At 41.6% G+C, this 1,153,433-nt stretch overlaps 1 protein-coding gene and 2 long non-coding RNA genes across 16 annotated transcripts; 1 reads left to right on the top strand and 2 right to left on the bottom strand.

Annotated features, from left to right (window-relative positions):
• Positions 1-463,850: 463,850 nt before the first annotated feature.
• On the top strand, positions 463,851-1,056,409 carry TAFA5 (TAFA chemokine like family member 5). Of its 14 annotated transcripts, none has more exons than XM_073328338.2 (6): positions 463,852-465,583; positions 781,719-781,868; positions 947,863-947,990; positions 1,039,903-1,040,036; positions 1,048,294-1,048,341; positions 1,054,143-1,056,409. In XM_073328338.2, the coding sequence occupies exons 1-4, from the start codon at positions 465,472-465,474 to the stop codon at positions 1,039,978-1,039,980; spliced, it is 468 nt and encodes a 155-aa protein (XP_073184439.1). In that variant the 5' UTR covers positions 463,852-465,471; the 3' UTR covers positions 1,039,981-1,040,036; positions 1,048,294-1,048,341; positions 1,054,143-1,056,409. The 14 variants fall into 14 exon arrangements, with proteins under 14 accessions (XP_073184450.1, XP_073184449.1, XP_073184439.1 ...); XM_073328339.2 differs by having other exon boundaries at positions 1,048,294-1,048,372; XM_073328344.2 differs by lacking the exons at positions 1,039,903-1,040,036; positions 1,048,294-1,048,341 and adding exons at positions 952,463-952,582; positions 1,052,743-1,052,835 and having other exon boundaries at positions 463,853-465,583.
• LOC140905296 (uncharacterized) lies at positions 609,636-611,244 on the bottom strand. Its single transcript, XR_012156812.1, has 3 exons — positions 611,199-611,244; positions 610,458-610,725; positions 609,636-609,720 (listed from the first exon to the last, which is right to left on the bottom strand). It is a non-coding gene; the product is annotated as an uncharacterized LOC140905296 (long non-coding RNA).
• LOC140905295 (uncharacterized) lies at positions 810,679-866,815 on the bottom strand. The gene is made up of 5 exons (XR_012156811.2): positions 866,753-866,815; positions 858,598-858,648; positions 844,768-844,881; positions 814,563-814,637; positions 810,679-814,473 (listed from the first exon to the last, which is right to left on the bottom strand). It is a non-coding gene; the product is annotated as an uncharacterized LOC140905295 (long non-coding RNA).
• Positions 1,056,410-1,153,433: the final 97,024 nt, after the last annotated feature.

Raw genomic sequence — 1,153,433 nt, 5'->3', positions numbered from 1 at the left:
TTTAGCTCACCACCTGGTCTGACACTCCGTGAATTGCTCAGACTATCATTCTATTCACTCACTCTATGGCCTCTCTCATGCTTCTAGAGCAGCATATTTTTCTTCTTCATGGCTTAGCCTTCTGGCCAACTCACATTGAAGTTCCTCTCCTCCCTCCCAGAGCATTATCAAAGTATCTTGCCAAACTGTCCTAGTAGCCCCCAGACAGGTTACCCCTAGCATACCACTCCTACAGTGGCATGTAGGAGAACCTGGGCCCACCCTCTATACCATGTTCCAATCCAGAGACCCTCAGCCCAGCAACTTAGGCCTCTATTCTCCTAGCCCTTCCGGCTGCTTCTTACCCTGCTCATGACAGGCACCTACTCTCCCTTCTTGTACTACAGACTGTGACTTCAGGTTCTCCCAGCTTCCTGGCTTTATAGAAGCCCTTCCTGTTTCTGCCCAGGTGAGCATCATCTCCAATTAAGCCTCATTGTGGCCTAGCTTTCCTCCAGGTGCAGCCTATGGCTAATTGACCTCTCTTCCCTATATTGACTGCTCCACAGTAACCTTAACACTAGCTTGTAATGACACCACACAATAGCCATACAATTTTGATCTAGGCATTGTACTGTTTGTAGTCCTAAACTGATTTTTGAAGATGCATTTTTCCCCAAGGTTTCACATGAGCAAACAATGTGGGGAGAGGGAAGCAAGGAGATGTATGGGTCTAGGAGAGAGAAGAGCTGTGTTAGGAAGACTGGTGCTACATGAAGAAGAGATCTAATGGGGGGGGGGGAGCAGTTTCCAGGCCAAGCCCCAATGTGTTTCTGTTGTAATGGTTTGTCCTCTACTGCCGCCTCTGTGTAGCGGAGCCAAGGCAGAACCACAATGAGAACCTTTTCGTGCACCAATGCCCGAGCAAACACGCAAATACAGAACATTTAAGGAAGAATGATCGTTCATAACAATGAGAACCCTTGACACAAGTCCAAACACAATCATGACACTGGTACATTTCAATCAAAAAATCGTTAACCTTGAGGTCAGTAGTAGAGGAAGAGACAGAATTAATTGAGTCATTTCTAATGTTATGATAGCTCCAGTTAAGTATTACCTGAGATTTTTGCCCTATTCCTGTCCACAATCTATAAAACCATAATGATTAGATAACGATTGTTTATTATACAGCTTAACTACAAGCTAATTTCTCAGATGTAGCTTATGAACAAAATGCCAATAAATATTAACTATGTGGAAAGTCTGTGTTATTCCATTGTTGAGATCATTCAGGACAAATAAAGGTCTGATGAAACCTAAGTTTCCTAAGGGATTTATTTTTTAAATTAATTTTAATTCAAATTAATTAACATATTTACTTGTAAACTCTCAGAAAACTCATTTTTTATTCGAAGAGCAATGCTGAAATTTTTGGAAAGGATATACTTTATTTTTAAAAATATAACATAGGGTAGAATCCCTGTTTCAGATGCAAAACTCAACACCAACTTTAGAGTCATGGCTGATGCCCATAAATGTCCCCATTATCCAAAGGGGCCAAGACGTGGAGAAGTTTTAAAGTCAAGAGTCAAATTCTCCTTAAAAGTCTCATGATTTCCTTGCACTCCCTTGTCTCTTTCTTGAGTCTACCGGCTATTCTGTCTTAGGCTGGAAGCCCTTTGGGACAGAGACCACTCTTTGCTATGTTTGTACAACACCTAGCACAATGGGGCTGGGACCTCTTGGAGCTACCACAGTACAAGTAATAATAATAAATTCTCATGTGTAAGTCTCTTGACTTCAAAGGAGTCGCAATACAGATAAATTTGGCAAACGAAAGGACAAATAGATACATGATGAGCATGACAAGCTGATACTGCATACTTACCTACACTCTACGGTGTCACCTTTCTTTAAAGGGAGGAACCAAAGAGAATTATGAACACAAACAGCCACCATAGTTTACCTTAAAATGGTATCATGATCAGATGAATGCCCCAGCTTTTTAGTCTTGCTAGAGAAGAAATAACAACATTTCGAGGGAAGGTGGCCTTTTGACTTTGGTTAGACATCAGTATGATAGATGAGCTATGCATTCAGCAGTTCCAAGATTAGCTTATACCTGTGACGTTTGGCTTCCAGGTTTGAGAGTAGCACAGGCATAGTAATTCCGTTCTATCTCTAGACAGGTCTTAACCAGTACACTCTTTATTCAAGAGTATATTATGGAGAAACACTAGTCTCTTCAAATTTATGGAAGCTAGTCTTCCAAGCCTATTAGCCTGATTTAGAACCTCCCTTTTTCCCCCACTTTGTCAAAATTAAACCAATCCAGATGACGTTTCACAGGCATTCTCTTATACAACTCAAACTAGAAGTTCTGCGTAGACAGTTCTGTAAAGTAGTCAGAAGTTTCACTTCTTGAAAATGTTTCTAGTTATTTTAACCTTAACGTAATGCAAAAAATAGGCTGGGTCAAAACACGCATAACTTGATCTTGGTGGGAACTGGTGCCAAACGTTAGTTTTATGGGTTCAATATTTAGGGATCAGTTCTGCAACACTTATTCTTGTCGCAGAGCATTTATTTATAATAATAATATTAATAAATAATCCCATTGACTTTACTTGGGATACTTGTATGTTTAGGTGCTAAGAATATGAGTAGGACTTCCAAATCACATCCTTACCTGTAAAATGCCATTTATGTATAAGCAAGCACCCTATGGAGTTCCTAGATCTGAATCTCAGCTTTTACAGACTTTAGGCAGCCCTCACCAGTTGAATGCAACTTCCTGAACTACATACATGCATCATGTACGCTTTAGGAACCCACAAGTGGCAGCAGCTCTAACGCTCTTTAAGGGCTACACCAGAGCATCTGCGTGGAATTTCTAAGACTCTTATGCACAGTTTGAAAAGCTTATAATAAGAGCTTCCCAAAGTGCATAAAAGTAAAGCAGTGGAGATGGCAGAAGAGATGGCTTCATAGAAGCTGTATGATCTAAGGGGAATTAGTGTTGGGTGGAGTATTGGGCAGTTTGGGTTCTATTCCCATTTATTTTATTTATTTGCCTTAATCACCATGTACATTTATATAAGCACTACACACATGCTACGGTAAGTCTCAACTCACCCCGACAGCATAGTGCCAAAATATAATGATCCCTATTTTACCAAAGGGTAAAATGAAGGTCAGAGAATTTAAGTGACAAGCAGGCTGTGTCTGATCTAGGATTAGAATTCTGCTCTCCCGACAACCTGGCCAATGCCTAATCCACTAGACAAGGGCACCCTCCACCACCAGGCCCAGTTTCCCCATTTGCAAATGGAAATTCTTATCCACTTCACAGAGGTAGCCACAGCTCTTACTTAATGCCAGCTGGCACTCAATTTACAGACACTCATCTATTGACAGGAGTCTTTTAGATAGATAATTCTCTTCCTAACAATCATGTGATACTGAGTATGGAAGTGCACGCACTCGGCTACACTGCAGCAGCCTCCAGCAGAATGGATATTCTACTGTGCATATGCAGTTTCTAAATATTACATATTGTGTTTAATGCATTAAACACACTGATGGAGGTGATACTACAGATCAACAGTTGCCCAACTTCTCTTTCCTTCAGGGGTATTCACTTCAGTCAATGACACAAATGTAATGCATCTTGTATAGGGTTGCTATGAGAAAATAGAAACATTAAGAGGTTAAGCAACTGCCATTTCCAGATGACCTGAGATATAACAATGGTTTTGACACCAATTTTCTGTTGGACCTTGGGCAAGTCACTTACCATTCTGTGATGGTCTGTACCCCTGTATTCATGACTTGCACACTATTGTAATAAATGTTGTGCAAAGTACGCCTTGGGAGGTATCTTTTGAAAACTCATAATTTGCTGGTCAATATTGCTCTGATAAAATGTGTGGCAATATGATACATAAAGTTATAAGATTACATTGTATAGTGTTATTAATACATATTCCAAACCACAGTCCTGCCCAAACAGAAGCTGGCAAACAGGTCTTTCTCAAACAAAAGAATGTGTCTCTGCTTAAGGGCATGTCTTCACAGCCGCAGCAGCCCTTTAATGTGTCTGTGTGGTCACAGCACCAGCTCTGGGAGCGAGCTCTCCTAGCACTGTAAAAAAACCATCCCCACAAGGGGAGTAGCTATCAGCTCTGGTGCACTGTCTACACTGCCACTTTACAGCACTGAAACCTGCAGCAATCAGGGGAATGTTTTTTAACACCCCTGAGTGAGAAAGTTGCAGCACTATAAAGTGGCAATGTAGACAAGACCTAAGTTGCATTTAAGCAGTAAACAGAGTCATCAAGCACAAAGGCAGTTCCAATAGGTGGGAAAACCTGCAGGAGATAGCCTCCCCTGTAGACTTTTTGTCTCCTGAATCTCAATTGGAAATGTTTTCTGAGAGGGGGCTGACACTGAAATAATGAGGGACAAAATTCCCAAGGAACCCCCTCCTCTTCCTCTGTCCATCTATTGACTACACCAGAAGGAACAAAGAAAACAGCCATTACACAGAAGGAGTCTTGGCCTAGAGGTTCGGTCAGCAAAACTATTGAGAACATTGAGAGAATGCTGAGAGAAACTGTGGTGAGAGAAACTGCTTTCAATTTAACACAGTTTGTTAAGTTAGGCATTAGTTGCCTTTTATCTTTATTGCTCTTGTAACCATTTCTGATTTTTATGCCTCATTACTTGTATTCACTTAAAATCTCTCTCTTTGTAGTTAATAAACTTGATTTATTATTTTATCTGAACCAGTGTGTTTGAATTGAAATCTTTGGGAAACTCCATTTGGGATAATAGGATTTCTTCATATCATTTCTATTAATAAAATGATAGACTTTGTATGACCTAGTATTGTCCAGGAGCGGGCTAGGCAGTACAAGACATACATTTCTGCTGAAAGTCTGGGATTGCGAGTGTATTAGGGTCACCCCACAGAGTAATTCGGGCTAATGAAAGCTTGAATGTGACTGGCAGTTTGCAAGTGTACATAGACATAGCTAGGAGAGGCTTACATGATAGAGGCTGTTTGTCAGCAATGCAGTAGAAGCAACAACAGCAAAACAGTGTAAAGAGATCCTAGGTTAGAGGGCAGGACACAGATATTCACAAATCTAGATTGTACCCTGGGTATGTCACACTTTCCTGCCTCTATTTCAATATCTTTAAAAGAAGGGATAATAATACTGACCTATCTACCTCACAGGCAAATGAAAGATGAAGTAGTTTGTGTCTGTATGGTGCTCTGAAAATATCAAGCCTATATAAGCATTTCTGTTAAGTAAGTGGCAGAGAGGCAGTTCGGGAAGAACATCAAGCATCCCTAGCTCTGTTACCTTCAATAGAGCCCAGAAGGTGGATGAGGGGTTGTCAGGGTAAATACAGTTAGTTGAGAAGGAAGGATGGAGGTGTTTCATGGAAGAATTTCTTCAGAGGCTTTTAAAAAAACGAGCGACAAGGTATACATTACAGCAATAAAGCATTAAGAGTCAGATGGGGAAGTGTAGTTGTGGTCTCTTATTTGTTATTTTGCAGTAGTACCCAAAGGCTCCAGTGTGTTATTTTGCAGTAGTACCCAAAGGCTCCAGGGTACTACTGACATATAAACACATCAGAAGAGAATTCCCTACTTTAACATCAGGGTAGGAATATTTAGTCTTCTTAGAGCTAAAGGTTCAGCCCTACTTCTTCAAAATAGATACACTGGGTGCCATGCAGTTTATTATTTTTTTTTTTCAGAGAAGACCTTAAAAATTGAAGAAGTATGTGGACATTACAAAGTTTATGATGTATTTTGTTACAATATGGTGTCAAGTATTGGGGGAGCCATGTTAGTCTGTATCCACAAAAACAACAAGGAGTCCTGTGGATGTCTGTAAGCGAGGACTGGCCTGCCCCCCAAGGTCCGTGAGAGTGAGGGATCATTTTCCAGGATAGGTTGTAGATCGATGATGATGTGTTGCAGAGGTTTTAGCTGGGGGCTGTATATGATGGCCAGTGGCGTTCTGTTACTTTTTTGTTGGGCCTGTCCTGTAGTAGATTCATAGATATCAAGGTCAGAAGGGACCATTATGATCATCTAGTCTGACCTCCTGCACAACGTAGGCCACAGAACCTCACCCACCCAGTCCTGCGATTAACCTCTCACCTATGTCTGAGCTATTGAAGTCCTCAAATCATGGTTTATCCATCTAGGTACCTGTCTCACTCGGTCAATCTGTTTCCTCACTTCCCCAGGTGGGTACTGTAGTTTTAAGAATGCTTGATAAAGATCTTGTAAGTGTTTGTCTCTGTCTGAGGGATTGGAGCAAATTTGGTTGTATCTTAGGGCTTGGCTGTAGACAATGGATTGTGTGATGTGTCCTGGGTAGAAGCTGGAGGCATGTAGGTAAGTATAGCGGTCAGTAGGTTTCTGGTATAGGGTGGCGTTTATGTGACCATCACTTTTTTGCACTGTAGTGTCCAGGAAGTGGATCTCTTGTGTGGACTGGTCCAAGCTGAGGTTGGTGGTGGGGTGGAAATTGTTGAAATCCAGGTGGAATTCTTCAAGGGCCTCCTTCCCATGGGTCCATATGATGAAGATGTCATCAATGTAGCGCAAGTAGAGGAGGGGCGCTAGGGGACGAGAGCTGAGGAAGCATTGTTCTAAGTTAGCCATAAAAATATTGGCATACTGTGGGGCCATGTGGGTACCCACAGCAGTGCCACTGACTTGAAGGAATAAGTTGTCCCCAAATCTGAAATGGTTGTGGGTGAGGACAAAGTCACAAAGCTCAGCCCCCAGCTAAAACCTCTCCGGCACATCATCAACGATCTACAACCTATCCTGGAAAACAATCCCTCACTCTCACAGACTTTGGGAGGCAGGCCAGTCCTTGCTTACAGACAGCCCCCCAACCTGAAGCAAATACTCACCAACAACTACACACCACACCACAGAAATGCTAACCCAGGAACCAATCCCTGTAACAAACCTCGTTGCCTACTCTGTCCACATATCTACTCTAGCAACATCATCAGAGGATCCAACCACATCAGCCACACCATCAGGGACTCATTCACCTGAACATCTACTAATGTTATATATGCCATCATATGCCAGCAATGCCCCTCTGCTATGTACATTGGCCAAACCGGACTGTCTCTACGTAAAAGAATAAATGGACACAAATCAGACATCAGGAATGGTAACATTCAAAAGCCAGAAGGAGAACACTTCAATCTTCATGGACATTCTATAACAGATTTAAAAGTAGCCATACTTCAACAAAAACCTCCAGAAACAGACTTCAAAGAGAAACTGCAGGACTAAAATTCATTTGGAAATTTAACACCATTAATTTGGGCTTGAATAGGGACTGGGAGTGGCTGGCTCATTACAAAAGCAGCTTTGCCTTTCCTGGAATTGACACTTCCTCATCAATTTTTGGGAGTGGACTACATCAACCCTGATTGAATTGGCCCTGTCAACACTGGTTCTCCACTTGTGAAGTAACTCCCTTCTCTTCATCTTTCAGTATATAATGCCTGCATCTGTAATTTTCACTCCATGCATCTGAAGAAGTGGGTTTTTTACCCACGAAAGCTTATGCTCAAATAAATCACACAGAATCACAGAATATCAGGGTTGGAAGGGACCTCAGGAAGTCATCTAGTCCAACCCCCTGCTCAAAGCAGGACCCATCCCCAGTTTTTGCCCCAGATCCCAAATGGCCCCCTCAAGGATTGAACTCACAGCCCTGGGTTTAGCAGGCCAATGCTCAAACCACTGAGCTATCCCTCCCACCCCCGAATCTGTTAATCTTTAAGGTGCCACCAGACTCCTTGTTGTTTTTGTTACAACAGGCATTCACTCTAGAACTGTGGTTTCTATCATTCCCAACAGCACACAATACACCAAACACTTTCACTCTCTTCTTTCAAACCCCTCCTTAATTCCTATTTTCACCTTCCTTTTTACCATTGACCTCAGTGTGTGCTATTTACTCCTTCCTTCTTGCATCTACAAATATTAGAACTTCTAAGATTGCTTTCAGTTTAATTTGACACACAATCTGTTTGTTTTAAATGTTTCCCCTCTTTCCTTACAACATCGTTTGTTTGCTTTCTTCTTGTCCTATGGAAAAGGGATAGGAGCACCTATGAGGAGGGCTATGACTGAGAGTCCAGAAGATGGGGGTAATGATACTTTCTCTCCTTCACAAAGCATTTTTGAAATCTATGGATTTCACTACTACTATATTTATCTGTTTTAGGTTACACCTAAACGAAAATGGACAGGGATTGCGCCTATGAAAAATGTCATGCACAGTTATAGAGATCTATAAATATTTAACAGTAACAAGAAGAAGAATGGGCCTGAAAGTGTGCATCAGAGCTTTTGTGCATTCCTTCCATTCACAGTCACACTCCATTCTTTTCAGCTGAGAAATAGGAATAATTTGGACCCATAGTGACTAAACTACACAGGCTTGTCTTCATGTACAGCATTACAGCAGCATGGCTGCACTGGTGCAGCTGCACTGCTGTAGTGTGTTAGTGAATATGCTACTATGCCATTGGGAGAGCTTCTCCCATTGGCGTAGTAGTTAATCCCCCTCTGCAAGAGGCCGTAGCTATGTCAACAGGAAAAGCTCTCCCATCGACATAGTGCTGTCTCACGGGGGATTAGGTTGGTATATGTATTTTTCACATCCCGTGGCAATGTAGTTATAAATATATAGGGCTGTAGTGTAGACCTCGCCTATGTTTTAAGTTCTTCAGAAGCAAAACAAATACCCTCCTCCATTTTACACTTGTTGGCAGAGCAGCACTTGCGGCCTCAATATCAATATGAAGTATTAAGTGGAGAATTATAAGGAACCCTGAAATCTACACTGGATTTCCCTCCACCTAAGCAAGCCAAGGGTCTTTGATTTCAGCCTTACCTATGTACAAATGTACCTTCGGGCCTCACTGAAATCCGTCTGTAGACTTATGGAGTTAGCAGACACACTGTCACTTGCATCTTTCATTTCACTTGAACATCACCTCAGAAGAAGAAATGTGCTGGAACATTTTCTTGCAAAACGTTCAGTCTACCATTCATTATGAACCCAAGCTATGTTTGTGGATTGATATTGAAGACCCCTGAATTTGCAGGTTTTCAAAATTATATTCCCATCAAGGACAAAATTTACAACAATGCACACTCACACACAAACAAAAACAACAACAAAACACCTGCCAGGTTAGTTGAATGATAGTGCGGAAGTAATAACTTTACTGAAAGGAATATCACACATTCTAACAAATGTGACAATTTTTACCTTGCTCTCACTCTAAATGTTGCACTCACCAATACTCCGTGATTGTCTTTTCAGATTATACTGCCTGTGAGCCTCCTGGCTATCTGAACTTTTTGTATTATTAATTAATCCACCCATCTGCGATTTCTAGCCATTTAGTTGATTGCTTTCATTGATCTAACTATCTTTGTTGCCATGTTGTTACCAAAATGGCTCAGAAGTCATGGGCTGTTGTTATTATTGATCCCTGAATCTCAATACACCTTCCCTCTTGTGTGTCTCCCCTTATCAGACTTTTCTCTGGTGGGGAAGGGAGTTTAAATAGCTGACACTCCAATTCTGCTGTGAACAGCCCATGACAGGCTAGGTTAGATTCTCAGCTGGTGTAAATTGGCATAGCTCCATTGATTTTAATGGAGCTGTGCCACTGTATTCCATTTGAAGATTTGGCCCACTGTAGTCCAAAACTTACACTTTTCCTAGGGTTCAGATTTTAATAAAACAAAACAACAAAGACAAAGCCACAGAATAAGCTCCCCTCTTAGGTTTGACTGCTTCTAGATTTCCCAGAAGAGACTTCTCTGTCCTAGACACTCTTTTTACTACCTCCCTTTTATATTCCGGGTAGAGTTAAAAGCCACATTTGCCGCAATGAATAGTCAGAGATCAATCAAGCATCGGTCTGCAGGATGTTAACAGGGTGATGCAGGAGAAGAATCCTTCCACAATTCCAGGAAGTTTTCGTGATCAAAGATCCCTTGAAACTGTTCGGAAAATAACATAAAGGGAACATAGCTTAACTGAGAACTGGAACTATTTGCCGTTCTGAAGGTGCAGTATAATATTTGGAAATCACAGAGTAGTGGGGCTGTGTCAATCCCAGGATATTAGAAAGACAAGTTGGGGTGAGGTAATATCTTTTATTGGACCAATATCTGTTGGGGAGAGAGACAAGCTTTCAAGCCATACAGAGCTTTTCTTCAGGTATAACCACTTATGCTAAACAATCTATTCCACCTTCCATTTTGCCGTGGCACTGGGAGTTCCTTTCCCAGACCCAAAGAAGAGCTCTGGGTGGCTCAAAAGCTTCTCTCTCTCTCACCAATGGAAACTGGTTTAATAAAAGATATTACCACCCCCACCTCATCTCTCTAACATTTGTAAATTGTAAACTACACTTTGCTTTTACCATTTCATAACTCTATTTCAAGTGCATGCCTGAAAAGACTTAAATTAGGGTACAAGATCTCTCTCAAATCTATTCTAGACTCTTTAAAAGAAAACTTGTAAAGCTGCTATAAGACAGAATCATAGAAATATAGGACTGGAAAGGAACTCAAGAAGTCATCAAAGTCCACACCCCGGCATTGAGGCAGGACTAAGTTAACCTCGACCAATCCTGACAAGTGTTTGTTCAATCTGTTCCTAAGAATCTCTAGCGATAGGGATTCCACAATTTCCCTTGAAAGTCTATTCCAGAGCTTAACTACTCTTATAGTTAGAAAGTCTTTCTTATTATTTAACTTCAATCTCCCTAGCTGCAGATTAATCCTTTTACTTCTTGTCCTAAGATCAGTGGACATGGAGAGCGACTGATCACTGTCCTCTTGATATCAACCCTTAACATATTGACCTTTTATCATTTGTGTTGTTTTCCTCTGGACTCTCTCCAATTTGTCCACATCATTCCTAAAGTGTGGCATCCAGGACTGGACACAGTATTTCAGTTGCGGTCTCACCAGTGCCAAATACAGCAGGACAATTAACTCCCATATCTTACATACAACATGCCTATTATTACACCCTTGAATAACACTGGCCTTTTTTGCAACTGTATCAGATTGTTGACTCATATTCAATTTATGATTGTAAGGTTGCTTGGGTCTATTCTGGAGTACTCCCTTCTGCAGCAGCAGGGAATCAGTGCTCGTACCAAGTGCAGCAATCCATTGTTCTGGTTCTCAGCTGAGCACCGCTACAGACTGGGGACCGAATGGCTAGGCAGCAGTTCTGCAGGAAAGGACCTAGGGGTTACAGTGGACGAGAAGATGGATATGAGTCAACAGTGTGCCCTTGTTGCCAAGAAGGCTAATGGCATTTTGGGTTGTATACGTAGAGGCATTGCCAGCAGATCGAGGGACATGATCGTTCCCCTCTATTCGACATTGGTGAATGGACTGGAGTCCTGTGTCCAGTTTTGGGCCCCACACCACAAGAAGGATGTGGAAAAATTGGAAAGCGTCCAGCAGAGGGCAACAAAAATTATTAGGGGACTTATGAGGATAGGCTGAGGGAACTGGGATTGTTTAGTCTGCAGAAGAGAAGAATGAGGGGGGATTTGATTGTTGCTTTCAACTACCTGAAAGGGGATTCCAAAGAGGATGGATCTAGACTGTTCTCAGTGGTAGCAGATGACAGAACAAGGAGTAATGGTCTCAGGTTGCAGTGGGGGAGGTTTAGGTTGGATATTAGGAAAAACTTTTTCACCAGGAGGGTGGTGAAGCACTGGAATGAGTTACCTAGGGAGGTGGTGGAATCTCCTTCCTTTGAGGTTTTTAAGGTCAGGCTTGACAAAACCCTGGCTGGGATGATTTAGTTGGGGAGTGGTCCTGCTTTGAGCAGGGGGTTGAACTAGATGATCTCCTGAGGTCCCTTCCAACCCTGATATTCTATGATTCTATGATTCACAGGGCAAGTGGTAGTTCTGGCCACCTAGATGTAGCTGGGCCAGTAAGAAGTCTTTGGCTTGGGGCTCCCGCATGAGAGCTAAACCAATGAATAGTCAATGGCTTGGGCCCCTTGTGCATGGGCTGAGCAAACAAGCATTTGATAGCTCGGGCCCCTTGACCTAGTGGTTAGCGTTCGTCCAGCCCCACCCTGCTGCGCCAGATCCCTGTCCAGGGACCTTGAAGTAATGGAAGATCCCATCACTGGGCTGGCAGGGAAATATGAGATCGCTGCCTCACCTCCCAGCAATACAACAGACTTGTTTCCCTGGGCTGCTTCCTACCAGTGTCTGGTTGGGCTGTACTGTGGCTTCTGAGCCCAGTTTCCCATCTCTGTGCTGCGTGTTTCCTTCTATGCTTCCTCTCTGGGTTCCTGCATCTCCTGGGGTCATGGGCTTCCCTTTTCTCTGGGCTGGCTAAGAATTGTCATCATCTGCCACAGCCAGTCATGGGTTCTGTAAGTGGTTTGGCTCCCTAGAAAGGATGTCTGGCTCATTCACTGGTCTGCCCCCAATTGAGCTGCAGGGCCCAGCCCCTATACTTCTGTCCCACCCCCATACTTCCTGTAAGGGCAAGGGGTAGTGCTAACTGCGTCCAACAGGGTGAATTAACCAACTCTGTACCACAAAGAGGCCACGCCACCTCATTACAGTGATCCACTATAACCCACAGATCTTTTTCATCAGTACCACCACATAGCTAGTTATTCCCCATGTTGTCGTTTCGAATATGATTTTTCTTCCTAAGTGAAGTACTTTGCACTTACCTCTATTGAATGTCATCTTGTTGAAATCAGAGCAATTTTCTAATTCGTCTGGTCATTTAAAATTCTAATCCTATCCTCCAAAGTGCTTACATCTCCTCGCAGGTGGGGTCACCTGCAAGTTTTATAAGCTACTCTCTACTCCATTATCCAAGTCATTAATGAAAATATTAAATATTAGCAGTTCCAGGGCTGATCCCTGCTGATCCCTGATCCCTGCATATTCCCTCCCAGTATGACAGTGAAATATCTGGCTCATTCTAAACAAATTTAGGACAAGATCACCAATGAATATGAAAGTTCAGGTCCTGCAAAGGTCATTTAAGAACATCCTGTTTATTTTTTCTTACAGAATGTCAAGGTTATTATAATTAGAGCTGTGTGGGAAACAGTTTCTTCCCATCCCATTATAATTTTCACAATTTGAATTTTTTCCCATTCTGCAGCAGGACCAAACCCAAAGACTTTTCAAAATTTTTCATAGGGGGTAAGGGAGAGACCCCAGAACAGGCAGTTGCTTGGTGTAGGGGAGTGGCTTGGGATGCAGGAAACATGAGAAAACCAGGTTTAAGTTTCTGTTCTGGATCAGGCAGAGAACACACATCTCCCACATCCTAGGAGTATTGGCTATTTAGGAATGAGCAGGTTTCAGTATCACCCACTGGAGTTATTCTACTGGGTATAAATAATTAAATACCCAGGGATTTGAACCTGCAGGCTTGTCTACACAATGCATTAGTCCACACTGAAAGTTCCTTAGTACATATTCATGTAGTTCCATTAGGAACAGAACATTTTAGTGCAATCCTGCAGGATCCACATGGGTAACTTTAGGGTATGTCTACAGTGCAACTAAACACCCATGGCTAGCCCATGTCAGCTGACTCAGAAGTCATGATTTTTAAGCTACAGGGCTGTTTAATTGCAATGTAGGACTTCAGACTCAGGCAGGAGCCTGAACCTCTACAGGGCAATTTTTACCCCTGCAGCACAAGTCAGCCACGGGTCTTTTTCTCCAGTGTAGACATACCCTTTGTGCACATTACAATTTACATGCCTCTGCACAGACTAATACACTATGTAAATAAGCTTTGGGTCTCTCACATTCCAGGTGAATGTCCTAACAACCAGGATATAGAGTCAGTCCTTTCCTTTCTGGCCTAATTCATATTTAATGAAAGTGGAAGAGCTCCAACAGAACAACTTGACCCACACCGGAATAGACAATAGCTAGGGCACATAGCTACAGTTAGCTCCTGATCTCTATGGCATCCTGTGGCAATGTGTTCCACAGAAGTATTTCTTTCTATTAGTTGTGAATTCCTCGCTTTTTAAGGTCAATGAATGTCTCTTTGTTTTTGCATTATGGGAAAGGGTTTCTAGAAATTCCTGATCTACGCCATTGTTTATTTGGTATCTAGACAAGCTACTCAGATGATTCCCATTATCAGATTGTCCTTAATCTGATCATTACTGATCAGATCCTTATCACAATCCTTAATGCATTTATCATCAGGCACCTATGAGAGCTGAAAGTATTATTACCCTTATGTTACAGATGGAGAACTGAGGCTAAATCACTTGTTTATGGTCACAGAGGAAGTGTGTGGCAGAGTAAGTTATTGAACCCGAGTTTCTTGAAGGGTAGGTTAGTGGCCTAACCACAAGACCATCCTTCCATCTCAGCATACATTTATCATGTCTCCTCTCATTCATTCCTTCTCTCTCACAAAGTGAACAATCCCAATCTTTTCAAACTCTCTTCACAAGAGGAAAGAGGAAGGTCCTGTCTTAGAGTACCAGTAAAGAAAGGAAACCCCATATCCACACAGGGGCAGAAAATTATGAAAGACTACACTGTCCCTGATCCCTAGGCAGACAGACAAGAAACTGTTCCATGAAGGCAGGGAATGGACCTGTTGTCTGTCTCCCTAAACACACATCAGAAACCTCCCACACAAAGCAACAGCCACATACAGCTTTTGAAGGTGCAGAGCTTTTGGTGGATGGATGCTTATGGAGACTAATATGTGTGATTCTATAGATTCAGTGAGCACCCTCTAGCTCTGTAATCAGGAGTGATTTTCCAAAACCGGTCCAAAATCTGTCTAATTTTTCTTTGAGAGAGTAGACCAGATCTAATAACAAAAAATACATTGTGAATGAAGATTCGACAAGTCTTTGCCCTTACAATTCCATTCTTTGTTTTGATCTAACAGTTCCCTTTGCTCAGCTCTGACTTTCACTTTACCCAATAAGCACTTTTTCCATTTTTCTGTGCCCAGTTAATCTATTAGATATGTATTACATTATTGCAGATCCTTATGGAAATGTATTTCCTTAAGTGTCTCTGTGACTATGAAAAATGCCTAAACTTAGCTCTTCCCATTAGGCTCTAATTTCCAAAGCTGTCATCTAGAAACTGAAAGGCAGCTCAAAGATTAATGATACACAGATTGAAAAAAATCCCTCTTTGAAGACTCCCAACTAAAAATCTCTAGCCACCTCTATCAGAAATTGAAGTTCTATTTTTTTATTTGAGTCACACCTTTTACACAGAGTACATATCTCAGCCTAACAAACTGTGAGCTATTGTCTGTTAATGCATACCCATCTTCATCTGTATAGTGACTTTTGCTGTCAAGCTCACATACCCACTTGCTTTATTTGTTTGTATTTCACTTAATACATTTTTGTCTGGTTCATGCTCCTTTCGGGTTTTATATGGTAAAGTTGAGAGTGAGTTATTTAAAACAAAGGAACAGATTTAAATTTTAAAATAAGGAATGGAAACATTCTCTTTCAGGAAAACTCTTGGACTGATTAGATTGTTGTAAATACCTTCTGTGACTTGGATTGATTGAATTTTCCCCTGGCACTTCTAGTGGTAATGATATTGTGCTCATTTAAGCAGAGAGTAAGTTAGGGACAGATTGAGAGTGTTAACGTTGAATTTCCTAGCTTGTATTGTTTTGTATTTCCAGTAGATTATATTCCAGAGAAGTACAATATACATTATGTAACATTTACTACAGCCTTGGTTTAAATAAATATTAATATTTGAATTTTGCTGTGTAATTTTGATGACACTTCCATGTGTGGTTGCAGGCTTGCTGTGGGGACTTCAATGCTGCAGTTCTCACAAAATTTGGATAAACTGTTAACCATTTGTGGGACTTGACACCATTTCTCTAGTCTCTGTGCAAACTGCTTCCCCTCTTCAGAAGACATCAACTTCTTTGTCTGTCACGTGTTTGCTCTTCTGGGGAAGGTAGCTAGTGCATAGTATTACCTCCTGCTTCTCTCTTATTTCCTGTTGGGTATCAGCAAAAATGTCTCACATTTCCCCACATCATAGACCACAGCCCTTCTCCTTTGCTTATGCCTTACATTCTCTCTCCAGTTTCCCTCAAGCTCTGGGCATGCCTGCCTCCCTGGCCCAGTAGTCTCACAGTCTTAAAGAGGCAGTAACCATTTACTCCTGGGGTGCTACACAAGCTTTATTTCTATTTGCAGCATTGATTTGATGATAACTTTCTTCATTTTCAGCCCACACACTGACATTTCCTCCCTTCTAATCAGCATGCTGCAAAATCATAGTCTCCTAAATAAGTCCCGCATTTCCTTTTAACATTTAATTAATTTTTCAGTTCTGAAAATGTGTTTAGAACTATTCTCATTTTTTGTTAAAACACGTAAAAGGATAATTATTTTAAATAGATCTGGATAACATAACCTGCTGGGATTTATCATAACTGATATGAATTGCCATAACAGAGACTATCAGCACAGAAGTTGTAAAACAAACGGGCTTTTCATGGCCCTAATAAAGGAAAACAGAGTTTAAAAGGTAATTGCATATTGACTATTTTAAAAAGCCCATTGCCTTGTGCCTTTTGCACACATTTCGTGGCTCTTTAGACTGATTTTTAAAGCCTGCAACTCTCACTCATTTCAATGGATGCTACAAGTGCTCAGTACTCCCCCAAATCAGTTCACTTTTCTTTATTCATGTTATTTTTACACAGCACCACAACTGTAGATGGTTCTACATCACAGGCACTCTTTGGATACTCCACACTACTCTAGGTTTCAGAGTAGCAGCCATGTTAGTCTGTATTCACAAAATGAAAAGGAGTACTAGTGGCACCTTAGAGACTAACCAATTTATTTGAGCATAAGCTTTCGTGAGCTACAGCTCACTTCATCGACTCCTTTTCTTTTTACACTACTCTAAATGCACGAGCTTGTTCAGCACAACACAATTTAACAAAATAGGATACAGGAACAGGCTGGAAAGTGGCTATTGCAGCTGGGAAGCATCACAGAACAAGTGAGTTTGAAGGAGTGCTGCACCTGATAAAGGAACAAACTATTTGCTGGTTTTCATTCAGCTTCCTAAAACTCAAGTGTTCAATATGCATTGTTAGTTCACTGGCTCCCTGGTTACAATTTAAACTCAAAGATCTAGGCTTGCAAAAGTGACTAATGATTTTGGTTGATTCAGTTTGTAAGTATTTTAAAGGGGACTGATCTTCAGAAAGTGCATATAGCTTCCACCCTCTGAGAAATTAGGTATACACCCACAAAAAATGAGGAATCCAAAAATCACATAAATCTCAATCCAGGAGTTCACCTTCCATTATCTTACCAGGTTTACCAAACTGGGAGCCATTCCATGTCAAGCTTACAAGGCTTCATGGTGAAAGACCAATAGCTGTACTGCCCCTGACTGTTGATGTATGACATCCTCATGGCAGCATGGTTCCCTTAAGAGCCATGCTGGCATTGGCTTCTCTACCCACACTGCATAATACTCCACACCCTGAGTCATGCTAGGATCAGCACTGATCTCCATAATATTTAGGCCTTTTCCCCTCTTCCCCAAACATACATTCACATGCACATACCCCAGAAGTCTGCATATGCAGAGTGGGAGCAAAGAGACCTACACAAACACCCAATTACATTACTGTTGTGCAAAAACTTTCAAAATTACCCATTTTATGTGCTTGTGAGACTGCCATCTCTATGGTAGCTAAGTGCCAAAGCCATTCTAACCTTCTCTTTATCAGTCCAATTTTTGGTATATGTAACACCAATACAGACCAAATGACAGTGCAAAGTACTTGTCAGAGATGAATCCATGACTAAAGGGTGTAACCTTATCACAGTGCATGAGGATTAATATACATGGTGTGATTCGGTGTGACAAAGGAAGCTGACCATTTATATTATTGCTACCACTGTTGCAAGACTGCACTAAATCTGATACAAAGTATGTCAGGTAAGGTATCAATGAAAAAGTTGTAATCTGCTAAGTATGATGATCCTGTTCATATGTATGTATTCTATAGGGGGAAGGGATAGCTCAGTGGTTTGAGCATTGGCCTGCTAAGCCTAGGGTTGTGAATTCAATCCTTGAGGGGGCCATTTAAGGATCTGGGGCAAAAATTGAGGACTGGTCCTGCTTTGAGCAGGGGGTTGGACTAGATGATCTCCTGAGGTCCCTTCCAACCCTGATATTCTATGATTCTATTATATTTTCAGCTGAAGTTATGAACATTTGCTATGTATTTGTATCTCTATGTATGTGTTTTGTTGTTGGGTGACACCCATAAGGTAGATTTACACCCAGCCCTGTGTTGATGGGCCATCTGGGTGTTGATGGGCTATTCAGGGGACTTGGCTCTTCAATGAGGTCTTCCTGAAGACGTCTCAGACATCACTGGGCCAATGGCCACCTCTGTGATTCAGCAAAACATGTAAGGACATATGATATGGACATGTGACCTTAGACTCCATCTTTGCCAGTAACTTTCCATGCACATGGACTATGGAAATTATTTGGGACAGTAACTTTCCAGACACAAGGAAGAGGGTATAAATTGCAACTGAAACATCTCCATTTTGCCTCATTCCAGCTCCAGTTCTTTGGACTGTGGATTTCTAACAAAATAAGTATTTTTGAACAATGGACCGAGGACCATTCAATCTTTTGGAAGTTTCCAGAGAGACTTTTGCAAACCAGCAGACTCATCCATCACTGCTACAAATCTGATCTAAGGACTTTGCAATCATTTCTAATGTATAAGATCTTTTAACCATTCAATAATGTTTTTCTTTTCTTTAATTAATAAATACTTAGTTAGTTACTAAAGATTGGTTGACAGCATGCTATTTGGGTAATATCTGAAATATATATTGACCTGGGGAGGAGGGTAAATATCTGATCCTTTGGGATTGGTAGAACCTGATGTATGGTGAACTGGGTTTTTAGTAACTTCTCACTATATTAGACCAATTTGTCTGGATGGGAACCAGGGGCTGGAATGCCTGGAGGGGAATGCGTTTTGCCTTCTTGTTAACCAGCATGGTGCTACAGAAGCCCATTGTGTTACTGGTTTGGTGAATCTATTGTAGTATAAACCACCAATTTTTGGGGAGGGGGGTGTCAGCCCTGTTTCTTGCAATCCTCCTTGAATGTGGCATTCTCAGCATGATCCATTCTAGGCATCGGTCACACATGGAAATCTTTATGACACTAATGGTGTTTGTAAATCCCCACACATTAGAGGGAGAAGATAGTGCCTTGAATTTCAAGTTCCAGCTATAAAGTTCTCCAAAAAGGTTGGATGAAAAATATTGGTCGTTTTATTCTTCATTGATTCTGTGCAACAGATACAAGTCAGAATTACAGTTCTGGTGTTCAGTACAGTTTAAATGAACAGCATTCCAAGTAGAAGAGGAGAATACTCAGCACCCCTAGGACTGAGCTCTTTATGGTGTTAATGTTACTTAGACATATTCTTTGTAATTCAACATCCTTTGGCTTATGTGAGTGCCTGCAACTCCCACTGATGTCAATGGGAGCAGTGGCTGCTAAGCACCATTTAGGATCCAGGCTTTAGGGAACATGGAAAAGGGTGGTAGGGGAAAACATAATTGAGAATGTATAAGAGCTAACATGATAGACTCTAATCGCTCCTTCAGAGTAAATATAGATTATTGTCTGAATACTTAATTACAGCATTTTTAAAAAACACATCTTGTATACTTTATGTTTCAAACAGCTCTGGAGGATTCTTTCAGTTGGCAGATTAACGAGTTGTACAATCTGTCAAATCCATGTGTGTCCCCAGTATGTCCGTTAAGGTCTCTATGCATCTATAATGATTCATTGTCTTCTGTAAAAACAACAAGGAGTCCGATGGCACCTTAAAGACCAACAGAAGAAGTGTTTTTTTACCCACGAAAGCTTATGCCCAAATAAATCTGTTTAGTCTTTAAAGTGCCACAGGATTCCTTGTTGTTTTTGTGGATACAGACTAACATGGCTACCCTCTGATACTTGATAGCCTTTTGTACCACTCAAAGCCACAGAAAGTGTGGAATGCCATGGATTTTAACTCAACAGTGGCAAGCCTACTTGCTTAATAATAATTTGCTCCCAGGCTGAGAATTTGTATACCAGGTCTAATCCACAGATTAATTAAAATGGCTGATTTATAAGGCTCTCAAAAAAAGACCCTTTCTTTTTTTTTAATGGGAAGCACAAGTCAAGCTCAGCCACAGCAGCGCTGCTGGAGTCTGTTATAATTGCACCATTAGTCTATATAACTGCTTTTCTCTAACTCAGTACTCATCTGTGTTTTGGTCTTTCTGAATACACATGATCTTCATGGTCAACATGTAAAAATACCACTGAAAATCTTAACATGGAAATATTTTTGCATCTGTTAAGTCTCTGAAAATATATTTTGAAAACTCTTTTGTCCTAAAATTATAGTGAATACTTACCTAAATGCTTTTAAATAAGCACCCTATATGTTTTGCTTTAGTTTTACATAATGGCTTCATTATATATACTTTGCTGACATTTAAAACAGTGTTTTCCCACTAATGATATCACAACTAAATTGTTAGATGTGCCAGAAAGCCAGACCTCCTGCACAGCAGACATTCTGCTTCTATATACAAAATTGGTATCTCTGCCAATGGGAACTTCATCAAAGTTTCCAGAGTAATTTCACCAGCAATTAGTGTCTGAAACATCTGACTTCTTGCATCACAGTGTTTTTACAGGAAAAGTTCGGGGTGGTTTTCAGGACTTGCCTTAGAAAACTGGTCTATTAACATTTCTACCTTTTCCAGAATATATAATCTGGCCTTTAAAAATTCAGTATAAGTTCTGTCAGAGATTACATTTTCTGTCCCAGAGAGTTTTATCAATTTTTTAAAAAATCCAACAATTTGACTCTTTTTGATGAGAACTGAGAGAAAAATATACCCCTTCAAAAATTCAGAATTTACGATCTATGAGGGTTTTTTTGCACAGATATCACAAACTTTTTAAAGTGAAATGTCACCGCCTGATAGGATTTGAGTGTGATTACTCATGAAGGTGAGATTTTCCAAAGAGTTTCGGATCATAGAATCATACACCTTAAGGTCAGAAGGGACCATTATGATCATCTAGTCTGACCTCCTGCACAATGCAGGCCACAGAATCTCACCCACCCACTCCTGTAACAAACCCCTAAACTATGTCTGAGCTATTGAAGTCCTCTAATTGTGGTTTAAAGACTTCAAGGTGCAGAGAATCCTCCAGCAAGTGACCCGTGCCCTACGCTGCAGAGCAAGGTAAAAAACCCCCAGGACCTCTGCCAATCTGCCCTGGAGGAAAATTCCTTCCCGACCCCAAATATGGCAATGAGCTAAACCCTGAGCATGTGGGCAAGACTCACCAGCCAGACACCCAGGAAAGAATTCTCTGTAGTAACTCAGATCCCACCACATCTAACATCTCATCAAGGCCAATGGGCCTTTTTCCCGCTAATAGTCAAAGATCAATTCATTGCCAGAATTAGGCTATCCCACCATACCATCCCCTCCATAAACTTATCAAGCTTAGTCTTGAAGCCAGATAGGACTTTTGCCCCCACTGCTCCCCTTGGAAGGCTGTTCCAGAATTTCACTCCTCTGATGGTTAGAAACCTTCATCTAATTTCAAGTCTAAACTTCCTGGTGGCCAGTTTATATCTATTTGTCCTTGTGTCCACATTGGTACTGAGCTTAAATAATTCCTCTCCCTCTCCCCGGTATTTATCCCTCTGATATATTTATGGAGAGCAATCATATCTCCCCTCCGCCTGTGAAACAGCTGGTATGCACGAGGCCATATTTTCAGCCCAGCCTGAACTCAGCCTCGAGTTTGGCAGGTACAAATAACTGAGCACAATTTTGTGCCTGCAACTGGAGATTGACATCCCTGAAACTAGAGGCCAATATCTAAAAAACTGACCACAAAAAACATCAAACTACTTCAGTCGCTGTACACACTGTAGGCCTAATCCTGCACTGTGTAAAACTCTCATTGATTCAAAGGGAATGCAGGATGGGGATTTTTGTGTCAATAAATAGAATATAGCTTTTATAAGTCATCTAGGTCAAAGGACTCCAAGTTCCAAATAATGCCAAACTGCCTACTTTACTATATATTTATGCATCTTTTGAGACAGGAAAAGACTATATAGATGTACCGGTATTCCATGCTAGTATAGTATTCTAAGATTGTCAGGGGGTAAACGTATCCGGGAGAGATATCTTGCAATTCAAAGAAAAGGCTTGTAGGAAGGTCTCCAATCTCACCTCTGCTTACACATGCTGGCAGGGCTGGCTCTAGACTAAATAGCACCCCAGCTGAGGACCATCTAAATAGCACCCCCTCCATTTGTTAACCTATTGAATACTTTATTTTTTATTGTATTTGTACCCATTACATTACTTTGATGCACAATTTACATGCATGATTTATCCCTGTCATATTAGATGATAAATTTGCACACCAGGATCTGTAAATCTGTATTTTTTCATGCAATAGATAAGCAAATAAAAAATGTTTCCTCTAAGCTTATAGAAACTTTTTATTTTGAAGAATAACTGAAATCCACTAACAGCAAGAAATTGAACTGTGCACCAACATTCCATACACCAGTATTTAATAGTGTTACAGTAGGTGACAGTCTTAGAATGTTAAGACTAGGGGTCCTTCAGACACTAAACACAGCGCCTGAGAGATCCAAAGACTGGCCAAAGGCATTTTCAAGCGATAAAATAGCAAGCAATATCAGTCTTTCATCAGCCATCATCAATCAAAATATGTTTTAACCAGCTTGAGCTTCAAAAAGCTGTGCTCACCACTCACGACTCTGACTGGCAGTGTGAGCAGAATCCTCAAAGCTATCTTCACACTAGGAAAAGTGTCCTTGAGCTCCGCATCATGAATGAATTGGAGAACTGAGATTGGAGAGTGCTTCCCATGCGGTGCTTCATTTTTCCAAACCTTTCTTCAATGGACACTTGAGTAGTGTCAACAAGCGAGCAAAATAGCTTCCTGTTCAATTTTTCTTTTGAGCTTCCCACCACCTCATCTCTACCTTTGTAACAAAACTGTCTCCTCTTCTCTTATTCAGTGAATACAAGTTTCCTTGAAGATAGGCTTCACTCCTAAGTTTTCTGCCATTTCTTTGGCAGCAATGTTGGCATCTTCAAATTGGTTATCTCTGTAGACTACAATAAAATCAAGGCAACTTCTCAAAGTAGTAGCAGTTGCGACATCCATCGACTGAGTTTGTAATGCCTCACTTACAACATTTACTTTGAACAGAATATTGTGCCAAGCCACAATTGAGACCAGTAATTTGAAGTCACTGATCTGGTTTGTCAGGCTTTGTACCTCGTGTCAAATTCCGGCCTTGGCTTTATTTGACTGCTCCAGTTCCATCAGGGCATCCTAAACTTCAGTCATTTGGTATCTCACTGGCCTTATGCTGTCAATGTAGCTCTCCTAGTGAGTGCCACTTAGTGGCTTCATGGTCAGGTTTGTAACATTGTCCATGAGGATCTTTCACTGGATAGTTGATGCTGAAAACAGATGTCTATCTTTGCAGTACTCCAAAGAGAGATACTGAAATCAAAAGAAGGTGATGCTGCATCTGACTCAACCAGGTTGAGGAAATGGCAGCCACAAGGCACAAAGAAAGCTCTTGGATTCAGCACAAGAATCCTTGCTTGGACACCACTGTTTCTTCCCTTCCCTCGTGCCATTGTCATAGACTTGGCTGCAGCAGTCCTGAAGCTTTATTTTATTCTCATACAAAACTTTCATAAATAGTTCTGTTAGGCAATTTCCAGTAGAGTTGTCCACAGACCAGAAACAGATAAAATGTTGCTTTATTTGGATACAGCCATCCTCTTCATCAACCAATCTTACTGTAAATGATATCTTCTCACTGAGATTAATGTCCATTATTACAGTGTAGTATTTCACATTGCTGAGCCACATCAATATGTTTCCAAGCATCTTCCTTGCAATAAGTTCAATCAATTCATTTTGAATTGTTTTGCTGCAGTAATAGTCCATAGCTTTTTTTAAACTACTCGAACACATGACATCATTGTATTTCCCAAGGAGCTCTACCAGACTGAGCAAATTACTGTTATGTTCAGTGAACAACGTATCCAATGAGCTCTGGAAAGCCAAATTATTCTGTTAGGGGGCTTATTCCTTCACTCACTGACTTCCCTGGTCCTTCTCGCATGAACAGAGAGCAACAATACCCGAAGTCCAAAGGTGCAAAAAATTCTATGTTTATTGGGTTGAACTTCCAGCAAGCACGATTCCAGTTTCCTTCCTTAGTGTCCCCCTTCCCAGCTCTGACACCACAGAGCCTTACCTGTGGCCCTCTTCCCATTCCTGCCTGTCATAAGTATAAAGGGAAGGGTAAACCCCTTTAAAATCCCTCCTGGCCAGAGGAAAAATCCTCTCACCTGTAAAGGGTTAAGAAGATAAAGGTAACCTCGCTGGCACCTAACCAAAATGACCAATGAGGAGACAAGATACTTTCAAAAGCTGGGAGGAGGGAGAGAAACAAAGGGTCTGTGTGTGTTGGTACACTGCTTTTGCCGGGGATAGAACAGGAATGGAGTCTTAGAACTTTTAGTAAGTAATCTAGCTAGGTATGGGTTAGATTATGATTTCTTCAAATGGCTGAGAAAATAGCTGTGCTGAATAGAATGAATATTCCTGTCTGTGTGTCTTTTTTGTAATTTAAGGTTTTGCCTAGAGGGATTCCCTATGTTTTGAATCTAATTACCCTGTAAGGTATTTACCATCTTGATTTTACAGAGACGATTTTTTTTTACTTCTATTAAAAGTCTTCTTGTAAAGAAACTGAATGCTTTTTCATTGTTCTAAGATCCAAGGGTTTGGGTCTGTGGTCACCTACGCAAATTGGTGAGAATTTTTACCAAACCTTCCCCAGGAAGTGGAGTGCAAGGGTTGGGAGGATTTTGGGGGGGGAAATGTGTCCAAACTCCATTTTTTCAGGAACCCAGATAAAGTTTGGTGGTGGCAGTGGAAATTCAAGGGCAAAGGGTAAAATTAATTTGTACCTTGGGGAAGTTTTAACCTAAGCTAGTAAAAGTAAGCTTAGGAGGTTTTCATGCAGGTCCCCACATCTGTACCCTAGAGTTCAGAGTGGGGAAGGAACCTTGACATGGTGGCAGAGTGGTGGGATTAACCTGAAATCATTTTGAGATCAATTTGAGATTTTTTTGAACCAGAAATACAGATTTTAAAAAGGATATTTTTTTTCCTTTGGGGCTACTGGAAAGGAAGTGCAACTGAAAGCAGCTAGTTTTTTCTCTGCTTTGGGGCCAGAGCAGAGACAAAAGGGGATTATCTTTGTGAATTACAGGTTTTCTTTGCCTGGAGGCAGAGTAGTTAACCTCGTGCAGGGAAATTCAGTCTTCACAAACCTGAGGTTTTTTTTCCCCCTAAAAGTAAATAGGTAGGTGTTCTATACCCTTTTGCCTGGAGACAAAAGTGGTAAGGGTTTTGGGTTTTTCTAGGATTTTGATTATTTTTACAAGGAGCACAGATTTGAAAAGGATTTTTTTTTCCTTTGGGGCTGCTGGAAAGGAGGTTTCCAAATAGTGGAGGTTTTTTGCTTTGATTTGGGGCCAGAGCAGAGACAAAGGGAATTGTCTTTTTCTGTAGGCTGACAATCAGTATCAGAGAATAGGTATCCTATTCCAGCACAGCAAAATTTTACAAGCCAAGTTTTGTTTGTTTTATTTCTAACTCTCGGGTGTAAAGTTAGTTAAAAACAGAGAGGTAAAGATGACAGACACCAAGGCACTACACAAACTGGAGACAATGAAAGAAGCCGAAAAAACTCTAGAAGCTGCTCACAGGAGAGCAATGGAGGCAAGGGACAAAGAGATGGAGGCATGGGACAAAGAAATGGAGGCAAGGGACAAAGAAAGGGAGGCAGCGAAAGAGGCAGAACAACACCAAGCGGCTGCTCACAGGAGAGCTATGGAAGCAAGGGACAAAGAAATGGAGGCAAGGGCCAAAGAACTGGAGGAGAAGGAAAATGAGAGAAAGCATGTGGAGGAGATGGAGAAGATAAAGGCTCAGCAGAATATACCAACAAACCCTAGCAATCCTTCTCCAGGTACCACTTCCCATCCCAAAAAGTTCCCCACCTACAAGGCAGGCGATGATACTGAGGCCTTCTTAGAAAACTTCGAAAGGGCCTGCCTTGGGTACAGCATCTCTACCGACCAATACATGGTAGAGCTGAGGCCGCAGCTCAGTGGACCTTTAGCTGAGGTGGCGGCTGAAATGCCTAAAGAACACATGAACAAGTATGAACTGTTTAAATCCAAGGCGAGAGTCAGAATGGGGATAACACCCGAGCATTCTCGTTGGAGGTTCAGAGCCCTAAGGTGGAAACCAGACGTGTTATTTACCCGACATGCCTACCACACTGTGAAACACTGGGATGCCTGGATATCAGGAGCAAGTGTTGAATCTCTAGTAAATTTACCCTTCCTAATGCAAATGGAACAATTCTTAGAGGGTGTTCCTGAGGAAATAGAAAGATACATCCTAGATGGGAAGCCCAAAACTGTAATCGAGGCAGGAGAGATTGGAGTCAGATGGGTGGAGATGGCAAAGAAGAAAACTGGTCGCAGTTGGAGCGAAGACCAGAAGGGACAACCCCAGACCACACCCTATTACCGGGGGCCGCCCAAGGCCCCATCTACCTCCCAAAGAACCCTCCAGACACCTTATCGTCCCGCCACCCCGTTCTCCAGCAACCTGCCTCGCCCCAGTGACCCATCAGCAGGACGATGTTTTAAATGTAACGAGCTGGGCATGTAAAGGCCAACTGCCCCAAGAACCCCAACAGATTACAGTTCATTGCACTGGAATCACACCAGAGATCCGCAGGCCCAGATATCTCCCAGATATCCTTGGAGCAGAGGGAAACTGTGAGTGTGAGCAGGAAGACGGTCACCGCGTGGAGGGACACCGGAGCACAAGTGTCAGCTATCCATGCTTCCTTAGTGGACCCCAATTTAATCAACCCAGAGATCCAAGTGATGATTCAACCCTTCAAGTCCAACTCTTTCGATTTGCCTACAGCCAAGTTGCCTGTCCAGTACAAGGGCTGGTCAGGAATGTGGACTTTTGCAGTCTATGATGATTATCCCATCCCCATGCTGTTGGGGGAAGACGTGGCCAATCATGTGAAGCAGGCCAAGAGGGTGGGAATGGTCACCCATAGCCAGGCAAACAAGCCGTGACGCCTAGCTCTGTTCCAGTAACTTCTATCAGGACCCAGTCAGAGGTGATGGACCTGGACACCAGGCCAATGTCTGCAACAGCAGTAGTGGATCCAGTCCCAGAGACCCAGATAGAACCAGTCCCAGAACCGGAACCAGCGGAACAACCAGCAACAGACCCATTGCCAGCACTGAATCCAGTACTTGCAACCTCAACACCAGAGGGTCCCACAGAACCTGAACCGGCAGCAGCCCATAACCCTACACAAGAGGCTCAGCCAGAGCCTGAACTCCAACATAGTGTCCTAGCGGAGAGCGGTTCACAGTCAATGGAAACAGCCCCATCCCCTACATCACTTCCAGAGGGACCAAGCATAGGTCCACAATCCAATGAGGAACTGATGTCTCCAGCATCAAGGGAACAGTTCCAGACCGAACAGGTGGCAGATGAAAGCCTCCAGAGAGCTTGGACGGCTGCACGGAGCAACCCACCGCCTCTCAGCTCTTCTAATCGATCCAGGTTTCTTGTAGAAAAAGGACTTTTATACAAGAAAACTCTTTCTGGTGGACACCAGGAAGACTGGCATCCTCAGAGACAGTTGGTAGTTTCAACTAAATACTGGGCCAAGCTCTTGAGCTTAGCCCATGATCATCCTAGTTGCCATGCTGGGGTGAACAGGACCAAAGACCATTTTGGGTGGTCATTCCACTGAGAGGGAATGGGCAAGGATGTTTCTACCTATGACTGGTCTTGTGAAGTATGCCAAAGAGTGGGAAAACCCCAAGACCAGGTCAAAGCCCCTCTCCAGCCACTCCCCATCATTGAAGTTCCATTTCAGTGAGTAGCTGTGGATATTCTGGGTCCTTTTCCGAAAAAGACACCCAGAGGAAAGCAGTACATACTGACTTCCATGGATTTTGCCACTCAACAGCCGGAAGCAGTAGCTCTTAGCAACACCAGGGCTAAAAGTGTGTGCCAGGCACTAGCAGACATTTTTGCCAGGGTAGGTTGGTGTTGCGGTTCAGTGATGAGACAGAACACAGCTTTATGCAAGCAAACAGGCTGGTCAGCGGAGATGGGCTGTTCTGCCCCCCCTGCCTTCCACCTTCTCCTTTTATTATATTTCTCCCCCTAAGCATTACACACTGCTACACAAAGGAATGTATGACGTTGATTCATATGCTTAGTTACCATCCTCTATCTACTACAATCCTGGTTCTCAGGCCTTGAGCCCAGGCTAAAGAAACCTCCCACAGTTGCTGTCCAAACAATCAAGTTCTCAGGGTTCATATCTAGCCCTTGTCCTTGGATAGAGCAATGTGTGCATTGCTCCTAGGAAACAGTCAGGGTGTGCCCCTCCTGCTTCCAGGTGGAATAGCTAGACATTAACCCTTCATCTCCCCTTTTTTGTTTATTGAAGTTGGCCATCTCATGGTAGCCGCCAATTTGTTTTATCATGCTATTTAACTCCCAGACAGACAAGGACATAACCTGGGGAGCTTTCCAGGGCAAAAATTTTACAAAGTCTTAACAAGGAAGGAATACATTGTACACAGCAGCAACAAAAAGAATAAGCCCAATGATTACAAACACAAAATAACCAAAAGCTTAACATCTGCAATATAATCATCTAAAAGGGGTAAACTTCTTTTACTACAATTGTGACCAGCAAAAGGCAATATAAGTGTCATTCTACTAAGACAGCAAAGGGTGCCATCACTTAAATTTGCAGGAATATAATTAAAGGTGCATGAACCACAAGTAAAAACCCATCCTGATGGTAGGATGATATGGCCATAATTATATGAAACATTAACAGCATGGGAACAGGAAATAGGCACAAAAGGCACACAATCATCACAGAATTAGCAGTGATTTGGGCGAGAATCGCCACAAACAAAGTCTTAGGAGTTTCTGGCTGCTGATCTGCTGCCAGTTTTCGTTGAGCCGCGGCGACCAATGCTTTTACTGCTCCCCATGTCACGGGCTGGCTTGGGACGCTACGCCTCCTCTGTTTCCGTCCCGCCGTTGTCGACTCGGGGGGCAACGCGGTCTCCTCCAACGTCAGCTGAAACTCTGGTATGGGATTCGACAGCCCCTGGTGCCATGCCATGTTGTTTAAGTGCTGGTCGCACACACCGGGCTGGAACCCACAACGGTCCTGCAGGGAGAGACACAGCAGCATATCCCCGACCCCAAGTGATTAGAGGTGCTGGGCCCAGCCACTGTGGATCGGGCAGCTGACAGTAAAAGACACGCGGTCTTTCCAGTACCTCAGATTTGTGAAAATGCCGATCCGCAGGGGTCTGCTGATCTGCATTCAGTGTTAAATTATTTAAAGTAAACAAGAGGATATACATTTGTTGTTGAATGTCTCCTAAGGTTCGGAGATGCAGCTCCCCTTGTTTTAATTGTTTATCTAGCAAGGTTTTGAGTGTGCGATTGGCACGTTCAACAATGGCTTGGCCCGTGGAATTATAAGGGATTCCGTGTTTAAGACGGACGTCCCAGCGGGCACAAAAGGTGGAGAGGGCTGCAGAGCAGTAGGCTGGGGCATTATCTGTTTTAATTTGGCAAGGGCGACCCATAACAGAAAAGCAGGCCAGCAAATGGTGAATAACTTTGTTAGTGGCTTCCCCACGTTGTGGGGTTGCCCAAAGGAAGCCTGAATAAGTATCAACGGAAACATGTAAAAATGAATAGGGGCGGAATTGTGGCACATGAGTAACATCCATTTGCCACAGCTGATTTGCTGCGGTACCTCGGGGGTTAACGGCATAAGAGAAAGTAGGAGCAGCAGCAGCACAGTGGGGGCAGGAACGAACAATGGAACGTGCATGATCAGCAGGAATGTGAAACTGCCGGGCCAAAACAGAGGCAGACTGATGAAAAAAGGCATGGCTTTCAATCAGAAAAAAGGGAATTTACCTGACCACGCAACGCGCGATCGGCGCGTGCATTGCCCTCAGTGAGTGGCCCAGGCAGAGGGGTATGACTGCGAATATGAGCAACAAAGTAAGGGAAATGACGAGTGGCAAGAAAATGCTGTAAAGACAAAAACAGGTGAAGGAGGTCTGCATCAACCTGAGGGGTAATGAGGGCAAGGGGTAAATGATCAATTACCTGATCAACATAATGGGTATCCACAATTAAATCAAAGGGACAATCAGCGAAAAGTTGAAAGGCCAAAATAACAGCAGCTAATTCTGAACGCTGTGCCGAACGCTGAGGCAGTGTAAAACGAGAATGCCAACGAGGGGGGTCACCCAACTGATAAGTGACTACACCTCGGTGGGGAGAGCCATCAGATGTTAATATCGAGGGTGGTGTCTAACTTTGTAAGTAAATCACGGCCCCAAATATTGAGGTGGACAGGGAGCACAAAAGGGCGGATTGTAGCAAGGGCACGGCCTCCTGGTTTAGAGACCGTGACCCAAGACAAACTTTGGCGCCCGGGTTTGCTACCCCCAATCCCCCACAACTCTTTAGAAGGAACCGTAGGCCAACTAACCGGCCACTCCAGATCACGAATCACTGTAACGTCAGCTCCAGTGTCCACCAGCCCTGTAAAAGGAACATCATTTAAGAGAAGTGTTAACTGAGGTTTCGAGGGGCGGACTGACATTGTCAGAGCAACAAGTGGAGAAGACGCGCTGTGAGACGGCGAGTGAGACAACGTCGATCCAAAGCCTCCTCCGCCCCGAGTTTGATCCTCGGCAGCTGGCACCTGATAGGGGACTAAAATCAATTGTGCAATTGACCGTCCACGCGGGAGCAACTGTGGAAGATGAGTCCACACCTGAACCTTAATAATGCCAGTGTAATCAGCATCAATGACCCCTGGAATGACAAAAAAGCCCTGTTTCCCAGCATGTGAGCGAGGGAGAACAAGACCTACAAAGCCGGCAGGGAGAGGTCCCATCACCTGTGTAGGTATGGCACAGACCTCCCCTGGCAGCTGAAAGTCAGTGTCCTCCTGCATGATCAAATCAAGCCCTGCACTTCCAGCAGTCGCTGCCCTCATAGAGTCTACGGATTCCAAGGCAGAGGAGCGATTGCCTGAGTAGGAAACACCCCTGTTTGGCCCTGGGTTTGGGGGGGACCCGTCGCGCGGTTTCCCGACCCGCCACGACACTGATTAGCCCAGTGATAACCTTTCCCACACTTGGGGCACTTCTTTGAGGGTCGGGCTGGTGCCTTAGATGAGCGGCACTCCCGCTGAAAATGACCCTCCTTACCACAGCGGTAACAGCGCTTCCCCTCCTTCCCAGTTTTTCTGAGGGCGGCAGCCAGAACTCCAGCCTTGTGGGCTTGTGTGCCAATGTTCTGGCACGCCCGCAGCATGTCTGAGAGCTCTAAAATACCAGAGACTTGTGCTGCCTGGAGAGCACGGCGGCAATCCTCATTTGCATTTTCAACTGCCAATTTTAACAGGAGCTTGTGAGCTGCCTCAGTGTTATCCACCTGTCGGAGGATAGCCTCCTGCAATCTGTTGGTAAAATCCAAAAAGGACTCTAAGGCACCCTGACGGATACTGACAAAGCTTTTGGTAGGCTTGCCTGAATCCGGGACCTTCTTGAAAGCATGCTGGGCACAGGTGGAAATAATGGGGAAGACGGCCTGAGGGAGTTGAGACTGCATCTCAATAGTAGCAAACTGGCCCTCCCCTGCCAAATGCTCATAAATGATACCTTGCTCTCTATATACCTGGGCTTGGCGTTCTGCCATCTGCCGATACTCACTAAGCCAAATAACATACTGACTGGGTGACAACATCATGCGCAGCAGCGTTTTCCAATCCTCAGGGATTAGGGAGTACCCAGCACCCATCCCTTCAATGAGACCACGCACAAAGGTGCTAGTCAGGCCAAATTCACGAATTGCTTTCTTTACCTCTCTAACCACCGAGTATGGCAGAGTGGTCCAGGTGCCCACGGGGTTGCCCTGGTCATCATTCTGCCAGGTCACCGGGCAAACGGAGACCAGATCAGCCAGCTCCTCTGCTGTAAGATCTGATCGAGCTTTCGCTGCGTGAACCATTTGTTGCACCAGCGAAAGCTTCTGAGCAGATGCAGATGACTCTCCGGGGGGCCCCACGGGGGGAGGGTGATCACACACCGGCTCCGGTGGGGAAGGCCAGGGAGGCGGTGGTAATAGAGGCACTGGGGGCGAAGCAGGGGGAGGGATGGCTGCAGGGGCAGACGGGGGCGGCGAGAGCACCAGCCTCGCGAGGGAGGGTCTGTCCGAGGCGACACGCTGTACCACGTCGCGGCAGAGGTGCCAGGCATGTAAAGCCTGCACGGGTGCCCGAGGCTCTTTGTGCAATGTCTGGCCCAATCGCTCCCAGTCCGCTAGCTTAAGGCTTCCAGCTTCAGGATACCACGGGCACTTGGCACGCACCTCCTGTAGCAGGAGAGTGAGTTCTCGAGCCGGGCAGTCATGCTGAGCCTTACGCAGCAAATACTGCAGCTCATTGCGGTGTTGCACTTGCAAAGCAGAGAGGGAGCTTCCCATACTTACCACAATGAAAAATACTCACCGGGATCCACGAAGTGGATGAGTGACGCGTCTGAAACCCTTGCCGGGCGAGGTGAGTGCTGAGGGCCCCACGTTTGGGCGCCAGTTGTTGCGGTTCAGTGATGAGACAGAACACAGCTTTATGCAAGCAAACAGGCTGGTCAGCGGAGATGGGCTGTTCTGCCCCCCCTGCCTTCCACCTTCTCCTTTTATTATATTTCTCCCCCTAAGCATTACACACTGCTACACAAAGGAATGTATGACGTTGATTCATATGCTTAGTTACCATCCTCTATCTACTACAATCCTGGTTCTCAGGCCTTGAGCCCAGGCTAAAGAAACCTCCCACAGTTGCTGTCCAAACAATCAAGTTCTCAGGGTTCATATCTAGCCCTTGTCCTTGGATAGAGCAATGTGTGCATTGCTCCTAGGAAACAGTCAGGGTGTGCCCCTCCTGCTTCCAGGTGGAATAGCTAGACATTAACCCTTCAGGTTGGCCCTCTGACATCCTCACAGATGCAGAGACTAATTTCCTGGCAGGAACTATGGAAAACCTCTGGGAAGCTCATGAGGTAAATCACTTGGTTGCCACTACTTACCACCACCAAACAAATGGCATGGTGGAGAAGTTTAATGTAACTTTGGGGGCCATGATACGTAAATTCGTAAATGAGCGCTCCAGTGATTGGGACCTAGTGTTGCAGCAAAAAGAAAAGGAGTACTTGTGGCACCTTAGAGACTAACCAATTTATTTGAGCATAAGCTTTCGTGAGCTAAAGCTCACTTCATTGGATGCATACTGTGGAAAGTGTAGAAGATCTTATTATATACACACAAAAAGCATGAAAAAATACCTCCTCCCACCCCACTCTCCTGCTGGTAATAGCTTATCTAAAGTAATCACTCTCCTTACAATGTGTATGATAATCAAGGTGGGCCATTTCCAGCACAAATCCAGGGTTTAACAAGAACGTCTGGGGGTGGGGGGTAGGAAAAAACAAGGGGAAATAGGCTACCTTGCATAATGATTAAGCCACTCCCAGTCTCTATTCAAGCCTAAGTTAATTGTATCCAATTTGCAAATGAATTCCAATTCAGCAGTTTCTCGATGGAGTCTGGATTTGAAGTTTTTTTGTTTTAAGATAGCGACCTTCATGTCTGTAATTGCGTGACCAGAGAGATTGAAGTGTTCTCCGACTGGTTTATGAATGTTATAATTCTTGACATCTGATTTGTGTCCATTTATTCTTTTACGTAGAGACTGTCCAGTTTGACCAATGTACATGGCAGAGGGGCATTGCTGGCACATGATGGCATATATCACATTGGTGGATGTGCAGGTGAACGAGCCTCTGATAGTGTGGCTGATGTTATTAGGCCCTGTGATGGTGTCCCCTGAATAGATATGTGGGCACAGTTGGCAACGGGCTTTCTTGCAAGGATAGGTTCCTGGGTCAGTGGTTCTGTTGTGTGGTATGTGGTTGCTGGTGAGTATTTGCTTCAGGTTGGGGGGCTGTCCATAGGCAAGGACTGGCCTACCTGGTGGCTGAACTTTGTGACTTTGTCTTTACCCATAACTATTTTACATTTGGGGATAATGTATACCTTCAGATCAGCGGCACTGCTATGGGTACCCGCATGGCCCCACAGTATGCCAACATTTTTATCGCTGATTTAGAACAACGCTTCCTCAGCTCTCGTCCCCTAACGCCCCTACTCTACTTGCGTTATATTGATGACATCTTCATCATCTGGACCCATGGAAAAGAAGCCCTTGAGGAATTCCACCATGATTTCAACAATTTCAATCCCACCATCAACCTCAGCCTGGTCCAGTCCACACAAGTGATCCACTTCCTGGACACTACAGTGCTAATAAACGATGGTCATATAAACACCACCCTATACCGGAAACCTACTGACCGCTGTTCTTACCTACATGCCTCCAGCTTTCACCCTGACCACACCACACGATCCATTGTCTAGAGCCAAGCTCTGCGATACAACCGCATTTGCTCCAACCCCTCAGACAGAGACAGACACCTACAAGATCTCTGTCAAGCTTTCTTACAACTACAGTACCCACCTGCAGAAGTAAAGAAACAGATTGATAGAGCCAGAAGAGTTCCCAGAAGTTACCTACTACAGGACAGGCCTAACAAAGAAAATAACAGAACGCCACTAGCCGTCACCTTCAGCCCCCAACTAAAACCCCTCCAACGCATTATTAAGGATCTACAACCTATCCTGAAGGATGACCCAACACTCTCACAAATCTTGGGAGACAGGCCAGTCCTTGCCTACAGACAGCCCCCCAACCTGAAGCAAATACTCACCAGCAACCACATACCACACAACAGAACCACTGACCCAGGAACCTATCCTTGCAAGAAAGCCCGTTGCCAACTGTGCCCACATATCTATTCAGGGGACACCATCACAGGGCCTAATAACATCAGCCACACTATCAGAGGCTCGTTCACCTGCACATCCACTAATGTGATATATGCCATCATGTGCCAGCAATGCCCCTCTGCCATGTACATTGGTCAAACTGGACAGTCTCTACGTAAAAGAATAAATGGACACAAATCAGATGTCAAGAATTATAACATTCATAAACCAGTCGGAGAACACTTCAATCTCTCTGGTCACGCGATTACAGACATGAAAGTCGCTATTTTACAACAAAAAAACTTCAAATCCAGACTCCATCGAGAAACGGCTGAATTGGAATTCATTTGCAAATTGGATACAATTAACTTAGGCTTGAATAGAGACTGGGAGTGGCTTAATCATTATGCAAGGTAGCCTATTTCCCCTTGTTTTTTCCAACTCCCCCCCCCCCCCAGATGTTCTTGTTAAACCCTGGATTTGTGCTGGAAATGGCCCACCTTGATTATCATACACAATGTAAGGAGAGTGGTCACTTTGGATAAGCTATTACCAGCAGGAGAGTAAGTTTGTGTGTGTGTGGGGAAGGGGGGGGGGTGAGAAAACCTGGATTTGTGCTGGAAATGGCCCACCTTGATTATCATACACATTGTAAGGAGAGTGGTCACTTTAGATAAGCTATTACCAGCAGGAGAGTGGGGTGGGAGGAGGTATTTTTTCATGCTTTTTGTGTGTATATAATAAGATCTTCTACACTTTCCACAGTATGCATCCGATGAAGTGAGCTGTAGCTCACGAAAGCTTATGCTCAAATAAATTGGTTTGTCTCTAAGGTGCCACAAGTACTCCTTTTCTTTTTGTGAACACAGACTAACATGGCTGTTACTCTGAAACCTGTCAGTGTTGCAGCAGTTGCTCTTTGCCTACAGAGCTCTACCACACCCCAGTTTAGACTTTGTAACCAACCTACAAAACACCCTCCCAACCTCTTTAGCCCTTGCTAAAGAAAACATACAGGATGCTCAAAAAGAGCAAAAAGCCTGGTATGATAAACATGCCAGAGAGCGTTCCTTCAAAGTAGGGGACCAGGTCATGGTCTTAAAGGCACTCCAGGCCCATAAAATGGAAGCATCATGGGAAGGGCCATTCACAGTCCAGGAGTGCCTGGGAGCTGTTAATTATCTCATAGCATTCCCCACCTCCAACCAAAAGCCTAAGGTGTACCATATTCATTCTCTAAAGCCCTTTTATTCCAGAGAATTAAAGGTTTGTCAGTTTACAGCCCAGGGAGGAGACGATGCTGAGTGGCCTGAAGGTGTCTACTACGAAGGGAAAATTGCTGGTGGTGTGGAAGAGGTGAACCTCTCCATGACCCTTGGGCGTATGCAGCGACAGCAGATCAAGGAGCTGTGCACTAGCTACGTGCCAACATTCTCAGCCACCCCAGGACTGACTGAATGGGCATACCACTCCATTGACACAGGTAATGCTCACCCAATTAAAGTCCAACCTTACCAGGTGTCTCCTCAAGCTAAAACTGCTAAAGAATGGGAGATCCAGGATATGTTACAGATGGGTGTAATCCGCCCCTCTGGAAGTACATGGGCATCTCCAGTGGTTCTAGTTCCCAAACCAGATGGGGAGATAGGTTTTTGCGTGGACTACCGTAAGCTAAATGCTGTAACTCGCCCAGACAACTATCCAATGTCATGCACAGATGAACTATTAGAGAAACTGGGACGGGCCCAGTTCATCTCTACCTTGGACTTAACCAAGGGGTACTGGCAGGTACCGCTAGATGAATCCGCCAAGGAAAGGTCAGCCTTCACCACACATCTCGGGCTGTATGAATTTAATGTACTCCCTTTTGGGCTGTGAAATGCACCCGCCACCTTCCAAAGACTTGTAGATGGTCTCCTAGTGGGATTAGGAGAATATGCAGTTGCCTACCTTGACGATGTGGCCATATTTTCGGATTCCTGGGCAGAACACCTGGAACATCTACAAAAAATCCTTGAGCGCATAAGGGAGGCAGGACTAACTGTTAAGGCTAAGAAGTGTCAAATAGGCCTAAACAGAGTGACTTACCTTGGACACCAGGTGGGTCAAGGAACTATCAGCCCACTACAGGCCAAAGTGGATGCTATCCAAAAGTGGCCTGTCCCAAAGTCAAAGAAACAGGTTCAATCCTTCTTAGGCTTGGCCGGTTATTACAGACGATTTGTACCGCACTACAGCCAAATCGCTGCCCCACTGACAGACCTAACCAAAAAGAAACAGCCAAATGCCGTTCAGTGGACCGAAGAGTGTCAGAAGGCCTTTAACCAGCTTAAAGCGACACTCATATCTGACCCTGTACTAAGGGCCCAGACTTTGACAAACCGTTCCTAGTAACCACAGATGCGTCTGAGCGTGGTGTGGGAGCAGTTTTAATGCAGAAAGGACCTGATCAAGAATTCCACCCTGTAGTGTTTCTCAGCAAAAAACTGTCTGAGAGGGAAAGCAACTGGTCAGTCACTGAAAAAGAATGTTACGCCATTGTCTATGCCCTGGAAAAGCTACGCCCATATGTTTGGGGACGGCATTTCCACCTGCAAACCGACCATGCTGTGCTACAGTGGCTTCATACAGCCATGGGAAATAACAAAAAACGTATTTGGTGGAGTTTAGCTCTCCAAGACTTTGATTTCGACATCCAACACATCTCAGGAGCTTCTAACAAAGTGGCTGATGCACTCTCCCGTGAAAGTTTCCCAGAATCAGCTGTGTCAAGGTTCCTCCCCCACTCTGAACTCTAGGGTACAGATGTGGGGACCTGCATGAAAAACCTCCTAAGCTTATCTTTACCAGCTTAGGTCAAAACTTCCCCAAGGTACAAAATATTACCCCTTGGACAGGCCGCTACCACCACCAAACTAATACTGGTTACTGGGGAAGAGCTGTTTGGATGCGTCCTTCCCCCCAAAATACTTCCCAAAACCTTGCACCCCACTTCCTGGACAAGGTTTGGTAAAAAGCCTCACCAATTTGTCTAGGTGACTACAGACCCAGACCCTTGGATCTTAAGAACAATGAACAATCCTCCCAACACTTGCACCCCCCCCTTTCCTGGGAAATGTTGGATAAAAAGCCTCACCAATTTGCATAGGTGACCACAAACCCAAACCCTTGGATCTGAGAACAATGAAAAAGCATTCAGTGTTTTACAAGAAGACTTTTAATAAAAAATAGAAGTAAATAGAAATAAAGAAATCCCCCCTGTAAAATCAGGATGGTATATATCTTACAGGGTAATTAGATTCAAAAACATAGAGAACCCCTCTAGGCAAAACCTTAAGTTACAAAAAGATACACAGACAGAAATAGTTATTCTATTCAGCACAATTCTTTTCTCAGCCATTTAAAGAAATCATAATCTAACACATACCTAGCTAGATTACTTACTAAAAGTTCTAAGACTCCATTCCTGTTCTGTCCCTGGCAAGCGCAGCATACAGACAGACACAGACCCTTTGTTTCTCTCCCTCCTCCCAGCTTTTTAAAGTATCTTGTCTCCTCATTGGTCATTTTGGTCAGGTGCCAGCGAGGTTACCTTTAGCTTCTTAACCCTTTACAGGTGAGAGAAGCTTTCCCCTGGCCAGGAGGGATTTCAAAGGGGTTTACCCTTCCCTTTATATTTATGACACGCCCCCCAAATCTCAGCTAGGGTGAAACACTGGCTGGGATTTCTTCCTGGAGCTCTAGGAACACAGAGTTAATAAGACACATGCATCTCTAAATATACTACCAAGTACATAAAGACTAACAATATTTTCCACATCTCAAGGACGATTTTAACCAGTTGATTCTGGGAAACTTTCACGGGAGAGTGCATCAGCCACTTTGTTAGAAGCTCCTGAGATGTGTTGGATGTCGAAATCAAAATCTTGGAGAGCTAAACTCCACCGAAGAAGTTTTCTGTTAGTTTCTTTGACGGTGTGAAGCCACTTTAGTGCAGCATGGTCGGTTTGCAGGTGGAAACGCCGTCCCCAAACATATGGGCGTAGCTTTTCCAGAGCGTAGTCAATGGCATAACATTCTTTTTCAGTGACTGACCAGTTGCTTTCCCTCTCAGACAGTTTTTTGCTGAGAAACACTACAGGGTGGAATTCTTGATCAGGTCCTTTCTGCATTAAAACTGCTCCCACACCACGCTCGGATGCATCTGTGGTTACTAGGAACGGTTTGTCAAAGTCTGGGGCCCTTAGTACAGGGTCAGACATGAGTGTCGCTTTAAGCTTGTTAAAGGCCTTCTGACACTTTCCGGTCCACTGAACAGCATTTGGCTGTTTCTTTTTGGTTAGGTCTGTCAGTGGGGCAGCGATTTGGCTGTAGTGCGGTACAAATCGTCTGTAATAACCGGCCAAGCCTAAGAAGGATTGAACCTGTTTCTTTGACTTTGGGACAGGCCACTTTTGGATAGCATCCACTTTGGCCTGTAGGGGGCTGATAGTTCCTTGACCCACCTGGTGTCCAAGGTAAGTCACTCTGTTTAGGCCTATTTGACATTTCTTAGCCTTAACAGTTAGTCCTGCCTCCCTTATGCGCTCAAGGACTTTTTGTAGATGTTCCCGGTGGTCTGCCCAGGAATCCGAAAATATGGCCACATCGTCAAGGTAGGCGACTGCATATTCTCCTAATCCCGCTAGGAGACCATCTACAAGTCTTTGGAAAGTGGCGGGTGCATTTCGCAGCCCGAAAGGGAGTACATTAAATTCATACAGCCCGAGATGTGTGATGAAGGCTGACCTTTCCTTGGCAGATTCATCTAGCGGTACCTGCCAGTACCCCTTGGTTAAGTCCAAGGTAGAGATGAACTGGGCCCTTCCCAGTTTCTCTAATAGTTCATCTGTGCGTGGCATGGGATAGTTGTCTGGGCGAGTTACAGCATTTAGCTTACGGTAGTCCACGCAAAAACGTATTTCCCCATCTGGTTTGGGAACTAGAACCACTGGAGATGCCCATGCACTTTCAGAGGGGCGGATTACACCCATCTGTAACATATCCTGGATCTCCCGTTCTATAGCAGTTTTAGCTTGAGGAGACACCCGGTAAGGTTGGACCCTAATTGGGTGAGCATTACCTGTGTCAATGGAGTGGTATGCCCGTTCAGTCAGTCCTGGGGTGGCTGAGAACGTTGGCGCGTAGCTAGTGCACAGCTCCTGGATCTGCTGTCGCTGCATACGCCCAAGGGTCATGGAGAGGTTCACCTCTTCCACACCACCAGCACATTTCCCTTCGTAGTAGACACCTTCAGGCCACTCAGCGTCGTCTCCTCCCTGGGCTGTAAACTGACAAACCTTTAATTCTCTGGAATAAAAGGGCTTTAGAGAATTAATATGATACACCTTAGGCTTTCGGTTGGAGGTGGGGAATGCTATGAGATAATTAACAGCTCCCAGGCGCTCCTGGACCACGAATGGCCCTTCCCACGATGCTTCCATTTTATGGGCCTGGAGCGCCTTTAAGACCATGACCTCGTCTCCTACTTTGAAGGAACGCTCTCTGGCATGTTTATCATACCAGGCTTTTTGCTCTTTTTGAGCATCCTGTAAGTTTTCTCTAGCAAGGGCTAAAGAGGTTCGGAGGGTGTTTTGTAGGTTGGTTACAAAGTCCAGAATGTTAGTTCCTGGAGAAGGTGTAAATCCCTCCCATTGCTGCTTCACCAACTGCAATGGCCCCTTAACCTCACGGCCATATACAAGTTCAAATGGGGAAAACCCTAAACTGGGATGTGGTACAGCTCTGTAGGCAAAGAGCAACTGCTGCAATACGAGGTCCCAATCATTGGAGTGCTCATTTACGAATTTACGTATCATGGCCCCCAAAGTTCCATTAAACTTCTCCACCATGCCATTTGTTTGATGATGGTAAGGAGTGGCAACCAAGTGATTTACCCCATGAGCTTCCCAAAGGTTTTTCATAGTTCCTGCCAGGAAATTAGTCCCTGCATCTGTGAGGATGTCGGAGGGCCAACCTACCCTGGCAAAAATGTCTGCTAGTGCCTGACACACACTTTTAGCCCTGGTGTTGCTTAGAGCTACTGCTTCCGGCCATCGGGTGGCAAAATCCATGAAAGTCAGTATGTACTGCTTTCCTCTGGGTGTCTTTTTCGGAAAAGGACCCAGAATATCCACAGCTACTCGCTGAAATGGAACTTCAATGATGGGGAGTGGCTGGAGAGGAGCTTTGACCTGGTCTTGGGGTTTTCCCACTCTTTGGCACACCTCACAAGACTGGACATAGGTAGAAACATCCTTGCCCATTCCCTCCCAGTGGAATGACCCCCCCAAACGGTCTTTGGTCCTGTTCACCCCAGCATGGCCACTAGGGTGATCATGGGCTAAGCTCAAGAGCTTGGCCCGGTATTTAGTTGGAACTACCAACTGTCTCTGAGGATGCCAGTCTTCCTGGTGTCCCCCAGAAACAGTTTCCTTGTATAAAAGTCCTCTTTCTACAAGAAACCTGGATCGATTAGAAGAGCTGAGAGGCGGTGGGTTGCTCCGTGCCGCCGTCCAAGCTCTCTGGAGGCTTTCATCTGCTTCCTGTTCGGTCTGGAACTGTTCCCTTGATGCTGGAGACATCAGTTCCTCATGGGATTGTGGACCTAGGCTTGGTCCCTCTGGAAGCGATATAGGGGATGGAGCTGTTTCTGTTGACTGTGAACCGCTCTCCGCTGGTGCACTATGTTGGGATTCAGGCTCCGGCTGAGCCTCTTGTGTAGGGTTATCAGCTGCTGCCAGTTCAGGTTCGGTGGGGCCCTCTGGTGTTGAGGTTGCAAGTACTGGATTCAGTGCTGACACGGGGTCTGGTGTTGGTTGTTCGGCTGGTTCCGGTTCTGGGACTGGTTCCGTCTGGGTCTCTGGGACTGGATCCACTACTGCTGTTGCAGACATTGGCCTGGTGTCCAGGTCCATCACCTCTGACTGGGTCCTGATAGAAGTTTCCGGAACAGAGCTAGGCCTCACGGCTTGTTTAGCCTGGTTGCGGGTGACCATTCCCACCCTCTTGGCCTGCTTCACATGATTGGCCAAGTCTTCCCCCAACAGCATGGGGATGGGATAATCATCATAGACTGCAAAAGTCCACATTCCTGACCAGCCCTTGTACTGGACAGGCAACTTGGCTGTAGGCAAATTGAAAGAGTTGGACTTGAAGGGTTGAATCGTCACTTGGATCTCTGGGTTGATTAAATTGGGGTCCACTAAGGAAGCATGGATAGCTGACACTTGTGCTCCGGTGTCCCTCCACGCGGTGACCTTCTTCCCACCCACACTCACAGTTTCCCTCCGCTCCAAGGGTATCTGGGAGGTATCTGGGCCTGTGGACCTCTGGTGTGATTCCGGTGCAATGAACTGTAATCTGTTGGGGTTCTTGGGGCAGTTGGCCTTTACATGCCCCAGCTCGTTACACTTAAAACATCGTCCAGCTGACGGCTCACTGGGGCGAGGAGGGTTGCTGGAGAATGGGGTGGTGGGACGATAAGGGGTCTGGAGGGTTCTTTGGGAGGTAGGTGGGGCTTTGGGCGGCCCCCGGTAATAGGGTGTGGTCTGGGGTGGTCCCTTCTGGTCTCCGCTCCAACTGCGACCAGTTTTCTTCTTCTCTGCCACCTCCACCCATCTGGCTCCAATCTCTCCTGCCTCAATTACAGTTTTGGGTTTCCCATCTAGGATGTATCTTTCTATTTCCTCAGGAACACCCTCTAAGAATTGTTCCATTTGCATTAGGAAGGGCAAATTTACTGGAGATTCAACACTTGCTCCTGATATCCAGGCATCCCAATGTTTTACAATGTGGTAGGCATGTCGGGTAAATGACATGTCTGGTTTCCAACTTAGGGCTCTGAACCTCCGACGAGACTGCTCGGGTGTTATCCCCATTCTGACTCTCGCCTTGGATTTAAACAGTTCATACTTGTTCATGTGTTCTTTAGGCATTTCAGCTGCCACCTCAGCTAAGGGTCCACTGAGCTGCGGCCTCAGCTCTACCATGTATTGGTCAGTAGAGATGTTGTACCCAAGGCAGGCCCTTTCGAAGTTTTCTAAGAAGGCCTCAGTATCATCACCTGCCTTGTAGGTGGGGAACTTTCTGGGATGGGAAGTGGTACCTGGAGAAGGATTGCTAGGGTTTGTTGGTATATTCTGCTGGGCCTTTATCCTCTCCATCTCCTCCACATGCTTCCTCTCTTTTTCCTTCTCCTCCTCCTTCAGCCGCATGAGCTCTATCTGTCTTTCATGTTCCCTTTGTTTTTCCTCAGCCTGAAATTTGGCTAATTCCAGCTGTAGTCGAGCTGAGGATTTGGCCATTCTAATCTCTCTGTTTTTAACTAACTTTACACCCGAGGTTTAGAAATAAACAAACAAAACTTGGCTGTAAAATTTTGCTGTGCTGGAATAGAATACCTATTCTCTGATAGTGATTGTCAGCCTACAGAAAAAGACAATTCCCTTGTCTCTGCTCTGGGCCCAAATTAAAGCAAAAAACCTCCAACTACTTGGAAAACTGCTTACCCAGCCCAAAGAAAAAAAAAATTCTTTTCAAACCTGTGCTCCTTGTAAAACAAAAAAAAAATCAAAATCCTAAAAAAACCCTGCCACTTTTGTCTCCAGGCAAATGGGTAGAGCACACACCCCCTATTTACTTTTAGGAAGAAAAGAAAAAAAAACCTCTGGGTTGGAAGACTGTGAATTTCCCTGCAGGAGTTAGTACCCTGCCTCCAGGCAAAGAAAACCTGCAATTCACAAGATAATCCCCTTTTGTCTCTGCTTGGCCACAAAGCAGAGAGAAACCAAGCTGCTTTCAGTTTCAAAGCTGCCTTCTGGACTTCCTAAAAATTCCTTTTTAAAATCTGTATTTCTAGTTCAAAAAATCTCAACTGGATCTCAAAATGATTTCAGGTTAATCCCACCACTGTGCCACCATGTCAAGGTTCCTCCCCCACTCTGAACTCTAGGGTACAGATGTGGGGACCTGCATGAAAAACCTCCTAAGCTTATCTTTACCAGCTTAGGTCAAAACTTCCCCAAGGTACAAAATATTACCCCTTGGACAGGCCGCTACCACCACCAAACTAATACTGGTTACTGGGGAAGAGCTGTTTGGACGCGTCCTTCCCCCCAAAATACTTCCCAAAACCTTGCACCCCACTTCCTGGACAAGGTTTGGTAAAAAGCCTCACCAATTTGTCTAGGTGACTACAGACCCAGACCCTTGGATCTTAAGAACAATGAACAATCCTCCCAACACTTGCACCCCCCCCCTTTCCTGGGAAATGTTGGATAAAAAGCCTCACCAATTTGCATAGGTGACCACAAACCCAAACCCTTGGATCTGAGAACAATGAAAAAGCATTCAGTGTTTTACAAGAAGACTTTTAATAAAAAATAGAAGTAAATAGAAATAAAGAAATCCCCCCTGTAAAATCAGGATGGTATATATCTTACAGGGTAATTAGATTCAAAAACATAGAGAACCCCTCTAGGCAAAACCTTAAGTTACAAAAAAGATACACAGACAGAAATAGTTATTCTATTCAGCACAATTCTTTTCTCAGCCATTTAAAGAAATCATAATCTAACACATACCTAGCTAGATTACTTACTAAAAGTTCTAAGACTCCATTCCTGTTCTGTCCCTGGCAAGCGCAGCATACAGACAGACACAGACCCTTTGTTTCTCTCCCTCCTCCCAGCTTTTTAAAGTATCTTGTCTCCTCATTGGTCATTTTGGTCAGGTGCCAGCGAGGTTACCTTTAGCTTCTTAACCCTTTACAGGTGAGAGGAGCTTTCCCCTGGCCAGGAGGGATTTCAAAGGGGTTTACCCTTCCCTTTATATTTATGACAAGCTGGTTAAAATCATCCTTGAGATGTGGAAAATATTGTTAATCTTTATGTACTTGGTAGTATATTTAGAGGTGCATGTGTCTTATTAACTCCGTTTTTTCCTAGAGCTCCAGGAAGAAATCCCAGCCAGCATTTCACCCTAGCTGAGATTTGGGGGGCGTGTCATAAATATAAAGGGAAGGGTAAACCCCTTTAAAATCCCTCCTGGCCAGAGGAAAAATCCTCTCACCTGTAAAGGGTTAAGAAGATACAGGTAACCTCGCTAGCACCTGACCAAAATGACCAATGAGGAGACAAGATACTTTCAAAAGCTGGGAGGAGGGAGAGAAACAAAGGGTCTGTGTGTGTCGGTACGCTGCTTTTACCGGGGATAGAACAGGAATGGAGTCTTAGAACTTTTAGTAAGTAAACAAGCTAGGTATGCGTTAGATTATGATTTCTTTAAATGGCTGAGAAAATAGCTGTGCTGCATAGAATGAATATTCCTGTCTGTGTGTCTTTTTTGTAACTTAAGGTTTTGCCTAGAGGGATTCTCTATGTTTTGAATCTAATTACCCTGTAAGGTATTTACCATCCTGATTTTACAGAGATGATTTTTTTTTTACTTCTATTAAAAGTCTTCTTGTAAGGAAACTGAATGCTTTTTCATTGTTCTAAGATCCAAGGGTTTGGGTCTGTGGTCACCTATGCAAATTGGTGAGGATTTTTACCAAACCTTTCCCAGGAAGTGGAGTGCAAGGGTTGGGAGGATTTTGGGGGGAAGGACGTGTCCAAACTCCGTTTTTTCAGGAACCCAGATAAAGTTTGGTGGTGGCAGTGGAAATCCAAGGGCAAAGGGTAAAATTAATGTGTACCTTGGGGAAGTTTTAACCTAAGCTGGTAAAAGTAAGCTTAGGAGGTTTTCATGCAGGTCCCCACATCTGTACCCTAGAGTTCAGAGTGGGGAAGGAACCTTGACAGTGCCCTTAGCTAAACATGATTCCAATTTCCCCACCACCATTCCCTGTTCCCATTCCCCCCCAACACACACACTTCCTGATTGACTGCAGACTATATAGTAAAACTTGAGTTCTTCCTAGCTATACCTTAACCAATCATTTTACTGAAATTTAACTAACCAATCCTAACATATCGTAACATGATTATTTAACCAATTTTATCCCACCACCTTAATTAGTTTACACACAGCAAAATTAATTATACAGCAGACAGGAACAATCACAGAACCAGACAGAGATTATACAGACAAACAATCGCAAAGTGGGAACTATAATGACAAAACAATACAGAAGTGAGGATTTCACATCCCAGCTATTGATCAGTTAGTTCTTGCCAGACAGGATGCTATCAAACTAAGTTTCCTTTTACACTTTCTAGGCACTTCTGTTTCCCTGGAGGCGACAGGCATTATCAGGACAGGATTGTATTCCTAACAGCCCAATAGCACCTTATTTCAGTGTGACTAGTTTGGAATGTGAGGATGTGACCGGTCGCTTCCCAGCTTATGGCTGCCTCTGTTGCTTAGCCAAAGATCTTAGCCTAAGCACAGGGCCTCAGACTGTCACAGTAAGAGAAGGACCTTACACCGGCAGACAGTGATTTTGATTTTCTTTTATACCTCTATAACTAGCTAAGTGATAAGAATACACCTAAATTCTTAGAGTATAGGCCTTTACAGACAGGCCTGAATATCTATATCCTAACATATTCTTTGCAAAGAAGAGGGTAACTGAGATCAGAAACTTGAGCACGTTCCTCCAGTGCTGGGTTTCTACATTATTAATGTGCTGGTTTTCTACATCTCTGTATTTATTCAGCTTGAGCCTGGAATCAAGCCCCATCCATTTGGAGTAGGCTGTAATACCATTGAGTGACTTTTCATGTTGCTTCAGAACATAGGCTAAGTTATACCAGTAATTGTACTCAGAAAGTGCAAGCAACAATTTGGGATTCTTGTTAAATATTTTGCAAGAAAAACAGAACACTTTGTCAGTTGATTTTGAGTAAACTAGCCAAAGCCAATTCAGTTTCACACCATTCTCAAGCACTCTTTCGCAGTGTGACTGTGAGAAGTCTTCTTGCTTCTGCTCATTTACTAATGTTATACGCATGGACGCTGTGCTGAAGTCACACAAGACAATAAACCAAAGCAGACAAGACCTCTGCTTCAGATGGGAGATCTGAAGTGAAATATGATAGACTGTACACTACAACAACTCATATCTGAATCCCATTCCAGGTCTCTCATGGAAAGTGCACACACAAACAAAATCCATCTTTAAAACAGGAACTTCCTACAACCGAAGCCAGTTGCACCAAATAGCCATCTGGAAAAAGCTGCTCTAACAAAGGGCCAGCTGAATCATCCAGCCAGGTCTTAATTATATATGCAGAACTGAGGGTCTCATCCATGATTAAATCATGGATAGCGGAAACTGTATTCACCAGTGATCATGCATAAAACAGCATGAGCCAAATGGTTGTAGTCCTCCCTTGCTGACATACTGCACTCCAGAAACGTAAGGTTTTAAAAAATGCTAGTTATTCTGACAGCCTATGCAGTGTAGCCACATCAATTTCAAATGCTCTCACTTCCTTCCCATGTCTCAGCTGCTAAGACAGTGGAAGTAGCAGTGCTTTGAGGAGGACAGGATGCCAGTGGGACACACAGGCAACTCTAGCTGAGCTCAGATGACTCTAAAAACATGAGGGAGTAAAAGATAAAAGGGGGAAAGAAGATTGGAGTTCAAAGCAGGCAGAAGAATAAATTTTAAAGAGACATCCCCAGCCCTCGGGCAGTTTCCAGACAAAGAAACAGATGTTGCATTCGGAATTATTTGCAGCTCAAATGTCACCATGCTCAAGCTCACCCTAACTGCTCAGGGGAGGGAAGCAAGGGCAGCATATCAAGTTCAGTAAGAACCAAAGTTTGTGAGTGTAGAGATATCAAATACCAGTATAGTGATTAAAAAGGGGGGCAGCATACATTACTTGAAATTATGAAAAGATAAAAACATTTATGTTTGGTATCAAATGAAAATTCATCAAACCAATGTATGGTCTGGAAGCAGCTGAATTAAATTAAGCAGACATCAGAAGGCTGGAAGCAGTAGGTATGAGGGTTCCTTGGAAGATGTGAAGTAGAATGATTGTAAAATAAATGAAGTTAGGAGAGTAGGGTGTCAAGTTAAGGTATGGGATTGGCTGCAATCAAAAAGATTATGATGGTGGGGTACTGTAGAAGACAAACAGATCATAGGATGCCAAAGAAAATAATGCAAACCTAATCAAGGTCAGTTGGACCTAGAGGCCAACCCTCAATTACATGGTAGGACATCATACACAGGGCCATGACTAGGCTGGGCTTAATAGAGGAACAAGCCATATATAGGAATGAATGGCAATGCTATCCTGCTCTCCATGTCTGTAAAGATGCTTTGGGATAAGAAAAAGATGTTAATGTTACTAATTATTTATATTGCAATAATCCCCATGGTGTCCCACTGTGCTAGTCACTGCACAAACATATGATATACAATAGTCCCAGCTTCAAATAACTTGCAATCTAAAGAGAAACAAGATGCAACAAAAAGAAAAGGAGGACCTGCGGCACCTTAGAGACTAACAAATTTATTTGAGTATAAGCTTTCGTGAGCTACAGCTCACTTCATCGGATTCACAGAGACCTTCCTACCAAGACTACAAAAAGAAGGATTCTAGATGGACTCCTCCTGAAGGTCGAAACAACAGACTGGACTTCTACATAGAGTGCTTCTGCCGAAGTACATGGGCTGAAATTGTGGAAAAGCAGCATCACTTCCCCATAACCTCAGCCATGCAGAACACAATGCCATCCACAGCCTCAGAAACAACTCTGACAACTCTGACAAAGGAGGTGCTGTCGTCATCATGAATAGGTTGGAATATTTAGGAATGCATCCGATGAAGTGAGCTGTAGCTCACGAAAGCTTATGCTCAAATAAATTTGTTAGTCTCTAAGGTGCCATAAGTCCTCCTTTTCTTTTTGAGGATACAGACTAACACGGCTGCTACTCTGAAAGATGCAATAATTTGAGGGAAGACAAGCATAATGGTATTAAGAACAAAAAGATATCTAGACTAGCTGGATATAACTTGATGGTTCCAAATCATACACAAGCTGAACCTTAACACAAAGATATACAGAATCAAGTCCTGCTTCTGGCAGAACTGGGTTTGGTGCGGAAGCAAGTTACTAAGACACTTTAGCTAACCTAAATCCTGGGATCAGTTGCTCTAACTCATCTAGATGGCCACCTCTCTAGTCAGCCATCCCAGCATCTTGGGACAGCTGGATCTCAGAGGTTCCTGGGCCACACCCCCTTGTCCTGGGAGCACCTCTTATCTTGGGGGCCAAGAGTGGGCCAATGAATGTGTACTTGTTAAATGAAATGATTCCACTGAAATAAAAAAATCTAGTTCTATTGTTCTTCAATCTTGTTACAGCTTATATTTACAAAACCAACCTTTTGGATTATACTTTTCCTTTCTGCATCCATGTAATATTTGCAAGGGGGGGGAATTAAACCACCAGTTTATAAGGTTACTGTCAAACTCTAGGGCATGCAATCAGTAGCTAATTTCCAACATGCATTTTTCTTGGGTGGGTTGAAGATGTCTTGGTCCCTAAAAACACCCAAGTTCTGCTGAGTCAGACAACATTAACATAAAGGACAGTTTGCTTTTGACTTTGGTCTACAGGAGTATGCCCAAATTCACTAATACACACATGCCCTGGAGTGTATTACTATCTATGTAAACCACTGAAAAGGTTTTTTTTCTTTTACTTTAGAACACTTTTCTATTAATCATTATTATTATTTATTATTATTATGATTAAAAACAGCAAGGTATGTATTAGATTTTTGCAGGCCAAATTAGGAGCTTAAAGTAGTCTTTCAATGAAGAAATTATTTTTAGGAGGACTTGTAGAAGGTGTTTTTCAAACTAAATATTAAGTTCTATTATGTAATAGAAACAAAGTGATGGGCACAGTCTTAATGCAATCTCATAGGTAGTGATCGCTAGATGAGATCTGATTTATATTAGGCTTCAAAGCGGTATCGAAAGAGCTCCTGGAGGTCAGTTGTAAACTGGGCAACATATTTAACATAAAAATATTTCCCCTTCCCCTTCTATGAAAATCTAATTGGCTAGAATAGTATTGGTTAGGAAACATGAACAAAACCCTCACAACACACCTGTTGGTTAAATATGTACTATCCTCGATTTACTATTGGGAAATTGAGGCTGAAAGGTTAAATAACTTGAGTTAGTGTCTAAACTGGGATTAGAAAGCATGAGTGCCCAGCTCCGGTTCCTCTGTTCTGACCACTGGGCCCTGCACCACATTCTCTTGTGACATAATTATTGCTCAGAAACACAGCACTGTTATTTTTTACTATATTACACACAAAAAAACTTTTTAAAAAGTGTGCAGTTGTCCAGGTGAATGTACAGTTTATCACCTTAGGAGAACTTGATAGGATTGTTGGACAGCAACTCCCTCCTACCCTCAATATAATTCCATTAGCAAGGGTTGACCTGTGGTCAATAGTTTCAATCAGTGATGTGACACATCCAAACTTCTTCCCTGTCCTGGAGCCAAAAAGGTTGATTTGCTGTGTTTTGCAGGGAATGTAATAATTCTAATCAAGTAGGCAACCTTTGTCTTAATTCATAAAATGGAAGAAACAGTCACAAAGCAAAAGCTCTTGCATGAGTAAAACAAACATATCCTTCTTCTGTTTGTTAGGAAAATCCCACTGTATTAAGATTAAGCAGGTATGCATTTCATTTCAAATTTCAATATTCCATTAAAATGAGAAAAAAATACCTTGGAGGAAATTTCTTTAGCAAAGTGACAAGCTAAAATATGTAGTGTTACATTGCAAAGCATATATTGCCTGTCATATCTGGCAGGGAGGTCTTGGCATCCATTCTGTTTCTGTCTGTATTTCTCGTCCCATCATCATTGAAGCTTACAACAGCCTCTGGAATCATAAAACAGAATACTGCTGCCTAGGAGCATTTGTAAATTTGTATTCATATGTAAACTGCAATAGATGCCTCTAAAAATTGAAAAAAAATATATGAGGGGTAATTTGTTGCCCAGATGCTACTGTGATGGACATCATAGAAATGCATATGTGTTTACAAAGTAATGAGGACTTGTTTATATTAGCTGTACATTAGAACAAAATATTGCATGTAACAATATTTGTACAGAAATAAAAATAAATCTCCTAGTCAAATATAATATATAGTAAGTAAAAAATTATTCATAAAGAAGCCATAGCAAATACTGAAACCTAAAATTCCAGGCTTGAATTTTTTAATCATACACCAGGTAAATTACAATATCTCCAAAGCACTATAATAATATCATAATTAGGGCTCTTGATTAATCACAGTTGACTCACGTGATTAACTCAAAAAAACCCCATGATTAAAAAAAATAATCACGATTAATCACAGTTTTAATTGCACTATTAAACAATAGAATACCACTTGAAAGTTATTAAATATTTCGGATGTTTTTCTACATTTTCAAATATATAGATTTCAATTACAAAACAGAATACAAAGTGTACAGAACTCGCTTTATATTATTTTAATTACAAATATTTGCACTGTAAAAACGATAAACAAAAGAAATAATATTTTTCAGTTCACCACATACAAGTACTGTAGTACAATCTCTTTATCGTGAAAGTGCAACTTAAAAATGTACTTTTTTGTTACACAGCTGCACTCAAGAACAAAACACTGTAAAACGTTAAAGCCTACAAATCCACTAAGTCCTACTCCTTCTTCGGTGAATTGCTAAGACAAATGAGTTTGTTTACATTTATGGGAAATAATGCTGCCCGCTTCTTATTTGCAATGTCACCAGAAAGTGAGAAGAGGCACTTTTGTAGCCAGCGTTGCAAGGTATTTACGTGCCAGATATGCTAAACATTCATATGTCCCTTCATGCTTCGGCCACCATTCCAGAGGACATGCTTCCATGCTGATGGCACTCGTTAAAAAAATAAGGAGTTGATTAAATTTGTCACTGGACTCCTTGGGGGAGAATTGTATGTCTCTGACTCTGTTTTACACACATTCTGTCATATATTTAATGTTATGGTAGTCTCGGATGATGACTCAGCACGTTTTCCATTTTAAGAACACTTTCACTGCAGATTTGACAAAACGCAAAGAAGGTACCAATGTGATATTTCTAAAGATAGCTACAGCACTCAACCCAAGATTTAAGCATCTGAAGTGCCTTCCAAAATTGGATAGGGACGAGGTATGGAGCATGCCTTCAGAAGTCTTAAAAGAGCAACACTCCGATTTGAAAACTACAGAACCAGAACCACCAAAAAAGAAAATCAGCCTTCAGGTGGCGGCATCTGACTCACATGATGAAAATGAGCAGGCATCTGTCTGCACTGGTTTGGATTGTCACTGAGCAGAACTCGTCATCAGCATGGACCAAGTCCTCTGGAATGGTGGTTGAATCATGAAGGGACATATGAATCTTTTATGCATCTGGCATGTAATATCTTGCAGTGCCAGCTAAACAGTGCCATTCAAATGCCTGTTCTCACTTTCAGGTGACATTGCAAATGAGAAGCAGGCAGCATTATCTCCTGTTTATAAATGTAAACAAACTTGTTTGTCTTAGCGATTGGCTGAACAAAAAATAGGACTGAGTGGACTTGTAGGCTTTAAAGTTTTACATCGTTTTATTTTTGAATGTAGTTATTTTTTGTACATAATTCTACATCTGTAAGTTCAACTTTCATGATAAAGAGATTGCACTACAGTACTTGTATGAGGTAAATTGAACAATACTATTTCTTTTGTCTTTTACAGTGCAAATATTTGTAATAAAAATAAATGTAAAGTGAGCACTGTACACTTTGTATTCTGTGTTGTAATTGAAATCAATGTATTTGAAAATTAGAAAACATCCAGAATATTTAAATAAATGGTATTCTATTATTAACAGTGTGATTAATCACACAATTAATCACGATTAAGGTTTTTAATCTTGCGATTAATTTGTAATAGCAGCCCTAATAATAGTAATAATCAATAATACTTAATAGCTAGCTCTTACGTAGCATTTTTCATCAGTAGATCTCAAAGCACTTTACAAAGGATGTAAGCATCATTATTCCCAAATTACAGCTAGGAATAATACTATCTATTAACCTGTTCATCCATCCACCTATCTATCTCATATTATTTCCAGTTGTAAACTGGGGATAATGATGCTTACGCCCTGGCAGTCGTGGACAATATATATATATATATATACACATATAGGACTAGGTCATAATGACCAAATTATACATCTGTACAATCATACAGTACTTGTGTGTCTGTGTGTGTGTCTGTGTGTATACACACATCTGAGTATATTTGCATTATATATATATGAGTATATTTTATGTGTATACACTTATATATAATATTATTCAAATATACTCATATTATACAAATATGTTCATACGCACATATATACATATGCAAATATACTCATTCATATACATATACATATATATATTGTCATAAATATAAAGGGAAGGGTAAACCCCTTTGAAATCCCTCCTGGCCAGGGGAAAGCTCCTCTCACCTGTAAAGGGTTAAGAAGCTAAAGGTAACCTCGCTGGCACCTGACCAAAATGACCAATGAGGAGACAAGATACTTCCAAAAGCTGGGAGGAGGGAGAGAAACAAAGGGTCTGTGTGTCTGTCTATATGCTGGTTTTCTGCCGGGGATAGACCAGGAATGGAGTCTTAGAACTTTTAGTAAGTAATCTAGCTAGGTATGTATTAGATTATGATTTCTTTAAATGGCTGAGAAAAGAACTGTGCTGAATAGAATAACTATTTCTGTCTGTGTATCTTTTTTGTAACTTAAGGTTTTGCCTAGAGGGGTTCTCTATGTTTTTGAATCTAATTACCCTGTAAGATATCTACCATCCTGATTTTACAGGGGGGATTTCTTTATTTCTATTTACTTCTATTTTTATTAAAAGTCTTCTTGTAAGAAAACTGAATGCTTTTTCATTGTTCTCAGATCCAAGGGTTTGGGTCTGTGGTCACCTATGCAAATTGGTGAGGCTTTTTATCCAACATTTCCCAGGAAAGGGGGGGTGCAAGTGTTGGGAGGATTGTTCATTGTTCTTAAGATCCAAGGGTCTGGGTCTGTAGTCACCTAGGCAAACTGGTGAGGCTTTTTACCAAACCTTGTCCAGGAAGTGGGGTGCAAGGTTTTGGGAAGTATTTTGGGGGGAAAGACGCGTCCAAACAGCTCTTCCCCAGTAACCAGTATTAGTTTGGTGGTGGTAGCAGCCAGTCCAAGGACAACGGGTGGAATACTTTGTACCTTGGGGAAGTTTTGACCTAAGCTGGTAAAGATAAGCTTAGGAGGTTTTTCATGCAGGTCCCCACATCTGTACCCTAGAGTTCAGAGTGGGGGAAGAACCTTGACATATATATATATATATACATATACATATGCATAGATGGGTCCTGCTGGTCTGGCTGCAGACTGTCCCCAAGGAGGGCTGCTGAAAAGGACACCAGCTGAGGGTACCAAGATGGGCCCCGGCTGGGTGACTGACGAAGACAGTGCCTCAGGGAAGAAGAGCTATGGCCCCATACTGGGTCCGAGAAAGAACTTGGACTGTATACTCTGGAAGGGGAGACAGTGAGTGTGGCTCGGCCAGAGGGCTGAGTCACTGAAGACTGGCCAAGAGAACCATCAGCCAGGGCGGTGCTCGCAAGAGGCCAGTGCCACCCCAATATAAGAACTAAAACCCAAGCAAGCTCACACCCACCCAACCAAGGGGAGCTGCCCATGAGAGGCAGGTGCCGCCCCCCAAAAAAGACAGTGATGGCAGGTATATCAGCCAGAGAGAAAAGGGGATGCTCGCTAGAGGTAGGTGCCGACCCCGTTACAAGAAAGTATACAGTGACCAGACAATGGCTTTGCAAAGGACATAAAAAGGAGGTGTTGGTTAAATGATAGGAACAGGTGGCGGGTGGTTCGGGGCTCCTATGACTGGTACAGCAGGGAGCCAACCCCCCTTTCTTATAGCCAACCCTAACCTTCATTTGAGGGGGAGATGATAAGGTCCCAGCAGTGGGTTGGCTGTGGGACCTGGATGGAAAAAGAGGAGGGTTGGCAGAAGCTCCTCAAGTGGATATTGAATAAACATGGGGTTACCTGCACTGTACATTTTTATCTGCTGGGTAGTGCCAGACATCTAATAATAAAGTTGCAGCCTGATTAAAACCATATCAAGTGTCTCCTGTCCTTCTTTTGTTATAGCCGGACAATGACCACACTACACCTTTAAGCAGGAGGGGCTGTTGTCTGATTGCCAGGGAAGAGGGAACAGCACTTTATAGGCGGTGGGGAGAGAGAGGCTAAGAGGCTGCTGCAAAAGAAGGAATGGGTCAGTGTGATGACATTGACTCATCGCCAGGGACCAGAAGGGCTGGAGAGTTGAAAAAGGGCAAACTTGGTAGATGAAGTCCCTTTTCCCCAGACCAGGTGGACTTCAAGCTCTTTGGATTGCATCCTAGCAGGGTTCGGACAAGATCCTGGAAGGAAAACAGATGGCAGATGATCTCTTCAGGACACCTCTACTGAGGATAGATGTGCTTGGTGGTAAACCTTGATATTTCAGTCCCACATTGTCAATTGTTACTGACATGACTGCCAGTAGTGGACAAAATCACCCAAATTGGTTTCATTCATTCCCCTTGATACGATCCTGAGGGATATTGTTGGTTGACTGTCTCTCCTCCTCAAAAGTGCTCAGTTGTGGAGTCCCAAATAATCTGTTCCAACATCTTTGTGTAAAGTGCTGTGGGGCTAGGAAAGATCATGAGACAATATGGGCTATACTGTCTTAGTCAGCTGTTTGTCTCTTTTTTATCTGACCCAGACCCTGCTGTATGTCTTCAGGATTTTTCAGAGTCTGGCGGAGATTGATACCTGGATGTAACCCAGTTGGCTGAAGCTCAATCCAGATAATGTGGTCGTTATGCTGATTGGCAAAAGGAAGCACTTTTTTTGTAGCTGGCAGAGTGCATAGCCACTCAATCAGATGAGGGTTTGTGCCCAAACAATGTCAAAGTAGTCTACATTGTCAAGGGCTTACTAGAATCATCATTGTTTCCAGAGTCCATGGCTGCCAGAAACACTTTGTTTCATCTACAGCTGGCAAAAAGGATGCCACAGACCTCGGGCTTGATTCTATACATCAGTTACACAGCAGTCTGACTCGACTGACACTGGAGTTACACCATCACAAAACTGATGTAACAGTGTGAAAAATCCATCCCAGGGCCTCTGTCAGCCACTACTTCATTATTTTTAAGGTTTGACCAAGCCAATCAGCTCTGCCTAAAACTAATTACCTGATCCAGTTAATGGGAATCTTTCAATTGTCTTTAGTTGTTGCTGAATCAGTCCCATATTGTGTAAGCTCTCCAAGGAGACTCTTGCTAAAGTTAAAGGAGAATGGCTAGTATCTTTCTGAATCAGGCTGTGCAGTGACAGCGTATGATATCTGTGCTCTAAATTCTACAGTAGGTGACAGAAGACTTCTGGGTGAAATTTAAAGAGCTAACTACTGTCTAAAAGCCTAAGTTACCTCAAGGCCCACCATAAAACTGGAGCTAACTGTTCCATGGATGAAGCTTGTATCAGGTCTACTCTTGTGGAATTGGCTTTTGCCTAATACACATTACATGCAAGCTTGGCTGTGGTTAGAAATAGTTTCAAGGGACATCTCTTTGTCTAGGCTTTCCACTGTGAAATCCTGGGTACTTAGACGACTCATCACTTCTTTCAGTATTCTCTTTAAAGCTCTGGATAGATAACAGAAGGTCATTGTGTCTTGCCCTTTTATCTGAAAATGTTAATGATACAATTTAAGATGTGAAAGTGCACCCAGTTGCCACATGTGAGAAAAAAGGATAATGAACTTATCCTTAAATATGTTATTTTTGGAAAGCAAAATATTTTATGGTAATCTGTCAAAGGTGGATTGTTATGGCACTATCCTAAATTATTAAGTCTTTTTCAAAAAACTACATTACTTGAGCAAATTCCATGTTTTATATTTTTGTAAATACACTGGGACTGATTCTCCACTGCCTTGCACCTTGTATAGTCACTGACACCAGAGAAAAGTGGGAAAATGCTGCCATTATTTTCCCGGTCCCAATGGCCTGATTCTGTTGTTACAGTAGTATAAATCAGGAATCATTCCACTGAAGAAAAGGAGGATAAGGCTCACTTTGCACAGGTGTGACTACACTCTTAGTACCTGTTAGCAAATAGTAATACTTTTAGTTCTTTCTTTCTGTATCTTTGATTTGTTCATATATATTAGCTATTCTTTAGAATCTTTATGTTCAACAAAGAGTATGTCTGAATTCTAAGGGCTAGAACACTGGTCTTTGACCAATAAGTAACCCTATTCAGGAATTGATTCATTATGCTGTATTTAATAACTCTGGGATGCTTTCTATAAAACTCCAGATATTCTTGGAAACCATCTCCTTAACATATATATATATATATATATATATATATAAAATGCTGACATAAGCATACACAGATTTGGGAAACTAATAAGAGAGTATTTTTATAGTAGATGTTTTCTGTTGTGGAAATCAACATGGAAGAATGATTGTGGGGTAAGAAAGACCCACTGACAGATATTAACTTGAATTGTTAGTCCTCTCAGCTGTAAATAACCATGCCTTCACACATGAGTCAGGTAAACTGAGAATGTATAGAAATGACATCACAACATATGTTTGTGGGAGAATATTCTTGGCAAAGAGATTTCCTTTGTCTGAAACCCTATATAATAATAATGATATGAAAACTTAGGTTGGGGGTAATAAAAACTGCACCTCCCTTCCAGATGCACATATTCTGCTCTTAGTTTGACAACAAAGGGTGGTAATTTATCTATTTCTGTATTCTGCATAGTACTGTACTAATCTCTGATTAATACTCTTAGATTAAACAATTCTATTAGAGCCTGTTATTTTGACAATCTTGAGTCATTAACTCAGACACACAACAGCACAAAGTGCAAAGCAGTGGAGAAGAAGGCCCATTATATTTATGTGTGCCTGAGCACTCAGGAGCTTTTACCATGTGGGCTGTGCAGTTTCCATTCAGGCAGTTTGACTTACAGTACAATTACATTGGTGTCATAAATATAAAGGGAAGGGTAAACCCCTTTGAAATCCCTCCTGGCCAGGGGAAAGCTCCTCTCACCTGTAAAGGGTTAAGAAGCTAAAGGTAACCTCGCTGGCACCTGACCAAAATGACCAATGAGGAGACAAGATACTTCCAAAAGCTGGGAGGAGGGAGAGAAACAAAGGGTCTGTGTCTGTCTATATGCTGTTTCTGCCGGGGATAGACCAGGAATGGAGTCTTAGAACTTTTAGTAAGTAATCTAGCTAGGTATGTGTTAGATTATGATTTCTTTAAATGGCTGAGAAAAGAATTGTGCTGAATAGAATAACTATTTCTGTCTGTGTATCTTTTTTGTAACTTAAGGTTTTGCCTAGAGGGGTTCTCTATGTTTTTGAATCTAATTACCCTGTAAGATATCTACCATCCTGATTTTACAGGGGGGATTTCTTTATTTCTATTTACTCCTATTTTTATTAAAAGTCTTCTTGTAAGAAACTGAATGCTTTTTCATTGTTCTCAGATCCAAGGGTTTGGGTCTGTGGTCACCTATGCAAATTGGTGAGGCTTTTTATCCAACATTTCCCAGGAAAGGGGGGGGTGCAAGTGTTGGGAGGATTGTTCATTGTTCTTAAGATCCAAGAGTCTGGGTCTGTAGTCACCTAGGCAAATTGGTGAGGCTTTTTACCAAACCTTGTCCAGAAAGTGGGGTGCAAGGTTTTGGGAAGTATTTTGGGGGGAAAGACGCGTCCAAACAGCTCTTCCCCAGTAACCAGTATTAGTTTGGTGGTGGTAGCGGCAAGGACAAAGGGTGGAATATTTTGTACCTTGGGGAAGTTTTGACCTAAGCTAGTAAAGATAAGCTTAGGAGGTTTTTCATGCAGGTCCCCACATCTGTACCCTAGAGTTCAGAGTGGGGGGAGGAACCTTGACAACATATTCTGCTCTTAGTTTGACAACAAAGGGTGGTAATTTATCTATTTCTGTATTCTGCATAGTACTGTACTAATCTCTGATTAATACTCTTAGATTAAACAATTCTATTAGAGCCTGTTATTTTGACAATCTTGAGTCATTAACTCAGACACACAACAGCACAAAGTGCAAAGCAGTGGAAAAGAAGGCCCATTATATTTATGTGTGCCTGAGCACTCAGGAGCTTTTACCATGTGGGCTGTGCAGTTTCCATTCAGGCAGTTTGACTTACAGTACAATTACATTGGGAATGTTATAATTTATTTGCCTGTTATACCTTATTAAAAATAAAGGGCTTTTTTATATTTTTAGGATTTATACTGTTTATTTATTGAAGTTTAAAGGGGAAGAGACAGGACACAAATGGGTTGTAGGTGCCCAATTCCCATTGATTTTCAACAGGAGTTGGGCACTTAGTGCCCTTTGTGACTTTGAATAGCTCCCCTTAATTGCTTTGTATCTTATAATAATACCTTGAAATGTTTAATTTGGGCCATTTTTAATGGTTGCATTGTGAAGACCAATTACATCCATCATTACTGAAGAACTGTTCAGTTTCTGCTTTGACTAAAAGTACATGAGGCATCATTCTTGAAGGGTTATCCGCACTAAAGTATCTTATGAACGTAAAACAGAGTTGCATGCCAATGAATGGTAGCAAAATGGTGAAAAAAGGGGGAAACCTAATTAGGTTTGCATAATATTTAATATAAATAGCCATGTGGAAAAAATGCTAACTAACCACTTTTACTTATAGATAATAAAATATTACCCACTACTGAGGCAGAGCCGTCCCTTGGGTAGGGCGAATCAGGGTGACCGTTCCAGTCCCTGTACTTTGGGGGGCCCCACAGGCCGGTGTAGTTGGTCCCAGAAGACATAAGCATGGGAACGATGGGCATGGGGGGTGCTACAGCACCCCTGGGGTCCCAGCTGCCAGCCCCATGCCCAGGGTCATGGCTGCCGCCTCGCACACCTGGGGTCTTGGCTGCTGCCCTGCACGACAGGGGCCGTACTGCCCACATTTCGGTGCAGCGAGTCCCCTGCCCTGGCCAGAGCCCTGAGCCACCATGTCGCTATGGCCAACAATAGCCCCACGGTAGGCGCCGGCAACCACCAGCAGCAGCAGGCGGCCCAGTACCAGGCTGGATCCATCCCGCCAGCCCAGCCGCCAATGCAGAGTGGGGACCACAAGCTGCCTGGGGCTGATTTGTCCCGGGCCCCCCACCTCCCTAGGGACGGTCCTGTACTGAGGGACCATATGATACTCAAAACTTCATGAGAATGTAGTGTATTTGGTGCGTAAATTAAGGACCAGGTTGTGCCCAATACCCTCTGTGAGTGCACGGAGACCAAGTATGACCACAACTGCAGACTTTGTTCTCTTCTTAGTACAAGGGTAGCACTGCTAGCCATCTGAAAATGGAAGCGAAGAAGCAGGGCAATGGCCCTGCTCCCCAGCCCACTGTAGTGGCCAGCACAGCTGGTCAGTAACAAAGAGGAATGTATCTTAAAGAGTATGGCAGTGGCCATACACCTTCCTGCATGCCAGTGAACTCCAGATGGTTCAACAGGAGCCTGTGTCTGGAATCCGTAATAGAACCGTAAGTGCTGCCTAATGACCATCACTGCTAGATCCTCCACAATGGCTGTCCTGAAAGTGAGTTTGAAAATCTCCTGAATATTGTAAATCCATGGGCAGTGAGATAACGTGCATTTCTGCTACAAGAGTCAGAATTTAACAAACGAAAAAGTTTCCCAAATGGGGAAAAAAAGATTGCAGCACCATCAAAACAACTTGGTTCCTCTTCCTTTTTATATAAGTAAAAAGGAGGGCTGTCGATTAATCACAGTTAACTCAGATGATTAACTCAAAACAAATTTATTGTGATTAATTGCAGTTTTAATTGCACTGTAACAATAGAATACGAATTGAAATTTATTAAATATTTTGGATGTTTTTCTACATTTTTAAATATATTGATTTCCGTTACAACACAGAATAAAAAGTGTACAGTACTCACTATATATTATTTTAATTACAAATATTTGCACTGTAAAAATGATAAAAAATGTATTTTTCAATTCACTTCATACAAGTATGGTAGTGCAATCTCTTTATCATGAAAGCACAGCTTGCAAATGTAGATTTTTTTTTGTTACATAACTGCAGTCAAAAACAAAACAATGTAAAACTGTAGAGCCAACAAGTCCACTCAGTCCTACTTCTTCTTCAGCCAATCGCTAAGACAATCAAGTTTGTTTATATTTACAGGAGATACTGCTGCCCACTTCTTATTTACAGTGTTACCTGAAAGTGAGAACAGGCATACACCTGGCACTTTTGTAGCCGGCGTTGCAAGGTATTTAAGTGCCAGATGTGCTAAACATTCATATGCTCCTTCATGCTTCTGCCATCATTCCAGAGGACATGCTTCCATGCTGATGATGCTCGTTAAAAAAAATGTTAATTAGATTTGTAATTGAACTCCCTGGGGGAGAATTGTATGTCTCATGCTCTGTGTTTTACCTGCATTCTGCCATATATTTCATGTTATTGTAGTCTTGGATGAGGACCCGGCATGATGTTCATTTTAAGAACAGTTTCATTGCAGATTTGACAAAACACAAAGAAGGTACCAATGTGAGATTTCTAAAGATAGCAAGTGCCTTCCAAAATCTGAGAGGGACAAGGTGTGGAGCATGCTTTCAGAAGTCTTAAGAGCCACACTCAGATGCAGAAACTACAGAACCCAAACCACCAAAAAGAAAATCAACCTTCTGCTGGTGGCATCTGACTCAGATGATGAAAATGAACAGGCATCAGTCCGCTCTGCTTTGGATTATTATCAAGGAGAACCCACCATCAGCATGGACGTCTTATGGAATGGTGGTCAAAGATGAAGGGACATATGAATCATTAGTGCATCTGGCACATAAATATCTTGCGACGCCAGCTACAACAGTGCCATTCAAATGCCTGTTCTCACATTCAGTGACAAACAAGGGGGAAGAATTATATCCTGCAAATTGTAACCAAACATGTTTGTCTGAGTGATTGACTGAAGAAGAAGTAGGACGGAGCGAACTTGTAGGCTCTAAAGTTTTACATTGTTTTATTTTTGAATGCAGTTATTTTTGTACATAATTTTACATTTGTAAATTCAAATTTCATGATAACGAGATTGCACTACAGTACTTGTATGAGGTGAATTGAAAAATACTATTTCTTTTGTTTTTTACAGTTATATTTGCAATCAAAAATAAATATAAAGTGAACACTGTACACTGTGTACTCTGTTGTAATTGAAATATATTTGAAAATGTAGAAAACATCCAAAATATTTCAATAAATTGGATTCTATTATTGTTTAACAATACAAGTAATTGTGTAATTAATCAAGATTAATTATTTTAATCATGTGATTAATCACAATTAATTTTTTTAATCGCTTGACAGTCCTAGTAAAAAGCAATAAAGGGTAGTTAATCTCACTTGCCCCTTGCATCCTTCTGCTATTGCCATCTTCATTCTACCTCATATGTCTGGATTTACCTCTTTCTCCTTAAAATCCTGTCTTAATACATGCTCCTTCCTTTTAACTTTTCAGCAATGTTCTGACCTAGACATTGCCACAGCTTCAAGATAATACCTTCTCCCAATGAAGAATATACTTGAACTTTGTTTGTGTTGTCTGTGTTAAGATTCTTTTGACAGAAACTGTCTTAGTTCCCTCATGTATGTGTAGCACAGATCACATTGTCAGCACTGCACGAAAACTAACAATGATGTACTGCTCGTTACGAAGCTTTGATATCTAATGCCACATAGACACACAACTACTGCAATGAGTGGAATTGTGTTTCATTACATAATCTTCAATCAAAATGTTCTCTTTATACTATGATTGTCATTCCAATCTACAGCTACCTCTGCAACAAGATCAAGGACTGAGAAAGAAGTATACAGTACTAATGCTACTTCTTCCAAGCTGTCAGGCTGAAGAGAAGATCACAGGAGAGCTATCAAGACCTGACAGCTTGATTTGGTGGGACTTTTTGGCTCTTGTTTTGTTGCTGCTGCTTTTTTGGTTTTTTAATGTTCACCATGAAGTGCCCTAGACATCAGAGCATAGCCGAAGGGCCTTTTTTTGCTTGTGCCTTCTCAGGGGACTGCAGACCCAGAGACAACAACCTTTCCCTGTGTATAGCTCAGTTAGAGATCTCTGGTGCCAGGGAAGCGCTGCTTCAACACAGAAAAGGATTGCCTTTAATCCTGCACGATGCAGCCTGCAAAGCAACAATATCTTTGAATGCACACAAAGGATAGGACTTTAAATCTAGTGCACATACACCACCGCTACAGGACTGGAGGGAAATGACGCTTTCCAAGTACCCAAGTTGGGCAAGAGATCAGGGTGAGCTAATTTTAAAACTGTGCCTTTTGCTTTTGATGCCAGGTTTTGCTGTTGTTATATGTTTGTTTACTGTTGCATGGTACTGAACACTCAAGATGTTCCCTTACATGATGTATTGCGCTAACAAAAATGTTGTTTTTTTAAAATCCACCAAACTCAAGTGTGATTGTGACTCACAGCATGTGGTAAGCAAGCTGATCCTCTTAGAATCACTGAAGATGATTAACTATCTTCTTCTTTCTTTCTGACATGTCAGTCAAAAGTAATCTTGCAAATGTTCCAGATGGCAGGTTAACATATTTTGGATATTGGGATGGGGACAGTGCTTGCCTTGGGAAGCTTGTTGGTGTGTGACATCACATTTCCTGATATTGTAATCTGTCTTGCCAGTAGCCCATTCCATTCTGGAGTGTCACTGCAGTCTAGTTAACTAGTCACAGGATTAGGAGGCATGAGTTCTTATCCTGGCTCTGTCACTGGCCTTACTGGTTTCCCTAGGGGTTACTTTTTCATAAGTGCCTAAGTGATGTAGGTGACACTTGGGTGTCTGGGTGCCTGAGTGGCTTTTGATAATGGTACCAAGGCACCCCAGTCACTTAGTTACATCTAACATTGGAGCTGTATGTGTAATGTCCAGCCCAGGTAGACATAGAATCATAGAATATCAGGGTTGGAAGGGACCTCCGGAGGTCATCTAGTCCAACCCCCTGCTCGAAGCAGGACCCATCCCCAATTAAATCATCCCAGCCAGGGCTTTGTCAAGCCTGACCTTAAATGACATAATGACATAGCCATGCTAGCTCGGATTGTGCTAGCACACTGAAAATATCACTGTAGCTGCTGCTGCGTAGGCAGTAAGACAGGGCAGCCACCCTGAGTACAAGGGCCTGAGACAGGATTGTCTTCAGGGTGGTGAGCCCATTATATTTTCCCGCAGCGACACGGATATTCATAGCATGCTAGTTCAATCAAGCTAGTACAGGTATAACTGCCCAAGCTGGAAATCACACCTCCAACTCCCATGTAGACATACATTAGACACTTTTGAAAATGTTACCCATCCGCTGAAGTGAGCTGTAGCTCACGAAAGCTTATGCTCAAATAAATTGGTTAGTCTCTGAGGTGCCACAAGTACTCCTTTTCTTTTTGCGAATACAGACTAACACGGCTGTTACTCTGAAATTAGCCATACTGCATCTCAGTTTCTCCATCTGTAAAAATGGGATAATAAAATGTACTTACCTACCTTGCATGGGATATAGGGAGGATTTATACTTGTAATGCACACTGATGTGAAAGATGTATGCTGTTCTTTATAATCCTTATTGAATAGCAAGCAGGGTGGGGAGAGATACCAGGAACAGGCCTCCAGCACTTTTTCTTTCCCCACTTCCTATGCTAGACTCCACAACACTTTTTTAGGCTCTCTTGGCAGTGTAAGGGACTCAGAGTTTTAAGCCACAACATCAGAGTTTTCAGCTTGAGTTTTAAAAGAAGCAAAATAGAAAATAGAAGAAATGCACAAACTCACTGTTTCCAATTCGGCACAGGCTAATGCTTGCAGGCTTATTTAGTTCATAGATATATTAGATGAGCCCAAGCCTAAGAGCTCAGAATCAAATCTGAATTCCCTCAAGGTTCAGGTTGATTGGATTCAGGCTCTTAACTTGGACCCTTCACTCATACAAACAGGTATTCACTCACCGAGATGGACTGCCTCAGGGCCTATCAAATCAGGAAAGGACTGTCAGCTCCTTACTCTCCCAGCTGCCCCAACTGCCGTGCCTATCTGGAACCTTCTCCTCAGGTTCCTGCAACATCACTGCCTCCAGTCTCTTGCTGGAGTCCAAGCTACTGCCTATGGTCCCGGCAAACAGCTTAGGGGATCTCCATGGGGCCCAGAAGGACTCCTTCCCACATGCTGCAGATTGGAAGCTGTCATAAATATAAAGGGAAGGGTAAACCCCTTTGAAATCCCTCCTGGCCAGGGGAAAGCTCCTCTCACCTGTAAAGGGTTAAGAAGCTAAAGGTAACCTCGCTGGCACCTGACCAAAATGACCAATGAGGAGACAAGATACTTTCAAAAGCTGGGAGGAGGGAGAGAAACAAAGGGTCTGTGTCTGTCTGTATGCTGCTCTTGCCAGGGACAGAACAGGAATGGAGTCTTAGAACTTTTAGTAAGTAATCTAGCTAGGTATGTGTTAGATTATGATTTCTTTAAATGGCTGAGAAAAGAATTGTGCTGAATAGAATAACTATTTCTGTCTGTGTATCTTTTTTGTAACTTAAGGTTTTGCCTAGAGGGGTTCTCTATGTTTTTGAATCTAATTACCCTGTAAGATATCTACCATCCTGATTTTACAGGGGGGATTTCTTTATTTCTATTTACTTCTATTTTTTATTAAAAGTATTCTTGTAAAAAACTGAATGCTTTTTCATTGTTCTCAGATCCAAGGGTTTGGGTCACCTATGCAAATTGGTGAGGCTTTTTATCCAACATTTCCCAGGAAAGGGGGGGTGCAAGTGTTGGGAGGATTGTTCATTGTTCTTAAGATCCAAGGGTCTGGGTCTGTAGTCACCTAGGCAAATTGGTGAGGCTTTTTACCAAACCTTGTCCAGGAAGTGGGGTGCAAGGTTTTGGGAAGTATTTTGTGGGGAAGGACGCGTCCAAACAGCTCTTTCCCAGTAACCAGTATTAGTTTGGTGGTGGTAGCGGCCAGTCCAAGGACAACAGGTGTAATATTTTGTACCTTGGGGAAGTTTTGACCTAAGCTGGTAAAGATAAGCTTAGGAGGTTTTTCATGCAGGTCCCCACATCTGTACCCTAGAGTTCAGAGTGGGGGAGGAACCTTGACAGAAGCAAAATGTTTCTGTGGGCAATGCTGTAGCCTCAGCACTCAATAGTCCATGAGGTCCATACCCCTCCACTCTACAAAGAAAATGGCTGTGGGATCTGTGAATCCCTTAGGTGCAGTGTGCTCCTGTGGTACACAGCTCAACAGCATTAAGCATATGCAGCTCTGCTACAGAGACTTCTGGCATCCATCTCCTCCACTCCTGCTCAGCAACACTGCAGCATTTCAGCCAGTGTCATAAGCCTCCTCTGATGCAGATGTTGGGGAAGGAACAGGATATGATATAGTGTAAAGTGATCATGACACATATATACAAACAATCCCATATTTCTTAGTTTAACACACTTTTTGCTGCTTGTTCCCATCCTTTGGACTATTGCTCATTTTGCTTCAGTGTCAGATTTCTTTACAGTAAGCCCCATGATGTCCTCTGTAGTAACCAAATAGGCCACAAGTGAGAGAACATCCTTCACTGGACCTGCAAGATCTTTTCTTCTCCTTTGCATAAGGTTGATGATGATATAATAAATGAAAGGAACATCAATTTATTTCTATCTTGCCTTTGATTGCCGAGATAAAGAGGAGATTAAATAGCCACAAAGAAACTTGACAGTATGTCATATAAAACAAATCTTTGGGAATTGTCAAGGTTTTAATTATTTTCATTCAATCGGTATGCAGAATTAGAATTAACCATTTATATTGTATGTAGGTGTTTGGAGGCTACTATATTTGTCAATTTAATCAAATTGCATTGATAACTTTTAAGAATGTCTTGAATATCGCACCACCCAGTTTGTACTCCACTAGGAAGTGTATTAGGCCAACTTCTATTTTTTTTTATTTCCATAAATGATATACTAGCAAAATTATTACCAAATCTGCTATATACAGGTTTACACTGATGATCCTTCAATTTACAGTACTTGAGATTGTGTTAACACATATGAGAAGGCATTATAGGAGGACTTTAATTGAGTTCAAATTGGTTGACTGAACATAAAGTGATATTAAATGCAGTTGGATCTAGAGTTGAGTATTTATTATTTGGCTCCTCACCAAATTGGCTCAAATTATTAAAAGTTTTAGACTTCAAAACAAATGAAGGAGACTGGAAAGCAAGTTAACTGCTTCAGAGATTTAAGCTTACTCTTTAGTTGTTGGTTTTCTCTTTGATAATGGACTATAATGAATTTAGTGCTGTTTAAAAGCAAAACATCTTGGTTGAAATATTAGATGTATCATAATAATACAAGGTTTGTTTTTGATTCTGCATAAATTATTGAGCTCTTAATGAAATACGTGATTTTGGTTTTAGGGACACTAAACATATTAATAAATATGTGCAGAAGACTAAACATTGTGATCTAATCTCTTAGCAATGTCCTCATATAATAAATATCACTAACTGAGGGGAGGGGGGAAGGGAAAGAGGTACCTGGATGAAATTCTTATTTGTACAAGTATATCACTAGTGTATATATATATTCAATGCATAACTAAATGCCTTACTTTTTTATCATTCACTTCTTTTGACACTAACTACTCTGAAAATACTTTAAAAATAAAATTTATATACAGCTTGTTTATTTGTTTAGGGCCTGATTCTCCACTGTCTTCCATATTGCAGAGTCATACACCTATGCAAACCAGATGAGCATGGTAGCATTTCACACCAGGTTTGCACTGGTATAAATGACCACACCAGAAGCAGGGCAATGAAAAATCAGATTCTTGTTATAAGTATCTGGTTTTAAACCAATTATGAACCCAATTCAGGAAATCATACTGATTAGTGACAGCATATTCTTATGTCCTAAGCACATACCTGAATTAAATTGAGGTGGTTGGAAGTTGTTCGATAGAACATTTTCCCTCCAGAGAACGTCCATTCATCAAAATCTAAACATTTTATGGAGATTATTTGAATTCAATGAAATTGCAATGGAACAGAGGCAGCATTCTGATGTAAGCCTGCCTTGTTTCTACCAGCTCACTGGCCTGGCTCTTCAGTAACCAGCCTATCAGCCAACAGGTAGCTGGGAGCCTGGAAGCCCTGGAATCTACAGCTGCCAAACTCTGAGGTCCCTGACTCAGCCAGGTCTTCCAGGGTCCTGACTGCAGCTCGCTAGGCAGCTGAGGAGCTGGGAGCCTGGAAGCCATAAGAGCCCAAGCTCCAAGACTCCCAGCTCATTCAGGGCTTCCAGGCTCCCTGTAGACTTCCAGGAGGGATGAAGAGGAGCCAGGAGTCTGAAAGCCGGGGCTTCCAAGCTCGTAACTCGCAGTCTAGTATCCCAGGGCTTCCAGTGCCCATAGATCTGTAGCAGTCTGCCATGTGGACTGTCTCTGAGCCAGTGACTCTGGAGCAGCCCACTATGCAGACTGCTTCTAATCCAAGGCTTCATTTCCTTTCATGGAGAATTTTGACATTTTTGGTTTTATTCCAAATTGGAAAAGAACCAAGTTATGAAATATCAAAATCCTCTGTGAAACACAATTACTTTTCTTCACACAGCTCTAGAATCAAGGCCATTAATTGCTGTGGGGTTTAGACACTTAGGCATCAAGCCATTGCTTTATTTGTTCTTACTGTTAAATAACAAGGATGCTTTATTGGCTACGAACTGTGGGCTTCATTTTGCATGGTATTAAACAATCTCAACTCTGAGTTCAGTGCAAGCTGACAACACTCATCACTTTACAAGAGGAGAACAGCACTTTTCAGTTGTTGGGTCACCACATGAGAGAGACTTCAAAAAGTTTATAACTATATTCCTCCCCCACACCTCCAACCCAGGAGCTTTACTTGGAATTCGGTGCCTATGGGCACTGGAAATTTCAAATTGTTTTGAAATTATGGACTTGAAGAAACTGTAAATAAAATTAACTTTGGAAAATATTGTACTGCTATGATTGATTAAGCCTATCCTGAAAAACCCCTCTCTTGTTATCCTTACTCATGACTGGTAGTACCACTAAACCAATGGTTTAGCGCTCATTAAGGTTCAAAACATACTACATCTAACCCTGTTTGAAGATGTGTCCAATCCCCTGATTTACCAAAGTATCCCATTTGCACAATTCCTCTAAAGAACCTCAATGTCCTCTCCAGATAATGTACTAGGAGACAAGAACAAGCTTCAGCCATAGCCAATGCCTATCTCATGACAGATCCAATAGTCCAGCCTCTTAGTTTTAAGCCGTCTGAGGGTAAAGCTCAATGCTTTAGATGTAAAGTGACAAAATGTGCCTCAAATGACTATAAGTGGGGCCTTCATGACTCTCCTCTTTCCCACTAAAGCTAGTTAAAACATGTAGAGCATATATTTGCAGGCTTCATCCATCAGCAAGAGTGCCTAGTTTTCCTCGAGCTCGAGCAGTGCCCGCTCCTCCCTCAGATATTGGATGGTTAAAATATTTAGACTAACACACTTGACTTGAATATCAATGTAAATGCAATCACATTCATAGAATCATAGAATCATAGAATATCAGGGTTGGAAGGGACCCCAGAAGGTCATCTAGTCCAACCCCCTGCTCAAAGCAGGACCAATTCCCAGTTAAATCATCCCAGCCAGGGCTTTGTCAAGCCTGACCTTAAAAACCTCTAAGGAAGGAGATTCTACCACCTCCCTAGGTAACGCATTCCAGTGTTTCACCACCCTCTTAGTGAAAAAGTTTTTCCTAATATCCAATCTAAACCTCCCCCACTGCAACTTGAGACCATTACTCCTCGTTCTGTCATCTGCTACCATTGAGAACAGTCTAGAGCCATCCTCTTTGGAACCCCCTTTCAGGTAGTTGAAAGCAGCTATCAAATCCCCCCTCATTCTTCTCTTCTGCAGGCTAAACAATCCCAGCTCCCTCAGCCTCTCCTCATAACTCATGTGTTCCAGTCCCCTAATCATTTTTGTTGCCCTTCGCTGGACTCTCTCCAATTTATCCACATCCTTCTTGAAGTGTGGGGCCCAAAACTGGACACAGTACTCCAGATGAGGCCTCACCAATGTCGAATAGAGGGGAACGATCACGTCCCTCGATCTGCTCGCTATGCCCCTACTTATACATCCCAAAATGCCATTGGCCTTCTTGGCAACAAGGGCACACTGCTGACTCATATCCAGCTTCTCGTCCACTGTCACCCCTAGGTCCTTTTCTGCAGAACTGCTGCCTAGCCATTCGGTCCCTAGTCTGTAGCTGTGCATTGGGTTCTTCCGTCCTAAGTGCAGGACCCTGCACTTATCCTTATTGAACCTCATCAGATTCCTTTTGGCCCAATCTTCCAATTGGTCTAGGTCCTTCTGTATCCTATCCCTCCCCTCCAGCGTATCTACCACTCCTCCCAGTTTAGTATCATCCGCAAATTTGCTGAGAGTGCAATCCACACCATCCTCCAGATCATTTATGAAGATATTGAATAAAACCGGCCCCAGGACCGACCCCTGGGGCACTCCACTTGATACCGGCTGCCAACTAGACATGGAGCCATTGATCACTACCCGTTGAGCCCGACAATTTAGCCAGCTTTCTACCCACCTTATGGTGCATTCATCCAGCCCATACTTCCTTAACTTGCTGACAAGAATACTATGGGAGACCGTGTCAAAAGCTTTGCTAAAGTCAAGAAACAATACATCCACTGCTTTCCCTTCATCCACAGAACCAGTAATCTCATCATAAAAGGCAATTAGATTAGTCAGGCATGACCTTCCCTTGGTGAATCCATGCTGGCTGTTCCTGATCACTTTCCTCTCATGCAAGTGCTTCAGGATTGATTCTTTGAGGACCTGCTCCATGATTTTTCCAGGGACTGAGGTGAGGCTGACTGGCCTGTAGTTCCCAGGATCTTCCTTCTTCCCTTTTTTAAAGATTGGCACTACATTAGCCTTTTTCCAGTCATCCGGGACTTCCCCGGTTCGCCACGAGTTTTCAAAGATAATGGCCAGTGGCTCTGCAATCACAGCCGCCAATTCCTTCAGCACTCTCGGATGCAACTCGTCCGGCCCCATGGACTTGTGCACGTCCAGCTTTTCTAAATAGTCCCTAACCGCCTCTATCTCCACAGAGGGCTGGCCATCTCTTCCGCATTTTGTGATGCCCAGCGCAGCAGTCTGGGAGCTGACCTTGTTAGTGAAAACAGAGGCAAAAAAAGCATTGAGTACATTAGCTTTTTCCACATCCTCTGTCACTAGGTTGCCTCCCTCATTCAGTAAGGGGCCCACACATTCCTTGGCTTTCTTCTTGTTGCCAACATACCTGAAGAAACCCTTCTTGTTACTCTTGACATCTCTGGCTAGCTGCAGCTCCAGGTGCGATTTGGCCCTCCTGATAACATTCCTACATGCCCGAGCAATATTTTTATACTCTTCCCTGGTCATATGTCCAACCTTCCACTTCTTGTAAGCTTCTTTTTTATGTTTAAGATCCGCTAGGATTTCACCATTAAGCCAAGTTGGTCGCCTGCCATATTTACTATTCTTTCGACTCATCGGGATGGTTTGTCCCTGTAACCTCAACAGGGATTCCTTGAAATACAGCCAGCTCTCCTGGACTCCTTTCCCCTTCAAGTTAGTCCCCCAGGGGATCCTGGCCATCCGTTCCCTGAGGGAGTCAAAGTCTGCTTTCCTGAAGTCCAGGGTCCGTATCCTGCTGCTTACCTTTGTTCCCTGCGTCAGGATCCTGAACTCAACCAACTCATGGTCACTGCCTCCCAGATTCCCATCCACTTTTGCTTCCCCCACTAATTCTACCCGGTTTGTGAGCAGCAGGTCAAGAAAAGCACCCCCCCTAGTTGGCTCCTCTAGCACTTGCGCCAGGAAATTGTCCCCTACGCTTTCCAAAAACTTCCTGGATTGTCTATGCACCGCTGTATTGCTCTCCCAGCAGATATCAGGAAAATTAAAGTCACCCATGAGAATCAGGGCATGCGATCTAGTAGCTTCCGTGAGCTGCCGGAAGAAAGCCTCATCCACCTCATCCCCCTGGTCCGGTGGTCTATAGCAGACTCCCACCACTACATCACTCTTGTTGCACACACTTCTAAACTTAATCCAGAGACACTCAGGTTTTTCTGCAGTTTCGTACCGGAGCTCTGAGCAGTCATACTGCTCCCTTACATACAGTGCTACTCCCCCACCTTTTCTGCCCTGCCTGTCCTTCCTGAACAGTTTATAACCATCCATGACATCATAAAAAAATAAACCAATAGTATGAGAAATGACCACTTGTGAGATTAAAGTTTGCTTATTTCAGTAAAGGTTACAGAATTAGGGACAATTGTTGTATTTTATTTTACATGATACTGCAATTTGTTCTATATGAATGCAGTCCTGAGCCTCATCAAAGCTCCAAGTCAGTGGGGCCCCAAAGGTCTTCCTGTGTGTAATAAGTTGCAGGATCAGGCCGTAGGCCCTAATGCCTAAACAGGATCTGCTAGCTTGCGTTTCTGCACTTATGCAGTGCCATATTGAATCCAGCAGGACTCTGCATGAGTGCTTAAGAATCACATTGCAGGACTGGAGCCTTGCTTTGGCTGCTGAATATTTAATAAAACAACAGAAAATTAGATTCTCCATCTCTGTATCTTTCTTTTGGGAACACAATTTTAGCAAACATGAAAAATAGAAGTATCAGTTAAGGGTCTGATCCTGCATTCCTTCTGCATGCAATACTCCTGTTAAAGCTAATAGAAGTTGTATATCTAAGAATGAAGTATCAGTTGATTCAGCAAAACACTTAAACATGTGCCACACAGTAATTATCTTCTTGCTAAATCGGGACCTTAATGATGTAACATGACACATGCTGTATTAGAAGAGCTTAAAACAAATGGATTACAGGTGCTATATGTCACGTTAAACTATGACTATGTTAGATTATCCTAATGTATCAGAAAGATAGGAAGAATGGTAAGAAACCTCATTCGCTAAACCAGGAGATCTTCAACGCCATGAAACTCCAAAAAAAGAGAGTCATAAAACAAATGAAAACTAGGTCAAATTATGAAGGATGAATATAAAAAACAATACAAGTATGTATTGGCAAAATTAGACAGGCCAAGGCACAAAATGAGATTAAACTAATTAGGGACATAAAGGGAAACAAGAAAACATTACAAATATGTTAGAAGCAAGAAGATGACCCAGGACACGGTAGGTCCATTATTCAATGAGGGGGGAAAGACAGTAACAGAAATTGTAGCAAAGGCCATAGTATTAAATGCCCTTTTTATTTCAGTTTTCACCAAAAAATGAGCAGTTATTGGATGACTAACTTAGTGCACTTCAGCATACATGGGGTCGGATCTGAGCCTAAAATGGGAAAAGAACAAGTTAAGAAGTGTTTAGACAAGTTAGATGCCTTCAGGTCAGCAGGGCCTGATGACCCTGGAATGGGTTAGAAAGGGAACAACTGTTGTGGGATAAAGGGGACTACACTGTAGCACTGTAAATAAAAGCACAAGGGCGAAACATCGGAAGAAGGTGTGAGAGCTCTTATTTTGCCAGCCTAAGCACAGGGCACAGGGGAGAGAAGGAGGAAACGTGTGCGGACCCTGTGACAAGTACCTATCTATAAAAAAGGGAATAAAGACAACCCAGGGAAATATAGACCAATCAGCTTAATTTAAGTACTTGGAAAGATAATGGATTAAATAATCAAACAATAAATTTGTAAGTAGTTATGAGAAAATAAGTTGATAAGCAACTCTGAACATGGATTTGTCAAGAACAAATCATGTCAAATCAACATAATATCCTTCTTTGAAATAGAATAAGCCTTGTGGAAGGAGGGAAGCAGTAGATGAGATGTATCTCGACTTTACTAAAGCTTTTTATATGGTCTCACATGACTTTCTGATAAGCAAACTTGGAAAATATAGCCTAGACCAAGGGTCAGCAAAGTTTGTGGCCCTAGGGCCACATCAGGTACAGAACTTGTATGGAGGACTGGGTAGGGAAGGCTGGGGGAGGCTATGCCTTCCCAAACAGTGAGTCATGGCCTGGCCCATGCCCCCATTCCAGCCCCTCAGAACTCCCGTCCCCATTCCAGCCCACCCTGCTCCCACCCCTGACTGCCCACCCAGGACTCCTGCATCCTATCCAAACACCCCTGCTCTCTGGCCCCTGACCATCCCCCTGGGATGCCCATCCCATATCCAACCCTCCCTGCTCTTCCCACCCCACATTACCTGTGGGGTGGGGGAAAAGGGGGCTCAGTCATTTCCCTGTGTGTTTCCCCTGCTCGTTAGGCTGCTCTCCCTGGCAGTCAGGGAGGGCTCGCTCCCCTGTCTTGGCTTTGCTGCTCAGGACAGGGGCCAAGCATGCTGGAGGAGGAGGGGGGCCCTGGTTTGCTCTGCCCCTGCTCCTGGCAGCAGGGCCCAGGCCCCTTGACTGCCCCCATGCAACTTCCCTTGCTCCTCGCCTTCCCCCCCCCAAACTCCCCCTGACCTTGCCGCCCTGGAGCACCAGGTGCTATAGCCATGCGCCCAGCCAGAGCTGCAACCACACTGCCCAGGTGCTGGGAGAACTGTGACTGTGAATGAGACAGGGAGGGAGGGGAGCAGAAGGGGTGGGGCCAAGGGCTAGCCTCCACCCCACTCACCATGCAGCTGGGGAGTTGGGCTGGCTCCTCTGCAAGCCTGTCCTGACCCCTCTCCCTGGCAAGAGCTCGGGGGCCAGAGGGAAAGCTCCTGTGGGCTGGATGTGGCCCGCGAGCTGTAGTTTGCCCCCCTCTGGCTAGATGAATCTACTGTAAGGTGGGTCCACAACTGGTTTGAAAACCATACTCAGAGGGCAGTTATCAATGGTTCACAGTCAATCTGTAAGGACATATTGAGTGGGGTCCTTCAGAGATCTGTCCTAGGTCCTGTTCTATCCAATATCTTCATCCATGATTGGGATAATGACACTTATAGAGTTTGCAGATGATACCACACTAGAAGAGGCTGCAAAGTCCTTGGAGAATAAAATTAGAATTCAAAATGATTATGACAAACTGGAGAAATCGTCTGAAATAAATAAGATAAAACTCAATAAGGACAAATGCAAAGTACTACACTTGGGAAGGAACAATCAATTCCAGAAACACAAAATGGGAAATGACATGTTTCAGAGTAGCAGCCGTGTTAGTCTGTATTCGCAAACAGAAAAGGAGTACTAGTGGCACAGTACTCCTTTTCTTTTTGAAAATGGGAAACGGTGGCCTAAGATGGACTACTGCAGAAAAGGATCCTGGGGTCATAGTGGATCATAAACTAAATATGAGTCAAAAATGTAAGACTGTTGAAAATCAAGTGAACATCATTCTGGGTTGTACTAGCAGGAGTGTTGTGAGCAAGACAAAACTAATTTTCCATTCTACTCCAGTTCTGAACACCACACTTTGGGCAAGATGTGGCCCAATCTCAAAGTCCAGAGGAGAGCAACAAAAATGATTAAAGGTCTAAAAAACCCATCACCTTCTAGGAAAGATTGAAAAAAACAGGGTTGTTTAGTCTGGAGAAGAGAAGATTGAGGGGGGACACAATAACAGTCTTAAAGTATGTAAAAGGTTGTCATAAAGAGGGGGATAATAAATTATTCCCCTTAACCACTGTGGATTGCACAAGAAGTAATGGGTTTAAATTGCAGCAAGGTAGATTTAGGTTAGATATGAGGAAAAACTACCTGTCAGGATAGTTAAGCACTGGAACAAATTACCTTGCTGAGGAGGGGAGGTTGTGGAATCTTTGTCATTGGAGGTTGTTAAAATCGGATTAGACAAACACCTGTCAAGGATGATCTAGTTAATACTTAGTTCTCCCCAGTGCAAAGGACTAGATTAGATGACCTATCATGGTCTCTTCCAGTCCTATATTTCTATGAGTCTATGCAAGTCCATTCAACGGCAGAGTTCTGAAGTCAGTCACTGTAATCCATTTGTATGATAACTAATATACAATAATTGATATAATAACTTACAAAACAATGAAAATGTTCTAAGCAATAGCAATAGTAGTTGCAATTTTCTATATTTTATTATAATAGCTCTGCTCTGGATACTGAAATATGGATTGTTTTACTATTTTTCTGGTATAACTCCATATTTTTAGATGTTTATAAACCAATCATAAAATATCTGCTGCTGGCTATCTGGGAATGAGTAGGACAGAAGTGATTTAAATAAAAAAAAGTTAATGGAACTGGTTTGGGTATCTTTGATATTACAAATGTGTTTTTTAAAAAAACACAACACACCATCTGGATATGTTTTCTGCATGCCTTTATTTCTGGGACTCTTTGGTTTTTTTCATGCTACTTTTTTCTTTTTTCATGAGTGTGTAACCAAGATTCCCATTAAAGTTGAAGGAGTGACCGAATTAAATGTTACTTGTAGGTGAGAAAGAAATAGAGGACCTGCCTAGAAATTAGTACAGGCTAAAAGGCTCACTTTTGTATTTTGTACAAATACAGTGTTTCATTTTTACAATCATTGTTCTTTCTCCTGGCTGTCAAATAAATATTAATACAGCATGTTGTAGGAACTCAAAGGACGAGTCATTTGTAGTGTCACTTTTCAAAACCAGCACTCACAGAGTTATTAGTTTTGCAGAACCAGAACTACAATCTGATTGTACCAAAGCATTTTTTTTAGCTGAGATGGAGACTCAGAGGTGTTTTGCTTCACAGAACTTCAGAACCTTAAATTTGGGGATTTCATGAAGCTTTTCTGACTTTTGCTAACTGCCATGGGTCAGAGTGTGCTGTTCCTTGAACCTCTCTTGTCTTTCTGAATGCAGAAGATGGAATCCTGAGGGAAGACTGAAAAAAATTGGATTTGTTTAGTCTGGAAAAGAGGAGACTGAGAGGGGACATGATAATAGTTTTCAAGTACATAAAAGGTTGTTACAAGGAGGGAGAAAAATTGTTCTTCTTAACCTCTGAGGATACGCCGAGAAGCAATAGGCTTAAATTGCAGCAAAGGAGGTTTAGGTTGGACATTAGGAAAAACTTCCTAACTGTCAGGGTGGTTAAACACTGGAATAAAGTGCCTAGGGAGGTTGTGGAATCTCCATCACTGGAGATTTTTAAGAGCAGATTAGACAAACACTGGTCAGGGATGGACTAGATAATACTTAGTCAAATACTTAGTCCTGCCATGAGTGCAGGAGACTGGACTACATGACCTCTAGAGGTCCCTTCCAGTCCTATGATTGTATCCCACCATTCTCCCACTCTTGGACTAGGTCACCAGGTTGCGGCCCCAACTGGGATTCCTCAGCAAGCCTTGGGCTTGGCACCTGCCAGCCTACCCCTTGGGAGCTCTGACCAGTGATTAATGCAGTGACCAGGCAGCCTCCTTAAGTCAAAGTATTTTTTTAATCTTAACAGTAAAGCATAAGAGAATGGGGTTTTAACAAAATTAACTGTCTATACCAATGTATTTAACTGAATTTACCTTGTATTTAATTGTGACACTCTGAATACATTTCTCAGACCTTAAGCAGAGCTCTGTGTAGGCTCAAAAGCTTGTCTCTCTCACCAAATCAAGTTGATCCAATAAAAGGTATTACTTCACCCACTTTGTCTCTCTAATATCCTGGGACCAACATGGCTACAACAACACTGCATAGTCTATACCTATATTTGTCTTACCAAAGTTTACCATCCCAACTGCGTCAGACCCTTGCTCATGGCCTGTCTCAGTGTCACTCTGCTCTTTGTGAGCAGCTTGCTGACAGCTGTCCTCCCCTCTTTCTAGATGGTAACATTTTAATGTTTAGTGTCCTTTTGGTCTGTTAGTTCTCAGCCTTAGCAAAACAACTGTGTAACTTTGGCCTGACCTTGGAATTAGCACCTTCATAGCTAATAGCATAGGTCAAGTATCGTTTTTTAACCTCCTGACCTATTACCAGGAAGGTGTTTTACCGAGACCAGTTATGTTACCTTCCTGCTAACAGCCTGCTAAATAAACCACTATATGCATACAATAACCTATATAGTCATATAGTAAACATTTCCAATTGCCTGGTCACATACAGCATTCATATATACACATCAGCCCCTCGTCCTTAGAATCACAGAATATCAGGGTTGGAAGGGACCTCAGGAGGTCATCTAGTTCAACCCCTGCTCAAAGCAGGACAAATCCCCAACTAAATCATCCCAGCCAGGGCTTTGTCAAGCCTGACCTTAAAAACTTCTAAGGAAGGAGATTCCACCACCTCCCTAGGTAACGCATTCCAGTGTTTCACCCCCCTCCTAGTGAAAAAGTTTTTCCTAATATCCAAACTAAACCTCCCCCACTGCAACTTGAGACCATTCCTCCTTGTTCTGTCATCTGCTACCACTGAGAACAGTCTAGATCTATCCTCTTTGGAACCCCCTTTCAGGTAGATGAAAACTGCTATCAAATCCCCCCTCATTCTTCTCTTCTGCAGACTAAACAATCCCAGTTCCCTCAGCCTCTCCTCATAAGTCATGTGTTCCAGGCCCCTAATCGTTTTTGTTGCCCTCTGCTGGACGCTTTCCAATTTTTCCACATCCTTCTTGTAGTGTGGGGCCCAAAACTGGACACAGGACTCCAGAGGCCTCACCAATGTTGAATAGAGGGGAATGAACACATCCCTTGATCTGCTAGCAATAACCCTACTTATACAGCCCAAAATGTTGTTAGCCTTCTTGGCAACAAGGGTACACTGCTGACTCATATCCAGCTTCTTGTCCACTGTAACCCCTAGGTCCTTTTCTGCAGAACTGCTGCCTAGCCATTCAGTCCCTAGTCTGTAGCAGAGCATGGGATTCTTCTGTCCAAGTGCAGGACTCTGCACTTGTCTTTGTTGAACCTCATCAGATTTCTTTGGCCCAATCCTCCAATTTGTCTAGGTCCCTCTGTAACCTATCCCTACTCTCCAACATATCTACCACTCCTCCCAGTTTAGTGTCATCTGCAAATTTGCTGAGGATGCAGTCCATGCCATCCTCCAGATCATTAATGAAGATATTGAACAAAACCGGCCCAAGGACCAACCCTTGGGGCACTCCACTTGATACCGACTGCCAACTAGACATGGAGCCATTGATCACTGCCCAACGATCTATCAGCTTTCTATCCACCTTATAGTCCATTCATCCAGCCCATACTTCTTTAACTTGCTGGCAAGAATACTGTGAGAGACCGTATCGAAAGCTTTGCTAAAGTCAAGGAATAACATGTCCACTGTTTTCCCCTCATCCGCAGAGCCAGTTATCTCCTCATAGAAGGCAATTAGATTAGTCAGGCATGACTTGCCCTTGGTGAATCCATGCTGACTGTTCCTGATCACTTTCCTATCCTCTAAGTGCTTCAGAATTGATTCCTTGAGGACCTGCTCCATGATTTTTCCAGGGACTGAGGTGAGGCTGACTGGCCTGTAGTTCCCAGGATCTTCCTTCTTCCCTTTTTTAAAGATGGGCACTACATTAGTCTTTTTCCAATCATCCGGGACCTCCCCTGATCGCCATGAGTTTTCAAAGATAATGGCTAATGGCTCTGCAATCACATCCGCCAACTCCTTTAGCACCCTCAGATGCAGTGCATCTGGCCCCATGGACTTGTACTTGTCCAGCTTTTCTATATAGTCCCGAACCACTTCTTTCTCCGCAGAGGGCTGGTCACCTCCTCCCCATGCTTTGCTGCGCAGTGCAGTAGTCTGGGAGCTGACCTTGTTTGTGAAGACAGAGGCGAAAAAAGCATTGAGTACATTAGCTTTTTCCACATCCTCTGTCATTAGGTTGCCTCCCTCATTCAGTAAGGGACCCACACTTTCCTTGACTTTCTTCTTCTTGCTAACATACCTGAAGAAACCCTTCTTGTTACTCTTAACATCTCTTGCTAGCTGCAACTCCAAGTATGATTTGGCCTTCCTGATTTCATTCCTGCATGCCTCAGCAATATTTTTATACTCCTCCCTGGTCATTTGTCCAATCTTTCACTTCTTGTAAGCTTCTTTTTTGTGTTTAAGATCAGCAAGGATTTCACTCTTAAGCCAAGCTGGTCGCCTGAATATATACTATTCTTTCTACATGTAAGCAATGTCAGGATGAGCTCCACCCTGACATCTGGTGGTGAGGTGTGGCAAGTTGTGGAAAAGAACTTCAGGGGCCGATCTCATTTGCATAGGCACACCCACCACGCCTAGAATGAGACCATAGCTGCCCAAATGGTCACTTTGGCTGCTGTGGGATCCCCAGTGTCTCTGTTATTGGGGCAGGAAGAATAAATTGTTATTACCCTGATTATGGGAACTGTGCTTGGAACTGTACGTGGCCTTTTGTTACGATGGAGGGATTCACCATCATCTAAGTAGCACTCGCTAGGCAAGGGTCATGGGTTCCAAAACTGTGTGAATGGAGAGAGGCTGGGGACAAGTATTAATACTTGGTGGCATGGGCCCCTTGGTGAGGGCCTTACATGCTAATTGCACTTCCTCCTCTCTCCACTGTGGAATATCAGAGCTAATTTTGATTTCATTAGAAGTCTAGTTATAGGCTGCTGAGCTCACTTTGGGCTGACAGTGCACCAGCACTGGGGCTCCCCTATTATAAGCTGAATTCACCTAAGCGCTGAAATCACTGAGTGTTGTGTTAAGTAGTGGGGGAGCCTGAAGATATATTGTGGAGCAGTTTGCGGGACGGCTGGCGAAGCAGTTCGACACGGAGCAGTGTGTGGATGGCAGGAGTTGCTGGTGGGCCGTGGAGCTGAGCGAAGGAGTTCGTGGGGCGGCTGGCGGAGCGGAGCGCAGCTGAGCGAAGGAGTTCGTGGGGCGGCTGGCGGAGCGGAGTGCAGCTGCGCGAAGGAGTTTTGTGGGGCGGCTAGCGGAGCGGAGCGCCGCTATGGAGCTATGGGGCGGTCAGCTTCAGATCACGTAAGGTGCCTCTTACCCCGTCCCATTTCCACCCAGGTTGGGAGGTAAAGCTCCGCCGATAAACTTTCGAACTCTGGGGCTGCCCTGACCAGGGACAGAGACTTTTGGGGCATTGGACTTTTGGGGTTGCTGGACTCAAGAACCAAAGGGAAAAGGGCATGCCCCAATTTGCCTGGGGTGGGGTTGTTTTTGCTCATGGGTTGTGTTATGAATCCGGTTGGTGGGGTTTCCCCAACGTAATGCCACATTGTTTCTCTCTGTTATTAAAAGACTTTTGCTACACTCAGACTATGTGCTTGCGAGAGGGGAAGTATTGCCTCTTGGAGGCGCCCAGCGGGGGTGGTATATATTTGTCCCAGGTCACTGGGTGGGGGCTCGAGCCGGTTTGCATTGTGTTATTGGAATGGATCCCCTAGATATTGAACCCGGTCCTTGTTGCTGCCAACTCTGACGGGCAGAAGGGTTACATACACATCAGGATGGTTTGTTCCTGTAACCTCAATAAGGATTCTTTAAAATACAACCAGTTCTCCTGGACTCTTTTTCCCCTCAAGTTATTCTCCCAGGGGATCCTGCCCATCAGTCCCCTGCGGGAGTCAAAGTCTGCTTTTCTGAAATCCAGGGTCCATACTCTGCTGCTCGCCCTTCTTCCTTGTGTCAGGATCCTGAACTCGACCATCTCATGGTCACTGCCTCCCAGGTTCCCATCCACTTTTGCTTCCCCTACTAATTCTTCCCGGTTTGTGAGCAGCCGGTCAAGAAGAACTCTGTCCCTAGTTGGTTCCTCCAGCACTTGCACCAGGAAATTGTCCCCTACACTTTCCAAAAACTTCTTGGATTGTCTATGCACCGCTGTATTGCTCTCCCAGCAGATATCAGGGTGATTGAAGTCTCCCATGAGAACCAAGGTCTGCGATCTAGTGACTTCTGTTAGTTGCCAGAAGAAAACCTCGTCCACCTCATCCCCTTGGTCTGGTGGTCTATAGCAGACTCCTACCACGACATCACCCCTTTTGCTCACACTTCTAAACTTAATCCAGAGACTCTCAGGTTTTTCCTGCAGTTTCATACCGGAGCTCTGAGCAGTCATACTGCTCTCTTACATACAATGTGTAAGCGGGGGAATAGTCCTGCTATTGTGGGGAACTTTCCTGGCTTCTGCACTACCCCGGTGAAGTGGGCTAGCGAAAGGATCTGAGTCCTCGCTCCCACTTCCTTTACCCAGTGGCCTCCCTGCCGTGGAGGACTCCCCTTCCACTCTCCTGTCTGGAAGAGTCCTCGTAACCCCAACAAGGCTGGGCCCAGGATTCCTGGGGCGCTCAACCCCCAACCCTGCTGTGGTCACCTAGGACAGGGGCTAGGGTGTCCCCACTCCAGGGTACTCTCTCTGCACTGGGCACTTCTCTGACCCACTGACTATTACATACAAGTTAAAGCAAATGCAAGTTATTTAATCAACAATTAATTTTAAAAAGAATAAGGAATAATGGGAAAGGTTAAAAGAAACATCAACTCGCTCTGTGGCAGGGAACATCACAAACAGTGTCTCTGGAATGTCAGGGCAGTTCACAGTCTGTTCCTTGTAAGTCCCAGGCCTTCTCAGGCCCTGGCTGTGCTGCGAGGGATGCTGTGGGTTGGACACTTGCTCTGGTGGTGGCCACACGCTCTCAGGCTCTAAGTGGTAGGACCCTTCTTCCCAGTGTTGCCCCCGCCCGGTCGGGGTTACGATCCAAGCCCAGCCTGCAAAGCCCCTTGGCTGAGGCGTCTCCCTGTGCTCGGCCTGCTGCCCAGGATCCCCCTCGGCCTTCCCAGCTGCTCACCGCACCCAGCTCCAGACTGCTCCAGCCCCAGCTCCACCACTCTGTCTCTGCGCTGCTGCTGCTGCTCTGCCTCCAGCTCCCTGGGCTGCTTCTCTGGCCCCTCTGGCTCTGGTTGCTGCAGCTCTGCTCCCAGGACAGGTCTGCTCTGCAGGCTCTTCTGTGACTCTGCTCCCAGCACTGACCTGCTTCCTGGGCTGCTTTTCTGGCCCCTCTGGCTCTGGTTGCTGCAGCTCTCCTCCCAGGGCAAGTCTGCTCTCTCTGGGCTGTGCCTCTGGCTTTGGGGCTGCAGCTCTGCTCCCAGGACAGGGTCTGCTCTCTCTGGGCTGCTTTTCTGGTCCCTCTGGATCTGGCACAGCTCTGGTCCCCAGCTTAGCTTGGGCCCCTGCTTTCTCGTTACCTCGGCCCCACTCTGTCTGACCCAGGCAAATCCAGCTCAAACGGCAGACGGGACCTCCCTGGCCTCCTGACTCCCTGATTAGCCTGCTCGCCCTGTCATTCAGGCTGACCTGAAGCATTGGCCTCTCCCCATTGTTCCTGGGGGCTGTCAGTCTCAGGGTCCCGATTCCCCATCGACCCTTCCCCCTTTTTAGTACTGGGAGCTAGCAACTAAAACACCCCCACTGAATATTAGTAAGGGGGCAACAGTCCCCTTACAAATGCAACTCCCCCACCTTTGCTGCCCTGCCTGTCCTTCCTGAATAGTTTATATCCATCCATGACAGTACTCCAGTCATGTGAATTATGCCACCAAGTCTCTGTTATTTCAATCACATCATAATTCCTTGACTGTGCCAGGACTTCCAGTTCTCCCTGCTTGTTTCCCAGGCTTCTTGCATTTGTGTATAGGCTCTTAAGATAACTCGCTGATCGTCCCGCTTTCTCAGTATGAGGCAGGAGCCCTCCCCTCTGGTGCTCTCCTGCTCATGCTTCCTCCCGGTATCCCACTTCCCCATTTACCTCAGGGCTTTGGTCTCCTTCCCTCAGTGAACCCAGTTTAAAGCCCTCCTCACTAGGTTAGCCAGCCTGCTTGCAAAGATGCGCTTCCCTCTCTTCGTTAGGTGGAGCCCATCTCTGCCTAGCACTCCTCCTTCTTGAAACACCATCCTATGGTCAAAGAATCCAAAGCCTTCTCTCTGACACCACCTCCGTAGCCATTTGTTGACTTCCACAATCCGATGGTCTCTACCCAGGCCTTTTCCTTCCACAAGGAGGATGGACGAGAACACCACTTGCGCCTCAAACTCCTTTATCCTTCTTCCCAGAGCCACGTAGTCTGCAGTGATCCACTTAAGGTCATTCTTGGCAGTATCATTGGTGCCCACGTGAAGAAGTAGGAAGGGGTAGCAATCCAAGCGCTTGATGAGTCTCGGCAGTCTCTCCGTCACATCGTGAATCCTAGCTCCTGGCAAGTAGCAGACTTCTCGGTTTTCCCAGTCAGGGAGGCAGATAGATGACTCAGGCCCCCTGAGGAGGGAGTCCCTGACCACCACCACCTGCCCCCTTCTCTTGGGATATAGTGCATCTCATGCCTTCCAATCGGCGGAGTCTCCTTCTACTCCCTTCCCTCAGATGTATCATCTAGTCCACACTCTGCATTGTCCTTCACACAAACATTTTCTCCTTAACTCGAACCACTGATTTTCAGGTGTAATTAAAATATTATTTCCCTAATTTATTAACAACCTGTTCTATGAATATGTTTTGTCTTTTGTACACGAATAATTTAAGGGAAAATGTATATTTTTACACTTTTGTAAATGCAAATATTTACATGTAAACATATACATGTAAACATTTTATATATCTATTCAGCAGCTCAGAATGCATATTTTGCTCTAGACAAACAGAACTTGAGCCTGAAAAGTTTTCAGCTCAATTCTGTATTCAGATGTGGTGATGTGTGAGTAACAAAATAAATACTTCCTTCCTAGGTTTGAGAAGGGATTGAAAATTCCTGTTGGAAAAACTGCCCTGAAGTAAAATGGTACAATTTAGCGTATAATCAGCTTCTCAGAGGACTAGAAATGGACAGAAGCAACAACAAAAAATGCTCTAAATGACAAAGGATTTCCAGAGAAACAACAATGAAACACTGGAAACACTATCTACTGTACCTACAAATTAGTATTATTATTACTTGGGGGGAAAAGAAAAGATCTAAACAAACATATTTGATTGCAGTGGGATTTGCCAACTCTGGGCCCATGCTTTTGATAAGCAAATGTTTCGTCTTCTGTGTCACACACATCATGTACACTGTATACAAAAACATTATTGCTATTTCAAAGCAAAATGGTCTGATAAGCGCTTGATACTTTTGCTTCAATTTAGGTTGAAGTAAACTTATACTGTTTATCAGAAAACATATCAATTACAGTGTAGATTAGGTATAGTCAATATTAGCTTTGTTCTATCTTTTTCAGAACACAAGTGATGCAAAGAACTTTGACATTTAAAATACCTCTACTTCCAACACAAACCTAACCTAAACATGGGGCTAAGAGGCAAGATTCTATTCCAGACCTGGGTTTGGTTCCCTCAATTCTTCTCTACTCCTTCTGTCAGAACTTTTTTTCAGGTCTTAATGATTTCTCACCTTGACTACAGGCATTTCTTTGCCTCTAGTCTCATGACTTCTCTATTCCTCTCCGTCAATGCATCATAAATGCTACTGAAACTAGAAGTCACCTGTGCTTGACTCTCTGTCCATCTCCAACCCTTCCAATCCCCACATTCCTAAGCCAATTATGCAAAAATTGCATTATGACATTTTACTGAATTCCATTTTATTTACATATTTGCTATTTAGTGTGTGTGTGTGTGTGTGTGTGTGTGTGTGTGTGTGTGTGTGAGAGAGTGTGATATTAACAAGAATTAACTGGCAATCACTTTTAACAAAAGGAATTCTGATAATAACGCAGCTCCAGAACATAGGGTCATTACACTGCTTAATGTTAAGCTAATCTTCCAGTCACACACTGAATTTTATGTCTGATGTAGTTGTGACTGTTTACAGGGTACCCAGGACTGCGAGTCACCTAGTTACTTCCTGCCTCCAACATGAGGGAGTCTTGCTTGTGTTTAGCTGATTGTCAGCTTCCTAGCCCCACCAGCCTCTTAGCCACTCAAGCACTCTCTTCTGGGCTATACCAGCCCTTACTTTGACTTGCAGTTTAAAATAGGTGCACCCTAGTCTTCGAGTCCCTTTGAAGTGTTCCCCTAGTGATATCCAGCCCATAGTACTGACTATTCACAGAAATACCATGTCCACTGTACCCAGAAGAGCAGCTTGTAAGATTCAACTCAGGATCAGCACTTTGCTTAACACCATAGGGCTTAGATATATTCATAGTGAAAAAATAATTATCATCAAAGATTCAAGAGTCCAAAATTCTTACTCAGTATCACTTGAAACAAATGGCTACATATAAAACAGAAGCATAACACACTTTCTAGAGACTAAGCTTAACTAAAAGGTAACCTCCTGTCTAAAGATACTTATCTCACACAATGCACTCTGCACTGTTTTCAACCAAAGCTGGTTGAGATTCCATTTTTATGAATGCAAACATGCTGTCCATTTACTTCCTAGGTGCAGAAAGACAGGTTATTTTCTTTGCTTTCTAGATACACCCCCAAGTTCATTGTCTTTGTTTATATTGCAGGATAACCTCCCAAAAGTTTTTTTCCTTGTGCTTCCTTCCTGCTGATTTACCATCTCTTTGTTAATGTAACCCTTTCTGCCTGTCAGAGTTGGCAGCAACAAAGGCTGGGTTCAGTTTCTAGGGGCTCCATTCCAATAACACAGTGCAAAACTGGCTCGAGCCCCCACCCAGTGACCTGGGACAAATATATACCACCCAGGCTGGGCGCCTCCAAGAGGCAATACTTCCCCTCTCGCAAGCACATAGTCTGAGTGTAGCAAAAAGCCTTTTAATAACAGAGAGAAACAATGTGGCATTATGTTGGGGAAACACCACCAACAGGATTCATAACACAACCCATGAGCAAAAAAACCCACCCCAAGCAAATTGGGGCATGCCCTTTTCCCTTTGGTTCTTGAGTCCAGCAACCCCAAATCACCCAAAGTCCCAAAAGTCCAATGACCCAAAAGTCTCTGTCCCTGGTCAGGGCAGCCCCAGAGTTCGAAAGTTTATCTGCAGAGTTTTACCTCCCAACCTGGGTGGAGATGGGGGGGCATTAAGGGGCACCTTACATGGTCCAAAGCTGATGGCCTCACCTCTCCTTGGGGTTCCGCTCTGCCAGCCACCCCATGAGCTGCTCTAGGCAGCCGACAAACTGCTCTGCACTGTTCCACTGTCCTTGATTCCCATAATCAGGGTAATACCAATTTATTCTTCCTGCCCCAATAACAGAGATACTGGGGATCCCACGGCAGCCAAAGTGACCATTTGGGCAGCTATGGCCCCATTCTAGGCGGGGTGGGTGTGCCTATGCAAATGAAATTGGCCCCTGAAGTTCTTTTCCACAACTTGCCACACCTCACCACCAGATGTCAAGGTGGAGTTCATCCTGACTCTGCTTACATCAACACTTGATTTTGTATGTCAATGGCCATCCACTGTGTCAAGTTACAATGCTTAATTTACATGCTGACAGAGATAGGTGAATAAACATCTCATCTGACAGGAAACTTGTTTTTCACCTCTGATGGTAACTGATAGCTTGATACAGACTCTAAGAACACATATATAAACTCTTGCATAGTATCTCTACATATATCACATAATGATATTAATGACCAAGATGACACTAGCTTTTATTTAAGACCTTATATGATATTCTCTGGTGAACTAGAATGTATACACCAGACTCATGAGATTTCTGTGTTTGCCTGGCAGTTGGCATTAAGAGGTTCTCGGGTCACAGTAGTAGTAATCATATTGTAAACTTTGTAACTAATTTTATATATACATGTTAAGGAGTAAAAAAGGAACTAGTGACGTATCCTATGAAAATAGGCCACACCTAAATTAGTACGATGGGAATGGATAAGGAAAAGGGGTGGATGTATGTGCCTTAGTAGGCATAAGGGTAACTCAGGATAAAAGGTGTTGTCCAGGTGTTGGGGAAAAATGCACGGGGAGACTCTGAGATAACAACCACTGGTGATGACGGTGATGGTGATGATGACAATGATAAAGATCACTGCCACACCAGGGTCCTCCAGCAGGAGATGTGACTGATGTCAGTCATAGGGCGAAAGATTTTCCATTCTCTCTCTATCTGCTATTCATTGTTTGTGGGATTATTTATCTGCTTAATAGATCTGTTAATAAAAGGAAGTGGGATAAATTGCAATTATTTCTCACGTGCTTCTAGGGTCTCCCATTCTAATGATACTGATAAAATATTTCTGATACTGTAACCCTCAGGAGTCCAAACCATTACTGACCATTGCAGTCAGATTAATCAATCAAGAGATTAATCAATACATCAACACATCAATAAGGGTACAGCTTCTTATAGCAAGGATCATGTCTGTCTACATTCTGTACACCGCTGACCATACTGCTAGTGTTCATCAGCTAATGAAAGAATAATCACCAGCCCATTTCACCTTGAGTCTTCCTGTGGGCTGGTAATGTCTTTGATAGCAAAATACCACCATCTGCTATTAATTCAAGGGTATACCTGCTATGTATGGTGCTCTGATTTTTGTGGGAAATCTCATTACCTCTTTAAAGCAAAGTGTTCATGATAATCTATTGTGTCACCTGATACTAAAAAATCTATGGGAGAAAAATAATTGAATCCTTAAAAGCCCACATCTGCAACCACTTGACACACACAGTTCCCATTCAGTGGGAGTTCAGTATGTGTAGCAGCTATAAAACTGGGTCATAATATGTTTTCTCCTTGCGCACAACAGTCCAGTGTTATGCACCAAACATGATTTTGATAAACCTTTTCTGTTATACACCAATACTTCTAATATTGGGTTAGATGCTGTAGTAATACAGAACCAAGAATGGGAAGTTCCTATGATGCATTCAGCAGTGTCTGGGACACCCCTTCCTGCATCAGTTTTGTATTGGTGGTGTGATGTTACCTGATAAAATATGACCATGTAGATCATTGTTGCCACCACTGTTACATAATTGTGACAAATCTTGTACAAAATGTGACATGTAAGATGTCTGTGGAAAGATGTCTATGCATGAATATGATTATGCTATTTGTATGCATGTATCATTTTTGTAGCTGAAGTTAGGAATTTTAACTATGTACCTGTATTTCCAAGGTGTTTGCTTCTGGGTAGCACCAACACAGTATTTAGCCAGCACATTGTGAAGGAACTATTTGAGTTGAATGGCCCATTAAAAAATACTTAACTCACAATGGACCATGGGAGACGCCTATCTACAGATAATGGACTTTCCTGCTATGACTAAGCAAAGTCATGCTTGGTCATGTGACTTGCCCATGTGACTCGAAACGCCATCTTTTACCTGTAATTTTCCACTAGCTGTGCTGAGGGCTTTGTTTGAAACAATGGATTTCCCTCCACATGGCAGAAGCTATAAAAGGCCCTGGAAACATCTCCATTTTGCTTCTTTCCTGCTCAAACTTCTGGACTATGGACTTATACTAATGGGAACATTCTAACCCAGGGACTGAGGACCTTCCAATGATTTGGAAGCAACTAGAGACGTGACTTAAGCTAGCAGTTTATTCCATCACTGCTACAAGCCTGAACCAAGAACTTTGCAAATGCTGTATGTATTTGATTCCTTTAACCAATTTTAACTCTCACCTTTCTTTTTCTTTCTTTCTTTCTTTCTTTCTTTAAATCTTTAGATTTTAGATACTAAAGGATTGGCAACAGCGTGATTATTGGGTAAGATCTGACCTGGGTGTGTGGCTGATCCTCTGGGATCAAAAGAACCTTTCATTTGATTAAATTGGTTGTAAAGAACCACTCATCTTAAAGTCTAGTGGTTTTGATGGCGATACAAGGACTGGAATGCCTAAGGAAACTGCTGTTATGACTTCTTATTAGCTAGTGTGGTGAAACAGAAGTTTACTTTTCTTGCTGGTTTGCTATATCTTAAGGGAGAATAACCACCAGTTTTGGGGTGTATCTGCCGTATTTCTTAGCAATTTGTCCTGAATTTGGTATTCTCATTTTTGATCCAGGGAGGCATGGATACAACCACTTCAGAGTTCAAGAGACCACCTGAGGATATATCTACTTCCTCAGTGTATTGTGGTGTGTGGGATCCTGTGGGCAGTAGGTGCGTGTGCAAGGTAGCTTGGGATGAGTCAAGAGAAGGATCCTTGACCTGATTACACAGATCCAGTTGCCCAGAAACTCCAGCTGGTGGGAATGGACACTATTCTAATCTGTCCAGAGGAATAAAATAACAGACACAAAAGGGCTTCATTGCATCTCAACAGCCTCCATACTGACTGGTAAATAAATGCTATTTGCCCTCCCATCCCTCAACCCTCACAGAGATACGGTTTTGTGATTCGAGCAGGAAGGGTGAATTTTACCACACAGTATCTGAACTATGTCAAATGCATTCAGCTGTTTTCTTCTTTATCACCAACATAAGTTAAGGTTGTGAATTTGCTGCCTCCCAATGATTTTGTTTCAAACTCCCATTGTGTTGCATATTGCATTATGCCAAATCGTTTTATGCTTGTTAGAATGATATAGATATAAAAATGCTCTTTCAACCCGTGAATAATAAGTAAACATTTCTGGTTCCTTAGTACATAGATGTAATTCTGGTATTTCATTATAGCTCTAACTGAGAAGTGCATTTTATTTTTTTCATGCTAGTTACCTGCCACAATTTTAGGGTTTTTTTTTAAAAGCCAATTTTTGTGGTTAATTAGCAAGCAGAAATCTTGATGAACAGCGGGTATTTTTATGTTACCCATGAATAGTTCTATCTACAGTGCCTGCTTATTTCTATTATCTTCCAAAAAAAATCTATGAGCAGAAAGCAGCTGCATGCTGGGTTATTGACAGGATTAAAGGAAGCACACAGATAAAAGAAAACAATGTGCTTGGGGAAATAACTCTTTTTGCCCATAAAATATAAATCACATATTCATAACGGGAATGTGCTTGGGGATTTCTGTGCTTACTACAGTATGTATACGTCTGCAGTTTTACTGAATTCCTCCAGAAAAAAGAAAAGAAAATGGCTTTTATAAGAAAAGTATGAAAAGACAGTCTTAGGGTAACAAGGGGAATCCAACTTGCATAGTCTTGAATAAATGGAGTCTAACAGAGGTATTTCCCTGCTTCTCAGGGCAAGCGCTGTGACTCATTTCTGGATTAAAAGATTCTGTGTTGCTATGAGAAAAGCCTGGGTAAAGTCTGATGAAAGATCACTTCAATTGTACTTCCACTGCCTGAGATAAGAAAAATGAGATCTTTGGTGCAGCTCCAACCAATTCTGTTATTGTTGCAACCTACATTTTTTTCCCCGCAAACCTACAAAATTTCACTAAATTTATAATTCAATTAACAAACAGTTACAATTAAGAATTTTGCAAATTGCTTCCAGTTCATTTGCCAGACAAAAAAAGCCACATAAATTGTTCCAAATTATTTCCCCAGCTCTCATTACAATTATTAGCCAATTATTTCTTTGTTGATATTTTTATGGGCTCTTCTTTCTGTACATTATGGCCAAAAGCTAGACACCCCAGTGAAAGGAAGCTGCAGTGTTCAGCACGTTTAGGTGCCCTACTATGAACGTAGGTGCCTAACTTTAGGTACCGGTGTTTGAAAAATTTGGCCACATGCCTATCGTCCTCTCCTTCACATACCTTTTATTTGGAATCTCCTCTTTTAAATAAAATGTTGGATTGCAGGCACACACACTAACACTGCGATTGTTAAGGAGATATCTGTATTTTCATAATAATGACTTTGAGTGGTTAATAACAGAGTTGTTAGAAATGTGCTCCAGGTAAAAACATTGATATATAATGTTGGCTCAGCCCAGGGGCCAAGAGAATGTTCCAGCAAATTTGCATGTGTTTTATTTTTCATTCACAAAATATGTTGGGCATATCTGGGCAGTTTTTGAGGTCATCAAAAACAACAGCATAATAGTGATCAAAATACATAAGCTTTTCCACTTTCCTTTGCCAGTGACACTGAACCTTGACCTAGAACTGCCTAGGTGCTTTTCCTAACAGAATTTTTCCAGTCATGCTAAATTATCCCAGAGTTTATGATGGAGCAACACCATAGTTAAATTTAACTAAGCAATAAGTTGGGATCACCAATCTCATTATCATATCTAACCATGGGCAGATTTGACCTCAGGTCTCCAGACATGAAAGACAACTAAAAAGCTAGTCCATTTACATTTTTATTGCAGAAAAGCAAGAACCAAAATGTGCTCCAGTACCAGACATTCTTTGAGCTTTGTATTATTTTCACATACAACTTGAAAAGTAGACTCGTTGAGTGAGGTTCTCACCTCTGCACTGGCCTCTTTGGTGGGTAAAAGAGCCAGACTGAGGTGAAGGGAGCCTTAGCCGCCTGGATCCAGCTGAAGGACATAACTTCAGGCTGTCTTCCTAGGATCCCTTTGCCAGCTCTGGCATGCTAGGGGTAGAAATGCAGAACATGATGCTGTGAAGAATCTAGGCTGTGCTGACACACATTGGAAGTTGGGGACAGGTTGCTATAACTTACACAGCTCTGAGGGGCTAAGTTATACCAGGAGCTGCTCTGGCCACTGGAACAGCCCAGAATCAGGGGGCTCATAGTGACTTAAAACCACCTTAGCCTCTCTCCTCCTGGACTTCAAATGCTCTGTGGTGCTTCTTAGAAGTTCAGTATATAATCTCACCCATTGTGTTTAAATAATATAATTGAAATTAGTCAAGAGACCTATAAAATGGTGACTAATTTTTATACCTTAACGTATTTCCCTCATGCTCAGCAAAATAAAACTCTGTTAGACAATTAGTATCATTTCATGTACTAGCTAACTCCCAGTTGGGTCTAAAAGAGACTTGGGTAGTATAGGTCATATTCACAGCTCTGGTAATTCAAGTTAAAGACAGTCCCCTCTGGCAAAACTTGCTAGGGATGTATAGTGTGTCAGCTCTGTGGGTCCTGTGAAAAATGTTTGGTAATGTGTTGAGAAAATGTTATTTTATGTATGGGGTTGTAGGAGGTAAACCCTGTGGTTGAATATGAGCCAGTGATTTAACATCTGAGGACTCTGTAAAGGCCCACTGTGCTGCTAAGAGCCAGTTCAGCAAGGCCTGAGAGAAGGAAGAGAGGCTAGGATTGCTATCTAAAAGTTTTTGTTTTTTTCAGGACTTGGAAGAAGGTTTCAGGAATGGATTCTCGAGATTCCAGAGAATAGTCCATTGGGCACTGTATGAATCCAGGATACCAGGAAGATGGCACTGAGATCCAGTTCAGAGGATGTAGGACCCAGTAGCATCTGAGAAGGGAGTCTGAACTGGGATTTCAAATAGGGCCTCCTATGCTTGAGATGAACAGTAAATGAGTTCATTCATGGATTTACTTGTAAGTAATAAAGTAAAAGTCCATTAAACAACTCTGGAGTGGAGCAGTGGTGGCTAGATATTCCTGCAGTGGCCTTCAAAGAACTATATTTATCAGCAAACATGCAAGATCCTGGGGACAGAGTCCTTGGAATAGAGAGCAGAGTGAGGAGTAACACAATATAAAGTTTCCAAGTTCAAAGCTGGGTGTTGGTAGCAGTTAGCTGAATCTGTGGTGTAGGAAACCTGCTTTCTTTCCCCAGTCCTAATCTTGTGGAAACCTTTCTGCAGTTAAACCAGACTACCCAGCCTCTGTGGGAATGGGGCCTGAAAGATTCCATTTTCTGTGGCATGTTCCCCTGGTCTCAAACTCATAGCAATTTTTCTCACAAAGTAAATAATGATTTTCTCACAAGGTAAATAATGATCACCTGTCAGAATGATCTTATCTGGTGCCCTCCTTCTTCCTCAGTAATATGAAACCTGCTAAGGGAAGGTTGGGGGCAGTAGCCAGTGAAAACTATATGGGGACATTTAGGAAGGAGGTGACTGTGAGAAGGCATCTTGTGATATACATGATTTTATGGGCCCATTTCCCTGTCTATTCCATGGGCTGGAGCCGGAGCCTAAAACACACCCCAATGGGATGATTTTGAAGAACCTCTGTGAGATGATTCTCAAGGAGTTTTGTATTGAATTTATCCCCTTCCATAGTTTTCTTCCTCTATTATAGAGAAAAGTAGGAGGCTTTATTATGCCCTAAGGACTATGCAAAATGGCACGTTTTTATTTAACCTTATCTATTACAACTGGTCAGAAAATGGGGGGAAAGAATCAGTCCAGAAATACCTTCATAGTAACCATATCAGTGAAAGTAAGGAATTATTAATTGTCTCAGAAGATAGTGAATCAGGGACCACAAACCTGAAGGTAAGTTTAGGCTAGACATTGGGAAAAGTTCTGAACAGTAAGAACAATAGGGAAGCACAATAAATAACCAAATGAAATGGTTAGAGTGACTGTTGAGGCAGATATTAGATAGGATGGTAATGGGAAAGATGAAGTGAGTAGTCTTGTAAATACAGGGATTCTTACTAGATCCATCTATCCTATCGGGGAGAGTGGAGATGCTGAGAACAGCCATGAGTTCAGAGCCAGCAGGGCAAGCTGGTATGATGCTTTGTTGCAGTGAACCAGATACAAGAACCAGTGGAATAGACACATAGTTCAAAAACTGAATAAAGGGCTAAAAACACAGCACCTGTCATAAAAGGCATTCTACTATTTGGGTAAATATGGGATTCTGCTGTCTTTAGAACACACATAGAAATCCCCAGAGCACCTAAAGAAAATGACTGGAGACCTTTGAGGCTGGAGCGTGGGCAGAGACAAAGATGATAAAGCTCTACAGAAATCTGGGAACTGGAATGCAACAGTTAAATGTAGAAAGATGCCAATGGCTACTAGATTTTAAAATCATGATACAATGTGCCTGGTTCTCCTCCCATTTACATTGGGAGTAACTCTAGTGAAGGTAATAAATATACATGGTGCAAAGTGGTATTAGCCAGAGGATAATCCAGCTGAATATGTAGAACCTAGTTCAAAAGAAATGTAATATTAGGGTTCTGATCCTGTTCCAGAAGATGGAGCTAAGGAACAGAAATATAAATTTAGTGTTAAATGAGTTTTGAATTAAAGCAGACATGTTTGTCTCAACACTGAACTTGTGTTCTTTCTGGCTCACCAGCACACACAGCCTTCCATATATCCTAGACAAACACAAATCTTTTGGATTTAGCCATGATTTATCATATGGCTTGGTTGCACTGTCTTTATATATGTATCAAGTTCATCATAACAAATATTCTGCTATTCTGGTATGGAATTTTTGGTTTGTGATACAAGGAAGTAGTTTTCTTGCAGTAGATTGTTTTCATTGCTGTCAGGTGATAATATCCTATCTATCTAGTCGCACTGTTGCCGGCACCCAGTGCCAGAGGCAAACAACAGCAGGGGTTTGTTGCCCGGTATGCGTTACCCAATAAACACAACGGGGTGGAGAAGCAGAAAAGTTTATCTGCAGCTGCAAACAAGGTACAGGGAGAATAGAATTTTAAATTTTGCACATTAGAGCAGGTTATTATATATGTTTTTATATTTTTAATGCTACTGCATTATATATTAGCTAATTAAAATTTTGCACAAATATTTTGTTTTTTATATGATTACAATAATATTTATTTTTTGCAATTTTTAATAAGCATTTTTATTAATTTAAATAACTAGCACATCCTGTCTGGCTTTGTAGCTGTTTTTTTGTTATTTTTAATTTGGCGTTAGCAAATTTTATATTATGAGGCATTATTTGCAGCTGCAACATTATTTTAAGAGCAAAAGAGCGTATTTAAACTACCTAGGCCTGAGTTTTATTAAGGGGGGTTGAAAAGAAGCCCTTAGGCCTACAGCAGGGAGACTTTTTTGATCTTTATGGCTTTTTATTTTTTTGACTTAACTAGTGGCCATGCCCTGGGGTTTTTAATAATTTTCTTTTGAGAATATTTATTTTTGTTGCTTGAGTTTTTTTATTTTTATTTGCTTACTAGCAGGCTATGCATAAAATTAAAATTTTTAAAGCTATGCAAAATAAGCATTTTTACATAGGACTATATACACAACACAGTAAACATAACATGATTAATACAGGGAAAAAAAGCTTAAATAATAGGCTAAACAACTTACTTAGCTACGGGGAAAGGCTCCAACTGGAAAATAAAGAGCCTAGCTAATTTTTTTTAGTTTGCTGATGAATGCCCTTTTATTTACTTTTTTGCTTTTTGGCGGGCTGCTGTTTAAATAATAATTTTAATTTAAGATTTTTAGTGGAGGGGGCTGAATGCACGGTCCACCTTTCAGCCAGGGGGGTTGACACCGCTTTCAGCCGGGTATAATGAATTTAATTTTTGTGTTTTTTGACCTTTGCTGCCGTGTCGGAGACCAGCAGGATGATATAGGGTCCTGTCAAGGTTCCTCCCCGACTCTGAACTCTAGGGTACAGATATGGGGACCAGCATGAAAAACCTCCTAAGCTTCTCTTTACCAGCTTAGGTCAAAACTTCCCCAAGGTACAAAATATTCCACCCTTTGTCCTTGGATTGGCCGCTACCACCACCAAACAAATACTGGTTACTGGGGAAGTGCTGTTTGGACACGTCTTTCCCCCCAAAATACTTCCCAAAACCTTGCACCCCACTTTCTGGACAAGGTTTGGTAAAAAGCCTCACCAATTTGCCTAGGTGACTACAGACCCAAACCCTTGGATCTGAGAACAATGAAAAAGCATTCAGTTTTCGTACAAGAAGACTTTTAATAGAAATAGAAGTAAATAGAAACCACCTCTGTAAAATCAGGATGGTAGTCACCTTACAGGGTAATTAGATTCAAAACATAGAGAACCCCTCTAGGCAAAACCTTAAGTTACAAAAAAGATACACAGACAGAAATAGTTATTCTATTCAGCACAATTCTTTTCTCAGCTATTTAAAGAAATCATAATCTAACACATACCTAGCTAGATTACTTACTAAAAGTTCTAAGACTCCATTCCTGGTCTATCCCCAGCAGAAACAGCATATAGACAGACACACAGACCCTTTGTTTCTCTCCCTCCTCCCAGCTTTTGGAAGTATCTTGTCTCCCCATTGGTCATTTTGGTCAGGTGCCAGCGAGGTTACCTTTAGCTTCTTAACCCTTTACAGGCGAGAGGAGCTTTCCCCTGGCCAGGAGGGATTTCAAAGGGGTTTACCCTTCCCTTTATATTTATGACAGGTCCCTTCCACTTTTCCTGGAGGGGCTTATCTTTCCAGGTACGTACGAGCACTGAATTACCAGGCTGCAGGGAGTGGACAGGCGAGTCCAAGGGTAGAGGCTGGGAATCCTTAGTATACCTGTGAAGAGACAAAAGAACAACAGACAGGGAACACATATACTGAAACAGAAACCCATTTTTAAATTTTTACTTCTTTTTTTGACAAAACTGGTGTACTATTTATAGGCCATGTCCTTTCAAACATAATTTTAAAGGGACTGAGCCCTATTCTACTTTTTGGGAGAACACTGATGGGGAGCAGAACTAGGGGCAGGGCATCAGGCCACCATAGGGAGGCCTCTTGGCATACTTTCGAGAGATGTCGCTTCAGGGTTTGGTTGGTCCGCTTCACTACTCCACCGGCTTGCGGTCTTCAGGGTGTCTGGAGTTTTCAGGGAATCTGTAAGGCATCTGAGATGCTTTGGACGATTTTTGATGTGAAGTGTGTTTCATTGTCAGATTTTATTTACTGGGGAAGTCCAAAGTGAGGAATGATTTCCTTAACAAACTTGAGAGCCACTGTCCTGGTAGTGCAATTGCGACATGGAAAGGCTTCTGGCCATCCGCTGAATCTCTCCACTATGACAAGGAGATACTTGAACGCTTGGGTCTGGGGAAACTTAGTAAAGTCTATTTGCTACACCCGTCCGGGGCCCGGAGTGGGTTTCAGGGCAGCTGGTGGCACTGGGTGTCCTGGTCGGGGTTATTCTTTTGACAGACTAGGCATTTTGCCTGTACCTGGGCAGCCAGGGGTCTGAGTCTGGAGGTTATAAAGTACTTTCCTATTAGTTGGATAAGTGCCTTCCTGCCAGCATGAGTGGTTTGATGTAATTTTTGTAATACTGGCAGGATTAGGCCTTTTGGTAAGAGGACTTTCCCTTTCGGGGAATGAAGCCATCCCTCCTTTTCCTGGAGACCAAGTTTGTCAGCCCCATGTTGGGCGCCAAAAGCACAAATATTTTATAAGTTTCAAAGTAAAATCATTTCCACTAAAACTGCCTGAAATCTTTCAAGCAGCTACATTTTAAGTTGGCAAGGAATAGGACTGTAGCTGTTAACAGACTGAAAATAATTTCTGTAGCTCTTCGCTGTGGGTTGGTGGTTTCCTTCTACGATGTGTTCATTTGGAAATTCTCCAACATGTCAACCACCTCTGTGGCAATTGTGATCTGTGACTGGAAAGTATTCAACAAATTTCAGGTACTAGCTATTTTCTCTGCCATAAATGCCAACTCCAGCTGCTGCCTCAACTACTGTACTTTGTCATAAAGAATGTTTGAAAAAAGATCAAATTACAGCTTACCTAAGCAATGTTTATAGTGTAGGGTAGATGTTTGTACATAAATTGCATATACATCTCTGTAATATTTGCTGGGTCTTATATACAATGCACTTTGAAAAGACTGAGATCAACATTTTTCTGTTCACATTTTGGCATTCCATTGACAAAAGGCAGGATCACCCAAGGAGTTAAAAGGACTGTATCTCAAAAGCTGTTTCTACTATTTCCAGAACCAAGTTGTATGTGTAGTGCATTACCTATACCAGTACTAGTTGGAAAATTATTTTTTAATACAGAACCTTATACATTTATTAATAGTCAAAAACCAGGTTTTAACAATAAGCAAGTGCCTTTTCACTTGATCATAATAATGTATAAGATGCATGATCTTCAAGAAATTAAGGGATGGTTTCATAAATTCAGTTGTCACCATTAGAACGTCACCAAGTACCAACTGTTTGTTACCACACCATGGAATCTGAGATGGATTCCACAGTTATGTCCTATGCTAAATACAGATAAATAGCTCCAATATCTCAGATAGCAATGTATGGTACCTTTGGCAGAAGCTGAATTTTTAATAGCACTACAGAATCCCAATAATCATTTCATAGCCTGCTAGCACAATTGACACTCCTGATGGCAGAGAAGTGAAACCAAGACTGAATGGGCATGGAGTTGGAACTATCCTCACAGTTTTCCAAAATAGTATCAAGCCACATTGGCGAGACAGTAAAATGAGGAAATTTCCATCACTGCTGTTCTGTACTTTTTCTATGTACAAATATGAGTTCTCAATCTCCTGGGCTGTGAATATGGCAATTTTAATGAGTACTAAATTACCTTCAAATTAAAAATAAAGAACAAGGAGCCTTTGATAAGCGAAGACAGTAATAAGTGGATCCTCACTGTGTTATTATAGGGGAAGATTATTTATTGTCTGCTGCTCACAAAGGATCTCAGTATTTTGTAGTTACCTTGTAAGTGATGCAGATGAAAAAATGACCTGCCTCTTCACCATCTCAGAAAGAAACAGCTGAAGTGACTGCCAAATTTCCATGCTGTGACCAGCAGGCTTTCTCCAATTCATTGGGTTGTTTAAAAAAATGTAACAAGAAAATGAAAGCAGGCTGCAAAATATGGCATATGATCAAATTCCCTACCCTTAATAGCAGATATTGTATCATATTTGTTTCATTGCCAGAAGTCACAGGGGAGGAATGGGCATTACACTTTGGCATTCTAGAGGATATTTAGGAAGAAAAACTGTTCTTTTTTTAACCAATAAACTAAACTGTACAAGGGTTTGGTCACAACAACCTGGATCAGAGTCACAGTGAATGCTTAGACTTCACTCTTGGAGACTATGTTGTTCTTGGGCATTAGTATGTTTAGAAATGTTTAAAGGAGGAATCATCAGCTCTGCAAGGTTATTCCATATTGACACATCCTGGTGTCACTCCATTATATCCTCACAGAACCTGGCAAGAACAGGGCTGATATTGCAAAAACACACACATTCACGCAAACACATTCCAAAAGGGTGGTAACTAGAACATCCTGATACCAAGTATGGTACGAACACCCCGCCCAAATATAACAAGGACAAGTTGACCCTCCTAAAGATAAGGTCAGGATGACAGTGTGATGGATAAAGATGTTTTGATTGAACCGACATGTACAAGGTAGAGTGTGGCAACAAATTATGTCAGGGGGCAGTAACTGACCATGTCAGAGGGGCAACACATAACTTGTTTGTATCAGTGTATAAAATGGAGTCTCAAAGTGAGTGTCTTTGGCTGGCGTAGGGGGCAGTGGAAAGTCCTGCCACTGACTGAGCTGGTCCATTGTGACAGGCATGCATGTGTTAGTGGTCCTTTAGAGTCTATGGGATACTAGGGCCATTCTTCATTAACAATAAATCTGGCTGGGTGCCTTTGCTACTAAATGGGTCTGTGGTTATTTGGCAGTTCATTCGGAACCTGCTGTATGGGCTATCTAGCCAGAGCCAGTGCAGCACGCAGAGAGAACACACACACAGAGCCAGCATCTTCTTATCTGGCATCTCCATTACTGTTGGTTAGCAACCATGGTAGCCCATCCTGTATGATCCTCTGCCAATCTCTTTGTGGATAAATAGTCCTTTTAATACACCCAAGATACCATATCATCCATCCAACATCTTCTTTTTCTGCCTTGTGTTCTTCTGCCATCAACTTTCTCTTCTAGTGCCTGTAAACATTCATCTCCCACTAAACCCCTTAAAACGTGCCCAGCACATTGAATCTTTTTCATAAGAACTGACTACTTTTTACTGGTTCCAATCATCTCCAATATTTTTTGTTAGTTATGTGGGCTATCCAGGATATTGTCTCGATTTCTTTTACACCATAATTCAATGGATTGTACTTCCTTAATTATCAGTTGTTTTAATGTCCATGTTTCACATACACAATTTAACACAAACCAAATGTACATTTTTAAGATTCAGAATTTAGTCTTTAGATTATGTCCCTTCTCATCAGATGTTTATTGTTCCAGAATGTTTCTTTCACCTTTGCTATTCTGGTGCTGAGTTCAGTAACCAATCTTCATCTGCTGTATGGCTGTGTCATTCACTAAAATCTTGCATGTTTTCCTAAGATCCTTGTATACCACCAGTTTTTGTCTTGTCCACATTCTTTGCTGTATTTATATATAATCTCCACTAAATTCATCCAACCTTCTGAATCAGCCAATAGCACTGTGTCATCTGCAGAGAGAATGTTATGCATCCATTTTCCATTCATCTTAATACCTTTTCTGCTTCTTTGATTAATCAAACACTCACTATAACTGTTGAATTGAGTCAGTGACATTATACAACTTTCTCACATCTCTCTTGAACTCTATTAGATTTTCATTTTCATCTTCCATTATAATCGCCTTCTGATTCCAATATAATTGTTTTATTACTTGAAGTTTATCTCCGTCAGTTCTTACAGATCTTAATATGTTGGGCAACTTGTAGTGGTAGATCTGTCAAATGCTTTTTGGAAATGAATAAAACACAAGTATGCTGTTTTCCCCATTTCAACTGATCTTTGTAATATGAGCTTCAAGTTCATAATGGCATTTTCATTCCCTTTTGATGTTTGAAAGTGTATTGATGGTCACTTATCTCCTTATCAATCTTTCCTTGTATTCCATCTTGTACAACTAACAAAAGTATCTTAGAGGCTTGCAATATTATGCTAATTGTTCTTTGTTGTTACAATCCATAGTTTTGGTTTATGGGGGATTTGGATACACAGTGAGGTTGTAAAATCTTCTGGCAAGTCTCCTGTCTCAGATATATTCTTCATTACCTTTCAAGCCTTCATCCCCTATGCTTTTTAACAGTTCAGCCAGTATTTCATCATAGCCAAGTGCTTTTCTACTTGGAAGTCTTTTTATTGCTGCCAGGATTTCTTCATCCATTACTGGTGGGCTTACTTGATTAATCTCTAGAAGAAGTTTTTTAGGCTGATCATCACCTTGATATATTCTCTCTCTCTCTCATTTATCAGGGGGTAGCTGTGTTAGTCTGTAGCCACAAAAACAACAAGGAGTCTGGTGGCACCTTAAAGACTAACAGATAAAGACTAATCTGGTAGTCTTTAAGGTGCCCCCGGACTCCTTGTTGTTTCTCTCTCATTTGTGCCTTTAGGGTCTGTCAAATATTGTCCATTTTTGTGCATCAGAGTTACATTAGCCACATTTCTTCTGTAACTGAAGACTTATCTTTTGCTATATCTCACTTTTGTTTCATCTCAATTTTCCGATTGTTCAGTTTCTTTATATTTCTGATTCAGCCATTCAGACTTTACTAATCTGCATTTATTCTTTATCCTTTTATTTAGTCTTAAGTATTCATCTTTTTCTGCTGTCAATCTTTGTGCATTTGTGGCATTTTATAGAGGCAGCAGTGCTATTTGCTGCTTCATCACACCCTGTCAGAACAGTTATCAAATTGTCCACTACTGTTTATTCAATGGGGTTTTTGGCTTATATCGCAGCTAACCTCCATATCTGAAGGCCATTCCACTATCTGCAACCTGTGGACATGTTCTGCGGCAGAAGACACTGCCCCTGGGAAGTTTACCTAGATCCAAGAACTATAGCTCACCGACATGTTAACATCTCAGTACATAAAGGCAATTAATGAGAACAAAAGGTGGGTGTTTAAGGGAAAATAATTGAATTCTAGTGCAATTCTTTTTTGTTGCAAAACAAAGGGAACAGCTCACTTCTCAAGAACAAGCAAGCATTTAGTCCATCTCTTTAATAAAGAAAACAAACAAATGTAATATTCTGCTGGGGATTCCCAGAGCTGTGAGCCACTGTGTTACCTCTCTGCTTCAGTAAGAGTGAGTTTTGCTGGCAGTTAGACTGTGTCAGCTCTCTGTGACACCATTCTGTCTTCCTCACTAGCAAACTCCTCAAGGCTTCCTTGGCCCAAACATCACCTAACAGGTAACAATCAGTGAACTCCAGCCCCTGAGTTCCTCAGAGATGTTTCTCTGCAATCCATAGCTCTTACCACTGTGCATTTACATAATATATTAAGTTTGCTGCATTTTTAAAGAATCAGTACATCACAGCTTATCAATTTAACTGGAGTAAATATACCCTGCTCTTCAAGCACTGCACTGAATTGGTTTATAGTAAAGTAAATGAAGTGTATTAGGAAAACAACATAGATTAAGTGATATCAAGTAAAAGCGAGAAAGGTTATAAACAAGTTCAGTTCTTTCAAGATCCAGGCTGGTTCCCTCCACCAGGCCTGGGACAGCTTGTTTCTCCATGCTCTTCAGCATTCACACTGGGCAGGCTGAAATAGCATGAGTAGTTTCACCACCGTAGAAGCATAGGTAGTGCTCACAGTGCCATTCCTTTTCTTCAGGTGTGAGTCATTGGTGAGCCAGATTGGCTTGCATGGGTTTGTCAGGAGATACAGAAACTGGGGTCATGGTACATGATAAAGGAGGTTGCAGACAACCCCATCCCCGTCTTCATTTTCACAGATGATTATCTATGCTGATGGTGAGGTCCACAAAGACATCTAGGCCCATTGGTGTCTCTACATGGGCCAGTTCATCTTTGATTTCTTCCTGCAAGCCCCATCAGAACTGGTACAGCTATGCTGCTTCATTCCACTCTGTACCTGCTGGGAGGTGGCAGAAGTGCACTGCATATGAGGCCACTGTGCCTTGCCCCCGCCAGAATCCACTCAGAGCAGCCTTAGCCATTCCTGCTCAGTGCAGGTTATCAAAGACGGTGGGCATTGACTGAAAAAAAGCATCCCAATCTGACAACACTGAGCTATGGCCTTCCAGCAAAGGGGAGAGAGGGAGGAGTCTAACTTATTTCCTGTTGGCAGGCCTGTTACCAGGGCCACCTTGGCCTCGTCAGAGGCATAGATTTGGGGATGCATCAGAAACAGAAGGTGCCACTGGTTCATGAAGCCTCAGAACTGTCGACGGTCCCCATCAAACCATTGGGGCAACAGTATTTCTGGCCCCTATTTGAGGCAAGGCATTGCACATTGCATTTGCAACACAGTATTCTGAGTGCTGAGCTCCCTCACTTGCTCCTGCAGTCATTGATTGTATGAGGTTGGCTGCACAACTGGGGCCTGCAGTGCTTGATTATCCCCCTGAAGGCAGAGAGTCCACTTGGGCAAGTCCGATGCTTCTAGTGGCTAAAGTGGTGGTGGTGGGTCCATCCTTTCCACACCAGGATAGACCCTTCAGGATAATTGTGGTCTGAAAAAACACAGTCACAGCAGGGTCATCTGGGGCCAGACCTAATAGTCAGAGCCAGAATCCACAGTCACAAAACAGAGATCAGCTAGATCAGGATACCTGGAGGTCAGAACCACAAATCAGATGCCAGGAGTCATGCTGGGTCAGAATACCAAGAAATCAAGCCAGATGAGTGGGAGAGTGAGCAGGAGGCACAAGGCATACAGTTCAGAACAGGATGAAGCCCAGTTGTTCAGACCTGTTCCTGATGCTGGCTTAAGTAGAGCCAGCAGGCCAATCAGCTTCTCCAGGAGTCCAACAATAGGGCTTCAGGATTGGAGCCTCAAACTGGGACTGCGCTTCATAGGTTCCAGGTAAGCAAGCATCAGCAGGTTATCAGATGGAGGGTTGATGTGTGGCTGCTTCTATAAACCCTGCAGACCCAAGTTTGAAACCAATGGGTCATGACAGGATTATATCTAATCTATTTCCTTTTTATAGAACCCTATGGGTTTCATCCCTATTTAGTTATATAGGACTTTTCCATAAGGCTATATCTAACTTAGCTTGATAATATTATTCATGCAACTATCTTTTTTTCTAGTAATGATTACAATGTCACGATGTTACTAGAGGCTTGCGATTCTGGTCTTATCGAGAGTTATGTCTGTCCTTTATTTTTATTTTCATTGCTTTTCTTGTTAAACCCTTTTACTGTGGAACACCTTCACAGCTTCTGTGCCAGGGTGGCATTTCACAATGTTCTATCAAATATTAATATTCCACTGGAATGTCAACACTTCAAAGAAGAACTACTAAGTACTGTTGGCAGTACTAGAACTGAGTTTTGTCCAATATACTTGGTATACTATGCAACAAAGGAACCATTATGTATGTATGTGTGCTAGTCAAAAAAAAAATCACCTGATTTTATTGCAGCTACATCTGAATGCAAAAATTTCCATTGTTATTTATTGAGTTGCCCAAAAATATTCTGCATAAGCTAGGTTTTTTTACTCACCATTTTATTAGTCAGATAACTGATGTGGACAAAATTTGGCAGCAGCCCGAGGCAACAGCTGAAAAGCATTTGTTCATTTATAATGCAGACTAACTTGTCTTCAAACTAATTTCATAGTTTATCAACGTTAGAAGCAGCAGTCTGTATCCCAGTGTCGTGGGTAACAGAATGTGACACCTTTGCACCCAAGACAAATGGCCATATACATTCTGGTTCTGTTTGTTTTGAAAGGAGCAAAGAAAAGAGTAAGAAGAACCTTTCTTTCATCCACCTCACTGGTCTCAGCTGTAGATATGGATACCTGGTTGCCCGCAAGTTATTGGTGAAATATCAATTTGCTTCCTGTAGTGGCTTGGAGTGGTTCCTCCCTGTCAGCCTCGGAGGGAGGCCACTCCACCTCACTGTGCCATCTAGGGGCTAATAGCAGAGGCAATGTGGAGGGGCATGCAGGGTCACATCCCCCACAGATTGCTCGGGCACATGGTATGGCTGGGCCATCATCCTGCAGAGTAGCTGAGCTGGGGAGCTGCACTGGGCACAGAGAGGCAGAGCTGCAGAAGGGGCTAATGCTTTAACTCTGCTGGGAGAGGCAGAGGAACCTCTGGGAGCTCTATAAAAGGGCTGCTGCTTTCCAGGAATGGAGGGGATGCTGGGGGAGGGGAGGTGCATAACTTGAGCTGTTCCAGGGTTGTGCACCCCACTGTCAGCAGGCAGGAGTCATCTATGGCTGATAGCCACTTGACTGGAGATTAGCACAGTATGGGCCACGAAAGAGTCTAGGGCCCTGACCCCTAGGGGAAGGGCAGGGCAATTAGCAGTCTTCAGCCCAGATCTCCAATAGGGGCATACAGAGTCAGGCTCAAGCCCTTTGGGAAGGGCAGAGCAACAGCGGTCTCTGACCCAGCTCTCTGGCTGGGGCAGACAGCAGACAAATGCAGTCCGGCTGTCCTAAGGTGGGTAGGCTGCCACCCAGAGGTGGAGTTGGCAGCAAGGAGTAGGGGACCTGGACCCACCCTAGTCCACTGGGTCCCAGCCCAGGGCTTTAACATTGGTGGGGAATCCTGCCGCTGGGTCAGCAGGGATCCTGCCAAAACATGTTGACTGTGGTTTCAGCAACACAGTCGGAGTAATGTCTGATTTCCCTGGCCTGCTTCCTACCCCACCTGTCTGTGGGGCTCCATTGCTTGTGGGTCTTCAATCTGCTCAGGGTACTCAGTAGCTGGCAGTCCCAGCAGTTCACCTACCGTGGGGTCCTGCTCCAGGGGTAGGGGTTGGCAATGCTCAGTCCCTGATGCAGTGGCCTGCAGCAAGGCAGACATGTCCAGCTCCCTCCCTGGCTCTCGTTCAACTAAGCTGGAGGTCCCACTTCTTATACTTCCTGTTCCACCCCCAGCTTCTGACGTGATGGATGGGCCCAGCCTGATTTCCCATGAAAGCTGACTGACTATTTTAGTCAGTTGGGGTCTTTCTCCCATGGCTGCTTTTATGAAATCTTATACAGAATCCACACATAACAAAACAAGTGGTAGCAAAACAGACAGCAACTACAACAAACAGTCTTCACATACAAACCTGTGGATGGGGCTCTAGCTTACATCCAGCTGCCCACCCCATCTCCACCCCTGCCTGGCAGACCTTGATATTTCCCCTGCTCCCTATAATAGGTCACGGTTAATTAGCCACTGCATTAACCCTTTATGGTCTGGGCTAGGACGTGCCCTTGTACCCTATCACAAAGGTGAAAAAGAAGAAACCAAGGTGGCTCCTGGCTGGCATGCTGCAGTTGATTGACAAGCATAGGAAGGTGAAGGAGAATATAAGGAAGACCAAAGTCTAAGAGGTGAGTACAACAGGTTGATCAGAGAGATTAAAACAGAAAGTGAAGAGACAGAAGCAACTGGATTAATGAACAATGTGAAAAAGCAGAAGAATGTATGAAGAGAAATGTGACATTGGGTGGATTGCAAGATAAAAGAACTGAGGACATTAGTTGAAGATGTCAGCAGTGGAAGACAAGCCCGGACAAATAACTGAGGATGAACAAGCAGAGAATCAGTGAAGGAAAAGTATTTTGAAGAGCTGAACAACTTGCAGAACAGAATAGACTAAATGGTTCTGGAGAAGCTTCCCAGTACAAACGAGGGAGAGCAGATGCCAGAATTCTTAGCAGAAGTAAAGATCTCAATAGTAAGTTTGAAAAAGAAAAAAGTGCTAGGAAGTGAAAACATAACCACAGAGCTACTGCAAACAGGCCAGGAGCACACCGTAAAGGTGAACAACAAGCTCTTCAACAAGATTTACAAACAAGAGCAAGTGCTGAGATAATGGGAACAGCAATACTAGTACCAGTCTGTACAAAAGGAGAGAAGAGTGAGTGGAAGAACTCTAGAGGAATCAGCTTATTGAGCCTGCCAGTGAAAGCATTCACCAAGAAATGTCAGAGGAGAATGAACAGCTATGTGGAAGCAATGTTTACAGTGGAACAGGCCGGATTTAGATCACAACAAAGTATAATAGCTTTTTGTGATAAGACGGATATTGGAGAAGTACACAGAACACAACCAAACCTGTTATAACAATGTTAGAGACTTCAAACAGGCTTTTGATACCATTTGGGCGCAAAGATTATGGAATGTCTTGAGAATGCCTGGTGTCCCTGAGAAATCGATCAAGCTGACAGAAAATATTTACAGCAAGTTCATGAGTAAAGTGAGAGTAGACAGGAAGCTGACAGACTGGTTCAGGACAACTGTATGAGTGCAAAAAGGATACACATCATCACCAGATTTGTTCAGCTTGGAAGCCGTAATGGCTGTAGCAGTGAGCTATGAAATTAGAGGGGTCATGTTATGTGGGAGGGAAGTGAATAACCTTAGTTTCACAGATGATATTGCCCTCATAGCTTTGACCAAGTAGGATTTACAGAGAATAACTGGCAAGGCATACCAAGAAAGCAGAAGATTCAGACTGAAGATCAGGATGGAGAAGACACAAACTATGGTAATCAGAACACTAGAGGAAGAGGAAAAGATCAAACTCAGAGATGAAGAACCAAAACGTGGAAAAATGTGTATCTTGGAGAACTAGTATCAAAGAATGGAAATTGTAAAGATGACATAAAAAGAAGAATCAAACTAACCTCTTTGGCATTTGTAATACTATTCAAGGCCTGGAAGGCTAAAGATATTTAAATAAAAATGAAAATCAGCATATATGAGACAACTGCTGTATGAGTCAGGATGTCGGACTATGAGGAAAATCAAGAAATTAAAGATATTGACTGGAGAAATTAATTGGCTGCGGGGAATACTGGGAACTGCAAGATTGCAAAAAACGAAGTGATAAGAAAACAGGTACACCAAGAAACAACACTGTCACAGAAGATCCAAGAAAGATGACTGATGTTTTGGACACATATCAAGAATGGATGCAGCAAGGATGCCATACATGCTGATGCATACCACATGGCAAGGAACTAGAAATAGCGGAAAGATCAAGGATGCATTAGATAGACATGGTAAAGTATGACATTGAACAAAAACATTTAAAGATGAACTAAGCGGTGAAGCTGATACAATATAGAAAGTGGTGGAAAGACTTCATTTGGTCCCATCATCACTGTTGACCTGACAGACAAGAATCAAAGAAGTAAATGTTCCTCTCTGTTTTTTTCTTTTTTGGTCTTATTTTGTTTTGGTGGTTGTATATTATCATTTTGGATTCAAAGAAATAAAGTTATGTTTCACTGTAACCTTTCAGAAAGAGTATTTAATGTTTTTAGCTAACTTCTCTGTGTGTATGCCATGCATAACAAATTGCAGCATCTCTGCGATTTTTTATCATAGTTTATACTTTTAACTTTATCTCCAACTTAATACAGTATTTTTGTCTGGGAATTGGCACATGTATCAATATTAAACTAAATTAGTGAACTAAACTAACAAAAATAAACTGATCTCTACTTTCTCTAGCAATGCTGCATATCTTCTTCCTCAGAAGAGGAGTCAGAGGAAAAGGAAAGGGATCAGCATGAAGGCATGATCTGGCTATAGGCCAAGGGGCTTTCCCTCTCCAGAGGGATCTCACCTATGAACTCTGGTAGCAGATTCCTGTAGATGGCAGGTTTTGTGGAGGAACACAGCCTAACCTGAGAAAGAATTGCCTGTGCTTCCATCATCCGTCTGTCTCTTTGTCCCTTCCTCCAGGCCTTTGAAAGTCTACCTCTTTTTCGGTGCCCTACCTTCTACTTCACAGGCAGGTTAGAAACATCAGTTCATGTGATTCCCTCAAACTTCTTCTTCAGCTTTCTTCTTCTATTACCCTCCCTCACTATCCTTATAGCAATGAAATTCTAATATGGTAGCTATGCTACTTCCACTTCAACTTGAAATAAATTGTTAGTCATAATATTAATTTAATCTACAAGCCCTAAACTCATTTTCCATGAACATTCACTGCATTGTGAGTAATATGTTAGTAATTTGGTTTCTAATTTGCCACAGGCTTGCTAATATTTTTCTCTTCTATTTGACCAGCTCTTCTTCTGTACTCAAAAAACATTAGACTTAAAAAGTAAAAGAGAAAAGTAAAACTGTAGCCTACACACAACTTGTGCATGTTATCAATGACTAGCACTTATAATTCAAAATGTCAGTTTTTAGAGGAATGTGTTTTGAACATTAACAGTAGTATAGATATTTTTTCTGCAACTGTCATCTACAAATGGATATATATTCATATCTGTCATGTCTGGCTAAGGTCACTCAAGGTCACATAATTATAAAATTCTTGACACACAGATGCTTTAAGAAAAGGAGGACTTGTGGCACCTTAGAGACTAACCAATTTATTAGAGCATAAGCTTTCGTGAGCTACAGCTCACTTCCTCAGATGTGCCACAAGTCCTCCTTTTCTTTTTGCGAATACAGACTAACACGGCTGCTACTCTGAAACCTGTCACAGATGCTTTAGCATCCTGATTGCCCTTGCACAGTAATAACACGGTGAGAGAAACAGATATTCTGAAAAATAAATAGTTAAAATGCAAAAGACCTAAATGTTTTCATATATTTCTGTGATTTCCTTTCAATATCATAAATATTTTCATGCATCAATTGATTAAAAGAATTTTATATCTGCTGCCCATTTAGCTATCAGTATAATTATATACAAGACCTTTTCTTTAAAAAAAATAAAACTATGAGAAAAGGGGAGAAGTGTCATGGTTTTGCTCAAAGGTTGATGAAAATCAACAGATAGCAAAGCATTAGTCCCTTCTTAATGCATGTTATAAAATAACCGACCTTCCCATTCCTCATTGTCCTCAAAAACCTGGAGCCGTATCCATCTCTGGCGTAATACTGTCAACAGCTGAGATGGATTTGGCTCCTAAGAACTAAACAAGGATATTTATTTGAATGTAGAAGGAATATTTAATTCTTGTCAATGTAATCAGTGACCCTCCTCTCCTCCCGCAACTGGATCTGTATACAGAAAGTTCACTCCGCATGTGCATCTCCCATGTCCTGCATGCAATCCAAGCCAGTGGCCTATGTGGCTCTGTCCTCACATCTCCAGGCCCGGGGAGAGCTCTCTGTGAGTTGGGAGGGAGTGGGCTACTAATTTCTAAGCCATGGCACACTTCTTTGAGCAGGTAGTTCTGAGGGGCAGGGGTGGATAGAAAAGCACAGGCAACATAACTTCTACAGAACAGGAAGAAGAGAGAGGGTAAATGGCCAGGGAGACCTAGTGCCTCCAGTCACTCTTTCAGATGTATACATATAAAGGACAAAACCTCCTGCATTTTTCACAAGGGTTGGGGTGGGAGGGTCACCCCACTCCTTTGACCAAAGATTCTGGAGGAAGCTCAGCAAAAGGAATCTTACAAAGGTTTCCTCCACACGGCCCCTTCGGGTTTTTTTTCCTGCCACAGGAGGGAGCGATCTAGCCATAGGTCAAGAGGCTGTCCCTATCAAAAGATTCAGATTCATTGATAGAACTAGTAATAAAGCTGCAATAAAATGTTGTTCTCCAGCGTGACAGATACATATTTGCTTGCATGTGTATTCGAAATGCCAGAGCTTTCTTTAAAGTTAAAGGACACAGTTAATACAAAATCCATTTTTAAAAGCCTTAATTCAAAGTAGGATTGTAAGACTCATTCTCAGAGCTAACTGTGTGCTCAGACCTTGTATGTCCCTTAGGCTGCTGCAGCGTGATCCAGTACTAGGAGTCAAGAGGCATGGGGTTTATTCCCAGTTCTGCCACTGACCTGCTCTGTCACAGTGGGCAAGTCACTCCACCCTGCCTATTCCTCTGTTTGGACTATAAGCTCTTTGGAGCAGGTATTGTGTTGTACAGCACTGAGCACAAAGGACTCTGCACCAACTCCTGCAGATTGATTCTAAAAATGATTCTGCCTAATTCAAAGCAGAATTTTTATCCCAAATCAAGCACAGCAGGGATTTGAAACTGGGTCTAACCACCCAGTTATACTGGGTCTCTGTGCACATGCCCGGAACCTAAAAATCTTCCTGATGAAAGTTTTGCAGAAACCAGTTGGTCTCCACCAAACTTTTCAACTTTGACAAAACATCATATTCCATTTTGGCAAACACCTGCTGCTCAGATCTAATACCATTCTGTATATTTTAAGTGTTCCTTAAATGTTTGAGTCAGTGCTATACAGAACTATTTATGCACTCAGATATAATTAAAATGTGTGCTCATTTACTTTGTGATAAAGTCCAGCTAAAGATGATCTCAACATATAAGCCTCAATTCTGAAAAATACTTTTCATGGTCTAGAGAGATTTTCAGGTATCAGTTCCCAGGAAAATGTCTTACTGCAGCAACTTAGAAGATCATTTTGTAGATTTAGCTCCAAAGGCCAAAGAAGACATAAGCCTTTCACAGTCTTTTGGGGAAACTCTCTCTGTGCGATAGCAAAAACCTGATATTTTGAAGCCGGTTAGAGTTAATACTTAACCACTTTTGGCAACATTATTTCAGCCTGGCTGGTTACAGACTCAACAACGATTGATTTACATTCTGAGGGTTATCATTGCAACTAGAAGGGCTAGAATTTTTTTAATGACATCTTAAATTCTGGATAATACAGCAAGCTGTGCATGAAGAGTCTAATAATAGCTTCATTTCAGTTCAGGTGAAATCTGTGCCACTCGCACAAAGCCTGAGCAGACAAGGTTTGTGCAGGTACAGAGAGGTTGGTTGAGGTGAAATCTACCACCAGATGCTGGTATCCCTGCCACTCTGCACCTGTTGTACATGGAACTGGGCCCACTGAATTTGTGTTAGGCTTGATTTACAGCTTCTCCATCGATTCACCCCATTATGTGGTCTTTAACAGATTATGCAAGGCCTTGCACAAACAGTTGCAAACACCTCTGCAACCACACTTCACCAGCCCAGATGGCCTTGCACTGGTCCTCCAAACAATAACTGAATTGCATGATGAATGCATGAAATCAGTGCCTGTGAAATACAGATGTATTAATATAATTACTCTTTCTTTTTAATTTGCTGCATTTCCCAGTATCTAAATCCCCTTTGACAAGATACAAATAAACTAAACCTTTATCCATCCACAGAGGGGCTGGAAAGCTGGGGTATTGTTTTTGCTTTTAATGAGAGGTTACATTTTGTAGAATACCATAAATCTGAATGAAGAGTCTGAGGTCTGGTCTACATCTAAAACCCAGGTCAACATAGCTACATCACTCAGGGGTGTGAAAAATATAAACCCCTGAGAGACATCATTAAGCCAGCCTAAGCCCCAGGGTAGTGAGCACAAGGTCAACAGACGGATACTTCCATCAACCTAACAACGGCCTCTCGGAGAGGTGGATTTACTACAGTGACAGAAGAACCCCTTCTGTCGCTGTACTAAGGGTCTACACTGCAGTGCTGCAGCTGTGCCGCTGTAGCATTTCTAGTGTAGACATTCCCTAATTCTATAATTGCGTCTGCATTTCTGAGACACTGTGTTTATACATTAATTGAACTGAGGGTATTATTTCATTAATAGGAGCTTCATGCAGATTTTCCTGAAATCTCCAGACTGTAACTGTCATTCAAAAAATATTAAACTCTCTACCCCTTCTAGTTGCAAAAAATCAACTTTCACAATGTAAATCAATCCATGGGTTTCCTTGTCATTCTGTGACCAGCCAGGCTTAACTAAAACCATTGCCAGAGGTTAGCTATTAACTGAAAACAATATAATGTCGGAGCAGGCTAAGGGAGGATGCAGAAAGGTTAGAGTAGGCAATGAAGAGACCATCAAGGCCTGGAGCTGCTGAATGGGAGATGAGCACTCTGGAAGAGAGATCATCCCTGGGCCACATTGGAATGAGAAGAATAGATGAATTACAGAATACTTGTGAGCAAAGCCCATGAGTTCAGAATTTCCTAAACTCATCAGCATGGAAAACATTTTGCTGCAGCACTAGTCATGACCTAGTTTTCTCAATTTCTGCCTGGTATCTTATTGCATTGAAAGCAATTTATGTTTGGATATCAGATACCAGCATTATTTTTTCCTAACATACTGACATAGTGAGCTCAACTGGGGCTGCATGGGCAAAACGAAGGACTGACTCTGCCTCAATGACTTTTACACTGATGGAGTACGACTTCAGTTCTAGCACAAACTGTGTCTGTTTTTATATTCTATTCAGTCTATTCCAATCACTTTCACACTAATCAGAATCCCATCCTATGATGACTTCTGCATTAGGGCCTAATCTGACTCCCACTGAAGTCCTTCGGAGGCTTTCCTTTGATTGCAATGGGAGTTGGTTTGGGCCCATTGATTGTAGAGGGTTTAACATTATATCCATATAGGAGCTGAAACATCATCATTCAGGACCTGAAATTATTCTTTCTTAAGGTATTAAAAAATGCAGAAGTAATATGTGCTTCAGTTCAAATGTGGGGTGAATATTTGACAAGGCAAAACCTACCATAAGCCTGACTTCTGATAGGGTACTATCTAATAAGAAACGTGCATTGCAAAAATAACAGAGTAGTACATTTTTGAAAGATGATGGGTAGACAGCAATCAAAATTTTGCCTGCTGAAACAAAAATATCATAACCTGTAGCAGTTTATAATAAAGTTCAGCTTTTGGTAGTTTCATAGGATACTGCTGATAATTATCATGTCTTATTTCTACTACTTAACATACCCTTTGCCGCATAAAACTCTTTAATCAGAGTTCTAAGGTTTTGAAAGGTGAGTCTTCTTGTCTTAGCAAAGGCTTACTAAAATTTATATGAATTACAATCAGACTTGGCAGTACTTGTCAGTCTTATATCAAGTTTATTAAAGAATACTTTAATATTCTAGAAGAGTAATTAGTGTATATCCAACTAGTTTCAACTATGTACTTGTTGATATACTTCCTAAGCAAATGTGCTTTAACAAATGTGGCAGAAATTTTGGGCTAGGTTTACAATATGATCTGACTAAATAAGCCATAAACCCAGCATAATCAGCCAGTTAAACTGGATTTACAGCTGGTTTGCATTAATTGGGTGGTGGAGAATGCCAGTGAATCTGGCCCATTGGTTACATTAAACAGCAGTTGCAGGGGAAAGTATAGTTTTCCTGCCAGTTGAAATTTTTCTCAAAGTCAAAGCATGACACATGTACAACAAAGTAACAAGTTTCTTCCTGCCCTCTTAAGCATCAGTGTGATCCACAGGGAAAAGCTTTTTACATACCAGTACCAATGTGTAGCTAAGGCCTAGTCTACAATTATAATTTAGGTCAACATAGTCATCAGTGTAGATGCAGCTACGTTGGTGGAAGAATGCCTTCAACAACCTAGTTAACGTTACTTGGGGAGGTGGTATTCCTTCATTGACAGAAAAACCCCTTCTGCTGGTGTAGGCAGCATCCACACTATGGGATTAGACCAGCATAGCCTATAGTGTAGACTTGGCCTTATACACACAACCTCTTACCCATAGCCAATGAATTTGGTCCTCTCTGTCTGGGGGTAAGGGAGTGTAACAGAGTATAAACTGGGATAAATCACAAGCTGAGTGTCTAGAAAACAGGATTATAGTGAAAAAATCACTTAATAGGAAAGTATACAAAGGAGTGAGATCCATCCAATTTTAACTTACAAATTATGCTAACTCCTCAGTGTGAAATTTTCACCATCTTAAATTCCCTTAGACTCAAACATTACTGAGGAGGGGTATGAGAGTCTAATTTTAATGCAGTCAAAATATATCATATTAAATATCATTTCTGAATTTGGCCCTAATGATTTTTGATTTAGGACCTCCACAGGGATTTATGTAAAAATAAATAAATCAATACATAAGAAGAAGACATTACAAACTTCTTGCTACAAAACTAGCTTTCTTTAACCAACAAAAAAGGATAACTAGCTCTTATTTAAACCTATCACTATGGTTATGTCTGCACTGCAACTGAAGGTGCAATTGCAGCTCAGGTAGGCATACATGTGGTAGCTTTAATCTAGCTAGAATGGCTAAAAATAGCAATGAAGGTACTGCTGCATGGGATTTAGCAGGGACTGTACAAGCCAACCTGAATCTCTGGGTAAGTACTTGCGTAACACCGATAGACCGGGGTTGTTGGTGGGCGGGATCGAACTGGGGTCTCTGGAACTTAGTGCATGAGCCTCTACTGTCTGAGCTAAAACCCAGCTAGCCCTTAGCAAAGGCTGTAGAGCAGACTTATTAATCTCTCTCTCTAAGTAGTCTTGGTGCCACTAGATGGGACAGAACACCACACCCAGGAGGTGTGTGGGTTACACTTGCATTGCTAATCCACACCCAGATCCATGCTGTTGCATCCTAACCGCTATTTCTAGTTGTACTGACTAGATTAAAGCAAGCAGAGGTATGCCTAAATGAGCTACAATCATACATGCAACTGCAGTGTAATCATACCCTACAAGAAGTCTCCCCAACAGACACTGACCCTGGAGACATCCAACCGCATGTCAGACTCTGTAGAAGATTCCCAATATTCACTTTCATGGCTTCTAAGCAGTACTAAATTTAGATGGAGATTCCAAATTCTCCTAGGTTATTCAGGATTTTACAGATTTTATTTTCATCTTCTTCCAGGTCCTCTATCAAGTCAATCAGAACACACACCCTGTTTTGGAATAGTTTCCACTCCAAAGTGAATTTGGGAGAAGTCAGTCTCCAGATACAACATGAATAGAATGTGTATGAATATATTGCCATGGATATGCTATTGGCTGGAACATTCCTATATCATAGTTTCATTACAATGACTGTGTCCTGTTGTGACTGTAGCTCAGAAGTCCCATTCCATTAAAAGATTCTGATATTTCAGAAGACTGGATAAGCCTCCAAACTTTCAGACGATAATCCTATTCAAGCCTAAATAAAGGCAGGTAAATGCCTCTTTTGTTGGTCTGAAATTATGGCAGAGATATTTTGAAGTAACCGTATTTCAGGCTTGTCACTCTAGTGATATCTGTTACTAAGTATTATTTTGACATAGCTAGAAAATAGAGAACTCTATGGATCACTTGTGGAATAAAAGTACTTTTACTCATGCTGAGTAGCATTAAAATTCAGCCTTTATTGTTTTGTCCATATTCTTGTACTATTACCTCAATGAGATTCTTTCTGGTAAAGTCAGAACGATACCTTCTTTGCTTTCTTTATATTTTTGTTATAATTTATGAAGAGATTATAGGCCAGACCCTCAGCATGTGGAAGTAGGCACAGCTACGTTGAAATGAATTAAATTATACCAATTTACACCAGTTAGGTATCTGGTCCCATGACTGTAATTATGGACTCTCCAGTATCATATCACGTTTGTTGTATGAGTTTCTGATCATATCTTTGTTCACATTTATTCTAAAATTTATATCTAATAACTATAAACTGATTGTTGGATGGAATCAAGAAAAAAACCACATACTGTGTTGGGACTAAATGGTACTGGCCACTGAAAGTTATTAGCACAGTGAATGTTCTAAAGCACTTTAACAGAATGCCTCAAACTGATAAGGCCTAATAAATGACAAGAAATTGCAATTTCTTGCCAAGAATTACTTGCTAAAATAAAGCACCCAACCCCTTTTGAGTGAGAAATAATTTGGTCTTTATGCTATTTCCATCATAAAACTCTTGAAAAGAGATAAATTGTGATAAATTATGTGTACTGTTGTTCTCCTGTGATTGATTGCCGAGGAAATCAAGCTATTTCACATAGATGCTAGCTGCTGAATTGAACCATGTTTCCCAGAAATAACACAAACAGTTCATATTGAGTCATCCAGCCCTTGTTGCTTAGTCTGGAAACTACATTTTTAAGTTCCATCCACCCCCATCTCTCAACAAGATACACTTCTCTCATTTGGGGGGCTGGCAATTAGCAAAAGTACAGTTATTGTAATCCTAATTATATGTTCTAAAACTAAGTTACTTACATGAACCAGGGGGTAGTTTACCATGTGAGGATTTGATAAGCAAACAGGTACTTAAGATTTAATGGGTCTGTAACCATCTGCAGTGATTAACCATGTCTGAGACCCTCCTTGCTTTTCACAACAACATTCTAAATGAACACAGACTTTTAATGTAAATTAAAAAACATTGTAGAAACAGTTCTTTCATTTCTGTGCTTAATCCCTGTGGGCTAGATCAGGGGTGGCCAAACTTACTCACCCTCTGAGCTGCATGCGACAATCTTCAGAAGTTCGAGAGCTGGGGCACACGTGCCAAGGCTCGGGGCTTCAGCCCCGCTCCTGCTGAAGCCTGAACCCAGGCAGGTGTGCCCGCTGAAAGCCTTGAGACTCCCCACTCCCCACTGCAAGCCAAAAGTTCCAAGCTCCCCCCTACCATCTAATAGGTGGAGAATGTGCGGGAAGGGTATAGGGGGCTCCACACTTGAGCATTAAAAGAGCCATATGTGACTCACGAGCCACAGTTTAGCCACCCCTGGGCTATATTGGAACTTTACAATCTGCCCTGTGAGGCAGAGCATAGCTACACCATCCCAGGAAGAGCCTGGGAAGTGAATTTCTACCCTACTACCCAGCCCTCCCTACCTTGCTGTGGGGTAGGAACAAGTTACTTCACCTCTTTTTGCAGAACATATCCGTCCCCTCCCTGTGCCCAGCCAGCTACTCTGCCAGGCAAATGGGAGGTGGAGGGCAGAGCCAGGGTTCTCCCCACTCCCCGCCCAAACTCCCCTCTTTTGCCTCCTTGCTTGTTGGCTCACAGCCAGGAGTTTAAGGTGAGCAGCCCCTGATCTCTATAGCCTGGTTGAAATCCATTGAAGTAAATGGTAAAACTCCCACTGGTTTCATTGGGGCCAGAATGTTATCCCCTGAGTTGAATTGCAGAGCTAAGCAAGAGAGTAAGAGGAGCTTTACTTTCTCCCATGACTGACTAATGGCTATGATTATATAGCACTTAGTTATTTTTAAGAACAATTCTTAGACAATGGCAATAAATAGGTGGCTTTGTGATGCCCTAGAGAAAACTACTTAGGGCCTATCTATGTGGGAAAATTAAGCAGCAAAACTATACCAGTATAACTCCCCATTTGGGCACTCTTACTGAGGAATAAAAACTGTTTTTTCAGAATGATCCAGGCTAAACTAGAAGAAGGTACTCCTAAACAGGAATAACACTGTCCAAAAGGATCCAAATGGCTTCTGAGTTTGTAGATGCTGGTATAGAGATAGCTAGAGATATGCCAGTTGCATTTAGAAATGTTTGTAAGTTTCTCCATGAGTTGCTCAGCTGTTCAGAGGTTTATGGGTAAGTCACATATTTAAATTCTTGACCTGCTCTACTATGTTCTTTAAACTAATATGAGAGAAATAATTTCACTGCATTCATCCAAGGGTCAGTATTTCTTCTGGAGACATCTCTTAAGATCCCATTCTAGTGTTTCCCATAGTAGCTAACTATGTGATAAATACAACACATCAAATATTGAAGGAATCTGATTAGATCCCAAAAAAGGCTACAAAATTCAGATTGAATGATTTCCTAGTGATTTTATCTGCTCCGTCTCAAAATTTAGCTATGAGATAGATTAGATAGATTGATTATAGATACATTCTGAATATTGTTAATTACTTTTTTTCCCAAATAAAAGTCCACTTTTTTCCTCTCCTTTCATAACATCAGGACCTCTTACTTTAAATGACTTAGAATAACACAGCCTGTCTACATATTTGCTATTAACCTCAGATAAGGGGGTAGGGAAGGTTTGATTTATCATACCTTGTTAAAGACTAACCAAAATGGCCCATGGCACAAGTTCCTACTGACCAAGGACCACTTCTTAATTGGCCCAGAAATGAAGGAAAAGGCCAGGTGGGATTTCTGCCAAAATGCAGCCTTATTAGTAGACCAGAAAGGGGAAGGCATTAGGCAGGTTTTTACAAAATACTTTGTTCAACACACTGCATCAAAGTGTGTGTCCACATGTCAAATATTTAGGAAGACAGAAAGTAGAGTCACACTCTACTGGATTGACTCTGCTAAATCTCAGTGCACAAGCTGGAAAATACTGGAGCCAAATTCTCTGCTAGTATAAACTGGCACAGATAACTGAAGTCAACTTTACATGTGAAGTAAATAGAGCTGTATCAATTTACATCACCACAGAATATGGCTCTAAACTGTCGAATTGTGAAGCGTACCTATGAACAGTTACTTGATCTAGTTAATAATATTGGAATTAAATTATTTCTTTCTTACAATAGCCAATGCCAAGACTAGATGAAGTATGTCATTATTAGTACTATGTAATACATTAATTATGCAATTAGAGTGTTTTAGAATACTCTTTATCTGAATTGTCTCCATAGAAAGACATGTCATCAACAGAATGAAACACTAAAAGATAATGAAACGAGAAAAAACAAAAGATAAAATCTTCTGTGATTCATTATTAACACAAAGAGGTTACAATTTCCTCTGTTATTCTGCTTTTTCTCTTCAACTTTATACATTAAATCCATTACAATATTCCTTTTCCAATAAAGTTTTTGCATACCTTCTTAATTCTGTCAGTTCTTGTTTGCACTCTATATATTCTTCTTTCATAACCTACTTCTGGGATTAAAAACTTCAGTAGAAAAAGAGATAGCTATGCAATTAGTGAAACTTGCTTGCACCTAGCATCTTTTAGTTAGAACAAGTAGAAAGTTTGTCATTTAAATTTTAGATAAAAGCATTTGTACATGATCTGATATGCTGTTCTCATTGATTTTTGTACGCCCAGCAAAACAGAACCGAGACTACTTCACATATTAACATTTGCTCTCTTGGGAATTGCAAAGTCAATCCAGGGACAATTGGTTCATTAGTTTCTGGATATGATTAAAAAAAATTGTGCCGGTATTCTTGTCTCAGAAAATTCAGATTGTGGTCAAACTGAAACAATTTGTGACTAAAAGTCAGAAATGTCAACACAGTTCATTTCAGCATTTCCAAAACAAAACATTTTGACTGTTCATTTTGGAAAGACATTTCTTTAGGAATTTTCCTAAATTTTATTTTAAAAAGCTATTAAAACATTTTAGAAACATTGAAAATATAACAAAATATTTAGTTTCTGGTCAAACAATATTTATTTTTTTTTTTTTGGGTGGGGGGGAAGGGTTTGGTTCAGCCACCAAACCGAAAAATTGATCAATCATATACTTCTATTAGTTTCTACTGCTAGTGGTTCATGAGCTACTCTACAGTCAAGTTAAAATACTCACTGGTCCTCTGAACCAAGCAAAACTACTTTTATTATCCCAAGCACTTTAGGCCAGGTCATCCCCAAATCATTGGTGTTGGCTTACTGCAATTAATACATTATAGTTTGAACTAGGAGAATAATATATATATCCATTCAAACTATTGTCTATTTATTGCAGTAAGTTGAAATCAATGATTTTGGGATGGACTGGCCCAGAATGCTGTGTATATAAAAAGAGATCAATATTATGAGAATGTAAATGTTTACTTTTAAGAGCCAAGTGCTGTAATGAGTATCTCACAGGCTCAGACAGGACTCAGAACTAAAGAGATGCAAACTCACAGCTTTAGGTTTGGTTGGTTTTAGTGATACCAAAGTAGCAGATTCAGTTCATAGGGATCTGTCTGCAGTTTTGGTTCACTCCAAACCCACAGCGCCCAAGCTAATTTAAAATTCATTTATAAATTTAGAATCCTGAAAAAAAATTCACCCACCCCTACCTCATCCTCATCTTTTTCCCTCTTCACCTTCACCTTTCCTGACCCTTGCATTATCTCCACTTTCTGCTGCCTTATCAGCTCACTGCTGACAGATGACAACAGGAGGAAGTGAGTGGATACTGATGGAAAAATGCTATTAGATAGACCATCAGATACAGAAACATGATTTTATTGCTATTGATGAAGAGGAAGAGGGAGAGTATAGTCCTAATGAATATTGCATTTATTTATCTCTGTTATTTTGTCTTCTGTCAACCCGCCATATCTGCTTTATTTGGCTAAGTAATGTATACACCATGAGAAGCCTGTGAAGTATAACCCTATTGGCCTTGTCTTCAACTAGGAAAAAAATAGGGTCCTTAATTCCAGTTGGCTAACAGAGTAAAATCTTAGTGAAGACAAAGCAGTTTGCACTTTTCACACAGGTTGAGTTAAAGACTATGGGGAAGCCTACCTGCTAACTTACGTGAAAACTACAAACTGCCTTGCCTTCACTAAGATTTTTACCAGGAAATAGTTAACTCGAGTTAGCTAACTCAGGTTGAGGCACACACATTTTTTTCCTAGCAAAAACACAGCCGCAGTCGCCATTGCTGATCCACAAGAGGTAACTGGCAGTTAGGTGCATCCCATTTGTAAAGTTTTAGGCTTGAACAAGCGATCCATAAGTTTTTGTGAATCTTAGGGAACCTGGTGAGCATTGTTCAAAGAACAAAAACTAAAAAGATTGCTTTCCAAGCAGATTTTTCCACGTCTAATAAACAGTAGCACAAAGAAGAGCTGGTAGTACTTAATCCCATAAATAAAAGCACCAAGAGAGAAATAAATTTCTAGAACCAACAGAAGGAGAACATTTTCTGGCAGTTTCAAACTGAGGAATGAGATTTAAATATTGAGACTGTTAGACCCAGATGGGCATGCTGTGAACTATTCATAATGTTAAATGATAATATTCATAAAACAACAGTTTTCATCCTTTATGGATTGCAATTCATAAGTCTATTGCTAGCTTATTATTGTTGCTTTCATGGCCAGAACTTGAAGAGTTTTTATATTTGCCATTCATTTTATATCAACAGTGTTCCTCTTCCTTTGTCCTATTTTTTACTTGCAGTAAGTAATAACAGAAGCCTTAAAACTAAGAAGAGTGTTTTCTGAGTGGGTAAGATATGGAAAAGATTAATGCCATTAAGTCACTTGATGTCATTGTTCTTATGCAATACAGTGTAACCCATCTAAGTTAATACCTGCTGAAGGAACAGACCAGCTGAAAGAATCCATTTTCAGAAGACAAAAAGAAAATATAGAATGTGAGCATCTCACCTTGCTTCTTGCTCTCATTTAACAAGGAGGGGTTGATTACCCCATCTGGCAAATGTCATGCAGCAGTGCAGAAAGGCATAGGAAATACAGTTTTCCCTGTAAAGGAGAGAAAGTTGTACCAAAAATGTGAACACTTGCATTGCAGCTCAGAGCAATAGTACAGTATGGCTATGTGAATTTGTCCAGAAAGCTGTACACCAGAACAAAAGAGAGTATTGAAATAAGCAATATGAGTACTAGGTATGAGTACTAGAAAATAGGCTTGCAGAATGTTACCCTCTTACATTACATGAGCAGCAGGAATGAACAAATTAAAGGCGATTGAGGCAACTTTCAAGCACACTGCAGAGTATGAGTGGCCATGGGAGCACTCACAATTGATAACAGCACCAAACAGGCAGAAGTGTGTAGGGACTTGGTTTGGTGATCCTGTATGTGGGGAAAGTTGAAAGTGAGGCGATCCTACAGGTACAGCACTGATTGGCTGGCAGATTGAAGGGCAGGAAGCTGGCTAAGGAAAGCTAGAGGAGAGAGTGTGCTGGGCCTGGAGCTGGATGTGCTGCTTTGCCAGGTTTGGAGTATTTGGCGGAATGGGATCTAGTAGCAGTTGCCTGGGTTTGATCTGGAGATTTGGGAGACTCTACTATCAAACCATCATGGCTGAGACCATGTGACCAATATTAAGGCCATGCTGCAGATGCAGGCCTGATAGCACTGAGCTCCAGCCCATTTACTACTTCTCAGCAGCCAGCCACTGAAAGCGGCAGCCAGAAAGCTGGTTTGTACTGGCAGATCCTGAGCTGTCCCCACAACAATTGTGGAAAGGCTGAGTATCCCAGAGACTATCCTCCTTATTTGGGGAGACTCTCTCAATCCTTTTGGTGGTCCAGTGTTAAAGTTCTTCTGCTCTAGATGGTGGTTCATCACAAGCTATTTGAGGTGAAGAACAGGACGCTTGTAAGAAAGTGTTTGCCTGCTTGGAGTTGTGGTTGTTGTTTTATAACCAGGATTATTACCAGCTATCACTGTGCCAATTTTAACCTCTTCTGTCAAAAGTGTCTGTGTCCTATTATTTTGGCTGCCTTTTTAAATTCAGAGATATCTAGTGCTGCCCTTGAACTCCAGTTTGTCAAGCACACCATCGGTGGAAAGTGTCTGGAATTTTAAAACTATGGGGGAATATGTACTCAGGGAGGGGTATCTGTTCCTGGCTCCAGCTTGTCTGTTTAATGCTTTCCTTATCTGCTAGACCTATTGTGTGGAAGCTATCAAGATATCCTAACAGAGGTATATGGTGCATATACAGGTTCAGGCACCGCCAACTGTCATTCTTTCTGTAACCCACACACCTCCTGGGTGTGGTGCTCTGTCCCTGTATGGGCCACCACTTGTAACACCAAGAGACCCCAGGCGTCAAGAGTTGGGATTGAACCTGGGACTTTTGGAGCTTAGTGTATGAGCCTCTACTTCATGAGCGAAAAGCCACATGGCCCTTAAGTAACACTGTAGCAGACTCATTAATCTCTATGTGGTCTCAGACTATGAGTAGAGGGCAGCTGCTGATGGGTGGACAGAAGATCCAGAACCACTAGGACTGCCACAAGATCTCCATTATTCTCAAGAACATCTGGCACTCAAGCAAGAGGTGAGCACTTGCCTGCTCCCAGGTGATCTGGGAGGGAAGAGTGGGTTACAAGTGGATTAGAGAACACGTTACAGGAGGAGAACATGTATATGTGACAAAATGGTACAGTAGAACATAGGTCTGTCCATGTGAATGGACAGAGAAAGGTAGCAGTATCACAGGCAGGGCTAATTGGAGCTTTTTCAATGAGACTGTGATGGAAATTGAGGGGTTTGACTAATCTTAATATTTCACAAAAAGTGTTTGCTTTCGCTGGAAATTTTTTTTCCCAAAAAAACAAAACATCTAAAAAGCAGAACACTTCAGTTTAGGTATGCCAACAAGGTGCCTTATCAAAGTTGTAGTTTGGTTGCCTCTGGTCCCCATTCACCTGTGTCAAGAGGAGAGACTGCGTTACCTCCGGGGAGATGTAATGCAGTTAGGGAGTCAGTCCTATATAGGAGAATGGGCACAGGAAATAACCAAACTGCAACCCCCATGAAGCACCATCCTGGTGTTTCCAACTCAACCTACCTTTTTTTTTTTTTTACTGAAAAATTAAAATTTACCTGGAAAATCTCCAATTTCCTCTCATCACAAGTTTAGTATATGAAGAAAGGGGATGCATTCTGACATAGCACAGGGGTTAAAAAGTGGGGTTTCCACAGTGTCTGTGTGTTCACCTAATCTATTTTGCTCTTACAGTCTGGAGTAAGAGAGCTTGTTACCTGTTCCTTTTGACACCACCTGCTATAGTTCAATATAAGCAATGCAAGTACAGATACCTTTGTGCACTACTTTCTGTTTTGATATTTTGATATGTAGGTAACTACTTCCTGGACTCGGGCCTCATTTCTCTCACAGTCAGGTGAAGGATATATCTTCAGTAATGCAGCAACTCCTAGATGCTCCAGCAACAGCAATATAAACAGTGAAAGTAGACAGATTATAGCAGTTCATAGCATTTTTGCCATGCCATATGTGGGTCATCATTACGTGATTGTTTGTTGTCCTCCGATCAGTTATAACTAGTGCACACCACTCTGCTTTCCCTTATACTGGAGGTACACTTTGCAATCTGTACATTTATCAGTGGGTTGAGTATGTGGACATTGCATTCCATTTTGTATGTGCATTTGTGGGTGCAGTTTTCCTCCTTGTCTGCAGGGGGACAATCAGCATCAGTGACAGTGACAACAGTGGTTTTCATTGAAATCAATGGAAGTTAGGAGCCACAATACCTTTGAGGATCTGGGCCTCAGTGCTGTTTACATGATTTTGACAGAATGAGCAGTCAGCTTACAATCCCCAGTTCAGGTGTGGTTTTTTGACCACTTTCTCGTGTGTGTGTTTCATCAGTCCTGTAGCATACAGAACCAGAATGTTTACTAACTTAACACAGAACACTCTACTCCATCAGGAAGTGCTTAATCAGGTCACCACTTTAGATGTCTCCAAGAGAGCCAGTATGCATAATGATAATGCAAATGATTAGAGATAGATCCAGGATACAGATTGCGCCTGAATTTCACCAGTTCTGGAGGTGACTATCGTGGCTCAGGTTCACCTGTCATTGGCAATAATTGGTGTTTAATCTGGAGAGGTTTAGTAAATCATCCAATAAATGATGATGCATTCAGCTAGTGTTCAGGGGTTAAATGTGGTGCCAGACCCTGACCCCTCTCTAGTGGCATAAAGCAGCTGGAAAGCCAGTGCAGGCACTGATCCCCTAAGGATTCCTCCTACATTAGGGAATCCTGGGATGTCATAAGAATGCCACAGTGGCTCCTACACCACAGTCCCTCCTGGTCCCCATATGTAGGAGGCATTACAAGGAGAAAGAGCTTTGGAGCATCCCCACACCCCAGTGATCTGCTGGCTTCTGGGTGGGGGGGCTAGGAGCCCTTAGGTGGCTCTAAATGATGCTGAATGGAAACTTCCCCAACAGCCCCAGGACTGTAGGAATATAAATGTGCCTTAGGCCAAGTCAACACTAGAAAAGGTTTGCTGGTATATAGATATGTCAGGAAGCCCTCCTAATGTTGATGTCATTTATACCAGCTGCTGTTGCCAGTATAGCTTATATTGGTTCCCAGAGCAAAATAAGCTATACTGACAAAAGGATGTTTATACCAGTATAACCATATCTACAGTAAGGATTTTGCTAGTATAGAAATGCCACCAAAATAAATAAATAAATAAAAAGCAGCACACCCCAACCTGCATTGTTATTCTATCAAAGATTTCTAGTGCTCGTATAGCCCTGGTCTTTGGCTACGTCTGCACTGGGACCTAGGGGTGTGTTTCCCGGCTTGTGTAGACATACTTGACCTAGCTCTCATCTGGGTTAGCACATTAAACATAGTAAGGTACCTGCAGTACCACAGGCAGTAGCAGTGTGGTGGCACCATACTAGCTGCCCTGACTCTGAACCCCGTGGTTACATACTTGGTTTGTACTCAGGGCAGTTAGCATGGTACCACGGCTTATGCCACCATGGCTATGCTACTGTTTTTAGCGTGCTAGCTCAGATGAGAGCTGGCACCAGTGCCTACACAAGGTGGGAATCATACCCCTAGCTCCAAGTGTAGATACAGCTTTGGAGTCGACTCTTATCCATCTCTGGTCCTGTGCCAATTGCATCTCAGTCAGAGCAGAGGACCCCACCTGTGACATTAAACAAAGGTCTCTAGAGCAGCGATGACAAAACTAAATTTTTCACACCTTTCTGAACTCAAAAACTGGTCCATTTGAAGAAAGATAATCTCAGTACCCACAGTTTTAGTACAAAAATGTGTTTCTTTCTGAGAGCAAATGGGCCGCATTTATGGAATGAAGGTGGCTTGTTCTACGTAAACATGGAAAATTTAACATGAAAATAGCCACTTCATCTAAACTGTAAATAGACACAAAAAATGGAGGGTGTGAAATTGAATGAAATGAAATAGCAAATGATTTTGTGCAAAATTCTGCCAACCTAAATTGTGAGTTCCACATCGCCATAGTGTTTAACCTGGCATGAAAACTCTAAAAGTGGTGCTTTAACCACAAAAGAAATATAGATGACATGCAATGGGTATGATTTGCCAGCTTGTATTGCTTTTTCCACTACAGAACTTTGTTTTATTTAAGTCTTTTCAGACTGTTTATTTTTAATGGCCTGTTCTCTTAGGGTCTAATTAAGTGTTCCTGCGACAAGCTTAGGAGTGGATAGAAGATGCTGTGGATGGAGGGACTGTGTCTGAGGTGGCCAGGAGCAAGCATAATGTTTCCAGACATGCTGAGGAAGCAAACTGACATTTCCAAAGAGAGGTACCATGTGCTCCCATTACATAACACTCCAGGTGGTGCCCCACACCTCACTCAGGCACCCTCTCTTTGGACCATTAAGTATTGCTGGCAGCACTTGCTAGCTATCCTTCTGTAGTCAGGGACTACAGATAGTCATATTATGTATGCATGGAGTAAAATAGTCCTATTATCCCCTCTGAATTATCTTTGCTAAGGCAGCCACAATGTAGCTTTTAATTCCCTTAATCAGGATAGTCTCTTATTGATGTGGACACGAAAACAATGAGACACAAACCACAATATGGTTAAATACAGAGGATGCAACTTTCTAAAAAACTGTATCTCACTGAGGTACCCATGTCCAGCTACCCAGCAGGGCTGGTCCAGTGCAGTTCTCAATGGATACCAATGGCCCCAGTAAAACTGAGGGTGACTGTGCACCCACAGCCTCACCAAGGGACGCTAACTGGAAGCTAGATTCCTGACCCACCCCCTCCTCCATGCCAGGAGATAGGAGAGAGGAGGGGAGTCACAAAGTCTGGGAACATAGAGGCACACCTATTCACCATGCATTGCTGTGCCCACAACCAATGTACAGGCACTCCCCTGCGTAGAATGACCTCATTCGGATCCTTCCTAACACACAAAGTACACCAGAACCTGCTAGAGTTACCACAATTGTAATTTAACCCCCAAAATCAGACATCCTGGGTATCAAATGGAAGGTGGAAAAAACCCACACAGACATCTGTCAGTTTTGCCATATGTGAAAAATTGTTTAGACTTTAAAATTGATGATCAGCCTAGCCCCCTATGACAAAGATTAATGGTGGGGCTAAAGCAAGAGCCCACAATAGCTATCCCACCTAGGAAGCAAACTGTCTCAGTGCCCCTTGCTCTCCACACCATTAAACAGGAGCCAGCACCCAGCAACACCCTCACCAGCCAATGGCAGCCGCAGTAGATGGGTGTGGCAGGTCGTGGAACCAGACCCTGGATGTAGCATAGGACCTCTCTCCCATACCCTGAGTATGAGAAAGGAGGGTGAGGGGGAAAGATGGACGAAAGAGATGCTGCCCCCACATGCTAAAAGCAAAGAAGGAGCATGTCCTAGTTTAGATCTACCCACTTCTCCTCCCCCCTTCCCTCCACACCCCCCCCCCGACTCTTGAAGTTGTCTCCACTGCTCCTGGCCTCAACAAAGCCTAATCCCAGCTTGTGAGGTGAGCATTTTAGACAATAGGCTGTCCCATCAGTGCTTCCCTATTAAGAGGATGCTCAGATATCTCTATGATGGGTGTGGTATAGGAATAATAGCAAAATAGGATTCTGATGCATCTGATTATTATTTATTATTTGTGTTACAGTAGTGATTAGATGTCTGGATCAAGATCACTGGGCTAGATGCATACCCATAGTAAAAGACAAAGAGTCCTGTGGCACCTTATAGACTTATAAGGTGCCACAGGACTCTTTGCCGCTTTGACAGATCCAGACTAACACGGCTACCCCTCTCATAGTAAGAGAAAGTCCCTGCCCCAAAGAGTTGCAATTGAAATACATAAGCTAGGAAAAAGTAGGAGGAAACACAGGCATAAATAAGTGAAGCAACTTGCCCAAGGACACACAATTCATCCAAAGGAGAGCCAGGAATAAAACCCATGTCTCCTAACTCACAGTTCACTACCCTATCATCTAGCCTATCATCTGTAACAGAAGAGAAAGACAAGTAGGTGTAGCAAACAATACAATGTGTGGCCACAAGAAGGCTCCAACTTGGTATCCTCACTCCCCAAGCCACCAGAAGACAGCAGCACTGCACAGGAAGAGACACACATCAGCATTAGTTTGCTTGCCTCAGCATTGTGTTCTGGAGTGAGCTACAGCCAGCCCTATTTGAGTGGGGAGAGGATTGCCACTGTGATGGAGGACTGTTGAAAGTACAACCAGGGAATGGGAAGTAAAGAGAAAGACATGAATCCTGGAGGATTTCTTCTCCATCCTTCCTCAAGAAAAATTATCTGTACTGTGTACCAAAGGTACAAGTCAATAGAGTATAGCTTTCATATTAATTTTCTTCATCCACTAATCAATATAGATGATAAATGCACAGGACTCCTTAATCCATAAGACCCATGTGTGTGGCACATTTTACCTGTGGTAGCAAATTGTTTACAGATAAAAGGGTTACAAGAACGATTTAAGGGAATAGATCTTATAAATAAATAGCATTGCTCTATGATCTCTTCTAAACTTCTGTGTTTACAAGGTCGGTTTGTTCCAGAAGAAATCCAATCTAGAAAATCCAAATGATTGAAGCTGAATTAATGCATTTAAGTTCTGGATTTTTTTCTTTTCACTCCTGGTATTGGTGGCAGGGGTGGGGGTTGTTTGTTTATTTTTAATCAAAATTGCAGTAAGCTGTAGGTCTTCACCCATCAGTTATTTGGCTGCTCTATAGGGTATATTATACACCTCGTAGGGTGTATAATATACTAAAGTGCATGACAGAAGTGCTACCATTGTTTAAATCTTAATCTTGACTTCATTGCAAATGTGGAAAAGATTAATGGCAATTTTAGCTGACATGACGCATAGACAATTTGTTGCCAAGGTACATTCAGAATGGAGAAAATATCTGTCTAACACTAAGTCTATATATATATCTATATATAAACATTTTGAAAGCCCCAGTGGTATTCATTAAATTCTATACCACAGGAAAAGAAAAAGAAAACTTTTCATGTGGTTTCATTTCTATTTTCCTCTGAAGTAAAATATAGCAACAGGCTTAGAATTTAACAAGGTATATTACTCTGTGTTCAAGACATACTCAAGGAAAAAAATAATCCAGACAGTTATTAAGCTGATGCTGGTTATTTTTAAGGTTGCCCATCAAATACGTCCAGATAAGTATTGGATTTTTGTACAGTTTTGAAATTCTGCATTTGACAGATTAGATTGGAGATATAAATGGTTATTAGCTCAACATCAACATGTGGAATATGTTTTCTATAAAGATGAGTAATGTTACCTCGATTTCTTTGAATGGTTGCCTTACAAGTTTCTTAAATTCCTTGTCTAAATAAAAGCAGACACAATTATAGATTCTTTTAGAAACTTCCAAGCACTATATGTGAACTTTTCTGATGATAAAGTAACAAAAAGATAACACAGTGTGACAAAGCTCTGTCCTTGCTTCCGTGGGTCCCGCGTTTCCTGGCAGATTTCGCTAGCCTCAGAGGCTCACTGTGACCCTCCACGTAACCCTTCTCTCCCTAGAGACAAGGGTCACAGTCTACTGAGCCATTTTCATCATAAGCCAGCGAGGGAGGTGAGGAGAAGTTATCCTTCCTTGCATAGTCTCTGTTGTCTCCCAGTCTCAGTGATTAATCAGGGGGCAAAGGGAGGGGGGAGAGCCTGGGCCCACCCTCTACTCCAGGCTCCAGCCCAGGGTCCCTAATAGTATCAGCCATGGTAGCTGACCTTTTAGAAACATGTCATGTACAATTCCCTGGGCTACTTCCCCCACAGCAGCCCTCACTTCCTCAAGCTCCACTTCACCCTTACCTCAGGGCCTCCTTCCTTGTGCCTGATATGGTGTGTACTACTCAGCCTCTCCACCAGCGCAACTTCCTCCCACAGCTCCTGACATACACACCCACCTGACTAACTGGGAGGCTTTTAACTAGTTTCAGCCAGCCCCTGATTGGCTTCAGATGTCCCAATCAACCTAGCCTTCTCAAAAGTTCTTAATTGGCCCCAAGTGTCTTAATTGACCTGGAGCAGCTGCTATTTCACTTATCCTGGTACCAGGGATTTGTTTAGCCTGGAGCTAATATATCTAACTCCCACTACTTTTCTATAGACATCTGGCCTTGCCCCGTCACAACAGTTAAAGCAACAAACCTTTCAGAAGACAACAAATGTATCGAGGTTAACATTTCCTTTGAGTCACTGCCTCTCTTCCAGTATACATTTTTTCATTTCCTTTTATTAATATATGCATAATTAATTAACTAATTAAGCAGCCTTCATTCAGTGAATAACTTTTCATGGGAATATTTCTCTTAGTTTTTCTTCTTCCAGAGACAGTACGATAGTATGTAATGTTATAAATAAATATTAACTGGCTTAATTGAACACAGAATAGAGCAGCATGTTTCTCTGGACTTGTTATTGAGATTAATTGATTTGGTAGATTTTGAAGGGAAATACCTAAGAGTACAATCAAGAGTATTTTGGAAGCTCAGGGAACTTGCATGTAAGCGACTGGATGCTTTCAAAAACCAGAGAAAAAAAGCTACACTCCTGCAAAATATTCAAGCTAGAATAAAAAAAAATCTGATAATGCAATTCTCTTTACTTTTCCTATGCTGCTAAAACATTATTCTAGTTAAGCACAACGTTTCAGTTTGACTACTTCAATCATTCATAATACCCTTCCAATTACAAATGAATACAAAATGCATTCTGCAGAAGATTAGGAGAAAATTAAAACATTTTCACCTGAGGAAACCAAACATTCATAGAATCATAGAATATTAGGCTTAGAAGGGACCTCAGGAGGTCTTCTAGTCCAAACCCCTGCTCAAAGCAGTACCAATCCCCAATTAAATCATCCCAGCCAGGGCTTTGTCAAGCCTGACCTTGAAAACCTCTAAGGAAGGAGATTCCACCACCTCTTTAGGTAACCCATTCCAGTGCTTCACGACCCTCCTAGTGAAAAAGTGTTCTCTAATATCCAACCTAGACCTCCCCCACTGCAACTTGAGATCATTACTCCTTTTTCTGTCATCCGCTACCACTGAGAACAGTCTAGATCCATCCTCTTTGGAACCCCCTTTCAGGTAGTTGAAAGCAGCTATCAAATTGTCCCTCATTCTTCTCTTCCACAGACTAAACAATCCCAGTTCCCTCAGTCTTGCCTCATAAGTCATGTACTCCCGCCCCCTAATAATTTTTGTTGCCCTCCGCTGGACTCTTTCCAATTTTTCTACATCCTTCTTCTAGTGTGGGACCCAAAACTGGACACAGTGCTCCAGATGAGGCCTCACCAATGTTGAATACAGGGGAATGATCACATCCCTCGATCTGCTGGCAATGCCCCTACTTATATAGCCCAAAATATCTTTAGCCTTCTTGGCAACAAGGGCACACTGTTAACTCATATCCAGCTTCTCGTCCACTCTAACCCCTAGGTCCTCTCTGCAGAACTGCTGCCTAGCCATTCGGTCCCTAGTCTGTAGCAGTGCATGGGATTCTTCCGTCCTAAGTGCAGGATTCTGCACTTGTCTTTGTTGAACCTCATCAGATTTCTTTTGGCCCAATCCTCCAATATGTCTAGGTCCCTCTGTATCCTATCCCTACCCTCCAGCATATCTACCACTCCTCCCAGTTTACTGTCATCTGCAAACTTGCTGAGGGTGCAGTCCATGCCATCCTCCAGATTATTAATGAAGATATTGAACAAAACTGGCCCCAGGACCAACCCTTGGGGCACTCCGCTTGATAGCAGCTGTGTCAAGATTCCTTCCCCACTCTGAACTCTAGGGCACAAATGTGGGGACCTGCATGAAAACCTCCTGAGCTTACTTTTACCAGCTTAGGTTAAAACTTCCCCAAGGTACAAACTATTTTACCTTTTGCCCTTGTACTTTATCGCTGCCACCACCAAACATCTAACAGGTATATAACTGGGAAAGAGCCCATTTGGAAACGTCTTCCACCCCCCAAATCCTCCCAAACCTTACACCCCCTTTCCTGGGGAAAGTTTGATAAAAATCCTCACTAATTTGCATAGGTGAACACAGACCCAAACCCTTGGATCTTAAGAACAATGAAAAAGCATTCAGATTCTTAAAAGAAGAATTTTAATAGAAGAAAAAGTAAAAGAATCACCTCTGTAAAATCAGGATGGTAAATACCTTACAGAGTAATTAGATTCAAAACATAGAGAATCCCTCTAGGCAAAAACTTAAGTTACAAAAAGACACAAAAACAGGAATACCCATTCCATTCAGCACAGCTTATTTTCTCATTTAAAGAAAACAGAATCTAACGCATATCTAGCTAGATTACTTACTAAGTTCTAAGACTCCATTCCTCTTCTGTCCCTGGCAAAAGCATCACACAGACAGAGAGAGCCTTTGTTTCTCTCCCCCCCCCAGCTTTTGAAAGTATCTTGTCTCCTCATTGGTCATTTTGGTCAGGTGCCAGTGAGGTTATCCTAGCTTCTTAACCCTTTACAGGTGAAAGGGTTTCTCCTCTGGCCAGGAGGGATTTTAAAGGTGTTTACCCTTCCCTTTATATTTATGACAGGCTGCCAACTAGACATGGAGCCATTGATCACTACCCATTGAGCCCAACGATCTAGCCAGCTTTCTATCCACCTCATAGTCCATTCATCCAGCCCATACTTCTTTAACTTGCTGGCAAGAATACTGTGGGGGACCGTATCAAAAGCTTTCCTAAAGTCAAGGAATAATACATCCACTGCTTTCCCCTCATCCACAGAGCCAGGCTTCCTTTGAAAGGATTGCAGGCATCCTTTCAATTAGTGATACGTTAAGCTCAACAGTGTTCAAAAATTTCCATCAAACCCTTTTTGGAAAAGCAGGTTTTTGACAAAACGAGTTTTTTCACTAAACATGTCTGCTCTCTATGAATATTTTTGAATGTTTGTCAAAAACCCAAACAGCCAAACACAGAAAAACTTTGTGTTTGACAGGAAGCCTTAATAATTTGATTCATAAATGCTGCTTCAGTGCCTCAGGAATTGTAGTTAAGTTACCTTCTATCCCCATTGTCCTCTATGGGCCAGGATTCTCAGACAGACTTCCTCTCCAATGATGCAACACCTCCCGCTCACTAAGCGAGGAGACCATTGTGCATTTTGGGAGAGGTAGTCTGACCAGAAAGCCTGGCCTTTAGAGGTGACTATGAGATTAAGGCACACAAACTACAATTCCCATGAGACACAGAAGCAGCATTGTCAACTTGAACTATTTTGCTTTTTGGCTGAAATATTTTGTTTTATTGCCAAAAAGTCAAAAATTTCCAATGGGAAAACAATTCAATTTTCCAAACAGCTCTACTCAAAAAGTTCTATTCAGAAAAAGCATCCTCAAAAATGTCTGCTTCTCTAAAATGTATTTGGATTTATTATAAAGTTTTGAGCTTCTTTCTCCTCTTCTTGGAGAGGACACTTCCGTACACTTCTTCTTGTCCCAGACGTCTCCTTCCCCCTCCTAAACTAAAATTTCTCCTCTTCCTCCAGCCTTGTTCCCTTCTTCAAATATTCTCCAAGTTATTTCCCAGTGTTTCTCTTCCCCTTGGAGCTGCTATCTCATAGGTAAACAAAAAGAAATACAGGCCTTGGGGAGGTAGTCTGGCTCAGCAGTGAGAGGGTGGGGCTTAGTGCCACTCACTCCCTCCCTCTGTGCCCCACATGTTCTGCTGTTTAAAATGACGACACACTGAGGAATCTGAAGAGAGAGAGCCGACTGTCAATAAGCCCTGCATACTAAGGCCAGACTCTCCTTTCATCCATCAAGCCATCAGAGCTCTCACCATCCAGTTCTGGGGTGCGCCATGCTCCTTCCCACCTCCAGGGAACAGACTCAGCCCGGGACCAAACCAAGGGCGGCCCCTTGTACAGTAAGCAAAGCTAGAGGGAAAGGTGGGGCTGATGGCTGGGGAATAGGAGCTAACAAAATCTGGATTTTTAACATCCAAGGAAGACCTAACACGTTTCCAGGAAACCAACGTTTAAAAAGGGACGATCCTGGGAAGACCTGGACAGGTGGCAGCCCTTCTGTCTCTCAATCTGTGCCTGGATTTCTCTTCAGTTTCCCTAAGGCCCTACTATCCCTTCTGCCAACTCCCCAAATCCATTATGAGAACTCAGCAGGTCTGGCAGTGGAATTTTTTCCTCTCTGTGCATGCACGCACATATGTGTTTTAAACTGAGCCTGCTGATGTTACTGCCAATTTATTTTGCTCAGGGACTTTCTTTGATCAGAGGCGTCAAAGGAAACACTGTCTCTCTCAAATGGGGAAGCTTCAGTGTACATAATAAACACTTTACCTAATTAGTACTCACAATCAATACACTGTAGAAGTCACAAGCTATTTAATATAATGCACCCATTGCACCCCCCTTGAGGGGACATGCCCCTCAGTTTGGGGACTTCTGCTCTAGGACATCTTTCCCGATCTTCCTACATGGTATAGCTAGCATCTTAAAATGAAAAAAAAATCTTTGGATCGTTAATATTGCAGTATAAGATTGGGGGTAAAGTGGAGCCAATATTATAAATGATATTAATATTTTGCACTTCTATACCATCTTTAATTTGAAGATCTCAAAGCACTTTACAAGCATTCATTCACTCTTGAAACATTCATATGAGGTAAGCATTACTATGCCAATTTAAAAAGATGGGGAAACTGAAGCTCAGCAAGTTTTAATGAGTTGCCTGAAGTCACACAATAACTCAGAGACAACTCTGGAAATGGAAGGCAGTACTCCCCAGCGCTCAAACTCTTGCTCTGTTTTCCAGGGCACACTCTATGTTCTATCAGACAGAACTGGAAACTTGCAGAACTGGGATCTTTCAGTGAGAGCCAAGGCGAAATCCAAATGACGCTCCATAAACCCTCTTTCTAATTTCCTGGTGGTCAGCTCTTTAATCACAGACCAAAATCTTTTCTGAAAAAGCTTAAAATGGGAGTAGACATATTAAGTACTGAGTAACTTTAATTGAGCTTTCCTTGGTTTAGCAGGCCTGAAGAGGTTTGTTTTAAGTTAAGATTGCTTTCTTGAGAATCGCATTTTTCTCAAGTTTTCACAGATTTCATTTTCAGTCACTCAACGCATTTACTACACCGTGCACTGACAAATATCACAGCTGGGAGTGCATTATGACATGACTGTAGCTGAACAAACAGCTTTTTTGGTTCACTTGCAATTCTGAAATTCAAAAAAGAAAAAAAGATGGTTCAACATGAACTGAAATAAAAAATTCCCAAAATATTTGATGAACTGAAAAAGTTGATGAAAAGATAATTTGGGGTCAAACAAAATATGTCTCCCTCTGTCTGGTGTGGAGCAGGGAATTGAATTTAGGTCTTCAACTGTCTAGGGAAGTGTCCTAATCGCTGCACTATAGCATAATCTCATTTGTAGTCTGGGTTATAGTGTAGTCTCCTGTGGAAGCTGTTTCGTGTTGTGTAAAAGACTTGACTAGTGCTTGGGCCAAAGATAGCACCTGGGCATAACTCTATAGTCTGATGGGAGAGAACTCCCGTGGGATGTAGGTGCACTAACTTCAAGTCATTGCTCTGCATCAGACAGAGAGAAGACAAACCTGGGCCTTCCATGTCCCAACTGAATCCTTTAACCACCAGACTAAGGATTAGAAGAGAGACTCCTCCTTCAAATGTTTTGTGAATGGAACCTATGTCCCCTTGTCACCAAAACTATCTGGCAAATTCATTTCAAATTAGCTAATAGTTGTGGGTCGACAAATAGTATCAGTTGGCACATAAGCTATTGTTGTCTGATACTGCTCGGGGGAGAAGGGGCGATCTTGTCATGAAATCAATCCACTTAGTTTCAGAAAAATTAGTTCCAGAGATACTTTGAATTTTTGTGCATCTAACAAGAACAATAGCTTCTGAGCTAACCCCTTCTGAAGTCCACTGGATGTCAGTTTGTCAACATATTTTTAGCAGTAGTCCAGCAAGACTCAAGGGTTTAGTAAGCATTTTTTCCCACTAAACCACTACCAGTTTCTCCCACAGCACTTCCAGTGCACAAGAGAGTGACAAGCAGGAACAAAGCTGTCAGCTTAAAGGCACCCGACATGACTGATTTTGACAGCAACAAAACCAGAGTGTTTGACGTTTCATGAACAGTACAAACGTCTTGGCATTTGTTCTATTTTTAACCCATGCCATCATCATCAAAAATAAAGAAGTAACATGAAATGCACAGATAGCCAAGCCGCTGTGTAGCTAATTAAAAAGTTACCTCCAATGGGGTTTGTGTTCACATCTCAGACAAGACAAGTAGGGCTTGGAGGCCTAGGGACAGAAGCAGCTGCCTACAAGAGGATTGACCCAATTCACATCACATGCTCAAAGCTAAAATCCACCAAAGACCTTGTCCAGGGTAACCAACGGCTATTGGGGCATCCAGCTTTCTGACAAGATTATTTTAAGCAACTGATGGCATTGAAGATTATTTGCAGGAATAAATATGGTGCTACATGGAAACCCAGTAATACCATTTGAAATTCATTCCTCTATCCTAAGATGGCATACACGTGCCACTTTGTATACATTTCTGTACGATGCTACATCATATCATGCCTCTATTACCAATTAAAATACCTTTCCACTCCTTCTCCCCACACCTTTTTCTTGTAACGAATATTTTTTTCTAAAAGAAAGGTAATGAGGATACAAAAATTGTTCCACAGCACAAAGGCTAAAAGAGGCTAACTAGAAAGAATTAATTGCATCCTTTTCTCTTAAAATACACCAAAAATAAATGAGATTGATAACATATATATTGTGACATTTTAAAAATAATTGCTCTTAGCCTTAAGAATATCTGGCTAGATTATGCTCTTATTTATGGTGTATTTATGTTTTACTGTCCTAATTTACACCTGTGTAAACCCAGAGTAATGCTATTGAAGTCAGTTGCATAATAACAAATCTAACAGAGAGCAAAATGTAGTTACCAGGGATAGTTACATTTATTACTTCGGAGGTTATTCTGCACACAAAAAATTAAAAATACTGCAGACAATATTTTAAAATTCTGCAAAATTCTGCAAGTTTTATTTGTCAATAAATAAATGCAGAGGTTCCAGCATTGGGCAGTGGGGAGCACAAGCCACTGGCTAAATGAAGGTGGGAGATCACCCTGCAGGTCCCTCCTTCCATACCTGTGACACGGACTTAATGGTGAGATTGCACCCATCCATGACCCAGAGAAAGGCCTGGGCCTACCACAGAAACATCCTGGGGCCCTGCCCCTCTGTGCCAGGTGCACCAGATGTGGGGCAGGCTCAACCAGGCAGGATCCAAGTGTGGAGGGGCTCAATGTGAGGGGATCCAGGTGTGGGGTGAGAGGATTCTGTGTGGGACAATCTGGGTGCAGGCAGCTCAGTGGGAGGTCTAGGTGTGGGGGGATCTGGATGCACATAGGCTCATGGGGGGGAGGGTTTCCAGGTGCAATGGGACTCTGCAGGGGCTTCCAGGTAAAGGTGGTTGGGGCTCAGCGGAAGGATCTGGGTGTGGGGGTCTCAGCAGGGTGCTGGGGGAGTGGGCTGTGGTGGGGTGAGGGTCTGGGTGCAGCTCGTTGGGGGTCAGTGGCTTGGGAGTCTGGATGTGGGGGCTCAGGGTGGTGCAGGGGCTTTTGGGGTTCATCAGGGTGGAGGTTTGAGTGCAGGGAGCTCAGTGGGGTGGTCCAGAGGCAGGGGTCTGGATGCAGGAGGCTCCAGATGCAGAGGGTGAGGTTCCGTGAGGTGGGGTTCAGGTATGGAGGGCTCTACTGCCTCCAGCCCAAATGGGACTAGCAGCAGATCCTGGCTCAGGGTAGGGGCCACTGGCTGGGGTGTCCCCATCCCTGCGGTGATTTACCTCTCTACTGGCTTCTCTGGGTGCCTGAAACAACGTACCTGTGCAGCTTGGGAGTGGTGCTTCACTGATCTTGCAGCTTCCCTTTGCTTCCCTGTCAGAAAGTCATTTTTCTGCAGGGAAGCAAAGAAATCTGCAGGGGAGATTAATTCTGCGCACACGCAGTGGCTCAGAATTCCCCCGGGGGGAATTTAAGTATTTTTAACTGATTATAATCTACCTTTTTGTAAACAACAGGATACAGACACAGGCCCTTATTTAAAGCACCAGTGCCAAAACTTCAAATCACTTAGCATGTGTGAGTGGTAGTGTGGTATTTCAACCAGTGCTACAGGTACATTACTATTCCTGCGTGTATTCAGGAACTCGGAGAAACGGAATATTTTCTTGCTTTCAGGCTTACGTGAATAAGAAATATATCACTGTTGATTTGTGGGACAAAACTATTGTCCCCACTGTCCTGTCATTTCTTCCCAGGAAGTGCCAGAGAAGCAGCACTTCCAAGATTGCTTTTGTAATATAGCAATTTCTCTTAGGTAAAGAGCATGTTTTTAAATTAAATATCTCTAGTCTACTTTTAAGATAGTGCTTGATCAGTTCATGAATGGGATTTTACAATTGAGTCACCTGCAGTGGTGAGGGGGAGGGCTGGGGTCAGCAGCCCTGGGTATCCCTTCTAGCACATATCTCATAGACTTATATCTGATGTCCCTAAAATGTTATGCTTCAGGGTTTCAACTGATCACCAAAAGGAGTCAGAAAGGGAATTATTTCTTCCCCTTCCCTCCCCACACAATATATTCCGAGATGCTGGCTCATTTGAAGGGTTGGGGTTTTTTTGTTTTGTTTTCCTGTTTTTTGGTCTCCTTCCCCTGAAGGATCAGAAATGGCCATGTTTGGAGATGGTACACTGGATGGGGTGGTGGTACACTGGATGGGGTGGTGCTTTGATGATAGGTGATACTCTCAGGTGTTTGACTGGTTGTTCTTACTCACATGCTCAGGGTCTAACTGATTGCCATATTTGGGGTTAGGAAGGAATTTTCCCTCAGATCAGATTGGCAGTGACCTTGGGGAGATTTCCCCTTCCTCTTCAGCATGGGGCACGGGTCAGTTGCTAGGATCATCTGGGTCTCTCTCACTTAATCAGTTCCCTGCCATAGCAGGAGCCATGGGCATTGGTGCACCTCTGGCCTACTGTTCTGTGCCTGAGGTAGACAATAGTTTAGTCTCCAGAAGGCTGTAATACTTGGCTCTAAATCTGGATGTTATGTTTATGTGCAGCTGGCTGGGGGGTATTTCGTGACCTGTGATATACCGGAGGTCATACTATACCACCTGGTGGTCCCTTCTGGCCTTAAACTCTATGATTTGAAGATGGCTTGTTTCTCTTTTTGTCGTTGTTGTTGTTGTTGTTATGCTATGTGTGTACCAAGAGCTTATTCCCAAACTCATGAAGACGCATAAAACTAACTCATTTCATAAATCTAGAAAGACAATCTATAGCAACAGTACACTGTGCTACAGTAACTAACATGAAAGTTAGGATGTCCACCTTCTTACAATATTTTGATGGCATTGTGGTACCACTGAGAGGAAAGCCCAGGTGGTTTGTACAGTCACTGTAAAATTCCCAGTAGAGTAGTTGGGTGGATGCAGTGAAACTATGTGTAAGCTGGGCTCTTAGTTCCAAACAATTGCTAGTTGCAACTTTCCATAATTTAAAGTACCAGGGCCAAGGAGGAGTGCAAATCAGTATGAATGTATTGAATCGGTTGAAGGCTTTCACTTTTTCACAGTTTCACTATGTCTGACTTCACTCTAACTGAATTCAACTGTATATCATTGCTATGATGGAAGAGCAGCAGTGCAACTGACATTGGAAATGTTTATCTAATCATTATAAACGTAGAGAATATACTCATTAGCCTGCAGCTTAGCCATTGTTACCCAATTATTTCCGATTTTTCAACACGCAAGGTTATCGTTTTACACTAAAAATCCTTTCTTCAGTCAATTAAATAAATCTATAAAATAATAATATTTACAATACAGTATGTCTCTTATGCCTCTCTATTAATATAGAGCAATCAAATCCTCTCAACCAAGCTCTTCCAGTCTCCTCTCATAAGATAGGTCTTCCATTCCCCTGTTCACCCTAGTAACTCTTTTCTGCATCTGTTCCAGACTAAATTAATCTTTCTTGAACATGGGTGACCAGAATTATACAATATTTCAAATGGGGTCTTACCAGTGCTTTGTGCAATGACATTAATACTTCTCTATCTCTACTGGAAATGCCTTGCCTGATATGTCTTAGGATCACATTTGCCTTTTTTCACAGCTGCAGGACATTGGTAGCTTATACAGACACTGTGATCAACCCAGCATCCAGGCCGCTCTCCTCTTGTCACTGCAGTCCACTGAGCCCCAAGCTTGTAGCAGAAATTCTTTTTATTAGACCCCAGAAGCATGACCTTGTACTTAGTACTATTGAATTTCATCCCATTTCTGTCACTCCACTCTTCTAGGTCATCCAGATGTACTTGTATAATAGTCTGATCCTTTTCTGTATTGGTGATGCCTCCCAGCTTTATATCATCAGCAAATTTCATTAGCACTTTCCTACTTTTCATGCCAAAGTCATTATTAAAAATATTGAATAAGATTGCTCCAAAGATAGATCCATGAGGAACTCCACATAACCTCCCAACAGTCCAATAATTCACCTTTCAGCAGAATCCATTGCCTTCTCCCTTTTAGCCAGTTTCTTATCCATTTTTCAATTCTTGCAATGATCTCCATCTTACCTAATTTAACAAATAATTTTCCATGTGGTGCCATGTAAAATGCTTTACAGATGTCCAACTACATTAGATATACCGCATTTCCCTTATCTAAAATATCAGTTATTTTCTCAAAGAAGGAAATCAGATTTGTCTGGCATGATATACCTTTGGTAAACCTATGATAAACCTTTGGTAAACCTCCACTAATTTAATTATTCTTTCCTTCTAAATTTGTTCTAAATCCTTGCAAATTACTGCACTCAGGAGAACAGGTACGTAATTGCTCAAATCACGTTTTTTTCCCTTTCTTAAATATACGTACGACATTAGGTGTTCTTCAGTCATATGTTACTACACCCAACTAGATAGATTTATTAAACATCCTTGCTACCAGACCAGCAATCTCATATTTCAGTTCTTTCAATATTCTGGGTTGGAATTTATCTGATTCCCCCCATTTGAGCACATTAAGCTCTTTAAGTTTTTCTTCCACCTGAGATGTGGTAATTTCCATTTGTAGATACTCATTTCAACCATCCACAATGCCTTCATGCACATGTTCTATAGTATCATTCTTGCTGAAAACTGAAGCAAAGTATTCATTTAATTTGGGGGCCATACCTAGGTTATCTTTAATCATCTTTCCATCCACACTGCATAGTGGCCCAACCTCATCCCTCCTTATTTTCGTTTTATTTATATAAGTAAAAGACTACTTTTTTTTTTAATTCCTTGGCAAGGAATAATTCAGCTTGACTTTTAGCAATTTTCATTTTATTCCTACATTTTATTCCTCCATGATGTGCTTTATATGCTGATCAACAGCTTTCTCCAATCCCTATTTACTCTCTGCTTATTCATTCAAGTCTGCCTTAAGAACCTTCATTGGAATGTCAACTTGGCCTAGTGTCTTTCCACTTTTTAACTGATTGACTGTCATCTCTACTTCTACTCTGGTGACAGGTCCTAGTTCAACACCCAGATTTTCTTCTTCCTCTATATCTGAGGGATTGGCCACTGGCTTGCCTTTCAGTGATTGACTAAAGTACTGCTTCCATATATTTAACTATAAATAAATTACCGGTATATCTTTATTGTTAAGTTGCCTTTGTTGTCTTGAATTGGTCAGTTGATATTTGTTTTTCTTCTTGACACTTGTCTAATGATGTTGCACAGTGTTGTCATGTCATTTTGTACTGCAATGGTCCATGCATCTGTTGCCAGTTTGTCTATAAAGTCTTGTTTGTCCTTTCTTGCACTCTTTTTGGTCTCTGTGGTCTTGTGTTCCTTTCTTTCTTTCTTTCTTTCTTTCTTTCTTTCTTTCTTTCTTTCTTTCTTTTTTACGGCATATTTCTTCAGATTCGCTGTGTCTATGTTCTTGTTCTTGCTTGATTTAGTTTCAGTTTAATTTTGTATCTTTCTTCTATTTTCTGCCATGTATCCTCAGATAACCGTTCCTTGTGATGATTCTTCCTGAATCCCAACATTTCACAGGTTTTAGTGAAAGTTGCCCTTACCCATATCCATTTGACTTTAACTGTTCTGACATTTTCAAGCACCTGGTGTCTATTTGCTAGCACGCTTCTGAACTTTTGTTGTGTTGTCATTTGTTTTAACTTGGTGATATTATAACATGAGCATCTCTGTTATTCAGATCTCTTCTCTATTCTCATATTTCTCCATAATGTAGTTACTACTAGTGCATGGTTCATTCCCACACATACCCCATTCCTGCCATGTCCATCCTTTAAAGTTCTCCATTTGCACCAAATTGTACTGTGATCAATTTGATTCCCTGTTCTGCAATCTGGTCACTTCCAAAATATCTTATGAATAGTAACTACTGAAAATAAAGGATAGTGTTAGACTGGTACTGCTCCTGTTGAAGTAAATCACAAAACTCTCCATTGACTTCAAAGGAAGATCAGGCCAAGAGTTTCTATTTCAATCCTGGGATGGTAACTCCATTTTTCTTTATGAAAAAATACAGTATTTATAAAACCATTTGAAAAACAAACACCATTGAGACAGCATTATAAGGATTTGCATTGTATTTGTGCATTTCAGATTCTGCTAGTTATGTTAGATCATATTTCTGCCATTTTTAAAAACTAGAATTTAACCACTTCCTTTTTCTGTTAGAGCTAGAGGGCCTTTTTTTTTTTTTTTTTTTTTTGGCACTTGAATGCGTTTTAGTGGTGATTGAAGACTCTTCCAGCAGTGTTGCAAAATCTCCTACTGAGGGGCATATTGTCTGTTTTGCCTTAGGCATTAAAATTTGTGCTTCTGGCTCTGGCTAAAAAACAAACAACAAATGTATAGAAACAGCTTTTATACTTGGTGTAAAACTTATTGAATGCTTCACATCCATCACACTGCTCTTAAAAGTCTGATTATACACTTTTGGTTCTGTATATTTATGGCCCTGTCCATACTTGGATCAGAACCATGATAATTGTGCTGTGTTTAAACACTGTCATTGCTAGGAGGGTTTCAGCATCGTCATCTCTGTGAATCGGAATTTTTTTGTCAGACAAACATGTTATCACCATGTTATAAAACTGCTACTAAGCTACTTAGGAGGTAGTCTATAGGGATCTGTGTTAGGTCCATTCTCAATATTCCATGATGCAGAAGGAAGAGTAAACACCATATCAATGAAATTTGAAGACAATACTAAACTGAGAGAAGCTGTGAACACTAGTGAGGACGGAAATAATTCAAAGACAATAAGTGGCCCAATGTATTATTTATTTATTTAATCCTTTATACACAGTGGAATAACTTCAACAGGAGAGACTGAGTGAGACCCCACGACCACCAGAAAGAATATCCCATAGCCACATGGCCAGGGCACACATCTGAGAGGTGGAGAAATTACATTCACATCCTTTCTGCACATCAAGCAGGACAGTGGGGAATTGAATCTGGATCTCCCGCATCCTAAGTGAGGTTGATTGCATTAATCAATGGGCTAAAGGTTATAGCCCCTTTGGTTGTTTTGTGTGGGGTTAGGCATTCAGAGCATATTTGCCAGATTGGACCCCACAAGCAAGAGAGGTAAGGAACCCCTAGTTTGAAGACCTGTTGGGTCTTAGCTATGAGTTAGGTGCCTGGGTACCTAGACTAAGGCAGCTGTATGCATGCTCACTGTCAGAAACTTATGTGCTTGAGATCATTAATGGTGGAAATTTAGGCACTGAGGGACTTTAGGCACTTGCAGGGTTAGACAAGAGGTGAGGAGAGGTTTGGGGGCTCTCAATGACATTTGAGCAGCCAGGCTTTCAACCTGTGGGTTATAACAATACATATAGAGTGTGACTGGGCACAGACAGATAGATAACACACACTGACCAGTGAGTTACCCTTACTCATAACACAATCAGTGATTATAAAAATATGATATTGGATATTAAAAGATCTATGGTAGCATGGATACAAATCCATAAACAGAAAGTGTGCTTGAAAGAAACAAATTGAATCTTCCATTTCTGTTCAGTTGTAGTTTCCTGGAATTGTAGGAAGCATAGACCATGAACTGAGCAGACTCAGACAGGGGAAATACAAAATTTATATGTAATTTTGACATTTAGAGACTGAAAAAAGCTTAGTATGTGTAGCAGCTCAGTGCCTATGTTGTGCATTCTGTGGTAAGAGGACATATGGAAAACAGAAATGTCATTGCATTAGTCATTGGATTAATGCTGTAGCTGCCTGCCTGTTACTATTAAGGTTATGACTTAAACAGGACAAACTCCTCATCCTTTTTGTTTATCAGTACTAGTCATACATTTTACATGCTTTTACTTTAACTTCAGTGATGCTAGTGATGTTTTCTCTAGATATTTATTTTTATCTGCTCCTATGAAAAAAAGATAGCAATGGTGACTTCAAATAATGAACAGCACCACAACTAGTCTGTACTTAATTAGACTACACTCAATCCATGTTTCACAATGTAACTGATCTGGAGATAGTTTGGAGAATAGTTCCATCGTATGCTATATTGCATACTGTATCTGTCAGCATGTAATACTAGAGGAACAAGGTGGGTGAGGTAATGTCCATTATTGGACCAACTTCTTTTGATAAGAAAGGCAAGCTTTTGAGCTACACAGAGCTCACCCTCCTTATCTCTCTAATACCCTGGGACCAACACCGCTACGCCTACAGTGCACACAGCATGTTAATATTGACAGCTAATACACAGGGCAGCTTAGACCACTTTCAAAACCAAATTCTACATTCTACAATTCTTGTGTGAACTGGCGAGAGATAGTGCCTCTTAGCTAAGTTTTAGGAACAATCTTAGTATATTAGATGTCTTATAATTCTGTGGTACTCTCTATTTTTCTTATGGTAAATGCACTTCAATTTCTTATGTAAAAGACACATCAACTGATAGTCCCTTGTCAACTTTCCTTCCTTAACAATCAATTAGGTAAGTGTTTACATACAGTTACAACTCTGTAATGTTGCTATGGTTCAACTGCTGTTCAGGTATCAATAGGCCTTTCATGCAGCAACCACCCAGTATCGATTTTTTTTGACAAGTCTAATTATAATTCTAAAAGAAATTATAATTCTGGGAAAGAAGTAATCATTTAATATACAATGCCCATAAAAAGGTTCCATGAAAAAATAGATTAATTAGTTTAAAACCTAAAGCATATTATTTAACTTTCTGTACAGATATAGCATTTTAGCATATCAGACTGGTGCATAATATAGGATACCAATGAGGGTGTAGCTGATATCAAATTAGTGGCTATTGATCAGCTCTGTTCTGCAACTCTTACTTGAGCAGAGTAACATTCACCTGAGTTATTCTCATTGGCTCCCATGGAACTTTTTATGGATGAGATACTTAGTGCGAGCAAGGGATGCAGAATCAGGCCTAACAACAACAACTTTTATGACTTGTCATCTTCAAAGTGTTTTACAAATATTAGTTAATCAATCACATAATTTACTATCATCTCTTCTTTTATTATAAATGTTTATTGGGGTTGCAAAACTATTCTACGAGAGACCCTAATCTGTCATGCCTGCCCCACACTCCTCACACTCAAGTCCAGTCTCAAGTCCAGAGTAAACCTGGAACATCAAAAGCTACCTGTTCTAGACCAATAGTCTGGGAGGGAGGGAGTAGAGAGGAAATTTTCTTAAGCTCTTTTCCCCCACTCATTAATTTGCTGAAGACAGGAGACTAAAGTCTTGTCTACACTACACAGTTTTGTCAACAAAACAGGGTAGGTAAGTTTCACAACTTGTTTTTATGCGCATCCCTATCAGACCAAAATGTGACACACTCTCTCAGCTTAGAGCTACAAATTTAAGCAAATAAGATATGTGATTTAGTAAAAGACATAATTTTTTGTTAACTGATATAGATTTTGTCATATTAAAGAATTTAAAATGTTCATAAATATTGCATATTTTTGTCAGTTTGCCTCCATCTGTGGCTTCAGGTGAACGCACCTTCAATGTGTTGAAGCAGGTAAAGAACATCACCGTTCAACTATGGGACAAGAGCATTTGAATGGGTTCACCATGCTTAATATCAACTGTGAAATTACACGAAAGCTCGATTTTTCCTCAATAATTAGTGCATTTGCACAGAAAAAGGCTAGAAAAGCATTTGTTAAATAAAAAAATATTCAAATTATGTCTCACTCTTTTTTTGGTGCCTTATTTTGTTTTCATGTGTCATCATTTTTTATTTTTATTATGGCTAGGGGCCTCAAAAGCTGGAAGTGGCCGAGGCCCCTCTGGACTTCTGTGAGACTACATGAAAGGGGGCCAGGAGACAAGTGGGAAAAGGACACAAAAATAAAGTTGGTGATGCCGCTTTGGCTAGATAGAAGATGTTGGGATGAGTGAAGAAATACAGGAGCAGAGAGAGATAGTCAAGAGTTTTAACCTGCTAGCTGTGAAACATGAAGGAGAAACACTGCAGTCTTGTGACTTATGGGTATAAGCCTGGTGTAAGGCAAGTAGCAATACATGGTGTCCATGAAAAGCTGAGTACCATGACTTTTATCAGTGGTTTGCTGGATTAACTTACCCCTCATATTGACCCAGAAACGCTTTCGGCTTGATTCTGCATTGTTTTGCAGCTTGGTTAGCCATTTATATCTGTGCAACGTGGTTGCAAAACACTACCACTCCAGACAGCTACCGGTCAGTCACGAATCAGTTTGGAGTCGGGAAGTTGACCGCTGGGGCTGCAGTAACGCAAGTGTGCACAGGCTCTCACAATCCAAGCCCTGACTAACTAGTCCTTACCCCTCATCAGGGAGTTTCTACTCTGCCCTTCTTGGTGGGCCATTAGGGGAACCCAGGCTGATCTCTGCTCCAGGAACCCTTTAATAAGCAGTCAGGGGCTGACTATGCAAACTCCTTGCTGCCTCCCTGGACCACTTCCTACCTTGCCCTATCTTATCCCTTTCCCACAACCTCTTCTCAGGCTCACTGTGTATCAGGCCATGTCTATACTAGAGACCTTATAGTGGCACAGCTATACCAGTGCAGTTGTGCCGTAGTAAGATCTCCCATCGACTTAATTAAAGCACCCTCAATGAGTGGCAGTAGCTATGTTGGCAGGAGAGCATCTCCCACCAACATAGCATCTTTTTCTCACACTGAGAGACATAAGTTATACCAACAAAAGTGCTAGTGTAGACGTAGCCTCAGTTTCACTTTTTCTGTGCCTCTTCCATGGGCTCACTGTGGAGTTTCTTAACACTTTCTGCCAGTCAACTGGTTCTGCTGAAGGAGAGTTTTCTCTGGGCCCCTTGCCAGGAAGTCCCTGACTCAGCAGGAGAGACCCCTACACTAGCACAGAGAATTCTGGGTGACTCACTGCCTCCTCCTTTCCTTCCCAACTGCCGCGGGCTCCCTGTTGTAGGCCTGCCTTTCTTCAGAGCGGCTCTGTCTGCCAGCAGTCCGGTTTAGCTCCCTGGCTTCAGACAGGCTTCTCCTACTGAGTACAAGCCAGAAGGTGATTGGCTTTCCTTCCTCATTGGCCTCCACCTGAGCCATGTTCAGCCCTTTTGACGTGTAAACCTTCTGCCAGGTGGACTTGGCAGCAACAAGGGCTGGGTTCAGTACCTAGGGATTCCTCTTGACAATACAATACAGAAGTGGCTTGAGACACACCCAGAAATCTGGGAAAACTAAACACCACTTCTCAGAGACCTCTAAGAGGCAATACTTCCCCTCTCGCAAGCACTGAGTCAGTGTTTAACAAAAGAAAGCTGGCTGTCCTTGATCAGCAAAGACCCAGAGTTCAGAGGTGCATTCACCTCCTTCCCCTGAAAAGGGGGAGGGCGTTGAGCAATGTATTTGCTGCTGCCCTGTGTCTCTGCAACGGGCTTATTGTTGCTGTTTTCTCTGCTACCACCCATCGCTCACTGCCATCTCTGCCACTGTTATCTCTGCTGCTTGCTACCCACTGCCACTTCCACAATGCTGTGTTTTGAGGTTCCACCACTTAGCCCCACTCTTAGTAATTTCAGCCCTAGGTGATTTTGGTGGGTTGTAGGGAACTTCACTGAGAGTGCAGCCTCTGCATTGCAACACTGTCCCCACATCAGGTCTAAGGCTTAACCCCTAGACCTGGTCATCAGTGATTTAGCTCTGCTAATCATCAAACAGAAAAAAAAGAACTCTCAAGAGTCCAATCAGTTCTGTTTTTAAACACAGGAAGGGGGCAGGTCAAATGGCACCTAGGACTCTTTAAACAGCATCCACAATACCCACCAAGAATGGCCCCTAACAACCTCTCTCTTTCGCTGGAATTTGGCATTCCTACCCGTTTAGCAAGTGAGATTCAGCATAGGGTGACCACCTCAATCAAGGCAGGCTAAGCACAGTTCTGCTGCATTTTACTCATTCAATCTGGATAATAACATGTCATTACCTCTGCATTCAATACTAAAGTGAATTATAATCCAAAAGCAGCCAAAATTAATCACTTTGCAAAACAGCTCCATCTGCTGAGCACCTAGGCAGAGTAAGTGTACCTATGCAAACACAGTCTTCTCTTGAAGTCTTCCCCTCCCCCTCCAGTTCATCACTAGACATCATGAAAGAGTTCAATCAGACCCATCTTACTGATGCTTCCCACTGCTTGACACCCATTGCAAATGTAGTGAGGTGAGGCCATTTGACCATTTTTGGACCAGTATGGGGCTGGTACACTCATCACAGAATGCTGGACACAACACAAAGATATAGAAGCGGGAAGCTGGAAGTGCAGCTGCTGACAGAGAAGAGTTTACACACTATCAGTTACTGCATATGAACCTTTAAGTTCCTGGAGCTGAACAATAACTGCACAAAACAGAGTTTATGCACAGAAGTTATACATAAAGAGCACATAGTGTTTATATGCACCTGCAGATAATATGAACTCATACATAAAATATTTTTCCTTCACCAACCTCTTGTGCATATAACTGCCAAAAATGACCCAAAATCCAATTTAAAACCCCTACATTAAAATGAATGACAGGAAGTTCAAAAGACTATAGAATTTCACACCAAAAGGCCATCTAGTTTTAGAGAAAAGAATTTTAACCCCACTTTTACTGCAACAGTAGCTATGGAGTCACTACCAGGGAACCTCCATATGTACTTTCCTAGTTGATCTGGGATACAGTGAGGACCCAGAGAAGTACTACCTGTGAGGCTGAGCTCCTCCAAACACTTATGTATATGAGTAACTTTATGCTTGCAAGTAATCTCATTGAGTTCAATGGAAGAATTTGTGAACTTAAAGTTACTCATGAGTTTAAGTGTTTGTGGGACTGAGCCCTTTGCTTATATATTCTTCTTCTGTGCAGTTAGCCATAGCCTATTACTCAAAAATAAGCTTAACTTCATAGCTGTTAACCTGACCTTGGAACCAGCCAAGGAATAACCACAAACAAAGGTTGAACTAGAACAACACAGAGGGTTGTTTAGTGGGGTATCTAACATGGCTATACTCACTCCCACATCACATTTATGCTGGCAGCCTGCAGGCGCAGGCATTGGTTGCTTTCAATTTCACAGGTGGCTGAGGCTGGCCAGGCTTCAGCTGCCCGAGATCAGCCGCGAGGCAACGAGTGTCCCCAAAATCCCTTCGGATCCGTGGGAGGGCTCTACTGCTTCCGGTCTGGTCCCAAGTTTAGTGTGCTGTTAGATTTCCTGTTGAGAACCCATCCTGGCTGCCCATCTCGAGATTTATACCTTCATCAAGATAATACCATGGTTCCATAAAAGGCAATATTTGCCTCTTTGTTTTGCCACTGGATGTCACTCACACTATCTTACTCATTCCTTACATTAATTTATTACATATTCATAAGCATGAATACAATTGAGTATATAGATCAATGCAGCTTTAAGCAAGCATTTAACATCATTGGGACCTTTCTGCTGCTTGTGGCTTTGTAATGGAGTAACAGGAAACTGCAGACTGCACTCAAAAGAGCAAATGCGGGGGGGCATGTCCGGCTCCAATAACAATTTTGTTAAATAATACCAGCTGTTTCACCTCAAAATAGCTTTCCAGTACTAATGACCCTAGGTACCAACCAAATGACATTGTTTTTTGTCTACAAACATAGTAAGAAGGAATTCTGCAAAACTGTTGACTTTGCTGTTGCCCAGTATTTCACCATTGCATAAACAGATTTTTTTTAAATGCCTACTTTGGTTTGTCTTTTCTACTAATCTATCTAGTCATCATTTTAAAGACAATAAAGCTAAACTACTCCATTGGTTTATAATTTAACATAGGTAAATATATTATTTTCCAGCTCCTAAAGTTTTCTATTCACCTTTAATTTTGCCTACCCTAAATCTCTACAAATTTCAGTGATGTGCAACTTATTACAGCAAAACCACTTGCTCAGGTCTCATCAGTTACATTACCTTGATTTTGAGACATTTATAATCTACTATAATATGGTTTACATCAGTTCAGCCATTTTTAAGCTACAGGCTACAAATAGTTTTGTGATTGTAGGCACTTATGTTTCCTCTTTATGACACAGTCATCATGCAAAATATTTTTAAAAAGCAGAAGTCATGGTGGAGTTATATGTATTCAGTTTTAGCAAGGTAAACCCATCCCATCTGTTCAATTGTTCCACAAGTGCAATCTTCTCCTAGCTACTAACCCCTGAAACTCAAGTCAACTTTTAATTTAACAGCTCATCTGTTACCCAGTGTTCTTTCAACTCGAAGCTCATGGTAACTTTTACTCTGTGCGAGGTGGTGTCAGGAAATAAATCAGGGGAGACATGGCCGTCCAACTGATAGATGGCTGGCACAAACAGGACAAGAGTGCTTTCACTTAAAGCTATACTTTACTTAGTCTCAAGCACTTATACACACATCTGCAACAGGTTAGTAAAACACCCCCAACCCTTCAGAGCCACACTCAGCTTTGGTAATTATCGAGTGGCACAGCGGCAAGCTTCCAGTGGCCAAATCTTCCATCTGCCAGTGGGGACTGCAAGATGTATCCAGAGGGAGAGTCTAAAAAGAGTCCAACAACCTCAAACTTGTCCCTCTTATTTATACATTAGTAATAGAATGACATGCCCCTTAAAGAAAACTTGTTAAGTAAGCAGTTTCAATGGTCAAGCAAGACCATTGAGGTTCCTTCTGATTATCGATTAACCAGGTGTGGGTTTTTCCAGAGTTTGCAGCCTTGAGGCCCCCAATAGACATTCCTGGGGCACATCCTGCTCTTCTAAAATGCATATATCAGCCACTTCAACACAATTCTTATCAGGAAGAACGCAGGGTCAAGCTGCCCTCTCTGTGGCACCCAAAGACCCTCTTTCCCTCCTGCCTTGGTTAAGCTAAGCCTGCTGACTTGGCCAATTCACAGCCTGCTGACTTGGCTGCTTTTAGCAATAAGCCATAGTGGTTTCAGGCACTTTACTGGTTTGCCAAAGTCTCCCTGTACAGTTCCACCTTTCAAGACTACTACCCTGATAACTTCTTCTAAGAGTTGAATTTGCATGTAGACCAACCTGGTCCCACCATATGGGTATGGATAAAAATGCTCACTGTGTTATCTTCGCTGAGGCTTTGCTGGAGCTGAGAGCAGTGAGGACATGCTCCAAAGGGCAAGGGTGGGAGGGAAGGGTTTGCTCAACTGCAAGCAGTTAAGGCTGCATTCCACGGGTCATTTTCTTCCCCATCCTTTCATCTTCCTTCCCCATCTTTTGCTTCACTCCTCAGTGTCCTTTCTTTCCCCTTCCTCATGCTGTATCTGGTTCCAGGCTCTGGGTCTTGTCTGACTAGGTGCCACTGTCCCTTGGCTAGGAGAGGAGGAAGCTTGGTAACTGACTCCCATGAAACAGTGGTGGTGAAGGAGAGGTGTGTGCAGTTTACTTGTTGGCAGAGTAGCCATGAACAGAAGCTGTTTCAGCCACACTCACACCTCCCACCTGAATGCTAGATCTCCTATGATGCTGACGGCTAGGTTAACCGTAAGTCTGGGGTTTCAATGGGATTTTGCCTAGTGCACTGCTTGGGCATTGGTCCTGGGCACTCGTAAGGCATGGTGAGGGGTTATGTCTTTATGTCCGCATAGCTTGTGGATTCATATATCTCATCTCTCCTACCTCCAGTGTGGAGTAGAGGAGAGGGTTGAGATTCTGGCAGGCCTGAGAGTGTACAAGAGACATAGCCTTCACATCCACCCCCACATTTATAGTACATCAAGCAACAACCCCACCAGGGAGTTTCGCGTTGTTACTCCAGTCAGGTAATGGTTTAAATAACATGGTGGCCTCTGCATTTAAGCATATTATGGTGTCTATGTCTCCCTGCTTCTTTGTCCCTATTAAGGGGATTATCCCTACAAGCCCCTTACAAGGAGATTCAAACATCTAGACTACTCCTTCTGCTTGCAACAGTCATCTTAGATCTGTCATGAAGACACCACTCAGGGTAATTATGGAAGCATTTTTTTATTTCTGTGTAAAAAGGAGAATTTTAAATTTGAATTTTAAAATTTAAAACAAAGTTTTTAATATAAATATGCAAAAGCAAGGATACTAATAATGAAGATTAACATTCCTGAGTGCTGTAACCTGGCTTTTTTGCCTAGAGACAGAGAAGTCTTTAAACTGTAGGTGATCTTATATAACACGCTGTCTGTGCTGCCTTACCTACCTGTGTTAAGGATGGGGTGAAAGAATGTTTTCTTAGCCTTAACTCTGGATATCTTGGCTCTTGTGGTTTGAGTTCATACCCTTATTATTACTTTAACAAAGCTTTCTCTGTGGCTTAATAAATATTGTCTTGGGTTGCTTAAAGTGGAAGCCATTTGTAATATGACCTTATCTTTTTTTGTGCCCTAAATGCTGTACAGTCTGTACTTTTGATCAGCATGAAAAAGTAATGCACAGTGACAGCCTTTGAGAATTACACAGATCTTGGAAGAAAATAAAAAGCCACAGTGTAGACAATGGAACAGAAGCCCAGCTCAATATTGATCTGGTAAGAATGATCCTTGTGGTTTGATCTTGCAGCAGAGCTGAATGTATCTGAATTTTTTTTTTTCGCTCTTTGGAAGTACACTCTTGCTCAGACAAAAGGTCAGGTCAAAAACTCAGTGAGCACAAATACTGCAGCAGCACTTTTTTTCATTGGAAGAAAATCTGAATTTCCCCTTGAACTGCTAAGCTGATTTCTTAAATAAACCCCGAATAACCTCATATTGCTGTGTTTGTATCATTTAAATCCCTATTTGGTAATAACTTAAAATAAATGCTTTGTCCGCATGCCATTGTTGCTACAGTTACCCACAGCAGCAACGTTAATGGAATCTATGTACTTGCACATTGGCTGGGGATGGGATGTCTAATGATTAGACAGGGTGGTTTACTAGATGGAGCAGGGGACTGTGACTCAGGTCTCTAAACTTACTCTTTGCTTTGTGTCTTACTCATTATTCACTAACTTTTGTGCCTCAGTTTGCCTAACTGGGACAGTACAGTAACTGTTGGTATCATGAGAACCAATGAATAGTTATATAGCTCTTCGTGTTCCTCCTGATAAACAGTGATGTATAGGAATAAGCTATCACTAATAAATATTCGTAATATAGCTGGGAAAATACTTCAAACAATTTCCCACAAATATTTCATCCCTGTTTTTAAAATAGATTTACTTCTACTGACATACCTGTACCTTGATCCCTCCACCCCTTTTTAACTCACTTTCTACCAGTAACCTGGCAAAGGCATGCTCATGGAAAGCAAACTGCAAATGGAAACAGGTGCAATGAAAACATGACTCTAAGAGTTACATCCACCCAAACAGGTAACAGAAACTTACTAAGCTGACCTACAGTCCAGGTAAAACTAACCAACACAACTCAGATTTTGAATTTGGGTCACAACAAACTGGTCATAAACAAACAATCTACACACCAAGAATTATTTTCTGGAGAATGAATTTGAATAATTAATTAATATCAGAAAGTTGCAATCTATTCAACCATAATTCTCAAGTAAAATTAACATTACTCAAAGGACTCAGACTACGCCTATCCACCACTACTTCTGTGGACTTCTGTGGTAGAGAAGACTTGTGTAAGGCCTTTGTCCCATAGAGAAAAAGGTGCAAAAATCAAGTAAATTATTCATTATGAAATTATTCACTCATCCCTATTAATAATGTACTGCCCTAAGCAATAAAGAAAAAAAGGTTTAGCTTCCTTGCACATTCTAACATCTGAGTGATACATGTTTAGAAATGATGGAACAATTTTTTAGGACATGAAGAATGGAAAAGTACATCAGCTTTCTGAAGGGCTGCAATAGCCCTAAACACTGGGTTGTTTTGCCTTTCACACACCGCTTTTCTCAGCAGAACAAAATCTTTTCAGATCTTCTTTGGATACAATAATAAACAAAGAAAGAAGAGTATTACAAATTGTAACTTTATTGGTACAAAAGCATGGGGTGATTTGTATTGCTAAGTAATCATTTAATATCATAATACATTAGTTTAATTAATGTGGAATTTTAACCTAAATGTTGAAAAACATCAATAGTAAGATGTGAAAATAATCACATCTGCATCTGTACAGTATTGGATCCTCACTTTTACCCACTTAACTGCCTTCTACTGCCTGTTAACGGTTTTTCTGGAATGACTTGGTGATAAGATATTAGCATTTTCAAAGCTGAAATATCACATGAATTTCTGGAAGGAGTATTTCTGGGAACACTATTTGATAATATCTAAAATTGGAAATAGTGAAGCACTAATAATGCTGGACAACATTTTGTACAACAATCTGTCAGACTGAGGGCCTGATTTAGTGAAAAGACTTCCACTGAGATTAGCAGGCTTTGGAGCATCTCAAAGTGAAGACAAAGAAAGAAGACGCTGACCTAATTTAGCAATGATTGGAAGAGATCTGTAAAGAACATATCTCTTCAGCAAGCTACTGCAAGCACAGGCTACCGCAAGCACATTAAACTGCCCTCCACGCTCTCTACACTGGCTTCCCACAGGATTTTGGTAGATCCTTATCTTCAAAGTGCTACATGGCCTGTATCAGGCTATTTAAAAGAGTGCCTAAACTTCAGGATGAAGACGGGGGTTGACAGCTCTGCTCCTCTGGTACAATGGAACTCTCAGCTATACAGGTGAAGTTCATATATGTAGGAGACAGAACTTTCTCGGGATGTGGTCTGAGGCTGTAGAATGATCTCCCGCAGGAGCAAAGGATTATCAGAAATCTCACCATTTCCTGTTCCAAGGTATGTTTCCCTGTCTAACATGAACACAAAGCAACAGGTATATTTATATTAAAAACCTTACCAAAACAAGACACTCCACTGCACATGTTTCTCCCCCTGAGGAGAGGATGTGAGAACAACCAACGTGCCAGATGTGTAGTCATGTTGCTTAATGAACTACTGGAAGGTGCCTATATACTACAGTGATCAGTGTGGTATAAGACCCTAGAGAGAATAGGGAAAAATGGCAGAATTGTTACCAAGAGCTTTGGGTTGAAAGAACCTCAGGTAACTTTACTCTGTGCAAGGTGGTGTCAGGAAATAAATCAATGGAGACATGGCCGTCTGACCGATAGATGGCTGGCACAAACAGGACAACACAAAAGTACTTTCACCTAAAGTTAAGCTTTACTTAGTCTCAAGCATGTACACACGTTCCCCACAGGTTAGTAATACACCCCCAACCCTCAATAATTACTGAAGTTTGTTGTGGGTCGCAAGTGGCACAACAGCAGTCTTCCAATGGCCAATTTTCCATGTGCCCGTGGGAACCACAAGATGTGTCCAGAGGAAAAGTCCCTGACAAGTCCAACTACTCCAAACTTTCTTCCCTTATTTATTCATAAGTATTACAATAACACACCACTCAAGGAAAACTTTTTAAGCAAACAATTTCAGAGGTTAAGAGGTTGCCTTCTGATCACCAATTAGCCAGAAGTGTTTTTTCAGAGTTTGCATGTCTTGAGGCCCTGACAGACACATTCCTGAGGGCACATATAGACAAGCTTCCTGTTTTCCTAAAATGCCTACATCAGCAATTTCAACAGAGATCTCATCAGGAAGGACACGAGGTCAAGCTGCCCTTTCTGTGGTCATCCAAACTCCCTCCCCTCCTGACTCGGTCATGCTACAGCTGCTGCATAGGCCCACTTATGGCCTGCTAGCTTGGCTACTTTTAGCAACAAACAGTAGTGGTTCGGGCACTTTACTGGTCTGCCAAGATCTCTCTGTACAGAATGACTTGATGCTAACAGGTTCTGACTATCAGGGGAAATTTAAACTAAAATTTTATTTCCACTGGAGAATAAAAAACAGTCAGTTGTATGGAATGTGCAATCGTCTAGCATTTGCAGGAAAACCAAAAGGGTCCTACATATGTAAATCATGCAGTCAAGTTTCTATTGTAGAAGAAAAGCTAGTGGCTTGAACAACAGCTGAAGTCACAAAGAAAAGGGATGGGGCAGGCACCAGTGGAGTCACTCCAGGATGATACCACAGATCAAGCACTTGTTAAAAAAAAGATAGAAGATGGAAGAATATGGCAACCTTCTGGGTCTGGTTAGTAGGAAATAAGGAGACAATCCCATGCTCACTAAAGACCTTGTTGCAGCCATAACTGTTGTTGCAGCATCTGCCTCTGTGTCAGATGATCCTCGTTTGGTATAATTGAAGCAGCTTCATCTATTTTTCACTCTTTCACTTATAAATGTAAAAAGCGATTATGAGGAGCCTTGCTGTTGCTTAGAGAAGGGCTAGATGCTCTGCTTTTTTCCTACCCCTTCTTTTTCTGTCATTTCTTTTTTCCATTTGTTGTCACGAAGCCGATACATAAGGGCCAAGGTTTTCAAAAGTGACATTAGGTGCCTCAGTTTTGAGGTACCTAAATGGGGACACCTTAAAAGGGCCTGATTTTCAGAGGGCAGTTGCTAAGCGCTTTCTGAAAATCAGCACTCTTTCATATGTCTCAGGTCAAGAAGCCAAAAACGGAGGTACCCAAAATCATGAGTCACTTTTGAAAATCTTGGCCAAAGGCTCCCACTGTTCTGCTTTCTTTTGATTCCCATGAAAAAAAACGACTGGCAAGTCAGAAATTCTTTGTCATACATTTTACAGTGACGCCCAAAAGTGACAAACACTTTAGAGACATGACAATTTCAGTGTCTGAAAGCAATTTAATTTATAGTAATTAACACCTTCTGAGAGGCCTACCTGAGCTACCGGACACTCTGTGCCATTGCTGCTGAAAGTGCTCATCAAATGTTAGAAATGCAGACATGAAAACATGTCAGACAGTGGAGTTTAATGCCCTTTGACCTCTACTTCTTGTCTCCTTTTGCCTTCTGCTGTAACACACACATTTCACTTTTGCAAAAGAGCAATCCAGTTGGCCCTAAGAACATATTGTGAAAAGTGTTTCCTTTCCAACAACAGCTTTCACACTTTATAGCTTTCTATTTAGTGGTTCAGTGGCAACAGACTAATTCCAACTAGTGTTCAGCAGGTACAGAAGCCTTTGCAAGAGCACCTAAGACATCTCTGCACTTTCACTATGTAGATTTTAAATATACGTCAACCCTTCTCTGTAGCCATTCTCATGTCAGCCCAGTTGCTTACGCTGGTATAAATCTGGAGAGACCTCATTTACTTCAATGGAATTAAGTCCCCTTCACCCTGCAAGCTGCAGGCAAAAATAATTAAATTTAATAGAAGGCACAGATTCTAAATGAAGATGCATGGCACTTCAGTTCTACTTTCCTGAAGGCTGCACACTGACCCTGCCTTCTTGTCATTGTTCTCATGGATTGTTGTCAGTTACATAACTGCTTTTTTTGGCTCATAGACTTCAGCATCAACTATGTTAAAACTGTACTTTACTGTAGTTGAAATCCAAGAATTCTCTGTGCATTAATTCATCTTTTGTATCTTTTCTGAAGAAGAGGTCAGAGGACAGACTTGGCAGACACTAGAGCTCAGCACTTATTCCATGGCTTCAGGTTTGAAGTTTGATGTGGACCCATCACTATGAGAGTTAGATAGCTATTTATATTGCATTACTTGGAGTGTCTGTCTCTATAATGTAGAGGCTCAATGACAACTTTTTTAAAATAATGATATTCTCTGGGGGATTTTTTGGATTTATTTGTTTAAACCAGTAAGTGCAAGGAACCCCAATAAAAAATGTTATTATTTATTGGCAAATGCCTCTCTGCTGGCCATCTAGGATAAAAGCAATGAGGCTGATCCAGTTCCAAAATTGGGAGCTGATTGCCCAACTCTGTGTGTGTGTGTGTGTGTTATATATACTGTAATGAGGACAGAGCAACAGCACCCCCAGGCAGCTAAGGAGTATCTTATTCCAGAACACTGGGTATGTCTACACTCCAATAGAACACCTGTGGCTGGCCTGGGGGAGGCTTGGGCTGTGGGGCTATAAAATTGCAGTGTAGATGTTCAGGCCTGGGCTGGAGCCTGAGCTCTGGGACCCTGAGAATAGGGACGGCCTCAAAGCCCAGGCTCTAGCCTGAGCCCTAATGTAGATCATCGTGGATAGTTCTCTGAAGCCATCCGCACACTGTGCAGAGGCAGTCCAAAAAGCAAACAGGATGTTAGGAATAATTTAAAAATGGATAGAGAATAAGACGGAGAATATCTTATTGCACTTATGTAAATCCACGGTACACCCACATCTTGAATATCGTGTACAGATGTGGTCTCCTCATCTCAAAAAAGATATACAGTACAGACCCGTTTACGCGCGAATCCGCTTAATGCATGGTAGCGCCATGCCTCCCAGTGCTACCTATTTGACACGCGAGACTCATTAGCACGCGGTACAGGAACTTGCTATGTAGCGCTACAGATTTGCTCTCTAACTCACTGACATAGAAATCGACAGGAAGTGCGGAGCGGAAACGTGTTGTACGTCTTTACCGATATTGGTAAAGATGTATCACGCATGCTTAGTCATTGTCACACTACAGAGATGTATAACATATAGTAGTTATATAGTAATATATATATATACTGCATTCGAAAATTTTAACCGTAGGCCTAATATAATGGCAGAGGGCAAGAGTCAGCATTCCTACACTGTAGAAGAAAAGCTAGTTGCCATCAAGTAAATAGCAGAGAAACCCAGGCCAAAGTTTCAAAAGAAATTGGGATTGCCGAATCTACTCTCCGAGGGTGGCTAAAAAACCAAATCTAAATTGAATGGCTTTGTACAAAATATCGATTCTGCCATGGGGCTTAAGTGAAAACATGTGCGCTATTCAGCAAAATGCACAATAGACAAACCCATGCACACGTGGTTTCCTCAGGAAAGGCTGAAAGGAGTGCAGCTATGTGGGCCAATTCTTCAAGCCCAAGAGACAAAATTTGGAAATTTAATGGGGGATGAATCATTCCAAGCCAGCAAGGAGTTTATAAGTCTTTTAAAAAGCATCATGGCATAGCTCAGGTATCGATTTCTGGAGAAAGCCGATCAGCCAATGAATTGGTCGCAAACGTGTTTCCCACCGAGTTAAAATCTATTTTAAAAAATGAAGACTACCATGAGGAACAACTTTATAATTGTGATGAAACAGCTTTATTTGAAAAATTGCTACCTGATAAGACTTTAGCCTTTAATTACGAGACACAGAAAACATCTGGATTTAAAAAGATAAAAGATTGTGTAACCCTTCTTTTTTGTAGTAATAAGATGGGCAGCCATAAGCTTGCCCCTCTTCTCATTGTCTGCTTTCATAACCCTTGCTGCTTTAATCACCTCAGTAGAGCCAAACTGCCAGTAATATATGGTAACAGCAAAAATTCTATGATGATGAGACACATTTTCAACAACTGGTTCCACAACACCTTTGTTCCAGCTGTTTGTAAGCATCTGCAGTTGAAGAAACTCGAAGCCAAAGCACTTTTGCTACTTGACAATTGTCCAGCCAATCATCCAGCTGAATCACTGGTATCGAGCGATGGAAAAATTTGACTGCTTTACCTATTCAACACAACATCAAAAATTCAACCTTTAGACCAGGGCATTAGTTAGAATTTTAAAAACAATTATCAACAGGAGCTGATTTAGGTGATCGTGCCATGCACATCTTCAGGCATTTCCGAATTCCTGAAACAGTTAAACATGAAGGAAATTATTTATTTAGTTAAAAAAGCTTGGGATGGAGTAAAACAAAAGTCCATTGAAAACTGCTGGATGAAGGCTCTCAGTGATGCCTTTTCTGTCAAAGACGGCTCAGACTCAGAAAACTCCAGCAGTGGCACTGATTCAGAGCCAGATTTTGAAGGATTTTTGGAAGAAAACGTCCAACAAACATCCACACAGACAAAAGAGGATAAAGGTAAACTTCTCTTTCAAATGATAAAAGATTTTAGTGTGGATACCTCACCGGAAATCATTACTGAGTGGCTGGAGATGGATGAAGATTGCCCAATTTCAGAATTTCTGTCTGAGGAAGAAATTTTAATGGGCTGTGAGGCTACATCGGACCATGAAAATGATGGCAAGGATGTTGTTGAAAAGGTCAAAATTTCGCCCACAGAACCCCTTAGTGCTGTAGAAACTGTTGTGAGATTTATGGAGGAGCAAAATGCAGAAAATATCGAAATCATTCATCTGCGGCGAATGACAGACTTCATAAGAAAGAAAAAAATCCAAGCCAGAAAGAGCAGAAAATAATGGCATTTTTTCTAAGTGAATCATAGACACTTTTTTCAGCATGGCCCTCTTAACCCGCAGTCCATTAACACGCGGTCGTGACAGCTTGACTCCCAACATCCGCACGTAAATGGGTCTGTACTGTACTGGCATTAGAAGAGATTCAGAGAAGGGCAACTAAAATGATTAGGGGTTTGGAATGCGGGGAGAGATTAAAGAGGCTAGGACTTTTCATTTTGGAAAAGAGGAGACTAAGGCGGGATATGATAGAGGTATATAAAATCATGAGTGGTGTGGAGAAAGTGAATAAGGAAAAATTCCCATAATATAAGAACTAGGGGCCACCAAATGAAATTAATGGGTAGCAGGTTTAAAACAAATAAAAGGAAGTTCTTCTTCACACAGTGCACAATCAACCTATGGAACTCCTTGCCTGAAGGGGTTGTGAAGGCTAGGACTATAACAGGGTTTAAAAGAGAACTGGATAAATTCATGGAGGTTAAGTCCATTAATGGCTGTTAGCCAGGATGGGTATGGAATGGTGTCCTTAGCCTCTGTTTGTCAGAGGGTGGAGATGGATGGCAGGAGAGATCATTTGATCATTGCCTGTTAGGTTCACTCCCTCTGGAGCACCTGGCATTGTAGACAGGATGCTGGGCTGGATGGACCTTTGGTCTGACCCAGTATGGCCATTCTTATGTTCTTACACTGCAGCCCTGCAGCCTGAACCCTATGAGCCGGAGTCAACTGACATGGACTAGCAACAGGTGTTTTATTGCAGTTTAGACATACTCACTGTGACTAACAGCCAGACAGTTGTAATCCAGTCAAATATGTATAGCACCACATATTAATATCCTCTAGTACTGTCCCCTAGCTAACTTCTAATGTAACTCAGTTTGATTACTATCTTCTAAACTGTTTCCAGAATAAACAGTCACTGTAAGTGGAGATGGACAGAACCTTTCAGTACTGTCTGGATATCTGTAAATCCTGGGAATACTTGCCTCATTGAAAGTATTTTTTTACACTCTTCCCTTATTTCTACTGTCCAAGCTGAGAGACATGAAAAATTAAATAAATAGCAGAAATGGTGAAAAGGAAATCAGATTTGAAACATTCTTTTAAATTTTAAACACCTCAAGTGCTATTAATAATATAGGTAAGTAAATTTGTTTTGGCTTTGTTTTCTGTAGTATGTGATTTTTAATCCGCCTGTTTCCCTCTAATTTCAGATTTCTGTGTTCCACAGAGTGTAGCTTTCTATTGGATATTTTTCTTCTTGCTCTTTCAAAGTAAAATTAATTTGTTGCAATTACTATGGAATTAAACAGAGTATGAATAAACACTTCTGCCCACAGAAGGGAATTCCATCTTGGAAAGAAATGTGACTTAGTGAAGAGTAGTGCACTATTTTAATACAGTACCCATTGCAAAGTAATTAGAGCAGCATTAAAGTCATTTTATTTATAGCATTATATTTTCAAATCAGTTTTGCCCAGCACTGATTTAATTACAGGTCCTCGAGATGCCATAATACATGTACATAATCTAACAGAATTTCAGTGATGTCGAAGTACAAGAGCCCGATTCTGCAGGGAGCTCCCAAATGCAACAGGCAGCCAACTATTAGGATTTCATAGTAAGTTTAAGACCTAATGAACCTACAAAGACTTGCCACCAGGGTTCAAACCAGATCCACAAAAGGATTTAAGTGTGTAACTATCACTTTAGACCCCTAAGTCAAACATTTATGCCACTGAGATCCTCAAAACCCCCATTCAACTGCTGCGTCACCCTGCAGGCACTTAAACATCCTCAGTGCCTCAACTGTTGTCATAAAAGTCCATAGAATCATAGACTCATAGAATATCAGGGGTGGAAGGGACCTCTGGAGATCATTTAGTCCAACCCCCTGCCCAGAGCAGGACCAATCCCCAACTAAATCATCCCAGCCAGGGCTTTGTCAAGCCTGACCTTAAAAACTTCTAAGGAAGGGGATTCCACCACCTCCCTAGGTAACGCATTCCAGTGTTTCACCACCCTCCCAGTGAAAACATTTTTCCTAATATCCAACCTAAACCTCCCCCACTGCAACTTGAGACCATTACTCCTTGTCCTGTCATCTGCTATCACTGAGAATAGTCTAGATCCATCCTCTTTGGATCCACCTTTCAGGTAGTTAAAAGCAGCTATCAAATCCCCCCTCATTCTTCTCTTCCGTAGACTAAACAATCCCAGTTCCCTCAGCCTCTCCTCATAAGTCATGTGTTCCAGACCCCTAATCATTTTTGTTGCCCTTCGCTGGACTCTCTCCAATTTTTCCACATCCTTCTTGTAATGTGGGGCCCAAAACTGGACACAGTACTCCAGATGAGGCCTCACCAATGTCGAATAGAGGGGAACAATCACATCCCTTGATCTGCTGGCAATGCCCCTACTTATATACCCCAAAATGCCATTGGCCTTCCTGGCAACAAGGCCACACTGTTGACTCATATCCAGCTTCTTGTCCACTGTCACCCCTAGGTCCTTCTCTGCAGAACTGTTGCCGAGCCATTCGGTCCCTAGTCTGTAGTGGTGCATTGGATTCTTCCATCCTAAGTGCAGGACTCTGCACTTGTCCTTGTTGAACCTCATCAGATTTCTTTTGGCCCAATCCTCCAATTTGTCTAGGTCCCTCTGTATCCTATCCCTACCCTGGTGCCTGTGTTTCCATGCTAAATCAGGTAGCAGTTTTGTTCCAGGCTTCAAGTCTCCTGCAGCAGCACTCTCCCTCCCTCTGCTCTCTCACACCATGGATGGAAGGAACCTTCTGTGCACAGTCCTCCTCTGTTCCTTGTGGGCTCTTCTACCTCTGCAGCACTGTTCATGCTCTTCCACCCCACATGGTCTGTGCTCTGTGCTGGAGGATGTGCGGGGAAACCGGGTGAGTCGGCAGGATTGGGCAGGACGGGAGCAGAGTCAGACTGATGCAAGTTACCAGACATCCTTTCTCTAGCCCAGTGGAAATTATTTAGAAAAGATAATACTAACTGGGAGAGTATTATCTCTTCTGCTCCCTCAATTGTACCTGGGGTTGAAGGGAAGTTGCAACCAAGGACAATCTGTGGTAGCACAGCCTTTGGGATTTAACAAAGATTAAAGTAGTCATTGTAATAAGATCAGAATAATGGGGTTTCTTGTGCTCAGAAGTTTTCAAATAATTTGTTCTTCTATGAAAACCCACACCAGTGTTGTTATTTTCCCTACCACCACTGTGGAGATATTATATGAAATGATTTTTAAGATGCAATTCTCTGGAAAAAAATACTGTAAACTGGCATTATGGATGATCCATATGAATTCTGTTTCTTCCCAGAGCATGTTTGCTCAGATGACAAGTACAAAGACTTTTCCGCCCTCACTTCCAGCCAGGCAATCTTAGGCTGGGATCTGAAAGTCAAAATAGGTTCTTTCTCATTCATGCACCTTCACCAATAATAAAGGATCTGCAGACTAACTGCTGGCCTCATTTGCAGCTCTATGTTCATCAAATTATGTCCTCAGTTACACTAGTGCAATTCTCTACCTTCCTGTGGGATTGCACCAATGTATATAAACATAACTTGAGGTCCATGGAGTTAGTTGTACAGAAGATCCTACAAGCAGAATTATGTTAACAATCCTTTTGATGGTGTCAGAGGCAGAAAAAATCCAGTTCATTTCTCCCAGAGCTGTGTTGGTTCTGCAGTCATAAAAAGTTGTAACATTCTACTTTATTCTTTAACATCAGCTGATATGATGCTGAGTGTACACAGGGAACAAATCTGCTGAGTAAGAAGTTGCCATTTTTACATGGTTACTTTCTAAAACAGAACGTCATTTTAAAGAGTCATGCACATCTTCCCTTGGCATGTTTTATTAAATCAGTAGCTTTAGGCATTGGTTTTGAATAATGCTTTTTTTATGCTTGATGTTATGCTGTATTTATAACTGTATTTAAAAATTATTGCATTTTAATTTCATTACTGTTTGTTTAAAACAGATTGAAACTACGGGCAAAGGAATTATCACACCATATAACTTATGCAGAACCATTTTCTAGTTTTGCCACTCTGACCTGAGTACTGATATTTGAATAGGATTAGAAAAGAAAATGTTATCAAAAATGATTTACTATTCATATATATCCTGGGTTTAGTTAAGGTTTTGGGCCGAACACCAAATCCCCACTAGGATGAACATGTGCAAGAGAAACTTTAGAAGAAGACAGCCTTTAATCATTGTTGTACAATTCAAGGAATGTCTTAATCTAATTTAAAATTAATGACTTGGATGCAGTAAATCAGAGTACCTATGGCTCTTTAAACAATGACATTTATCAAACTAACTGTCAGATTTCTTTTCTCGCACTGCTTTGAAAATGTGATAAGAAAATTACTTACAAGTTTCAGAGATTTCCAAAACTTTATTCTAGGACTGCTACAGATATTTAACGGCCTGGGTTTGATCACTGTATGCACACTGAATAGTATCTACTTCACCAATAGTTCCATTCAAGTCAAATTAGCCACAGAAGAAGTGTGTAAACCTGGATAAATTCTATGGTAACTGTATTTTAATGGTTTAAGGTCCCATCTTATCTGCTTAACTTTAAGCAGGTGTTTAAGTCCCATTAACTTCAATGGTACATATGTGCTTTGCTGAATAGGAATGGAGTAAAGCACATACTTAAGTGTTTTTTTAAATCAGTGCCGAAGCAGATCTTAAGCAGAGCATGGGCTTTGTGCAAGGTCTCTGCACTGAGTGAGTTTCACTCAGTGCATAATGAGTAAAGGGATCAGAATGTGTTCCTGTCAAGGTTCCTTTCCCACTCTGAACTCTAGGGTACAGATGTAGGGACCTGCATGAAAGACCCCTAAACTTATTCTTACCAGTTTAGGTTAAACACTTCCTCAAGGTACAAACTTTGCCTTGTCCTTGAACCCTATGCTGCCACCATCAAGCGTGTTGAACAAAGAACAGGGAAAGAGCCCACTTGGAGATGTCTTCCCCCCAAAATATCCCCGCAAGCCTTACAACCCCTTTCCTGGGGAAGGTTTGATAAAAATCCTCACCAATTTGCATAAGTGAACATAGACCCAAACCCTTGGATCTTAAGAACACTGAAAAAGCAATCAGGATCTTAAAAGAAGAATTTTAATTAAAGAAAAAGTAAAAGAATCACCTTTGTAAAATCAGGATGGTAAATACCTTACAGGGTAATCAGATTCAAAACATAGAGAATCCTTCTAGGAAAAATCTTAAGTTACAAAAAGACATAAAAGCAGGAATATACATTCCATTCAGCACAGCTTATTTATCAGCCATTTAAACAAAAAAAATCTAATGTATTTCTAGCTAGATTGCATACTACCTTTTTACAGGAGTTCTGAAGAGCATTCCTGATCTGCTCCTGGCAAAAGCATCACACAGACAGACAGACCCTTTGTGTCCCCCCCCTCCAGTTTTGAAAGTATCTTGCCTCCTCATTGGTCATTTTGGTCAGGTGCCAGGGCGGTTATCTTAGCTTCTTAACCGTTTACAGGTGAAACGGTTTTGCCTCTGGCCAGGAGGGATTTTATAGTTCTATATACAGAAAGGTAGTTACCCTTCTCTTTATATTTATGATAGTTCCTATGTGATTCTTAGCATTATTTTGCTCAATCTAGCATTCTTCAGTTTCCCTGGATTCTGCAATTGCTACAAGATTGCTGTTAAGAGATCTGAACTTGATTTGGAAGTTTCATTTAAAAAAATTAAACATACTATATTTTGTATGCAGTGTCAGAAGTTCTGTTAACTGTTAGGTAACTTTAACAAAGAACCCCATCAATTGATACACTATTAATAGTATGCACAACAGTTACATTTACAGGTTCAGAGTAGCAGCCATGTTAGTCTGTATTCGCAAAAAGAAAAGGAGTACTTGTGGCACCTTAGAGACTAACAAATTTATCTGAGCATAAGCTTTCGTGAGCTACAGCTCACTTCATCGGATGCATTCAGTGGAAAATACAGTGGGGAGATTTATATACATAGAGAACATGAAACAATGGGTGTTACCATACACACTGTAATGAGAGTGATCACTTAAGATGAGCTATTACCAGCAGGAGAGCGGGGGGGGGGGGACCTTTTGTAGTGATAATCAAGGTGGGCCATTTCCAGCAGTTGACAAGAATGTCTGAGGAACATTCTATCAAACTTGATAGTTCTGTGAACTAAACAGGCTTCCATCCCCAAGATCATCAGAATCTTCCTCATATAACAGGAAATAGTGTTGTTATCTTTCTGGTTGACTGTCAACATCAAGGCAGTAGAAATGCATTAGTTTGATGTGAACCGAGTATACAGGAATAAAGGTATCTAGCACAAGCATTCAAAGCACCAGATACAAATCCTCTCATTACTATAGATTCTGCAAAAAGAACAGTGATTCTGTGGGCCGGGATCACACACATCTTATGAGGAGGTCTGTAAGGCTACCACAGACTCTTTCATCCACACTTTCTCAAAAACCATAGATTCAACATCTTCACCTCTGTTGATGCAGGGCTTGGCAGACGGATGTTATAAAACAGGTTGCCCTAATGACCTGTAAAGTCCCTTTTCAATTCTCCACCGGTAAACTGAATGTTTCTCTCTTTCAAGGATGATTTACTGTATTCTACATCCCACTGTGAAGACTGTCTGACCCAGAGGGGACTAAGAAAGAGAAAATTCTGTCTTACATGCAAATTTTCATTCTACAACCCTCCATGTCAGACAGAATTGTATCATGTCCAGGGTTTATTACTCTCTATTGCTCGCTTATTAAATAATTTGAAAGGAAAGGGGATGTTCCTCCAGGAAATCCTAAATTTCATCACAAGGCTCCACTGCAAATGGTTTGAGTTGAATAGTACTTTGAATATAGTTAATATTTTTCAGCTTTAGAAGATATTGTTCTGGAGAGTTCTTCCTGAGGGGCTGTCCTAAGCCCTGGTTCAGAGCAAAGATCTGGTCTGACTCCAGTTGCCATGGAGCTGGGGAACACACACCATACAGACTGTCTGATATGGAGGGCCTTAGAATGAAAATTTATATATGACAGAATTTTCTCTTTCCTATATCTCTGTATAGTTCATAAGCCTTGTGCTGGTTGAACCGGAGTGAATTCTATCTATTGCAGGTTTTATATGGTTCTAATTACCATAGTATCTGAGCACCTCAACAGTCATTCTCAATGTATTTATCCTCACAATACCCCTATACAGTAAAGGTATATATCTCATTTTATAGTTAGAGAATTTAGGCACAGAGATTACATAGGTTGCTCAAGCTTGCAGAGGAAGTATGTGATCAGGCAGAATCCTCACTGTTAGACCATCCTTCCTCTTTTTCACCCCAACTTTTTTTCTGAGGAAAAAGCAGTTAGGCATGGCTATGTTCCAAGGAAAGTCTGAGCACATAAGTTTAATATTCTTCCTTGCAGGAATTTAATTTAAAAAGTAAATTTTCGCTCCTTTGTGTCAGTCTGAATTACCCAGTATACTACAGGGCAAAGAAATGTATCATTTTGTTTCACCCAGGGTGGAATAATGTTTATGATTTATAATTTAAAAGACTTTGTGTTTTAAGAATTGTAGTGTATTAAAATATAGCTTTATTTTTGTGGAGTCTGCACAAGTCCTCTCATATACTACCTTTCTGAAAACCTCTCCTGTATTTCTGGCTATTAATGTTGCATTACACATGGTAGTCTTAAGAGAGAGGACTGTTTGCCTACATTTACTGGCTTCCGTACAAATTTGAGTAACTAATGTTTATTATAGCTGGCACCCTAGCATCAGATTTCCATTATAATCCCTTGTTTTCAGCCATTCATAACTTTCTGAAATTTTTGCCTTTGGAAGTAAAATTTTCCAGGCCTGGTCCATGCCTACAGCTGATTTTATTTTTTTTGCAAAGTTTGGACCAAAGCAGTTAGTCTTTCAGCGTATGAGGGGAGGTTAAAAATTAACTTCTAGTGTAATATTTCCTGTAACCTTTTGTTGAATAGCTATAGTGAAGAGAAAAGGAGTACTTGTGGCACCTTAGAGACTAACCAATTTATTTGAGCATAAACTGAGACTAGAAAGCTAGAATATGTCAGGAAGTAATTCTTCACTGAGAAGTAGTGCCTTCAAGCGTTGCAGTGACAGTTGGTTTGGAATTGCCTGAACTAATAAGGTTTGAAAATAATACCTCTCAAATGCAGTGTATTTGGAGTAAGATTTGATTTAGCACATTTTGTTAACATTCAGATACAAGGAAGGTTGCATTAATGGCTAGCTGAGCGACAGAATGTGCAAAGAAGAGCTGCCTTACCCACTGCAAACCGAATGGCAATACGATTTGTACAGAGCATATAGGCTTGCACAGCGGACAATTGTATATTTCTGGTTCATAAAGGTTTCCATGACACATGGCTAACACTCGACAAAGCAGGATGCAATGAGTACTCCAGAGAAACAGCTTCCTTTATTGGTAACATTTCTAACAAGAACACAATTTATGGTATCAGAGTGCTGATTTTGTCTCAGCAGCAATACCTTTGGTGGTTTAGTTCCAGAACAGAAAAATATTTCTGAAGTTTAGCCAGAACTATCTAACTGAAGTAACTCTCCAGCAGCTCCTTACCTAAGGAACACTGTTTAACTCTGAGATCAGTTCAAGCATAGGAAAAGCCAGTACTTCCTCTCTCTGTATGAAAATAAACCCCATCCACAACGGGTTCTCAGTATGGGGATTGTGTTCCCAGGAAGGGTTCAAACCATTCCAAAACTGCATGGCCACCATCCCTTACTTTATAGCTCAATATGGGGGAGGGGAAGGGGTCGGTTCCAGAACTGTAAGGAAAGAATCTCTTTAGTGACATGGGACTTGGTCTGAAAAAGGCTGCTTTATACCATAGAAACTGAATCTTTGTAATAATTTCACTCCAACGTATATTTGTCATGACCAGAACGTGGGCAGTCTGACCTAGTGGTCAGAGCAGGAGTCAGTCAGGATCAGATGCGAGAAGCTCAGAGTCCAAGACAGGCCAGAGGACAACCAAGAGTCAGGCATCAGGAGGCAAGCAAAGTCAAGTTACCAGGAGATCGGGTTCAGGCACCAGGTTACAGACAGCAATCAGAGTTTTACATGACTCAGGAGCTTTTTTCTGTTCCTTACTAACTTTTTTACTTTTACTTTCCCCTTCATTCCGTTGGTCCCCTTTTCCTGTGGGCCATTTTTGAAAAAAGTTACCACTAATACCTCTTTTGGCTTTTTCCTTGGGGGTGACCATCTTTTCTGTATTTTACCTACAACTTTTCCTACAGTATTGAAAGCAGCATTTGAATTATTAAACATTACTGTTGTTTTCATTGTTACACCAAATTGTGAAACTAATGTTCCTTCAGAATGTGGTACATTATACACGATGGTATCCTCCTGAATTAATTTAGGATTTTCATACACTACTTTCCAAGTCATATGTGACTTTGGTTTTTCTTTTAATCATTGTTCCTCTTTAGGAAAAGATATTACAGAATCAGAATTCCCTCCTGGGACGAAAGACTTCACCTCTTTTCTTTCAAGGCTATTAGTATTACTTCCATAAGGGAGCCCAGAATGTTTTCTGAACTTGTACTAGGGCTAACCCTGTTTTTTAAATCCAATTTTGTGAGCGCAACTTTCAGCACTTCCCAGAGCTGTGCTGTTAACTACCCGCATAGCCTGCAGATCTTCCTGCAAGCAATAGGCATGGTTAGTTACAATCGACTGGTTCTGTGAATTCAGAACCACATTTACTGCTGCCTGTGTGGGCAGTTTCCCTTAAGCAGAAATCTTGCTCCCTTAATATTTTAAGCTATTGCTTATTACAAGTGCACTGCAGCTTTTCAGTCTGCATTCCATCCCCAAACCTTTCTTTTGTAGTGTGGAGTTCTCAAGCTGAGCCTTCTCCCTAAAACAAAATTTCAGTTGCTGCTGAAGCAGCTGCTGAGACTGGTCTGAGGGATCTTCTAACCATTTGGATTTCTCTAACTTAAACATACAGGGGTTATCTAGTTCTTTTGCAATCAGGGTTGAGACATCCATTCCTGCTGTCCCAAGCATATCAGATATCTTAGCCAACCAGCTGGCTACTGTACTCATATTTAGGGGACCTGTAAACTTGCCTAAAGCCCCAATTTGTTTCACAGTGCAAGGTCTCTGAGGGAGCTCCTCGGCATTGTCAATCTCATAGTACAAACTAGAGGAATCCTTATCCCAAGCATTGGGGTTTTTTCTCTCTCTATTCTATTGCATAAATCAGGGAATTTACCACCTGAATCTCTGCCTTCTAGCCCCTTTACTGCCATTATCACTCCTTTTTTCACTTGCAACTCACCTTATGGAGCACATTTTTGGTGCTAACAGGCCCCGTGGCTAACTTTATTTTCGTCTCTATCTTTGTGAGCACAGCCTACGCTGCAGCTTGCCCATCACCTTCAGAACCTCTCTGATTGGTCCATATATATAGACCAATCATAATTGCTAAATCTGTCTGTCAATCAAAGCTGTTGCACAAGTTTACTGAGCATGCCTGACTGACCCCTCACTGCAGTGTTGGAGTGATCTTTACCTGACCTCAGTTCACACTCTGCCTACTAACAAACCAGCCATAGGCTAACCTGCTTAAACTTCCAATTCACAGTCCTTGGCTGTGTGCCAACATTGTACACACTTACAATTACCAAACATATAGACTATAAACAATTACCTTATTTCTTTAATATATATTTACTTTTTAACTTATGCATCTTAATGTTATGGTCTAATGTGGCACCCCACTTCTTACCTTTTTCTTCTTTTCCTTTATGCCGTTCTTCCTGGTGAGGGTCACGGCAGCAGCATGGAGAGTAGGGAGGACCAGACATCCCTTTCCGCTGCAACAGATTCTAGCTCCTGCTGAGGGAATCTCAAGTGTTCCCAGGCCAGCCGGGAGATATAATCCCTCCAACATGTCCTGGGTTGTCCTCAGGGCCTCCTCCAAGTGGGAGATGCCTGGTAGAGTTCCAAAGGAAGCCTCCCTGCCCGAACCAGTCCAGAAGAGTAATGGCTCTACTCTGAGTCTCTCCTGAATAGCCGAGCCCCTCATCCTGTCTCGGAGAGTAAGCCCAGCCACTCTGTGGAGAAACCCTCATTTCCGCCGCTTATACCCGCAATCTCATCCTTTGAGTCATTACCCAAAATTCTTGACTATAGGTGAGGGTGGTGACGTAGATTGACCTGTAAACTGAGAGCTTTATCCAAGAACTCAGCCCCCACTTCACCACCACGGATCAGTACAGCACCCACATCACTGCCACCGCCTCACAAATCCTCAGGTCAATCTCATGCTCTGGCATGCCATCATTCGTGAACAAGACCCCTGGATACTTAAACACTTCCACTAAGGGCATCTGTTCCCCCTTCACCTGGAGAGAACAGTCTGCTTTGTTTCAGGAAAGGACCATGACCTCTGATTTGGAGGTGCTGATTCTCATCCCAGTCACTTGGCAGCGAAACGTCTGAATGCATGTCAGAGATCACAGTCTGAAGAAGCAAAAAGGACATCATCTGCAAGCAGCAGAGATGCCACTTCCAAGTCACCATACTGGATACACTCCACTGGTCAGCTGCACCTTAATAGCCTGTCCAAATCATGAACAGGAGTGAGGACAAGATGCACCCATTAAATTAATTGTATTTCATTTTCCCCCTCCTTTCAGTTAATGGTGACAGAGCAATGTGTTCCAGTGCTGTGCTTGGAAATAAAATAGAGCAGCTCAAAATCCTTTCACATCACTGCCACTCAGGGCCTGTGGGGCAGTACTTCCTGCCAAGCCTAGCTGTGCAGTTTGCTCCCCGGGACAACCCAGCCTAAGCCTCTCATGGTGATGCAGAGGTATCAGCAGCCCAGAACTCCCAAGTTCTAGTCCTGCAGATTCTTACAATATTACCTCAAATAAACCATCATTCACGGCAATGTGAGTTGGTTGAAGCTGTGCTGAAATTTCCAGCAACACTGAGTTTTATAGTGGTTCTTTTAGAAAACATGACTAAAAGCCATGAAGTGGGTGTTAACAGAATATAAATTATTTTTAAATGGATTGCATGAACCTTCAAGATTTGGGGAAATACAATGAAAACTATCATTATCTGTCTTCAGTGTAATATTGGCAAGAAAAGTGAAAACTGCATTCTGCTTTCTTCTTATGAACTCTGAGTTATAAATGAAGCAGACATTTTTAGCCGATAATGAAGTTTATGGAGAGCTGATAAAGAGATTAATATGGCAGCTAGGTATATAAGCCTATGTAGTTTGCACTGAACTTGGCAGAATTATAGTTTCTGTGCTGGCAGAGAGCTAACACACAGTCTATGCACTACTTTTGTCACACTTAAACCTTATTCAGAGGGCTTAACTGGAATATAGGTGGCCCAAATGTCTTGGGCTGGCCCTCTGCATATGGGTGAATTTCATGCTGTAAGCCAGTAGGCAAACTCACTGCTTAGAAAAGTAGAATAAAGTTCCAACAACCGTCCACTTCAAGACCCTCTCCCCAGGGCTAGATTTATTTTTTAAACAAGAGTTCCAGAACAAGAGCTAATGCAATCAAAGTACTGGGTACTAACCACCTGAGACTTTCCCAGCTTCCACCAAATGGGAAGGGAAAAGACTCATGGCTATTATGGAGAACCCCAAACTAGAGTTACCCTAGCCTGGGTCTCATGTTTGCAGCCCCTTCTTTTATCTGGCTTGCCATAGGTCAATTATTTGTTCCTAGTAATCTGCTCTGCAACTACAGCTGCAAAGGGTCCAAGGGCCATAACAGGTACACGAGGATGTGCACATACACCAAGGCCCAGTTATGCATTCCACACTCATAGAAACTTTTTTGATTTTACAGACAGTTTGAGCTCTCACTATTCTTGAATCAACTCTGACATCATCATTGGGAGATTCGTATACAAGAGTCTTCTGAGGACTGGGTTTCAGTCAGATATTTTCATATTTAGTTTATATCTTTCTTATAACTTCCTGAAAAGGAAATGTCCTGAGGCCACTGGGTCATCTTCTATTTTTTTCCATAATAAACCCCCTTTGCATATCAACATTTCATTCTATTTGTCAGGAAATATATGAAATATATGCAGGTGCATCTTCTCTTTTTTAGAAATGTCCTTTGTTGTTGGCTAGATACAGCCTTTGAGTGATTCTTGGGATCACCTAAATGAGAAAAATAAAGAACAAACACATACTGACCTGACATATGGGTGAGATTTAATTGAAACACTCTTCTTCTCTTTTTCTTAGGCATATGTACAAATCCCAGAAGCAATGTGCACAGTATCTTGATTAATAATGTAGTGTAGCATGCTGATCGTAAGAGTCTGTAGGCACAGATGAATCATGAACATAAACAGAGGGAGACCAGATTTCAGAAACAGAGCTTCTCTTACTGAGTCTCACTCACATGCTGAGCCATGTAGCTTCCTGTCTTTGTGCCTATATCAGGAGTGACCTGCAGGATCTTTCTCCTCTGCCCACACCAGCAACACTATTACCCCCTACAAGAGCCTCTGATTCCAAACTACCTATTGTAGTTTCCCTATTCTAGGGACTCTCTGGCAGAGTCCTCCACTGAATTAGATCTTCAACATTGAAATGGCCTTCACAGTAAAAATTAACTGCTTTGTTAATCATCCTTTAGCTGGGCACACAGCTCTGCTCGGTATCACTTCACTTGCAGCATAATGAAGATGATCAAAGCTGGTGAATATCCCTGTGAAGTCAATCAGTGTGTTGCAGACCCAGCACACCAGGAGCTCCAGTGCAGCACCTCTGAGGGGGGGAAGCAACTGGAAAAGGGGGCAGGAGAAAGATTTTTAGAAAAAGGCAAAGTAGAAAGGGAGGAAACCGCTAGACCAGTAAGGGAGAGTGCAGAAAGGGAAAGAGCCAGCAGAGATCAAAGAAGGGAAACTGCTACAGCCAGCAAAAATGGAAAAAATAGCCCGGGGGGAAATTTATTTTCAAGAAAAACAAACACAAAGAATCAGGGAAATGCTCTCCACCATAGAGGTAGTGTGAGCACAGCAATTTACCACTATGCTTTCCTATCAACATCTGGCCTCACCTTGCTCTGTTTAACAAATGCCAGGGTTTCAATTACTATTATACTCTTTATTCCAATCTGTCTCTTGGGCAGGCTGCAGAGAGTGGATGACTGCGTGATAGAAGAAGAGGAATGTTCCGGGAAAGGACCCATTTTGCAATCAGGATTGAGATGAGTAAAGCAAAAGCGGAGGAGGGAGGCTGGACTGGATGGAGAAACAATGAAAACCCAGGAAGGAAGGAAGAGATGCAGCAGTGCATAACCACACTTCAAATGTTCCCCAGGAGCAAGCAAATATATCTCCATCCTCTGCTGGAACTCTCATAGCACAGATGCACTTCCCAGCATGCCCTTCAGGGATTACTTCACCTGAACACTAAGTGCAGTTAGAATATCCCACCACTAAATGTCACTACACTCAACATCAAGTTATTAATTTTAAAAATTCTCACAAAGAGAAAAATGTATCAATGAGGGACTCCTTTCTATAGCTAATGATTTTTTGACTCTTAGAAATAGAAAACTCTAAGACTAAAGGTTTCCTGACCATTCGAATTTTGTCATATGATCTTCATGAATTTTTAAAATATTTTAAGAAGAGATATATGTATTTAAAGAAGAGATTGTACTTACCCATTACACAGCTGCACTGGAGTGGGGTAGAGCAAAAGACAAACCCCACGAATGGGCACCAAATCTTAGTACCTTTGGCTCCCTCAATATGTATGAAAGCAAGACAGGATCCTACCATGCACGCTTGGCTTGGCACACTGGAGGGAACTATGCTGCACAGCATAAAGTGATGTAGCTGGGATGAAGCATTGTATACTGGAGTGGACTGGCAGGCATCCTACCCCAGGGAAGTTCAGAAAGTTAGAATTCCTCCCACTGTTCCCTACAGAAGGATGTGACTGTGTATTACCCCCATTATGGAACTTTTGTTAAATGGATTATTTGAGCCCTTAATGACAGTGTCAGGTTCCTTCATAAAGCTGAAGGAAGCTTGGCTATGTGCTTGTTACAGTAGGTCCTCATCTTCTCATTGTTAAGGACAGCAAATATAGCTGAAGATTTTAATATGTGTAGAAAACGAACATGTTGGGAAGAGACAGAATATAATAATAATGCCTTATATTTATCTGGAGCATACAGTAACTCCTCACTTAACATTGTAGTTATGTCCCTGAAAAATGCTACTTTAAGCGAAATGATGTTAAGTGAATCCAATTTCCCCATAAGAATTAATGTAAATGGGGGGGGTTAGGTTCCAGGGAAAAAACTTTTGCCAGACAAAAGACTATATATATATATATATATATATACACACACACACACACACACACAGTATAAGTTTGAAACAATTTAATACTGTACACAGCAGTGATGATTGTGAAGCTTGGTTGAGGCGGTGGAGTCAGAGGGTGGGATATTCCCAGGGAATGCCTTACTGCTAAATGATGAACTAGCACTCGGCTGAGCCCTCAAGGGGTTAACACATTGTTGTTAATGTGACCTTACACTCTACAAGGCAGCAAGAATGGAGGGAGGGCAGATAGCATGGCAGAGAGAGACAGAAACACACACTGTGTGTGTGTGTGCATGTGTGTGTGTGAGAGAGAGAGAGACAGAGAGAGAGAGAGACGTGCATTGTCCCTTTAAGTATGCTGACCCCACTCTAAGTACACTGCCTTTTTAAGTAGATCAGCAAGTTGAGACAGCAGCTGCTGCCAGCAAGGTCCCTCTGTCCTGAACCCTGTTGTGTCCCCCCCACCCCACCCCACCACTCTATGGAGATGGGGGGCAGGAGCAGGGAGGAGGGGGACACCCTGACATTAGCACCCCTCTTCCCCCCAACCTCCTGCACAGCAAGCAGTAGTCTTCCGGGAGCAGCTCCAAGGCAGAGGGCAAGAGCAGCACATGGCAGTGGGGGGAAGGACAGCTGAACTGCTGGCAATTGATAGCCTGCTATGTGGCTGCTGCACAGGGAACATAGGGAATGGGGAGCTCATAGGGGGGCTGCCGCCCACCCTGGTTCTAAGCCCCCACCAGCTAGCTGCAATGGGCAGCTCTTCCTGCAAGCAGCGGACAAAGAAGGCAACTGCCAAACAAAGTTATAAGAGAGCATTGCACAACTTTAAACCAGCATGTTCTCTAATTGATCAGCAATGTAACAATGAAACAACGTTAAACGGGATGACTTTAAGTGAGGAGTTATTGTATCTGCCTTGGGATTCTAAGTGCCAGGCATAAAAGCAACAATAATAATAAAATACATACATACAGATTAAAATAACAAAGTAATACTGAATAAAACACTAAAACCTCTTAACGTGATGGGCTGAAAGCCATCTGAAAGAGACTTTAAAGTGTCCATGGAAAATGACATATCTATGCCTTTGCCAGAAAAGAGAGCCATTCTCAGAAAGACCTATCAGATGCCTGTTCCAGAAATACCTCACACTTCCTAAGAAGGCAAGGTTGTATAAAGGGTGCCAGGATGTCTGTAAGAGATTGGAACTGCACAGCTAATGCCCTGAGTTCAGAGCAGAGAATATACCCCATGTCCTTTAGATTATTTAGTATGGGTTTGTTCAGACCAAGACCAGAATAATTCATATTGATGAAAACACAAGTAATTGAATCATAGAATATCAAGGTTGGAAGAGACCTCAGGAGGTCATCTAGTCCAACCCCCTGCTCAAAGCAGGACCAATCCCCAATTTTTGGCCCAGATCCCTAAATGGCCCCCTCGAGGATTGCACTGACAGTGCTTAGTTTAGCAGGCCAATGCTCAAACCACTGAGCTATCTCTCCCCGCTTTGGCCTCTGGCTCTTCTGCATACAGTATGTGCCAGCTACATAGGAGTTAGACATGCAGTTTAACTGGGACTAATGACCTTTAAAATTGTATCTGTTCTTATTCATGAATCATCATTTTGTTTAGCGAGCAGTTAATGTTTATTCACGTTTCTCACTTTTCCTGACCTCTTTTCAGTGTATATCACCTCTTTCAGTTGATGAGTGTTTTGTGTTAAGTGTAAGCCACACTAGAAGGCAGCAAGTAATAGCTATTGGGTGAGCCTTTTACTTAACTATCCAGAATTTTATGCACCCAGAACTCTGATCTTAGCACTGCCTTTACAATTACAGTAGGACCAGAAAGATTCTTCTGCTGAAAACTTGTTGGACTCTCTCAGATGTAACTGACTGATTTTAAATAAAAGAGGTATGTCATGGGAAAATCTTCAGGCAGCCCGCAGCCTGCTTTGCTGCCAGAGAAATGGAGTTCCACGGTGAGGGCTCTGGTCCATGTCCACTCGCCAGCATCTGACACTATTTTCCCCCAAAGGACAAGTTTTAAAATATACTCCAACCTGCTAACTCTCCTCCACCCCACAAGATTATGGGGACATTCTGGTGCATTTCAGGGGTGGTTTCCTAATTAAAATATAATAAAATTTCATAATCAAAATAAATTAAGTAAAAATTATTAACTTTTTAAAAATCTTTCTTCAAACCCCTCCCCCCCATCCTATTCCTTTTCCTTACCTCTGTCTCTGGCATCACCACATCATCTCTCTCTCTCTCTCTCTCACTCACACACACTTTTCTCCCCCTTTAGTTCTTGTTCTCTTGTCTCTATTTTGCTTTCTTCAAAAAGTGGCATCTCCTTTGCACTCCTGTTGTGCCTTTCATGCTATTTCATGCTGGCTACATTCCCTGCTGACTAACCTTGTGGTCTCTCTCATGATTCCCTTTCTCCTGTTCTCGCTGTTCCCTTTGCTTCCAATGTAGTGATCTCTCCTTTTTGTTCCTGCTGTCTCTCTTTGGTACGTGTATTTGCTAAAATAGCTTTATATACATATATCTATTTTTACCTATAAGAGAGCAGAAATTCTTACCTCTCTCACACTTTATCCAACCTCCTGGGGATTCCAGCTTGCCTCTGTCCACCATCCTCTCTTACTATCATCCCTATCCATATGGTGCCTCCTCTTTTTTTTAACCCAGGTTTCCCATATTGCCTTTTCTCCCTCAATCCTGGGGTATGCCTGTGGTAGGTTTGACAGTCAGTGATGATGGGTGGGGTCTGTCAGCAGCTTGCAGCTGAGCTGATTCTCTACTGAGTTGCCCTGTGTTTGCGATTGGAGGCCACAACAGCAACCCAGCACAGGAGCTGGCTTAGCTTCAGGCAGGCATTATGTGGCTAGAGGGGAGCCTGCAGCAGTTCCAGTGCCATCAGCCCATATGCCCAAAGCAACAAAATAACAAGACCCTAAATATTAGGGGACCTTCAGCCACAAGCTTCACCGGCCTCAAAGGCTAGCTCTGTCTGTTCTGAACATCTTTTGTTAAAAGCATCCATGGTATCTCTCCTGCCGACAACACAGCAGGTCCTTTGCACGCATATTTATTGATGACATATCATTACCTGTAGCAATTAAGAGCATTAAAAGGACAAATATTATTCTCAGTGCTGAACTAGTAAAAGAAATAAACTGCTTTCATGAAAATCCCATAAGCTTAATTTGGATAAATCCACCAAGGTAATGTTCAATCCCTGCAATAGACCATCTGGCACAGAAAAGGCTCTGCCAATTGATATAGAAGAAATGACTGTTAACACCATACATAGTAAATATCTCAGACTAATCCCTTTTTGTTGTTTATCAGTTACATTTCATACTTCAAAATTTGCAATCAGACTCTCTAGCAAGTTGAAAGAGATTGATCAGACTTTCACTAACCGACAAAATAACTCTCTCTCTCACACACACAGGCCTGTGTTTCATTTATTTGTACAGAACTGAGATATTATTACAAAGTGACAGAACAGTCAGCTCTAATTATTACTCGGCTGAGTTGCCTGCCTCTATCATTAAGGCATAAATATCATCTTGCTAATGTTATGCTTAATTCCAAGAATCATAGTGCACCTGTTATCTCTGAACAATGTAGGGAATAGTGTGAGTAGTGCCTGCTTCTTGGCAGCTTCATTAGTGAAGGTCCAGCTAAGTTTCCAACACTATGAGTGTCCATCCGTATTAGCAGTCTGCTTGTGAGCCATTCTGTTCTGATAAAATCACTTGGCAAGGCCTTGTTCCGTAATTCTTTTTTGAACTGCAGAAACTTCTTTCAAAGCATTTAAAGCCCAAAGTTTCTAAAGGGTCCTCTAAGGGAACCTTGGAATGGAAAGACTCTTTCACTTCAATGGCACTCAGTTTGGAGGATACTCATCCAGATTTTTTTGGTGCCCAACATTAGAGAAACCCATAATTCCAGATGTAGTGGCTGGAGCACCACTGAAAATCAGGCCCTAGATATCAAAGGCTGGACATCCAAAAATGTAGTACCAAAATACATCCCTTCAACGTGCAACACCAGCAAATTACAGATGTTAAATGAGAAGTGGTTGGAACAGCAGAGGAGGAGACTGAGTGCTGTGAACTGTAGTGTTCTAATCAGTGTATTGATGTTGACTAGCTATGTGACCTTGCACAAGTCACTTAACTTTCAGTTTCCCCATTTATAAAATGAGTATAAAGATATCTAAGAATGTATCTATGTAAAGACGTTTTCATACCTTTAAATCAAATATTCACTATAAATTCAAAGTATTATTGATAATTTTTGTTCTTGATTTACATCAGCACTGGACTAGAAGCCTTCTTTTTTATTTACTGGGGGTGGGGAGATATCATAGGGACTGGTCTACATTACAAAATATGCCAGCATAGCTATGTTAGCTAGGAATATGAAAAAATCAACCTCCCTCCCCCAGCCAACCTAGCTGTGCCAGCAAAACCCTCAGTGTAGACTGAACTATGCTGGAAAAAGAGCACTTCTGTTGGCATAGCTAATATTCTAAGGGAGGTGGTATAGCTGTGCTGGCAGAATAATCCCTGACCATTTATACTGCATCTATACTAGAGAGCTCTGCCAGCCTACAACATAGCTATGTTGACCAAGGCTCTGCGGTGTTGGCAAGCCCTAAATCTGCATCAGTCACTGCAGTAACCATTGTCCACTGGATCCCTTTTAAAACATAGAAGTAGGGTTGAGCAAGAAATGGTTCTCTCATCCTGTGAACATTTTCAAGATGTTGAAAAATATACTTGTACCTAATTAGGGCAAAAAGTCAAAGTCACAACAAAATTATGTACTGACAATTTGGAGGAAAATCAGTTTGAGTCGGTCAAAACATTTTGTTTGGATAATTTCAAAACATTTTGTTTAGATTTTGACCATTTAAAATTACTTTTTAACTATAATTAACTGTAATTTCTAAATGAAAAGATATTTTGAACAAGAAGATTAGAATGTTTCATTTAAAAATGTCAAAATGAAATATGGACAATATAATTTTTTTTAAAAAAGCCTGAGTCAAAAAATTCATCAAAACCTACCCCCACATAAAAATTCCGGTGTTCATGAATCCTCATTTTCCAACATAAAAATGTTTTGTCAAAAAATTCCCACTCAGTTCTACATGGGACACCATCATTCAGCAAACTCATTCTTAGAGATACTTACTAACAAATAAATGGAGTTTTAATGTGTCATGCATAACTTTGATTAAAACACTTCTCTAGAGATGACGATTGAATAAGAAACAATTTGAGTGAGTTAGACATAGAAGACGTATGGAGTACCCAGCTGCTTAACTAATTTCTTGTACAAACAAAAACTATAAAGCTAACAAGATAGCAAAACCTTCTATGTAGCGCACCCCCTCCCACCTCCCCCAAAAGTAGCAGTATATGGAATGTTTAGTCTGCAGAAACAAGCTAAACATAAATTGCTGAGGTTAGAGCATAGATTGTATATGAGCACGCAATGCCAATCATAACAATTAAGAAAACAAAACAAAATATACAGCAGGGGTTGGCAACCTCTCAGAAGTGGTCTGCCGAGTCTTCATTTATTCACTCTAATTTAAGGTTTTGCGTGCCAGTAATACATTTTAATGTTTTTATAAGGTCTCTTTCTATAAGTCTTTAATATGTAACTAAACTATTGTTGTATGTAAAGTAAATAAGGTTTTTAAAATGTTTACGAAGCTTCATTTAAAATTAAATTAAAATGCAGAGCCCCCGGACCGGGTGCCACTGAAAATCAGTTCACATGCCGTCTTTGGCACGCATGCCACACGTTGCCTACCCCGATATACCGTATGTCTACACAGAAGATGGGAGGTGCAATATGGAGGTCAGGTAGATAGTCATGCATTAGCACCAAAAAAATAGCAGTGTGACCACAGTGGTGCAGGCAGCAGCTCGGTCTAGCTGCACAAGTGCATACCCAGAGAGTCAGGTAGCATTGTACTGGAGCAGCCAGCCTGAGCTGCCACCCACGTTGCTGCAGCAACACTGCTATTTTAGGCACTAGCTCAAGGAGAGTTAATGAATGTACATCTACCTGAGCTAAAAATTACATCTCCGAGCTGCTGTGTAGACATACTCACGCAGACCTGAGAGGCTGATGTTTCTCGCTTCATGGAATGGAGCTGGTCAAAATATTCCAAATTTTGATTAACACAAACATTTTTGCAAAATGTATTCCATTTTGGAGCCAACTCTAATACTGCACACTCACAACAAACTCTTCTAGAGCAAGCTACAGACCAAGAATTATCTGCAAAAATTGTTCACCTAATAATTTCAAATGACAAAATTGCAATTTGCATGAAGACACTCCTTTAACAGAAATTGAGAGAAAATTAATCTGATAAGGTATTTGCTGAAAGCTATTAGGTATTGTTATTTATTATTATCATCACCTTTAACTGCATATTTATTATGAAACACAAGTATTAGAATATCATTTTCTGATAGAATTCAATTTAAGAGACTTTTATGAGGGAAGCCACCCTCCGAACAGGTGCCACTATAGGACCTGATCAAACGATAGAGTCCACAAATGATCAAAATTTCCAAACCAAAGCAATCTAAGCAGGGATATTATGGGAGTCCATGGGTGTCATCTTACACCTGTTGCCTGATTTTAGGAGGTTAATATTATTAATTTAGATAGCATAGGCTCACCAATTAATCTGATCAGAAGATAATAAGGTTCTTGTCCCAGAATCAGGCTACACAGAATTTGCAAAGGACCCTCAGTAGTATGACAGGATGTTCACACTGAGACATTATTGAGATAAATGGAATTATAATCAAATAATAATCAAATGGTAAAACAATCAGAGTTACAAATGCAATACTATTATTCTAAAGATATATATGGTAGTATATACTATAAAGCTTTTGATTAATATACTCACACCCTTCCTTGATAATCTGGTGGTAAGAGACAAAGGGCCAGCCTAGCCTCTGGTATGCCAAAAGAGTTCAGGTCCAGGTTCCTCAGTTCTTGAGTGGGAGGTGCAGAGCTTAGAAGAAACTAGAGAGCTATTGAAGCTAACAGAGTTTCACTTAACTAACTGATTTAAAACTAACAGACTAATAAACTAAGAACGAAGAAGCTTGAAGCTTAGAAAACTTAGAAAACAACCCCAGAATTTCAGGAAAGCAAAAACTTAGAAAAACCCTGAAGCTTAGATGCTTCCTTGGCATGATGGGTCACTGCTCTTAGAGGGCATGGGTGCTCAAAAAAAAAGAAAAAGGCTGGTATGTTTGTACATATTGATGACATATACATACATATTAATGACATTAGATCATTCTCACATTTGTTATTTTTATCGTCCCAGTTATTTTGGTTTTTTCCTTGTGGTGTACCTGTTTACAGAGGGTATGAACTTAGGAAAGCTCCCTATGCCAACCTGCTTCAACACATCCTTTATCTATCCATGTTAAAAGTCACAGTCATATATGAACTTTATGCTTTAACTCATCACTATCTTTCTAGGTGAAAGGTCCCAGACATATGTATGCTAACTTTGTCTTAGCTCAACATACAAGATGTGGCCTGTAGGCTCTTTGTGTTACAGCCAAACTACTTTAATATAAACCTATAAACCTCTTATAACCTATTATAATAAAAGAAATAATCAAAACCAAAAGAAAATAAGAAACCTATAAGAAAAGATATATAGGAAAGCAAGCCGGCTAGCCCTATAGGCTACAAACCAAAGCTTGTTATTGGAGATTTCACATAAGCAGTTATCAATACCTCACACTGCAAGTTTATTAATACAACCAACAAGGGATGTCTCTACCACATTGAACAAATTATTTGGGACTGAGAAGATTGTCAGTATTCCCAAGTAGCTGCAGGTGCCAGAAAAATTAATACATAAAAATATCTCTTCTCTACTGTCTGAGAAGGAAAGAGAACCAAAGGTCAATATTGAATAGACTAAACAAATAGAACCATACATTTCTGTATGTATTCCATTGATGAGTATTGCATAAATAAAATACATACATTGATAAAGAATATGCAAATAATGAAGAAAAATTTTAATCTTAACAAAATGGTACCTTTTTGCTTTGGCTTTCCGGCCAATTACAAGCAACTCTCTGCTTTTGAGGAACTCAGCCTGGAAGAACTATCAAGTGCTATGAAGCCTGATACATCGTTTCCTGGGAAATATGTCCTTGGGCATATGTTAGATACTACTTATGAAACAACAATACTATGAGAATTGAAACGGTTCCCACCAACATCTTGGTTGGCAAGCGATCAGATAACAAATGGAACTCCACACAACCAAAGCAATGATGAAGCATGACACATAGCCTCCATGGCCAGAAATAGTCATTTTGGTTTTCAAGTCATCACCCAACAGCAGAAAAAAAGAACAAAAAAGAACAATGTTGAAGGTCAAAAATATTACAAGTGGCTTTTTCTGGTCACCTCCAAAGATGGTGCAAACTGCCAGGCAGAAATTACTTTGGAAACTGCACATTGTATGAGAAGGTGGGGACTAGAAAATGGGATTGCAGAGTCTGGGACAGCTGATATTCCCACAGCGCTGCCATAAGGACATGTAGGCCCACGGCCAGGAAGCACTGTGGAGAGTAGCCGCCGAAGGAGCTACCACCCAAGGGACCCAGAGTGACAGAACCCTATGGAACCTCTGATTGGCCAGGCATCCTATTTAATCCTGGAGGATGCCCCAGGAAGTTGTCTGGGCAACCACACAGACTTGGGGCCTGCTGTGACACCAGACCTCACCTTGTCTTCGATCCCAGCCTGATTCTGATTGTGACTCTTGCCACCTGACTCCAGCCTGGTACTACTTCTGATCTCCAGCCTCTGTCCAGGCCTGACTTTGACACTGACTCTTGCTTATTGAACCCAGCTCTAGCAATTCCTTCAACTTCTGCTCACTGACTACTGTCCCTGATGTGTGGTTCCCAGCCCAGCTAGGCCAGACTGCCTATGACCCACTCCCTTGCACCACATTCTGTCCCAACATACTGTCCCAACAGTACTCTAAGGAACAATTCTGTATTTGCCAGGAGATAGACTGAGTCTCTTAGGTCTTTTCCATGTCTCACTTCTATTATTCCCTTAAATATCTTATGAGAATAATCAATGATAGGGAAACTGCCCAGTGATGGAGTTCTTATATTTTTATGATCAAAGGATGAAATTCAGCCCTATTCAGAGGACCCATTCTAGGCATATCTGCAACTTTAAGGTCCCACTTAAGGAGGGCTTTAGGGCTTAAGTAGGACTTCAGTGGTGTATAGCCCTTCTGTGCCCTCTGCAGAAGGGTGATTTTCTCATCCTGGGCCTACCCCTGCCCAAGACTTCAGCAGGGCAAAAGGAGCTCCTAATTAACCAATGAGTGAACTTACTCTGGATTTTGTGATACAGACTATTGTGCTCACTCATTTACAAAAGAGCGTAATGGCAATATGCTCTGAGGAGATGAGAATTGTTTGGGATGTGAAACACATACATGAAGAAAGTATATGAAACATTGAATTGTGGCAGTTTTGTACTATACTTGATGAGTAGAGCCCTGCAAATCTGCAAATATCTGCTTTATATCCTTGGACCATTTTTGCAGACAGCATCACAGATGCAGATACAAATTTTGTACCTGTGCAGGGCTCCAATGGTAAGAGCTGGGCGGCAGCTGTTAGGAACTGCGGTGCAGACTCTCCACAGCCCTGTGCGAGAAGTCTGGGGGGCAGGGACACAGGCCGAGGGCCGTTTGGGAGCGGACTCTCCATGTGCCCGTGGTGCAGAGGAATGGGGCTGAGAGCAGCTCTTGGCCATGTCCCTGCCCCCCAGGCTGCCTGCCTGGCCAAGGGCAGGCAGAGGGTCCGCGATGCCACGCCGGCTTCCCAGCTGCCGCATGGCTCTCCCCGACCGGGCTCCAGTGAGGGGGTGCTTTGGAGCCTCAGCCCGACCACAATAAATAGAGCCTGCAAATCTGTGGATATCTGCGGATGCGGGTATCTGCAGACAATTTTTACAGACCGCAGCTCGGATGCGGATACCAGGAAGGGCTCTATTGATGAGCAATGTGAATTTTTCAGAAACAAAACCCATTCTTTACATTCTGTTCTTGCTGTCTATGCAATGTGTGCATCGGTGGAAATTTCAGAAAAACAAACAGACGGTCCTTTTACCTTTCTTATTAATTATGATGCATTGCTTTCTTTTCGGATAGAGAGTAGAGCTGTGCAAAACAGGGGGCAACCAGAAAAAAACTATTTACATTTAAAACCTAATTGAACTGTGGGCCTCTATCCAGCCTCCACTTGTGGATGAAAAAGTTTACTGTGTGCAAGCAGCCATAGTTCCCAGCTGTAAATACCTATGCACATATTTTTATTCCTTATATTTCGCATGTTTCAAGGACATAAAGTTGTTATTGCTGCTGTTATTGCTTTGTTTGGGAACGTGGATATTTCCTGTTAGCTTCAATTTATCTTTTGGCCCAAGCTAGAAGCAGAAAGTTGAGTCCTCCAGACGTGACATGTATGCAGTGGTGAGCTGGAGCCGGTTCGCTCCGGTTTGCTAGAACCGGTTGTTAAATTTAGAAGCACTTTTAGAACTGGCTGTTCCGCGAGGGACAGCCAGTTCTAAAAGGGCTTCTAAATTTAACTGGCCAAAAGTGGCGCCTTAGGCGCCAACTCCATGAGTGCTCCAGCCCCGGAGCACCCAAGGGGAAAATTTGGTGGGTGCAGAGCACCCACCAGCAGCTCCCCGCCCCACCCCCAGCCCCAGCTCACCTCCGCTCCGCCTCCACCTCCTCCCCGCTCTGCTTCTCCGTGCCCCCGCAGCTTCCCGCTCAGGCCCAGGGAGGCGGAGGTGAGCTGGGGTGCGAGGAGGGCTGCCTGCGCCGCAGCAAGTAACCCGGGGGGGGGGGAACAGGGACACGCAGGGGAACCACTGCCCGCCCCAGCTCACCTCCGCCTCCCTGGGCCTGAGCAGGAAGCCACCGCCTGCTTCTCAGCCTTCCCAGGCTTCCCGCCGAACAGCTGATTTGTGGGAAGCGGGTGGGGGGGGCAGGCACGGAGAAGCAGAGCAGGTCAGCGCATTCAGCAGAGGAGGCAGAGCGGCGGTGAGGTGATCTGGGCCTGGGCGCGGGGTGGGGAGCTGCCGGTGGGTGCTCTGCATGCACCAAATTTTCCCCGTAGGTGCTCCAGCCCCAGAGCATCCAAGGAGTCGGTGCCTAAGGCACCACTTTTGATGTGATCAGTGGGGGAGCAGTCTCTCCCCCCCAGCTACGCTTCCCCGCCCCTAGGAGCCAGAGGGACCTGCCAGATGCTTCCTGGGAGCTGCCCCAGGTAAGCACCTCCGGGACTCCCCACCTCCCTCCCCGGCAGGTGCCTCTGGCTCTTAGGAGTGGGGTGGGCACCCACTACAGTGACCCAAGAGACCCTCCTGCCCGGTTCTGGGGGCAGTCAGGGGACAGGGGAGGGGGGTGGATGGGGCAGGGGTCCTGGGGGGGGCGCGTCAAGGAACGCGGTGGGGTTGGATGAGGCAGGAGTCTCGGAGAGCGGGGCTGGGCAACGACCCCCTCGTGGGGTGAGAAGGGAACCTGTTGTTAAGATTTTGGCAGCTCATCACTGCACGTATGCCTTCAAAGATTAACCACACTTTTTTCTGAATTTCAAAAAAGAACAAAATAGTTTTGGATTTGCTTATGATTTGGGGTGATTCTTATTTTCTCCAAGCCAGCTCACTCATCTCTAATTATGAAATTTGAAACAGTATGCAATCATCCTCCAATGTATCATATTCAGTATCATGAACCACCTAAGGTGGGTAAATGTCAGGCCAGCGCCTCCTTTATTTCCCAAATATTTATACTCCCCGTATCAGCAGATATGTGAGTTCAGTGGTGGCCACCTAGTTAACAGTGAATCATGGAGCTATCTGGACATGGATCTCCTTTTATCATTTAAAGGCATTATTGGAAGAAAAAGAGATGAGACAGAATGATAAACAGGAAGCATTAAAACTCATTTATCATTTCCAAAATGATTTCAGTTGTAAATGTGATCTCTGTCATCATACTCACATGCACGTGTAACTCACACCCTGCTCTCCGCGCCTTCAATACCCAACAGGTTTTTTTCTTGTATAGGATTTAATTAGTTGTTCATCCCACCATCTGTTTTCTAGTGTTACGTCTTCCCTTTCATGTGATTTTTTTTCCCGTCTCCCTGTATTAGATGTTTGCAAGCTTTCTAGCTCTGAGCTATAGAAGCTACAACAAGGATTAAAATCCTTCATGTTAACATTTTTTTTTCTTTTTTGCTGGCAGTTTTATCAAGAATCTGAACAGGTTTTCCAGGGTATAAATACTCGGAGTCAATATGCCAAAACTTCCCAAACATGAGAGGTGCAGAAAGGGCTAAGGACCCTCCACTTCAATGGGAGTTGGGGGTACACTGCACCTCCCAGGATCAGGTCCATTCATTGACAGCTCAAATTCCTATGAGCAGCAATTGGAATGTTTCCATTTCCCCCCCCTGAAAATAAGCACTAAGCTTAATAATTATTTGAAATACATAATGATTTATTTACTCATGTCTAAAATGGGGGAAATATTTACCTCACAGGAGTATCACAACTGATCCCTAATTAATTAATGATTGTAAACCACTTTGAGATTTTTGGATGAGAAGTGCTATTAAAGTGCTGTCTTGGTTATATCTTCCACTCTGAGTGAAAAGATTACAACTAGTCTCTTGCTATAAAGCTTCATTGCCTACTGAGGTCTTTAAATTTTTAAAAGTTATTTTCAAAGAACAAATGTAATACTATCTTTCATTATCTTTTACTCTAAAAATAAAGTATATATTCATTACATTACTGTATGTCATTAGTTTCTTTCTTGGTATTATTCTATATGCTAACAGTTTTTAACAGTAAACTCAGTTGGCTGCCACTGAGTAGATACAAATTGAAGGCCTGATTCTGTAGTCTTTTGTCAGGCAAAGCTCCCATTGAACTCAATGTCTGCCTTGCCTGAGTGGTGAATACAAGAACCAGCCTATGGACTGACGCCCACAAATTATATGAAAATAGTGAGGAAGTTAGTGTACCGTGACCACTGCTTATTATACTAATAATAGCTTTTGCACTGTTTCCTTTTGCATGCCCCCATTTGTCTGCTGTTGCTTATCTTAGATATAAATTGTAAGCTCTTTAGGGCAAGAACATATTTTTTATTATATGTATGTAAAGTTTCAAGCACAGTGGTTCTCAACCAGGGGTACGCTTCCAGAGGTCTCTAGGGGATACATCAACTCATCTAGATATTTGCCTAGTTTTACAACAGGCTTCATAAAAAGCACTAGCGAAGTCAGTATAAACTAAAATTTCATACAGACAAAATGAGAATGTAATCAATTTTTTAGTAACATTTTTGTATTTTATGTCTGATTTTGTAAGGAACTAGTTTTTAAGTGAGATTAAACTTGGAGTATGCAAGACAAATCAGGCTCCTGAAAGGGGTACAGTAGTCTGGAAAGGTTGAGAAACACTGATCTAGCACAATGGGGCACTAATCTTCCATTGGGCCCTCTAGATGCTATTGCAATACAAATAAGAAATAACAGGAGGGACTGACTGGGGGCATATGTTTCAATTGTGAACTCCATTTTGTTTGGTGAAGGCCATTTTGATAGTATCCTTTGCTGTAACATTCACTTTACATTGCACTCTCAATCATGGATCAAGGCATCGAGGTTATATGGAAAACCATTTATATCCTGTTGATGAGATCAGGCTATTCTGGACACTGTGCGCTCATAGATTAATAGACTTATAGATATTAAGGTCAGAAGGGACCATTATGATCATCTAGTCTGATCTCCTGCACAATGCAGGCCACAGAATCTCACCTACCCACTCTCATCTATGTCTGAGCTATTGAAGTCCTCAAATCATGGTTTAAAGATTTCAAGGTGCAGGGCTATCCAGTGCAAGTGTTCAATGCTTCCCTACTGGAACAAAGGATTTTCTGTCAGCGTGGCCATTCAGTTTGGAGGACTCTCGATGCAGAAGGCAAGAGGAGGGTAAGAGGAGGTGGGGAACGCCTCCCCCCCACATCCCACAGCCACAGCACACAGGCAGAAATGGGTCAAAAATATTTTCAAATGAGGCTGCTTTTCTAGACAGGGGACTATATCATCACCATGTGTAATCAAATCAGGCTGAAAAGAAGACAAGAGAGGAACTTCTTCATATGAAGATGCTGCACCAGACTCAGTACTCACAGATAAGGTGAAGTCAGAGCTCGAAGGGGGTTGCAGTCAGTACTGTTTATTGTTTTCCATTGTGCTGTAATTCTTTTGTGCTATTTCAGAGTGAAGTGTTTGTGCTTAAGAAATTACTTTGTTGAGTCTATATTTCTTGCTTTACTGCCATATTGTCCGTGAGGGTTTAACTAGAAACCAAAGTGCCCACAGCCAGGTGAACATGTTTAAGCAACTGGGATCAGGCACTGCCCTTGGTGTTTGGAGCGCAGATTCCCACTGCCTAAGGAGGACATCAGACATATGGTCTGCTCCTGGGACAGTCTGATAGTTTCCAATCTAGGAACAGTGATTAGTCACTACCCAGACCCAGGGGCCTTAAAAGCACATTGAATTCCATGGTTAAACCCAATCACAAGAGACTGGTGTCCAACAAGAGAGCAGGACAGAGCCAGATTGTGTGAACAGACTCCAAAATTGATGTTTAGTGATATAGAAACTGATTCACTGCTAAATTACTCTAATTTCATAGCAGTGTAATTCCACTGAAGTTAACAGAATTCCACTGGCATAAAATCTGAGGAGCTCATTGGACCATTAAGTTCATTTTCAATAAGTCTTGGAACTCTGGGGAAATTCCAGAAGACTGCAAGAAAGCTAATGTTATGCCAGTATTTCTAAAAGAGTAAATGGGATGACCCAGGTAATTATAGGCCTGCCAGTCTGACATTGATCCCAGGAAATATAATGGAGCAGCTGATCCAAGACTCAATTAATAAAGAATTAAAGGAAGGTAATATCATTAATGGGTTTATGGAAAGTAGATCCTGTCAAATTAACTTGATCTCTTTTTTGGATGAAATTACAAATTGGGTTGTGTGATACAGCATGGCCAGAGGGCATCAGGAGAGTGTTTTTGAAGCAGAAAAGAATTTTATTTGTGTAACACTTACAAAGAATCATCAAAAAGGATAAAGCAAAACTATGCAACAAAACAAAAGCAAACACAAGGTATAACACAGCAGCCTTCAGGAGGGAGAAGTGTTCAGGCTAGCCTGGGCCCAGAGCGGGGGGGCTTCCTCGACACTCGTGGTCTTCCACCCTCCTGAGTTACCTGGTGGCCTAGAGCGGGAGGGCTTCCTCGACACTCATGGTCTTCCACCCCCTCAAGTTACCTAGTGCCACGCCCAGTATCACCGATTATTCCTCTCCTGAGAGTGCCCGACAAGATGGGCACGGCTACGGGGTGGGCAGTTTGGGGGTGGGGAGGACGTACACCATGTGTGATAGGACCCCTCCTAGGTGACAGTGATGATGGTATCCACAGCGGCAACGGCTGGGACTGGGGTCTCTCTCTCTTCCCCTCAATCAAAAGGTCAGACGGAGGGAACCGGACGGGGTCACCGAGCAGAGAACCTCAGCATCAGGAGAGTGTTTGTTTTGTTTTTTTTTGAAGCAGAAAAGAATTTTATTTGTGTAACACTTTCAAAGAATCACCAAAAAGGATAAAGCAAAACTATGCAACAAAAGCAAACAGAAGGTATGACACAGCAGCCTTCAGGAGGGAGAAGTGTTCAGGCTAGCCTGGGCCCAGAGCGGGGGGGCTTCCTCGACACTTGTGGTCTTCCACCCTCCTGAGTTACCTGGTGGCCTAGATCGGGGGGGCTTCCTCGACACTCATGGTCTTCCACCCCCTCGAGTTACCTAGTGCCACGCCCAGCGTCACCGATTATTCCTCTCCAGAGATGGGCACGGCTGCGGGGTGGGCAGGTTGGGGGTGGGAGGGGATGTACACCACGTGCGATAGGACCCCTCCTAGGCGACAGTAATGATGGTATCCACAGCGGCAAGGGCTGGGGCTGGGGTCTCTCGCTCTTCCCCTCAATCAAAGGGTCAGACGGAGGGAACCAGATGGGGTCACCGAGCAGAGAACCTCGGACAGCGCCCACCGCTCCTCGAAGGCATCAAGGAAGTTGGTGGACGCCGCCCAGAGGAACTTCGCCCGCATACGTGAATGTACTGAGGATCGGAAAACAGCCTTACAATCTCAGGACGCTTCATTAGCCAACCTCCTCTCTCTGGTTTTATAAATGGCTGTTTTAGCTAGGGCTAGGAGGAGGTTAACCAGGAGATCTTGCGATTTTGTGGGGCCACGGATAGGCAGTGTGTAACTAAAAAGGTGAGGGGAAAAGTGTAGCCAAAAGCGTAATAAAATATTCGTGAGGAGCCGGAAAAGGGGCTGCAGCCTGGCACACTCTAAATATATGTGCACCAGGGTTTCCCTCAGGTTGCAAAAAGGGCAAGTATCTGGGATGGGGGTGAACCATGTCAAAAACACACCCGTGCTCACAGCTCCGTGAAGGAGCCGCCAACTAATGTCCCCGATGGGCCTCGGGACCAAGGTGGAATACAGGCTGGCCCACCGGGGTTGTTCACCCTCCAAAGGTGGCAGGAGGTCCCGCCACTTTGTATCGGGGCAGGACGCCAGGGTGTGAGCATGGAGGGTGTGAAGCGTGAGTGTGTATAAATATTTCCATGGCGCGATTTGGAAGCTGACCGACTGCAGTTCATGCAGCCGGCTCGCAGTGAAAGGATGAGGGGTTTGTTGGGATCTACGGGGTACGGGCCCAATTGAAAGATCTGGCGGGCCTGGGTTAGAGGGTGGGTGGGGTGCGCCCTCGCGTAGGGCTCGGTTGAGATAAGCCCGAGCAGCGGGCATCAAGGCGGCCTTCACCTCCTGAAGTACGTGCCGGGGGGTACGAGGTCTGGAGAGCCCCATGCACCCAGCGAGCATCACGGGATCCAGCCAGTCTCCCCAGTCGTAGTCGAGAAGGTCTCCGATTCTTGACACTTCCGCCAGGACCAAACTCTGGCGCACCGAACGGGACTCCGCTGCCTGCACACAGAGCTGGGGGTTGTGTAGCAGGGGCTCCGCGAGGAGATCTGCTCCACAATGGCCGCCACGGACCTGGCCATTGAAAACAGTTTCCAGGTCCAGAGGAGGTCCTGGTAGACGACCGGCAGCTCAGAGAGGTCTCGCAGAAAACCTCTCGGACAAAGATAAAAGAGCTGCCGGTCGTATCGGAGCCCTTGGAAGCGGCACAGGAAGGCGTGCGCCAATATGCTCCATGTCAAACTACCTGCACTATAAAGGAGCCTCTGCAGGGCCTGGAGGTGGAAGACACGGACCTGAGTGTGCAGACACTTCAGGCCCTGCCCTCCTTCCTTCAGGGGTAGATGAAGAACCCCATCAGGGGCCCAGTGCATTCCTGTCCAAAAGAACTCTAGAATCGATGTCCGGAGGTCGGTCAGGAAACCCGGGGCCAGGACCAGGGTGTTGAGCCGGTACCAGAGCGTGGACAGGACTAGTTGGTTAAGCACCACTGCTCTCCCTCGGAGGGAGAGACATAGGAGTAGCCTCGTCCATTTCCGGAGCTGCTCTATCACCCTGCCTTCTAAATTTTGCCAGTTCTCTGGCGGAGAAGGGTGTGTGGCAGAAAGGTAAACGCCTAGGTAGAGCAGTGGACCTGCGCTCCACCAGATGGTCTGAAGCACGGGTGAGAGGGAGCTCATCTGCCGCCAGTCCCCCATCGCCAAGCCAGAGCTCTTGACCCAGTTGACTCGGGCGGAGGAGGCTGCCGAATAGATGGCCTGGCAAGCCTCCACCCGCGCCAAGTCCCCCGGGTCCTGGACCACAAGGAGCACGTCATTGGCGTACGCCGACGGGACCAGCCGCAGCTCCGGCTCCTGCAACACCAACCCCGTCAACCTCCTGCGGAGGAGACAGAGGAAGGGCTCGATCGCCAGAGCATACAGCTGGCCTGAGAGGGGGCACCCCTGCCATAGTCCTCGCCCGAAGCTGACCGGTTCGGTCAGGGTCCAGTTGAGCCTAACCAGACACTCTGCGGAAGTGTACAGCACCTGGAGAAAACTCACAAACTGAGGTCTGAATCCAAACACCTGCAGAGTGCCCAGGAGGTACCCATGGTCCACTCTATCGAACGCCTTCTTCTGATCAAGAGACAGGAGGACGAACGACAAACCGTCTGTACGCCCGAGTTCCAAAAGATCTCGGACTAGAAATAGGTTGTCAAAAATGCTGCGACCCGGGACAGTATAGGTCTGGTCTGGGTGGATCACATACGCCATCACGGACCCTAGCCGCAGCGAGATTGCTTTCGCTACGATTTTGTAATCCGTGCTAAGGAGCGAGACGGGACGCCAATTTTGTAAATCGCGGAGGTCCCCCTTCTTCGGCAACAAGGCGAGCCTGCATGAAAGAGGGAGGACCCCACCCTGCAAAGACTCAGCCCAGACGGTGGCTAGGTCTGGGCCAAGAATGTCCCAGAACGCGCGGTAGAACTCCACGGTCAGCCCGTCCATGCCCGGAGATTTATTGGTGGGCATGCGACAGAGGGCTTCCGAGAACTCGGCCAGGGTGAGAGGCAGCTCTAGTCGGTCTCGGTCTCCCACGCTGACCATGGGAAGTTCCTCCCAGAGCACCCTGCAAGCGCCAGGATCGGTCGGATCTGGGGAGAAAAGGCTTGTGTAGAAGTCACGGGCCCTCCCACACATCTCCACCAGATCCGTGAGGGGGGCGCCGTCTTCTACTAGAAGGCAGGTGATGTGTTTCTTGGCCCCCCTTGTTTTCTCCAGGGCGTAGAAGAAACGGGAGCCGCGATCCATCTCCTGAAGGAGGCGGATGCGGGATCGAACAAAGCACCTCGGGCCTGATGGTCCTTGAGGGCCCGGAGCTCCTCCCGCTTCTCCCGGCACGCTCCGCAGAGGAACGGGTCCTCGGGGCTGGCAGCCAGATGCCTCTCCATCTCTAAGACCTCCCGTTCCACTGCTCTATCGCTGCATTTCTCCGTCGGCTGATGCCCCGGGTGTAGTCACGGCAGAAGAGCTTGGCGCGCACCTTCCCTAGATCCCACCATCGCCGTGCCGAGGGAAAGGCACGCCGCTGCTTTCACCAGGCCAGCCAAAACTCCCGGAAGGACGTCACAAAGCCCTCATCCTCCAACAGGCTGTTGTTAAAGTGCCAATAGGCCGGCCCCAGCCTCTCTGCATGGAGGGAGGCTGTTATGGTGGCTAGATGATGGTCGGAGAATGGGGCCGGCCGAATGTTGGAGGAGTGGGCCTGTGAAAGATGGAAACAGGATAAATAAATACGGTCCAACTGAGACTGGTGTGACCGATGGGCCTCCACCCGGACACAGCTGAACGTGGAAGTGTCATCTGGGTGGTGGTCATGCCAGACGTCTACTAGGGAGTGATGTTCGACTATTTCTCAGAGAATGTTCGCAGCGGCTGGGCTCAGCTCGGCCCCTGAGCAGTCCTGTTCCTAAGGGTGGTGTTAAAGTCCCCTCCCAGGACTAAGCACTCGTGAGAATCTAGGATGCTGAGGAAGTGAGACACCTGCTGATAGAATTGCGGCCGCTTGGGGCTCATTATCGGGGCATAGATGTTAACAAGGTTGACCATGAGCCCCTCCATCCTAACTTGGAGATGCAGCAGGTGGCCCGGCACGGCCTCAGTGACCCCTAGCACCTCAGGCTGTAGGTTGGGGGAGAACAGGGTCGCCACTCCAGCTTGTCGAATCGTGAAGTGGCTGAAGTAGACCCCGTCCCCCCAGTCCAGCTGCCAGCTGTCCTTGGTGGTCAGATCCGTATGGGTCTCCTGCAGGAAAACCACAGAGTACCCCACTTCCCGAAGGTAAGAGAGCACCTGGGACCTGCGGAGAGCCATCCTACAGCCCCTGGTATTCAAAGTTGCAATAATGAGGGGCGTCATGTGGAGGGCTGGGGCGGGTGGGGGTTCCTTGTTGGTGGGGGTGTTCGCAGCCCCCTGCGGGTCATGCAACAATCTGTGACCCATCCCATAAGTGAGTAAATCGTCACGGAAGCTGCGGTCCCGCCCGTAGGCCACGGCACCGTGCCTTCCTTTCCCTTTACCCTCCTTTATAAGGGCCCTTGTAGCCTGGAGGATGTGATCAAAGTCCCCCCATAGCTGGTGAGCTAGCTGTACCCTGTTGCGGGAGCCACGGATGTCTTCTAAAAACTGTCGCAATGCTTTTCGCAGCTCATAGGGGGGTGGGGTTGCGATTTCCGGGTTATTCCCTGGTGGGGTCCAGCCCTCCATAGCATCATCTGGGGGCTGGTTAGCAGGGGTCGTGTCGGGGGGCAGAGGCGATGGTTCACGGGCTCGGGGGGGTAACGGTGAGGCAACATGGAGGGGGTGGTTCTCCTTGGGGCGGGCCCTCTCCTATGCCCAGTAATATCTTTGCTGCACCCTCCTCCATAGGCTCTGTTGGATTGTTAACAGCAAGGGCGGGGCTCCCTCGCTTGTCTGGGTGTTGTAGGGGAGGTGTCTCTTGGGCCAGGACAGGAGCAGCGGTGGATCGAGCAGGAGGAGAGGTGGTTTCAGATCTTGGGTGGCCAGGGGAGTTGGCAACGATGGAGCCGATGTCCTGCCGGGTCTCAGGGGTCTCGGGTGCCCCTCCCCGCTGGGCCAAGGGGCAGTCTCTTCGGATATGCCCCGCTGATCGGCAGAGGTAGCACCGGGCCTCTCCTGTGGAATAGTAGACCCGATAGCGGGCTCCCTGGTAGGGGACTAGGAAGGACCCCTCGAGCGCCTCTCCATCACGCGCCCCCGCCGGCGGTAGAAGCTGCACTTGCCGGCGGAACGAAAGGACGTGACGGAGGGTGGGGTCCTTGCAGCCCAACGGGAGAGGGCTGATGACAGAAAGGGTTTCCCCAGGGTGGAGAGAGCGGGAAACAGGGTGGCATTGGGTAGAAAAGGAAGGACGGAGGTCAGGACTAGGCGGACGCCCAGGTCTTCTAGCGGCTCCAGGGGGACAAACACCCCCCTCCCACCGGCAGGTTCTTCTCCACCGCCTCCTGGGCAGCAGCCTCCGATGCTTAGAAAAAGACAACCTTCCCATACATTTTGGAAGCCGCCACAATGGCCGTGGGTCCTACCACCCTCGCCAACGCCTGCACGTATGTCTCCACGTGGGGCGAGGTGGGCACCAGGAGGCAACGGACGCCATGCTTCCTGGTCATGGTGGGAAAGGGGTCTCGGCCACTATTGATGGTAGAGGAGGTGGTGGGTGGGCGAGATGACAAGGCAGCAGGTGGGGGTGGGGCTGCCACCACCCGGGCATACGCCCTGGGGGCCAGGGGAGGGACGCTCGCAGAGCTGGTGGAGGGAACAGCGGGGAAGGATGCCATGGTCGATGACGAGGCCACAGCGGTGGGGGCAGCCTCTGCCATGAAGGGCTTGGTGGTTGTGGCGGGGCCCTTCCCCTTCTTCGCACCCTGGCCTTTCCAGCTAATGGGGGGGGGGGGCTTTCCTAGAATCTGGGGGGGCGGTGGACGTAGCAGCGGCAATAGTCGCCCTGGTGCCTCTGGCTGCCGATGCCCCAGCCGGGGCAGTGGCAGGTGTTTTGGCAGCAGTGGTGGGGGGGGAGGCTTGGGGGTTGGGCAGGGGGGTAGATGGGGGAGGGGTAACTGAGGTTGTTAGAGGGGTCTCACCCCTCTCATTCCCCGCTATCGTGAGCAGGGAGGGACGGGGAGACACCAGAAGGAGGAGGGGGAAGGGGGAAGCAGATTAACCACTTCTCCCTGTTGGGCTGCAGGCAGGGGGTGGCCAAATGGGTCGGACTGGACAGGGGAAGGAAACAGGAGTTGGGGTCAGGTAGTAGGGGCAAACTGTGGGGTGGGCAGTCCGGGGGAGGGGGGGTGGAACGCAGACCCACGCGCTTTTATCCAAAGACTCTCGTTTGGTCGGCTGTTGTGTCTGGTCCGGATGATGGAATTCAAAGCAAGCAGTTGAGACTAGAGGCAGATGGCAGGTTGCCATCAGGGACAGATGGCAGGGGGGCGTGACGGTTGTAGTAGTGTGTGGGGGGCACCGATGGATCGGGGGGCAGCTTCGTGCCACAGCCCCTGTGCCCCTACAAACGCAGGCAAGACACAGTCAAACTCCTCCCACATGAGAGTACAGTTCAGAAGTTACTAAGTCTTATGGCCCCCTCCACGATGATTTGTAGCTTCCCCGGGCGATGTCTCTGTCAACTGTCTTCTCTCCCGGTCTTTGTGGAGCATTCCAAAAATGCCAAGCAAAGATAAGAAGACGATTAATTGCGCGTCCACAAACAAACAGCAAAACGGTTGGGTCTGGGGGTGTCCAATCCCCTCCTCCAGGGAGCGGGTCGGCAGTCCTCCCCCCTTCTCCGGGGGTTGCAGCTGAAGCAATAGCAGCGTCCGAGGGCAGGCATGGGGGGGCTGGCAGGCAAGCTGGCAGCCGACCAGCACTCAAACGGCAGCAAAGAAAAAAAAACTGCAAAAAAAAACAAAATGAAGAAAAAGCGTCTGGCCCGGTTGCGGGGGGGGGGAACTGAAGCAGGGGCAAAAAGCAAGGAAAGCCCAGGCCAAAGGGCAGGAGAGGGTTCAAAGGAAGCCTTCTTCCCTGGAGAGGGAAGAAAGTTTCTATAGATGAATTAAAGCACCTGAAGGCAATTACAGCACCTGAAGCCAGTCACATGATAAAACCCCCTGCTTCAATCAGACAAGAGGAGGAGTTGAAGCAGAGTGGATTGGTGTTGGAGTAGAGAGCAGTTTGGAGGAGTTGAAGCAGAGTGGATTGATATTGGAGTAGAGAGCAGTTTGGAGGGAAGCAGGGGAGAGTTTGGAGAAGTGCTGCGGTGGGCTAAGAAGACCAAGACCCTAGGTGAAGGGACACCTGGTTTGTGCAGAGGGAGGGCAGGAAGCCCCACAAGCTGAAGGGCAGGAGAGGGAAGTAGCCCGGGGAAGGAACCACTAGTTCAAGTGGTTTACCGCTATCCCTAGGGCCCCTGGACTGGGACCCGGAGTAGAGGGCGGGCCTGGGTCCCTCCCTCTCCGCTCCCTTCCTCTAGGACACTAGTAGGGCAGTTAATACCCCAGTTCAGGGGCAAGAAAAGGTGCCCTGAACCCTCCTCCCACAAAAAGAGAAAGCACGAGACCCATCATAGTAGTGCCGACAATTTGCCATAGTTGCTAAAGTTAATAGTGTTGATTTAATTTGCTTAGATTTCTATAAGGCATTTGATTTGATACCGTATGATATTTTAATTAAAAAAAGAAAGAGACAGATGTAAAATTTACATGCCACACACTAAAAACTGTATAAATGATTGGTCTCAATGACCTGAAGAAGAGCTCAGTGTAGCTCAAAAGCTTGTCTCTCTCACAAACAGAAGTTGGTTCAATAAATGATATTACCTCACCCACCTTGTCTCTCTGATATCCTGGGACCAACACAGCTACAACACTGCATACAGGTCTCAACTGGATGTGTTTCTAGTGGGGTCCCTCAGGGATTGGTTCTTGGTCCTATGCTCTTTAACATTTTTTTAATGATCTGGACGAAAGCGTAAAATCATCATGGATAAAGTTTGCAGATGATGCAAAAGTTCAGGGAATGGTAAATGAAGAGGACAGGTCACGGATGCTGAATGATGTAGACTGGTTGGTAAATTGGGCACAAGCAAACAATATGTGTTTTAATATAGCTAGGAATATACATCTAGGAAAATAGAATGTGGAACATACTTACAGATAGGGGACTCTATTCTGGGACGCAGTGACTCTGAAAAAGATTTGGAGGTGGGGGCTGGATAATCAACTGAGAGGCCAAAAGGCCTAATGCATTCCTTGAATGCATAAACAGGGGAATCTTGAGTAGGAGAGATTATTTTACCTCTGTATTTGGCAGTAGTACAACCCCAGCTTGAATACTGTGTCTACTTCTGGTGTCCACAATTCAAAAAGGATGTGGATAAATTTCAGAGTGTTCGAAGAAGAGGCATGCGAATGATTAAAGGATTAGAAAACATGCCTTATCAAGGTAGACTCAAGGAGCTCAAGCTATGTACCTTAACAAAGAGAAGGGTGAGGGGTGACTTGATTACAGTCCATAAGTATAAGTATGTGGAACAAATATTTGCTATTTGATCAAGGTAGCTGGAAGAGGTATAACATGGTCCATATTTTGAGGGTTTTCCCTGTCATAGTTCACCTGGTCCTTTTTAAGGACTGCATCTAATGCACATCAGATGTCCACTTCACTGCAACAAAAGATAAAAGAAGGAAATCAGACCTGATTAACTGACTAAGAAAAAAAAATATCAAAGTTAGCTCTTTCCATTAGGTCTCCTGTTGTCTTCCATGTGTCTTGTGTTCAAGACTGTCACCACAGCAGGGATTTGAAGGAGGACAGAAGGAGCTCTTGGGAGCAAGAGAGTTCTGAGAATATGGAGATGCATGTGAGAAACTGTAAAATCAAAAGCAGAAGAAAGAGGCAACAAAAAACAGCTAGAGGAGAGAAAACAGAAGAGTTTAAAGCAAGAGAGGGTGTTACAGAAATTAGAACAGAAATGTAGGCAGGGATGGAGCTGTGCTGATAATTAAAATGAATTTAAATCACTAACTTCCTTCTTGAAGAATGAAACTGCACTATTCTTATCTGCTGCACATTACAGTGGAGTTAGGGGGAAAATGTTGTGCAATTAGAAAGTGACCTAGAAGTGCAACAACTGTTATTCCTGTTACACTTGGAAGGAAGAATGATATTTCTAAGAATTAACTCAAATGTTGGCAAACCTGTTGTTCTTATCCGTACTCTGAGCAAAATGCAGGCCCATAGTGGGCACTTGCTTGGTGACTGGCAGAGCCAACGCAAGAGAGCTCTAATCAGCTCTCCATTAACTCCATGTGCTGTAGTGTGAAAACAGGCAGAGGAACTGAGCCTATTTTAGTGTCATCAGGGGTCATGATGCCTGCACAGCTGAAACAAAGGACAGATCAGAACTGCTCACTCTGTCCGATGCTTCAGCTGCTTTTGCTGGGACAACTACCTCCAGCTTCCTCCATAGAGGGGACACTGAAGAAACTTCCATGAGTTCGCACATACCTGGCCCACAAGTTCCAAAAAGAGGGAGCAAAGAACTCTTGGCCTACAAGCATCAGGGAGAAGGAGTCCCCTCTCCCTTTGGCTCCCTTCCCTTCCCCCACCTCTCCGCAGTCAAAGAGAACAGCCCTAGCAATTCTATGTAGAGAATACACCAACCCAGGAGAATAATCCATTCAGTATACTTCCTCTGCCAGTAAGAGTTCTGTTACTGGCCCCAAATTCAGCATCTCTCCCCCTCTGTCCATCTGTCTATCTCAGGGGGGTAGAGTGTGATTGGTGTGTGTTTGTCTGTCTCTGGGGTTGATGTGTTTTTAAGCATGTAGACTTAATGTTCTAGTAATAAACACAATGACATAAATAATGTAGTTTGAGATGCAGCACACAGAGGTGCAATCTGTTCTCTTCCAGGGGGAATAGCTTTTCTAAAGGACTTGCACAACATATAGGGCTAGATTGTGGCATTAATATCATTGCCCTGAGTAGGGGCTGTGTGAAGCTGTCTTCATTAGCTGCTCTATATTAACTGGCAGTACAAGATCAGAAATGAGGATATTTGTAGCCAAACCCAGCAAATGCCACCATCGGTGCTGGTTCAGTTTCAGCAGCTCTCTTGGCACAGATACATCAAGATGAAAGACCAAAAATTACAAAGCATGTTCACCAAGCAATGCTGCCACACTGCCAGCAATCACATGGTCACCAAAGCTTTGGTGGTGCAAAAAAGATTACCAGTGATGGACATAAACTGAATATCCAACTAGCCCACCTTAAGGACAGAGATGGAGATTGATCCAGGTGGTACTCAATCCGCAAAAAGGCCATGTCCCTTTGTGATTTGCCATGATGATGATGATGATGGAGTCGCACTGTCCCAGGAAGGGCACCAGCAAGATTGTGCCTCAGAGTAGCACATCTAGTGCTGCTCCTTGTACACAGGGGGAATGCAATCTACTGTCTCCAGTACTATGGTCCTGCTCTGTGGCCTACTGGATAACGAGGTCAGGGCTGACCCCACTTCTTCCCTTCTGTGCCCTGCCCCTTCTCAGAGTTCTTCTGTGTAGGGAGGTGGAGGAGAAGCGAGCAGCCCCCATGCTCCCTAGAGTAGAGGGCACACAGGGACTGTTGTTGTGAGAGGTCCCTGAGCAGCTGCCCTAGAATTGGGGCATTTCATGCTCACACAAGCACCATTCACAAGCTGGGCCACAGAAAATGAGGCTGTGTAGTGAGCCATCCTGCCAGTTGCTGAGGAAAGTATAAGATTACATGTTAACAGGTTTAACTAAACATTCAAGTCTGCCACAGGGGGCAGCCAGTGTGAGGAAAAGGGGAGGGCAGGAAGGTGGGCATGGTGTTTAATAATCGTCAGGGAAATAGTAGCAGGTAGGGGTAACTCCTCTGTGTGTGTTTGTGTCTGAAAGCAGTAAATGTGGGGGGGTTGGAAAAAGAGTGACTGGATATTGGGATGGGTCTATCTGGAGAATGGTTTTGAGGGAAAGAAAGAAAGAAAGAAAGAAAGAAAGAAAGAAAGAAAGAAAGAAAGAAAGAAAGAAAGAAAGAAAGAAAGAAAGAAAGAAAGAAAGAAAGAAAGAAAGAAAGAAAAGAAAGAAAGATCTGGCTAAATACAATGTACACTAGAAACAGAGAAAGAAGTTGAATAGCAATTGAAGCATACACCGTGAGTTGCATTTAATAGTGCTGAATAGCAAGGGAACTGAAAGGGTATTTACCTGCTCCTGGTGAAACTCACTCCACCTGTGTCTATTGCTGAGCCATCTATCCCTTTCAGGGATGACTTTGTTACTTGCCTAATAAAGAGTAAATACTTTCACCTTTGTAATGGCAAATACATTTTTAAAAAGAGCGACAAAGAGAGAGAAAGGCACCCTAAGCCCCCACTACAAAGATTTTATTTCCATCCTAAGCATTACTTCTTAATTTATGAGCTGCTCAAAAGATATTGTCAAGGCTAGTTCCATCTGCTAGTCTGGCCCGGGGGAAAAGATTTCTGAAGCCTTTCTTATACACAATCTTATACCACTGCCCTGAATCCTTGGCAGTGCTGGGATATAAAACTATTATGTAAATTATTATCCTCTTTTTATTCTGGTAAGAATATAATCTTCCTTACAGAAAACTTTTTTAAAAAGAGGGAGAGAAAGAGAAATGTTTCAAGCAATAATAATTAGTAATTTTATTGCACCTCATGAACTCTAATATCAAGCAGTTATGCTTTAAAATCCTGTACAATCACATACTGAAATGATCTTATTATTAAAATGGCCATATACAAGATGCTTGAGAACTAATTATAAATGTGTCGTGCAATGTATGTTGATAAGTGATAATTGTTTGTTTGCAAAGAGTTTTAGAAGAGAAATCCACAGTAATCCTAAAAGTTAAGTGGTGTGAACTTGCTTTGTGACAAGACCCTGATGCTATTTGTGATGAAAGACTAAGAAGCCTGGGCTCCCTGTTGTAAAATCATAGATATTTGGATTAGAAAGTCTCAGATCTTGCCTCAAACCTGGAAATGCCTTTAAAAGCTCTGGGGTCCAATTGTCCATTCCTCCTATGCACAAGAAGGAAGATTTGTAGCCCCAAAAATAGCTTTAAGTTGTCATTATGCCTCCCAAATTCTGGACCCAAGCCCCTTGGACACTGGTTTGTAATGACAGTATTGGGCTCTATCGCAGCCCAGAATAGATGGAGTACATTACACTCCACTTATGTGCTTTATTTCCCCTTTCCTTCCTCTACCTCAGATGTTAGGAGAGGAATAGGCATAGAGATTTAGGGTATGTCTACCCTACGAAATTAGGTCGAATTTATAGAAGTCAGTTTTTTAGAAATCGGTTTTATATATTCGAGTGTGTGTGTCCCCACAGAAAATACTCTAAGTGCATTAAGTGCATTAACTCAGCGGAGTGCTTCCACAGTACCGAGGCTAGAGTCGACTTCCGGAGCGTTGCACTGTGGGTAGCCATCCCACAGTTCCCGCAGTCTCCGCTGCCCATTGGAATTCTGGGTTGAGATCCCAATGCCTGATGGGGCTAAAACATTGTCATGGGTGGTTCTGGGTACATATCGTCATGCCCCCGTTCCCTCCCTCCCTCCATGTAAGCAAGGGCAGACAATCGTTTCGCGCCTTTTTTCCTGAGTTACCTGTGCAGACGCCATACCACGGCAAGCATGGAGCCCGCTCCGCTCACTATCACCGTATATCTCCTGGGTGCTGGCAGACCCGGCACTGCATTGCTACACAGCAGCAGCAACCCATTGCCTTGTGGCAACAGACGGTGGAATAGGACTGGTAGCCGTCATCGTCATGTCCAAGGTGCTCCTGGTCGCCTGTGTGAGGTCGATCAGGAGCACCTGGGCAGACATGGGCACAGGGACTAAATTTGGAGTGACTTGATCAAGTCATTCTCTTTAGTCCTGCAGTCAGTCCTATTGAACCATCTTATGGTGCGCAGGCAGGTGATACGGATTGCTAGTAGTCCTATTGCATCATCTTCTGCCGGGCAGGCAAGTGATGAGGATGGCTAGCAGTCCTATTGTACCATCTTCTGCCGAGCAGCCATGAGATGTGGATGGCATGCAATCCTTCTGCACCATCTGCTGCCAGCCAAAGATGTAAAAGATAGATGGAATGTATCAAAACAAGAAATAGACCAGATTTGTTTTGTACTCATTTGCAAACCCCCCCGCACCCCCCCGTCTAGGGGACTCATTCCTCTTGGTCACACTGCAGTCACTCACAGAGAAGGTGCAGCGAGGTAAATCTAGCCATGTATCAATCAGAGGCCAGACTAACCTCCTTGTTGCAATAAGAACAATAACTTAGGTGCACCATTTCTTATTGGAACCCTCCGTGAAGTCCTGCCTGAAATACTCCTTGATGTAAAGCCACCCCCTTTGTTGATTTTAGCTCCCTGTAAGCCAACCCTGTAAGCCGTGTCATCAGTCGCCCCTCCCTGCGTCAGAGCAATGGCAAACAATCGTGCATCTGAGTTGAGAGTGCTGTCCAGAACAGTCACAATGGAGCACTCTGGGATAGCTCCCGGAGGTCAATACCGTCGAATTGTGTCCACAGTACCCCAAATTCGACCCGGCAAGGCCAATTTAAGCGCTAATCCACTTGTCAGGGGTGGAGTAAGGAAATCGATTTTAAGAGCCCTTTAAGTCGAAATAAAGGGCTTCATCGTGTGGACAGGTTTAGGTTTACATCGATTTAAAGCTGCTAAATTCGACCTAAAGTCCTAGTGTAGACCAGGGCATAGTCTCCATAAAACCCACTGCCAGAATATTTGCAGAGTCTGCTGATGCCACCTTTCCCTATTCTAGTAGCATGAAGGAGCTGTGGTAGAAATGGAATACACTCTTATAGAAATAGACTATATATCCCTTTATTTTTTCCTATTAGCAAATGAATTAATTACCATGCAGTAGTGCATGCAGACTGGATTGATCTGCATTTGTCTGCCCTTTCAACTATATGTACAACCTCAGACAAAGCCAATTATCAGCACTGTTCTGAGATAAAGGAAAGTCAGAAGGAAACAGAAAATCAAGCCACAAGTAACCATGCAAGATTGAGATTCTGTAAGATTAGCTGTCATCAAGCAGAGAAAACAACATACCTAGCAGAGATGAGAAAAGTTTGCTGAACCATAGAGTTTGAAAAGATTTCAGACATGAGGCTCTGGTATTCTGGACCAGAAAGGATGTTGCTGTCAGATAAGCCATTATATTGGACATTGCACCAGACCTGCCAAAATGGCATCAATTTACGTTTGGTTCCTGTTTTCAAGGTTTTATTTTCAACCACGTGAGCTAGAAACATAATTTGTTAATAGTGAAAGCTGAGATTCTGGGGCCCATATTTTCAGCAAGACATGAATTTTGAAGCAAATTCCACAGCTGCAGAATCACCAAGTACACCTGTGTGAGATTATTGTTGTTAGTAGTAAATATTTATGTTATGGTACCACTCAAAGGCCCCAATCATTATTAGAGCCCATTTTTGTGTAGTGTACAGACCCCATGTGGAGGGACATGCCCTTGCACTGGAGGAGAGGAGATTAACAAGCTTTTCTGCCCTGTTCAGCACTAATGATGTGCATGTATATGGTATGTGCTTCCAGGAGTGGGTAGTTCATGTTATAGCACTCTCAGATGAAGACCCAGCACATGTTCATTTTAAGAACACTTTCACAGCAGATTTGACAAAAAGCAAAGAAGGTACCAATGTGAGGTTTATAAAAGTAGCATTTGACCCAAGGTTTAAGAATCTGAAGTGCCTTCCAAAATCTGAGTGGGACAAGGTATGGAGCATGCTTTCAGAAGTCTTAAAAGAGCAACACTCAGATGTGGAAACTACACAACCTGAACCACTAAAAAAGAAAATCAACCTTCTGCTGGTGGCATCTAACTCAGATGATGAAAATGAACATGTGTCCGTCTGCACTGCTCTGGATTGTTATTGAGCAGAACTAGTCATCAGCATGGACACATGTCCTCTGGAATGGTGATTGAAGCATGAAGGCACAAACGAATCTTTAGCACATCTGGCAAGTAAATATCTCCCATCGCTGGCTACAACAGTGCCATGCAAATGCCTGTTCTCACTTTCAGGTGACATTGTAAACAAGAAGCAGGCAGCATTATCTCCTGCAAATTGTAACCAAAATTGTTTGTCTGAGCGATTGGCTGAAGTAGGACTTAGTGGACTGGTAGGCTCTAAAGCTTCACATTGTTTTATTTTTGAATGCAGTTATTTTTTGTAAAGGATTCTACATTTGTAAGTTCAACTTTCAGAATAAAGAGATTGCACTACAGTACTTGTATTAGGTGAATTGAAATTCTTTTGTTTTTTACAGTGCAGATATTTGTAATCAAAATAAATATAAAGTGAGCACTATACACTTTGTATTCCGTGTTGTAATTGAAATCAATATATTTGAAAATGTAGAAAACATCCTAAAATATTTAAATAAGTGGTATTCTATTATTGTTTAACAGTGCAATTAATGTTTTAAATTGTGCAATTAATCACAATTTATTTTTTTAATCACTAGACAGCGCTAATAAAAACATAATTAGAAAGGCCAAAAAATAATTTGAAGAACAGTTAGCCAAAGACTCAAAAAGTAACAGCAACATATTTTTTAAATACATCAGAAGCAGGAAGTCTGCTAAAAAACCAGTTGGACCATTGGATGATTGAGTTGTCAAAGGAGCACTGAAGGACAATAAGGCTATTGCAGAAAAACTAAATGATTTCTTTGCACCCATCTTCACAGCTGAGGGTGTGAGGGAGATTCCCAAACCTGAGCCATTTTTATTTGACAAATCTGAGGACCTGTCCCAGATTGAGGTGTCATTAGAGGAGGTTTTGGAACAAAATGATAAATTAAACAGTAATAAGTCACCAGAACCAGATAGTATTCACCCAAAAGTTCTGAAGGAACTCAAATGTGAAATTGCACAATTACTAACTGTGGTATATAACCGATCATTTAAATCAGTTTCTATACCAGACAACTGGAGGATAGTTAATGTGAAATCAATATTTTTAAAAGGCTCTAGAGGTGATCCTGGCAATTACACGCCAGGTAGCCTAACTTCAGTACCAGGTAAACTGGTTGAAACTATAGTAAAGAACAGAATTGTCAGACACATAGATGAACATGATTTGTTGGAGAAGAATCAGCATGTTTTTTGTAAAGGGAAATCATGCCTCACCAATCTACTAGAATTCTCTGAGGGGATCAATAAGCATGTGGACAAGGGTGATCCAGTGGATATAGTGTACCTAGATTTTCAGAAAGCCTTTGACAAGGTCCCTCACCAAAGGCTCTTAAACAAAGTAAGCTGTCATGGGTCCTCTCATGGATCAGTAACTAGTTAAAAGATAGGAAACAAAGTGTAGGAATAAATGGTCAGTTTTCAGAATGGAGATAGGTAAATAGCGGTGTTACCCAGGGATCTATAATGGGACTGTTAGGATATAGATATTCAGGCCTGTCTGTAAAGGCCTGTACTTTAAGAATTTAGGTGTATTTTTATCACTTGGCTAGTTAGAGGTATAAAAGAAAGAATCAAAATCACTGTCTGCCAGTGTAAGGTCCTTCTCTTACTGTGACAGTCTGGGGCCCTGTTCTTAGGCTAAGGCCTTTGGCTAAGCGACAGAGGCAGCCATAAGCTGGGAAGCGACCGGTCACATCCTCACATTCCAAAGTAGTCACATGGAAAGAAGGTGCTATTGGGCTGTTAGGAATACAATCCTGTCCTGATAGTGCCTATCAGCTCCAGAGAAAGGGAAGTGCCTAGAAAATGTAAAAGAAAACTTAGTTTGATAGCATCCTGTCTGGCAAGAACTCACTTATCAATACTGGGATGTGAAATCCTCACTTCTGTATTGTCTTGCCATTATAGTTCCCACTTTGCTATTGTTTGTCTGTATAATCTCTGTCTGGTTCTGTGATTGTTCCTGTCTGCTGTATAATTAATTTTGCTGGGTGTAAACTAATTAAGGTGGTGGGATATAATTGGTTACATAATCATGTTACAATATGTTAGGATTGGTTAGTTAAATTTTAGTAGAATGATTGGTTAAGCTATAGCTAAGAATATTACTATATAAATTAGGGGCAAACAGGAAGTAAGTTGGGATTCGGAAATAAGGAAAAGGAACTTGTATTTAAGTTTGCTGGAAGTTCACCCCAATAAACATCAAATTTTTTGCACCTTCGGACTTCAGGTATTGTTGCTCTCTGTTCATGTGAGAAGGACCAGGGAAGTGGGAAAGTGAAGGAATAAGCTCTCTAACAGGGACCAGTGCTGTTCAACATATTCATAATTGATCTGGAAAAAGGGGTAAACTGTAAGGTGGCAAAATATGCAGGTGATACAAAACTACTCAAGATAATTAAATCCAAAGCAGACTGTGAAGAGTTACAAAGGGATCTCCGAAAACTGGGTGACTGGGCAACAAAATGGCAGATGAAATTCAATTTTGATAAATGCAAAGTACTGTACATTGGAAAACATAACCCCATGTATACATATAAAATGACAGGGTCTAAATTAGCTGTTACTACTCAAGAAAGAAATCTTGAGGTCATTGTGGATAGTTCTCTGAAAACATCCACATAATGTGCAGCAGCAGTCAAAAAGGCTAATAGAATGTTGGGAACCTTTAGGAAAGGGATAGAAATAAGACAGAAAATTTCATATTGCCTCTATATAAATCCATAGTACGCTCACATCTTGAATACTGCATGCAGATCTGGTCGTGCCATCCTCAAAAAGATATATTGGAATTGGAAAAGGTCCAGAAAAGGGCAACAAAAATTATTAGGAGTATGGAACAGCTTCCATATGAAGAGAGATTAATAAAACTGAGACTTTTCAGCTTGGAAAAGAGACAACTAATGGGGGATATGATAGAAGTCTATAAAGTCATGACCGGTGTGGAGAAAGTAAGTAAGGAAGTGTTGTTTACTCCTTCTCATAACAAAAGAACTAGGGATCACCAAATGAAATTCATAGGCAGCAGGTTTAACACACACAAAAAGGAAGTGTTTCTTCACACAACGCACAGTCAACCTGTGGAACTTTGTGCCAGAGGATGTTGTGAAGGCCAACACTATAACAGGGTTCAAAAAAGAACTAAATAAGTTCAATGGAGGACAGGTCCATCAATGGCTAGTAGCCAGGATGGGCTAGGATGGTGTCCCTAGCCTCTGTTTGCCAGAAGCTGGGAATGAGTGACAGTGAATGGATCACTTGATGATTACCTGTTCTGGTCATTCCCTCTGGGGCACCTGGCATTGACCACTGTCAGAAGACTGGATACTGGGCTAGATGGACCATTGGTCTGACCCAGTATGGCTGTTCTTATGTTAACTCATTCTGATATTGGGAGAAAGGGGACGGACAACTTTCTGGTATTTTATGTGTGTACAAATTCAGAGTGATCATAATTGAAGTTTACACTGAATTCATTTTGAGATTTGTATTATCAGTGTAGGCTTTGCTGGAGCCCTAGGCATAGCTAAAGGTATGAACTACAGTACGTCTGTGAACCAAAGTAGGCTTCGTCAGAAGAGGAACACTAGGTATCAGCTAACCAAGCAAGCACATTCCTGAGAGAATGGTACAGGAACACATTGACCTCTCAAGTAACTACATAAACATATTCCTGAGAGGATAGTACAGGAACACACAGTCTCCTCATAAAGGTAAGGGTGGGATGACACTATAATGGATGAAGATGTTTTGTTCAAACTGTTCGGTACAAGGAACGTATGAAGTGTAACATGTAACTTTCATGTATAAAAAGAGAGTGGAAGGAGGGACATCTTTGTATTGGCCTAGGGGACAACATTATGTTGATTGAGCTGATACCTTGGCCATGTCTACACTACTACTTATGTCAGCAAAACTTATGTCACTCTGGGATGTGAAAAAACCACACCCCTGAGCAACATAGTTTGGCCGGCATAAGTGGTAGTGTGCATAGCGCTATGTTGGTGGGAGAGCATTTCCTGCCGACAAAGCTACCGCCACTCATGGAGATGGTTTTAGTATGTCAACAGGAGAGCTCTCTTCCATTGGCATGGAGAGGCTACACGAGCAATCTTACAGTGGCACATCTGCATTGGTACAGCTGTGCTGCTGTAAGCTTGATGTTGTAGACATGGCTCTGTCACAGGCAGACCTGTGTTAGTGTGCCTATACCTTGCAATGCTATAGTACCATGCTTTGTTGACAGTAAACCTGGCCAAGCCTTTGTCACCAAACAGAGCCTAGGGTCTTTATGATTAACACTGCGGTATGTTGAATCAGCAAGCTAAGTTTATGCAGCTAACACTGAAGCTCCAGGAATAGCACAATTGTACAGAGATATAAGAAGAAGAATCAGGAGCTGGGTGAAATTTTTAGTAAGAATTTTTTTTTTTTGGTGAAAAATGCAGATTAAGTGACAGAAATGTTATGTGAATTCATATCAGTTTTGCCAAATTGCTTCTCTTGGGAAAAAAAATGGAAAAAATTCCAACAAAATCCAAAACATTTAGTTTCAACATTTTTAAAGGAAATGTTTTGGTTTTCTTGGTTCAATGACTGTTTCAAAATTTTCTTTATTTTCAAAAGATAGTTTGAAAATCAAAACAAAATATTTTGGTTTTGTCAAAACAAAACCTTTTGTTAGACTTGAAACATTTTTTTTTACTGTTCAATTTGCTGAAAGTTTCTGTCTTGTTTTAACTCAAAGTTAATTTTTTCCTTAATTTTTCAAACTTTCCAGTGAACCAAAAAAATCTGTTATTCGCCCAGCTCTGGCTAGCAGTCCATATTATAACTGCTTATCATAGTTTGTTATGTTAGTGTTAACCATGAGATTAAAAAGGCCTGTGTGTTTTGGAAGTAAAAGTTGTTAAATTGTAATAGTAAATTAAAAATCTGGAGCTTGACTGAATTACAGAAGATAGTGAGCTGTCAAGCCGGCACAGGGAGAACATGGAGCAAGAAGCTGCGTGTATTGCAGCTCTAAGGAACTCTCCATACATCCACGGTTGGTTTATAATATATTTATTTGATGTCCATGTTAGGAGATTTCTTGGTTGCAGTTATTTATTCAAGATGGTGTCAATATACACAAACTGAACCAGAATGCAGCATCATAAGACCACGGATGTATAAAAGGACTGATCTAAAGACCATTCACATCAATGAGAGTCTTTCCATTTACTTTACTGGGCTTTGGATCAGGCCCAAAATACATATTTTAATGGGACCGGAACTGTAACTGCTAAATTAATATTTGAACCCAGAGCATTAACCTGCCTAACTTGTTGCCTGTCTCATAGATATATAGATTACAACGCTTTTCTCTGTATAAATTGGGCACCATTTAAATTTTCAGTAGTAAAATAATTAAAGACACTTTAAATGGTGGTATTGCCAGCATCTTGGTATCTTGTAGAAACAAATACTACCATGAGAAGTAAGGGCACAGATTCTTTGGAATGCACATCACTAAGTAGAGGTTGGAGATATCAAATACACCTTGAGATAGCACGTTCTGATGCAGCTATACTAAAGGAGTGTTACACTAACATAACAATTAGTATCAGTATCTACCTGCAGGAGAGGCATAGCCAATTATATATATTTGTTCTCTGTTTGTGATCTGGGTGTTACACAAAGTTGTAAATGATGTATTTTGTTCAGAAATCATTGTTTCTCTGTTATTACTTTATTTACTGTGTAACTGTGCAGTGTTTATGTCTTTGCAGTAATTTTCCCTCTCCATAGAGCACTTGTTTAAATCTGCTTGCTAGTCTAATGTGGTTCCTCTAGATGAATATTTTATAAGTATACATGTGTTGGGAACTAGAAGTAAGGAGCTTATGAAATCTAACAAAGTGGTTTGCATGAGGCATGAAGGAAACTATGAACTGCACAATCTATTATTCTCCTTTAGCTAAATAAAGGGAATAGCATCAGTACGGATGAGTTATTGGAGTATGCAGAATTTATTATTTTTTTTAAAAGACTGTCTTAGTTTTCAAAGACGTTCTTACTGAGAAAAAGATTCCCTGTTTTCTTGTTTTGTTTTCCCTGAGATCAGGCATCAGAATTTTCAAACAAAGCCTGCTACGAAAAGTAGTATTAAGGAAGATAAATAATGGAGAGAAAAAAGTAGATTAGCAGAAACTGACATTTCCAATGCAATAAAGATTACAGGAAATGTACAGTTCTGTAGGGAAAAAAATAAGGTGTCCTAACTTCTGATGATTTTTGTTTTCCTCAGAATGGAAATACCAAAGGGGCACATAGGTGCTCTTGTTTGTGGAGAGAAAGAATGTAGGGTGATGTGTGCTCCTAAAGAGAGAGGAAAGACAGAGGAATATTTGCATTGTAACTGAAGTCAAAATAGGAGTTGTCACTGAGCAAACAGTGGTAAGGTAATGTGCTGGTTATTTTGCCTTTTAGTTGAAGCATTATGCAATTATAGTTCACTATTCATTCACAACTGATCTCTGCTCTTTATCCTGACCATCAGTACAATCAGACTTCCACATGATGTCCTTAGATTCCAATTTTAAATTTCCAAGGCATGTTTTTATTTGACCTCTAACACAAGAGAACTGAACAAGCATAAAAGATTACAGTTAATCTTGTAAGTACTGTATTTATTCAATGATAACATCAAGAATGAACATCCATCAGATTCCTCCAAGGTAGACATATATATTAACATACTTCAAAAGATGCTTTCTCTTTTCTAGGTAATTATGCTGTGTTTTCCTGCATTCCTTTAACCATCTGGTGAGTAATTTTCTCTCCTTTTCAAAATCAACCATAGCTTTCATGAACACATGGGAAGAAATCCTGGCCTCATTAAAGTCAACTGCAGTTTTGCCACTCATTTTAATGGGGCCAGAATTTCACCCATTTTCTTACAGATACAGTTTATTTTGAGTTGGTGTCCAGATTCCTCACCAGGTTTACTTCACAACAGCTTCCAATGACTTGTATGAAACAATGGAATTTAGCAGAGTTAAAAATCACTAAAACATTCACTTACTACTGACATCCATTTCCCTTTCATTTCTAATCAAATAAATCACAAAAGTGCAGGGATGGTCCTGATTGCTACCCCAACATAAGCATATTTTGCTGCTCCTAGTCTTCAGCAGCACAAAAGAAATCCCTGATGAAGTGAAGCAAGACTGAAATACAAACACTGGAAAAATTATTACAATAAAGGTATTACACTTATCAATTCTGTTAGTAAAGTCTAAAGAGCCAAGAGTATAGAAACTTCAGAATTGCCAGATCAGATCAGGCCAGTGGGCCATGTAGTCAACTATCTCATCTCTAACAGTGCTCAATTAATGCTGTTACAGGAATGCTCTAGAAAGGAGATGTCTGTATACCTTAGCAAGTCCCTGCTGCTTCAGAAGATGGCACAAGAACCCCTGAAGTAAGCAGTTATGGAATAACTTGCTGTCACAGGGTAAGTTGGGCCTATAAAGAGTTATGGATCCCAAGTCCTGACCTGTGCTTGAATCAAATGACCAATTTTCATATGATGGCAGCCCAAAGGCATGGCACCTCCATCCTCCTGGCCTCAGTTTCCCCTCTGACATCCCAATCAATTCACATACATACACAGGCATTTTCACCATTCCCATTCTTCAGGTTTGCTTTATTAAGCCATTCTGGTTCTAGAACATAAGCCTTCCCATATGAAGCAGTTCCTTTTCTGCTCAGAATAAATAATCCCTTTTTCCCTTCTAGGCTTGGTCCTTTTCTGGCTGCTGGTTCACAAAGCCAGCCTAAAGGTTCCTTTCCTCATTCCTGACACCCATATGGCTCTTCCCAAGCCAAACAGTCCTCTCCAGGATTCCATGCTTGGGAACCTAACGGCACTCTCCGCTCTCTGCAGGTCTCTTCCCCCACTTCTGCTTCACAGAGAATGGCATGAATCCTGTCACACCTTCCCAGTCTGCTGCCATCCTGGCTGTACTCCGAAAGAGCCTTCTGGCTCCTTGAAACTCCTTCTGTGAACCAGCAGCCCACAGTACACCTCCAGGCTACCATGTCACCATGGTCACCTGACTCAGACAGAGGCCAAAGCTTGGATCCTTAAACCGTTAAAGGCCTAGCTCAGCCTGTGACACCTGCCTACAGGTCAAGTGTGAACCATGACAATCTGGCGTCTTTTCACACATCATTATTGTCGTTTATCCTAGGTATTAAGTAGTGTTTAAAACACATTAATTAGCATATGGTAGCTAACATTTTAATACAGCATTCCCTTTTCCAGGCTAAACAAGCCTTATGTGTAGTCTTTCATTTGTTAATTTCCGGTTTTAAGGAATTTCAGTATTTCATGGTGATTCACTGTGACATTATCCAGGATACAATCTGGACTGTGAGACAGCTGTGTTCCCGCAGTTCTCCAGCCTGCTGTATCTTTTATACTGCTTCACTATGAGATCAACCACTCCTGGTCTGCTCACACACAGCCTCTAGCATGTAAACTATTCCCTGTTGAGTTATATGAGTGCTCTTAGCTAGCCCCTCCTGAATTTCATTGCAGAGTGATGTCAGCAAATTCCCAGGCCCAGATTTGTCCCCAGAAATGTGCATCTTGTACTGCCCAAGTCTTTCCTTCTGGACAATACAAGCTCATAGAAAGTCCATCATGTCATTAAGAGAAAATGATATGCACAAATCTTGTTATCCCAAATGAAGTTTCCCAAACAATTCAATCCAAACACACTGGTTTAAATAAAATAAAACAAGTTTATTATCTACAGAAAGATTTTAAGTGATTACAATCAATGAGGCACACGATTCAGAATTGGTTACAAAGAAATAAAAGGTAAAACACAACTAATGCCTACCTTAGTCCAAGTAAATTCAAAGCAAAATGTCTCTCTCCCCACATGTTCTTTTGCAGTCTTACTGGATGGATGTTTTCCTCCCCTAGTTGAATGCTCCTTTCCTTCTCCTTCAGGCATTGTAGACGTCATGGGTATGGAAAAAGGGAGGAGAGAGGTGATTTGGGGCCTCTGTTCCTCATTTTTATATTTTTTCCTCCTCCTTGATTTATATTTTTTCCTCCTCCTTGAGAATCATCTCTCCCTGAGGTTCAGAAGAAAGCAAGTCTATTTGCCAAGATGTAAATTTCTCACTCACACCCTTCTTCCTGCCAAAAAATGGCCGCTTAACCAGGGAACAGTTTATTTGATTATATTGATACCTGACTGAGGCACTGACTAGCCTTTTCTCTTTGGGAACTGTTTTGAAGTTGTTTCCCTACACTTGGAATATGTCTCAGTAAAGTCATACAGTTGAATCTTATAGCTTTATGTACAATGTTACCACACATTTTACCAGGATAATAATGTTCAGTAGATTATGATTTTTCAAATGATACCTCACAAGGCATACTTTGTACAAGATTTAGCATAGTTTTGAAAAAGTGAATATAAGGGTACATACTGTCCCATTCACAGATCAGCGTTTGCTGACTAGTGCCACTTGCTGTCTTCAGATGAAGCCTCTAGATTAATCACCCCTCCCCCTTGTCCCAGGGCTGAAAAAGTAAATGTAATTATGTGTGCACTCTTATGAATACAACTGTAGCATAGACTAGCTCTCCACTCTGCTAGCAGAAAAATTAGCTATGTGATTCTGAGCTTAGAGACATCGAAGTTACCTGAGATTTACACCGTAGCCAAGACCATGTGTGTCAGATTTATCTTAGTTGCTTACCAGTGTACATCTAGAGTAAATCCATTGACACTAACAGGATTCATATTTGGGTAGCAGCACTGAATCATCTCTTTCACATTGACTTTTAAAAGTATTCTCAGACTTTAGGAAGGCCCTTCTATGCTGTCATTCTCCTTTTCAATATAGGAAAGAAGTAGACACAGTAGGGACATTTTTAAAACATAGATTTAATCATATTTAAATGAGTGTGAATCTACCACAGACTGAAGGACATTGGAGGAGTTGAATGCCTGTCACTGTATTGGTCACACTGATCGTTTAAACTCAAGCAGCTTTGACTGTACAATCAGTTCTTTTAAACTGGCTGTGGCTTGGGGAGAACTCAACCATTTCATAAAGCTGTCTTTTCAATCAAACAACTTTTATTTCAAACCTCAGCTCCAATCTGGAAAAAAATGTTTAATTACATACTTCAGTGCACTTCAGAATAGCAACAGGCCTTTGTTAATCACCATTGCAAGCCCTCATACACCACTGAGATTCATGATCATCATTTTAAGATGAACTAAATCCATGATAAAGGGATTAGAATTCATGCAGGGCCCATTCGGTTTGTGAAGTGCCTATAATTAAAGCAAAAGCAGAGCCTTAAGTTCCACTTTGAGTGTAATGCTGCTGGTAAAGTTGTACAAGCTACCTGGTTATACATAATATTTAGGCACCATCAAAAATATGGGGTGTCACAGGGTGCACCACTCACCACTGGTCTGGTGCCTCTTCCTAGTCACACTGGGGATTAGCTCTTGAGGTCAACATCCCCGTCCACAGTTTGTACACTGTCTCTCTGTCTCTCCCTCTGGTCTGCAGCCCCAGGAACCACAGCATCCTCTTCATGGCTCAGTATTCCCTCAACTTCTGGGGTAGCAAAGTCCCTTCTCCCAGGGGTTCTAGGCAGTCTTCCCTTCCACTGCCTCAGTGACACTCCGTCAGTGGCTGGTAAGGGAACCCGGGCCCTCCCTCTACCCCAGGTTCCAGTCCTGAGACCCTCAACTCAGCAGTTCTGGCCTTTCCTCTCTCAGCCTTCACTTCTCCTTCTCTGAACTGCTTCCTACTACACCTAGTTCCTTTCTCACTCTAGGTGTACCAGCTCCTAAACCCTTCTCCCTCTCCCCAGGGAGTGACTGCTGCCTTCCTCAGAAGCCCTGTTTGTTGCCAGCTACCTGGCTTTAAATAGGCCCTGCCTGTTCCTCCATATCTGAACCTGCTCTGTTAGTTCCCTGGTCCTTGCTTCTCCTCCAGGTGCAGCCTGTGGAGTTAATTGGCCTGCCTGGCCGTCTTAACTCCTTCCAATCCAGTGTGGAATGGACACCCTATCACAGGGGGTTCTCAGTAATTTGAAGGCAGAATACTGTTACGTACTTCTCATACATGGTAAGTTGTAGGGCTGCTATTTGCAGGTCAGGCTTCCATATCAGATTTGGACTGTCCACAGAGTGTTATTTATATAGAGAGATAAAAAACATGTGTTCTCTTTAAGGTACTTTAATGCACTGTCAGGTATGGCTGTTACCAGTTCAGGTAAGGAATGTTGTCCATGGCACCACCTAGTGGCAGAATATTATAATATGATTTTAGTGTTCCGTCAGATATTTTATTAACCATGCCAGAACCTCTACACAACCATGTTTTTCACGTTTTTTTTTCAGAAGTGATGCCTATCCAAAATAGTACTTCCCTGAATCACCTGGCTGTACTGGGAAACTGGAGCCAGGCTGTGTTTCTTAAATATCACAGGGTGGTTGTCCAGTGTGTCCAAGAGGACATCCTGTAAAGATATTTAAAAAAAAAAACAAAGAAAACACCTCTTCCCTATATATTTACACTGTATTTAAAAATAATTATGATAGACAGTGAGCTTTTGGAGACATCATGTATGTTCTGATTACATCCTATAGGAATTCATGCTGGGAAATTCACACAGTGTGGGCTCATAATGTCACAATGGAACTAAACTTTCTGCCATCTGAGTTCCAAATTAAGGCTAACTGTGAGAGAGAGCTTGAAATGTAGTTTGCTCATAATATTCAGTCCTGCATTAGTGCAGGGGACTGAACTAGATGACCTATTTTAGGACCTTTCCAGGCCTACGTTTCTATGAAAGGGATCAACCAAACTGCAGAGACGCATGAGAAGAAAGAGCAGGTAAGGTTTAGCAGCATTAAAATCTTTGTTAATAAGTTGTCAGGAGCATTATGTGTTGTGGGAGTGGGAGGCAAGAAGTACAAGAGGACTGTCAACTACTGAACTAAATTGGAGAACACAGTAAAACCTGTAGAGAGGAAGAAAGCCTAGTAGCTAGCAGACGAAGAGGACTAGTAGCTGTGAGAACATCATATCTCTTGATACAAAGAGAGCAGGAAAAAGAGAGGTTGCACCCTGGAAGCCAAGAGAACAATGGTGACCTTAAAGTAAAAAATAAAATCTAAAACTCACTACCAAAAAATCAGCACTCTCTAATTCTGATATGTTTATTTACAAAGTTTATGTCTTATACAAAGAACATATCTGATTTTTACTCATGTAGCATCTTGTGTAAAAGGAAAAGATTCTGAAAATTCTAACACCTCTTGAATTGCAGGAGAAATTCTTCAAGCCAAGTTGTGAGTAGCCCTTGTGTTGGTCTGCAGGCATGGAGGAGCAAACAATACAATCTTCTCCTATGGTGACAGATGTCCTGATTTTATAGGGACAGTCCCAATTTTGGGGGCTTTTTCTTATATAGGCACCTATTACCCCTTACCCCAACCAGATTTTTTACACTTGCTCTCTGGTCACCCTATATTCTCCCCACTCTGGTGTGGCTGCACAGGGGCTTCCAGGACAGCAGTCCCTGTCTTCCCTGCATTCTGGAACAGTTCAGTCCTGGCTTCTCCATGATGACCAAAATTCTGGACATTGGGAAGGGAGAAACCCTTGGCTGGATTAAGTCATAGACTTCTTAGGTCAGTGTTTTACTCTTGTGCCCAACCCCCATTCCTAGAATTGTGTGATGAAGTTAGGCTCTCAGCTTTCACATAATAAATTGGGCTTTCTAGTCAAAAACTGGACACCTGGCAACTTTACTGGCATGTGAGCTCTAAACCTCATTGACAATACATGACTGTGCCCACCATTTTGCTGTATGGGGTCCCCTATACACAGAATCCTCTCATTGAATGCTAAGTCCTCTCTCCTGAAAATGCCATCTGAAGACAGGGAGCAGTGTTCAAGGGCGAAGGGAGGCCCCACTCTGCTCAAAGAGGCATTGTAGTGTGCCCCTGCCCAGCTCAGTAATTGACCCCTTGCACTGCAGGAGCACAATGTGGGGGGCGTTGGCCCTGGATTGCTTCAACCTAGCCTTGAAGGTATTGGGACGAGATGGGGTCTTGGCACTGTCACCTCTCTGGACTCATCCTTAGGCCAGGACCAGTGCAAAAGGATAAACAATTTGTAGCAGTCTAATAGCTGGTGCAAAATGCATAACCCCTTTGCACACAAACTGTGACTTAGGCAGGCAAAAATCACCATGGGGATAGTCTCTGCTCCACCCTCTATAAAGGGAAGTGACTTAAAATGACATGATCTAGCCCGGATGATTTTACAAAATTAAAACCATCCTTCCCCATATGCGAGTCTTCTTCTGTAGGCTTCTAATCAGTTGAGATGAGAATATAGCTCTCACTTCCAAAACACAATTTGGAGGATACTCTTATTTCTGATTAAATGAAGCTACAAAATACAAAGGAGGAGCAAATTATAGCCTTGCATGCTGGGAATCATCAATAACAATACCTACTAATTATATAGCAAGTCACTTCAAGGACTAAACTGGGAGGAGTGGTAGATATGCTGGAGGGTAGGGATAGGATACAGACAAATTAGAGGATTGGGCCAAAAGAAATCTGATGAGGTTCAACAAGGACAAGTGCAGAGTCCTGCACTTAGGATGGAGGAATCCCGTGCACCACTACAGACTAGGAACCGAATGGCTAGGCAGCAGTTCTGCAGAAAAGGACCTAGGGATTGTAGTGGACGAGGAGCTGGATATGAGTCAACAGTGTACCCTTGTTGCCAACAAGGCTAACAGCATTTTGGGCTGTATCAGTAGGAGCATTGCCAGCAGATCAAGGGACGTGATCATTCCCCTCTATTTGGCATTGGTGAGACCTCATCTGGAGTCCTGAGTCCAGTTTTGGGCCCCACACCACAAGAAAGATGTGGAAAAATAGAAAAGAGTCCAGTGGAGGACAACAAAAATTATTAGGGGGCTGGAGCACAGGACTTATGAGGAGAGGTTGAGGGAACTGGGATTATTTAATCTGCAGAAGAGAAGACTGAAGGGGGAATTGGATAACTGCTTCAACTACCAGATAGAGGGTTCCAAAGAGGATGGATCTAGGCTGTTCTCAGTGGTAGCAGATGACAGAACAAGGAGCAATGGTCTCAAGTTGCAATGGCGGAGGTTTAGGTTGGATGTTAGGAAAACCTTTTTCACTAGGAGGGTGGTGAAGCACTGGAATGCATTACCTAGAGGTGGTGGAATCTCCTTCCTTAGAAGTTTTTAAGGTCAGGCTTGACAAAGCCCTTGCTGGGATGATTTAGTTGGGGATTGGTCCTGCTTTGAGTAGGGGGTTGGACTAGATGACCTCCTGAGGTCCCTTCCAACCCTGATATTCTATGATTCTATGACTTAACAATTAATAAACTGTAAACCATTTGTGTTAAGGATTAGCCCAGTTTTACAGATGGTGAAACTGAAGCAGGTGGATGAAGAGCTTTGATGAAAACTCCTGAAGGACTCAATGTTAAAGCCTGCATTTTAATGTAGGAGTTCCTGCTCCCCAGCCTTGAGCTCAGACTACTGAGTGACACCATTTACAACCAATCAGAAGGCTGCATTGTGCCTAGCATCTCTAAATACTGAACTCACTTATAAATAAATTGTAATATATGTGTTGGATTGAGCTGTGATTTATTTAGCTCAGTTTCCTATTCATGTCTAATATTTCACTCATAAATGTTTCAGGTACTGAAGAAAATTACCCATGAATTCTTCTTAGCCTAGGAGAATTAGAATTGCTTGCAGGACCTCACAGACAGATAAACCAAATGAAACCACAAAAAATGAGAAATCAGGCAAACACTGTGTGTGAACTGTGAAGCAGCAGATGAAATTTAAATATATATTTCTGAAGAAGAATGAATAATAATAATAAGCACACCCCTCCAAAAGAAATCAACAAAACTTGCTTTTAAAAGTCTTGGGATAATTTTGGAACTGTTATAACAGGGTTAAAAGATGAAAGAGGAAACAAACATCACACTGTTACAGTATGAGCATTAGACAATTATTTTTTTTCCTCTGAACATTTTTTAACCTCTTTGGGGCAAAATGGTTATTCACAGTGGCCTACATTGCATCATCAACTGTTGCCACACAGTGGTGCCTGAGATTAGAAATGTAAGTCCCAGAGCTAGATGGTCAGAGGGATGAAATTCTCTGCTCCGTCCATAGGGAAAAGAGGAAAACCCAAGTCTGGCCAGCCTCGTTTACATGAATGTTAAGCTGCTTATCCATCATCCCACATACTATGTTTTATTTATGTTTTATTGCTTTAAGTGGAATTTGCCTATATTTTAATTGTATAAATGATACTAGATCACAACTGTGACTGTACTCTCAAAAGAACATAGGAATTGTGCAAGATATCTCCTGAAGTAAGTGATTTACTCTGACTTCCCAGGCAGGGGTTAGGGAATGAGATTCAAGCTCAATAAAGAGAGGGGAGCAGTCTCTCTCAGGGATTAGGACCTTTAGCCTAGTAAGCAAAGACTCTGTCTGAGGGTTTGCTCTGGCTTCACCACCTAGAGATTCTGAACTCCCTGTGGAGCGATTTAGTGGGAGTGGAACACTGAACTGGTATCCCAGAGATGAAATTGAAGTAAGACTAAACTGGACCAGTGACAGAAACGCAGAACTGATTTAACAGCAAGGACTGACCAGACCATTGGTGGCAGAGCTGAAGTCACAGAACTGAGCCAGGTAGCTACCCATTGGAGAGGTACCTGGTGTCATATACTTCACTCAACTAGAACAGACAGACAGAGGAGAGGTGCTCCCTGGCATCCTGTACTAGAATTGAATTTAATTGGACCTGTGAGTGGTATTTTAGTTGGGTGTTTTAGTAGGGCTCTCTGCTCTCGCTTATGAGCAGGTACATATGGTACATAACTTCTCCTTCAAAGGTTAGCTGGCCAACAGATACATATGAGTGGCTCCTTCCCTACACTGGATTGGAGGTAGGTCAGGACTGTCAGTCAGATGGAAAGGCAACTTTAAAGACCTGCCCACTGCCTGTGAGCCAGAACCTCCTGCCTCCACTATCAGGAGCATTGTAGGCAGATTTTTTTTGTTCTTGGCTTCCCTCAGGAACCCTGACAGCAGTCCTTTCTCAAAAAGGCCTACTAATTCCCACCCTTCCAATGAATAATAAACCTGATCGCTCATTACCAGGCACTGTATTAACCCCCAGTTAGTAGTGGGCTGTGTCATCACTCTAGCCCAGGAAAGGGAGAGGTCAGAAGGACCATGCTCGGGAGGGAGCCAGAGTTGTTGGGAGAAGGATCAGCTTGCAAGGGACAGCAGCCTGGGAGTAGCTGAGGAGTGAAGACCTGATAGCAGGCAGCCTGAGAGCTGGGACTGGAGGGCTTGGTCAAGACACACACGGGGGCCAGTGATAGCTGTGGCAGGAAGATATAGGGCTGAAGCCTGTATCCAAGAGGACAGTGCAAAGTGGTTAAACTCAGACCACTGTACCTTTTATACCCCCAGGTGAACTGCCTCTAGAGACTGGATTGTGAGCTTTTGGGTTTATCTTTAAAGTTTCTAATAGTCATTGGGTTGAATGTATCTGCACCTTGTTTTCTGGCAACCATTGTAAAAAAGTCACCTCTCTTATTTGAAGAGTGGGGGTGTTCCTGGGGAAACCAACCAAGGGCTAGAGTTTGGAGAACCTAATGCTTGGAGTAACTGCAGTGTTTGCCACCAACCCTGTGGTACACCCAGAACGCTACCATGCTACTTAGGGACATGTGTAGCACAATACCAACAGCAACTCCCTGGAGTAGGATTGTTTCTAGTATACATCCTGAGCCATATTAGCCTCATTTTGAGAGCATGTGTTTCCCCTTCCTTCACCATTCTGTGGGACTCTGTCTTCAATACAGGATATTTCAAAGATGGTTACCAACATGGCCTGATTGATCCAGCTCTAGTCTCCACACCAGCAAGGGCCTATGAGCCCCTGCTGAGCCATAAGGATTGGATAGCTCTAATCAGTGCACAGGGTGCCATTATCCATCTGTGCAAATCAGAATGGGCAGCAAAGAAGTTTTTCTGCCCCTAAAGGTTAAGGAACTGCAGCCAGCAGAGTAAGTCAGAACTGCTTCAATCTGTCCCTGTCCCTCGAGGGCATGAAAATCCACCAATAGTGTTTAAATGATTCATGACCATGCCAGGGGAACAAGGTGGAATCCTTCCTTCTGCATCCTCCAGTGCTAAACAAACTCCCAGCCACTCCTATACCAGAATGAGAGTCTGCCTGCACTTTCCTACTTCCTTCCCTTTTGACTCTGACTGGACAGCAGAGGATCACTATAGCCAAAACTTCAAGGCACCTCTGGTTCACCAATGGTGCAGAGAAACTGTCTCCTGCCCCTCTACACTGTCCAGTCGCTCTCCAAAACAAAAAACAAATCTAACCATAAAACAAATCCAAGTCCCAGACCCAGTATCCCTCTCACCCCAGCTCCTCTTCTCTGTCCGTTCCTCTTTGATGAAAACCAGAAAATAGTTCTCATCCTCCAAACCTGTGGAATCAGACATTGAAACCCAGCAGCTTCCCAGCTGTTGTGTTTGAGACCATACCTAAGTTATTTCCCCCAAAGGGAAGGTGGTAAAGCTGCCAGTGGGCAAATACATCCCTGAGTAAGGAAGCCAGGATCTCTCAGAATGTAGCCAATAATATTATTGGAGGGAAAAGGAGACAGCCTTCTAAGAGCAGATGCCTCAACAAGCAAAATTCCAAACATCAAATATTCCTGAAGTAAGGGTCAGCTGTGGCACCTAATGCTGACACCAGAGTTGCTCATACATCCTGTACCCACTAAGATCATCATCATACTTTAGAGGGGGAGAAATTCTTCCCCAGTAACTTGACAGGCAGAAAGAGGGATGAAAGAGGGTAGGCAGATCTGGAATAGAATTTGGGGGCAGAATCAGTCTTATTTTACACTCCATCAAGCTCCAATTGCTTTGCCACAGTGATAATCACATGGACTAAAGAACAAGGAGAACTATCCTCAGAACAAGGAAATCAATTTTCTCCTAATTAAGATGTCCTTATGCATTATCTCATAGGAGAAGCTTCTATGGACACCATCAGCTATTTGCTTGCACAATGGCAGCAAATGCAGCTGCACTGAGACCTCTCTGGCTACAGGTGGAGAGGACACACATATTAAGCAACACCTGGCCTAGAGCAAATTTAGTGAAGACTAACTGCTTGGCAAAAAAAAAAAAAAAAAAGTGAAAAGCTAGTGGTGAATTCAAACACAAGGAAACTAAGCTCCTTTCAAGAGTATCTAAAGCCAACTTAAAGACCTAGAGTGACATCCTGGCCTCAGTGAAATCAAATGACAAAATTTCTATTGACTGCTGTGAAGCCAGAATTTCAACCCAATTAGCAAACCAAAAGGCTCCTTCTGATCCGTTCACCACACTAAACACTCCAGAAGAGATTCAGGATTTCAAAGACAGGACTCATGGCCAAAAAATTATAGGGAAGGACGCCTCAGACAAGATTATATGCTATACAGCCAGACATTCCTATCCCCATGAAATGGGAATTTATTCTCTCAGACAAGTGGATATTACAAATCATGAATGAAAGCTGTTCAGTGACCTTCCTTTTTAAAATAAAGCTGGTTGACAATTTTTTGATGGAACAGATTGCCATGGGAAAATGCAGTTTAATCAAAATCAGAACATTTTGAAAGAAGGTGCCGATTTTGGCAACATTTTTGACAAAACAAATTTTGACATTCTAGTTTCAATATGGTAAAAATGCTTAATTTAAACTTTATCATGTCATTTAATTTATGTTTACTTTTTTATTATATCAATTTTAATTTTAATCTTATTATATATATGTCACGGTTCCTCCCCCACTCTGAACTCTAGGGTACAGATGTGGGGACCTGCATGAAAAACCTCCTAAGCTTATCTTTACCAGCTTAGGTCAAAACTTCCCCAAGGTACAAAATATTACCCCCGTTATCCTTGGACTGGCCGCTACCACCACCAAACTAATACTGGTTACTGGGGAAGAGCTGTTTGGACGCGTCCTTCCCCCCAAAATACTTCCCAAAACCTTGCACCCCACTTCCTGGACAAGGTTTGGTAAAAAGCCTCACCAATTTGCATAGGTGACCACAGACCCAAACCCTTGGATCTGAGAACAATGAAAAAGCATTCAGTGTTTTACAAGAAGACTTTTAATAAAAACTAGAAGTAAATAGAAATAAAGAAATCCCCCCTGTAAAATCAGGATGGTAGATATCTTACAGGGTAATTAGATTCAAAAACATAGAGAACCCCTCTAGGCAAAACCTTAAGTTACAAAAAAGATACACAGACAGAAATAGTTATTCTATTCAGCACAATTCTTTTCTCAGCCATTTAAAGAAATCATAATCTAACACATACCTAGCTAGATTACTTACTAAAAGTTCTAAGACTCCATTCCTGTTCTGTCCCCGGCCAAGACGACTACAGACAGACACAGACCCTTTGTTTCTCTCCCTCCTCCCAGCTTTTGAAAGTATCTTGTCTCCTCATTGGTCATTTTGGTCAGGTGCCAGCGAGGTTACCTTTAGCTTCTTAACCCTTTACAGGTGAGAGGAGCTTTCCCCTGGCCAGGAGGGATTTCAAAGGGGTTTACCCTTCCCTTTATATTTATGACAATATATTATGTAATTTATTATATGTATTTTCTATTCTGTTTTTACCTCATTGAAGTAAAATGGTTTGACATTATTGAAACAAAATGTTTCAATGCTTCCCAACTGACATTTTTCAGAAATTTCAAAACTTCAACTTTTCATTCCAGTTCAGAACAAAAACAAAGTTCAAAATGTTGGGATTTCCTGCAGAACAGAAATTCCATTTTCTGACTAGTTTTACTGATAAGAATAAAAAAAGTGGTTCATTCAGTTCTCAGCCCCCGAGACCCTAAAAAACATGCCAATAGGCTTCACACCTTTGAGTGCTTCATTCAAATCAGAGCAATGGAGACAGTTCCATGGAGAAAGGTGTATTCTTCCCTCTCCCAACCCCTCACCCAATAGGACCCAAGAAACTGTGAGACCCCAGGCCGATCTGGATATAAAGTTACACGGACAACTTTCCTGATACCTATCATACAAGCTAAAAGGATATTAGAACTGAGTGCCCGGTCTATTGGAAAACAATGCTGAATTTTCTAGGGTTTTGAATAATAAAAGGAAGATTGCCCTTTAAACCCTAAATATATCTTCTTAATAACAGCATGTGTGGCAGACCAGTCTCACCAGTTTGGGTGATCTTGATTTAGAAAATATTTAGTTGATACCTTAAGTATATGGTTTGTTCATTGACTAATACTGCAGTTTAACTAGTGCTGCTTTCCAGTTGTGAAATCAATTTGTTCCGGTTTACAGCAGGGGTCCTGCTTTCTGATCTAGTGAAGGGAAGGACCCATCCACACTTACTGGTTTATTGGAATTTCTATTACTGAGAAAATAAATTTTACAGGTGAGATGACATTTCCATTGGTTTGGGTACATGTATCACCAGAGTATCCGAATGCCTCACAATCATTTAATATATTTATGTGAAGTACAGAAATATTATCTTCATTTTACAGCGAAGGAACTGAGGCACAAAGACTGTAAGGGTATGTCTATACCGCCTTGCACACTGAGGTCTCTGGGACCTGGGCTTGTGGACTCAATGTTTCCAAGTCTGCACTTAAGAATCATCACTGCATTGTAAACCTGGGCTAATGTGTCCATGCTTCACAACCCTGACCTTCTGAATCAGGTCAGCAGCTTGGTACTGCAAAATTAGAGGGGTCAGACCCGAGTCACAGTGGAACTAAGTCCCTAATCCACCTTCCTAGTTGGGTCATTGGACCAGGGCTGGCTCCAACTTGCTGCCGAACGGGAAGGTGGATTCCTGCCCACCGAACACGGACAGGGAGTGATGGTGTGGCTGCCAAATTGCCACCAGTGACTGAAGAAGAGTCACGTCCCCGCTGCCGAATTGCCACCAAGCACAAAACACACTGTGACGGAGTGGCAAACTCCTGCCGCTGCCGAGGGCGGATTGCCAACCCAGAGCCCGACATCCTGCCACCCCTTCACATTTGCCACCCCAGGCACCTGCTTGGTTTGCTGGTGCCTGGAGCCGGCCCTGCATAGGACCCAGGTCCTGACTGCTTGCTGACCCAAGTCAGACTGATTGTGTGTGGACAGAAGGGAGCTTTGGCTCAAACCTAAGTCAGGATCCAGGTTTAGGTTATGTCTATACAGCAAACAACAACAATAAAACCAAGGCAGTAACTCTCAGAGCCTGGGTCAGCTGACTTGGGCTTGCTCCATGGGGCTGAAAATAGCAGTGTCAATGATCCCACTCCAGCCAGAACCCAGGTTCTGGGAGCCTCTCCCCTTGCTGGGCCTCAGTTTCCAGACTCCAGCCCAAGTGGGAACATCTACACTGCTGTTTTTAGCCCCATAGAATAAGCCCATGTCAGTTAACCCAAGCTCTGAGACTCGCTGCCACAGGTCGTTTTGCTGTGTAGACATACCCTCAGGCAGCCTGTGGTAGAGCCTGAATTGAGTCCAGATTTCAGATTCCAAACACCACAAACTTTACCAAATTCTCCCAATTTACACCATTGTGACAGGAGAATCTGTCCCTGGATTTTCAGTCTGATTGTTGAGACCTGAGACCAACAAACTGCATACTACATAGAAAAAAATTATAACAGAAAACTAATGCAATAGGTCCACCCTTTGGAATCCAAACATTCAGTGAACGAATCACAAATACATTACACTGTTAAACTTGAAGGAGCTGACTAAAAATACAAGCAAGCTGGAGAAGACAAGATAAAGAAGCTGCAACGTCCACATAAAACCAGTGCTTGAGATACCTTCAAGAATGAAGAATTAGCTCAGTGTTATCCAGAGGAAATTCGTTTTGTCTTTTCAAATAAAATTTTCCTGTCCAATCTTCACTCTGGAGCTTAGTTGTTAAAAATTCCACATGAGGAACTTAGATTCTTAGATTGCAAGGCCAGAATTGTAATCATTGTTATCATCTAGTCTGACCTCCTGTATAACACAGGCCAAAGAACTTTCCCAAAATAATTTATAGAGTATATCTTTTAGAAAATCATCCACTCTTGACATAAAATTGTCAGTGATGAAGAATCCACCATGACCCTTGGTAAATTGTTCTGCATATAACAGTGAACGTTTCACACTCCGAACAAATACAGACTATGCACAAGATGTCTCCTGAAAATAAGAGATTCAGAGTATGGGTGAGGGAGAGGTGTCTGCTCTTATTACTTCATGTATAAATGATGGAAATAAACAAAGTGGTAATACACAACAGTACAAAATGTCATACAACATGAAAAAGAGATTTTGCAATGAGCCTATAGATTCCCAGATCACCACTATTAGAAAAAAATAAAAAAAAATACTGTAATGTATGAATTGTTCAAATTCTAAAGAAAATATGCTATAATTTGATTTAAAAGTTCCAACTAATAAAAACATAAAGCACATTCTAATCAAAAAGTTGAAAGGGAAAGAGCAAAAAAAGCCTCCCATAAAGTAAGAATGATATTTCCCTTGTTTATTTATCCCATTTAAGTTGCCACCCAAAAATTACTTCCATAAAATCAGAGTAATATTTTTATTTTTATTGTAAGCATTTATAACTATGAAGCTGTTGGAACTCTTTCATATATTTGATATTGTATTTATTTTCTCCTAAAGTTGTTACTTGTCTGTAATGTGATCAAAGCATTTGTATTTTATTGCACCTTGTCTATAAGCTTCTCTTTACACTATATTAAATGGAAAAAGTTCATACTAAAGGGATAATGTTGGCAGTATATGGACTATGACACATGGTTGATCAGTAATGGTCTTATCTAGGAGAGGGTAATGGTACACAAAAATACTAGACAGTTAAGGAACAATAAAGAGCCCATTTTCCAAAAGGTAGGTCCCTATAGCACAATATAGACACCTTAATACGTAATTTAGTCAGATGTGTCTTCCTATGTTTACTAAGGACTCGGGAGTCATGATTGCCGGCAGAAATGGTGCAGTGCCTTTATTAACTGCCAAGATCTTTTCTCACAGTCTCTTCTCAGGCTTCCAGGAGAAACTAGGATAAACTGGTTTCAGAGTAACAACCTTGTTAGTCTGTATCCGCAAAAAGAAAAGGAGGACTTGTGGCACCTGAGAGACCAACAAATTTATTTGAGCATAAGCTTTCATGAGCTACATCTCACTTCATCGGATGCATCTGATGAAGTGAGCTGTAGCTGTAGCTCACAAAAGCTTATGCTCAAATAAATTTGTTAGTCTCTAAGGTGCCACAAGTCCTCCTTTTCTTTTTAGGTTAAACTGGGCATGTTCAGAGACTATATATAGGCATTTGCATACACCCAAACTCACATTACATAGTCTCACTTGCAAAGACAATTCTATATAGTAACTTAATACCTATACTTAAAAGACCCATCCCAAGTTGTTGGGGTAGGTGCTAGGGGATATTCATGAGTTTGAAAAAGAATGCAGGCAGCAGAGTAGCTTCCACAGGTCTTGCCCCATGCCCTCTTGCTGGGGGTTATTGGCCAGTGAAACTATGCACTGAGGAATCCACCACAACCATCTCAGCTTTTCCTGCCCTCCACCACAATGCTGCGAAATACATCGACATGGAACTGAGCTCCCAGAATTCTGCCCTTCCATGGAGGTAGGGGCAAGATTTGTCTAAAGACACTTTTATTTTATTCTAAAGCCATTTATTACACAAAAATGTCAAGAATAATTAGGAAAAAAATTATGGTGTGTGCAACACTAATGGTATTTTGCTGTTATGTCAGTTAGCTTTGCAATAGATAGAAGGTGAACAATGAAGGTCTACAATGTTCTGAAGAAAGATGTCATATTATCCCTCCATCCTCCTTTGAAGTTGGAAGTTCTAGCAGACATAAATAAATAAATAAATTAAATAAAGGAGAAAACAGTAACCTGATGCCTCAGTAAGCTTTAAAAAACACAAGGCATGGACCTGAACCTTCAACAAGGCTATGAAATATGTGACAGCTCTGCAGCAATGATGCATTGAATAGGGTGTGCTCACCTCAAGATCACTGTGTAAATTATTACCTGGCTGATTAGGTGCTACCAACTGGCTGGCACAGAACTGATGATCTGTAATATTGCTGCAGCTGAAAATTTAAAAAAAGAGTACCAAGGTACTTTATTATCACTTCAACAAAACACATATATGCACCTTTTTAAAAGAAATTCAGAGGGACAGCTACATAGTGGTAAACAGGACAAAAATGTGTTTCATGTCTTCATAAAAAGGGATAAAAGAACAATTAACCCACTAAATTCTGCCGAATTGACATAATATTTATTAACGTTTTCTTCTTCAAAGCAAAGGCTTCTGCTTTTCATTCCAAATGTTATGGGAATGTTTCTTGGCAAATCAAGCCACCAGGAGCTGCATCATAGTGTTTGAATAGTCTGTATCTAGTGGACTTGTCCTGACTTTGCTCTATTACTTATGGGCTTATTCATGAAAACAGTAATAATGTTGGTGACACAAAGAGGCATGTAATTCACAGGGGTGAAAATCAACCCACCTATACAGGATTTACTCTCCTGAGTTCTTTTTGTTCAGCAAAACAAATACATAAAATAAATAAATAAAATAATAATAAATAATAATAATAATGAAAACTGAATATTTTAAAAAGAAATTAACTCATTATTTATGTACTTTATATGCAATTCATAAAAACAATTTATCCACACGGAAACTGTTTTTATGGGGTAAAATATAAAAACCAAACACACAAACATCAGGTATAGTACATTTCTGTGTAAAAATATGTTTTATATGAGCTCTTTAATGCTGGGAACTGAGTACTAAGGAGTGGTTTGCAAAAATACTGATTTTTTTAAAACCAAATGTCATGAACCAATAATCACAACTTTATTTTGTACCATTGCACAGTACAGAAATGCTGCTTTTTATTCATTTTGATAATTGAAATATGTAAAATTTTAAAACTGTCTGTTTCAGTGCAAAACTCAATATAAATTAAAGTTGGAATTATATGCATTCTAAAAACTGTTTTGAGCAAGATGAGACATATTGTTGTTCTAAATCTATCCTCTTTTCAAGCAAACAACACCAAAAAATGCGCAAGTTTTCTACAAAATCAGACAACTTTGGTAAATTTGAAATGAAATGTGAAAACCTTGGGTGAAATGGTTTTGTTGTGACTGCCTTGTTGTGTCTTAAGGCTAAGCACTCAGGTGTCCAAATGAAATGTGCTGTTCTAGGCTAGATTTTGGTTTTGGTAACTAAATGTAAGGGGACTGTTACCCCCTTACTAACATTCAGTGGGGGTGTTTTAGTTGCTAGCTCCCAGTACTCAAAGGGGGAAGGGTCGATGAGGAATCAGGACCATGAGACTGACAGTCCCCAGGAACAATGGGGAAAGGCCAATGCCTCAGGTCAGCCTGAATGAAAGGGCGAGCAGGCTAATCAGGGAGACAGGCGGCCAGGAAGGTCCTATCCTCTGTGTGAGCTGGAATTGCCTGGGCCAGATAGAGTGGGGCCGAGCTAAGGGGAGCAGGGGCCTGAGCTGAGCTGGGGAGCAGAACTGTGCCAGATCCAGAGGGACCAGAAAACCAGCCCAGAGAGAGCAGACCCTGTCCTGGGAGCAGAGCTGCAGCCCCAAAGCCAGAGGCACAGCCCAGAGAGAGCAGACTTGCCCTGGGAGGAGAGCTGCAGCAACCAGAGCCAGAGGGGCCAGAAAAGCAGCCCAGGAAGCAGGTCAGTGCTGGGAGCAGAGTCACAGAAGCAGCCTGCAGAGCAGACCTGTCCTGGGAGGAGAGCTGTAGCAACCAGAGCCAGAGTGGCCAGAGAAGCAGCCCAGGGAGCTAGAGGCAGAGCAGCAGGCGTGCTGAGGTAGAGTAGAGCTGGAGCTAAGACAGGGTGGAGCTGGAGCTGGGGTTGGGGCTGGGGCAGTCTGGAGCCTGGTGTTGTGAGCAGCTGGGGAGAGCGAGGGGGGACCCTGGGCAGGGGCCAAGCACAGGGAGACGCCTCAGCCAGGAGGCTCTGCAGACCAGTCTCAGAGGGGGATTGGTAACCCCGACAGAGCGTGGGCAATGCTGGGAAGAGGGGCCCTTCCACCTAGAGCCTGTGGCCACCACCAGAGCGAGTGTCCAACCCACAGCATCCCTGCAGCACAGCCAGGGCCTGAGAAGGCCTGGGACTTACAAGGAACAGACTGTGAACTGCCCTGACCTTCCAGAGACACTGTTTGTGATGTTCCCGGTCACAAAGCGGGTTGATGTGTTTCCTTTAACCTTTCCCATTTCCCCTTATTCTTTTTAAAATTAATTGTTGATTAAATAACTTGCATTTGCTTCAAATTGTATGTAATGATCAGTGGGTCAGAGAAGTGCCCAGGGCAGAGAGAATACCCTGGAGTGGGGATACCCTAGCCCCTGTCCTAGGTGACCGCAGCAGGGTTGGGGGTCGAGCCCCCCCAGGAATCCTGGGCCCAGCTTTGTTGGGGTTACGAGGACTCTGCCAGACAGGAGAGTGGAAGGGGAGTCCTCAAGGGCAGGAAGGCCACTGGGTAAAGGAAGTGGGAGCGAGGACTCAGATCCTTTCGCTAGCCCACTTCACTGGGGTAGTGCAAAAGCCAGGAAAGTTCCCCACAAAAGCGGGACTATTCCCCCGCTTACATAAATATATTTTGGAGGGGTACAGATAAATTAGAGATAATTTCTTGTGGGGATTGCCAGGACGGGTGCAGTGGTACTTCCGTCAGATGGGAAAAGTTGCAGCATTTTCCCCATTCTGCAGCAGCCCTTTGGAGGAGACTAGGGGAATATGGGGCTGGTATCCTCGGAGATGGTAGCAGAGAGGACACAGCACTTCCTCACACAGTTGTGTTCATCTCATGTGCAAGAGCAAAGGCTTCTTTCACCCTCTCCCACAGGGAAGGACACGATTTCGCCCTTTGTGATCAGGGGCAATATTATATGTTCCATTTTGCAGAGCATGACATGCCAGCTTGAGGTAAGGTAAACCCATAGAATCTGTTGGCAACTAGAAGGGACATCTTGTGGTAATGCACATTTTATATGCTCAAAAAGGCAAAATATAAATGTCAAGGATAGTTTGAGACAGTATTATACAATGTGGCAATGTTTTTCCATCTACACTGTTTTGTTGACATTCTGTAATAGAGATGGCCATTTCTCCTGTACTCTCTTGAATTAGCCTTGTTGAAAATATTTGTGTTGACATAAGAACAGACAGAAGTGACCCAGTACCTCTATCTGATATCTGAAATAATAGTGTGCTCTCAGTTAAATACTCTCTATATGCTTATGTATAAATCTGTGCAAGTGAACTTAAGTCAATTCCATGTTGAAACTGGGGGAAAAAGGCATGATGGTTGTTCCAACTCTCTCTACCCCTTTATCATTTGTCTCCCTATTTCAACCTGTAGCAATGCAAAATATGGAATAATGGTGTCCCAATCCAACAACACTGAATTCAAACATTGCAATAAGGCTTTTCTTTTCTAAATTAAATTAAATGTACCTCAAATTTTGTAACTCAAACTCAGAAATTGATCACACAAGTAAATAAGCAAGCTCCTGGAAAATGCTAAACAGTCTGGAGGCACTCACTACCTTGCCCAACCTGGCTCTCAGTCATTAAACATTATGGAAATACTGAGCCATTAGACCAAACCACTGAAAGCCTTTAGATTTATTTTTAGGAACCTAAAACATGCATTAATATTATTGTCTGTGTTAACATATTTTGTAACGTTTGCTATTTTCTTTCAAAAGTGACGATTCACATTCACAGTCATTCAGATTCAGAACAAAAGTGATAATGTATAGATTCTGTATACACAGGCATGATGCAAATACTCTCTAAGACAATATTTTTTGAAAACATTGTGTTTTGCTTAATTATTTGGGGGGGGGGAGAGTGGATAAGTGGCTGCGGAAATGGAATAGAGAGCTTTTCACTTGTTGGTTCCCAGTTCAAATCCAGCTAACACTAGTGACCAAAGATCATTTCTATCTAAAGACTGGTTTATGTGAAATAAATGGTTAGTCTCCATCCATAGAGGACTTGATGTCAGCATCACAAAAACTATCCCCACCCCAATCTATTGCTAACTGGAACATTGTTTTCCATCTCAACAGGAAGGCCAAAGATTGAATGGTAGTAGAAAATGTGTATTATCTCTCTTTTTTGGAAATGATCTTTGTGGTCTTACTGCCTATACAGCAAGGATACATACTGTACACCATAGTATGCACACTACCCTGTTCTGCAGAGATTAATTATTATTTATATTTATCTATTATATAATATATGTATTCCAGTAACACTCACAATGTGCTACTGTCCACAAAGACACTGTCCTGAGGAACTTAAAGTTTTTGGGGTGAGATTCTGTGCTATGAATCTAAGAACTTGCAGGCCAGAGGTATGGGTAGGTTAAGATGGCTTTAAATTAGCTTTGTGCCCTCCTCATTCCGGGTTGATCTGAAAACCGAGTGTAGCTTAGAAAGCCCTGGGGATCTGTCTAAGTTACTGTAGGTTTCCCAGACTACTCTATGAGCCACACAATGCTGCCTGGAATCGCCACAGTGTTGCATGCACCACCCCCTTCATGCCCCGTATTCCCCCATTGACTTACACCATACATAACATGGTCCCTACTCTGGAGCTTGGGACGGGGCACTCAGGAAGCAGCCTTACAGTGGTCATCCACAGTTTCTCCCCCAGTTAGACATAGGGTTTTTAGAGCCACTTTACACCATTCCAGCACAAAGCATAAGAGCAGGGGTGAGGATCTTACACTATCTACACACACAAACACACACACACTCTCCCTCTCTCTAAATAGATCACTTTGATCTCCAGGGCAGTCAAACTATATCTTTCATGAGCATAAACTTACTAAAAGTAAAATGAGGAAGAGATATGGAAAATGGTCCAGACACACTTGTATTCAAGGTGTAGGTGTTTTAATTGGGACAAAAATCAGCTAGGTTGCCATTTCAAACAAAATTCTACTTATATGACAAGATACATCTTTTAAAACTAATAATTTTTCCCTTTTCTGGACTGTGACGATTCCTTTTACAGATTGGCTAATAATACAGTACCATTCGAAACTTGATAAGCTTTGTAGCAGATGGTAGAATGAATTTTCTTATGTGATTTGAATGCCTAGCATTGTGTCATGACACAGGCAGGATTAATTTCCATTGTGCTAATCAGAAATGAAGTAAGCTTGTATTTTTTCCCTTCTTTTAAAAGATGACCAAGGTTTCTGCTGTTTTCCTTTGGCTCAAGAAAACTAGTGCTCTAAATACTTGTTGGGACCTTAGAAATAGACTTGTGAATTTGCTTTAAATTGCCTCCATGAAAGGTAGGTCTTAATTTGTCATCTTCAGTCACACTCTGGTGGAAGAGTCTGACCCTAACTTTAGAAATCACTTTTATTCTGCACACAAGTCAGATATTATTAGCTATGTAAAATAGGCGATAGATTAGAAACAATCTGTTGTTACAGAGTGAGCTGACAACGTGATTATTTTCTGTGTTCTATGTAGTTACCACTTAGGAGTTCTTGTAAATGAGAGGCTTATTTTCTTGATATTTACCCATGTAAATAACATGAATAAACTTGAGATGTCTCCTACTGCTCTGAGACAATTTAGATGGTTAATAAATAGGTTTGCTGTTCAGTTTGCAGGTGCTGTGGGTAATTTGCTGCTCTTCTGTCCTAATAGAAAAAGCACACCTTTAATCATATTTAGGACTAGCAGGTTTTAAAAGACTCATTTTTGTTGAGAATTTTCTTCTATGTAACGTCACATAATTTAATGTACTGATATATTGTAAGGATGATTTTTGAGATTAACTGCTGGATATATAAAGTGGTAACAATTAATTCATGTTAGACTTTGGAAATGCAGGCTTTTATCCAGCCTTTAGGTTTTTGGGGCCAAATTCATTGTGATTCTGTGTCCATCTAAACCCATGCTGAATTTGGCTTCTGATTCTTATTGCTTATGAATAGACAGAGGACTTTCCCAAAGAAAGTTCTAGTATTTATTCAGTCCTCTTCATATTCAATATAGATAACTGTAAAACATTTTGAACAGGAGTTTGAGTGCCACTTCATATTTTACATAGGGACAGGATAAGAAGGTCTTTAAAACACAATTTGGGATTTTTTGAGACTTTCAGATGAAAGGTGTTCCACCCTTCTGGGGGACCTGCAGTCATCTGTCCAACCACTTCCCCAAGGGCGAGTGAGGGAGGGTATCCCAACTCACCCACTTCTCCGGGTCCTAGCCCACTGACCCTGTAGATGACAGCCACATGCTGTGTGCCCTCCAACTCCTAAGTAAATTTCCGTGGGCCACTTTCCTGCAGCCCCAGCATCATGTTCATCTTTATCTCAGGGCCTCAGCATGCCAGTCCTAGCAGCCAACCAGGAGCCCCCCTCTTCCTCCCATGTTCCTGCCTAGCACTGTTCTGTCTAGGGTGCTAGCTTCCTTCTGCCTTCAGGGCATCCAGGCCTCCCTCCTTGGTCTCTGCCCTGCAGTTCTTATGTGGGCCCACTGGGCCCTGATTGCTGCTCCTTGCGGTCCCTCTTCTATTGGTTGTTTCCTGTGCAACATCCCTATGTCTCCATGAACCCTTTATGTGCCAGTGTGGGGCAGGCATCACATCACACTGTCCCAGGACTTTTGGCCTCCTTCTCTGCACACTCTCCTTTATAGTAAGCCTTGTTTCCTCTACTGGGCACAGCTTTGAGTACCTGGTTCCATGATAGACATCTCTGGCAGCTGTGTGTGGGAGTGGTTGAGCTGCTTGCCTGCAGACAGGAGAGGCTCCCCTCCCCTTTCTACCTCAGCTCAGTATGGCTTTTGTAGACCCCATTACACAAGGTGAGAGGCTACTGTACATCACATAAATAACTTCATCTTCTGCCTGGAGGACACCGTTTCTGTTGCTCCACAGTCCCACTGCTGACCATTGACCATCATGAAGGGCATCAGACTGCAAAAAGTCAATATTCTGCTTTCTTGGATCCAATATAGGTTTTGTGGTTGCTAACAAATGAAACTTAGGACATTATACTTCAAGCCTTTCTTCCATGGAATTGTCATTGACTTCCATGGACGTTTCATGTGATGATGGCTTGCAATATAGGCCCATAGTTATTATTCAAGCTAGGAGATTAGAAAGATCTATGGTAGCTTTTAAAGGGGTTCTTTACTGGCTTAACTTTAAAAAATATATATTTGTTTCATTCTTATTCTCTGAATTGGCCTGTAAAATTTTTACCAGGTTCAGGTGTTGTAATATTACCATCAGCAAAGACAAATTAGCTAAGAATATAGAGTACTCATAAAAGCTATTTTCTATCCAATGTATCCTTTGGACATCTTCTTTGAATTTATATGTCTTACCTCTCTGTTTATTTCAAATAACAAAATATTTTAGTTTAATATTGTAAACATTTAAGTCTAATTTTAGTTCATTCTTTTGTGTGTGTGCATTAGAAGTATTTCATGCTCTACATCTTTTTTCTTCTTTCGAATTTTAAATATTAAATATTTTATTTGACATTTGTACATTTTAATATTGATTTTTTCTCTATGACAAATAGCTTCCTATTGTAAAATACTGTTAAAAAGGTCAGTGTATTTTTCTTTTTGTTCCTTATTATATGCAATGCAAATCCTGATCTTATCTACACCAAAGTAATCTTGATACTGTTTGGTTGTTCAAGCATGTATTTTTTATTTTGCTTCTAAGAACCATTTTAAAGAAAGAGATTATAGAAATATGAATATGCAGATCCAAGAATGCTGTGTATTTGTATGGTGATTAGACTCTCTGAAGCTGTAATCTCTTTTTTCATTAAGGCAAAACTACACATTCATTGGTCTCTAAAACTTACATTATATATCTTTAGCCAAATTACTTATCTGAGTAAACGCTTCGGGTCTTGTAGCTATTACACATGTGAGACCAAGCACTTAGTATTCATGATACTCAGAAAGGAATTTTTGCATGGCAAAAATGATGTCTAACAGTCTGCGGTGAGTAAATTTCATTTCCTCCATGAGTCTTGTGGGACTGCTATTTAGAATCACATGATAAGTTACACTTGAGGACAAAAAGTTTCATCTTAAAATCATGGTACATCCTGTTTCTCTTTAATTACTATTAGGATATGTGATTGTCTTAACTTTTGCCAAAGAGAAGTTTGGCTAATTGTGTAGTATGGCTAATATATAACTTTGTAAATTAAAATGTCTGTGTGTGCAGGTATGTAAGTGTTGTGATTTTGTTTTCTGCCCACTGCATTTCTAGGAACTCCGTCTTCACAAGGCAGCTGTCATTTTTTGAGGCAGTGTTGATGTGGTACATTATAGAGGAGATATATGCTGTGCTCTTTCGTAGAGTCTTCTTTAAGTTATTTCTTGTTTTGTTGTTTCTCTCATTCTATAATAAAAATCGTACAGACTGAAAGTCCTGTCTACGTTTGTCCTTCAGGTGTAGAAAAATATAAGGGCTTTGATGACAAATGTAGGATTGTGAAAAGCAGCAAAGGCCTCAGAAAAAATGAAGAGATTTCTTGGTTAAAAAAAGAACAAGACTCAGAGAAAGGTAGTTTGCAATTTAATAAAAAAGAAACAAAAATTCCAACTCAGGTTTGGAGACCTGATCAGTACTCCCATGCAAATACTGTGAAAGACGGTAGCAAGTAATAATTTCCAACCAGTATCTGGGAATGCTAAGTGATGCCCCTCAAACAGGGGGAATCATATATATTTTCCACATACAATGGGTAAATTAGAGTATAAGGACCAAAGAAGTGCTTAGCAAGTTTTTGGAATGAAAACTAAACTTTCTAGCAGAAAGATGTGTGTTCTATATAAGAAACTGAATAGAAAGATAAAACAAAATTCTGCACAAAGTAGCCAGAAAACAAATTTAAATGGCTACCTGAGGAATCCCCTGCCTCAAGGGGAATCCCTGTGTAACAGTGCCAACATAGTAATTATTTACAGTCCTAATTCTCAGTCCCTAGCGTGTGAAGTGGCATGAATAGGTGGAACAGCCAGGATGTCGCCAGCAATCCCCAGCACCCAGGATTAAGTTAGAGCAGCCTTCAGACTACTCTAATGTATGCCAGGACTGGTCTGATACCCAGACAGCCCCCAAATCTGGGGGGCACAAAGGTGATGTAAAGCCACCTTTGTCCCCAATCTATGCTAAGCATGTGTTGACAAGAGCAGAGAATTTGGTCCCAATTATCTGAATTTCTAGCTGGATGTAAAAGACTTTCCACTACCTCTCAGTTTACATTGAGTTTGCAGAGTGCCTACCTCTGCTCCAGTAAAAGACTGTACACATTTTGGCTTTATTACCAAAAGTAACTCAAACTAACTATAACATTAAATTCACACTGATCCTATTGGAGCTTTTAAAGAGCAGACTGTGGAGGTCACTGGAGCATTAACGATGATGTTCTATATGTCTTGGAACACTTGGAGAAGTTCCAGAGAACTGGAAGATAATGTTGTGCCAATATTTAAAAAGGGTAAACAGATGACCCGGGTAACTATAGGCCTGTCAGTCTGACATTGATCTTTGGCAAGATAGTGCAGTTGATGAAATGTAACTTGGTTAATAAAGAATTAAAGGAGAGTAATATAATCAATTCCAATCAACATGGGTTTATGGAAAATAGATCACATCAATCTGACTTGATCTCTGTTTTTGATGAGATTACAAGTTTGATTGACCAGGCTAACAGTGTTGATGTAATATACTTAGACTTCAGTAAGGTGTTTGACTTGATACTGCACAACATTCTAATTAAGAAACTAGAATGATGCAATATCTACATGGCACATTTTTCCTAAAGGACCTTCCATTTTCAACCAAGGATAGAACGACAGAGCCATGAGAATGAAAAAACCTCCCGTGTTGGTGAAAATGATACAATGTAGTCTTTCTAGATTGTCAAATGACATAACGGATAAGAGATTTTGTCTTTATTGATCTAGATAAATGGCGTTTTAGTAGAGAATGGTTGTTTACTATGCAGTATAAGGATAACATCTCCCAAAAGCTAACAGTGCAAAGGATCCTGTTTGAATTACATGAACATCATAAAGACATAGTAAACATTAAATATTGGCCAGGCTTAGACCAGGGTAGAAAAGGGAAGTTAGGTGATGAGAACTATTTATCAGTCACTAAAATATTTCAGAATCCATGTTATGTTATGCTTGGAAGTGGGCAATTAAGCCACAGTGCAGGCCTAACATTGATTTTGAAAAAAAAAATAAGTTAGTCTACTTAGTTTTAATTAGTAATTATTCCTGGTAGAACAAAATTTTGCAAAAGATGAACACTTCTGCTGCTAAAACTATTGCAACGTTGTGGAATAGGTTTGCTGCATGTGGAAAGAGATTGTTTTAGATAATGATGCTCTTTGTTTCTGTGGAATTTCAAATATTCCTCAGGAAATATATAGAAAAGATTCCCAGATCTTTTGCACATTATCCAGCTTCCAATAGTGTAGTAGAACACATTGTGCCCTCAAAAGGGCATTAGAAAAAGGAAGATAGAACTCTGTAATGGTATTACAGATTCTCTGCTCTTTGAAATCCAGACTGCAGTCTACTATTCAGAAAACTACAGAAGAGTTATTTCTTAAATGTAATTTATCATTTTGATTTGTTTGATATAAACGGGATTTAGCCAAGCAAATACAGGGTAAATGCCCCACAACATGTGGTTTTATGTCAAGCTCAGAAGGGATTTGATGTGAAATTACAAGGGAAGTGGGAAGTAGGAAGGAAGGTTGTGGGGCCAGTAAGAGGAATAAATATAAGGAACATATTGACTAGTCATTACAAGATAGAAACTCAGCAAAGGAAATTTAGAAAATGAAACTAAATGAAAACAAATGTCAAAATTTAGCATGAAATGGAAATTCTGAGTTTTGACCAGCTCTATTTAGGATGCTGGAAAGAGATTTCCCTTAAATGGAGGCAAATCGGTGTCCAAGACCAGAACCACTCACAATTGGTCAGCCTCTCTCATTAGTTATATTAAATTGTTCTAATTTAAACAATAAATTAATTGGAAGCCAAGACCTTACCAGGAAACATACTAGATTCAGATGAATCTTTAACGTTCTCTAACAGCCACAACCTTCTTCATGACTGACAGATTTTCTCTTTGACTTCTATGGCATCTGTCATTTCACTGGGAAGTGGGATTTCTTTGGTGGGTATCAGGGCTTGGAACCAATAACCCAGCACATGCTTTTTCTGGTAATAGCTGAGTTACCCATTTATCTGTGGATAGTCAGGTGGGACGGATGTGTCAGTCTCAGGCCTTCTCTAATAGAAAATGGGTGAACATTCACTTGGCTAGATCATTCAGGTACATTATTTTGATAGCAGAGCAGTTAGTTAATGTCACTAGTGATGTATGGCACACGAACACTTGAAGGGAAATAATGGTGATAATTTGTCAAAGAAGCTAAGAGGTAGAGTGGTAGGGTAGGCGAGGTGCAATGATACACTACGTGGTTAGAATAATATAATATAGCGCTAAAGGAAGGGAGAACAACATAGTAGGACAAAAGAGAGAGGTAGAACAGTACAAAACATTAGGATTCTGGATAAATGTAGGAGGCTATGTGTGCCTAGCAAACTCTTGGTGCTATACAAATAATGAAGTAATAAGAATAAATGCAATAATGGTCATGCAAATTGAGTTAAAATATGAAACATTAACCAAGAAAAATGCATAAAAGAATGGCAGAGAGTTGAAAATAATGAATGGCAGCAAAGGAAATAAAATCCAGAGACAAGAGGTTTTCTGTAACTTTAAATCATTTTCAGCTACTGTACATACAAGTCTTCCTACAGTCAGCAGGGAGAGAAAGAAAAAGGAGGAAAAATATATTTGAGAACGTTTCAAACAATTTATGGTTACTTTTACATTTTTAAGAATTTTTTAGAGAAATGTATGACTAATCAGGAAACAGGAGGAATTTAAAATAGGCAGATGTTTGTGAATTAGAAAGTTGCTTTGTCAGAAGAGAAGTAGATATATCTGGGAATGTAAGAGTTTGAGAGATTTTTTCAATGAAACATATGCAATGGGTGAAACGACTAAGCACAGAGGTATGAGTCATGAGTAAAACAGAATAGCTGTATTCCACTAACAGACAGAAAAGATATCGGAGGAAGAGTTTTGTGAAACTGCAGAGTGCAATAACAATGCTCTTTAATATTACACAAAACATCCTACTGTAACTTAAAATCTACAAGATATGTGAGGACCCATGAGGAGTCTTGTGACCACATTGCAGTGGAGAACTAGTCATGTGCAAAAGAGAGGTGGTGGGTTTGGAGGAAGAAGAGTCTTTTTGGAGATTCTAATGAGTTTGTTTAGATGAAAGGACAGGAGAGAATTCCGGTTATATAGAGAGCCCTATGGTGCCATTTAGGCACTGAGCTACACTGGGCACTGCTCCTCCTAGAGTTTCCCCAATATGAAAGGGACTGTGCATGTCCCACAGTCCCTTCAGATATTGTAGCTTGCTCTCTTCACATCAGACTTGACAAGCTGCATTGGCCACTGCAGGAAGGAAAGTTGGGTCATTCTTCTGCATCCTCAACGAATCATTGGGGTGATTATTTATGCACCCAGGGCTACTATAAGAGGCAGCCACGGCTACTAAAAAGGGCCATCCAAATACCCGGACTTCCATTTTCTCACATAGCTGCTCAAGGGCCAGGCACAATCTGGTTAATGGGTGTACTGTAAGTAAGAGCATAGGAATCTGAAGTTCTGGAGAAGAGATGTAGATGTATTGGGCAAGATTCATCAGTTTAGTAGAGACCTGATACTAAGTGTATTATAATTATCTTTCATATTTCCCAGTTTACTAAAAAACAGAGGTTATTAATAGCTTACTTTTCACTTTTGCCAGTTCCTGGCTGGGACTTGAAGCACTTTTTAGATTTTTAAGACTGCTTTACAATTACTCAGAAGTAAAACAAAGATGTGCTGAGAAACAGAATCCTTTCATTTCCTCGTACCATGCTATAAAAGGAGACTATGGCTTTTCTGAACGGGATTAGGTGATTTGGTATCCCTCACAATGTGGGCTTAAGTGCCCTGGGGATAACAATAGGCTATAAATAAACCTGCTCTAACTCTCTTACCCTAGTCGAGTATACCTTACCCCACAAGTAGTCCCATGGAAACTACTCACCAGAGGTAGCAAGGACATAATCCTGCCTATAATTATTTTATCTAATTCTCCTCTGATTTTACACTGACTAACTCCATTGACCTCACTGGAGTTATTCCTGAGTTACAATGGTTTGAGAAAACTCAGGCCTACGGGGTCAGATCCTCAGTTATGTCTGATGTGTAAGTTAGCAGTGGGGAAAATGGAATTAAATACCCATCAAACATTTTAAGAACAATGCCATACCATAGTTACTCTATCATCTTCTTCAGTAAGGGAAATGCACTGTAAATCTTTCCAGCTATACTCCCCATTAGAAATCCATGGGCCAACTTGTACTTTGCCACTTTGTGTTTAAACTTCATTGCAGTGCTGAATCTGCTGAAGTGGAACTTCCTCTCAGGGCATCACATGGGTTTATCTGACTGAATGCCTTGTGAAAGTTTGGACTATTTTCTTCCTCTTATTTATACTGGTTCAAAAATGCATTAACTTCTGATTCCACCTCAGGTGACAATGCTAAACAATCGCAGAAAGTGTTGCTTTTTGCTAAGGCTGAAACTGGAAATGTTTTAGAACAAGAAAGAGAGGTATGATCCCTAAAGCAACTCTCCCTGCTTTATCATAGAGCTTCTGCCTATGATTTTCCTGGCCACTCCTGATTTTGTGCTATTGTTTTAAAAGAAATAGGATTCATATTGTCACACCTGTCACATCAGTTCAACCCTGAAGCTCATCACCTTTGTAGGCAATATATAGTACAGGCCTGACTCTGCCCTTATTTACACTGATGCAAATCCAGAGTAACCCACTGTGGTTGCACTGATGTCAAGCCAATATGCCAGGAGAGTCAGACACCACGTTTTCTTTTCTCTTTTGACTGCTTTCATGTTGATAACAGACATTTCCAATTCTGGATTATGACAAGTCTAAGTGAATGTATCATTTTATTTCTCTCCCATAGCCAGACTGGAGAGATACGTTACAAGGTGATCCGTCTACTGTGATCTTATTTATTAATGTCCCACACTGAAAGGTATGTTTCCTATGCAGGGATAATAGCTTCAAAGGCTCTTTTTCTTGTACCATGTGTTTGCCTTCACATATAGTGCTTGCAGACTGTACACTTATCTTATACAAAGTCAGGTTGTAAAAATGGGTTTTCTATGTTTGATGCAATCCAGGCTGTTATAGTCACTGGTGCTCATGAGAACCCTGCTTTGTTGGTATTTAAGTATTCTTTAGCCATACACGCATCAACAGGTGTAACCCAGTGTACGGAGTCATGTTGCGAGGTGGCATTGCTGTGATAGAGTAATAACTTCCTGTTGAAGAGACAGCACGTGCAGAATTCTGCAAACTGCCTTTGTTTACTTGGCACCTATGCCCTAGTGAAACTGACATACCACCTTGTGTGTGGGCACAATGCCATCCTAACAGATGGGGATAAATGTAGGCAGCCAAGAGACCATGTCTGAGCATCAAATGTGTATGTGAAGGGCAGGGTTCCCAGTTAGGAATGTCAAAACAGCTGTTTGTCCTGAGTTTTGTGTGCCTGTGGGTAAGGTGGTATATGCCTTTGCTAATTCATCACTCAGCCTGATTAATATTTTAAAAACTCTCTTCTGTAGCAGCCAGCTTTTATGATTCTGGATTAGAATCAAAGATAGATATTACAGTTAACATTCCTTTTAGGCTGTCTGTGAACTGACTGAAAAAAATGGCACAATGGGACAGATAAATGTTTGCCATCAGATGGAACCCTGCTCTGTGCCTTCCACAGCTTTCCACATAATTTTACTAGATGGAGTCCTAAATAATTCAGTATCAGTTCATATCAAAACTAATATCTCCAGTTTTAATACTGAAAGCTACTAAGAAATGAAACAGTTATTTAAAACCATCTGCTGACACTCATAAAGCAACAAGTGAAAAGGTAGTAGGAAGGAATAAAAAAAAGGAAGAAAAGATGGCAGATCTGTAAAATGATTCTGTCTCACCTTTTTTCTTAATGGCAATAAAATGCACAACCTTCATTTTCACAAGATCAAAAATAAATTCTGTCCCACCTAGCTAGGAGAGCTTCAAACAATTATCCCTTTTAAAATAAATCTTATCTTCCAGCATTTCATAACCTTCTCTTTTCAAGCTGATTTCAGACATGGCTGTACCAGGTCTACTACTAACACAATTTTTATAACACCTTTTTATAATATTCAAACTCCTTGACTCTGGTGAATAGCTTCATAATGACAGTGAAGTGATTCTTTTTTAGTTTAAGAAGATTGCCTTTCCATAGGCATTATTATAATCACTGTTCTCTGTGATTAATATAGATCTACCAGGTGTAATACAAACTACTACCCTATTAGGATTTTAAAATGTTGAGTATATTTCCTGTCTCAACCTGCAGTCCTTGCCTATTTACCAGGTAATTGCTGAGTGTGCTTACCTTTTAGAATGAAAAATGGCTAAAAGCAATGCATTATGGATTTATTTCACTATAAAGCCCTTGTCACAGTTCAGTTGTAATTACACCTATATTCCCCTTTATCATCATTTGAGGGCAAACCACTTTAGGCTCCCAGCTCCTCAGCCATCACCTCTCTTGGGCAGAGACCCAAGTCTTTCTTCTTCCTGACTGGGGGATCTTTAAGGCTGTCCATTGATATCCCCAGCAAGCCAGACTGCCTAAAAGGCCAGCATCTGCGCTTTGCTTTCTCTTCAGCATCGACAACAAGTGTATTGCCCACAGTTATAAATTATCACACAGTGTTTATAACCAAGTACTTTTATTCTTAAGGTGAAAGCATTACCGAGAAAACATATTAAAAACAATAGAAGAACATACGCATGTGCCAAAATGTTTACCAGAGCTCATGCCAACTCCATCCTCTGGCTCTGGTAGGTGTCAGGCCTTGAATACCCACAGCTGGGTTTTCCCTGTGGTTATAAATTCATAGCTGTTTCATATTAAGAACCAGAACAACAATGAATACTTCAGTCTTTCCTTTATACAGCTTGGGCCTTTGATCCTGGCCTCCTCTAACAGGTGATCATTAGACAATGGCCCACTCCTTAGGGTATAGCTTAAAAAGGCTGGATTTTTGCATAACTGCAGGTGAGGATTTGCATTCACCTCCCCCTAGATATTCCCCAGGAAAACCACTTAATACATTTTTGTTCCAAGAGTCCATTCCTGGCTGGCCCATTGTTCAGTAGAGTCCTTTGAACCCCCAGGCCTAACACGTACCTTCCCCTTCACAATTATATACAAACCCAGCCCATAATACTGCATAAACCTTTCAATTAACACAATGCATTCCAAAGATACTTGAACTTAAATCAGTAAGGTCTCCCAAGGACATTGCAGGAAATTGCCATATCTGTCACAGCCCTATAAAACTACTGACATCAAATAAAAGGCATAATTTTGGAACACGGAGGTCATTCATTATAATTTATGGAACAAAGTTAAGGTTTTCATATTCATGTTTCTAAAAATGTATACTGTAGCAAATGACCTGCCTACAGTTTGGCAGGTGGCACCTGTACCCTGTAAAGCCTTTTTAAGAGAACTGTGCTGACTTTGAGTAGCAATAGCAAACTGTATTTGTTCGAGGAGATACAAACTGTGCTGACAAAACTGTGTGTTTGCTTAGTCTACTGCTAGAATAAGTGCTACAGATTACCAAGGGAACGATGTTTAGAGCAGGGACTGAATGCATTGGAAACATTACCACCGGTCGCTGAATGAGGAATGTTGACAATGACAGCCACTGAGAGATCATGAAATCCAGATCTGTGTGGTCTAATCTGCTGCAAAAATACTTTGTGACAATGCTTCTCAAGAGGCTCTGACACTGGAATCTCACAAGAAAAGGCTGAGAAAACAGTCTTGTCTTCTGATTCAGATATAAATAGCTTATTGGGAAAATAAAACATCAAGTTCATCCCAATCCTAAAAGCTGCCTGGGGAATAGAAATCACTTTGTTCTCTCTGTTCAAGTGGAAAGCTTTGATTCTGTTTGCCAATACATTTGCCAACAATGTTCACAGGTAGTGAGACATATGCTGAATATATGATTGATCATTAACCCCTTAACAATGACACACCAGTAGGTGGCACATTGGAAACAACTTCACATCTCAAATGATTGCAGCATTTCTACCGTGCTGCAACCTTAACTGATTCTGCAGCTCCTTTCGCAACCAGCTTTTTATTTTCTACACCCCCACCTGTCAGAACACTATATCTCCACTTTATACTGCTCCTTTTTCCCTCCTGCCAGCTGGGAGCTATTAACACCATACCGGGTGGCCTGCAATCACTCAGAGACTATCTTCTCGTCATGCTACCTCACCCACCTGCCTTCCAAGCTCAGCCCTCCTGTTCTATTATCCATAGTTCCAACCTCCCTACTATCAACTTCAGCCCTAGGAATCTCCACTTTAGTTGCCACTGCTGTCGTCCCAGCCATCACCTGCGAATTATATACATAAATAAATAGGTTGGCTAAGCTGATTTTTACTATTGTGACAAAACCACTGAAATTGCTTCCATTATGATCTGATAAGAAAGCAATAATGGATCTATTTGATCAATTGACTTTCTACACATTGTTTGAAATTACAATTCCATTCCATCTCACTTCTCTTGAAAATAGGGAAAAACATTTTTAAAAAAGGGGAGGGGGAGGAGTAAACCACCACCCTAGTGTAAACATTGTCTCTGCACATGCCAGTTTCTCTGAATTCATTATTATTCAGCCTGTGACCTTGTGACGGAGTGCTCTGTTATTGAGAGTGATTGCTGATTGGCTGGAGTTTAATAGGGCCAGGGTTCAGGAGCTGTGTCAAGGTTCCTCCCCCACTCTGAACTCTAGGGTACAGATGTGGGGACCTGCATGAAAAACCTCCTAAGCTTATCTTTACCAGCTTAGGTCAAAACTTCCCCAAGGTACAAAATATTACCCCCGTTATCCTTGGAATGGCCGCTACCACCACCAACTAATACTGGTTACTGGGGAAGAGCTGTTTGGACGCGTCCTTCCCCCCAAAATACTTCCCAAAACCTTGCACCCTACTTCCTGGACAAGGTTTGGTAAAAAGCCTCACCAATTCGCCTAGGTGACTACAGACCCAGACCCTTGGATCTTAAGAACAATGAACAATCCTCCCAACACTTGCACTCCCCCTTTCCTGGGAAATGTTGGATAAAAAGCCTCACCAATTTGCATAGGTGACCACAGACCCAAACCCTTGGATCTGAGAACAATGAAAAAGCATTCAGTGTTTTACAAGAAGACTTTTAATAAAAAATAGAAGTAAATAGAAATAAAGAAATCCCCCCTGTAAAATCAGGATGGTATATATCTTACAGGGTAATTAGATTCAAAAACATAGAGAACCCCTCTAGGCAAAACCTTAAGTTACAAAAAAGATACACAGACAGAAATAGTTATTCTATTCAGCACAATTCTTTTCTCAGCCATTTAAAGAAATCATAATCTAACACATACCTAGCTAGATTACTTACTAAAAGTTCTAAGACTCCATTCCTGTTCTGTCCCCGGCCAAGACGACTACAGACAGACACACAAACCCTTTGTTTCTCTCCCTCCTCCCAGCTTTTGAAAGTATCTTGTCTCCTCATTGGTCATTTTGGTCAGGTGCCAGCGAGGTTACCTTTAGCTTCTTAACCCTTTACAGGTGAGAGGAGCTTTCCCCTGGCCAGGAGGGATTTCAAAGGGTTTTACCCTTCCCTTTATATTTATGACACGCCCCCCAAATCTCAGCTAGGGTGAAACACTGGCTGGGATTTCTTCCTGGAGCTCTAGGAAAACAGAGTTAATAAGACACATGCATCTCTAAATATACTACCAAGTACATAAAGACTAACAATATTTTCCACATCTCAAGGACGATTTTAACCAGTTGATTCTGGGAAACTTTCACGGGAGAGTGCATCAGCCACTTTGTTAGAAGCTCCTGAGATGTGTTGGATGTCGAAATCAAAATCTTGGAGAGCTAAACTCCACCGAAGAAGTTTTCTGTTAGTTTCTTTGACGGTGTGAAGCCACTTTAGTGCAGCATGGTCGGTTTGCAGGTGGAAACGCCGTCCCCAAACATATGGGCGTAGCTTTTCCAGAGCGTAGACAATGGCATAACATTCTTTTTCAGTGACTGACCAGTTGCTTTCCCTCTCAGACAGTTTTTTGCTGAGAAACACTACAGGGTGGAATTCTTGATCAGGTCCTTTCTGCATTAAAACTGCTCCCACACCACGCTCGGATGCATCTGTGGTTACTAGGAACGGTTTGTCAAAGTCTGGGGCCCTTAGTACAGGGTCAGACATGAGTGTCGCTTTAAGCTTGTTAAAGGTCTTCTGACACTTTCCGGTCCACTGAACAGCATTTGGCTGTTTCTTTTTGGTTAGGTCTGTCAGTGGGGCAGCGATTTGGCTGTAGTGCGGTACAAATCGTCTGTAATAACCGGCCAAGCCTAAGAAGGATTGAACCTGTTTCTTTGACTTTGGGACAGGCCACTTTTGGATAGCATCCACTTTGGCCTGTAGGGGGCTGATAGTTCCTTGACCCACCTGGTGTCCAAGGTAAGTCACTCGGTTTAGGCCTATTTGACACTTCTTAGCCTTAACAGTTAGTCCTGCCTCCCTTATGCGCTCAAGGACTTTTTGTAGATGTTCCAGGTGGTCTGCCCAGGAATCCGAAAATATGGCCACATCGTCAAGGTAGGCGACTGCATATTCTCCTAATCCCGCTAGGAGACCATCTACAAGTCTTTGGAAAGTGGCGGGTGCATTTCGCAGCCCGAAAGGGAGTACATTAAATTCATACAGCCCGAGATGTGTGATGAAGGCTGACCTTTCCTTGGCAGATTCATCTAGCGGTACCTGCCAGTACCCCTTGGTTAAGTCCAAGGTAGAGATGAACTGGGCCCTTCCCAGTTTCTCTAATAGTTCATCTGTGCGTGGCATGGGATAGTTGTCTGGGCGAGTTACAGCATTTAGCTTACGGTAGTCCACGCAAAAACGTATTTCCCCATCTGGTTTGGGAACTAGAACCACTGGAGATGCCCATGCACTTTCAGAGGGGCGGATTACACCCATCTGTAACATATCCTGGATCTCCCGTTCTATAGCAGTTTTAGCTTGAGGAGACACCCGGTAAGGTTGGACCCTAATTGGGTGAGCATTACCTGTGTCAATGGAGTGGTATGCCCGTTCAGTCAGTCCTGGGGTGGCTGAGAACGTTGGCGCGTAGCTAGTGCACAGCTCCTGGATCTGCTGTCGCTGCATACGCCCAAGGGTCATGGAGAGGTTCACCTCTTCCACACCACCAGCACATTTCCCTTCGTAATAGACACCTTCAGGCCACTCAGCGTCGTCTCCTCCCTGGGCTGTAAACTGACAAACCTTTAATTCTCTGGAATAAAAGGGCTTTAGAGAATTAATATGATACACCTTAGGCTTTCGGTTGGAGGTGGGGAATGCTATGAGATAATTAACAGCTCCCAGGCGCTCCTGGACCACGAATGGCCCTTCCCACGATGCTTCCATTTTATGGGCCTGGAGCGCCTTTAAGACCATGACCTGGTCTCCTACTTTGAAGGAACGCTCTCTGGCATGTTTATCATACCAGGCTTTTTGCTCTTTTTGAGCATCCTGTAAGTTTTCTCTAGCAAGGGCTAAAGAGGTTCGGAGGGTGTTTTGTAGGTTGGTTACAAAGTCCAGAATGTTAGTTCCTGGAGAAGGTGTAAATCCCTCCCATTGCTGCTTCACCAACTGCAATGGCCCCTTAACCTCACGGCCATATACAAGTTCAAATGGAGAAAACCCTAAACTGGGATGTGGTACAGCTCTGTAGGCAAAGAGCAACTGCTGCAATACTAGGTCCCAATCATTGGAGTGCTCATTTACGAATTTACGTATCATGGCCCCCAAAGTTCCATTAAACTTCTCCACCATGCCATTTGTTTGATGATGGTAAGGAGTGGCAACCAAGTGATTTACCCCATGAGCTTCCCAAAGGTTTTTCATAGTTCCTGCCAGGAAATTAGTCCCTGCATCTGTGAGGATGTCGGAGGGCCAACCTACCCTGGCAAAAATGTCTGCTAGTGCCTGGCACACACTTTTAGCCCTGGTGTTGCTTAGAGCTACTGCTTCCGGCCATCGGGTGGCAAAATCCATGAAAGTCAGTATGTACTGCTTTCCTCTGGGTGTCTTTTTCGGAAAAGGACCCAGAATATCCACAGCTACTCGCTGAAATGGAACTTCAATGATGGGGAGTGGCTGGAGAGGAGCTTTGACCTGGTCTTGGGGTTTTCCCACTCTTTGGCACACCTCACAAGACTGGACATAGGTAGAAACATCCTTGCCCATTCCCTCCCAGTGGAATGACCCCCCCAAACGGTCTTTGGTCCTGTTCACCCCAGCATGGCCACTAGGGTGATCATGGGCTAAGCTCAAGAGCTTGGCCCGGTATTTAGTTGGAACTACCAACTGTCTCTGAGGATGCCAGTCTTCCTGGTGTCCCCCAGAAAGAGTTTCCTTGTATAAAAGTCCTCTTTCTACAACAAACCTGGATCGATTAGAAGAGCTGAGAGGCGGTGGGTTGCTCCGTGCCGCCGTCCAAGCTCTCTGGAGGCTTTCATCTGCTTCCTGTTCGGTCTGGAACTGTTCCCTTGATGCTGGAGACATCAGTTCCTCATGGGATTGTGGACCTAGGCTTGGTCCCTCTGGAAGCGATATAGGGGATGGAGCTGTTTCTGTTGACTGTGAACCGCTCTCCGCTGGTGTACTATGTTGGGATTCAGGCTCCGGCTGAGCCTCTTGTGTAGGGTTATCGGCTGCTGCCAGTTCAGGTTCGGTGGGGCCCTCTGGTGTTGAGGTTGCAAGTACTGGATTCAGTGCTGACACGGGGTCTGGTGTTGGTTGTTCGGCTGGTTCCGGTTCTGGGACTGGTTCCGTCTGGGTTTCTGGGACTGGATCCACTACTGCTGTTGCAGACATTGGCCTGGGGTCCAGGTCCATCACCTCTGACTGGGTCCTGATAGAAGTTTCCGGAACAGAGCTAGGCCTCACGGCTTGTTTAGCCTGGTTGCGGGTGACCATTCCCACCCTCTTGGCCTGCTTCACATGATTGGCCAAGTCTTCCCCCAACAGCATGGGGATGGGATAATCATCATAGACTGCAAAAGTCCACATTCCTGACCAGCCCTTGTACTGGACAGGCAACTTGGCTGTAGGCAAATTGAAAGAGTTGGACTTGAAGGGTTGAATCGTCACTTGGATCTCTGGGTTGATTAAATTGGGGTCCACTAAGGAAGCATGGATAGCTGACACTTGTGCTCCGGTGTCCCTCCACGCGGTGACCTTCTTCCCACCCACACTCACAGTTTCCCTCCGCTCCAAGGGTATCTGGGAGGTATCTGGGCCTGTGGACCTCTGGTGTGATTCCGGTGCAATGAACTGTAATCTGTTGGGGTTCTTGGGGCAGTTGGCCTTTACATGCCCCAGCTCGTTACATTTAAAACATCGTCCAGCTGACGGGTCACCGGGGCGAGGAGGGTTGCTGGAGAACGGGGTGGTGGGACGATAAGGGGTCTGGAGGGTTCTTTGGGAGGTAGGTGGGGCTTTGGGCGGCCCCCGGTAATAGGGTGTGGTCTGGGGTGGTCCCTTCTGGTCTCCGCTCCAACTGCGACCAGTTTTCTTCTTCTCTGCCACCTCCACCCATCTGGCTCCAATCTCTCCTGCCTCAATTACAGTTTTGGGTTTCCCATCTAGGATGTATCTTTCTATTTCCTCAGGAACACCCTCTAAGAATTGTTCCATTTGCATTAGGAAGGGCAAATTTACTGGAGATTCAACACTTGCTCCTGATATCCAGGCATCCCAATGTTTTACAATGTGGTAGGCATGTCGGGTAAATGACATGTCTGGTTTCCACCTTAGGGCTCTGAACCTCCGACGAGACTGCTCGGGTGTTATCCCCATTCTGACTCTCGCCTTGGATTTAAACAGTTCATACTTGTTCATGTGTTCTTTAGGCATTTCAGCTGCCACCTCAGCTAAGGGTCCACTGAGCTGCGGCCTCAGCTCTACCATGTATTGGTCAGTAGAGATGTTGTACCCAAGGCAGGCCCTTTCGAAGTTTTCTAAGAAGGCCTCAGTATCATCACCTGCCTTGTAGGTGGGGAACTTTCTGGGATGGGAAGTGGTACCTGGAGAAGGATTGCTAGGGTTTGTTGGTATATTCTGCTGGGCCTTTATCCTCTCCATCTCCTCCACATGCTTCCTCTCTTTTTCCCTCTCCTCCTCCACATGCTTCCTCTCTTTTTCCTTCTCCTCCTCCACATGCTTCCTCTCTTTTTCCCTCTCCTCCTCCACATGCTTCCTTGCCTCCATTTCCCTCTTGTGGGCAGCCTCTTGGTGTTGTTCTGCCTCCCTTTCTTGTTCCTTCTTCAGCTGCATGAGTTCTATCTGTCTTTCATGTTCCCTTTGTTTTTCCTCAGCCTGAAATTTGGCTAATTCCAGCTGTAGTCGAGCTGAGGATTTGGTCATTCTAACCTCTCTGTTTTTAACTAACTTTACACCTGAGGTTTAGAAATAAACAAACAAAACTTGGCTGTAAAATTTTGCTGTGCTGGAATAGAATACCTATTCTCTGATAGTGATTGTCAGCCTACAGAAAAAGACAATTCCCTTGTCTCTGCTCTGGGCCCAAATTAAAGCAAAAAACCTCCAACTACTTGGAAACCTGCTTACCCAGCCCAACGAAGAAAAAAAAATTTCTTTTCAAACCTGTGCTCCTTGTAAAACAACAAAAAAAAAAAATCAAAATCCTAAAAAAAAAACCCTGCCACTTTTGTCTCCAGGCAAATGGGTAGAGCACACACCCCCTATTTACTTTTAGGAAGAAAAGAAAAAAAAAAAAAAAAAAAAACCTCTGGGTTGGAAGACTGTGAATTTCCCTGCAGGAGTTAAGTACCCTGCCTCCAGGCAAAGAAAATCTGCAATTCACAAGATAATCCCCTTTTGTCTCTGCTTGGCCACAAAGCAGAGAGAAACCAAGCTGCTTTCAGTTTCAAAGCTGCCTTCTGGACTTCCTAAAAATTCCTTTTTAAAATCTGTATTTCTAGTTCAAAAAATCTCAACTGGATCTCAAAATGATTTCAGGTTAATCCCACCACTGTGCCACCATGTCAAGGTTCCTCCCCCACTCTGAACTCTAGGGTACAGATGTGGGGACCTGCATGAAAAACCTCCTAAGCTTATCTTTACCAGCTTAGGTCAAAACTTCCCCAAGGTACAAAATATTACCCCCGTTATCCTTGGAATGGCCGCTACCACCACCAACTAATACTGGTTACTGGGGAAGAGCTGTTTGGACGCGTCCTTCCCCCCAAAATACTTCCCAAAACCTTGCACCCTACTTCCTGGACAAGGTTTGGTAAAAAGCCTCACCAATTCGCCTAGGTGACTACAGACCCAGACCCTTGGATCTTAAGAACAATGAACAATCCTCCCAACACTTGCACTCCCCCTTTCCTGGGAAATGTTGGATAAAAAGCCTCACCAATTTGCATAGGTGACCACAGACCCAAACCCTTGGATCTGAGAACAATGAAAAAGCATTCAGTGTTTTACAAGAAGACTTTTAATAAAAAATAGAAGTAAATAGAAATAAAGAAATCCCCCCTGTAAAATCAGGATGGTATATATCTTACAGGGTAATTAGATTCAAAAACATAGAGAACCCCTCTAGGCAAAACCTTAAGTTACAAAAAAGATACACAGACAGAAATAGTTATTCTATTCAGCACAATTCTTTTCTCAGCCATTTAAAGAAATCATAATCTAACACATACCTAGCTAGATTACTTACTAAAAGTTCTAAGACTCCATTCCTGTTCTGTCCCCGGCCAAGACGACTACAGACAGACACACAAACCCTTTGTTTCTCTCCCTCCTCCCAGCTTTTGAAAGTATCTTGTCTCCTCATTGGTCATTTTGGTCAGGTGCCAGCGAGGTTACCTTTAGCTTCTTAACCCTTTACAGGTGAGAGGAGCTTTCCCCTGGCCAGGAGGGATTTCAAAGGGTTTTACCCTTCCCTTTATATTTATGACAAGCTGTAAAATTTATTTCAGCTTTGAAAAAGTCAGTCAAGCCTGAGGTTCTGGTTTTGGGAAAGCTCTGTTCTAGTCTTAAAGCCAATGCCCACACTAAACTCACTCTTTCATCAGCCAAGAAATATTTTTTCTTCTTCAACCTGTACAAGGGCTTCTTTAAACTCTGGGTTTTATGAAGTCTTATTTATGGTCTTATGAGGTTGTTATAAGAGTTTTGGTAAAGGAAGATTACTTATATTACAGTAGGGACCGGCAACCTTTGGCACGCGGCCTGTCAGAGAAATCCACTGGCAATCCGGGACGGTTTGTTTACCTGCAGCGTCCGCAGGTTCGGCTGACCACAGCTCCCACTGGCCATGGTTCGCTGTTCCAGGCCAATGGGGGCTGCAGGAAGCAGCAGCCAGCATATCCCTCGCCCCAAGCCACTTCGTGCAGCCCCCATTGGCCTGGAACGGCGAACTGTGGCCAGTGGGAGCTGTGACTGGCCGAACCTGTGGACGCTGTAGGTAAACAAACTGCCCCGGCCCGCCAGCGGATTTCCCTGACAGGCCGCATGCCAAAGGTTGCCGATCCCTGTCTTATAGTAACTGGAGTTTTGATATGTGTGGTCTCTAGAATTATTCATCGTGGGTGCGCATGCACTCCGTATGTCTGAGATCAGCAGATACTTTAATAACAGTGTCTGTTGGTCCATGCCAGTGCCCTTCATCTCCTTGGGCTCTGAGTCAAATGTGTAAGGGGCAGTGCAGACTGACCGCCTCTCCAGTTCCTTCTCTACCATGAATCAAGTGAAGATCAAAGGAAAGGGAAAGGTGGGCAAAACCTTAGGTTCTGAGCGAGTTTAGGTGCCTACAGGATTCAGCAGGAGTTTTGTGAATTGCAGTAGAGCCCTAAAACGGGGATTTAGGCACTTAGGTCCCCTTGTGAATCCAGGCCTTAGTCCCTGTCCTGGAGAAGTTGGAATCAAATAAAGAGGGAATCTTGTTACGAATGATCTGACAGCATATCAGCCACTTCTGAAAGTTATAAGGCTCCTTTTTGAACTCAGACCTGGCACAATTCCCACACGAATCCTATACAATCTCATTTAGAAGGTCCTTTATTCATGCAAACATCCCAAGGCAGTGTATACTTTAAATGGGATTAGAGGGAGCTCAACTAAGAGCAATATTAAAAAGAAGAGCCTTAATCTTACTCTTAAAAACATTTAGTGAGGGAGATTCTCTTGAGCCCAAAGGGTAGCACATTCTAGATAGAAGAGGGATACACTGTAAATGCTTAGTATCGATGAATATATGAATATATTTTTGGCTCAGACAAGCTGAATCTTATTAATCATGTCCTCCTTGAGGCTCTCTTAGAATATATTATATATAGTTTATTGCATAAACCATTGGGTAATACCCGGATGTCTTTGCTCAGATAAATGGGAGCTTTGCCTGTATAAGGACTGCACAATGAGGCCCTATACTGTGCATTTTGTATATTGCAACTTTTTTAAATGATTTTTTGTGTGTGCCCATGTAGCAGGGTGGTCACCCGCTCTTGCCCTAAAGGGCTGAAAAGCCAGCCCTTGGGGAGGGCTGGGGGCTGGCAGCTGGGCTGATTGGGGAAGTAGCAGCAGCTGGTCCACACCCCAATCAGGGCCCAGCTGACTCTTATAAAGGCTGGGAGCCAGAAGCTTAGGTAGAAACTCTCTCTGGTTGGAGAGAGGGACAGAGGCTGGCCTGGGGAAAGGCCTCAGGAGCTGGGAAGCCCTAGGCCAGCAACTCTCCAGGCTACAGGGCTTGGTCCCAGGCCCATATAGGTATTGGGCTTGCAGAGGGGCAGTCTGAGGGTGGGTAAAGGCAGCCAGTCCAAACCTCTTGTTGCCTGTGGTGATTGGCTTTTACACTGCAGTCCACCCAGGGTGTGGGGGCTAGACTGTGACTGGCAGTACCTATGACTGATGTGATGTAGGGATAGTGGGTGAGGATTCCTTGGGTTGGGGAGACCCAGGGAGTGGGGGTACTGCTGGGGAGGCAGCACCCAAGGCAAGGGCACCGGGTCTGGGAGGGACATAGGGGCCAGTTGTAAGGAGGATCACCAGCTTGCGGAGGGTGCTCTGGGTTGGAAATGGAGCTAATTCCCAAGGATGACCAGCAGGAGGCACTGCAGGGATGAGTCTGAACCTTTACAGCCCGCAAAGGTCCACAGAGCTTCCTCTAGGGCAAAAGCGATGTTTCAAATTATACAGACTAAAATGTGTATATATATATTTGGAGTTGGGAAACGTTAAAGCATATTTAAAGTTTCACTGATCACAGTTTTAAGCTAGAGCTTTCACCATGCTCTGTGCCAGCAAAATCAGTGGGAGTGCTGTAAACATAGAACGCTAGTGTTGTCAGTGCCCACTTTGTGTTACAGATGACATGAAAATGTTTCATTGGTTAACACTGACATGAGAATCTTTATGCAATGAGAGAAATTCTAATCAAAATTAGAGAGGAAGAAAAACAGCCTTTCAACTGTCACCAAAAATTTATACACCATGGCCTGTAGATGCTTTATCTTTTGAGGCAATTGTTGTATTGTTGGACATGTAAGGAAATATTCTTTACTTTGTAAGAAGAAAGAAGGGAGGTCTTGTTGCTAAGGCACTAAGCGTCAGGAGATCTGGCTTCAGTTCCTAGTTCCATCAGACTTCCTGTGTGACATTGGACAAATTGATTAATCTGTGCTCAGTTTCCCCATCTGTAAAATGGGAATAATATATCCTTTCTTCTTCCACCCCTTTGTCTGGACTTGGAGTTGTTCAGGGACAGCTGTTTTTGAATAGCTATTTCTGAATAACTCCAATGCATCTTTCTCAGAGATGGCACAGGAGATGAGTTCTCCACTCTATGTGGATCATTTTGCGGGATTGCGGCCTAAAATGGCATTAGTTAGCATGTGGGATAGCCCTTTATCTCTGTTGCCCAAGATGTTTGCCAGCAGGAAAAACAGACCAGCACACAGTGAGGCAAGAGAATGAAAAATCTCAAAGGTGTTTTCAAAGGTAAAAATCTCTTTTCATAAGTCTCTTGCATTTTATAGACAGTAATTTACTTCAAAATAGTTCTTGCAGTGAATTTTTACAGCCACAGTTTATGCAATGCTTCTGTGGATAAATGGTTAAGAGCTATTTTCCCATAAATTAGCAAGAGAGAAAACCCATAAAATTTGTCAGCAGGCTTCAGAAGGGTGTTATTTTCAAGCAGCACAAATTGTGACTGGCTCAGCACCATATGGTATTTAATTTTCTCTGAAGTATGCATGTGCACAAATTGCATTTAGGTAACTGGAAGGCTGTCAGTTTGAAGATAATTCTACATATACTCTAACAGGTATAAAGCAAAGGTCCTGGATAATCGCTGCATCATTTCGAAAGATAGCCTCTTTATTCATGCATCCTTACAAGTAAACATGAAGAAACATTAAGAGCTTGGTTATTGGATAGATCTGAGGCTCACTCTTTATTGCTGAACCATGGCTTGACTCCAAGCAAAGAGTCAAAATAAGCATGTGTGGTTTTAAAACTACCCTCGGGTATATCATAATACACATCTTTCAAACCTGGTCAATTTCTATCTAGTAAGAATAATATATGTATCTTGTCATAGTAACATGACACAATATGATGCTAATTCCGGAGGAAAAAGACTTGCTTCATTTCTGCGTTAGGTAAAAATATTCTGAGAGTACTCATGCTGTGGTTGACTTGTTGTGTTTTGCTTTCTTTTGGTTTTTTTCCCACCCAACACACAGACGCACAGGTTTAGAACAAATATTTCTCAGCATCGAAGTAAAGTTGGAGTGGACATTATGAAATTAATAATGTAATAAATTATGTTTCTGATTTTAGGAGGCAAGTTTATTATTTGATTGTGAATTGAAATGGTACCGGGCTCTCTCTACATCTTAGATTTGAATCTGCAATTTAGGAAACCCTGACCAAGAAAAGGGCCAGTATTTGAAAGAGAATATGAGCAAAAAGAAGAAGCGGTAAAGGAACAAGAAATGTAGAGAAGAGTTTTTGGGGGGGAGGAGAACAGGAAACAATGAGAATATGGTTGCAGGAGAAGGGTTCTACTTTGGACTTAGCAAATAGACCATTGAAAAAGATTAAAAGGAATAAAAATAAAATCCACCTGTGAGTGCAAATGGTAGAGGGCATGGGGTTTAGCAGGAATGAGAAGCTGAGGTATGTTTACGCTACAGTTAGACACCTGCGGCTGGCTTATCCCAGCTTACTCAGGCTCTTGGGCTAAGGGGCTCTTGGGCTGCAGCTCGAGCTCTGGGACCCTCCCATCTCTCAGGGTCCCAGAGCCCAGGCTGCAGCCTGAGCCCAAACATCTACTTTAAGGTTGCCAACCTTCCAGGACTGTCCTGGAGTCTCCAAGAATTAAAGATTAATCTTTAATTAAAGATTATGTCCTGATGAAACCTCCAGAATACATCCAACCAAAACTGGGAACCCTAGTCTACATTGCAATTAAACAGCCACTTAGCCCAAGACCTGTGAGCCTGAGTCAGCTGGTGCAGGTGAGCCTCAGGTTTTTAATTACATTGTGAGCATACCTTTAGAGCAGGGGTTCTTGCAACAGATTTTTGGTGGCCTCAGAGTGCGGCCACCAACTTTTGCTAGTGGCCGCAGTGATACTTTGTTTCTCAAATACTTAATTAACTTTAGGAAAAACAAAAATGTGTATACACATCCAGATCACTGTAAATCATTTATGTAGGGTTTTTTCCAGATTCAATAAACATAATGCTATTAAAAGTGATATTTGTAAATATCACTTTTCAGAGCAAGTCCAGCAAGCTAAGACCTGGATGGAGGGGTGGGTGTGAGACAGCAGAGGTCGGGGCGATGGATGCTAGAATCAAGTGAGTATATGAGAACTTCAGTTTTCATTTAAATAAGTAAATACATACCTGGCCCTTATGGTTGCATCAAAAAGCTTGAAAATTTGACCCAAATGTACTATTAAAAGCTCAAAACCAGAAGGCATATCAAAAGACCCCAAAAGGTTGTCGTATGTATGTATTTATTTTTTAGGCCTTTTTCAGTTGGCAACATGGCTTTATTCACCATTGAAATGCAGCCACTTCTGCCGTGAACTATGGCAGCTATTTAACAAAGCATGGCATCAGGCCTGTGTTTGCCATATGAACTGCTCAATACCATATTTAACTGACACTGAAAATGGGAAATTAGACAGGCAGAATGTAATTTCTGAAACTGGTAATCTGGCCATAACACTGAGACCAACACCCCCGAAAAGTCATGAAAAGTCTCACAACTAGTGAAAACCTTTAGGTTTGGTTTTGTTTTTTAAAGATTAGACCTAAAAACTGTCTCCAATAGCACCTTTAGGAAAGGTAACCCATAGCACAGTTTCTCTGATGGTTACTTCTTACTATCAGAAGAGCTGTTTCTAGGTTACATGTAACACCCCCACTGAAACGAAAAATCCAATTGGAAATCATCATACAAAGAATTGCATTTCAAAACAGTAAATGTGCAGCAACATATTGGAGAATGTTAAGGAAAAAACAGGCTTTTTGAAATTGACTGCTAGTGATAGAAGACTAAGCATCAAGGAAACTTTTTTTAAAAATTAGCCCAACTCAAGCTTCAAAGCAGATGTAATAGCATTTTCAGCTGAGCCAGTGGAAAGCCAGACGGTCCTAAGTTAATGATCCTTTGTTTTAGAGAATCATAGATCATCCACAAAGAAACAGCATCTTAAAGGAATCCCAATGAAAGCAGTGCTTCTAGTAACAATGGCTTCAGAGCAGCAGGAATGATGATTTACTAAAACTGAACAGAGACTCTTCTGGGAGTGAGGTTACTGTACCCGGGGTATGTAAATACAGAAGCAGACTTGTACTTTTTTTCCTTTATAAGAGCTAAATATATATTCAGCCTTTCATGTTCTTAAGTACATTGCAGACAAGAGGGAAATGTCACAAGGAAATTTCAAGAAATGGAAGTATAAATCAATAGCAAAATGACAATACATCACTTTTATTAAATGGAATAAAACATTTCAACAGTTTTATGTCAAATTGTGCAGTGTAAGTTACTCAGGTACACTTGTAACCAGTGAAACAACACAGGAAGACACAAACAAATAAGAGGTGCTGAGGTCCTGAACTACAAAATGTTGTATTGACAGAGAGAGGGTTTGTTGGTGGTAGTGGTGGGGGGTTGTTTGGGGTGAGGGTTTTTATTTGTTTTGTGCTGACTGAAAGATTTTAAAGCATTTTGAATTATGTAACGACATCTATAAATTAAATATTAAACCAACCCACTATGTAGCATCTATGAGGTGAACACCAGGCTGTACACACCCAAACAGCACAGGTTCCAGAGCCCTTCGGTTTTTCCCAAGAGGCATGCCCACAAATCTGTAGAATTTCACTCAAATAGACACCATCAGCGTTCTAATCACACACATCACAGCCACTTCCAAAAAGGGAGGCTACCCCCTCTCTCATAGGAGGCCACTGCTTAGACTGACCTCCCAGGCCTGAGCATAAGGAAAGTTCCCACCTGTGGAATTTTTATTGTAGCACTGTCTCCCTCTGTGGAACAGCAGGTTTGGCAATTGCTGCTATAAGATGGCAGCAAGAACCTACTGCCACTGAGGCTCAGTGTGAAGACCTCTGTAACCGATCATTTAAATCGGCTTCTGTACCAAATGACTGGAGGATAGCTAATGTGGCGCCAATTTTTAAAAAGGGCTCCAGAGGTGACCCTGGCAACTACAGGCCAGTAAGCCTCACTTCAGTACTGGGCAAATTGGTTGAAACTTTCGTAAAGAACAAAATTGTCAGAAACCTACATGAACATAATTTGTTGGGAAATAGTCAACATGGTTTTTGTAAAGGGAAATCATGCCTCACCAATCTACTAGAATTCTTTGAGTGGGACAACAAGCATGTGGACAAAGGAGATCCAGTGGACTTAGATTTTCAGAAAGCCTTTGACAAGGTCCCTCACCAATGGCTTTTAAGCAAAATAAGTAGTCATGGGATAAGAGGGAAGGTTCTGCATGGATTGGTAACTGGTTAAAAATAGGAAACAAAGGGTAGGAATAAGTGGTCAGTTTTCAGAATGGAGATAGGTAAATAGTGGTGTCCCCCAGGGATCTGTACTGGGCCCAGTCCTATTTAACAATTTCATAAACAATCTGGAAAAAGGGGTAAACAGTGAGGTGGCAAGATTTGCAAATGATACAAGAGCCTAGGTTGTATTCCTCTCTGATGCACTGTGTAGCTCTACACAAATCATTCTGGCCCAAATGTTCAAAGGTGCCCTCCACAGTTGACATGTTTTGTGCAGCTCCATTTGTGACTTTAATGCAATTTATTTAACGATAAGTGTCCATATTTGCAAATAGTTTGCATATACCCAGAATCTTCAGTTTATGGTTAATACAGCCTGACCCAAGCCATGGAAGGTGGAACATAGAGCAACGCAAGACTTGCCAGCTCTGGGAGGTGAATGCTTCGGTGTCTGGGGGAGATGGGAGGGAGGCTGTCTGGGGTGCTGCATAGGTGGATGGGTGCCAGAGGATGTCTGGAGTGTTGTTAACTGGGTTAGTGCTGGGGCATCTGTGGGTGTTTGGATCAGTGAGTGCCTGGGTGATGTCTGATAAATAGCTAGTAGTGGTAGTAAAGGGTGGCTGGCGGTGGATTCTGATTAGGGTCTAGGGTGCTGGATGTTGCTGGAGATGGATGAGAAAAATCCGTCTGGGGTGAGATCTCATTTGGGGAGCCATGGGTCCTAAAACACCTAGTAGCCCAAAGCTGGGTGTAAAAAAGTAAGATGCGCAAAATTAGAGATCATATTTGAAAATATTGGCTGTAGCCTCACTGTGTGCCTCAGTTTACACATAGATAAAATGAGTATAATATCACCAACCTTTGAGAAATGCTTTGTGCTTTATGGATGAAAAGTATAATGAAAATGCTCAAGGTCAATCAATCATATCATAATTATAATTGTCTATTCAATGACAAGATAGAGTTTAAGCCCGTAAAGGACCATTAGCTCATCACCTCTCCAATATTTCAACATTTTTTAAATGTGCATATCAGAACTCAACACAGTATTCTAGCATCAGTCTCACCAATGCCATATACTGAGGTAAAATCACCTCCCTGCTCTGACTCACTACTCCCCTCTTCAGACACCTAAGGTTCACTGTAGGCTGGCGGGGCTGTCCCTCCGCATCCGAGGATGGCCGTGCTCCCTCGCAGTTTGGGTCTGCTAGAGCCTTCTCCAAGCAAAGGGAAAAAGGAGGGAATTAGCGGTTCTCAGTGGGGCCCGGCCTTCAGGCGGGGCAGGACCATAAACATTCTGGTCTCTGGTCTGCAACCCGGTAGAGTGATAGTAGTTTGCTCACCAAGCCGTTAAGCAGGGTGGGGCAGCACACAGTCAAGGCTCTGACCTGTAGTCAGGCAGAGCTGTAGCACAAGTCCAGTCTAGGGGCTCCGGTAGGGGTGAGCGCTAAGCACGGCGTATGCGGCTCTGGTAGGGATGAATAAAGAGTGCAGGCCTCGTGGCCTAAGGAGGGGGAGTACTGCCATTCCAGGGGTGGGGTGTCAGGGTGGAAGCAGGGCTGTCTAACTCCACTGCACCCTAGCTCAGGGCCCTAACAGTGGTGGATTGGTCCACCACTAGGTCAGCAGAGAACTGCCTGTAACATGCTGACCTTGTTTCAGGCCCACTCTCGACCACACTGCTGCCTGGTTTCCCTGGGCTGCTTTCTGCTCCCCTGCTCAGATGTACTTGTGTCCAGGGGTCATCCTCAGTCTCCCTGGGATCCTCTGCCAAGGGTAGCAGTAGCAGCTCCTCAGCGTCAGGAGTAGCAGGGCCCTCTGGAAGCTCAGGCTGCTCCCTGGGGTAGCCATGGTTCTCCTTGGCATCCCACTCCAGCAGTAGGGAAGAAGCGTCCTGTCTCCTTTGGCAGCTCCCTCCTAACTGAGCTGCTGGGCCGGCCTTTTATACTTCCACATCCTGTCCTGCCCTTCTGCTTCTGGCGTGCAGGGCCTGGTCCTCCTGGCCCCACCTACCAGGCGGCTTGCGGCGTTTGCTCCGCGTCCAGGTCTGAGGGAGGCCATGCCTCTTTGCTACATTCACATTAGCCCTTTTTGCCACAGCATTGCACAGGATGCTCATGTTCAGTTGCTCATCTGCTGTGATCCCTAAATCCTCCTCAGAGTCACTGCTTTCCAGGATACAGTTCCGTTTCTAGATGTATAACTGCATTAAGTTGAATGCATTTGGAGAAGATGATTTTGCGTTTTATGATACAGTACAATACATAAATACAACACATACACACATCTTGATTTTCTTTTAGTGAAACATTAGTAAGTAAAAAGAAAAATCATGAAAATTTTACACCAGACACAAATAACATTTGACTTCTGAAGAGTATATATCCCTGATGGCATTCATATTATAAACTGTAAGATCATTGGGATGGGACTATTTTGCCTCCATGTTCAAAGTATAGTGCTGGTGCAAAAAGAAATAATTCCTTATAATTAATTGTTTGTTATTAGAGTGTGTATACCCAAAAGATATTTTAGTCACCTGGGTCATTATATATTCTTTTCCCCTTGTCCAGCCCTGGCTCGATTAATCTTTTATTGCATTGATTGTCAGTACATTGTTGTTATTGCTGCTCAAAGAACACAATGGGGGAAGCTTTAAAAAAAGGCATTAGAATTCCAGTTCGGATTTTTCCTTCAAAACCGTTCAAAAGAAATGGTTGAAACCAACTGTTATATTTTTATATACTCTATTACACTTCTTCCAACGGGCTGCTTTCTATTCACATACTATCTTATAGGTTATAAATTGCAATCTGCATTTCTTCTATCAAAATGCACAGCTAATGATATTTAACTATAAAGAAATATATCCGTAGGCAATGAATATAGTCAGAAATTACTTACTGAATTTAACCAAGAAGAGAATGAACCCATATAGATGCAGTGCATAAATTTTCAAGTATGGGACAATGGCTACCATTTATTAACATTTTATCTCCATATTGAAAATCTCTGATCTTGCTTCAGCAGTTTTATTGGCAGCAAGATATCTGGAAGTTTCAATTTTTCCCCATAGAAAAATAAAGCAGGACTGTTCATGCTAGTAAATACAACTCAGAAGTCATTTTTTTAGGTAGAACAGAGGGAGGAATACCTTTTTAATAGGAAAAAACTCAGAGGATAAAAAGATCAGCTTTCACTAAAGAAAAAATGGGGCTTTGATTAGCAGACATTATATACCTGAGTTACAATACTTTGCATTTTATACAGGTAGAATGCCAAGGAATAAGTTGCTTAGGGAGCATGGGCCAATTTTTAAAGGTATTTAGGCAATTAAAGATGCAGATAGGTGCCTAGTGGGATTTTCAAAACCGCTAGGTGCTTTTGAAAATCACACTAGGTACTTATTTCATCTTTAAGCATCTAAATACCTTTTAAAAATCTGGCCCAACAGTCCCCTTCAAAACAAAATAAAATGAGAAAACCAAGTACTGCATAAGCTCTAGTATTAAGCTGAAAATTTTCAAAAAAAAAATCACAGCGGGCTTTTGGGGAGGGGGGTGGAAGATGCTCCTCAAATAAGTTAATTTAGCATTACCATCTGGCAGATGGACTACCCAGCAGGGACTATGCCTTCTTTTTTCTCCTCCCAGTTGACAAATCAATACAGCTTTAGAAGAAGTCTGTGATGCAGCCAGAGGTGTGTACTCTTTCTGGATGAAACACTTGGGTCAGTTTATCTGCAAGTTGACGTATATGCAACTTTCTGTGACAAGCCATGGCAGCTTAGTCAATGGTATTTCTTCTGAAATGGTCTGTGATAAAAGAAAATAGTGAGGGAGACTAATTCAGTTGTAATTTCATTGTGCAGAGGAGCAAAAGGTGTAATGTTGTTTACTGTAGTGGTTCTCAAAGCCGGTCCACCACTTGTTCAGGGAAAGCCCCTGGCGCATCAGACCAGTTTGTTTACCTGTCACGTCTGCAGGTTCGACCGATCGCGGCTCCCATTGGCCGCAGTTCGCCGCTCCAGGCCAATGGGGGCTGCAGGAAGCCACTTCCTGCAGCCCCCATTGGCCTGGAGTGGCAAACCGTGGCCAGTGGAAGCAGCGATCAGCCGAACCTGCGGATGCAGCGGGTAAACAAACTGGTCCGGCCCGCCAGGGGCTTTCCTTGAACAAGCGGTGGACTGGCTTTGAGAACCACTAGTTTACCGTACAGCACCAAGGTTTCTTGTTTCCTTTGGTTTTGTTCCTCTTTTTAATGATAGTTTCATAACTCAGGAAAAAAAGTATAAATGTGTCATGATTCATGTACATCTGTTGTGAAACCCACACAATATGTAAGTGGTTTACAATCTTTGTTAATGTTGAAGCTGCCCCTGAGAGTTATAATCTATCTCTATTTCAGGCAGACTATTAACCAAAAGAAACTAGGGGTCTGCATCAGACCAGCTGCCACTGAAGTTTAAGGCATGCAAAGGTGAAGGGGGGGCAGCAGCAGTAAACTAGGGCCACAAACAGGGGAATGTCACTGAGTTAGGGAGAATGAGTAAGAAATAGAACTAGTGCTTGGGAAGTACTGCTCTAAGAGCTACCATGTGGGCATTAATAATCTACTGAATCAACAAGAACAATTCTACAGCAGGCTGAAGCATCTTGTAGAATTGGGCATGCAGTGAAACACATGGGACAAAATATTTTTTTTAAAAGTGTCTAGAACACATCCTGCCAGTGACTGCATCTCAAGATTTTATTACTCTGTCCAAGCTTCTTGTATTTATAGATTGAAATAATTGGGCATGTTTAGTCTACAGACATTTAGAAAGTCATTGGGGGTAAGGGGCAGGAAACAGGCTGACACCTGTCAAATTTGTAAAAACTTGTTTTCAAAAGGATGGTGACCAATTGTTCCCCATGTCCACCAAGGCTAGGACAAGAAGTAATTGACTTAGTTCTGGTCTACAGTACATGGTTAGGTCAATGTAAGGCAGCTTATTTCGACCTAGCTGTGGATGTGTTTTCACTTAAATTTGGCTTCTGCCAATGTAAGTGCCTCATTATGCTAACTTAATAACACTACCTATCCGAGCGGTGTAGAGTCACGGTTGACATAGTTAGATCATTGCAGTGAGATTGTAGTCACTGTTACTTACTTTGACTGTTACTGGCCCCCAGAAGCTGTCCCACAATGCCCCACACTGACCAGTCTGGTCACCATTGTGCACTCTGCTGCCCAGAGATCAGGTAGACAGGAAGCCACCTCTCCCCTTTTAAGGCACCACAAATTTTTGAAATTCCTTTGCCTAGGTTAGTGAGCAGACCTAGCAGCTCGCCATTCTGGAGTGTAACTGCCCATGTGACCAAGATGGATACATGCTGCGACATGCCGTGCCTAGAGTACACAGGAGGTATTGGATCTCCAGAGCCTGTGGGAAGAAGAGGTTGTGCAGGCATACCTCCAATCCAGCTGTAGAAACAATCATCTATGAGCAGATTGCTCAGAGGATACAGGAGAAGGGCTACAACAGGGACCAGAAGCAGTGCCACATGCAAGTCAAGGAGCTGCAGCAAGCATGCCAGAAGGCCAACAATCAAACCAGTGCTGAGCAGCAGACCTGCCACTTTTGCAAAGAGCTGCAAGCCATCCCTGGCAGACACCCCACCCCCAAGAGCACTTGGGATAATTTTGAGGAGCCTGAGTCACAAGCTTCTGCCATGAACAGAGAGGAGGGAAAGGTGGACAAGTATGGGGGACAGGCGACCAGGGGGATTAATGATCAATGATCCAGGACCTGCTTTTAACTCCACCACAGTCCAGCCAGTCCCGACAGTCGAACACAAACAAGCCTGATGCAAGGGAAAGAACCTCTGGTAAGTATGCAGTTTGCTTTGAAATTACACAGATGGAACCCCCAAAGAACAGGACACATCTGTTGATTTACTCTTTTTTACTTGTGCTAGAAGAAGTAGTGAAACAACTAAGAGAGGTAGAGTTGCTATCTGCTTTTCATTCCCCTCTAGAATTAGACAGAAGAGGCAACACAGAGCAGTTTGTTAATGTGTACCAGGATGTCCCATAAATCCTCCAATGAAACATTCATGGAGGTATTCTGCAATCCTCCGCCCGAGGTTTCTGGGGAGGACTGCCTTGTTTCTTCCACTGCAGTAGGACACTTTGCCATGCCACTCAGCAATTACTTCAGCAAGCACCATTGCAGCACACAAGCTAGCAGCATATGAGGCTGGGCAGCATTGGGACACCAGGAGCTGCTGTGCTCTCTCTGCCTCTGTTACCTTCAGGAGTGAGATATCCGCTAAAATCACCACTCCCCATAGAAAATGCTGCCAGTATTCAGAGCCATTGCCTTATACAACTGTAATCATGCCAGTGAGCTGTCTGCCACTCATTTCCCCAACCCCACCTCCCCTGAGGGCCATATGCACCTTGGCTGGAGCTGTGACTGATACCGTGCTCCATCAATCCCAAGCAGAAGTGAGACTGCAGTGCTTACAACTTTTGGGGAGCAAGGAAAGTGAATTCAGTATCTTAAGTCTTGATTTCCACTGTGAATACCCTGATAATGGTACCTGTGTGTTATATCTGCAGCTGTTGCCATTGTGGCCTTTAGGGTCTCCCCCTCCACCACCACGGAACGCCTGAAATGGAGGAGAAAGAAGAGGACTCAGGATGCCATGTTCCAGGAGATCCTGCAAGTCAGTGCTGTATCGGAGAACGAGCATAGGGCCTGAAGGATCACCCTTACAGACAGCATGGTGAAGGATAGAATGGAGAGGAGAAAGGCACAGGAAACGGAGAGGGACATGCAGCAGGAGATGCTTGCATTTCTCAGATAGAAAACAAAGATGCTGCAGACTATGGTAAACCTGCAGGTACAGGTCTGTACTCGCCTCCCTCTGCAGCCTATAGAGAACCCAATATCGGGACCTCCCTATAGCCCTCTCCTCAACATTCCATGTGGCATCAGGGGTCGGTGCACTACCCTTACCACTCCACTTGGGGACATTAAAAACAATCACTGTCCTGTGAAAGCCACAGTTGGTGTATTTCAGAGTAACAGCCGTGTTAGTCTGTATTCGCAAAAAGAAAAGGAGTACTTGTGGCACCTTAGAGACTAACCAATTTATTTGAGCATGAGCTTTCGTGAGCTACAGCTCACTTCATCGGATGTATGTGTACCTGAAATAGAAATGGGTGTTCTTTCCCCTTCATAAGTTCTGTTCCCTTAATTTATTAAGCTTTAAATTGTTTTTTTTAATTGCCGGGTTCATGTTACAGAATAAAATTCTATGATTTGAAACAAAATTCATCTTTATTCGTTCACAACCTATGCTGTCTGGTGCTGAGCAGGTCTGACACCCACCAATTTCCTGGAATTTCACTTTGTCATTGAACCCATAACATCATTCACAGACAGTATTAATAGGTGCATTGACAATGTAACATTCCTACTGTAATGAAGTGGCACTCACCTCTTGTGAGTGCCCCTTTGGCTGAGTGCATATGCCTTCACTTTCTCTCTGCTTTGCGGTGAGTCTTCAGTGACTCAGCCCTCTGGCCGAGTCACACACAGTCTATATGTGAAACAACAAATAGACAAACCCCTTCCAGGATACAAGTCCAACAAGAGGCCTATCTCAGTACCCTTCGATTGGTCAGTGTCTTCCTGCATAGTTCCTGGGCTCAATCTTAAAATTGTCCTGCAACTCCTTCTGGACTAGCCTTCAAATTGTTCCTCTATCTTCAAAAAGTCCCAGCCATTCTGGTGTGGAGCCATACCCTGAGGGCTCCCTCCACTGAGATTCTTTCCCCCGGGCCTTTCTGGCCCCAACTCTCCAGCTGGGCCACTAAACAGTTCAGTTCCCCTTCTGGGTATGTATCACAGTTCGATATTCAAGCCACTTCCCTAGAGGCTAATGGGAGAGACCCAGGCCTACCCACTACTCCAAATCCCAGTCCAGGGATTGTATAGATAGCAGCCGTCCACATCCCTTTAACTAAACTGCATCACTGTTATGGTTCCCTGGACCACTTCCCCACAGCCACAGCACATTCTTCACCCACACCTCAGGGTCTTGTCCTGGTTGAGTCCCGTCAGCCAGCCAGTAACTCCTTCTTGCTCCCCTGGTCCCTACCAGTAACTGCTCTATCTGAGGTCCTTCATCCAGCCAGGAACATCATCTTCACTCCTGCAGCTCCTTTTACATGGGCTTCCTGGGCCCAAATTGGCTGCTCCCTGCAGCCCCTCTCTGATTGGCTGCATCCCAAGCAGCTTCTCTGGGCAACTTGGAAGACACACTTCCACTGGTCCTTTGTGGGATGGGGTGTGGTAGGACCCTGAGGTCTCCAGAAGGGGGCCTCAAAGGGTCTGATACACCTACAAACATAGCAATCACTACAAGATTCATACTAGGCTGCAAAAGAACAAGGCCAGATAGAGCACACTACAGCAGCTCATACTACTGTGCATCACTATTAAAATGTTCTTTCAAAGCCTGTCTGAGCCATATACCTCTGCATTGAGCTCTTCTAATAGCTCTTATATATGACTGGTGAAATTCAGAGACAGACACTCCACTTCCGCCCTCCACACCAGTGGAAACTTTTCCCCCTTTGCTTCACAGATATTATGGAGGACAGAGCAGGCAGCAATAAACATTGGGATATTTTTCTCACTGAGCTCCATTCTTATAAATAACCAACAACAAGCAACCCTTCAACCAGTCAAAGACACATTCAACAGACATTCTGCATCTGCTGAGCCTGTAATTGAAGCGCTCCTTAGTGTTGTCAAGGTGGCTTCATGAGCCACAGAAATAAGGGGAAGGTTGGGTCCCCCAGAATCACTATTGGCATTTCAACATTCCCAAAAGTAGTCCACCAGTCTGGAAAGAAAGTATTTGCTTGCAGTTTTCTGAACAGACCTGTGTTTTTAAAGATGACCACGTCATGCACCTTCCCTGACCAACTTGCCATGATGTCGGTAAAGTGTCCCAGGTGATCCACCAGCACTTGCATTACAGTAAAAAAAAAAAAAGTAGCCCTTTCTGCTGATGTACTTTGTGGCAAGGTGGTCTGGTGCCAAAATAAGGATATGCCTGCCATCTATCACCCCACCACAATTCAGGAACCCCACTGCTGCAGAACCATCCACTATATCCTGCACATTGCCCAGAGTCACAGGGCTTTGAAGGAGGAGACAGTTACTGACTGCATGCTTACATGACCGCTATCCCTGAGGTGGATTTCCTAGCTCCAGATTGCCAGTGGTCAGTCGGGAATCAGTCTGGCATTGCAAGTTTCCACAGTGCAATCGCCACTTGCTTCACAACTGTCAATGCAGCTCTCATTTTAGTGTTCCTGTGCTAGAGTCCTGGGGTGAGTTCGGCACACAGATCCAGAAATGTGGCCTTGTGCATCTGAAAGTTCTGCAGCCACTGCTTGTCATCCCAAACCTGCATGACAGTGTGGTCTCACCAGTCAGTGCTAGTTGCCTGGGCCCAGAATCAGGTGCCCCACAATCTCCAGCTGCTCTGTGAATAACACAAACAACCTTGAATTGGTTCTTTTTATGTCCCACAGCAATCTAGCCCCCAAGGAATCATCATGTTCCCTGTGGCCCCTCTTGCAGCTCTGTAAATGCTGCAGGGTCATGCGCCCTGTGCTTGCAAGGCTTACAATAGTGCAGAGTTGTGCAAGCTCCATGCTTCTGTCAGAGATGGCAGACAGTGAGGGGGGATGCATGGATTTGTGGGGGATTTTGAAAAGAAGGAGTGAAATAATATGGGATGCTGATGAAATTATGGGATGGAAAACATTGCATTATTGGAAGTTGACCCCATGCTCTGAGTCACCCCTGTGGGACTCTTTTAGGTCCCATGAGGCATTGCAAAACCTTCCCAAAACACACTGCACTGGATAGCAGTGAGTTGCACAGTGGAATAACTACCCAAGATGCACTGAACTCTATATAAATATAAGTGTTCCTGTTGAGGATGCACACCGCCGACACAAGGAGCAATGTGTGCACACGCACAAACAATGTAATAACTGCAGTGACTGTATGCCAAAGTAACTTAAGTTGACATAATTTTGTAGAGTTGACATGGCCTTCATTTGTAGCAAGGCATAGTCAAGAGAGATATTAGGAAAAAAACTTTCTAACTGTAATGATAGTGTGACAGGGTCAGGCCAGATGGCTACAGGAAAGTGATCCTATTGGGATCCAGAAAGTGGGTGAGCGGAAGCCCACCCACTGCTAAAGGACCCTCCCCCCCCTCAACCTAAGGGGAGGATCCACAGGACCTGGAAGTCAAATGATTCTGGGGGACAACTAATGAAATAACAGGGACAGGAGTGTGGTCAAAGGGTCAAATGAAGGAAACCTGATGGGGACACCAAGCAGAGAACCCCAGATGGCGCCCACTGCTCCTCAAAGGCATCAAGGGAGCCAGTGGATGCTGCCCAGAGGAACTCTGCCCAGATGTGTGAACGGACGGAGGATTGGAAATAGGCCCCACAGTCACAGGAGGCCCCGTCGGCCAACCTCCTCTCCTGGGTTTTATAGATGGCCATTTTAGCCAGGGCCAGGAGGAGGTTGACCAGGAAGTCCCGTGACTTTGTGGGGCCACGGATAGGGAATGCGTAGATAAGAAGGTGAGGGGAAAAGTGCAACCAAAAATGTAACAGGATATCTAAGAGGAGCCAGAATAGGGGCTGCAACCTGGCACACTCCAGATAAACTTGTGCCAGGGTCTCCCTCATGCTGCAGAAGGGGCAGGTGTCTGGGACGGGGTAAACCACAGCAAGTACACGCTCATGCTCATGGCCCCATGAAGGAGCCACCAACCGATATCCCCGGCGGGCCTTGGGACCAGGGTGGAATATAGGCTGGCCCACCAGGGCTCCTCACCCTCCAGAGGTGGCAGGAGGGTGAGGACCTGAGGGTGTGGAGCACGAGCGTGTATAGATGTTTCCTCGGCGCAGTCTGGAAACGAACCGTCTGCAGATTGTGCAGCCAGCCTACAGTGAAGGGGCGGGGGGAGCGGCAGGTGAGTTCACAGGGCAGGAGCCTGATGAAAAGGTCTGGAGGGCCTGGGGTGGAGGGTGGGCAGGGCGTGCCCTCTCACAGGACCTGGTCGAGGTAGGCTCGAGCAGCGGGTGGTAAAGCGACCCTCACCTCCTGAAGTATGCACCAGGAAATATGAGGCCTGGAGAGTCCCATACACCAAGCGAGCATTAGGGGATCCAGCCAGTCTCCCCAGTTGTAGTCCAGGATGTCTCTGACTCTGGTGACTGACAGAACCAACCTCTGGCGTACCAAGGGGGACTCCGGCACCTGCGCACAGAGCTGGGGGTTGTGTAGTAGGGGCTTTGCGAGGAGATCTGCCCTGTCGGTGGCTGCCACAGACCTGGTCGCCGAGAACAATTTCCAGGTCCGGAGGAGTTCTGGGCAGAAGACCGGCAGCCCGGAGAGGTCTCACAGAAGACCTCTTGGATGGAGATAATGGAGCTGCCAGTCGTATTGGAGCCCTCGGAAGCGGCGCAGGAAGGCATGCGCCAGTACTCTCCATGCCGGACTACCTGCACCATAAAGGAGCCTCTGCAGGGCCTGGAGGTGGAAGACATGGACCTGAGTGCGTAGGCAGGGGTAGATGGAGGGCCCCTACAGAGACCCAGTGCACTCCTGGCCAAAAGAATTCCAGAATCACTGTCTGGAGGTTGGCCAGGAAACCCGGGGCCGGGACCAGGGTGTTCAGCCGGTACCAGAGCATGGACAGGACTAGTTGATTGAGCACCAGTGCCCTCCCTCAAAGGAAGAGGCACTGGAGTAGTCCTGTCCATTTCTGGAGCTGCTCTGTCACCCTGCCCTCTAAACCATACCAGTTCTTTGGTGGAGGTGGATGCGTGGCAGAAAGATAAATGCCGAGATAGAGCAGCGGACCCACGCTCCACCGGATGGCCTGAAGCGCGGGTGGGAGGGAGCTCGCCTGCCGCCAATCCCCTACCACCAGGCCAGAGCTCTTGACCCAGTTGACTTGGGCGGAGAAGGCTGTCAAGTAGATGGCCTGGCAACCCTCCAACTGCGCCAGGTCAGCTGGGTCCTGGACCGTGAGGAGCACATGGTCGGCGTATGCCGACAGGACCAGCCGCAGCTCCAGCTCTCGCAGCACCAACCCCATCAACCTCTGACAGCTGGCCCGAGAGGGGGTACACCTGCTGTACTCCCTACCCAAAGCTGACCAGTTCAGTCAAGGTCCAGTTAAGCCTGGCCAGACACACTGCGGAGGCGTACAACACCTGGAGAAAACCCACAAACTGGGGTCCGAAGCCTAATGCTCACAGAATGCCCAGGAGATACCCGTGGTCCACTCTGTCGAATGCCTTCTCCTGATCCAGAGACAGGAGGGCGAATGACAGACCATCCCTACACCCAAGCTCCAAGAGATCCCGGACCAGATACAGGTTATCAAAGATGGTACAGCCTGGGACAGTGTAGGTCTGGTCTGAGTGGACCATGTCTGCTAGCACAGACCCCAGCCACAGCAAGATGGCCTTCACTATGACTTTGTAGTCTGTGCTGAGGACCGAGACGGAACGCCAATTCCGTAAGTCGCGGAGGTCCCCCTTCTTCGGCAATAAGATGAGCATGGCTCGCCTGCATGAGAGAAGGAGGACCCCACTCTCCAAAGACGGTGACTAGGTCCAGGCAGAGGACATCCCAGAACACATGGTAGAACTACACGGTCAGCCCATCCGTGCCCAGAGATTTATTGGTGGGCATGAGGCTGAGGGCTTCTGAGAACTTGGCCAGAGTGAGAGACAGCTCTAGCCAGTCTCGGTCGCCCACACTGACCATCAGGAGCCCATCCCAGAGCAATCTGCAAGCATTAGGATCAGTCGGATCCGGGGAGAAAAGGCCTGCGTAGAAGATCCTGGCCCTCCTTCACATCTCCGCCAGGTCCGTGAAGAGGGTGCCGTCCTCTGCCAGGAGGCAGGTGATGTGCTTCTTGGTCCCCCTCCTTTTCTCCAGGGCGTAGAAGAAGCGGGAGCCGCGATCCATCTTCTGAAGGAGACGGATGCGGGATCGAACAAAGTCATCCCGGGCCCGATGGTCTTCGAGGTCCTGGAGCTCCTCCTGCTTCTCCCAGCAGAGGGATGGATCCTCGGGGCTGGCGGCCAGATGCCTCTCCAGCTCTAAGACCTCCCGTTCCAACTGCTCTATCGCTGCATCCTTCCGTCGGCTGGCGCCCCAGGTGTAGTCATGGCAGAAGAGCTGGGCGCGCACCTTCCCCACGTCCCAACACCGCCACACCGAGGGAAAGGTGCGCCTCTGCCCTCGCCAGGCCAGCCAGAACTCCCGGAAGGACGCCAAGAAGCCCACATCCTCCAGCAAACTGTTGTTGAAATGCCAATAGGCCGGCCCTGGCCTCTCCACGCAAAGAGAGGCCATCACCATGGCTAGATGGTGATCCAAAAACGGGACCAGCCGGATGCTGGAGGAGTGGGCCCATGAAAGGTGGAAGCGGGACAAGTAGATGCGGTCCAACCAGGAGTGGCGCGACCGATGGGCCTCCACCAGGACAAAGGTGAACATCGAACCGTCATCTGGGTGGTGGTCGCGTCAGACGTCCACCAGGGAGTGATGGTTGACAATCTCCTGGAGGACGTCCGTGGCGGCTGGGCACTTCTCGGTCCCCGAGCGGTCCCGCGCCTTGAGGATGGTGTTAAAATCCCCGCCCAGCACCAGTCACTTGCGAGGATCCAAGGAGCTGAGGAATGCGGACACCTTCTGATAGAAACACAGCTGCTCCGGGCCCAATGTTGGGGTATAAACATTAATGAGGTGGACCTGGAGGTGCAGCAGGTGGCCTGACACAGCCTTAGCCACCCCAGCACCTCGGGCCATACGTCAGGTGAGAACAGGGTAGCCACTCCAGCTGTATGAACTGTGAGATGGCTAAAGTAGACCCTGTCCCCTAACTCCAGCTGCCAGCTATCTTCGGCAGCCGGATCCATCTGGGTCTTCTGCAGAAAAACCACAGGGTACTCCCCCTCCCGAAGGAAGGAGAGAACCTGGCACCTGCAGAGACCCATCCTACAGCCTCAGGTGTTCAATGTTGCAAAGATATGAGTGCCGTGAGGAGGGTTGGAGGGGATCCTCGCCAGCAGGGATGCTCATGATTCCCATTGGGCCGCACACCAAACGAAGTCACAGAGGAGTCACAGAAGCTGCGGACCCGCTGGTAGGCCGTGGTGACCTGCTTCCCTGTCCTTTTACTCTCCCCCATAAGGGCCCTTGCAGCTTGGAGGATTTGATGAAAATGCCCCCCACAGCTGGAGAGCGAGCTGCATCTTGTTGCGGGAGCCATGGACCTCTTCCAGAAACTCCCGCAGCGTCTCTCGCAGCTTATGGGTGGGTGGGGTCACTGGCCACTGGCCGTCCTCTGGTGGGGCCCCTGGCACAGCCCTGTGGCCCATCGAGATGGGCAGGCAAGAGGTGGACCCCCGACATGGCACTCAATGTGCTGGCACCACATGGCCCGCCTCAGACCCCGGCTCAATGGAGGGTGGCGGAGGGAAGATGATAGTCCCTAGTGGGTCGGGACAGGGAAACACGAAGGCACTCTCTATGGGACATCCTTTGGGAAAGGAAAGGAGACCGCCCCGGGGTGGCAATAGCATCGCGGGAGGAAGAGGGGAGATGGCCGGGGTCGGCATCAGGGGCAGGGCAGGGGTCAGGTTAAGGGGCAGGGCAGGGGTCAGGAGCGAGGTTGGGGAGAGGGGCAGAGTTGAGTTCCTGGGCCCCAGTAGCTGGACCACTGGGAGATGGTCCCTCTCGGTCTGGCTCAGGGATCTGGGGGGTAGGAAGGAGACCCTCAGTGATGCTGGGCTCTATGGCGGGCGTGGCAGCCATGGTATCGGGAGATGGACAATCTTCGATGGGGCCCCCGCCCAGGAAGAAGGTTGGTTGCCCCGCCCCAATGAGGGATACCCCTGGTGACTCAGGTCCTGGCCGTGTGGTTCCTGCACCCAGGATGTGGTTCCTGGCACCCTGCTGATGGCCGCCGAGCCTCACCTGCGGCCTAGCAGATGGAAGAGTCCAGGGGACCCTCAGAGCTGGGTGCAGGAACAGCGGTTAAGGGGAGAGAGCATGGGGAAAGGGCGGCCGGGGTGAGGTCGATCAGAGGTCGGCTGGCAGTGGGTCATCCTCCCCCTGGTGACCGGGGTCAGACCCAGGGCCTCGATCTCCTCATAGATGGAGGGGAGATCAAAACCCACCACCCTAGGGTCTGCCCTGCCAGCGTCCGAAGTGATACTTGCCTCAGGGCTCACTGGGGTCTTAGGCGTCAAAGAGGCAGGCGGGGCTCCATTGGGGGCCTCCGCAAGGAGGGGCTCTAGTGGAGGGGCAGTGCTAGCCTCCGGTGCTGCTACGTCTTCCCCAGCTGGCACCGGTGGGTGAAGTACACCCGAGGGCAAGGCGGAAGGATCGGTGTCGATGCCCCCCTTCCTGGTCTTCTGGGGGGGCTCCGCATCTGACGGCAGGAGCGGAGCTCAAGCCTTCTGCTTGCCCCGCTTCCCCTGTACTAGGGCCCAGCCCTCCATGGCATCATCTGCGGGCTGGTTAACAGGGGTCGGGTGGGGGGACAGGGGCGATGACTCGGGGAGGTAACAGTGGGGCAGCACGAGGAAGGGAAGAATCTCCCTGCGGTGGGCCTTCTCCTATGCCCAGCAGTATCCCCGCCGCACCCTCCTCCACAGGCCCCGCCAGATTGCATACAGCGGACGTGGGGCTCTCCCGCTCATCTGGGCATAGTCGAGGAGGTGCTCCTTGGGCCCGAGTGGGAGCCGTTGTGGGCTGGGAAGGAGGAGGGGTGGCGCCGGGCAGCCAGGGGTGCCAGCGATGATGGGGCTGGTGCCCTGCTGGGGCTCGGGTGTCCCAGACGCTCCTCCTTGCTGGGCCAAGGGGCAATCCCTCTGGATGTTCCCCATTGCCCGGCAGAGGTAGCACCGGGCCTCCCACATTAAATAATGCACCCGGTAGCGAGCCCCCTGGTAGGGGACCAGGAAGGACCCCTTAAGTGCCCCTCCATTACGTGCCTCTGGTGGCAATTGAAGTTGCACCTGCCAGCGGAACGAGAGGATGTGATGGAGGGTGGGGTCTTTGCAGCCCAGTGGGAGAAGGCTAACAACGGAGATTGGTTTCCTCAGGGTAGAGAGGGTGGGTAACAGGGCGGCATTAGGAAGGAAGGGAGGGACAGAGGTCAGGACTATTCAGACGCCCAGGTCCTCCAGCGGCTCCAGGGGGACAAACACCCATCCCCCCCACCGCCAGGCCCTTCTCCACCACCTTCTGGGTGGCGGCCTCAGATGCTAGGAAGAAGACGACCTTTCCATTAGTTTTGGAGGCCGCCACGATGGCCGTGGGCCCTACCACCCTCGCCAATGCCCGCACGTAGGTTTCTGTGTGGGACGAGGCAGGCACCAGGAGGCAACGGACGCCATGCTTCCTGGTCAAGGTGGGGAAGGGCCCCCGGCCACTATAGACAGTAGCAGAGGCGGTGTTTGGAGGAGATGATGTAGCGGCGGTGGGGGGCTGCCACCACCTGGGCGTACGCCCTGGGGGCCAGGGGAGGGGCACCCGCAGAGCTGGTGGAGGAAGCAGCGGGGTGGGGCACCATGGCTGGAGGCGGGACAGCAGCAGTGGGGGCAGCCCCTGCCATGGAGGGCCTGGTCTTTTAGGCAGAGCCCTTACCCCTCTTCTTGCCCTGGCCCTTCCTGCTGGTTGGGGGGCTCCCCCAGAATCAGAAGGGGCGAGGGATGTGGCCACAGCAGAGGTCACCCTGTTGCCCGCTGCTACCGGCGCCCCCGCAGGGGCGGTAGCAGGTGGTTCGGCAGTGGCAGTTGAGGTAGAGGCTTTGGGGAGTGACAGGGGGGCAGGCGGGGGAGGGGTGGCTGGGTCTGCTGGAGGGGCCCCACCCGCCATGTCTCCTGCCATAATGAACAGGGAGGGAAAGGAAGGGAGTAGAAAAAAACACCATAAAGAGAATGGGACAGGGGAAGCAGGTTGACCACTCCTCCCCGCTAGGCTACAGGTAGGTGAGGAGGGTGCCAAAAGGTGTGGGGGGGGCTATCAAGGACTTGGGGGAGAGGGTGGCAGTCACCGACTCGAGATGGCATTCCAGCTCCTCTAGCTGCACTAGGGGATGGGGGTGATATAACAGTGTGAGGGGGTGCAGTGAGATAGGGGTCAAACTCAAACAGGGGAGGGGCACAAGCGCATGGGTGGGGGCATGGGCGCACGAGGGGAGGGGCTAATCAAGGCAAGGAGGAGGCCGCAGGGGGAGGAAGATAACCAGGCTGGGAGTGGGGCAGAGAAACCAAGGGGCTAGCTTCAGGACTGGGGCGGGACAAACAAACAAAGGCTGCAGAGGGAAAAGGGTGGGGCAGGCAAACAGACTGGAGCTAGCAAGGCGCTGGGGCAAAAAAAAGGGGAGGGAAGCAAAGGGCTGCAAGGGGAGAGGGGGAGACTGTTGCAGTGGTGGAGGGGGGCAGTCCAAGTGGGGGGCACGTACGCCTGCAAAAAGAGTCCCTGTTTGGGCTGGCTGTTGCTTCAGGCCCAAATGTTGGAAACAGGGCGTGGCAAGCCAAGCAAGCTGCTGAGTCCAGAGGCAGGAGCTGAGGCAGATGGTAAACAGCCAGTGGGGGTGGTGGAGGGGGCAGTGGTTGGAGGGGACGACACACAGATTGACCAGGGGGCAAGCTCCATGCCACACCCCCTGTGTCCCCACAAACACAGTCAAGAGCACCACAAGAGCACAGTTCAAAAGTTACTCAGTCTTAAAGGCCCCCTCCACGATGGTCTGCAGAGTCTCTAGGCCAGGGATCGGCAACCTTTCAGAATTGGTGTGTCGAGTCTTCATTTATTCACTTTAATGTAAGGTTTTGCGTGCCAGTAAAACATTTTAACGTTTTTTAGAAGGTCTCTCTCTATAAGTCTATATATATATAACTAAACTATTGTCGTATGTAAAGTAAACAAGGTTTTCAAAATGTTTAAGAAGCTTCATTTAAAATTAAATTAAAATGCTGATCTTACGCCGCCGGCCCGCTCAGCCCGCTGCCAGCCTGGGGTTCCATTCACCTAGGCCGGCAGCAGGCTGAGCGGGGCCTGCGGCCGGGAAGGGGCCGGCAGCCAGAACCCCAGACTGGCAGTGGGCTGAGCAGGGCCGGCAGCCGGGACCCCAGACCGGCAATGGGCTGAGTGGCTCAGCCCACTGCCACTCAGCTTGCTGCCGGTCTGGGGTTCCATCCTCCAGCTCCTGCCACCAGGGTCCCGGCTGCCGGCTCCACTCAGCCCGCTACCAGTCTGGGATCCCGACCCTGCCCACATAGAGGTAGGTATCTATCTTCTCCCTGGTTCTAGCCCATTCTCTTCCTCTCTCTCTCTGCACTGAGCTGAGGGTGGGAGTGCGCTGAGCACAGGGCCGGGGGTGAAGGAGCAGGCTGGGGGTTAGGGTGTAGGGTCTGGCCAGGAGCTAGAATGAGGGAGGGGGCTCAGGGCTGGGGCAGGAGGTTTGGGTGTGGAGTGCTTACCTGGGCAGCTCCCATGTGGTGCGAGGGGCAGAGGTAGGAATCTGGGGGAGGTGCAGGAGCTCCCGTTTGGTGCTCAGGGTGGGGGTGCGAATGTGGGGGTTACAAGAGTCAGGGCATGGGGTGTGGGGGGTTGGAGTCAAGGCTGGGGGGGGTCCAGGGGTCAGGGCAGAGGGCTGGGGGTGTGGGCTAGGGTCATGGGGGTGGTCTCAGCCCCCTGCCCAGAGCGGCTTATGACAGGGGGCTGGAGGGGATATGCCCTGATTCCAGCCCTCTTCCCCAAGGCCCCATCCCCACCTCTTCTCCGCCTCCTCCCCGGAGCAGCAAGCGTGCTGCAGCTCCACTTCTTCCCCTCCCTCGCAAGGGCCATCAGCTGACTGGTGGCAGGGAGGGAGAGGAGGAGAGGCAGGAGCCCAGCATGGTGGGGGAGGGGGGACCTTGCCTGCTCTGCTGCAGCAGCCGGCAGGACCAAGCTTCTTCACCCTGCCCCTGCCGGGGGGATTGGGAGGAGCGGAGAAGAGCGGGCTGGGGTGGGCAGGATTTTTAATGGCACGCTGCTGCCTGCTGGGGTCCCAGCCTGGGTTTGGCAATGGGCTGAGCAGGGCCGGCAGCTGGGACCCAGCAGGCAGCAGCGTGCCATTAAAAATCAGCTCACATGCCGTCTTTGGCACGCATGCCATAGGTTGCCAACCCCTGCTCTAGGCGCTCCCCCAATGGCAGATGGTCCTCTTCTTCTCCTTCTTGGGGCTCCAGCAGCTCCTCAGCAGCAAACACAGCAGCAGCTCCAGGCGGCAGGAAGGGCCCCTCAAAGGTGGTGGTGGTGATGGTGGTGTCCAAAGCAAAGGTTGCAAAGGTTGGGGCTGGGGTCCCTCACTCCCCTCCTCTAGGGAGTGGACCAGCAGCAACCAAGGGGGGAAGGGGGTCCAGCAACCAGGAACCAGAGAGGGGGGTGGGGGGGTCTGGCCCCAGCCAGGGGAGCAGCTGGAGTAGCAGCAGCAAGAGCTCAGGGCCTAGCAGCAGGAGCAGCCCTCTCCCTCCTTCCAGGCCAGAAGGCTACAGGAGAGCGATCAAAGGGAGAAATATTGGTCCCAGGTTAAGCAGGTCCCTTTTCCCTGTGTAAGGTGACGGGCAGTTCCAGAACAATCAAGAACTTTCTGGAAGCAATTAAGGTAGACAAGCTAATTAGGACACCTGGAGCCAATTAAGAAGTTGCTAGAATCAATGAAGACAGGCAGGCTAATCAGGGCACCTGGTTTAAAAAGGACCTCACTTCCCCCAGTGGGGGTGCACAAGGAGCTGAGAGTGAGAGGGTGTACTGAGGAGTACAAATGCTATCTGGCATCAGGAGGAAGGTCCTGTGGTGAGGATACAGAAGGTGTTAGGAGGAGGCTATGTGGAAGTAGCCCTGGGAGTTGTAGCTATCACACAGGTGTTACATGAAACACTGTGGACAGCTGTGATCCACAGGGCCCTGGGCTGGAACCCGGAGTAGAGGGTGGGCCCGGGTTCCCCCCCATCTTCCTATTGGATACAGGAGGAGTTGACCTGGACTGTGGGTCCCATGAGAGGGGAAGGTCCCTGGCCTGTTCCCCAACCCACTAGGTGGACCAGCAGAGACTGCAGGGATTGTTCTCCTTCCTTTTCCCCATGCTGGCCAGTGATGAGGTTAGCTGAGTGAACAGCAGGTTTGAGCCACTAGCAAAAGTGGCCAAACTGAGGGCTGCCATGAATCTCTGAGATGAGCAAATTTGCTAATAAGCTCTGGTCTCACCAAGGCAGAGGAGGAATTTATCACAATAGTTAAGTACTGGAAATGTTATACCTAGGGTGGTTGTGGAATCCCTGTCACTAGAGTTTTTAAGAAAAGTTTAGACAAACACCTTTAAGGGGTGGTCTGTGTATAGTTTGTCTTACATCAGCATGGGAGGATCAACTAGAACAGGGGTTCTCAAACTTCATTGCACCGCAACCCCCTTCTGACAACAAGCATGACTACACAATCCCAGGAGGGGTGACAAAGCCTGAGCCTGCCCAATTCCTGCCACCCTGGGGTGGGGGGCCAAAGCAAAGCCCTGCTGCCCCAGCAGGGGGGCAAAGCCAAAGCTCAAGGGCTTCAGCTCCAGGCAGAGGGCCTGTAATCTCAGCTTCACTGCCCAAGGCTGAAGCCCTCAGGCTTCAGCCCCAGACCGTGGGGCTTAGGCTTCGGCCCCTAGCCCCAGCAAGTCTAAGCCAGCCCTGGCGACCACATTAAAATGGGGTCATGATGCACTTTGGGGTCTCAACCCACAGTTTGAGAACCACTGAACTAGATGAATCCTTAAGATCCTTTCCAGCCCTACATTTCTATGATAACTATGCAAGGTGTGAGAGGATGAATAAGGAATTTCTAAATTCTAAAGATTAGAGTAATAGATTTTAAAACCAGAAGAGATTATCATGATCTTCTAGTCTGACTTCCTGCATAACACAGACCATAGAATTACACACCAATATTTGCATCTATCCCAATGATTTGTGGTTGAAATAGACACTCTTTGGGAAAGACATCTAATATTGATTTAAACACTTTAAGCACTGGAGAATTATTTGATGAAGTAATGCATGCAGTGTAGTTGTAGCTGTGTTGGACCCAGGATATTAGAGACAAGGTGAGTCAGGTAATACCTTTTATTGGACCAACTACTGTTAGTGAAAGAGACAAGCTTTCAAGCCACACAGAGCTCTCCTTCAGGTCTGGGAAAGGCACTCCCAGGGTCACAGGAAAATGCACAGTGGAGTAGATTGTTTAGCATCAGGAGTTAGCACATATTCTTAGGGACCATTCAAGATAGAGTGGCCCGTTAATACCTCTGCAGTCATAGGACAAGAAAGAGGTAGTTAGAGGGTTGCAGCTTGTTGTAATAAACTATAAATCCAATGAAGTAATGACAGGCCAATCCACCATTTCCCCACAGGGTACTAATCTCTCATTTGTTGGTTGTCTTACTACAGAATGTAGCTGGATCTTGGTGGATTTGCTTGTGCTGAAACATTGCCATCGGAGGAATTTTTTAATGGAGCTAAATATCCATTTGCTCACAAAAAATCCTAGTCTGCAGATGCAATTTGCATAAGCGCTAATGCAGACAAACCTCAGGCATCAGCTTTCTGAATATCATTCTGAAAGTAATCCATAGAACTGCATTTGACCACAGAAAGGATAAGATAAAAGAGCATATCTTTTGGAGAAAAATACATTGGGAATTTGAATAGGAATTTTTAAAGGTAATGACAATACAGAAGATTTGTCATTTTGATCAAACTTCATTTTCTAATCAGAGATAATACAAGGTTGGACAAGTTTGGAGTTTTGTATTTTTGTTTTTTTAAGTTCTAATTGAGTGAAGGGAAAAAGGAATGAAATTGAGATTCTAGAATTTCCATATATGACAGACACTGCAATCACATGCAGTATCTTTGGGGACCATACTGTATTAAATCTATGAATGGTGGATGTAGGATTGTGTTCTACTCCATGGGTGAGGATTACCATAGCTCCTACAGTAACTAACAATAGTGGGAGTTGATAGAGGTCTATAAAATCATGATTGGTGTGGAGAAAGTAAATAAGGAAGTGTTATATACTCATTATCATAACACAAGAACTAGGGGGTCGCTAAATGAAATTAATAGGCAGCATGTTTAAAAACAAACAAAAGGAAGTATTTTTTCCCCACACAATGCACAGTCAAACTGTGGAACTCCTTGCCAGAGGATGCTGTGAAAGCCAAGCCTATAACAGGGTTCAAAAAAGAACTAGATAAGTTCATGGAGGATAGGCCCATCAATGGCTATTAGCCAGAATGGGTAGGGATGGTGTCTCTAGCTTCTGTTTGCCAGAAGCTGGGAATGGGCAACAGAGGATGGATCACTTGATTACCCATTCTGTTCATTCCCTCAGTGGCACCTGGCATTGGCCACTGTCAGAAGACAGGATACTGGGCTAGATGGCCCTTTGGTCTGAACCAGTATGGCCCTTCTTATTAAGATGGATCGCTGAGACTAACAGATCTAGAGAGCAGCTATTCTCTGGCATGGTTTGCATATACTGGTTCAAGCTGCATTTTCCAAATAGTAGGAGACAAAGAAAGGACTTTTGATATAAAGGATGAGCTTGAACTAACATAGGGCCTTCTTTCGAATTCAGCAAATGGACAGGACTATTGGACTTCAAATTACATAAAACAACATGTTTCTACTGATAGAAAAAGTAAGAGGGGCAGTGATCATACCACAGTTGTTGCAAACCTCACAGTCCTTTAAATACCTGTGAAATGTGTGTCACATTCACAGCTGTTACAGTGTCACAGGTGTCAACGTAACTGCAGCTGTGTTCCTCCTCCCCTTGTGGAAGACTTGGAAGGACTTTTTGACCTACTAGAGCAGTGGTGGTCAGCCTGCAGGCCACATGTGGCCCATCAGGGTAAGCTGATTGCAGGCCACAAGACATGTAGCTGATGTTGACCATCCACAGGCACGGCCTCCCCCAGCTCCCAATTGTCGTGGTTTGCCGTTCCCAGCCAATGGGAGCTGCGGTATCTTCTCCATGCAATTTATTTTATATACTCCTGTGCTGACTTCTCTAAACTCAACAGTCCTAAACCTGAGTCTCTCTTCATAAAGGAGTTTCTCTCCAGCTCTAATTATTTTTGTTCTCCATCTTTGGGTCCTTTCTATTTTTGCTAATTTTTATTTGAGATTCATGGATTCTGAGTCCAGAAGGGACCATTAGTCTGATCTCCTGCATAACACCAGGCTATAGAACTTCCCCAAGGTAATTCCCAGAGCATGTCTTTTAGAAAAACATCCAATCTTGATTCAAAACTTGTCAGTGGTTGAGAATGTACTGCAACCCTCGGTAAATAGTCCCAATACTTAATTACTCTTATGGTTAAAAATTTGTTTTATTTCCAGTTTCAGTTTGTCTAGCTTCAACTTTCAGCCACTGGATCCTGTTAGGTCTCTCTCTGCTAGTTTGAAGAGCCCATTATTAAATATTTGTTCCCCATGTAAATACTTATACACTGTAATCAAGTCATCTCTTAGCCTTCTTTTTGTTAAGCTAAATAGACTGAGTTCCTTGAGTCTATTGCTATAAGGCATGTTTACAAAGCAATCCAGATCTCTCTGAATCAATGAACTGTCTTCTTCGTTGTTTACCATGCCCCAACTTTTGTATCATCTGCAAACTTTATCTGTGATGATTGTGTATTCTTCCAGGTCATTGATAAAAATGTTAAATAGTGTAGGGCCAAGAACTGATCCCTGCAGGACCACATTGGAAACGCACCTGCTCAATGATGACTCCCCATTTACAGTTGCATTTTGAGACCTATCTTTTAGCCAATTTGTAATCTATTTCATGTATGCCATGTTAATTTTATATTCTAGTTTTTAAATCAAAATATCATATTAAACCAAATGATATAAACCATGTAATACTTTGCTTTATAGAAGGCAAAGTATATTACATCAACACTATTAACTTTATCAACCAAACTTGTAATCTCATCAAAAAAAGATAGCAAGTTAGTCTGATTTCCATAAACCTATGTGGATTTGTATTAATTAATTGCTTTTAATTCTTTATTAATCAAGTCCCCTATCAGCTGCTCCATTATCTTGCCTGGAATCTATGTCAGGCTGACAGGCCTATAATTACCTAGGTCATCCCATTTACTCTTTTAAAAATTGGTACAAGAGCAGCAACATGCAGCAACCAGAATTGAATAGAGTATTCCAGACAAGATAATGACATATTTTCATTATTGTTTTCTATTCCATTTTATAATGTTTGAATTTTTGCTCTCTAGTACAGATACCTGCATGTGCAAATCTAAAATAAAGTTCCCAAGAGTAGTCACATTTGTAATTTCACTTTCATATTTTTGCCAGTAAAACCTAATGGTTACAAATGCTGGCAGAAAACAAATTTTAAGATCAGCATGTGCATTGATGAAGGTCTGGTTGTGAACTGCTTACTCACACTAATAAACTGTTACTTCCTTTGATTGCCATGCAACCTGCTTGTTCCAATGTGAATGAGGCTCACAATCTAGCCCTCACCAAACCACTCTTCACAGAAGAAAATTCTCATTGTTCTCTCAGTTCTAATAATTATTGAAATTTGAAAGGTGGCAGGATAAATTAAAATAGCAATGGTATACAGAGCCATGCCATCTGCTACTTCATTCTTTGACCTGTAAAACTATCCAATAAATTAAGGCGAAAAAAGCCTACTAATAGCTCCATAGCCAATGTGAAAATTTGCTGGGAGAGTGGATAACCTTGACTTGTGTCCATATAAATTAAAAGGGGGAAATCATATTCCGACTGTCAATGACCATGTCGCATGGAAGTTGCAGTTTATGAATCCATTGGATATAAAAAAAATTGGTTTGAGTTAGGACTGTCAATTAATCGCAGTTAACTTACTTGATTAACTCAAATTAATTGTGATTAAAAAATTGTGATTAATCATAGTTTTAATCTCACTGTTAAATACCATTTGAAATTTATGAAATATTTTGGATGCTTTTCTACATTTTCATATAGATAGTCTGTGTTCTAATTGAAATCAAAATATATATTTTACTTAAATATTTGCACTGTAAAAATATTTAAATAGTATTTTTCAATTCAGCTCATACAAAAAAAATCTACATATGGTATTTGTTACGTAACTGCACTCAAAACCCAAACAACGTAAAACTTCAGAGCCTAGAAGTCCACTCAGTCCTACTTTTTCAGCCAACCCCTAAGACAAATAAGTTTGTTTACATTTACAGGAGATAATGCTGCTCTCTTCTTATTTACAATGTCACCAGAAAGTGAGAACAGGCATTTACATGGCACTTTTATAGCTGGCATTGCAAAGTATTTACTTGCCAGCTATGCTAAGCATTTGTATGCCCCTTCATGCTTTGGCCACCATTCTAGAGGACATGCTTCCATGCTGATGACGCTTGTTAAAAAAATAGTGTTAATTAAATTTGTGACTGAACTCCTTGGGGGAGAATTGTATGTCCCCGGCTCTCCTTTACCCACATTCTGTCATATGTATCATGTTATAGCAGTCTTGGATGATGACCCAGCACATGCTGTTCATTTTAAGAACACTTTCACTGCCAATTTCATAAAACGCAAAGAAGGTACCAATGTGAGATTTCTAAAAATAAGCTAGAGCACACGACCTATTTAAGAATCTGAAGTGCTTTCCAAAATCTGAAAGGGATGAGGTGTGGAACATGCTTTCAGAAGTCTTAAAAGAGCAACACTTCAATGCAGAAACTACAGAACCCAAACCACCAAAAAAGAAAAATCAGCCTTCTGATGGTGGCATCCGACTAAGATAATGAACATGTTTCAATCCGCACTGCTTTGGATTGCTATCAAGCAGAACCCATCATCAGCATGGGCACATGTCCCCTGGAATGGTGGTTGAAGCATGAAGGGACAAATGAATCTTTAATGCATTTGGCACGTAAAAAAAATCTTGCGACTCCGGCAACAGTGCCATGAGAACGCCTGTTCTCACCTTGTTCAGAAGTTTGTTTACATTTGCAGGAGATACTGCTGCCTGCTTTGAAATCTAGACGTCTCTGTTCATTGGCTGAGACTTAGTCAGGGGGGTGGGACTATCAAGAAGGCTAGGCCTTTATAAAGCAGTGAGCAAGTGACCAGGGAGCTTTGTGAACAGGGAGTTTTGAGAGGGAGTTTAGAAGGGGAGTGGAAAGGGGGCAAGGTACACTTGCCATTCTTTAAAACCTTTAAACTATAATCAAAAACTCCTTGATTTACACAAAAACCCTGTCATTAACCGAGGTAGCTATAGGAGAGAATACAGGTAGAAGCCCAGCAGCAGAGTGGGGGACTATCCTGTTTATTGCACTCAGTATAGCACGTATGATTACCTGCCCTCTGGGCGGGTGGCATATGTGTGCATTCGGTGGAAGGAGCTCCTGGCCCTCAGAGACCATGTACAGGCTTTGGAGGCCATGGTGGCAGAACTGGAGGAGCTAAGGGAGGCAAAGAGGTATATTGATGAGGCTTTCTGGTTAGATAGCCCTTGCACTGTTAAGGAGGTTGAAAGGCCCAGAGAAGGAGAGCAGTCAACGGGAACAGAGGGAAACCTTCCCATAGTTGGGACCCTCCTTCCAGATGATGTTGGGGTATCCTCTCGCACTGAGGCTTCCTCACTGGGGGAGAAGGAGGACTTGTGGCACCTTAGAGATGAACAAATTTATTTGAGCATAAGCTTTTGTGAGCTACAGCTCACTTCATCGGATGCATTCAGTGGAAAATACAGGGGGGAGATTTATATACACACAGAACATGAAACAATGGGTGTTACCATACACATTGTAACAAGAGTGATCAGGTAAAGTGAGCTATTACCAGCAGGAGAGTGGGCGGGGGAGGAAACCTTTTGTAGTGATAACCAAGGTGGGCCATTTCCAGCACTTGACAAGAACATCTGAGGAACAGTGGGCGGAGTGGGGAGGGCGGGTGGAATAAACATGGGGAAAGTGTTTTACTTTGTGTAATGACCCATCCACTCCCAGTCTTTATTCAAGCCTAAGTTAATTGTATCTAGTTTGCAAATTAATTCCAATTCTGCAGTCTCTCATTGGAGACTGTTTTCATTCATCTGTTTTTGAAATTTTTTTGTTGAAGAATTGCCACTTTTAGGTCTGTAATCGAGTGACCAAAGAGATTGAAGTGTTCTCCAACTGGTTTTTAAATGTAATAATTCTTGACATCTGATGTGTCAATTTATTCTTTTACATAGAGACTGTCCAGTTTAACCAGTGTACATGGCAGAGGGACATTGCTGGCACATGATGGCATATCACATTGGTAGATGTGCAGGTGAACGAGCCTCTGATAGGGCCTAATCACATCAGCCACACTATGATGGTGTCTCCTGAATAGAAATGTGGACACAGTTGGCAACAAGCTTTGTTGCAAGGATAGGTTCCTGGGTTAGTGGTTCTGTTGTGTGGTGTGTGGTTGCTGGTGAGTATTTGCTTCAGGTTGGGGGGCTGTCTGTAAGCATGGACTGGCCTGTCTCCCAAGATCTGTGAGAGTGATGGGTCGTCCTTCAGGATAGGTTGTAGATCCTTGATGGTGAGTTGGAGAGGTTTTAGTTGGGGACCGAAGGTGATGGCTAGTGGTGTTCTGTTATTTTCTTTGTTGGGCCTGTCCTGTAGTAAGTGACTTATGGGTACTCTTCTGGCTCTGTCAATCTGTTTCTTCACTTCAGCAGGTGGATATTGTAGTTGTGAGAATGCTTGAGAGAGATCTTGTCGGTGTTTGTCTCTGTCTGAGGGGTTGGAGCAAATGCAGTTGTATCGTAGAGCTTGGCTATAGGCAATGGATCGTGTGGTGTGGTCTGGATGAAAGCTGGAGGCATGTAGGTAGGCAAAGTGATCAGTAGGTTTCCGGTATAGGATGGTGTTCGTGACCATTGCTTATTAGCACTGTAGTGTCCAGGAAGTGGATCTCTTGTGTGGACTGGTCCAGGTTGAGGTTGATGGTGGGATGGAAATTGTTGAAATCATGGTGGAATTCCTCAAGGGCTTATTTCCATGGGTCCAGATGATGAAGATGTCATTAATGTAGCGCAAGTAGAGTAGGGGCATTAGGGGACAAGAGCTGAGGAAACGTCGTTCTAAGTCAGACATAAAAATGTTGGCATACATTGTGGGGCCATGCAGCTACCTATGGTAGTGCCGCTGATTTGAAGGTATACATTGTCCCCAAATGTGAAATAATTATGGGTGAGGATAAAGTCAAAATTCAGCCACCAGGTTTTCTGTGACATTATTTGGGATACTGTTCCTGACGGCTTGTAGTCCATCTTTGTGTGGAATATTGGTGTAGAGGGCTTCTACATCCATAGTGGCTAGGATGGTGTTTTCAGGAAGATCACCGATTGATTGTAGTTTCCTCAGGAAGTCCGTGGTGTCTCGAAGATAGCTGGGAGTGCTGGTAGCGTAGGGCCTGAGGAGGGAGTCTACATAGCCAGACAATCCTGCTGACAGGGTGCCAATGCTTGAGATGATGGGGCGTCCAGGATTCCCAGGTTTATAGATCTTGGGTAGCAGAATACCCCTGCTTGGAGTTCCAGGGGTGCGTCTGTGCAGATTTGTTCTTGTGCTTTTTCAGGGAGTTTCTTGAGCAAATGCTATAGCTTCTTTTGATAACCCTCAGTGGGATCAGAGAGTAATGGCTTGTAGAAAGTGGTGCTGGAGAGCTGCCTAGCAGCCTCTTGTCGTCATCATGAATAGGTTGGAATATGAACAGCACCTCCTTTGTCAGCCTTTTTGATTATGTCAGAGTTGTTTCCGAGGCTGTGGATAGCATTGTGTTCTGCATGGCTGAGGTTATGGGGCAAATGGCCCACCTTGATTATCACTACAAAAGGTGTCCCCCCCCACTCTCCTGCTGGTAATAGCTCACCTTACCTGATCTCTCATTAGTGTGTATGGTAACACCCATTGTTTCATGTTCTCTGTGTATATAAATCTCCCCACTGTATTATCCATTGAATGCATCTGATGAAGTGAGCTGTAGCTCACGAAAGCTTATGCTCAAATAAATTTGAGAGTCTCTAAGGTGCCACTAGTACTCCTTTTCTTTTTGCAGATGCAGACTAACACGGCTGCTACTCTGAAACCTGTCACCTGGGGAGGGAACTCCAGTCATTAGGAAAAGGCAGGTGTTAATAATGGGAGATTTGATCGTTAGAAACATAGATAGCTGGGTTTCTGATGACCAGGAGAACCTTATGGTGACTTGCCTCGAGAGATTGGTAACCTTCACACTAGGCAGGCATCTAGATAAATGTACGTGTAGTGCTGGGGAGGAGCGGGTGGTCGTGGTACATATAGGTACCAATGACATAGGATAGGGTAGGAAAGACATCCTGAAGGCCAGATTTAGGCTGCTAGGATGAGACGATGGTGTAGAGAGGAGGGGTTTAGCTTTATTAGGAATTTTGGGATAGGGGGAGCCTATACAGGAAGGATGGGCTCCACCTAAACCAAAGTGGATCCAGACTGCTGGCACTAAATATTAAAAAGGTTGCAGAGCAGTTTTTAAACTAAGAGATGGGGGAAAGCAGATTGCTGCAGAGGTGCACGTGGATCGGACAGAGACTTCTCTTTGAGGAAAGTCTATTGATAGAGATTCTCTAGGTTTTAGTCAGGAGGAGAGGATGGAAGAGGATAAAGTATGGGCCAGATCAGATGAGAAACATTCACATAAAGAATCTGACACATCAGAAAAGGGCAGACAAATATACAGTGACAAGTTTTTAAAGTGATTGTACACAAATGCTAGAATTCTAAATAATAATATGGGTGAACTAGAGTGCTTCATCTTAAAGGAGGATATTGATATAATAGGCATCACAGAAACCTGGTGGAGTGAGGACAATCAATGGGAAACAATCATTTCGGGGTACAAAATATATCGGAAGGACACAACAGGTCGTGGCACTATGTGAAACAAAATGTAGAATCGAATGAAATCTTAAATGAATCCACATGTTCCATAGAATCTCTATGGATAGTAATTCCATGCTCTAATAAGAATATAACAGTAGGGATCTATTACTGACCACCTGACCAGGACGGTGATAGTGATGATGAAATGCTAAGGGAGAGTAGAGAGGCTATCAAAATAAAGAACTCAATAATAGTGGGGGATTTCAATCATCGCCATATTGACTGGGTACATGTCACCTCAGGACGAAATGCAGAGACAAAATTTCTAGATACTTTAAATGACTGCTTCTTAGAGCAGCTGGTACAGGAACCCACAAGGGGAGAGGCAACTCTCGATCTAGTACTGAGTGGAGCGCTGGATCTGGTCCAAGAGGTAACTATAACAGGACCGCTTGGAAATAGTGACCATAATATATTAACATTTAACATTCCTGTGGTGGGAAGAACACCTCAACAGCCCAACACTGTGGCACTTAATTTCAGAAAGGGGAACTATGCAAAAATGAGGAGGTTAGTTAAACAGAAATTAAAAGGCACAGTGACTAGAGTGAAATCTCTGCAAGCTGCATGGACACTTTTCAAAGACCCCATAATAAAGGCTCAACTTAAACATATACCCCAAATTAAAAAACACAGTAAAAGAACTAAAACAGAACCACTGTGGCTTAACAACCATGTAAAAGAAGCAGTGAGAGATAAAAAGACATCTTTTTAAAAGTGGAAGTAAAATCCTAGTGAGGTAAATAGAAAGGCGCATAAACACTGCCAAATTAAATGTAAAAATGTAGTAAGAAAAGCCAAAAAGGAGTTTTTGAAGAACAGTTAGCCAAAAACTCAAAAGGTAATACCAAAATATTTTTAAAGTACATCAGAAGCAGGAAGCCTGCTAAACAACCAGTGGAGCCCCTGGACAATGGAAATACAAAAGGAGCACTTAAAGACGATAGTCATCGCAGAGAAACTAAATTAATTCTTTGCTTCACGGCTGAGGATGTTAGGAAGATTCCCAAACCTGAGCCATCTTTTGTAGGTGACAAATCTGAGGAATTGTCACAGATCCAAGTGTCACTAAAGGAGGTTTTGGAATTAATTGAGAAACTTAACAGTAACAAGTCACTGGGACCAGATGGCAGTCACCCAAGAGTTCTAAAGAACTCAAATGTGAAATTGCGAACTATTAACTATAGTTTGTAACCTGTCCTTTAAATCAGCTACTGTACCCAATGACTGGAAGATAGCTAATGTAATGCCAATATTTAAGAAGGGCTCTAGAAGTGATCCTGACAATTACAGACCAATAAGTCTAACGTCAGTACCGGGCAAATTAGTTGAGACAATAGTAAAGAATAAAATTGTCAGACACACAGAAGAACATAAATTGTTGTGCAAAAGTCAACATGGTTTCTGTAAAGGGAGATCATGTCTTACTAATCTATTAGAGTACTTTGAGGGGGTCAACAAACATGTGGACAAGGGGGATACAGTGGATATAGTGTACTTAAATTTCCAGAAAGCCTTTGACAAAGTCCCTCACCAAAGGCTCTTACGTAAATTAAATTGTCATGGGGTAAGAGGGAAGATCCTTTCATGGACTGAGCACTGGTTAAAAGACAGGGAACAAAGGGTAGGAATAAATTGTACATTTTCAGAATGGAGAGGGGTAACTAGTGTTGTTCCCCAAGGGTCAGTCCTAGAACCAATCCTATTCAACTTATTCATAAATACTCTGGAGAAAGGGGTAAACAGTAAGGTAGCAAAGTTTGCAGATGATACTAAACTGCTCAAGATAGTTAAGACCAAAGCAGACACTGAAGAACTTCAAAAAGATCTCACAAAACTAAGTGACTGGGCAACAAAATGGCAAATGAAATTTAATGTGGATAAATGTAAAGTAGTGCACATTGGAAAAAATAACCCCAACTATACATACAATATGATGGGGGCTAATTTAGCTACAACTAATCAGGAGAAAGATCTTGGAGTCATCGTGGATAGTTCTCTGAAGACGTCCATGCAGTGTCCACCGGCAGTCAAAAAAGCAAACAGGATGTGAGGAATCATTAAAAAAGGGACAGAGAATAAGACTGAGAATATTTTATTGCCCTTATAGAAATCCATGGTACGCCCACATCTTGAATACTGCATACAGATGTGGTCCCCTCATCTCAAAAAAATCTACTGGCATTAGAAAAGGGCAACTAAAATGATTAGGGGTTTGGAACAGGTCCTATATGAGGAGAGATTAAAGAGGCTAGGACTTTTCAGCTTGGAAAAGAGGAGACTAAGGGGGAAATGACAGAGGTGTGATTAAGTTCCTCCTCTACCTTGGTGGGTCCTGCACTTTTTGGTGGGTTTGCTCACCTCAGAGGTTCATGGCAGCCCTCAGTTTGGCCACTTCTGCTAGAGGCTCAAAGCTGCCATACACTCAGCTAACCTCATCACTAGCCAGCATGGGGGGAAATGGAGAACAATTTCCAGTGTCTCTGTTGTCCCACAGAGTGGGTCAAGGACAGGCCAGATCCCTTTCCAAATGAGACCTTCCCTTCTGGTGTTCATAGAATATCAGGGGTGGAAGGGACCTCAGGAGGTCATCTAGTCCAACCCCCTGCTCAAAGCAGGACCAATCCCCAATTTTTGCCCCATATCCCTAAATGGCCCCCTCAAGGATTGAACTCACAACTCAGGGTTTAGCAGGCCAAAGCTCAAACCACTGAGCTATCCCTCCCTCCTAAGAAAATTAGAGTTGGGGTAATTCTGCTCACAGACCAGGTCAATTCCTCCTGTGTCCAATCAGCAGTTGGGGGGAACGTGGGGAACCCGGGCCCACCCTCTACCCCGGGGTCCAGCCCAGGGCCCTGTAGATAGCAGCTGTCTACATCTCCTGTAACAGCTGAGTGACAGCTGCAGCTACAGCTCCCTGGGCTACTTCCCCATGACCTCCCCCCAGCACCTTCTTTATCCTCCCCAGAGGATCTTCCCCCTGAAGCTTGATCACACTTGTACTTCTCAGTCCTCCAGCAGCATACCTTCTCACTCTGCTCCTTGCATGTCCTTCACTAACTGATGGGAGGTCCTTTTTAAACCAGGTGTCCTGATTAGTCTGCCTGCCATAATTGATTCTTGTATGTTCTTAATTGGCTCCAGGTGTCTTAATTAACTTGCCTGTCTTAATTGGTTCTAGCAGGTTCATGACTGCTCTAATGCAGCCCCTGCTCTGGTCACTCAGGGAACAGAAAACTATTCATCCAGTGGCCAGTATATTTGACTCCTGTACCCCACTAGTATGGAGAGAGGAGGGAGACTGCTGCTCCTGCTGCTGCTGCGGGGCCTTGGCCCTTGCTGCTGCCACTGCCCCTGCCCCAGCTGCTCCCCTGGCCAGGCCGGACGCCATCTCCCCTACCTGGTGGCTGGCCAGCTACTGGACCCCCCCACCCTTGGGTGCTACTGCTACTACTCCAACTACAGCCCCTTGGGGGGGGGGGCTGCTGGCCTGCTCCCCAGAGGGGGGGGAGTGAGGGACCCCTACCCCAGCCGTTGGTGCTACCGCTGCTGCGAATAATACCACCAACACCACCACCTGTGCGGGGTCCTCTCTGCCTGCCTGGCCACTGGGTTGCTGCCTGGAGCTGCTGCTGCCTGCGAGCTGCTGGACCCCGAAGGAGGAGGGGACGAGGCCATCTGCTGCTGGGGGAGCGCACATGGACTTTGTAGACCACTGTGGAGGGGGCCAGGAAGCTGAGTAACTCTCGGACTGTGCTCTTGTGGTGGGGATTTTGACTGTGTTTGCGGGGACACGGGGTGTGGCGTGGAGCCTGCCCCTAGTCCATCAGTGTGCCCCCCCCAACCCCCACCACCACCGGTGCTGCCCCCTCCACCACCCCCAGGGGACACTCACCATCTGCCTCAAGCTCCTGCTTCTGGGATTCCACTGCTTGCTGGGCCTGCTGCCCCTTTCACCACCTTTGGGGCCTGCAGCACCTGCCAGCCTGCACTGACTCTTCCACAAGCGCCCGTGGGCGCCCGTGCCCCCCACCCCATCCTGGACTGACCCCCCTTACCAGCCCCCAGCTTTGTCCCTGGCTCCCTGCCCCATTTTCCCCTTGCAGCCTTTCTGCCCTCCCCTTTACCCCAGCACCTTTCTGGCTTCAGTTTGTTTGCCTGCCGTGCCGTGCCCTTCCCCCTCTGCAGCCCTTGCTTGTTGGCCCCGCCCTTGCCTCTGAAGCCAGCCCCTAGGTTCCCTGTCCTGCCTTTAGCCTGGTTCTCCCCCCTCCCCACGGGATAGCCCTGCCCCGATTGGCCCTTATTCAGTGCGCCCATGCCCCCTCCCATGCGCTTGTGCCCTTCCCCCGTTTGAGTTTGCCCCGCTCTCACTGCACTCCCCGAATGCTGTTATGACCCCCCTCCCCTAGTGCAACTAGAGGAGCCGTTTTTTTACTCTGAGTCGGTGACTGTCCCCCACAAGCCCTCGAAAGCCCCCCTGTCCAGCCCATCCCCTTTGGCGCCCTCCTCCCCTGCCTGCAGCCTAGCGGGGAGGAGTGGTTGACCTGCCTCCCCCTTCCCCTTCCCTTTCTGGTGTCCTTCCCTCCCTCCCTGCTCATAATGGCGGGGGATACAAGGGGTGGGGCCCCTCCAACAGCCCTGGTTACCCCTCCCCCGCCTGCCCCTCCGTCACCCCCCCAAGCCTCTACCTCAGCCGCCGCTGCCAAACCACCTGTTACCGCCCCCGCCGGGGCGCCGGAAGCGGCGGGCACCGGGGTGACCTCCGTTGCTGCCACGTTCACCCCCCCCTTTAGATTCTGGGGGAGTCCCCCCAGCCGGCGGGAAGGGCCAGGGTAGGAAGAAGGGGAAGGGCCCTGCTAAAACGCCCAGGCCCTCCATGGCAGGGGCTGCCCTCACTGCCGCGGCCTGGCCGCGGCCTCCCACCCCGCTGCTCCTTCCACCAGCTCTGCGGGTGTCCCTCCCCCGGCCCCCAGGGCGTACGCCCAGGTGGCGGCAGCCCCCCCGCCTGCTGCTACGTCATCTCTCCCGCCCGCCGCCTCCGCTACCAGCTATAGCGGCCGGGGCCCCTTTCCCACCATGACCAGGAAGCACGGCGTCCGTTGCCTCCTGGTGCCCGCCTCGCCCCACGTGGAGACGTACGTGCGGGCGTTGGCGAGGGTGGTGGGGCCGACGGCCATTGTGGCGGCCTCCAAAATGTACGGGAAGGTGGTCTTCTTCCTGGCGTCGGAGGCCGCCGCCCAGGAGGCGGTGGAGAAGGGCCTGGCGGTGGGGGGCGTGTTCGTCCCCCTCGAGCCGCTGGACAACCTGGGCGTCCGCCTGGTCCTGACCTCCGTCCCTCCCTTCCTTCCTAATGCCGCCCTGTTACCTGCCCTCTCTACCCTGGGGAAGCCCATCTCCGTCCTGAGCCCTCTTCCCTTGGGCTGCAAGGACCCCGCCCTCCGTCACGTCCTCTCGTTCCGCCGGCAAGTGCAGCTGCAACTGCCGCCGGCGGCGCGCGTCAGAGAGGCGCTTGAGGGGTCCTTTTTGATCCCCTACCAGGGGGCCCACTACCGGGTGCATTATTCTACGGGGGAGGCCCGGTGCTACCTCTGCCGGGCGATGGGGCACGTCCGGAGGGTTTGCCCCTTGGCCCGGCAAGGAGAGGCATCCGGGACCCCCGAGCCCCGGCAGGGCACTGGCCCCATCATCGCCGGCGCCCCTGGCTGCCCGGTGCCCGAAACCGCCCCTCCTCCCACTCAGTCCATCATTGCTCCCGCTCGGGTCCGAGGGGTGCTCCCTCCAGCACGCCCGGACGAGCGGGAGAGCCCTGCCTCTGCAGCCTGCGATTCAGCGGGGCCCCCAGAGGAGGGTGCGGCAGGGATGCCACCAAGCATGGGAGAGGGCCCACCCCAGGGGGACTCTTCCCTCCCTCATTCCGCCCCACCGCTGCCTCCCACGGTCCCTGAGCCATCATCCTTGCCCCCTGACCCGACCCCTGTTAGCCAGCCCCCCAATGATGCCATGGAGGGCTGGGCCCTAGTCCAGGGGAAGCGGGGCAAGCGGAAGGCTCGAGCTCCGCCCTTTTCTACCAGTGCGGAAGCCCCCCGGAAGACCAGAAGGGGGGGCGCCGATGCCGAGCCCTCTGCCTTGCCCGCGGGTGCACACCATCCCCTGGTGCCGGCTGGGGACAACGTGGCAGCACGGGAGGGCAGTGCCGTCCCTCCCCTCGAGTCCCTTCCCTCAAAGGACCCCGATGGGGTCCCACCTGCCCCCTTACCACCCACAACCCCTGTGAGCCTCGGGGCGAGTGTCGCTCCGGGCACTATCAGGGAGACCTCCGGGGTGGCGGAAGTAGAGCTCCCCTCCATATACGAGGAGATTGAGGCCTTGGGTCTGACCCCAGTCACCCAGGGGGAGGACGACCCTTTGCTAGCGGGCCTCAATCTGAGCGACCTCACCCCGGCCCCGCCTGCCCCGTGCCCCCTTCCCCTGACCGCCACCTTTGCTCCCGCCTCCGAGGGTTCCCAGGGCTCCTCCATCTGCCCAGCCGTGGGTGGCACCCTGCGGTTAGCCGCTGAACCCATCGAGGCGACTGCTGGTGCATTGCGGCTGGGACCCGAGCCCCATGGGTTGCCCCTCGAGGGCGTGGGGCGACTGACCTTCCCGGGCGGGGACCCCACTGACGGTGCTGTGGCAACTCTGCCGGCCGTGGTGCTAGAGCCCGGCATCCTGGAGGGCCCCTGCCCCATCCCCACCACCCAGGGCCTGATCGAGAGGGGCCATTTTCCACTGGCTTGGCTCCTGGGGCCCAGGATCCTACCTTTGCCCCTCTCCCTGGCTCTGCACCCAACCCCTGCCTTGCCCTTCCTCAGGATCCCTGCCCTGCCCCTAATGCCAACCCCGCTCCTGTTCCCCCCACCTCCCATGTTGTCACTGCCGCCCCTGGGGCTGTCATCTCCTCGCTCCAAGAGGATAGCCCCCAGGGAGCGGCTCCTGTTTTCCTTAGTCCCGACTTGCTAGGGGCTGCTACCCTCCCTCCGCTGCCCCCACTCGAGCCAGGGGTTGAGGGGAGCCGTGTGGCGCCAGTCCATCCGGCGCCACGTTGGGGGTCTGCCCCTTGCCTGCCCGTTTTGGCGGGCCACGGGGCTGTGTCAGCAGTCCCTCCGGAGGACAGCCGGGGACTAGTGGCCCCGGCCCCCCATGCGCTGCGGGAGGAGCTGCGGGAGTTCCTTGAGGACGTCCAGGGCTCCCGTAACAAGGTGCAGCTCACCCTGCAGCGATGGGGGGATTTCCATCTCATATTCCGGGCCGCGAGGGCCCTCATGGGAGAGGGTAAAAGGACCGGGAAGCAGGCTGCCACGACTTACCAGCGGGTCCGCCTCTTCCGTGACTCCCTAATAACCTACGGGTTAGGTCATGGATTGTTGCACGGCCCGTTGGGAACCGCGAGCGTCCCTGCCGGCGAGGATCCCCCCCAGCCCTCCTCATGGAACCTCTTACCATCATCACGTTAAACACCTGGGGCTGTAGGATGGGTCTCCGCAGGTGCCAGGTGCTCTCCTTCCTTCGGGAGGGGGGGTACTCTGAGATTTTCCTGCAGGAGACCCATACGGATCCGGCCGCTGAAGCTAGCTGGCGGCTGGAATGGGGGAACAGCGTCTACTTTAGCCATCTTACAGTTCGTACGGCTGGAGTGGCGACCCTGTTCTCCCCCGACCTACAGCCCGAGGTGCTGGGGGTCGCCGAGGCCGTGCCGGGCCGCCTGCTGCACCTCCGGGTCTGTTTGGAGGGGCTTGTGGTCAATCTTGTCAACATCTATGCCCCGACATCGGGCCCGGAGTGGCTACGCTTCTTTCAGCAGGCGTTCGCCTTCCTCGGCACTTTGGATCCTCACGAATGCCTGGTCCTGGGCGGGGACTTCAATACGACCCTCGAGGAGCGGGACCGCTCGGGGACCGAGCAGTGCCCGGCTGCCGCGGACGTCCTCCGGGAGATAGTCGACCATCACTCCCTGGTGGACGTCTGGCGCGACCACCACCGGATGACACCTCGACGTTCACCTTTGTCCGGGTGGAGGCCCGTTGGTCGCGCCACTCCCGGTTGGACCGCATCTATTTATCACGCTTCCATCTCTCACAGGCCCACTCCTCCAGCATCCGGCCAGCCCCGTTTTCCGATCATCACCTGGCCACCGTGACGATCTCTCTCTGTGCGGAGAGGCCGGGGCCGGCCTATTGGTATTTTAATAACAGCTTGCTGGAGGACGTGGGCTTCGTGGCGTCCTTCCGGGAGTTCTGGTTGGCCTGGCGAGGGCAGCGGCGTGCCTTTCCCTCGGCGCGGCGGTGGTGGGACCTAGGGAAGGTGCGCGCCCGGCTCTTCTGCCGTGACTACACCCGGGGCGCCAGCCGACGGAGGGATGCGGCGATGGGGCAGTTGGAACGGGAGGTCTTAGAGCTGGAGAGGCGTCTGGCCGCGAGCCCTGAGGATCCATCCCTCTGCGGAGCATGCCGGGAGAAGCGGGAGGAGCTCCGGGCCCTCGAGGACCATCGGGCCCGGGGTGCTTTTGTTCGATCCCGCATCCGCCTCCTTCGGGAGATGGATCGCGGCTCCCGCTTCTTCTACACCCTGGAGAAAAAGAGGGGGGCCAAGAAGCACATCACTTGCCTCCTCACGGATCCGGTGGAGATGTGCGGGAGGGCCAGGGCCTTCTACGCAGGCCTTTTCTCTCCAGGTCCAACCGATCCTAACGCTTGCAGAGTGCTCTGGGACGAACTCCCGACGGTCAGCGCGGGCGACCGAGACCGGCTAGAGCTGCCTCTCATTCCGGCCGAGTTCTCGGAAGCCCTCCGCCGCATGCCCACCAATAAATCCCCGGGCATGGACGGGCTGACCGTGCAGTTCTACCGCACGTTCTGGGACGTCCTCGGCCCAGACTCAGTTACCGTCTGGGCCGAGTCTTTGCAGGGCAGGGTCCTCCCTCTTTTGTGCAGGCGAGCCGTGCTCGCCTTATTGCCAAGGAAGGGGGACCTCCGCGATTTACGAAATTGGCATCCCGTCTCGCTCCTCAGCACGGACTACAAGGTCGTAGCGAAAGCCATCTCGCTTCGGCTAGGGTCCGTGCTGGCGGACGTGATCCACCCAGACCAGACCTACACCGTCCCGGGCCGCACCATCTTCGACAACTTCTATCTGGTCCGGGACCTTTTGGAACTCGGGTGTAGGGACGGTCTGTCGTTCGCCCTCCTGTCCCTGGATCAGGAGAAGGCGTTCGACAGGGTGGATCACGGGTATCTCCTGGGCACTCTACGAGCGTTTGGCTTGGGCCCCCAGTTTGTGGGCTTTCTCCAGGTGCTGTACGCCTCCGCAGAGTGTCTGGTCAGGCTCAACTGGACCCTGACCGAACCGGTCAGCTTCGGGCGGGGAGTACGGCAGGGGTGCCCCCTCTCGGGCCAGCTGTACGCTCTGGCGATCGAGCCCTTCCTCTGTCTCCTCCGCAGGAGGTTGACGGGGTTGGCGTTACGGGAGCCGGAGCTGCGGCTGGTCCTGTCGGCATACGCCGACGATGTACTCCTCGTGGTCCAGGACCCGGGCGACTTGGCGCGGGTGGAGGCTTGCCAGGCTGTGTACTCGGCGGCCTTCTCCACCCGGGTCAACTGGGTCAAGAGCTCTGGCTTGGTGGTAGGGGACTGGAGGCAGGCGAGCTCCCTCCCACCCGCGCTTCGAGCCATCCGGTGGAGCGCAGGTCCGCTGCTCTATCTCGGCGTTTACCTTTCTGCCACACATCCGTCTCCGCCGGAGAACTGGCACGGTCTAGAGGGCAGGGTGGTAGAGCGGCTCCGGAGATGGACGGGACTGCTCTGGTGTCTGTCCTTTCGAGGGCGGGCACTGGTGCTCAATCAACTAGTCCTGTCCATGCTCTGGTACCGGCTCAACACCCTGGTTCCGGCCCCGGATTTCCTGGCCTACCTCCAGAAATTGATTCTGGAGTTCTTCTGGTCAGGACTGCACTGGGTCTCTGCAGCGGTTCTCCATCTGCCCCTGAAGGAGGGAGGGCAAGGCCTGAAATGTCTCCGCACTCAGGTCCATGTCTTCCGCTTCCAGGCCCTGCAGAGGCTCCTTTATGGTGCAGGTAGTCCGGCGTGGAGCATATTGGCGCACGCCTTTCTGCGCCGCCTCCGAGGGCTCCGATGTGACCGGCAGCTCCTTTATCTCCATCCGAGGGGTCTTCCACGAGACCTCTCCGGGCTGCCGGTCTCCTAAAAGGACCTCCTCCGGACCTGAAAACTGTTCGCAGCGACCAGGTCCGTGGCGGCCTCCATGGGGGAAGATCTCCTCGCGGAGCCCCTGCTACACAACCCCCAGCTCCGTGTGCAGGTGACGGAGTCCCCCTCGGTGCGCCAGAGGTTGGTCCTGGTGGAAGTCACCAGAGTCGGAGACCTCCTGGACTACGACCAGGGAGACTGGCTGGATCCCCTGACGCTCGCTCAGCGCATGGGGCTCTCCAGACCTCGTACTGCCCTGCGCGTACTTCAGGAGGTGAGGGCCGCTTTGCCGCCCGCCACTCGGGTTTACCTCGACCGGGTCCTGCGAGAGGGCGTGCCCCGCCCGCCCTCCACCCCAGGCCCTCCGGACCTTTTCATCGGGCCCCTGCCCCATGGACCCAACCGACCCCCCCCCCGCCCCTTCACCGTGAGCCGGCTGCGCGAGCTGCAGCCGGTCCAGTTCCGGACCGCACCAAAACAACATCTCTACACGCTCGTGCTCCACACCCTTCATGTTCTCACTCTTGCGTCCCGCCCTGACACAAAGTGGCGGGACCTCCTGCCACCTCTAGAGGGTGAGGAGCCCCGGTGGGCCAGCCTCTATTCCACCTTAGTCCCGAGGCCCGCCGGGGATATCAGTTGGCAGCTCCTTCACAGGGCCGTGAGCACGGGCATGTACTTGGCGCGGTTCACCCCAATCCCGGACACCTGCCCCTTTTGCGTCGTGAGGGAAACCCTGGCGCACGTCTATCTGGAGTGCGCCAGGTTGCAGCCCCTATTCCGGCTCCTCACCAATATTTTGTTAAGGTTTTGGTTGCACTTTTCTCCTCACCTTCTTATCTACGCACTCCCTGTCCGTGGCCCCACTAAGTCGCGGGACCTCCTGGTCAACCTCCTCCTGGCCCTGGCTAAAGTGGCCATCTATAAAACCGGGGTGAGGAGGTTGGCCGATGGAGTCTCCTGCGACTGCGGGGCCTATTTCCGATCCTCTGTCCGTTCACGCCTCTGGGCAGAGTTCCTCTGGGTGGCGTCCACTGACTCCCTTGACGCCTTTGAGGCGCGGTGGGCGCTGTCCGGGGTTCTCTGCTCGGTGTCCCCGTCCGGTTCCCTTTGTTTGACCCTTTGACCGCACTCCCATCCCTGTTTTTCATTAGTTGTCCCCCGTAATTATTTGGCTTCCCAGGTTCTGTGGATCCCCCCCTTAGGCTGGGGTGGGATCCTTTAGTAGTGGACGAGCTCCGCCCGCCCACTTCCTGGATCCCAATAAGACCAGACTCCTGTACCCCACTGCTCTGGGTCTGTCACATCAGTATATAAAATCATGAGTTGTGTGGAAAAAGTGATTAAGAAAAAGTTATTTACTTGTTCCCATAATAAAAGAACTACGGGCCACCAAATGAAATTAATGGGTAGCAGGTTTAAAACAAATGAAAGGAAGTTCTTCACTCAGCACACATTTAACCTGTGGAACTCCTTGCCTGAAGAGGTTGTGAAAGCTAGGACTATAACAGGGTTTAAAAGAGAACTGGATAAATTTGTGGAGGTTAAGTCCATTAATGGCTATTAGCCAGGATGGGTAAGGAATGGTGTCCCTAGCCTCTGTTTGACAGAGGGTGGAGATGGATAGCAGGAGAGAGATCATTTGATCATTACCTGTTAGGTTCACTCCCTCTGGCGCACCTGGCATTGGCCACTGTCTGTAGACAGGATACTGGGCTGGATGGACCTTTGGTCTGACCCAGTATGGCCATTCTTATGTTCAAACTTGCTTGTCTGAGTGATTGGCTGAACAAGAAGTTGGACTGAGTGGCCTTGCAGGGTCTAAAATTTTACATTGTTTTATTTTTGAATGCAGGTGTTTTTGTACATAATTCTACATTTTTAAGTTCAACTTTCATGATAGAGATTTTACTACAGTAGGTGAATTGAAAAATACTATTTCTTTCATTTATTTACAGTGCAAATACTTTTAATCAAAAATAAATATAAAGTGAGCACTATACACTTTGTATTCTGTGTTGTAATTGAAATCAATATATTTGAAAATGTAGAAAAATCCAAAATATTTAAATAAATGGTATTCTGTTATTGTTTAACAGTATGATTAATCACGATTAATTTTTTTAAAATTAAAAACCCTGATATTCTATGATTCTATGACAGACAAAGTCAGGGACTCTCAAAGAACATATTCCATTTCTGATAGCAATTTGTGCAGGAAAGTATTTTTTCTCTCCTGTTATAAACATATAAGGCATTTCAGAAGATTATTACATTGTCTGGATATGTTTATTCCCTCCAAGTCATTCACATGTGTATTAGCCACTCCTTTTCATTGTTAACAAGTATCTCAAGGCAGGCATTGATCAGCATGTTAATTAGGCAGTTCAGGGTGACAACTTACTCCCAAACATCTACAGTGAAAACCATTGTTCAAATAAATGTAACAGGCAGAATTAAAAGCTGCACAGGCTGGACCTTTGTGGTACAGTGGGCTGCGGCATGTTGTAATCTGTCATGAATCTGGAAATCCTCTTCTTGTCAGGTTTGTCAGTGTTGCAGTTTCACCTCATGATTCTAGTTGCTCCTGGGAGGGAAAGAGGTACGATAGGGACTTTGAAAAATACAGAAATAAAACACTAGAAAATCCTGTGTACTGTAGGGAATAATTGTGTGCTGGCAGGAGAATAGACAAGATGATACCATAGGCATTTTCCATTTCTAGTTCTTATTAATGAATATTATCCCTCTTTGACACACAAAGATCAAGGGCTAACTTTGGAAAGTAGACTCCATTTTTTTTTAACTTCAGTGGGAGCCGTAAATGCTCAGCACCTATGAAAATCAGCTAAAGCTGGGCACTCAGAAACAGAGGTAGCTCAAATTAAGTAACCTAATTAAGTCATTTTTGATAACTGGGGCCTAAGTGCACAAGGCCACACACGCAGGCAGCAGCAGAGTTCCTGATTCACAGTCTTGAGGTCCACTGTTTCTGGACTTACCTGATCCAGCTTTGGACCCACCCACTGCCTCATTTTCCCTTCTCACCCCAATCAAAATGCCACACAACAGGGTCCTTCAAAATCAACTCTTCCTTTCCGAGTCTCCTTTATTAACATTTTAAAAAACCCTCAAAAGCATGTGTCCCAGACCTCTTCTCCAGGCTCCATTCATCTTTATAACTTTTCACATGCTTCAGTATCCCTAGGACCCTTCCCCTCCAGGGCTTCCCAGTCCTTCAGAGCCTTTCCCAGCTAAGGCTTCTCCTCTGGGCCCTTGCTCCCTTCAGGTCTCAGCTGAGGCTCCCCCCTTCCCCAAAAGCAACTGCTCCCTGAAGTATAAAGAATCATCTCCACTCTAGTCTTTCTTCCTAACTGAACACAGTCTGCTCTTGTTTTTCCCAAGTGACCATTTTAGCCACATGGCACCTGATACAGAGCAAGACTTAAACCTATTTCCTCACTATGAGAGCCCTAACTAGGATGTTTGAGACTTGGGTTAAAGTCCCTGCTCTTCAACAGGCAGAGAAGTGATTTGAATTTGGGTCTACCTCACCCTGGGTGAGTGCTCTTACCATGGAGTTACTGGGTATAAGGGGAACTTTCTTGAGAAATGTCAGGGTGGTTTAGGTGCTTAACTCAAGGAAAGGGTTCATGGCTGTGAATCCCAAGTGGAGGAAGTTACCTCCCTCTCCCCTGGATTTAGTCACCTAACTACCTTGGAGGGGCTTAGGCCACACCCCTCTCCTTGGCATGTCCTATGGGCTAGTTTAGGTGGCTCCCTCCTCACCTTTCTGGCTTTTGTGAATCCTTCTTTTTGTGAATCCTTCTTTCTGGCTCTTCCCATGCATTGCTTATGGAACCTCAAGGCTGTGAATTCCACAAGACACCTGAAAGTTAGGTGGTAGAACGCTTAGCCTAAATCCCCCTTGTAAATCTAGCCCATGCTCTCTCAAGTGAAACTACGGTTCCCTCCGACTCACCACATAGGAAGCAACTCCTTTAAAAGGCCTGGCTTAGAATTGGTATACTGGGTCGTGTATAAACCCTGGGACCCATGCCCTTTTAACACCACCAAAGCATGAATACCTCTGCACAAAACTTACAGGTAGATGGAGTTGCTAGCACAAATATATACATTTTAGGTTAGGACCACTTCTTTCCCAGAAGCACCACCTATTGGAATTTCATTACACAAACTCCATGCTACATTATTTTCTCCAGATTCATTCATCCATCCCTAGTAGTGACCCACAAAACGCCACAGAAACCTTCTTATTTGTCCCCTGTGCTACAGGCTCAACCCTGTAATATTTAATGACCTTGTGAAAGTTTATAAGAAACTTATTAGCATATTAGGAGGCACATAAAATCTCACTCTTTCTGCAGTGGTCCAATATAGTCTCCCCAAGTTTCTGTGAGATATGAACTCAACCTATGTTACTGTGTGTCTCACAAATGAAAGGTTAATGCCTCTCTTAGATAATACGTTCTAATGAACTGTTTTTTCCCTCCATCCAGAAGGCACATAATAAATTCTTTAAGAGGTGAAAAAAACCACCTTGAAATTGAAGAGCAAGGAGAGCACAGAACTTTGAGGCACTGGCGATCTCTATGGGATATGAAAACACTACAGTATGCAAATTTATCTGCCCTGATTTAAATAAGATATTAGCATAGTCGCCTCTCAATGGATCAAAATCAAAGGAAAATTACCCTTTGTTTTATCCTACCATTCTGGAAACAATGGAGAAACAAAATCGATGCCCTAGCAATTTTCACTTTCTTCCATCCTTACACACACATACCCTTTTGTAAAAAGATAGGTTTTCATACAGCAGTTAAATGTGAGAACAGTATTTCAGAGATCAGCTACCTGGGGCTAAGCTCTGCCACATCTGGGAATTAAGCTCATTAAACTGCTTAAAAAAAACTTTTTCCTCTTCTGCTAGCATGATGGTGATGAATGGCTGTGTCTATGGAGCTGCAGGTGTCTTTGATGGACAGCCTGCTTCAAATGAGCCGGAGTCCCCCACTTTCTCCTCCCTTTTGCTAGAGATATTATAGTACAAAGAAATTGTCCTCGCCTACTGTTTTGTCCCCTTGGTGAAAACTTTTGGAAAGTGCTTTAGGTGGGGTTTTTGTTTTGTTTTGTTGGGGTTTTTTTAAGGCCTTATTCTAAGTGAGACTTTTTGATGCCATTGAGCTGGGCACAACTTTGTAAATAGAAACAAAAAAAAATGGAGAAAAAGCTTTTTCTCAGTGTTTTAATAGACATTTTAGAACATCCTATTTGATCCTCTATCTTCAGGGGGAAATTGTCTTGCTAATAAATGTGAATCAGTCAAATCCCTATTCAAAGTCAGTACAACATCCATTGATGTTTTTTAGCAATTTCACTAAATTAGTTTGGATTTGGACAATATTTAATCTGCTATGTTTATACAATATATTTATTTGGATTGACAAATACTCTGCTTTACTTTTACAGTCATACTGTTGTCTCATTGAAGTGAAACATCCAGGCTATATTCTTGCAACAACATTGCCCCTCCTTACTGAGCAAGGTCGTTTCATGAAACTTTCCGAAACAAAAATGTCTGACCACTGAATTCCCAGGCACCCTTCCAGAGTGCCCTACTGCAGTACATCGTAGGATGTTCTGCTGGTAATGTATCACAATAAGACATGAAGCAATGACTCTAACACAATGTGATGCTCATCATGAATTTTGAAAGAAAAAATAAACAGGCAGCTTTTTTGGAATCCAGTCTAAAATGATACCAGTGGATGAAGGCATATGGGACAATGAAATATCTGTAGAATCCAAGTACCATCTGGCCATAATTTATTATCCATCTGATTGCAGGTTATTATTGTTTTTCTGCTTTCATTAAACACTTGTTATTTATCTTGTTACACCACTTCTGCTTTTAACATGGAGACCTTCACAGATTTCAGTGCTGTTATTTCCAGTGACCTATAATTTATGTAAGTCCTTTGGTGTCCTTAGTTTTGTTCACCAAGCATCTAAAAGTAAGTATTGCTCTCAGCTTAGATTGCTGATTAATTAATTTCTACCTTCCATATCCCTGGGCTGCAGCCTTGGGTTATGAGTTCAAAGTAATAATTCACGATTGGACATCGTTTGTCAAACTGAACTCTGAAAACATCTGAAAGAGTCCAATTTCCATGCTACATTTAATAGTTGGTCCCTCAGAAATTAATCCCTTTCTATCTGAGATTTATTTTTTCTTCTTCTGCTTGGCAACAAAATGGATATTTTTTTCTTGCTAGGCTGAGATCTGGCTGCCTTTCTATGCACTGCTCAGTAAAAATGACATGACTCCATCTGCCATTCTTTTCTCCCTTGACTAGTTCTAACCCTGAAGATTATAACATGAGTTGGAAAGTCACTCCTGTGGGTGGCAGCACCATCTAAGGTTCTAAATAGACTCTGGCACAAGCCAGAGTGAGTCCAAATCTGAATGTTCTGACAGTTCACGGGTGTTCAGGTATAGGATTCTGATGCACGCTATTGGGCACATGCTGTTCATGAACCACCTAATAGCTAACCAATGGCACCCTACCCTAGCAGCTGTTCTACATTGGCCAGTTCTATGCCCATCTAACTTTGCCCCTGTACTAGAACATCCACACTATGTCTCCTATGATGCACCAAAGCCATTCAGCCAGAGGGAAGAGCACAGAACATCAGTGCTCTCTATTGCTCCCAAGTGTCTCTTCCTTTCCCTCTGCTCTGAAGACTCAGTGGTCCCACTTCATGCACCACACTTTCACTTATCTCTCTCTCCTCCCAAATCCAGTCCTTCTCCCTCAAGCTTTTCCCACCTTCCCTATAGCTTTCTTTAAGGCCCCAAACCTCTTTGCCCATACTGACCTTCCAGCTCTACCGTCCAACATGCATGATAATTATGCTTCTTCCCAATATCCATCTTTGAACACTATATGTTTCCACACCAAATCCATATTCAGAGGCAAAGAAAACTTCTTACTGAAATGTCCAGATCAATATTATGATATTTTTTAATGAGATAAGTATATTTTGAACACATAGTGATACATTTTGAAAATTGTGCACTTACATTTCAGAAGCAAAATAAGTAGTTGTCTGCACACACTGGGGAATTGCACATGCATTTAGTAATTAATCAAATAAAAGTTGCAAGGAAGGGGCTTTCAGAAGTCTTAAAAGAGCAACACGCCAATGCGGAAACTACAGAACCTGAACAACCAAAAAAGAAAATCAACCTTCTGCTGGTGGCATCTGACTCAGATGATGAAAAAGGACATGCTTTGATCCACACTGCTTTGGATTGTTATCGAGCAGAACCCGTCAGCAGCATGGACACATGTCCCCTGGAATGGTGGTTGAAGCATAAAGGGACATATGAATCTTTAGTGCAACTGGCATGTAAATATCTTGCAATGCCAGCAACAACAGTGCCATGAGAGTGCCTGTTTTCACTTTCAGGTGACATTGTAAACAGAAGCGGACAGCATTATCACCTACAAATGTAAACAAACTTGTTCGTCTGAGCGATTGGCTAAACAAGAAGTAGGACTGAGTGGTCTTGCAGGCTCTAAAATTTTACATTGTTTTATTTTTGAATGCAGGTTTTTTTGTACATAACTCTACATTTGTAAGTTCAACTTTCATGATAGAGATTTTACTACATCCTCTGCATTCCATAGACCGAGGGCAACACAACCCAGTTGATTACCCAAGCAAAATGTATGACAAAAAATGAAATGTGAAATTCATATTTTGGTGATACACACCATAGAATCGTAGAATCACAGTAGGGTTAGAAGGGACCACAAGGGTCATCTAGTCTAGCCCCCTGCCAAGATGCAGGATTTGTTGTGTCTAAACCATCCAAGACACATGGCCATGCAGCCTCTTTTTGAAAACCTCCAGTGAAGAGATTCCATGACTTCCCTAGGCAGTTTGTGCATTGCTCTACTGTTTCTACGGTTATGAAGTTTTTCCTGAGATTTAATCAAATGCAGGTTGAACCTATTGCCGCTTGTCCTGCCCTCAGTGGCAAGAGAGAACAACTTTTCTCCATCTTTTTTATGGCAGCCTTTCAAGTATTTGAAGACCAATACCATGTCCCTTCTTAATCTGCTCTTTTTCAAACTAAACCTACCCAGTTCCTTCAGCCTTTGCTCATAATACTTGCATTTCATCCTTGTGGTCATCTTTGTCACTCACCTCTGGATCCTTTCCAGTTTCCCTACAACTTTTCTATATAATGGTGACCAAAACTGGACTCAGAACTCCAGCTGAGGCCTAACGAGCACCGAGTAGAGCGGTACTATCACTACTTCCATTACTTGCATACCATGGATGGCAGTCACCCAAGAGTTCTGAAAGAACTCAAACGTGAAATTGCGGAACTATTAACTATGGTTTGTAACCTGTCCTTTAAATCAGCTACTGTACCCAGTGACTGGAAGATAGCTAATGTAATGCCAATATTTAAGAAGGACTCTAGAGGTGATCCTGGCAATTACAGACTGGTAAGTCTAACGTCAGTACCAGACAAATTAGTTGAGACAATAGTAAAGAATAAAATTGTCAGACACACAGAAGAACATAAATTGTTGCGCAAAAGTCAACATGGTTTCTGTAAAGGGAGATCAAGTCTTACTAATCTATTAGCGTTCTTTGAAGAGGTCAACAAACATGTGGACAAGGAGGATCCAGTGGATATAGTGTACTTAGATTTCCAGAAAGCCTTTGACAAAGTCCCTCACCAAAGGCTCTTACGTAAATTAAATTGTCATGGGGTAAGAGGGAAGATCCTTTCATGGATTGAGAACTGGTTAAAAGAAAGGGAACAAAGGGTAGGAATAAATGGTACATTCTCAGAATGGAGAGGGATAACTAGTGGTGTTCCCTAAGGGTCAGTCCTAGGACCAATCCTATTCAACTTATTCATAAATGATATGGAGAAAGGGATAAACAGTAAGGTGGCAAAGTTTGCAGATGATGCTAAACTGCTTAAGATAGTTAAGACCAAAGCAGACTGTGAAGAACTTCAAAAAGATCTCACAAAACTTTTTGACCTTTTCTGAGAGAGAGAGAGAGAGAGAGAGAGAGAGAGAGAGAGAGAGAGAGAGAGAAATTCTAAATGAATCAGAAAAAATGTTTTCATTCTGAAAATGTCAAAACTATTTTGACAATTTAAAAAAATCAATGTTTTGAATCATAACCAACCCTTTCTCACAGTTTTTTTTCAGTGAATCTGCATTTTCTGACCAAAAATACCCCACACCCCAAGTCAAAAAATTCCTGACCTTGTCTGATTGCTAGCCCCTTTGTAGACCAATTACTGCATAAAGACTAGCCATACTTTCCCAGTGGCCTACACAAATACTTAACTTGTCAGCAGCAGAATTTTGGTGAGCAGGAATTCTAGATTCTACCCCTGGCTGTGGGAGAGGACGGTGGTTTGCAGTGGGTAGAGATAGGATAACCCAAACTGTACATGATAAGTGCTTGGGCAGCATAGAGGCTTGGGTTTTAGGGAGGCATGTTATCTCTACCAACTTATTTTAAAAATGGGCTGAGTTTTCCACAGCTGTTCCCTAAACATCTTCTATGTTGGGGTTCATGGTCTTAGTGAACTACATGGCAATTTAAACAGTGATCAGAGGTGAAATTTTAAATCCTGGTCTCCTCTTTCCCCTCATAGGAAACTTTTCTCTAGGCTGCAGGCATATTTTGTGGGGGGAGTCTCTCTTTCTTGTCTTCCTTTGGCATGCCTGGAAGTGAATGACCGATTTGTTGTTCAAATTAAAATTTGGTGGGTTCAGCTTGGTTACTTACATGCCATTGTGGCTAAAATATTATATAATCCTCTATAGATAAAGGCTACCAACATATATCTGATCTTGTGGGAATCAACACATGAGGAGCAACAATGTGGCCAAAGGACTGGTCCCAATGTGTTTTAGAATTTTTGCAAAAGGAGAACAAAGAAAAGTGAGGCGATCAAACCTGTCAAAATGGGAACTGTTTTTATTATTATTATTATTATTCTTTCTGTATCAATTTATTTTTCATCAGACCAGCATGAAAAATTCAAATCACACTCAAAGTTTCCATTCTATGTTTTGCCATTTCAAGGAGATTTTTACAAAATGATAGTTTACAGATCCTGTTACATTGAACTCCAGCAACTCAAAAAGCGGAAAAGGATCTAGGGGTGACAGTGGACGAGAAGCTGGATATGAGTCAGCATTGTGCCCTTGTTGCCAAGAAGGCCAATGGCATTTTGGGATGTATAAGTAGGGGCATAGCGAGCAGATCGAGGGACGTGATCGTCCCCCTCTGTTTGACATTGGTGAGGCCTCATCTGGAGTACTGTGTCCAGTTTTGGGCCCCACACTACAAGAAGGATGTGGATAAATTGGAGAGAGTCCAGCGAAGGACAACAAAAATGATTAGGGGTCTGGAACACATGAGTTATGAGGAGAGGCTGAGGGAACTGGGATTGTTTAGTCTGCAGAAGAGAAGAATGAGGGGGGATTTGATAGCTGCTTTCAACAACCTGAGGGGTGGTTCCAGAGATGATGGTTCTAGACTATTCTCAGTGGTAGAAGAGGACAGGACAAAGAGTAATGGTCTCAAGTTGCAGTGGGGGAGGTTTAGGTTGGATATTAGGAGAAACTTTTTCACTAGGAGGGTGGTGAAACACTGGAATGCGTTACCTAGGGAGGTGGTAGAATCTCCTTCCTTAGAAGTTTTTAAGGTCAGGCTTGACAAAGCCCTGGCTGGGATGATTTAATTGGGGATTGGTCCTGCTTTGAGCAGGGGGTTGGACTAGATGACCTCCTGAGGTCCTTCCAACCCTGATATTCTATGATTCTATGATTCAACCTTTATTTCTGCTGCACCATAATGGGTAATATTTGACTGGTTTAAAATGTACAAAAATGTATTACCATCCTGAATTACTACAGATCATTCTCAACCAAATATTGTAGTGCATTGCATAGTTCTGAAAATTTAATGCTCCAATAAAAAAATTCAGTACTTGCAGAACCCAACTACTGTTCCAGCTGACAATTTAAACTTAAGTCCTTTTATCTTTGCTGTATGCCATTATTCAGTTTAGCTCCCTATGTTTCCTTCTTATTTTACAGCTCCACCGTGCAAACACTATTTAGGTTGGTCAGTACTTACTCACAAGAATAGCCCCATTTGACTGATCCAAGTAGAACCACTGATTTCAATGGGCCCACTCATGTAGTTAAGTGCTCACCAACATACATTCTAGTCCATATGTGAGGTTTCTTTGATTTTAAGATTTAAGCATTTTGTAAAATGGTCTATTTATATTGCTTTAATTGATGTTACTTATTGGTGCATTTCAGCTGTGTACCACTCAGCATCGTATGGGCTCTTTAGTATTAATAACAATTATGCTAATACAGAGTGCTCTGGTGTTTTGAAGGATACATATTCTGCATGCTCTGAACAACAAATGGTGGCCAGGCTGGAGTCTGCTCATGAACAAGATTTGAGCAAATGGTGAAAAATGCTGCATTCTGGAAATAAATTCTAAGCAGGTGGACAAGGCAGCAGGAGGCCATATTGTGGAGAAATGTGTAATTTAGAGCAAGCCAGACTCGGGGAAAGATCTCTCATTACATGTTGGTCACTTCCACCTGCTTAAGTAATGACAAACAGTCAGCATTTAAGTTCTAACAACATGCAAGGAAAAACTTTCCACTGAAACAAAGAGGCTATTTTTATAGGTCAAATTTTATAGGTCAGTTGTAGCAAATAATGAATTGCCATATACCTATAACATATTCATTTTCATATTAAAAATAATGCATGGATTGCCAGATCTTGTATTTTGCCTCAAATGTAAATATTTACATATTGATACAGTAGCCTGCCATAGCCAGTTGGCAATCCTGGTCCTTGTTGCTCCTGCCCACACCCTGAGTCCCAATTTCTTAGTGGCAGCTTGTCCACAGCCAGGCATATGCCTCAAAGCTGGGGGAGGGAGGTAATGATAAACCTGACTGCCACTGTTGGTGTGCAGATTGCAATTCAAGCCTTTCCTAATCCTCAAATTCACTGTAGGAGTTGCATGCTGACTGGCACACACCTCTGCAGAGAAGATAAAATGTTAGCCTCCTGAATGCCAGCATCTTAGATTAGATTTAACTATGAATTATTTATATTTTGAGTTATGCTTTATCATTAGTCAATTAAGCAGGCAGAGACAGATTAGTACCTTCTATTTGTGTCAATTTATCAGCACAAGCACAGCCATTTTGTTTGTCAGCTGCTAGATGGTTTATTCCATTGCTCACGTGAGACATCTGCTTTGCCAATTAGTCAGCTAGTCATTTTGCATTAATTCTTAAGCACCAGTATGTATTTTCAACTTTGGTTAATCCAGGTTGTTTGCTCAAAGATTTTTCTAGGCACAGACCCTAGAGTTCTCTTGGAGATTCATCCTACAGCTAATTAAGGAGCAGCTTTTATGATTCACTTTACCACAGCTGAGACATTATCAGCTCTGCAGCAATGCAAACCTTCTGGGGAGAAGTGATGGCAGTAGGGACCAAATTGCACTGTCTCAGCTAAAGGAATGCTTTAGTTACTAGTGTGGAAGATAAATAAAATGGACTTAATACTCCCAGGGATTGGAATAAAGTGTTTGTTTTTGCTTTAAGGCAGGATATTAATCACCCAAAGTTTTAAAAAGAAAAATATTTCTACTACATTTCTGTATAGTTTGGTTTTAAAATATTTTCTTGCATTTCTGCATCTGTCCTATAGCCTGGACTGAGAGACTTCTAGATGTAATTTGATATTTTACTTTCTTAGCAATACTGTAGCACATTCTAACCCCACATTGTTCCTATCTCATCTCTCCCAAGCGCCCACCACACAGCTCCATCTTTCTGGAAGGTCTTGGCCTTGAAAGAACTACATGACTGAGACAACAAAACTACCCTGTACCATGGATCCACATCCCCTGCATTCTACAGAACTAAGGGGAGGACTCTCAGTATGCATCCACAAAAGGAGGCAGAGCCAAAGCCAGGAAAGGGGGCAGGTCCATCAGTCATGGCCTGACAGGAAGGTGGACTCTAGAACAGGCTGGGTTCCTGATGCAACTGCTTACCCTGCAGTAGGTGAGAGGATCCATGCTGTCCCAGACCCCAGCAGAGCTCCTTTGTCAAGGTTATTTATTCAGTGTTTACACAAGGCAGAGAACTGTCACAGTGATAATAGATTTTGACTACTGTACCAGTTCTTACCTTTCAGCTAAATTGATCAAATATGCATTTCCTAACAGGCCCAGTTCCTCAATCCTTGCTGACACAAGACTCACTGCAAAGTCAATGGCATTATGCTGAGGAAAATGCGCCACTGGCTGAATCACAAACGCCACTTTTCCAGTATCCTGAATTTTTTTTCATAGTCTCCCATCCAAGTGCACAAGTAGTGCATCTACTTACATTAGGAAATGCGATATGACCAGAGCCCAGTCGTGGTTCACTGAGTATTGCTGAAGGAAGTTATGAGAAGATAGTGTTCAGCAGAAAAATACAAAGATATAGAAGTTGAAGTAAAACTCTTTGGCTACTCAATCCATTAATCAAATAGCATAGAACTCCCATTTCAAGGCAGGTGAAACGATTATAATTGCTGAACAAGATCAACTAATCTGTAGCAAAAGCATTTTATTAAATGTAAAGTTACAATAAATAAAATTAATGCAGATTCATTTCAGAGTAACAGCCGGGTTAGTCTGTATTTGCAAAAAGAAAAGGAGTACTTGTGGCACCTTAGAGACTAACCAATTTATTTGAGCATGAGCTTTCGTGAGCTACAGCTCACTGCATCGGATGCATACAGATTCATTGGCTCTCATCAATAAACTTGCCAATCTTTTTATAATGAAACCCTTACTCTGTTGCCTTTCATAGATCACTGCCAGATCTTGACTATGTTGAGGGGGGTGGTGTCTGTAGTGCTTGGCATCAAGTCTCTTCCTCCTTTCCAAGTATTTTGAATCCTTTGCTAGTGCTAGGAATTACTTGGTATGTTTGAACTTCCTGTTCCCATACCTCTGGTGGATGGGTATATGACTACCAGTTTGATAGACATGAACCATACACACTTAGGGGTCAATCCTGAAAATAGGTAGTGCTTGCCATTATGCATAGTCCTACTGAATTCCTTAGACTTTGGGGAGTGACCTCAATATTGATGCAAAAATTGTATTGATAAACATTATTATAACTTAGTTTAATATTCAATCATTGCACATTTTAGGCCTTAACTGAATATTAAGACATAGTCACACATATGTTATATTTTCACACATTCTGGGTATAATAATACATATTATGTTTCGCTAGTTATGTTACAAAATGTTCAAGATAATCAAAGAAATTCCAGGAGGTTCCTGTTTCTGTCTCCCAAGGACAAGCAAATGTCAGGAAAATAACCTCCTTAGCCAATAAACCATGCTTGTTACCCTTAAGAGTGTTATACAAACTCAGAAAAACATTTTAAACTTTATCCTGCTTTAACTTTTGTATTATTTTCCTTTGTGCTATGTTTAAATGATATATTGGTTATTAAAATTTGTGCTTTGTGCAAAATATTTAAAAGAAGTGTAATTGCTATAACAAACAGGTTGTAGCTTTAAGGACCTTGACTCAAAATAAAACAAACCATGTAAAATATTAATGTTTTAGGTAAAGACTTGACTGTGAAAAGGAATGTAGAAATGTGTTATCAAAGTAATACATCTAGGTGATAAATGGGGCCTCCACTCACTCCACCATCCCTTTGCACCTCAGTTTGTGTCTTTACAATTCTAGGAAAAACATGTGTAGTTGGAAATGTTTTAAAAACCTTTTGTTTATTTCTTAAAGGCAGAAATGGCAAACACCTTTGTGAAATGTATACTTGCATATATGCTAGCCAAACACAAAGCTCTTAATGTCATTGCTATGTAAATGGTAACATGCTTTCTGAAGGCAGTGAAAAGATGAGAGCAACCAACTTTGAATCTAAACAAGTGTAAAAGAGGTGTGTTTTCATAATTTCCTGGTGTAGAACTTTGGAGTGGGCACTCCTCTCACACTCATTCCTTATCAAGAATTCCACACCTCATTCTGTCTTTCTCTACAAGGAAGCGATAAACAGCTAAGAAGAACAAAGAAGACTCAAGAAGAAACCAACATGAGGAAAACCTCCCCAAGACTTCAACATGGATTCATGAGAGAAAGTTATCTAAGACACTGCTAAGGGATTAGATTTAAAACTCTTGTAATTATTTCATTGGGATATGGAAATACTGTTGTAATTTAAGATTAACAGTTTCTCCTGTTAATCACTAAATGGTCAGACTATGTATTTCTGCAGAGGAGACAAGAGCTGCACCTTAATAAAAGAGAAATAGTGGGGCTTAACTGGATTTCAGATAGTTAACATTCCTAATTGGAGTGTCTCAAGACAGCTCCTTAAATGGCTTCTTCTGAGTAACTGATTTAAATATTTTCTTTGATTTAATAAGATTTAGTTATGATTGCTTACTTTGTCCTATTTCAACAGTTTAGGTTATGAATGACATACCAAATGGGATCTACCTGCCCTTAATCAAAATTCTTTTACCCATTTATAAACATTCTGAGGCTACGGCTACACTACAGAGCTTACAGCTGCACCAATGCAATAGTGCTGCTGTAATGCTGCTCGTGCAGATGCTCTAAGCCAACAGCACTCTAAGCCCACAGCGAGCAGCGATAGCCATGTCGGCAGGAGAATGTCTCCCGCCAACAGCACTGTCCATAGCAGCACTTAGGTGGTGTAATTTACGTCACTTGTGGGGGTGGCTTATTCAGACCCCAGTGACATAACTTACACCTATGTAAGCTGTAATGTGTACATAGCCTTAATTATCTAAGGATAGCCTAAGACTGGCTTCACAATAATTTTGGGAAATAAGACCTTGTTCTCAATTTACCAAGAGAAAAGTGCCCCACTGAAGGCAGGTTCACTATCTATTAAAAGCTCTCTACAGAGTGACATACAGAAGATAGCGTAACAGAAGTAACCAGTGTATTATTTGTGTTGTTGTTTTGTTTAATGCTTTCTTTTCCTTTAAGGATAAAATGGCCCTGGCTAATAACTCTGATTATTTTGCTTGGTCTCAAACGTGGTGTCCCCTAAGGTGCGTAAATGAACCCTTTAACTAAAAGTGGGACTCACACACCTTCGTTAGCAGTAAGAGAACCAATTAGTAAGAGCTGGCCTACCATTTCTGTTTTCTTTAAACTAAATATTTTAGCAGTTTCTAAAATAAAATGACTTGGTGTCCAGCAATTTAAAATTACCGCTTTCTAGCCCACAAGGCCCTTAAGCAAGCAGTTGTCACTTCTGGATTTGGCGTGAGAGAGTACATCTTGGATTTAATATTGATGTGTAGGACTGTTAAATATCAATTGTTTACAGCAATCCAAGATGTTGTTAAGTTCACTGCATTCCTGTGCCTTGCAATCTATTAAAATTGCTTGTAAGAAATCAGTCTTTCACATGCAAATATGACATACTTAGACTGATTTACTACTGCTCTGTTCAAAGAATAAACTATTTCATTTCCGGTTTCAGAGTAACAGCCGTGTTAGTCTGTATTCGGAAAAAGAAAAGGAGTACTTGTGGCACCTTAGAGACTAATCAATTTATTTGAGCATAAGCTTCCGTGAGCTACAGCTCACTTCATCGGATGCAACCATGGTTAGTCTCTAAGGTGCCACAAGTACTCCTTTTCTTATTTCATTTCCGTTTCAAGTGGCTTATCTCAGCCTACATTATATCATGTCTCATATTTAGATGGTACAAGAGCACTGATGCTTTGTCAAACTTACTTTTCCTCCTAAATCCTACATTAATTCAAGAATTTTTGTTTGGTTTTGTGTTTTACTTTTCATCACTTGAGCAACAGATTTTTTCATTTTATTCTTTATTTCAAAATCATCATCTCTGTGGACATGTTTATCAGTTTCTTGAGAGCATTCTCCGGCTGTGGTTATTCATGTTTTTCCTTAGGATTTTTAAAAGCATTTGATTCTCCTGATTTGTACCTGAAAGACATATTTTGAACAGAGAGATGCAAAATGTTGGTAGCTGTGGAAAGGCAAAAAGCATCTCTGGAAAGATGTAATTGTTCCACGGTGCCTATGCCATAATACACATTTAAGTTCTGAACCATTAAGTTCTTGAAGGGTGGCTGGAGGAATCCTGTTTTTCTTTTCTTTTCTTTTTTATTAAACTGTATATAGAAAATTGGGTTTGGGGTCCAAGTCCAGTTATTTTTTTAACTAAGACCAGCTGTCCAAATATTTTATTATTTTTATTTCTGGCTGCATAAAGGGAAAGCTGACTATAAAGGAGCATTTTGTGAAAGTCCAACAATAACAAGTGAATTCAAAGAGCTTTTGAAACTCTTATTTCTGTCCTAAGAGCATTTTTTAAGCTTGTCTTTTTAATATAAAACTTAGCTTGTGATTTTTTTTTAAAGATTTATTATTATAAACACAGGTGTGCCATTTCTGTTCGTCATGCCAGGTATGTTGTGAAGATTTGGGATTTGCACATCATTTTGGGTCAGAACCTCAGCTTCTTTAAGATGGCTTTTGCCACACTCATCACTTTCATGTTCCTCCTAACTCTAAATCTCTGCAATTTCTAATATTGGGATAAACTATGAGACATAGATTTGCTGCACATTTTTACACTGGTGTTAGCTCTACAAACACTTTCAATCTCAGCCTTTTCTCTCTTTAGTTCAGAGGAGGAATGGGAGAAGGAGTTTGGGTCCCTTACATTTCTTGATATCATTATGCTTCTCATATGGTGAGTAGCCAATTTGGAGATGAGTAGGAGAGAGAATGATAAAAGTATACAGCATATTGATTAGCATAGGATATGTAGATCAGCTGCTTCTGTTCTCCTGTTTCATAATGCAAGAACCAGGGGACATTCAATGAAACTGAAAGGCAGCAAATTAAAAACTGACCAAAGAAAATACTTTTCCACACAATGGATAATTAGACTGTGGAACTCATTACCACAGAATGTCATTGAGGACAAAGATATACAACCTCATGGTCCAGGATTTAAGCCAATCTCTCCATGTTAGGGGTTAGGATGTGATTTACCTTTGGGAAAGCCTATCCTAAATCTGCCAAATTAAGGGCCCCACATTTCTACTCATCATTCTCTTGCACTTTCCTCTAAGGCATCTACCGCTGGCCACTGCTGGAGACACAATAATAGATGAAGCATGGTCCTGAAAGTTGATGATTAGTTGCTTGTAGCCAGCTGAAGCTTAAGTCCAGATCTGACCAGGTGGGTCCCATTGCCCTTGCTCACCGTTTACTTGCAGAAATAGCAAATTAGGATAAATAGGTTTGTCTTGTAAAGGTGGAAACATTTCAGCACATCAGACTGCTGACTTTTAGGGACTTTTCCTAACAGTTGGAGTGTCCAGCCTCCACGTGGTTCAACAGAACAGTCTTTGTATTTGTTAGGGATTTTTTTGTTCAAATGTGTAACTTTGCAACTTTCTATCTCTCCCCTGCTTTGGAAACCTAAAAAGTATGTTCCTTGACTAGCCTATGGCTGGTTCTCCTCTTGTTGATGTATTTAATGGAGTAGAGGAGGAGGAGGAGAGGACATTCTGCCTCAGATGGTTGTTTGTATGACGAATACTCAGTCTCTCATCTCGCACTGACAACGTGCTGGTGTTTCTTTGATTGTCATCTCAGAGACACTGACCAGATATTATGCTCTTTTAATTCAGCTTTGCTAGGAGAGCTTTTATCTGTCCAGAGGTCTAATGTATCTATCACTGGGCACCACTCTGGTGCCTAGTTACTACAGATTATTGACAGTGGTCAATAACTCTATTTTATTTTATTTTTGGCAAGGAGGTAGAGCTTCCTTTTCTTTCCAGATCTACCCACTTTTTTATTGAGCTTCAATATGAGACTGGTCTTTGTTACATATAGTTCTAGTAGCCTCTGACACTGTATTAGAAAGATGAGGCTTCACTAGAAAATGTGTGAAAAATTGAAAACTCTAAGGTTGCTGAGGTAGCTTATGGTGCTATAACATATTCAAATTAAATATGGTATGTGTGTAAGAGGCCTGGATAGAGTTTTAATGAATATTTAGGTGCATTCACAGTAAACCATTAGACACCATGCTGGCAGTATATAGGGGTTGCAAAACAGCTGTGACAGATTTCTCCGGTGGAGGAATAGTGTAGGGCTGCTTGCACCAGGGCTGTCCCCATTGACAGGCCCCATAGAGGTAGGATGCAGAGCAGGACTGAGGTAAGATTGGATGAGGCTGGAGAAGGGAGGGAGTGTGCCCACAGTGCCTAGGGACACAGGGATTCAGGGATGCAGTGCAGCCCCATAGGTGAATGTGGAGTGGATGCAGTAAATACAAGGAACCCTGAAGGGCTGCTCTAACCTATGCCGGGGCCATTTTGGCCCCTATAGCAGCCCAGAATCTGGACAGCACAAAGATAACTTAAAACTACTTTTGCCCTTCCTCCCACTGGACTATGTCTTCTGTGCTGTGGTTCTCCAGAGAAACACAGCATGAAATCACCCCCTTAATATATATTACAGACAAAAACCATATTGAAAGGCCATAAGCATTAAAGAGCCATAAACCACTTGTTCCTGTTAGGAAAAAGTCCTCAAACGGCAGCACAATCTGATGTGCTAGACTTTCTTCATTTTCATAAGACAAATCATGCACACAAACTTTATGACATTAATGTCTGTGTCTCAGTTCCCCATCTTTAAAATGGGAAGAATAATAATTCACCTTCCCTAACAGGATGTTGTGAAGATAAACTTATTAATGTCTGTGAAGCAGCCAGATGCTGCAGTGATGAATACCATAGAAAAAGCTATGAGGAAATTAATAATTCTGGATTCAGAGCAGTAGATAAGGCAGGGGAAGGGCACATATTGAATGATGAGGATAAATCAAAATATTGCATAGCTGCTCATTAAGCGCGTACAGTCCATCCTGCATACTGAATGAGGCAAGGGGTCCTGTAGAAATAGAAGTATGTGGTCTTGTAATTAAAGACTGTGTCACAATGCAGTCACACAAGAAGGATGAATTAATTTCCACAGACATATTTCTGGCATCTCCTAACTTCTGAGTGCTTGATTTTGAAGCCTTACAGTTCTTTTAATATAGTGGTTTTTTGTGTAAATTAAGGTTTTCAAAAGAGAAAACTGAAAAAATGGAAATTTCATGTTGTGGATACATACTGACCGCCATAGGGTTCATCAGCAGTGATAAAACCAGTTAGACATTTACATCCACAGTGCAGACCTTTGTCACTTGAGCTAACAGAGTAATTTGATAACAGCAGGAGATTGTCGTGTTACATGTAGCCGAGCCCCTAGAGAGAAATGAACCACACATTTTGCCAGTTGTGTTTTACAGATATTTGCTAGTGCAGAGAAATGTTGAGTCTTAGGAATCCTGGGTTCTAGTTCAGTTACTTTAGGGGACTATATTTTAGTGGTTAGATACCCTTCTGCTAATGTGTCCCTCCCCCCGTCTTCTTCCACACCCCACACCCTCAACCTATTTTTCCCCATGGCACTCCAGCCTATCATAGTCCCTGTCTCTTTCCCCACCTGCCTCCCAGAGCACTGGTTCCTTATGCCAGTTGCTGCACCCCAACTACTTGTCCCTGTTTCATGAAAGGATCCCATACTTCTAAAACTAAACTGACTCTTTTAACTGACTTTGTTATTATTTATTTAATTAGTTCGTTATTTGATATTTATTTACAGAGATGCTGCAACTGCAGTTAGCTTTCCAGCCACAAACGTCAGATTGGGTTCCTGGTGCCTTCTCGAATCTCCCTCCTGCAACCTGTGCTCTTCCCTCCAACTTCCATTCTACAATCCCAGACTCAGATCCTCACCCCTCTGCATTCCAGTCAGGCTGTTTCCTCTTTCTCCTCCTGACTGCTCGGACAATAATAAGGAAAGAACTGAGACAACAGGAGAAAGTCTCTGTGATCTCAGCTCCATCTAAGCACCACAGCAGTATCTGGCCACCAGGAGGAGCAATTTTAGGGAAAGTCATGCTCAACCCCTATCATAACCATACAGCTAAGGGTAGCCTAGAAGTCCTCCTTAGCTGTAAGGGGTTAAGAAGCTCAAATAACCTGGTTGGCACCTGACCAAAAGGACCAATGGGGAAAGAATATACTTTCAAATCTTGGGCGGGGAAAGGCTTTGTTGTGGTGTGTTCTCTTGGGAAGCAGAGAAGCATCAGGTCGGAAAATTCCTTCTCCTATAAACCATCCTAAAAATATTACAAATTGTAAGTAAAAGCCAGGCAAGGCGTGTTAGATTATCTTTTGTTCTGCTTGTAATTTTTTCCTTTGCTGGAGGGAGGTGTATTCCTGTTTTTTGTAACTTTGAAACTAAGCCTAGAGGAAGTTCTGCTGTGTTTTTGAATCTTTTGTTACCCTGTAAAGTTATTTTCCATCCTGATATTTTTACAGAGGTGATTTTTACCTTTTTTTAAAATAAAATCCTTCTTTTAAGAACCTGACTGATTTCTCTATTGTCCTAAGACCCAGGGGGTTGGGTCTGTGATCACTTTGTAACAAATTGGTTAGGATATTATTCTCAAGCCTCCCCAGGAAAGGGGGTGTAAGGGCTTGGGGGGATATTTTGAGGGAATAGGAACTCCAAGTGGTCCTTTCCCTGATTCTTTGTTAAATCACTTGGCAGTGGCAGTGTACTGTCCAAGGGCAAAGAATTTGTGCCTTGGGGAAGTTTTAACCTAAGCTGGTAGAAATAAGCTTGGGGTTCCTTCATGCAGGTCCCCACATCTGTACCCTAGAGTTCAGAGTGGCGTGGGAACCCTGACAGCCCCTGAATCCCTGGGTTGGAGCATGCTCAGTACAGACAGTCTCTTCTGAGAATTTAGCTGCCAATTTCTTAAAAAGTCTCTACTGAATATGCACAAACTAAGATTTTTCAGAGGCTCATAGCTTCACCAAATTTTGGCAGATTTTCACAAGGATGACAAAAGGCACATCACAGAAACCAGGGTGACTATCCTGCTGAATTTGAAGTCCCTGTTCCAAAGCATGGTGGAACTAGTGCTTCTCAACAAAATAGTTTTTTAAGAATTTTTTAACATGGTCAAAACAACCAATTTTTCCTTAACTTTACTCTGAACAATGGTCAAACAGTTTTTGACACCATTTTCCAAAATAATTCAGCCTGAGGCAGACAACGAATAGAGAAAAATTCAGTTCAAATGGTTACAGTTTAGTAAAGTTAAAAGCGACTGAACATGGGGTCTTATAATGAAAAGTGTCAGTCAATGTTAATTATAGGCATTACTACCTGCATCGTCTGTAATATTTAAATCCTAGGCACATTTGATCATACTGCTGTATACTGACAAATATTAATTGAAATCAGTGGAATATGAGGACACAATCTACAGCACACGAGGCATGTATCCTATTTACACGTTCAATACATTTGGTAGCAGTGGAGTGGTTATGACTGAAAAGAAATATACCTCTGCAGCCAATGCAGTGGAACATAAACAAAATGAGTTGCAGAGTCCAATACTCAGAGTCTACACTCGGTATTATAACACTTATAAACAATAACAGTATTCATGGCAGTCTCTCTCTTTTAAATTCAGAATTAACTTTAAGATTGTTTTATGGCAGTTGAATCAATATAGCAAGTTGTGAATGATGAATGAACATTACATGCAAAGGCTTTATCTAACTGACTAGAACCATCCGGTCACTACTGTACTGTTATTTAATCCATAGTTTATAGAAATGTGTGCATAGCAAAGTGATAAGCAGCTTAGAAACAACCAGAACAGCATACAAGGCTCAAAATGAGTTTCAGACTGATGTTATTAACATATTTTTGGTGGTTTTCATGCATTTTTTAGAAAGGGTGAATAATTTTATGATCAATAACCAATTGCAATGTCATGAGCTCTTATGTCCTGCTTTGAGTTGATAGCTGCAGGGCTCAGAGTCCATCTCCATTACCAACATGTATTGTATCACACACAGAACAGATGCATTATGCTGAGTTTTAACTTTCCCGTAACACATCATGCATAGCACACTTTGAGAAGCAAAATGCTAGATGTAATAGACCATTGGTCTAATCAGATATGGCAAATCTTATGGTTCGCTCACGTTCTTTGGTCTCTAAGCAGCAAGCTAATTTGTGCTTCGGAACATGGGAATTGGGGTACCAGAATTCACCATGTAGTCTAGTATCCTGTCTCCAGCAGTGACTGGTACCAAATGCTGCAGAGGAAGCTGCAAGAAACCGCATAGTGGGCAGCTTTGGAATAACCTACCCAAGGAAGAATTTTATTTTTAACCCCATAAATTTGTGATTGAATTATGACCTGAAGAATGGTGGTTACAGGTTTAAACGAGTGTAAATGGTGGCTTGAAGTCTGTAAATTTAAACCATGATTTGAGGACTTCAGTAACTAAGCCAGATGTTATGGGTCTATTACAGGAGTGGGTGGGTGAGGTTCTGTGGCCTGCAATGTGCAGGAGGTCAGACCAGATGATCACCATGTTCCCTTCTGGCCTTAAAATCTATGAGTCTATGAATAATGCACTTTCTAAAATAATAATAAAATAAATGTCCTATGCAATATAATTGTTCATGTTCTCATTATCCACATAAATACATGTGTAATCCATTTTTAATCCTGCAAAGCTCTCTTTCCTTCAGTCAGGTGTAGTTGCATTGAGTTCCACAGATTTAAATTATGTGATGTGTAGCTAATCAATTTATATAATAATTTAATTGTGTTATCTGTTGTTGTAGTTAATATATATGCAATCAATGTGTGATGAACAGATTTAAACTGTATGTATAAGTATAGGAATAAGTAGGGTAGGGCTATAGGGGTAAAAGATTACAAGCATTTATGAGTGATGAGTGTGTATTACATACATAAAGAAAAATAAGGTTTCAATGCAAGGCCTGAAGACTGAGGCCTGTAAGCTTTTAGCTTAGTCACATTAAGCCTTAGGACTAAAAAAAGGTTGACATGAGAAGGTGACCTAGGGGTAACCCCATACCAGTAGCATTACTAGATTAGTTTAACATATGTGCTAATAGGTGATGTTCAGGAAAATATACTACAATGTACCCATCAATACTGCAAGATTCCTGATTGTACCATCATGGGAAATTCTGCAGCAATCAGAGATTACCATGGGGACTTGTTGATGTAAATGGTAATGAAAATAAGGGGAACTAAGAGAATAGCCTACAAAAAGCAGTCTCCCTAAATGTTATGGGGAGGTGGAAGTTCAGATAAGGGAAAAGGGGTTGAAACCCTCAGGCATATGCATAAGAATTATGGGCATGAGTATAACACAGGATAAGAAGGATTCTCCAGCATGAATAGGGAGGAAGAATCCATCAGGAGACTCTTCACAGATGACCACTTGTTGAGAGATCCACTGATCTTTATGGTGTCCTTGGGGATGTGAATATGAAAACACTGGTGCTGGCCATTTTATGGTATTCCTCCCTCTTTGTTTATGTATCTATAACTGTGACATTGATTATCTGTGTAGTATGGTTTTTAATAAAGGCAAGATTGATAACTTGTGAATGTTGTTATGGTCACTGCTATCATTCCTCAGAGTCTCTAGATGTAATGATATTTCTAATAGATGTCCTCACCATCCTAATTCTGATATTGTAGCTCTTAGGAAGTGCAAACTTCCTTTGGCACAGGTTATTATGGTTTAAGATACCACTGATAATATCAACCCGCCAATATTATAAAGGGTACAGATGTGTAAATAAAAATGTTTCATTCTCTCTGATTTATGTGTTGCCTTGCCATTTCATTGAACATCTCACTGCTCTTTCATAAACACGAGTTGCCAGTTCACCTTTTCTATTCCACTCATTATTTTGTGTGGCTGTACCTTAGACCTTACTTCCTTCTGTGCCCCCAACACAGTGGACAGTCCAGTTCCTCCATTGATTAAGGTCACTTAAAGTTTTGGTACTTCTTCCCAGGTCTTGCCAGCACATTTAATATTCTGTCACTGTCTTCTGCCATTTCTTCCTCGGCCTTCCTTGCTTTCTATTTCCTGCCTCAGGTATCTAATTCAATGCTTTGCTCAGCACGTCTCCCATCTTCAATACAATGTCCATGGCCCAACTACTTAGGCCTTCCTTTGATGATATTTTCTAATGTCTGGCACTGTCAAGTTTCTTATTCTCACATTTGTTATTTTGTCTTTCCATGAAATGTGCAGTATCTTCCTCAGCCATCTGTGATGGGCCGCCTGAAATCTCTCTTTGTTAGCTATGGCCATCAGCCAAATTTCTGTTCCATATTGTAACAATTGCATGGTATAATCTGATCTTTAGTTTGATGTGGAGATGTCTGTTTGACTAAATGTTCTTCATCTTTCCAAAAATGGCGTTTGCTTTTCTTAATCTCATCTGAATATCTTTCACCAAAAAACAGAACTCTTCTACCAGTTCAGTTTCTTCTGATCCACATACACCTTTGCACTTATTGTGTAGTTTTGTATCTTCATAATATTGGTTTCTCTCATTTACTTTCAATCCAGTTTTTGCTGCTTCCTGTTCTACCGCTGTAAGAGCAATCATTCTGTTCCACATCATACATAATAAGGCAATGTAAAGGTTTTGTAACTCATCTCTGCTAACCCATTTTACATTCTTCATGATGCTGTTCATTGCCCAATTTCATTGCTGAGTCTATGTTAATGCAAAAAAGAATTGGTGACAAACACACATCCTTTTCTAACTACAGTCACAGTATTGATCCAGCCACCCAGGCGTGTGTCCAATTGTACAGCACATCTACTTCCATCATATAAACTCATTATGTTAATCAGTTTGTCTGGTCTCCCTTAGTTTCTAACAATATTCCACAATATTCTGTGGATACTATCAAACACTTTCTTAACATCAGTAAAGTTGATAAAGATGTGGGTTGCCAAGCAATAACTTTTTTGATGATCTGTCAAAAAGTGAATATCTGTTCACAACATGGTCTACCTGGACAGAACTCAGCCTGTTCTTCTCATAATATTTCATCCACTACCTTCTTCATTCTATTCAGCATAACGGTGGCCAATACTTGACCCAGGGATTGAGAGCAGTACAATACCTCTCAAGTTTGTGCACCAAAAAGAGCACCATTTTGGGCAATGCCATGATGAGAACATCTTTCCAGTCTTGTGGACTTATTCTTTCACCCACATTTCATTACAGAGTTTTGTTAACTGCTCAAACTTCCACCTCCTGCCTTTAGTACCTTTGCTTGAATTCTCTCAATCCCAGAAGCTTTTCCTGTTTAAGAGACCAGTGATTAATTTCACTGAATGTTGCTAGTCCCTCTTTTATTTCTAATTTAGCATTGACATTTCACTTGAACTTGTGCATGATTGTTGGCTCTGGATAATTTAATATGGAATGGAAATGTTCTTTCCATCATCTGCATTCCTCTTCATGTTTTTCAACATCTGTTCATTGGAGTTCTTTATGGGCATCTGTCATAAATATAAAGGGAAGGGTAAACCCCTTTAAAATCTCTCCTGGCCAGAGGAAAAATCCTCTCACCTGTAAAGGGTTAAGAAGCTAAAGGTAACCTCGCTGGCACCTGACCAAAATGACCAATGAGGAGACAAGATACTTGCAAAAGCTGGGAGGAGGGAGAGAAACAAAGGGTCTGTGTCTGTCTGTATGCTGCTTTTGCCAGGGATAGAACAGGAATGGAGTCTTAGAACTTTAGTAAGTAATCTAGCTAGGTATGTGTTAGATTATGATTTCTTTAAATGGCTGAGAAAAGAACTGTGCTGAATAGAATGACTATTCCTGTCTGTGTGTCTTTTTTGTAACTTAAGGTTTTGCCTAGAGGGATTCTCTATGTTTTGAATCTAATTACCCTGTAAGGTATCTACCATCCTGATTTTACAGAGGTGATTCCTTTACTTCTATTAAAAGTCTTCTTGTAAGAAAACTGAATGTTTTTTCATTGTTCTAAGATCCAAGGGTTTGGGTCTGTGGTCATCTATGCAAATTGGTGAGGATTTTTACCAAACCTTCCCCGGGAAGTGGGGTGCAAGGGTTGGGAGGATTTTGGGGGGAAAGACATGTCCAAACTACGTTTCCCAGTAAACCCAGTTAAAGTTTGGTGGTGGCAGTGGATCCAGGAGCAAAGGATAAAATTAATTTGTACCTTGGGGAAGTTTTAACCTAAGCTGGTGAAAGTAATCTTAGGAGGTTTTCATGCAGGTCCCCACATCTGTATCCTAGAGTTCAGAGTGGGGAAGGAACCTTGACAGCATCATCTGTGACAGTCTGGTGATTCCTGATAGGTCTTCCACTATTCTACTGAACTGCCTGAATTCCCCTTTCTGTAGCCTTCTTCTGAACCCAGGCATTTCTATCTTGCCTGCATCTCTTTTTATTGCTTTGTCCTTTTCTCTGTATCTTGCATCCACCACTAAGAGTTCTGCTGTGTCTCTCATTGTTCCTTTCTTGCCTTCAGAGCTTTCCATTCATCAGTTACTCCCCATGTTCCAGATATAATTCATGCATCCATAATCCTTTCTGCAACAGAAACAGTTCAATTAAACCAAAAACTGATGATGATAGGTGCAGATGGCTCTCAAAACCCAAGTATGACAGATCTCAATGAAAGCCAAAAGGAAACTGAGATCTCAAGACACCAAATCCTGATGACCAAATCTGTAGCAAGAGTAGGCATGTGGAAAGTACATGCTTTGTGTAGTACAGGAAAGCTAGCATAGGTTAAATGAGACATGAAAAAATATACCATCTGCACATATTTGGCTTCAGTGAAATGAGATGGACAGGGAATGGTAAAATGATGACCACATGTAGGTGGTGCTATAATCTTACAGAGAGAAGGAGGAACACACAAAAGAGATGTAGTAATTATGCTGGATAACATAACAGTGAAACCTTACTGACTTGGGAGCCAGTGAACAGCAGAATAACAACAGCAAGGCTGCAAACAAGACATGTCAAGAGAACAATTATCCAAGCAAATGCAGTTCCTAACACAGCAGGTGACAGTGAAAAGGATATAGTCTCTGAGCAGGTGCAAGAAATATTGGATGACATGCCTAACCATGACATCAAGCTGATGATAAGTGACTTCAATGCACAAATTGGCAACAACCATACTGGCTGGGAAGGAGTTATGGGCACAGCAGCAGTAGATATCTGAACTGATAATGGTGAACGGCTCTTGAATTTCTGTGGCAAAAACATCCTCAAGATAGGAGGCAGTCTCTTCCGGCACAAAACAATTCACAAGCTCTCATGTAAATCACCAGACAATGTGACTGTCACCCAGATAAACCACATCTGTATGTGGGCATCTGTCTTGAAGGATGTCAGAGTCTTAAAACCCTCCAGTGCCTTAGATTCCACAACCTTCCTAGGCAATTTGTTCCAGTGCTTAACCCTGACAGTGAGGAAGTTTTTCCGAATGTCCAACCTAAACCTCCCTTGCTGCAATTTAAGCTCATTGCTTCTTGTCCTATCCTCAGAGGTTAACGAGAAATTTTTTTCACTGATAGTAAGTAATAATTCATTCCTTTCCTCTCTCTCCACCGGGCCCCCAAGAGTGCACTACATGGGCTCTGAGGGACATAAGCTACTTGTGTGAGATGCATGTATATAGCACTTGGCCTCCAGGCCAATCTGCACCTTGTGCAGTAACCAGGGTAAACCCTCCCTAATTAATTTGCTCCCTGTCTTTTCCCACCATAGTTAAAATAGGGGGTTACTCTGTGCCAGGGTACTCTCTTGAATTAGGTTTTATCTTTACCTATTAGTTAGAAGTGAAGAGTTTCCTTTTTCTTTTGTTTATTTATGTCATTTGTTTAACAGATTGTTCTTTACTTTAGTGCACTAACTAATCTGCCTACTTTCCATCAGTGCCAAATTCCTACACAGTCCAAATTCCCCAGCAATTATACTGTCAGTGCTTCACTCTGTCTGGGGACTCTCTTGTGTTGAGAATCTATGAGTGCTTTCAAATGAAAGAAATTTTCCCCATAAATAATCATTTCCCTAACAATATGCATTATTATTCCATAGCATTATTCTTGGAGAGCCAAATCCTCAAGTCTAGCTTGGTGAAAGACAAGAAGTAGTGGCAGGCAAAGGTGGCTTTAAGTTTCTTTTGTGGCCCTGTGGGGCTGAACTGCACCAGCCCAGACCTCCAGTGCAAGTTAGAGCAGTCTGAGTGGTGCTCTAACCTATGCCAGCTGCCTATGGCTTCAAAGGTGCTAGGCATTGCTAAGATATAGGGACACCCTGGTTATGCCCTGTTTTCTCACACATACCTCTTACGCCATGGGCAATGAGGGTAGTTGTGTACGAATAGCTGCACTGACTATATGCCACCCCAGGATTCCGCATGGTGTAGGGAAACTTCAAGGTGATGGTACAGCTGGCTCTCAAGCTCATTTGCACCACTAGAACAGCGCAAAGCAGCCAGAGTGGGGCAGAAGATCAGGTCTGTCAGTTTATGCCTTACTGTATTTTTAGTGAGACTGTACCGGTTTTAGCCTGATGTTTAAATAAATAGTAAATGCTATGACTCTCCACTGCTAATCAAGGTAGCTAATCTGAAGAAGAGATGGTTGGAACATTTTGAACTAAATGAAATTTCATCAAAACCAAAATATTTCCCAGAGACATTTGGGTTTCACTGATGTTTTCAGCAGGAAGGCTTTGGAGAGTCTCTCTGTCACTCTACAGCCTGGTGGTTAGGGCACTGGCCTGAGATGTCCCTGCTCTACTTGATGCAGAGTGATGATGCAGAGCAGGGACTTGAACCTGGGTCTCTCCGAGCCCAGTACCCTAATCAACAGGCTAACCACACACTTTTCCCAAATCAAAAACCCTCACATTTAGATCCAAAAACACATTTCAACACAATTCCACTTTCACAAAAAATGTGTGAAAGATCTTGGTTTTGTTCCAATGCGGAAGGAAAAGAAATTTCAAAGCCTCAAAATTTGCTGCAAAGCAGAATTATTGTTCATGGGAGAGCCTGAATCTGACGTACCTTACTCACTGTATTTGCTGAGGGTGGGTGGCTTTGCAGATATTAATCACAGGGCTTGTATTAACCACCATCTTCATCTGAAGACTTTTCCAAACTGGTTCACACAATAATAAACAATATAAATTCAACCTGTAACAATATACTTGGTCCCACAAGTGACTTTAACTTGAAATCTTCAATCATTTTATAAGCCGTACCACATTCACAATAAAATAGCATTATGACCCTAAGAACCCTTCCATGTCAAGGGAAAAGTTCACTGTTCTATAATAGCAACTCCTATCTGGCTGACCAGCTCATTACATCTCGCACACTACTTTCTTAAACAAGGTCATGTAAGGTGTCTAATAAAAGCTTATATCATAAAGATCTTCATAATCATTGCAAAATGTATAGAGTTGTGTATATGAACTGAAAATATGTTTCAAGACTGTGTCCCAGGCAATACTGACAACCCGGTTTCTTCCATATAGGAGCTGAAGTGTGTCTCTCTCTGTCAGATGTAAATTAAGCATTGTAAGTCAATACACTGGAAGCTCCAACTGCACGCAGAGTAAACAGGAGTCCCTAAAGACACCTTGGCGCCTGCACCTAAAGCAAGTAACCACGGGGGATCATCCTGGCTCTGGGACCAAAAAGAAAGGACTTTGGGAGTATAACAAGAAGGACTAAGGACACCTTTGAATGCATCACTGAGGGAGCAAAATGGGCAGTGCTTTTTGCATCCACGAACAGTGGATCCCAGCAAGGTGGGTTGGTGATGCTGGGAGGTTGCTTTAGGTGAGAAGTTAATTTATACAAGGATTTTAGCCTGTTAAAGTTAAGTTTACATTCTCAGAAGCCTGTTGTACTTTTTGTTTTACATGCGTGACCACTTCTGTTTCCACTTATTATTCTTACTTGCTATCTCTTGAAACTAAACTTTTGACAATAAACTTTTGATTATTTGACTATGCATATATTTCAGTGCTGTAGTTTTATAAAGGACGTGATCCTGAGTTGTACCTGTCAAGCTGTGTGTACAGTGTCTCTTTGGGGACAGCTTACCTGGTAATTTCTGCAAGTGTCCAATGACCAGTGCTGGGAGCACTTTGAGGATTCAGGGGTTGGTGTGTGTCTATCACTAGCCTGCACAGAGAGGCTGGAAGTCAGTGCTTGTGTGCGGACAGAGATTGTTGGTTTCAAGAAGCTGACCTAGAGCAGGCCCAACAAGACTGATTCACGCTAAAGGCAGGTAGTGGTTAGGTACCTTATAATCCTGGATACCTCTGGGAAGTATCACAGGTGTGAATACACCTAGGATGGAAAATTCAATTAACTACAAAATATTTTTTTTTTTGCCCCCTCCATATAAGTAGGTTGCCAAAACTCAAGTTGCTATTCATTTTTAGATTTGGAAACATGCTGACCTAACTGAATTTGTTGATTGGTGGGTACCATTCATATAGCAGCAGGTTCTACTATGCTACCTGAATCCTATGCCACGTCACATTAAAAAGATTTTGGCTCAGACAGTTCGCAGAGTTTCCATAGATGTAATTTTACAAAATGCTCAGTCCTAGGGACTGAGAAGCAGGACTCCCTCTTCAAGGTTCTTTAGAACCTAGATCCCATATATAGGCCACCTCTTGGGTTACCCTTTTATTTGCTTCTGTTTCGGCAAGAGTGCTTCTTATACGCCCCCGCCCCTCTGGTTACTCCCTTTTGCTCCAACCCTTTATACCACTTCCCACATACGCCAGCTTCATAGTACTCTTCTTTCTGATTTTGTGGGTAAAACCTTGCCTTGCAACCTAAATATTAATATGACGAACAAGCAAAAGAAGAAAGCTATTAATATCTTTCTTGTATACCATTACCACAAGGCATACCACCTCCACACAAAGTCACTGAATCTCAACACTTAATGTGTCATAACTTAATATACTGAGTTACATTTTCCAAGGGGTTATTACATTTTCTTAACAACTATTAGGTGACTAACTCAAGCAGCCTACCAATGTGACAAATTACAGTTTTTAAAAGTGGTCTATTATGACCTCCCAGTGACAAACATTCTATAAAGTATAAAGTTAATACTTATTGCATGAGCTTTTTTAGTTTAACTTTTCCAAGAAATCTTCCAATTTGTCAACTATTTCCACAATATTTTCCAAAGGATTGTTAACATATTTGTCATTTCTCCTACCATGATCTTGAACATAGTCACAGGCCTCATGTAGTAATAACTCTGAAGCAGGTTGGGATAATGCATATTAGTGATGTGAATTGTAATGGACAAAATAAACAGACTGAAAAGGGACTCTCAGATCACACTATAGTCAGTATTTACCAACAGGCATACACAGATCTGACACATTCTTTAAAGACTGATGCATCGTGAGAAAATGCTAATGACTAACAATCCCCTAGGCCAGTAGTTAAAGAATTAATATCATTAGCAACAACTGGAAAAGTAATATTATTGTAACTATACCATCACTTGCATATTACAAGTAAATTATAATATGATAACTTATAATGCACTGGACTAGGGTATTTGCCTCTGTGGAGGTGAAGTAATGACTTGGGAACAAGTGTTGCCGTCACTTTAGCAGAAAGGAGGAGGGGCTAGCATATTCACTCTTGATTGGCTCTATTTCTTTCTTTCTTTCTGAAATATCCCTGACCACAGTATTGAGCTGATTTTCCCTCAGGACTGTCCCACATACGATTCCACAGGGTTCCATTGCAACACCCATGTATATGTGGAGTTATAGGAAGGTTAGTGAGGGGATATGGACTCTAATGTCTTCAATATGCAGCTGACACACAGGTCTGTATCTTTATCCCATCTATATCAGCTGGTGTGACTGACATTTACCCTGTATCTAAAGGAAGCAGTGACGTTTCTCGCTAACCCCAGGCAGTTAGTGTTTGATCTGTACCCTCAGACATGATGCTCTGGATTATGCCCTTTCAACTCTGACTATGTGTGTTGAATGGTAGCCAGAGTGGAAACGGTAAGAGTATCAAGTACCACCTCTTATTGGTCTGTTTTGACCTAAAGAGGCATTTTGCCTTTCAGCAGAGACACAACTGAGACCCCAAAGTATGCACTTAGAGTTGGTAATTAAAATAGATTGTTTTAAAGAATAAGTAACAAATTTCCAGGTTCCCAATTCAGATTAAATGAGAGTCTCAGGACTAGAACCCCACACAATGCTTTGAAAATGTAACTTCACATTAAACTTTTCACAGACCAGAAACATGTTAAATATCTGCAGGAAGTAATATTTTTTTACACTATGTTGAAGAAGTTGGGTAATTTATCTCAGCCCAAACCATATTAAATAAACATTATTGCTGAGCTAGATCTTTGCATCTCAATTAGTGTGGTAACTGAGGGGAAGAGACAAACTCTGCATGTCCTGCGTGGAATGAAATACAGCGATTTGTTCCCCCTCCTAGAGACCGAACAGCATGCTATACATAAATGGAAGATACTATTTTCATAAATTCTTTATGCTATTTACTTGGGAAAAGCCTGATTTTATTAAATTGATATTCTTCCAAAAGGTCCTCACATATTTGTCTCTTTAAAATATTTTCTTTTTTCCAACTCAGTATAATTTAAAAATGGGCCTTTAATAACCTTACCAGATTTGCTTCTCTACTTTACATAGCGTTCGTCAAACAATAACAGCTCCTGAATATGACAATGGCACAAACACATTCTGATTATTTGAGGAAAGGGAAAGTCATTTGTACCCTTTCTTGTTTTCCTCCCTCTTCAAATCCTCATCACTCTCCCACACAAACAAACAAACAAACTTTTTAAATGTTTAGGTTGGAATTTTCAAAGGGATCTGAGAATTACTGCCCAGTTCCCTTTCAAAGACCATGCAAATTGGGCCCATAATTCTGCTTTTAAAAATCCAGGCCTAAAATAATTTTATGACCCTCTAAAGGTAACACCATTAGTCTGCTGGCACCACCCCTCGCTTTTTTCTTTTTTTAAATTGGCTTACTCTGTTTAGGATAGGTCTATACAACACTTACAAGGGTGCTTCCCCATGCATATAGACAGACACACACTAGGCTTGCTCTAAAAATAGCAGTGGCACAGGCTAGCTGCCCAGTTATATTCACGGAGGGGGTTGGATGTAATTCTACTCAGGCAGCACATCTCACTGCTACCAGCTGCAGAGTAGACATACCCTCTTAGGGCTTGTGTTTGCTGCATTGTTAGTTCCATCTATAACTCCAGTTTTGACCCTAATGCCATTGCCATCCAGGCACAAAAAACGCTATCTTAAATTAAGTAGTGCTTTAAACTACAGGCAGCTGGCCTGCCTGAAAGTGCGGGGGATGGGGGAGGTGGTACTTGGGTGTTGAAGCTTATATTGCAATGAGGAAACAGCATCTTGAGTTACAAAAACTGTATTGCTAATCCAATCACTCTGTGCTGTTAATCCCATCACTGGAGGTTGCTGCAGTGTTGCTTCACAGTGTGGTCACTCCCATTCAAACTAGGCTAATTCAAATGTAGTCACTTGAACGAATTAAGAGCTTGTCTACACTTGAAATGCTGCTGCAGCTGTGCCACTCTAGCTCTTCAGTATAGACACTTACCCACTCTGATGGGAGGGATTTTCCCATTGGTGTAGGTAATCCACCTCCCACAGGGGTGGTAGGTAGGTGGATGGAAGAATTCTTCCACCAACCTAGCACTGTCTGCTCTGTGGGTTAAATCCACTTAACAGCATCACTCAAGAGTGTGGATTTTTCACACCTCTGAGAGAGGTAATTGGGTTGACATGATTCTTTAGTGTAGACCAGACCTAACTCAAAGTAACTGTTGCAGAGAAGACACACCCTTAGTCCTGTTTCTGGTTGTGTTTATTTAGTGCAGCACAGTGACAGGAAAACTAGGCAGGCAAGAAGTAGAAGCAGGAGGGTCAGTGATGAGAGAATTTTATTTTTAAAAATCAGTGGTTGTTGATTCAGAACATAAGAAATTACTCACTTCTCTTCCATCTTCCTTTCTGCACAATACTAATATCAATTAGCTAGTTTATAAGTGCCAAGCAGCTAAATTTATGCAGTTAACTCTAAGTGGGTTTATAAATTGTTTCTTGAAGATTAGCAACGCTGCCCCTTCTACTGGAAACAGGAATGTTACATCAGAATACTTCAAAGTATATTAATGGTCACACATTTCTCTCAGTCCCTGCTCAATTCCCACTCATATCAATGGACTTTCTACTCTATATCAAAAGCAGTCTATGACCCATATTATTTTGACGCATCTCAAGAAAATCCTCAGGGAACCATGTAGATGTCCTGATTACCCAGCATTTCTTTCTGGCTGAGAAAAGAAAGAAGACATAGGTGCACATGCTCAGCTGGTGTAAATTGTTATCATTCCATAAAAGTCAATGGAACCATGACAGTTTATACCAGCTAAGAATCTGATCCCTAATGCTTTCAGAGAGTCAGACCCTGCTTCCCTTACTCACATTGACTAGTACCATGTTCTGGACAAAATAGTTTATTAATCTACTGCAATTATACAGAAAAGCAGCAGGGAGTAAGGCCCCACATTCTTACGTGGTCATGTTAGCTCATAATGCTGTGGGCAGTGAGTGGGAACTTTACCAGAGATGTTCCACCCATGAATAAGTGTCCTTTGGAGGGGAATAGAAGAAGAGAGCCACAGCTCCACTCTCCTGTGCATCGTCAGCAGAGCTGGATGGGCAGAAGTATGCTGCAACCTTTTTAATAGTTATAGCATTTTATAGTATTCCACCTCAGCAGAACAGGGGTGTCTCAGGCACAATGTCTCTTTATACTGTCTTTGGTGGCAGTGCATCTATACATTGCTCCTTTTTCAGGGTTGTGCCTAAAGGCAGAATCTTGCCCTGTGGAAGTAGTGCCAATAGGTGAGATACTATAATTTGAGGTCAAGTCTACACTATAAAATTAAGTGAACCTAAGGGTTTGTCTTCACTACCGAGGTAAGTTGACCTAAGTTATGTTACTCCAGCTACGTGAATAACGTAGCTGGAGACAACATAGCTTAGGTTGACTTACCCCAGTGTCTTCACTGCACTGTGTCGACAAGAGATGCTCTCCAGTCAATTTCCCTTACTCTGCTCAGGAAGCTGGAGTACCGGGGTTGAGCAGAAAGTGTTCTGCCATAGATTTAGCAGGTCTTCACTAAATCGATCCCTGCTGTATCGATTGCAGCAGCTTTGATCTCCCCATAGTGAAGACCAGCCCTTAGTTATGTTAATATAAATCCTCCGCAGTAATTGGATCATTTTTGCACATCCTCACTACACTCCTGGTGTTGACAGGGCACATCCTCACCAGGAGCTCTTGCCAGTTCCAAATCTAACAAATCTATCTATCTATCTATCATATACATATAGTATATCTATATATGTGTGTGTGTGTGTGTGTGTATATATATATATATATATATAAATAAGCTACTAAATAGGCAATTTTGGAAAACTGCCGTTAAAGAAATAAAGGGCTTGACATATTTGTACTGTCCAGGAGAGGGCTGGGCATTACAGGACATACATTTCTGGGGGAACATCCAGGACTGGGGTTAACAAACTTAACCCTAACTGGGGTATGTTAGGGTCACCCTGTAGAATATCCAAACTAACAAACTAGGGGTTTAACCCCTGTTTAACCCCTAACAAACTAACAAACTAACCTTGTAGAATATCCAAAGCTGGTAAGAGCCAAGTGGCTGCAGTACACACAGAGACTTACATGCTGGAGGTTGCTTGTGAGCAGTCCAGGCTGAAGTCTACAGCAGCAAGGCATTGTAAAGGGCACCCCAGGTAACAGGGCAGGAGTGACACAGCTACTCATTGGTCCAGATTGTATCCTGGTATGTCACACCCCATAACATTTGCTCTCAGTCACATCAGATAAGAAGTAAACATTACAAAATATATTCTTTCCCTCCCATAAACCTAACTTTAAAAACACACTAAATGGGGTTTATTTTCTTTAAGATAGAAAGAAATAAAGCACAGAGTTGATTGTCAGAGCGGCGTAGCTGAGTTCGCAATAGACGTAGGGTTATGAACACCTATTTCCATGTGTATACAATCTGTCATTTCAAGCCAAATTTTCAAATATGGGTAGCTAAGTTTAACTTGTGAAGCATGTTTGTGTGCATGTATGTGTGCACATCCATTCATTCAAAACTCAGATGTGATGGTAACAGGCATATTACCACATGGAATGGAGGTATTACCTTTCCTTAGCAATTAACCCTCTAGTTATCAAAAACACATCTCTTTCTACATTCTGAATTTTCCCTTAAAGTTCTCCAGGACAGAGTAAATGCCTCCAGTGTCTATCAGGAGGTCTTTTTAAAAAAGCTGTTTAAATATTAATGTCCCATTCTGCGTATATCCTTAAAGAAAAGGGACCAGACTTTATCTCAGGTAAACCACAGTAAATCCAGACTCCTATAATTCCATTGATTTGATTAACTCCTTTGAATTCTTTGATGTGTGCCTGATTCATGACATTTGGGGGGGTTTATGTTCATTTCTTGGCAAAAATATGAATTGTGGGGGAGGTGGAGGGTTGTGGGGGGTTTTTTTAATTATTCTCTTTTCTAAAGTGTTGATTAGAAGACTGGAAACAAGAATCATTTAATACAGACCCTACATTCCAAATGTAGAGATGGAATGAGTCACTTGGCTCAGCTGCTTGTAGAAGTGGCAGAGAAGTGTTGCATTATTTAAGATTTATTTAGATAGCTGGGGTAAAGAGAGAACCACCAGTAACAAAGATACAAACAGGTTAATGTTTTGTCCATATCCAGATCTGCTCTCTCACAAAGCAAACAGGCTGAGGTTGGCTTTTGAAGGAGGAATTATTTTCTAGCGTTATCTCACTCATGGATGAACTCTTTTTCTTGCCCTTAGTAAAAACTAAAATTGACATCAACCCACTTGCCCAAACCCCATGCAAGAGACAAAATGTTGTCTCTGAACGAATATATAGCACAATGTTCCGGTCATAATAATACATATAAAAATAGATGTCAGCCATCCACTGAGCTGGAACAGGAAATACAGTAAAGTCAAATCAAGTTGCAAGTAACAAAAAGTTATCTGGTTTCTTTCCTCCTCGACTCAGAACAAATCATTGTGATAAATTTGTGGTTATTTTTAAAGCAATACTTTCATTATATTATTTAAGGCAGAAAAAGAGATCCAACAGTACATATACAGCCAGCATTTATAGACTGAAAAGACATTCTAATACAAACATTGAATCAACACTCTTTCGAAGTGCAGACTTTTGTTTTGAATACAGGATCATTCTTCTACATGTCATAATGTTTCAGACTTTGGTCCATCTAGCAAATAAGTCGACATGTATTTTGGAATACTTACACATCTTCTCCTGGTATATTCAAATGGAAGTTTATCTTTAGCTTGCTTGGTAGAATTTCTATCTGTGGACTACAAGAAGCATACTTTAAATTTGTGACAGAAGTGATGTGCCATCCATACACAAAAGTAAACCCACGGCATGAGACACTTTACTGAATGGGACTGACCTTCTATATTCTGAGCCGCCACAACTCACTTTGAACACAAAAGAAGCTGCTGATTCTGAAAAAAAAAACCAGTCTAAGTGGGGTCTGACTATCTAGACACCAATTGGTGGTTAAAACTATTCTAAAAACCCTATTGCGATTTAGATTATAAAAGGGTGTCTTAATCTGCCTGCCTATTACACAATAGGGAGTATTTCAGTATCCGCATATACTGTAGCCCTGTTCTGGCCCACCTCTGACAGAAATCCAAATGGCCTGTCTCTTTCCCACACTTTGGCAACACTTATATAGCTTGCCATGCCAATCAAGGCTCTTTGAGTTTCAAATATGAAATTTCTACCTTGAATGCACCCTCTCCTAAAGCACTAATTTATGGCTTCAAGTGCCATGCAGTATATTGAAAGAAAGGAGCACTTTTTAAAACTTATTTTAATGTTTTCCTTTAGTTGCTTCTTGCTTAATAAAATGGGGAAGTTCTTCTGTATTAAATAATCCAAATCACCCTGTATGTGGTGTGTAAGGTGGGCTTGAGTGATATTTTTGAAGTCCATTTAGATGGGACAGTTATGCATTTGAGCCAGTTGTTCAGATAAAAATATAAAACCTAGAAACTCAACCTATTACACATTACACATTACACAAAAACATTTCCATCTCTAATTCTTATTTTTCAAGAAAGATTAATTCAGTTATTACTCATCAGCCTTAATTGCTTGTGTACTTGTTTTTTGATTTGCTGTTTGATAATTGGGTTTCTGTGGGGTGCATTTAGCTAGTATAGGCAATGTCTCTCTGTAATCAATACATTGTCTGGTTTTGCTTAAGATTCTAGATAGGCCTCAAAATCATTGAGGTTTCTTTTCTTCATTTGCATTCAAGACACTTGTTGCTGAAGACCCTTATCTATGAATTACTCACATCTAAAAATCAATATTTATGGGCTTGGTGAAGTGTCCTCTGCAATGAAGTTGGATTGGTCTTGCTGGTTGGAGTAGTGTGCTTGTGGTGAGAGGAGCTAGTAGTTAGCTTCTGTGCTGCTGCTGAGGGACTTGACAGGCCATCATTTACCCATTTGTATTCCTCACACTTCAAATTGCTTTCTATGTTAACCTTTACACAAGTGTATAACCCATTAAAGAAGTGTTATCCAACAGGGTGAAGTTTCTCTATTACCAGTATTGCCTGGACTGGCATTCACAATCATCCAAAGTTTAAAAAAATAACATAGGGATGCTATTCTTAAATGTATGCAAGACAAAAACTACTATGCATGCTATGTGCTCTGAAAAGGGGGCGGGGGTGAATCAGACATTATCAAGTTCAGTTTCACTTGTTTTCTAGTCAAGATAATAAAATGTTCTGACAGCAAGCTATAGGGAAAAAAGAAAGAATTACTTTTACCAGATAGAGCTGGCTCAAAATATCTACTTTTTTATGGCCTATCATATTTGCCTGAACAAATTTATCAGAAAAGCAGACTGCAGATGACATGTTCTAAAGTACCTTCCATTTTTCCTGCCAGTGGCATTTCATGGCAAAGTGGGGAGGGGAAGGAAGGAAAGATGAAAAACAAGACTTTCATTACTTTATTACCCTGAGCCAAACTGCACTAAAATTATTTTTAAACCAGTCAGCTCCATTCCCCAGTGGTGTCATGCAAACTATATCAGCAACAATTTTTGCCTTCATAAGTTTTGTTTCCCACTCTTAAGAGAGCCATTTTCCCACAGCAACAAGAAGAAAGTGGATATGAATACAAAAACCCAAGAAGTGGACCTTGGCACAATTCCTGTTGAGACTGAATAGTTGCTGGGTCTGCAGAGTGAGGACTGCAGAGTCAGGCCTAGTCTACACTTAAAATTTAGATCAGCATAGCTACAGTGCTCGGGGGTATGAAAAATCCACACCACTCAGTGCTGTAGCTATTGCCAACCTAACCCCTGATGTAGGTGCAGCTAGGTTGATGGAAGCATTCTTCCATCAATCAACTACCTTTGCTCAGAGAGGTGGTGTTCCTCTAATGATGGAAAACCTTTGCTGTAGACAACATCTATAGGATGTGGTTATGTCAGTTAGCTATGGCACAGGAGGTATGCTACTATGGTCCCCAAAGTGTAGACATGTCCTCAGGGTTGCCAAGAATAAATTTCATTAATGCACAATCATCAGTTTCATTATTAGGTATAATCAGTTGTGTGTGTGTGGCGCTCCGTAACTCAAAGGACCATGGCTAGAGTATTTCAGTACTTTGCATTCCTCTATCTTGCTGGCTCTTTAGCATTGTTTCTCTGGTGACATTCTTTTACTAAATACTGGCTATTTTATACAAGATCTACCTGTTGCCTCTGTCTCGCTGAGTCTTTAAGAGACTTGGTTGAATACTGCAAGCAGAAACTTCCCCAAATAATTGCTCAGATTTTTAAATGCAATCACTCAGCCATGTTTGAGCCTCTTTTGTGTTTGATTTCTGTGAATATTTGAGCAATTTAATTTTACTCTTGTGAATGTTCCCATAATGCCAAATTTAAGGCTGCAATCTCAAACACTTGTGTACAGCAGTTTTAAACTCATAGAAAACAAGTATTTGCCACAATAGTGATATATTTTATATCTAATGCTGCTTGATGTAGCAGTGGAACAGGATTCCCAAAACCCTTCACCAGACCTTGGTACAGAGGCAATTAAACAAGCCAGACCAGGATCTAACCACTCGTATGCCCCTCATTACCACAGTAGCTGAGTCCTACATACAACAAGACTGCACATGCACAATATAGTTACTTCAGGTGACAACATAAAATTCATAGAGGAGCCTAGGAATGTTACCTTGGGAAAGACCTTTGTGGCCCAGAAAGGAAATGTTTTAATTTTTTCTAAAATGCCATAATCTGCCTTATCCATTACTTCTCCTCAAATTACTACCTCTCTGTGATCGATTCAAAGCCCCAACAAAATTACAAGGTTGCCAGCAAGTTGCCCACCTAATCAATTAAGGCATTTCATGTAACCCAACAATAACAATGGATGATAGTGGCATACACTGTTAGGTGAAACTCTCGTGAAGAATCATGTCAACGATGTGAAAAAATAGACACACTCTGGGTTTTCTTTGCTTGTGAATAAAGAGAGTAAAAATTACAATAACAAATAAACTACTACTAAGCAGGAAACTTCAGCATGTTCTCTTCAATATACTTGGACTGAGCTCTTTTTTAATGGTACATGAATTTACAGTATGTACAAGAAAGGGGCTTGCTTAATGCATAACCAAGGCTATGGCATTAAGGTACATTTAACCCAGAGCCTTGCTATGTAAACTCTGGATTTCATCATATGACACATTGCAGAATCATTAGTGGGTCAGATTTCCTGGGAAATCTTTTGATTTTTCTTGCACTATATGCATTATTTAAATTTCAAACTGATAGAATGGTGCTACAAGGTTCACTGAAAGAATGAATTATAAATAATATATTTCAGTTACTAGAAATGTAATATAAAAACCAAGGTTTCCAAGTTTACAGATGCTAAACTGGCAGGCAGAGAGAAAATAACAATGAATGTTTCAGACTTGCACAGTATAATTTAGATCATAAATATATGTGGGTAATACATGATGAAAGCAGTTTGAAGTAAATAAGTGTAGGTGAATTAGACTTCAAACAGTGAAGCAAAAGATAAAACAGATACAGATAGAAAGATCCTACAGCAGAATGACCAGAAAAAGAAGGCAAATTACTGCTAAAAGCAGGAAGCCAGAAAAGAGAGGACTGGGGTAAATCTAAACTGAAGAACAGAGACAAAAATAGCCTTAGTGGATAACATTTGTTTCTTTTTTTCATGTTCATTATTAAAAGAAAGTGATTGTGTGATTCTTTACCATTGGCACATGAGAGCCACTGAAATTAAAAAAGGTGAATGAGATTCCAGTTTGAAATGCTAGGATCTTTATTGTAAATCCAAAGGATGTGAAATTGGATGTACCTCTTCTTGAGGAATGGACATTAAGAAAAGAAAGCCCTTGCAGTGTCCAGCCAGAAGCAATCAGAATGACAAAAAACATTCTCCATGACTGAAGATCTCCAGCTGATCTTAGGAGAAGATTTTATATTAAACTTATTACATTTGTAATGAAATGCTAAAGGGAAGTGATAACTTGTACAAAGTCATCACACAGACAAAGGAGACTAAATGGAGGGTGTATCTAAAAACTATAATCCATTATGAATCATCCTGTGATACCTGGTGTGAACAAAGCCATACAAAGAATATTTGATTGAATGACAAAAAAAGGAAAGCAGGCTATAACGTATTGCGAAAGTTTTCACGTTAAGGCTACCAGACATGTGGCTGCTGAATATAGTCTTAAAAGGGTCCAGCAAGCAGGGAACTGTAATGCGCTCAGAGAAAATGAAATGTGTTATCTGTGAACAAAGAAACAAAATGAAAAGGAAGCTGGAAGAAAAAGGACAATAGAGAAAGGGAAAATAGGACCAGTGAGTTATCCAAGAAATGCATAATGTGGTAAATCCTGTCTCCAAACCCCAGCCTGAGTGGAAAGGGCAGCAGCAGAGTGGGGAGGAATCTGTGGTGGGAAGAAGTTGTTCAGCCAATCTGTGGAAGCTACTCCATCTTCCCAGGAAAGGATTTGAAGATCTTCTAGCCCCAGCCAACCTCCAGATTTGCACCTCCCACCTCCTTACAACTTCTACTCATTGTTGCACAGAGGACTTATGCAGCATGGAGTTCTATACTGTGCAATGGGAGCACGCTGCTTTCATGCCTCCCTTCCATCCTCCCTGACATCTATCCCCTTCCCCTCCCCATCTTCATACTGGTTCTGCTACCAAAATGCCCTCTGCAGTCACAGAGGAAAGGCTTGTGTTTGCTACTCTCAGAACTGTCCAGATTCTATTTATAATCATAGTATTTTGCAAATAATGTCTTCAATAATTTATGGGGAAAATATTAAAAATACATTATTCAACAATCTATAGAGTTTGCATTTTTTAATACAATAGACCAATGATTGACAGAAACAAATCCATGCATAGTATATTTGGCCACAATTTTCCTACAGTTTACAAATGTTCTGGTGACTCTGGGCTTCGTTTGGAGTTACCTGAGCCAGGTTGCAAGTGTCAGGAAAAGATGGAATGGAAACTAGGCAAAACTCAGGGAGCCTGATTTTCTGCTCTACTACAATAAAGTCATCGACTACGCTGGCATAAATCCAAAGTACCAAAATGGAGAATCTCTACTTGTGACTTTAGCTTGGATATTTGTTTGATCAAATCCCAGATGCAAAGTGAAATTCAGTGTGGTAGAAAGTGAGTCCATGCAAGTGAAAAAAAAATTCACATGAAACCCCTAGGAACTTAAACTACTGGGTTTTGTACAGCTCTCTTGCTGAGCTGGAGCTACTCACTTTATTATTGAAAAAAAATGAAATTTCTTGATTGAATATACTCACACACATGGAAATGTGTAGACTTTGCAAGAAACCATGTGTGCCTGTGACTTTTATCTATTTGGATCGATTGTGGGGCTTTTCATCCTTAATAGTGTCCCTTTCATATTTATTTTAAAACTAGTTCGTTAAACAAACATGGTTTAGATGAGAGCTATATTTAATCTTTCAGTATCAGAATTAGGGAGATTAGAAGGCAGGTACAAATTGCAATACAAGACTTATTTCAAACTGAGTAGATAATATGCCTGCAAAAATCAAAATGTTAAGTTCTGTTCAACTGTAAAATACATAAATGAAGCTCTGGTACAGATTTAAGTGTATACTAATATTCTTTAAAGTTGTATGATTCTTTTATCCATCTCAGAATGGAAAATATAGTAATAAAATAAATGCTCTTTGTTTTTAGGTTAAATGTAAACTAGCATTATCTAACAGACTGGCCTACAGCTATTCTTTTCTAGACCATTGATTTGCAAAATACAGCTCATGAATCCAGAAAACTTGCAGGTAATCATAGGTGCTGGCTCTCCCTTTTGTTTCCAGGAGCTTAATTACATTAAAAATGGTAGAAAAAAAACATCTGCAGTTTTGCTTTTCTATGTAAGCAATGGCTGTAGTCCTATAGGGATGTTATTTGATCACCAATCTAAAGTGAAGACATTCATGCGATTGAGAGAGGGAAGGGAGTTTTCCATGAGACAATCTCTACTGGATTGGGGTCTTCACTATAAAAAAGTCTGAGTCCCTGTTCTACAACTTTTTTCAACTGGCATATTGGAGGTACTTTTCTATCCACTGTATTGTATTGCCGCATCTTAACACAATATATATTTTAATGACAAGGCACACACAGACAAAGTTTTCAACATAATTTATAGTTTTCAAAAGGTTTCTGTCACTTATTATCCTGAATTTCATATTGAAAATACTTAAGATGCCCGTAGACAATTTCTGCTTTAAGAAAATAATTCACACCTTTGAATACTCTCATAATTTGCAACCAGAATGTTTTAAAACAGCATGGCACTGCAACATTTTTTTTTGAAAAAGAGAGAAAAGCCAGTAATTTAAAGTTAGCTCTGGATGCAAAGTAGAAATGCTTTGAAACTGTTTGTTTTCTATTTTATGATGAACAGATATTTGCAGTTGCTACCCTCTGATTTCTGGTCATCAGATCTATTTGCTCCTGTTGTTGACACAAAAGTAAACCATCACACAAATCTCTCCTCTCTTAAATAGATGCATCTGTCAAAACTAGAGCTGTCAACTAATAGCAGTTGAACGCATGCAATTAACGGAAAACAAAATAATGTTTTTTAAAAAATGAGCCTTAATCGTACATCTCTGAAGATAGGACTCAGTGACAGCCAGGTGGGGAGGGAAGCACCGGCTGTGGCACTAATTGATCGTGAGCTTGTCCTGTAGTCTGCGGGCAATTTGGGAGAGCTGGTTAAAGACCTTCTAGGGGTGAGAGAGGAGCCCAGCCCCCCACCACCAGCACCATACCTACCCCGCTGGACAGGACCAGCCTTATGCCTGGGTGAGGGGGGCCACCGCCCACCGCGCTGTGCTCAAGGGGCAGCGCTGCATGCCTCTGGGGCAGGGTGCTCCAGACCAGGAGCTTGCCGCCTGTCTGCCCATGTACCCTGTTAGGATATAGATATTCAGGCCTGTCTGCAAAGGCCTGTACTGTAAGAATTTAGGTGTATTCTGATCACTTGGCTAGTTATAGAGGTATAAAAGAAAGAATCAAAATCACTGTCTGCCAGTGTAAGGGCCTTGTCTTACTGTGACAGTTTGTGGCCCTGTGCTTAGGCTAAGCAGCAGAGGCAGCCATAAGCTAGGAAGTGAACAGTCACATCCTCACATTCCAAACTAGTCACATTGAAATAAGGTGCTATTGGGCTATTAGGAATTCAATCCTGTCCTGATAGTGCCTATCACCTCCAGAGAAAGGGAAGTGCCTAGAAAATGTAAAAGGAAACTTAGTTTGATAGCATCCTGTCTGGCAAGAACTCACTTATCAATAGCTGGGATGTGAAATCCTCACTTCTGTATTGTTTTGTCATGATAGTTCCCACTTTGCTATTGTTTATTTGCATGGTCTCTGTCTGGTTCTGTGATTGTTTCTGTCTGCTGTATAATTAATTTTGCTGGGTGTAAACTAATTAAGGTGGTGGGATATAATTGGTTAAATATTCATGTTACAATATGTTAGGATTGGTTAGTTAAATTTCAGGAAAATGCTTGGTTAAGGTATAGCAAAGCAGAACTCAAGTTTTACTATATAGTCTGCAGTCAATCAGGAAATGGGAGGAGGAGTGGGGGTGGATGAGGGAAATGGGAACAGGGAATAGGGGTAAGGAAATTGCAATCATGTTTTGCTAAAGGGGGAAATGGGAACAGGGAATGGGGGTAAGGAAACTGGAATAATGTTTTGCTAAGGGCAGGAATGGGAACAGGGACACAGGTGTAAGGCTCTGTGGTGTCAGAGCTGGGAAGGAGGATACTAAGGAAGGAAACTGGAATCATGCTTGCTGGAAGTTCACCCCAATAAACATCAAATTGTTTGCACCTTTGGACTTCGGGTATTGTTGCTCTCTGTTCATGCAAGAAGGACCAGGGAAGTAAGTGGGTGAAGGAATAAGCCCCCTAACATACCCTATCGCCTAGGAGCTGGGGTCAGGGAACAGGGGGAGCTGCTGCTGCTGGCTCAGGAGTGAGTTCTGCCTACACTCCTCCTGAGTGCTCCCCTTAAAGAGCCCCAGCACCTCGTTCAATACAAATTAAGCACTGAGGGGAGACAGCAGGGCCCGGAGATGGTGGGGAGTTAGGTGACCCAGGGAGCCCATGGGAGCCAAGGGGGAGGAAGCCCGTGGGGGGAGCCCATGGTTGCTGGGGCAATGGTATTCTGTTATTGTTTAATAGTGTGATTAAAACTGTGATTAATAGTGAGTATTTTTTTTTAATCTCACGATTAATCATGATTAATTTTTTAATCATTTGACAGCCCTAGTTGAAACACTAAGAAGTTATGTATTACTGAGGAACTTTCAACGTTTTAGAACACTTGCTCCTCTTAGGCTATTATACATTTCCGAACCTATTGGTTTGTGTTTCTTACCCGTCCTCCTCCCCCGCCTTTGAATCTTCCAGGTTGGATTGGCTTCATGACCTTCTGAAATATTAATGTTCAAAATGTTGCTTGTGACAGTCCTTGTGACAGTCAGTTTCAGTAAGTAACTTCTACATCCTCTGTTGGTGATGTCACTATAAACACTCAGTGGATGATGCAAAGATTACAGCCTTGAACATCACATTCTAACTTGCAAACAACTATGTGTTATTGCTCAAAAGAGTGGTCCCAAACTATCCCAACTGCTAGTTGTTGGCCCTGCGGTGGGAATCTGAAAAAGGGAAAACCAAAATATCTATCTATAATGATGCCCTGCACTACCAGTGTCTATAAATATAGAAGGAGGAAAGTCAAAAATAAAAGGAGAATAGGATATTAGTAAAAATAGTTGGAAATTTTCCTTTTTCTTCTTTCTTTTCCTCATCTGGATTGGTTTTTGTTGGCTCAGCTAAAAGGTAAATATTGGTTACAATTTTTTTGTGCAGCAAAAAAGAATTGGGGAAATAGTTATTTCATCCTCCACCTCAAACAGAAGTCACTAAATTTCCAAGATACAAAACAAATCTCTCTCAGATTAGGACCACAACTTTTAAAAATGCAAAGCACATCAATATTCTAACAATATTGTTAGTTTATTAAGATAAGAATCTCTCCCGTTTATATTTGAATATTCCTAAACTCATGACTTTGCATATTTCTAGGAACATAGTGCAATCATCATTTCAAAGCTTTTCTTATTATGCTGCCAATATGAACCATTTTGATTGACAGAAAAAGTGCTCCAGGGTTAGCAACCTAACAAAGAAGACAAATAGAAAAATATTTGGAAAATGAAACCTATCCCTATAATAATCAAAATAGCATCTTGAAGATCAAGTTCGTGGAACACACAGCTGCTAATTTTATTATGCATTGAACTTTAAAATGCTTCCTCTGAATCCTTGCTTGCTGACTGAAGATATTTTACTCTTTCTTACTTTCTTTCTCACCTAAGCTTAACGATTGGTGTGCGTCCCAGCCCAGTGCTTAGAGCAGTGGTGGGCAACCTGCGGCCCATCAGGGTAATCTAATTGCGGGCCGCGAGACATTTTCCTGACATTGACCGTCTTCAGGCCTGGCTTCCCGCAGCTCCCAGTGGCCACGGTTAACCGTTCCTGACCAAGAAGAGCTGCGGGAAGTGGCGGGCTTCAGGGACGTGCTGGCTGCCACTTCCCACAGCTCCCATTGTCTGGGAACGGTGAACCACGGCCACTGGGAGCTACAGGGGCTGTACCTGCAGACGGTTAAAGTCAGCAAAATGTCTCGCAGCCTGCAGTCAGATTACCCTGATGGGAAGCATGTGGCCCCTGGGCCACAGGTTGCCCACCACTGGCTTAGAGCTTTACTCATGTAGCACCTGGGAGACCTGGGTTCAAACCCCCGAGCTAAATCAGGCTGAGCAGGGATTTGAAAAGAGGACTCCTACATCCCAGGTAAATACCCTAACTACTGACTAACTGTGTCTATGTGGGTTCTGGCTGCTAGGACATGGGCTATAGAAGTGGCTGACCTGGCTTAGGTGCCTAACTCCAGAACCTCTCCTGGCTGAGCATCCCAAGCAGAGGGAAGTGTTTCCCGCTGGCCTGGAGTTAGACACCTAACTATCTTTGAGGGACAGGGCTTAGGTCCTGCCCTTCTCCTTGTCATTTCCTACTGGCCAGTTTAAGAGACTAGCCCCTCAGCTTGCTGGCTTCTGTGAATCTCTTTTTTAGGCTCCTAACTCTCCCCGTACAATGTATAGGAGCCTTAGCACCTAACTCCAATCTGCGAATTCCACTTGGTGTCAGGGTGGAATAGAGCTTGGTAGTGAACTATTGACATCTACTTTCTGGGTATGTTTTTCCAACCAGAGCTGGAATATTTCTCTAATTTGTTTATGAAAATTAATGTGAGACAGTATCAAAAGACTTACTGGAGCTAAAATATATCACAACTACTGCTTACCCTTATCCACCAGGCTTGTTATCCTGTCAGAGAAGGATATTAGATTGTTTGGACATGATTTGTTCTTGACAAATCCATGCTGACAGTTATTTATCACCTTATTTTCTTCTAGGTGCTTACAAATTTATTGTTTGATTATTCGCGCTTTTCCAGTGCTGAAGTTATGCTAGCGGGTCTATAATTCCCCTTGTTGTCCTTATTTCCCTTTTTATAGCTAAGTACTATATTTTCTCTTTTCCAGTCCTCTGGGATCTCCCTCATCCTCCATGAGTTCTCAAAAATGATCACAAATGTTTGAGAGATCTCTTCAGCTATTTCCTTAAGTATTCTAGGATATATTTTATCAGTCCCTGCTGACTTGAAGACAGGGCCCATTAGGAGTCTTTTGTTTTAAGTGATCACTAGAGCTGAAATCACTTATTGTGAAACAGCATTTCTGCCCAGCCTGCTTCTGCAACGAAGTTCCCCCACTAAAAACTGAAAATCACTGAGAACTGGATAGAACCTCAAAAGACCGACCAGCAGAGGTCACAGTAGAGAAGCAGGTGGCTGCAGAAGGTGATGGCGTGCAGCAGCAAGCCGTGGCAGGTCAACCAGCAAAACCGTGAGCATGTGGCAGGGTGGCCAGCGGAGCAGAGCAGTGGCTGGCTGGCAAGGCAACGATGCCAGAGCAAGCACTTGGATGGTGGAGCAAGCAAGGTGCCTTATCTCCCCCCCCATCTCCAGTGTAGGAGATGAACTCACATACAGGCACCTCTGAACTCTGGCACTAACCAAGGATAACCACTGAGAGTGGGTATGTGGTGAGGGAGCAGAGAGGGCCACATTAAAGGAACATTTGGTTGTAGGACTCAAGAACCTGAGACAAAAGACACTGCCCAGACACTGGGGTCATTACACAAAGTAAAACTATTTCTCCATGTTCCCCTCCCCCCCGCCCACTGTTCCTCAGACATTCTTGTCAACTGCTGGAAATGGCCCACCTTGATTATCACTACAAAAGGTTCCCCCCCTCCCACCCCCCGCTGTCCTGCTGGTATTAGCTCATCTTAAGTGATCACTCTCCTTACAATGTGGATGGTAACACCCATTGTTTCATGTTCTCTGTGTATATAAACCTCCCCACTGTATTTTCTACTTAATGCATCCGATGAAGTGAGCTGTAGCTCACGAAAGCTTATGCTCAAATAAATTTCTTAGTCTCTAAGTCTCTAAGGTTTACTCCTTTTCTTTTTGCGGATACAGACTAACACGGCTGCTACTCTGAAACGTTCTAACACTGACCTCTACTCCAGCGCCCATGATGGATACGCCTCTCAAAATTTCAATACATGAAAGTTAAAAACACAGAAAGGATAAAAACATATGACTCAGTGTCCAGATCCTCAGCTAAGTGAAGGAGGTCACATTTTCTTGAACAATTAAAGGAGGAAGAAAGGGTTCCCACCAAAAGCCACATAATGAGTAATTGGAGAGATTGCTGAACCGTCTCTGGTAACACAATATGAAGTCCACTGATGTACATAGTGAGGAAAGAACCGTCATTTGCCACTTCTCATTGGCCATATCTGTCTTCTGTCTCCCTTTTCCCTATCCAACACAAGCCTGGCTAACTGTGATATCTGATGAACAGTACAGAATATGTCAATTGAATTCAACTGCTGTTCATGGCAGAGGCAGTGAAGTACAATAGACTAAATTACTGGAAATCTTAATATTCTTTTTATTTAATTTCAAGCAGATTCATAAAGAACTTTTCAGATTTGTAAAAGTACTCCATACATCACTTGGCAACATTGATATAAAAATTGATAATGGACTCTTCCTGGCATCTGCCAATTTTGTTTTTCCAGTCTATGTGTTTTGTATCATAAAGAAGTTTCTGCATGCTGGGTGTTTTAGAAAATAGACTAAGATGAAATAAAACTAAAATGATATTAAGGCCCTTATTTTCAATACAAGCCTACAACCAAGACTCAGAATTGTTTCCAAAAAGTATCCAGGAGCTTGCTTCATGTTAAAATATTACCACTGTAAGTTTTGTACTATTTTAATTTCTTGGTGACAAACGAATTTGAAAGAACAGATGTTGCCATGCATAAACAAATGGTGTAAAAATTATTTCATATAGCATAGTTTAAAGTTCCAAAAAGAGTTTGATGCACTCAAACATCATAATCTGCCAATCTGCTGATTGGAATATCTTTCCTATGTGCCAATGTGCCAATATTCTAATCATTGACATGGTTAGTTACAGATCTTCCTTTTTAATTCTTTCAATTCCAATCACAATCAACAACTTCACCTTTCTTCCAGACACCCTGACTTGCAAATGCTTTTTTGGTGTCATCATCTCCTCTCTCTCCTTTTCCCCCACATCAACTCTATTGATAAATGCTCTGGGTTTTCTCTCTATTCGAAAGATCCATTCCTACTTCCAAAAAGTTGGCCCTTGCCATGTCTTTACTTTTGATATTACAACCTCCTCTTTGCAGGCCTGGTACCTCTCATATTGTGCCTCTCAAGTCTATTCAACACAGTGCTGCTAAAACTGACTTCCCCATTGTGTCTCAGCCTCATCTTCTGTATCACTTCCAAGGCATTGCAAAGTGGCATTAGCAACATCTCTAGTTGCCCTTTACTGCATGAAATTTAAGCTCTAGTAATTTGGTTTCCCTTTCTCCATCCCACAAGTGTCGCTGCTCCCTTTCTTGTGCCACCCTCTAACAGTCATCACTAAACTCCCCTTCTCAAACGGCATTTATTTCAGTTAGTCTTCTACTGGTGTTCTCCATTCCAGCCCTCACACATGCCAGTGTCCTCAAATTTTAACAAATTTTAAAATTAAATGCAAAGAGGAATCGTAAGATGTGTACATAAGAATCACATGCCATTAACTCACACTGTTGTAACTTACATTCTTCTTACTCCCTACACCCAACCCATTTGGGCCAGTATCCCTTCCTGTGTTAAGTTAATTATGTAGGTATAGTACTGACTCCAGAGTTAAGTTTGCACTGAGAGTTCTGTTATGAGACTTACTTAGGAAGTTAGAGTTCACTTCTTCTAGCTCCCTCACAGCAACTGCAGATATGATTCCAGTTGTAAGACATGCATTTGATATATTCCCTAGTCGACAGAAAATAAAATAAAGCATCCTTATTTGGGGAGCAATTTGTATTCTATGTTGGAAATGGCATTGGTCAAAGAAGGCAAAGTATACAAAGAATAGCAAATATTCTCACAACTCACATGACAAATAACCAGGTGAAAACAGCGACTACTATCAGCTAGTAACACTAATATATCAAAAGGACTAGGAAGGATGATTTTATGGTAAGACATTGACAAACAAGAGTTCTAGATTTTATTCCTGACTCTGCCCCAAACTTTCTATGTGACATTCATATATTCCAAAGTCAGAGGGATCCTTGTGATCATCAAGTTTGACCTTTTGTATAAAAAAGTTCATAGAACTTCCCCCAAATGACTCCTAGAGTATATCTTTAAGAAAAACATCCAATCTTGATTTTAAAAATTGTCAGTGATGAAGACTCCACCACAATCTTTGGTAAATTGTTCCAATGGTTACTAATTCTCACTGTTAAAAATTTACATCTTATTTCCAGTCTCAGTTTATCTAGCATCAACTTCTAATAGTTGGATCTCTCGTAGACTGAAGAGTCTATTATTAAATATTTGCTCCCCACACAGGTATTTATAGACTGTAATCAAGTCAACCTTTAATCTTCTCTTTGTTAAGCTGAAAAGACTGAGCTCCGTGAGCCTATCACTATAAGGCATGTTTTCTACTCCTTTAATCATTCTCGTTGCTCTTTTCTGAACCCTCTCTGATTTATCAGCAACCTCTGTGAATTGTTGTCACTGGTGTTGGGAACAGTATTCCAGCAGTGGCTGCATCAGTGCCAAATGCAGAGATTGCCAAATGTCAATGCCAAATAACCTATCTACTCCTACTCAAGATTCCCTTGTTTATACAACCAAGGATTTGCATTAGCCCTTTTGTCCTGCACTTCAAGGTCATGTTCAGCTGATTATCCACCATGATCCCCAAATCTTTTTCAGAATTACTGCTTCCCAGAATAGAGTCCCCTATCCAATAAATATGGCCTATGTTCATTGTTCCTAAATGAATACATTTACATTTAGCCATGTTAAAACACATGTTGTTTGCTTGTGTACAGCTTACAACTTGATCCAGATTGCTCTGTATCAGTGACTTGTCCTCTTCATTATTTACCTTTACTCCAATTTTTATATCATCTGCAAACTTTATCAGTGATTATTTTAGCATTTTCTTCCACACCATAGATAAAAAATGTTAAATAGTATAGAGCCAAGAACCAGTTCCTGCAGGACCCATCTCAAAATACATCTGTTCAGTGATGGTTCCCGGGTTGCAATTACATTTTCAGATCTGTCATTTAGCCGGTTTAGAATCCTTTTTATGTGTGTAATGTTAATTTTATATCATTCTAGTTTTTTAATCAAAATATCATGCAGTGCCAAGTCAAATGCCTTGCAGAAGTCTAAGTGTATTACAACAATACTATTACCTTTATCAAACTAACTTGTAATATCATAAACGTAGAGATCAAGTTAGTTTGACAGGATTCATTTTCCATAAACCCATATTGATTGGCATTAATTATATTACCCTCCTTTAAATCTTTATTAAATAAGTCCTATATCAGCCACTCCATTATCAGGTCTGGGATTGATGTCAGATTGACAGGCCTATAATTAACGAGGCCATCCCATTTAGGTGGGACTGTAATGTTGGCACATTAGCTTTCTTCAAGCCTCTGGAACATCACCGGTGTTCCAAGAGAGGTCACTTCCTTAGGGAAATCACTTGTGGTAGGCTGACATTTTCAAACTTGGTTGTATAAACTGAGCACTTACATCCATATTTAGGTCTCTAAATAAAACATGGCCTGATTTTCAGAGGTGCTAAGTACCCACAGCTGCTATTGACTTCAATGGTAGTTGAAGATGCAAAGCACCATTGAAAAAAAATCAGACCACTTTTATACAAGTATCTAAAGAATGGAGATGGATGCACCCAAGTTTGAGAATGTGGGCTTTCACCACTAGACCTGGGCAAATAATTGATTCTTCAGTTCCCAAAATATTTGGAATTTATCAGCAAATTGGAAGAGTCCATTTCAGGCCAGCAAAGTGAGAGAGAGTGAGTGTGTGCCCGTTAGCCCATTGGTTAGGGCACTTCCCCAAAATATACAATGTCCAGGTTTGAATCCCTGCACTGGAGTAGGGACTTGAACTCAGGTCTCTCCCTTCTAGGTGAGCATTTTAACCACCAGGGTAAAGGCAATTCTGGGAATGGGATGCTCTCAGTCTCTCCTGTTGAAGCTGTTACATTTTTTATAAGCACTTAAAGGTTATTAAGGGATTAATGGACACACAGTTTTCTGAAGCTGACCCTGAAAAGCTTTTCCCCAGCCAAAACTAGTGGGTCAAATTTGGGAATAGTTTTAGGTCAACCAAAACTGCATTTTTCAGCAAATAAACTATTCAGGCGATAAATTTCACCTAGCTCTATTCACCATTCTGCTTCAGTTCCTTGTATGTAAAGTGGGGATAGTAAAAACCGTACTAGTGGGGAAAGTTCAAACAAAGCCAGGCCCCTTTACAAATTATTTGATTGGGCTCCCAGTACAAGAGTAAGATTATTTTTATACCTTCTCTTCACCCTTTCTCCCAGTCTTCTCTTTCCTAAATACTGGATGTTGGAGGGGGACACAATAGGATATATATCCCCAGAAATGGTGCATTTCTGTAAAGAACTAGAACAGTGGATGAAAGTTGCATGCTGAACGTGAGGAGGGGAGAAATCTGCTATATGTTCCTCAGAGAGCCAAAGAGACAGGGGAAACATCCCGATTCCTTTGGCGGCAAAATTTATCACCACTTGCCTCTGTCAGTACAAATTCACTTCTGCTCAAAAAACCATACCCACAGCTATACTCACCACACTTGAATTTCAATTTATCATTGACTGTGTGGGATCCTCTAGGTCTTGTGTAATTCACCTGAGGAGACTCCAGGTTTGGCAACTCTGGATACACTCTGTACAAAAGAGTTGCTAGGCTAAATTCATTAATGTGTGTGAGTCACTTGGATACAATGGCAATGAACATCTATCAATACACAAGTAAGAGCAGAGAGGCTGTGGAGGAAGGAGGGGGAGACACTGAAAAACACAAGTCCAACTGGAAGGTTGCACAACATCAGCAGTCATCTAGCAACAATTTTTTAACTAGCAGTTATCCCTGCCAATACGATAATGTATATACAAACTGGCCAAGAAATGGTAGACACCACCACTAAAGAAAAATTACATAGATAACAAAATAATAGTTCCAGTCCCACTACTTCCATGTTAAAAGAATAAATCGCCAAATGCAGATGGTGGGTACCTTTGGCACTACTGCGTGCTTGAAGACTTCCTTTCGTGTTTGACTAAATTATGCTTTCAGCCACCTCTGTGCAGTGGGGAATGCATGAAATACAAATATGGTGGCTGAAAATAGCATGAAAGGACTATTTTAAACTCACACTGGAAATATATAATGTTAGGAATAAAATTCTGATCAAAAGACTTTCCTTGGTGTTATCTGAAACTACTTTTTCATAAGAACATAAGAATGGCCATATTGAGTCAGATGAATGGTCCATCTAGCCTAACATTCCATCTTCCTATAGTGGTCAATGCCAGGGACTTCAAAGGGAATAAGCAGAACAGTTAATCATCAAGTGATCCATCCCCTGTCACCCATTTCCAGCATCTGGCAAACAGAGGCTAGGTACACTTCAGAGTACACTTGGTTTTGCATCCATGCCTATCCTGGCTAATAGCCATTGATGGACCTATCCTCCATGAATTTATCTAGTTCCTTTTTTTAACCCTATTATAGTCTTGACCTTCACAACATCCTCTGGCAAAGAGTTCCACAGGTTGACTGTGTGTTGTGTGAAGAAATACTTCCTGCTGCCTATTAATTTCATTTGGTGACCCCTTAATTCTTGTCTTATGAGAAGGAGTAAATTATACTTCCTTATTTACTTTTTCCACGCCAGTCATGATTTTATAGACCTCTACCTTATCCCCCCTTAGACGTCTCTTTTCCAAGCTGAAAAGTCCCAGTTTTATTAATCTCTCCTCATATGGAAGCTGTTCCATACCCCTAAATCATTTTTGTTGCACTTTTCTGGACCTTTTCCAATTCCAATATATATTTTTGAGATGGGGGAACTACATCTGCACATTGTATTCAAGATGTGAGCATACCATAGATTTATATAGAGGCAATATGATATTTTCTGTCTTATTATCCATCCCTTTCCTAATGATTCCCAACATTCTGGTTGCTTTTTTGACTGCCGCTGCACATAGAGTGGATGTTTTCAGAGAACTATGCACATTGACGCCAAGATCTCTTTCTTGAGTGGTAACAACTAATTTAGGCCCCATCATTTTGTATGTATAGTTGGGATTATGTTGTCATAATTGGGACTATGGGTCGTAGTTGAGGCATGCTGCTGAATTTATTTTCAGTATGATTTCAGCATAACTATCTGATTTGTCTCTGGTGTTTTCAAAGTAGATGTAGGGAGTTAGGCACCCTACTCCTGTGGAATTTGTTAGGTTCTACTGAAAAACCCAGACAAAATGGCTTGTATATTATGTTTTGTGGAAGACCATCCAGTTTCAAAGATGTTCAGACTCCAATTGCAATAGATCATTTTTCTAATTTACACAACATTTTCAGTTATGCTGTGAAATACTCTTTAAGGAAGACTCTTCATTTCAGTTACCTTTTTCTTTATTTTTTACTGCAGTTTTCCATTCTTTTCAATGACCAAAGAGTCTACGCAAATAAGCATAGCTAATGCATAGCTTATTCAAACAGGCACAATATGCCAATTATAAGTATTGATTGACAGATTGACTAGTCTTACATGTAGAATCTGAAATGGAGAAGGATATTTTCTTTTCTTTATGTCAAAGCAAGATCTTGCCAGTGGTGCTGGAACAATTTGTATAGTGGGGGGGAGCTGAGAGCCTTTGAACCAAACAGTATATCCTGTATACGATGCCACTTCAAGCCATGGGGTGTGAGGGCAGAAGCAATGGCATGACCACCTGTTTAGGGAATCTAGCCTTTAAAAATAACCAGAAAGAAAACATTTATTTCAACCTGACATGAACTTTGTTGATTTGCCAAAACATATGGAACGTTTCCATTCAGCCTGCACAGTAACTTTTTCCCCCTGATTTTTCAGAACCATTAGCAAACAAAAAAATCAGTTAGCTGCCCATCTCTAACACTCACCCCCTTTTGAAACAAGAGGCTCATTTGGGGCCAAATCCTCCTCACCTTACTCATGTATGCAGCCCAGCCAACTTCCTCTGAGTGAAATGTACAAGATTTGACTCTAGTTGTGTATTCTCATTTTATCTGATTAGGTTCTAGGAGAGAGAAGGGTGCCAGCCTTAGAATCAGGACAAATTTGAATTGTCTGTCACTGGATAAATTATTCTCCTTGTGTTCTTAAGCATTCTAGGCTACACCTTGTTTTCCATTTGTTACCACTTGTCTCCAGTACAAGAGCTGAGAGAATTTGTTGACTAGCTTCTCAGTTCATGAAGCAGGAGGAAGGAAGCTAGCAGTTTTATTAATAATCAATGAATATTAGCCAACTATAGCAGACCATGCTATGGTGATGATGGTTGACACTGGCTAACTGGGGGACTTCTTTGGGTTTGGTAGACTTTCTGCTGTACATGGGGATTATTTACAAAAACACAGAAATAGCATGTTAGCTAGCCTGTCTCTCCTTGGAAGCAACAAAAATATTAATGATATAAGCAAAAGTAAAGAGAATGGTCTAGATTCTGAGCTCACTTACAATGGCATAAATCAGGAATAATTCAATTTAAATTAATTAAATTATATTGATGAAACAAGTCCAATGGGCCAAACTGCTCTCAGTAACTCCACCAGCATAATTCAGCATATATCCAATGAAGTCAGTGGAATTATTCTGGATTTACACCAGTGTAGCAAAGAGCAGAATTTGGCCTACAGGCTTATTATATAACCTTAGTTTATTATACTATGCTTTTCCTTTTGAATGATCCTGAATGATTCTGAAGCTAATGTCAGAATTCCTAATGACTTCACTAGAAGCAGCTAACAAATTAGTAGAAATAACACAATACACCTTTGCACAAAGGTGTATTCCACTTTTCATTTGGGGCATCTTTTTTTCCTTTTACAAAAATAGAAAATTAATTTTCCACCTTTATTTTCATTGTGTTAGTCCTTGTGTCAATTTACACAGCCCACTCTGCTAACTGATGCAGTTGCAAATATGTAGCAAAATCACCACTAAAGACAGAAAAGAAAATTCAAAAGATAAAAAATGATGGGGATTTAAGATATTTTTATGAACATCAAACAGAACATGAGAATAGATGAAGCTTTTTTTAACTCAGAAATAAAATGTCTTCTCTGAAAATCTTGGTTTAAAATTATTTCAATACGTACTGTAATTAGTATTCCTATCTAGCCGTGAAGTCAAAGTCAAAATCTACATTTAAATGAAGATATTCAAAAAGAGTAACACAGAGCGTTCTGTCAGCATTAATTTAACTCAGTGAGTAGGTACAGACTTGTATTTCTTGTGTGTACACATTTAAGTTCTCCATATGGATTCAGTTATGTTCATTTTTCATGTTGTTGAAGAAGCTCTTGCAGTGTGACTTAAAAAAAAGGTGTTTAATATTATATTCCTCCAGTACGAGTTTGCAGGTTTCACTAGTGTTTAAGTATGGAGGTACCTTAGTCTACATGATTCTCATACACAATTTACAAATTAATTTCAAATACAGATGGACCAGCACTGCATAGGATTAACAAATTGCCAGCTTCTAGTCTGCAAACATGTCATTACTATAAGATTCAGACATCATAATGTTTGCTTTCTCTTGTTTTGTTTTCCTGCGCATCATAAATGAATTACATCATAGCATTGCTTTTATATTCCCTAGAGTTTATTCCTCTTATGGAAAATATCCATTTTGTCCTACATTTGTCCCTTGGAGTGAACAGCCTACCTGTGAAGAATACAGTCACTGTTTGAAAATGTAAAAATTGATTTAATTCAAAGGTATTGAAAGTTTATATAGAGAAGGGAGCAAAGTTCACCTATAACTGCAAATTTGTATGCTTCTTTGCCATTCTGAAGAACTCTGATTAGAGCTGGAAGAAATAGCTGAATTTAGAACAGAGCAATTTCACTGAATCTGGATGACAAAGGAACTGATGTAGCATGTAACTCTGCTTTCAGAAATCTCTCTCCTAATTTTTGGAGTGAACTGTGTATGATAAAAACTGTTGGAAGAAAAGAAGGGTGCCTGGTGGGGGAAGGAAAGATATATTGATACCGATCCTCAACTGATGTAAATCAGCATAATTCCATTGAAGTTAATTCTGTCACATTTTTGCTTCATTGGAGAGAGCCCAGTTGACTTAAAATGGCTCTGCAAATTTACACTGGCTGAAGATTGGTCCCCCAATCTCCAGTATATGCTTATTTTGCATGAAGCTTTCTCAGAGGCAGATTTAATACCCTCACTCACACTTGAGTAGTACTTTCCTTCTTGAGCAGGTCTATTGATTTCACTGGCTTACTGTGTTTGCCAATTACAATACCTTTCAAAATTATGTCCTCTGAAAAAGAAAAAGAAAATAATTTATTGCACTTTTTCTCTTTTTCTCCCCCTCCAGCAATTTATTGTGTTGGGAGGGAAAGCTTTCTAGCATGTCTCAAATGCACCACATTTATACAGATAACTAGAACGAAAAGAAAATATTTTTTAGAAATAATACTGACAATAAAATAAAAAAGCTTCACAGTGCAACTACATAGGGTCCAAATATATTTAAACCCACTGATGTCTTGAAAACCCCTTAAATAAATAGCTCTCTCAAAACCTGGATGTAAAAGCATATTAAACCCCACTGTAAAAAAAAATCAGGACTTCACTCCTGTCATTCTGGGGGATAAAACCAGACACTTTATTGTTTCTTAAACGAGAAAGAACATTTGGTTTTACAGTTTTGTAGATTTTTCTTTGTTGTTATTCAGCATTGCTGTCTACTATCTGTGTATAATGGCAACATTAGCAACAAACAAGTAGTTTTTCAATCCAAATAGTGCAAGATTGGCAGCACTCCCAAAAACTCAATTCCCCACTGCCCCCTAACCAGGGTGGCAATGGGCTGCTTATGTGTTTACATGAGATGAAAGAGTCAATAAGTGAGTTTTTCAGATCTGTGAGCAAGGCCATTTGTCATTTAAACAGGAAGTTCTGTGCCTGCAGCAGAACTCAGTTTGATCTGCTTAAGAAAAAATCCATTTGGTTAAATATGCTGCTGAGGATGTACATTGCCTCAGCAGAGGGAATAGATTAAGAGCAGATATACTCCTTAGCTCATCTAAAAATATCAGAAAACATTATGACATATTTTCTATCAAAATATAGTTTTTATGACATTTCTAGGGAAAACATTACAGAATTCAGCATTAACATGCACCAAACACATCCCTTAAAATGAAAACAGAATGGGCCTCTTTTTTTTTTTTTGATGAGCATATTGTCTTGAGCATTATATTTAAGAAGATTCTGTGTTGCTTACAAAGAAGCCAGTACTGAATCCCCAGCTAAGAAAAGCCAGCTGCAGATTTGATTAGCACAATAAATATTGTCGTGATACATTATAAATAAAGTAATGTGTTGGTTTAAACAGTTTAAACAGTGCAATGGAGACTGAGTGGAGAAACTAAAGCAATGCAAATGTATTTTTTCTGCACAATGTAGCTTTAGTTTTTATATGGATTTTGCTCACACAATAAAGCCTAGTCCTGCAAGCTAGTCCGCGCAAGCTGGTCCACACAGAGAGCTCATTGCCTTCATGGGGTCCACACATATGGGGGCTCATTATAGGACAGAAACCTACATCTCTGTCTTTTATTTGTGCATTCAGAGTCAGTTGAAGAGAAAGTTGGCCTTTACCTGTGGTGGTGTGGCAGTAACTGATCTTGCAGTGAAGCTTTGCTTCTCTAAATCTTCAGGAGATATGGGAGTAAAGCCCAGCAAAAAAAATTAACAAATATTTTTTTTAAAGTGTAGGGAAAAAACAAAACAAATACAGCTGCGAAGAACATCATTTTCATCACTCAGTTTTCAGAGGGTACGGGCAGCACAAGTAGAATGGGAAGGGCCAAATTCTCCCTTCCGCTGAGAATTTAAACTGAAGCGTCTATGTTACACTAACCAGATTTGCAGATCTCTCACAAGGGTTGGCAAATTAAAGACAGCTCTCTTCAGACTGAAATTTGATTTCCACAGTTTAGTGTGAGAGCCTTGTGCAGCTTCCCTGACTTTGGTCATGTAGAGCTCAATACTCAAGAGTAGGAAATAGTTCAGAACTCATGTTGCAGAACCTACTCTGGGTACTGGTAATAACTAGGGAGATCTTAACACTTCACATCCCAACATGAACAAATAAATAAAAGGGCCCAGACTAGTTACAGACTGAGTTAATGATCACAGAATATTACGACTACACAAGGGATAGAGGTCCCAGAATATAGAATGCATTTCTCCATAGATGTTGAACATACTTTATAGGTGCAAGCATCCTAATAGTTTGACTCTGTGGGCCTGAATCTTAGGTCCTGGCAATTTTCTGCTTCCCCAATCCAGGACAGGTCAGGGACTGGTCCAGCCCACAGAATAACTTCTGCTTTTGCCAGGAGCACCAAACTGACCTACGGGACACAATCACTCATGCAATGGTACATTCTGCTCTGTGGTCTGCATATGGGATTGGGGGAGAATGGGAGGGAATGCTATGTTGACTTGATATGCACTGAGGATACTTCCCCCGCATGCCAGACACATAGGGAACAGAAAAATAGCTAGAGATGCCACTTGCAGAGAACTGTTCAGCCATCCCTTCCTTCTAGACATATAGCTCTCTACAACATGCGCAATGAGTCTACAGACAGCTTAACATTCCGGTTGTTTAAGTGGATGATGCCAGGTCCCAGTATGGCAGAATGTCGGTAGAGCGTGAGCTTCAGTGGGGCATGACAAGGAGGGCTCTCCCTGATGAACTGAAAGATCTTCATGTCACTCTGCAGTGTGGACTGGACTAATATGAAAAAAATAATTGCATCAACTTTCTGAGAAGTTAAACAGCACCTGTGACGCTACCTGTAATCAGGCACTGCCCTATACCCATGCCAGGCAGCAGCAGCAGACAGGCGTGACTGTGGTCACAGTGCATTCCAACTGTGTACACAGAAAAACCATCTTAACGTCAGTAAACGTCTTATTTGGAAAGTACTCTCTGCTACCCTGTTAGATGTTGCTATGTGTCATTTAGATGTAAGCAGTGTCAGGATGAGCTCCACCCTGACATCTGGTGGTGAGGTGTGGCAAGTTGTGGAAAAGAACTTCAGGGGCCGATCTCATTTGCATAGGCACACCCACCATGCCTAGAATGAGACCATAGCTGCCCAAATGGTCACTTTGGCTGCTGTGGGATCCCCAGTGTCTCTGTTATTGGGGCAGGAAGAATAAATTGTTATTACCCTGATTATGGGAACTGTGCTTGGAACTGTATGTGGCCTTTTGTTATGATGGAGGGATTCACCATCATCTAAGTAGCACTCGCTAGGCAAGGGTCATGGGTTCCAAAACTGTGTGAATGGAGAGAGGCTGGGGACAAGTATTAATACTTGGTGGCATGGGCCCTTTGGTGAGGGCCTTACATGCTGATTGCACTTCCTCCTCTCTCCACTGTGGAATATCAGAGCTAATTTTGATTTCATTAGAAGTCTAGTTATAGGCTGCTGAGCTCACTTTGGGCTGACAGTGCACCAGCACTGGGGCTCCCCTACTATAAGCTGAATTCACCTAAGAGCTGAAATCACTGAGTGTTGTGTTAAGTAGTGGGGGAGCCTGAAGATATATTGTGGAGCAGGTTGCGGGACGGCTGGTGAAGCAGTTCGACGCGGAGCAGTGTGTGGATGGCAGGAGCTGCTTGTGGGCCGTGGAGCTGAGTGAAGGAGTTCGTGGGGCGGCTGGCGGAGCGGAGCGCAGCTGAGCGAAGGAGTTCGTGGGGCGGCTGGTGGAGTGGAGTGCAGCTGCGCGAAGGAGTTTTATGGGGCGGCTGGCGGAGCGGAGCGCCGCTATGGAGCTATGGGGCGGTCAGCTTCAGATCACGTAAGGTGCCTCTTACCCCCGTCCCATTTCCACCCAGGTTGGGAGGTAAAGCTCCGCCGATAAACTTTCGAACTCTGGGGCTGCCCTGACCAGGGACAGAGACTTTTGGGGCATTGGACTTTTGGGACTTTGGGTGATTTGGGGTTGCTGGACTCAAGAACCAAAGGGAAAAGGGCATGCCCCAATTTGCCTGGGGTGGGGTTGTTTTTGCTCATGGGTTGTGTTATGAATCCTGTTGGTGGTGTTTCCCCAACATAATGCCACATTGTTTCTCTCTGTTATTAAAAGACTTTTGCTACACTCAGACTATGTGCTTGCGAGAGGGGAAGTATTGCCTCTTGGAGGCGCCCAGCGGGGGTGGTATATATTTGTCCCAGGTCACTGGGTGGGGGCTCGAGCCGGTTTGCATTGTGTTATTGGAATGGAACCCCTAGATATTGAACCCGGCCCTTGTTGCTGCCAACTCTGACGGGCAGAAGGGTTACATATATAACTAATGAGAAGGGGAAAGAGAGTGACTGGGAGAAGCAGGGATCCCTTTTTGGTTGCACACAAATCAAAGTGGGGGGGTAGGGATACTTTGGGAAGCCTGAACTCTCTTCTTGGTAACACATGCCTCATTAATATGGGGATTGTTGATCTCTAGCCTTCTGACAAATATTAACTGGTCTCCTACCATGGCATGGATGCTCTGCCTTACCAATTGAACAGCCTGGCAGTGTTTCATTTTCCCCCAACCCATGATCAGCCATAATGTTTGAAGTCTCTTGAGTGGTTAATCACTCCCTGTTAGTGTAGGGGTAGAGCTAAGCAGGAAGACTTAGTATAGAAGCCAGTTGCCAGGTGAACAGGAAGTGGTAAACTGAAGAGTTTTGGAGCGAATATGTGAGGCTTTCTTTCTAGATATAGTTCTATGTTCAGCACCATGATGGCCAGCAACGGAACAGTGGTTGACCTGCAGCAGATGTGCCATGAAGCCAGAAGGGACTTTTTCTGCATGAAGTATAAGATGGTGGCTATGCTGAAATAAAATATTTGTGGTTTGGAAAGACAAGCATTGACAGTGTGGTACATCAGAGAGGTGAAGGAGTACTTGGACAAACAGATTTGGGAAGTATCACAACCCCAGATTCAAGAACAAATGAACTGGTGACCAAGGAATCAAGGAAAGTGGCAACCAGAAAGGAGGATTGGCAGTTCATAATCAGCAGAGGCAAGAGGACTAGGCTGCACTCTACACAGCAGGAGTCAGGGTAGGTGATGGGTATGCCATGACTACCAGAGAGAAGAGGACAAGGAGACATCCCACATCACTAGAAGTATCCAATTGTTATCACATCTTCAGTGTGGAAACTGTAGAAAATCTTTGAAGATCCCGTCGGTCTAATCCAGTCGATCCTAAACAGTGAGCTGTAAAGGATATACCTGAAGATGGCTGCTCTATCCAAGATGAAGGATTATCAAGCATGCCCATGAAGAGCAATCCAACCATCCAAAAAAGACAGATTACCCTTGCTGGGGGTCTAAGTTAAGAAGAATGGAAAGAATGTTTTGCAAGGAAGAGGAAGACAACTGGGCTGTGTGTTATCTTCCCAGAATCAAGATGTGAGATGTGAAACTTCAAGACTAAATAGGCTTCTGAAGTCAGTTGGCAAAAATCCATTGGTGATGGCTGCATATCGGCAATAATACTGCTTCAAGGGTTACCTCACAGGTTATAGACAACTTCAGAGAATTCGGAAGGGTGCTGAAGGAGAAGAATGTTCAACTGATCTCGGTGATCCTTCCTGTCCTGCAAATGAAGGAAGACAGAAGGCAGAAGATTCTAGAAGAGAACAACTAGCAAGGTAAGTGGTACAGGGTGGAACATTTGTCCACTTTCTATGCGGAATGGGGGCTGTATCATTTGGATGGCCTCCATCTCAGTAGAATGGGAAGCAATCTGCTAGGGGACAGGCTGGCTAGATATGTCAGCAGGATGTTCAACAAAAACGAAAGGGAGTGTCGGACAAATGATCGTTCATTTAACAAAAAAACTAGGTATCAAGAATAAAATTAGTCAAGGCATCAAGGGACATTGAAGAGAATGCATTCTTTAATTGCATATATAGACTCAGTGCCAGGAGTCTGTGTAATAAATAAGTGGAACTGGAATTGCTAATTTGTAAGCATAAATTTGATCTAGTTGATATTACTAAGTCTAGTGGGAAGATTCACATGGTTGGAATGTTATGAAGGATCAAGTGTCCAGAAGTGGAGGTGGAGTGGCACTCCATGTCAAAAATGACATTACCTGTTTCCGAGTCACTTATGACTCAGAAGCAAATGATCTTGAATATTTATGGATCAATGTTATAACAGATAAAGCCCAAGATAGGAGTCTAGTAGGGAACAAATATTTGTTCTACAAATAAAAGCACACAATTCATATTTTAATATCAGTAGTCTTATCTTTCTAATGTGATGGATGTGCCCTCTCTCCTCCACAGTGACGGGGTTACGAAGGTGGGGGGGGGGTCTCTCCCTCTCTTCCCCGCCACAGCAGCCCACGAGCTGGGCCTGGGAAGGAGGGGGATCTCTCCCCCGCCACAGCAGCCACTGAGCTGAAGCTGGGAAGGAGGGCTGTCTCTCCCCGGCAGCTGCAGTCCTGGAGCTGGGAAAAGTTGCCTCTTTCTCTGGCCGCCACAGCCCTGCACATCCCAAATACTCCCCACCCCCTCTTCTCACCCCACTTACCCCTCCCACCTATCCCCTCTTCCCTCCAAGGCCACCATCTCACCTTCCAAGTGCGTCTTCTCCAGGGTCCAGGAACCTAAGTAGTGGAGCCACACCTGCACGGCTCCATTAATTAGCTGGGTGGTGGCCCTTCATTCTCTCATGTGCGGCCACCCAGGTGTGCATCTTAGAGGGAACTATCCACGGACCACCTGAATGGAGCTCACAAACCACTGGTGGTCCACGGACCACAGTTTGGGAACCTCTGGACGAGAGTCCTTGGAGCTATCTGGGCTCAGGAAAGCTGGAAGGAATTTCTTGCTTCATAAGACTGCTACATGCTGAGTTGCTTCTCCTCTCGGAGGCTCCTTCCCCTGCTTCTGTGACCTCTCTCTCCTGCCCAAAATTTTCTCTTATTGTCTACCCCCTTATTTAAATCCCTACTGGCCACCTGGGTGCTTTTGTTCTGTTGTCTGGATCATTTTCCCATTGCTCTCCCCTTCCCTGTCCCTTCAAAGGATACAGCTATTTTTCAGCATAACTTTTGTGTGGACAAAGCAGCGTCATTAACCTTAGCTACCTTCCTTTGTCCTCACCCTGGAGTGTAGCTAGCACATGTTCTGTCAGCAGTGATGGATCCACATACAGAGAGGCATTCATGACACAACAGTTTTTCATAGTAACATTTCATAACTCCACAATATCAACCAGAATTTATAAGTTTGTCACAGTCCATTACTAGTTGGAAACAGTAGAATTGCCAATGTGGAAAAAGCAGACGGGTACAATAAATATATCTGTACTGTATTTGGGAAAAAAGGCAGATGATGAATTCATTCTGGATAATGAAACACTTTCCTTTCCAACAGTAATTAAGGAGGATGTTAAACCACTCTATTTAAGTTAAACATTTTTAAAAGCAGCAGGTCCAAATAACTTCCATCCAGGATTTTTAAGAAATGTAGCCAAAGAGCTCTCTGGACCATTAATGTTGAGTTTTCACAGCTATAGAAAATGGGGAGTTTGGCTGGCTTTAGCTTTCCCCCCAAAATAGGAATTGCATTCATAAATAAAAAACACTGAGTTTAGCTCGCTTTATTAAAAGTGGACAAATTTAGTAATGGTACAAAACTACTCATTAAAGCATTGCTTATAAAATATGAGTAAAAACAATGACTTTCAAATTTGGAAGAGTTCCCAACAGTGATCTTCACCCATGGCTGCTTGAAATGAAATTTTCTGAAACATCTGTAAGCTGCAAGTTATCTGTTTTGTTATGGTGCATATATAAAGTCATACACCACGTGAGCTATGATGGTTCCGTTGTGGATTGAAGCCATATTTAATACAACTTAAAGTACTGAAACTACACTCCCAGCATTGGTTGCCTGTTCCACCAAAATTATTTTTGTCATCTTCACCACTTTGGAGAATAAGTTGGCATTCGAGTTGCCTGAGCAAAACTGAGACATTTCTGAAATGACTTCAACAACGTTTCTGTAAGCTGACTGTTGGCTTGTGACAGATGATTACTCAATCATCAGGTTTAAGTTGGACATTAGGAAAAACTTCCTAACTGTCAGGGTAGGTAAGCACTGGAATAAATGTCCTAGGGCGGTTGTGGACTCTCCATCATTGGAGATTTTTAAGAGCAAGTTAGACAAACACCTTTCAGGAAAGGTCTAGATAATACTTAGTCCTGCCATGAGTGCAGGGGACTGGACTAGAGGATCTCTTGGGGTCCCTTCCAGTCCTATGATTCTATGATTCAGTCATGGCTGAAATAAGAACCACACTCCTGAAACACTTCTTGAACTGGCATTTGTTATATTTGCAGTTATGAGATTTTCAAGATTTTGAATAATTTTGTAGCCTCTGTTCAAATCTGGACATTATAAAATGAATTACTTCAAAGTAGCTCTACTTATAAAATTCCTTTGCTGAATTTGGGTACTGGTTTCCCCTGTCCACATTTGCATTTTCTTGGCAATTTTTCTCTTCCTCGGATGCTCAGGCATTCTATCTCTAACTTTAAACTTTCCTGGTGGGTTTACTCCCAGAATAAATTCTAGCTTTCATCTGATCAGATGGATTGAAATGAATTAAAAATCATTTTCATATGAGATTGGCTTTCTATTGCTCAAACATCCCACCCTTGCAGGGTTTTGGACAGATTATCTACAACTTTTAGGACTTTTCAAGCTAGTTGAATACCAAAAGAAGATGTTAAACTTTTCCATTTGAGGTCCTATGCCTTCATTTCAAACCCCTCACTCAAATCTATAAGCCCCGTGATGGAACTGGGGTACCACTGAGCCATCTGACCCACCAGCCTGGGCTCCCTCTCACGTTGTGCTGCTGTGACAATTCGCAAACCCCTCAAGCCTTCACTTTCACTAGCAATCACAGAGGTAGGGATGCACCCAGCTGCAGTTACATGCAGGCTCTCTAACCACCAGCTTCCCATCCTAGGACCCCAGAGCAGTACAGTCCTGCCCTGGTCGAATCTGGCCAGTATATGGGTTAAATACCTGGTCCACTTCTCCCTCAATATGAACAGAAAAATGCACACTTGTGGTAACCAAGCAGAGATTTTCCCCAACCACTCCAGTCAAAGCTCACTGGTTTAGATTAAAATGTAAAATAAGTTTATTAACACAAAAGATAGGTTTTAAGTGATTATAAGTGATAGCAAACAGATCAAAGCAGATTATCTAGCAAATAAACAAAACACAAACTAAGTCTAAGATACTAGAAAGATAGGATAAGAACTAGCAAATTCTCACCCTGGCTGATGACACAGGTGGGCTGCAGTTTCTTATGGGACAAGCTGCACTTGCTTTACAGCTTGGAATCCCCATGTCTTTCATACACAGAAATCCCTTTAGCCTGGGTCCAGCACTTCCCCCAGTTCAGTCTATGTTCCTCTGGTGTTTCCAAGAATCTTCTTGTGTGGGGAGTGAAGAACCACAGATGATGTCACTCCCTGCCTTATATAGCTTTAGCATATGGCAGGAACCCTTTATTTCAAAACTTGATTCCCAGACCAGTTTGTGGAAAAATACTGACATCCCAAGATGGAATCCAGAGTCATGTGGCCTTGTTGAGTCATAGCAGCCATTACTTACAGAGTTAAGCTTCTCCTAACGCCTATTGTTTTTCCTAATTGCACATTACCATGAATAGGCCCTTCCCAGCCAGTTATTTAGGCTGAAAGCATCTTGTCTAGTGGGCGCTACCCAGATGTAACTATATTTGAAATACAGATACATAGCTAATAGTCATAACTTCAGATACAAAAACGATACATGCATGCAATTAGGATAATCATATTTAGCAAATCATAACTTTTCCAATGACTCCTCACATGACTTATCTTGTACAAAATGCATCATAATTATGCCATAATCAGATCATAATAAAACTATGAAGAATATGGGGTACAGTGTCACACCCCTGCTCCCAGACACATAGTCATGTATTACTGAAAGCACAGTAGGAATATTTTTCACTTCTCCACTGTATACATCTGGACTGACCAAAAAAATGAAAGTTCATTACAGCCTGAGACAACTGCCTTTGGCATGTGCACAAGCCCTCAACAGCACATTGATCTTTCTGGTCTGCCAGATACAATGACCATATATTGGCAGTTGCCAGGCTGCTCACAGCCTGCTTGTCATTTCAGCTATACACTATAAAAGCTAATGTTGTCTAGGTACCATCACGGCATTGCGTAACTGGTATGGCAGCTATTATGACAGAAAAAAATTAAAGTCCACCTCAAGAAACCTATTGCTAGAAACTGACAGGAGAGGAGGAGCTTTGTCACTACCCTAAATTCCAGAGGTGTAGCAGGAACATGATGATGATGAAGAAACCTAAACCTAGGCCAAGATTTTCAAAAGTAGCAGCCTGAAGTTAATCTCATAAATCCCTATTTAAGATACCTAAGTAAATGGTCCGATTTTCAAAAATGCTCAGTATTTGGCAATTCCCACTGAAGTTAGTGGGATCCTCCCCCACTCTGAACTCTAGGGTACAGATGTGGGGACCTGCATGAAAAACCTCCTAAGCTTATCTTTACCAGCTTAGGTCAAAACTTCCCCAAGGTACAAAATATTACACCTTGGACTGGCCGCTACCACCACCAAACTAATACTGGTTACTGGGGAAGAGCTGTTTGGACGCGTCCTTCCCCCCAAAATACTTCCCAAAACCTTGCACCCCACTTCCTGGACAAGGTTTGGTAAAAAGCCTCACCAATTTGCCTAGGTGACTACAGACCCAGACCCTTGGATCTTAAGAACAATGAACAATCCTCCTAACACTTGCACCCCCCCTTTCCTGGGAAATGTTGGATAAAAAGCCTCACCAATTTGCATAGGTGACCACAGACCCAAACCCTTGGATCTGAGAACAATGAAAAAGCATTCAGTGTTTTACAAGAAGACTTTTAATAAAAAATAGAAGTAAATAGAAATAAAGAAATCCCCCCTGTAAAATCAGGATGGTAGATATCTTACAGGGTAATTAGATTCAAAAACATAGAGAACCCCTCTAGGCAAAACCTTAAGTTACAAAAAAGATACACAGACAGAAATAGTTATTCTATTCAGCACAATTCTTTTCTCAGCCATTTAAAGAAATCATAATCTAACACATACCTAGCTAGATTACTTACTAAAAGTTCTAAGACTCCATTCCTGTTCTGTCCCTGGCAGAAACCAGCATACAGACAGACACAGACCCTTTGTTTCTCTCCCTCCTCCCAGCTTTTGAAAGTATCTTGTCTCCTCATTGGTCATTTTGGTCAGGTGCCAGCGAGGTTACCTTTAGCTTCTTAACCCTTTACAGGTGAGAGGAGCTTTCCCCTGGCCAGGAGGGATTTCAAAGGGGTTTACCCTTCCCTTTATATTTATGACAGAGCTGCTAGATGCTTAGCATTTTGGAAATTTAAGCCACTTATTTAGGTGCCATTACCACCTAAATTAATACTGAAGGAAACAAAGAATTGGCAACCAAGTACAGATATAGTCATCCAGCCCTGCTCGAGCTATATTCATCAACCAGTAGATTTGTCTTACATGTCTGACTTTATCTCCTAATATTGCTTATCCTTTTCTCTTCACTCATCTCATCCATCACCAGCCCATCTACACCCTCCCACTCACAACTGGAAATGCCCTTCAAAGGCCATGTAAAGTGCTATGGCTCACTAAACATAAAGCAAACCAAAAATAACATCAGCATAGATTTAGCATGAGGCAGTCACCATTTTAGATCTGTCTAAGAAGTGGAAATGTATGGCATAATTGTATCACAAATGAATGAACAGAGTGCTCATCAGTCAAACATTCCCGTCTCCACCACAATCAGTCTTCTGAGAAACGTGCTGAATTCCTTAAACAAAGATTGTTTTCTGCTATGAGGATTTATGCGTGAGAGTTGATAATTTATGACATAATTCACTATATGAAAAAAACTGTAACATAATAATATCTTGCACTCACATGGCACTTTTCATGTTCAAAGGACTATTACAAAAATTAATTAGCCCTCATAACAGTCCTGTGAGGTAGGGAAGTATTGTTATCTATCACCACTTTAAAAATGGGGAAACCAATGCAGAAAGTTTAAGTGATTTTACTAGTGCCACACAGGGGCTTCCAGTTAGAGAATTTGAACCCCAGTGTTCCTGATTCTCAGTCCTACGCTTAAATCACCTGACCACACCTCTTTCTCCTGCATAGGAAGAAAGGAAGGAAGAGAGACGTGGTTGAAACTCAGGAATATGGATCTGCCAAAGTGGGCTCTGTTATGTGCTTATGGCCTTACCTCAAGCAAGTTACTGAAGGCCATTTTTAGAATGCTCCGCACTCACAACTGGGGCCAGATTTTCAAGGCACCTCAGCTCCCATTTAGACACCTAAATAAGGATGAAATTTTCAAAATTGTACAGCAACCAGCAGTTCCCATGATACTTATGGCTCAGATTCACTGTATGTGTGCTGAGCTCTTTTGAAGTTCTGGCCACTTAATTTGGTACCTAAGGCCTCATCCAAAGGCCACTGAACTCAAAGGGGGTGTTGGGGTAAAAATTGAGAAATTGAGTCACAAGTCCACCCATGCTGTTTGCCAGAATGGCTACCCTGTTGTTTTTCTATAACAACATTTTTATGATGATTGGTTGCTGGTCTATTGTCCAACCTCAAGGGCCAGTGAACTGTTTTTTTCCATCTGGTCCCTACTCCTTGATGAGTCTGGCTTGGGTGGACTTCCCAGCATTTCACGCTTGGCGGCAATTCGGGGGCGGGGACGCGACTCTTCTTCAGTCGCCTGGTGGCTATTCGGCAGCCGCACCATCACTACGCCTCTGTGTTCGGTGGCAAGGTTTTTTGTTTTGGTTTTTTTGCCACTTGGGGTGGCAAAAACGCTGGAGCCGGCCCTGCTTCCCAGTGTGGTGATCAGTGATTGCTCACTCACTTTTAAACTGCTTGCCTGAGATCTGCTTTATTCTGTGTCTGGTTCCAACTTTCTGTGCACAACAAGAGCTTCACAATGCCCTACCCAGACTCTCTGTCTGGAAAACTCAACCCTTACAGACACTCTCCCAACTACCACAACTAGAAGTTTAAACCACCACTGACATAGCTTTTAGGATCATTAGAATACAAGTCTTCATGTTGCAACTAGGTAACCAAGGAAGGCAAGTTGGAGCTGAGCTTTTCTGAAATTGAGCCCTGGTACTCTCTGATAATTCTGGTTTTACAGGCCAAATACTTTTTTGCATGCAAGTAAAGGATGTGAAGATGATCCGGACAGTATGGACAACAGCCTGGAGCAACTCTGAAGCTGCTCCATGGTCAGGACCTAGGGGAGCTGATGGGGGTCAAGGAAATTTTGCAAATGAAATACCAACTGCTAGCCTCTTGTGGATCTCACCCATCTCTCTTCTATGTGGAATCCTCTAGAGCTGCAGTAGAGGCCAGACATGAGGAGGGACATTTGCTGGAAATGAAGCATCTTCCGTCTTCTCCTCTCGCTTCCTACGTGATTTCTCTCAGCTACTCCTATGGCTGTGGCTCTGAGCCAAGTGCAGAGCTACTGTAGTCACCTGCAAAACCACAGAAAAGGTTCTTTTCAGTGCAGCTCTGAATAATCTATTTTCTATGGAGGAATCCTACTGAAATGACGAGAAAATATTATTACACTCTTGGAAGATTCCCCTCACATACCAGGTTGTGAAATGAATAATGTGCCCTGGGCTCTAATTACTGACAAATATTTATTATATCCTGCTAAGCATGCTTATTCAGAATGAATTGCTCACATGAAGGACTGGCATACACACTTTAATCCTGGGAATATAAGACCAGTGATACTTAGTTTTACCCATGTAGAAATCTCATATACAACGTAATAAAAATAGATACACTTATTATGGAATTTTTAATCTAAACCACTTGGATAGCAAGAATAAAATTCTAAATTTAATGGTTGATAGGGTGATTTACATTTTCCATAGAAAAATTCTCACTTTTAATTAAATTCTACAGGTTTCCAGTGTCATTTCTGCAGAAGACTTTCTGATTTCTATGGGACCATATTGGATTCATCCCAGTTAAATTCTTTGGAGGGGTAAAGATGTAATATTTCCTTCCAGAAAGATGCTGCTGCTACTAATACTGATATAGCTTTTGACACTGACAGTGATGAGTGGTTTGTAATGTCAGTTCAAGATGAGAGGCTACAAAGTCAAAAGAAATCCTCTGAACATGAATCCCATGGCACTACAGAAGCACTTAAAAGCCCTGATTTTCCAGACAGGAAGATGACTAAAAGGTAAAGGTATGCCATTAACGAATTGCTGAGTTGCTAAAAGTAAAAAGAATAAATAATGAGGACCCACAGTTCTTGTCAGGGTTACAGGCAAAAATCTTGTGCTTCTTACATCAGCAAAGTTTCTCTGAAGTCACTGGGAGATTTGCCTGAATAAAAACTATATTACTGGGCTCATACTCTGCTTACTACATTAAAACTGACTGCAAAATTCAATCTGACTTCCATGGCAGCTGGTTGGGTGCAGTATTTATCGTTTCTCAAAATTTCCATAAAAGGTGATCAGTTTACAAGTCAAGCCCAGATCAGTTTACAAATTAAAAACACCATGTGTCGGTGTTTCTGAAACAATAAAAAATGTTTTTAGAATATCTAGTTCATGGAAAATTTCAAAAAATTTGGTATTGTTCTGAAATTTGTTCAAAAGTTTCTTGCAAAACAAATCTCAAGTTTCAGCCACCTCTAACTTATAAGCTATTACAAAATGTAGTTCATTCACCTATAGCATTACTGGCTTTGTAATGTTAGCAACACGGAAAACATGTTTTGGAAAGTAAGAAGATGTCACTCAAAACTAAACAGAGAGCAAATATGTTGAGTAAGATTGTATCATTTCTACACTGTCACTTTTCAGATCATAATCATGCTTTAAAAAAATCTGCCACTGACAAGCTATCTCTGATTAGTTTCTTTCGCTTTATGACAGAAGTTATTCTGCAGAGAATAAAGCCCATGTCACAGACCTAGTCAAGCTGCCTCCCTCTCTTGGGCAATCAGACTGCTGTGATGGGCTCCAGCTGCTGGGTCCTGAGTGTTTTAAACCTCTGGAGCTGGAATGGTGTCCAGGCACTTCCCCTGTCTTGGTAGCTCTAAGAACACTCTCAGCACACAGACCCTCTGTTTAGCAACCCTTCCTGAGAGCTGCAACCAGCTCCTGGAACCAGTGCTGACCCCCTCAAACTCTCCCAGTAGCTTAAACACATTCTCTCCCAGAAGTCCAGTGGTTAGGTTGCCACCTGGCCAGGTTTTCTCAGGATCATCTCTTTTTTGAGGTAAGTATTTTGAGAAATCTGTAAAAGTGTTCAGTACACTCTCTCAGCTGTCCAGTTTTATGGGCTCAGGATCATCCAAGATATCCCATTTTTTTGCACCTCAGGAGGTGGTAAACTTAGCAGTTGTGTGGGTGTTCTGGGTCCACAGGTCCACTCTTCAGGGGCTTATCATAAATGTAACATATAACACACACACACACACACTTTGCACCGAATTATAAATTTACCTTTTCTCTTTATCACACAAGAAATACATAGATGTATACAAAAATTATAAACCCTGTATGGTCTGCCTCCATTTCCTCATCACTTCAGAGCATTCTTTGAGCTGGGGTCGGAATCCTCTAATAGCATCCAGGGTCTTTCTGTGGCAGCACATGGCTTGTCTGCTGAAACATGGAGCTTTCTTTCCCAGATAGCCTTCTCTGAACTTGGCTGGTCCATGCCCTTCCTCTCTCCCACCCAAAGCTTCCTGTGTGACTCAGAGTCTTATTAATTTCATAGATTCCAAGGCCAGAAGGAACCATTGTGAATGTCCAGTGTGACCTTCCATATAACACAGACCATAAAACTTCCCCAAAACGAGTCTTAGAGCATATATTTTAGAAAAACATCCAATCTTGATATAAAAATAATATATCAAAAATAATATGTCAATAATAGAGAATCCAACACAGCCCTTGGGAAATTGTTCCAATGCTTAATTACTCTCACTATTAAAATTTATGCCTTATATCCAGTCTCAATTTGTCTAGCTTCAATTTCCAGCCCTTGGATTGTGTTATACCTTTCTCTACCAGACAAATTATGGGCACAGGAACTGGACACATTATCCAAGCACCAGTGCCAAATATAAAGCTAAAATAATCTCTCTAACTCCTGCCTGAGATTTTGCATTAGCTCTTTTGGTCACAGTACGACACTGGGAGCTTGTGTTCAGCAGATTGTCCACCACAACCCCCAAATCTTTTCCAGTAACTGTTTCCCAGGACAGAGACCCCCATCCTTTAGGGTTGGTTGACATTCTTTATTTCCATTTACTCTTATAATCACCCTTTACAATTACATTTTGAGACCTATCAGTTAGCCAGTTTTTAATCCATTTAATGTGTGCCATGTTAATTTTGTATTGTTCTCACTTTTAAGAACCACCTGGTTCTTTTTCTTACCTTCTGATAATTTTCCACTCTCTCCACTTAGCCAGACTCCTGAAGGAAATTAAAGAAACTAGCTTCAGTCAATCTCCTTAGCACACTCATTGTTTGGTCAAAGAACAGTCCATGAGGTTAACATCTCTCTATTGTCCTTGAACTGGCAGAGATACAATACAGCCCTTATCAGCATGGGTGGAATCCTCATACACAGAGGTAGTCAATGACACAGTAATTTTCATAGAACCAACATCATATCAACCAGAATTCATAAGTTGCACTGACAGATTCCCTAAATCATCACATTTCTTTCTATGTCTGTGACAAAAGGTTTTCCTGAACAGTATCACTCCATCCTGCAAACAGAGACATACTTGATCATTTTACTACTCACAGCATAAAAGTTTGTGTATATCAGTGATGTTGACTCTTACCAGTTTATCATGATTTTGGCCCCTGCTTCAGGCAATCTCACAATGATACAAAAAAAGCTCCACCCCTCACATGGTTTACTCTCACCTAGCTTCCGCACCTCCATGCAATGGCCTGTACCCTAGTGGAAGGTGTGCTAAACTTAAACCCCAGAGACCGCTAGTTCCACTCCTGCTCCTCTACTGACTGATGTTAATATTTCTGTGTCCTTCTTATAAGTCTAGGTCTTATACCTTGCCAAGTAACTAATATTTACTAATTTCACACATAAGGTAAGAGCTTTCACAAATTCACTTCATGCAGAGATGGGAAGAGACTGCAGTTCTCTCATATAACAGAGCTCCGACTCTGCCACACAGCCTTGCAGAAGAAGCATGCCAGATTAAGTTTCTCGTAACACAAACTGTCACAGTATGGCGGTGTCACCCTAGATGCTAGACAACATATATATAGACTTCAGCCTGGTCTACACAATGGGGGGCGGGGAGCGATCTAAATTACACAACTTCAGCTGTGAATATCGTAGCTGAAGTCGACGTACTTAGATTGACTTATGTGGTATCTTCACAGAGTCAAATGTGTAGTATGATGTAATAGCATGTGAGTTACATTAAGACCATGGAATAATTGCTGGAGGCACTTTATATTGTAAAACAGCATATATAGAAGTGAAATTGGACATTGTGCAATTATTCAAGTGTTCCATTTTTTATTATTTGTCTGTGGTTAATTGGAGCTGTCCCTTTAAGAGTGGGGTGCAGCAGTCAGAGTTCTTCAATCTGAGAGCCACATGTGGGAGACTTTGCCTAGAGAGTGGAAAACCTTGCCTACCTCTGAAAAGGTCAGAACTTGATCTAATAAACTTATCTTTCCAGGCAGCAGGACTTATTCTGGAAAGGAATAATATTAGCATTTCTGGGGGGATTGGATACTTCAGGGTACTATTAGTAAGCTAGTCACGTGTAGCTCACCAGTTTGGATCCTGTGGAGCACAGCAGGGATTAAAAATTGTTGTAATCTAAAGGATGTTTGGTAGGATGAGTCTGGCACATCCGAGTTCCAGCTGCTATTCCCATAGCACAAACTCATCATCCTGCTTTGCACTGGACGAGGCAGACTGTTTCTTAAGATGTGATTGTATGGTGCCTAACACAATGGGGCCCAGATTTCAGTTAGATCATCTAGTGAGAGCTCCTGAAGAAGGATCAAAAACTGGCCTACTCATCATAACTTTATGAGTTGGCAACACTGCAAACATGCACTGGGAGTGGTTAAGGGGGAGTTCAAGTCAGAAGGACAGACTAAGAACCATAATTTAATTTTTTCAAATCTCATTTCCGGGCCAATGTGATGGGTTTTTTAGGCCTAACTCATGATTTTTTAATTTGGGGGCAAGACTGAATGTTTGTAGGATAAGGGTCTACGAGCAGAGGATAATTATGGAATTCTCCTTCCCCCAAAGGACTCATCTTTACTCTTAGCTAAAATTAGCTTTCTGTGGACACAGGACTGAACCTCTAATACCTCTCAGACCAAGCAAAAAGCAGCTTTTGCTTGAAGAGTGCCTCACACTAGATGAATCAGCTAAGATATGTTATTCAGACAGGGAATCGTTACAGGTCTGCCTAGAATCTAACCCTCCAAAGAACTGTAGTGGCATTCACTGGCCAATTCACAGTATTTGAACTGCAATATTATTATTACCTGTGGGGTAAAACCTACTCTCCTGATACAGATGAGTAGTTCATTGATCAGTGAGACACCTTACCTGCATAAAGCAAACAGGATTTGGGCCCTGATCTTTAGAAAGTCATAACTCCCTGCTGAAGAGTCATTTTCTGTAAATGAGGAGATGCCCTTTCCTTATTTAGTTAAGAGGTGTTACCCTTTTCTTGGCTACCCTCTTTTTATACAAAGAAACCTTTCAATTGTACATATCAAAGATATTTTTCCAAAAGCAGCCACAGTCAAAAAAGGGTCTGAGCCAGCTCTGACTCATATACTGCACACGGAGTGCCCGATCCTCATCTGAATTCAACTGTAGACAGGATGAAAGAAACAGAAAATCAGGTGAAAATGACAAAGTATCTATCAGGGCATAGAAATAATAGGGTTGGTGGGCAGTCACTATGTGTGGCACCATGTGTTGGGCAATCCAAAATTAAACACCTGTTGTTGCTGACCCTGCCATCCCCCACTAAAGTGACTTTTGGAAGGGATCAAGGTGGGTGAGGCGTTATGTTTTATCGGACCTACTTCTGTTGGTGAGAGGGACAAACTTTTGAGCTTGCAGAAAGCTCTTCTTCAGGAGGGATCAGCTATAGGGGATGAAAGAGATCCTGAATGTCTTTTCCTCTCTGATGTGTGTACTAACAATGGTATCAATTAAGGTAAGTTAGCATAGCGTTCATGATGAGACCTTCTGTTCATTTCACATAAGCTAAACAATTTTCAACTTTTTACTGCTACCAAATGACATTATCTTTGTTTCAAGACAACAAGGCTTTTCCTACTATGAATTCCTGAAAATATTTTTAAACCCAGACCAGAAGACAAGCCTTGCGTCCTTCAAACTCCATCACACTGAGCTGCACAAGAGCATTGTCACGGTCCAGAGCTTTTGCTGCTAGTCAGGTAAAAGGTTCTGAGAATCAGGAAGAGTGCACTTTCAGAAGAGAGGATCTTATCTGTATGTGCTGTCCTCTTTTCAGTTGGTTTCTCAGCTTGACATTGCAGAGTTACTATTGATTTTGGTTTGGAAACTCTGCAGCCTTTCTACTGAATATATTAGTCAGGTTAAGAAACTTTTATGGAGTAAAAGCAACTATTGATATTGTTATGTGAATTGACTCCTCTGATGTATAGTGTCTGTAGGCAGTGCTTGCTTTATATGCTGGGGAGCAGACATGAAGGTGGGAGACAAATAAGACAGGGAATTATGTGAGGCATGAATATAAGAACAACAAAAGCTATTTAAAAGTTTTGCTTAACATAATCACAGGCTTGTGTTGTTCTTTTCTATGACCCAGAATTGAATGTATTAAATTTAGGAGGCATCAAAGTAAAGTTAAAGAGAGTGGATAATTATTTGCTCTGAGAGACAGTTTAAGTAGCAGAAACAGGGGGGAGGTTTTCAAAGAAACTCTATGTTAAGACTACCTACCTTCTTGAAATCAATGCAACAGCTAGTCTCTAATTATTTTGATTATGAACGCAGCAAGCACCATTTAAAAAACTCTCAATCTTCTTATAAAAGGTTAAAATATTAAAAGGAAAGAGAACTGTATGGATGTGCCAATTTTCTTTTGCTAAGGGAACGATATCTCCTCGTATTAAAGGAATCCTATTTCTCTTTGACTAACATGCTTTCCTGTTTTGTAGCAAGTAAAGTCACTCATATGCTATTGCTTTGTGTTCTTCCAAAAGCTTGATTTCTAGATAGCATTGCTACCTGGTTTCAGAGGAGTTGGTTTTGTAGGAATGTTGGTGCTGACAGAATTAGTTGTAGCAGGCTGCAATAACAATATAAGAACAAACCTAAACATTGGAGCTGTTTAAGAGAGGCATTAACTTAGTTTGATAATTCAGTGAGAAATGTCCTGGTTCAAATGTTAGGAAATAACATGAATTAAAATGAGGAAAATAAACTTGATAGTCTGTTTGCTGTCATATGCAAAGAAATACAATTACATCAATCTGCTAATTATTAATCAGACCCCATGCTGCTTTAATAAACTAATCTACCAAGGTTGTTCTGTCAATATTTAATTCATGGGTCTTGATAGAACTGTTCCTATTAACATCTGCTCATAACAAATGACATCTTGCAACTTAACATTGCTTTCCTTCCCAAGAATGCACCATCCAAGAGTAATGTTAATAAATGTTTGCATTTCCATGGCAAATAGCATCTAAGACAGCCAACTGTTTAGAAATAACATCAGTTTTGATGCTACAGCATGTATATAACAGTTTACAAATCATAGCATTTGTTCCTTTAATTTGAATCATTGACTTACACCTTAAGTTTTTGCAAAGGCTGTGTAAGACAGACTAAACAAGATATGTCAGGGAAGAAATGCTGCTAGCTAATAACTTATGGACATTATTCAATTAAAATGAGAATGCAAGTGATTTGGAATTTAGCCTGTGTGGTACTCATCACAGTTTAAATACTCCTAATACAAATAGTAAGGAAAAATAAACTTTGTATTGCAAAGTTAATTGATGTTGGATTTGCTGGAATTCAGGGTGATAAAATGTTACTTTTAATTAAGTTTTACAGTTTTCTTCATTGTCTGCCTTTTAAAAGTGAAAGTATACAATATCTAATACTCCAAAAGTGCATACGTATATTTGCATATTGACCACATTAGTTCTCCATATTTTAGATCTTTAGGATTTTATTCATTATAATGCAAATTGACTGGAAAGTCATCAGCTAAAAGCATCAAATGTACTTCATTTAAAGCATATAAATGCAATTAATAGCACTTTATTCACTCAAAAGATAAGTGACTGTCGTAAATCTTAAGGAATAATCATGGGTTGGTTCCATTAAAAGTTTAACAATTGAAGAACTTATCATAGCTTCTGTTCTTCTGTTTGCCAGAAACTGGGAATGGATGACAGGGCATGGATCATTTGATGATTACTGTTCTGTCTATTCCCTCTGGGGCACCTGGCATTGGCCACTGTCAGAAGACAGGATACTAAGCTGGATGGACGTTTGGTCTGACCCAGTGTGGCCATTCTTATGTTCTTAACTAGCAGATTCAGCAGTTATTTCTGTTCAGAGTGGAAAAAGAATGTTTCACAAGGAGTAAAAAAAGTAAATAATTTGTGATGGCTCATTAGACTTCAATGACCAGTTTTTCCATCGAGCAATTTAATTTTAAAAGTTATCAGTTGTACACCACTGTGAAATTAATGAGAAAGTATGGACCCTGAAGCAGAGACTTACCCACTCTGGCTTCGGGCCCATCTATTATCTCAGTTTCCCCTTCTTCCTCACTTCCTGCTGTGAGTGTTTTCTCAATAATTCTCCCTTTTGGGAGTCTCATTTGTTAGGATAAGTTTCAAACCAACACAAATCTTTCACCCAGCCTTCCTAGTTGGCTCACCATAATCAGTGCAGGGTTCTTAACAGTGTTGCCAACGCTCATAGAATCATAGAATATCAGGGTTGGAAGGGACCCCTGAAGGTCATCTAGTCCAACCCCCTGCTCGAAGCAGGACCAATTCCCAGTTAAATCATCCCAGCCAGGGCTTTGTCAAGCCTGACCTTAAAAACCTCTAAGGAAGGAGATTCTACCACCTCCCTAGGTAACGCATTCCAGTGTTTCACCACCCTCTTAGTGAAAAAGTTTTTCCTAATATCCAATCTAAACCTCCCCCACTGCAACTTGAGACCATTACTCCTCGTTCTGTCATCTGCTACCATTGAGAACAGTCTAGAGCCATCCTCTTTGGAACCCCCTTTCAGGTAGTTGAAAGCAGCTATCAAATCCCCCCTCATTCTTCTCTTCTGCAGGCTAAACAATCCCAGCTCCCTCAGCCTCTCCTCATAAGTCATGTGTTCTAGACCCCTAATCATTTTTGTTGCCCTTTCACAATTTAATCGTACATTTTTTTAGCCCCTCATAGACTCAGTCTCTTGATAGCACGAAAACCTCCAGTCCTCATGGGATTTTCAGTGCCTAGTGGAAATCTGACTGGTCGCCTTCTTCACTCTCAGGCTCCAGGGGAAGAGCAGCCAATCAAAGCTGCCTGCAGGGATAGGCAGAGCTCTCCCTGCATTCCTCAGGAGCCCAGAGGAGTTTTTAGGTAAGGAAGTGGGGAGTAGGGAGTAGAAAGTGTCCAGCAGGATAGTTGGTCAGAAAATGGAGGCAGGGGTCCAGGGAAAATAAATGCAAAGGGAATTAAAACCAATAGTAAAAGGTTCTATAGTCATATAAATAGGAAAAAAACAAAGAAAGAAGAAGTGGGACCGCTAAAAACTGAGGATGGAGTGGAGGTCAAGGATAATCTAGGCATGGCCCAATATCTAAACAAATACTTTGCCTCAGTCTTTAATAAGACTAAAGAGGATCTTAGGGATAATGGTAGCATGATAAATGGGAATGAGGATATGGAGGTAGACATCACCATATCTGAGGTAGAAGCGAAACTCAAACAGCTTAATGGGGCTAAATCGGGGGGCCCAGATAATCTTCATCCAAGAATATTAAAAGAATTGGCACAAGAAATTGCAAGCCCATTAGCAAGAATTTTTAATGAATCTGTAAATTCAGGGGTTGTACCATATGATTGGAGAATTGCTAACATAGTTCCTATTTTTAAGAAAGGGAAAAAAAGTGATCCAAGTAATTATAGGCCTGTTAGTTTGACATCTGTAGTATGCAAGGTCTTGGAAAAAATTTTGAAGGAGAAGGTAGTTAAGGACATTGAAGTCAATGGTAAATGGGACAAAATACAACATGGTTTTACAAAAGGTAGATCGTGCCAAACCAACCTGATTTCCTTCTTTGAGAGAGTAACAGATTTTTTAGATAAAGGAAACGCAGTGGATCTAATTTATTTAGATTTTAGTAAGGCGTTTGATACTGTGCCACATGGGGAATTATTAGTTAAATTGGATAAGATGGGCATCAATAGGAAAATTGAAAGGTGGATAGGGAATTGGTTAAAGGGGAGACTACAACGGGTCCTACTGAAAGGTGAACTGTCAAGTTGGAGGGAGGTTACCAGTGGAGTTCCTCAAGGATCAGTTTTGGGACCAATCTTATTTAATCTTTTTATTACTGACCTGGGCACAAAAAGTGGGAGTGTGCTAATAAAGTTTGCAGATGATACAAAGCTGGGAGGTATTGCTAATTTAGAGAAGGACAGGGATACCCTACAGGAGGATCTGGATGACCTTGTAAACTGGAGTAATAGGAATAGGATGAAATTTAATAGTGAGAAGTGTAAGGTCATGCATTTAGGGATTAATAACAAGAATTTTAGTTATAAGCTAGGGACGCATCAACTAGAAGTAACGGAGGAGGAAAAGGACCTTGGAGTATTGGTTGATCATAGGTTGACTATGAGCTGCCAATGTGATATGGCTGTGAAAAAAGCTAATGTCGTCTTGGGATGCATCAGGAGAGGTATTTCCAGTAGGGATAAGGAGGTTTTAGTACCGTTATATAAGGCACTGGTGAGACCTCACCTGGAATACTGTGTGCAGTTCTGGTCTCCCATGTTTAAGAAGGATGAATTCAAACTGGAACAGGTACAGAGAAGGGCTACTAGGATGATCCGAGGAATGGAAAACTTGTCTTATGAAAGGAGACTCAGGGAGCTTGGCTTGTTTAGCCTAACTAAAAGAAGGTTGAGGGGAGATATGATTGCTCTCTATAAATATATCAGAGGGATAAATACCAGAGAGGGAGAGGAATTATTTAAACTCAATACCAATGTGGACACAAGAACAAATGGATATAAACTGGCCACTAGGAAATTTAGATTAGAAATTAGACGAAGGTTTCTAACCATCAGAGGAGTGAAGTTTTGGAATAGCCTTCCGAGGGAAGTAGTGGGGGCAAAAGATCTATCTTGCTTTAAGATTAAACTCGATAAGTTTATGGAGGAGATGGTATGATGGGATAACATGGTTTTGGTAATTAAATATTCATGGTAAATAGGCCCAATGGCCTGTGATGGGTTTTTAGATGGGGTAAGATCCAAGTTACCCGGGAAAGAATTTTCTGTAGTATCTGGCTGATGAATCTTGCCCATATGCTCAGGGTTTAGCTGATCGCCATATTTGGGGTCGGGAAGGAATTTTCCTCCAGGGCAGATTGGAAGGCCCTGGAGGTTTTTCGCCTTCCTCTGTAGCATGGGGCACGGGTCACTTGCTGGAGGATTCTCTGCTCCTTGAGGTCTTCAAACTACAATTTGAGGACTTCAATAGCACAGATATAGGTGTGAGGTCTTTTTTAGGAGTGGTGGGTGAAATTCTGTGGCCTGCATTGTGCAGGAGGTCAGACTAGATGATCATAATGGTCCCTTCTGACCTAAATATCTATGAATCTATGAATCTATGAAAATGTCAATGGAAAAAAATCTTGGTGAAAATTTTGCACAGCAATTTTCAAGATTTTGGTGAAATGTTTCTTTTTTTAAAATGCTGCCAGGATACCTCATGCTCCCATTGTTTTCCATAGGCCGAGTTCCCTGGTTGGTTTGCATCTCCCATGATACACCATGGTCTCACTGCTTGGTTGCAGGGGGTGAGTCTTATAGCCACAAAGGAACCTTGGTGTAAATGATAATCAGGCCCACAATTTTGAAAAAAATGTAATACTATATATTTTAAAAACTTGTTATTTATGTATGAACCTGGTAAAAGGAAGGAATCAGTCATTCTTCCATGTTGTAAAATAAATAACTAATTATGAATTAATATGTGCTGTAGTGACTAAATACAGTTAGATTTGTTATAAAAACCTAGATGAGTTTACATTATTGTGCCACAGTGTACAGTATGTGCTTTTATCTAGAAATTTGTTTGTGACAGATATTTGTTACAAAAATTTCAGTGCCCACTGAAGTAAATAGGATTACACTAATAAGGCCGCAAACCATTTTCTAGAATTTTATGGGCTGTTTCACATATCTCAAACATTTTACTATGATTCTTATTTTGAGATTTCTCAAATGGTTGTCCATGTTTAAAGGCCAATAGATAGGTAGATAACTGAATGTAAATATTAGAGATGGTCCAAAATCAAAATTTCTGTCCTGTAGGAAATTCTGATATTTTGACATTTACTTTCATCCTAAATTGAGACAAAAAGTTGAAATATCAAAATAATTCTCAGAACAAAGGTTCTGGAAATTTTTTAAACAAAATGTTAACATTCCTGCATTGAAATGTTTCACTTTAATTTGGCAAATCACATTGAAAAAACTTTTTATTTTGGAATATTTCAGTATTGAACGGTGTCAGCCTGAGATGCTGTAGTGCCTTATGGGAGTTGTAGTTTGGGTGTACGATGTCCCCATTCTTCTTTATGAATTGGATGCCCTAACCAAACTAAAAGTGTCCCATGTATGTTCCTAGATTCATATTCAGTTCAGCACATTCATTCGTCTCCAGAATGTTTTGTATAGACACTCAAGCCTGTCTTAAGAGCTGACAAGTCTATTTTGAGTCATCAGCAGAAACTGGACAATTTCTTGCTTGTCTACAGGAATATACCACATGTTACTATCCAGGAGTCACCTGCAAGTCTTCTATTGATGCAATCTTTGCATACCTGTTTGGATCTTCTGCATACTGGTGTTGCCTCATGGGTAGCCAAATCTCAGTCTTTGCAAATTGTTCCACAATACACTTGTCAGCATTCTATTCAAGTAGCAGAACTTAGTGTGGACTCGCAACTGTGGTTGAGGAGTGAAATGGGTACTTGGAGACCTTGTAAAAGGCACAGGACTTGTTTTGTTCACAGTGAAACTATCCAATGGTACTTTATGTTACCAACATATGGACGAGTTGCAGCCTCAACAAGTACCAGGGTCTGGGGATGTTGGTTGGATTTTCTGTTCCTCTTCCTGTTACAACTTCTAATGTCAATGACTTGTTGGAAGAAACTTTCTTATCAGAACCAGCTGATTCCTTACCACCAGCTGCTCCTCTTGTCCACAACAATGCCACACCACCATCACCATGTCATCCTAAGAGAGTGTGGAGACCAGTGGTGCACCTAAACTTATAAGATGTTTAGGTAGTGAGTTGCCATTAGCAGGGCAGAATGATCCCAGAATGAAAGTCTGTGGTAGTCCATCTGCAAGTTTTAGTTAGATTATATAGTGTAAGCCAGGTAAATGATAATGTGTGTATATATTTGGAAAATGCTTTAAAGTAGGATGGAAGAATGTGCTGTCCTGCTCCTTAAAAGATTAGGCACTCTGTACACAGAGCAGAGCCTCATTTCCATTTGTTCCTGTTTGTTGCCAGAACAATAAAGCCACCACAGCAGAAGGCTGTTTGAATCCAGCTCCTCCTGTGTCTGTCTCCTTCACTGGTGGGTCCAAATGTACTCCTTCCCCTTTGTATTTCATTACTTTTGAGTGCATCAGTCTGCAGCCTTAACATTCCATTTGCAGTAAGCTTTTTTCCTTTAGTTTCTTTTTTTACTTTATTATCAATATCTAAGGGTAGAATTTTTTTAAAAAACTAATGGGAGTTAGGAAATTCAATGGGAGTTGAATGCTGCCATTGACTTCTGTGAAGGATCAGAGCTCCAACTCCCTCAGGCACTTTTGATATTTTCACCCTAAATGCTTTGGACCATAATTTTGGAGTACAAGTTGCACCAGAAAAAATTGTGTCCCCACAAATTTAATTACTTGATACTCTAATTGCACAAATCAGGAAGCTAGAGGTCTAAGTATTGAGATTTACACCAACAATTTATTTGGCAGTCCCAAATTTTTGTTCACAGAAAAGGAGATTGGACCTCAACCCTTTTGAAAATGTACCCATTTATATTATTGTCACTTTTCCCGCAATCCAATCGTAAAATATGCCAATCATATTTTTTAAATTATGACTCTTTGCTTATAGCTTTTTATCATGTAGAACAAATTTCAGATCAAAGTTAAATTTCTTCAGCCAAATCAGAGGGACAAATAATGGAAATAATATGATACTGTTAACTTAATCAGTGTTATTGCAGTTTTAAATAACTTTTAATGGGTCAGATCTTCAGCTGGTGTAAATCATCAGAGCTCTATATCCTTCAATAGACAGAGGGCTATATATTAGCATTTAACTAAATGTACCCAAATTTTTAGAATTCAAAAGGATATGAAGCTCCTTTAAATGCTGTCTCTATTGATATTTTATTATCAATACCAATATGAATACCAATATGATTTTCAAAGTTAGGGCCTGAGCTGGCCCCCACTGCAGTCAATGACAATATTCTGACTGAATCCTAAAGATACAGGATGAGGTCCCCAATCTGAAATATAAACTCTGCACAAGGATCACTTCATCCATGTCTGAAAAGTAGGCAGCTTTGTGGCGAACAGGAACAACCTTACACAGTATTTTAGAATCATAAAATCATATAAGATTAGGTTTTGAAGAGACCTCAGGAGGTCATCTAGTCCAACCCCCTTTTCAAAGTAGGACCAACGCCAACTAAATCACCCCAGCCAGGGCTTTGTCAAGCCTCTAAGGATGGAGATTCCACCACCTCCCTAGGTAACCCATTCCAGTGCTTCATCACCCTCCTAGTGAAATAGTTTTTCCTAATATCCAACCTAGACGTCCCTACTGCAACTTGAGACCATTGCTCCTGGTTCTGTCATCTGCCACCACTGAGAACACCCTAGTTCCATCCTCTTTAGAACCCCCCCTTCAAGTAGTTGAAGGCTGCTTTCAAATCCCCTCTCACTCTTCTCTTCTGCAGACTAAATAAGCCCAGTTCCTTCAGCCTCTCCTCATAAGTCATGTGCCCCAGCCCCCTGATCATTTCCGTTGCCCTCCGCTGGACTCTTTCCAATTTGTCCACATTCTTACTGTAGTGGGGGGCCCAAAACTGGATGCAGTATTCCAGATGTGGCCTCACCAGTGCCAAAGAGAGGGGAATAATCACTTCCTTCGATCTGCTGTCAATGCTCCTACTAATGCAGCCCAATATGCCGTTAGCCTTCTTGGCAACAAGGGCACAGTTTTGAATATCAGCATACTATTGACTTAAACAGAGCATTTACAGAATAGGGCAGGAAAAGGAAATATGATCCAAGTAAAGAAAGCCATTTCATTTTTTTCCTCTTCTCTTAAGCTCCAGAAATCTTACCTGCTTCTTTGGACATGCAGGAGACATAGAAAAGTTTCATCCTGCACAGCCACAGCATAAGATATATGAAGAAGAAGCAGTTATGTTGATGAGGCTTAGAATGAAAACTTTCCCTTTTGGAACTCTAGCTATTTTCCTTCCCACTTTATCTGTTGCAGGCCATCTGAACAGTATGGTAACCTATGAGGACAAAAAAAGGGAAGAGGTCATTTAGGAAACACTTTTCTATTAGTGAATTTAAAAAAAGATGTGTACAGTGTCCTCCCAGGTCGTCAACTGAATCAGCGAAGGTGCTGACAAAATTGTAACAAGAGATTCCTTCAGAAGTGTTCCACCTCCGTCAGAAATATGTGTAAGATACCCTGCCTAAAATACTCTTCCCTCAAAGAAATTGATCAGTCCTATCCTTTTCTTCCCTCACCCTTGCACGCCCCAAAAATCCACCAGTTCCATACTCTTCTCTGTCCCAACTCCACCAGTCCTGGCACCCTAACCCCAACTGTGGTGATCGGTATGTCTAGGTGTAGCATGGAGAACAGAGAGGCTTCATATCACAATGATGAATCTATAGTTTGTGCCCTCAGCCCGCACTGGTGAGGTAAGAGTGTTGGCAATTTCCTCACAATGTGTTCATTTGCCTTCTCTGATTTTTCTTTTATTCAGGATATCAGGGAAGCTCCACAAGACTGTGATAATCAAACCTATCACTTTTCCTGTTGGTGAAGCATATCACAAGGGAAGCCTTGTAGATACACTGATGGTCATGGGCAACCTGAAAAGTTATATTTTCTCACTGTAATTATAACTCCTCAAGGACTGTGTACAGATGAAAAGGACAACTTGTTCCTGTCTGCTCTTCCTGACACCCAATGGGTGTACAAAGACATTTGGCTTTGTGTGAGGTGAAATGACTGCATAACCTCAATACTTTTCTCATTTACATACTGTTACCAGGGAAAAAGCTGTCAGGCACTTTAAAGTGAGTCTTCTGAGATAGTGGCAGTCAATAATGCAAATTGAGGTTCCCATATACTTTTCTTCTGTGACCTGTTCGCCTTTTTTATCTACAAGACTTATCAGGACTGATTTTTCAAAATGTGTTTTCCTATGGCTTTTGACAATAATGAAAGCTCATAACTTAAAGGAGAGAGGGAAAGAAATGCACAGAGGGCAAGATTCTTAGGCAACCTAGTATGTTAATGACAGATTTAAGCAGTCTTTATAACTGGAGATCTTTGAGCTGATATATGACCTTGCAAAAGAGCAATGTATTACAGTTCTTGCCATGGCAGCTTCAAAAAATGTCATCAATAACTACTTGGCAGTTAATACAAAAGAGTTAGCAGAGAAGGCAAAAATCATACTCCTACAGCCAGTGAAACAATGAACAACATTTTCAAGTTTCTGCAGGGAATGGTTTTTATCCTAAAAAAGATAATTGAACAATAGATTAAAATCATTGAATTAAACTTTGTATTCAACTAAAAGACTAACTGGTTTCTTTGATGTTATTTCTGTATTACATTTGTTATACTGCATACTTTATTTGTAGAATAAAATACAATGATCTCCATTTAAATGGAATGCACTTAATTGGAGAAGCTGCTTAATTGGGACATCTCCCAGGGAAACAATTTAGCCAAATGACAGTGTGTTCTTGTTAATCAGGGATATCATTATTTCCCAGAACCTCCTTTTTCTCCCATAGAAATTAAAGGCAAAACTCACATTGATTTCAGTTATATCAGGAACATACCCATTTGGGCAGCACAACATCAAATGAGTGTTAAAATGTTTCTAAAATTGGTAAAGAGGAGTTGGTAAAGAAAGACTGAAAGAAGAAATACAGATATAACAAATATGAAAAATGAGGAATATCATTTTTCTTCTTGAACTTTATTAACTACAATCTTTTAGCTCATTTTCAGTCTTTTCTATATTTTCTTTATTTTAATGGCCTCTTTCCTTAGGGACAGATTCTTATCACAGTTACACCAAAGTAAATTTGCCTCAATAGAATTACTCAGATATACATTTTCTTCAATAGAATTACAGAGATATACATGGGAGCAATTAAAATAAGAATCTAGACATTAGCACACTTATTTATTTGGAACGATTGGCTGTCGACAGAGGGACCATGAAATACTCAGATATTGAAAACTTCTTCTTCTAGCCTTTGTCCCATCTTTGAGTCCTCCTTCTCCATTGCAGTCTGTTTTGGAAACTGCAACTAATCAAATCCTTTTGGATGACATCTCTCAATCTAGTTTTGTGACTTCCAAACCATCTCTTAACTTCCTCCACTTCTAAGTTTAACACCTTCATACTTCCTCTACTTCATTTGCTCCTAACATGGTCCATCGTTGTAATGCCAAGCATTCATCTTAATACTTTCATTTTCACTGTATTCAAGATCTGCTCCTGTGTCTTCTTCAGTGCCCAGCTTTCAGGGCCATACAAAAGTGCAGGCCTAATTACTGTCTTGTAAATCTTACTTTTCAATTTGTATTATCCTATCGCTTGTCTCTATTTAGTCCATACCTTTTCTGATCTGCTTATAAGTTCATCATTGAGTTCATTGTTATCCTGTACTATTTGAACCTTGGTATGTGAACTTTGTAGCTTTGATAATGGCTGCCTCCACAGACTTACAGTCTCAGGTACTACAGTGAGGAGTCAATATAGAGAAAGAGTCCCAATTAACAGGATTCTACTGTGTACCAATAAACCAGTAATTGTACTGTTTCTCTGTACATGTCTCAACTGTTAGGCTTTCAAAGTAGCTGAATATTTCTACTTCATGACTGGTTTATTTCCTTATTGGGAGATAAAATACTTGATAATCACAGGATAGTCTATCTGAGTCTATATTTAGATATATTTAGATATTCAGATATGTTCACTTTTGAACAGAGATGTTAGACAGAGCCAAAGCACTGCCTATAACTGACACAGACAGAACTCAAGAAAACATCTCTGAATCTCCAGCCAGGCTCCAACCAGCCAGTTTCTTGGGTATGATTTTCCTTCACTTTATACCAATCTGACTCCAATGAACTAATGACGATCGTTGCAACTGTAGGAGCCAATGATGTAAAACTGGTGTATTTAAGTGGAAGGTCAGACCCAAATATCAAACTGCAGTAGCACTCTTTGGACCAAATTCATTTCTGGTATGTTTTTATTGACTTCCATAGAACAAGAATTTGGCTCTGTGAGTCAGTGTACACTGTAATAAAACATCTGCAGTAGCCATGTCAGCTCACTTGGGCTCAGGCTGTGGGGCTATAAAATTGCAGTGTAGACATTCAGACTCAGGCTGCAGTCCAAGCTTTGGAAAAAAAAAACAACCGCTTGCAGGGTCCCAGAACCCAGGCTCCAGCCCAAGTCCAGACATTTACAGTGCAATTTCTGGGACATGCTAAGTTGTTTTATACTGACTCCTTTTACTAAGAGAGTTGTGGTAGATGAAAAGATAGGCTTTTGCAGCTAGATCCACAAAGGGAACTTTAGATTCAGCATTGCAACACATAACTTTAGGCAGCTTGCCACCCAGTGAAATCCACAGCCATGAGAAAGGCACCCAGGTTCCCTATTCAACAACTGGAGAGAGTTAGGTGACTAAGAATGGGACTCACAAAAAAACAGCCTGCTGAGTGTTGCGGTTCAAATACAAGACAGCACAAAGCTTTAAGCAAGCAAACAGGCTGGTCTGCCAACGGACTGGTCCTGTCAGCTTTCCACCCTCTCCTTTATTCTTTCTCTTCCCCCGCGCATTACATTCTCCAACAGATAAAAGAAATACATTGGCTTTGTTTAACATTCTTATTTACCAATTTCTATCTACCGCATTCCTTGCTCTCGGGCCTTGAGCCCACTCCTGGGAGGCTTCCCATGGTTCATGTCATCTGGGTGAGATTCCAAGGTTCATGCCCTTGAGAGGAGCTGTGTGTGCACTGCTCCTACACAACACTCCTGGTGTGCCCTGAATGTTGCCACGTGCATGAACCTTATATGAATCCTACAGCTGAGTAAGGAACTGCCTAAGCTAGCCAATAGCAAAATGCCAGGGAGAGGGGTGTGGCCCCACCCCTCAAAGGGAGTTAAGCGCTCTAGGCCAGAGGAAAGGACTTCTTTCCATTTGATGTTCTCAGCCATCAACCCTCTTCTGGAGTTGGGTGCTTATCCCATGTCAGGTTTCAGAGTAGCAGCCATGTTAGTCTGTATCCACAAAAAGAACAGGAGTACTTGTGGCACCCTAGAGACTAACAAATTTATTTGAGCATAAGCTTTCATAGGCTACACCCCACTTCATCAGATGCATAGAATAGAACATATAGTAAGAAGATATATATATATATATATATATATATACACACACACACAGAGAACATGAAACGGTGAAAGTTGCCATACCAACTCTAAGAGGCTAATTAATTAAGATGAGCCATTATCAGCAGGAGAAAAAAAAACTTTTGTAGTGATAATCAAGATGGCCCATTTCAGACAGTTGACAAGAAGGTGTGAGGATACTTAACATGATCTGGAGGATGGCGTGTACTGCACCCTCAGCAAGTTTGCAGATGACACTAAACTGGGAGGAGAATAAATGGACACAAATCTGACATCAGGAATCATAACATTAAAAAACCGATAGGAGAACAGTTCAACCTCTCTGGCCACTCAGTAAAAGACTTAAGGGTAGCAATGTTGCAACAGAAAAGCTTCAAAAACAGATGCCAACGAGAAACTGCTGAGCTTGAATTAATATGCAAACTAGATACCATTAACTTGGGTTTGAATAGAGACACATTGAATCTATTTCCCTAAGTTAAGTATCCTCACACCTTCTTGTCAACTGTCTAAATAGACCATCTTGATTATCACTACAAAAGTTTTCTTCTCATGCATATAGCTCTTCTTACTATATGTTCCATTATATGCATCCGATGAAGTGGGCTGTAGCCCACGAAAGCATATGCTCTAATAAATTTGTTAGTCTTTAAGGTACCACAAATACTCCTGTTCTTTTTGCGGATACAGATTAACGCGGCTGCTACTCTGAAATCTCTCTGTATAAGTATATTTAATATGCCCATTGTCATGATAGATATATCTGAGTGCTAATAAAATTACATAAGCATATTAGCAATAAAAGAACTACATTCTCCATATCCTCCTCATAAGTGCTGTTGTGATGTATGCTTGTCGTTTCTTCTTCCTATTTGCACACTGTTGGCACCAGGCACCAGCAGAAAATACACAGTCAATCACAACTAAGTTAGGTTTCTGTCCTTTTCTTCAGGGCTCTATTTATTGTCTTCACAAACAAAGACAGTGAAGTGTGCTAAAGGTAACACAAACAACAGTCTGGTAGGGTTCAGACTGGGGTCCTCTGGCCTCCAGTAGGCACCAGGTAGAGCCCTTTTTGACCTTGTGGGGAGGAGGATCCACAGGGTCTGCCTGCTTGCAGCCTCCTGCTCTGATTACCAGAGTATCCTCTCTCCTGGCTCACCCCCAAAGGAGCTGAGTTCTCCTTTATATTGTCCAGGCTGAGAGTGTGGGATAATCCATGAAGTGCTGATCAGGTGTGTCAGCTGACTCCCAGCACCTGTCTGCTGGGCCTCTCTCTGGGGCAGGGTTGGTAGCTCCCCTGTCTCCCACTACCCTCCCCCAGTCTATTAAAGAGGCAGGTCACCCGTTACACTACTTTTCGTTCATCTTCTGTCAGTCTATCTACACCCAATTATTCTTGAGATTATTCATGAGGGAAAGCTATGCAAAAGGATATGCCTGTCCTCTTACTCTGAATGTGGTGAGGTCAGTCTGATGTCTGAAACTCACACAGTGAGGAACAAGAAGATGGTTAACTCCATCCTACTTTAACTTATACTTTCTTCTGGCTCTTTCGCATCTAGTGCCAATCTTGACTGGGAGCTACTTGTAAAACAAATACTAACAACTTTTAAACTCCCTGACAAACAGGTTGAGGGGATGTAAGCAGGCCTAAGAGAGTCTAACAGAGTATAAGGGAATCTAAGTTAGCTTAGGGGGTCCAGTTTATACACCTATATGAATCACCTCTGAGTTTAGCCCCAAGAGATTCCTGATTGTATGAAAAAATGTATTCTGTATATGGATAGTAGGCAGAGTGGCTGTGATCCAATTTGAATTACTCTCCTACAGACATTTCAGCATCCAGTCTCACTATTTCCCCCCATGAAAATGAACTCTTGTTATTGTTATAGGATTTAACTTTATGTATTACAAAATATATAATGCTCTACATTTTCTGAGCTATTTCTATGAATTTTATAGCTGTACAGTGTATAATGAAGATACCATGCTAGTTTTTACAATACTTATGTCGCTTTACAGATTTTTTGATTGCCTCTTGATTATGCAAACTCCTGATTATCTGAACAATCCAAAGTGGTTTGTATAAACAGTATCTTATTCTAAATCAAATCACAGTACTAAGCCAGGCTTTTTTTAAAAAATCATGAAAAGGCAAGTTCCAACCATTCTGATGTATTTGTTAATTTTTGTGCCAACTTTTTTAATAAGCACTAATAAAGAATTTATTACTATAATTGGTATGAAAACCTGGGTAATTGGTATTAGATTTTTTTTGTCCACTAATTCTAGACACCACAAAATAATAATAAACACTAGTAAACATATGATGTATAATTAGATTATAAATAAAATAATCGTTATCTACAATGCGTACTATAACCACCCTTTCAGTTTAATTAGAAAATGCCTATTGAGTCTTCTGTTAGCGAGCTGGTATTTAGATTAGTTTTATACATATTTGCCTATCATTGACTGCTTGTATTTGTTGATGTGGTAAAATAATAGATGATGGATTTTCATTTTTAAACTATAATATTCTAGGGCTGTCAAATGATTAAAAAATAATCATGATTAATCACAGTTTTAATCCCACTGTGAAACAATAATAGAATACCATTTAAACTAATATTTTTGGATGTTTTCTACATTTTCAAATAGATTGATTTCAATTACAACACACAATACAAAGTGTACAGTACTCACTTTATATTATTATTTTTGATTATGAATATTTGCATTTGTGTGTGTTGGGGGAAGTGTGTGCATGTGTGTGTGTGTTGCGGGAGCACTGTCTCTTTAGGCAGAGCACTCAGGAGCCTGAACGCTTTTTCAGCCAGCAACAACTGCTGTCGGCAGCACTCACTCCTGAGCCAGCAGCAGACAGGCTCCCCCTATTCACCGCTGAGCTGGGGTTGGGGGATACACAGACATCAACCCCCACCATGCTCCTGCTCTCCACAGCAGACAGGAGGCAGGCTCCAGGTTCAGAACAGTTTGGCCAGGGGCAGCTCCATGGTGGAGGAGGAGGCAGGAGAAGCAGTGAACCAGGGCAGTGGGAGAAGGAACACCTTGCCCTGGAGGCACGCAGAGGTGCCCACTGAGCACAGTGCCCAGGCAGTGGCCCTCCTCACCCACCCCTAAAGCCATCCCTGTCCAGCAGAAAGGGGATGGTGCAGGCCATAGGGAATTGGGCTCCTCTCTCCCCTCGGAAGGTGTTTAACCGGCTTTCCCAAATTGCCCACAGTCACTTGTCCCTGGCCACCTCCTACTCACTGCCACAGCTAGTACCTACCTCCCGACCCAGTCGCCGCCGAGTTCTGTCTCCAGAGGTGTGCGATTAAGACTTGTTTAAAAAAAATGCATTACTTTGTTTTGAGTTAATTACATGCGTTAACTGCAATTAATTGACAGTCCTATAATAGTCACATTAATTGTCATAATCAGGAAATCTCTTTCACTTGTCACCTCAAGATCTTGCTCTGCTACCCCAGAAATGGCTATTCAAATAAGATGATTTTCTCCACAAAATATTTGGAAATTTCTCACACCAGAAGGAACTCAAAGCAGTTGTTGTATGGGGACAGCTTGGATCATGCTAATATCACTATAAACTAATCTGCTGATCTCTATTCTATAGAACCTGTAGTACAGGCAAAGAAATGTCTCTTTATGATTCAATTGGTCACATTCAACCCTAAACTTCTGCCACCAGTGCTTAGTTGTCTTGCTTCTTGCTTCATATATCACAGGGCAGATGAAAACAAAAGTGTCCTGTGAGAATGAAGCTTTGGAAGAGGATGGCTGAGGAAAAAGCGATTGATAATACAAGGCAAAATATTGTGGTGTAAAGTTTCAGAGTAACAGCCGTGTTAGTCTGTATTCACAAAAAGAAAAGGAGGACTTGTGACACCTTAGAGACTAACCAATTTATTTGAGCATGAGCTTTCGTGAGCTGTAACTGTAACTGTAGCTGTAGCTCACGAAAGCTCATGCTCAAATAAATTGGTCAGTCTTAGTAAAACGTCAGTTAACTGGGTTTTCAGAGAGCTATGATGGACCTACAGCTATATTAGACTCCATGAGAGGACCATCAAAACAGGTTCTTCTCCTCAACAGGAGTACTGGTTCTGTTTAAGGGAGACAGAGACTGATAGCTGACATATTATTATGGGTTATTCCGTAATCAATAGTGACAATTTGATAGGTGGTGAGGCAAGGGCTTTTACACTAGTTGGTCAGTAATTCTCAGAAAGTATCTTGAATGGTGGTCATTATTATTGTATTACTGTATTATTTTAATAAGTGATTTATTGTACATTTTGGTATATATGTGGCATTTATAGAGAACTCATAACCAGTAAATTAGTCCATCAGCTTGCTTGCAACATCTCTCTATATTCCATGCCTTCTCTTGTTGCCAGACAGAATTTGTGCAATTTACAGCAATTTACTATTTTCTTCTTCTCTTTACCTGATATTTTCAGTTTCATTTCCGATAATCTTTAATGAGAAAATGTCAGGGAAGTTAAAGATGAAACTTGGCAGATGCTGGAGATTCACTCTGATGGTTAATAGTAGAACCTTACAAAGGTGAGGACAGCTGTTCAATCTCTCAGCCTGTGGCCAAAAGAAAATAATCATATTCCCCAGAAAAAGAAAAACTGGAAGAGGGACATAGAGGTGTGTAGCATTCATACGAGGTTCATGCACTTGGCAACATTCAGGGCACACCCGGAGTGTTGTGTAGGAGCAGTGCACACACGGCTCCTCTCAAGGGCATAAACCTTGGAATCTCGCCCAGATGACATGAACCGTGGGAAGCCTCCCAGGAGTGGGCTCAAGGCCCGAGAGCAAGGAATGCGGTAGATAGAAATTGGTAAATAAGAATGTTAAACAAAGCCAGTGTATTCCTTTTATCTGTTGGAGAATGTAATGCGCGGGGGGAGAGAAAGAATAAAGGAGAGGGTGGAAAGCTGACAGGAGCAGCCCGTTGGCAGACCAGCCTACCTGCTTGCTTAAAGCTTTGTGCTGTCTTGTATTTGGACCACAACAGAGGTGAGGACAAATAATTCTCATAATCCCCTTTAGTATTAGGATATGTTATATCAGACCTACATTTCAAAAAGAAAAAAATAGACCTGAAAGGAAGAATCCTATTCTGACCTATAAAATGACCATACTAAGACTGCTCAGCCAATTCAGCTGCCTTGATAATAATTATGGTAGGGGCCCGGTCCTCTGAGGTGCTGCATTCAGGATATTCAACATCTCTCAGGAGATATTTCATATCTCACAGGACTGCATTCCTAATGGCGGCTGATTGTGATATGGTCCAATGAATACTTGTTGCATTCATTATCTCATCATGAAGGTAGATTAGGTACCTATGCTCTTCCACATCAAAATAAATAAATGGGAGTACCATTTTAACACAAACTTTAAAATATGTTACTGAATATTTGTATTATAGCAACCACCTCAGGGCCCTATAACAATAATGAATAGCCAGTTCTTATAAATCTCAAAGCATTTTAGAAAAGGAGGTCAGTATAATTATTGACATTTTACAGACCGTGAAACTAAGGTACTGAGAGAGAAAGTGACTTGTCCAAGGTCACCCAACAAAGTAGTGGCAGAGCTGGGAATAGAACCAGGTGTCCTGAGCCCCAAGCTACTGCCCTATCCACTGGAACACGCCACCTCTAGTGCTTGCTACCATACTATCACAGAAGTAGCTGCAGCCTCTGTCCCAAAGAGATTTTGGTCTCTGAAGACATACTGCATATGAAAGGTGGGGTGAGGAAGACAATTCATAAATCATAAGGCCAGAAAGGTCCACTAGTCTAACCTCATGCATGGCACAGGCCAGAGAACTTGAAAATGCCTACAATCCCATCTTTCCCCACGCCACACACAAACACACTTTAAAAACACTTATGCTATTAAGATTGCAGTGTCGAGCAATAAAAAGTTAGGAGACACCCCTTTCTGTGTATGAACTATGATACAATCTAATTATATAATCACATACTATTTTTCCAAAGTATCCCTGCCTCTTTCGGAGCACAGAATGGAGGTGCTCCCTTAATAAGCATCTATTCAATACTTCATTTTTCTTCATTGTTCAATGCCTTGCCCTGCAGGAACACTGTTCAAACCCTGCTCTGAAGAGAGAATTATGAATTTCCTCTGGGGCTTTTCTATGGGGCTCATCACTATAGCATCCGAGTGCTTCACAAATATTATTCACTTATTTTCACATCATCTTTCTTGAGATGAGTGAGAATTATCCCCATTTTACAGATGGGGAACTGAGGTCCAAAGAGATTAAACGTCAAAAGTATCCACTAATTTTGGCTACACAATTTGACATACCCTGGACCTGATTTTTCAGAGTACTTAGCATTACATAGCACTTTTTATATTTAAAGCACAGATCCTATTGACTTCAGTTACAGCTGGTAGTGCTGAGGGTTTATTTTGGTAATTGGGCCTACAAAATTAACCTAATTGTGAGTTTAAGTTAATGTTACAATAATCTATAACAATAATTGTTGATGAGAGAAGGTTTAAAAGAGAGACAGACTGAAATAGCCCAAATAAAAAGGACTACTGATATAATTAAAGGACTGTGTTAAGATTATGCTTGGTAAATAAAAAAAATGTGACTCCAGAAATCAGATGGTAAATTAAAAATTAGGCCTAATTAGGGGACAAAATAATGAGGCTATTTTAATCCACCACTTCCTTTTTGAGTCCTTGAAAAAAGACATTGGGAGAAAAATTGGCTACTGGAGCAAACTTCACCATAATGGCTATCACCTCCATGGTCTCCTGGAACCCAATACCTTCATCCTAATTCTGAGAGATGAGAGAGTGACACCACCACCTCCACCGGTTTCAGCTAAATCCCAAACACTACCTGGGATGTGAGATTTTGTTTGAGGTCCTCCAGGGTGTCCTTTTCCTCCCCTATCTTATTTCTTTTCTTTCCTATCTCTCTTCATTTTATTTCTGTTTAATAACAGTCTGACTTAGTTTGCCAAGACTGTATATTATTGCAACACTGCCATAAAAGACGAGAAAGAGGCAGCTAAGTGCAATGTCTTACATAGCCTAATGCTGGTACAAGTCTGCCAGGTCTCAGAGTGGCTGAGAAGACTGTGTGCTGTGCCTGTGTTTTTTTCTGCAGAGAGGTTCCAAGTGAAAGTCAACACCAGAGTCAGAAACTGCATTTTCTATCTCTGATGTTCTTTTCTCTTCCCTCTTGTGTGTGTCTGTCTTGCTTTTTCTTCTAGGAAATGGGACCATACTTTAGCAACAACAACAGCAACAGTTTTAGCCCATTTCAGCTATTTTTCCCTTTTCCCCCAAAAGTTATTTTTAATACCATGTAAGAAACTGTTGAACCAGGGTTTTTTCCTTTAAAGACTATCCCCAGCTACAGTGAAAGGGGTGTTGTTAAAATGAAAGCCTTACTTAATACTGTTCACATTTAAAATGCTTTGGCTATTTTCCTTCTTTTCTGTATCTTCAATAAAAGGTTACAGGGATTTTTTAATGGTGTGTTTGCCATGGTATTAAACAGGCTGAGGTCTCTGTGTACCAAATCCTGAACCTTGTTTAAAATTGTTTAATGTTGGACAGTAACTGTGTTATCTTAACACCTTTGACTCTTCAGGCACATCTAAATTAATACAACTGGTCTCAAGTCAGGCACCCAGAAAATAAGAACACAGTTAGAGACCACCTGTGAAAAGTTTGGTTTAAATGACTTGCCTAGCGTCACAAAGAAACCCCGTGATACAGGCCAAATTTTAAGTCCCTGCTCCAAAGCATGCAGGAGCGCTAGAGCTTTTCAAAGTAAAGGTTGACAGGATTTTTTCACCTGGGCAAAACAATGTATTTTTCCCTACCCTCATTCTTGGAAATTTTGGCTTAAAATTTCCAGAAAAATTCAACCTGAAGCAGACACCCAACTATGAAATTGTCAGCTTGAATTGTTGCAGTTTGGTGAAGTTATAAGCAACTGAAAACAAAGTCATATAATGGGAAGTTCTACCAGCCCTGCCTGTAATTGACTTATAGAGAGAGAGAGAGAATAATTAAGGTACTTACTGCACATACATTCTCTTTTATTTTGTTTTATATTACATAAATATGTAAATACGTATCCATTTTTCCAGTTGACAATCAGCCCTGCTAGCTAAAAGGTGGGAAAAACTTGGTTTAGCTGAAGTAAGTAAATTTTACTACTGATAATGGAGTTTTTATGCAGGGCCGCTAATAGAAAACAATTGTGGTATTGGTTTCCTGTGTAAGGAATGTTTATTCATTAGAATTTTATCCAATCCTCATTCACCCTTTCCCTCTGTGACAGGACCCCTGGCATACAACCCAGAACTGTGGGACTGCTGTTCCCCCTAAGCCTCCAACCTGGGCTGACTCTCACAGTGCTTTGCCAGTGACAAGCAGTGAAGCCCTGTAGGTGCTGTTATCCCTCAGCCAGCAGCATGCAGAGGCACACCCAGCTAAGTTTCATGAAGGCTCCCTAAACCACTCATGACCATACAGAGGGAAGAACCTACACTTCTCCCAAGCCCCCTGACTTACACCCCAGAAATATACTGTCTAACACAGCTCAAGACCTTCTCTTGAACAGTGCACTTATTAATTATTTCACCACTTTGTCAAAGGAAACTGGACAAGTACCAGCCTTTGTAACCTGAGCAGATTTCCGAAGCACTTTAGATAAACTCACTGGTAAGGATAAAACATTAAATAAATGTATTAACTACAGAAAGATAGATTGTAAGTGATTATAAATGGTAGGCATAAAGGTCAGAAATAGTTACCAAAGAAAATAAAAAGTCAGCATGCCGTCTAAATCCTAAACCTTATTAAACCAAGCAGTATTTGTATCAAGCAGTTTTTCTCACCCCTCTGGATGTTGCAGTCATGTTACAAGTCTAAATACACAGGCTGACTTTCCTTCTCAGCCCAGAACCAGTCTCCTCAGTTCAAGTCTTTGTCTTCCCAGCATTGTTCAGTGTAGGAGGGAGAGGAGAGAAGTAATTGCATGATACCACTGTCCCTTATTTTATACCCTCAGTCAGAGTGCCAGGAAAATACTAGCCCAGACATGTCATGGTGGGCCTTGCTGAGTCAGAGTTGAGCAATCTGCCTGTTGTGGGCTTGTGTAGCTGAGTCATAGAGTTGAGCAACCTGCATTGTGTGGTGCTTGCGCAACTCTCTTACAGAATTGTAAATCCCTTGTTTACAACTCTGCTGCTGATTAGTGGTCATTTAATTTCCAACTCCTTTGCTGTTACTGGAGAACTAGCAGTGGGCAACTCACAACATATTTCAATAACAACCATACAGCAAAATCTCATAACTTCATTCACAATAACAACATACATATTTTGACAGAACAATGGGTTTTAGCAGATCATGACCTTTCCTATGATATTTTGCATGGCCTGCTTTGTATGAAATATCACAACCACATATGAATGATGAATATGGGGGTTACAGGGCACTACTTTGAGGTACAATGCTCCTGGCCCTTGGAACCTTCATGGGCTTCTGAGACTATGATCCATTGGGTAATTTTGCCTCTGTAGTTTCATCACAATCCTGTTACCCAAGTCTGTTACCTTCCCAAGTATGGCATTATAGTTCACATTGCAACCCAGGTGATGTTAGGACATGCAGTTAGTGCATTCAATATCATAACACTAATTGAAGATGAAGTTCTTCCTTGGATGATTGCTGCAAGGGATATCCATCACCTTCTCTACCAGTAATCAAAGGAACAGATCCTTTTACCTTCATCAGTGTTCCCTCTCCAGTAATTGGGTTTGGAAATCCTACACACCTCAAACAAGTTTGGTCAGGCCCTGGATCCATCTGTCCCTTCCCTTTGTAGGATTAAGGGACAAATGGATTACATGATGATTACATAAGCACTAGGGCTGAAATAGCTTCAGTGGGCTCTGTGTCTTCATGAGAAAGATATACATTGGCCCAAAACAGGAAGAAGCAGTACATGAGAAGGTAATTTCCCTGGCTTCCCACTGGCTCCCCACATCTTGACCAACTACAGAACATCCAGCTTCAGCTGGAGACTTGGATGGTTTTAGGGGGCAGGCATGGCTGTCCTTTTGGCATTGTATTTCTCCTGAATATGTTGGCCCACTGCATACCCATTATCTTTGTGAATTTGGACTTTACTCTGATATCTGGTGCTGCTAGTTAGGTCCCCAAAATATATGATCAGTGAATTAGTCCTCAAGTACCACTGACATTAATAGTCTATGTTCAAAGAGATTCACTGTGCAATGTGAACTATAACTGTGCACTTAACAATTGGCACCACAAACCTCCAGCAGCAAGAAGCCTTCTGAATTAAAACAAAAAAAATCTGGCATGCCATATACCTAAAGAAAACAAACAAAAATATAATCTTCAATCACTTTTCATAAAGGCATTCACATGGATTTGGAGATTGATATTTGCATATCATTAAGGCACCACTCAGTGGCATAGCTTATCATCAGTCTACTATTATTAGGCTTCTGTATTGGGAGGATTGTGCATGCTGCTTGAACTGTCAGTGCACAACAAAAATACTTGCTGAGATGGAATTCAATAAGGCATCTCACTGTTCTCTCCATGTCAGGCTTCAGTGACTGTCTTCCTTGGAATTTGGAGTTAATGATAATGTTAAGATCAGTTTTAAACCGTAATGAAAAACTGTACATTTTCTACAGCTCTAGTGGTAGGACACCTGTGGGAGACATTAATAATACCATTTGTTAGCTCACTTTTGCAAGTGGTGTCAAATATGCAGCTGAAATTAGCCTCATAAAAATGTGTTTGAAGGAGCAGAGATGAAAAAAAAGCTGAAAAATTGCAACTAGTTTCCATTTAGAGAGCGCTATGCTATTGGGAAAGTAAAATAGAAAACCAAGTACTTTTCTATTAGAAATAAAATGGATGAGGACATGTAATGAAAGCTAAGGCTTGTATTTATTTACACTAGTGCCAGTTGGTTACATGCAGAATGTCTCTTTAATGGATTACACAGTGCCCTTAGCTAATTTGAATTATATTAAGGCAATCAAGTCTAAAATGGGACATATAAGGAATAAAGTCAATAAGGTCTCCAGAGCTGTATTTATTCCCACTGACCTGAGAAGTCTGCTTCTGAGATATGCAGTTCTTCTAAAGGTTTGGAGATTTTGTGTGTCTGTGACTTGGCTGCTATCTTGTCGAATTATTGTATATCTAAAAGCATCACCCCAGTTTAGAATATTAGCTCAAAATTTGCATATTCAACTGAGTCTTGACTGTGTAAATTCTATGATTTGTGTGCACTACTATTAATACAAAATAAAAATGTTCCTATCAAATAAATCATTTGACACATAGAGGCCTTCTTTTTAAAATTCTCTCTTACTGCCATAGGTATTCAGAACCCTGGTTTTACACTCCTTCTGAAAGACGATAACTCCAGCAGTATAATGTCACTCAACACCATGCTGGTGTACTGATTCAGCACTGAGTCAGAAAGAAGATGGGCACCTCATGCCTCACCAATGCCACTTTTTCCAGCAAACTGAGATTTCACAGGAGCACTTGCATCCATCCCTGGGCAATCGGACTAGATCACAGTACAAGAGATGATAGAAGATAAAGGAAACCAACAAAAAGAGTTCCAGAATTAAGCAAGATCACTAAGCAAGCTCTGTAGTAGATAAACAAATGGTGGATAATTTCAAAATAATAGCATGGCTTTCAGTGAAAAGATAGGAGGCAAAATTCTTTGCACAAATGTTTCACTGTTTGAACCCCTGTCATGAGAGATCAAGCCTTCACTACCCCCTTTAGTCATTGAAAACTTTAATGTGTACATTTTAGTAAATCTGAAGATTAGTTTGGCAATGACAACAATAAACAGGCTGCTCAAGGCCCTTTCAGTGTTGTTAAATCTGTTCTATTTGCCAAAATGAAGATATATTATATTTTGGAATGAGAAGTTAGAAGAGCATGTTGCATATCTTTTAACAAATGATGAGGTCAGGAACTGTGTGAGCACAAGAGCTATCAATGGAACAAGAAACATGATTCATAGCAGTGGTAAGAAAATGAAAGTTGTTTAGTTATGTGGGAAGAATGGAGATGGAACACTGCCAAAGGCAGTGCTTCAGTGAACATGAAAGGAAGAAACACAAGCAGCTGACAGCAAAGGAAATGGTGGAATGGTCAGACCCATTAGCAGGTACACTGGCGTGGGATTCTCAGAAGTTAGAGCAGAAGCAAAAATAAAATGAAATCATGTTATTTATTTTTGAAAGAGTGTTCCATAAAATGTATTCCTAACTGCACTACAGCTTTAATAGCAATGCAATGTTATAGTGCCCTAACTACAAAACTGGGAGTCCAGGGCAAAATCCTGAGTTATTGAAGTCAATGGGAGTTTCACTGTTGTTTTCAATAGAGGCAGCATTTAACCCCAGGAATTTAGGGGTCTCTTTCCAGCTCTACTACTGGCTACAGTGCTACTTATGGCAAGAGGCAAGCCAACATTGTCATAAGTCATTCCTAATTTTTATTGCCCTAGTCTCTGTGGATACCCAATGAGAGACATATTTGGCCTGATTTTCAGAGGCGCTGAGTATTCACAGGTTTCAGCGTAACAGCCGTGTTAGTCTGTATTCGCAAAAAGAAAAGGAGTACTTGTGGCACCTTGGAGACTAACCAATTTATTTGAGCCTAAGCTTTTGTGAGCTACAGCTCACTTCATCGGATGCATACTGTGGAAACTGCAGAAGACATTATATACACAGAGACCATGAAACAATACCTCCTCCCACCCCACTCTCCTGCTGGTAATAGCTTATCTAAAGTGATCACTCTCCTTACAATGTGTATGATAATCAAGTTAGGCCATTTCCAGCACAAATCCAGGTTTTCTCACCCCCCAACCCCAAACACACACACACAAACTCACTCTCCTGCTGGTAATAGCCCATCCAAAGTGATCACTCTCCCTACAACGAGCAGGAGAGTGAGTTTGTGTGTGTAGTTTTTGGAAAAGGGTCGAGGGGGGTGAGAAAACCTGGATTTGTGCTGGAAATGGCCCACCTTGATTATCATACACATTGTAAAGAGAGTGGTCACTTTGGATGGGCTATTACCAGCAGGATGAAGTGAGCTGTAGCTCACGAAAGCTTATGCTCAAATTAATTGGTTAGTCTCTAAGGTGCCACAAGTACTCCTTTTCTTTCTACCAGCAGGAGAGTGAGTTTGTGTGTGGGGTGGGAGGAGGTATTGTTTCATGGTCTCTGAGTATTCACAGTTCCTATTGACTTCTGCAGAAACTTTGACTGCTTAGCCCCTCTAAGGTTGGGGCCACTAAGATTCTGAGCACCTGCAACTTCCACTGACTTCAGTTGAAGATGTAGAGGCTCAGCACTTCTGAAAATTAGGCCTCAAGTTGAGCACCCAAAATTACTGAAATTGGCCTTTTGTATTTCCAGAACTGTATTATTAGTACACATCCAAGTCATCTTCCATAAAAAACGAAAAGAAAAATGCTGGAACTGAGGAGAGAGTTAAGGAATTCCTGCTTCAAGATAAATGCTACTTCACAGAGTAACAAATATAATTCATTAGAATTCTAGGTAATTTATACACACTACACCATATTTTGTGTTTGTATTGTTTTATGATTTTGACTGAGGGCAAGAATATGAAAGAGATGCTATTTGGTTGGGCTAAATACAGTTCTGATGTTTGGTGTCAATTATATCACTTGGAAAGTAGAAATTAATGACTCTCTCTCTCTCTCTCTATATATATATATATCATATATGTATATTTTATTTCCATATTTTACATTTAGTAAGTTTAAGACTACCCATTATTTAAAAACTACTATTTATATCACTTTTTGTATCCATCAGTCTTATTCTTTAAGCAGTTTAGATATGTTTTGACTTTGGAACCCACTCCTTGAAATATCTTGATTTGACCATCAGTGCCTCAGTAACATCAAAATAATGATCATCATATATTTTACATTTCATTGAACACCGTATCAAAATAATATTCATATGGGTCTCACCATTGAAAATTATTGAGAGTAAAAGTTGTAATTTTGAATATATTGAACCAGAACAGCTATATACTTCCGCACAAAAGACCATGCAAAGGGAGAACTTCATTTTTATTACATTGCTTTTCTGTCTAGAGGGAGTTCTATTTCTATTTTATATATTTTCAGAATCTCTGCTGTTTACTAAATTTATGTGCTAAAGAGAATAGTACAACCTGTATATCCAGATTTATTGCCATCAGAGTTTTACACTACACCAGACAAAGAAAGTATGTCGCTTCTGTGCATTAGAAATGCAATGTATGTGAGGAAAAAATACTTCACTATAAATTACCAAATGAGGCTTTCTGATTTATAGGCTTTCTTCCAAGCCATTGTGATTAATGTCACCTTCACCCCATGCTTTGGTCACACATCATGCACAAACTATAATGATATAAGTTAAATAATTTATATTGTTAATTATGTAACTGTAGTAAGAAAGGGAGGTGATATAGATCCTTGGGAAACAGTGTACTTAGAAATCAAAAAGCAAAATAATTTTTAATGTGACAGGAGTAGGCAAGAAAAAATGTCTGGTTCAAATACATTATTTATTTAAATGTAACAAGACACATATCCCCAGCTCTAGCCTGAGTGCCACCAGTGACCATAGCTGTGGCGGTATCACCTGGGGTAGACATTTCTCAAGCCGTTGAGGGATTAAAACTGTAGGCCAAAACCAATACTCTAAACTTTGCCCAGAAACCAATAAGCAAAGCAACTAGTTCTGATCACAGGGCACTGATGACATGTCCACTTCATAACACACAGGCCTTTGGCACTAGCTTCAGTTTCCAGATAGATTTAAAGTAATGCCATGTTGAGTGTATCGTATTAATGAATCTTGAAATAACAAAGGGTAGGGATAATTGTAATGAGGTCTGCATCTAGTAGAGAAGGTTGCAACCTCATGGGTAGGAACAAATGGAAAATGGTTATCCTAGTCATTGCAACAACAAGCCTTCTAAGTTGTGAACTTGAATAACAGACAAACAACTCTAACAAAAAGGGAATAATTGGGCCCACTGTATATATAAAAACGCAGAGGACAATAGTGGATATGCATGCAGGAAATATGCATGAAGGCACAATGTGGCCTCTTGCCTTTTAATTAGTTTGTAAACCACTATACTTTTCCTGACAGAAAATGTTCAAGGGACAAGAAAGGTTTTATATTTCTAAAGATGATGCTAGAATAATAAATTTGGGCTAAATTTGAGCTTTCCCACAAATCCCTCATAAGCTCCAGTGCATGGTTGTCCTGCCCTAGGAGCAGCTCAAAGTCTAAAGGAAAATAACATGTGCCAGCCCTATACCACATGTGTCTTACTTCCCCCTCTGCACTGGCTCAGCTGCATTGACCAGGGAACTGTGGGGTGGACAACTCTATTCACTTCCTACTCCTGTCTGCCCACTCCCTACCCACCTAAGTGGGAGGGAGTGTAGTGGCCCTATGGAGGCTTCTCCATCTCCTTCTCTACAAGCCATGGTGTGGGTAGCTCATGCAGAGGAATACATACATCGCCTTACTCCACTGCATGGATGTGTAAGGTCCATGACAGTCTTTCCCTTTATTTATAAACCATTCTGTTCCCAAACCTTTACTACTAAATAAACAAGTGAAAAACAAAATCCAATTAAAACCATAAAGCAAATATGAAAAACAGATAAGGGGCTGTAGTCTGGTCTCAAGAATACCAGTGGGAATCTGGATTAGCTGCACTGGCTTCACTGGAAATTGAGGATACTCAGCACTATACGAATCAGTCTCTGTGTGCAGAAATGAGTTCAAAATATTCAAGAAACCAAGTTATGATACATCATTAAAATAAAGAGTAGTATAAGATTTTTTCTTCAGCAAAAAAATATTAAAGGCTATTATCCCAGGAAATGAATATGCTATGTTATGAGATGTTAGCAAACATTCTAGAAATCACTAATCATAAACTGTAAGACTATTCAAACGATGTAAGACAACAATTGCAATGGACTTTAAAAAAAAGAGGAGGTAAACTAACTGAACTGCAAAATGCACAGGTGAAAATTAAAGATACTTAGGGAACATGTAATGATGATGGATTCTACTGTATGTGCATTTCAGTAAACACTGTACTGTCAGAAAAAAATAACAATGGACACTAATTACATTAAGCATAGATGAAGATGTGATTCAAAATTTTAGTGAGCGTATTTCCATGTTTAATTGGGAACTATAAGAAAAAAATTATGACAAAAATACTTATGGGAGTCAAAATGAAAATGAGGATAAAATAGTATATTTAGGATATAAAAATATATATCATCAAGAGCAATAGGATAAAGATAACAAATCAGCAGGAAAAATATCAGCCCTCTGAAGAGCAATAGAGGGGAATTATATTTTTGGAAACCATCTGACAAAGTTCCACATGGAGATTAATGTCTAAAGTGAAGTGTCATTGGAGGCGGGAAAAGTTGGGTCACTGATTAAAAACAAAATAATAAAACTGGCTGTAGGGCAGATAAGAAAAAACATTAATAAACACAGACTTTTCAGGCTAGAAACAACAAACTATATCCTTTTATGAGTGGGGGGACAAGTCTGGTTTTACATTGTTTAATCTGTAATCTGGAACTGGTTCAAACACAGAGAAGTTTGGAGTCTGTTGTTGATCACAAAGCTTGTGGAACTTGAAGAATCTGAATGTGGCCTCCTCCTCCTCCATGATCCGGGGGTTGGGTCCAAAAGCAAATGATTCTTCTAAGGCTTACTTGTGGGATCAGGAGGCCTTCCTACTCTATGTGGATGTGCTCCCAGAGTGCAATTTCTTCCTATTTGGCTATGTGCACGGTCCCCTCTTGCTGCACTCACTGGGATGATGGGGTCTCATAGTGACAAATTCTTCTTGATTTTGATAATAAGAGTGGCTGGGTTAAGAGGACTTTGATTTCCACTTGAGCCATTCACCCAGCTCTACTATAAATGTTCTGAGTGATGGGATAGGAAGCAAGATTTCCAAGTTTGCTGGGGACAATATATAATTAATATTTCCATCAAGTGCATAGCACAGCTAATTAGACACCCCCTGCCCTGTGTACTCTGTGCCAAAATGGAACCAAATTACAGAGCTACAACCCCTAAATTCCTGTGTAACAACGTATCATACCACCACAAAGTACCCTTCATTCCTATGCTACCATCACCCCCATAGGCAGGCACAACTATGGCTCATACTTGAAAATACTCTATTGTAGAACTCATTGTTGACTATTTTAGAAGATGGTCTCTTTTTGTGTTGTTTAGGTGGCCTGACTGTACCCCTCTGGGCCTTCACTCTTGTGATATTCTACGTCAAAATCTTCTTCCCTGCATATGTTCCAGGAACGAGGAGATCTTGAGTATACTTGAGTGGCTCGTCTCCCCACCTCATGAAGCCTCAGTTGTTGCACTGCTTTCCACAGTCCAGTTTTCCAGCCTATGCTTCTGGCTCCCCTTGGCTGCATGTTGGAATCCAGCTCTGGCTCCATGAAACACTGCAGACACCAAGCAGTGTATTTCAACTGACTCCTCATTGTGGGGAAAGCTGGAGAGCAGAAGTCTGGGGCAGGCAAGTCTCAGGGTATGTCTACACTACGGAATAAGGTCGAATTTATAGAAGTCGGTTTTTTAGAAATCGGTTTTATATATTCGAGTGTGTGTGTCCCCACAGAAAATGCTCTAAGTGCATTAAGTGCATTAACTCGGCGGAGCGCTTCCACAGTACCGAGGCTAGAGTCGACTTCCGGAGCGTTGCACTGTGGGTAGCTATCCCACAGTTCCCGCAGTCTCCGCTGCCCATTGGAATTCTGGGTTGAGATCCCAATGCCTGATGGGGCTAAAACATTGTCACGGGTGGTTCTGGGTACATATCATCAGGCCCCCGTTCCCTCCCTCCCTCCGTGAAAGCAAGGGCAGACAATCATTTCGCGCCTTTTTTCCTGAGTTACCTGTGCAGACGCCATACCACGGCAAGCATGGAGCCCGCTCAGGTAACTGTCACCCTATGTCTCCTGGGTGCTGGCAGACGCGGTACGGCATTGCTACACAGTAGCAGCAACCCCTTGCCTTGTGGCAGCAGACGGTACAGTACGACTGGTAGCCGTCATTGTCATGTCCAAGGTGCTCCTGGCCACGTCGGCTGGGAGCGCCTGGGCAGACATGGGCGCAGGGACTAAATTTGGAGTGACTTGACCAGGTCATTCTCTTTAGTCCTGCAGTCAGTCCTATTGAACCGTCTTATGGTGAGCGGGCAGGCGATACGGACTGCTAGCAGTCGTACTGTACCATCTTCTGCCGAGCAGCCATGAGATGTGGATGGCATGCAGTCCTTCTGCACCGTCTGCTGCCAGCCAAAGATGTAAAAGATAGATGGAGTGGATCAAAACAAGAAATAGACCAGATTTGTTTTGTACTCATTTGCTTCCCCCCCTCCCCTGTCTAGGGGACTCATTCTTCTAGATCATACTGCAGTCACTCACAGAGAAGGTGCAGCGAGGTAAATCTAGCCATGTATCAATCAGAGGCCAGGCTAACCTTCTTGTTCCAATAAGGACAATAACTTAGGTGCACCATTTCTTATTGGAACCCTCCGTGAAGTCCTGCCTGAAATACTCCTTGATGTAAAGCCACCCCCTTTGTTGATTTTAGCTCCCTGAAGCCAACCCTGTAAGCCGTGTCCTCAGTCGCCCCTCCTGGCGTCAGAGCAATGGCAAACAATCGGGCATCTGAGAGTGCTGTCCAGAGCAGTCACAATGGAGCACTCTGATGGGGCTAAAACATTATCGCGGGTGGTTCTGGGTACGTATCTCAGGCCCCCGTTCCCTCCCTCCCTCCGTGAAAGCAAGGGCAGACAATCATTTCGCGCCTTTTTTCCTGAGTTACCTGTGCAGACGCCATACCATGGCAAGCATGGAGCCCGCTCAGGTAACCGTCACCCTATGTCTCCTGGGTGCTGGCAGACGCGGTACGGCTTTGCTGCACAGTAGCAGCAACCCATTGCCTTCTGGCAGCAGACGGTGCAATACGACTGGTAGTCGTCCTCGTCGTGTCCGAGGTGCTCCTGGCCACGTCGGCTGGGAGCGCCTGGGCAGACATGGGCGCAGGGACTAAATTTGGAGTGACTTGACCAGGTCATTCTCTTTAGTCCTGCAGTCAGTCCTATTGAACCGTCTTATGGTGAGCGGGCAGGCGATACGGACTGCTAGCAGTCGTACTGTACCATCTTCTGCCAGGCAGGCAAGAGATGAGGATTGCTAGTAGTCGTATTGTACCATCTTCTGCCAGGCAGGCAAGAGATGAGGATGGCTAGCAGTCATACTGTACCATCTTCTGCCGAGCAGCCATGAGATGTGGATGGCATGCAGTCCTTCTGCACCGTCTGCTGCCAGCCAAAGATGTAAAAGATAGATGGAGTGGGTCAAAACAAGAAATAGACCAGATTTGTTTTGTACTCATTTGCCTCCTCCCCTGTCTAGGGGACTCATTCCTCTAGGTCACACTGCAGTCACTCACAGAGAAGGTGCAGCGAGGTAAATCTAGCCATGTATCAATCAGAGGCCAGGCTAACCTCCTTGTTCCAATAAGAACGATAACTTAGGTGCACCATTTCTTATTGGAACCCTCCGTGAAGTCCTGCCTGAAATACTCCTTGATGTACAGGCACCCCCTTTGTTGATTTTAGCTCCCTGAAGCCAACCCTGTAAGCCGTGTCGTCAGACGCCCCTCCCTCCGTCAGAGCAACGGCAGACAATCGTTCCGCGCCTTTTTTCTGTGCGGACGCCATACCAAGGCAAGCATGGAGGCCGCTCAGCTCACTTTGGCAATTAGGAGCACATTAAACACCACACGCATTATCCAGCAGTATATGCAGCACCAGAACCTGGCAAAGCGATACCGGGCGAGGAGGCGACGTCAGCGCAGTCACGTGAGTGATCAGGACATGGACACAGATTTCTCTGAAAGCATGGGCCCTGCCAATGCATGCATCATGGTGCTAATGGGGCAGGTTCATGTTGTGGAACGCCAATTCTGGGCTCGGGAAACAAGCACAGACTGGTGGGACCGCATAGTGTTGCAGGTCTGGGACGATTCCCAGTGGCTGCGAAACTTTCGCATGCGTAAGGGCACTTTCATGGAACTTTGTGACTTGCTTTCCCCTGCCCTGAGGCGCATGAATACCAAGATGAGAGCAGCCCTCACAGTTGAGAAGCGAGTGGCGATAGCCCTGTGGAAGCTTGCAATGCCAGACAGCTACTGGTCAGTTGGGAATCAATTTGGAGTGGGCAAATCTACTGTGGGGGCTGCTGTGATGCAAGTAGCCCACGCAATCAAAGATCTGCTGATGTCAAGGGTAGTGACCCTGGGAAATGTGCAGGTCATAGTGGATGGCTTTGCTGCAATGGGATTCCCTAACTGTGGTGGGGCTATAGACGGAACCCATATCCCTATCTTGGCACCGGAGCACCAAGCCGGCGAGTACATAAACCGCAAGGGGTACTTTTCAATAGTGCTGCAAGCTCTGGTGGATCACAAGGGACGTTTCACCAACATCAACGTGGGATGGCCGGGAAAGGTGCATGATGCTCGCATCTTCAGGAACTCTGGTCTGTTTCAAAAGCTGCAGGAAGGGACTTTATTCCCAGACCAGAAAATAACTGTTGGGGATGTTGAAATGCCTATATGTATCCTTGGGGACCCAGCCTACCCCTTAATGCCATGGCTCATGAAGCCGTACACAGGCAGCCTGGACAGTAGTCAGGAGCTGTTCAACTACAGGCTGAGCAAGTGCAGAATGGTGGTAGAATGTGCATTTGGACGTTTAAAGGCGCGCTGGCGCAGTTTACTGACTCGCTTAGACCTCAGCAAAACCAATATTCCCACTGTTATTACTGCTTGCTGTGTGCTCCACAATATCTGTGAGAGTAAGGGGGAGACGTTTATGGCGGGGTGGGAGGTTGAGGCAAATCGCCTGGCTGCTGGTTACGCACAGCCAGACACCAGGGCGGTTAGAAGAGCACAGGAGGGCGCGGTACGCATCAGAGAAGCTTTCAAAACCAGTTTCATGACTGGCCAGGCTACGGTGTGAAAGTTCTGTTTGTTTCTCCTTGATGAAACCCCCCGCCCCTTGGTTCGCTCTACTTCCCTGTAAGCTAACCACCCGCCCCTCCTCCCTTCAATCACCGCTTGCAGAGGCAATAAAGTCATTGTTGCTTCACATTCATGCATTCTTTATTCATTCATCACACAAATAGGGGGATGACTACCAAGGTAGCCCAGGAGGGGTGGTGGAGGAGGGAAGGAAAATGCCACACAGCACTTTAAGCACAGCACTTTAAAAGTTTACAACTTTAAAATTTATTGAATGACAGCCTTCTTTTTTTTGGGCAATCCTCTGTGGTGGAGTGGCTGGTTGGCCGGAGGCCCCCCCACCGCGTTCTTGGGCGTCTGGGTGTGGAGGCTATGGAACTTGGGGAGGAGGGCGGTTGGTTACAGAGGGGCTGCAGTGGCAGTCTGTGCTCCAGCTGCCTTTGCTGCAGCTCAACCATACACTGGAGCATACTGGTTTGGTCCTGCAGCAGCCTCAGCATTGAATCCTGCCTCCTCTCATCACGCTGCCACCACATTTGAGCTTCAGCCCTGTCTTCAGCCCGCCACTTACTCTCTTCAGCCCGCCACTTACTCTCTTCAGCCCTCCACCTCTCCTCCCGGTCATTTTGTGCTTTCCTGCACTCTGACATTATTTGCCTCCACGCATTCGTCTGTGCTCTGTCAGTGTGGGAGGACAGCATGAGTTCGGAGAACATTTCATCGCAAGTGCGTTTTTTTTTCTTTCTAAGCTTCACTAGCCTCTGGGAAGGAGAAGATCCTGTGATCATTGAAACACATGCAGCTGGTGGAGAAAAAAAAAGGGACAGCGGTATTTAAAAAGACACATTTTATAAAACAGTGGCTACACTCTTTCAGGGTAAACCTTGCTGTTAACATTACATACATAGCACATGTGCTTTCGTTACAAGGTCGCATTTTGCCTCCTCCCACCACGTGACTACCCCCTCAACCTTCCCCCCTCCCTGTGGCTTTTAACAGCGGGGAACATTTCTGTTTAGCCACAGGCAAACAGCCCAGCAGGAATGGGCTCCTCTGAGTGTCCCCTGAAGAAAAGCACTCTATTTCAACCAGGTGACCATGAATTATATCTCACTCTCCTGAGGATAACACAGAGAGATAAGAACGGATGTTGTTTGAATGCCAGCAAACATACACTGCAATGCTGTGTTCTACAATGATTCCCGAGTACGTGTTACTGGCCTGGAGTGGTAAAGTGTCCTACCATGAAGGACGCAATAAGGCTGCCCTCCCCAGAAACCTTTTGCAAAGGCTTTAGGACTACATCTAGGAGAACCACAAATGCCAGGGCAAAGTAATCCTTTCACATGCTTGCTTTTAAACCATGTATAGTATTTTAAAAGGTACACTCACCAGAGGTCCCTTCTCCGCCTGCTGGGTCCAGGAGGCAGCCTTGGGTGGGTTCGGGGGGTACTGGCTCCAGGTCTAGGGTGAGAAATAGTTCCTGGCTGTCGGGAAAACCGGTTTCTCCGCTTGCTTGCTGTGAGCTATCTACAACCTCCTCCTCATCATCATCTTCTTCGTCCCCAAAACCTGCTTCCGTATTGCCTCCATCTCCATTGAAGGAGTCAAACAACATGGCTGGGGTAGTGGTGGCTGAACCCCCTAAAATGGCATGCAGCTCATCATAGAAGCGGCATGTTTGGGGCTCTGACCCAGAGCGGCTGTTCGCCTCTCTGGTTTTCTGGTAGGCTTGCCTCAGCTCCTTCAGTTTCACGTGGCACTGCTTCGGATCCCTGTTATGGCCTCTGTCCTTCATGCCCTGGGAGATTTTGACAAATGTTTTGGCATTTTGAAAACTGGAACGGAGTTCTGATAGCATGGATTCCTCTCCCCAAACAGCGATCAGATCCCGTACCTCCCGTTCGGTCTATGCTGGAGCTCTTTTGCGATTCTGGGACTCCATCATGGTCACCTGTGCTGATGAGCTCTGCATGGTCACCTGCAGCTTGCCACGCTGGCCAAACAGGAAATGAGATTCAAAAGTTCGCGGTTCTTTTCCTGTCTACCTGGCCAGTGCATCTGAGTTGAGAGTGCTGTCCAGAGCGGTCATAATGGAGCACTCTGGGATAGCTCCCGGAGGCCAATACCATCGAATTGTGTCCACAGTACCCCAAATTCGAGCCGGCAACGTCTATTTAAGCGCTAATCCACTTGTCAGGGGTGGAGTAAGGAAATTGATTTTAAGAGCCCTTTAAGTCGAAATAAAGGGCTTCATTGTGTGGATGGGTGCAGGTTTACATCGATTTAATGCTGCTAAATTCGACCTAACGTCCTAGTGTAGACCAGGGCTTAGTAGGACAAGGAGACAGAAAACAAAATGTTGGGCACCTGGCTGTAGCCATATTGCAGATTCCATACCAAAACTACTGCATTTTACAGCATGTTGTAAACATGCCAAATTCTGTGGCAATGGAACTGAGAAGTACATGGGCTCTGGCTCAGTTGAATGGGGCAGAAGGGTTAGAAACATAATTTTTAGTAAGTGAAAGAGATTCTGGAGCCCAATTCTGAGGAATGGGATGAATTCTGCAGTAAATTCTGTGGCTGCGGAATCACCCCTTTTCTGATTCCTCAGAAAGAACATGCTAATGCCAGTTCAGAATGGATGAATTGTGACAAAAAGGGAACATATGACACATACCTTTCTTGGGTCTGGTCTTTTTAAAAAAATTATCAGGCACTTGTTATAGAAATGATACATGTAAATTCTTCAAACGGCATTTTCAAGAAGCACAAAAGCAACAGAATATTATGGAAAACTGGAAAACCTAACATATGGAATAATATACCAAGAGAGGCCATTAAAGCAGTGGAGCAAGAAACATCAATATGTTCAGAAGACAGGTAGATGAGTACCAAACAAGAGAAGATGGAACTGCCTGGGGAGTACATAGACAATTGAGGAAAGTCAATAGAGATCAAGTGGCTTTTCCTTGTTCCTGTGATTTTATGTTCATTCTTTATATCTCACAAGTCCTCAGCTATGCAGTGCATAATATGCTTTGATGGGTAGCAATTTTGCATTAATTCTACTGGCTTTATACATTATGTTCAATTTAAAGTCATTGACTATCATGCTGACCAATATTGACTCATTGTTTTCTTGTACTCCCCGGTCACTCTGTCTCTATCCGTCTGTTGTCTCTTATCATATACTTAAATTGTAAGCTCTTTGGGGCAGAGGCCACCTTTTTATTTGGTGTTTGTACAGTACCTGGCATAATGGGGTCCCAGTCCATAACTGGGGCTCCTAAGTACCTTGATAATACAATCAAAAATCAAAACAAAATGCAAATTACCAAATGGTATGTCTACCTACTCATGAATTAGGGTTTTTTTTAAAGGAAACATTTCAATTTCATGTAATGTTTGTGAACAGATACAGAATGTTTGTTCTGGGAGATTACACTAACAAATAGGAAAGGTGTGTATTCTCCTGATATGTAGATACATGTACAAAGGTGTATGTGTTATGTTCAATGATAATGGGAATAATTATTCCCAAGTAATGAGAATTTTAAAAAAGAGTCTATGGTAAAATTCTGTATAAGTGTTTCACATTTCAAAGAACAGAAAACAAACACCAGCTCTTAGGTAAACTGATTTATGCAGGAACCGGGGTGGAAAACTATCCCTATTATTCTCTGAGAGATTACACCAAATTATATTAATTTAATTAAGACCTGAAATCAGGTTTATGTAATTAATTTATGCTGTCTGTAATCAGGATGATTGAGTAACTTCTTTAGCTCATAGACTAAACCTAGTTTGAGGTTAGGCACTGAATTCAACTAGTGAGCAGGAGGGAACAGGATGGATGTTAATATTTTATTATATAACCTCGTTTCTGGATACAGTTAGAGCTGACAGTGAACTAGATTTCTTTATCTCTAGGGAAATTTCTTTTTCAAAAGGAAGACAAAAGAGAAAGTACATGTTTCTCAATATTTAATACAGTCTTTACACTATTATTCCATAGGGTGTCTTCATTAAATAAAGAGCATGATCTTCACTGAGAATTCTCATTGACAACAATACGATTTCCAAAGCCAGAACAATGGAAGAATTGGTCCCATAGTTTATAGGGTTAAGAATGCTTGTTGGTACTGAAGATGATGTCAGTCATCTTTAAGAGGATCAAAACAGGCTAGAAGAATGGGCACAAGACTGGAATATGGAATCCAATGATAGCAACAGAGAAACACAGAGAAAAGCAGTCTATAATTTAGATGGTATTTTGCCCACTAATGACAGCAGAAAAAAAAGTCTTTTGGGGTAGCAGTAATAATGAGAAAGTTGGAGCTCTGGTGGCACCCAAAAAGGGAAAATGGAAACATAAATAATATAAACAAAGGAATGTAACTACATGTCAGAGGTAATTATTTTCTTGTATAAGGACTTTGTTAAAGTGTGTTTATAGTATCATGTGCAGAACTGGGCACTGAGTCCAAAAGAAAATAATCTGACCCTCGAAAGGGTAAAGAAGATGACAAAAAGGTTTAATTCTGCCGGGAATGAATTTCTTAGGAAACATTTCCCTGAACTGAACAGGTTCAGCCTTGAAAAAATGTGTCTGAGAAGGGGGATTATCACACTATCTCTAACTAGAAGTTATAATAACTATCATACACTTTGAAGAATGTGTTTTAGCTTCTCAGCAGGGAGAATGACCAGTGGCTATTATGAAGTTAAGGAGGTGTGATACTCTGTACACACACGTGTCATTTCTCCATGGTCTCAGCTAGGCTGCACCAGTCTATGGTGGGATCAACCCAGCTGACACCATAAAAACTAATGTGTTTGTGGGTAGAACATCTCACAATCACTTCCTGTTTAATAATCCTTGTTTCCATGCGAAATTCAGATGCTCAATCATGAGCTCATGAAAGAGCATCTGAAATTAGGAGTATATAAACCAGGTGCCTCATGTTGGCAACAAACAGGGAGTACACAGTTATGATGAGTCTTTATCCAGGGATTTGCTTTGACTTACCCATACAGGCCTATTTCTCCTGTGACCGCCCTCTTTACAATATTTCACTGAAGAAGGCCATGTGTGGTCTTTGCCTAAAACTAAGAACTCAGTGGTTGTTACAGTTATAGCAGGATGCATGTATGGAAAATATTTTTCAAATTATGTAACATAGAATATTGTGTTCCAAAGTTGCTGGAGGTGAAACTGGTCACCTGGTGCAGGGTGGATTTCCCACCCATTCCGACTTCAGCCCACCTATTGTCTGCCCCTCCTCACTTGTGCATTCATACAGTCTACATGAAATCTGAGGAAGGGTGGGGGGACACCAGGAAGCCACATATGCCGCTGCATCCCCTTTCCACAGAAGAGGAAGAGATACAGGTGTGAAAGTTTCCCTTTAAGCACAGTTCTGGGGAACACAATCTGACCTTGCACTTTTTTTTAAATACAAAACTCTTAATTTCATTTCAATTTTTTTATATTGCATTTTAGAGCCTTTACAGAGAGAAAGTCTCATTTCAATACAATTCAGAATTCCACTCTTTCCCCCTTTTGCTTATCTTTATCTCACGAAGAATAATGGTATTATCTTAATTCAATTGCAATCATTTGAAGCGAAAAACTTCTCATCATTAATCTTATAGTGACAGGCCTTTTTGCAATTAAACTCCAAAGATATGTAATTCCTTATTAAAAGAGATTCATTTAATGCTTAAATCTCAAGTCAAATTTATCTGTTCTCATATTCTTTGCCACTTGAGGGTAATAAGTTTGTATCTCACTTTAAATGTGTTGATTGCATTTGTCTATGTCACATGTATGTAAGCTGAAGTGGAGAAATTATTTCATTTATCTAGAAGTCAATTTTAATTTATCAAAAAGTTACATATTTGTTATATTTGTAAAAATTCCAACAAGTAATGCCATGTACTCTGAAGTATATGTTTAGAAGATGGATTTTTATTAGTTGGATTTTAAAGATGTGTTCTAATAACTGTCACACCAATTAGATATAGTCGGTCTTTTTTGCCACTGTATAATATTATTTCAGAAAAGAACAGTATTTCTGGAGCAATGAACTTCTGAAAAAAAAGGTAAGGAACAGATAATTCACAGGGCAACACATCCCATTATTTTAAGCAATTTGCAATACAATTCATGAACAGCAGAACTCCATATTGAAAGGAAAAGGTGATTATTGGAATCTAGAATACAGAGATAAGAAATAACTATAATATTCACACTTTTGAAGTTACCAGCAGCTATAAAAAGTGCATCATTCTAAAACAACTATGCTTGTTTGCTAAAGGAAAGTATCATGTATGTTCTCTACCCCTTTTTCTCTGATCTAATGTAGGAGAGGTTGAAAAAAGGCCTCTCAAAATCACATTTCTTTCATAGATTCCATGGCCAGAAAGGACCATTGTGATTATCTAGACTGACCTCCAGTATGATACAGATTAAAGAACTTCCCCACAGTAATTCTGATAGCACCTCTTTCAGAAAGAAAGACATCCAATCTTGATGGACAATCCACTACAACCCTTGGTAAACTGGTCCAATGACTAATTACTCACACTCTTAAAAATGTACACCTTCTGTCCAGTCTGTATTTGTCTTTCTTCAAGTTCCCTAGAGATTTGTTATGCCTTTCCCTGCTAGATTGAAGAGCCCATTATCAAACATTTGTTTCCCAGATAGGTACTTATACACTGTAATCAGGTAACCCCTTAATCTTCTTTTAGTTAAGCTAAATAGAGCTCCTTGAGTCTATCACTATGAGACATGGTTTCTAATCCTTTAATCATTCTTGTGGCTCTTCTCTGAACCTTCTCCAATTTATCACTTGAATAGTGCACATCAGACCTGGGCAAAGTATTTGACCAGTGGTCACACCGGTGCCAAACAGAGAGCTAAAATAACCTCTGTACTTCCATTTGAGGTTCCTCCTTTATAAATCCAAGGCTCACATTAGCCCTTTTGACTATAGTGGCAGACTGGAAGCTCATGTTCAGCTGATTATCCCCTCCCCCCCAAAAAAATCTTTTTCAGAGTCACTTGTTCCCAGGATAGGGTCCTTCATCCTGTTGGTATAGAACACATTGTGTTCCTAGATGTATAATTTCACATTTACCCATACTAAAAATGCATATTGTTTGTTTTTGTCCATCTTCCCAGAAAATCCAGATCCCTTGGTTTCAGTGAATGGGCCTCTTCATTATTTAACATTCCCCCATTTTTTGGGTCATCTCTCAACTTTATCAGTGCTGATTTTATGTTTTCTTCCAGGTGATTGATAAAAATGTAAAATAGCGTACAGCCAAGAACCGATCCCTGGTGGACCCCACTAGGGTCCACACCTGCTTGGTGATTCCCCATTTAGTTAGATTTTGAGACCTATCAGTTAGCACACATTAAATAGATTAAAAGCTAGTTATTTTAATTTCACAACATTCTAATTTTTTAATCAAAATGTTGTGTGGTACCAATTCAAATGCCTTGCAGAACTCTAAGTATGTTACATCAACTCTATTACCTTTATCAACCCAACTTGTAATCTCATCAAAAAATCAGGTTAGTGTGACAGGATCTATTTTCAATAAACCCATGTTAACTGGCATTAATAACATTCTCCTCCTTTAATTATTTTTTAATCAAGTCCCATATCAGTCACTCCATTATACTGCCTGGGATCAACATGAGACGGACAGGCCTATAATTACACATAAGTTTACCTGTTTTAAATATTGGCACAATATTAGCTTTATCTCAGTCTTCTGGAACTTCACTGGTGTTCCAAGAATTCTTGAAAATCAACATTAATGGTCCATTGAGCTCCTCGGACAGCTCTTTTAAAACCCTTGAAGCAAGTTATCCATACCTGCTGATTTTTAAAATATCTAACATTATTATCTGCTGGTAAACATCCTCCTGAGATACAGGTGAAATGGAAAGAATGTTATCATATGATATGACTACTTCTGTTTTTTCCCCAAATAGAAAACAAATATAAATTGAACATTTCTGGATGTTCTGCATTATTGATAATTCTACCATTTCCATCTAGTAATAGACCAATAAAATTGTTAGGATTCTTTTCGTTCTTAATATAATTAAGCTCCTTCTTGTGGTCCTTAACTCTGCCAACCATAGAGTTCTCCTTGTGTCCCTTTGCTTCCCTTATCAGTTTTCTACAGTTCCTAGCTTTTGATTTATATTCATTACTATTAACTTCCCATTTGTTCTACTTCATAATTTTATATATATATATATATATATATATATATATATATATACAGAGAGAGAGAGAGAGAGAGACAGAGCTACATTCATTTCTTTGGTTTTACTTGATTAGTTCCATCTTTGTGAAAATAATGTAAAAGCAAGGGTCATCAGCCCAAAGGATCAGGAACCGTGGTAGCTATACAGTCTCTTTGATAAAGGGGAAATGATGCATTACACTGTAATTATGAGTCATCCATCTATGCATGCAATTGCCCATCTCTTGAAGGTTCATGTTCCCACCTTTTCCACAAAACTAAAGTCCTCAAAGCAAAGATTTCAATCAACTCACCTACATAAACTGCTGTTCTCAACCTCATTTATTTCCATGCAATGTAATAAGAGGCTCACACCAATGTAGGAGTAGGAAGAACTATTTATATCCATTAGTTACTGTCAAGGTTCCTCCCCCACTCTGAACGCTAGGGTACAGATGTGGGGACCTGCATGAAAACCTCCTAAGCTTATCTTTACCAGCTTAGGTCAAAAAGTTCCCCAAGGTACAAAATATTCCACCCTTTGTCCTTGGATTGGCCGCTACCACCACCAAACAAATACTGGTTACTGGGGAAGAGCTGTTTGGAAACGCCTTTCCCCCCAAATACTTCCACAAAACTAAAGTCCTCAAAGCAAAGATTTCAATCAACTCACCTACATAAACTGCTGTTCTCAACCTCAGTTATTTCCATGCAATGTAATAAGAGGCTCACACCAATGGAGGAATAGGAAGAACTATTTATATCCATTAGTTACTTAGCAAAAGACACAGATAAAGCAACACAGCTGCCTAACACCTAGTTCACATACTGTTTTCATTCACACCTTCTCTGGCTCCTTGGCTTGTAAATTATACCTACTTAGACTCCCTTACATATCAGTAGAGTGGGTTTAGGAGTCAAAGGGAGCAAAAGAGGGTCTAACACCACCTTACACAAAATTTGGCCTTCAGTCTGTAAAGGAAATGGATTAAAGTCTTGTGACGCTAACCCTGGAACAACATGGGCTGTGTCATGTCTTGGTTTGGCTTCCAGCAAGTCTAAGTTGTTCCTCTCCTAGGCTTATTCTGGAAATATTCAAACTGTATGTGTGTCAGTCAGGGAGTTAGGTGACATCTGGATAAATTCCCTTGTATTCCCAGGTGAAGTATCTTGATCTGGAACTCTGTGTCCATCATTTTTACTTTTGGCTCTTCACCAGTTATGATAGTTCAGGCTTAAGGTACAAACTTACTCATTAAAAACTGTTTTTATTAACAAAGGGTAAATGTGAACCTTCAGCAAATCCTAAACCAGAAATAGGTGTGTAGTCATGATCCCAGGCAAAATAATAGAATGACTGATATGGGACTCAATAAATAATTAAAGGAGGGTAATATAATTAATGCCCATTGTCATGGGTTTATGGAAAACAGATTTTGTAAAACTAACTTTTTTAAAGGAGCTTACAAGTTGGTTGATGAAGGTAACAAGTTGATGTAATAGACTTCTCTAAGGCATTTGAGTTGGTACCACATGACATTTTGATTTAAAAAAATAAGAATACCACAAAATTAAAATGACACACATTAAATGGATTAAAAACCGACCGACTGATCTCAAAATGAAATTGTAGATGGGGAATCATCATTGGGTAGGTGTGTTCATAGTAGGGTCCAACAGGGATGAGATCTTGTCCCTGTGCTATTGTTATCAGTGACCTGGAAGAAAATCATCACTGATAAAGTTTGCTGTCAACACAAAAATGGAGGACTGATAAATAAAGAAGAAGTCTGGTTACTGATACAGAGCAATCTGAATTGCTTAGTAAACTGGACATTAGCAAATTATATGCATTTAGTACAGCCAAATGTGAAGTTATACATCTAGAATAAAGTATGCAGTCTATACTTACATGATGACAAACTCTATCCTGAGAAGAAGTGACTATGAATGAGATTTGGGAGTCATGGGGGATAGTCAGCTGAACATGAGTTCCCAAATTCAACACTGTGGCCACAAAGGCTTATGTGATCCTTAGATGCATAAACAAGGGAATCAAGTAGGAGTAGAAAGGTTATTTCACCTCTCTATTGAGCACTAGTGTGACCACTGCTGGAATACTGTGTCCAGTTCTGATCTCTACAATTCAAGATAATTGATAAATTAGAGAGGGTTTAAAGGAGATCTATGAGAATGATTAAAATGTTAAAAAACATGCCTTCTAGTGATAGATTCGAGGAGCTCAATCTATTTAGCTTAAAAAGAAAAGGTTAAGGGGTGACTTGAGTTGTCTATTCATCTACATGGGAACAAACACTTGACAATAGGCTCTTCAATCTAGCAGAGAAAGGGTTGTGGTGGATTCTTTATCACAGGAAATTTTTAAATCAAGATTGGATTTTTTTAAAAAAGATATGCTCTAGTTCAAAAGGAAATAGTTTGGACAAATTCAATATATTATACAGGAGATCAGACTAGATGTTCACAATGGTCCATTGGGCCTTGGAATCTAAGAATTTGCTGGAGTAAGCACTTGTGCAATTTTTCAGGCCAACCTCACCCCTACTATAGGAAACTCCTATCCTCTGTGATCACCATTGGCCATGCCTTATAATTTAAAGGAGAGATTCAACATAACATTATAGTTAGATAGATGGAACCATACAGTGTAGAGTCCCATTATTCCAGTGCAGAGGAAGAAGGCAGACCCAGTCAATTGATGAAACAATTACATACAAGTTCAGCTAATAATTAGCCCTTCACAGTTTGGATTAGGACCTGAAGCCAAAGGAAAGGGTGGTCAAAAGCCTCAAGGCTTATCTACCACTTGAAGACCAGTTTTATAGGCTTTTGACCACTCTTTCCTTTCACTTCAGTTAATTACCCTTCTCCATCTTTACATGCTTTGTATTTCATATCTTTTAAAAGTAACCTCAACCTCATTGTTTGATAATCATTCAGACAACTTTCTCTGTTAGCCTCCTCTGGCCAGCAGGAACCAAAATTATACCAGCATCACCCATGAAGAGGAGATATGCAAGAAACCAGAAGAACTATATTGGAATAGCACAACTTTAAACTTTGTGCCTGCCCATTCATTGGTGGGGTGGGATGAAATACTACATTTTGGCCACTGTGTGGTGGTGCTCTATGCAGATCAATCAGCAACACTGGATTTTTCCCAAAATAAGTAGACATTGCAGGCTGATCCTTTGTGCCTGACTCCAGAATATTCCCAGAAGATGAGAGGATTAATTTTTAAGAGAATTCTTCCCTAGAACAAGACTATAACCTCATCGTTATTTTAGTTGTGTAGTGAGCAGGAGAATGGAGGAGACTAGCTATGCAGGGTGCATCCTGAAGCAATTTCTCCTTATATACACCTTTTTCTCAAGGCTTCATATTAGGCTTCAGAAAAGGGCTTAGTACATTTCTGGATTAAACATTCAGTCGCTGTTCCCTGCTAGATTTTCTCTTTCTTAGTTTAGGATTGCTCTCAAATGCCAATCTTTCGAGGTTTTGATATATTGAATTTTTTAAAAATAATTTTTGCACAAAGCATTTACACTTCCAGATTTCAGCTGAAACAAGAACCTGAAATTCTCCAAGAAACCCTATTTGCATAAGATTGCTACCCATAGTTTGCGGACTCAAGAAACCGGAATAATTCAGGTAATCATTTGATTTAAGTCCAAAAGGTAAACCTTTTGATGTTCAGTCATCACTAGGGGTCAAATTCTCAGCTTGTAGACAAAGCCTGATTAAAATGTCTTTTGCTTGCAGGAAGGTCGGCAGCAGTTGAGAGCAAAGGCAGCCTGAGAATTTTGGGATATGCCTGAAAAACAGAGGTGTGGGTCCCTCACCCATACCTTTAAACAATATCTCACAAAAATTATTCTCCCTTCCCTTCCCTACTCCCAATTTATCTGACTTATTTTATATTGTTATTCTGAAAGATGCAAGAGGCTGCCAGCAGGGGGAGGGTCACTGATCCTCAGACAATCACAGACCAATGAGTAGGCCAAGCACTTTCTTTTAGGCTCAATGGAAGGAGAAATTAAGCCCCTTTTAAGGAGTTAAAAATCTGTAGATATGTGGAAGCTACCACTCCAGGCACTCTGCTGCATGGCCAGGCCTAAGCAGAGCTAGCCCAGGTAGATAAAGGGGTGTTTCCATGGTTGCAAATGCACTGGCTAGGATATCGGATGCCTCCTGTATATGTTGGAAAGAGAGAGCCTGGAGGAGGAGAGGGACGTGTGACCCTGAGAAGAAGGAGAGAGAGATCACTTCCTGGGGACAAAGCTCACTGGAACAGCAGGCACAGGCATTTCAGAGGAAGGAAACTGCCTGCTGTGTGTCTGTACTGGGCTCAGAAAAACAGGATTTTGCGTATATTTTTATAAGTACACAAGTTTACACCCAAGAATATACCCAACTCATATCACTGATTTTTCCTCCTAATGGAAACAATGCTGCAAGGCTCCAAATATTGGCTACTTGCTTATCCAAAGGAGAAACAATATAAATGAGAGGAAGTCACTAGGCTACTTCCAGCCTCTTTACTACAGGAGATGCTGAGCCTAGCAGCTTATGCTTAGGTCCATGTACAAAGAGACAACATTTAACAAATCAGACAAAGGGATCAGTATTAAGATGGGATCCTGAACACTGTTAGGGCTGCATCCTCAGGAGGGGTGTGTCGTTGTTTTCTCGCTCGTTTTCCCACAATTATTTAACTCTAGTATCAAGAGTGGCTACTAGTATTAATGTAATGTAAGTGATCCAAATAGTGATCCAATGTCTTCCCTCCCCCCTCAAAAAAAAAAAAAACTTTTTAATGATGTAGGGTGAGCTCCTGGCCCTATGGAAGTCCATGGGATACTTGCCATTGACTGTGATAGAGCCAAGATTTCACACATAGGCTGTCTGTCATGGGAAGTATGAAATAAAGGAGCTTAAATTACACTGATTAACCTAAAAATTCTCTTTTTGCTTTCACCAGTTGTCATCATTTCTTTATCCCCTCTTCTCTCTTTCCAGAGCTAATGGAGTCTACTCCATTACATAACACTCTCTCTTTTTTGTCTGTTTTGTTTCTTATGCTTCTTTCTCATCGCTTGATTCTGACATCTTTGTTTTAAATAAGACTTCAAGAGTTCTCACACTGTTTCATAGTGGGAAGCTCTGCTTGACAAAGGCAGTCCCACAGTGGCCACCACCTCCATTTGTTATTGTACAACAATAACAGCAATAGCACAGCTGGAAAAAAATATCTGGAAAGTTACATATGTAATTGTTGTGTAGGTGGCTCCTGTTTCATCACTCCATCCTCTCACATAGCAACAGCTACTGTTAGAGTCAGATAGATTCCATCCTCCTTCCAGCTGCTTTTGGGATCATCCAGGCTCTTCTTCACAGTGAAAAGCATGGACACATGCAGAAGGAGCTGGAAGCAAAGAGTGGGGTGCCAGAACCATGTGCTCCACCAGTTCTCTATCACTTATGGTCTACAGACTATTGTGGACAGCTGGTGCATTAGATGATTCGCCTTTTGGGAGCTTTGGCATATAGTCAGCCTTCTGGTATGAATAACTGGTTATTTGCATGTGTAGATGTGGGTTCAAAATGTGAATAAGTAACATGAAGAACCCTCTTTTGAACTATTGTCTCATGATGTTAGCATTTAAAACTGAGTATTGCAGAACTAGAATATCAAAGCAGGTTTTAATGGTGTGTTTGCTATTTTGTTACACAAGAAAATGAGCATCTTACAATACAATCTCTATTATAAAATCCTATTTAGAAATTAAATGCTATGTGTCTCTGGGTCATTTCTTTCTCTCTCATTTGTTCATTTTCCAAGACAGCTACTGCGCCTGTCGCTTCTTTGTCAGCATTGACACAAGCTGTGGTATGCCAGTACCCTGCAGCTTCCTATTCAATTCATTGTATAATAGCAGTGGGCCATTTGCTGCCACCCTTGGTGTCACAAACAAAGTCAAAGGCAAACACTATGTTTCTAACATATGAGACAGTAGCGAATGTCATATTGGAACAGTGAAGACTACTGAAAAGTGAAATCCCTTCAGAGATGGATTTTTGTGACTGCAGAAAATCGAGGCAAACTTTTTGGTATAATCACCAGTTTTCTTCGGCGATGGTGTCACAATCTGGCCCAGATGCATTCTGATTGGACAGCTATTTGTTTTGTCGGGTTCCCATCATGACTCCCATGTGCTTCGAAGGTTATGTCTACTCTGCAATTAAAAACCTGTAGCTGGCCCATGTCATCTGACTTGTGCTCATGGGCCTTGGGCTGCAGGGTGGTTTAATTACAGTGTAGACATCTGGTTTAGGCTAGAGCCCGGGTTCTAGAACCTTACATGGTGGGAGGGTTCCTACAGCTTGGGCTGCAGCCTGAGCCAGAATGTCTGCATCACAATTAAAAAGCCCCCAGCCTGAATCTGATTCATCTGGCATGGGCAAGCTGTGAGTGATTTATTGTATTGTAGACATACCCTAAGACCCCTAGGTCTGGGCCATTACTGGTCAGTGTTCCTAGCTCTGGGAATCTCAGGGTACATTTACCCTGCAATAAAAGAGCCAAAGCATGGCCACAGCTGGCCCAGGCTCACACTGGAGGACTATATTGCAAAATTGCAATATAGATGTTAGGGTTTGGGCTGGAGCCTGGGCTCTGAGACCTGTTGAGGTGGAGTGTCTCACAGCCCCGGCTCCAGATCGAGCCTCAACATCTACATTTCCCCCACCAGTCAGGGGTGCTTAAACTAGCCTTTTAGGGCTGGGTCACACACTCACTAAAATCAGTGGAAGTCTTTTTATTGTGTTAAGTGGCAACTAGATCAGCCTGTCACAGGGAATTTCTTCAGCTTCCCAGCAAGCAGCACTGCCTAGCCCATTTTTGTGGTCTCTTGGTCAAACACCCTCAGGCTGTTTCCCTTTTACCCTTTGTCATGGACTCACCGGGCAATGCTCTGGAACTACTCCATATGAAGCCAGTCAGGACTCTGAGGGAGCATGCCTCCTCTCTGTGAGCGTACTGTCTCCAGGGCAAGAAGCTTACACAGCTTCAACCTTCCTGGGTCTGACCTCGAAGCATTCAGCATCCCCTTCTCATACTGTGCACTTCCCACAGCGAGTCCACATAGGCGGGGCTCCTGGGGAAGCCTGTGGGCCCTGCACCCCAGTTCCACAGTCAGACGTGACTCTCAGCCAGCCAGTAAAACAGAAGGTTTTATTAGACAACAGGAACACAGTTTAAAATAGAGCTTGTAGGTACAGAAACAGGACCATAAGTCAGGTCCATCTTGGGGGCAGGGAGGCCAGACCCTGGGTCTCGACCTCCCTCTCTTTCCCCTGCCAGCTCCAAACTGAAACTCTCCAGCCCCTTCTCTGGCCTTTGTATCTCTCCTGGGCCAGGAGGCCACCTGATCTCTTTGTTCTCCAATACCTTCAATTGGCACTTGCAAGGGAGGGCACCAGGCCATCAGTTGCCAGGAGACTGGGTGTCAGCCATTCTCTGTGTAGACAGCATCACACTGGCCCTCTAGGGCTCTGCAACAATCACACACCCTTATCCCACCACCTACATACTTAAGAAATGCATAGGGGAAACTGAGGCACCCGCACAGTATTCAGAGAAAACATTAAGAACCTTCCCACTTCATCACAACCCCATATGTATTTAGTTTTCAGTTTCAACACATTACAGAGGATATACATATTATACACACATATACAACAGGAGGAGATTTTCACACAGCTTCTCTGCCCTCCCCAGCTCACCATCTGATCTCCTTATACTGCCTGTTCCTCCCAAGTATATCTCCTCCCAATTATTGAGCCAATTAGCTCATTAACCCAACAATTACCACCAAATGTCAGTACTGCCCACTAGAAACAGGCTAACTGGTTCCAGTTAAGTCTGCAGCCTTCTCTGTGCTGCAGCAACTTTACTTCAGTAACCACAGTGCTCCAGCTAGCACTCTGTCACAGAGCCCATCGCTAATTTTTAAGCCCCAAAGTAGATTTCTTTTTCTTGAGATGGGATAAAAGTCAACTATCACAGAAAAAAAAATAAACACAAAAATTGAATCAGGACACAGAAGGGACCCTGCCAAAATTGACAACTATCCACATTGCTCATGCAATTGTTGTAACTATGTATGAAAATAATAGTGTTCCATGGCACATGCATACAGATTTGCAACACAAGTGCTATTAGCATTTTAGATATCAAGGTGAAAGGTGCCTTATATTAAACAAAGGTAGACACAAGTGAGGTTTGCTATTAAACTTAGCCCTTACATTCAAAATGGGTGTTTGTTTTGTTTTATAACTAGGTACACCAAGAAACCATACAAATCAGTACAAATAGAAGGCAGAGATGGTTTAAACTAAAGTGTTTTAACATCATAATCTGGGAGAGATTTCAGTAGCATGTAGTAGATTTTGAGACCTTGTGTTGATTTTTATTTATGACATGAATAGATTCTTTTAAAATGAGATCTACAGCTAGGGAAAACAAATGATTGTGAATGAATTTACAACCTAATAAGCCTAGTAATGGGCTAGATGATGGGCATAGTCATTTTCCTTACCATTAATGCATACCTAGGTCAGTAGAATTACTGACCTAAAATTATTCTACAGTGCCTGTTTGAATAACATATACGAAATAACATGCATGAGACCTGACCAGCCCCAAATAACCTTTTTGCTAAATCAGAGCAAAATGTTTGCATTAAATGTCAAACTTAGCCTTGGGCTCAAGGTTTGATGCCTACATGACACTTGGTTCATGCTCACTGTGATGAGATGTACAGGACTTTGCTTCCCCCTGCTAAGGAGCTCTTGCAATCAAAAAGCATGGGAGCTGCGCCCATTCCTTAGGAGAAAGTTCTACTCCCATAGCAGCTACAGAATTTCAGTCTATGCATTCTGTGGATTTCAGAGACCTTGGCTCATCCATTTATTTACCATTTATGCAAACTGGGCTATGCAAGTGATGTCAGGGGATTAACCACAAGTTGCCTCTGTCACAGGCATAGTGAGTGCTTTAAGGGTTGGACTCTCAGTGGGCTGCTGTGTTTGGACCCACAAGTTGGGTCCATGTACTTCTAAACATGGTGCTCCTGGGATGCTAAAGATGGCTCATGCATTCAATGAGATTCAAAACTCAACTGTAGAGTATTCAGCAGAGAAGTCCCTACCGGTGATGACTAGCACCTTATTGAGGAACCCTTCAAGGTTATAAGACACGGCCAGCTCAGTTATTTTCAGAGGTCTCATATCAAGCCTGTAACATCTATGCAGTGAGAAGGGAATTCTGGGAAACTGAAGATCTAATTATATATGGCAACCATTTGAAATCCCACCATCCTTACTAGACAACATGGGGAAGATATATGAGGAACACCAGGACCTCATAAAATGCTAGGAGTGAGCCCAAATGTCAGTATCGTGGTCCAGCATATGGCAGGATTTAATCTGTAAAATGGAATCACACAAGTCATGAAGAATGACCAGATAAAGACAATTCAAAGAACCTCTCATATCCACAGTATTGCCTATTGTGGTTTGAAAAGAATTACGCTAGACCTGGCAACCATTTTATTTTTCTAGACTTGTAAAATTCTGTGTCTATTACTTGTTGATATGTGCATTTGGTGAGAATATTTTTAAAGGCACTTTTAATCTTCTCTGCAATCTGGAAGAAATTGCCTCTGACAATGGGTTACCGTTTGTCAGCTCTGAATTCTAGGCAGTTTAGATACAGTATGATTTAAAGCATATTATGATTTCTAGTTCTTTTTAGCCATAAATTGACTGGTAAAAAAGCAATGTTGATTACCATGACAAAAAGACACCCCATCAGCTCTGCTGAATTACAGAGTAACTCCCATATTCATTATCCCAGTAAGCTCAGTTCAGCTGCTTATAGGTTGAGATCAGAACAACACTGGAAACCTTAGAAGTCAATCTGCATCCAAAGTGGCTCTGTTTTAAAGAGGTGAGGCTGAGAGGTAACCAGTCTAACGAGTCTGGCATTTTCCTTTGACTTTTGGAATACAGCCTGAAAGTTACACAAACAGATCCAGTCCTGATAAAACTGGACAACACCAACTGCTGTCCTTCTTTGCTCCCCTACAGCTGTAGAGAGAAGGAGTGTTGTCGGAGTAGCAGGCAAGGTACTAACAAACTTCAACAGGACTTTATTTTTTAAAGTGGAAACCTCTTTTCCAAGCTGCTGCTGCATCCTCAGTAGCTCTCCCTCAGCCTCTTCAACTCCTCCCCCTCCTTCCTGTTTCCTGTCCTTTCAGACTCCCAACAGCCAGTGCTCCCAATTCTAATAATTACAAACAACATCTAAAAACCACATTCCCTCCTCTCTTAAGAAACTCTCCCAATTACAATAAACATTGTGCTTCTAACCACAGGAACAAATAGGAAACAAGGTACTATATTGTTGACAGAAATATTACACTAAAAACACTATATACTACATAACATAGTATCTAGACCAGACAGGTGGTCGTCTAGGTCTGACAGGCCGTCTCTCCAGCCCCGGTTCCAGTACAATGTCTTGTTGTGTTGATACTAGGGTGAAGTCATCCAATGCAGACTGGGTGTTGGCATAATCTCCTCTTGGTGCCTAGGCAGGTGCAAGATAAGAAGTATTCCATACCTGCGCATCAGCAGGTCGATAGGTGTTAGGTCCCTTCTCTATGATTTTAAGAGGAGCTGTGATTTTTGTCCCCTTTGCATAAAATTCCAGGTTTTCGTATTCTAACGAAGGAACCACACTGAAACTTTGGTTCCTTAGCTCCCCACCACTTGTCTGTGATGGCTTTATACTTTATACTTTGCTTGGTTCTGTTCAACTGTTTTTCTCACATCATCCTCGGTTGGGGCCTCAGGTCGTGCCTTTAACAATCCAGCAATGTTCAGTTTAGTATTCATCTGTTTCCCATGCAGTAACTCTGTGGGTGATCTTTGCATTGTGGCATGTCGTGTAGCCCGGTATGCTTGCAAGAAATCAGTAGTGAAGGTTATCCACAACTGCCCTTCCAGTTTAGCCATTTGCAAACTCTTTCAAACTTCTGTTAAAGCATTCCCCATTGGCTTGAGGGTAGTATAGGGATGACCTGCCGTGTAAAATGTTCCTCTGTGCTAGAAAAGTTTTAAAATCCAGGGAAGTAATTGTCAAGGTTCCTTCCCCACTCTCAACTCTAGGGTACAGATGTGGGGACCTGCATGAAAGACCCCCTAAGCTTATTCTTACCAGCTTAGGTTAAACGCTGCCACCACCAAAGTGTTATACAAAGAACAGAGGAAGTGCCCACTTGGAAACGTTCCCCCAAAAGCCCCCCAAGCACTACACCCCCTTTCCTGGGGAAGGCTTGATAAAAATCCTCACCAATTTCCATAGGTGAACACAGACGCAAACCCTTGGATTTTAAGAACAATGAAAAGCAATCAGGTTCTTAAAAGAAGAATTTTAATTAAAGAAAAAGTAAAAGAATCATCTCTGTAAAATCAGGATGGTAAATACCTTACAGGGTAATCAGATTCAAAACATAGAGAATCCCTTTAGGCAAAACCTTAAGTTACAAAAAGATACAAAAACAGGAATATACATTCCATTCAGCACAACTTATTTTATCAGCCATTTAAACAAAACAGAATGTAACGCATATCTAACTAGATTGCTTACTGACTTTTTACAGGAGTTCTGATCTGCATTCCTGCTCTGGTCCTGGCAAAAGCATCACACAGACAGAGAGAACCTTTGTTTCTCCCCTGCACCCTGCTGCTCCAGCTTTGAAAGTATCTTCAAAGTATCTTTGAATGTCACCTCATTGGTCATTTTGGTCAGGTGCCAGCAAGGTTATCTTAGCTTCTTAACCCTTTACAGGTGAAAGGGTTTTTCCTCTGGCCAGGAGGGATTTAAAGGTGTTTACCCTTCCCTTTATGTTTATGACAACTACCATTATCTGAAACCAGTTCTTTGGGGTTACCTTCCCTGCTAAAAACTGAAGAAAGGAACTTAATTACTGTAGCAGAAGAGATTTGCGATGTAAACGCTACCTCAGGCCATTTACTGAAATAGTCTATTAAGGTGATGGCGTAATGACAGTCAATTGGAGCAGTATCAAAGGGTCCTACAGTGTCAATTGCCACTTTTTCCCATGCAGATTAATGAAGAGGAACAGGCTGTAATGGAGGGGTACATGTCACTGCTGTTTTATCATGCATTTGGCAAGTGACACAGGATTTTATGAGTGCTTCGGTTTGAGAGTCCATCCCTGGCCACCAATACAGATCCCATAGTCGTTTGGTTCTGACAATTCCTTGATGAGTATTGTGTGCCAGGTGTATGAGTTTTGACTGTAATTCTTCTGGCACAAGTAGCCGGTGTGTACCTAGTAGCACACAGCCATCAAGCAAAGAAAGTTCATCCTGAACTCTAAAATAAGGCAGCAAAACTGGGTCAAGGTGTTTAGGGTTACTGGGTCATCTCTTTGTCAGAAATTCCCATAGTTTTTGTTGAATTGAACACGCTGAACAAGCAGCTTGAAATTGTTCTCTTGTAACTGCAGGAAGAGTGCTTGTAACAAGCGCAACTACTACGTCCTCATCCTCCAGTGGACCATCTGGTGAAGGCAAAGGCAGGTGAGAAAGGCAATCAGCTACCACATTTTGGTTTCCAGGCTTATATTACAGTTCATAATTGAAAGAGAGTAGTCTTGCAGACCATCTAGCAATGTGATATCCTGCTCTTCCCAGTCCTTCTGTGGTGAGCAACGTTGTCAAAGGGCTGTTGTCTGTGCGCAGCTTGAACATGCGGCCCCACAGGTAAGTTCTCCATTTTTCAGTAGCCCAGACACAAGCAAGTGCTTCTTTTTCGACTGTAGAATATTTTCTCTCAGCATTACTTAGTGTCCTTGAAGCAAATGCAAAAGTCCTCTCTGTGTTGTCCTCATGAAGTTGTGTGAGGACAGCCCCAAGTCCATAATCAGAAGCATCAGTAGTTACAATTGTGAGCAATGCAGGACTGAATAGTGCAAATACTGGACTATGTACAATCAAGTCTTTCACCATTTCGAAACTAGTTTGTGCATCCGTTGTCCACACTAAGGTTGAACTTCCACATAGTAATTCTTGTAACGGCTTAATGACAGAAGCATAACTGGGAATGAATTTTGCATACCAGGAGGTAAGACCCAAGAAGGAATGTAAGGTTTGCAAATCTGTTGGAGGAGGAACATTTGAAATTACCAGGATATGAGCCAAATCAGGTTTTAGTCCAGCCTGTGAAATTGTATGCCCCAGGAAGGAGAGTTCAGTTTGTCTAAATTTGCATTTGGACCTATTGAGCTTGAGGCCTGCTTTGCTGATGCAGTTTAGTACAGACTACAGTTTATTGTCATGTTCCTCTGAAGTATTTCCAAACACGATAATATCATCCAAATAGCACTGAACTCCATGTTGATTCTTCAAAATCAATGACATCATTTTTTGGAAGGCACTTGGGGCTGATGCGAGACAATATGGAACATGTTTAAAACGGAATAGTCCCTCATGTGTAATAAATGCTGTGAGGTCTCTGCTATCTTCATGCAACATAACCTGGTGGTATGCGCTCTGCAAATCAAGAGTAGAAAACATCTTTGCTCCATGCAGTTCTGCAAATACTTCTTCTATGTGAGGAAGAGGATGGCTGTCAATCACAATAGCCTCCACCCATCTTCTGCATCACTACTATAGGTGAAACCCATTCCAAGGAGTTAATCTGTTCAATAATGTCCTCTTGAACAAGTTTTCTAAGTTCCTCTGAAACAGCTTCCCTGACTGAAAATGGTAAGCGCCATAATTTCTGTCGTACAGGCATCACATTATTCCACATTTTAACTTTATGCAGAAACCCATAAGCACAGCCTAGTTTCTCCTCAACCTGGTGTTGGGTCCTAGCTGAAACTGGTGTGTGTACTGCAAGAGTGCTTTGCTGAGGAAGATCAATTCATCCATTAATTACCCTGAGATTTAAAGCAGCCAATAAATCTCTTCCAAGGATAGGAGTGCCTTTGTGGACCATGTAGAACTCTGCAGTTAGGCAGCAATCACCAAAAGTAACTATTGCTGGCAGGCAGCCACATACTGGAATATGTTTTTTTTCAAATAGCACACCAAGTGAAGCTTGGGTTCAGTAAGAGGCACATCTTTAAAGTAATGCAAATAGATGAAATCAGGTAGTATAGATACTGCTGAACCAGTGTCCAACATTAGCTGAATAGAGTGTGATTGGCCTGAGGGTATGACGGAAATGTTTACTATGCACTTTATTTGTTCTGGAATATGTGTAGTAGTGATTTTGTCCACGCTCAGCACAGTAACATCTGGTATTGTAACTGCATGCTTGTTGATTGAACTGGCTGCTGCGCTATACCTTAGCAAAATATCCAATCTTTTTGCAATGATTGCACTGAGCTACTTTTGCCAGACATCCGGTGTAGCTTGCAAGGTGTTGTGAGTATCCACAGCGAAAGCATGCTTTTACTGTATTTTGAATTTGCTGATTTGGTGGTTTTTCATTAGTTTTCCTCTTGTAATTGTTTGTCTGCAGCAATAGTGAACTTTTCTGCAAAGAAGTCACAGCCTGGACTGTGCCTCCTGTATCCATGCTCATTATTTTGGCTTCAGCTGTAGCTGACTCAATCTGGTTATTGGTTATTGCTTTTTCTAGTGTAAGTTGTGGTTCTAGAAGTAAACGTTCTCTTACACGAAACATGGTTGTTTTCTCAATGAGCTGGTCTCTAATCATCTCATCTGCCATATTCCCAAAGTCACAAGTTACAATCAGACTCCTCAGGGAAGCAATATACTGCATTATACTCTCCCCTGGTTTCTGCTCACGCTGGCAAAATCTGTAGCGATTAGCTATTACATTCACTTTTGGTACAAAAAAGTTCTTTAATGTAGTGAGTGCAGTCTCATATTTATCATCTGCAAGGGGAAAAGTGTAAAATATGCACTGCCCTGCTGCTCCAAGGCAGTGGATTAGTGGAACAGGCTTTCTTACTTCAGAAATCTCTGTATCACTGATTGCAAGCAGATAAGTCTCAAACATATGGATCCAGGAAGTAAAAGCAACTGGAGGCTCACCTGGGCTTTGTAGAAAGGGTGCAGGTGGGTTCAGAGGCAGAAGATCCATCCTCGTCACCAAAATGTTGTAGTAGCCAGGCAAGTTACTCACAAACTTCAACAGGACTTTATTTTTTTAAAGTGGAAACCTCTTTTCCAAGCTGCTGCTGCACCCTCAGTAGCTCTCCCTCAGCGTCTTCAACTCCTCCCCGCTCCTTCCTGTTTCCTCTCCTTTCAGACTCCTAACAGCCAGTGTTCCCAATTCTAATAATTACAAGCAACATCTGAACACCACAAGAGTTAAACTGAGGGCATGGCTACACTTGCAGATGTAGAGTGCTGTCAGTTAAACCCGCCTGCATACAGCGCAGTAGGGAAAGCGCTGCAGTCTGTCCACACTGACAGCTGCAAGCACACTGGCGTGGCCACATTTCCGGCACTTGCAGTGGCATTGGGAGCAGTGCATTGTTGGCAGCTATCCCACAGAGCACCTCTTCCCATTCTGGCACTGTGGCTTGTGGGAAGGGGGCGGGGAGTGCGGGGCATTCTGGGTCCTGTCCCAATGCACCGTGATGCCTCGGTTTGCATCCCAGCATTCCCTTTTCTTCCGTCCACATTTGGTGCCATCTTTCAATGTTTTTTGTACTGCACGCTCTGTCTTCCCTTTCAGTCTGCAGGAATGGAGCCTGAACTGCTGAGGAATATGCTGGCGAGTCTCACCAGCGTGTCACGTTTGACAGTTGAGTTATTCCTTAAGATCCAAAGTGAAAGTGAGGACTCCGACGATGATATCGACTCAAGGAACTCAAATGACACGAGTTTGCTTGTGGCATTCATGGACATGCTCACCATCATGGAATGCCACTTTGGGGCTCAGGAAACAAGCACTGAGTGGTGGGATCACATCATCATGCAAGTCTGGGATGACGAGTAATGGCTGCATAACTTTCGGATGAGAAAAGCCACTTTCATGGGACTGTGTGAGGAGCTCACCCCCACCCTGCGGCGCAAGGACACGAGATTGAGAGCTGCCCTGACAGTGGAGAAGCGGGTGGCTATTGCAATCTGGACGCTGTCAACTCCAGACAGCTACCGATCGGTCGCTAATCAGTTTGGAGTGGGGAAATCGACTGTTGGAATCGTGTTGATGCAAGTTTGCAGGGCCATTAATCACATACTACTCAGAAGAACCGTGACTCCGGGTAACGTGCATGACATTGTGGCTGGCTTTGCACAAATGGGTTTCCCTAACTGTGGAGGGGTGATAGATGGGAGGCATATTCCAATTCTGGCACCAGCCCACCTAGCCTCCAAGTATGTTAATTGGAAGGGTTATTTCTCTATGGTTCTCCAGGTGCTTGTGGATCACCGTGGGCATTTCATTGACATTAACGCAGGCTGGCCTGGAAAGGTGCATGATACACACATGTTTCATAACACTGGACTGTTCAGGAATCTTCAAGCCGGGACTTTTTCCCCAGACCAGAAGATCACCGTAGGGGAAGTGGAAATGCCCATTGTGATCCTTGAAGACCCTGCTTAACCTTTGACACTGTGGCTCATGAAACTCTATACAGGGAGCCTTGACAGCAGCAAGGAGCGGTTCAACAACAGACTGAGCCAGTGCAGAATGACTGTGGAGTGTGCTTTTAGCCATTTAAAGGGTCGCTGGTGCTCTCTGTATGGGAAGCTGGACCTGGCCGATAACAGCATCCCTGTGGTTATATCTGCATGCTGTACCCTCCATAACATTTGTGAATGGAAGGGTGAAAGATTCACTCGGGCATGGGACTTGGAGGTTCAACACCTGGAAGCTGAATTTGAACAGCCAGAGAGCAGGGCTATTAGAGGGACCCAGCGTGGGGCTGCAAGGATTAGGGATGCCTTGAGGGAGCAATCTGAGGCTGAAAGCCAACAGTAATGTCTGGTGTGGTGCCCTACATGGGAGTGAAGTGCAGTAGGAATCTGTGTTTGCTACATATGATACACTGACTTGCTGTGCCTGTTGCTTTTCTGGGCTAAGGTTTCTTTTACGTTATGCAATAATAAAGAATGTTTTCAAAGCCAAAAAATCAATTTATTGAAAAGAAACACAACACAATTGCTTGGGAAACACAAAGGGCTAAGGGGTGGGGTAGGGTGGTGAATGGTACAATCACAGATTTGTGTATGTCCTGTCTGGAGTGCTGTGCAATGCATGCTGCACTTCAGGATGGCTATACTGCATGGTGATGGGGGTTGAGTGCAGTGGGTAAGGGTCGTAGTTTGCAGGGTGGGTGGTGAAGCTACAGATGTTGGAGGCAGTGGGTGGCGGTAAGAACCCAGAGGTTGGGGAAAGTGGTTTGGATGTGACATGGTGTCACAAGGGAAAGAGTTTTGGGACAAGGGCTGAGGGGGGCGGAGGGGAGCGGGCACAGTAGTGCTCCGCCTGCATGGCTACATGCACCTGGATCGAATCCACTTGGCACTCCATGATGCTTATCAGCCACTCTGTGCTTTGGTGCCGGTGATCCACATTCTGCCTGTGCACCCTCCTTTCACTCTCCCGCCACTCCTGCACTTTTTTATTTTCATTAGTAGAATGCTGCATGACTTCTGCAGCATGTCCTCTTTGCTTCTACATGGCCTCTTCCTGATTCTTTGCAGTTTCTCGGCCGTTGATAACACGGACAGCTGAGATCTCAAGGTTGCATCTGTAAAAGCAAAATACAACACTTAACAGAGGCAGCATTGTTCACACCAGACAGAGCAATGATTCTTCCTTACTCAAGGGCAAGCACAGTCTACACAATAGCATAATTTGCCCCTCCCAAAGCGAGCACACATAACCCACGGGAGCCCCAAATTGGTGAGTAAGCACAGGGTCAAGCGTGACTGATTGTTTCATGGCTGTAATGTCCTCTGGGTTTCTGTGCCTTGGAGAGAGCCAACAGCAGCAGGGGGCCCCTGAACACTGAAAACTGTCCCCACATTTTCCATAGGAGTTCATCCTGGAGGATATCTTGCTGCTGAGGGTGACCAGGGAAACAAGGGACAGTCTTCTACTGTGATGCGACTTCTGCCCTGGCCCATATGCAGCTTGCTTATGTGCAGCAATGGTCCCCCCACCCCTCATGACACAGTGGCGTGGACAAGTTAGCTTTACTGGGATGAGAACAACAGTGGCTCTCCCAAAAAACCTGCGCAAGTGCATTGCCCAAGTTCTGGCTGAGCCCTTTGAAGAGATCACTGAGGCCGATTACCATGATGTGAGAGAGCACATCAACGCCCTATTCCACATCTAGGCATGCATGTGGCCCTAACCCTCCTCACCCCAAGAGCCAACACTGAATAACTTCCTTCCCAAAATAAAAGCCGGTTACCGGGAACCTCCTCTGGTGTTTGTCCTTCCCCAGGCACCGGCCGCCGCGTCTGGCTACCTTCCTCCTGGCTTGAGAACAGCTCCTCACTGCATGCATCTAGGGATTCCGGGGTGTCTTCCTCTGCCGGAGAACCCTGGCTCCCATTTTGCTGCTCCTCTTCCTCCTGCCTTGTTACACTGGCTTTGAGGTGTCCATGGTGGTACTTGGCATGGAGGTGGAGTTGCCCTCAAGTATTGCATCCAGCTCTTTGTAAAAACGGCAGTCATGGGGGCAGCACCAGAGTGGCCATTTGCCTCTTGGGCCTTGTGGTAGGTATTCCACAGCTCCTTCACTTTAATCCTGCACTGCAGTGCGTCCCGGTAATGGCCCCTTTCCAGCATGGCCCTTGATATCTGCCCGAAGATATCATAATTCCTGCTGCTGGAGCGCAGCTGGGTCTGGACAGCTTCCTCCCCCCAGACACTGATGAGGTCCAGCACCTCACCATTGTTCCATAATGGGGATCGCTGGGCACGTGGAGGCATGGTCATCTGGAAAGATTCACTGAGAGCACTCCATGCCTGGCTGAGCAAACAGGAAGGGGATTTTCAAAATTCCCACAGAATTTAAAGGGAGGGCCTGATGGTTGGTCACCTGAGGGCAGGGCAGTAGAGTTCAAAGTGACGACCAGAGTGGCTAGAACAGGCGTTGTGGGATACTTCTGGAGGCCAATCACAGCGCAATAACAGACCAGAGCATCCACACTGGCACCACAGTGCTGCAGTGGGGGTGCAGCAAACATTATTCCACTCACCGAGGTGGAGTACCAGCAGTGCTGTAGCCACAGAGTCCGGGCACTCTACATGCCTTGCCAGTGTGGACGGGTAGTGAGCTAGGGCACCCGCAGCTCCTTTATTGTGCTGTAACTCACAAGTATAGCCAAGCCCTGAGCCTCACTGTTTAAGCTTGCACGTATTTTTAACATTGCATTTTTCCCCTCAGAACCTAACATTTGACAAACTGACTGTGTAACTCACTCTGTTCTAACTGAAGAAGAGTTCTGTTCAATTGAAGATAATATTGTCAATTGCAGGATACAGGCATGATTGAGGCAATCAGGTTCTCTAGGGTAGCAGTGAAGGGAAGTCTCCAAGAGCTGGGCAAGATCAATACAGCCTGCAGGCAGGAATCAGCCAACATGTTTGCTAGTGTGGCCAGCAGGAGACAAAGCCAAGCCTGCTCCCAGCAAAGGAGCAGTTCCAGTGTACTGAGCAGCCAGCTGCAGTTAGACGGCTGCTACTCTGAAACCTAGGGAATTAACTCCTTAGAGTCAAGTGAATCAGCTGTGGCTGTTCTGGTAGTTTGTGTGTAGCGGTAAACTTGTATAACCGAGCTATATTATCCTTCTACTGACACTGGGGCAACAGCATTGACATTATTGTACATAAGATACAATACTGAATTACTGACTTCTGCAGGCATGTAACAGTGGGAAAGTTTCTACAAGTAGGTACAGAATACGTGCATCCACACATACCACAAACACGACACCAAATCCGCACACTGAGTTACACAATTCCATCCAAATAGTATCAATTCATTAGGATTCTAATGGGGTTATGCAGGTGTAACTCAGGAGAATTTGACTCACTGTACAAATTAAACTTCCAAAGCCTGAAAGGACAAAAACAGGGGGAGTGTGGCAGGGTAACACAAGGAAGCTTTGCACAAAGTAGAATTGATTTCTGTAAGGTAATTCCCATTTTCCGTAACCTCACTTTCCTATTTAAACCTCATTGATAAAGGGAGATAAATTTGGTTTGAGTGGGACACAGAAAAATGTTAGTAAAGTGAGGGAAGGTTGAGAGGAGAGAATAATACTGTGGTATTAGTTGTTACATGCCTTTGATCTTGTCAGAATTATACTGTTGTGAATATTAATGTATCAAATTATTTTGTTTAATGAAATCTGTCCTAGATATGACTACACTGGAAAATTAGCACTGCTTGGTAGGAAAGTGATTCATTAGACACACAAATCATGGGTTTATGCAAGATCATACCAAACTGCTCATGAAAATTACACATTCAAGCTAGGCAATATCTAATTCACAGGCAAAAGGTAGACTCAAAGACCAACTGAAAGATAGTTTCTAGAAACCTGTGTTCCTTATTGGCCTCTCTTTTTCAAATATGAGCACATGAACAACTTATCTGACTGAGTGTACTACCATTTTTTGCCAAACCAGGCCCAATATACAAGCGTAGAGAACATGGTGTTCAATCTCATCCTCCTGTATATGAATGCAACTTCTAGTGGCATGAATAGGAGATGCACCTGAAGGGCAAAATTGGTCCCATGGCATATGAATAAATGCCCCTTCCAAAGTATGGTGTAAGGTACTAAGCAGTCTTGTCTAGCAGTCACAGCTGGCTGTGCTCTGCATGTCAGGGACAGTAGTTGCAGAGCAGAAGTCAGAGGAATTGCAAGGGCCAGCTTCAGTAAGTAAGAATCTGGGTCAGAGTCAAGCAAGGGTCAAAGGTACAGTAGTACCAGACTGGAATCAGGGTCAGAGTCAGACCAGAGACAAGGCTGGAATCACAGCAGACCAAAGTCTGTGTTGTTGCCCAGACAATTTCCTGGAGCAACCCCTCGGCTTAAATAGGATGGTTGGCCAGTGGGCCGCAGCGTATTGTCATGCTGCTCCTTTGGATGGTATTTCCTGCAGCACCTACTTTCCACAGTGCTCCCAGATTATTACTTGGCAGGGCTTTTTGGAAAAATCAAGGCAAACTAATAATGTAGCTGCAAAGTTCTATAATGATTCAATAGCTCCATATTTTGGAGCTCCACAGAGTATATCTAGGGGATTCCATCTTCTGTCCTCATTATTGTGCTTTTCACTAACTCTACTTCTCAAGATTCAGTCTTTTTTTCTACTATTTACAGCTAGCCCTTTTTTTAGAAGAAGTGAGAAAGAGCATTTTATGATGATGGGTTTATCTGTATTCTAGAGGATCGGAGAAGACTTTGGAAACTCCCAAGTCTTCGTCTGAACTACAATTTCCAGAAAATGTCACTTAAAGACAAATGGTTCACCGTTACAGCAGAAGACTTTTAGGCCCATAGGCCACCACTAGTTCACTGTGATTTACAGTAATGGTTTTCAAAGTAGTTTACAGTTAGAAAAAAGATGGATTCATAGTTTGTGGACTTACTGGTTGGTTACCACATACTAGCTTTTTAATGTTGGATAGCAATACTGATCCAAAGAACCAGTTTCTGCCTAAGTGAAGGGAAACCACCCACCACAAAGGCTGAAAGAGAACTGGGTGAAGTAAAAATGCCTCTTCATGACTGTAAACATGCTTGTATTTAACTGCTCTGAAAAGCAGGGAAGACTTAAAAAAAGGGGACATCAGGTCAAAGACTGACAATAGAATGGAAATTACCAATGTTCTTTATTTTGCTTGGTATAAATATGCTGGCTTTAAGATTTTAAATGGCTAATGTCTATATATCAAATGCAGCTGATTACTGAGTAATGTGCTAAAATTCAGAGGTAGATACTTAATTGGTTACTTCTTTCAGTTCAATATCTTAAGGAGGCTACTGGAAATTAGACCTAACGTACCAGGAATTTGATGTAGATAATCTTCAAGATAAAATTTTGCCCTCATTTTGCTAAGTCTTTTATATCCTCATCAGTCCTTATTCATTCAATGATATGAAGACATTTTACTGTATTATAATTTTATTTCAGTCTTGTTTGCTGTTTCTTAGTCTGTGAAGACTTAATTGTTTCCTAATCTTAGGAAAAAGCTCACCTTTCTAAATCATCAGTGTATCCGAGCTAGTTATTTTTGTTCTTGCTGTCAAATCTAGTATATTTTATCATACTACCTGAGGTGATGACTCACTTCTGAATGAGTTGGTAATTTGCTAAACTTGAGGCACTTTCATCATAGCATTCCACATACAAAAAAACTTCATTTCCCAAATAGTTAAGGTTGCTAAGTGACAAAAACATACATTCCTACCACATCACTTACAAATTCCATGCACATTAGTACAAAGAAATGCAAAGTTATTGCTATTCTAAATTTTGCACTACCACATCATAAAAATGAATATGTTGCCACAAAGAGAAGCAGAGTGCATTACAACACCACCTTAACTCTGACCCGTAGATCAGTTTATTTTTATGCATTACGATTTGTCTTGATTTTTGGCATCTGAATATTTTCTTTTTAAGGATTGCTCTTAAGTGAGGAGTGTCATTTAACACTTATAAACTGACAGTTTCAGAGTAACAGCCTTGTTAGTCTGTATTCACAAAAAGAAAAGGAGTACTTGTGGCACCTTAGAGACTAACCAATTTATTTGAGCATAAGCTTTTGTGAGCTACAGCTCACTTCATCGGATGCATACTGTGGAAACTGCAGAAGATATTACATACACAGAGACCATGAAACAATACCTCCTCCCACCCCACTCTCCTGCTGGTAATAGCTTATCTAAAGTGATCACTCTCCTTACAATGTATATGATAATCAAGTTGGTCCATTTCCAGCACAAATCCAGGTTTTCTCACCCTCTCCTCCTCCCCCCCCTGCCCTCCAAACTCACTCTCCTGCTGGTAATAGCCCATCCAAAGTGACCACTCTCTTTACAATGTGTATGATAATCAAGGTGGGCCATTTCCAACACAAATCCAGGTTTTCTCACCCTCCCCCCCCTTTTTCCAAAAACCACACACACAAACTCACTCTCCTGCTGGTAATAGCTTATCCAAAGTGACCACTCTCCTTACAATGTGTATGAAAATCAAGGTGGGCCATTTCCAGCAAAAATCCAGGTTTTCTCACCCCCCACCCCCCCAAACACACAAACTCACTCTCCTGCTGGTAATAGCTCATCCAAACTGACCACTCTCCTCACAATGTGTATGATAATCAAGGTGGGCCATTTCCAGCATAAATCCAAGTTTAACCAGAACCTTAGAGTAGGGGCGTTAGGGGACGAGAGCTGAGGAAGCGTTGTTCTAAATCAGCCATAAAAATGTTGGCATACTGTGGGGCCATTCGGGGACCCATAGCAGTGCCGCTGATCTGAAGAACAACGCTTCCTCAGCTCTCGTCCCCTAACGCCCCTACTCTACTTGCGCTATATTGATGACATCTTCATCATCTGGACCCATGGAAAAGAAGCCTTTGAGGAATTCCACCATGATTTCAACAATTTCCATCCCACCACCAACCTCAGCCTGGTCCAATCCACACAAGAGATCCACTTCCTGGACACTACAGTGCTAATAAACGACGGTCACATAAACACCACCCTATACCGGAAACCTACTGACTGCTATTCCTACCTACATGCATCCAGCTTTCACCCTGACCACACCACACGATCCATCGTCTACAGCCAAGCTCTGCGATACAACCGCATTTGCTCCAACCCCTCAGACAGAGACAAACACCTACAAGATCTCTATCAATCATTCTTACAACTACAATACCCACCTGCGGAAGTGAAGAAACAGATTGACAGAGCCAGAAGAGTTCCCAGAAGTCATCTACTACAGGACAGGCCTAACAAAGAAAATAACAGAACGCCACTAGCCGTCACCTTCAGCCCCCAACTAAAACCCCTCCAACACATTATTAAGGATCTACAACCTATCCTGAAGGATGACCCAACACTCTCACAAATCTTGGGAGACAGGCCAGTCCTTGCCTATAGACAGCCCCCCAACCTGAAGCAAATACTCACCAACAACCACATACCACAGAACAGAACCACTAACCCAGGAACCGATCCTTGCAACAAAGCCCGTTGTCAACTGTGCCCACATATCTATTCAGGGGACACCATCACAGGGCCTAATAACATCAGCCACACTATCAGAGGCTCGTTCACCTGCACATCCACCAATGTGATATATGCCATCATGTGCCAGCAATGCCCCTCTGGCATGTACATTGGTCAAACTGGACAGTCTCTACGTAAAAGAATAAATGGACACAAATCAGATGTCAAGAATTATAACATTCATAAACCAGTTGGAGAACACTTCAATCTTTCTGGTCACGCAATTACAGACATGAAGGTCGCTATCTTAAAATAAAAAAACTTCAAATCCAGACTCCAGCGAGAAACTGCTGAATTGGAATTCATTTTCAAATTGGATACTATTAATTTAGGCTTAAATAGAGACTGGGAGTGGCTAAGTCATTATGCAAGGTAGCCTATTTCCCCTTGTTTTTTCCTACCTCTCCCCTCACCCCCAGACGTTCTGGTTAAACTTGGATTTATGCTGGAAATGGTCCACCTTGATTATCATACACATTGTAAGGAGAGTGGTCAGTTTGGATGAACTATTACCAGCAGGAGAGTGAGTTTGTGTGTATATGGGGGTGGGGGGTGAGAAAACCTGGATTTGTGCTGGAAATGGCCCACCTTGATTTTCATACACATTGTAAAGAGAGTGGTCACTTTGGATAAGCTATTACCAGCAGGAGAGTGAGTTTGTGTGTGTGGTTTTTGGAAAAAGGAGGGGGGGGTGAGAAAACCTGGATTTGTGCTGGAAATGGCCCACCTTGATTATCATACACATTGTATAGAGAGTGGTCACTTTGGATTGGCTATTACCAGCAGGAGAGTGAGTTGGGGAGGTGGGGGGGGGGGGGCGGAGGGTGAGAAAACCTGGATTTGTGCTGGAAATGGCCCAACTTGATTATCATACACATTGTAAGGAGAGTGATCACTTTAGATTAGCTATTACCAGCAGGAGAGTGGGGTGGGAGGAGGTATTGTTTCATGGTCTCTGTGTATATAATGTCTTCTGCAGTTTCCACAGTATGCATCCGATGAAGTGAGCTGTAGCTCACGAAAGCTTATGCTCAAGTAAATTGGTTAGTCTCTAAGGTGCCACAAGTACTCCTTTTCTTTTTGCAAAACTGACAGTTGAAATTCTTGGTAATGTATTTATAATGACTTTCTTGAGAACAATATTGCATATGCATTTTAACAGGAACAATGTATATCACTGTCAATTTCTAGTAAAAGTATGCTTGTATGCGGACTTGTATTTGACACTAATAAGCAGCATTAGTATGTATGCATATAAAACTTTTATTTCTCTTTCAGATGGATTTTTTTATTGTTTTATAAATAGCATTGGGTAAGAGTTATGTTAAGCAGTGTTGTGATGACACATTGATTATGCATACCAATGCGTGTGGGCAGTGTAAGATTTTTTTTCCTTCTCATATCATTTCCTTTCCTTTAAGTGTCTAAATTTTGCAAACAACTGGATAGGTTAGTACATTGCTGTTGGTTAGCAACATCAAGTGTGTAGGTCACTTTTGATTGTTTTGGAGGAGCTTTTTCCTTTCAAATAGTCAATTCATTGAAAATCAAGTTTTTGAAACAGGAAAGAGACTATTACTAGATAAGTAAAATAAAGGAATGAGCAACACTCACCAAGTTAATAATGGCTAGAAAAAAAACCCACATTACCCTAGTAGTTTTGAAATTGTAATGGAAAGAATGTCTGTCATAAATATAAAGGGAAGGGTAAACCCCTTTGAAATCCCTCCTGGCCAGGGGAAAGCTCCTCTCACCTGTAAAGGGTTAAGAAGCTAAAGGTAACCTCGCTGGCACCTGACCAAAATGACCAATGAGGAGACAAGATACTTTCAAAAGCTGGGAGGAGGGAGAGAAACAAAGGGTCTGTGGGTCTGTCTATATTCTGTCTTTGCCGGGGATAGACCAGGAATGGAGTCTTAGAACTTTTAGTAAGTAATCTAGCTAGGTACGTGTTAGATTATGATTTCTTTAAATGGCTGAGAAAAGAACTGTGCTGAATAGAATAACTATTTCTGTCTGTGTATCTTTTTTGTAACTTAAGGTTTTGCCTAGAGGGGTTCTCTATGTTTTGAATCTAATTACCCTGTAAGGTATCTACCATCCTGATTTTACAAGGGGGATTTCTTTATTTCTATTTACTTCTATTTTTATTAAAAGTCTTCTTGTAAGAAAACTGAATGCTTTTTCATTGTTCTCAGATCTAAGGGTTTGGGTCTGTGGTCACCTATGCAAATTGGTGAGGCTTTTTATCCAACATTTCCCAGGAAAGGGGGGGTGCAAGTGTTGGGAGGATTGTTCATTGTCCTTAAGATCCAAGGGTCTGGGTCTGTAGTCACCTAGGCAAATTGGTGAGGCTTTTTACCAAACCTTGTCCAGGAAGTGGGGTGCAAGGTTTTGGGAAGTATTTTGGCAGGGAAAGATGTGTCCAAACAGCTCTTCCCCAGTAACCAGTATTAGTTTGGTGGTGATAGCGGCCAATCCAAGGACAAAGGGTGGAATATTTTGTACCTTGGGGAAGTTTTGACCTAAGCTGGTAAAGATAAGCTTAGGAGGTTTTCATGCAGGTCCCCACATCTGTACCCTAGAGTTCAGAGTGGGGGAGGAACCTTGAAAATGTCAATGAAAATGCACTGCCTGAAAGTAATCCATCATAACTATATATCTGCAATGGCCATGAAAAGCACTCATAAGTGAGAGCACTTACATACAAGAAGTATAAAGCCATGCCATGCCATGCTTTGTGTTGGTCATTGAAATAATCAACTGTCAACAGCCTCTCTCAGAATTTGTCAGTTTTTGTCTTTTCTCCATCTTAAGTGTTAGAGAATCCTGACTAGTTCTTGAACAACTTTACTGTTCCTTGAAAAAATACCTTTCCCATGAACCAGTGTCAAAATCTGTTTCCAGGCATGTATAATTTTATAAATAAATGCATCTATAAAATACAGGGTAAGAAGTAAAGGCTCAGCATTGGGGTGCTTAATTTTTAGGCACCCTTCCATCCTGCTGGAATCCACGCCTCTGAGTTAGGGACCCAGTTTTTCTAAACAATGTATGGTGAGGGCTGGGCACTTCAAGAAGTCAACAAGCTGAATGGGGAGTTGCCTAAATTAGCCAATAGGAAATGCTGAGGAGAGGGGTGAGTCCTAAGCCCTGCCCCTCAAAGGGATTTAATCTAATGGAGGCACCTCTCTCTGTTGGGGATTCATATCAGTGAATCCTCTCATGGAGTTAGGACTGAGGTGACATAGGGGGCCTTTGTGATGAAAAACTGGGGAGGAGCTGCCACTTTTACCAGCTAGGAGTCCAATGGCAAGAGCACTCACCCATGCTGTATGAGCCCCACATTCAAATTCCGCCTTTGCCAGAAGTGAGGCAGCTATATGAACCCAGGTCTGGCATTTCTCAGGTTAGTGTTCTAACCTGGGGGGTACTGGGTTTCATTAGATGTCTCTCTCTTAATTAGAAGAGGGATGAAATTTTTCAGTCCAATAGTACATTGGCCAAAAATGCAGTTTTGGGGCACCCAAACCTATTCACAAATTTGGGCTGAATTCAGTGAATGATTTCAACCAAATAGCAAAAGAAGAAGACATTACTGGAAAGTCCACATTTCATTTCAAAACTAACCATTTTGTTTTGAAAAGTAATTTCAAAATGACACTTGAAATGTTTCATTTGCCTCAAATGATTTTATTTATTTATTGGTTTTTCATTTTGGTGAAACCTCTCTTCTGGGAGAACCAAGGCAACTGCAGCCCACCTGCATTTTTCCTGATGTTTATCTGGCACAAAGAAAATAAACCCTGCAGATCATTGAAGAGCCTTGTTAATGCAAAATATTATAGATGTAAATATTTATATAATATTAACTTTACTTAACATTTTAGTATTAAGTTTCACAACTCTTCCCCTTTTGGAATCTGGCTGGTATGACATCAGGAGATGAAGTTATACAGCCTTCATTGCAATTACTTCAGTGGGTATTTTTTAAAGTTGTCTTTTAAGAAAACCAATTTTTATCGGTAGTAAAACTGTAACAGTGTCACACCAGCTCAGCTCAGAGCCATAGACCAATTCACTTCTGTCTGAATATCAAAGACACGTTAAGTGTATTAGTGTGTATTCAAGCTAATTCACTTGTATGCTAATAGAGATAAAAAAAGATACTGATGTTATTGTATTCACTTATATGTAATTGGCTGTTTGATATTCTGTATGTATGTATACCCAGTAATTAGATAACTAGATCAAAGTGTGTGTTAGGGTTAAGATGAGAAGATGTTTGTTGTATAAACTTCATGAAAACTAATGAAACATTGTTTGCTGTTACATTATTTACATTGCATATACCCCCATACTTACATTTACATTGTGTATATCCCTCTAACTAAATTACCCATCAAAGGCGATTGGAGCCTTGGAAATGTAAAGAAAAGAGTGCTAACTGCAAAAGTGAGGGCCATTGTATTCAACAATGGGAATTCACAGACTCAGTCTGCATTTCCTACTCATTATAATCAAAGGAAAAGTCCAAGTGGGTAAAGACTTTGTTCAGATTGTTTTCTGGAGAAGAAGCTATAAATATTGATTCAAGGAAAGATCTTGTATCTCTGGACTGTTTGAATTCTAACAGGGTGGAATAACTGAACCAGAAGACGGAGAGCCTCCAAGTTATTCTGGGTAACCCTGAGGGAGTATGGGGAAACTGGCAGATTACTACATCTCTGCTGATATTTTGTATTTACAATCTTTGACTTGCCTGTAAATGTGTTTTACTGCTTTAACCTCTCAATAAGTCCAATTTCTTTTTCTTAGCTAACAAATCTTTAGTTTATTTTCTAGAGGATTGTCTGCCAGCATTGTCTTTAGTGTGAGATTAGGGTGACCATATGTCCCATTTTGGGAGAGTCCCCTTTTTAAGCCCTGTCCTGGCCGTCCTGACTTTTTGGCAAAAGTGGGCATTTGTCCTGTTTGCTCTTACCCACTTGATCAGTAGGTAAGAGCAAACAGGACAAATGCCCACTTTTGTCAAAAAGTAGGGTGTGGTGTGGAAGAATGTGCGGAAGGGCAAGTGGCGATGCCAGGCCAATTCAGGGTGGGGGTGTGGAGAGAGGCAGAGCTCGAGTGGCGGCAGGCAAGGCTTGAGCATCAACAGCCTCACGTGGGGGCAGGCAGGGCTCGGGTGAACAGTGACCCCAGCCTTATGCAGGGGGCAGCCAGAGCTTGAGCAAGTGGCTTGGGCTAGCCCCACAGGAGTGAGTGGGGGAGGAGGGGTCCCATTTTTCCTTTGTAAGATCCAGAGTACCAATTGATCTGGAGTAAGTGACTTATCCATTGGATTGGAAGTAATCAGATGTGGTGTGATTTTTGGTTTATGTGACCATTATCACTAAGTCCAGTTTGTGTGGATAGCAGGATAGGCTTGAGAGCCCAAGGGGACTGTCTGTGACTCCATGGTAAGATTGGTATAGTGATCCAGGAGTGCACATTTGTTACTGGCATGGTGAACTCTAATTATAGAATATATCACCAGTTTGGAGTATCTGCCTTGTTTTCTGACAATCTGACCTGAGACTGGCATTCTCAGTTGAGAACCACTCCAGAAAGTGTGACAAAAACGTTATTTAATTTGCCTTTGATTGTACCTTAAACAGAACTATGTTAACACATGACATATTCCTGCTTACCCCAATATGCTCCTGTCTCTTTAAAGCCACAATTTAACATTGTAGTACCTAAGAAACCACAGTATTTCAGTTTGCCTAGAATGGAAAAATAACTCTAGTGCCTCCGATATTTCTGGTTGGCAACCAGTGCAACTGCGCTTGTATTTGTGCAGTCTAATTTATGTCTGAGACTTCTCTTGGCAGTCAATGGCAAAAGTTCCAATAAATTCAATAGTAGTGGGAGCTCACACTGTAAATTTAAAAATAGGATATACATCTTGCACTGCATACATTTATGGCACTATATAAGAATTAAGGTTTAACCTTTGTAGGCTACACCTATAGTAGAGGGCAATGTTGTCATACATACTTTACAGGTCTGATAGTCTAGTGAAGAGCAGTGGTGCATGTATGTATTGTAGAAGATCTGACACATAGATACAGCATACAATGGGACTGATCCAATGTCTGTGCCTAGCCAGTGGCAATTTTCTCAGTGACTTCAATGGGAGCAGTAGCAGACCTTATATTAATAAACAGTTTAGCTCTTAGTTTAATTTCCTTGTTGACATCTTCACTGCCAGCAGCGATGTGGAAAAAGAGATATGTGTCCTGAATTACTTGTGGCACCTTAGAGACTAACCAATTAATTTGAGCATAAGCTTTTGTGAGCTCTAAGGTTAGTCTCTAAGGTGCCACAAGTACTCCTTTTCTTTTTGCAAATACAGACTAACACGGCTGCTACTCTGAAACATGTCCTGGATTGTATGAGAATAAATCTGGTTACTGACAAGCTTATTTTGTCCCGATATACAGACTTTTGCTTGGTTCCTATTCACAACATATTCTCTTGCAGACACCGAGCAGAGGATTTCATTGTTGTCTCCCCATTTGGGGAGCTCATGCTACTCAAAGATAGCAAAAGAAACTTTATAATTGGAATGGGGGGGGACTAGAAAAAACATTTAGGGCCAGATTTTGCCACCCTTACTCACTTTGTGAGTAGTCTCACTGAAATCAGTAAGACTTTTGTGGAGTAAGGTCCAGATCCACAAAGGGACTGGCACTGAAATTCCTAATTTTTAGACACCTTGAAAATCCACAAACCCAGATCGAGGCACTTTGGCTTTGTATGCATTGTGAGACAAAGAGGACTGGCAATGGGGTCCATAGGAGGTGTGTGTGTGTGGGGGGGTACGTAAGTTAGCCAATAGATGATGACAATCAGAGGGGTATGTCCTAGGCCCCACCCCTCTCAGGAATTTAGGTTATTAAGTCTGGGCTGTAAGGAGGCACCTATCTCTGCTTGTGATCCACAGCTGGGAATCCCTGTCCTGGAGTCAGGTGCCTAAACCATTCTTTCAAGAAAGGTGGGTGCCTAAACCAAAATCCACCTAAAACAGTTGAGGTGGTAGCATCCCCCTCCCTTCTAACTTTTAGCCTAGATTCAAGGCTGGATTCTTTAAGAGAGATGCTCTGGTTGAACAAAAAATACTAGAAAAAAGAAAAGGAGGACTTGTGGCACCTTAGAGACTAACCAATTTATTAGAGCATAAGCTTTCGTGAGCTACAGCTCACTTCCTCAGATGCATATCGTGGAAACTGCAGCAGGCTTTATATATACACAGAGAATATGAAACAATACCTATTCCCACCCCACTGTCCTGCTGGTAATAGCTTATCTAAAGTGATTTCCAGCACAAATCCAGGTTTTCTCACCCTCCACCCCCCCACACAAATTCACTCTCCTGCTGGTGATAGCCCATCCAAAGTGACAACTCTTTACACAATGTGCATGACAATCAAGCTGGGCTATTTCCTGCATAAATCCAGGTTCTCACATCCCCCCACCCCCATACACACACAAACTCACTCTCCTGCTGGTAATAGCTCATCCAAACTGACCACTCTTCAAGTTAAAATCCAAGTTAAACCAGAACATCTGGGGGGGGGGGGGTAGGAAAAAACAAGAGGAAACAGGCTACCTTGCATAATGACTTAGCCACTCCAAGTCTCTATTTAAGCCTAAATTAATAGTATCCAATTTGCAAATGAATTCCAATTCAGCAGTTTCTCGCTGGAGTCTGGATTTGAAGTTTTTTTGTTTTAAGATAGCGACCTTCATGTCTGTGATCGCGTGACCAGAGAGATTGAAGTGTTCTCCGACTGGTTTATGAATGTTACAATTCTTGACATCTGATTTGTGTCCATTTATTCTTTTACGTAGAGACTGTCCAGTTTGACCATGTCAAACCATGTCAAACTGGACAGTCTCTACGTAAAAGAATAAATGGACACAAATCAGATGTCAAGAATTGTAACATTCATAAACCAGTCGGAGAACACTTCAATCTCTCTGGTCACGCGATCACAGACATGAAGGTCGCTATCTTAAAACAAAAAAACTTCAAATCCAGACTCCAGCGAGAAACTGCTGAATTGGAATTCATTTGCAAATTGGATACTATTAATTTAGGCTTAAATAGAGACTTGGAGTGGCTAAGTCATTATGCAAGGTAGCCTGTTTCCTCTTGTTTTTTCCTACCCCCCCCCCCCCAGATGTTCTGGTTTAACTTGGATTTTAACTTGAAGAGTGGTCAGTTTGGATGAGCTATTACCAGCAGGAGAGTGAGTTTGTGTGTGTATGGGGGTGGGGGGATGTGAGAACCTGGATTTATGCAGGAAATAGCCCAGCTTGATTGTCATGCACATTGTGTAAAGAGTTGTCACTTTGGATGGGCTATCACCAGCAGGAGAGTGAATTTGTGTGGGGGGGTGGAGGGTGAGAAAACCTGGATTTGTGCTGGAAATCACTTTAGATAAGCTATTACCAGCAGGACAGTGGGGTGGGAATAGGTATTGTTTCATATTCTCTGTGTATATATAAAGCCTGCTGCAGTTTCCACGATATGCATCTGAGGAAGTGAGCTGTAGCTCACGAAAGCTTATGCTCTAATAAATTGGTTAGTCTCTAAGGTGCCACAAGTCCTCCTTTTCTTTTTGCGAATACAGACTAACAGGGCTGCTACTCTGAAAAAAATACTAGACAATTTGCAGCAATTACCAGGTGAAATTCTGTGTCCTGTTATATACTAGGACAGACTGGATGGTATAATGGTTCCTTCTAGCCTTAAATCATATCTCTACATACACCAAACTCTCTGTATCTGTTACAGAGTTGCTAACTTGGGGGTGTTTGTGTCTGCAAATGTGTTCTAATAAATTTCTCAGTGCTGTATTCAATGGGTCCAGGTGTAATGGAGATCAGAATTCATTGCATATTCCCAGGGACCTGTTTAATTTACATGTTGGCACTGGAATTACAGTAAACAGCGTACCATGTGGAGACATTTGTTTCCTAATAGTTATGTAGAGTTGTTCTGTGAATGGAAAACTTGAAAGGCCCAGTCTTTTTTTTTAAGAAACGATTATGCAGTAATGCTTTCAAATAGTATATTTCAATGAATGCCAAAGGAACTGTGGAATTTATACTGATTTATAAAGAAGATGTGGAATCTCAGTGATTAGGAGGGTTCACAAAGATTTAGTCACTAAACATTAAATAATGAGAATTAAATGCTCCTTTTCACAATGAGGGGAAGAAACGGTTAGCCCATTGCTTTAATGGTAGATTTGCTTTATAGTCTATTCTCAGACATAACAGGACGTTAGCACTGAAAAATGAGGCAAAGGGAAATGGCATCTTAGAAGGGAAAGTTGTAAATATACCATTATAATACCAAAACCCTTTACTGAAAATAATATATGTCCCATTTATAATCAGTTTTTAGGTATGTTAAGTGACTGAGAAGGAAGGAAAGCAACCTTGAAGTATACTGTGCTGTGTGTTTTCACAATATTTGCATAGCGTGAGCAGAGATCCTCCTGTAATCCTTTCTAGCCTGCCAATCCTGATTCAGCACTTTCCTCAGAGTTGCACAGAGCTTGGTTACTTAATGTAGAATCTAAAAATTTAATCTGAGCATATTGCTAAGGAGACACCAAATGGAAAGCTCTGCTGCAAGGAGCCTTTTAAAGTGTTTAGTTTGATCAAAAATTCTCCTGGAGCCTGCGTGAATCCTAAACTGGCCTCTGTTAGCATGTTGGAATGTCACCACTTGAAGGCGGACATGTTTCACTACAGTGACAGAACTAGTCTGCCGTACCTTCGAGTAGTCTGGCTATGGACCACACTTTGATACAGAAGGGATGTTTCCATTAACCTGCTTGTAAACTGGCCTACAATGAAGGTCACACCTTGCAGGATATTTACAGTGGGTGGCCAGGCCAAGAGATGCCTAGAGGAGAGAAATCCCCAAACTACTTTTCTTTAGCTCCTTTAAATTGAGCATAACCTTTATTTACAAAAAAATAATGAAAGCCTCTCATAAGAGAGTGAGAACAATTGGGAAAGAGTCCCCCTCACTGACGTTGCTGGTGTGGCTACCTGTCCTACTCACCCGGCTCAGCAGGGCAGCGCATTTTGTTAATCGGGAGAATCTGTGTTAGAAAAAGAAGCTCTCAGTTCTAGACAAGCCTCTCAAGGAGAGGGACCAGTTTGCCCCGGAGTTCCCTGGAGTAGGTGCGCTGCTCTGCATCCATCAGCAGGTGGGAAGGTGGCGGATCCCTCCCGCCTGTAAGCCCAGTGGAGACAACCTGACTTTGCTCGGAGATGGGCAGGCAGGAGCCCGCGCTGCTTCCATAGACCCAGGCGGCCGCAGGGAGGGCTCGCCCCCTCTGCTCCTGTCCGCTCACCCCACGCACCTGCTGCCCGAGATGCAGCCCAGCTCAGGCGTCCTCTAGCGGGAAGCGGCCGCCCTGGAGCCTGGATTCCGTGAGACGCTCCCACCCGCAGGGGGTTAAACGCTTCCGACGTGGTTTCGGTGTCAAAACGAGCGCGGAGCGGAGGAGGGAAAGCCGGGAAGCCGGGACCTGCAAGAAGCTGCGGTGCCAGGCAGCCAGAGGCGCACTCGGAGCCGCCGTGCGCCCCGGAGCCGGCATGGGCCAGCCGGGGGAAAGCGCCCTGCGCGCCCAACCGCTGTAACGGCCGCCGGGCGTGGCGCGCCCCGGGCTTGGCCGGGGCAGCTCCCCAGCGCCCTTCACCTGTGGGCGTGACCCGCTTCTTCCCCCCCACCCCCACCCCCGCTTTTATTGTCAGGGCCGCCGCCGCAGCTGCAGCAGCAGAGGCGCCAAGGGGCCGAGAGCGGAGCCGGCGCTTGGAGCGGAGCGGCTGAGGGAGCGGCGGCGGCGGCGGCCTCAGAGCCGCCTCTGTGTAAAGTGTCCCGTGAGCCGGGGATTCTTGCTGCCCCGCCCCCCCCCCCCAGCGCCCGCCAGCGCGCCCCTTCGCCAGCCAAGCCCCGAGGATCCGACGGGAGGGGAGACCTGGCTCGGCTAGCACCTCCTGCTCTGGGGCTCCCCGGCCGCCGTGTCTGCCTGACTCCGTCGCCATCCCCAGCTGTTGGCAGGCGTAGCTCCCGCCGGGCTCCCTCCCAGCCCGCCCCCCCGCCGGCATTTGGAGCGGATCTGCCTGGGTTCCCTGCCTCTGTGGAGTTACCGGCTGTCACCTGGCCAGCCGGGGGCGGCGCGTGAGTCGGGTCCCGCCACCCGCCCGCCACCCCCCGGGTGCTGCGCATTGACGGCTGGATTGGACTGTGCAGTGGTTGCAGTTGGCCAGGGGGTTACCCTAAAGCTGCCTTTGGGTTGTGGGGGTGGGGAAGTTCCATCTGAGTCTCCGCGCGACTGTAACTGATTTGATTTAAGAAAATTTAGGGGGTGTTTCCCCCCCCCCCCCCGCGCGCGGGGAGGGGGCGGAAACAAACAAACCAAAAAAAAAAAAAAACTTTCTCAAATAAAAAGCCTCATTTGTGGCTCAGTAGCATCTTAAGCTCAGCAACATCCAAAACGCTAGTGAATTGGTGCCACGGTACAGGAGGAAACCCATCGAAGGCCACCCCTGCACAGAGGTTTTTCTCTGTTTTAGAATTATTTTGCTTTCTTGCTGAAAGATGCTTCCTGCAGCATGACAGGGTTGCCGATGCTCAAGCCTTAGGTCTTGTGAAGATGGTTTTTTTTGGGATTACACGTGGAGAAAGGCGATCCGTCAAGGGGAGAACTGGCTGGTGAAACTAACTGACATTTTTGCTCCGGGAAAGTGGCTTCAATGGCTCCATCTCCCAGGACAAACAATAGAAAAGATGCCAACGCCTTGCCAAGCATGTCCTCAACTTTCTGGGCAATTATGATCCTGGCTAGTCTTCTAATCGCCTACTGCAGTAAGTACATTTGTTCTGATGCTTCCACTGGACACAAATCCAGGCCCTTTCCAGCCGAGGTAATGCATATCTTAAAGGCCAAGGTTTCAAACCAACACATTAGTCTATGCTCTAGATTCTCTTTCTTCCTCTCCCTCCAAATTAAAAAACAGATAAGACCTGAAGCTTTAATATTACTATTACAGAAGAACCCTTGAGATACTCCTAGATTGTAGTTGTGGTGTTTCAAACATCGATAGAGTATTTCTCTTTGATTTTAAGAACAAACTTTAGTTTTACTAGGCATAATCCAATTGAATATTCCATAGTGATTAGTTCCAATGTTTATTAAATGTAATCAACTTTGAGTAGGAATGCTTTCCCCCCACAGTCTTTCACTCACATACTTCATGAGCAAGAGTTATTTTCTCAGGTTGATTTTTCTTAGGGAGAGCACATGCTTAGTCTATGACTGATGTCTTAATGTTGCCAGGATCATATGTGATTCTGACTGTGAAATTGCATTGGAACAAACCCCAGAATTTCCTTAGCACTACCTCAGCAGTATACTAAAGCCACATCAGGAGTTTACAGCTGTTTGATAGATAATCACTTGATGATTGTATGTTAGTTTCTTGCAGGGTTGACATTCTCGGATTAAAGTACTGAAGGGCAAAAATGTAATTGCACAGATTTGAGGGGTATACATTGTTGTTAGGAATGGATACTCTAAGTATTACAATTTTTTTAAAAAAATGTGCTTATTTTTGGCTGAAAAATCAAATATTAACACTGATAATGCAATCAGTGTTATTGCTCCCAGTAAGTTTAGTTCTCAAACAGTTATGTAATGTAGGTATAGTTTGACCATCTTCTTGCAAAAAGACAAAATTGTCCACAGTACTAGACTGAGCATTCAACAGCAAAAGTAAAAAAAAATAAAAATAGTTTCTGTGTTTATAATAAACCATATCAATATAGGGACAAGTACATGTACAACTTTAACTGTCAACAATCCATTTTAACCCATGCTGTATTCTCCATATATTGGTCACTTGACTTGGCTGGGATCTGTAATTTATGTGACATGGATATTCCTTTAATAAATGTAAAGTAGACATTCTGGGGAAAGCTTGTCATGATGAGCTGTAGTGGTATGATGTGTATGATGGAAAAGAAATGGATTCTCGTTTTAAAGAGTGTGCCTAAGGCATTTCGTTACCCTCCATTCTATTCTCTCAAACCCTTATCAAATTTACCATCCCCCAGCATTCTCTCAAATGAGATTGCAACTAGCCATGAGCACCTTTCCTTCACTGCTTTACACGTTATAGTAGCTCATGACACTGACAATCTTCATTCACTGCTTTGTGTGACAGAAGCTCATGATGCTTTCTAAAAGATAATTCCAGTGTAATGTAGAATTATTTTGTAAGCACTTATTTTAATTTAATACATTCTGAATTAAATAGCTCATTAAAATAATGTAAAATATGCTTCCCTTTTAATCAGTTCTATTTTGTACATGATGTAGTATTCAGTTTGCTCATAAACACTGAGGATATCCTAAACAACTTATTAAGATTTAACAGAATTTAGTGCATTGGGAGATGTGTTCTGCTAATCAATAAATGCATATTAGAGGGTGATTAGCTAAAGTGTAATGAGGATTAAACTGTATTTTATTTTATTAAATCTGTATTAACTTCTATAAAGATTTTCTCTAGAAAGTGCATATCTCCAGAGTCACAGGTTTCCCAGATGAAAATGGCAAGGGTTCTCCTCTGAATATACCTTCAGTAGTTACAGTCCAGTAATGGGTTAACTGTAAAAACCAACAACTATCAGAAGGAGTCTTTTTAGAATTTTTTTTATAATATATATACTGGTGTTTAAGGATGAGAGAGTTGGTATTGTTCTGTGAAAGGAGAGGATTTTTTGCCTTCAATTCTATTGTTAATTATTGTTCAGTATATTTTTAGCATTGCTTATGGGTGCTGAATAATTAAATGTTAACTGGCATATGCAGACAATGCCTTGTGTTTAAATGAGCAACCACTAATTTATTTTGCCAGTAAATTTTATACTAGATGGTGTTGATCAAACATACCATATTCTTTGTACCATATAGTGCTGAATAAACACCAGGCAGCCTAAAACATGTAGTGTCCTGTCACTTCACCATTTATGAGGAGTTTCACTGAGTTAATGACTGAAGGTGCAATTCCAAATGTTAATGAAGTATTATTTACATACTATCTGCTATAGTACTTGAAGAATTGTTAATAACATTCCTTCCCTGAAGGAAAGAGTAAAGATGCCTAAAAATCTTAGGAAGAAGAGTATAGATACTAGCTCATAGTTTATAGTATTACACCAATTCTCTTCAGATTCATATAGGTCTAGTCTTCCATTCATCATATGATGTATTGTTCATTAAGGGCAGAGTCTTTTTCCTTTCTTTAACGAGAAATAAGAGTCTTGAATTACTTTTATCAAAATATTTTAAAAATACTCACCAAAACATAACCTATTAGCCAACATTTTCACACACTTATGGCTTCAAGTAATGGAAATTACACTAAGACTTTAGATCTCTCTCTCTCTCTCACACGCACACACACACAGCTTTGCTAATTATAAAGTAGTAAATGTTTATATGTTATACTCCTTAAAACAATAAAAAAAAATCCAGTAAGGATTTATATCCCTAACTGTATCCTTTTTATATAACTGTGTGTGAAACCCTGGAGCTGTGGTTCCAGTGAAGACAGAACTTTTATAGTATTGTAAAAGCAAATGAAAAATGCAAATTAAACTGTTCTGTCTGTATTGCTCATTTGCTTTATCAGTCTGTTCATGCTGACAGCGTATTCACAATGCAGTTGTATGACGGCTGCTTGTTTCCCTTCCCTATTACTTTAGATTTTTATTATTAGGAATAAGTTTCTGTTGTGTAGGACAGCTCTGTTAGTAAGAGCAACTGATGTTATACTTTGAATTGAATTTAGCACATTTGTGGAAATTTAGAGAGAGCTTTCAGGAGATGCATGTACAGTCAACAAGATTTTTATTTATTCTTTATTTTATAAAGCACTAGTATTTTCTTTTTGTAGTGGTAAAGATGGTAACCTGGCCATTTTTCTTCCCTAAATGTTTAGATTATATTTAAGGATAGTGGCTCCATCCTATGGTTGAAGACAGACCTGCACTGTACCAATTAGTTAGTTGCTATAGTGATAAAGTCTTGTCATTCTTTCATCCTGAGGAAAATATTCTGAATTATGATTGTAGGCCCTTAATAGGGGGGAAAAAGTGAGACAAATATGGGATGGTTAAAAAGTAGACTGTTTAAGACTGTATGATTATGATTACCAAGGAGCTTACTTATTTACAAGAAATAAAGTAAATGTAAAGAAATCTTGAATATCGCTATCCTCCCTGCTGCTGAGCACCCGCAATTGTCATTGAAGGGATCAGAGTTGGGTAGTGCTCTCAAACCCTAATTTTATAAACTTGGTTAATGAATAGTAAGAGACTGGAGAGAACTATTTGCCCCAAGCTTTAACATTGTGTTCTGTGAAGGTGTATTGAAATCAGTCAGTAAAAAAGTACAGATAGGTGTTAGAAGTCTGGATCTTCTTTTTCCTGTGTTTTAGGAAGTTCAGATGGATGATTTTACCTATGACTTTAAAACAGAATGCCACATTAGAAATGCAGGAGGCATATTCTTGACCACTATAGCATGAATTCTGTATGGATTTACTTCAGTTCACTTCATTGTAAATATTAAGGTATTTGTTTGGTGTGATTCTTATACTTAAATAATAGCTGTTGAAACAAAGTGCACTTCAGCATTAGCTATGATGTTGCAGTTAAGACTCTTTGACTTCCCCTGTTCAGTACTATTATGTAAGCAAAAGGAAAATAGCGGCATGTCCCCTTTTAGGTTTTTTCTTTTTCTTTTTTGAAGTAATACTCTGAAGTGCATTAGATATGGATCTTTTAAAAAGCACTACCAAAATTGAATTCTATTTTGAAAGTTCACCTTTCTAGCATGGTTTGAAGAGGTATCATAAGCCAGACTTCATATCACTGACTCGGAACACAAAATCCTGTAGTCATGTATGTTTACTGTAAGTGCACAATCCTTTTGTGTTGTAAATATAAGTACAATTTATTTCAGACTAAGGACAAGTGAAAAGTGGAACCATTTCTTCTGGCTCATTATTTTTCCTTTGCTGAATGCAATATATATATATATGATAGTGATAGAATAGTTAGAAGTTAGGCATACAATAAGGGCCTGATCCTGAAGCCCCTCCATTTAAGGTGGGGAAGGTGGGGAAGGTGTGTGCAGCGGCAGTGAAGGATCAGACCTTTAATTTTTCCTTGTTTATTTTTAGTTATGTTTTGAATAACATTACATATGTACACAACATAAACAATTTCAATAACTGCACAAAACAACTTTCAGAGCTAAAGTTAAAGCAGGAGAGTTTCAGATATATTTCCAAATGCCAACTATTTTAAAAGGGAAAAAATTACATTAATGCTCATGAAAGGTGCCAGATTTACCTCACTTGAAACTCAAGTCCTCTGTTTATGCACAGAATAGATGCTGCCACCATCCATCAAATATGAGTTTCTTGCTATCCTGTCAATCCTGCTCTGGAGGTATCATCTTTCTAGGAGGGAGAGGGCAGTATGGCTTTTAGGCCTAGCCATTCCTTGGCATGTCTTCTGAAACTGCCAGCAAAGATACCAATTAGTTCTAACTGAACAACTCCACTAAGCAGTGGACTGAGACTACCAACTCATTTCACACAGGCCACTGAACAATTGTCAGATGAGAAAGGTCACCTCTGACCTACATCAAACGTAAACAAGTGACCTATGAATGTAGGGCTTCCATCTCATATTATCAAACCCTTGTCATCCAGTTCTCTCTCCATCTAATAAAATCAGACTTTTTTCTTTTGTTAATCTGTGGAATCAATCTGTAAAATCATTGTTTACTACAAGCATTACTGTGCTTGTGTTTCTTTCCCAAACTCTGAATTTTGAATAAATGCAAAATGTAGATCAACTTGCATTATTCAACCTGCTCTCTGTCATGTTTATGTATAGAAATGAGAAATTATTATGATGATTTTGTGACATTAAAACATGAAAAGCAAAACATTAAAATTTCCATCTCTTTATATGGCATCCCAGCTGCTCCTCATTTTTGAATTAAAAAATGGTACTTTAAAGTTAATGACCTCTACAAAATACCACCTGTCAGCCAGTGCACCAGAATTGACACTGAGAATGTCATATGACCAATTATCTGGAGAAAGTACAAGGTGATCTGTTACATGGATTTTATTGGTGGGTACTAGTATCAGAATCTTCTGCAACCAGGATCTGCAAATGTATATTTTTCTCTTTCCTTTTTTCTGATTTTTGTGTGTGTCTTGTGACCATTTAAATGTCTCCAAATGACTTTAAACAAACATAACTTGAATTCTGTTATTTAGAACTTCTGTGGGATGGCTGACATTGGCTTCATAGGAAAACAATCCATTAAAAGGGGTATAAAGGTCTTCTACTGACCTGCTCCTATTATCCGTTGCATGCCTATTGTAAATAGAGGGGAGGGGAAGGGTAGTCGTGATAATTCTTAGGGATTATTGAACTCATAATATTTTTAATCATTCATTCTTGTCCATATGGGCCAAAGAAACAGGATAAAATGTTACCAATATGGCTGCTGGAAATCCAGCTCATGGTACAGTTTGGCAAGCATTTATGGACCAAAGTTAAATGTTCAATGCTAGTATTCAATCTAGTATTCAGCTCTGTTAAATGTGTTTTATGCACTTTGAGGCACAAGGTTGGCTTAAGCAGCCGGCTGAACATTTCTGCTAGCCCAGGGGAAATATTTCAGTGGCATGACCTAGGTGTAGCCAACTCTGCACCGTTCTTCCCAGCATCAGGGCCCGAGGCAAAGCGGTTGTGGCTGGACTATTACTGAGCTCAGCAACCTCCAACTGCCACAATGTCCCATTGTAGCCAGTCACAATTTAGAGCAGTGGTTTTCAAGCTGTGGGTTGCGACCTGGTGCGGGGTCACGGAATGTAAGGCACTTGGTCGCGGTGGCTCACCGGGCTGTTAAAAGTCCTGTTGGCGGTGCTGCCTGGCTAAGGCAGGCTAGTCCCTACCTGTTCTGATACTGCACTGCGCCCCAGAAGCGGTCAACAGCAGGTCTAGCTCCTAGGTGGGGGGGCCACGTGTGCAGCCTCCATTGCCCCGGCCAATGGGAGCTGGGGAGGTGGTGCCTGCGGGCGAGAGCCGTACAGAGGTGCTTGTGCGCCTCTGCCTAGGAGCGGACCAGCGCGATCCGTGGTGCCAGGACAGATGGGAAGCCTGCCTCTGCACCCTGGCTGCGCCTCTGACCTGGAGCCGCCGGAGGTAAGCCTCTGCCCCAGCCCTGAGCTCACCCCTCAAACCCAGAGCCCCTTCCTGCACCCCCAAACCCCTCATCCTTGGCCCCACCCCAGAGCCTGCAACCCCAGCCCAGAGCCTTGACCCCTTCCCACACCCCAACCCCCTACCCTAGCCCATAGCCCCCTCCCACACCCTGAACCCCTCATTCCTGGCTCCACCCCACAGCCCTCACCCCCCCACCTCAACCGTCTGCCCTAGCCCTGAGCCCCTCCCACACCCCAAACCCCTCATCCCCAACTCCGTTGGGTCATGGGCATCAACGATTTTTTTTAACTGGGTTACCAGAAAAAAAGTTTTAAAAGCACTGATTTAGAGACACCAAAATTAAGCAGGAAATAGAGTTTGCCGCAGGATTGAAGAGGTGGCAGCACATAAGGTATTTCAAAGCCAGACAAAAGGACTCCCCCCTCTCCCGCCCCCTTGTATTATGCATTCAGGATCAGACCTTTCCCAACTATTTGTCAAATTCAACAGGAATTTTTCTCTTGGATCACTAACTCATTTTGTAAAGGATTACTGTGAAGGTTGGGGGAGACTTAAAAGTCACCAGCCTTGACAGTTGTTTAATAATGAAGGATTTTCTGCTCAGTATGAGACTAAAAGTCAGTCATGCCTGCCTGTAGAATTACATATAAGTTAGATAGGTATCGTGTGCATTTGTTTCTCTATCTCATGGTCTCATATAGCCACATTATCATAGAATCTGACACATTGCAGCCTTTATCTTCACAAACATCCCTGTGAGGTAGAGAAGTAGTATCTCCATTTTACATATGGGGAATTAAGGCACAGTGAGGGTAAGTGACTTGTCCAAGGTCTCACAGGAAGTCTGTGGCACAGCATGAACTTGAACCCAGTCTCCCAAGTCTCAGGCTAGTGCCCTAATCACTGGACCCTCCTTCCTCTCAGTGCTGAAGTAAGTTCTTCAACAATTTGTGCTGTCAGTTTGGTTGATTCACTGTGGTGAAACAGCTTTCAGTTCCTGGACATGGAGTTCCTAAGAGTATCCTGTCTGTAGAAATGCTCCACTAACTGACAGCTACTGCCTGAGTTTCATGAGCTGAAGACATGGAGTGAGGCTTTTCTTTCCAGTCAGGCATATTACTGATGTCTGTGCTAAGGAGTAGTTTCTCTAAATGACTGAAGGACTGTGATGCTCTGTTTGATCATCTACATGTGTGTGTGAAATTTGTTGTGGGATGACACAGTAACTAGTGCTGTGTGTGTATTAAAAATTGATTAATCACATTGTTTTTAGTTTGGTTTTTTATCAGGTGGTTCAGGTTCACACTTAAAGCAACTCATTCTGTTTTCAGCATCACTGGGAGCTATATATTTTTCTCTGTGCTGTGACTGCTTTCATATATGCATTTATTTGAATAGATAAAAATACAATAATGAAGGCAAGAGGACATTTTTATATCTCTTACAAACTTCTTCCTAATTTTCAAACTTAGTGAATAAAGAAGAGCTTGCAGTAGCTTCTTCACTGTTTCTTAAATTCTCCATCTTTCAGAGCTCAAGTTGTATTGCCAACAGTAATAAAATCAGCTGATGGGGAAGTGGGACTAGTTCATGCAAATCTGGTGACTCCTGCAGCGTTGTTCCATTAGATGACCTTTCTGCAAGACCCAAAAATCATTGTGAGAGCTTCTCTATTCCACCAGCTAGTCCATGCACTGATTATAGAAGCTGAAGAGGTTCTGGAGAATGTAATGGGGGACAGAGGGAATATAGCCATCATTTATTCATGTACTTGCATAAGTAGTTAAGGGTGTTGGGGGGATGGAGGGAATGAATGGATGCTATATAGGAGGTGGGGGGGGAATCTGTGAAGCACTCCAGCCAGTGTGTGAGAAAGGGGAGGCTCTTGAGCTGCCATCTCTTCTTCTCAACCTGTGGGCTCAATCTAGTATCACCAAAGAGCTGCAAGACTTGTATTACACACCATAGAGCACGAGAGCATGATCAGGAAATACAATGGTAGCACTTAAACCTGTCCAATGTGAGGTGAGTCCCTAGTGTCCAGGGACCCCATGCACTGCAAATTTGATGGCATAATCTCAATTGGCCTGGGGAAATCAAACTTTAAAAACAAAAATTTCCCTTAAGTGGACCTCTTCATACCGTGGAACCTCTGGCTTGTCTCCTTTTCCAGAAGCCTACTAGAGTCTTTTCTGTTGCCAATCTAATTAACACAAGCAGTTGGATACTATGGGTGATGTACAGAAGTAGAAAACCTGTGAACAGATATGGATAATCCAAGAGACTAGGATTCTTGGTCAATCTCTTTTTTTTTATATCTATATCTATATCTAGTTATATATTGCTGAATTCAAAAGAGATGGTTAGATCAAATTTTCAGGCTTAGGTGCATATCACCAAATTCTACAATTATTTGTCAAGCTTTTCTGGTTGGCAGGGTTGTTCCAAAGGTTTCATGATATTTCTTTTAATAAATGACTTGGAGGAAGTAGTGACTATCTATTGTCCAATGCACAGCTTTTTATGCACTATTTTGCTTTTTTAAAATGGGAAATTTTATAGTCTATCTAGTGAAAAGTGGATTTAACACTATTGTGCATAGAATATAAATAAAATGTTTAGCTAATATAGTGTGGTAGTGCAATGTATTACTCTTGGCTGTTTTTTCTAATTTGCATTGCCTATCTTGACAGGTAGTCCCAATGGGCCTAGTACTGCAATTGGGTATGTGAAAGTGAAGTCTTCTGTCCATGTGGAAATTCATTCACTTTAACAGAGCTCTGCTTGGGCACAAAGCTTCCACCCTGGCTTAAATTACAGAATTGGATCTGTTAGAAAAGACTTGATTTTATTATCCGTGGTTGGAATGAAAACTATACGTAGATAAGGGCACAATATTGGCTTGCGCAGATCCCTAAATTCACCTTAATTAAGAGAAGGTGACTCCTTCACAGCATCATTATCAAATCTTTCTACATGCATTATGTACTTTCCAGATAGGATTAAACCAAATGCCCAGATCAAAACACCCAAGAAATTTGTGAATTTTTAAAAATGTACTTTGTGGTTTGGGTCTACCTGTTATTTTCATGTGTTTGGAATATGGTTACATTGACTAGATGAACTATGTGAAGGGGGAGGATGGACATCTAGTTTCATAAACTACTAAAGTAATATCCATTTAGAGAAACCAACATTATTTTTTCAAACTTGCAAAAATGCAGAATTGACAGATCTAAAATTAACAATATTTCACTTGATTTGTAAATTCTGTAGCTACTTCATGAAACTAGTGAAGTCATGCTGAGCTGAACTCTGAGTTCAATCTGCAACCACTAACTGGAATATTACCATATTATACAGTAGATAATTTTTGTCAATCACATTTGGTTTTTAAAATGACTTTAACTTTAGCCTCTTTTCTTCAATGCTATCTCTCAATAATTTTAAATGGCAGAGTGTAGGAATTACTGGGCAAGGTAAATGGTCAAACTGCATGATGTTCAGGATTGGTGCTAAGTGACAATCGTCCCTTACTACTATTCAGCATCACCAGGCTAGTAAACATCAGTTACTATTTTTTATAAATACAGATGTGACTATCTGTTCTTCCTGGCCCTTTTGTTAATCTTCCAGCAGAAATCAGTAAATATATGTTTAACAGATATGAGAGATCACTTGGTGCTGATAGCATTCTCTAGTGCCACTAAAGGTGCTGACAGGTTGCTCTTCTCAAAACAAAATATTCTTTGTATTGTGTTAGAGCTTGAACAGCCAGTTTTCCTTTGCTGCTGTTGATAGAAGTGTGACTTTGCTGAATTTCTTTAAGGCATTATATTGTCTTTTCATTCATTACTATCTTTTCTGTCTATAATACTAAGTGGCTTTACCCACTCTAGTGGCATACTGCATTGGTTTAATTTCAGTTATAGATTTTTACAGAGTTAATCTTGACAAAGATTATTTTGTTGTAAGGACAGTTTGTAGTGTTCCAGTGCTTTTCCAGCCTACACAGATTAATTTAAGGCTGTACTAAAGTAAAAAATGCTGCATTGAAAATTTATTTTGGGAAAGAAATGGCTTTTTTATGTGTGCATTCAGGAAAAGAATTAAAGGTTCCAGAAACCTCAGTTCTCCCCCTGATTTTTGTTTAGAATGATTTGACCACATCTTCTTGCTTGTCTTGTAAGCTAGTTACAAAGATAATGCCTCTAACATTGTCATAGAATAACAAGAATAAATCTTGTGTAATCGCTTAATTCTGTGCTGATCTGATAGAATTTTACACCCACTTCTAAATCTAAAACGACTACACAAAGTGCAAGGCCGTGGAGAACTGGACCCAAACTGTTTACAACTACTGCCGTTACTTCGGTTTCATTTCCTTCTTCTTCTTGTGTTCTTTAGCTAATGCCCATCCAGTAAAGCTGAGAATAGTTTTTGTCTAATGTTGGTCTGTTTAATAGAACTGTAGATGACTGTTCAGAAGATTTTCTGATTGTGAATTTGGAGTAGTTTCAGTACAATGTTTTGGTAAATACATTTGTTTTGCACTTTCAGTCCTCCACCCATAATGAAAATTATATTCTGAGAATATAATTTCTGACCGAACAAAACCAAACACCATTGTCCTACCCCTTCTCCAAGGCCTCGCCCCATTCACTCCATCCCTCCTTCCTTAGCTCGCTCTCCCCAACCCTCACTCACTCACTCATTTTCACAGGGCTGGGGAGGGTCCCTTTTTGACTGGGTGTTCAGTTGAAAACTCGACACCTGGCAACCCTATATACCTTTTACATCAATACTTCCCTTTTTCTTACCACTCCTTGTCCACCCCTAGCTCCTCATTCTAAAGGGGAGTGACAGTTACAACACACTGAGAATTATCTTAACAAATTTAAAACAAAATTTCTCACCTTGTGCATAAGACTAGATGTTTTGACCATAATTTATTTTTCTTATGAGCTGATTTTCAGCTCAGGCATCCAAAGATGATCAGTAATCCTTATAGTTATTTAGCTGTTTGTCATCAACTCCAGCAGGAGGAACCACCCCCACCCCCACATCCACTCCCTACCTTGAACCCACACCTGGCAGGTAAGAAGAAAAACACACTCTCTCTCTCTTTTCCCTCCCATACCTGGCAGGTAAGAAGAAATTATTTTCATTTAGTTTTACAAAAACAATCCAGTTTTTCCATGACAGGATCTTAAATAGCTTTGTATTTTATTTTCAAGCCTTTCATTTAGCCTTTAAGTGATCTCATATAAAATAAAATGATTAACACTCACCTTCTGAACCATTCATCTGATGGTGCTCAGCTATATAAGAACGCTTAAGGTTAAGACTAACACTGTAAGTCAAGATGCAAAACAGGCACTTTAGTGGCAAGTGTTATTGTTGATCAACAATGCAAGATTCTTGACAAACTTATCAAGACATATCAAACCATTACAGCAAATATATATAGACAGGAGGCTGTTTTTGGCATAAATGTTGATCAACTGACAGCAACATTTTGCAACTGACTTTCAGTCTGAAGCTTCTTGTACTACTTTTTGTTTTTTAATGGCAAGTCTCCACTTGCCTCACCACTGTTTTCACCAGGCTTTATCACTACATAGATGTTAACTTTTCCCCAAAAAAGGGGTGGGGGGGCCAAGGTGAGTTTTAGAACAGTGGTCCTCATGGTTATCTCTTTCCTTACCTCCATGAGGTCTTTTCTGGAGAAAACAAGAAAATTACATAGTGTCACAGAATCTCACATTTCTGCCACACACTCTGTCATTGCATTCCATCTTCACTGAAGTTAAGTTACTTTGTGTAATCAGTGGGTAACTTGAGGAGAGGCAGGGTGAAAGGGCTCTACTAAATATAGTATTACATGAAGCACTTGTGGAGAAAAAGGGGTTGGAAACATCTACCTTACTTGTTCAGATATTCAGGAGTTGAATTTCTCCCAGGAAATTCGAAGTATTATATAAATGCTGCTGCTCTCACAATCCTTTTTCTTAGAGATACTTCGCTGTCTTCCTACCCCGCATTCCTTCATTGGTATATTCTCCAAATTTTTGGCTCTACAAAGATGATAGTGATAGACTACATCCAACATATTCTTAGGTCTTTTTTCATCTTTCTCTGTGATGGCTCTCCTTATTACTGATTGCTTATTCGTGGATGTTTCACTCCCAACAGCTGCCTAGTCAAATTTGGTTGTGCTGCCAATACAGTGAGGCCCCCCCATGTGTTAATCTTGTCTGAATGTTGTTCTGTAATTTTATTAGTTTTTAAAAGGTTCTTTTTAAAACATATTACTCAATATGCTTTTTTAAATGTATAATATTATATGGGCTTCTCTTCCTGTGCTTTTAGGCAAGTATAAAGTGCTCTTGTGAGCTGTAAAATTGCTATCAAGTATTGTGAACTGCAACAGAGCAATTCAGGCATTGCTACTTTTATAATTACAGTAACTACTTTTCAAGTATTGTGGAAAAAAATTATAGGGATTAGCTTGAAAATTCTGAGTCAGTGGCATTTCAAAAGCAACTCTTACGATATGGCTAAATACTTGGCTTTTTTTCATTTTCAATCGATCATAATTATGTACAAAATTTGATAGGAATACATGTAACCAAATGTAAAGTATAGAGTTTGATGAAACTAAACAAAAGGGGCTAAAACTATACTAAATGTATGTAAAATTAAGAATTATCATTTAATGTGTCTTTTTTCATAAAAGGCTGTCTTTACAAAAAAAATACAGGCTTTAGAATCTTTAATTGAACAGAGCCAAAATAATATGTTTTAGTCTTGGTGTTTAATGATAGACTTATCACTGTCATTCTCAGACTTTATCAGTGAGACTTTCCATTCTGACAGAAACCATAAGGAACGTTAAAGAAAAATGTTTCATACATCCAGCTTTTTAAAACAGCATTCTGAATAAAAACAGTGAAAGTTAGTCAACTACTTATAATAATTTGAAGTCCATTTTGTTACTAAGGGCTGCTTCTAAAAAAAATATGCAACTGGAACAGACTCCCAATAATAAAAAAGTGGGTCAAATGTTTACACTTTTTGTTGGTGTGTGTTTTCTTGCTAAGGTCAAGTGACTTGGACTTGCTCTGTTTCTGCCACTCTTTAGAAGTACGTTGTCTGCTATTCTCTCTGGCAAGCAGAGCTGCATAGAACATGTTTGTTTGCCAGTGATTTCCAGGACAAATGTGGTTGGCATTTATGTGGAGAGAGGGGACTTCTCCCCTATCCCTCACGTCCCAGTCTCAAATTGAGAACTGAGAGTCAGACTGAGTTGTCTTGTCTTCCTTCTTGTGCATCAGTGCTAAAGATTTTGCAGACCAAATTCTGCCCTGCTGTGTCTGTGCAAATGTCGCACGAAGGCTTTGCATGGCTGCAACTGACTGGAATGTTGTAAACCATTCAGTTGATAATGCACATAGAAGAGAATTCAGCTTCTTCTCCCACAGCTAGCAGGAGTTAAAATCAGTAAAAACATATTAAAGCAGCAGATAGGACTCTGAGCAGACACTTGAAGTAGAGCTATTTGGAGTACACTGGTGCTTTAAATTGCCAGGTTTATCATTGCTCTACTAATGAGGGAATATCTCTGAAATATGCTTTCTGTCCCTTTTTATATTCCTGTCCCATTTCCTGACTTTTCCTCTGACTTTCTCTTCCTTCTCTGGAGGTTTCTTTTTTAGCTCTACTCTTCTCTCCTGTTCACATTCTCAACCCAGGGTTCCCTTGACTGCCATTCTCTCTTCCCCCTTCCTAACTTCAGGTGCAAGGCAGTGGTAATGCCCATATTGCTTCCTTCAGGGACAATGCACATTGTTGTTGCATATTTACAGCTTTATTGTCAGAATATAGGATTTTACCCGGCAATAAAATGATTACCAGAATATTGTTTCCTTTTTTAAACTCAGATTTGTTTTGTTCAAGGGCTGAGATGCTGCTCTAGTTTTTGGCTTTGTAGGTGGAAGGGGGAATCATGAAAATACTTACATTTCAGAAAAGCATCCACATATAACTGGTGTGATCTTTTTGCATGTTAGTTGAAATGGTGTTGGGAATCGGAAAATGGGTTAAATTTTGGATTTACCAAACTTCACGGTAGCTCTTAACTTTAAGAAGTTAGCAAACACCTCTTTAAATAATGTGTAGCTATCTGTGTGATGAATTACCAGAGGAGAAAATCCCACATATTGACACTAAATCTTCATTCTTAGGGATGTCAGGGAAATCTAAGTCAAACCAACTGACATTTGGACTTGAGTGTGTCAGTGAATGACCATGTACTGGTCATTAATTTCCTCTATATGGAAATGCTGTGTTTTCCTTTGTATGTAAGCAAATCCACAATACCCCACTTTGTCATCAGCTCTGCCTGTTCAGATTCACTTTTGCTTCCATGGAAACTGATATACTGGATTTTTAAAATGCTAGTGTGTATGTGTGTGCGCGTGCACGCATGAGGGGGTTTATGAGGTTGATTGACTTTTTTTTTTTAAAGGTAGCATTTTCTCTTCTGTGATCCTCCTCATTGTTGTATCTGACCACCTGCTTAATCTTTAGAAGTGGGATAATATTAATTTTGTCTCCCCCTTTCCCAGCTGTGGGAGAAACAGCTTAATGAGTTTTTATAAGGTTTTGGAATGTGTCTGGAGAGAATCATAGAATATCAGATTTGGAAGGGACTTCAAGAAGTCATCTAGTCCAACCCCCTGCTCAAAGCATGTCCAATCCCCAACTAAATCAAGAATTATTGTGAGAAAGCTGAGAAAGTAGTTCAGCACTTGTTTTGAAAGCTGTGTGTTCTGTGGCCATTCTTATCTCCTCTGGGGTGTGTGTGTGTGTGTGTGTCTTTTTTTTTTCTCTCTCTCTCTCCCCTGTGCCTCTCCCCTCCCCCCCCCCCCCCGAAGTGGGTAGTCTAGAGGCAATTTGTGGGTGAAACTGAGAACTCCCACTTGTTGCTCTCTGGAGACAGCCTACAGCTGAAAAACCAGTTAGATTTTAAAAACTTTTGGTTCCTAGCATCTGTAGTATTTCACATTTGAGGAAGACGGTAGGAAAAACATCATTATGTCTGTCCAAGGATTTCTTGGAAGGCCTAGACTAGCTAGTTTAGTTATAGCATAGACTTGCATAGCTGGAACCTCTGATAAAATAGTTTGCTCTATAAAAATACAACCATGGCAATAACAAAAATCCTGCATTTTCTTCCACAGCAAAAGGAGATTTGCTGCTGCTAGGTATATGAAACAACTTACAAAGCAAATAATAATATTGCTAGATATGTTTAAAATATTTATATAATTTTATTTGCCTTTGATTGCACAAAAATGGGCATAATGCTGATTTTCTAAGAAAGAACAATACCTTTGAAAGGCTTTAAATCCCCAAGATGAAGCATGATGAATTGTCTCTAAACAATTGAATAGGCTCCCTTTAACTCAATTACAGATAATGAAAGACACTTAATAGTGAAGAGAGAATACATTCAGTTTTGTTTCTGAACACTGATTTATGATGACTAATGGTGAAGCCACACATTTGAGATTTGTGTGAGTATATTAATTTGCAAAGATAACAAAGGTAAAACAACATCAGAACGTGAATTCTTTGCACACTCTGCCAAAATATCACATGAAGATATTGGAAAGTGTGTGGTGGGTTTTTTTTTTTTTTTTGGACTACTACAAGCTTTAACCAATTTGGGGCAAAATACCTCCCTTAGGCAAGGATTTATATTCTGGTGTTCCTAAGAGTTGGTCAGAGGTTCTGATTATTCTGGGATTAATCTTGTCTTCTCTTTCTTTTTTCAGTGAATTTGTATTATTCAATCTTTCCCATCCATTCTGCACCCTGCCTACTTTGCAAAAGTCTCTGTTCAATCCATTTTTATATAATGCTTGACAACCAGATCTGCTGTGCAGCTTAGAATTTTGTTTGCAAGTGATAATATTTATGCTGGTAATTCCAGGGTATCACTTTTAAAATGTGCTTGTGTTTGTCTGGCAATTTCAGTGCCATTCATGTAATTTTTTTAACCAGTATTTTATATGGTGACAGTTTGGGCAATCGGTCTGTATAATTTATGAATTCTGGTTGATATTGTGAAGTAGTTCTTATGAAAACTGTGGTATCCTGGAAAGCCTCTGTGTCTATGTGTATCCACCATGGGCTGACAGAGTTTTAAGCATGCTCCTCCCAGAACAGGTATGAGGTAGATCATTCAGAACTCAACAACCATCAATTTAGGGTGAAGTGCCTTGGACAGTGGGTTAGCTGGAACTGAGGGGAAACCCGATCTTCCCAAGTTCCCTCTTAGGGGCTGGGGAAGTGTGAGAGCAGAAAATCACCAGAAGAAGAACAAAGGAACCAGATGTTAAGAACACAAGAACGGCCATACTGGGCCAGGCCAAAGGTCCATTTAGCCCAGTGTCCTGTCTTCCAACAGTGGCCAATGCCAGGTGTCCCAGAGGGAATGAACAGAACAGGCAATCATCAAGTGATCCATCCCCTGTCACCCATTCCGAGCTTCTGGCAAACAGAGGCTAGGGACACCATCCCTGTCCATCCCGGCTAATAGCCATTGAGGGACCTATCCTCCATGAACTTACCTAGTTCTTTTTTGAACCCTGGTATAAGCTTGGCCTTCACAACATCCTCTGGCAAAGAGTTCCACAGGTTGACTCTGCATTGAGTGATAAATACTTCCTTTTGTTTGTTTTAAACCTGCTGCGTATTAATTTCATTTGGTGACCGCAAATGAAACCTTGTGTTATGAGAAGGAGTAAATAACACTTCCTTACTTGCTTTCTTCACACCAGTCATGATTTTATAGATCTCTATCATATCCCTCCCCCCCCCTTAGTCGTCTTGTCGTGTTGTTGTTGGGACATATAAACAAGAGGGTACATCTACACTGCATACTCCTTAGGGTGGCGTGTAGAGTACAAACACTGCGCACCCCCTAGCATGGGTATAAATAGCAGTGTTGACAGTGAGACACAGCTTGGGGAGTAGTGTACAGATGCATCTTCACTCATAGGATATGTATCTTACACGTCTCTCTACATGCCCAAGTAGTGCCTCCCTCATCTACACTGCTATTTTTAGGAGTTCAGTGTCAAGATGACTCCCCGCTGCCAGAATCTTCCCTCGCCACAAGAAGCTGCCACAGTCTTTTCCTGTTGCCTCCACCTGCCAGAGCCTTTCACTAACCTGTGTAGTGCAATTATGGTCTGTAGTGTAGACCAAGCCATAGAGTTACATGGGATGCTTTGGACAGGACAGAGGAAGGGCACGGATGAGCCAAGATCAGAGAAGGCTAGTGGCCTAGAGAGACTCCATGGTTGAGAAGACAAACCATGGCTTATAGCAGAAGGACCCTGGATCGCCCCCATGGATTCTGATCCCAGCTTAAAAAATGCTCTGGAGTGTTGAGGAAGTGCAGGCAGGGAAATGCATGTACATTTTATTAGCTTTGTATTGATCTGTGTATTTCTCATGCTAGCAAGTAAAGAGCAGGGATGGTTTAGAATCCTCTGCTATGTCTGTCTGTCTGTTTTATGTTACAATGACCTCTCCCCCACAGCTGAAGTACTATGGGGGCAGGTAGCAGGGGCTTTGTAGGTGAAGAAGTAATTGCTCATAATTTTTCCCTTTGAGTCGGGCCTGAGAGGAATGACCTGAGCCATTTGAAGTCATTACTATTCATATCTTGCAACTATCTTTGAGGTGGAAACAGGAGTATTTGGTAATCAAAGCTTCTAAAGGGAGCATTAGAATGAGTATGAACCTTTGCTTATAAACAGGAGATCATCCACGAGAGCAATATATGCTGTCTCAAAATTCTGTGCTCACCTGACGGATTGATGCTGGACTTCATTTAGGGCTGGACCTTTTTTTTTTAACTTCTCAAATAGCTTGCTTAGAAAAAGGAGTTTAGATACCAGGCAGCAGAATATGAGAAGTCTCCAGCACTGGTCACACTAGTGCATATTATAAGGTGGCTGATAGATTCCCGCCAACAAAGGAGGTGTTGACAGCCTCATTAGTAGAGGGGTCTGAGCCATTCTCTACTGTTGCCCTTTATTAAGGAAGGACAAGAATTGGAGTTCCAAGTGTTGGTGCAAACTGTCACCAATATATCTAAGCTACATTGAAGGAAATGTTCAGAAGAAGTGAGGTTATCTGTCTTTGTGGGTCTGTGTGTTTTATTTATTTTATTGCTAGGGAGTTATAGTTCTGATACATTGGTCCAGACCAGAATTTTTCATCTCTCCCTAATGTGTGACCAAAGCTTGATGTTTAGTCTCTGTGTTTTCATGAAAATATGAGAATTATAGTACTGGCTTAAGCTAAATGGCATTGGTGTGTGCCCTTCCTCGCTTTGCAGGTCCTTTTTTCGTGCTGAGTTAAAGGTTCAAAGGGGAAAAAAATGAATTGCTTGTATTGGTCAATTCAGGTTTACCAACGTAATGGATTTGATTTTGGCAGATTATAATGTTCTGAAGTCTTAAAATACTGATAGTGTGAAGTACTCTTGTTTTAAAAATATTCTGTGAAGACACTTGTGTTGCAATATTTTGATAGCAAGAAGACCCAACCCACTGATCACTGGGTGACAGGAGGCAAGGAAAGCAGCTGGCAAGAAGAGTGCTGTTACCTGTATTCTATCACCCATAAGAACATAAGTATGGCCATACTGGGTCAGACCAAAGGTCCATCCAGCCCAGCATCCTGTCTACTGACAGTGGACAATGCCAGGTGCTCCAGAGGGAGTGAACCTAACAGGTAATGATCAAGTGATCTCTCTCCTGCCATCCATTTCCACCCTCTGATAACAGAGGCTAGGGGCACCATTCCTTACCCAGTGTGAGTTGTGTCATTTCCTTGACATTTTCAGTGGATGATCTCAGTGCCATTACACTGATGTTTGCAGTGAAACCCCAAGCCAGAAAACACATCCTTACACATACTACTGACCTGCAACACTTTTGCTGTTTTAGTACAGAGTCTCTTCGTCCATCATTTCTAATGGCCTGATGACTTCCATTGAAGTCAAAGATACTGGATGAGGCTTTTAGTGTGCCAAATTGGATGGAAGCTTTTGGTTGTGGACACTAAGTGATAGTTTTCAAACTGCTCTGTAATGAGCTAAACCAAATATGAATGTGTGTCTCTGTAGATGAATACTCAGTACATTAAAACTCTGCATTAGGGTTTTTTTTAAATGCAATGTTAACAAAGGATTGTCTGAAAATGTTAGGGTCAGATTCTCTAGAGTAATGCCATTTAGAGGTGCCATTTTTAAGTACCATGCTTTTTTAAAAATGGGGGGAACTGTTAATATTTTGTTTTACCTGACTGAGTGGGGAGAAATGCCTCAACTATATTTAGTAAATCTGTTGTTCTTTGGGCATGTTCTGTAGATCTACCTACAAAAGGACAGAAAAAGCTTAGCAGCTATTGAATTCTGAAAGTGTTTCCATGGTTCTGTCAGTAGATCTTGCAAGGAGAGAACTGCCTGGTTTCCACTGTCACTTTGAGGTTCTATTTCTCTAAGCTCTATTTATAAATTTAGCTAGCTGCCCAAGTTTGGGGGGCCAGAGAGCTAGTTCTTGACATTATATTATGCATTTCTTGGTGGCAAATATCTGTGAGCAGCCTGATTATTTTTATATTAGAATATTTTCTTCACTTTCAAATTGATAAATTATATTAAACTTTAGAGGATTTTAAATATCTTATTTCAACAGTTGATTAGAAATTTTCCAACAACTTATTAGCAACAGCAATTATTCCCATAGTAGAAACAATAATTCACGAAAAATGGTATGCTTTTTAAAACTGCTACTCTTCCTCTTGCTTTCCAAATAGTAAATCTAGGAGTGCAGCTGTTTCCTACAAATGAAAAGCACTAATAATTTACTTTTAAATATGAAATCAAAATAGGTGCTGCAATTGGTTTGTGTAGGTTGTTTTTGTCTGTTTTTTATCATAGAATCATAGAATATCAGGGTTGGAAGGGACCCCAGAAGGTCATCTAGTCCAACCCCCTGCTCGAAGCAGGACCAATTCCCAGTTAAATCATCCCAGCCAGGGCTTTGTCAAGCCTGACCTTAAAAACCTCTAAGGAAGGAGATTCTACCACCTCCCTAGGTAATCAAAACACATAATTACTGCATTAACTGATACAACCTGAATCTTGTATAGCATGTCTCAGAATCAGATATACAAGCTGGTGATGAATGTCAAACAGTGGATATTCCATCAAAAGGGATTTGCTTGGGATGTGTTGTAAATATGCCACTTCACTTGTGCCACCACTGTGTTACACTGACTCATATAGTAAAGCAATGGGATGAAGTGTAACGTGGCAAGGTTGCTGTTACAGAACTGGACAAAATGTGCACTGACGTTATCACTAGATACCCATGATTTGGTGGTGTCCAATTATATACAGTAACTTTTCAACAAACCACTTCATTTGTGTGGCTCAATTACAATGCTTGTCTGAGGATGTACTTTACTATTGGAGCTACAGTCATTTCGGCAGAGACTTGAAATTGAGGACTAAGCAAACTCAGTTCATGCATGTGTGTATGCTTGATGACAATCTGAATATTGAATACCACATAGCTGTAAAATAACTTTTACAGTGTTCTCTAGCTATATTCAGAAATGTATGCTATTCTGAAATGGACCATACAAAGTTCAACAAGATCCTAATGTACTCCTACACACACAAAAATATCTGGTATTTTGGCATCCATACTATTTCTGATATTTGACAGCACTGCTATTCTTCTTCTTCTTGCACTCCATAAGTATCAATAGTAAAAACCAGTACTTTTTAATTAACAGGGCAGGCCTCTGTTTTATTATTTTATGTGGAGTATATGGAAGTTGGATATTCTTGGAAGAGATACAGAAAGTGAGTCTGAATAATTTCTAAACCTTCTGCATTAAAAGGTCCATCTTGGAATGGAAATCTGAAAGTTTTGTTTTTTCTTTCAATTCCATTTCCACAACAAACTTTACAGATATTCATTTCCTGCTCAGATCTCAATTAATTTGGTATTTTTCTATCGAGTGATTAAAAAGTCCAGTTCCTCAAGGCCATGTGGTAGAATTCTGTTTTATTAATATAGTGGCCGTGTTAGGAGTGCTAATGATGACAATGTAATATTCATGCCTGTATTTTCTTCTGAGATAGAATTTTGGGTCTTGCTTGCCCATTTGATTCTTGATACACTTATATTCTTAACTAATATGTGTGAACAAAAGGATGCTTACAGTGTCTTTGTCCTTTGTTTACACATATTAGTATGCTGCTTCTGCCTCGCCAGATGGGTTTGTTGGTATAATAGGAACAGATAAGAACAGTTACTGTTCCTGGACATGGGAGGAGTATAATTATGAGTGCAAACTTTAAGACTGCCTCAACTCCTATCTCAAGGCAGGGTCAAGCAACCAGTCGGGAGGGGCAAGTGGGGATTGGGGGAAAGGTATAAAACACTAAAAGGCCAAAGACATGCCTATCCCTGACCATAGCGCAACCTCCTCCTTACCCTTCCCATGGGGTACAAAAGAAGTGGGATGAAGACCCCAGACCGATGACCCCCCAAAATGGAACATGACCATAAGTTGTAAGGGGGCGTGCATTTCATAGAATCATAGAATATCAGGATTGGAAGGGACCTCAGGAGGTCATCTAGTCCAACCCCCTGCTCAAAGCAGGACTGATCGCCAATTAAATCATCCCAGCTGGGGCTTTGTCAAGCCTGACCTTAAAAACTTCTAAGAAAGGAGATTCCACCACCTCCCTAGGTAACGCATTCCAGTGTTTCACCACCCTCCTAGTGAAAAAGTTTTTCCTGATATCCAACCTAAATCTCCCCCACTGCAACTTGAGACCATTACTCCTTGTCCTGTCATCCGCTACCACTGAGAATAATCTAGATCCATTCTCTTTGGAACCACCTTTCGGGTAGTTGAAAGCAGCTATCAAATCCCCCCTCATTCTTCTCTTCTGCAGACTAAACAATCCCAGTTCCCTCAGCCTCTCCTCATAAGTCATGTGTTCCAGTCCTCTAATCATTTTTGTTCCCCTCCGCTGGACTCTCTCCAATTTTTCCACATCCTTCTTGTAGTGTGGGGCCCAAAACTGGACACAGTACTCCAGATGAGGCCTCACCAATGTCGAATACAGGGGAACGATCACATCCCTCCATCTGCTGGCAGTGCCCCTAGTTATACATCCCAAAATGCCATTGGCCTTCTTGGCAACAAAGGCACACTGTTGACTCATATCTAGCTTCTCGCCCACTGTAACCCCTAGGTCCTTTTCTGCAGAACTGCTGCCTAGTTATTCGGTCCCTAGTCTGTGGTGGTGCATGGGATTCTTCCTTCCTAAGTGCAGGACTCTGCACTTGTCCTTGTTGAACCTCATCAGATTTCTTTTGGCCCAATCCTCTACTTTGTTTAGGGCCCTCTGTATCCTATCCCTGCCCTCCAGCGTATCTACCACTCCTCCCAGTTTAGTGTCATCTGCAAACTTGCTGAGGGTGCAATCCACAGCATTCTACAGATCATTTATGAAGATATTGAACAAAACCGGCCCCAGGACCGACCCTTGGGGCACTCCGCTTGATACTGGCTGCCAACTAGACATGGAGCCATTGATCACTACCCGTTGAGCCCGACAATCTAGCCAACTTTCTACCCACCTTATAGTGCATTCATCCAGCCCATACTTCAACTTGCTGGCAAGAATACTGTGGGATACCATTTCAAAAGCTTTGCTAAAGTCAAGGAACAACATTGCTTTCCCTTCATCCACAGAACCAGTAATCTCATCATAGAAGGCGATTAGATTAGTCAGGCATGACTTGCCCTTAGTGAATCCATGCTGACTGTTCCTGATCACTTTCCTCTCATCTAAGTGTTTCAGAATTGATTCCTTGAGGACCTGCTCCATGATTTTTCCGGGAACTGAGGTGAGGCTGACTGGCCTGTAGTTCTCAGGATCCTCCTTCTTCCCTTTTTTAAAGATGGGCACCATGTTAGCATTTTTCCAGTCGTCCGGGATTTCCCCGGATCGCCATGAGTTTTCAAAGATAATGGATAATGGCTCCGCAATCACATCCGCCAACTCCTTTAGCACTCTCGGGTGCAACGCATCTGGCCCCATGGACTTGTGCACATCCAGGTATAATTATGCCTGCTGAGGGTGTAGGGAGGGGACACTGGGAAACAAGGCTCTGTGGCATCAGAAATATGGTATACATGCTTGCTGGAAACTAACCCCAATAAACATTGCATTGCCTGCACTTCGGACTTCTAGTCTTCTGCTTTTTGTTGGTGTGAGAATCAGGGGAGAGGGTGAAGGGAAAGCCCTCTAACAGGCATCAAAGCTAAAGAACAGTTACAGTAGTTTTAAGCTAGGCTTTTCAAAAGTCAGAGTTATGGAGTTAAGGCCAGAAGAGTCCATCAGATCATCCAGTGTAACTTCCTGTATAGCACAGGCTACCACCACCACCCAGAATCCGCTCACTAAACCCAACACTTGAAATTAGACCAAAGTATTACATCCCACAGGAGTTGAGACTATTATGTGCCAAAAACAAAAGATAGGAAAGTCCGAGGTGTACCAGTGCCCAAGGCCCCTGCAATAGCAGGGAAATGATTAGGTGAAATATATCCAGATAATTCTCGCAAGTGACCACATGCTACAGAGCAAGGTGAAAACCATCTATGCTCACTGCAAATCTGACCTGGGGGAAAAAAATCTTTCCTAACTCCACACATGATGGCCAGTTAGGTCTTGAGTATGTGAGCAAGAACTAGCCAGCCATGTGCCTGCAAGAGAGAATGCTTGGTGCCAGCTCAGACCACTGATCCTTCCAGTCTAATATTCCGTCTCTAGCTGTGAACATCCCTGAGGCTTCAAAGGGTGGGTGTCCCTTCCTGATGCATGCAGGTGTCCAGCTGAAACTCTGAAGCATGTGCTTTTAGTAACATACAATATAAACTGGAAGTGAGCTCTGGGGTTGCTGAGCCCTGCCCCCTACCATCACAAGGAAACCCATGTGACAGAGGCCCATTGGTGGCTCACTATTCTGTGTCAACAATTCTTGTGAGGCCTGACCTACTACACCTAATATGTTGTCATGACATTTGTCCAAAAGGTAGCACATAATATATCACTGGAAAACTAATAGCTGGCTGATCATTAATATTCTTGCATGATGAATGTATGGTAAACCCACAAAGGGGTTTATAAATATATGCTGGAAATATGTGACTAACATGTTTAAACTAGATATGTCAGGAGAGTTAATAAACAGAGTCTCTCCAGACAAGGGAAGTGGCCAACACCTCAAACCAGGCATGGCAACATCCAATGGGCTGGTATTGGAGGTTACAGGAAGAGACCACTTTCATTGTAAAAATCACCAGAAGGAGCGAAAGCAGCAAGGAGCCTGCACCAGACGCCATGGCATCCACAGCCAGCATGGAAGAGGAGCTTTGTCTGGGCTTACTTTTCAAATAATTAATTGTCAAGGTTTGCTGGACAATAAAAAAGAAAGGGGAGAGAACCTCATAGCTGTCCATTACTGGGTAGATAAAAGAGGCCAGGGCTCTTGAGCATCTGAGAAAAGTTGATCCTTCAACTAAAGGGGTTGAAGTCTCGGGGAACTGGATATAGGTGAGAAACCTGTTTAGGCTAAGATTGTAACTTGCTGAAGTTAAGATTGTTTGAGAAGCATATATTTTTTTATTCTTGTTTGTAACCATTTTTATCCTTACTACTTGTACTTGGTACCACTTAAGCCTATGCATTTTTGTTTAATAAACTTGTTTTACTTTTACTATAAACTAATTCAGTGCTGTGATTGAAATGAGTGTTTGTCAAACACCAGTTAAATTAGTGAGCTGCAGTCTATTGACTCTTTAAAGGAGCAAATGAACTTAACTTCTGAGTGTTCAGGAGAGGGCTGAATGCTACACAAGCAGATGGTTTGGGGGGAATTTGAGACTGAGAGGATATTGTAGGAGGGGGGGTCACTGTAAAAAGTAACTGGAAACCAGGGTCTGACTTGTATGCTGGCTGTTGGTGTTCAGGCTGAGAGTCACAACAACGTAGCACTGAAGACACCCAGAGTTGCATGGTAGGTGGTGACACACCCCATCACTGGTCAGGGTTGAACCCAAAAAAGTCACATCCTGGAATACAGTCACACTTATAAATTTGTTTAGTTCTGCTGCACAACTCTAATTGAAAGTCAATGGTAATTGAGTGCATGGCTCTCTTACACTTTAGGACTGGGATTTTAGTGACTTCATAGAATCATAGAATATCAGGGTTGGAAGGGATCTCAGGAGGTCATCTAGTCCAACCCCCTGCTCAAAAGCAGGACCAATCCCCAATTAAATCATCCCAGCCAGGGCTTTGTCAAGCCTGACCTTAAAAACTTCTAAGGAAGGAGATTCTACCACCTCCCTAGGTAACGTATTCCAGTGTTTCACCACTCTCCTAGTGAAAAAGTTTTTCCTGATATCCAACCTAAATCTTCCCCACTGCAACTTGAGACCATTACTCCTTGTCCTGTCATCCGCTACCACTGAAAATAATCTAGATCCATTCTCTTTGGAACCCCCTTTCGGGTAGTTGAAAGCAGCTATCAAATCCCCCCTCATTCTTCTCTTCTGCAGACTAAACAATCCCAGTTCCCTCAGCCTCTCCTCATAACTCATGTGTTCCAGACCCCTAATCATTTTTGTTGCCCTTCGCTGGACTCTTTCCAATTTATCCACATCCTTCTTGAAGTGTGGGGCCCAAAACTGGACACAGTACTCCAGATGAGGCCTCAACAGTGTCGAATACAGGGGGACGATCACGTCCCTCCATCTGCTCGCTATGCCCCTACTTATACATCCCAAAATGCCATTGGCCTTCTTGGCAACAAGGGCACACTGCTGACTCATATCCAGCTTCTCGTCCACTGTCACCCCTAGGTCCTTTTCCGCAGAACTGCTGCCTAGCCATTCGGTCCCTAGTCTGTAGCTGTGCATTGGGTTCTTCCGTCCTAAGTGCAGGACCCTGCACTTATCCTTATTGAACCTCATCAGATTTCTTTTGGCCCAATCCTCCAATTTGTCTAGGTCCTTCTGTATCCTATCCCTGCCCTCCAGCGTATCTACCACTCCTCCCAGTTTAGTATCATCTGCAAATTTGCTGAGAGTGCAATCCACAGCATCCTCCAGATCATTTATGAAGATATTGAACAAAACCGGCCCCAGGACCGACCCCTGGGGCACTCCACTTGACACCGGCTGCCAACTAGACATGGAGCCATTGATCACTACCCGTTGAGCCCGACAATCTAGCCAACTTTCTACCCACCTTATAGTGCATTCATCCAGCCCATACTTCTTTAACTTGCTGACAAAAATATTGTGGGAGACCGTGTCAAAAGCTTTGCTAAAGTCAAGAAACAATACATCTACTGCTTTCCCTTCATCCACAGAACGAGTAATCTCATCATAGAAGGCGATTAGATTAGTCAGGCATGACCTTCCCTTGGTGAATCCATGCTGTCTGTTCCTGATCACTTTCCTCTCATGTAAGTGCTTCAGGATTGATTCTTTGAGGACCTGCTCCATGATTTCTCCAGGGACTGAGATGAGGCTGACTGGCCTGTAGTTCCCAGGATCCTCCTTCTTCCCTTTTTTAAAGATTGGCACTACATTAGCCTTTTTCCAGTCATCCGGGACTTCCCCCGTTCGCCACGAGTTTTCAAAGATAATGGCCAATGGCTCTGCAATCACAGCCGCCAATTCCTTTAGCACTCTCGGATGCAACTCGTCTGGCCCCATGGACTTGTGCACGTCCAGCTTTTCTAAATAGTCCCTAACCACCTCTTTCTCCACAGAGGGCTGGCCATCTATTTCCCGTGTTGTGATGCCGAGCGCAGCAGTCTGGGAGCTGTCCTTGTTAGTGAAGACAGAGGCAAAAAAAGCATTGAGTACATTAGCTTTTTCCACATCCTCTGTCACTAGGTTGCCTCCCTCATTCAGTAAGGGGCCCACACTTTCCTTGGTTTTCTTCTTGTTGCCAACATACTTGAAGAAACCCTTCTTGTTACTCTTGACATCTCTTGCTAGCTGCAGCTCCAGGTGCGATTTGGCCCTACTGATTTCATTCTTACATGCTCGAGCAATATTTTTATACTCTTCCCTGGTCATATATCCAACCTTCCACTTCTTGTAAGCTTCTTTTTTATGTTTCAGATCCGCTAGGATTTCACCGTTAAGCCAAGCTGGTCGCCTGCCATATTTACTATTCTTTTGACACATCGGGATGGTTTGTCCCTGTAACCTCAACAAGGATTCCTTGAAATACAGCCAGCTGTCCTGGACTCCTTTCCCCTTCATGTTAGTCCCCCAGGGGATCCTACCCATCCGTTCCCTGAGGGAGTCGAAGTCTGCTTTCCTGAAGTCCAGGCTCCGTATCCTGCTGCTTACCTTTCTTCCCTGTGTCAGGATCCTGAACTCAACCAACTCATGGTCACTGCCTCCCAGATTCCCATCCACTTTTGCTTCCCCTACTAATTCTTCCTGGTTTGTGAGCAGCAGGTCAAGAAAAGCTCCCCCCCTAGTTGGCTCCTCTAGCACTTTGTCATAAATATAAAGGGAAGGGTAAACCCCTTTGAAATCCCTCCTGGCCAGGGGAAAGCTCCTCTCACCTGTAAAGGGTTAAGAAGCTAAAGGTAACCTCGCTGGCACCTGACCAAAATGACCAATGAGGAGACAAGATACTTTCAAAAGCTGGGAGGAGGGAGAGAAACAAAGCGTCTGTGGGTCTGTCTATATTCTGTCTTTGCCGGGGATAGACCAGGAATGGAGTCTTAGAACTTTTAGTAAGTAATCTAGCTAGGTACGTGTTAGATTATGATTTCTGTAAATGGCTGAGAAAAGAACTGTGCTGAATAGAATAACTATTTCTGTCTGTGTATCTTTTTTGTAACTTAAGGTTTTGCCTAGAGGGGTTCTCTGTGTTTTGAATCTAATTACCCTGTAAGGTATCTACCATCCTGATTTTACAGGGGGGATTTCTTTATTTCTATTTACTTCTATTTTTATTAAAAGTCTTCTTGTAAGAAAACTGACTGCTTTTTCATTGTTCTCAGATCCAAGGGTCTGGGTCTGTAGTCACCTAGGCAAATTGGTGAGGCTTTTTACCAAACCTTGTCCAGGAAGTGGGGTGCAAGGTTTTGGGAAGTATTTTGGGGGGAAAGACGTGTCCAAACAGCTCTTCCCCAGTAACCAGTATTAGTTTGGTGGTGGTAGCGGCCAATCCAAGGACAAAGGATGGAATATTTTGTACCTTGGGGAAGTTTTGACCTAAGCTGGTAAAGATAAGCTTAGGAGGTTTTTCATGCAGGTCCCCACATCTGTACCTTAGAGTTCAGAGTGGGGAAGGAACCTTGACACACTTGCACCAGGAAATTGTCCCCTACGCTTTCCAAAAACTTCCTGGATTGTCTATGCACCGCTGTATTGCTCTCCCAGCAGATATCAGGAAAATTAAAGTCACCCATGAGAACCAGGGCGTGCGATCTAGTAGCTTCTGCGAGCTGCCGGAAGAAAGCCTTATCCACCTCATCCCCCTGGTCCGGTGGTCTATAGCAGACTCCCACCACTACATCACTCTTGTTGCTCACACTTCTAAACTTAATCCAGAGACACTCAGGTTTTTCTGCAGTTTTGTACTGGAGCTCTGAGCAGTCATACTGCTCCCTTACATACAGTGCTACTCCCCCACCTTTTCTGCCCTGCCTGTCCTTCCTGAACAGTTTATAACCATCCATGACAGTACTCCAGTCATGTGAGTTATCCCACCAAGTCTCTGTTATTCCAATCACGTCATAATTCCTCGACATCACCAGGACCTCCAGTTCTCCCTGCTTGTTTCCAAGGCTTTGTGCATTCGTATATAAGCACTTGAGATAACCTGCTGATCATCCCTCATTCTCAGTATGAGGCAGGAGCCCTCCCCCACAGACATTTCTACCTGTGCTTCCTCCCGGTATCCCGCTTTCCCACTTACCTCAGGGCTTTGGTCTCCTTCCCCCGGTGAACCTAGTTTAAAGCCCTCCTCACTAGGTTAGCCAGCCTGCTTGCAAAGATGCTCTTCCCTCTCTTCATTAGGTGGAGCCCGTCTCTGCCCAGCACTCCTCCTTCATGGAACACCATCCCATGGTCAAAGAATCCAAAGCCTTCTCTCCGACACCACCAGTGTAGCCATTCATTGACTTCCACGATTCGACGGTCCCTACCCAGGCCTTTTCCTTCCACGGGGAGGATGGACGAGAATACCACTTGCGCCTCACACTCCTTTATCCTTCTTCCCAGAGCCACGTAGTCCACAGTGATCCGCTCAAGGTCATTCTTGGCAGTATCATTGGTGCCCACATGGAGAAGCAGGAAGGGGTAGCGATCCGAGGGCTTGATGAGTCTCGGCAGTCTCTCCGTCACATCATGAATCTTAGCTCCGGCAAGCAGCAGACTTCTTGGTTTTCCCGGTCAGGGCGGCAGATAGATGACTCAGTCCCCCGGAGTAGAAAGTCCCCGACCACCACCACTTGCCGCCTCCTCTTGGGAGTGGTGGTCGTGGAACCCCCCATCTTAGGACAGTGCATCTCATGCCTTCCAACCAGCGGAGTCTCCTTCTGCTTTCTCCCCCCAGACATATCATCTGGTCCACTCTCCGGAATGGTACCTGTGGAGAGAACATGAAAGCGGTTAGTTACCTGTGTCTGCGTTGCTGGAACCCGGACATTCCCCCTTCTTCTTCTGGAGGTCACATGTTGCCAAGCTTCTTCACTGGCCTCTTGGCTCCGCTGTGCAACCTGCTCTAAATCTTTAGAGCTTTGTGCCCGTAGAAGCATATCCTGACTTCTGTCCAGAAAATCCTCCGTTTCTCGTATGCAACGCAGGGTCGTTATCTGTTGCTCCAGACCTTCAATCTTCTCTTCCAATATGGAGACCAGCTTGCACTTTGTACAGACAAAGTCGCTTCTGTCCTGTGGAAGAAAGACAAACATGGCACATCCAGTGCAGGTCACAACAGCTGAACCCCCCCCCCTTCCATATCACCTTCCTACTATGAGCTTCCTCAGAGAAGTTGGCAAGATGTAAGCATCACTGGGCTCGCTCCAGGTGAACTCCCAGGCAAACTCCTGCTGTGTGCTGCTCTGCTGTTCCCCGCTGCTCAGCTGGTTCGCCGCCGCTCAGCTGGTTCGCGAAGCTCTGGCTATTTTTAACAGCCAGGCTTCTCTGAAACAAACAGACAGCCCCAGTGCCCGCCCCCTGCAGGCTACCAGCCTATCAGGCACTTGCTCAGGCTCTCACACTGCCCTCCCAGCAAACACACACTCGGATACTTACTCAGCAAACATGCACTCGGATACTCACCAATCCCAGGCAAACTTCTTGAGAAATACGATGTTTTGAAGAGTCCAAACTAAACCCCTGTATATACTTCAACTGTACAATGAGTACCTACTCATTGCCACTGGTAATATTTCCACTAGTTGTGTTGATCAAAATTAGTGAAATTCAGGAGTCTCATTGGGCTAAATTCTCCCTTGGTGAATTAAAAGGGCCAAGATATGCTTTGGTTTTCTAACTACATAAAAATGGCCGTGCTGGGTCAGACCATAGGTCCAGGTAGCCCAGTGTCCTGTCTTCTGACAGTGGCCAGTGCTCAATGCCCTTTTCTGTTAATTTCCTCTGAAACAGTTATCAAGTAATCCATCCCCTGCTGTCCAGTCCAGCTTCTGACAGTTGAAGGTTTATGGACACCTGGAAAAGGAGTTGCTTCCTTGACCATCCTGGCTAATAGACCATTGACCTATCCTCCATGAACTTATCTATTCCTTTTTTGAACTCGGTTATACTTTTGGCTTTCCCAGCATCTTCTTGCAATGAGTTCTACAGGTTGACTATGCACTGTGTGAAGAAGTGGTTCCTTATGTTTATTTAAAATCTGCTGCTTTTTAATTTCATGGGTGAACCCTGATTCTTGTTTTATGTGCAGGGGTAGATAACCCTTTTTCTCTACACCATTCATAATTTTATAGATCTGTCATATCCCCCCTGAACTGCATCTTTTCTAATATGAACTGCCTCATATGGAAGCTGTTACATAGACTTAATATTTTTTGTTTCCCTTCTCTGTACTTTCTCCAATTCTAATATCTATTTTGAGATGGAGTGACCAGAACTGCATGCTGTATTCAAGGTGTGGGTGTATGATGGCTTTATTTAGTGACATTGTGCTATTTTCTGTTGTCTTACCGATACCTTTCCAAATGGTTTTGAGCACTCTGTTAGCTTTTTTTTTTGACTGCCACTGCACACTGAGGATATGTTTTAAGAGAACTATCTATGATGACTCCAAGATCTTTCTTGAATGATAGCAACTAATTTAGACCCCATCATTTTGTTTGTATAGTTCGGATTATGTTTTCCATTACTTTGCGCTTATGACCATTGAATTTCATCTGCCATTTCATTGCACAGTCACCCAGTTTTGTGAGATCCTTGTGTAACTGTTCATAGTCAGCTTAGAATTTAACAATCTAGAGTAATTTAATATCCCCTGCAATTTTTTCCACATCACTGTTTAATTGACTTTTCCAGATCACTTATGAATATGTTTTGGGGGGTGGGAGGAAGGATAGCTCAGTGGTTTGAGCATTGGCCTGCTAAACCCAGGGTTGTGAGTTCAATCCTTAAGGGGGCCATTTAGGGATCTGGGGCAAAAATAGGGAAGGTACTTCATCTTGCTGTGAAGGCAGGGAACTGGACTCAATGACCTTTCAAGGTCCCTTCCAATTCTATGAGCTAGATAGGTATGTTGAATAGCACACATCCGAGTACAGAACCTTAGGGGACCCAGCTATTTACCTCTCTCTATTCTGAAAACTGACTGTTTATTCCTACCCTTTGTTTCCTGGTTTTTAACCAGTTACTAATCCAGGAGAGGACCTTTCCTCTTATCCCATGATTGCTTACTTTGCTTAAGAGCCTTTGGTGAGAGACTTCGTGAAAGGCTTTCTGAAAGACCAAGTATACTATATCCAATGAATCACCTTTGTCCTCATGTTTGTTGACACCCTCAAATAATTCTAATAGATTGGTGAGGCATGATTTCCCTTTACACAGCTATGTTGACTCTACCCCAAAATATCATGTTAATTTTTGTGTCTGATAATTCTTTTCTTTACTATAGTTTCAACCAATTTGCCTGTTACTGAAGTTAGGCTTACTGGTGTATAATTGCCAGAATCACCTCTGGAGCCTTTAACTAACTATCCGATGAAGTGAGCTGTAGCTCGCGAAAGCTTATGCTCAAATTGGTTAGTCTCTAAGGTGCCACAAGTACTCCTTTTCTTTTTGCGAATACAGACTAACACGGCTGCTACTCTGAAACCTAGCATTACATTAGTTATCATACAGTCCTACATTACAGAGCCTGATTTAAGTGATAGGTTACATGCCACCATTAGCAGTTCTTCAATTTCATATTTGAGTTCCGTCAGAACTCTTGGGTGAATACCATCTGGTCCCGGTGACATATTACTGTTTAATTTAGCAGTTTATTCCAAAACCTTCTCTAGTGACACCTCAATCTGAGACAGTTCTTCAGACTTCTCACCTAAAAAACAATGTCTCCAGTGTTGGAACCTTCCTCACATATTCAATGAAGAGTGATGCAAAGAATTCATTTAACTTCTCTGCAATGGCCTGTCTTTCTTGAGTGCTCCTTTAGCACCTTGATCATCCAATGGTCCCACTGATTGTTTGGCAGGCTTCCTGCTTCTGATGTAATTAAAAAATGCTGTTAGTTTTTGTGTCTTCTGTTTGTTGCTCTTCAGATTCTTTAATTCTTTATGCAACATGCAAGTTTTTGAATACAATCGATTTTTCTCTTTAAAATACTTTCCTATAAAATTTGGATTTTTTTTGTCACCAGTTTGTCATCACCTCCATAGATCCAAAATTATTCATAAGGCATTTTAAGATTAAAGTGCTTATATAGTATTTCTGTAGGTTCACTGCAATGCTGTAATGTAGCATGCTGCTGTATATGAAGGTGCTAAATTCATTTCATGGATTGGCAGAACATTTTATTCAATACCTAGGTGGCAATTCCAAGCTAACATCTGCTAAGTACTACTAGTAATATAACACTTATGCACAAGCTTATTACATTGACCCGACTGTTAGCGGGTTTAAGAGAAACATCCTCAGTGAAAAATCACAATGGAAATGTTCTTACTGATTGACTTAGCGATACTGTTACTATTAACTTTATAGCACACTACCTAGGGAATAATTAAACCAGATGGTGTGTTAAACCCAACTGAAAGAATATAGACATTTTTGCTTTTATTTTTGTCAAAATTAGGTAAAACAGCATATGTTCATGCAAATTAAGATTCCTTTAACTACTCATTAACTGCTTTCCTTAATATTCTTCCTGGTGATCTGAGAACTATGCTTTCTTTAATTTACCAAAAAAAAACCCTCCGCAACCCCAACCTCTTTAAATTCTTCCTTTCCTATTCTTTAGCCACTTGTGCCACTCTGTTGCTCTGCTGTTCGTGTAATTTAACAAGCGGGATGCTCACTGCAGCTTTCTCAAATTACGTGAAATTAAAATGTGGGCCATTTTGGGCCACATTCAAATTAAACAAATTGGGGCAGGTGCATCCAAAAAGGGATTTAGAGATTGCCTCTAAAGGAGTGCAGCTTGCACAAAGGAGAAAATTACATTTTATGTAACAGATGTTGAAAAGGGAATTACAAATATGCTATTTCCTGTTACATTAGTACCTAACTTGTTACCATTTCTCTTTTGCAGTGCCATGCAGGGTTAATAGTACAGAATAACAAAGCATACCACATACATTATAACTAGTCTTTCTGCTTAGACTTAGCAGAAGTCTTAGGCAGGGCAGAAAAGGTGGGGGAGTAGCACTGTATGTAAGGGAGCAGTATGACTGCTCAGAGCTCCGGTACGAAACTGTAGAAAAATCTGAGTGTCTCTGGATTAAGTTTAGAAGTGTGTGCAACAAGAGTGATGTAGTGGTGGGAGTCTGCTATAGACCACCAGACCAGGGGGATGAGGTAGATGAGGCTTTCTTCCGGCAGCTCACGGAAGCTACTAGATCACATGCCCTGATTCTCATGGGTGACTAATTTTCCTGATATCTGCTGGGAGAGCAATACAGCGGTGCATAGACAATCCAGGAAGTTTTTGGAAAGCGTAGGGGGCAATTTCCTGGCGCAAGTGCTAGAGGAGCCAACTAGGGGAGGCGCTTTTCTTGACCTGCTGCTCACAAACCGAGTAGAATTAGTGGGGGAAGCAAAAGTGGATGGGAATCTGGGAGGCAGTGACCATGAGTTGGTTGAGTTCAGGATCCTGACGCAGGGAAGAAAGGTAAGCAGCAGGATACGGACCCTGGACTTCAGGAAAGCAGACTTCGACTCCCTCAGGGAACAGATGGCCAGGATCCCCTGGGGGATTAACTTGAAGGGGAAAGGAGTCCAGGAGAGCTGGCTGTATTTCAAGGAATCCCTGTTGAGGTTACAGGGACAAACCATCCCGATGAGTCGAAAGAATAGTAAATATGGCAGGCGACCAGCTTGGCTTAATAGTGAAATCCTAGCGGATCTTAAACATAAAAAAGAAGCTTACAAGAAGTGTAAGGTTGGCATATGACCAGGGAAGAGTATAAAAATATTGCTTGGGCATGTAGGAATGATATCAGGAGGGCCAAATCGCACCTGGAGCTGCAGCTAGCAAGAGATGTCAAGAGTAACAAGAAGGGTTTCTTCAAGTATGTTAGCAACAAGAAGAAAGCCAAGGAAAGTGTGGGCCCCTTACTGAATGAGGGAGGCAACCTAGTGACAGAGGATGTGGAAAAAGCTAATGTACTCAATGCTTTTTTTGCCTCTTTCTTCACTAACAAGGACAGCTCCCAGACTGCTGCGCTGGGAATCACAAAATGGGGAAGAGATGGCCAGCCCTCTGTGGAGATAGAGGTGGTTAGGGACTATTTAGAAAAGCTGGACGTGCACAAGTCCATGGAGCCGGACGAGTTGCATCCAAGAGTGCTGAAGGAATTGGCGGCTGTGATTGCAGAGCCATTGGCCATTATCTTTGAAAACTCGTGGCGAACCGGGGAAGTCCCAGATGACTGGAAAAAGGCTAATGTAGTGCCAATCTTTAAAAAAGGGAAGAAGGAGGATCCTGGGAACTACAGGCCAGTCAGCCTCATCTCAGTCCCTGGAAAAATCATGGAGCAGGTCCTCAAAGAATCAATCCTGATGCACTTGCATGAGAGGAAAGTGATCAGGAACAGCCAGCATGGATTCACCAAGGGAAGGTCATGCCTGACTAATCTAATCGCCTTTTATGATGAGATTACTGGTTCTGTGGATGAAGGGAAAGCAGTGGATGTATTGTTTCTTGACTTTAGCAAAGCTTTTGACACGGTCTCCCACAGTATTCTTGTCAGCAAGTTAAAGAAGTATGGGCTGGATGAATGCACTATAAGGTGGGTAGAAAGCTGGCTAGATTGTCGGGCTCAACGGGTAGTGATCAATGGCTCCATGTCTAGTTGGCAGCCGGTATCAAGTGGAGTGCCCCAAGGGTCGGTCCTGGGGCTGGTTTTGTTCAATATCTTCATAAATGATCTGGAGGATGCTGTGGATTGCACTCTTAGCAAATTTGCGGATGATACTAAACTGGGAGGAGTGGTAGATACGCTGGAGGGGAGGGATAGGATACAGAAGGACCTAGACAAATTGGAGGATTGGGCCAAAAGAAATCTGATGAGGTTCAATAAGGATAAGTGCAGGGTCCTGCACTTAGGACGGAAGAACCCAATGCACAGCTACAGACTAGGGATTTAACTATGAATTAACTGGGAATTGGTCCTGCTTCGAGCAGGGGGTTGGACTAGATGACCTTCAGGGGTCCCTTCCAACCCTGATATTCTATGATTCTATGCTCTCCATGATCCAGAGCGATGTAGCATTGTAGAAGTATAGAGCTGTAAAGAACCTGAAGAGGTTATCTAGTCTATGTCCTCCAGGGAGAGGCAAGATTAAGTATATCTAGAACATCCCTGATGGGTATTTTCAAACCTGTTCTTAAAAATTTCCAATTTTAGGAATTCCACAGCCTCACTTGGTAAACTATTCCAATGCTAACTGTCATTTATAGGTTTTTTCCCCTAATAGCTAACGTAAATCTTGCTTGCTACAATGTAAACTGATAACTACTTCTCCTAAATGCAGTGGACATCAAATGGAGAACAATTGATCACCATCCTCATTATGACAACCTCTGATATATTTGGAGATTTTTTTATCAGGTTCCCCGTCAGTCATTTTAAGATTAAACATGCCAATTCATAGAATCATAAAATATCAGGGTTGGAAGGGACCTCAGGAGGTCATCTAGTCCAACCCCCTGCTCAAAAGCAGGACCAATCCCCGATTAAATCATCCCAGCCAGGGCTTTGTCAAGCCTGACCTTAAAAACCTCTAAGGAAGGAGATTCTACCACCTCCCTAGGTAACGCATTCCAGTATTTCCCTCTTAGTGAAAAAGTTTTTCCTAATATCCAATCTAAACCTCCCCCACTGCAACTTGAGACCATTACTCCTTGTTCTGTCATCTGCTACCATTGAGAACAGTCTAGAGCCATCCTCTTTGGAACCCCCTTTCAGGTAGTTGAAAGCAGCTATCAAATCCCCCCTCATTCTTCTCTTCTGCAGACTAAACAATCCCAGTTCCCTCAGCCTCTCCTCATAAGTCATGTGTTCCAGACCCCTAATCATTTTTGTTGCCCTTCGCTGGACTCTTTCCAATTTATCCACATCCTTCTTGTAGTGTGGGGCCCCAAACTGGACACAGTACTCCAGATGAGGCCTCACCAATGTTGAATAGAGGGGGACGATCACGTCCCTCGATCTGCTCGCTATGCCCCTACTTATACATCCCAAAATGCCATTGGCCTTCTTAAAACTAAAAAGTAGTTTTAAGCTTGGCCTTCCTTGGCGATGAATTCTTTCAACCTTTCCTCATAGCTCAGGAAAATGGCTTCCTGTGTCTTACAAACAACATTCCTATTAAAAGGCTAATATCATTTGGAGGGTATACTATCAAATGCACATTCTTGGTTCATATTCAATTTGTGATCCACTATAATCCCCAGATCGTTTTCTGCAGTTCTGCTGTATAGCTGGTTATTTCCCATTTTGTAACTGCATTTGATTTTTTTTTCCTTCTTAAGTGTGGTCTTGGCACTTGTCTTTACTGAATTTAATCTTACTGTTTTCAGACCAGTCCTCCAATTTGTCAAGATCATTTGGAGGTCTAATCCTGGCCTCCAAAGTGCTTACAATCCATTCCAGCTTGGTGTTGTCTGCAAATTTTATAAGCATACTCTCTACGCCATCATATTCCTTACTAAATATTATCCTGCAGTAGAGGTGATACCCATTTACATAGTGCCAACATGAGGCCATGCACCACATAAGTCCCGCTTAAACTTTCATGGAGAGATGCAAGTGGTGGATGAGCCTTCTGCACAGGGTTGGGTTTCATCTTCCTAGGTGAATTAAATGGTGTATACGTTCTGTTTGTTTTGCTTAAATCTGCCAGAAGACCTAGAGCATGATAGACTAAAACGAGATGCACAAGGTATTGAGTACAAATTCAAATTTTGGAAGTGCCTATCTCTAGGTTGTGCAATAAGCAGTATGTTAGCACAGTGCCCTAAATAAATGACTACAGGTTACTTGAAATTTGGAAATTAACGTTAAATCAAAAGAGACAGAGTAATTTTTCATTCAACTTGGAAGGCTATTTACTTTCTGTCTTGATGCTTAGTATACTGGTGTATAATGCCAAAAGGTAAATGATTTTGAGCTAGATTGAATTTAAATTTCATTACGTATTTGCTGGGAATAGAAGGTTTGATGTTCCCTTTTTTCCTTCACTTTGAGGATCTTTTAATAATTCTGTTGCCTAATGCCCTAATCTATTTATTGTGCTATAACTTTACATGAATAATGCTGCTTCTGTTAAAAATAAACAGATTTGGTATGTCTGTGAAATAGACTTAAGCATAGTATGATGCTTTAGCATCTACAAAAGCTCTCTCTGAGGTTTCTGAATGCTTAAGAAATGATAATGCCAATGGATTTAGCGTTTGTATATCTTCAGGCTTGTGCTTATTCAGTTGTACTAAGGCAGCTTAAGCTAATATCTAATCTTCTTACAGAATAGTTCTCCTTTTAACAGCAGGATTGCACATAACAGGCTTGAAAAACCAGTTGGCTCCAACTGTAGTGTGGAAGGAAGGATGGGGGGTTGCATAACTTTCCTCCCCACTTAAAATGTCTAATTACGGTCATCCTCGCATGCACAGGATAATCCGTGAATCGTGGTGTGAGGCAATGTGCTCAACACTCCTAGGACCTAGGAAGACATGAATGAGTTATGAAGTTAAATATTCATAATTGTCTACCCTGATGCATTCCATTTATAATATTTCTTCTTCAAATGGGAGGAGGGGAAAATAGAGTGCTTTGAATACTGCATAGTTTCATAATGGAATAATGATTGTGAAACCTGTTTCACCCTTGGTAACAAGGCAAGCTAGTCAAACACCTAGTCAAATTACTACATTAAACTATTAGCATATTCAAAATCCTAATTATCCTAGGGATGTTTTAATGAGAAATATTACATTAATCATCGCAAGTTTATTGGAGAAAATTATTTTAAATACAATGAAAATGCATATATATGAAGTATGAAACAGATATTTAAATTCTGTTAAACATCTTAGTTTAAATTTTCACAAAACTATGTGGTGGCTTGGTCATGTATCACAATGACCTAAAGCTGAAAACTCATCTCACTCAGCGCCTAACCCTGCTCCGAGTGAAGTCATTGGCAAAATCCCTTTTGGCTTCAGTGGGCGTTCAGGCCCTCTGTGTTATAGTGGAAAATGCGGGACATCAATGAGAAGAGTTGCCAGTTTCTCAAAAATGTAAGAGGTAAGTGGATTTTGTGTGTGTTTTAATGATGAACCGCAAAGTAGATATAAAACAAGCTTCTTATGATAATATAGTAAAAATCAGTGTCTAATTCCCTGTGCATTTCAGTGATGCCAGTTGCCAAACATAACAGCAACAAAATAGTCCATGCTAAATCTACCTTGCAGCTGCCAAACACTTCTCCCACTTAATGAACAATCCAGCCCAGTCCATACCTTTTTAGTTACCAATCCTAACCAGACCAGCTCTTCCCACTGAATTATTGAAAATGTCACAATCACCTCTAAAATGGCCTAACCTGAATTCCCTTCTCCCACTTGTTCCTCTTCCTTCCTTACCTACAACTTCCAAACCCACAACATTTTGCCATAAAACATGGAGAGGTAGCAAATAGATGTTTATAACAATGTGATGTTAATCAGACTCTAAAGATGATACAAAAATGATTGTCTGGGGAAAGAACCTAGGAGTTAGAATCCAGCATGAAGTTTCAAGCGATCTTCCTCAGAACCATGTTGACAGGAAATCCTAGGGTTAAGATTAAGATGTAAATGCTTTATGTTTTTGAAATGATTGGTTATTGCAGAGCAATGTATAGTGTAATAAATAGAATACATTTTCTGGTGTCATGCCCAGATTTTTAAAAAAATAAAAGTTCAGAGTTTTTATTAAAGACTTAAATAGTTGTATTTGGCATATTCTTGGATGAAAAATGTGAGAAATTAGCTTTTCTGTTTGCCCTAGAAATGCAAGCTAATGTTTAAATTAAAAACACTTCTTATAGTTGGAGAAAATATTTTTATTTGGCTTGTTGAAAAGCATGATGAGAAAAACTTGAGTTTTTGATTTAATATCTATCTAGGTGAAAGACTGGTTATACAAAAGATCTCTCTTTCTCTCTGTTACTGGTTACAAAATATGCACCTTTGTGCTGGCATCCTTATGAATCCACTCATACTTGCTCTTTAAATTCAGGCTTCTTCTAGTCTCCGTTAGGTCTCTGACCACCTAGAACAATAATAAAGTGAGAAAATCCTAGTCAGTGTACAGGAGGAGCTTCTAACAGGTAGTTGTACAATACACATCTGTTATTGCAAACTAATTGAGCTTAATTTTGCTAATGCAGTCACCTGAAAAAAGATACAGTTTAACCTTAGTACACCAAAGGATGGACATACTTTCTTCATAAGTGGCTGCCTTTCCTGTTGATCCAGATCTCCATATTCGAGATTCCCTAAAACAGTTTGGATAGATGGACTTGTACTTTAATAGGAATAATACAAAAGAGCCAGATCTTTCTTAAATGGCCTTTATATAAACCTCCAATAAATATATCTATACTGATGGTATATTAAGATATATTGTGAAAAACCCTGACTTAAAAAAAAGACTTAGATGTACAAAAATTAAGTCGTCTTTGGTTCTAATAACAAAATAAGTATTAGAGGTTTGGATAACAGGTTTAGGATATTGCAAGTTTATTAATAAACACTATGCCCATAATAAACACTAGTGCTCATCAAATCAGTATGTTTTGGGCTACTGTCTGTTGACAAGCCAACTGCAATTTGGCAATTCTTTTACCTCGCTCTTTTTTTACTTTAGTTTTTATTAATTTATTTCCTGTACCCTTTGATATTTTTTGTTCCCAGTGCAACATTAAAAAGCAGAGGATTATCTGGATCCATTAGACCTCATTAAACTGCTGATTAAAAGCAAAATTTGTAAAAACTACTTAGGGGATGAACACACTGTCCAGCATGAATAGGTTCTATTTAAAATGTGGTTTCTTGGATCTGTCATGTGCTAATATATCTTCGGAGCTGCAACCAAATAATAGCCACAAATGGTATCTAATCTATTAAATACGAGGCAAGGATTAAATTGTCTATTAAAATTGTAGTCAGATTTATTGTACAGGTCATTAAAACAACACATTACTTTGGGTTATGCATCCTTAGTAGTAAATGCTAGTTTCCATTGGATTGTTCTTATTTCTGTGAATTTACATTTTGTATTCAGATATTTGTTGGAATTGCATAGCTATAAGACCAAGCCCAAATTTGATTGCTCACTTCAGAACTTTGTTTTTCTAAGTGACTCTTAAAAATACTTGGTGCTGGTCATGTTGTCCTTTTCAAATAAAGATGGAAAAGAAATAGAAGGGGAACAGAGAAGGACAATACACTGATCAGTCATGGAAAGACCTCCATATGGAGAGGGACTGAGAAGATTGTGACTCAGGTTAGAAACAAGACAAGAGAAAGCACGATAGGGATATAAAGACAATGAATAGTATAGAAAAGGTAAATTGGACCCTTCTACTTACCCATTTCTCATAATGCAAGAACAAGGGAATATTTAATTAAAGTGAAAGAAAACCAACTTAAAATTGATAAAAATGCTTTTTTTCTTCTTCAGCGCATAATTAATTCAGGCAATTTATTGCCCCAACATACCATTTGAGGGCAAAAGTTTAGTAGGATTAAAGAAGGGCTGGCCATTTTTATGAACAATGAGAACACAGTCAATTTAGATGGATTAAAAATAAAACTAGGAATATAAAACCTCATATTTCAGGACAGAAGACAATTAGATGAAGAAACTTCCCCTTCTGTAATTGTCCACTATGGGGTTTCGTACAGGGGATTTCCTCTGACACAGATGGAACTGATCTTTGTCAAAGGTAGGAAACTACTAGATGGACCACTGGTCTCATCTGATGTGCTAATGTTCTTTCTTGTGCTACAAACATCCATGATGTCTGCATTTTTCCTAGGACACTTCAAACATCTTGTGATGGTAGGGTGGGAGGGATTAGGAGGACTTAATTAGGAATCTTTGTGGTCTGTGGGAGTGTCAGGGCTGGGTGCTTCCAAGTCCGGCTGTGTCATCCAGTGACAAGAGCCTGTGGGGTTGGCAGTAGTGGATCTTGGGCCCTCTCTGCTCCACCAGGTCCTGACTCAGGGCCCTGTGACTGGCAGGTCTGGTATGCAGCCAGGGGGCACATGCCACCAAGCCTTCTCCCTGAGTCTTTTCCTACCACAGCCTCCGCTCTTCCAAAGTCACAATAGGTTCTTCTTATGGACTAATGGGTAGTGGAGGGATGAAAATTCTCCTTGGCAGTGATCCAGATGCTCCTCTTCTTCAATAACAGCCTGCCATTCACGATCTCCACGGGGGCCTTCAGTGGCTCAGCAGAGAGGTCTGGTCCAGGCGTGAGGAGTTCCTGCAGGAGCTAACAGCAAAGGATGGCTCCCTTTCTCTGTCCACCTTGACCAAGATGGGCATTCCCTTTTGAACTGTGCCTCCATTATGAGCATGCCCAGAAGGCTGAGTGAGGCCTTCTGGGCCCAGAGCTCCTCATTAACTCTTGGTTCCTCAGTGTGTTCCCTATCACAGGGAGTCACTTGGCTTAAATCCCTTCTCATCATCTTGGTGTTACCCCAAAATATGGGACATGCACATGAGGGTATAACAGTGAGTCCCAGAAGAAACAGGCAGGTATCAAATTATTGCTGAATTTCTACAATAAAGTTCTGTAAAATGTAGGTCTTCTTCAAGTGCTTGTTCATGTCCATTCCAATCGGGTGTGTGCACGTGCATGGTGGCCGGAAGATTTTTGCCCTAGCAGCATCCATCGGGCCGGCCTGGGTGCCCCCTGGAGATGCGCCTTCCTGCCGACCTGCCACCTCTTCAGTTCCTTCTTACCGCCCGTGACAGTTGGTTGGAACTTCCCTTAGCCCTTGCTTAGCAAGCGCGTTCTATAATTGCTGTATATAGTTGATATATCCGTTCTTAGTACTAAAGTTCTTAGTATAGAGTTGTTGGGGGTTCACCCCAATTCTGCCTCCCCAGCGCTGTGGTATGCTGCAGTCACTGCAGTTTAAAAACTGTGTGGCCTGTGCGAAGCACATGCTGAAGAGCAATCCACAGTCTTCGTGTTTACGATGCCTAGGGGAGGGCCACCAAAAGGATCGCTGTAAGATCTGCCCCAATTTTTGCCCTAGAACTCTTAAAGGAACAGTGGCTTAAGATGATCCTCGTGGAGGCAGCCCTATGCCCCCATTCCGACTCGGGCTCAGGGGACCCTCTCCTAACACTTCATCCTCGACGTGGAGCACTCTGGCACCATCGACAAATTCGGTGCTGAGAAAGGACTGGGCCAAAAGAAATGTGATGAGGTTCAACAAGGACAAGTGCAGAGTCCTGCACTTAGGACAGAAGAATCCCATGCACCGCTACAGACTAGGGACTGAATGGCTCGGCAGCAGTTCTGCAGAAAAGGACCTAGGGTTTACAGTAGACGAGAAGCTGGATATGAGTCAACAGTGTGCCCTTGTTGCCAAGAAGGCCAATGGCATTTTGGGATGTATAAGTAGGGGCATTGCCAGCAGATGGAGGGACGTGATCGTTCCCCTGTATTCGACATTGGTGAGGCCTCATCTGGAGTACTGTGTCCAGTTTTGGGCCCCACACTACAAGAAGGATGTGGAAAAATTGGAGAGAGTCCAGCGCAGGGCGACAAGAATGGTTAGGGGACTGGAACACATGAGTTATGAGGAGAGGCTGAGGGAACTGGGGATGTTTAGTCTATGGAAGAGAAGAATGAGGGGGGATTTGATAGCTGCTTTCAACTACCTGAAAGGGGGTTCCAAAGAGGATGGATCTAGACTGTTCTCAGTGGTAGCAGATGACAGGACAAGGAGTAATGGTCTCAGGTTGCAGTGGGGGAGATTTAGGTTGGATATTAGGAAAATCTTTTTCACTAGGAGGGTGGTGAAACACTGGAATGCGTTACCTAGGGAGGTGGTGGAATCTCCTTCCGTAGAAGTTTTTAAGGTCAGGCTTGACAAAGCCCGGGTGGGATGATTTAATTGGGGATCGGTCCTGCTTTGAGCAGGGGGTTGGATTAGATGACCTCCTGAGGTCCCTTCCAACCCTGATATTCTATGATTCTATGATTCATCCCAGGACACTTGGCACTGACACTGCACCTCATGAGGCCCAGCTGAGAGTAGGCACCAATCCCACTAGCCAGTGCATCAGAAGAAAAAGAAGCCAGACAGCCGTTCACCTTTGGCTAAATCCAGAGAAGTGAGACCCCAGGCAGGCCACAGCTCCAGATCCCCTACTGGGGCCGTGTCGACTCCTGCCCAGGTGAGGCAGTTGAGTCCGGGCCCCCCTCTTGGTTGCCAGTGCCTACACAGCAGCTACAACTCCCTTCGACGCCGGAAGATTACCAAGCCGCTTGGGACCTCCTGTACCTTACAGCGCCGTTCTCACCCGCAAGGATGGAAGAACCTCCAACGTGACAGACCCACCCCACTCCCCCGGTGCAGTCAAGAGGGAAGCCAGCTATGAAGTTCAGGTGCTCCCCCTCTCCATGTCCCTTGGCACGGGCCCTCTCAGACAGAGAGACCATCCACTCCCCGAGTTCTTGATGCTTGAGGAACCAGGGCTCGGCTCCTTGGTGGTCTTCAGTCTCAGAGACCTTGGAGTTAAAATCTGACTCCTGTCACTCCAGGAGAAGCAGGAGCTGAAGATCAAGGTCCAGGAGAGACAGGAGGGTGTCCCAGGCATGACCTCCACAGTGGCAGAACCCGCCACAGTGGCCCTTCTGGACCTCCCTGGGCCTTTCACCAAGGACAGGGAGGGACCCAAGGTCACCACTCTGTGGTGTCTTCTGTGGCCTCAGCCACCTTTATCTCACCATCGGCCATGCAACTTCCCTCGGCGCCTGCCCACACACCAATGTCCCTGACAGCGGCACCGTCATCGGCTCCAGTATCTGATTCGGCATCAACCCCAGCACCGCTCTCGGCAATGTCCTCAGCACCACTGATGTGCCTGACTTACATGCTGGCACCGTTGCCAGCATTGACTGTGGCACAGGCGCCAACAGCCTGGCGCTGATGCTGGCGATGGGCCCTCTGTCTTTGTTGGCGCAGACAAGCGGATCGGCACCAATTCCATCAACGGTTCCTCCCGTTGCACTAATGATGGTGCCAACACTTGGTCTGGCGTCTGCAGTCCTGGCACCGTCGAGCACACCACTGGCACTGATGTTGCCCCGAGAGTCTAGGGACCCCCTAGGTTTGGATGGCAGGAAGCATCTGCTCCTTATAAGCGCTTCCTCCTCTTTGTTACCTGATGAAGCATTGGCGGGTAAAGCTGTAGCCCCAGCACTCGAGGACAACAGGGTCCTGCAGCAGTTGCTGCACAGGGCTGCTCAGGGTCTGGGCATTAAGGCAGAGGAGGTAGTCGAGGAGTTGATCCCATCGTGGACATCCTACCCCCCTTAGGACCTTCCCGTATTGCCCTTCCACTCATTAAAACCATTGTGGACACCACAAAGACCTTGTGGCAGACCCCAGCTTTCTTGCCGCCCACTGCCAAGCGCAATGAGAGGTGTTATTTTGTGCCCTCCAGAGGGTTCGAACATTTATACTCACAGCAAACCAACTACCTAACTATTGTTTTGCAAGCATCACAACAAAGAAGAAAGTTAAGGAGGGTTGTGAATGATAATGAAGTGGCTTTGCAGATGTTAACAGTGAGATTGGCAATGATTTCCAGGATCTTTCCTGGTGCAATCCAAGCTACTGGTTTTCATTTGAATTCCTAAAATGGTTTGGAGCAAGTCTACCTAGAAAGTGCTTCTCTGTTTGTGATAATGTATACCAGGTATCTGTACCCAGGTCATTCCCGGGATATTTGACAAGGTGGGTGAGGTATTACCATTTATTGAACCAACTTCTGCCATTGAGAGAGACAAAAAAAAAAGAGCTCTGTGTGGCTTGAAAGCTTGTCTCTCACCAACAGAAGTTGGTTCAATAAAAGATATTACCTCACCTGCTATATGATAATGTGACAGTTGCGAACAGCTGAGGCAATCAAACTGGCATCTATTTTCGTTGTGCGGTGGGGCTAGTGGCAGGATGTTTTCAGTGTTTTCCATATTGTACACTGGAATCTGCATTCCCTAGCCTTGGTCCGACAAAGAGGAGTCTGTTAGCCTTCAGAAAGAAAAGGAGTACTTGTGGCACCTTAGAGACTAACCAATTTATTTGAGCATAAGCTTTCGTGAGCTACAGCTCACTTCATCGGATGCATACTGTGGAAAGTACAGAAGACGTTTTTATACACACAAACCATGAAAAAATGGGTGATTATCACTACAAAAGGTTTTCTCTCCCCCCACCCCACTCTCCTGCTGGTAATGGCTTATGTAAAGTGATCAGTCTCCTTACAATGTGTATGATAATCAAGGTGGGCCAGCCTTCAGAGCTTCAATGCAATGTGTACTTATGTTTCTTAGTGTTCAGAGCAGAGTTAGTTGAAATGAGTTAAGAAGGGAAGTTATCAGTTGTGATGGGAGCACTGGTTTAGATAAGGTTCTGTATGGCATTGATGCAATTCATTTCTGATTCTGGTACATGCATTTATTTATTTATTTTGTATAAAGCTGCTGTGTTTGCACCCAGAGTACAGAACACACACCTTTATAAATCTAAAGAAATAAAATACAGTTTCCAACTGGAGGTACATATGTTGACAGAGGCCTCGAGAAATGCACTTACCATGAATAAAAGAGGTAGAAGTGAACCTCCTGCAGAAGGCAGATAAATGCGTTTGGATGCATCGCCAAAGTTTAGAATACATCTTATGCACCAGTCCTGCATGGTGATGACTACTCTCAGCTTCTAGTGAAGTCAGTGGAGGATGCGGGGGCTCAGCATCTTATAGGATTAGTCCCTAGATGTTATCTCTCTTCTTCTCTCTGTTCATTAATTTCATTGGAAGCTTTGAGAGTATCAGTTTTACAAAACTGATCCATACCAGGTGGTGAATAGGCTTCTCATTGTTACAGCTTTCCTGGTCTTTACAAGATTAGACAATGTCTTGTGAATTCATTTCAATGTTGATTACACTGTCATTGTGTTTGCTCTGGGTTTTATGCAGGAGAAGAATGAGATGATCAAGTTGGTATACTCTGAATAGACTTAAAAGATTGCAAGGTGGCACTTTTATTGGAGGAGTGGAATTAGTATAAAAATATACTGTCAAAACATGTTGTTCTAAATGCTGAGCTGATGATTCTTTTATTTTGCTTTGTTTCGTGAATGTGTCATTTAGAAAAATTAAGAGAGCCGCCTTTTGCTGGCATTAGTTTCTGACACTGTGAAGTGTTTGAGGAGTTGTAGTGATTTTTTTTTTATCTTTCATCATGATTTTGTTTCAATGTTTACGTTGGTACTTTGTATCTTGAATATTTAACTTTCATAAAACATCTATTTTATGAAATCAAAGTTGGCGTTAAGTGGGTATGAGTTCTGTGAAAAGCAATTTGTGCCTGATTATGAATAGATATTCATTAAAAAACCTCAGGATCAAATATCCAATCCAGTTGGATTAAATAGTGGTCAATTTTCTGTAGTTGTCACACAGTGCCAAATCTAAGGACCAGATTGTGACACTTCAGACTGCAGCCACTCTGTTCTAGAGTTGAAAAAAAAAAAGCTCTCTGTACAACACCTTTAGTAGTACTTAGTTACAATGCAGATGGAGGAAGAACCATTTTATAGACCATATGTTTCCCTCAAAATAGGGAAGCTCATCTTTGAGAAGCATAGATAAAAGAACACTATTCAGTGTACCTATTTATACAGCAGATTAACAAAATAGATTGGCTGGATAATGTCTGTCATAGCTCCAGAAAAAGTAGAGGGTTTTTTTTCATCTCTCCCAAATTATTGCATATATTTTGGAATATATCTAGATCTATAGATTAGATCAGTGGTGGGCCACATGCAGCCCTTCAGGGTAAGTCGCTGGTGGGCCACCAGTTTGTTTACATTTGCATGTCTGCCAGCAGCTACCAGTGGCCATGGTTTGCCATTCCCGTCCAAGGGGAGCTGTGGGAAGCAGTGGCCAGCACATCTCTGCGGCCCGCGCCACTTCCCCTAGCTCCTTTTGGCTGGGAACGGTGAACCACGGTGGCTGGGAACGGTGAACCGCGGTCACTGGGAGCTGCAGGTGGCCGTGCAAATGTAAACAAACTGTCTGGTGGCCCACCAGCAGATTACCCTGACGGGGCGCAGGTTACCCACCACGAATTAGATGGTTTGGCTTAATTTAGAAGCTATTTCCACCTCTTTTTGACGAGGCTAAAATGATGAAGACAATAACAAAGTCAGCAAGCAAATTTAATCATTATTGGTGAAATTTTTAGAAGATCTTGGAATATCAAGTGCTAATCTCGCTTTAAAATCTGGCCATAAATGCCACAAGGAGAACTATTGTGAAAAGCACTTCTGAAAATCTGTCCATATATGCCATCATTAGACAATACCGGGTAGAGTTTGCATTTACTTTGGAAAATGGTTGAAAATTTGGATATATAACTACAGGAACAAAATCTTTGAGCCTGCTCTCTCTAACCTTATGATAGGTTATGTCTAAAGCAGGGGTTCTCAAACTTCATTGCACTGTGACCCCCTTCTGACTATAGGACCCCAGCGGAGAGACCAAAGGCTGAGCTCACCCAAGCCCTGCCACCCAAGGCTTGGGCTTTGTCCCTGGGTCCCAGAAAGTTTAAGACAGCCCTGATGAGCCCATTAAAATGGGGTCATGACCCACTTTTGGTTCCCGACTCATAGTTTGAGAACTGCTGGTCTAAAGTATGGTTAGCAATATGTTGACTGTTGCTTTATATAAAGCGCCTTATTGTGTTAATTAGCTCTGTAGCAGGCTAGTAGAAATGACCCACCTCAGTTTATTTCTAACTAGATTAAGACATGATACCCCAAGTGCAGCCTATGAACTCTACAGATAGACCAGTTACAGTGTTAGCATTCTAGAAGGTCTACTCAGTGCAGTCCTTTCACTTATGGCAGGACGATAAAGTGAAGAGATATTATGTTCTGGAAGTTGCTGATATTGTTGGTTTCACTCTGTTTGAGATGCTGTATATCTCCTAAGCCTCTCCTATGACATGAAAGGTCTGTTCTCTGTTTATCACCTGTTGTCTGTTTATCACCTGTTGTCTAAAATCAGCGCTTACCCTGTGGAAGAGACTTGATCACCTCTATCTAGCTGGTACTTAATGACAGTTATAATATGTAATTGTCTCTAACCACATACACTCAATGCGAGTGTGTATGAGAGAGGAGCCATTGCAACAGTTCTGCTTCAGAATGCATGTTTCCTCAAAACATCAAGACCCAAATTGAACCTGTGTACTGAGAAGACAGCCTTCATAGTGGAAACAATGGGGTGTTCACTTGGATGACTGAGAGCAAAGTTTGACACTATGGTTTTGTTTGCAAGGCTATTTATCTTTTTTGGGTTTTTTTGTTTTGTTTTGTATTTGTTTGTATTTTGGAGCCTCTAGCTGCTACCATTCGAGATTCAGCATGCTGTGGCGCCAGGTACTATATAAAATAGAGAATCCCTGCCTGAAACAGCTTAAAATGAATATGCAAGTAATATTATCCATGTTTCAGAGAAACGGAGGCAAAGAAGGATTAAATGATTGGCCCAAGGCCACAAAGGAAGTCTGTGGCAGAGGTGGGAATTGACACCAGATATCCTGATTAACTGTCTATTATCTCAACCATCTTTCTCCTAGGTTAGAAAACTTATAAATTTTATATGGGAGTGTTTCCCCAGACCTCATCTTCTTTTTCCGTCATTTGGATTTCTCTTTACAATTTGGGATATTTCATTTGCATGTTCACTTCTCATTCTATTAGTTTCTTTTATACAATGAACTTTTCAGCCATAACCTTTCATCAGAAAAAGCCTAGTCACTTAGAATATTTTTAGAATTCTAGAAAATGTAACATACCATGGGTATGAATACCAAAGAATAATTAAATAAACTAGGGAAGAGGAACTGAACTACAGAGCAGTGCATATGACAGGGATTTGTGAGTAATCATTGGGTTTATTCTGCAAATGTTTAGGAAATGAAACTCTTTGTACAATGCTGGAAAACACATGCAGTAGAATATCAATGTCGCAGAAATTGAGATGAGATTATATCTTTCACGGAGCAAGTGAAACCATCTGTGTTTAGATCTAAACAAAGCCATTTCAACTTTCCTTTTAAAATGGGGGAAAACAGAAAGTATTGATGTTAGTATTACTTCATTTATTAATTCATAAATATTTGGGAAGGTTCATTTGTGGTCAGAGCAACACTTTAATGTCATGAGTTGGTCAGTCAGCTGCTGATCAGCATTCCAGCAGGAGATATGGGCTTTGAGTTTCATTGCTGTATCCAGGTTGCCAGAGTGGCAATTGCAAATGGAATATTACAGATTGAGATTTCTTTGGTTAAAGTGCATTTTTGAATAAGATTATTCTCTTGCTGTTGTTCATTGTCCAATCTCCTGTGCTTGTTTAAGCACTGAACAAGGGTCAACAGGCTCAGCTTTTGGAAGATGGAGGAGAAATGATCAGTCTTACAAAATACATTGAACAAAATCTAAACTGTAGTATATTTTGTACATTTAGTTTCGGTGAAAACCAGCCTTACTGAATGTTCTTTACCCATCAGTGTTTACCATGTGAATCAATAATAGAAGAATATTCAGAGATGCTTCTGACATTTGTAGGGGGTATTTTTTTTCCTTTTACTGATAGTTGGGGAGTGAGTTTTACCTACAGATATAGGAAGCAAAAGGCTTGGTATATTTGTTCGATTGGAAAATTTCCCATGAACTAAATCTTTTCCAATTCAAATATCAACTATGAACTAATCTGTATTTGTCTATATTAAGAGAGTTCTACGTATCTGAAGGAAAACAATTTTTCTACATAGAGATATATTGCTGCTTATTTCCCCCCTCCATCAGTTGGTATTTCTTGACCCTCAGAGTTTTTTCCTTAAATATTTTTTCTTACTCTGTTGCTGAACAGAATCTAACCACTGTTTTGAGTTGTTTAAATAGTTCTTCTAGATCACAGCAGTCATTGCAGATCTGGATAACTTGCATCCAATAATTTTAACAGAACTGTCTGAGGACCTTGTACAACTGTTAATGGTGATTTCCAATAAGTCTAGAACCACATGCAGAAGTTCCAGAAAACTTGAACAAAGCTAATGTTGTGCCAATATTTTAAAAGGGTAAACAGGATGACCTGGGTAACTGTACGTTCTCAGACACTGAATCTGGGCAAGATAATCTAGTAGCTTATACAGGACAAGATTAATCAAGATTTAAAGGAGAGTAAAATAATTAATGACAATCAACATGGGTTTATGGAAAATAGAGCCTGTCAGACTAATTAGATCTCTCTCTGTCTTTGTCTCTGTCTCTCTCTCTCTCTCTCTCTTTCTTTTTAATGAGATTAGCAGTTTGGTTGATATAATACGCTTAGACTTCTGTAAGGCGTTTGACTTGGTACTACGTGACATTTTGATTAAAAAAAAAATAATATAAAATTAACATGGCACACTTAAATGGAATAAAAGCTGGCTACCTGAGAGATCTTAAAATGTGATTGTAAATGTGGAATCATCATTGAGTGTGTTTCCAGGGGGTTCCTGCAGGGATTGGTTTTTTGGCCTATTTTACTTAACATTTTTATGAGTGACCTGGAAGAAAACATAAAATCATCAATGATAAAGTTTGAAGATGACACAAAAAATTGTGCGAATGGTAAATAATGAAAAGTCCTGGTCACTGATACAGAGCAATCTGGATTGCTTGGAAAGATGGGCTCAAGCAAACAACATGTGTTTTAATACAGCTAAATGTAAATGTATACATCTAGGAACAAAAACTGTAAGCCATACTTACAGGATGGGGGACTCTATCCACCCCCACCTGATGCATCTTTTTCAGCACCACTGTTTTCCGGGTTAATCAGCTAAACATGAGATCCCAGTGTGACACTGTGGCCAAAGGCATTAAAGGGATCCTTGGAACATCAAGTTGGAGTAGTGAGTTTATTTTACCTCTATATTTGGCCCTGGTGTGTCAGTGATTGCTGGAACACTGTGTCCAGTTCTGGTGTCCACAATTCAAGAAAGGTAAATTGGAGAGGGTTCAGAGAAGAGCCATGAGAATGCTTAAAGGATTAGAAAACATGCCTTATATAGTGATTGAGCTCCTTATAGTGATTGAGCTCCTGGTCTCTGTCTATTTAGTTTAAGGGGTGACTTGATCACAGCCTATAAATATCTACATATGGAACAAATATTTTTATAATGGGTTCTTCACTCTATCACACTCATAGACTCATAGATATTAAGGTCAGAAGGGACCATTATGATCATCTAGTCTGACCTCCTGCACAATGCAGGCCACAGAATCTCACCCACCCACTCCTGCAATAAACCTCTCACCTATGTGTGAGCTATTGAAGTCCTCAAATCATGGTTTAAAGATTTCAGGGTGCAGAGAATCCTTCAGAGAATGGTATAACATGATCCAATGTCTGGAATTTGAAGCTAGACCAATTCAGACTGGAAATAATGCATACATTTTTTAACTGTGAGAGTAATTAACAATTGATCAAGGTTTATGCGGGATTTTCCATCACTGGTAATTTTTAAATCAAAATTGGATGTTTTTTCCTAAGAGAGATGCTCTAGGAATTATTTTGGGGAAGTTCTAAGTTGTATGTAGTAGAGAGAGAGAGAGAGACTGGAGCAGTTGACCTGGTACAAGGTCTGAAGCCTTAACCAGGGGCAGTGAACTGAAGTCGGGCCATGTATTAAATCAGATTCTTACAAATTCATTGCCCAGTACATGAACTTGGCAATGTTGTTGCTAGTGTACTAGGCACTAAATATTTATGTAAATATATTTCAGCTAGCATAGATAAGATGGTTTCAGAGTAACAGCCGTGTTAGTCTGTCTTTGCAAAAAGAAAAGGAGTACTTGTGGCACCTTAGAGACTAACCAATTTATTTGAGCATGAGCTTTCGTGAGCTACAGCTCACTTCATCGTGAGCTACAGCTCACTTCATTGGATGAAGTGAGCTGTAGCTCACGAAAGCTCATGCTCAAATAAATTGGTTAGTCTCTAAGGTGCCACAAGTACTCCTTTTCTTTTTGCATAGATAAGATGGTTTGACAAAATAATTAATAGGGATGTTGTGTCCGAGATATCAGGAACGAGGCAAGGTACCAAACAGATGTCACAAAACATGTAAGGTGGTACATAAGTCGTTTATCCCCGTTGTTTGTCGTAGTCTATAAACATCGGGGTGCTTTGACTTAACCCTTTGTGTGGCCTAGGGGACAGCAGAGACTCCTGCTGCTGACTGAGCCACTCTTTACCATTGGGCACACACATGTTAATGTATCTGTACCCATGGAGCCAGGGCACCAGGACTGTGCCTTGAGGGCAATAAACCTGGTTGTGTGCCTTTGTCACCAAACCATGCCTCTGGTCTTTCTTTATGAGTAACATCAAGGTCTGCCAATTTAGGAAGCTGTATTATTTGCTATTAGTACTGATAACTCTGGAGCTCCAAGGACAGAAGCACTGAGCAGCCTGAACAGCATTACTGAGGCAACAACATTACAGCTTTCAACACTTAACATTGTGCACATGGTCCCTTTTAGCCTTGAAATTTATAATGGATTCTGTTCCCCCAAACTGATCTTTGTCTTTCTACACCACAGAAGCCCTTGGCAGCTGTGGATGGTAAAGAAAAATATTGAGTCAGCGTTTCTGGACAGAGCTAGTGTGAAAGTCAGTTTTTTAAAAAAACTCCCTAAAACACTCCAAAGTTTTCAACTTTTAATATGTGCCTTTCATCTTGTGGAGTCATTTACACCTGTGCACAGTTGCTATAAAATACTCTATTCAAATTTGATAGCATTTTATAGCCACCTTGCACAGATGTAAATTGCTCTAAGTGCAAAGTTGTGGGCAATCAGGCCTAAAGTGTTCAGTTTATCTTTTAAAATCCTCTAGAGACCCAGTGTTCAATAGCTGTTTAGAAGGGAAATATATAGCTCTTATATAAAAATCTTGGGTACAAAGAAGAAATGCTTGTGCTCCAGCTGGTTCCATCTTCAGAAACCACAAAGTAATCCACTGCAGAAAAATTAAAAGATCTAGATGGAGCAGAAGTGGTAATGTGAAATGAAAGGGAATATCAAACCCCTCTGTAGGTCAGTAATCAGATATAAGAGATTGTAAATGCCCTGTGATTTGAGGCTCGTATTGTGTAGCTGGACTAATCAGTTTTTGTGTCCAAGCCATGAACAGCTTTTTGTCAACATAGTTGGCAGCACTTAATATCTCAATAAGTAAGGCTGATCACAAAAGTGTTATTTTATGGAAAAAATATTTGAATTAATTTCCTTTTTGTTCAATTAAAAATATCAAAAGTCAATATAGTTTTAAACAAAATCTGAAATTTTTTGATTGAAAACAAAAATAATAATTTTTATTTCGTTGCAAAACATTTTTTTGCAAAAATGTAGTTCTATGAATTTTTTTTTCACCAGCTCTGCTCAATAGTTTTTCCAAAGCATAAGAAGCAGAGGCCATTTACAAGAGCTTCGGAGTGAAGGCTGTGGTAATAAAGCACAAGGAGCAATCTAGTCATTAATATTGTCTCTACTCCTGCAAGTTTAGGTCCATGCAAGTCTTAATATTAAATATCTATCTAGCAACTTATTAATGTCTATAGAACGGTTAAAATGATATTAACAAAATCTGATATAATTTTTTTTATATTTTTAACAGAACACTTTGCTCATTAAATAATGCAGTCTAGTTTCTATTTGTCTCTTAAAATTTTGTAACTTTGTCTACTATATTACTTTATTGGGAGCAGAAAGAAAATACTTAACAGAATTTTACATTTGGACAAGAATAACTGCTGTTCTTCATATGCATTGTTTTGCCTTGTACTTGATTAAATTTCAGTTGATGCTGCACGAATATCAGTGCTTCATTTGGTATTTTAAAGAAGTAATGATACATACATCAGTACCATGTACTACCTCTGGCTGCATCTTAAAAAAAAAAAAAAAAGCACAGTAGAATTCCAGATCTCACAATGTCAACTTAACAGTCCATAGCTTGTCTTCTCTTCAGAATGTAAAATGTATCACCTGGATTTATTCCAATTTGGGAATTGTGACATTTTCTTCAGGGTACCTAAGACTGTGGGTCAATGTGTTACCCCCTGCCTCCAGCAAGGAATCTGCTCTGTGACACTGCCAGCCTTTCAGACACTCAAGCGCTCTCCTCTGGTCTTATGCTAGCCCTGAGTTCACCTTGAAGGTTAACACTAGGTACACCCCAGTTTCCAAGTTCTCTTGAAGTGTCCCCCTGTAGTGTCCAGCCCCTATTTACTGAACACACTCAGAAATTACCTGGTAAGATGTCCGCAAAAGGACCATACACACACAAGCAACAGGTTACAAATAAGATATAACTTGCTTTTTATAACCTAAACTTAACTTTAACCAGCTAAGCCCTTGTCTAAAGAAGTCTGTTGTAATGTCTATCCAAATGTCCTTTTTAGTGTTCTCAACAAAACCTTGGTTGAGATCCCTTTTTCATGAATGTTTGATTACTCCCTAGGTGCAGGGTAAAACGGGTTCTTTGGCATTCCTCCTATACCCCAAAGTTCGTTGTTGTTGCACTTCAGGGCCAGGACAACCTGCTGTGGTTGAATCTCCAGCATCTTTCCATGTTGACTTCACATCCTCCAGCGTCTTGCCATGCTGACTTGGAATGCACACATAGCTCCCATTATGTTTGACTTACAAAGTGTAATTTACGTCAAAGATGGGAATGGACAAATACACAGCTTTGTCTGGCAGAAAACCTGTTTGTCAACTCTTGCTGGTTATGTAGTTTAAAATATTATTAGTAGGTACACCTAATGCTGAACACACCATCGGTACATGCATCTCTCAATTAAATGAATGACCAGTGTGACACCAGCTTTCATTTTTATTCCATACAAGACCTTATTCATGGTTAATTACCATGAAAGCAGTATGTTAACTGTAGGGAGTTTCTCAGGCCTGTTAGGAGTTGCTGACGTAGAGTACTGAATCCTTTGCCACTTGGCACCAATGGGCCTTTGTGTCACGGGAATATCGGCTCTTCAGATTTGTGCCACACTACCAAAACAGCATATGTAACTAAGAAATAGGCAATTGTTTTGCAGGGACCACCTGAGTATATGTCACCTTCACCATGGTACAGCCTGAAAGAACAGATCAGATATCAGCCTCTGAAGAAACCTTCAGAGCCCAAACCCTCAATTTGCACATGAATACTTATTGTTTGAAGGCTTCAGATTCGTGCATGGTTCTCCAGTTTCTACATCTTATTCTGTAGGGCTTTATCTTTTATCATAATTGAAACTATAGCCTCCTGACCTGGAGAAGAGGATTTCAGCACAGAAACTCTTAAGTTCTCTTCCTGCCTTCCTAATATTTGTACTTTCATATTTTCTCCCATTGTGAGCAGAGAGTCCTGTTTACTGTCTAAACACTTCTATTATGTTTATTTATTTATTTTTACAATAAATCCATGCTGGCAGACACTGCAGTTTTCAGTTCAGCAGTGCTTGTCTCTATCTGCTTTCCCTGTGAAATAATTGCTGAAAGAGTGTCAGAGGACATGGTGCCATCTTGATCAGTTGAAAGGAGTCTTCATTCAACACAAGATTCACTCCCTTGAGTACTTTATCTTGCCCCAAGCACTGCGAGTTAATTACCTCATCTAGATTTTGAGCAACAAGCTAGATTGGTGTATCAAGACTTAATTTAAGCTAAACAATGCAGTGCAGTGATGCCGCCCTGAATAGAGTTTTGTAGAAATTATTTTAAAAAATAGAAGGATCAGTTATGAAAATGAGAACTGGAAAAAACATGTATAATGAGTCCAGTAGCCTTAACACTTTCCAAAAATCCTTATATTATAGAAGGCAGTATATCTTAGTGAGTAGCGCACTGGACTGAGAGACAGGAGACTTGGGTTCTATTACTGGCACTGGCCTGCTGGGTGATCTTGTGTAAGTCAGTTTGCTGCTCTGTGTCTCAGTTTCCCCATCTGTAACATGTCTGCTGACCACCTTTGTAAAGTGCTTTGAGATCTATTGGTGAAAAGTGCTAAGTATTACTAATTCATTCTCTTTTGTGTGAACTTTTAACCATGGTGATCAGCTGAGGCTGATATTTCCAGTCTGGCAGAGGTGGCAAGATGGGGTAACATAAATGCAAATTAGTGGACAAAAGTTCTCTATGGTTGTCAGGAAACATTTTGATGCTCAGAAGTATCTGTAAATAGATATATAATGTATGAAAAATCACCATCCAGGTAAGAATTCTGAGGATAAGCTCTCTTTCCATTTTAGCATTTAACTCTGGAGCATAAGATTGGAATTTGCTTTAAATATTCACTTCATAAGAAACCAACCATCATAGTCTGTATAACTGATACTCTTTGTCTTGCATCTGTTGTTACTTATTGATCTTTTGAGCAGAGATGGGCCGAAATAGTGGGATTTAGACCCAGATTGGGATCCCTTCTACATTATAATTTGGAGTTAGGATTTTTGTCCACCCCTGAAAGAACTTTGGACCAGACCATGCAAACAAATGGTGCAAATCTTACAAGAATAATTGTCTTTATGATGCTTCTATTCCTCCCTCTCACTTGAACTACAGAGCTCCACCATTCCCCTGTCCCAGTCTCTCATTAGAAATCTTCTGTATGTGTGAAGTTTCAAGCTTCTAGGCCTTCCTCTCTTCTTGGCATCTTCATAGGACACTGGCTGCCTTTCCTCCACCCCACTGGCTCAAAGATACTGTCAGGTTAGTCGCTCGTTCTAAGTGTTGTGTGAGGGATCTTCAGAGACTACTGTAGTACAGTTGACAATAGAGACTGCAGTAAGGAACAGATTGTGACTCTCCTCTGTGCTGTATGTGATGGAAAGTGCCAGGCATATTACCAACCCCAGCAAGATACCCTGCTATTGGCAAGGGATGGGGTAGCAGAAATATAAGGCTTGGGCGCAGATTTTTAAAGGCATTTAGCTGTTGCTCCACACAGTGTTGCAATGTTTAAGTGATTTAGGAGCCTAAGTCTCACTGACTGACTTATCTCATTGACTTTCAGTGAGACTTAAGCTCTTAAGTCAAGTCAGTTAGGCGTTGCATTGTTGACTGGAGCAATGCCTAACTGTCTTTAAAAATCTTGGGCCTTAGCTTGCTTTTAGGCAAAACTGAGGAGAGTAATAATAGTTATTACACACTTCCTTCATTCATGGCCCCCAAAGTGCTTTACAAAGGTATTATCCCCATTTTGCAAATGTGGAAACTCAGATGCTAAGAAATTTAAGTAACTTTCTCCAAGGTCAAAGTTAATGGCAGACCTAAGAACTGAACATAAAATCAGGTGTTCAGGTTCTGATTCTGGTGCACTGTCCTATGTATGCCAAAGAGTTCAGTGGGAGTTTTCTCTGAATGAGGCTTGAGTAACTACTTTAGAACTTCTCCCATTTTTTTTCTCTTACCATATGATATGTACTTCAGTGCAACATGCCCTCTATACTGTCAAGTGTTGGTGATTGTACATGGTCCTTCTTTCTACCTTTTAATACTTTCTTGTTAGTTTAATTATTGCTAACAAAATGGTAATATTTCTAGATTAACTTTAAAAGTAAAGATATAATACGTCCTTTTAGCATTTTTTTTAACAACGCTATCAAATGAAACAAGATTGTTTGCATGGGCTTTGGGTTTTTTTGTTTTTGTCAGGAATATTCTGCATTTAGTGCTGAAGATTTCTCTGTGGAGATTTGCTAAAGTGCTGTCCCAGAAGTGATCACTTGCTGGTTAAAGTTTTATGTGAGATCAGATAAAAGTAGACTTTTTAATTGGTTGAGCTAATCTAAATCATTTAGCCTATTTTGCTTACAAAAAGCTTTTAGAGAATACAGTAAAGATGCTGGAAAATTGTTTGTGAAGTCTCTTCTGGATTATGCTGGAGATTGGGACCTGTCATAATTTAAAGATACTAGCACTGACTTTTCTGTGCAGAGTCCTCTCCTTTTTACCCTGTCTCCTTATCATTTTGCCTAGCAAAGAACTAGCTGTGTCCATTCAGTTATCTTTAATCATGTTTCACCATTTTAAATTCTCTCTCATTCTTAACGGAGAAAATAAATAAACTTAGATCTATAGATTTATTGAAAATTAAGCTAAGGTGATATGATAGTTCTCCTGCTCACAAACAAGAGAATTAAATGACACAGAAAAGTTTTTGTGTGAGCTTATCTCCATTCTCATGGGCTAAGCATCTTGCAATTCACTGATGTGGCATCTCCTTTTCTAATGATTCCCATTGCATACATGATCATTCCTCCCTGTCTCACTTTTCTGTAGTTGCCCCCTCCAGCTTGTTTTGCCAATATGCAAGAAGCAGAATCTTACACTCACATGTCCCGCTTTCATAGTAGCATGCAACCAGCTTTCTAAATAGTTATCGTTGTTTTAGTACAGTAAGCAGAGTTTAAAGAGCCAATATATTTAGTTTATCATCATACCAGCATCAAGGTGTCAGAAACTGTATAATCTTCAACAAAGAGATATGTTAGAGTAACATTTCTTTTGGACAGCATTATAATTCAGGATACTTTTAAAAAAATATTATCAACTGATTTTGCTTTAGTGGTGTAGTATCACATCTTTATATGTATGTTGATAAACATACATCTCTGCTCTCCCAATATATGATCCCTTCCCTAATTTTATTATGAGAATATTTCATGTTTCTCATACAATGAGTGCTGGATTTCTTAAAATTGACTCTTCCCTCCTGAAAACTTTCATTTTGCAAGCTTCAATAATGTCTGAGGAGACTACTGCTGTGGGCCAAATTTATCACTGATATAAGTGGAAGCAACTTCACTGACATCAGTGAAGTTTTACTTGCTTTTTCTAGCATTATAAACCTAGCTATGTGTTTGGATAATTATCATATTTTTAAATGGGCAACACTAAATTACTGTATAATTTTAGTGTTGTGAGGTCTTTTGGGGTGTTTGCCTTACCACAGTGAAGGGCTCAGTGTGAGATCTGAGCTCCTAAAGAGGACATTGCCAAGTTTGATTGCTGTATATTTTATCTACTATGATTTTTTTTCTGGGCTGCACAATCATCATGAGACGTGCATGTGACGGGTTGGATCACAGAAGTGCCAAGTCTATTTCTGCCCCTGCTTTCCCTGCCAGCTTGGGACTCCAGCACCCTGTCTTGTGGAGCCAGACACGCCAGTCTGCTACAACATAGTCCGAGGGTCTGAACCACGTGCCCCAAAGCTGCAGACTTAACTGAAAGCAACTTAAGAAGTGTTCCTGTCTTTAACACTCAGATGCCCAACACCCAATGGGGTCCAAACCCCAAATAAATCCGTTTTACCCTGTATAAAACTTATACAGGGTAAACTCATAAATTGTTTGCACTCTATAACACTGATAGAGAGAGATGCACAGCTGTTTGCCCCCCCCCCCCCGCCCCAGGTATTAATACATACTCTGGGTTAATTAATACATAAAACGTGATTTTATTAAATACAGAAAGTAGGATTTAAGTGGTTCCAAGTAATAACAGACAGAGCAAAGTGAATTACTCAGCAAAATAAATAGAACATGCAAGTCTATGTCTAAGAAAACTGAATACAGACAAAATCTCACCCTCAGTGGTGTTCCAGTAAGCTTCCTTTTACAGACTAGTCTCCTTCTAGTCTGAGTCCAGCAATCATTCTCACCCCCTGTAGTTACTGTCCTTTGTTCCAGTTTCTTTCAGGTATCCTTGGGGGTGGAGAGGCTATCTCTTGAGCCAGCTGAAGACCAAATGGAGGGGTGTCCCAGGGGTTTAAATAGACTTTCTCTTGTGAGTGGACACCCCTCTCTCCCCCTGTGTAGAATCCAGCTACAAAATGGAGTTTTGGAGTCACATGTCCATGCATGACTCAGTTTTTACAGACAGCAGCCATTGCCCACATGTTATCTTGAATGTCTCCAGGAAGACTTCTTATGTGGATTGAAGCCTTCCAAGATCCATTGTGCGTTAAGTGCTTCTTGATTGGGCACTTAATTTGCACATTCCTTTCTCAAGAAACTGACCAAGCTTTACAAAGGCTACTTAAAACTCATGCAAGTACACAGCCAGTATTCATAAATTCGAATACAAAAATGATACATGCATACAAATAGGATGAATAGATTCAGTAGATCATAACCTTTACAGAGACCTGTTACATGGCATATGTAGCATAAAACATATTCCAGTTATGTCATATATACATTCATAAGCATATTTACATAAAGCCTTATGGGGGGCACCATCCCAGTGTACTTGTCACTGGCACCACAGTGGTGATTCATACACACTTTTATGTAAGAAGTGGTGGTAGAAGTAGTGTCACATTGATCTTCCAATCTTTCAACATAAGCTCTGTTGGAGGGGGAGGATTAGATAGTTCATGTATTACATATGGACCAAAACTTCAGCTGTTGTAAACCAGAATAGCCCTCTTGACATCAGTGGAGCCCTGCTGATTTAACACCAACTGAGGATCTGGATCAATTATTTTTTCTTTTTGGGGAAAACGTATTGCAGTGCTCTTCTTTTAAATAAAGATGAGAAATTCCAGCAGCCTAGTACTTATTAGCAAGCTTTCAATAACAAACATGCACTGCAAAATAGGAAAACTTCACTATTATATGGCTTTCAGTTTTCAGAGTTAATATTCATAGCAGAAAAAAATAGACTTTAAAAATAAAATATGTTGACAGTCATTTTAATTGTATACTAATGTTTAATGTAATTTCGTATAGTTGTGGTGACATTTTATTCTTCTGTAAAGACAAGATCTATTTTGGGAACACTACATTTAAATGTGAAGTGTCCAGGCTAACACAAAATGATCCTTCCTTCCTAGAGTAAAAGATCTGTTGTAACAACTGAGGAGTTTATTTTCTCCTAATAATAGAACACATGCATTTCTTCTATTGATTGAATTACATGTTCATTTGAAGAAAAAAATAAAATCCTACGGGAGCATGAAGAAATTTGTTCTAAAATAGCTTCCTGATGAGATTTCAGATTAGAACAGGAATTACTCACCAGCCTTTGTCAATAGATTTCAATTGTCCTTAGTTATAAGTATGAGAATGCATGGACCTTGAGCTGGAAAGATAAGGATTGTTCTGATGTTGTTTACATTAAGTGCTGAATTCAGAGTAGCAGCCGTGTTAGTCTGTATTCGCAAAAAGAAAAGGAGTACTTGTGGCACCTTAGAGACTAACAAATTTATTTGAGCATAAGCTTTCATGAGCTACAGCTCACTTCATCGGATGCATTCAGTGGAAAATACAGTGGGGGTTGTTTTCTCTTTGTCTGGTCCCAACAAAGAAAATGATTGGTAGTACCGCCTTTGCTAGAGATTGAGACTGAAAAAGAAATGATATCACACTTCAATTACAGTATCACAGTACTGTTCATGAACTTAGCCTGGGGGAAGAGATCGCTATGAGGAATGTTGACTTCTACAGCTAGTGCCTACACACCAAGTTTTATTGTACAGTTGGCAGTCTCCAGACTTCCCAGTTCTAGAATATTCTTGGACTCTGCTTCCCCAATCTAAAGTTAGTTTCCTTACTCATGCCACTCTTACTCATGTTGATCTCCATGGAACTACTTGCAGAATAAAGTACTACTCTGTGTGAATAAGGGTGGTATGCTCTTGGTCTTACTGAAGAAAACTGTCCCTACCCTCCCTGAGGCTGACATCCTGGACTCTTAAGCCATAAGCCATCATAAGGACCATTATTCAACCAGTGGGTTTAGGGGAGCTTCCTGTGTTTTGTGTCATAACAAACAAAGCTATTCTTCCAGTAATCAGTGTCTCCCACTGTACAAACAACTTTGAGGACTCAGGGACTGAAATAAAACCGGGGGTAACCAGCCAGAAATGAAATAATCTGTTAATGTAAATTCTGGAGCCTTATTCCAGTTTCTGAAAAGCAACAATATTTTAAGTTTGCCTTTTCATATTAGACAAAGCTGCCAAATTTGCAGCTGCAGAAGGCCCCCATCCCTCCTTCTGCTAGATCACTGGGGTTCCATTCCACCAGGGACAGTGATAGTGGGATGACTACCACATATGATCTAGTGCCAGCTGGTATACAGTTCAATCTACTTCATGCTGACTTCTCTGTGGATATAACGGAGGAAGATACAAGCACTAGTTTTGAACATGTTTCTTCCTGGCCCCTATCTTTGGAATCTAAATAATTCTCTATTTTTGGCATGACAGAGCTGTTCATGGTAGGTGGGTAGGAAGTATTAGATTGAATCTTGTAGATGGGCTGTGTTGAATAGTTTCACAGGAAACCCTAGATTTGTTTGAACTGGCCCTGGAGAACTACGAAAGCAGGTGAAGTAGCTGAACGCAATAGAAGACTATTTGATACAGTGCTGGCTGGCTATTTAGAACTCCCCCTTCATTGTTTTTTCTCTTGAAATCTCAAAATACTGGCACATCTTGATGTAGAGGTGCTTGAATGCTGTTTTTTCCCAGTTAGTCAAGGCCTCAAAACATACAATCACTGCTTGTTAGAAAATATTGCAAATAGTGCAAAGTTTCACCGCTAAGGATGTTACATTGAAATATGTTAATAATGCTTGTTATTGTACATGCAAACCAAGAGATGAATGTAATTTATATGTCAGCACTCTGTGGCAAAATGAGCTTCTGCAAGAGGCAAATGAAAAAAACACCCTTTTCTAAACTAACAGGATATCCAGAAATGTGAGTCTTGTAAATAATGTTGATTTTTTTTCTGTATGCAGTCCAAAGAACTTGTGTAACTTGTGCATTTCTACTGTAATGCAGTGTAGACGTACGATTTTGTTCAAGTATTGAAGATGATGTGTTGTCAAAATTTCATGCCAGCACTTGTTTTGCCAAACATTTTAGTAGGAGGAACAAGGAATCCAACCTGGTTATCAAAATTTGACAGTTTGGTCCGCATGAGGAATTTGTAAGTTTCCATGTCAACAGTTTCGTCTCCCTCCATTTACAGTTATGTCTCCATGATTTCTCTTCTCCCCCACCCATGCCAAATTATATATCGGATTGGCTCGTGTTTAGCAATTAATAGATATATTTATAATCAAGTGAATTTTCTGAAGTGAAGATGAGACCTTTATTGGTTTGCATAAATTGCATAGCACATAAATTGTCTTGAACTAGTGTCCACTGTATGTAATCTGATGTAATCAGCATGAGTAAATGATAATTGAGCTTCAGTTAACAAATTAAAAAAGATTGAATCCTGTGCTGGATTCAAACACAAGCATTGGGAGCAGGAGATCAAGGTTCTGTTCTCTATTGTGCATGTCTTCCTGTGCAGTCCTAACTAAGTAGCTTTTTCTCAGGTTTTCAGAAGTGATCTATATTTCTGGGTGCCTCAGTTTTTTGACAGGTTTCAGAGTAGCAGCTGTGTTAGTCTGTATCCATAAAAAGAAAAAGAGTTCTTGTGGCACCTTAGAGACAAATTTATTAGAGCATAAGTTGTATGTATCTGATGAAGTGAGCTGTAGCTCACGGAAGCTTATGCTCTAATAAATTTGTCTCTAAGGTGCCACAAGTACTCTTTTTCTTTTTTCTTTTTCACTGAAGCTGTCCGAAAGATCTTTTGGGTGCTGAACACTTTCAAGTGCCTTTCACTTCAGGTGATATGTGCATGCGCGCACATATGTATGTGTATACACACACACACTCTCTCGCTAAACAAATCAATCTGTTTCGTCGCCAGCCTGGGAAGGAAGGAAAATAGAGAAATAATGTGTCATTATTTCTCACTTCAGTCGCAGTTGTAGCCTCAGGGCTGCGGTAGATTCTAGGTGTATTGCACTCTTCTCTGAGAGAGGGAATTTGATGGATTTGTATAGCTAGGTATTCAATACCCAGCCCTCAACCACTTATCTCTTGCAGAGTAGTATGTAGAGGATTAATCTGTAGCACAGCCACCCCATATCAGCTTTGCAGAAACACACCAGAGCACTTCTACTGAGTTCAAAACCTTCCACACCAGGAAACTTGAGGGTGAACGTAAGAATGGCCATATTGAGTCAGACCAAAGGTCCATCTAGCCCAATATCCTGTCTTCCAAAAGGGGGCAATGCCTGGTGTTTCAGAGGGAATGAACAGAACCGGCAATCATCAAGTGATCCATCCCCAGTCACCCATTCCCAGCTTCTGACAAACAGATTCTAGGGACACCATCCCTGCCCATACTGGCTAATAGACATTGAGGGACCTATTCTCCATGAGCTTGTCTGATTCTTTTTTGAACCCTGTTATAGTCTAGGCCTTCACAACATCCTCAGGCAAAGAGTTCCATTGGTTGACTGTGCATTGTGTGAAGAAATACTTCCTTTTGTTTTAAACCTGTTGCCTATTAATTTCATTTGGTGACCCCTAGTTTTTGTGTTATGAGGAGGAGTAAATAACACTTCCTTACTTACTTTCTCCACACTAATCATGATTTTATAGACCTCTATCATATATCCCCCCTTAGCTGTCTCTAATCAAGCTGAAAAGTCCCAGTCTTATTAATCTTTCCTCATATGGAAGCTGTTCCATTCCCCTAATATTTTTGTTGCCCTTTTCTGTACCTTTTCCAATTCCAGTGTATCTTATTTGAGGTGGGGATATCAGATCTGCACACAGTATTCAAGATGTGGACATACTATGATGGATTTATATGGAGGCAATATGATATTTTCTGTCTGTCTCTTTCCTAATGATTTCCAACATTCTGTTAGCTTTTTTTGACTGCTGCTGCACATTGACTGGATGTTTTCAGAGAACTATCCACAATGACTCCAAGATCTTTCTTGAAAGATGATGGAAAGAAGTATTTGTCCTTTGCAGTATGTATGAACTTCATATTTAGATATCTTTACATTTTAAAATACTGGAAAATCTTTTTCTTCATTACTATTTGTCAAGACTGGAGATTAGAAGATTTTTTTTCTACTACAACTAATAAAATTACAAAGAGTATGCATTACTATATAATTGTAAGAATGCAATTCCCTGTGTCTATTTTTTTGTAGTGAAGTTGCCCCTGCAGAATTAACTCAAAATAATGAATTCAGGTCCTGGTAGGTAAAAAGCCATTAGTAACAATTTCCTTTAGAGAATCTCTCTGCAATTGGTTTGTGGAAGATTGAGAAAGATTAATAGCCATTGATCAGGCCTCATTCTGCTCTTGCTTACATCAGTCTAAATTAAAAATCGCTCCATTGAAGTCAGTGGAGTTGCAGTATAACTCCAGTATACTGGCAGTATAGCTCCAGTGTATAGTATAAGTCAGCGGAGTCTCTATAAAACTGGTGTGAGAATTGGGCTCTCTCTTCTGAATGGAGCATTGACCTATGAATGTCTGATTTTACTCACAATTTAAACAGAGAATTGTCAGAAGATGTGGCAGGTCTTGTGCTGAAACCCTCCACACACATCCAGTTATATAAAACATATGGGGTGTTAGCAAGAAAGATTTGAACATGTACACTGAGTTGGAAAGACAGAAATGAGCCTGTCTTTTTGTAACCTCAATGTTATACAAATGTGGGTTTTGATTTAAAAAAAAATCAGTTATATGGTGTGCCAACGAGTCTTGTATTGAAAATCTCTTAATTAAATACCCAGTTTAGTTATTTTTGCAAAAAACAAACAACTTCCTTCTTTTTCTGAACCTTAATTTATCACTTGCTGTTGCATTTTTTAAATTTAAAGTACAAATGATTAAAAACCCACTAAAATGCCACAATCATAATCTCTGGGTAAAGGCACTTGTTAGCATTCTTTTAACTGTTTCGACCAACCATAGCATTTATGAATCTGCTATAACTTGCACTGTGACATCCACATTACAGCTGTTAATTTAACTGGATTCTTTCCTGAGAGGGAAATATGTTTCATATGAGACTGATCTTCTGAGCTATCCTTTATGTAATTGGATTGTTTTGTTTTATTTTTAACTCTGAGAGGTATAATATCAGACTTCTCTTACACTGATTAAAGGCCAAGGATCTCTTCAACAAAACAGTTCTTACACAGATCAAATACTTTCTTTCCTTGACTTTGTTCTTCTCTGTAAGGGGAAAACATTCCACATGAGTGACTTGAAAGTGGGTAGGGTGGGAGGTATTTGCGCTAAGAAATAGTCCTTGAATTTACACACAATTCAGATGTGGTCACAAGTCTTTGAATATGTGTAGAAAGCTATGCTGCCTCATTCAAGAACAAATAATCACACCAAATTTATTTGCTAGGCTACTTTATTCTAAAAGATCTAAAGCAACAGATTTGCCCAAGGCACTTCAGAGGGAAGATGGATGTATGCAAGTTTTGACAAGACGTGTCTACCTAAATTATACACATAAAATAGCTCCTCAGAGCAAATTAGTTTTTTTTTTCCTTCTTGCGAAAATGTATATTCTTCCTGAGATGGCATCCATCTATTTATTGCTGTTTTTCTTAGATAAAAGGTATGATGATATTTAGAGTCCCATCTGACATTGAAGAATGTAGTGCACACACTGCTGTGCATGATGCATCACATTTTTTAATATTGAATAAAACTGGAGACAGATGAGGGATAAAGCCATGTACTGGTCTTAGTCCTTGTGTTTGAAAATTTCAGCACTTTGGAGGATTTAGTGAGATAGATGGAATCTGTAAAGTGTACAGACAACAAAAAAATAACAAAATACTAGTGTATAGTTTGGAGAGGATGAAGGTAATCAGAACATTAGGAGCTTGAGTCAACTCACACTAGGGAAACTGGGAGTAGCTCTTCTGAAATATTGAAGTTACCCTAGTGCTTGTCTACACAGGGAAATTAACAAGGATAAGCTATTCCACTCTTGCTATTCCAGAATAGTTCCCTATTTGGACACTGTATTCTGCAATAAAAGTGACTTCATCAGGAAAAATTACTCAGCTTTATGAGCTTATTCTGCTATGGTCAGTTTCCCCATATAGACAAGACCTTAGTGAGGTCAGACTTGGTTTCTAAGTGTTAGGAGATTGCATGTCTCAAGAGATTAGTAATGAGATATACAGCTTTTGACCTCTACATCAATGATTTGATTCTAGTTTACATGCAGTAAGCAGGTGTTTGATGCCCATTCTGAAACAAATTTGTTGGCTCAGTCAAGTTCCTGTGTCCAAATCACAAATACCACCAACACATTTAGGGGTTGCAGATGAACTGTTCATGTAGGCAGCAAACTGGGGTATGAAACTTGGCCACAATTAGCCTGCTGTGCACTAAGTGTTGGTGTGGACACTACTAAAATGCATTAGTGGTTCCTTAGTGCGCTTGGATTTACCCCAATTTGAAAAGATTAAAGCTCAGTAAGGAACTGTTAATGCATATAAGCAGGGTCGATACTTAGTGCACAGCAGACTGGTTGTGAGGTAGATTCATATCTCAGCTCCACTTGGGCTAACTGTTTGAGTAGACACTTCCTTAGCATACTTGTTGGCAGTTTGTTTGAAGAGGGCAATAAAAGACTCAAGTTTTGTCTTCACTGCCAAAGAAGGGATTTTTTTTACTGCAGGATAACTAACACATATTAGCTAACCTGCTGTAAAATCCTAGTGGAGACAAAACACTGTAGTTTTTACCAAAAAGTAAACGGGCAAATTCAACCGTATGGTAAAAATAATACCTTTTATTTGGCAGAGAAGACTTATTCGAAGTGACACAGCATTTACAGCCCAAAGGGAGGAGGAGGCGTAAAGCCACCTTTTGTGCCCTCCCAATCCTGGGCTGCTTTTGAGGCTGAAGGGGACACTGGTGCAACTTAACTTTGGGGCCATCTGAGATACAGCAGCCCTATAGGCTGAAGCACTGTCTGGAATCTCCACATCACTGCAGGATATTCTGCCTGCAACATGAGCCGCCTACCCCAGCTCTGTCCCTGGTACATCTGCTATGCCCAGTTTGTGAGGAGGTCCTAAGGCGATAGTGTTAGCTCTGTCTTCTGCTGCACCTGCTGTGGGGGAAGTGACTCTGGATGGATGGGCATCCTTTGCTTTGCTCCAGCACTTTTATGTGGCATAATGGGGCCAGAAGAGGTGTGAGGATCTTGCCCTAAAAGAATGTGAGGAATAATGTGTAATTACTGCCTGAAAATATTCTTTTTATAAACAGAAATGTCTTCTCTGTGTTGTCAGGCCCCTTTTACATGAATTCAAAGCTAAATTCTGCCCTCATGTACATCTGTGCATCTTCCTCTGATCCACTGAATTGTGTGCACATATCTGGGTAGGATTTGTTTAGTAGTTTTAATGGAAAAAGGCTTTTTGAGAAGAACCTCTTCTATTTTTGAATTTTATAACGATTTGAGATTGTCAATTAACTGGCTCAAGTAGAATGATTTAATCAAAGAGTAATACAGCACTGTACAGAATACAGAAAGAAAAAACATACTTTACCATCCCTTGCAGATGGTGACGGGAAGGTAGGTTGGTCCCTTTCTCTCAACTTGATGGAATGATGACGGTGTTCCCAATCTAACTTCCAAAACCTCTGTCTTTTTATAGGGGATGAGACAGAGACATTCCTTTTTTGGAGGGAATATTGCTTTCCCACAATTAATTTCACTGTATTCTGTTTTAGGCATTCTTCTTCAAGTGCTTGTTCATGTCGATTCCAATCAGGTGTGTGCGCACGCACGTGCACAGTAGCTGGAAGATTATTCCTCTAGCTGCAGCCGTAGGGTCGGCCTGGCCGCCCCCTGGAGTCGTGCCTTCATGGTGCCCAATATAAAGCCCTGCTGACCCGCCACCCCCTCAGTTCCTTCTTACCACCAGTGACAGTAGCTGGAACTTCCCTGGCTCTTGCTTCAGCAAGTGGAATAGCAGCTCTTTGTATTCTTCTTGTTTAGTCAGTTAGTATAGTTTGCTACCTAGTTAATTAGTCGTGGGTTCCATTATGGGGTTTTCCACCCTCCCCTTTCCCCTTCCCTTCCTTGCTGCCTCTGGGGCATGCTATGATCCCCGGATTTCAAGGACTGCGCGAAGTGCATGCCTAAAAGTGACCCCCACTCCTCTTGTTTACGGTGTCTGGGCAAAGGTCACCAAAAAGACTGCTGTAAAAACTGTTGAGAATTCTGACCAAGAACCCTGAAAGAGAGAGAGCAGTGGCTTAAAATCCTCCTCATGGAGGTAGCTCTTCGACCACAGTTGGACCCGTACCGCCAGCAGTGCAGAGCGGGCCGGCGCCCTCTTCGAGGGATCAGGCGCTGAAGAAAGATGCGCCCAAGGAGCCTCAGCACTGGCATGGAGCATCTCGAGGACACTCCAACCTTCGGCACCTGTCTCAGTCACTGGTGCAGAAGAAGAAGAGGGTCGAAAGGGGTTGAGCCCCAATACCTCGACCCAGAGACCAGCCATCAGTGGCACCACAGCCGGGCCACAGCTTTGAGATGCAAGGGTTAGCCTTGTTGACTCCTGCCCAGGAGAGGCAGTCGAATTCAGGCCAGTTGCATTCGCTGAACCCCTCTGAGAGCCTGCTTTTTCTGTCTACTCCTGAAGCATTTGGGGCAGCATAGGACCTGCTCAGACTCCTGGCGCTGTTCTCCCCACCCCCTCAGGCAAGAGATGACATCGGCACTGCAGGCTACATCCCATCCTGTGCTGTCTAAAGGAAAGCCGGCTATGATATTGCGCTGCTCCCAGTTGCCTCGGAAACTACAGATGCCAGCACTTCCATCTAGGAAACAAAGTCGGTCCCAGGACTCACGGCGCTCCGCATCAAGAGGTGCAACACCGCTTTGGTCCTCGTATTCCAAAGCTTCTGAGTCGGACTCAGACCACTCCAACTATAGCAGGAGCAGAAGGTCATCCTCCAGGCACCGTAGGAGGTTCTGACTGAGGCAGTGGGCCCCTCAGTGGCAGAACCCAGCTCAGTGGCCCTTCTAGACTCCATGGGCTTTCCACCAAGCTGAGGCTCTTGTTCAGGTGCCGCTTCAGTCGTGTCTGCTACCTTTGTCCCACCACATTGAGCGGCCGAGCATTTACCTCTTGTGTCGATGCCGACATCTGCATCAACATTGCTGACGTCGGCACCAACAGTAGCGCCCCCTTCAGCAGTGTCCTTGGTACCAGAGGTGCCAGTGGCTCAGGCCACAACTCCAATAGTGCCCTTGGCACCAGTTGCGGCACTGGCTCCTGCGATGGCATCAGCACTGGCACTGATGCCGTCATCAACACTGCCAGCCCTGACATTGATGATCACCATGGTGCAGACACACCACCTGACAGTGTCTCCATCACCGATGTGGGGGGTGATGTCGATGCCAGGGCCAGCACTCTTCTCAGCACCAAGACCAGCCTAGCCCATCACTGTCCCCACCAGCTCGCGTGATCCCTCTGGCAGGGATGGAAGGAAACAACCACCTCCCTTAGTGGCCTCCTCATCTTTCCCAGATGAGACACTAGCAGGAGCTAACATTGCCTCAGCCCTGGAAGACTCCAGGGTGTTGCATCAGTTGCTATGCCGGGCCGAATAGAGTCTGGGCATTAAGGCAGAAGAAGTTATGGATGATGCAGACCCTATGGTAGACATCCTGGCTCCTTCGGGCCCTTCCCATATCACCTTACCACTAAATAAAACCATCACGGACATGACCAAGACCCTGTGGCAAACCCCTGCCTCTCCGCTGCCTACTGCCAAGCACAATGAGCAGCAGTAGTTTGTGCCCTCCAAGTGCTATGAACATTTATACACCCACCCACAACCTGACTCTCTGGTGGTGGATGCTGCAAACCAGAGAGAGAGAGAGACAGGGTTTCCAAGGCCCTTCCCCCAAGAATAGGGACTTGAAAAAGCTTGACCTATTCGGGCAGAAGATATACTCCACGGGAGGACTACAACTCCACATTTCCAACCAACAGGCCGTTGTCAGCAGGTACGCCTACAATACCTGCTCGGCAATGGCTAAGTTTACAGAGTTGCTTCCCTCGGACTCCCTGGCTGAGTTCTTGGCTTTGGTCAATGATGGGAGGTTCTTCTCCAGGGTATCCCTGCAAGCAGCACTGGTCTCGGCAGATGCTGCTACTAGAGTCATGGCCACGGGTGTAGCCATGAGAAGAGGCTTATGGCTCCAGGTATCGGGTGTCCCCTTTGAGGTCCAACAAAAGATACAGGACCTGCCTTTCAAGGGTGAGAGTATTTTCTGAGAAAACAGACAAAAGGCTAAATAACCTGAAGCACTCCACAGCCACCCTCAGGGCCCTGGGCCTCTATACACCCTCCAATCAGTGGAGACACTTCCACCCTCAGCCTACCCAGAGGTTCGGTCAGCAGAACCACCAAGATGGCTTCAGAAGGCATAACAGAAGTGGCAGGAGACGTCCGCATCAATTTTATGGCCAGATTTTGGGACAACCAAAGCTGTCTTCGGGCACCAAGACTGCCTTTTGAAGGTACAGTCAAGGACGGTGTACCACACCTGGCAATGGATCCACCCCACCTTACCTTCTCATCCCGACTATCCTCTTTCTACCGTGCATGGTCCTTGTCACCTTGGACCGATGGGTGCTCTGCATGGTAGAGAGGGGATACTCCATCCAATTCTGTGCCCTCCTGCCCTTCCACCCCTCCTTCCCTGTCCCTCTTCAGGGACCCTTCTCATGAGCAGCTCCTTATCCAGGAGGTGCAGTCGCTCCTATCTTTAGGGGCTGTGGAGGAGGTTCCTCAGGAGCACAGGGGTGAGGGCTTTTATTACTGGTATTTTCTCATACTGAAAGCCAAAGGTGGCCTCAGGCCCATCCTGGACCTGTGGGAACTCAAGAAGTTTATAAAGAAAATCAGGTTCTGCATGGTTTTTCTGGCCTCCATCATTCCCTCATTGGATCCAGCAGACTGGTGTGCTGCCCTCAACTTGAAGGATGTGTACTTTCCTATCACGATTACTCAGCCCCAAAGGAAGTACCTCAGTTTCGCAGAGAATAACACCCACTACAAATTTACAGTCCTCCCATTTGATCTTCTGTGCAGGCACCAAGTTCAGGTGTTTCCTTACCTCGATGACTGGCTGATCAAGAGCCGCTCCAAGACCCAAGTGGAGGCTCAGGTCAAGTTGATCAGAGCCACCTTTGTCAACTTGGGTCTCCTTTTAAATGAAGCAAAGTCCACTCTGTCCTGTCCAGAGGATAGAATTTATAGGGGCAGTATTGGATTTGACCCAGGCCATGGCATACCTGCCACAAGTGAGGTTTCGAGTCCTCACTGATACCATTCAAGGCCTGAGACAGTTTTCCAACACAACAGCAAGAAACTGCCTGAAGCTTCTGGGACACATGGCAGCTTGTACCTGTGTGGTGCAGCATGCCAGGCTCAGACTACGACCTCTTCAATTGTGGCTGGCCTCAGTGTACTGCCCGGCCAGAGACAGCCTGGACAGAATAGTGACCCTACTTTGCCCAGTCCTCGACTCCCTCCTGTGGTGGCTCGACCCTCAGGAGGTGTGCTCAGGGGTCACCTTCACCAGTCCGCAGCCGTCCATGTCTCTAGTGATGGATGCATCAGAAGTGGACTGGAGAGCACATCTAGGAGACCACAGGACTCAAGGTCTTTGGTCTTAGGCGGATCTGGCTCTCCACATCAACATCAGAGAGTTGAGAGCGGTGCGCCTGGTGTGCCAGGCCTTCCAGGCATACTTAGTGGGACAATGTGTATCAGTCATGATGGACAACACCACCACAATGTTCTATATCAACAAATGGGGCGGTGCACGCTTCTTTCCCCTGTGCCAGGAAGTCCTCATGCTGCAGGACCTCGGTGTAGAGCATTCAATATACTTGCAAGCATCGTACCTCCCTGGGGAACAGAACCAGCCTGCTTGAAGTCTACTTGTGTCATCACACTGCATTTCGTCATAGATCACATCCTGCATCCAGGAATGCTACAACCTGGTGGGAGTTCCCGCACCCCCGCTCACTGCGCATTCCACCAGGGAACAGGCTTAGTCAACAGCATTCCTGGTGCAGGTCCCCACTCAGGAAATCTGCAGAGCAGTGACATGGTCCTCTATCCACACTTTCACCATGCACTATGTGATTACTCAGCAGGCCAGAGATGATGTGGCCTTTGAGCGAGCAGTGCTCCAATCAGTGGACAACTCCAACCCCCGCCTCCTGAACTTGAGCTTGTGAGTCACCTCATTGGAATCGACGTGAACAAGCACTCGAAGAAGAAAGAAAGGTTGCTCATATTCTCGTAACTGTTGTTCTTTGAGATGTGTTGTTCATGTCCATTCCAATACCCACCCTCCTTTCCCTCTGTCGGAGTAGCTGACAAGAAGGAACTGAGGGGGTGGCGGGTCTGCAGGGCCCTATATTGGGCACCAGGAAGGCGTGACTCTAGAGGACGCCTAGGCCAACTCTCCGGCTGCTGCTGGGGAAAAATCTTCCTGCTACTGTGCGCGTGCACACACCTGACTGGAATGGACATGAACAACACTTCTCGAAGAACAAGTTATGAGAAGATGAGTAACCGTTCTTTTTCATTTTACCTAATTACTTACAGAATTTTTTTGTGATGTCTTTAGGTTACATGATTGATAAGCTAAATGGAATTCTAATCTGGTCATTATTACTCAACCGGCAGTTCTTAATGCGTTAAAAATCATCTCTGAATGGATCCTTATTTCTGACATTACAGAAGATCTCTACAATAAAAAGTGTCTCTTATCAATCACAGAACATAATTTGATCATAGGCATCCCTTATCAATCATCCAGTCTTGATTACAACACACTTTCTATTAGTTTGAAGAGTCTTTCCCATAGACATCTAGATTCCCACAGACATGGAGGCACCAGCAATAGTGAGGTACAACCCAATACTCAATCACATGAGATTCCTGAATACAGGTCAGTCACAGGTTAAGAACCAACACTCTGGCCTTAGAATTCAAACACACTCTTTGCTAACATCCTAAAGATTCTAGGAGAAGAGTTAATATGCAAATGAATTTAATATACAAGAAAAAGAGGACTATAAGGGTTAACATTTAGTAACAAACCCACACTAGGAGGGTTTGATTCCATGAAACTGATTTTCATTTAAATGGGCATGCATCCCACTTTGATCTCTTCATAGCTTTTATTAAGAGAGAGAATCTCATTCCAAAAATAGGAATATTTTACCTATGATAATCCTAAATCTTGTGTACACCACGAGGAGAATTACAACACTATGACAAATTATCTTATTGTATTTTGATGTGTTACAGGAGCTGAATACCTCTGGCCCTATATTTCCTAATTTGTGGAGGGAACTGGAGAGGTGGGGTGAATCTGCTTTATTAAAAAAAAAATCTATCAGAGACGTAGAGAGGAAACCACACCTTTTTTGGCTATACTAAATGTGCCACCAAGGACAATGAAGACAACTATTAAAGCACAATAGCAGAGCCATCACACAAAGCAATCTGATAGTTCTAGCTTTTCCCTGGGTTTGAGCAAACAAGTTTGGAGTAGGGAGGAAGTAAACCTCCAGGAGATGCTAATAAATTTCATAATATGGGATTGATAAGCCTAAAAGACATGGTTGGGGAAATTCAGATAGGGGCTTGTTCCTCCAGAATTTGGACGTAAGGCAGTCCAATACTGGCTTGCCTGTAACCCTAAATTGATCCTCAATTTACTCTGCCCAAATGAGGAGAGAGGTGGTGGCCTGCCCTAGAGGAATTGCCAGGGTATTACCAGAGGTTTATCTCCAGCCCACAGAGGACTGCCCAGAGCAGGCTAATCCTGCTAACCCTTGGTAGACAGATACAGCCCTCTGCTCAAAGGATTGACATTCAAGCGATTATTATTTATTTAAAAGGAAAGAAGCAGTGACAATACATTCAATAAATTGATGGGTTACAGGACACAATAGTGTCAATACATTCAATCATTACGGTATATAATATATAGTAAGGCACAATAATAATGCACTTGGAGAGGATACATTAAAGCAGCTTAGTAACATAAACACAGATCTTATGGCTGTCACAATGTTAACTTGATATTATAAAGCAGTACTATGCTTATTACAATATAATAAAGCCTTTGTATATACATAGAAAAGAGCCTTACAATGCACTACTATCACAGAATGGGTGTGGTGGGTCTCACACAAACACAGGCATCCAGCTTTATTGACAGGCACACCCAGTCTCTTCTTAAAATTTGACAGAAATTCAAACTTACACTTCTTCCTCCCTTTGTTTTGTTTCGTTTTTTGCTCCTATTCTGTTTAAAAAGAGGTTGGTCCTAGTTTTTTTAGGTTCACTGCTATTGCTGCTGCTGGGGCTGCTGCGATGGCTACCTGGGTCCATTGCCTCAGAGGCTTCCATTGTTAGTGTATTCTAAAGCTGCTGCCTCTGGAAGCTTAGGTACCATGCACACCCACACTTAAGCCTGCTGGCTGTTGGCCTTATATACTGGTTGATCTCTCAAGTCCAACTCATTAACATAGGTCTTCCCCGCCCAATTAGACTGGCTTAGCCAATCAGCTTCCAGTTATTAACATAGACCAGGGGTGGGCAAACTAAGGAACGCGGACTGGATCCGGTCCCTCAGGGCTTTGGATCTGGCCCGTGGAATTGCCCCCTGTGGTGCCGCAGGCCCTGCACCACTCTCAGAAGCGGCCAGCACCACGACCCTGGGGCCCCAGGGTAGGGGGGGCAGAGAGCTCCGTGCATTGCCCTTGCCTCCAGGCACCACCCCCTGCAGCTCCCATTGGCCAGGAATGGGGAACTTCGGCCAATGGGAGCTTTGGGAGAGGTACCTGTAGGTGTGGCAAGGGCAGTGCATGGAGCCCTGTGCCTCCACCCTCCCACAGGGGCTGCGCAGGGACATGGTTCCGGCTGCTTCCCGGAGCAGCGTACACGGGGCCAGGGCGGGCAGGCAGGCAGGCAGGGAGCATGCTGCTGCCACCCTGGAGCTGCTTTAGGTAAGCAGCACTGGGCCAGAGTCCTAACCCCACCTGCACCTTGCCCCCCAACTCCCTGCCTGCACCTTGAATCTCTCTTGCACCCCAACTCCCTGCCCTGAGCCCCTGCTGCACCCTGCCCCCCTGTGCACCCAACTCCCTGCCCTGAGCTCCCGTCGCACCCTGCACCCCTCCTGCACCCCAACCCCCTGCCCTGAGCTTCCTCCCGCAGTCTGCACCCCTCCTGCCTCCCTGCCCTGAGCCCCCTCCTGCACTCCACACCCCTCCTGCAGCCCAACCCCTTCCCTGAGCCCCCTCATACATCCTTCACCCTTCCTCTGCCCCAATCCCTTGTCCTGAGCCTGTTCCTTCACACCGCACCCCCTCCCACACCCCACACTCCCTCCCGTACCCAACACCCTGTCTCGGCCCTGCATACAATTTCCCCACCCAGATGTGGCCCTCGGCCCCAAAAGTTTGCCCACCCCTGACAGAATCTCATCCTGTCTAGATCCTGACCTTCCTGCATAGATCTTCCCCTTGAGGTCATTATTAGTGTAGATCCTCCCTTTGAGGTCTTGGGAGACATGCTCAGTCATTCCCCATTGAACTCTATCTAAACCTGTGTCCTCTCCAGAGAATCATTCCAGCTGCCATTTTGGATTTCCGACTCTAAGCTATCATTAATTCCTACTTATCTAAAGCCTTAATCTTAAAACTAACTATTGTTTTATGCAAGCCAAAGCATTATGGTATTGTCACCACCCTTGTTATGCCAATCTGGAGAGGTGCAATCTTACAGTGTTTAAACCCCTTTTTCAGTTTTTCTCTGCAAGTCTCTATCCAAGGTGCTGCAAGGTTTTTCAGAGCAGCTAAGAGCAAAATCTTTTGTTACAGGCTGACTTACTGTCCAACATCGGGCTGACTACTAACAGGAAGGTCAGACTCTAAAATCTGCTCTCTTAATAATAAATAACAAATAATAAAAAATTTAAAAGTTATTTTTTTATCTTAGACTAAGAGAGCTTTATCTAGCTTAGTGTTGGGGAAAAATTTCAATATAGGTATATTAAGACAATTGTGATGGATCTACTAAGCAAGGGATTACAACTCCCCTCCCCACTGCACATCCCCTTCCTCCTGGACGAATAAAGGGAACGGTCCTGAACAAGGAAGTGACTGGGCTTGGTTGGGAGGCAGCAGCCACAGGGCAAGCCAGGAGCTGAAAAGAAGCTAGTGGAATTCCCAGGAACTATATGCAGAGTCATGTGATTGCCATGTGTTACAGCTGGGTATAAAGTTTTATTGGGGAGCAGCTATTGCTCACTTTGAACTGTAACAGTTTAAGCCTTTATATCTAGGGTATTTGCCAACTTTCCCTTTTCTGACTGACCTAGTAAAATATCCCTTCACTTAGCCATGAGTCTTAGGACTAGCTCCTACAAGGCCTAGTTGCTGAAGTACCTACAGTGCTTGCCTCCAAGTCACAGGAAACCTGGCATGCTACTGGCACCTAGGGGTTTGGTATGTTTTGGCACTGAGCAGCTTCAATAACTACATCATAATTTTATTTTATTTCAAATCCTTTCATTCTAAATCCTTTTCTCTCTCGTTTAATAAACTTATTTTATAAAATAATATGGTTGTTTGGGTGGGATGTTCATGCAGTTCCATCTTTGAAGGCAAAAACATCCAGGTTACTTTTAAAAGGGGATTGTAAGTAAAAGAATTCTGAAGCTTGGGGCACCCCATTCTTGTCTTTGTCCAAGGACGCAGACAGAAGAGTTGTCTTCCAGTGAATTGTGTGGTAAAAGGTCAAAGGGAGGCAAATCATAAGGACAGACCCAATAGGAGAATGAGGTGGAAGCAAGCTGTAGGTAATGAAAATATTTTGAACTTGATAATTTTACTTTTTGAGGGTGGACATTTTTTTAGGTGCATGCTATATTCCTCTGGGGGTATGGAAAAATGGTTTTAATAGTTTATAAAAGTATAGTTTAGGCAAAAAAAATACCCTCTAGTTGTAAACATTCCAAGCAATTACAATATAGGTAGATTGAAAAATATTGTAGAGAATACAAAGAAAAACCATGTATCATCTAGCTAAAGTTGTTCTGTACTTCTACATGTGTTAGTGTAATTGGTGAAAGAAAAGGCTAACTCTTGAAGCCAGAAGGAGGAAATGACAGATAAGAGAATGGATTTCTTTTTCCTTTAGTCATTGAACAATTAATATGCGTAATTCAGAAATTTCCATTGACTGATGCCTCATAATTGGCAACTGATTTTCACCAAAACCAAGGAATTGGTGCCTGCTTGTCAAGCTCTGTTCTCCACTACAGCCGAACCTGACAACACATGTTCTTGGTGGTGCTTTGATGGCTATGTGATGGTAATATTGTCTGTCCTAAGGTTGCAAACTATGGTATAACTGATGTATTGTTAACATAGATGACTCATGGAGCACAACCATGCTTTTCCTTTTCAAATTAGATTTTCCAGAATGAAGAAGCTTGTATGATTGTTGAAAGTTGTTGGCAGACAATTGTATTTAAAGCACACAGATGGGCAGCTTGGTTCCATTTAGCTCTGGTGTGCATTCTGTCATTGGCAGCTGATATGAGGAAGCCATAGGGACACATCTGCATACAAATGTGATTTTAAAAAGGCAATTTTCATTTTTTACAGTGGGCTTTACAGCGTTTTCATGAAATTTAATGTGCAGATGACTTGCTATAGCGTATTGAAAGTCAAAGGGCCTTGTTCAACTTTTGTGCACTAAAGACGTTGCAAGATCTTGCAAAATTAAGATAGTTAAAATTGTTATTTTCTATGGTTATGGTGTATAGTTTGACAGAATGATGTCAGTTTTGCATGCAACATGCTTATCAGTAAATCCTTGAAAAGTGGTTGGGCCATTAAAAATGATTTTCAACATTTGCAGTATAATTACTGATTAAATACTTGCTAAAGTTTTACATTTTACATTGTTGTCCAATATTATCATCACAATAGATGAAGTCCATATGTTGTGACAAAATTATGTTTTTTTATTTATAATTATGTTTCACATTTTCTTTTTCGTTAGTGCTAAATAATATGCAGAAATGAAGACAGCCTCTACCTAAAATAAATTACAGTCCAATAGATGGAAATGTCAAGACTGGTTGTGTGGGGAAAAATCAGTGACTGGAAGGAGACTTTTATTGCTATTTTTAAAAAATATTAATAAATTCACTTTAAGAAATTTAAAAAGTGTTCATAAATATGAATTGCAAAAAGATGTTAAATGTCCAAGAAGTCATAAAATTAATTGACATGGGAGCTACTATATTATCTATTAACTTTTAAATATATAAGTGCTGACAGAGTGCTCAGCTCTGGATAAGACCCAAAATAGAGAGTCCCTGGCTCAAAGAGCTTACAGGGGAAGTGCCCTGTCTTGCAAAAGCTTTCTACCAGGTCTAATGTTTAATATTGTGGGTAATGGTATTGACGTCAATGATGAAGCTCACAGTAGGAAGCACTATGCTTGGTAGTAAGTATCTGAAGAATTGGTTCTGAAGATGGGATGTACTGGGCAACCCAAAGAAGAGAATAATTTTTAAAAAGTGTTCTCAATTCATGTAGGCATGATGGAATATGAGAATCTTTGGGGGGGTTTGAGTGATGACAAGGTGCTGGCTCAACGAACCAGATGCTAAATATTTTCCCATGTAAAAAATTCCCAATAAAATAAAATAATCTTCTGATATTACTGTAAATATATAACTTCTGAATTGCCTCTTTCACATCAACTGTTCCTCAAAATATCAGGCATTGCCTTATTTTTAATATTTCCAGCTTGTGAGATGTGGTTTACATGCAGTTTTTGTACTGATTTACCTTTTGGTTAGACCTGTGATTTTCTACCAAAATAGTAAAATTGGTACAACCTCTAATGTGGATCCAGTTATACCTGTGTAAAAGAGCCTTCTTCCTTATTACTGTTCCCTTACAGGAAGAAGCTATACTTTTTATAAACCCCTTTTATATTGTTATAACCATGTCCACACTACTGGGATTTTATAGTTAAAGCAGACAAGACCTTAAAGATACATATTGTGAATGATGATTAAATATATCCGACGCAGGAAAGAAATGGTTTCTGTATCTCGGAAATATTCAGCTAGATTTGGTTTTCTTGATGTTCTCTTGAGATGGCAAGTATTTCAGACTCCTCCCTCATACAACCTTCATTTTATTTTGCACTTTCAATTTTCTGTATTGCATTAGGGAAGGCATGTTTGAAAGGGTGTCTTTCCGTATCTTTTATTGACGATCCATCACATTAAGATAAGCACAAGGTTCATTCACTCCCCCAAGGTTTTGTCACTAACTTTGGGATCTTCCAAATAGTGCTTAATTTCATCCCAAATATGCTATTACCCCATTATGTTTGCCTTTGAAAATTGGCTCAACAAGCTTTTGATGATACTTCAAACCTTTCTTGGCTCAGTTGGATGCAGAGGTAAATACACTGGTTCAGATTTATTAGGCAAATGGAACAGTCCAAAAAATTTCTCTGAGCTTCTATATCACACTGGTCAAATACTGATATAAATCACTATGTAATGGGTTCTCCAAATCTGCTACAGGAGGATGAGGCTGATTATGTGTATTCCTTCTAAACAAATACAGTTTCAGTCCTGGGTTTATAATCCTTATAGCTCAATCTCTGTTTAACTCTCTCTTTTGTAACCTAGTTTTAATGCAGTGCTCAAGGATACTTTAGTTGAACTGATCTCTTTTAACTGGTTCTTCAATTTGTCCAACAATCTTGATGTTCCAAAGGAACACTGGATATCTTATGTTGCTATATTTCTGGTTTTAAGGCTATAGCTTCTGCTATGTTTATGCCTGCCACTCCGTTTTCATTCACAGTTGCCCAAGAAGGCAATGCAAGCCAATTTTGCATCACTTTTGAATGGTGGCTGTGTTTTCTCTGATGGAGAGGATGCATCCTGACCAGGCAACTGTGACCAATGTTAGTTAAACAGAGTTATGGTTGGTCACTTTAAAGGAACAGCAACTGTGACAGATATGGCAATAGTATTATTGTATTAAATTTATGTATCCTTGTGGGCCAGGATATCACCTCTCTAGGAGGAGATGTGGCAGATGTAAGACCTGAGAGTTTGAAAGACTATATTGAAAATGTGCCAGTTAAGAATAGACTCTTTGGGACAATAGGTGTTAAGTTGACTTCCTTGGGGAATCCCTAGGGAGAGGTTAATGCGAATTACCCAATTCCTGTTGTGCAAAAACACAGCCTTTTGAAGCTTTGCCCTGAGCAGGTAGTCACTAGCTGCTGATTACCTGTTATAGAAGGCTACAATCCAAGGCTCAAGTTATATAAGGAAATAGCTGATCTGCCGAGTATCCTTTCTGGTTGTGGATCTAAGATGGATGAACTTGTAACTGTGGGAACAACCCAGTTGTGGGTTTTGAAGGACTGTAACCTACTACTACTAATCTCTGGTAAGCTTTTTAACATGTGTGTAGATTCTTTTATTGTTTTAATATTTTTTCTCTTTCATGCTTTTACCTTAAGAATAAATGAGCTTGCTTAGAAGGATGTGGTAACATATAATGGCGGGCAATACATGGGTCATAGCCCTCAGAGAGAAAGCCAAGCACAAGTGCTGGCCTTTTAGGCAGTCTGACTTGCTGGGAATATCACAGTGGAAGCCAGGATGCTGTGCAGCCTTAAAACCCCTGGTCAGGAGGGAGTGAGACATAAATCTCTGCCCAAGAGGAGTGATGACTGGGATCCAGAAATCTAAAGTCAGTGCCCTTGCTGGACCATGGAGGGGAATACAGGTGCAGTTGCCCTGAAGCTGTGACAGTGACCATCCATTCTTTCACACTTCAGTGGTGCTCTTTTCCTAAAGGTCTGATCCAGAGTTCCTTGAAGTCAATAGGAGTCTTTGAATCTGAACCCTTGTACTTCCCAGTGGTCTGGTTTGAAACTATATGTGGAAAGTTAAAATGGGAGATTAAAAAACCATTAATTTTAATATAGTCTTAATATTATTTATTAAAAATATTTAATATAGTCTTATACATGCTGATAGGATTAGGGTCTTGTCATACTCTATGAAAATTCATACCAATACTAAAAATATGGCTTCATTATCCCATTGTTCTGGATGCATATTGCTTGACAACTCTTGTGTTGACCTCTACTTTGTTTATTTATTGTAAATCCAGCTTTGGCAAATCAGAAGTGACTTGTGGCTTTGGTTCCGTTTGACCTTGTATTCTGTCACTCTAGCTATTTGGGTTTCAGTTGCTACTGTGCAAGCTCAAATGACCGTCCATATCCTGTATTATACAAAAAAAACAAAACAAAACTGGAGCAAGGTTTGAGTTGTGTGGTCATCCAAGCACTTCAAGGTATGGCCTATTTGAACTAGCCTTTGACATTAACAACACCTTCTTGAAAGGATATTATTTTAATAAAGAAGATGCGGGGAAGGGGGAGCTTTTCAAGCTTGGCCATCCTTAGCCATAGTTTTAAATACTTAAATTAATGCAATCAATTTCCCAGCACCTGCCTAGCTATTTGATCAGGCCTGATTCTCTACTGCTTTGCCTTTTGTGTTGTCATTTACACTCAAGCAAAGCAACTGAAAAATGCTAAATCTGGATGGTAGCATGACACCACTTTGCATAGGTGAATGTAACAAGACAAGGTGCAAGGTGGTTGAAAATCAGGCAAATTGACATCGGGGGAATTACTCCACAAGGCTGCCAAGTGTTTCACATCTTGCATGATATTCATGCATTTAGCACAGGGGTGGGCAAACTTTTTGGGCCGAGGGCCACATCCGGGTGGGGAAATTGTATGCATGGCCGGGGCAGGGGGTTGGGTTGCAGGAGGGAGTGTGGGGTGTGGGAGGGGGTGCGGTGTGCAGGAATGGGTTCAGGGCAAGGGACTGGGGCAGAGGAAGGGTGCTGGGTGTATGAGGGGGCTCAGGGAAGAGGGTTGGGCTGCAGGAGGGGTGCGGAGTGCAGGAGGGGGCTCAGGGCAGCGATGCAGGAGGGGTTCAGACTGTGGGAGGGAGCTCAGGGCAGGGGTTGGGTGCAGGAAGAGTGCGGGGTGTGACAGGGGGCTTAGGGCAGGGAGTTGGGGTGCAGGACGGGTGCGAGGTGCAGGCAGGGAGTTAGGGGTGGGGTGGGGCGCAGGAGGGGTTCGTGCTCTGGCCTGGCGCTGCTTACCTAAAGTGGCTCCGGGGTGGCGGCAGCATGCACCGGGGCCAGGGCAGGCTCCCTACCTGCCTGCCTGCCCTGGACCCATGCCGCGCTGCTCCGGGAAACAGCCGGAACCACGATCCTGCACGACCCCTGGGGAATGTGGGGGGCACAGGGCTCCGTGCGTTGCCCTTGCCTCCAGGCATCGCCCCCCCACAGCTCCCATTGGCTGGGAATGGCATGGCCAATGGGAGCTTCGGGGGAGGTACCTGGAGGCATGGCAAGGGCACTGCGCGGAGCCCTGTGCCCCCCACATTCCCCAGGGGTTGTGCAGGAACGTGGCCCCAGGGACATGGTGCTGGCCGCTTCTGAGAGTGACACGGGGCCTGCGGCACCATGGGGAGCAATCTTGCGGGCCGGATCTAAAGCCCTGAGGGGCTGGATCTGGCCCATGGGCCTTAGTTTGCCCAGCCCTGATTTAGCAGCACTGTCAAGCTTGCCTGCTGCTGAATGTCACTCCTCCAGAGATGGGCAGAAGCTGCAGTTCCTCCAGCTGATCACTAGATGTCCGCCTTGAACCTGGATTCAGATAACCTGTACGCCTCTCTTCTGCTGACTCCCCCTGTTGGCTCTGGATGGGGAAAGAAGTGGCAGGAATGAAAGCAGCAGCAGGTGGGATGGCAGGCAGAGACAAAAGCTGAGGCAGATTGTTACTAGTTTAGCCTCCTTCAGCCCCATCCCCAGAGAAACCCCCCACTCCTAGATACCACAGACCCTCAAAGATATTACAGCCCCCCAGAGAGACTGCAGGCAGATCCCAGCTACCAGTTCCCTAAAGCCCAGTGCTCCCAGACGTCCCAGTCCACAGCCAACCCAGACAGCATCCAGCATTCACATCCCAGCAACCCCTAGACACCACCCACATGCGTCCGCAACTCATATACCCGACAGCACCTACTCTACTACTCTGAGACATCCCATTACACTACCTGCCCCAGTCATAGATGCCAGGTTTTGATCAATTCCCTGTCCCGTCCTGTCCCTCCTGTTGCCTGCAGAAGGGTGTGTTGACTAGAAACTGAAGTTTAGGACTATTTGCCAGTATATAAATCATATAATTTAAAAGGCATAAAATAGTTTATATGGAACTGGGAAAACCTTGGCAGCTATGGCTAGATTTACACCATTTAAGTCAAAGCAAAATCTGTCCGTAAGTAAGGTGTTTTCAACCAAACTGCAATCACAACAGTTCAGCTATCGCATGTCAGATGGATTAAACAGGCCTAAAACAGGCCAGTTTTTCACTTGAAATCCAATTAATGATGACAAGTATATAAAAATGTGAGTATATAAAAATTAGGATTGTCAAGTGATTAAAAAAATTAATCGTGCCATTAAAACAAATTAATTGTGCAATTAATCGCACTGTTAAACAGTAATAAAATAAAATTTATTTAAATACTTTTGGATGTTTTCTATGTTTTCTACAATGTCAAACGTTAGAGCCTACAAGTCCAATCAGTCCTACTTATTGTTTAGCCAATCGCTCAGACAAGCAAGTTTGTTTACATTTGCAGGAGATAATGCTGCCCACTTCTTATTTACAATGTCACCTGAAAGTGAGAACAGGCATTCGCATGACACTGTTGTAGCTGGCATCGCAAGATATTTACATGCCAGATGCACTAAAGATTCATATGTCCCTTGATACTTCAACCACCATTCCAGAGGACATGCGTCCATGCTGATACCAGGTTCTGCTTGATAATGATCCAAAGCAGTGTGGATTAACGCATGTTCATTTTCGTAATCTGAATCAGATGCCATCAGCAGGAGGTTGATTTTCTTTTTTGGTGGTTAGGGTTCTGTGGTTTCTGCGTCGGAGTGTTGGTCTTTTAAGACTTCTGAAATCATGTTCCACACCTCATCCCTCTCAGATTTTGGAAGGCACTTCAAGATTCTAAAACCTTGGGTCGAGTGCTGTAGCTATCTGTAGAAATTTCACATTGGTATCTTCTTTGCATTTTGTCAGATTTGCAGTGAAAGTATTCTTAAAATGAACAACATGTGCTGGGTCATCATCTGAGACTGCTATAACATGAAATATATGGCAGAATGAGGGTAAAACAGAGCAGGAGACATACTGTTCTCCCCCAAGGAGTTCAGTCACAAATTTAATTAACGTGGTATTTTTTTAATGAGCATCATCAGCATGGAAGCATGTCTTCTGGAATGATGGCTGAAGCGTGCAGAGACATATGAATATTTAGCGCATCTGGCATGTAAATATCTTGCAATGCCAGCTACAACAGAGTCATGTGAATGCCTGTTCTCACTTTCAGGTGACGTAAATAAGAAGTGGGCAGCATTATCTCCTGCAAATGTAAACAAACTTGTTTCTCTTAGCGATTAGCTGAACAAGAAGTAGAACTGAGTGGACTTGTAGGCGCTGAAGTTTTACATTGTTTTGTTTTTGAGTGCAGTTATGTAACAAAAAAAATTCTACATTTTTAAGTTGCACTATCATGATAAAGAGATTGCATGACATTACTTGTATGAGGGGAATTGAAAAATACTATTTCTTTTTTTCATTTTTGCAGTGCAAATATTTGTAATCAAAATAATATCGAGTGAGCACTGTACATTTTGTATTCTGTGATGTAACTGAAATTGATATATTTGAAAATGTAGAAAAACATCCAAAAATATTTAGTACATTTCAATTGGTATTCTATTGTTTAACAGTGCAATTAATCGCGACTGATTTTTTTGAGTTGATCGCGTGAGTTAACTATGATTAATTGACAGCCCAAATAAAAATCTGTCTTTGTGGCTTAGCTAGTCAAACCTATTGATTACTCTCCTCCCCCAAATCTGTCTTCACATATGTCTCATAGAAACCTGGTAATTCAGTAATTATTGCTGATTTAGCAACTAATGTGTTTTCAAATGTCACCTAGAGTTTGATTTTTAGACCTACGTCTTTAGCAAAGTGCTGTGATGTTGGAATGATGTAGACACTTTAATTTGGGCTTTTATTAGTTTTACATATTTTATTCTTCAAGGATGGATGAGGACAGGCAGTTTGTGATGCTGCTACTCTTGTTTGTTAGAACACTGATTTTTGATATGTGCCAGCAAATTCTGTATGATTACAGTTGTCTCTGAGGAAACTTTCCCACAAATACCTTATAACAATGGAAGCTGGAGTTAAGTTTACATAAATTTTGAGATTCATGTTGTTCTTCACTCTACATGGATTATTAAGGCTGTCACTTCTAGAGGTGCTTTCCAGAACAATATTTTATTTCTTAGATTTCTGCTGTTTAATTCCATTTCTAAAATATTATTTTAAGGGAGAAATTGCATTCATGGTATTTTGTGACTTTGGTGCATATGCTTTATTGTATTTTAAATTTAGTATGTATCTGTGTGCATTTGCTTTAAGCAATTATATTTAAATTTAAATACAATTATATAGAACATAGAAATATTATTTTTCTACATTTTCCATAGTTCACATATTGCAATATAAATCAAATTAATAGATAAATTGAGATAATAGTGAGTGCTATGGGCTTTGCCTCTAAAGTTAACGTGTTTCTATAAAAAGAAAAGGAGTACTTGTGGCACCTTAGAGACTAACAAATTTATTTGAGCATAAGCTTTCGTGAGCTACAGCTTCATCGGATGCATTCAGTGGAAAATATAGTGAGGAGATTTATATACACAGAGAACATGAAACAATGGGTGTTACCATACACATTGTAAGGAGAGTGATCAGGTAAGGTGAGCTATTACCAGCAGGAGAGCTGGGGTGGGGGGGGAAACCTTTTGTAGTGATAATAAAGGTGGGCCATTTCCAGCAGTTGACAAGAATGTGTGAGGAACAGGGAGGGGAGGGGAATAAACATGGGGAAATAATTTTACTTTGTGTAATGACCCATCCACTCCCAGTTTTTATTCAAGCCTAAGTTAATTGTATCCAGTTTGCAAATTAATTCCAATTCAGCAGTCTCTCCTTGGAGTCTGTTTTTTGTTGAAGAATTGCCACTTTTAGGTCTGTAATCGAGTGACCAAAGGGATTGAAGTGTTCTCCAACTGGTTTTTGAATGCTATAATTCTTGACGTCTGAATGCATCCGATGAAGTGAGCTGTAGCTCACGAAAGCTTATGCTCAAATAAATTGGTTAGTCTCTAAGGTGCCACAAGTACTCTTTTTCTTTTTGCGGATACAGACTAACATGGCTGCTACTCTGAAACATGTTTTTATAGAGTTTCATCTTCAAATGCTTTTGTTTTGTGTGTAATATCACTTGAAAATTCTGACCTTTTTCATTTCCCCAAAGTGAATTGTTTTGCGAGGCAGCCTCAAGTACTGTGTTTAGGTAAATCTGTTTTATCTAAGAGGTCAGTGCAATTGACTCTCTCTTGTTCTTGTATGGTTATAGGCACTTACTGGCATTTGCAGAACTTCAACACTGTCCAGTCTCCCTACCATAGAACGTTTATTTCCACAGGCATGTGTGGGATCAGTAATGCAGTCAGCCCAATCCTTTTCATTTGGTTTAACGTTTTCTGGCAATGCCAGCGGGATTGCAGAGAGAGAACCTGTTAATTGCTGTTTTAGAATGCTTTACAGGGCTAGCAGAGTGAAGAAATTTAAATTTCATTTTTATTATACTTTTGTCTGCATTAGTTTACTTATTATTTGAGCCAGACTGACCCAAATAAAAGAAATGGAATGCATTATTCAATCAGAAAATTGTCTATGCCAGTAGCTTTTCATTAACTTTTACCTTTTGCTATCGAATATATTTTAAATCACTCTTAGGCTAGGTCAGTATTTTTCACACACACACTTAAGCATTATGTCTGCTAGTTTCAGCAGGATATTAAGGTTAAAAACTGTTTCAAAAGCAGCTATGGCTGCAGATCATAATAGAAAGCTTCCTTGGTGTTCAGACCAATAAATAAATTAGAAGAAGGGCTTTAAGCTCTGCATGATAAAAGGAACTGAAAGTAGGGCAGAGAAAGAACAACCTTTGTAATGAGCCTTGCCTGGGGCTAAGGAGAATCAGAAGTTCATTGTGTATTTCTGTGCATGGTGCAACAGCAGTACAAAGAGTTGGTGACTGAGGTTTTCCATTGCCTCAGGATACCAGTGATTCTGCTGTATATAATGATAGTGAATGCCAGGAATGCACTAAATAAATCTTGTCTCTGCAACTCATATTTTCAAGTTGCAACTGTTGGTAGGATGGAGACTTGACATGATGAGTTTGTAGCCAGCAGGATGTGATATGGCCCTGTTCCCTGTACTTATCAGATCACTAGGAACATGGAGTGTATTTTATTACTGTGACTACATAAAAAAGCTGAAATAAAAATGATTGAAATGAGTCACACACTAATGGCGTATAAAATATTTACTTGTGGACTAAGAAAAGCACCATATTTGAAACTGGTAGCATATGTCCTTTTGGAGATAAGGAAAGGAAAAGCTAAACAAATCATTGGCTGCCTAGGTCATAACCACCATTACTCTGGTCATAAATTCTCCAACGTTTCAGATGTCATTATCTCTGAAGTGCATACACCAGGAGAGATTGTGTTTTTTATCCCCATCTTCCCACCACATATGTTTGTGTTTTCCTCATGAAAACAACCACGCTTATTTGCATAAGATGATTTGAAAATTATGGAGCCTTGTACTTGAAGCTTGTTTAAATGTTTGTAATCTTCATGGAGTGTGACACTTCTTAACTATCTGATTATAATCCTTCATAATTTTGTAACCTTTTACATCCTTCTGTGTACATCTTCCAGCTGTTTATATTCTGCTTGGTATAGCTATAATGCTTTCTTGAACGTCTCTAACTTGGCAGGCCCTAAAATGAACATACTTTAATGATTTCCTTTGAATGTGGAGATTGTGCTGGGTGTTGATATCTGAATTTTGAACTGTGAGGACGTGGAAAATTCCATTTGCTTAATATGCCCTTTCTGGGGGGAAAAAACCCAAGAAAGCTGCTGAACTCAAAAGTCTTAGGTGTATAATTCACATTAGTGACTTTTACTTTAAAATACTTGTATATTAATGCTTCTCAGAGATCCTTTTGCTTCAAGGCTGCATGAAAGCAGCCTCAAAGAGTGAGTAGGTATATCTTAGTGACATATCTAAAAAACATAAACTGCCTCCCTGCCCTAGCAGACAAATCCCGCAATGATTAACACATTCATTTAAAATGAAAATGGCCCCATCTGGTCCCATCATAATGAAGAACTGACTTATTTAAAATGAAATCAATGTTTATTTATCCCCCCACTTCAGTAATCCCAACCCCAATTTCTTTTTTTGCTGCAGTCCATAGCAATATTTCACCCAGCAATATCAAATCTTAATCTTATGAAGCACTTCTTCCAACCTGGCTGCCACACCTTAGCACCAATTTCATCAACTGCTTTAATTCAAGAGACCAGACTGCTCAGGGAGGTTGCTTTAGGCAGGTGTTGTGGTGAATTTAGCCAAAATAAATGAGTTTAGGTATCATGAGGGAGCAAGGTAAGTAGCCATAAATCTAACAGGAGCTCTGCAATGGATTTGTAAATCTTGGAGCTTATCAGCTCAAAGGAAAGTTTTCCAGAGTGTCTAAGTGACATAGCCCCCTATGTCCCATTTTGGCTCACTTAGCCATTTAGGAGACCATGTCTCATTGACTTACAATGAGACTTGGGGCTTATCTATATGGAGAGTTAGTGTGTGACCAGCTGTGGTGTCAATCTACAGCACTCTTTTGTGTTGCTCACTAACTGACCCTGCTGCTTTACACTGAAAGTTCCATAGTGCACTTTGCATACTGCTGTCTCAAACAGCAGTGGAAGAGGTATACTTAAAGAAGGGGATGACATAGTCTACCAGGCATGCTGATCTAACTACTTTTAGCAGCAGCATTTTGAATGGACTCATGCAGTGGGGAAGGCATCTGAAGATGCAGGCATCAGTGTCAGTAATGAGCAAGTTTCAGAGTGGTAGCCGTGTTACTCTTGTATCAGCAAAAACAACGAGGAGTCCTTGTGGCACCTTAGAGACTAACAAATGTACTTGGGCATAATGAAAGCTTATGCCCAAATAAATTTGTTAGTCTCTAAGGTGCCATAAGGACTCCTCGTTGTTTTTGGTAATGAGCGAATGATCACGGATTGGACATTAATTCATTGTGGGTAGAAAGGAAAGGTCAAAAGAAATGCAAGACAGAGATACTATCTAGATATATGGCTCAACAGAGAGCCAAGTCACAGGAGAAGCCAAGATTATAGGCTTGAGCAACAGTAAGGTTGGTGGTACTGTCCACCATGATAGAGAAATGGGGAGGAAAGATCAAGACCTGGTTTAGGCATGTTATGTTTTAGTTAATGGTTGGACATTCATGAGGATATCCAAGAAAGATCAACTGAGGTTTTTTTAGTTTGTGAATCCTTAGTATAGAGATGGGAGTCAAAGCCAAAACTGATAAGATCCCTTAGAGATAGGGTTTAGAGGAAGAAGAAAAAATGAGTCAAAGACTGAACTATAGAGAGGCTTTCCAGAAGATGGAGAGGGGAAGAGGAGGAGGATGCACTGACAGGGTTGATTTGAGAAGTAGGTGGAGAACCAAGAGAAGATGGTTCATAAGAGCCAAGGAATTAAAGTTTTTGAGAATGGTAGATGGTTGAAGGGTAGCTGATTGGATATGGAAGATGAAGATGAAATATAGGCATTATCATGGTCTCTTGGTGTGATCCTTCGAGAGGCCTCAGCGTCTATTGGCTGACCTTCCTTAACTTGTCTTCAATAAGGTCAATACCTAGACTTTCACCTCTAATTAAGTTTAGTAGTTCTTTAATGTTAGGGCTTGCACTCTGCTTCAGTCTCTTGGTTACCTTCTTGGAGGCAGCCTGGTGCAGGGCTGTCTACCCTTTACTGTCCCAGGTCCGTCTTCATCCTCTTCCTTCTCTGTACTCCCTCCTTTATAGCTGACCTTATTTCCTCGATTGGTTGCAGCTGTGTGTTCCTGTCTCCATGATTGGCAGCTCTGGCAGTTGAATGGGGGTGTAATCAAGCTGCTTGCTTATAAACAGGAGAGGTTCTCTTTCCCCCTCTGTCTAAGGTCAGTATGGAGTTTGTAGACCCCATTACAGGCCCTGAGGTCTGTAGTCATCATTTTCTAAAAAAATATGCTGTCGTTAAAATAGCAATTAATTCAGGGAAGTTCTATGGCCTATGTTATACAGAAAGTCAGATTAGTCAGACCGTGGTCCCTTCTGGCCTGATGATCTATGAATCATTAGTGATCTTGGAAAGAACATTCTTAGAAGAGTTTAAGGGCTATAAATCAGGTTCTAGAACAAAATTAGAGGAGGGGTCCTTAAAATAGCAGTTGTACACAAGTTCAGTGCATTTGAGATGATGGAACAATGGTTAGAGATGGAAAGAAGAGTCAAACAATGTGGCTAGTTCAAACAACAAAAAAATAAACCTCCCAGGTGCCCTAACAACTATGCAAAATGTTAGAGAGCTACTTGCTATTACAGAGCCAACTACAGAGGGGGGGTGAAGGATTTCTATTTTCCATTGCCTTCTGTGTATCAGGGGTCAAGCCAATTCCTGATGTCACCCAAATGTTCATGAGAACCTGGAGGAGGCGGTGTCCCTGCCTATTACACTCCCTCCTAATATGGAATTTCACAAGCCTAGAAGAGGCCACCCAGGAAGCAACAGGAAGATGGCAGAGTCCACTGATAGCACTGTAAGGACTCATAATATTATACCTGAAGAATTCCATTACATCCAGTAGAGAGCAGTGATTAACTTAGTGGTACTGTTTGTGCCAGCCAGTTAATTACAATAGTCCATATAAAATTATCATGGTTAATTATGCGGTCATTAATATCCGCCAAAGCAGGACTCTGTGTTTCAGTACACAAATTGCTGCAGAGAATAATTCCCTTTTCATTACAATTAACACTAAAGCAAGAAAGAAAGTGTTAGTTATATTTAACACCATGTCACTTTCTTTGTATTTATATTGAAAGGGCATTGAACGCCAAATATTCTGTAAAAACAACAAGGAGTCCGGTGGCTCCTTAAAGACTAACAGATTTATTTGGGCATAAGCTTTCGTGGGTAAAAAACTACTTCCTCAGATGCATGGAGTGAAAATTACAGATGCAGGCATTATATAATGACACATGAAGAGAAGGGAGTTACCTCACAAGTGAAGAACCAGTGTTGACAGGGCCAATTCGATCAGGGTGGATGTAGTCCACTCCCAATAATAGATGAGGAGGTGTCAATTCCAGGAGAGGCAAAGCTGATTTTGTAATCAGCCAGGCACTCCCAGTCCTTATTCAAACCCAAATTAATGGTGTTAAATTTGCAAATGAATTTTAGTTCTGCTGTTTCTCTTTGAAGTCTGTTTCTGAAGTTTTTTTTTCAAGTATAGCTACTTTTAAATCTGTTATAGAATATCCAGGAAGATTAAAGTGTTCTCCTACTGGCTTTTGTATGTTACCATTCCTGATGTCCGATTTGTGTCCATTTATTCTTTTACATAGGGACTTTCTGGTTTGGCCAATGCACATGGCAGAGGGCATTGCTGGCACATATAACATTAGTAGATGTGCAGGTGAATGAGCCTCTGATGGTGTGGCTAATGTGGTTGGGTCCTCTGATGGTGTCGCTAGAGTAGATATGGGGACAGAGTAGGCAACGAGATTTGCTAAAGGGATTGGTTCCTGAGTCAGTGTTTCCCTGGTGTGGTATGTAGTTGCTGGTGAGTATCTGATTCAGGTTGGGGGGCTGTTTGTAAGTGAGGACTGGCCTGCCTCCCAAGGTCTGCGAGAGTGAGGGATTGTTTTCCAGGATAGGTTGTAGATTGTTGATAATGTGCTGCAGAGGTTTTAGCTGGGGGCTGTACGTGATGGCCAGTGGTGTTCTGTTGTTTTCCTTGTTGGGCCTGTCCTGTAGTAGGTGATTTCTGGATACCCGTCTCGCTCTATCAATCTGTTTCCTCACTTCCCCAGGTGAGTATTTTAGTTCTAAGAATGCTTGATAGAGATCTTGTAGGTGTTTGTCTCTGTCTGAGGTATTGGAGCAAATTCGGTTGTATCTTAGGTCTTGGCTGTAGACAATGGATCATGTGATGTGTCCTGGATGGAAGCTGGAGGCATGTAGGTAAGTATAGCAGTTGGTAGGTTTCCAATATAGGGTGGTGTTTATGTGACCATTGCTTATTTGCACTGTAGTGTCCAGGAAGTGGATCTCTTGTGTGGACTGGTCCAGGCTGAGGTTGATGGTGGGATGGAAATTGTTGAAATCCAGGTGGAATTCTTCAAGGGCCTCCTTCCCATGGGTCCATATCATGAAGATGTCATCAATGTAGCACAAGTAGAGGATGGACGCTACGGGACGAGAGCTGAGGAAGCGTTGTTCTAAGTCAGCCATAAAAATGATGGCATACTGTGGGGCCATGCGGGTACACAGAGCAGTGCCACTGACTTGAAGGTATAAGTTGTCCCCAAATCTGAAATGATTGTGGGTGAGGACAAAGTCACAAAGCTCAGCCACCAGGTGTGCCATGGCCTCATCAGGGATACTGTTTTTGACAGCTTGTAGTTCATCCTCATGTGGAATGAAGAAGAATTGAACCCTAAACCTAACCCTAACCTTGAAGAATTCCACCTGGATTCCTTTCTCTTCATGTGTCATTATATAATGCCTACATCTGTATTTTCACTCCATGCATCTGAAGAAGTGGGTTTTTACCCACGAAAGAGTATGCGTTTCTGTTATTCTTTAAGGTGCCACCAGACCCCTTGTTGTTTTTGTGGATACAGACTAACACGGCTTCCCCCCAATACTTGACACAAATATACTGTATGTTTTATTCATAGAATCATAGATTCATAGGACTGGAAGCGACCCCAAGAGGTCTTCTATTCCAGTTCCCTGCACTCATGGCAGGACTAAGTATTATTTAGACCATCCCTGACAGGGGTTTGTCTAACCTGCTCTTAAAAATCTCCAATGATAGAGATTCCACAACCTCATTAGGCAATTTATTCCAGTGCTTAATCACCCTGACGATTAGGAAGTTTTTCCTAATGTCCAACTTGCTGCACTTTAAGCCCATTGCTTCTTGTCCTATCCTCAGAGGTTAACTAGAACAATTTTTCTCCCTCCTCCTTGTAACAACCTTTTATGTACATGAGAACTTATGTTCCCCCTCAGTCTTCTCTTCTCCAGACTAACAAACAAACAAATTTTTTCAATCTTCCCTCATAGGTCATGTTTTTTAGACTTTTAATAATTTCTGTTGCTCTTCTCTGGACTTTCTCCAGTTTGTCCACATCTTTCCTGAAATATGGCATCCAGAAATAGACAAAGTACTTCAGTTTGGTATCGTTCACAAACTTTATAAGTATATTCTGTATGCCATTATCTAAATTGCTGATGGAGATGTTGAACAGAACTGGACCCAGAACTGATCCATGTGGGAGCCTAGTTGATATGTCCTTCCAGCTTGACTGTGAACCGCTGATAACTACTCTCTGGGCATGGGTTTCCAACCAGTCATGCACCCACCTTATAGTAGTCCATCTAGGTTGTATTTCCCTAGGTTGTTTATGAGAAGGTCTTGCAAGACAGTATTAAAAGCCTTATTGAAGTCACCATCACTTCCTCCTCAGATCTTCCCCCCCCAATCCATAAGGCTTGTTGCCCTGTCAAAAAAAGCTATTAGGTTGGTTGGACATGATTTGTTCTTGACAAATCCATGCTCACTATTACTTATCACCTTATCTTCTAGGTGTCTGCAAAGTGATTTCTTCATTATTTGCTCCATTATCTTTCCAGGTACTGAAGTTAAGCTGACTGGCCAGTAATTCCCTGGGTTGTCCTTATTCTTCTTTTTATAGATGGGCACTATATTTGCCCTTTTCAAATCCTCTGGAATCTCTCCCCCTTCCATGACTTTTCAAAGATAGTCGTTAATGGCTCAGATATCTCCTTAATCAACTCCTTGAGCATTCTAGGATGTATTTCATCAGGCGCCAGTGACCTGAAGACATCTAACTTTGGGGATGGGATAGCTCAGTGCAGGGGACAGGATATGTCATAAATATAAAGGGAAGGGTAAACCCCTTTGAAATCCCTCCTGGCCAGGGGAAAGCTCCTCTCACCTGTAAAGGGTTAAGAAGCTAAAGGTAACCTCACTGGCACCTGAACAAAATGACCAATGAGGAGACAAGATACTTTCAAAAGCTGGGAGGAGGGAGAGAAACAAAGGGTCTGTGTCTGTCTGTAGTCGTCTTGGCCGGGGATAGACCAGGAATGGAGTCTTAGAACTTTTAGTAAGTAATCTAGCTAGGTATGTGTTAGATTATGATTTCTTTAAATGACTGAGAAAAGAATTGTGCTGAATAGAATAACTACTTCTGTCTGTGTATCTTTTTTGTAACTTAAGGTTTTGCCTAGAGGGGTTCTCTATGTTTTTGAATCTAATTACCCTGTAAGATATCTACCATCCTGATTTTACAGGGGGGATTTCTTTATTTCTATTTACTTCTATTTTTTATTAAAAGTCTTCTTGTAAAACACTGAATGCTTTTTCATTGTTCTCAGATCCAAGGGTTTGGGTCTGTGGTCACCTATGCAAATTGGTGAGGCTTTTTATCCAACATTTCCCAGGAAAGGGGGGGTGCAAGTGTTGGGAGGATTGTTCATTATTCTTAAGATCCAAGGGTCTGGGTCTGTAGTCACCTAGGCAAATTGGTGAGGCTTTTTACCAAACCTTGTCCAGGAAGTGGGGTGCAAGGTTTTGGGAAGTATTTTGGGGGGAAGGACGCGTCCAAACAGCTCTTCCCCAGTAACCAGTATTAGTTTGTTGGTGGTAGCGGGCAGTCCAAGGTGTAATATTTTGTACCTTGGGGAAGTTTTGACCTAAGCTGGTAAAGATAAGCTTAGGAGGTTTTTCATGCAGGTCCCCACATCTGTACCCTAGAGTTCAGAGTGGGGGAGGAACCGTGACATGGTGGCACAGTGGTGGGATTAACCTGAAATCATTTTGAGATCCAGTTGAGATTTTTTGAACTAGAAATACAGATTTTAAAAAGGAATTTTTAGGAAGTCCAGAAGGCAGCTTTGAAACTGAAAGCAGCTTGGTTTCTCTCTGCTTTGTGGCCAAGCAGAGACAAAAGGGGATTATCTTGTGAATTGCAGGTTTTCTTTGCCTGGAGGCAGGGTACTTAACTCCTGCAGGGAAATTCACAGTCTTCCAACCCAGAGGTTTTTTTTTCTTTTCTTCCTAAAAGTAAATAGGGGGTGTGTGCTCTACCCATTTGCCTGGAGACAAAAGTGGCAGGGTTTTTTTTAGGATTTTGATTTTTTTTTTGTTTTACAAGGAGCACAGGTTTGAAAAGAAATTTTTTTTTTCTTTGGGCTGGGTAAGCAGGTTTCCAAGTAGTTGGAGGTTTTTTGCTTTAATTTGGGCCCAGAGCAGAGACAAGGGAATTGTCTTTTTCTGTAGGCTGACAATCACTATCAGAGAATAGGTATTCTATTCCAGCACAGCAAAATTTTACAGCCAAGTTTTGTTTGTTTATTTCTAAACCTCGGGTGTAAAGTTAGTTAAAAACAGAGAGGTTAGAATGGCCAAATCCTCGGCTCTACTACAGCTGGAATTAGCCAAATTTCAGGCTGAGGAAAAACAAAGGGAACATGAAAGACAGATAGAACTCATGCGGCTGGAGAAGGAGGTACAGGAGGCTGCCCACAAGAGGGAAATGGAGGCAAGGAAGCATGTGGAGGAGATGGAGAGGATAAAGGCCCAGCAGAATATACCAACAAACCCTAGCAATCCTTCTCCAGGTACCACTTCCCATCCCAGAAAGTTCCCCACCTACAAGGCAGGTGATGATACTGAGGCCTTCTTAGAAAACTTCGAAAGGGCCTGCCTTGGGTACAACATCTCTACTGACCAATACATGGTAGAGCTGAGGCCGCAGCTCAGTGGACCCTTAGCTGAGGTGGCAGCTGAAATGCCTAAAGAACATATGAACAAGTATGAACTGTTTAAATCCAAGGCGAGAGTCAGAATGGGGATAACACCCGAGCAGTCTCGTCGGAGGTTCCGAGCCCTAAGGTGGAAACCAGACATGTCATTTACCCGACATGCCTACCACATTGTGAAACATTGGGATGCCTGGATATCAGGAGCAAGTGTTGAATCTCCAGTAAATTTGCCCTTCCTAATGCAAATGGAACAATTCTTAGAGGGTGTTCCTGAGGAAATAGAAAGATACATCCTAGATGGGAAACCCAAAACTGTAATCGAGGCAGGAGAGATTGGAGCCAGATGGGTGGAGGTGGCAGAGAAGAAGAAAACTGGTCGCAGTTGGAGCGGAGACCAGAAGGGACCACCCCAGACCACACCCTATTACCGGGGGCTGCCCAAAGCCCCACCTACCTCCCAAAGAACCCTCCAGACCCCTTATCGTCCCACCACCCCGTTCTCCAGCAACCCACCTCGCCCTGGTGACCCGTCAGCTGGACGATGTTTTAAATGTAACGAGCTGGGGCATGTAAAGTCCAACTGCCCCAAGAACCCCAACAGATTACAGTTCATTGCACCGGAATCACACCAGAGGTCCACAGGCCCAGATACCTCCCAGATACCCTTGGAGCGGAGGGAAACTGTGAGTGTGGGCGGGAAGAAGGTCACCGCGTGGAGGGACACCGGAGCACAAGTGTCAGCTATCCATGCTTCCTTAGTGGACCCCAATTTAATCAACCCAGAGATCCAAGTGACGATTCAACCCTTCAAGTCCAACTCTTTCAATTTGCCTACAGCCAAGTTGCCTGTCCAGTACAAGGGCTGGTCAGGAATGTGGACTTTTGCAGTCTATGATGATTATCCCATCCCCATGCTGTTGGGGGAAGACTTGGCCAATCACGTGAAGCAGGCCAAGAGGGTGGGAACGGTCACCCGCAGCCAGGCTAAACAAGCCGTGGGGCCTAGCTCTGTTCCGGAAACTTCTATCAGGGCCCGGTCAGAGGTGATGGACCCGGACCCCAGGCCAATGTCTGCAACAGCAGTAGTGGATCCAGTCCCAGAGACCCAGACGGAACCAGTCCCAGAACCGGAACCAGCCGAACAACCAACACCAGACCCCGTGTCAGCACTGAATCCAGTACTTGCAACCTCAACACCAGAGGGCCCCACTGAACCTGAACTGGCAGCAGCCGATAACCCTACCCAAGAGGCTCAGCCGGAGCCTGAATTCCAACATAGTGCACCAGCGGAGAGCGGTTCACAGTCAACAGAAGCAGCTCCATCCTCTATATCGCTTCCAGAGGGACCAAGCCTAGGTCCACAATCCAATGAGGAACTGATGTCTCCAGCATCAAGGGAACAGTTCCAGACTGAACAGGAAGCAGATGAAAGCCTCCAGAGAGCTTGGACGGCGGCACGGAGCAACCCACCGCCTCTCAGCTCTTGTAATCGATCCAGGTTTGTTGTAGAAAGAGGACTTTTATACAAGGAAACTCTTTCTGGGGGACACCAGGAAGACTGGCATCCTCAGAGACAGTTGGTAGTTCCAACTAAATACCGGGCCAAGCTCTTGAGCTTAGCCCATGATCACCCTAGTGGCCATGCTGGGGTGAACAGGACCAAAGACCGTTTGGGGGGGTCATTCCACTGGGAGGGAATGGGCAAGGATGTTTCTACCTATGTCCAGTCTTGTGAGGTGTGCCAAAGAGTGGGAAAACCCCAAGACCAGGTCAAAGCTCCTCTCCAGCCACTCCCCATCATTGAAGTTCCATTTCAGCGAGTAGCTGTGGATATTCTGGGTCCTTTTCCGAAAAAGACACCCAGAGGAAAGCAGTACATACTGACTTTCATTGATTTTGCCACCCGATGGCCGGAAGCAGTAGCTCTAAGCAACACCAGGGCTAAAAGTGTGTGCCAGGCACTAGCAGACATTTTTGCCAGGGTAGGTTGGCCCTCCGACATCCTCACAGATGCAGGGACTAATTTCCTGGCAGGAACTATGAAAAACCTTTGGGAAGCTCATGGGGTAAATCACTTGGTTGCCACTCCTTACCATCATCAAACAAATGGCATGGTGGAGAAGTTTAATGGAACTTTGGGGGCCATGATACGTAAATTCGTAAATGAGCACTCCAATGATTGGGACCTAGTATTTCAGCAGTTGCTCTTTGCCTACAGAGCTGTACCACATCCCAGTTTAGGGTTTTCCCCATTTGAACTTGTATATGGCCGTGAGGTTAAGGGGCCATTGCAGTTGGTGAAGCAGCAATGGGAGGGATTTACACCTTCTCCAGGAACTAACATTCTGGACTTTGTAACCAACCTACAAAACACCCTCCGAACCTCTTTAGCCCTTGCTAGAGAAAACTTACAGGATGCTCAAAAAGAGCAAAAAGCCTGGTATGATAAACATGCCAGAGAGCGTTCCTTCAAAGTAGGAGACCAGGTCATGGTCTTAAAGGCGCTCCAGGCCCATAAAATGGAAGCATCGTGGGAAGGGCCATTCGTGGTCCAGGAGCGCCTGGGAGCTGTTAATTATCTCATAGCATTCCCCACCTCCAACCGAAAGCCTAAGGTGTATCATATTAATTCTCTAAAGCCCTTTTATTCCAGAGAATTAAAGGTTTGTCAGTTTACAGCCCAGGGAGGAGACGACGCTGAGTGGCCTGAAGGTGTCTATTACGAAGGGAAATGTGCTGGTGGTGTGGAAGAGGTGAACCTCTCCATGACCCTTGGGCGTATGCAGCGACAGCAGATCCAGGAGCTGTGCACTAGCTACGCGCCAACGTTCTCAGCCACCCCAGGACTGACTGAACGGGCATACCACTCCATTGACACAGGTAATGCTCACCCAATTAGGGTCCAACCTTACCGGGTGTCTCCTCAAGCTAAAACTGCTATAGAACGGGAGATCCAGGATATGTTACAGATGGGTGTAATCCGCCCCTCTGAAAGTGCATGGGCATCTCCAGTGGTTCTAGTTCCCAAACCAGATGGGGAAATACGTTTTTGCGTGGACTACCGTAAGCTAAATGCTGTAACTCGCCCAGACAACTATCCAATGCCACGCACTGATGAACTATTAGAGAAACTGGGACGGGCCCAGTTCATCTCTACCTTGGACTTAACCAAGGGGTACTGGCAGGTACCACTAGATGAATCTGCCAAGGAAAGGTCAGCCTTCATCACACATCTCGGGCTGTATGAATTTAATGTACTCCCTTTCGGGCTGCGAAATGCACCCGCCACTTTCCAAAGACTTGTAGATGGTCTCCTAGCGGGATTAGGAGAATATGCAGTCGCCTACCTTGACGATGTGGCCATATTTTCGGATTCCTGGGCAGACCACCTGGAACATCTACAAAAAGTCCTTGAGCGCATAAGGGAGGCAGGACTAACTGTTAAGGCTAAGAAGTGTCAAATAGGCCTAAACAGAGTGACTTACCTTGGACACCAGGTGGGTCAAGGAACTATCAGCCCCCTACAGGCCAAAGTGGATGCTATCCAAAAGTGGCCTGTCCCAAAGTCAAAGAAACAGGTTCAATCCTTCTTAGGCTTGGCCGGTTATTACAGACGATTTGTACCACACTACAGCCAAATCGCTGCCCCACTGACAGACCTAACCAAAAAGAAACAGCCAAATGCTGTTCAGTGGACCGGAAAGTGTCAGAAGGCCTTTAACAAGCTTAAAGCGACACTCATGTCTGACCCTGTACTAAGGGCCCCAGACTTTGACAAACCGTTCCTAGTAACCACAGATGCATCCGAGCGTGGTGTGGGAGCAGTTTTAATGCAGAAAGGACCTGATCAAGAATTCCACCCTGTAGTGTTTCTCAGCAAAAAACTGTCTGAGAGGGAAAGCAATTGGTCAGTCACTGAAAAAGAATGTTATGCCATTGTCTACGCTCTGGAAAAGCTATGCCCATATGTTTGGGGACGGCGTTTCCACCTGCAAACCGACCATGCTGCACTAAAGTGGCTTCACACCGTCAAAGAAACTAACAAAAAACTTCTTCGGTGGAGTTTAGCTCTCCAAGATTTTGATTTCGACATCCAACACATCTCAGGAGCTTCTAACAAAGTGGCTGATGCACTCTCCCGTGAAAGTTTCCCAGAATCAACTGGTTAAAATCGTCCTTGAGATGTGGAAAATATTGTTAGTCTTTATGTACTTGGTAGTATATTTAGAGATGCATGTGTCTTATTAACTCTGTTTTCCTAGAGCTCCAGGAAGAAATCCCAGCCAGTGTTTCACCCTAGCTGAGATTTGGGGGGCGTGTCATAAATATAAAGGGAAGGGTAAACCCCTTTGAAATCCCTCCTGGCCAGGGGAAAGCTCCTCTCACCTGTAAAGGGTTAAGAAGCTAAAGGTAACCTCGCTGGCACCTGACCAAAATGACCAATGAGGAGACAAGATACTTTCAAAAGCTGGGAGGAGGGAGAGAAACAAAGGGTCTGTGTCTGTCTGTAGTCGTCTTGGCCGGGGATAGACCAGGAATGGAGTCTTAGAACTTTTAGTAAGTAATCTAGCTAGGTATGTGTTAGATTATGATTTCTTTAAATGGCTGAGAAAAGAATTGTGCTGAATAGAATAACTACTTCTGTCTGTGTATCTTTTTTGTAACTTAAGGTTTTGCCTAGAGGGGTTCTCTATGTTTTTGAATCTAATTACCCTGTAAGATATCTACCATCCTGATTTTACAGGGGGGATTTCTTTATTTCTATTTACTTCTATTTTTTATTAAAAGTCTTCTTGTAAAACACTGAATGCTTTTTCATTGTTCTCAGATCCAAGGGTTTGGGTCTGTGGTCACCTATGCAAATTGGTGAGGCTTTTTATCCAACATTTCCCAGGAAAGGGGGGGTGCAAGTGTTGGGAGGATTGTTCATTATTCTTAAGATCCAAGGGTCTGGGTCTGTAGTCACCTAGGCAAATTGGTGAGGCTTTTTACCAAACCTTGTCCAGGAAGTGGGGTGCAAGGTTTTGGGAAGTATTTTGGGGGGAAGGACGCGTCCAAACAGCTCTTCCCCAGTAACCAGTATTAGTTTGGTGGTGGTAGCGGCCAGTCCAAGGTGTAATATTTTGTACCTTGGGGAAGTTTTGACCTAAGCTGGTAAAGATAAGCTTAGGAGGTTTTTCATGCAGGTCCCCACATCTGTACCCTAGAGTTCAGAGTGGGGGAGGAACCGTGACAGGATAGCTCAGTGGTTTGAGCATTTGCCTAAACCCAGGGTTGTGAGCTCAATCCTTGAGGGGGGCATTTAGGGATCTGGGGCAAAAAAAATTGGGGATTGGTCCTGCTTTGAGGAGGGGGTTGGACTAGATGACCTCCTGAGGTCCCTTCCAACCCTGATATTCTAGGATTCTAAGTAATTTTTAACTTGTTCTTTCCCAATTTTAGCCTCTGATCCTACCTCATTTTCACTGGCACTCATTAAGTTAGATGTCCAATTGCTGCCAAACTTTTTGGTGAAAACTGAAACAAAAAAGTCATTTGGCACTTCAGCCATTTCCACATTTTCTGTTAATGTTTCCCTTCCCACTCCCATTGAGTAATGGGCCTACCCTGTCCATGGTCTTCCTCTTGCTTCTAATGTATTTGTAGAATGTTTCTTGTTACCCTTTAAATCTCTTGCTAGTTTAATCTCATTTTGTGCCTTGGCCTTTCTAATTTTGTCCCTACATACTTGTGTTATTTGATTATATTCATCCTTGGTAATTTGACCTAGATTTCACATTTCTGTGGGACTTTTCTTTTCTTTTTTTTTTTTTTTTTGCTTCAGATCATTGATGATCTCCAGGTTAAGCCAGGGCAGTCTCTTGCCGTGCTTCCTATCTTTCCTACACAGTGGAAAGTTTGCTCTTGTGCCCTTAATGTCTCTTTGAAAAACTGCCAACTCTCTTGAACTGTTTTTCCCCTTAGACTGCTTCCCATGGGATCTTACCTACCAATTCCCTGAGTTTGCTAAAGTCTGCCTTCCTGAAATCCATTATCTTCATTTTACCCTCCCTCCCTCCACAATTGCTAAGGTTTGTACTGATTTTTAGTGCTACAGACAGAAATATCCTTTCCATATTTGCCAGCAAGTTAAAGAAGTATGGGCTGGATGAATGAACTATAAGGTGGATAGAAAGTTGGCTAGATTGTCAGGCTCAACAGGTAGTGATCAATGGCTCCATGTCTAGTTGGCAGCCGGTATCAAGTCCTGGGGCCGGTTTTGTTCAATATCTTCATAAATGATCTGGAGGATGGTGTGGATTGCACCACAGATGTCACTAAACTAGGAGGAGAGGTAGATACGCTGGAGGGTAGGGATAGGATACAGAGGGCCCTAGACAAATTAGAGGATTGGGCCAAAAGAAATCTGATGAGGTTCAACAAGGACAAGTGCAGAATCCTGCACTTAGGACGGAAGAATCCCATGCACTGCTACAGACTAGGGACCGAATGGCTTGGCAGCAGTTCTGCAGAAAAGGACCTAGGCGTTACAGTGGATGAGAAGCTGGATATGAGTCAACAGTGTGCCCTTGTTGCCAAGATGGCCAATGGCGTTTTGGCATGTATTTGTAGGGGCATTGCCAGCAGATCGAGGGATGTGATCGTTCCCCTTTATTCGATATTGGTGATGCCTCATCTGGAGTACTGTGTCCAGTTTTGGGCCCCACACTACAAGAAGGATGTGGAAAAATTGGAATGAGTCCAGCAGAGGGCAACAAAAATGATTAGGAGACTGGAACACATGACTTATGAGGAGAGGCTGAGGGAACTGGGATTGTTTAATCTGCGGAAGAGAAGAATGAGGGGGGATTTGATAGTTGCTTTCAACTACCTGAAAGGGGGTTCCAAAGAGGATGGATCTAGAGTGTTCTCAGTGGTAGCTGATGACAGAACAAGGAGTAATGGTCTCAAGTTGCAGTGGGGGAAGTTTAGGTTGGATATTAGGAAAAACTTTTTCACTAGGAGTGTGGTGAAACACTGGAATGCGTTACCTAGGGAGGTGGTGGAATCTCCTTCCTTAGAAGTTTTTAAGGTCAGGCTTGACAAAGCCCTGGCTGGGATGATTTAGTTGGGGATTGGTCCTGCTTTGAGGAGGGGGTTGGACTAGATGACCTCCTGAGGTCCCTTCCACCCCTGATATTCTATGATTCTATGATTCTATGAATTGCTGGAAATGAGCTTAGTTTCAACTTTCTTTTTAAACGTTATTTTAAAGAAGACCTTATTAATTGCTATATTTCTCTTTCTACATTTATTAAAATAAGGAAAATTCAAATTACTATAATGCATCTAAATAAAATTAATATTCAACAGAAGTATATAAGCAAAGTGGCCTTTCAAAATATTCAGTGGTAGTCAAATCTTTCATAACAATTAGGTTTGGGTCGAGAAGATGATAGTGTAGCTGTTGTGACAAAGTTCCTCCTCTACCTTGGTGGGTCTTGCACTTATTGGCGGATTTGCTCACCTTGGAGCTTCACGGTAGCCCTCAGTTTGGCTGTTTTCATGAACACACAGTCCAGGTCAACTCCTCCTGTGTCTGATAATGCTTGTACCCAGTTTGGGGGGAACCCGGGCCTGCCCTCTACTCTGGGTTCCAGCCCAGGACCCTGTGGAATGCAGCTATCTAGAGTGCCTCCTGGAACAGCTGTGAGACAGCTACAACTCCCTGGTCTACTTCCCCATGGCCTCCTCCCAACACCTTCTGTATCCTCACCATAGGACCTTCCTCCTGGTGTCTGATAATGCTTGTACTCCTCAGTTCTCCAACAGTATGTGCTCTCACTCTCAGCTCCTAGCGCCTCTTGCTCCCAGCTCCTTACACGCGCACCACAAACTGAAGTGAGCTCCTTTTTAAAACCCAGGTGTCCTGATTAGTCTTCCTTAATTGATTCTAGCAGCTTCTTGATTGGCTGCAGGTGTTCTAATTAGCCTGTCTGTCTTAATTTTCTCCAGAAGGTTCCTGACTGTTCTGGAACCTTCCCGGTTACCTTACCGAGGGAGAAGGGACATACTTAACCTGGGGCTAATATATCTGCCTTCTAATACTCTCCTATAGCCATCTGGCCCGACCCTGTCACACTGCCTTTAGACCCAAGTAACTAGTAAAATTTCATGGACCTGCTGATGTTCTATTTGGAAGTAGAAATTGATGGAATCTGGTATGTTCACTGATGCAATCTTGTTTGTTTACAGGGAATGTACAGCATCCTGCTTATTCTGAAGGCAGGAGGAACTAAAAAACAATAGGAGCAGTTTTGTAACGTAGAACCCCCAAGCCTCTTTAGCCAACAGACCCAAATGCACTTTCTCTAGCGCTCTCTCTCTCTCATCTGTTTTCAGTTTCTATATGTGTTCTCTCTCTCTCTCACACACACACACACACACCCCCTACCAATCCCTAGGCACAATACCTAGTGGACCCTCCCACCCAAATGGTGCTAATTTCTGTGCAAACTATTAGGCCTGGTTCTAGGTGTGGCCCCTAAAGTGTTTCTTACAACTATCTTGGGTTACAAGTGCTTTCAACCCACAACAATGTTTTACCCACCTCAGAACAATATTTACACTGACATTAGATTTAGGGTTTGACATTCAATCAAATCCAGTGATTGTCTTCAGGTTAGACAATACTGAAATCTTGGTAGATGTTCTCATGAGATTTCTACTGACTGAATGAACAGACATTAGGAAGTTATACTCTTAGGATTTGGGAGTAACATAGAACCAAAATTAAAGGGACAGGTTTGGTTCAAGAGATCTTATTTCTAATATGTCTCTCCCTCACTGTTTAGATTTAAAATTCCCATTCTGAACCTTCTCTAATAAGAATTTTTGTACAGAAATTATTACTTTAAATAAGCTTCTTAGAGTATGATAACTGTTAGTAGGCAATTAAACGAATTAAATAAATATTAATGACATTTTCCAACTGCTGGATTAGGTACACTAATGCATAGTGTATTTGAGGAAGTTCAGGATTAAACTAGATCACTGCACTTTCTATTATGATTATGTATTTATTTATTTCCTCATAAAGTGAAATGTCCTTAAGTGTCAAGGTCTGTCTTTGAGGATGACACAGACAGGGGATACCTAAGTGTTGCACGACCAACATGCTTGTGCTATGTGAAGTGTGCCCAAACAGTTCTTAAGCAGAAAATGAGCCTGTGGTACTTTGGGTCATTGGCTACTATGCTGTTTTCCACAGGCCATTAAAACTCAGCCCTGAGTCAAAAAATATTAGAAGAATATATTGAAGCAGTTTTGGGGATCATTAAATCCAGCCAGATAAATCTATTCAGTGGCAGTATAGATATATTATGTAAAAACAATAATTACTTTATAAGCTTTAGTTTCACTTTTGCCAACATGATGGTTGATTTATTAACTAAAGTCATTACTTTTTCCTCAGTATAACAAAGACTTAGTATGATTACTAAGGGTCTGCTGACTCCTAATCCTTTCCTCTAAAAACTTTCCCCTCATGTGAAAGTTGTTTGGCTTCCTTAGTAAATTCTCATTCCTGTAATACTCTCTGCCATGCTGGTTTTGACTTCAGTGGAATTACTCCTGACTTCCACTGACTATGAGAGCAGGGAGAATTGGGCTCACCCCCAGAATGTCTGGTGGGCCTTCAACCATTGATCCTGCAATGTGCTGAGTGCTCCTGTGAGGTGCAGAGTACCCTTAACTCTCCTGAAAGTGTGTGGAAGTTGAGGATGCCCCATATCTCTTAAGTGCTCAGAAGCAGGCAGCCTCAAACTATTTTATATTATATAGCTTTGTCTACTGTGCCCATCACTGTAGTATCTGTGTGGCCTTCCTGTAGTAGTTCATTAAGCAACATGACGATGCCTCTGACATGTATTCTCGTATCCTCTCTGCTGAGGGAGAAGCATGTGCAGTGGAATCTCTTGTTTTTGGTAGGGATTTTATTTTATTTTTTTTTAAGTTAAAATACTTGTTGCTATGTGTGTGTTAGAGAAGACAGGGTCAAAGAAATGTGTCTTGCACTTGGGACAGAAAGTGGCGAGGTTTGTGATGGTCCTTAGCTCCTAAGGGAGTACATTCTACAGTCCCTGACTGGCCCTGGAGCAAATTCTGTCCCTCACAGATGAGCTTTACTCTTATTGTTGAGGGTTCCATTGTGCCAGAGGGTTGTAGCTGTCGACCACTGTCTTTTTCTTTGAGCATTAGACAGTCTTTTAAATATTCTGGGCCCAGACCGTGGAAGTCTTTGAAGATGAGAACCAAGACCTTGAATTTCATTCAATGGGAACCCAGTGTAGAGAGTGGAGGACAGGTGTGATGTGCTTGCATTAGCCTGTATAGCTGAGGAGCGACTATGTAGCCATTCAGCTGACTAAGGTTACCTGGGTATAAGTGAGCATACTATTTATCTCAATATTTTAATTTTAAAATGTGACATTGTGTAGCATGCACAGGGGGAAACTAATTGTTGTAGACTAGTAAACTCAATAATTTTAGGCTTGAAATTAGACTACAGTTTCTAATCATCAGAGGAGTGAAGTTCTGGAGTGGAGCAGAAAAAATCTAACTGGCTTCAAGACTGATCTTGATGAGGTTATGGAGGGGATGGTATGATGAGACTGCCTACAATGGTATGTAGCTGATCTGTCACTGCTAGCAGCAAATATCTCCAGTGGCAGGTGATAGGACACTAGATGGGGAAGGCTCTGAGTTACTACAGAGAAATCTTTCCCAGGTGTCTGACTGCTGGGTCTTGTTGATGTGCTCAGGGGCTAATTGATCACCATATTTGGGGTTGGGAAGGAATTTTCCCCCAATTCAGATTGGCAGAGACCCTGTTTTTTTTGTTTGTTTGTTTTGTTGCCTTCCTCTTGAGCTTGGGGCATGCGTCACTTGCAGGTTTAAACTATTGTAAATGGTGGATTCTCTGTAACTTGAAGTTTTTATACTATGATTTCAGGACATCAATAAAAGAGGTTATGGGTCTATTACAGGAGTGGGTGGGTGAGGTTTTGTGGCCTTCAATGTGCAGGAGGTCAGACCAAATTATCATGATGGTCCCTTCTGACTTTGAAGTCTGAGTCTGCGTTTTTCTTTGAATGAAAATGTTATTCTACAGTTATTACGCTCAATTCACTTTTCGAGTGGGTGTATATATACTTTGTAGGTATTGTGGACAGATTCCCACCAATTATTTGTGCAAGTTTATTTTTGTCTTTTTTCCGAAGACTACTTGCCTGGAAGTCTCTAATCCGGAAGTATTCCCACCTTTGAGCTCGCACTCAGTGTTGGTGATCTCAGAAAATACCTGCTCATATAACAGTTTTGTCCTTAGCAGTTTTAATGATGTAAATTATTGCCCAAAGCAATAAATACTATTAAAAAATGTAAACTGCAAAGCTGTCAACAAAATGCAATTTAGAGCTGCATATTTATGCATAACAAAACATTTGTTACAGATCCATGATACATTTCCCCCAACTATTCTATAGCATGATAAGTTTTGTGAAGGGGTGGAGTGATTGCTAGAGTGCCTCCTCTTGGCCAGGTATAGCATAGAAGTTCTGTCCTCATCTGGCACCCTTTGTCAACAGCCACTCTAATCCTTTAGTGGGCCATCTCTTCCTGTAATTTGGCCTTCCAGCCAGGTCACAATTTAAGTCCACCCCTTCAGAGTAACAGAAAGTCCAACAAACCGAAGTCCAAGACCTCGCCTCAAGTCTTTGGGCCCACCTTTGAGCCCGATATGTGCTCTCTCTCTTTTCTCAGGACTCTGTCGTCTTTGTCCCATTCCCCAACCTCATGCTGCCAAATCAGTGGCTGGTAGGGGAACCCAGAACCTCCTATTACACTAGGTCCCAGCCGAGGGATCTATAAACAGCAGCTAAGGACTACTTAATCCAGCTCCTTGCTGCTGCCTCTCTGGGTTTTCTTCCTATTCAGCCTTTCTGAGGCCTTTTTCCCTGCAGCCTCTCTAGGTTCACCCTTCCCTGGAATCCCCTAACAGACCCAAACTGAAGATACAAACTTAAACCAACTTCTGCCCTCTTCAGGCTGGCTTTTCATGACTCTTAAACAACCCTTGCTGTTCCTCTGCTGAACACCTCTTAGGGCTCTCTGTCTGGAAGTCCTGATCGTGCCCTTTTATCAGGGCTTACCACTGGAGCCAGCTCCACTCCCAGTGGCTGCTTTGCGTCTCTCTGGTCAGTCTCTGTCCAGGGCTTACGCTCCCCCCTGGGATTCCTCTGCTGTCTTTCCCTAGTCCCAAAAAGTGACTGCAAATTTTCTCTCTTTTTTCTCTAAACTTCCTTGATTTATAGTCCTTTCCCAGTGCCCTCAAACTGGGCTTACTCTTCAATTAAACCAGGCTGTTCCCCCCCCCCGCCTCCTCCCAGATGCAGATGGGTGTTTTATTTGGCTTCTCAGGCCCACACTAACTCTTTTGGAGCATGTGTGGGGTACACACCCCATCACAGTATATATTTGAGCAGAGAAATCTTATTTTAAAATTTTATTCTGTATTCAACACATTGCTACTACTGCAATCTTTTGTATAACAAATTAATTTTTAAAAAATGAAGCTCTCCTACCAAATATTAAACATGAGCTTGTGAAACATTGAAAATTAAATGCTCATTTTAATTTATAAACCTCGCTAAATGCATCTGTCAACATAATACATGTTCTAACAATTTAAAAATAATCCAAAATAGAAGTGTATCCCTACTGAGTACAAACAAATGTTATTTGGGAAGGCTGAAACTTCAACTGAAACTTAAACAGGATAGCTCCAAGAGCAGTAGGAGACAGAGATGAAATGGTAGCTCTTTAATGTTAGTTCTCTCTCTCCCCATTTAGTACTAATTCAACAGCAGGGTTATAACTGGATTATGGCCTGAACAGGAATGCAATTCCACTCAGTCTGCTAGCTGGAATACTATAGCATATGCACTCCCACAGACTACCGTTCCCACCTTATCGGCATAGGGTATTGGGTGGGTTGATGTCTAATCTACAGGATGTTACATAACCTCAATCTCCCAACAACCCTGTGGGTAGAATGCAAACTTTACCCTTCCTTCCACACTGATTTTACCCTTAATCAACAGTGGAGTGGGGCTGATTTGCTCTTGTTGCCAGAGTAACCTTGTTTGGTCCACCACCAAAACTCACAATTATGTTATTCAAAGGAATCAAAAGTGTGACCCAAACAACTGTGTGGTAAAACTTCACCCATGCAGTTAGCCAATGCTGTGTCCTTTGCAGGACTGGCACCAGCTCTTAAAAATGGCACCTCTGAGCGACTTCATAAGAATGAACATAATATACAAATTATGTCAGAACTGAGAAACAGCTGATAGTTTCTGGATTTTGTATTTTTATGAATTAGTAGCTGAGTAAAACCCACTTGTTGAGAATTTGAAAGCAGCTAGATTTAAAATGAGAGAATAGCCCTGCCTACAGAATTCTACCTTTTGGGAGGGAAAATGTGGAAATTGACACTGCATGATTAAAGGTTGTCAACAGTTTTTGAGTGAAGGAAATAATTCAGCAATTTTCAGCAGAAGCTATACTAGGAAGCATCTGAAATACATAAATACCAAATTGTACAGCCAATTTTTTTACAAAACCATGAGGTGATTGCCAAGTAGGAAAAAAATAACTGAATTTCAGCAATAACATGTGTGTACTCGAGCCCAGCAAGTCCACTTACTGTTCAGTCAGTTGACTGCAAATCAGAAAAGGCAGAATTGCGGTAACAGCTTTATGTAGACATATATCAAAATTTTAACTGTAACTGATACATTTTGAATAATGTTTTAGTGTATAGGCATGTTTTAAACATTCTGCATATGGTATGGCATAAACTTTCAGGGGAAAAAATGTTTTCTGTGGATTTGCATCCAAAACTCAGAATTAGGTAGTCATGTGTTTGTGAATTTTAAATCTTTTTTAAAATCTGGGTCTAGGTTTCCTTGGACATCTTGGTCATGTGTCTGCGGAGTCTTTTGCTCAGAACCGTGGACTTATGTGGAGTGCATCGTGTCCCTGTGTATTGCTGAAGGTGGATGCACATAGCTGGTCTTTATTCTGCTGAGAGGAAGCATATTCTCCAGATTGTGGCTCTGCTTCACCCATACAGTTGCACTGGTTTGTGTGCCATACCTTCCTCATCAAAGAGGCCTTAGAAACTTGGTCCCTGAATCAGATATCTGATCAACCATCTGGCAGTGAAGGGCCTGAGCCAACAGCCTTTGGTTTCAAAGACAGGAACTCTTTCAGGAAGACGGAGGTTGATGCTTGTGGTGCCTAGATCTTCTATGGGCCTCGAGGCCTCACTGTCATAAAGAACATCTGCTTTGAGGAGAGAGCCTTCTGGTCCCACAGTTTCAGTAATGTCTAGGGTAATTGCCTCTAAGGAACCATCAGTTCTGGGAACTCCACAGACTTCTAAGAAATCTGCTTCTACATGTGATGGTGTGTCTGCCCCACATTGGCCCATAAGGGGTTAACAGAGCCCTAGGGAGGCTGCTCAGGAGGCAGTCAATTAGAGAGGGGCTGCAAAGAGCAGCCAATCAGGGCCAAAGCTTGCCCATGTAAGAAGGGCTGGGGAACAAAGCAGCTTCAGTCAGTCCCTGGAGCTTGAGGAAAGAGGAGGACTGGCTGCCTTGCAGGTGGAGGGCAGCAAGCACCTTGGACATAACAGTGCTGCAGGCAGAGACCCAGGGAGCTGAAGGCAGCTCCTGGTGAGCTACAGGGCTGCAGGCTGAGGCCCTGAGGCAAGGGCAAAGAGGCTGCTTGGGCCGTGGGGAAGGGGCCCAGGAAGATCTACAGAAGAGTTGAAGGGGACGCAGCAAGTGGTGGCCATCTACAGGGTCCCTGGGCTGAGATCCAGAGTAGTGGGTGGGACCAGGTCCCCCCTGCCCCACTCACCATTGAGGAAGTGGCTGGACTGAGGGACAGATTGTAGCATATCTGTCAACAGACAGTGTTCTGATTTCAGTCATCCCGCCATTCCATTACTTGGAGGCCCAGTTAACATCTCACCAGTCAGAAAACCAATTCCATCACGAGACCTTAATCTAGTGCTGATCAAGTTAATGGACTCTTTGCTTGAGTCCTTGGGAGGGTGCTTCATATTCCCCCTGTTGCTAACGGTAGCACTTTAAATTACAATTATATCTGCAAGAAGAGTGAAGGAATTGCAGACTTTAATGGCTGATCCTCCTTTTACTGTATTCCATAGGGACAGAGTTATCCTGTATCTTCATCCCAAATTTATACCCAAACTAGTGTCTTAGTTCCACCTGAGTCAGACCATTAATCTCCCTGTGTTCTTTCCAAATCTAAATTCTCCTCTGGCAGAAAACTAGATTTTGTACTCTAGATATCAAGAGGGCTTTGAGATTTTTATTTTCGTAATATTAACGTATTTAGGAGGTTAATAAGACTTTTTGTAGCCTTTGGGGATCAGTGTAAAGGAAATATCCTTGCCTTTCAGTGTTTCTCTAATTGGATTAGGCTGTGCATTGAGCCATGTTTTATGATATATTAGCTTGGGTGTCAGGGTCTTGGAGCTCACACTAATAGGCCTAGGGCATGTCTTCATGAAGTTTCCATCATAGAAATTGGCAGAACTACTGCCTGGTGTTTATGTACAATCATTTATCCAATGCTACTCTCTATTTGGAATCGAGATCTGATGCTTACCTTGAGAAAGTAGTCTTTGTTTAATGAGCTTATCAGCCCACCTTCTCACAGGTTCTACTGCTTGCTAGACTGCTCCAAGTGCAAATGTGTAAAGGCTACCTAGAAGAAGAAATTGTTACCATAGTAACTGGTTCTCCGAGAGTTGTGCACCTGCATATTTGTCTCATAGGACTCTTGGGTTTAGCAGAAGGAACAGAGGCATTTTGCGTCATAAGTGCCTTTAATAACATCTGCTCCAAACTTTCAGTTCCACAAGGAAACAACAGACGCTGCTTTCCAGAATGCTACTGAAATGCTGGAGCTGGGAAGTGCATCCCACAAGGATGAATATGCAGAGACAATACTCTCACTGCTACCGTGAAAAGTATTTATTTATCTTTTTCTCAAGGTCAAAATAACTGCATTAATTACCATACTATTTATACCAGTTAAACTAGTATTCATACCAGGTTAAAAATGATGAATATTTTCATCCTGAAGACAATCCAAAATACAAGCAAAAAGCTATTACCTACTAGATTTCATGAAATGTTGCCTACCCTTATACACTATGGTATACTTGGTATGTATAAAGGAATACTTGTAACACTAATAAAATCAATCTCCTTATATATTAAAATCTGATGACAGATTGTGCTACAATTTCCCTAGTAGTGAAGGATAGAAAAAAAGCACATTATAGGGTTGAGTGGTCCTATTTACTCACTATATTAAAAAATTGTACAAGCCTTTTTCAAATAAATGACTGTTATATTATTTACTATTAGCATCTGTAATAATAAAATGGACTAACGTCTAACTTACTTCATCTAGGCAGAGACATGAGACAAAGATGCTCCCGGTCCCCCTATTTAAGTGGTCATCAGAACCATTTAGTATTCTTAATAAGCAACGTCCTGTCATAGCAGTCCTAAATATTTACTACATGTAAAGTAAGACCTATTCTAACTTATGGCAGCATATAGAGTACAGGCACTACATGTGTAGCTACACATTGCAGTGAAAGCAGGCTGTGTCCACACTTATCACTGCCATGTACAGCTACACACCACAGTGAAAGGCTTCAGCAGCAGGAAATGATTCTTGAAGTGGGGAGCTGCCAGAGCCTTTCCCTGCTGCCAGAGCCTTTCCCCGCAGCTGGACCATTTCACTGCAGTGGGCAGGCTGCGAGACCTTACACTGTTAAAATTAGCAGTGTAGACATTAGAGGCACTGCTTGGGCATGTAAAGAACTGTGTAGGGTACATATCTTAGCTCTTGGGCTTGTAAAGCTCTCTACTCACCTCACTGTCTACCCTGCTACCATGCTAGCTGTGCATGCACTGTCTGTACTATATGCGCCACCATGAGAGGAGACATACCTTAAATGCATAGGCACTTGATGATCAAAATCTCTGCCACATTTATACCTGTGCTTCCAAACCTAATAATTAAATATAAAGGGGTTTGTGGCAGGGCAGGGGTAAATCCCTTTAAGGTTCTGCCAAAAATGCTGGCTGCAGCCTGCTCTCTGGCCAGGAGGCCAGGGGTAGAGACACAAGTATTCAGCAGAGAGTCCAGTTGCGAGCCCTAATGAGGGCTGGCTCAGAGGAACATGCTGAATTAAGTGCTGACAGCTGGGATGAGGCATGAGGGGGCTATAAAAGCCCTGGGCAAACCTCAGTGAGGAGGCTGGCCTGGGAGGAGACAGGAGGGTTGTATCGCTGTCTCCTTACCAAAGAAGGAAGCCTCAAAAGCCAGGAGACCCTGGGGAGGGTCTGTGAGGCACTAGCTGTTGGGGGTCTGGGAACTGTACGAACACTGTAAATAAAAGAAAAGGAGTACTTGTGGCACCTTAGAGACTAACCAATTTATTTGAGCATAAGATTTCGTGAGCTACAGCTCACTTCATTGGATGCATGCAGTGGAAAATACAATGAGGAGATTTTATATACACAGAGAACATGAAACAATGGGTGTTATCATACACACTGTAAGGAGAATGATCAAGTAAGGTGAGCTATTACCAGCAGGAGAGAGAAAAAAACCTTTTGTAGTGATAATCAAGGTGGGCCATTTCCAGCAGTTGAGTGTGAGGAACAATAGGGGGGGAAATAAACATGGGGAAATAGTTTTACTTTGTATAATGACACATCCACTCAGACTAACACAGCTGCTAATCTGAAAACTCTAAATAAAGACACTTGGGTGATCCAGCAAAAGAAGGCATGGAAGATTCTTTATTATACCAGCCTAAACACAGGGCGCAGGCTCAAGAGGGAGAAAGCCTGCCGGCACCATGTGACAGGGTTCAAAATAAAACATTCACTGGACTGAATCTAATCTCATGGATGTATTCAAAGGACTTTGTCCTGAGACTGTGATTCAGGACAGCACTTAAACACATGCTTAACTTCAGTCCCATGTGACTTATACATGTGATTAATGTTCTGTCCTTTTCTGAATTAAGGATCATCCCCTATACATATATCATAATTCTAACATGCACCGCAGTTCCATATTTAGAAGTAAAGTTATATGCCAACCTAATATGGCTTGTCTAGATACAGCAAATACTGATATTCACCATGGTAATTTCAATTCTGTGACCCACATTTATACGTTTAATGGGAATATTATCAATGAAGGTCCCTTCCACTACCTGTGAACGCTTAAATAAAAGCACTATGAATGTTGTTCAGGATATCTCTTGCACAGACTCATTTTTCCAAGTTGCCTTTAGTATTATCAGCCCTCTGCTTATACTAACTTAAATGGAACAGGAGTACTTGTGGCAACTTAGAGACTAACAAATTTATTTGAGCATAAGCTTCCATGGGCTAAAACCCACTTCATTGGATGCATGCAGTGGAAAATACAGTAGGAAGATTTTATATACACAGAGAACATGGAACAATGGGTGTTACCATACACACTGTAACGAGAGTGATCAGTTAAGGTGAGCTATTACCAGCAAGAGAGAAAAAAAACCTTTTGTAGTGATAATCAAGATGGGCCATTTCCAGCAGTTGACAAGAACGTGTGAGGAACAGTAGGTGGGAAAAATAAACATGGGGAAATAGTTTTACTTTGTGTAATGACACATCCACTCCCAGTCTTTATTCAAGCCTAATTTAATGGTGTCCAGTTTGCAAATTAATTCCAATTCATCAGTCTCTTGTTGGAGTCTGTTTTTGAAGTTGTTTTGTTGTAATATTGCCACTTTTAGGTCTGTAATTGAGTTACCAGAGAGATTGAAGTGTTCTCCGACTGGTTTTGGAATGTTATAATTCTTGACGTCTGATTTGTGTCCATTTCTTCTTTTACATAGAGACTGTCCAGTTTGGCCAATGTATATGGCAGAGGGGCATTGCTGGCACATGATGGCATATATCACATTAGTAGACGTGCAGGTATATGAACAAGAGGCTGCTAGGCAGCTCTCCAACACCACATTCTACAAGCCATTACCTTCTGATCACACTGAGGGTTACCAAAAGAAACTACGCCATCTGCTCAAAAAACTCCCTGAAAAAGGACAAGAGCAAATCTGCACAGACACACCCCTAGAACTCCAAGCAGGGGTATTCTATCTGCTACCCAAGATCCATAAACCTGGGAATCCTGGACGCCACATCATCTCAGGCATTGGCACCCTAACAGCAGGATTGTCTGGCTATGTAGACTCCCTCCTCAGGCCCTACGCTACCAGCACCCCTAGCTATCTCCGAGACACCACTGACTTCCTGAGGAAACTACAATCCATCAGTGATCTTCCTGAAAACACCATCCTAGCCACTATGGATGCAGAAGCCCTCTACATCAACATTCCACACAAAGATGGACTACAAGCCATCAGGAACAGTATCCCCGATAATGTCACGGCAAACCTGATGGCTGAACTTTGTGACTTTGTCCTCACCCATAACTGTTTAATGTTGGGGACAATGTATACCTTCAAATCAGCTGCAGTGCTATGGGTACCCGCATGGCCCCACAGTATGCCAACATTTTTATGGCTGACTTAGAACAACGCTTCCTCAGCTCTCGTCCCCTAATACCCTTACCCTACTTGCGCTACACTGATCACATCTTCAGTGTCTGGCCCCATGGAAAAGAAGCCCTTGAGGAATTTCACCATGATTTCAACAATTCCCACCCCACCATCAACCTCAGCCTGGACCAGTCCACACAAGAGATCCACTTCCTGGACACTACAATGCTAATAAGCGATGGTTACATAAACACCACCCTATACCGGAACCCCACTGATCGCTATACTTACCTACATGCCTCCAGCTTTCATCCAGACCACACCACACGATCCATTGTCTACAGCCAAGCTCTAAGATACAACTGCATTTGCTCCAACCCCTCAGACAGAGACAAACACCAACAAGATCTCTATCAAGCATTCTTACACCTGCTGAAGTGAAGAAACAGATTGACATAGCCAGAAGAGTACCCAGAAGTCACCTACTACAGGACAGGCCCAACAAAGAAAGTAACAGAACGCCACTAGCCATCACCTTCAGCACCCAACTAAAACCTCTCCAACACATCATCAAGGATCTATTACCTATCCTGAAGGACGACCCATCACTCTCACAGATCTTGGGAGACAGGCCAGTCCTTGCGTACAGACAGCCCCCCAACCTGAAGGAAATACTCACCAGCAACCACACGCCACACAACAAAAACATTAACCCAGGAACCTATCCTTGCAACAAAGCCCGTTGCCAGCTGTGTCCACATATCTATTCGGGGACACCATCATAGGGCCTAATCACATCAGCCACACTATCAGAGGCTCATTCACTTGCACATCTACCAATGTGATATATGCCATCATGTGCCAGCAATGCCCCTCTGCCATGTACATTGGCCAAACTGGACAGTCTCTATGTAAAAGAAGAAATGGACACAAATCAGACATCAAGAATTATAACATTCCAAAACCAGTTGGAGAACACTTCAATCTCTCTGGTAACTCAATTACAGACCTAAAAGTGGCAATATTACAACAAAACAACTTGAAAAACAGACTCCAACAAGAGACTGATGAATTGGAATTAATTTGCAAACTGGACACCATTAAATTAGGCTTGAATAAAGACTGGGAGTGGATGTGTCATTACACAAAGTAAAACTATTTCCCCATGTTTATTTTTCCCACCTACTGTTCCTCACACGTTCTTGTCAACTGCTGGAAATGGCCCATCTTGATTATCACTACAAAAGGTTTTTTTTCTCTCTTGCTGGTAATAGCTCACCTTAACTGATCACTCTCGTTACAGTGTGTATGGTAACACCCATTGTTCCATGTTCTCTGTGTATATAAAATCTTCCTACTGTATTTTCCACTGCATGCATCCAATGTAGTGGGTTTTAGCCCACGGAAGCTTATGCTCAAATCAATTTGTTAGTTTCTAAGGTGCCACAAGTACTTCTGTTCTTTTTGCGGATACAGACGAACACGGCTGCTACTCTGTAACTTAAATGGCTTACTTTCATTAAAGGTAATCGATTATGTAGCATCCTGGCTCAATACAGAAAATGATTTAACCATTGCTATACGGATATATATCAAAAGCATGTGATTGTAGAACATTCAGTTTCTGCCACCAAAGTAGATTTCTTAATCTCTTCCGGAAAAGGTATAATTTTGCCTTTCTCAATTGGCACTTTCTTATTGACACCTACAACCTGAAGCCCAGTGGTATTATAAATATCACAGTCATGTTCGTACAGAAACTAGGAGCCTAACTTTGAGTATCCAGTCTGAGAAATATAAAATCTGATTCCACAGCTGGTCAGAATTCAACTCCCATTGAATTCACTTGGACTGGTGGGTCCTCAGCACTTCTGAAAAAACAAGTTAGGCAACCTAATATGAAGCACGCAAAGCAAGTAGGAAACTTAGGAAACATTATCAACATCTATCTCTCATTTAGCATTTTTGTTTTCTAAGATAACGTACAAAATATTTGTTATTTCACTTTATTATCATGATGTAATTTTTATGAAGTGTGAAGTCAATGCACACAAATGGAATAAAAATAGTAAGATATATACCTTTCCAGTGCCCATGCTAATTGACAAACGGATACATTGAATTAAAACTCATCTAATCTGGCAAACACATTTCCCACAGGTCAGACTAAAAACAAGGTTATTTAGCCAAGGTGAATGTGTTACTTAAAATATAACATGGGTAATGACCTAAATATTGAGATGTCTTATTTCCATATTGGAGAACAATCATTCATTCATAACCAAAATGACTACACTCAAATTTGTGTTAAAATTATCCTTGTAACAGAGCTTTATGTTTAAAAGTTTTTGGCTGTGACATTAGGAACACACTTTAATATTAATACCATTTGGAAATTTTCCACCTCAGAAAAATATGCCTGAATAAGACTGTGGAAGTTTCTTGGCACGGGAAATGTATTATATTTGTAGAGCATCAAACACCCTGGTGGTGATCAATAAATAATATTTAAGGCAAAGATGCTTAGTATTCTGAGAAATTGATGTTTCTTCTGGAAGTTTTGAAAGGGGAAGCTGAAGTATAGAAGTGCATTCCTTGAGGTCAGGCTGGAAAAATATGTCTATTAGAATCATTTGCTTCTAAATCTGCTCATGTCGATGGCTCCTCTACATCTCAGAGATGTTCCTGTCAACTAGAGTAGAAGGTTTTCATTTAACTAACTTAGGGCCAGGCAGTCCCTAGCTGCCTCACAGGTGCACATGACACATGTGGGACGGACACATTTACAGTGCATTGGCAAGTGAGAAGTAGATTCCATTTGTAGTTTGCAGAATATATTGGCTTCATGCACAGCTATATTAAAAAAGAACAAAACACTTCAAACAAACAAAAGGATATAAAATTCAACACATGCAGTTGATGGAAATGTACCCAGTTTCATGTATGTTCTTATTGGGAGGGAGGAGTGACAAAACTTTTTTTTATGCTTAGGTGCTTAAGAAGCACTTTGATCACTAATTCGTATCGTTTCATTAACTTTTATGGAATTTCTGGAAAGATCTGTTCACTATGCAGGGTGACTTGCAGCAGTTAGAAGAAAGTGGCCTGAAGTGGTGTTCAGATTACCCAAAGCTTCAATACTTTTAGTTGTTGTTGTTTTATACTAAGCTCTGAAGAAAATGGCATGTTTTGTTACAGCCCCAGATCCTGTAGCATATTTTAATACTTCGGATGCAAGTTTTTCAAAATTTTATTTTAATTTTCAACCCAAAGCCTGCTCTGTCATATGGCTAGGAAGATTAAGCTTACACAAGTCTAATAGGTGCCACCCCTGCAGCTCACATTGGCTGTGATTTCTGGCTAATGGGAGATGTGGAGCTGACACTTGGGGCGGGGGCAGCGCGCAGAGCCACCTGGCTGCCCCATGCGTAGGAGCCGGAGGGGGGACATGCCGCTATATCTGGGAGCTGCGTGGAGTCATAGCAGGCACGGAGCCTGCCAGCCCCACTGAGCCGCCGACTGGACTTTTGACAGCCCGGTCAGCGGTGGTGGCTGGAGTCACCAGGGTCCCTTTCTGACCGGATGGTCTGATCGAAAACTGGACACTCAGGAACCCTAAGTTTGGGGTTTACAAACCTCTTATACCCTATTAGCCATTCATTCTCATTTCCCTTCTTCCCTGTACATACATCCCATAGACCGTAGGTGTGAAAGAGTGCTCATCTAAACAGAAGGGAAAAAATAGGAATATGGAGAGTACTTGGATACCTCAGTGTTGGGTCTGATATTAATGGCTAGATAGTTCTGTATGTGGAAATGTAAATCTGTTCTTAACAAAACCTTGTAGGCATCTAAAATGTGTCACCTTGATGGTGTTCTGTGCCTTACCATAAGGATAGCAAACATAAGCACTTAAAAAAATCATCCTTTCTATAGTAGGTATTTGATTGAAATATAGCAAATGTTTGACTTCTAGTGCATGTGTTCAACCTGTGCTAAGAAAGTGGGACTGCTCAGAAAGACACAGTAGGTTAACTTTGGTAGGAGAAGCTAGTGAAAAATCCCTAGGTGTCTGGGGAGATATTCCAATACAGACTGTGCGTTGGTGCAATTGAAGTCAACTGGAGAAAAGTTGTGGGTGTCAGCTGGAGAGAGTGAGGAGCTGACCTGTTGTTTGCTGTTTCACTAGACTCTGAGATGGTACATCTCCACAGATAACCATTTGTATTGTTAACAAAACAAGATTGTTTGCCTGCAGCAAAGGAATAAACAGAAGGAATAAACAGAAGTCTGTACCTAATTGGAAACAGTGAGTTTGTATTTGCCATCCATCAGCTATTTTGGTTCTTAAGAAAACTAAAACTGAGAATTGTACTCAATGCTGATGTATAGTGCGTGTGCGTGCATGGAGCTCTGTTTAAAGTGAATCACGCAAAAGAGTTGGGAATTTATTGGTTTCATTTCCTTCTGCAACAAATACTGGTTGGTTGGGGAGAATTAGGCCAATGCTTTGTTTTGGCATTATACAAAACCACTCAGAAAGAAGCTTCTCCCCAAAATTTTCTCAGCTACTCCCCTTGGCCTGACACTTCTCCAAACTTCCTCTTCTTCCACCAGCTGCCATGCAGCTTCTTCCAACTGGCTTGTATATGTGCTCTCAAGCTCCTACTCTCCACGACTCGCACCACAGTTAGAGCTGCTCCCAGCTGGCCTGTGTTCCTCCAATGCAGGTTCAGCTATTGTATCTTTCCCGCAAGATCCTCATCTGTTCTTCCTCTAGCTTCTTCTCTTTGCTCTCCACTGCCTGGCTATACAGATCTAGCTAATTCCTGTCTACCCACTTCTGCCCCATTAGTCCTGCTCTCTCCCTTTCCTCCATTCTCTAACTCTCCAGCTCCCAACTGTTACTCCTTCCATTGCTGCTTGGTAACTCCGATGCGAAGAATCACTGTCCAGCTGTCTCACATTGTACCTCTTCTTATCTGGCAATTGAGTAAGAGTGTCAAAGAAGGTCAGTGTTTAAGCCTAATGACCGTCCTCACAGTGATCTTTTATTAGCTGTAAGAAAATATTTTTCAGTGCACTCCAATTCTGTTACCACTTACATACACTTTTCCATTGCATGGATCATATAGCTCTCCACTTTCCCTTTCCTCAGCCTTGGATCATGTACTAGGATTTATTGAGTATGTGTAATATGTGCTTAATTGGGTCAATCATTTTAAACACTCTATCAGCACTTTTACATTACGGAGTCTGCTTAAAATCGTTGCAGGATGTTCTGGTATATATTAACTGATCTTGGTTTATTGATTTTTGTCAGTGTTCAGTTTATCACAGGAATTGACAGCTAGAATAAAAAAATCTTAAGTAGATTTTTATTGTCAGCTGACTCTTCTTGTGGTAATATAAGAATCAGTTTAAACGTGTGGGGTTTAGGTATATTTAAGTACTTCCAAATTTATAGAAAGAAACCTCTGGATTACTCACTGCATAAAAAAATGAATATGAAAAAAAAATCTGGCAAACAGCTTCTACTTGAGAGTACCTCCAAAATAATGGCACTGGATTTACCATATGGCTGATTTTCTGTCATTCCCTTTGGAAATAATATCACAGTATCAGAAATCAGAATATCAGCATTTATGACTTCACCAGAGATAATCTATGTGCCTTCTACCAAAGAAATAGCGTCACACTGGTAATGAAGTATGTATATTGGGGGAACACCCTACACCCCCATGCTCATCTTTATTAAACTCCAATGCAAAGTTTGTCATGTTGAGTGTCTTTGGAAGGCTCACGATACACTGAGGTTGGTTGTTATAGTGATGTTATAGTAATTGTTACAGTAATGTTATAGGTTATAATTTCATGTATATAGTTATGAGGCTGAAAATGTATCCTCATGGCTTAAAGCAAACCCAGGAAAAAGCTCTCCAAGAACAGAGAGACAGTTCAACCACATCAGGGCATGTATGGGACAAACCCAGCCCAGCCTCACAGGAACAAAGGACAGTGGGGTAGGCAACAACAAAAGGATCTGTTAGACTCTCCACTGAGTCACCCCCCCTTCCTTTGGTCAGTTTGGGACTGCGATGAGGTAATGGTCACCTGACTCTGAAGGGTGGGGGGCAAAGCCAAGAGGGGAGAAAGGACATGATAAAAGGGAGAGATGTTTGCCATGCTCTTTCTCTCTCTTCCACCTACATCTACAGATACTACACCAAGCAACTGATCAAAGGGGAGAGCCTGGCTGAAGGGCAACCAACGAGCCTGTGGTGAGAAGCATCTAAGTTTGTGAGGGCATTGAAAGTATTAAGATGAGCTTGGAATGTGTTTTGCTTTTATTTCATTTGACCAAATCTGACTTGTTGTGCTTTGACTTATAATCACTTAAAATCTATCTTTTGTAGTTAACAAATCTGTTGTTTCTTCTACTTGAAGCAGTGCATTTTGTTTGAAGTGTGTCAGAGACTCCCCTTGGGATAACAAGCTTGGTACATATCAATTTCTTTGTTAAAGTGATGAACTCATATAAGCTTGCAGTGTCCAGTGGGCATAACTGGGCACTGCAAGACAGAGGTTCGTAGGGTTGTGTCTGGGACCGGAGATATTGGCTAATGTCTTTCGGTTGCACAATCCAAGGAGCAGCTTACATGCCAGAGGCTGTGTGTGAAAAGCTTGGGAGTGGGGGTTCTCACAGCAGAGCAGGGTAAGGCTGGCACCCAGAGTCAAGGAGTGGAGTGACCTAGCAGATCACTGGTCTGGATAACACCAGAGGGGAAAGTCACAAGCAGGCATCAGGGCAGCAGTATTTTTTTAAAAGATTTGGCATAGGTCAGATAGGCTTGGGAATGATTAATGTACATTGAGAGGCCTGGGACAGGAAATGACTGAGAATGTAAGGATGGAGATGCGAGATGTGTGCTCCTTTTTGAAAATATTTTCTTTCCTCTAAAAATGGTTGCAGCATGTTGCAATAGATTTATTTAGAAAATGTGTCTTTATGCATACTCGTTCTGGATTTTGATACTAGATTTCTAAATGACACAAAGATCTTGTTCAGACTCCAAAAGTGATCACATGGACACGTGACAATGTACTTTTTATTTAAGCTTTTGGAGTTACGTTACACTCGCAGACCAGGGAATGTTTTTAAAACTGGAGCTGTATTAAACTCAGTATCTTAAAACCAAACCAGTGCAGCTTGCACAATTCCTACCACTGCTGAGTATCTCAGCAGCACTCCACGTTCTTCTAGGACTGCCCCTGCTCACCAGAGCTGTCTTCCCTTTGATCTCTTGAGGAGAGCTCCAAGCCTTTCACCTTAACAGGACAGGGCATAATAAAGAACCCTGATGTGCCATCCAGTTTTTAAATAAATTCGAGTTCATGATAAAATACTCTAACATTCATACATATAACCTAAGAGTGCTGCAGTTTGAGAAAGTTTGCTGAAAAGCTTCCAGGCATCCCTAACAGTAATGAAATCATCACCATCCTATGTTTTATGAGATTTTCCCATTAATTCCTTGTGGCTTACAACAAAATTCTTTATCAAAATATTATATTATTAATACCACATATATTATACATTTTAATCTGGTACCTCCATGATGTAAAATGTTTTCTTTAATAAGAATAAATATAAAACACACCTTTTTAATGACATGAATTAATTGCTCTTGAAAGAGGCTTTTTAAAGACAAGCTAAAATGGTATTATAGATTTGAAAATATGAGACCAAAACCACAGTTTTAATGAGAATGCAAATGAGAATTGCTAAGGTTCAGTGAAGGTCATAGCAGCTTCATCATCAATTTATGTCAGCAACTTCTCACAAGTAAAAAAATGAGTATTAATGAAAACGGTTATCCTAACAGATTAGACCACACCATTGTGACTGCTCTAGAGTTTTCCCACATGTCTAAAACATATCACTTAAGTTTATAAAGGCTAACAAGCATTGCCTTTCACCCCCAATGTACCCCTTGCACACTTTTTAATTGAATTGCTATGCCATGGTACATTTTCTGTCTTTGCCCAGATACTGAGGTATGTTGTGCCATATTCATAGAGTATTTCTATGACCCATGCAAGGGTGTTACTATATATATTTCTGCTATACAAGGTTATTGTATGGTAATGCAGCTTTATGCATTGTGATTCAGTTTAAGCTGACTTTTTTCTTATCTACAGATCCAGTGGTTATCTATATGGATATTGTTTATATTGTTATCTTCTTTCATTTGAAATTTATGTAAATTCCATTTTAGATTATTTTTGAGTGGGTTATCCATGGTGATTCCAATAATGTGTTGTAGCCTTAAGGTAATTGTAATTTTTTTGGTAGTTCTTACAAATAAGGTGCAAGTTTATTTAACCTTTCCATTTTCTTTCACCACCTCCTTCCCTCCTTTAAATATTTTGAGCTGCACTTGTCAGTTTTCTTAGTATCTGTCCCCAACCCTCACAACACACACCTACACACACCCCAGTTGGACAGCCTGGATTGCAATCAACAATTCCCAAAGATGCTGTGACAGATCTGATCAGAATGTCAGCAGTTCTTGCAGCTTCCTCCTACTCACATGTTTGAGCTGGAGAAAGCGAGCCTGTGATCCTCACTGCATTGTGCAGAAATGAACACAGTAACACCAAGTAAAATATTAGATTTATTTAAACAAGCTTTATCACTTATATTCATCATTATCTATATGGTAGGCATTCTCGTGGTCTGTTTTAAAAATAAATTTTTAATAAGTACATATCTGTACGCAATACTTGCAGAAAACTCTTTATACATAATTTTCTAATAATAGAGAAATAATATAGTTCTCTGTACTGTAACATGGACATTTTAATATAGCTCTTTAATTAAACTTTACCAGAGGAAAAAAATAAGATTTTCAAATGCCTTGAACAAACATTCAGTCACAGCAAGTTTTAGAAGCATTTTACATTTACACCTGACATTGTTACACGTAAGTGACATGGTAATGTGAAAAAATTACATTTTTTTCATATGCACACATTTATACAGGCCAGGTCATTGGGGGTAAACTACAAAATGTAGATCTGTCTGTAGCAACAGTAGTAAGCACAGTTTTCCATTTCTCATTTCCCGTTAGAAAAACCTCTGTAATGAATCTAGAGAAACATCCAAAATACCACATAATACAATTATTGACATTGTTTGCTCAACTAGAAATAATTTTCTGTGAAAGAAAATTCTTCACATATATATCTTTACAATACACATTTACTGTAAGTGCAGTATATTGCATCAAATATATCTTTGTTCTGATTTCAGTAAACAACATTTACATCATGTTGAATTCCACCAATACTGAAAGCATACTGTCTGAAGTACTGGAACTGTTATTTTAATGCAGTACATTTGCTTCAGTCACAAACTTAATTTTGTCCTTATAAAAACCTCAAAGGTATTTTAATATATTGGAAATGGTATATACATTCTAATTTCAGAAGTTGTGTTTTTAAAGGACTACAAACAGTCCTTTTAAAGTCAAGTGTGGTACAAACAGCATGCTGAATTTGAAACACCTTAGATACAGTATCAACAGTCAGCTAACTTTTGACTATTCCAGACTCACATTGCATTGAACAGGAGTACTAAAAACAATGACAGGTTTCAGAGTAGCAGCCGTGTTAGTCTGTATCCGCAAAAAGAAAAGGAGTACTTGTGGCACCTTGGAGACTAACAAATTTATTTGAGCATAAGCTTTTGTGGGCTATAGCCCACTTCATCGGATGCATAGAATGGAACACATAGTAAGACGATATATATATATATATATATATATATATATATATATATATACACACATATACATACAGAGTGGACAGAGTTGGCATGGGACTTTGTTGCAAGGAAAGGTTCCTGGGTTAGTGTTTTTGGAAAAGAAGCCCTTGAGGAATTCCACCATGATTTCAACAATTTCCATCCCACCATCAACCTCAGCCTAGAACAATCCAGACAAGCGGTCCATCTCCTGGACACTACTGTGCTAATAAGTGATGGTCACATAAACGCCACCCTATACCGGAAACCTACTGACCGCTATACTTACCTACATGCCTCCTGCTTCCATCCAGGACACACCACACGATCCATTGTCTACAGCCAAGCTCTAAGATACAACCGCATTTGCTCCAACCCCTCAGACAGAGACAAACACCTACAAGATCTCTATCAAGCATTCTTAAAACTACAGTACTCACCTGCTGAAGTGAAGATTGACAGAGCCAGAAGAATACCGAGAAGTCACCTGCACATTCTTCTAGGACTGCCCCTGCTCACCAGAACTTTCTTCCCTTTGATCTCTTGAGGAGAGCACCAAGCCTTTCACCTTCGCCCAAAAAAGAAAATAACAGAACGCCACTAGCTGTCACCTTCAGCCCCCAACTAAAACCCCTCCAGTGCATCATCAAAGATCTACAACCTATCCTGAAAAAGATCCCTCACTCTCATAGATCTTGGGAGACAGACCAGTCCTCGCTTACAGATAGCCCCCAAGCTGAAGCAAATACTCTCCAGCAACCACACACCACACACAAAAACACTAACCCAATAACTTATCCTTGCAACAAAGCCCGCTGTCAACTCTGTCCACATATGTATTCAAGTGACACCATCATAGGACCTAATCACATTAGCCATCACATGCCATCAGGGGCTCGTTCACCTGCACATCTACCAATGTGATATATGCCATCATGTGCCAGCAATGCCCCTCTGCTATATACATTGGCCAAACTGGACAGTCTCTATGCAGAAGAATAAATGGACACAAATTTGACATCAGGAATCATAACATTCAAAAACCAGTAGGAGAACACTTCAACCTCTCTGGCCACTCAGTAACAGATTTAAAGGTGGCAATTTTGCAACAGAAAAGCTTCAAAAACAGACTCCAGTGAGAAACTGCTGAGCTTGAATTAATATGCAAACTAGATGCCATTAACTTGGGTTTGAATAGAGACTGGGAGTGGCTGCATCTATACACATATTGAATCTATTTCCCCATATTAAGTATCCTCACACCTTCTTGTCAACTGTCTAAATGGGCCATCTTAATTATCACTACAAGTTTTTTTTCTCCTGCTGATAATAGCTCATCTTAATTAATTAGCCTCTTACTATATCTTTTCGTGTTCTCTGTATGTATGTATGTATGCATATATCTATATCTCTATATATATCTTCTTACTATATGTTCCATTCTATGCATCCGATGAAGTGGGCTGTAGCCCATGAAAGCTTATGCTCAAATAAATTCGTTAGTCTCTCAGGTGCCACAAGTACTCCTGTTCTTTTTACTACAAATAAGTTTCTCTTGGTGAGTATATGGTGAGTGAAAACATTTTTCTTTCCTCGGAAAGGTGCAATTAAATTCAAGGAAAGCTGAGAAAAAGGAATGTAGGTAATCCGCCTGTCTAGTTGCAAAAGTAACATTGTTTAAAGAGCTGATTTTCCACAGAAGAACCTTCTTTCTTTAGAGATGAAAATAGAGAAGAGACAACAAATCAGAGAAAGGACACCTGCAATATTAAACATTGTAATTTTGCAATGTTTTGTACCTCTAATTATTTGACAACTATTTATCTAGCTGCTGCAGAACTGTTTTGCAAGCTTTTTTATTCTGAAATACACAACACTCATTTAGAAATGCACATACAGTTACATTCACAGTCACAAGTCCTTTGTATAAATAGAAGTAAATATAATTTACAGTGGTGTCTACATTCCAGTGGTCTGGCACCAGGTTATCATAAGGTCTCTCTTAATCTTTTCCATCTTATTGTCAAAAAAGTGGAAGTGGTAGTGGGGGAAATTGGCTTGGGTGTTGTTCGGTGTATTGAAAATTGTGTGAAAATTACAAGCTATCACTTCAAATTTCAGGGGGTCTCCTACTCTTGCTTGAAGGTTAGAGGCTCTGTAGGGAAGCATGAGATCTGGGTACAGCAGCAGTGAGTTGTGGCCTCTCTGTTTTAGGGAGCAGCCTGCTTTGTATTTCTCTGTTTTGGGGTTCTTGTAAGTTTATCATTCTGCATTCTAAGAAATAAAGTAGTATTCTATTGCAGCCTTCCAACAAGAGTTCTTCATGTTTGTATGCTGTGAACATAACAAATGGCGGATACCCTGATTCCTTTCTAATGAGGCGTTTACTGCAAAAGACCACAAAACAGATAAACCATTTGATTTAGAAACCACCCAAAGTGAAGAGCCAACTCCTCCCAAACCATTTCACATTGAGGACAATGTGGTTTAGTACAGGTTAACACCAGGGCCTTATCTGAGCACCTACAGTAAAAAGGGTTGGGGGGAATACTCATGTAAATCAGTGACTTGCCTCCTGGACATATGTGACTCTGGTTCTCTGGTCTTCATCTGGGACCTCATCAGGTGATAAAGCACACTATTACTATTCATCTTCAGTCATTGCTGATGCCTTCACAACAGATTTTGAAATGGCCTGCACACTATCCTACTAGATGTTCTGAACATTGTGTAGACTGAACCACTGGTGATATAGTGAATACAGTGCCAATTGTACTATACACTGTGTTACGGTGGAATATTTTTGGCCTATCCTAACTTGCATTGAAATTGTATGCCCCTAAAGATGGAGGCCATACAAGAACATAGACGGTTAGGTAGATACTCTATTCAAATTGAGTATACTGCATAGGAACTGCTGAAATGATGTTTTTCATGTGTGTTGTGCCATGCATGTGCATAAGGCAATAGATATTTTTCCAACAAGAAATTTTGTTTTGCATGACTTAATTATACTTCCTGTTTAGTGTCTTAAACTGACAGTAAATTCAGTAGGGTGGAAAGAAATTGTTTGTCTTTATTCATTTGCCATGATTTCTCATTAATGGTCTAAAACATTTGGCAACATCATCCATGATAATAACCCATGGGTGGATGTTGTTGTTTGTATTTTCATAGCACCTAGGAGCCCTAATCATGGACCAGGATCCCAGTAGGGTATTCTTTTTTATTTTATTCCTTGTGATCCATCATTCCACCAAGGTCCTCCACAAACTAAGGGAATGGGAGATGGTTGTGGTCAGAAGTGCCTTCAATATGCTAGCAAAATATTTTCCTGGTTGCTCTTTGCATAACAGCTGGAGGTGTTATCCCAAAAATTGATTTATGGGCATTCCTAAAATGACCTGCCTATTGCTCCCTTAAGTTGTCCTTTTTGAGGTATAAGTTTCTGAGGTTGTTAAGGAAGCACTAAATGAAACCGATATGACCTGATAAAATGATTGACACAGACAGTATTTTTTTTCCAAAACAAAATAATTTTTATTAATGTAACTAATTATCCATAGTACAGTAAAAATGAAAAGTAAAAATCAGACACAAATCCCTTACTGCAAGTTAAAGAGATCCAAACCACAATAGTGTTCAGTTTAAATGACTCTAAGCAATGCGCTTTGCTCCAGGTGGCCAACCTGTAAAGCACTGACAGCAATTCTTAACTTGCTTAACGTACTTTAAATTCTGCGTAGGTAAAATATGATTAAAACATACACATTTCAGGCATACACATCTCTACTGTACTATACAATACTACACGGTAAACTTATAGTTTAAAAACTGACATGCTCATGCTATCCATTGATTCAGGGAGTTTTTACAAATGTTGGGGCTTGCTGCTGCTACTGTAGCTTTTCATTCCCAGTCTGCTCTCTTTCTCTGTTTGTTGTTACAGTTGCAGCTCACTTCTGGCAGTTTCTCTTGCTCTTTCCTTTTGTTTCAATGTTTCAAATGTTGTGGCTGCTGTGGATATTACTTTGTCTGAAGCTGCTATAGCTGCTTTCTTCAGCAGCACTCTCTTCGGAATCTTTCCAGTAGCTTTTCTGTCCTCTTAGCCAGCCTTCCGATCTTTGCCCAGCAGTTCTTCCAGCAGCTCTTCTTTCTGGCTCCTGACTGACTTCTGCCTGCTGGCAGCTGACCTTTATACTGTCCTATTGGGACTTCCTTATATTCCTGTAAGCAATTACCTCATTCACACATGCTTTAGAACAAGTTGTAACCAGTATGGATGAGCTGTGGCCAACCAGCTAGTCAGCTAGCTGACCTTTCTCTCATCCTGTACTGCACATGCTCAGTAGCTGTGTACTGGTATCCATGTACATGCTCACTGCTGTTGTTTACCTCAGAGCCATGATTCCCTTCACTCTCCCTACAGCTCATGCTCCAGATTTGGACCCTTTCATGGCCATACCTTATTTTTATGTTATTTTCACTGTTGGGTTTGCTCAGCCCAGCGATTTCTCAGCTCTGGTCATGTGACCTATATCATCCATTGGCAAATGACCTGCAGCTTTCAGTTGGTGAAATGACTCCTGCTTATTCAAGAGAGAATCCAGAGACACAAAATGGCAGTTAAGAATTTCTTTGGTATCAGAGGTGCTTCTTGCAAACTACACTGAGGGGATTCAGTGAAATATTTGTCAGGTTGTAGTCTCCAGTGTTTGCACCGCTGGGACTAGTAGTCACTAATCCATACCGTGCAGATTAATCAGCATCCACTAGATTGTGCTCTTGTCTATAGGCAATGGTGATACAGGTACATCAGCAACATCCTCAGTGATAATGCACTTCAATTGTTAGGGCAAATATCTGTGAGCTCATTGGAAGTTGACATAACATTTCTTTACACCTCTAGTATCACCTTGAATTATTGGTATAATTGCTTTGGAAAGGCCTCGGATGGAGAACTCTAAATTTTGACTAGGTGCCGCCATGGTAGATATGCTGCTCAGCAAACCTTCTGCTATACTTCAGCAAGCTGTGTTCATTGACAGCTGCGATTACATGACATGGAGCCTATATCAGTCTGCAAGTGCAAAGAGTGAACAGTTGCACCTGGCACGTATACCTAACTAACGGTTCTTTCTTGAGTCAAAAGGGTCTTTGATCAGCATTGCCACTGAGATGAACTCAACAGCTGCCACATGCACCAAGGGTTCCTGAGATGAATCAAGCTCCATAAATGGCACTGGCAGATTAACTTCTAGTGATATTTCCAGCTTCAGTTTAGGGGTCATGACTTGATCTTGTTCACTGTGGAAGAAATATCTCCCAGATGGTTTCACCTGCAGAGGTGAAAATAATATATTAATACAAGAAACTGTACTCTAGGCATATTAGTAGACAGAGCATGCATTTCTCACATTTGTGACAAACTGCTTACTGTCCTGATTACTGAAGGTGAAAGTAATACATACTATCAGAGGTTTGTCTACTTTTTTCAGAATGGTTCCTTTGTGAGATGCAGCGCACAGAATAGTTTCCTTCATTTTTAGCCATGGCTTAGTTGGATGCTGTTCCTGTGCTCTTTCTTAGGAACCTATCTGTGTTGTTCAAACACCATTTTGTCACCTATCAATTAATTAGAAATTTCATGGTGCTAGGTTACTTTTAAAGATCTTTGGGAATGCTCTTAATTATGTGTTACTATTACAAATTTGATGTATGAATTTGATGTGCCTCCTTAGATCTCTATCTTTACCGTTATGGATCATTAGGGGATATGCCTTGTTTGGAATAGTTTCTCCACAGTCAAATAAATCTCTAGTCAATAATTCTCTCCTGACATTGTTCACAAACTCTCTGAAAGATATGAAAGAAACAAGGGCTCTATGGAGGTTATGAGTGAGTCTATGTGGGAACATAATCAAATTACGAATGAGCAGTTCAACTTGAAGGCTAGTTTCGAGAGTCATTTCTGGTAAACTTCACTATGCAGAGACTTTTTATTTGTGTTGACGCTAATGAAAATTTTCATTTGATTGGACATTGATGGTTAGTTTATATCAACTATGACCTTCGCAAGATGTCTCTTGCATTAGCCATCTAACTCCTACAATGATCAAGATTTCAACCAAGCAGTGCTACTCAGAATAGCAGCCTCAACACCACCAAATCCTCAATGTTCTGGAAGGAATTGGTATTTATTTGACTGTCAAGACTGAGATCTCTGCTTGCTTGGGCTCTATTTGACAGACCTGGATATAGAAATTCCCTTAGTTACTTGATACTGTGTTACCACATGAAGGGAAATAACTTCAAGTGCCAATACCTCTGTATATGAGCAGAGTTCCTTCATCATGGGGAATGGCTTCAGATGCCAATGACTCATTAACTTACTTGTTGACTCCCTCTGCTTGTCAGCTGATGTCAAACTTCAGCAAAGTGGAAATGTAAATCCCGTTAAGGTATATGGCATACACCAAATCAAGCAGCTCATTTTAATAATTAAAGTACAATTAATTGCCATTGGTACAATTGTTGTTGATTCCTCTCTGCCATATCAATAGATGGTCAGGAAAATAAAGATTGTCTGTAAAGTTTATCTCATTAATATACTGTTCTAAACAATAGGCTGGGGACAGGGATGTAGGGCAGGGAAGCAATTTCACAGGCACTGACATATAATACTCCACTTTCTCCTGGAGTGTTAGCATGGTATAACACTGTAGAAGGAATTTTGGAGGAAGATTGACATGTTTTGTCCACAGCAGTGGTTACTGGATGTGCCATGGGATGTCAGTACTATTAAAGCTCCTGAGTGATACAGGCTGCTGCTTTTTTACTTATAATTGAGATATGATTTGAAATGTTGGCTATGAACTTATTACCAGGCATGCACCCTACAATCAGAGGATACTTATTGGGTACATATATTTTGTGAAGCACAGTATTTTGCTAGTAGCATAGTTTCTCTTGCTGTCTGTTTTTGCAGATAACTTCAACACGGAAGAATTCTGCACCCACACACCACTAGCAACTAGGGAAGTTAGACTGGGTCTATTTTTCTATTCCTGCTGCTGAACATATATGGAGTGTTGCTATCTGTTTTGAACCATGAGCCAAGTTAGGAATAGTTGTCTTGCTTGCTTCATGTCTTTAGAAACCCTGGATGTAACCACCTTTGGGGGATACATTGTTATGCCTCATTATTTTTACTGCAGAGAAAATCATATGCAGCAAATCTTAGCTAGTTTTAGAAGTAGGATGATAGAATGTTGGTGGGAAAACAATTTTGGAAAATTATAGAAATTTGTCCCACTTATTTTTTAAAAAATGCAGAGAAGTCAGTAGATAGCTTTTCAGATACAGATTTTCTATTAATTAAATTGAGCATAGTTGACTTTTTTTTTGCACTTCCCTTAATTATAATAACTATACATACCACAACTGGCACTATGCTTTCCCAGAAAAATTTCCAATGATTCTCCCCACCCCCACTGCCTCTTCTTTCTTTGAAGTAATTTCATTTTTCATGCATTAGATGTCTTAAAGCATTTTCATCTTTAAAATTTTGAGATACAGGAGGGCATGAGGGTGTACTGTCAATGGTTTTCAGGTTTCCAACTAAGCTCAGTATTTTTCTGTCACTCAATGCATTTTAATTCATACTGACACTTTCTCATGCCTGTTATTTTTCAATGATATATATTAAACCAAACCAGTAGGTATACACAAAAACCAATGTATTTTATTGAAACAAGTGAAATTATGTTGAAACCTATATAATGTTCTTCAAAACAATTTGTTTAAATTTATATTAACAAATACAGCGTAAGTCCAATTAGTGCTTTTAATTTGTAATGACCAAAGGATATCAGTCACAAGCAAAATATTGTCTCTAAAACAAATAAGCATTTTCTAAAATTATTTTTGACCTATACTTGTTATCAAAAGTTTTATCAAAGGAGTAATCTGATTCTCAGATTAGGATTCAGATTGCATTCAATCTGACATTGATTCAAGAGCCTGTCCCTCAACTGTATTTGTGTATAATTTAGATCACTAATTTTAGACCAAAACTGACTGCTGTTCTGATTACACAAACCTGGTGTCGTCACATGGTTTATGACTATTAGTTATTGACATCACAAATGCAGATTCATGGAATTTATGTTAAATAAAGCTTTATGTTAAATTAGATGTCCATATACGTAATGATCAAAAGAGGCATACAGGTGGTTTTGAAATACTACAAAGATTAGAATTTTTATTAACTGGTCTTTTGGTTTCTCTAGTCTGTGTAATGATATACAAATAAGATTCTGGTAGTGAAACAATGATTTAAAAGCTGTCATGCATACACAGGAGTACTTTTTGCCATGATGGATTGATTTAAATCACCTTTTAATCATGATTTAAAAGAGCAAGCAAGGAAACCTTGATTTAAATAATTAATTTTTATTATATTTTGTATTTGTACTTTTTGGTGATTTTCCTTAAGAGAAGGTGATTCTCATTAGCTGGTAACCATGAAAAATGTATCTATTTGTAATTAAATATAGGCTTTACACTACATTTGGTAATTCTTTTTGCTAACCAGGATAATACACTGTATCTATACACATTTATTTAAGCAACTGTATATATTAATTTAAATTTATTCAGATTCTTAATTTTTACATTTTTGTTACATAGAAAATAACAAATGATGCATTTCTTATTTACTAGATGATGACTGATTTTTTTCTTGTGATTTGTGTCAAGTTTTATTTGGATGAAAGTTAAAATTCAGTTAAAATAGGCAAAACAGCACTTAATTCTTTTGTTATTAAATAAACCACCTTTAAGTGCTGGATATGTAAACGTTTTGATAAACTTTTTTTTCTATCAAAATATTCTTTCCATTTAAAACTGAATGATTTATTACACAAATGAAGTATTATCTGTGATTAATGAATTGAACTGATAGTTTTTGGTCACCATGTCCTTCAAGATTGTAGAACTAATATATCTTATTCTCTCACACCTAGTTTTTATTCATAGACTAGAAGAGGAAAACAAGCTTTCCTGCTTCTTCAGCTCTCAGTTGGTTTTTTACATGGTGGTGTATCTTCAGTGGAAACACATGGGGCTCATGGCAATATGATGCAAGCCCAGTTGCGTAGTAGATGGACAGTTGAGACAGTAGTTGGATCCACCACATCCTGCAATCATTGTGCTGCTCATAAATGAGAAGAATTCATGGTGACTGTGCCACTGGAGAAATTTTGTCAAAGAACCTGCTTAACAGAGCCTGTCACCATCCTCAAAGCCTCCTGTAACATGGTTTTAAATTAAGGTATCCAATATATGTACACATATATATATATTTTACATATGCACATATGTCCTTCTGGACTGAAAGCTGAAGAGCCAAGGACTCAGTATTACTTTCATTGCTACCTATGCACATGAGCATTTTCACTCTTTGTGCATCAGTTTCCTTCCACAATCAACTTATTTTAAATCACAGTAATCTTTGGCAAAACCAGCTTATTGTGGATTCACAATGGCTTTCTTTTCCTGACTGCTAAAAGATCAGATACTCAGTCTTATTGTCCTCTTCGTGCTGCTCTAGTGGTACCCCGGGACAAAAACCTAGCAAAAGGAGGTAGCTTGCACAAAGGAAACCTAGGTGACAAAGCTGGGGTGGCTGGCAATTTGCCACTAGCTCCTGGTCCACCAGATAGGTGTGTGGGGGTGGGAGCCTGGCCAGACCACACTGTACTCCAACAATCCGAGGCTAGCAGAATGGCCCCTAGCAGCGTTTACTGCTGTTGGAAACTGGATAGCCCTGAAGCTGCTCTGATTTGTGCTTGGGCTGAAGTGACTTTCAGCCACCAGAATTGGAGGGGAGGTGATGGAAAGCTACCCAACTTCACACCACTGTCCCCCCACAGGTGCACATTATGCTGCTCTGATACCTTGAAGATTTGTTCCAAAATAAACAAATATCCTTCAGGCTAGATTGCCATCAAAATTCTACAGTGGATTTGCAACCTTTTCCAAGGTAGCGTTGATGGGCTTTTTTCATCACATATCAGATTTCAGATGTCTGCAGTTTTCCTGAGCACAACTGGGTAAAATCAACCCTTTCTCTCCTATTGTTCCCTATAGAAGGCTAAAATTATCACCACAAGAGGGAGTTCTGATATTTCCAGTATATATATTTCCTTTGTAATATCAAAAGGGGGCAAATATAAGTTCTTTTTAGCTATTATTTTTCAGTTACATGAAATCTTTACATTTCACAAGGGTGCTGGTCAACATAAACATTCAATAAGACAAGTGGACAGTAACTTCTGGACCATTTTTAAAGGTCAGCCTAGAGTCTTACACATATTTAGCCTTGGCATTAAGCCTGGACTTTTCATCTTTCTCTTGTCAAGTGTGGGCCTGGCCAAGCTAAAAAAGCAGAGTAGATTTTGATTTAGTTTTGCTCCCTAGGTATCATTCCTGCATTTGCTTCTATTCCCTAGCACATTTAAGCCGAGGCACTGCAGTGCATCAGGCATTCTGCTGCAGACCTTCCTTTACAGTGCACATAGAGAGGAAATGTTCAAACACAGAGAAATTTAAAATTTTGAGTGAAAATGCTGAGCAACACGTACTGCCTATTTAAACAGTACCTTCTCTCTATAACATTAGTTTAATTAGCTGACTTGTGCAAAATAAGCTTGTTTTGCACGCAAAAACAAATTGTAAGAACTCTTTTAGTTTTTAGTTTAGCAATAGAACTGACAGCCTTTATGACTTACAGTTTCATGTACCAGCAACTTGAAGCACCTGAATACCCTCTAACAATTGTACTTTTGTAAAAGAAAATCTGTTTTCACTTCCATATAAACAGAAAATTTAATAATCATCATCAGTTGATCATCAGTATTTTCATTCCATTGTAAAGTACTACTTTATTACATGTCCATACATGCATAACCTGAATTTGAATAATTTTGCTTTTGCATCCTTAAATCTATTATGAATTTTAGATACTGAAAATGAACTCTCTGAGTTGTTTAATCAACTACTTAACTATTGGTCAAGGATTTAGAAATAGCTCTTTCCCATGGTTATAGCTAGACTTGCATCATTGTGGTGCTGAAAGGACAGCTTACAGCAGAACTAATATCAAACTAGTGTCTCCTAAGAATTTATTATTTTACTATAAAGTGTAATCACTTAAGTGCTTGAGATATTGAATTTATCATATTTTACCTATTTATCCTTGTATTCAAGTATTAAAAATAAATTAATAAGAAATCTTAAGTGATTACTTGCAATTTTTCTGATTAAATCTTGTGAAGCATATTACAACATCTGAGATCTTACAACAGTAGACTTCGTGGAGACAGTGAGTTTTTCTCTAAGGGATTCCTGCTTTGGTGTTTTAGTCCAGTGAGCAAATTAAAACACTAGAAAATCTCCTTCTTTCAGCTGCAGCATCAATTAATGGCTTGGCAGGTCACTGTCACTCAGTTTCCCTTCAAATCACTTATCTAGGGTCATCATATAAAATGATCTTATCCTGTCATGTCACTCAATGATGAGAAGTCCAAACTAACTAATCTTGAATAGGACAAAATAAGGTTAGCTGAATTACAGTGAGGCAATTAATACTTTGACATACTTTTCTCAAAATATTTAACTAGTGAGTAAGAATTTCAGCTTGTAGCCCTGGTATTTTAAAAAACCTTGAAAAAAGACTGTTCATATATTCATTTTTCATATCTTATACCCTTTATGTTCCCAAACATTAGTCCCCCAGTGCAGCAAAGCATTTAAACATGAGTTTTCAACTATAAGCACGTAAGCAGTATTGAGAGCAAGCATTTTCTTCAATGGGACTACTTTGCTTAAAGTTTAACAGATGATTTAAGTGCTTTGCTAGATTGGGGTCCTAATGCTTCAGAACAAAAAGGGTGTGGAAAAGTTTTTCTTTTACTATAACCTTATATGTTAACCTAACTAATGACAAGGTATGATATCTAGTACCTGGAGCAAGGGAGCTGAGAATTAGGACTCCTGAGTTCTATTACTAGTGCTCCCACTCACTTACTGTATAACTTTAGGTAACTCACTGAACCTTTTGGTGCCTCAGTTTAACATATATATTGAAAATGTTTAAAATATTATGTATGTACTGTACTTTTTGTGATGAAATTCAGACCTTAGATACATGGACACAACTCCAATACGAGCTGGCATAAGTGCATATCTGTGAGCAGAGTTCGACCTTGTAGGTTTATAAAGTGCTTTGAAGTCCCTGAATGAAAGTTGCAATACTATTAACTTTGCTTCTTATTAAGGTTTAATTATTGAAATGTCTATAATAGCTTGTTGTCTCTCATGTACCATAGTTATAACCTTCTAAGTTGAAGAGCTTAATTGCTTTCTCTTTCCAAATTTAAATTATACCGCAAGTTCATGTCTTAACCCTCCCCCCTTTGGCCCCCCCACACTATTGGGTTACTTATAGAAATGCACTAATTTGTGACCATTTTGTAGATTTATATATTTGTACTCTAATTTAAACTCTCAGTGGTGTGACATTAAAAGAATACATCTTGCTGAGCTAAACTTGCACTTATTTACTAATTACACTTTTTACTGTTTCTTTGAAATCTAAATGATTTAATGTAAATACAAAGTTCTCGTAACTAGATCAGGTTTCTAAAACTCCTGACACTTGAGCAATGTCTGAGGTTTTTTCCCCCGGAAGAAGGATTATTTGTTAAAGATCTCTGTGCTCTGAGGAATTGTTATCATTTCATCACATCTCTAGGTTCATTAAAATGTTGGCTCTGTTAAGGACTGAAAATGTGTCCATTACATATAAGCAATATTCAGGATCGTCTAATGCTTTCCAATTAATATATGTCAGCATGATGATAAATTTCAGTTTGAGCCAAATTCTGCTCTCTGAAATACAAAGATAAACCTATTGATTACAATTGAGTTCTCTCAGTTTAACTGAGAGCTTAGTTTGTCCTTCATTAAATTACACTATTATTCTTAATAAGTCATGAAGGACAAATAGCCAGCCTCTTGCTGTAAAGACGAAAGTCAGGAGGTACATCACAGTACATGCTAATAGGGCATTTTTCTGTAGAATTTAAAAATGTGTCAGCGGGAGAAAAATATCCTGATATCGGAAATCATTCAGAGCCCCAGTGAGACAAAAGCACATGTATGCATCCTCATCTTCTGTGTATGATGAACAACAAGCTCCTCGATTAGTGCCCCCATATTCAGTACGAGGTGTCCCCCATTTCAGGTGCCATTGTTTCAGTGACCTGTGGCCCTACAATTAGTGTTGCCACATTGTGCTATCACAAAGAGGCTCAGAACTGAATAGGTTAACAAAGATTTTTTCTCAGTCATTAAGTCAGCAGTCTGATCTTCAGCACAGCGGGCATTCACATTACACAAGGAGATGAGAGTGGGGATTCTTCATCTGGAGCCTATTTTTTTTTTTTTTTTGTTAAGAGAAGAAGAATAGAGGCGCGGTTAAGGCAGTGGACTGACACTCAGGGGTTTGGGTCTTGGCTGTTCCACAGACTTGCAGCGTGACTTTGGACAAGTCACTTAATATCTTTGTGTATTAGCTAGTAATACATCTCTACCACCCGGGTGTTGTGAGACTATATTCATTAATGTTTGTGACGTGCTCTTTTTTGTGATGGAGTCCATATAAGCACTTAGAAAGTAATGCAATCCATTTTTGTATTCATGTGCATCTCTTTAAGTAAACCTTTATTTCTGGAAGTTTTTCATAGCTGCTTGTGAATAAATCTCTTTTATAATGATAGAGTGAGGTTAAACTTCTTTTTGGAGTGCAGTTTGGCTTTAGTATTCAGAATAGGTGTAAACAGATATGAGTTCAAGTGCAATTTCAAAAGCAAAGGAAAATTAGTTCCACATTTCCAGCTTTGAATGGAGAAGACCTCCTGGGCCATCTAATTCAAAACATGGAAGAGAATTTACATCTGTATTTGTCTCCCCAATGTTAGATCTACCCTACTTTTAAACACTTCTCATTACATTGCCTCTGCTACCTCCTTAGGCAAATCATTCCATTGCCTAATTGCCTGCACAACTAAACAGTTTGTTCAAATGTCTCGCCTACATTTTTTTCCATTTTTAGTTTTATGCTGTGAGTTCTTGCGCTGTGGTTACAAACCCCTCTATTTTTCTGTCTCTTAACTTTGAATTATTTGTAAACCTTTATCATTGTCATAAGGACACAGCAGCTAGATATGGAAAAGATCTTTAAATTTGTCTCCCAGCAAGGGCAGGATACAGTCCCTTGACCAATGATGGGTCATGACACCAGAAAAGTGATAAGCAAACTTCTTACAAAATGATATACTCAAATACTTCTCTACTATATGTTTACATATAATCTATTTCATATTAGTTCTCATTTTGGAGTAAACATTCTATAAAATAAACATAAATATGGTATGTGTCATAGAATATCTTGAGATAAAAAGGGGTAGAGTAGGTGTGTTGGGGTAGGGATTGTGATGAAGAGGCAAACTGGTGGTTCGCTAATCTGTGTCAGCAACTCCTTTCAGGCCTCACAAACTCACTACACCTAACACATGGTTTTCATGGTGCTTATCCAAAAACTGTCTTGTAAGGTATCGAATGAAAGCCAGTGACACACTGGTCACTAATATTGTGAAATGAATATGTTAATGGAATTATTAATACTTACTGATATTATGCTTTAAAGGCTCTAACCAAATGTAGGGAGAAACAGGTTTTCTTCCAGACAGGAGGGAAGCTAGTTATCTCTGTTCCTTTAATGTAAATTAAGTATTCGGAAACCAACACAAAGGAAGCTGCATTTTCATGTGAGTCAACAGGAAAGGCCAGGACAATCTGAAATCAGCATGGGAAGACACCAGAGACGAAAGCCACAGGAGGTTCTCGTATCTCTGGGGTCAAAACACTGAGTTTTGGGAAAATAGAAGGAGAATGAAAAAGACATTTTGAAATCCATCACTGAGGAACACTCTTGGTGGAGGGGAGTGATTCATGAAAAATCTGGATCCTGATTTGACTGAAAATCAGCAAACTCTGCAAAAGGACTCTGAGGGTGAGAAACTGTGTTAGTCAAAGGATTGTAGCTTGCTAAAGTTATGTTTAGTCTCTTAGAAGTGTTATATTTTTGTTTCATTTGTAACCATATTATTACCTGCACTTTCTAGGGCATCTCACATTTACCTTTCCATGGGTTTAAGGCATAGCCCAGTTAATTTAGGCACCCCCACCTGTTCCCAATTCCTAGGGCTCCGGGCATAATCTTCTGTGGATTTGTGGGGCCTTTTACAAGTGAAAGAGCTTTATGCAGTAATATCCTTAACCATTGTTTATTAATGGTTACCAAAACAGAATACACACACAATGCTTGCCACTGCCAATAAGGCAGACAAACTTTTCCTGGTGACCAATCAGGATCAGGTCATCTGTGGCTCAAGCTTCTGCACGATATAGTTGGCAGGGTGTTGAGGTCTGGCAGCTCTGATCTTGGGCTGTGTCCTGGAGTCATGTTCCAAAGAACTTCCTTTTTGACCCCAGTTTATATAGTTAAACTTGAATCCTGTTTAGCTGTACCTTAACCAATTATTTTAAACGAAAGTATTACAAAACAGTATTTTTCACCAATCCAATTCCATTACAAACCAGTTCTTTAACCAATCATACCCCACCATCATAGTTGATTTAAATCTTGCAAAATTAGTTATGCGACAGACAGAAACAATCAAAGAATCAGAGAAAAACCATACAGATAAACAATAAAAAAGTAGGGATCATAAAGGCAAACCAATAGATTTCACAATCACAACTGCTGATAAGTGATTCTTTGCTATACAGAATGCTATCAAACAAAGTTTCCTTAAAACATCTTAAGATCTGTTTCTTTATCTGGTGATGGTGGGTACTATTAGGACAGGAGCGTCTCCTTAACAGCCCGATATTACGTTGTTTTGATTCAATTTAGATGGAATGTGAGGGTGTGATTCTCTGCTTCTTAGCTTATGGCTGCTGCTGCTTACTGCAGAAAAAGGCCTCAGACCGTACAATATCTACTTCTACTATCCTTACGCAGTATCACTTGAATCTTTCTTTGTTAATACACGTCTCTTTGTTTTATCATAAGTAGACCTTTGCTGTGGTGTGATATCCAGCAAAATGTGAATTTTTAGTTTAATCAAACAAGCTGGTGTGTACACTGCCTCTGTGGAGATAGTAAACTCGGTAATTTCTCCAAGTGCCCAGTGAGAGGCTCTGAACGCTACAGGGGAATGCTCTTCCACGGGGCTCAGGATCTGGGATGCACAAAGCCTTACCTGCAAGGTAAAGTGAGGACTGGCAGTGTCCTGAGAAGTTTGTCTGGGTTGACTAAAAGAATGGGGTAACTGGGAGCTGCCACTCGGTGTAACACCTCTCTCTCGCGTCAGGGAGGCTGCACAGTGACCTACAGTTTTGGGTTCCCTCAGAAAGCATCAAGGAGTCACAGATATTGGGAGCGGTGTGGTGCTTCTGCTGGGGCAGGGTTGCAAGGAGGTGGTGCTGCTTGGGGAGTTGGGAGGGGAATACTTAGCTGGAAGGAAAGAACTGGAAAAGAAAGAACAGTAAACTTATCCATCCTCTCTGCATTTATACATGGCTGAATGCACCAGCAAGCTCTGGTGCAGTTCAGTATTGAGCTGTGCATATGGGATCAGCACCTGCCAGCCCATCAGCTCCAATCACAAACAAAAGAGGAAGGTGTATTGTCTCCAAGGCCATTTTAGGGACAATGGGGACTCTGGAGGTTGCTGGTCACAGTCCCTCAGGACTAGCTGCTACAGAGCACCTTAGAAAGGTCCTTTCCTATGTACCAACCAATGGCAGCAGCTAAACTTTTGGAAGTAAGGGATTTGGAAGGGTGTGGAGGATGCCAGAAATTCCAGACAAAAACATTGCTGTGTGAGAAGGGCTTTGAATCGTTGGAAAGCTGGGGAAATAAGGGAGGCTGAGGTGGCACGCAGAATGAAAGCTGGTAAATTCTGTCGTCCCAGCCAAATAAACAGAAGGCAGTTACTGACCTTACTGTACCCAAACAGCCCATAGTCTTTTCGCTGCTGTCAGCCACCTGCAGAAGGGAGAAGATGGAAGAGGTGATTTGAACAGGGTAGGTATGCTGGCTCAGGCAGTTCCAATGGATGGTTGTGCTAGCTCAGAGGCTACGTCGTTGAATTCACAGGAGTAATACTAGGATAAATTTGGCCCTTTACCATCTGCAACCCAAAATGGTATTTGTGTTTTGTTTGTTTGCGGATGTACATATTAGAATCATATAATTGTAGGCCAGTAAGGGACCTCGAGAAGTCATCTAGTCCAGTCCCCTGCACTCATGGCAGGACTAAGTATTATCTAGACCAACCATGACAGGTGTTTGTCTAACCTGCTCTTAAAAATCTCCAATGATGGAGATTTCACAACCTCCCTAGGGAATTTATTCCAGTGCTTAACCACCCTAACAGTTAAGAAGTTTTTCCTAATGTCCAACCTAAACCATCCTTGCTGCAATTTAAGCCTGTTTCTTCTTGTCCTATCCTCAAACGTTAAGGAGAACAATTTTTCTTTCCCCTCTTTGTAACCACCTTTTATGTACTTGAAAATTGTAATCATGTCCCTTCTGTCTTCTCTTTTCTAGACTAAACTAACCCAGTTTTTCAATATTCCCTCATAGCACATGTTTTCTAGACCTTTAATCATTTTTGTTGCTCTTCTCTGGATTTTCTCTGATTTGTGCACATCTTTCCTGAAATGTGGTGCCCAGAACTGGACAATATAGTCCAGCTGAGACCTAATCAGCATGGAATAGAGCAGAATTATTTCTCGTGTCTTGCTTACAACAATCCTGTGAATACATCCCATAATGACGTTTGATTTTTTTGCAACAGTGTTGTTCTGTTGAGTCATATTTAGCTTGTGATGCACTATGACCCCCAAATCCCTTTCTGCAGTACTCCTTCCTAGGCAGTCATTGCCCATTTCGTATGTGTACAAGTGATTGTGCCTTCCTAAGCGGAATACTTTGCATTTGTCCTTATTGAATTTCATCCTGTTAACTTCAAACCATTTCTCCAGTTTGTCCAAGTCATTTTGAATTTTAATCCTATCCTCCAAAGCACTTGCAACCCCTCCCATCTTGGTATCATCCACAAACTTTATAAGTTACTCTTTATGCCATTATCTAACTCATTGATGAAGATATCTTGAATTAGATGGCCCAGGAAGTCTTCTCCATTCAAATCTGTAAATGTGGAACTAATTTTCCTTTGCTTTTGAAATTGCACTTGAACTCATATCTGTTTACACCTATTCTGAATACTAAAGCCAAACTGCACTCCAAAAGGAAGTTTAACCTCACTCTATCATTATAAAAGAGATTTATTCACAAGCAGCTATGAAAAACTTCCAGAAATAAAGGTTTACTTAGAGAGATGCACATGAATACAAAAATGGATTGCATTACTTTCTAAGTGCTTATATGGACTCCATCACAAAAAAGAGCACGTCACAAACATTAATGAATATAGTCTCACAACACCCGGGTGGTAGAGATGTATTACTAGCTAATACATAAAAGATCATTTGAATCTTAAATTAATTGTGTAGGAAACACAATTAACAATAATTATCTATTCACTAATAAACGTTTACTCTAAAACAGTAATTTTAAAAAAATAAAACTCACAAAATCTGTGCTTCTGCCAACTTTCTAGGTAATCATTTTCTCTTTTTACTATGTAATAATTTAATCCTGTAAAAAAAAAAAAGATTTTTTTTTCCCAAGGAATGTATTTCATGGCAAAATAACAGCAAACTACACAAAAACATTCAAACCAACAATAGTGTATCTTCCCTGGTTATTTTTATCTTCTTCAAAGGTGGTAGATATTTCACATTTTGTGGCAGGGTAATCCTCTTTGATAACATTGTATTCGTTCACAGAAATAGATAATGATATAAACCAAAGATTAATGTAGTTTGAACAAGCAGTTTACCAGAGAGCACCTGTCTATAAAATTCAGCTCAGATAATCAGCCAGTCAGGAGAGAGAACCACCACAAAGAAATGCAAATGTAAACTTCTGTTTCTAAAGTTTTGAGCATAAATTTCATCTGCAAAGGGAAAAAGTTAATCCCACTCAGAATTTTACATATATATTATTATTTTGGTGGCTGCTGTATCAAATTCAGATGACTTCTTGGTGCCATCTTTATGTGAGAAGCAGCAGAGAAAATACATCCGATATTTACCAAAAGAAGAGAACAATTTCCTTATGGCAAAGTACATTGCAATAACTTTCCATAGTAGGAGGGTCAAGGGCTCAAATACTAATCTCATCCTCTTACTCTGATAGGAAAACATTATCAATAAGCACCTAGTTCCTATGGTTTCAGTTTGATGCCAGTCATACATTCTTACATCAACAAACAAAACAACAAAACTTTAGCTTCTCCCTTGCTAATCTCCTGACTAACCTTAACTCTCAGGCAATAGTCTTCGATGTCCAATTAATCATAGCCATGCCAATACTATCTAATATTTCAATTTACTACCTGACATACGCACCCACTCCAGTAACTTTTCTGTATTCTTGAAAGATAAAATCAGAGCAAAAGAAAAGTGAAATCCCAGATAAATGTCAGATTGAAAGATCTAATAGTAAGGGAAGTGTGTGTGTGTGTGTGTGTGTGTGTTTGGAGGGTGAGAGTGAGAAAGAAAGAGAGAGAAACAACTTTTTTGCATGATGTCTAAGGGAAAAAATAGAACAATCTAAAAGGTGGTTGATATTTAAAATCTTGGTAATTAAATTTTAATATTTAAAATATTTCCTTTCTTCATCTGGAACAGAAAATTGATCTTGGTTAGATGATTTTTGGCATACCCTCTTCTCTAAATGCTAGGAGTAACTTGCCATTACTGATAGCAGTTTAATTGCTGTTTTCTCTTTTTTAAAGAATTCCTTGGTGTTCTATTAATATTTAGTGAAATGATATTTTCCTCTCATTGTTTCCTCATGGTAACAAACCAAAGTTGTTGATGGAGCTCACTTTTCCTGGCACTACAGATTTAGTTTTTACTTAATACAGGTTAAATATTAATAGAAAGGCAATAACTAGACCAGGGGTCGGCAACCTTTCAGAAGTGATGTGCTGAGTCTTCATTTATTCACTTTAATTTAAGGTTTTGCGTGCCAGTAAAACATTTTAACGTTTTTTAGAAGGTCTCTCTCTATAAGTCTATATATTATATAACTTAACTATTGTTGTATGTAAAGTAAACAAGGTTTTCAAAATGTTTAAGAAGCTTCATTTAAAATTAAATTAAAATGCTGATCTTACGCCACCGGCCCGCTCAGCCCGCTGCCAGCCTGGGGTTCCATTCACCTAGGCCGGCAGCAGGCTGAGCAGGGCCTGTGGCCAGGACCCTGGATGGCAAGAGGCCGGCAGCCAGAACACCAGACTGGCAGTGGCTGAGCGGGGCCAGCGGCTGGGACACCAAACCGGCAGTGGGCTGAACAGCTCAGCCCACTGCCACTCAGCCTGCTGCTGGTCTGGGGTTCCATCCGCGGGCTCCTGCCACCAGGGTCCCGGCTGCCGGCCCCTCTCAGACCGCTGCCGGTCTGGGATTCCAGCCCTGCCCACATAAAGTGGGTACCTACCTTCTCCCTGGTTCTAGCCTATTCTCTTCCTCTCTCTCTGCACTGAGCTGAGGGTGGGAGTGCACTGAGCACAGGGCTGGGGATGAAGGAGCAGGCTGGGGGTTGGGGTGTAGGGTCTGGCCAGGAGCTAGAATGAAGGATTGGGGCAGGAGGTTGGGTGTAGAGTGCTTACCTGGGCAGCTGCCATTTGGTGCGAGGGTGCAGGTGGGAATGTTGGGGTATGTGTGCAGGAGCTCCTGTTTGGTGCTCATGGTCGGGGTGGGAATGTGAGGAGTGCAAGAGTCAGAGCATGGGGTGTGAGGGGGCTGGGTATGTGTGGGGGGTGCAGGAGCCACGGCAGGGGGCGTGGGGGTGTGAGGAGGGTGCAGGAGTCAGGGCAGAGGGCTGGGTGTGTGTGAGGGGGGTGCAGGGGTCAGGCAGGGAGCTGGGGTGTGTGTGGGGGGGGTGAAGGGGAGAGGGTTGGGGGCATGTGAGGGGGTGTAAGGGTCAGGGCAGAGGGCTGGGGGACCCAGCCCCCTCCCCAGAGCGGCTCACAGCAGGGGGCTAGAGGGGATATGCCCTGATTCCACCCCCCCTTCCCCAAGACCTCATCCCCACCTCTTCTCCGCCTCCTCCCCAGAGCAGCCAGCGTGCTGTGGCTCAGCTTCTCCCCCTCCCTCCCTCCCAAGGGCCATCAGCTGATCGGTGGCAGGGAGGGAGAGGAGGAGGGGCAGGAACCCAGCACGCTGGGGGAAGAAGCAGGGGAGGGAGGACGTTGCCTGCCCTGCAGCAGCAGCCACCAGGACCAAGCTTCTTCACCCTTCCCCCACGTGGGGGGCGGAGAAGAGCGGGCCGAGGCGGGCAGGATTTTTAATGGCACGCTGCTGCCTGCCGGGGTCCCCGCCGCCAGCCCCGGTCAGCCTGCTGCTGGCCTGGGTTGGGCAGTGGGCTGAGCGGGGTGGGCCGCTGGGATCTGACAGGCAGCAGCGTGCCATTAAAAATTGGCTCGCGTGCCGTCTTTGGCACGCGTGCCATAGGTTGCCGACCCCTGAACTAGACAGTTAATTTGTACTGTCTGTTGACCTTTTGAGACAGATGTGAATAGTTAGTCCCTTTCTGAAAAGAAAGCGAGAGCCTTCTCCTAGTTTCAGTTGTACTAGGTATAAATGTGAGTGTGTATTTTATTAAATTAAAGTGATCACAAAAACACCCTTAAAAATCAGAAAGAGTTTATACACACTATTCCCAGCCTCTTGCAACACACACACACGGATTATATAAGAAAAGACTGTTCAAATCTTATTTCTAAATGTTCAGATATGTAGGTTGTTAGATTCCTAATATTATTTGAACATAATTTATTTTGTTTCATTTCCTTTTGCACTTTCAGAAGTGATTTCAATTGAATCATTTATAGATCTTCCATTCAGATTGTAACAGCTATTTTTGAATGGATAAATCTCAATGGTTTGTATATGAGATATTGCCTGAGGTGTTTCCAAGATGCTTTTGAGGTGGGTAAGGAATACATTGAGCCTTGACACATCCTCAAAGCACTATGGCTTGGATTTAAAATATACAGTTTAAAAATCTCTCGATAACCCCATTATCTATGGATCATTCAGACAATCATTCAGGCTATAACTTGGCGCTCTAAAGGAATCTTAATCAACACATTATTTAGGCTGAAACCCACATGAAATATTTACATAAAAATATGGTATACTTGCAAAAATAAAATTAATAACTAATCCACATGCTGCAATGGATGCATGAAAACTATGATGTATTATTTGAATACTTTAATATTTATTTCTTTTGTATAAAGCCATTAAAATATAATATTACTGTTACTGGGAAATATGAAAATCATTTTGCAATGGCTCATAAAACTGCAATGCTAACAGTCTCTGTGGGGCATTCTGTGTCTGTCCCTGCATGGGTATACAAGTGATGTGAAGAAGACCCAAGAAGCTTCCTCTCCTTTGCTCAGAGGCCAGCCAAAATCTCTGCTGTTGAGTACAAAAGTCCAGAGAGTCTAGGTTAGATAACATGATACTAGACTTCCAAAAAGGGTGGAATAAAAGTGGGGCCATGATTCTGCCTCCTGACTTCTGCCCTGTTTAGAGTTGAGCAATCCCAGCATGTTGCACCTTGTTAAGGGTTTTCTTAGCCTTTATTTTGGGATATGCTTTCTCACCAATAATCTGACTCAGTGAACCAGAGTGCCTTGTAGAACTTTCACTGGTGTTGATTCCTTCCTGCTCATCAATGCAGGCTGTGGCTTAATAAACACAATATTGCTTTAACTGTGGTGGGTATTACCATTTCAGTAACTGGTATTTCTTGTTGCTGTTGTTGTTTCTTAAATGTTGGTAACTTGGATGCTTCATTTCTTGTTGTAATTAAAGTTTGCTATTTAAAATAGTGTACGCATGCATAAAAAATGCTCCTGTTAGAACTGTAAAATCCAAAACTAAATGTAAGAGGACGATGGATCTTCATTAACTCTAGTGATTTATCTTTCACTATGCTAGTACTGTGATACATACAAAAACTGACTGTATGGGGAAAAGGGGTGGTTGGGAAAGGGAAAAGTGTGTGTGTGTAGTGATGCTAACCTCCAAATTCTGACATTACCCCCACTACAAATATACATGTATGGGCCTTCATTTAATTAATTCCTCATAGCACCAAGTCCCAAATTGAACCCCAGATTATTTTATGACAGGTTTCAGCCATGTTAGTCTATATCCGCAAAAAGAACAGGAGTACTTGTGGCACCTTAGAGACTAATAAATTTATTAGAGCATAAGCTTTCGTGGGCTACAGCCCACTTCATCGGATGCATAGAATGGAACATATAGTAAGAAGATATATACATACAGAGAAGGTGGAAGTTGCCATACAAACTGTAAGAGGCTAATTAATTAAGATGATTAATTAGCCTCTTCCAGTTTGTATGGCAACTTCCACCTTCCCTGTATGTATATAGATATCTTCTTACTATATGTTCCATTCTATGCATCCGATGAAGTGAGCTGTAGCGCACGAAAGCTTATGCTCTAATAAATTTGTTAGTCTCTAAGGTGCCACAAGTACTCCTGTTCTTTTTGCAGATTATTTTATAGTAATCTATTTTATCCTGCTTGACAAAAGAAGTCTCATACTACTTGGTAATATTTAGCCAGTGAGACTGGATTAATGCTTTACTTTTTTAATATCCCAAAGATAGATTACATTTTACAAGCCATTCATGTATAATATAATGTTTTATATTATGGAATTACAAATAAATTTGCATTTTAAAATGAGATACTTGAAAACCACTCCCTCCTTTTCTTATTTAAGATTGTGGAATAGAATGAACCCAGGCTCAACAGTAATTTAATATTTTAAAACTTCTGGGCCTCATTTACTGCTGTATTTCTCCATTTTTATGCAGGTGTAGCACTTCTGAGACCAGTAAAATTGCACAGGCATGAACCTGGAGTGACACAGTGGTAAATCAGGTCTTTTTTTCTTTGTTAAATGTTAATTATTGTAAATTTTTGGGTCTATAGCTATTTTAAACTGTTTATTTGGGATTTTAACCAACTCTTTTTTAAAGCTTTGCACTTAACATTTTAATCAAGTGTTTCTGAAAACATTTGTATTTTTCCTCTTAGTTTTTAAGAATCCAAAGAAATTTTAAACTGCTTTTCGGTGGCGGAAGAGTGCAGGGGAGCATTGTTTGGGATCTATTTTTTGTTTGTTCCTAAGTGATTTATATAAGAGATTTCCTCATTCAGCATTAATACCATCTAGCATGCTTCACATTTTACCAGGACAGCCACTCCCACATCTGCAGCTGTGCACAGCACACCCTTGTCGCAGTAGGACAGTAGCAGTCCATCTGGGGTTTGTCCTAGGTATGCCATATTTGTGCAACAGCTCCCTTTCCCACACAGCAGAGTATGAAGAGCTGGGGGAAGGAGTCAAATGAATCTATAGGGGTTGGACAGCTGTCCCTCATCATCAACCCTTGTGGTGTGCAGGGGAGTCAGTGGTTTGAACATAGTCACGAGGTTTAAGTCACAGACCCTGCAGTTTCTTCATCACAGTTTTACCATCCTGTGGCATGCCGGGGCATATAAGGAGCATTCTCATGTGGCACCATGCTTTTCCTGCTCTCTCCACTTTACTTTCCCTAGCTATCCTTGGACCTTTCCTATGCTGTGCTGCTTTATTGTGTGTCTATCAGTAGGCACTGTTGGCACCTTAAAACTTTGCCATCTCTTACTTTTTCTCATTGCTTATTCTGCATGGCATTCCTCACGGACCTCTGTCTTCAGACACAAAGGACTCATTTTGTCTGGGATAAATGGCCAATATTTCTGTCCACTTGCTGTCATTACCAAACTGTACTATAAGTAGATGCCAGCATTCAGGCCAGGTGCTTGATGTGATGTGCAAGAAGTGATGTTGAAAAATGTGTCTGCCCCAAATGTAGGTTCCTTAATTTCTTCTGTTATTAACACAAGTTATAACTTAGTTTCAAATACCATTTTAATCAGTAATACTTTTGGTGTGATGGAATTCTCAGCACATGTTGGACTAATATAAATTAAACCATTATATTTTAATTCTGGAGAAGCCTTAAAACGATTTATCTTAACTTAAGCAGACAAGTCAGTTGAAATAGTGGAAACCACTCTTTTTTTTTTTTTGGACTGTTGAGACCTAGCATTGGATTTATTTTCTACACCTCTGATTGCTCAGTTGTTGACTATTATTATTATTGAGCACCTAAAGGATTGCTGTGTACCAGTAAAGATATGGGTTGAAATTTTTCAAAGCTAGTTAGATTTACCCACTCAACTTCCTTTAATTTCAAATGGGATTTGTGTGGCTAACTCCCCTTAGTCAGCCTTGAAAATCTCAACCATGGCCTCTTCTCTGAAGAGCTGATTGGTAATTATTGTCTACCCTGAATACAATCATAGAATCATAGAATATCAGGGTTGGAAAGGACCTCAGGAGGTCATCTAGTCCAACCCCCTGCTCAAAGCAGGACCGATCCCCAATTAAATCATCCCAGCCAGGGCTTTGTCAAGCCTGACCTTAAAAATATCTAAGGAAGGAGATTACACCACCTCCCTAGGTAACGCATTCCAGTTACGCATCATTTTTGTTGCCCTCCACTGGATGTTTTCCAATTTTTCCACATCCTTCTTGTAGTGTGGGGCCCAAAACTGGACACAGTACTCCAGATGAGGCCTCACCAATGTCGAATAGAGGGGAACGATCACGTCTCTCGATCTGCTGGCAATGCCCCTACGTATACATCCCAAAATGCCATTGGCCTTCTTGGCAACAAGGCCACACTGTTCACTCATATCCAGCTTCTCATCCACTCTAACCCGTAGGTCCTTTTCTGCAGAACTGCTGCCGAGCCATTCGGTTCCTAGTCTGTAGCGGTGCATGGGATTCTTCCGTCCTAAGTGCAGGACTCTGTACTTGTCCTTGTTGAACCTCATCAGATTTCTTTTGGCCCAATCCTCCAATTTGTCTAGGTCCCTCTGTATTCTATCCCTACCCTCCAGCATATCTACCTCTCCTCCCAGTTTAGTGTCATCTGCGAACTTGCTGAGGGTGCAATCCACACCATCCTCCAGATCATTAATGAAGATATTAAACAAAACTGGCCTGAGAACCGACCCTTGGGGCACTCCACTTGATATCGGCTGCCAACTAGACATGGAGCCATTGATCACTACCCGTTGAGCCCGACGATCCAGCCAGCTTTCTATCCACCTTATAGTCCATTCATCCAGCCCATACTTCTTTAACTTGCTGGCAAGAATACCGTGGGAGACCATGTCAAAAGCTTTGCTAAAGTCAAGGAACAACACATCCACCACTTTCCCCTCATCCACAGAGCCAGTTATCTCGTCATAGAAGGCAATTAGATTAGTCAGGCATGACTTGCCCTTGGTGAATCCATGCTGACTGTTCCTGATCACTTTCCTCTCCTCTAAGTGCTTCAGAATTGATTCCTTGATTCTCAAACTAGGTCCAGATCTTGCAACTGGAGCCACCTAGGCAGCCTCTTGCACTCTCCCAGCCCTGCTTTGGCTTCAGTAGGCTCCTCCTGGATGTGAGAGATCACCCATCACATGACACAAGTGACGGTCATAAACAAACCAAGAAAAAAGGGGAGGGAGAGGAAGGACAAAAGGTCACTGTAATATCACAAATCACTCAATAAGGGACGCATTTGGATGGTTCTATCAAATTAATATTTTTTATTTCTTCAAATGTACACAGGTATCTACAGGGAGCCATTTGATGGTTTTCGACCTAGCCCATAAATTAAAACATGTCATACAAAGAACTGCCCATAAATATCCATCAACCACTTTCTCCTCAGTCCTCAGACCACCCCTTCCTCAAAAGCCTGAGTGGAAAATGGGTTTTGTGGCATGCCCCAAAAGTTAACAAATCTGCCATCTGGTGTACAAGGCACAGGGCAATGAGTTCCAAAGTCAAGGAGCAGCTCGCTACCTATAGACTCCCTGGTTACATGGTTCATCTTTCAGGGATTATGACACCATGCTTTTGCATCTGAACCGGCTGCCTTTTAAGTATTGGCTAAAATGTAAGGTGTTTGTGTTGCTGATGTATAAAGCCCTAAAGGGGCTAGGTGGCTTACCTTAAATATTGCATCTCTTGCTATGTCGTAGTGCCACCTTAAAATCAGAGGGTAGCCTAAGCTGGAGCCCAACTTGTATAAGAGATGGGACAGTTGGTGGGTATGGTTTGTGAGAGCCCCTTAGCTGTGCAATTCATTCCCCATCCCTTCACTGTCTGAAATAGTCTGAAATATTCCTAGTTCATCAACCTTCACTGCCTTCTGTGAGGCCCATTTGTTTCCCCTAGTTGGGAGGAATGTGGAGGACTCCTGTGGGAAACTGTAAATATCTAAGTATGTCTTCAGCTGCTAGGTTATTATATATGTCTATTAGGCATGAGGCCTAGTAATACGTTTTTATAACTGTGTTTTTAAGTGGGTTGCAGAGTACTTAGTGGAAAGGGTAGAATAAGCATAAAAATATTACAAAATAATAATAAAAATAAATAGGCAACATGACAGAAATGAGGAATTAAGGATGTAAATGATTGTAAGAGAGATGGCAGGGTGGAAGGTGTTCTATGCTTACAGGATAGAAGAGGAAGGCGTATGGTAGTGTAGTTCTACTGCAACATCATAGTAAGTTTGCCTGGCATCTTGGTCATGTCCCAGTTTTCATTGCTTTGTAATTTAATGCATGGCTCAAGGGCTCATTATGGGCTATAGACCCTTTCACCTATTCTTAGCCAGCTCAAATACAGCCTGCATCAATAGTGGACAAAAATTATTACCAACTGATGGCTGTTATGTGTGAAAAAGTCAAATGAGATCCTAGTGGGCAACTGTCCACCTGACAAAAAACTACTGGCACAGTTATTTCCCTATAAACAAAGAAAAAATGAGATTTAACCCAGAATGGAAAGTCAGTTAAATACTGTAGGGACAAGAGAAGAGCAGCAAAACAGCACAAGGAGTTCATGCTATCCAAAAGATGTAAGAAGAATAAGAGATTTTACAAATGTATCAGAAAGAATTAACATTAGATACAAAATTGGCTCATTAAAAAAGGAGTAGGGGATTATATTGACTATTCTAGAATATGAACTACAGAATCCCTTTTAAGAATCTGTACTTTGCAAGAACAAATAAATACAAGTGGTCTGGAGTGTCAGGAAATAACAGAGTTTATTAATGTAGCACCCACTTAAGTAAGGGAAGTGAAGGGAGAATGGAGGAATATTTAGGAAGCCACAGAGAAAGAAAATTGTCAGAAAGACATAGAATGGTGAAACAGATGTGAACTTTTACTCTGACATGGTAGCTGCATGTATATCATGTCACAGAACAGGGATATCTGACAGAGCTTCTTTAAGGTATTTTTTAGTTCACTGAAACTACCTTGATATTCTTCTTCATCTTCTTAGAATAGGCGCAGTGTGCCTCAGGTGGCATGTGACTAGGATTCATCACCGAATTTGGTCTGCTGGTTGGATCATTAGCTTCCCTCCTTGGGCCAGGTACTGATGGGGAATGCAATGTGAATGCTGATCCATGCCCCCACACCTTGATATTCACTAGCTGGAGATCTGGCCCAATATTTAGATCACCCTATACAGTTCTGAGTATTTCAGTAGCAGAGGGATGTTTAAAAATTGTACGGGATTCTGAGAACAGAAACAAAAATTACTAAAGGGGTGGAGGAATTAATTTGTGCAGGGTAATTAGAAGAATTTTCACACACACTCTCTCTCTCCATTTTTTATACTATGATATCCAAATTGGCCAGATTACAATAAAAGGTGGGAAAGGATAATCTAATGCTCATACAGATGTATGTGAAGGGTTTACCCATGATGAAAGGATAAATAGGAGTAACAAGATGAAGCTGGGCAAAGTAATCTGTTAAACTAAATATCAGAGACATCCCAACTCAGAGATGACATGTAACTGTTGATGGGGGTGGGGGGCAAAGGGACAGTTTAACAGTTCTGATGGTATGCAGCATGGTTAAGGACAGGGCATATAAACCGTGGCAGAAATCTGAGGAGGAGTGGCCCCTCCACATGCCACCTCCATCCCAACTGGTAGGCCTGCCATCAATTACTTGGGAGACTATTCCATCCTAACCCATCCATCAACTGAGTAACGGAAAAGTAAACTAAATAAAGTTCACTCAGGAACAATCAGAGACTGGCAAAAGTTTTGTCCTAGATAACCTAAGAAAAGATCTTTTACTAGCTCTAACTGGTACGGTTCCAAGAAAGCAGCGGATTCAAAATGCGTACATGCATATGGGGTAAAGTCATCCCTGCCATAACTGCACTAAAATTTGCAGTTACACCAGGCATGAATTTGGACTATATTGAATAACCAGGAATTAAACCCCCAAATCTATTGTCCCCCAAAAGACAATCAATGCAACTGAAATTAAGGGTTTGATTACAGGTATGAGTAGGGGGATCTTAAAATGGCCCTGCAGTAATTTCAAAGAACTTAAACACCTTTTAAAATACAAAATATCACAGTTCTTCTTTGAGTGGTGATTCTGATGGGTGTTCCCTGTGTGTGCGCATGCACTCCATGTACCTGAGACCAGAAGATTCTTCAACGTGCACCACAATGTGCTGCGGACCAACTACACTTCCAGTTCCTTTCAACCACTCTGGTTGAAGATGTATCTCCTCAGTGTTCACAGCTTTGCTAGCATTGATTTTCCTGCTATAAAAATAGTTGATTTTTCCCCTTTTAAACTTAGACACTAAAACTAATTAGTTAGTTGATAGTGTTTTAGTGTTGATAGTGATAGTGTTAGTTAGAGTCCCCCCCTCACACTTTCCGCTCTTCCCTGTCCAGGCATTTAGTATGCCTAAGATCCTAGACTTCAATTTCTGAGTGGCCTGCCCCATGGTCTTTCTGATTAGCCATCTACACTACTTCTGCTTGTATTGTCTCAGGGAGTATCACTTTCCTTCTAAGTGAGAGATCTGTTGTGCCTACCCTTCTCAAATGCAGCAATCCCATGAGTTCTAACTCTAAAGACACCTCATGGAACTCTCCACAAGGCCCCAACCCATTCCTGAGCCCTCTGACCCCCTGTACACCAATGTTGAAGTCACCAATCAGGTGATTGGTATGCAGCTCTTGATTTGAAAGATTCCTGCTTGCATATAGACATTCACACAGTGCACAGGAAATTCCTGAGCTTCATGGTGGACCTAAAACATTACCAGCATGGAGTTCTCCCTTTCGATCTCTCAATGGCCACAAGTGTTTTCACAAAGGTGCTCTCCATAGTAGCGAGGTAGTTCTGTTGCCATGGCAGCCCAATGTTTCCTTACCTTGACGACTGTCTGCTGACATGGAGGTCATCTTGGGAAGTTCAGGAGAGAATTCTCACCCTCCTCAGCCTCCTGTAGTCTTTAGGATTCCAGGTAAACCCAGAAAAATCCACTTTAATCCTCCCCTCTCCCCAAATTATAGATTTTATTAGAGCAACTCTGGATTCTCCTTCAGCCAGAGCTTTCTTACCTCAGGGCAGACTCCTCACAGACCTCAACATCCAACTTTTCCTGAGCACTCAGACAACAGCTTGGTCATGCCTGGACATCTTTAGAGTCTTCAGGAATTGGTTAAAGACAGTCTACACCCAAAATTGAAATTCTTTAGGCAAAAGCGTCTCAATTCCCTAGACCATCCTAACAGCTCTCACCTGGTGGGAAAACCTGTGTGTATAGGAGTTCCCTTTGTTTCTCCTCATCTACAGTAATTACAGATACATCTATTGGGATATGGGAAAGGGACACCTGGACAACCACGTGGTTCAGGGCTCTTGGACCCATCAAGAATCCAGACTACGTATCAACCTCCTTCAAATTTGAGGAGAATACAAAGCTTGCAAAAAGCTTTTTCCTTTTGTACACAATCTACATGTTCTGGTCATGCTGGACAACATGACAACGTAAGTAAGTAAAGGGGTCCACCCTTCATAGCATAGAAGTGGTCAAACTCTTGAATTGATGCATCTGATTAGGCTTTAAGCAGTGCACCTTCCAGGGATAACAAACATCTCATCGGACAATCTCAGCAGACACTTCCACAGAGACCACGACTGGGAACTCCACAACTCAGTGGTACTGAGTATCTTTTGACAGTGGGACTTCTTAGTATCACAAATAAACAAGTATCTAGCCTTCTGCTCACGTGCAGCTTAAGAGGACACATTCTTGGTGCAGTGGCTGGAACCACTAATGTTTGCATTCCCATTCATCCCCTTCTTACTTGGGTCCTCAATAAGATGAAGAAAGACAAAATGACATTAATTCTAGGGGTGACTTGGTGGCCAAGTTCGCTTTTGTTCACCTCCATCCTCCAGTTGACTGCTCCCTGCCCCCTACAGCATACATTTACAACTGCTGTGAAATCTTCTGACCCAGGATAAGAGAATGACCATCCATCCAACCCAGTGCTCTTTCATCTCAGGTTGGTGTTTGGATGGATGACTAATGTAGAGAAGTCATGCTCAGGAGACCCAGTCCATCCACAATAACAACAGGAAATTGTTTGTAAATAAATATTAAATGGCCAAATGGAAATGGTTCTCTATCTGGTGCAAGCACCATCATGTACCTCCAGGGGAGGAAGACTTCCCTGTCATCCTGGAGCATCTGTTAACATTAACGACATCTGGTTTATCTATCGGCTCACTGCATGTATATTTGGCAGTGATTAATGCCTTTCTTCCTCCAATAGAAAATTGCTCATTCACCCATCCTATGACTATGAGGTTTTTGAAATATCTTCTCAGAAACTTTCTTCCAGTATCAACTGCATCACTGAATTGTGACCTTAGTCTGGTACTGTCAAAGCTTATGAATCCACCATTTGAGCTGTTAGCTTCATGCTGTCTTCTACATCTTTCCATAAAGGTAGATTTCCTGACAGCAATTATCTCTACTAGACAGCCTTGGTCACTTATGGCATCCCCTCCATACTGTATGTTCCACAAATATAAGATGACTTTGAATTTACACCCCACATTCATCTTAGGATATTTCTGATTTTGATTTGAATCAACCCCTTCATCTTCCCATTTTCCATCTTAAACTTCACACTACTAGAGAAGACAAGAAGCTCTATTCTCTGGATACCTGTAGAACACTGACGTTTTACCTGCAGAAGACAAAGTCCTCCTTTAGGAAAACCCCAAGCATTTCCATCTCTGAGCAGAAGAAAGGGGAGGCAATCGCCTCACAAAAAATTGTTGTCAGGGATTTTGAGTTGCATTCTGCTTTGATGTGAACAAAGAGGAAGTTCCCCTCTTCTTGGAGTTAGGGCCCATTCTACCAGAGCTCAAGCTACCTCTTTCACTTCTCTTAAGGGTGTACCACCTAGACATCTGTAAAGAATCTATATGGAAGTCCTTTCATACATGTATTAACGAGACATTACACCGGGGTATAGCTGGTAAATGGGAGAGGTTCAAAGAAGAGCCATGAGAATGATTAAAGGATTAGAAAACATGCCTTAGTGTTTGAGCTCATTAAGTGTATCTAATTAACAAAGAGACGGTTACGGGCTGACATGATCACAGTCTATAAGTACCTACAGGGGGAATAAATATTTACTCTTCAGTCTAGCAGACAAAACTATGACAAGATCCAATGGCTGGAAGTCGAAGACAAATAGAGACTGGAAATAAAGTACACATTTTAAACAGTAATTAACCACTGGAACAAGTTACCAAGGGTTGTGGTAGATTCTCCATCACTGGCGATTTCAAAATTAAGACTGGATATTTTTCTAAAAGACATTAGACATTTTTCTAAAAGACATACTGTAGTTCAAATAGAAATAGTTCAGGGAAATCCTATGACCTGTGTTTTTGGAGGAGGTCAGACTAGAAAATCACAATGGTCCCTTCTAGCCTTATAGTTAAGGCAGCGTGTCTGTCATGGAGGTCACAGAATCCGTGATTTTCCGTGACTTCTGCAGTGGCAGTACGGCTGGCTCCGGGGCTGCCCAAGCAGCTCAGGCAGCCCCTGGGCCAGTTGTACTGGCCGCTGCCAGGGCAATCTCGGGCCACCACCGCCCCCCACACCAGCAGTAGGAGGAGTTTGGGTGGGGGGTTCAGGGCGTGGGGTTGGGGCGTGGGAGGGGTGAGGCCTCTGGGAAGCGCTTATCTTAGGTGAGTTCCCCGGAAGTGGCAACATGTTTCTCCCTCCCTCAGCTCCTAGCTCCACGTGCTGCCTCTGCAAACAAGCACTTCCCCCACAGCTCCCATTGTCAGCTGTTCCCAGGCAATGGGAGCTGCAGAGCTGGCAGCGCACAGAGCTAGGAGTTTAGGCAGGGACATGTCACCACTTCCGAGAAGCTGGGTAGGGAGCCTGCCAGCCCTGCCAATCCCCCCTCCCCCACAGCATTCACTGTGCCCCCAGGTCACCCCTCTCCCCAGCACTTGCGGCATTCCCATGAGCACCCGCAGCACTCCCAAGATTTATTCAGGGGTATAGTACAAGCCATGGACAGGTCATGGGCTGTGAATTTTTGGTTACTGCCCATGACCTGTCCATGACTTTTACTTAAAATACCTGTCATAAATATAAAGGGAAGGGTAAACCCCTTTAAAATCCCTCCTGGCCAGAGGAAAAATCCTCTCACCTGTAAAGGGTTAAGAAGCTAAAGGTAACCTCGCTGGCACCTGACCAAAATGACCAATGAGGAGACAAGATACTTTCAAAAGCTGGGAGGAGGGAGAGAAACAAAGGGTCTGTCTATAGTCTGTCTTTGTCGGGGATAGACCAGGAATGGAGTCTTAGAACTTTTAGTAAGTAATCTAGCTAGGTATGTGTTAGATTATGATTTCTTTAAATGGCTGAGAAAAGAACTGTGCTGAATAGAATGACTATTCCTGTTTGTGTGTCTTTTTTGTAACTTAAGGTTTTGCCTAGAGGGGTTCTCTGTGTTTTGAATCTAATTACCATGTAAGGTATCTACCATCCTGATTATACAGAGGGGATTTCTTTACTTCTATTAAAAGTCTTCTTGTAAGAAAACTGAATGCTTTTTCATTGTTCTCAGATCCAAGGGTTTGGGTCTGTGGTCACCTATGCAAATTGATGAGGATTTTTACCAAACCTTTCCCAGAAAGTGGGGTGCAAGGGTTAGGAGGATTTTGGGGGGAAAGACGTGTCCAAACTACGTTTCCCAGTAAACCCAGTTAGAGTTTGGTGGTGGCAGTGGAGATCCAGGGACAAAGGATAAAATTAATTTGTACCTTGGGGAAGTTTTAACCTAAGCTGGTGAAAGTAAGCTTAGGAGGTTTTCATGCAGGTCCCCACATCTGTACCCTAGAGTTCAGAGTGGGGGAGGAACCTTGACAATACCTGTCTCTAAAACGTAGCCTTACTCATAGTCAATGAACCTAGAGAATTAAACAGAAAAATATATATTTGCTTCTGAGTGTCTTACAGTGGTTTTATAATACTATAGTGAGACGATCACTACTAAATTGTATGGGATGTTTTAGTAAGAGAAAAACAATGAGTTGATCTAGATACAATTTTTACAAGGCCTTTGTGTTCCTTCAAAAAGGGAAAAGAAAAATTGGAAATTTTATATGGTTCTCCTATTATCTTCCACGCAGCTGGATAAGCACACACATCAAATACTCAGTGGGATTGCTCCCGGGGGAAACATTTCTACCCCCACCAGCTGTGTGGTTAGAGAGTACTTTCTGCATGGGGATCTCTCACTTCTATAAAAGTGCAGTTGAGATGTTTCTACAACACTATCTCCTTCGCTCATTTTTATAGGGGAGGGGATTGGGATTCATCATCTCCCCATCAACTCTGTAGAGTTTAATTGGAAAAGAAAATACAGGCTGAGGTTAGGGTCCCTGGTAGTAGCCGCAGCTTGGGCATATCCCCAGAACACATTGCTCCCTTGCATCTGTGCTACTGGGGAATACCTGGGGCAGCGCTACAAGAGAGGCTTTGGACATCTGCACAGATAGCTCTGCATGTCCCTCAGGATCTGTGAGGCTTGGAAGTAGGTCTCATGGCCTATTCCATTGGGGTGACATACCAAATCTTGCCCCCCACTTTCTCCCTGCCCTTGATAGACCGCAATAGGGAAATTTCTAAAAGGGGGATTTATTCATATTCCGCTACACTGGGCATTTGCAATATTGTTATTTGAGTTATCTATACTATTATCTTTAAAATTGTATAAATCTCTATGCAGCTGACAAGTTGAAAGGTCAGGGCTATTTTTGAGTAGGACTCACTCTGCTTGAAAGGTCTAAGATATTCAGAAAATATATAAACTTGCTGAACCATATTTAGTACAGCATGCCAGATACCACTTTCCTCCAAATGGGATTTCCTACGGAAACCCTTGTTGCTATGAAACTGAATAGCTTTCTACAATGTGAGCCCTGTACCAAATTTTGCTCACAGTGTTGTACACTGAGTTTGAATTCTAATCTCTTAATAATGTAAGGATATACTCCAAAGTTCACTGAAGTACATAGAAGTCTCTTTACAATCTTCAGTGGACTTTGGATTAACCCCTGAATGAGGATTAGCCCCTAAATAGTCACACCCGTTTAAACCAGTGTAAATGCAAGATTAATTAGGCCCATTGATTTCAGTGGGTTTACACAAGTGCAACTAGGAGGATATTTTGACCCTCTTGGAGTATGTCCTTGAATAAACTTGCCAATAAGGAAATAAATGTATTGCACAAGATTTTTCAAAACTTTTCTCTCCAAGCCCATTATTTTCAAATATGTGGACCATATTGCTCATTTTTGACCTCATACATTCCAAGCTTGATGCATTTTAAAAAACCATTTCTGACCTATTTTTAATCTGATAACTAAAAATCACAAGTTATTTCAATTTTTTTCAACTGTTACAACTCAAATTCATGGATTTTCTTCATACATTAAAAAAAAAAAAACCCACAAACTGTGGACTGAAAGCAGATTTGATATATTTCAGATCTGTAGGTACAGTTCTGAATGAAAGGTTTTACAAATGGAACATCTCAAACTTAACTATAATGTTGCTACTGTGAAACTACAAGATTTAAATATCTTAAATGAAGGCAGCAAATGGGTTTATAGGGATATAGCAGTTGTATTTAGTGAAAACAATGAAAAGATAGACATTTTTAATGTTTCTCTACTCTTTGTCACTGAAGAACCAAAAAGCGTAGAGAACAGACTATATCCCAAGCAGGGTCAACAAGAGACAGCTGCCCACCAACATTTAATTTAACTCTAATTTAAGATGGAGTAAATCTTTCTTTCCAGTGGTGTGTAAATATATGGAAGCACCTACTACAAGCTACATTTTAAGCATTTAACAAAAAGATATCAAAACACCACTGATTAATTTTGAGGATTATTTTCTTAGTTTAATTCTACTTTAAGAATCATTGGATGAGCTTTATTCTCAATCCTCACTAAATCCCTGTGAAAATATTAATCAGTGACATATTAGTATAAAACAGTACAAAAGTAGAGACAAATAGTCTAACTAAAATAACTGTTGCTTATTGAATTGACATGACATTCTAGTGGTAATTAAAGAGTCAGTTTCATCCATGGAGTTATACCAGAGATGAGGACTCACGTTGCTTATATGTTTGCAGGGTTTAGGTTGTTTTATACAATGCGGATTCCTATTAGTGCTGCCTTTAGCTGGTGCTTTCACAGTACATTATAGGTGTCAAATAATGAGATTGAATCACAGGCTCTCTAACGGGCAAAGGGTGACTAGTGAAAGGGCAATGCGGCCTCTTTTCCCCGGCTGCCCAGCACAAACAGGGTCGGTCTAGAATTAGTACTTGAAATAATCGGTCCATCCTTCCTCCCGCCCCCAGAAAAAAGAGTTGAGGACGGGCTTGCCCTCTGCTTCAAAAAAGTAGTGGGTTGGAGGGTTATCTCCACCGGCAAGGAAGCGATGTGGGGAGGAGGAAAAGGGAAAGGACAAGTGTGATCATAATAGATCCAACCCTTCTCCTCCATGTTTACTCCTCTGATCCCCTCCCTCGTTTCTGCTCCCTCCTCCCATTCTTGCTTAGCCGTTCCGCTTCTGCACCCACTATCCCCCCTGGCACCCCGGTGTTTGCTCCTCTCGTCTTTTCCTCTCCCACATTTTCGCTTCTCTCCCCCTGCTTTGGCCCCTTTGCTCCCAGGTTTGCTCCTTGCCCGCCCGGTCCTCTCGACACCTCCCTACCCCTTCCTGCTTGACCTTGCCCCTCTTCTGCCCAGCAGGGAGCAGATCCGGACGGCAAGCGGCGGCTGAGCGCTGCGCAGGCTCAGCTCTCGGGCATGCTCACTACCACCCGGGGAGCAAAATCGGGGAAAGTTGCGAGGGGAAGCCGGCAGTGTTTAAATGCGACGGAGCGGGGCTGGGACTGAGCGTGTTGAGGCGTTACCCGCCGCCGATCTCCCCTGGCCGAAGTACCACTGGGGAGCTTGCATGCAGGCAGGCGGCCGGTTCACAGCCCCAGCACAGGCTGGCAGCTTGCAGGTCTACCGGCACCCAGCCTGCAGCAACCCAAATACACCCAGAAAGGGGGATCTTCAGCGAGCGGCCGTCCGGCCACCCAGATACAGCCTGGGAGGTTGCACCATCCAGGCACCCAGCTCTCCGCTCCCCGCGCACCCGGAGAGACCCCGAGATCCGCTGCGTGCGCCCAGCCAGACTGAGCCGACAAGCCCCGATAGTCCCTGGGAGCTTGTCTCCACGAAGACGCCTAGCCTAGAGGTCTAACGCGACCCCGAAAGGAAGCTCTCTTGCGAGCGAGCGAGCCCCAGGTTGTGCCTACAGCCCAACTCCAGCCGAGACTGAGTGGAAGATCTACAGCGTTCAGCCAATCCAGACACCCAGCCCACAGCTCCAACCTTTCTGAGCGCCGATCGGGCAGAGCCTCACAAATCAGCTCCTCTCTGCCGCCAGCCAGCCAGCAGCTACCCAACCCTCCTCCTCCCTTTTTTCCTCCAGAAAGCCTCCCAAAACCGACGGCCCGGGAGCTGCTCCTCGCCAGCGACTCGCAGCGATCATTCAGCACCCGCTCGTTTCCTCTCGGCGGCGGCAGCACCCCAAGCTTGGGAATTGTGTTGCTGGAGTGTGTGTGTGTGTGCGCGAGAGAGAGAGAGAGATTGCTACGGAGGCATCAACCTGTAGGCTGAGATTTCTTTTGCGGCAGCTACCTGTTTGGAAAGCGCTTTGCGGGTGCAGCAGGAAAAGCGCACAAAGACTTATGCAACCCCTCCTCAATCTGGAGACGGGCAAGTGAACTAGCTCTCCGGCCCCGGCTCAGTGCAGCCTTTCCGGGAGAGGGCACCCCATCCCGGCTGCTGTCTGGATCCGGACGAAGAGGGAATAAGGCAGCGGGAGCTGAGAGCCCAAGTGAAGGCAAGCGGCTTTGCAAGGCAACGCACGCCAGGAGCTGCACTGTGGCCCGCTGGTACCTACACTTCCCCAAGATATCAGGATACATTGAGTTGCTCTGAATGGGAGAAGCTCTCCAAGCTTGGTGGGTGGCTCAGATTGTGATAATCGGTTTAGAGGAGTTGCAATAAAGAGAGATTTCCCCTCCCATTCCCACGCTCCCCCTTCTCCACAGATTGTGGCGGCGGACACCGTACAGGTAACCCAGCAAGCCGGGCGATGGTGCACTGGCTTCCCCGGAGCCCCAGAAAGATAAGCCTGGCTCTCGCATTCCTAGCACTGCTGAGCCCGAGCAGTCACTGAACCACCACCAGCAGCAGCAGCAGCAGCAGCAGCAAAAACAACCCCCACCGGAGCAGTGTAGGAGCTATTGCGCAATTCTGCCCAGATTTGCTTCCTTCCCTCCCTCCTCCCCAACCGTCAATGCTGCTCAACTCACGAGGAAACAGAAAGCTGATTCATGGATCCCAGACCCAGCTTCCTCTGTGCTGCTGTCCATAAGAAGATCATGGTGCTGCTGCTGCTTGAGACTTTGTTGTAAATCCCCTCACCCCTCCTCCCCAAACCCTGAGCTCTCGCTCTCTCTCGGAAGTGTGGTTACTGCTCGGGGAGCAGCCGAGCCTGGCGCAAAAGGGGAAACGTTGATGCATCGCTGTGGAAATTAATTGTGTGACTTTCTGGGTATTTACTGAGTTTCAAACCGAGATGCAGCTCTTGAAAGCTTTATGGGCATTAGCAGGAGCAGCTATCTGCTGTTTTCTTATATTTGTCATCCACTCACAGTTCCTTAAAGAAGGTAATTATATCTGCATGTCTACATACCCTGTTCTTTCAACGCGAAGGTCTCTTAGTAGGTGCCTTAATTTTTTGTATTGTTTCCAGTATGTTCTGTCTACTGTATTCTCTCTCTCTCCCCCCACACACGCTTTAAAACCGTTCACCTTTATTTAGAAGGTAGCTAGATGTAGGTTGGGTTCCTGATTTTTATGTATATACACATAATGTGTGCAGTCTCTGAGCGTTAACGTCTCATTACTTTAATGAGATATTTTAGTGCATGGACAAGGTTTTCTGCTATTAGGAAGACCGAGGATCACTAGTCATCGTTTGAGTATTAATAAACCAAAAAAACCCCACAAGTAAATGTCTCATTTGTATATCAAATCAATAGGTGGCTTATTTTTTTTCTTTTTAAATTCAATATATTTTCAATAGATGGCACTAAAGTTCTATGGAAAGGGCAGGGCAGAGCAAATTCTGGGCATTCGGCTCCTTCCTTTTCCTCCTCGCTGCCCTAAAACTGGCAGAGGCCTTTTGCATGGTTTCAGGGTTCCTATTTTTTACATCGCTGTGTTCAGAAAATCACCATCACAAATCAGCGGAGAAAATGTTTTGTTTCCTTAAGGAAACAAAAAAAAAATGTAAGATGCATTCTGGTTAAGTGGATACAGGATGTTTCTAGGCGAAGGAAACCTTAGGTTCAGTTTCTCCCCCCCCCCCCGCGTTCTCCTCCTCGAGGAAACTAACCCATTTTCTCTACGGAAATAATGATTGAGTTGGTTATTCGTGATACAAACGCAGTGTGAAGATGGGAGCTTAACGAGTTAGGGGTGCATACGATAGTTTTTTTGGGAGGGGGGGCAAGGAGAATGAGATCTGCTGCTGCTTTGTAAACCACGCAGCGTTGTCAAAACGCTTGCAATTTACTCGGTTGTGTTTTGGGATCCGAGCTGGGTATTTTTTAGTGCATGTTACTAAATATCTCAGCACTTGACTGAACAATGAACACCAGCGTAGGTTATGGTGTTTGCTGCACCAAATGTGAAGCAAGTTTTGTGTGATTGGGACAAAGTTTCACTCAAGATTGGTCAGAGTGACAATGTTCCAGCTGCTAGAAGATCTCTACTGGTGTGTAATTTACATGAGTCGGTCCAGGCAGTACTGTACATTTGGTAAAGAATTTGTAAACCAAGAAAGCATCAGGGTTGATTTGGTTAGTTAGCTAGCTACACTAAGAAGTTAGCCAAAGATTTCTCTTTTAAGAGGTCTGCAGATGCTTTACTTGTGTTGTGTGTATAATGTCTCCCAGATATTCATTAATTTAATAATCATACAAATTAGCATAATAGCAAGGTTCATATATTTTCTGCCTAATTAGGTGACTCTTTTAAAGACGTATTGTGGAAAAAAGAATATATTAGCATTCATTTCAAGCTAATTTTGTTAGTATTTGCCTTCATGTTTTGCAATTTTATGCTATCTTTCACTACATTTTGACACCTTCGTTACTGTAAATAATCCAGTAAGAAGGAGGACTTTATAACAGTTTAAAAGAAAGTATTCTTTAGCATTGTTGGCCAAAAAGATTAACAACCAACTGCATTTTCTTTTTCTTTTTTTAATTAAAGGATCAGTGACCACCCAGTCAAGCGTTTTAGCACATTTTGCATTATTTTTTCCAACAATATTTATGATCATTCTGTTGTGAAATGACTATATGAAACCGATGTGCTTCCGAGCCTGTAGGATAATTTATTAACTGTGCCTGTCTGTGTATTTCTGTGGACAAAAGTATTTTCATCCCATTTTTTAAATAGACACACACAAAGAGCTGTATAAAGAGTGTAATTCTTGATTGTTTGTATCATATTAGCTCTCGGCCTGAATGCATTTTTTTGGTTAATCTTATTAGCATTTTGACTTTTTTTATAACATTCACATTCAGCACTCCATGTGTTCTGCACTGCAGTTTGAGTGATAACATTGTACAGTTTAATAGGGTTGGGTAAAACTCCATATAGTTTCTCCGTGCCTTGCACAGCTTCCCCACCCCCCACCCCCCAATCACTAATCGACTGATCTGTTTTTATGTGTAGCTGTATTGAGATGAATTTATTTATTTTGGGAAGAAGAAACGTTAGGTAGCGTTCTGGGTTTCTATTAAAAAAAACCACCTACATGTTTTGTTCATTGTGCCTAAAGGAATTAAAATTCCCTTTTCTTTTTTTAATTGGAAAATTAACTTCTTTTCTCCCACCCATTTAAAAAAAAAGACATGTATTAGCATGGAAAAAGTGAGGAAAACAAACAACTCCCCCTTCAGAACATTCATCTTCTTCCTACCATAACAGTATATTTGTTTACTGAACATACATAAATAGCATACATGTGACAGATTACTTCTGCCTGTCTTCAGAATATCTGAGACTTGGTTTTGATAGGGCAGTGTTTTTTTTTTTTGTTTTGTTTTTTAAGTCTGTGAGATGTTACAGAATAGAATATCTGAATTCAAATAATAATATTGAAACACTGATTTATTGGCAACAGGTGAATTTAAGTTTATTGCACGTTGGAGCTCTGTGGACAGCTCAGGTCCATTGTTTGTGGTTCAGGTGTGTAGCCAAAATCCTCAATTAAATGCTAAGGTACCTTCATTTGATGATTTCTTATGGGCTGTCAAATTGAGCTCTCCTCAGAACAGCAATCAAGTGGGTTGCCAGTTTGTCTAGCCTGATCAAGCTGCTTGATAGCATATCTCTGAAACAGTCTGACAGTACAAATGACACATACTCCACTTCTCTATATTGTGTGTAAGAAGATACTTGAATTACAAAAAAGTTATGTAAAATTAAGTAAAGGTCTAATTTTTATTTTCTTATATGGTACATGTATGTTGTGTACAAGTTATATTTAGTTTTTATTGTCATTTCTAGAGACCATTGGTGACGGAACTGATCATAAAATTTATGTACAACAGTCCCTTGAAAATGCTGCATAGGATCATAGAAATAGAGGGCTGGAAAGGACATCAAGAGGTCCTCAGGTCTCACCTCCAGTGCTGAGGCGGGACCAAGTAAACCTAGATTGTCCCTGATGGGTGTTCGTCCAAAATGTTCTTAAAAACCTTCAATAATGGGAATTCCACAACATCCCTTGGAAGCCTATTCCAGAACTTAAGTACCATTATAGTTAGACATTTTTTCCTAATATCTAACCTAAATCTCCTTTGCTGCAGATGAAGACCGCTTCTTATTGTCTTACTGTCAGTTGACATAGAGAACAATTGATCACCATTCCTTTTATAATAGCCCATCACATATTTGAAAACTGTTATCAGGTTGTCCCTCAGTCTTTTCTTCTCAAGATGAAACATGCCCAGTTTTTACAATCATCACATCTTTTTCTGTATTTATCTTCCTGCTACTCACTTTGGATTAGTGATTTTACTGATTCATGGTAACCATATATTACATATTAGTATCAAATATTTTTATAATTTCAATTTGAAAACATAACATATAGACTTGAGAACTTCGATTAAAATAAACGGATAGTATCCAGCTAAGACTATTTTTAAAAGCAAATAAACATTCAGTCATATTGATAGATAGTTGAAATGTAGCACCCTCCTATGTATTTTAGAGTTTGTAAACTAAATTTTCTGTTGTAGTGCTTTGCTGAACTCATGCCACTTAAAATATCTCATTTCAGTTTAAAATAAATTTTTTAATCCTTAAATTATTTTTACACAATTAAGGCAACTTAATACATTGTTGTACACTCAACCTGATGTAAAAAAAACAATGAACATTTTGTTCTGAGATGAGTGGGAAAGAGCTCTTTAAATGGCCATTTTCATGAATATGTTTTTTTCAGGAAGTGAAGAATGGGTAACACAGGGTGCCATTTTTCCACACTTAGGCTTTTGTGTGGAAATACAGGTCATCCTGTGGCTAATCCGTTCCCCTGTGTCCAATATGTCTTTCAGTGTTTCAAAAAGATGAATAGAGCTGTGAACCAAGAAAAGGGTATTGTGATATGTAATTGCAGTCCCATGCCTGTCTGAGCTTCGTACAAATCAGTTTAACATATTCCAGTCAGTTTGAAGAGGAGTTAAAATTTAAAACATTGTACAGTCAGTATAGGGGACTAAAAGTAGGAAATGGTATTGACTACCTGTGTCTAAATTTTAAATGGTTAATCTTCTGTTTATAATCACTTAAGATTTTTTTTTAATGAGAAGCAAAGCTGCATAATGTCATAAGTTGAGGAATATTGTATGAATGAATTGGGGAGAATCTGCCCCCTCCAAAAACAAATAACCCTTTTATTTAGTAATGAATTTTAACTATTCACAATTATGATGGTAATTGAGAAAATGTATTCTCTACCTTTTCTCAATGTGCCTTGGTATAATTTATAAAAAGTAGCCTAATTAGTGGGTAACTACAGTGATATGCACAAAGCAGCATGTGTTTGCACAGTAATTTCTTTATTTTGATGTTTTTGCTTAACCTAAGAATATCAGATCTAATTAAGTCCTAGATTTATAAAATATTGTTTCCTTTTGGAAAATGTTTCCTATATTAAGGATTGAGAATGGTTTGACAGATTATAATGGCATGACACTGTTTTGGGCGCTTAAACTGCGCAGAAGCAACATTCATATAGTGTCACTTACTTAAACCACAAAAAGCAAAGGAATTCAGAGTCTGAAACTCCAATTCTTAACCTGTTGTGCTCAGATACTATAGGAATCTGTATAGAATGAAGTGATTTTGCATATATGCTGCAGCACCTAAACAGAACAAGGAAAGTTAAGGAAGACATTTTAGTGACCAGTTATTGTTTTTGTGGATATAATACAGAATTGTAGTGTCAGTTGGACATAATTGTTTCATTATGTTTCATAATTGTTTCATTATATACTGTAAATGTACCCCATTTGTACATATAGAAAATCTTCTTTTCAGCATTTCTTCTGTGATTATTACCACTTTCTTTTTCCTTATGGAGTGGTAACCATTATTGGTTAAATTGGTGTAGACATTTTTCTGTCAAATACAAACTGAATTTTAATAATAAATGCCGTTGTGTTTAAGGGACTGTTAGCATTTACATTATGTTGCAATTGTCTGTGTTTATAACTGCCATAATAACTTGCTTTGGGCAGAAGTTTGACATATATGTCCTAATTTGATTCCTTTTTACAAACGGTGTTTAACATTTGAAGTTATAGAGCTATGCAAAAATGCTTTATTTATTTTATTTTGTGTTCTTATAACTTAATTTTTTTTGCAAACTTCTCAAAAATTAATACAATGCCTTGTTTTGAGAGATTTAAAAATATACATTTTAACAGTTAAAAATATCTACACACTTTAGATTTTTCATAGCCTTTTTTCTTTTAATTGCAGCTCATATAAACCCATAGTCTTATACAGTAGGTGAGACTGGTAAATATTATAAAAAATATTGTAATAGTTTTAGGGAATCGTTTTAGGGAAAAGATCTATGTATCAGTTTCCAAAGAGCTTTGGCTATATTAACCCCAAAAGTTTGTTGGAACGAGTTGAAATGTGTATTATATGACAGATTGTAATTTCAGGTGCTATTATAATGGGATAAGTAACACACATTTAAGATTGTATGTATACATCATATAGCTGGTACAATGACAAGCAATTATATAAATTAAAAATTACCCAATAGACTATATATACTGTGAACAAGCCATTGTGGTCCATTGTGTCAACTTATCTTGCCCTTTTCTTTAGTCTTCGAAAATTAACATATACATGTTTGTAAACAACTGAAGAAAGGGGATATGAAAGAAATTTGGATTTGCTGTGGAAACTTCCTTCAGCTTCCCGTTTTTGTGCTTGAGAGGTCCCTGGGTCTCCAAACAGTAAGGTATCTTCTATACCAGATGTGTTGCCCATGTTACATATGTATAATGAACCCGAGTTAAGGACATGTCTTAACTATACATTTTCTTGCTTTTCTGGGTTTTGTCACATTTAACGTACTGAATTATAATTGCTTGTGGTATAATTGCTCTTGTCATGCTTGTGTGTATACAAATACTGCATTGCATGCGGAGAAGCACAGATGAACCTGAATGTCACCAGATTACAGTAGGACATGTAAAGTAAGAGAGAAGTATTAAGCTTCTTAGGCAGGCAACAGACTTCATCCTTCAAACAAATTGAGCTTGAATGAGTGTTAGAGTAGGAAAGAAATTTTGAAAAGTAATCAAAATAGCTTTTTCCCTTAAGATTTACTATGGTTACATGTATGACAAATTAGCTAAATAAAACTAACAGAAACCCAATCACTTGAATGTTTGATAGTTAGCCCAGAATGACTGAAAATAGAAGAGCCTGCTTAGAAACATGATAAAATTTTCAGTATAGTGTCCAAGTTTCTAAATAACAAAAACAAGGAAGAGAAGGAAAATGTACAGCTGTTAAAAGATGCTACCCAGATAAGGCACTATATAATGTCCTTTGATTTCCTTTCACCATGGATTTTACACTTGATGTAGGTGTGCCAAAATATACCAATAGGGGGAGTCTGTCTTTTCTTTACCCCCAAAATAATTATCTGTTGAAACAGTAATGAAACACAGTCTTGTAATATTGTTAATAGAATATTTAAAATGAAAAGGTATTTGTGTCTAGACACAGAAGAAGCACTATAGATCACGGATCGCCAACCCTTTAGATCAGGGAAATCTGCTGGTGGGCCAGGAAAGTTTGTTTACCTGCAGCATCCGCAGGTTCGGCTGATTGCAGCTCCCACTGGCTGCGGTTCACCATTCCAGGCCAATGGGGGCTGCTGGAAGCGACGGCCAGCACATCCCTTGGCCCACGCTGCTTCCCACAGCCCCCATTGGCCCTGCTATAGATGGAGCAAAGGGCTACTTCTTTCCTGATGGAGCTAGATCACAAGGGGTTGGTAACAGATTTCTACTATCCCCTACACCTACTGTCTGATTTCCTCCTAATAATATTATGTTGCACAAATCTAGGAAGAAGAATATTATTTGATTCTTGGGGTACACATTTGATCATGACTTTGATTATTAAAAGGATGAAGTTGGAAGACAATTACGGTTTATGCTTATTGATACCTTTAATGTAATATAAAAGGGGACATCAAGAAAATGCCATCCATACACTTTAGACCTACAGCAGCTAAGAAAATATTTGCAGAAATGCTTGGTGGTTTCAGAGCTAAACACTAAAACCTTTGGGATTCAGTCTGCTTTTTTGATGGCTCATATGCTTAATATTAAAATTTCATACCTCCGTGAACAAAAGGGCGGCACAATGTGGGGGTGGTTGTTATTATTAATAATGTAGTACCTATACACCCAGTTAGAGTTAGGACCCCATTGTGCTAGGCACTGTACAAATGCAGAATAAAAAGTCTTCACTTCCTTGAAGAGCTTAATTTAATGAGATAGTTAAAATACATGAAAATGCTGCAAAATGCAAGTCTTGTTAGCTATATTTACAAAAGAAGAGTGCATCTTAATGTCCCTTCTCTCCTTCCCACCCTATTGTCCAGTAAGCCCAGCCCATGTGTTCCACTATGGTTGACTAAATGTGCTACTATCCTTATGCCACCCTGCTCTTTCCAATCTAAAGGGTGGAGAAAATTACAGACAAACAAGTCCGAGTACACTGGTGTAACTGAAACTTGTTAGGACAGTGCCCTTTATTTACTGTAGAACTGAGGTGGTGGGTCTTGTTGTGGGGCGTTGCTTGCAACTCCATGTTTTTGGTTAATGAAGTGCAATGTGGTGCGTGTTTTAACTCAGGCTGTCAATTAATCGCTGTTAACTCATGATTAAAAAAAATAATCGTGATAAAAAATCACGATTAATCACAGTATAAATCACACTGTTAAACAATAGAATATCAATTGAAAATTATTAAATATATTGGAAGTTTTTCTACATTTTAATATATATTGTATTCTGTGTTGTAATTGTAATCAAAGTGTATATTATTTTGATTACAAATATTTGCACTGTAAAAATGATAAAAGAAATAGTATTTTTCAATTCACCTAATACAAGTACTGTAGTGGAATTTCTTTGTTGTGCAAGTACAACTTACAAATATAGATTGTTTATTTCTTTTTGTTTTGTTACATAACTGCACTCAAACAAACCAATATAAAACTTCAGAGCCTACAAGTCCACCCAGTCCTACTTCTTTTTCAGCCAATCGCTAAGACAAACAAGTTTGTTTACATTTGCAGGAGATAATGCTGCCCTCTTCTTATTTACAGTGTCACCAGAAAGTGAGAACAGGCATTTACATGGCACCTTTGTAGCCAGCGTTGCAAGGTATTTATATACCAGATATGCTAAACATTCATATGTCCCTTCATGCTTCGGCCACCATTCCAGAGAACATGCTTCCATGCTGAGGAAGCTCATTAACACGTTATTTCTTTAATTATATTTGGGACTGAACTCCTTGGGGGAGAATTGCATGTCCCCTGCTCTGTTTTACCTGCATTCTGCTATATATTTCATGTTACAGATGCTCCCTGGGTTACGCAAGAGCCAATTTACACAAATCCGCACTTAAGGAAAATGTTCCGTAAGCTGCAAAAAGTTCCGTTAGCTAGAAATAGGAGGTGTGGAGGTTTTTAATGTTGTGGTTTTTTTTGGTTTTTTTTGCATAATTGTCGGGTATATGTGTCTGACTTACGCAAAATTTGAGTTATGCAAGGCGTTCCGGAATGGAATGATTGTGTAAGTCGGGGAGCATCTGTATAGCAATCTTTGATGATGGCCCAACGCATTCATTTTTAAGAACACTTTTTCACTGCAGATTTAACAAAACGTAAAGAAGGTACCAATGTGAGATTTCTAAAGGTAGCTACAGCACTTGACCCACGGTTTAAAAATCTGAAGTGCCTTTCAAAATTTGAGAGGGACAAGGTGTGCAGCCTTAAAAGAGCAACACTCCCATGCGGAAACTACAGAACCACTAAAAAAGGAAATCAATCTTTTGCTGGTGGCATCTGACTCAGAAATGACAATAAACATGCATCGGTTTGCACTGCTTTGGATTGTTATTGAGCAGAACCCGTCATCAGCATGGACACATGTCCCCTGGAATGGTGGTTGAAGCATGAAGGGACATATTAATCTTTAGTGCATCTGTCACTTAAATATCTTGCAATGCCAGCAACAACAGTGCCACGAGAACACCTGTTCTCACTTTCTGGTGACATTGTAAATAAGAAAAGGGCAGCATTATCTCCTGCAAATGAAAACAAACTTGTTTGTCTGAGTGATTGTCTGGATAAGAAGTAGGACTGAGTGGACTTTTAGGCTCTAAAATTTTACATTTCCTTAACCCCCCCCCCCTTTTTTTTTTTTTTTTTACATTCTACATTTGTAAGTTCAACTTTCATGATAAAGAGATTGCACTACAGTGCTACTATTGGGTAAATTGAAAAATACTATTTCTTTTACAGTGAAAATACTTGTAATCAAAAATATAAATTGAGCACTGTACACTTTGTATTTTGTGTTGTAATTGAAATCAGTATATTTAAAAAAGTAGAAAACATTCAGAAATATTTAAATGGTATTCAGTTATTTTTTAACAGTGCAATTAATTTTTTTAATCGCTTGACAGCCCTAATCTTAACTGTACATCTACATAGGATTTTCTATACAGGATCAGACCAGTGATCCCTCTAGTCTGGTATATTGCCTGCCTCTGGCAGGAAGACAAAAATCCATCTTGCTTAAAAAGCAACCTTGTGCTCTGAAGGTCTGGTGATTCTAAGATACCATTTACAATGCAAAATCATATTATTTGTCTAAATATGGATTTCTGTATAAGCATGTTTGTGTCTATCCTGTGTCTTTTCCTGGAAAGCCAACACAGAATGGTCTGCCTATTCATTTCATATTATCTTTGGCATTGTATAAATATATAACTAATTTCATTACTGGACACAACATAGATCTTCATAGTAATTCTTGTTAACATTCTGAAGAGGGATGAACAATGCTTGTTTGAAGTGGCAACATCGAACAGCTAATCCTACATATGTATAATGGAAAAAGTAATATGGATGTATTGAAATGTTGTCCTGCTGATATGTGCTCTTGTGTGCGTTTTGAATTTATCATAAAGTGAAAGGTGTATGATCAAGATAGTATTTGTCAGATGAAAACATTGTACTGAGAATGGATCAGTTCTTTCTGTGATTCATTACATCTGAAGTCCGTTCTTAATTAATTTTTATTTTGCCAAAACGGAGTCCAGAGCTGTTTAGGAGAGAGCATATCATATGAGAACATGCAAAACATCTTTAATATTTTGTTATAAATAACTTCTTGGCCTAATCATACTACTTTTGGGGTCTCTGGGATAACAGGCAGAGGAAGTGCATATCTGGTGATTTGTGCTTTTTTTTAAGTATGTCAGAATACAAGATAATGCACCTTGTCTTAAGAACCGTTTATTTTGTTCACTCTTTGGGATAGAGACTTTAGCACATATCCTCAACCTTGCTCCATCCCCTTTTCTTTTCATGTATTGGAATCAGAAAAAGTGTAATTGACTGGGATTTTTTACTGCCAGGGAGGAAGGCTGCATTTTGGCAATCCCTATCTGGCATACCAGCTCTTTGAGGCCATAGCCAGCCTTCTTTAGATTAGCCCTAGCAGCACCAAAGTCCACTGCAAATCCTTGCAACAAGAGAAAAGCTGAAATAATCTAGAACCCTTTCCTCAGTGAAGGCTACACACCCATTTCTGTTTTTGGTATATTTAAATGTGCTAAAGTCACGGATTGATATAATTGTACTTCAAGAGGTGGAGGTGGCTGGGTGTGAGTTACTTGCTTCCTTGAGGCAGCAGCAACTTTTTTTTTTTTTTTTTTAATACAGGAAAGTTGTAATGCTTTTAAAAGTGAATGAGTAATATTTTGTTCCTGTTGCCTTCCACTTTATCAAAGACTGTACCCACATTTCAGAGTCCTGTTGTTCTCCTGAAGGTAGTGATAAATCAGGACAGCGATGTTGTATGATATAGTCCCTGTGTAGTCCCTTTTTGTTTTGTGCTAGAGTTTTTACAGTTGTAAATGATCACAGTCTAATACTCTCTGCACCATGCTTGCAGTGGAAACTTACAGCCCTAAAGGAAGAATGTGTTAACACTTCAGTTTAACTTAATATACATTTTAAAGATGTCTGTAGTGGATCTGAGAATACAGTATGACCACAAGAATACGGAACAGTTGTTTTGAAATGGCTGCTGCTTGAATATCCTTTTGTTTACACCTATTATCTAGATGATGTTGGACTCAAATAATTGTGGGGGTATTTTCTCTTGCTGTGCATCTTCATCTCCCATTAATTATCCATTCATGCTTAACATTTTATGCCATCTCTAGGAGGAAAAATGGACTGAGCCTTTTGGTTTTTTGTTTTTGTTTTTTTTAAAGTAGATGTTGGTAGATAAAGTGAAGGCTTTTTGGCATCATGTATTATGTAAAGATCCTGTAATTGTTGTGGTAAACATTTTTTGCATGCTTGCTATATATATATATATATATATATATATATAGTACCAGAGGCCACTTTAACTTATTTTATGAAATGAAGATGGATTCTTATGAATATTAAGGCAAGCCAGTTTTTGAAAGATAGCAATTACTTTACTGTGTATTGATTTTCATTTGTTTTCTGTTGTTGTATAGAATAGTATGCCTGCTTTTTCTGCATCTTATTTGCCTTTTTGTGATTTACTGACAGAGTATAAATTTATCAATTATGATAAAACCACATAATGAAAAAATATGCTGTTATTGTTAATAACTGTTAAGCATCTTCATTGGAAGGAGAAAAAGGCACTGTGCAAATCTAGACGAGGTTATTGCTCCAAAGAGTTTACAGTTTAAAAGACAAGACAGACAAACAGAAATAGATAAACAAGTAAACAAATAGAACAACAGAAGTTGTGAATTACAATTTCTGCCCAGTTTCACTTCCACATAAGCTGCACCCCTACCCTCTTCCTTCTGTCCAGCTACCACAATCCAATTCTTTCACAGCCCTTGCCCACTTGAAGTGCTCTCCTTCTTCTGCCCTACATCACCTGCATAGGAGAACATGCAACCTCATAATGCTGGGAAGCGGGGAGACTCAGAGCAAATAAAGTCCCTGACGTTATGCTTACTACTTTTTCTTCCTTGCCCCCCAATCTCTTGCAGAGATGGAGAGAAGTCCCTGCTGAGCCTTGGAGATAGGGAGCAGGCAGCCCACATACCAGTGTCTATTCTTCCTCTCCTATGCCTCTCTATTCCTTTGGAACATTGGGCCTTCACCACTAGCTTCCATCTTTGCTGGTCTTCTGCTGCATTCTTGGCTTCTTCTGGTGTCATTTTGAAAGCTTTCAATTCTGCTTCTGTGGTGTGTTTCCATGTTATCCTTCCTTCTTGCCTCTTTCTCTGGGGGTTCCAGCCTGCTATGTTGTTCGGGTCTTTTCTCCATATATTTCTTAGCCATCTCTATTTTTGTTCTGTAATTTCCTGTCCTATTGGTTTCTCTTTTGTCCTTCAGAGTTTTTCACTGGTGTGTTTGTGTTGTTTTTTTTTTTTCTCCTCTAGCCATCTGATATTGAGGATTTTTTTAAGACACATGAAAGCTTGGAGTTCAGATAGTAAAGTCTTAAATGTCCAAGTTTTAGCATCATGTAGTAAGATTGATTTTTACAATGGTGTTAAATATTCAAAGTTTGGTTTGGAGGGCAAGATTTCTGTTTCACCACTGGGCTTTAGAGTTGCAAAGGTTTGTCTGGCTTTTTCAGTTCCGGTCTTACAGTCTTGTTCTGTTCCACCTGTTGGCAGGCAGCACTGTAAGTACGAGATACATGAAAGATCAGACCTCTTCAATGACAGCCCCAGAGAGTTTTAGGGAGGTTTTTTTTTTGTTGTTGTCTGCTGATATTCATGGTTTTATTTTTCTTGGTGTTGATTTTCAACTCTAATTGTGCATAGGCCTGTAGATTATTTGTTTTGGTTTGCAAGTCTCTGTGGGTGTCGTTGATGTCACCTGCACAGTCAAGCTTCTCTTACTTTTGTGTGAAGGTTCATCATTGTATTCTCCTTGGTTGTTCTGTGGCCTTTCTCCTTATCCAATCTACTACCAGTAAAATATCATGGCATTTCTATGATGATACGTAGGGTTACTATGTGATCCAAACATGTTTCCTCCTGACTGAACCTTGCCTGTTCTTGTTGTAACTTTGAAACTACCTGTTTCTTGTTCGGTCTAGAAAAATATCTGTAAATATCTTACTTGGTATAGACAGCAACTGAATGCCCCTATAGTTTTTACACTGACTGAGGTCTCCTTTCTTTGGCAGTTTCACTATATAACCCTTTTCTCACTCATGTAGCATTTTTGCTTGTTAAGATTGTTTGTTTGGTTCCTGGAGCTTTTCCGCCTTTTAACTGATTGACTGCCCTCTCTACTTGTGTGCTGGTTTTAGATCCTAGTTCAACGTTCAGATTTTTCTGCTTCCTCTATATCTGGGGAATTTTTTGTTAAGTTGCCCTTGTTGTCTTGAACTGGCTGGTTGATATTAGTTTTTTTTTCCTGACAATTCTCTAATGATGCTGTACAGTGTCTTCATATCATTTTGTACTGCAGGGGTCTGTGTATCTGTTGCCATTCTATCTATAAAGTCTTGTTTGTCTTTCCTAGCACTCTTTTTGGCCTCTTCTTTCTTTTATGACATGTTCTTCCTGGAGACTCTGTTCTTGTTCTTGCTTACTTGAGTTTCAGTTTAATTGTGTGTCTCTTCTGTTTTCTGCCATGTAGCCACAGATAACCATTTGTTGTGATGTTTCTTTCTGAATGCTAGCCCTTCTTCACCTATCCCTCCAGCTTAGTATAAACCAACTACCATTCTGATTTGGTGGTAGAACATTGGAGGCAGCAGGGTCCAGTGGATAGGGTGCTGAGCTTGGCTTGGTTCTATCCAACCCTTCTGATTATTTGGTGTGTGACTTGGGCAAGTCACTTCCCCTTTCTGTGCCTCAGTTTGCCCATCTGCAAAACAAGGATAATGATAATTACCAGCAGGCTAGGGAGGGTTTAATATTGAAGTTGACTTATGGTCATTAATGCTCTTTTATCTCTACTTTATAAAATCGTTTTGTCCATCATATTAGTACATGACCCACCAGTTCTCTATTTTGACTCAGACTTTTAGTAGTAGCAGGGTACAATCTCAAGTCTACAAGTTTCCAGTGTGAACTCAGCATATGAACAGACAGAATCAAAATATCTGAGAGAAGCTTAGCTTTGAATTTGCTCCCTTTTGTGCAATTAAATTATCATTTCTAACAGGGAATTAAACCTTTAGAATGCTCCTTGCAGTGTTTTTTGTAGCCATGTTGGTAGTGTTTCTCGGATGTAGCCACTAGGGGGTTTCCCTGTGGCCACAACAGCTTCCTGAGTGGTGATGGGGGCGGGGGTAGGGGCGCGGAAGCATTGGCTCCTCCCCCTCCCTGGAGACAGGTGGGGCGCAATGCTGCAGGAGTACAGTGAGTTCTCTACCTGGTGTGTGGGGGGTGGGGTGGGGTAGGGGGAATGAGGTTTGGGCTTCAGCCCTGGGGTGTTTGGGAGGCGGGCTTCAGCGGTGGGACTTAGGGAGCCTGGCTGCACAGACCAGAGCTCCAGCCATGGGGCTTCAGGAGCCAACACCCAGCTCCGGCTGCAGGGTTTTGGGTGCTGACTCCCAGTTCTGACCACAGCCCTGGCCTTTGGCCATGGGGCTTCAGTTCAGGCTCCAACCCTGGCCATGCAGCTGCAGGCTCCAATCCCCATCTCCAGCCACGTGGCCCTGGGCACCAACACCTGATCCTGGCGGCAGCCGCTGGCCTTAGGCACCAATGCCCTTCCTGGGTGACAGCCGCTGGCCCCGGGCACCACTCCTGGCGGCTGACCCCAGGTGCTGACCTGTAGTCCCAGCCAGGTGGCAGTGGGTGCTGGCTCCGGGTGCGGATCCCTGGCCCCGGCACGCAGTAGCAGGCGCCGATCCCCAACTCCAGGTGTGTGCCGATCCCCGGGCATGCAGCAGCAGTTGCTGGTTTTGGCCTTGTGGTGCAGACGCTGACCCCTGGATCCGGGCACATGGCCCCAGGCTCCAGCACCCAGTTCCGGGCTCTGGCCATGTGGTGGTGGGCACTGGCCTGGGCTCCAACTCCCTGCCCCAGTTGTGTAGCCCCTGTTCCAGGCACAGGCACTGATCCCTCCCTGGCCGTGCAGCTCCTGCCCCCACCTCCAATCTCTGGCGATGGGCACTGACCCCTGGCCAGATGGCAGTGGGCGCCAATCCCTGCCTCCAGCCACGCAGCTGTAGGGCTCACCACCCACTCTCCTCTCTTTTGGCCCCGAATCCATGCCCCCCTCCCCATTGCCCCTGGATTTCACTGCCTTTCTGGTCCTGCATCCACCCCTCCATTGCCTCCCGTGGCCTACATACATACTACCATGTCCCCTACTGCCTCCGTTTCCCACCTTCCCCCCAATCCAGGGCTTAATTTGTCCTGGGACTTGCTGAGAAAAGTGATATTAACAAACCTACAAATATCACTTTTCACAGTAATATTTTTATTACTGAGTCTGAAAAAAACCCCTACGTAAATAAATTACAATGATGTGGATAGTATATGTGGTATTTATTTGTTTTTCCTAAAGTTAATCAGGTATTTTAGGGAAAACACCAGCAAGAGTTGGTGGCTGCATTCTGAGGCCACCAAAAAATTTGTTGCGAGAACCTCTGTGCTAGGATATTAGAGATACCTGAAGAAGAGCTCTGTGTTAGCTCAAAACCTTGTCTCTTTCACCGACAGAAGTTGGTCCAATCAAAGATATTACCTTACCCACCTTGTCTCTTTAGAATGCTGACATTTGGCAGGTTACCAGACAACTGGCTGCTTAGGAGAACAATATATATGTGCTGTCTCCCAAGGGCTTGGGCGAAATTAGTACCAGCCACATGAGAATAGTCACTGTGGAGAGCTCCCAGAAGCATTGTGAGGCAGCCACAGTCACCACTGGGAGAACATGGCTGCTGCCATCTTCTTTAAAAAGGTGCTGTGCAGCATGTGTGTTGGGTCATCTTTCTTGGCTGGTGTATGCAGGGTGGTGGGGGTGACATGTCCATGGTCTGCTTTCCTCCACATCTTCTTCCCTCCCTTTTTCGGCTTTCTAGCACTACCATTGGAACCCTTGCACTCAGGGCTTGCTCCGGCCCTATTGAAATTGGTGGGAATTTTTGCTATTGATTTAAATAGGAGCAGTGTCTGTCCCAGAAAGTGTAAAGCCTGGGATTGTGCCTGTTCCTTGCACGGGCAAGCAAAAAGGGAAAAGCTCCTTGTGCCTTTTTTCCCTTTCCTTATGAATCCAGACAGGGCCAAACACAATCCTGCATTTTATTTTTCATGTAGTCTTACTATGTTGTGTTTGTTTTGTTGGCTTCTTTATTGGCTTTGCTGAACTCTCACCGGCAATCTCTTCAAGATGAAGATTGATAATTGTTCACAAAATTAATTGCATCCCCTAAAATTGTGTATATTTTAACAATTATGGTGTAGAAATTAGTGGAAAAAATCAGTATTTGGTATGGTTATTTTAACAAGTAGTTTGAAAAATGGTTTTAGTTTCACGAGAGTATGGGGTTTGTAAGTCCTCTCCTCTTCAACGCTCATTAAGATGATGAAAGTCAAATTAGAAAATATATCATATCTATAAGATTAGTTCTAATGCTATCACTTACTAATATGTGGCCTAAGGTGTCTGTTCTGCTGTCTGCAGGCACATAATGCCTATTAACTGTAATGGGAGCTGCTGGCGCACATGTATCTGTGGGAAAGTAGACCCCTTAACTAAATGAAAGCGATCCCATAGTAGATTGAGACCTGATAGCATGTATCAAAATACAGAAAATATATTTTTGTTCTCTGAAATTATTTTAGAATAACAGAAAAGAACACTGTAAAATTTTAATAGAATTAACTTTGTATTAAAAATTAACAATTTTGTACTATACAACGTATTTTTATATTTATTTTGTTAAATAGCTTAGCAATTATCGAGCCAAACTATGAACTCCTACCCAATAGAAGTATTTGCATGATAAATTGCTCATTACTGGGCCTCTTTGTACTAGCACAGAGATGGAGGTTAGGTGGGGGTAAGCTAACTAACTATAATATCGCTGTGACCTTTTCCTTAGTGTGAATGTGGTTAACACTTTAATCCTATTGCAGACCTTGACTAGCTGAACAGAAAAAAAAAAAAAAAAGGCATCTAATGGTAGGGAAAAGATTGTGGTGAGCAACACAACCCAACCTCTTTTCTAGTGTGGACAAACCCACCGTGAGTAAGAAGTTTACAGCATGGTCCCACAATTCATTTAAACTGGGGTAAACAAAGAATTGCTATATTAACATTTATTTACGCTACAGAGTTAGGTTGATGTAACTCTGTAAGCATCTGTCAAGGTTCCTCCCCCACTCTGAACTCTAGGGTACAGATGTGGGGACCTGCATGAAAAACCTCCTAAGCTTATCTTTACCAGCTTAGGTCAAAACTTCCCCAAGGTACAAAATATTACACCCGTTGTCCTTGGACTGGCCGCTACCACCACCAAACTAATACTGGTTACTGGGGAAGAGCTGTTTGGACGCGTCCTTCCCCCCAAAATACTTCCCAAAACCTTGCACCCCACTTCCTGGACAAGGTTTGGTAAAAAGCCTCACCAATTTGCCTAGGTGACTACAGACCCAAACCCTTGGATCTTAAGAACAATGAACAATCCTCCCAACACTTGCACCCCTCCTTTCCTGGGAAATGTTGGATAAAAAGCCTCACCAATTTGCATAGGTGACCACAGACCCAAACCCTTGAATCTAAGAACAATGAAAAAGCATTCAGTTTCTTACAAGAAGACTTTTAATAAAAATAGAAGTAAACAGAAATGAAGAAATCCCCCCTGTAAAATCAGGATGGTAGATATCTTACAGGGTAATTAGATTCAAAAACATAGAGAACCCCTCTAGGCAAAACCTTAAGTTACAAAAAAGATACACAGACAGGAATAGTCATTCTATTCAGCACAGTTCTTTTCTCAGCCATTTAAAGAAATCATAATCTAACACATACCTAGCTAGATTACTTACTAAAAGTTCTAAGACTCCATTCCTGGTCTATCCCCGACAAAGACCAGCATATAGACAGACACACAGACCCTTTGTTTCTCTCCCTCCTCCCAGCTTTTGAAAGTATCTTGTCTCCTCATTGGTCATTTTGGTCAGGTGCCAGCGAGGTTACCTTTAGCTTCTTAACCCTTTACAGGTGAGAGGAGCTTTCCCCTGGCCAGGAAGGATTTCAAAGGGGTTTACCCTTCCCTTTATATTTATGACAGCATCTACACTAAAATGTCGCTTCCGCCAATGTAAGTCGCCCACTACACTAACTTAATAATTCCACTTCTGTGAGAGCTGTAGCACTAAAGTCAATCTAGTTAGGTTGAAGCAGTGTCCATGTAGATACTGCATTGGTTACCTCGCCTGTCGCCACCCATGGCTGACAGCTGAAGCCCCATCATCCGGGGCTGACCTCTGGAGCCCCGCTGCTGCCTCCCGGTGAAGGTTTGGGGGAGGAGGAGAGCCCAGGCGATGGGACTCAGTCTGTCACCCCAGGGGGGCAGGGCTCCAGCTGTCAGTGCCCCACACTGTCAGTTAAATCGGTGCAAGCACTCCTGATGAGGACGAACAGTGCTGACAGAAGGAGTGTAATGTGGATGTTAAAAATTGAATTAAATTACTGCGGTGGCTGCATGTCAACTTAAGTCAACTTAATTATTAGTGTAGACATGCCCTTAGTTACCATATTGAAAGACCAGTATTAACACATACAAGTTACTGTGAAGACTACAATTTCTGGTCCCAATCCTGCATATGGCTTCGTGTAGACAACACTCTGTACTCATGTGAAGCATGACTGAAGTCAATAAGCCTCCATGTATTGAGCAGTTTGCAGGATCAAGGCCTCATTTGATAATGAAACAGTCAACATACTGCATTTAACATGTGCCCCAACTACCAATAAACAGCCTGGCCATCAACACATGGTATTCTTGTTTAAGTGACTGGGAGCAGCATGCATAATTTATTTGTTTCTTTTACATATTTCTTTACTATAAAAGTCTACTATCCAGTATTTTATAAATATCATTATATTACAGTCTCTAATTTTGCTGACATCCATGGCCTTCCGAGCCATGATGTGTCTGAGCTATTAAAGGTCAGCTTGGGCTGCCATAGATGTCTCAAGAGAAAACATTTCCCAACCCTTTAGTAGGTTAGAGTATTTTAGGCTTGAGTGTACACTAGCACTTTTGCCAGTGCATAATTAAAACAAAATTAATTAATAGCGCAGCTGCAGTGGTACAGCTGTGCCACTGTAAGGCCTGTAGTGTAGACACAGCCTAACTCTCTTCCGTATGTGTGTTTAAGAGTGATGGGACTGTTCTTGTTACTAGGTATTTTAACAGTAATAAAATAAATTATACACAGGAGCTTGTCACCTAATTGCCAGAGAACAATTATTAGGCTGTTAGATCCCTCCCTCCTCTAGTTGTAGGTATACTGCAGGGTTTCCTCTCCCAACCCAGTTTTAGTTATTAAATAGTTTTGATGGTAACTCTTCTGTTCTACAGAGTTTCTTATACTCTGCTAACCACCGCAGTATCTGAATACCTAGTAATGTATTAAGTGACATGACTAACATTTGTCCCGTGTTTGTACTCTCATCTTGTCCCGAGAAGGAGAAGTGTGTGCAGTGGAGTGGTTTCATTTGGTATGATTTTTTTTTTTTAAAGTCGCTCTCTGTTTGTGCTAGAGAAGATATGGTGAAAGAAACACACTTTGCATTTGGAGTGGAAAGTGGTAGGGTTTGTGATGCTTCTTAGTTTCTGAGGGTGGAGTGGGGTGGATGGAGTTCATTGTACAGATTCTATTCTTGCTTTTTCTGGCCAGCCTTTGCAATGGTTCCAACATTCAGAGAAGAACTCAGTGGCCAAAATTTTCAAAAGCAGGAGCCAAAAGTTAGGTTCCAAGTCCATTTCCAGGCACCTGGCCTATTTTTAAAGCACAGAGCATGCAACAGATTTCATTGTGGTCCATGCTCAGTACTTTTGAAATTCAGCCAGGTGTCTAAATACAGACTTTAGAGCCTAACTTTATGCATTCATTTTTTAAAGGCTTGGCCAGTGTCTTTTGTGGCTCCCTTAAAATTCTTCCCTAGATTACATCACAAGAAGATCTCTGAGTAGGAAGCCTGAATCAAGGAGACATTTTACTGCACTTTGCTGTATGACAGACATGAGTGGTTAAACTGTTAATTAAAATATAACTTTTTGTTACGCATTTCGACGTAATGGAAATCCAGCTTCTGTGTACATGTGGCTGCCCCTATGCTAGGAAAAACATTTAAAATACAGTACATCAAATAAGTGAGCCATTTTCAAGAAATAACCTCCCTTAGTATATGCACAATTTTGTATACACAAGGTTTTGCATATGTAAAGTTTTTCAACTGCAGGTATGGAAAAGTGCACATGAACATTTGCGTACCAGGTTATGGATTATTTGAAAACGTGACTCAAGATTATTCACCTTGCTAGGCATATTGTACAAGCTAAGTGCAGTTGGGCTGCCTCAGTATTTGTATGCAAGACTTTTAAGGAGCACATGGATACTTCAGAAAGTAGTGTTGGTGGTACTTCATACCATGGCTTAGTTGATGGCAATATGAACCGCTGGAGATGCCATCTTTCAGCCAAGCTGAAAAACAGATACTAGCTAGTAGGAGTATGGGTGCTAGCTAAATTGCAACATAGACAGTTACATTCATTCTATTTAAATCACCTCTGCTGTTTCAATTAGTAATCCTGGGGGAATTCTGCACCAAAAAATAAAAATTCTGCTCACAATATTTTAAAATTCTGCAGATTTTATTTCTCAAAATAACACTACATAATCATGCCAGTTTCAATTATTTTGGTAATTTTATTTCAAAATAACTATCAGCAACTATTCCTGTAACAATACAGACAGACACACACATTTTTCCTCAGGAGTAGAGAGTTAAAGAAACACCTATGACAACCCAGTTTCTGTTTCTCTGCCGCCTCCTGCAAAGAGCCCAGCTGCACACCCTCCCCCAGCCAATACACCCAAACATCCTACCCCTGAGAGCCCAGCCGCAGGGCCCCCGTGCCCCTCTTTGCTCGCCAGAGCACAGCCCTGCCCCCCCCCCCCAGCCCAGATATCCCCACCCCCTATCCCTCAGAGCCCAGGGATCCAGAGGGATAAACATCCTGATGCTTGGTCCCAGCCTTGTGTGGAGTTTCCTGTGCACTGCCATCTCCTTCCCCCAGGGCATGCTGAGAACTGCAGCTGCTGGGAACCCTCTGCTACATCTCCGTCTCCCGGGCAGTTTCTTGGTCTCTGTCGGGTCCAGTGGCCCCAAGTGGCAGCCTGCAGTCGATTTCTGTGGGGAAAAGGAAATTCTGCAAAATTCTGCATTACGCAGTGGCACAGAATTTCTCCAGGAGTAAATTAGATATGTTAGCCCTCATCATTTCCTGTCCTAAACTGTTATGGAAAAAAGTTGTTCATTTTTGGAATTCCAGTGATGGCAGGACATTTTCAAAGTGGGTGAAGTGCTCCCTCAGTCCAGTTTGTATATCATTTTCATGAATTTGCAAAGCACTTTAGGATCCTTCTGGGTGAAAGAGCTATTATATGAATGTAAAATACTTTTAAACGTGTGTTTTTTGTCTCCTTTCCAATCTTGTTTCTCCTACTTGACCCTGCAGTGAAGCCATAATTCTGAATTTGATGGCAGTAAACTGTGACACCAAAGACATGGAATTCTAATTTCACTGTCACATGCAATAGAAGAAGAATCTGAATAGTGAGTGAGCTCTCTTATTCAAACAAAGTTTAATATAAGCAGTAAAAAGGTAGCAGAATTTTTTTATCTAAACACTTCTCCCCTCTCCCCAATTTATACTGTGTATAAGTACCTCTTCCAAGTGTTGTTCAAACATTACTTGTTTTTCCACATGAATGAAAATACATGTGCATGTGATAAGGTAGCGTATTTAAAATGTTTGCATGAGATCACTTATCAATTCAGATATAAACTAATACAAAAGTGGGCCCTTTCATACATTGTAACATACATACACAGATAATCCAAACAGAAAAGATAAGCTGAGAAACACACATGACCTTTCCACAAGGGTAGTTTCCCTAGTTTACAATTATGCTTTGACTTTTACGTTAACAGTCAATAGCATGGTTGGTGTGCTCATTGATATATACCAGTACCTAGAATTCTTTTCCAGCTAGCACAGCTGTGTTAGGCTGTACTGTTTTTACATTTTGTCAGTAACGTAAAGCCTATGCGCACAGATATGCGGGAGAAACAGTGGTTGTCTTTCCCTCGCTCTTCAGTTACTAGACTTTATTTTGTATTTCAATTGGATCACAATCCCCGCTGTACTAAAGCTTTGCTAAGCTTATATATAATTTTGTGCCCTGACAGACTTAAATACGTATCCAGGTAGCCTGCCTGAATTTTGTTCTAGCTTGAAAAATTACTACTACTAGAAATGAAGTGGTATTGCATGTGCGTGTGTTTGCATCTCAATATCCAGAATGCCATTTTGGTTTGTGTAGATGTATGATGGGGGTATGTATTTGATTTCTGGGTGAAAATAGAAAAGCTTGTAACCATAGAAATGGTATGTTTGTTGTAACTTCAGTTTGCTGCTGAAATGATGGAAGGCACTTGCATTTTAGCTAAACATTTTACCATGTTTTTTTTTTCCTGTCAATAGTCTAACATATTCTTAACTTTATTGTCCTCTAGCTTCATGAATTTGATATGAATTTACACATTTGAAATGTGAATTTACAAAATCCAAAACACATGTTTGGGCAACATTAAGATTGAATTCTTAACACTACATCTTCTCTCATGTGTATAGGTATTTCAGTACAAGCCCAAATTCAACACTGGTGCAAGTCATAACTATAGTTCAGTTATTTAAATCAATGAAATGTAAAATAACATAATAGAAATGTGTACTCGGATCTTAAATACATGTGCATCTACTGTGACTATGAATGTAAAATGTGTCTCATAATGCCTAAGTGCAAGGCAGAAAAGCTAAAGTTGCATATTCAACTTTTACTTTGACTCCTTATCTGAGCAGCCCATGTCATGCATTTAATTTCTTTATTTTCTAAAGAATGCTTCAAACAGGTGGTAGGAGGATGAAAAGTAATCTTTTAACTGTCAAGTATCAGTCAGCCAAAGACAACGGTTGCCTGTCAGTCTCAACAGTAAGCTGTGCACTTGTAGACTTAGACCCCTCTTGGCAATTGAACACTGAATGTGTATGTACAAATGTGAGACATTAGACATTCTTAGGGCAGCATATGTACTATCTAACTCTTGGTCAGCCCTTCAACCATTTTGTTGTCTCCTGCCAACCTCTCCTCCTCTTCTGTTTGTTTTTCAAGTTTAAACTAATAGAAAGTCACACATTTATCTTTTAAAAGGGCTCTTCTTCACAGTATATTGTAAAACCTATACAGGCCCTTATTGCACAATGTGTGTTCATTTTCTCTCACTGTAACTGTTTATGTATGTGCACAATAAGAGGAAGGCAGCTAGTACAAATTTTAACATGGCTTTTATAAGAACACCGTTATTAACAAAATTAGCAGCAACATCATATTTTCCATATAAAAAGTAAACTTTGGGCTACAGAGGCAGTGTTCAGTCCTGGTTTAGCCTTAGGCTAGGATTTGGATTCAAGGACCAGTCAGGCCTTGGGGTTAGAAATTGTGCCAGTGTCTATGAAGCATTTGGTCTGAAATGATGTGAAATTCACTGTACTTGAAAGTTGTCTTCTACCTTGTGAGTACACCCATTCAAGAAAATGTAACTTACTAACAGTAATTCAGGGGAACAGAACCTTGCCCTTCCTCTTACCCAGTATTCTGACTCAGAAAATCTGGTCTGACTTTTTGTTTTTTTAGCTAGTTTACGAAGTAAATAGATTAAATTTGATTCCCAAATAAATGGTACTTCCAGGTGTGTGTGGCTCCAAAAGACTCTGCTCTTTTGTCAATGAAAGAGCCTTCCCAGCTTGGCTATCTCTAGGGCTCTATCAAATTAATGGCCATGAAAAATGTGTCACAGACTGTGAAATCTGGTCTCCCCCGTGAAATCTGGGCTATTGTAGGGGGGGTTGTGATATTGCCACCCTTATTTCTGCGCAGGTGTCAGAGCTGGGTGGCCAGAGAGCAGTGGCTGCTGGCTGGGCATGCAGCTCTGAAAGCAGCACCAGCAGCAGTGTGGCATAGTACGGGGGGGGGTCATAACTTTTGGGGGCGGTAGGGCTGGTTTATATGTGGCCCTGTGGGTGGGGGTGGGCACTGTGATCACCCCAACCACAGCCAGCCCAAGGCCCCTTTAACGCACAAGTGCTCAGGGCTGGGGGCGCCGTGGCTGGGGGCTCCTTCTGTGCCCTGAACTTTAGCAGCTAGTTCCTGTGGAGGGACAGAGCTTCATCTTTTCCTGGCTACTCCTGGGACTGGGTCAGACCCATCTTACTGTCAGTACAGAAGAAAGGGTGGTAATACCATACCATGAGATCCTCACTTCTGCACTTCTGCTGGCAGAGGCCCTGCCTTCAGAGTTGGGTCCTCAGCCAGCAGCTGCCCTTCTCCAGCCACCCATCTCTGAAGGCAATGCCACCACCAGCAGCAGCACAGAAGTAAGGGAAGCAATGACATGACGCTCCCCCCGCCCCACACACACACAATAGCCTTGCGGACACCCCCCCACATAACCCCTTTTTGGGTCGGGACCCCCACAATTACAACACTGTGAATTTCAGATTTAAATATCTGAAATCATGAAATTTAAGATTTGGGTTTTTTTTAAATCCTATGAAAGTGAAATTTACTAAAATGGACTGTGAATTTGGTATGGCCTAGCTATCTCACAATGGCTTGAGTGGCTGGGAAAATAACTTACAAGTTTAAAAATGGAAGGCTTGTACAGTTATGTCATGTGAAACTTATGAACCACAAACCTGACCCAGATTCACTGAAAGGTTAACAGAAGTTCGTGAACTTTTAAAGCAAACCACATCTCAGCTTTGAAGCATGCCGTGCATTGGGAAGTATTTTTGATTTCATCCAAAACCAAGATAAATGTGGTAGTTTGAGATCTTGGAATACCTAATCCTAAAACTCACTGCAGAATTTAGGGCTGTGAACTGAAACAAAGAAAGAAAGAAAAATTGTGTTCCTATGTTGTAAGCTATTTTTCAGCTTTATTTTTAATCTCTTGTGTGGCATGTCCTTCATGCCATGGGCTGCTCTCAAAATTCTGTCCTGGTCTCTTGTGTCAGAGAGAGTGATTAAATATGGTATCTCCTGCTTGCCCTTTATTGGTAGTATTTGCCCTCAGGGGGATCTCATAGGTGTGCTCTATCTAAATGACATCTATCTTCTTTCAAAAATTGTTAATATGCTGTCTAAAGGAACAGTCTTAACACATTTACAGTGCAGTGCAAAGCATAAACTAGATAAATATGGAAGTACATATTTTCCTGCAGCAGGCTGTGCACCCCAGCTGCTCATAATCTGACTATAAATTCACAGGAGTTTTTAATAGTACAAACAAACCTAGAATTTGGAGATTCTGAAAATGAAGGCTTTTGTCTGAGCCATATGACCTCTTTTCAGCTGAAATACATCAGTGTTTACATCGCTTCACAATAATTGATGGTTAAGTATTCTATTTTAGATTATGATTTTGACCATGTGTGTTTTGCAAACAGTGAAGCAAGACAGATGTTACCAGTTTGCTTTGATATTTCTCAATAGCAAGTCTTTTCTACTCTTTCTAGCCCTTTCCAGAAAAAAAGTAAAATTATGGAACTAAAAACCTGAATGTATGAATGTCATGTAACATGGTTTGTACTTTTTTTTGCTAACTTGAGTTGCTATAATTCTTATCCTTTAAACTAAAATTATTTTGTTCCATCAGTGCAGCAGCAGCAGCGCTTAGACAGCTAGTAGTAAATTCAGCTAACATTTTGGCTTGTGTTTCTGTGGTACAAAACCAGCTCCTGGAAAATGGATAAATTTCATAGATAGGTTAACACTGGATGCAGTATTGAGATCTTTACAGCTTAAAGGTACAGTCAGTCTGATCTGGCTAGCAAAGACAGAACTTTACAAGGGTTGGAGAGTTGTACAGCCGATCTGAATGCTGCACATTTGATTTGCAATGCAGGGTGGGTTAAATATCCTTGAATGTAAATATGATTTATCAGTTTCAGCAACGAAACCTGGACAATTTGATAAATCTATGTACAAAAGACATTTAGAAGGATAGCTAGAAAGCTTTCTTAACCTGAAATTCAACCAGCTTTGAACTTATCTCTATACTGTTTAATTAATGTCTTTGTGGTGCAACATTAAAATAATACTTCTTAAAGGATTAGAGGATAGTAAGAGTGTCTGAAACTACAGTTGAATTACATGCCACATAAATTAAAACTTGTGGTACATGGTATCTTTCTCAGAGCCTTAAGTATGAAAATAGGAATGTCTGTATAATTTGTTACTGTGCGGTTCTCTTCCATTTTTCTTTATTTAAGTCCCAGTTCCACTTAGAATTAGTGGTATTACTGTTAAAATCTCTTGCCTATTCTTTGTTAAGAAAAGCATGTTCCACAGCTTGTGTAATACATCTTGAAAGCATTTTTTGAATTTAGCAAGCTTAACAAGGGGAAAAACCTGAAATTTCAATGTGTAATTAATCTTCGTAATTCACTGTAGTCATAGGTTAGTAGAATTATTCTTTACCCATCAAAGGTATTGGCTGAAAATAATTCCAGTGTAGGATAGGACAATATTAGCTCATGTGGTATATGATGAAATAATTACATTATTGTTGTTTAAAATTTAAATACCTCTTTATACACTCATCGTTTATACATCTATCTTTTATATACAGAAACTGTATATGCATAGTTATTACAACTTCTCCACGCTGTTCTTTTGTTAATTATTAGCTACCACTGTCTACGTGGTGCAAGACCATAAGAAAACATTGTCGTGCTGCCCCTGGAGCAGACCAGCAGGGATATTGTGACACAGTGTCACATAGCAGTTCTGGGGAAGAAGTAAACCATACCTGATGCAGTGTATGCTGCTTGACACACCTCAGTGCTTCTCACCATCTGGCTCATTGAAAGGCTGGAGCTAAAACACGACCCATTTCCCCACCCTGCTCTGCCCCCCTCCAGCTCATCTATGGTGGGGCAGAAGATTTTCAGAGGTTGCTTCCATTCCTGCACTGCCACACCTCTCTTCCTCCTCCTCCAGAGTCTCTACAAATTACAGGTTGTATAGTAGGAGCCCTGTAGCCTCCACACTGGCACCAGTTAAATGCCTGGTGTAGGAGAGTATGGGTGATGGGTGGTTAGTGCCCCCTCCTCTGTGTTTAATTTTAATAACAGTTGTGGCCTCCCACTTAAAGTCCATCCATGCATCTGTCCTCATTTCACAGCTGTGTCTGCGTCAATAGTCCATGGCCATTCGATTCCAGTTGGCAGGTCTCCTGCTTTGTGCCTGGCTGGCTGGCTGTGGTAGCTTTCAGGGACCTGGGCGAGGCTGTGGAAGTGAAAAGTGGATCCATGAAAAAGTCGGAGGGTGGGGGACAGTATTACAGAGTCACTCGAGCGCCCCTTCACTCCATGGAGGAGGGAGATATGTGGAGGGTCTCCCCACATGAGGGGCTCAAGGGGAATGATCTAGGTCTGCCGTCTACATTTTCTTCAAGGAAAGGAGTTCAGAGAGGTCCAGACCAGAAGAACTTTTTGGTGAGGACTATGTATTGTTGTTTTGATAACCAGTCTGCTTGGATATCTGTGATCACAACAGTAGAATGTCACCAGCACTAACAGCTGTTTTCAGACTACAGCTATGCATGCCCAGACCTTTAATCCATGATGATTGCACTGAACTTTAATTAGTATTATAGTGCCACACGTGCACAAAGTATGGTGATCAGTGCAAGTGTGTTGCAGGACTGTCAGGAAGATAGACATTAACTTTATTTTAGTTCCCCTTCCCTTGTCAGTTATTGTAAACAAGGATATTCAATGTCAGAAAGTATATAGAAGATATTAATATTATCTGTCGGCAAGATGTAATTGGTTAGTATTGTTTCTGAATACTAATAGGTATAATTCTGTCCTAATTTAAACCCTGTGTGATTCAATGGAGAAAGCAGGGGCAGAATTCATCCTCATTTCTTCCAAATGAGGTGTAAGAGTCACCTTCTCTTCGTGTACCCATGATATGATGGTATTTAAACTTGTGGTGGAATTGAAGCAAGAACAAGTGTGTGTTTATAGTGGTCTCTTATTTGTTAGGATTTAATTTAAAAACAAACCAACCAATCCTTACTTTTAAAGGGTTAAAAATCTTGAAGATTCTGAAGCTTTAAAGATATGCTTCACATGTGCACAACTTTGAGCATATGAGTAAATGTAAGTATGCTTTCAAGTCTTTGTAGGATTGGCGCCTAAAGGATAAGTTATATTTACAAGGCCCTTTGGGGAAAACAGATTATTTTATGGAAAATTTGTTGGGCTGGAAGAAGTAAGATGGGCTTTACTGAGTATTAAAAACATATCTGAAATATTATTATTACTACTGAGAAGCATTCTTGAGGCTAGAATAATAGAGAAGATAACAGCCCGCAATGTGAGCTACATCTCCTGAGTGGCACATCTCAGGAGACAGCCCAGTAGTGCTGTGGGTGTAATTTGAGTAATTAAGGGCTGCAATCACTTAAGCATGTGACCAACTTTATGAATTTCAGTCATTGTTTTGAAATCAATAGGACTACTCATAGTGGTAAAGTTGTATGCATAAATATTTGCAGGGTTGCTCCCTGACTTACAAGACAAGGGAAGACAGTAAAACTAACCATACACAAAATGCTGTCAAATGCAAAAAGTAAAGAAACTGGGGGGAAAAAGAGGGAAGATATGCTTTTCTCTGTTTTAGTAATCAAATGTGTTTCATAGATAACTAAGGTCAGAAGGGACCATTATGATCATCCAGTCCGACCTCCTGCACAATGCAGGCCACAGAATCTCACCCACCGACTCCTGCAATAAACCTCTCACCTATGTCTGAGCTATTGAAGTCCTCAAATTGTGGTTCAAAGACTTCAAGGAGCAGAGAATCCTCCAGCAAGTGACCTGTGCCCCATGCTACAGAGGAAGGTGAAAAACCTCCAGGGCCTCTTCCAATCTGCCCTGGAGAAAAAATTCCTTCCCAACCCCAAATATGGTGATCAGATAAACCCTGAGCATATGGGCAAGATTCACACAGAAGTGTGATTTTAATTGATGATGCCTTTAAGGGTTGAGTAAATTCCCCAGACTTTGGTCATAAATAATATGATGTCCATAAGAAATAAGAAAGAGAAACTATTAGGTGGCAGGTTCTTTGGGATAAGGAGAATCTTTTTGCTATATGTTTATATAGTACCTAGTGCAGTGGGGTTGGGGCAGGGACACTAGGTGCTACTGAAATAAGAAATAATAATTTTCATATTATATACACTTCCACATGTTTTTCAGCATCTCAGTGGTCCAATGTGCTGTTTCAGGGCATTTAAGAGAATAAATCAAATGGACTGGCAATGTCATAACAATATTGCTATTACCAGACCAGCAGGACATTTATATTAATAATTTGCTCTGATGGGTGCATGTATAATCATAGTAACTTGCAATCACTGCTATTTATTTCAAATGTCTTAAGAAATATTTGAGTCTGAGCAATGGGCTGGCTATCTACAATTGAGATGTGCATATTTGTTTTACAATTCCTGTTATTTATAGCCCAACAAGTACATAAGGAACCCCACAGGTCCCTCCCTTGAGGAGCTTACAAACTAATTTTACTCATGACCCCATGAAAGGACAACAGAACAGAGAGGGGAGTGGAAAGATAGTGGTTTCAGCAATGCGGTACACTTTTAATTACTAATAATTTTGCCTCATATGTCCAGGGAAAATAATACTCTTAGTTAGGAAGAACACTTAATTTTAAACTGTTGGGTAAAATTCTGCCCTTAATTACATCAGTGAAGTTTCTGTGCCTCTTACCTGAATGGGAATTCTCTCCTCTTGAGATAATACTTTTGCCATTCTTCACAAGGATGAAAAACTGATTCTGATAATTCAGTCTAAAACGTACTGTGCTAAATCTTCAACTGTGCAGAAACTCTGACCGACCTTTTTGCCACACCTTCCAACCTTGGGTCCATGCTGCCCTCCTGCATGTTAGTAGCTGGGTGGCTGCCCTGACTTGCACCAGCTTGTAAAGGCCCCCAAGGATGCATTAGGTTTGTGAAAGTCACCAGGGCACAGGACATGCAGGTCCTACCTCCTTCTGCCTGAATGTATTTGCATGCCACTATGCTGGAGGAAAGATGGGATTTGGGTGGCCTAGAGCAGGCTAGAGCTAGGGAGTCCCCTGTGTAAGTAGGAAGAAGAATAAAACAGGTTTAGATAGCTCAGTTCATTAATGGCTGTGAGGTATTCAGACACCGTACCCACAAGATTCATAGAAATATCTATAGATGAAAAAAATTCTTTAGTAGGAGGTTACAATCCTGTGTTTGCATTGTCAATATTTGTCCCTGTCAAGGTTCCTTCCCCACTCTGAACTCTAGGGTACAGATGTGGGGACCTGCATGAAAACCTCCTAAGCTTACTTTTACCAGCTTAGGTTAAAACTTCCCCAAGGTACAAAATTATTTTACTGTTGGATTTCCACTGCCACCACCAAACTTTATCTGGGTTTACTGGGAAACGTGGTTTGGATACATCTTTCCCCCCAAAATCCTCCCAATCCTTGCACCCCACTTCCTGGGGAAGGTTTGCATAGGTGACCACAGACCCAAACCCTTGGATCTTAGAACAATGAAAAAGCATTCAGTTTTCTTACAAGAAGACTTTTAATAGAAGTAAAGAAATCCCCTCTGTAAAATCAGGATGGTAGATACCTTACAGGGTAATTAGATTCAAAACATAGAGAATCCCTCTAGGCAAAACCTTAAGTTACAAAAAAGACACACAGACAGGAATAGTCATTCTATTCAGCACAGCTCGTTTCTCAGCCATTTAAAGAAATCATAATCTAACACATACCTAGCTAGATTACTTACTAAAAGTTCTAAGACTCCATTCCTGTTCTGTCCCTGGCAAAAGCAGCATACAGACAGACACAGACCCTTTGCTTTCTCCCTCCTCCCAGCTTTTGAAAGTATCTTGTCTCCTCATTGGTCATTTTGGTCAGGTGCCAGGGAGGTTACCTTTAGCTTCTTAACTCTTTACAGGTAAGAGGATTTTTCCTCTGGCCAGGAGGGATTTTAAAGGGGTTTACCCTTCCCTTTTTATTTATGACAGTCCTATTATGATTTCAGATCAATGTAGCACATTTCCATAGTGCCTCACATTTGAAGAACTCAAAACTCTTTCCATACATTGATTAACCAATCCTCCAAACACTCCTGTGAGGTCGGTGCATATTATTATCCTCATTTTACAAGCCGAGAGACCAAAGCTCTGCATATGTAAACTAGTTTCCTCTGGGAGGTTTGTGGGCAGAGCTATGAATAGAACTAAGGCCTCCTAACTCCCAGCCCTGTGCTTTAACTACAAGACAGTCATTCCTTGCTCAAACAGACTTCTGTTAAGATGCAGTAGCAGATAGACTACTAATGTACAAAGAGTCTGTTAAGAGCGGACCATCACATAGAGAAGAAGGATTAGAGAAGGAACCATGAACAAGAGGGGTCTGAACCAGGGATGTTCAGTGAGGAAAGAAGTGAAGTAGGGGTTAATATGATAGGGAAAAAGTTAAGGGATAGAATTAGGGAGATAATGTTTGTGCTTGGTATTCAAGGCTTTGTCAATCACATGTTTATTTCCGTGGCACTTGAGAGTAAAAAGCACCATCATTAATGTAAAGAGTGTTTTATAACAGACTGTCCTTCACATTTTTCATGTGGCATCATGTGCTTTTAAATAGTGGCATATTGGTAACATTTTAGTGTGATTATAGAGGAGGGCATAAACTGCTTTATTAAATATGTAAATACACATCTGCAGGTATCTGATGCCTTGCACTTGTTGATTTGTGCATATGTAACCTTTGGGTGGGCTAGGGTTCACTCCGTTGCCCTTTTCCAATGCCTAAAAATAACCCAACTCCCATAGAAAAGCACTTGGAGACCCAGGATTTAGTCTCTAAGGATTTTCATCAAGGATTGCACAGGGTCAACCTCCCCACATTCAAGTCCCAAAGAGAAAAAAGGAATGAATTTAATTAACAACTTCATAAAATCTTATAATAAAGAAACATAATAACTAATAACTTATTTTTCATAACCTAACATGGCAAATTTATAACCCACAGACATTATCTTCACAATTATATATAAACATAAATAAAGAAAATAAATTAAACAGTTCAGTCCCCAGAGAAACCAGTCAGAAGGAACTCAGAGTTCCCAAAAGCTTAGTTTGAGTTCACCTGAGTCTCAGTGAGAGTCTTTTGATCACCAAATCTATACAGTTTGCTGAGTCAAAAGCAACATCTTCTGCCACTTGTTTGTAGGAATCTTCAGTTGGAATCCATGCGGACTCTTCCTCTTCCTCTGCTGAACTCACTGCCAGTCAGTCAGCTAACTGATTAACCAACCATTCAGTTAAGTATATTGATTAAAAAAAAGTTGTTAGACAAATCCAAAAACTGTAAATAGCATAATGACTCTTTCCCCATCATCACATTTAAATAAAAGAAAAGTTGGTAAATCATATTAGTTGAGACAATTTAATTGGCTAAAATCAACCAACATTCAAAGTATACAATTTAAAATAAAAGAAATTATTTTCCCCTTTCTATAATTAACATTGCCAGGGCTTCCCTGTTGGAGGGTTAACAATACCACTAACCTGCTGCAAAATGCTTCAGAGTTAGGGAAAACAGCTTGCTTTCTCCTCCTGGGCTCAGCGTCTCCCAGCCCACACAATGCACATGGCCTTTTGTAGAGCAGCTGCCCTGATTGCTTTGCCCTCATGGAGGCTGACCCCAGCAACGGGGAACATCCTGGAGCATACCCAAAACTACCATGCTCAATTTCAAAAACTTCTGGAAGTGGAGTGCTAAATATGCCTACCAGCAATGACCCAGACACAACTTATTCCTACCGACCACTCATTAGATCTCGTAAAGAGAGAACTCCCTATTAGATAGATGGGTTAGCCCCTAGCACAGAGCCTATGTGTAACTTGGTCTGTAGTGTTGGTGTAATGATGTAAACCTGATCAGTGCACTGTGTAGTGTGTATCTGCATCCATTCAGGATCTATGATTTTTTTTCTCTGTATTCAGTGAAGTCTGAACGGGAAAAGACATGAAAGCTCTCTAAAGAACATGAAAATGATATACTCTATATTGGCTCTTCAGTTTTCAAATACAGAATTTGAAAGTAACATCTAACTTTTTAGGAACTGGATTAAAATTAATTCAAGTAAATGGCTTGTTCTACTCTTGTGGTTGCTTGGGCTACTATTTTCATGTAAGTATAGTCTCTTTATCTCCCATTTAAATTAACAGTCATTTTGTGGAGGATGTTTGCTGTTGTTTGGATTTGGGGAATAACAAGTAATGCAGGTATCATTTTGGCTTCAGGAAAATAACCTTTTTTTTCCACAGTCACGTTTTACTTGAAACACAATGTACTAATGAGTCATAATAAATAGTTGTGAGTCACCAGGCTAGCTTCTAAATGTAGGACTTAGTACCTTTCTTCAGAAGGATATATCTAACTCTCTGTGTGAACAGGCAATGATATAATTTTTAAAGCAAAATATGAGATTATGTGGGGAAGCAAATTATGTTTGTTTGCATTTAATTAGAAAATTTAATTTTGAAGTATAATTAATACATTGCCAATATCTTTCAGACCTTTCATTAATCTGTAAAGAGTTTTTGATCTATCTGGATGCTGTTTCCTAGATACAGTGTTGGCAGACTTCCACTGCATGCTAGTTTATGATACTATTCATTAGTTGGCTTATCAAAACAGTATAATCAATGCCTGTCACAACATAAATAGATGACCCTAGTGAGCAGCCGAAGTGGCTACGTTTGCATATCTGTGAAGGAAGTACAATATCCATAAAGGAAACAGAAGGTCAAATTAACATTGGCAACCTTTGCTTCCATCATTTTGTCTATATATTTTAAAAACATTGAACTTTTTTGTAGAAACTCATTTTTCATAATTTTTCTTGTAAGGCATCCAGGGACGTATGTATTCTTCTGCTGATAATGCATTACTGAAAAGTTATTAGGTTCTACTGAGACAAAAATACAGTATGGTTTATGAATACATAACAATCAATAGATATTATTGAGTGAGGTCCACAACTTAACGTTATAGAAATTTGAAATTATCAACTTAAACTCCATATGTGCCTGAACAGTAAATGGAAGGAAGCTGAAGTTCCAGGAAGAAACATTAAACAGTTGGTAGAAGGTTATGTAGTTAAGGAGATTACACAGTTACTTTTAAAACAAAAGATCTAATTGCTGTTTTGTTTAATTGCAATCCACAAGTGATGGGGAGATGGACTAGATGCCTCATATCTGCAATTGCTGTAATTCTTTGATTAGACAGGCTTCTTTGCCATCTGACAATGCCATCTATTTGTTTCTCACCCCCACCCCCATTTTTCAAAGTGCTTTCTATAACTTGCCTGCATTGCTTCAGTATGTGGGAATCAAGTTTCAAGATCTCATAAGCTGTCCAGTAAAACGTTACAGACTTGGTATCCTGTTTTTACAACTGTATTTGATTTTCACTATAACTCTGTTTCAATGTCAGTATATTTTAGGACAGATTCAGCAGGAGATATAATGGATTGTATACACGTGCATGTTTTTAAATAACAAGCATATCAACTATTGTAAAAGTAGAAATATAGTGACAGTTATTGAATTTTGGAGTCCATGTATGAAAAATGTTCTCCTCATTACATGTGATATATTATAGAGTTGATTTTTCTTCTTCGTTGCCAAAACACAGTGTTGAATTCTTCAGTTTCAAAGCCTTTTTCATGAGATACTTAACAGTACTTGCCTGATGGAAATCTTGGAAACATGTGTACTGGTAAAGTCTTAAAGATTTTGGGTTTTGAATATTGGGGTTAAACCATTTGAAGTGGAATTCCAGAATGTTGTTCTTCCCAAATTAACTAAATCGAATTATTCTTTATTATATATTAACTTTTCTTAGTTGACAGTAATAACCAGAAGGTTAGTATAGTGTGTGTGGGGGGGGGAGGGGGAGAGGGGAAGCATCTCTACTGAGAAATTTCATTGATAATTTTATTTATCACTGCTAGTAAATGCTCAAACTTGAACCACTATTGTGGAGTTAAATAATGCTGTTTCTAACAGTAATAATGTTTTTTTACTAATCTCAGAACTTCCACGTGATTTTTTTAAAATATTTGTTAAAAAAAAAAGCCCCCGACTCATAACTTTATGAAACTGGTTTTTTTCATATTTTTAAAAGCTACTATTAAGATTTTGGAATGATAGATAATTAAAGTAGCTGAGATATAATGAACTATATGCAGTGGTATTGAAAAAGCAAAGCATGAGTCACTGGCGTGTAAGCCCTTTCAGAATCACAGCAGTGAGAAAAAAGTGGGTTCTAAAGAAAGATACACATTCTCTCCAGGGAGCTAAGTAAAAAAAGTGAGAGATCTCTGTGGAGAAAACTAACATTTATCCTGTGACTCTCTTTACATAACTAATATTTCAGAGCTGTATTTTGTTTAAACTACTGGAGAAAATGCTGTCCTGTTTGACACCCTTGTCTTTCTCATTGGCATAATCATAACAAAAAGACTTTCCTTGAATAGTTCCGGATAGTCCTCATTCTGAATTACTGCCTTTCATTCTCAGAACAAGATCTGTGTGTACACTGGGCAAGGCAGCTAGCAGAAATCAGTTCTTGCTGTTTTTACTTGCCTTCTATCTTTCTTTTTTGTTAGGCACAATGGCATAGAGCAGCAGATTAAAGTTTTAGTGTAGTATGATGTGAGCACTTGATTCTCATTTGTTGCAGTTGCTTAAACATTACATTGCTAAAATGAAATATGTATTTATAAAGTCAGAATCCATTTGGGAGGGCTTGTCAGATATTCAGCAACTTATCATATCTGTGCTTTGCTAACAAGTGTATGTGTATGGAGTAAGTGAACCTCTTTTTCTCTTACTGCTATGAGCGCTGTTTGTGTTGTAAGAGGAAATCACACTAATGTGTAGGACTGTCACAGTATGACTGGTCCCTTTAAGGGAAGATGGGGTCAGCCACACCCATATCATAATTAATTAGTTGCTTCCTACTCTTAGGGGGCAAGGTTAAGGATTCAAAGTTACAGCTCAATGGACCTTAATTGGCCTTGTAAAAGGTCTGAGAGAGATAGGTGTTGACCAGTAGGGAGTGGGTAGACTCCTGTGGAAGGCTGTGATCCAAGGTCTGCAGGAGGCCCGGTATTTTTGGGGAACCAGCCTGGGGGATGAGTGCTCTATCCCAGAGCCAGAAAGATTCTCAAAGGTAGCCCAGAAAGGGGCCGCAAATAGGGCTCGCAGAGGAAAGCCCCTGCAGAGCAGAAGAACCTATGTTTTTGTTTGGGCTTTTTAGATGAACTTTTGCTACCCCAGAAGGGGTGCAGTTCTGCTTCTGACTTGACTGAGTGGGGAAGCTAAGCCATCTCTTCAACACAGATCAGTGTGTGGAGAGCTGAGAAGACGCACCTTGGGGAAGGAAACAATGCCAGTTAATGCTGGCAGTGCCACACTTGGCCAGCTGGGGATGTTACAGAGCAGGGCTGTCCTATGACATGGATAACTGTACTGAAACTTACGAATACTTTTGCAAAAGATCCCCCTGGATATCATTCATTTGAACTGTAATTGATTTAGGTGGATCTTTATAATCCACACACATCTAATATTGACAATATGTACTATAGAGGGAAGGGAATATCATTAGGAGACTGAGCTCTGAGTTTGAGACTTACCATGTTGTTATTATATCATAATACTTTGTCAAAAGAAAAAAAATCAGGAAATCAAAGAAGACACATTATGTTATGGAGAATCATAGGCCAGTTAAACTAATACCTTTACTAAAATCAGCAAAGAAATTAATTAACTAGGCCATCATGAAGAGTTTCCTTCTCAACCTGTTTGTTCTTTAAAAACAAAAACATCATAATAGTGGATCATAATAGTATCTTTGTGTAAGGCAAAGCTCTGTCTTGTTTCTAAATAACTTTTTTTTAAAAATGGATAGTTCAGTGTACAAAAGAAAAAATATATATAATGGCTGTTTTGTTGTTCCACTCTGTGAAATGTGTGAGCTTTCCATCTTGCTCAGCAGGAACAAATAGATAACAGACTCTTGTCTGGGTCCTGGGAATGACTGAACACATGAAATTGCTTTTCAGGATTAGGCCCTCTGTTCCCAAAACTTTGCTCTCTGGTTATGGTGATGATGGATAGATAGGGAAATATACAGACGGGTTATGAGATGTATTTGCTCATGTAACTTTAAAGACTGTAAAATATGACGAATAAAGGACAAAAGAGATAGGGGATTTATTCTTAGAAATTTGACAGCTTCTTATACAGAATAAAAGGTAAAATTATCTGTAAAATAAAATTTTGTTTACTGGTGTGCACAAAGACTTGAAAAATCCATTCACTTCATCTGGTTTGACGTTTGTCCTGCTGAGTGTCTGGGACCAAAAATTTCTGAAGATTAACTCATAGACTTTAAGGTCAGAATGGACCATCGTGATCATCTAGTCCAGGGATCTCAAACTCAAAACACCATGAGGGCCACATTAGGACTAGTACGTTAGCCCGAGGGCTGCCTCAATGAAACTTTCCATGAGGCCCCACCCCTGCCCTGCCTCTTCCCACCCCTTTCCCGCCCCCATTCCAGCTCTTTCCCCAAAGTCCCTGCCTCAACTCCACCCACTCCCTGCCCCTATTCAAACCTCTTCCCCAAATCTCCGCCCAGACCCTGCCTCTTTCCCTCCTCCTCTGAGCACACCACGTTCCTGCTCCTCCCCTTCCCCCACCCCAGAGTGTGCAAACAGCTGTTTGGCGGCGGGTGGGTGGGAAGCGCTGGGAGGTAGGTGGAGGAGAGGGGATGTGGCTCGCTCGGGGGGCAGGAGGAGGAGGTGGGGCAGGTGGAGGAGGGGAGCTTGGCTGCTGGTGGGTGCAGAGCACCCACTAATTTTTCCCCATGGGTGCTCCAGCCCTGGAGTCTGCTAGTGTAAGGCAGAATGCATGCAATATTTTTGAAGAGTATGCTTGCAACTTTTTTTTTTTTTTTTTGCAGGTGGGAAGGGCTCTATCACTTAGCTAGCACTAATGAAAAAAGTCACTTGAGATCAATTTACTTTTCCAAAAACAACAAGCTTTAAAGTCAGCTGATTGCAACTGGGTCAAGATTCATAAAAATAATATAGTGAGATTTTTTTTAATTGACAGATGTGCATCATTTTCTTATGTTGTCTTTCCAACACACAGATCTGGTGACAATTACCACAACGTTATATGTGTAAGACTATGACATATGTACAGTTGATATAATTACACAATTTCATATTAATAAGTGATGGTTTTCCTGGTAGTACAGAAATTTGGTAACTTATAATTAGAACTATTAGTTTACTTTCAAAAAGTATAGAAACATTGAATCAGGTTACCATCTATTTGTTGAACAAAATTAATAGCCTATAATTATGATCAGTGAAGACTGATAGTACCGTGCCTGGGTTACTTCACAGAAAAATGTGTTAATCCATTGAGTTACCAACTGATATTTAAAATTATTATTCCCCTAATACTATCAGTTTACTTTGAGCTATAGATCCTCCCTATCTAAAATAAGTATAAACTTGACGAAGTTATCCATCTTCTGACTCTTGGTAAATTATGCATTATGCTGAACATTATTCATATCCTGCATGTGCAGTTTTCACTGCCTCAATTACAGAGATTTAAAAAAAATAATAAGCTTCAGATATCAGGTGTCTGTCAACAAAACCAGTTGAGTGACCCCATCATTTGTTCCTAGTTAAATCCTTAACACACACACAAGTCAGTAAATCATAGACGCAGATTTATCCATCACTTTCATTTATACTCTCTAATTGGGAATTGGTTGTACAAGCCAAATCTGTACCGATGCAAGAGCTGTCTCAATGCGGCTCTGCAAATCCCACTATAATAAGGCGCTGAAGTGCAGATGTGACAGCATAAACTATATCCTTATGCCTGCAAGAACAGAGCAACTTTGGGGGAAAAAGTTTTTGTTTAGAACCAACTCATACCATTAAAATCCAAAACTGCCCCTCTCCCTTTCTGTCAGATACATAGCATTATTGCCAGTTAGCTAGCTAATTGAAAAGTTAGCATGCCTTGTTGGCATGTTAGTTAGTTAGTTATGCTTTGTTGGCTTAAAGTACTTAGTTTTGGTTGTCTAAGCTCTCAACAATCTTTACATCATACAATTTGTACCTTTTTGAATTATACTGTCACTGTGTGTGCTAGTAAATTTGGTGTAATTCCATGTTCAGATTTTTTTAAATTGATTCCCAGAAACCTTGTTAATCTGGACAGGCTTTTTGAATTCTCACTTCTTGTGAAGAATGGTTTGACCTAGTGAAGTTAGTTTTAAAGTTAATTTCTTGATTTATTTTATTTCATTATGAATTTTTACTGTGTGTACAAAGTGATGACCAAAGTTCTCACAAGTGAATACTTAAAGAGACAGGGGTCTTGGTCAAAGAGGTGGAATAACAGACACTCACTCCCTGCATCTTGATTGAAGTTTAAAAAAAAAAGTCTAGGAGAGGGGCAGAGAATTGGAGACTCCTTTTTAGTAGCCAAGAGGCTCTGGAGTAGGGGAAGAAGATTCAGAAAGCTCCCTTTCCCTTCCACAGAGAGAGACTGGGTATTCAAATAGTCTTAAAGAGACACAAATCTCACAAATGATGGCCAAAGTTCTCATAAGTGGGTTCTTAAAAAGACCACTGAATCCATAAATAGATGCCTAATCAAAGGGCCTTATTTTTATAGGTACTGAAGACATGCAACTCTCATTGATTTCAAAGACTTCATTGGAAGATGTGGGTACTTAGACCCTCTGAAAATCGTGCCACTACATTTAGGCATCTAAACTTAAAAATGTTGGCCAAATTTCACAAGAAACAAGTATTGTGCCTTTTTATGAGTAGTTAATTTGGCATCTTGTCTCTTGGTTGTGCGTCTTATCGTGAAGTTGCACTCTGACTTTTCTCCCCTTCCCAATTTCCCACCTCTAGCTTGTTGTGCTGTCTCCCCTAGGTAGTTAGCTCTTACGATCTGAGTCTGGTAGACAGGAGAGTGGTGTGAAGAGTGAGGACAGGAGGTGAGGTTCAGGGGAAGCTGTTTCAAGCACAAAAAAAAGTCTAATGATGGGGTTAATGGGATCTATATCTGAAACTTTTGTGTGTGGGAGTTTCTTAGAGGTAACTTCTACTGAAAGTTGTCAGATTGGTAACCTATGGGTTTTCCTCTCTACCTTTGGAGAGAAGCAACCCACCTAGGTCATGACCTGCACCCTCATAATCATCAAATGTATGAAAGGCATATTACACAATGGTGTGTGGCCAGGTATCGGGGCACATACCAGGGTGGATTTGATTTAAATCAAAATGATTTAAATCACTAGTCAGGAAGACTCTATTTAATCATGGATTTCTACATAAAAGTGCATTCTTGTTGGTTGTTATAACCTTAATACATATTCTTCACAACTCAGAGATAGATGTAGGGTTCATTTTAGAAGGTACACACTATACATTTTAAAAGTGATTTATTTTAAAAACTTTTCAGATTAGTTTTACAGCTATATCAGAAAATGAATGATTGTTTGCTTCAATTACCTTTGGTAAATGAAATAACCAGATATTTATGAAGCCACTGGGAGGTGAAGTATCTCCAATTCAACAGGTTGATCATTAATATTTGGAGGATTTTCTTGCCATGCTATATTAGGAGCAGGACATCACCAGACAGACACTTCAATTGTTTTATTTAACTAAAACAGTGTTATGTATTCTGGATTTTTTTCTTCAACAGCAAACATAAAATATTTTAACAAAACACACATATGAATTTTTGAATTTAGTTAAATATTTAAGTTTTTTAAAATCAGGTTTGTTTTTGTTAACATTGTTTTAACTAAAATAGTTACATGAAATATATTAAAAAAAAACAAAAAACAAAAATTAAATTGAATATGTCAGCCAGGTCAACATGAGAAACTCAAAATATTGGCTTCTGCAGCTAACTCAGTCATCTTCACCTTCATTTTCATAAATGGTTGGTTCATAATCTGGAAAAGAAAAAACAAGCTTTCCTCCTTCTTCAGGTTCCAAACGATTTCTCAGTTTGGAATGAATTAGTCCAAAGGAAGAAAATTCTTTCTATAACGGCAGAAGAAGCTATTGCTGTTAAAAGTGAGATGATCACTTCAACAGTCTCTGAATCCAAGTGCTTAAGTGACTTCCACCAGTTCACTGGTATGACTTTCTTTAAAACATCATCAGCAAACATATATTTCTTGAATGGTTCTTATTCCCAAATTGGGTCTCTTTTACGGCCTGCTGCCATTGTAGGTTTTCCCTTCTAGTGAGAGAATGGTATGGTAGATCTCAAATCAATAAAGGCTACACTCAGACCTCAAGACTTCTGGAATATGTAGCTCAAACGAGTTTCACTTTTGTTTCTAGTGCCTGTCCCTCCCTTCTCACATTTATCTCCAGGCTTCTTCTCCTTGTCCAGATCTATTCTGCCCCCCAACAATCTTCTATTCATTGAACTTTTTGAAACTTTGCACTTTTAGAGTGAGGTAAGGGATTGATTCTGTACACAAATTTTGCAGAGGGACAATAGGGTTGACATCTGTTATTTCTCACCTGTATATATTATTTATTTATTTATTTAAAACATTTTTGCTGTTAACAAGCATGTTATCTCTGGAGACACAAATCCACAGTTTAAGAACGGCAAAACTAAGTGTCTTTGACAGTATCCTCTAGACTGAGCACTGAGTCCCATTGGTTAGATAGAAAGATTAACCTAAAGAATCTATCGAGAAGCCCCTGGAACCCCATAAAATTGGGTCCCTAATCCATGAACTATTGGAACTCATTTACAAAACTTTTGTTAGAAACATTACATGAATATATTGTCTCCTACTATAGAATTAGAATTTATAATCCCTATTCCATGATGAGATATCTTTGAGCGATGATGTATCTTAATTAAAATTATGTTTAGATAGGTTTTTTTTCCTCAAAAAGCATTTTATCAAAAAAATCCAATTTAAATTTTAAAAAATCCAATTTTTATTTAGTTATTTATTTTTTAAAATCATTGATTTTTATCCACCCTGGCACATACACGTAACTGTTCTGTTCTCTCTACTCTACTTCTGTTCTGTAGAACAAGGTGCATTGTCCGTTTTGTGGCTCTAATTAATGCTTCTGCTGAGGCAGAGAACCACAGGCTGGTAGTATTTTCACAGAGAGATTACTAAGGCTAAGATTTTGTCACAGTTATTTTTAGTAAAAGTCAGGAACAGGTCATGGGCAATATACAAAAATTAATGGAAGCCCCTGACCTGTCCCTGACTTTTACTAAAAATAACTGACAGAACGTGGGGTCCAGCATGCACCACTCTGGGTCTCCAGGGTCCCCATCACCACACGCTGGTGGTGGCTGGAAGCTGCGGGGTGGCTCATCTGCGGCAGCTGGGAGGTCCAGCCCACCTCCTGCAGCTGAAGAGGAAAATGTCATGGAGGTCTCTGGAAGTCACGGATTCCATTACTTCCATGACCTCTGTGACATAATCTTAGCCTTAGATATTACCCATTGGATGATAAATTATTATTTGTTCAGCATCCAAAAGTGTGGTGAGTGTCTCCCAGGTTATAGTGAAGACATGGGTGAAATCTCTGCCCTGTTGAAGTCAGTGGGAGCTTTTCCATTGATTACAAAGGGGTCAGAATCCCACCCATGATTGCTGCCTTAGAGAATTTACAATCTAGAAGGAGCTGCCAGACAATAGGGGATGGGAAGACAAAGGTGACACAAATTAGAGTGTGTGCTTACTCTGGTAGTGTGTGCAAGCTTATTTGCAGTTGGTTTCCATTTATTCATTGTATTTATCTTCGGGGTGGGGAGTTTGATGAATGGGGTATGAGATGTAGAAAGCAAACTGTGGAAAGGCAGAGGGGTTGAAGTCCCAGGAACAAGGCTGGGGAGTGAGAGGAAGCAAAAGAAAGACGGTTAAGGATAGATGCAAGGAGGAAGAGGGTAACGTTGGCAACAGGGAGAAAGGAAGGGCCTGTTTTTTACATCATATTGCAGCAAATTATTACAGGTCTGTCTGTGTTCAGAATATTTGCACAGTTTGTTTGCATGAGCACAGTAGTAAACTCTTCAAACTGTGTTTATAAAGTGTGCTCCAGCAGAACAACTTAAACCAGGTGTGCTTCTACGTGTGATTTATTTTAAGGATTCTCTTGGTAATAATTGTTTAGTGCACATGTGTCAGATAATAAGACAGTTTATTGGAAATCATGATTTTTAAGTTTCTGGTGTTTTCAATATGACAGTTTCCTAACCTAAATTTATGCTGCACCAAGTGAACTGAAAAGTATGGCAGCTGTATATAATATTCTGTAACTGTTTCATTCTATCCTCTTCTTTTATTGAATAAACTAATTTGTTTAACTTTCTCCCTCCCTTTCCTCCTTTCCATCTGTGTTCTACAGACACATAATCTGGGTTATTAATCAGGAGAAGATTTATAAACAAGAGATAGGCAAGAGTAAGTAATTGATTGTGACCAATTAATTTAAATAGATGTAAGTCTTCCTTTGTTAACTAATACAAAGTATCAGAAGATTTAATCGGGGATCGGTCCTGCTTTGAGCAGGGGGTTGGACTAGATGACCTCCTGAGGTCCCTTCCAACCCTGATATTCTATGATTCTAAGCAATGATGAATTATGGTATGGGATGTTTGCATTTATTGTTCCTGTGCTATCTTTGTATGTTGTTTGAATGATAGTGTCACTTAGAGGCCCAGCCAATAATGGGACCCCATTGTGCTAGGTTCTGTATTAGGGATCAGCAGCCTTTGGCATGCGACCCGTCACGGAAATCCGCTGGTGGGCCGGGCCAGTTTGTTTACCTGCAGCGTCCGCAGGTTCAGCTGATCGCAGCTCCCACTGGCTGCGGTTCACCGTTCCAGCCAATGGGGGCTGCAGGAAGTGGCGCGGGGCCGAGGGATGTGCTGGCCGCTGCTTCCCACAGCCCCCATTGGCCTGGAACAGCGAACTCTGGCCAGTGGGAGCTGCGATCAGCCGAACCTGCAGATGCTGCAGGTAAACAAACCATCCCGTCCCACCAGCAGATTTCCCTGACGGGCCGCGTGCCAAAGGTTGCTGATCCCTGTTCCATACAAATACAGAATAAGAGGAAGTCTTTGCACTAAAAACTCAAAATACAAGTAGATGAGAGAGTCAAAGGATGGTAGATTGAAAGTATTCCCATTTTACAGATGGAAAATTAAAATGCAACAATTTTTTTCGTAAGAACATTGTCCAGGTTAGATTTTTTTTTTTAATTCTTTGTCAATTTCTGGGTATTATTTTAAATAACAAAGAAACCTGTCCTTACTAGCTTTTTTTAAAAAAAATCAGTTTCAGTGTTACACTCCAGCACATTCACTTGTGATTATATGATTGCTCATGAGTGCAAGGTTGCTGTTTTTTTTTTTCCCCTGAAGAAAAATATTGACTCATTTGTTTTGAACTCCTACTCCACCCACACACACACGTATAGAATTATGTAAACTTTGTAAATGGGGAAAATAAGACCAGTTCTGCTAACCTTAACAATACTCATTTAAATTGAGGTTACTCTTTAAATTAAACTTGACTACTGTTATGAAAAAGGTGATTAAATTACATGCTTGCAAATTATAGGTGTTGATCCGTAATAATACTGCCCATTTAAGATACTATACTGTAGGCTTATTTTACCTAGTTGGGAACCTGTAATTCAAGAGAGTGTAACCAGTAAGTCTTCTGCCAGTTGTGATTATGCATGTCTAGTCTTATTTCCACTTACTAGTGTTCAGACTGCTAGTGATTGTGTATGTTTCTGTGGCTGTTGCACTTTTCCACCTTCTCAGTTCCAATTTAAGAATAGTTATTCCTGAGTTGTAAAAAGAAATCACATTCTCTTTGCTCCCACCAGAGAAAGAAAATGAAGTGAGTGAATAGACCAAAGACAGTATTAGCCATCATTTGTTCCTTTGCTAAAGAAATTCCTGCTCGAGAAAGCTGTTGGATTTAAGTGCCTTCACAGTAATAAATCTACAGGACAAATTATGCCAGGTGATCACCAGATGAGTATTTTTTTTGAAAAACTAAAGTCACTTCTGACTCCTTCAGTTCATGCGCTTTCAGTGGTATGTCTAATAGGAAAATACAACTTGATATCAAGATGCACACATCTGTTGAAAAGTTTGTTTCTATTCGTGTTGCAGGAGGTGTTGAAACCTTTTCCAAGTAAATTGTAAACTTTCTCCAAAGCTTTTGTTTTGTTGTTTTTGTTTTCAAACTAAGTGTGTAATTGTGAAGCTTTTCCCAAGCTTGTAGAGATAAAGAGGTGTTGTGAAAGTTCTCCTTTAGCTCTTACATAGTTAAAAAGTTTTTTCTTTTATCCCAGGAAATGTCAACCTGATATATGGTTATAAAGCCTGAAGGGAATCAGCAGGTATGAATCACCACAGGTGACAGTGGTGTGATGGAGAAGATTGAAACAGTGATTAGAGTTCTTAATTAGCAAGAATCTACAGGCTATAAATTAGTGCCAACAGAACTGATTAAAGTTTCTTCTTTTTGAATGTTTTTGAAGTTTCTTCTCTTCTGCAGACTAAACAATCCGAGTTCCCTCAGCCTCTCCTCATAAGTCATGTGTTCCAGACCCCTAATCATTTTTGTTGCCCTTTGCTGGACTCTCTCCAATTTTTCCACATCCTTCTTGTAGTGTGGGGCCCCAAACTGGACACAGTACTCCAGATGAGGCCTCACCAATGTCGAATAGAGGGGAACGATCACGTCCCTCGATCTGCTGGCTATGCCCCTACTTATACATCCCAAAATGCCATTGGCCTTCTTGGCAACAAGGGCACGCTGTTGACTCATATCCAGCTTCTCATCCACTGTCACCGCTAGGTCCTTTTCCACAGAACTGCTACCTAGCCATTCGGTCCCTAGTCTGTAGCTGTGCATTGGATTCTTCCATCCTAAATGCAGGACCCTGCACTTATCCTTGTTGAACCTCATCAGATTTCTTTTAGCCCAATCCTCCAATTTGTCTAGGTCCCTCTGTATCCTATCCCTACCTGCCACCGTATCTACCATTCCTCCTAGTTTAGTATCATCCGCAAATTTGCTGAGAGTGCAATCCACACCATCCTCCAGATCATTTATGAAGATATTGAACAAAACCGGCCCCAGGACCGACCCTTGGGGCACTCCACTTGATACCAGCTGCCATCTAGACATGGAGCCATTGATCACTACCCGTTGAGCCTGACAATCTAGCCAACTTTCTACCCATATTATAGTGCATTCATCCAGCCCATACTTCTTTAACTTGCTGACAAGAATACTGTGGGAGACCGTGTCAAAAACTTTGCTAATGTCAAGAAACAATACATCCACTGCTTTCCCTTCATCCACAGAACCAGTAATCTCATCATAGAAGGCGATTAGATTAGTCAGGCATGACCTTCCCTTGGTGAATCCATGCTGACTGTTCCTGATCACTTTCCTCTCGTGTAAGTGCTTCAGAATTGATTCCTTGAGGACCTGCTCCATGATTTTTCTGGGGACTGAGGTGAGGCTGACTGGCTTGTAGTTCCCAGGATCCTCCTTCTTCCCTTTTTTTAAAGATTGGCACTACATTAGCCTTTTTCCAGTCGTCCGGGACTTCCCCGGATCACCATGAATTTTCAAAGATAATGGCCAATGGCTCTGCAATCACAGCCGCCAACTCCTTTAGCACTCTCGGATGCAACGCGTCCGGCCCCATGGACTTGTACACATCCAGCTTTTCTAAATAGTCCCTAACCACTTCTTTCTCCACAGAGGGCTGACCACCTAGTCCCCATGCTGTGTTGCCCAGCACAGCAGTCTGGGAGCTGACCTTGTTCGTGAAGACAGAGGCAAAAAAATCATTGAGTACATTAGCTTTTTCCACATCCTCTGTCACTAGGTTGCCTCCCTCATTCAGTAAGGGGCCCACACTTTCCTTGACTTTCTTCTTGTTGCCAACATACTTGAAGAAACCCTTCTTGTTACTCTTAACATCTCTTGCTAGCTGCAGCTCCAGGTGCGATTTGGCCCTCCTGATTTCATTTCATGGTTGTCCTAGCCCAGTCCCTTTCCTAACCCGATTCATTAGTTTGCTTTGGCTGACTGTGGGGCTTCTGAGCAGAGCGCAGGTTGCCCCACTGTGTCCCAGCTTCTGCCAGGCTACTGGCAGTTAGGGGCCTCAAACCACTTTCAGGTCTTTTTGACTAATATTGAGATCTGATCTCCTTCCCTTCATAGCACAATGTTAGCCAGCAGAGTCCCGCTGCTGTAGAATGTGGCTGCCAGCTCACACTAGAATCATTCCTGGATATTGCCAGGTACTGACATTCCTTCAGAATACTAAGTTGGTGGTAGGGAGAATGGAAGACTTCTTTTTTCCTGTCTGTTAAACTTTCCTTCCCTGATGGGCCACAAACCACAATTTTCAACAACATCCCCTCGTTTCTTTGCAGTTGTTCACAGAATGTACCTGCTGACTGAGCTGCCATATTTACCCTGCATTTCCAGACGCATCAAAGTGACAGATGTAGGTGTGGCTTTTCTTAGCAGCCCAGTGCTTTTAAGAGTCCTGGGTCCAACCCCCTCATTCAGATTTGTGCTTTTTTCCTTTAAAGACTCCTCGGGCAGAATCTTCTATTCACATCCCTTGAGTACAGGCTGCTTTCAGGAGAATATCAGGAGTTTGTCGATTCTAACCCAGGATGAGTCAGTTTCACTGTCCCCTCCTCCTCTTGACATTTCTGCCTTAGAAGCAGTAATGTTCTCTGACTCATTTTTTTTAGACATCAAAGGGAAATCAGTCTGAAGAACACGTATCAAACAGGAAGCTTTGAGACTATTACTACAACCTGTGAAAACTTTTGTGGGCCCTTATGTCTTGGCTTCCGAAGTCTTCCTAGGAACCTTTTTATTTTTTCTCTCTTTTGATTCAGTAATTGGTATATCTGATAAATAGATGCTAAGGAGACAGGACTTTGATAAATAAGTAAGTATATCTGCTGTAGTTTCAAAGATGGAACAACTTGTAACTTTTGGCAGGCTTACCTAAAGCGGAGCTACCCACCTGGAAGGGGGCAAGCATAATGGGAGTGGTGGATAAGAAGAAACAAGACACTCTTAACAAATACTGAAGGGCTTTTGATGTTACTGTAAACAGCCAGCTATGCTAATTACTTTCCTTTTGGACATGGTCCAGCGACTGCAGCAACTGAACAAGTCATTTGCAGTTTCAGATGATTTTGAAGCTGGACAATTTTTTTCTTTTTTGGCTGCTTCAATTTCTCCTTTCTGGTACACTCTGCGTAGGACTTCATATGTCCAATGCCAGGAGTATGGCATCATTGTTCTCAGTACTCTCTGGCAGAGGCAATTGTTTCTGGAATGTGCCATAAAGAGTGACTCCCTTAAGTTACCATCTTGAGGTCAACTCTTATGTTGCCAAAGGAGACTTGAGCATATTCCCCAATACACTCAGGAAAACTACCTGATCAGACTTCCCGCAAGATCAAAGTTGTAGAGGGAGGTTCTCCACCCGTTTGTATTCCATTTGCACTGCTCTTGTGCAGTGAGAATGGAAAACCACCCACAAATTCCTGACATGATATTCTCATAGTCTGGGGATGTCTCCAGTAGTTGTAGAGCTGGCAGAATCAGTACCTGTATTTCTTTCTCCAGCGGTCATGTTGGAGCAGAAGAGTAGCTGGTGCGCAATGGACTCTGGCTATCCCAGCTGGCGTATGAGAGAGGAGTGGGGCTCATAGTCAGATAATGCAAGTTAGAGCACTTCCGATGCTGCTCTAATCTGCACCAAAGGTGGATCAGAGAAAACTCCATGACTTCACCTTCACCCCAGCTGTGCTGCATCCAGCAGACATTGGGCTCAGCAGAGAACCTGGCCTTCTGTATACAGTTTCACATATTTCATATTCACTCCTAAGGTCTAAAATCTAGAATGTGTGAAAGAAGCTATACACTGAAGCAAACCATTTGCCCACCAGTTACTTGCTCTAGTGCTTCCTATCATTAGAGACAAAGAGAAATTGAAAGTTCCCAAAGCACCTTGAAAGCACGCTGTTTACCCATTGAAATCCGGGAAGGGTGCATCTTAGCGATTTTTCTAGGAAAGCTAAACAGCTTTCGTTCAGCAAATAGTTTCTCAAAGATACTCAACTAAATTCTGGGAGGCACTTCACAGAAAAGAGTCAACACTAGTACAGAAGAACCTCAGAGTTACAAACACCAGAGTTATGAACTGACCAATCAACCACATGCCTCATTTGGAACTAGAAGTACACAATTAGGTAGGAGCAGAGATTGCGGGGGGGGGAATACAGCACAGTACTATCTTCAATGCAAACTATGAAAAAAAAAAGGGAAAACAGCATTTTTCTTCTGCATAGTAAAGTTTCAAAGTGGTATTAAGTCAATGTTCAGTTGTAGACTTTTGAAAGAACAACCATAACTAAGGCTGTGAGTCTGTCACAGGGATCACGGATTCTGTTACTTTCCAGGACCTCTGGGACTTCTGCAGTGGCAGGTGCAGCTGGCCCAGGGGCTGCCTGAGCAACTTAGGCCGCCCCTGAGCCAGCTGCACTGACCACTGCTGGGCAGTCTGGGGCAACTGTGCCTCCTCCCACAGCAGCAGCAGGAGTTTGGGTGTAGGAGGGGGCTCAGGCTGAGGCAGAGTGTGGAGGTGCAGTAGGTGGTGAGGACTCTGGGCAGCGCTTACCTTGGGGGAGGCTCCTTGGAAGTGGTGACATGACTCTCCCTCAGCTTCCAGGCAGAGGCACAGCCAGGTGGCTCTGCACGCTGCCTCCACCTGCAGACACCGCCCCCGCAGCTCCCATTGGCCATGGTTCTTGGCTAATGGGAGCTGCAGAGTGGGCATTCAGGGTGGGGGCAGTGCGTGGAGGCCCCTGGCTGCGCCTCCGCCTGGGGGCTGCAGGGACATGGTGTCTGCTTCTAGGAGCTGTGCAAAGCTGGGTAGCGAGCGTGCCATCCACCCTTCCCCCTCCCCCCGGCACCAGCGGGGGTTCCAGGCAGACCCCCCAGCACCTGCAGCACCCGTGGGCCATCCCCTGCCCCAGAGCACCAAGTTTTAGTCAGGGATATATAGTACAAGTCATGTACAGGTCACAAGTTGAGATTTTTTGTTTACTGCCCATAACCTGTCCATGATTTTTTACTAAAAATAGGTGTGACTAAAACATAGCCTTAACCATAACGTTTTGTTCAGAGTTACGACCGTTTCAGAGTTATGAACGACCTCCATTCCTGAGGTGTTCGTAACTCTGAGGTTCTACTGTAGATCTTGATACAGGATTGTGGTCTACATTTATAAAATTCATCTTATGCTGGATGTAGCAGGGATCTCATATACTTATTTAAGTGTACATTAAAATACAAATAAAGTACATTCCATAGCTTTTTCCTTTCTTGTTTATTGGCTTTTTATAAGTTAGATCAACTTTTTTGTTTTTAGTATCTTTATGCTGTACTAGTTTGTTGCCTGGCACAAGGAGAAACAGGACTATAACAGAGTTCTTGGTGGGCCAGTTGACCTAGTGGTTAGCACACCTGATTTTCAGTCTTTCACCTCCCAGCAGGAATGGCCTTCAGTCCAGTTCCTAATGCTTGTATATGGCTTGTCCTTGCCTCATGACTTCCAGTGTTCTTACCCTCTCCATACTGGAGGAGAACATGGTGATGGAAATGAGGGTTATGGCCCTTCTGCAACAAGGGCAGTTGGTAGGGGAACCTGAACCATTCCACTCCACAGGGCTTTGACCCATGGCCCAATGAGAGACAATAATGTCAGGCACTCTGGAGTGCCCCAGAGCTGCCTTCTGGATCACTTCCTACCATCTGTCTCCCCAAAGTTTCCAAATGCAATATGATAGCAAAAGAAAAGACAACTAAACCTTAACCCCCAACTGGGCTCAGCTGGTAGTCCTCCTGTTCCTCACAGGGGGGCTTCTCTGGCACCCTTGTTAAGGTGTCCTCAGAGTAGGTCGTCTTCCTTCCTCCTTTTGAGTTGAATGGCTCCCTTTTAAGCTTCCTCTCCAGTGGGAGCATACTCTGCAGACACGGAGTCAGGTTCCCTGGGCCCAGTACTTTATTTCCTTTAACCCCTTCAGACCCAGTGTGGGGTTTGTACACTCCATCACACTGACCTAAATAAAATGGCTCACTTCCTGCTAGTAGAAGATTCCACTGAGGAATTCTGCTTGCAAGTTGCTAGCAGGATTTGGCCCAATATAGATAACTTAGGAAAATAAGGGGACCAGTCTAGCTTTTTTGAATTTGACTCTTCATGACATTAAAAGTTAAAAGAATGAGGAGTTCTAAGAAAGGCAGGCCTGGTCTTGGAATAGACCTACATTTCTTATGGCCTTGAAAAAAACTTTTTGATAATATAAAGGACAATCTCATAAGTGTTATCTTAGTCACCACAAGAGTTTTGTGGGTTTTTTTTTCTTTTTTTGAGTTTTACATATTGTACAAACCTTCCTGCAAAATTACCCCTTGAGACACCATTGTTTTTGCGTGATGTGTACAGGGCTGTATCTTGTTGGAAAATGGGAATTCTTTTGGCTCTTACTATTCTTGCATGCATAAACTGTTACTGTATATGTGGAAGATCACTAACAAAATAATGTGTTGCATTGTCCAACTTACAAACTGCATTAGAGGAGAAGTGATGTGCTCTAGTTCAGGACTTTAAGCTTAAGACCCATTGGGATAATTTTCTGAATCTGGGTTTTTCATACCAAAAAATCCTTTTCATAGAATATCAGAGTTGGAAGGGGACTCAGGAGGTCATCTAGTCCAACCCCCTGCTCAAAGCAGGACCAATCCCCAATTAAATCATCCCAACCAGGGCTTTGTCAAGCCTGACCTTAAAAGATTCCACTACCTCCCTAGGTAACGCATTCCAGTGCTTCACCACCCTCCTAGTGAAAAAGTTTTTCCTAATATCCAACCTAAACCTCCCCCACTGCAACTTGAGACCATTACTCCGCATTCTGTCCTCTGCTACCACTGAGAACAGTCTAGATCCATCCTCTTTGGAACCCCTTTCATGTAGTTGAAAGCAGCTATCAAATCCCCCCTCATTCTTCTCTTCCGCAGACTAAACAATCCCAGTTCCCTCAGCCTCTCCTCATAAGTCATGTGTTCCAGTCCCCTAATCATTTTTGTTGCCCTCCGCTGGATGCTTTCCAATTTTTTCACATCCTTCTTGTAGTGTGGGGCCCCAAACTGGACACAGTACTCCAGATGAGGCCTCACCAATGTCGAATAGAGGGGGACGATCACGTCCCTCGATCTGCTGGCAATGCCCCTACTTATACATCCCAAAATGCCATTGGACTTCTTGGCAACAAGGCCACACTGTTGACTCATATCCAGCTTCTCATCCACTCTAACCCCTAGGTCCTTTTCTGCAGAACTGCTGCCGAGCCATTCAGTCCCTAGTCTGTAGCGGTGCATGGGATTCTTCTGTCCTAAATGCAGGACTCTGCACCTGTCCTTGTTGAACCCCATCAGATTTATTTTGGCCCAATCCTCTAATTTGTCTAGGTCCCTCTGTATTCTATCCCTACCCTCCAGCGTATCTACCTGTCCTCCCAGTTTAATGTCATCTGCAAACTTGCTGAGGGTGCAATCCACGTCATCCTCCAGATCATTATTGAAGATATTAAACAAAACAGGCCCGAGGACCGACCCTTGGAGCACTCCACTTGATACCAGCTGCCAACTAGACATGGAGCCATTGATCACTACCCATTGAGCCCAACAATCTAGCCAGCTTTCTATCCGCTTTATAGTCCATTCATCCAGCCCATACCTCTTTAATTTGCTGGCAAATTAATTTTGATCTGATCCTTTTGTCACTGGAATTAGTCCACTTAAGGTATGTCTGCACTACATGCTACTTTTGGCAGCAGGAAGGGTATGTGTAGCTGCATGCTGCAGTGAAAAGCAAGCTGTGTCCATGTGTCAGTGTGTAATTATGTGTCAGTGAAAGATCCTGGCGGGGAGAGATTCTGCCAGTGGGGAAAGGCTCCGCCAGCTCCCCACTGCTGAAGGCCTTCCCCGCTGCAGTGAAAGACTCCAGTAGCTCCCCAGCTGGAGCCCCAGGGAAAAAGACTAATGCAGCCAGGGAAGGCTCTAGCAGTGAAGCCTTTCCCCAGTCGCGGAGCCTTTCCTTGCTACCGGAGCCTTTCCCTGCTGCTTGCCCCCTGCCAGAGACTTTTCTTGCAGTGGGGAAAGACTACTGCAGCAGCAGGGAGGCAGTGGTATGCTATCTGGCTAAAAATTGCCGTGTAGATGGGAAGGCATGGCTTGGGCAAATTGAGAGCCGTATAGGGTGTGTGCCTGTGTACACACTCCCACCCTTCTGACATGTCTGTTCTCTACTTGTGTATGTCATGCGTCACTATCTACACTGTTGCTTAAACCTGTGCTGGGTGTGTGTGTGTGGGAAGGTGGGGGCTATCCAAGTACATACTGTACATACCCTCAAAAGAAGCGTGCAGCATAGGCATAGCCTTGACCTCAAACACAGCTAGAGACTTCTTTTGTGATGCCTGAGTTCTTCAGTAGTACTAGAATTCTTGATTGCAGACTGACAATTACATCTTTGCATCTGTCCGGAATGTGTCATAGATACTTTGTTTCACTGGCAGCAAAGATTGCTCTGCTGATGACAGAGCAGTGCTTTGTCCTCTAGGTGATAGTGAAGGTGTGGGTTCTCAGAGGACACAGTCTCTGGCAGCAAGCTCAGAATGAAGATCCAATTTCCAAACTTTCAGAAAAGTACTGTGTCCTTGTGGAGATTTGGTTTCTTAGCTGGTGTAGCATTACTGTGCCCTCTAGCTGATAGCAAAGAGTAAAGATCTGGTTTCCTAACTGGCAGAACATTACTGTGTCTTACAGCTGATAGTCAAGATCTGGTTTTGTAACTAGCCATATAGCATTGTGTCATTTTAACTAAAAGAACATTTGGTTTAGGAACTGGCAAGGAATACTGTGTCCTCTAACTGATAGCGACAATGTGGTTTTAACTGCGTTGGGGGCACAATTTAGTGTTTAGGCTTGCACTGAAGCACTTAATTTGTAGGTAGGCAGGTGATAGTTTCTGTTGTGGAAAAAGTGATGTAGAACACAGATAAAATAAATTATTAATTTCAGTTGAATGAGTTATGGCTGAGCTTTTCTGTAATACTGAAAGGAAAATTAAAGCCTGTCTAATATACCTTTCCCCAAAAGACACATTTTGTTCCTTATCTGCTGTAAACGGCTGTTTTGATGTGATTTCTTTTTAACATAATTTAGTTTCCCAATATATCTTGTGTCATGTTATTCATGGGATGTCTGAAGCCTCATTGACTAGTAAACTTAAAGTCGCTGAAAAGAACAAAAAACCCTGTCTGGAAAATTATCAATCATTTAGAACAGTTATATACTTTCCTTCATGACCAATGATAGCTATGACTTGCATTGACATAGTATCTCGTATGGAGTTAAAATGTCACTTCAGTTTACTTTGCACAAGGTGCTGAAACATTTTCATAACTGTGAGTTACCTTGGCATAATTCTAATAATTAGAAAGTAATACTATACTCCATTTTTTGTTCTGCCTCAAAATAAATGGACAGAAAATGACTGTCAATAAACAGAACCTGCTATTGTTAGAGAATTGTTTAAAAACTGACATATTGTGCCTTCAATGTTAGGAGCATTTGAAATAGAAAAAAGTTAATTGGGTTTGCATTTCATAAGTAACTATAAAGATAATGAGTACTTGTGGCACCTTAGAGACTAACCAATTTATTTGAGCATAAGCTTTCGTGAGCTACAGCTCACTTCATCAGATGAAGAGCCACAAGTACTCCTTTTCTTTTTGTGAATACAGACTAACACGGCTGTTACTCTGAAACCTATAAAGATAATGTAATATTTCTGAATTTAGTACTCAAATGTTTCCTTTCTGTAGATCGTTTTGGGTGGATTTGCTAGTCACCTTGAATTATGATTGTCATGTTCTCAGTAACACTTTATTTTGATGTACATGTTTGTGGCTTAGATAGAGTATACACTTCTTGATGTTTAAAATATTCTGTTAAAAAAACCACCAAGTTTAATATGGGTTTCCTATTAAATGGATGTGGTACATGGATGTCATACTTGTCATGAGGTATTGAGACTGGCTTTCTCTGCCAGAAGACACATCATTTTTGGATAAAATGGTCTCTGGTAGGGTAAAATATCAATAGTCTTAATTATCAAAGAAGACAGAAAGAGAGGCTAATCTTCGTTCCACTGTAAATTAATTGTTTCTGTTAATATAAGACCCAGCAGTCTAGATATGAGAGGTCATCTGTCATGTATCTTTTTGATAGGTCAGTAAACACCAGTGAAAATATATAACCTTTTAATTTTCAGACTCTGTTGGATCTGTTTACTGTCAGACCACATCAATATCTGTTTAGAATCTTGACAAGGTAGATGAAGAAATATATTTTATTGGACCAAATTCTGTTGGTGAAAGAGATTTCAAGCTTGTACAGAGCTCTTCAGGTCTGGAAAAGGTACACAGAGTGTCACAGCTAAATACAAGGTGGAACATGTTATTTGGCATAAGTAGTTAACACATTGTAAGAAACTACTGAAGTTGAAGTGAGCTAGTTAACAACACCTTTGCAGTCATAGGACAAAAAATGGAGGGAGGGAGGGTTAATAAATTACAGATTGTTATAATAAGCCATAAATCCAGTGATTTTTATGAAGTCCATGATATCTGTGTCTAGAAAAATTATGAATTTAAGCATCCAACCTCGTCTTTTGAAGGTATTGGGCTGGTTTTCTTTCAGGATGAGAACTTGAAATATGGAGCGGCCAGAGGGGGGGAAAACAAATCTCTCTGACTGCATACTCCTATTGTCACTTACTTCCCCACACTGGAACTGATATGGAGTATAATTAAACAATTATAGCCCATGCTCAATGGGGACTACATCCTGGAAGAAATCTTTTCTGAACCCCCTCTCCTCGCCTTCAAACAACCACCCAACCTCTCCAAGCTCATCAGCAGAACCAAGCTCCCCACAGATCAGAACACACCAACTCAAATTGGCACCAGGCCTTGCCAGAACGACAGATGCAAAACCTGTAGATGTATCTTCACTGCTGTAGTGATCAATAACCACCCCCCAACACACCTTTCAAGATCCGTGGGTCCTACATGTGCCTATCACAGTCTGTAGTTTACCTCAACCAGTGCACAAAATGTCTGAATAACAACTCTGTGGGTGAAATGAGACAGTCACTATGCTCTCAAATGAACTCACACAGAAATATGATAAATGACGAGAGAAACTTCTTGTATTTAGCTGTGACACTCTGAGTACCTTTCCCAGACTTGAAGAAGAGCTCTGTGAAGGCTTGTCTCTTTCACCTACAGAAGTTGGTCCAATAAAAGATATTGCCTCACTCACCTTGTCTCTCTAATATTCTGGGACCAACATAACAACAACACTGCGAACAATGGAATCTTGACATTCAGTCACACATCAAAGGGACACGATCACCTTGATTCAGACCCCAAATGTAATTCTTTTTATACAACCGAGGTTTTAGAAATGTTGCCATAATTCTTTAATTCAAACATGTACAGTTTTTTACTTGGATTTAAAAATTTACCTGCCAATATTCAGTATATTGGGGTAGTGTCTGACAGTAATGATGTAAAACTGACTAGAAACAAAAGTAAAATTTACTAGCCTAATTTCATTATTTAAACTGAGTGAAATGAAAAAAAGGTAATCACAATTTAATTTTCACCATTAATTCCTATATCTTTTAAACACTTTTTTAATAATCTGACATTTTAATGACAAAAAAGTTTGAAAATGAATGATCTTTAACTTATTGTTCAAAATATCTATTTCCACAACCCCAATTCTTGGCAAAAGCCCTAAGGCCCCAAACATTGGTGTCTACCTCATTCTTCTTACAAGACTATGTATAGAACAAAACTGAACTACTCTTATTTTTACCTTACGTGAAATAGGTGGTGTGATTTCCCACCTCAAAGTAAGGTAACCAGATAGCAAGTGTGAAACATTGGAACACTTTTTTTTCGGGGGTGGGATACAGTTACCGTATAAGACAAAGCCCCTAATATTGGGACGTCTGGTCACCCTACCTCACCCTACCATACACCATTTGAAATGTGCACTAACCCCTAACTCTAGAATCTGGAGTTGAGGCTGATCTTAATCCATCTTCTATTTAATTGTTTTTTAATTTATTTCCCCTTCTCTGTTCAGTAAGTTGTGCCAGTAAAATTCTTTTCCCCATCCCAGGAAGTTGAACTTTGCCACTAACTTTTAATTTCCTTTTTTCCTACCCATGAGAAACCCTCCAAAGCTTTGCACAAAAGCTGCTAACTCCTTACTGCTTGCCTCTTGGATTTAAACTGGAGATGAAATGCAGTTATTTCCAAATACCACTCAGTAGCATCCTATGCTGTCCTCTCATGTGGTGCTCTCTCTTTGCCCAGCAAATTCCTTAGTGAAACTTGTTGTGAATAGTCACCAGGAATAAACATACTTATTTTTAACCACCCTCTTTTCCAATATGAGGATGAGGAACTGTTCTACCAGCTTTAAGTCTGGTTTGAATGCATTTATTATTTCCTATCAGGAGATCAATTTTCTGTGACTCATATACACCATAGGAGAATCTCTTTGGTTATATGGAAGAAAGAAATCAAGTTTAATAGGAAGTACCAAAAGTTCTGCAATGCTATTGATACTTTTTATGACCCTGCTCTAGGAAAGCACTTAAGCACATGCTTAAGTCAGTCCCTATTCAGAACAGACCATGCTTAAAGTTAAGAATGTACTTAAATGTTGTCCTGAAGGAGGATTATTTTTGAACTGGGGCCTATGTGAGGCATAGAAGATCTGTCACATCTCAGTTGCTGGATTTGTGTGTCACTCCATGCTTTGTTTCACCGGGGGGCGGGGGATGTTTTGTGAAAAGAGAGTACTTTCTCTGCCCTCCAGAAAAGATGATGAGAGAGAGCATGAATTTCACTTGACAGATGGTAGTCCTGTCACTTACTGCACTGCTTGAAGGTGCTCAGATACTACAGTGATGAGGGTGGGATGAGAACCTATATAGAACAAGGTATTCTCTGGGATCCCCAGTTTTTTCTCCTTTGCAGTCACCATCTTCAAAGGCCCTCTGATATGACAACCTGCTTTGCTGCTCTGAAATGACTGAACACAACTGACCTCAGGCTTTTTACAAGGTCAGGAACAACTCTCTTGAGAGCTCGTCAATTCTACTGAGAGCTGGCCAGTCTTTCTTGGTTGTGGCACAAGGTAACCTTTTCTCACTCCGACTTCTGGGAATGAGCATGCTATTTCCATAAAGCTCTCTGTCCCTTGAAGATATGATCTCTGAAAAATCTGTAACAAATATAATACATTTTACAATGATTAGGTTATTTAAATTCAAAACAAACTGTGGTAGATAGATATTTTAAAGAATGATCAACAGCTTGATGTCTAGTTGGCAGCGGGTATCAAGCGGAGTGCCACAGGGGTTGGTCCTGGGACCGGTTTTGTTCATCATTTTTATTAATGATCTGGACGATGGGATAGATTGCACCCTCAGCAAGTTTGTGGATGACACTAAGATGGGGGGAAAGGTAGATGTGCTGGAGGGCAAGGACAGGGTCCAGAGTGACTTAGAGAAATTGGAGGATTGGAGAGAGTCCAGCCAAGGGCAACAAAAATGATTAGGGGACTGGGGCATGACTTATGAGGAGAGGCTGAGGGAACTGGGGTTATTTAGTCGACAGAAGAGAAGAGTGAGGGGACGATTTGATAGCAGCCTTCAACAACCTGAAGGGGGTTCAAAGAGGATGGAGCTCGGCTGTTCTCACTGGTGGCAGATGACAGAACAAGGAGTGATGGTCTCAAGTGGCAGTGGGAGAGGTCTAGGTTGGGTATTAGGAAAAACTATTTCACTAGGAGGGTGGTGAAGCACTGGAATGGGTTACCTAAGGAGGTGGTGGAATCTCCATCCTTAGAGGTTTTTAAGGCCTGGCTTGACAAATCACTATCTGGGATGATTTAGTTGGTGTTGGTCCTGCTTTGAGCAGGGGATTGAACTAGATGACTTCCTGAGGTCTCTTCCAACCCTAATCTTCTATGATTCTATGAATGTATTAATATGTTTGTTCCTGGTCCTGTACTGATATCAAAAGGAATTAATTGATGCTTTATCTATGAGGCACATCAGCTTGACTCTTAAGGAATGAGAGATTCCAATTGGTAAGGTAAAAAATAGTGTTAAGTTAAAAAATGACCACTCTGTGACATTTTGACCTTTTCAATATTTTTGGATAGATTTTAGAGGGCCAGGTTAAGACTTAGTGAGCACGGTAAGGCTACGTCTACACTAGGAGCTAGGGGTGGCAAGTCCCAGCTTGCATAGCCATCCTCACATTAGCTCTCCTCTGAGCTAGGACACTGAAAATAGTTTTGTAGCTGTAGTAGTATGGGCAGCAGTGGCACAGGCTTGCTACCTTGCCTACAAACCCATCTGACCCCTGGGGTATGTTTTCGGGGAGGCTAGCCCATTCCACCACTACATGTCTACACTACTATTTTTAGCATGCTGGCTCAGATAATTGCTAGGATGGGTATATCTATATCACAAGCTGGGACTCACATCCTTAGTGTAGACATAGCCTGTATTGTGTGATGGATTGTATTGTATTGTATTGGAGAACAGGCTGGATCCTTTCCCAGACACTTTACTGTTTGGGGTAGAGACTTGCAGTACAGCTTAATAGAGTAGGGGCCCCATTCTCATTAATTTTATTGAGAATTATATATCCATAGTCCTTAGATGGCTGTGGAAGATTTCAGCCTGGGTGTGTGGTGGTTTTTTGTTTTTTGTTTAAACAGGGAGTGCAGTGCTCTTGCAAAGAAAATCGTAATATTGTTTACAGGTGGTAGTGCTTGTCAATGAATTCCAGCTTTCAACCTCAACTTTTTTTGTTGCTGAATTTTTATTCAAGATAAACAACTGTTGACAGTATAAGTAATTTTCTTACACAAGTATAAGCATGGCAGATATAAAACATAAGGCAACAGAGTACAGTTGAGGCAGTGCAAGTTATATTTATGATATAAGATGAAATTATCTATATAACTTCAAAGTTCCTCCCATTTGACACATTCTTCTCAAATTACTCAAATAATATAGACAGTAAGTCATTCAGTTTCTCTATATTATTTTATCCTGGTCATGTACATTTCTATAGATAGTATATTTTTTGTAACCATAGAGATGAAATACGTCTATCGGCTGTATTCACTGGAATTTTAAAAAGGCCTCTGACTTTAATAGAAAAAATATATGGCCTACATTTGAAAGCATATACAGTAACTCAGAATATTATATATATCATTGAATGAGAACATAACCAAAAATGGATCCTCACAAGAGTAGTGGAAGAGTGTGGGGCAGAAAGACAGGAGCTAGTTAGCCTGGGACCTTGGGTCACAATAGGAAATGCTGCCACATCTTTGCTTTCTTCAATGGTTCTTTCTTCCCTGTCACCGCTCTCTCGAAGGAAGGCATCTGCCAAGGGACTAGTGGCCTGAAAATGATGGCTCACAGAAATATAAGATGACCCTCTATGCAAGTATGCTGGAGCAGCGTAGACGTACAGAACAATCCACAACTTTCAACTCTCAGATAGAGAGATGAGCAAGACTCCACCCAGTTAGCTCAGACGTCTAGCATGAAGATTGGTCACCCCAACATCTCCAACAACCTGTTAAGACAGGGTGGTTGCATAATCACTTATCTGTAAGCAATTATATGGATTTACTTTTGTCAAAGGTAACCAATTTTTTAAAAGCAAAAATCCTACTTATGAGCAAGGGGACCAACTTATGGTTCTCATTTGAATTTACAGACTTTTCATTCTCTCTCCTAACACTTCATTCAGCATGTTGCATTCTTTTTTTGTACCAAATCATTATTTGAATTAATTACAATGTTATTTTTAAAACCTCTGCATACTCCTAGTTATAGCAGAAGCCTTTTGCAGTTAGGTAGTACTGAGGTTAAACCAGATCCCTCTCTAAGAAAATCCCATTTAAAAAAAATGATACGGGAAAGAAAGGTTATTGCTTCAGTAAGAGGTACCGAGCACTGCTCAGTCATAAGGATCAAGGTCCAGGCAGCATTTGCTCTCCACTCCCTTGTGCCTAGAATAATGTTGAACTTACGGCATCCCATTTTGCTCCTTGCTGAAGCAGCAAGGAAGGTAATGTACAGTGCATTGGTAGTACATACTTTTTAAATGTCTGTGGCTTTTATGTCCAAAACCCTCGATTCAGAACGCATTGCATGCTAAGCTTCAAGTTTTTAAAATAAAACCTTCTTTATAGTCTGATTTTTAGTAAATTCAAATAAATAATCTCTAAAGACCTGTTCTATCCTCTGGAAGCCTATGCTATGAATTGAAATTGCATAAAATAATCAAATGACACTGTCTATAGAATCCTGGAAGATTAGGGTTGGGAGGGACCTCCAACCCTCTGCTCAAAGCAGGACTAACCACAACTAAATCATCCCAGCTAGAACTTTGTCAAGCCAGGCCTTAAAAATCTCTAAGGATGGAGATTCCACCACCTCCTTAGGTAACGCATTCCAGTGCTTCACCACCCTCCTAGTGAAATAGTTTTTCCTAATACCCAACCTACACCTCTCCCACTGCCACTTGAGACCATTACTCCTTGTTCTGTCATCTGCCACCATTAAGAACAGCTGAACTCCATCCTCTTTGGAACCCCCTTTCAGGTAGTTGAAGGCTGCTATCAAATCCCCCCTCACTCTTCTCTTCTGTTGACTAAATAACCCCAGTTCCCTCAGCCTCTCCTCATAAGTCATGCCCCAGTCCCCTAATCATTTTTGTTGTCCTTGGCTGGACTCTCTCCAATTTGTCCACATCCTTTCTGTAGTGGGGGGCCCAAAACTGGACACAATATTCCAGATGAGGCCTCACCAGTGCTGAAGAGAAGGGAATAATCATTTCTCTCGATCTGCTGGCAATGCTCCTGCTAATGCAGCCCAATATACCAGTAGTCTTCTTGGCTCCAAGGGCACACTTGGCTCATATCCAGCTTCTCGTTCCCTGTAATCCCCGGGTCCTTTTTTGCAGAACTGCCGCTTAACCTGTTGATCTCCAGCCTGTAGCAGTGCATGGGATTCTTCCATCCTAAGTGCAGGAATCTGCACTTGTCCTTGTTGAACCTCATCAGATTTCTTTTCGCCCAATCCTCCAATTTGTCTAAGTCACTCTGGACCTTGTCCCTACCCTCCAGCATATCTATCTTTCCCCCCATCATAGTGTCATCCACAAACTTGCTGAAGGTGCAATCCATCCCATCATGCAGATCGTTAATGAAGATGTTGAAGAAAACCTCTGGGGCACTGTGCTTGATACTGGCTGCCAGCTAGGTATCAAGCCGTTGATCACTACCCGTTGAGCTTGACAATCTAGCCAGCTTTCTATGCAGCTTATAGTCCATTCATCCAATCCATACTTCTTTAACTTGCTGGCAAGAATACTGTGGGAGTCTGTATCAAAAGCTTTCCTAAAGTCAAGGTAAATCACGTCCACCGCTTTCCCCATATGCACAGAGCCAGTTACGCGCCATAGAAGGTAATTCCGTTGGTCAGGCACGACTTCCCTTGGTGAATACGTGTTGACAGTTCCGATCACCTTCCTCTTCTCCAGGTGCTTCAAAATGGATCCTTGAGGACCTGCTCCATGCTTTTCCCAGGACTGAGGTGAGGCTGATGGTCTGTAGTTCCCCAGATTCTCCTTCCCTTTTTTAAGCCTTTTTTAAGCCTCCCCTCTTCTCATTAACCTGAGCAAAGAGATGGGTAAGGCAACTAGTGGGAGGGACAGAAAGGGGGAACCAGCTAAAGGGGAGCATGTGACCCCCCCCCAACGTGACTCATCCCAGCCCGGCAGCCCTGTGGTCTCCCTGTCCCCTCCCCATGCCACGTTACCTGGGGGGGGGAACTCTGCTCCAGTCCCCTGGCATGTGTGGCACCACTAATGCACTCTCCCAAGCAGCCTTTGACCATGCTGCCTGCCTGGGACACTACTTGGTACGGTACACAGCGGCTGCCTGAGAGAGTGCAGCCGCTGCGAGCTGTACCAGGCAACGTGGCCATAAGAGGAGGCCGGAAGAGGAGAAGCTCTGGTCCTGCCTCTTCCCTTCCTTCTCTGGCCCTGCCCATTCATCGTCCTGGCTGCCAGCCTTGCCCCCCGCTGCCCCTTTGGCGTTTTGGGGAGGGTTATGTGACCCTTGGTCATCCCCCCCCCCCCCGGGTCACCATTGGCATTTTGGATCTTTTTGCTTCACCTGACCTTCATTCAGAAGGTTAACACATTTTGAGCTACCCACAAGCAAAAGATTCTGAAGCTTTCCTCCATTTGCCATGCAGAGGAAACTCAAAAATGCCCAAATGGATTATTTTTTTGGAAAATATTTTTTTAAAAAAGAATCTGGATTGGGTCCAACCATGAGATTTCAGTCCAAAGGAGAGAACTTAAAAGTTATTATTCAAATTTGGGTTTAGAATGGAAGTGCAACCGCAGTCTTAATTTAACACACTGTTTCTTTGACATTCCATTTCTAGTTGTGTCCCATGGTCACAAATGTTTTACAATGTATTTAAATTCTAAAAAAACCCTGTGATAATAGAATGGAAAACTACTTTGTACTGCTCAGAAATCTGACCCTGTGTTGATCTTATTACTGAAAAAAAAATTCCACTGTTGAATAATGAGCATACTTTTTTTCAAATACTAGGAAGGCAGAACAATTTCTAAAATTAAGTAACCATGGAAACATTACTAGGGAAGACCATTCAGGAGTACATTTACAGTTAATGATTTAATCAAAAATATGTCTTGTAATCAGTTTCTTTTAAAAAAAATCTCAGATCAATTATACTGTGCAAGCTGATCTCCTTTTTATAAAAGAAATACATAAGACCTTTCAAAGAAAGCATAAAGCTGAAATAAATAAATCTCTTCTTTTTGCTACAACTTTTTCTTAGAGGGGTGGGAATTGTTTTGGTTTTACTAAATTCTATCCTTCCTAGAATATTGTTCTTGAACCTTGGTCTAGTGTAACTTTTGGCTTGGGAGAGGAAAGGAGTTAGGGTGGGAGAATTTTTTTCTCTATTTATTCTTTTAAAGGCATGTTTTGCTAGCTGCTTGCCATTCTGAAATAGTAGAAGTAGAAGAGATGGATTAGTGGTTAGAGTTCTGGAGAAATGGTCAAAACCACAAGGTGAAGGTAATTTTTATCATTAATATACACACACCATATATAAATTGTGATAAATTGCAAACCATGTGCTCTCCACATTTTGTGTGTACCATGCCTTCATTTTTGCTTGTATGACACCTGGCACATACCAGAAATACATATTTTTTTCCCTCTTTACATTTCACCCCAATTTGGATTGGAAAAAATAAATACATTTCCAGCAAAACACAGACAGTGGGCCTATAAGCTATAGCATTCATGAAATGACCTGCAGACTCTCATTTTTACTTTCTTTGGGTCATGGTCTGCCTCATTTTTTTTGTTGTCTCTTAATATCCTCACATAGATTAAAAATGTTGAACATGGTAAGTGTTTCATGTGCATTGTTGGGGTTGACATTCTTAGGAGTTAGCCATACTGATTTTTAACATAGTCTTGCTCTATGCTCTTCACTAGAAGCCATAATAATATCAAGTAAATTAAGTAGTGAGAGCAGAAAAGCGGAAGATTTCTGCCTTTTCCCCCTTTATGCTTTTCACGGGTTGAGTCTATGGATTTCTGTTCCTTTTCTGGTTCAGCACGGGGGACAAAAAGAGCCTGTTTGAATCTTTTTTTTTCCCCCCAGTGTTTCTGCTACTTAGCTCCTGTCTCACAGAAGAAATGAAAGAGAAAACCCAGGACCAAACATGTTTTCTGGATTCCAGGGTGCAACCACTAAAATGCATCAACTGTCAGGCTATGCCCACTGTGAGAAATTCATGAAGAAATTGCCTCAACATTTTGATCACAGTCAGTTTATTATAAAAGTAGCTGGCATAGAAAGGCATACTGACAAGTGGGAAAACAAGCAAAACAATAAAATAAGTGATAAAATTGAGCATAGAATTTGCAGTTTAACATCTGGCCCTGACAGTAGCTGCTGTCTTCAGTCATACTAGGATTGACTGGAAAATCCTATCCCCTTTATTTCTCATTGTCTAGCTTTCATTTTAATATCATAGAATCATAGAATATCAGGGTTGGAAGGGACGTCAGGAGGTCATCTAGTCCAACCCCCTGCTCAAAAGCAGGACCAATCCTCAATTAAATCATCCCAGCCAGGACTTTGTCAAGCCTGACCTTAAAAACTTCTAAGGAAGGAGATTCCACCACCTCCCTAGGTAACGCATTCCAGTGTTTCACCACCCTCCTAGTGAAAATGTTTTTCCTAATATCCAACCTAAACCTCCCCCACTGCAACTTGAGACCATTACTCCTTGTCCTGTCCTCTTCTACCACTGAGAATAGTCTAGAACCATCCTCTCTGGAACCACCTCTCAGGTAGTTGAAAGCAGCTATCAAATCCCCCCTCATTCTTCTCTTCTGCAGACTAAACAATCCCAGTTCCCTCAGCCTCTCCTCATAAGTCATGTGTTCCAGACCTCTAATCATTTTTGTTGCCCTGATGATCAGATATCATCTCTCACCAAAATTCCAGATGTAAGCCCTCCTGAACTTCAGAATTTTTTAATTCCTATTGAAGACTCCTCCTTACTAAGGCCATCTATATTTAAGACTTAATTTCTCAGGATACTCCTTCCCTTACCTAGCTCACATTTCTCTAAGGGTGAAGGAATCTCTGCAAACAGGCACCTTCCAAAACAGATAAATATTCTCAGATCTACAAATAAGAGAGGAATAAAATGGAATCGCTAGTAATACACACTGGAGGAATTAGCATCACTCCTTTATTTGTTTGGATAGGGAGACCTTTCTCTCTAATTTTATAGAGTACACCTCTACGCCGATATAACACGGTCCGCGGGAGCCAAAGACCCCACTCCCTACCCGACCTCCCTGCTCCCTGTCCCCTGACTGCCCTGATCCCTATCCACAACCCCGCCCCCTCACAGGCACTCACTGGCTGCAGCGGGAAGTGGAGCGCCGCAGCCCCAGCCCCCTCCACTCCGCCAGCTCCCAGCTGCGGTGCTCCACTTCCCGCTGCCAATGAGTGTGGGGAGGTTGGGGAAAGGACGTCCCCTGCACTCACCGGTGGCAGGAAGCGGAGGGCCGCGGCTGGGAGTTGGTGGAGTGGAGCAGGCTGGGGCCAGACTGCTCCGCTCCCGCCGCTGCCGGTGAGTGCAGGGGGGTGGGGATCCCTTCCCTTCCAAGCCCCCTCACCTGAGCGACCCGGCTGGGGCCAGGGCAAGGGAAGCAGAGCGGGCTGTTCCCGGCCCCCAGCTAATCACTCGGGCCACTCTGGGCCTGCGGGGTCCCCAGCTCCTGCCTCCCAGACCCTGGGGGGGGAGGCCTACTTTACCTCATTGTATGTGAACCCATGTTATATCGGGTCATGTTATATCGGGGTAGAGGTGTATTTGCAATTTGGCTATACAGAAGCAGAAAAACTGACTCAGTACCTGTAAAATTGTCTCAGGAAGGGGTTTATATCCTCACACCTACACAGAACCTTCCTCCAGCTAAAGAATGGGCTTAAGTCAAACAGAAGTCTTATTTTTTCTGTAGTTTTCCAAAGCTCTCTCACGTACCTACAGAGGCAGTAACTCTTTAAGTATCAACTTTGAAACCAGGCCCATGTGTTTGTAGAGTATGAAGAAAATGGTAGCCAGACTGACATATTATGGATATAAAAGTAGATACCTCCTTTAAACCTGACTGTTGTTCAAAACTGGAAGTTACGGTGGGCCAGATTCTCCACTGCTTGGCACCTTGTGTAGTCATTTATACCTGTGCACAAAAGGTGTAAAACACCACTGTGGTTTGACAATATTTTACACCCAGCATGCACAAGTGTCAAAATTGCTATGTACACCAGATACAAGACAGGGGAGACTCAGGCAATAGATGTTTGCGATAACAAATCTTCCTTGCTCTAGAGAACCCTGGAGGTAGCTGAAAATGGGAATCTATTGAAAGAACCAATTAGAACTTCTCTTCCAATTATCTTAGGGCTTGTCTATATTACCTGCTGGATCGACGGGTAGCAAACAATCCAGCGGGGGTTGATTTATCTGGTCTAGTGTAGCGCTCTCCCATCGACTACGGTACTCCACCAGGGCACAGTCGACGGGAGAGCGTCAGCTGTTGACTTACTGCAGTGAAGACACCGCGGTAAATAGATCTAAGTACGTCGACTTCAGCTATGTTATTCACATAGCTGAAGTTGCATAATGTAGATCGACCCCTTCTCTCCCCCGCAGTGTAGACCATGCCTGAGATTTTTCTTTTAATGAGTTGGCAGACTCTGAGTGTGAGGTGCTTTTGGGGTCTATCTTTTAATTAAAAGTTTAATCCAAAATATCAGGACACTTCATAGTGGTGTCATTAGAGCGTCCAAGAGTTAGGACACCTTCATTACAAGGAGTTTGAACTTAGACCTATGTTAATGAAGACACTAACTTTAGCTATAATATTCAGCATTGTTTTTTTATTTGACCTTGGTATTATGTTTCTCATGGCTCTTCGTTCTACAGAAAGGTCCAGCAAGTCTAGTGATTTTGAATGTGTCTCTCCTTTTATGGAAGATTTTTTTTAAATCCAGACTGCACCCAGTTTTTCCTCAAAAGTAATATGAAATTTCCTGTAAGAACAGAAATTCTTTATTCTGTGTACTTTAACCTTTCCAATTATCTAGAAGTCTATTTCTTAAGTTTTATAGATATTTATGATATGCTTTATAGCCCAGATTTCAAGAATTCTGAAATAGTTTGAATTAGAAAAGGAATCCCATTAGAAATGCTCTTAATATGGGTCAGATCTTTTTTTATTGTTAATGAATTACACAGTATAGGAGATGTTATCTTCACTAATTTTGATTGGAGCACATTCTGCAAAGTAGTAATCAGGATTTGCAAGTTACCTGTTTGCCAAGCTGAAACATAGCTATGTCTTGAGCCAAGCCACCTTCTGCCCAGTCTTCTCCTGGTTAGGTAGCCCCCACTTCTTGTATTTAAAGACCCTAGAAATCTGGCTGAAATCTGAAGACTCACCACACACATCACAGATTAATTAATATTGAGCCCAAGTAATTCCTCCCCATTATCCTCCCCCCAAAAAACAAAAAAAAAGTTTACGATGGCCCCACAAACAGGACCCTGTGTTGTGGTAGCAGCGGCCTGAGAGACTAAACTAGTTGCTGGCTCAGCCAAGAAAAGTGCACAGGACTGGGGAGCAGGAAGGCCTCACCAGCCTGAAGACCAGAGGTTTCAAGAGCCTGGTATGTCACCCAGGCTGTGGTTGTATAGGGGGCCACACTTGACATCACCTCACAAAGCAGTGAGCTCTGTGGAGTGGCTCCTCCTGCCATCTCAGCAGAGAGGAATGCAGGGAGGGTGCTGCAGAGCCATCTGCTGGGGTGGAAAGGTAGTGATGATTGTCGCCTCTGAACACTTGCTGAGCCCTCTGCTGGGTGGTTCTTCCCTGCCACCCCAGCAGAGCCAGATAAAGGCACTCCAGGGATTTAATTGCACCCCAGCTGGAGTTAGTCAGTGTTCCCTCTAAGCTGTGCACCATGCACGGCCACACAACAGTCCATCAAGTGCCACATACTTGATTATTATAGCCGCGCACATCCTCAGTGACAACGACTTGTGTTCAGGTGCTCCTCCCCCCCTGTTCTGCTGCCACACTGCTCCTGGTCTCCGCCTTGGAGCCCCAGGCCAGCTGCTCCCATGACCCTCCTGTTTTCTGTGCAGAATGAGGGGGAGGGGGGCACTGATGTCAGGATGTTCCACTTCCCCCACCCATGTACCCCATCTCAGCAGAGCAGTGGGAGGAGCAGGGACAGGGCTCTAAAGTGCTGCTGTGTCTGAACACAGTGTTTGGTCTCTCACACATACACATAATCTCTCTCTTTCTGTTTGTCTCTTTCACACTTACCTCCCAACACATACTTGTATTGTTTTTGTTACTTCTTGGTACTTCATGAATGCACATATATTCTCTGTAATTTTATTATTTCAAAGTGTTGTTATTTTAGTTTTTTTGAATGCATTTCATTATTTTATTTCTCTCTTATGCTTAAATTTAATTCTTCGAGTAGTGAGTTCTAAAATGCCTAACCTGTCCTGACAGGAGTAATTATGTCTATGGTAACCCTTTAAAAATATATATTATATCTTGGTTTTTTGTTTCTACTGGTGGCACACATCTGCACATTACCTCACTATTGGTGCACATAACAAATATATAGATGGAAATAGAGGGAACATTGGTTAGGGTTATCACCTTTGAAATGCAAAAAACTGGCACCCCCTTCTCAAGGCAAGTCTGCCGCAACCCCAACCTCTAAGCACAAGGCAACTCTGCAACCCCCTCCTTACTCTGGGAACTCTGTAGCGTCTTTAGCTGGACACAGAAACTTTTAACAGTAGATATCCCAGTGTATTATAATAATAATGCAAATCTTTAGATCCATGTAAAAAAATGGCATATTAAATTATTTTTCTGCCAACTGGCAAATCCATAAAAAAAACAAACGGCCAGGTCAGTCAAATACCAGGCAAGAGGCAATCCTCACTGGGGTTCAACATGGTCCTAGCTGTTAATTGGGTGACAGGGGCCACCCAACCAAGCCAGAGCTGTCTGGACCACCTCTCCCTGTCCTCAGACCAGGGTTGGTGTTGCCTGAGGGAAAGAAGATCTGTCAGAAGTGGGGAAGTTCTGTTGATACCAACCTAGGAGTACTATATTAGAAAGCAGCAGTAAGCCTCTCCCTCCTGCTTCCTCCACAAGTGTTCTGTGCAGGGATGATCCTGCTGTTCCCCCTCCCTGAAAAATGGTTTTAGGATTAAGAGGAATAAGTCTCATTTCTTGGAACAGCTGCTTCAGGCTGTGTGCAGTCTTAGGCTGACAGTGCTTCATCCAGTACATTAAGTTAACATTTTCCTTTGCAACCGTGAAGACTAGAATACACTTTTTAAAATGAAAACTGAGACTGTTCCCATCATGTGACTCTGGGCGCTGGAGCCTAGCCGTGGGAGTGTCTTGTCTTAATCCTGTCCTGCCTTCAGGATATGGAAGTGGCAGGCTCCCTCTAGGGAACTCTAATGCTTTATCTACACAGACAAAAGAAGACAAAACTTTTGTCCTTCAGAGGTGTTAAAAAAACACACATACCCCCGAAAGACTAAAGTTTTGTAGATGACAGGCACTGGTGTGAACAGCACTTTGTCACCAGGAGTGCTCTCCTTCTGACAATGCTAAGCCGCCTGTTGGGGGTGGAAGGTTTTTGTCGGCAGGAGAGCTCTCTCCTGCGACAAACAGTGGCTACACTGCATGCCTTTTAGCGGCACGGCTGTAGCGGCACAGCTGTGTCCTGTAGACATAGCCTAACAGTAGTGGCAACTGGACTCCCGACTGCTGCTGACCCATGGCCTTTGTATAGTGGCAGTGGTGGCACTGGGACAGCATTACGCTACACAGGAATAAATGACTACTGGCACTGGATTCCTTTACCAGGACGCCCCCGAGGCCATTGGTTTCTTCTCTGCAATGTCTGGATGTTCCAAAGCACCAGTCTGGTCATAAGAGGCTCAGAACTCTGGCTGAGCCCCAGACAGTCCACACCTTACAGGGTTGTCAAGTGCAAAAAGAGACACAAACAAATTGTCCCACAGGTGTGGTAAAGCTCTCTTCCCAATAGGCTCACTAGCTAATGTGGCAAAATAGTCCCCTCAGAAGGTGAATATGGATCTGGAACTGGACCAGGTCCATCTGTCCTCCATCCTCCCTTCATGGTGGTTCACTCAGTATCAGCCATCCAAGAAGCAGTTGCCTTCAGTCATCCCTCTGTCCAGAAGCTGAGTGCAGATTAATGGTCTGCTCTGCTACAAGTGTACTGGTTTCCCCATTGTGAGTGCCTCCCTGCAGGTCTGTCATGTCTCCCAGGTGTGGCAAGGTAGGACCAGCTGAGCCCACATTAGCTATTAACCTTGTGTTGCTCTGTGTGAGGTTTGAATCACAACTACACATGGTGCAAGGCAATGGAGAATCAAACCCCTTCTCAGTAGCAAAAGTCAGGAGCAAAACCAGTGTGTCTAATTCCTAGACCTAAGGCTAATCCCCTAGGCTTTATGAGTGAGTGCTATGTGCTATGAACAGGCATTCAGAATAGGCAGTCCATCAAACAAAGGATCTCCATTTCACAGAAAATTCTCTTTGGCTCTGCAACTGATATATTTCTCTGTATTGAAGCTTTACAATATTCAGCTGTTTTACAGTCACCTAATGTACAATGAAGTTCATGGCTTTCTTTATTTTGAAAATCAAATACAAAAACATGAACCAGCTTCTATTCTGTAGTTGTTAATACACAGATGAATTGCATTTAAATACTTCTTTTACAAGTGTTCATTCGATGATTACGGAAAGCATGATTTACCATCAACTTTGAAGTGCTGAGTTTATGAACCCAGGACTTTCTGTACTTCAGGTTAGCAAGGAAATCAACTTGGAGTTAGCTGGAGAAAGTGTTTGAAGATGACTGCCACAGATCAGGGTAGATCAAGTGTTTCTCAATCTGGGGGTAGGCGTTTCGGAATGGATTTAAGGGGGTCGCAAGCAGGGCCGGCGTTAGGAGACAAGAAGCAGGACAGTTGCCTGGGGCCCCACGCCACAAGAGGCCCTGCAAAACTAATGTACATGTTTCAGCGCTGGGCGGCTGGGCTTAGGTTTTGGCTTGAGCCCCACCACTTGGGGCTGAAGCCTGAGTCCCGTGGCCTGGAGCTCAAGTCCAAGTCCAAGCCCAAGCCCTGCTGCCTGGGACTGAAGCCAAAGGTAGGGGGAGGGTCACATTTTTTTCAAGTCAGGGGGTCATGGGTTTTTTTTTTAAGTCCAAAGGGAATCACCAGCATTAAAAGGTTGAGAAACGGTGGCATAGATGATCTGCTTTTAAACAATTCATTCTGCTGCTGAATGAGTGAAATGGTGCAGTGCTGTGAATGTAAGCTCTAGTTTGGTAATCTCTGAATGCATTTTCTCAGCATGGCTTTTATCTGAAAAGAGATTGTTTGCATCATTCTGTTTGCATTTCTAATTACACAGTTAAAATTTTCATTGTGATATATGTTGTGAGAAATTGTAGGAAATATTTTTCCTGCAATATGTGCAGGGCTGTTAGTAGTGCTGCACATTAGGGAACATTTGATGAAGAAGTAGGGAGGAAGGGTGATATTGCAGATGCGATACAGGACTGGGAATCTCACTAGTTTCTTCATTCCTAGCTCCTCCACACACATCCTGTGGGAGTGTGAACAAGCCACACTCCTACTGTGCCTCTGTTAACCCATCTGTAAAATGGTGAAAATAATACCTACCTTACAGAGGTTTAGTGAAGCCAAATGAATTCATATTTGTAAAGTGTTTGGAGAGATTTGGATAGAAGGTGGCTATGCTTTATTTTAAACTAGGATTTTCTGGAGGATTTAGTTATAGTACACTGTAAATATCACACCTCCCCCAGGAACAAAGCATTTGTGATTGTATCTGTGTCTTCTTTTATTGCCCCATCTATACATCTGCTCTCCCTCCTGCTTCCTCACCTCTTCCAAAGCCTCTTACACTACATCTCCTTTCCCACTCTATTTTGTTTGTATCCTGCCCACATGCATGGAACAGTATCCTTTTTCTCATCTGTGCTGTACTCTCTCTCCCTCCTGTTTCAGATCCCTTTCTCATACCGATCTTGCCTCAGGGTTAGGAAAATTACTGTTTTTTGTTTGTTTGACTTTCCAGGAGAGGAAAAAAATCCTACCTGGCTCAGTGGCTGTTTTTTAAGGGTTTTTTTCTGGCTTAGCCAGTTGTCTTCAAGAATGGGTGTTTGTGATTCTTTTATTTATTTATTTATTTATTTATTTATTTTTAACATCTGTCACTTTTGTGTACTCACATGAACTAGTTTGAAAGGGTTTTGTGTCTAGAAACTTCAAACTTTAATTTCTTTTAAATCCTGCATTTTGGCAGGGATTAGACTAGATAATCCTTGTGGTCCCCTCCTAACCCTATGGTTCTATGAATCTGTCTCTAAGAGTATGTCTACACTACAAAATTAGGCTGAGTTTACAGAAGTCGATTTTTTAGGAAGTGATTTTATAGAGTCAATTGTGTGTGCCCCACTAAGCGTATTAAGTCAGCAGAGTGCGTCCACAGTACCAAGGCTAGCATCGATTTTTGGAGCGTTCCACTGTGGGTAGCTATCCCACAGTTCCCACGGTCTCCGCCACCCATTGGAATTCTGGGTTCAGCTCCAAATGTCTGATGGGGCAAAAATATTGTCGCGGGTGGTTTTGGGTACATGTCATCAGTCGCCCCTCCCTCTGTGAGAGCAACGGCAGACAATAGTTTCGCACCTTTTTTCCGCGCAGATGCCATACCACGGCAAGTGTGCAGCCCGCTCAGCTCAGCCACCACTGTTGTGTCCTGGGTGCTGCTGGCAGCAGATGGTGCAGTAGGGCTGCAAACCATAGTCACCGAACGACCGCTTTTGCTGCCACTTTCCTCTCCTGCAAACGCCATACTATGGCAAGCATGGAGCCCACTTAGATCACCGTGGCAGCTATGAGCACTGTAAACACCTTGCACATTATCCTGCAGTATATGCAGCATTAGAACCTGCAAAAGCAAATGAGGAAGTGACGGCAGCGCGGTGACGAGAGTGATGAGGACATGGACACAGACTTCTCTCAAAGCACGGGCCCTGGCAATTTGGACATCATGGTAGTAATGGAGCAGGTTCATGCCGTTGAATGCCAATTCTGGGCCTGGGAAACAAGCACAGACTGGTGGGACCACGTAGTGTTGCAGGTCTGGGACGATTCCCAGTGGCTGCGAAACTTTTGCATGCGTAAGGGCACTTTCATGGAACTTTGTGACTTGATTTCCCCTGCCTTGAAGCACAAGAATACCAAGATCAGAACAGCCCTCACAGTTGAGAAGTGAGTGGCGATAGCCCTCTGGATGCTTGCAACGCCAGACAGCTATCGGTCAGTTGGGCAAATCTACTGTGTGGGCTGCTGTGATGCAAGTAGCCAACACTATCACTGAGCTGCTGATATCAAGGGTAGTGACTCTGGGAAATGTGCAGGTCCTAGTGGATGGCTTTGCTGCAATGGGATTCCCTAACTGTGGTGGGGCCATAGACGGAATCCATATCCCTATCTTGGCACCGGAGCACCAAGCCGGCGAGTAGATAAACCGCAAGGGGTACTTTTCAATGGTGCTGCAAGCACTGGTGGATCACAAGGGACGTTTCACCACCATCAACGTGGGATGGCCGGGAAAGGTACATGACACTCGCATCTTCAGGAACTCCGGTCTGTTTGAACAGCTGCAGCAAGGGACTTACTTTCCAGACCAGAAAATAACCTTTGGGGATGTTGAAATGCCTATAGTTATCCTTGGGGACCCAGCCTACCCCTTAATGCCATGGCTCATGAAGCCATACGGAGGCACCCTGGACAGCTGTTCAACGATAGGCTGAGCAAGTGCAGAATGGTGGTAGAATGTGTATTTGGACATTGAAAAGCACGCCGGCGCAGTTTACTGACTCGGTTAGACTTCAGTGAAACCAATATTCCCAAACAGACTCCAAGGAGAGACTGCTGAATTGAAATTAATTTGCAAACTGGATGCAATTAACTTAGGCTTGAATAGAGACTGGGAGTGGATGGGTCATTACACAAAGTAAAACTATTTCCCCATGTTTATTCCCCCCCTCCACCCTCACTGTTCCTCAGATGTTCTTGTCAACTGCTGGAAATGGCCCACCTTGATTATCACTACAAAAGGTGTCGCCCCCCCCCAGCTCTCGTGGTGGTAATAGCTCACCTTAAGTGATCTGTCTCGTTACAGTGTGTATGGTAACAACCATTGTTTCATGTTCTCTATGTAAATAAATCTCTCCACTATATTTTCCACTGAATGCATCCGATGAAGTGAGTTGTAGCTCACAAAAGCTTATGCTCAAATAAATTGGTTAGTCTCTAAGGTGCCATAAGTCCTCCTTTTCTTTTTGTGAATACAGACTAACACGGCTGCTACTCTGAAAAATATTCCCATTGCTATTACTGCTTGCTGTGTGCGCCACAATATCTGTGAGAGTAAGAGAGAGACGTTTATGGCGGGGTGGGAGGTTGAGGCAAATCACCTGGCCACTGATTATGCGCAGCCTGACACCAGAGCGGTTAGAAGAGCATAGCAGGGCGCGCTGCACATCAGAGAAGCTTTGAAAACTAGTTTCATGACTGGCCAGGCTATGGTGTGAGAGTTCTGTTTGTTTCTCCTTGATGAAAAACTGACCCCTTGGTTCACTCTACTTCCCTGTTAGCCAGTCACCCTCCCCTCCCCTTCCCCCCGCTTCGATCGCCACTTGCAGAGGCAATAAAGTCATTGTTGTTTGAAATTCATGCATTCTTTATTAATTTGTCTCACAAATAGGGGGATAACTGCCAAGGTAGCCCCGGAGGAGTGGGGTGGAGGGGAGGAGGGAAGGACAAGGCCACGCTGCACTTCAAAATTTACTAATGCCAGCCTTCTGTTGCTTGGGCAGTCCTCTGGGGTGGAGTGGTTCAGTGCCCGGAGGGCTCCCTCCCGCCCCCCACGTTTTTGGTCGTCTGGGTGAGGAGGCTATGGAACTTGGGGAGGAGGGTGGTTGGTTACACAGGGGCTTCAGCAGCAGTCTGTGCTCCTGCTGCCTTTCCTGCACCTCAACCATATGCTGGAGCATATCAGTTTGATTCTCCAGTAGCCTCAGCATTGCTTCCTGCCTCCTCTCATCACGCTGTCACCACCGCTCCTCTTGCGTGCCCCTCTATCTATCCTCTTGCACATCCCTCCTGTCCTCGCGTTCATTTTGTGCTTTCCTGGACTCTGACATTGTCTGCCTCCACGCATTCTGCTGGGCTCTTTCAGTGCGGGAGGACTGCATGAGTTCAGAGAACATTTCATTGCGAGTGTGGTTTTTTTTTTTTTCACCTTCTTGTCTGCGCTAGCTTCTGGGATGGAGATGATAGGGAGAGTGTTGAAATATTTGCAGGTGCGGGCGGAAAAAAGGGATAGTAGTATTTAAAAAGACACATTTTAGAAAAAAATGGATAGACTGTTTCACGGTGAACCAAGCTGTTAACATTACATAGCATGTGCTTTCTTTACAAGGTCGCATTTTGCCTCTTATATTGAGGGCCTGCCGGTTTGGCATGAGAGATCACATATGCAGGGCCGGGCAACAGACTTTGACTTGCAGGCAGCCATGGTAAGCCACAGTCTTCTTGGCTTCTTTAACCTTCATAACATGTGGGAATGGTTTCAAACAGCAGCACACTCACTTCCCATACCAAGCACCCCTTGGGTGGGCCATTTAAAATGGGATGGCCACTTAAAAGGAGGGCCTGCAGTTTTCGGGTTAACATGCTGCACAAACCCAACTAACCCCCCCCACACACACACCCAATTCTCTGGGATGATCGCTTCACCCCTCCCCCCACCGCATGGCTAACAGTGGGGATGATTTCTTTTCAGCCACAGGCACACAGCCCAGCAGGAGCGGCCACCTCTGAATGTCCCCTTAGTAAAATGCCCCTATTTCAACCTGGTGACCATGAATGATATCACTCTCCTGAGGATAACACAGAGAGATAAAGAACAGATGTTGCTTGAAGGCCAGCAAACACCGGGACCACACGGCGCCATGCTTTCTTATGCAATGATTCCAGACTACGTGCTACTGGCCTGGCATGGTAAAGTGTCCTACCATGGAGGAGGCACGTACAGGGGTGGGGTAGTTGTAAGGGCACCCCCTAGAATTGCATGCAGCTCATCATAGAAGCGGCATGTCTGGGTGTCTGACCCGGAGTGGCTGTTTGCCTCTTTGTTTTTTTGGTAGGCTTGCCTGAGCTCCTTAAATTTCACGCGGCACTGCTGCGGGTCCCTGTTATAGCCTCTGTCCTTTGTGCCCTTGGAGATTTTTTCAAATATTTGGCATTTTGTCTTTTGGAACAGAGTTCTGATAGCACGGATTCGTCTCCCCATACAGCGACCAGATCCAGTACCTCCCGTTTGGTACATGCTGAAGCTCTTTTGCGATTCTGGGACTCCATGGTCACCTGTGCTGATGAGCTGTGCATGGTCACCTCTGCTGATCAGCTTGCCATGCTGGCCAAACAGGAAATGAAATTCAAAAGTCTGCAGGGCTTTTCCTGTCTACCTGGCCAGTGCATCTGAGTTGAGAGTGCTGTCCAGAGTGGTCACAATGGAGCACTCTGGGATAGCTCCTGGAGACCAATACCGTCAAATTACATCCACACTACCCCAAATTTGACCCAGCAATGTCGATTTTAACACTAATCCCCTCGTCCGGGAGGAGTACAGAAATAGATTTTAAGAGTCCTTTAAGTCGACAAAAATGGCTTCGTCATGTGGACGGGTGCAGGGTTAAATCGATTTAACGCTGCTAAATTCAACCTAAACTCGTAGTGTAGACCACAGCTAAATGAAAATTTTACTGTTTTAAAAAGTCATTTTGGGCATTAGGATCCTTGTTATATCCACTGGGAAGTTGTTTTTCATTCAGTAGATGATTGTTTCTTATTCCAATGGTAGTAAATGTGAAATCTGCTGATCAATACTGTGCATGTTGACTAGTGTTTGATGATCATCAATGATTTTTTCCGAGTCAATATACTTCTCCCTCCTGTCCTCTCACAGTGAAAGTGAATATTATTGTTTCGGGGATGGAGAGAGAAAGAGGAGAGAATGGAAGCTACAAGGTAGAGGAGACTGAGTGATGGAGAGGCAATGATAATGAATAAGGGATATAGAATGAATGAGGAATTGTAGAGGATGGAGGGAGAGGAAATGAATGAATGAAGGGGTTGACTGAATGAGTGGGGTGGATGAGACAACACTTATAGTTCTTAAACTTGAGCACTGGCAGTCACCTTTTTTGCTCACACTAATACAAAATGGAACATTGAATTTAATCCTAAAACTGAGTTCAATTTTTTTTCTCTAACAACTATTAGCTTAGTAGTTGATAACTTGAAATTATCAACTCCTCCAGGACACTCAGTGGAATTAAATCAGAGATGGACCCTTTACACTTGCATCTGACTACCATAAGCATGTTGAAATTCACACTGAGTACAAGGAGACTTTGATTGGAACATATTCCAAATGAGACTCTTGTGAGAGGCACCAACCTTGGAAAAAACAATTGAAGGAGGTTTCAGAGAATTTGACAGATTAGAGGCTGATTTTAGTACTGTCACGATCTGATGGGACAGTCAGTCTTGCTCTAATAAAGAACTGGATTTGCACAAGGAAAACATTGAAAGAAAAATAATTCAGAGATGATGTGGAACCTTTTCACTACTTAACCAACATGGCTGATCTCCTATGGAAAAGTTGTATTATTGAGCCCAGAACTGTAAGAAGAGGATGAAATGTGGGTGATGGAATGTAATCTTGGAAATTACTTTGTTCTAGCATTTAAAAGATCCAGCTCCCTACTAAAGATCTACTCCCTACCTATGTTTGTGCAGGGCGCTATGTCACAGTTTGTTGCCTGTGAATGGTGGAAAAGAGGAAATAAAATCATGGATGACAGGAAGCAGAATTAAGGTTTTTTTTTTTTTCTGTTTTGAAAAGACCTGTTGTAGCAGGGTGCTGCTGCAAAAGCACCTAATTAGTTCCTGCTCAGCCAGCTGCAATCAAGAGAAATAGATTGGGGCTGGTGTAACAGGCATGATGTGTGGCCTGGGAATTGGCTCCACCTCTGCGCCTGACAAGTCAGCAGTTATAAGGGCTGGGACCCAGTATGAAGGGGGGCTGCCAGGAGAATAGGCAGTCTCCTGGCTGTGGGCTGACTGCTTGGGAAGGCGGAAACTAACCCTGTAAGCCTTGTATATAGCTCAACATTGGTGGTGGGAGAACTGTGTGTGTAAATAAAGCCATGGGTGCTGCATAACAGGAAGCCTCTCTGAGCTTTATTGGGGCAGTCAGCGGGCCCCAGGAACAGGGGCGGGCAGAGGACCCTGTTACACCCGTACTTATGTCAACCAGCTCGGCATTTAACACATTGAGGTTGGTCTGGCTAAAATTTTGCAATCGATTAGGTGCTGTAAATGCAAATGAGTTGATAATAGTGTAATTGTACCTAAAGGCAGCCATAGAAGAGTGGTAGGGGATGCTAGTTTTAGAACTTGATTATTATGGCTTGCTTATAAAGTTGGATGCTGTTTCTTTTGGACAATGTGTGCCTTTTAATGTTTGAAGATTTAAATATATTCACAAAGTAAACAGAATATGTGTTTTGTCTTATTTCACAAAATCTTTAATGGTTATTTTTGTAGGAGCGGGGCTCAGGTTGAGAAAATGGCACCCATCCCGCACTTATTGTCATTGGTATACCTCATTGCCATGCATCTCCTGGAGTATTGCTCTCTGTTTTGCTTTCTAGTTGTTTGTCTTGTCTGTGATGCAGTGACATGCCTTTATTTGTAAAGCATTTTACTTTTGTGTACTTTTACAGTGCTGTGTAAACATTTTCAGTTATGTGCTACATGTCCAGTGTGTCAGTCTGTGTAGCTGTACTCAAAGCTAAATATATCCTATGGACTTTGTATTGTGATGCATAAATTCAATAATTTTTGATAACTACATATTCTAGACTTGACCTACTAGTTTAAGCACATGCCACTAATGAACATTTAGCTGGGTGCATCTTCTGTCACTCCTTACTCCCTTAATTAAATGTCCAGTGTTTAGGGGATGAAACATCTGCAGTAAAGATGAGTTGTGGTTTGTTTGTTTGTTTTTAGTGACTTAAGAACATAAGATCCATTGACTTCCAACTTCCCCTTCGAAATTCTCATCCTTAAGCCACAGACAGGAAATCTTTAAATCAATATTAGTGGTTATTAGAAGACATCTGTAGTAATTATCACCGTGATTTAAGTAAATAAATCTGTTTAATCCTTTTCATCTTCTAAAATAATATGCCAGTTTTAACAGTTGTATGAATGAACAAATGATTATTTTTCCAAAATGGCAAATATAAAACTGATCCTAGATTTACAGGTTTGAACAAACTGCAACAGCCTGTTGTGTTCCTCTTCTATTCATAGTGTAGGAGTTTAATCTGGGGAATGGCCAACGAGTGTCATGGGGCTGTCACTTTCCTGGTCCTCTCATTACTAACTGGGAGGGAGGTGTTGGCTAGATGGGAGGAACATGATGGTTTTAAACCACTTCACCTTTTTTATGAGAAGTTCTGCTAAGTGAGTTGTATCACACAGAAGTGCTCTGTTTTTGTGATGAATGTGTGGATGCTCGGAAATTCATCTGTTTCCAAAAATGAGGGTTTTTTTGTTGTAGGACTCCTGAGGTGGTGGGTTGGAACATTAGGGGGAGAAAACAGTTTCACCCTCTCCAGCCACATATATGCATCTGTGCTGCTTGTTTTAATATCGCTTTTACTGTTGCTTTGTTCCATTTGCTAAATAATCATGCTTGTTTTAAGAAGATTGTCACTGTAGATCACTTGTTCTGAGCTCTCAAAGAGAAGAAACCAGAAGCCCCGTCAGATCTAGACGGTAATAAGAGGTTGACATAGACTTGGTGGTGCTGTACTCCAATCTCAGTCTAAGGGTATGTCTTCACTGGAGAGTTAACCTAGTGATTGGCATGGGCTTTGAGCATCCAGGTTAGCCTATCTAATGTGTGAGCGGCTGCCCTGCAGAGTCTTAAGTGGGGCCACTCAACTGCATCCATGTGGTGCTGCACGTAGTTCTGTGAAGTTTTAGGACTTCTAGAGTCATATCCCATGATCCTTAGCACTAGAATAAGATGAGCTGTCCCATGATTCTTTCCCAGTGAATTATAAGATGAGCTGTCCTGGGTACATAGCAGGGACTTGTGGGAAGGCATTGGAGGACTCTTGAATGGTTTAGCCTGTGTCCTCACTAGAAAGTGGATGAGTTAACAACCTGAGTGTAAGTTGCATTCAGGCTTTCACCCATACCCCAGGATGGGCTGGCTAGCTTTGGTGTAAAGCACCACCATATTCGGGCCAGAGGGTTTGGTGTGTAGAGGGGAGCCAGGTGAGGTGCAACATCTGAGTAAGAGCCCGAGTTAAGACAAGCCCTAAGAATAGGAGAATTGGAAATTCCATACTAGAGAGCTCAGTGCATGAGGCCTAACACCTGTGAGGATGTACTCCGAGGGACCAGAAAGTGTGTATAGGTGCAAACACCCTCATAATTGAGACCCTTGTGAAGGAAGGGGTACCATTACAATGCAGTGTATTGTAATTAACAATTCGTAGAGCAAATTTCTGCTGCAGTTATGTGATCCATGTTTCTGTGGGTTAAAAAGGACATTTCATGTCTTATTTTTGCAGATGTTTGTTCCCTCGGCTGTATACCAACAACATGCTTTAACATGAATTTCATAGATGGGCATTTAATTTGTGGCCGTGCCTGCACTGGTGGGATCAAGTATGGTAGATGGGGCCTTTCATTCCTTCTCTCTGCTCTTCATGTCCACTGGTCAGATGGCAGCAAAAGTTCTGACTACAAAGTTCTGGGGAGTACTATGAACAGAAGGATGACCAGCTCAGCCTGAAGTGCTCCATGAGTCATGGTACCCTCCCATACACTCCAGTGAGTGTTGGTTATACCTTTCTGAAGGCCTACCAAGTGCTCTAAACCAGGATATTCTCCTTATGCCCAAGTGCCATTATTCCAGTCCTCCTTGCATACTGCTCAGAACCTCACTCCTTGTGTTCTCCTAGATATTGAGAAATATTTTAGCTGTTATTAATAGGAGCATAAAATGCACATAGAAGTTGGACAGGAGATTGCCTAGTGCCTACTTAGCACATTTGGTAATTAAATAGAGATATCCGTTTCAGATCTTCAGAGGATCATATTTCATGTCTTCATAATTAAAAAAAAGAAAGTCATAAGAAATAAATCATGGAACATTATCACTGCTGTACTGCAAAGGCTTTGCATGCAGTCTATTAGTATTTGCCTTGCCAAACCAACCGGTTTGTGATAATTAGCAAAATAGCTGTTCCTATATAATTTATTAGATAAGCAATGCATTCCAAAAAACGTATTGTCATAAATAAGACACGGGGTTCTCTAGATAAGTGGATACACAAACTCTGGGGGTACTCAGAGGTCTTCCAGGGGGCACAGCAACTCATGTAGCTATTTGCCTAGTTTTACAACAGGCAAAGCACTAGCAAAGTCAGTATAAACTAAAATTTCATACATACAATGAATGGTTTGTTTATACTGCTCTATATACTATACACTGAAATGTAAGTACAATATTTATATTCCATTTGATTTATTTTATAATAAAAATGAGAAAGTTACCAATTTTTCAATGGTGGTGTGTTGTGACACCTTTGTTTTTATGTCTGATTTTGTAAGCAAGTAGTTTTTAAGTAAGGCAAATTTTGGTGGTGCACAAGACAAATCAAACTCCTAAAGGGGTACAGTATTCTGGAAAGGTTGAGAGCCACTGGTCTAGTTATTAAGAGGAAAGAGAACACAAGGAAAGAGTTTGTGTATTTTGTGGGTAGTGAGGGGGACAGCCGTCACTGAACATAAACATGTGTAATATGTACGTGACTAAATAGAATAGATGTTTCTAATGAAAACATGGATTTTGAGGGATTGGTGACTTGGTGACTCTCTTGAAAGTACACTCCACTGTTCCTCATCGGCTGGCTGCTGTGGCAGTTGATTCCCAAAATAGGTGGTGGGGCAGCAGTTATTAATCTGTTCGTAGAATCTCAGGTGGGTCATATTTTTAAACTGAAACAATGTGGTCAGGGGTGTCCCAGGGAAGTATTTTCATGAGGCAAAGAGATATTGGTGGAAAATTCATGTTTATAGTAACCGGGGCAGCATCATAATTCCTCTCCATATTTTGGAATATACACCTCAATATACACCTTCAATTACATCCACCGCTGGTGGTGATAATATCCAAATTAGCTAATCCTTTAACCAACATCTGTCTAACAAGTAGTAATATTAGGTAGGTATTTACATTACAGTATCATCAAGAGACCTCATAGTGCTAGTCACTGTACACATGTCTAAATAGACAATACAGGCAAATAGTGGGAGAGGAAACAGGCACATAGAGGTGAAATCACTCTTAGGGTATGTCTGGACTATGAAATTAGGTCGAATTTATAGAAGTTGGTTTTGTAGAAAGTGGTTTTATACAGTCGATTGTGTGTGTCCCCACACAAATGCTCTAAGTGCATGTAGTCCACAGTACTGAGGCCACCATCAACTTCTGGAGCGTTGCACTATGGGTAGCTATCCCACAGTTCCCGCAGTCTCTGCTGCCTATTTGAATTCTGGGTAGAAATCCCAGTGCCTGATGGGGCTAAAACATTGTCACGGGTGGTTCTGGGTACATATTGTCAGGCCCCCCTTCCCTCCCTGCCTCCGTGAAAGCAAGGGCAGACAATTGTTTTGTGCCTTTTTTCTTGAGTTACCTGTGCAGATGCCATACCATAGCAAGCATGGAGCCTGCTCAGCGAACCGTCACCGTATGTCTCCTGGGTGCTGGCAGACGTGGTACTGCATTGCTACACAGCAACAGTTTATTGCCTTTTGGCAGCAGACAGTGCAGTATGACTGGTAGCCATCGTCGATGTAGTCCAGAGTGCTCTTTTAACCAACCTTGATGAGGTCAGGGGCGCCTGGACAAACATGGGAGTGATTCAGCCAGGTCACTTCCCTTTTAAGTTTCGTTTCATGGCAATTGAGTCTTTTAATCTGCAGCCAGTAGAAGACGATGGACAGCAGTCATACTGCACCGTCTTCGGCCGAGCACCCAGGAGATGACGATGGCTAGTGGTCGTAGTGCACAGTCTGCTGCCAGCAAGATGTATAAAGATAGATGAAGTGGATCAAAACAAGAAATAGACCAGATTTGTTTTGTATTTATTTTCTCCTTCCTCCCTCTGTGAAATCAAGGGCCTGCTAAACCCAGTTCTGAGTTCTATCCTTGAGGGGGCCATTCTGTTTCTCACAAAGCCACCCCCTTTGTTGATTTTAATGACATGGCTTACAGGGTTAGCTTACAGGTAATCAGTCACCCTTCCCTCCGTCAGAGCAATGGCAGACAATCGTTCCGCGCCTTTTTTCTGTGCAGATGCCATACCATGGCAAGCATGTAGCCTGCTCAGATCACTTTTGCAATTAGGAGAACATTAAACACCACGCACATTATCCAGCAGTATATACAGCACCAAAACCTGGCAAAGCGAAACTGAGCAAGTAGGTGACATCAGTGCGGTGATGAGGACATGGACACAGACTTTTCTCAAAGCAGGGGCCCTGGCAATGTGGGCCTCATGGTGCTAATGGGCAGGTTCATGCAGTGGAACACCGATTCTGGGCTTGGGAAACAAGCACAGACTGGTGGGACCGCATAGTGTTGCAGGTCTGGGATGATTCCCAGTGGCTGCGAAACTTTCGCATGCGTAAGGGCACTTTCATGGAACTTTGTGACTTGCTTTCCCCTGCCCTGAGGAGCAATAATACCAAGGTGAGAGCAGCCCTCACAGTTGAGAAGCGAGTGGCAATAGCCCTGTGGAAGCTTGCAACGCCAGACAGCTACCGGTCAGTCGGAAATCAATTTGGAGTGGGCAAATCTACTGTGAGGGCTGCTGTGATGCAAGTAGCCAACGCTATCACTGAGCTGCTGATATCAAGGATAGTGACTCTGGGAAATGTGCAGGTCCCAGTGGATGGCTTTGCTGCAATGGGATTCCCTAACCGTGGTGGGGCCATAGACGGAACCCATATCCCTATCTTGGCACCAGAGCACCAAGCCAGCGAGTACATAAATCGCAAGGGGTACTTTTCAATGGTGCTGCAAGCACTGGTGGATCACAAGGGACATTTCACCACCATCCAACGTGGGATGGCCGGGAAAGGTACATGACACTCACATCTTCAGGAACTCTGGTCTGTTTGAACAGCTGCAGCAAGGGACTTACTTTCCAGACCAGAAAATAACCTTTGGGGATGTTGAAATGCCTACAGTTATCCTTGGGGACCCAGCCTACCCCTTAATGCCATGGCTCATGAAGCCATATAGAGGCACCCTGGACAGTAGTCAGGAGCTGTTCAACGATAGGCTGAGCAAGTGCAGAATGGTGGTAGAATGTGCATTTGGACGTTTAAAAGCACGCTGGCGCAGTTTACTGACTCGGTTAGACCTCAGTGAAACCAATATTCCCACTGTTATTACTGCTTGCTGTGTGCTCCACAATATCTGTGAGAGTAAGGGGGAGACGTTTATGGCGGGGTGGGAGGTTGAGGCAAATTGCCTGGCCACTGGTTACACACAGCCAGACACCAGGGCAGTTAGAAGAGCACAGGAGGACACACTGCACATCGGAGAAGCTTTGAAAATCAGTTTCATGACTGGCCAGGCTATGGTGTAAAACTTATGTTTGTTTCTCCTTGATGAAACCCCCCACCCCTTGGTTCACTCTACTTCCCTGTAAGCTAACTACCCTCCCCTCCTCCCTTTGATCACCGCTTGCAGAGGCAATAAAGTCATTTTTGCTTCACATTCATGCATTCTTTATTCATTCATCTCACAAATAGGGGAATAACTACCAAGGTAGCCCAGGAGGGGTGGTGGAGGAGAGAAGCACCAGGAGGGGTGGTGGAGGAGGGAAGGACAAGGCCACACAGCACTTTAAAACTTTAAAACTTATTAAATGCCAGCCTTCTGTTGCTTGGGCAATCCTCTGGGGTGAAGTGGCTGGGTGGCTTGAGCACCCCCCCCCACCGCGTTTTTGGGCATCTGGGGGAGGAGGCTATGGAACTTGGGGAGGAGGGTGGTTGGTTACACAGGGGCTGTAGCGGCAGTCTGTGCTCCAGTTGCCTTTCCTGCAGCTCAACCATATGCTGGAGAATATTAGTTTGATCCTTCAGCAGCCTCAGCATTGAATCCTGCCTCCTCTCATCAAGCTGCCGCCACACTTGAGCTTCAGCCCTGTCTTCAGCCCGTCACTTACTCTCTTCAGCCCGCCACCTCTCCTCCCGGTCATTTTGTGCTTTTCTGCACTCTGATATTGTCTGCCTCCACGCATTTGTCTGTGCTCTGTCAGTATGGGAGGACAGCATGAGCTCAGAGAACATTTTATCGCAAGTGTGTTTTTTTCGCCTTCTAATCTTCGCTAGCCTCTGGGAAGGAGAAGATCCTGTGATCCTTGAAATACATGCAGCTGGTGGAGAAAAAAAAAAGGGACAGTGGTATTTAAAAAGACACATTTTATAGAACAATGGGTACACTCTTTCACAGTAAACCTTGCTGTTAACATTACATACATAGCACATGTGCTTTTGTTCCAAGGTCGCATTTTGCCACCCCCCACCGCGTGGGTAGCCCCTCATCCCTCCCCCCTCCCCATGGCTAATAGCGGGGAACATTTCCGTTCAGCAACAGTCAAACAACCCAGCAGGAACAGGCACCTCTGAATGTCCCCTTAAGAAAAGCACCCTAATTTAACCAGGTGACCATGAATGATATCACTCTCCTGAGGATAACACAGTGAGATAAAGAACGGATGTTGTTTGAACGCCAGCAAACATACACTGCAATTCTTTGTTCTACAATGATTCCCGAGTACGTGCTACTGGCCTGGAGTGGTAAAGTGTCCTACCATGGTGGATGGAATAAGGCTGCCCTCCTGAGAAACCTTTTGCAAAGGCTTTGGGAGTGCATCCAGGAGCGCTGCGAATGCCAGGGCAAATTAATAATTAAACATGCTTGCTTTTAAACCATGTATAGTATTTTAAAAGGTTCACTCACCAGAGATCCCTTCTCCGCCTGGCGGGTCCAGGAGGCAGCCTTGGGTGTGTTCGGGGGGTACTGGCTCCAGGTCCAGGGTAAGAAACAGTTTCTGGCTGTTGGGAAAACTGGTTTCTCCACTTGCTTGCTGTGAGCTATCTTCCTCGACCCCAAAACCTGCTTCCATGTTGCCTCCATCTCCATTGAAGGAGTCAAACAACACTGCTGGGGTAGTGGTGGCTGAACCCCCTAAAATGGCATGCAGCTCATCATAGATGCGGCATGTTTTGGGCTCTGACCTGGAGCTGCCGTTTGCCTCTCTGGTTTTCTGGTAGGCTTGCCTCAGGCCCTTAAGTTTCACGTGGCACTGCTTTGGGTCCCTGTTATGGCCTCTGTCCTTAATGCCCTGGGAGATTGACAAATGTTTTGGCATTTCGAAAACTGGAATGTAGTTCTGATAGCACGGATTCCTCTCCCCATACAGTGAGCAGATCCCGTACCTCCCGTTCAGTCCATGCTGGAGCTCTTTTGCCATTCTGGGACTCCATCATGGTCACCTCTGCTGATGAGCTCTGCATGGTCACCTGCAGCTTGGCACACTGGCTAAACAGGAAATTGAAATTCAAAAGTTCGTGGGTCTTTTCCTGTCTACCTGGCCAGTGCATCTGAGTTGAGTGTGTTGTTGTCCAGAGCGGTCACAATGGAGTACTCTGGGATAGCTCCCAGATGCCAATACCGTCTAATTGTGGCCACAGCACCCCAAATTTGACCCGGCAAGGCCGATTTCAGCGCTAATCCCCTTATCGGGGTGGAGTAAGGAAATTGATTTTAAGAGCCCTTTAAGTCGTAAAAAAGGGCTTCGTCGTGTGGACGGGTGCTGGATTAAATCGATTTAATGCTGCTAAATTCGACCTCCACTCCTAGTCCAAGGTTGTAGGTTACAAATACGTCAATGGCAGAGTCAAGAACCGAACCCAGGTCTGCTGAGTCCTAGTCCAGTGTCTTCTCTACTCAGGCACATCACATCTTCTAGCTATTTAATGCTTCTGAGCTTTTTACAAAAATCAGTCCCTTTAACTTCTTCATTATTTTAGTTGCTATTCTCCAAATTGCTCCCAATTTCTCACCATCTTTTTTTTTTTTTGAGGTGTTCTGATTTGAGTGCAGTGTTCTTGATAGGATTACACCTATACTTAGACCACAGATGGACTACCATTTAGGTGTCTGATTTGCTGCCTTTAGTAGTGGTACTAATAATCATCTTGGCTTTGTCATCATGTTACACAGAATATTCATATTGAATGCACGTTCTGCTGTTACCCCATGTCTTTTTTCCCCAATATTGCTGTTGAGTGTAAAGGAGTCACTTGTAAATCTGTGTTCCAGATTATTTTATCTTTAGATGTATGAACTTGAATTTTTCCAGTTGTGTATCTCATTACATCACTTGCTGCACAAGAATGATCTAAATTGTCCAGATCAGGGGTTCTCAAACTTCATTGCATCGCGACCCCCTTCTGACAACAAAAATTACTACAGGACCCCAGGAGTGGGGACCAAAGCCTGAGCCCCACCATGCTGTTGGGCCAAAGCCGAAGCCCAAGGGCTTCAGCCCCAGGCAGGGAGTCCTGGGTGGTGGGGCTCAGGCTTTGGCTTCAGCCCCAGGCCCCAGCAAGTCTAATACCAGCCCTGGCAACCCCATTAAAATGGAGTCACGACCCACATTGGGGTCCTGACCCACAGTTTGAGGACTGCTTGTCTAGATCATTCTTGTATTAATTTTGCTTTTAGAGATGTTTACAATACTTGTCATGTATGAATGTATCAGCCTTTTTCTTTCATTTTTATTCATATTGAGTAGTATCGCAGTCCCTGTAAAGAACACAATTAGAGACAACAGGGTGCTGGCCTTAGGACATCCAGATGTAAGTTATATTGCTGCTTAAGTTTACCAAAATATTATCTGTTTAATAATCTGCATTGAAAAACTGCTTTAGACAGTCACCAGTTTTATATTCAATGCAAAGTATTCTATTTCTGCGGAAGAGGAAGCATAAACGTATACGACAAATGATATGATAAAGATGATTATTTTACTTTAGAAATTTTGCCTTCCCCATGATGAGATTCTTGCTACTAATAAAGGACTAATGTAAACAATTATAGTAAGTGGCCTGATACATTTAAAAGTGGATGGAATTAATACTTAATACAGCTTTGAAACTTTACTATGCTGAAGAAAAATGCTGCTTTTAACCATCTTAGTTTAAATGAAAAAAGCACAGAAACAGTTTCCTTACCTTGTCAAATCTTCTTTTTTTTTAAACTTTGCCTTTTATTTGTTTGGTTTTTTAGTACTACTGTACTGTTTTTTAATTATTATTATTATTAATAATAATAATTTTGGTCTCTGCTTCTGCCTGATTGCCTACTTCCAGTTCCAAATGAGGAGTGTGGTTCGTAACTCTGGTGTTCCTAACTCAAGACGTTCTACCGTATGTACAAATGTTAATAGGGTTCACTTACATATTAGGGAAGAATAATTCACTCCACTGCAGGAATTGCTGGGTGAAATTTTCTATTCTGTATTATGCAGGAAGTTAGAGCTGGCAGGAAAATGTAAATCCCTTCTGGTGAAAATCTTTGCCTTTTTTTGTTTGATTGATTGTCCTGAATTGTGAGGGAAAAATAATAATTTTCTTGGGAAGGGATTTCCTGAAAAAATTCAGTTTTGGAAGAACTGAAATGGAATCTTTTCTGGCTTCCTGGGTTACCTTGGAGCCTGGGGAGACACTGAGCCTGGGAAGCTGAGTAGCTGCCTGTCCGGGAAGCTGGCTAGGTAGGCTACTGGGGAGTTGACCATCTAAGGAGCTGGGTGCCCAGCTCCCTGGTGGCCCAGCTTTCCATGTAGCAATCAGAGCTGGGAAGCTGTCTGCCCGCCTACGCAGTTGGCCACCCAAGGAGTCTGGAAGCCCTAGTTGCCTGGGTCTGTGGCAACCCACCTGGCGAGCTGCTGGAGGAGCTTGGAGACCTGGGGAACTGCAGAGCCTGGCTGCTTTGGAAGCCACACAAGCTGGCAGGAAACCACCCTCTTTTCTATCAAAAGTTTGACAGAATCCACACATTCCCATAGAACACTTCAATTCTGTTGATTCAGCATTTTCCAATGGAAAACTGTTCTGTCAGAAAATTTCCAATCACCTGACTTTTGTGCACCATGGGAATTCAAGCAAATATGCCAGAGAGGAAGAAATGCTTTTCTTTTTTCCAAACTGTATTGTGATTTATATGAGGATTGGAGAAATCTTAGGAGAACCTATAACGTTCATTTGTAATGAAAGATCTGCAGTCAGTGATGTGAAAGCAAATACATATAAATACAGGAGGAATCTGTTAGGTGGAAATGTATATAAATGGAATTAGTAAAACAATCTTTCAACAGAAATGGGAATGATTGAATTAGATTGAAATACATTTCATGATCAGCTGATTAAATTGAATTTAATGACAGTGTCCAAAGTATACCACCTTTGAATCGTGTGTGTGTATTAGGGCTGTCAAACAATTTTTTAAAAAATCACAATTGTGAGATTAAAAAAATAGTTGCGATTAATCACAGTTTTAATCGCACTGTTAAACAATAATTGAATACTAATGTAAATGTATTATAAATAATTTTGGATGTTTTTCTACATTTTGAAATATTGATTTCAGTTACAACACAGAATACAAAGTGCTCAATTTATATTTTTGATTACAAATACTGCAGTGTAATATCTGTATTGTGAAAGTGCAACTTACAAATGTAGGATTATTTTTTAACATAACTGTATTCAAAAACAAAACAAAATAAAACTTTAGAGCCTATAAGTGAAAGCATGAAGGGGCATACAAATGTTTAACATATCTGGCACGTAAATACCCTTGCAATGCCGGCTACACCAGTGCCTTGGGAATGCCTGTTCTCGCTTTCGGGTGACATTATAAATGGGAAGAGGGCAGCATTATCTCCCGAAAATGTAAACAAACTTCTTTCTCTTACTGAGTAACTGAAGAAGAAGTAGGACTGAGTGGAGTTGTATGAGGTGAATTGAAAAATACTATTAGTTTTGTTTATCTTTTTATAGTGCAAATATTTGTAATGAAAAATAATATAAAATGAACACTGTACACTTTGTGGTTGAAATATATTTGAAAATGTAGAAAAAACATCCAAAATATTTATAATAAATTGGTATTCTGTTATTAGCAGCATGATTAAAACTGTGATTAATCATGACTATTTTTAATCTAGTTAATTTGTTTTATGTTAATCACATGTATTAACACTGATTAATTGACAGCCTGTGTGTGTGTGTATTTTTAAAGAGCTTTCCACAGTTCTCTGAATCCATTCACATATTTGAATTCTGGGTGTGAGTATTCACATAGTATAGCTCGATACATAGTGCTATATGTTCCATTAATAGAATTAATTTTGAAAGTAGTATGGGCATAGATTTGAAAAACAGGAGACCTAGCTGTCAGTGAGGGGAAAATATATGCTGGCAAAAGTGATAAAGTCACACGTTTTGTTTTGTTGTTTCTTGACTTTTTGTGAGCAAGAGAAACGCTGAAGCATATTGCACTGATTAAATGTAGTACATGGGAGCACAAAATGTCACAAAACATATGGAATACCAGGAACATTCATAACTGTTGCAAGAGGCTGTCTAAATCCTTGATAGGCTGGTCTAACAATTGTGCCAATAAAATAGCAAGTGAGTGAAATGAAGATCTAGAAGCTTGAAAAAGATGGGAAACAAAAATGGAAAAACAAAACAACAACCAAAAAAAACCCCTTGGGGTTGCTATGGAGATAGTTGTTGTTTTTTCCCTCTGAAGGAAGAAAGAAGATTGCCCTGAGGAAAAGCCATGCAGAGACCATTAGTTGTGTTCTGCTTATATGCAAGCCTTGACCAAAGTGAACTGGTTTGCATGTATGGTTGGGATTTTAAAAAGTAACTTTTTTAAAACAATGGGTGCTGCTACAAATTTTATTTCAACAAGTGCAAGCCTATAGTTGTGGATTTCATTATTAAGTCAAATTCCTTTTGTTCAAATGAAGCTAAGGACCTAAGTGATCCATACTGTTGTTTCTTTGGAAAATAAGTTGCTTTAAATTTTATTTTAAAAACCTCTAAGACTGTGCTCAGAGGGGAAAATAGTCTGCATAATAATGGATGGTTCACTTACTTACCAAATAGCATTTTGAATACATCATAGGCACAAAGGAAACAGGGTTTAACGTTCTTATCAAATACTTGAAGGCTTTGCAAAAATATTTTTAGGTGGTTTGTGAAAAATCTCCCGACTCCCTTACTTGCCATTATCACACATCTCAGCTTTTTCATAAAGGTTGCATTTTGTTCTATACTAGCGGAGGTAGAGCTTTTGTTATGCTATCTTGTTCTATAAAAATAGACTTTTTAAGCATGGCATTATGTAGACTGACTTTTTAAATCAATATCTATTTGGGTAACTAAAAGGCTCTTATCACAGACTCTGTATTGATATATAATATAGTATTTATAGAGCATGAATTATTTGATACTTTACAATGTTTTATTTTTCACCAATATAGTGATAGTATTTCATTAGGGCTGTTGATTAATTGCAGTTAACACACGTGATTAACTAAAAAATCATAATTAAAAAAATTAATTGTGATTAATTGCGGTTTTAGTCACACTGTTAAACAGTAGAATACCAATTGAAACGTATTAAATATTTTTGATGTTTTTCTACATTTTCAGATATATTGATTTCTATTACAACACAGAATACAAAGTGTACACTGATCGCTTTATTTTGATTACAAATATTTGCACTGTAAAAATGATAAAAATTGGCATTTGTCAATTCACCTCATACAAGTATTGCAGTGCAATCTCTTTATTGTGAAAGTGCAAATGTCGATTTTTTTTGTTACATAACTGCTCTCAAAAACAAAACAATGTTAAACTTACAAGTCCACTCAGTCCAAATTCTTGTTCAGCCAATTTCTCGGACAAACACATTTGTTTACATTTAGGGGAGATAATGCCAGAAAGCGAGAACAGGCGTTCGCTTGGGACTTTTGTAGCCGTCATTGCAAGGTATTTACATGCCAGATATGCTAAACATTCATACGGCCCTTCATGCTTCAGCCAGCATTCCAGAGGACATGCTTCCATGCTGATGACACTTGTTAAAAAATAATGTGTTAATTACATTTGTGACTGAACTCCTTGGGGAGAATTGTATGTCTCCAGCTCTGTGTTACCCTCTTTCTGCCATATATTTCATGTTATAAGCAGTCTCTGATGATGATTCAGCACATGTTGTTCGTTTTGTCAAGTTTCCACTGCAGATTTGACAAAATGCAAAGAAGGTACCAATGTGAGATTTCTAAAGATAGCTGCAGCACTCAACCCAAGATTTGAAAATCTGAAGTGCCCTCCAAAATTTGAGAGGGATGAGGTGTGGAGCATGCTTTCAGAAGTCTTAAAAGAGCAACACTGCAATGTGGAAACTACAGAACCTGAACCACCAAAAAAGAAAATCAACCTTCTGATGGTGGCATCTGACTTAGAGGATGAAAATGAACATGCATCAGTCCACACTGTTTTGGATCATTATCGAGAAGACCCTGTCATCAGCATGGACGCATTTCCTCTGGAATACTGGTTGAAGTATCAAGGGATGTATGAATCTTTAGTGCGTCTGGCATGTAAATATCTTGTGATACTGGCTACAGCAGTGCCATGTGAATGCCTGTTTTCACTTTCAGATGACATTGTGAACAAGAAGCGAGCAGCATTATCTCCTGCAAATGCAAACAAACTTTCTTGTCTGAGCGATTGGCTGAACAAAAAATAGGACTGAGTGGACTTGTAGGCTCTAAAGTTTTACAATGTTTTATTTTTGAATGCAGTTATTTTTGTACATAATTCTACATTTGTAAGTTCAAGTTTCATTATAAAGAAATTGCACTACAGTACTTGAAAAATACTATTTTGCTTTTACAGTGCAAATATTTGTAATCAGAAATAAATATAAAGTGAGCACTGTACACTTTGTATTCTGTGTTGTAAATAAAATCAATATATTTGAAAATGTAGAAAACATCCAAAAATATTTAAATACAATGGTATTCTATTATTGTTTAACAGTGCAATTACTCATGATTAATTTTTTTAATCACTTGAGAGCCCTAATTTTCATATCTTTTCTAGTATTGTAAAGAAGAAAAAAGTACAAAGATTTGTTTCTTACGTTCACATCAAATGCATCTTTTTCTTAAACATAATGCATCATTTCAAAAGGGGATAACAAATCTTTGTTCCACATTAGGAGAGAGCAAGTAGTACTTTCCAGTTACTTACATATGATTTTCTACTCCTACCCCTCCATAGAATTGTAACGTTCAGATGGCTGTTTTTTCACTACAAAAATCCATTAAATCAACCCCCTCCATATCCTACCATAAACAATAAAAGCCCCAAAACTGAGCTTCAGACTTAAACTTTTGGAGAGCCCAAATTGTAAAGTGAACACATGAGTATAAACACAACAACATACGTTTGGCTAGCTATGTAGAGAACAAAATTCTCTACTGTCCTGGCATTGCTTGTGCTTTAGAAGAGAGAACAGAGAAGATTGAGATCACACACACTTTTTATATTATCTAAACTCTGATCACTTTGTGCCTTGAGAAGGTGATTTTGTAACTGCAATGGGCATTGCTTTTTCAGAAGGTTCCCAAAGTTCAGCAGCACTGCGGGTACACATCCCATATACAAAGGCAATTTTCAGAGGCAAAGCAATTTTATGTCATTAACTGATTTCTCAATATCTAAACATTTTTATGTACTACATCTAGATTGCAAAGCAGTTGACACTGTTGTTTTCATAAGTTTATAACTTTCTAAGCCATTCACATTTAGCACTGAAATTGCCAATGCTTAATTTCTGTGCCTAGGAGATTTGAAGTTGGAACAAACCCTTTAGTTAAAGAACTACAGCAAAATGGCTGAAAGTTTGAAACTCAGCAGGACACTCTCCATTGAAGAGCGTGTGATTCGCTGGACTTCGAAAATTGTTTTAACCAATTCAAAAATCACTCCTGAGGGTTCTCAGTGGACCTCTGCCAAGATTTTTACCAGGGTTTGAGGCTATGTCTTAACTCCTCAAAAGGTGAGTCAAGTTAGCTCTCTTGATGTGAAATCCTAGTGGAGACAAGGCACAAATAGTGTTTACCTCAGTGCAACTAGTTGAAGTCAACCTAATATCACCCCGAGGTTTACCTTTACTGTTCCTGCCGGGGTGCCACCTGGAACTGGGTTACCACTGAGCTCTCTGAGTCACCAGCTTGGACTCCCTCTCACGCTATTCTGCTGTGACAAGCTGTAGACTGCTCCTGGTCCTACATTCTCACCAACATTCACACACTCAGGAACACACCCAGTTGCATGCAAGCTTTGGCATGCACAATAGAGATGCTGCAGCCAAAATAAGCCCCAGCTCCCCAGCTTAAGACTCCAGTGCTATATGGTCCTGCCCTGGTCAAAACCCCGACCAGCATGAATTTATTACTCAGTTCATCTCTCCCTCAGTGTGGAGAGGAATATGCAACAAACTTGTGTTAACCAAGCTGAGATTTTTCCCCCAGACACTTCACTCAAAGATACACTGATTTAGATAAAGCAAAAACAAGTTTATTAACTACAAAAAGATTATGTGATTATAAGTAATAGCAAACAGATTAAAGCAGATTACCAAGTCAATAAACAAAACCGCAAACTAAACCTGATGATACAAGCAGGCTTTCAGAGTGTCAAGACACAAGCTGTATTTCTTTGCAGCTTGGGCTCCCCACCCCCGTTCCAAGTCCTTTTCTTTTGGAGCTTCTCTCAGGTGTTGAGTTGTGGGGGAGAGAACAACAACAGATGATGCCACTCCCTCCCTTATATAGCTTTTCCATAGGGCAAGAACCCTTTGTTTCTAAGTTGGTTCCCAGACCAGTTTGTGGAAAAATATAGCTACCCAAAAAGGAGGTCAGTCATGTGGTCTGGTCACATGCCCTTGCAGAGTCATAGCAGCCATTACTTACAGGCTGGCCCAAAGGTTAAGAGGAAGGCTAAGCTCTTTCACAACCCATTGTCTTTGTTGATGAGCCATTAGCACTGTCTGGCTTCTTCATTGTTGTATTTGAAAGGCTGGCTCTGGGTGTTTTCCAGAGTAAGCTCATTTGAAATACATATCCAAAATAAAGTTTATAACTTTAGATACAAAAATGATACATGCATACAAATAGGATAATCATGTTCAACAAATCATAACTTTTCCAGTGACACCTTACTGACCTATCTTGTAGAAGATGCATCATAATTATGCCATAATCATATATATCATCATAATATCACTGTGATGAAAATGGGGTGTAGTGTCACAATGAAATCCTAGTGGAGCAAGGCACAAATAGTTTTTACCTCAGTGCAACTAATTGAGGTCAACCTTCTATCACCCCAAGGTTTATCTTTACTACCTCCATTGAGAGAAGAATTAAAGGGTCTTGTTACTATTAGAATTTCACAATGCGATAGTTAATTCAAGATAGCTATTTCAATGTAAAAAGACACCCATTCTTTGCAGTGAAGACAGCCTAAGAAGCCAAACCTGCCTTATAACCTCCTTTCTGTCCATTCTACCAACCTGGTCTAGAAGAGAGCCATTGTTCTATGGCTGACGCTGGGACAATTTAATATTAAGAATATTGTCTAGTTGACGAACACTGCAAAATTCTCCACTAAGCTACCTTAATAGCAAAACCATAGTAAACAAACAAAAAGCCATGAAGCCTGTAGTTTTAGTGTTTGCAATTTTTGTTGTATTCTACAGTACTGGCCAAATTCTGAGCTTTCATGTATTTAAAAAAAAAAAATTATCTATTTCTCGGTTGTGAGGACACAGTGATAAAGTGACAGGTTTCAGAGTAACAGCCGTGTTAGTCTGTATTCGCAAAAAGAAAAGGAGGACTTGTGGCACCTTAGAGACTAACCAATTTATTAGAGCATAAGCTTTCGTGAGCTACAGCTCACTTCTTCAGATGCATATCGTGGAAACTGCAGCAGGCTTTATATATACACAGAGAATATGAAAGAATACCTATTCCCACCCCACTGTCCTGCTGGTAATAGCTTATCTAAAGTGATTTCCAGCACAGGGGGGGTGGAGGGTGAGAAAACCTGGATTTGTGCTGGAAATCACTTTAGATAAGCTATTACCAGCAGGACAGTGGGGTGGGAATAGGTATTGTTTCATATTCTCTGTGTATATATAAAGCCTGCTGCAGTTTCCACGATATGCATCTGAAGAAGTGAGCTGTAGCTCACGAAAGCTTATGCTCTAATAAATTGGTTAGTCTCTAAGGTGCCACAAGTCCTCCTTTTCTTTTAGTGATAAAGTGAAGTGTTATTGTGCTTGTCCTGTTAAGCCATAACCAGGTAGTGGTGTTACCCCAAGAACAGACCTGGGGTCCCATAGTAGCCTGTTGCTTACTTCCAGGTTCCCCAAATGTTAACCTATTAATCTGTTCCTGTAAGGCAGAGGTGGGCAAACTTTTTGGTCCAAGGGCCACATCTGGGAATAGAAATTGTATGGCGGGCCATGAATGCTCACAAAATTGGGGTTGGGGTGCGGGAGGGGGTGAGGGTGCTGGTTGGGGGTGTGGGTTCCAGGGTGGGGCCAGAAATGAGGAGTTCAGGGTACAGGACAGGAGCTGGGCCAGGGGAGTGGGGTGTGGGTTGTGAGGGCTCTGGGGTGAGGCTGGGGATGAGGAGTTTGGGATGCAAGAGGGTGCTCCAGGCTGGGATTGAGGGGTTCAGAGGGTAGGAGGGGGATCGGGGTTGGGGTGAGAGGAGAGGCTCAGGGGTGCAGGCTCTAGGCAGCACTTACCGCAAGTGGCTCTTGGAAGCAGCAGCATATCCCTTCTCTTGCTCCTACTCAGAGGCGCGACCAGGTGGCTCTGCACCCTGCCCTGTCCACAGGCACTGCCCATGCAGCTCCCATTTGGCTGCAATTCTGGGCCAATGGGAACTGCAGGGACGGCACTTGGGGTGGGGGAAGTGTGCAGAGTAGGGCCCCCTAGCTGCCCCTAAATGTAGGAGCCAGAGCGGGGCCATGCCGCTGCTTCCGTGAGCCACGTGGAGCGCCCCCATGCCCCTGCCACTGCTTCCAGGAGCTTCATGGCACGGCCCCCGACCCTGCTCCCCGGCTGGAGCACCGGAGGGGGGCAAGCCCCCGACTCTGCTCCCCGGCGGGAGCTCAATGGCTGGATTAAAACAGCTGGCGAGCTGGATCCTGCCCACAGGCTGTAGTTTGCCCACCCCTGCTGTAAGGTGAAAGAAGGGTGCCTATCCTAGTAGAATTGCCAGGGTTTACCCAGGATTTCCCTTTGCCCTTCAGGAGATTTCCCCAGAACAGACTAAATCTGTTCACCCTCGGAGGATACGGATACAGCTTTAGCCCAAAGGATTGACACCCAGACAGCACTTTTTCCAAAACAAAGTATTTTTCTTTATTGTAACCAACCTTTCCTAATACAGTTAATCTAAACCTGAATTAAAAACATAAACCCCTTAGAACAGGCATACACCCTAAAGTACCCAATACTGTAATGCCATACAGTTAGAATGGATTAAGTGATCGTTATGCACATGGTGATCAATCATATGGAGGACACTGACAACAATCAAACTCTAAACTTTATATATAGTAATATAGACACACACACACACACACACCACAGATATCCAACTATATTATCCCAAGCATACACATTTATTAATCCTACTTCTATTCTATATCCTATACTATAGCTAGCATGCTTACTCTCTCTAGTCTTCCTTCCCTCTGCTCTGTTCCAGCAGGCCACTGCTATTGCTGCTATTCAGCAGTTGCTTCTGCTGCTTCCTTCTCCTGCTCCTAACTTGACTGACTTTTGCCTGCTTGCTGTCTTTCATACAATTTTTGGCCTGTTCTGATTGGCTTGTTTCCCAATCCTAGCATTAGCATACCAAACCTCCAATCACCTTTACCCCTCCTCTGATTGGTTCATACTTATAGACCAATCACAACTGCTAAATCTGACTGTCAATCAAAGCTGTTACCCAACAAGTTTTACCATGATGGGGTGTTTACTATTATGGTCTAGGGACCCTCACCTGGTTTTGGACTGAGTATAACTGACTGATGCCTCCCTTCAGTTTTGGAGTGACCTTTACCTGACCTCACTCCACATCTACCTACCAACACACTAGCCATAGACCAAACTGCTTGAAACTGCCATGTCACTGTCCTTGTGCCAACATTGTACACAGACTTAAATTACCAAACTTTTAAACTATAAACCAAGGGTTCTCAAACTGGGGGTCCTGACCCCTCAGGGGGTCAGAAGGTTATTATGTGGGGGTCATGAGCTGTCAGCCTTCACCCCAAACCCACTTCACCTCAGTAGCATTTATAACGGTGTTAAATATCAAAAAAATGTGTCTTTAATTTTTAAGGGGGGTGTCGCACTGAGAGACTTGCTGCGTGAAAGGGGTCACGAATACAAAAGTTTGAAACCCCTGCAAAACAATTACTTGATTTCTTTCATATATACTTATTTGTTAATTTATGCATCTTAATGTTAAGGTCTACTGTTGCCACCCCATTTCTTATCAATTTATTAATTGTAATTTGGTTCAGTTCAGTTGGTGGCAAAGCAATGTTTTCAGTGCTGTGCTTAAGAAACAAAACGGAGCAGCTAAAATTTTTTTCATATCAGTGGCTCACTTGACCTAGTGTTGTTTCCTAGGCCATTACAAAGAGGCTCCTCCTTCCACTGTCATTTTATAGACTGATACAAACAAATTACGTATTACATTCCATATGTCTGTTTCCACCCTTATAACTTTTACTTCAGAAGAAAACATCCCAATCCATTATCCTGTCATCCCATCCTTATCTTGACAATGGATCTGTGTGTTACTGTATCGCCCTCTTAGGAATATACTTATGTCGTTACTTGAGAACTTTGTTTGTTCCTGTACCAACCTGTCAGGGCAGGAATGTGTGACTTGGTTAGCTGATACCTAGTGTTACTATTCTGCCAAGGACAACTTTGGTTTACAGCCTTACTTTGGTAGATACTTTCAGCTATGCCTAGGGCTCCAGCACTGTAAAATATAGAAAAATAAGCAACACGATCAAATTGTTGGAGAGTTTTAAATTTTCTGCTTTTTGTGAATTTAACAGTGCAATTCTAATGATGTATTTATATTATTTTTCCCTTTGAATTAATATATGTTTTAGCTGTCTCATTAATTAAACAATGTTTTGTTTTGTTTTTTTGCAACCTGAGTGACCTTAAAACTGGGAATAGAAATGCAGGGATGTGTGCAAGTTTTGCTGCCGCTCTGTTCTGTTCTTCAGAGAAGGCAATGCAGAATATATAAGCATCTGGTTTTCTGTGTGCTCCAGAGCTCAGGATTCTTATGTATGTTTATATCCTGTCTACTTAGAACAATTTAACAGACAAACAGAGTAGAGCAATTTGTATATGTGCATCCAGGATTGTAAAGAACCCACACCAAGCTTTTGTTCTTTTCCGGTCATTCAGCAGAGAAGTTTAAATTTCATCTGTGTTGCAAGCTTCATTTTGGAAGAATATATATAAAAACATTTTTTTCTGGTTTGAGCAGATAGTTAAAAAAATGGGTAACCTGGCAACCTTGACAGTATCTCTTTAATACACTAAAATTAGAATAATTTTTCTGAAGGTGAAGATCATTTCCTGTATAAAATGAAGTCTGTTATAGTTATGACAGAAATATGGTTATGAAGAAACTGGGGGGAAAATAGTACATAATGTTCATGATAATATGCTCAATTGTATAATTGCATAATCTGTACTAAACAAAAATAGTAGGTTTCTGTTGCTAAATCAAAATGTTGTACTACCATCTGCTCAGAACTTATAGCTTCTGCCCAGACCTCAGCAAGTTTTGAACTCCATGGGACTGATTTACACCAGTTCAAGTCAAAAGAATCAGAAGCAACTCCAATGGTATTTGACTGGTCTAAAACCAGTTCAAGTGAAAGGCAACTCAAGCATTTTGAGCATAGCAGCATGTTTCCTCAGGGTGGAACAGGCAGCTATGCTCAACAGCCTGGTCTCCACCTTATCCCTGGCATAATGGCTGCTCAAGTCCCTGTGCTGCTGTTGATTAATTTTCTCTGACCTGTGACCTGGAGGTAGGACATATCAATGGGGCCTTACTGCTGAACAGAGTAGAGTGGAGCATGTGGTGCTAAACATCTGTTCCCTGGTTCTGTCCCCTCTTATAGCTCCATATACGGTCCAAAGTCACGGAGCTTTGACTGCATGTCTTCCATGCATAGTGGTCCTTGGAGCCATGGAGGGGACTGCTGCAGGGACATCATTTTCCAGGCCCTTTGTGTTTGGGGGCTGTCTTTCCACATCATTTCCTCTCCAGAACATAGTATTTTGTATGTGTATATGCAGCAGCGTGCAGGAGTGTTTCTGTTGGAGGCAGCATGTTTGTGACAACTGCTTGAATATCACTATTAACAAACTGGATACTTTTCTTACTATTGGTCATTAACATTTTTAACGTTTTTAGTTTACACATTTTTTTACCTCAAAAAAATATCACCCTTGTGAATGCTCATCTCCAGAATAGAATTGTTGTTGAGCTTGGGTAACATAAGATGTTGCAAGTTGTATTTATTGAACTCTGTTTGAATAGTAATCAACTGCAACAAATTACAAAGTGTTTATTATATTATGCTAACAAAGTACCAATCATAAGCTAAAGACTGACACTGGAGCGGGTAGTTTGTGATTACTACTGTATGTCAGGATCTTCATTAATATGCACATTAACTGAACTTAATTGACTGTAAGCCAGCTGGACAGTGGTAAAATACTTAATAATGAACCTCTTCAGTGCAGCTTTTGCTGCCTCGAGGAGAACAATAAAAGTGTCCATATTTCCTTTAATATCCTTCAATAAAATACTGGCATATTAGCAAGCAAAATTATACTATCATGTGAGGCCTTTACAGATTCTGCTTCTCCAAATCATTGAGGTAATAAATTCTAAGACTGTGAGAGCTAATGAGGTAAGAGAGCAAACTGTCAAGGCTGTTGTCTCTTGACTCTACACACCTTTTTTCCTGTAACCCAAACTGAAAAAAAAAACATAGCAAAACTATGTTCAGAACTCCTTCAGAAATTTGGGCTCAAACAACAGTTTCCAGTTAACTGAGTAATGATGTATATTTTTAAGATATAAGTGCTTGTAAATAAATAAATTAGTCATGTCAGAATAATTGGAAAACCATGATACAGAGTCACGGGGACTATATCTTATAATATTTTTATTTCGTTTTATTTAAATATTACAAACACAGTTGGATGGCATACTAACATTTTAGCCATTTTCTGATGGTGTTCTGTCTTAGTTTTCCCTCTTTAATACAACTAGGATACTGTTTTCCTTAACTGTGACTTTATGTAAACTGCTCACCACATCATATTTCATAGATCATAGCTGTGGAATATATTAAATTAGGCAGAGGTAACAAATCTATACTTAGTGGCATTTGGATTATATAAGAATTAAACCTCTTTGCAACAAAGCGTTGAAGAGCTCAATTTTTTCTGAAAATCATAATTACATAATTGCACATAAAAAGTCTGTTGTAACAAATGGGAAACAGCATAATAGTGTTGTGTTTATTATGGCCAATTTCCACCATAATCTCCCTTATGTACTTTTATTATACAGTATTATCTACATAATATAGTAAAGTATCAGAGCAGTCATATTATCTTAAAGTATTTGATGTTATTGCCTTTGAAGTTCTCATTATACAGAACTATTGAGGCCTTTGTTTCACACAGGTCTGTAACATTCCTGTGTTACATACAGAACAAATTAATTTCGCTGTAGTGTTTTAGAAGCAAATACTTCAATACTGTGCACTCGATGGAATCTGTGCTTTAAAACTTGGTCAGCAAATTTATTCTTGGAGATACAGCAAACTGTCAACATTAATGTATTTTTTATTCTTTGAGCTATGTTGTAAAGCTTCAGAAAAGAGTTGTTGCTTCTTTTAAGTTTAGATTTCTCAGAGTTTGTACTGGGAATAATCTCCTAAAAATGATCTGCCCTGAGGGTGCATGCAATCTGATGTAAATAGTCCACATCAGGAAAAAAATAATAGGAACAACAAATATACAAAAAAAAGTTCCATGTAGAACTGCCTGGTTCATTCACCCAGCTAGCTTTGGCTCAGATGCAGCATCTGGTTTTCTGTGGGATTCTCTGTTTTACTCAATTTTACAGCTGGGTTTAGGTGTAAAAGGTCAGGTGATTTGCCCCAGGTCACACAGTGAGTCAGTGGCATTAAACCCACAATCCTCTTGGTTCCTTTGTGTTGATACTTAGACTGCACAGACTCCTGTCTCTTTGACATTAACATATTTAAAGAACATCTTCCTACTTTACTGTATGTATTTTTCCCATGATTGTTTTGTATTGTAGGACTGCTCCATTATTATTTGTATTATGCCATGAACATAAACAATGCTTTTTACAGAGGGTAACAAGATCTTTGTCCCAACACGTATACTCTCTAAATGGATAATATAATGGATATTGACAAAAGACCATGATGGGTAGAGAGGGAAGGAAGAGAAGGAAAAATAATAAACATAAAATGTACAATATTATATATTACTTATTATTATATAAATACAACACATGGACTATTTAAAATCAATGGTTTCTTAGCAAGCCTTTTACTAAGGAATGGGTATTTTTGTCACTATTCTGGCAACATGATTGGCTATTGTGTGTGGTTGGCTTTTTCTCCTTGGTCCTCCATTTTTAAGTGCTCTGCAGAGGGGCTTCCCTTTTGACATCAAGTCATGCAAGGGTTTAGCTGAAAGAACTTCTATGTGTAACCACCATAGTGTTACATAAACCCCATGAACCCAAGGCCTTACTAATTGAAAGACAGATGTATAATTAAAAGAAAAGGAGTACTTGTGGCACCTTAGAGACTAACAAATTTACTTGAGCATGAGCTTTCGTGAGCTCCATGCATCCAATGAAGTGAGCTGTAGTCACGAAAGCTCATGCTCAAATAAATTGGTTAGTCTCTAAGGTGCCACAAGTACTCCTTTTCTTTTTGCGAATACAGACTAACCCGGCTGCTACTCTGAAAGATGTATAATTGAGCACTGGCGAAACAACACCACTGGTAGTAACTGTGGAAGCTTGATGGTTTAGTGTAGACATGGTGGAGGCATTTTATCATCAGCTGCCTAACCCAGTAGGGTTGACCACTATTGCTATCTTCAATGTATGTTTATCAGTGGAGAATTACAATCCCACAGAAAATTCCCAAGCTTGCTAGTGTAGATTCAGCCCTAGAGCTCCCATGCTGTTAGGGGTTTCCTTTGTTTCAGTGCTTGTACTAGTGCAACTTGTGCAACTATGGCTTATCTGTCATGAATCAACTCTTTGCTCAAGAATCAAACTTTTCTTTTGAGCAGGTTACACTGTGGTGTGCTTAATTTTATCCCTATTCTGGGTATCAACAGTCAATCTATGGCAGAAATACCAAGGGAAAAGAGAAACAAATCTTTAGTTTTTTTTTTCTTTTACGGTTCCCCACTTACCTCCTCCCACCCCCAACTCAACTATCTAAAATCTAATGTTGAAAAAGATTGCTCTTTCTCTCCTCAGCAAAAAAATCACCCACAAAGAAAACCAAATAAATGACCGCCATCCTCCAAAACTCCCCAAAGAAAACTGGTGTGATGTGACTATGCAGTAATGTTTAGGAGCTGTTCATAGGGTGTCAAGGTTCCTTCCCCACTCTGAACTCTAGGGTACAGATGTGGGGACCTGCATGAAAGACCCCCTACGCTTATTCTTACCAACTTAGGTTAAAAACTTCCTCAAGGTACAAACTTTGCCTTGTCCTTGAACCCTATGCTGCCACCACCAAGCATGTTAAACAAAGAACAGAGAAAGAGCCCACTTGGAGATGTCTTCCCCTCAAAATATCCCCTCAAGCCCTACACCCCCTTTCCTGGGGAAGGCTTGATAAAAATCCTCACCAATTTGCATAGGTGAACACAGACCCAAACCCTTGGATCTTAAGAACAATGCAAAAGCAATCAGGATCTTAAAAGAAGAATTTTAATTAAAGAAAAAGTAAAAGAATCACCTCTGTAAAATCAGGATGGTAAATACCTTACAGGATAATCAGATTCAAAACATAGAGAATCCCTCTAGGCAAAACCTTAAGTTACAAAAAGACACAAAAACAGGAATATACATTCCATTCAGCACAGCTTATTTACCAGCCATTTAAACAAAAGAAAATCTAACGCATTTCTAGCTAGGTTGTTTACTAACTTTTTACATGAGTTCTGAAGAGCATTCCTGATCTGTTCCTGGCAAAAAGCATCACACAGACAGACAGACCCTTTGTTTCCCCCCCACTCCAGCTTTGAAAGTATCTTTCTCCTCATTGATCATTTTGGTCAGGTGCCAGGGAGGTTATCTTAGCTTCTTAACCGTTTATAGGTGAAAGGGTTTTGCCTCTGGCCAGGAGGGATTTTATAGTTCTGTATACAGAAAGGTGGTTACCTTTCCCTTTATATTTATGACATAGGGTTAGTACACTATTAAGGCATTGTACATAATTTCAAATGTTTGCATAGCACCTGTGTTGTAATAACAGTCCTCTAAGGCTACATCTACACTTGTAGCTAGGGGTGTAATTCCCAGTTCACACAGACATACTCATGGTAGCTCTCACTGAGCTACAACACTGAAATTAGTAGCATGGGTACACACTCTGGGGGGCTAGCCCATGCCACCACTCACCACCCTACTCTACTGGGTTCACTACTATTTTTAGCATGTCGGCTCAGATGGGTGCGAGCTGGGAATCACACTCCTAGCTACAAGTGTAGATATTCCCTAAATGCTTGAATCTGAATGACTTGATTTTCAAAAGTACTGAGCATTTAGTCACTCACAGTGAAGAAAATCAGACCAGAAATCTCTTTGCCATGTTATTTTGTTAGATTTGCCTGTCTGTCTACCACACACTCCTGCCTGCCCCCTCAGCCCCGCACCCTCCCTCATACACACTTATTTGTTGTTACTGGGTTTCAGGGCTACTCCTGAGCCTTGCATTGATGGTTTTTGTTCCTTTTTATAATTATTTATTATTACTGTTTGTTTGTTTATTTATTTATTTATTTATTTATTCATTCATTCATTATTTTATGTATTAATAAAGAACACTGAAAGATTTGTTTTGAAAAAAATAAAACAGCCTATGGACAAATATTCAGTCTATCAACCTAGAAAATCTGTTTAAAGACTGCTGTTGCTCGTACAAAATTCTTGTTGATTTAAAGGTGTCCAGGATCACTCCCAACATGGTATAAAATGCACACACAAAAATAAGAGCTTGGGACATTCCAGGCTAATAAAAGGAACCTAAAAATGAATCTTGTTTCATATCACTAAAATCTTCTTTGTAGAAGAACCCTCCTAAACAGAACTTATGAAAGAAGAAATATATGTATGCGTTATACTTGTGTGTAGGTATATATTATATAGACATATTTTAATAATGTGATTTTTATTTTGTATTTTAATAGTGTAGTTTCAAGTTAAATAGCAATTTTCTGAAATGTAGGCTATTCAACAATCTCTGTGTCTGTTAAAAGTAAATTTGATAAGACCTCCTTTATAAGAAGAGAGGACTTCATATTGCTGGGATTCACAGGAGAAGTCTATTACAAATGATCTTACAAGTTCTGTTTAAATGAGTATATAGACAGATATTGGGAAAATGCTATTTGTTAGTTGTGGTGTAGTTTTCTGAGAAGCTGTGAAACTCCTCAATCAAGTTGATTCATTGCTTGAGAATTCTTCTGATGTGAATTATTTATCAAGTACAGAGCTGCTGCCTCTAGGATATAACCACACAAGCAAGCAAATAAATAACATATCATGACAAAACATTACACAGTTATACATAGAATCCCTTTATGAAGCGTGTGGTTTCTTTGTGCATGTTTTTCTGCTATTGCCATCATTACCCATGAATTTATATGATACAACACACATCACTGAGTGTACCCATGCAGTGGCACTCTTTTAACCACCTTCTAGCTACACCGACAGTCCACACGACCAGTTAAACCAACGAATAAAAAAACATTCCTACTTGCCTAAAATTGTAGACACTTTTGCCCAAGGAAGAAAACCTTTTTGTCATTGGAAAATTAATTTCACCTGAGTTCCTTATACCTGTTCTTTGTACTCTCTGTGGTCCTGCAAGCCAGAGTTTATAGAGGAAGCAGCCTTTTTTCTTGTCATAGGTAGTATGTGTCAAAGACCTCCGTGAATAATCAAAGTAATTATGACTGGATCCAACTTTAACTGGCAGAGTGGTAAATAGTGAAGAGGACAGGTCACTTATTCAGGGTGATCTGGGCCAAGCAAATAACGTGCATTTTAATACAGCAAATTGTAAATGCCTACTTTCTTTTTTTCTAAATGTATGCCATACTTAAGAGGATGGGGGATGCTCTTCTGGGAAGCAGTGACTCTGAAAAAAAAATTGGGGGTCATGGTGGATAATCAGCTGAATATGAGCTTTCAGTACAATTATGTGGCTAAAAAAGCTAATGTGATCCTTGGATGCATAAACAGGAATCTCAAGTTCTCAAGTAGGAACAGAGAGGTTAATTTATTGCTATATTTGGCACTGGTGTGACAACTGCTGGAATACTTTGTCCAGTTCTGGTGTCCACAATTCAAGAAGCATGCTGGAGAGGATTTAGAGAAGAGCCATGAGAATGATTAAAGAATTAGAAAACATGCCTTATAATAGCCTCAGAGAGCTCAATCTATTTAGCTTAACAAAAAGAAGGCTGAGTGACTCAATTACAGTCTTATAAGTACCTAGATGGAGGGGGGAATATTTAATCATGGGCCCTTCAGTTTAAGAGAGAAAGGTATAACACGATCCAACAGCTGACGGCTGAAGCTAGACAAACTCAGACTGGAAAGGAGGCATATATTTTTAACAGTGAGAGTAATTAGCCATAGCACCCAGCTTTAATTTATTGGATCGTGATGAGAATTTTTAAATAAAAATTAGATATTTTTCTAAATGCTACGCTCTAGGAATTATTTTGGGGAAGTTGTATGGCCTGTGTTGTATAGGAGATCAGATAAGATTATCTTAGTGGTTCTTTCTGTGCTTGAAATCTATGATCTGTGAATTAATTATTGTATAATTTCTTTTCTACTCTCTTTCCCTATAAAATGAGCACAACTGCTCTGTACAATGTAACAAATCTAGATGAAGCAATCAGATTAATGTGTGGCTGGCATTATAATCATGAACACTAAAATAAGTTTAACATTCTATTTCTTTTTCTTTTCTTTGTTTAAAATTATATATTTTACTGTACGACAACAAATGCATTTTATAGAATAATTAAGTCTTCCAAAAATACTATCCTCCTGAAAATTTTTGTGATCATAAAAATTACCAGGGACTATGTGGAACTCCTCCTTCAGTTTGCAAACAGAGGTGTTTAGTTTATCCAGATACTGTCTTTGTGTGAAAATATTTGTTCATATTTTTAATTGAGTTCTTCCAAACCATTAGGTTACAAAGAAAATAAACTAATCGTTGATTGCAGACAATCCTAGAAAATATAACATCAGAAATAAGAAACAAATCACCACATTTGTTTTCCCCCTTTGGCTGTTTACCCTTATTCTTTTTAACATCAAATTTTAATTCAATAGAAACACTCATAGGTAATACGTATTTTTACAGTATAGGTGCAAAAATTCCACTTTTTCAATATAAACAAGGTTTCAATATGGAATACTGCAAGGTGCAAGCACAGATTTAAATAGACAACAATTTCACTGGCATGAAGCCTTAAAATTAAATAAAAAGGATCATATATCGATCTGGCATAAGCAGCTACAATTCTATTGAAGTCATTGGTATTGCACCTGCTTATACCAAACATTTGACTGAATGTCTAGCTAAATGGAAGAGAAAAAGCCTAATACCTGTTGTTCAAGTGTATTCTTTCCCTTGGTCTTCAATCTTATTACTCTGTGTTTGTATGGATGAATATCTTAAACCCTTTGCCCCCATATGGGGTCTCAGAGCTCTGATGTTGCATACTCATAGATTCCAAAGCCAAAAGGCACCATTGCGATCGTCTAGTCCAGCAGTTCTCAACCAGGGCTTCATGGCCCACTGGTGGAGGCACAAGCCAGTTTCAGAGGGAGTGGGGCGCGAATCCCAGCGCCCTGTGGGACAGAAGCCTTGAGCCCATGAATGGAGTTGGAGGGAGGCACGGGGGATGTTGTCCCCCCTAAAAAACCCTGCAGTGCCTTAACTAGAGTGGGGCAGTCCTATGGTCAGCTCCACTTCCCACCCCCTCGCCAGGTTGTAGTCCAGAAGCTAGAGCCGGGCAGGGTGGGGTGTTGCCACTCTGGTTGGTGTCATGGAGCGGTTGGCCATTGTACTCTCCTGTGTGCTGCTGGTGCTCGGGGGCCCCAGGGCAGTGGGTGCTTCTGAGCTCCCTTTGACTGCTTGCACAGCCAGTAAGAGCCCTTGGGGAGCAGTGACCACGGGGGGGGGGTCCTCCCTCAGCACATAGCCGCTAGCTACCCCTCTCCCTGCAGCTTGAGCTATTCCCCTCTGCCTGCACACAGTTCCTAGCTATCTTTGTCCCTGCACCCTGAGTGGTTTTCAAACTTTTTGAGCTGAGCCTTCCACCCCTCCCCACCCTTTGAGTTATAATTTTTGGTTGCACACACCCCTCCTTCCCCCAAACTTAGATAGGCTGGGTGGCCTGCTGAAGTGGGTCGGGGGTGGAGGTTTTGCTCCCTCCCTGGGCCCCCAAAATAGAAGTCAAACTATGCCTATGGAGGGTCCCCCCTGCTCGGTGCCCTGCAGGGATAAAGCCCTGATCACCTCCTTCCCCGACCTGGCAGCTGAAGTCCTGAGGCTTCAGGCGCCCCCAACCCCTGACTGGGCCCTGGAATTTTTCTAGTGTGTTGTGGGGCGGGGGGTCAGAAAGAAAAAAGCTGAGAACCCCTGATCCAATCCAATCTCTTGTATAACACAGGCCATAGAACTTCCCCAGCATAATTCCGAGATCATAGATTTTAGAATAACATCCATTCGTGATTTAAAAGTTGTCAGTGATGGAGACTCCACCATGACCCTTAGTAAATTGTTCCAATAGTTAATTACTCTCACCGTTAAAAATGTACAGCTTATTTCCAGTCTGAATTTGTCTAGCTTCACCTTCAAGCCGTTGCATCATGTTACACCTTCTTCTGCTAGACCTGAGAGCACATTTTTCATTTAAAAAAAATTACCTGTTTGTTTTATTTCATATTCTGCCCTAGGTTGGTTTGAACTTACAGGTCCTCCTCAGATCTTTGTGTCTCAGCTAGCTGAGAGAGAGTTTAAATTGCAAAATTTGGTTTGAAATATAGTGGGGTAGAGTATATATGATGAAATGCATACACATACCACTCCTAGCCTAAGGAAGCATAGCTGTTTAATAACTTTGCAAACAGCTTATTCAGGCAGAGCTAACATGTATGACTTTACCTTCGTACAGAACCGGCACTAGGCATAAGCAGACTAAGCAATTGCTTAGCACCCCAAGCAGCTCCAGTCCCCGCTATTATTAGTATGTATTGTGTGGGGGAAACCCCCAGAATATTACCACTTAGGGCCCCCAATGGGCTAGCACTGGCATTGCTTCAGACAGGCAACTATTGTGATCACATAGCTTTTCAGAGACCCCGATGAATCAGAGAATATGCAAAATGCCATACCAGATCAGACCAGTGGTCCATCCCGTCCAGTATCCTTTCTGACAGTGTTGTTTAATCCTCTCCTTGTATCTGGCTAAGTTTTGAGCCTCAATATCTTGAGGCAATGAATTCCATGTGTCAGATATGCAATGTGTATTTTAAAAAAAAGAGATTTATTTTTATCAGTTTTAAATTGATTGCCTTTCAATTTAATTATAGTCCTAGAATAATTTCATCCCTACTTAAGGCTAATGGATCTGGAGTCCTATGTGAAGTGGGAAATTTTGCTTCACTTCTGCTCAGCCTTTCTACCAATTGCTGGCTTGATGCAGCATTGGGAGAAGAAATATCTTCAATACTCATGTGTACTGAGACCCAAGACCTGTGTGGGCTGTGTAATGGAATGGTCCTTATTCAGTTGTACTCCTTCGGGTGGGTGGGTGATTCAAGTATGAGTAGCCTAGAGTGAATCTGCAATGTTTCTCACCCCCTATAAATTTGTTGTTTTAAACTCTGTGTGGTAAAGAAGCATGGTTAAGGACTGGTTGCCTTAAAGGCATATGCACCCACATGTTGTTTTTCATTGCTTATTTATAAAATACGTTTTTTTTTAAAAACACATACTGATTTCAAATCCTAAAGTCCAACAGAATGGAAGTTTCAACAATACTGGGTCTGATCCAGATGCTCAGCACTGCTTTTTGGTCAGACACACAGTGAGAAACACTTGTTCAACTTCATCAGTAATGATAACATAAGCAGGGTCTGAATGAGCTCTTCTCTGACGTCTAGTGACACACTGGGGAAAAATTTCAGAAGCAGACTGTGTTTGCATAGACGTGCCTACTCTGCCTTGATGTGCAGCATGAGGAGCTGCTTTGTCAAAATGATTAATTTTGGCTGGTTTTAGGTTACAAATCACTCAGTATTTCAATGGAGGGGTAATGAAATATTGTTATCTTTATTGTACAAGTAAAGGGAAACACAGCTGTGCCTAACATACCCTGATTGAGGGGGTCACCCTAAACTGAACCTCACTTGCTAAGCAGGGGGTGAGGATGCCAAATCTCAATGAAAATGAGAGTGGGTGGGGACAGGCATTTCTACCTGTTAGTGCAGACTGCCTGAAGAGTCCTAGACAACATCTGACCTGCCCTTTTCCAGGGTTTAAAGACAGAGTTGATTAGACTCAAGTGAGCGTCTTTGAGTCCTGGAGCTGACATCACTGCTGAGCAGGTCTCGGGGCTCCGCCTTAGACTTTGTGTGGGGACAGGGGACAGGGAAAGGCAACACAGAAGTGCACTGTCAGTGAGGTTCCCCACTACTGTTGACATCAATAAGAGCTAGATTAGGTGGTGGAACCTCAGAACATAACATGCAGAGAAACAGTGGCAACAGTGAGCTAGTTGTGGAGGCGGTAGCAGCGGAGGCTTTGCTCAGTGCGCCTCTCTCAAGGGTGGGAGGTGAACCCCATGACACACCTCTGAACTCTCGGTCTTTGCTAACCAAGGACTGGCAAGTATGAGTGGGGTGCAGGAGAGTGAATGGGGAGTGATGTGCTAAAGGCACAGTCAGTCATCGGACTTTCCCACCGCCAGATGGGAAACTGAGGCAACCGGCACTGCTCAAAGCAATGTGAGGACGGCTTTACTTAGGGTCACATGCTTTTGAATGTGGTTGTGGTGTTTTCCCAGATTAATGCTGGGCTCCCTTTCCTGTTTACTGAAAGTTCTCTTTTGTTATACACAGACTCAGTGCTTGCGAGTGGGGAAGTATTGTCTCTTACAGATGCCCAGGTGTGGTGTTAAGTTTTCCCAGGTTACTGGGTGTGGGATCTGCTTTGTATTTTTAAGAGGAACCCCTGGGTATTGAACCCAGCCCTTGTTGCTGCCAGTTCCATCTGGCTTAGAAGGTTTACAGTAAGAAAATATAGTTTGGAAGGATAGCTATAATGTTATTAGTATGGGAGTGACTGTACTAATGAGATGTACTAATTAGCATGGCAGCCCCAGATTTAGGATCCTAACTATTTTTGAAAATCTGGCCTGAAGTGACTATGCTGTTGACTGGTTTTAAGCCGTTGTGCATGCCCACTGAACGAGGGGCCTGAATCTGAAATCACATATCCAGGTTTTACACCAACGTAATTCCATTGGCTGAACTGGGGCTGTTCTTGATTATCATCCATGTAAGTGACTTCAGAATCAGGCCTTGGAAAAGCCCATCTTGGTTCAATGGTGAAGTAATAATAATAAGTTTTTAAAGTATATTAGAAACGAAGGAAATTTCTAATAATAGTGTAGGCCCATTACTAGATGGTGCTGGTTTATAATCATTGAATGCTGTCTGGTTGAACCGAGGCTACTGACAGCCTTTGGAACATTAATTACTGGTGATGATGGGTGAGATGCCTTTCATTTTGTTGCCCAAGCTGAATTGGCAGGGCTGGTAAATAGGAAAACATCTTTTACTGGCAAGCTAAGAACACTCTGGGCACTACTTCTAGTACAAAAACACTTGATACAGAAGTCATTGTGAGACAGTGAGCATGAAAACCTTATAATACCATTTGTATAGTCCTTTTTCAGAGTATAACTGCACTTAAGGGATGATCATTATATAAAATATTTGGAAAAATCAAATGACTATGTATCTTAGGTATCTAAAACTAATGATGAACTCACTGAGGCAGAATGCCTAAAATTCATGAGAAAATCTGAGTTAATGGGAGGTGATATTGCATTGATACTGACATGGGGAGATTCAAAATTGAGTAGGTTTGTTTCTGGTCATAAGGGCGAGATTGAGGGCTTGTCTACACTTACTAAGCCACAGTAGCACTAGAGAAAACACTATCTATGTTGACAGGAGCTTCTCCTGTTGCTATAGGTACTCCACCTCCCCAAGATGTGGTAGCTATGTTGACAGGAGAAGCCCTCCCATCGACCTAGCCTGGTCTACACTGCAAGTTAGGTCGGTATAACTATGTTGCTCAGGGGTGTGGATTTTCCACGCCCCTGAGTGATGTCATTATACTGATAGAAGTTGGTAGTGTCAACCAAGCCTTAGTAAATGCCTTATTGACTTTAACAGGAGTGCCATGCATAGATCAGCTACAGCATCAGGTTCTTAGAGATGCCCGGTTGACAATGTAAAACTGGAAAACCCTGAATTGGTTTGAAGTTTCATAGCAAGGGCTTTTTATAGCAATGGCTTCAATTCACATTAGGGGTTATTTCAGGAGTTCAGCCACCTAAAACTCATGCAGCATTTCAAATACAATTTTTACATGTTTTGGGGATAATGTATTACCACATCGTGTTGAAGAGAAACATAAAAGTCATGCAAAGTGAATAGCATTCTAGTCTGCTGTCTTTTAGGCGTTAGCAGTTACACATCTGTGCTTTCCAAGCTGTTCAAAAATATTAATAAACTCACTCCTTGAATTAATGGATGGGTTTGCAGGACACCATCAGACATAAATTTTGACGCTGAATGATATTTATATTGCTATTTGTACTGTAAAATTAACAAAGGTTATTAATTCTATCTGGTCTTGGTCTTAAAGCTTTACACCATAATTACATGCACAGACACACACAACCTCTTGAAAGAAGTGATGAAATGAAGGCACTTAGTGGTACGCCAAGGGCTGAAGCAAGTGTGCAGAAGCTATCCTATCTGTCAGTTTTAGTGATTTTACCCTTGCCTTTTGCTGATACTGCTCATCTCAGTGATGAGAGATAGAATCTCAACATTTGCCATGATTATACACTCGAAGAGTAAGAACTATCCTTTAGGTTGTTTTAAGGATATAATACCTCATTGATGGGGCCTGTTGAGGTCACTCTCACTATCTGTAGTATCACAGAGAGACAGATCACCACTACAGAGAGTTTCTAGACTTTTTGCTCCTTTATTCAAAGATGTTTCAAATATTGCTGTGATCTTAGCTTTATAAAGTGGTACTTCCCAATGATGGTAATAATTCTGGACAGAAATGCCTGCTGTAGTCATGAGTACCAACTCCTCCAATTTATTTGTTAGAAATTATCAGTTATACAGAAATGGGGAAAAAAGGGAACAGAATTTCAAATTAAAAACTTCTGTTAGCTTTTTGTAAGTACAGTAAGTCCTCACTTAATGTTGTAGTTATGTTCCTGAAAAATGCGACTTTAAGTGAAACAATGTTAAGCGAATCCAATTTCCCTGTAAGAATTAATGTAAATGGGGGGGTTAGGTTCCAGGGAATTTTTTTTCACCAGACAAGATTTTATATATATATATATATATATATATATATACACACAGACACACACAGACAGTATAAGTTGTAAACAAACACTTTAATACTGTACACAGCAATTATGATTGTGAAGCTTGGTTGAGGTAGTGAAGTTAGAGGGTGGGATATTTCCCAGGGAATGCGTTAATGCTAAATGATTAATTAGCACTCGGCTGAGCCCTCAAGGGTTAACATGTTGTTAATGTAGCCTCACACTCTACAAGGCAGCAGGAATGGAGGGAGGGGAGACAGCATGGCAGAGAGAGAAAAGACACACACTGTGTGTGTGAGAGAGAGAGAGACGTGCATTGCCCCTTTAAGTACGCTGACCCTACTAAGTGCACTGCCTTTTTAAGTAAATCAGCATGTTGAGACAGCAGCTGCTGCCAGCAAGCTCCCTCTGTTCTGAGCCCTGTTGTGTCCCTCCCCCCACTCTGTAGAGATAAGGTATAGTACAGGAGCAGGGGGATGGGGACACCCTGACATTAGTCCCCCTCTTCTATCTCCGCACAGCAAGCAGGAGGCTCCCTGGAGCAGCTCCAAGGCAGAGGGCAGGAGCAGCACACGGCAGTGGGGAGAGGGCATCTGAACTGCCACCAATTGAGAGCCTGCTGGGCAGCTGCCGCACAGGGAACTTAGGGGAGCAGGGAGGTGATAGGGGTGCTGCTGGTCCACCCTGGTTCCAAGCCCCCACCAGCTTGCTCCAATGGGCTGCTCTTTCTGCAAGAAGTGGACAAAGCAGGCAGCTGCCAAACAATGTTATAAGGGAGCACTGCACAACTTTAAATGAACATGTTCTCTATTTGATCAGGAACGTAACAACAAAACAATGTTAACCGGGAAGACTTTAAGTGAGGAGTTATTGTACACTGGTTAATGTAATACAGTTCAGTTATGGAAGTGACTTTTCTGAACTATTCACCACCTGATGCATGTTGTTGGTGTGTTTGGTAGTTTTTTCCTCTATATGTAGGGCAGATGTCCTATAATGTGCAGGTTTAGTTATCAGAACCCCTTCCTGACCCTTCTATGGAATGAGAGCAAAATCTGCTGCCTCCTACTCCCCTCCAGAAGATTTCCAGGAAAGCTCTGGCAGTTTAAATTTGTGGAGTTTCAACCCCTTGTTAGAAAATGACCTGCCAAAAGATATTAGTTGTTCAAGAGAGAACCTATTCATAGCTAACTGACCAATGAGAGAAGAGAACTATATGTAGATTTTTTTAAACTTCATAGCTAAAATAATGACTTAATTGCATCAGTGTTGCCATAAGTTTATGAAAGATTATTAATTTTAGTATTATCATGGACCCATATTCTGCTCTGTTACACTGGTGTAAATATGAAAGAACTCCTCACATTTTGGGGGTATCTGCTTTCTGCAAAGAGGCAAGAGACAGTAAAAATGCCTACAATGCTATTTACAAAAGATGGTAATAATATGTTTTATTAGTTGGGATGGCTGCTATTTATTTAGCATCATAAGTGGTCTGTATTACATTAACCAGTGTACGTAAGATCTAACTGAAGATTTGAATTTGCAATTCTGAGTCCTCCTTTTGGGATTTACACTGGTGTAACTGAGCCCAGATTTTCCCTTATAGAAATTAGAGATGGAAAAGTGCGCTTCTTACAACATATTTTCTAGTTTTAAATCTCCTCAGACTTGGTTTCATTAATTCTCTCATCAAACTAAAACACAGTCTTTATTAGAGGTTCACTGATGTTTGAAAATGGGTTGTATATTCATTGCATTTTCCCCAAACCTTTATCCTGTTATTATTTATTTGTTTTCCAGTAGGACCCGTTGTCTGTTGTGTTAGGCAGTGTACATACAAATATATGTAAAAATTAAAAGATGATCCCTGCCCTCCAAAACTTTGACAAGAGACCAATAGATATGACAAATAGATATGTTTTTTCACGTCACGTTATTGACAAAAAGAATATCACTCTTCATGTGAACCTCAGCAGTCAAAGGAAAACCAGTAGTTACCTTATGTTTCCCTTAGAGCATTTATTTTTCATCATTATTAACAGCAAAAAATGACTTACAGGTTAATGACAGGTTTTGGTATAAAGGGTCTCTCAACTCTTTAAAGTGGTCATTAACTACCAGAAAATGCCCTGCATTCTCAACCAGTCATGATTGCTTAAAAATAGTACAAAATAAATGCTAAAATGACCTTCATGACAGATTTTAAACAGAACATATTATTCAAAATGTATATTAGAAAACCAGTTTCAATGCCATTTTTAGGATTATTCCAGTGACATGCAGTCACAATCAATGATGATGAGAGTGGGGCAGAAACTCAGAATCCTAAAGGTGTTTAATATGGGAACTATTACACCGACATCTATAGATGAAAAGCATAGAGCAGTTTACAAAGTGGGGCAATTTATTCACATATTTTGAATGGAGATGAAGCACAATGATTCTGAAAAGATGATTATTTATCGTGCCAATGAATTCTGAGTGTCCTTATCTAGTGGCTCACCAATACTTTTTATTAGTTAGTTATTATTGTTATTTTATTAGTTAAATAAATGGCTACTATTTATTTAGCATCATAAGTGTGACTGTTGCATTATAGACAATTTTAAATGAGTCATTTTCTCAAATGTACAGTTAAAGGATCTGTCTAGAGTAGATTTTGGTAGTGTTGTAATTTGAGTCAATTGATTACCCATTAGCGTGAATAAACTAAATGACTGTAAATACTAAGGTAGACATTACACTTATGTTTATATCAGTACACTGTTTGTTCCTGCATGAGGTTCATCCTAGGCTGAAGGGGGATACAGAGGAAGGAAGGGGAGAAGCAGAAGGAGAGGGAGAAGAAGAGCAAGATGCTTGGTAAAAGTGAGGCTGAGAAACAGTGAGATTAGGGTGGCTGAAGCCTGGTGGCAGGATGTTAGAACCAGTATTCAGTGAACTAGCAAACTAGCAGAATTGAAAGTTCATTCTAATTATGCCACGCTGAGTCAGTGAAGAATCTTGCCACCTAGTCTTGTTGCTCTTGCCTGGCTGCTGCTGTGATGTGGCTGGCTCAAGGTCCCAGGATCGTTCAAGCAGAGATTACCTCTTTGTGCATCTCTGAGAAGAGATGTCCTTGATTGGCTGCTGGATGCACCTAGATAGGTGCAGGGGTGATGTCAGGTCTGATTCTCACCCTTTCACCCCAATTCTGCTTTCCTCTGATCCAGTAACAGAGACAGAAAAGAGACATGGATAGCCATCCAATAGCCCATTGTAGAAGGAGTCCTGTGGCTATTGTAGACTGTATGTTGTCATCAGCATAAAGGGTATGCTGGAGCTCAGGTGAGAGTGGAGGACACAGGAAGGGGCTGGGCCACCATGCACAGTGTTCCAACTATTAGTTGCTCTCATAATGACCCACAGAGGACTGTTATGAGGCAGTACAGTTTAAAGCATCCCTGGTGTTGCTGTAAATTTCTCTGTAGGCTCGGTAGGCCCCTGACAGCCCAGAATTGGGGTTTAAACCACTTTTTGCTGCTCTGCTCCTGCTCCTGGTCCAGGCATGGTGCAATGCAGAATTGAGGCTTCTGTCTTTGCTGGAGGGTGCTGCTGTATTTTGTTAAAGACCCTGAATCAGCTTGTCATTGAGACAATTTCTGGGCCATTATATTTGCTTGAATCAATGCAAATACAGGGTCCTGCATACACAGATTAATGACACTAATAATCCATGATGATATGGTGTGTCTAAAGCAATAGATTCCTTTCAGAATAGATTATTCAAATGCAAGAGAAGGGACAAGATTATTTCCCTTCTCATTACTCTCCTCCGTCCCTGCCACACAAATTTAGAAAAGCCTCAGTTGGGAAGGTAAAGTGCATGGAGCTCTATGTAGGAAATATAAAATAGAATGGGTTTGATCTCTAGTTTACTGTAACTTCTTATGTTGCAGGAATGTTCATACAGCATTCAAAACCTCCAAATTTTTGTTTTATCAATATAAATGAAACCATTTAAAATCCATTTTGGGAGGGAAAAAAGGGAATTTTGCTTTCTAAGTGAAAACCTTCCACATAGACTTTCAGTCTGTAGATATTTTCTCATGGATACATTGCATGCTGTTGATCATTAAACATTTATAATGGGAATGCTGACAAATTCTCAACTCTGACTCTAGATAAATAATAATAATTGTGGAACAGTCATATTCTTACAGTTTTATGCTCGGCTGATGGGATTATTGTATGAGGAGTATGGAGTTGACAACATTTCATATGGAGAAGACTGATTTACTTTTTAGTGTTGCCTTTTTAGCTTGAGTGACTTAGTGACAGAGTTCCCAGGTGAGTTCAGAGAGCTCTTACAGGCTTAAATAGGCTCATATTTCCTGCTGATTTGGATTTGGTGTTCAGCAACAAACCAATGCTGAAAACTCTTTGAATGCAGAAATGTATTGCTTGTTATGGAGAATTAAGAAGTTATGCATTTTATTTTTTGTTATAAATATCGTACGTACCTAAGTTTACCTGTATGATGTTATCCTGCCTGACTGCATAGAGTTTAAATCAAAGGAGGCTGTTCTGGGGGAAGCTGAAATGAAATGAACTAATGGCAAAGATGAGGAGTATATCAAGAGTCCTTAAGGAACTAAAGGGAAAACAGTTAGTTGACGGAATGCACCCTATGTGGTTTGACCTAGTCTGGTGAGGGGCAGTCTTCCCAGACCAAAACCTAGGATTAAAGCCTTAAAGATGCTAGCATAGGCAGGAAGAGGGAGAGTGGATTGTCAGCAAGCTGACAGAGAGAACAGGAACTGCAGCAAACCGTTCTCCCTACCCAGAAATGGGAATAAGCTGGACCTACCTGTGCTATGGATAAAGAAGGTATGCTTAGGTAAGGAAATGGGATGCTGTGGTTTTCACCCATTTCCCTAGATGCTTTCCAGTTTGGCAAATAAATACAGCTTTGTTTTGAAGAAACCGTTTTTGAGTCACTTTATTCAGCTACTGTTTCAGTTCCCCTAAGATAAAGGGTTCAGAGGTGACAAACCCAACGGAGACTGTTGGGTTAACATACTTGGTAAATGGGGGAGCTGTACCTCAGAGGTCCAGTCTCAGAGCGGTAGGACTGTGTGGGAAGGTAGTGAACCCTGTTCCCAAAGGGGTGCGCACTTGAGAGAGACAAAAGGGATGTAAGGCACAGCTAACCTGGTAATCATGACACTTGCATTAATCAGTATTTGATTATGTCCATGAATTCTTTAACTTAACATTGACTCACTAGTTGGCACTAAAATCCTACCTTGGGAATTATTCAGTCAGGCAGAAAAAAATGTAAATCGTCTTAATTCTCAAAGCAAGACTGAATGTAGAACAGCGCAGCTACTAGGAGACATTTATTCATCATGGTTACCATATCAGTAGTAAATTGGTAGTCAAAATGTTTCCTTTCCACTTTCTTTTTTTGGCCTGGTCAACACAGAAGAACAGTGAAAGCCCAGAGGAATTTTTAAAATTTAATGAAGTGATACAAATCACACTCTTTAAGGAGATATGAGCCTCTGTTCCTTCATTTGCAAATGTTCAAATAAGTGAATGAGAGGGACTAAAAAGTAAAAAAGTAAGCAGCATCCCAGCATCCTAGGGGATGCATTAAAGTGATGTAAAATAACTAAAAGCAAACATGGTCAAGGCAAATTAGAGAACCAAATCTCATAATAAATGCTCTAGAGTCTTCAAAGAAAACATCAGCAGAAACAAGAATACTGGGCACAACAGAGAAAAGTAAGCAAAGGAATAGAAGAAAAAAAGAAAATAAGATGCTAGTTTGAATTATTTCTTTCAAAGAATTAAATTTATTATTAGAACTTTATGACAGTATAACACAATAGCCATTATCCAGGGGGAGTTGGGGAGAGATTCTTATTTTCAGTGGAATTAATTGATGTGTTGAAGTTTGGTTATTGCTAGTCAAAAAGTAATTGACACTGTAAATGTGTTGAATGTTTCTTTTAATGTATTGGGGAAGAAGGTGCCCCAGCATATATAGAGAAAACCTGTGAGATTGATGCTTTAGAACATACAGTTTTTTGTCAGAGGATTGCAAGTTACTACAATCAAAGTGCCTGTGATGTTCCCTTGGTGTTATCTGGACTAGTGATGATAGGTCACCCCAGTCCTTGACTCTGGGAGCCAGCCCTACCCTGCTCTGCTGTGAGAACCCCCACTCCCGGGCTGTTCACACACAGCCTCTGGCATGTAAGCTGCTCCTTGGATTGTGCAACCAAATGACACTACCCAATATCTCCAGTCCCAGACACAATCCTAGGAACCTTCATTTGTAGTGTCCAGTTATTCCCGCTGGATGCTGTAAGCTTATATGAGTTCATCAATTTAACAAAGAAATTGATATGTACTAGGCTTGCTATCCCAAGTGGTGTCTCTGACACGCTTCAAACCAAACACACTGCTTCAGATAGAATAAACAAACAAATTTATTAACTACAAAAGATAGATTTTAAGTGATTATAAATCAAAGCACAAGAAGTCAGATTTAGTCAAATGAAATAAAAGCAAAACACATTCTAAGCTGATCTTTACACTTTCAGTGCCCTTACAAATTTAGATGCTTCTCACCACAGGCTGGCTGGTTGCCCTTCAGCCAGGCTCTCCCCTTTGATCAGCGCTTCAGTTGCTTGGTCATGGTGTCTGTAAATGTAGGTAGAAGAGAGACCGAGCATGGCAAACGTCTCTCCCTTTTATCATGTCCTTTCTTCCCTCTTGGCTTTGCCCCCCACCCCCTTCAGAGTCAGGTGAGTATTATCTCATCATAGTCCCAAACTGACCAAGGGAAGGGGGTGACTCGAGAGTCCAACAGATCCTTTGTTGTTGCCTAGCCAGTGTCCTTTGTTCCTGTGAGGCTGGGCTGGGTTTGTCCCATACGTACCCTGATGAGGTATGAACTGCCCTTCTGCTCCTGAAGAGTTTTTGCCTGGGCTTGTTTTAAGCCGTGAGGACACATTTTCAGCCTCATAACTATATACATGAAATTACAACCTATAACATTACTATAACAATGCTCAGAGAATCATGAGCCTTCTGAAGATACCCAACATGACAAACGTTGCATTGGATACCACACAGTCATATTATAAGGATGAACATGGGGGTGCAGAGTGTTCCCCTGAGGTACAGAGTGTCACAGGGCCATCTTCTCAGGTGTTGTAAATGACTGTAGCTCCTTTGACTTCAGTGAAACTATGCTGATTTACACTATATACGTGTCTGCCCCAGAGTGTTGGAAGTATCTTCAGATCCCATTGCAAAACCCACGTATTCACATAAACCTTCTCAAATAACAAAGCTGTGGAAAAGCAAGGAGAAGTATATTGTTTTTAAAAAATCCTTGTGTAAGTTGCAGCTCCAGGGAAGAAAGATCAGTTAGTAAAGTACATGATACAATACGTTTCTGTATCCACACATTACAGATTTTGATACTTTGGGGACAAGTATCTTTATAAATGCCTTATACAGAGGGATTAGATTAACATAGCACATCTTCATTTGAATTGTTTTATTAAAAAAGTGCTTTAGATTTTGTTTAATAAAGTAATAAGGGAGAGATCTAGGTTCCTTCTGAGACCTGTGAATTAATGCTTAATGCTGGGGTGCGATAAAAAGAGACCAGAGTTGGGATTAGATTAATTTAGTTTAGATTATGTCTCAAATATAACTTGAATAGAGCCCTCAGAGGACTAGGTAGTCTAGTGGGCAGTTCACCCAGTATCACCTCTCAGCAGGAATGCCTTTCTGTCCAATTCCTCACCGAAGGACAGGCTTAGCTTCCCTTGGGTTGCAATGTCCTGGCTCTCTTCTTATCAGAGGAGGAGTGAGAGGGGAATGTGGTTTATGCCTTACCTGCAGAAGAGGCAGCTGGTGGAGGAGTCCAGGCCCTCCCAATCCACTGTGTTCTGACTCAGGACCCTATGAGATTCAACAATCTCTGGCACCCTGAGGTGCCCTCTGAGTTACTCTCCCTGTACCACTTCCTACCATCTGTCTCCCTCCATGTCTCCAAGTCCAAAGTAAGGTAACAAAAGAAAAAGAAAAGATAACTAAGCCTTAAGCCCCTACGGGGCTCAGCATGAAGTCCTACTCCCCACAGGGAAGCTTCTTCAGTATCCATGTCCAAGAACCCTCAAGGTAGGTTTATCTTCCTCCCCCTTACTGAGCTGTGTGGCTCCATTTTAAGCTTCCTCTCCAGTTGAAGTATGCTCTCCATGTGTGGAGGGACAGGGCTACTGGGGCCCGGTATTGTCATTTAACCCCTTCAGGCCTAGTGTGGGATTTTTACACCCCATCACAGTGACCTGAATGCCAACATCTGTTTTTCTGTGAGCTTGGCTAAGACTCAAAAGAATAAAAGCTACTTACATTTTACATATTTCTGTTTTCTGTATTTGAACTATACAGCAGCAACAGACAGAGACTTGTACCCTAAGGGCCATTGAAAAATGTTTCTAAGATGCTGTTGGGAAGAAAAAGTGGCTAAGCCAAAAAGGTCACAGTTCTCAGCGTGTTATAAGAACAGCAAATTTTCTACTAGACTGTTCACTTTCTTATCCTTCTTTGTATCTGGCTTTGCAAGAGCTTTACTGAGCTGCACTTCAGGAACACATGGTCAGTATGAAGCAAATAGCTAGCTTTTACCTGTGGCTTTGTTTATGCATTTCTCTAAAATTGAAGGTTTTTTTCCTGGTCTCAAAGCATACTGGGGCTCTGACATGGGGTGTGCCTGTCCCATAGCACCCCCTGATGGCTGAGTATGGTGCATCAGGCACTCCCCACTTCAGTAAGCCCCACCCCTAGGTTTTCTGTCTCTCAGGGGTTCACAGGGTCTCTGGCTGAGTCACTCCAATTTCAATCCTCTTTCAGGATAATGAGTCCAACCAAAAGTCCAAAACCAATAAAAAGTACTTTCTCCCCTCTTATAGTTCTCTTCAGTCTGCCTTGACCCAGTTCTCAGTTCCTTCTGGGTTATCTATCAGTCTCTGGCTTTGGGATATCCTTAACCCCAGGCTCCTTCCCTTCTCATAGGGTATGTCTACACTGCAAAGAAAAACCTATTGTACTGAGTCTCAGAGCCCAGATCAGTCAGTTCAGGCTGCAGGGCTAAAAACAGCAATGTAACTTTTCCCGCTCGGGCTGAAGCCCAAGCTCCGAGACCCTCCCTGGTCACCAGGTTTCAGAGCTCGGGCTCCAACCCAAGTGGGAACATCTATTTTTAGCCCCAAAGCCTGAGCCAGTTGACCCAGGCCTAAGACTCAGTGCCACCATTTTTTCTTTTCAGTATAGATATACCCTCAGTCTCCAGCAGGAACTTCCACAGAAACCAGTCTGCTCTCTCTGTTTCCTCTCAAACTGATTTTTCTCAGCCATTTTATAAATCACCCAGCTGATCAGTGCCAGTTTGGGAGGGAGGTGGGTATCTAATCTGGCACTACCTTGAAAGGGCCAGCCGACCTATGGTGCTTAGTAATTTTCTTGGGTAGCGGTACTGCATATTGATGATATTTAGTGTAAGAAAGATGATCATTCTGTAGCACATTTGTGTTTGTGCTAGAAAGCGAGTCTCCATTGTATTATTTGAACAATAGTTCAATGATCCTTGACAGTATTTAGTAGGAACAAAACCTATCACAAATATGGGCCAACGATGTATAATAGCAAGGCTGCCTATGGCAGCATGTTATTAGAGGCATTACATGTTTTATGTATGTCATGATTACCAGGGGAATTGTGCCTTAGACCCTTTTTAGTCCTTCTCTAATGTGCTCCTTAGGTGACAGGTCTGATTCCTTTTACCTCACTTTGTGTGGAACCAGGTAGTCCAACTAATATCAGACTGGATCTCTGGGCTGCAGGCCCTGGTTCCCAGCTGTGTTAACAGGACAGGGCCAAGTGGATTTGGCACCTGTAAGCCCTCTAAATCCCAGAACATGTGACAGCTTCTTCCGCACAGAACAGTATTTATTCATTCCTCAAATATACAAAGAACATAGAACAAAGGGGGCAAAGAACATAGAGCAAAAGAGCATGCATGGATATTACCTAAACCTTTGTAAATTTCTCTCAGTCCAGCTAACTCTATCTCTGAGTTGGGTGAGGCCGACTGCACCTGCTCTCACAGCATCAGTGTCTTTCTCTCCCTCTGAGTAACCTCTTCCCAGCCCATCAGCTTATCACTGACACACACTGGGCAACCTTTCCTACTTCACCTAACCTGCTCCCCGCCCCCATTCCTTTTCTAGGGTCTCTGAGGAATTGGTCCCAGGCTTAGTACAAACTCTGAGACTAATTGTGTTTGTTTTGCTTTTTGTTTTATTGCTGTGGAGACATACCCACAGAGACCTACACCATATTTCCTAAAATTAATACAGATTTTTCCCTGTTCATCACATCATACTTATGGCTTTAAGAAGCTTGTACTAATGCTGTCGTGTTATCAGTCCATTGTCTCATCAATTTTTTCAACATCAGATAATTTGTATTCCTATGAACACCAAAAATGACAACTTAGCAATACAATATACATGATCGTTAATGCGTTGAAGCAGTATGCAGTAGGCGTGGCATAACATTGTGTGGCCTGTGGTGTGAATGACATTAAAATAAGAGGCATGTTTCATATATCCTTATGGTTGTGATAAATCACATAAGCTATGCCACAGAACTGGTATGACACGCAGGTGTGCTGTGTTCTAAGAAATCAGCTGTAAAAACCAGGTATATGTGTTGTTTTCCATTTCATTGTCACACATGCCGTGTACCACAGAATACTGGAACATTGTCTCATATTTTGGGTAAAACGTTTCCATAGTTTGGTGTTCATGCATACATGATACCATAAAATAATGAAGGCCACAGTACCTATTTTCAGTTACGAAGTTATGAAAAGTAGTCCCACTTTGCCACATGGCTCAGTTTATTGATGCCTACCAGCCATTCTTTCCTTTGGACATTTCAGAGTGCTGATTTGAGGCCAGTGGATAGAGTTTGGCTTTACATGACTTAAACAAGAGTAGAGCAAGTTAGACAGATACCTGAGACATAAATATAGTAAAATTCCAGTCATCTGAAGGGTTTTAAAAGAAGAGATTTTTCAGATAAACAGGATATTCGTGGTATGCTTTGATGTTAGGTGACCTGACTTATCTTCAGTTAATGAGAGTCAGTTAAACAAGTTTATACTATACTATATTTATGATTCCATGAAACATAGCCATTGATTTTCAGACCTGAAGTCTTCCAAGGGGTGTCACAAATCCACTCCATACTCTTGGATCTCTGATTTAGCTGACAGATGTTGAAAAGTGTATGCTGCCAGAGAACTCTCAAGAGACCAGCTGTGAATGCTAAAGAACACAAATTACTCTAGCTAAGTTTGGTATTAACTTATGTTCAAGAGTTCCTCTCCTGGAATAGCTTTTTAATGTGTACTTGCAGAATAGATTAGTGTAGTAATTTTACTTTTTTGTTCCATACACTTTTTGATCAGACTATGAATAATTTTGGGTACTATTCAAACAATTGTAGAACTGGATTCTGCATTTTTTTTTTTGGCAATTGTATCATACCAGTTGGGCACAAATCTGTTGCTGTCATATCCTTAAATGCATACATTAATGCAATGTGAAGATATGGTACAGGATGAAGTTAACATCTGATGTAAGCAGGCATATCTTAACTGACTTTAGTAGAAGTCACAGAATTTGAACTCATATACAATAATGATGAAATTGGGCCATTCAGGGTCCCATCCAGATTCACTGAAGTCAGTGGAAAAACTCCCATTGGCTTTAACAGATGCTGGATCAAGCCCACAATGCATATCTCAATGGCATTGCGTATGCTAAAAATTCTGTTATTCCTCCAATGCTCAGGAGAATTGCTCACAAACTCTGATTAATACATATGACACTTCCATCAGTAATTTTGGCATACATTCTCTTAAAAGTCCAGTTCAGTCCTCTGAAATACAGGCAGGCATGTTGCTGAATATCTTGTAAAATTACTTAGCTGCACAGGTAAACGTAGCAAGTGAATTTGCAACATACATGGCAACATATATCTTCTTCCCTGACATCTAGATTGAGCTCTAAGGAATAGACATTTTTGTGGGTGTGTATGCATATAGATAGATAGATATAGATATAAAGAATTAAATTCCAAGAAGCTGATTCCCCACAGTATCTTGTATCTTCTGTAGTCATTTACACCTGAGCAAAGTGCAGATTTGTAGCACTCCTCACCCACGTTGCACGGGTGTAAATGGCACAAGGTGCAAGGCAGTGGAGAATAGGGCCCTATGTCTGATTTTAGAAAAGTTACCAGAACACACTGCAGACATTTTTAGTTTTATTTGTAAAGGCCTTTGAAGTCACATTGGAATACAGTGAGAAGCCACTAGTAAATAAAATACAGCAGAGCCCACCGAATACATTTTTTAAAAAAAATCATATTTAGTTGGATTTGTTAGTGGAGCGTTAGGAAACCTTTCCAACCAAAACCTGAATAAATGCCTCAGACAAGTGTGAACACAGAGTGCCACTGAAGGTTGATAACTTAGAACTTAAGTTTAAACACATTTATTTTGGCTTATTATTTTGTTATCTTGACATATTACTTTTAGAGACAAGGAAACCACTGGGATGAAATACAGCAGATGAAAGGAATAACAAGCCATTCAAGCAATTATTGTCATTAACTCTTCTGATGTATCAGACGGGAAGTGGCTGGCACAAAATGCTGCACGTAATTTGTTCCATGCTGCCTTTGAAAGCACAACACAAAATTTCGAGGCAATTACATTTTTATTCAATATACACCTCCAGGGCCATTTCTTCAAATCCCAATTAAACTTATTCCAAAGTGGATTTCTTTTTAAGCAAGGTCAGTATAGTTGTCTTGCATATTTGAGGACACCATGAGTGGAAATTCATAAATCCTGGCATTAGCACCAAGGTTACTCTTGATGAGTTCCAGAGTATCCCAGTACATTTAATGAGGACTTCAAAAACAAACAAAAAAAAGAGTGCTGCTGGAGATGTTGGGATCAAAGAAAGAAGACTATTTTTTTAAAGCAGGTCACAAAGCACTGGTGCTATCCCCTATAATATTTGTTATATATGCAGTCAGTTGGTTCTGTTACGTACAGTCACTTCTCAGCCTCCCTTTACTATAGTTTGTTAGTTTTAGATGCCCACCAGTTGAAATACATTTTAAATTATTTCCCACAATAAATAAATAAATTAAATGATATAACTGTGTAATTGAACAGAGTATTGTAGGACATGGATGCTTTATAGACAGAGCATCACAACTCTCACAGTTAAGTATATCTGGTCATCGGGTGTATTGTACTGCTGCAGCTGTGTTGCCAGTGCATTTAAATGAGAAACTCCCATCTTAAAGGCTTACCTTGAATTAAGCCACATAGAAATTTCTGGACTCTAGGAGTATGAGTGTGCTGGAGTGGGCTGTGGAATCTACAGTGTTTTTGTGGTGTTGTCATGGGTATGTGCAATGAACAAAAAAAAAAATGGTTGAGATGTTGTGGCCACAAAATTCAATGCTGGTGACCAGCTACCACTAGTAAACTGTCTTAAGGTGGTTCCAAAGAACACAGAACTGATTATAGGCTGGGGAAGTCATGTAAAAGAATAACAGTGCATACATCTTTAGCTGATAGTCTAGTGCATTTGCATTATGGTACAGAAGATGCAGAGAGTAATCATGGCCTGTCACTATTTTTCCCTCTGCCACTGACCAGGAGATTTTGATCTCCTTTCTCAGATGCAGACCTCATAGAACTTTTTTTGGTTCAGATCACCTTGCGAGTAATATGGCTCCTTAATAGCCCATATTATGTGATGGTGATTGGAAGTGGGGGGTGCTAGAGGATTTGCTGCTATCCCAGGCCACAAAACCTCAAAAGAAATCATTTTCTCGTCTTCCCACTTTTCAGTTTTTGACTTTTGTAACAGACAGATCAGGGAATGTTTCAGGTGCTCATGTAGTTCCATGGAGGTTACTATAATCTACATGTGTGTCAAATGAGGAGAATAGATCATGTAGGGTTCATTTTGTTCTCTGAAGACAATTTATTTAATTCCCTTTTGTTGAGGTGGTACTATAGTTGGTTCAGTTGAGTAGTTTTTCCTAACCATTTTCTTCCTTCCATCCATCCTCTCTGATCTTTTAGAGAGACGGTCTGACCATTATTTCCACTTCTTTACGTCTCCCACCCTCTGTGCTCCATATTACGACCATCAGAGCTCTGTTCAGTCTACCATGATGCTCCTTACTTGTCTGAAGGAGACAATGTTGAATGCTATTTGAGTAGGGCAATGTTTTTCTTGCTGTGGCTTTCAGTAAAATCAGAGATGAGTCATGACCACTTAGTAAAAAATCATGGAAGAGTGGTGGCATCTTAATGCCACTAGGAAGTCTGGCTCCTTTAAAAACCAACCAGTTGCCTAGGTGGCTGTTACTTATCGCTGAACTTCAGGGGGAGCCGGTGTGGGCTCCTGTGCTAAGTCAGCCAGTTTTCCTATAAACATGGGCAACTATCAGGGCTGGGAATATTATGCGCAGTTCTGTGCATTGCACCAGTAAGTTTTAGATTGGTTGCTGTCATTGATTCATAGATGATAAACCCAGAATGGCTATTGTGATCATCTTGTCTGAATTTCCCATCTTGCACCGTGCATAGACTTCCCTGAATTAATATCTGTTTGAACTAGAGCATATCTTTTAGGAAAACATCCAATCTTGATTTAAACATTTCGAGAGATGGAGAATTCACCACTGCCCTTTGTAAGGTGTTCCAAAATAATCTTTACTGCATTTCAGGGATGCATTGGGCAAGCAGCATTTTCTTCACTGCACTCTGTGGGTGGGAAGCTGAGACACAGTTCATTGCAGTGGGCTGATGGCCTCTGAGATTGGATGGCTGGCACTGTGTCCATGCACTCTGGGGTTGGGAACCTGGAGAGTTATCCCCTGGGAGCAGCCGCCGGGACTGACAAAAAGTATTCTTGTTAAGACAAGGGAGTGAGGGGATGGAGTAGAACTTTATGTTTTTTGGCACAAAAGTCACCGCTGTGACAGAAGCAGTACTCTCATCATTACACTAACACTTGCGAAGGCTGCTTCTTATCGATTTTGTAACTCTGTTGACTTGTATGGAATTACTCTCGTTTTGCGTTAGAGTGTTTAAGCAGTCAATCAGGCCCAGTACTTTGCTGTATCCTTAGCCCCTGCCAGCCTGAAAAGTGACAACACACAGGGGAGTGAATCTGGGTCTGCCAAACAGAAGTGCACAGTGGTTCTGCTAGGCCAACAGGCTAATGTGGTTTTCATTTAAAATAAATAAAATTGAATACCCAGTGTTGAAACACTGAATAAATGACTTATAAGTGATAGGGTCTGCTTTTTTTTAAAGAACACATCCTTGCTATACAATTGCAGAATAGTTAGGGTTTATGTATAATAAACATATACATTTGCTGACTATGACTGCACCATATATTTGGAGTATTGCACAGATGGGAATATAAAACAAAGCATAGCGTTAGCTTTAAATTTATCTTCTCTGTTTTAAGGCATGTGCAAAGGCAAAATGAAAGTCGCTTGGTTTTTACTTTATTCATATAAAGATGCCTTTGAATTATTATTAATAAAATTGTGATGTTATCTTTGCCTAAATCATTTTGCACTGTTTTTATAGATTTCTTCCCCTCCCCTCCCCCATGTGCCCCCTGTCACCACTGCCACCCTTAAATACGTAACAAACATGAACACAATCATGGGATTCCAAGGGAGGGTGGGCAAGAAAGAATGTCAGTGTTTATCATACAGCTGTGCCAAAAGTAAAGGCTGAATGAATGAGATGGAGATTAAAGCCAGTTGTCTGAGCCTGTATTCAATCACTGCAGTCACTCTGTTTGCCTCCTGCATGCTGATGAAGTGTCATGAATGGTCCCATGTACTTTCATTCCAATATATTTCAGGCAGTAGTGATTCTTGCTTGTACTCGGCTAAAGCTTGAAAATTTTAAATAGCAAAGTCTTGCTTAGCAACAGAAGGCCTAGTCTTATCTCTCTTGGGACTGCTAACTCAAAATGGGTTACTTCTTATAGAAGTTAACCGTAGGAAGGAGATATAGTTTATACTCATTGCTTTCCTTGATAATTTAAAATAATGAACAATAAACTAAAACCTACAAACAATGCTGTTTCATAAATAATTATCTTGTTTGTAAAGTCCAAACCTCATGGTTTTTATCATACAGTAAACTGTCCTTCAGCTGACTAGGGACCAGAGGTTACCTTTCTCTGTATTGAGAGAGTACAAGTAGCATTCCACCTCCTAGAAAAGTTCTTATAGCATATTTTGGTTTATATAAAATGTTAGAAATATATTTATGGAATATTAAGTCATTTTACATTCATGTATATTTTAAATGCTTAGATATAAGTTTGTGCTTTTCATTGGGCCCAATCTTAAAAATAAATAAATATTATGTTTTAAAAATAAATGACAAAACACAAGTAGGATTCAGGTTGTAGATCTTCAGTATATGCACAGAGGAATTCATTAAAAAATGCAGCAGCATAATTCTACTGTGAATTATAAGCTGCTATGTAGGTTTCTATTTTTGGTCACCACAAGATGGCAAAAGCAATGAGCACACAAACACAAGGCAGAATGGGTCCCATAATAATGCACTCTGCATTCACACTTTATGCACATCAAGATAGAATCCGAGCACAGCAGGGGTGACAATCACTCCAACAGTCTTTTGAAATCAAAGTACTTCCTTGAGAATGTTTTTCCAGTGCTAATTACACTCTTTTATTGTGGTTCTTGTATTGTGCAAAGTAAAATGTTTACACTGTCACTGAATACAACTCCATCTTTGGGGAAAAAATATAACTAAATCTATTCAATAACCTGATTTTTCGGGTGGGGGGGGGTTGTTTACTTATTTGTTTTGGAGTCTAAACCAAAGTGTGGGTTCTTCTTCAGCAAACTGACTTTGAGAAGGGTGCTAATGTCCACAAATGACCAGGGCTACTCTCAGCTCAAGACAGTGAATATACTGCAGAAGTGACTGGTTGCTTGGAGATCCCAGTTCTTTTCTTAATCTGAGCCATGGTGTCCTCTGTTTAATAATCTCATAGTAGCTACTGTCACTAATTCCCCCACTGAGTGGGAAGGCAAAGAAGCTGTAGTTCTACTGATTAGTGTGTCTGTGTATGTAAAATCACAATAAACAGTCACCCTCTGGGGCAAGGTGCAGTGTTATTTCCATAGTCCCATGTAAAACAAGAGAAGAAAGGATGCTAATTCTAAATATCTAGCTCTCACCTAACAGTGCAAAGGTTTACCCAGCTGGCTGATGAGCTAGCCCATTCTTGACCTTTTCTTCTGATTCAAAGGATAATTGATAGAGTGGCTAGTCAGATTTAAACGCAACTAGGAAACTATTTAACATACACTACTGAAGATAGGGGACCAAATGTCTTGCAACATATGGGTCTGAGTCTCCATTGCATTGTGTTTGTGTAGTCATTTGCATCTGTGCCAAGTGGATATAAAATATTACCACTGACATGAGTAGAAAATTTCTGATTTGGTAGCATTTTATACCTATTTTATATCATTTAGAGGACTATGTAAGGTGTGAGATTATAGAGGATCAGACCAATGGTATTCATTTTATACACATCAAAGCAGATCTCTCTTGTGAATATTTTATATTTAATATAATGTATAAGTTGCTTTGTTTCTGGATTTGACCTTTTATTTATTTTTTTCTTATTTTGTCATCTGTTTGCCATGCGTGTTCTAATTAGGTACCACTGGAGACCTCACTTACGATATCAGACAATTTTAGGCTATCTCTGCAATTTTTGAGAGTGTGAAAAACCCTTAACACAATTGTTTGTGTGTAAAATACACACACCTATTTTACGTTCAGTTAAAGGATTTTAGAGACTCAAAAATAACACACACATACACTTTACTGTTAATGAATTCTTGGGAACTTATATGTCTGCTTTTGCTGTCCTAGTGTAGTTCTGACAGCGATCAGTCCTGTTTGATTAAAGATGTCAGAATTCAAGTATTAAATGGAATGGAGATGGAATAAGCTTATCTCACATCAGCAGAATAGTTCTGTTATGTCAAACTTATATTAATATAAGAACTCCGGAGTAGTAATAAACAGGAGCTGCATACCTGAAATTGCAAAGGAAGAGAGGGAGAACGAAGCTCCAATGCTTAAAAAATCCAACATCAGCAATAATGAAGAGGTATGTCTATATATGAAGGCTAAATTCCAATTTGAAAAGTGAATGTTTATGAAATTTGGAGCCTGATCCTGTAACCTTTACATATGATACTAGTATTTACACTTGCAAATCTTACTGTAGTAATGGTTGTGGAATTGGAGCCTTAATATGGTGTTTGTAAAGGGAAAAAATACACAAGCCCCAATCCTTGGATGCAGTCAGAGAGCAGATAGCACAGTGCAGCTCAGAGGGATGTCCCCAAAGGTGTCTTTGTGCTCCCCAATCCTTGGCCACCTTTGCTCTGGACTAATCCTGTGGCATACAGCAGTCTGATTGGTGTTCTAACTTACTCTAGCTGTCAGTGGTCCCAAAGGGCTAATACCACACCTGGGGATTGCTTAGAGTTGAGGTTCCACCACTTTTTCTAGCCATACCCCATACACCAGCAGAAATTAAGTGAGTTTTTGATTTAAGAGCTTCAGTGGTGGCATTTTGTGTTAGGATGAATCTGTCATGGCTGGTTAAGCTGGCGCCATTTTGCTCCAGTGGCACAGCATAAAGTGACTGCACCACAGCTGAAGATCTGGGTGAGTCTTACTGTTTGATAAGTGATACTGTACAGTTGTACATAGTGCCCTCCACCGGAAGATCTTAGAGTTCTTTGCTAATGATGATGAGTAAAGCTTCACAGCACCTTGAGGAGGCAGATGACTATTATTGTCCCCCATTTAACAGAGAAATCAGGAAGTTAAGTGACTTGTCAAAGGTCACTCAGGAAACCTGTAGCAGTACTGGGAATAGAACTAGAGTTGCCTGACTCCCAATCCCGGGCCTTAACAACAGTGCCATTCTTTCTTAATTCTCTATATTATGTAACAAATAAAGATATTATTAAATATGCATATTATGTCTACATGCCTACATTAGTGTCTACATGCCTCAATCAATCCGATGTATTGGGTGCTGTACAAATCTAAAAGAGAGACAGTACCTGCACTGAATAGCTTAAAATCTAAGTAAACAATGTAAACATATAGAAAGTATCAAACATTTCCACAATTCCCACAGAATACTGTACATTCTGTAGGCTCTCTTCAGCCTTTTATTCACTTTTATGAGCTTTCAGTTCATTGTAACACTGTATGAGCACAGTCTTGGAAACTGATACAGTGGAATATAAACATTTAAACAAATCTCTAAATTTTAGAAGTGATGGCCCAGTCACTTCAGATAAAATGAATGGCTCTTGGACTAGAGCTCCCACTTTGATAAGACTTTATTTGACAAATGTCCTTGGTTAGAACCACAGCTATTGAAAATACAACACAAATTTGCTAAAGGGATAATTCTGGAGATTTTCTCATTATAGTGTCAGATATTCTCCCTGGGAAATCTGTGCCAAAACTTCTTTTAATGGGAGCAGCATTGGACACTATATATTATACAACAGATAGTACAACTGATCTTCAAAAGAGCTGGAGCCATCTTCACTAAAGACGAGTGAAGGGCTAGATTTGTTTAATCCATTTGTTTCAGCAGAATGGAAGACCAGACTACATTTGATAAGTATTTTTAAAGTCTCAGAATCTTATTTGCTGCTGAGTCATTCCAGTTTTACGCTGGTATAATTCTGTTAAAATCAGTGACAAATCAAACTCTGAAAGTTAACTACTGGGCCACCAGTTATTTTCTGTTGTTATTTATATTATATATTAGATTAGGGCTGACCTGCAACCTTTACTCGTCAGCAGTCCATTAATTTCAGTAGGACAATTCACATGAATAATAGCTTCTCAGGTTAGCGAGGTTGCCAGCAGTATTTAAAACTGGATATCAAAAAAGTTAAACATTCATGCAAGATTTTGAGAAAGTAGAAAGAACCTAAAAAATTGAAACTGAAACGATTTTTTCTTTTAGAGTAGCTGCCGTGTTAGTCTGTATCCGCAAAAAGAAAAGGAGTACTTGTGGCACTTTAGAGACTAACAAATTTATTTGAGCATATGCTTTTGTGAGCTACAGCTCACTTCATTGGATGTATGCAGTGGAAAATACAGTGGGGAGATTTTATATACACAGAGAACATGAAACAATGGAGTTTCGAGAGTGATCAGGTAAGGTGAGCTGATCTCTTCCAGCAGGAGAGAAAAAAAAAAACTTTTGTAATGATAATCAAGGTGGGCCATTTCCAGCAGTTGACAAGAATGTGTGAGGAACTGGGGCGGGGGGGGGGGAGAATAAACATGGGGAAATATTTTTACTTAGTCTGGCTATGTTGACTCCCTCCTCAAGCCCTACGCTACCAGCACTCCCAGCTATCTTCGAGACACCACTGACTTCCTGAGGAAACTACAATCCATCAGTGATATTCCTGAAAACACCATCCTAGCCACTATGGATGTAGAAGCCCTTTATGCCAACATTCCACACAAAGATGGACTACAAGCCATCAGGAACAGTATCCCCGATAATGTCATGGCTAACCTGGTGGCTGAACTTTGTGACTTTGTCCTCACCCACAACTGTTTCACATTTGGGGACAATGTATACCTTCAAATCAGCAGCACTGCTATGAGTACCCGCATGGCCACACAGTATGCCAACATTTTTATGGCTGACTTAGAACAACGCTTCCTCAGCTCTCGTCTCCTAATGCCCCTACTCTACTTGAGCTACATTGATGACATCTTCATCATCTGGACCCATGGAAAAGAAGCCCTTGAGGAATTCCACCATGATTTCAACAGTTTCCATCCCTCCATCAACCTCAGCTTGGACCAGTCCACACAAAAGATCCACTTCCTGGACACTACAGTGCTAATAAGTGATGGTCACATAAACACCACCCTACACTGGAAACTTAGTGACCGCTATACTTACCTACATGCCTCCAGCTTTCATCCAAACCACACCACATAATCCATTGTTTACAGCCAAGCTCTACGATACAACCACATTTGCTCCAACCCCTCAGACAGAGACAAACACCTACAAGATCTCTATCAAGCGTTCTTACAACTACAATACCCACCTGCTGAAGTGAAGAAACAGATTGACAGAGCCAGAAGAGTATCCAGAAGTTACGTACTACAGGACAGGCTCAACAAAGAAAATAACAGAACGCCACTAGCCGTCACCTTCAGCCCCCAACTAAAACCTCTCCAGCGCATCATCAAGGATCTACAACCTATCCTGAAGGACGACCCATACTCTTACAGATCTTGGGAGACAAGCCAGTCCTTGCTTACAGACAGCCCCCAACCTGAAGCAAATACTCACCAGCAACCACACAAGAGAACCACTAACCAGGAACCTATCCTTTCAACAAAGCCCATTGCCAACTCTGTCCACATATCTGTTCAGGGGACACCATCATAGGGCCTAATCACATCAGCCACACTATCAGAGGCTCGTTCATCTGTACATCGATCAATCTAATATATGCCATCATGTGCCAGTAATGCCCCTCTGCCATGTACATTGGTCAAACTGGACAGTCTCTACGTAAAAGGATAAATGGACACAAATTAGACGTCAAGAATTATTACATTCAAAAACTAGTTGGAGAACACTTCAATCTCTCTGGTCACTCGATTACAGACCTAAAAGTGGCAACTCTTCAACAAAAAAACTTCAAAACAGACTCCAACGAGAGACTTCTGAATGGGAATTAATTTGCAAACTGGACACCATTAACTTAGCCTTGAATAAAGACTGGGAGTGGATGTGTCATTATACAAAGTAAAACTATTTTCCCATGTTTATTTTCCCCCCACACTGTTCCTCACACGTTCTTGTCAACTGCTGGAAATGACCTACCTTGGTTATCACTACAAAAGGTTATTTTTTCCCTCTCCTGCTGGTAATAGCTCACCTTACCTGATCACTCTCGTTACAGTGTGTATGGTAACACCCATTGTTTCATGTTCTCTGTATATATAAAATCTCTCCACTGTATTTTCCACTGCATGCATCTGATGAAGTGAGCTGTAGCTCACAAAAGTTTATGCTCAAATATATTTGTTAGTCTCTAAGGTGCCACAAGTCCTCCTTTTATTTTTTTCTTAGAAATATTATTTATAATAGTCATATAGAACAGCATCAGAATGTGTAGGGTCAGAAACGTATCTTTCTGACTCATTTTTACCAGATCACTAGACTGGATCCTGACAGAGTGTTACAATGTTTATTTAATATCTGCAAACACTTAAACTGAGAAGTAGTCCAATTTAGGCCTATCCTTAAAGTTACTAATGTCCTTAAGTGTTTCCTGTATCTGGACTATATTGTGCCAAATCCTGCTCCCTTCACTCATGAAAGTAGTCCTGCTAATTACTGCAGCAACTGCGTAGCAGAGTCGGGAATAAAATGCAAACCTTTTCACTTTCAGTCCTGTATATTTACAATAGATTATGATTCTCATGTAATAAATTTCTGCCTGTTTAATAATTATCTTCCTTTCTTATTTCTATAAAATAAACTTGCTTCCTTGAATAGTATTTTTCCAACTTTAAGATTAAATGAGATTCAGTTTTTTATTTCAAAATCTGTTTCCTTCCCTTCTTCCCAACCCTCCCAAATTAAAGACAAAGCTATACACATACACATAGCATGGAGAAATGGCATGATGCATGAGAACCATTTGCAGTGGTGATTAATCATTTAGTTCACATCTCTTCGCTGTCTTTTAGATAATATATACTTGCGTCTGCCCATTTTGTCCAGAGATACTTAACCCAAGCTCTTGAATGATTGGATTTATCTCAGTGTCATAATAAATACAGATTAAATTTAAAATCTCATTAAAATCTTTTTGTTTAAAACTTATACGTTCTGGATTCAGAGCAGTTAGATTAAAGATTGTATGGCCTTTTGCAGAAAAGCCTTTTTACTGCAACATTTATTTCCAGCTTTTCATCTCTGATATCAGCTTATCCTCAATTTTCATTCAACCTATTTTATGGCTACATGTAGAATTAAGTTATTTTAATAAGAAAGGCAGGTCGACTTTTGGTAAATGTGGCGATGTACATCTGAAACACATATGTAGAGTCTGTGATATCCATGTGTACCTGACCTTAAGTTTGATGGGTTATGCATCTACCAACTCAGACATCTTTCTTGCTGTCTTTGTTGCCTTCCCATCTGCCTCTGTGCACTCCAACTCTCGGTCTGTGTCTTTTGTACTCTCTTGCGCACATGTCTCGTATTCATACTTTTGAAAGCTAGGTTGAGCACCACTGAAACCAGATTGATCTGTTCTTCTGCACTCCAGCAGAGATTTATCCCAAAGAATAGCAGGTAGTAATAGAGCCATCATCCTCCTAGGATTTCCAGTGGGGTAATAGCTTTCAGTTAAAAACTTTATAACCAGGCTGCTGGTAGAAAATGATGAATTGGCACATCATAGCTTCCCTGGCCTTCCACCATTTACTTTTGGGGCTGTACTTGCTCCTAATGAGCCATTGTCCAAAGTGTCCATTGCCACAACCTCCAGCCTGGGCAGACATTCCTCCTTGGTGACTATCCACCAGGGTCTATGCTGACAGTGCTGTCCTATATACATGTGTTTAGCTTGGGTCAGAGTGTGACTGGGGAGGCTTTGTAGCAAAGTACCACTAATCAGAAACACTTACCCCGCATACTGAAATTTTGATCACAGCCAATATTCTGTCATTAAATCTGAAAGATCTATAAATTAGGTGAAAATAGGAGACACAAAATGTTGCCAACTCAGGACACAATCCTGTGGATCTTCTGGTTGTAGGGGTCCCATTGAAGTCAATGGGAGTTCTTCATACAGGGTAGAATAGGGCCTTATATAGTGCTATTTTTCATAGGGTTTGATTAAGGGATTCATAGTATCAGGCTTAAATTGACTTCATCCAGTTTATATGGGGTTTGCAAAGAATATGGTGACTGATTCATTCTTTGTTACTAGTATAACGGTAACTAGAAGGGGACTTCACAAGTTGCTTATTTCTAAACATTCTATAGGAGAAGTTTGCTTTGAAGTATCTTCGGTTTTAGGGTCATACAGTACAACCGATAATTTTTTATTTTTTAAAATATATAGTCTCTTTACAAGAAGTGATACTACTTCATGTCCTGGGTAGCATCTTTCTTACTGGTAATTCATGAGTACTGGTAAGCATATTTCTTCAAATGGCTGAGCAAAAGAATAAGTCTTCATTTTAGTTTCTTTGTTACTAAGGAGCTTGGTCTGAACAGTATTATGTATTAGGTGAGGAAATTGATAGCACAGTTTAAGTTTTAATTGGGTACCAAAATTGATTACTACATTTAAAGATGGCCCTCATTAGAGAGGGAATAATTAAAAATAAAAATGTTAATTTAAACTTTTAAACACAATGTCATTAATTTAATGACTTAACATTATTTTCACTAACGTAAATGGATAACTTGAAGTCTTGCTTCTTTCATACCTATGGGTGAGACTTTTTTTTGTTTGCTTCTATCTTACAGATGTAAGGTTGAGTGGATTTGTGCCATGTATCTCTCCTACTGTAGACTGAAAAGGCTTTTAGTTTTTCAGTAACTTGAGACTAATTTTAATTCTGGGTGACTGTATGTAGTCTTTCTCTTGATGTAGAAACATATTCTTATTTAGTGAATGTTACACAGAGTCAATGGGAGTTGTGAGTATGCAAAGATTGGGCTCTTTGAACAGAAAAGAGATGCTTTGGTGTGCAGACTGAAAAATGAGACAGACTGACACCGAGCACAGATTTTTACCGCAAATCCTTGTGCACCAAGCTGTATTACCCTACCTCCTGAGTGCTCAGAAAGGGGGTTGGATTTCTGGGACTAGATACTGGCCCTCCACTGGAGCCCCTTTTTTTTGCTAAGAGGCTAGACCACTGCGCTAATGACTGCCCTCCATGGCTGGCATAGAGTCAGATATGTATGCCATTGCTTCTAACACCTCAGGTATAGGGGCTGTGCCAGTGCGGAAGGAGGCATGACTGGAGTGCAGTACATTCCATCAAACTCTGTGTAGGATCTTACAAGCCAGTGCAACTTAGAGCAATCTAGAGGCCTCTAAGTTTCTTTAATGAGTAAACTGTGCCCTGGTGGCCTTGAACATAGGAGGAGAACAAAGGTAGATTTTGGATATGCGTCACTGGGATGCATCTGACTCATGGCAACATACCACCAACCAGAAACGCTTATCCTGTGTACTCTGGTGGCTTTATCACATGGACATTATGCCTCTGTCCTCTGCCATGGTGGTGCACAAGTTTCTTCCTCAATACAGTACTCCAAACTGTTACTTTTCCCTTCACGGAGAATATAATGTACTGCCAAATGTGTTAATTTGGACATGTGACTGTGCAGGCATCTGAGAATGAACACTGCTATGTCCTGTATTTGTTCACCATTGTGAATCACTTTTGGAAATAATGTACTGAACAGGAAGCAAATTGAAAATGGTAAATATCATAAGGTATGCAATGTTTCTACATTCCTTTTTTATGCATTAATGTCTTGATTTTTGAGCCTCTCCTGGCTGTGAGCTCATTTTCGGCATCAGCAAAAGTTCAGGCTTTGGAATGACTACAGAATCAGGTCTTTAGACCTGAAGTTTTTGGTGGAGACACTATCTGCATTTATTTTCCTTTTAATTGTGTTTTTGAAGGCAGTGAACAGAGGACAATACAATATATATTTATACAAAAATAAATAGAGTTGAGTTTCAAAGCTGTGGCACTAAGCAAATAATGTAAACTGGCAACACCATGTGCAGTGTTAGCATAATATTACATTTACTTTAAAAATAATTCCGCAAGAGGATAAACTAATGTATTGAATGAACCTTGAAGGCCTATTACACTATAGACTTTTTTTTTTTGCCTATACCTTTTTTTACCTAGCTGTGAAGGCTTATTCCTTTCATTAAAATTGATTGCTTATTTCAGAATGAAAAGGATGACTGTTTTTTTCCTATCCACCTAGCATCCATACTGCTTTTATGTGTGAAGTGGTTAAGAAGTAGTAGTCTGAAAATGACAACAAGATTAGTGGTTACTTTAGGGACATACCGTACTGTTTCATGGCTGCATTACTCTGAAAATATTTCAACCAGACTCTTAAAAAGAGCAGACCTTCATCAGATTTTTCACTTGTTAATTCATAATATTTACTTGTGAATCATAGAAGGCTTTTAGCTGAAAAATTTCTTAATGTAGGTTTCAGAGTAACAGCCGTGTTAGTCTGAATTCGCAAAAAGAAAAGGAGTACTTGTGGCACCTTAGAGACTAACCAATTTATTTGAGCATAAGCTTTCGTGTAAGGAGAGTGATCACTTTAGATAAGCTATTACCAGCAGGGGAGTGGGGTGGGGGGAGAGAAAACCTTTTGTAGTGATAAACACCCATTTTTTCATGGTTTGTGTGTATAAAAACATCTTCTGTATTTTCCACAATGCATCCGATGAAGTGAGCACGAAACGAAAGATTATGCTCAAATAATTTGGTTAGTCTCTAAGGTGCCACAAGTACTCCTTTTCTTCTTAATGTAGGCACTGCAAAATACGGGCCAAATTATGCTCTTTTACACTAGTGTAAATCCAGAATAATTTTGTTGAAGTTGGAGTTACTCCAGTTTTACATTGATGTAAATGAGAGCACAATTTGTCTCTGTAAATGTAACTCAACAAAGATCCTACAGAAGACCCTGCAAGAGTCCACAGATTTCCCAAAACTGAGTCACAGGCATCCAGTGCTTTTTAGCTTTTGGTACCTCTGCAGGATAAATTTGTAATGAAGGAATTATCCAAAGTAATTCCTTTTTCTTTCAGTAACAGTGACAGATTAATTCTTAGGTTCTTTGATCATCAGCACAGTCATCCCCAGTTGGAACCAGTTAAGAACATTTAAAGAGAGTTGCTGTCCTAGAGTAGTACGTCTGAAGAATCCCAGTTTGCACTGCTTTACCTAAACAACCACAGCATTTATATGTTTTAATAAAAGATTTGGATTCTAGATGATCCTCAATAACAGATTGAATGTCTTTGAGACAAATGCTTTCAGAATTAGATATTTTAGTGATGGAAAAGGGATTTAGTTCATTTTAGTGTATATGTTTCTTGAGAAATTGGAATGCATTTGTAGCATAAATTAGGTTTGAAATAGTACTCTCAGTTGAGAGCTATCTTGAAATCGTGATGTTTCAGTGAATGTCCTTTTCCTATATTCAGTTATAGAGCATGAACCAAATTTTGCTCTGTGACAGTAATTATAAAGTTGTTTCACTGACTTCTCAAATTGCACCAATGTAAATTTGGAGTTACACTGAATTTACATTGTTGTAATGCTGAGAATATAATTTGTTACTCTAGGTTAAATTAATTTCCTCCAGTTGCCTAGTGCTATTGTTTTCAACTATATTTTAAAATAAAAGCTTAAAGGGCTATGTCCAAAAGTAGACATTTTAAATGTAATCATAATATTCAGGTCATTGTCAAGGAAAGACCTATTGTTCTGGAATATTTCATCGGAAGAAAGAAATATGGAATTAATATTTTCAAGCTTTGCCTAAAGCAGTCATTTTTCTTCTAAGCAAAATATGTGTAAACTTATTGGACACTTATGGGTTAATAGCTGTTGCAAATCCTGAGAAATGCTAAGCCTCTTAGAACTCCCACTTATTTCAGTGGGTGCTCAGCGTCACTCAGGATTTGGCCTGTCAATAATACTTCAGTATTTGAGTAACAAAATGCAGAATTTATTATGATGATCTGATTTGAAACAACTGCTGGCATTGTGTTCAATCACAAACAGAGCCTGAATCTAGCCAAGATTTTTAATGACATCTACCTTTATGCATTTTGAACTAAAAAGAGCTTGTGTTGCTAGGCATCAAATTGGTGGTGCATGGAAAATTATTCAGTGAAACTACAATATAAGCCTGCATGTGCAATTCAGAATTAAAGTTCCTGGATGAATATGGAAGCTAAAACCCTTAGCAAAACCATCCCTTTAGATCAGATTCTGTTTGTATTGTATTAGAAGATGGAGAACATGTTGTCTCCATCTGAATTTCTGTGTTAAGGAAAAATGAAGTCTTCTGCTTTTCAGTGTGTGTAAGAGAGAAATTCATAACTGTATCACATTTGTTATAATCACAGCAGACTTTCTTTTAAATAGATTATTTTATTCTGTGGCAGAGAACAGAAATGTTATTTCCTACAGAGAACTAACATTAAATAGATCATCATGCAGACCCTCCTTCAGGAGTAATTACTATACTGCATGTTGGGGATGTGGTATGAAGGGCATCAAACATCTTACAAAAAGTGGTCTCTTTCTGATATGACATGCAGTTTAAATTTCAAGGTTCTTTGGAATACATTTCTGTCTTGATGAGATTGCAAACCAGTATGCCTAAAAATAACCTGGGAAGAAATCTTTGTTTCATTAGCAAACTGGCCTTTAATTTTATTTTTTCAAGAATATAGACTCTATTGTAAGATGCATTTTAGGATTTGATCGTTTCACCTGGAGCCTCATTTTCCCTCCCTGCTATACAGCATGTATTCACGAAACTGTCATTGACCTTGATAGGATTCTCACACACGGAACAGTTACAGAACTGAACGATAAATATTATTTTTCTCCTTTTAAAAAAAAGGTGTTGAGTACCCACAATTCCCATTGCCTAAAGAAAGTTGTGGGTATTTATGTGGCCCCAAATTTAAAATAATAATTACAGAAGTACTGCCATTTTTTAGAGTTTTATCAGTTTTGGATTTTGATATCTGTGTATTTCTAGCTCAGAAATGGGTCCAAAGGGAGAATTGATTCAATTAATGAGCTGGCTTTTTGAAGGCAAGTACCCCTATTTATCATACTCTGTGCTTAGTCTAGAAAAACAGGTAGCCATCTGCACCTTGGTAGCAAACTTGTCCCTTTCCTTCCGTATGAGGTTTTGGCCACAGTGATTCATACTGTCATCCCCCAGGCTGGATTACTGTTACTTACTGCATTTTGGACTGATGGTGGCAAGCATGGAAAAACTCCAGCTTGTCTAGAATACAGCAGCCCACCTCCTGAGTGGGAAAGGCCTCTGTGAGCTCATCATCTCTGTGCTTCTATCCCTCCACTGGTTTCCATTCTATTTCTGTTACCATTCTAAGGTCTCCGTCATGATATTTAAATTCATCAAGGGTCAAGAACTAGTCACATCAATGACTGCATCTCCACACATGACTCATTAATGTATTTACATTTTTTGGGGAAAATGCAGCTCCCAAAGCGCAGGACAAGATGTATGACAGATGTGGAGAAACTTTCTTTCTTTCTTTCTTTCTTTCTTTCTTTCTTTCTTTCTTTCTTTCTTTCTTTCTTTCTTTCTTTCTTTCTCCTTCAATTTAAGGGGTGTCAACTTTGGAATAATTTTCTAAGGGAGATCAGGCAAATAGAGGCTGGGCAAGCTACAAAGCCCTCCTCTTTGAAAAGCTTCCCCACCGTAACCAGATTAATGGGAGAGAGAAAGGAGAAATGAAGCAAACAAATAAAATAATTAAAAATAAATAGTCCCTGCTTAAGATAAACACATCTTAAACAGGGAATGCAGAAGAGAAGAAGGTTCATGAAGTTCTATAAAAATCTCACTGTGCAAATCTAATTTAACTATGAGGCACTAGATAACATGGTGATGGGTGTTTTGGAAAACCTTTAAACAGATTAATATAGATATGTAAATATGTGTAGTAGTCTGTAGAATGCTATGCTCCTGATTCATCATTGTGTTATTCCATTTTACCCTGGTATAATTCACTGATATCATGGAATTTCACCAACATATAATTAGAGCAACTCATTGGTGAATCAATCCCAGTGGCTGGATGAGACCCATCAATATTTTGCTCCTCTGACAATTCCAGAAATCTTATTCACATTTCCCAGGGCAACATGAAACATAAGCCGAGAAAAGGGCAATAATCTACAAGGTAAAAATTGTATTACATCTAGAAAACAATGCCAATATTATTTTAATCATTTAGACTTCACTTCATTTGAATTTATCGTTGTTTTTAGGTAGCTTTTTGTGAAATAAGAGGGTTTATTTTTATGGAACTGTGGTAGTAAAAGATCAGATATCACAGTCTTTAACTGCTTGTTCAAATGTGCACCTTACATTATAAGACCCACCTGACAAGAAACATTAAGGTTTTCAATAGACCTGAAACCATTTACTAGAAATATTGTTGAAATTGCACAGCCCGGTTTGTCATCTCCGGATTGGCATTTATTCCATCTCAAGTATTCTGAGAACTAGATGTAGTTAGCTTATGAATTTCAGGCACATTTTTGCACATGTTCACATAAATGGTTGTAATTGATTGCATGCAAGTACAAGACCAAATAAAAGTGCTATCTTGCACTGTAACATAAAATCTAGAAGAGATAAATAACAGATCTACCCAGTGAAAAGTGATAGTCTGTTTTTCAAACTTATTAACCACTGTATTATCTGTAATGTATCTGTCTTGCTTGCAAAAGTTAACATTTGCCTTTACTAGTGTCATGTTATCAACATCTTCAAAAGGAATGTGACATTTCAAACTTTCAGGATGCACAACTTCCACCAAAAAACATTTTTTCTATTACTTTCTGTATCTATCATAGAGCAGGTATGAAATCCAGAATCAAACTGGATGGGTTTTCTTAATATTTCTGGAGAAAATAACATAGGTCAGGGGAACTTATACATATATAAGCTTGGCCATTAAATAATGTCATCTTGATATGGTTTGCAATTTGATGGCATGATTAGTACATAAAATGATCACAGGCTAGTATCTAATAGGAAATATGTATGTAAGTGCTTTTGTATTTTATTGTGATGGGATGGAAGCTAAATTAAGGGATTGAAAAATCTGCTCAAACTTTTAAATGCTTTGTTATAAAACTAGATTTTCAAAGAAAAATCCTGTAATTAAGATTTACATTCATGGAAAGGGCACTGTTTGCAGATATTTTCTGAAATTTGCCTTTGATATTTTCAAACATTTTCAAACATTTGTTTTCAACACATGTATAGACAGTGCCACATTTAATTTCATTGCTGCAAAAATGGATTGTTCCTTTACGCCAACTAACATAAAAGTAATCTGTTTGACCCTAGCTTTCCTGCTTCTATAGAAAAATCACCATTTTCTGACCAAACCAGTTTGCGAGGTTTTCACATGTCCACCACAAAGAAAAATTGTATGGCATCTCCGTTTTATTATATTCATCCGCAGGCTTCCCATTTGTTGTGGAATGTCTGTCATGACATTGGGCCATGACTCTATTCAGCTGTAATAGATTGCCTGTAGTGCATTCAGTGACTCTGGTACCTGTTGCTGGTTCTTTTTCCAGGTCAACTGGCTGCAGGTACATGTGAGATTGTTACTTTGGACAGAGATAGCAGTCAGCCCCGAAGGACTATAGCCCGACAAACAGCTCGCTGTGCATGTAAAAAAGGACAGATTGCCGGTACAACAAGAGCAAGGCCAGCCTGCGTGGATGGTAAGAGGCAAAGATCCATTCAATCAGTATCTACCAGCACAAAAGTCATCACGTTTAATTGTATATTCAAACAAAAAAGGTTATGTGTATCTGACATTATTGTATCTGTGAGCTAACCTACTAATCGGTTAGTTTTGTGGTGATACGATATGAAATCCTCAAAACCAAGAATTACTCATTAATAGTATATTTTCCCCAAAGGACAATGAATCAGTGGTATTTTTCTTCTTTAGCATCTTCATTTCTGATTTAGTTTGGTAATGCAGGTGAGATGTTAATAGCATTGGACTATTCTGTATTTTAATTTGAATGATGCTGAAACCCATGAGCTCTCTAGAGTGGGATTTTTGTTTGTTTGTTTGTTTGTTTAAGTTCTGTGTGAAACCAAAAATGCATTTACTATAATCTAGAGTCAAAGGTTTAATACCACTGAGGCTAAAGTGACCACTCCTGCATGAAAGTTAGTGTTCTTGAAAAAAGCGTTAGTGATGTTATTGGAAAAGAAAATATGTATGTACTTTACATGCATAGTATTTCTTCTTTCATTAAAATGATCATTATATATGATTCACTGTGGATGCAGTGGCTGAGTAGAGCGTGCAGCCTGCAAAAATGCTGATGTAGAGGGAGGTATGAAAATATTTCACTTTGAAATCATTTTGTGAAGGAAATGAACTGCTATGTTACAGCTAAGTAAAACATTAGCAGTGGTGCAGTCTTCATTGTAAGCTTGCTGAGGTAACCTTATTAGAAAGCATTCATATTGCAATTAGAAGAAATAAAATATGATGTTAAGTATATGTTAAAAATAGTTGACATAAAATGGCATATTTTGATCTAGACTCTAACAAGAACAAAAGAAGATGCTTCTATATGGATACAATAAAGATTGCCTTTGAAAAATGACTCACATACCAGCTTGAGTCCTTAAATAAAAATATTGCATGCCATTACATAAGAATTTGATCTCACCCATTGACTGTCAAAGAAGACAGCTCAAATGGGGATTTCAGTACCTACCCACAGAGCTAAGCATAGAACATCATATACATTCTATTTCCATGTTTCAGAGTAGCAGCTGTGTTAGTCTATATTCACAAAAAGAAAAGGAGTACTTGTGGCACCTTAGAGACTAACCAATTTATTTGAGCATAAGCTTTCATGAGCTACAGCTCACTTCATCCATAGTTTGCTTTCACTACTGTTGGTACTCGGTAGATCAGTTCATTTTCTCTGCTATCTCCATCATGGATTGTGGGACTCCATCTCCAATAATTTTCTTCCTCCCTGTTTGCAGTAACATAATATTGTTTCATTGGGTACCTAAGGGATGAATTTTTAGTGGGCCACCTTATCTATTCGGGCAAATTTTGCAAGCCCGTTTGTTAGCAAATTGGGTAATTCAACATTATGTGCAAATACCCAGTGTGATAGTAAGAAGGTAGGTTTTGTGAGGGCAAATATGGATTTTGCATGTACAAACCAAATGCACTCACAAATTTCGCTAAGCAATTAAGGAGGTCATATGTTAACTGGGCTCCACATTCAGTCTGGGGGAGGTCCCATCTCATTTTTATATGATGAAAAGAAAAATGTCTCCCGTTATCTGTGGAATGGGTGGGAGGGGTTAGTATGACTCCTGGTTTTGCTGCCAACATCCTTGGTAATCATCTTTATGCAACTAAAGAGAGTAGATTATTGTAAATAAATCTATTTCAGGGGAGGGATAGCTCAGTGGTTTGAGCATTGGCCTGCTAAACCCAGGGTTGTGAGTTCAATCCTTGAGGGGGCCATTTAGGGATCTGGGGCACAAATTGGGGATTGGTCCTGCTTTGAGCAGGGGTTTGGACTAGATGACCTCCTGAAGTCCCTTCCAACCCTGATATTCTATGATTCTATGTCTGCATAGCAATTATATCAGCAGAATGTTCAGAAGCCTTCATGATCCATTGCTGTCTTCAAGCACTCAGCATCTGACCTTCCAGTGATTTGCTGCACCATCCATTTCTCTCCTCACTGATCAGTCCTTACTACGATGACCCTCCACCATTCTTTCCATAATAACTTTCTGAAGGTTATTTCCTGTGCTTAAAGTGACCAAAGTACATGAGTTTGCTTCTATTGATTTTTGACATCAGGGTCTGCTTCTCTCCAATATTTTTTTTCTAACATAGGCATTCATCTTTTATTTCTGTCCATGAGATATGCAAGAATCTTTGCCAGAAGCACATTGCAAAAGCTTCAACTTTCTTCTTGTTAGCAGCATTAACTTTATTCACATCCATAAATCTGTATGGAAGAAAAATTAGGCTTTTCACTAGTTGCCCCTTTTGAGACAGAATGGTTTTTCCACACTTTCTTAAGGGAGGCAATACCTGAGCAAGCTATCCCTTGTCTTTTCTAATTTTTTGACACAACTTCATTGATTAGCTATATGTGATCCCAGATAATTAAATTAATCTGCTGCCTCTCTAGCTTGTCTGTTAATTATGATTTCTGCTTGCATGCTGTTTTTGTTATCTGAGTCAACGTATGTGCATTTTGTTCTCATCACATTCAGGAATAGTCCACATTCCTCACTAACTGTTTTTTACAGACTCCAAAATTTGCATTATAGTTGTTACAAAACATGTCATATTATCAGCATTTGTGACGTCGGTTAGGTGTCCACCAATGGAAATCCAAGCTTGTTCTACTTTGTCAAAACCTTCCAAGCCTTTTTTCATCATAAATTCTGTGTATGTGTTAGAGGCTTGCAACAAAATACACTCTTGTCTCATAGACTGCCCGGTGGAAAACCACTGACTGTCAGCTGCTACTGTTTGCACCATGGCTGATGTTGGTGGAAGAGACTTGCAATGAGTTCATGCTTTGGACACCCCATATCTGCCAATTCGGAATGCTTTGGACTACTCATATCTGCCAATATCCTCCAAAGATGGCCATGGATGACATGTGATCAGTGGATGATTGTACTCTCTGCATTTTTCCAGTGATGTGACTAATATTTGCCATTTGGTCACATGTGCATTGAAAACAGATTGTTGCGGTGGTAGCTCTGCTTCTTTCGTTTGTTTCATGCTATTCTGAATTATGCAGAGAAGAACTTTCCTCGCATGCAATACCAGGGTGATGGTATGATAGTTACTACAACTGTCATGTCTGCCTTCTTTGAGAAAGGCAGAAAAATTTTCTTCGTCCAGTCCTCCAGCCATTTTTTAGTCATATATATATATATATCACTACAGTTTTTCCACATAATTTCAGTTTTGCGATTGCCAATCCCTTTTAACAATTCTGCAGGCATGTTATCTACTCCCGGTGATTTCCCAGTCTTCATTTTCATAATAGCACACACCACTTCCTTTCACAGGATTGATGGCTCTGGCTCCGTACTCTCTCTTCTGTCATCCTATATTATGAGTGGCTCTGGTGAGACATACAGAGTAGCACAATAATCTCTCCACCTGATTACTGTATGAAGTTGCAGGTTTCAGAGTAATAGCCGTGTTAGTCTGTATTCACAAAAAGAAAAGGAGGACTTGTGGCACCTTAGAGACTAACCAATTTATTTGAGCATAAGCTTTCGTGAGCTACAGCTCACTTCATCAGATGCATACTGTGGAAAGTGTAGAAGATCTTGTTATATACACACAAAAAGCATGAAAAAATACCTCCTCCCACCCCACTCTCCTGCTGTTAATAGCTTATCTAAAGTGACCACTCTCCTTACAATGTGTATGATAATCAAGGTGGGCCATTTCCAGCAAAAATCCAGGGTTTAACAAGAACATCGGGGGGGTGGGGTGGGAAAAAACAAGGGGAAATAGGTTACCTTGCATAATGACTTAGCCACTCCCAGTCTCTATTCAAGCCTCAGTTAATTGTATCCAATTTGCAAATGAATTCCAATTCAACAGTTTCTCCCTGGAGGTCTGGATTTGAAGTTTTTTTGTTGTAATATAGCAACTTTCATGTCTGTAATCACGTGACCAGAGAGATTGAAGTGTTCTCCGACTGGTTTATGAATGTTATAATTCTTGACATCTGATTTGTGTCCATTTATTCTTTTACGTAGAGACTGTCCAGTTTGACCAATGTACATGGCAGAGGGGCATTGCTGGCACATGATGGCATATATCACATTAGTGGATGTGCAGGTGAACGAGCCTCTGATAGTGTGGCTGATGTTATTAGGCCCAGTGATGGTGTCCCCTGAATAGATATGTGGGTACAGTTGGCAACGGGCTTTGTTGCAAGGATGGGTTCCTGGGTTAGTGGTTCTGTTGTGTGGTATGTGGTTGCTGGTGAGTATTTGCTTCAGGTTGGGGGGCTGTACATTGGTCAAACTGGACAGTCTCTACGTAAAAGAATAAATGGACACAAATCAGATGTCAAGAATTATAACATTCATAAACCAGTCGGAGAACACTTCAATCTCTCTGGTCACGTGATTACAGACATGAAAGTTGAGACTGGGAGTGGCTAAGTCATTATGCAAAGTTAACCTATTTCCCCTTTTTTTTCCTACCCCCCCCCCCGACGTTCTTGTTAAACCCTGGATTTGTGCTGGAAATGGCCCACCTTGATTATCATACACATTGTAAGGAGAGTGGTCACTTTAGATAAGTTTCAGAGTAACAGCCGTGTTAGTCTGTATTCGCCAAAAGAAAAGGAGTACTTGTGGCACCTTAGAGACTAACCAATTTATTGGAGCATAAGCTTTCGTGAGCTACAGCTCACTTCATCAGATGCATATCGTGGAAACTGCAGCAGACTTTATATATACACAGAGAATATGAAACAATACCTCCTCCCACCCCACTGTCCTGCTGGTAATAGCTTATCTAAAGTGATCATCAGGTGGGCCATTTCCAGCACAAATCCAGGTTTTCTCACCCTCCACCCCCCCCCCACAAATTCACTCTCCTGCTGGTGATAGCCCATCCAAAGTGACAACTCTTTACACAACGTGCATGACAATCAAGTTGGGCTATTTCCTGCACAAATCCAGGTTTTCTCACATCCCCCCCACCCCCATACACACACAAACTCACTCTCCTGCTGGTAATAGCTCATCCAAACTGACCACTCTTCAAGTTAAACCAGAACATCTGGGGGGGGAGGGTAGGAAAAAACAAGAGGAAACAGGCTACCTTGCATAATGACTTAGCCACTCCCAGTCTCTATTTAAGCCTAAATTAATAGTATCCAATTTGCAAATGAATTCCAATTCAGCAGTTTCTCGCTGGAGTCTGGATTTGAAGTTTTTTTGTTTTAAGATAGCGACCTTCATGTCTGTGATTGCGTGACCAGAGAGATTGAAGTGTTCTCCGACTGGTTTATGAATGTTATAATTCTTGACATCTGATTTGTGTCCATTTATTCTTTTACGTAGAGACTGTCCAGTTTGACCAATGTACATGGCAGAGGGGCATTGCTGGCACATGATGGCATATATCACATTGGTGGATGTGCAGGTGAACGAGCCTCTGATAGTGTGGCTGATGTTATTAGGCCCTGTGATGGTGTCCCCTGAATAGGTATGTGGGCACAATTGGCAACGGGCTTTGTTGCAAGGATAAGTTCCTGGGTTAGTGGTTCTGTTGTGTGGTATGTGGTTGTTGGTGAGTATTTGCTTCAGGTTGCGGGGCTGTCTGTAGGCAAGGACTGGCCTGTCTCCCAAGACTTGTGAGAGTGTTGGGTCATCCTTTAGGATAGGTTGTAGATCCTTAATAATGCGTTGGAGGGGTTTTAGTTGGGGGCTGAAGGTGACGGCTAGTGGCGTTCTGTTATTTTCTTTGTTAGGCCTGTCCTGTAGTAGGTAACTTCTGGGAACTCTTCTGGCTCTATCAATCTGTTTCTTTACTTCTGCAGGTGGGTATTGTAGTTGTAAGAAAGCTTGACAGAGATCTTGTAGGTGTTTGTCTCTGTCTGAGGGGTTGGAGCAAATGCGGTTGTATCGCAGAGCTTGGCTGTAGACGATGGATCGTGTGGTGTGGTCAGGGTGAAAGCTGGAGGCACTTTAGATAAGCTATTACCAGCAGGAGAGTGGGTTTGTGTGTGTGTGTGTGTGGGGGGGGGAGACCTGGATTTGTGCTGGAAATGGCCCAACTTGATTATCATACACATTGTAAGGAGAGTGATCACTTTAGATAAGCTATTACCAGCAGGAGAGTGGGGTGGGAGGAGGTATTTTTTCATGCTTTGTGTGTATAAAAAGATCTTCTACACTTTCCACAGTATGCATCCGATGAAGTGAGCTGTAGCTCACGAAAGCTTATGCTCAAATAAATTGGTTAGTCTCTAAGGTGCCACAAGTACTCCTTTTCTTTGTATGAAGTTGGAAATTTTCAGATAACCAAAGATGGTGCGTACATTCTGTAATCCCTCACATTTGAAATAAGTAGTGAAATCATCAGCTAAAAGCAAAAGCTACAAGCAGACTACTGTGGCTATGGATTACTCTGCAGTTTGTGCTTTGTCTTACAATTCCTGTTATTTCATAGACTTTAAGGCAAGAAGAGACCATCTTGATCACCTACTCTGATCTCCTGCATGTTACATGCCACAAAGCCTCACCCACCTACTCCTGTAATAAACCCATAACCTCTGGTTGAGTTACTGAAGTCCTCAAATAATGATTTTAAGACTTCATGTTACAGAAAATCTACCATTTACACTAGTGTTAACTCGTATCCCATACAGCAGCGGCAGGTGAAAACCCCCAGGGTCTCTGCCAGTCTGACCAGTGGGAAAATTCCTTCCCGACCCCAAATATGGCAATCAATCAGACCCAGACATCGTGGGAAAGGTGCACCAGCCAGACATCTGGGAAAGAGTTCTCTGTAGTAACTTGGAGCCCTCCCCATCTGGTGTCCCATCACTGGCCATTGGTGATATTTGCTGCTAGTAATCACGTATCGGCTACATGCCATTGTAGGCAGTCTCATCATACGATCCCCTCCATAAACTTATCAAGCTCAGCCTTGAAGCCAGTTAGGTTTTTTGCCTCCACAGCTCCTCTTGGAATGCTGTTCCTATGTAGTGCTAATGGATTCAATTAGCACAGATTATCCTAAAAGGTATAAAGTGGAAACTTTATGCCCTTTATTAAGTGCTGCACTTGCAAACACTTTTAAGATACATTTATTTTGTTTCCAGCATGTAGTTAGGGACATTGAACTTCCACAGGTGCTTTGGAATCAGGGATCAAGTAGATCCATAACCTGCTAGAACCAGGTAACAAATTCTAAATAATTTATCATAAAAGAAAGAGAATACGGTTTCTACAATGCTCATTCAGACATGGTCTCATGAAAACAGAGAGAAGACTTCCCCAGCACTATGACAGACAGTGTCCATCTGGTTTCAACATAAGTATAATTTCCCCTTAAAGTAGAAAAATATGAAGGTAATCCAAGCATTGTCTCATGTCCATAATCTCCTGCATATGAATATATTTAATGCTGACAACTAATACCAAAAATAAATGGTTCTGTGAGTTGGTGAGATGGCTAAATCTCAAGAACACAAACAATTCTTGCTGCCTGGGCAGGCGGAGGTAGAATTTTCTAAAGGTGCTAGCATATTTAGTTTCTAGGAAAAGTGTTGGGGAAGTTGCTATTGAATGCTTTCTGCTGGCCAGTTCAGAGAAGTAACCTTCACAGAGAGCTGTACATCCTTCTGGTTTTTAGCAAAGTACCATTGTTTTAGGAATGTGACAACCAAACATAGGGTAGGATATTTTTTTCTTACACTGAGAGAGAACATCTGCAGTTATTGATTTTTGTGTGTGTGTTTTTTGTCTATTAGAGACTTCTGTTCTCTCTTAGTCACGTAGTTCTCAATGCCAAAATTAAAAACAAACTCAGCTTTCTCACTAAGGACACACAAAACATCTTTTTGACACTTGTGTTATTGGAATATTTGGCCTTCACAGCTGATCTTGAGTCATCTGCTTGACTTTTTGCCTGTGAAGTGTAATGTATTCACCACCCATTGCACCTCTTTATGTCAGGGTGCGATGCTACAAGATGTCCTTGTCTTCGGTACCTCCTGCAGGCCATCTGCCTCTCACCGGGTCTTCCATGGCTTGGGTTTGCTGCCAAGTCATATCTGGTTCGGTCCCCTTCTGGGGTAACAAGGAGGTTGAAGAGAAAGTTCATAAACATCCCATCACCAAAAAACCTCCCCTCCCAACCCCCACCCTTTGGGCTATTCCTCAGCTTGTCCTTTCAGATCAGTCTTCATCCCCACCTTAGGCTCAAGATTCCTTCGTTTGGGCTTGGATGCCTCTTCCTCAGAGGCTGGTGGGGGAACCCATACTTTCCCTCAACTCTGTATTCTGACCCAGGGACCCTCCATTAAGCAGCTCGGTCTGCTTCTTCAGACATGCTGCTGTTTCTCTGGGTCCCTTCCTATCTCTAAGTCCCTTTGTGGTGCTGCACTGCAGCTATGGTTTACATAGCCTCCCTTTGGTTCTCAGGCCTCTGGGTTCTCCCTAGGTCCTCCCAACTTTTGCTTCCTCTGCTGAACCATAGACACTGACTTTTATTTTTCCCCGGGAGTACTCCACCACCCCTCCACCACTTCCCCTGAGGCCCCACCCTTGCTCTGCCTCTTTCCTCCCCCAGACCCCACCCACCTACCAAATAGCTGATTGGTGGCCCCACCAATCAACTCTTTGGGCGGGGCCCTTCTGAACAGCTGAGACTGGTGGGTGCTGAGCACCCACTATTTTTTTTCCATGGGCGCTCCAGCCCAGAGTACCCACGGAGTTGGTGCCTATGTGCTGAACTAAACACTCTCCTCCCCTCTTGGGCTCCACTGAAGTGCTTTCAGTAATCCTATTTCAGGGCTCCCTCCTTGAAGGAGCCTGGCTTGTTCTCTGTGAGTTTCTGTCTGCACCTTCTCTTCAGTCTTTCTCCTACTGAGTTCACTCAGATTCCTATAAGGCCCGGGTGCCTAATGATCCTTATCTAGCTCCACTCCCTCTGATCAGGATTCAATCAATCACAGCTGCACTAATTTGGCTCTTAACCCCTTGTTTAACAGGTTATGGGAGTAAGCCCCATCACAGTCTCCTACTCCAGAATGAAGATACCCTAATGGTAAGATTTTTTGAATAAGAATATCATTTAGTAGATAATCTGCTGTGAACTAATGTCCTGATTCTCCCATTTTATACTCTGTGCATAGTCCCATTGGTTTTCACTGGGACTGCTTGTGGAGTAAAGGTTCCTTCTATGCTTTGTGAGTCTGAATGGCAGAATTGTATCCCAGATCTTTAATAATTAGAACAAAAGCACTGAAGATGAAGACTAAGCAAAAGCAGTAGTTAAGAAAACACTAGTTACTACGATGTGAACCTCTGATAGAGGAGCACTCTTTGGCTTTGTGATGGTGTCTACAAACACAGCAGGAAAGAGTTAAGAACCCTTTGTGCCTGCAAACAGCAAAACCAGCCTCCCCAACTGTGAGAAGTGTCAGTTATGGACAGACATGCCCCTCCCCAGCTGCTGCAGGGAATGAAGGTAGGCACAAGTGTAAAGAGAGACAGGAAGAGATGGGTTGAAAGAACTTGGAACGTCAGTGCCAGCAACTCCCTGCCAGTCTGCCTCTAAAAGACTTAGAACCTTCTGGAATACAAGGGAGGGAGCTGTAGATGGAAACCCTGTGGGCCAAGGTTTTTGACTTGTGTAAGTTTCTGAACACTGATTTTTCTTGATTTGATTTAAGCAACCGCTGCCTGAGCCAAGGACCAACCCAGAATGCTCAAATTAGGACTTTGCACGAGGCAGTGTCCAGAAGTCCGCTGACAGACTTCTGTATCAAATTTAGAAGAATACATTCAGAACACATTCTGGTAGTGGTATTAGACTACCATTTACTCATTGTTTTATGTTGAATGTTATTCTAGCGTGTATTCTGTTATGCTGTATATTTTCTGAAGGACTGAATTCTGATGTCAGTTATATGGCAAAGAGAATAGGAAATTTAAGGGCTCTTATACTTCAAAAGCACTTGTACCAAGAGCAATCTCTACAAGTTCTGAGTTGATTACCAAAGTCAGTTCTGATTTCTACTGGTATATTAACTAGTGTCGTTTCCTAAGAAATGAAAGTGTGTGCTTCAGATCCTAGAAAACTGGAAGCAGTCTTAAATATAAACAGGCACAACTCTGCACTATGTCTCAGTAAAGTATAAAAAACAAAGCTTTACTTTTAGATATTTGGCTAGCATGAAGAGCTCTGATGTACTCATTTCCAATCATTCTTCTCTAAATATGGTAGAGTACTAATGTAGCTTGAAAGGGGCCTCAGTGTTCTCTCTGATTTCTAGCTTGAGTTGATGTGTATTACTTCTCTGCTGAAAGAGACAATGGTGTAACTGTATGTAATGGCTATGGCGTAATTTCATACCTATAATGTAGGAGTAGTGGTGATATAACTTAGTATCTGCCTCATAATTTTCTGTTTTTACCATTCTGGAGATCTATAGACCCTCCTTTTAGATCAAATTCTGTAATGAAATGTTTATTAGCATTGTTTTAATATATGGCAATTCAGTATAACCATTTGGATTGTCCACAGAGTAACTTGTCCGTGTATGACCCATTCTTCAGCACCATTTTAAGTTGGAGGATATAGGAGATTGATTAGAGGAAAGAGGTTGACTGGATATATATGTACAATATTGTAATGAATTTAGTTCTTGTTCTAAAAGCAATCTTGACTAGTACAGTCTTACTCAGATAATGCTGTGTGTGTTTGCGGGTGCTCACTTGAGAGAGAGAAACCTACTGACATACACGCACATGATTGTATTAGAATTCTTCCACAAGTGCAGTACCAATCTGGATAAATTTGCAGAGCCATGATGCTTAACAGATTAGTACTAAGTCATGTGAGATGCTACGATGGCTCTCTCATTGATTTACATTAATGTTTTCCTCTCTTCTCTTGGTGCTCCACTCAGTGATGTGTGGTAAGGACAGGTATATTAATCAGATGCAGGGCTATTCATCATTTAAATGCAGATGTTCTGCCCAGTTGACATTCATACTGTGCAGCAATGAACTCTGCTCTAAGTGGGCAAAATAGTAGAAATACTTGGGGTATATTTTTGCTGCTCACAATCGTGTCCTAAAATACCAGTTGCAAAAAGAGACATAAGGATTCTGTGATATGAACCTGGGAGTTACCATAAAGGGTCAGACCTGTGGCCCACCTAGTCCACTATTCTGTCTCCAGCATGGGCCAGTACCACATGTCTCAGAAGAAGGTGCAAGAATTTCCACTGTGAGCAGATGTGGGACGTCACCTTCTAGCCTCAATAGCAGGAGACTGGTTTAAGCTCTGAAGGATGAGGTTCTAGATCTTCTTCAAAAAACAGTGTCATAGTAGTCTCTTGCTGAGCTCACCAGAATGTCAGGAGGCATTCTTCTTGGCTCAGCACTCCGCAGACAGCAACTCCTAGCACTGAAATTCTGTGCCCTGTCCCACTACAATCTAATCCTGTGACTCTAAAGGCTTGTGTACACAAAAGGTTGCACAAGCTGGGTGTGAATCTACCCCGCACTAACCTGACACAAACTAACTATCCATGTGCACCCTGCCGCGGGGCATTAAGATTGATGATGATCTAATCCCGTTTCAAAGAGGACAGTTGCAGTAAGATTTGGATTGCCCTCTTGCTGTTGAATGCAGCTAAGAACAAATCAAAATATCCTTGGTTTTAATTTCCATTTAGAAGATGGATGGATATCTGTGGGTATTGTTAAGTCAATAATTGAAGTTAAGATTATGGATGTGTTTTCATCTACAATATGATCTATATTGCCATATGTTACACTGCAGTACTGAAATATGATTCCAATCTTGAAATTTTGTTTAAAGGCATGATCTTCTGCATTATAATACTGCAAAAGAGTTCCCAAACTTTGTTCATGGCTTGTTCAGGGTAAGCCCCTGGCAGGCCGTGAGACACTTTGTTTATCTGAGTGTCTGCAGGTACAGCCACTCGCAGCTCCCACTGGCCGTAGTTCGCTGTTCCCAGCCAATGGGAGCTGTGGGAAGCATCACGGGCCGTGCCATCGCTACCCGCAGCTCCCATTGGCCAGGAATGGCGAACCGCGGCCACTGGAAGCTGTGAGTGGCTGTACCTGCAGACGCTCAGGTAAACAAAGCATCTCGCGGACCACCAGGGGCTCACCCTGAACAAGCTGTGAACCAAGTTTGGGAACCCCTGTACTACTGTGTATTATTATTTTGACTACTTTAAAAACACTGAAAATACAACACTAATATCTGGTATTTCGATACTTGGTTTTCTCTCTTTTTTCCTCCATTCCTATTAGATTTTTTCCTCCTACTTTTTAAAGAGCTCCTTGACATAATCTCCAGGTATAGACATACTTTAGGATAATTAAATTCTAGTACCTTTTTGCAATAATTATTCCTAATTGTATTATTCTCTACTGCATCTTTATGTGACACAAAGTTCATATATGGTATTTAACATGCTTTTCAGTTGGCAGTGATTGATTTTGTTTAACACAGAAACTCAGGATCTCTGAGGAGGCTGTATTAGACTCATTTAATAATTTCCTGCTCTTCTCTCCTCATTAGCTTTGAGAGCCGATAGGGAGATGTTGGGGTCAAAATTGATTATTAATTGTCTCCGAACTTACCCACCTGAAACAGAACTCTATTCAATACTTAAGGGGCTTCAGGCTTCTTAATATATCCCAGTTTACACAACCAAAGATATTGCAAATATTACAATCTCCAGAAATGTAATATGAGTCTTTCATGTTTAAGTTGCATATACTCTTATTGTTGTAGTGCCATTTAAGGCATAAGGTTTCTTATCATTGTAAATGCAGCACATGGAGTAAGTTTAGTTGCATTTATGATAAGTAAATCTGAGGCAAGCGAAACAAAACTGCAGCACTGGATAGATTTGACGCTAATAGGAGATTGAATAAAATTGGGTAGACAGGCGTTGGGTTGCTGGAACACAAACAGTGCTCTGTTTAGTCATGCAGGAGATCTAGGTTTAGGAGGTGACCAGGGCTATTTGGTTCTAGACAGGTGGAACTAATTATATAGCAGTGGTAACAGTGGTAGAAGGGCAGCTGCCTTTCCTGGAGGCTAGTTAGAGAATTGAATAGGTGGGAGCATGTTCTTAAAGCTGCTTGCCTTTTTTATCCTTTTGGGTAGGTTGGCAAGGAGTTCTGAAAACGGTGATATGAAACTGAAGAAAATGATGGCTGAGCTGGAAAAACTAGCTCTGCTCTAATGCTCTGCATGCTCTCTGAGGGAAGAAGTACAATAGGAGTATCTTTTTCTTCCTTTCATCAAAATACAGGTGGATCACATCGGCCAGATTGGCGCCTCCCAGAATTCAGTAGACATTAAGATCATTCACTCCCCATACTGGAAAAGTATATTCAAATAACAGGTCTGCTATGTGGATGCTAATGCAGTTTGGCAACCTGTGATTAGTGGGGATTTATCCTAGCTGAGCAGAAAATTTTACTTGGATGCCATGATACTTTTTTATTTTCAGTATGACAAGAGCCCAGATATCATGAATTATGTTCAAGACCAACATTTCAGTTGTGGAGCTGAGAGAGATTCATTAGTTTGATCAAGGCTTCAATATTTCTACTGCTTTCAAAGATGCAGTTTCACAAAATGTTTAAAGCCTGATTCTAGGGGGTGATGAGCACCCCCAGCTCCAGTGAAGTAAATGAGAGTTGAAGGTTTTCAGCACCTCTTAGACTGTGCTCAGCACCTTGCAGGATCAGACCGTTAACTTTTAAATTACCTGATACTAAGACTGTGTTATAAGCCATGTGGGAAAATAAAAGGAATGTATATATATAAGATGGGTTGAATAATGAGTGGTTTGAATATTTTCAGGTGTGTAGACTGTCATAGATCATACCAGTTTAATTTCCCAAGAGTAGTTTTCCACTTCATCATCAGGCCTTTTAAACACTACAAGAACTCGCCAACTGCACGCACAATGTGAATGATCACTTCTTGTGCCCTGATGCCTATGCTAGGAGAGGGAAAGCATACTGTGTGCAGGGGAGGGGATGTCTTTTGAGGAATGAAAGGAAGTATTAATGTTTTGGCCATTGCGTATGCAAACTTTTTAAATTGCTAGCTTGGCTGTTAGCTTGTCTAGCTTTTGGTGAGGCGAATGTATCTGACATTTACTACTACGTCAGATGTTCATGATGTTAATGCCCTTCCCTACCCAACACTGCAACTTAGAACATTAGCTACTTCTATTCAGTTTTACGTGCAAACAAGTTATGATTTTTTTTGTTTTCTTACAATAAACCTGCTTTCATGCCTGTGTGAAAAAATGTATCCAAGCCCAGCACCTCTTACCCCAAACCTCTCTCTCAACTCTACCCCACCTAAAACACAATTACTTTGGAAGATCTTTTACCTTCAGAGTCAACTTTACATCGGAGTCACATGCATAGCACTTAATTTTCTTGCACATGCCAGTATAATCTGAATTGTAGATATCCCTGATAACTGAAATCTGAGGTGGGTAGGTTACTGTGACCCACCAAGACCCCATTACTATGTACAAATGTCTGATCCTGGCACATTATGACAGTTTCCAACTTGTGAATCACAGTTCATTTAGAAGTACATGAAAAGCAGATTTTTTACTACGCTTCTGTTTTGCTGCCTGAAATGGACTATTAGGGAAATTATTTGGAATTTTAACTGTATGTTAGCAATAATATCTTAGCCAAACAGTTTGACCAAACTAAAGGTTGGTAAATTCTTGTAAAATGTAGCCTCAAGTAGAATCACGGGAAACAATAATGTATTTATTCTGTTTGGTTTTGAAATAAAAAGGTGGGTTAAAGCTGGAATGTAAGCATGCAAGAAGTCGGCATAATTGGCCAAAATCTAGAGAAGAAAGTAAACAGCGCAAAGTCAGTAGCTGTAGCACCCATCGCAACATCAATTTATATGCAGTCTAGTGAAGCAAGAATACCACTCTTGATTTTAAATACACACAGGAATAAATGCAGAAATGAAAGAAAGTGAAAATGTGTAAAGAGGAGAGAACTGTAACTGCCCCTGGGAAATTCTTTCTCAGGGGCAAGAAGTAAGGGCTATAGTTTTTCTGGAAGTGTGTGAATGTGTAAACACAAAGAACAAAGAGGAATTGTTTATGATGGAGTTACCTAAATTCACATAATGGAACCATGCATAAAGAGGCAGGCCAAAATTTTCCAAAGCAACTAGTGATTTAAGTGCCTGGAATTTGGGATAGTCAACTTGACACCTTAAATGGAGCCAGAGTTTCAGACTGTGAGTACTCAGCACTTTCTGAAAACCAGAACTTGTTAAAGTGTATCAGGTTGAGCACCCAAAAAAACAGACACTGAAAATCACTAATCACTTTGGCAAACTATCCGGAAAAAATAAGGACAGTGATATTTATTGAATGCTAGAAAGCTTTCTTTTACAGAATACTTTCATCCTGAAGGATCCTAATAGGCTGTACAGATGTATCCCATCTGGGAATTACTTAATCTCTCACTGTTTGCGCTGTTGCTGGAGCTGAGTCAGTCTTTTATTGGACCAACTTCTGTTGGTGAAAGAGATATGCTTTCTAGCTTACAGGAGAGCTCTTCTTCAGGTCTGGGAAAGGTACTCAGAGTGTCACAGCTATGTACAAGATGGAACAGATTGTTTAGCATAAGTAGTTAACACAAATTCTAAGGTAAAAAAGAATTAGGAGTACTTGTGGCACCTTAGAGACTAACAAATTTATTTGGGCATAAGCTTTCGTGGGCTAAAACCCACTTCATCGGATGCATGCAGAGGAAAATACAGTAGGAAGATATATATAGAACATGAAAAAATGGGTGTTGCCATACACACTATAATGAGAGTGATCAATTAAGGTGAGCTATTATCAGCAGGAGGAAAAAAACCTTTTGTAGTGGGACTATTCAAGATGAAGTGGCCTGTTAATACCCCTGTGGTCATAGTCATTTCTCACTGGCATGCAGCCTCCTTTGGCCTCAAACCTGGAAAAAGCTCATCCTTGTATGATAGGAAAGTTTTCAAATTGACAGTACAGGGAAATATTTAGGAAAGCAGAATTTGGTTATCTGATTTGGTGGTTGGCCAGGAACCAGGGGTTAACACTGTTACTGATGTGGAAGAGTATAGGAACTTTAATTACCTCAAATGTTAGTACCTTGCTTTTACATCTCATTTGAAAGATGACACCTTGAGAAGCTCAGTGCCTCAATGTTCACTATTAGTGAACTCATTAGTTCACTATTTACATAGTGCCACCAGCTTTGCTTCCTTTATTTTCCTTTTATTTCCTTTATTTGCTGGATAGTCCTTAGCAGTCACCTATGGAATCTAATCCTATCTTGGCTATGAGTTCTGATAGGAATTTCAGCACAAGGTGCTATGAGCAGAGGCTATGTGGTATTGGACTGTGGACTAGTTTTCCAAGGAAATGGCTAGAAACCTCATCACTGAGGACAGTTAAAAGTGAAATGGACAAAGGCTAGACAATCTATTCTGGGAAACAAAATCCTGCATTAGCAGAGGGATGTACTACATGACCTTGCAGTTTTTCTACCTTTGATTTCTATGACTTTCTAATGCTAGTTGGGTTACAGTATTAGCAATCACCACAAAGTTGTCTGGTGACTCTTTGGGGGTGATGAAACTAGTTAGAAAGATCCAGTTACATTAAATATTTTTCATCCTTACCAAGTAGACTGACTAAGTATGAAAAGAAAATTGCTTCAGTATGTGGAAGTGAATGGGGGGGGGGAAGAACTATGGTTAGAAATAACATCACTAGAGATACAGTATTAGAGCTTTATTTTTAACTTCTTTTATGTCTAGTGTGTGATGATGGATGATGTGTCAGAATAAACCTAAATAAACTCTAAAATTGAGTGCTAAACAAATTACTGACAGCATTAGTAATGTCACTACATTCAGCATCCACAGTGGCAGCACAGTTATTGCTGTACATCTTCGCTTTCCCCATCATGGTTCTCTGCACAGGGCTGACTCAGAAAAGATGTCCTCTTTGAAGGAGAACCCTCAAAAAGCTGCATTCTTAGGGCTGACTGAGAGGAGATAAGAAGTCCTCTGTCCCTAGAGATTGGGATGGCATCACAGTGGGACAAAGATGCTGTTGCATTAACATAGTTGTTTTCATCCATAAATAAACATCATGGTAAGGGCTCTCATTAATTCTCTGGCTCATTCAGTTTGAGTTGCATGTTTAGCAGAGGACTTAGTTGTCTGTGCTGTTGTCACATTTTGGGGTGCAATCCAGACCAGTGAGGGGTTGTGTCACCACTTGCCCTGCTACCTTGGGTGCTTTATAATACTTTGTTGCTGTAGCTCCTGACCTGGTCTGCTCACAAACAGCCAGACAGCGTACAGATCACACCCTGAGCCCTCTCCTGGGCAGTTCAGATATTAGCGGTCCATTGCCCCTGTAAGAGATCAATATGCAACAGTTTGCTAATTTAAGTTACCCAAACACTTTAAACGCAGCACTGGATTTGTTTATGTTAAAAATAAAACGTTTATTTAACTACCGAGAGAGACTTTGAATACAAATATAAGGTATTAAAATTAGAAATGATTACAAGAGAAATAAGATAACTAAAACTTAACAAACTAGACTTGGTTTGACATTAAATACTTACCACATGTTTGCAGCAACATTGCTGACCAAATTTTCCAGTCAGGATCCCTCCCAAATTCAAAAGGCTGGTTCCTTTGTCTTCTTAGGTGAAAGAGAGAGAACCTTGGGTGTTGTTGCCCTTCACTTGTATAGTCTAGTTACCCTTTGAAATGCATGTTCCTGAGAGTTACCCCTAGATAAAGTTCCTTCCCGCTGTGATGGTGGAGACATGGAGTTTCGTGGTGAAAGAGGTTCCATGTTATTGTTTGCTAAAATGCCGCTCGATCTGTTCCTCCCGGCTTGGTTGTCAAAGAATAGCAACTTGACCAGCATTAACTTTGATGATACCTGGGTAATCTTTTGTCCTTGAGAAACTGGTTTACCCCACCTTGCTGTCCCAAGGACCCTGTTTACTACTTATATGTAAATTGAGGTGAAGATACATTTCTTGGTTTAGGATAGACCAGTTTAACAACTTCTGCCTAGTCAGGCTGTGTGGAATTGAACATGTACTAACAACATCACACCGGGGGAATTCATAACTTTACATGTTGCTATATACATTTCACCATGATATTACTGATCAGTGAGTTATTTGTTTTTAAATGATACTTCACAAGGCACACCAGTAAGACACAATCCCCATCCCAAAGGCAAGCCCCAGTCTAAGGGCAAGATTATAGGATGGTTTGTGCAGTGGTGCAAGGGAGTAAGGGTGTCTAAGATGCTTCTTTGCATAGGTCATTATGACTGCACAGGAAAGAGAGCAGTTTCGATGGAGCAAGTCCATACCCTCCTTGGTGAAAGTGGGCAGAGTGATGCAGGGAGTGGATGGACTCTGAACCCTCCCCTAGCCCCTGATGCACTGTTTAACATTGCAACGCAGGAGGAAGTATTCTGTGCCAGGTATAGACCAGATGCAGTCACATTCTACCTTCCGGTCTGCTCTAAAGAAGGACAGCGGTCTTCTGCCCTTTGTTCGAGTCTGGTGGTAAGGTCAAGACTGAGCCCTAAATGAGATGTGACAGGAGATGTGATAGTGGACAGGGTAGGTGGGACTCTAAGGAGAGTGATGGGAAACTAGAGCTAATGTGTAGACAGATCAGATTGGTGCAGGGCCTTGAAGGGGAACTGAGTAGTTTGAATTTAATACAGAAGGAGATGTGGTGTCATAGAATGGACTTGGAATTGTGGGGATGGTGATGTGGGGGAGAGAGATTTAACAACAACATTTTGGATAGAGATTAGACGTGCAAGACAGGAGTTAGGTAGTCTAGAAAGTAGCAGTGCTTTTAATTATTATTGTTTCCATTTATTATTCCATTTACACAAAAGTGTGTAATTATATTTGGTTCTTGTTCTGTGCCCATCACTCTAAACTCCTTTAATACAAAACTCCCCACCGCCACACAAACCTCAGATGGGAGTCTTGACTGCTTACCAGGATGTGAAGAAAGGTTTTCTCAGTAGGAATAGAGAAGAAGGGATGGATTTTGGAGATGTTGTAGTGGAAGAAAGTACCAATGTTCTGTTAAATTTTCAACAGATGGCAAAGAAGAGAAACAATAGACCTGGAAATGTATTGTTTTGGAAGAGTTGGGATTAGAGCCAGGCAAAGTTTTTTCAGATTAATTATTTATTTGACAAAAAATTCAGTTTCAGTTGATCCAAAACTCTTTGCAAATTTGATACAAATCGCTTTGGCCATTCACAAAACAGCCAGAGGACACGGAGCTGGAGGTGAGAGTGGTGGTGCTGCAACCTTTAGTCCAGTGATTAGAATACTCCCCTGGGATGTTCAAATGCCTGTTCTGGGTTAGACCCACAATTGACTTTTTTATTCACTGAAAATTCAAAAACAATTCAGATTTGATTCAACCTGAGCTGAACTGTGTTTTGATTTTCCCCAACTCTTATTTTCCTTGCTTATCCTTTTCCTTCCTCTTGAGTTTTGCTGTTGTTTACACTTTCCTTCATAAACAGTCCCACGTAATTCCCTATACACGCCTACTAAGCATGACAAAATAATCTTTTTTCCCCCTTTTTAAAAAACATTAGTTTTTAATTTCACTACTCAGGGATACGCAATGCAAAGTGCAAGATTTTAAAAACAGATGGTCTGTACTGAAAACCACATAGTGTCTTTCAAGTGAAAACCACATTCTGCAGCAAGCACAATTGAAACTTTGTCCTTCACAGAATTTTTAGTTTTGCAAAGTATAAAGCAGTGATTGCTGGCTGGATATCATGATCGACCCTTATATCCCACCAATCTTGTTTTATATAAACAGATTCAGTTACCTCAGTATTTGTACTATTTATTAAACATCCCTATAGGTGTTGTAGGGAATGCTTACAATATTGCAACTACTGAGCTACAATCACTGAGTTACCTGAGTTAAATGGCTTTTTTTTTTTTTAAGACTGACCAGTGTCTTATTATGGTGCTGTCCAGGAGGAGACATTTAACAATTCTACCACCACAGTGAAGGGAAGATTGTGGTATTTTCCTGTAGCTGGAGCACACTTTCCTCTTGTGTACTCGTAAATCACCCCTATCAGAGAGGACATACACCCATGGTTCTTACAAATGGTTTTCATGAGCACGTATTTTGCCTTTGGATTGCACCAGGATTGAAACCGAGTAACAGGTTCTAACAAGGTGAGTATTTTCTGTAATATTTTTATGAATGCTATGCATGGGAATTTCTTTCTTGACTAGGGATTGATGCCCAGTTAGTGGAAAAGGGTTAAAAAGTTGCTCTTGGGGCAGAGCAGGAGACTTAAGGTGTTTGGGTCTGGGGTGATATGAATAAGTCATCAAAGGTCTTGCTGAATCTGACCCATATCAATGGAGGATCTGGAAAAACCAATGGGATCCCCAATGACTGAACAGCTGACACCTGTCCAGGGAAAACCCCAGCAGGTAGAACGTGTGAACTCTGCATGGTCAGTAGGAGGAGGACAATGAATCAAGAGATAACAGGAGGCTAGGTTAAGAGTTGGCCTTTGGAAAGACAAAGGGGCTCACCTGGGACTGGGAGACACAGGCACAGAGAGGAAACCAAGATGGTTCCACAGCACTGTTGCTCCAGGTAGCCATGGGCTGGTCAGTTTGAAAGATGTCTTAACCTTTGCTTCTCTGTGCTAATATAAGTGCTTCCTAAAGCAACATTCCAGTTGACTAATAAACCCTAGTCTGTTCTGGAAAGGCTGCCTGGTGTCACCGCAAATAGTTGCGGAGGTGCATGGATGACTGAAGAGGTCAAAAAGGGGTCTCTTCAACTAGAAATGGTGGGTGTATCTCACAGTGTGAAACAGGAGTTCTGGAGCTCAGAGGCTCAGTCTCAGAGGCATTGTGACCACATGGCCTATCCTTAAGGAAGGGTGGGACCCTATGAGGGTCTGGCACACTGAAGGGGTTGCTCCAAGACACTGTTTACGAGCTAGCAGAGATTCTGTGGGTCCATAAATAAATATGTCCTGGGGAAAGTGGGGCAGTGCCTAGACTTGCATACAATATCTTTATCCCTGCTCCCTATTTTAAAATATGTCAGTTGAACACCATGTTATCCTAATCTCTTTGTCAGGAGCAAACTATAACATCAATTCCACTTTAAATTAAGTTTGTAGCTCCTCCCTCACCTTATGAGTAAATGTTTCGATGGGAATGCAAATAAATACTCCTCTCCAATCAGCACATTCATTCTTCATATTTTATGCAGTGTTTATCCCACCCATGGGAGATGGATTTTTGTTTTGTTTTTATGGGAGTCCTTCATTGCAGTGTCAGTGCACTTTAATCTATTTACAATAAGGGCAAAAAAAAAAGATTTCACTGGAATCATTTGTGTGTGAAATATTTTGTAGAGCTCTACATAGATCCTTATATCCATTATGATTTTCCACTGCACTGTAGTGACACAATGCAAAATCTAATAAGAAATGCCAGTAACTAGAGGCCAATAAGTCTCAGCCTCAGGCTTTCACAGTTCTAAATGGAGTCAAGATGAAACAGAAATCATAACATTTCCTTAGTTTATTTTGCTCAAAGATAATGCAAAAGTAATATCTTGTTTCACCCCATCTAAATCGGTGGAAATCTGAATTTGGTGATGATTTTGCTTGCTATAACAGTAATAGTAATAATAATGTTTTGTGTGCGCTTTTCGTAGAATCCTAGAAATAGAGAGATGAAAGGGGCCTTAAAGGTCATCTAATTTAGCCCTCTGTGGTGAGGCAGGACCACATAAACCATGATTTAGTTGCGGATTGGTCCTGCTTTGAGCAGGGGGTTGGACTAGATGACCTCCTGAGGTCCCTTCCAACCCTGATATTCTATGATTCTATGACCATCCCTAACAGGTGTTTTGTCTAACATGTTCATAAAAGCCTCCAATGATGGGGGTTCCACAACCTCCACAAATGGAAGTTTATTCTAGAGTTTTACTTATAGTTAGAAAGTTTTTCCTAGTTTCTAACCTTAATCTCCCTTAGAATCATAGAATATCAGGGTTGGAAGGGACCTCAGGAGGTCATCTAGTCCAACCCCCTGCTCAAAGCAGGACCAATCCCCAATTAAATCATCCCAGCCAGGGCTCTGTCAAGCCTGACCTTAAAAACTTCTAAGGAAGGAGATTCCACCACTTCCCTAGGTATCGCATTCCAGTGTTTCACCACCCTCCTAGTGAAAAAGTTTTTCCTAATATCCAACCTAAACCTCCCCCACTGCAACTTGAGACCATTACTCCTTGTCCTGTCCTCTTCTACCACTGAGAATAGTCTAGAACCATCCTCTCTGGAACCACCTCTCAGGTAGTTGAAAGCAGCTATCAAATCCCCCCTCATTCTTCTCTTCTGCAGACTAAACAATCCCAGTTCCCTCAGCCTCTCCTCATAAGTCATGTGTTCCAGACCCTTAATCATTTTTGTTGCCCTCCACTGGATGCTTTCCAATTTATCCACATCCTTCTTGTAGTGTGGGACTCAAAACTGGACACAGGACTCCAGATGAGGCCTCACTAATGTCGAATAGAAGGGAACAATCACGTCCCTCGATCTGCTGGCAATGCCCCTACTTATACAGCCCAAAATGCCATTGGCCTTCTTGGCAACAAGAGCACACTGTTGACTCATATCCAGCTTCTCGTCCACTGTCACCCCAGGTCCTTTTCCGCAGAACTGCTGCCTAGCCATTCGGTCCCTAGTCTGTAGTGGTGCATTGGATTCTTCCGTCCCTGCACTTATCCTTGTTCAACCTCATCAGATTTCTTTTGGCCCAATTCTCCAATTTGTCTAGGTCCCTCTGTATCCAGTCCCTACCTGCCACCGTATCTACCACTCCTCCTAGTTTAGTATCATCCGTAAATTTTCTGAGAGTGCAATCCACACCATCCTCCAGATCATTTATGAAGATATTGAACAAAACCGGCCCCAGGACCGAACCTTGGGGCACTCCACTTGATACCGGCTGCCAACTAGACATGGAGCCATTGATCACTACCCGTTGAACCCGACAATCTAGCTAACTTTCTACCCACCTTATAGTGCATTCATCCAGCCCATACTTCCTTAACTTGCTGACAAGAATACTGTGGGAGACCGTGTCAAAAGCTTTGCTAAAGTCAAGAAACAATACATCCACTGCTTTCCCTTCATCCACAGAACCAGTAATCTCATCATAGAAGACGATTGGGTCCCTTCTAACCCTGATATTCTATATTCTATTATTAGATTAGTCAGGCATGACCTTCCCTTGGTGAATCCATGCTGACTGTTCCTGATCACTTTCCTCTCGTGTAAGTGCTTCAGGATTCATTCCTTGAGGACCTGCTCCATGATTTTTCCAGGGACTGAGGTGAGGCTGACTGGCCTGTAGTTCCCAGGATCCTCCTTCTTCCCTTTTTTAAAGATTGGCACTACATTAGCCTTTTTCCAGTCATCCGGGACTTCCCCCGTTCGCCATGAGTTTTCAAAGATAATGGCCAATGGCTCTGCAATCACAGCCGCCAATTCCTTTAGCACTCTCGGATGTAACGCATCTGGCCCCATGGACTTGTGCACGTCCAGCTTTTCTAAATAGTCCCTAACCACCTCTTTCTCCACAGCGGGCTGGCAACCTACTCCCCATGCTGTGTTGCCCAGCGCAGCAGTCTGGGAGCTGACCTTGTTCGTGAAGACAAAGGCAAAGAAAGCATTGAGTACATTAGCTTTTTCCACATCCTCTGTCACTAGGTTGCCTCCCTCATTCAGTAAGGGGCCCACACTTTCCTTGGCTTTCTTCTTGTTGCCAACATACCTGAAGAAACCCTTCTTGTTACTCTTAACATCTCTTGCTAGCTGCAGCTCCAGGTGTGATTTGGCCCTCCTGATTTCATTCCTATATGCCCGAGCAATATTTTTATACTCTTCCCTGGTCATTTGTCCAATCTTCCACTTCTTGTAAGCTTCTTTTTTATGTTTAAGATCCGCAAGGATTTCACCGTTAAGCCAAGCTGGTCGCCTGCCATATTTACTATTCTTTCGACACATCGGGATGGTTTGTCCCTGTAACCTCAATAGGGATTCCTTGAAATACAGCCAGCTCTCCTGGACTCCTTTCCCCCTCATGTTATTCCCCCAGGGGATCGTACCCATCAGTTTCCTGAGGGAGTCGAAGTCTGCTTTCCTGAAGTCCAGGGTCCGTATTCTGCTTCTTACCTTTCTTCCCTGTGTCAGGATCCTGAACTCGACCAATTCATGGTCACTGCCTTCCAGATTCCCGTCCACTTTTGCTTCCCCTACTAATTCTTCCCGGTTTGTGAGCAGCAGGTCAAGAAAAGCTCCCCCCCTAGTTGGCTCCTCCAGCACTTGCACCAGGAAATTGTCCCCTACATTTTCCAAAAACTTCCTGTATTGTCTATGCACAGCTGTAGTGCTCTCCCAGCAGATATCAGGATAATTAAAGTCACCCATGAGAACCAGGGCATGTGATCTAGTAGCTTCTGCGAGTTGCCGGAAGAAAGCCTCATGCACCTCATCCCCCTGGTCCGGTGGTCTATAGCAGACTCCCACCACTACATTACTCTTGTTGCTCACACTTCTAAACTGAATCCAGAGACACTCAGGTTTTTCTGCAGTTTCATACCGGAGCTCTGAGCAGTCATACTGCTCCATTACATACAGTGCTACTCCCCCACCTTTTCTGCCCTGCCTGTCCTTCCGGAACAGTTTATAATCATCCATGACAGTACTCCAGTCATGTGAGTTATCCCACCAAGTCTCTGTTATTCCAACCCCTTGCTGCAGTTTAAGAAGATTACTTCTTTTCCTACCTTCCGTGGACATAGGGAGAATTGATCACTGTCCCCTTTATAACAGCATTAACCTATTTGAAGATGTTATGACGTCCCCCGCTCTCAGTCTTTATTTCTCAAAACTAAACACACCCTGTTTATTTTTTAACATTTCCTCATAAATCAGGTTTTCTAATCCTTTCAAGTGTGTAGATGGAAGATTTTGGGGGTGGAATAATGGGACTGACATTATTATTAGGAAAAGTGTTATTGTGCTTTTAATGCCAGTTTTTTCTAAAATTTCCCCTAGATTCTGTATGCAAAACTGCATATGCAATTGTGCACTTGTATGGGTTGGTGGACACCTCAGCCCATATGAATGTTGTGGATAAGTATCTGAACTTTTGTCTTTTTACTCAAAACAAACTCCAAGCCTCTTAAAGTTTCAGCATCACGTAGCATAATATTTTTACTATGTTGGTGCTCATTTCCTGTGCAGATGCCAAAGACTGATACTCTGTGTTTGCAGGATCAGGCCCTTTGCTGGACAGAAAGAGCACTGTAGACAGTGTAAATATTTTTGTTCCCCAGTGCACAAAGTGATGCAATCAATGAAGTATCGTTGACTGGCTTCATGGAAGAAGTGCATTTTGAGGAGGGATCTGAACATATTCCTAATATACATAGTTTTAAATAGAGCACAGTGCAGTTATTTTTCTAGTGTTCAAGTTTTGCAGTCAATAACTTTTCATGATAGTTGATGTTTTCCACTTAATAGAAATAATCAATTGTAGCTATTTATTTGAAACTGGAATTGGGAAGCTTATTTAAATGTTAAATATTTTCATACCCGTTAAACATTGGCATTAGTTTTATATCTGTTATTTGTTCAAAATAGCCAGTTCATTTACCCCATTCTCCAATGAGTTTTAGGATTTAATAGCTAATTTAAAAACTACACAGTTGAAAGTGCAAGAGCCCAAGAGTTAGCTTCAGACTCTTTCTTGCACGGCCAGGTTCACATAGAAGATTTTCTAGTAGTTATAAATATTAAATGCAACCCTCCGCAAAAACATACATTAACATGATGTTAAAAGGATGTTGTTAATATGAAATCTAATCAACTAAAAAAATCAGTTCAAAATAGTTTAAGGAACTATTCCTGTCCAACTTCCCAGGCCAATTCTATTGTTTTTTACTATCATATTTTCATTTCAAATGAAGTCAGAGCACTTCCTTCTTGCTCTGTAAAACCAGACAAATAACAGGCTTAACTAACTACGGTTCCAGTTGTGCAAGCTGCACATGGGTGGACCCTAACTGGAATCAGTAGGTATGTCTTCAAAGAAACCTAGACACCCATGGCTGGCCTGTGCCAACCAACTTGGGCTTGTGGGCTTGGGCTGCAGGGCTGTTTCATTGTTGTGTAGACTTCCAGGTTCAGACTGAAGCCTGGGCTCTAGGACCCTGCGGTCTGAGAGCTTGCATTTTTCTTTGCTGTGTAGACATACCTAGTGAGGCCCCATATGACACTGGGATTGATCTATATTTTGTAGTTAGGTATAAAAAAGAAACCTAGATAAGTGTTAACTATTTCTCTTTAAAACTATGCAGTTAAAATCACTGCTAAAAGTCAAGAAATGCTAAAGCTAATGTTTCAAGAGCAATAATTACTCTGCTTTGTTCCACATCTTGTATGTTTACGTTCATATTAAACTCAGCATTGTACTAAGTATTTAACCACAAAAATGCTACAAGATCCAGTTCTGCAAAGTCTTATACACATGCTTAACTACAAATTCCTGAGTAGTTTCACTGAGGTCAATGAAGACTGTTCACAGTGCATGAAGTAAGCATGTAGTTTTGTAGGATCAGGGCCATAGCATGTGCGATACACTTGAGGTTTAGTTGCTGTTGTAATCTTAACTTTTGCATATGTGATTTTTACAGTGAAATCTTAATATTATATTAATGTTCTTTTTATATTTTTAAACAATAAAATTAAAATGCAAGAGTGAAAAATACATTGCCTGATATTTTTATGACCTAACTGGCCTTTGATGTTCACATTGTATCATGATAAATAATATGTGAATGAAATGTTGGTTTATCTTTGCTGCTGCTTTTTCATTTTCAACCACTACAACCTTTATTTATTTTCCCATATCTAAGAAATCATAGAATATCAGGGTTGGAAGGGACCTCAGGAGGTCATCTAGTCCAACCCCCTGCTCAAAGCAGGACCAATCCCCAATTAAATCATCCCAGCCAGGGCTTTGTCAAGCCTGACCTTAAAAACTTCTAAGGAAGGAGATTCTACCACCTCCCTAGGTAACGCATTCCAGTGTTTCACCACCCTCCTAGTGAAAAAGTTTTTCCTAATATCCAACCTAAACCTCCCCCACTGCAACTTGAGACCATTACTCCTTGTCCTGTCCTCTTCTACCACTGAGAATAGTCTAGAACCATCCTCTCTGGAACCATCTCTCAGGTAGTTGAAAGCAGCTATCAAATCCCCCCTCATTCTTCTCTTCTGCAGACTAAACAATCCCAGTTCCCTCAGCCTCTCCTCATAACTCATGTGTTCCAGACCCCTAATCATTTTTGTTGCCCTTCGCTGGACTCTCTCCAATTTATCCACATCCTTCTTGTAGTGTGGGACTCAAAACTGGACACAGGACTCCAGATGAGGCCTCACCAATGTCGAATAGAGGGGAACGATCACGTCCCTCGATCTGCTCGCTATGCCCCTACTTATACATCCCAAAATGCCATTGGCCTTCTTGACAGCAAGGGCACACTGCTGACTCATATCCAGCTTCTCGTCCACTGTCACCCCTAGGTCCTTTTCCGCAGAACTGCTGCCTAGCCATTCGGTCCCTAGTCTGTAGCGGTGCATTGGGTTCTTCCGTCCTAAGTGCAGGACCCTGCACTTATCCTTATTGAACCTCATCAGGTTTCTTTTGGCCCAATCCTCCAATTTTGCTAGGTCCCTCTGTATCCTATCCCTACCCTCCAGCGTATCTACCACTCCTCCTAGTTTAGTATCATCCGCAAATTTGCTGAGAGTGCAATCCACACCATCCTCCAGATCATTTATGAAGATATTGAACAAAACCGGCCCCAGGACCGACCCCTGGGGCACTCCACTTGACACCGGCTGCCAACTAGACATGGAGCCATTGATCACTACCCGTTGAACCCGACAATCTAGCCAACTTTCTACCCACCTTATAGTGCATTCATCCAGACCATACTTCTTTAACTTGCTGACAAGAATACTGTGGGAGACGGTGTCAAAAGCTTTGCTAAAGTCAAGAAACAATACATCCACTAGATCAACAATACATGTGGGAGACCATGTCAAAAGCTTTGCTACAGTCAAGAACAATACATCCACAATACAATGCCCTAGCCTTTGTTGAGGACTGAGTCTATGTAATGTTTCGAGTTTTCAAATTTCCATGATTCAGAAAAGTGTGTTTAGAATTTAGTTTTACCATGGAAAAAGTTATTTTTTTAATTTGTCCATATTGTAAAGAAACCTAAAGGGATTTTACTCACTTTAAAAAGAAATCACCTTTTGAAAACACAGAAGACGTAATATTTCAGCCCAAAAGATAAATGTGCTAAAAAGTTTTATAATCAAACTTAATTATAATAATGTTGGTAAATACCTACTATAAACGATTATATAAGTGTATCTATATTGATACACAATAGTGTAGTGTAATGATTTTAATAGGCATGAATATGGGGTGGCCATATTGTTTATGAATATACAACGGTTGTATGAGAAAGTTAATATTCATGTGTGTGTATATATATAATATAGGTTTATATAATATAAATAAAACCTGTGTTGCTATGGCACACATTTTCAGCAGTAAAGTCATTTCTTTGTTCATACTCTCCTCACAGGAAATCACCATAAATTGTTTTAAAAAAGAATCTTAAATTACTTTCTGAAATTACAGTTATTTCACAAATCATTTTCTTAACTGGCTGTGAAGCAAAAGTAGTATCTAATTTGCAACAGAAACTGAGAACCTTTTTTTCCCTGTAGACTCTTTGTTCTGTACAAAGACTTCTGTGGAATGCTAGATCAGACGTTCCAAATCTTCTTTTTTGTATGTCCCAGATTTGTTGAGTCTAAATAATGTATAACAGTTGGAAAATGGGCCCTAATATTCAGCAACCTATAGTTTGATAACCGTCTGTGGCCACAATACCTCCATTAGTAGGACTTTCAACAGTCGTGCCAGAATTTCATTATACTGCATAGACAGACTGACTGACTAAGTACGGATAACTAGTAGCTTATAAGAGTTCCATTAACAGTAGCTTTACACATGTCAAGGAAAATAAGCTATAGCTATCTTCAAAGACCTTTCCTATTTCCTATGAGATATTCAGTAGCTATTGAATCCAATTCTTTATGTTTTATGTTTGATAAGGGTGGTTATTTTTTTAATCTACCAGAGCCTTTTATCATTGGCTTCAGTCTTGCAGTGCAATATCGATTTCTATTTCAGGTGTAGAATACATAGTTGCCGTTATGTGGTAGCCTTGATTGGTGCAAGTGCAAGTCTAATTGCCAATACAAGACTGATTGGAAATTGGAGCTTTTGCATCCTGTTAATGCAACAAACTAATTATACTTTCAGACCTTAAAATATACTCCTGTGTCTTTAATCAGAAAAGCATGGAGCTTTGGACTAGAACACTGATTGCTTTTAACACTGCAATAAAAGTATTGGTCAGCTGCAGGCTTCCAGTTCCACTAAAACAAATTGTTTACCTGTATTCTAATAGCATGTTGCACTTGTAGTTTGGTTTATTTTATTTTTTTTAATTTCACAACATCCAGTGTGTGCTAGGTGCTTTACAAACAAATGAGACCTAGACTCTGTCGTGAAGGGTTTAGAGTCTTAGTTTAGATGGGTAAAATGAGTGAGACGAGTAAGAAAACAGAGGGTATGGGTAAGGAAATGGAAGACAAGGGAGACAAGGGTAAGACTGTGTTAATTTTGAATTATGATTATATGCTGCTAGATGCTCCCACTGTGCTTTCTTTCCTCCTTCCTTTTCTTCTGGTCTTCTGTTCTTTTTGCTAACTTTTTTGAGAGGTGTCTGGGTATTGAGGAGGTGGGAGAAAAGGAGAGAAAGGGGGATTGTGGAGACTGGGGAAAGGGTGGAGACTAGGAACAAAAAAGATGAGCACAGGTGTCCTGGTTAAATAGAATCAGTGGGTGGTTAATAAGGTGAATCTAAACAGAATACAGAGGAACTGAATAATTGCAATATTGATAGTATAAAGTTCCAGGAGAGTAAAAGCAGTCCAGCAATTAGCCTTGTATCTTACCAGTTAAAGTAAAACAAACCAACATTGGTTCACCTGTAGGTAGAAATTACCATTCATTTTGCACCCAGTTCATTCAGATTCTGAGTTTGTGGTTGGTATGAGGCTGTTAACCAACAAGGTGAAACAGTGGAAATCTAGCACTGCCTATTGTATTGTACCTTTCTCTGAGTATATCCTTTATTTTTCCTTATGACAATATATTTTTTTTCATATTGAATTAACCATGTCTGGTACCTATCATGTAGCTCTCCGGTCATTAGTTGGACTAACTACTTCTCCTAAGCTAATTTATAGGCTTCCTGGTCTTATGCTAGCTTAGTTTGACTCCAGACCTTCAGTGATTGACTGGTACTACTGCTACAGGGCTAGAATTTTTATGACCATTTTCTACACCAATTACAAAGTGCTTTCATGACTTTCTTTTTACATATGTTTACATGGTATCATATTTTACGAAGATGGCCAAGGGTAATTCTGAATTTCCTATAGCTATTTGACTAGTGATTCAGAGCTTACATTTGAAAAACATACTTAATGCACAACAAATACATGTTTATATATAGAGAGAGAGATGATTTCCACTGTGTGACTACATACAGTATTTGATGAGACACTAATCTCTTTTTTACCCGCTTTTCCTATTTAATCTTTTCATTAGGATGGAATGACTGTAGATGGGTTCCTTTCACATTCTCCCTTTATTTTATATGACTGGAATTTATTTAACTGGTACACTTCTCAGGGCAAAGGACTTTCCCCCCCTTCTTTTATAGTAAAGCACTCAGCATGCTATATAAATAATAATAGCGCTGATAAGGGAGGTTCTGTGAATGAATCTCCTCCTTCCCATTCCATGGTTATTCATTTCAGTAGGGCGGGGATGTTGCAAATGATCCAAAATGGCTTCCTGCAGTCCCTTCACCCTTTCCTATCCGCAAAAGATTTTACTTGGGCAGTGGGGGTGAGAAGGGAAGGTTGTAGGTAGAGCTGGTAAAAAAATCAAGGGGATTCCTGCCCTCCTCCCAAAGAAATAGTGTGGCTTTATCCCTGTTTGTTTGTGGGGGGGGGGTTTCAAATAATAAAAGTATTTTAAAAAATACACTTTCAACTAGTATTACTTGTGGACACTCTGAAAAAATGCCCCCCTTTTTTTTAGCACAGGCATGTTTGCATATGAACAGACTACTCTCTTAATCTGAGCTTTTTTTTGGATTGATGGTAGTGGGTGCTACTAGTTGTGCATGCCCCAGGTAAGTCGGACTGAGGCTTGGCATGCTGTAGTTACTCGTTCTCTCTTTGTTCCCCTTTGTTTCCCAGTCCCTTTGAAGTATTTTTAGCAAGACTGGAAGCCTGCAATTGGCTAATAACCAAGAACAGCTCTTTTCCACTCTTAGATCCTTCAACATTAAACTGTATTTTCCTATGGTGGTGCATTGTTTTGTGGGAGTTTGAAGTTCAGATTCCTGATGGCCCCATTCTCTCCTAGGGGCTTGTCTCTCTGACCAGACTATCTTGTCCATGAACAGTGTGGATCAACTTGGGAGTCATATGGCTGCATGTGCATCATGGGAGTTGTAGGGAGCTCAAACCATAGACGAAAATGGGTCAAGAAATCCTCAAACTACAGCTGCCATAAGGCACTGCAGTACCATAGGTCAATGTAATTTAATGTTGAACTGACTTGAAATAAAGCATTTTGGGTCAGTTCAGCAATCCATAATGAAGTATTTTGATTTGGGAACATGAAATGTCTCATTTCAATAGAAAATGCCAAAACAAAAAGTTTCACCATTTCCAGATGTGTTTATTATTATTTGGAACTTTCCATGTTATGGAAAAAAACCCATATATTTCCATTTTTTTGGCTTGATTTAGGATGAAACTAAAGGGCAGAAATTCCAGTTTCTGTTTCATTGTACTTCTTAACCTTCTCTTTGGTAAGAAAAATCAAACTCTATAAACCTCTCATTGTAGGGCAGTCTTGCCAGACCTCAATTCATTTTTGTAATTCTTTTCTCAAACCTTTATAATTTTTCAGCTTTGTTTTTGATGTTTGAACCCCCAAGCTGGACAAAGTATTCTAGTTATAGTCTTGCCAGTGCTATATCCAGAGGTAACATCAGCTCCCTTTGATTGAATGGGGATAGATTTGCTTGCATTTTTGTCAGGATCTCATCCTTAACTCTAGCATCGGGCCTCATGCTCTCTCTCTCTTTTTCCCAGTTCTGGCATCCGGTTTCTATTTGGGGGAATAGAAGAGTAGCCAGTAATTATAAGACAATACCAAGATATAGAATTAACAGTTGCACATTCTGATTTCTGTTTTACCTTTTTGCTTTTCGCAGTAGGATCTCTTCAGGAAGGCTTTAAATGGTTGTAAGCCTTAAGAGGTTTGCAGGTGGTCTGGAAAAATATATCAGACTGTCTGTGAGGCATCACAATAGTACACGTGATAGCAAGTTAACATGAGATTGTGACCAGTTTGGCTATCAGGATCCAGACCCGTTATCCAAGAATTTGGTATCTGATATTTCCTCAAAAAGTGGAATCATTGTAGCTCTGGTATTTTCAAGCAGGGAGTATTTCTCATGTTTTAAATCATACTAGAATAGGCTAATAATATAGGATTTTCAGCCAGCGGCAGAGGTGTACAGCACCTCTCAGTCTTGGAAGCCTGTGTAAATTATAGACTCTGTACATTTGTGCTCCTAGCCTGAATGATTTCAGATATAAGCTCTCTAATGTGGCACGCTGTCTTATCTGAGGCAAGCTGATGGGAATAAAAAGGAATTAATGTGGGTTTTTTTTATGGAGGGGTTTAAAATAACACTCCAGAGACTGTGTGGGACTAAAGAAATGAGGCTTTTGGATAAATGGAACACTGAAACATATTCTGCAACAAAAGATCGCTAGTTGTTGGAGTTCTTTACAAAACCTTCATTTCCTTAGATCCTGTGGCATTTTCATTTTTTTTTACCATTAATTATCTTGCTTCACTAACTTTATTTTAAAGACACAGTATTGTGACTCTAAGAGCAAGAGAAAGAAATGCCTTTGTGTAGGCATTATATTGTTCCATGACTTTAGCAAAGCTTTTGACACTGTCTCCCACAGTATTCTTGCCAGCAATTTAAAGAAGTATGGGCGGGATGAATGGACTATAAGGTGGATAGAAAGCTGGCAAGATTGTCGGGCTCAACGGGTAGTGATCAATGGCTCCATGTCTAGTTGGCAGCCGGTATCAAGTGGAGTGCCCCAAGGTTCGGTCCTGGGGCCGGTTTTGTTCAATATCTTCATAAATGATCTGGAGGATGGTGTGGATTGCACCCTCAGCAAGTTTGCAGATGACACTAAACTGGGAGGAGAGGTAGATACGTTGGAGGGTAGGGATAGGATACAGAGGGACCTAGACAAATTGGAGGATTGGGCCAAAAGAAACCTGATGAGGTTCAACAAGGACAAGTGCAGAGTCCTGCACTTAGGATGGAAGAATCCAATGCACCACTACAGTCTAGGGACCGAATGGCTCGGCAGCAGTTCTGCAGAAAAGGACCTAGGTATTAGAGTGGATGAGAAGCTGGATATGAGTCAACAGTGTGCCCTTGTTGCCAAGAAGGCCAATGGCATTTTGGGCTGTATAAATAGGGGCATTGCCAGCAGATCGAGGGACGTGATCGCCCCCCTCTATTTGACACTGGTGAGGCCTCATCTGGAGTCCTGTGTCCAGTTTTGGGCCCCACACTACAAGAAGGATGTGGAAAAATTGGAGAGTCCAGCGGAGGGCAACAAAAATGATTAGGGAACTGGAACACATGACTTATGAGGAGAGGCTGAGGGAACTGGGATTGTTTAGTCTTCAGAAGAGAAGAATGAGGGGGGATTTGATAGCTGCTTTCAACTACCTGAAAGGGGGTTCCAAAGAGGATGGCTCTAGACTGTTCTCAGTGGTAGCAGATGACAGAACAAGGAATAATGGTCTCAAGTTGCAGTGGGGGAGATTTAGGTTGGATATTAGGAAAAACATTTTCACTAGAAGGGTGGTGAAACACTGGAATGCGATACCTAGGGAGGTGGTGGAATCTCCTTCCTTAGAAGTTTTTAAGGTCAGGCTTGACAAAGCCCTGGCTGGGATGATTGAATTGGGGATAGGTTCTGCTTTGAGCAGGGGGTTGGACTAGATGACCTCCTGAGGTCCCTTCCAACCCTGATATTCTCTGATTCTATGATTATAGATGTCGCCATATCCCATTACTGCTGGAACTGTTATGGCACTCATATTTTTCATTTTATTTTTATGCCTAAGGGCTTGTTTTACTGAATTAGTGTTACAATAAGGTGGTTTGGTGCAAATTCTTTGAAACTTTGAAAGGTGATATCAGAACTGTTAATTTGCTATGAACATCAGTTGTGGCTGCTGATTAGCAGAGAACAAGATGAGAGACTCTAATGAAATGATATGTGGAAAATATGGGGTTAAATATTATGTAGAGTATACATTTAATCAAATTAAATTCCAAATTGTTCTCATTATGTTGTAGTCTTGCCACCTTTACAGTAACTATCAGCAACAATTCTTGAAATAGTTGGATTTGCAACATATATAATGTCTCTGTCTTTAGGCATAGTCTAGGGGTGTGGGCATTTTTAGCAAATGGAGCTCCGATAGAATTCATTTTCATAAATAAAAACAGAATTAAAATTACCCTTGCTGGGAATTAGCTCTCTGGGACTATTCAGCAGTCTATTTATATTAGTATTAATTTCCTTAGCATGCTAATTTGATTTATTTCACATTTGTATGCCCAAGTACAAACTCCTTCAGGAGAAGAATCATTGGTATGTCAATCATCATATGTCCTTACTTTGCTTCAATGATGTTCAAGTTGCTCTTAGGAAGAGTTCAGAGAGATAGGTATGTAAAATATATCTAAGGGAGTTCATTTGCCAGTAGATAACTTGAGATTGTCTACACATATTAACAAAGCAAAGTAATTGTGAATTTGGATAAGTTGTTCTTAATTTTACATGTGATAGAGCATATGGGTGTCAAATCATTACCAAATTTACTTTGTGAAGCTGAAGATGGGCCCCCTGAGGCAGCTTCAAGTACAGTGTGCTGTTTGTGAGATGGTGATTAGTTGGCTGAATGTGTGTGAGTGTGGAAGAAAGAAAGGTTGAGACTGGAGAGAACTTTTGAGAGATGCCTGGTTTTGAGAGATGCAGATTTTGGAGGATAACTGGGAGAAGAAAGGAGAGAGGAAGCGTAGGGGAGGTGGCAGAGAACACAATGTAGGGAAAGATGTAGAGAGAACATAGGTTGGAGGGAGCGACAAGGATCAGAGGAAACATACACTGTAAACAATGCAGGACAATAGGTGCCGTAATCTATTTTAGGAAAGAAAAGAATGAGTCACTGAAGGCAGGAAAGGAAGTGTTATCATAAAAGCAAGAGAAATGTAGTAAACGTTTTGGAAAAAAAATTATAGAAAGCTGAAACCTAATTTTCAGAGGCTCTGAGCACCTGCTGCACCCAATAACTTCAATTGGGCATGTGGGTACTCAGCATATCTAAAAATAAGACATTGACAATGTCAATCAATACTCATGATATGTTGCATATGTTCTGTTGCTGTAATTGTACAGTGTGTGTTTTGGAGGTGTGGCCACAGGGGATTGATATATCCATTATTTGCACCTTTGACTGGTTTTTTAGTCCTCTGATGATTAGATAGTGGGTAAATATTTCAAGCCCTGTCTCTATTACACAACAATCTCTTGTTTCCTAAGAAAACCTCCCTGTAAGAATCTGTGCCATCACGGTGTCTCCTGTTTGTGCTTCAGGCCTGCGTTCCTAAATTGACGCTATTGCATCATTCAGTCCCCTTCTGACTGTATAGCTGGATAACTAATTGGATTTCAGTCTATTTGACCGAGGCCTGTACTCCCAGATTTATGTCACTACCTTAGTGCTTCTGTCTTTTAAGAAAACATGCTGAAAGACAATCAGGAGTACTTTGCAGTTTTCAGGATTGGTGACAACAGTTCTGTGATCTCTCCTGGATCCCCAAGTCTTTGCCTTCCACACTTCAGACCTGGGACAAATATATGCATCAGATGTCTGGTCTATGTCAAAATGTAACCATCAGGACAACATTCTGGTGCAACAGCTGCTCCTTCCATTTCTTTATTGCTCATCCCACCTAGCACCTGGAAGGTTGTCTCTATCAATATTATTGTTGCATATTTTTTTATTTAGGAAGGGAAAAAGAGATAAAGAACCAAACTCCATTTCATCTATTAAAATCCAAAAAAAAGAAGAAGAGATTTTTAAAGACATTTCCAATTTAAAAATAAAAATCCAGTAAGCTTCCCCAAGACCAGAAAATTATCTCACAAGGGGATGGACTTGTGTCTGCCACTGAATAGAGAGAGCTTGCATTAACCAGGTTGTTCACTACTGAAACAAAAATCCATGTTTGAGATTTGTTTGGGTGCTTGTGTCAGACAAAAAAAACCCAAAACATTTTTTTGCCTCCCACACACAACCATGTCTTGAGATTTGAAAAAACAGAGTCAGCTGTAGACTTCTGCTACCATTGCTCCATCTCTTTCTTTCCACTTCTGTTCTCGCAGTTAATCTGTAAACCATGATGAACTCTGAGGACAAAGCTGGGAAAGAGGATTTTTAATGGCCCCTTCATTTGTACTCTACCTAGCACCAGGGCTATAACCAGGGCTAATATGCACCGCAATAATATAAATAAATAAATATGATAATGAATAGCTGAGGAGAAACAATCATGTTGAAGTACTACCAACCAATTGATGGAGTGGTCTGTCAGAACATTATTGTTTCTCAGTTCCGTATGGAAGTGATAGTCTTCCATTAACATTTGAGGGAAAAAAAAAACATGTCCCTTGCCCCAACAGGATAAGCGGAACTTCACTTCAGTCTTGTATCTCTAGAGGTAATGACTAGTTTGGGAATGATACAAAATTTTCACTTATGCTACTTCCAGTTCTAACCCAAACATTAGATAAAGCATGTGACCAACCTTATGGCTAGTCCCATGGTTGATCATGGTGACCTTGGAATCTTAGGATGCCTCCATAAAACAGTCATCGATGTTAATGTTGATGAAGTTACTGAACAGTATCTCTAAATATGTGATAGGCTGTGATTACAGGCCAGATATTACTCCCACTGAACTCAATGGGAGTTTGCCATTGACTTTGAAAACAGGAGTAGGCCCTTTATATGATTAGATCTATACTGTGGGGACCTTTTGTGCACACATCTTTCCTTTCCAGGCAGAGCGGTGTGGGAGGAGAAGGCATGGATGTTGTCCTTTCAGGTCCCCAGATCCTCTGTGGGATACTAAATCCATGTGTGGGAAGAAGAAGGGTCTCGCTACCTAATTCCTTTTCATGCTCTTTGCTGCAGGATGGAGTGATTTGGCCCATGACTGTGTTGATAGACTTCGCTGGTTGTTGGTTGTGCTGGCAGGGCTACCTCTCTTCCTCTTATGAGTGTTAAAAAAAACAAGCAAAACACCACAGCAAAGGGAAATTATTCAAAAATATGCAAAAATGTCACCCATAAAATAAATATTTGAAGTCTCTCAGCGTTTTTTTTCAGTTTGTAGAGCTTTCCTGATGGAAGCGGTCATTATAATGTTGTTAATGATGGATAAATGGTGTGTCCTTTGAAAAAAATGGAATGATCTGCATAGCTATCAGTTGCTAGAATATTATCATACTGCCATAAATCTAGGCATAGAATGATTATTTGAAGTTGTGATTTGCTGATAATATTGATTATTACTGCAATCATATTACTGCAGTTCACTACTTGGGAGATTATAGCCATTTATCAATGAGTTATCAGTGTTCGGCAATCAAAATGAGCAGGAGTTTTTGATGGATGAGGTTATACTGGTACCTGTGTTATTTTATTTGAAAGGGAAAAAAAACGACCACTTAGTATTATTTTCTTATTTCTTTTGTTTTCCACTGTTTTTAAAGCCTTTTTACTTTCTTGATTATTTGTGTGAAGAATTAATTATACGTTTAATATAGAGCACAACTATTACTCATACATTTTATTTCCCCCCTGGATATGTGTGCTCAGCGCCTATTCATGCTAATTAGAATAGAACATATGCATCAGTTGCATCATATTCTTAAAATGTTTTATTATAGTTTTAGTGTTTGGCAATGTAGTGTAGGACATGAGAAAGTAAGAAAATTAATATTATTTAATTGTGATATAGATGTGCAAAGCAGGAGGTTGCACTTCTACCAAAATATGGGAATAAAAACTGTGAAACCACATGCTGATGTATTAACAGAAGTATTGTATGTAAGACACAGGAGGTAATTGTTCCGCTCTATGTGGCACTGGTGAGGCCCCAGCTGGAGCACTGTGTCCAGTTCTGGGCACCACAATTTAGGAAGGATGTGGACAAATTGGAAAAAGTCTGGAGGAGAGCAACAAAAGTGATAAAAGATTTAGAAAACGTGACCTATGAGGAAAGGTTAAAAAAACTGGGCATGTTTGGTCTTGAGAAAAGGAGACAAAAGGGTGACCTGATAGCACTCTTCCAATATTTGAAGGGCTGTTATCAAGAGGCTGGTGATCAATTGTTCTCCATGTTCACTGAAGGTAGGACAAAAAGCAATGGGATCAATCTGCAACAGGGGAGATTTAGGTTAGATATTAGGGAAAACTTTCTAACTATAAGGGAGTTAAGTTCTGAAATAGACTTCCAAAGGAAGTAATGGAGTCCCCATCATTGAAAAGAAGTCAGACAAACACCTGTCAGGGATGGTCTAGGTTTACTTTGTCCTTCCACAGCACAAGGGGCTGGACTTAATGACTTTTGGGGGTCTTGTCTAGCCCTACATTTCTATGATTTAATAATATATTGTATTTAAGGACAGAAATCCATAAAGCATCATATAACCATTAGAACTGATCACCATTTACTGCAATATGCTACTGTAGATGATTGTCATTATAGTTCCTGTCTATCTTTAGTTGATTACAACTCTATCTTTATCAGGATTCTATTGGGATGCAGCTGGGTTTCCTGTCCCATTCACATTCTTTTAGCATTACTGGTATTGATAACATGATACTGGTGCACAGTCAAGAACTCAACAAAACCAGACATTTTGCTTCTGAAGCATGAGAAGGAAGGAACAGTAAAATAAAACACTTGATAAATGTCATACATTTCATTTTAAATCCTCTAAGGTGTTATAACAAACCGAGAAGGGTGAGGAAATAAAGATTGTGAATAGAATTATGAATAGAATTGTCAGTGCCATTGTAAAACAAAGACATGTAGACCTGACAAATTTTGAAAATGCAGTGGCAGTATATACAGCACCTGTTCTCAATAGCGCTCTAGTACACTTTCTGCCTGCACTACTCATTTTTAAACCCCATGGAAAACATCTCTATTTCATGTCCAGCCATGCTGTATTTAGTTTTCTAAAGTCCATTTAAAGCATCTACACTTACTGTGCTTGTGAAAGCAGGTGGCTGCAAGCACAGTGAACTTTAAATTGTCACAGCCAGTCAGTCAGGAATGAATAAAAATGGCTTCTTAAGGTTTAATACATTTGATAACAGGGCTGGATTTTATTAATGATTTGGGAAGAATTTACTTAGTCAAATGAATCATCGGTCAGAGTGAAATGTCACTCTGAAACTGCAATGATTTTCAGAAATGTCACTCGGGTTATTTAAGAAAGGACTCTGGGGAGTTCAGAGAGGGAGGAAGGAATTTGCTATAAATCCAGCATAAGGAAGTCCCTCTCTACAACATAGTATTGCCCCCTTAGCATTGTCCAGATTAACACACATGTAACCTCTTATAGCGCTTGAATGTGATATAGAATGCACCCTGCTTCTTTTATTGTCAAGGGCTGTAACACAAACAAAGTCAGCAAAGCAGCTGGAGCCATTTAATCAAATCTACGTCTCATCTAACCTTTGCCAGAGGTGCCACATAAATGGAGTTGAATTGTGAAGAAAAAAGAGAGAGTACAAAATCCTATTTAACCAATTTCTTTTTGAAGTCTGCAGAAATGCTATTATTTTTACCACAACACTGATGACACTTGCTACAAGGTATGAATGTTAACATTTCTGAGCTTCTCATTGAGGACGAGATTATTATGCATTGTGTCAGAAAGCAGCAATTTCACTGGACTTGATACAGTACCATCTTTACTCATTCTGATACTGAGTCTATTTAATTTAATGCAGATGCCTAAAATCTGAACCATCTGATTGAAAACAAAACCATCTGAACTGTTTTCTTGTGTAATACAAATTCCATAATATGGCTATTCAAACTCTTTTAATCAGATACACCATACACCTAAAGTTAGAATTTCTGTTATTAGAATCTGAACTATGTGCTATAATGTCCCACAAAGTGGAAGTGGCACAGATAATTTTCATTCAGTATATTTGTGTGGAAAACAGATCAGATTATTACAAGTTTCATTCCCTCCACATTTGTGGAGCTGGCTACAGTAAAATCAAAGTGAGCTGTGGCGTGGTGTATGGTGTGGCGCCACTGCATTCACTTTGAGGAGAACAGACACGCTCATGAGCCAGAGAAGTGACAAAAGAGGAAAGAAATGGCACAACAGTCGAGCCAACAGCTATGTCTCCTCCAAGATTATACCTGTCACTTCTGTGGGAAAATCTGCAGGGCATGAATTGGGCTCCTCAGCCACTTGAAAACCCACCAATGAACCCCCTTGGCAGATACCGTACTTGCATCAAGGGATAACTGAAGAAGAGACAATGAAATATTTATATTAATTCTCTCTTTACATATTCTCCATTGAATCGGCTGCCCTTATCATAATGCCAATGTTTTTTTTTTAACCAGATAATTACAGAAAAGTTGCACAGAGCTCAGCTTTTATTTTAAGTGATTCATCTTGAATCTCTTACCTCCCTAACAATTTGAAAATCGCCTCTTAGCAAAGTTGCATTAATAGGTTTCTCAACTGAGTAGAATTTCATGGTTTGAGTAGGTATTCAATAGTGGATTAAATCCAGTTACATTACCCACTTCTGTGGGCGGGAAGCCTGACTAAGGTTCATTGTGAAAATGTGTATTTGAATCATTGCTAGGTCGGCCTGACTTGCTGGAGCTGAAGTATGACACTGAGTATTTGGAAGCAGGAGTCCCTGAAAAGCTCAGAAATTTATGATAAGGCTGAGTATTCTTTGAAAGATGTAAGGCTAGAAATGAGAGGAAGAGGTAGTGAATTAAGCTTCTGTTGACGCTATTAAAGTTGTCCAATCAAGATCATTCCTACGACACCACAGGTGAAACATTTTATCATGGAGATTGACTGGACACTGTCTCACCTATTAGCATTTATTAAAATGATGCAGAGTTCAACTGATGTGTCCAGTATTTGTAGGATATTCTATGAGCATCCTTTGGCTGTTTCTATACTGTCCCTCTGGCAGTGTTTTGAAAGTGGAGAGGGCAGGATGAGGAGAGGAGAAAAGGGAGTAGTGAAGAAGTGAGGGATGACGAATGTAGGTAAGGGAAGGGGAAATTGGAAAGAAAAGTAGAAAAAGGAAGCAGCAGAGACAGGAGGGAAAGGGTGAGAAAACCTGTGGAACAAGAACAGCGAATGGGAGTAACTGTAAAGGTGGATGTGAACAGAAGAAAAAATGAGATAACTGTGAAGAGTGTAAAGAGATAATCAGCGAGAAAAGAAAGAGGAAAATATAGTAGCACTGGCAATAAGGAAATTCATCAGGGTTTTTTGTGTCTTAAAATCAAAATTTCTGGCACAGTTGTTCACCGTGAAAGGGAGGGGAAAAAGATACTCTTTCCTTTAGGCTGGTGAGAGGCTTATTCACTTGGATCTTGTAACTCAGCAAAAGGCTCAGCCAGTCTCATGTTAGGGGCAGGATAGTCCCAAAATCCCTTAAACTGCAATCACAGGATAACAATAAATGTTTATGTATTCAACAAGGTTTGCCCAAGAAAATCTGATATTAATGGAATGTATTGTGCTCCTACCAAAAAAAGGAGCTCTTTGATAATTGCCACTTGTGAACCACTAATGTTGACAGTTTTCCTGACAGAGCTATCAGAATGGTTGTGGAAAAGCTCACTCTTCCCCAGAAGGCACGTGGTTGATCCCAGACAGTGTAGTATATCACCCATGATTAAAGTGTTTGTCGTTATTTTTTCTTTAATATTGCACCACATTATGGTAGATGACATTAACTCTGACAGGTGTAAAGTCAAACAGTGATAAAAAGTGTGCTGTCAAACACCAGTTTATTATAGAGCCAAAGAAAACAAAAATAGATTGAACACTCAGTACAGTGATCTAAAGTATGCTCTTCTTAATATCTTTTTATGTCGCATAAAATATTCTTGAGGAGGAAATGTGGAGACAGATGTTTAATCCTTGATTGCTGTATATCTAATTAACTAATCATATCTTGCTTTTTAATCAGTTAAAACTTTGGATCTGAGAACACGAAAGAAATATATAGAATGGATTTTTGAACATGGAAGCCTTTTAAATAATACATGGTATTTCTATTATTTATTATAATTTTCTTTTGCATTTTAAAAAGGAAAAAGTTGTAAGGACAGAGTTTCAAAACTGGGCACAGTGATTGTCCTGCAAGAACTCTGCATGCTTCTGTTTCACCAGGAAAATCCTGTATTTGGGTCTGATCCAATGACCACTGAAGTCAATGGAAGAAGTTAGGAGCCTAAATACTTTTGTGGATCTGGGCCAAACGTGGCTTGTCCAAAGTCATACAAGAAGTCTGTGGCAGAGTATGGAATGTGTCTCCAAAGTCACAGCCTACCACCTTAAACACTGAGTTATTCAGTCCTGTCTACACTGATATTCCTGGTGACATTACACTACTCCACCTTACCACATACACTCATTGCCAAATGTAACCATGTGCAAAAGACTCCAGTTGTCTGGGGCACCAAACGTTGTAATACAACAAAAAAGAAGATTGCATAAGCATATAGAGCAATAATTCACTAAGAATCAGATCTAATTGTCAGCCAAGATAGGTCATTGCCACAGTCTTTTGGCCTGTAACTAATCTTCATATTCATTTCAGTCCTATGAAAGGGTTTGACAAGTTTAGTAAAGTTTAATGCAACCACACTAGACAAATACCATAATGTGAATTAAAGTAGGATTTGTTCATTCCAAGTGGGTTACAAAATTCCTTGATCCTCCTCCTCTCACCTTTAACTTTACTTCCTCTTCCTGAAAAGATTGAAATAAAAAAACCCTCCTCAATATCACTTTCATTGACTCTCACCAGTTCCATCTGAGCTGTCTTACCTTCAGACTCAGCTCCACATGAATACCAACATCTTTTGTTACCAGCTGGGTTTGACACTCATTTGGATTGTGGAGTAAAATCATTTATTTTTCTTCTGTTGGCTCACATTTTGAGTCTAATTTCTGGATGTAAGAAAAATGAGTCTGCTTGTCTCTTGTGGACAATAGCTGACATCATGAAGCATCATGAATTATTCAGCTAAACTGGCAGACTTTTGGCAGGAGAGGCTAGGTCCCAGCCAGGAGACAGGCTGATTTATTTTATAGGTGCATTCAGGACACCTATAGGGTAATGATATTAAGTGTACTGAGAGAGCTCACCCTTTCCCATATACAGAGGTAGAATACAGATAAACAGGGAGTTGCAGTTTCCAGTATTCTGAGTTCTTTAACCTTCATAAAATGTAAAGCTAAATAGTTCATTGGGTGTCTTCTCCTCTGCATGGTAAATGAACACTTCTCATTTATAGCACTAATACTACAAAGATGTGCAACTCCTGTAGGGGTGAAGTGTATTTTAAAACACTCAGGTGGAGTCAGAGATATAGTTCATCCAGTAGCTGTGACAAAATATATCATTAAAAACAGGTATGGTTTAAAAAAAAACAGTTGTATTCCTAGATCTCTTTTAAAAAATGATCTTTTATTAATACCTTCTGCTATTCTTAGCCTTTTTTTCTTTCTTTATCCTTTGCTCTTAAACTGTGAACTATTGAGAATAGATTATAGCCTATAATAGGTCTTGATCAACTCATTGCCATAAAGTCCACAGTTTAGAAGAGATGCAAAGGAGTAAAGAAAATACCATAAGACTTATCATAAGACTTCCAGATAAATAACTGTATGTATAATAACATTTGGCAAGAAATCCATAGGCTCAGGGAAATTTTAATCTTTTTAAGCAATCACTTATTTTTCATAGTCTAAAAATAATATTTATTATAAACCAGGTTTCCCAAGGCCTAACCCCAATCCCATAAGCATTGTGAAATGAGAATCTGAAGAGTAATAAACATGTAATAGAGGGTCCAAACCTGCAAACCTTTACTCATAAGGACAGGCTTTGGGACTCCTTGCTACTCCTGAGAGTAAGGATTTGCAGGATCAGGTTTCCATTAAGCATGCTGGAGTGGTGTTTCTTAAGTGTCTGGTAGAATCATTTCCATTGTTTCCATCAGATTGTGTTAGATAAAAGTATTGGGGATATTTAACAAACTTCTGGAACTAGACAAATACAACAGAGACCAAATAAATTAGATTAAAAATGGTGACATTCCTTGATTTATGTATTTGTTGAATACTATTCAGCCAGCACTACTAACTCAATTAAACTAGTCTAGCACATTTTCCATTCTCACTTAATGTCCCCCTATGATGGCCAACCCCATGCATGTATTATTTTCACCTGCTTAGCAGAACTGTGTTTGGGAAGCACTATCTCTTTTCTGTAGCTCAGCAATGTCAGCAGAGGAACCAGGCATCCCTATTTTAGAATTCTGTATGAGGGTTAAAAACCTATAGAAATGATATTCCCTGCTAAATGCCATAGGGTTTTTTAATGATTTCTATAGAACCGTATTAAATTCCTATTGAGCCCTGTTGGTTTCATCCTTATTTCTATGAATAGAATTTTTCTGGAATAGCTTACACTCGAGCTAATGGAGAATTTCCAATTGTTGTAGCACTCTGCGGGTCGCGAGCCTCTTTGTGTCTCAAACACTAGAAAGCAACACTGGAGTAGGTTTGATATTCCATCTAGTAGCATGCAGTCATACACATGTAATACTAATGTAGTCCAGCCTGGGGGATCTCAGTTTTACTTCTAATACTAACTGATACTGAAGATTTGATTTTTCCAACAAGAGACACATGGTCTAGTGGACAGAATATGTTGGGAGCTGATTATAAAACATCTTTGTCTCTGATTTCGGGTTTTTCTCATCGTTAAGAGGTTTTCTTTTCTTTCTCCCATTCTCCCTCCCCAACCTTGCAATCCCATCTGCATAGGGAGACACTTGGACCAAAACCATTAAGACTTAAACAGGATGCTGTACTGGGATCCAGTCACACGGATCTGAATTCGGGATCAGGACTTTTTGTTTTTCTGTTTTGCAATTACACGGTGTGAGCCAAACATAATAGGAGCTACATGTGCATTCCAGATTAACCTGGGAAGACACTTGGAAACTAAACCTGTCCTGTCTGTGGGGTGCAAAGACAATAAACTTTGGAGTATAAAAGGGAGGCAAAAGGACCTCTGTTTTATCCTGCACTTGAGGAAGTCAACAATTATATTAATGAAAGTAGGATCCTAAACTGCCCTGATTAGAAATACTGCAATGAAGTGAGAAACTGCTTTAGACAAGAATTTTAGCCTATTACAGTGTGAACTCTAAGGGGCATGTTATACCTTTTGTTTCACATGTAACCATTTCTGTTTCCATTATTCTTTCTCAGTATCTCTTAAATCTTTATCTTTGATAATAAATGCATGATTGTTTCACTATCAATACATCTCTGTGCTGTGGTGTTATAAAGAACCTGAGTTGTACCATCAAGCTGTGTATATGCTGTTTCCTTGGGAATAGCGAACGTGGTAATTACTGTGAGTGTCCAGTGACAGGGGCTGGACACTACAGGTGATGCTGTGGAGAAGCTTGGGAACTGGGGTGCTAAGGTTCACTGCAAGGAAAAGTAGGGGTTGGCTACAATGAGGATATTGTTTGGATGGCTAATGGGCTTGGGGTGACAGGGAGCAGACAGCCAGTGTAGCACCAGCAAGTCTGTCTCTTGCTGAGGCAAAGTGGGTCACATAGTGAATCATAGTACATGCCTGTGTCAGTAAAATGTGGATATTAGGTTGTTTCTTACTGTAGGTAAAGTGCCTAGGGGTAGATTGTGCAGGGGCACAGCTGAAAGTAAGGACTTGTCCCTTCATACCTCCACCTCTTCTATGACCTACTTTAGGGCACCACGAATGATGTCTCCAGGGCTGAAACCAAGATGCTTCCTCCCCCACACACACACAGGATGAAGTAGGCAGAGAGAATCATAGAATCATAGAATATCAGGGTTGGAAGGGACCCCAGAAGGTCATCTAGTCCAACCCCCTGCTCGAAGCAGGACCAATTCCCAGTTAAATCATCCCAGCCAGGGCTTTGTCAAGCCTGACCTTAAAAACCTCTAAGGAAGGAGATTCTACCACCTCCCTAGGTAACGCATTCCAGTGTTTCACCACCCTCTTAGTGAAAAAGTTTTTCCTAATATCCAATCTAAACCTCCCCCACTGCAACTTGAGACCATTACTCCTCGTTCTGTCATCTGCTACCATTGAGAACAGTCTAGAGCCATCCTCTTTGGAACCCCCTTTCAGGTAGTTGAAAGCAGCTATCAAATCCCCCCTCATTCTTCTCTTCTGCAGGCTAAACAATCCCAGCTCCCTCAGCCTCTCCTCATAACTCATGTGTTCCAGACCCCTAATCATTTTTGTTGCCCTTCGCTGGACTCTCTCCAATTTATCCACATCCTTCTTGAAGTGTGGGGCCCAAAACTGCACACAGTACTCCAGATGAGGCCTCACCAATGTCGAATAGAGGGGAACGATCACGTCCCTCGATCTGCTCGCTATGCCCCTACTTATACATCCCAAAATGCCATTGGCCTTCTTGGCAACAAGGGCACACTGCTGACTCATATCCAGCTTCTCGTCCACTGTCACCCCTAGGTCCTTTTCTGCAGAACTGCTGCCTAGCCATTCGGTCCCTAGTCTGTAGCTGTGCATTGGGTTCTTCCGTCCTAAGTGCAGGACCCTGCACTTATCCTTATTGAACCTCATCAGATTCCTTTTGGCCCAATCTTCCAATTGGTCTAGGTCCTTCTGTATCCTATCCCTCCCCTCCAGCGTATCTACCACTCCTCCCAGTTTAGTATCATCCGCAAATTTGCTGAGAGTGCAATCCACACCATCCTCCAGATCATTTATGAAGATATTGAATAAAACCGGCCCCAGGACCGACCCTTGGGGCACTCCACTTGATACCGGCTGCCAACTAGACATGGAGCCATTGATCACTACCCGTTGAGCCCGACAATTTAGCCAGCTTTCTACCCACCTTATAGTGCATTCATCCAGCCCATACTTCCTTAACTTGCTGACAAGAATACTATGGGAGACCGTGTCAAAAGCTTTGCTAAAGTCAAGAAACAATACATCCACTGCTTTCCCTTCATCCACAGAACCAGTAATCTCATCATAAAAGGCGATTAGATTAGTCAGGCATGACCTTCCCTTGGTGAATCCATGCTGGCTGTTCCTGATCACTTTCCTCTCATGCAAGTGCTTCAGGATTGATTCTTTGAGGACCTGCTCCATGATTTTTCCAGGGACTGAGGTGAGGCTGACTGGCCTGTAGTTCCCAGGATCTTCCTTCTTCCCTTTTTTAAAGATTGGCACTACATTAGCCTTTTTCCAGTCATCCGGGACTTCCCCGGTTCGCCACGAGTTTTCAAAGATAATGGCCAGTGGCTCTGCAATCACAGCCGCCAATTCCTTCAGCACTCTCGGATGCAACTCGTCCGGCCCCATGGACTTGTGCACGTCCAGCTTTTCTAAATAGTCCCTAACCGCCTCTATCTCCACAGAGGGCTGGCCATCTCTTCCGCATTTTGTGATGCCCAGCGCAGCAGTCTGGGAGCTGACCTTGTTAGTGAAAACAGAGGCAAAAAAAGCATTGAGTACATTAGCTTTTTCCACATCCTCTGTCACTAGGTTGCCTCCCTCATTCAGTAAGGGGCCCACACATTCCTTGGCTTTCTTCTTGTTGCCAACATACCTGAAGAAACCCTTCTTGTTACTCTTGACATCTCTGGCTAGCTGCAGCTCCAGGTGCGATTTGGCCCTCCTGATAACATTCCTACATGCCCGAGCAATATTTTTATACTCTTCCCTGGTCATATGTCCAACCTTCCACTTCTTGTAAGCTTCTTTTTTATGTTTAAGATCCGCTAGGATTTCACCATTAAGCCAAGTTGGTCGCCTGCCATATTTACTATTCTTTCGACTCATCGGGATGGTTTGTCCCTGTAACCTCAACAGGGATTCCTTGAAATACAGCCAGCTCTCCTGGACTCCTTTCCCCTTCAAGTTAGTCCCCCAGGGGATCCTGGCCATCCGTTCCCTGAGGGAGTCGAAGTCTGCTTTCCTGAAGTCCAGGGTCCGTATCCTGCTGCTTACCTTTGTTCCCTGCGTCAGGATCCTGAACTCAACCAACTCATGGTCACTGCCTCCCAGATTCCCATCCACTTTTGCTTCCCCCACTAATTCTACCCGGTTTGTGAGCAGCAGGTCAAGAAAAGCACCCCCCCAGTTGGCTCCTCTAGCACTTGCGCCAGGAAATTGTCCCCTACGCTTTCCAAAAACTTCCTGGATTGTCTATGCACCGCTGTATTGCTCTCCCAGCAGATATCAGGAAAATTAAAGTCACCCATGAGAATCAGGGCATGCGATCTAGTAGCTTCCGTGAGCTGCCGGAAGAAAGCCTCATCCCCCTCATCCCCCTGGTCCGGTGGTCGATAGCAGACTCCCACCACTACATCACTCTTGTTGCACACACTTCTAAACTTAATCCAGAGACACTCAGGTTTTTCTGCAGTTTCGTACCGGAGCTCTGAGCAGTCATACTGCTCCCTTACATACAGTGCTACTCCCCCACCTTTTCTGCCCTGCCTGTCCTTCCTGAACAGTTTATAACCATCCATGACAGTACTCCAGTCATATGAGTTATCCCACCAAGTCTCTGTTATTCCGATCACGTCATAGTTCCTTGACATCACCAGGACCTCCAGTTCTCCCTGCTTGTTTCCAAGGCTTTGTGCATTTGTATATAAGCACTTGAGATAACCTGTTGATCGCCCCTCATTGCCAGTATAATGAGGTGTAATGGCTCAGGCCCCACATGCATTGGACTCGGGTGGGGGGGAAATGGATGGCAATATAAAGGTGTATAACAAAATGACCCCTTCAGTATACTCCAGGAACTTTTTGAGACACATAGTACTTTTTGGGACTCCCCCAGAGGCAGGGGAGAAATGTCAGCCCACCAGCCCTAACTCCAAGCTATACTGTAAAGGCCTAATGTAGCCCCAAAATATTCAGAGATCTTAGTTAATTTAATTAAAGTAATTATTCACTGGACTCTATCTGCTGAGAAGAGACTTCATCCTGCCATTCGTGGAAGCATAAATTCTCTTAAATTGTACATCATAACAATGCACTGTATCCAGTGATCAGTAATAAAATCTTTTCAGTATTTTGCTGGAATAGCTGTTGATATCAATATATCTAAATGTTTTCTAGTGTTCTTATCTATTGACTCTTCTATAGTGACTCATGTGCATATTAATAACAACACATTTAATGCTTGTTTAGCATGTGTGATCTTTTTTTTTTTAGCTGTTTGTTTGCTCCCAGAACACGCAGATGAATAATCATCGTTTTAATCCTGGTTTTGCTACTAGTTTAGGGGCTGTCAACATCAATGAAAAGACACAACTGACTTCAGTGGAAGTTGGATCATGCTCTCAGTATGTGGCCTTGGGCAGCCTCTCTATGATTGAGCTTTCTTGTCTTTAAAGCAATAGTAATTAACAAAAATTACATATGCAGATATTTTATATAGGGACAGTATTTACTCACCTACCACACAGAGGTTTAATTATGTAGATATAGCCAAATTCTTACACCCTTGTTCACAATGAGCTGATTCTTACTTTTTGAATAGATGTGTCAACGAGTGAGGTATTACTCACTATGAGTAAGGATAGCAGAAGCTAGCCCTCAGGGTGTATTGTGGTTACCCTTTACACTAGTGTACCATCTGAGAAGGAAATAGGGAACCCTTTCTCCTCCTGAACAGCCAGCATAAGGGCTGCCCATAGGTGTAGCCCCTGCAGAGAGTTCTACCAAGATGCTCACCATGGGTAGCATTTCACTCCAGATGGGTCAGGATGAAGTGACCCCCGCCCACCTCACCCACACATACATGATGCAGCAGTTCAGGGAGAGTGTGTGTAAAGGGGAACAGCAGTTTATGCAAATTATTTGCACACGGCCCCAACACAGTACTATGCCTAAATCTATACACAGTGGTTTGAATATGTTAAGTACAATCCCATATGAGAGTCTGTTATTATTTAAATTGTGTGTGTTTTTTGTTTTTTATTATCACTACAGACCATAATTTATTTTCTCTTTCAGTCATTTATCTACTAAATCCAGTGACTTGCCTTTAGTTAATTGCCACCAATGTTGAGTTATTTTGTGGGAAACTATACTTTCCTCTTCCTCTGCAATCATAGAACACAGTATTGAGGATGGTTTTTGGCAGCTTTTTTTCCCTTCCTGCAAGCTAAAATCTGATTCTGGGGGAAAAAAGCCAGAGTCTTTTTCAATTTTTTTTTCTTCTTTTATGGCATTGCTGTAAAGTAATCAGATATTATGATGAGGGTGGCCATACAAGAAGATTAAAGTATTTTGATTCTTGATATGTCTTCTGGGCTACCAATCACTAACTTAAAAAACAAAAAAGAATTAAATTGGGGAGAGGAAGTACTTTTCTTTGCAGATTGAAAGAGATCAGTATTAAAGCTAAGACCTCTAAACTTCATTGTTGCCTATCCTTCAGCTTGAGTAAAGACCCACTTAAGTTACCTGTTCACTCTTAACTTCTTAGGTAAACAAAAAGAAAATGCCAAGTAAGGATGTGGTGAGTGGAAAGCTTAGTCTTCATTCAAGGTCCTTATATGGATATGAAGAACCAAAATTAAAGGGAATTCTGAGATAAATGCTGGCACTGTGTGAAGGATCATGGTGAGCTTACCTTCATCACAGATCAATGCTTTAAAGGGAAATGTTGCATTTAGGGAAAGTGTGTACATCACTAGAGCTCAGGGATATGAGTAATCAGTTGTATGGTATGTGCTAGTGGTATAGGACAAGTGAGCTTTAAATGCTTCCTTGTCATAAAAGAATGTGGTACTCTCTATAGGGACTTTCTTAAAACCAACAAACCTTCACATACATCAACATTGTTCATATATATTTCTGTGCCTTCCAGGCTTTTCAGGAAAAATGTTTATAAATAAATATTCAACTTTCTAAGTTTGGTAAGTATCTTATTAAAATGTTATTTTAGATATTTTCCCATAACTTTGTTTATTCTTTCTTTCATTAACTCTTTTTGCTGTGAAAGAGTGTAAACTCGTGGGGGCAAGGACTGCCTGAGATGCCTGTCACACTTTTGGATACTTGATAAATAGTTAGGTTATAACTGCTATTACAGATCAGGTCTCACTCTGCTGAGCTTTGTGAGATCTGAGAGGAGACTAGAAACTATTACTAGAAACTATTACTGTTCTATTACTTAGGGAGAGCTGGACATGTAATTTTTTATTTGCCAAATGAATATCTGTAATTGCAAATCTGATATATTTACATAATCCCAAAATATCAGACCACTTTAAGAGCTCTTCTAGATTAAGCCGATCTTAAAAGAGACAAGGTGATTTACAATTAAAAGAATCTACTTTTGTCAACAGAAAAGGAAACAAAAGGAGGTGGTATGATACGTGTTCACTAGATGACAAACCACTACTGCCACCATTCCCTTTAGAGGTAGCCTTAAAAGAATGGGGAGATGGGAGAGTCCAAAAAGCAGATGGCTGGTGGTTATGAACAAAGACTCTAGAGAGGTTGACCATACTGTGGATGACTTGCAACACCTGCTAAACAACCCGAGATCTATCTGACAGGTACATGCTGTGTGTGTTCCCAGAGAAAGGACAGAGTGTGAAGTGCAGTTATTCATAAAATATTGAGCTAGAGATACACTGTATTAACTCAGTTATATACATTTTCCTGATATATAAGATATGGCAGATTGAGCATGGTCAGATTATTCCTGTGCAGGACAGCGGGGAGGAGGAAGAATGGGAGTAGCTCTCTCCTCCTTTTGTGCTCCTTCAAGATGTGGGCACTATCCTTGACTTTGCCCCTTTGAACCACACACTGCAAAGAGGGTGGGAAGGGGCAAGGACATAGTTTCTGATCTACATATAGCCAGCTGAGCAGTGTGTCACACTCACCGAATAAGTGTTACAATGTGGCCATGCTCACTCAGCTCTTTATTACCTCCAGCACAATAATTTGGCCCATAAAAGATTACCCAGCATTTTCCAAAGTTACCTGCAACTTCAGATATCCAACCAGAAGCGTTGGTCACCCAAGCCTGATTTTCAGAAATTGCTGAATGCCCGCACTCTGAAAATTGGGACCCTTTATGGTGACTCATATTGGGTACCCAGAATCACTAGCTGAAAAGTTTGGCCATTATTTTGTAGCAAGATTCAAGTCCTAAATATTATTTTGTTTTATTTATTATCTGTTTTGTGGTAGCTTCTAGGAGCCCAAGTCATAGATGAGGCCCCATTGTGCAAGACACTGTACAATCAGAGAACAAAACAATGGTCCCTTCAATAGCTTTAATTCATTGTGAACTTTTTTTTTCTATAAGATGGGCACAAACCAGAAAACATTCCTTTGGTGAGTCCTGTTATATAAATCTCTCTGCGAAGAGAACAACAAAGGCTCAGTTCTACTGGCATACAATAGATCTAATAAGAGGAAACAGAAAATGTATTGCTTGAAGTACACTATTTCACTTCTAAATGAGCTGTGCTGCATTGCAGGCTATTGTTTTTTCTTCACAATTTTTCACATCAGTTACTTATTGCTTATATATGCCACAATAGGTATGCATGACTGTTACAAAACAGGTAATGGCAAAGGACCTGATTTTCAGTGATACTGTGCACAGTAGCTCTAGAATGTCCCTTGTGTTGCAAGATGTCGCTCATTTTGGTCCCATTGCCACCTAGAAATTTGCCCCTTCACTTTTATTCCTGAAAATTGTGTTAATCACAAAGAGAGAATCATTAAACCGAGAAAGAGCTGTTTACACTAAAGGAATGGGCCCCTCTCATTTTAAGTTTCCTCCATGATTAACTTTTTGGTGTCCTTATTTTGGGTGTTTGTCAGATATGACCCCTAACTGGCGCCTTGTATGTTGAGCCTCTTCAGCCCTCATTGACTTCAATTGTAGTCAGGGTGCTCAGCACCTCTGAAAATCAGAACCAAAATCCTTGCCTGTATGGCAGCTTATACATGTTTTGGGGTCATAAATTAAAGGCAATTAATAAATAAACCATTTCATGTGGCTGCAGGACTGTGTTCCTAGCCTAGCAGGATGAGGGCTTTAGACCCCAGATCTGCAAAGTCATGTGCAACTTTACTCATGCTAACAGGATTGGGTCCTAAAATAAGACAAGAAAGGCAAGAGGAGATAACAGAAAAAGGATGGGACGAGAAAGATGACAGACAGATATTTTGTGGGTCACAAAAGCTGATGTTTGATCCATTAAGCAATATGTACTACTGGCTACAAATGTATACTACAATCCATATGTATTGGCACAGCCCAGCATAGAAATCGGTATAGCAGATAACAAAATTTTAACCTGAAATGTTTATAAAAATGACTCTTAATTCCAGAGCACCAATTGAATATTTACTAGCGAAAACATTATTTGTTCCAGCTTACACAGGTAAAATGCTTTTGCCATTCGGCGTCCCTCGTTTAAGTCCTTTATTTTCTTTCTGATCTTCGAGACAAATAAGCTTTCAAAACAGAGATATCCACAGCCGTGTAAAAAAAAAAAAAGTTTCAATTTAAGGAGACACTGACATGCACCTGATTTGATCCATCTTGTTTTCTTTCCTTAATTCCTTTTGTATTACTATTTCAAAACAAATGTGTCCTTGTTCTCTCATGTTAAATAGATAAAGGATAACTTTAACATAATAAATCTGTGCGTATGATGGAAAGGGCAGGAGGGGAGAAATGATTTAGGTTTTAAGCTTTGAGGAGCACATTTGAAAGAAAGAAAATGTATTTCAGATTAAACTCGATAAGTTTATGGAAGAGATGGTATGATGGGATAACATGATTTTGGCAATTAATTAATCTTTAAATATTCATGGTAAATAGGCCCAATGGCCTGTGATGGGATGTTAGATGGGGTGGGATCTGAGTTACTATAGAGAATTCTTTCCTGGATATCTGGCTGGTGAATCTTGCCCATATGCTCAGGGTTCAGCTGATCACCATATTTGGGGTCGGGAAGGAATTTTCCTCCAGGGCAGATTGGAAGAGGCCCTGGAGGTTTTTCGCCTTCCTCTGTAGCCTGGGGCACAGGTCACTTGCTGGAGGATTCTCTGCTCCTTGAAGTCTTTAAACCATGATTTGAGGACTTCAGTACATAGGTGAGAGGTTTATCGCAGGAGTGGGAGGGTGAGATTCTGTGGCCTGCATTGTGCAGGAGGTCAGACTAGATGATCATAATGGTCCCTTCTGACCTTAATATCTATGAATCTATTTCCAGTATCATTGAGAATACCCTGGCTTTAGCTATTTCCCTTTAAAAGATAAGCTATTTGAAAGTTAGAATTTGTATTTTTTTAAATGTTCTCCATAAAAGAAAAATATAAACTGTCTTTGTTGATCATGCAACTGCAGTAAATAAACATAAAATACCAATGAGGCACACAGAGATGAGTTTACTACTACTCTTTTGTATCAAACCACTTCAGATATGTGAACAAGTACTTGCGAAGTTTTTCAGTCATTTGTTATTCTCAGTCAGTCCTGTAGCCACGTGAAAAGGTTTATTTATTAATTGCCTTCAGGTTATGATCCAAAAGCATGCATAGGTTCCTAGAAATGTTATTTATAAAACTTTGGTATATTTCTGACTGAAAATTCAGAAGAGCCAGTGCTTTGCAAGGGAAGTAATAGAATGTTTTCCAAATAACTTGGGCTGTGTGACAGTTTCTTTTTGCATTGGGTTTCTTCAATATAGCCTATATCTTGTTTCTCTCCTCTCCTCAAAATCCTTTTCTTTACCTCTTTGATTTCTCAACTATATTCCTAAGATTTTGCTGGAGCTCGGCCGGTGATTTTTCATTCAGTGGTCTTTAAGTTGGTTCTTTAGCTGACCTTTCCAGTACATGTTTTGTAGTCATGTGTTCGTTTGGCTTGCCAACTACAGAATGATAACAGCAATTTAGTATGAAATTCACTACATGTCCCTACGTGCAATGAAACTTCTGTGGCACCCTATATCTTTATACATTATAGGTATTTTGCTAGTGGCTATGAACCCCAGTCTTGAACCTTGTGCTAGGCACTATGCAAGCACATAGGAAAAAGACGGTCCATGCCCCAAAGAGCTTTGAAATGCAAACACTTTTTGGTGATAGAAGGCAACAGCCATTACATGCCAGCTAGAGTGCACAATAGTTATATTAACTTTGTTTACATGGCTTGAGTGGGGTGGGGTGGGTGGGCTGGGGCAGGAGTTAACAACACTTTTTCCTCACTCCACCCATTTGAGATGCAAGGAGATGCCAACGCTGTGTACTGATGTTCAAAATAAATGATAATGTGGGTTCCTTGGGCATAGGTCCTCCTCAGTAGGATTTTATTACACTGATAGTTTCTGTGCTTTATTCTTCCTTGATGGGGGAAAAAATAAGTGGTGGTACCACTTGTGGTGGTACTTGGTGGTAGGGATAAAAATTTCCATTTTTATAAACTTTTTCAGACTTTATAAAATTTCATCTGTGATATTTTACTCCAAGCTCCTATGGTATTCAATTTTACAATTTGCCTTCACACTATGTGATGAAGAATGCCTTTTCACTTGTTCTGAATGTATACTTGTGACAGGTTCCCCCCCGCCCCCGGATGCAACCTGGAACTGGGGTACCACTGAGCCCTCCGACTCACCAGCCTTGGCTCCCTCTCAGTCTGTTGCTGTGACAAGCTGCAGACCGCTCCCGATCCTGCACTCCAACCAGCATTCACACAGGCAGGGACACACCCAACTGCAGCTACATGAAAGCTTCTTCTCTGCCACTCATGAACTAACAATAGAGAGGCTCCAGCCAAAATACCCCCAGCTCCCCAGCCTAGGACCCTGGAGCTGTACCATCCTGCCCTTGTCAAAAGCCTGACCAGTAAAGGAGCTATTACTCAGCCCACCATTTCTACAAAGGAAAGTGGATGTGCACCAACTCTTGCTCCTGAGCTGGGATTTTTCCCCAAGCACTTCACTCAAACGACACAGTTTCAGGTAAAATATATAACAGATTGATTAACTACAGAAAGATGATTTTAAGTGACTATAAGTGATAGCAAACAGATCAAAGTAGATTACCTAGCAAATAAACAAAAACACAATCTAAGCGTAATATATTAGATAGGATTTGAATTAAGCAGTGTTTCACCCTGTTAGATAGTATAAACAGTCCTCCAAGGTTTCATACACAGGCAGGCTTCCTTCTTTCCTGCCTGGGACCAGCACTTCCCCCTTTCAGTCTTTTTTCCTCAGATGTTTCCAGGTGTTCTCTTGTGTGGGAAGTTAGGCCAATTGGTGATGTCACATTCCTCTTTTATAGCTTCTTCCATATGACCCGAACCCCTTTGTTTCAAGCCAAGTTCTGTGCCCAGTTTGTGGAAAAATACAGGTACCAGAATGGAGTTCCATATCATGTGGTCTAGTCACATGCCTTTCCCTGCTTCGATGAGTCATGGCAGCAATTATCCATAGGCTGATGATGTGTTCCCAGGACAGTTCATCATGCGAAGATAAGCTTTCCCCATGGCCCATTGTCATTATTGATAGACCATTCAACTTGAATAGGCCATTCACAGTGTGCCAGCAGACTCTATGTAAGTGTGGGTGTTACCTTGGCTATATCTACACTACGCACCTTTTAGTGACACAGCTGTGCTGCTAAAAGGTACGCAGTGTAGCCACTGTTTGTTGGCAAGAGTGCCTGAGTCAATGCCTAAGGGCTTGTCTACACTTGAAATGCTACAGCTGTGCCACTGGAGCATTTCAATGTAGACACTCAGTATAACAATAAGAGGGATTCTCCCATCAGTGTAGTTAATTCACTTCTCTGAGAGTTGGTAGCTAGGTCGACAGAATAATTTTTCAGTTGACCTAGCATGGTCTACACCAGGGGCTATGAACTGTGTTGCTCAGGGGTGTGGATTTTTCACATGCCAGAACGACATAGCTGGATTGACTTTAACTTTTGAGTGTAGACCTGGCCTAAATGAGATGAATGGGGGAGTTCACAAGTGTCAGAGCTATTGTTTCATGTTCTCTGCAGACTCAGGGCTTGTCTTTGTGGGGACATGCAGAAAAATTAATCTGAATTAACTAAAGATGTGAATTTGAAGTGAATTAGTTAAACAACGTTAAATTCCTTTGTGGACATTGTTATTCAGAATTATAGTGGCCTTACTGCAGTTTAGTTTTTTTCACTCTTGAAATGAATTAAACTAAACTGAACCAAGGGCAGGTCTACACTTAAAATGCTGTATCAGCACAGCTGCCACCACTGCGGCAATTAAGTGAAGATGCTTCTACACTGACGGGAGAGCTTCTTTTCCACATGCAGACATAGAGGCTGTGGCTATGTCTCCAAGAGGCGGTGGCTATGTTGACAGGAGAAGCTCTCTCGTCATCATAGCGCTGTCTACATGGGGGCTAGGTTGGTATAACAGTGTCACTCAGGGGTGCCCTGAGCCACGGAGTTATACCAGTACAGGTCTGTAGTATAGACTTGGCCTAAGACCATCCAGTTTAACTCTGGATGAAGGTGTTCATACAGGGGTTTAATGAGGTTTAACTACTCTACTTTAAATTCATTTAGTTAATTTGGATTAATTTTCCTGGCTGTCTCAGTGTAGTCAAGCCCTCAGACAGACGTTTCATCAATTACACTTGGTTCACACCATAAGGATTAGAGACTTGATTTTTTTTAATGAAAGCAGAAATTCTGGAGCACAAGAAGACACCTTGGAATAGATGAGGAAAGCTATATCCCAGAACAAATGCCCAGCCTGCCACATCTCACCTCCCAATTTGAGCCTTGTGTAGTTTTTGATTGAACTGCCAGATCTTCAAGAGGGGTGTATTTTGACATAAAATAGTTGGAATTGCCCAAATATTGACATTTGTCCGATATTAATGCATTTCTCAAACATATTTAGTGCAATTTCCTGCCTCTAAGTCTACTAGTATTTTTACCTTAAATTTTGTTTATCAAAACTATGTGATTATGTAATGCTGTCCTTTTTATGGGGCAATCGTGGTTTATTCGTGGGACTGCAGATTGTAACGCAGACAATGAAAGCTGAACACATAGTCCATATTGCAAGATATGTTTCACAGCCATACAGTGAAAAATAAGATACATTTTTTTGAAATATGTAATGGAGTTATAATATAATTTCAGCAATATTTATAGAATCCATTTTCTTTATGGAGCTAGTGGATAACAGACTCAGCATTTTCTCTCACTTGTTTAATGCAGTTGTGTTCACCTGTGCTACAATGAAATTCTTTTAGCTGGTTTAGGGATCCAGATGTTGAATATAGCATTTGGAATGATCAGTGCAGATTTATCACATTTAACTTCATGGTCCTCTAAGTGAATTGCACTGTTCATTAATTTGGCGGTTTTATCTGTGAAATATTAAATCTTGACATTCAATTCTCCATTTTCTGTAAAAAAATTTGAGTACAGGAACATAGTATTTGTCCTATCTGATCAAACCATTGCTCCTCTAGTCCACTTTCCTGCCTCTGGTAGTGCCAGAATACCTGGTGCTCAAAAGGGTGGCAAATAATGCACTAAGTCAATTATTCATTATTATATATGTGAGCAGTGGTATGAATTCTTTCCTTACCTCTACAGTGATCATCCTATGGTCTCTAGCTTGAAATTCAGTTAAAATTTATCTTAACATATGTAGGTATAAAAGTTTCCATTTTTCATAAACTTTTGCAGACTTTATAAAATTTCATCTGTGATATTTTACTCCAAGCTCCTATGGTATTCAATTTTACAGTTTGCGTTCACACTGTGTGATGAAGAATGCCTTTTCACTGGTTCTGAATGTATATGCTATTAATTGTACTTGTCCTTGTGCCATATTAGTAGATACTGTAAAAATAAATAAGCTAAAAGGTAACGATTGATCAGTTTTAACTAGTTTTCATGATCTTAAACACTTCAATCACGTCTCCTCTCTCTCTCTTCTCCTTTCTATGATAATATGTCTTAGTTCATATGTAGTTCAAATCCTGCCACACCACTAACCATTTTTGCTTTTGCTTTTAGTAATACGGTTGCTAAAACAGTATGTTGGATAGGGTACAAAGGCACCTCAATACATAAGGGATTATCTTTGTGCAAAGTGTCTGGAACAAATAACTGGGGTTGGTGGGGATACTGAGATTGGATGAGGAGCCTGAGAGATTGGGACTGGGGGCCAGTGGAAATGGGGAATGTGGGTGGATGGGGGAACTGGAGGCCAGGATGGTGGAGAGATATCAAATAAGGAGACAGAAGGCGAACGTCTGGGTCTGGTTGGGTAAGGAGACTAGGAGGGGGAGTCCAGAGGACTGAGTTCAGGATTTATGGGAAAGGAGACTAGGACTAGGAAGAGAAGACAGAGGTGTAGACACTGGTACTGGCTCGGTGAGGATCTAGGGACTGGGACAAGGAGCCAGGGATGAGGAAAAGACGGGATGAGGATAAAGACAATCTGGAGGGAATGGAAGAGAAAGAAGTCATACATGTGGGACGGGGAATGCACACAAGAGTTGGTGCCTAATAGAACATATTCACATCCACAGCCTGGAATGAAACCCAAGATTCCTGACTCTCACCCTTGCTCTGCTGTCAGCAATCAGCAAATAGCTGTGAAATCTACTGTTAGTGCTGTCACTTATTCCATTAGCTCAAGTGGCAGAGGTCTGAGTGGTGGAAATAAAGATTCTAACCCTGTTGATGAACCAGGTGGGTATCAGTCGATATGATGCCATATGATGGAATTTCTGGGTTTTTTTTTCAGTTTGCTTTTTTAAAAACTTAGGAAGTTACACATACAAAAACTGAACTGAAAGAACATAATTAAGGTTACAAAGTCAAGCACCAAGAATTAGAAAATTTTGATATTAATGCTAATTTGTCAGAGCCTTTAATTTCATGATCACTGTTTTTTTTCCACAGGACCCCTACCTCATTCAGTGCACAGGGTTGACCATGCTCTGTGGCTGAGTCAAGGTTGTGTAATAAAGGAGGCTGTTTGAACTAGATTGTCTTCCTAGCTCCTTCTGCTTCATTTGTTTCAAAGGTTGGAAGGCAGGTAGTGAAGGAAGCAGGGGATTACAGAAAGAGAAAGGATGTCTCATGGCTAAGGCAATTGAATGCTGCTCTGGGTAATTGGATTATCTCCCTGCCTCTGCCACAAAGTTCCTATGTGATTCTAGGCAAGTCACTTAATAAACCAGTCTTCTGTGGAGGTGGTTACTTATTGTATTCATTCTTTTGAGTGAGCCTAAGGTGTGTGTGCAAGTGGTTGTTCACAGTAAGTCTATCAAGGTACATAGAGGATGCTGTAGCCCCAAAAGTACCAAGCCTTAGGAATAGCCCCAGATAAGCCTCATAAAGCATAAGGAAGATAAGCTAAACAGTTGTGGGGAGGTGGATTCAACTGAGCCTCCTAAGGCTTTCTAGTTGAGAAATTCCGAAGAGTCTTTGGGGGGTTCTTCCCTCCTACAGACCTCAGTAGGTCTAGAGGAAGGGGACTTTCTCCCTTAGTCTTCTCATTTGCCTCTCCCCATCTGCTTTAAGGGGCTGTTTTCATTGCAGATTTAACTCGGGCTCTTATTTCAGTGTTGTCCTTAACCCAGGTCCTGTCCCCATACACAAGCCTCTTGCCTGGGTGTGATGGTACTTTACACCCAAGCTAGTTGATCTGTGCAGGGGTATGGGCTAAAGTCTGAGTGCGGCTTACACTTGGGCTGATAACCTGCTACTTTGCAGTGGCTAACCCATTCCATTTTTGATAGTCCTCCAGTGCCTTCCCATGATTCCCCCACCCAGAAGAACAGACAGGTTCTCCCACAATTCACTGAGAAAGAATTATAAGGTGGATCAGTTTACTGCAGCACAAAGAACTGTAGGGTATGACCCCAGAAAAACTAGCTCCTCACATGACTGAGTGCAGCACCAGTGTGGATACAGTTCACTTTAGACATTCAAATAGGGTTTTGCAGTTTGGCCACTCACAACTGAGGTAGGCTAACCTGGGAGCTCAGACCCTACTGTTAATCACCTGAATTAACTCTTTAATGAAGACATACCCTGGGTGACAGCAGAGAGCTTGCAGGGGAGGAAATGTACCGCTGAGGCCTGCAGGAGGGGAGAACCTTTTGATGGCAAAAGATCTCTTGTTTTCATTGATAATTTGCCGTAGCAGTTGAGCTACTACCTGAGCTCTAGCACTTCTGGGAAGAGGTCTAGAGACTTTATTTTTCCCCCAAAAAAGAAAGCTTAAGTCTCTGTCATTCTGTCATGGTGAGCGCCTGCCTCAAGGCAGACTGTCAAAAACAGGGCAGATATCTCAAACTGGTGGTATAGTCTATAATAAGATTTCACCAAGCCAGTGGCAAATGTAAACTCCTGAATCACTATAAGAGTCTTAAATTGCAGTCACAGACAGTCTGTCTTTCCATCCAGGGTAATTGGAATTAGTGATAAATGGTCACTTACACCAAAAATAACAAAATATTCAGGTTGCTTCCAATCCCAAGAGACCAATCACTTACCCCAGATCAGTTGTGCCCTAGATCTTACACCAATCTTGTACTAAACTATCTAAAGGTTTACTAACTGAGAGAAATAAGAGAGTTATTTACAGGTTAAGCAAGCAAGTATATACACCCAGATGAGTTGTAATCTAAGTCTAAGAGAGACAGAGTTGTAGAGATCTGTCAATTCAAAAAGTCTTTTAGGGCAGACCCAAGGGTAACCCCTGGGGATTTCTGGCTTCAGTTTAGTGTCCCTGGCCCTGTGAGAGTTCAAACAAGAAAGAGATGACAAATTTTCCTCGGTTTTATTTCCTTCATTCCGCCTCCAAGTGCATAGGACAAGCTTCCTTGTACATACCATTTCCAAGGTGTGATAGGGCCATTCACCAATCTTTTATATTTATGAAGTCCCTTGACGGCCTATCTGATTTTGATAGTTCTTCTGGACAGGTGTGGAGAAACATCTTCCCATCTAAGTTCACAAGTTGAGAGCAAACATTTTTAAAGTAATAAAGCAAAATATACATATTTCCTTACAGCACACAATTTAGACATTACAAATAAGATTAATGCATGCAGCAATTTACAAACATTCTATAGAGTCTGAACACTAAATGCATTCTTATAAGACTAATACCTAACACTAACACATAAGTGAACTGGTCTGGTCTCCAACTATGAGTTTCGGTTCTTAGCTAATGCCTATAACCTTGGCAAAAGCTGGCCCTTGGTTTACCAGCATCACAGTATCCACCAGTGCTGCACTAAGGTCACAGGAGTCTACATTGCCTGGAGACATGCCTAAATTAGATGCCATTAGCACTGCAATCAGTCTCTAATCAACTTAATTTTGGTCCTGGCCTCAGCCAGGAGATGCTGATGAGCTGGCTTTATTTCTCTCCCGCTTTCTTTTATTTTTGCTACAAAGTGGCAAAAAAAAAGTTTTAAAAGTTTTTGAAACTGTTTCCCAGCTGTATTTGTTTTTATGGTGTCATACTCAAAAATTCCATATTTAATTCACTTCAAATTTTATACCAAAATTAACCACAGCCCCAGAACTAACCTATCAATTTTGAGTCCAATATGACTTTTGGTTTTGGTTGAATGGTTTCATTTCTTTCTCTCTTTTTTGGGGGGGGGGGGGGCGGGGGAGGAGGGACCTAAAAAAAAGACTAATATGTCCTTAACTCTGGAACTAGTACCGAATTAAGAAGTCTCACCTACTATCCCATACCATCACAGGAAGCAATCCTGCTCCAGTGAAGTAAATGGGAGTTTCAGAGTAGCAGCTGTGTTAGTCTGTACCACAAAAAGAAAAGGAGTGTTTTTGGCACCTTAGAGACTAACTTTCGTGAACTACACATCCGATGAAGTGAGCTGTAGCTCACAAAAGCTTATGCTCAAATAAATTTGTTAATCTCTAAGTGGCCACAAGTACTCCTTTTTTTTTTTTTTGTAAATGGGAGTGTTTCCCTCAGCTTAAATGGGAGCAGGATCAATCCCTAACTTTTCAGAGGTTAGCTGTGAAATCCTAGATACGTTGAAGTCAATGGGAGTCTTGCTGTTGACTTCAGTGGGAACAGGATTTACCCTAAATGTTTTTAATGTTAAAAATTGTTAAATTCCTTCACCCTCTGAATGTTGCCTAGATGCAATAACTTGTTCCCTTTGTTAGTACTTCAGTCTGTCAGTTCATATTTGCATACGGATACAATGTAAATTCATATTTTCTCCTTTATTCAGAGATAAAGATACAGCGTTCTAATAAAAAACACAGATACATTATGTACATTTGGGTGTCTCTGTAATGAGAGCTTCTTGAGATTTCTTCAAGAGTTCCGTGTCAACAATGGATAAAGAAAACATTGTATGCACTTTCTAAAGTAATCCGTTTGTGAGAATTTGAAAAATCTGCCTTTTCCGTGTTGTACCTTTGAGATTAGCATTTGTTAGCAAGTTACATGTTTGTACATATTTATTCAAACCACTGTTTTCTCCTGGAAAGGCTGCATGAGGAAATAAAAATTGCCTGTCAGGGAATAGAAAGACCTAAAAGGAGGTCTGCATAAGCTTGAAAGTTTGTCTCTCTCACCAACAAAAGTTGGTCCAATAAAAGATATTATCTCACCCACCTTGTCTCTCGGGGAGTAGTAAACACAACTGTGTGCATCCTTGGTTTTGTAAGGGTGGGAATGGGCAGTGTTTCCCAGGAACTTGAAACATTTGCTTGAAATAGCTACTTATAAAAGTGTGGGGCCTGTTTTCAGTTGAGGGCTCTCTAGAGGCTAAATGCAATGTGCTTCTTGGTTCACTAAATTAAAAAAGCTATTTGTTCAAGAAAGAGGATGCACCAGCCTTTGTCAGATATGTACAGATGGTTTCTGTGTTGCGACAGCCCCTCAGATAACAACCAAATTGACTACATTTTAACTAATGATTACACCTTCTATATTTAATTACAATTGCCTAATTACTTAATTATCTGCCATTTTATCTTTCATTCAATAGAAGAAACCATAGTGCAGTACTAAATAGCTGTTTACATGAGTAGCAGAGGCGTGTGCAGAAAGAGAGGGAAAGAAACATTTCCAGGAGTAACCAAAACTGTGGTCCTGATGTATTTGCAGTCTTATTTGTTTTGATGTGGGTATTGCATATTAGTAAAAGTCTTCAACATTAATACTCCTCTCTGTCTGTGTACTTGCCATATCCCATTGATATTTATTTATCTTACAGTGTTTACGTGAATATTGATGGTCTTCAGCAGTCTTTGCACTGCATTAAAATTTGCCACTCATTTAATTCAATTTCTTTTATATTCTGACTTTGCTGACAAAAGTAATCTATTTCTGGCAGTTGGTAATGCAAAGTTTAAATTGTAAATTCAGATCTTTAGTTTTAAAAATAATTCCCTAACATATTAGATCCACTCATCAAGTTATCAGAATGGAGATTTCATACACTGTGATGTGGCATCACCTTGTTTTCATGATTAACTTACCTTTCCAGGTTTTCAAGGAGATTCTGCTGCAAATGAGGTCTGAAGCATTAACTTTAATGGATTAATCAAGATGAAAGAGAGAGACTGATCTGTCCAAATGTGCATTGATTCATCTCCAAAACACTTAAAAATGAGAATGCTACCAAAAGCCCAGCAGATGTAGACTTTTCAGTATATAAAACCTGAGACCAATTCATTCTAAAAATACATTTATAGATTAGTGGATCAGAAGCCATTTTCAAACCCAATTAGATGTGTTCCTCAAACAAGTGGAAAGTCATTTCTCTAAGGACAGATTTTATCAAGTTCATCTCAGTAGTTTCTAGGATTAGTGCTAAGCATTAAGTAAATTTATCACATTATTAACATACCAATACTGTATCAAACGAGTGTCACTTTCCCCTGCCCAAAGTCTGATGCTGTCAAGGTTCCTCCCCCACTCTAAACTCTAGGGTACAGATGTGGGGACCTGCATGAAAAACCTCCTAAGCTTATCTTTACCAGCTTAGGTCAAAACTTCCCCAAGGTACAAAATATTACACCCGTTGTCCTTGGACTGGCCGCTACCACCACCAAACTAATACTGGTTACTGGGGAAGAGCTGTTTGGACGCGTCCTTCCCCCCAAAATACTTCCCAAAACCTTGCACCCCACTTCCTGGACAAGGTTTGGTAAAAAGCCTCACCAATTTGCCTAGGTGACTACAGACCCAGACCCTTGGATCTTAAGAACAATGAACAATCCTCCCAACACTTGCACCCCCCTTTCCTGGGAAATGTTGGATAAAAAGCCTCACCAATTTGCATAGGTGACCACAGACCCAAACCCTTGGATCTGAGAACAATGAAAAAGCATTTAGTTTTTTACAAGAAGACTTTTAATAAAAAATAGAAGTAAATAGAAATAAAGAAATCCCCCCTGTAAAATCAGGATGGTAGATATCTTACAGGGTAATTAGATTCAAAAACATAGAGAACCCCTCTAGGCAAAACCTTAAGTTACAAAAAAGATACACAGACAGAAATAGTTATTCTATTCAGCACAGTTCTTTTCTCAGCCATTTAAAGAAATCATAATCTAACACATACCTAGCTAGATTACTTACTAAAAGTTTTAAGGCTCCCTTCCTGGTCTATCCCTGGCAGAAACTAGCATACAGACAGACACAGACCCTTTGTTTCTCTCCCTCCTCCCAGCTTTTGAAAGTATCTTGTCTCCTCATTGGTCATTTTGGTCAGGTGCCAGCGAGGTTACCTTTAGCTTCTTAACCCTTTACAGGTGAGAGGAGCTTTCCCCTGGCCAGGAGGGATTTCAAAGAGGTTTACCCTTCCCTTTATATTTATGACAGATGCCATGGTTGGTTTTGTTAAATAAATTAATTAAAGCACCACATGTAACAGAAGAGAGATTGTTGTGGGTTTTAAACATTTCTTAACCCTAGGATAAATTTCTTGTTTTTTTTAATCTATATTTTCCTTAATATTCTAGAAGGATGTTCTCATCTCTGATTGCCATGATTTTTAAACATACATCGTTTGTGTGGACAGGTGGTTATCCTTCACTGGTTATCAATCCCATGCTTCAGAGCATAAACGGATGATCCTTCAGGGTCAGGAAGAAAGGTCTTTCCTTGATAAAATGTACATTTGCCCAAGTGCATTATAAGTGGTATAGGGAAATAGGATTTTGTTTCCTTTGTGGCACAGGTGGATGGGCGAGGGGGGAGGGCAATGTCAGAGCCAGGCTGTGGACGCTGCATGTCTTAATCAGCAGCCCCTGCTTGGGAAGTATATAGGCTATGGATCTTTTAAACTGTTTGTAACTCAGCCTAACAGCTTTCACAGAGTGTCTCAGGTTTGTATTTATATGAATTGCTTTTTATAGGAAGATGAAGAGCCAAACTGTGTAACAATAGATGCCAAATAGGATATTTAAGTATAGCATTAAATTCATTAATAAATCATTGGTAGCACAGTGGAGACTTTGTAAATGAATATTGTGAGTGTAGTGTAAATGTGTATCCCTTTTCCTGACTTAGTCCTGATTTCTGTATCCATGTAAGAGTTTTTCCTGTTTTGTTGTTATAGCATCCATAGCCATTAGCTTGACCAATATTAGGTCCTGATCTGTTAGACATTTAGTATTTAAAATAAACCAGTCTTTTAATTTACTAACATCCATTGCTTGTTGAGAAAATTAGTGTATCTAAACATGCTTATAGAATGAACCAAGGATTTAGGAGTGGTCATATCAATTACTAGAGCATGAAGCTGAACCGAAGATTATTCCATTATTAAAGGAGAGGGAAACAGAACATTTGAAGTGTCAAACTCAAGTTTGGCACTCTTCTGCAACAGTGAGAAAGGGTTAGAATCTTATATTTAATGACTGAGCAGTTTTGCCAGCTCATCAGGAAATAGAAAAATGCTGGGTCTACATTTTAAGTATAGGAGGCCTACTAAAGACCTCCTCTGCTGGATAAGGGTAATTTTACATGGTGGAAAGGAACATTAACAATAACCTGTTTTGTATGCTATACATACTGTAGTAAGATAGACCTGATAAACTGGAGAAAATAGCTATTTAGTTGCCAACCTTTTTAAGTCAGTGTCCTTTCTGCAATTATCTGTTCAGTTGTCTAATTAGACATTTAAAGGCCAGATTTTAACACCCTTCCTCGTGCTGAGTAGTGTAACAATCTTGGGGTTCATTAAATAACAAACCAGTGAATGAGAAAGGAATACAACTTTAATAAAACAAACTGGGGAGCATTTCTGGTGACCTGCTGTACACAGCCATGTGGCCCCATATCCAGGGCACATCTCCAAATTCCTATGCTCATAATATTGTCCCTTATGAGGGAGCGTCTCTAAATTATAATCTTCTACAAACATATCCCTACTTCTTCCCTCTTGAAGAAAAACAAATGAACTCTTATGTACCGTAACAGCTATCTAATAAGACATGCATTAAATTCTCAAGCCTTGTAGTACATTTCCATAAACCCATTGTGTCACCTACCTAGAGAGGCGGGGTTATCAGAACATCACTCTTGAGTGCTTCTTTATCACTCACTTTCCTAAAATACCCCTTCGCCAAGCAGGTTAGCAACGTCTTTCAGGACGTTTAATCCCCTGCTCTGATCTTCTCAGTATCAGCCTTTCATTAGAGTATGAGTTGTTCTCTTGTTCCTTGACAGTTTCTCCTTTGTGCGTTGATGATAAGGGATCAGTCAGATGGGAAATGCCAGAATCCACATCTACTGTCAATGTGTTGAAACTTTCTGAAATTACTCATAGATCCTTTCAGTTACATCTAAATGTGCTTCCCTGGTCTGTCTGGACTACATAAGATGGATGCAGCTGTTCTTTAATGGCACCCCGTTTCCCCCAAGTATTAGGGTTCCACAGGCACACTCTATCACCTGGGTTAAGAGATGGGAGATCCTGGGCCCTTTTTTCAAAATAATATTTCTGCTTCCACTTCTGATTTTCTTTCATCTTCCGTATGGTTGCATTGTGAAGAGATTTCAGCAAGTTATCAGTAATTGGTAAATTAGATCTGATCCTTCTTCCCATTAACAGCTGAGCTGGAGAAAAGCCATTCTCTAAGGATGTACCAGTAACGCCTTCTACAAATCACCCCCACTGTCAAAAGTCTTTTTCATAAGGTTATTTATGGTCTGTATAGACCTTTCACAAATTCATTTGATTGGGGGTAATTTGGGCTTGATGTTTTGTGAGGAAAATCGCAATCAATGTCAAATTGCCAAAATCTGCACTGGAAAATTGTGGCCCATTGTCGCTGAAGAATTCATGTGGAATTCCATGTCTAGAGAAGATTCCCTTCATACTGGCTATCACTAACTTACTATTAGTACTGTGCAGTGTACACATTTCTGGATACAGAGAATCATAATCTGTGACTATTAAATAATTCTTTGATTGCCAGGTAAATAAGTCAGTGCCAACCTTCTCCTAAGGCCTTCGTGGAACTGGATGAAATCTCAATGGCTCTGCCTGTTGGCATGACTTGTATTTCAAGCATGAAAAGAAGTTTCTTACCATGTAGTAATGTTGTGATTGATCCACAGCCAATGCAGCACCTCTCATGTTTGCACTTCTCAATTCCCAAATTACCCTCATGGACTTCTGTAGCATTTCTTTTCAGAGGCTCATTGGAATTACCACCTTACTGCCCTTGAAAATCACCCCCTCTATCACTGTAAGTTTGTATCTGCAGTTCCAATAGGCTCTTAAACTTGGAGGACAACAACAACTGCTTATTTTTTCAGTCCATCCTTTAAATTATCACTTCTTTAAGGATTCCCAATTATTCATCTGTCTCTGTTTCCTCTTTTATTTGTTGCAGTTTCCTGTTAGCTCTGGGAATTGACATTACAATCAAATCTACATAGGCTTGCATCTCTGTCTCTAAAGTCTTTTCTGGTTTGTGGAGCCACTGCTCTGGAAAGTGCATCTTCAGTGCACATGAATTAACTGGGCATGTAGGTCACAACCAAGTCATACTTTTGTAACTTTATCATCATTCTTTGAATCCTTAAAGTACAGTAATCTAGCAGTTTGCTAAATAATGCTATCAAGGGACTTGTGGTCTGCTTCAACTTCCACTGTCTGTCCATAAACATACTGATTGAATCTCTCACAGACAAACACTAGTTCTAAAAGCTCCTTTTCAATCTGTGTGTACCTGGTTTCGGCTTCAGTCAGTGATCTGGATGTATATGCCACTAGTTGCCAACAACAATGCTTCTGTAAAATCACTGCACCTAACCCAGACTGTGAAGCATCTGCTGAAATTTTAATAATCCTTCCTGGTGCATAGAGCTTCAACACGTATTAGTTGTTCTTTTAAACCTTCCCATGATTCCTTCTGTTCTGCACCCCAATACCATTCATTTTTATTCTATAGGAGTTTTCTTAAACCCACTGCTTTGGTAAATAGGTTAAGTATGAATTTTCCAAGATAAGTAACCATTCCTAGGAACCGTTGGTCATCTTCCTTTGACAGGGTACATGGCATCATTTCAATTGCTGAACATAAGAACGGCCATACTGGGTCAGACCAAAGGTCCATCCAGCCCAGTATCCTGTCTACCGACAGTGGCCAATGGCAGGTGCCCCAAAGGGAGTGAACCTAACAGGTAATGATCAAGTGATCTCTCTACTGTCATCCATCTCCACCCTCTGACAAACAGAGGCTAGGGACACCATTCCTTACCCATCCTGGCTAATAGCCATTAATTGATTTAACCACCATGAATTTATCCAGTTCTCTTTTAAACCCTGTTATAGTCCTAGCCTTCACAACCTCCTCAGGCAAGGAGTTCCACAGGTTGACTGTACACTGTGTGAAGAAGAACTTCCTTGTATTTGTTTTAAACCTTCTGCCCATTAGGTTTAAATCTTCCTCTTATTGAGTTTTACATCTTCATTGGAAATAATGTCCCCAACAAAAGTCAGTTCTGTAATCCCTAAAACATATTTCTCCCTATTTAGTTTGAGCTTTGCAGCTCTAGTTGCATCCAGGACTCCCCAGAGTCTACAATCATGCTCCTCTTTCATTGAGCCCCAGATGATGATGTCATCCATTGAGGTGTCAGCACCATCAATATGTTCATAGATCATATGTATGGTTTTGTGGTACACTTCTGGTGCTGAAGCTATGTCCAAGGATTAGTGTAAGAATCTGTATCTTCCAAATGGGGTATTAAATGTGCATAGCTTTGAGCTTTCTTCGGTTAATTTTAGCTGCCAAAAACCTGAGGATGCATCCAATTTACTGAAATATTGAGTATGCAAATTGAGCCATAATCTCTTCTCTGGTTGGTAGTTTGAAATGTTCTCTATTTATAGTCTTATTGAGATCTCTGTGATCTAAGCATATGTGTAGATGTCCATTACTTTTCTCCACAATGACAAGCGAGCTCACCCATTCTGCTGGCTCCTGAAATTTTTGTATTACTTGCATTGCTTCCATCCTTGCAAGCTCAGCCTTGAGTTTATCACACAGAGCAAATGGCACCTTCTACATGGATGGATAACTGTAGGGACCTGCTTTTTTATCCAGATTGTATGTTCATCCTGCAAGCAACTCAACCCTTGAAACGGGTCATGATATTCCCAGAAGAGTGCCTCATAGCCAGGTTCAGTATGATCTTATATTGAGAGCACCCATTTTACCAGATTGAGTTTCTCACATGCAACCAGGCCTAAAATTAGTGTCCCTCCTTTGTCACAACAATGAATGGGAGCCTGTATGTGGTATTTTCAGGGTTGATGCTAGCAATGCACCTCTCCTTCACTGGTATATTTGTTCCAGAATAACCAGTTACTTTGGTTGGTCCCAGTTTGGTCTTATCAGTCTCTCATTATCTTGTTCAGACAGAATATTAATCTGAGCTCCTGCATCCAGTTTCAGAGAAATAATTGTTCCAATCACTGTCATAGGCAGTATCCGGTCACTCTCATCAGGCTTGCTAGATCCAGTATGTCTATAAAAAACTCCTCAACCAGGTTGTCTTTAACTGAATGCACTTGACTATTCTGCATTTGGGATCTGTAGCATTTTGCAAAATGATTATTTCCCCCACATTTATGACAGTTTCTTAAAGGTAACACACTGTTAGGGGCCATGTTGTGATCCATACCTTCCACATGACTGTCTGTACCCAGTCTTCCCTCTTGTTTTCATAGTGAATGGTTCCACTCTTTGATTTGACCTATTCTGGCTATATTGTTTTGTACTTAGTGCATGGATAACCCCTTTTAGTGAACTTAGCTCTTTGGTTTATGCTTTCACAGTTCTGCTGCCCTGCATATTTGGCGAGCTTTTTCTAAAGTTAAGTCTTCTTCACAGAGCAATCTCTCTCTTAACATATTGTCTTTAATGACACAAATGATTCTGTCTCTGACCACAGATTCTGTCAGCTCACCAAAGTCACAGGTTTTCCTGGGTTTTCTTAATTCTCAGACATATTGCTCTATATGGTGTCATCACTTTTTTGCATGTATGTAAAAAATTGTCTCTCTCAAAGGTTTCATACCTTTTAGGCATGCAGAGTTCCTCAAATTTAGTCAGTATTTTACTTAACTTCATGCTTTCACCTTCTTCAAACTTAAAATTGTTATAAATATCCAATGCTTCCACCCCAACATGTAATAATAATGATGATTTCACTTTATCATTTTTCTTTGCCCCTATGGCTGCTACATAAAATTCAAATGTCTGTCTGATTTTTTTCTAGTTCTTTGCAACATTGCTGACAATTGCAGACTGGATGGAAGTTGCAACACATCCATTTTTGACTCCCCCGTCCCTTCTTAAGCTAGTCAAGCTAGTATTGTGCTCATCAAATACATTCAAAAGCCTCTGTGCCTTGTGCTCTATGTGCTTCTCTGGTACCTTCCTTTGTCTCTGCTTTCTGTTGCAAACACAGGAGTTAACTTCAAAATGACCGCAGTTTCCTTCTCATTCAGCACTTCTGACACCATGTAAGGATCCTGGGGTTCATTAAATAACAAACCAGTGAATGAGAAAGGAATAAAAGAAAAAAGGGGAAAAAAACTGGAGCGCATCTCTGGTGAACTGCTGCACACAGCCATGCAGTATTCCCCACCCCCGCCTCCAGGGCACATCTCCAAATTTCTGTGTTCATAATACTGTCCCTTATGAGGGAGCATCTCTAAATTATAATCTTGTGCAAATATATCTCTAGAAATAGCACCTTATTTCACAAGTGGCCCTTTTCCAGTGAGAAAGGTACTGCACTGCATCATTAAGGGCATTGAAATTTGACCATACATTAGTTAGGATAAATTCAGTAAAAATGGTCTTTTATCAGAACATACCTCACTTAGTTTACAAGTCTTTCTATTTTAGTGTAACGCCGACAGACCCTGGTGGTCGGTGGGCAGGATTGAACCTGGGACCTCTGGAGCTTAGTGCATGAGCCTCTACAAGATGAGCTAAAAGCCAACTGGCTGTTATCCAAGGGCTTGTCTACACTGGCACTTTTACAGTGCTGCAACTTTCTCGCTCAGGGGTGTGAAAAAACATGACCCCCCCGGGAGCGCTGCAAGTTTCAGCGCTGTAAAGTATCAAGTACCAAGCACTGGGAGCTACGCCCCTCGTGGAGGTGGGGTTTTTCAGAGCGTTTTTCAGAGCCGCAGCAGCGCTTTAACATTGCCAATGAAGGCAGGTCCTGAGGCTGTAGAGCAGACTCATTTTATCTCTCTCTCTCTACCTGGTCTTGGTGCCACTAGATGGGACAGAACACCACACCCAGAAGGGGTGTGTGTTACATTAGGACCACAATAATTATAAAAAGATGAGAACTTGGGGTAAAATTTTCAAAAGCATCTAAGTCACTTAGAAGCCTAGCTCCTCTTGCCTTCACATATTAATGTAAACAAGGCTTAGGCACTTTTTTAAATTTTACTATGTATGTTGCCTTTTTTTCAAATTTACTACTTTATCTGACAGGTTTCAGAGTAACAGCCGTGTTAGTCTGTATTCACAAAAAGAAAAGGAGTACTTGTGGCACCTTAGAGACTAACCAATTTATTTGAGCATAAGCTTTCGTGAGCTACAGCTCACTTCATCGGATGCAAACTGTGATAAAATACAGAAGATGTTTTTATACACACAGACCATGAAAAAATGGGTGTTTATCACTACAAAAGGTTTTCTCTCCCCACACCCCACTCTCTTGCTGGTAATAGCTTATCTAAAGTGATCACTCTCCTTACAATGTGTATGATAATCAAGGTGGGCCATTTCCAGCACAAATCCAGGGTTTAACAAGAACGTCTGAGGTACAGTGGGGGGGGGAGGGGAGGAATAAACAAGGGGAAATAGGTTACTTTTTATAATGAATCAACCATTCCCAGACTCTATTCAAGCCTAAGTTAATTGTATCCAATTTGCAAATTAATTCCAGTTCAGCAGTCTCTCGTTGGAGTCTGTTTTCAAAATTTTTTTGTTGAAGGATAGTCACTTTGAGATCAGAAATCGAGTGACCAGAGAGATTGAAGTGTTCTCCGACTGGTTTATGAATGTTATAATTCTTGACATCTGATTTGTGTCCATTTATTCTTTTACGTAGAGACTGTCCAGTTTGACCAATGTACATGGCAGAGGGGCATTGCTGGCACATGATGGCATATATCACATTGGTGGATGTGCAGGTGAACGAGCCTCTGATAGTGTGGCTGATGTTATTAGGCCCTGTGATAGTGTCCCCTGAATCGATATGTGGGCTCAGTTGGCAACGGGCTTTGTTGCAAGGATAGGTTCCTGGGTTAGTGGTTCTGTTGTGTGGTATGTGGTTGCTGGTGAGTATTCGCTTCAGGTTGGGGGGCTGTCTGTAGGCAAGGACTGGCCTGTCTTCCAAGATTTGTGAGAGTGTTGGGTCGTCCTTCAGGATAGGTTGTAAATCCTTGATAATGCATTGGAGGGGTTTTAGTTGGGGGCTGAAGGTGACGGCTAGTGGCGTTCTGTTATTTTCTTTGTTAAGCCTGTCCTGTAGTAGGTGACTTCTGGGAACTCTTCTGGCTCTATCAATCCGTTTCTTCACTTCCGCAGGTGGGTATTGTAGTTGTAAGAATGCTCGATAGAGATCTTGTAGGTGTTTGTCTCTGTCTGAGAGGTTGGAGCAAATGCAGTTGTATTGCAGAGCTTGGCTGTAGACAATGGATCGCGTGGTGTGGCCAGGGTGAAAGCTGGATGCATGTAGGTAGGAATAGTGGTCAGTAGGTTTCCGGTATAGGGTGGTGTTTATGTGACCGTCGTTTATTAGCATGGTAGTGTCCAGGAAGTGGATCTCTTGTGTGAACTGGACCAGGCTGAGGTTGATGGTGGGATGGAAATTGTTGAAATCATGGTGGAATTCCTCAAGGGCTTCTTTTCCATGGGTCCAGATGATGAAGATGTCATCAATATAGCGCAAGTAGAGTAGGGGCGTTAGGGGACGAGAGCTGAGGAAGCATTGTTCTAAGTCAGCCATAACAATGTTGGCATACTGTGTGGCCATGCGGGTACCCATAGCAGTGCCGCTGATTTGAAGGTATACATTGTCCCCAAATGTAAAATAGTTATGGGTAAGGACAAAGTCAAAAAGTTCAGCAAGAGAGTGGGGTGTGGGGAGAGAAAACCTTTTGTAGTGATAAACACCCATTTTTTCATGGTCTGTGTGTATAAAAACATCTTCTGTATTTTCTACAGAATGCATCCGATGAAGTGAGCTGTAGCTCATGAAAGCTTATGCTCAAATAAATTGGTTAGTCTCTAAGGTGCCACAAGTACTCCTTTTCTTTAGACTTTTTAATAGGTGAAGGCTATATATTATTGGCCTGATTTTCAAAATTTCTGAGCAGCTAACAGCTCTTTGGAAAATCAGGTCCTATGGATCCTCATAATTAAGAACATAATTCTTATATGAAGAATGTGTTACTCTCCAACTCTTTTTTGAAGTATATCGGTTTGCTGTGTTTTGTTTACTTGTTTGTTAAACATCTCTGTACAGCATTGTAAGCCATTTTGTTCTGTTATGGAGTGATGCTGTAAATTTTTATGCCTTTGTAGTTTTGAGCCATTTTTATTTGAATTAATTTTGGTTTTAATCTACAAAATCTTAATGTTTGATGCTGGAAATGCATGATTTTGTTTAGTCTTCCGCAGTCTGAGAGTTTATTCTGTTTATTAATAGAAACTGTTCCTTCAATTTTTCTGTGTGAGGTGAAAAAGCTTCATTCTTTGACTCCAATATAGGGTTACAGACATTGTGGTATTATCGGGACTGTCCCAATATTAGGGGCTTTGTCTTATATAGGGAACTATTCCTCCTCCCTCCCCCCCGCCCCCCCAAAAAAAATGTGTCCTGATTTTTCACACTTGCTATCTGGTCACCCTACTCCAACAGCACTAATCTGCAAACATGATTGAGCCAAAGAAAGATAATTGTCATTCCTTTGTACAAACTCAGGCTGAGAAAATACAGATATTAATATTTGAAGATAAAAATACTTAAGATGAGTCTATATCTCGTTTTCTGAGGGAAGTAAAAGCATCTTATATTATGCAGCATTTATGGTTTTGCATTTTTATTTATTGCCATGCCATTAACTGTAATAATAAACTAAAGGTCAATAAATCAAAAGCTCTTACCTTTTCTTGCTTAGTTTATGGCAATGCTGCCATCTCAAATGCTGTGAAAATCTGGAGAGAATGAAGAATATTTGTATGCAGTTTTTATTTCCAGCACCATATTCTGTTAGCCTTACTATGAAAGAACACACAGAGAACTGTGCATACATGGGGAACTTTTCATTTATTTTCCAAAAGGGAAAATTATGGAGTCATTGATTTCTATTTTAAAGAAAGAAATTGCTCCATATCATAGACTATGAGCCAAATGCAGAAGTCCTTATGTAACCCACTAGTAAGTGTGTGTTACTCAGTGGTAACTCAGGCAAACCCCCATGAGTAAGACATTGGGTGTCGGAGGGGGCACAAATAATAAAGGTCACAGTATTGGGGGCTAAATTAATATTTTGGTATTGAAAGGTACATGACCAAGTCCTTTATGAAAACCACACTAATTTTAGACACATAATTTCTCACCAAGTAGAGAATCAGGTTTCTTTTATCTTTCCCTCAAATCTCATTTTCTTCCTATCGATGTGACAGCTTCTTTGCTGACTCTGTGGTGTATTGCTATGGACTGCTAGTCCATTTGTGAATTACCTTATTTTAGCTAATTCATATTGTATAAGTGCTCCTTTTCACCTTTGCCTTTATGTAACATGTCATCTCCGGAAATCAGTGCCCATATACGGAAGAATGCAATTTCAGAAAAGTAACAAAATGTAGCTCACCATATGTTAGTATAGTGAGGAATTATCACAAAGGGGCAGTCCCATCTATAGATGTGCCTTCTTACAAAAATAACCTCTGTTACCCCACTATGCATGGCAATTAAATGGCAATATTGAAGAGGCCCCTTCTGGTAGTTGATCTGTCCTGTTACTAGGACACTGTATTTATGTTATTGACTTACTTACACATTTTGCAAGTCTGCATTTGCTTGAGCATTGATATTTGTGCTAATCCATTTTAATGAAATTGTATACTGCAACGTGTAACTTAATTACATGATAGGCAGGAATGATGCATTACAAAGTCATCTTAATGTACTTGCAGGTGCTCAGAGAGTATTGGCATCATCTATTAATGTACCTTCCATTATATTAGTAGTGATTGGCACTTACTGTAGAGCCGTAACTTGGAAGCAGTTGTAATTCAGTACTGTGGTTTACTTTACACCTGGAAAAAAGGTATTAGATGGAAGTCCACAGTATGTATTAGTTCAGTGCTGAACTTTGAGGCAAAGTTGTAACCAAATTTTTGTGTATTGTAAGGACATAATTCTCTTTTTTTTTTTTTGACATGACTATTGGAAAGTCAATAATTCAGAGTAAAAGAAATCAGGTTTAATTAATGCACTTCATAGTACTTCGAAAATAGCAGAATAATTGGGAACTTCTTGTTCTTGTTACAGCTTTTACAATGTTTTTTTTTTATATCCAGAAATGAAAATGTGGGGTTCATAAACCATAAGCATTTGCAATAATGCCAGGCATTTACCATTTTGGATGCTGTTATTAACTGAATCTCTACTCTGGCTTTGCCTCTCTTCTGTGTATTTAGTGTTAACTACATGAGTCAGATCATGGACCAGCTGGGCCATGTCTAAGGACCAGATTTAATCACCAAACTGGGTTCAGAGATTTATTAAATCAGATTTGAACCTAAAGTAAGCCTACAGTGAAAGACCAGTGCAGTGATGTTACTATATATGCAGTTGCAACACTTGGCTACATTAAAAAAAAGGAGCAAAAACAATTTTAAATAAAACATATGATTGAGCTGAATATTCTTGATACTGTACTGTCTAAGAAAACAATATGGGAACAGGGTATTCTGTACAGGGTAATACTCCTGTCCTCCATGTTTGGCACATTTCTACTCAGTTACTTTATTTGGACATATGGGGTGGGATGTTTAAAACTCCCACAGTATTCTTGTCAGCAAGTTAAAGAAGTATGGGCTGGATGAATGCGCTATAAGGTGGGTAGAAAGCTGGCTAGATTGTCGGGCTCAACGGGTAGTGATCAATGGCTCCATGTCTAGTTGGCAGCCGGTATCAAGTGGAGTGCCCCAAGGGTCGGTCCTGGGGCCAGTTTTGTTCAATATCTTCATAAATGATCTGGAGGATGGTGTGGATTGCACTCTCAGCAAATTTGCGGATGATACTAAACTAGGAGGAGTGGTAGATACGGTGGCAGGTAGGGATAGGATACAGAGGGACCTAGACAAATTGGAGGATTGGGCCAAAAAAAATCTGATGAGGTTCAACAAGGATAAGTGCAGGGTCCTGCACTTAGGACGAAATAATCCAATGCACTGCTACAGACTAGGGACCGAATGGCTAGGCAGCAGTTCTGCGTAAAAGGACCTGGGGTGACAGTGGACGAGAAGCTGGATAGGAGTCAACAGTGTGCCCTTGTTGCCAAGAAGGCCAATGACATTTTGGGATGTATAAGTAGGGGCATAGCCAGCAGATGGAGGGACGTGATCATTCCCCTCTATTCGACATTGGTGAGGCCTCATCTGGAGTCCTGTGTCCAGTTTTGGGCCCCACACTTCAAGAAGGATGTGGATAAATTGGAGAGAGTCCAGCGAAGGGCAACAAAAATGATTAGGGGTCTGGAACACATGACTTATGAGGAGAGGCTGAGGGAACTGGGATTGTTTAGTCTGCAGAAGAGAAGAATGAGGGGGGATTTGAAAGCTGCTTTCAACTACCTCAGAGGTGGTTCCAAAGAGGATGGTTCTAGACTATTCTCAGTGGTAGAAGAGGACAGGACAAGGAGTAATGGTCTCAAGTTGCAGTGGGGGAGGTTTAGGTTGGATATTAGGAAAAACTTTTTCACTAGGAGGGTGGTGAAACACTGGAATGCGTTACCTAGGGCGGTGGTAGAATCTCCTTCCTTAGACATTTTTAAGGTCAGGCTTGACAAAGCCCTGGCTGGGATGATTTAATTGGGGTTGGGTCCTGCTTTGAGCAGGGGATTGGACTAGATGACCTCCTGAGGTCCCTTCCACCCCTGATATTCTATGATTCTATGATTTAGGAGCATAAGTCCCATTGAAAATTAATGGTACTTGTTCTCTCAAATCATTTATGTGCTTTTGAAAAGCCTGTCCATCGTGACCAACCCTGAAGTGAGCTGTAGCTCACGAAAGCTTATGCTCAAATAAATTGGTTAGTCTCTAAGGTGCCACAAGTACTCCTTTTCTTTTTGCGAATACAGACTAACATGGCTGTTACTCTGAAACCCTTTACAATAGTTCTTCCCAGTGTGACTACTCCCATATGACTTGTCTAGATTAGATTCCCCTCTCCCTCCCCAGATTTCCCGCCATAGTTACCACTGGTTCTGCGCCGCTAGTGACAGCAGCAGTAGCTGTGCTGATGTAGGCAAGATGCCTTTCAGCTGGTGGCATTTTAGACACCCTGCTGTGCAGGCTTTCTCTGAGCAAGATTTGATTATCTGATGCTTTAAAATCCTGGTGGCTGCCTGGAGCTTTGTGTACACAAGTTCTCCCAGCATTGCTACCACCAGTGGAAGTGAAGTGGCGATAGCAACAATGGGAAAGTTTAAGCAAAAAATCCTAATATAAACATTCCCAGAGACATGGCAGGATCAGACACCTAGTTTCCAGTCCTCTTCCTCGGAGGCTCATAAGCTAGTGTTTTATTTGTCTGCATTCTCAAGAGAAAGAGAGAAGGTAAGAATGTTTTTAATCTCACTGGGTATGCATGACCCACTTTTAGATAGCATGTCATAGAGTGAGGCAAACATACACCCTTTCACCCAAGAATGCTTAACATACTCACTTAACTAACTCTGTCAACTTCTATACATGTCAGCAACATGGAGTTCTGTAGCACTACATCCATTCAGTCTATTACTGAGTGTTCTGGTAACAAACAGCTCCTTTCACTCAGTTTAATGTATTCAGCTTCTATTTAATGACTAGCAAACATAATTAAATTAAGGGGAAAATTCATGAATAATAGAGTAATATAATAAGTTTGAATCTGTATGGGTGGCCATGGGTGAAGCCGCTGGGTGCCTTGATTTAAAAACCAGTACAATAAAAATCTACAAATATAATGAGCCCTAAACAGTCAACAATACTAGCTTTGTGCATATGGATAAGTGCAGGATGTTGATAACTAGTTATTTGTTTAAAAAAAAACAACCAAAAGTGAGGACCCTGCTACCAGCTAAATGATCTCTCTGTCAGCTCAAGCGGCAAAAGCCTTTACTCTTAGAGCTGGTGGGCCATTTTAGTCTATGATTCATTTGAAGTCCTCACACCAGAGCAAGAGTTAAAGCTTATAAACCTTAATGTGCTATCCAAATGTGAAGAGTCTTCTAATCTCAGATTTCATCACATAGGATGCTGTGTTCCAGTATGGTAGTTCATCATCATACCAATGAACATACCAACTCAGTCTCATGTATGGAAAAGTCAGGGCAGGTAAAACTTTGTTCATGAAAACCCTGGGTTCAAACCTGTCTTGATTGGACGAGGGAGAGGAAAAACAGAAGGAAAATCTGCATATTCCTGCCAGAGCTACAGCCATTTTAGCTGAATATTCATTCTCAGAATTATTTTTTTGGGGGGGGGAGGTACTGGGGGGGAAAGAAGGGGTAAAAGGGTGGCAGTATAAAGGAGGGGAAAGGTTTAAATTTCTATTTTAGGTAAGGAATTATAGAAATAGTTTTAAAGTCCTAGTTTATTATCCATCTTCCTGAAATATTAAAAATAATACATGCACACATTTTTATTTTGTCAAAGCAACCAGAAAATTAAAGTTTAGCTTTTCCATTTCAGGCAGAGGTTTTTGTTTATGGAACTTTGTAGTAGTTCTCAACCTATTTATCATTGTGGGCCACATCTGCAGCTCTGTAGGTGTTATGTGGGCTGCATCCACACAATGTGTATACTACCTGTATGACCCTAAGGATGTCACATGGGCTTCAACTAGGTGCTGACTGGGCCGCAAGCGGCCTGCAGGTTTGAGAATCACTGTGTTCAGTGTACACAGTGTCTAATGTTTGTAAATGTATTTCTTGACCTGCTCCTTTTGTGCTTTTAATCCTTGTAAAGGACTGCTATAAATTGTAGTCTTCAGAGTGAGTCTGAGAGTGAATCAAAATGAGTGAGATGAAGAGGATGCTTCTGATGGATGTTCAACTTGTGTTGAAGTGAGTGTGCATACAAGTTTAAGGGCTTGTCTACATTGGCAATGTTAAAGCGCTGTCTAGAATGGCTGCTAGAACTTCCCCTGCTCAGGGTGGCTGCATATCAGCTTCTACTCAGGGTTGGAATAATCTGGCCCTTAATATTAAATGAAGCACATTGTTCAAATAACAGAATTATTGAACTTGGAACAAAATCCCCTTTGATCTTCCCATGGGGACCAATTTCTACCCCGATTTATATCCCCTAGGCAATCCCATTCAAGTAGATTATGTTTCAGGAGATGTAAAACTTTTCCCCAGATGTCCATATTCTGCTTTCATTGCATGTGTCTAAATCCCAGTCATAACAATGGAAGTTCTATGCTTGGAAGAGGGTTGAAAAGAGATCAACAGTGCTGACAACAAGAGATCCTCTGTGTGGGTCAGAGAGGAAGAGTAACCGTCCCTACCTCTCCCTTCTAGGACCTTGCCAGAGCAGGCTGAGAAAGTGGCTAAACTGTGAGAGGTGGTGGGTTGTTTGCTTGTTTGTTTTTTATGATGTTGTTGTTGTTATTTATTTGTTTTTGCCTAATAGGAACCAGGCTGACATCACAAATTTAACTGCTAAGTGAAGGGGGATTATTTTAATCCAGATGTGAAGATGAAGTAGGCGTCCAGTGAGTCAAATTGGCAAAATAGTTGAATAGATAGATTCTTCAATGTTAAAATTAAACAGTAATAATAAGGAGGCCTCCTAATGAGAGAGGCAAGTGCTGTAGTTCGATGTGGCGTTTTGTATTTAGTCACAAACTTAAATCTACACATTTAAAATAAAATATATTTTACTGTAAAACTTTACCCAACTCTTCAATCTTCAGTATTTGCTTTTTAATGTTTATTACTCTCCCAGAAAAAATTATATGTTACAGTTTGGCATCTTTCTATTATTTTTTCTTACGTGGATACTTAATACAGAAAAGATAATTTTGTTTTTGGAGCTGAAACACCAGTTCTACCCCATGATGAATTTGGCACTCATAAGAATTCAGTTCCTAACTGATAATATGATAATATGTGCTGTGATATCTGGTATGGATTCAACACCTCAACATAATAGGGTAGATTAAACGAGGAATATCGACCATGCTTTTTGTTCACTTGTAGCTTTCTCTCTTTTCATCTATTCTTTGGTGCTTTCATGTGTACAATTTGACTTATTTTCAAAGGATCAGAGCACAGATTTAAATGGAGACCCCCTAAAAACTTTAATAATAATAAGTCCTTAACTCCATTACAGTGTATCATACTAGCACTTAGTATGGAACTATTAACATGCAGGGTATTTTTTGCAGGGGAAGGGGGTGTTACATAATACATAATTACATGAGTCATTAAACTATGTAGTATTCGAAAAGTAGGAAAAGTCTGAAGTAGCTATGCATATAGAGCTTGATCCAAAGCCTTTGATGGTCCATTGACTCCAATGACCTTTAGATTCAGCTTTTAAAATTCAGTGGATAATAGGAACATTCAGATAGTCATAACTTGACTGTTTCATATTGTATATATTTAAGCTAACAAAGGACTATAAAATATAAGAGAGATCTAAGGATCTACAAAACTTAGTTTCTGTTTTGTTAGCAGAGGATTTAATTTTTTAAGAAGTCTGAAGCAATAGCAAACTATATTTCTTTAAAAATCCCAAACTAATTTATATCAAATGTGATTCCAAAGACAGGGTCTTTTTTGCCCCTCTGAATTATAACATCCATGAGCTTGAAACTTATAAGTCATATGAATATTGATACACCCAATGAATCTTTTTCATTTGTTAGATGAAACACAGCTCTTTTATCTTGTCTGTCTCTTGGATGTTCCAGTGCTTAAGTCACTAAATTAGCACCTGAGAGCCATGGGTTCAAGTCTCTGCTCCACCCAGACTTCCTTTATGACATTGAGCATGCTGTACATCAGTTCCCCATTTTACAGATGGGACAATAACACTTCCCTGCCTCAGTGGTGTTGGGAACATAAATACATTAAAGATTGTGAGGCATGCAGATATTACAATATTGGGTTCCATAGGAGTACCTTAGATAGATAAAATAAATAGCAATAGTGACTAAACCTAGATAATCTATCATCCTCAAGGATTGATGTATGCCTCCTTGTGAACTTGGTCTATATTTGATTAGCTTACTATAGATTAATACAGTTCATATATATTTTAATGTGATAAGGGCCTATTTCTCTCTTATATTTTTACCTCAAAATACTAAATAAAGGAAAGGCCAGAACTGCTAAGACCCTCAGTGGGTTTAGAACATCAACGAAGGATGAAGATGCCTACAAAGAGCATCAACACTGGATCAGGACAGAAGGGAAGGAGTGGAAAATGAGAAAAAGAATTGCTAAATTTACATCATGGGATCTGTCAAGGTTCCTTCCCCACTCTGAACTTTAGGGTACAGATGTGGGGACCTGCATGAAAACCCCCTGAGCTTATTTTTACCAGCTTAGCTTAAAACTTCCCCAAGGTACAAACTATTTTATCTTTTGCCCTTGGACTTTATTGCTGCCACCACCAAGCATCTAACAAATATATAACAGGGAAAGAGCCCGCTTGGAAGCATCTTTCCACCCAAAATCCTCCCCAAAGCCTACACCCCCTTTCCTGGGGAAGGCTTGATAAAAATCCTCACCAATTTGCATAAGTGAACACAGACCCAAAACCCTTGGATCTTAAGAACAATGAAAAAGCGATCAGGTTCTTAAAAGAAGAATTTTAATTGAAGAAAAAGTAAAAAAAATCACCTCTGTAAAATCAGGATGGTAAATACCTTACAGGGTAATCAGATTCAAAACATAGAGAATCCCTCTAGGCAAAACCTTAAGTTACAAAAAGACACAAAAACAGGAATATACATTCCATTCAGCACAGCTTATTTTATCAGCCATTTAAAGAAAACAAAATCTAACGCATATCTAGCTAGATTACTTACTAAGTTCTAAGACTCCATTCCTTTTCTGTTCCTGGCAAAAACAACACACAGACAGAGAGAACCTTTGTCCCCCCCCCCCCCCCCCCCCGCCGCTCCTCCAACCTTGAAAGTATCTTGTCTCCTCATTGGTCAGATGCCAGCGAGGTTATCCTAGCTTCTTAACCCTTTACAGGTGAAAGGGTTTTTCCTCTGGCCAGGAAGGATTTTAAAGGTGTTTACCTTTCCCTTTATATTTATGACAGGATCAATCTAAAGATCTGATGCATTTGGCAATAGCATAGCAGGATGGGGGAGCTGGAAAAATGAGGAGGTCCCATACTAATGGAGAAAGATTATGTTGGATTAAAAGGAGGGATGGCATGTATGTGAAGAAGTGTCATCAAAAGAGTAAAATAAGCATTCATGATTTGGAGGGTTTATCCAAACAGATTTTATCATCTGAATCTAATAAGCCTTGTCTGATACTAAAACAGAGGGAATTAGATAGGTTGGGCTCATTTTTACTTCCCCCTCCCCAATTTCATGTCAAAGAAAGAATTAATTTCTCAGATAATGGTACTGTAATTCTCAATACATATACGAATCACAGCATTCAACAGGCACTGTAATATCCAGTGTCCATCAATGATGATTGTTCCTGACTGCTTGACATTGATTATATTCTCAATTTGAAGGCATTCTCTTATATAACTGCTTTACCTGCTACATTCATTCTCATTACACGCACCCTCTGTATAGCATTCAACCAAATATGTCATTTAAAAGATTAGCTTCTGAAGATAATTCTTTGTGTGATGAGTTAGAAGGTATTATTCTTGTGAACAGCAGATGGTTGCAAGGTATTGTTTTCTTACATGTTTTTAAATGATGAAATAGAGCAACCAGAATATAAAGTGATAGGGTTAAATTGTCAGAGGGCCTGATGAAAGGCAGCCCAAAGTCTGCATTTTAACACCATTGTTTCTATATCTATAATTATATATCTAGATCAATTTTATCTATAACAAATTGATCAATATAAACACTGAACATAGTTTAAAGAACTGAACTGTGTTATTGCATTTGAATATGTTACCAAGAGCTGGCATATTATCCAGACTTTCTCATCATATATCTGTATTGGCACAAAACTGGAATACATTATGTCACTTAGTGTCCTCAGTTTTAAATTCCATTGTCACTCATGAGAGTTCTCCTATGCATGAAAGCAGGGGGACTACTGAGAGGCCTTGTGAGAAGGGAAGAAGAGCAGAGTCACAACGTGACGTGTGTGTGTATGTTTTTGGTGCTAGCCATACACCAGCTCAGCTGGTAAGCAGTTGACCGATTTTCAGGGGTTTCTAAAACCACAGAGAGAACAGTAGTTTTTGTCAAAACCTAGAGGGATTCAGGCTCTGAAAAAAGGACATTCTGGGCTTTCAGGGACACATGGTAAACCTAGTCTCTAGAATACGGTTTCTCAACTGGTGGGTTGTGACCACCAGGGAGGTCACAAAAGGCAATGGGGAGGGGCCCATGAGGCACTGAAAATTATAGTACAATCTAAAGCACAGAAAATCTCACTTCCTGAATCTCTTTACCCTTCAAGGTCAAATATTCTCTGTCAACTTCTTGAAACACACACACAAATAAACTATATAGGGTTATGATTGGTATCATTGAATCATTTACTCTTTTATGAGAAATGGAAGGGGAGTGTGTGAAAATTTTTGACATTCAGTAATGGGTTGTCAACCTGAAATGTTTGTGAGAAATTGCTATTGAAGCGCAAGACAAAAGCTAACGTCCAAGAATGTACCGAGAAGAATGTAGGGACTATTTTTGTTTTCCTCTTCAAAAACTCATGTAACTCCTCTAATCAATGGCTGATTATGCTTTCTCTGACATTGATTGACTGACTCTGTCCTACTTCGTTGGTTGTGTTTCAGGACTAATACTGAAACTAGAATAGTGATCATATGAATTAGATCTATACTCAATGAGCTGAGGTTTAAAATATAATAGGTGTGAAGATGCTTCTATGGATTAATCTCTATATGCATTTGTGCATTTAAACAAAATGATTTATTTTGCTTCACAAATTAATAAATAGATTATCAGATTAACACTTTTTCTCCTTCAAGACTATACAAGGGGAAAATTAATAAGGGACAGTCAAGTGAAAGGGCTATTGAGATAATGAGTAAAATCCAACGGTTAGTTTTTAAAGTGCTGGTAAAAGGTGCCAGATTAACAGAGTTGGAAATGTAATAACTACTTTTATCCAAAATGCCCAAAGTGAAATCCTGGCCCCACTGAAGCCAATCAGAGTTTTCCCAATGATTTCAACGGGGCCAACATTTCACTCTTGAGAAAGCATGGATGTTGGTAGTTCAGTACTCCAGAGGTTTGCTTTCCCTACCAGTGAGTTTCTACCTTGACTTGATGCTCATACAATCTTGGATTTATTTTCTCTGTCTGCCAACAAGCTGACAACTGTCATGGTGGGTTTGTCGCATGTCCATAGACAGAGCAGGATTCATATTGGTGGGATTGTTGCTAGTTCTGGTTTCATCTAGAGTTAAATTTATTTATTTATTTATTTATTTCAGTGGTTTAAAACTGTTTATTCCAAGCTGTAAGCACTTTTTCTAAAACTTGGAACACAGCATACTAATGCAAATCAGCATTGTTCTTTCTTGGTAGCATGTAGCCAGTGTATTGGTAGCAAAATATCACCTCTGCTTGCAAACACATTTGGCAATTTAATGTTGTCAGACACCTGATTTCTTCCATATTGTTGCAGCTTATTTTTGATGAAAAGAGAGTAAATTCTGTGTATTTATGCAAAGCTAAAGGCATTTTAGGATAATTTTATACATATATACAATACCTGCAGTAAATGTGATTATCCACCCCTCCTAGTGCTCACCACTCACTTAAGTAAATAGCCTCTAGCCATCATTCTGAAACTAGATGTGGAGAAGATTACACTTCCATAATTAAAAAAAAGTAAATCCCTTATCTGTATTCATTTTAAATGGCCACTGTCATATTGTACAAATGTTCCAAAGAAAATGATCAAAGGTTTGGGGTCCCCCACCCCATTTATAACAGGTAGCAAATTACAAAGTGTTGTTTCTTCATTCTAATGTGATTACACAAATCTTTAGTGTTTTACATGGTTATGTTATGCTGTAGCAATTCTAAATTCTGTACATTCCTACACTTAAGCACATGCAGGCTTAGTGGTAAGCAACACGTGAATCAATCTAATGACACAACTGAATCTTGAAAATTAATACATTTTCACTGTAGTTGCTTAACAGAAAAGTAATTATTTGAATTGTTCTCATTAAATGAAGCTGTCTTGTCTTGTTAAGATGGAATCTGACTGTGTACAGCAATATTTCTCTTTCCTGTATCCTTGTTGGATTGAAGAGATTTTTTGTGTATGTTTAATTTTTACTTACAGTATTTCCATTGACTTCCAATTAACATTTTTTGAATGCACCAGAGCTTTCTGATGTTTGCTTAATAACAATTGTAAATTTAATAGGACATGGGGTTGCTGTTTGTTTACAAATGAAAACAATTTTATACACAGAGCAGTGATTTCAAACAACGTAGCATCAATATTGTCCTTAAGTGATTAGAAAAAAGGGTGTATCCTTTATTTTGGGCACTTTGTGATATGATGATAAGATATTACGGATTTCCTTTTTCACTGCATACTGCATTTCAGGGTATGCAGAAAGAAATCTTGGATAATATCCGTTCTTAAAGAAATAAAGGGCAGATTCTCAGCAGGTGTAAATCGTCATATCTCCATTGGAGTCAGTGGAGCTACGCTGATTTGTACCAGCTGAGACTCTGGCTCAATGTGCCTTGCATGAAACTGCAGTCTCTTTCTTTATAGCTTGCTGGGCTTAATTGTTTAGTGCTACATGAAACATAAAGCATTTGGATTTAATGTTGAATACTGTAACAGTCCAGCAGTGATATAATGATTGACGGATATGGTTACTGCCACCCCCACAAATGCTGTTCCAAGCTCAGATAAGCATTCATCTGTAAGCATGTGCAAAATGGAAAAAAACCCTAAGTTTGAAATAAACATACATGTAGCATTAAAAAAAACCCTTCCCATTAGAAGTTTGAAAGTGATTTACTTAATTCTATTCTATTTACAGTAAAATCCTTTGAATTTGGGGTTTTAAGTAAGAGATTTACTGTGAAAACAAAAAAATCTTCAAGAATTGCATCATACCATCCATGTTTGTGCCATTTGTTTAACTTTATTTCCATTAAATTCTTTGTTCAGTGTACTATAAATATCCATGGAAAGACTGTGATATATAGGCAGAGATGGAAGCAAGGTACAGAGATCTCACAGGCATCTAAAATAGAGATAAAAAATATAGTTTTGGGAAGCGTGCCCTGGAAGTGTCCACTAGGGCATCCAGCTGTGACAGTTTCACCTCTTGAATGGCCACTGTGACCTGCAGATATGAAAACCCTGGGAAAATTTGTTGCTGCAGGTTGAGTCGTTTGATTCCTTTTATAGTGGGCAGAATAACAGTAAGGGCTTGTCTACATGGGGAAATTTACTGGCATTATTTGGAATAACAGTGGCCTTTTTTGGTTTTAGTGACATATGCTAAACTGAAAAAATTGGACTGTCATTCCAAATAAGGATGTCTATGCAAGGAGTTATGGCAGTATTACCATAGGGGTATAATTATACTGGTATAGTAATGCCAATAAATCTCACCATGTAGCAAGTCTTAAGTACAAAGGGACCATTTTTGATGTGTAAACCATATGTTCAGAACTTATTATCTGGAAACAGAATCTCACTGTGAAGATGTCCTGATTTTAAATGACATATCCTTCCATCAAGCATGTTCCAGTGCAAGAAACAGGAATGGTTGTGGGTCCATTCAGATTCCTCCTGTCCATTCTGCCTACGTTAGCAAGTAACCCATGACATTAAGAAACATCAAAGATGTCTAAATAAATCTCCAGTCCATCAGGCAAAATATATTTTAGGGTCTCCTGCTTCAGTTTCCTCTAGAATGCTACAGCATGAAGATCATACATAGCCTCTCCCTGAGGAATATATTCCCCCTGTATAAGAAGAACATTTATAGAATGGGAGAGAGAGTCACCCCCCCTTCTCTGCCCCACTGTTCTATATATTACATATATACATTGTGTGGGTGGCTTGGGGCCTAGTTGGGGACAGGAATTCCTTTCATATATATTTCGTCTCTTGTTCCCATTTTCTTCTCTGAGGTATATCCTCACACGACAAGATAATGCAATATTGTTTATGACTAAGACCTTTCACAAGCCCTTCTCCCTTTCTTATCTTGATTGGTTTCAATGCTTGACCCCAGAACTCCCCCTTCTTTACCTTTACCTTTCCCTTAACTCCCACTGCTCCTTCACCTAGCCTTATCTCCAACCTCCTCAGAACTTAGGACGGTCCCTGCAGGGAACTGTCAGTAATTATGGAGTAAGTGACAAAATTCTTAAAGATATGGAGTTATATTAAGGATATTAGTCATTCCTGGAGTGCAGACCAGCCCTAAAGACATCTCCAGCGGACACTGGAGAAAATTCTGCATTTACACTGAGGCAGAAGTTTTCTAATATCTTTGTATAACTCAGTGCATAATGGACCCTGAACCTGTTGGGACTGTGGATGCTACTGTAATATTGCTATTAAATAATGAAAGTAAACCTCTGGTGGTGGAGAGCCAATATAATGGCTCCACCACCACTCCCTATCCCTTCTTGGGCTGCAGGAGCATGACTAGGAAAAGGAGGTATTTTGAATGCATACCTATTCCTAGGCAATCCCTAGTAGTTGGAATAGCCCCTGTGGCAAAGTACCTTGTTCTTCTCAGCAGACTCAGTCCTTTTTAGCCTTGGAGACAACGGCCTCAGCAAGGCAAATCCTTACAGGTAGCACAGGGTCTGGTTATTCCTTTCCCTGATCAGACCCTTTGTGTTTGTTTTCATTCCTTTCTGGGGTGGAGAAGTGTAGCCTCCCTGTCTTGCTTCGGTGTCTTACTACCCTTAGCCTACTAGCAGCTTCCCTCCTTCTCTCACTCTCTCCTTCCAAGCTGGGGAGGGTTTAAAAAGGTCTCCACCAGTAGTAGCCAGCTGAACCTAATTAGCTCCCCAGCAACCCCTTTTTTCCAGCTGAACCTTATTTCCCCTGGTTATTCTCAGTGGACAGGGAGAGATCTTTTAATCCCCTGGGACTAATTACTACCCCTCCCTTTTTTGTAGCTGTTTGTACTGGGTTTACCACACTGTTTGTCCTGGGTTTACCACACCCCCTAAGGCGACTGGCAACCAGCTTAGATGAGAATCACCTTGAGTCTGTTCTGATATATATTAGGGATCAACCTGGAGATGGACACTCCGAGAATGGGTAGGATGTGCAAAGGTGACTTCTTTTTTTGCATCTGCACACACACCAAACTGCTCTGAGCACAACTTGGCCACTTTCCAGGTTCTGGGTCAGTACATCAGTTCCAGGCAATGTTTGCTGAACAGTATCCAGTTGTGTTTTAGGAATGTCATCATCGCACCACATGTGTCAGGTCTTTAACGTCCTCTGAGATAGTTCCCCTTTAATTTGGAGATAGAAAAGCTGTGATAAACCCAGAGCTTTGGCCAGTAAAAATTCTTTAGCACCTGCCACCTCCCCTTTTTTCTCTAGGCATGTTGTTGCAGTCTCTGTGTTAGGCAAAATAGCAGCAAAACAGAATTAAACAGCTAGTGTTATCATCATTTAACAGTAATATTACACTAGCATTCAGAGGTGCCGATAGTGTTCAAGTCCCACCATATAGCATTTTATGTGCTAGATTCTGTATAAAAATGTTTTATGGAGTTTGCAATCTGAGAAAATAAGTAACATGAAAAGGGGAGAGGAAGAGAGACAATCAGAGATACACAGTTTTTCTACAGAAAGATATATTTGTATGTTTTTTCCTGATTGTCTACGTTTGTAACGATCCCTAACTGCCCATCAAACCATTATTAATTAATTTCTTATAGGCACTAGGGCAGATGTGGGTCCTGAAGAGAGGGTAGTGGCCTTACAGTAGAGTGCTGCATGGGACTATTCTTTAATCCTGCTCCCATTATTATGTCAGCCTGCGGGATCCCAGTCCTGCTGCTGGGCGCTACGTTCGTCCTGCACAGGGCTCTACCTTACTTACTAATACAGTGTGGGTATTCCATACATACAACAGGACGGAGTCAGGCACAAATAAGTTTGTGGGAACACTCAGAGATGTGCAGTCAAGGATGGCATCTTTGGCAGGGAAGGGAAGGCTGGAGACTGACCCAATAAATATATATTTATTTGATTGTAGAGTCCTAGATGTGGGGGAGAGGGACTATAGAAATAGCTAAGATAGAGATCAGTCCTAACCTTTACTGTGTTAACCCAAACCTATTACATTGCCCCTAACCATTGCTGTTGTGAGTTCTGCCATGGAGAGGGGAGAGCAGTGGCTCTTTGCCTGATACCCTCCTTTCTTACACCCCTTTGAACAATGAGACAATAAATGTGATATTTAGATATGCTTCCCTATTCACCAGCCAGGTAAAGTGTTCAGGCATAGGAAAGGAAGCAAGTAATTTGCTCCCATCCCTAACTCAGAGGCACAGTTCCTTCCAGTAGCTCCCTCTGAATAGTACCGTGTCTTACTTTGGGCTGATACTAATGGTTAAACCCCATCACTCACTTTCTATGAGAGGAGGTGGGGAAGCAGAACAGCATTGTTAGGATATAGATATTCAGGCCTGTCTGTAAAAGCCTATACTCTAATTTAGGTGTATTCTTATCACTTAGCTAGTTATGGAGGTATAAAAGAAAGAATCAAATCACTGTCTGCTGGTGTAAGAGCCTTCTCTTACTGTGACAGTCTGCGGCCCTGTTCTTATGCTAAGGCCTTTGGCTAAGCAGAAAAGGCAGCCCTAAGATGGGAAGCAAATGGTCACATCCTCACATTCCAAACTAGTCACATTGAAATAAGGTGCTATTGGGCTGTTAGGAATACAATCCTGTCCTGATAGCGCCCATCACTTCCAGAGAAAGGGAAGTGCCTAGAAAATGTAAAAGGAAACTTAGTTTGATAGCATCCTGTCTGGCAAGAACTCACTTATCAATAGCTGGGATGTGAAATCCTCACTTCTGTATTGTTTTGTCATGATAGTTCCCACTTTGCTATTGTTTATTTGCATGGTCTCTGTCTGCTTCTGTGATTGTTTCTGTCTGCTGTATAATTAATTTGCTGGGTGTAAACTAATTAAGGTGGTGGGATATAATTGATTAAATAATCATGTTACAATATGTTAGGATTGGTTAGTTAAATTTCAGGAAAATTATTGGTTAAGGTATAGCTAAGCAGAACTGAAGTTTTACTATATAGTCTGCAGTCAATCAGGAAGTGAGAGAGGGTGAATGGGAACAGGGAATGGGAGTGGGGAATTGGAATAATGTTTTGTTCGGGGGGGGGGAATGGGAACAGGGCCACAGGTAAGGCTCTGTGGTGTCAGAGCTGGGAAGGGGGACACCAAGGAAGGAAACTGGAATCATGCTTGCTGGAAGTTCACCCCAATAAACATTGAATTGTTTGCACCTTTGGACTTCGGGTATTGTTGCTCTCTGTTCATGTGACAAGGACCAGGGAATAAGTGGATGAAGGAAAAAGCCCCCTAACAAGCACCAATGTGCTTTTAAGTGCTGGCTTTGTATACTAATGATTCTGTGTATTTGAGTTAATTCATTTAAGCGGTTAATAATTTTGTGCCATGTACAACACTGAATGCACTGCCACTGCTTAACAGATAGTGGCAACAGATGACAAGTGTACTTTTGTCATCTATGTATTTCGAAAGAGGACTTTGGAAAAGCTGTAAAATAGAAAACTCACAGCTGGGGCCAAACACCTGGTAAGGTGATTTGGTGATATAAAAGGTGTTTGTCATTGTCCAGTAAACATGCAATTAGTGACCTGAGCAATTCAGGAAGGGTGCTTGGAATAGATCACAGCTTGAGATCCCCCACCCACAATACTTGTGAAAAATATCCATACACCTGCTGAAGTGAAGAAACAGATTGACAGAGCCAGAAGAGTACCCAGAAGTCACCTATTACAGGACAGGCCCAACAAAGAAAATAACAGAACGCCACTAGCCATCACCTTCAGCCCCCAACTAAAACCTCTCCAACACATCATCAAGGATCTAAAACCTATCCTGAAGGACGACCCATCACTCTCACAGATCTTGGGAGACAGGCCAGTCCTTGCTTACAGACAGCCCCCCAACCTGAAGCAAATACTCACCAGCAACCACACACCACACAACAGAACAACTAACCCAGGAACCTATCCTTGCAACAAAGCCCATTGCCAACTCTGTCCACATATCTATTCAGGGGACACCATCATAGGGCCTAATCACATTAGCCACACTATCAGATGCTCGTTCACCTGCACATCTACCAATGTGATATATGCCATCATGTGCCAACAATGCCCCTGCCATGTACATTGGCCAAACCGGACAGTCTCTACGTAAAAGAATAAATGGACACAAATCAGACGTCAAGAATTATAACACTCAAAAACCAGTCGGAGAACACTTCAATCTCTTTGGTCACTCGGTTACAGACCTAAAAGTTGCAATTCTTCAACAAAAAAACTTCAAAAACAGACTCCAAGGAGAGACTGCTGAATTGGAATTAATTTGCAAACTAGATACAATTAACTTAGGCTTGAATAAAGACTAGGAGTGGATGGGTCATTACACAAAGTAAAACTATTTCCCCGTGTTTATTACCCCCCTCCCCCACTTTTCCTCAGACATTCTTGTCAACTGCTGGAAATGGCCCACCTTAATTATCACTACAAAAGGTTTCCCCCCACACACTCTCCTGCTGGTAATAGCTCACCTTAAGTGATCACTCTCTTGTTACAGTGTGTATGGTAACACCCATTGTTTCATGTTTTCTATGTATATAAATCTCCCCACTGTATTTTCCACTGAATGCATCTGATGAAGTGAGCTGTAGCTCACAAAAGCTTAGGCTCAAATAAATTTGTTCATCTCTAAGGTGCCACTAGTACTCCTTTTCTTCATACTTAGACTGGGTTTTCTGCTGAATAGTGGAATATGTTGCCTAATATTAAAGTTCAATCTGAACAGTTTTAATCAACCTCCTTTTCTGGTGTCATTTACATTCTTTTTCCAGTCCCTCTAAAATACACAGTCAACTCTCCATCTTTATTACAGCTTCATTAACCTTTTAAATCTCCTATTTTTGTATAGCAGCCTTTCCTTGGTTTAATTATCAATTTAAACTTCACAGTCAGTAACTGCTGCCATTGTAGCTTTTTACATTTTTCACCTGCAGATTGTAAAATACAGAATTAAGAATCCTGTTCTGCTGTTGTATGTTGCATTCTGATTCTAGCTGGAATAGTGAAGCTGGAATTCGGTTATTCATTGTCATTCAGGAATTGTTTGAATTGTGCTTTTGTGCTTTATGAGATCATCAGACCTAAGCTGAATTACAGACTGGAATTTAGTTTTGCAACCATGTATTATCCTCCATGTACTGTCACTGTGTCTGCTCTTTAGTATGGTCATAAAATATAACTTGAGCATTTTATTCAGGAATTCCATTTCTTCTTCTTTAAAATTTTTTTGTTTGTAGATAGTATCACCTGGCTTCAAAGTCATTCAGTTCTCTTTTCTATCAGTTGATCTATAGTTTTTATGGCATACTCATCACCTTGGTATCTAAACCTGATACCTGAGAACAAATACTATATTTGATGGTATTTATTCCATCATGCATTGTTCTGTGTACTTCAAGGTGTTTCCCGCACCCCTCCATTACAACCTAAAAACTCAATAGTGAACACTGTGGAACATCCATATATAAAGATGCATAACCATATCAGGGTTAGCGTAAAATTTGTCCCACCACTTCTATGTTCAGTCTTTCAAGTAATTGTTTCTTTTCCTCCAGTCAGATAATCAGAACTTGATGTCAGTTGTGCTGATCTGAGAGTTGGAAGACTAAACAATGCTGTGACACAGTAGCAGCACATCTGTGTTAAAAGGCAATGCCCAGTCTTTCCTGTCCAGAATCACTGAAAGCATGACTAATGATGTGGAGGAACTTAAACTATAGCTCCCTGCACTAGCTAATCCCTCTGTGCTCAAGGATATTCACACCAAGTGGTGTGTCTACCGTGTTTTGGGGTTTTAGGCAGGAAGCAGATTGAATTTCTACAAATACTCCATTTCTTGGCTGACGTGGCTAAAACGATGGGTGAAACTAGCACATCCTCTGCTTATCCTTGCCATTTTCCAGTGTTGCCACTCTTTTTAGCACTGTATCTGTCTCCCTCAAACATACTTTCTGCTCCCCAGGACCTGTGACATCGTAGACCTGATATGAACTATAAAGTACTTTGTCAAGATCTGTCTGTCTTCATCTTGGTTTTCTTTTACTTATACCAGCATGCTGCATTTCCGATATTTCTTTTCTTATTGTAGCAGAATTCCCATGAGGTAATCCTGAGCCTCTTTTTCAGTTCTTTAAATATTTTTCATAACCTTCTACAATTCAGATCAGTTCATCTCTCTGGGTGCAGTTATTTAAAACCTAAACTTTAAAAGTTTTGGATGTCTGCTGAAAAATTTCAAATAAAGTGCTGTAACCCACATCAAAATCCCAGCACTAAAGCTGTATACTTCTAACTGACAAGCTGGTAATGATTTCTCAGAGGTACATCTGGGCCCTTCCCTGTCTCCTTTCACATATTTTTTTTTTCTGATAGTCACACTGGAATAGGTATTAAAATGAGCCAAACTAGCCAAAACAATACTTTATTGCAATGCCAGAATGCTGCTGAGCCACGGTATCTTCAGTACACAGTGTCAGATGATAGCCTCAGCATAATAGGTAGTCTTTATGTTGTACTTGCAGGTTTTCAATGATCTTGTCATACCAATTAATTTTACTTAGACAAAAGGGTCTAATTTCAGAGGGAAATAATGGACAGTTTAATAATACTTTGCATTTCTATAGCTCCATTCCACCCAATAATCTCTCCGTACTTTACACACATTAATGAATTAAACTTGCTAGTAACCCTGTGAGAAAGTATTATACCTTTATTTCTCAGACAGGGAAACAGAAGCACAGAGAAATTAAATGATTTGTCAAGGTCAAACAAGATATTAGGGCAGGAAAGGGAATAGACCCCATCATACCTTTAACCATTAGACTAGTGCTCCTTGGCCATTGGTGTGCAATCTGAAGATAAGTCATAGGGAGCAACTACTGGATTAGACTCTGGAATTAAAATGAGGGGGAGTCAATGGTGCTAGAACAATTTTTATAGTGCGGGTGTTGAGACCCATTGAACCAAACAATAAAAGCTGCATATGATGGAAACCACTTCAAGAAGGGGGTACAGCAGCACCCCCAACACCCCTGGTTCCAGCACCTTTGTGGGGAGAGGAGGAGCACAGCACCCCATCTTCTGCAAAAGTATTTGGAGAGCCACCCACAGATCCTGTGTTTCAGTGGCTGGACTTCCCCTTGTATATCAATTTGCTGTAATCACTGGGTCAGATAAGAAAAACCCTAAACATGTCCAGCAGACTATAAGACAGTTAATGTTGTGCCAATATTTAAAAAGCCTAAATGGGATGATCGGGGTAGTTATAGGCCTGATATCAATTTTGGGCAAGATAATCGAGTGGCTAATACGGGACTTGATTATTAAAGAATTATAGGGGGAGTAATGTAATTAATGCAAATCAACATGGGTTTATGGAAAATAGATCCTGTCAAACTCACTAGATTTTTTTTTTAGGAGATTGCAAGTTTGGTTGATAAAGATAACAGTGTTGACATAATGTACTTAGATGTCTGTAAGGTGTTTGACTTGGTACCGCACAGCATTTTGGTTAAAAAATTAGAATGATATAAAATTAACGGGGCACACATTAAATGGATTAAAGGTTATTTTATGAGAGGTTATTTTACCTTTATATTTGGTACCGGAGTCACTGCTTCTGGAACACTTTATCTAGTTCTGCTTCCCATAATTCAACAAAGATGTTGATAAATTGGAGAGGGTTCAGAGAAGAGCCACAAGAATGACATGCCTCAAGTGATAGATTCAAAGAGCTCAGGTTATTTTGCTTAACAAAGAGAAGGCTAAGAGGTGGCTTGATTAGAGTTTATAAGGTCTGTTAGAAGTTTATATGATCTGATGATTTTTCTTCCGTGAAGGGATGTTCAGATTCCACATTATCTTCATAAACACATACAGGACACTCGTCTTTTGAGGCTGAAGATTAGAATGGTAGAAAATCCATTTCCATCGTCATCTTCTATGTTATACGTAATGATCATAATTTCCATTAAAAGAAACAAAGCAATTTTTAAAAGTAGACTCTATCTCAGATATACTTCTAATTCCAATTCTACTTGGGTCTCAAAATCATAAATCAAATAATTAAAAAGATGTAATTATATGTATTTATAGAGCAATTGTGTCTATGCAATTAAAAAAATGTTAAATTTGTTATCGCAGAAAAGTAATAGAATTCAAAAAGCGAAAGATTTTAGTTTCATAGAATTTCTAACCCACTTTAACTGGGAACTCTAGGCAAAGACTCTTTTTTAAAATTTATTTTAAAGTGCTCTGGCTATGTAAAAATAGCACCTCCTTACCCTGTATGTGTTCATTCTTATACATCTACTCTGGTAACTAAAATCAGTTTGCAGTGACCTTTACTCCTTCCAGCACTGGAAAGCTCCTGCTGCTATGACTGAGTGAGCTACATTCTTTTCCATCTGGTGTACCACTGACAGGAATATTTACTAAGTACCAATCATTGACACCTGTGAAAATCCATTGAAGGCAGCAGGAGTTGTACAGGTGACACTGGCATAATAAATTGAAGGCAATGGAATTGCACAGGTGTCACTGAAGGCTACAGAACATTTATTGCTAGTGATGATGAGTGAGATGTAAAGAACCCAGCTTGACTCTCAGAGCCCAGGCTGAGTTTGCAAGGCTGGCAGCTTGAAAAAAATATCTGTTTTACTTGTAAAGTGAGTACATTTGATTACAAAAATATTAAGAGATAAGCAATTGCAATTGAGTTTAAAGGTTATATTGAAGTGGTATATAGAAAAACACTGATATTATAAAGTATTTGTACTCTGAAAAGTGACTGCAAAACTGATAATGTGGGGTTAGGGTCACTTTTCTGAGCAAACACATTTCAGTATTACAGTATTTTCACTGTATCACTAATGTAATCTATATATCTAATTACTGTGTCTCAGCATATTTAGAGCAACTTGATGATGTCCCTTACTTGCTGGCTTACTCACATGCTCTTTCCCAGTTCACTTGTCTTCTCCACCCTGTGGACAAGTTGTGAAGTGAAAAGTAGCAGTCCTAGCTAATTCAAATAGTAGTCTGATCACAAGAAGGTAAGAAGCAGGTACAGAGGGAGAGATGGTGGCATTAGTGCATTAGTGATAATATCTGTCTTCCGTGGAGAGTTGGAGAACTCTTTATGGGCAAGCATGGGCTGAGCTGCCATCTACATGTGTGTCCCACCCTATCTCTCCTTTCCCTTGTAGCAGCTGGATTGTTAGAGGTATCATCCATAGTTTTCACGTTATGGGCTGGGTATTGGCTTGAAACTTCTAGCTGTGGAATTCCTTATGGTCATCTTCTTTCTGGTGTCCACAGCCTGCCTATCCCCATGTGTCTCCAGCCACATAGAATGCCTCTGTGACCTCCTGTCTCTTATCACTGTGAGCCATCAAGCCTTGTTTTAGACTTCTCTCTCTGATTCCTTGGTGGCAAGCTCCATTCTTCTTTGAGCCTGGATTATTGGTGTTTCCTAAACTGCGTGTCTCGAAACTCTTCAACATTTCTGATTCTGAATAGCATCTCTGCTTGCCCCTCCAATCCAAGAATTATCTCCTGAAGCAAAGCCACCAACTTGCACTTCATGCACATGAAATCCCTTTGTCTTCAGTCAGGAAAGAAAACATGTCACATTCATTGCCGATCACCATCACATGTGCTGGCCGCCGCTTCCCACAGCCCCCATTGGCCTGGAGCGGGAAACCATGGCCAGTAGGAGCTGTGATCGGCCAAACCTGCAGACACAGCAGGTAAACAAACCGAACCCTGCCATACACAGAGGTCAAACACACAGTCAACCAAACAATCCACACGTGGACCAAATGCAGCACTTGCCAAGTCCCACTTCCTCCAAGCACGAAGTATGCAGCTGCTCCCTCCAAAACTCCCATGTTAGTAGCCTCTGTTCGCAACTTTATGTGAACTGGATGCTAGAATAGCTTCTGGACTATACAATTCTAATAAATGAGTAGCTTTCATAGTTTCAACTGATGCACTGGCTAGTTTATTTGTAATCACACTTTTTTTTTCCTTTTCCTTTTGTAGTTGCTCTGTGCTTTGTATTTTTGGTGAGTTCTCTAAAAAAAAGTCTGTGAAATGCCTCACTTTTACTTCTTTATTTTTAAAAACAAAGAGATTACTGCATTTCCCCACCTTTAATTTGAATGAGAGGTGTGGCAGGTGCAGTTCTCAGTTCTCTGTCTGCTAAATCTTCCCCCCAGACCTCCCCCCTGCTCCCTCCAGAGAAGCAGTTACACCCCCGGAATCCCCCAGAACACCCAGGATTTAGTCAGGTGTATATAGTACACATCATAGACGGGTCATGGGACTGTGAATTTTTATTTATTGCCTGTGACTTGTCCATGACTTTTACTAAAATTACCCATGACTAAATCTTAGTCTTAGCTATAGATTCTTCTGACCCAATCCCCCCTGCCAAGCCTATTTCTGTTCCTATATTCCCTTCCCCATGTCCTCGAGCCTGTTCCTATTCCCTGGGCATCAGCTAGGGTTGCCAACTTTCTAATCGCACAAAACCGAAGACCTCTGTCCCGCCCCTTCCCTAAGGCCTCATCCATGCCCCACCCCTTCTCTGAGGCCCCGCCCTTGCTTGCTCCATACCCTATCCCTCCGTTGCTTGCTCTCCCCCACCCTCACTCACTTTCACCAGGCAGGGGCAGGGGGTTGGGGTGTGAGAGGAGGGTGAAGGCTCTCGCTGGAGGTGCGGGCTCCGGGTTGGGGCAAGGAATTAGGGGTTTGGTGTGCAGGAAGGAGCTCCAGGGTGGGACTGAGGGGTTTGGAGTCCAAGAGGAGGTGTGGGCTTGGTCTTGGGGTGTGGGCTCTGGGGTGGGGCCGGGGATGAGGGGTTTGGAGTGAAGGAGGGTGTTTCAGGCTGGGGCAAGGGGTTGGGTTGCATGGAGGGGGTAAGGTCTCTGGCTGGGGGTGTGGGTTCTGTGGTGGAACCAGGGACAAAGGGTTTGGGGTGCAGGAGGGGGCTGGGGATGGGGGGTTGGGGTGCAGGATCCCAGCACTGCTTTCTGCTGCTCCCAGAAAGCTGACACCAGGTCCTTTCAGCCCAATGGTGCATAGGCAGCCAGGGAGGCTCCGCGTGTTGCCTTCGGGCCCACAGGCAATGCCCCCACAGCTCCCACTGGTTGTGATTCCCACTGGTTGTGTGCACCATAGGGCTGCAGGGACCTGGTGGCTGCTTCTAGGAGCTGTGTGCAGCTAGGGCAGGCAGGGAGCTTGCCTTAGCCTCGGGACCCCGCTGCGCTTCCGACCGGACTTTTGACAGCCCGGTTGGCTGTGCTGACCAGAACTGCCAAGGTCCCTTTTTGACTGGGCATTCGGGTCGAAAACCGGACACCTGGCAATCCTAGCATCAGCAGAGGGAGCATTGAGCGCGCACACAGAGTGTCTTCCTGATCTCAGTTACTAAAGTTACTAAATCGGTGTTCACAGTGGCTCGCAGAGGCTTGGAGGAGCAGTTGCAGAATTCCCACTCAGTCCCAGCAGGGCTGGGTTGGGGCATACTCAATGCAGATGTAATCTTTGGAGAATTTTGTAGCCCAACTCTAAGAAAACTTTACTGCACATGTGAAAATTGTTATTTTTGGTCATTTATAACTTGGCCAAAACTGGACAGTTTTTCACAGAGATAGAAAAAGGCACACACCTTCCTCCAGGGACATTCCACTCCAAATTTTAAGACCCTGTGTCAAAGCATGGGGATGCTAGAGCTTCTCAGCTAAACACTTGTAGGAATCTTTTAACATGGGGGAACCCCAGGCCTACCCCACTCAAAAAAATATTTTCCCCTAATCTCATACTCTGAAACAGCTGAACTGTTCTAGCTGAAACTTTCCAAAAGAAATTAGTGTGAGGCTGATATCTGGCATGGAAAATTTCTGCTCAAACAGTTTGGCAAAGTTATAAGAAACTGAAAAGAGTGTCTTATAATGAAAAGGATTGGGCAACCTTAACTAGAGGTTGTGCAATATGGAACATACACTGTAATCTATTAATCTTGTGCATTAATTATATCAATTTCTTATAGCCAGTAAAATGCTAAAATAACCCTATGATCCCAGAACAAAATAGTAGCCCTTGTGCAGAACACGTATGCCAGTGATGTCAGCTGATTTTCTTTTCTTTTTTTCAATTTTTTTTTCAAAATAGGCTCTGGACTTTTTTTTACTCTCTCACCTGATTGGTTGTTTGCTCCTGCCTGCCTGCTTCCTGTGGCTCCATCTATCCCTCTTCATCCTATCAGTGTCCCTTTTCCCCTTCCTTTTAGTTTTGTAATCCCTGGATCAGATTAAAATTCCACTCTTCTCCTCTTCCCCCCACTCTTCAAGGAAACAACTTTGAGGTACTTGAAGTAATGAGAAAGAGATCTCCAGCACAGAGACTAGGCTGAATGAGGAGAGGATGGAGGCAGGAAGCAGGGAGAGTAGGAAATGAAGAACAATTTTGATGGATGACCTCAACTGTCTGTCTTAAAAATTCAGTGAGATACTAGGCAGAGATGGAAAGGGAGTTTAAAAGCAGAGAACAGTTGTTCAGAGTTCCACTCTCCTACAAATCTATAAGTAACATTTATTATCTTGAATTTTAGTGGTGCATGCGCACACATGCTCAATCAGTTATACTGTTTTTAATATCTCGGCACCACATTTCTTCCCCCAGTCATGTCAAGTAGACAAAACATTCAATGCAGAGTGTGGAAAGTGAATGCTCATTACTTAGCTTTTTTCCCCCCTGCTCCCAGTTTCTTTCCAAGTGAGTTGCTTTTGATCAAAGAGATATAATTAAAGAATTAAGTGAGTTTACCTCTAATAGACTGCCTGCAGTTTTCCACTGCATTTTTTACCAAGCAACAGTCTACTTTACATGATTGTCTATTACACTCATTAGGAAACTAAGCAAGCTAATTGTGTTTCTCTGGGAGAAAAATAAATGAAAGGTAGAAAAGGTGTGTAATGCTTTGATGAGATGAATGTGGGTGCATGCTCATAAGCTGCTTGTTTTCATTTAGTACATGCATACGCTTGTAAAGTATCTTTAGCTTTCATGTGGTATGTATGATGAACTTTTGTCATTTTGATTGTGCCTTACCCAGTGGCTGGTAGATCAGGGAGGTGGCTGGCGTTCTGGAAGAGGCTTCATTCTCTTTGACAAGAAAAAATAATAGTGATTAGTTCAGCTTTTTAGATGTGGCTCTACACTGCAACCTAGATTGATTTCATAAAGGCAACAGTTTGGGGGTTATTCCCTTTTCTCTGTTCCTCCCTACCCCCCTTTCCAGAATGCTTTCTGAGTAAATTCTTTGCTTGCAGAGCAATGACACATTCCCTTGCTCTGGATGATAAATATTTATGCCCAGGAAGAGCAGAAAGCTCACTTTTGGATGCTTTCCCATTTTACAGTGTGCTGGCTTTTGGCCTGGTCTCTGTATTTAGAAAACATTGTGTATACCTGCATGCTTTCTTGACTCAATTTTCTATTGCTAATGGGTCCACAGTCACTGCTGCATGAGAGCCGTAGTACACACTGCAATATTTTCAATGAGCAGTCACAATACTTAACGAAAGCAAGCTGAAAATGTGTAGCTATTTTTCTGTGTGTAATCTTATTTTATGGAGAAATTCATAGCTGACCTCAGGAAAGCGTGCGACACTCAAACTGTAAACATGACTTGCAAAGCACTTTGCAAATATAGTGTTAAGACTGTACAGTTAAAAAAAATGCAAAAGTTACAATTACTACAGCAATATTCAATTGCTTGATTTCACAAATATAGCCTTTTATAGTCCTGTTTTTTTCTTATTAACTGAGTAATTATCACATTTCTGGGTTTAGATTTCCACCCACTTTTATATATTATTATTTTTAAAAATCCAGAATACATCCAATGGTAATTTTTTAATTAAGGAAGTTGTTTAGGTTAGGAAGGAATATGTTTTCCACCTTAGCTGCTAGTGCTGTTATTTTGCTAGAATTTAACTAGGCTGACCCAATTGCCTAAGCTCAGTGGCTTTTGGAAGGTTAGGTTAACAGGGCAGCAGCTTATTATTCTTCATTGTCATAGCTGTATCTTTGCAACAGAAAGAAAGAGTAACTAAATTCAAAAAGGCCAGGGGAAGCTTAGAATTTGAAAAAAAAAAATTCTGAATTCAACAAAAATTGGGAAATACCTTAATATCATTAGGTCTAATTGACTTTTTTTCACCATTGCAATTTCTGTTTCTCTGATGCTGAGGCAGAGTTGGTTGGTTTGTTTTTTGGAGGCTATTGCTTTGTGTTTCAATGAGCCAATTAAAATTTCCCTCATGCAGATTGTTCCAGGAACAGATGTGCCTGCCAAGCTGGGCCAAGAAAATGTGCAGTGAGGTTACAAAGAAGGTGGGCCTTCATTATGCCCTGCTAAAATCTTAGCAGATGCTGACTGAGCATACCTAGAAGTGATATTTCAGTCACTTGTTACTTTACTTATTTATTTTTATTATTAATTTTCTCCATTCCCAACATCATGAAAAGGTAAAACCGCACTCCTCCTTAAGGATAACAGTACAGAGAGTCAAGTTTCCAACTACTGTTGTTTTTGCTGAAGTCTTGTCTGAAAAGGTGTGTGTGTGTGTGTTTTTTAAATGGGAAAAGGGTGTTTTATCAACAATGTCAAATTAAAAAGGGTCAGAAAACCATTTCTGATTTTTTTTTTCAAGTGCTGTTTGGCTGAAAATGAACAGGGACAGTTTCAACACAAAATTATTTTTTCAGTCATGAACAGCTGAAAACAAATGGAAACTGTCATAAATATAAAGGGAAGGGTAAACCCCTTTGAAATCCCTCCTGGCCAGGGGAAAGCTCCTCTCACCTGTAAAGGGTTAAGAAGCTAAAGGTAACCTCGCTGGCACCTGACCAAAATGACCAATGAGGAGACAAGATACTTTCAAAAGCTGGGAGGAGGGAGAGAAACAAAGGGTCTGTCTATAGTCTGTCTTTGTCGGGGATAGACCAGGAATGGAGTCTTAGAACTTTTAGTAAGTAAGCTAGCTAGGTATGTGTTAGATTATGATTTCTTTAAATGGCTGAGAAAAGAATTGTGCTGAATAGAATAACTATTTCTGTCTGTGTATCTTTTTTGTAACTTAAGGTTTTGCCTAGAGGGGTTCTCTATGTTTTTGAATCTAATTACCCTGTAAGATATCTACCATCCTGATTTTACAGGGGGGGATTTCTTCATTTCTATTTACTTCTATTTTTATTAAGTCTTCTTGTAAGAAACTGAATGCTTTTTCATTGTTCTTAAGATCCAAGGGTCTGGGTCTGTAGTCACCTAGGCAAATTGGTGAGGCTTTTTACCAAACCTTGTCCAGGAAGTGGGGTGCAGGGTTTTGGGAGGTATTTTGGGGGGAAAGACGCGTCCAAACAGCTCTTCCCCAGTAACCAGTATTAGTTTGGTGGTGGTAGCGGCCAGTCCAAGGACAACGGGTGGAATATTCTGTACCTTGGGGAAGTTTTGACCTAAGCTGGTAAAGATAAGCTTAGGAGGTTTTTCATGCAGGTCCCCACATCTGTACCCTAGAGTTCAGAGTGGGGGAGGAACCTTGACAGAAACCCTTTAGCAATTTTCAAAAGTCATCTGTGACTTAAAATCATTCTCTCTGAAAAATAGTTTAGCTGCTGTTCTTATAAGTAATGCATAAGACTACTCTAACTGCAAGAGATCAGAGCAAAAGGTCTGTTTCTTCGGTGTGTTTACTTTGGATATCTGACAACATTTTGTGGAATACCACTTTCTTTCCCCTTTTGTTTTTGTGGGACCAAACTTTCCACAGCAACAAGGGAGAGAAAAACATATACACATATAGGAGTGTGTGCTTGTAAAACCACAGGGCATGGGAACTCAGGAGCTGATACTTTATGTGCAATTCCTGTTAATACAGTTTTTAAAATTCACTAGTTTTCATGTTTTAACTATAGCTTTCACTATCACCAACAGCTACTGTAAGTAAAAAAAAAACTATACGGGGGAAATATTACTCATATGTCATTTCCCTTCATCTCATCAAATGGTTCTGGAGGTTTACAACCTAAAGCCAAAGAAATAACACACACACAGCCATAGAGGCTCCCACCAAAGAACTGGTGTGTTTTAATATGGCTGGAAAGAGAAAACAAATGTAAGTTGTTACATTGGAGAGTCTACCCACTTGTGTTAAGAAGGATGAAAATAACATTAAGCATTTGTCATCTTCAAATGTTAGACAGATACAATGAGCTGATTAAGAATTTAACATCTCTCCTTTTAAACTCAAATTAGTGTAGATGTGAGAGAGCAATAGTTGGAATGATTTCATATAGACTTTTAGAGAAATGAAGGAGACTGGGCCAAAACCTATACTTATTTACACTGGTATACACCAGGAGTAACTAATTTGAAGTTGATACGGTAAAACAGATTTAAATGAGTAGAGAATCAGGTCTGTAGTTTCCCAAATCTTGTTCTGTTGTTTGTTCAGATTGTTTAAGATTTGATACCTTTTTTTAGCTTCAGAATTGGCTGGGATGCTTTTTATCTTGATCAAATGAATTCCCAGTGAAAACAGCAGTGCTGCTGGCAGGATCTCTTTTGGTAGCTACAGTTTCAGCAGATTAAGAAAAATGGTCCTTGTGTCTGTTAGATAAGGAAGCAGACTTAGTGCTCCTTTGTGTTTCTAATATAGCTGTATCCTGGCCGATTACTTCTTCATTAACTTGTTCAAACAGAAAAGCATCTATGAGGTGATTTTTCCCTCCTTAAATATCTATGGGTGACCAGATCCCAAGAGTGAAATATCAGGACACATTGGGCGATCGGGTGGGGGTGTGTGTGTGTGTGTGTGAGAGAGACGAATGCGGAGAGCCACAGGTGCACAGCCCTGACTGGAGCCATGAGAGGTGGCGCATAGCCCTAGGAAGCTGCAAGAGGGGTGTACAGCCCCTGCTTCAACCCGCACCACAAGCCATGGAGCAAGGACTCAAGGACTTATGGCCCCAGCTCCAGCCCCCAGCAGAAGCCACGGGGCCAGGGGCAAAGGGCTCCAGCTCCAGCCCCCGGCTGAAGCCGCAGGACAGGGGCGCAGGATCTTAATTGCAAAGTCAGACCCAGTTACAGAGCAGGGGAGTGAAGGGTCCCAGTTCTAGCCCTGGCTCCAGCCCCAGCTGCAGTCACAGAGGGGAGGCCCACAGTCCTGCCTTCAGCCCCAGCTTCAGCGTTACACCTGAAAACAACCTGAAAAACCAAAATTGACAGTAGAAAACAGATCACAATCAGGTTTAATGGGACATTCCCAATTGACTAATTTTCTATTTCACTACCAAATTTAAAATTTTACTGGAATATCGGGACAAATGGCATCCCGATTGTACATCAAGCAGATGTACGCTGCCAGGTGCAATCCCTGCTTGCCATTGTGGGTAAGTGAACTGGGCAGCAGCTTAGCAGTGAGCAGCCCTGGCCTGCCCTGGGTGGAAACAGCATGTGCAGAGGCAGATGCCTCCTTTCCTTGGCTTTGCAATGAGCTAGGTGGACCAGTCTGCACGCACTTTGCTGTGGGGAGCCCGGGCCACACTGCTGGCTCAGCCCAGCTGACACTCACCTCGGGGACCTGCTAGCCACTTCCCAGGAGCCGCCCCAGGTAAGCACTGCCAGGACCCACCCCTGCACCCCCTACCCCCGCCTTCAGTTGAGGAGGTGAGCAGCGGGAAGGGCGGAGCTGGCCAGGGGCAATGTGGACTCTGGTCCGTCTGGCCCTGTGCTACCAGCGTGCCCCTTCCTGTTGGGGGTGGGCCCATGCTGCGCCACACAGCTCCCCTGCCCAGCACCCCCTGGATCCACTATGCCCTGCACCCCCTGAACCCACTATGCCCAGAGTCCCCCCAAAACCCTACCACATTTCCACCACAAATGCACACTGCTGTGCACATCACCACCCCTGCCCAGCATCCCCCCGCCCACAGCCCCACCACAGCTGCCCAACACCCCACACAGAACCCACCACTCGCTAGTTTCCCAATACACACAGATTTCTCCCTTCCTCCTCCCAGTGCCCTTCCCCACAGCCCCACCACCACAACTAAACAATGCCACACACAGACCCCCGGTGCCCTGACACCCACAGATCTCCCCCACTGCCCAGCACCCCAAAAGACACAAACCTCCCCCACTCCCACAGCGCCCTCCACACCCTCACAGCCCAGCACCCCACACACACCTCTCAGACACTCACTCCATCACGCCCTGCCCCCTTCCCTGGCCGAACTCACCAGCCCTGCTGGGAGGTTTCTGGCTCCTAGGGTCAGTGTGGCAAGGGGGGGTCTCCAGACTCTCTACGTACTGCGCCCGCCACAAGCGTGAGTTCCATGGCTCCCATTGGCCAGAAAAAGCGCCAGTGGGAGCTGCCAGAGGTACGGAGCGGGGCTTGCAGGCGGGAGCAGCCAGCAGAGCCCCCTACCCTAAGAGCCAGAGGGACCTTCCAGGGGGTGAGGTGGGGAGTCCCGGTGGTGCTTACCTCGGGTGGCTCCCAGGAAGCATCCAGCAGGTCTCTCTGGCTCCTAAGGTCAGGTCGGTGGGGGCACGGAGGGCTCTCTGCCAGCTGGAGGGCAGGAGGGAGCCAGTGCAGCGTGCGGAGACCCCCTCCACCTCCGTGCATAGGGGCCGCCTGCACTGCAGATTCCTGCCAGCAGGCAGGCGCCAGGAGCTGCCCCAGGAAGCGCTGCCAGCTCTGGGACTTCAGTGCTTGCGGTAACTCATGGTGAGTGGTCCCTGATATTGGGACAAAGGGCATCCCGACCGATGTGTGGTCGGGACGCAGGACAAATGTTTTAAAATTGGGACTGTCCCAATAATATTGGGATGTCTGGTCACCCTAGCACAAAGTGAATGTGAGCCAAAACCAGGTGAAAGTACCAATTTGCGGGGGAGGGGAACAACACACTAAACACTTTGGATAAATTGTGAAATCTGGCTATAGAATATCAATATTTTTGTATTTCCTCTTTGCCATCAGAATCCAGATTGACTTTGTCAGATCTGAGATGAACTGGCATCTAAGCAAGGTTCATTTAAGGAAAAAAAGGCAGTTAACAAAACGCACTAGAAGTTACTGTGGAATCGCTCCTCAGGGTTTCCTGATGAAATGAAGCAAGATAATCTTCTATTATATAAAGAATATTAGATCAAGGCTTTTGGGTCAGATATGTTAAGAGACTTATTACATTTTTTTCCCTATATGATTGTGGGATGTATGACAGATCACCTTTTTTAACATATAGTGGGCTGGAAGCTCAGATGCTTTTAAGAAAGGCTCTAAGAGCTATTGAGCTGTTTCTGTTTGACAGTCATGGGCTAAATTCCCTCATTTATATTTAACTGTAATCATCAGCTTTGAGAACAGTTTCTAATTTTAAACACATGCTGCTTTTTTTTTTTCGCTTCAGAAAAACTTTAATTTGCTTGGGTGCATCTCTAATTTAACTGCCAACACACTTCAGCCCTGAAGTGGGCTTTGTACATGAAAACTGTGTGGCCAAAAACTGCTGCCTTTTTCTTCGGAGAGTAAAGATGGACTTCTGGTTGAAACCCAGGCCTCGGGTGTCAGATGAACTGTGTGTTATTCCCAGCTCTATAGCTATCTTGCTGTGCAATCCTGAATAAATATCATGTCTCTGTGCTTCATATAATAACTATCTCACAGGGATGTCATAAAGCTAAGTTAATCAGTACCTGGAAAGAGCAAATAGAAGTTTAAAGTAGTAGTATTGTTTCTTGTCACACTACCCAAATTCAGTGTCTTTTCTGAAATATGTGGAGATGTTTATAAATCCTGCCTTTCCTGCCATCACTTCCAGTAGTGTTTCTTTGCAAGCTGATGTCAGAGGCTTACATTTCAGTTAATACACCATTTCAGTAAAAGATTGTGTTTAGACAGTGCACTTTACAGCAAAATTGTGACATTTGCCTAGATTTCCATATTTAATCATCACAACGCTTCATGAACTGCTTGCCTTTACTGTAGGGCAATGCTAAACCCAGGGGAAGAAATTGTGTTGGCCACCAGAGTATGTTCATGTTTTTACAAAATGTTGTCCATTTAACAAAGATGAATATGAAACATAAAAATCTATATGTTTGAATTTGTTGATGTGTTATTAATTATGCAAAGGATCATAGCATAACACAATGAGAAATAATTTAAGATGATACAGAAAAATATAAATCTCAGGATTTAGAGTGTAATTCTTTGGTGAGAAACACCAGAATCCTAATCTCTACTCCTGCGAGAAACAGTCAGTGTGAAATGCCACTCATGAGTCTGTGGCTTAGTGTTAGATTCATCACAGAGTTTAAAAAATATATGGCAGAATAACAGGGATGGGATCCAGAAGACTTTGACTCTCTTTCTGGCTTTGCAAACAGAGTTAATGTGTGTGATCTTGGGCAAACACTTAGGCCAAGCATATAAATTCATGATTAGACATCTGAATAAGATACACAGTTTCTGTTGATATCAAATCCTTTGAAAGTTAGGTAACTTATTGAACTGTCTAAATGTTGATATATGTGTCTAGCTTTAATGAACTCAATGACAGCTATAGATACTCAGTACCTCTGCAAAATCAGGCTACTTACTTAAGTGCCCAAATGTGAAATGAGCTGACTAACTTCAAGTACCTACAATCTTCTTTAGTTTCATCTTTATGTGAATGGAGTTTGTTTCCCAGTCCTTCAAGGATGTGAGATTTACTTAACTGAGCATTTGGAGGGGCCAAATAGTAGTAGTATATTACAGTGAAAGATGTCTATAATTACCCATTTGAAATAATAATATATCTGTATACAAAGATAACAGAAACTTCAGTTGGCTGTAGCAAGTGTCCTTGAGGTTTTTTTCAGTAATCAGAATGTTGCTTGCATATGTTAGTGGAGAGAACTCACAACATACATCATTAACCCTCATCATCTATCTAACCACAGAGATCACTTGAGCATACAGAAAGTGTTCAGCTTCCTAGCTGTTACCATGGGCGATTTTTATTGGAACTATAATAGGGTGCCCACATGGGTGAGAAATTCATTTTGCTGTCAAACAGCATGTGTAAGTGAAGTAGCATTCTCTTGAAAAGATTATTGCAAATTGTTATAAATTAAGGTCTGCTTTCTCTGAAGGAGGAAGTTAATTGAAGTAGGATTCAAGCTATAGGTTGCTTTCATTCTGTAGAGGTGCTTCACTAATTTGTTAAATAATGGATTATTTGATGTACTGTACTGGGACTGATGTAGGTCATTTTCATCTTGGACTGCTCCAGATTTAAGGAGAAAGAGGAAAATATTGATGCATTGTAATTTGCCAAATTCCAGGTTAGAATCAATATAATAAGCAAACAAATCCTTCTAACACTTGGTTCTTTTACCGTATGTTAGGATGTAAACTTTTTTTGGATCCTTATTTTATTTCCCAGCCCCTCAAACCAATTAAATAAATATTTCAGTGACATGTCTTTTAATTACTATCCTACTAAAATAAATACTAATGCCTCTGTCAAGGTTCCTCCCCTACTCTGAACTCTAGGGTACAGATGTGGGGACCTGCATGAAAAACCTCCTAAGCTTATCTTTACCAGCTTAGGTCAAAACTTCCCCAAGGTACAAAATATTCCACCCGTCGTCCTTGGATTGGCTGCTACCACCACCAAACTAATACTGGTTACTGGGGAAGAGCTGTTTGGACACATCTTTCCCCGCCAAAATACTTCCCAAAACCTTGCACCCCACTTCCTGGACAAGGTTTGGTAAAAAGCCTCACCAATTTGCCTAGGTGACTACAGACCCAGACCCTTGGATCTTAAGAACAATGAACAATCCTCCCAACACTTGCACCCCCCCTTTCCTGGGAAATGTTGGATAAAAAGCCTCACCAATTTGCATAGGTGACCACAGACCCAAACCCTTGGATCTGAGAACAATGAAAAAGCATTCAGTTTTCTTACAAGAAGACTTTTAATAAAAATAGAAGTAAATAGAAATAAAGAAATCCCCCCTGTAAAATCAGGATGGTGGATACCTTACAGGGTAATTAGATTCAAAACATAGAGAACCCCTCTAGGCAAAACCTTAAGTTACAAAAAAGATACACAGACAGAAATAGTTATTCTATTCAGCACAGTTCTTTTCTCAGCCATTTAAAGAAATCATAATCTAACACATACCTAGCTAGATTACTTACTAAAAGTTCTAAGGCTCCATTCCTGGTCTATCCCTGGCAAAGACGACTACAGACAGACACAGACCCTTTGTTTCTCTCCCTCCTCCCAGCTTTTGAAAGTATCTTGTCTCCTCATTGGTCATTTTGGTCAGGTGCCAGCGAGGTTACCTTTAGCTTCTTAACCCTTTACAGGTGAGAGGAGCTTTCCCCTGGCCAGGAGGGATTTCAAAGGGGTTTACCCTTCCCTTTATATTTATGACAGCCTCTTTCTAAAAAAAGATTTGTCTTCAGCAAATGCCAGGATCAAATAGTTCTCAAGAAATTGAATCGGATTTCTTTTGACATTGTAAGGAGCAGTTAAAGGGATGCTTGACCTTACTTGTTTTTTACCCTTCTCTGTTTTAAAATTACATGTAATTCTGTATAATTTTCCAGTCTCCAAACAGGTGCTTTTGGTACTTGTAAAAGAAAAAAATGCCATCAAGGACTGGATGACTTAAATATTCTGTTCCTAAAAGATAATTAACATTAATAGAGCCTTGCAGAAGTCACTAGGTTCAATTCAAATATAGTTCATTATGGATATAACTCAAAAGCCATTACATTATAAAAGCTGTTCAGTATCTTACATATGATGATTGGAGGCTCAGTCCAGCTCTTAATAAAAGCCAACATCACAAAAATCCACCACTGTTGACACACACTGGCACACTTGCTGCAAAGTCCTGAATGGGCAATTGGAGACCAAACTTCGCTTTCATCTGTATAAGTGGTCACTCTGAGATCAAGGTGGAGATACATTGGTCTGACATATGGGGAATCACAGAAGATTAGAGTTGGAAGAGACCTCAGGAGGTCATCTAGTTCAACCCCCTGCTCAAAGCAGGACCAACCCCAACTAAATCATCCCAGACAGGGATTTGTCAAGCCAGGCCTTAAAAACCTCTAAGGATGGAGATTCCACCACTGCCCTAGGTAACCCATTCCAGTGCTTCACCACCCTTCTAGTGAAATAGTGTTTCCTAATATCCAACTTTGATCTCCCCCGCTGCAACTTGAGACCATGACTCCTTGTTCTGTCATTTGCCACCACTGAGAAAAGCCGAGTTCCATCCTCTTTGGAACCCCCCTTCAGGTAGTTGAAGGCCGCTATCAAATCCCCCCTCACTCGTCTCTTCTGAAGACTAAATAAGCCCAGTTCCCTCAGCCTCTCCTCGTAAATCACATGCCTCAGCCCCCTGATTATTTTCGTTGCCCTCCGCTGGACTCTCTCCAATTTGTCCACATCCTTTCTGTAGTGGAGGGCCCAAAACTGGATGCAATACTCCAGATATGACCTCATCAGTGCCGAATAGAGGGGAATAATCACTTCCCTCAATCTGCGCGCAATGCTCCTACTAATGCAGCCCAATATGCCATCCCAGGCCAATGGGGGCTGCGGGAAGCGGCGCGGGCCGAGGGATGTGCTGGCTGCCCTTTCCACAGCCCCTATTGGCCTGGGACGGCAAACTGCGGCCAGTGGTAGCTGTGATCAGCCGAACCTGCGGACGCTACAGGTAAAGAAAGCTTCCCGGCCTGCCAGCGGCTTTTCCTGGTGGACCGCAAGCCAAAGTGATCGGACTGCCGATCACTGAGGTAGGGGATGGCAAGAAGAGAAAATACAGTGTAGTAGGTAAGGCATGTCACTGCAGTTCTTATGTAATGCTGGGCAAGTCACTTAAACAACTTCTTTCACAGGTGCTTGAGCTAATGGAGTAGGGTGTCATCCTGTGTGTGGACTAGCCAGTAGTGGCAGTTGAGACACACATTTTCATAACCTCTGATGAACCTGTGGTGCATAGTGTTTTGCAACTGCAGAGGAATAGGAAGGTTCTGGGGTTCCATTCCAGGTTCTGGAGGGGAGTGTACTTTAGTGGTCACAGACCTTCCAACCCCTTTGGACCCTGTCCCCCTATCCTGTTCTGTGCCACTTCTGTCTCTTGTGGCCTGCAGTCGCCAGTAGCTGCAATGGCAGGGAAAATTCTGCTCAACCCCTGCAGCCTCATGATGGAACATGTTCAGTCTGTTTGTGAGCGGTACATGTGCAGTCCACTTGGCAAGTAGGAATTGTGAGGGGACGGAGTATGGTCAGTCCATATGGACTTTTAGGAGAATTTAGCTGCCAAACTTCTGCTGAGCATGAAGTAATATATTTTATTGGACCAACTTCTGTTGGTAAAAGAGACAAGCTTTAGAGTCACACAGAGCTCATCTTCAGGTCTGGCAAAGGTACTCCCAGCATCACTGCTAAATGCAAGGTGGCACGGATTGTTTAGCATACGTAGTGAGGATATATTCTAAAGTAGAATACCTTAGGCCTAGGTAGAGTGGCCCTTTAACACCTGTGCATCATAGGACAAAAACAGGGTGTTAGTGAGTAACAAATTGTTGTAATAAGCCATAAATCCAGGATCTCTGTTCAGTCCATGATTTTTAGTGTCTAGCAGAGTTATGAATTTAAGCTCCCATGCTCGTCTTTTGAAAGTATTATTCAGGTTTCCTTTAAGGATCAGGACTGATAAGTCAGATATGGTGTTACCGCATTGTGAAAGTGTTCACTCACAGGTGATAGGTGTTTTTGATTTTAATCATTTTCCTGTGTGAGTTCATTTGAGAGTGTAGTGATTGTCTCATTTCACCCACATAGTTGTTATTGCAGCACTTAGTGGACTGGAGGAGGTACACCACATGTTGAGATAGGCATGCGTAGGACTCATGAATCTTGAAAGGTGCTTTGTGAAGGGCGTTGATCATTTTAGCTGTGGAGATACATCTGCAGGTTTTGGATTTGTTGTTCTGGCAGGGTCTGGTGTCTCTTTGAGTTAGTGTGTCCTGGTCTGTGGGGAGTTTGCTTCTGATGATAAATTTGGAGAGGTCGGGACATTGTTCAAAGGCCTGAAGAGAGGATTCAGGAAAGATGTATTTCAGGACGGGATCCCCATCGAATATGAATTGTAGTTTGATGTAGGGCTACAACTACACTGAATACATCTCCTGAACATGGGCAGTCCCAGATTTTTCAAAGCCTGTAACTTGGCCACGCTTGGGCATTTTCCCTCTCCAAATTTCAAGTTTCTGCCCCAAAGCACAAAGATATAAAAGGTGGTGGGAGCTTCCTCTGAAGCAGGTGTCAGGTCTGGGACAGAATGGGTCCTCCAGGAAAAACCGCAAGAAGAGACATACTTGTGGGGAAAGCTTAGGCTGATGTTTGTTTTATATATTTTTTTCAATTTAACTATAAAGGTAAATCTCAGGAATGGCATAAATTTTAAGAATATCCAATGTTTCTATCGTCTGTCCAGAGTAAGGCAGAAATCAGGGCTGTGAGAACAGGCATTTGCATGGCACTGTTGTAGCCCGTGACACAAGATCATTACATGCCAGGTGCGCTACAGATTCATACGTTCCTTCATCTTCAACCACCATTCCAGAGAACATGTGTCCATGCTGATGACAGGTTCCACTTGATAACTATCCAAAGCAGTGAAGACTGAGACATGTTCATTTTCATCATCTGAGTCAGATGCCACCAGCAGAAGATTTTCTTTTTTGGTGGTTCAGGTTCTGTAGTTTCCACATCAGAGTGTTGCTCTTTTAAGATTTCTGAAAGCATGCTCCAAACCTCGTCCCTCTCAGATTTTGGAAGGCACTTCAGGTTCTTAACCCTGGGGTTGAGTGCTGTAGCTATCTTTAGAAATCTCACATTGATACCTTCTTTGCGTTTTGCCAAATCTGCAGTGAAAGTGATCTTAAAAAGAACAACATGTGCTGAGTCATCATCCAAAAGTGCTATAATATGATATACAAGGCAGAATGCGAGTAAAATAGAGCAGGAGACATACTGTTCTCCCCCAGGAGTTCAGTCAAAATGTAATTAACGCATTATTTTTTAACGAGTGTCATCATCATGAAAGCATGTCCTCTGGAATGGTGGCCCAAGCATGAAGGGGCATACGAATGTTTAGCATATCTGGCACATAAATACATTGCAATGCTCGCTACAAAAGTCCCCATGCGAACACCTGTTCTCAATTTCAGGTGACATTGTAAATAGGAAGCCGGCAGCATATGAATGTAAACAGTAAACAGTTTCATAAATGTAAACAAACTTGTTTGTCTAAGTGAGTGGCTGAACAAGAAGTAGGACTGAGTTGACTTGTAGACTCTAAAGTTTTAAATTGTTTTGGTTTTGAGTGCAGTTATTTTTTATACATAATTCTACATTCGTAAGTTCAACTTTCAAGATAAAGAGATTGCATTACAGTACTTGTATGAGCTGAGTTGAAAAATACAAATGCAAATAGTTGTAATAAAATAATGATAATATAAAGTTAGTACTGTACACTTTGTATTCTGTGTTGTAATTGAAATCAATATATTTGAAAATATAGAAAAACATCAACAACTATTTAATGCATTTCAGTTGTTGTTCTGTTGTTTAACAGTGGGATTAAAACTGTGAATAATCATGATTAATTTTTTAATCACCATTAATTTTTTGAATTAATTGCTTGAATTAACTGTGATTAATCGACAGCCCTAGTAGAAATACCATCTTCTTACACAGGAATTTTATTTCACTATTTGTAGAACTCCTCTTCTGCCTTATATTTTCCTCAGTTCTTTGATCATATATAGGGTCTGATACATACAGTGGGGATGGAAAGTCTAAATTATTGATGGGACTAATGTTGTTCCTACCACAGGCAACTCTTGCTGCCACTTCTTTACCTTCTATCTTATCTTTTCTTGGTCTATTAATAGTTTCTTCTATATTTATAGGTAGGTGTAGGTTGATACTAGAGTTGTTGAGTAGTATCACTGGATTTTGTACAGTTAACATTGATTTTCCCCCTCCTTCTTTACCAAATTCAGGAGTATGTAGTCTTAATGTTTGCACAAAGCTTTGAAGTTCTTAGGAGTCTTATTATTATTATTAGGTGTTTTTTACCAACATATGTATGCCTGTAAAAACCCTAGTGTAGACACTTTTTACATCATAAGCATTTTTATTGCTATAATTGCACGCACGCTGGAGGATTTTGTTTGTATAACTATATGAGCAAAACTCACTTAGTGTGTACAAGGTTTATGTCAATGGGACAACTTGTATAAAGCCAAGCAAATGCTTACAGGATGGGAGCTTAAGTGGTGATTATTGTTATTGCTTTTCTGGATATTTAAAAACACTTAATTACTGCTGTCTATCTGATATTACAGACAGATACCCTATATCCCCTACCAGTAATATTAAAGAGATGTGGAACGTATACAAAAGAAAATCAATAGGGTTTTCTCTGGGTCTTTTTAATCATATATATATTTTTAATACTATACACACTGAAGACCTAATGCACAAGGAAATGGGCCAAAGTAATTCCTAATGTAATGCCATTATACTAGGAGTGAATCTGAACTCATTCTGTTTCAGCATGGTTGAATTCCTTCTCCTTTAATGTGCCCTGTTTGGGAAACCTGAATTATTTTTTTAAAGGATACGTGGGTCTAAATGCACTGGGTGCTAACTTGAATCAATTTTAATTTTCTTTTGTCCAATAACTTAGTGCTGTATTTTCATATCACAGTTATGGTAAGGAGATAATAGTTCAGCTGGTGTGTCAGATATTATATTCTTTACTTTCTGGGTAAAATCCTACCCCTACTGAAAATCCTACTGAAGTCAATAGGAATTTTGTCCTTGTCTTCAGTGAGGCTAGGCTTATCATCTGTATTTCTTCAAAAGCAATTACAGGCGGGGTGGTTAAAGTGAACAAGGTCTCATATAATGCCTCTGTTCTCTAACTTGGGAAGCATTCTTAAATTTCAGACAATATCATAGATTAAAATATATTTGTGACTTGAATGTAACAGAATTGAATAATAAAATGTAACATCTCATTGGGATTTTATTATAATTTCATTATCAGTTATTTTGGTAATAAACTAGAATTTTTTTGTTATAAATAACCATGAACAAATAATAAAGGGGGATGGTAAATGTCTTTGTAGACTTGTGTGTTGACTACAAAGGATTTAGAATGAATTGCTTCATAGATGAAAGTATGCATGGTTTTCCAAGCAGATTATAAATTATCCAGTTACCTTAGCCATGTGTAAGAGCATCCTTCATACTTTAAAGGGAAGTTATCTTTTGAAAAATACTGAGGATTTGTCATCTTCCATTTAGCTTTCATAAAATGTAATCATAGTTATTTCCTTTAGTTCTTATCTATAGAACCCAAATACAAATGAACATGTGATGAGGAACATTTATATGTGCGTTTGGAAACTTTGGACACTTTGGATCAAATATTAAAATATAAACAACAAAATCTGTCAAAGTAAACCTTTCTTTCATAATCAAACAGTTCAAATAATTCATTGCCTTCATCTAAATAACCTCTTTTCACCAAAGAGAGTACCTTCCCTTTCCTTATGTCATTTGTTCCTGTGTAGGTGTTGGACTGAAAATGTTATCTAATTAGTTGCAGGTATGTTTTGGAGTTTTGCTATCTTGTTGCAGTTCTAGCAATTGGATGGTCAAGGGTAATGGTAACAACACCTTGCTCCTACATAGCATCTTTTAACAGTAGTTTTCAAAGTGCTTTACAAAAGTGCTTTACATTATCCCTATTTTACAGATGGGGAAATTGAGGCAAAAGGAGGGAAGTGACTTGTCCGAGGTTACCCAGCAGGCCAGTGGTGGAGCCTGGAATAGAACCCAGGTCTCCTGATTCCTAGTCTAGTGTTTCTGACTGAACATTTTTTTTTCTCAAAAAGCGCTCATTTGCCAAAAATATAAATGTTTTGTGGGAATGTATCAGTTGCATTATAATCTTGACAGGAAATTGAAATGTTTTGTTATAGTAAGGTCAAACTGTTTCATTTTGATTTATAAATAATATAATGTAAAATATAAATATCCAAATAGTTGACTCTCATATTATAAATAATAATTAATGAAAGTTAAAAGAAAATGTGTCTTCTGGAGTTACTCCAACGATAGGCAGAAAAACACCAGGCAATAGATGGAGGGGATAGCTTTTACTCCATCGCCACTTAGATTAGGATGATTTGGTTACATAAGAAGTGCAAACCAGGACCAATTTATTCTCAGCCATTTGCTAGGACAAGCAGATGTTTCAAATGAGCTGAGCTTTTCTCATTCCTTTACATCTCGTATATGAAAGCCTACATTCCCAAAATTCTAGGGAACGGTGATAAAGGTTGTGTCTTTTCAACAAAAAGTGGGGAAAACCTTGACCCTAAATTCTTGAGATATGTAGACCATCTCTTAGCTGAAAAAGGTAATAAATATTTGTAAGAAATAAAGTCCTTAACTTTGGCAACAAATCTAGCAAAATGTTGGCCACTTCACATAAAGCCCAGCTCTAGCTCTTATGTATAATTCAAGGATGACATATTAAGCTAAACTACTTATCATCATGTTATTATTAAAAGATTCCTGAATTTCTGTAACAGCTGTGTGATCTTGAGGAGCAACAGACTCCAGCTGACATCAAAATGCTCCTGCAGAAGTTAAAATTTTCCTAATTAACAGGAAATACATTGCACAATAGAGGATGACATTACTTTAACTAAACCCAATAAATTATTAAATTTCAGAAAGTAAAGTTACAGGCCCTGACAGATACTCCATTAATTGTTATAAAAAATTCTCTAATACCATCCCTCTTTTTTTTTGCACAAAATGTGTAGTCATTTCAACTAATGAAAACCCTACCGTTGGCTCTTACTGAAGCTACATATAATCATAGGGTTAGAAGGAAGGCGGTGTCCACTTTTGAGGAGTGGCATGTGAGGCTTCTGCAAGAGAATCATAGAATCATAGGATTGGAAGAGGTCATCTAGTCCAGTCCCCTGCACTTATGGCAGGACTAAGTATTATCTAGACCAGTGGTTCCCAAACTGGTTCCGCCACTTGTGCAGGGAAAGCCCCTGGGGGGCTGGGCTGGTTTGTTTAGCTGCCGCGTCCGCAGGTTCGGCAGCCGCAATGGGCTGAACCTGCGGATGCAGCTGGTAAGCAAACTGGTCTGGCCCTCCAGGGGCTTTCCCTGCACAAGCAGTGGAGCAAGTTTGGGAACCACTGATCTATACCATCCCTGACAGGTGTTTGTCTAACTTGCTCTTAAAAATTTCCAATGATGGAGATTCCACAACCTCCCTGGCAATTTATTCCAGTGCTTAATCACCCTGAAAGTTAGGAAGTTTTTCCTAATGTCCAACCTAAACCCCCCTGCTGCAATTTAAGCCCATTGCTTCTTGTCCTATCCTTAAAGGTTAAGCAGAATATTTTTTCTCCCTCCTCCTTGAAAACTGTTAGTGTGTCCACAAAGTCTTCTCTTCTTCACTCTAACAAACACTTTTTTGTCAATCTTCCCTCACAGGTCATGTTCTCTAGACCTTTAATCATTTTTATTGATCTCTTCTGGATTTTCTCCAATGTGTGCACCTCTTTCCTGAAATGTGGTGCCCAGAACTGGACACAATACTCCAGTTGAGGCTTAATCAGCATGGAATAGAGCAGAAGAATTACTTGTCAGGTCTTGCTTACAACACTCCTGCTAATTCATTCTAGAATGATGTTTGCTTTTTTTTTTCCAACAGTTTTACTGTTGAATTATATTTAGCTTGTGACCCACTATGACCCCCAAATATTTCTGCAGTACTCCTTCCTAGGCAGTCATTTTCCACTTTGTATGTATGCAACTGATTATTCCTTCCTAAGTGGATTGCTTTGCATTGTTCCTGTTGAATTTCATCTTGTTTACTTAAAACCATTTGTCCAGTTTGTCCAGATCATTTTGAATTGTAATGCTATAATCCAAAGCACTTGCAACCTCTCCCAGATTGGTATCATTCGCAAACTTTATAAGTTTACTCTATGCCATTATCTAAACTATTGATGAAGATATTGAATAGAACTGGACCCAGAAGTGATCCAGGTGGGATCTCACTTGATATGCCCTTCCAGCTTGACTGTGAACCATTGGCAATTACTCTCTAGAAACAGTTTTCCAACCAGTTATGCACGCACCTTAGAGTAGCTCCATATAGGTGGATTGCCCTTATTTGTTTATGAGAAGATCTTGTGAGATCATATCAAAAGCCTCACTAAAGTCAAAATATACCACATCTACCACTTCCTCCCCCACCCACAAGGCTTGTTAACCTGTCAAAGAAAGCTATTCGGTTGGTTTGATACGATTTGTTCTTGACAAATCTGTGCTGACTGTTACTTAGCACCTTATTATCTTCTAGGTGTTTGCAAATTGATTGCTTTTTTTGAGTTTCAGAGCATTGAAGTTCTCCTGGTTAAGTTAAGGGTGGTCTCTTGTCCTACTTCCGCTGTTTCCTACGTAGTGCGATAGTTTGCTCTTGTGCCTTTAATAATGCCTTTTTGAAAAATTGCCAACTCTCTAACTGTTTTTCCCCTTAGACTTGCTTCCAGTGGGATCTTACCTACAAACTCCCTGAGTTTGCTAAAGTTTGCTTTCTTGAAATCCATTATTTTTATTGTACTGTTTTCTCTCCTACTATGCCTTAGAATCATGAACTCTACCATTTCATGATCACTTACACTTAAGCTGCCTTCCACTTTCAAATTCTCAACAAGTTCCACTCTATTTATCAAAATCAAACCTAGAACAACCTCTCCCCTAGTAAAAAGAAAAGGAGTACTTGTGGCACCTTAGAAACTAACAAATTTATTTGAGCATAAGCTTTCACGAGCTACAGCTCACTTCATCAGATGCATTCAGTGGAAAATGCAGTGGGGAGATTTATATACACAGAGAACATGAAACAGTGGGTGTTACCAGACACACTGTAACGAGAGTGATCAGGTAAGGTGAGCTATTACCAACAGGAGAGCAGGGGGGAAAAAACCTTTTGTAGTGATAATCAAGGTGGGCCATTTCCAGCAGTTGACAAGAACGTCTGAGAAACAGTGAGGTGGGGGAGGGGGGATAAACAAGGGGAAATAGTTTTACTTTGTGTAATGACCCATCCACTCTCAGTCTTTATTCAAGCCTAAGTTAATTCTATCCAGTTTGCAAATTAATTCCAATTCAGAAGTCTCTTGTTGGAGTCTGTTTTTGAAGTTTTTTGTTGAAGAATTGCCACTTTTAGGTCTGTAATCGAGTGACCAAAGAGATTGAAGTGTTCTCCAACTGGGTTTTTGAATGTTATAATTCTTGACATCTAATTTGTGTCCATTTATTCTTTTACGTAGAGACTGTCCGGTTTGGCAAATGTACATGGCAGAGGGGCATTGCTGGCACATGATGGCATATATCACATTGGTAGATGTGCAGGTGAACGAGCCTCTGATAGTGTGGCTGATGTGATTAGGCCCTATGATGGTGTCCCCTGAATAGATATGTGGACACAGTTGGCAACAGGCTTTGTTGCAAGGATAGGTTCCTGGGTTAGTGGTTCTGTTGTGTGGTGTGTGGTTGCTGGTGAGTATTTGCTTCAGGTTGGGGGGCTGTCTGTAAGCAAGGACTGGCCTGTCTCCCAAGATCTGTGAGAGTGATGGGTCGTCCTTCAGGATAGGTTGAAGATCCTTGATGATGCGTTGGAGAGGTTTTAGTTGGGGGCTGAAGGTGATGCCTAGTGGCGTTCTGTTATTTTCTTTGTTGGGCCTGTCCTGTAGTAGGTGGCTTCTGGGTACTCTTCTGACTCTGTCAATCTGTTTCTTCACTTCAGCAGGTGGGTATTGTAGATGTAAGAACGCTTGATAGATATCTTGTAGGTGTTTGTCTCTGTCTGAGGGGTTGGAGCAAATGTGGTTGTATCGTAGAGCTTGGCCGTAGACAATAGATCATGTGGTATGGTCTGGATGAAAGCTGGAGGCATGTAGGTAGGCATAGCGGTCAGTTGGTTTCTGGTATAGGGTGGTGTTTGTGACCATTGCTTATTAGCACCGTAGTGTCCAAGAAGTGGATCTCTTGTGTGGACTGGTCCAGATGTAAATATGTAATGGGGAATCTTGTAGGAAATGTGTTACCCACTTAATAACTATTAACCTTTTATTCCTGGTTCTTACACATTTCACATATATTCATGTATTTTACATACCCTTCATATTCATAAGAAGTCGTAGTGATAATTATATACATATGCACCTATGCATACTCTGAGAAAGAGATGTTTTGACTGTATGTCAGATCTGCGTAAATGCAAATTAGGTCTGTGTACATATCTGCCTTTATTCTATTATGGAATTTTTAGTGGAAATGAGCCAGATGTGGAAAAGGAGCTATGATATTCTCTGTCTGCAATGTTATTAGATAAAATGATTGCAGGTTACGCTGTTAGTGGTATCTCAGCCCATTGAGACTCAAGAAATTTGGCAAAAGGAGCAGTGATTTATGCTGTAGACTGCATGAAGGTTATTCTAATATGCCTGGTGGTTCTGCCCTGTGAGTCAAGAATTTTGTCCCCATTTAAAAATTCCCTTGTCTAATAAAAATGATTAGATAAGAGCACTGCTGTTGGGACTCACTGGGAACAGCTGCCAGTTTTCAACCTACAGAATCCTTATTTAATATTTACTGATATCTGGGAATTGACTGTTGGCTTTCTATTGGAAGGAGAGAGGGTTCCTCACCACAACTGTGGTCTTCTGGTGTAGTAAAGTCAGGGAAGTGGCGTAAATGGTGAACCAATAAAAAAAACAGACAAATATCTTGAGGTCTCACTTCCATTTGTTAAATAAAAAGCCGTCCCATGCAGTCAAACCAAAACGTTTGTGGTCTTTTATATAGTAATTTAAGAGGCTGGAGTTCAGCTTTGATGTGGTATAATATACTGATGGATTACAGGGGACAAAAAGTCAGTTAACGGGAGTCTGAGAGACAAGTTAGGAAGTGCTATTGTTTAGCAAGGTGCTTAAAAGCCAAGACACATTCTTTTGCTCTCATCCTTGTGTTTTTGCTTGAAATGTCTACTGCCAGATGAGATCCATAGGCTGTCCCAGGATATAACCACCCCTTCCTTGGAAAGGAACCATGTTATACTACATACATCATGCTGTATTATATAATTCAGCTTGCTCATATTATCTGTTGAATGTATTTGCTCAAAATATCTAGGTTTTTTGTGTGTTGCTTTATTCTATAGAACCTATAAAAAGCAGTTACAACAAAAAGTGTCTTTGTTGTTAGGCTTCAGAATTGACTATCTTATTGTAGCTCTTAAGTCCCGTATTTGCCCTGATATGCTTCTTTAAAACTGATGCTTGCAGTGGTGAGACACAAGAAGGCCTTAACTCTCATTTACACTAAGGCTCTTTTATACTACTTGGCAGTGTAAAGTTATTTTAAAGTGGGCATAAATTGCACCCACTCTGAGGAATCTCTGTACTGCTTGAGTGGTATAGAGAGGCCTTAGTGTAAATGAGAAGCAGGCCAAAAGCGTGAGAATAAAATAAATGCTAAGTGGTCTGTGGATGACATCTCACGGAGCCTGATCAGGTCTTGAACAGTGGAGAGCTAGCTGCTTGAGTGGTAAACAGCAGTAGAGTGAACGCTAACCTGAATGATCAGGAACACACTGAATAGAGCTGGTTTGAAAAATTCAGTGAAATTGGAATGTTTGACGGATATGGACTGATTTGGCCTAAGTAATCATAAAGCTCACCAGTTCACCTGCCCTGCTCCTCAGCCGCCCTCCTGGTGAACTTCTGGGGAGCCTGTGTTTCCAGGATCTATAATCCTGGACCAGCAAGCTATGTGGATTATTTTCCAGGGTTTGTGGCTCCAGGGCAGCCCCGCAGGCCAGCATCCCTGGGTTCCTTCCGTTTTGGAGAGTTGTTACTAATCAGAAAAAAAAAAAGAATTTCAAAATAGCAAAATCCTCAGCAAATCAGAATTACCTTTCTCTGCACAGAGCTAACACAGAATGCTCCTGTGAAACTAGGGAGCACTCTTACTTGCAGGAGTTGTTACACTTTTAAAAGGAGTAGCTTGCGTACCCTTCTTGCACTAGCTGATGTGTGCAGTTGGCAATGGGGCATACCTGGACATTGGCTACTTAGTGGTAATGCTGGCTACTACCCACTCTGTCCCTAGTTCATTACATTCTGGGAATGTAAGCAGCCTAACTATGGCTTCTGCTTGTGGGGTAATGTAAGCAGCCTTCCTCAATAGAGCTGATTGGAAATGTTACAACAAAACTATGTTTAGCTGGAAAGTGCTGATTTCACTCAAGCGAACTGTTAGGCAGAATCTGTTACAGATTCAATGAAACTTATGTCAAAACACAGGCAGGTTTTCATTGGAAACCTGCTGGTGTTCCCGGGTTGTCAGCTCCACCAGGGAGCCCTGGCACCCCAGCTCGAAAGAATAAGAAGGAAAACAAATAGCAAAATACTGAAATTTCTTGTGAACCATAACTCTGAAGTTTGGGGAAGCTTTATTGCTCAACCCTCTCTCCTGTCAAACAAACATTTGTTTATAGACCCAGGTACAATGTGATGCCCTGAATCAAATGAATTTTCAGAGTTTCAGCAGTCTGCTTCTTGATCGAACATCTCGTTGACTGGACTACCTGTGTGTAAGCCTGGATTTGTTTCAAGACACTACAGAGATCACTTTAGAGACAGAAAAAGCTTGGAAGACTGAAATTTAAGTTAAATAGAAGCCATTGGTCACTACTAGCTGTAACCAGGCTATGTAAAGAAAGAAAGAGCTGAAATGTCTGGCAACTTTGGAGCTACAATCCCAGAAATCACAGATCATATTGCACTTATTACACCATCTCAGTTTTATTTTTTGTTTGTCTAACATCCTGGGGAGAGTAATCAGGTTATGCTGTGTACTCTTATCCTGTGGATTGTGGATGGTTTGAAGTACGGATAACGAATGCTCCACACTTACACATTATCCTTTTCTAAGAAAAAAAAAATCAAATGTTAAAAAAGAAAAATATTTGCATATATCTGAACTACACACAGAACAAAATAGTGTAGGACAGGGAGAACCTATTTTCTGTGCATTATGCTTCCTGTTTTTTAGATAATAAATAATTGTAATGTTGTGTGATCTCCTGCAGCTCATGGATTTGATGAAATTATGATTGTGTGATAATACGGGCAGGGCTTTAACATGGAAACCCATGGATCTTGTTCTAGATGATTCATCTTTTCCAGCTGTTTAAAGTAAGACAATCCATGTGTTCATGGAAATTAAGAGACAGCAAACTCTAAGGGAGATTATTGCATTTGTAAACATCAGTGAAGTATGGCATTAGGTTGAAAGGTATAAGTCTTCAAAATTCAGGAGGATTTTATCTTTCCATCTCTCCAGATTCTAATAATTTTATTGTAAACAACTGTTTTCTTTTGGTTCAAAATGTCTGCCATGTTCTGATGCTTTTAAGGCATGCATTTGGTTAGCTGTGTTGGATATACAGTGCATAAAAAGATTTTTAAAAGAGTATAAACCCTTCAGCACTGAAGTTTTAAAAATTGGAATGGTGGTAGAGTTAGTGGCAATTGGATGGGAAGGGTTGATAAAAGGATGTTGTGTTGTAACTGTGGTGGGAGAAGTGGAGTCTAAGCCAGAGGGGTGGAGCAGGAATAGGAAAGGCAGGCAGGAGCCACAAAGTTGCAGGTGATCTGGTAATCTGTGGGAGAGGAGCTTCCTCTGTACAGTGGAGCAGTGTCATGCTACCTAGCAGAATAGGGTGAGGGTGAAGAAGGCGGCTGTGATGAGAAGCTGCAGCATCGCATACTTTGGCTGAGCTGCTTCTCCCTGGAATAAATATGTGACATACAGGAGTGCTAGTAAGAGACTGACTGGTCTTTAGTTCTTGGTCCCACCCACATGACCTTCTGCTTCCTTTCCTGGTTGTCGATTTCACACCTGAGTAGTGCCTCTTCAATGGTAGCAGTTGTGCCTGGACAGTATAGGTAATTTTGAGGTCTGACCTTTCACTTCTCAAGACCCAAATAGGCACCGTTAATTATTTCTACTCTATGTCACTGTGATTAAAAACTCACTGTATGATAATAAAAGATCATAGTGCAAATTATGAGACAAAGAGTGTAAGATTTAGTGGATTTTTCTTGAAGACAAGATCTTTAAGAACAGTCTGAAAAAAATGGTTTTGAGTCCCTGATAATTATGCTAGTCCCTTAAAATTAATCTAAAACTTGGCAGCTCCCAGACTGCCTGAATAGTTCAATTATTGCCCCTTGTGAGAAACATAAACTGTTGCTAGCGATATCATGAAAGACAGTTACCCCCATCCTATAAAAAGACAGGTGGATCTGTCTAAATATACTGATGGGATAAATAAAGGAAGTTGGAAAGGGGCACTGCATCATCAAAGGAGAGAGGACTACTAAAATCTGATCCTGGTTCACTCATGGGTGTTCAGTATGTCACTTAACATCGCTGCCTTTCAGTAAAATGGTGTAAAATATTTTTGTTCTCACAGGAGTGCTATGCATATTAACTAAAGAGATGCTGTTAAAACAATGTTTTAATGGATTGTCATAATACTGCAGTGTTTGAACTGCAAACACTTAAAGGGAATGTTTATATTAAGAAAGAGAACTTTTCACTGAAATTAAAACAACAACAGACTACTTCTGATTATGTTATAAATTTTGGCCGTAAACCAACCTAATGTGGGGTTACTTTAATGTTTGCAAGATGTGTGGAAATAGAAAAGCACGCCATGTTGGTACTTACAGGATATTATTATAATAAAAAATGAGAGAACAAATATTCAAGAGACCTGGACACTACTGAAATTGTATTGCTTATTTTAGTAGTGAATTAAGTGTAGCATTCCCTAATGAGGTTTCTGCTAAATTGAATTAATCAGAAAAACTGGCTTTTCACAAAGGAGAGTAGACATCTACTTCCCCCATTTAAGGAAGCAGAGACTACTTCAACTGATAAAAGCATTGAAATGCTATACATGTTTTTCTCAATGGCAATATAACATTTAATCTATTAGGCTTATAACAAAGATTTTGAAAGAAACATTCTAAATTCCACCAAACTCTGAAGCCCAGCACAAATATGGGTTTCCATTGAAAGGAATGGCTGTGCCAATGTACATTTAGGATGAATTCGAATTTGGATGAAAAGCTGTAAATCGATTCAGCAACAGACCTTTTTTTAATATTTGGTGGGAGTAGGAAATGGGCACCCCATTTTAAAGCTTTATCATCAGTTTTATTACTTGGATAGCTGTCCTCATTGGGTTGCAGAAGTAATTAATTGAAATCATATTATGGTTTCAGCAATTTTTTGGTGTGTGAGCATGCAGAGAGAAAGATCAGATGTTTTCACTCACAGGTCAGGTGTACACTGCAAAATGTATCCACTAGAGACCCAGTAGTTTCAGAAGGGCTGGGAAACTGACAATTTGTGTTTGCAAACCATTAAGTAAATTAACAGTGCTTCATAGATTGATTTTAAGCATAACAATGGCAACGTTCTAAGTAAACAAAAGAGCAATGTCCTACTACAATGTACAGACAATTGTGCCTACTCCATTCCCCATGGGATCTATGTTGCAATTTAGATCAGGGAAGCTACAAAAGAAAAACATGAATAGCCTCAATTTCATAAAGCGAGGCACCACAATCTCTATTTATTATTTGGATTTCTGCAGTAGTAATAAAAAGAAGCACCTGTCAAAGACTCCAGACAAGAACAATAAAACTAAAATTGCAGCTTAACCCCTGACAGACAGCAGAACTCAACACCCTACAAAAAGCAATGCTCCCCTCCCTCATGAAGATCAAACCCTGCCTTCTAGAGCAGTCTGCACAAATAAATACATCTTGCATCATAGCATAAAGGTCAACAGACCTCAGTTATTTCAAACCAGGAACGGGGAGCCTGTTCTAGAGATGAGGGCTTTCACAGAAAACCCTGTACTGCCAGACCCTTATCTCTTTTATATGGAGAGGGCTCCCCTCAGGCACCTCTCTTGATCAGAACTGTGACAGTGAAGTATGAGGAGAGAGGTGGAAGGTCCCAGGCCATTCAGAGATTTATAGATTAAAAATGGCCCTTAAATTAAAACCAGAAGCCATTGCAGATCCAGGGACACAATGATCATAAATTGTCACCACACAGCATCAGCGTACTGCATCCTGTACTGGTTTCATTTTCAGATTGTCCAAAGGTTGAGTGCACTGAAGTAATTCAATCTTGAGGTGACAAAGGCTATATTTTCACTGCAAATTAGTGTGGTTTTACATCTAGGTAGCTAACTCAAGATATGTCTTGATGTAAAATCCAACTGGAGCCAAGACACACGTACCTTTTAACCGGAAGGTAGCTAGCCAATGCCAACACTATACTCTGCACCAGAGATTTGTCTCCACTAGTTAGTGTCTCCACTAGGATTTTATATTGAGATAGCCATCTCTTTTTTGCCGTGAAGATGTAGCCTAAGTCATAGATCACAGAAGCAACGTCCACATCTGGAAGAAATAGATTCACTCGCCCAGTGAGGTGTACGTATTAAGATGTGTTCCTGAGCACTGCCTTTGTTTCTGATCATCTAATAACAACTGGGCATCCAACACACGTCCAGGTTGCAAATGGTGGGCAAACATATTCAATCAAAGGGGGAGGGATCCTGGCTATATCTTTCATTCTCTTCCTCACATTTACTAGCATCTCCTGAGCCTTACCCAGATTGAGCACCCGTCAGCTCACTCTTGTCCACATCCTTGTCTCATTCAGACATTGAGGCAACAAACAAATCAGTGGTACCATTGGATAATCCTGACCATCCAGTAATGCTATTTGTAAATGTTTTAAAAAAACAAAACAAAAACCTTTCAACTGTGATAAAACAGTTTTATTGGTAATGAGAAAGTGCATTCATTTCTCTACATTCACTGGTTTTTATATATGATGCCATCCCTCCCCCTTTTTTGTATCAGTAGGGACTTCACTCTTTATTGCATTCTTTTCAACACTTGATCTTTTGTTCCCTTGTTAATATAATCCTCTGTTCCCCAATCTGTTATGAGCCTGCTATACTAAAGATTATAAGTCTTTTTAAGCAACTCCCCCCCTAGAGCTTTGATCTGTTGCTGTCAAGGAATGAGATAAATTATTACTTCACTAGTTTGAAAAAGTACTTTGTTGATTAATTTGAAAGTAAAATTATATTGAACAATAATCAAGTAAAATCCTTCTGGTAATCTCAGAGTTTTACAAAGGTTTATCTCGGAGACTGAGATAGAAGATTTGCATGCACTGAACTGCTTGATTCCATATAAAAGAAAAAAAATTGTTTACAGAACCTTCTTCAAAGGCACATATTAGCTGGGATATGAGACTTTTTTTATCTTTCATTTTTGCTCCATGTGTTGATTAGTACTATAAAATTTGCACATACAGCAGCAAAGAAAGACAGATAAATAAGTTGATTTGTGGTCATATAAAAATGGTATTTGGGCACTTATCACTGTTCTTGGTCAAGTTGTCTTCACTTTGCGTTTATCTTAAGTCTTCACAAATTAGACTTGTAAATTATAACAGCTATGTCAATAGCAATATGCATTTTCAGAGTATTTGTTGTGATTTTTAGCAGATATTTCTGCTTCATAAAATTTATTTTCTTTCAACAAATATTTCAGTTCTGTGTTTGGGAAAAATACAGATGATCTATTTCTATTCCAGCAGTAACTAAGAAGGATGTTAAACAATAAGTACGAAAGTTGGATATTTTTAAATCTGCAGGTCTGGATCCCAGGTTGCAGCCGTGTATTTAAAAAGAGTTGGCTGAGGAGCATTCTGGGCTATTAATGTTGATTTTTAATAAATCTTAGGACACGGTGAGAGCTCCAGAGGAGTGGAAGAAAGCTAATAATGTGCCAATATTTAAAAAGGGTAAATGGGATGGCCCAGGTAGTTATACGGCTGTCAGCCTGATATCTATCCTGGGCAAAATAATAGAACGGCTAATACAAGACTCAAATAATAAACAATTAAAGGAGAGTAATATAATTAATGCCGGTTGACATAGGTTTATAGAAAATAGATCATATTAAAATAACTTGATATGTTTTTGTATGAAATTAAAGTTTGGTTGATAAAGGAAATAGAGTTTATACAATATACTTGGACTTCTGGAAGGCATTTGACTTGGTATCGTCTGATATTTTGACTGACAAATTATAACAATAGAATATCAACGTGTCACATATTAAAAGGATTAAAAACTGGCTAACTGATAGGTCTCAAAGTATAACTGTAAACTGGGAATAATCATTGAGTGTGTGTGTTTCTAGTGGGGTCCCTGTGGTAATATAGTGTCTGGTTTGGGTATCCACCATTCAAGAAGGAGGTTGATAAATGAAAAGGTTCATGAGAATGATTAAAGAATTGGAAAACCATATATTTAGGTGATCAATTCAAAGAACTCCATGGATTTAGCTTATCACAGAGAGGATTATAGGTGAGGACTTGATCACATTCTGTAAGTACCAGCATGGAGAACAGAAATTCGATAACATGGAGCCCTTCAATTTAAGAGACAAAAATATAATAAGATCCAATGTCTTGAATTTGAAGCTGGACATATTCTGATTAGAAATAAGGTGCAATTTTTTTAACAGTGAAGGTAATTCATCACTGGAACATCTTACAAAGGATTGTCGTGGATTCTCCATAACTGAACGAAAGCACATAAGAGTGGCCAATGGTCCAATCTAGCCCAATATCCTGTCTTCTGACAGTGGCCAATGCTAGGTGCACTAGAGGGAATGAACAGAACAAGTAATTATCAAGTGATCCATCCGTTATCGCCCATTCCCAGCTTCTGACAAAAAACTGGAAATGTTTATGTCCAGATTGGTTGTTTTTTTCTAAAAGATGTGTTCTAAGTCAGCCAGAGCTATTGGACTTGGAGCAGGGAAGTCTTATTGCCTGTGTTATGCAGGACATCAGACTAGGTGATCAATTTATCATGTCCCTTTTGGCCTGAAAATCTGAGTGTCTTCTCTGCTCTTTGTGCTGTAGTATATTGTACACATGCTCTCCTTTGATTTTCCATTAGCTTCATCTCTTTTGTTTTTGGATAGTTAGAGACCTATTGAGTGCACAAATTTAATAACCGAGTTTTATTTACATAGATTTGGGGGCAATTTACTTCTCTTTGTATTTGCTGGATTTGTATTGACTGTAGCAGTTAAAAATGTGATCTTCAGGTATTGCATTTCCCTTCAAGTCACGCACACATATTTTGACTATGTTGTCATTTCTGAGAATTATTTGCAATGTTGTTAATTTTAAGGGTGTATGTTTGTGTGTTTAAAACATATAAAATCTTACTGAATGAAAAAAATCACATCATAATTAAACATAAAAAGCTCTAGGCCAGCACCAGATTCATAGGTGATGTAAGCTGGTGTCATTGCATTGGTTTTAGTGGAGATATGCCTGTTTACACCAGCTCAGGACATGATTCTTAATCCTTATATGTGTAATGTTATATGTTAAAGTTGCATCATGTTTTTCTGATGACTTGTTAGAAGAAATCATAGGGAGAGTACAAAATCTGAGACCTTAAAAATGTTTTGGAAAGTCTAGAATTACACTTTTATGATCACTACCATGGGATAGTCCTAAAATTATGTTTGGGTTACACATTTGATATTAAATAAGACGAAGTAAGAACACGAACAGATTGTTACTAATCTGGTTAATTTTTATATAGTGTGATATCCAGGTGCTTCACCTTAAATTGTACTATAGTTCCTCTTTCAAGGTCTTCCCTCCACTTTACCTCTGAATCACTACTTTTAACAGCAATTTTTGTAATTTAGACCTCCTAATTCTATTTGATCTAGGCCCACATCTTAGTCGTGTGGCTACAGTGCTATCTCTTTCGACTGAAGCTCCCCACCCACAACTGGTCAATTTATTCTGTAATTTAAGAGTGCTCCTGGATTACGCACTGAATCTCAATTCTCACATAGGAGCATCCACGAATAATTCATTCTACAATCTCCAGTTGGCTAGGACACTCCATCCTATCCTGAAAAACAATGACTTGGCGTCAGTTATCCACACCTTTTCTCAGGTGGACTATAGCATGAACACATCAGCAATTAGGAAGCTCCAACTGGTACAGAGTGCTGCAGCATGTCTCCTCACCTCAGCAACATGGGCTGTCATGATGTCATCACACCTGTCCTCTGCTCTCTACACTGACATCCTGTAGAATATCAAATCAGGTTCAGGATCTCAGTCCTTATCTTCATGGCACTCAATGACCTGGGCTCAGTGTAGCTAAAGGATTACCTAAAGCTCCATGATGAAGACTGTCAACAACTTCACTCCTCTGTCTCAGTGGAACTTTCTACCACAGCTTGTCTCTGTAGGAGACGGAACTTTCTTGGGGGCTGGCCCAAGACTGTGGAATGAACTCCCCAAAGAACTAAAGGTGATTACAATCCTCATCACCTTCTGCCCTAAGTACAAGGTGCATTTCATTGACCTTGCCTTCTCTAGCAAACATTTAGCTCTGTGTGTGTGTGTGTATCTAATATGTTTATATCCCAAACCAAATACTCCACTGCACACACACATCTTTCCCTGGAGAGATGATGAGAGAACAGACACGTGAATGATGTTAGTCATGTTGCTTAATGACCCACAGAAAGGTGCTCAGATACTATGGTGATGGCCATGATAGAAGAATCTGAACAGAATAAGAAAGTATGTTAGGAATTTGCGATTAAAGATTATTATTGATTTTGTATTTCATGGAAAAAGATGTGATTCATGTGTTTCTTAAGCATGCAAACTTATCAAGTGTGGTACACTTACAACTAATTCTCTTTCAAATGACAGATATTTTTACTTTTTAAAAAAATAGTACAGTACCCTTCTTTCAGAGTTTGCATGCATAAAAGGAAATCTAAGGCCTGGTCTATACTGCATGGGGTGGGGTGGTGGTGGTGGTGGTTGAGAGCACTCAGGAATCAGTAGATACTAACAAGAGAAGGAAACAGGATCAGAGGGCTGAGCTGCAGCCAGAAAGAGCAGGGGATGGTGGCTTCAGGTGGAGCAGACTGACAAAGACAGACTTCTGGATGTGACTGAAGAACCAGAGCTAAATATGAACTGATGAATTATGAATTTGGTCTTTATGGTGAGGATTCATTGAGAATTGCTTGCATTTATTTTGTGGTTAAGAACTCTAGGGTCTGGGTTAACTTTATTTGGTATTGAACCGGAAAAGATTTCTGTTCACCACAACAAAAACTGACTGGGGTGTTTAACAGGCCCACAGATGGGTGCCTACAAAGTGACCTCTGACCAAAAGGGAGTGCACCATAAGTGGCAACATCCCTACAGATACCTTTAAATAAGGAACAGTCGATAGTATGCATGTTTTTCACATAATATACTGAAGGGACTAGGAAAAACTAAATGCTATATTTTTTTTCTTATAACCTTCTTTAGGTAAGGGATGTCTTTACATATTTAAATGAAGTGCTAGTCACATACAGATATATTTTACTTTTAATGATGTGAACAGTATTGGTGTTGAATTATAACTGGGACAAAGAAAAATATAATTTATAATTTTCATTTATATATGAATTCCACCTCCCCCATGTTCCATGTATAATTCAGTGCCAATACTTTCCACATTATTTAAAGAAAAAATATATCCATTGTCCTCAAATCAGCATTACAAAGTACCAGAATAAAAGAAGCACCTCTAATTTCAAATACACACATGTTCATTTTTTAAATTATTCATTTATATTCATTCTGACATTCACACTGGGCTAATCTGTGGCTTTGCCACAAACCCTGTGTATTGGGACACTGGGTAGCTGTACCGTCCCAAGAGCAATGCAAGGAAGGAATAACTCAGAGAGGCACAATTTCCTCTCTGCTTGTCCCCCATCAGCATAATAATTGGCCACATGGCACAATGGGACAAAATTTAGAGAAACAAATTCTTGACACTTTTTAAGTGATTGCTTCTTAGAACAGCTAGTTCTAGAGCACACAAGAAGAGAGGCTATTCTTGATTTATTCTGAAATAACACGCGGGCACTAATTCAAGAAGTGACAGTAGCTGAGCCACTAAGTAATAGTGACCACAACAGAATTTTGTTCAACAACATCTAAGTCTCAAGCAGGGTACCTAAAAGTGACACTTAACTTTAGAAAGCAAGATTTCAGTAAAATGAGAAGACTGGCCAGAAAACCCTAAAGCTAAAAGTAAAGGAAGTAAAATCTTAAGAGGTGGCACGGACGTTACTTAAAAAATAAACACACAACCAATAATAGAGTCTCAGAAGACATTCATGCTGCTGAACCAAGACAAGGAGTAAATCAATATAACTAAATGGAAAAGTTCTGGAGGCTATTTGAGTCAAACAGAAATCCTTCAAAGTTTGGAAATCTTTCCCTAGAGAAGCCAACAATAAGAACATAAATTAAAGCAGGTGTTAACTAAGAGAACTTAGAAAGGCCAAAATAGACTTTGACCAACAAATAGATAAGGATATAAAAACAAACAAAAAGATTACTTAAGTATATCAGAAGCAGATAGCATGTGAAAGAATCAGTTGGCCTGAAAGTTGGCATGTGAAAGAATCAGTTGGCCATCAAGGGTTGAGAAGCTAAATGATTTCTTTGCATCACCACCAAGGCTACTGGGGGGATATCTACCCCCGAAGTGTTCTTCTCTGGAAACAAAGGCAAGGTACTATCAGAGATGGAGAACTCAGAATAAGAATTGCTAGAGGAAACTGATAATTTAAGATGTGGTAAGTCACTGGGTCCAGATGGCACAGCCAAGAGATGTGGAGGAGTTTAAGTATGAACTGGCTGAGCTGCTACTAAAAATTTGTAGTTTCCCGTTAAAAGCAGACCCTGTTCCAGAGGATTGGAAGGTGGCAAATGTTGTTGTACTAATATTTTTAAAAGTCTCAAGGGATGATCTGGGGAATTATTAATCTGGAATTACCATAATTAATGAAAACTAAAATTTTTGTGGAAGGGGTATTAACTCCTCATGCATAAGAGTTTACGCAAATTCTAACCATGAGAGATTGGTATGAGACCTGTATGGCAGACAGATTATCCTACATCTGCCTCTTGTGAGGTTCTTATACCTTCCTCTGAAGCCAGTGATGTTGGCCACTGTCAGAGATGGGATCCTGGATTAGACTGGCCTCAGTCTGATGCAGTATAGCAATTCCTATCACCCGTACACCAGTTGCAAATTACAATGGATCTCCAGGACAGCTGGCCAGCATTTTGGAGCCAAGGCTCCCTCCACTCCTGACCCACCTGCTGGGAAGGATTTAGCAGTGGGTTGTCCTGGGCCCAAAGTCCAAGGAGGCCACAGAGGAACATAAGGAAGAAGGAGGTCTTACTTCCATTTCATGTTACTAACATACATAACACATTCTAGACAATGCTGTAGCTTGTAGTGAATAATCTTACAATGCATAGAAGACATGTACAGTAAAAGTTGTGTTATCTGGCACTTTACCAGCCGGAAAGCTCTACAACCTGGCATTTCTGATCTTCAGTTGGGTCCAGTTGGCACGGGGCTGGCAGGCTCCTTACCTGCGGACTTGTCCCTGCTGCTCCCAGGCGAAGGAATGGCCACAGGGGCAGTGTATGGTGCCCCACCCCACCCACCCCTGAGTGCTGGCTCTGCAGCTCCCATTGGCTGGGAACCATGGCCAATAAGAGCTGCGGGGGCGGCTCCTGGGGGCAGAGGCAGCATGCAGAGCCGCCTGGCTGTGCCTCTGCCTAGGAGCAGCAGAGACATGTCACCGCTTCCAGGGAGCCGCCCGAGGTCAGCGCTGCCTGGATCCGGCACCCCAAAACCCCTCCCATGCCACAACCCCCTGCCCCGAACCCCCTTCCTGCACCCAAACTCCCTCCCGGAGCCCGTGTCCTGCACCCCCTCCCATACCCCAGCCCTGAGCCCCCTCCCTCATCCCAAATCCCTCCCTCTTAGTTAACCAGGATTTTTGACTTACCGGTACCCCCTGTTCTCCCAATGTGTTGGATACAAAGCTTTTACTGTATATTATCATACTAAAAGGCTGTATCATTCAAGCATTTGGAAACATTTTAATTATCTGACACTGAAGATATTGATGAGGCACTAGGATGCTTTTGGGACAGGATCTGGCCAACTCTTTTATGGCAGCCCAGATGCACAGTGTTTTGATGCTGCTAATATTATATTGCTGTAAGCAACCTTCCTAAATTTTGCCCATATTTGTGCTAAGTTATATTTTGGCTAAATATTGTCCAGCAGAGTGCATTGCAAAACCACCTTTCAAATTATCCACTGGTAGAAGTGTACACCTGGATGCGCTTAAAAACATACCTAATTTTGCTGTAGATAACTGGATAATATTACCTTAGTAACTGCAGTATTCCTCATAGTTCTCTATACTTAACAGATGCTGAGGCGATGTTATTTAGTTATTGACCGTTGTAACCACTGTGCTTTTATTTTAAGAACATTACTGGAAGACTTATTTTATGAACTAAGACTGTGACAAGACCAAATAATTTCTACCCTTTAGAGTAAACAGAAAAATTCACCAAAATTTTCAGTTCAGGCACTCATTGCAATGTAAAGGCCAGTATCTGGCCCCTAATATGAAGTTCCTCATATTGTAAACTCCCATAGGTGTCAGAACTGTAAAAGACTGCTCGGGTCACCTAGTCTAACCCTCAGTTGTACATACAATTGATTCTCTTTTCAGAGTAGCAGCCATGTTAGTCTGTATCCGCAAAAAGAAAAGGAGTACTTGTGGCACCTTAGAGACTCTGTCATTCATGCACAGCACAATCATGTAACATCTGCACAGAAAGAGGGAATTCTTTTCACATAGCATGAGTGCTTCACTGGTATTGGGAATGAGAGAAAAGATCTTTTCCTGGAAAGAGACTGTGTGAAATGAAGTTGTAATACGTTTGCTTAAAAGGCTCTTTTGTTAATTGCCATTGTGCTAATGGTGCTTTGAATATGAATTGTTTGCAAGCAGGAAGCAGACAATAGTTCAGCCAAGCAGAACATTAAGAAAACTTAAACCTGGATGGGAGCAAAAAAAAAAAAAACAAACAAAAAAAACCATTGGGTTCCTGTTCAGTAATCCATGCTAGGATGGTCTGTGCAGATTCAGTAGTCAAAATATTACGTATAATAAACACAATGCTTAAGCTATAGTATCCATTAGAAAGTTGGCATCATTTCATCTGCACCACAGAAGAATTGTTGAAGAATTTGCTGGCAGAAAGTTTGTTCTGTCTGTTTATTCATGGCCCTCCTTCCCAGTGTGTGTGCCTTTTATGTGAAAAAAGGAGACATGTTTTCTCAGCAGGCTGAGACACTTTGAATCATGTTTTCCATGACATGGAGTAAAGGCTCCCTGCTAGTCCGCCTGGTAGAGAATAAGTATTCATGAAATCTCCAAGAGGGTTGTCAAGGTTCCTCCCCCACTCTGAACTCTAGGGTACAGATGTGGGGACCTGCAAGAAAAACCTCCTAAGCTTATCTTTACCAGCTTAGGTCAAAACTTCCCCAAGGTACAAAATATTCCACCCGTTGTCCTTGGACTGGCCGCTACCACCACCAAACTAATACTGGTTACTGGGGAAGAGCTGTTTGGACGCGTCCTTCCCCCAAAATACTTCCCAAAACCTTGCACCCCACTTCCTGGACAAGGTTTGGTAAAAAGCCTCACCAATTTGCCTAGGTGACTACAGACCCAGACCCTTGGATCTTAAGAACAATGAACAATCCTCCCAACACTTGCACCCCCCCTTTCCTGGGAAATGTTGGATAAAAAGCCTCACCAATTTGCATAGGTGACCACAGACCCAAACCCTTGGATCTGAGAACAATGAAAAAGCATTCAGTTTTCTTACAAGAAGACTTTTAATAAAAAATAGAAGTAAATAGAAATAAAGAAATCCCCCCCTGTAAAATCAGGATGGTAGATATCTTACAGGGTAATTAGATTCAAAAACATAGAGAACCCCTCTAGGCAAAACCTTAAGTTACAAAAAAGATACACAGACAGAAATAGTTATTCTATTCAGCACAATTCTTTTCTCAGCCATTTAAAGAAATCATAATCTAACACATACCTAGCAGGATGACTTACTAAAAGTTCTAAGACTCCATTCCTGGTCTATCCCCGGCAAAGACCCAGCATACAGACAGACACAGACCCTTTGTTTCTCTCCCTCCTCCCAGCTTTTGAAAGTATCTTGTCTCCTCATTGGTCATTTTGGTCAGGTGCCAGCGAGGTTACCTTTAGCTTCTTAACCCTTTACAGGTGAGAGGAGCTTTCCCCTGGCCAGGAGGGATTTCAAAGGGGTTTACCCTTCCCTTTATATTTATGACACGCTCCCCAAATCTCAGCTAGGGTGAAACACTGGCTGGGATTTCTTCCTGGAGCTCTAGGAAAAACAGAGTTAATAAGACACATGCATCTCTAAATATACTACCAAGTACATAAAGACTAACAATATTTTCCACATCTCAAGGACGATTTTAACCAGTTGATTCTGGGAAACTTTCACGGGAGAGTGCATCAGCCACTTTGTTAGAAGCTCCTGAGATGTGTTGGATGTCGAAATCAAAATCTTGGAGAGCTAAACTCCACCGAAGAAGTTTTTTGTTAGTTTCCTTGACAGTGTGAAGCCACTTCAGTGCAGCATGGTCGGTTTGCAGGTGGAAACGCCGTCCCCAAACATATGGGCGTAGCTTTTCCAGAGCATAGACAATGGCGTAACATTCTTTTTCAGTGACTGACCAGTTGCTTTCCCTCTCGGACAGTTTTTTGCTGAGAAACACTACAGGGTGGAATTCTTGATCAGGTCCTTTCTGCATTAAAACTGCTCCCACACCACGCTCGGACGCATCTGTGGTTACTAGGAACGGTTTGTCAAAGTCTGGGGCCCTTAGTACAGGGTCAGACATGAGTGTCGCTTTAAGCTTGTTAAAGGCCTTCTGACACTTTCCGGTCCACTGAACAGCATTTGGCTGTTTCTTTTTGGTTAGGTCTGTCAGTGGGGCAGCGATTTGGCTGTAGTGCGGTACAAATCGTATGTAATAACCGGCCAAGCCTAAGAAGGATTGAACCTGTTTCTTTGACTTTGGGACAGGCCACTTTTGGATAGCATCCACTTTGACCTGTAGGGGGCTGATAGTTCCTTGACCCACCTGGTGTCCAAGGTAAGTCACTCTGTTTAGGCCTATTTGACATTTCTTAGCCTTAACAGTTAGTCCTGCCTCCCTTATGCGCTCAAGGACTTTGTGTAGATGTTCCAGGTGGTCTGCCCAGGAATCCGAAAATATGGCCACATCGTCAAGGTAGGCGACTGCATATTCTCCTAATCCCGCTAGGAGACCATCTACAAGTCTTTGGAAAGTGGCGGGTGCATTTCACAGCCCGAAAGGGAGTACATTAAATTCATACAGCCCGAGATGTGTGGTGAAGGCTGACCTTTCCTTGGCAGATTCATCTAGCGGTACCTGCCAGTACCCCTTGGTTAAGTCCAAGGTAGAGATGAAGTGGGCCCGTCCCAGTTTCTCTAATAGTTCATCTGTGCGTGGCATTGGATAGTTGTCTGGGCGAGTTACAGCATTTAGCTTACGGTAGTCCACGCAAAAACGTATTTCCCCATCTGGTTTGGGAACTAGAACCACTGGAGATGCCCATGCACTTTCAGAGGGGCGGATTACACCCATCTGTAACATATCTTGGATCTCCCGTTCTATAGCAGTTTTAGCTTGAGGAGACACCCAGTAAGGTTGGACCCTAATTGGGTGAGCATTACCTGTGTCAATGGAGTGGTATGCCCGTTCAGTCAGTCTTGGGGTGGCTGAGAACGTTGGCACGTAGCTAGTGCACAGCTCCTGGATCTGCTGTCGCTGCATACGCCCAAGGGTCATGGAGAGGTTCACCTCTTCCACACCACCAGCACATTTCCCTTCGTAGTAGACACCTTCAGGCCACTCAGCGTCGTCTCCTCCCTGGGCTGTAAACTGACAAACCTTTAATTCTCTGGAATAAAAGGGCTTTAGAGAATTAATATGGTACACCTTAGGCTTTCGGTTGGAGGTGGGGAATGCTATGAGATAATTAACAGCTCCCAGGCGCTCCTGGACCATGAATGGCCCTTCCCACGATGCTTCCATTTTATGGGCCTGGAGCGCCTTTAAGACCATGACCTGGTCTCCTACTTTGAAGGAACGCTCTCTGGCATGTTTATCATACCAGGCTTTTTGCTCTTTTTGAGCATCCTGTAAGTTTTCTCTAGCAAGGGCTAAAGAGGTTCGGAGGGTGTTTTGTAGGTTGGTTACAAAGTCCAGAATGTTAGTTCCTGGAGAAAGTGTAAATCCCTCCCATTGCTGCTTCACCAACTGCAATGGCCCCTTAACCTCACGGCCATATACAAGTTCAAATGGGGAAAACCCTAAACTGGGATGTGGTACAGCTCTGTAGGCAAAGAGCAACTGCTGCAATACTAGGTCCCAATCATTGGAGTGCTCATTTACGAATTTACGTATCATGGCCCCCAAAGTTCCATTAAACTTCTCCACCATGCCATTTGTTTGATGATGGTAAGGAGTGGCAACCAAGTGATTTACCCCATTAGCTTCCCAAAGGTTTTTCATAGTTCCTGCCAGGAAATTAGTCCCTGCATCTGTGAGGATGTCGGAGGGCCAACCTACCCTGGCAAAAATGTCTGCTAGTGCCTGGCACACACTTTTAGCCCTGGTGTTGCTTAGAGCTACTGCTTCCGGCCATCGGGTGGCAAAATCCATGAAAGTCAGTATGTACTGCTTTCCTCTGGGTGTCTTTTTCGGAAAAGGACCCAGAATATCCACAGCTACTCGCTGAAATGGAACTTTAATGATGGGGAGTGGTTGTAGAGGGGCTTTGACCTGGTCTTGGGGTTTTCCCACTCTTTGGCACACCTCACAAGACTGGACATAGGTAGAAACATCCTTGCCCATTCCCTCCCAGTGGAATGACCCCCCCAAACGGTCTTTGGTCCTGTTCACCCCAGCATGGCCACTAGGGTGATCGTGGGCTAAGCTCAAGAGCTTGGCCCGGTATTTAGTTGGAACTACCAACTGTCTCTGAGGATGCCAGTCTTCCTGGTGTCCCCCCGAAAGAGTGTCCTTGTATAAAAGTCCTCTTTCTACAACAAACCTGGATCGATTAGAAGAGCTGAGAGGCAGTGGGTTGCTCCGTGCTGCCGTCCACACTCTCTGGAGGCTTTCATCTGCTTCCTGTTCGGTCTGGAACTGTTCCCTTGATGCTGGAGACATCAGTTCCTCATTGGATTGGGGACCTAGGCTTAGTCCCTCGGGAAGCGATATAGGGGATGGAGCTGTTTCTGTTGACTGTGAACCGCTCTCTGCTGATGCACTATGTTGGGATTCAGGCTCCGGCTGAGCCTCTTGGGTAGGGTTATCGGCTGCTGCCAGTTCAGGTTCGGTGGGGCCCTCTGGTGTTGAGGTTGCAAGTACTGGATTCAGTACTGACACGGGGTCTGGTGTTGGTTGTTCGGCTGGTTCCGGTTCTGGGACTGGTTCCGTTTGGGTCTCTGGGACTGGATCCACTACTGCTGTTGCAGACATTGGCCTGGGGTCCAGGTCCATCACCTCTGACCGGGTCCTGATAGAAGTTTCCGGAACAGAGCTAGGCCTCACAGCTTGTTTAGCCTGGCTGCGGGTGACCGTTCCCACCCGCTTGGCCTGCTTCACATGCTTGGCCAAGTCTTCCCCCAACAGCATGGGGATGGGATAATCATCATAGACTGCAAAAGTCCACATTCCTGACCAGCCCTTGTACTGGACAGGCAACTTGGCTGTAGGCAAATTGAAAGAGTTGGACTTGAAGGGTTGAATCATCACTTGGATCTCTGGGTTGATTAAATTGGGGTCCACTAAGGAAGCATGGATAGCTGACACTTGTGCTCCGGTGTCCCTCCACGCGGTGACCTTCTTCCCGCCCACACTCACAGTTTCCCTCCGCTCCAAGGGTATCTGGGAGGTATCTGGGCCTGTGGGCCTCTGGTGTGATTCCGGTGCAATGAACTGTAATCTGTTGGGGTTCTTGGGGCAGTTGGCCTTTACATGCCCCAGCTCGTTACATTTAAAACATCGTCCAGCTGACGGGTCACCGGGGCGAGGTGGGTTGCTGGAGAACGGGGTGGTGGGACGATAAGGGGTCTGGAGGGTTCTTTGGGAGGTAGGTGGGGCTTTGGGTGGCCCCCGGTAATAGGGTGTGGTCTGGGGTGGTCCCTTCTGGTCTCCGCTCCAACTGCGACCAGTTTTCTTCTTCTCTGCCACCTCCACCCATCTGGCTCCAATCTCTCCTGCCTCGATTACAGTTTTGGGTTTCCCATCTAGGATGTATCTTTCTATTTCCTCAGGAACACCCTCTAAGAATTGTTCCATTTGCATTAGGAAGGGCAAATTTACTGGAGAGTCAACACTTGCTCCTGATATCCAGGCATCCCAATGTTTCACAATGTGGTAGGCATGTCGGGTAAATGACATGTCTGGTTTCCACCTTAGGGCTCTGAACCTCCGACGAGACTGCTCGGGTGTTATCCCCATTCTGACTCTCGTCTTGGATTTAAACAGTTCATACTCGTTCATGTGTTCTTTAGGCATTTCAGCTGCCACCTCAGCTAAGGGTCCACTGAGCTGCGGCCTCAGCTCTACCATGTATTGGTCAGTAGAGATGTTGTACCCAAGGCAGGCCCTTTCGAAGTTTTCTAAGAAGGCCTCAGTATCATCACCTGCCTTGTAGGTGGAGAACTTTCTGGGATGGGAAGTGGTACTTGGAGAAGGATTGCTAAGGTGGATATTCCGCTGAGCCTTTATCTTCTCCACCTCCTCCACATGCTTCCTCTCTTTTTCCTTCTCCTCCAGTTCTTTGGCCCTTGCTTCCATTTCTTTGTCCCTTGCTTCCATTTTCAGCCGCATGAGTTCTATCTGTCTTTCATGTTCCCTTTGTTTTTCCGCAGCCTGAAATCTGGCTAATTCCAGCTTTTGTCGAGCCGTGGATTTTGTCATTCTAACCTCTCTGTTTTTAACTAACTTTACTCCCAAGGTTTAGAAATAAACAAACAAAACTTGGCTGTAAAATTTTGCTGTGCTGGAATAGAATACCTATTCTCTGATAGTGATTGTCAGCCTACAGAAAAAGACAATTCCCTTGTCTCTGCTCTGGGCCCAAATCAAAGCAAAAAACCTCCAACTACTTGGAAACCTGCTTACCAGCAGCCCAAAGGAAAAAAAAATCCTTTTCAAACCTGTGCTCCTTGTAAAACAAAAAAATCAAAATCCTAAAAAAAAAACCCTGCCACTTTTGTCTCCAGGCAAATGGGTAGAACACACACCCCCTATTTACTTTTAGGAAGTAAAGAAAAAAAAAACAACTCTGGGTTGGAACACTGTGAATTTCCCTGCAGGAGTTAAGTACCCTGCCTCCAGGCAAAGAAAACCTGCAATTCACAAAGATAATCCCCTTTTGTCTCTGCTTGGCCACAAAGCAGAGAAAAACCAAGCTGCTTTCAGTTTCAGCTGCTTTCTGGACTTCCTTTCCAAAGGAAAAAAAAAATCCTTTTTAAAATCTGTATTTCTAGTTCAAAAAATCTCAACTGGATCTCAAAATGATTTCAGGTTAATCCCACCACTATGCCACAATGTCAAGGTTCCTCCCCCACTCTGAACTCTAGGGTACAGATGTGGGGACCTGCATGAAAAACCTCCTAAGCTTATCTTTACCAGCTTAGGTCAAAACTTCCCCAAGGTACAAAATATTCCACCCGTTGTCCTTGGACTGGCCGCTACCACCACCAAACTAATACTGGTTACTGGGGAAGAGCTGTTTGGACGCGTCCTTCCCCCCAAAATACTTCCCAAAACCTTGCACCCCACTTCCTGGACAAGGTTTGGTAAAAAGCCTCACCAATTTGCCTAGGTGACTACAGACCCAGACCCTTGGATCTTAAGAACAATGAACAATCCTCCCAACACTTGCACCCCCCCTTTCCTGGGAAATGTTGGATAAAAAGCCTCACCAATTTGCATAGGTGACCACAGACCCAAACCCTTGGATCTGAGAACAATGAAAAAGCATTCAGTGTTTTACAAGAAGACTTTTAATAAAAAATAGAAGTAAATAGAAATAAAGAAATCCCCCCTGTAAAATCAGGATGGTAGATATCTTACAGGGTAATTAGATTCAAAAACATAGAGAACCCCTCTAGGCAAAACCTTAAGTTACAAAAAAGATACACAGACAGAAATAGTTATTCTATTCAGCACAATTCTTTTCTCAGCCATTTAAAGAAATCATAATCTAACAGGTTTCAGAGTAACAGCCGTGTTAGTCTGTATTCGCAAAAAGAAAAGGAGTACTTGTGGCACCTTAGAGACTAACCAATTTATTTGAGCATGAGCTTTCGTGAGCTACAGCTCACTTCATCGGATGCATGCCGTGGAAACTGCAGCAGGCTTTATTTATACACAGAGAATATGAAAAAATACCTCCTCCCACCCCACTGTCGTGCTGGTAATAGCTTATCTAAAGTGATCATCGGGTGGGCCATTTCCAGCACAAATCCAGGTTTTCTCACCCTCCACCCCCCCCCCCACAAATTTGTGCTGGAAATGGCCCACCTGATGATCACTTTAGATAAGCTATTACCAGCAGGACAGTGGGGTGGGAGGAGGTATTTTTTCATATTCTCTGTGTATAAATAAAGCCTGCTGCAGTTTCCACGGCATGCATCCGATGAAGTGAGCTGTAGCTCACGAAAGCTCATGCTCAAATAAATTGGTTAGTCTCTAAGGTGCCACAAGTACTCCTTTTCTTTTTGCATAATCTAACACATACCTAGCTAGATGACTTACTAAAAGTTCTAAGACTCATTCCTGGTCTATCCCCGGCAAAGACCCAGCATTCAGACAGACACAGACCCTTTGTTTCTCTCCCTCCTCCCAGCTTTTGAAAGTATCTTGTCTCCTCATTGGTCATTTTGGTCAGGTGCCAGCGAGGTTACCTTTAGCTTCTTAACCCTTTACAGGTGAGAGGAGCTTTTCCCTGGCCAGGAGGGATTTCAAAGGGGTTTACCCTTCCCTTTATATTTATGACAAGGGTACAGAGATATCAAACTATTATCTATGTTTCCTTAATTAGGATTCTTCAGTGAATCCTGTTTATATTATGGTCAGTGACCTTAAATATCTCAAAAATGTTACATATTTCTAAAACATATCTAATACTAACTTTCTGCATGAGACTCTCCAGTTGAAAAAAATCTTTCACTAGTCATAGATAATACAGTGGTCAAGCCAATTGCTATTTCTTTAATTAAGTATAGCTACTGTACTGTTTTTACATGCTTATAACTTCCAGCACACTCATAACTTGGACTGAAATTTCCCATTTGTCCTTGCCCAGAGGAGGTTGTCTTTTTAAATTTTCAAGTGAAATAGCTTCATCCACTTTATGGAGTGATGAGAGTCTTTTTTGTTTGTTTGTTTTTTCTTTTTGTTTGAGAATGTGAGAGGGTAAACAAAGTTTTTTTCCTCCTCACTGCAAAAAAGAAAGAAAGAAAAATTTCTACCACCTTCCTTCACTCTCTTCACCTGCCCTCCTCTCTGGTTGGCTGAGGAATGCTCTTGCCTCCTTTCCCCCTCTAAAATGTGTCACTATCACTGCTTCCATCTTCCACTTTCTTACTTGCCTGCTTTCTATGAATTCAGGGTTCTCTTTGGTGGTTAGCTGCAACAGCGAGTGCTTGTTTTCAGGGATAGAACATGGTTCAGGTCCTTTTGTGCAGCTCCCAGGTCTCCCTTTAAAGCTGTGCTGTGGCTTTCTCCTGCTTCTCACCTGGAAGGCACCTGCAGCTTTGGAGGCTAAGCAGAGAAGAGAGAACATGGACATTATCCCTTCCCTGTGGATGCAAGGAAGCATTCACCTTTGAGATTTAGTAGCAGTACAAATCCTCTCTGACACTTCTTGTGTCTTCTTTGAAATGCTCTGCCAGCCAGCAGGCAGGACACTGGGGAGTGTGTTGTGTGTGTCCCAGCTTTACAGGTAGATGATATTTGCTGTAGCTCATAGTCACAGCTGAGTATATTAGGCCTGGTCTATAGACACAATTGTACTAGTTTAACCAGTGCTGTGATTTTATATGAATTGAGTTAAACCGGTGCAACTTTGCACATGGATTCTCTCTCCGTTTAAGCTTGGCTTATATGAGTTAGGCTTGCACCCGTAAATCTACTGACACAAGCTGAACTGATTTAAGCCACGTTTAAACTGATAGTCCACACACAAATTGGCATTGTTATACAAGTGCAACTTTAAGTTAAACTAGTGCAATTTCTGTGTGTAGACAAGCCCTTATTGACTAGCAATTGACCATTTTCACATGAGGCAATATACAAGCTGACATACAAGAATTACTTCAAATTGTAGAAAATGTTTTTATTATTGGCTGAGAAGAATTGTTCAGGCTAACTTTGATTTACTGTGTCAGGTTTCAATACAGTTTGCATACACAGAAATTTCAGCATTATTGCAAAGAGAAATAGAGTACTAGCACTTTTAGGCTTCTTCATCAGCACAAGGGCCACTTCCGGTCTGTGAGCTCAATCCTTAGTCAAGTAGAAGTCCCATTGAAGTCACTGGAAATTTTATCTGAGTCAGCACAGCAAGCTGAAGTACTGTCTGCTTTGCTGGACAACATAAATCCTTAGTGTGGCTTCCCCTGTTCTTAGGAGCAGGAGTTTGTTGAAAATGCTCTTTTTGGGTATTCCCTCATTATATATATTAAAAGGAAATGATGCATTTTGGGCAGCTGGAGTATTCCAATTTTTTTAAATCTCTTTTAAATTTTTTTAAACCAATCAGCATTTTTGAGAAGCAAAGTAGGGGATTGATTCAAAGTTACAGTTAATTTAAAATAGATTAAACTGGGGGGAGGGGTTTAAGGACTGTTGTAACCTAAGAGGTTGCAGGGTATTTTAATACTGCATTGTTTGAAATTTGTCTGAAAGAGGGAGCTAAAGAAAGAGATTTAAATGTTACAGGTGAGCAATTCTGAGGAGGAACCAGTGCTTTTTTGGCTACTAATAGAAAGTCACATAACCTTATCTCATCCAATAGCAGACCTGTCTCCTGCAGCTCTTTGCAGCACAAGATATTAAAACACTGTGTGATTTTAATTATTAAACAATCTAAGTTATTAACCAATCAGGATGCTTTTACTATGTTATTAACCAGTTGCAGTTGATAAAATAATAACACTTGGTCAGTCCTTTTGCTGTGAGAATCGTGTATATATGTGTAGTAAATGAAACAATGAACTCACACAACTGCGGCTCTCTTGTTCGCTAATTTGGCTCCTGAACCACTGAGGTCTGAGTATCACTGAGCTAGAGGAAAAGCCACTGTGCTATGTGTGCTCCCTTGAAAATGCACAAGGTGTGAATAAGCTAAGACTTCAAGATGTAGCTTTAAACAGTTAAAGGATGTCTGATATCTGTACATCAGGTGCTCAAAGCCCCAGGGTTCCAATTGCCACTCTTGCTTCACTTAGTGGATGTGGTGTTGTCATGTCAAAATGTGCCCTTTTTGCTAGCGAGCCTACGCATTCTTCTCTTCACATACCTAATGAGCACGTGCAGGATGTGGGCATGTGCACTGCAAGACTGATAAGGAGTACTTGTGGCACGTTAGAGACTAACCAATTTATTTGAGCATAAGCTTTCATGAGCTACAGCTCACTTCATATTTCAGTGAGGATCCTGCCTTTTCCCTCAGTTTCATTATGTGTTTTGCTCTCCCAAGTACACTGAATCAGTGCAGGGATTCTGCAATAATTTGTGACATTTGAGTTCTTCTGGATGGAATAGTGAAACCTCCAGAAAGCTCCTCTCAGGCAGATCCCATTGTGTCCATACCATGAAACACAGACTGTATCTGGGCACTTGCTATGAAAGGGTGATTATACAAAATGGGAGGTACATAGGAAGACACATTTTGACTGGTATGAGGAGCTCATCAAAATGTAACCCACCCACCTCCAGCTTTTCACCCATATCCCTGAGGATGGTGCATTTTGATGGTCTCCTCCCCACCCATTATATATTACACTGCAGAAGTTAACATGGAAGACGGGTACATTTTGATGCATATTTCAACATGACACAGTGCTTTGTTGCATTGATAATTCTTATGATTTTCCTCTTATCCAAAAATATCTCATATCCTCCTTCCCTGACCTTTCCCTATGACACTGATCATGCCATAGGTACTGACTTTTATTTTTCCCTGGGGGTGCTCCACTCCCACTCTGCCCCTTCCTCAAAGGTCGCACCCTTGCTCCACCTCTTCCCGCTGCCGCTCTTCCCGCAAGGCCCTGCCCTCACCCTGCCCCCTCCCTCAAGGGCCACCCTTGCACCACCTCTTCCCGCCAGACTCTCCCCCCCCTCCCCTGAGCCCCCACCACTGTTCCACCCCATCCCCCAAGGCCCCGCCCGCCCACCGCTCGCTGCTCTCTGCCCTCCCCCAACCTGTTCCCCTAGACAACAAATAGCTGTGGCTTGTGGGTGCTGAGCACCCACTATTTTTTTCTCCTGGGTGCTCCAGCCCCGGAGCACCCACGGAGTCAGCACCTATGGATCATGCCCTAGAATGGTAACTAGAATATGCTGTTTTCTTCACTGTGATTTTCTCCTTCAACCATATGGCTTGCTACCTTTGCAACGGTTAGCTCAATACACCTATATACTTATGGGCATGACGGGCCTGGTGGTTGGCCTTCCCCCAGGTTTGCCTAAACACTAGTCTACTGGCATGCTTTCCAAGAGGGATTGGCATGAGTATTTGCACCTCCCCTTCCCTGCACATTGTAACTAAGCTAGATATTCTGCTCACAACAGGAGTAGAACTGGTTGGGAATTTTCTGGGGAACTTTTATGTGGGGAAAATACTTGTTTGTTGAAACAGAGACATACCTGTTTGGACCAAACTTTCAGAAACGTTGGGGAGAGGCAAGAGGTCCCAGAATAGCCAATATCTGTAGCCTGGTGGTCGCCAGCTTCTCCTTCCAACAGCCCCACAATTAACAACCCCATTTGACCTCTCCTCAGTCCTTTGTTCTCCAGCTGGTCACACCTGAATGGCTTCCTGCAGAGAGGTGGGCTGTCTGTGGTCATTAGTTGCTAGGGACGAAATGCCCAGACAATTGGAATGACCCTTGTCTTCTCAGGCTCTCCATGGGCATGGGCCCCCAGACTCCCGGCAGCTGGGCATCCATCACTCCTGTATCTCTGGGTCTCTGCAAAAAGTAAACAACCCTTTTCATGCCACCTACTTAACCACACACCACAAAGGGGTAACTCAGGCACAATAGTCATCTGAAATATTATGAAAAATTCCAACTTTGTTACATCTCTTCCACATTCTAGACTGAATCAAGCAGGATTACTTAAGCCAATTACCAGGGGAAGTTCAAACCCACCAATATTATCCATAGATGCCACTGCATCTTTTCCATTTTCTTGGCAGTTGTTCTAACAGGCACTTTCGCGATTCTTTTAGCACCATTGCTAATCCATCACAATTACAATTTTTACAATACACCATTCAAAGCAGTTTCACATCCTCCCTTAAGTTTGATCTGTTTGATGACAGTCACAGGACGCAGATAAGAAGCTTTCATGTGACCCCCAGCCTTTTTAGCCACCCCAAAACCTTTGGCTTTGAAACTGGGGTAGGGTCCTGCCACTACCTCCTTCCCCTCATCTGCCAGGGAGTGAGGAGGGCCACTAGATTGGAACAGGGAGTGATCCCTTCTGCATTGTTTTTTAACCCAACCACATCTCTGGGGCTCTGGTGTCCCTGCCCAGGGGCTGGTGAGGCGGGCATGCAATGTGCTTCTGCACATTGGCAGGCCCTTTCTGGAGTTGTGTCCCATCGCCAAAGCTGTGCATATGCAAGGAGCCCATCTCCCCTCTTGGGGTCCACCTATTGCCCTCAACCCCAGGACTGAATCCTCTCCCAGCCCCCTTTCTGGAGGGCTGTTATTTGGTCTCTCTTGGTTAAGAGACTCTACAATGGCCATGGCCACCCTCGGACCAGGTGTCTCTGTTACCATCAGCATTCTTCCATCTGCTTTCCCCTTCCGTGGGATCTCTTTCACCCCTGGACAAGGCAAACATGTTTGGCAGTTGTCCTTCCTTGTCTGTCTCTCCCCACGCTCAGCTGGGGTCTCAGCTACCACCATGCTCAGCATTTCCTTTGCCTTCCCAGTTAAGGTAGACAGTGAGCTCGCTGCCTTGGTCCCAGCATTAGAGCCAGTGAGAGTCACATATCCTGTGTGGAGATGGGCAGGAACCATCCCGCTGTCCCACTCCGATCCACAGGTCCGATTACAGACTGGAAGGTATCAAGCTTATCAGCTCTTCCTTTGTGCTACCAGCCAGGGGGAAAATCCCCTCGTCCTTCCAGGCTATTTGCATGTTCACTGACATGACCGGGAAAATCGAGAAGTCTGCTGCTTGCCAGGGGCTAAGATTCGTGATGTGACGGAGAGACTGCCGAGACTCATCAAGCCCTCGGATCGCTACCCCTTCCTGCTTCTCCACGTGGGCACCAATGATACTGCCAAGAATGACCTTGAGCGGATCACTGCGGACTATGTGGCTCTAGGAAGAAGAATAAAGGAGTTGGAGGCGCAAGTGGTGTTCTCGTCCATCCTCCCCGTGGAAGGAAAAGGCCTAGGTAGGGAGCGTCGAATCGTGGAAGTCAACGAATGGCTACGCAGATGGTGTCGGAGAGAAGGCTTTGGTTTCTTTGACCATGGGATGGTGTTCCATGAAGGAGGAGTGCTGGGTAGAGACGGGCTCCATCTTACGAAGAGAGGGAAGAGCATCTTTGCCAGCAGGCTGGCTAACCTAGTGAGGAGGGCTTTAAACTAGGTTCACCGGGGGAAGGAGACCAAAGCCCTGAGGTAAGTGGGAAAGCGGGATACCGGGAGGAAGCACAGGCAGCAATGTCTGTGAGGGGAGGGCTCCTGCCTCATACTGGCAATGAGGGGCGATCAACAGGTTATCTCAAGTGCTTATATACAAATGCACAAAGCCTTGGAAACAAGCAGGGAGAACTGGAGGTCCTGGTGATGTCAAGGAACTATGACGTGATCGGAATAACAGAGACTTGGTGGGATAACTCATATGACTGGAGTACTGTCATGGATGGTTATAAACTGTTCAGGAAGGACAGGCAGGGCAGAAAAGGTGGGGGAGTAGCACTGTATGTAAGGGAGCAGTATGACTGCTCAGAGCTCCGGTACGAAACTGCAGAAAAACCTGAGTGTCTCTGGATTAAGTTTAGAAGTGTGAGCAACAAGAGTGATGTAGTGGTGGGAGTCTGCTATAGACCACCGGACCAGGGGGATGAGGTGGATGAGGCTTTCTTCCGGCAGCTCACGGAAGCTACTAGATCGCATGCCCTGATTCTCATGGGTGACTTTAATTTTCCTGATATCTGCTGGGAGAGCAATACAGCGGTGCATAGACAATCCAGGAAGTTTTTGGAAAGCGTAGGGGACAATTTCCTGGCGCAAGTGCTAGAGGAGCCAACTAGGGGGGGTGCTTTTCTTGACCTGCTGCTCACAAACCGGGTAGAATTAGTGGGGGAAGCAAAAGTGGATGGGAATCTGGGAGGCAGTGACCATGAGTTGGTTGAGTTCAGGATCCTGACGCAGGGAACAAAGGTAAGCAGCAGGATACGGACCCTGGACTTCAGGAAAGCAGACTTCGACTCCCTCAGGGAACGGATGGCCAGGATCCCCTGGGGGACTAACTTGAAGGGGAAAGGAGTCCAGGAGAGCTGGCTGTATTTCAAGGAATCCCTGTTGAGGTTACAGGGACAAACCATCCCGATGAGTCGAAAGAATAGTAAATATGGCAAGCGACCAACTTGGCTTAATGGTGAAATCCTAGCGGATCTTAAACATAAAAAAGAAGCTTACAAGAAGTGGAAGGTTGGACATATGACCAGGGAAGAGTATAAAAATATTGCTCGGGCATGTAGGAATGTTATCAGGAGGGCCAAATCGCACCTGGAGCTGCAGCTAGCCAGAGATGTCAAGAGTAACAAGAAGGGTTTCTTCAGGTATGTTGGCAACAAGAAGAAAGCCAAGGAATGTGTGGGCCCCTTACTGAATGAGGGAGGCAACCTAGTGACAGAGGATGTGGAAAAAGCTAATGTACTCAATGCTTTTTTTGCCTCTGTTTTCACTAACAAGGTCAGCTCTCAGACTGCTGCGCTGGGCATCACAAAATGCGGAAGAGATGGCCAGCCCTCTGTGGAGATAGAGGCGGTTAGGGACTATTTAGAAAAGCTGGACATGCACAAGTCCATGGGGCCGGACGAGTTGCATCCGAGAGTGCTGAAGGAATTGGCGGCTGTGATTGCAGAGCCACTGGCCATTATCTTTGAAAACTCGTGGCGAACCGGGGAAGTCCCGGATGACTGGAAAAAGGCTAATGTAGTGCCAATCTTTAAAAAAGGGAAGAAGGAAGATCCTGGGAACTACAGGCCAGTCAGCCTCACCTCAGTTCCTGGAAAAATCATGGAGCAGGTCCTCAAAGAATCAATCCTGAAGCACTTGCATGAGAGGAAAGTGATCAGGAACAGCCAGCATGGATTCACCAAGGGAAGGTCATGCCTGACTAATCTAATCACCTTTTATGATGAGATTACTGGTTCTGTGGATGAAGGGAAAGCAGTGGATGTATTGTTTCTTGACTTTAGCAAAGCTTTTGACACGGTCTCCCATAGTATTCTTGTCACCAAGTTAAGGAAGTATGGGCTGGATGAATGCACTATAAGGTGGGTAGAAAGCTGGCTAGATTGTCGGGCTCAACGGGTAGTGATCAATGGCTCCATGTCTAGTTGGCAGCCGGTATCAAGTGGAGTGCCCCAAGGGTCGGTCCTGGGGCCGGTTTTATTCAATATCTTCATAAATGATCTGGAGGATGGTGTGGATTGCACTCTCAGCAAATTTGCGGATGATACTAAACTGGGAGGAGTGGTAGATACGCTGGAGGGGAGGGATAGGATACAGAAGGACCTAGACCAATTGGAAGATTGGGCCAAAAGGAATCTGATGAGGTTCAATAAGGATAAGTGCAGGGTCCTGCACTTAGGACGGAAGAACCCAATGCACAGCTACAGACTAGGGACCGAATGGCTAGGCAGCAGTTCTGCGGAAAAGGACCTAGGGGTGACAGTGGACGAGAAGCTGGATATGAGTCAGCAGTGTGCCCTTGTTGCCAAGAAGGCCAATGGCATTTTGGGATGTATAAGTAGGGGCATAGCGAGCAGATCGAGGGACGTGATCGTTCCCCTCTATTCGACATTGGTGAGGCCTCATCTGGAGTACTGTGTCCAGTTTTGGGCCCCACACTTCAAGAAGGATGTGGATAAATTGGAGAGAGTCCAGCGAAGGGCAACAAAAATGATTAGGGGACTGGAACACATGAGTTATGAGGAGAGGCTGAGGGAGCTGGGATTGTTTAGCCTGCAGAAGAGAAGAATGAGGGGGGATTTGATAGCTGCTTTCAACTACCTGAAAGGGGGTTCCAAAGAGGATGGCTCTAGACTGTTCTCAATGGTAGCAGATGAGAGAACGAGGAGTAATGGTCTCAAGTTGCAGTGGGGGAGGTTTAGATTGGATATTAGGAAAAACTTTTTCACTAAGAGGGTGGTGAAACACTGGAATGCGTTACCTAGGGAGGTGGTAGAATCTCCTTCCTTAGAGGTTTTTAAGGTCAGGCTTGACAAAGCCCTGGCTGGGATGATTTAACTGGGAATTGGTCCTGCTTTGAGCAGGGGGTTGGACTAGATGACCTTCTGGGGTCCCTTCCAACCCTGATATTCTATGATTCTATGATTCTATGACACCTGCATTCTCAGCCTTTTGGCTTTCTGGATTCAAATCCTTGGCTGTTACAGAAGCAGGGCCTGCATCCTGCCTTAAAGAGAGAATCACTTCCCAAAAGGACCTCAGAGCTGATATCTTGGAGAACCCCAACTACCAGCCACCTGTATCCTTCCTGTGTCTGCACAGGGATCTGAGCCATGGGCAGGTCGAATGTCTACATGTTTGGGACCAAGTTACACAGCCCTTTAGCATTTGATGGGGTTGCATCACCCAGGATTTGACAAGAATTCTCTCTGTCAAAGAATTTCTCCACCTCATGAACGTCTTCCCATTAACCACCACCTTCTGTTTCCACTGGGGATCATATGTGCCTGAGCCCAGGAGAGTATGAGAGGACACGTACACTGGGACCTGGAGTGGGAACCCACCTGCCATCACTCCCTGTGCTCCCCAAAGAGCTGGCAGTGTGATTGCTTTCCTCCAAAAGTTCAGTCACATAGTGCACTCTGTGAGTCTGAATTACAGGCTGCCTTTCTGTGCAGACAGAGGCTGAATTTGCCCTTCTGTCCTGGACATTTGCAAGTTAACCCTTTGAGGATTCTGTTTGGCCACCATTTCATTGATTTTTGAGCATTGTGCACTTATGCCCTTTTTGCCCTCAGTAATTAAATCAGGTATTTGAGGTCCCTTGGAGAAGGTTTGCCCCCACCCTCTGGCCATGCCCCCAACTCTGGGTTTGCCTGAGTCCCACTTCTGGGATGCCTCCATGAGTTCCCTTTCCTCAGACCTATACTTAGGCCAGTACCTTTAGGGTCTCTTTTCATACCTGGACCTACTGTCCACAAACTCATCAGCCAACCTGCCTGTACCCCGCAGGTCCTGTCCACTAACCACATTTTAAAGTCTTGAGGACAGACCTTGTACAGCTGCTCCATCCCAGCTAGGTTTTACAATCCTCCAGGGTAGTAACCCCTGCACCCTTACCCCATTTGCAGAGATATTCTCCCGTGAGGGTGGTGACTTCCATTTGGCCACACCAAAGGTCTTTTTTACACCCCAAAACCTTTTGCTGTATGCCTTAGGGGTCAATTCAAATTTAAGCAGCAAAACTTTTTCAAACAGTTCATAGTCCCCAGTATCCACTCCGTCCATCTGGCTCTATGCATTGGGACTGAGTAAGCAGGTGAGACAGCTGAGCCAATCCACAGAGTCTTGCTGTAAGTGATTTTTGGAGCAGAGTCTTGAAGTTTGGTCTCCCAGATTCCAGGGGAGTGTCCCAACCACTGACCAACTGGTCATTCTGGGGTAGGTCTCTCTCTTTGTGTTTTTTCACGACCAATTTTGAAAGGTCGGCTTTCTTACACACTGGAATGAAAACAAATTCCAAAACCTCAGGTTTTTTTTCCACAAAATGAAAGTGTTGTTTTCCAGCTAGCCATTACTCGTTCACATTGTCCTTTTGACTCAGGTGAGAAAGTACTGCAGAACTGGGTTCCGTCTAATTACCTCAGTCACTGTCCTACACCTATAGCCATGGTGCTTGAGCAACTTTCCTTCCTTCCTCTTTCCCTCCCACTCTTATATTACTCTTCACTACTCTGTTTTCTTGTTATTTCCTTCTTCTCTTCACTCTTCCCACGTTTCTGCATCTCTGCTCTCGGTATTGTCTTCATATCCTCTCTCCTGTGGTCTAGTGTTGCTCTCCATCTCCACTTAAATCTGCTGTGTTCGGCTTATTGGCAGCAAAGTGAAATGTGCTCAAAACCTGATCTCTGAAGTGTTTTGTGCTGGCACGTCAGAGATCAGGGTTTTTTTTTAAATAAATTTTACTTTGCTTCCAGCACACTAATTGAATACAGCAGAGCAGAAAGCAGCAGGAGACAGAAACAGAAGACAGTGAGTCCTGACAAAGACTTTCTCTAGGGGCAAGTGTTCAATTAACATCTCTTGTTATACAGCAAAAAGTAACTATCCCCAGACAATAGGACTCTGGATCATTCACACACTGAAAACTGTTGGATATCCAGAACTTTGGGTATTCGGTTTAGGGTCAAACTCCTCTCCTGGATGAGCTATTATGAGTTAGGTTGTTCATATTAAGCAATTAGCTGTTTTGGCATATAGATAGGAACTCCAGGCTCCTCAGCTGTCGCTTCTTTTGGGTTGAGGTCTGTGATTCTCTCCCTCCTGACTGGGTTTTTCCCAGGCTGCACAGCTCCTTGCCTACATTGCGAATTTCCCAGCAAGTCAGACTGCCTAAGCAGTTTGTTTCTTTATGTTTGGGATGTAATAAGGAAGCTGTAATATAGTTTGGAGACAAAATGGAAAAGAAGAACAAAACAAGTTAATAGATTTATAGATTCCAAGGCCAGAAGAGACCATTGTGGTCCTCTAGACTGATCATAGTGCAGGACAGAGAAATTCCCAGAATTAATTCCTAGAGCATATCTTTTTAGAAACACATCTAGTTTTGAGATAAAAAGTGCCAGTGATGGAGAATCCACCATGACCCTTGGTAAATTGTTCCAATGGTTAATTGCCCTTGCTGTTATACCTTTCTCTGCTAGACTGAAGAATCCATTATGAAACATTTGTTTCCCATGTAGGTACTTATAAACTGTGATTAATCAAGTCACCCTTTAACCTTCTCTTTTTACAATAAAAGGATTAAGTTCCTTGACTTCTTTACTGTAAGATATGTTGCCCAATCCTTTAATCATTCTCATGATTCTTCCCTGAACCCTCTCCAATATATCAACATCCTTTATGAATTTTGGACACCATAGCTGGACACAATATTCCTGCAGAGGTTGCACCAGCACAAAATAGAGAGATAATAGAACCTCCCTACACTTGCTGGATACTCCCCTGGTTATGCGCCCAAAGATCGCATTAACTCTTTTGGCCACAGTGTCACACTGGGAGCTCATATTCAGCTAATTATGCACCATGACTCCCAAATCTTTTTTAGTGTCAATGCTTCTGAAGATGGAGACCCCTGTTCTGTATGTATGGCCTGCATTCATAGATGTACCCAATTACATTCAGTCATATTAAACACATATTGTTTGCACCTAGCTTACCACGTGATCTAGAAGATTGTTCCTTATCAGTGACCTTTCCTCTTCTTTCTTCATGATTGCCCCAATTTTAGTGTCATCTGTAAACTTTATAAAGATATAGAGTTTAAGGCATGAAAGAACTACCAGATCATCTAGTGTGTATCCACCAATGCCACCCTGCACCCTCACACTAAAGGCAACAGCCAAAATTAGACTATAGTATTACAGCCCACAGGAGACTAGACTATTCACAGGCAGAGAATAGAAGGGACTAAGATCACTAGTGATTATTTTGTTTTCTTTCAGGACATTGATAAAAATAAGAAATAGTGCAGGGCCAAGGTCTGATACCTATGGGTCACCAATAAAAACACACCTGCTAGATGACCATTCCCCAACGACAATTACATTTAAAGGCCTATCTGTCAGCCAGTTTTTAATCAACTGAATGTGTGCCTTGTTAATTTTATATCTTTCTAGTTTTTTTTTTAAATCAGAATGTCATATGGTACCAAATCCTATATCAGCTGCTCCATTATCTTTCCTAAGATCAATGTCAGACTTACAAGCCTATAATTATCCAGACATTTCAATTTACCCTTTTTAAATATTGGCCAAAAATTAGCTTTGTTCCAGTCTTCTGGAAATTCTCTAGTGTTCCAAGACTTATTTAAAATCAACATTAATGGTCCAGAGAGCTCCTCAGCCAGCTATTTTAAAACTCTTGGATACAAGGTATCTAGACCTGCTCATTTATAAATGTCTAACTTTAGTAGCTGCTGCTTAGCATCATTGCTAGTTCTATTGGAGTATAAGGTATTTCATTGTCATCATTATCATCATCTTTTGCTATCACTATATCTGTTTTTTCCCCAAAACAGAACAAAAATATTTATTGGACTCACCTGCCTTTTTTACATCAATAGTAATAATTCTCCTATTTCCATCTAGTGATGCAATACCATTGTGATTATTTTTGTTCCTGTTATACTTTAAAACTCTGTATTCTCCTTAGAAATATATTGCTGATCATAGATTTCGCCTTATGTGTTTTTGTTTCCCTTATCAATTTTCTGCAATTCCTAGCTTCTGATTTATTTTCAGTAATATCAGCTTCTCCTTTTTTCCTTGTTAGTTTGTAGATCTGCCTTCATTTCCCCTCTAAACTAGGCCATTTTTTCAACCAGTAAGGCCTTTTTCTTGATTGTGAGATTATGGCTTACGGGGTGTCTAGGAAAGTGTTCTTACATAATTACCAATTATCATTTACATTTTTTAGCTAAATTCTTCCTCCCAGGTGCTTTGGCTCATGTTTGGTTTCAGCTTTGTGAAATTGACTCTAATTTTAAAGCACCAAGTATTTATTTATTTATTTATTTTTGCTGGTTTTGACTTTATTCTGTTTGCATAGTACAAATACTTCTCCAAGCTTCAACAGAGATTTCTGGACTGCATGTTGTCAGAAACTTTCTGGAAGGGTATTGAAAGTTTTCATCATCCCAACTTGCTCTGTGACTCTTCATCAAACCTTGAGTTCCAGTCATGCTGCATAGCTATTTCATTCAGTCAGGCTTTCACATGAATATTATTTTTCCTTAGTTTTCTGTTGCTAGGTTTTTCTGTATTATTATCATCTGTCATTGTGGTTTGTAGAGTCTCTGGTTTTGCTCCTTTCTAAACTGTCAGTACATCTTTATTTAAAGAGCTCTATGAAGATGGATGTAAAGTTAAGTGTGTGCTTATGGGTTTTGCTGAATAGTGTCTCATCTCCATAGCGAGGACCTTGCAAACACTTAAGTACGTGAGTTGACTTCTAAGAAACTACTCATGAATCAAGTTACTCACGTGCTCAAGTGTTTGCAGGAGCAAGTCTTTAGCTGCTAAGAGGTAAATCCTGTCCATTCCTCTGTGGCTGAGGAGATTCCCCTGGCATGGGGACTGGTATGGTTCTGCTATCTGGATGGGGAGGTTAGGGTTTGGGTTCCCACACAAGGTGTATGTGTGTGTGTGGGACAGAGGAGGGGGAGTTGGATTAAGGGCAGTGCCTCTGCATAGATCATGCAGCCCTCCACCCTGCATCAGGGCTGCCCAAGGAGCATCTCAGCCAATATGCAGCCACTCCACAGCCTACTGGAGAGGATTCTTTCCCCCAACTCTTCTGTATATCTGCCTCAACTCCAGGATCAGGTCCAACCTCGCGATGACAGCAAGAGCAAAATGCTAAAACAGGGATGCTAAACATTGCTATATTTACTACAGCAATGTTCTTTGGATTAATTTAAATAGTCTCTGGCTAACTCTTCATGAATTAGCCGTTTCTAATTTTCTGCCTGGAACAGAATGACCGTCCGCTGGAAAAGTAGCCAAGGCTTCTGCTGTTTCCTTGTTTCATAGTAAAGTGGATTAATGCTTGGGGCTTATGAGCTAGCACAACCAAATTACTGCGCTGAAGACACTCATGACTGCAGTGGCTTATTAAACTACTGTGATCCATTTTGTGTTCTTTTATCAGCCTCTTTACTGCCACTGCAGTTTAACCAATATATATTTTAAAAGTCTATTACTTTGCATACATTTTTTTGTTTAATTTCTCGTTTTTTTAGAAGCACATAGGAGCTTAATATGTATATACCATATTTCCATAAGGGAAAAATAGGAAGAGGAGATATCTTATGGGTAAGGTACAAGTCTGGGAATCAGGCGACCTGGCGGTTTTATTCCCAGCTCTGCTACAAACTTCCTGTGTGACCTTAGGTATTTCAATTAACCTCTATACAAAATGGGGACCATAAAAGTTACCTACCACTCATGAAAAAAGAAAAGGAGGACTTGTGGCACCTTAGAGACTAACCAATTTATTTGAGCATGAGCTTTCGTGAGCTACAGCTCACTTCATCAGATGTTTACCGTGGAAACTGCAGCAGACTTTATATACACACAGAAATCATGAAACAATACCTCCTCCCACCCCACTGTCCTGCTGGTAATAGCTTATCTAAAGTGATCAACAGGTGGGCCATTTCCAGGGTGTTGTAAGGCTAGCTAAATGCTTTGAAGTTTGAAGAGTGTTCTGAGATTTTTGGTAAGCAGATATTATATAAATGCAAAGTGGTCTGGGTATCTTGTCAGTGAATTGTAACCTTTTCGTTAGTTCAAGGGTTTATAATTTTTTTGCATTTTTTATTTATACTATAAAACATTTGGTTATTTATATTATCCAAAAGGACTGAGGAGGAATTGGTGGGAACAGGCTGTGAAAATAGAAAAAGGGAAGTGGTTAAAAGGAGAATGAAATGGAGGGAGATAGAAGAAGAAAGAGGAAAGAAGTGAGACAAACACAAAGGATGAGGAAAGAGAGACTGGGTAAGAGGGGTTGAAAAGATGATGGAATTTATCATTAGGAATTTATCAAGTCACAAAATTATCAAGTCACAAAATTTATCAAGCATGTCTGATGAGCTGAGCCGGACTCTCCAGTACCAATGGGGAAGACAGGGTCCTCAGAGGCACTGATGTAATCCTCCTACCTGCACTTTTAGCTACTTTGAGAAAGGAAACACTAGGATAGTCTTAGCGTTCCCTTTGCAAGCTTTTTGTGGCTGTTGAACCTGCTTCTACCATGTAGGTAGGGGGAGGGGAAGAATCCTAGCCTCAATAAAAAATGCAGATACTTAGCAATACTTGGCTCATGATTGTTAATCATTATTTATCACTCTTACTATTAACCTATTTACACTTTTTCCAAAGGTCAAGGACAATGACACCAAGAAGTAGCAATTGGAAAACTGATCAAAGGAAATACTTTTTACACAATTTATAATTAACCTAATTAATTGCCACAAATTATCATTGAAACCATGAGGATCAGACATGTATGGGGATAATGGCAACATCCACAGTAACTTTACATTGGATAAGAAGTATGAGTGATATAAACACTGATACTTCAGGGCATAAGCCAACCACTTACTACCTGGAGTTATCAAGAAGCTTTTCCTGTGGGTGGGTTTTTCCGTTATTGTCCATTGTAGGGATTTTTGCACCCTCCTCTAAAGCACGTAGTATTGGTGACTCTGAGATAGGATACTGGACAGCCTTATCTTCTACTAACTATGTTGGGTTCTGACACCATGCCTCTCATTGTGGAGTCTGAATACTCATAGCACTTACTTCTTGTCTAGGGCCACTGCTGTGATCTGGAATGGCAATCTCTATATCCCAGTGTTATTTTCATTATTTATTATTGATATTCTTATTTGAGGAAAAAGTAAAAGTGTTTTTTCTTCTCTTTATTTCTAAGTTCCTTCTTCACACATTATAAATAAAATTTCAGCAGACGTGTGTATTTCAATCCTACATCTTCTAAGATGGATATAACTTTTTGTATTTATTGCTGTTGGACAAGGTTTATCTCACTTTTTTTTGCTGTCACAAAAAGATGATGCTTTCTGTTTGGGAGATTTACCAGAGATGCAGCAGAGGGTAACTGTCTGAATGAATCACGAACCCATGTGAAAAAGAAATACAGAAAACAACACTGCTGTTCTACTGAGAAATACAGATATCCTGTTAAGGTAGTTTATAAGGTTAATTATGAGTAAAAAGTCATTACATGCACTTAGTTTCAATATTTAGAAGGAAATCACCCATAAAAAATTAAAAACACTTTTGTTCAAGCTACCTTATCCAAGCTACAGTTGAACAATATTAACCTTTCTCATTAATAACTGGAAGACCCACTGAAAACTACTGAATGTTGCAGATCAGTTAAGAATATTTTACTAGAGAGCTTGGCATCCTGTTGGTTGTAACCACTGCCTGCCTGGAACAGTTCTGAATTATCTTCTTGAACGCTGTTGGTTGGACACACTCATGTTCTCTAATTGAAATGCTCATTATCTAAAAACACAATTCTACTAGGTGCTGTGTGTGCATAATCCCCACTGACTTCAATGCAGTTGAAGGGGCTCGTCACTTGTTAGAACGTGCAAAGCAGTTCACAGGATCAGGCCCTTAGGATGAAATTTGCAGAGAGCTATCCAAAAGTCTATGCATCATATAAGTCCTCAAAACTGGGCCTGAGAGATTTAAGAGGGTCATAGGCTTTCTGCTGGCTCTCTGCATGGGGCTGAATTTCACCCTCAGTGAATAAACACAATAAAATGCAAAGATATTGTATCAGGAAATGCACTTTATTTGTTCTGACAACTGTAATTCAATTTTAATTATTGATAGTACTTGATATTATGTGGGTAAACATACTGTGAAAGTAATGAAGTCTTAGTAATATGAGACCTCCCCGTAGCACTCTGCTGTAACGGGGAATGGCAAAGTAAAAGATGATACTAAGTTCATACCATAGATATGTGCTAAGGCCCTGATCCTGCAAACTCTAACACATGTGCTCCATGGGACAATTTGTATGCCTAAAGTTAAATATGTTTGTAATGATTTTCAGCATCAGGGCCTAAATGATCCTGCTAACTATGTGTGTTTAGCACAGTAATCTGTTTTAATGAACCATTTGTTTTTCTTTCCATTCTGTGAAATATTTCTGATATGTTTCAATTTGCTGCCACTGTCATAGAATATGACATCACTAATACCTAGGCTGCCAATCCATAGTATTGGTAATATTACAGATCGATGCATTCTGAGATCCCACCAACAAACACAAAGAGAAATTAGCAGATGGGGTAAACAAATTTTAAAAAATAAACTACAAACATATTCCTGACACCCCTTGACAGCCCCATGAATGGAGAAAATTTAGCATATTTTTCTAGTTGTAACTCAGTGTTACATGGAACTCTTCTTCAGAGATTGGCATACATTCAAAAGCTTGTCTCTTTCGCCCATGGAAGTTGGACCAATAAAAGATATTATCTCACCCACGTTGATTCTCTAATATCCTAATGTCCTGGGATGCCACTAGCCATCATCTTCAGCCCCCAACTAAAACCTCTCCAGCTCATCATCAAGGATCTACAACCTATCCTGAAGGACGATCCCTCACTCTCACAGATCTTGGGAGACAGGCCAGTCCATGCTTACAGACAGCCCCCCAACCTGAAGAAAATACTCACCAGCAACCACACAACAAAAACACTAACCCAGGAACCTACCCTTGCAACAACCGATGCCAACTCTGTCCACATATCTATTCAGGGGACACCATCATAGGACCTAATCATATCAGCCACACTGTCAGTGGCTCGTTCACCTGCACATCTACCAATGTGATATATGCCATCATGTGCCAGCAATGCCCCTCTGCCATGTACATTGGTCAAACCAAACAGTCTCTAGATAAAAGAATAAATGGACACAAATCAGACGTAAAGAATTATAACATTCAAAAACCAGTCGGAGAACACTTTAATCTCCCTGGTCACTCAATTACAGACCTAAAAGTGGCAATTCTTCAACGAAAAAACTTCAAAAACAGACTCCAACAAGAAACTGCTGAATTGGAATTAAATTGCAAACCGGACACCATTAAATTAGGCTTCAATAAAGACTGGGAGTGGATGGGTCATTACCCAAAGTAAAACTATTTCCCCATGCTTATTTTTCCCCCTACTGTTACTCACACCTTCTTGTCAACTGTTGGAAATGGGCCATCCTGATTATCACTACAAAAGATTTTTTTCTCCTGCTGATAATAGCTCACCTTACCGGATTATAGCGGGTATGGCAACACCCATTTTTTCATGTTCTCTGTGTCTGTGTATATATATATATATATCTTCCTACTGTATTTTCCACTGCATGCATCCGATGAAGTGGGTTTTAGCCCACAAAAGCTTCTGCTCAAATAAATTTGTTAGTCTATAAGGTGCCACAAGTACTGCTCATTCTTTTTGCTGATACAGACTAACACGGCTACCACTCTGGAAACTGCAAACAACGTTATTATGAACTTTAACCATTGCTCCTCCCATTATATTTCATATACTCCTGGAATTCATGCCATTGAAAACTTACCTCTGCCTATTCTTTTTTTTTCTTTTGTTAAACCAGTACTCTGTCTTGTTTTATTGTTATTTAAATTTTGTTTTTATTATATAATTGGTGGCACAGCAGGTGATGTAAATAATTTTGTAAATTGCTCGGGCTATCTATGGCGTAGCCTGTGGTTGCGTTATCAGATCATGAAAATTGGTACCTCTAATAGTGAGAGTTCAGAGGGAAGTGAAACACAAACCCACCTGCCAACTGTTTTTGTTTTTTTCTCTTCCACAGCACGAATTATCAAAACAAAACAGTGGTGTGAAATGCTTCCATGTTTAGAAGGAGAAGGCTGTGATTTGCTAATCAATAAGTCAGGCTGGACCTGTACACAACCGGGTGGGCGAATAAAGACAACCACGGTAAGCTAATTCCCTTTTGTTCCTCCTCATCTGTAACTTCCAAAGAGCAAAGGGTAAGACTTCAAATTTAAATGCAGCATAGGTTTTTAAAATTAGATGCCAGTTAGTAGCCCATGCTCACAAAGACCCATACTGAGACACACATATGTACTTTCACACCTGTGATCACAGACAAGGAAAGTGTGGCAGATTAGTAAAAGGATGTAAAATGTCAGACTTTGACTTAAAAGGTCCATAAATTCAGCCAGTAAAGTAAAGCCAGTCTTCACCTTTATTTCACCCTGGTGTGTATTCTGAACTGTGGGTAGAGCAAGGATATAAAACTTCATACTACTGATCTAAGGGGGGGAAATTAGTTTGTATTTTTTTTAATAAAAGTAGTTTTGGCTTTTTCACTATAATAAAAAGGCAGTTTTCAAAGACAAATCTCCATCTTCCCAGAGGAAAATTTATGAGGCCTAAAGAAAACAAAACAATAAAACCCTTTTTGTGGGTAATCAGAACTTTGGCTCTAACTTGTCCATACTGTATTTTTCAACTCCTTGGTGCCGTCTCCTGTAGTGTTTTGGATTTGTTTGAAGATTCTATATTGAGGTTGAATATGCCTACAACAGTGATGGCTCCTGGGACTTGTAGCATCAAGTATCAGTCTGTGGGACATTCTTCAATTTTTTGTGCTTCAAAAATTTAAAACGTCCCAAGAGATGTGGTAGAATAATACCCTGATAGGTTGCTATGCCAGCAGGGATATTTTTTTTCTATAGGTTTACAGGACTCTCAAGCTACATTTAAATAACTGACATTTCAAGAATGTTTCATCATAAAGATTTACTTCAAAACCTGCCTTATACGTTAACCCCAGTGAGCTTCAAATTAGTGATGTTTAGCAGGGTTTGGGCACAGGCCTATCAAGCAGGATCCCCTGCATAGATACTCTCTCTGGAGAGAGGTGAGGAGACACTATTGCATATTTTTTAGTACATATTTTTTACAGTGTCAGTATTTTGACACCAAATCAGCATGACCTTCACTTTTTAATTTTTTTTTTTACCAATCTTTGAGAATAACATTTATTGTCAACTGACATTTACAAGCACAACCTATGAATTTGGTATTGTTCTAATGTAAGATCCCATGCTGTCCTGACATCGCCGTAGTTGCTAGACATAGCAAGGTACATTATGGACAGTGTTGCAAATTTACCTCTCAGTCTCCAAATCAGAGCTTTAATCTTCATTTATTCAGGTCATATTAGTGTAATTTATGTAATGGTGATATAAAAATATAATAGAGGGAAACAATATCATCAGCTCCCAAGGGCAGGCAGACCTGGCAGGGTATGTTTGGAACGCTCACAATATTATTCAAAATCTCATTAGTTCAGTGATATTTTCTGTACCTCAGGTAAAGCAAATTACCTGTTTACCCTGAGATATTTGCATCTATCATTATTATTGTTTGTTTAGGATGTATCAGGATGCACCAGTAATAAGCTTGGTGCTATGAAAGATAAAAAGTAAGCACAGTGCCTACCCTGAGGAATTCATGTTAGATATCTATCAGATTGGTTCAGTGGATCTTTTAGATTTGACACCGTGGCCTGATTCTGATCTCACAACCGCTTTACAACTGTTTAACTCTACTGACCTAAACAGAACTACTCTTGTTTTCAACCACCATAAATGAGATCAGAATCAGGCCACATCCCGGGGAAATTATGGCAATGCTGAGCAAAGTCTTAGTAAGGAGATTCTCTTCTGCAACAAGATACACTCAACAGAGGAGAGAAAAGGATTTCTGTCCAACCCTGTTACAGCCCAGGCCTTTACCTAATTTAGAACAGTCTACAAGAGCTGGCTCAGATCCCTAAGAGACCATACAACAATGGAGAATTGTCGGAGGGGAGTGTAATTTCACTCTAGCCCTTCTGCACACCTCTCACTACATCTCCTCCCAGCACCTTTGTGACCTCTAAGCTGAAGTGTAATGGGCAGGTGGGTGGGTGTGCACACATACATTAACAGTTCAGGATGTTCCAAGGAACACTGGGTCCAGCTATAAATGACCAACAGAAAAAAATAGTACTAAAAAAAAATGTCTAATTGCTCGTAGGGCACTTGATTTGGTGTGCAGGGGAGGGGTCAGAAAATAGCAAAAGAGCTGGGAACTTGGTTCATATGGGGTTCATAATGACTAATATAAACCCCTAAGAAAAGAGGATTTATAATGGAAGCATGAACACTCTTCTTTGTAGCAATATTGCTTGAAGGTGTAAAGTAAGTAATATTTCTGTTTTACTTGCTAGACCCATACTGCTCCTTGTTGAAAAATATAAGTACAGCAAAGTGCAGCCCGAGATGGGGTGATCAGGAACATTGTGGAATTAGCCTCGAAATACACAGTGAATGTACAGCCCATTGTGGAAATAAGTGAATATTCTGCCATATATTCTAATGGGAACAGGATTGGGGCCTAAACTAGTTAACTTATAATAATTTATGCAGGCGTTTGCAAGTAATATTAAGTTGTATCTGAAAGTGAAAGAGGTACTAGTACTGTACCTTTCACTACTAGAGCAGGGATACGTTTCTGTAACGCGGCATATCATATTCCTGATATCATATCAGTAATTATGTGCTGCACCATATGTACTAAAACTGGAAAGTAGGAATAGTATTGAACACTGGAGAACTTAGATTAGCACTTATGTTTGTAGTGACTCTTGCACTGATGCCTGTTGTTAGTGTTTGTGTATATGGCATTATAGGCACTTGTGTAAATAATATGATGTCAGGGCTTGGGCATAGAAGAAGTGTGTGAAACATGAAGCTAAGTAGAGGTAGGTGATAAGTTTCCTCCCACTTTTTTCCCATGAAAATGAGGCAGAAATAGAACTCTTGCCTGGATGAGTTTTACTGATGTGAACAGCATCACATTATGTAACAATACTTAATATTTTATGTGCCAAATATCCAGGAAACTGCAAGCTTATCGAGTAAATACACTTTGCACCCACATGTTTCAGTGAATTGTGTTTCCAGGAAGAGCTTTGGCTGGTGTCAAAATAGTGGTTTGTGTCAAAATGGTTTAAGCTAGATAGTCAAGGCCTGATTTTTTCATTGCCTGCACGCACTTTGTGTAAGCATTTATGCCTGTGCAAAGTAATGCAACCAAATCGTAATTTTCTACTCACACTGGTGGCAGCCTTTTATTCCCCTTTTTGCACTCACTTTGCACAGCTGTAAATGACTACACAAGGTGCCAGGGAAGGGAGAATCAGACCCAACATATATTCTAAATGGATCTGGATGTCACTTATGCCCTGTCATCATTTCTACAAGGTGTGAATGAACCAAGGATTTTTCATCTGGTAAGAGGCTTTTAGCGTTGAAGATTGACTGGGCCAACTGCCAATCTATGTACTAAGCATTGTCAATACAAGGAAACAATATGGCAGCTTGCTAGAGGAGATGCTGTAGGAACAGAATACTTTGTAGTTAGTTGTTAACACTTTTAACAAAGTGATTCATGCTAAGTAGTTTTATTTTAAAAATGCCTCTATTTAAAAATGCCTCTGTGGTTATCTTCAAATCACCTACCATGCAAAATGTTGTGCTTTTAATATTTTTATTAATCTCCCAAATCTGATTTTTACAAGGAATTTACCTGACTCTCTCATGTGAGAAAGACTGTATAATCTCATCAATGCCAGAAGATATGTCATGATTTCACAAGATACTGCTTAGAACCATGACCCTTTTATATTTCAAGCTTGAAACTTGCCAGTGTATAAATGAGGAGATACACAATTCTATTGGCTTTACAGGGGAGATTAATTTTAGCACCAAAGTGTATATATGTTGTCAATGATCCATCACTACTTAATTGTTACTTAATTAATTCCTTCTTTTACATGATGTGATTTCAATGCATGGAGCTTAACAGAACATTCATGCGCCAGTAGCTAACCTTTTAAAACCTCTGTGATTTTACTGCTAAATTAGCTGAAGTGGGAAATTAAGGAGTCTGAAGAAGCTAAAAGAGAGCTCGCAGTGGATAAAAGGTGTAATTACTTTGACATGGAGCTCACTGCTTAGCTAGTAAAATTTACTAAGGATCTAGCTTCGCCAAGGGACGTGACTTTCTTAATAGAGTTTTCTTACGCACAGAGCAACTTAGCATTACTCACCGTTAATATAAATGACATGCTGGCTGGCTTGGAAAGGTAATTTGTTCCTTACCCTGAGAAATACTAAAGTTGTTTGTATTGACTGGAATTTAAATGAAAATTTTTCTACAAATCTTTATCATACACAAATGTATGATTAAGGTAAATTGGACAAAATGTACTGGCTTGTTTTCATCAACGATTTACCAGCAATGTGGTGTTACTCATACCATTACATTCTATCTTCAAAGTAAAAATATAAATACATATTGCATATTGGATTTGAGAATTTACTTTTTTTTAGACTGAAGACCAGCTGGAAATGTCCTGAGGCCATGGTCTAGTGGTCTGAGCATGGGACTGGGAGCCAGAAACTCCTGAGCTCTAATCCCGGCTCTGACAGTCACTGCCTCTGTGGCCTTGGGTAAGTCACTGAACCTCTCTGCCTCAATTTCCCTAGCTATGCAGTAGGAGTAATAATACTTACCTACCTACATCACAAAGGTGGGTTGTGAGGTTTTATTAGATAATGACTGTAATTGATTAGGAAATTCAGGGTGCTATACAAGTATTATTAATATAGGCTCTGGAATTATACTAATTTCTCTGGCATTCATATAGCAAGGATAGATCAGGTTCCAGTTCTGAGTATTGCTAAACACACCTTTCACATTTCCACAAGGCAGCTGATATATATTTTTGTCACCCTCCCAGCTCCATCTCTGCATGTGTTTCACATGTGATTCTAGGATGTAATGCAAGGCCCCATGAAGGTAATTACTGGCTGTACTCCACAGTTTGGGAGTTCCCTGCAATGCTGTCTGAACACACTAGCCCTGACCACCTCTCCCTTTTCGTAGTGGTGATGTTTAGTGGACCTCCCACAGTGACGGCACAGTGGCATGAGGCTCTCATCTTCCCATAGGAGTTGCAGCAGGGTCCTCCTCCTTAGGAGCTTAAGGTGGCAGTAGGAAGCCCTGTCACAAACCCTGGAGAGGCAGAAGGGGTACCAGAGGGGCCTCCAATACTTATTCCAACAGCTAAGGATGTACCTGCTTGTATGTATAGGCTGGGATCACTGTAATCCCCTTCCCTGTGCTGCTACATACACAGTCATCTGTTATTGGCAGGGTCCCCCAGAGCTGTGGGTCTGGTTGGTAATGCCCTCTTGAGATGTGTGATACAGTTTAAGCCTGTCACAGATATTATTTCAGGCAGCCTACAGACTCATGCAGATATTTGCACAACCATTAGGGCTCGAAGCTTACTTAAGTTTTTAATGAAAGGTATCACTTGACACTGATTTTCTGAATTGGTGGGTGTTTGTTTATTAGGGGGAAAAGCTTTTCTCTTGATGGGTAGCATGTGTTTCAGTTTTGTATACTCTGTAGATTCATGCTGTTGGTGCTTGTGAATTCGAGCTATTATTCCTTTCCAAGGTCTCATAAGATTCACCTCTCCCAACAGAGTTCCCATTGTTCACACTGAGTGTTTCACGTAATGAATTTGTTGTATCTTGATTTCTCTGTCCTGGGGCTTGCTTCCTTTCTGTATGTGATTGGTGGCTGCCACTAATGCATAGTTGGGTCAGACATCATGGGTCAAATTACAGAGCTCAGAAGGTGATTGAAGAGATGGCCTTTGCTCTCTCCGTATACTGAATCAGGTGTACATTGGTCTGGTTCCCCAGGTGTAACTTAAAGCAGCTCTAAAGCTCACTCTAATTTATACTGGATGCTAATAGTCCTGAGGATCCAAACCAGTATGCAGATATCTGAGGGGCATACAGAATCTGCAGACTTGTCTATTTTCTCCTGAACACTCTTCTACACTGACACAGGCTAGGATCTACCATGCTAGCTCTGTGCCACTGAAGGATTCTCTACAGTGAGGTGATCCAGCTAGGGCTGGATGCATAGTTTTAGGGCTTCTTTATACCACCAGTGCAGTGCTAACCAGCCACACTGCATTTGAGAGGACCTGGGCCTCAACACAGGGCAATAAAAATAAACATCAGATCTCCCTATCTGTGTTACAGATAACACCTCTGATTATTAAACATGAAGTGATACACTTCACCATTTAGTATGATGTTTCCTTTTTGCATTACCTTCAGGCTAGGTTGAGTCCATTTTACTTTTAGGATTTAATGTACTAATAGCAACACTTGAGGGTTCAGACTCTGCAGAACATTTGCTTTTGATAACTTGGCCAAATCCTGGATTTCTAAATTGGACAAAACTCACTGGAATCTCAGTTATTGAAGCTAATAAGACTTTTGCTTAAGTAAAAGTTGAGTGATTTACTCCATGTTTCCATAAGAAATAATATAATATATATTTTTAAAGCTTATTTTCTAAAACCTAAATTTTCAACTAAATTTGACTCAATTATTTGACTCAATTATCCTGTAAAATATTATTGGAACTCAGTATTTGCAGAAAATGAAAATCTCTAATCCCCAAATCCAGAATGCTAGCAAAGATTGGGAGTTTTTCCCAGACCCCAAGGGCTCCAAGTTGAAGAGGGATGACAGTGAGGAGTTTTCTGTTGAGAAAATTTAAATTGCTTAGGGAGTATTTTAAGAGGATTAGCTCTTCTCTTTGAGTGCCAAATCCAGGTTCCATTTCAATTGATGACAAAACTCCCATTGTTTTAAATGAGCACACGTTTTGCCCCTATGAATGTGCATCACTTGGAGTGAAGTGTCTGATTTTAAAATGTGGAGTGTAAGCATTTCAAACACTTCCTTGCAAGAATATAGGGAAACTTAGCATCATTGTTCCCTTTCAGAGGAGGTATTCTCAGATACTAATGGAGAACCATGCTAGTCACATATTCATGTCTCATAGCCAACCTCAAAGAAAATGTAAAAGGGGTGCTCATTTCTGTATGTAATATTGTAAAGATCATTACAATTTCTATTCAAAATGAAATCAGTTTTCAGGATATAAGATTTTAAAAGATGTCTATTCTCTCTGAATTCTTACTTGTAACTGCCGTTTATGATAGAGGCTACATTCTTAAATAGTAGGTCCTGAATCTGATCTCACTACACTGCTGTAAGTGAGAAAAGAATTAGGCTTAGGCTACTAAAATCTACATAGCAATTGTTTTTTGTAATTTGCTCACCTACTGGTTCTAAGGAATTAGTGATTTACTACTGTTGTGTTGATTTACTCATGAAACCAGCTAGTTTAATGTAAAATAAGCTATAGGTATCTGATTCATTTCAGGTTTGCACTGTCCTTTTAAATAAAGTAAATAAAAAAACAGATTTTACCCTAGGCACCAGTGGCTGGATTCCCAGCTAGTCATCTATTTCATGTTTGTGTAGAATAGACTGTGCTTCTGCTAAAAGGAAATAACCCAAATAGTTATTTTGTTTTTTTCTTTTTTTGTACTTTGAAAGCAGAATTCTGAAACGTACATAACACATCTGTAACTTTGGCTAGTCACTGACACTAATGTAATGTGGCATACTATCAACCCAACCAATAAGTTGTGAAGTCTGAAATTGTTCACTTGCATGAACAACCTTAATAGCTGGTCTTGTGGGAGTGCCTACATTGTTAAATTGGCCCTTATGAAAATTACTTCAGTTTGATGTTCTTTCCAGGGTTCATGCTTCTGTAAGAATAAAACAACTTAAAAATATATATAATGATGTGGAGGCGAGGTTCACATCCATCCCCAAAACCAAAGGAAAACATTTTTTAAGAATCGAGTGCCGAGGATACAGATGCTTCAGATCAGTAATGGGTGATTCTGTCTCATGAATTTTTAGGAAAACATAGGCCCAGCAGGAAGATGAGATTAAGTTGTATCATTATTATTAATTATTTATGTATGCTATGTGTGTATGTAGTAGGATCACTACAAACACTCAGATACAGTTCCTACTCCAAAGAATTTATAATTAAAAGACAGATACATAAGTAGGTAGGGATTAGTGGAAGAAAAACAACAAGAGACAATTTAGGTTCTTAATAATCTATGTTACTCTAGCACCTACCGGCTTCACCTGTCAGGGACCACAGGTCTCAAACCCTGGGCCATGGGGCTATTAGGGGCTTGTAAATGCTAACCAACCACCCAGTAACCCGGTAACAGTTGCCAGGACTGGAAGCTGAATTCCAGAGTTGCCAGAACTCTGGGAGGCCTGATTGGTTCCCTGCTTGTATTTAAACTGAACACAGGAACAGGAAGTTGTCCATGCAACTGAGTTTCCCCTGCTGAGGGCTGCTTCCCCATGTTCTTCCCGCGCCTACAGTCGGACTGTGATCTCCCGGACACCTGACCTTGCCTGCCTCCTGCCACCTGACTCTCCAGCTGCTCTCTGGCATAGCTCAGACCCTGATCTCCTGCTATTTGAGCCAGCCCGGCTCCCATGTCAACCCCTGGGTGAGACCGTCCATATCCCAGTTGTGACACCAGCTGATATCGGGGCCATGTTGTGTTTGTACAGTGACAAACACCTAATGAGAGACAGTCCCAAAGTGTTTACAATCTACGTAGACAAGACAGATACAGGATAGGAGAATAAACAGTCACAGAGCAGTAAAGACACTTGCCCAAGGTCTTTATTCACTGTAAGTAGCGCTGTAACACTAGGTCTTTAAGAGGGGCTGGAATAGAGAAGGGCTACTAGGATGATCCAACGAATGGAAAACCGGTCTTACAAAAGGAGACTCAAGGAACTTGGCTTGTTTAGCCTAACCAAAAGAAAGCTGAGGGGAGATATGATTGCTCTCTGTAAACATAAAAGAGGGATAAATACCAGGGAGGGAGAGGAATTATTTAAGTTCAGTACCAATGTGGACACAAGAACAAATGGATATAAACTGGCCATCAGGAAGTTTAGACGTGAAATTAGACGAAGATTTCTAACCATCGGAGGAGTTTCAGAGTAGCAGCCATGCTAGTCTGTATTCGCAAAAAGAAAAGGAGTACTTGTGGTACCTTAGAGACTAACAAATTTATTTGAGCATAAGCTTTTGTGAGCTACAGCTCACTTCATCGGACATCCGATGAAGTACCTAAGGTGCCACAGATACTCCTTTTCATCAGAGGAGTGTAGTTCTGGAACAGCCTTCCAAGGGAAGCAGTGGGGGCAAAAGACCTATCTAGCTTCAAGATTAAACTCAATAAGTTTATGGAGGGGATGGTATGATGGGATAACATGATTTTGGCAATTAATTGATCTTTAATTATTCATGGTAAATAGGTCCAATGGTCTGTGATGGGATGTTAGCTGGGGTGGGATCTGAGTTACTACAGAGAATTCTTTCCTGGGTATCTGGCTGGTGAATCTTGCCCACATGCTCAGGGTTCAGCTGATCGCCATATTTGGGGTCAGGAAGGAATTTTCATCCAGGGCAGATTGGTATAGGCCCTGGGTTTTTTCGCCTTCGTCTGCAGCATGGGGCACGGGTCACTTGCTGGAGGATTCTCTGCACCTTGAAGTCTTTAAACCATGATTTGAGGACTTCAATAGCTCAGACATATGTGAGAGGTTTATTGTAGGAGTGGGCGGGTGAGATTCGGTGGCCTGCATTGTGCAGGAGGTCAGATGAGATGATCATAATGGTCCCTTCTGACCTTAATGTCTATGAGTCTACATGGACAGGATACAGTTATTGTAGATGAGAACTGTATCCTGTCCATATGTTTACATCGTGTACTAGCTAGTGCATGTGCAATAAAGCATGGAGGTGATTGTGCAAGAAATTGACAAATGGATGAACAAAGATGGGGAAATGTAGTGGAACAGAGGAGACTGAGCCAACACAAAGCTTGACAAAAGAGGAAGATTTGCATCTTGATTTTGTGTTCTAGAATTGTGGGCAACTGATGTGGCCAAGTTCTTGATCCACCATTGAATATCTTACAGACTCTTATGGGGAGCAGCTGACTACAGCTGAAGTTCAAGATCAAACACAAACACTTTGTGGGATTCGTATCTGTGACCCTAGGACAAATGGATTGCAGATTTTCTTTCTTTCCTTTATAGAATTAAAGTTTTCATGTCTGATCTTGACCTTTAGAGTAGGAAAAAAGCAAGTGAAACCCTAAGAAAGGAAATAACCCTGTGGTATGTTGTTTTTGACACTGTATAAATCAAAGTGGGGCACATATTTTTGTTTTTGTTTTATTTTGCGGGGGGGGTTAGAATACAAAAGTATAAAATGTGTGCTAAAATATTACACTCTCATTTCACAGAGAGGAGGTCTTCATGGTAAAAATGTTATGACATGAAGCCATTACACATGCATATCTGGTTTGAATAATTTTTTTTTCTATTTTCTGAATCCAAAACAAATCAAAAGTTTATTAAATCATGTGAGGTAACCTAGACCACTTCTTGAACTCAGTGACAAAATTACTACATATATAGAGGAAATGCAGTAGGTGTCACAGTACAGTGATTTTAGTAATGTATTAGACAAAGTGTCTGTCAAAACATTACTTGAAAAATTAATCCTAATTGGCTCATCATGTGGAGCACTGTCATTTCAACTGGAAGCCTGCGAAATCATAAACAATAATTAATGGAATACATTGAACTAGGGTAAGATAGACTAGGGAGTGACAGTTGTGTGAAAGGCCCAGTTATACTTTATTAGTGATATTTTCAAAGTCACAGGAGGCTGTAAGCTCCTAACTTCCATATTCATAGATTCCAAGGCCAGAAGGGACTACTGTAATCATCCAGTCTGACATGAAAATCACAGATCATAGAACTTTCCAAAATTAATTCCTAGAACATATCTTTTAGAAAAACATCCAATCTTGATTTAAAATTTGTCAATGATGCGACTCCACCATGACTCTTGGTAACTTGTTCCAAAAGTTAAATACTCTCACCGTTAAAAATGTACACCTTATTTCCAATCTGAATTTGTCTAGCTTCACCTTGCAATCATTAGATCATGTTATATCTGTCTCCACCAGATTGAGCCTGTAAGTATGCCCTGCATTCTTTGTTCCTAGATATATGCCTTGACATTTAGCTATTTTAAAATTCATAGTTTGCTTACACCCAGCTTACCAAGAGATCCAGATCACTGTGTGTCAGTGACTTCTCCTTTTCATTATTTATCACTCCCCCAATTTTTGTGTCATCAGCAAATCTGAGTGATGATTTTTTTTTTCCAGGTCATTAATAAAAATGTTTAGTAGTATAGGGCCAGGAACCAACCCCTGTGGAGCCCCACAAGAAAAACACCTGTGGTGATTCCCAGCTTACAATTACATTTTAAGACCTTTCAGTTAGCCAGCAGTTAGTCCATGTAATGTGTGCCATTTTAATTTTATATCTTTTTAGTTTTTAAATCAAAATATCGTGTGATACTAAGTCAAATGCCTATAGCAGTCTAAGCATGATACATCACTACTTATCTTTATCAACCAAACATTGAATTGCCTCAAAAAAAAAAAGAGAGCAATTTAATTTTCCATATACTTATGTTGACTGGCATTAATTTGTATTACCTTCTTTTAGTTCTTTATTAATTGAGTACCATATCAGCCATTCCATTATTGATCCTAGGCAAGATATCAGGCTGAAAGGCCTATAACTACCCAGATCATTCTGTTTCCCTTTTTAACTGTTGGCACAACCTTAGCTTTCTTCCAGTTTTCTGGAAAATCCCCATTGCCCCAAGACTTATTGAAATTCAAAATTAAGTTCCAATGAGCTCCTCAGCAAGCTCTTTTATATTTCTCACAAGCTATCTGGACGTGCTGATTTAAAATCGTAGTTGCTGTTGAACATCCTCATAGGCTTTATGACCAGAAGGGACTGTCATTATTATCTAGTCTGACTTCCTACACGTCACAGGCCACAACCTCACCCACCCACTCCTGTAATAGATTCATAACCACTGAAGACTACTGAAGACCTAAAATCATGATTTAAAGACTTCAAGTTACAGAAAATCCACCATTTACTTCAGTGACCTGAACAAGTGACCTGTGCCCCATGCTGCAGAGCAGGTGAAAACCCCACCAGGGTCTCTGCCAACCTGATCAAGGGGGCAATTCCTTCCCAACCCAAAATATGGTAGTCAGTTAGACCCTGAGCATGTCATCAAGACCCACAAGCCAGACACCTGGGAAAGAATTCACTTTACCAACTCAGAGACCTCTCCATCTAGTATCCCATCTCTGGCTGTTGGGGATATTTGCTACTATCAGTCACAGATGAGCCACATGCCATTATAGGCAATCTCATTGTATTATCCCCTCCATAAATTTATCTCAGTCTTGAAGCCAGTTAGGTGTTTTGCCTCAACTACGCCCCTTGGGAGGCTGTTGCACAACTTCACTCCTGTGCTGGTTAGAATCTTTCATCTAATTTCAAGTCTAAACGTGTTGATGGCCTGCTTATATTCATTTGTTCTTATGTAAACACTGGTGCTTAACTTAAATAACTCCTTTCGCGCCCTGGTATTTATCCATCTCCCCTCAGCCTTCATTTTCTGAGGCTAAACAAGCCAATCTCCTTAAATCTCTCCCATAAGGTAGATTCTCAGTTCTTCTGATTATCCTAGTAGCCATTCTCTGCACCTGTTGCAGTTTGAGTTTATCTTTCTTAAACATGGTAGATCAGAATTGCACACACTATTCCAAATGAGATCTCACCAGTGCTTTTTATAATGGTAACACTTCCCTCTCTCTACTGGTAATACCTTGCTGGATGCATCCTAGGATTGCATTAGACTTTTTCATGGCTGCATCACTTTGGCAGCTCAGTCATCTTGTGATCAATCAATACTCCCACTTCTTTCTCCACCTCTGTCACTTCCAATTGATACATTCCCAGCTTATTGCAAAAATTCTTGTTGTTAGTTCCAAAGTGCATAACCTTGAGCTTTGCATTTTAAATTGTCCCATTTCTATTGCTCCATTTTTGGGTATGATATTATAGTCCTTCTGTATTGACAATTCCTCCCAAATTTGTGTCATCCACAAATTTTATTAGTACACTCCCACTTTTTGGTGGGAGTGTCAAGATCATGAAAGAAAATGTTAAATAAGATTCGTCCCAAGACTGATCCCTGAGAAACTCCGGTAGAAACTTTCCTCCAGTTTGACAGTTCACCTTTCAGTATGACCTGTTGTAGTCTCCCCTTAAACCAATCCCTTATTCACCTTTCAATTCTTGTATTAATCCACATCTTGTCCTGTTCAACTAATAATTTTCCATGGGGAACTGTGTCAAATGCATTACTGAAATCCACATAAATTAGATGTATTGCATTTTCTTTGTCTAGAAAATCAGTTATATTCTTAAAGAACCCTTTACTATTGATTTTAATTTCCTGCACAGGACCCCACTCTGCTTGGCCTTTGGCAGTTATCGATTTTTTCCCTACACTTTCTAACCACCAAAAAGTAGCTTTCCTTGCTGATTCATCCCATCTTCCATTCTTTGTAGGCTTTTTTCTTTCTCTTAATAACCTATTTGGGATGCTTATCCAGTTTGCTCTGCAACCCTTTTACTATGATTTTTTTTCCCTCTTGCTTGGGATGCAGGCTTTAGATAACTTCTGCAACTTTGACTTAAAGTATTTCCAAGTCTCCTCCGCGTTCAGATCTTTGAGTTCAGTTCCTAACTAATTCCCTTATTTTTTTTAAGTTTTCACTTTTGAATCAATGACCCTAGTTACAGACCTACTTTTGTTTATCCTTCCATTTAGTTTACACTAAATTAGATCATGATCACTGGAACTTCTATGAGGTCCTCGCTACTTACCAATACTAAATCTAAAATGGCATCACCTCTTTGTTCGTTTGGTGACTATTTGTTGAAGAAATCTGTTGGTTCTCTCATTCAGGAATATCTGGGTTTTACCATGATTATTATACAGTACAGACTCATTTACGCACGGATGTCGGGAGTCAAGCCTTCATGACCGCATGTTAATAGACCACAGGTTAAGAGGGCCATGCTGAAAAAAGCGTTTATGATTCACTTAGAAAAAAACTCCGTTATTTTCTGCTCTTTCTGGCTCGCATTTTTTTCTTTCTTATGAAGTTTGTCATTTCCCACAGATGAATGATTTCAATATTTTCCGCATTTTGCTCCTCCATAAATCTTACAACAGTTTCTACAGCACTAAGGGCTGCTGTGGCCAAAATTTTGACCTTTTCAACAATATCCTGGCCATTGCTTTTGCGGTCCGATGTAGCCTCACAGCCCGTTAATATTTCTTCCTTGGACAGAAATTCTGAAGTCGGGCAATCTTCATCCATCTCCAGCCACACAATAATGATTTCCGGCGACGTATCCAAACTAAAATCTTTTATCATTTGAAAGAGAAGTTTACCTTTATCCTCTTTTGTTTGCATGCATGTTTGTTGGACGTTTTCTTCCAAAAATCCTTCAAAGTCTGGCTCTTAATCAGTGCCACTGCTGGAGTTTTCCAAGTCTGAGCTGTCTTTGACAGAAAAGGCATCACCGAGAGCCTTCATCCAGCAGTTTTCAATGGACTTTTGTTTTACTCCGTCCGAAGCTTTTTTAACTAAATAACTAATTTCCTTCATGTTTAACTGTTTCAGGAATTCGGAAATGCCTGAAGATGTGCATGACATGATTGCCGAAATCAGCTCCAATCTATAATTGGTTTTAAAATTCTGAATAATGCCCTGGTCTAAAGGTTGCATTTTTGATGTTGTGTTGAATGGTAGGTATAGCACTTGAATTTTTCCATTGCTTGATACCAGTGATTCAGCTGGATGATGGGCTGGACAATTGTCAAGTAGCAAAAGTGCTTTGGCTTCGAGTTTCTTCGACCACAGATGCTTACAAACAGCTGGAACAAAGCTGTTGTGGAACCAGTTGTTGAAAATGTCTTGTCATCCAAGCATTTTTGCTGTTACCATATATTACTGGCAGTTTGGCTCTATTGAGGTGATTAAAGCAGTGAGGGTTATGAAAGCAGCCAACGAGAAGAGAAGCAAGCTTATGGCTGCCCGTCTTATTACTACAAAAAAGAAGAGTTACACAATGTTTTATCTTTTTAAATCCAGCTGTTTTCTGTGTCTCATAATTAAAGGCTAAAGGCTTCTCAGGTAGCAGTTTTGCAAATAAAGCTGTTTCATCACAATTATAAAGTTGTTCTTCGTGGTAGTCTTCATTTTGTAAAATAGATTTTAACTCGGTGGGAAACGTGTTTGCGGCTGATTCATCGGCTGATCGGCTTTCTTCAGAAATCGACACCTGCGCTATGCCATGACGCTTTTTAAAATGACTTATAAACCCCTTGCTGGCTTGGAATTATTCATCCCCCATTAAATTTCCAATTTTTGTCGCTTGGGTTTGAAGAATTAGCCCACTTAGCAGCATTCCTTTCAGCCTTTCCTGAGCAAACCATGTGCGCATGGCTTTGTCTATTGTGTGTTTTGCTGAATACTGCACACGTTTTCACTTAAGCCCCACAGCAGAATCAATATTTTGTACAAAGCCATTCAGTTTACATTAGTTTTTTAGCCATCCTCAGAGAGTAGATTCGGCAATCCCAATATCTTTTGAAACTTTGGCCTGGGTTTCTCCACTATTTACTCGATCTATTGCAGCTAGCTTTTCTTCTACAGTGTAGGAACACTGACGCTTGCCCTCTGCCATTATACAGTATTAGGCCTATGGTTAAAATTTTCTAATGTAGTATATATATTACTATATAACTACTATATATTATCTATCTCTCTAGCGTGACAATGACTAAGCATGAGTGATACGTCTTTACCAATATCAGTAAAGACGTACAACACGTTTCCGCTCTGCACTTCCTGTTGATTTCTATGTCAGTGAGTTAGTGAGCAAATCTGTAGCGCTACATAGCAAGTTCCTGTTAACGAGTTTCACTTGTCAAATAGGTAGCACTGGAAGGCATGGCGCTACCATGCGTTAAGCGGATCCGTGCGTAAACGGGTCTGTACTGTACTTGTCCACGAATTTATATGTAGGAAATTAAAGTCTCCCATAATCACAGAATTCCCAGTAATATTTATTTCATTAAAAATATTAGAGGTCTCTGTCCGTATCCTGACTGAATCCTCGGGGTCTGTAGCATACCCGAAGCACTACCTCAGTGGTAGTGGTAACTATCTGTTACCTTCTTTCCCAAAGTGATTTTTGACCGAAAAAAATTGAAGTGATGGAATGGATAAAACCTCATCATTAATACACAATGCTACTCCACCACCTTTACCTTTATTTCTGGCTTTTCTTGAACAGCACATACCCTTCAATACCTGTACTCCAGTCATGACTACCATTCCACCATGTTTCTATTATTCCTATAATATCTGATTTCACTTCCTGCACCAGGTCTAGTTCCTCCATTTTGTTATCCAGGCTCCTTGCACTGGTGTACAGGCATCTTACATGTTTCTGCTTGGATTCAACCAGATTCCTTGCCCAATTAGGTTCACTCATTCTACTGCCAGTATCACCTACCTGACTGTTAATGTCATTGCATTGGCACTCTTTCTTCTTGTGGTCCATTCTCCTTCCCTCTATTATTCTTTTCTCCATTGCTGTTTCCTCTCTTACTTGATTTTCAATATTGAAATCAGGCATGGAGATTACATGAGCATCTCACAGCTGTCTCCACCAAATCATCCTCTTGAGATACTTGTGGAATAGAAAAATGTTATCATATCATATTAATTTTATCACATGATATGACTACATCATCTATTTTTCCAAATCCAGAACAGAAATATTTATTGAACACTTCTGCTTTTTCTGCATTATTATTGCTAGTTCTACCATTTCCATCTAGTAATGGACCAATAGCATTGTTGTTGTTGTTTTTCTTCCTGTTCTTAAAAAACTCTTAATTGTCCTCTGACTCTGCTGGCAGTAGATTTTGCCTTGTCTTTCTTTGCTTCCCTTATCAATTTTCTAAAATGTTTAACTTCTGATTTATATTCATTACTATCAACTTCCTCTTTCTTCCACTTGTTATATATTATTTTTATAGCTACCTTCATTCGCCCTCTAAACTAGGTCATTTTTTTAACCTGTATTGCCTCCTTCATCAGCTGTGGGATTGTGGCTTTTTAGGCATCTAGTAAAGTGTTCTTAAACAATTCCTAATTATCATTCACATTTTTCTGATTAATTTTTTTACTCCCAGCTGATCAGGTTCATAATTGTTTTCAACTTTGTGAAATTGGCTCTTTCATAGCACCAAGTGTGTGTGTGTGTGTGTTTATATATACATATCACTGATCTGGTCTTTATTCTGTTTGCACATTATAAATGTTATCAAATCATGATTACCTGTACCTAAGTTACCATTAATTTTTAGTTGTATGATCAGTTCCTCTTTATTTGACAAAATGAGGTCTACTTGTTGGTTGGAGCACTTTTTGAGTTAGGAAATTGTCATATATAACATTTACAAATCCCAAGGATGTTTTAGTACTGGCAGCTTGAGACTCTCAGCATGTTACTTAAATGAAATCCCCCATAATCACACACTTCTCCCCCTGCCCCTTCATATTATACATAGGTATGTAAGGAAACAGTCATCCTGTTCCCTACTGTGATTTGTTTATCTGTAGCAGACCCCAAGTAATGCCCCATCAGATGCTTTATCAGTTAAGACATTGATCCATAAACATTCAAGTTCATTTTCTTGCAAGTTGTCAGTGAGTCAGAAAGAGGCATTGCCATTTTTGACAACATACCACTCCCCCTCCCCTTTTGCCTACTCAATCTTTTCTGAATAGGTTATAACTATTGATTTTAATGTTCCAGTCACAGGAACCATCCCACCATTAATAACAGCTAGATCAAATTTATGCTAATAAATGAGCAATTACAATTCCTTTTGTTTGTTACACCAGTGCTAGGAGCCTGGGTATAGGCATTTAAATTATTTATTCTCTTCATGTCGTTGGTTCCTTGATTAATTCTGTTCTTGTGCTGAATGCTCATATCTTCCCTCTTTTAACCCATCCCTTTTGTTATTAGTTTAATGCCCTCCTGACTATTCTAGTCAGTTTGTTCCCAAGAAGACTGGTCCCCCTTCTACTGAGATGAAGGCTATTCAAATCATACAACCCTCTCTCCCCATAGAAGGTGGATCAATGGTCTACAAAACCATGTTCCTAACCAGTAGTTAACCACCTACCTAACCAGTAGTTCACTTTCAGAATTTTCTGCCTTCTCTCTCTCTCGCTCTTTTTTTTTTTTGGCTCATGGGACAAGAAGGATCTCCATGAAGATTGCTTGGACGTTCTTCTTCAGCACATTTCTGAGTTCTCCAAAGTCATCGGCTATCTGAGAGAGCCTGTGATACAGTGTTATTAGTGCCAGTACGAACTATCACCAGTGGATCCATTGCATCCACTTCAAATGTCTATCTAATTTTAGTCTGATGTCTTGTGTCTTGACTCCAGAAACACAGCACACCATCCTGTTGTCTGCCTGAATCTTTCAGAATGTTCTTTCAGTTCTTCTGTTTATTGAATCTCAGCAAAGATCATATATCTTTCTTGGATTACTGGAGAACTCTTTGTGGACAAGCTTGATTTTTTTGCTGGCTGGGCCAAGCTGCCATCCACAAGTATGTCCTGTATCCCTCTCTGTTCCTGTGGACCAGCTGTATCTATATTCCACACTTTTCACATTGAGGACCTAGGTATCGGTTGGAAACTTCTAGCTGTGTGCAATTCCTCTCCTGCCTCTTTTCTCTGGTGGCCATAGCCTGCCTGTCCTTGTCTATCTCCAGCTGAGTAGAATGCCACTGTGACCTCCTGCCTCTGGTGGTTACAAACTTCCAGGCCTCCTCTCTGACTGACTGCCTTTCTCTCCGACTCCTTGATGACCAGCTTCTTCCTTCCTGGAATGTGGAGTACTGATGTTTCCTGAATCTGACTATTTAGGAACTCATCAGTTCCTCTAATTCTCAGTGTCAGCTTTACTTGCCCCTCCAATGAAAGAATCTTCTGCTCCAGCACAGCAACCAACTTGCATTTCATGCACATGAAATCCCTTCAGTCTTCAGGCAGGAAAGAGAACTTGGCACACCAATTGCAGGTCACCACCACTGTTCCATCCCTGGCCATCTTGAAATTCCATGTGAAGCTGAACCTGGAAGGAAAGCCTCTCATACTGCCTCTCTGAACTCCCTCTCAAACCTTACTGTTAGCTGCCTCTGTTGTGGCTCTCTTGTCGCCTTGCAAGTCAGTGGAAGTTAGGTACCTAACTGCCATTTGTACCTTTGAAAATCTCCCTCAATATATTAATTAATTATTTGGAATAGGGTTGGGATAGTTAGCAACTTTATTTCTGCCCTTATGTTTTCTCTTCTCCGAGAGGACCAAAAATGGTAATATCAGGTGATACTGATCTGCCCCAGGTGTTCTCTGTTGAGGGGAATTATACAGTTCTTTTCTTCTGCCCCACCTGTTCAATGTGCCTAGGAAGCCACTTGGGTGGATGGCAAGACAGTTTGGCTTGCAACATAACAAATTTGTTGGTTGAATCTCAGGTCTGTACCTCTTTCATGAAATTCAGCTGGCCAGTCCCATTATCTGGCTGAGAACGGAGCTTGGAAGAGAGGCAGCTGGTTTAAGGCTCATTCTAAATAACACTAAGGTGATGGTGGTGGGATAGGGTAATCAGCTTAAGAGAATAACAGAAATAGAATCTATCCCTTCAACTGTGGGGCCATTTCCCCCTTTGTTTATGGAGCACTCCTAGATTGTGGAATTGTTAGGCCTCGGACTTGGACTGCTGCTGGATGTCCATATAACTGTTGCAGCCAAGAGTTCTTTTTCCTTCATGTGCACTTATCACGTAGGTTGCAAATTTTCCTGTTGGATACAGACTTTACAATAATTATCCATGACTTTCCCACTCTCATATTGAAATACTTCAATGTACTCTACCTGGGGGCCTGAAAAGCCCATGTCTTAGGCTATGGCTGAGGAACATACAGTGCAGTTCTGGAGCAGGGGGCCTCTTGCTCCCTAATTTTGGTCCAGTTGTGTGCTGGGCCCATCCCTTAGCTAAGTTACATTAGCCTAAGTGTTGCTTATGAATACCTAGTTTATTAAGTATACAATTTATAATTTCATATTACACTTCTGAACCTTTCTGTAATTTCTGGGAAAGAACTTTTACTCTTGGGATTGTCAACAAACTGATCCCAAAGATGGCCTAGCTAAATTTGTACAGACTTGTATTCCCACTGCTGGATATTGACATCATTAGAGAGAATGGGGATACTTGGGTATCACATAAAGCATAAAGAAACTCCCTTGGAAAGAAGGACATGATACAAAACTTCTCAAAGAGCGAGAGGTTCGTATGTTGAAAGACAGACAGCATGCTGCTATGGTGAGAGACTTCCTTGGAAAAACATCCTTGAGACCTGGCTGGGATTGTAGCCCTGAGTTGAACAGCTGAGAGATAATTTGGCTAAGGACGCCTAGAATGAAGAGAGACAGCTTTTGAGCAATGAGTCACACACAAAAATGTAACCTTAAAGCGAAATGGAAGCAGGAATAATGAATCAGTCAGAAAACCCTGTCACCTATGGATTGTAGTTTCCTCAGGAAGTCAGTGGTGTCTCAAAGATAGCTAGGAGTGCTGGTAGCATAGGACCTGAGGAGGGAGTCTACATAGCCAGACAATCCTGCTGTCAGGATGCCAATGCCTGAGATGATGTTCTTTCAGCCGAAACAACAGACTGGACTTCTACATTGAGTGCTTCCGCTGATGTGCACGGGCTGAAATTGTGGAAAAGCAGCATCACTTGCCCCATGACCTCAGCCGTGCAGAACACAATGCCATCCACTGCCTCAGAAACAACTCTGACATCATAATCAAAAAGGTTGACAAAGGAGGTGCTGTCATCATCATGAATAGGTCAGAATATGAACAAGAGGCTGCTAGGCAGCTCTCCAACACCACATCTACAAGCCATTACCCTATGATCCCACTGAGGGTTACCAAAAGAAACTACACCATCTGCTCAAGAAACTCCCTGAAAAAGCACAAGAGCAAATCCACACAGACACACCCCTAGAACCCCAAGCAGGGGTATTCTATCTGCTACCCAAGATCCATAAACCTGGGAATCCTGGATGCCCCATCATCTCAGGCATTAGCACCCTGACAGCAGGATTGTCTGGCTATGTAGACTCCCTCCTCAGGCCCTATGCTACCAGCACTCCTAGCTATCTTCAAGACACCACTGACTTCCTGAGGAAACTACAATCCATCAATGATCTTCCTGAAAACACCATCCTAGCCACTATGGATGTAGAAGCCCTTTACACCAACATTTCACACAAAGATGGACTACAAGCCGTCAGGAACAGTATCCCCGATAATGTCACAGCAAACCTGATGGCTGAACTTTGTGACTTTGTCCTCACCCATAACTATTTCACATTTGGGGACAATGTATACCTTCAAAACAGCGGCACTGCTATGGGTACCTGCATGGCCCCACAGTATGCCAACATTTTTATGGCTGACTTAGAACAACACATCCTCAATCGCCAAGCTCTACGATACAACCGCATTTGCTCCAACCCCTCAGACAGAGACAAACACCTACAAGATCTCTATCAAGCATTCTTACAACTACAATATCCACCTGCGGAAGTGAAGAAACAGATTGACAAAGACAGAAGAATACCAGAAGTTACCTACTACAGCACAGGCCTAACAAAGAAAATAACAGAACGCCACTAGCCATCACCTTCAGCCCCCAAACTATCCTCTCCAACACATCATCAAGGATCTACAACCTATCCTGAAGGACGACCCATCACTCTCACAGATCTTGGGAGACAGGCCAGTATGTCCATAAAAATAAAATGAAGTGCTGTAAGAGATATACTATGAGAAAGAGTCAACACAGCTCACAAATTCTTTCAAAGTATGTTATTTGGAAGTGGTTTAATACCGGCGCAACATGATAACTAGTAACTTATATTTCTGCATTCTCTATTACACCATCTCTGAGTGGCTGTGATCTGTATAGCAATCCCTTATAAAAAATAGTATACAGAGGGGGAGGGGGAAATGAGAAAGAATGAAAAAGATGAGTTGTAGATCATAAGAGCAGAAAATACTAACAAAACCAGTAGTACAGGACTAGTAAAGTCCAGGTTTGCAGAGCCATTTGAGTCTAGTTGTCTCAGATCCTCAGGGGGATCTGTACATGGATTTTATCACACATTGGCTTGGCAGATGGGTATCCATAGCATTGTATCACCAATCCTGATCCTTGAAGAGAGCCCTCCATGCAGTTTGACAACAGGTAGTTGGACAAGGGAGTAAATGGTAAGAGGAGGTCAAAATGTATTCCTGCTACACTGACCCTGAACTTCCATTGAGAATCTGTTGAAAAAAATCTCACATTACAATTACATTTCTGTGCCCTCTGCCATGTACATACTTCGTGTAGAGTTCCAGGCATAGTTTGTGGTGGAGTGAACTCCAGTGAAGCTTCAGTTCTGGCCCTGCACCAGTTCCTGGCAGTGGTGTGGAGGTTAGGGAGCATCTGTGGTGATGGCCATAGTTTCACATGGAACACCAGAGATCTGTGGATCCTGGGGGGGCAAGAACCCTTTTTTCATTTTGTGAGATACCAAACTCCACCTCACAAAGGAATTAATTGGAGAAAACTGCACACACAGCTTTTCAGAGATTTCCTCCTAGAACCACACTCCATTGTTTGTTTGTTTTTCCACATAAAGGCAACGAGGCCCATTATTTCATTTTTATTTCTTATTAATTGCTGTCTTTATAGCACCAACAGTGTGCTAGACATAGCGAAAGTCCCTGCCCGAAGAGCTTTGTCTACATAGAAACTTTAGTCTGTAGTCTTTTGAAAAAGCATGTAGGGAAAACCAAATAGCTGTCCTACATTCAAAGGCTTCTTCAGCCCAGGACGTCACCACAACCCTTCTGTGTGTTTTGATTCCTAGAGGTGATGGGAAGTTCAGTTGTCTAGTATGCCTTAAGAGCGTATGTTTAAATTCTCTTGGACAAGTAGTGTATTTTGCTGGGCCCTTCATATAGAAAGCACATTGGTTCTAACTGCCAAAATTCTGTGTAGGTAGAAGGTTAGAAGCCAATAGAAATCAAGCTGGTGTCATTTTCTTTCCAAATCAGATTGGGGAAAGGGACAGAAAGTAGAAACCCAGAAACATTAATTCATCCCCTTTAGAAACTAGGCTGACAGCACTAGGGCTTTGGAGCCTGGGTAAAGGCAATGTCCCTGGAGAAAGAGGCTCTTGCTTTGTGGTAGAGGTGAACTGGTCTTTTCACTGACTTAACGCTCAATGTGTCCATGCAGAGACATGATTTAGATTTTATAAGAAGATGCTAAGAAAGGAGCAGTTATCTTGATGAGCTCCCCAGGCTGAGATCCTGGCATCATGTGTTAGTATTCTTGCTCTGGCTCTCCTAGATCTTCTCCCCTGTGCCTGTTGACACCCTGAACCAACTATTGTAGGGAGTTGCTCACCTTTCTGGGAGACTGATTTATCATTGTAAGTTCTCTAGAAACTGAGCCCCTGTTACGGTAAAAGGGGCTTGAAGAATGCAGGAGATGCATGGAACAGATTCCAGACAAGAAACCAAAAGGCCAAAGAGACTCAAATCTTTCTTAAGGGAAGAAATCTCTTCTATTTATGTTTGCTGTCTGCGAACATGCATACTTTCCCCTGGCTGTATTGAAGTTTTATTGAAGCCATCATTACCTTGCCTTGTGATAAGAGAACTGTCTAAGTTGTTGATCACATCTCAATTGCTGAAATATGCTTTGGACAGCTTGTATGGCTACTAATGCCGCTGGACATGAAAAGCCCAAATTAATCAGACATATGACGGTTCTGTTGCCTCCATCATCTTGATAAAAGTCCTTGGTGAAGTAGGAACCCAAGAGCATAGTTGGTGACATTCAGTGATTAGAATAATTAAACAGTCGTCCCTGGACATGCATCAATGTAGGGAACTCACATGGATTTATCTATGTGAAGAATGACAATCCATTTTGAAAAAAGAAAAGGAGTACTTGTGGCACCTTAGAGACTAACCAATTTATTAGAGCATAAGCTTTCGTGAGCTACAGCTCACTTCCTCAGATGCATATCGTGGAAACTGCAGCAGGCTTTATATATACACAGAGAATATGAAACAATACCTCCTCCCACCCCACTGTCCTGCTGGTAATAGCTTATCTAAAGTGATCATCAGGTGGGCCATTTCCAGCACAAATCCAGGTTTTCTCACCCTCCACCCACCCCCCACAAATTCACTCTCCTGCTGGTGATAGCCCATCCAAAGTGACAACTCTTTACACAATGTCATGCACATTGTGTAAAGAGTTGTCACTTTGGATGGGCTATCACCAGCAGGAGAGTGAATTTGTGGGGGGGGGGGGTGGAGGGTGAGAAAACCTGGATTTGTGCTGGAAATGGCCCACCTGATGATCACTTTAGATAAGCTATTACCAGCAGGACAGTGGGGTGGGAGGAGGTATTGTTTCATATTCTCTGTGTATATATAAAGCCTGCTGCAGTTTCCACGATATGCATCTGAGGAAGTGAGCTGTAGCTCACGAAAGCTTATGCTCTAATAAATTGGTTAGTCTCTAAGGTGCCACAAGTATTCCTTTTCTTTTTGCGAATACAGACTAACACGGCTGTTACTCTAAAATCCATTTTGAAATACCACATACACATTTCCTCTATGTCCCTAAAAAAAAATGGATGAGACACTTGAGACATTATTTGAAACTTTGTCTTCTAGAGAAGGAAGTTCTTGATTATCAAGGATTAGCAGTCTTTTTGGCTTTTTCTTGAAGATAATTGTTCAGACTGTCCCAGAATAAGAAGAGTTGAGTAATGAGCTATGCTTTCAGAGAGACCTGAGGACCAGACTGTTAGCCTGTGGGTCACTGTGATTTATAGCCCTCATCCATTTCCTTTTTTTTAGGGTCCTAAAACAGTAAGGGGATTGAAAATCCTCACACTTTCAGGACCAATGAAATCTTTGCTAGATGGCAACATGTTACTGAAATGTCCCAATAAAAGAAAGCTGAATACGTTTATAATGGTAAATGGAATGGAAATGTACAAATGCTGCCCTTGGAGGTTCTGTCAGAGTGAGAACTGCTGACTCCATAGTGACCAGCTTTAGAGCAACTGCAATGACAGTGCTACAGTAATGGAGGGCACATTAGCTATGGCCTGAAGAAGAGCTATCACATAAAAGCCTTGTGCAAAGCTACAGGCAGTTAAGGCAGGACTACAGAGACAAAGGCCTAAACAGAACTCTGAGCCACTGAAAGACTGTCTGCCAGACTGGCTATTTGCACTTGCTTGGGTGGGTGTGATGTGGAATGTCCACCTGATTTTCTTGTTTTGTCAAAACTGGCTTACTAAGCAAGATGGTAACTGAAGTTCCTAGCTACTCTGTTGCTGACCCCTTCGAGTGGACAAATCGCTTTTGGCACAGTTGAAGCATATGGGCCCCACTATTATTGGAAGCCTTCAAATGGATAAGTATTTGCCCTTATTTCTTATTTAGTTTGGTATGGAATGGTGTGTGAGGGGTATCTTTTCTTGTCCTAAATGCCAACAGGAATGGCTGTAACTATCTTTACTGAAAAGCAGAAAAACATCTGGGGCAAAGGACATCATTAAGAGAGGAGACTATATGAAGAGGCAAAACAAGTCTTAATTGATGATAGGTTACTGCTGCAGCAAGTCTATGAAGAGAGAGTGAACAGCAACTTTGACTTGACTTAGAGAGGGTGTCAAGAATTATGTGCCTCTAAAACTTCTCAAAGTAAGAGGGCTTATATAGTTTGGCATTTTGTTGGCTTCAACTTCTGCAAACCTAAAATGGGTCTTAGTTGTCTCCTGTAAGGGCCTTCCAATAGATACCTCTTGTTCTCTAGTTCAAATGATATCTAAGAACTCAAATCTGCTATTGTTAACTTCTGTGTGCTCTACACTCTCAGTAGGCTAAATCCTTAGGTCCTCATTCAGCCTGAGGAAGGACCTCAGTTTCTGGCGTATTCACTTTAACGGGTGTTGAGACCACTCAACACATCGTACATGTAGAGTGAAATCCTGGCTCCATTAAAGTCAATGGCAAAAATCCCAGTGTCTTCAGTGGAGCCAGGATTTCAGTCTTAGCTCTAATGACCTAAAATGGATGATTCATACATTTTATTTGTTGCACCTTCGTGGTGCAGGCAAAGTTGTAAATATAATTATAATATAATTATATTTTACCTTCTTAGTTAGCATCTTTAAAATTCACAACTGCTGTAGATTGATTTTAGATCTTCTTAATACTTCTGGAAGTTTACAATTTTGTCATATAATTTCCAAAATCATTTCTTGCATCAATCAACCAATCAAATAAACAAAAACCCTAATGTGTCATAGTAGATTTGGATTTAACATGAAAAACTGATCCACAGCAGTGATAGCTAGTTTTCTTGCAACCTTCTGAATTCCATTTTTCATAGCTTTGTTTTCTTCCAGCTTTACTATATTGTTTCTTATTTGAATTTCCACAGTATGGGTTTGGGTGATGGAAATCAGGAGACATGAAAAACCACAAGGGAGATGATTCTATATCCCTAGTTATTTATCTTGGAGCCTCCCAGACCACAGAATTACTATCTGATAGAGGTAATATGTTCTTCTGGGCATTGTGTTAGAGAAGACTTTAACTTTTTAATTTCATATTCCCCAGCTTTTCTCCTTTGAATGTTTTGTATTAGGAAATTGTAATGACATTCGGTGAATTGTTATTGAATGGGAAATAAAAGAAAACCCACTGTTTTGTTTATTGTACCAAGGAAAAAACCAAGCAGGGTGTTTTTCATTTTAACAGTGTGAATAATGCTTTTTAATCACTGCAGATGTTAGCAGATTTATGCTATGTAAATTGTGTATGTTAATGATATTCCAAAATGTTGTAATAAGTGTTTATTCTGTTACATTTTATTTATGTTTGTGGTTCGAGATGTATGGAATATACAGCAGAAAACTACGAAATCATAGTAAACCAGCCAGATTTAAATATAGTTTTCAAACTATTGAGATGCATTTTAATTAAAACAGTTGATAAATATATATTATAACTACTCTAAGGGGTTCTGGATATTTGTTTATTGATATAATTGTTTAGTAAAATGTTTCCATGTAGACAAAGTCTAAGAGAAATATTTCAGAACAAATGAGTGCATTCTTAGGACTGTGGGATTTATGCCTAATTTTAGTGGTATAAGTAGAGTACTTTTTTATCCACTGTCTCACCTTTCCCTCAACACTGATAAGGCCCCTCTAAGTAAACAGAAATAGCATTAATTGAAGAATGATTTTCTGAAAAATTATGATTTTCTGCACATTATTTTATGATGGATCATCCCTTTGATTCTCTTCCACAAACCTCATCATGATATCACAGTTAGGATACCATGTGTGAAACCCTGGTCCCAGTGAAGTCAATGGGAATGTTGCCATTGTCTTCACTGGAGCCATGATTTCACCTCATTTTAGAAAGCATCACAATCCACGTGACGTGAAAGAGGGCTAGATTTGGCCTTTGTCTCTATGAGTTACCTGAAAGTGTGGTACTAATATGAAAAGTGCTTGTGAAGAAATGACTCTGTGTATACAGAGTCATCTGAGCAGGCTTGTGGTTCCTGTTTATTCCATTGTATGTATGGAATAACTTATGTTCAAGATATTTATCCCCTGTATGCCTGTCTGAGACAATAAGACAACTCAAACCGGGCTAAGTCCTCCCACTTTTACTCAAACCATGCACTATTTTAGAAGTGGTTCAATCCAGTTGTAGAAATCATATAGCGCTTGCTTAATGTAAAATTCTTACTGACAAAAATTAACACATGGTCTGGTGTGAGCCCCTATCACAGGGTGCTCTACTTGCCGCTGGAGTGCCTCCATCTGGCCACATCTGGGAGTTAGCTCTGCCAGGCCAACGCACCTTCCTGTGGTTACACTCCATCACTCATTCTGGTCTCACTCTCTCACAACTCAACTGCTCCCCTCTTCATGGCTTGGCCCTCTGGTCAGGTCACTGTAGTCCTCCCTTTCCAGGGTATCAAAGTCTCTCAGGAACCACTGTCCCAGGCAGTCTTCCCATTCACTGCTCCGGAACAGTGGCTGGTAGGGGAGCCCAGGCCCACCCCCTACACTAGGATCCAGCCCAGGAATCCTACAACAAGCAGTCAAAGTCTGCACAGTCCCGAACCTTACTGCTGTGTCCCTGTGCTACTTCCTACCTGAGAGCAACTGCAGTTGCACTCTCTGCAGCCTCTAGCTGCTGTCAGCTATTGGGCTTTATACAGGCCCTTCCTGTTCCTGTCTAGCTGAGCCTCATCTCTAATTAGTCCTTGCACCCTGGCTCCTCCTCCAGGTGAAGCCTAGGCAGTTAATTGACCCTCCTGGCCACTTTACTTGAGGCTTTGTGTGAGGTGAACACCTCACACAGCCCCTCAAATGTTCCCCGCCTTGGGTGATATGCATATGTTTATCTGTATATTGTGTGTGAATTTGCTTTCTTCCTTTTTCTTTTTTCGTAATTCATTTTTATCACATGAATAGATCCATTCTGAAACTACATTCCCCACTCCATGTAGGTTATATGGGAAAACAGGCTTGTCACAAAAATAAGTATATCTCACCTTGGTCATTTGGTGAATATGGTCATGGGCTGTGCACATCCTTTTTCTGAAAGGCTTTAGAGAAAATAAGGCAAGGGGAAGCCAGCAGAACAAACGAGTTAGTTACCGTACGTTGACTGGTGCAGGCAAAGCTTATATCCCTTCTTTTAAAAAGTTTGATGCCAAAGTTAAAGCTGCCTGTGGATACGTACTGTACGAACGCTACAGCCACTTGCTCAGCAGACAACCCAGGCAGATAGTGACCTTGACAGCATTTCAGGGATAATATTTGCACAAGGATGTACTGTTCTTGAACAATTTCTTCAATGAATTAGGCACAAATAAGCTTTCTGTCAGCATCAGGCATGTATGTCTTCTCGTTTCTACTCTTTTGTCTGGAACAAAGGTGTTCTTGTGCTCAACTAAAGAAAAATCCCACGCTCCACTTACATTAGTGCTCTCTGTCCTTCTCCACTCCTCATGTATATCAGTTCCCCAAGTCCTGCTTTCACTGTTGAAGGAAGAAGTATGGGTTTTTTACTTATTTCTTTGGCATTTTTCGCAATAGCATAAAATTATCAATCAATCAAAAACACGAAAACTACAGCCTTTCTTCTTACACAGGAGGATGGTGCATAACATTTTATAATATGTGGGAATTGCTTTAAAGCACGTCATTTTGAGGGGGGATGTAGATATGAAAACTATTAGGCTGGTGGTGTAAAGGCTACTTACCTTCCCTGTTCCGTCTCCTATATTCCAAGATATTGGAATATAATCACATCATTTTTGTAGGATTCCTCTGTCAATATTCCAGATCCTAAGAGAGAGACTAGTAGTATCATAGAAATGTAGGGCTTGAAGGGACCTTGAGAAGTCATCAAGGCCAGCCCCCGGCATTGTGGCAGGACAAATAAACCTAGACCATCCATGACAGGTGTTTGTCTAATTTCTTTTTAAATGCTTCCAATAATGAAGACTCCATGACAACCCTTGCAAGCCTATTCCAGAGCTTAACTACCCTTATAGTCAGAAAGTATCTAGAGATCTGCCTTATTATTTTTTACCTTTGTGGAATAAGATTGATTTTCCTCACCTTGGCTACTCCCTGCAGAGTGAGATGCCATTTGCCACTGTATCCAAACCTGGTTACTCACCCAATCTGGTTTTACAGAGATTCACAATTTTTAGAGCATGTACAATTATGTACCCATCTCTAATTATTATTTATTCTTTTGCATTTTTGAGTGCTACTGGAATACAGTCGGGATCAGGGCTTCATAGGCATTGTTACAACATCCATCTGAATAAAAAAAACAGGCACTGTCCAATGGAGTTTACAATGTAAAGAGTCAAAAAAGACAAAAGAGGGATGGAATGCAACAAAGAACCAGAAATCAAAGTTATTCTACATTGTGGTCCTGATGTTATGCCTGTGCTTAACTTTCATATGTAGTTGAACTGATTTCATGGTAGTAAAGTTAAGTATGTGTTTGCAGGATCAGAACCCAAGTTATGAAACCAGCCTTTGCATTCTGCTATGCTATGCTCTGTATAGGAATATATTGTCCTGTAAAGTGCAATATATAGATATTTTTAATAATTACATTTCTAGCCAGTAGCAGAAGAATCTTCTCCCCCATGTTTACTTGGCAACTTGGTCAGTTTACCTTCTTTCTGGACCTGTAGCCAGTACTGCAACTGGGTAAGATTTTGTAAATATTTGCAGCAGGAATAGTGAGCCGGCCAGTAGAGTAGGGTGTATGTATATTAATACTCAGATGGCCCGCTCATTTCTCCTGCTGCAAAGAGAAATCAAATAAGCAAGGAACTGAAGCCCCCATAAGTAAATTATGGCTCTATAGTTGAGAACAGTAACCTGAGCATTTGTATTTAGCAACCCTAACTTTCAGCAAATCATCACAAACTTATTTTTCACTGCAATGTTGCAGAATTTGTACATTAAGTATAAAGAAATTTCATTTTCTAAAATATTTAGCATTCCAGTTTATCTTTCTTTCTATGTATCAAGCTGGAGTTATACTACTGACTCAGAGTTGAGTTTCTGCTTCACTAGGGTAGCACAATGGGAAAGACAATATCAGTGTTTTAGTGTATTGTAATTGTATTACTGCAGAGCACAATATTGGGGCAATTGATCATTTTTCATCTCTTCCCTTTGTGAGTTAGCTGTTGACAGGTCACCTTGCTTCATACAGAGACTGATTGATCTCTCACCACATGGAAGTGGCAGGTGCTTGTTAAACCCCCAGTGGAGCTTACTTCAATCTGCAGTGCTTTTCCCGTTTAAGCATCTTGCCCTATAGTATTTTTAAAGACTGTCTCTTGGTCTTGATGTTTAACCAGCAACAGAAATTAAATCTATGAAATATACCCAGCGTTCAATGTTTTAATTTATGCTACTTTACTATACTGTTGCGTGACCTCACGGTCTCATTCTTCCCTTTCTTTTGGGTTAGCACAGCAGGCAAAGTCGCTGGCATGAAGACACTGACACTTGCTCAATAATAACAGAATGTGTATTTATTATTAGAAGAGGGTTCAGAGGCAGCTCCCCTCCTGCTCTGGTGGTACTTCTGACTCCACCTCCCCAGGCAGGCAGCAACTCCTTCGTTTGATCTTCCTCCCAGGGTTACTCCCTGGATCACAAGTGTCCTTCTCCTTGGGTGCTGCTTGACCCTGTAGGTGTGCCAGACACTGAGACCCAGCCAGTACAGTAACCCTGTTATAATAATACTACAAACATAGTGTTGAAAAGTGAACTAAGTGCTTGCCTGGCGATAATTTTTTTGTTGTTGTCTATATTAGACTGTCTGTAAACCTGCATTACATTACATAGTATTCAAAATAAAACCTAAAAAGACAGCAGTGCAACTTAAAATCTTACAAAACCTCTTAGATGAAAGCTCAAAAATATTGCTTTCCCAGAGGATGAAATTAAAGTTTGTGCCATTTTCTTTAACCAATTATGCATTTGTGGGTATAAAGAATATATTTTCTGCTGAAAAAAATCTTCAGTCTTGGTTGTTGGGTTGTTTTTTTTCTTTTTTTTCCAAAATATGGTTTTAAATCATAGATCTGTATATTAGCCAAAAGGTTTTCTGCTTCAGGCTGCTAGCACAGGATATTTTATGAACATTAGGTTACTGCAGGTCCTGTCTTTTTTACTTCATTTTCTCTAGATCTATACAAGAATTACTCATTCTTCTATAACAGCAAAAATGCTAATTAATTGACAGTTTATTTCTCAAGTAAGCACAGCTTGGAAGCTAATACTAGTCTGTGTCCAATTTAGAATATGCAGTGTTGTTATAGCCATGTCAGTCCCAAGATGTTAGAGAGACACCTTGTTACACCTTGTCTCTCTAGTTTTGCATGTCTTTGTTATACATCAGAGACATTGCCTTTTATTTTCATAGAGAAAATCCAAATATTATGTGTTAAAGCATATACTGTGGATTTTTCTGTTGTGATGCTCTGGTTTAAGATATGGCCTGATAGAGGCACAATGCAAAAAAGCCTAACTCTTTATGCTACATTGCAAATCTTTTGCCTTCTGCTTTTTCAGAGGCCATGGAAGGAAGGTTTTTTTTTTTCCTTTATAAAAGTAAAAAACACTATAATTTCAGGTGTCTAAGAACTTTGAGAGAATGAGATTTAAATACCAGCTGCTCATAATTAGATTTTTCTCTTTTTCTCTCTCGCTTTATCATCTGAAATATATACAGTGCAGTCCCATTTATCTGAAGGGCCTGGAGAACATCTGAAAGTTTTGGAGAAATGGCCGTTGGGATAAATGGAAGTGCTATTAAATAACAAAGGGCTATGTGGGGGACACATTGTGGCTTCATTTAATTAGAATTTTTGGATAAAGGCAATTCAGATAACTGGAATTATACTCTGTGTGTCTATATACATATATTCAGATTGTTTCTGAAAATAGATTATTCTAAAAAAAAAAACCCTCATTTTTACTTTGCTAAATTATTGGGGCTATTTATTTCTTTCTTTTAAATTTACAAACTGATTTATAGACCTCCGTTGTAAACTCTGCTGAATCACTTAAGATTTACTTTTACTATTAAAGTATGTCATGGCTGAGGGATAATATTCCAATTTAGCAGACTATTTATGTGGATGAGAGTAGAACAGTACATAAAGAGACTATTCCCATGAAAGGTGTGCAGGAGGTCACACTAGATGATCATCATAGTCCCTTCTGACCTTAAAGTCAATGAGTCGAGTCATCTACTTGCTTAAGTCTTTGCAGGACTGGGTCCAAGGGCAGCATAGACCAGACTCTGGGATAAACCCCTGTGTGCCAAGTATCTCCATGAGGCAGATGGGAAGGAATCCTCCTCCCAGCAGTGGAGCAGCAGTGAAACTGCCCCAGGAAGAGCTACTTCAGTACAATAGAGAAATGTTTGGAGAAAATTAATCAAATTTTATGTTTTTAACCATCTGTGAAAACACTTAATTTTTTTAAATAGTTTTTCATTTTATTATGAAAATGTTCACAACCTTTAGCCACCACCTGATGCGTTTGGGGAAGACAATAACAATGACAACATAATCCATCTAATCACACACCAGATCCTATGAGGTACTCAGTGCACAGTTAAATTAATGGGATTTGAGGGTGCTCAGCATCTCCAGCGTCCCTGGTGTAATGATCCAGAAACACAGAGGATTCTTTCCTGATCCTGTTGACTATTTACAGCTCAAAGTATGACATTTGCTTTATGTGTTTATCTATCTAGATTCTGATATTTTTCTGATCAGCAGAGCTTCGAAGCACCTCTCAAGTACCATTACAGTGGCTACCAGTCATATTCATCTGGTATATTCACCACTTCTAAATAAAGCTACAGTATTTGATTCTTGTCTCCTGCGATCATGAAAGTGGCAGGAATTCACCACTCTGTTCCTGAACTGTAACACAAAAACCCACCACCATCGCTAGCCACTGTTTATGTAGGACATACGTTGGGTTTGCTCTGGTTACTGCAAAAGGATTCCAACCCTGTTCTCACTGCTATGCTGACATTATTGATACTGATATGCAAGCCAGGAAGTAAGTGAAAGAGGGAGGCTGGACAGAACTTCAGTTTAACATGTGCAGGGACGGAGAAGGAATCTATCCTTTTTCAAGTAAAAAAGATTAAAGTCATTGGTGGATAACATTAATCTATACATTCTAAACATATATGAAAAAATAATAATTTAAAAAACTGTACAAAGTATGTGGCAGTTTTCTTTTTAAAAAAAAGTTGCCAAATGAAGCAAGCACCGTGAGCAACAGAATTAGAATTCTACTTAGTCATTGTAGAGTATCCCACTGCAAAGAGACTAAAATGTTCAGATAGACAGACAGAAAGAAATTCCTCCTACAAATGGACTTCTCTGACAAAAAGCTGATTTCTATTATAAATTATTCTAAGTCAAATCCAAATGTGTTTTACTTAATTTAACTCATGCTTTGAAATCCATGAGAACTGTCCTGTATAAGGTCTAAGTAAAAACAGTTAAACTCCTCAGGATTTGTTCCTCACTAAATGAATTAAATTAGATGAATGAACTTATACCATCTTCATTATAGTTTTGAAGTAATTTCGTCCAGATACTTATGCATGGTCCTTGCTCCTAATGTGATTTCCCTTCCCCTCTCCCCGCCGCCCTCCCACCTCCTGACTTCCCAGTGTTCCTGCCCCCAGTGAACAGACGTAAGGTAATGTAGAAACATAATGGTGGGGTTATAGCACCACTACATTTAAGGTTGAGTCAAACGTACTGTTTAACAACCAATTTTTCTAAGTGCTATAAAATCTTTTATCTTTGCTCAATGAGTCTTCCTTAACTGACCTTAACTGTATTTGGAATGTAAACATGATATCTACTGTTTACAGGCAATTTATTATATCGATGATAATATGATATTATAATGGAGCATTTAAAACAAAAACACAGTATTCTTGTCATGCCAAAAAGTGCTGCTAAAACGTTCAGAAATCCTGGTTTAAAAAAAGCTGCGATATCCATATCATCTACAAGTAATGGCCATATACGAGGATGTGACATAATATCATTGTTCTCACATTTGACAATTGGAAATACTATATAATTATTTTTGTCTTCTTCCTGCAGCTCATATTTCTATGTCTGTGTGTTCTTTTGATGTTATCATTCTTTACTGTATAAGCAGCATGAATGTGTTAATTTCTTCTGTATGTAAATAAATTATTATATATCTATATTACAGTATCAGAGCATTGAGGACTTTAAAAACATGCATTTACATTTTAGGCTGAAATAAAATATAAAAATTGTATTGACCAAATTCACATTTGTTCTGGCAGTAATCTGGAATCATGCAGTCGTAGAAAACATTGCCATTACATTCCCAAGGGTTATTTACAGTAATTGTACAATATTAGTCTCAATTTTCCTTAAGGCAGTATTTCATAGAATCATTTTAAATACATAAATGGCAAATAACTGAAATAAATGAAGACTTACGTAACTGTTCATTCACCAACTGACTTTTTAAATACAAGCCATTTTATTTTATGCTAGACAAAGCAATGCCCATGAAGTACTTAACTCAGTAAATAAAGAGGGATGATCTTCTACAAGAAAGTAAATCTTGCTTGAAGGTATAATCAGTACTATACTATTAGTGCAAATCCAGCTTATGTACAACAATATAGAAATCAATGCATCTCGTTGATGCCTTCAGATGCAAGACTGTTTTCAGTGGTGAAGAGGCACTGGATTTAATAATTTTAACTGTCTAACTCTTAACTCTGCCCCAGAAATGATAGATACATCCCTGTTTTAACAAAATATGCTGGCTGTCAGACAGTAAGCATACTTAACATACTGCACAATATGAAGTGTCATTAGGACACATCTGTTGCTGGAGAACACACATGTTATTTATTGTATATTATAATGAGAGAATATTCTGAGCTCACTTGAGGCTGCACCCTGGATGCAAAATTTCAGTCTAAAGCCACATATATTGTATCCCTTTGGTGCCATGTTCCATCAGGGCACATCAATGGTGTTATTCATTTTAAAAGTGAAAAACAGTACTAAGTGCTCCTATTGTCAAATATCTAATGCTGGGAGTGCTTCAGTAGTTAGATTCTCGGGACCTGATTCTAATCTCACGTGTGGCAGTGTAGAACCAGAGTTGCACCACTGAAATTAATAGAGCTACATGATTTTAAATATTATGTGAAGGAATGTTTTCAGGGTCAGGCCCTTTGATGCTGAATGTTTAACTCCTGATTAAATACTTCTCACCTATTTTAACACTATTAGCATTACTATATATATATATAAAGAGACTACGGATAGAGTCCTAAAATGTATGTTTCTTACTGTCCAGAGTAGTTACCATTAAAAGGTCAACATTTGCCAACATTTTGAAACATGATCATGCACCATAGTTCTTTCATATGGAGAGTACAAGATTGGGCTATAACTATTGGCAAATGAAGACTCTTTAATGGTGACCACTTTTAAGTACCAGCTTTTCAATTATTTGCAGTAGGCCAAAGCTGCTAATACCCTATTCCTACAATCCAGGTATAAAAGAGCATTTTGAAGTGTCACATGAAATGAGAGTGTGATGAATAATAAGCTAGAAAATATGCTTAAGGAATCACTTTACTATCTCTACAATGTACAAATTATACAGGAAGAGTTGAGGGATGACATCTGTATTTTAGCTCACTTCTGTGCACTACAAGCTTAGTATTGTTGTGCGCCTGCAGCAATTTTTGCACTTATTAAGAATAAGTCAATCATGCAGCTCCTAAACAAAAGGAAATTATTTGGCTGCTGAACATACTTAGATAAGGCTTTAAAGGTCCAAATTATGGTTTTTATATACAAGATGGATAAAATGAAACTGTCCATATTTCTAGTAATTACGCGGATTGAAGTACCCAACCTGACTGCATACCAATAATACCCACATTTAACTTGATAAACTGACTCATGAAAAGAGCAGGTCAGCTGTTGGGAAACCAGAGACATTTCTTAGAAGGAACTACTTGATGATATACCAAGTGTTGTTTCAACAGTATTCCTGCATGGTTATTTTCTCTGGGCTAGTATTCACACAAGACGTTTCTTCATAGAGTTTCTTTTAGTTTTCTGAGAATTTTTGTTCTTGCATGATTTTTTCCCCCTTCCTAGAATAGACTCAAAAGCATTAAAAGGTGCTGTCATTGTTCAGCTGTTTTGGTTGGGATATCATTCATCTGGCAGTGCTGGTATGTGCTTATTGGGCAGAGAACTACAGGCTAGTTGCCCTGCTTGAGAAGACCAATGAGCCATAAGAACTTCACGGGGAGAAATTTCCACATGTGCAGTAAAGCTACATACTGCATGGGGAATTGAGTTACATCAGCGCGAGTTTCTTGTGAGAGTTGAGAGTAGAACACAGTGCATAGTGTGTGACGTTTCTTATTCCCCCAAATTGCACTAATTACTGTATTGATACAGACACTTCTAAAAAGCATTAAAGTTGGACCCAAATAATAAATCCAGGTCCAAAACATCTGAGCTTCATAATTTGCACTGTAATTAGTATGCCTATAATGTGTTTGCCACCATTTTGATCTTTCTGTTCAAGAAATCCTAAAAATAGTTCCCACAATACATCTTCAAAACAGGAGCTCTCTACATTTTTTATTGGGTCAAAGCACAGGGGTAAGAAAGTTTAACTACTTGTTCCGGAGATCATGGATATTAATGATTCTAAGCCTTTAAGGGTATGTCGACGCAGCATTTTGGAGAGAGCCTTCCACCCTGGGTTGACAGACTCAGGCTAGTGGGGCTCATGCTAGAGTTGTAAATACATCTGTATAGCCAGTGCTTTGAAATTGCAGCTCAAACTGAAGCTTGGGCCTAAAGCCAATTCCCCTTCCTCAAGCTTCAGAACCTGAGCTCCAGCTGGAGCCACAGGTTCAAAGTGCTGTGTATACAGCTATTTTTGGAGCTGTAGCATGAGCCCTGTTAGCCTGAGTCTGGGAGGCTTGCTCCAAAATGTGTAGACATACTGTGACGCTCTGGGGTTCAACCCTGACCAGTAAGGGGTTGGGTCACCCCCTGCCCTGAAACTCTGGGTGTCTTTAATGCTGCATTGCTGTGGCTCAAGGCCCTGACACCAACAAGCATGGAGGTCACAGCGGGGCTTCCCCCACCCAGTTACTTTTTGCAGAGTGACCCCAATTCCCTCCCAGTCCTGAATTTTCCCCAGATCATCTGCCAATGTGACAATCTGCTGAGGTTCCCAGAATTGTCAGTTACTGTGTTTCCACTTTTAGCATCAGCCTGTGAGAGTTTTGCTACTGCTAAGCTGCATGAAAACTCCCTGACATACCTGCTTGTCTGCCTTGCCAGCAAACTCTTCAGGACTCTGCCAGTCCAAACCCTGCCTTGCAGGTAATAAATAGTGAACCCCAACTCCTGAGTTCTACAGAGACAGCTCTTTGCAGTGTCCAGCCTTTCCTGGAACACTCGCAGAAATTGTTAAATTTGTTGCTCCTTTAAAGAGACATACTACCACTCATTAATTTAACTGGAATTTGTTCTTATTTCAACCACAGCACTGGACTGTTTTATAGTAAAGATAAAACAAGTTTATTAAACAAAAATCAGAGGTTTAAGTGATACCAAGTATAAGGAATAAAGATAGAAAGGGTAACAAACAAAGTACAAATACTCATCTAAGGCTAAAACTTAAACTTTAGCAAGTTACAACCTTTGCTGAAGCAGGTTTCTCACATACATTCAGTTCCCAGACACTTCAACCCCCTAGGTTGAAGGATCCAACAGCCTGATTTCAAGAGCTCTGGCCCCTTGAATCCCCCAAGTGATAGATAATTCAAATGTCTTTTTGCTCCCCTTATATCACCCCAAAGTTCATTGTCTCTGTTTCAGAATCCAAGAAGGGTTCTTTCTGTTCTTCCATTTCTGTGGAGTTCCCATCCCCCTGCTGATTTGCATGTAAATGGAGCTTCCATTGCTTTGATTCCATACTGCTTAATTTGCATTGGAAATAGGTAATAGCTGACTTCTCTCATGCCTGGGAGAAATGCCTGTCACAGACTTCTCTCCTGCTTCTCATGCCTGTCACAGACTTTAAAGCTGTTATAATATCAGTCAGTATCCATAATTCCTCATATGGTGTTAATAAATACATTTCCCAATATTAATTACCAGTGTGTCATAGGTTTTCATAAAAGACCTTATTCAATACACTTTTATAATACAATAATATTGTATACAATAAGTTGATTCAATTGCTGGTCCTTTGAGGTTCAGAGCCCCGTCTTTATAGCCCAATAAACCTTTGAAATCTATTCTTCTAAGTTTCAGATTAGCAGCCGTGTTAGTCTGTATTCGCAAAAAGAAAAAGAGTACTAGTGGCACCTTAGAGACTAACCAATTTATTTGAGCATAAGCTTTCATGAGCTATAGCTCACTTAAAGTTTCTCTCTCCCACTAAGGTCTTCTCTCTCATGTGTTAGCTTTGTTTACCTTATATGTAAATGTACCTTCATTGTTTCTGCCTGGTGATAAGGCTCGTCAGACAAACAAATATACAGTCCTTTCTATAAGGTGGAATGTGCTTATGCATTGCTTGCTAAACACATTTTAAGAACATGATTCTAGCACATATTTATAACTCTTTTACACACCCCATACATGCATCACACAAGAATATTAATGATCAATGAGTTATTAGTTTTTCAGAGATACGTTATATGCCACCTTTTGGGTATATATCATATCAACAGTATGTTAGGCAGTGTGAGTGTCAGGCCTGACAATTTGCTGACACAGAGTAGTGAACCACCAGTGGGCCTCTGACCTACTGACCGCTATGCTTACCTACATGGCTCCAGCTTTCATCCAGACAACGCCACATGATCCATTGTCTACAGCCAAGCTCTACGATACAACCGCATTTGCTCCAGCCCCTCAGACAGAGACAAACACCTACAAGATCTCTATCAAGCGTTCTTACAATTACAATACCCACCTGCTGAAGTGAAGAAACAGATTGATAGAGCCAGACGAGTACCCAGAAGTTACCTATTACAGAACAGGTCCAACAAAGAAAATAACAGAAGGCCACTAGGCATCACCTTCAGCCCCCAACTAAAACCTCTCCAACGCATCATCAAGTATCTACAACTTATCCTGAAGGACGACCCATCACTCTCACAGATCTTGGAAGACAGGCCAGTCCTTGCTTACAGATAGCCCCCCAACCAGAAGCAAATACTCACCAGCAACCACACACCACACAACAAAAACACTAACCCAGGAACCTATCCTTGCAACAAAGCCTGTTGCCAACTCTGTCCACATATCTATGCAGGGGACACCATCATAGGGCCTAATCACATCAGCCTCACTATCAGAGGCTCGTTCACCTGCACATCCACCAATGTGATATATGCCATCATGTGCCAGCAATACCCCTGTGCCATGTACATTTGCCAAACTGGACAGTCTCTACATAAAAGAATAAATGGACACAAATCAAAAGTCAAGAATTATAGCATTCAAAAACCAATCGGAGAACACTTCAATCTCTTTGGTCACTCGATTACAGACCTAAAAGTGGCAATTTTTCAACAAAAAAACTTCAAAAACAGACTCTCACGAGAGACTGCTGAATTGGAATTAATTTGCAAACTGGACACAATTAACTTAGGCTTGAATAAAGACTGGGAGTGGATGTGTCATTACACAAAGTAAAACTATTTCTCTATGTTTATTTCCCCTCTACTGTTCCTCACACGTTCTTGTCAACTGCTGGAAATGGCCCACCTTGATTATCAATACAAAAGGTTTTTTTTGTTTGTTTGTTTTTTTCCCCACCCACTCCTGCTGGTAATAGCTCACCTCACCTGATCACTCTCGTTACAGTGTGTATGGTAATACCCATTGTTTCATGTTCTCTGTGTATATAAAATCTCCCCACTGTATTTTCCACTGCATGCATCCGATGAAGTGAGCTGTAGCTCATGAAAGCTTATGCTCAAATAAATCAAATAAATGTCTAAGGTGCCACAAGTACTTCTTTTCTTTTTGCGGATACAGACTAACACGGCTGCTACTCTGAAACATGTCAGTGGGCCTCTGTGTCACACGTACCTTAGGGGACTTTGATCTTAATAAACTCAAGGATCTACCAGATTCTACCATGTAGAGAATCAGTGTTAAATAGCCAGATAGTTTAAAAATGCCTACATTCCTCCGATGTCACAAAGAACTTGCAACATCTGCTACATTGTGTGTTTAAAAGAAACTGGACTCTCTTCTTTTTCTTCTTCAACGTTAAGTCAGCCATAGCGATTTGGTCCGTTCTTGAGTGGCTGCAAGGGCTCGATGGGCCGAGAGTTTGATGTTGGAACATACTTGATGCACCCACATAATAAGGGTCTGTCTCTCGGCTTCTCCCACACCCCAGTTGGTGGATTTTTATCCCAGATGTTACAGTCCACCCAGAGAACGGCATTTGCTGGAACGTCTTCTGGCATTCTCGTGACATCTCCAAAAAGCATAAGATGCCGTCTGCGGACAATGGCCCCAGTAGTCTGTTGACCGGAATGACCATAAACATCTGCATTACAAATGAAATCTTTATGCCCAATGTACAACGTTGGCATTTTCTGTAGAAAGCCTCCATCTTTGCCCAATCTGAGCAGCATAGTGTCCATGTTTCACAACTTTACAGCAACTCCTCACAAAGTCATCCCAGTTAATGTTGTTTCATTGTTACATTGCTGATCAGTTTGGGAACATGCTCATTTAAAGTTGTGCAATGCTCCCTTATAACATCGTTTGGCAGCCACCTGCTTTGTCCACTGACTGCAGGAAGAGCAGCCCATTGCAGCTAGCTGGTGGGGGCTTGGAACCAGGGTGGACTGGCAGCCCCCCATCAGATCCCCATTCCCCTAAGTTCCCTTTGCAGCAGCTGCCCAGCAGGCTATCAATTGCCAGCAGTTCAGCTGTCCCTCCCTCCACTGCCATGTGCTGCTCTTGCACTCTGCCTTGGAGCTGCTCCTCGGAGACTCCTGTTTGCTCTGCGGGGGAGGGAGAAGAGGAGGGCTAATGTCAGGGTGTCCCCCTCCTTCCTGCTCCTGCACCCCACTTACCCCATCTTCCACAGAGCAGGGTGGGGGACACATGACAGGGCTCAGGACAGAGGGAGCTTCCTGGCAGCAGCTGCCGTCTCAGCCTGCTGATTAACTTTAAAAGGCAGTGTACTTAGAGTGGGGTCAGTGTACTTAAAGGAGCAATACACATCTCTCTCTCTCTCACAGACACGGTGCGTGTGTCTTTTCTCTCTCTGCCATGCTGTCTCCCCTTCCTCCATTCCTGCTGCCTTGTAGAGTGTGAGGCTACATTAACAACAGTCTGTTAACGCTTGAGGGCTCAGCTGAGTGCTAGTTCATCATTTAGCAGTAAGGCATTCCCTGGGAATATCCCACCCTCTGACATCACCACCTCAACCAAGCTTCACAATCATCATCACTGTGTACCAGTATTAAATTGTTTGTTTAAAACTTATACTGTGTGTGTGTGTGTGTGTATATATATATATATATATATATATATACACAGTAACTCCACACTTAACGTTGTAGTTATGTTCCTGAAAAATACAACTTTAACTGAAATGATGTTAAGTGAATCCAATTTCCCCATAAGAATGAATGTAAATGGGCAGGGGTTAGGTTCCAGGGAATTTTTCTTTTGCCATACAGTACAATACGGTACTATAGTTGGGAGGTGCCCCCACCTTATCTCACACAGGCACAGCCCACTGGCAGCGGAGACAATGAGGCAGGCAAGGAGGCTGAAGGTGCTGTAGGCTAGGAGAAGCACGTTGTGCAGCAGCAGTAGCTTCCCCTACTCTGCAAGCACCAGGGGCGGGGGGCTCAACCCTTGGCCCACCCACTCTCCCCTTTTCTCCCAAGCCCCCACCCTTAACCCGCCTCTTCTTCCCCCCTCCTCCCCCTTTACATGCCGCATCCTCACTCCTCTCCCCTCCCTCCCCTGCCTCCTGCCCGCGGCAATCAGCTGGCTTGTGGCATTCAGGAGGGAGGGGAGAGGAGCAAGGACACAGCGCACAGGCTCCCCCTCCCTCCCCTGCCTCCTGAACACCGCAAGCGAGCTGATTGCTGCGGGCAGGAGGCAGGGGAGGGAGGGAGGAGGCTGTGTGCTGCATCCTCGCTCCTCCCCCCTCCCTCTTGCCCGTGGCAATCAGCTGTCTTGCAACATTCAGGGGGCAGGAGGGAGTGGGGAAGAGCGAGGACACAGTGCGCAGCCTCCCCCATCCCTCCCCTGCCTCCTGCCCATGGCAATCAGCTGGCGGCGTTCAAGAGGCAGGGAAGGGAGGGGGAGCCTGCACTCCACGTCCTCGCTTCTCCCCTTCCCTCCTGAACGCCTCAAGACAGCTGATTGCCATGGGCAGGAGGCGGGGGAGGGATGGGAGGGCACTGATCCGCGAGGTCTGCCGGTGGGCAGGAGGCACTGGGGGAGGGGTGTAGGGGGGCTGCCAGCTGTGGACAAAGCAGGCAGCCAAACAACATTATAGCAAAGCATTGCACAACGTTAAATGGAGCATGTTCTGTAATTGAGCAGGGACGTAAGATCAAAACAACATTAAGCAAGAGGATGTTAAGTGGGGAGTTACTGTATATATATATATAGTCTTTTGTCTGGTGAAAAAAAATTCCCTGGAACCTAACCCACACTATTTAAATTAATTATTATGGGGAAATTGGATTCACTTAATATCGTTTCACTTAAGGTTGCATTTTTCAGTAACATAACTACAGTGTGAAGCGAGGAGTTATTGTACAGCAGTACGAAGAGGATACAGACTGAATAGGTCCTGAACTTGGTTGCCATGCCAAAACAATGATTCCATATTCATTGTAAATGACTTATGGCAGATGCTGTGATGCCAATCGGGTGGAGAACCTCCATGTGAGAGTTGGAGGAACTTGTGAGTATAGAACCCAAATAGCAAAAGCTGGGGTCTGCTTTGATAGTTTCATTATTCAAAGAGACTGGGGTCATCGGTGGACCTGATCCTAGATTTTGCAGCTTTGTCTTTGACTATGAAACATGGAGGTCAACCTAAGCTGACTCTTCCCCCATTTGCTGGAGTGCCTTGTAAAACCTGTCACTACTGTGTATTAGAAGAACAATGTCATCTGCGTAGCCAAGGTCTGAGAGTGAGAGATCACCAATCTTAATGCCTATGGATCTGACGGAATGCTACATTATGAAATGCGCTGTGCCCGACAAAAGAATGCCGGGGCCAAGACACAGCCCTGCCTGACACCAGATACTGATGTAAAAGGTGCCAACATCTGTTTCCCAAGACGTACATGGGCAATGGTTCCATTATGCAGTTCGCTAACCAAGTCCAGCAGAGTGGTTGGGACACCTGTGCCCTTTAAGGCCTTCCATACTATGACTCCGACAACTGAATCAAATGCAGCCTTAAGATTGACATACACCATGTGCAGGGGCTTCTTGAACTTGTGATGTACCTCCAGCCACAAGCAGGGGGCCAAAATGGCATCTAACATGGTGTAGCAAGGCATGCACTCACTGCTGTGGTGCCTCTTACTGGTCATCCAGGAATTAGCTTATCCCAGCCTCAAAGCACCTCCTGCTGGCCAATGTCTCCCTAACAGGTACCTGTTTCCTGGTCAGTCTCCACCACTTACCATACTTCTGACCCCATGTCCCTCACCAGCCTGTGGTGGCCCTTCTCCTGGGGAGTGCCCGTGGCAGTACCCCCACACTCAGGGGTCCTCCCCTCCCTAGGGAACCCCTAATCCTCTAATCCCACCTCACCTGCTGCCAGTCTTCATCTAGCCCCTTCCCCCAGAGGTGAATTGCAGTCTGAAATAGCCACTCATCATTGGCCAGGGGGTTGGACCTGCTGCCTCTTTCTTCCCTGGCTGCCTCCCCACAGCCCTTGTACTTCCTCTGGCCCTGACAGCAAGGCCTCTGCCTGGGGGTTTGCCAGGCTAGAGCTCCCCCAGTTCCTCCTGCCCTTCCCCAGCACTGCACTGTCCAAGATACCCTTTTCACTTTCAGGTAGTCAGAAAGGTTGGAGAGAGACTGACTACCCCTTCTGATCTGCTCTCTTTTATACCAGCTTGGCAAGCCCTGATTAGCTGCCTCCTGCCTCTTCCTAATTGGCTGTCAGCCTCAGCCCCCTCCAAGGGCTGGCTTTGAACCCTTTCTGAACCAGAGTGGGGGGACCGCCCTGCCACACGTGGACCTGTTCCTCATAAGTCCTGACTGTTGGAGGCAACACTTCCGATGTAGCAGGGGCTCCAAACACACCAGCAGAACATGCGCAAACACCTATCCTGGCATGGACAACAAGGCGATCGGCCTGTAGTTCTTTCATTCCAATTCTCATTCAGCATACACTACCATTGAAACCCAGGGGAGATTTTCCTGAATGAGAATTTAACCCAAGATCATAGTATGTAAAAAGACATATAGTAAAGTCCAAAAAGCAATTAAAAGTAGTGTACAGTATGACACTTCTACTTGAAGTCTCCTGCCAGTTTTTCAGGTTTACGAACATAGTTTCCCCTATTTCATAATGTTTCCCATTCCATTCTTGCCATATAAAAGACCCACACGAACAAAACTAGGAAGTGACTGACTGATTATACAATGACACTGACTGTACAGAAAGCACTGTCAAATATCAAAAATAAACACTGAAAATCTAGAATAAAATATGTCTTCAAATCTTTTTCGGTTTCATAATCTTAAGTGTTCCTTGTAACAATAGGTAAAAAGCGTTCAGGCAGAAGTGTGATTTTTTTTAAAAAGAATTGTCCCTTTAAATGATTATTTGTTAACAGACCATCTGATAGAAAACTACAGTATAGTGATTTCTAGCAGGAGGCTAGAAATGGAAGCTAATATGACATCTTTCATGCAGAATCTTTTTACAGCTTTTGGTGCATTTTTCAGTGGCAGCTTTGATTTAGTGAGGGAAATCTCACTGCCAATAAATGGTTCTGACAGACAGCTGTAGAAATGCCATGTTAGGCAGAGAACGAACAACCTTAAAAAAAAACCTGTAGAATTGCAGCTACAAGGGGAGGCAACTGAAAAACGTTTTGTTGATGAGCCTGTAACATATATTGCAAGGAAAGAAAGTGTGATGTAGGGAGAGAGTTGCTATTTTCAAGCAGGGATTTACAGTGCTAGCATTTCTGACTATGTCATTTTATCTGTGTCTGCTGGTTTGTATGGGTGCTGGATGGCCTGCCTCAGCATGCAACATGGCAGTCATGCCCCAGGATATTGATCAGTAGTAAAAGTGTGAACATAAATCTGATGTTTTCTCTAAAGGGGGTCATAACACTCAATTTTGATCTCAGTAGAAATATGCTCTCTCATCAAAGGATTGTTGCAATAGTAAATGTCAGGAACCTTTCTCTTGTGTGGGAAATACAATTTTTATTATGTGCAAGAATACAGAAAATGAGTGGACTTCTTAATGCACATATTGTTGGTGCTAAATAGATGTAAATATGGTATACAATTGCACTAGTGTATTGCTTATTGTCAAGCTTATAAGAAGAGTGTTATTGGGATTCTGACCCGGAAAAGAATATGATGTGAGAAGCTGTGAGAATGTGAGAAGCTGCTTCTACGAAAAAGTTGTTTAGTATAAAGATTATGGGTGCTTCAGTGACTTGAAATCAATTGGAGCCTGGGTGCATCTTTAGGTGCCTAAATACCTATACAAATCTGGCCCTAAATGCCTAAGTCGCTTTTGAAAATGGGACTTTAGTCCCATGTCACTTAGGATCTTCTGAGATTTTTACCCAAGGAGCTGTTGTGAATATGGGAGTATGGGCATGTGCTCATAGCAGAAATATTATTGTGTGTATGGTAATCTCTTCATATACAGTAAATCCAAATATTATATTTTGTCCAGTTAATTTAATCTAGTTAATTTTTCCATTATAGATGGAATCATTTTTAATTGTGAATTTATAACCATTTATTTTCTCAACTTGATTCCAAAAAAGCAGATTAAAGGCCTCATACAAGTTCAGTGATACAACGTGGCATTTGTCATCTGGTCTACTTTGTCCTTTTGTAGTACAGCTGGAGTTTGTTTCAGTAACTGGGTATAAAAGATATTTCTGTACTAGTTAAAGGCACACCTGGGAAAATTGGAAAAGAATTATATAGAAAAACTAGAGTTTGGAACTAACCTGCTCTTGAATCCATTACTCATTCAAGTCCCATATTACTCACGTCAATACAGGGTTTTAGGATCGAGTCCTTTAAGTTTTGGTCTGATTACAGAGTCCTTACTCATGCGAGAGGTCATTACACGGTAGTTCCATTGGGCCGAATAGTGAGGTTCTCACTCATTTTTACATGGATACTCATCATATAAGCATCCATTGACTTTAATGGGAACTGTCTGAGACATGACAAAAAATCAGAGTGAGTCCCTCAGCAGTCACATGTAGAGAGATCATGTGCTCCTGAAAACCAGGAATGTCACTGGGCAAGTCTACATGACAATGCTACATCAGCGCAGCTGCATCCATGCACTGTAACGTGTCTGGTGAAGACATGCTATTCTGAGGGGAGAGCGCTCTCCCATCAGCATAATTACTCCACCTCGGCGAGAAGTGGAAGTGTGCACAGCGCAAAACCTGCGTCACTCAGTGGGGATGGGGGGCTTTTTCACACCCCTATATCGACTTAGGCTGTAGTGTAGACCTTCTCACTGTTTTCAGATCTGTGTCTGTGTCCTTCTCATGGTTCAAAGCCCTGCTTATCTCAGCTGGGGTGGAGACAGTGCAACAGGTCTAGTTAAGGAGTTTGTTCCAAAGTATCTCCAAGTATACAGAGTTCAGTTCTGCTCTGCCATTGTTAAAAGGCCCTGTTGGAAGGGGAGATTTTGGAATTGGGCCATAATTCCCCTTTGTGCCATTGCAAATCTTCCCTCTATCAAGGTTTGAGTTTGTCCACTCTGAGTAGTCATTTGTAACCTTTTTATTGTAGTTATTGTATAAGAAAAATAATATTTCCCCCTGCAAAGATATGTCAGGCTATAAATAATTCTTTTTTAAAAGTTCATTGCTTGACATTTGAAAGTAATAAAAACATTTTCATTAATATTAGATTTTGTAAAACCTTTTCTTTTACACAACCTAAATAACCACATTTGGGAAAAGATTAGTCATATTTCTGGTAGTACCAAAGAAAAATATTCTATTTCTCTCTGTCTAAACTTTTTAATTCTATTGTCTGAAACAACTTACCTCCATCACTGATCATTTCTAAATCAAGTTTGGGTGTTTTTCTAAAATATATGTACTAGGAATTATTTTGGGGAAGTTTTATGGTCTGTGTTTTATGGAGGTCTGACTAAATTACACAGTGGTCCTTTCTGGCCTTGGAATCTGTGAACCTCTGAGTCTGCTGCCCAACATATCAGGTACTGTATATTTAGTAGACTGTACGGCCCAGTGTATGTCCTGTACAGATGTGCCCCAAGTAATTTTTAATAAAAAAGTAAACTGCAATAGAACAACAGCTAGAGTGAGACACTAGCAATGAGGCAGTTACAAAACATTGTCAATCTGTTGATTCAGAATTACTCTTGTGAAGTTTGCATAAAGTCATGGTGAGGCATGTTCCCTTAGTTTAATCAGGCATAAAGGGACAAAATTTTCTGTTATAAGCAGACAACAGGTCATCAGAAATGAAGGTGCCTCTTTTGCACACATGCACGTTTCTGTGCACAAACATGATTTGCATGTACACCTATGGAATTGCAAGTACACAGTTACTCTGTTTTACCTATGTTGTAATGTTACCCGCACAATTTAGGACTCCACCCCTACACTACCTCATGGGTACTCAGGTCATAATGTTGGGCTGCCACCCCTACCTGTCCTCATGGGTACTCAGAGCATAAGGGACTCAACTTTAGCTCTCTGTGGGCTCATGGCTCTATCCCTTTGTGGGCTCAGGACTAACATCCATTCCCATTAGACTCAGGGCTCAATGGGTCTGTGAGGTCTTTTTCCAGTGAAAGAGCCTTCACACAGTGAATATCTTTAAACATGTACAAATATTTATTAACAATTAGCTGCCAATCAAGAGAATACACATGCCAAGCATCTTCTGCTCACCACTCCTAATTAAGACAGATGTCTCCCAAAGGCCAGTCAGGGTCATGTCGTCTGGGCTCTGGCTTCTGCACAGTCTAGTCATGCAGGGGTTAAAAATCCTAGTAGCTTTGTCTTGAGCTATATCCCGGGATAAAGTTCCAGAGCTTGTTTTCTGATCCTCATTATATAGTTAAAATAAGGCTCTCTCTTATCTATGCCTGAGCCAGTTATTTTTCTTAAAACATGGCTATGCAAAAAATACTAACCAATTATTTTCACTATACAGGGGTTCACATGCCTAAGACCCCCTCGTCATTAGCTTTTGTATTTTTCAAAGGTAGTAAAAAGTTCTCAAGTTTCTCTTATCTTTATGGTTCATTAGTGGGATACACTGGCAACAGCAAAACCTCATATTTTTTATTATGAGAACGAAGCTGCAGAAACTCAAGGTTAGCTTGTCCATTCTCTCTCATTCTCATGACTTTGTGAATATATATCTATCCCTATTAGTAATGCTGCAGCTGCTACTTTTCTATCTGTCTGCCTACATCAAGGCCAAATTTTTCTGACTCTGTAGTTTTTGTTTCCAACTTATGGTTGCTGAGCATACAAGATGGCTGCAGGTTATGCTAAGTCTGTGGTCATGTCAAGTCAAGGCCTCTCACTACAGGAAGGACACAAAGAAGGGCTATGCAGCAGTGGAATTCTCCAGAGAATTCTGTCTGATATATCCACCGTTTGCTGAACCCTTTTAAAGGGTGTCTGAACTTGTGGAGAGCACATTCTGGAGAAGGCACTCGGCCACACCTTGAAAGGGCTTGGTGTGGATTCATCCCTGTACCAGGCCAGCTCTACTGACGTTGCTAACCAGGAGCTTCAACTGCCCTCTTCATTGTGATTGTGGCTGTCCCTGCATTAGGATTTTGGGAGGAGATGTGACTTATGCCTTTTCAGCCATTTTGCACACTCATGCATAGCCAGCTGTGATTTGGCCCTGTGTTTGAAATGTTGTTTACATTGGACATACTGGAACAAATTAATCCCTGGTGTAATACCATTGACTTCAGTAGAGGCATCAGTTTGGCCCACTCTCTCTTGTCAACATCAGTAAGGGAGTAACATTTAAAAACAATAAAATAGGTACTGTTTCCGGAGGGCTTAGACATAATCTCTGTTTTATGCTCTGCTGGTGCACACCAAGCAGAGGAAACCCATTTTAACCAAACCCAGTTCCAGTGCTGCATTGACTTAAAGAGCAGTATGCAAAGCAGTAAATAGAAAAGTGACATTAATGTCAAGCATCATTAGAAATGAAAGCCAACAAAAAAAATACATGTTTGCCAACTGGAAAATAAAATGTATTTTAAAACATCGAAGAGGTTATTGCAGGCAGTGGAGAGTAGAAAAAAATTAAAACTATTAAAATGCAATTCACAGTGTAATTTAAATGTAGTGTTGCAATCTACAAGTACCAAATTGAGCAATTTAACTAAAGAAGCACGTAAGTGTTACATTATTGTGATTTTTTTTGTTGTGATTTGCTAAAACTAATACAGCCTAATACTGCTGTCAATTATCCTGGTGTAAATCTGGAGTAACTGAATGTAGTAAAGTTAGAGTGGTGTAAAACTCAGATAAAAGACAGCAGAATCAGACCTATAATGGGGACATCATTCTCAGGTAATATATGTTTTGATTTGCATTTTATTTTTCTCTGAAGTCCAATTTCTTTGAATTCACCCTCACTGTAAAAGGTTGACAATGGCTTATGCTTGTGTCATCATCATACATGTCTTTCCAATGTTTCATATATGTTTATAGTGACAAAGGTAGATGAATAAAGAAAATAATACATTTTCTGTATGCATCGTAATCACATGCCTTAAATGCACCCTATGTCAGCTGGAATCCTGGGTTTCATTTCTGCAACACAGTAAACGGATATGTCTACAAGATTTCCCATTACCATTTAAAAAACATTTGTTCATTATGAGCCTGAGTAGGAAAAAAAGAAAGTATTACTTCCCCCTCCCCCTTAGGCAAGAACTATCTTTGAACTGTTCTTATTCAAAGAACAAGTTTGTACTTTTGGCGCCGTTCCCAGAGCATTGCATACTTGGTGATGTGTCAGGCACTGCCCCTTGGGGAAGAGGGGGACTGAATCACAGCATTTAATTCTTAATGATTGTTCTGCATGGTCAAGAGGACACAGAGGCAGCCAATGCTCTTTATTTATTGCTTACTGTTATAGCTATTGGCAACCAGCCTTTTTAATTTAGTCATCAATACTCAATGCCTTTAATCTATTACTTTAAATCCAGTACAAAATTAAGTACTAGCAAATGAGCATCTGCTAAACAGAAACAGTGAAAGGTAGATGTGGTTTGAAGCAGTATAGTTGAATGAATATAGTTACTTGCAGAATGGACTTCTGAGTAAGGACTGCAGGGTGAATGCTCTCTTTACCAGGTTTGCTACTTTATTGGGAGGGCATTTCTCAGAGCCTCTGACAAAATGTCTAGCCTAATGTTTGTATAGACCCACAGGAGTTTGAGATAGATGAGTCCTTTTAGATAATCCCATCCTTCTCTCTGTCAATGCAAGATAGTTCTCTAAAGTACATACTCTAGTGCTTTGTCCAGTATGGATGTAAGAGTCACATGCAATGGGGTTTCCACGACTCCTCGGGAGGCTGTTTCAGGCCTGGTGCATCTCACTGTTTCTCCTGATTATTTCCGTTTTACTTTTCGCTCAGTGGCTGCCAATTATACCCTAATGCACAAAATAATTCTTCTCCATTCTTGGTGGTGTTCAAATATTTGTAGCTGGTTATCACTTTGCCCCCTTAGTCATCACTTAGCCACACTATATCTGTTCAGCTCTTTCAATCATGTCTCACACGTCAGTCATTCCAGATCCTTGATCAGTTTTGCTCTTTGCTGAACTCCTTCCAGTTTGTCAATATATTTCTGGCAATGCGGTGCCCACAATGGAATGCAATATTCCAAGTGTAGTGTCACCAGAGCTGTAATGACTAGGACCATTAGCTCCCTGCTCCATAAGGCGATATTTAGCAGACTCTAAGCTACTTTCTTTAGAAGGTCACTATGTTGGCAGGAAGATAATTTTTCATTTTAGAATTACAGTCACTAGGGACAAGACTGTGTCCAGCCACTTCATAGATGTGCAAAGGAGAAAGAGGGCACCTGTGGGGAAGAGTACAGTGGCAGTCCTTGCACTCACAGTACTGTTATCAACCCTATCTTCTCCAATGGAGGCAGGAAGGGGCAGGCCCATAGCCCCAATCCTCCTACCCTTCTGCAGCACTCAGAAGAGCTGCCTGTTCAGCATAGAGGGAGCATATTTTGTATGCTGTCCAAGGGAGGCACAACAGCTGCACTCCACATTTGATATTCACAGATCCTGATGGGGCTGGGCCCCTCACCACTGTTCTTCACTTGAAGCTGGAGTTATAAGAACAGGTTGATCCTCTCTAGTCCAGCACCCTCGGGACCTGACCAGGGCCAAACCAGAGAATTTGCCAAACCACAGGAGGCACTATTGTAGGGAGTGGGTTTCTTTTTATTTTATCTCGCTGAGGCGAATAAACTGAACAATGCTTGCTGCTTAGCCAAGGCTTACCAGCTCTCTTCATAACAAAGTGTTAATGTTGTTACACAATTTTACAGTATTGGCACAAGGAAATAAGTAGATACAGCATAAAAAACATAAAATAAAGTCATTGCAGACCGTGGATGTTGCCGGACCAGAGAGAGCTAAACTAGAGAAGTTCACCCTGTGCCACTCCAGAGCTAGATTTTATACTATTACTACTAGTAGTAGTAGTAACTCCTAGCTCTTACATAGTGCTTTTCATCCATAGATCTCAAAGTTACAGATGAGTACCACTGTCCTCATTTTACAGATTGGGATATGTATTCCAAGTAATTGCATAAATATATTTTTGCTGGGATTTCATCTAACGGTATTGGCTTGTTAAAAATAGTGCCCATCTACACATTGTTTAAAGTAAGGTTGTTACAACTCAGTATGGTCATCTCCATGTGGATGGGATCAAAGTGTGTTACAAGTAGGTTAAAAACAACATGCTTGATGCTAATTATTTACTACAAAGGTCAGTCCCTGGCTTTTAAGTCAGTAGGTGGAGTGCATAAAAACAGGTAACATATTTCCCCACCTGTGTTAGAATATCTTGTAGACACAGACTGAAGCAAGCTTCTTCTAGTTCTGTATCTGTTTGACTAAATGAATATGCAATTAGTATTGTGTCACTATTCCTTTGCCACAACACACATTAAAATGTGACCACCTCTGCCTGACATTTAGTACATCTACTAGGGTTTTACAGATTATATTAAAAAAGTGAAGTGGGGTCAAATACAACAGCTGTGCATGTGTAAAAGTGTTATCTCTTGGAATCTGGATCACAATTGCTATCACCTTGTCTTCTCTTTGCTCTTGTCAAAATCTTGTCCTGACATTGAAAGAGCTTCTCTATTAGATGAGAGCTGCACTTTTTGCAGCACTTCAAATAACATTATTGCAAATCCTTTTTCTCTAGTTCTCATCAGTATATTTATTTTGAATGGGTCCTCTTTTGTATGCAAATATGGTATTATAAAGTCTTTCACATGATTGCAATGAAGCCATTGTTTTCCCAATATCCCTTCTTGCTGTAGTGAATTTAGATATCTCAGTTTGGAGCCCTTAAGAAAAGTATAGCAGCTTAATTCAAAATATATTATGATCAGTAAAAGCAGTATTGACTACAATACAGGAGATTTAGTGTTTCTCATCAAAATTAAAACTGAAAAGATTTAACAAAATATATGTGTTTTTTAAAAGTTCCAAAACATACCTTCAATTCCTCCTGGAGCTTTTTGCCTGCAGATTAAGAAGAGATCCCTGCATCAGTTTGCATATGGTTAACATCTGGAAAGTTATCTCCAAAACACAGAGATTAAAAATGAATTGGGTTTTTTAATGAAAGTTTAGGTTCTGCAGAAGCTGATAGCTGTCACTTGGGAAGGTTTCCCAGTCTCCTTGGTTGAGCAGAATTTTCAGTTCATGTTGTTTACATTTCTCTTTTCTTAGATATCGTAGAAATATCCAGTCCATTGAAGGTTTGCAAGATACTGTCTGTATTTCTCTCTTTTAAAATAGTTTCCTTTGCCATGAATCAGAGGAAGTGCATCAGAATGTGGTGAGGCCAGCTGTCCAGTCCAGTTGCAGACCTTGAGTTCTATTTACTCACTCCATGTCAGTGTTCACACCTTCCAGTGGGTCTAGCATTTCTGGAAGCACTTCAGCCATGAATTTTACCTTATTGCCCAATTTCACATACTTGGGCATCTCCACAATGCAGATATTCTGTGTGCCCAGCTTACTAAATTGCTGATCAAGGCCCTGATTGAGGACAGTATTTGCTTAAGTTCATCCCTAGTTAACACAGCCCTTAAGCACATGCTTAAAGCTTAAAGTGTTTAAACTTCCTTAACACGTGTCCTGCAATGTCACTTGCTTAAGTGGACCTTAACTGCATTCCTACATGCTGTCCTGAATAGGGGTGCTTCCCTGAATCAGGTTCCAACACATGTAAGTCTTTCATTTTACATTCTAGGACTGTTACTTTATGTTGGTGAGAGATGGAGGGGTTTGAAGTAATTTACTCTTGCTGGAAGCATACCCACTTTTCCATTTCACTCACCCCCTTTGTCCTATCTTCTACACTTCTCTTCTTACAGACCTAAATTCTTTTTATAAATGTCACCAACATCAGATATGACCTCCAGGAAAACTTCTGTCAGGGAGTAACATGTGCTGTTACTTCCCATCAGCAGGAGACTAGCTAACTGGGTCCATGCATGTCACAGAATGACCCTTTGTCCATGTTCTTCAGGAAACCTGCAGTACTTCCTTTTGTTCTTAATGTGTTTCTCAGATAGTTTGCTCTTTCCACTACTTCTCTGACTTGGAATGTTCATGGATGGTTTATTTAACAGCTCTTCCTGGGCTGTTAAACATTCCAGAAGCTGCAACACTGTTAAGCTGAGGCGATACACAGGGCTTTATTTATTTAGCAGTTTTATACTCTTTTTGTTACCTTTATATCAAAGATGAAAATTAAAATTAGGCTACAACTATGTCACAATTTATTCATCTATCCTATTAGTAGTTTCTTTATTATTTATGTCTCTGTACATTTGCCTGGCATGCTATAAAGGGTAAAAAAAAGGATACAAAGCTAAAGGAAAGTTGAGTGAAACTGTTTGTTAATAGGTAAGTGAAACTGAAGGTATTCCTTAGGAAAGTTAATAATTTCAGACTTCTTAAAAAAATCAATTGAATGAATAGAATGCTGGCCACTATAAAATGTAGTAAGGTTGTGAGCTGTCAGTCTGAATCTCTGTGTCCTTGATTGCCCTGAATGAAATAACTTAATGTACACACTACTCCAACCAGCGATGCCTTGGGAATCTCAGGGCTACCACAGAGAGTGCTTGTAAATAACAGCTCCAAAGGCTGACATTTATAACAAACAAGAATTGGTAGGCACTCTGCAGCCAGGCAAATAGTTCAGTATGGTCTGATCACAACATTTAGGGTCAGCTTTCTTCCCAGATGAGGAAAGGGGCAGCTATTCACCTTGCCACATGAACTCTGCTAAATATAGCCTCACAAAAACATGATCAGGCTGCTAACAAACCATCATAACTTTTCCCCCAATCCACTGCCTTCCTCTCTTTGACAGGTTCCCCTCTCACAATTTCTGATCCAAAATTGCCTACATTTTAAATTCAGCAGTATTTCAATGTAATTTTTAAATGCATCTTGACTTTGCAAATCAGACTGTAAAGATATTTAGTTTCAACAAAAATAATCCTCTTTAAAATTTGGGCTGTATTTGAATCCATTTTTGCCCTATATTTATCTTTGTAACAAAATCACTCCAGGGTTAAGGATATGGTATTTGGTATGCCACTTTTATTTTGTTCTTTCCTCCTATTCCCTTTTAAAAAATGAAGTAAACCTTCCTTGGCATTTTGCTGTCTAACACTACAACTGTAGCCAATTAAATTAAGTTTCCTGAGTACCTACAAGGTCCCAGGTAGATGCTGTTTCACAAAACACATTGGTTTAAATGAGACTGAGTCAGATAGATGTCAAGAACTTACCAAATTTGCAAGAAAAACAAGTGTCTTGATAAATGTTATATTGGCTCATATGCAAGGTTTAGTTTGCTTGCAATATTTTCCCTATTGCATTCATAAAGCTGGGATGAAATGCACAGAGTAAATACATCGTTCCATATGTCTGCCATAAAATCCCAGTGGAAGGAAAATGCTTACGTGAGTTCTGCTAAAGGTTTTAGAAGTCCTGAATTATTAAGAGCTTGACTGGTAATTAAAACATACAGTACATAGTCTGCTATAAACATGTGAAAAATATTACAGAAGCTACTTGAATCCATCTACGCATGCATAAGAAACAAATTACTCCAAATATCCTCAATATTATTAGATGTGAACACCTATGTTTTTGTAATTGGGTCTGAGCTTCTCATGCACATAATAGTTATGTAGCACAGGGATGGGCATATTGTAAGTATCAAGAAGTGCTAATCTAAACAGAAATTATAATGAAGTCAGAGATGTCAATGACAATTAGCTGTGTCATGAATATTCATTTCATATTCACTCTGTACAATGAATATTAGTATATGATTGAATAGTGCTGCAAGAAATGGAGAGATAACTAACAGTCAAGTGGTAATTAATGCGATCTTTCCTGAGTAGTACAGCACTTGTCAAGCGGCATGTGGGCAAGAGCAGTGACTGGAAAGTTAACATTCAAAATACAACTAGTCATACTGTGTTTGGCAGCAGGCCTCTATTACAAAAGTCTGCAGGAATGCTATTTTTAAAAAAGGAGAAACAAATCAAAGCTTCATACAAGTGTTTTTTACCATGTGCAGTAATAATTCTAGAAAAGCTCACTTCACAGGTTCAGGCTACATTACAGCCACCATGATGTACCACATGTAATTCAAGCAAGCAAAGGTCTGCTGTTACTCCAAGAACAGTCTCAGGGATTCCAGAGTAGCCCTTGTATTGCTTACTTCCCAAGGTGTTGACCTATTAATGTGTTCCTGCAAGGTGAAAGGAGGGGCTCGCCCGAATAGAATTGTCAGGGTTTACCAAGGATCTCCCTGTGCCCTTCAGGAAAGTCTCCAGAACAGAATAGGTCTGTTCCCCTGGGAGGAAACAGATACAGCCTTCTGCTCAAAGGACTGACACCCAGGCAGTACTTTCCCAAAACAAAATGTTTTCTTTATTTAGTGTAACCAATCTTTCCTAATACAATTAATCTAAACCTAAATTAAAACATAAATCCCTTATCACAGGTATACAAGTTAAAGTGATTATGTTCTACACATGGTGATCAGTCATATGCAGGACACTGACAGCAATCTTAATAAACTCTAAACTTTATGCATAGTAACATAAACCTACACATCACTGCTTCTGCTGTTACCCTATGGTTGTTTCTGGTACTTCTTCTGATTCCTTTGTTCTGTTAGGTTTCTTCTGATCTTCTTCTAGTTCTCCTTCTTCTTCTCCTGCTCCTGACTTTTGCTTGCTTGCTCTCTGTCTTTTATTCAATTTTTGGCCTGTTCTGATTGGCTTGGTTAGTATACCTATCCTCCAATGACCTTCACACCCTCTCTTTTTGGTCCATACTTATAGATTTATCATTTATGATTAGTCTAACTGTCAATCAAAACTGTTACACAACAAGTCTTAGTATTATGAAATGCTTACTATGACGATCTGGGGACCCTCAGCTACTATTGGACTCAGTATGCCTGACTGACCCTTCCTTTCAGTTTTGGAGTGACCTTTACCTAACCTCAGTCCATACTCTGCCTACCAACACACTAGCCATAGCCTAACCTGCTTAAACTACTAATTCACTGCCCTGGGCTGTGTGCCAACATTGTATGCATACTTAAATTATCAAACTTTTAAACTATAAACAATCACCTTATTTCTTTAGTATATTCTTATTTGTTAATGTATGCACCTTAATGTTATGGTCTATCGTGGACACCCCATTTCTTAACAATTTAGTTAATTTTATTTCAGTTCTTTCTCTATTTTCAGCAATGTTTTCAGTGCTGTGCTTAAAAATCAAAATAGAGCAGCTCAAAATCCTTTTGTATCACTACCATGAACCAAACAGTGGGGGAGAGAGAAATATGTTCACATGAAATAACTCCCCCAACACACAGATGTTTCTATGTGTCTATGATTTCCAACAAACTTTGGACAAATGTACTGTTTCAGGAAAAGCATGCATATTCAGGATAGCACTTACGCACATGCTTATGTCCCATTGAAGTCAATGGAACTGAAGCAAATGGCAGCTGGTTTAAAACAAACAAAAGAAGTACTTCTTCACACAGTGCACAGTCAAACTGTGGAACTCATTGCTAGATGATGTTGTGAAGGCCAAAAGTATAACTGGGTTCAAAAAAGAATTAGATAAGTTCAGGGAGAATAGGTCCATCAATGACTATCAGCCAAGATGATCAGGGATGCAATCCCATGCTCTGGTTTTTTCTAAGCCTAATTGCCAAATGTTGGGACGGGACAATAGGAAACGGATTACTTGATAATTTTGATGAACTTGATGATTGCCCTGTACTATTCATTCCCTGTGAAGCATCTGGCATTGGCCATTCTCAGATGACACAATACTGGGCTAGATGGAGCATTGGTCTGACCCATTGTGGCCATTCTTATGTTCTTATGTTTCCTGATTCAGGCCCTACACTGGAGAGGCATCCATGACCATGAAGGTACACAGCACTCCTTGCAAGTTGTATGCTTTATTTAAGTGACTTTATTCTATTTTGGAGGCCCCCTATGATTGATAGTATTCCCCAGCAACTTTATAAGTGCCCTCCCAAAAGTTTAACCCTCAGTCATTGTTAACATCTTGTCAAACATGCATCAGTAGACATTAATATTAATAAGCACGTGCTAAGTATATAATTCACTGCTGAAACCCACAGAACCCTACCACAGTACAATAACATGGTCTTTCCTGGGTGTGAGTGCGTACTTACCATGATTTTAAAAGAAGCACCACAGAGTTAACCTTGAAGTCTTCTACAGAAGGAGCTTCATATGGAAATCTTCTATTCAGATTACAAAACAAAACAGAAAAATATGGAGAAATCTGGAAGTTATTTCTAGAGGCAGTACATTTTTAATAAATAATATATGAAAACAGATGAGGCAAATGTATTCCGACTAGCTCTCCCATCCCTCACTAATACATGTCTAATACCCCTCTTCACGGGTACTGATTCAACCAGTATGTGAAGGAATTAAAATAACATTAACTTTAATATATGTGGTTGAATGGAAAGAGAATACTATAATGTAATTATGTTTTGATTGTAATAAAACAATTCTTTCTACTAAAGAAACTTCTGTAATTATGAGTCAAATCTTCATTAAGTCTATATTAATTAAAACCAAGTTTATTCTTTATAATTTGCTCTTACTCTGTTCTGGAAATATATGTTTAAAATTATAATCAATCAATGAAAAAAAAAGTCCTGGTGTATCGTGAGTCTGTGTGTTAGGTCGGGGCTCACCAGACAATGGTCTCATTGACAGTACAGTGTTAATATGTATCTGGTTTGGGGCCAATCAGAAAAGTTTTAGAATTTGGCCCTTTATTTTGTCACCTTCTCTTTGTACAACATTACAAGATTAATATTGTATGAGAACACAGGAGGAGTGCTAGGAGAGAATGGAAAGGGGTAGGGATAAGTAATATTAAAGCACATCTCTCATGGACTCTTGAAGGGAGCCCCTACACTTCTTCCTTTCCCCCTGTCTGTTGTTTCCTCTTATTGTACTTATCTCACAATCAGTATAGATAAAGGTGTGGGCTTTTAAAAACTTTTTTTTACCAGTAAGTGTACTATTAATTTCATTCTTGCTGAGGGAAAAGGTGAAAGGAAAGTAATTGCACCCACTCGGATTTAGACTGAACACTCTGGGACAGGGAGTCTATCTTCATTTGTTAGGAAACATGCCATGACTGTATCATGATATAAGAAGCTATAAGAGAGAAACCAGCTTGAGTTCATTTTAGAAGGCATTTCGAAAATTAATTATCACACAGGAAACCAGGGCTAAGGAAATTTGATCAAAATTTGTCATTGATCTGATGATTTATTGGGGGGGGGCCCTATTCTGGTTTTCACAGCCAGAATCTGTATTTGGGGGGCTTGTGGACAACAGCACCAGCAGACATTATTACTGACCTAGAATGTATCTGGGAGCACTGAGATAACACAGGCCTGAGCAGCAGCTGCAACCCTCTTTGAAAGGGCGAAATTTCCAGTCCCCAGGGCCAGCCTTGCTCTGCTGACTAATATAGAAGGTCAGGGTATAGCTCCTTTTTGGTGCTGAGTGTTGCTGTAAATACTAAACATTCAAATCCATGCACACTCAGAGTTCAAGTGAACCAAGATTGCATCTTCTTCTTGATCAGGTGCTCAAGGAGAGGGGGAAAGAGCATTTTGAACCCTTTTCTTCAACCTCTTGCAAGCCCATGCAAGGATAGCCTCAATCTAGCTCTTGATTTATCATCTGTCCTTCAAGTATGAAGGACCAATACTAAGTACGTATATCAAATGTAGCCATGTGTACAGCAGCAATTGAGAAATAACTGGAAAACAGACATGTTTTAAGCTTAACCTTAAAATTCTGAGAGAATCACTTGAGTAGCTATCGGTTAGGAGGACATTCAACCCTTGGAGACAAGTGGAAAAAAATGTTCTGTACATGGAGATTGCATGTGATACAGATGGTAGAAGAAGCAAACAGTCTGACCTGGAGTGCAAAGCCTGAATAGGAACATAATCCTGCTTCAAAATGCTTACAATACAACCCTATGAAGCCATGTAATGTACAAAGAATGTGTGGAGATGAGTAATTTGCATTAGAGCCCAGAAGTGCTGCATGTAAAAAATGAGCACAAAGAAATGTTTGATTGCCAGATACCTGTCTTGCTCTGCCCACCCATAAATGATAGGCAAACCATTGCTTTTAGATAATATTGAAATAATAGTTATAGGTATGACTTGGAACCTTCAATGGGTTCACAGTTGTAGGAGAGGACTTAGAGTCTTTTCTGAACTTGTGTGGCCCCATCAACAGCAAATTGCAGTCCCTATACTCTTTGGAGCTTAGGGACATCTCCGTTCTTATTCCACTGTGGCACCTGACACCCCAAAGGGGATGGGTATGAGTTGTGGCCAGTAATCTGCTCCCCAGACACTGGTCAGAATCACTAGTATCACAGCAGCTCTCAGAAAGGCAGTCCACCCAGTCTGCATGATGAAAAACAACCAGTAAAACAGCAAGGGCTGATGTAGTGAAACAGCATCTCAGTTATTGCATGTCCAGCCATGGCCACTGCTAAAGTTCACCATCTGACAATAGGTAACAAAGAACATGCCAATGGATAGACCTGTTAGGTGCCTCATCTGCAGGGGCACAGAGATAGTTGGCCAAACAAAGAAGCATTAGGGTACCGTGTGCAATAATGCATGGCCACAAACTCAGTAGGTTGCCGTGGAACAGTGTAATAAGAAAAAGATAGTTGCATGATCAAAATCTCAGTGCAGTGTTGTCTGGGTTTCCTCCCCACTCTGAACCGTGGGGTACAGGTGTGGGGACCTGCATGAAAGACCCCTTAAGCTTATTTCTACCAGCTTAGGTTAAAACTTCCCCAAGGCACAAATCCTTTCCTTGTTCTTGGACGGTATTGCTGCCACCACCAAGTGATTTAGACAGAAAATCAGGAAAAAGGGTCACGTGGAGTCTCTGTTTCCCCAAAATATTACCCCAAGCCCCTTCACCACCTTTCCTGGGGAGGCTTGAGAATCATCTAATAACCAATTGGTTACAATGTGAGCACACACCAAACTCCTTGGTTTTTAGGACATTGGAAATCAATCAGGTTCTTAAAAGAAGAATGTTATTTTTAAAAAAAGTAAAAGAATCACACCTGCAAAATCAGGATGGAAGGTAACTTTAGAGAGTAAATAAAAAGATTTAAAACACAGAGGATTTCTCTCTGATTCTGCTTTCTAGTTACAAAACAGAAATTAAATTACCTCTTAGCATAGGGAAAATTCACAAGCTAAAACAAAAGATAATCTAGCACATTTCCTGGCCTTACTTACAATTTTTGTAATCTTAGATTCTCATTTCAGGTAAGTTTTCAGGAGATGTTTTTCCAGAGAAGGAACAAACAAAGAGAGCACAAACAAAACCTCTCCCCTCCCCCCACAGGTTTGAAAGTATCTTCTTCCCCCATTGGTCCTTCTGGTCAGTTGCCAACTAGGTTAATTGAATGGATTAACCCCTTACAGGTAAGGCAATTCAGTACAGCTGCCCTGTGTATATTTATGACAACTGTACATACACCTCTGTCCCCAACAGCCAGCATCAGCAAATTGGCAAGCCAAAAGTTGGCAAGAAAATCATAAATGGCCATTGTGGAAATCTAGTAATCACACGCCCTGAATCAGAGACAGCTCCAATATTGCCTATTGTTTTGTGCCACCATCATTGCCAAAGCATGACGTAAGATTTCAGAAATGTCTACACTCTTTTCTTAACTGCCACATTTACAGGCATTCCCTACCTTTCCTTTGAAGAACTGCAATTCCAGTCATCTTTGTCAGCCTGTCTTGGATTGACTGCCCTTGTCGTAAATCTTGCTAGCTAGTCACAGCCACTATTTTGAACGACAGCTACTACCCAGTGCTGTTTACATTTGCAACAATGCAAGTACTCTCTTCCACTTTACTTGCTTCGTGATGCCAGTTCGGCACTCTGCTTTTTTTGCACTTTTATATGGGATTATTCATTTTTCCTTGCTACTTTGGGAGTACAAGACTACTTCAGAATAATGTTAGTCCAGTCAGCCATGCGTGTGTGGGAGAGGATTGCTCTGCAAAGTTCCAAAAGAAACTCAGAATCTGATGTAAAGAAAATGTATGGTTAGAAACTTCCAGTTCATTTAACTCCCTTTTCTGTGTATGATTTGCCAGGATTTTATGCAAACTTTGGGGGAACTATTAACAAATAAGGATGTGTTAAACAACTTGTATTCTTCTAGTTGGAAAGATATCTTGAAATCCACAAGGGAAAAGAGCAATGCAGAATGAGGGCTATCATCAGCAATGGAAGCGATTAGAAAGTAAAGGTTTGTTTCAGAGAATGGTGATGGTTAACATATACTGTGTCAGGCTATCTTACAAGCAGAAAAAAAATAACTCCAATGTAGTATGAGAGTCAGGCATATTTATGATTATAAGTTTTTACAGTTTTTCCCACACCTTACACAGTTCGCTGAAATAATGGTCAAAGAAAATAAAATATCAAAAATTAAGGCTTGCTAAGAAAAGATGTAGGGTTTGTGGCATTTTAACCATGGATAAGTCTGTTTCAGTTCTGAGCAGAACACTCTTAGCACAGCTGGAGATAATTCTGAAAGTGCAAGTGAGTCTTTGTCAGTTGTCCTTTTTCAATATAGTGTCACATCCCCAAAGGGCCTCAGCAAACTGCAACACCTCAGCTTTCTAACTAAAGGTCTTGAGCATGAAAGTAAAGGAGCCCATGCTCTCCTCTGCTTCCATGGTCAAGAAAGAGGGAGGTGCAGAAAGAGGAGAGCCAGCTCTGTTTTATGCTACTGAGTTGTAGCTGTAAGCTCTAGCTTTGTAGGTGGGTAGAGAGTGAAGCAAGAGATACTACCCCCCCTCCACTGAGCACAGTGGCATAATTTATTCAAGAGATAGTAGTTTTCCTTTCATATTATGGAATACCCCTGTATGAGACTATGAGGTTCAAAAGAGAGGTAGCCCTTAGAATAATAGAATATCATAGAATCATAGAATATCAGGGTTGGGAGGGACCTCAGGAGGTCATCTAGTCCAACCCCCTGCTCAAAAGCAGGATCTCCAACTAAATCATCCCAGCCAGGGCTTTGTCAAGCCTGACCTTAAAAACCTCTAAGGAAGGAGATTCTACCACCTCCCTAGGTAACCCAATCCAGTGCTTCACCACCCTCCTAGTAAAAAAGTTTTTCCTAATATCCAACCTAAACCTCTCCCACTGCAACTTGAGACCATTACTCCTTGTTCTGTCATCAGCTACCACTGGGAACAGTCTAGAACCATCCTTTTTGGAACCCCCTTTCAGGTAGTTGAAAGCAGCTATCAAATTCCCCCTCAGTTTTCTCTTCTGCAGACTAAAATAATCCCAGTTCCCTCAGCTTCTCCTCATAAGTCATGTTCTCCAGCCCCCAATCATTTTTGTTGCCCTCCACTGGACTCTTTCCAATTTTTCCACATCCTTCTTGTAGTGTGGGGCCCCAAACTGGACACAGGATTCCAGATGAGGCCTCACCAATGCCGAATAGAGGGAAATGATCACATCCCTTGATCTGCTGGCAAAGCTCCTACTTATATAGCCCAAAATGCCCTTAGCCTTCTTGGCAACAAGGGCACACTGCTGACTCATATCCAGCTTCTCATTCACTGTAACGCCTAGGTCCTTTTCTGCAGAACTGCTGCCTAGCCACTCAGTCCCTAGTCTGTAGCAGTGCATGGGATTCTGCCATCCTAAGTACAGGACTCTGCACTTGTCCTTGTTGAACCTCATCAGATTTCTTTTGGCCCAATCCTCTAATTTGTCTAGGTCCCTCTGTATCGTATCCCTACCCTCCAGCATATCTACCACTCCTCCCAGTTTAGTGTCATCCCTTGTTCATAGAAGGGCTGACATCACATGCTGAAGGAATCACACTATAAAGGAAAAGAATGATTCCAGCTTGGGGAGTCCCATCTTCCTATTCCTCCCGTAGCATTTGTGATTACATCTAAAATAAAAAAATTAATTAAATTTATAAAAAATAACAAAAGATTAGTACAGAGATCCAGATAGGGCCATTCCGTAATAATGTTTTAAAAAGCTACAAGAAGCACTGGAAGAAGTTTCACAGATAACTGCAATGGACACTTTTCCCAGCACCTGCCCAGGAGGCAGCAGCTCCTGAGGCAGAATAAGCTCACAGAGGAAATGGAAATTGCTTCTCTTGACAGAAATGGGGATCTTTGAAACAAGACACTACCCAGCCTTGATGCTTGGAACAAATAGACCTAGTACCCTTGCTTGTTGAAAAGAAGCAAGCATTTTTTCTGTTTGAATGACTTTATTCTGTTAGGTTCTTGCATTTGAGACCCTCCAACAGCGTGGGGATGGTTGTTCTACATCAAATAGGGAAAATTGGGACTATAACAGGGTTCAAAAAAGAACTAAATAAGTTAATGGAAGATAGGTCCTTCAATGGCTATTAGCCAGGATGGGCAGGGATGGTATCCCTAGCCTCTGTTTGCCAGAAGCTGGGAGTGGGCAACAGGGAATGGATCACTTGATGATTACCTGTTCTGTTCATTCCCTCTGGGGCACCTGGCATTGGCCATTGTCGGAAGACAGGATACTGGGCTAGAGGGACTTTTGGTCGGACCCAGTATGGCCGTTCTTATGTTCTGATGGTATTCTTAACTGTCTTAAAAGTGATATATAATTATACAATTTATTAGATACAGATCTATGTGGCCTAAGGGAGGGTATCCCTCAATCAACAAGTCTGCCAGTGGTGGCACAAAAAGTGTAAAATGTATGTACAGATATTAAGTAAATTTGAAATGATAAAAACTGGATACATAACATAAACTCTATAATTGTATGCTTTTGACATTGCCATATTGTAACCTGAGATCCCCAAATAGGGGTTAAATGTAGAATGTATGATGTGGAGGAGGAATGCAACAGTGTGATCCTTTAAGGCTACTATATTATTGTAAATTGAGAATGCCTGGTTTTTGATTTAGTGAAATTCAGCAAAATAATAGTTTAATGAATGAAATAATGCACGGAATTAGTGTGTAGAGAAGAATTAGCATGTAGTGTGTTTTAGACTCCCTGCTAATAAAACAATATTAAATCTTCTTCTGTGAATATGCTTGGGAATGCCTTAACAAAAAGTAATACAAAGCACATTAAAATATTTATTAGGTATAGCAAACTACAAGTACCCATGTACCATGTTAAACATATCATTGAATTAAAATGCCATAAGTGTCCACTGTAAACACCAGCACCCAAAGGTGCTTACTGCTGTATCTACGTTGCATGTGTCTTTCAGTCTTTTTGGCAGCTCGTTCTGTTCAAGAGGTGATTTGGAAAGAGATTGTTTTGGGAAGAGGACGATGACCAATTGTTCCAGTGATGATTTAGAAATGAAAACAACAATAACTCTGCAGAAATATGACAACAAATATGATGATTGGTTTTGTGTCAGTCAATTTAAAACCACATGAAGTGTGTTCTGAACTTCTGGCTGCTGAAAGCACAGAGACTTCAAAGTTGCCATGCTCTGAAGCTAGACATCTGGCATGGAAAGGAAAACTCCAGGATTTTGAAGCCTTGATAGATCAACAAGATTTGAATGATCAGACTGAAACTGTAGCATCCACATGACCGCCTTTAAGGTATTTTGTTGAAGTCTTTACAAATCACACAAGTGGAAGGTGTGTACCACTGCAGAAATTCATATCCTTCCCTGTGCTAGAGAGGCTTTCAAAAGTTATAATGTCTGAGGCAACTCTCCAACTGAAATCAATGTCATTGTCAGATAACACTGTTTTGTGTCATATTGGTAGAATATAGCTGAGAATGGCAGAGAGTAATTGCCTGCAAAATTTAGAAAACCTGACTAATTAGCAATTCAACTCAATGAATCAACTGGGTGTGTTGTGAAGGTGTGTTTCCGCTGCCTCTGTTGAAGAAGACTTGTTGTTCAGTAAGGCTGTGCCAGAATGCACAATAGGACGATGGTTACTTAAGATGCAGCAAGAAGCAGTCAAAGATTATCACACTGCATCGATGTGTTGTATTGTGATTCGCATAGACAATACCAATGTGATGAGAGATGAGAACAATGGCTTGGTTACATATATTCAAACCATCATACTTAGTGCCTTATGGCATTTATGTTTAACACTCCCAATCTCTTGCTGCTAAGAAAATCCAGGGAGACCTGAACCAAGTCCTTCATAATGCAAATAAACTAATAATAATGCTAATATTTGGCTCTTTAGTAGAAAACTTCACTGAAGGCTGTATTCACAACCATTTGCATTGCTTTGTGGTGACACAAGTTCTCTTCAACAGTAATTCCTCTTTCACAGTGACTGGTAAAGTGATAACTAGACTCTTTGAATTTTCTTCAATAATCAGCAGTCTCCCCTTGCTAATGCAATCAGTCTTGGGTGGCATGCTTAGCCTGACTTTCTGACAACTTTGGGTGCCTGACCAAGCTGAATTCTTTTGTCCCAAGTGGAATATATATGTTCTGTTCGTGCCTCTGAAAAAGATTTGGGGGTCGTGGTAGATAATAAGCTGAATATGACCTCCCAGTGTGATGCTGCAGCCAAAAGAGCTACAATGATCCTGGAATGCATAAACAGGAGAATCTCGTATTGAAGAAGAGAGGTTGTTTTACATCTGTATTTGGTACTGGTGTGACTACTGCTGGAATATTGTGTCCATTGCTGGCACTCACAATTCAAAAAAGTTGTTGATAAAATGGAGAGGGGTGAGAGAAGAGCCACAAGAATGATTAAAGGATTAGAAAACATGCTTTGTAGTGATAGACTCAAATAGCTCAATCATTTAGATTAACAAAGAGAAGGTTAAATGGTGACTTAATTACAGTCTATAAGTATATATGTGGAAGAAAGACTTAACAATCAGTTCTTCAATCTAGCAGAAAACGTATAATACAATACAATGGCTGGACATTGAAGAGGGACAAATTCAGACTGGAAATAAGGCATATATTTTTAATGGTGAGAATAATTAACCATGGAAAAATTTACCACCATCATTGACAAATGTTAAATCAAGATTGGCTGTTTTTCTAAAATATATGCTCTAGGAGCTATTTTGGGGAAGTTTTATGGCCTGTGTTATACATGAGGTCTGACTAGAAGATGACGGTTGGGTTTTTTTCCATATCTTGCACGCTGACCTGGCCAAGATGGCAGACTACTGTAGCAGTTGGCGCCTCAAACCAAGTGTGACCAAGATGTTTTTGAACATCTTGCACCTCCACAATGCAAGTGCTAAGTGGGAGTTAGACATCTTCCTCAATGGCAAACAACTGAAACGTGAAGCAAAACCATCGTGCCACACTGGACTGCTCTTTGATTTACTGTGACCATCTAAAACACATGGCTACCAAACTCAGGACCAGGAATAAGTAATCAGCATATTAGCTGGTTCGATATGGGGCGCAGGTGCACAGACACGTCACACATCGGCTCTGGCATTGCGCTATTCCTCAGCAGAATATCTGTGTGGTGTCGTTCGCCTCACACTAAATTGCTCAACATCAGATTGAACGACCATCTGCATCATCACAGACACCTAGCGCCACACACTTATTCCATGACCACCAGTTCTTAGCAACATAGCTCCTCCACACATTTGTTGCAGAGAATTTACAGACAGGTGAAAAAATGACATGCCAGTTCAGGTCTCCCACGGTACACAGACATCTTCAGTCACCCCAGAGTGTGACTTATGTTGAAGCGTCCAATCTGTCAGCAGCAACCCTATGGCATGATGAGTTGTCGACTAGACATTTAGAATGCTTTCCTTGTCACTGATCCAACCATTTGACCTCCGGGATTTGACTTGCCACCTCACCTTTGGGCTCTGCTGAAAAGGTTAAGCACTGGTCAAGGAATATGTGCCCAGCCAACCTCTACACATGGGGTCTGCGCAATGACCCACTTTCTCAGTGTGATCTCCATCTGTCAGGGGAACATGTTGTCGATGAGTGTCAACTAACCAGAGTTCATAATGGCCCTAGGGCCCTTCATTCTGTTGATGAAGCTGCTGTCAGGTGGCTTGGCAAGCACTGCAAATGCTAGAAGAACTGGAAGATCTTGGCCTTGGAATTTATGAACAGCAGGGTAGAAACATCCATCAGAAAACCTGGAAATTCCTGAGTGTAGAGGAAATTTGGAGTCATTTCCTCTTGCTTCAGATTTCTTCAAGGGAACAGAGGAGTAACTCAAGAGCCATCAGGAACTCATAAATCAGAATTTGAGAGAACTTCAGACCCATCTGACGGTCTGTTTTGCTAATGATCCACATGTGACTTACTAATTGTTTCATCCAAGATGGTATTGACTCTGCAGCACTGGTTGAGCTACTGCAAGAAGAACTGAAAGGCCTGTCTTCTGATAAGACCATACATCCAACTTTGTCTAACCAGACTAACACGGCTGCTACTCTGAAACCTGTCAATAGACTTTGTTTCTGAAAGAGGGCTGCCAAACTAGAGCTTTAAAAGCCTTTAAATGTCTCTTCCTATTTTCATCCTCGTATCTCTGTGAATCAAGTTGCTTTCAGTGGCAGCATTGTATGGCTTTTGGAATGAAAAGGACTTGAGACTCTGTTCCCCCCAATTCAACCTTATCTGGGACATCATTCATCAGCAAATCAAGCCCCATCCCATCAACCAGAAATGTGGGAGTATGTTGTACCTCTTTTAAAATTAAATTTTCCTTTTTGAAACTTCATAATTAGATGTTACTTATTGGGTTGAATTGGGCTATATCTGTACAATTTACAAATTCTGATTGACATTGTGAAGTTATATTATGAAAATGCTGTATTGTTAATGCCTATATGTACATGAGTCCACTATTGCCGACTAGGCCAATAGCATGTACACCTTAGACAAATACAAAAGGAAGTACTGAAGGTTAATGATGGTACTTAAATCTCATAAAAATATTTTTAAAAGAAGTTACACCCTTAAGGGGGAAAAATAAGTTTTGCTGATTCCTCTGAAGCGAGGGGTAAGGTTGGAGCAGTAGAAAGTTACCAGAAGGAGAACGAAAAAAGGCCAGGTGACTAGGAGGGGCTTACAAAAAAAAAAAAGAAACACACAGGAACAGGGGCCAGACAGGAAAAGAAAGTGTGGGGCAAGAGAGAGAAAAGTCACAGAAAACTGGGTAAGAGACTCCATGAGGAAGAAGTCACCCAGCATGTAGTAGCTTCCGGGGACAGGAAGACCCTGCCTGCTTTTCTGAGTCCATATACTGCAAGGACTCTGGACTACCGTAGGGAATCGGAACCCATCCCAAAGAATACCTCACAGTGGTGAGGAAACAGAGACATGTATTTGGTGTTTATCATTTTGTATGATCTGAACTCTCCTGCGCCTTACGTTATTAAGTATAAAAGAGCGTAAATGCACTAGATTCTGAGCCAAGTATGTCGCTATATATTAATTGCTTCACAATTGCTGTGTGCCCCTGAGATTGTTAAGCTATAACCAGAAGCTTCACGTGTTTAGGATGGAGTTCTGGGAGTGGGATGTGTTTAAGTGCCAGTGAATCTGCCAGGTCAGTGCTGGACCAAGATGGACTAGGGAGCTGGTCAGTGGGTCCCAAAACTTGGAGGGGGGTGCTAGATAGATAGATCTGTGCCCTGAGAGTGTGTCTAGGAATGCTGAGATTGGGGCAGTGGCTGGGATTCTTGTCAGGCTCCAGAAGCTTGAAACACTGAGGGGATCCAGAACAGCAGAGGCTTGGATTCCCCTCACAGCACTCCCAGTGGGTGCTACTAGGATTTTTATTTATTTATTTGTGTTGTGGTGGCATCTAGGGACTGTAGCCCAAGAGCAACAACAACAACAATATGCTGAGACAGTAGCGCTGAATGCCCCGGCCACATTGTATGGCTTTATTCCAGGCGTCTGAGAGTTCCGCAGGGTTATTACTGATCTGGTGCAGCCAGGTTAATTGCGGATGATCACATGGTCACTGCTAGTCCATGGCCCGGCAATGTCCCCTCCTCACCTCAAGTCCGATATGCTGGGACTTTATCTCAGAGGTCAGTTTTCCATAATACGCCTCTATTACTGATAAAATCAAACCATCTTATGCATAATAGTCACTGCTGGCAATGCATATGAAATGCCTCCAGTCTTCTAATGTCTTGTTTAGGCAATGTCCATGTTTCAGATCTATATAAAAGGATTGGGATTACACAGGTTTGATAAATCCATACTTTTGTATTTAATTTCACCTTCTTTAGGCTCCAGATTCTGTGCATATTCTTCGTGGCTGAGGTTGCTAAATTGATTCTCCTTAGGGTGTCGGGCTGGCTACATCCATTTGATGACAGTTTTGCTGCCCAGATAGCTGAAATCGTCCACCACTTCCACACTTTGTCCAGCAGCACAGATGCCTTGTATCACAACATTTGCACCAACACTCTGGATTTTTGTCTTTGCCCAAGAGCAGCTGCCACATGCTGAAGATCTCTAGTGTGTCTTTTGTGTCTAGGTCATTTGGGTCCTGGCTTAAGAGGACATCATCATCCCCATAATCCAGGTTGGTAAAAGGAGTTAAACTGACAGTTATCCTGGTATGTGCAGAGATATGTTCATGTCCAATCCATTGCACATCAGAACAAGGCAGGGGCCAAGGCACATCCCTGCTTCACCCAGATTTAGTGTAAAACCTGTAAGATCTATGGGTCTCCCATCCTACCTGTGCTCTGGAGTCATTATGTAGGTATTGAATTAACCTCAAGAGGATGTTGGGAATGCCAATGCTTCATAGAGCCTTCCCCAGGACAGCTCTGTCAACAGAATTGAAGGCTGCCTTTAGGTCTACATATGCCACTGTCAAAAGATGGTTGAATTTGCATCAGATAAAAGATGAAGAGCAAGTTTAGTGTCCATTGTAGATTGCCCAGTAGTGAAACCCAGTTCCTCTGGATGATGGCGTTTCACAAGGAGAGGCCGGGGCCCAGTGAGTAGGATGTGCGTAGAAACTTTTTGGGGAACAGAAAACAGAGTTATTGGCCTGCAGCTTCTGCACTCAGTCTATGGGCCTTCCCCTTATAAAGCAGGATGTTGATCCCTTGCTTCTACTCCACTTTTATCTTCCCAGTAGTCCAAGCTCAGAGAAAAAATTGGTGTAATACTACACTTATGGGCTCTATGGTACGTCTGAGAAGTTTGGGTGCTATGCCATTAGATCCAGCAGCATGCCTGCATCACAGTTTCTTTATATCAGAGTGAACCTCTTCCAAAGTAGGTACATCTACACAGGTTTTGGGGTCAGGAATTGCATCTACCTCTAACACATTCAAATCTGGGCATGGAGTTGCTTCAGGATGGTTAAATATTGTCTCATAATATTCTTTCTACCTTTACAGGACTTTTTGCATTAAGCATGTTTTACCATCGGCCATATTTATGGACATAAACTCCTCATGAAGTCCAGTTTTGAATCAAAGTGACTGAACAGCTTTGAATGAGAGTCATAATTTATTAGATCTTATTTCCTCTTCTGCCTCTTTTGCCAAGTTCTAAAAATAAACTTCACGATTCACTTTTGCTCTCGCCCAAAACATATTTATAAAAGTTTATGTTCAACAGTATCATGGCACTGTCTGGCCTTATGTGTCATAACAAGCACACTCTTGTGTTGAAATCAGGGGGTAATTGCCATTTTAGTAACAAAGAGAAACGATCAATATTTGCCGGGGATTCTGCACCTCTGTAGGCCCAATGTGACCTTACGAAACTACAATTCCAGACCAATATATGATCCAGCTCCTTGCTTGGCTGGCCATCACTGGATATCCAGGTTTCCTGATGGATATTTAAGTGCCTGAACCGACTGCCAGGATGATAATATTATGAGAAGTGCAAAAGGAGAGCAAAATGGCCTGAGAATAGTCTCAAAGCCATTTCTGGGACACCTTGGTGTGACATTCATATGTCCAAGTATAATAAAATTTGTCATGCGGCAGAACAGATTGTGTCACTGCTGCTAGAATTGATCTTTATTAGCATCTATAGCTCCTCAGTGGGAGCATAGGCTACAATGATGGACAGCTGCCCATGACAATTAATCAGCCTGGCATATAGCAGTTGATCAGAAACAGGGTGCCACATTGTGAGTGATTTATTAAAGGGTGAATGGAGGACAAGTTCCACCCTGTTTACATGGCTGGTTCCTCCAGAATGCAGTAAACTTGCATCTTCCACCGAAGGTTGAACATTTTTCACGAGGGTCACCTCAGTTATCCCAGCAAGTGCAAAGTTGTATCTTTGCAACTCTCAGTCTAATAAAACCTAGTGCCTGATCTCATTTAGGGTTAGTGCATTCCAGGTGGAAATCTGGATTTTCTCTAGTTAATCATGGACACCATAGGCCTTATGGAGTTCAGCCTAAAGTATGGACCATGTATCCCAACATTAGGGGCCTATTATTCTAGCCACTTCCCATAAACGTAACAAGATGACCCGTGTTCTGGAGAGCTTACAGTCAAAATGTATGACAAGTAGGACCAGGTGGATAAAAAAAAAAGAGCCAGAAAGAGCCCAAGGTAGCAATGAGACAATAATGAACTGCTTCTGGTATGATTATAGTTACAAAATTTCAGCTGTATATCATTAGGTTTAGAGCTCTCCAGGGATGGTGTGTTCTTTGTCTGGAAGTGGCTCATTAGCTCCAAAAACTTAGAAAACCTAAGGAAGACGGTATCTCTTATCATTCTTACCAGAGGGGTTGACCAGTGATAAAGACTTTGTATTTTTATCTTGATAAAGATTTTAAATCTTTTAAACTTCTGATTAAGTTTATGGTTTAAAGAAAAGCCAATTCTCAAATGTGATACCTTTGGTTATAGAGAAGTGCTCTAAGTCCCAATCTTGCAGCCTATTTGTTTAATTTCTGTTCAAAGCAGCGGAAAGTTTTCTTGTGTAAAGACTGTGGGACTAAGCCCACAATTATTAGGCCAATGTAAGCAGGTATTTTGAGCACTCATTTTTGCTAGCACCTTGTTAGCTGATCTTTCCCTTTTATTTCTCCATTTCATATCTGGTGTATTTGATGGAAGCGGTTCAGGCTTATCCTGGCTTTACTATTTAACCCAAACATCCTGATCTTTTTGACACACTCTTTCCTTTTCCTAAAGAAGAGATGGCAAACTGATATCTCTCGGACCTACAGAACCATGATCACAATATCACTCTATTTAGTATATATGCTTATGTGTGACATCAAGCTGGTTAAAAGAACAGGAGTACTTTTGTGGTACCTTACAGTCTGACAAATTTATTAGAGCATAAGCTTTCGTGGGCTACAGCCCACTTCGTCGGATGCATAGAATGGAACATATAGTAAGAAGATAATACTGGAGAGCCTGTTCAGTCCAGTATAATGGAGCATTCCATATTTGTATCTGTACATGAAATTCCAAGCACATCCGGATAGGGCACCTTACAGGGTACATATTATGTCGGAGGCTCGCACACAAATCATATTATTTGTGCACCACTGTTAACATTTGGCCTGTGTAACAAAGAGCAGTGTTTCCCCCATGCTGCTACCAGTTTGTCTCATAAATGTGCTGCAGATTTCATTCTGTCCATATCACTATACACAAGTGGCCCTGAGTGTGTTCTCGAAATCAGAAATAAAATTTGCTGGCTTTCTGCCAGGCAAGAAAAAGACACCTCATTTAAACTCACATAAACCACTTTATGGTGAATCAGGCTCATGATGAGTTTGATTATCTGAAAACCATGGGTTCCAACCTGGAAACGCCAGTCAGCTGTTCATGAGGAGACAAAAATATACCCCGTTTTCTTCCACATTCTTTAAAAGGCTTAGTGGTTAGGAATCACTAAAATTTGACAGTTGTCATTGCATTGGTAATAGTATTAAAACAAGCTGCTATCATGATATACTACTGAATCAGGGAACTGACTTCGTAATAATCTGGGCAGTCACTGGTATCAGAGTTTCCTATATATTTGTGCATGAAACTATTTAGGTTTGATAGATCACTAAATACTGGATGTTCAGTGGAAGTGTACTGAGCCTTTTACCTTTAGGTCAATAGTTTAAAACAGCTCAGAACTGTCTGTATTGCTGTTATTGTTCAACCGCATTTTGGTGGCTTCTGTGACAATGATTGTGATCTGACTTCCATTTGCTGGAGAGTAATGTCCACATCACAAAATGATTGTTATCATTTACACAAATGACAGATGTTTTTAGCAGTCTCTGCAGAGGGGTCAGGGAGTGAGTAGATAGGGAGACTGAACTTGTTGCTCTGGTTCCTCCAGAAGAGTCACATTAGGAAAGCAATGTGGGGAAGTTTGTACTCACACTGCTCATTTGACCATGTTATGAGTCAGAGCTAAATCCTGTCCTAAATTATACCTGTGTCAGAAAAGTTGATGTCACCTGCGTATTTGAGAGGGAAATTTGCCTATAATTTCCAGTGCTGTTGTAACACCAACAGACCGTGGTTGTCATTGGGCTCAAACCTGGGACCTCTAGAGCTAAATGCCACATGGCTCTTAGCCAAGGCTGTAGAAGACTCATCAATCTCTTGCTGGGCTAGGTGACACTAGAGGGGGACAGAGCGCCACACCAAGTAGGCATGGGTTATACTATCAATCAGGCAACTTTCAAAAGTATTAAGTAGACTTTTAATGGATTTTAAATACCTTATTATACATAGTGTTCAATTAGAAGAAGAGGACCAGTTAGCTACCCCAATTTTATGTCTCTGCAGCCTTATCCAAGGGCCATATTACATTTTACACTAGGTAGTGGCTACCCAATTTTACTGATCCTGGTGCAATTATATCTCTTTTGTTTTATTCAAAGTTTAGGGGTTTGGTATGAATTGTGTCTGAAGAGTCAAGCCTTAATTTTGAATTGTTTAGCAATTTTGTCACAAGTTTAACATTCTTCCAAGAGACTTTTGCATGTGTGTGTGTGTGTGTGTGTGTTTGTTTTTGCAACAGACAACACCGAGGCAGATTACTGATTTAATCATCTTTTGTTCTAAAAATGGTGGCAACATTTGGGAATATATTAAAGGAGGAAAAAGGTTAGGAACAGCAAATATTGAAAAATCTATTAAATGTATTCCCTTGAGGAGGTATAATATTAATTTGCATGATTAATTTCCAAGCATCTCAGGAATTCACCGAAACCCATCTTGAACTTCTTTATTTGATTTATTTCATTTTGTTGCAGTGTGATTTATGCAATAAAGCAAATAAATGAGTGGTTGATTTATCTCACTGTTCCACTTGTGCAACAAAGCATACAACTGAAGGGAGTGAGAGAGATGGAGTCAACTGATGTAAAGTGATTAATTGATTGTATGCTAATGACATTTAGATCTACAAAGATACTCATTTTCAATTTTTGATCATTTTCAAACGTTTTATGAACATGAGATGCAAGGAGTCCAATTAAGGGCTTTCATTCCAAACTTAAACTTGTATAAGTAATATACAGTTCAATTGTATTACGGAATTTTTTTTAAAGTGACTTACTTATTTGTGAAAGGTGTCAGACTGCCTTGGAGCCTGAAATCCTCTGTTTAGCTACAGAATAAGTACATCATAGGCAGCTGCACTGCAGACTTCCCCAATATTGTCCCTCCAAAGTGCTTCAAAGTTCTGGTGACACTGTTACTAGGAGCAAGAGGGTCATTAAGTCTTTGTATCTATTCTGTCCTTACCCTCTCTGCTGAGCAAGAGTGAGAATTAGTGCCATTGGCAATGATGCTTGTCTGAGATAAGGGAAAACATGAGATTGAAGCTCAATCCAGGCAAAACGTGTTTCTGGGGTGGGAGGTAATATCTTTTGGACCAGCTTCTATTGGTGAGAGAGACAAGCTTTCAGGATACATACATCTCTTCCTCAGGTCTGGTAAAGGTACTCAGAGTGTCACAGCTAAATACAAGATCAAACAGATAGTTTAGCATAAGTAGTTAGCACATATTCTAAGGGACCATTCAAGGTGAAGTGGCCATTTAGAATATGTGCTTACTAATCTGTTTGATCTTGTATTTAGCTGTGACACTTGGAGTACCTTTCCCAGGCATGAAGAATTCTCTGTAACTTGAAAGCTTACCTTCTTACCAAGAAAAGGAGTACTTGTGGCACCTTAGAGACTAACCAATTTATTAGAGCATAAGCTTTCGTGAGCTACAGCGCTGTAGCTCACGAAAGCTTATGCTCTAATAAATTGGTTAGTCTCTAAGGTGCCACAAGTACTCCTTTTCTTTTTGCGAATACAGACTAACACGGCTGTTACTGTGAAAGCTTCTTACCAAGGGAAGTTGGTTTAATAAAAGATATTACCTCACCCAACTTGTCTCTCTACTATCCTGGGACCGACACTGCTACAACAACACTGCATACCTAGAAGATGTGGCAATTTTAGTCTCTACTTGTCTTTTATCAATGAGTTTCACAATTTGAGGGGAGGGACACTTCTCAATCCCCTCCCCCACTCCTGAATTTTCAGTTAGTTTCCTGCCCAGAAGCACCTTTATCTGGTATGCTTGGTTGACAGCTATAGCTGTATTTTCCTGAAGCAGACATCAGCCCAGCCCACTGCAGAGTCCAGACTATTCTTTTGTGAACTCCAAATTGCATGTCAGTGGAAATTACTGAAGATCACTTAGGCCCCAATCCTACAATGTGTAGCATGTAGGTGGACTGTTCTGCGGCACAGAGCCCCTTTGAAGTCAGTGGCGGCCCTACATAGGCACAGCAATCTACCCACACACTATGCATTGCAGGATCAGGGCCTTAGAAGCTACAGCAAGTGTAAAATTGCAGTTGTCACTGTATTGTGAACCAGTGTTCTCCAGATATTTTCCTGGCTTCTCATTTGCTTCTGCTGGTATAGTATTGTTTTGTAAACTATGTGGTTTGGGTCCCAGCTATCAGAAATATTGCTCCTCTCCCTTTGTGCTGTCACAATCATTGCGATCATCTGGGATGGTTTTCCTATTAGCCCAAAGATATGAACAGTTGGGCACTGCAGTCATAGCAGAAATAGGGCTGGTTTAGGCAGAGTATAGATTCATATTAAGCTATTGTGGCTGTTGTGATTAGGAGAAGGGAGTTATGTCATTTTCCCTGCATTAGCCTGCATTATTACCTAATAATCAGCATTAAACAATGTTACTATTACTTGTAATAATCGTTAATGATGCAGTTTTAAAATACAACTAATATTCAACAGGCTACAGGATGTATCCTAAAGTTTCTAGTGGGGGTTTTATCCCCTCACTGAAAGACCTTTATATCTTTTATGAAACACTAAAAAATCTGCCATTGTTTCCCCCCTGATTTATTCCACTTCCCTTTGAGACAGCATGTGGCAATCACCATCCATCTGTCTGAGGAGGACCAGGGGTTCCCTTGAGAACCAATCAGCATGCTCCTTAATTGGCTTCAAGGGTTTGTACTGGCCAATGCCAAACATCTCCTTACCCCTGGGAAATCCTGTCAAATCCAGCCTTACTTGTGAATGAGAGGTTTAGAGCAGAAAATGAACCTGCCTCCCACATGGCAGCGCAGAGCATTTACCACTAAACCACTGGACTCTGTCTAGTTGGTTTTAAAAATAACAATAATTAATTAATAATTTCTGGGTCTTCCCTATCGTCTCTGCCATCAGCATAACCACAGCTCTCACCAAAAATTGAAACCTGCAGCTCGGATGCTTTTAACTTTCTTCTTTAATTAAATAAGATACATGAGGAAAATGAAATGCCACCAGATTTGGGATTTTTTTTAATACAGCAAGAAAGTTAAAAAACAGCGGTGCTGTGGATGAAGTGCTTTTGAAAGCCACAGTGAAATTGGTGGTCATGCTGCTACACTTGATAGCTCCTTGCCCATGTCTGAATTGTTTGAAATTCCACTTTTTCCAAAAGGAAACAAAACTGAAAGATCTGAGTCATCTGACATCTCCTGCATTAGGGAAGAGGGGAAGAGTGTTTTTAAGATCTGATCTTTCTCTTCTTGCCACTTTAAAGACCTCAGCCCAAGGAAGAATATACAAGCATTGGCTGGAGTCTTGCACTGCTCCTCCCTGAGTTGGCAACTCTTTGTGTCCTCAGAGGTGGACTGTAGAGTATCATCAGTTGCCCTTTTCTCCCTTCTCCCTAAGATATCACCTGATCTTCCCATTCACCATCCCCATTCAGGACAGTACTTTAGCATATGCATAACTTTAAGCAGGTACTTAGTTCCCATTGATTTCACCAGGATTAAAGAATGAGGCTGAGTTGGACATTTCTGCACAGCCCTCCCATCCACTGCCAGCCTAGTGTGTGAAAGCCTTACATTCTCTGTCACTAGATTGCCAGGCTGGTTGGACTCCCAAATTAGCTTTCAATAAAAAGTGGTAATCTGGGGCTGGAATGTGCCCTAGATGAGACGTAGCCCTCAATGTTAGCTGCACAACTCCAGCAGGAGCCCTAGGAGGCATTGTGCCACAAACAACACTCCAATGCCCCTCTGGTGCAATAGGCGGAGGGAGTAATGTGCTTTTTACAGCTTTTTACAGGGCAAAGCACACTTGCCTCCTTGTGCACAGTGAACTAACTTCTTGGTTAATGCAGGGAGAGAGGAGCAAGCAGAACTATGGCTCCATCTCTCCCCATTTATTTTTTGTGGGAGTGATACTGTATGCAGAGCTGCTCCCCATACCTGGAGCTGCGATATGAGAAACTCTTTCAGGGCCACATACATGTGAGAAGGCCTTATTCCGGGGCACATACAACCTGGACTCAATATAGCCATTTTGAAGCAGCACTACTGTGAAAACCATGTTGAAAGCCACATGTGTCAAGTAAATGGTCCAGTCCTACGCAGAAAAAGGAAAATAAATGTTAGTCGGTGGTGATTTCAAAATTAAATTAGTTTAAAAGTCAGAACAAAATTTCTGTAAAAAGGGTTACTAGCTCCTTTCTTACCAATTCTTTCTCATGTATTCATAACTTAATTATTTTTCATAAATGCAGGGAATATTCACTAAAGCCCACAAAAATATAGTGTTCTTAAATCAGAAAAAAATCTATTATTATACCAGCAATAAAACTGCTCAAAGATGTGCATTAGTGGGTCATGGGTGCATTCATAGAATATCAGGGTTGGAAGGGACCTCAGGAGGTCATCTAGTCCAACCCCCTGCTCAAAGCAGGACCAATCCCCAATTTTTGCCCCAGATCCCTAAATGGCCCCCTCAAGGATTGAACTCATAACCCTGGGTTTAGCAGGCCAATGCTCAAACCACTGATCTCTCTCTCTTACCCGCTGCAGTCCTCAGGGTATGGAGGTAACCTACTGTGCCTTTTACCTTCTGCTGTCCTGTATGTTCCACTGAAACTTAAAACATGTGTCATATCTGATTATTCAGTTGGACTATATTGTGGAATTAATTATTATACTTGTGAAATATCACTCTTGGTATCAGTCATTTTTTGAGTTCAATATATGCAATAAACACTTCAAGCGGGTAAGTTAAAAAAATTAAAAACACAAAGTAAGAGGGCAGAACCCCTGAAAATATTATATAGTATATTTTTCAAAAAATAAAGCCCAGGTTATCAACCTACAAGATACTCTGTATTGGCAGAATTCATTAATTCTTTCATCAAGTTACTTACATACATGCTTCAAATATGGTTTTTGATTTTTTAATAATCTTTCTTTGTTTCTGTAAAACTGAACCTGAGCTCCTGGAATAAGGCAAGAATTTCTTGTAACCCCAGAAAGAAAAGGAGTACTTGTGGCACCTTAGAGACTAACCAATTTATTTGAGCATGAGCTTTCGTGAGCTACAGCTCACTTCATCAGATGTTTACCGTGGAAACTGCAGCAGACTTTATATACACACAGAAATCATGAAACAATACCTCCTCCCACCCCACTGTCCTGCTGGTAATAGCTTATCTAAAGTGATCAACAGGTGGGCCATTTCCAGCACAAATCCAGGTTTTCTCACCCTCCACCCCCCCCCACAAATTCACTCTCCTGCTGGTGCTAGCCCATCCAAAGTGACAACTCTTTACATAATCAAGTCAAGCCCGACTTGATTATGTAAAGAGTTGTCACTTTGGATGGGCTAGCACCAGCAGGAGAGTGAATTTGTGGGGGGGGGTGGAGGGTGAGAAAACCTGGATTTGTGCTGGAAATGGCCCACCTGTTGATCACTTTAGATAAGCTATTACCAGCAGGACAGTGGGGTGGGAGGAGGTATTGTTTCATGATTTCTGTGTGTATATAAAGTCTGCTGCAGTTTCCACGGTAAACATCTGATGAAGTGAGCTGTAGCTCACGAAAGCTCATGCTCAAATAAATTGGTTAGTCTCTAAGGTGCCACAAGTACTCCTTTTCTTTTTGCGAATACAGACTAACACGGCTGTTCCTCTGAAACTTGTAACCCCAGGAAATTTCTGGTAGCAGTTGGCTAACATTGTTCCAGTCTTTTTTTTTAAACCTTACATTTCAGGAGCTTGTAAACACACTGTCAAGGTTCCTCCCCCACTCTGAACTCTAGGGTACAGATGTGGGGACCTGCATGAAAAACCTCCTAAGCTTATCTTTACCAGCTTAGGTCAAAACTTCCCCAAGGTACAAAATATTCCACCCATTGTCCTTGGACTGGCCGCTACCACCACCAAACTAATACTGGTTACTGGGGAAGAGCTGTTTGGACGCGTCCTTCCCCCCAAAATACTTCCCAAAACCTTGCACCCCACTTCCTGGACAAGGTTTGGTAAAAAGCCTCACCAAATTGCCTAGGTGACTACAGACCCAGACCCTTGGATCTTAAGAACAATGAACAATCCTCCCAACACTTGCACCCCCCCTTTCCTGGGAAATGTTGGATAAAAAGCCTCACCAATTTGCATAGGTGACCACAGACCCAAACCCTTGGATCTGAGAACAATGAAAAAGCATTCAGTTTCTTACAAGAAGACTTTTAATAAAAATAGAAGTAAATAGAAATGAAGAAATCCCCCCTGTAAAATCAGGATGGTAGATATCTTACAGGGTAGTTAGATTCAAAAACATAGAGAACCCCTCTACGCAAAACCTTAAGTTACAAAAAAGATACACAGACAGAAATAGTTATTCTATTCAGCACAATTCTTTTCTCAGCCATTTAAAGAAATCATAATCTAACACATACCTAGCTAGACTACTTACTAAAAGTTCTAAGACTCCATTCCTGGTCTATCCCCGGTAAAGACCAGCATATAGACAGACACACAGACCCTTTGTTTTTCTCCCTCCTCCCAGCTTTTGAAAGTATCTTGTCTCCTCATTGTTCATTTTGGTCAGGTGCCAGCGAGGTTACCTTTAGCTTCTTAACCCTTTACAGGTGAGAGGAGCTTTCCCCTGGCCAGGAGGGATTTCAAAGGGATTTACCCTTCCCTTTATATTTATGACACACACCTATTAAAATTTACGTGAGGCCACTACTTGGACGAAAAATTACAAAAACAAAATAAAAGTTTTTTTATCTTAAATCTGAAGAAGTTATGTGAAGTATTTTAACCTGCAATTAATAGAGATACTATATTTTCCTAGAGGATAATCTGCGCTATATTTTCTGGCAGATAGCACATGAAATTATAACAGTTTCAGCAGAACCGACTATCAGCATTGGCACCTGCAGTGAACTTGCTTGCCTTCAGAGAGCTCCAGTTTTTAAATGCGATGTCACTTAATTTCATTATTTTAAATGAAAAGAAGTGCTTGTGATCACTAAAATGCAGCTTTTAACATTGACCTTTTGTTCATAAACGTGCCCTTCTGTTGACACTGTTTGTTGTTATATGTATGGTAAAAATGGAATGAAGTAATTTCATAGAACCGTAAAATTCTGTAAAACTGGTAGAAAGGCTACCTTACTATCTTAGACACATAATGGGCCAGTTCCTCGGCTCCAGTTCCAGAGTCTCACGTTGAGCTACCCAAAATCAGCAGTCAATTTTGAAAATGTCTACCCCAATGACTTCAGATGATCTTCTTTTCTCCAAACCAAAGGCTTAATTCCCAATACAACCAGCTCAGAGGAAACAATTAATGTAACTTTTACACGTTGTTACCCCAAATAAGCATGCAAGGGCATTTTGGGTGCTGTAATCTGATGAGAATGACTGATGCCTTTTTGGTGACCTCTAATGGAAAACTCATATTTCTTTATTTAATTACTCATATTACATGAATGAACCAAATATCATGACTCTAGCTCAGCAATAACATGGAATTGTACTGGCTGTTAATCAGTGAATGAATGACCTCTTATGAGTATTTACAGTACTTATTGGAGATGTTTTTGATAGGTTCCATCCTCTTTCTCCCACATCACCTGTCTGCTTTGTTCCCCTGGTTTCTCAGTGGAGCTGTGATGTGATGGAGGCTTCCAGTGCCACACCAGAGAAGCAGGCCTTATTCTGGGCCATGTAAAACCAGGGCTCAATCTAGCCTAAGGAGTACACTCAGCCCTCAGTGCTTAGTGTGGTTTTGCTATGAAAAGCTTCTGTAAAAATGGCATTGTAGGGTTCTGTGTTTATTGTGTCTTGCTAATTCCATATCAGATTAGGTCAGGTCACAAATAAAAGGATGATTGTCCAACTTCCAGCTCTGGAAAAAGCAGCCTTTTATATGGAGCTCTTTGAGACAAAACACGGGTGATTTCATCCTTACCATCACTTTCAGAGCAGACCTGCCCTGTAATGCACCTGAGTAATATTTACACAGTAATTACTCCATTATGGGAACAATTTTCAAAAGGCCCTATGTGCCTCAAGTGCTTCAGTTCCATTTTCAAAAGTGACATAGACACCTAACTGCCATCTTAGGTGCCTGTGTCCACAATTTAGATGATCAGAACCCATGTCCAGCTGCTGCCTAACCTGGTAGGAGCCTAAAATCCTCAGGCACCTTCGTTTCTGCCAGTGAAGTCCCCTGAGTTTCTGCTGGTGGACATGTGCAAAGCTGTCTGAGTCCTGACACCACTGAGCTGCTTTGCACCTGACTCATGCCTAAGCCCCAGTGGGAGTTCACAAAGGAGGCATTCCCCTGCCTGTCTTGCCTGTGAGGTCCAACCCAGTAAATGTGCTTTGAGAACACCCAAAACCACATCTACCAGATCAGGACCCACACAATATAATGATTGTGATGGTTCCCTTATTTCTTAGAGCCAGGTGGTTGGAGCATTCACCCAGACTATGGAGACCCAGGTTCAAATCCCTAAAGCAAGGACTTGAACCCAGGTCTACCATCTTAGTGCCCTAACTATTGGGCTGTGGGGTAGTCTGGGTTGGGGCTTTCTCAATTTTTCCTTTTGAAGCTTTCCTACTTTGTATGACATACTTAAATATTTTTTGGAGCTGAGATTTGAATCTGCCTCTCCCACAACCTAGCAGAGCACTTTAACCACTGGGCTATAGAGTTGTTCTCTCATTCACTCTCGCTAGCTTAGGTGGGTCCCCACTCAGCTTGCTGGCTTCTGTGAATCCCATTCTCACATGTCTAACTTTCCCCAGGATTATATAGGGAGCCTGGGTACCTAACTCCCCCCATGGACTGTATAGGGACCCTAGACTCCAAATATGAAGCTGAGGGATTTCACTGGACCAAAAGGAAGGTGCTGCAGTACTGAGCCTAAGACCCCTTTGTGGATGTTGCCTTTAGTAGCTTAAATCTCACTGAAAGTCAGTGAGACTTAGGGCAAGTCTACACTATGGAGCTAGGTCGACCTAAGTTACGCAACTCCAGCTCCGTTAATTATGTAGCTGGAGTCAACGTATCTTAAATCTATTTATTGTGGTGTCTAAATCGCGCAGGGTCGATGGGAGAAACTGTCCCATCAAGTTATCTTATGCTTCTCGTTCCAGTGGAGTACTGGAGTCGACAGGAGAGTGATCAGCGGTCGATTGAGCTCGTCTTCACTAGACCCACTAAATCAACCCTGTGGACCGAGCGCCACACATCGATCCCCTGGCTAGTGGAGAAAAGCCCTTAGGCTACCTTTTTCTGGATGCCAGGAAACTTCAGACACTTTGGCAACTGTTCGTTCTGAGGTTGTTGAATTCTGAGTGGCAGTTCAAACACACATTCTTTCAAAAGACCATTTATTATGTTTGGTGTGGGGTTAGAACATAATAGAGCAAATGGGAACAGAATCTTGGAAGGAGCACACAGGGAAATAGGTAGGCCTGAGACCTTAAATGCAGAGCTATGTTTTGCTGAAGTCCTGTTGACGCCTCCTTTTGTGTACACATTGCTACTGTTTTATTCCACTTTGTTCAATGTAATAAAAGGAACTATGTGCATAATCTAGATAAAAATAATCTTGAATCTGTGTTCATTTATTGCTCACCCACCAAGGATTTATTCTACTCCAGAAATTCAAACCTTTTTGACCCCCAAGCACAGGACACCAGCAATAAATTTACTCTTGGTCAACTTTGAGAAACTATTTCTTTTAAGACTCAGTCTTTATTTTAAGACTCAGTGGGCCTGATTTGGCCTTCTGCCTATATTTGGACACCCTTCACTAGACCAGTTAGCCAATGTCCAGTACGTAGTTAATTGTGAGAGCGAGACCTGTACTTTACACAGATGAATAATCGTAGGTTATGACACAGAAAAATACATTAAGTAGTGGAAACTTCAATCAACAAATGGATAACTTCATTTCAAAATGACAAAAGACTCAAAGGACATTTAATTGCAGTTATCTCTGTAATATTGTTCTTAAGAGCTTAGTTGGGAATATAATTTGAGATAACAGTACATTTTCCCCAAACTCATAAACACGGGAGGCCCTGGCCCTTTTTCTACCTTTACATTTTATGATACTCTGTGTGTCTCTGTGTGTATATTGTGATAGACCCAGGCCAGTTGGGTACAGTAGAGTAGTCCTGTTGGTATCCAGGAGGTGAGCAGGCTTCTGTCCCAGCACTACTAAAGGACCTCCCCCCAGTCTAAGGGGAGGATCCACAAGTCCAGGATTCCAAATAAGTTTGGGGGACAACTAATGAGATAACAGGAACGGGAGCTCACAGGGCTAAATGAAGGGAACCTGATGGGGACACTGAGCAGAGAACCCCGGATGGCTCCCACTGCTCCTCAAAGGCATCCAGGGAGCCAGCGGATGCCGCCCAGAGGAACTCTGCCTGGATGCGTGAACGGACCGAGAAATGGAAATAGGCTCCACAGTTGCAGGAAACCCCGTCAGCCAACCTCCTCTCCCTGGTTTTGTAGATGGCCATTTTGGCCAGGGCTAGGAGGAGTTTGACAAGGAGGTCCCACAACTTTGTGGGGCCACGGATAGGGAGTGCATAGATGAACAGGTGAGGGGAAACGTGCAACCAAAACCATAATAAAATATCTAGGAGGAGCCGGAATAGGGTCTGCAACCTGGCGCACTCCAGGTACACGTGCGCCAAGGTCTCCCTCATGCCGCAAAAGGGGCAGATGTCCGGGAGCGGAGTGAACTGCGCCAAGTACATGCCCGTGCTCATGCTTCCCTGAAGAAGCCGCCAGCTGATGTCCCTGGTGGGCCTTGGGACCAGGATGGAATATAGGCTGGCCCATCGGGGCTCCTCACCCTCCAGAGGCTGCAAGAGGTCCTGCCACTTCATGTCGGGGCGGGACGTGTGGGTGATGAAGTGAAGGGTATGGAGCACGAGCGTGTATAGATGTTTCCTTGGCACAGTCTGGAAACTAACCGGCTGCAAGTCGTGCAGCCAGCTAACAGTGAAGGGGTGGGGGGAGCAGTTGGGTCCACGAGGCAGGGACCCCTGCAGAGACCCAGTGCACTCCTGGCCAAAAGAACTCCAGAATTGCCACCTGGAGGTTTGGCCAGGAAGCCCGGGGCCAGGACTGGGGTGTTGAGCCAGTACCAGAGCATGGACAGGGCTAATTGATTGAGCACCAGTGCCCTCCCTCAAAGGGAGAGACACCGGAGTAGTCCTGTCCATTTCCAGAGCCGCTCTGTCACCCTGCCCTCTAAACCATGCCAGTTTTCCGGCAGAGATGGATGCGTGGCAGAAAGGTGAACGCCCAGATAGAGCAGCGGAGCCGGGCTCTACCGGATGGTCTGAAGTGCGGGTGGGAGGGAGCTCACCTGCCACCCGTCCCAGACCACCAGGCCAGAGCTCTTGACCCACTTGACCCAGGTGGAGGAGGCTGCCGAGTAGACTGCCTGACAAGCCTTCACCCACGCCAAGTCGCCCGGATCCTGGACCACGAGGAGCACGTTAGTGGCATACACTGATAGGACCAGCCGCAGTTCCGGTTTTCGCAGCACCAACCCCGTCAACCTCCAGCGGAGGGGACAGAAGAAGGGCTCAATCGCCAGAGCGTACAGCTGGCCTAAGAGGGGGCACCCCTGCCGTACTCCCCACCCGAAGCTGACCGACTCAGTCAAGGTCCTGTTGAGCCTGACCAGACACTCTGCGGAGGCGTACAGCACCTTGAGAAAGCCCACAAACTGGGGTCGGAAGCCTAAGGCTCGCAGAGTGCCCAGGAATTAACAGTGGTCCACCTTGTCGAATGCCTTCTCCTGATCCAGGGACAGGAGGGTGAACGACAGACCATCCCTACACCCAAGCTCCAAGAGATCCTGGACCAGGATCCATGTAGTCCATGCGGAGGTACAGCAGAGTAGTAGAAGGCAGATATACTGGCCACTGGATAAGCAGTTTTCTGTTCCCTGACTGACCAGAGCAGGAGCTGCTCCAAGCTAGGGTGAACACATGACTCCAGTTAGCCTGCAAAGAGTCAGTTGAAGCCGTTAGGCTAATGAGAACACCTGACTCCAATCAACCTGCAAAGCGTCAGGTGAGGCTGTTAAGTTAACGTGAACACCTGACTCTAATTAAGGCCCCTCTGATACTATAAAAGGGCTCACTCCAGTCAGGCCAAAGAGAGCCAGGGAGCCAGAGGAGAGGAAGTGTGGCCGAAGGGCAGGGTAATGAAGACACCCTTAAGCCACTGGAAAGATAGCCCTAAGGTAAGGGTGAAGAAGGCATTAAGAGAGAGAAGCGGGAGAGCTGTGGGGAAGTAGCCCAGGGAAATGTAGCAACTCTGGCGGTGAAAGGTCGGCTGCCAACAGCTGCTGCCATTGGGGTCCCTGGGCCGGAACCCGGAGTAGAGGGTGGGCCCGGGTTCCTCCCAACCTGCCACTACAGAAACACCTCCTGGGAGGGGAAGACAGGCCCCTGTCAGGACAGGAGACTGAACTGTTCTAGAATAACCCCACAGGAAAAACAGAGACTGTGGGAGTTCTCTCACCAACCTTCTTGCTGGCTTATGATGAAAAGGGTTCAGTAGACTGTAACCCTGGCTCTAGAGAGAAAAGGGCTACGTGGAGGGTTGGAGTGAGCCTCTGAGGCTTGCATAAACTGCCTGGAAGCATGAGACAAGGTTGGAGCTCTGCCACTATATATATATATATAAATAAATTCCGGATGAGGATTTGCTAACAAGGAGATGTCTGGGAAATAAGCCAGCTTTAGTGGTTTCAGGAGAATTTTCAGAATTACAGAGTGGCATAGGAATATACCTATATTTAAATACACAAATGTCTCAAATTATCACAGCAAATGGCAATTGACAGCTTATGATGCATCTTGGCACCGATTTCAGATCAAACCACATACCAGGCTTTAAATCAAAATATATTTATCTTCTTGTTGACATGAATATCAATCTCAAGCTTCAGCTTCTGGATTATGTTTACTTATGATCCATAAAGGAGCCATCTTAATTTTTTCACATTTAAATGTTGTTTGTGCTGCTTTTGGCTTGCTAGACAACAGTATATCCCATATGTGAATATGACATTGCCATCACTACGAATGTTACGATCATTTTCAGGATACTGTCTTTCTGAATTTGGATAGCGAACTGCTCGGCTGCAGTCTGTGTTTTTGGCCATAGACACCTGGCCCATCCTAGAGAAAGATGACCTCTGGCAAAATATTGGGATTATTGTTTCCCATCTGGAGGAAGCCCAGGAAGTTCCAGATGTCAGAGTTCTGGCTCATCAAAGTGCCAGTTTTTGAACGAAGGTTCCCAGGATCAGAGTGGGTTTTATTGGTGGAATATCTACCTCACGTTGCCATTTAGGAGAGGGACAGTTTAATATTATTTTGGCAAAAGCTCACCTTAAAATGGAAATATCATTTTGGAAACATTTGACGTTAACCATTGATGTGACTGTTCTGCTTTTTGGCATTTGTGTATGAACGATGAAGAATGCAGTCACTTTGTAGGGTATTATATATTGTCTCCCTGTGGCTCAGTTTCACGAGCCATAAAATGGCACTAATGATGCTTAACTCCCTTTGTAAAGCTTCTTGAGCTATTCTGATGAGAAGCACTATATAAGAGCTATGTAATATTGTTATACTTGCATAGTAGTTAGATAAGTGGACATACTGTAATAATATGAAAAACACTTTGGGTCAGATCGTGTCTGGCCCTGGCAGTTGCACAAGGTAGGAGAGAAGGTACAAGGAGCCTTCCAAACTACCTATGTAGAAGCCAGAATAAGCAGTATGTGTAATGGCTGCTTGAGGGCTGCACCAACATCAGCCCTATCATCTCCACAAGGTGAGCAGAGCGGGCCCCGCATGAGGAGGGGAGAATTCATGCTGGATGCTGTAAGTAAGTAAGTTTAACATGGACCTCAAGCGCAAATGCCTTGAGGAGCTTCTACTCAGTCTGCAGCAGTCTTTCCCTCAGCTTCACAGTAGGGCTGTGCCTTAAGGTACAATCTAGCCTCTCGAATCATTTACTGTACACAGAGTGGTGCTTGTAAGAATCCTGAGATCGCACCCACGTTGTCTTCCACTCTCAAGACTCTTGCATCATTTCTCCCTTTTTTCACATCTCTCCTCTACTTGAATGAGGCTCCTTTCTGTACCTTTCACACTAATCAGCTAGACGTGTCAGTGGTAAGCAACACCAGACACTCCCTCCCCATCAGCCCTGATATCATCCACAGTAATCCCAGCCTGTGCCAGTTTTTTGGACTGAGAGCCTGGGAATGAGAATCAAATACAGATCTCAGGCCCCAGGCATCTGAGCATGTATTTTCTCACAAGGCAAAAATGTAGCACTGAAGGGTGATTGTAATGGTGAGATCTTGAGTTTTCACCAATCATGTCATCTGGGCTATTATAAAATCTTCAGGACCTATCTCTTTATTTGGCTGCATTCTCTTGTAATTGCTAAGACACAGTGCTAGCTATCTCTCCCTTCTACTTTAAGATCCTCCTACAATTTTTCTTATAGTCCCAAGAAGTCCAAGGAATCAATATATTTGAAATTGCCACTAAAGTCTTTCAAATCCCTTGTATTTTTCCTTTAATTTGATAAGAACAGTGGTGGAGGGGTGCAGTACTAAAGCTCCCATTAAAAAGAAAATTTTAAATTCTAAAGAAGAGAACAAGTTTCATGTTAAATGGGTTCTTGGGGTTGAGTGTTTGCATTTGATTAGGAACTCGGAAATAGCACTATGATAAATAGCAGAGAGTGTACCACACCAGATTTGACTAATGAGCTTGTCACTACAATATCCTGGTTCCTGTCTTCACCTGAAGCTCATTTGCTTCTGAGGTTCATTACATTTCATCTGTGTAGCTGTGTCATAAGCTGTGTCGTAAGGTCAGTTCCATACCTACCATTAGGACAAGTAAAGTGCAGCGTATAGTACTCTGATTTAACACCAATATATTTTTGAATACCTCAGTAATTTTTACTTTATTCTCCACTTTTTGCTGGTTTTTTCAGTTTCTTAATATGAAAACCAGTTGTTTCTAAAAATCAACCTGGCAGTACCTACTATAACACAAATGTAATGAAACTGTTTGTCGTGTGATGCCTACCTGTGATCAGGGCTTATTGACTCCTGGGATTTTATTGTCACAGAAATAACAGTGGAATTTCCTCCTTGATGAGGGACCCACGGAAACTGTTACCTGCTCTGTTAGGTAGTAACACCTGGCTGAACCGTGGTAGTGTGCTGTATTGGTCAGAAGAACAGGAGGGCACCAGTCACAAAAACTGTTTCTCATTCCTTTCTCCCTCTATCACCGTGGCTTATTCCTGAGATAATGTTCAGCCAGAGGATGATGCTTTTCACAATGATGCATATGGAGTGACAGTGGGAATTAGTATGCAACTGATGGTAGCATGGGACTTGCTGTGTCCCACTAAGGAGAGGTGCACCTACTTGGACTTCTCCTCCGAAAAAAAGCCTGAGAAAAAAAAGCCTGAGAAAGGTTATCAAAGAAACTGTTCTATGGGGAGCCGGAGGAGTCCCTTGGAAGATATGCTGGGGAAAGGGAGGGAGTGCGGATTCCCACACTTTGCATGAGAGGGAATTGCCTTGAGAGGGGGAAGGCAAGACTCTCATCCCATTTCAACTATGATACAGATGGAACTAGACAAAAGAGATGTGACTCTTCAAACACCAAATAGTTCTGTGTGTAGGGGGATGGAGGTCACTTCTCTTTCCCCCTGCCCTCCAAAGTTGTACTGTGTTTGCTTTCTTACAGTCTTCTCCCTCATATGTGTAGTGTTCGTGTAAAATTTGTTATAAATTATAGAGTTAACATTTCCTTGCAGTTTGCCAGTTTGTTTTATTTATTTATTTTTTACTGTTTTTCTATTTGTTTCCATTCTGCTGCAGAAATCTGATCACCACAGAACTCCTTGCCAAAATTCCACAGAAACCAGGGGGTATTGGGGATCTTGCCAAAGAATTTAGATCCAATATGCTGCACAATACACAGGGCTCTGTCTCTGATAGACAGCGACACACTGGTTGGTTTTTGAACTACTGTACTGTATGCGTCCCAAATTTGTGTTTAGGTTTAAATGTAATTAAAATGTTAAACAGAAGTTTCCATGGACTGTAATCCTTCCATGTGTCTGCTTTGCTGTTGGGAGACTAAAAATGTTTTCACTGGCTAATTTTGGGGATGAATGTGTAATTTCTCCTCCTATGCTCAGCCCTGCATGTCTTGTCCCCATCCCCTTCCATTCTTTTCATTCAGATCCAAGTCAGAACTCTATGACATGACTATATGTAGATATTGCAAAAGAGGAATCACCTATGTGATTATAGGAATATAACACAAAGAATGCATAAGGGCCAAATACTCCCTGTAGATACACATGTGTATTCCATTGTATTGAACAGGAGCTGAACATACATTCTCAGGGCAGAATTTGGCCCTCTGTGTTTACGTATTCTTTAGTTTAGAGAAACCTAATATTTCTAGAGGTAGATATTGGTTTCTTTGCTATGTCCCTCACTATCCCATATAATATGATGATTCTTTGTAGATGACAGTTATTATTCCAATGCAAATTAGGGGAGGTGAACTTTTTAAAAAAAAATAGATGTCACTGTATTCAAATAATTCCATTATTGAGGGGATGGGGTCTTGATGTGCACACAACTGGTGTACTTGCCCAAAGTTCCAAAGCCTCTGGAACCAGGATCTAAACATTATTAAAATGTTAACTGGAAGATCCCTTTGTTAGACTGGAGAGTTTTGTGATTGGGCTGCTATCCAGAAAAAAGTTCTCCTAAATGGAACCAAGGGTTAGCTGCTGAACTAATTTGTGCTGACACTGAGCTGTTCTGGAAATCTGCGCTGGAGACTGGCCCATCAAACAAAGGACACTGCTGCTTTAGCAGACTTTCCTGCCAGTCTCTGCATTAAGTGTGAGGATTATGATCAGCAGCAAGCAATCTTCTAGGATGGTAAGAGAGTTTCCTCTCATGTGCACATTTGTATCTGTTCACATCTTCATGAACTTCATTCAAGGCCACTATCTGGCTTTTCTGTGTATGCTTTGGGTGGCTGTATATTCCCACTTCATGTGAGTGCAGAGCATGCTCTTTCTCTTGCCTTCAATCAGAGCTATAAAAATTAATTAATAGAAGAAATATTTTGCATTCCTCTTTATCTAATATATATGCATTCTTCTTCCCCTGTCCCCATAACCTCTCAGACTCCATCCTCAAAGCATAGGCAAAAATTCTGCACATTGAATTATGAATGCCAGTGATTCTTTCCTATATCTGGCATGCTAGTAGATTGCTGATTTCAAGTCACCTACTGTACCACACTGTATCTTTGGAATGAGGCCAAACAAGACTTTTTTTTCTTAAAGGAATTGCCACGTGGAATACATAAAGCAGACATAATATCTCACTGGCAAGCACTGATCATTCAATTTCTTCCCTGGCAGGAAAGCATCCTATCTAAAGCTCACGCATTATGAGGCTGAATTCTCTCTTTTAATGGGTGAAATAGCCTAAATATCCTGCCTAATAGAACACTACTGTTTTTCTGATGTATTATTCATTAAAGTTTAACTGTTTTCACAATCAATCTCAGGACATTGCTTTTCCCATTTTTTTTTTACTGCAAGTGTGAGCCCAACCTTGCTCCAGACCAGCTGCTTGTCAATCAGATGTCGGTCTGTGAATGCCCCTGCACAATTCTCTCCTCTAATTAGAGAAGGAAAAGTAGCTGTTTAAGACTGTCTGTTGAGTTCAGTTGATGCCAGATCTGTGTATGTGTTTTCTTGAGCAGCTCAGTTTACTTTATAATACCTGTGATTGTTTTTAAACCTTACAATTAAATCTCATCTCACCCGCCATGCAATATTTTCTTTGATAATGATGCAGTGCTGCAGCAATGGAAGCTTTACTTTATCTCCATAAAAGACTGTTATCTTTAATAAATACTTCACTGTTAACACACTATTCCTCCAAGATGTTTTTTTTTTGGGAGAAGATGTGATATAATTACAGGTTAAATCTGAGGTAGATCTTGTCAGAGATAAGCAACAGTCCTTACAATATATAGATCTGGATATTTAGATGTCTGTGTATAGATAGATAGATAATAAACTATACTAAAAGTAACTCTTAGACACATTGTTAACTTGATCTTGCCTCCTCAAAAAAAAAGTAATCACAATAATTATAATCACTGATTATTTTTTTACTACCCAGAGGAAAGCCTCTGGCTACTCTTATGTTTTCAGTCACATTAATATCAGAATTGCTTGTATCTGAGCAGTAACAAAAGCAGAGAAGTGGTCGTTTTTCCTACTTAAAATCACATACCAGTGACATATCTTCCTTATTTTCACTTTCCATAAAGCTTCATGCCTAATACAGTTCTGAAGACCAAGAGGAAATAGATACAATCCAGTTACTTACTCTAGGCCTTTAGGGAGAGGTTACTTTTAATGTATTTGATTCTTACCCAGATCGTTAGAGTTTCTCTAGGAGAAACGTAGCTACACCATTTCCCATTGCTGCTCCATTTTAGATTACAAGTGATTTTTATTTAACCCAGCTATTTGATGCTGATGTCTCAATGTCGCACATTGATAAGTGCCAATTTATCCGCTCTGGTACCTAAATTTCACCCTTCCATCTGTTGATGCTCCTAATCTTAGTGATCTTCTCTAGGCTTCAGATAAGACAAAAATAACTTGTATGCCACAGGTCATCAGAGCCTTTCTAAAACAGAGTTGTTTTGCCCCCAAGAGGCTGATTTGGACTCTAAACCTTTAGGTCCTTTCTGAGATGTCTGTGTCTTTTCAGCCTGATTTCCTAATGAAAGACACTCATTACCAAGGTGCTTTTTTTAGCAAACCAGTAAAATGTAGAACCTGTTTTATCAGGTACCTGCTAAAAAGCCCTTTGCTTTTTAGAATAGCTTGATAAATTCCTTACAAAGTAGAGCTGTGAGTGAGAATATAGTTTACAATAATACAAGAACTTGTGCCGATTTTCCTGGCAAGGAGCTCAACATGCTTTACAATGTAACATCCCTATTAGGTAGGTAAGTAGTAGTGTCTCTGTTTTACATATGAAGAATCAGAGGCACAGAGAGATTAAGTGACTTGATCAGTGACTTGCAGGAAATCGGTGGCAAAGCCAGGGGTCCAAAACAAAGGTCTCTCGGTTCCATTTCTGTGTCTTAATCACAAGACCATTTTCCCACGCAAAACAACTTCCACTTGGTTAGCCACTCTATGGAGCAAATATTATAGGGAATTACATTGTGACTGTTTCAGGCAAAACCACCAAGGAAGCAATATTTGGATTGCAAAAACTACAATACTCACCTGCTGAAGTGAAAAAACAGATTCACAGAGCCAGAAGAGTACCCAAAAGTCACCTACTACAGGACAGGCCCAACAAAGAAAATAACAGAACGCCACTAGTGTCACCTTCAGCCTCCAACTAAAACCTCTCCAACGCATCATCAAGTATCTACAACTTATCCTGAAGGACGACCCATCACTCTCACAGATCTTGGGAGACAGACCAGTCCTCGCTTATGGACAGACCCCCAACCTGAAGCAAATACTCTCCAGCAACCCCACACCACACAACAAAAACACTAACCCAGGAACCTATCCTTGCAACAAAGCCCGATGCCAACTCTGTCCACATATCTATTCAAGTGACACTTTCATAGGACATAATCACATTAGCCACACCATCAGGGGCTCGTTCACCTGCACATCTACCAATGTGATATAGAATCATAGAATATCAGGGTTGGAAGGGACCTCAGGAGGTCATCTAGTCCAACCCCCTGCTCAAAGCAGGACCGATCCCCAATTAAATCATCCCAACCAGGGCTTTGTCAAGCCTGACCTTAAAAACTTCTAAGGAAGGAGATTCCACCACCTCCCTAGGTAATGCATTCCAGTGTTTCACCACCCTCCTAGTGAAAAAGTTTTTCCTAATATCCAACCTAAATCTCCCCCACTGCAACTTGAGACCATTACTCCTTGTTCTGTCATCAGCTACCACTGGGAACAGTCTAGAACCATCCTCTTTGGAACCCCCTTTCAGGTAGTTGAAAGCAGCTATCAAATCCCCCCTCATTTTTCTCTTCCGCAGACTAAATAATCCCAGTTCCCTCAGCCTCTCCTCATAAGTCATGTGTTCCAGTCCCCTAATCATTTTTGTTGCACTCCGCTGAACTCTTTCCAATTTTTCCACATCCTTCTTGTAGTGTGGGGCCCAAAACTGGACACAGTACTCCAGATGAGGCCTCACCAGTATCGAATAGAGGGGAATGATTACGTCCCTCTATCTGCTGGCAATGCCCCTACTTATACAGCCCAAAATGCCATTGGCCTTCTTGGCAACAAAGGCACACTGTTGACTCATATCCAGCTTCTCGTCCACTGTCACCCCTAGGTCCTTTTCTGCAGAACTGCTGCCGAGCCATTCGGTCCCTAGTCTGTAGCGGTTCATTGGATTCTTCCGTCCTAAGTGCAGGACTCTGCACTTGTCCTTGTTGAACCTCATCAGATTTCTTTTGGCCCAATCCTCCAATTTGTCTAGGTCCCTCTGTATCCTATCCCTACCCTCCAGCTTATCTACCTCTCCTCCCAGTCTAGTGTCATCTGCAAACTTGCTGAAGTTGCAATCCACACCATCCTCCAGATCATTTATGAAGTTATTGAACAAAACCGGCCCGAGGACCAACCCTTGGGGCACTCCACTTGATACTGGCTGCCAACTAGACATATATGCCATCATGTGCCAGCAGTGCCCCTATGCCACGTACATTGGCCAAACCAAACAGTCTCTACACAAAAGAATAAATGGACACAAATCTGACATCAGGAATCATAACATTCAAAAACCTGTAGGAGAACACTTCAACCTCTCTGGCCACTCAGTAAAAGACTTAAGGGTGGCACTTTTGCAACAGAAAAGCTTCCAACACAGACGCCAATGAGAAACTGCTGAGCTTGAATTAATATGCAAACTAGATACCATTAACTTGAGTTTAAATAGATACTGGGAGTGGCTGGGTCATTATACATATTGAATCTATTTTTTCATGTTAAGTATCCTCAGACCTTCTTGTCAATTGTCTAAATGGGCCATCTTGATTATCACTACAAAAGTTTTTTTTCTCCTACTGATAATAGCTCATTTTAATTAATTAGCCTCTTACAGTTTGTATGGCAACTTCCACCTTCTCAGTATGTATATATAGATATATATAAAATCTTCTTATTATATGTTCCATTCTATACATCCGATGAAGTGTGCTGTAGCCCATGAAAGCTTATGCTCTAATAAATTTGTTAGTCTCTAAAGTGCCACAAGTCCTCCTGTTTTTTAATCCAGATTGTGTTCAGGCAAAGGTTTAGGGTTTGGATTTGATGTTTAATCGTGGCTATTATTCAAGTTCAACTACATCTTGTGAGAAATTCTCATGAGATTTCAGCCACATTTTAGGTAACATTAATATTATTAGCTATTCAGCACTCCAAAGTGAACTAGTGCTTTATAGGATAGAACAGATTGCTGACCTAAAGAACTTCCAATCTAAGCAGACCACACAGCGAGAGCTGGATGGTGGGTTTTAATTCAAACACTACCTCCTTTGAGTTGAAAAGGGTTCAGATTCAAGTTTCCAGTTTGGGTTTCTCTCCACTGCTGAGTATCATTATGTGATTAAACAAGAGGCTCGTTATGTACAAAATCAGTGAAATATTATTCTACTATTGTAGATAATTTTTCCATTTATAGGGACATGATCAACTTGCAAATCACATTGTGCCTGAAAATTCTATATTATTATTATTGTAACTGAAGGAAGAAAGTAGGAGAATATTCCTAATTTTCCCCCCAGTCTACTCTCTGCATTTGACAGCACTACTTAGAACTACTTAGAAAGTTCCACTGGAATTGAAGAATGTACCAATTCTCTATCCTTAAAATAGGGAAATTTATTCTAATCTTTCAGATGAGTGGAATTCTTTGGGTGCCTGCTGAATGTTCCCTATAGCTTAGTAAAAGACACTTTTACACATCAGCAGAGAAGCAGGAAACCTCTTATTAAAATGCCCTTTAAGGATTTTAAAAATAAATTCAGGTTGCACTGCTTAAAGGGTGTTGTCTTAGAACAGTGGTTCTTAACCATTACTGCAGCCTGCACCCCTTTAGTTCTCAAAATATGTTCTCGCACCCCTTCTCAAAAATCATTGAAGTAGGTCAGTTCTTTAAACCTAGATATATTTTTGTTTGTATATTACAGTAATCGTTAAAAAAGGTATAATGTTAATAAATACATAAGTTTGATGAAACAAAGTAGTTGTACTTACGTGTCTGTGCTTAATTTGTGTTTTCGATGATTTACCTTCTAAAAAAATCTGGCATGTCTCACACCCCCAGAAAGGGCATCTCACACCCCCAGGGGGTGCATGCCCCCCAGGTTAAGAACCACTGTCTTAGAAGCTAGAGTCATTATTTTAAATTAGTCAGTTCAAAAGAACTTCTCATGTTGATAATGTCTGTTTAAGTTGTTTTTTCTGAGGCAGGGTTTTTTTGTCATTGACCAGGAGGGCCAAAGAGTATGTTAGAGGGAAGCTGTTTGGGAATCTTTTTATCAGAACCCTCATGACTCTGTACTGAGCCAGCCCTGTACTTCATGTACAGCCTCACCAATCCTTCCCCTGTTTTTTCCCCAATTAGACCTCACTTCTTCTCCTGAAATATTATTACAGCTTTTCACATCCACACCCATGAAGAACATTCAGTGAATAGTCTTAATAAGACCATCTATTAATGCTGCTTCATTATCTGGCTATCCTATGGAGTCATGTAGTGTGAAATATCACCTGCCTCTTTCCCCTTTTATCTATAGGAAATATGATATAGCATCACCATGACATGGCTAAGTCAGGAATATCAAAGTGTGTTCTAAATCTAGGGTTCCTGCACAAGCACTTGGTTGTGTCAGCTACACCACCAATCATCTATGGGGCAGGTTCTAATAACCTTACACATGCTGCGGAGTTGGCTCTAGTACCCTTGGTCACCTTATTCTGTGAGTAGTCCCACTGATTTCAAAGAGTAAGGTCCAATACAGCCTGAGTAAAGGTATCAGACTCTGACTCCCAATACATTTAAAGTTTTCATAAGAACAAAGAAGAGAAATATAACCATAACTTTTATACAAAAGGAAGAAAAAAATATGACAGGGGAAGCGGGAGTGATGTTTAGGAAAAATATTGGGCACATCTATTATTTGAATTCTAGTAAAATTATTGATATGAGGTTGTGGGGGGAAATATATGTCCTAAGAGCGATAGGAGCCACAGCCAATTGTTATTAGCACATTAGTTTCCTATTCCCACAGGCAAATCATTTTTCCTTTTTGTCGCTGATTTGAACGGGGGATGTAGAATAAGCAAACAATCCATGATAAAGAAAAGTCTTCTTGGAAGAATACTAACAGATATAGATATCCCCAGATTTCTAACTTATGAAAAAGCAATATATATGTATGGAAAGCATGTCTGGGGATGGACGACATAATGTGTGAGGCTGATCTTTATAAACATTCATCCACAAACACATTCAATAGGTATGACCTACCCTATTACACTTTGAATACAGTGGGAGCGAAAAGCTGTTGGACTTTTTAAAATGGCCTGCCTGGTGGCTAGTTCAGTGACATATAATAAATATACATCTTTTCCAAATAAACCACGTCGGGCTGGGTTGTTTTTTGTTGTTGTTGTTCTAATAGCTATAGTCACTTTAAGCCTTTTGTCCTTTTGTGAACGTTGAAAAATCAATTTGCATAAATGAATAGCATGGGAGAAAGTGGAGGGAAGGAGCAATACTGAATAAATTGTCACCAGGGACTGTGGCAGTTCAGGTAAATGCAACAGGGTGGTATTGCTGCTAAGATCATCACAAGAAATTTCCATTTTTATTCCTGTGAAGAGTGAGGTGCCTTACAGGGCAGTGTCGGGTTTTTCTTGGGAGTTTTAATGTTTTCCATCTCTGTTGTGGTATTATTCATGCATGGTTATTCAGAGTCCTAGAACAGACAGCTGCAGCAGCAGAGGGCAAAGACATGCTATTTATCTGTCTTGCAGTCAATTGCTGCAAAGCACTGGGACTGTTTCCGTTATGAATACATTTTCTGAGGCAGAGACTGGCCAGATACCTGTATTCATCTTTGTAAATTATTTTTTATTGGTTTTTTTTTTCCAGACTGTAGTCCAAGCAAGAAACAAAAGGAGCCAGTGCTTAGATACTACGGTGAGGAGCGCTGTATAAAATCCTAAAATAGGTAGATGGAGCAAGACTGTTTTAAAAGGCAATTGAAAGTGTAAAACATATGGGCAGGACAAGCCTTTTAGCTGTTACCCAACACAAACCCCTCAATGGCCACTTATAACTGTTTGGACTCTGGAGAAGGTCCAAAAGGTAGTGTTGGACAAATAGTAGACAGTTTAGATGTGGCATTGTGGAATGCAAAGACAACAGGGGAGGTGGATCAGTCCTTACTTCTGCTAGCCATCCGTTGGTCTCATGTAAATTAGGCTCTTGGCTGTCACAGTAGAAAACTACAGCTTTGGTTCACGTTCCCTGACTTTCACTTTCTTTCTGAAAACTGAGAGTGCAACCCATGTGAAATTGCCAAACCTTTGCCAAGATTGGGGTGGAATTTTTGGCACATTTATGGATTCCAAGTGAAATAAAAGCTCAGTCCACACATGCTCGAAAACTCAGCCCTGGCTCGGAGATCTCTTGCGAACCTCGTTTGCTGGTTTGTAATCAGAGTCCCAGATATGTTGTCATTAGTTCAGAGCCTAGTTACTATGGTGGGAGATAGATACTTTGGTGGAAAGCTCATCTTGTTACTTTAGATAAGGAATGCACCACACATTTCCAACCCCTGTTGTTAACTCATTTTCCTTTAATATCTGTCTTTGCTATCAAGAATGAACCATTAACTTTTCTTAGTTTTATACTTTATTTAGTCATGCATTTCCCCCCACTCTTCCCTCCTCCCTATGGAAGTATGTAAGAAGAATCAAGTTCAGTATGTTAGAATTGCTTTAATAAACAAAAATGGTTAAACCATCTAAGAACTATAATAACACTTCTGTCGCTATGTGAAAGATTTGGTTTGGTTTTTCTTATATTGTAAATGATGTTTTAATAGACATTCAGGAAAAAGGCTGCTAAGTTATTCACTACTTTCTCTCTGACATGTCATGGGACATACTATAGATGAGGGTTGTCACAGTTCATGGCAACTACAAGATGTATTTCCTGAGTGGCACAAAAGGGCACCCACTCTCAGCTTACAGCTCCCCAAATGTTGCCTCTTTTGGGTGGAGACATGTCTCTTTCTCTCTTGACTGGGGTATTTCCAGGCTGGACAGTTGCCTTTCCTTCGCTGCGTCATTCCCAGCACAGACAGGTTGCCCTAGGACACCTGCTTGCTTTCTCTTCAGAGACGGATAACAGTGTAATTGCTCCAGATATAAATTACCACACAACTCTTTCTAAGCAAGCTTACAAGCATTACAGAGAAAACATATTGATAATAATAAAAGAACTTGCACACATGCTAATAAGCTTACCAGAGTTCATCCCAATACTTACATGGGCTCTGGTAAATGCACTCTTTTAATACCCACCCTAGGGGCATCATCATGGTTGCAAGTTCATCAGAGCTTCAGCTCAGAACAAGCACACAGTCTTATGAGGCCCCAGCTGGTCAACTTCTTCCAATCCTCCCCTAATAATTGGGGCCCTCCGTGGATCAGGGGTCCTGTCTGTTTGCTGGAACAGGAAGAAGCCCCTGGGGCAGGTTAACCCCAGTTTTTTATCCAAAAGTATTTTCTTTGTCTGATGGTCTCTGAAGAATCCAGTTTGAACTCTGCATTTCTCCCAGAGGGGGGTGACTTCAGAGGGTTGATAACGGAGGAAGTTTGTTAGCATCCCTCCTCCTCACTAGAGAAGGTACATACAGTGCCACAACAACACATACACACATGTGTTTTTAATGCTATGTACCTCAAAGATATTAATGCTAATTCAGTAAAGTTTAACTTAACTCACTAAACTTATCTTAATTGCATAAGGTTTGCTCATGGGATATTGTCAAGTCTGCTACCAGGGTGATTTGGACCTAGCTACATATAAACACACAGAGCTTAAATACACTACTATGGTGGTTAGATTTGATTAAAAAATGATAGACATTTGTCAGTTCAATTTATTTGACTGACAAGTGCAAGAGTTCCCCAAATTATGATCCTCTTACTATAAGTAGTATAGAGACAGATGTGCTGGGCCATTTTTTTTAAATAGCCTCTAATTTTATGCCCACTGTAGTATCAGTTACTTGCAAGTGCAGATGGTACCTGATCCAAAGCCCATTAAATCTATCTAAAAACTTACTTTAATTTCAGTGGAAAAACTCCATTAACGTCAGTGGATTTGGGATCAGGCTGTAGGTATCTAAATATTATTAGATAATTGCCCCCTCAGTTAACTGCAGAAACAAAATGTGGTCCCTTTATCTGTTCTGGAGTTTACGTACATGCACACACAGATAAATACATAGTTATGTAAGACAATAAAAAACCCATTGGGAAGAACACTGCTTCAATAATCTGTGGAGGGGTATCTGTTGGGGCAACCTGCTAGTATCAGTTAATTGGCTAAAACCCAAATGTAAGGCAGGGTGGAGTAAAGACTCATAGTAGAGGACACGTGAGAAGTAATATTGCAGGAACTGGACAGTTATGTGGAAGTAACTACTGTAGCTTACATTGCATTGAGAGTTTCATAATTTTGCACTGATTTTGTAAGTCACAGTGCTAACAGTGGGATAAGATCGTCTTTTGTGTAGCATAGGAAAAGGTGTAAAATTTAGGGATTCCCTGGTGGTGGGGAAGAGTTGAGACAACTCTTGACAAATCCATTCAACTACTTGCATTTTACAATTTAAATCAAGGATGGTGAGTGCTCTGGCGGAGAAGTATTTACAAAGCACAGGAACTCAGGCTCAGCCCTTGTAAGGAGTGTAAGTACTGCGGTAGCTCTGCCTCAACTGGGGAGGGAGCTTGGAAACTCTGCAGGAGGCTGAGATGTAAGGGAGGAGGAAGACAAGAGGAAGACTTGGCAGAGGAGGGGGAGACAACCTTCCCATATTCCCTTCACTTTATATTCTACATATTGGTGGGGAGTGGGATCCTTCTGTCTAGTGGGCTGCTGGGTGATGGTTTATCAAGAGTTGGTTGGGAAGTATGCTGCTAATGCAGATTATAATAATTTTATCAATACCCTAAGCATTGGGTGCAAATATTTCCAGTATGCCATTCAGAAAATGCGATCTCTGCAGCAACACAGAAAACCTATATTAGGGAAAGCAAACAACAGAAATGTAGGATTATTCTTGCCAGCATGCACTGGCTGAAGTGTATCAAGCAAAGCAGAACAGTTCTTTTTAGAAGGACTTAAAACCTACTTTGTGAAAATTTGGGGTGAATTCTTGTTCCATTGAAGTCACTGCAAAATTCCCACTGACTTCACCAGGGTCAGGATTTCATCCTGTATTCCTAACTTGGACCTGTGAACACATAAACAGATCCAGGGTTGAAGCTTGAGCCAGGGAATTGGAGCCCAGGATTTTATTACCTCAGCTGCAAGGTTTCAGATTAGAAAACCAAAAGCATTCTCTAATGCTAAAAGCTTTTACATTCTTAGTTACTTATTTTATAACTTGTATTGCAATCTGTGTCAAACTAATTAGTAGCTGTATGAGGAATTGAAGATTAGTCAGGGTGGGTATTCTGAATAGCTTTAAAGTGTCTCTTTTTTCCTTTAAATTCATTTTCCAACACCGGGGATCTGGTTGCAGGGTTGAGCTACCAGGGTATATGGTATAAGAATTCCGTTTATTCCAGTCATTCAGGGGCCTACTTTTTTCTCTTTATTAATTTGTATGGGGTGTGGTGATGATTTGTAGATCATGAAGAATGAAGAGAAGGGAGGACAGCATGGAGATGAGAAGCAAGTTTGCAATCTCTCTTCTCCTCCTCATGCTCTCTCCATCCTTTTAATTTACTGTCTCCACTGTTCCCTAGCATTTTACAATGTAGAATCCTTCCCACTCCTCTCATTTTATCTCTTAAAGCATTGATACCATATTCACAGAGAAAATCTGAATGTTCAAAGTGGAGGCAGGGATAGCAAGGCAGGAGACTTTTAAATCCATGAAATGACAAAGCAATAGATTTCTGCAAATGAGTGTGGTTGGATCTGAATGTATCTCCATACTGGGACGCACAATGCAGTTTATGCTGTTGCTTTTAGTTTTGGGTTATTCCAGCATGATTCAGAAATCATGAGCTAGGTCAGCCTAATCCTTCACAGAATAGTAGCTTACTTTCACCCTAATAAGTCAGAGAACTCCAGCTTCATGTGATATCCTGCATAAAAATTATTCCTAGACTTCAGAATTTTGTACTGATGCTAAACCTCGGCAATGGGAGAATATTGGAAGACCAGAAGGAAGGAATGTAAATGGGAAACAAAACATTTAACTGAAGCAGAACTTTAACATAATTTCTTCTTGCTGAATGTATATATAAAACAAGAGAATATACCTCAATAATCATCCAGGTTTTTTGCCTTCAGCCTGTCTGAGGCCATGTGGTTTGGAGATCTGATCACTAGTCCGAAAAGAAAAGGCTGTTTTCAAGATTTCTGGGGTGTTTTTTCCTGGAAAAGGTGAGAGGATAAAAGCAGAAATCTGTGAAATACACTTTATGCCTTATAGGGCAAATATATACAGAGAGAGAGAGAGAGAAATGTTTCAAGCTGTTGCTAAACTGATTTGGAAGCAGGTATTTCTTTCATTTACCTCTCCAAGGGGTAGGTTAAAAAATAAATCTAAATTTCATACACGACTTGAACCAAGGAAATTGGATTTTCTTATTTATTTTGTTCTTTCGCATACACTTTTAGTATTTTCTGGAGTTATGCTTGGTATTTCTATCAACAATGAGAATTTTAACTACTGAGAAATGTCCGAAAACAAAGAAGGAAGTGTTTGAACATTCAAACAGCATTTTGAAGTAATCATGTTTCCTCAATACACCTCAAAACATTTTTCTCTGAACAATGCCTGTGTATTTTAGAAACAATTTATAAACTGGTATTTTTGGTGAGTTTGTCCAACAGCCTTCTTGTCATATAAACACTCCATTTCTTTATCTTTATGTTTATGCTGTCTTTCATTGTTCTCATTTTATCTTTAGTGGGCACTTTTTTGTTCTGTTTTTTCTCTTTCAAACTACTATCTCTTTTCTTTCCTTTCATTTTATAAGGTTTTTCTATTCCATTTTTCTTTCCTGAGGTTCCTGAGGCAATGATTTTTGCAGTTTCATTTTTTTTGTTTTTAAATCTCTATAATTAAAACAAGTTTCTAACTACATTGATCATAAATATACTTTTGTATTAATTTGTACTTGTAATGGCATCACTAGAGGGCAGTATTGAATAAATAAGTGTGCTGAACAATGCTATGAGAAATTAGAAGCAGAAAAGCCCCTAGTAGAAACATACTTGCATTTTTTATTAAATATAAATACTTTTGGATTTCAGTTTTTATCAAATCCCATTTGTACAGGATAGAAAGAATCATAAACTTCATAATAAAGCATTTATTCGATCATTTTATATGTAACTTAATACAAAAGAAAGAGAATTCTGTAAAGTTATTAGAAAAATGGATGGGCAGGGGGCGTAGTAGACAGTAACAGTTAAGCTGTTGTAAACTATTAATTCATAACATTGTCATAGAACTTTAATTTTTAACTAGACGTCATGGTTAAAATTTCATACAACAAATAATGTATATAGATTATATCAGTGTTGTTTCCCAGAGAAAATGTTTGTGGTAACAAATAAATATTTTCCAAATCATTAACTTCTTCCTTGGAATCTCTGTATGGTATATTTTGAAATAACGGACAGCAAAGATAACCAAAAGTGGAGAGTAAGATGTTGACTCATTTGTTCTTGTTGATTTACAGGTCTCCTGACAAATGCAGCAGCAAAGAATCCTCGTATGAGTGGTCTAGGTTCTGTGTGAACTACTTACCTTAGTCAAGTTTCACTGCTGTGGATCATCATCCATTATATGTCATCAATTCAACTGTCTGTTTCTCTATATCTCATAAAAGACAGCATAATTCCTCTACATTATGAGCTAAAAGTCTGTTCTACCATACTAAGGAGCATTGGACTAAGGAATATAGATATAAGAGATACGCTTGGGCATTAGCAATACACAAAGTTCCTGGTTAATGTTTCATCTGCGTTATACACCACTGCTGGACTCGATGTTACCTACATGTTTTGATCTGAAGAGTCTACTGCACTGAAGAGTATTCATCCCAATCAGCCTTAGAGAAGACTGTTTTGTCTATGGGAGGACACTGAGGTGCAAAAGAGAATCTCTTCTTGTGCCCTGGACTGTCTGAATTGCTTTTATTTTCTTATACTTTCAGTATATACAATAGACCAAAGAGCAAAATCTATTTTAAAGTGGACACAATCTTACTGTTAACAGAGCTATCTGGGTTAAATAGTAGGGTGGTCTCCACAAAGACATGATTTCAACTCTCACAAAGCTGAGATGTTCCTATACAGCAGAAGTCTTTATGGAACACTGCAGTAAAAACTAAAGTAGAAAATTACTCTTGAAAAACCACATTATAAACAACGAAACGGAGCATGGAGAGAAAATGGCGTATGTTTGAAAAACTTTGATGAAACAGCTACAAACTGTCTACATGGCACCTTTATTCCTCTGTACTTAGATTGACTTTCTCGTACTAAAATCATTTTCAGTTTTAACCGGTTAAACATGCCTCTTCTACAGTTCCATTTTTGATAGTTAAAATTGGATAATACAGTATTTGCAAAGAGCATGTTTGGTCATCCGTGGCCTAGGTCTCATCTGATACACCATTTAGCACCAGAAAGCAAATTAAAGAAAAAAAAAAGTAACACTTGTTTGAAAGAGATCATTAAATGTATTTTGAAAAGCCTAAAGTTATATATTTAACAGTTTTTATATGTTGTATATTTGTAGAAAATCCTATGTAACAATTAACGTGATAACTCTGACGGTCATGACAAATGGTTCAGAGTTAAGTTGTGTTTTATTACTTCAGTTGTCTCTGAAGTGACAGGTGTCATTTGCTTTCTTCCATTAGGGCATTCTGGATGTAAAGCATGACCAGAGAGGATTCTGTAGAAAAAGCAAAGAATAATGTTGTTTATATTACATAAATGCATTCAACCATTGCACTGTTGGAAGGCATTTTTTTGGTCTTTATGTACTGGTAAAAATAGAGTGTAAAATATTTTAATCATGGCTTTCCATACCAAGTTATTTCTCTCTCTCTCTCTCTCTCTCCTTCTCCCCACCCTTCTCTAGATAATACAGTATAAAAGTCAATTTGCAGCCTGTTCCTTGACCCAGATTCAATGTTTTACCTCATCGTTAGAAAGCCCACTTTTTTGGCATTATCAGGTAGTGAAAAGTTAATGCAAAGACAGCATAGAAAAGAAGGGAAATGAAGATAAAAAGATCCCTCACTCCCTATTACCGTACCTTTCTATATATGTTTGGTACATACTGATATGATGAAATCAACAAATGAGCTTAACTTCTTCCTGGCAAATGTATTCCAGTTTTAATGATTCTCCAAGTTTCCACTGTAGTATACTACCTAATACTCCAATTAACTTTTAGTACTATGCTAGTTCTATGCTACTAAAGAAAAATATATAGAGACTGTTCAAGCAGCCATAGATAAAAAATACAAAAACAAAAAGTTATTTTTTTTGTAAGGCCTGTTCCACTATTCAGGCTTATTTAATACACAGGTTGCAGAAACCATGAATTATAGGTGACTGTGTCTTTTGAGTAAAATAAATATATAAGAATTTCTTATTTAATCTTAAGTTTTTTGACCAGTATCAAAGTAGCAATTCCAGGCCAGCCACTTGAAAAGTGTTATGGACTGACTGCACTATAAATGACCGATGTCTGGTTTGAAATGTCATGCAATAAACGATGGTAAATACATTTACTGTACTACTAGAACTCAAGAGCCAGATCCCTCACTCCACCAATTTTCTGTTTTGTTTCAGTTTATTTTTAAGGGAGTGTAGTAGCCTTATTTAGTAAACACAGAAAAACTAAAGATGTTACATTTTTGTTGCTTTACAGTATTCAGTTTTGTGTTGGTTCAGCTAAATTATGGAAATAAAGAAAATCCTTTTATAAGTGAGACTTTTGTTCCCTGATCGTGATGTCACACAGAGAATTTCAGTAGAGGGTGCTTGCGGGTAGGGGAACAGAGAAGCAGATTCTCACAATGAAATAGGTGAAAATGTTCAGTACTGGAAATTGAAATAATACCCTACATTTGCAAAATTCCTAACAGTTTTGAGCACTGACATTTTTGGGTGCCCAGTCTGAGACAAGCACCGAGTACCCATTCTCTGGAAATTAGGCCCCTTTAACATGTCCTCAGATTGGACACCCAAAATCACTGGTCACTTTTGAAAATTTATTCTAATATCTCTGTTTTCATTACTTTGAATGCGCAGGAAAAGAGAAAGATGTCCTGGTTTTTAAGGTCTGCTCAGGAGAAGTAACAAAGCAAGAAAAGTTTAGATTACTGGTCAGAGACATGTGTACATTCTAGCTAGAAATGGGCCTAGTTTGTGTGACAGCAGTCTCAAGCCACTCCAAAAGAGAACTTTTTCAGAATGTACATTTTCAAATGAACAAAATATACTGACTGGTTTTATAAATGTAAATTAGTGTCCTCAATGCTATGCTGAAACCTTTACCTTTAAGTGACATTACACTTTTACAGTATTGTGGGCTTCAAACCTTACGGAACTTGATTTCACAAAGAATTTTGATTTGTTTATGTGGGTATTTTATGTGCCTCTTCCACAAAGAAATTCAAAGCATAGGAGAGGCATGTCGGATTTGAATGCTGTTAAATATCCTCCTTTTCTCAGTTTTCAAATGGGTAACTTTTCAAAACACATGGAAAGGACGATAAAATATGAAAAGGGTAGAGTTAGAGAAAAAGGTCACCCCACAGTCTAACAAAAACAGAAATACAGAAAAATATAGAAAACCTTTCATATAATTTTCAAAAAAGCTTTTATTGTGAACAAAACTTTTTCTTTTTATTATTGTACAGGTTTTATGCACACAATGTTCTTTGGTCCGCTGCTTGTTTACTGAAAGTGTACCCACATGTTTTTGTGTAAATCTTTAACCCCCGCATTTTCTATGTAATATGGCCTAGTAATCATCGTCTTGAGTATTAATTAGAGTTCCTTAAGAAAATAAAGAATGCAGTACCATGGCTGAAGAATTGTACAAGCAGAATTAGCTATGTCTGAACCAAAAGGGAATACATGAGTTGGCTTAAAGCAATGGTTCCCAAACTTGTTCTGCCGCTTGTGCAGGGAAAGCCCCTAGCGGGCCGGGCCAGTTTGTTAACCTGCCGTGTCTGCAGGTTTGCCCGATCACGGCTCCCAGTGGCCACGGTTCACTGCTCCAGGCCAATGGGGGCCGCTGGAAGTGACGGCCAGTATGTCCCTTGGCCTGCGCCTCTTCCAGCAGCTCCCATTGGCCTGGAGCAGCGAACCGTGGCCACTGGGAGCCGCGATTGGGCGAACCTGTGGACACAGCAGGTAAACAAACCAGCCTGGCCCAGCAGGGACTTTCCCTGCACAAGCAGCGGAACAAGTTTGGGAACCACTGGCTTAAAGGATAAACACAGCTCTGATAACAGGTGCAGCCAGGGGAAGATTCCTGCATGCAGGGGAATCCTCAGGAAGTGCAGAGTTCCTGTACCATCATCCTCGCTCCAAAACACTGATATTGGGAGCATGGGAAGTAGCTTATACCTGCTAGCATTTAAAGGGCCTTTGGCAACCAATGAAAATTAGAGCAGTCTTCAGGCTGCTCTGATTTATGCAGTGGACCAGTTTGGCACCCAGGTGGCCTCAGGATTGAGTCAGTGCAAAGGTGATTTATAGCCACCTTTTCACCCTCCCCTGCAGACTGATGCTGAAATGTACTTGACTATACCAAGGAATAGTAGTAAATAATGGCAGTAAGCTGATAGTAGGAATTTAGAAAAGATTGCTTATAGGAAAGAATAATTACAGATGAAGATGACAGCAAAAATCATAGAGGTTAATGAAAAGTGATGAGTTAGTAGTATGTAGTATGTGCATATGATGATGGATATAACTCGGGCACTAACTTTGTTGGCATGTTACATGAATGTGTCTTTACACAAGGCCATTTTTAGAAGACTGACACCAGTGGAATGCAGGCATCGCCATATCAGATCAGATGAGTGGTCCATCTAGTCCACTATCCTGCAGATAATTCCTGCTAGAATCTCCTAATGACCACGTATGGAATAACCCATCCAAGTTGCTTCTGAACTTCAATCAGTTAGAGCTTGACTTATGCCCTGAAGCATGAGGGGGGTTATTCCTTATATATTTTTTGCTGCCTGATGTAACTGTTGGTGTTATGATTATCCATACAATTGTATTATCCATTTTTGTTTTGTTTTTGTTTTTAATTCTACTAAGGTCTCAGCCTCAATGATATATTGTGGCAATGAATTCCGCAGGTTAAATTTGCTTTGTGTAAAAAAGGAGGTATGCCTTCTAAAGATACATGACACAATCCAGGCCAAGTCATGGACACAAAAAGGGGGACAATTCTGACTGTTTAGGGAGAAACATAGAATCATAGAATCATAGAATATCAGGGTTGGAAGGGACCCCAGAAGGTCATCTAGTGCAACCCCCTGCTCAAAGCAGGACCAATTCCCAGTTAAATCATCCCAGCCAGGGCTTTGTCAAGCCTGACCTTAAAAACCTCTAAGGAAGGAGATTCCACCACCTCCCTAGGTAACGCATTCCAGTGTTTCACCACCCTCTTAGTGAAAAAGTTTTTCCTAATATCCAACCTAAACCTCCCCCACTGCAACTTGACAGGATTCACATTACACATTACAGGATTTGACATGGGAATGTGAGTGTAAATCTAAACTGAAGAGACTTTAGGGATTGTCTTCACTGCATTGTTAGCTTGAGCCATAATTCAAGTGTTAGCCCTAACTAGACTTCTGTGCACGCACACATATCTCTGAATTGAGTTAAGTGATCCTAGCTTTAAGCTTGAACGAGCTGGCCTGCCAAAGGGGGCAGGTTGAAGCAGTAATACTCCAAATGCTCAGGCTAGTAATGCAGTGAGGATGCAGCAGCCTGAGTTACAACTGCTAATCCAATCTCTCTGTGTTGCTCTACTGTTGTTTTGCAATGTTGTCACACTCACTAAAGCTAGGCCAGCTCGAAAACAGGAAGTCCGGTATACTAACTCGAGCACTGAGCAATAAAGACAAGCCTTTAGGCCAATTAGATTTCCCACTGGAATTATTAAAAGAAGAACAAAAGAGTCAGGAAAACTATAGCAGGGATTCTCCATTTCAGCTAGCTAATTGTTGATGTCTAAGTGCTAGGGGAGCCAAAAAGAGTAAAAACACAAAAGGGAAATAGAAAGTGAAAAGGATGTCATTTCATCTGCCTTCTGTACTGCTGCTAATAAGGTATATTTGTCGCTTGATTCATGTGTATAAGCCCCATGAAACTTGACAGCTATGAGGTGAGCGATAAAGTCCCATCATGGACTAAAACCTGGTTAACGATAGAAAATAAGTAGAAATAAATGGCCAATATTCACCATAGACAGAGATTAATGAGGGGCTGCTTCGGGGGTGGATCAACACAAGGGCCATTGCTGTTCAGTATATGTATTAACATCCTGGATGAGAGGGTGACCACTGTGATTATGTGGTTTGCTGGCACTACTAAATTATATAGGTTAGTAAAAACTAGGGATGAGTGTGAAGAACAGCAGAGGAGAAACTGTGTAACACAATGGCAAATGAAATTGATTATAAACAAGTGCAAGGTGGTGGAATGCAAGGAACAATTCAAACTACCTGTTTATTCAACTGGGTTCTCAGTTACTTGTGACCTCAAGGACTTATGGACTGCTCAGTGAATGTGTTTGCCCACTTTGTGGGTCAACCAGGTAAATAAGATGTTAAGCTGTTTTAAGAAGAGAACAGTGACCGCTCTTCGAAATGTGGTGCACACTGATATCTGTGTGGTCAAGCTGACTGTTGCACAGGTATGATCACTGCACCTGCAGTGAAGCATCTGTACTAGGGTTTGTATGCACTCATAAGGAGTCTCCAGCTGGCCTCAGGCAGGCCAGGGGGAGAAGCAATGAGCTCCATATTTATGTGAATCCAATGGCATCAACTTGTGCAACTGGCATGGAGGGATTGCAGCTATTAGTACATAGACTTGGAACAGCAGGTGAAGCATGGAGGGAAAATTACAGAGGACTATGCAGCAACCCTATGTCCTGGCCCTGGTTGAGGGCTGGATGTCATTTCCCCAGTCCCTCAGCATTTTGCCCACATAAAGCCTGATGACTTTGGCTCTATGCAGCTGGATCAGATTTCACCCATAGTGAAACACATCCACATGTCAGAAGGCAGCACTGTGCCAAAAGGAGCAATATGGATGAACAAGGAAATGTAAAGTGTAATCAGACAGAAGAAAATGCATATAAGAAATATTGAAAGGCCAGGTTCAAAGAAACACGAATGCAAACGATGTAAGAAAAACAAAAGTAGAAAGTAAAATGGAGTAAAAGAAATAAAGGCAAATGATAAGAAATGTATTAAATGTAAAAGCTGGAAGGCATCTTCTAAGCCACTATGACAGAGGTGGGCAAACAACAGCCCACGGGCCACATCCGGCCTGCAGGACCCTCCTGCCCAGTCCCTGAGCGCCTGGCACAGGAGGCTAGCCCCTGGCCCCTGCCCCGCAGCCTCAGCTCACTGTGCCACCGGTGCAATGCTCTGGGCGACGGGGCTGCGAGCTCCTGGGGCAGCGCAGCTACAGAGCCCGGCCTGACCCAGTGCTTTGTGCTGCATAGGGGTGTGGCTGTCTGTCCTGGTGTCGTGGGCAGCGCGGCTGGATAGAGGGCAGGGGAGTTCAGGGTGGTGGTCAGGGGCTGGGGGTGTGGATAGGGGGTGAGGCGGTCAGAGGGTGGGGAACAGTGGGGTTGACTGGGGGCAGGAGTCCCAGGGGGGCAGTCAGGAAGGAGGGAGGGTTGGATGGGGCGGCAGGGGTTAGTCAGGGACAGGGGTTCCGGAGGTGGTCAGGGGACAGGGAGAAGGGGTATTTGGACGGGGCAGGGGTCCCGGGGGGGGCCGTCAGGAATGAGCGGAGGGGTTGGATGGGGCTGCGGGGGGCAGTCAGAGCGGAAGGTCCAGGGGCAGTCAGGGGACAGGAGCGGGGGGGGGGAGAATGGGGCAGGGGTTCCGGGGGAGGGCGTCAGGGAGCAGGGGGGGTTGGATGGGGCAGGAGTCCTGGGGGGGGCATCGCGGGCAAGAAGCGGGGGGGGGGGGGCAGGCCACACACCCCTTCCCCTAACCAGCCCTCCATACAATTTCCGAAATCCAGTGCGGCCCCCAGGCCAAAAAGTTTTCCCGCCCCTGCACTATAAGATGAGACACTGTACTACTGGGAGCTTAATGACAGACAAATGCTTTATTTTTGGTTTTGGTTATTTGAGATTAACACTTTATCTGTGAGAGTGCTCAGAAATGACTGATAGTAGCATTTAAGGCCATGATTTGAGAATGGATTTAAGCTATGCCAAAAAGAAGGTATAGTGATAGTGTACACAAATTCATAGATTTCAAAGCTGGAAGGGAACATTATGATTGTCTAATCTGATCTTCTGTATAACACAGGCTATAGAACATCCCCAAAATAAGTCCTAGAGGATGTCTTTTAGAAAAAAAAACTTATTTAAAAATTGCCAGTGATTGAAAATTCATCATGACAATTGATATATTGGTCTAACAGTTAATTACCCTCATTGTTAAGAACTGATGTCTTATCTCCAGTGTGAATTTGACTATCTTCAACTTCTAGCCAGTGGATTCTGTTATGCCTTTGTCCGCTAGATTGAAGAGCCCATTATCAAATATTTGTTCCCCAAGTAGGTGCTTACAGACAGTATCAAGTCACACCTTAACCCTCTCTTTATTAAACTAAATAGATTGAGCTTCTTGAGTCTATTACTGTAAGGCACATTTGCTAATCCGTTAATCATTTTCATGGCTCTTCTCTGAATCCTCTCCAATTTATCAACATCCTTCTTGAATTGCAAGCACGAGAACTCGACCCAGTATAACTCATAACTTCTAACACATGCAAAACAAGGCACGTGAGGATGACCTGTGCCAGAGCAGTTGTCCCTGGAGGAATTTTAGCTGAGTTAACAATGACTGGTAAACTGAAGCACAAAGAACCAGCAATGGGACACATATTTTCTTACTCCCTTTTTCCTGCTCTAACCACTCAAATCTTTGGAACCTGTACTATAATATAATATCATAGGCTAACAACATCCATAACTCAGTGGTTCCAAAACATTTGATCATGTGTTTGTTTATAGTATTTTAAATACCCTATCAAATCCTAATGGTTTGGGCTCCCTTTATATTTGCCTCTCCCTCAAACTCCCAGAAAAATTCACCATTGGTTCACCACATATTATTTTTATATCACTGCATTGATGGATTTGTTTTTCCTCCTTTCTTATATAGACTATCACCAGCAACCCCACTTCTACCATGAGTTCAGTTTTAAAGTGTAAACCATCCCCCTAATTCCTTAGAAGATCAGGCACTTCCCTGTATAGAAGGCATAAATCCTCTGAAGTCTATGCCTCATCAAGGGCTTGTTCACTCTCACTGCTGCTGTTCAGAAGCAGGATTGGGTCCCTGCAGCTTTCAGGTGTAGGATAGTAGAAAATCCATTGATCTGTTATGAAGTGTACACTCATGGCCTGGAAGTCCAGAGCCAGGGATGTGTCACTAGGGCATGCCTCTTATGTAACCCACTACTCAGTAACTTACCCCCATCCTGGAGTCACTCTCCCAATGAATTCCTGGAGATTTCATCACATGACACAATCTTTAATTCCTGGAGACTCCAGGACAATCCTGGAGGGTTGGCAAGCCTACCAACTCCACAGAATAGCTCACAGAATCTGCTGACATCACCAGAGCGTCTGAGCCTGTAAAAATACCGTTCCCAGTGCTCCTGGGAGGACAACAGAGAGGGGAGACCACTGCAGCCATATTTCTCTGAAGTCAACATTCTGTAGAGGTCAGAGGGGACAGGGGATCTTCTTGCGCTGACCCCTGTAGTGGTTGCTGCTACCACTATGTCTTTCCTGCCTGGAGAATTGTTGGTCTTCTTTAAAGGGCCTCACCCCTTAAAAATGACATTCCTCAAATCTTTATTGTACTATAGTAGTTGCCCCTATGCCGAGGGTTAACAGGTGTCTGGGGCCTTGCAGATGGAGAAGAATCAGTGGTGTGGAGTCTGGGTATGGTCTATGTGAAACTTGTTTCATCTACACATGTATGTGTCAGTCCTGGAATACAGGTAGTCACCACAGGTTGCAGGGCTATCCCTTCTTTCATGAAGCTTCGCCCAACACCGCAGTCTGCTTCACAGAGAGCAAGTCTGCCTCAAGAACTGAGGCTAAGCAGAGCCCACAGCAGAGGACAAAATTCTCCTTCCCTCACCCCTGAACCTTGTACACTAATGAAAGCACACAGTTCTCCCAGGACTGACGGTTTGCTCAGATGCTCAGAATAGAACCTGGAACGCTGTGTGATACAACAGCACTTGATGACATCTGCAATACCAGTATATAGTTTAATATGTTAATTTTACAATCAGACTTTTAAAATGATATCACAATAAATTGCAATCACTGTTTCATTAGGTGTTTCTTTCGCTAGCAAGAAATTACTGGGGGCCCATTTAAGGAAACCAGTATTGATGTATTACAGTCTGATAAGATTCTGTGCATGTGTAGGTCTCCTACTGTTAATAGGAAAAATATTTGCACCTTAAAGGCCCACTCTGCATTACTCATACCCTCCAAACTGCCTTAGTTCCAAGGGGAGTTTTAGGTGTGTCAGGAATAGATCAGTTCCTTAGTAGGTGAATAGAGAATATATTGCACACTAAGCCATCTCTCATCTTTAGAATATATCAGATTTAGAGACAATAGCAAGTTAGTTGCACTGAATATTTTCCAGATTTTACAATCCAACATTTCAGCCCCCTGGATGATTTCAAACCGTGCTTTTGGCTGGAGTAATTAAAACAAAGTTTGTGAGTTGAGAGGCTAAAAACCAGAACACCAGTGTGCCTACATTTAATTACCAGCGACTCCAAAAGAATACACACTCACAGTGACAAATGACATTTACCCTCTCTGACTTTGTAACCTACATGATGATAAAATAGGGTTACATTTTTTGAATTAAATTGATAACACGACCAAATCGATTTCATTAGTGTATCTGTCATATTTGCTGTTAATGATGGCTAACAGTGGAATAGAACCTGACAACAATCCCTGAAAAACTGTGCAGAACAAAATTATATTATGCTGGCATTCATGAATTTTAATACCCTTTTTATCATGAGTTTTTTTAACTCCCTTTTTAAATTCTAAGCTCACAAGAAGAGAATTAAACTTTCTGCACCTGTCTCAGCTGCTATTATTTCTATTGTTACAAGTTAATAGGCTTGAGAATGGAAGACATTTCCACTAACTAAAACAAAAAAAGGCCTTGTTGAGAGTCTCTTGTGAGTGCTTTGGGGGGAACCGATGAATCTGTGCTGCTCAATTGTTGACATCAGAGTAATTTCTCCTGAATGACTTGAGAGCTTCAGGACACTCAAATTGCTGTTTAGAAGACTGTTTGTGGAAGATGCCATTTGTATTAATAGACTGTGGGGTATATTTTCCTCTTGGCACTTGGGCATAACTCCCTTTAATGCTAATGGGGTGCTGCAAGATGCAAAAGGAGAATATACCTATTTGCCTGTCATGAATCATCATAGAGCTATAATCCCATTAGAAGAGCTTAAATGTATGTGAATTAGAACTGTATAAGTAAGGAACTACTCAGCTTATAGCTACAACTGAGAACACCAAACTACCTCTAGGTAATGAGATAACTTGACCTGCCTGGTACTTAAAAATGTGGTAAGATTTTATTAACATATCATACTGAGCTGTAAGACCATTATCCTCTCCTACTTCAAATCCCTCATTAAGACCCACTTCTTTGGTAACACCTACAGGAAGCTGGGTGATTAATAATGGATAGGTGGAAGGGCAATTTGGCACTGTTAATGTATATTTATATATATTTCAGAAGACTAGAAGAAACTAACGTTGTATCAGTGTTTAAAAAGTGTAAATGTGATGACCTGGGTAATATAGGCCTGTCAACTTGCCATCAATCCCAGGAAAAATAATGGAATTAAAGAAGGGAAATACAATTAATGCCAATCAAGGTGAGTTTATGGAAAATAGATCCTGTGAAACTAATTTGGTGCCTTTTTTAATGAGATTACAAGTTCGGTTGATAAAGGTAACAATGTTGATGTCATAGACTTAAACTCCTGAAAGGCATTTGACTTTGTGCCACACAACTTTCTGATTAAGTAACTAGAATGATACTATATCAACATGGCACACATTAAATGGATTAAATTAGCTAACTGACGGGTCACAAAATGTCATTGTAAATAGATAATCATTAAGGATATGATTCTGTCATGGCGGTCACAGATTCCATTACTTTCTGGGACCTTCACAATGTTTTCTGGGGCAGGGCGGAGCAGCTGTCAGCCTTGGGGCTGCTGAATAGCTGACTGGCGGCCAGCCATGGGGCTGAAGAGCAGTAGCCACCAGAACAGTGACCCCAGTCAGTCCTGGGGCAGCCAGAGCAGTAGCCAGCTTTGGAGCAGAAGTCCCTGGAACAGCTGGCCTGCAGCTGCCCTGGGACCACTGGAACAGCAGCCAACTCTGGAGCAGCAGCAATCAGAACAGCTGACCAGCGGTCAGTCCCAGGGACATTGAACAGCTGACCAGCAGCCAGCCCTGGGTCAGCCAGAGCTGTGGTCCCTGGCCTACCAGAGAAGTGGCCGGGGCTGGGTCAGCCTCACCTGGGGCTGGTGCGCTGCAACCCCCGGCAGCTCTCCGTTTGTCTCCCTGCCCCCAGGATAGTTTTAGTAAAAGTCAGGGCTAGGTCACGGGCATCCATGAATTTTTGTTTATTGCCCATGATCTGTCCCTGACTTTAACTAAAAATACTAGTGACAGAATCATAACCTTAGTAATCACCATAGAGCAGACGTGTTTCTAGTGGGATCTTGCAGGGTACAGTTCTTGGTCATATGCTGTTTAACATTTTTATCAATGGCCTGTAAGAAAATATAAAATCAAAGTCTGCAGATGACATAAAGTTTGGGGCAATGGCAAAGAAAAAGGATAGGTCACTGATACAAAGTGATCTGGATCACTTAGTAAACTGGATGCAAGCAAACAATATGCTTTTCCATATGGCCAAATTTAAGGGCAGACATCTAGGAACAAAGAATACAGGCCATTCTTACACAATAAGGGGACTTTATCCTGGGAAGCAGTGACTCTGAAAAGGACTTGGGGGGTTATGGCAGATAATTTGATGAACATGGGCTCCAGTACAGTGCTGTGGCAAAAAGGAAAACTCAAGTAGGAGTAGGGAGGTTATATTACCTCTGAGTATGGTTCAGAGAAGAGCCATGAGAATGATTTAAAATTAGCTTACTCACATGAATGTTAGTGGCTCACTTCATCAGTTTATAAGTACCTACATGGGGGACAAAACTTTGAAAATGATATCTTCAATCTAATAGGCAAAGATATAACAAGATCCAACAGGTAGAAGTTCACACTGCAAATAGGGAGCAAATTTTTAACAGTGATGGTTATTAATCATTGGAAAAACTTACCAGGGTTGTGGTGGATTCTCCATCGCTAGCAATTTTAAATCTAGAGTGGATGTTTTTCTAAAAGTTGTGCTTTAGTTCAAACAGAAATTAATTCAGGAAAGTTCTGTGGCCTGTGATATTCCGGAGGTCAGGCTAGATGATTACAATGGCCTTTCCAGCCTTATAACCTATTAATCTATATTTTAAAATGGTATATATACAGATATAATGTATATTAAGTGGTTTCTGTTCTGCTTGTATCCTTTTTCCTTCTCTTCCCTACATTTCTTGTCTTAAACTTCAAATTGTTCAGCCAAGGACCATGTCTTCCTATATGTCTGGCTAATGCCTAGTACATTGTGGATGGCAATGATATACAAATAATAATACTCACATTTTAAAGGGCTTACCCTAAGTATTGTTTCATTGGGATTCAGCACCACAGTAACAGCATGAAGTAGGGAAAAGAAAAGAAACATAAGGGAAGGAGATAAAAGGACAACAGTAGGAAGAAAATAAGGTTTAAGAGAGCAGCAGTGATGCAAACATCCAGCTGTGCATGTTTAACAGGGAAGTTATTTGATTTTGTAATTTTCAGACAATGTAGATTTCTTCCCCGAGTGGGCATGGTGGACAATATCACCCATGAAGGCAGAAACTATTCCACCCACTGGGAGTAACAGAGAACAATTTTGCCTATTAACTCCTATAGAAATAATGAAATGGTATTAGGTTTCAAATATTTGCAATTCTTCCTTCTCCTGCTTTTGCACTGTTCCATTTTTTCATTGTAAAACTTAGTCTCAGATCCACTCCCAAAGTAGGCAATTGCATTGAATGAAATTGATGAAATGAAGCAGTCTAAAAACTATATAGAGAAAATGTTAGTGACATGCATAGTCATTTGTTTGGTACCAACCTGGTAGATGTTGTGGTAGAAAGATAAACTGGTGGCCATGGAATAACAAAAGAGTAACTCATGGAATATAACTGTGCATTATTAGTTCATGGACACAGACAACATTGATCTGCAGAATAGACATTAAATTTTATGATTATTCTCCAATGCATTCTCCTTGCCTTCCTTTCTTAGAAGATATGATAGTAGATTTCCATCCTCTTTAATTCTGTAGGGGTTTTAAGCAAAAGAAGTGATACACTGGGCCACTTTAAAAAACTTTACAGCATGATTACAGATATATATGTCACACAAACACCAACAATTCTGTTCAACTAGCATTTAGAAATATACACAGATATTGTGATAAGATACAGAAGCATTGTTTACTGTCTAAATCTAATTAAAGAGTATTCAGGAATGAAAAGGAAATCAATGTCTAATATTTAACCAGTTGTTTTCCTCATCACTGTTAATACATCAGAGAAAATGCCAATACACTGAACTCATATATGTGTTTTTTTGCATTTACAATGATAGTGACAAGGTCAGTTGTGACAGAATATGCTGCAAATCACCAACAAGTTCTTCAATGAATAACTGGGTTACCAAACAGCTTAGTCAAAGTCTGCAGACAAATATCAGTGAATAACAAAAGCTAACTGCAGGATCTCTTTGATCATAAATATGGCTTTGATTTTAACCATAGAAACATCATCTGATTATCTTGACAGTTCACAGATTAAATAATTGTTGGATGTTTTTTGTGGTGAAAGAGCTATCTAAATACAATACTATTTTATAAATAATTTTGTTGATGTGATTTTGCAATAAATCAAGGGAGTTTCTAGTAGCAAGCATCTCTCCATCAACCAGGCAATTGACTGAAAATATAAGGATGCAATTTTTGTTGTAACAAAGCTGGGAGAGAAGAATCTCGAAAAAGCTGGTAAACCTTTTCCTGGCATGCCTTTCCATTGTGCTCACACTAGATCCAATTTTTTCCTCCATCCCACACCAATCTGATATTATTACAGTAGATTATTAACACTGAGAAACACTGACGCATGAAGTGAAGATTACAGAAAGTGATATTTTACATTACATTCTCACATTGGGTCTCTAGCTCAAATTGTGTTCTACCTTTGGACTTTGTCAAGTGGAAAGATATATTTTTTACTTTTAGGCTATTAATTTTGAATTATTATTAAGTCAATTTTTTTAGTATCCGTAGAATTAGAAAAAGGATTATCCAGAACTAGTGGTTTCAGTGAATCCTTGGCAAGCAGCACATTATTAAAAGAAATATTACCCTGTTTGCTTTTTTAGCCTGGACTATAATTATTTAAATGCGTATTAAGTGTTGTTAGATGTCTATAGGTGATTATAGCATAATGTAAAAGAGGAAAACTGATGGGTCTCATTTACTCATTTTGAAGGTATTTCTGCACCAAAAGCTGCAGATATGTGCCTAGTGAGATTTTTCAAAAGTGCTCTGATTTTTAAAGGTATTTAGGCACTTAAATTCCATGGTACTTAGGTACCTAAATACCTTTAAAAATCTGGCCTCAAGTGCCTAGATGCTTTTGAAAATACTTCTAGACATCTATCTGCATCTTTAGGTGCAGAAATACTTTTCAAAATCTGGCCCATACTTCTTACTTACACTCAGGTAAGTTAATGAACTGTATAGTAGAAGGAGGTGTATTAAACTGAATACCTCCACAATATTAGAAAAGGTGGAAAGGACTTTGGGTGAAATCTTGGTTTCTCTGAAGTCAGTGGGAGCTTTGCTATTGACTTCAATGAAGCCAAAATTTCAACCCTTATATCGAACCATCTTGCAAAGACATCAGACAGTGACTAAAGACCACAGGGACTGGTCTTTGCTATGTCTGTGCTGCCCAGCATTCACAATCTGACCCCACTGGTAACTTTCCTTGTGGGAAACAGTCCATGAAAGGCAAAAGTGCTAAAATAAGGTAACGATCAATCAAAAGGATATAAAATGTTGGGAGCGTGTGGAAAATTAATCAGTCTATTTCCATAGGAAGGATACCATTTTCTCATTGTAACTCAAGTGAAATAATAAAATGGCTCATTTGACTTTATTTTCTTGTAATTTTGGACTTCAGTAAAAATCTTTTAGCAACTTATTTGGAAACTTAGGTGATCATCAGAAAGTATTCTAATGAATTATTAGTTGACTTTTCGTTATTTTCTCTCTATCAAATATTGTCACTTACTGTGAATGTCCAAGTCAAGCATATTATCTGGGAGACGAAAAAGGGATAAACTGCTTCTGCTTTTTCAGTAACTTCTCTATTCCCATCTGCTCTAAAGTAGGTGAGTACTTCTGTCTCTGAAATAAGTGTATACACATATCCCAACCTGAGGAATCCTAAGCCTCTTAGCAGCATTTTATAATTCAAAATAAGTCATGTTATGTTTTAATTTATTGAGCCAGATCCTCAAGGGTGTGATTGGATTCAGCTCCGTGCACTATAATGAGTGGAAAAGTAATTTTTACCATTTTACTGAAGTCTGTGAAGTTGTATCTTTTTACACCAGCTCAGTGTCTTGCTTTTTAACCAACTTTGACACATAAAATATGTTGCAGGGTAAAAGCCTGCATGCTGTACCATAATGTCATACTTAGAGGACCACAGTTTGCCATACCATTTTTTTTCCACTGAATGCATCCGATGAAGTGAGCTGTAGCTCACGAAAGCTTATGCTCAGATAAATGTGTTAGTCTCTAAGGTGCCACAAGTACTCCTTTTCTTTATACCATATACTATATGTTTAATAACCTGACTTATTGTACAAGAAGATACTGTGGGGTTGATTCACCACTGGGGTTGATTCACCACCCGAACTTTAGTCCGGTTTTATGTCAGTATAATTTTACTGATTTCTGTGTAGTTATACTGGCATGAAACTAAAGAAACGCAATAGTTGCTATCACTCATAACTCACAAAAGGTGCAGTTATGTGGGAGAACGTATTCAAGATTATTGGTAGAGGAAGGGCTAACCAAAATGAGCAATAAACAGTATGTCTTGACAAACTATTATAATTACATAGACTATCAGTATGAATGTAACTGAGATAATTTGAACAACTGACATTTAAAAGTCATAAAAGCGAAACAGGCCAAGACTGAGCAGGTTCTTGGGATTCCCACCGAGACCGTTTCCACTCAGCTTCTCCATCACACCATGTCCAGTTCTGGGACAATACTTCATCCAGTTCACTGGGATCCAAAAACTCAGTTTGACTCCAGCTCATCATTTAGGTTACTTTATTTGGCATGTAACAGCTCTATGCCCACACTGGCCAGGCCCAGAGACAAGGGGTTTAGGCACTGGGTGATACCACAATTCCAAATCATGTTACACATACATGGTTTATATACATTTTTCCTTGCTATTAACATCTATACTTCTTGAATTTAATTAGTTTGGACATCATACAGCTCATGTAAGGACCAATCACTTATGTCCTTCATTTATCTACATTTCAAGTTTATCAGTTCATGGTGCTCCCAGTTATCTCACTAACCTGAAAACACCATCTCCAGCACACAGCCTTTCACACCCTTGTTTCACACCCTGGTACTCAAATCAATCTATATGCAAGTTTATTCATGCCCAGTGAGATCTATGCCTACACCGATGAGATGAGATGAGATCAATTTCTGGACTACTGGGTATGGTATGACAGTAGGGTTAAGGGAAAAAAGAATAAATGAACTCAGCCATCCACAGCTGCAAAGCTATGTCTGGATGTAAAGGAAGGGTTTATTGTATTTCAGTATTTATTTGTGATTCTTGTTTTTTAGTAATTTCCAACTCTCATTTTTCTGTTCATTACAGACAGAAATTCTTTCTGCTTTCAGTTATTTTATCCATAATGATTATTTATATTTGAGTGTTTCAAGGTGGATGTGCACATAAAAGTAAGACAATTCTCTTTTGCTTTAATTTGTAGTATCTCAATTCCTGTAGGTTTATTCTTTGCTTCACAAGCTAAATCACTGTGATTTTATATTTGATTTTCTTGATGGCCCACCCCTGCATTGGCATATGGATGATATATTTCCTGTAAAATATGTAAAGCAACCTGGGATTGTTAATTTCTATATTTAAGAAAAGGCTGTGAGATAAAATATACTTTTCCATTCATCAAATTCATGAGGCATCTGAAGAGATGGGTTTCCTAACTACTCATTTTATCTATCAAGCAAATAAGCTGATGGAGAAAGAAAGTTAATTTTCTATCTGGAGTGGATGCTTCCAGTGAATATTCTCCTACTGTTCCTCCTAGTGTCTTTCTATTTCATTAGCATTTAAGTACATCAGAGAGACTCCGCTGTTTATTCAGTTATTGTGGGCCATCCATTTGGGCCAGATTCTCAGATGGTATAATTTGACATAGCTGCACTGAAATCATAGAATCATAGAATATCAGGGTTGGAAGGGACCTCAGGAGGTCATCTAGTCCAACCCCCTGCTCAAAGCAGGACCAATCCCCAATTTTTGCCCCAGATCCCTAAATGGCCCCCTCAAGGATTGAACTCACAACCCTGGGTTTAGCAGGCCAACGCTCAAACCACTGAGCTATCCCTCCCCCCCAAATCATTGTATGAGCAGAGAAAGTGACTAAACTCCAGAGCACTTCCATTATTTTTTTTATTAAATAGGATGTCACTATTCTCAGGATCCTTCATGCTTACCTACTCATTCACATTTCCCAGTACAAAACACCATTATCTAGGTGGCTGTTCATTGGTGCATCAAAATATGAATCAGTTATTACTACTGAGACCACAACCTGGGGTTAATTTGTCTGAAAACTTTCAGTTATACTTAGCCATTAGCAGGTGTGTTTATTTAATGTTCATGTACGTCTCCAAACTTGCTTGAGCAAATGTGACATAGCATAATATACCGTGATCCTCTTAAGAAGACCTTTCAGAATAGTATGCAAGCATTTTACCCTACCGCATGCTGTATTTGTCATCCTCTCTTTTTGATAACTTTTCTCAGTGTGTTTTATAAAATCTTCCTAGTGGTCTTGCTTTTGCTTCTGCAGCTACTCTTCTGTATTGATACATTTGCACTGTTGTGACCCAGGGACCTCTTTGGTGCCAACTGGCAGAGGGCAAGAGGTGCATAGGGTGAGAGGTAACTTCTGAGTCTGGTCTCTACATAATAGCTCATCAAAAGGGAGGTCTATATTGAAAGCCTGTGTCACACTGATTATCATAATTTTTATGAAATGTATGGATGGATAATATGAAAGGCATTATGTATATAAACTGAAAATTATGCTCTTAAGATCTGTGAAGTGGAGCTGGTCACCAAAAGGTGATGAACAAGTTTCTTTCAGTTATGCAATGTTTATCTGTATGTCTATATATGTAAATTGAGTATTGTATGGTTCACACTGGATGCCCATTTACAGTCTGAACCAAATGCTAATGAAGGGATAGTAGAATCTTCCAGAGAGGAAATGGACAGGAAGAAATAGACTAGCAGGTGGGAGTCCTGTTTACAATTGAAGACAATGGTTTTTTGGACTATAACTGTAAGTACAAGAACTCGCTCTGCATCCTTCACCTAGTAGGAAAGCTGATAGTGTGTTTGATTGAAAAATAGATCACAGCCAGGCTTGGCTGAAAAACATTGCAATGACTTTGGGGTCAGATAAACTTTGTTAGGCCAGTGGGTGTATAGTTAAGTAAGTCTAGGTTCTAGAATATGTGTTATGATGTTATTTTACATGTAACTGTGACAGGGCATACATGCCCCACACTGGGGACTGCAGGGGTTAGTTCCTCTCTTTGGGACAAGGAGGCCACACCCTCTTTACCCTGCTGGACATGATCTGGCTGAAGCCCAGCTCATTCAGGGCTCAATCTGTCAGAGGGAAAGAAGGTGTGCTGCAGGCTCCTGCTGAAGGTCAGCCAGATGGCAGTGACCCATGCTCCCCAGGCTCCGGATACCACAGAGGAAGGAGAGACTGGGGGAACCCCAAGACCACAAGCTGTGGACAAGCGGGTAGGAAGCAACCCAGGGAGTCTTTGCTGGACGGTGGTTGGAGAACCAGAGACTAGCGCAACGTGTTTTGGCTGGATCCCACCAAGCTGGTGGCCATGGGTTGGGACCCAGTGGAGAGGCAGGGCCCAGGTTCTCTTATCCTGGCTGCTGCCCATCCTGAGGTGGCGGCCCACCTCACTAACCCTGTTGACGCTGGCTGCTCGGCCGCCCAGCCCTGATTATGAGGGCATTCCTACTGACTGGCCACTAGGCCACACGGCCCTGATGGAGAGGGCAACTTTCAATGTTCCCTCTATTTTTTTCCATCCATGTGCAGAATGAATTTTGTTATGGGCACCAATATCAAGGTAATGTGTGGATGTGCACCCCCAGTAGAAAGAAAAAACCTAAATATAATATATATTTTTAAAGGGTTACCATATGGATAATTACTCCAGCCAGGACAGGTTAGGCATTTTAGAACTCGCTACTCAAAGAATTAAATTTAAGCATTAGAGAGAAATAAAATTGTGAAATGCATAGACCAGTCAAAAAATAAAATAACAGCACGTTGAAAGAATAAAATGACAGAGAATATATGTGCACTGCAGGAAGTATCAAGGAGTAACAGTAACAACACAAGTATGTGTTGGGAGGTGAGTGTGAAAGAGACAGAGTGTGTGTGTGTGTGAGAGAGAGAGACAGTGTGTATGTAAGTGTGTGTGAGCAGTCCCGCTGACAGGAATTCTGGGCCCCAGGGCCAGGGCCATCCTTAGGGGGGGCAGGGCCACGGCCCAGGGAAGAAGTGACAAATCCGTCACTTCCGGGACTGACCCCGTGCCAGCCCGCGGAGACGGCCAAAGTGTGATGCCCAGTCCCGGCGGGGCCACGCACGCCTAGGAGCCCAGCGTCCTGCCCTGGCAATATAAAAGGGCCAAGGGCTCCCAGTCACCATTACTGCAGCAGTAGTGGCTGCCAGGGGCCCCTGGGCCCTTTTAAATCACCCAGGCCCCTGGGCAATTGCCCCTTTTGCCCCCCATTGTTGGCGGGCCTGTGTGTGAGACAGAGACAGGGTGTGTCTGTGAGAGAGAGACAGCGTGTGTGTGACAGAGAGACAGAGACAGTGTGTGTGTGAGAAAGACAGAGTGTGTGCGTGTGTGTGTGTGCATGAGAGAGACAGAGAAGTGTATGTGTGTGTGTGTGACAGAGACAAAGTGTGTGTGTGAGAGAGAGACAGAAACAGTGTGTGTGTGTGTGAGTGTGTACGTGTGTGAGACAGACAGTGTGTGTGTGTGTGAGAAAGAGAGAGTGAGACAGACACAGAGTGTATATGTGTATGTGTGTGTGAGGCTGAGACTGTGTGTGAGAGAGAGACAGGGACAGTGTGTGTGTGTGCTGGCTGCGGGGGAAGTGCATGAGAGATCGTACTCTTTCTCTTTAAGCAGAGAGGCACTCACCAGTCTGAAGGCTCCTTCAGACTGCAGCAACCACCAGCAGCTCCCTCTAACTCCCAAGCCCAGTCCCCACTCCCGCGCTCTGCGGAGGTGGGGGTACAAGGAGGGAGGGAGGAGGGGGACACCCTGACATCAGTGCCCTCCCTCCCCACCGTTCTGCACAGCAAGCAGGAGGGTCCTGGGAGCAGCTGTCCAGGAGCTCCAAGGCAGAGGGCAGGAGCAGCAGGGCAGCAGAGCGGGGGGAGGAGAGGGGAAGGGGGGTGACCTGAACACAAGTCACCGGATGTGTGCGGCTCTACTAAGCAAGGGCACGGCACTTGACTGACTCTTGTGCGGCCACACAGGTTTGCAGCTTAGAGGGAACACTGGCAACTATATGGACTCTGACTGATAGGCCACCCCGTCCTTATAGAGAGGGCGAATATATTGACTTGGCTGTTAGGCCACACTACTCCAGGACCCAGAGAAATCACGCAGACTTGGCCTGGGGTCTATCAGAACCCTTGCCCCATCCCAAAGTGGGACGGAGCATTCATGACCTGCGACAGTAACCCTTTGTTTTCAATATTTCAACTTGCTATCATTTGAATCTTTATTCTTTGTTAAATAAACTTCTTGCATTTACTATAAACATATCTAAATGCTGTGTGTTGAGCATGTAGGTATAACTGCTAAGCTGGCATGTTCTGTTCCTTTGGGAGCACAGGATCTGGGAATTCTGCGATTGTCCAGTGGATTAAGGGTTGGGCACTCTAGGGCGATACTCGGAGGACTTGGGAGTTGGAGTGTGCTTATCATCAACCTGCAAAGAGAGCGTGGGATCTGTGGAAGGCAGTGGAAAGCAGTACTTCTGTTTTCACAGGGTGGTGGAGTTGGGGAACTGACACTTGGCAGGTGGTAGTGAGGTTTCTTGCAATTCTGGGTATACCCAGGAAGGGTCTGCTTTCTCAGAAAGCAATACTGAGGTGCTCAATAGATCTCATAGAACCAAAATTCTCTGTAAATGATTAAAGAAAGTGAGAAAATCCAGTCATGCAAACCTTTCTTCTAGAAAGTCACAAATAAATTAACAAGGAGTAGGGCTATTTGGAAAAATATGGTCCATGGTGTATATTGGACCTCCATCTGCTCATTCACCACAGGTTAAAGTTTGCATATGGCCACTGTGTACTAATTTACATATATTATTATGAGCTCTTTGAGGGACCTTGCCATGCTTTCATGAAAGCATTGCTGGGCAGCCACCAAGTTACTTTTACTCAAGAAGTCCTGAGAAGACAGCAAATTATCTCATTACTATAATGGGGATTGCATTTAAATCAATTGCATTTATGTCCCTTCTCTGCCTTGCCCTGTCTCTTTGTTACCCTCCACATTTCTGATAAGAGAATGGGAGCTCACAGATTAATGCCTCACAGAGGGGAGGATAACACCTGGGAGCCTTATTTACATGTGGAAGCCCTGGGCTCCCTATTCTGTGGCAGCCTGCCAGGTGAGCTGTGAAGGCTCAGAAGAGTCTGGGAGCTTAGGAGTTTGGGAGATGGGGTTTCCAGGCTTTTAGTTCCCCACCAGCCTGCAGGTGGAATGCTGACGTGTTGGACAGGTGAACTAGGAGATTTCCAAGGAAGGCTGCCTGGGTTCCATAGCAGCTGTGTCAAAATCGAGCCAGCTCCATGAAGCAACTCAATTTTAACAAATCAGCATTTGTTAAATAGAAGCATTCCCCAATAGAAAAAATATTCCACCAGAGACTGTCCAGCAATTCCAAATAGCAACAAGACTTTGGAGAGTTAAGGCAAATTGTTTGGATGCCAGGATCATTATGAACAATGATGTATATGCATTTCTTTTTGGGTAACATTATTTCTCTACATCTCATCAATCGGTGGGAAAAGGAAAGATCCGAAGTTGCTGCTAAATGAATCATTCTGATCCACTGGAAATGCAAGCCAACCATCCCTGTGTGGAAGCATGAATTAATGTTTTACCAGACATTGCTAAATGTGGAAGGTTTCTTTTATGCCAGGATAAGATGGATTGCTACAATCTCAACTCAACTGAAGTTGGTTTCTGTAAGTAATTAACTTCTTGATGGCCCACATAACTACACCTAATAGGCCTGATTCTGCTCTCAGTTACACTAGAATAATTCAATTTAAGAGAATTATTCAACAGAGTAATGTGATGGAGTAAGGTCAGGTTTTGGAGACAATTAAAATGGCCATTAATTGTATACTTATGATGGGAATGGAGCTTCTATCCTCCCTTTGCCTCTTTTCTTATTTGTTTTATCATTTGGTATTTGTGGGTTTATCTATTATAATTTTGAAGCACCAGTTTTATAATTCACTACTGGTGACTTCACATTTTGCTCTTTTTCACAGAGGTTTTGTTTAGGAGAACTGTTGGAAAATTTGAATCTTCCTTTCAATGGATATTTTCATTAGTAAAATATTTCTCAAATGTTTGACACATACCGACTCTAGTGGTTACAATGTATAAGCAATGTTATTATGGTTACAGTGTATAAGCATTTTCCATGCTAGTTCACCTGTCATAACAGGACAATTCCCAGATTGCTAATTCCATGTACTTTAATGAATCTATAAAAGCTGTTGAGTTGCTTGGCACTCAGTGCACATGGGGAAAGATTTTTGTAATTGTTTGGAAGTTAGGAGAGCACACCATGCTAGATCATGTGAGAGGACTACAAGCAAAATAACAGCCACCAGGCGAATGTGTTGGGGAGAGATGTGTCTCCAACTCACAACCAGGAGCAAGGCCCCTGTGACACTCACAGCCAGAACAAGGTGAAAGGGCCAATTAATTCTTTCAGTAACGGGAAAGAGATTAGACTTGAAATAGTTGGTGAAGTACTTCGCTGGATCAGAGCTTCAGTTCTACAGCTGGTTGTAAAATTTTAAGGGGAAAAAAAGAGAAAAAAAATTTAAAACAAAAATTTCACAAACTTCCCCCCTTTTCCAACAGCCTCTGTTTAGCCCATAACATATGCAGCTGATCGCCAACCAGCCAGGAACTTTTACTATTGAATTTTAACGGACATTTAGTCTAATCAAGACAACTTGTAGTCTTTGGACCTCATCCTGAAAGCCTTCCATGAATAAAATCCTGGCCCCATTGAACTCAATGACAAAGCTTCTATTAATTTCAGTAGGATCAGCATTTTACTCCATATGCTGAACTCTTATTGGCTTCATTCCAGATATCTGTGTGCAGAGGTATGGTAGGATTGGGTCCATAAACTGTGATCTAAACAAACTGTAGCTAATGCAGTCACCCCTCCCTCCATTGAATAACAATATAAATCACAGGCTTTTCAGTCAAATCATTCATACACCTTCTCTACACATTCAGATAGATGCAGATGAAGTCTAAAGATGCACTGAGGTCTTGCAGTTAAACATAATTTATTTCATAGGAGGATATCCAGTCAAACCATGTTAGTTATAACCCTCCCAATGCTTAAATCAAAATAATTTAAAAGTGATGTGAAAGATATTAAACACCTCTTAGAAGGAAAAATGCTGCAGGCAGTTTTCTTAATAAGTCTAGTTTGGTTAATTATTGCCCAAAGCATTTCTGAACTAATTATTTACCCCCAAAGGGGACTCCACATTTTTGGCAGAAAAGTGCCAGATATTGATTTTCTTTAATTGACAGGCTGTGGTACTACACAGACCACACAGAGCTGAAGGTTAAGCCATTTAGAGAAAGCAACAGCCAGGCCCTACAGAGTCTCACACAATGTGCCAATGTGAAAGGGAGATCCAGGGCCTGAAACTCTTCACTTTCAGGGAAGAGCATTATTTGTCTCTGTCATCTGGCCTTTATGGTTCATTTAACATCTTAAATAGCCAGTATAAATTAACTGTGTTTAATAGTTGCACATCTCTGCAGTCAAGGGCCGCTTTCCTATTCAGCAGAGGAATGTTGATATTCTTACAACCTGTTATAAATAGCCTCTTAAATTTTGTACTCAACTTGCTGTTGTGTTTTTTAAAGTAATTTTTAGTACATACAGTTCACAAAATTCATGTATGCTGTGTATGTGTGTGTGTGTCACCATTTCTGGTATGTGCATATCTATGTAAATAAATGAATTTGTACACACACCCACACATAAACACACAGGATGCCTGTCTAGGTGCATGATACACACACACACAAACCAAACAATCAAACCATGTACACATATATACAAAGGGTGAAATTCTGATCCCAGTGAAATCAATGGCAGGATTTCACCCTGATGAGCTTAAAGAAAATTTTGAATTGAATGGACTGATATGAAGGTTTTTAATGACATGAGTTTGTGATGGCTGTATTACTTATGAATGACAAGTCCCCAAAAGATATGAATCCTGAACTTTATATTAGGCCATAAGACATATAGCTGTATATACAGACGCTTGTCAGGTTAAGCCTTTGGTGCTAGTACAATAGAAATGATAAACAGTATCGACAATAATGCATGCCCCTTTATTGTATTAATCTGTACTGTTAAAGCTAGCTCTGCTCATTTAAATTTTTAAAATCTTCCTTGTTCTGAGTCCTACGTTATTTCCTGCTCTTTACTTCTGTCCTGTTCTCCCACCTGTTGGATTGCCTGTCCTATGGAGTGTACAGCAGAACAGGGGTGGGTCTTTTCTATAATCTTATTAATTGTAATCACTTTAAACTCTGCTTGTTCCCCTTTTATTTCTCTCCATACTCTATTCCTTTTTTTTCCATCCCCACTCTCCTTTTGTACCTCCTTCACATCTATCTTTTATTCACTCTGTCTCATACTAATTCATCCTATCTCTCTCGCACCCCCACACCATCCCACATTCCCACTCACTTGTTAAATGTTTGCACTCTCTCCCTTGCCTGGACACTGTCTCTTGTCGTCTTATTTATTCATTCATTGTCTCTTTCACCCACATTCTATCAACCCCACCAGACTAACCTCACACACACGGCCACAGGCAGCCTAACCACCAGCTACCCACACAATCACCAAGTCAAACAAATTGGCCAGCTTAGGATGTATTCAAATGAAAAACCCAGAGGAAAGAAAATGTATGTCATTCTCCATCATCTGAGTTATTTAGTGCCCCTGTTTCTTAAGAGAAAACAAATAACATATGTTAAATATAGCATTCAGATATAGAATGAGAAGCATGATCAAAATGTCTACAAATAGACAAAGCAAAGTAAATACATAATCAATACTGTATTTTAATTACTAAGTATATTGAATTTAAAGTGGCATATTATGACAAATTTCAGAGAATATATTTTTTAAAAGAATGATTAAGCCATTAATCATCATTGTCTTTTTTTCTGCTTTATGAAGTTGTTCAATTATTTGTTTTTCCCTTCATGTAAGAGTGAAGTCTATTGAAGAGAGCATATCTCAAGTTATTCACTACACCAATGGCATATTTTCCCCCAGAAATTTCTGACTTTCATTGTAGTGTCTACAGTAATTGAATCACAGGCATTCTTTGATCTGGAAAGGATTGTTGAAATGTATATAGAAGATGTACCTTAAACAGAAAGATGGTCCTGAATCAGAATATCAATTCTGAGGTTCTTCCTACCCTTCAAAACTAGGGACACTCAGACAGAGTTCCAAATTTTAAGTTTTGGACCTATCTCCCTTTCATGACTATTTTGGGCCTAGTCTCCCTTTCATAATTATTTTGCAACCCAGGTCCATCTTTACCTAACGTATGTACATTCCTGTACACAGAGACTACAGCATCTTCGAAAATGTTGCAACATCAAGAGTTGAGCCTCTTTAATGATACACACTTGTGTCTTTGAAATGTGCTTCACTGCTTTTTGAAGACTAAATTAAAAACAATAAAATGGCTATTAAGCATCTCTTACACGTTTACTGGCTTGTGGAGAATCTACAGTGTTTTAGAGGATCATTGGTGCCATAACAAAATAAACCTTCAAGTCTCTGATTTGCTCTCTAAATAGTATGAATTTCCTTTTAAGCTGCTTGAATTCAATGAAAGTTCATGTTTTTTGAAAGCTATTCAAGCCTGTTGATTGCCATTCTTTTTCAATGAGGTGCCCACTGTATTCACTTACAATACCAGGATTAAGGATTCGACACACTCTATTAGTAAGTGGCCATATAATTGCAAAGAGATTACACTCATACAAAGGATTATTCACATAGCACTGGAGTAAAGGTGTTTTATATGGTTCTCAATTAATAAAAACACTTCAAGTAGCCTTGTGATCCTTAGTAAGAAATTGACCCATCAAGATCCCATGTTGAGTTGTATCTGTTTTCTAAATACTTCTTTTTAAAGTTACCCATTACAGTATTTGCTGCATAACCCAGTTGTCAACAGCTTTGGTAAAGGATTCAAGTTCTCAAATGTTGGTATTTTCTACTACAGTAAATTCAAAGTTGAATATTTGTATGTTTAACAATGGTTCTAGAATCTTTTACTACAAATATATCTATAGTAAAAGTTAGTTTGTCCATTTTATGTGGTATAAAATGAGGGATTCAGGTGATGCTTCCTGAGTTTTGGCTGCTCATTTTGGGAAATCCATTGTAAGAAACAGACAATTCTTTATTAGACAGTCAGCAGTACAGGGAGAGAGGTTGGAAAAGAGCTAATCTGTGTGTGTAGCTAGGCAATTTACTAACAAAGTCTGCCATCATAGTTTGTCTCTGTTGAATTGCAATAAACAGTGATGTTTGGAATTGTAGAAGGAAGTTAAAAGAGAAAAAGTTGGCAGATGTGTGGTAGAAATTGCCATTGAAAGGATGTATGTTGGAGCACTGCGTAATATGCAAAGCCATCTGGGTTCTATTCTTTATTCTGACATTGACTTGCTGAGTGGTCAAGTAAAACAGCTTTTATTTAGACTCAACAGTGACAAAATTTTCATGAACAACCACAGGACCAAGAATTAGTAGCAGCCATTATTCAGCAAATAATTTTGGAATAATAAATTAAATTGAGGAAATTATGAGCTGCCCATGCACAATTTGCAAGCAGAAAAAGAGGAAAAGTTTGTTTAAAAAATTATCTGTCACAATTAATCTCACAGCTCTGCTTGAGTGTGTGAAGGCATAACTTTTTCCTAAAGATTCTGTTTTTCTGAAATATGAAGGACCATATTCACAGCTCATATTACTAAAATCAGCATTGGTCCACTGAAGTCAATGGAGCTATGCTGGTTTACATCAGCCAAAGATCTGTCTTGAAAAATCTCCTTTTCTGAGATATGTCTGTGCTGTCTTCCAAATTTTCTAAAGCTTGTCATTTTATATCAACCTTTCAAATGGACTCATCTCATGCTTTTTTCACAACAGTCTTTCTTTTCCTTTCTCGCTATCTCTAGAGGGCTTCCAAACAACCTTATCCTCTAATATGGGTGTTTTCTTCTTATTTACAATTTAAATAATATGAAAGGCGCCTAAGAGACTTTTTTCCCCCTAGTTGGTTAAAAAGTTTCTTCTCCTCCTGTCAATTCTCTTCTTGATGGAACTTTTTCATGTAAATGGTTAAATTCCTTAAAAAAGCATAAAATGTTTGGAAATTTCATGTGTTCTAGAAGTTGCATTTCTTTGGGATCATCAACATGCTGGAACATCACTATAAGACATTAAGTCAAAGCCAAATAAAAGCCATGTTTATTCAAATCAATAATCTATAGGACTCATGGCTGAGTTTCTTCACTATTTCTGGTTCAGACTTTATTTTATTGGGCCCTTCAGTTTTGCCACTGTCCTTAGAAAAATAATGTCCTTTTAAGGAGACATTTGGTTTATCCTTTGATTAGGTGATACTTTGAAGAATGACTTTAAAGTAAACTTCTGACTCTCATAAGACTTACTTATTTTTAAGTCTGGAATTTGTTTTCTTTAAGATCCAATAAAAACAAAACTAAGATACTAATGATTTTTTCTTTCAATAAAGGGTGCGGGATGCGGTGGTATATCAACTCTATGAAGTCTTAAGTCATGTATTTTCTAGTCTCTTTCTCAATCTTATCTTGGGGTTAGGAGTTTCCAAGGATGTACTAAGCCAAGAAGCAGAGTTTATCTCTCTTGGTATGCCTGCATGATGTAAGATGGAAGGTACTCACTATGGGCCAGATCTGTCACTCTTATTCACATTCATCAGTCCTCTACTCAGTCCCCTTTAAACAATTGGGGCTACTTGCAGAGGAAGATATTATTAAGTCAATGAGTATATAGTCATGTTTCCTCCCACAGCTTTGTCCTTTAAAACTGTTTCCTAAAAATCTGCATGATACAGCAGAATCCTTTCATGCAGCTCTAATTTTAGTATAATTCAGTTCCAAAACGATAATCTTTATAACTAAAATCAACCAGTACCTACCAGAAGGATAAGAGTAAAAGAGCTGAATCAAAAGCCCAGAGTGAGCATTGCTTTGTATTGATTTAGGACTTGGCATTCAAGTACTATGCCTCTGCTTATGTAAGGTTAGACCCTCTCCTAAGCCCATACAATGATATTTGAGGCAGGCTCTCTTTACTGGGAGGATCATAGCGAACTCTGTGTTTTTATTCAAGTTCTCATGTTTTAAGCCTTTATTTGATTATTATTTCTTTATTCAAATATCATCCTGAACCAGAAGCCTATATCTGACCACCCCCAACAATATGCCCTTATCCTTATATGGGGCTTAGTGAACAACCCAGTGTTAACTGTTGCCAAACTTTGGGGAAATTCAGATCCTATTGTATTCTGTGTAGGTTTTTATACTGCCCTCATCACTGTAGTATGTGAGTGCCTTACAGGAGTACTTTGGGTGATGTGACTAATATTTCTCATTTGTTTCTTGCTCTTTCACCCGCTCCCCACGGGGAGAATTATGTGCACGGGAGTGTTTTGTTTTGGTGGGATATATATATTTTTCAATATATATATTTATACACATGTTGCTATGTGCTTGTCTTAGTGCTTATATTCCTCCTCAGGGACCGTCACCTTGTTGTGGTGAAGGGGCTTGTGTGTTCCAATGATCCTCAGAGCTAAGTTGTCAGGAGCTTTATGTTCCTGGTAGGGTATCCCAAGGTGAACAGGTCTCAGGGGAGGTCCCAGACAAAGCACGGTCCAATCCCCTAAGTCCTCAACAGTGGATCAGGAGGAAGAGGGTCCTTAGATCTCAGTGGCTGTGAAAGCAGATGAGGACTGCAGCAAGTGGGGATCTTCAGTCATCTCAGACTTTCCCTGCCACTGGGCCCCAGACAGCTTGTCATGATTGTGTGGTCACTGTAGGAGCACCAGCTTCCTCACGTTAAAAGAAATCATGCGGTGGCTTCTACTATGGGAAATAACATCTTTCCAACCTTCCAAGTCCTGCAGTGACAGACTAGTGGTGACAGGGACAAGATTAGTGAATCTGGCAGTCCCTAGCCAGGAATCTGCATGTAGGTGGTGGTAGTTAGGTGGTCATCTGGCACCTGGACTGAGACAGGGGTGCAATTTGGCAGCTACTATAGTGACTGAGCAGTCCTCTTTCGGATACCTCCTGCTCACCCTGTATGGGGAGAGGGATAGAAAAGGTGCCCTAAATCTAGGCTGTCTCATAGACTCCTGGCTGGATTAAAGAAAACTGATGTGGACATCACAAGCTAGGAGAAGCAAGCCACCAACCGATCCCAATGTTGCCATATCCTCCATCAGGCAGTGGCCCGCTTCAAGGAGAAGCACCTTGCCCTCAAAGCTGAAAAGAGAGAGAGAAGGAAGAAAAAGAGAAAGAACATTCTCCCAGCAAGAAATGCGCCTTGCATTGGAATGGAAGGCGGTGAAGTTTCTGATGATCCTTCGTTCCTGGGAGAGTCCATTCCCCAAACTGTTTGTGGAATGGACTCTCCCAGGAACGAAGGATCATCAGAAACTTCACCACCAGCTACCCCCCTCAAAAGCTAGACCCTGAACTTGATTCAATATTTTATGGGAAGCTGTTGTAGGGAGCGGAGGACAAATTTGTGTGCTCAACATAGTCCATGTTGCTGAGGAGACATGCTGCAGTGTTCTAGATGAGATGGAGTTCCTGAGATCTCTCTTATAACCTTTAGCCCAGTGGTTTGGGTAATCACATGCAATGTGGGAAACCCCCAGTTCAAGTTCCCCCTCTACCTGATGATAAGGGATTTGAACAGGGATCTGCCATCTCTCACATGATGGGCTATAGGATATCCTGATGTAGGGCTTCCTCACTCTTCCCTGTTAAAGCTATTGCACTTTGGATAATAATTAGAGTGTGTCTGGAACAGGGGCACTGGACCCTGGCTCTCCTACCTCCTATGTGAGTGCAGTAACCATTAGGCTATTGAGTCATTCTCATTCTTGAGTACTTTCTCACTCTCTTTCTGGGCCAAATGACTCTTTAATTATTTACTCTTTAATAATTATTTATTTAATTATTTACAATGGAACAGCTTCAACAGGAGAGATGAGTTCACCTTCCCCATCAGAATAGCTCATAGCCCAGTGGTTAGGGCACTCACCTGAGCAGAACTTTTTCCTGTAAAAACTTAGGCACTGAGTGATTTTAATGAGTTTTGTGTATCACAGTGGAGTCTAAAACTGGGATTCAGGTGGCTAAACCAAGATATAGGTTCCTAAATCTGGGGCTCTGGCACCTAAGTACTTTTGTGAATCTAGGCCTTATTTTCTCTGTACCTCAGTTCTGCATCTTTAAAATGGGTATTAGAGCTCTTCCCTAACTCACAAGACTGAGACTGTGAGATGCTGAGATACTCCCGTAACGGGGGCCAGATAAGTCCCATAGACAAACAGACTCCTTGAATACTTGCCAAAAGCAAATTTCAGAGAGTATATTTGATTACAATGTTCTAATTCATGCTGTGCTGGCATGAAGTTTTGCAAAAAGAATGGTGTGGGTGGATGACTTATGCAGAGCCCCACTGACTTCAATAGGATCCAAGTATAGGGCAGCAGGGGATGGGTGCAAATTCTCTTTGCAGGAGCAGGGCCTTAGTTAGTTATATAACTCACGTTGTGTTCCTTCTAATCCCTGCCTGGACATCTTAGTTAATTAACTAGCAAAACAAATGATCTATATTATAATACAATATGGAATTCAACATTTGTGATGTAATAATTGAAGGAATTAGTAAAACTAAAGCATAATTTATCATTTCTACATCAATTATAATATTTTAATTAGTAAATGGAATGATCTGCAGACCAAGAAATATTGACTGACGAAATTTGTAAATAATTTTGAACAACAAATAAATTGGAAGCTTTTTTCATTGCTTATGGATAATTGCAGGTCAGAAAGAGAGGGGGAAATACTTGAAAATATTCTTTATTGTAAATTATTTTATACAATACATGCTTAACTATATTGTATTCCAGCAATGTGCTCATTAATTCAGCACTCTTATTTCTTCTTTCCAAACTTTCTTATCCACTATACTTTTATTACTTTTTAAATGTGTCACAGATACAGTTATCACGCCTGTTTCTCCTTTCACTTACACCTGTAGTACACTGGGCTACCCCCATTGACTTCACTGGAGAAACTCTTGAGTTAGTCTAAAGTAAGTGAGGCAAGAATCAAGCAGGGAAAAATAACTTTGTAATTCTTCTGTTGGAGTCAGTAAAGTACTGTTAAAAAAACTTTCTCTGGACTTTATACAATAAAATGTACGTTGCTAAATGTATATAGCTGATTCAGATTCCATCATGTGGGATTTTGGGTGAATCCTAAGACTGAATCAACACTTCCTAAGTATTATGCAGTTAAATTTATTCTGGATTTAGATGACTTTCCAAATGCAACACTGCTTTTTGAATCAGATAACTAATTTTTAAATAAAATAACTGTTCAGTTGTAACTGCATTACAATGTATTTACTTATTTTTAAGAAGATCAGTATCTTTGCTACTTATCTGATCATGTCAACCATGTTTGTCATTGTGGCATCTCTCACTGAAGTAAGTTACAAACCCCTTCCCCTCCAGAACAAGCAAACAAAAAAGAACAACCAAGAAGCCTTACCAAGATTTGTTTTTCTCTCCCAGCTTCCAGGAACATGACTGATCTTTATAATCTTGTTTATTTTTTCATCTTTCTCCTACCCTTTCCCTTATCCTTCTCTTCATCAGATGAGTACTGTGCTTATGAAGTACTAGAATGCAAGTACCGGAAGTGCTGTAAGACACTGTTCCAGCTCTCCTAAAAAGTGCCGGAATGGCATCCTGGAGGTTTACTGCAGGATTTAAGCACCACTTCTTTTCCTGCTTTCCCATCCTGCCCTTTCATGCTCACTGACTGAGACTTTTTCTGCTCTCTGGGGGATGGGTGCTATTGTAGGGAAATGAAAGGTATTGTGAAGTGATGAATGTTATGATATGTACTTAGACATGTGCCTTATTTTAAAGAAGATGGATAGTCCCATTGACCAACCAACTTGTTGAATTGAGACCTTAGTCCATTGTTGAGCTAGTCTCTCCTGGGAGACAGGTCCATAGCTTTTGGCCACCCAGTTCCTGAGGATGTTCTGACCCAACTCCAGTGAGTCACAGACCATTTTTAGATAATTCCAGGGATCCCAAGGAGCTCATCTGTTCTATGCCATGGTTGCAGCAGAGTTGGTCCTTGAGCATAGCCTGGGTGTCTCTCAGAGAAATTCTTGAAAATCAGTACCAGGATCTCAGATTTGATCCAATCTTGGATAGGAGTCCATACAGGGAGTGAATCACCAACATTTGTTTGTGTTGAGTTGCTTGGCAATTCTGCTGTAGCATACTGAATCAGCTGGTGCTTCTTTGAGGATGTGTTCATTCTTGGGTGCAATGTGTTGCAGCACACACCTGATATTAGCACAGATGCAATTATCTTTATTTGTGTGAATTACTAAAATAAATACTACAAGAGAACAATAGAAAGCTTAATGTGCATCCAGAAATAGAAGACAACTGTGGCTGAGATAACAACAGATATTCACTCAAATGACAATAAGTTAATGATATCAAACATTTAGACAACTTGCAGAGAATACACAAACTTCTCTGGTGACTTGGGGAGATAGTGTGGCCTAGTGGATGGGAGACAGGAGACAAGGGTTCACTTCCTGGCACTACTACTCACCTGCTGATGAGCTTTAGCAAGCTACTTCATCATTCTGTGACTCAGTTTTCCTTCCTGCCCTTTGTCTGTCCTGTCTCTAGAATGTAAGTTCTTCGAGACACAATCATTTGTAGAATGCCAGGCTGTGACAATTTGGGGAATCTGTCTGTATAACTTATGAATTCTGATTGATATTGTGAAGTTGTTCTTATGAAAATTACTGTATCATGGAATGTCTCTATGTCTATGTGTAGCTACCATTGCTGGCGAGGCTGTAGCATGTAAAAATCAGACTTGGGACAATGGAGAGTAATTAACCTTAACAACTGTCCTTTTACCAGTCAACAGGTATGCTAAGGAGGTTGCCTGAAGCTGGGTGAAGCCACTTCCTTCAGCTTATCTGTAGAGGGCTGGGGTTTGAAAAGTGGAAAATCATCAGCAGAGAACAAAGGAACCAAGTGTTGTTGGTGGGACATATAAACTAGAAAGACTCACTGAGACAGAAACATGAAATTGTGGGTAGGAGAAAGGAAGAGTATAGACCAGCCAAGATCTTTTGAGAAGGTTAGCTGGGGATGAGAAGCTCCATTTTTCCGAAGACAAATCATGAACCACGGCAGAAGGCTCCTGGATATCCCCTGTCATGTTGCACCCCATAATGCTTTATAGAAATATGCTTATGAGTGTAAATATGACATAACCTTTTCAAATATATGTTACATGGCATATCTAGCATAAAACATATTCCAGTTATGTTCTAGTGAATGTATTCATCCTATTTGTATGCATGCATCATTTTAATATCTGAAGTTATGAGCGTTGGCTCTATGCTTGTATTTAAAGTGTTTGTTGTAGAATGCACCTAAGGCAGATTTAGTCAACATTGTGGGAGGGGGTTATTCAAGTAAATGGAAGTACTTGGCTAACAATGGACCTTGATAGACGCTAATCCACATCTGAGCTGTCCTGGGAATGTTCGGGCCAATATGTTGGCAATGGCTTGACCTACAGGGAACTGAGTCATACATGGACATGTGACTTGTCCATGTGACTCCAAAACTCCATCTTGTAGCTGTGATTCTACAGCTACAGGGGGAAAGAGGGGTTTCCACCCACAAGAGAGAGACTATATAAGCCCCTCCATTTTCTCTTCAGCTGGCACAAAAGATAGCCTCTCCACCCCAAAGAGATGCCTGAAAGAAACTGGAACAAAGGACAGTAACTACAGGGGTGTAAGTGATTGCGGGACCCAGACTAGGAGGAAGTCTAGTCTGTAAAAGAGGGTTTTACATCTCTGAGGGTGAGATTTACCTGCATTCAGTATCATACTGTATTATGCTTAGACTTGTGTGTTTTATTTTATTTTGCTTGATAGCTTACTTCATTCTGTCTGTTATTACCTGGAACCACTTAAATCCTACTTTTTATATTTAATAAAATCACTTTTTACTTATTGATTAACCCAGAGTAAGTAGTTAATTCCTGGGTGAGCAAACAGCTGTGCTATCTCTCTATCAGTGTTATAGAGGGCAAACAATTTATGAGTTTACCCTGTATAAGCTCTATACAGAGTAAAATGGATTTATTTGGGGTTTGGATTCCATTGGGAACTGGGTATCTGGGTGTTGGAGACAGGAGCACTTCTTAAGCTGTTTTCAGTTAAACCTGCAGCTTTTGGGGGACGTGGTTCAGTGGTTTCAGTGGGACATGGGTCTATGTTTGTAGCAGGCTAGCATAGCTGGCACAACCAGGCAGGATCCTGAAGTCCCAAGCTGCCAGGGTAAATGGGCTCATTGGTAGCCCCAGCACATCAGGTGGCAGTTCCCAAGGGGGTTTCTGTGACCCAACCCATTATCCCTTCCCCCTCCCTCCTACCCCAGCCAGGCAACTCTGGCCCTGGGGGAAACAAAGCTCTTGAATGGTGAGGAAATGGAGGCAGGGAAATGAATATAGGGTTTCTAATTTTGTATACATCTGGGTATTTGTCATGTGATTAAGTAAAGAGCAAGGTTGTTTAGAATCCTGTGAAAAGTGTCTGTGCTTTTATGTGTTTCACCTACCACATGCCCTTGAAGAGTTAACCTGTTGACCCAGAACTTCCACATGGCTGGAGTTCTGGAAAAGGGTGTATTTAAGCTATGAGGAAGTTTGAGGGTTCACCACTGGTTCCAGGGTCTAGGCAGTGAGCTGTGTGGGCACAGAACTCAGGAGGAGGTTCTACACAAAAGGTCTGCACCCCAAGAGTGTACCTAGAGGTCCCAAGACAGCTGCAATACCTGGGCATTGTTGAGGCCGCAGAGGCTTAAAACTCATGTTTTCTAGTGGTTGTATCCCCTCACAGCAGTCTGGTGAGTGGCCAATGGAAAGGCTTCCCTAGACAGACAAAGGCATAAGAAACGTCTGCATTTTCTATAATATCAGAAAAGTTACTTGTTAGTAGCACTCTTGTGCACACAACAGGAGGGACTGGAGATCTATGAGTCTCATGTCTTCATTCTATAAAGTTTTTGGCTTGTAACTGAAAAATCAACAGTAGAGCTGGACTCCAACCAACCACAGAAAAGGCAGACTTTTAATCAGGCATCCCCACAATGGAACACGTCCATTTGATAAATGAACTAATTAAGCAGATGAACAACTATAGCCTACCACTGTGAATGACATTTATCAACTATGAAAAACCTTATTAAGAGTTCTATGAAGCTAGAGAATATGGGGGAAAATACAAGTTCAGTTCATGAGACACATTTATGTAAATGAAATTTAACAACGGATGTGTGGTCCAGCATAATGTATGCTGAGCATGTGTAAAGATGATAAGGGAGGAGGGGTAAAGTGAAAAGACTTCTACTTAAGAATTACTCATAGCATCAGCCATTTCAGAGACTCTAGAAAATGGCAGTGGCTCCTGCACTCTGCCAATACAAGCTTCTGCTAAATGTGGTATAAAATCTGTATTCTCTGTCTTTCCTTTACTCACACAAATGCGGGTTTGCTCTCTCTGGATCCACAGGCTGTGTGCTGCAGAATGGATCTGAAATTAAAAGGACTCAGCATCAAGAGAAAGGGACTATGCAACCATGGCTATGCATTTGTAGTTTCCTTTAGTCGGTGTCTAGGCACATGACCTGATTCCTTTGGAAGTCAATGGAAGTCTTCTCTTTGCTTTCAGGGGGAGTTGGACTAGACTTTAATGCTGTGATGCTGCAGTGGTCTCTGGGTGGGTGCACGGGTGTGAAACTCACGGCAGGACTGGTGTCTTAATTACCAGATTCAATTATTTTCCCACAAAGTACAACCTCAATGCTACAGAAACCTTGACAATGTGGGTTTTTTTAAATTATGCCCCAAACTAATCAATGGTGCAACGTGTGGGTGATAGCCACAATAGAGAGAAAAAATGTTTTAAGAAAAATGAAGATTATGTTCATGAGTCACAGCAAGCAAAAGAAAAATCATCATAGCGGGGGACATTCATGGATATACAGAAAAATGTGGTGTACCTGAGACATGATAGTCAAGAAGAAACAATCAATCAGGTAACTGCACTCATACAGGGAGATAAGGGTTTGTTACTGGAATTGAAAAATGGAATTAATTTGTACTGCTGTAAACCCGTTCTGTATATTAATCATGGTTGCATAATCCTCTAGGTGCTAAAAGAACCCCAGGCCTTTCTTTTCCTTTAACTGTAACACTGTTGCTCTTTCTAACTTAATCAGCATAGCTCAACAAATTTCTGTAAAAATGAGTCCTCTGGCTTTAGGAAAAACACGGAGGCTTGTGGCTTTGTGTTCCCAGCAGTACTTCTCTCTTTTGCTGACTGGGTTGTGACCTGCTAGCAAGTTATCAGTCAACCTCATTAGCATATGGAGTGAGAGCTTCCATGTGCAGACAGCTCTGTGCAGGGCTAGTTGGAAAATTTCCATCAAAATGGAATTTTGACCCAAAAAGAGAGTAAAAAAATCATGAATATGTTCACAGTATTTACCCCTGTTTTCCAGCCAGTTGTGAAGATTTCTGCAAAGAACAGATCCAGCCATTATTAAGTTCTATATGTCCTATGCTCATCTGAGGCAAGCAAATAGTCTTCGGTTTGGGGAAATATGCAGAAAAGAGGGTATAGGGAATACTGCAAATACCCTTATCTGTTTTTCTAAGGCAAGAATTCTAAAGTGTCATATCCCTAAGGGTGACCATTGAAGTGTGTGGATTTGGGTGGGAACTGTAATAAAGAAAAACTTAAAAAAGAACCCCAAAATGTCCCTTTCTTTGTATACCACATTCAAGCAACAGATTCTTTGTAACTCAGTCTGATTATTATAAATGGTATTTATTTTCAAATTGGCTTGAGGAAAAACGGATGCCTATAGTTATTAATAATCTGTGGCATTATGAATACACAAATTCAAAATGATCAGAGACGATTGTGTATTGAATTCTTCTTGACATTTGTGGTAGCACACAGTGCATCAGTTTATATAATAATTTTGTCAGTTCTATATCTATATAATCTAATCTATCTATATATGATGACAATTCTCAATTTGTCATGATAGTACCTGTAGGGATGTAAAACTTGGAGGAGTTTCCTTGCTCTTTTGCCATCCCCTGTCCATCTTGTACATTTCACCACAGGACAGGATGCTCAAACTTTGTTATATAGTAGTGGTTGTCAATAAAGTGTGAAGATTCCTTCACTCTCATCACATGTCAAATCTTTTTCCCCACTAACTAATATCTATTGAAAATGTTCAATACAGAGTTACCTGTTTACCTGCTGTAAACAACAGGTAAGAAACAATTGCTGACAGTGGAGCTTGTTGTAAGATTGGCAAATATAATTTTAAACAAGTTATAGGGACTGTTAAAATGCTTTATGGATTATAAACTACACTGAGTGCATCAGCGTGGGACATGAAAAACTGTCCTGGTTAAAGTCACTTGCTAAGAATGGAATTATAATGATTTTCTGTACTTATCTTGCAGAATACTGTATAAAGTAATAACAATAATTTATAAAGTCATGTACTAAACTAATTTTAATTATGATAATTTGTAACGATATAGACAGGATCCCTGGAACAGTTACAAGTTTTCAGAGAAACTAAGGATTAGAATATTGAAATATTTTACAATACATTTTAAAAAATGTTTACCAGTTTCATAATATGAGTATTGTGTTGAAACATAAATAATGCATAGAGGAAATGCAGGAAATGGTTTTATCATCTCATGAAACTTTTTAGGATCGTAACATTTTTCACATTTTACATTGGGATGAAACTGAGACTTTTCAAAGATTGCAATGAAAAATGAGAGAAAGCAACACCCTAGAATAGCAAGCTCTCTCTCACTCTCTCTCTCTCTCTCTCTCTCTCTCTCTCTCTCTCTCTCTCTCTTTCTCTCGGTCTCTGGTTTTGATGAAAATTCTATCCTGGACCTGAGGAACATTTCCTGTTGAAAGTTGTGTTGAAACTAGCACTTTCCCACAGAAAGTTTTCATAATGACAAATCTCTTTTTTCCAAAAGACAAAGCAAAACAAACAACAACAAAATGTTTTGTCAAAAACGTCATGACCAGGTTTACCTAAGTGCTCTCATCTCTAGTAAATGAATGTGCTATAGTTAGAATTTGTCACCATTCACTCTGGTATAAACCTGAGGCTCAAACTGGAACCTGCTTCAGATTTACATTCCATTCTTAGTAAGCACCTTCTTTTTGCGGATTTCTGGGTGACTTAGTCCTCAAACTCTTTGGGACTATTTTTTCCCCAAAAAACTCTTGTCGTTATTGATAACAGACCTGGACAGGGTTTACAGAGCTATTTTGGGGCCAAATTCTTCCTTATTCAAGTAGTTCTATTAACTTCAATGGACTATTCACATAAGTAAAACAAGCAGGATTCAGCTCTTTAAGAATGAACTTTCCCCCTCCCCAGGGGAGCATTTTGACCTTTTTCTTTTGTACCATCTGTATTGTAGTCACTGAAGTCAGTGCAGTTCTGACCTCTTCATGTGGCAGTGGGTTAACCTTTTGCAATCCTGACCCATATCAGTTGACTGAGGTTGATGAAGTGTTAGTACCTGTTAATAACTATTAACCCTACTAGTCCTTCACTTTCTGTACACTTGATTTATATATCAACTTTTCTTTACAATCTTAACAAAATTCATGTTGAATTTTAAGGCACAGAATTCTGGTCCTTGACTGATAAGTAACTCTATTCAGGAATTCTATGTGTTACTGTATTTATTGATCTTGGGCACCTCTATGTCCATAGAATGCCAGATAGTCTGGGAAACCATTCCTTTTTTATATATAGCATACATAAGCATATGTAAACCTGGGAAATTGAGAAGGGATAATTGATACAGCAGATGGGAAAGAATAATTATGTGGGAAGAAAGAACCAGTGAAATATATTACCTTGTTTCTCCTCTCAGCCGTAAATAACTGTGCTTTTGCACATAAATCAGGTAAACTGTGAATGTATAGAAATGACAGCAAAACATGTTTCTTTTGGAAAAAGAGGTTTTCTTTGTTTGAAACCCCTATATAATGAAACTGGTGTGGGAACTTAGTTGAGAATGAAATCTGCCACGTCCCTCCAGATACAGTGAAGGAGAGAGCCAGAGCCAGCTCTTGTTCTGACAACAAAGGGCTGCAATGCATCTATTCTTCCTGTACTCTGTATCATGCTGCACTAATATCTGACTGATATTTTGATAAAATAATTCCAATTGAGTCATAATTAACTCAGACACACAACAGAAGTAAAGGTCAGTCCTTTACCTGGACTCTTGTGTGTTACATCTTTATTACAAGATGATAGAAGAACATGAAATCTGTGGCAGAAATGGAGCAAATGAAGCCACCTGAATCCCTCACATTCCTGGAAGGGAACTTCACAGGGGGTTAGAGTAAGTGGGAGTAAATGGTATTGAGGAGAAACCAGAGAGGCTGAAATCCTCCACAATGTTATATGTGACAGATCCAGAGTCATTGGAGGGCTACTATACTCTCCAGTGGGAACATAAAGGGGACTGAAAACTGCCATACAAAGTCACTTAAAAATTTTCAAGAAAACCATGAAGGAATGACAATGGGGAAGGCACAATTTCCTTAAAAGAAACAAGCTGCCAGGTGAGACTATTAGCCATTCTGTTACAGACCTAAGCTAAATAATATAAATCTGAACAGTTAACAGATGGATTAACAAGAGACACATTCTGTATGATATAACTGATACGAGATACAGCTGAAAGCAAGTTTGTTTGAGAAATTGACTTGACTTTAAAAGACCAGTAGATATGTGCAACGTTAGTTTAAAGTCCACTTCCCAAATGGAAGTTTTAGCTAGCAGACAAAGAACTGAAATACATCTCATTATGAACGCACACTGAGTCAAAAAGACAAAATGCAGGGGTAAATGAATGACAGAGAACAGATTTGTTTGTAATAAATTTGGAGGCAAACTCAAACAATGCAATTGTCCAGTGCAAGGAGCATAGTGTCATGATTACAATAAAAGTAACCACTTTTCAGAAACATGTCATTTTCAGTATCCTTAATGAATATACATACAGTTGGAGAATGAAGCGCTGATGATGGGTCTCTTAGTAAAAGTAATAAGCAAGTTGCTTCACTGAAAATAAATGAACTAGAAGTGAATAGTGGAGCAGAGTATTCACAGCAAGGGTATAAAGAAAATGACCGTCCAATGTTAAAATCGAAAACCATGTTTATTTATTTCATGTAGCGAGTACAATTAATAGTCTGTAGTTGTAGCTTCTATTTGATATATATCATATATGCATTTGTTTTGGGAAGATGTAACACTAGCTACTAGCATACTGACTTCTGTAATGTGACAGGGGTATTAGCTGTTTGTAACCTGATCTAGGCGAAGAAAGAAAGTTTAGTCTCATTTTAGCTCTCTTGTGTGTCACACTTTTATTACAGCAATATTTTCTAAAGGATGAAATTCTTGGAAAGAGCCAAAAGGGAGACTTAAGGTTTTTTCACTGTAAGAGCAGATTGTTCTGAAGTCTGCCAATTTTCTTTCTTTCTTTCTTCTCCCCACCCCCTGTTTTTTATTGAGCCAACTCTTATTCTAGAGTGATTTTTTACTCAGAGTATCCCAAAAACCTCACTCAAACCAATAATCATGTGTTGATAGGTGAAATTAGTTTCAGAATTCTAATGAAGCTCAGCAGCTGGGAGATAGACAGCTCATCTGAAGATTAAATGAGAAAAATTGCCACTTTTGCTGGTTCCTTTAGAAACTCATTTACATTCTGTCAGCTTCCATTAGGAATAGGAACTGCGAATATTGAGGAAAATATGCATGAATTCTGCAGTGAGCTGGCCAATCAGAATCAGTTCCTTCTTGCTCACAAAGCTGCCAGAAGACTTTATGTAAGTTATACCTTCTGGAAATGGTAGCTGATAATCTGCTTGCTTTGAATTGTCACCTAACATTCTGAATTTAATACAATCCAAAGAACTTCTACACAATACAAGGCAAACAGAGGATAATATTTAATCTCCAGGTTACAGGGATGATGTTGTTGGGGCCCTGGACAGAATTCTCTGTCCCATGTCAGGAAAATAGGTGTATGTGTGTGCACACAGACACACAAACACACACACAATTAAAACCTCTGCCAAAAACTGTGTTCATGCAATATTAAGGTTTCAGTTTAAAATTTAAAATAACACAAAGTCATGAAAGGAAAAAATTCCAGTTCCAGCAGCAGCTTTAATTCAACTGTGTTGCACATCCTCCATGCATTATGGTATATTTTTAGCCCCTGATCCTGCAAATGGCTGTCTCTGAGGTCTGCCCGCCTGCTGTTATTTGTTTGATTGAGGTTTAAATAGTTCAGAGGTTAGTTCAATTCCCATTGACTTCTTTGGAATCCTTTCTGTTGACTTCAGGCAGAGTTGAAACAAGCAGATGAGAGCAATTTGTTAAGTAGAACCAGGTGAATTTTTTTTAACAAATTTTTTTTTGCCCCCAAAAAGTGCATTTTGGGGGATCTGTAACTATTTGCTGGATTTCAATTTGGCAGATTGCTTCAGGTAGGAAAAAGGTTTAAAAAGAGTCAAGATATTTTATTTTTACTTTTCTATTCAAAACGGCATGTTGATTTTAAATTTGGCCCATTTAATGCCCTCCTCCCCAGCCAACTCGGTCAAAAGGGTGAAAACACCTGAAACAGCCTAACTGAAATTAAAAACTTGGAGAAAAAAATCATTTCTCATTGACCAAAACATTTTGGTGGATTCTAAACTACAAATTTTATGCTGTATTGCTGCAAATTATTTCCATTTAATTTAATTTAAATAAAGAAGTTAAAATTGTCAATAATGATGTAGAAAAGGCAGAAATGTTCAACAAATATTTATATGCTGTATTTGGAAAGTAGCTCGTTGACATAGTCACAGCTTCCAGTGATAATTAAATACGTTTCCCCCTCAGCAGTAACTAAGAAGGATGTTAAATAGCAGCAATAAATGTTAAACATTTTTAAATCTGTGGGACTGGATGACTTCTGTACAAGAGTTTCAAAAGAATTGGCCATAGAACCAGCGATGTTGATTTTTCTTAACAAATATTACTGATAGATCTCAAAAGGTAATTGTAAATAAGGAATTATTGGTCTGGAGATGACACAACAATTGTTCAAGTGTTAAATAATAAGAAAAGGTGAGTTCTACAAAGTAATCTGGTTTCCTTACTAAGGTGAGGGGGACTGTACACTGGGAAGAAGTGACTCTGAAAAGGACTTAGGGCTCATGACAGCTCACCAACTCAATCCTGGCTCCTAGTGTGATGCAATTCTGTGGATAAGCAAGGGAATATCAAGTAGTAGTAGGGAGATGGTATTACCTCCGTATACGGGACTGGTGAGACCAATATTGGAATACTGTGTTCAGTTCTGGGGGCAGATTATCAGATGGTGTAAAAGAATTTACATCAGCTGAATATCTAGTCCCTGGTGTCCATACGTCTAAAGAGTGTTGGAAAACTGGGAAGGATTCTGAAAAGAGCTACAAGAAAGACTGAGATTTGGAAAATCTGCCTTACAGTAGTAGACACAGAAAACTCAATCTATTCAGCTTATCAAAAAAGAATGTTAAGAGGTGTCTTGATCACAACTGATATACATGTGGGAAATGTTTTGATAGTAGAGGCCTTTTTATTCTAACATAGAAAGGCATAATAAGATCCAATGGCTGGAAGCTGAAGCTAGATGAATTCAGGTTAGAGAGAAGATGCATATTTTAAAAAGTGAAGTTAATTAAACATTGAAACAATATACCAAAGGTAGTAGTGGATTCTTCATCATCTGAAGTCTTTAAATCAAGACTGGATGAATCTTTGTAAAAAAATATACTCTATTTCAATCACCAGATATGGGCTTGACTCAAGAATTACTAGTTGAAATTTTATGGCCTGTGTTATACAGGATGTCAGTTCAGATGAACCTCAGGATCTTTTCTGGCCTTAAGGTTTATAAATTTGTTTAAAGAAAATAAATGCCAATAAATGTTTGAACACACACTAAAATATTTCTATTTTGTGTGTGGGGGGGTGTAAATATGTGGGATTAATACATAGGATGGCACTGTGTGATTTGAAAATTGTATTGGTTTGGGATGAACTGAATGAGTCATTCATGACTCGCAAGTCAAGAGCAGTGTGATGCTCCCAAATTCACGCTGATAAAACGTCACATATTCTATATCCATACATATGTGTTTATGCATAACATAACTTTAAATAATTTGATAAAACAATCAATCTATAGTTCAAAAAGTTAGATTGCTTATATCAAATTTGGTCTTTCCATTTGTTTTTAACTTGTTACTGTTTTTCTCTCTGTTTAGATGTAGCAAGGAAAGACATAATTAAGTTGGTCACCAGAGTTAAGAACTGACACTGGTGCTAATTATTCTTTAAAATTAGCATAGAAATGTTCTTTTAGAAGATTAAAGTCATTGGTAGGTCTTTAGTTTTTGAATGTCACCCCAAGCGATGGGTAATAAATAACACCAATAGGCTTTTTTTGTTTGTTTGCTTTCTTGTTTGACACATGTAATGGGGTGCTTGAGATGCAAAAGCTGTAAATTCATTGATTTTTGCTTGTCTTTGATTTATAAAGAAGGCATTTACATAGATAAACATGATCTATTTGCATTGTTGGCACGTCTCACTTTTCGCTGGCACTCCTATGCTATAAAGCTTTCTTCATAAATTTCCATATAGGTCAGTGACCTATATAACAGCTCTGTACTGTAAGCACTTTTACAGTCTATAAAATGCATTACATATTAGAAATATTATCTCTACACAGCAAACTATCTGTTAATGAATAGTTGAGTAAGTAAAATGCATGTTGAAAAATGAATAAAGATTTCATAAAGCAATTAAACTCAACATTATGTTTGTATTTCTCCATGATATTTGCATTACAAAAGAGTGTCGTGTGGTCAGAAAAGTGATATGAAGACAGATGTGTGATTACTTCAATGCATTGTTAAGAATAAACATTTATAAATGTATTATCCATCTACAAAAGAGGCCAATAAGAATGTGAGAGTTAAAAGATCATTTGCACAATATAACCATTATACAGGAGAAAAATTCAGTCTGTCATAGCACAGACAGATACATTATGCTCTCTCAAATGACAACTCAGACCTGAGCTGACATAACTGCATTTCATATGGAATTATTGTTATTTAACATTTATATCAAGGTAGTGCCTGGGCCTCATTTTGCCAGGTGCTGCATTGAGATATAGAAAATTCCAAGTATTCACTTCTGTGAAAAGAGTGAAAGAGAGGAACAGAGAGATGGAGGAAAGAAAGCCTGTAAGAAGACTGTGCAACAGAAAATTATTATAGCCCTAGGGCAACTGGCATGATTCATATGGGTCAGGTGTAGAACTATTTGGAAAAATCCCAGTGAATCATTGTTTTGTCAGAATTTGCCAATTTGGCAAAAATCAGAATGTTTTGTGGAGATGGCCTGATTCCACCGAAGTTCTGATGGAACACCTGCCTGGCCTGGCCCTGATCCTTGGCCTCCAGGGTCCTGATCCTTGGCCTTCTACATGGACTGCCCTGGGGCCAGAGACAAGAGGGATTCCAGGGTCCAGGGCATGAGCAAGGCAGACTGCCCCAGAGTTGGGCCTGCATTCCATTTCATGGACAATTTTGAAACTTTTACTTTACATTCCTAATAGGAATTAACCAAATTCTGAAATATAAAAATCCTCTGTGAAGCTGAATTACCTTTCTCTGCACAGCTATAGGTAGGTGTGAAGGATGAAGTGGCAGGAGAAGCAATGATGTATGCTCACTATCTCAAGGGCCTTCTACAATTGTTGTGATAGTTCTGGTCTCAGTTCAAACAATGAGGAATAGAATGAGAATCTTGGCAATTGGAAAAGAAGCTATAAAAGTAGTATAAATGGTAGTTTCCCTAGAACAGTGGTTCCCAACTTTTTCAGGATGCAGAGTAACAGCCGTGTTAGTCTGTATTCGCAAAAAGAAAAGGAGTACTTGTGGCACCTTAGAGACTAACCAATTTATTTGAGCATGAGCTTTCGTGAGCTACAGCTCACTTCATCGGATGCATACTGTGGAAACTGCAGAAGACATTATATACACAGAGACCATGAAACAATACCTCCTCCCACCCCACTCTCCTGCTGGTAATAGCTCATCCAAACTGACCACTCTCCTTACAATGTGCATGATAATCAAGGTGGGCCATTTCCAGCACAAATCCAGGTTTTCTCACCCCCCCCCACCCCACAAACTCACTCTCCTGCTGGTAATAGCTCATCCAAACTGACCACTCTCCTTACAATGTGTATGATAATCAAGGTGGGCCATTTCCAGCATAAATCCAAGTTTAACCAGAACGTCGGGTGGGTAGGAAAAAACAAGGGGAAATAGGCTACCTTGCATAATGACTTAGCCACTCCCAGTCTCTATTTAAGCCTAAATTAATAGTATCCAATTTGGAAATGAATTCCAATTCAGCAGTTTCTCGCTGGAGTCTGGATTTGAAGTTTTTTTGTTTTAAGATAGCGACCTTCATGTCTGTAATTGCGTGACCAGAGAGATTGAAGTATTCTCCGACTGGTTTATGAATGTTATAATTCTTGACATCTGATTTGTGTCCATTTATTCTTTTACGTAGAGTCTGTCCAGTTTGACCAATGTACATGGCAGAGGGGCATTGCTGGCACATGATGGCATATATCACATTGGTGGATGTGCAGGTGAACGAGCCTCTGATAGTGTGGCTGATGTTATTAGGCCCTGTGATGGTGTCCCCTGAAAAGATATGTGGGCTCAGTTGGCAACGGGCTTTGTTGCAAGGATCGGTTCCTGGGTTAGTGGTTCTGTTGTGTAGTATGTGGTTGCTGGTGAGTATTTGCTTCACGTTGGGGGGCTGTCTGTCAGCAAGGACTGGCCTGTCCCAAGATTTGTGAGAGTGTTGGGTCATCCTTTAATAATGCATTGGAGGGGTTTTAGTTGGGGGCTGAAGGTGACGGCTAGTGGCGTTCTGTTATTTTCTTTGTTAGGCCTGTCCTGTAGTAGGTGACTTCTGGGAACTCTTCTGGCTCTATCAATCTGTTTCTTCACTTCCGCAGGTGGGTATTGTAGTTGTAAGAATGCTTGATAGAGATCTTGTAGGTGTTTGTCTCTGTCTGAGGGGTTGGAGCAAATGCAGTTGTATCATAGAGCTTGGCTGTAGACGATGGATTGTGTGGTGTGGTCAGGGTGAAAGCTGGAGGCATGTAGGTAGGAATAGCGGTCAGTAGGTTTCCGGTATAGGGTGGTGTTTATGTGACCACTGTTTATTAGCACTGTAGTGTCCAGGAAGTGGATCTCTTGTGTGGACTGGACCAGGCTGAGGTTGATGGTGGGATGGGAATTGTTGAAACTAGCAGGAGAGTGAGTTTGTGTGTGTGTGTTTTGGGGGGGGGGGGAAACCTGGATTTGTGCTGGAAATGGCCCACCTTGATTTTCATACACATTGTAAGGAGAGTGGTCACTTTGGATAAGCTATTACCAGCAGGAGAGTTAGTTTGTATGTGTGGTTTTTGGAAAAAAAGGTGGGGAGGGTGAGAAAACCTGGATTTGTGCTGGAAATGGCCCACCTTGATTATCATACACATTGTAAAGAGAGTGGTCACTTTGGATGGGCTATTACCAGCAGGAGAGTGAGTTTGTGTGTGGGGGGGGGGGGGAAGGGAGGGTGAGAAAACCTGGATTTGTTCTGTAAATGGCCCAACTTGATTATCATACACATTGTAAGGAGAGTGATCACTTTAGATAAGCTATTACCAGCAGGACAGTGGGGTGGGAGGAGGTATTGTTTCATGGTCTCTGTGTATATAATGTCTTCTGCAGTTTCCACAGTATGCATCCAATGAAGTGAGCTGTAGCTCACGAAAGCTTATGCTCAAATAAATTGGTTAGTCTCTAAGGTGCCACAAGTACTCCTTTTCTTTTTTCAGGATGGTGATTCCTTATTCACAGGACCCTGTATAAAGCTCAATTTTTTATTTTATATTTTTTAAAGAAAATTCAGAACAGTATAAACAGTACTGAATTTCTCAGAGTTTGCCTGGAATGAATTTTACAACTAAATTTAGTCAGTCTCAAGGACAGAATGAATTTCACAAGTAATGTTATTCGTTTTAAAGGATGGAATTAACTTTACTACTAAGCATAATCAATTTTGACTAATACTTGTAAAACTCATTCCACCCTTGAAATGGATTAAATTTCCTTGTAAAATTCATTCTGTCCTGGAAATTGACAAGCTACGGTAATATTTGTATTAAAGACTTTGTTGTAGACATTTTCCTTTAAAATAAAAATATTTTTAAAATGACAGTTTGGGAGCATTTTCATGATTTTTGCACTCTCCATGAAGTCATGATTTACACAGGATCAAAACTTTTGTGAGTTCAATCCATTTGCTATAAAAGAAAGAGTTAAAAAATTGATAAAAATGATCATCTCACATAATTTATTTGTTTGTGTGTGTTTTGAAAAGTTGATAGAGAATATTTGAGCTTGAATGGTAAGCGTGTGCAGGAAGAGGGGGAACAAGATTTTCTTTAATTTAGATTATAGTAAAATTTGCAATGCCATGAAGCTCCTCTGCTAGCCTTTTGTGACCCCCCCCCCCATAAAGGTTGTGACCCATCAGTTGAGAAACACCACCCTATAGAGAAGGGATGAGTACCTCTCTGCAATAGCATTTCTTAGAAGGTATAGAGAGAATCCTCATTTGGATGGCTGAGGTGATAAAAAGTATAAAATGGTATTAGCATGGGCAGTATAGGAACACCATTCCTCTTCCCACTGTTTTCTAAGACTTGTAATGGGATTGAGAGGTTTGTGTTTGCAGAAACCATACTGATTAAACCCTACTGAGCTATAGTTATACAAGGGTTGTACTGCTCAGTCCTTAATTAGATTCTCAACTAGTTTCCCTGGAGCAGCAGTGAAGCTCACTGGTCTGTAATTCCCAGGATCATCTATGGTTTTTTTTTTTTTTAGACCAAAGATAGCAACTTTCCAATCTTTGGGAAAGGTGTCTGGTTGATTGCATATCTTCATCGTTATCTCTGCTATTTCACACTTCATTTCCTTCAGAACTCTCGCATCAGCACCATCTGGTCCTAGTGATTTACTGCCCTTGAGTTTCTCAAGTTGCTCAATAACATCATTCTTAGAGACTTCAGCCTTTCTTAAGGCCACATGTTAATTTGTCATGAAAGTTATCTTTGGATCAAGAATTTTCCCATTGTCCTTCATGGTAAAAATGGATGCACAAAGTTGTATTTATTTTTTGACTCCCTAAATTATCCTCTTTAATTGCTCTCTTCATTACTTGGTGTCAGGATTCCTTCCCCACTCTGAACTCTAGGGTACAGATGTGGGGACCCGCATGAAAGACCCCTTAAGCTTATTCTTACCAGATTAGGTTAAAAACTTCCCCAAGATACAAACTTTGCCTTGTCCTTGAACAGTATGCTGCCAAGCATTTTAAATAAAGAACAGGGAAAGAGTCCACTTGGAGATGTCTTCCCCCAAAAATATCCCTGAAAGCCCTACACACCCCCTTCCTGGGGAGGCTTGAGAATTATATCCTAACCAATTGGTTACAGAATCATTAAAGACCCAAACCCCTGGATCTTGGAACAATGCAAAAATCAGTCAGGTTCTTAAAAGAAGGGTTTTATTAAAAAAAAAGAAAGGTTAAAAATAATCTCTGTAAAATCAGGATGGAAAATACTTTACAGGGTATTCAGATTCAAAACACAGAGGATCCCCCTCTGGGCAAAACCCTAAAGTTACAGAAAAGAGGAATAAACCTCCCTCTTAACACAGGGAAAATTCACATAAAATAAAAGATAAATTAATCCGCCTTGCCTGGCTTACCTATACTGGTTGCAATATTGGAGACTTGGATTAGGATGGGTTGGAGAAGATGGATTTCTGTCTGGTCTCTCTCAGTCCCAAGACAGAACAACCACGTAAACCAAGAGCAGGAACAAAAGCCTTCCCCTCCCTCCCCCACAAGATTTGAAAGTATCTTGTTCCCTTATTAGTCCTTTGGGTCAGGTGCCAGCCAGGTTAGCTGAGCTTCTTAACCCTTTACAGGTAACAAGATGTTGTCTCTGGCCAGGAGGGATTTTTATAGCACTGTATACAGAAAGGTGGTTACCCTTCCCTTTATATTTATGACGCTTGGTGATCTAAAGTGTCTATAACTTGAACTGTTGCATATTCTCTCTCCTAAAAAATGCCTTACGTGTTTCCCAGACCTCAAAGATGTTTTGATGATTTGACTCAGAGCTATCCCCCTATTTATTATCTTTCCCAGCATCACTTACTGCTCATCACAGAGTTTGTTTTATTCATTGTGAAATTTAAGGGGAAGTTTTTAAAGTTAAGTTTATAGTAATGTTTGGTTGTATTACATTGGTCAGCAGCCAAAGAGCCTCAGTGAGGGGAGTGACACTACAGAAATATTATTAAGAAAAATAATATTCATAGGCCCTGTTTTCCCCTTGAGATCCATGCTCTTAGCATGCCTCTATGTATGTATATTCCCTCTCAGGCTGGCCCCGGATCTTCCACACGGTGCCAGCATGGGGCATGAAGTGCGCATTGTTGTGCCCTCCCATACTACAAACTCCTGTGGTAAATCCTCCAAAAAAACCACAATCCCAAACTGTATTAACTTTGTGCTGAGCACCTCTCTTCTGCAGAACCCAATTAGGTTCTAGGGCAATGCCTCTATGACACTTCATGGCAATGTGGTTCCATTGGAAGGGATGGCAGGGGCATCAGAACGGATCTCTGGTAGACCCCCAAAATCTGTGAGAAACTCGGTGGAGCCCTAGGATTTTAGCAGGATAGAAACATAGATTCTTTCTTCATGTGTACGTGGGGAAAACCACATCCCCTCAATAAAAGAATCACGGACTTGTCTCTGTGAAGGGTAATCCACTCCCATGTATTTAACAGCACACTGTCTATTTGACAATGACTTGGAAACTAGCTACTTCAGAGCCTTGCCTCAAGCTTTCCAATATATTTATACTGACATCTGATCACACATGGAAAAAATACAGTTGGCTTGATTTAGTCTTGGTGAAGGTAAGGATAGTCATCATGTGCACAAAAACAATTTACTATAGAAAGCTAGCTTCCGTGTTAAACATGGACAGGCTAGCATTTCTCCATATGTTCCTATTATCTGATTGATTTTTTTACTCTTTTATTCACTGTTGTGTTACTGTCTTTAATAAGTAACTGTGGACTAGATAAGGGGTGGACAAACTTTTTGGCCCGAGGGCCACATTGGGGTTGCAAAACTGTATGGAGGGCTGGGTAGGGAAGGCTGTGACTCCCCAAACAACCTGGCCCCCTCCCACTATCCATCCCCTCTGACTGCCCCCCTCAGAACCACTGACCCATCCAAACCTCCTGCTCCTTGTCCCCTGACCGTCCCCTCCTGGGGCCCCCCGCCCCCCAGGACCCCACCTTCTATCCAACCCCCCCGCTTCCTGTCCCCTGACTGCCCTCCCAAGACCTCCTGCTCCTTATCCAATCCCCCGCTCCCTTACCATGCCACCCAGAGTGGCAGGAGTTCACAGCCCCGCCCCCCGGCCGGAGCCAGACACGCTGCTATGCTGCCCGGCAAGAGCAGCAGGGCAGAGCACTGGTGGCACGGCATGGCGTGGCAAGCTGAGGCTGCGGGGGAAGGGCTGGGGGCAAGCCTCCCTGGCTGGGAGCTCAAGGGCCGGACAGGACGGTCCTGCGGGCCGGATGTGGCCCGCAGGCCGTAGTTTGCCCACCTCTGGACTAGATCCTGCAAATACTTACACGCACAAGTGACTTTATACACATGCAGAGTCCTATTCAAATTAAAAGGACTACTGAAATGTGTGTAAGGTTATTCATTTAGACATGTATTAGAATAAAGCCTAAGATGCCTACTCATGCACTAGGACCCCATTGTGCCAGGGACTATACAAATACAGAGCAAAACCATGGTCCCTCTGCCAAGAAATTACAATCTAAGTGCAGGACAAGAGAACAGATGAAGACAGACAGACAGATGTGTGAGTACAAGGAAACAATGAGACAATATTTGTGAGCATATAAGGCAGCTGCCTCATGTTTGGGGGACTGAGGGTCTATGTATGCATCGATCAGCTGAGTTTGAATTTTAATAGTGGAATGGCATGCAAAAGTGAATCAATTTCTTAAATGGAATTGGAGTCAGTATTGAGTATTTCCATATTTTTGAAAATGTATTTGATGTGGTAATACAAGGTAACCAATGAAGAATTGTAAATATATTCTTGCTTTTTATAACTTGAAGAATCATATTTTTACAATAAAATTATTTAAAAAGTCAATTAATATTACTGACTTATTGTTATTTATTAAAATGTACCTACATTGGTTTTTAAGTATACACTGAGATAATCTTCACTATACAGACAGGTGTGAACTAAAAGGTCCTAGTTCACCTTAATGTAGTTCTCTTTAAACAGGACCATACTAATGTGAATTAGGTACCTGTTACTTTGTGCTTGCAGTGTCCACACACAGGGGAGTTACAACGCAGGACTTTGGACCACACTGCTATTCGTACTCCCATAGTCTGCACTGTGAGGCAGTGTAAACATAGCCATAGATTCACAGGGCCTGATCCTAATTCTACTGATGTCAATAGGAGTGAAGCTGTAGACTTAAATGGGAGCAGGTACAAGCCTGTAGAAAGTGTAGATGGAAAATACCTTTTAGGTTAGTTCATCCTTCTGCCTGTATGGAATTGTTCCCTGCAGACTTGAATGACTTCAATAATTGGAACATGTAAAGTGCAGTTCCAGTTAGTGAATCATTGCTTATTCTATTCTGTATAGGTTCTTCCACTGCCCTCATTACTGTAGCATCTGAATGCCTTCCAGTAGTACATTAAGCAACTTGACTAATATCTGTCATATGTGATTCATTCTCTCTCTCTCTCCCCAGGGTGAAAATTTTGTGTGCAGTGGACTGTTTTATTTTTGTAAGGTGTTTTAAATGTATTTACTGCTGTATGTTTATATTGGAGAAGGTAGGTCAAAGAAGTATGCCTTGCACTTGGAATGGAAGGTGATGAGGTTTGGGATGGCCCTTACATCCTGAGGGAGTTAATTTCATACTCTCAAAGCAGCTCTCAAAAAGCTGTGTCTCCTGAACCGACATGCTTTATCTTTGTGGTAGACAGTCCTGCAGAATGAAGTTGTTGACCATAGTCTTCATGGTGGAGCTTTAGGTGATCTTTTAGATACGCTGGGTCCTGACCATTGAACACCTTGAACTTGACTCTCTAGTCTATGGGAAGACAGCACAGAGTGTGGAGGACAGCTTAAATGTGCTCACAGTATCCCATGTTTCCAAGTAGACACACTGTATTGTTTGGAGCTAGTTGGAGTTTCCTAAGGGCTGATGATATAGTGCCCCGATATATTGCACTGCTCTAGTTCAGACAGAAGGTGATGAAGGTGTATAAAACCAAGGCCAGGTCATGTGTACCTTCAGCCAAAGGCAAGAGCATTGTGGGTGATAACCCCTCAAAGTATTTTCCTCTGCCCATCAGCATCACCTCTGTCTTACCTTGAAATTGTTCTATAAAAAAAGGTATGTCTATAAAAGACATCCCCTATATTTATAATATCTGGTGGGGATTATATGTTTTTAAATCTTGCCCCTGCTTCCACGGCCAGATGGAATACCTAGGCAGTGGAGCCAGGGTGGTGCTGTCATGCAAGGAATTGTAGTATATCTAACTGCTCAGTGTAAGTTATGTGCTTCTCTCTTTGCCCGATCAACAAAGGATGTGAATATGTTACTGGAATCAGCTACCAATCCTGGTTCTTCAGCTGAAGCTGTGGAGACTGATTCTTTTATTTCTAGAGGTCCCCAGTTGAATCCATGATGTATCAGTTAAGATAGCCACCATGACAGAAGCAAGGATTTTGCCAGGACTCATGGTGAGGGCGGACTCTGGACACCATACAAAGCGCTTCTCCTTGAGTGTTCCCTACGTGAAACTGCACAGGGAAGCAGAGAGGGCTGGGCAAGGACTGGAGTTGGATGGAGATGGAAGATTTTCTAGATCACCTGTTTCTCTCCCTGTGGGGAGACACATGCGGGGCTGAAAGGCTACTACTCTGTCGTGCCACTGTGACAGAAAACACATTGTCCACACCCTACACACTATTGTAATAATCTTTATATAAGATAAGGTTGTAAGGTATCATTTGAAAACTCATAATCTGCTCATCCTTACTGTCCTGATAAAATGTGTGTGGCAACATTGTATGTGAAATTATAAGATTCCACTGTATAGTGTTAGTAATATATGTTCCAAACTGAGGTTGGCAAACAGGTGACTATCTCAAACAAAGGAATGTATGCTCTGCTTAATTTGCATCAAAGAAATAAAGAGAGTAATCAAGTAGGAAGGGTAGACAAAGAAACCTCAAACAGGTTTGGAAAAGCAGCAGGGAACATCCTTTCCTACAGACTCTCTGTCTTCTGAATCTCAGCTGGAAATGTTTTCCAAGACACTACAAAAATGAGGGACAACACCCCAAGGCACTCCTCCTCCCTCTCTCCCTTTCTCTCTCTGCCCATCAGTACACTGCACCAGAAGGAACAAATGAAGCAGCCAGTGAACTGAGGAAGGAGTCCTCACATAAGATGTTTGGTCAGTAAGACTGCTGAGAGCATGAGTTGAGAAAACCGTCGCTTGAATCTGATAGTTTGTTAAGCTAGGCTCCAGTAGCATTTTAACTTTATTTTCTTGCGGCCATTTCTGACTTTTATGCCTCATTACTTGTACTCGCTTAAAATATCTCTTTGTAGTTAATACATTAATTTTATTGTTTTATCTAATCCAGTGTGTTTAAACTGACGAGTCTGTGAAACTCCATTTGGGGTAACCAGGTATATGTATATTTTTTCTGTTAAGGAAATACAGAAATTATATGAATTTGTATTGTCTTGGAGAGAGCTGGGCAATACAAGACATACATTTCTGGGGGGAAATCTAAGGTTGGGAGTGTGTTGGAGTCACCCTGCAGTATAACCTAAGAGCCAAGGTGTGGCTGGGTGGCTGTAGCAAACACACAGACGTAGCTGGGAGTGTCTTGCCTATTGGAGGCTGTTTGTGACCAGTCCAGGCTGGTGGCTACATCAGCGAGACATTATAAAGGGGAGGGGTGACACAATTATTAACTAGTCTGGATTGTACCCTGGGTATACAGCCACCAAAGATCACCAGACAGACAGTGCTGCAGCCATGGGAGCTGCTGATCACAGAGCAGGTGAAAGCCAGTGCTGTCACATCGAAGCAGAGACGTGGATTGTAGACTAAGATTCATGATGGGAAGACAGCAGCTGCTGGTAACCAACAGGGGTGGTCCAGAGCTAGGCAAGGCTGAAGTAATTATAGGAATATAGAACGTAGAAAATTTAGTGACATCTGTTCCTTCTTCCTGCAGTTGTACTGAGCCAGCCTTGTCAGGAGCAGCTCCGTCTCACCGAACTTAGAAGAGAACTGCAGGAAGTGCAGAACTGCTTCCTTCCAGTACATCACTGGTTTGGCTAGGTGAATAACAGATTTTTGTTGGTTCAGTGGCTATTTTGAAAAGTAAAACAGGCTATTTTGAAAAGTAAAAAAGAATTACAGTGAATTGAAAACTAAAAAGAAATAAACTATAAAAAGAATTAATTTTTCTTTTGTCAATATGAAATAAAATATTTCATATTGACAAAATTGAAATGTTTTGTTTTCGACCATTTAAAAATATTTAAGATTTTTAAAAATAAAATTCAAAATATCAACGTTTCATTTCAAAATGTTGAAATGAAACTTTTAGATTTTTTTCTGATTTTTTACTTGAAATGAACAATTCAGTGAAGTTGACTCAAATTCACAAAGTGTTTAAAAGTCCCTAAACCTTCCTTACTTATGGAAAAAAGTTTCAGAAGAAAAATTTTGCCGAGCTCTAGCTAGCATTAAGGGCTAAATAAGAAAGTGCCACTTTCACCATAATTATAGCATTAATAGTATGAGATTATGTAATGTTCAATAAACTACCTACTTCTCTTGATTTCCTTCTTTAAGGAAAAAAAGCCACCCAAAAACTTTAAAGAAATAATTTTAGTAATTCTGATCAACAAGGAATATAGCAAAGTGTCAGTGCAAACTGTAAGAGTCTTTTGTTTTTTTTATTATATTACCTTAATGTTTATTTCCATGTTATTATAATACATACTTATTTTATTTACAATGTATTATTAGTTATTATATTCTTTCAGCCATTTGGATTTGGTGTCTAGTAAATTTTTTACTCTGTGTGTCACCAACATCGTTGTTAGTGTTAATCACAGAACCCTTCATCATTTTAGTAATCCCATTAGGTCATATTGTGCCATCAGTTTTATACAGGAGGCACCTTTGATTTCAGTGAGTTCAGTCAAAAAAATAATGGCACGATATGACCCAGTGATGGAGTGCAGATTTGCAAGATCACACCCTTCTTCTGCAAAGATTTTAATGGAGGCAAGATTGAGAGGCAGACTAAAACGCTGATACTTCATCATAACCCTGATTAAGACAAGGGCATCGCAAACATTGGCCAACATGTTTGCATTGTTTGTGTTTGTTCAAGTCTCAACATGAGTGTCAGGAACTCCACAGAACAACACTGAAAATATTGTTCAACCAAGCATTGTACACAGTCTGAATTAATTGACTCGCTGAACCTGGTAAAATCTACTGAGGGGTGCAAATTAATTCTTTAAAAGAAGTTGTTTCCAGTGTACAGTAACTCCTATGCCCCACAAAAGGAAAGGGGTTAGGGTTTGATGGTACTATGACTGGGCCACTAGAATGGAGAATCCTGATCTCTAGCTTCCACATTTTGAACTGAATTTGCATTTACAAATTTGTGAGTGATGTTCAAGGGAACTTGGATTATTTTCTAAACCTTTAATCCTGCTCTAATCATGACCCAGTAAAAATGTGTCTGCATCCCCTGTGCATATAAATGAAGTGTTTTGTGTTTTTTGTTAGTTGAGAAGATTTGCTAGTTCACCAGCATAACTGTAACTATTATTTTTGAACTGTTTAAATCTTTTCTATTCCCTTTAATCAGAAACACCCCTTTCATTTTCTAGCATTATTTGTAAGTGGAAAGTGAATCATAGCATTATAGAAATTAAAGATTAAATTATTTTATCGTCTCCATACTGCACCTTTGCCAGTGAATGATTTTCTCTCTTGTATATTCTCAAGTGAATCATTCAGTCCAGTTTTCTATGATTTAATTGGTGTCAGTCTATTATTTCAAATGGGAGACTGAACTCTAGTTCAGTCTCAAAATTCACGAATTTTCTTCTTATTCATCCTCTTATCTTTGTATGATTTCATGTCATAATTAGTGATAGCCTCTTAGAATAACCTAAACAGTTCCATTCTCTCCTCAGAATTTATATCTTTCAGCTATTTGTAGATAGTTGTCCTTTCTCTGTTTAGTTGTTATTTACTCAACTGCTATATGTTTGTTTTTTTGCCCTTTCCTCATACCCTTTAGCTCCTGAAGAATTTTTGATGCTTTGAGAATTTTTGATGCTTTGAGAATTTGAGAATTCTGGTTGGTGTTGCAAAGTCATTATGAAGAGTTAATACAAAAACTGCTGTAATATGGATGCTTCTATATGGGTATCTTTACCACACTGAAAAGCATTTTTTTCCCCTCAGACTGAAGACAATGAGAAAGTACTCAACATTCACCATGGTGTTCTGAATGGACAATAGTGGGTTTTCTCAATCTGGAAAGAGATTCTTCCTCCTCTGGTCTGAAGAGAGGATGGAAATTTGGAGCAATGGCAAGTTACCAAAAACAGGACAAAGACAGCCAGATGACCAGTCAGGTGTTTAAATAAGAAGCCACATAGGGAAACTGGGGGAGATCCACTCAGGAATAGGAAGCATTGGGCAGCAGACAGGAAAGTCTCAGGAGATGGGGAAGAAGCCTCCATGAGGGAAAAACTACCCAGCATATAGAGGGCTCCGGAGGCAGGCAATTCTGCTCACCTTCCTGGAAACAGATGGTCCCCCAAGGACACGTAGAAGGGCGAATTAATGAGGGGCATTGCATTCAGGATGTTTTTTATGTTTTGTATGATCTGTACTCTCTTGTGCTGTACTTGGTTAAATGGAAGAGCCATTGTATTAGACTCTGAGCAAAGAGGTTCTCTGTATGTGTTGTGTATGTCATAAATATGTCTATTGGGACTTAGTGCTGCTTGAGGTACCATTATCTCCCTTGGGCCATTTGCCATCGATCATCTGCAGGGGATTTAAAAAAAGGAAGTACTGCCTCTGTAGAGAGTCATGCTGCTAAGGAAGAGGGGGGATAGAAGAGGCAAGAGACATTTGTGTGGATGGTTCCTGCCTCTGTGGGTTACTGGATTCCCTTCCCTGTGGATCCCAAGGATCTGTAGGTGTGCAAATTTCTGTTGGGCCACAGACTCCTCCCTTTTGATGAGGCAATTTGTAGGTAGCTCTCCAAGGGAAATATAGCAGAAATTTTCCTGACCCTCTAGCCAGATCTCCACGTTTATTCATGAGACAGGCAACCTAGCCCTAGGTGTGTGTAACCACTATTATACCGTGCAGTGTACTATAATCTTAAACTAGTATTGTTAATTGTATTGAGTTAATGCCCAGAGACCACAATGAAAACCAGGACCCTCTTGTGCTAGGCACTGTACAAACACCTTGGAAGACATAGTCCATGATCCACAAAGGTAACCAAAGAATTTAAGATATAGCCTGCCATTCAGTGGTATGCCATACAGAGTAATTAATACCATTCATACTGTAAATACCATGGTCATGCTATTTAGGCAAAAGGCCAGACTGTAACCATTTTCAATTGTGACTAACTAGTAAGGCTCCAATTATAAGTTTTTCATAAGAAACAAAACATTACACATTCCTAAAGGAATTAACGTATTTCATTAACTTTATCATCCACTCAGCTTTCCTCCGCAGTAGCTAATGCATCATTTCTTTAACACTACCATACTTTAATACAAAAGGCAGCCTGAATTTCAATCAGATCCAGGCTATCTCCCCAAATATTGCAAATCCTCCAGAATTTGCATCACTAATTCTTTAATAAAATAGATATTTTATGAAACCTGACAATGTTACTGGAGGTTTTTTACAATTGTAGATTAAGCCTTTCACAGGGAATCACTGATGACAGTCAGGTTCAATAGAACAAAGATTTCATCTAATATTAGTTTCTGGCAAGTCAATTTGCAAGGTTATTTTTGCAGATTAAATTAGCTATATTGGGAGGTCACCCTCTTGCTTCTAAATCAAGAAAGAAAGAGAGATACATAATAGCATAACACTATAGATGTATTATTAACCAATCTTTCACAATAAGGAAATTAGCCATTCATCCAAGAGGGTGAATGAAATAAAAAGATATTTTGTAACATAATAAGTACCTTTAAGAGGAAGTGGGTCAAAGGCCATCTGAATATCACCAACTGTACACGTTGCCTATATGTTACTATTCAGGCACTGGAAAAAAATATCTCAATTATTGTTAAAACTGGGATTGAGGGAAACAAAATACTATGTTTTAAAGAGGGGGGAGAGAGAAGCTTAGTGCCTATATATGCTGTGCCACTTGATGCAATCATTCTGTTTTCATAGGAATGTGCCATGAAGTTCTATGATGCTGCTGTAGTTAAATATTAGTTTATGCTGTGAACCCCTCAGTTCCATTCAGTATTTTTACACATGTTCTATTACTTACAGTTTCTAGTAAAAAAAATACATATGCATTTGCGGGCTGCTAAATGTCACAAAATTCAGCCATGCTGTAGCATTCAGACAGAAATCTAACCTCTTCCTTCTGCCCATATTTTGGGTATGAGATTTCAAATGTTCCCAGACCCGCCATGGTCATGAACAAGCTACATCTCATAAGATTTACAGCAGAGTTGCAACAAAGTATCTTAGAAAAAATCTGAAACTTTAGTCCAAATATTGAACCAAGCAACCCTCCACCTCCCCTCAAAAAACTTTTTGCTGGATCAGAAAAAGTTCTCTGAACCAGAAGGACTTACAGTCTGCTTAAAAACAATGAGGAATCTGGTGGCACCTTAAAGACTAACAGATTTATTTGGGAATAAGCTTTTTTGGGTAAAAAACCCACTTCTTCAGATGCATGGAGATTTAAGCTGCTTAGACACCCAAGACCTTGAAATAGCACTGCGTCTGTACCTTGTGGAAATGAGAAACCAAAGACCAGATCCTCAGATGGCATAAATCCATGTAGCTTCACTGGCTTCAATGGAGCTACACTGAAGTACAACAGCTGAGGTTCTGACCCTGTTTTCTTCCATGTGAAATACCACTCTAATCTGTGGAATGAATAAGGCCCAGTGAAGGGTAACTTCCAATGTCAATGATCATTCAGTGCAGCAAAATTGACTCAAAGGCAAATGTAAGTGCTTTTGTGGGCTTGTCACAAAAGTGAGAGTGTTATTGTTACATGCAGCTTTTTGTGATGCTAATTATCTATGCCTTTTGTCCATAAAGGGGATGAAAAACACTTGAAGTGTAATAATCTGCTCCAGAAGGTTTTTAGTTCATTTTGAGATCAGGATTAACCATCTCAGTGGTGACGGTCTATTAGACATCTAATGAACCTTCCCACCATCTAGAACTATGTACTATATGTCTTCTGAAAATTAAGGATAATCAGATTACATTTGTGAGTCCTGTACACATTCAGCAAGTAGCTAAATATACCTAATCTAACATTTTATAGCCTCTCATATAAAGTATATTTAGCTTTCTGGCAAAAATGAATAGAATGCACACCTGCTATTACTATTTTATTTGTTTGTATTATAGTAGCAAGTTGAAGCCTAAACTGAGTTCAGGGCACAGACATTTTACAGACTAAGTAAACAAAGAGAAATTAAGCAAGCATTATCCCCACTTTACTGGTGCGTACCTGAAGCACAAAGAGATTGTGATTTGCCAAAGGTCAGAACGTACTTACATCTCCTGACTCCCAGGCCAGTGTTTTAACCACAAAACCCTCTTTCCTTCCAAGATGTAATTTGATTCTCCTATTGATGCTCCCTAATTTTGGTTGAGGCATACAGTATTTTATCCTATGTAACAGGCTGGGGAGCTGGGGGCAGATGATTATGAAATATTAGGCTTGGCCTGGAAGGACACACACTCCATTTATGTTTACCAATAAGTTAAATTAACATTTCAGATCTTTATCAACAATCTGTAGTATTTTTCTTGTAACTGTTTATTTAGATTTAACAATAAGAAACACTCATATTTCCTCACAGTATGCAATGCTTTTTTCCCCTCCCTAAAATGAGCATTGAAAGCATAATGCATACACATTATAGAAAGTTATTCCCTTTTATAATAATGAGTAGTTGGTGATATTTTATTCTTCTCCCTCTCTATGCAATGTCCTGCTGTGGGTACCTCTCTTCTCCTTTCACCTGGCTTATTTGGAAGACATTACCTCTGGGATATTTGCAAACTTTGCCAGCTGATTAATTGATCCATGGCATATCAAGTTGCTGTTACACCTAGCATCTAGATGGCTCATCTGAGACTATCTTAAGACTATAGAGTGATGATGGCTGCAGGAAAGCATCAATTTGTTGGAAAGCAGCAGAAAAATAAATATTAGGAAGAAGCTGTAGTAATGGTAATGAAGAAGCAGGAGGTCTTTAAAAAGCATTTAGCCTTTAGACTCTTCGTCCTTCCCAGTTTTCTTTCAGTTTTTGTATTTCTGTTTAAAAAGCAATTTTCTCTTTACTGCTTCCAGCTAATTTTCATATTGTTCCCTTTATTGGCTATGAGTCTCACATTCTTCAGCTCTTCTTTCCTTTCATTATCTCCTTGTTCATTAAGCTATCATCCTTATTAAATTAATTATCTGATTTCTCTTTCCTTCCATTCAGTTTTTATCTTTGTACTTTTCTTTATACTGGTTTGTCATGTCACGTTCATGCTGTTTAATTATTTCTCTTCTCTTGAAGGCAATGGAGCTGTTTTCACTCAGTTCAATGGGTTTTGAATCAGGCCCTTAGCCTTTATTAATGATCCTTTGATGGCTGAATGTTTCCATTTTATATTAGTAAACCTACAAATTAAAAGCTTTAAGAACTACTCCATTTCTATGAATGGTAGTGCTGAAGTGGGCAGAGCACCTTCCCCTCGAATCTATGGAAATGCCTTAGCAACTCTGTAGGATATAAATTTGTGGGTGGAGGGTGATGGGGAGGGTTGCCAGGCAGCCTCTGCCAAGACACCCCCACAAAAAACCCAGGGGGCAAACTGGAGCCAGCTATTACATACTCTACAAGACCTCCACCTGCATCACTGAACATTCCTGCAGGAACATACTATTCAGGGACTGACAAGTCCCTGGTGGCTATCAGTGGAAGCACGTGTATGGTGTCTGCTACAATCAAATCTTCTGAAACCTGTGGGAATTAGTTGAAGGAGCTGGACCTCTAACCTCTTCCTTGACCATGACAAACTCTGCCCTTCCAACAGAAGAATCAGGAGGAAATGCCATGAGTGCAAACTCACAGAGACCCACTCTCCTCTGGGTTATACACACATACAGCAGAATGAGCCCTATTTATTATTCTCCAGGCAGATTAACATATTTATGCCATTGTCATTTCTTCCTCTGTAATATTATTTAGTTTTCTTTGGCAAATAAATACAGATGAAGTTGCTGCTTCAGGAAGTCTCAATATTATTATTAATAATAAAAATACCAAGCTATCAGCACTTTCAGTCAGTAGGTCTCAAAAGCTCTTTACACAGGAGGTTAGTATCATTATCCCTATTTTAAAGATGAGGAAATAGAAGCACAGAGAGGGGATGTGATTTGCCCAAGGTCACTCAGAAGGCCAGTGGCAGAGCTGGGAATAGAAAGTTCATGGAGGAGAGGTCCATCAATGGCTACTGGCCAATATGATGAGGGATGCAAACCCATGCTCCAGGTGTCCCTATATCTCCAACTGTCAGAAGATGAGACTGGATGCCAGGGGAGATCACTCAGAATTGCCCTGTTTTGTTCATTCCCTCTGAAGTCAATAATATCATGATGAAAAGTATGTAGCAACATTGTATGCAAATTTATGAACATAAGGTGAAATCATGACTGAAGTTTGTTTACCAGACAAGTCTGGGAAGTGGGTAAACCTGTTTCTCAAAGGCAAAGGACAAGCTGACACTGCTAGCTAGGTGTCATCAAAGCTGATGGGCAATCACGTATCAAGTGGCCATTCCTTGGCAAGGAAGCAGGGCAGGAACAGACAGATCTGCATCTTAGTAAACAACAGCATGGACACCAAGCTCTTGGACTCCAACCTCACAGTAGGAATGAACTTTATCTAGGGGCAACCCTTGGGAAAATGCATTTCAAAAAGTGACTGATCTATAATAGTGAGGGGCAAAAACTCCCCAAATTATCTCTCCCTATCCATCTCTTTCCTTTTCACCAAAGAATACAAAAGAAACAGCTATTGGCCTTTGGGAGCAGATCTTGGCCTCAGTGTTTGGTCAGCAATATTACTGGAAACATGTGGTAAGGGGCTTCATCTTGAACCAAGTCTAGTTTATTAAGTTTAGTACTATGAAGCGTTTTATCTTTATTTCTCTTGTAACCATTTCTGACTTTAATGCTTTATATTTGTGCTCACTTAAAACCTCTCTCATTATAGTTAAGTTTTATTCTTTAATTAAAACTAATCCAGTGTTGTGAATTGTTTTAGTAACTTCATTTAAGGTAGCAGACGCTTGTATATTGATTGTCTTAGAGAGGCAACAGACCTAATATATCTGGACTGTCTAGGCTGAGAGGGCTGGACAGTGCAGAACACAAATTTTTGGGGAAAATTCTGGACAGGGAGTGTGTTGGGGTCACCCTGCAAGTGGTAATCAAGGCGGGTGGAAGCCCCAGTATGACTGATGTGTAGCTGGCGGCATGCAGCTATTCTCAAACACTTCTTGCATACTGGAAGGCTATTTGTGAGTCGCCCAGGTGGGAGCCACAGCAGCAAAGCATTGTGAGTCATCCAAGTTTGCAGGCAGGGGTGACACAGCCTCTCACTGATTTGGATTGCACCCGGGAATGTCATAATATCCATGGCATATAAATAGTCCCATTGGACCCACATGAGTACAGCTATACATGTATAAGAACACTAAGGATTGGGGCCTCATTTTTCTAATTAGTCTACTTGTATATCTGGATGCTTAAGTAAATATCAAGTAAAAGCCTAAACTACCATCAAAAAGTACCAGCAGTGAAAAGAAGTCAGCAAGCAAGCACTTGGATTCTAATTAAATCCCTTCTCCCCTGCCCCACTCATGAATCTTAACTTATGCTTGGACAAATATCAAAGGCTAATCATTATTTTACTACTGTAACAGATTCTTCAAAGCAGTACAAAAAGTGTCCCAAAGATTAATGGAATTTAAATTTTGATTAACTAATAACATGCTTTAGATTCACAGCAACCTTCACTGTTTACAGATAAAACAACAAATTGTGTAATACCTCTGGTTAAATAATGGAATCTTGAATAAATACTGCAATGATAGGCCCTGATCTTAAGGACACTTATGCACATATTTAAATTTAAACATATGAGCACTCCCACTGAAGTCAACGGGACCGCTCGTGCGTAAAGCTAACTACGTACATAAGTATTTGCAGGATCAGCACCAAAAATCTGAACGTGTTGCAGTGTTTTTTTAGCTCTTTAAAATATTTAGCTAGTCAAATAATATTATCAAACAATTTGTTTTACAAATTCCATTATATTATTAGACTAAATTACTCTATGACTTTGTTTACATAATCCATCTATGATCAGGAGCTTGGAGGGCTGGGCAACCTAGTGGTTAGTCCACAAGAATTCCAATCAATTGACTCTCTATCAGGACAGTATGGGTACTTTTTCCTGACCTTAAGCGGGGATCATTTGGGTGTAGCCATTTAGGGGGTGTTATAGGGGAACTCAGACCCACCCTCTCCTCCATGTCTTAGCCCAGGGTACTGTGGGAAGCAACACCAGCAGGGTCCTCCCTGCAGTAAGTCTAAGTTGCTTCTCTGAACTACTTTTTACCTATAGATCCCTTCAGTTTGGGGCATATCCCTATAGTCCAAACAATCAATCACCTCACAACAAAAGAACCTAAAGGAGCAGGGTCCTGCCAGACCTGTGAGTTCTCAATGGGGATAGTGGCTAGCAAAGGCTTTGCCTGAGAGCCTTATCTGCTCTGTGGTCCCCTCACAGGCTCCCTTGTTGAACAAATCACTTGTGAATATATACAAAGTTAAATTTTTGAATCAAAGAGCCACACGCCATTGTTTAATTTATTCTCTCAGTGGTGGTGTTTAGCAACATGTGTTTAAGTTTATTGGTTCAAGTGCCTGTGGGACGGGGAGATTGGTTCAAGTGCCTGAAACCACTATGGCTTATTGTTAAAAGCAGCCAAGTCAGCAGGCTGTGAATTGGCCATGCAGCAGCCTCAGCTTAACCAAGGCAGGAGGGGAGGGGGTTTTGGGTGCCACGGAAAGGGCAGCTTGATCCTGCCTCCTTCCTGATAAGAATTGTGTTGAAGTTGCTGATACACACATTTTAAAAGAGTAGGATGTGCCCTCAGGAATGTCTATTAGGACCTCAAGGCTGCAAACTCTGGGAAAAACCCACACCTGGTTAATCAGTAGGAAACCTCTTGCTTGACCATTGGAACTGCTTGCTTAACAAGGTTTCTTTAAGGGACATGTCATTCTATTACTTATGTATAAATAAGGGGGGAAAGTTTGAGGTAGTGGGCCTCTTCAGGACTGGACTCTCCCTCTGGATACATCTTGCGGTCCCCACCGGCAGACGGAAGATTTGGCCACTGGAAGGCTGCCGCTGTGCCACTCAAGAGCCACACTCAGCTTCAGTAATTATCGGGGGTTGGGGGTATTTTACTAACCTGTTGTAGACGTGTGTAAGTGCTTGAGATTAAGTAAAGTTTAGCTTTAAGTGAAAGCACTCTTGTGTGTCCTGTTTGTGCAGCCATCTATCGGTCGGACGGCCGTGTCTCCCCTGATTTCTTTTCTGACACCACCTCACACCGAGTAAAAGTTACCAAGAAATTTGGGTTAAAGAAACGCCAGGTAATACCTGTTTATTTTACTAGTGTGGATGAAATGCCTGTAGAATAGATTGGCTTTAATTTATCTACAGATGTGCTAAGAATGAGACAACGTTGAGAGAATTATAAGGGGAAATTATTATTATTATTAATGGTAGTAGTAGCATCATAGTACTAAGAAGCCCTGGTCATAGACCCTATTGTGCTAGTTGCTGCTGTATAAACCCAGAAAAAAATGACAGTCCCTGCTCCAAAGAGCTTACAATCCAAGTATAAGACAAGAGACAAAAGATGGGTGAGTAGAAGGAGACAATGAGACAATATTGATCAATATGATAGGAATGTCTATTTAGTTACTATTTTTTAAAGATAAACAGAATTGTTGACTATCATTTGCATATCTTCTGGGATTTCTTGAACTGAAGACCTTCTGTTCTCATAGAACATTATCTCTTTAAAGACAAAACAAACTGGATTCAGTATGATACCTCCAGCCAAAGTCATTAATGTGCAAAAGCATGGAGTCATCCTTGGGGTGAGGGACTTTGCCAGGAGTATACTATTTGGTAGTGGTCACATAGTAATATAATGGTAACATTACCATGAATTCCTGGTATAGTTCTAAACACCATGAATGCATTCTCACATCTGTTTAAACATGCAGAAAGGACTTGGATACAATGAATCTCTGGTTTCAGAGTAGCAGCCGTGTTAGTCTGTATTCGCAAAAAGAAAAGGAGTACTTGTGGCACCTTAGAGACTAACCAATTTATTTGAGCATAAGCTTTCATGAGCTACAGCTCACTTCATCGGATGCATAAAGTGGAAAATGCAGTGAGGATGTTTTATACACACAGACCATGAAAAAATGGGTGTTTATCACTTCAAAAGGTTTTCTCCTCCCCCCCACCCCACTCTCCTGCTGGTAATAGCTTATCTGAAGTGATCACTCTCCTTACAATGTGTATGATAATCAAGGTGGGCCATTTCCAGCACAAATCCAGGGTTTAACCAGAATGTCTGAGGAACAGTGGTGGGGGGGGGGGTAGGAAAAAACAAGGGGAAATAGGTTACCTTGCATAATGACTTAGCCACTCCCAGTCTCTATTCAAGCCTAAGTTAATTGTATCCAATTTGCAAATGAATTCCAATTCAGCAGTCTCTCACTGGAGTCTGGTTTTGATGTTTTTCTGTTGTAATATCTCAACTTTCATGTCTGTAATCGCATGACCAGAGAGATTGAAGTGTTCTCCGACAGGTTTATGAATGTTATAATTCTTGGCATCTGATTTGTGTCCATTTATTCTTTTACATAGACACTGTCCAGTTTGACCAATGTACATGGCAGAGGGGCATTGCTTGCACATGATGGCATATATCACGTTGGTAGATGTGCAGGTGAACGAACCTCTGATAGTGTGGCTGATGTTATTAGGCCCGGTGATGGTGTCCCCTGAATAGATATGTGGGCACAGTTGGCAACGGGCTTTGTTGCAAGGATAGGTTTCTGGGTTAGTGGTTCTGTTGTGTGGTATGTGGTTGCTGGTGAGTATTTGCTTCAGTTTGGGGGGCTGTCTGTAGGCAAGGACTGGCCTGTCTTCCAAGATTTGTGAGAGTGATGGGTCGTCCTTCAGGATAGGTTGTAGATCGTTGATAAAGCGTTGGAGAAGTTTTAGTTGGGGGCTGAAGGTGACAGCTAGTGGCGTTCTGTTGTTATCTTTGTTGGGCCTGTCCTGTAGTAGGTGACTTCTGGGTACTGTGCTGGCTCTGTCAATCTGTTTCTTCACTTCAGCAGGTGAGTATTGTAGTTGTAAGAATGCTTGATAGAGTTCTTGTAGGTGTTTGTCTCTGTCCGAGGGGTTGGAGCAAATGCGGTTGTATCATAGAGCTTGGCTGTAGACAATGGACCGTGTGGTGTGGTCTGGGTGAAAGCTGGAGGCATGTAGGTAGGAACAGCGGTCAGTAGGTTTCCGGTATAGGGTGGTGTTTATGTGACCATCGCTTATTAGCACCGTAGTGTCCAGGAAATGGATCTCTTGTGTGGACTGGTCCAGGCTGAGGTTGATGGTGGGATAGAAATTGTTGAAATCATGGTGGAATTCCTCAAGGGCTTCTTTTCCATGGGTCCAGATGATGAAGATGTCATCAATATAGCGCAAGTAGAGTAGGGGCATTAGGGGACGAGAGCTGAGGAAGCGTTGTTCTAACTCAGCCTTAAAAATGTTGGCATACTGTGGGGCCATGCGGGTACCCATAGCAGTGCCACTGATTTGAAGATATACATTGTCCCCGAATGTGAAATAGTTATGAGTGAGGACAAAGTCACAAAGTTCAGCCACCAGGTTAGCCGTGACATTATCGGGGATAGTGTTCCTGACGGCTTGTAGTCCATCTTTGTGTGGAATGTTGGTGTAGAGGGCTTCTACATCCATAGTGGCCAGGATGGTATTTTCAGGAAGATCACTGATGGATTGCAGTTTCCTTAGTAAGTCAGTTGTGTCTCGAAGATAGCTGGGAATGCTGGTGGCATACGGCCTGAGGAGGGAGTCTACATAGCCAGACAATCCTGCTGTCAGGGTGCCAATGCCTGAGATGATGGGGCGCCCAGGATTTCCATGTTTATGGATCTTGGGTAGTAAATAGAATATCCCAGGTCAGGGTTCCAGGGGTGTGTCTGTGCAGATTTGATCTTGTGCTTTTTCAGGGAGTTTCTTGAGCAAATTCTGTAGTTTCTTTTGGTAACCCTCAGTGGGATCAGAGGGTAATGGCTTGTAGAAAGTGGTGTTGGAGAGCTGGCGAGCAGCCTCTTGTTCGTATTCTGACCTATTCATGACGACAACAGCACCTCCTTTGTCAGCCTTTTTGATTTTGATTATGATGTCAGAGTTGTTTCTGAAGCTGTGGATGGCATTGTGTTCTGCACGGCTGAGGTTGTGGGGCAAGTGATGCTGCTTTTCTACAATTTCAGCCCGTGCACGTCGGCGGAAGCACTCTATGTAGACGTTCTGGTTAAACCCTGGATTTGTGCTGGAAATGGCCCACCTTGATTATCATACACATTGTAAGGAGAGTGATCACTTTAGATAAGCTATTACCAGCAGGACAGTGGGGTGGGGGGGAGAGAAGTGATAAATGCCCATTTTTTCATGGTCTGTGTGTATAAAACATCCTCACTGCATTTTCCACTTTATGCATCTGATGAAGTGAGCTGTAGCTCACGAAAGCTTATGCTCAAATAAATTGGTTAGTCGCTAAGGTGCCACAAGTACTCCTTTTCTTGTAATGAATCTCTGGGGACAAAGTTGAACTGGGGACAAAGTTGGCTTTGTGGCATCATCATCCCCCTGCAGAAGCTGATCTATGGAATGGGGAGTCTGTGGTAAGGCCAGAGACAGCAGAACCCCCATTCCACAGAAAAGAGTTAACCAGGGGACCCACAGTTTCATCATCTGCTGACAAAGTAGATTCCAAGGAAGAAATCTGAACTGGAGTTAATTCTGCATTTGTATCCGCATAAGGGCTGGTCTCACGCTTACTGAAAAGCTAAGACTGTTGCATTTTAATTGCATTGACACTTTTAATGGTAATACAGTGTGTGCTATATTTTAAAGTCATGTCAGTGAAAGAACTAGCATTTCCTCAAGCCACATTTCTATTCCGTAGTAAAATGTGCAGGAATCTAACTTTCTTGAAAGGTGGAACTGTGGCTGCATATAGCAAGGCGCATGTTAGGATGGACTACACAAGTTACAGGTGCAGAGATGAACTCCTGCATAAGCTGATATCTACAGTAAATGAAATTTTAAAAAATATGAGAATAGACCTTCATTTTATTCCAAAGTGCACTGATATTAGCCCACTCTAAGGCAGGGTGTGCATTCTATTATTCATGGACACATTAACTGCAACAGTAATATTTAGCCCTTTCATCACACTTTTCAGGCTCAAATCACTGTATACACATTATCTAATTAATCATTGTAGCATCTTATTGAGACAAGCAGAGAATAATTTTTAGCAAAGCGTTACTGAGGGGGAAACTGAGGCAGAACCATAGTGCTGGGTAGAGAAAGGTAACTCCATTTCAATGAGGATTTTGATATTTCAAAATTTGGTTTCATTCCAATTCAAAATGAAAAGAAAGAATTTAGAAATTCTACTTGAAAGGGAATGGATCCCCAACTCTGAGGCAATCTGAGGCAGTCTATCCCAGACTTGCAGACTCTGGCAGCCCTGGAGTCCCCGATTCTGAAGCAGTCTGCCTGGAGGTCTGTCCCAGAAGCCCTCCAGGAAGGCTGCAGACAAGCTGGGTGAGCAAGTTGACAGGAAACCAGACAACATTCCTGCCTGGGTTCCATTGCAATTTCATTGAAACTAAACCACCTTCAAGGAACACTTCAATGAATCAGCAATTTTTGATAAAAATATGTTTAGTTGGCATTTTTCTGGCCAGCCCTACAGAACACTTAAGTGATTTCCCCAGAGCCAGAGTTAGATTTTGGGGTCCATTCAAAAGTGTCTGGAGGTCTGGATTTGTCCCACGATCTGCGTATTGACTACCCCTGTACTAGAACATACCCAATCACTACTGAACTATGGAAACCTCTGACAGCAGAAAGTGGAACCAACATAGTTCTGCAGTAAGGGGATAGATAGGAGTGGGACAGCCTCATAGAGGGTTTCTGCACTCATTGGGTGCTATAAAAAATAGCTCAGGAAAGATCCATAGAGGAAATCTGAGGCGGGGGAATGGAGCCATGGCTAGGGGATAAACAACTATGCAGAACCACTGGCCAAACTCCTCATGTTGATTAAGGAACACCGCAGCTGCTGAGGCCACTTCAACTTATAGGCTGAAGTAGTGGCCACAGAAAAGTTGGAATTGGGCAGATAATTCTGTCTCTTCCCCCCATGCCACTCAGGAGTGCTCCTGTGCAAACCACAGGGATTTTCCATAGGGGATAAGATTGGGCCTAACACAATATTTCCATCAGGAAAGGACACAAACTGCAAAATTACCTGTACCTGCTCATGCAAATAAAGTAATATCATACCTCCCTCCTTGAAATGTATCAATCCTGATTTGGCCTTCTGTTTCTATTTCTCACTTTGAACTGTATCAACTTTTCAGTTAATTCTACCCCAGGTTGTCACTTTCAGTCTTCCCTTTAAATCACATCAGCTTTTCAGCCGCACCTATTTTAGCTCTCCTCTTCCAGTTCTTATTTTAAATCACTTCAAGTTTTACATCGATCTTATTTGAGCTCACCATTTCCATTGTTCACTTAGAACTGCATTGGTTTTTTGAATTGCTTTTATTTTTCCTTTCTGCTTCAATTTCTGGGCTTAAATCACATCAGTTTTACATCAACTTTTCAATCACTCTTATCTCAGACACCTATTTTTATTTCTCACTTGAAATCACATCAACTTTCATGCTGATGTAATTTATGTAAGCATCTTCCAGACCCCAGTCTTCGCATGTTGACTTAAAAAGGATTTCCAATTTGTGTGAGTCTATGTGTATTAGCTGTATTCGCGATACCCCTATAGGATATACTGAATTCAAAATAACTTGAACATTATTATTTTCTACATGGCAACAGTTTAACTGGGGCAATAGAATTCTGATGTAAAACAAATATTCCTTACCAAAGGGCCTGATCCAAAGCCAATTGAAGTAAATGGAAAGAGTAGTTCCCCTACCCTGGCTCTAATTAGCAACATTTAGGGAAAGACAGCTTTTTAAAGAACTTTCGCCTCCCACCCCTGCCTCAAATTAAATGAAGAGATACCTCTTCACAGAAAGATCAAATATAAGATAACTTAAGGGGGAAGGATAAACTTTATAATGGGCATAAATTATATGATGGGGCTATTTTAGTAACACACCTTTCTAAGTGACAAGACAAGTAAATGAAACAAATGCAGCTTACCTGTTACATGGAGTTGAACTGAACTAAGGCAGGATGGTGCTTGGCCTTGCATAAGTTTACATGGGAAGAAAGAGTGTGCAAGAGTGTGCAGCCTTTGTATTCCCCTGTATGCCAGGATTCCAGGTGCAAAATCCTAGCCCCACTGAGATTAGTGGCAAAACTTCCATTGATTTCAGTGGGAGGCCAGGATTTCACTCACTGCACCAATTTAAATTCACTCTTTTTGTTATTTCAGTGTACATCTCTCTGTGGGCACTCTTATTTCAGAATAAGAGCATCTAGGCCAAGGCATGCTCCAAATTAATAAAAGACGTGAATTAAACTTGACGAAGTTATTCATGTGCAAGTTGGCATGGAGCTAAAGTCTTGGTTTCTTAAAATTAAGCAGACATTGTTTTCATAGAATCATAGAAGCATAGAAGATTAGGGTTGGAAGAGACCTCAGGAGGTCATCTAGTCCAACCCCCTGCTGAAAGCAGGACCAACCCCAACCAAATCATCCAAGCCAGGGCTTTGTCAAGCAGGTCATAAAAACCTCTAAGGATGGAGATTTCACTACCTCCCTATGTAACCCATTCCAGTGTTTCACCACCCTTCTAGTGAAATAGTTTTTCCTAATATCCAACCTAGACTTCCCACACTGCAACTTGAGACCATTGCTCCTTGTTCTGTCATCTGCCACCACTGAGAAGAGCTGAGCTCCATCCTCCCTGGAACTGCCCTTCAGGTAGTTGAAGGCTGCTATCAAATCCCCCCCTAACACTTTTCTTCTGCAGACTAAATAACCCCTGTTCCCTCAGCCGCTCCTTGAAAGTCATGTTCCCCATAATCATTTTTGTTGCCCTCTGCTGGACTCTCTCCAATTTGTCCACATCCTTTCTGTAAACTGTTGCCCAGAGTATATATATTTTCAGTGTACTGCAGTATTGCTAACTCCTGCAATTTCTTTGGGAATCACATGAGGTTAGCTAGAGCCGGGACCAGAACCTGAGCACAAGCCCAGCGTGTGACGAGATGAGAGAAACTCCAGCCCTCTCACAAATCTCAGTCCTGTCTGGGGGAAAACCCCTCTGATTGGCTATGTTCCTCACCGCCCTTTCTACTAGAGATGAGCAGCCAATCGGAGCTACTGCTGTTGTACCAATAAAAAAATAACCAGCAGGATCTTATTAAAGGGAAAAAGGCAAAATACCACATTTATTGTGAATACAGGAAGAATCATAGTAAGCAGTTAGTTATAGCTATAACATTCCATTCAATCTCATATTTATTCTCACATTCATTCATACAAACACACACACACACACACAGGTTCTGCAAGGTTGTTATCATAGTTACCAGCCTTAGAGTTGCTCATGCCAAGCCACTGGCCAGGTGGCCTGGACATGAGGAGGGAGCAGGGCCTTGTCAGATGCTCATCTGATGCTCCTGGAAGTTGGTTTGCAGAATCAGACCCCAAAGTTCTCACTTTTTAGAGTCTATTTTTATAGGAATTTCTTCCTATGCCAGTCTATGGGAATTGCTTCATCATGCTGTTGCTGAATCAATCAGCAGATAGCACATTCCTGACGGCTCCAAGATGTTATCTTGTTCTTTGGTTCTCCCATTCTTGAGGCTGTTGGGTGGATTCCAGTCTGCCCTCCGGGTGGGGTCCTCTGGTTATTTCCACTTGACACCTTCTTCAGCCGATGGACACTGGATTCTTAGGCTGGCACCTCCCTGATCATTCAGTTATTATCCACACCAAGCATCCATCCACATACATCCTCTATCTCTATTTTAATCACAATTGTTAATACAACAAAAGGGTGGGGAGTCTCTGGGTGCTGTTTCTGTTGTTAGAGTATTGCTTTGAGTCTCTCTCTCTTGTGAATTGCTTTGAGAACAGACTCTGTCTTAGAATGTACTAACACAGTTAGCAGCTTGCAAGTTTCACACATAGAGGGAGAGAAACAATACCAAAAACCAAGAGACCTCTTAATTAGTAATGCCCTGGAATTTAAACTCTGGGGAACCAAACTCATTTGTGATTTTAATACAGAACTTCTTTAATATGATCCAACATAATCCCCCTTTTGACACTAAGATTTATAATCGTCAGTGTCACTTTCTATGTAACCTATTCAAGAGAAAGTACTGTGAGTTTGTGATTCCAATTCATGCCACATACATGATCCTAGTGATGTATCTTTACTATAAGGTTCTGGGGCAACAGGCAAGGTGAGGCACACCCACTTTTGAGGAGTCCATTCGGTACAACCTCTAGTGTCCAATAGCTTCCCTCCCTTCCCAGCCCACTGGCTCAAGGTCCAGGGTAGCCAAAAGGATCCCATGTGTAATATGGGGAGTGGGTTAACCTTCAATACCTTTGCCTCCAGGGACTGTTGGTGTGCAATTTTGACAACAATTTCTCCCATTAATAAGTCTGCTTTACAATAGTGGAAACATATTGCATCCATTCATATTGATAAGTGTCAACAATGATCTCTTTCTTTTTTAACAAATGCATCAAACCCTTAATATTTCCCAATATGACCCAGAACATTTTGTGTTCCAAAGTAGCTAGTGCAAGTATCTGCATTTCAGTGCATCCCATAGCTATGGCTGTGTAGTTTCCTATTTCTAATATTTTTTTTTCTTATGGATAAGCCATGTGGTAGTATTAAGCCATTACTAAAGATTCCATTGGCCTTTTAGGTTACCCAGACCAATTTGGACCAAGTCTACATTGGCATGTACTTGTTTTTGTATCAGGCTGTCCTGTAGCTGGGACAGAAAGCTTAATTTATTTTTAAGTTCCTGCAGGTCTTCAGTATTTTTTTTTTAAACACACAACAGTGCTAGCAACAAGACAAAACACAAGACAAAACATAGAACACAGAACACAATTTCTATTGTGACAGTAGATTCATGGTATTGGGTTGCTTTTCAGCTGGCATCAGCTTTTCCTGATTTTCTGAAAGACAAAAAGAACATGTTTCTACCCCTTTTGGGGTGGCAGATTATTGCTTAAAATATTTCTTTTACAAATACCCATATTTCTTTTACAAATACCCTTGCTGATTGCAGGCAAAACAGAGAAATTGCCCCCATATTTTCCTGTTTTTGTTCTATAGGCAGGCCAGGTTTCAATGGCTTTTATCTTTTAAGGGTTATGGGGAAATTATCCCACTGTTTAGTCATTAAATCCCTGAGTTTTCCTTCTTATACAGCAGACCAAGTTTATAATGTTTTTCCTGCTGTGTTAAGCTTTAAGTTTTATTTACAGGTAATAACTGAGAAGCATCATTACCATACGACCTTAAAGGATTTTTCCAAAAATCATACACACTATACGTTGTTACAGGGATACTTATTATCATTAAATTTATTAAAATTATCTTGTTATCCCATGCCTTTTATTTAGACAATTTGTTTGCTGACCAGGTATGTCCTTTATCTGCAGCTCCTTTGTGCTGCTAGTTCTTTCCTTCCTTTATCATTTAGGTAATTTGCATTTTCACAGAAACTTCCTGCTTTTGGATTTAAAGCCATCAGCAGCTCAGAGACTCTATCTTAAAAGGGACACAATCAACTTTCACCAGAGTTTTGATTACTTTTAACTTCTGCTTCCAAAACACACAGCAATCTGAAAAAGAAAACCCAACCTATTGTGGCTCCCTTTGGAGCCCTAATAGCATTTTAATTAAGTAGCATGGTATGTTTGCATTTCTTTTGCCCCTTCTACAATATACCCTGCACATGTTCTGGGGCAAATGCACATTTCTTCCATAGTTTAACTTCTATAACATTATCCAGATCCATTTTTACATAAGGTGTCACTATTTCTTTTTTTGCTTACAGAGTTTTCATGTACCTTTATCAAAGTGACAGTCTGATTACTCAGAGCCATTTTAAGACTCAGTGTTTCTAACATTGCTTCTTTTTGTTTTGTGCACCTCACCCCTGCTGTTGCTTCAGAGAGGCACTGTCTTTTTTTAATTTTTTTTTCTACAACTCTCATCTGCTATTTTGTTACAAAAACAAACAAACAAAAAACAAACAAAAAGAATCCAAAAAAATTTTTTTTTATATTCTCCTGATTTTGACTGCCCTGCTGCAGCCACAACTTAAAAACATTTTAAATTTTGTAAAGCATTGAGTTACCTTTTAAGGGTTAAATGCCAAATCCCAAAGCCAAACAACACTAATTACCTGTGTCTAGCAAAAAGGTCTGTCAGTTTTGCAACTTTGAATTAAAGAGTCAAATGGATTTTTAGTGGCATTATTTGAAACAAAAACAAAACTAACTGGTCCTTAGAACTTTACATATTTACACACACACAGACAGATACATACACGTTTTCTTTTCCTTAACATCCCTTCCACACTGCTCTGTTTTTTACATCTTACATTCCCTTTATACATTTGAGGCAGTTAAGTTCCAATAGAATCCTCTTATGTTCTTTTAGCAAATTTGACTAAATTGTCCAGTCAAATGATTTTAATCAGATAGTTTATTTTTGCCTGGCTAATTTACAGACATTCCTTTGGAAAAGGGCCCATTTTTCTTTCAGAATGGCTGCAAAGAAACCAAGAATGCTCTAACACTTTTCCTTTTTAACATTTTCGGTTAAAAGTTGTTTGGGTGAAATACAAAGTTTAACTGCTTAATTCCCTCCAGCCTCTGCAGAGTTAACTTTTTTTTTTTTTTTTACTCTCTTTTCTCTTTGTAATTATGCCTGGGGGTGCCGTACATAGGACCTTCTCCCCCTTTACCTGCCTCCCTCCAGCCTCTGCAGAGTTAACTTTTTCACTCTTTTTATATTCCTGGAGTGCCTCTTTCACTATTTTCAGCTGGCTTTGGATATTTGTAGCCAGCACCTTCCAATTGTCTGCTCCCTTTTCCATTTGTGCCTTTTCCTCTTTACATGAAGACAAGCGGAGGGAAGAATCCTTACATGCCTCCCACAACAACCAAATTGCTGCTGCATCTCTTTTGGCAGCACTAGAAGGTTTGTATATGAGGATATACTGAGCCAATCTATCCTCTAGGTCCGAAATAGTGCAGACATCAGCTAGGGTTTGTTTAGTCCAAGGACTGTGCCCAAATTTTTGAAGGATTTGTTTAAAAGGTGTAATTTCTTTAACAAAAGGTGAGGTTGGAGTTCCTTCTGACTCCATTCCTCCCTCTAGTACTGGCTTACCCTGTTTTCTTTTAAACATCTTAACATGGATATTTCAATCTCTTTGTCACTGCTGGTATTACTTAGCAAGTGACACAGCCTAGATTCTGAAATCATAGCTTAATCTATGCGTTTTTCCCCTGCTACCTTCCCGGAGGCCAGCAGGTCCCCTGCTACCTTCCCAGAGGCCAGCAGGTCCAGTTAACCTATTTCTCCCTGCTACCTTCTCGGAGGCCAGCAGGTCTGGTTAACCTATTTCTCCCTACTACCTTCTCGGAGGCCAGCAGGTCCGGTTAACCTGTTCTTCCCTGCTACCTTCTCGGAGGCCAGCAGGTCCGGTTGACCTGTTCTTCCCTGCTACCTTCTCGGAGGCCAGCAGGTCTAGTTTAATCTGTTTTCCCTGCTACCTTCCCGGAGGCCAGCAGGTCTGGTTTAATCTGTTTTCCCTACTACCTTCTCGGAGGCCAGCAGGTCCCCTGCTACCTTCTCAGAGGCCAGCAGGTCTGGTTTAATCTGTTTTTCCTGCTACCTTCTCGGAGGCCAGCAGGTCCCCTGCTACCTTCTCGGAGGCCAGCAGGTCTGGTTTAATCTGTTTTTCCTGCTACCTTCTCGGAGGCCAGCAGGTCCCCTGCTACCTTCTCGGAGGCCAGCAGGTCTGGTTAACCTAATAGAAATGCCTAGCTCACTAGAGCTGGCGGTGTGCACACCAATATTTACAATAACTGAGGTTTTTTACCAATATTCCCCCTTTCGCAATTCTCCACCAAAATGTTGTACCAATAAAAAAATAACCAGCAGGATCTTATTAAAGGGAAAAAGGCAAAATACCACATTTATTGTGAATACAGGAAGAATCATAGTAAGCAGTTAGTTATAGCTATAACATTCCATTCAATCTCATATTTATTCTCACATTCATTCATACAAACACACACACACACACACAGGTTCTGCAAGGTTGTTATCATAGTTACCAGCCTTAGAGTTGCTCATGCCAAGCCACTGGCCAGGTGGCCTGGACATGAGGAGGGAGCAGGGCCTTGTCAGATGCTCATCTGATGCTCCTGGAAGTTGGTTTGCAGAATCAGACCCCAAAGTTCTCACTTTTTAGAGTCTATTTTTATAGGAATTTCTTCCTATGCCAGTCTATGGGAATCGCTTCATCATGCTGTTGCTGAATCAATCAGCAGATAGCGCATTCCTGACGGCTCCAAGATGTTATCTTGTTCTTTGGTTCTCCCATTCTTGAGGCTGTTGGGTGGATTCCAGTCTGCCCTCCGGGTGGGGTCCTCTGGTTATTTCCACTTGACACCTTCTTCAGCCGATGGACACTGGATTCTTAGGCTGGCACCTCCCTGATCATTCAGTTATTATCCACACCAAGCATCCATCCACATACATCCTCTATCTCTATTTTAATCACAATTGTTAATACAACAAAAGGGTGGGGAGTCTCTGGGTGCTGTTTCTGTTGTTAGAGTATTGCTTTGAGTCTCTCTCTCTTGTGAATTGCTTTGAGAACAGACTCTGTCTTAGAATGTACTAACACAGTTAGCAGCTTGCAAGTTTCACACATAGAGGGAGAGAAACAATACCAAAAACCAAGAGACCTCTTAATTAGTAATGCCCTGGAATTTAAACTCTGGGGAATCAAACTCATTTGTGATTTTAATACAGAACTTCTTTAATATGATCCAACACTGCAGGGATCAGGCATAGCTCTCTCATGGTCCCCACCCCCACCAGGAGCTCACACCATTCTCACAGGAGGCTGCGGGGCGGGGGGGAAGACAGAGGGATCAATTCAGTTTAGGATCACTCCTCCCCACTCTGTAATTCCCTCTTCTCCTTTTCCTTCCTGCAACACCTGGCCTGGGAAGAGAGATGAGGGGGGTGGAGGGAGTATGAAGAACCCCTGGAGCTGCCCCTACAGCCTGGATGGGAGAGAGGGGGGGCTCCCACTGAGCCTTGGTGAGGGGGATGAAGATGCCCTAGGAACTGCAGGAGGAGCAGAGTTGAGGAAGAGTGTGCATGTACAGATCATATAGGCAGTGCTAGGGAGGCTGGGCAGATATGGGTGCAAAATTGATGGGGTGCAGGACTGATACAGAGGTTGGCAGGGGACAGAATTAATTGCTGGGCAGGAGGATGAGCAGATGTGTGGGTGTGAGCACCTGCAACAGAGAAAAAAACTCCTTAATACATTTGGAAGATCAGGCAACATTCATTGTCTCTCACTCACACTGGGGCAGGGCAGGGAGAGTTAAAAAATTAAAACACAGACCAAAGCACAATCTAATGTATTAGAATGACCTCCACAGGGATTTTACTGTTTCTCCCGTATGGGGGTGGGAGGCTCCAGTTGTGGGATTTATATGAGACTGCTGTTTTGATGGACTTCTTCCCCTCAGCCAATCAGATCACTTTGAGGCGGAGCTAGAGATGGGAGTCATCTTGTAAGGCTGGTGGGGGAAAGCAGCATCTTTGTGATTATGGGAGGATCAGGGAAACCACCAACAATCTGACACAGTCAAGAAAAGGAGTGAGGTAGGTGCTTCTGACATGGGAGACAGGGAGCTCTGACTGGATATAAGAATTCGTGGTTGAGAAGGATTTGTCTCAGGGTGTATTTGCTCCTGAGTCACATGGGACTCATGGACATTTGCACTAGCCCAGAACACAAGGTCTCATTGTTATTGACTGTTATTATGTTCTGTTCATTTTTATTATGTCTGATTTATTTAATTCTGTTTATTGTTACTTTGTTGAACCAACTTCCAGCCTTATTGGAAGTAAAGTTCCTTGTTTATTTTTTTGACCTCTGCATGTGATTGTCAGTCCTTGGTGAACCTGCGGAGGGTTACGTACCCATGAGGCTCTAATACTTGGATTTCCTACAAAACTCACCTTCAGGGTGTATGACATAGTTGTCATGGCTACAGTGTTACTGAGCCTAACCAATTTCTCCAAACAGCCGTTCAGACCTCGCTGTGATGTACAGATTTCAGGGACCAGATTCTGATATCCTTACTTTGAATAACACCTACCACCGCAAATAGTCCCATGGATTTCAGTGGGACTATTCACAGAATAAGGAACTACTTGATATAAGCAATGGTGGCAGAATCTGGCCCAAAGTAACTTTCCTGATTAAACTGAGCCAGGTTGAAGCATCAATTCTTGTTAAGTTTTTTTTATATTCCTTTAAAAAAAAAGTGCAATGACAACATTTTCAGCGGACCCTAGGAAATGAACAATTCAAACCTGATAGGTGAACAGCTTTTTGACATTAATGTTCTGCATGAAGCAACACCTGTTTGGAGACATTTGAAACTAAACTGCAGAAAATGCTAGAAATAAAAGCACTGTATTGAACAATATTATATTTGCAGAGAGGGAACAAATGACAAAATATATTGATCCCACCTTTAACTTTTGTGATTCATTTGTATAGAAATGTTTTAGTCATGACGTATGGGACAGCTAATTTTACATAGCTCCTTTTGCAATCTGGAGATAGCTTTTACCTCTTGTTATTTTTAATCACATATCAGCACCTCTTGTTAGGTTACACTTTAGAATCCATCATCCAGAAATCCCTGAAGCTTATTATGTTTCTTAGTCTTCTGGAAATACTTCTGACTTTGGCTGCTCTTAATGTCAAAGCTAGAGGAGCACAGATGAGTATGCCAGGGACTTGAACAGTGATAAAGACAGGTCTTCTGGGTTTATCTTTGGAACTCCCCCGCCCCCCAAAGGTAGGCTGAGGATCATTAGATTTTGTAGGAAATTCAGCCATTTTATGTTTAAGTGCCATGCTTTATCTCCGAGAATTATATACCTGATTGTTCTATTAATGATTAACAGGCTCATTTTTTTCTTCTTTTTCTTAAAAATGTAACTTGTGATAGCTCTATTGTTTAGGAAATCCTGGTAGTATTTTTATTTCTGTAGGAACATCCGTAGCATGGTAGGTTTCCTCAACAAGCCTTAAATACCATCCTGATTCTCTCCATCACTTTTTCTTCTTGATTCGGAACTCAGCAGCAAAACATCTCTTAATTACAGTAAAATCTTAAGAGTTCATAACGGAAATCCCATAAAATATTTTTCTCCAAATCAAGATGATGAGGAATAATTATATGTATTACATATATATGTAGTGAATCCATGTATTATTGGTTATTTATCTAGTTCTATAAGGTATGCTATTTGGTTTACAGAACAAATGTGTTGTCTTCCTGAAGAACTTTGGGCCAAATCCACAAAGGGCCTTAGATGCCTAAGCTGCAGTTTTAGGCATAACTGGGATCCACAAAATTCCCACTTGGTTGCTATCTAACCCTGGGGGTGTCTAAATTCACTTAGTACCTAAATTTCTGCTTTAAAATTTCCCTAGGTTATAAGAGAGCGCCTCTTCCTCCATGCCCCACCCCCCATTTTGTGTGGAGTTAGGCAGCTGCCTAACTCATGCTCGCGACAAACAACTTAGATGTCTAAGCCCGCTAACTCCATGAGAGAGTTTCCTGAATGTACACTGAACGAAGACATAGACACCAAACTCCGTGAAAGGGGTTGGGCTCAGAACAAACCCCTTTTGGTGGTATCTCCTATACTCGCTTATGTAGCTCCCTGCCTAAAGTGCTGGCTTTTTGTCTATCTCATTCGTAGGCCCCTATCCCGCCCCATGCATTTTATAGAGAGCCTAGGCATCTAACTCAGGCTTTGTGGATCCCACTGTTGTTCCAGTGATTTTCTAGGCCGCTAAAAAATAGGCATTGAAACACTTTTGTGGATCCAGGCCTTACTATCTAACGTTAGATGTGACACAATGCACAGGAGAATAGCAAACCCTAATGAGGGGATGATGAAGAACGAGGGAAACTCAGTTCATGCCTGTTCACATCTTGGTACCAGTGATGGCTAAGTATAATGATTTAAATAGACAAATAATAATGGACAACATTCTGAAGTCCTTACTCTCGGAAAAACTCCCGTGAACATAAAAATTGAGCAATATTATGGGGGTATTCCTATCAGCTTTAAGGAGCTGTTAAGATGCTGTATATAGGCCAAAACTATCAAACTTGGTACTTCAAATTAGGCATCTAATTCTATATTTAGAATGTTAAAGAATAGAGGCTGGATTTTCAGAGTTGCTAGGCCTCCACAGCTCCCACTGAACAGAGTGTCTTTCTGCTTGCTGAGGAGTCTCAAAACTAAGATTTTTCTGAGGTGCTGAGTACCCACTCCTCCCACCAAGTTAAATGAGTCCATTGTTCTTTAGGGTCCTAAATATGGATTTCAGTGTCTAACATTAAGCACAGAGGTTTGTGAATGTTGGCCACATCCATTAAGGTTTGTGCTAAATGCTCCACCTGTGTAATGGCATGAAATTGGCAGCTATCAGCATGCTTAGTGCAAGTTCTGAGCACAAACTGGGAAGTGCTGAGTCCTCTCAACTCCCACTGAAGTTATTTGGCACAAATGCTACTGAGTAGGATATAGCCAAGTTATCCACAAATGGAAGAGGGAGAATGACAATAAACTCAGCAATAGCAAACTGCTCGTATGAACAAAGAATACTGAATAGAAAGGGCAGCCACTCATAACCACTATTTGTTCAGAGATCCCTGCAATACTAAAGATGAAATGGAGGGATGAAGAGGGATACTTTATTAGGCTGAGGACTTCAGTGCGATGTAAGTGAGGCAGAGATTGTATGCTGGCCCTCTACAGATAGATGAATGTCACCTGTAAAGGAAAAGAGATTGGTTAAATCAGCATTTCAGCACTAACAATGAATTTCCTGGTCTTAACTATTTCAAATTAGACCTTTGGGGATACATTTCTGTATTGGTATGTGTGCTGCACTTTAAAAATTTGTTCGTGTGCCCCTGATATCGACCCACCTGTGTGTGCATGTACCAACATATTATTATAGGTACAATTAAGACAGCCGCCCATTAATATTGGCCCCTTACTGAGCATAGCTTGAATTGTATGAATATACTGTTAAATAAGCATGCTATTTGCAATAGGACAGGGAACTCGACTTCTAAAATTAAAGTCTTAGGACAGAAGAGATGCTATATTTTTTTAAAGAATGAGAATTGAACGCCAGAAAAAAATCATTTGTACTTCATGTGAATTAGCTAATGACAGACTAATATTTATTTTAAATAATCTAGAATATGATCTATATATTTAAATCGCATGGTTTGTTGAGCTAGAAGTAATAAGCTCAATGAATCACTGTCTTTATTTCATTTGCAGCCTTGAGATGAATTAATCATCATCCAAAATAAACTTGAATAGATGGGTCAGAGTCAATTGCTGAACTCTGAGTACCCTGAACATACAAATGTTTAAAGATTTGGGGAAACGTTAGTAATCTTGATTACCTTTAATGATGTCATTCTTGAATGTGTCTTATCTCAAACTGTTCCTTTCTGGGTACCATGATCAGTCTTGGTAATGAATGAAACTTAAAGGCAAGTTGGTATGGAGCATATTGCTGAAAGTTGCATAAGCTGGCTGGGTTAACCTATAGAATATTGTAATTTTCCATATTTCATGCTTATAAGCATCTGTTTTACTACCTATCTATATTCAGACATCTATTTAAGCATCAATTTCCATCAGCCACTGACAATATGAATCAAGTGACTTATTTTGTATTTAGACAACACATTAATATTTATTTGTGTGTATTTTAAATGATTCTGGATGGGAACATTTGTAGTTTGCCAGTATTATCACTAGACCTTCCTTGATCACTCTAACAAAAACCATCAATACTTTTAACATTTTGGTTTCTGTGACTTTGGGGATTTAGAACCTTTGTGGACATTTTCAGTGAAGTAGAATACAAAAATCATAATGCTATAACAAAATAATTAAAATAAAGGACTAGCAGCACATAAAACAATAATGAATATCACACTGATTGATAAAATCCATATTGCAGGCTTGTTTTTCAATGTAAAAATGCACTGAACTGTCACATTTCCTTATACAATGTGTGGAACAATTTTCTCCTATTGTGAAGAGTCCTGATTGGCTTTCTTACTCATTTCAGTGGAGCTCTGCAATATCCTTAGGTGTATGACCAATGAAAATTCACAAATACATTTTTCCTTATTTACTCTTCTGATTATTCTCTTTACACAAACATAAAAGACAACCAAATCAGCTGTATTTAAATCTCCCTTCAGTTTACTGAATTGTTAAGTGTATTATGTGCTTGGACTAGAAATGCTGGTAATTAGAGTTACTGAATCTGACTGGAAACAATTATATTCACTTCCTCTGGTTTTACACAATGATGGATTCATCCTTGGTGTAACTCCTTTGAAGTCAGGGGAAATATACCATGAATGGGTTTGCCCCAGAGGGTTTCACAGTCATTTATTTTAAATGAAGTCCATACATATTTTAAAATGAGAGTTGCCCTTCAGAATGCAGAAGTACTGAGTATGAAAGGGAAGGCATCCTGAAAAATAAAGGAAGATGTGTCTTATAAGGAAGTATTTGAGGCTAGAAAGTCAAACAGTTTAACTGTTTTCCCCATCTCATTCATCTGGTTCGCTAGGCTGCTTGAGTAATAGTCGTGAATTAAACACCGAGGTTTTAAAATAGGATAGATGAAGACATGTAACCTTGATCATAACACACTTTATTAACTGGCTTGGATCCCTTCCTAGGAGACTGTAAGACTCGTGTCAGGTGGATTGCCATGATTGGTCAGGAGGAAGAAAACAGATTCACTAAAGAGGACTGGTGTGGTTCAGAGAGGAGGTTAAAATCCTCAGTGCAATTATGATCATATAGTCTTGTCTCAAGAGGTAAGAGCCCCTTTGGCCACATGAAGGGAACACAAAGATCCTGATGTAGTATTTTACTCCATTCCAGATGAGGCCCTAATCAGCGCTATCTCTAACATGTCTTGTTCCTACAGCTCTCCTGGTAGCCACCCCCAATCCGGCTGCTCCTCCCTCCCTGCCTCCCTGCTGCCTGTGTTCATGAGGTTCAGCACACTCTGTACTCTAACATGGACCAGGAGGTGGAACTGAAGCAAACCTTTCCAGACAGGAAGCAAAGAAAGGCAGTGAGGGAGGCAACCGGCGAATCCAGGGTCTGACTAGCAATTCAGGGGGCAGGTGTCTGTGTGTGAGGAAAGGAGGGGACATGCTGGTCTTTTGCACAAGGGGGAAGGAAAAGTACATAGGGACTCACTTCCTTCCACCCAATGAGCAGGGAAAGTTCTTTCCATAGCACATCTGAGTGCTCTATGAGCTTATCAGACCAATGCAGCAGCTCATATGCTACACTCAACAGGAAGTTTGCTCTGTTAGTTAGGCAGCATACACAGCCTTCCAACCAGTACATATGCTGTCAGCAGAGGGGTGGAAGAGCATGTTGCCATTGCTTAGAGAATGCAGCAAAATGAACTGGAATATCTTGAGTGGCATAATCTCAGTGACAGAAGACAAATCTCTGGTCCCCATTGCTGGGCTGAACAGGGTTGGTTTTTGCTTTGTATGTAAAGGACCATCATTTATAAATAATGCACCTTTCACAAATAAATACATTAAAATAATTTAAAAATAAAAAAACCAAAAAAAATATTATGAGAAGTGCAGTTCCCAGCTCTGATCGATCAGCTAGTAATCAACAGTGACAGGAGAAATACAGAACTTTAACTCTGGTGCTGGCAGACTCAAAGTCTTTCAGTTCACCTTCAAGGCAGACCATGAATCCTTACCTTGCCTCACTGTGCCTATTTGAGGCAGCATAAGTGGCACAAGGAGTTACACGCTGATCCAAGAAATGTATGAGATCTGATGAGATAGACCAACAGAACTTTTTTAGAGGCAATTGAGAGGAATTAATTAAACATAATGGCTAGATATTTTCATTTGTGGAATTATAATGAATATACATCATTCCTCATCCATCATGTCTTTAACTAATAGTTTGTTTATAGAGAATATATTTAATAATATAGCAGAAAAAATAAAAGAATACAATAACCAAAAAGTAGAAATCATTAGTTTTATAAATCATTGAAGAGTGTCCAGAGCAGGTAATCATGTGACTAGTTTGAGATTTCTAATCCTCTAATTCTGAAGACATTCAGATCCTGTGGATAACAATGGACTGTTCCATTATGCGGTAGATACTGTGCAGGATCTTGATATCAGTGATAAAAGCTTTAGAAATATGTGTAGAGGTGCCTGAGGCTGCAGGCAGGCACACCCTAAGGAGCACCCCCTTCCTCGCTGCTGCAGAATCAGAGAGGGCCCTAGCTGGTAGCTACCAGAGGACCGTAGTCTGAACCCCTAAACAGACTGTTGTTTTTGTTACTTTTTGCACACTTTTCTTTTTTGTGAAGACAATGAATAGAGCCTTGAAAAAAGGGACAGAAAACTAACCTGGACATGTTTGATTGTCTATTTCCAGCTGGTGACTTGGGCCACTAACATTTTGACCCCAAATTTTTTTTTTTCCAGATTTTTCCTTCATGGAGAATTTCAGAAACTTCAGTTTTTGGTTCAGTTTGGAATGAAGCTATATTTAGAAATTTCAAAATTCTTCATGACATGGAATTTGCACCCTATGCATAGCTCTAATAATTATAATACTTACCTCCTGTGTAAAGTGCTTTCAGGTCTGCAGATGAAAAGTGCTATGTAAGAGCTAAGTATTATTATTGCTAATATGAATAAGTTCTACTCCACATGAGTAAGGACTGCAGAATCTGGCCTTCTTAATTTAGTATTCAGAGGATATTAATAGCATCAGTGACTTTGCCCTCTTTCACCTGCAGTTGAAATCTTGAAATGCAGCTTCTGTTTATTTTCAGTTGCACTAAAACCAGAGCTGTTTATAAATATCGGCTAGATTGTGCCACCCTTACTTAGGCTGAATCCTAGATTATCCTATTGAAACCAATGGAACTACTCAGAGGGTAAGATAAATATGAGTCCAAACTTTCCCAGGTTATGTGGTGTTTTGATTCTGCATTTGGATTTGGTTCGTCATAGAAATAAGGTCAAACTGTGAACTCAGATCCAAACCCAGATCTGGTTACTGTCTCTATCCAAGGTTTTGCTTTGGGCTTGGCTGTAGTTTAGATCTTTTGGAAACTAAGAATCTCTTGGAATTGTCATCAAATTTTGAGTTTTCCTTTTCCCAAGTATATGGACTGTCACAATAAGTTCAGCTCTTATTTTCTTTTTAACCTAAAAATGTGTCTCTCTAAAGCTGATCGAAATCCTATAGCCATGCTTCATGAGTAGTAGACTTGATTATAACAATGCCCTGCATTCTGACCTTTCTGATGATGCCCCATATGTCCTTTTCACTGAACCTAGGATACGGTAATCAGACTCCTGACACAGGCTGCAATTTATTGATCACATTATCCCTGAAATGCTTTTGTTGCACTGGCTCAGCTCTTTGGTCATCATGCTGATTTTAAAATGTTATTCCACACCAAATACAGCATTTCATGAGTTGGCATAATTTTATGTGTTTATACCCAAATTGAAAAGTTCTCAAGGGCCCCAATTCTTATGACAGAGCCCCTTTGCACTTCTCTGATAGTGTAAAGTGGCTACAGAGGAGGCATAAATGGCAGAATACCCTTTACTGGGTGGTGTAAAGCTGTGGTAAAAGTGTTATACTGCCCCCTCCTTTCTCCTGCTGTAGAGGGTACGGTGTGGCCAAGCCAAGAGTTGGAGGGAAAATGAGAGAAGGTCAGAGAACACTACACTGTCTTGGCTCTGGGACTGGGGCTAGAATTCAGGAGGCTCAAATGAGACTTAGAACCACTTCTTTGCCCTTTCCTCCATTTCATTTCTGGGCTGGGAGCAGAGAAAAACTGGCTCGTTCTGTCTTAGAATTTTGTTGAATCACAAATACCAGACTTTTTGTTATATTGGTGATTTGGCATCTTATACATTATGTTCCTACCTCCTTTGCTATATCTTGGGAACTCCCTCGCACAGGCTTGAGCTACATACCTCTTGTTGACTTCGGCTACAGCCATGTGCATCTCTGTTAAAATTTGCAGACTGGTGTTTCTGAGTATTTTTTCTTCCTTTCTTTTCATGTATTATTTTCTCATCTCCTGTTATTGTTCAGTCTTATCTGTTAGGTTCTGAGTACCTGAAATGTATATTGAACTTTATGTGTGTTAGATACTGTATTTTGAAGAATTATGTTTTATCTATTTATTTTAAAATGTAATACAATTATGTATACTAGAAAATCAGAACAAAATTAAATAATAATTATTATTATTTATGCATATGACAGAATTGCAGTAGATTGTTCTTTGCATAAGACATAGAGTACAGGTTTGTGGTTCAGATGTCATTGAAATTCCCTCCCTTCCCCCCCGCCCATATCAACAATATGGAAAGGCCAGCCCTCTGTCCCCAGCCTGGTTGCCCAGTTGGGCTTTTTTTAGCTATAAGTTGCCGGGGTCTTTCAGCAGTAGCGGGTTGTGGTATTTTGGGCTATTTTGCTGCCCTGAGGTCCGCCTGGGGTGCCGGGCATGGAGGGTGCCAGGCTTGGGGTGTTTTTGGTGTTAGCGACAATAGTTTCAAGTAACATGTTACAGGTATTCCATATGTGGATTCATTTTTCATTAACCTATTAGAATGTTCTGGACCTTTCTAGAACCTTGTGGAACCTTCCAGACTTTTTGAGAACTACATTTTCTTTGTACCTCCTAGAATGTTGTCATGAATAAAAACAAATTTACAGATCCTAGAGTGAGAATTTATCATCTTATATGGCAGAGATAAATCATGCATGCAAATCATGCATCAAAGTTATGAAATGGGCTACAAATGTAAAATAAAAAATTAGGTATTCAAAAGTTTAACAAATGGGGGAAGAAGGGGAAGGGCGCTATTTGGTCTGGGTCCGGCCCTGGCTGTAGAAAGGTTCTTCACCTGTGGACAACAGTGAGAGTTTGGAACTACTACCACAGGGAGAAGTTCAGTCCATATATGTTACTTTGCTCTCAATCCTGCAAACACTTATATGTTTGACCTTTCACACATGAGGTTTTGCAGGATCGGGGCCTAGGTTAATAATTCTAGACAGTTTAGCTAAAATATACCCACTATTCTGAATTTTTAGGCAAGATAAATTCCTTGCAGTGCCATCATATATTGCAGCAGTCTGCATTATTGAGATCTTATGTAAAGTAGAGGTGGTCCAAAACCAGAACCCGGAGTTAGAATATCTTTGAAGTTTCAAGGACATGGGGAAGGTTCAGGTCCAAATCTCTGGATTTTAATCTATGATTATAGGTTAGATCCATAACCTGGAAGGAAGCTTTTTTTACATCTATGATGATCTGTTCATGGAAAGTTCCTGCTGACTTTAATAAGTGTAAGATTGGCCCCTTGATAAAGGCCAGATGCTCTTAATAACAATAATTTTTGGAAGATTTTGTCATAAGATAGTGGAAGTCACACAAAGAGAATGTATCTTGTGGATTTCCATCATATGGGGCTGAAGTTTGACAAGAACAACTCACAAGATTGTGGTACCACTACTACCAAACTCAAACTCCGTTACTGATTTGATCTTGAAATCAGAATATGAACCTTACACTTGGGTTGTGTCTACTTTAAATTCATAGAAATTATTTTTCTATTTCTTTTAAACACACACAATGGAAGCATTCTTATTTTTAGAAGAAATTGTTACTTTGATTTACTGGTAATTTTGAAGAAAAGTCACAACACTGGTTTTGTTTCTCAGTCTGTGAATCCTACAGTTATTTTGTTTGTCTCCTCTCATGTTATTACAGCTATTAAAGTCATGACTAGAATTGTTAATGGTTTGCCACTTGCAAAGAGGGGTTTACCACTTTATATTTTAGTGAAGAATCAGTATGTTACCACTGGGGAAAGTCACATCATTGTGATGCACGTCATAACCCAATACAGTGAACTGGCACACACATCTATAATGTTCTGTGCATAATAACTATTGTTTGAGAACCAATAAAAGCAAGAGAGGAGGATATAATGCCAGTTTTAACTTAATACAGGAGCTTAATTCTCTCCCATCTTTTAGTAGGTTTCTATTTAATAGAAACTAAATGGTGAGTATTTCAGCATCCTTGACATTTATAGATTCTGTTAATAAAACTTCTATTGAATTGTAGACATTCAAGCATAAAGAAAAGCATATGAATGCAGTCTGGTAGACTGTGCAAGCACTTGTTATTCAAACATAGAAAGGAAATTCTGTATTACAAAGTGCACATTACATACAACTAGATGAGATTCTTCATTGGAAGGTAAGTACAACCTGACAAGAGAATGAAAGTAAAAAAATGTAAAAGATGCAAATCAGGAAGATAGGGCAGGGGGAAACAAAAAGAGGAAGTGTATTGATAGAGATATCTATTTATGAAACTCATTTGAGTTAGCCTGCCCATATCTAGGGCAGAATACTGTGTAACTGGAGGAGCATCATAATTGGAGAAGAAGAAGCTAGTAAGGTTTTCAGGCAGTTTGTTTGATAAATCCTCCAAATGCTGTGATAAATGAGAGGTTGGGTAGCTTCCTTTTATGGTCACCCAGCCAGCCAGTTAGCTATAAAATCCCTCTTGGTGCTGTTCTCTACTTGCTTTACCTATAAAGCGTTAACAAGCCCACAGGTAAAAGGAAAAGGAGTGGGCACCTGACCAAAAGAGCCAATGGGAAGGCTAGAACTTTTTAAAATTGGGAAAAAAGCTTTCCCTTTGTGTGATATTGTTGTTCTCTGGAGAGAGGGGACCAAGCAGGACAGGACTAAAGCTATGTTGTAAAAAGCTTTAAAACCAGGTATGAAAAAGCATCAAATCATACTTCAACCCTACTTATCTGAACCCCAAATATTTAAGTAATCAGGGAATGTCTAGGAAGATGCGATTAGGGTTATTTCTTTTATTTCTTATTGTCTTGTGTACTCCTCTGTGCTAACCCCAGATGCTTTTGTTTTGCTTTTAACCTTTAAGCTGTACCTCAAGAGAGCTATCCTGATGCTTAATTTTTGTAATTGTCTCTTTTAAGATCTAGCAGAAAGTCTAAGTTCCAAATGTATTTCCTTTCTTTTTGGGTTTAATAAAATTTACCTTTTTTTAAGAACAGGATTGGATTTTTGTGTCCCTAAGAGGTTTGTGCATATGTTGTTAAATTGGCTGGTGACAACAGCTGATTTCCTTTGTTTTTTCTCAGCTCTTCCCAGGAAGGGGGCATGAAAGGGCTTGAGGATAACCCACAGGAATAAATTCCCAAGTGTTCCTTTCTGGGTCCTTTCTCAAAGGGCGGGGGTTGTACTTGGGTGGTGGAAGCATCTACCCATCCAAGGTCAGAGAGAAGCTGTGACCTTGGGAATTTAATACCAGCCTGGAGTGGCCAGTATTAATTTTTAAAATCCTTGCAGGCCCCCACCTTCTGCACTCGAAGTGCCAGAGTGGGGTATCAGCCTTGACAAATGCCATTGTTCTTTCTCATGTGTGCAAACTGTTGAATAGTCCTCTTGAAGCCTAGCCAAACTTTACAGCCATTATTGGACAAAGACCCCCAGTAAACCCATATCATATGTAGGCTAAAACTGTGCTCTCAATTATATCTAAAATCACTGAAATTTGAAGACAGGGCAGTCTAGGCACTGTCTCAAGAGCAGATTTTGATTTTAGTTATACCAGTGTTAAACACATGTAAGCTCAGTTTTGGGCAAAGCCCCTAGAAATAATTAATTTAACTGAAAATCCTGAAATAGATCCTTGCACCTTTGCTTGCATGTTGGGTAATACCTCAGCTCTCTAAGCTTTCTAAGAGTTTATTTTCAAAGCTGCTTCTTTGAGTAAAAATACCCAACAACCTGTTTTTTCAGCTCAGAAAAAGGATTCAACTCCTTCCTGGAGTTATGAACACTTGAAAAACATTGTCGTTGCAAAAGTTATCAGAAAAATTTCATGACCAAATCAGTTGCATTTCTTAGGTCTGTATATCAACTAAAGCTTACCAAGGACGTGATGGGGTCACATAACTTAAAAAATCAGTCATCATTCAGATTAGTGCCTACTGTAAATGTACTGGCTCCCTGTGCCCCAAATCAGCAAAGTGAAATTGCCATTTTTTTCTTCTTCTTTCCCCAAATTGTCCCCTCAACCCATCCCTTTCTCTCTGTCCCTTGTTTAACTTCTCTATCATTTTTTCCTAACATCATTTCCCTTCTTCTCACCCGTAAGTCTGGGACTGAGGCTTCATCTTCTCACTGCCTGTTTCAACAGCTTGAACTTTTGAACCAGAGTCTCTTTTGTCCACATTGCTTTTTTCTATGTGAAACTACTCCTGGAACCAGAATGCATGTCTTCAGGAAGTACCCCTGGTGGCTGACTATCCTCCCTATGAATAAAGTTGTTCCTGCTTCACTTTTCTATCATAGTGACAGCAACAGTGATGAGAGTTAGCATGCGTAGTTCACCCCTCCTTCATGGGTGTAAGGGAACATTTACAAAATGTCTGAACAGTTATCATTTTCTGAAGTTGGTTTCAGGCCAGACAGAAAAGGAGATTTGCAAAATGAGTCTAACTTTAAGTACTATGACATCCTAGGAACAGTTTTCAGGATTGAGTGTCAAACTATACTATAGGTACATAGATTGATAATTAGGCAGATATGTACTGACTAAATAGATAATTTGATGCCTTAAACCAGTACTTAGCAGGGAGATTATCAAAGGCACTAAGGGAAGTTAGAATCCCATCCCACATTGAAAGATGATGGAGTTGAGGGCCTACGTCCCATTTGTGCCTTTGGCTTAGATGCCAATAATGGATATTTACATGGCTAACTTTAGGCACTCAAGTTTGAAAATTGATGTTTGTCTTCAAAGAAAGATGGATTTGTAAAGATTACAAATGTGCAAAAATAAATGAGATTACATTTTAGATTGCAAACTTTAAAGCAAAGTGCAAAAGAAAAAATAGCCCAGAGAAATTAAACTATTCTGGTTTTATATTTTGTATTTCAATAGGAGCATAAGGATCTTATTTCCAACTTGGTATTGAGTATTTACATGCATAACTCACTGTACATCAAGATAAGAACACAATATTTATTTTTAAAGAACTTTAACACTCAGCAAAATATATTTTCATGTGGATAATTTTTAGAATGATTCAGATTTTCAAATACTGATATTTTTGTAAAGGAATTTAATATGCTAATTAGCCATTAACACAGAGAGATTCTGGATTAAGTATCAGAGAAATTAAATCTTGTAAAACACCACAATAATAGCCCTTTTAGCAAATTTCTATCCCGAAGCATCATGTTGCTTTAGGTCCTATGAGGTTATATTAGTCACATTGCATAACATCATGTCATATCTGAAGTGCCAAGGAAATAAAGTAAGAAAGTCACCAAAAGTGACACATTACAATATGGCACCGTGTAAAGCAATACATCAGAATGTGGCATGGTTAGAAACAATGTAGCCTTTTCTTCTGTAATCCTTCAGAAGAACAATTTATTTAAGTGATTGTTTTTTCCTTCTGAAAAATGTTTTAAAGGATTTTTTGAAAGGATCACACCAGAGACATGGATTGTATACTAAATTTATACTACTCAAAAGTGTTTGGCCCAAATTCAGGTTCACTTTTGGGGAAGTGGTTCCAATCTTACTAATAAGGTGCAAACGTGTTGTGAAGAGAACATTAAGCTAGAAACAGATTGCGACTGACCACATCCTGAAGATTGCCAAGTGGGTAATGTCTAGAAAATCTGCTCTTCAGATCCACAGTGGACCTTATATTTCACTGTCTATTGAAACTGTGCCAAGAGTGAAGATTCCTGAAGGATATCTGCTGATCTACATCTATATACACCATAGGGCCAGTAAGTTACCATACAGCACCCATGAGACCTGCAGATGCAGGTACCCTGGGCCCAATTGTGTATCTTAATTCTCCTCTGAAGTGAAATAAGTTACATGGGGCTAGATTCACAAAGGGTCTTTGATGCTGATGTCCCAGATTTAGGTGCCAATGGCATTCACAACCCCTCCCCCCGCACTGCTGCCTAACATTGTAGGCACCTAAATTCCTTCAGTCCTGATATTTTTGCAGTAAAAGTTCCCTAGGCACCTAAGTTTCTGCCTTTGGGCTTGTGTGCTGCTGCCACGCTGTGGAAGGAGTCCAAAGACCTAAACTCTTGTGCAAGAGGGGCTCTCCTCCACCCAACTCATCTATGGGGTCTTATCTGGTAGGTGGTGCCCAGCAGCTCCACATGAAAGAATGGGGAGGGGAGGACCTCCCTTGTAACTTTTAGCCTAGTGGTTAGGATATTCACCTGGAGTGTAGGACAGCTCCCATTCAAATCTCCTATCTGCCTGTGTAGGACAAGGGATTTGAACAGGGATCTGCCAACTCTTAGATGAATGCCCTAACTAGTGGACTATGAGATAGTCTCTTAAGGGGGCGTTCTCTCAATCCTTCCTTTTCAAGAAGTTCTACTTTGGATAAATAATTAAAGAGTCATTGGGCCAGAAAGCAAGACAGAGGATGACTCTATAGCCTGCTGGTCAGGGCACACCCCGTAGACGGTGAGAGATCCACGATCCAATCCCTCTACTCCAACAAGCAGCAGTAGTACTAGCAAACATATTAGCTGTGTGATTACAGGAGAGGGTTCCTGGCTGTAAATCCTAAGCAGAGATAAGGGCCTCCTTGGAGCCTGGATGAATGGGCCCACCTCCAGCTGAGAGGAATCATAGAATCATAGATAGGAAGAGTTTAGGACATACCCCAATCTTGGCATCTCCCTTTGGTTAGCTTAAGTGGCCCCTTGCTCAGTGTGTTGGCTTTTGTGAATCTCATCGTTAGGTGTTTGTCTTTCCCCATTAATTGTGTAGCGATCCTGAGCAATTCATTCAGGGTTTATGAATCCCAATAATTTTCTATGCACCTAAGTTCCTTTGTGAACCTTGGTCTCAATGACTCTATGGCTATTCAAAAAGAATAATTAATAAGGTGGTGGAAAAGGTGTTCTAAAATGAGAACCCCAAGTGCATTTTATTGTTATGCCAAAAATAGTAAATATATAAATATAATTTGAAATAGGTTATAGTTCAGTTGTCCCTCTACCTAGGAAAAGGGTTAAAAGGCTCTGCAAGCCTCCAAATACATTAATAAGTAATTTGCATAGGATAACTTAAGTAAGAGACTTTAGACAATATTTGCTAAGTGTCTTAGCCAATAAGGAGTTTACAACACTAGTGGAGAAGGGGTGCCTCAGCAAGATGACGGCACAAGAGCAAGTCTAATTTACACATGTGGAAGATTGGGCATAGCAGAGTTCTGCTTTCTAATATCCCTTTCCCACTAATCCTGCCCATACTCTGCCCTGACAGCTCCCAACACTCCTTTCTTTATGGTAGAGGGGAGATGCAGTTGGCAGAAGAGATAGTAGAGCTACTTCCTTTGGTTTTGTGTCAGCAGACTGCTGCCCTGGAGGGGCAATTCTCCATCCCCTATCTTTGGACTATTTAAGGTCACTTTGCACTGGTTATATTGGGAAAATTGATCTTACTAGACTGGCGACTCTGGGCCTTTATGTCTTAAGAGCTGAATTTCGAAGCTGAAACTTGACACATAGTCCTCATGGAGGACTAGGTCCTTGGCTTGATTTGAAAACATTTGTTAGTTTTTACCAAAGTTATGACTCCATGTAGAAAATTCCTTTATCCAGGACCGCACTTTGCATAAGATCTGGTCAAAATTTTTCTCTCTAATTTTTTTTCTAATGAAATATTGGGTTACTTGAAAATGATTGTTTTCTTGAAATTAATTTTTCAATTTTTTAAATTTTTTTTCTGAAAAAATGAAAACTGAAACCATGAAAAATTTTCATTTTTTGAAATTAGAATGTTTTCAGTTTTTTTCCCCCATTTGTCTCCTTTTTTCTCTTCCCCCCCAAAGAAAATGTTAATTTTTTGCAGCAAAACATATTTACCATCTTTCAGCAAGCTCTACTTATCACAAATATTTTGCTGACATTAAAGGATTGCGACTTTCATATTTATTGAACTAATTTTCTTCTAACTTGAATTGTTTTCTAGTTATTATTCTGATGTAAAAATGCAGCTAAATTTGAAGGAAATCAGTTTTAAACTGATGATCATATCAAACTGAGAAAGGCTAGAATCAGGCTAACTGATACACTAGTATAAAGTTGTATTGCACACAAAAAAACTATGTTAAAATAATATTAAGCTTGCAAAGTCAGGCACTCAAAAGTTAGGAAATGCCAGAATTAAGGTGGTCTTTGCAACTATAATTCAGCCCCTAGTCTCCTTACCCCAGCAATTCCATCCTCAATGCCCACCCAGCTTCTAGTTCCAGTTTCTCTCCCCTCCTCCAGTCCCAGTCTCATCAAAACCCTTTTCCCTCCCTCTGGTCTAGCTTTTGTCTCTTCTTTGTTCACATTCAATGACTTCTTCTTCCTTGCTGCCTGGATGGCTGCAGGGATCATTGAGAGTATAGAACAGGGACTGGCAACAATTGGCATGCAGCCCATCAGGGTAATCTTCTGGCAGGCCGTGAGACATTTTGCTGATGTTGACTGTCCTCAGGCACTGTCCTCTGCAGCTCCCAGTGGCCGCAGTTTGCCGTTCCCAGCTAATGGGAGCTGCGGGAAGCGGTGGCCAGCTCGTCCCTGCGGCCTGCTGCTTCCACAGCTCCCATTGGCCGGGAACGGCGAACCACGGTCACTGGGAGCTGCAGGGGGCCGTGCCTGCGGATGGTCAATGTAAACAAAATGTCTTGTGGTCTGCCAGCAGGTTACCTATATAGATATACTGATATAGATATACCGATAGATATACCGATATAGAAGAACATAGGTTCCCTACTATAGAATAACACAGGTTCCCTACTCGTAGTTCTGATGCCTCGTCCAAAGCAGCTGAAAGCAGCTCTTACAAAGAAAGTCCTTCTGAACCTCAATAGCTGTGTCTGGAGCATGTTCAGTTTCTCTGCGGAGATGGCAGAGGTACAGAACAAAGACACATAGTAGCTATGAGGGATCATACTTAGTCATTCTGTGTGAATGGTGCATGTGCAGTCTGGTCAGCACTGGGAGCTATGAGAGATTTAATGTGCTCTGTGAGGACAGAATCTTCAGAGATTGTAGTGTTAAAAATCAAAGACGTGTCCACTGAACATGTGTGAACTGTGATTTTTTTAAGGCTTATAATTCAGCCAAATTTGGGTGAATTAGCAGGGGGGTGGTAAAAAAACTCATTCCTTACACAAAGGCCAAGTCACCCCTTTGCGAAGTTCAAACCCCTGATTCAAAGAGCCTACTACTTTTCCAAGAAAAAAATCTTTGCTCTTCTTTTAATCTGGGCAAAAGAGTGCCGTTTGCCCTAGCCCTGATCTTGGAAATGGCTGAATTATATTGGCTGACATTTTCCAAATAAATGGTAGACACCTGGGGTCGACACCTAGCATAGAAAATTTCAAAGTTTAAAGTTTCACAGAGTTACAAGCAATTGAAAACAGGGTATTATATTGAGATTTGTTGAACAACCTTAATAATAGGCAGTACTACCATCTTTATCTGTAATATTTTACCATTACATTGAAAGGCATGAAAATGCAAGTTAACATGTTACTAACAGACACTTTTGTCTGACTGGAATCTGGTAAGTGTAAAAATAACTAATTAATTATAATTAATATATGGTCCTTCTCTTTGCTGACTCATGTCTGTTAATTGTAGAACTGGGACCTT

This window comes from Lepidochelys kempii, chromosome 1, assembly GCF_965140285.1.
Source record: "Lepidochelys kempii isolate rLepKem1 chromosome 1, rLepKem1.hap1, whole genome shotgun sequence".
NCBI classification, from domain to species: domain Eukaryota; kingdom Metazoa; phylum Chordata; order Testudines; family Cheloniidae; genus Lepidochelys; species Lepidochelys kempii.
The sequence above is the reverse complement of the archived record's forward strand: the minus strand, read 5'-3'. Positions and strand labels throughout refer to the sequence as shown.

Bases quoted from the DNA above. Each gene is read 5' to 3' on its own strand.
- TAFA5 (XM_073328337.2), top strand. From the start codon at position 465,472: ATGGCTCCATCTCCCAGGACAAACAATAGAAAAGATGCCAACGCCTTG. The intron at 465,584-781,718 runs GTAAGTACATTT...TTCTTTTTCCAG, and splicing joins TCTTCTAATCGCCTACTGCA to GTCAACTGGCTGCAGGTACA. The intron at 947,991-1,039,902 runs GTAAGCTAATTC...ATTCTGCTGCAG, and splicing joins GGCGAATAAAGACAACCACG to AAATCTGATCACCACAGAAC.